Source organism: Oreochromis niloticus, linkage group LG15 (genome assembly GCF_001858045.2).
Source record: "Oreochromis niloticus isolate F11D_XX linkage group LG15, O_niloticus_UMD_NMBU, whole genome shotgun sequence".
Classification (NCBI taxonomy): Eukaryota; Metazoa; Chordata; class Actinopteri; order Cichliformes; family Cichlidae; genus Oreochromis; species Oreochromis niloticus.
The window spans coordinates 1689873-2843305 of record NC_031980.2 but is presented as its reverse complement, the minus strand read 5'-3'; the positions used below and the strand labels follow the sequence as shown (position 1 = coordinate 2843305).

Sequence of the window (1153433 nt, the reverse complement as noted above, 5' to 3'; positions counted from 1 at the left end):
GAGCATTATTTCAGGATCTGTGCTCAGTTGAAATATTAAATAGAATGGGAACAAGCTTAAGGGCTGACTGCAAATTTGTCATCTCCATTTAAATTCTGGTAGACAAGGCAGGTTTTAAAAGTTTAAGCAACTTTAGATTTTATAGAAATGGTGCAAAGTGTTCCTTTAGGGCTAGGATCGAAAAGCTTAGTTGCAATTTAGTGGGGTGGGGGCTGTGACTTGGAAATTCCTTGACACTCACTGTATTTGTTAATGTTAGGAAGACTTAGTCTGCTATGAAAACTAAAGAAATAGATTCAGTCATGTTTGGGTTTATTTATTGTGTGCTAAACAGTGTATGAAGTAAATGTACAGTAGCACGCCCTTTCCTTGTGACATCTGCACGTACAATAAAATGTTATCATTGACCTGCAGGCCACACTACACCGGTCTTTAAAATGAATTACACTGGGATATCCTAATTTGGTATTTAGAGATCTTCAGTTTTGGAATGACCTTTCCAATAACCTCTGCTTTGCATCAACATTTAAAAAAGAAAAGAAAAAAAAGCCAGGTGTCCAAACTGGCTGTACAATAGCTGATATAGACCTGTGAGTACGACCCCAAGAGTGCGTAAATACAGGACTAAGTATTATTGCAGATGACCTTCAGCTCAGCAGTGAGCTGCTCACACTAAGCCTCCTGTGTATCTCTGGCTTAAGGCTATAATTTCTCACCTGCTGGTAAAAAGATGTGCAACACAACAATCACATTCAGAACCGTGCAGGAGTCAGTACCTACAAACAGTGCCCACTGAAGAACACAGTCTTGTGCATGTAACCACTGTGTGTCCCGTTTCAAGCATCAGTGGACGATGGCATGGTGCAAAGATTTTGGAGTCCGCTGGGCTGTGTAATGCCACGCTGATTATTTTCCAGAGCCGGGGAAAATAAAACTGTCAGGCTGCATAAATCATAATTAATTGTAATTAATTGAACCAGTTTTAGCCTAATCATCACATAAATCGCACAGCCAATTTCCAGTGGGGGGGAAAAAGCCCTGAAAACTACTCACACACTGTAATTGATGGCTTTGCTGAATGCATTTCAGACATTTAATCATCTATGTAAATGGGCTGCATTACTCAGGAAGTGATTAAAATAATGGAAATCTACTATGTACAAACTATGGCAATTACACAACTAATGGACTTCCCACTATGTTGGAAAAGTTTAGATTAACTGAAGCTGAACTGGACTAAAAATAACTGACAAGGAAAGACAAGTCAAACTTGTTTACTAATTAAAAAAGCACAGCAGTTACACAAGATATGAAATTCAATCCATTGGTAGTAATGTACAAGAACTATAAATCTGGCTTGATTTATATCTTCTAGATACATTTAAGCTGCTGTACACATCTGCCATAAAATAGGGACTGTGCTCACAAATGTACGAGGGGTTTAAATAAAACACTGCCATAACAAACAAAAAGGAGGGAATGTGAGGAGAAAGTGAGAAAAAAAGGGGGTAAATACTGAGGAATTCCTGTTGAGTTTAATCTGTAACCTTCAGCATTACAGGTTTATAAAAACAAAAGCAGACAGTGACTAAATTCGACATTTTTTCAGGGTCAGTTATCACCATTCCCAGCCACATGTGAAATGAAAGAGGTTGCACTGTATAAAGAGTAATGTTTCAGGTGCGGAGCCCACTCATACTTTGCCTCACAATAAATGCTCAACATGGGTTAATAAAGTCTAATAGACAAAAAAACAAACAAAAAACAAGCGTTTTACACAGCGTTACACCCTCTTTCACACTGAAAGAAGACATCAATCTTAATGTCCAGTCCTGACAGATACTTGTATACCACAACACCCCTCAACCGCTGAGGGGATGCACCAACTCCCCCTTCATCCCCATCAGATCCTCTGTATGAGAAGTGCACCGAGCTGCTCTCACTCCTTCCTGCGCTTCTTGTCGTGGTAGTCATCCTTGGAGCGGTTGCTAGTGGATGGCCTCTTAGAGCCGCCGTGCTGCTTGGCTTGCTCCAAGAATTTATCCAGACCGAAGGGATCCTCCTCAAACTGAACAGGTCCTTCGCGCCTCTGCCCGTGGTCGGCGCCTGAGAACTCTTTGTCTGGGGCAAACCTGAAAGTGGACAGGAAAACAATTCATCACAAATTCATTGACAAGGGCCAGAACATTTTGAATGAGAAGAAAATAACCCTGAAAATATCATGGAGCAAATGTCTCTGGTAAATGTACGACAGTCCAAAACTGTTTTCAACATTCTGTTTTGCACAATGGTCTCGCACCCTGTGGCCAACCAAACATTCCTGAAGGACAATGACAACCTGGTGACTAAACATATGGGACAGGCTATGCTCGACTAGCCGAGTGTAGCACTGCTGCCTCAAGGACGAGACTTCCTGCTGGGATTCATGAGCATGCTTGTCTCGTGCCTCAAAATAAAACTAGAATAACCTTGAAATGTTTTAGGTCTTTGTCATTTAAAAAAAAACAGATACTCCCTTGGCAAAAAGGTGTAGCCTTACTAACTGTTAATTAGGCTGCTACCAAAATGGCTATGTTTACATTTCACACATTTTTAAAAGCAAAATTCAAACAAGACAGCAGCGACGACTTCAAATTGTTATAAGTGAGAAAACTGCCGGCGATGTGAACTGACCAGCTCCGGGAAAAATTAACTCCCAATGTGAGCGACTGAAGTAATTACCAATAAGAATGCAGGATACCACTAGCTGACATATGACCAGGTATATAAAAAAAAAAATATCACAAAGTTCTCTAGGTCACCGGAGCCTGGAATGTCTGCTAGCAACTAACCGTCAGCACCAAACGATGCACAAGGAGCAACCCACGTCCTGTGCAGACGGAGCTTATTGGAATACAAAATTGTATCCATGGCAGAAAGCTCTTAAATAAGGTTCACCGACAAAATGAGGAAGTATGATCACACATCTGTCACTGTGTTTCTGAGTTATGTTGTTAATTACTTGCCGGAACAATACGACATCCAAATGAAGCTGACCTTTTGGACACAGATATCACCACTTCAGCTTTTTACCCTATTAGACATATTAAGCATATCTCTGAAATGGCCTCATAATGACAATATGAATATAATAAAATAAGTCCAAGGTGTTCTTGATTTATTGTGTTCAGTTCTTCCTTGGGTCAGTCTAAATTTTGTGAAATTTCCTGGATGTGTTGTGAACATTATGTTTATCTTAAAGGAACATTTTTGTAACCATTTTCTTCCCAGAACAGTTAAAAAGGTGAACGGGTCAAATAATGCCGTCTGAAGAAAAAAAAGGAAAAAAAAAAGTCCCCATACCTGTTGTTGTGCATGAGTGAGTCCAAGTCATCTGCATAAGCATCTTTGTCTATATTCTTGCTGGGTCTGTAGATGTTGGAGGCCATATCTCTGCCACTGCGGAAAGGCTGGTCATACACGTTGTACGTCTCATCTTCACCACCAGCAAAACCACTGTCCATACCCTGAAAAGAAAGAGGGAAAAAAGATTAAGATCCAGTTTGATCTGGAACTGAAACTTTCAGCTACATTTATCTTCACAGCAAAAAGCCCAAGATGTGAACGCTGGAAGAGTGGAACTAAAAACATGTGAGAATCATTCCAACCTTGCTCTGATTGAAGAGTCTCTGGTCGTACTGCGCCTCGCCGGAGGAACGAGGGTTGGGCTTGCCCAGAGCGATGAGCTCACTGACGTCCCTGTCCTGATCTCTCTGCAGCTTCGACCTGGGACGCGGAAAGAGGAAATCAAAAGAACGTTGAGCAGAAATCAAAGACAAGATAGAAGAAATGACTCCTAGAAAACTTTAGAGAAAGTTTACTTAAACCCTCTTTAAAAGTGCTGTAATAATTTGAGTGCTACAGCTTCAACAATTTAAAAGTGTCATTTCAATGTCATGTTACATAATACATAAAAATATATTGGAAAAATACTGGGAGCAACTTGCACGCATGCTGGCCTTAAAGCTTAAATTTATATTGAAATGTGAAGTTTTTTTATTCAGTTCTTGGTGACTTTAACATCTTGATTGTCCTTCAGCAAACAGTCATCTCAAAGTGAAGTGAAAAGTAATTTTAAGATAACAAGGTCTGTGCTTTCTGACAGCTGGAATTGTGACTGTAATGAGCTCTCCTCTGAATTTCACTTTCTTCCCTTTTCCAGGGACCCATAATTCCATCAACTGACAACCTGACGTGCAGAACACATGACTTAACACACAAATGCACACTGGCGGCGCATCCCCCATGCACAAACAGTCTGTGGATCCTGAGCGCTCTGCTGGATCCTGCTGCGTTTGTTCAGTATTAGCTCTAGCTCCATGAATGATTCAGCAGTGCGCACTGCATTCGTGTGTGCGTGTTTAGAGGGAAAGGGTGGTTGAGTTCACATGCGGTGCGTTTAAAGTGCGTGTCCAGCACCTCTTATCGGGAGCAGCTCTGGAAATGTTCCTGTCGTGCTGCCTCTCTTTCCTTCTGTCATGGCGGATCTCGTCACGCTCCCTGGCCTCACTGTCCTCGCCACCTGCCGCGAGAGAGAGACGGATGGGAAGAGGGAGAGAACAGGGTGCAAAGAAAAAACGAATAATAAAGAAGAAGAGAGAAGCAAGGGGTACACATGAGGTGAAATGGTGCAACAGAAGTGTGGGGTGAAAAGAGCAGGGGAACAGGGCGGGGCAGAAAGAGGGAATAAGAGAAGGTTTTATAAGTAACCTTAGAATATTTGAATCAAAATCACAGCTGATGGATGAAGCATTTACCATAGCAAAAGTTCTATTTTATAATCACAGTCAATGTCCTGTAGCTAAACAGTCATTCAAGGAGTAAAAAAAGAAAAAAGAAGAAGAAAAAAAATAGACACGAAACATTGATTTTTCCTCTCAAAAATATACGTGAATTATCAGTGGGGAAGCAGGAACATCATTTCACAGCTTACTGGTCCTGTCAACACTGGCAGACTGAAAAATGCTGTCATGATTTATGCCGGTCATGTTCCCGATTTGGAAGTGGTGACAGCACCGATAACAGAGTCCGCTCTACTTGCTAAGAAAAGCCTCACACAGATACATCCATGAATATTAAATAAACTTTATATTCCTGGCTCTTATCTTCAGGGCTCACCTTTGTCACCGTGACTTTTGATCCCTGCCCTGCGATCTCGAGCCATTTGGGCCAGCTCCCTCAGCTTCTCCTCCTTCTTTTCCTTCTCCTTCTGAGCCATCTTCTTCTCTACCTGAGCTCGCATCTCCACGGCCTCTCTGGCCTGCGGACACAATCAGCATTCAAATATAACCAACGAACAATCACTTTAAAGTGATAAACCTTTCAGATTCCCTTTGACGATCACGCGTTACCTTTCTATCAGCAATATAGAGGGCCTCGGCCAGCTTGGCAAAGTTTTCATTGATGTGAACCGTTTGGAGACCCCTACCGTCAGCGGCCAGACGTTTGTCGAGTGGGATGGTGTAGCCCTGCGAGCAATCAAGCATAGTGAGGGAAAAAAAAGTGAGCGCACGTCATGTACAAAAAACAAAACCGACCCAATAACTATTTCAGATGTCACGTTACCTTAGCGTTCTTCCAGTTGGAGATGCACGGTGGAATCTTCCACTCTTGCTGCTCCTTGACTGTCATCTGTAAGAAAACGGAGAAACTATCAAACATAGTGCAAGCAACTCGACTTAGGATGCAGCGTTAAAACGACTGAAAAGCAGGACATCTGTTTGAGCCAACTCTACCTTTCTGCTTGGAGAATGCATCACAGGGGCAGGGGGAGAAGGTGGTCCACGAGGAATCTTCTTGTTGATTCTGAAACACAAGAAATGACAGGCAAAATATTTTAGATGTTTGAAAAAATTAATCCTTTAAGACTTTTTAAACACATTTTACTTGGAAGTCCTCATTTACTCCTTACATTAAATTTCAAGGGTGATCAAAACACCACACCCATTAAAAGGGACATATTCTACAAAATAAACATCTAGATATCATAACTATGTATTAAAGTGTCAAAACAGATATTAAAGGTTAAATGAACACATTTTAAATTACAGTTAAAATGATGGAGATAATGTTTACTTACTTAAAACGTGGAGGTTCCATGGGGTCTTTCTGCATTTCCACCATGCGGATCACCCTCTGTTTGGCCCCTGAATTAAATGCCACTCCCTGTTGGGACGGGGTGTACCTTGAAAAGAGGGAGAGGGTGGGGGAAGTGTCAGACAGACAAAACTTTCTCCTAACCCACACTGACATTCGTTAAAGCTAAAAATACAAGCATGTAGCTGCGTGGTAGCAATAAGAGCTTTCTGAATTCTCCAAATACTTCAATAGTTCATTGAATAGCATCTTAAACAGCATCCTGTATGAAAGGAGAAAACATAATGCTATCCCAAAAGTTAGTGATACACCATTTGACCATTTATATGAACAATTAACATAACTGACAAAGTGGTGCAGGTAATGTGAACGATAATTGTAAGTTAATCTTCCATTTCACATCACGAGTTAGTGATATATTTTATCAGCTAAACTCTGATCATCACACCTTTCTAATAAAATCCGCTTCTTGTCAAGTTGTTGCCTTGCATGAAACACGCAGAACTATGCATGTTCGCTAAATCAGGATCATGAGTCAGACTTATTGATCAGTGTGTTTAAGGTTCTGCATAATTCTGCTTGCATCAGTAATGTCTGCTCTTGTATTGCAGCCTTTAGGATTATCAGAAATTAATCAATAACTGTTCTATCTAAACTAATACAGTCTAAGTGCAGGGATTACGTAGTACTTCAGATAAATGAGAGAAAACTGAATTTTAATCATATGTTTTTGATAACGGATAACTCTGGTTTTATAGGTTGAAATTCAAAATCTGTCTCCAACAGATGACTGATGTGTACAAGAGCATAAAACATAATTACTGGCAAATTCTCTCTCAAGATGCTGTTCATGTGGCACAACTGCAGATACCGCTGTTTGACCGCTGTTTCAGCAGTCACACATTTTCAGACTCAAACATGAATCTAACATGCTAACACAACTCCATTAATAGCCGTACTCTGACAGACATTTCAGTTTGGGTCATAAATGATCAAAGGTTGCTCAGTCTGTGTGCACTGGGGTGCAAAAACAGAGCTCACTTCAGTTATGCTCCATTTGATCAACATCCCACCATCGTTGAGCAGCAGAATTATGTATGCTCAGCTCTAAAATTCGGGGTCCCTTTTCTAAAAAAAATTCCAAACTTTGTAATGAAGTGATATTTTTCATTTGTTGTTCTCATTTATATATGACCTTCATAAAACAACAGTGTAAGATGAACATTTCTAGATACTGCAGTTTCCACATGGCAGACATCCAGTATGAAAATACTAAGGAGTCTAATGTAAGTGTGGTTGGATCCCCCACGCACATGATTTCTATTTTAGTCAAGGAAAAGTGATGCGGACAAAGAGGTTATTTTTTTGGGGGGATGATCTGAGTTGATTCCTAGACTCCAGTACGTATGTTAGCTAGTGTAAATCATTAGCTTACTGTTAATAAGCTATACCAATATGCTGTTGTACCCACATAAAAAGAATTTAAGAGTAGCGTGAGTAGAACTGAAAGAAGTTTAAGAAGGCCTCAGGCCCACGTACTACAGAGCACTACAATAACTGGAAGTCAACTTTCCCACCCTCCTCCCTGACTGTGTGCAGTGTTGATAATCTTCTGACTAATACATACCTGATGTACTGTGCAGGAGCTTGTTTGTCTGCGGCTCTTACAGGCATGGCAGCAGCGATTTTTTGAGACACCTGCTTCTCCAGGGCTGCACGGGTCTTCTCTGTGAGCTACAAAGGACACAAAAGGATGATCATGTTTACATTCCAGATTAAAGAAATCCAATACAGGAATTGTTTGCAATTATTAGCAGTCACATGACACAAGAGAAACTGTACTCCTTAAACATTTAGTAATAAGAAAGCATCCTGACTGGAAACAACATAAACTGATGAAGGTTGAGCAATGTGCAAAATCGGGAGATTAACAATCACCAAGAACATCGCAGGCTTTGATGTACTCAAAGCCTGAACTGTCTTTATATTTTCTTTACTTGTTTATTCATTCATTTAGGCCTTTATGGTTTAGTTTGCAGGAAGGATTAAATGGACTTGAATCAGTAATTTTGTTAGACAACCTTGTATTTCATAATGACAACTAAAACAAATCTTAAAGATAAGCAGAGTCATCCTGGTGTCCAACACTTCTTACCAATTAAGTTTAAAAAGTCTAAATACAAAGTTGTCAAAACTAATTATGACAAATTGTTTCACTCGCTCAGCAACTTTACTGGGACAAAAATATACGTTGTGCATTTTTCCTTTGACATTAGCAGATTTTTAATTGATACCTCTAAAAAGCCCTTTGTGGCAGTTGTTGGTTTTGAGAACGCCTTTATATAAATATTTTACTTCTTTGGTAAATGGTTCTAAAAATGACTAGTGAGTACTCAAATCTAAACCTGCTCTTACCTCTTGTATAGCCTCCTCATCTGGCTTCTGTAGTCCTGGAGCATCTTCATTGAGAACTTCCTTTGGAAGCAGGTCTGTGTATTTACTGAAGATCACCTATAAGAATGAAAAATGAAACCAATAAAGGAATGCCACTTTTTAAAATCAAAACAGAGCCAGACATGCAAATAAACTAAAGCCTAAATGTCATTTTCTGGCAGTGTGAAAGTGATGCACATGAGAGAGGTTTTATTCAGGCTTTAAGAAGAGAATTGCTGATTTGTATATTATGATTTAAAGACAAATCCTTGGAGTGTGTTGAGAGGATCCCTGCTAACTGTCGAAGGGATAAAATGCCCATATACCTTATCCTTTCCCTGTCCTTGTCTGGCAATGGCATCATATTTGATCTTTCCTTCTGCATCCACTTGTACTGCCAGGGCATTTGATGTCTTCTTCTTTCTACCCATCTCCAGAGGAAACTGAGCCACATGGATCTCTGGGAAAGCACCTCCATCTCCGAAGTCCTGCAGAAACACATATTTTGCTGTGAAAACTCAGGGTTGATTTCATCTTCAAACCGTAGAGGTTAGACAAAAAGGGACCCAACCATAAGTGAGCAAAACAAGAAACTTATCCCATATGAGCAAGAGGTTTTACCTCGAGTGAGCGAGGTATCCAGCCCTTTCTGTGTCCATAAGGAGGGGGCTCTCTACGGGATGCAACCAGGGCGGTAGAGTAGGACTTCTGGGCCCGGAGCTTCTCCTCTGCCTCCAACTGATCTTGGGACAGCTGGGTCGGCGCCGGTAAAAAGCTGAACACACAGGAATCCACATGTAAGTCTCAAAGTGATGAACAGTAACACAAGCGCTGTATGCCCTGGCTAGCATTAGCCGCTAGTGACAACAAATAGCTTCGAGGTTAATTATGACACGCGTGTAAGTGTCAGTTAAAATAGCCAATGATCAAGGTAAGTTAAAAGAAAATGTTAGAGAAGCCAACTTTAACACGCGGCTGACTAAACTACGTCTACACAACGAACTACATCATATCGTGACCACGGCTGCGTGCTGATAAGCTAGCTATTGCTAAATGTTGAACTCGCGACATTTTTACTTGCTAGCCGTAGCCGTTTGGATCGACTAAATCAGATACAGAACCGACAGCGTACATACCACAAATACCAGTGTGATACATTAATCGTAGTCTATACACCTGAAACCAATCAGTTGAATCGATATCTTATTTAATACAGTTTCACAATTTATAAATACAAAAGGCTTTATCGTGAAGCTCACCTCGTCAGAGACATCTTCCCGTTTCTTCCTAAGCGATAGACTGCGCATGCGCGAAGACAGTACAGACATGCGCACGATAGAATAGACGACAACCACTAAACAAGAAACGTTCTGGACAAAGTATATAGGAGGAAAGCAGAAGGGACATTTGTGTGGTCTATGAAACAGTGGCTGGAGAAGGAAGAGCAGAATTCTTTATACTTTTTAAGTTAGAAAAGTATCTTGCAAAATTGAAAACAATTACTCATTTAAGAATAGAGGAAGTGGTAACTGATAACCCGAAAATGATAACTAATTTCTGTTCATCCTATTATAAAAAAAACTTTATAGGCAGTGATGGTCTGGCTTTTCTAAACTCTTTACAAAACACTCCCAAACTGGAAGGAAGGTGAGGATTTATGTGACACTCTGTTATCTGTCAAAAAGTCTGTGAATGGTACTCCTGGCCATTGATCAATGGTTTTTGATCAGTGGTTGTTGATCAATGGTCATGACAATTTGCATGTTAATGATTAAGGAACTGACCTCACAGCCCATTGTTTATTCAGTGGGCTGGTTTCAGTTATTGTTCAAATGTACTGTTTATAAGGTTGGGGAAACCTGCAGTCAGCTGAGACTGAAGAAGTCACTTGGATGAGTGATGAAACGTTTCTCCCACTGAAAACACTATGTCCAGATGAACAGATTCAACCTTTTGAAATCTACAGGAAGGCTGAAAAATAACAAATCACCAGGGACAGATGGCTTGTCATTTGAGTTCTATAAGTTATTTCATCCTCAGTATGAATGTATATCAGTTGATGCATTACCCTGGAGTATGACTCAAGGATTAATTACTCTAATTCCGAAACAATAACTGATGAAGAGCAACTTGGCTTTTTACCTAACAGACATATTTCCAGTAATATCAGACTTATCTTGGATATGTTGAATTACTCATACATAATTCCAGATAATGGCTATTTTCTGTTTTTAGATTGTTTTAACGCCTTTGACACGGTTGAACATCAGTTTTTACATCATTCACTTAAAAGCCTTGCCTTTTTTCGTAGTTATATAACAATGCCAACTGCTCTATTAAGCTTAAACATGGATCATCAGCCAGATTTAATGTTCAGCGAGGCATCAGACAAGGCTGTCCACTTTCACCATATCTTTTTCTTCTTGTTGCTCAGCTGCTCTGCTCACATATAAAATCAAGCAACTTACAGGGCTCTTCTATCACTAACAGGACATTTCTCATTAGTCAACTTGCTGATGACACAACATTGTTTTTAAAAGATAGCACGGGGATTTCTTCTGCAATTATTCTGTTAGAATTATTCTCTAAAGCTTCTGGTCTTTTGCCTTAATCTTAAAAAGTGTGAATTATTTTAGGAGTGCTTAAGAAGTGTTTTATTTGGAATAAGAGTTATATTCTCTGTAAAAACAAATCAATTTTTTCCAGAACTGGTTTGATAACAACATTCTCACGGCAAGCCAACTATTTAGTCAAGAAGTGCATCTGTTTACTTGTGCTGAATTTTTACACAACTATAAAATTCCTCTTTCTACAAAAGAATTCTCTGTTGTTTTTGACGCTTTCCCCTCAGGACTGTTTTCACTTCTTTGAGGTGTAACAGGAAATAGAGCCCAGCTTCTGCCTCCTCAGGTCTCTGGAACTGAAATTATTCAGACTATTTTTCTACCCTTTTAACCACCAAAAGAAGAACCAGACAACTCACAATCTGTTTCTTCAAGATGTGCTGTTCACGGTTTTATTTCGGGTGGTTATTTCTTGATTTTATGTTCTTAAAAATTGATAGCACATTTTCTAGATCATGCAGTAACAAACTGAATAGAAAAAAGTCCTATTACAGTCACAGAAAATGCATTTTAAATGCAAATTTTAACAAGTTGACGTAACAAGACAGTTTGCTTCTCTTTATTTCTTGTCTTTTGAAATGATCTTTTCCATACGAAAGCTTGTTTCTACTAGTGAAAAATTAAAATAAAATCAGCCCGTAAGTCAAAATTTTGACTTAATCAGTAATAACTCAAAATTTCAGATAGTAAGTTGAAAGTTGCACTAGGTAATGAATTTTGAGATAGTAACCCCAAATTTCGACTCAGCTCTGCGTGGCGTTTTGTTTCAGCTTTGATATTTATTTATCTCTGAGACTGAAATAATCAACAAGCTATTAACTGCACATTTTGTCTTATTCCAAATATTAAAAATAAGAGTTAATTTATAGAAACTAGGTTCACTTAAAGCAAAGCACTTTCATTCCTTAGAGATACGGTCCATACTCTCATCACGTAGTTGCTGCAGATTGCACAACTAAGATCTGGAGACTGTGAAGGATAAATTCTGACCCTGCCAATGCTGAAACAGAAATAATGGGGCTGTGCTTACACAGTGCTTTTCTACTCTGCATGAGTCCTATATTCTTACTACAAGCCTCATTTACCCATCCTTATCTTGATCAACAAAGCATTGAAACACAGAGTAGGAGACTGGGAATCAAACCAAACACCTTCCGATTAGTAGATGACTCGCTGTGCCTCCTGAACCACAGACCAGGTAACGTGTTGAGAATCTTTTATTGCCCGATTTTGGTTAGTGTGTGATGTGTATCCCCAGCTTTCTGTTCCCTAGATGACAGAAGTAGCAACCAGTAGTTCTTCTGCTTTAGCGCATCTACTTCAAAGTTTGATATGTTCTACATTCAAAGATGTTCCTCTGCATAGCCTCATTGTACTGAGTAGTTATATGTTACCTTCCTATCAGCAGCCTGGCCATTCTCCTCTGACCAAGGCATTTTCACCCAGAGAACTGCTGTTCACTGGATATTTTCTCTTTTTAAGCCATTCTCTGAGAGTTTTCAGTTTTCAGTTTTATTTGTCATATGCAAGTTAGCACAGGGTCAACATCGCAATGAAATGTGTTTGACGAGCAGCGGTCTCTCAGCAGCATGATACAGTAGGAAAAAATATAATAAAATATAATATAATAAAATAAAATAACAAATAGAAAAATAGTAAAGAACAAAATATTAGAGAGACATGGTAAAAGAGAAAAGATGACTAAATATATATGTATCTATAAATATAAATATATGTACACTAGTGATTAAATAAGAAAATCTTGAAAAGAAATATGACGGGAGGGCAGATGGGATATTGCACAGGAATGAGCAGCAGAAAATTACAGTATTGCACTTTTTAAATATAAATATCAATAACAATAAAGTGAAGTGACCAGTGCAGATTAAACAGAGTACTTGTGAAGCTGCAGGGTAGCTTCTGAGTCCTGTGTTGTGTGTGTTTAAGTGTTGTGGTTGAGGTGTCGTATGGCTTGGTGGTAAAAACTGTTTTTAAGTCTTGTAGTCCGAGCAGACAGACTCCTGTAACGTCTGCCAGATGGTAACAAGGAGAACAGCTGATGTGCTGGGTGGCTGTGGTCCTTGATGATGCTGTGTGCTTTACGGAGGCATCGCTGGTGATAAATGTCCTGAATGGCAGGAAGCCTCGTGCCAGTGATGTGCTCTGCTGCCTTCACCACCCTCTGTAGTGATTTACGGCTGCTGGCAGAGCAGCTTCCGTACCAAACTGTGATGCAGCTCGTCAGCAAGCTCTCGATTGCACACCTGTAGAAATTTGAGATGATGCTGGCGTTCATGCCAAACCTCCTCAGCCTCCTCAGGAAGTAAAGCCGCTGGCGAGCTTTCCTGATAGCAGTGTCTGTGTGAAGGGTCCAGGAGAAGTCCTCAGTGATGTTGACTCCAAGGAACTTGAAGCTGCTGACCCTTTCGACCTTGACACTGTTGATGTGGATGGGCTGGTGTTCCCTGATGATGGATGGATGTGTTGGAAAATTCCAGCAGATCAGCAGTTTCTGAAAGACTCAGACCAACCTGTTAGGTACCAACAACCATGCCATGTTCAAAGTCACTTAAATCACCTTTGTTCCCCATTCTGATGCTCAGTGTGAAATTGATCTTGGCCATGTCTATTTATGGCTAAAGAAACTGAGTTCCTGTGTTTGTAATATATTATCTATTCTGAGAAACGTGTTTTTTCACTAAAGTGAAACTAAAGATTTTCAAACAACAAAAATGAAGCTGACACTAGTAAACACATTTTGGAAACTGCATGAAATTACCTGACGTGAAAACAAAAACCTGACACAAAAAATAGGAACTATTTACAGAAAATATGGCTCAAAAATTTCTGCACACCTGAATGGGTGACAGAGTAAAAGTTCCACAACAATTTAACTGTAACTCCTCCACGCTAGATTTACAAAGTCCTAATGCAGTAAGTGAGACAGTGTGCAGGAGTTATATTTACATTGTTGTGAAATTACAAAACTATGCTCACTGCCTTTATAAGCCACCTCTGTGTTTTTTTTCAGTTGGTGTTGTTAGTAATACTCGCGGCTATCAGTGGAGTCTCAGGCAAGCCAGTAAGTGCAGACAGATCAGATTGTAACTTGCTGCAAAAGGGATTTGGAGATTCTGTATTGAGTGTAGGTGCCAAACAGCAAACTGAAGGGCTGAAAAATGAACCCTGCATAGACATGTCAAAAACGCAGTTCCTGGCTGCGAATCAAACTCCACAGATGCTCCTGTTAAAGTGCCTACATTTAAAGCAAGTATTTCTTGCATGTTTGATCCATTTTTGTGTAAGAATTGTGCAAATTTAATTCATTGCTAAAATTCACAACTTTATTAGCAGCTTGGCTGCTTTAAATGGCAGGTGCAGGCACATGTGGCTGTTGCTGGGAGCTTTCTGCTAGGCTTTCTGTGCTCCAGTTTTGGTGAATTGTACTTTTCTGGCTCCAAAAATCCAAGTTAGCAAGTATTTAAACATATAACAGAGATCACGGAGGCTATTTCAGTCTTTTATAGCCTACAGTCAATGATACTTGCTTCATGGCGGTTTTTTTGTGCTAAGTGTTGAAAATGGCAGCACACATGTCCTCGACATCTGTCACTGCATTACTAAACTTGAAAGTTTCACAGCCCTGATGTCCCCCCCTTTTAGAATATATTTTGTTTCTGAAGCAAAGTGGAACAAAGCAGCCTTTTGGGCTGAATTTACGCGGAGATGAAGGCTGAGGCAAAGTATAGCAGAGGCAAGAGGTGCTTATTTGTCCACATATGCTATAACTCCACAGACAATTGATGGCAGGTCAAGCCTTCCAACAGTAGCACAGCTCACACACTGTCTAATGACAAATGGCAGCCTTAAATACTCTCGTCTGTTAAAGGACTAAACCATTATTTACTCACAGGTGAGTTTACCAAATTCCAGTATTCCACCATTTATACACAACCCACACTTTAATAAATAAACATATACATTTTACCATTTTCTAATAACAATGAAAACTATGATATATTTTAACCTTACACCTCAGCACCATCATGAAAACACCAAAAGAACATGTACAGAAGTTCCCCACACTCTCTTAACCTATCGGCTCTCCTGGTGTCCGGACTTCTGGGAAAGCATTTGCCCAAACACCCTGGAGAGGTCACAGAGGAATTTTTTACATCAAAACTTTTACCTCTAGACTTCGCACATAAACCTTTGCCTAAGTTTTACTAAACAGTAGACTTTATTTGCTCCCCATAACAATTCTTTACCCCTCCAGGGCAACCAACACACTTCTCAATGAGGAGCAGCTATGCAGGAACAAAAGGCTACCTGCTAATTATTAAACTACTCAATAAATATTCAATAAATAAACTTCTTTTGTGCAAATAGTTATTGGTGTGCAACTCTATGCCTAAAGTGCGGTGTTAAATAAAGTGCTAGTTAAAGTGCTTTTAATAAAAATTGCTGAATGGACTGACCAGTCACTGATAAATTGCAGTCCTGTGCACCAACAGTCCAAGCTGCACTTACATGTTTCTGTTTTTGTAAGCACTGATTCTACAAAGTAGAGTAAAAGCACAAGCAGGAAAAACAGCTGACGTTATCTTGTGTAAAACAGCTGGAAGGAAACCCTCAAGCAATCACGTTCTAGTTCCCATTTAAGCATATATGTTTCACTTTTTTACAGTTGTTTCAAAAATGTGTTTTGCCCAAGAATTGTAGGATTATGTCAAAATAATAGAGTTTGCTGTTATATTGTATGTGATGAATATCTTGAATCAACCCTTCTGACATGATGATCAGCCATAAAGCAATACGGGACATCCCCACAGGTGCTTGTAAGCTTGCTTTCCTCCCCTTGCTCTGTGTCTCTCCTGTGAGGCAGTCTGTCAGTCCCTCAGCAGAGACATAGTTTATTAATGTGACACAGGGTAAAAGGACACGTCAAAGGAGATCAATCACCGGGCTGTGGCACGGGACAAGAAAGCTTTTAATAAACCCAATCATCTGGGTGCTTCTCCCTCTCGCTCTTTATTTAATGTGCCTGACATTTGGCATTGAGGAGCTCTACACCATTCTGTGTGCACACCCTGGATATGCTGTATCAGGATTACTGATGGAGAGGTCATTGTTTCACCACTCAACTGAAAAACCTCCGGGGAGCTTCTAAGAAGTGCTGTAGACGCATGACAAGCAGCATTTCTGAATTCAGTTTTTGGGTTACGCTGACAGAAGTGGTCACGATACATTTTTCACATAAGTAGTTTTAATGATTGATTGAGCCCACATTTCTGGCCTTTGAATGAAATACAAGTGGCTGCACAAATCTCTTCAGTGGGATTTAAAAATAAAAATGACAAATAATTCAATTTTATTGTCTATTTTGATTGAAGAGCAACATTTAATGGAATATGTTCCTCAGCTTAAGGTCACACAAGAAGCAAACCAGTCATGCATTTTCTACATCATGAGGCCAGACTAATAATAGTAGGGAGCTTCCACATGCTGCCGGCTGTGTTTAATTTGGGGTCATGACAAAAGGTGATGCAGGCCGACACGGAGGTGGCAGAGCTCCTGGCTATGTGGACGCTCAGAGCAGCAGTAGTGTCTGAGGCTGGGGAAGGCGACGCATGCCCTGATACATGACAACATGGCCCCTCAGTGTCACTGTAGGGAAAAGTGATGTTTAAACTCTAGGGCACAAGATGAATGGACATAGCCATCATACATCCATCATTCATCCACAGTGTATACATACTGAATGTATCACTCTGCTGGATCAAGGAGAATCAAAAACACAGCCCACCTGGCTCCTGAATGAAAGTTTTAGGTTCCTTTTAGTGCTGCTGGCTCCTGTTGCTTAAAAAAACATGACCTATCCGTTCAAAGACTCCTTATGGAAAACCAACTGTGTTGATATAACAATGACAAATGTTTAATTATTAATGTACATGAGGAAAGTAATATGTTAACTGTGTTTTTTTAGAACTCTCATGCAATCAGCTGAGCATCACTCTCATGCTCAGGCACGTTTTGATACAGTGTTAAAATAAAAATAAAAACTCTTAGAATTATTTGTTACATTGTTTCTTCATTGTTTCAACTTCATGCAAATTTCAGTGCACAACGTTACCATACAGCAAGACTGTCAAAGAATAATGGTTGTCATTTTTTAAAGTGATGTTAAGCAGTAGCTCTACAGGCTTTTCAAAGGTCTTTCAAAGTTTTTCTTTGGACATTGGCTTCTTTTTTTTTTTTACCTTTTTTCAGTCACATCCTTATACCTGACCATTTTCAGATGATTATTTTAATGTGTGCTAAAGGAGAAAGAAAGGAAAATTAGTGGTAATGGGTCTGATGGGGTGGTCATTCCAAATTTAGACAGAGGAGGTCAGGAGAAAAATACAGTGTCAAGTATCTACAGCCATGTGCAAAACAGGAGGATGTGTCATGGTTTAGCGCTGCATTCCAGCCAGTGGTGTTGGAGATCTTGTCAAAACTGATGGAACTATGAGGAAGGAAAAATGGCATCAGATTTTGAGCCAACATGCAATACCATCTGGAAAGCTTCTGATTGACAAGGATTTAATTTTTCAGGATGATCATGATTCTAAACACACTACAAGTGCAGTAAAAGCATACCTGGATAACTCAAAAGTGGACGTTGAGCACCGAGCTATGAGAAGTACTTGTAATTTGCTCGCTGGAGCTACGAGAATCAAAAGAATTTGTCTTCTCCTTGCTCTATTCTTTGGAGAGAAGTTGTTCTCACAGATGAGCTCCCCTCTGCTGGAAATGATTCATGTCACAATTATTGTGAGGTAAATACTGGGAGGAGAACAGGAAGAAGTTTCAAAAAAGAGAGAGACATTGAGAGAACGCACGAGAGCCTTGTAGCTCCTCGTGAGGAGGGAATGAATAAAATGAAAAGAACTTAAAGTGGGTCACCAGACTGCCAGTTCCAAGTCTGGTGTATGTACACGCACCCACACACGCACGCGCACAAGTACACATTTGCATGCATAATATGCGTGCACAAATACAAATTGACACACTCGTGAGGATGTTTACTGCATGCCGCGCAGCACATCTGACAAAGCGAGCAAAGCCATTGTGGCACTTTGTTTATCCATTGTTGCACTGCAGTCCTCCACCTGAGCTAACAATCTCATATAGCGTTACTATGTGTCACCTCAGATTTTAGATACAGAAAGATGGTCTTAAACGAGTCTGTGTCTATTTCCATTTACCTGCCACACAAGGTTACACAGAGAATGCTGTTTCTGTTCCCTCTTCCGGCTGCTTGATGAAGAGAATCGGTTTGAATTACATGGATGTAAGTTCTTCCGTATTGTCACAAATAGAATCTGTAAATCTGTTAGACAGGTATGGACAGCTTGCTCGCTATCCCTCACTGGTCATTAATGCTCACAAAACTTTGTTCTCTTTTCCTAGCTACAAACTTCTGGGATTTTAAAAATTGAAAAAAAAATTATCCTGATATAACTAAAGAGGGAGCAAAGAAAAATGAAGATGGATACAAATTTACAATGCAAAAAAGACTGAGTGAAATTAAGTTATTTTAAGAGTGGCAAAATCCTGGGTTACTGTGTTGTCAGAGCCAGGGGCAATGCTCACTGGCCTTCCTGCAGTGGAGTCCTGCTCAGTGCTCCTCTTTGCCAGGATTAGGATGGATTCCAGAAAAAGACTGGGCCAAATAAGGTCGGCAGAGGGCTTGCACAGCTTATGGGGGCTAAATAAACCAATGGAGCTTGTCATCTAAAAGAAAGGGAGCAGCACTGCAGACTAAGTGGAAGAAGAACAATATTTGATTGTTCGTATTTGTCTTTGTGAATCCGTTCTTTTTAAAATATGCATGTTCACCTTATGGACACAATAAGGTCAGGGGATGGATGATTAAGTTAGCAGAGGAGTGGGTGACTCAGTGCTGAAGACCTTGTAGTTTATGCGGTGGCGTAAACAACATTGACAAATGTATACATCCCTGCTCGAGGTTGTGAATGATTATTTTATTTACCATTCAATGATTAGATAGAAGAGCAAATAATACAAACATTTTCCAATATATATACTGCATCAATCATGTCCTCCTTTTTTGGACTGCTTATTCTGATTTTCATGAATTTCGAGGTCGAAGAAATAAATGTGTTTATCCACTCCTCAGTTCACAGATTTGCCACTAGATGTCAGCACCATCCCGAGAAGGGTAATCAGTTCTGCACACACACACACACACACACACACACACACACACACACACATCCAAATCCGAGCACATCCACTATCACAAGTGAGAACAAAGATGCCTCCAGGTGTTTCTACGACTCTGAGCCCTACTACACTGCATCTGTTTTGCATAAGAAAGAGACAGACACTGAAATGGCGAGATGATGCTGTATACTTGTGGGCGACTGCATGTTTTTTTTTCTAAAGCGGGCGTGCTTGTGCGCAGTTCTGTGCGAGTGCCAGGAAATGCATTAGTAGACAGCGAGAGAGGGAGAGGGAGCCAACAGCAGCCAGTCAGAGCCTCTTTGCATCAGCAGGCGGGCTGTCTGAGATACTAAGGCCCCCCCCCCGCTTTCTGCTCTTTTGGCATTTTCCCAACTTGGACAGTGCACACCCCATTTAGGGTGCTTGGTTTTGTGAAATGGGCTCCCATCAGCACCAGCACTCCCATCATTTGCCTCCCATGTTGGAGAGGAAGTCATTGATTTCCTAATCAACAAAAAATTGCTCTGTCATTCGGAGAGAGCTTGTTGTTGAGAGGGCGAACAAGAACAAATTAAAATGCTCTCCGCACACACTGGCAAGCCTTTTACGCAATTATTCAGCCTGCTGCGTGTGTTCAAATAAACAAGGAAGCCAAGTTGCTCTCTGTTAAACCCTAATTTCATGCCGCATTCATGCATTTGCGGGCACGCCGTGGCTGGTTTTCGGCACCTCGACGTTGATCTGACCTTGAGAATGGGGAAGGGGGAGATACAGGCAGAGCTAAGTATGAGAAGCGGCACATGGGGCTAATCTCCAGAGCATGTTGCTCGATGAAGGGTGCTGATAGTGAGCAGCGGCAGCGTCTCCAACAGTGGAGATATGCATCGCTCCAGATTTGAGACGGAGCCCTCGAAGTGAAGCAAAGGATTTGAGAAGCGACTTAAAGAATCTGCAGTTCAGCCTCATTTCATGCGCTCCCTGGTTTTCAGTGGAGGTAGCGTTACACACTGAGGGAAGACAATGTTCACCCAGGTGCAAAACAGTAGTTCTGTGTTACTTCCATTACCATGACTGGTCTGTGTTAGTTTTGTAATGGCCCTTTAGTAATTAGCCCTTAGTAAACAGGGTAACTGATAGACAATAAACCAGTAACCAGTTTTATCATATTTCTGATGGAACAACACAGTTACAAAGTCAGATGCAGGAACATCGTTAGCTAGCGCACCACATACCTCATCACAGCTAACCTGAATGTCTTCCTTACTCTGTAGAAGTATCAACTTTACATAAATGTAGGCTATATAGTGCCTGTATACTGCTCTCACCTGAAACAGCAAAATAGCAGTTCTGTGTTACGTGTGCAGTTCACAGGGATGTAAGGAAACTTGTGCAAGCTGCTGTAGTAAATGTCTGATTTGGAACTCAGCACTAATTGTCTAGGCCACATTAGGACATTATGGGCTGCAGGGACTTTTCTTTGTGTCTTTTTCAAGTCCCTTGATTTGTCCAGCACAAGTCAACTAAAGCTCTGCTACAGCTCCAACCTGCACAAACACAGCACAACACAACAACTCAGGACTGTGGCTACAAAAACAAGTCATAGATTGATTGTAAGCCCAGAATAAAGAAAACACACACACACACACACACACACACACACACACACACACACTAATATCCCTGTTTGTTTCTTCAGCTACAGCTGCTTCATTGTCACGAGGCTATGTGTTGTTTAGTTTAGCTAGCTATCTTAAATTTTTAATAAAAATGTTTAAATACGATGGAACATAATCTTGCTTTGATACTTTTATTGAAGATAGTTATTTTCTAATATTGGTGCACACATTTACTCAACAGTTCTGTCTCCCGTTTCCTCTTTCTGCTAATAAAACTTACCCGTTGTGTTTCCGAAGAACCAGTTAGCCGAGTGAGAGGACCATAAATTAAAAAGTGGACTGAAAGTAGAGGACATGACATTGGAAAATTAGTAAAATAATTAGTTGTTGTTCTTTTTGGGGAATTTGAATTGTATTTTTTATATAATCAGTGAATCTTAGTTTGTAAATTTATTTGTGGACTTATGTTAGGGTTTCTAGATTTATGTGATGTTTGGGTAAGCACCCCCAACCCCCTGCTTGTGTCTGGCAGGACAGCCTATGTCTGTGCAATCTGACCAATCCTCTGTCTGTGTGTTCGAAATAAGTAAGAGCAATAAAAAACTGAGGAATTCGTTGCTGTTGTGTTTAGAGGCATGAAACTCTCACTTTTCGAAACAACAATGATTAAAAAATGTAATCATTAGTTATTAAACTCCCTCTCTCTCTCTCTCTACCACAGTGTGTCCTCTCTCCCTCCCCTCACCTTCAGCTGGCTGCCGCAGATCACTAATACAGCAAGTATGTAATAAACTCTAAACTCTAATAAACTCTTGTATTTTTAAAACTATATATATATATATATATATATATATATATATATATTAGCAAAGTTGTTACGTTTAAACACAGTTTAAAATAAGGTGGTGCTTATGCTTAACTAAGTAGAAAAAGGAGAAGTAAATGTATCTGCTTTTGATGGTGTAACCGAGTTCTGATCATGTAAGGCCAACAGAACTGTACATATTCCATACTTTTTGCCCGGGATTTTTTTTTATGTGGACTCTGGTTTGTGCATGTTTGTGTCAGTGATGTGCTATGCGACTTGTCCATAATTATCAGTGGGCTTACTCACACACAGCTGTGTGTGGGACATATTCCCGTGACAGTTGGGGAACTGCCAGGCCAACCACGCCCTCTAACCACTGTCTGATTGATTCGTTGGAACAACGTTGGCCCTTGTGCTTTCATCTTTATGCATGGAGGCTCCCCAAGGCGATCAAACCCCAGATTTTATTCATTTCCCCTTCAGTCTCCATTCACCATCTTCTATTCATGGCTCTCTCAAACGTACCACAGGCAGCCAGTGTACTGAAATGGACCTCATTATCATAATAATTGCAGGCCAGGTTCACCTTAGGATGGCTATATTCTCCACTACAACCAGATGACGTGTTCTGGTAGTGAGTGATGCGATGGGGCCGCTCCACCCTAACAGCTTTCGACAGGTGAAGGAAACTGGAAGTAGAATTTGCTTCTTGGTTCTGCACGTACCTGGTAGCAGATCACTTGGAAGAAGGGACACAGCAGCTCAGGAAGCATCAGGATTTGATCCATGTTGTAGACATGTTGGTCATATCAGCAATCCAAAATGTTACAAATGATTGATTATTAAATATATATAGCAATAATGCTGTCTTCTTTTAAACATAGACGCAGTAGTGCTGGCGATCTTCCATTGGTCTCTTATGACTAGCCCCAGCTGGTGAAGGAGACCTGTTCCTCAGAATGGTTGCCCCAATTTCGCACTCAGTTTTCTAAAAATTTTCTGTGCTTTCTGATTTTCAGCAGCACTAACTCAATTCAGTTTGAGGGGGTAGAGGCCAAAAATGCATGTGAGGTTTGTGGAGAACTTAGCATTAATAACTTGCAAACATCCTGGGCTTCAGCAGCCAGTGAAATACCTCTACACTTACTGTTTTTTCACTTATCTGGTGCAGTGGGGAGGCGAGCCTTTGGTGATACCCTGAAAAGTTACCACAGGCATAACTGGCTTGTGGTGGATGCGCATTTGTAGTGATTTTGCTTTTTGATCCTTCCTCTCATTGTGAAGCAGAATTCACCAAGCATTGAATTGTTCTTTTATTCAATATTCACGTTTTTTGCCTTAAGTTAAAAGAAAAGATTGGCACGACACTATGGGGGCTTAATGTATCAGTGCAGGTTGAAAACTGGAAACCAGTTGAAACCATTATCTTGGCTCTGAAGTAAACAAAATCCAGCTCAGCACTGAAATACATTAAAGTGATGTGATTACTTTTTTCAGTGATGTGTTCAGTAATTAGCCTAGATTACAGCTGCTCTAACCAACTGTTTTGACATTTCAACCGCAGCTTCTTTGCTATTTAATTTTTTTGAGTTAAAAGGAATCTGATTATTTGCTATCATTTCAGTCTCACTGCTTTCAGTGGACACGCTGATCTGGTTGATTATGACAGGCCTGTGATTGGCTGAAGGAGAGATGATATATAAAGAATGAATGAGGCATCATTTCTTCTTTGGATTGCACACCGTTGAAGCCCAAATATCTGAGTAATGTCATACTGCACTGGTGACACTATTTGTAACTACCGTCTGCACATTAGTGACTGGGTGGCGGCAACGTGGTATCGATGTCCTGCTTCCAGGGAGCTGTAATGGCATCCAACTTTATATATAGTGAGCTGGAGATGTGACGTTAGTCTCAACAAAAAGAGGAGAAATGTGACTCTGGGTAACTCCACAGCTGTCTAATCCATATATTGTGTCTTTTTCATTCGCTTAGTCACACACCAGTGAGCCAATGTTCGAGAATCACCTGGCTTTTTGTTCAGGGCTGGAAAATGTGTGAAAATGTAGGCTGACGTCTTCTTAAACCAAAATATCTTTTCTTATTTGGAAATGGCTTGTCATGGGGTGAGTAACAAAAAAAATCTTATATTAAACAATATTTTATGCTTTAAAAAGCTGAATAAACAGACCACATATTACTCCTCATTATAGACATGAGAGTGGAATTTCTCTAAAGTGTAACATTTGTTCTTTAAAACTCTATAAAATCTTTAAAATAATGTATTTTTCTCATATATATATATATATATATATATATATATATATATACATATGTATTTTTTTCTTTTTTTCTGCCAACTACTGTGTTATGACAAAGGTATTAAAGACCAGAAAAGGCACAGCGGACGCTGGAGTGGATATTCATTTACATCTCAGAGCCAGTCAAGGGTAGCGAACCCAAATGGAACTGCCAGTACTGTCTCCCCCTTGGTTTTATCGGGCTTTCTCCGAATTAGCACTGTATGAAAGTAAACTGGAATATGGATTTTCAAGGCCCTCCACCCCACCAATGCCCCCACTGCATAAAGATAACTCAGACGCTACCATTTGCAGCCTTGGTGAGGGGTGTATGTTTGTGTGTGTGTGTGTGTGTGTGTGTGTGTGTGTGTGTGTGTGTGTGTGTGTGTGTGGAGGGGGTGGGGGCTGTGAAAGATCACAGAGCATGCATTTCATTGCGCTGGCCTGAACCATGAATTAGCCATGCATGACAGTAAAATACAAGGCATGAAATTAGCTACAGCTCCCCTCCTCTGTCATCTGTCTCCCTTGACATCAGTTGCTCTCTGCTGTGTGTTTGTGTAGTTTTTTTGGGGGGGGGGTATTTTTCCATTACAAATGAAGGAGCAGAAAAATGCAGATTGGATTTGTTATGGATCAGCACTGTGGAGTGCTGTACGGTTATGTCTAACGCAAAGCAGTAACATAATTTGCTGCTAAATAAGAAAAAATGAGCAATACATGATGCATTTCAAATGAGTCCATATATTGTGATTTGGCAGTAAATGTGTGCTTTGAATTTTTAAAGACAAGGCTGTTTTAAGTGTGAAATTGTTTATGAGAGGAGAAAAATTGTGCAACGATGCCTTGAAAATGTCTAGGTTTTATGTCCCAACTGATCTTCACTCTTTACAACTTCAAACGTAAAAATATCTCTCAGAAATAAATGATGAGACACTCCTCTTCTTTTCCACGCCTCTGAGATTGCAAACAAGCGTGGCCTTGATTTCTTTGGTTGTGTCTTTTAGCTAGCTGATGACACATTCTCACATCATACATGTCGCTATCATAAAGGACATCTTTAAGTCTTCAAGGACAGTGACTCTGCAGGATCTGTCTCGCTGTCTGTGCATGACTTTCGTTTCAGGTGTAATTCCCTCTGCAGGCTTTCGCGAGATCAGTGCATATAGTTACACCCGCTGCTTTTATGCTTTATGTTCTCATGTGATGCACCTACACCTGGGTTGAAGTAACATTTTCTATCCCCCCCATCACAAAAAAAGCCCATGGAAGAAAGGAGTCACTCGACATTGACTCAATTGACCTGGCTCTCCCACTGGAATGAGGTGTTTTTGGCTGAGTGAACAGTGTTTCAAGGTTATGGCGAGAGATGCAGTCAAACGTAATGGCAGCCTGTAATGAGTGTTTTCCTGTGGGATGGACGGTGACTTTGTGGATGGCAGGTGATTTAAGGCCTGAGGGAAAAAGGATTAGAGACTCTTCTGCCATCTCAGGGTTCAGACTAATTTAAACTGATAAAGCACAGTTTGTTAATACCCGTCTTTCTGTTTGTGCTTCTGCACCCCTTTTGCTCCGCGTCAGTCAAATCTACATCTCGTTTGTGTTTTTTCTGAATGAAATGTTTGCCCGTGCAGCTTTCTCTCAAGCCTGTTTTCCTCCTTTCGTGCTTGGCCTTTGTGATTAGAATATCCATTACATCTTTTTGTGGTGCCTTAAAACGACGTGGCATGTCAGGTGCAGATGAAACATTGTCACTACAGGGAACCGCTGGCATTATGTTCAGGATGAAAACAAGTCAGTGTACGATGGCTTGATGTATGAGCAAAACATTTGCCTAAAATTTTCACCTCAGCAATAAAGACCAACTCAGCTGTACTGAATACACAATATACTTATTGCCCAGAGGTACATTTAAAGCAGCAAATGTATGTGTGGGCTGGAAAATAAAGTCCCTGCATGAGTACTGAAAACTGCATCTCTTCTAATGGCCACTTGAGGCCAGCCTGAAAAAACTGCGTCAATCCCCATAAAGCACTATAGGTCATTCCATCTCAAATTATTGTGGGCCTTCTGCTCAGCCGTCTATGATTTGCCTGCAAATTAATGGTCCAAAGTTTGGATATGTGTAAAGATTTCTGTGAAATTTTAGCCAATGATTCAACATGAGTATATCAAGAACTGTGAAAGGTAAAAGCCAGACATTTTCGCTGGCTTTTATTAGCAAAACGATGAATCAGGATCTGTAATTTAGATACAGATACATCAGGAAATGTATTGGCTAGATCACTCCTGCGATTTGATAAAAGGCATATAGTTCTAGTTCACAATAATGCAAAGTGAAACATGTAAAACACCTTTTGAAATGAAATTCTTAGTCACAAAAATGAAAAAAAAAGGTATTTTTATTCAGCTTTGCATGTTGGATTGAACATTTATAACAACGTGTACCACAAAAACCAAAATATTAGTAGTAACCCAAATATATGCATCTTTTACATTTTGGGACCCACTTTGTAAGGTATGCAAGGTAAGTTTAAAATATACAAAGAAGCATTGAAAAAGCAACAATTTAACTGTTTTATTTTTATTACAGTTTGTGCAGCATTTATTCAGCAGTAAGCATGCTGACTGCCTCAAGTTTGCTTGCATATTCATGTCAAGCCAAGCCATCAGAGTCAAGCCATCAGGGTTATGGTTAAGGTTGGGCTAATGGGCTAGACTGCCAATGATACCAATGCATCATGTGGACATAGCAACATGGCTTTGCAAGACTCCCATGAAATGAGATGCCAATCCCTTTTTCACTACTTTTCATAAACACAAATAACATAGTAAAACAATTAAAATTTTTATATTAGTACTTCTTGTTTTATGTTTATGTTGCAACTTGTTATAGTTTCATAGTATGACTGTTGAATAATAATGGCAATAATGCCATTTTCCTCATTTTACTAAGAATTTCATGTTAAAAAGTATCCGAGATGTTTTATTTTGCATTATTGTATAATTCAGCTGTATACTTTACTTTTTTTTTTTATTAGTATATGCATATATACTAATATATGCATATACTAATGTATATGCATGTTATGTATATTATGTATGTTGTATGCATGTAGTGTGTATATTAGTATATGTGACTTTACAGGGCAGCATTATTTTTTTCATATTTAACTAGCCAATACTTTTTTGATGCATCTGCCCTAAATCAGAGATTCTGATTCATTCTTGATGACAAAAAACACAAAATATCTCGAAAAGTATTTGATATATAAAGCTAAAACATCACAATACCACAGTTTATGATTGAATTTTAAACCATAAAACTTTCAGGCATATCTGAGATGGTTGAGCAGAAAATATTCCCTAAAAGATTTCATGCCTGAAGATGGAACGACCCCCATGTTAAAAAAGCCCAATTTTACAGGACAAAAAAAACATGTCTAGTTTCTATTACTACCAAGGGTTTTAAAAAAAACTTCATAATTTAAAATTAATTAATTGGCTCTGAGTGACAGATGGATGTTACACAGTGTGCTTGACTTTATCTCAGTTAATTTTGTTTGCTGAGCTGAACTGAACCTCTTGCTTATGTTTGTGGTGTCGGTGTCATTTGCGGCATTTTTAATCCAGTCCTGAGAAATATGTTTGCTGAGTGGTCGATTGTAACAGAATGTCCCAAAACTCTGTGCTTTAGTTTTGGTGAGTAACAGCCAAGATTTTTATTACTCTATAATTAACAGGTGGCTGTGTGATGCATATATTCCACAGTCTGTGAGGCTTGCTAGGAAAAATTAACCAATAACTTTAGACTCTATTTAATGTGGCCACAAGCTTTGCAGAACTTTAATCTTCAGCATGGGACTCCTCCACTTATATACTGCATGTAAAAGATGGATATATTAATAATGATAGCTGAAGTGAAATAATATTTCAGGCTGTTAATTTAGGCTTAGGCATACAGTATGTATTATTTAGGGTTTTCACCATATCATATTTTCTCTATGTGATTAAAGTAATTAACTTAAAGGTGCTACTAGATGTCTAGTACAGACTTTAAAAGAAAAACAGTGAATCAGCAAGCTGAGCGTTTGTCTCTTTTTGGGATGTAGAGCACACACAAATGTAAAGATAAAGACGCTGACATACAAAAGTGATAGTGAGACACAGACTTAGATTAAATTTCCTAATGAATATCTTTTTATTTAAGCTTTAGTAAAATTTTTAGAAAATGTGCAGGTGTCTCAGCTAATGTTTATGACGCTTTTCATTTTTTCTCTTTCACTTCCATATTTCCTTTATCCATCCATCCATTACTCTGGCTACACACTCCATGCCTCACCAAGAGAGAGGAGGGCATGTGGTACTGCATCAGCGTGCCACTGCATGCTATGAACACTGAGGTGAGAGGAAGAGGGTGACAAAGTTGTGCCTTGTAGTGCTGTCAAAAGTCTTAAGCCACCCCTCATTTATTTATATTTCACTAGGAAACTGGGAAATGTGTGCAGTGAATTATTAAAGCTTGTACAAATATACATGGAAATACAGTATGTGAGGCAAAAACAGAGTCTGTACAACTGTAACAAGCTTGAAAGCAAATATCTGGTACGACCACCTTTAGTCTTCAACCTTTATTCTTCAGGACTGTCTTAAAGTAGGACTAGTCCTTCAGGCTTCTTGAAGGACGCTCAAAGCTCTTCTTTGGATGTTGGCTGCCTTTTGTTCTGTTAAGTTGATCCCACACCGCTTCAACTGAGTGGTGTGGGTTAGGGCCTCTCCAGAGCCTCTACGGGCATTTTGGTATTTCTGACGATCTCCAACACCACAGGCTGAAATCAGCTGCACAGCATGACAGTGCCTCCACCGTGTTTTACAGATGGATGCAGGCACTGTTGCACCTCCTCTGTATGTACTGATGATGATGCTCTGAAACAAAAATTTCAATTTGGATTCATCACCCTGTAGGACCTGTTTTAGTCCAGTTCTTGTTTAATTTGGCATAACTCAGCCTTTTTGCAAACCGGGAGATATGCTTCTTGACACCCACCCTTCCCCTGAGACCATTTCTGATGAGGCCTCAGTGAACAGTAGATACGTGGACATGAATTTCAGATACTGTTCACGTGCTTGGTTTTTTTAGGCCTGCCACTTCTCCTTTGGTCCTCTACTCTCCCAGTTTCCTTAATTTTTTTAAAGACACACTGAACAGCATGTCGGGATACGTTTATGTTTTCAGTTATTAGCTTTTTTTGGTTGATGCAAAAATACTTTTTTAGCCTGTCAGACTGTGCGGTCTTTGGAGTGTTTCTTAGATTCATTTCATGAAATGGAAACAATATGAAAACTGAAACTGAAGCACAAATAACTCGGATGGTCTGCAACGCACCGCAGGCACTTGTTATTTGTGAGATATATCCACTAAAACTGCTCCAACAGGTGACAGCACCGCAGGTGCTGTGGAGTGGTCCAGTTCCAGGACTTGAATTAGTGGAAGTGAAGTCTAGCACACAGTGATCAGCTACAGCTGTCTGTACTGGCAGGTGTCAGTTGTTATGGAGGGGAGGATTACAGGGCTTCAAATCAGCTGTAAGCATGTATTTTAATGTGAAATAGTCTGTGGTACACTCACATACAAACCTACCGGTATGTGCTTTTTGATCTTAAAGAAATATATTGTGTTTCCTCGAGCTCAGATTCTTACATTATTTTAACAACCTTCCATACACACAGGGAACCCGCATCACTAGAAATGACACATTGCCCTCTCTGCATGTGAGACATACGCCCTGGCAGTAAACAGTGCAGAATACGATTTATGTGCCTCAGCACTGTGGCAGGAACAAGTGATAAATCACGGAGTATTGTGAAGTGGACACTTCATCAGGCTATGCATTTTCTGAATATGTCTGCTGTAATTCTGAAGCAATGAGTGCCATTACTTTCTCCTCATTGTAATTAATGTCACCAGAGAGAGAGAGAGAGTGATAGAAGTATAGCGGGAGAAAGACAAAAATAATACAGAGACAGGAGAGGAAATGAGCAGCTAGCAAGCCTGAGAGGAAGACATAATTCAGGGCTGGACCGAGTGCCTCGGCTGTGAGATAACGGTGATAATACAAGAATTGGGGCTGTCGTTTCAGGGATAAGCTAACAGTGTTAATTCCTATAATTCTTAAAATTAAAGTTAAATTATTCATTGCATTACTGATTTAGCAACTATTTATTTGGAGCCTAACCGGGAGAAAATGTGAAAGTAATGTTTAGCACCTAGTGGATTTTTGACCATTCAGGGGGAGTAGTGTCACACAGACCACTTTTATAAACTACTGTTTTCACTATAAAGTTGGTAAGGCTGATGTTACCGACAAACAGTTGTGTATTAAAAATCCAGTAGATACAAAAAAAAGTTTAGTGAATTTTCGTTCTTCTTTGAGTTCCTCTCAACTTTAAAGGTACAGTTAGTGATTTTCGTAAGGTTTTTAGAAAATATACTGTACTCATAAATATACATTGAATACAGTGGCCCCTCGTATATCGCCGGTGTTATGTTTCAAAAATAACCCGCGATAGGTGAAATCCGTGAAGTAGCCAACTTTATCTTTTACAATTATTATAGATGTTTTAAGGTTGTAAAACCCCTCACTACACACTTTATACACTTTTCTCAGACAGGCATGACCATTCTCACACTTTTCTCTCTTGTTTAAACTCTCAAAGTTCAAACCTTCGTAGAAAAATAAGTCCAGTATTATAGAATGAAACCAAAGGCACCTGCGGGTGACGGCGTTTCGTCGACATTGTTGTGTTTGTTGGGGAGAAAACTTAAAAACATACAGTACAGCACTTCAGAGTCACACAGCTAACGATCGAAGATTTATGTAAATTTGACAAGCTGAACGCATTCTGCACTGTACAATGTACAGACATTTAGATTAATAACTGGATCTTTGGACTCTAAATATGAATATGTCATACCTATGTTTTATCGTCTGAGAAGGGATCCCCTTCACCAAAAAACGGGAAACGTGAAAAAAAGAGACAAAGCTACTGGTATCTTAATCAGATCTCATCCTCTTCCTTCTCACCCCAAGCCTCATTTCCTGAACTGAAATCAGGGATCTAACACATGAAAATGTGCATAAACATGCTTATTTTTCCCCCAAAATGTGACAGTTACTTATTGTCAGCAGGTTAGATATGTGACCCTCCCATCTCCTGCAGTTGACAAGAACTGGCTGAACAACAACAAGTGGCAATAGCTAATGTTGGGCTGACGTGTCCTAAAAATCACACTTTCTCTCTGATAAACATTTTGATTACATTCTCACATTGTATGAGAGTGTTCCAACCACTTCAAAAAAGCTTCACAGCAAACAGCAGCTAACAGCAGCTAACAGAGGCTAACGGTAGCTAAGAGTGGCAAAAACAGCAGTGCTCACTAACTGTTCAGCATATCCTCAACAACTCACCACAGTGTCTTCATCATTGATCAGAAGTGAGCTTCTCTGACTGAGGTGTATCAGACTCCTTTCCCAAAGTTTCACAGCCTCATTCAGAGTAAATAAAGGTGGACGCTGCTCACCTGGTATTGACAGCTGAGGTAAATATAATGCTTTTGATCTCTCTTGACTAAAACATGTTTGTCCTATAGCTAGGATTATGCACCTAACTGTGATGGGTAAGAAAACAGACCTCAGATGACTACAGTCTGCAAGCTACTGACAACTAGTGGTAAAGAATTCCACACACCATAACTCTAATTTGAAAGTCCAGGATGACTGTCAGGCTAAGATGTGAAATATGTTTTGGCATTAGTTAAAAATAGCAAGATTGTTAAATAATATTGAGTTAAATAAAACCTTTCTACTGAACAAATGAAAAACCCGATGACCACACTGGCATTGTGACCATAAACTTACAACTGTACGCCCACGCAGATGCACAAACCAAAGGAAGGTGACTGTGGAGTTACTACAGCCTTGAAGTTTAGAAAAGCCACATTCAGTCAAGAGATACTCTGTGAGAAAACCACCAATACCCAATTCAGAAAAAGACGTAAAAAAAATAAGAATAAAGAGATAACAATAGCAACATCAAAACATAGATTTCTTGGTTTAAAGTGCCCAGGTGTTAAAGTGAAAAATAAATCAGACAAGGCAAATCTTCCACATGAACTATTATGGAACAAATTACAGTAAAAAGAAAAGTAAGTCTCAACAGCAGTGGTATAAACATCACACATACACGCATACATACCTTTCAGTTTAGTCTTTCACCTCCTCAAATTCCTTTCTGCAATCGTTATTTGACAAGGTGCTATTATTCCAAAATTCAACACAATTCAGTGGATTACATACTGAACTTAGCAGATTGAAACAAAGTATCAAGCCCATCGCTCTAGTATCGATCCAGATTCCAGTGTTGGTATCGATACTATCGATATTTAGATCAATCTGCCCAGCTCCACTTCTTGTGGTGCCCAATTATTCCATTTTTATATATATGTGTATACTCATATTTGTATATGTGTGTAGCGCTGTGAGCTTTAATCTAGTTAAAATGACGTTAATGCCATAACTGATTTAATGCAGCAAATCTCCGTTAGCGAGTTACCGCAGATCGCCTGCCCCACGCACGGGGCGATGCGTGCAATGTGATGCAGTTATGGCGTTATTTTAATGAGATTAACGCTGACAGCACTAGTAAAAAGATGTGCTGTTTTAAAAAAAATCTACTTAATGTAAAGAAAATGCCTTCTAAAAGTCTTTTCTGCAAGCTGAAATGTTCACAGATGCATACTTGACACCTCTCCCTATTTTTGACTGCTCCATTTTGTTTTCGAGATGTATTTTGCCTCGGTCAGCCTTGGAAATGAAAAGCTGACTGAGTGGCTGTGTATATTACAGGCCTCCAGGTGAATTTGAGAGAGGAGGGAGCAGCAGAGACCAAAAGCAGATGCAGGAAGCAAGACCGTCTGTCTGAGAAAGCATAATCAGAAACAAGGTTTTTGTGCTATTATTTGAAGTTTTATTATCAATTAAAGATGTTCTTAGACAAAGGGGAACATTGCTGCTCTTTCAGTATGGCTCAATGGATTGGCCATGCAGCACGTGTGGACTGTTACGAGTATGCATGCTTCCACTTGGAAAGATCAAAGATTAAACGCTAAGAGTTTTTAATCAACTCGGGAAGAAGAGAGCAGTTTGAGAAGTCATAGCCTGTTCTATTGGAAGAAAAGATTGATTTGTCGCTTCACTTTACTCTCGGTAATGAAATACAATAAAGACTTTAAAGATCTCATTTTATTGTTGCCGAAGGGCAGAAACAGAGAGGCGAGTGCACTTCGACACTTCATAGTTGCTGTGATCTGCAGTACCTGCATGGCCAAATCCACGCTCCATACATCATCCTGGGCATACAAGGAAAAACAAGATGCATGTCAATGCTCAAAAAGGCTTACTGATGCAATATTGTTCTGTTGGAAAAACACCTGGCGCAATTTCTTCACTCGTCGCCCCAAAGCTCAGCAGTGTTTAAAATCCAGCACACCTTTGATCGGCACGCATGATGCATTTTCTCAGCCCCTCTAAACCGAAAGCGACAATGCATACTAAAAAACCTTGGGGAAATGCTACAAATTAAAAATCGAGTTGGAAAAACACACAGACGCACGCTTGCATCCAGCATTGCTCTCACGTCGTCTTCTCTCTCGCTGCTGTTGCAAGTTTCTGTTTGCTTTAAACACAGATATCCCTCCAATCCCTCACGCTGCTGCACACTGTAGCAACTCAAGGCCTGTTGATCAATGCAGCCTTAATTTGAGAGCATGGATTATAATAGAGGCATTAGCGTCTATTGATTGGAGCTCAGAGGGCCAGTTGCAGTATGAACGGAGAGTCGATAGAAACATCACTTACAATGACAAATACTTGCAAAACCCCCTCGAAGCCGGGGTGGGGTGGGGGGATTTAAATGTCAAGAATAAGTTTGGTGCGGGGGCGATTTGACTGGGCTCTACGTTTGGTTTGTTCAACTTTTTATGTAAGTACCTTTTAAACGATAACAATGGTTTTTTTTGGTTTTATTTTATTTTTTATTTTTTTTAATTAGAAGAAGAAGCATATCACGTCAAATGATTTAAAAGTATTAGAAAAGCTGGTAAGGGGAAAGAGTTAAATATGTTAGAAAAGACACTAACTGTTAGTGAACTGCAAGATTGGTGCTGGGCTAGCGTATGGTAATTTAAGGGTACATCTGCAAGGTTAGGAGGAAAATTACAAATTGATTTTTGGCGATTTCACAGGGTATTATAAGCTCAACTTGTTGCATGCATTTAAAGATCCACACCGAGCGATTAGGGAAATGAGAGCACAAGTTCAATGAAGGTAAAAACACTTCATCTTGGAAATGTCTGTGGAATCAGTGCAGGCTTCAAAATGTCTGTTTTAGAACACCATCTAGGTGCTCGGGGCTGTCCACTGCAGGTATTTGTAGGTGATGAAAAAGTGTTTCTTCATACTTGTTCTAATAAACATCATGGCTTCTTTATTTCACATGCAAATTTCAAACACTTTGCTTGTACTGTTACATTCAGTCTGTGAGATAACATGCATTTCTCCCGTGTAATGTCCCTTAATATCCAAACAGAGATAGCAGGCAGTCTGGTCAGTAATCGGATTAATGAAGCAATCTGGCAATCGGTATTAATTAACCAAATGAGCCTAAGAATGAGTTTTTGGGGGGAGAAAAAGGCAAAAACAACAATAAGTAGAGCCAATCGTCTTTATCTGTGAGAACCACATTGCTCATCCACACTCTCTGCAGCCAATCATTCGAACCCTAATTAACTCTCTGGAATTGGTTCTGTGTGTGTGTTTGTGTGTTTTGGCCTAAATGTTCCTTCCCACTATTTACAGTGCAGGAGATTATCTTTTTGGTTGTTGTTGTTGTTGATAATCTGAGTGTGCTGCAGGGCTAGCAAAAGCATGCCAGGGGCAGCAATATTTCCTCTCTGCTTGCACTTTTATTGACTGTGCCCGAGTTGACAGAACCTGTCTAACAGTCAGTCACAGAGAGGCGTCCTCTGCTGCTCTCAGCTTGTGTCAAACTACACCTAATCCTTTACATTTTGGTGGATAGAATACCTAAAGATGTCCAGATGCTTACAAGCCAAGAGATGGAAAGGTGTTTGACCGTGGAGAGGGGGCACTGTCTGTCTCTTTTGCTGCACAGATTCCCAGCTGATCTACTGCATTGTTGTGCTCTCCATTTCTTTGAAGGCACTATCCTCCTTCCTCCTCCCTCTTCATGCTCCTCTTGTGAAGCATGAAGTAATAGTGGCTCAGTGAAACTGCTGCGCTAGCTCTTTCATCTCCCTGTGGAGCATCTGGTTGGTTTGAGCCATGTAGTTGCGAGTACACAGTGTGAAACTTCACCCGCTAACACACTCTGATGGCGTCCTCCGACGGAGCGTTTTTCGATTTTCACGGCTTATGCTAAATATGGCTCTCTCGTGCAGAGAGCGAGTGAGAGTGATGGGAATGGTGGAGGGCAGGGTTGCAAATGGTGATGTGGGCACATGCAGGGGTTGCGAGAATGAGGGGTATGACAGAAGAGATGAGCTTGGGCAGGTGAAGGGGTGAATCATGTTGTTGTGTTTTGCAGCAGCTAGGGGTGGGGCAGAGGCTGATTTGGAAGCCCAAAGGGGAAGGGGGAAGGAGAGCGAATGCATTGAGGCTAATGTGGGGAGATACGAAGGGGGAATGAGCTGAACAGTAGGCTCAGTCAAGCAGGAAAGTTCACTCATTCAACATATTCCAACAGAAAGCTAATGTACAAGAGAGGCAGACAGAGTGGGTGGCATAGAGAGAGTTACAAAAACGAGGGAGGAAAGAAGTAGAGAAATATGAGCTTAGGGCATAAGTAGAAGTGTTACATCATGGAATAGTAAAAGATTGGGTCAGGTGGGAGTTTGTCTCCTCTAGGACTGAATTCGAAATCTCTCTGCTGCCTTTTCAGCGTGCAAAAACAGCCAGCCCGATAACTCAGAGAGCTTATTATCTCACCGTCCTCCACTGCCAGGTCAAACAACAGTCTGCACCTCTGAGCCCCCAGGATGGAGCACTGCACCACAGGGGACCCAGGCTGCTGCTCTCCCCCCTGCTGGTGGAACAAACTACACAGTCACCCAGGAGCACTTCCAACTGCGGGGACTTTTAAAATACAGACCTTGAGCCCTTTCGGTTTTAGCCATGTTTTTATTTTTTCAATGTTTCATTAGCAAGCAGCTTGCCTCTTTTTGGCTTTGCTTTTAATCTTTGGTCCTGTTGGGGGTTTCCTGCCCCTGCTCACGGTCTTGGAAGAATGATCCAGATGCTCCATTACAATTAAAAGTCACCTACACCAACAATTATTCTCAAATCAGAGCTTTTGGCCACTTGGGGGCAGCGTAAACAAGTTGTCAACCTGTCGTCTTTTTTATCACTAAACAAATCCACATTTGGACATACAGAGGAAAATCACTATTTCTTTGTAGTCATGCCGCCGCTGGTCATCTGCTGAAAGCCTTTAAGGCCTTTTTGGTTCGTTTTCAGTTACCTACATTCTGAACACAAAAACCAAAAACAACCGGCTTTTCAGATGCTAAATGCTCCTCTATGTTTGCTGCCTTTGTCATGGGCTGGGTCTGTGACCCAGCATTTTGAGTTCATGATATGTTGTTTATTCCTTTTATTAGTATGGGGAGACGTTAAGTTCTTGTTTTGTATTATTGGTTAGAACTTGAGGCTTCATGTTTTGTCATTTAATCGTTTGGGTTAAGCTAATCTAGCTCCCGTAAAACGCCCAAGTGGTTAAGCCTTAGTTCTGTTATTGATCCCCTCATTTCCCCTTTCCCTGGGCTTTGGTCTCACCTGCCCTTTGTGTGTCATGTCTCGTTTGTCAAGCCCATGTTGTTTGGTCTGCCTCATCATGTTTCCTGTGTTATGTTGTAAGTGTCCAGTATGTTCTTTGTTCACTGTATTTAGGTTCATGCGTGTCAGCGGTGTTCCCATGTGTTAATGTTCCCATTGTTGTTGTCATGTTTCTGGTTGATGCTGTCATGCCTGCGCCTTGTCATGGTTTCCTGTTTATTTTGAAAGTCCAGTTTTCTTGTCAGCTGTTTCCTCATGTGTCTCGACTTCCCCTGATCACCTCATGTGTGTATTTAAGTCCTCTGTTTTCTATGTTTCGTTGTCAGGTCGTCTGTTTGCATCCCCATAGTATTATGTCATAGTTTACTCAGTGTTCATAGTTTGTCATAGTATTTTCACTGAGTTTCTTAGTCCTTTAGTTTTCTGAGTGTTCACAGTTTTCTTAGTTTTCATAGCTTCATGCTTTTTCATGTGCCAAAGGATCGTCTTCTGTTCAGCCAGAAACTCCGCCTTTCAGTGTCTGCTTCTGGGTCCTGTAAACCAAACTTATTGGCGCACCCCGCCGTGACAGCCTTTTCTGTTTGGTGTTGCAGAACTAAACAATAGTTACACGCTGAGACCAAGAACAAAAGAACAGCCAGGCTGAACCAAAACAATAAAACGGTCATCCAGTAATGTGAGATGGCTAAAGCCAAAGTAAGATTTCTATCACAAGCAGCTCTTTATAAATTTTTGTCTTACACTGTGTGTTCAGGTAAAAACAAATTGATAGATTTTTTATATTCTCTTCTATCTGCTGTGGCGTTGTTATACACTGTCCCTGGCGGGGTTTGGTAATACTACAATATATAGAAATAATAATAAAAAATAATATTTATTTATTTCAGTGTAACACATGCTACCCATGCCTGAAACTGATAGTAGTTTATAATTTATTTGAAATGTTAACAACAACAACAACAACCATCGACTTTATAAACCTAAGGCAAATAATCACTGCTCTGAAGTGACATTAAGATTCTAATTGATTCAGGATCAATGCGTGGCATGATTGATCATATATGTAAATCTAAAAATTACTCTCTTTGTCTGAAGACAGATCTCAGAAAAAAAAAGACTCCTAAAGACACCTGGATACATCAAACTAAACTCAGCTCAAGTTAGCATTCGTCACACTCTTGATTATAATAATTGTCTAGTTTAGTTCTTTTCCCTTCAAGGTGAATTTTTTAGACATTTCAAACTGCATTAAATGTGAAAACTGAGAAAAAAAAAAGTTCTGCACCACTCTAAATGGTTATGCGGACATTTTTAGTCCTTATATTACTTTAAAGTATTCACTGGCAGTATTTTCTAAAGCCTGTAATAGAACTGAGAGTTGGTTGGTGGGTTTAGTCCCCCTGTGGGCCTCTTGAATTACATTGTTGGTAAAGATTATCGTGGATTTTTTTGGCCAAAAACAGCAAAAATATCGTATTTAGTCTAGTACACAGGTGTTTTTAAAAACATATAAAGGGCTGTGAAGTGCATACCATAGACAGTAACCTAACCGTGGAGGTATGTTGGCCAGTAAATGGCCAACAAACAACCTGGCTCCCAGTCTGATGTCTAAAAAAGAGATAAAGATGTACGTCTTTCAAAATTCTTCACCCTGTGGGAGTCTTCCAAAAACTACAGTAACCAAAATCCCTGTCTACATGTAACGTAGCCTAGGTTTAAGTATACACACTCAGGACATAATTGTTGCCTAAATCAGGAAGTTTAGAAAGGTAGCAACAGCTGGTAAACCATCTCCACACAGTAACTCTGGTCTGGATTCAGGACGAATGTGACTAGTTGACTAGACATTAATAAGTTGCTGCTTTTTTGTATTTCATTAAATACATTGTTCTTATTTTACAAATATATGGTGTCAGTTACTGTTTCAAACAAGCAATGTGAGCAATGATTTTACAATGAACCAAGGTAAAATCATATGCTGTTTTTGGATGTGGTTGCTAGCATAGCAGAAATGATGGTTGCCGCTAACGCTATTAAGGTTGGCCAAAAAATGCCACACATTTCAGTTACATTTAAAACATGATTCCATAAACGTTTTCATATAAAATTCCCACAAAATAGTTTGTTCAAGGTTTTGAAGGTTTTCTGGTTTTTAGTCAACTTTTTCATTTTTTTTCTCTGCTTTAAACGATTAGCAAATTAGTTGCTACGAACATCTCTCATCAAAGTTGTGCTTTCTTACATGCAGCACACAACGGGAGTTAGCCTGTGTCAGATACATACTCACTACTCAAGTATTCCCTTTGGGTTGGGTAATGGCACCGTGGTAGAGTGTGCCCATATCGCTCAGCTGTTTCCTTTGAATTCTCCAGCTAATGACCTACTTTTTTAAAACATGTGCTCAATCAAACTACTGAACAGCTGGGAGGGTTTAAAAAAATACTTCATGCCCTGCGTGGCTTCATGTTCTCTATATATTTTAAACAAAATCTTCAGAAAAAAAATTATACATTGAAATTTACTGGACTATAAAGGAGCATAAAATGTAATTACTCAAGTGCCACAACTCTGCTTAAAAGAATGTGACTAAGAAGGAAGACTACACACGCTGTAGTGACAGCCAGACAACCGGCCAGCGTGCCAAACAAAGACAGGATCCCTGGCGAGGTGCTGGCAGGGCTGCTGTATTGCATCCTCCAACCTGCTCAGGTGTGCTGCATCCTTAAATAGGCCAGCTTCACCCATCGGTTACCTTGGAAAAACTCCAATCAACAACCCTGTGGCCGTCACACAAGTAAGCCTAAAAGTTGGACGCAATGACACCATTGCCTACCTACTTGTCGAAATCAGAGTTAGTGCATTATGAAATGGCTCGTTACTAATTTAGCCTGCTTGTTGTTCAATAATTTGTGCTATTCATACATGTGCTTTCTCTCTGCACTCAAATTCTTCTGAGCTGCAGCCAAAGTCAAATACTTTATCCACACTGCTGCAGACAAAAGGTTACTCTGATTCTCCCTCCTCTGTCATATCTGCTCAGCTCTTTTCTTTCTCACTCCATCTGTCTCCATCTCTCTTCTTCATTCTGTCTTTTCTGTTTCTCCAGAGAGCTCATTCTTCCCGAGCTTATTTCCCATGAGCCGTCGCTGATTGTATGATTGCAATCACCCCACGCAGCTGCCATGGTGACAGGTAGAGTGTATTCTTGCTCTGAGCGCAAATTTAACACCACATTTGATGACATAAGCAGAATGAGGTGTACCAGGATGTGTCCCTGTGTGTGGGGGTGCCTGCTTGTGCAAGTGAGGCTAATTTATCTAACTGACTTATACCCATCACAAAAAGCCACCAGTGTCAGAAAATCTTGTGACAGTGTGTTGTGTATATGAGGATTATTACATCAGAAAATGAGAAATACCAGCAGACAGTTTGAAGTTATATGTCAATTTGTAAGCATCCTCTCCTAAGGGGCATGAGGTTTGTCAGTGAATGGAGGTTTTTATGAGTGTTGTCTGTCTCTACATCTTTGTAGCTTCTATCAAACCTCTCTGAGGGGTGGAGGATGCCCTTGCTTGTGTCAGAGAAATCTGTTTTGACAGGCTCGGGGAGATGTTTGATGGTAAGGTGCCTTTTCCTGTTGGAAAAAAGGAAAATTGGGCCTCATTGTTTGGTCTGTGTCATACATGCCTCCCTAACTGGCAGAGTCATCGCGAGCAGAAAAAAAAATGGTTTGCATTGTGTGACAGTCCTTGAGTAAATTATGGTGAATGTGGGGAGAAATAACACCTGGAAAACCCTATTTCACGGCACATAAAACTGCACATCAAGCAGCTAATTTCCATTCTGAATGTATTCTTTTGCATTTGTCGGCAGAGGCGGAGAAAGCCGGCGCAATATCACAAATGCCCTTACAAGTTTAAGGCCTGATGTCACCCAGTTATCCAGTTATGTCTGGCTTTTATATCTGTGCCTCCGCAGTATTGTACAGCAAGTTCCACTATAGCTCACTGGGTTGAGTGGGTGACCCCACAGACTGAAGGGTTAGTGTAGATGGCTGTGTTGTTTCTCTCTTCTTCCCTTGTCAGAAAATTAATTCATAGAAAAAATTGTTATTATTAATCTCTGGCTTGCTTCGCTGTGGAGTCACTGAGGCAGTTAAACAACTCCTTGGTGGCAGGGTTCCTGGGTGGTTGAGGTTCACCATGAGTTCCTAAAAGCTCTGTATGTCAGGTGATCAGGGGCGTTACCTCTGGATTCGCAGACCGGGGTGGTGGTTCCCATCTTTAAGAAGGGGGACCGGAGGGTGTGTTCCAACTACAGGGGGTTGGTCATAGAACACTGGACCAGCTCTTTATCCTCTCAATTTACTGGTCGATATACGTCCCTACCCTTACCTAGGGTGTGGGTAATGACTGAAAGAACAAGATCGTGGATACAAGTGGTGAAAATGAGTTTTCTCTGAAGCTGGTCTCTCCCTTAGAGATAGGGTGAGGAGTTTGGCCATCCGGGAGTGGCTTACAGTAGAGCCGCTGCTCCTCCACATCGAAAGGAGCCAGTTGAGGTGATTCGGGCATCTGACAGAATCAAATCAAATCAATTTTATTTATATAGCACTTTAAAAAAAACAACTGTTGACCAAAGTACTGTTCAATAGAATAATCAGATAAAATTTAAAAGGAAGTAAAATCAAGGATAATAAAATAATAAGAATAAAATAATGACAGGCACATACCGACTTAAAAGCCAAAGAGTAAAAATGGGTCTTTAGATGAGTTTTAAAAGTATCCAGTGTTGGAGAGGTCCTGATATGTAAAGGCAGTTTATTCCACAGTTTCGGAGCAGTCACAGCAAAAGCCTGATCTCTGTGTTTTAATCTAGACCTGGGGACAACTAGAAGCATTTGGTCCGCAGACCTCAAAGATCTCGCCAGAGTATACCAATGTAGAACATCAGAAAGATATATATGAGCTAGTCCATTCAATGTTTTAACAAACAAGTGTCAAAATCTTAAAATGGCCGAAGACAATTATCTCAGTCTTCTGTTCATTTAAATTGAGACAATTTAAAGCCGACCGCGGGCGGGCGACCATGGCTCAGGGGGATTGGGAAGCTCATCTGTAACTGGAAGGTTGCCGGTTCGATCCCCCTGCTCTCTCTGTCCTGGTCATTGTGTCCTTGGGCAAGACACTTTACCCTACCGCCTACTGGTGTTGGCCAGAGGGGCCGATGGCGCGATATGGCAGCCTCGCTTCTGTCAGCTGTGGCTACAACTGTAGCTTGCCTCCACCAGTGTGTGAATGAATAGTGGTAATTGTAAAGTGCTTTGGGTGCTTAGAAAAGCACTATATAAATACAATCCATTATTATTATTATTATTATCCATGCCTTAACATCTTCCAGACAATCGAACAGTCTCTTCAGAGGGTTCACAGATTTGCGTTTCAGTTGGAGGTAGATCTGGGAATCATCTGCATAACAGTGAAAGGGGATACCATATTTTTAAAAAATAGAGCCCATAGGAAGCATGTAAACTGAGAAGAGAACCGGGCCAAGAATAGATCCCTGAGGGACCCCACAAAAAGAGCGAGGTCCTGGGGGATGATGTGTCTCTGAATCTAACAGAGAGAAGGAAGGATCGATTAGATAGGTAAGATTTAAACCATTCCAATGCAGTCCCTTTAATACCAGCATATTGTTCCAGCCGAGAGATAAGAATCCTGTGATGCCACCCAGGGGTGCCTCCTGGGTGAGATGTTCCAGGCATGTCCCATTGAGAGGAGGTCCCGTGGCATGACAGTGTGTCCAGGACACGCTGGAGATGTGATATCTCTTGGCTGGCTTGGAAACACCTTGGTGTTACCCCAGACAAGCTGGAGGAGGTGTCCGGGGAGAGGGAGGTCTGGGCTTTTCTGCTTAGGCTGCTGCGCCCACGACCCGGCCCCAGATAAGATGAAGAAAAAGGATGGATTTTTTTTGCAGACCTGGAATGTAAATATGTCTGTCTCTAAAACATTTTTGGTCAATTTCAGTTGTTTAAATGTGATATAGGCTATAAAAAATAAACGTGACAGTCAACATAAAAAGATTCAGACATTTACTACACATTTAAAAAAAATTATGACATTGGTTTCAATACTATCGATATCAGTTTGCCCACCTGTAGTTTCTTCCTGTTAAAAGGCAGTTTTTTTTACCACTGCCACCAAGTGCTTCCTCATAGAGATTGTAGGGTCTTTGCTTTACAATATAAAGCACCGTGAGGCGACTGTTGCTGTGATTTGGCGCTAAATAAATAACACTAATATGAATTGAACAAAAATATTCCTGCTACTACTACTGCTTTCTTTATTTTCATGTTACTTTGCCACATTGCCTGGAATTCCTTGTAATTTTAAATCTTAGGTATCGTCTTAAATCACTGATTAAGTCATTAATTAGCGACAGGATGCCCTATTTTCAGTTCCCATCCCATCTTCCCTTTTTGGCTTTTCTTACATATACTCCTGATTTTTTTCTAACCTGCAGCTCTCGATCCTTTTCTCTTTTACATTCACACATCATCTCTCCTCTTACTTTGACTTTACTCTGTTCATTTCCTTCTTCCACCTTCGTCTTACTCCCCTTTTCCCCCTGCCTGATGATGCTTTCACTCCTCAGGTTCATACTTCATCTCCTCTTTTCTTTCACTCTACCCTGCAATTTGATTTAATTTCCTTCTCTTTGACTTTCATCTTTTTTCCCCCTAGTTTTTAATACCAATCTGGATATAGAAAGGACACCACGGAGCATAGCTTCAGCCAGGCTGTGCAGGGAGATGTGCAAATGTCTTTTATTATGAGTGATTTAATAAATCTATTTGGACACAAATAACAGATAACAGTTATACAGGAAATACAATTAAGGACTTAACTATTTTAATGTTAATAATTCAAGCTTCTTTTGAATTACATTTAGGGAAAAAATACACTTAATGGCTTTATTAGGTATACCTTTCTAGGTAAACCAGGTTGAGCTCACTTTTGGAGGCCGTTTGAGTGCAGTGAAGAATGAGTTCACTTTACTGTCATGTTCAAGGAACCAGTTTGAGCTGATCTGAGCTTTGTGATAAGGTGTGTTATCAGAAGATGGGTTATCCTGTAGTTATAAAGGGATGGGCATTTTCAGCCACAATACTCAGGTAGGCTGTTGTGTTTAAAAATGTGGTATTAATAGCTAAGAATATATCTCCCACACTCTTATACCACCAGCAGCAGCCCGATGCAAAGATTGAGTCATACTGTCATGTTGTTTATGCCAGATTCTGACCCCTAAATCCAAATGTTGTAGCAGAAGACTCATCATACCAGGCAGTGTTTTTCTTTTATTATATATTTTTTAACTTTATTATTACTTTTTTGAGCTTGAGCAAACTGTATCCTCAGTTTCCTGTTTTTAACTGACAGGAGTTTCTCATTCTTGATTGGAAGTGGCAGTTTCTGGAATCCATCCTTAATGTTCAAGTCAGACTATAAGAGAGGGCAGCACCAAAGCTAACAGCAGGATGTCTCTGTTTGGGAAAAACTATCCAAATTATTTGCTTAGGGTAGCACATCGTGGTGGATGTCAATCGGAGGTCACTAAAATCAATATTGAATCGGTGTGTAACTTTGCCAAAACAATGTCGGACTCTGTAGTTTTCTCTGGTCCCCTCCCCAATCAGACCAGGAGTGACATGTTTAGCCGCATGTTCTCCTTAAATTGCTGGCTGTCTGAGTGGTGTCCCAGAAACGATGTGGGCTTCATAGATAATTGGCAAACCTTCTGGAGGAAACCTGGTCTTGTTAGGAGAGACGGCATCCATCCCACTTTGGACGGAGCAGCTCTCATTTCTAGAAATATGGACAAATTTATTAAACCCCCCAAAATATGACTATCCAGAGTTGGGACCAGGAAGCAGAGTTGCAGTCTTACACGCCTCTCTGCAGCTTCTCTCCTCCTGCTACCCCCCCAAAAACCCATCTCCATTGAGACTGTGTCAGCTCCCAAAAAGACAAAAAACAAACCAAAAACCAGCAATAAACAACTTAAACATAAAAAATCACAAAGAAAGAACAATACAGTATCCACATCTGAACCAAAGAGTAAAACAGTGAAATGTGGATTATTAAATATTAGGTCTCTCTCCTCCAAGTCTCTGTTAGTACATGACTTAATAATTGATCAACAAATCGATTTACTCTGCCTTACAGAAACCTGGTTGCAGCCGGATGAGTATGTTAGTTTAAATGAATCAACACCCCCGAGTCATTCTAACTACCAGAAATCTCGAAGCACAGGCCGAGGGGGTGGTGTGGCAGCAATTTTTCACACCAGCCTATTAATTAACGAAAGACCAAGACAGACTTTTAATTCATTTGAAAGCCTGATGCTTAACCTTGTCCACCCCAGCTGTAAAACTCAGAAACCAGTCTTACTTGTTATCATCTATCGTCCACCTGGGCCTTACACAGAGTTTCTCTCTGATTTCTCAGACTTTTTATCTGATTTAGTGCTCAGCTCAGATAAAATAATTATTGTGGGTGATTTTAACATCCATGTAGATGCTAAAAATGACAGCCTCAACATGGCATTTAATCTGTTATTAGACTCAATTGGCTTCTCTCAAAATGTAAAAGAACCCACCCACCACTTTAATCACACTCTAGATCTTGTTTTAACATATGGCATAGAAACTGAACATTTAACAGTGTTTCCTGAAAACCCTCTGCTGCCTGATCATTTCCTGATAACATTTACATTTACAATAATTGATTACACAGCAGTGGAGAGTAGACTTTATCAAAGTAGATGTCTTTCTGAAAGTGCTGTAACTAAGTTTAAGTCTTCAATGCCCTGTACCAACATAGAGCAGAGCAGCTACCTGAACGCTACTCCAACAGAGGTCGATTATCTTGTTAATAATTTTACCTCCTCACTACGTACGACTCTGGATACTGTAGCTCCTGTGAAAACTAAGGCCTCAAATCCAAAGTCCCTGACTCCGTGGTATAATTCTCAAACACGTAGCCTAAAGCAGATAACTCGTAAGCTGGAGAGGAAATGGCGTGTCACAAATTTAGAGGATCATCATTTAGCCTGGAGAAATAGTTTGCTGCTTTATAAGAAAGCCCTCCGCAAAGCCAGAACATCTTACTATTCGTCACTGATTGAAGAAAATAAGAACAACCCCAGGTTTCTCTTCAGCACTGTAGCCAGGCTGACAAAAAGTCAGAGCTCTACTGAGCCAACCATCCCTTTAACGTTAACTAGTAATGACTTCATGAACTTCTTCACAAATAAAATTTTTATCATTAGAGAAAAAATTACCAATAATCATCCCACAGATGTAATATCATCTACAGCTACTCTTAGTACCATCAATGTTAAGTTAGATTCTTTTTCTCCAATTGATCTTTCTGAGTTAACTTCAATAATTAATTCCTCCAAACCATCAACGTGTCTTTTAGACCCCATTCCTACAAAACTGCTCAAAGAAGTCCTGCCATTAATTAATGCTTCAATCTTAAATATGATCAACCTATCTCTAATAATCGGCTATGTACCACAGGCCTTCAAGGTGGCTGTAGTTAAACCTTTACTCAAAAAGCCATCTCTAGACCCAGCTGTCTTAGCTAATTATAGGCCAATCTCCAACCTTCCTTTCATATCAAAAATCCTTGAAAGAGTAGTTGTCAAACAGCTAACTGATCATCTGCAGAGGAATGATTTATTTGAAGCGTTTCAGTCAGGTTTCAGAGCTCAGCACAGCACAGAAACAGCTTTAGTGAAGGTTACAAATGATCTTCTTATGGCCTCTGACAGTGGACTCATCTCTGTGCTTGTCCTGCTAGACCTCAGTGCTGCATTCGATACTGTTGACCATAATATCCTATTAGAGCGATTAGAACATGCTGTAGGTATTACAGGTACTGCACTGCAGTGGTTTGTATCATATCTATCTAATAGACTCCAGTTTGTACATGTAAATGGAGAGTCCTCTTCAGACACTAAGGTCAATTATGGTGTTCCACAGGGTTCAGTGCTAGGACCAATTCTATTTACATTATACATGCTTCCCCTAGGCAACATCATTAGAAGACATAGCATAAATTTTCACTGCTATGCAGATGACACGCAGCTCTATCTATCCATGAAGCCAGGTAACACACACCAATTAGTTAAACTGCAGGAATGTCTTAAAGACATAAAGACCTGGATGGCCGCTAACTTTCTGCTTCTTAATTCAGATAAAACTGAGGTTATTGTACTCGGCCCTGAAAATCTTAGAAATATGGTATCTAAGCAGATTCTTACTCTGGATGGCATTACCTTGGCCTCCAGTAACACTGTGAGAAACCTTGGAGTCATTTTTGACCAGGACATGTCCTTCAACGCACATATTAAACAAATATGTAAGACTGCTTTCTTCCATTTGCGCAACATCTCTAAAATTAGAAATATCCTGTCTCAGAGTGATGCTGAAAAACTAGTTCATGCATTTATTACTTCCAGGCTGGACTACTGTAATTCACTATTATCAGGATGTCCTAAAAACTCGCTGAAAAGCCTTCAGCTAATCCAAAATGCTGCAGCAAGAGTACTGACAGGGACTAGAAAGAGAGAGCATATTTCTCCTGTTTTGGCTTCCCTTCATTGGCTTCCTGTTAAATCCAGAATTGAATTCAAAATCCTGCTCCTCACATACAAGGTCTTAAATAATCAGGCCCCATCTTATCTTAATGACCTTGTAGTACCATATCACCCTATTAGAGCACTTCGCTCTTGCACTGCAGGCCTACTTGTTGTTCCTAGAGTATTTAAAAGTAGAATGGGAGGCAGAGCCTTCAGTTTTCAGGCCCCTCTTCTGTGGAACCAACTTCCAGTTTGGATTCGGGAGACAGACACTATCTCTACTTTCAAGATTAGGCTTAAAACTTTCCTTTTTGCTAAAGCATATAGTTAGGGCTGGACCAGGTGACCCTGAATCCTCCCTTAGTTATGCTGCAATAGACGTAGGCTGCCGGGGATTCCCATGATGCATTGAGTTTTTCCCTTCCAGTCACCTTTCTCACTCACTATGTGTTAATAGACCTCTCTGCATCGAGTCATATCTGTTATTAATCTCTGTCTCTCTTCCACAGCATGTCTTTCATCCTGTTTTCCTTCTTTCACCCCAACCGGTCGCAGCAGATGGCCGCCCCTCCCTGAGCCTGGTTCTGCCGGAGGTTTCTTCCTGTTAAAAGGGAGTTTTTCCTTCCCACTGTCGCCAAAGTGCTTGCTCATAGGGGGTCATATGATTGTTGGGTTTTTCTCTGTATTTATTATTGTGCTATCTACTGTACAATATAAAGCGCCTTGAGGCGACTTTTGTTGTGATTTGGCGCTATATAAATAAAATTGAATTGAATTGAATTGGATTTAGCATTACGGTCGCAGGTTGTTGTGGTCGCAAGTGACTCAATTTAATTATCAATACAAACATTTCAGTTGTACAATGTTTCTAATAGCTTATGGTTCTGCCTCCTTGACACTGGCCTTGTAACGTGTAGCAGCTTGTCTTTTAGCTTGGCTGTATAAAATTCAGTTTCATACTGGGCTTTGTTGATAAGAGTCCTCTGTGAAATGGACTGAATGAACAGACATGTTTGCTGTTGGCTATTGTTGAGCTGAAAAAAGACACCATATCCACTGTTGCTCTGTGCTTTTCTTCTGTACAGAACCCAAATGAATTTTACTTTTCTTCACAACAAGAAAAGCATTTTTGGGGGCTAAAATTCTGAGCCAATAGTGAAATAACAATTCTGAGAGTGAGCAGGTGGATGGCGCTGCCGATGTAGGAACAGGATGTGATAGAAGACCAGTTCAGATATAGGCGACCCTGCTATATGGTAACAGCTTTAGTGGTATTTTAACTAAATAGTTTTATTGATTGAGGATTTATGTATAAAATAAAATCCCCAGCTGCTGCTGTTAAACTTCAAATGGCATTTCTGATTATATGTGGGGATGAATCCAATCTCAAAATGTCAAGTGTTAAGTGTTGAGAAAACAGAAATGTCCAAGGTTTTGTAACACCTCAAATACGATGAGGTCTGAGTGACTGTCTGATACTGTTGTAATCTGCTCATATTTAATGGAAGTCTACTTTTTAAGGAGAGAGCCACTGGATTAAGGAAATATACAAACAAAGTCCACAGTTTGAAGAAAATGACTCAAACACCTCGCTTTCTATCAGTTACAGATATTTTTGCACATATAACTGCTGTTAAAATAATGAAAAGAGTCAGTTTTATAACTTCTAGTTCATGACACTCCCTGCAATGTCAGAATCCTGCTGCATAAATGTTTTGGAGGTGAGAATATTTCAACTCAAAGGTAAATTAATCAGAGTAGAGCACATGTAGCCACACTCTCATTATTGTAGAGCATTCATGGTGTCCACAAAGCGATGCACTACCCTTGCTTTATAGACTTTGATGTGTTGCACAGATCGGGGAGTTGGCCTAAACCCAAAGGCTCATTCTCCTGGTAAAGCAGTATCATGAGAAAAGCCTTTAAATGTAAACAGTCACTGTATCCAGACCTGATACACTGGGAGTGGACAACAAACAGATTTTACTATTAATAACTTTTCAGCTTTAGTTTTGGCAACAAACAACAGTCACATCCCCTCGGTTATTTTCTCCAGAAGATGCAGAAGTCATCAAAGAACCTCTTCATTGACTCTTCGCTAAAATAGTCCCAGTTTGTGCCTTTCCCCTTGCATAATCTCCATCTATTCTGAATTTGGCTACTCAAAGGAAATTTGATGATCGCTCTGGCAGCTGTGAATGAATTTTTCTCCAAATTACATAACTTTCAGCCAGATGTATTATGCTATAGTGTTCTAGTGTGTTTGTCTCATCATGCGTATGGATTAAAAGCCGATTCTCTCCTTGACTGCCACTAAGAGCCACGTTGTAAGCGCCTGACTGCATGTGCACACCTACGCTGAATGAATGAATGAATGAGATCCAGTTAGTGAATGAGAGATTTAAAATAGGCTACGACTTGGTTGTAACTGCCGAGCCAGGAGCACGACGGGCATCAGAGGCAGAGTGACTGAGCTGGTGAGTGAGTAGGTGGTTCACACAGGTTAACGCTCCATCTTGCTAAATGAAAGAAGCATATGCATAGAGAGGGGTGATTTACTTTACCCTATATTTAAAATATTTATTATTATGTGTTTATAATATAAATACTGTATGATAATATTAGCATAAATAATCATACCCTTTTTGTCTCTTTCCCTAAACCGTGCACTCATTAAAAAGAGACCAAAATAAATAAACAAAGCTACAGAATAATGTATGTGATGACAATACTTATTATTTTATTTATTATTTTACAAACTTCCATTGGTATCTAGACATCAATATTTCAGATTCTTTTGACAACAGCATTGTAGTGGTCTGATCCCATATTGCGACAGCCCTGGTCCAGACACCAGCTGATAGGAGAAGAGCACTTTAGTTTTGGCTTAACAAGAGTTCAAAGAAAACACAAAGTGCTGCTTGGCACAGCATTGCATGCATGCAGAAAGATGCTTGAAAACGAAATGTGTGCACTGGCACACACACAGCAACAAGCAAGGAACGGCACTAGCTGTGTCATGTGATTTGATTCTGAGCGAGGGATCCTCACAATAAAAACTTTTCACACAGCTTTGCAATACTGAAAGATATTGGAGGTTACCTTACCTGCCCCTAGAGTGAGACTACTACACAGGTGTAGCGAGTTGAAGAAGTTTTTTTTCTTCTTTTTCATGGAACACAATATATCTAAAGCTGGGAGGAAGTCTCAGCATGACCCCTGTGTCATGTCAGTCATTGCTAACACTGGCAGCTAGGACTGTGATATTAAGTGACAGAGACAACCTGCAGTCTCCAAAGGAGTGATCTGTTATATGAAGTTTCTTCTCTCAAGTTTGCCACAAAAGACGGGAGGAGTGAAGGCTGGCGTCGCCCCTGATGATTCTGAAACATGAGCACTCCTGCACCGCTGTGCACTTTGCAACGCTGTTGCTTTGTTAAATTGATTTTATGTATTTTTATTATACGTGTGTGTTTAACACCACATGGAAGGCCGAACAATGAGGGGTCGTTAGTGACCTTTTTGACTTTTTTATTAAAAGATGCAGCGAGACTGTGTTTGTGGTTCTATGAAGCATATTTTTTGATAGAGATGTTCTGCTGTGCCACATGAACTTCAAATGACTCATTAACGACCTTGTAAATGTCAAACGTCTTCCTCCCACTCTTGCTGTTTATCCCTCATTTTTTTACACCCTTTCTTCTTCATCCTTCGCTCATGTGTGTGTCTCGCCCATCCTGTCCTGTCTTCCTCTCTCTTCTCTAATTGTCCCCCATAGCCGAGGGGACGGAGTCAGACAGGGAGACAGTTATACAGAAGTTGTCGTTATGTAATTCATTATCCTGCTCCGTCTTGATTGGCTCATTGTGTTAAGTAAGGGTAGGAGGGAGGGAAAGAAGGCAGTTCATGCACGGCGCACAGAGTGAAAGGACGGCCGGGGAGTGATGTGGCTGGCACAGCATTCTTACATGCCTCACCGCTTTCCATATATACACATATATAAAGAGAGATAGAGATTGGTGGAGTTTGGCTTTATCAGGCTGCACTCAGGCCAACTGCCCCTCCTCCTCTTCCCTCTTATCACCATGCCTCTCTGAAGGTCAAATATTACTCTGATGTTTGTTCAAAATGCTCGAATGAACATGCAGGCACAAGTACAAATCTGTGCAATTTATTACAAGCCAGAAACACACTTGTTCATTATCCGTATGTCAGGAGTTGTAGATATGCAGAGTCCAGAAGAGCACTGAAGGCAGCTTTCTGGGGTTTACATGTAAATTAAATAACCGTTTCTTCACTCCGACATCATAATGCACGACTTCACAGAGCCTCTATCGCTATCCGGTGACACATTGCTCAATGAAGCTGTTCGTTGTGCTTGCAGCAAACATAAAGTTAATCAAATTACGGGTGTTCTTCATTTTTCTAGGACACTTCAAAAGCACCCGTGGTGCCACTTTGGCCACGTGGCGTTTATTTTCTTCATACAGAAGACAACAGATGGGACAAAGGAGTCATTTCATTTCAAGGCTGAGAACAGGGGCTTGATTGTCTTCTAGACGATTTTAGGCTTTTTTGTAATCAAAAAAAGAGAGAAAATGGGAATGACTTTCAAATGCAGCTCTGTAATGTTAGTCTAGTTTCCTTTCTGCTGCTGACTGGATGCCTAACATAATGGAAGGACACCTGTTTGAATCACCCAAAAAGGTGTAAGGTTGCTCTGACACTATAGACATTGCATGGCACATTTAAACAAAGGCTGTCTAAAAGAAGTGATGCAGAGATTGAGTGAGAAAAGAAGGGATAAAAGGATCCGAACAGGAGAAAGAGACGGAGGAGGGAGAACCAGAACAAGGAAGAGTCACACTGACGGGCATCTTATAGCAGGGCCGATGTCCTCAACATTGTGCGTCTGTCATAATCTCCCTAATTCACCACTGTATTACATAATGCCAGGCAGAAGGCCTTGTTTTTATATAATAACCGTTCACTGCAGGAAAAGCCCAAGTCAGTGTTTGCTATTTAGTTTTGTATTCGGACTCGAGGAGCAGAGAACGGAACCTGGAACGTATTAAATAACCGTTCCACAGGCAGCACCTACGGAGCGACACTCAGCCTCGATCTCTCACTTCAGGAAATAATCGCTGTGTTTTGTTGTACTAACATATTTACTTGAGCATTCCTGTGCACAGGCAGTGCCGGTGTGTTCAGATTTCCATTATTTTTGTTTCTCCTATGTAATCTGAAACAGATTTATCCGTGATGCCAAGAGTCATCGCGGCAGCGTAGCTACAGAGATCGGTGCAGACTCAGTAAGTTGTCAGAATTGCTATGACACTTTATACTGACATTCATTGTCCCGACATCATCTTAAAAGCTGTGATTGTACCAGGATCTTTCCCCCTCCTCCATCAGGAGCTTGACATATGCAGTTTTGAGTAAAATATGTTGACATGTATTGGATGGACTGTCTTGAAATTTTTCCAGAGACATTCATGATCCCTTTGGATGAATATATCAGCTTTGGAGATCTCAAGGCTTTGACTTTAGACACGTCTGGCATCAGGCAGTGAGGGGGCTCTGTGTTTTGGGAGAACATACACACGCGTATCATCAACAGTGACAGGCAAATTCTTCCCTCATATAAAGGCCTGCATTTAAATCCAAAACCTTTTAAAGATGTTGAAGAGCTGGCCTCTGTTAGACATCATTTGGCAGACTGTACAGAAACTGTAACAAGACCTGATGTGCGCTGACAACCCTCTGCTGTGGATGTGCGCTTTGTGCAAAACTAGCAGCTGTAAAACCGTTCTGCAAAAAGATGTACCGGGCTACCTTGAAAGAGTACATTAATTTGACTAGTAAGATGCAACTAATGCAGTCCTGCTGCATCCGTAAGCCTTATTTACTGAAAACAATTTATACGAGCGTCTTAATTGCTATTGTATTTTTAAAGGTAAAACACGTCTCTGGTGTTTTATCTCCAAGTTCCCTGCTAAATCTACAGGCCTGGCTTACATTTTGATACCTAGTGATTATAGCCGAGATAAGATGGCAACTTTTTTTCCTGTCTGGAGCATAGATTGCACATAAAATATGGACGTATAGATGCCTCTGGATCTTAAAAGCATAGCCAGTGCTCAGTGCTGTGTCTTAAAACTCTTTCCAGTGGTTGTTGGGAGAAGTTTATTTTTATTTTATTTTATTTTACCAAATACATTGTGTATCTATTCAAATTGTTATGTATTTATACAGTTATAACCTGTTACTCTAATGTGCATAACACAGTCATAATAAAATAACATGGCATATAAAGTCCCCTTATATCATTCACGATATGCCTGTATGTTGTAAAACAATGGTAGTAAGAAACATAGTTTTAATAGCTCTGAATAGTATTATTATCACCTTGACCCTCAGATTCATCTGTTGAAGATCAAGGAGAGGTCAAAGGTCAAATGCAACATGCTATTTTAAATCTTTATACAGTACTTTCTACATATTGACAACACACGCCGCACTTGTAGCAATCATGGCGTCTAAGTTATAAGGCTTTCTGACCATTTTTGACTAATAAATGATTAAACTGGTGGATGTAAGAAAAGGTTTAATGGATGGTTACCATGACCCCACTCTACAGCCGTACATGCAAAACTTTACAAATTATCGTGTTCTCAGAAGAAATGATGGCAAGCAATCAAAAATACAAGCTCCTTGACAGCTGTCATTATCTATGGGAAAGTGACCCTTAATTATGATCACAGAAGATACTTTTCTAATAAGTTTAAGGTCTTAATCGCTAGTTTTAAATCCTCAACAAAGACCAATGTCCTTTTTTATAAATCATGATGACATGATGGCTTGCATAGTCTGGTTTGAAAAGTTAAGCTAACGATGGACAAACTGATAAACTCATGGCTTCAATATGGGGTCTGCCACACACGAGGTGATGTCATCTTGCTCACGTCAACTTTAAAATACAGCCTATGATCAGGAGCTTGTCAACATCAAACAAAGTGCCCAGAGCTGATCTGTTTGTGCAGTCTACTACAGCAGCTTCACTGTGTACTGTGGGTAGGGGAAATGAATATGTACAAACCATCAGTGGGCTTTGCCAGAATTTGTCTCCTGACACCTTGTGTTTATCTCTTTGAATGCATTACATCTTGTTACTTCAGATAATCAAATTTGAATGTGAGGCGATTAAGCAAAGCTCACACAAATATACACATTGCACTCAAATATTCATGCACACACACACACACACACACACACACACACACACACATGTGCATTTATTCTTGACCGTTTGAATTGCACCATCATGGTGATTGCAGTTTACATCCATCTTCTCTTTCTCTAGACAGCCACAGTCAAACCTAATGAGCTTTGCTCAGACGGAGCTCCTGGCTCTATTCAGGTTGTGCAAAATGTGTGGAACCTAATCCTTTCTCACGCAGATCGCTAACTTACACTGATCAGCTAATAACTCTGCCAACTCTCTCATTAACCACTCTCAGTGACTCTGGTCCGGCGCCCATGAACTCACAGCTCAGACCTGGCACACACACTTTTTCCCTCTCTCTTCCATACATGCAACAATGCTGGGCGATAGCAAGCAAAGGGCTATATTTTAGGGTGCAGTTAATCCTTTACATAAATAATGCAAACCAAAGACATTTTTATTACTACACCTGTAAGGCCTGGAAGGCTTCTCGATTTTAAACCACTTCGATTTGGTCAGAAATGATCCAAATGTAAATCTGAGTGAGAGCTTACTGCAGTATCAATGTATCTTTAAACATTTTCAAATGTTAAACAAAGCTTTAGGCACGATGGTCACTGTCAAAGGCTTCATCTTAATGTATTTATGGTACTAAGTATGCAAAATGGATAACTGTTGGTATTATTATCCAAGGTTTGGATCAACATCAACATCGTTTAGCGCTGTTGCATTGGCGCAAGAAGGTCCTGGGTTCTGTGTGGAGTTTGCATGTTTTCCCCACATCTGCTTGGGTTCCCCCGAGTACCCCGGCTTCCTCCCAAAGACATGCAATTATTTGGTTTACGTCAACTGGTGATTCTAAATCGGACATAGGTGATAATATGAGTGTGAATGGTTGACTGAGAAACAGTCAACCATGGTAACCTTTCCAGGGTGTACCCCACCTCTTGCCCTATGGTAGCTGTGATCGCCTCTAGATCCTGTTAAAATCTCCCAATTCTTTTAATCTTTGGGCTGAAGGAAGGACAATACTCGGTGTATAAATGCTCAATCAACAATTATTTATTCCATACAATTCAACACTTTATGAGCATAAACCATCCAGATGGGGAGACATGCATGCAGAGGGTCACAGCAAATCTCAAACTGGTGGAGGGTTACTCACTCTTTCTCTCACACGGCGCCTAAGTTATGACCTCGGCTCCTTGTTTTATCTCCTCCTGATGAGATGGGGCAGAAAACCTCTGCGGTATGTTCTGTTCTCTTCTAATCAGACAAATAAGGCCATGACTCTCTGAAAACGGTATTTCTTATAACTCAGCAGTATAATGCATCATAAAACAATATCATTCATTCACAATAAATCAGCAGTCTAATCTAATACAAATCAGTTTAATAAATCTGTTATCACCTCTTCAGGAGAATAAAGCAAACTAAAACTACATAATAATTTCACAATCATTAATCAGGGGTATAACATGGCATAAGATAATATAATAATCTCACAATCCCTTTGTGATCCTGCATCGGACAAGTGAAAGAAAATGAATGGGTGGATGGGTCAGCATTAATGAATGACTGCTACTTTGGAACCTTACCGAAAATATATCTACATACAAACATATCTGCACATGGAGAGATGACACAGCTAACTTTTAACATGGCGTCCTACAGCTCTTTGTAGCCAGTTCTTTCCCAGTGCCAGTATAGTATCACTGATTTATTATATATTTGTGATAAAAAATGCAATGTTGGGGCCAGTATGTAATGCTGTGTTTAAGTTCCAAACCTAATGAATTATGCAGGCTGTGGTTGAAAAGTAGCCTGAACTCTAAAATATATATATATAAGTTACAGTAATGGCAAAAAGGAACACCCAAGCCGACCTAATGTTATTGATTTACCACAGTGTGTATGTGTGTGTGTAAACTTGAACAGAGTAGCAATGACTGCTGAGATGTCAGTAGTTTTTCCTCACAGTGACACCTGGAACTGAAATGTCAGTGAGGTTGGGGAGCTGTTTACTACTCACATCAAGACAAATGCAGTTCTTCACTTTAAGACTGTGGCCGTTTCCTTGTCATTCACCACAGTGGGTGGGACTTAATTTTCTAATGATATCATATATGACTGTAATGAACTAATCTGTCATACGTGTGTTGCTCCTATCTGCCAATCGTCTTTCATCAAATGAAGTGTTTGGTAGGTGGTTATGTTGGTAATCTTTATAGCTATTTTAATAGCTCCCATTATTCCTTCGTTCCACTGCTTTCACAGTGATTCAAAACCTGCTGACAGCAGCAGCTGCCTGGCAAGCAGCAACTGGCGTACTCATTATTTCACAATCAGGAGTCTTTTATTTACCTCCATCCCCTCTCATGGTCTCTATGGGAGCTAATGGAAATGTTTTTCTTATTAAAATGAGACCAAGACGGGATGAACTGACTGGCAGTCAAGTATCTGAGGAGTGGCTTTCGAGAGAAATCCAAAACTGGTCATTTTGTAAATAATAGCAAATGTTTTTCAAGGTATAATAGAAATTGTTTAAGCTGTTGCAAATTCAGACTGTTAACTTAAGCTTTTACATTTTGAAAAGCTGGAATAAAGCTATGAACCTGACTATGAAGCTGGAGAAATTAGTTATTTCAATTCCACCTTCAAAATAACTCAAGTCATCTGTCAAGAAGTCTAAGGAGCTTGGAAAGAAAAGCGTCTGGACTTTAAGTTGCTTGAAAATGTTTCACCTCTCATCTGAGAAGCTTCTTCAGTTCTAGGGTCAAATGGTGGGACTCTCCACCATTTGACCCTAGCTTCTTGGATGAGAGATGAAACGTCTTTAAGCAGCTTAAAGAAGTCCAGACGCTTTTCTTTCCAAGCTCGTTAGACTACGATGACCTGGATGACTGAGAACCTTCACAGACAACTGTCAGGAAGCCATTCTTAAGGAGGGGGAACAGGGAGAAAAGGCTGAAGTATGACAAATTAAACAAGAACTGGGCTGAAAATTCAGTGGCAACTGATCTTATGGGTCGTGCCCAAATTCATGGGCTGCATGCTCCTGAGGACGCATTTGTAGGCCGATTATGTCACAGCGACGCGACGAAGGCTGTCCAAATCCGTAGACTCCTCCGAATGCAGCCGACAAATGCGTCCTCCTTTTCCCTGAATTTGAAGGATGAAGGAAGGAAGGTAGAGCGTATCCTTCGTGGCCCACCATATCCCAGAATTCATAGCGCGGCCCAGCCAATTCCAGTTTTCAACACTGGCGGCCGCTACTAAGTTTTTAATATTACTCTTATTAATCTTTCTGAGTCACAAAATAAACTTTTAACATATTTTCAGGCGAGAATGTAGCTGTGTAAATTTCAAATATCTGCTCAGTTTATCAAGACATTGCATATTTGCAAAAGTGCTCCGACACTTTCGGAGACGTCTGTTATCCACCCGCTCGATAGCTGACCGGGAGCTCGAGGGTCACTGGAGCCGCAGAGAATGGCAAACTCCCGGCACATCATTTTCAGATCACCGCGGACTTTCGCTACTCAGGTTAAACGTAATATATAAGTCACTTAGACAACCTAAAAATTTTATTGTTTGGCTTTTTCCAGTGTTTTATTTGTTCGTGAGTAAATCGGTTTGGCTGAGATTAAAGTTATTAGATTAGGTAAAATAAAACTTTATTAATCCCCCGGGTGGTTTTCACACAGCTGAATAAACGTCAAACAGAAAACCGATGAAACTGAAGTGTGAGATGGTCGAGAATTTACGCCACTGTCCTGTTATATTTTAGACAGCAAGGAGCAGACAGCTGAGTTTATTAAACTCCACTGAGACAGTGGTGACGCAAACCAGAAGGCTAGACCGTCCCCTTTCACAGCCGTTTACTTCCGGCCTACCCGACCTTCTGAGGACCCGGCCCACGTAGACCGCGAAGGTTGGGTCCTCAGGAGGATGCAGCCCATGAATTTGGACACAACCATGGAGTGATGAAACTAAGTTTGAAATTTCTGGTTTAAGGTAGTGTCAATATTTATGGAGGGGGTCAAGAGAGGAGTGCAGTGGTGAGTGTCTACAGCCTCTAAAGCACGGTGGAGGCTCAGTCATGATTTGGGGCAACATCTCAGCCAGTGGAACTGTGAACACAGATAATTACAGTCAGATCACCATCTGACAGCTTCATTTTTCAACATGACATTGCTGTAGTTCCATTTATTTTTGCACACGTTTCAGTAAATCACTGCTTGTATTTTCCAGACGTTGCAAACTGTTGTATAACTCATGTTTTAGCTATAAAAACAGGAAAAATAAAGAAAATGTTGCAGAAAGCATGAATGACTCTGTCTCCCTGTGAACTCAGAAAGTGCCCCTACATCCCACTACTTTACTTACAAACAGAGATATTCTTTCTATTTGCATGTGTTTTAAGGTAGGTGAATAACCTCTAATTTTATGGGGTGTGCATGCTATAGTAACCAGAAAGAACCGGTAAACTGTCATTATGGATCTGAACGTCTTATTTCTTAAATCTATCTTTTAATCTTCTCCACGTAGAGATAGATGACTGCATTATTTTAGAAACAGAACCTGTTGCATACTGATGTCATTTGTTATCTGTGGTGCATGTCAGACTAATTATGAGAAGAAATTGTGCAGCCTGGTTTATTTTAAAAAACTGGCCTTCAAGAAGAAAACGTGTCTTCCTTGCTGAATAATGCACAGCCTTAAAAAAAGAAATCCATATGATCCTTGTAGGAAAAATGCGTTCTTGTAACATTTAATTATTAGAAATTGCTGAGTAGAAAAGTTTTGTAATAATAGCCCTTCAGAGAAATACATAAGCATTTATCCTGTAAGGGAGAAGGCCTTTGGTTGTTTGCTTTGTAATTAAGGATGGTACAGCTCCTGCAGCTAAACAGCTCTCTCCTCCTCTTCCTCTTCCTCCTCCTCCTCTCTTCCTCCCCTCTTGTCGGCAGCAGTGTTCAGTGTAATCTCTGGCCTTAATAAACACAGGAAGATACATGTGTGTGCACACACCAACACACACTGACACACACATATTCTCTATGAAATCCCTTTAGCTGGAAGAGCATGCTGTCTTAACAGTGGAGGCCTTCACCACGCGCTGCAGTGGCTATATATAGAAGTTATCATAGTCGGCTTTCAGGCCCCCTCATCTATTTCCCCTCTTCTTCTTTTCTGTATTAACCGCACCACTGGTTTTCTTTTCCTAAAGTGCTTTCTAGCTGGACAGCCCATCCTCACTGCTGTCCTTGAAAAGGTTGCGCACATGTTTCATTCTTCTCCATTTTGACTGTCTCCTGCAGAGAAATCGGCGAAGAGCGACGGCAGAAGAGACGGAGAGCGGGAGACAGTCCCTTCTGATTGAGAATGATTAAAAGCAGCGGGATGTCACACCCTGCTGGTGCTGATGACACGACAAAATTACAGTGTGTTAAAGACAGTAAGCTGAGCAGGACGCCCGGAGCAGGAGGGAGAAAACGCTGGGAACGAAATTGCGAACCAAAATCTGTTTTGACAAATTGATGTTGAGGTGAGCCTGAAATCCCACGCGTCTTGGCGTCTCAAACCCAGCCACCCCGCCCAGTTCAGTTGCCTCATTATACACAGAGTGACCTCATTATTTCCTACAGAAACAAGCATTCCCCTTCACGACCCTCAGCCTTCATATGAGGTGCCCCTAGGATCCCATTAAAGCGACGCTCTGTTTGAAGACCATTCGGAGACCGACATTGCTCCACTTGAATTGTTAATGTACCAACTGGTGGAGTGCAATGGCTCCGAGCTGCTTGTGGTGGTGTTGTTAAAGTTAATGTTTGATTATGGGGTCTCTGATTTGCCATCTGGACTGCATGGGAGGAGAAATTAGCACCGTTACAGAACTGTCACTTCCTATGCTCATCAACAGCTCTGGCTTTAGAAGATATTTGAGGGTTTTTTTTTAATAAGGTGCAAAGCAAAAAGTGGATTATCACTTCATTACAAATGTAGAGATCTGGTATTTCAGTGGAGACTGCAAAGTTTATGGTCTATAATACCATGTAAAAAACTTTTATCTGACCAACAAACAGACCTTTTTTATCAAAGAAAAGATACTGAACAGTAATTTTTTTTGCAGTAAATTCTGCAGTCAGTATGAGATCTAAGAGGACAGGACGAATGTTGGGCTGTAGAACGATGCTTGCTGTTTATTTTCAGTAAAATGCTCTAAATCATAAAAACAGCTCTCACATTAATAGTCTGAGACTGCATGCTTCCAGCGAGGATGAAGGTTCCCTCCACACCATAAGGGAACTGAGTCTGTCTTTCCAGAAAACTACCTAGATTTGGATTAATTTGTGATATTTTCTTGAAAATGTGAATATGAAGTATTTAGGGCTGTCAACATTAACGCATTACTGCGGAATGATCCGTCATCACGATTAATGCAATTAACCCATCTGGGGCGCAGAATGACTCAAAATCCCTGAAATGTCTCTGTCAACACATTTTGGGCAGTTTGTCCAAAGTTTGTCCATTCTGCGCTCCAGATGGGTTAAATGTGTTAAAAATTTTAATCACGTTAATCGTGATGATGCGTTAACGTTGACAGCACTAGAAGTATTGATCTAAATTACAGAAAGAATAATTTTAAAAATTCCTGGATCTGGACTAACCTAAGTTAAGCTGTGCCAGGCTTTATGCCTTAACTCATGCAAATTCACCCTTAAGATAAACTGAAAAATCACATTTTTGTTTTTGTTTCCACCTCTGTTGCGCATGCCTGTGAGGTAGCATAACATAAACAGCAAGGAAGGTGATAGGTAGACAGCATCAGCAAACTAGTCGAGTTTCTTTTAAGTATACTTTATCTCTGGCATCTCCATTCTACCATAAAACAATCAACCAGGTAGGCCAAATCCCACCTGCTTTCTACAGGACTTTACACACACCTGAACCTCATTAGTCTCTACCATTGGAAAATAGGTCAGACCAAACAAACAACAGCCACTGATGTTTCTTCATTAGTGACAGTTTTCTTGCATCCACATTTTGGCAAATCCAACACTGAACCAGTTTCACGAAACTTAGCAAGCAGTTTGCTAACTGTAGCATGGGAGATGGGTGGTCTCGTAGGGTGTCTTGCATTGAAATCTGCTGCAATGACCCGGTTACTGCGTTCACCAGATATCAACACAATTTCGATCTGGTCCTCACGTGTTAACCTCTTCGACATGTCAATGGCTGTGAACAAAGAGAAACTTGTAAATAACTCATGAAAGAATAAAGTTACGTTGAAACCAAGCACACCATTGTTTTTCTTGTGACATTACCAATAAGTTTGATGTGTCACATGGCCCTCTTCCGACTTCTAAATGGCCACCATGGTCACCACCCATCTTGAGGAGTTTGCCCCCTCACATATACTAATGTGCCAAAAACAGGACTTTAATATCACCAACCATTCCCATTTTATTACGGTGTATCCATATAAATGGCCCACCCTGTACTATAAAAATACTTGGTCGCACCCAGTGATGCAATCAATGACCTCATGACCCTATATAAACAGGAAGTACTGGGGCGGCCCCTCCCACACACCTGTTTTAGATATAGGACCTGAATAAATGGACAAACATGGTAAGTATAACCAAAGCAACATAATTTACTAGACATTTGCCTGTGAACAGAAGAAAATTGACATGACCTGATGGTTAGTGGTAATTGCTTTAAAAACATATGCATGGATGTAATGGATGTAACTACTGCTACCACAAACAAACCCGGGACAGTATGTTAAGCAAAGTTACACCAGCAATGTCTAAATTAAAGCATTATGGTCAACTGTAAAATAACAAGGAATAAATTATCAATATGGTTCAGGGACAAGTGGTAAATGAGTTCATGCCTAAGCACTTTGTCACAATGCCTGCTATTCATCTACTGCAAGGGTTTTGGCAGTTTGGTATTCATGTTTTTAGCATGATTTCTGCTATTTCAATAAAATCTGTCTCTCTTTCTCTCTCTGACCTTATCAAGCACTACCTCTCCTACCTGAGGTCAAAGTGCCAAAGCTACAGTTTGCCAAATAACATATGTAAAGACGCGTGTCACGGCGAGCTGTGTGGCTGTCAGTGGCTGGACCCACGTGCAGGACTCGGAGACAAAACATTAACTCAAACGGCAGCTTTATTGCTCGTGAGACACGCTTGGCAATACATAAACACCAACTTAAACTAACTAGACTACAAATGCATATGACTTTAACCTGAAGGTAGACGACCATGAATACACACACAACAAACGTGGAGGACGCAACAACTGGCAAGGAAAAAACACAGGGCTTAAATACATACTGAGGTAATTAGAGAATGTGAAACAGGAGGAGAGCACGGCTGGGACTCATCAGACATGACAAGACAAGGGGAGGCAAAACTCACACTGACAAAGTACACAGACTTTCAAAGTAAAACAGGAAACTGAACAGAAGTAACACAGAACCACAACCTAAGAACTAGAACACAAGAAATGCCAAGGAACTAGGAATACTAGCGACAGAAATCAAAACACCATGAAATCAAGGAAAACTAATACAAACAGAAAAACCCTGAGTCCACAGACTCAGGACCGTAACAGTGCGTACTGGTTCCAAAAACACAATGATTGCTGACACAGAATCTGCTAAATGGATCATGTTTGTGGTGTTTTTGGAGCAGTGTTGCTGGAATTATCTGGTGTGTGTGTGTGTGTGTGTGTGTGTGGTACAGAAATCATTTTTCTAGTTTTGGTGACTAAACTAACATGCATGTTAAATAAACTGGTGGTTTCTAATTGGTGATAGGTGTGAATGCTTGTCCATCCCCCTGTGTTACTCTGCAAAAGACTGGTGAGCTGTAAAGGGTGTACCCTACCTCTCAAGCAATGACAGCAGGGTCAAAGCTCATCTCATCTTGGCTGACATGGCGAATATTAATGCAGTGATCTTCCTTTGGTAAACAAATTGTGGAAGCCTTAGATTTAGCACCGTCATTCTTTCCTATCCATTCCTTTGCCGTAACATATAAGTTAACTTTATATTAACATTAGTTGTGTTACATTGGCAGTGACAGATTACCATGAAGTTACAGATTTCAGAAATCCTGTGTGCACGCTGCAGGCTCGTGGTTTGTTTTTCCTGTTTTGTTGCTGCTTTTTGCCAGATTGTAATTATAATTTGTATAACTTGAGTTTACTTCAGTTTCTTGTGGTAACATAAAACAGCATTACTGACATCTACATAAAGATACTGAATACAAAATACCTCTAATTAACAGTAGTACAACAGCAGACATGCGGCTAAATATACTTTGGGGAAGCTGAGGAAACTTGTACTAATTAGGAGCTGGAGTGTGGGACTCCCGCAAACAGTGATTAGTGATTTGTCCATTCGTCCGAACGTTATCATTTAGTTTTTACTCACTGATGAACAAAATGTAAATATTTCATTATAGTTCTTTTCTTGAAATCCTCCCTTCCCCCCTAGTTTTAGGTAAAAATAAACAACAAGTACTTTTCATCAGTTTTGTATAATCACATCTTGGGTAACGTTGCTCAATGTACAAATCACTTCTACGTGTTTGTGGCTGACGTCGCACATTTTGTGGAAAAGACAAATTTAGTTTTTAATGGTTTGTCAGACAACATAAAGGTTAAATTTAGAAAAGAAATGACTGAAAAATAAGTACAGAACTTCCGGCACTTTCAGTGGGTTCTTGAAAACAGAATGGATGCTTCTGGCTTAACTACACTTAATTCCAAGGTTAGTGTGAACGGCTGCATTAGGAATAAGTGAGTCTGAAAAATGTTTTTAATGCACAAAATATTTGTATTGTACAGTGTGCATGGAGGAGAACAAGGGTCTGAAGAGGTGAAAAGCTCCAGCAACACTTGTGGTATAAAGAGCAGGTTTATTACTTGACCAACACATTTTGGCCCGTGGCCTTCATGACCCTGCTACGGCCTCACAAACGTTTTCTTGCAGCTACCTCCATTTAAAATGTATAAAACCAAAAAGTTCCCTTACAATGGAGAATTCTTAAAAATGCAAAGTTTACAAACATTACAAATGTAGGATATTAGTGAAAAGTCCATTACAGACTTTACAAACTTCATCTATTTGTTAGATTCCCAAGTTGTGATGTAACAACATGACAACTGGGAGTTATGGTGTGCACACAGGGAGGGACTCGCTTGTCATTCATGTCTTTGAAGCTGACAGCTGATCACTTACAGACTAGGCTCCAGTTGCCTTTATAACCCTCTGCAATATTTACTACACTGTCATATTCAAACAATAGTATCCTGTAGTAGACTTTTACAGAAAGGAAGGGTAAAATCTGTGTAAATATTTTGTGCATTAAAAATATTTTATAATATCCAATCAGATCAGATCTTATTGGTCCAGGTCAATCAGCTCTCTGAAATTATTTGTCAGCCTCCTCAGATGTGTTCCCAGCTCTGCCAGCAAGAGCTCAAACTGCCACGCTGACATCCTGAAATATGTAAGAAAGTGGTCATGAAACAGCTTCAACTCCTGGATCAAACCATGAAATTCTCCCTGCTGCTGCTTTCTCCTAAGAATCTGCAGAATCTGTTTCTTCCTTTTCTTGTTTTTCAGTGGGTTAGCAGCTTTTAACACTTTTATGTTAGCTAATAAAAACAAGGAAACTAAAGCTAAAAAGAAGTATAAGGGGGTCACGTTTGTTTTGCAATAATACATCTTGTATGACAAAACCAAGGATATAATGTCTGCCTTTATTCATTGTCTTTTAAGCAGTAAGTGGATCACTGTTAGCTAGCTAAAACCCACCTGCTGAGCTAGGGTTTGTAGAGGACTGTATAAATGAGGACTGTGTGAAAGAGAGGCTGTTTGCAATTTATATATTAAAAAAAGGTATTTAGTGTCTGTATATCACTGTACACAGCAAAGCTAAAACATTCACTTAAAATAAAAATTCTGAGATCTGAATTGAAGGATTGAACAATAAAGATGATTTTAAATGTTCAAGAAAGCCAAACACAAAGCTTCCCTTTAATCTTCTGATCATATTAAAGTAATGTTTATGTAAAAAAGAGAGAAGAAAAAAAACTTTTGGGCTGTCAAAGTAATGTTAGCCTCTTGTTCACAAGTTTTATTTGAGCTTTTTTGGTTTTGTTTTTTTAATCAAGGAGCATTTGAAAAATTAAAAACCTTAAGACAATGACGGAGAAAGTCTCCTGATATAAAGATGACGACTGTTTTTTTTTTTTATGTCACGGGAGTTTTTTTTTTTCCAAGTGTCAGAACAAACCATTCAAAGAGCCTTTAAGTCTGCTTACAAAGAATAGTGTTTCCTTTTTCATGTGATGGAAGCTGATACTGTGTTACTGTCTATTTTTGACGTTTTCCTTCTTTTCGAGTGAGAGATTTCAGCAATAAACTTAATTAATGCAGCGAAAACACATTTTATTTTATTAAAATGAACACTGGATGCTAATTTGAAGTGACAACTTGCACATAGTACTGTTCCAGTACAACACAGTCTATTGTGGTGCAAACTGGTCTAACACTTGGATATTAAGTCTGCATGGTGGGATGCAGCAGCAAAAAACCCTGAGAAATTAATTATTCTGTTATTAATATGCTATTTTGGTTATATTCAGTACTTAAACCCTCTGTGTGAGTAAATTTTAAGGTGTCTGATTTTGAGAAAAGACAACATTATCTCTTAGTTTGTGCTTATTTTTATTTTTAATTGATTTACATATTTTGCCACCTTGTTTTTTTTTTTTTTTAAATTTATGAACATTAACATTATTAGGCAAAAAAGTGAGCACTGAGGTTTCACACATTTCATGAACAGCAATGCACAGTAAAAATCCTGCATGTGGTGGGGTCCTAATGTATGTGCATTTGTTTCATTTCACTGCAGTGTAAGCGTTTCCATCCTCTCCATGCTTTCTGCTTCTGCATATGTGTGTCTCTCACCCAGGCGGCATACTCCAGGACTGAAAAATGAATCCCACATGGTTGCTTATCATATACTCAAGGTTGCCTTGAAAAGTGAAGTAATCCTTATGGACTCGGTGGCGATTCTACAATCTGTTGGGGCCCTAGAGAAAAATTTACAGTAATGATAGTTACTATTATTACTGTAGAAATGACACACAATTTTCATTTAGGTAACAGTGCCAAAGACCAAACTGACCAGTTATGAACTATTAATAGTGCAACTACTAGCTTCTACATTCTTTTCAGTCTGCTAGCACCGCTAACAGTTTGAATGCCGCCCAGGTCTGCAGACCTGCACACACGAAGCTGCTCTGCAACGTTAACTAATGTCAAACATCAAAGTAAATAAATAATGAGGATGCTAGTGGAAGTTCAATTTTTCATGCATCTCTTCCTCTGTTAAGGATAGTCTAGCAGCGTGTTGTTATTTTGCATTACATTTAATCATTAATATCTTTTTCACTCACCACCATCTTCCTTTTTCATCCCTCTTTTTTCGTCTCTCTTTTTACTCACACTAGGAAAACGCTTTCACTGAGTGGCTTTTCTTGTTGTCAGTTCTGTTGAAAATAATTATGTTGACCACTTGCAACAGAGTGAGAGGAGTCAGCTGGGAGGCCACTTACAGAGGTACACTGTAAAATTTGCACATTGTCACTACTGTACCTAAAACGTTTTAAGACATTTTAAGAGCACACTGCGCCCCTGGACATGCAGCAATTGGCAGAAACTTTATGATTATGATTCCAAACATGTTACAGTAAAAGCATACCTTGATAGAAAAACACATAACAGAGCACCATCAGTCATGGATTGATCTCCCCAGAAATTGAACCACCACATTATTTGTCATTATTTATTTAACAAAGTGTGTTTAACTGTTGTTTAGCTGCTTTGGAGCGATATATGGTTGTATACAAAAATAAAGACTTTGGAGTCCTTTCAATGCAACTCTCTGATAAATGATTGCTTGCTGTGCAGGTGATTGTGCTAATAAACTGAGAAGTGTGCCCAGGATTTTTGGATTTCTGGTGAGTGAACCTAAAGTATTTTTTATTTACCACTTGTCAGGTATCGATGTCTGTGCTATCCTCCTACACAATTTAGGAATGCAGTTTGCCAACAATGCCCCCTGCCCCCCACGAAACCGTTCTAGCTAAGGCTAAGACTGCAGATAGTTATGATAACGGAAGCAATTTACCCAGACGGCTTTTCAAATTAGCAAATGGAGGCATAAACTCTTCGTTGACAGACAAGCGAAAGGTGGAAGGAAAGGAATGGGTTTTTCAGTCTAAGAGATGACATGTCTACTTTGCTGTCCTGCCAGCGCTACCTGTTCCCTGGTAACATTTAAATTGCTACCTCGCTGCAGGCCCAGCAATGAGCAAAAATGTCACTGTGTGATGACAAACAAACAGTGCCTCTACCATGTCTTGATTTCTTTATTAGACAGAAACGTGGTAAGGTTCATTTGCATCGAAAAGAAATGTGGGCTTGAAAACCTCAGGCGCACACAAAGAACTGCCGGTGTGACGCTGCGAAATATGACATCGTGCCACAAATAAAAGTCAATCCCTCAAAGGCTACATGCTTTTTTTCTTGCTCTTGCTTTCTGTGAGCAGTCTCTCTCTCTCACACACAGGCCCGGCGGCCATTCGTTGTTTGAGCAGCATGTACCCATCAAATCCTACCTCCCCTCCCATCCCCGCCACCTCTCTCTCCGAGTGTATATCACAGGGCTGACAGACAGCGCTGGGGCTGAATCGCTCCCTCAGCTGCGGAGGTCTGCTCTAGTGTGTAATACTGATCTGTGTGCCATCAGCCACCATTGGCTTCACTTACACACCGCCTCATAGAAGCAAATTTTGCTTCAAAGGGAGAAACTATTTATTTTCTAACATTTGTACCAGCGAAGCACATTACTAAGCTCTACTCATGACCCAACTGCTCGTATAACTCGCCAGCCTTATGCCGGGCTCACACTGTGCGATTATTTCAGTCGCGTGATTCAGCTCCTGCTCAAACTGTACGATTGACTCGCAGGGGTTAGAAGTTCATAGGTCACGATGCAGGGTCTCACACTATACGGCCCGATGCTCTGATGCGACCTGAGTGCTCAAACTGTGCGTTCATAAAATGAAGGTTATAACAGAAATTCTGCCGCTCGCTCTCCCTCTCTGTCTTTCACTCACACAGACACGCACACCACCACCATCAACTTTATGAAAAACATTGATCAGGCAGCTGTGATTGAGCAGCAGTGTAGATCCAACTATTTTCACGGTTGTTGTGGTCGTGATAATTTTGTGAGGCCACATCGAAAAGGCTCGGGTGAGCTTTCCAAAGTTCTACAAGTTGTGCCTCCATCGCTTGTGTCCAGATCACACGCTGCACTGCCGTGCTGCGCCGTCTTTTTCGCTGACATTTGTGTTTGCGCGTGCGCAGTGTGAGAAGCTGCAGTGACACCCTCACGACGGTCGCGAGGATTTCAAACAGGTTTGAAATCCTCCCGACCAAGCGATTGATGATCGGGAGCTGGTCGTGAGGTGTTAATCGCTTCTCGTTACCCCACGTACACTACACGATGCACGACGCACGATGAAGGACAAACTCGGGCCGATTGCCAAAACGGTCGCACGACTCAAAAATCGGCTCAAAATGGGTCAAAAATCGCACAGTGTGAGCCCGGCATTAGAGAGACAAGGATTGTTTTCTTTTTCCAGGTTTAAATCCAGGACGTTAAAGCTGCTCAAATTCCCTTCTCAAAGCTTTCTTGGTTATTTGTCGACAAAGCAATCCAACTCAGTAGCGCAGAATAAACAACATCTCATTTAACTTCGTTTTAGTCAACAGCTATGATTCCAGCAAACGTCTTGCTCTTCGATTCAATTTGCTTCACGCAGCTACAATGATCAGAAATATAACTGCCAGGCATATGGAGGAGAGCTAATCCAGAAATGTTTATTAGTGTAGCAATTGTACCTTTATGAGCTTTCAGCACCACACATCACTACACTAATGCAGATGGTGTAATCTGCGCAGGACTCACTGTAAATGAATGCTGCCTGAATAGCAGCCGTTCATTTATCATGCAGGGAAAGATAATGTTTAATCTGTAAAAGAAAAGATATTAATCTGTTATTTATGTTGCTGACTGGCAGTCCCAGCTGGATCTGCTTTGCTATTCATAGAGTTGAGCCTGAGCCTCGCCTCGCTGCATGGGCCGTTAAGGCCGTGATTTGCACGAGACATTGCCCTGCTCCGATATACTGTATATGTGAGTGTGTGTGTATGTGTTTATACAACCATGCATACATGCACATGTGCTCGAATGCATGTCCATGTGTGCTTGACCCAGCTCTATACATGCAAGGCTTGCTTTCAGCACACAGGCATGTTTTTTTTCTACACAGCATATTTTTCTCTCTTAACCTCTGCAATCCAGCTAAATTGATGACTCAACACTTTTGTTGTAAAAAGAAACTAACGCTTACAGTCTTCACCATAAAATGCAGTGCATCTGGAATTTAAAAACAACAATCAATCTGTGGACTATAAGCTAACTTGTAGGAATTGAATAAACATTGTGAATAAGTAAAAGCTACCAGTGCCAATAGGTTTGATGGTGAAGTGCATAAATGAGGTTTTTTCCAATAGTACAGTTGTATTCAATTGCCATCTAATATTCAATCACTCATATCTACTCTGCATAATATTCCTCTGAAAGATACATTTTTGGAAATTAAACTTTAAACTATGATCTCAACCTTTTTTAGAGATGGTGCCTTTAGCAGACCCAGGATTGGCTATGCTGAGTGTACACATACCCATGTAGTATAGTTAACTATTATATACACTGATCAGGCATAACATTATGAGCAATGACAGGTGAAATGAATAACAATGATTATCTCTTCATCGCGGCACCTGTTAGTGGGCGGGATATATTCAGAAGCAAGCGAGCCTTTTGTTCTTAAAGTTGATGTGTTAGAAGCAGGAAAAATGTACAAGGATTTAAATGAGTTTGACAAGGGTCAAATTATGATGGCTAGACAACTGGGTCAGAGCATCTAAACTGCAGCTCTTGTGGGCTGTTCCCGGTCTGCAGTGGTCAGGATCTATGAAAAGTGGTTCAAGGAAGGAACAGTGGTGAACCAGTGACAGGGGAGCCAAGGCTGAGGCTCACTGATGCACGTGGGAAGTGAAAGCTGGCCCGTGTGATCTGATACAACAGATGAACTACTGTAGCCAGTTAACGCTGGTTCTGATACAAAATGTATCAGAATCCACAGTGCATTGCAGTTGTTGTGTATTCAGCTATACAGCCATAGACCAGTCAGAGTGTGCATGCTGACCCCTGCCCACCACCAAAAGCACCAACAGTGGGTATGTGAGCATCAGAACGGGACTGCAGAGTAATAAAAGAAAGCGGTCTCGTTTAATGAATTATTTTTTGATTTTGTGTTTTGCACATCATGTGGATGGTGTGGTGCATGTGCATCGCCTACCTGGGGAAGACTTGGCACCAGGATGCACTATGGGAAGAAAACAAGCTGGGGGAAGCAGTGTCACACTTTTGGCAAGGTTCTTTTGGAAAACTTTGGGTCCTGGCATCTACGTGGATGTTGCTTTGACACGCACCACCTAAGCTTTGTTGCAGACCATGTACACCCTTTCACAGAAGCAGTATTTCCTGATGCCTGTGGCCTCTTTCAGCAGCAGGAACATGTGCCCTGCCACAAAGCAAATATAGTTCAGCAATGGTTTGAGAATAGAATAGAATTTTTTTTAGGATGTTTTAGTTTTAGAATAGAAGAGGAGCACACAAACCAGTTTGAGGTGTTGACTTGGCCTCTGAATTCCCGAGATCTCAGTCCAATCGCACATCTGTGGGATGCGCTGGTCCTGTTGCTTTCCTGGTCATAATGCTATGCCTGATTAGTGAATATGATTAATGCACTCTTTATCATGATTTACATTTTTCCCCCGCTGAGCCATGGTGGATGATTTTCACGTACAGGTATTTAACCCGGGCTACAGTCTGCACTGTTATATCTTGGATGGAAATTCAGGCAAATTACCTTAACATTTCCACTTCCCTGCTAACTGGATATGTATTCTAGCTGGTCTCATAAAGTGACGAGGAAAGTGCAAGGTGAAACTGATTTTTATTATTTACCCCTGCAGGCATCATTTCACACAAATCATGCACTCACTTTTCATTTCCTTCAAAAGAATCTTAAATCATTATTTTCCTTTTTTAACCCCCATGAAGATTGGTGTAGAGGGAAAAGCTAAACATATTCCCCTGACATTGATTCCAATTCCCTTAACTGTACTGTAATATCACTGCATATTTCATAACTAAATCTTTTTGTTTTCAAATAGATTTAGTTAGTGATCTGTGTAATGAAAAACAGACAGGCAGCTGGAGCTCAAAGCAAAGTGTCAACGCTCTGTGTGGTACTTTTACCTTTACTTCCTGTTTTGTTTTGTTTTGTTTTGTTTTGTTTTGTTTTGTTTTATTTTATTTTATTTTATTTTATTTTATTTTACCCAGAAGGCATGCCATTGCAAAAATTATAAAATCAATGAATATATAATAAAAAATGAATCTACATTATTTTAAAAAAACAAATCAGAGTCAACAAATAAAATATTACAAAAACATAAAGTCAGCCTTATGAATATTAATTGCACTGAAGTTTTTATAAAAAGTAAACTCTCCCAGGGAGGCAAAAGCATTCAGCTTCAGTGTAGTCTAAAGGTTATTCCACTACCAAAGTGCAAAATAAGAGAAAGCTGTTCTACCAAGTTCCCAAAAAGACACCCTCAGGAGGAGCCATCTAGACAAGTGCAAATCATAGCAGCTATTTGTAAGTTGTAAAGGATTGCACAGATAAGGAGTTTACCCAATATGGCACTGTACTGGGGAAAGTGCTGTTGTCTCCTTAGGACCAAAGAAAAACAGTGATGTTTTTATTCTTAAAGTGGCCCGGTACCGAACGACTCATGGACCAGCCGCGAGAGTTGAGGCTCGGGTTGTAATTTATGGTTTTCAGGGTTTTTATCGTTATTTTTTTGTTTTGTTTTCATCAAAAACTCGGTAACTCTGTTTCCCTGGGTCTTTCCCGTGTGTTAAGAATAATTTTAAAAAAAAATTTTGTTGTATTTATCTGCGACACCTTAAACGCCGGTCTGTGAAAACATTGTCAGACATAAACCAGTCTGTGGGGCAAAAAGGTTGGGGACCGCTGTGTTAGACAACTAATTTGATGAGAAGCTTAAAGAGCTGTGATACACAGTCCAGACAATGTAGCCTAGAAGAGGCAGCTTGCATGTAAATAAAGTCACCATGAATAATAACATTTAAGAATGTAGCCAGTACATGGATTTACTTAACTGGTAAATTAAGACAGTTTTTCATCAGTCTTTCAATAAAACCTCCTCCTAGATGACGAATGCCAGCATTAACTAAGTTATTTCTGGAAAACATGTTGGCATTGGGAACCTAATTGAAAAGATGCTGTGATAATAATAAATAATAATAATACATTTTATTTGAGGGCGCCTTTCAGAAACCCAGGGTCACCTTACAAAAAACACAATTAATAAAAGGAACAGTAGTCATAAAATACATAAAATAAGTTAAAATTACAAAACAGAGCGTGACAACAGATAAAATCAGCATTAAAGCAAATAAGCCAGTTTAAACAGATGTGTTTTGAGCTGTGTCTTAAATACGGAGAGGGAGTCAATATTTCTTAGTGCAGGGGGAAGAGAGTTCCAGAGCCGGGGAGCAGAGCGACTGAAAGCTCTGTTCCCCATAGTAATAAGGTGTGAGGATGGAACAGTAAGATGAATAGCAGATGATGATCTGAGAGGGCGGGAAACAGTGGTGATATGGAGCAGGTCACACAAATATGAAGGAGCAGATTTATGGATACACTTGTAAGTAAGAAGTAAGATTTTAAAATTTATCCTGGCTTCTATGGGCAACCAGTTAAGCTGCTGAAGAATTGGGGTAATATGAGCACTTAACGGAGTACGGGTTATGATCCGAGCTGCAGAATTTTGAAGAAGTTGGAGTTTATGAAGGGACCTTTTAGGGAGACCAAATAGGAGGGAATTGCAGAAATCAATACGGGATGTAATAAGACTATGGACAAGGATGGCAGCAGCATGAGGGGTAAGGAAGGGACGGAGTCGGTTAATATTACGTAAATGGAAGTAAGCAGACCAGGTTGTGTAATTAATGTGAGACTGGAATGAAAGAGTATTATCAAGTATGACGCCCAAACTCTTAACCTGAGGGGAGGGAAGGGTGGGAGAATTTTCAATGTTAATGGAAAAGCTGTGGGATTTGGTTAAGATAGATGGTGTACCAACAAGTAAAACTTCAGTTTTATTACTGTTAAGTTTGAGGAAATTGGAGGAGAACCAGGATCTAATCTCAATAAGACAGTCTGAGAGGGAGGTAGGGTTGGGTTTAGAAGAAAGGTAGAGCTGGGTGTCATCGGCATAACAGTGGAAATTTATATTATATTTTCGGAATATATAACCAAGAGGAAGCATATAAATAATGAATAAAAGAGGCCCCAATACTGAACCCTGGGGCACACCAGCAGAAACAGGAAAGAGAGTTGAAGAATGGGATTTAAGTTGGATAAACTGAGTGCGGTGATGCTTGTGCCTGAAAGGCAGTCTGGAGCTCGTCAGTTTCCTGACTCAGAGTAAAGTATTGTGTCATCTTCATAAAGGTGCACTTTAGCTCAAAAATATATTATCCCAAATTTCATTTATAGAAATATATATAAATAAAAAAGAGAGAGAGAGGGCCTAAAATGGAGCCATGAGGGACTCCTTTGAAGAGATCCAGGAATTTTAACTGGAAATCTTTTCACGGATACACACAAGGTTAAATCTGCAAGGTAGCTCCTGAAGCACCATATTACCCCCTCACTCAAACCAGTATCAATGAGTGTGCCTAAGAACAGGTCATAGTCCTCAAAAGTGAAAGCTGCTGCTATACCATGACCCAATCTAAAGCCAGGCTGAGTTTTGCTGAAGATAATATTTTCAGCCCAGTACTGTTTTAGATCATACAGAGAGGCTACAGAAGTATGCTGTAGCCTCAGTGTTACCCACGGTGTTAATTTATCACTTTGAATTACAATGCTACAACTGTACACTGAACCACACGACGTACACACTCACACATCCATTAAGTGGCGTGTCGGATATCCAGCCGTGAAATCAACCGCTGAATATGGAGTGCTTCCGTCCGGGGAAAGAGATCCATTGATCGCTGTCTCCAGACATAAAAGAGTGTCTTGATGCAATACCCCACAAGGATTTGTGCTAGACATGCAGACAGAGAGGAATCACATACTGTACTCTGGGATGGATCTGACCTGAGTGACTCCTCCCGCCCCTATCCTACCTAACAACTTTCTACTCAGACAGGATTTCTGTTGTGTGAAGTTCATTGCATACCTCAAGTGATAAAGCTCATACCAAGCAAGTGAAGCATCTGACACAAAACATGTGAAATTCCCTACAAGGAAAACTGATTTTTCCAGTCACTTCCACTTCCTCCACCCTTTGAACTATTGCAACATGATCTTTTTGGATACTTTTTCCCTCTCTGTCTGCTAAGGGACAAGACCAAGAAAACCTGATCTGAATGAACCAAGTAAGTGATAATGAGGCGTATGATAATAGCCACGCTACACTGTGACCCTTAGCTCCTTATTCAAATTCAGTGTGATGATGGGATTGAATTTCTTCCAGCCTGGCCTCTGAAATAGAGCGAATAACCATGGTCATTAAAACAGCCTTATCCAGTGGAGACCCATGAGAAAAATGACCTATTTGAGTGTAAAGTACAATAACTTAAATGAGCCAAAGTGTCCAACTGTTATGCTGTAAGATTCAAATAATTCATCTATAACACACTGCTGTATTCTTAAAAGAATACACATTTTACTGGTATGACTAGTCTAGTGAATCTAAATCTATATTTAATAGATCTGCAATGTGGGCTTCAGCTCCTATAAACTGAATTTATTAGTGAGGAAACAAAAAAGACAAAAAAAAAAAAGACTTGCTAAATATTGTGCCCACAAGCAAAGGATGTGAGTCAGTTTTCATGTTACACATCCCCAATGGAACATTGGCTTATAAAGTGCTCCTCCATAAAATGTCTGCTGTTACGCCGTTCTGGCAGCCTCCAGGCAAAAGCTGTAGAGGTAGTTTGATCTCCTTAGACATTTAATTTTCTTCCGTGTAGGACAGAAAAACTTGTTAATGTGCTCTTAAATGAGGTTTTTAAGCACAAATCATCTACATAATCTGTTGTTTTTGTCTGAGGTTTGCAGGTTTTTGCGCATCATAGTCTCCTTTTCTATTTCAGTGTTAAATTTACAAGTAAGATGTTCTCTCCAACCGTCTGTCCGTCACTCAATTATCACCCCAGCACATGTTGTATAAGTTTTAAGCAGGCAAGCTGCGATAGCAGGGGACGTAGAGTCGTTTTTAAGAAACACTTTATTCGTCGTGCATTTGCATGGTATGTTGTGACAATTCACAACACACAGGTGTCTGCACGGAGCAGAGTCAAAAGCAGCTGTGTTACTTCCTGTGGAGTGGGTGCTAGATAGCTGTCTGTCTACCGGTCTGTGTGAACACTCATCAAAGCCTCCTGTCAAAAACTTCTGATGGAGTTGGAACAGTGACATATTTCAGAGCTATAATCAGTCACAATATGACAGAGAAATTACCACCTTCCCTCAAGAGCAATCAGTCAGTTCCAGTGCCAATCAGCTCATCTGATGCTCACACAAATAGACATGTCAAAAAAAAAGAAAAAAGATACCACTCCCACCCTGCTGTAACGCTAGTTCTTTCCGTTTTTGGAGCTCCGAGGAGAACCGAAAGAAGCTTTGCACTCCAGAGATGTTTAAGTCCTTCAGCAAAACACCTGTACTTGTTTCATTAAAACCCATTTGATTGTCAAAAAAGGTGCACACACTTATTGGTGGTGCTATAAATTCTTCAGTTGGTGTCTGAGTAACTTGTACGCAAGTGCACGCAAATAATCACAGCCGCATCTTTGTCAGCTCGCCTCGCTGTGCGCAACAGGCCGGTGCATCTAGTCAGTGTTAAATGATCATGTTCCAGTCTGATGGTCTAACCAAGCTCTGCTGTGCAACCACGATGCCTGGAGAGACGAGGCTCCATTTGAGCAGAAAGATAAGACGGCCTCCTGCCGGTCTGCCAGCGCTTGGAGAGTGCAGCAGGGGGTGGGAGAGGTTGAGGGTGGAGGTGCGGGGATGGATAAAGTGGGAGTGAAGAGTTTGTAGGGAGAATGTTTTCTGTCTCTTTGTCTGTAATCTGACCAGAGTAAAGAGAGGGACTGCAGGGTGAGGTGAGGTGAGTAGTTGTAAAGCAAATGTGCCACATTGGCAGGCCCCTGGGAAGACCCTGTAAACACTGCTCAGTCACAGCTCTGATTACAAGGGCAGAGAGGGGAGGGTTGTAAAAGGAAGGATGGAAAACAAGGGGGAACTGGGAGGGTGCAACAGCAGGGATGAAACCAAAGGGACAGAAAAGGACGTGGAAAACAGAAGAGGAAGGGAGAGATGCTAAGTGGATGGAGCATAAACTAGAGGAGGCTGATGAAAGAGTGGAGAAAGAAACAGACTCCCAATAAGAAGTAGCGGGGGAAGGAAAAAAACGCCAGAGAGAATGAAATCGATATCAAAACCCTTGCTAAGCTTTATTTCTGTTTAGCCAGAAATATTTTTCTGTACAGGTTGAATTTTTTGCTTCTATAGGAAATCATCCAGCCTTGTTGTGCAGCGTATAACTCAATCACAAAGTCAAGACATGGATTTACCTTCTGGAGTCGATACTGCAGCTACACCTAACGCCGTTTCATTTGCATTTCTTTAACCATGACTTTTGTGCTCCCCTCTGTGCTATTGATCCGCGCAGCCCATGCAATATGAGGATTTGAAATGGCGGAGGAGAAACATTTGATATAATTTTCCTTTAAGCCGCAGCGCCTAATTATGTGGCATGAGCATGAACACTGACAAGAAAGCAGGAAATTGGCCTTGGCTTCTGAACTGGCAATCAGTGCTTTTTGATAGAAAGCCATGGAGTCATATCATTGCATCAATAATTACAGCTGTGGATAAGCCCCAAAAACAAGCACCAGCAGAATGGGAGCCAACCAATAAAGAGAGACGAAACAAAATGGGCCAATCAAGAGGCGAGAAACATTCAATATGTCAGCGTTAAGCCAAAGAGGCACAGCGAGAGAGATTTTGAGACTGAGTAATGAAAGTTGGTGTTTGTCTGTGAGGTTGTTTGTGGTCCTGATAGCTATCTGTGACGTGGGGCAGATGGATTAGTTTAATATTGAATTAGAGCCGTCTTTTTAGAATGCCTCTCCGTGTTCACAGTTAGCCTGTTTAATGTCTCGTGTCATTCATCCAGAGCAGACTTCCTGCTGGTTCAACATCAGATTGTGTTCTTTTCTTTTAATGTATCTTAATACAACTTTAATAAAGTGATATATGGAAGTCTGTTGCTTTCAGTATTAAATTTCAGTGCCTAATATGTGTTTAAAGCTACTCTAAAAAACAAAAGCAAAAAATAAACTCACTTAGTATGCTCATAAATCACAAGCACACAGCTGATAGAACACGCTGTTAGTTTATCAAATGTTCAACATTATTAATATACATACACCGGCCCCTTCAGTAGACCTTATGCAGTCAGAACTGGCTTAAATTCACCAAGGTGCTGGAAACATTCCTCTGAGATTTTAGCCCATGTGCTAGCGTGATAGCAGTTAGCGCACATTTGTCAGTGTCATGATCTGGAAAATTCCATCAGGCACCTGAGTTTCCTTGGTCTCCACCTCTGGGCGGAGCCATCAACTCTCCTGCAGTCCTGCACACCTGAAGCTGATTCTGGGTAATCAGGCTGAGGATTTAATCTCCACTCAGACTCTCCTTCACTACCAGTTTGTCAATGACGTCACTTTCCCTGGACCGTCTTCACCGCTTGCTTTCAAACTCAGCTATTCTTGGATTACCTCCGCATTCTGGAATATGCAGAGAGCTTCACCTGCCTGCCCTCCACCTATCACTCACCACCTTGGACGCAGTGGAACTCAGGTCAGCCCTCTTTAATACTCACCCGGATTTTCGCTGCCTCTCCCTCAAAGCCAAACTCACTCCGGCTATCAGTAAGCAATATCAGTCATACTCACCTTCCCTAAGTGTCCTGCACCCGCCACCTTTCTAACCTAACCCATTCCCGTCACACCTGTCAATTCCCAGTTCACCCTCACTGACCCACGGCCGCATCACTAGTAACACTTTGCTACAAATTAATCTGTTTTCTTAATAAAACACTGTGAAACGTACCGTACATACATCTCTGTTGTGGTTCTCTGCATTTGAGTTCAGTTTAGCCTTCGGCCTCTGGCCACTGTGACAGTCGGCTGTGCATTCATGATGCAACTCTGCTATTGTACCACATCCCAAAGCATGTGTGTATTCTGCTGAGAGCTGGTGACTGTGGAGGTACGGTGACCTTATTGCCATGATTAAGAACCAGTCAGATAATCCAAGATGATTTGAGGTTTGTGACAAAGCATATTATTCTGCCATAAGCAGCCATCAGATGTTGGGTACAGTTTGGTAACAAAGGGCTGGACATGGGCCATGACATTTAAATAATACTCAGTTGGTACTAAGGGTCCCAAAGTGTACAAACAAACTATCCCCCACATCGTCCCGAAACACTGATAAAGGTCAGGATCCGTGCTTTAATGTCCATGCTTTAAGAAATCAAGACACATGGGACCAGGTAACTTTTTTTTTTTTTCCCAAATCTTTTATTGTCTTACGTTGGTGAACCTGTGAATTGTAGCTTCAGTTTCCTTTTATCTGACAGGAGCAGCATCCAGTGTGGTCTTCGTCTGCTGTAGCCCATCTGCTTTGACATATTGTGCATTCAGAGATGCTCTTCTGCATACCTTGATTGTTACAAGTGGTTATTTGAGTTAGTTTCCTTCCTATCTGAGGTCTGGCATCAAAAGCATTTTTGCTGTTTTGCATTTTTCAGACCTTTCTCTGTGAACCTTACAGATGGCTGCGTGGAGAAATCCCAACACATTAGCACAACTACGTAACATTCAAAATCATTTTCTTCCCCATTCTGATCAGTTTGAACTTGGTCCTCTTGACCTGATGTGTACATGCCTGAATGCTGTCAGCTGCTGATGTGATTAGATGTAATGAAGTGGCCGGTGAGTGTAACTGGCCTTGTATACATTAGTATCCCTCTCCTGATTTAGTGTGGGAGTTTTCTTGTACTTTGTTTGTATGCATCTAAAGTAGATTATCATAGTTTCTTATCCAAAAAGAAAAACATCCTGATGCACTGTTTTCTAACTCGGCTGCACTGACTGTGGTCCAAAAATCCAGAATAATTTTGTTCTTTTTTTTCACTAGGAAAAACAAGCTGCAATGCATCTGTCAAACAAAAGAATGTGTGAAAAGCAGTAGAGCACATTAAAGTCAAACTTTTAGTTTGACCAGGTCCAAGACCTGAGCATCATAAATTTTCGTTTCTCTTCCACAAGCTCTCAATCTCCCATAGTCTAACTCAAACTTGTTAAGTGCAGTATTGCTAAAGAAAATGCAGGAAACTGGACTCTGTTTACGTGTGTGTGTGTGTGTGTGTGTGTGTGTGTGTGTGTGTGTGTGTGTGTGTGTGTGTGTGTGTGTGTGTGTGTGTGTGTGTGTGTGGTTTTTTTTTCTCTTTTTAAAAAAAAAAAAAAAAAAAAAAAAAAAGTTGTAACTTAAAAGGCATTTCAGTTGCAACCATCCTGTTTAAAATATATCCTTACAAGTAGCACTAATCAGGGCCAGTTGGATGTTTAGAAAATATCTGACATTATTTCCAGGAAAAAACAAACTGCTGTATCATGACCCAAATAAGTCACACATGAAAAATGGTTTGACATACATGACAGATGTTGGGAGAGGGGGGGGAAGGGCGAAGAAATTTATTAAATTAAAACAGACAGCATCTATCTCTGTGGACGCTCCACTTCTTACAGTCATCACACAAACACACACGCACCTTTTCCATTTCCTCCATTCCTCTTCCCTTAGCTGACTCGCCCCGAGTGACAGCCTGGATGATTTCTCTTGTCAGTCTGCCTTAAGTGTGCACTGTCACACCATAGCTGCTCCTGCCTCTCTCCACCGCAGCACTCCCTCTGCCCTCACCTTCTGTGCTGGCTGCTTTTCCCCAAAACTTTCTCCTCCTCCCTCTTCTTTTGCATCTTCACTTATCCATCCTGCAGCTTCATTTGGTCTCAATTCACTGCTTAACGTCTTCTTTCCTCGCAACACAAACCTCCTATCCATGTGGGCGTAGGGGATGGAAATGGGAGTGATATAATTGACTTTCCGGTGAAGCTCATGCTCCGATGGATGATGTGTTAATATAGCTGCAGTGACCTCAGATCAGTGTTTGGTGTTCTGATCTTATCTGCTAATAAGTGGCTTAATTAATCTTAATATTAACTTTGACCTATTGGGGGGAGGATGTGGTGTGTTCATAGGTCTCTGTAGGGACTGGTTCACAGCACAAGATATGGGTTTCCATGCAAATACTGAAGTTGAGCCTATTGATTAATGAAGCAGGGAAAATAAAACAACAACTGCTGCATCTAAATGTGAAACTGTGGGAAAACATACCAATGTTTGTTTTTAAGCTGAGGCGGAAGGCAGTAGGAGTCAGTGAAAGAACACTACATGAAAATTTTAAATGCTAACTTTGAGTTGAAGCCCTGCAGGTAAAATTTATGCAGAATATTTGAGAACTATAATAGACTGAAAGCAAAGGAACACTCATTCAAAGAGTATAACTGTCAACATCTCAGTATCCCCGTGTCTGTGATCGTTGGAGGTTAGTGACGTGCATTACTGTCAGCTGCAGTGTCCCTTAATTGATAATCACTGTCAAACATGTAGAAAATTAAAATTCAGTGATGGATTTTTTTTTTTTTTTTTTTCTAGGATGGAGTCAGTATAGCTACATTAAACATTTAAATGTGCTTTTCCTACTGCTGTGCAGCAACCACAAGAGTATTAGTCTCTATATTTAACATCTTATCTTCACCTTTTCTAAAGAGGGAAGTTTTTTTTTTTTTTCTTTTCTTTCTTTTCTTCTATACTGCTGTCAGTTTGATTTGCAGCTTTTTGTTTGTTTGTTTGTTTGTTTGTCTGGTCTGTTTGTGCTGGCTCTCCACATGTATGCCACCTTACTGTGTGTCTCAGTGATCCCAGGGGCTTTGTTGTTGGGGGCTTTTTGCCTCGGATTTCGTTGCCCTGTGCATGTGCAATGAGAATAAAGTTGAATTCTAATTCCCAGGAAAAATTGGGTAAGGGACCGCAAAGAGCAATTCACTCCTATGGACGGGAAAAAAAATCAAGGGGCAAAACTATCCAGTCTGGAATAAGCTTACCAGGGCCCCTTGAGGCAAATCGCCTACCTGATTTGAACCACAGTGCCGTTCTGTTATTGGACTTCTCCTCACCTGATAGTTTGTCTACAATGAGGACAATGTCTGAACATAAGGGTGTCTGAAAGTGCATGTGGTACCACGACACCCTAGGTCACAGGTCTAACTTACCTCCCAACTTATCATTATCTGGGTTCCACCTGATCTTCAGTTAGATGTTGTTAGGATGCCTGGGTCGTTGACCCAGGGTTTTTGGGTTTATTATATTATTAGCTTGTGGGGATAGGTTAATTGGATAATCCAAATTGCAACTAGGTGTAAATGTGCGAGTGAATGTGAGTGCAAATGGTTGTCCGTCCCTGTGTGTTAGCCCTGCGACAGACTGGTGACCTGTCCAAGGCGTACCCCGCCTCTCGCCCTATGACAGCTGGGATAGGCTCCAGCGCCCCCCGCGACCCTGAAAAGGATAAGCGGAAGTGGATGGATGGATGGATATATTTATAATTTCTAGTCTTTGGTTTCTTTGAGTTCTGTCTTATGGTTTATGTCTCTGTCTTCTCTAGTTGCTCTGTCTCCCCTGTCAGCTGTATCCCCTTGTCTAGTTCGCGTTTCTGTGTATCCTTAGTTGCTATATCCCGGTGTCCAGTCAGTGTCTGTGTCTGCCCTGGTCCCATGTCTCTGTTCCCTCTGTTGTAGTGCCTGCCTGTAAGTCTGTGTCTGTGTTATGTTTCCTGTTTTTATTTTGAAGGTCCATAGCTGTGTCCCAAAACGTCGGCTGCATCCTTCGGAGGACCCGGCCTTCGCGGTCTACGTGGGCCGGGTCCTTCGAAGACTGAGAAGGCCGGAAGTGCGAGGCTGTGAAATGGGACGGTCTAGCCTTCAGATTTGCGTCACCGCTGTCTCGGTGGAGTTTAATAAACTCGGCCGTCTTCTCCTTGCTATCTAAAATATAACGGGACACTGGCGTAAATTCTCGACCGTCTCACACTTCTGTTTAATCAGTTTTCTTTGACTTTAATTCAGCTGTGTGAAAATCCCGGAGGAACCCACCCGATGGATTAATAAAGTTTTATTTAATCTAATAATCTAATAACTTTGATCTCAGCCAAACCGATTTACTCACGAACAAATAAAACACCGAAATAAGGCAAACAATTACATTTTTAAGTTATCCGAGTGACTTGTATATCATGTTTAACCTGAGTAGCGAAAGAGCGGGGGTCTGAAAACGATGAAGCCGGGAGTCCGCTACTCTCGCCAGCTCGAGCGACCATTGAACCCCCCGGTTTGCTATCGAGCGGGTAGGTAACAGACGTCTCCGAAAACGTCGGCGCACTTTTGCAAATATGTGATGTCTTGATAAACCAAGCAGATATTTGAAATTTACACAGCCACTTTCTCGCCTGAAAATATGTTAAAAGTTTATTTTCTGACCCAGAAAGATTAATAAGACTAATTTTAAAACTTAGTAGCGGCCGCCATTGTTGGCAGCTGAAATTTGGCTGGACCGCTATGAATTCTGGGATATGGTGGGCCACGAAGGACACACCCAACCCATCCTTCAAATTCGGGGAAATGAAGGACTCATTTGTCGGCTGCATTTGAAGGAGTCGACGAATTGGGACAGCCTTCGTCGCCGGGCTGTGACGTAATCGGCCTTCAAATGCGGCCTCCGGAGGATGCAGCCGACGTTTTGGGACACAGCTCATGTCTTATGTTAATATATCTGGTTTTGCTTCCTTGTCTCGTTAGTCCTGATTTGCCCCAGCTGTGTTTCCCTCCTGTTGCCCATTCCCTGATTGCTCCCTCTATGTATTTAAGCCCTGTGTTTCAGTTTGTCATTGTCGCGATCTACCGTTTACTATGCTGTGTGTTCTGTCTGCTTGCCTGAGTTTATTTTGAGTCCCAGTTTTGTTACCTTTTTTGAGTTCAGCATTAAAGCTGTTTTGAGTTCACCTTTTTGCCTCCGAGCGTCTGCACTATGGGTCCACCATTCCTGCCTGCACACAGCCTTAACCTAACAGATGTCGTCTGTAGAGGAAGCAGATTCTGGGATGAGGGGGACAATACGCCCATCACTGGGGACGAGGTAAATGGATTGGTTGTTATACAGCACTTTATACAACATGGCTCATTTACCTACTCACACACATTAATACAAGCGCTTTATTCTAAAGCTGATTTACCAGTTGATTTATGTCCCTGTGGTCAAAGCTTTGGATAGTGACCGAAAGAATGAGATCATGGATCCAAGTGGCAAAAGTGAGCTTCCTTTGAAGGGTGTCTGGCATCGAGGGGTCCCTGGGATAGAACGGGCATGCTGGAGAGATTCAGCTGGTCTGGGAACGCCTCATTGTTTCCTGGATGTTGGAGGAGGTGGATGAGAGGGTATTCCTGGTTTCTCTCCTTAGGCTGCCCCTGCAACCTGGCCCCTGCAACCTGGCCCCAGCAGGGGACGAAAATGGATGGTTGAATTGTTCGTGCTGTTGGAAACTGATGTACTTAATCAAATTTAGAAATGTAAAAGAAAAATCAGTGGTAGAAGTTAATTTGTTTGATATAGGTAATTTTACACCATTGCAAGGTGGTTACTAGGAATCTGTAATTCAACTTTTGTGGATATAAATGAGATTAGCTGTTGTGAAATTAAAATGATAGGATGTGCATAAAGCAAAAAAGATTTAAAAAAGGGTCATTTTAGCCCATTGCTAAGTGGTTACCAGGCAACATGTTGGGGTCATTATATATCATGTGTGACTGTTACTGCAGTGAAATAAAAATTATGATGCTTTTATAAGGTGTTATAGATGCATCAATGCTAAAAAAAACAGGCCTTTTTAACCCATTGTGACATGGTTGCTAGGCATCCTAATGACCTCATTACTATACGATATAGCAAGCAAGCAATTTATTTATATAGCACTTTCAGATCAGCCCCCAGCTGAACACAAAGTGCTGTACACTTGACATGCCAAAGTGATACATTGAACATGTTAAATAATATAAAAATAAATAAAATATATATAAAAATAATTATTAAAATGACATTAAAATAAATAAAATTAGCATAAATAGCAAAAACAATAATAAAATAGTATAAAAATAATGATGAGAATTACATTTAAAACAATAAAATCAGCACATTAGATCAAAACAATAAAATCAATAATATAGATAGATATACCTGTGTATCAAGTTTGGTTGCTCAGATCCTGATTGTGTAGAAGCAGTTTGTAGACAGAAGACGGGGTGTGTGTGTGTGTGTGTGTACTCCACCTCCTCCTAGATTGGCATTATCATTATCACTTACCTGCAGAATTCAACCCCAGCTCAGGTTTCCACTCATCACCAGATCGCTGACCTACTCAATGTGGTGAGAATTTGAGTTAAAGGAGTTGCTCTGACTCTTGCAGGATCTAACTTTGATGCTCAACAACAACAACAACAACAACAACAACAACAACAACAACAACAACAACAACAACAACAAAAACAACAACAACAAAAAAAACAAAACAACAACAACAACAACAACAACAACAACAACAACAACAACAACAACAACAACAACAACAACAACAACAACAACAACAACAACAACAACAACAACAACAACAACAAAACAACAACAACAACAACAACAACAAACAACAACAACAACAACAACAACAACAACAACAACAACAACAACAACAACAACAACAACAACAACAACCCCCTCCCCCCCCCTCCTCCGAAGAAACGTCATATCAAGAGTTCTACAGTCACTTGTCATGCTCTTAGCAGTGCCAGAAGGCTAATAACAGGATCTAACAGGTCTTAGACCCTGTTAACCATCTGCCTGCTCCAGCCCCTGCTCTCTTCTCACACTGCCTCCTACTCTGAGTGGAACCAGCACTCAACACAAACACAGCTCAGTTCATCTCCCTGTTCTCTAGATTTTGCTCTGGCTTCCTTCAGGAAACCACTGACATTCACTCTAAGCTCAATCCAAACTCTCTAACTTGTATTCTGAAGTACTCTTGGGTCATTTTGCTATCGTCTTTTACAATAAAAATCATATTGATTACAGCCTCCCTTTATCCTTACTTGTAATATATATGTAGCATAATAGTATAGAGATTGAAAATGTGATGTCATTCAGGGGTAAAACCGCAAAGGATTCTAGGAACTCGTGGCAAGAGGTACTAGCGCACGCAGGCTTCCAATTGAAATCAGTTACACAGGGATAAAAAGAAACACAAAAAATGGCAAGAAGCTGTTGTATTATTAACTGCAATAGCCGGTCGCATGACAGCCACGGGAAGCCGACGGGTAAAGAGATTGGTTGTTATCGGATTACGTTGTTGAAGAGAAATTGTTCAAGCCATGTTTCCGAAGTAACAAAGAGCCGACAGGTGGCCTGGATTGCAGCCATTCGAAGACCAAATATAACGTCCCAGAACACTCCAGCTCACATGTTTGTGGGAATGCTTGGAGCAGACTAAGGTCAGTGTTTTGTAGTAGTCAATACGTCATTTTTCATAACATAATTGGTGATATAGGTTACAAGCAAGTCTGGCGCTGAACAGAAACTGTCACGCTATGTTTCTTTGTTCATTGTGCATAAATAGCGAATTGTCCTGACACAATATTGTGATTCGCTTCTGTTATTACCACGGTACATTGACAAAAACATACTTTTATTCACGGGATAAAACAGTTGTTTTGTATCACTAATTGCCCAGTACGATTACAACATACAATATTATTGTTACTGCTACATTTCTGTAATGCGTACCAGAAATTATTTCCACTACTAATTACCGTTGAGCTCAAAGGTTATATTAATAAACGGTTAACGAATGTGTATTTATGAAGACGATTTGTGAGACTGGTAAACTTACGATACGTACGATGGTCTTTCGTTCTACACGGTGCATTTCAAGGTCCTGTACCCATCTGTCAGTAAACTGTACCCGGGCTTGTTGCAGTGACCTGAAGTTATTAAAAACTTCATGAGTGTATGAACTCACTCCAAGAACCGTATAATTATAAATCTGAGCGTGGTGAAAGTTGGGCAGCACGCTAACATCTTTTGACCACTCTGTGTGCTCGTAAGGGTCTGACCCTTTCACTTTTTCAAAGAAAAAGCAAGAAGGTATTGGAACCGGAGAATGAACGTTTTTGCGGTGCTGCAAATGTTTGCGTTTGATGCATTACTTTGTTTTGCCACCAGTGCCCGACATGCAATGCACGAAAGTCACGTGGTCTGTCAATCTCTATTATAACCATTCCCAGAGTGATGGGCAATGATCTTAAAAAAGGAAAATTTGCTTTCCTAAGATCATTGCACCTGGATACTCCAGACCAGCAGACTTCTGCTCTTACAGAGATGCTCACATGCTAATACTCATTTAATCAATTTACCCTCAATTCCTATGGAAGCAGTAATAGTGTGCTTAGTTTTTCACACACAGATTCTGCATGTAGCTTAGTTTTTGTTAAGTAAATAATGTTACGGTGTAATCTAGTGTTGCTGTTCATCTGAGGCTGAACCTAGCAATGACCCAAATTTTTCTTTTCTTTTTTTAAAATAATCCTGATGCATAAAACCTTAGACTCGAAAGAACACCTACTTTTTTTTTTTTTCTTTTTTTTTTTGCATGACCGTATATAGAGAAAAATCTTAGGGTAAATATTTTTCAAAACAGGGCTGATGAAAAACTTATATCTATCACATCAGACAGAAGCCTCACCAGAATCCAGCCAAGGTTAACCCCAGAGCACCCCTGGGCTAAACACAAAACTGACTTTGTGATCTGCACTGCGTCCGACTTCAAAAGTTACCTTCAACACTCTTAAAGCAGCTCAGTCTCATGTGATTTGTTTCTGCAAAATTAGCAACCTTTTTCCCATACTGTCTTCCCACAGGAGAAGCAGCATTAACATAAAATGAAGCCAGTTTCAACACTTCCTTTATGTGGATGGCACACTTACACAAGCTGCTTCTTGCTGCCATCAAACACTGCTACTTAAGGACATTTTCTAAATGTTCTCCCTTGAGAGTGCTACAATATTTGGATTGCAGTTCAGCAAACATCAAATTTTCGAATGCTTTCATTGTAAGCAGGTGAAACGGGGAAAAACAAAACTGTGCTAAAAGAGACACGATGATGGAAAGGAATGAATAATGTTCAGCAACCGAGGGGACAAAAGAAGAGCAGAGGCTGGCACAAATTGGCTTGCAACAGCAGTGTACAGTCATAATGGGGAAGACAGACAGATATAGATGTGGGGTGGGGGGGGAAACCACAGCTAGCACTCTAACCGAATGCGGATTCATTACTGGAAATGTTTGCGAGAACCTGAGCACTTGTGGTACAACTGATACAGAAGCAGAAAACCCAAGGTGGTTGGAGTTTTTAGATCCAAGATGAAGAATCAACACAAATCGAAGGCCCAAACTTAACGACTCTGCAGGGTGTTGTTTTATTTTTTTATATTTTCAGTTCAGTGCAGAACTAGGGTTACTGAGTGTTCAGGTACTGTGTGTGTGTGTGTGTGTGTGTGTGTGTGTGTGTGTATGTGTGTATGGCTTTAATAACCTCTGTCTGATCACTTGTTAGGAGGACAGAAAAGATGATCCATGGCTATTCATCCTTATCACGGCCGCTTTTGTCAATCTGTCATATTATCGATTGGACCTGGAAGCCAAATCTCTGCAGCGTCCGAGCAAAGATGAAAGAGGAATAAAGATGGTACATCTGCAGTTTGACCGTCACACAAGACAGCTTAGGCCTGCACCTCTGTGCTTGTGTGCGTGATATGTGTGGAACACTTCTGTGGTTAGCCCCTTGATACATCCACAACATAGATGGATGAGGCACACCAAAACAATATACCCTCTGACCTAGATACTAATAGAACGGCCCCGGCCTTCAGTCACTTGGCGCGCGCGCGCTCTCTCTCTCTCTCTCTCTCTCTCTCTCTCTCTCTCTCTCTCTCTCTCTCTCTCTCTCTCTCTCTCTCTCTCTCTCTCTCTCTCTCTCTCTCTCTCTCTCTCTCTCTCTCTCTCTCTCTCTCTCTCTCTCTCTCTCTCTCTCGAGAATCTACACTGTAAGAGAAGGATTACTGTGTTTCTTATATGGTGTAAACATTAAGTAGTGTGTTGCTCCTGGTTTTGTGGACATAACTTCCTCTTAGGAAACAAAAAATCAAGTCCCTGAAGATGTTCAGCCTTTAGCCAGTCCCAGTTAGTTTCTTCTTATAAAAACATGACTGTGTGTGGCGATAGGCCCACACTCTTGGATGCCAAAAAGCCATTTTTGCCCATTTTATCCTTTTTCATTTGTAACACATGCCTTCATGCACGCTGTCCACATAACCTAGAGTAGTTGGCTCAGTACATGTTTTCTCACAGTGTTGTGTGTTTGCGTAAATACCGTCATTCACAGTGAGACTGTTTGCCGTTATTAAATATTAAATATGGGAGTGTTTGCTCTGTTTGATAGACCAGCTACTGCTAATGGCACTGTGTGCATGTGGTTTATTTGTGAGATGAGGTTCTGTGTTGCAGGAGCTGCTCCTCAACTTATTGACAGAGGGAAACGGAGCTCTTGGTGAGGGTGGCTTACCCCTGAATTATCTGTCTTGCCTTCACATGCAGGCTGTCTCACATCCTCAGCCATCTCTCCTGGTCAGGTCTTAAGAATTGCTGCCTGCGCTTGACCATCACTGGGGTGTGCTGGGGTAAAGAGGAGAATAAATTAAATCCCATTGCTGAATATGAAGTCCACTTTGGACTAGGTTCTTACGTAGACTTTATACAAAAGATGGATGTGGAAAACATTACAGTATCCATAGGCTTGTTGATTCCCAAGATTTTACTGATGTTATTGTCACTGCGGGGTGCACCGGTGTGTTTGAGGAACGGACCCGAATGCAGACACTGAAGGAGACGGAACTGGGTTTCAAACAAAAAGCGAGCTGTTTATTCAGGCTGATTAACATGAATCACAAAAATAAAGGAAAAGGCAAACAGCAGCAAAACTAAACTATGATTACGTGACTAAACTGTGATGAATCTGGTGACAGACATGAACATGAGTCAGCCCAGGAGCGTGTGAAAAACTATGAACAACAAGAACATGAAACATGAAAACGACCTGAGCAGAATCGTGACATACGTGGAACTTGACGTAACGTGGTGGGAGGAAACACAGAGACTAAATAAACACAGGGGTGATCAGGGGAAGTGGAAACAGCCGACATAAATAAATCATAGTGACATCACAGGGAAGTGTAAACTAAGCTCATGGAACATGGAAACAAAACTTTCAAAACAAACAGGAAACATAACAGGAAACAAGGGAGACTAAAGAGCGTGATGACACAAAGGATCTAATAAACAAAACTAAAGACTGAGCAACTTGGGAGCTTAAGTAACTAGATATACTTAATACTTGTACTTATGAATACCAAAATACAAGGAAACTCAAATCCTAACTATTAATAGCAACAACAAGAACTAAACACATCTTCAAGAGTAGTCTAAGAATTCAGCAATACAAAATGACCACACAATGCTGGATCACAGACCCAGCCCGTGACAGTTATAAAATTAAGTGCAATAAGTTAATTTCCTATTGTGTCAGTAACGGCTAATTTACAGTAGGAAAGCAAGTAAGTAGGTTTCGTAAAAGCCGCTTTGGCTTCGCTGTCTGCCAATCTGCCTTTTTTTTTTTTTTTTTTTTTTTTTTTAAAGCATACATTGCTAGATGCCAAGAAATGACACCAAAGCATTTTCAACAGACATATGTACTCCATGGTTTGATCTCCCATTTTGAAGCCTCAAGTCATCCAAATATATTTCAGCTTCTTCTTAACATCTTGATAACTCCCTGGGAACTCTGAACAAACTCACAGTGACTCAGAGGGACGTTTTGTCAAACAGCATAGAGGAGTTATCAGATGGAAGGACTGCTCATGCTCAACAAGGAAGAGACAAGAGAGAAAATCCAGTGGTGACATTTAGCTGCGAAGCACTGCCCTTTAACAAAAGTCAATTGAACAGGAACACACAAAGGTCAGTGTGTTTAGGCCGGCCCTCATGATGAGCTATAAACTGCAGCACAGCGATGACATGCTGACATGCAGGTGATTCACCTGTAAACAACACTGTAAAGATCCTCTGTTGCAACAAAATGAGGGAAAACAGTTCACGCAGTGTGGGCAGATATTCCATATACACTGAAATGAATGTCAAAATCTTCAGTCGCTTTTCTCATTTAGTTCACCGATCTGATGCTGTGAACTCTTGATCCAATCTAGTTTTGAAACCTTGCATTTCACAGAGCATTCCCCGATAGATTGATGTGATGTACACGACAGTCTTTGTTAGAGCTTCTTTTCAGTTTCTTTCCACTTTAAGCTCCAGCAAAGTTTTTTTTTTTTTTTTCTTTTCATAGAAAACACATTTTCAGAGGCTAGATGTCAGGATAAAACAGATGTTTTTACTGTAATTGTGTTTGGCATGTGTTCTTGAATAATAAACTTGTCTCACTTTGATATCAGATGTGTGATGGGAATTGTAACTGTTACTGGAAATCCACATTAAAGTGTTTGGTCCTGTTAACACTCAAACCTTCACTGATTTACTTTACAAAGGTTGTTTTCAAGAAGGCTACACATCTGCCTTGGCAGGCCGGAGAGACCTGGGAGGATTGCTGACACGGGTTTAGAAGCATTATGCATTTACTTAACGAAATCACTTTTCCCTCTTTTGTACGAATGAAGTAATCATGCTAGAAATTTCAAGAAAAGGTTTCCTTATAAATTCTTTCTGAAATTTTCAGAAATTCCAAGAACATCTTGGAAATTTCGAGAGAAAAAACATTCATTAAAAAAATCCATTAACATCGTAAAAGAGCTTCTACTGACTTGAAAGCTCGACTTCATGAACAGCAACGACCCTCCAGCTACTACAGTTTTCTTTTGGTTTGGATTTGATACTTTGAAAAATAAGGCGTCTTTTCTCTCTTTTTTTTTTTTTTTTTTTTTTTTTTTTTTTTGGATGAATTTTGCAGCCATAGTGTTTTACGTTGTATTAGATGTGGAGTGATTAGTGCTCATGAAATCAATTTGCAATTTCCAACACCTCCAACAATCGTCTTTGGCCTTGTTGTTTTTTTTTTTTGTTTTTTTTTCTGTCAAGTGAATGCATGACACTTTCATATACTTAGAAGCTTTACAGATACTCTCGGACTAATATACCAGTGGGATAAGTCCCGCTGTTAGAGATTTCGCCCCACTTATAATGTAAAAAAAGCGTTATGCGTTGAGTAATCCATTCTGTGACTCAGTGCACTACAATGCAGACTGCAGACGGAACGATTAACTGTAATTTCTGCGAGGCAGAGAAGGAACAGACAGCTTTTTGTGTGGATTGATCCTTTTATGTGGCCTGATGGCTCACATTTATGTTTGTGGATTTTACTGCTTGTTTTGTGCTTTTTCTCCCTATTAAAGCAATAAAGTTTTTCTGTTTACTAAAGGTAAAACTGAAAGTTTGGCTTCTTTAGGGTGTCAAACGTCTTCACAATTCTGAAGTTACCTGAGGCATCTGGCTGTAGGGTTTCTATAATTATGGATCATTGTCTTGCATAAGTTTTGACATGCATCATATTTTCCAATGATATCTGTTCTAAAGTTTTAAAGCTTGGACTTATTTTAAAATAAGTGCTGCATTTTTCAGGATCTGTGGGGAAAAGAAACTGTTCCTTCCACTGGCTTCTACCTGCGTAGACAGGCCGACACGGCGCAGTTAAACCGCTGCAAATCAGCAGTTTAACTTCAAAGATAATCTCATTTACACACAACTTTTCACCTGAGGTATGCCGATAGAGGCTAAGCATCATTTCATCTGCAGCCAACACCACCTCCTTCAGTTGATGGGCAATACGTCCTATTCGTAGATGCTTTTGCAAATAATGATAAACATGATTTACATTAGCATACATTGAGCAGCAGGAAAATATAAAACGCTTTCACCATAGAACAGCTGAAAAGCAATTTTAATTAACAATGTTTTACATTTCCATACTGAATACTTCCATTAATGTTCCAGCTATGGCGAACATTCGTCTGGGGCTTATTCAATCAAAAGTTAATTAAGTTTTGTTTGAATTAATACAAATGCATTACAAATAAAGGATTAGCATCTCAGATACCTGCCACTTTTATCAATTACAACACTTTTGAAGCACAGAAATTTAATTGGAAACTAACGGCTCTGCTGGTAAAAGCAGAAAACAAAGCCTTTATCGCACAGTGAAATGGGCCTTGGTTTCAGAGAGTATGAAAAATGTTTTACAGCTCAAATTATCACTGCATAACAGTGTTTAGGATCATTTTCCCCAGAGGGTTAAATAAAACAGGTTTGTGACAATTTATCATAACAAAAGAGTATTTTACCCACCTCGGATACACAGGTTTGAACATGGCTTAAACAGTACACGCTCGCCATTACACACATTTGCTTTACCCCATTTCACCTTTTTTGCCTCATGTGATCTGTCTCCTGTGGATCTCAGAAGTTTGACTCAGACTTACAGTTTCCTCAGCCTCCTCTCGCTTCTATCATCCGACTCTCATGCCGCCTCCTGTCTCTCTGCCCCACCTCTTCCCCATTTTCCTTTTCATTTCTCCTTGTCTGCCATTCTTGCTGGTGATGAGAAGCATTATTTCTCAGAGCCTTTACACCCAGGAGGCCGCTGCCTGGCTTTTGGCAGACGTTGATAAGGGATGATGCTGCGGTTGCCAAGCCATACAAATTATTTCAGGAATAAAGAGATCAATAGCATCTTTTAGCAAATCCTCCCCCTTCCCAGACCACCGTTCATCCCGAGTTTATTTTTCACTGGCAGAACAAAAGTTAGAGGAAACAAAGAAAAAATCTGAGGGAGGCAAGTTTTAAACTGCGTAGTGCACCAGAGGTCATTCATAAGAAAGAAAGGAAAGAAACAGAAAAACCAAATGTCAGCTTTCTGCTTGCTGAAGGTGCCAAGCTACAACTCACACATGCAGACACATAGCTGTGTGTTTCTGTCCAGTGTGACTGACAATGTAAGGACGCTGTATGTAATAATACACATTTGTTTTTAATATTATGTTTTTTAAGCTTTTTTGTGAATGAATTAGTGTAAATAATTTTCGAGATACTTGAACTCCTCCACTTGGGGCAGGAACTCCAAGTATCTCGGGGTCTTGTTCGCGAGTGATGGGAGAAGGGAGCCGGAGATCAACAGACTGATTGGTGCTGCGGCTGCAGTGATGCGGACGCTGCACCGGTCCGTCGTGGTGAAGAGGGAGCTGAGTGTAAAAGCGAAGCTCTCAATTTACCAGTCGATCTACGTCCCTACCCTCACCTATGGCCACGAGCTGTGGGTAGTGACCGAAAGAATGAGATCGCGGATACAAGCGGCAGAAATGAGCTTCCTCCGAAGGGTGGCTGGCCTCTCCCTTAGAGATAGGGTGAGAAGTTCGGCCATCCGGGAGGGGCTCAGAGTAGAGCCGCTGCTCCTCCACATCGAAAGGAGCCAGTTGAGGTGGTTCGGGCATCTGACAAGGATGTCTCCTGGGCGCCTCCTGGGTGAGGTGTTCCGGGCATGTCCCACCGGGAGGAGGCCCCGGGGCAGACCCAGGACACGCTGGAGAGATTATATCTCTCGGCTGGCCTGGGAACGCCTTGGTGTTCCCCCGGATAAGCTGGAGGAGGTGGCTGGGGAGAGGGAGGTCTGGGCTTCTCTGCTTAGGCTGCTGCCCCCGCGACCCGGCCTCGGATAAAGCGGATGAAGATGGATGGATGGATGGATGGATGGATGGATGGAATTTTGATATGATATATTCGTTTAAAGCAGGTTCTTGTAGCCAAGCTTAGTTTAAACAGTAGAAATTGTGGGATCAGGTAAATGTTAAGCACAATGGTGGCTCTACTGTGCAAAGGATCAGGAACACATGGGCATGTAGATTTTTTCAAACAAGCTTTCATGAGTGAATCATTGGATCCATGACTGTGTTCATATGTCACCTACAGTAGTCCTATCACTGTTGGATCCGTTACTCAAAAGTAATGTATTACACATTACTCTTTATTTTAATTAAACGTAATGCAGTACATTGCTTAATTACTTGCCACAGAAAGTAATTCATTACACTACTTTGACGTTTGCATTACTGACTGTAAAATGACCTGAAGGGCATTGTGATAAAATTATCAGTTAGCAATGTAAACCTGAAGCTACAGGTCCGCACAGCAACGTTCAATCCTGAATGCTCATCACTGCCTTTGTTAGCTTTTTGTAGCTGCTGTTGGCAAGTACTCAGCTTTAACATGATTTTGGGTTCTTGGCTAGCTTTGCGTTAGCATGCTGTCTGTGCAGATGCTTGTAATATTCATGTGACTGCAGTAACATGTTACTTTGAAGTGCACCCAACCCAACCCTGCTCACCACTACTTTGATACTGATTGCTTCTGCACGAACACTAACATTTCTTGCCTCTGGCCGAGAAAGAGTTTCTGTTCTCTACTTCTACATCATTTCCTCTGGGACTAATAAAGTATTCTGATTCTAGAGTTTCTGTTACTTTGTTTGGTTTCCTTCTGCTTGATATGCTGCAGCATGAAACAGCGCAGTATGCTCAGTCTGAGGAGACAGCTGCTACAGCATAAGGCGATCAAGGACCTAATGCAGTTAGCTAGCAAGCTAAATGAATCAGTGAAATCCAGAAACATTGTGAGAGCATTTTTATTGTTTGCTCCAAATGTGACCCAGATGTAACATTTATACCCAGTCATGGCACTAAAAAATATATGATGAAGAAAAAAAAAATAGGTTGCAGTTTTGGAATTGGAGTTCTAATTGATGCCACTGTTGTAACAGGATGTGAAGTAGGGTGATTCTGATAAAGTGCATCATTTGGTTATCAATGCAGACATCACGGGAAACTGAACTGTGAATCCATCTATGTATTTTATTTAAATGAACTATTTATTCTACCTGTAAGACAAAACTAGTCAAATATGTTTGTCAGGGGTTGCGGCATACAGGCTTAGAGGCATCAGAGGGACAGAGACAGAGGGCAACAGAGCATATATAGGTCAAGCAAAACAGAGGAGACAGGTAAGTATTTCAACTGTGAGCTTTGTTGTTGTACAAGAGTGTATATTCCTGCTTTAAATACATGTAAAACCTAAAAAAAAAAAAAAAAAAAAAAAAAATCATAAGTTCTTGTTAATGTCATGACTTGTTTAAATTTTAATAAAGCCTACTAATATGTCATATGTATAGTATTATTGTTATAGTATTGGCTTATCTAAAATAATATACCAATACTATTGTCTATGTTGTGCTATGTAGCAATATGACAAACTGTGCAGGACCCTGGACAGACAAGACTGTGGGCTGATGGTTTTTGATGACAGATTCGTAAGACATCACATTCAGTCAGAAAATACTATATGTTATACTATGTAGGCCTATAATTATTTTTGTTTAAACAAAAGCAATTAGTTTCCCAAAGGTTTATTCTATACATTTGTAATTGATTCTTTAAAAGTTAAAATCAGTTGAACTTGCAGAGTAAGGTAAGTCATCAGGTATGGTTACACTGTCATGTGTGCACATATGCAGTAGTTGTATGATTTAGTGAAGTCTAGAGAGTGCACCTGTAGCTGTTTACCTGTTTAATGATCTCATCAGCCAGCCTGAAGTGACATTTGCAATAATACTGTAGCTCAGTCAGATTTCTACAGCAGCAGATGCCTGTGACTACACAAAGTCAATTCTGTTTATCCTTCTAATGAGAAATGTTTGGTCTAGTTACAGATTTTTCTTATTCTGGCATTTAAACCTATTATGTTTTAACAACAAACTTGGCCACAATAAACAGGAGTAGTGACACATTTCCCCCAGGTGTGGAAACTTGAGAACATAACCACCTGGGAGTCCACATCTCCGAGGATCTCACCTGGACAACCAACTGCTCCAAGCTGGTCAAGAAGGCTCACCAGCGCCTCTTCTTCTTGAGGACTCTGAGGAAGAACCACCTGTCCTCAGACATCCTGGTGAACTTCTATTGCTGCACCATCGAGAGCATCCTGACCAACTGTATAACAGTCTGGTACGGGAACTGCTCTGCCTCGGACCGGAAGGCGTTGCAGAGGGTCATGAAAACTTCCCAGCGCATCGCCGGAGCACCACTTCCTGCCATAAAGGACATCTACAGGAAGCGGTGTCTGAAAAGGGCTGGGAAAATCATCAGAGACCCCAGTCACCCATCACATGGACTCTTCACCCTCCTGCCCTCTGGGAGGCGCTACAGGAGCCTCTGGACTAAGACCACCAGGTACCGGAACAGCTTCTTCCCCACAGCTGTCAGACTCCTGAACTCTGCCTCCTGACATCTGACCCACGTTAAACTCATGGACTGAACACACACACACACACACACACACACACACACACACACACACACACACACACACACACACACACACACACACACACACCCCCCACAACCACAACCCCCACAACCACAACCACTAGCACTTTATCACTATCACAATTATCCTAACTGCACTACTGTATAGTTCTGTGTAAATATCATTCTGTACATATGATAATTTTTAATCCTACAACTGTTTATAACTTGCATAGTTCACATTTCTGTATAACTGTATATCTCAGATTTCTGTATAGTTTTTATTTCATATTTATATCCTGTTCATAGCCTGTACATAGCTTGTACTCACTACAGCCTGTACATACTTATAGTTATAGAATATTCATAACATACTTCACACAGTGTACATTATAACATACCATAATAGACCCATTTCTGTAATATACTTACACATCTATATTATTGCTAATATATATATTGTAATATATCTATATCACGGCTAAAGCATTTTCTGCATGGATGCAAACTGCATTTCGTTGCCCTGTACCTGTGACATGTGCAATGACAATAAAGTTGAATTCTATTCTATTCTATCATGAAACAATCATAAAGATGTTTCATCTCTTTCTGATTAAATGCTTTGTTCTGGCTAAACCCTCTACTCCACATCACTCACCCAAACACTGGCTCTTTTTATCTCTCCCAGTTAAGTTATGAAGGCGGGATAAAGCATTTGCACAAGCTATTATTGTTATCTAAACCCACTGGCATTATTAGGTTGGTAGTACGAAGGTTGGGCTCCCGTTTGCTTTCAGATCTGCCTCAGTTCTACATGCCAAGGTGCTTGAAACATTCCTTGGAGATTGTAGTCCATGTTGGAATATTGTTGGCTATATATGCATGATACAAATCTCCGATTCCTCCAGGTGGTCTATTGGATTGAGCTCTGATTGAGAAGCAGCCATCAGATTGACATGGTCACCAGCAGTAGGGAGATACATTAAATTCTGACCCTACCATCTAAATGTGGCAGCAGGAAAAAGAAAATCATCGTCTCAAACAAGAATTTTTCTATCTTCTATTTTAATATTTTTCCTGTAGCCTCTGTTTCCTGTTCTTGGCTGACAGGATGAGCAGCCAGTGTGGTCTTCTGCTGCTGTAGCTGATCTCCCTGGAGTACCATGTGCTATACATTTGGAGATGCTCTTCTGCATGCTTTGATTGTAATGAACGGTTATTTACTGTTGCTTGCCTATTAGCTTGAAACAGCCTGGCAATTATCCCCTGAATTCTAGCATCAAAACATTTTAGCCTAGATATCTGCTAGTAACTGGATATTTTTTGTTTTTTTGGACGATCCAGTGTGAACTCTAGAGATGGTTGTGTGGGAAAATCCCAGCACATCCGTTTCTGAAATACTCAGACTAACCGTGTCATCTTTAAAGTCACTTAAATTACCCTTCCACCCCATTCTGATGCTAAGTTTGAACTCCAGCAGATCATCTAAACCATGTCTACATGCCTAAATGCAGGGAGTTGTTGCCATGTCGTGAATGTAGATTAAATATCTACATGAATGAGCACTGCACATCTATACCTAGTAAAGTAGGTGGTAAATCTATAGTTAAATTTTAAATTTGAATGACCTGTAGTAGCCCTGTGTAAAATAAAAATATGTGCTCGTGTCATTACCCTAGATGGGTGAAATGTAGAGAATTGCTCTTTCTAACGTTTTATAATGTATTTTGCCCCTAAATAGTGATCTTTTACAAACCAAGTTTTGTTCTTAAGTCTAAATAATCAGTGAGAAAGAGAGGTGGGAGGCTCATTAAAAAGTATCCTTTGTTAACTCTTTAATTAAACATGACTCAAAATAAACAACTTCACATTCTGAGATTTATAATGATTTTTTGGAATTCATATTACCTACTTTACAAACAAATCCTGCAGCAGTTAACAGTTTTTTTTCATAATGAGATATTTTTTCATTGTCAGTAGCACCAAATATTTGCTGAACTTTTCATCCAGCTCTCCTAAATGGTTTATTAGTTAAGGTCATTCTGGTGCCAGTAGCACTATACTTCTACATATATCCTGCTTATGCGCCACGGATAATGATCTACAGAATCTCTCATACATCTTTCTGTGTAAATGAAAGAAACGGCTGGACATGATGGGATTTCTACAGCCCTAAATGAGACATGGGAATGAATGATGGAGCATTAGGACGGTAGTCTTTGTCATCTTCGGCCATGTTGCAGCTTCATATCAATGTGCTAAATGGCCCATTACTCATCATTGGAAATCAGTGAATGCGTGCGCGTATTTGAAAGTGTGCGTTTGTGTGCGTGCGTGCATACAGAGAGACACAGAGACACAAACGAGAATAATGCCTAGCCTCTATGCATGGCTGAGGTTTCTCTGTGTAGGCAGGCTTTTGTAAAGAAATACTGTACAGGAACTTATCACATCACCCACTCTGGTTATTAGATTGCTACCTTTCCCTTTTCTTGTTACCTTCAAAAAAGTGAAATGAGAGACAGAATGGTATCCTTTGCAGTTTTAAAAATTAATGTTGACAAGTGAGGGCTTGGTATTTTTTTTTTTTTTTTTCATTTTTCTGAGAAAAATCTTATTTCCATCTCCGTATCTTGTCACAATGTATCTGTGTGTTCTTTTTTAAATATATCCATGTCTTCTTGTTATGTTTGCTACCATCCAAATGAATAGTTATTGTGTCAAAGGCACAGTCTGACACAGTTTCATTACAAAAGAACAGCTTCTGGCAAGATGCCCTTGAAAATGGCAATTAACCCCTAGCTGCTGCAGTGGTGCAGCACTGCAGCTTGCCTTGAACTCAACTCTAAGTGAAAAGTGTTAATGAAAAATATTAAGTCAGATCTAGAGGTTGGAGAATGACTGAAAGGTTGCCAGTTTGGGTTGAGAAAAGAAATAAAAAGAGCTCCCTGCTCCCTCAACAACTGTTGCCAATTTGTCCTTGAGCTGAGAAGGAAACCCCAAATGGCTCCAGTGGAACTGCTCAGCAGCTAATGGCAGAAGATTGGTGACTGTTGTGGGCAGCTCCCAGATGGGGATGTAAAATGTGTGCTTGCCGCTGTGCAACACTTTACTGAAAGATTTTGCAAGCTTAGTCAAATTTCTACAACACATTTAAACAGTTTATGTAGAACACAGTGGAGTGTTTACTTGCAGTTTACCAAAAACTGTATTATTATTTTGTCTGTAAGCAGCACAACATAGAATTACAGAAATAACGTTTTAACTACCCATCCATCAGTTTTCTTCCACTTATCAAATTTACTGGGGCCAATACACATTTTTCACTAACAAGTGGTAGTTACCAAGTGTTTGTTGATCAGTCTCTAAACCCTGCATGATTGGGGCTTTAGTAGCCAATTTCACAGCAACTGCGAGGAATCTCTGCTAACAACTCTCAACCAGTCACGGAATACACATTGTTTTTGTAGAAACTGGTGGTTTTCACTCCTCTCATGGCCCATGTGACTGGAGTTACTGGTCTTATTCCTGACCTGATGCGCCATCTTTTGGCTTGACCGCCACCAGAGATCCTCAACTATTAGGTTGTGCCAGTTTGACACAGAATTTTATGCTTTGTTACAGTTTTGATTGGGAACACTGGTCAACAGTGGCAACAGTAGCAGCTGAGTTAAACTAAGAAGAAACCCCATGTGTCTCCACTAGCAGTGCCCAGCAGCTAATTGTGAAGCTGGAAATGCACTCCTGCTAGTGGCAAGCACAACATTTCTGTGGAGCAGTCAAAACGTAGCCGTGGAGAAGGGTGCAGCAGTGCACAAGGAGATTTGTAGGGGGAAACAACAAAATTTAAAGACTGGTTTTACTTTTTTATGGGCACAGTCAAAGAACTACATCCTATATAATTTATTTCTATATTCCAGCATGGTGAAATCCGACTGGTGAAATCACACGATTTACAGATAACATATAAATGATTGTTATTTTTTCTTGTAAACACAGATGCTAACCCTTGCTTTAACCTCTTAGTCTGTCATTTTAATGCTGTGTAGTAACAAAAAACCTCAAAATGCAAAATGTGCCTAACGGGCATGTTTTTGATAAGTTATCCCATGTTGTACAGACAAGAGTCAATTAGTTTAGCTTCACATAAGATAGGAATTGGGTGTGTGTGTGTAATTAACACACTATATTTAATTTGTTTTGTTGAAAAACTAACCTGTATAAATGACAATTTTCCTAAGCTAAGGTGTCTGGCTTTTTGAAAATGTTTCTCACAGAGCAAAGAGGGTGTTTTTGCCGTTTTTCTGCCTAAACCCATAATTTGAGGTGCAAAGCCCACTTGTCAAAGCAGACATACCTATGACCTTTTGTATGATTGAAACCAGCCATGGTACGGCACATCATATTATTTGATGTCCTTGCCTTGATCGGTGCAATCATTCAAGCATTAAATGTCTACTTTATAGCTATTCTGAATGTCATTCTCCCTAGTTCATCTTTTTGAAAAGGAAGGTCTTCAGTTTTGAGTGAGCAACCCTGCGAAGCAGAGCACATCTCAATCCAACCTGTTCTACACAATTTCACAGCACAAAAAGAGGTGAAATGCTCTGATTTCTTTCTCTACATTTTTGATTTACTATTAAACCAAACAATTGCTGGCAGACTGTGTCACCCAGTGTCTTGGTAAAGATAGCAGAGCACTTTCACAGGAGGCATAAGAGGTGAATTCAGTTCAAAGTCTACCATTATTTGATGCATTTGTCTCTTACAGCTTCTGCTGTAAGCACCTGCTGTGCATTTTTACTTTATGTCAGTGCCATCTTAAATTTCTTTAAATTCATTTCTTGACCCACTGTGACGACAAATTAGAGACAAATGTTCACAATTCTGACACAATGACCATAAAAATAACAGTGAAATAACAAATGAAGATAAAATACTCTTTCTTCAAAATTCAAATAAGAGCCTTAAAATTCGAATAGCTAAATTTAGAAATAACTGAGTGAAGTCAGTTATTCATGATGTACAAAAAGTACAGTCAGATGATAGTAAGAAACACCGTGTATTAGGTCAACCGACTCATTTAATCAAGGACGTCACTGGAAAAAAAATCTACATGAAATTTGTGAAATTTCTAAGCCAGAAAGATCAAAAACAGCACCGTGCAAAACACATGCACTACTTTATATGTATAGATATGTAGAGAGAAGCACCTCCAAGTCACATTTGGCATTCATTGGAAGGCTGCGTAAAGCAGACAGGATAAGTGCCTTTTTCTTCTTCCAGAACCGTGACAGCAGCATTTTATGACCTTAGGATGTCTGCTGCAGGTACACTGGCAAATTAGTACAGGTAAAGAAAGAGTACATTGATGGTTGTGGTTTTACTAGTTAAAAAGTACATTAGAATATTGTTATGGCAAAATACCCATGTTTGTAGTCTGTGTTTTTACTATCAATTTTCCTGTTGACTCCTGGGGGAGCATAGGTCCGCAACAACACCACGCCAACGGACTCTGTTCTGGGCTGCTCTCTTCAGCTGGGTCCACGTCATTCCAGTGGCCTTCACTTCGCTCTCGACAGATCTTCTCCACATCTGTTTGGGTCTCCCCACTTTCCTTTTCCCTTGTGGGTTCCAGTCCAGTGCTTGCCTTGCGACGTTGTCGAGTGGATTTTGAAGTGTGTGGCCTATCCAGCCCCATTTTCTCTTCTTGATGTCTTGACCGACCGGGTTCTTCTCAGGCCATCTGATGTTGAGGATGTGTCGCGAGCACTTGTTGATGAAAATCTGTATCTTGCTGGTAGTGGTCTTGGTCACCCGCCACGTCTCGGACCCATACAGAAGGACTGCTTTCACATTGCTGTTGGAGATGCAGATCTTGCTGCGCCTGAGATAAGGCTTTGGAGTTCCAGATGGGTCGCAGGGTGTTGAATGCAAGCCTTGCTTTGTTGATCCGGCTCCTAACGTCTTCATCTGCGCCGCCATCACTGTTGACTATGCTTCCTAGGTAGACGAAGCGGTTGGTTTCCACCAAGTCTTCTCCCTGTAGCTGCAGTGGATGTTCTTGTCGGTTGTTCAACCGCATCACCTTCGTTTTTCTGATGTTGATCTTCAGGCTGATCTTTTCTGCCTCCTCAGCGAGCCGGGTAAGCTTGGACTGTGCATGTTGCTGCTTTTGGGACAGAAGGCTGATGTCGTCTGCAAAATCCAGGTCCTCCAGCTGTTTGGTGAGGGTCCACTGGATACCGGTGTTGCTGCCCTCTGTGGTTCTTCTCATGATCCAGTCCATGACGATCAGGAAGATTGTCAGTGACAGCATGCAGCCTTGCCTCACTCCCCTTTTCACTGCAAAGGGGTTGGTCAGTTTTCCATTGTGGATGATCTGGCAGGACGAGTCTTCATAAAGCTGTTGGATGATGTTGATGAGCTTCTGCGGAATTCCGTAGTGCTGCATCAGTTTCCACATGGTCTCCCTGTCGACGCTGTCGAAGGCTTTTTCAAAGTCAACAAAGGTTGTCTACAAGGGAGATTGCCATTCGATAGACTGCTCGATGATGATGCGCAGAGTGGCGATGTGGTCTGTACATGATCTGTCTCGTCTAAATCCTGCCTGCTCTGATCTCAGTCTCTTGTCCAATGCCTCCTTCAGTCTCTCTAAGATGATTCTGGTCAACACCTTGCTTGGTATGGACAGCAGCATAATTCCTCGCCAGTTGCCACACTGGGATAGGTCGCCTTTCTTGGGGAGCTTCACCAGGTACCCAAGCTTCCAGTCGGCAGGCACTTGCTCCTGTTCCCATATCTTCACTAGGAGCGGATGTAGCATCTCCGCTGCTGCTGCCACGTCTGCCTTGAGAGCTTCTGGAGGGATGCCGTCAGGCCCTAGTGCCTTTCCATTTTTCAAGGACTTGATGGCCTTGGTGATCTTTGCCTTGGTTGGTGGATTAGTGTTGATACAGAGGTGCTCTTCTGCTGGTGGTATGTCGGGAACTGTTTGCGGTGGTGGTCGATTCAGGATCTCTTCAAAATGTTCCACCCATCTTCTTCTTTGCTCTTCGTCACTTGTGCTGGTTTTCCCATTCTTGTCCTTGACTGGCTTACTTGGGTTGAAACTCTTACCTGACAAGGTCCGGGTGAGAGTTTGGGATTGCAAGGAACTGTAAAAATCTTCTTTTTCTTCTGCTTGTGCTGCATTAGTGGGTGCATAGCATTGGATGATGGTGATCTTCCTGCCCTTGGAGTTGAACCTGGCTATCATTAGTCTTGGTGAGACGGGTTCCCATGCCATCAGCGCCCTTGTAGCCTCTGGCGCCAACAGTAGCGCGACTCCTTGGGTGTGATCGTGGTCCGCGTCCTCGTGCCTGGAGTAGATTATGGTTTCACCTGAAGACAGTCTGGTCTGGTGTTTTTGCTATACTAACTGGTTATTTGACTGTGTGCAATATGAAAGGATTAAGGGTATCATTTGTAGCTGGAGTCCTTCTCAGCTATGTAGCATGTCTCAGCTAACTGTTGTCACCAACAACTGTTGAATTTTCCACAGTCATTGGTTGTGACTTTACAGCTCACATTTTTGCTTTTTCTTTTGAATCTTCCAGCTCTGTTTTTGGAAACAATACAAAACACACTGGATGGTATTTGCCCAGCAAGAGTTAAAAACCAGCCGATGAAGATGGAGAAACACCTAGGACCAACTAGCACCAGCTGGTTAGCTGCTAGGTGCTTCCCTGGAATTGGTGGAGACCAGGAATTGAAAGAATGGTGACACTGAGCCTATCTTCATGGTTTCTATAATTTCCTGGACCTTTCAACCATTCCCAGTGAATGAATTTTATTTTTTATTTTTCTTGACTCTGTCACAATGCAAGCTAAATAGCTGTTATCATTTTATCCTTAGGTTATCTAAGTGTTTGTGACCTGTTGTTGTGCATAACAGTTGATTATTCATGACCTTTGGTAAAATAGTTTGAGAAACAAATTCCAATTATTTTAACCCCCAAACTGAATCGCAGAACAGAATATAACAGAATAAGAAGTTTTAAGTTACTGTCAGAGTTACAATCTTACCCTGGTTATTATTTCTGACATTTTTCACAGTGGCTTTTTCAGATCTGTACCACCAGTTCATTTTTTTTATATCTTTATAAACACACCTATTGTATGTCCATCTGGCAAACAAGAATACTTATTATTCTTGCTTTTCCAGCTCAACACTGGCAACTGGAATTATCATGTTAAGGACACAGCTGCTGCTGGGCAAAATGAGCCAAATGCCTGAAATGGTGCAGCATCAAACCTTCTATTAAAACAAATGCAGAGAGTGGGTGGTTACACTTAGCGCTTATTCACCATCTGAAAACATAATTATAACAACAGCTGACACCATTGTTCTCCCTTTAAACTTTTCTTTGAGGCTGCCAACACCTGCTGGGGTGAATTACACTAATGATGAGCACTCAGTCACAGTGATTGACATTTATCTAAGTTCACTTCCACTACACATAATGCGTTTTATTTTATTTTTTCTTCTTCTTTTCCCCCACCCTTAAAACCTGGGCCTTTTAGTTTGCTTTCCTTACAAATTTATTTATGCATCTCCAGGTGACGGTGACTGGCAGAGAGCAGAGACTGTGAGACAAACAAAGAATTAGAAAAGCCACAGTGAGAAGAAGAAAAAGTTGAGAAAGGGAAAGCAGAGGGGTGTGAAGTCTCATTTAGCTTCAGCTGTAACAGACTCTTTCAGCTTCACTGGTTGGTTTTGATAGAACAGGAACAGCCGGGCTCCCCCACAGAGAAAGGGACCAGCACAGTGAGATGAAATAGCTTTTTCAAAACACCCTGATCACGCATTACAGCAAATTACTTCCCATCACACTGAAAAAAAGAAATAATAAATAAAAGAAATCAGTGTGCATATTCAGTGAACCACGGCACTACAGTCTGTGAGGGTGCAATGTGGAGGCTGATTTGTACTATACAAATGAGGATCCGGGAAATGTGTGTGATTGTAAAGCGAAACTGCATACGTATAAGTTTTAAGATGGGACTTCAAATAAAAGTTGCATTTAATAGACATGTCTATGGCTATTACGTCTTGCGATGCACTTCATGTATTCATTAAGCCTGATCCATATTGCTAATTAACTTCCCCTGTGTGAGGCTTATCTCAAATTGCCTGTGTGCTGCACAGCTGTTCAAGAAGCATCTTTAAAAACTCTACGCTCTGTAAGAAAGTCTCTTAAAAAATATCCTGCCTCGGGGAATTTTTTTTTCTACACCATGCAGTGACTTACAAGAAACTTGGATAAAAGCAGTGAATGTCAACTGTTCTAAAGTTATGAGTGGAAATTATGCATGCGTCAATGTGTCTGTAACTGGCAATTCAGGAGGCTCAAACTGGAAGGGATTCATACATTGACACGGCACTCCTGGTACTCACCCAAATAAGCATCCCCTGTTTTTGTGTGTTTTGCTTCATTTCAGAGTAATGTAATTTTTCAGAGCATCTAAGAGGAACGGTTCATCTTAGTGCCCCATGCTTCTTCACTCATTCAGTCTTTCTGTTTCAATTTAGTGCATGACGCTTACTTAAATAAAAAGAACAAAATTATAGAGCCCCAAGTGTTTTGTTCAGTTGGCATGTTGGTGCAATGGTTAGCACTGTTGTCCCACAACAAGATGGTGAGCTGGTGTTCTCCTGTCTGCATGGGGACTTTGTCTTCCTCTTCCTGTCTAACTGGTGATTGGTTGTTTTGGTCTCTCTCCATTGGTCTTGTGACAGACTGGTGACCAGCAGACAGTGTATCCCCCTTCTTAAGAGCTGGAATGAGCTCTGCATTACGGTGTGTTCACACCGAACGCGATAGGCGCGAGCGAAAACGCCCCAAACGCCCCTAATTTGACGCGTGCACATTCGCACCTCAACGTGTCCAAGACAAATCCATCGCGCGTCAAAATTGCATCTTTCACGCGGGTGGACCGGAAATGTGGGAGGAAGTTGTGCCATCTCGTTAGCGGAAAGGTATTTGTACATCAGTGGGAAAATAGCGGGACAGTAGGCGGGCTTGCTAGCTTTTGCACGGTTTCATCGGGTCAGTCTGAACATTAAAAAGCAGAATGAATGACCTTACCAGGTTGCCCAATCTCCTCACTAATGTGCCTCCAAGCTAGGTCCTTTTTATTCCTGTGTCGGTAGAAGTAGCAACCAGCATCATTTAGCTCTGGATGATTAGCCACGGCACTGATGAGCTTTTCCTCCATACTGAATGATGGATGAAGGGCTTTGGCCGGATCTGCCCCATTGACCTAGTTACAGCCACGTCACCAGGCTCCTGATTGGTTGTCGCGGCGCGATTTGACGGGAGTTCAGATTTTCCAACTCCAGCGGTTGGCGCGATACGCGCGTGTGCACAAAATGCAACACAGAATCTGACACACGTGGTTTTCTTCGCGAGTCAAATGCGCCCCACGCGCTACACTGACGCGCGTTTCAGGCGTTTTGGCGTTTTCGCGACGCAAATCTGCTTCCGAATTTTCGCCGGACGCAATCGCGTGTCATCGCGCTCTTTCCATTGACTTTACATGTAAACCTGACGCTCTGGCCGCCTCTATCGCGTTCGGTGTGAACGCACCATTAGTGTAAAAAATATGAATGGGTACTCTGCTTCTTAAATGCTCATATTAATTATGGCCAAATATTTGAATAATTAAAAAACTTAAACAGGAAAAAATGAATTGAACAGTGTATATCCAACAATTTGCTATCAGCCAGAAAGCTCTGCTTCTGGTTATTTATGGTGTCAAACTAAAAACAACCAATTTTTTTATTATTAGGAATATTTCTTTTTCAGAAATCTAAGATAAGAACTAATGCCAAAAACAAAAACCCAGAACAAAAAACTCTTTTTTTCCCATCTGAATTAATTTATTAGTAATGAATCTTTCAGCTTATAATAATGCCAGCGATTATTCGACGTTATGTGACAGTTTTGTTAAGTTTGAATATCTGCTACAAAAACATGTTAATTAAGAAATACATATACATTTCATGTATTTGAAATGAATGTTATCATGAAATACTGTTTTCTGTTACATTGTCACTTTGTAGTTAAACATTGTATTATATATGATGGGTAGGTGCATGTAAGCTGCTGATTGTGCACTCTGTCTAAAATATAGTCGGGCTTTCTCTCTCTCTCGCTCTCTGTTCTTTATCTTTGATTGACTGACTGACTGAATGAATGTCAATGAGAACAGATGAATTTTAATGTGATCATCACAGCAACACACCTGTCTATTAGCCCCACCAACACTTTTTTCAGATTGCAAGGACCAGTCAATCAGATGGCATAAAAGGGAACTAACAACAACTTTTTTCAGACAATAGAGCCTGCACCAAGGCTCAGTAGGGGATGAACAAGGATTGTCTTGAAGTGTTAACTGCACAAAGCTACTCAATATAAAAACAGCTGGGAGCTGAGAATTAGCATAATAATAATAATAATAATAATAATAATGATGATAATGATAATAATAATGATGATAATAATAATAATACACTTTTCTCTTTTTTTCCAGTAATTTTTCACAAAGTTTACCTTCTACAGTGTAACAAAGTGGATTCCTGTGCGATATACCCTAAATATCAATCTACAAAAAATGTTATCAAGGTACCAAACTCATATTTACATATTTGCATTTTCCCTTTCTGACACCACACTAAAAGCCTCCTAGAATAGAATAGAATAGAATCGCTATGTGGATTGCAATATATACATTTAAATCTAAATAAATGTAAATGTTTTGCCAGGCCTGCGACACTTGTTTGCTTTACTCATGTATAAACACAGATGTGTGGGGTTTTTTTTTGTTTGTTTGTTTTTTGTTGTTTTTTGTTTTTTAGTCTTCAATATATCAGTGTTTATATCAGGTTTAATAAATGACATCTTTCAGGCAGATGAGTTACTGAAATTGCTTTCAGTTTTGGACATAAACCAGCAGGTGGCTCCATAAAAGCTGAAGGATCTATTGTGTTGAATCTACACAATCCTCTGAGCACCCTCTGAGACAGCAGGTGAAAGCAAGCATCAGACTGCACTTGCACATTCAAATGCAAAAATATGATTAATATCCACCAATATTAGCTCAAATTGTTTTGTAACCAAGTATCATAAATATAAGCAGAAAAAAAGTTAAACCATCAATTTAAACCGCATTCAAGACAGAAACCTCTGGCTTACACCTCTGACTGAGCTGTGGCTTACACCTCGGTGTAAAGTAAAGGGAGCACTCAGACTGCCATTAATCTTTAGTGCTCTCTGAACATCTCCTCGAAAAGCCTTCATTATACCAATGAGGCTTGATTTTAGACCAAAGCACTCAAAAAACTTTTTAAGATAAAATGGTCAGCACTGTCAAATGGTTCTATTTGGTCTAATGAATCCAAACTCTGTGCCCTAAGTACTAGAGGAATCCAAACATTGCTGATTAAAGGCATAGCAGCCCTGTGTATACTTGGTTTTAAAATGTTTCTTGCACAGGCGGATTATAAGTGGACCATCATGCAGAGACATAATCGTTCACACCGTGTGTCACACTAGAGTTGTCCAGTTGAGATTTCATCACTCAAGATGTCTTTGAAAAGCAAATATAAATGTGGCCAGAGCCTTACCAACCAGTCTGAGCCCTGAAAAATGCTTTGTAATCTAAACAGAGATTGGCTAGACAGTTCCTATTGTCCTCAAAGTCGTATTTCTTCAGAGCACAGTTATCACAGCTCTTCTGCTTATCAGAGGTAGAATCAGCTTTTCAAAGCTTTCACTGTAAACATCAATAAGATCTGGACTGAATTCACTGAAGAAGGTCTTCTAAAACTCAACTTGGAAGATCAGGGCTCAGGCCTTTTCTCATGCCTACCCCCTGCAGGGCTGCAGTTCTTTAAAAACACAGGCTCCTCCAGCTCAAGAAGATTATCCCTTGAAGCAAAGAAAAACTTAAACTTTCATACTCTTTTGTACAGCTCAGAACAGAACTCAGAACACCCGTCCAGAAGTCTCACGAATTTCTGAGAATTCTTCTCCAATAGCAGACCAGAAAGAGGTGATGTGCTAACTCCATATATTCCCAATCTCTAGTCCTATGAAAAACTTGGCTGGAGCGTGTATCTGGTGGATGGTCTGGATTCATCAGCAAGGTCTAACAATGAACTGCTGACTGAGCTGAACTCTCTCTTGTCCCACAAGTGTCATAAAGAAACAAACTGTTCTTTTCCGGCTTTTCCTTTCAGAATATCTAAAATACTTTTTTTTTCTGCCAAACAATTAGTTACCTGGTAAGGGGAGTAAATTATTCGCTTAAATGAGACATTACTTTCTGTCTTCACTAAGTAAACTTTGCCAGCTGTCCACTAATTCCTGGATTCCTACTGTTAGTTGCTCTGTCAAAGCCAAAAAGAACAGAACTGCTAGCCAAAGTGTCACTTACTATCATAATTTTAGAGGTAACGGTTGTTTTGCAGTTTCTGTGACTGCAGATTTTTTTTTTTTTCACACTACATCGTGTCTGTATCTGTTCTTTCTGCCAGAATTAACTCTACAAGGCAATGGCAAGTAGTTGTAGTAGTTGTTCCAAACTGTGGGTAACTCCTGTGAGACACTGCATGTAAAGGAGCTTTACGCTCTGATAAGAGTTTCTCCCTCTCTCTCGCTCTCTCTCTCTCTTTTAAAAAAAAAAAAAGCTGGGTACTAATTTTTTTATGTCTGGTGAAAGCGAGTGTGTGAGAGGGAGCAAGACAGATGAGCCAAACCAGATATATCGGAGTTTACTTTTAATAACACAAGGCCATAATTTCTGGGAATGAGGAAACTGAGGAGCGCACAAACACACACACCTGCACAAACTCACACAACATGAAAAATACCTTAACGGCGTACGGCTGTGTTCATCTGCATTGACACTAATGGCAACTATCAGCGACTAAGGTGGCTGTGTTATAAGAGACAATGATCTTTGATGTGCTGTTAAAAACACCCGCTACAGATCCATATAGCTGGAAAAACAATTTTCAGGAGACTTCAAAGCAGGAGCGCTTTATGGAGATGACTTGACATTTTATGCTGTGTATTGCTATGAATAGCAAAAAGCTAGATAACTTTGCAAATAAGGACTAATTATGATAACAAAATGACTTGATTGACAGCACTACTAAATGGTAGTCAACAATCAATTACAATATTTTGCAATTTATTGTAAATGAACTCAGGATTGATCACAAATTAATTACATTTAAAAAAAAATCTGTTGTAAATGTAACTTAACAGCATATTTGTCATGTTTTAATGCTCTTATCATCATGGGAGCATGTTATATGCACATATATGTTTATTATTGCAACAATCCAAAATAATGACAAATACTCTCCAGAAAAAACCCTCAAAGGAACCGTGTGCTTTAAAACAATGCCAAAAGTTATATATACTACCACACAGTGTGACTGTGTTTAACCTGCCACGGGGGGAAATTAAGGCTCATAAAACATCCTCTTCTAAGTGGGATTAAAACAAAAACAGAAATTAAAAACCATAAATAAAAAAGAAATGTAAAAATGGAGAGTGCAATACAAAATTAGAACTCAGCCTTAAAGTGCAGTTTGGTTAAAGCTTATAGTTTAATAAAAAAAATAAATAAATAATTATTTGACCCCCTGCTGAAAGAATCTCTAATTTTTATCGTAGATTGATTTTAATGGAAATCAAGTATGGCTAGATGGCTCCATGACCTTAATGTGCTTCTTCTTTAGCCACACCTTTGCTGCCTTGGCAGTATGTTTTGGCTGATTGTTATGCTGGATGACCCATCGGCATTGCTCTAGCTGAGGAAACGAGGTTCCTGTCCAAGATGTTATGGCACATGCCCTGCATAGGACCATGTACTATACACTACCATCTGTTCTATGCAGTTAAGTCATGCTGCCTGTTCCCTTAGCAGACAAATGGCACCAAAGCATAATGTTTCCATCTCCGTGCTTGACTGTGGAGGTGGTGTTCTCGGGGTCATACTCTGCATTTCGTTTCCTCCAAATTCTTCTTTCTTGTGTCCTTGTTGTTTAAAATGTATACTGGACAATCATTCCACATCCTTTAATGCATTGAATTGCTGCCTTTTGAGTGGCTAATTAGATATCTGCATTTATGAGCAGTTGAACACGTGTAGTGGCCAATGAGCATTAAAAGATTTTTACCCAAAATTTTTCCAGTGACAGTGTTTGCAGACATCTTATCAATTAGGTTAATGGCATTTAAAAAGAAAGGCACTGTGTAAATAAGCCATTGATTTTTGAGCAATCATACGTGCCCTTTTCCCCAGTGCAAAGCAGTGTTTATTAAACCTACATTAGGCCTTACTGAATAATTGATCTGTCTGTGACTAACGTGTCACAACATTTTAACTGTGCTTAGCTCTGCAAGTCTGTTCAGAGTTCTACTGAAGGCTGTTTGCCCCGGTGAAGTGTGGGATCCCAGGAGATTCACCTCAAGGCTTGAAACATAAGCATTTCAAAATGCCCACGGCTTCTTTTAAGGTGTTTGTGGCTGTTGAAGTGAGAATGTTTTAAAGTACCGAGGAAAAACAGATGGCTGCAACAGATTTGAGCCAGCAGCTGGGCATCACATGCCATTAGCTTTAAGCTGCCCTCTCTTGCTGCAGCACTGATCGTATTGTCTCACCCCATCTTGTACATACAGATGTCTTCCTGCAGTACCAATAAATCCTAGACTCTAGCCTTAGCCTTTACCTGTGGTGTGGGGAGATGTGTTTCACTAACATTGTCTCAGTGTGTTGCAATATCTGCACAATTGTATTGGATGTACAAACATGGCTGATGATAAATGTGTGTAAGTTGAAGTGCAGGCTCAAAAACCATGTGTTAATCTGACAAAGCTTTTTCTTCCCACTCCTGTGGTGTTAGTTTGTCTGCTTTGAGAACATGTCTCCTGTTTTTCCATTGCGTCGATTTTCACAGGCAGAAAAGCTACCAAACAAAACACAACTCAGAAAAATGTTTCAGATTCTGACCCTGAAATATCAGCGACTACAAGCAGAACCTGTTAGAGTAAATAATGCTTTTTGTCTCCAGTAATAATTTGTAATGAGGAAATTATGCATGTTTGAACCTTTTCCTCCAACTTACATATGCACAGTCATCAGGCTTATGAGTGGGCTCTTGTCACTCGATGCATTTAAAGACACGCACCAGCAGGGAACTCTATCAGTATTTCCCGCTGCTGATGTTTTTGCCAGAAAAAAAATGATTTGGCAGTTGCTTTCCACTTTGGGCATACAAGTTTTTCAGACTATATTCTGATGAGGGAACATTGACCCAGGAAGAGGTGAAAACCATCTTGTGGTAAAGATAGAAATTCTGTACTTAAGTAGAAGTATAGATATAAATGTTAAAAAATACTCCAGTAAAATGTGAAGTACTGATTCAACACCTTTACTGAAGTAATAGTAAAAAAAGTACAGTAAGAAAGTAAAAGTAGTTTCTTGAAGAATATTTCTACCTGCTATTTTTATGCAAAGCCAACCAAACCTTGTTTGTAGTAATAAAATATTAATAGCGCTCAACTTTAGTTCAGTCTAAATTAAATTCTAATAAAGGTACTCAGCTAGAATCAGGTAAATGGAACATGAGCAGAGAAAAAAGTAGGAAAATTTAAAAAATAGCTCAGTTTTTTTTTTTTTTTGCCTACATTATAGAGCATGACTTTGCCAATAAACAGGAAAATGAGCAGGGATGAGGTTAAAGTGAGATTCAGCAGGTCTGGGATCAGTTGTAATGGCTCAGTGTGGGGAAAGAGTCTTAACTCACAATAATTTCTATTGAGAGCTCCGATAGATTTTCTTTGCTTTGTTCTGGATCTACACAACTGAATTCAACAAGACGTCAGCAGATGTTTCCTGAACTGATTTCACTGACAGAATACTGTTTATGCTGTCTTTATGCTAGACATTATAAAGTTGGTATGAAGGTGGAATTCAGTGAATGAATCTCAACATCATCAGCTTAATTTCAAATTCATCTCTGCTACACTTGATGCTACCTAGCTCTGACCATGAGCACCACAGCTGCTGTGCACCAGTCACACACTGTTCTTTACTTAAATCCATCACAGTACAGCACACTAACCTGTTTATCCTGCACTAAACTGCAGAGTTTTTTCATACAGCCTTTAAATAGCTGTGTTTGTTTTGCAGCATGTTTCACATGGGGTGCCCCACATTTATAGGGGTGCAGCACAGACAAAGAAAAGGGTGAGGAGGGGCTCTAACTAATGAGGAGGGAAACCGCAAACTTGGAGGTTCTGAGAGTCAGATATATCAGGAGCAGCTTGTGGTTTAGAACAGAGTTTGTGTAATTATAAAACTATGTAATTTATGACCTGGCTACATTAGCTCACTTTCTTCTCTCTCCATGTGAAATACAGCAGCTGTACCTCTAGTTTGCAACACACTGTGCTACAAACTGCACACAAACAGTTTGTGTGTTTGCTGATGTTTGTCGAGCTGATAGGAACACTGAATTTGAAATTACCTGATGCCTAAAAAAAGTCACTCCCTTTATGTTCGCTCCTCTTCTCTATGGCTAGCTAGATGCTGAAGTACTGACACCTGCAGTCGATCCAGTGTATGATTTTTTTTTTCTTTTTTGTTTAAACAAAAAACAAAAACACACACACGACCACTGCAACCTCTGACTATGGCACACTGTTTTGCCTCTCTCATCTCTTTTTATGCGACATCCTCTACGCGAACAGGATTTCCTTTCATGCCTTACTGTTTAGCCTCAAATCGGTTTGATTTGAGGCCCTGACTGACAAATAATAATTCTTCTCACATCTGTTAAACCAAAAGTAACAAGCCTATTTTGAAAATGTAAGAAGTAGAAAGAAAAGACATTTGTTTAAAAATGTAAAAGTAAAAAGTTGTCAAAAAATAATTACTCAAAGTATAGATACCTCAAAATTCTACTTAAGTACAGCAACAAAGTATTTGTACTTCATTACTTCCCACCCCTGCCCAGGAGGATATGATCCTAATTACTTGTAGATGTAGTACTTGTCTCTCTTTGTCTGGCACAATGTTTTTGAAGGAGCTAGACTGTGTGCACTTCAAAAAAGGGTTCTTGGGTTCATTAGGGGCTCTACAAAGATCAAAAGGGATCAAGTAAACAGCCTCTGTGTGCTGTATTCTCACACACTTTGCAGTGTAGTGAAATCTCATTTTTGCATATATATACATATATACATGACCAGGGTTAATTCTTGCCTGCTATGTTAGGATGTTCTGTGAGAAATAAAAGGTGGGCAACCTTGTCATAAGCAAAAAGTTGTTGGTTTGAAACCAAATTCAGATGCTGATATCTGCTCTCTGAGTTGGATTTATGCTCAGAGGCTGAAGAACAGCCTCTGAGCATAAATGCATATGCACCTGCACCTGCATATTTAGTCGGCATAGTTAGTACGTATAAACAATATCAGGCAGACTTTCTTTATACCTCCACAGAAAAGCCAGTCTAGCTTTTCTGTTTGTCAGAATGCATATAACAAAATACTGCCTTAATTCAAAACATAGGCACCCCAAAGATTCAATGGCCTTAGAGGAGAGGTAAAAGCCAAAAGAAAATAATAACGGTGTAAAAATAACATCCAGTGAAACAAAATTCAATGTCTTTAGTAAATGTATCACACATGAGTTTTTATGTGAATGTAATGATCTCTTCAGAAGAAAACATAAAGCTCATTAGATCAGAAAAAAAGATATAAATGGAGGTAGATTTAAAAGAAGTATCATGCCTTTTATCGGACAAAAGCCACCACAAAGCGCATGATTGTCTGCTGCTGTGCTAAATGTGCTGCCAGTGTCTCTGGTTGGATGCATGTTTAACAAGGCTCCACGGGGCTTGGGCTGGTCCAAAAGGACGTTAAGAGACTGTCTCAAAGTCATTCAAGTGTCTTTGCTCTCATCATTGTGCTGACAGATCAGCTCATGTCTCATAACTGTGTTGCAGCATTTTTCCATGTATGTCTACCCACTCCACAGAGAAGAGATGAGTTTCCCTCTCTAATGTCATTTGAAAGGAGCTCCCCCATTTAAGATTTGTCACCTTTGAAATAGATTTGTTTTGCTTTATGATATAATAGCCTGCAGCACCACATTTTTACTTTTGCATATTTAAAAATCCCATTAGTTCTCATTTAAAATTCCCTGAATACTTCATTACATTATGCTTTGTTCTTAGGATGAGATGAAATCAAGAACAAATGTTTTGCTTCCATTAATAGATGGTGGTATTAAAAATTCTGTTTTATATTTTCACTTTCTTGTTACCAGATGCCTTTCCAATTATTTGCACTCACTTTACATTTGGTTTCCGTAAATATCTGAACAAAGATATTTTTTAAAAATGATATAAAGTTGGGTTTTTTTTTTTTCTCAAAAGTGATACTCCACACTTAAAACCTTCCACACTGCATGATACACTTACACACATAATCAGCTGTGGTTGAGTTGAGCTACTTTGCAACCAAACTAGAGCTGCTGTTTGAGCTTTCAGTGACCCCCTGAAGGAAGGAAGCCAAAGAAACGAAGGCAGAGGACTATCAATTGATCCAGTTTTTGCTTTCAGAACTGCTGCAGGGACAAAAAGGTTCAGAGATAGTGTAGATCTAATGTCCCATTAGGACACAAAGTCTTTCCACATCACTCCCTTAGATCTGCTGTTTTAGACCTTCAGGATGGACTGATGCATCAGGCTCCCTGACTGGCTATCTCTCCATTTCTCACAGTTATCCATTACTGAATGCCTCTGGATTCAGCTGGCTCTCTGATGCCTCTGATCAAGTTAGCAGTCATGCTCACACTCTCAGGGTAAAAGCATTTTTATTTTTGGTTAGCCATATTGTGAAATTTAGCCCTACAGATTCACATGACATGTAGCTCATCACTCACACATAAATATAGAAAAAAGTGTCACTTCCTGCTCAGATATGTGACCTTAATTAATGTCAGATTGAGGGATTTATGGTGGTGAGTCAGTGCAGAAACACAGAAAACATTACTGGTGTTGCATATACAGCAAAAGCAACAACGTATTTATTTATTTCTATGGAAATGAGCCGACTTTAATATAAAAACTATGATGTGCTTCTGAGTTGACATATCTGTAGCGTATGATTATTCTCCTGATTTTTGGTTAATAGCAACTTAACATACACATAAACACATTGTAGACAAACAACATAGACATATCACAAGAGCTACAGAAAGGGGTAAAAGCACTTATGCCAATTACTGTGAGGTTAAAAAACAAAACAAAAAAAACCAACAACCTCAAAAACAAATGGTATGCAAATGTGCAACAGTGAATTACAAATCATTCAAAGCAGGATAAACTTCAGTGGATACATGGCATATAGGCTTGTAAATGACACAATCTACAAAGGCCAGACACAACCAGCTACTTTGTATTTGTGGTGAACACAATTAAATGACAGGTACAATCTCCAGGCATCCTGGAAGCAGTTAAATGTGGGTTTTTTTTCATTCTCTTTGGGGTAACATATGGATGTTATATCTGACATCAAAGTTTAGGCAAATCTGTTTTGCTTGGGTTTAATAAATGTACACACCAGCGATGCAACTTCATCTGGGATTGCATCACATTTGCCACACACATAGTTATGATTTTTTTTAGGTATGGCTGAATACCACACTTTCATTTCTTTTACCAATACCACAGCCTTGATCTGCCAATACAAACACCAATCTTTCTCCCCTCTTGTAAACAACTGGGATGTTAATAATTCATTTGTCTGGACATACGCCTGAACTTAAGGTATCTGCTCTGCCTTTGAATCCTCATCTGTGTTATATTGTGGCATAAAGGTTTAGATTTAACAAACAATAACAATTTTGTTTTTAATGGATTTTTCTCCAATATCGGATCCATTGTCTTTGCCAGATTTTAGCCAGTATCTGACTCTAGTGAACAGTGTACTGTTTGTCATTGCTCTAGTATAATAACGGGTACTCCGGCTTCCTCACACACTCCAAAGACAGTTAGAGGGGTTGGGTTAGGTTAATTGGAAACTCTAAATTGCCCATAGGTGCGAATAGCTGTCTGTGTCTATGTGTTAGCCTGCGACCTGTCCAAGGTGTACCCTGCTCCGTGACAGCTGGGATAGGCTCTAGCCCCCCGTGACCCTGAAAAGGATAAGTGGAAGACGATGTCTCAAAGATGAATGAGTAATACCTGGATCTGCAATTCAGAGTTTTGCAGAAACTGTTTGTTGGTTGTGATTCAAATTGAGACCTTTACCTTCAATAAAGCAGCCTCATGTGGCATTAATATCATTAGCATGCAAATAGCTCAGGGTCTGAGAGAAAGTAACATTTTGTGTACTTCTGTGACCCTACAGGTGAGCTGTAAAACTCAGTTTACATATAGTAATTAGGTTTTGTCAGTTTGTCTGATGTGTGTTCCACTTAAACAGTATTTATACAGTTTGAGATTTATAAATCATCAGGATCAAAGAATCATTGCAGTTTGGTGGTGTCATGTAGTGAATCTGTCCCTGTACCCAAAACTTTTACACAAAAGCTCCTCAGCCAAGTTTGATCTGACCTTTCGTCTTTTGCTCCAATATTGACTCTGTTGTGAACCATCTAATGTAATTAGCTTGTTTAGCAAAATAACAAGAACTTGTTGGCTACATTTCAGGCAACAAAACAGATGGTGGCAGGAGAGAAACACAAAGACTTCTTTTGGTTACCTCCATCTGAAACAGTTTGAAAGATTGCAGAGAAATCAGATAATAACTCTACCTTCATCATCAACCATCGCAACAGTAACTAAGAGATGTGAGGCATAGCTAAAAGTCCATTAAGAACTTACACTTCTAAGTCTTCCTCCAACCTCTTGGCATACATCACTCCTGCTGAACATTTCCAATTTAAATTTAGAGTAATGGTTTGCCCTTTTGTTTATAGAAGTTGCACCGGTGAGGTTCAGGAGACAATTAGAGTTCAAGAACTCAATGTTCCACTTGACTGAGGACAAACAGACACTGAAACCCAGCACCATGCAAATGAGTCCAATTAGCTGTAATATCACTGCATCGGGTCTGCCTCTTAAGCAAAGCAAAGCAGTCTTTAATGGATTTTGGCTCTTCTGCAGAACACTGTGTGCAAGTGTGCAAGCTCCTCTTAAAGCAGAGTGAAATACTTGCGCAGCATTTTATTTTTGTCATGATTTACAACTACCCAAAAAGTCTCATTGGTGTGCACATTATCATATTCTAGCATGCCATTGTGGCGATGGGAAATGTAGTTCTCTTCTTGCAATAGCTGTCAGTGTTGTTTTCCTGCAGCAGCTCTCAGACAGCTTTGTTTACCAGCGTTAGCCCTCTTGACATCACAAGCTATAAGCCCCATTCTTTTGTTCAGGGGGGAAAAAAAGAAGGAGATGTAGACAATAGGTCAGGCAGAGGAGAGAAATGAAGGCAGGAGTTTGACTATAGGGGTGGTGCGGGGAGGTGAAGACCGAGCTGAGTAAGGTTGTGCCACTGAAGAGAAAAGGTGAGAGAGGGAGCGAAGGGTGAGAAGTAAGAAGAAAGCTGGCAGGGTGGAAAGGATCTGAGAGGGGATATAGACTGAGGCATGTATCCCGGTGGCTTTTGAAGTGGGTTATGAAAGTAGGCCTAGAATCCTGTGGAGCGTGTTCTTATACTTCAGAGGAGAACAATAGGGGGGCTCAACACCTTTCTGACCGAAAAACACACAGTCGGAGGTTCCTCAGAACATTAAAATACAACATAAACACTCGTGTATTCCAGTGTACATTTCTCCGTGTATGTGTGCTTATGTCAATATTCATCTCTCTCCCAAGCCTTTCACTGAGTGTTTCCTTGTCTTTCAGTGGGTTTGCAGTACATACAGCAGTGTGTGTGTGTGTGTGTGTGTGTGTGTGTGTGTGTGTGTGTCAGAGAATTTGTTCCTAGCTGCAAACTCTGAAACTCATCAGAAAGCAAAGAAATGAGGTAAAGAGATGAATGTGTTCTAAAGCTGTTGTCTTGTGAACCCACTACAATCTGCCCACAGTAACTCCCAAGTCTGAGAAAAAAAAAAAAGCCCAGTTTGTTTTCATTACACATGAGAATACGTTTCCATATGTGTCAGCACAACTACATCTCCAGCCAGCCAATGGATATCTATATGTAGGCCTAATTATCCCAAAACTCTGATGGAAAGAGCTTCCCTGAGTTGCACTTTGTTTGCCAAGAGCTGATTGGATTGAATCGCCAAGCTGGCTGAACTTCACAATAGCACTAAATCAAACCATATTTTGCTGGGGACCTTTCCAAGTAACTCTCCCACCACCCCTCTGTTTCTCACACCTATTTCCCACTTTTCTTATGTTCATTTTCCTCCGATGTTTTTGTATCTGTTTCACTCACCACGCTTTTCCATCTCTCTCTGGTTCCATTTATATTCACTTACCTGATCTTTTGCCTCTAACTGTGCCTGCATTTACATGTCTTTTTGTTTGTGTTCATGTGTGTGTGTCTGCCTGTGTTTGTGCGCGCACTGTACGCAACTCATTGCTTTGCTTGCATAATTATATTATCTTATTTTCCATTATTCTTTACAGTTTCTTCCCACAGGCGATAAATATAGGGAACCTGCTATTCTTCGTTTTATTTTTGTTAGATTTAATTTCTTCGAGAAGGTGTAGGAGTCTTTCTCTATGGTTTAGAGATTCATTGTTCAGGTTATAACTGTCTCCTTAGGGTGTGAAGTTGGGAGCTTACTTCCACAGTTTCTTCTGATGGATACAGTGTTTGTATCCTGGTGCAAAAGCTACAATATTAATATTGATGATGATGATGATGATGATACCAGGAAATAAGATGATCAGATTATTTATCTTCACTATGCTTCATAATGATTTATTCAAACTTGTTACCACATCATGCTCAAATTTAAATATTTGATATTAACAACAACAACAATTTTATTTATATGGCACACTTCCTAAAACTTGCAGGTTATTATTAACAAACTACATATATGAACAAAAAAAGAAGAACAAGAATACAAGTTCTTAAAAACAAATAACAAAAACAAACAAAAAATAGACAGAAATTAAAGACATATCAAGACTTCTGGTAACAAAATGTTTTAAGAATTAATTTAAAGATGATAAAGATGTTGCTGGTTTGTTCTCAACAGGCAAAATGCTCCATAGTTTGGGGGCTTTAATGGAAAATGCCTGGTCATCTAGCTATGACCTAGAAATAACCAGCAGGGCCCAGTGAGTGTCACCTAAGGGGTTAACAAGTCCATGATGTGAAGCAAGGACATTTAATGCTTTAAAAGGCAAAAAGAGGTTCTGTTTTAGAGGTCTGAAGGACAGAACAGGTCACTAAAAACCAGCACATGGTGCTGGAAAATTGAGCTCAATTGTGGCCAACGTGATGGTTACAACCAAACAAAAACTAAGAAAGCACTACCTCTCCCAAAGAGTCAAATGTTGTATTACAATTCAGGTTCCTGAGATATTCCATGTCTCAAATATAAATTAAATACATTTAAAAATGTATTACAAAGCAACCTTAGATTCATCTATTACACTTCATTATGGATTTGGGGGAGTATTATGTGGAGAGCATACAAGCTTAGGTGTTAGCAGCTCCCCACAGAGAACACCGAGAATACCATATCCTGTTGTTGGAAACAGGATTCTAGAGGCAGGACACAGATACATGTGGGAACTATCTACAGGAACTATACTGTGACATGTGGAGTTCAAGTCCAAAATAATTATTGTCCAGTTATTGACAGAAGTTCTGACTTAATCTGGAATGCAGCGATACAGTCTGCATTCCCAGAAGACTTTCATATTGGCTACACAGTGACTGATGGGTGCTTGGGAATGAACAGAACCTTTCAAAGAGCAAAACAAATGTGCAAAGATTTTTGGAGGAGTTCAGAGTGTTCTTTACAGATCTCGCTTGTGCAAAATGAATGTCCAGTTCATTTTCAAGGATCTGCTCTGTTTTGCCAACAGTGATACCTGGGAAGCAATACACTAATGCTGAACTGCTTTTAACATTATTCAAGATGGTATCACTAATGGTGAGAGCTGTACCTTTGACATGGATGTTTATTTGTGGATTTGTGAATTTGTCTGCATTGGTCTGGTTGTACTGGTGGGAACCTGAACCTCAAGGTCTTGAGCCTTTTCATCTGGGTATAACAGCTAGCTCCTGTACACTGCAGGCAGCAGCACCGTGAGCTCAAGGTCACATCAGCCCTGTGAGCCTGCTGGATAGACCAGGATTCCAAACTGTGGGTAAGAAAATGATCTTAGCCTTGCTTTGGGCAGCGATTGTGCATGTGGATTTATATCCACTGTGGCTCTGTGATATGAAGAGCCAGGGAAGAGCAGTGAATGCAAGACCTATACATCTAGCATTTATGGGAATCCCTCATTTTCTAGAATCAGGTCAAACTTGGATATCTGCTGCTCAGCATTGCTTCTGTTCACCCAGCTAATGGCATCCCAAGCAGGCTCAAGCAGAGGTGAGTGGAGGCATTGATTTTAAAAGGAACTGCAGTGTAAGTTATAAACTACAGCTAGTAGTAAACCAGAGTGCCGACATGACCAGCATCTCATGCTCATCCCGCAAGAGCACTGAACAATTCACTGGGGCTGGCATGTGATTTTAACACATTATGTGCCAGTGCAGAATGCAGTGTTAAGAGGTCCTACTTATTTTACATATTTCTGTGAGACCAGGCTGAAATTGACTGTTGTTTTGATAATGGCATAGCTTGGAGAATGACAAGGTGAAATGTCACTCAGTGTGTATGTTTATCTCCAACCTCGGTTGGAGCTATGCTTCTGTCTATCTCTCCACACGAAGCTGTCTTTCTGAGAAGAGCTCTGAGGGACTTTATGCTTGGTAATCCATTAAAAAAAAGGCAGGCACATTACAAGTGCATATTAAATCTCACGCTTAAATTACCCCCTATCACAACCTCCTTTTGCTTCTTGAGAGCAAAATGTAATGCATTCTCAGGCTGTCTTCCTGTTTTGTTTTTTGTTTGTTTGTTTTTTTTTTTTTTTTTTTTACACATAATGAAACCAATTTACAGGTAATTGCCTCCTCTCTGTACTCCTTGTCCAGTGATGACAGTGCTGTGTGTGGAGTGATAAAAACGCAGGAAAACATGAGCCAGTGTGTTGTCATGGGGAAAGCAGGGATGTCACACTTTACCGCGTAATTCCATGAACTATACACACAGAGAGGAAACAAATAGATGCCTGTTTTGACATGTGTCTGGGTCTACTTTCAACTGATAAACAGGTCAATTTTTTTTCATCCAATAAACTCTGATCTGTCATTTTCTTTTGCCACTACAATAAAATTTCCATGAACACATTTGTTTGCCTTTAATTGCACATTGTATTAAAAAAAAACAATTGTGGAACCATGATGACTATGTAAATGTATTACAGAAGAAGGGTGACTTAACTGAATGTCGTATAGCTGTTGGAGCCAGACGGGCTGGTCTGAGTATTTCAGAAACTGTGGCTCTAGTGGCATTTTCCCACACAACCATCTTAGGGTTCACAAAGAATGGTCTAAAAAAAAAGAAAAAAAAGAAAGAAAAGAAAATATCCAGGGAGTGTCAGTTCTCTGGACAAAAATGCCTTGTTAATGCCAAAGGAGAATGACCAAACTGCTTTGAGCTGATAGAAAGGCAGCAGTGACATCAAATAACCACCTGTTAAATCCACAGCATGCAGAAGAGCATCTCTGAATTCACAACACACTGAACCTCGACGGACAGATTGGCTGTAGCATTGGAAAAACATTGCCTGTACTCAATTTCTGCTGCAGAATTCAGTTAGTAGGGTCAGAGTTTTGCATAAACAACATGAAAGCATGGATCCACCCTACTTTAGGAGGGCCTTCAAATACAGAGACAAAGAGGAGTTGAAAAGGGTGCAGAGAGAGTTGAGGGGACTTATAAGGAATGGGAAGGACAACTACAGGCAGAAGATGGAGAACCAGCTTCAGCAAAACAACGTTGGAGAAGTCTGGAGGGGCCTCAGAACCATCTCAGGCCACAAACATCAGAACTCTCTGCCTGGGAGGGATGTGAGGTGGGCAAATGAACTGAATCATTTCTTCAACAGATTTGATTCATCCATGAGGCAGTCTCCAACATCGGCTGCAGACTCACCCACCCCCACTGCTGCTGTTCCACCTCTGACACCTCAGACACTTCACACGTCCTCTATTCACCCTGCTCTCCCCTCCCCACCCCCAACAACATCATCCAATACACACTCAACACAAGGCTCCAGCCTGTCTCTCTCAACCACCCAGGTTAGGAGGGAACTGAGGAGGATTAAAGCCAAGAAGGCAGCGGGTCCAGATGGCATCAGCTCGAGGGTCGTCAGGTCCTGCGCGGACCAACTGTGTGGGGTGATGGAGCACCTCTTCAACCTGAGCCTGAGGCTGGGACGAGTCCCACAGCTCTGGAAATCCTCCTGTGTTGTACCAGTGCCAAAGACTTCACGCCCCAAGGACCTCAACAGCTACAGGCTGGTGGTTCTGACATCCCACCTGATGAAGACCCTGGAGCGGCTGGTCCTGGCTCAGCTTTGGCGCCTGGTGAGCTCATCACTGGACCCACTTCAGTTTGCCTACCAACCTGGCATTGGAGCGGATGATGCCGTCATTCACCTCCTACATCGTTCCCTCACTCACCTGGAGACCGCTGGGAGCACTGTGAGAATCATGTTCTTTGATTTCTCCAGTGCCTTCAACACTATTCTCCCCTCGGTTCTGAAGGACAAGCTGGAGAACTCTGGAGTGGACCATCACCTCACTACCTGGATTTTGGACTACCTCACCGACCGACCACAGTATGTGAGGACTCAGGGCTGTGTGTCGGACAGGGTCGTCTGCAGTACGGGGGCCCCACAGGGAACGGTTCTGGCTCCGTTCCTCTTCACCATCTACACTGCAGACTTCTCCCACAACTCCACCCAGTGCTTCCTGCAGAAGTTCTCTGATGACTCTGCAATCGTCGGCCTCATCACTGATGGGGACGACAAGGAGTACAGAGGACTGACTCAGGACTTTGTGGACTGGTGCCAGCTGAACTACCTCCAGATCAACGCCAGTAAAACCAAGGAGCTGGTGGTAGACTTCCGCAGGCACAAGCATCCTCCACAACCACTGAACATCCAAGGTATGGACATTGAGGCTGTGGACAGCTACAGGTACCTTGGTGTTCATCTGAACAACTGGACTGGACTCATAACTCAGACGCCCTCTACAGGAAAGGGCAGAGCAGGCTGTACCTGCTGCAGAGACTCAGGTCGTTTGGAGTGGAGGGCCCACTCCTGAAGACCTTCTATGACCCTGTGGTGGCCTCAGCCATCTTTTATGGAGTGGTCTGCTGGGGTGGCAGCATCTCTGCTGGGGACAGGAAGAGACTGAACAGGCTGATCCGAAGGGCCAGCTCTGTTCTAGGATGCCCTCTGGACCCAGTGGAGGTGGTGAGTGACAGGAGAATGGTGGCTAAGCTGTCATCCCTGATGGACAACATCTCCCACCCCATGCATGAGACTGTGACAGCACTGAGCAGCTCCTTCAGTGGCTGCGGCACCCACGGTGTGGGACGGAGAGATTTCGCAGGTCTTTCCTCCCCACTGCTGTCAGACTCCACAACAAAGACTTCAACTGATCAAACCCTCACACGTGCAATAAGACTGCTATATGTGCAATTCTTTCTCTGACAAAGTTGTACTTTTGTATTTTCTTACTCAGTTGTATATAGTATTTGTATTCTATTTTATTCTATTGTATATATTATTCTATTTTTATTCTATTGTATATAGTATTTTATTTTATTTTATTGCATTCCAGTGTTTTCTAATTTCTGCTACATAACTTTGCACTTTTGCTGTAACAAAACAAATTTCCCACCTGTGGGACTAATAAAGGTCATCTTTATCTTTATCTTTTCTAACAGGTGTTCAGGCTGCTGCTGTTAGAAATCTGCTGGGTCTAAACTCAGACCCTGCTGTATCCAGGACTTATTCCCATGAAAGAAAAACAAGGCAACAGCGTTCGATCATTTACTTGCGCAAGGGAGGCCTCGTTGGTATCTTAGCTCATCACGAATGACCCCGACGATGGCCTCCTCTCGCTGCCTTTTATTGAGAGACAGTTCACACAAAACACAGCAAAGCAACACCCACATGGTTCTAAGGCATTGTATGGATATGTGTGAACTTCTATATGTAAGTGTGTGTGTGTGTGTGTGTGTGTGTGTGTGTGTGTGTCCTCCTGCTGGGCAAGAAGCTTACATCAAAAAAGACCTTCACAAGGATGTCTGTAATAAAAGACTACAGCCCCTCACCCAGAACCTCGAGAATCTGGGGAGGGGACTGTGGAATTCCTTTCATCCTCCAGTTAAACAATGTAGAAATGGATGGTAAGCATAAAAATGACAAACATTTAACAATTCACTCTAAATCTTTGAGGAATTTTTCCAGCACCTTGTTGATTCTTTGCTCTGAAGGCAAAAGGGACTCTAACCCAGTGCTAGCAAGGTGTTCCTAATGAGGTGAACAGTGATTGGAGTTATATAAAATAAGTTCCCTAACATTTAAAGTCTGGATTTAATGCACTAGTAACAAGTATTTTTTTTAATACCACAGCTGAAGTCAGTTTTATTCGCTGCTCATTTTCGACTACTGTTCCTCACAACAAGCAAGTAGATGAAAATATTGCTTTGTTTGGGTTTTAAAGGGAAAAGGCTCAAGGGCTTCTGTCTGCTTAATGTTTTTTCCATCAGATAGATAGATAGACATATGCAATTTATTTTTAATAAAATAGACCCCCAGATGGGTTTTCCAGGTGGCAATAAGTGATCACGTCTCTTTGAAATTATATTTATATACCTCTAATTTTTAAAACGGTTTTCAAATGCAGGGATTATGATGCCAGAGAACTGCAGCTGCTTTCACACTCGCTACCCTCCTGCTAGATCAACCCAAAGAGCTATGAGCTATATAAGCTCCCTTAACTGATGAGCAGTGTAATTAACCAAACGTTGCCCGAGTTGCAGGGACAACCCAGACATTTAAAAGCAATTTATTTTTGACTATTTTGCTACCTTACAATTCTAATATGCACACACACTTAATCATATTAATACTGCACACATTACACTGATGAATGTTAATGGCTTTTTTGCTTCACGTCATCAGGGATTAATTAAAGTAGCAGAGGTCACTGACACAGCTGCCTGAGACAAAGATTTTGGGCGCGTTTATGTCTATGTGGGCGAGCATGAGCGCATGCGATTGCAACACTGCTTTGTTTTACTCGTCTTATCACTGTCAGAGCAGCTCTCTAACCCCCACCCTGCACCCCCTCAAAAAATCCACCAGCATAGCAACTGAGCTAAATACTAACCTCCTCCCATCCTGTCACCACACACTCCTCCTATCCCCGCCACTCACACATTCACCACCTTACTCTGTCACCAAAATGTCCTAAATTAGCTCTGACCTTCTCTAATGAAAAGTGAAAACAGCACCGTGGCTTATTACGGTAGCAGGGCTGTGAGCCTGTGAAATAGCATGCTGTTATTTACCAGCCCCCCAGTGGCAATTATGAGTCGCACCCAGGCTTTCCACGACACTTCCCAGCTAGCAGGTGGTCCTTTTAGATACAATAGACACAAATGACAATGAAGTAAACAACTCCTATTCAGCTTCTCTTGCTCTGAGGTAAATGGCACTGCCACTGCACCGAACGATAAAGCCCATAAGGGGGGGAACATTTATGAGAAAACACTACTTGATTTTATTTCCTTTAGCGATAAGATTACGAAGTATATGGAGGTTAAATATACTAGAAACTTCACTGTTTTCCAACAAAGAGCCAGGGTCTTCACTAGATAGATGCAGGCTTGACTGCATGAGAAAGGTGAGATTCAGTGATTTGTAAGAGATTCTATAATCACATTTATTTGCATTTATTTTATTTATCACTGTACTTTTTCAGTATATGTGATCACTTATTAGAAGTAAATGACAAAAAATATTCTGAAATGACAAAACACAATGAACAAAATGTGCATTCATCTTTTAACTTTGCAGTAATTTTCTGTGCAATCACTCCAAATCTTTTTCTAAGCCAATGGAAGGATTAGTGTATAAAGACAAAAAAATATCAAATCATTTATGAGGAAAAAATGCAAAACATTCTCTTCTCCTCTAGTTTTACTATAATCAAACATCTTTCTGTCTGTATATCAGACAAATAAAGCAAACTGAAGACACCCAGACTCTGTGAAGTAGTGATGACTCTGTGTTCACAGCATTTTATAGATTAAACTGTAAATAAAAATACATTTTAATTAATAGTGACAGTAATTAGTTTCCAACCCGGTTTTTGAAACTCGTTGACATAGTTCAGCCTGCCAACACATGGAGATGGATTATTAGATCAATGAAAAATGTGCTGAGGTCGTATCCTAACACGACTATCTTCAACAGGGCATCAGTCAGTTAGTGAATTACATTAATATGCCAGCATTTGAAATATGGCAAAGGCTCAGAACATAGCTTCTTTGCCAGAACATAGCTTGAATGCTAAACTGATTGACAAATTTATCTTGCTCACTAGTTTCTAAAGGTTCCACTTTGTATTAGTATTATTTCTTGTGGTAATGAACACTTCAAAACCCTCATAGCTTTATTCAGCGCATGTGCATAGTATGTGTCTCAAGAGATAAGAGCAAATGAGTGTTTTAAGCAATCTTTCAGAACCCCTGCCATTCCACCAAACAGCTGTCTAGCTTCGCTGAAGGAATAGCACTGTACCTGTTTCATCACATTTTTAAACATTATCCTTGTTTCAGGTCGTGCTGCAATTAATTAAAGACGAGAGCCTTCTGGAATAGATGTATTCGGTGTTAAGTCACTGAATAAATTTAAGACTGAAAGCTGATTTGTTCAGTGTGTCGCTGGTAAAGAGGGTTTGCATTAGTGCTGTTTGCTTTCAGATCAGCTCGTGTGAGCGTGGTCATGAAGTCACTGTTGTAAACTGACTCTGCTCTTTCCCAGCAACGATGCCCTCCTCTGCTCCTCGGCTCTTACATTAACCATCTGTTGTAACAAATTCTCATAGGCCTTTTTTGAGTAGCATTTCCACACAGCTCACACATTTCTGCTCAGTATTGAGGGCAAATATAATCACCTAAATAAATGTGAGTCCTCTTGATGGCACTCTTCTTCTGAAGAACGAAACCGCTGTCACTTGAAAACACTAGCTAGTCTTGGTAACTTGTTTCTTGCAAGATACATTCCCTTCTCCTAGATCTTGCTTTATTCAAGCATTCTAAAGGATTTGCGATATAAGTTATAATGAAAGTAATGATTACTGGGGATTTCCAGTTGAGCAGTTTGCTGGTCTGCTGTGTGTTAACACAATGCCACCCTTCCCAGGAGTGGTTTCCCCAGCAAATTCCCTGAAGGATGGTGTGAGAAATAGAAAACAAACAAACAAAACAATGTCTCAAAAGCCCCTTGTCCATTAGTACCTACTTGGATTGACCCAGTACAGTTCACCATGGCGTTCAGCGTTTTTTCATCAGGTCAGTATGTGCTCGGCTGGGGTTACAAGCGATCTGAGCATATTCTAAAATGTCTCTTCATCAGACTGCATGCCACCGATTGGCTGGTCAGTAGTGTCACTTGATGACTCATGAGAGCATCTCATTCACAAAAATTAAAACCACCATTTTTGAAACCCGGCAACGAGGGAAACTGCTACAAAAAAGACACAGACCAAGCAGCAGGTATATTCTTGCCTCGACATCCACCTTTGTTGTAGCGTTCTTGTCGCATATTAATTACAATGCGGTACACTCGGATTCATTGCTATGATGACAACCACGCACATAAAGTGGTACTGGATTGTAAAGGAAAACCATTCGATCCAAGTCGAGTCATGGCGAGCCGATCCGATTGGGTACTAATGGAAAAGGGGCTAAACTCTGCAGGCCTCAGCTAGCACGTTAAATGTAAAAATTCTTGATAGTACACAAGTATGGCTTGTTTGGAAGGGTTGCCAAGAGAATGCCTCTTCTCTCTGAAAAGAAAATGGAAGCACAAGCTTTAAAAAGTTGCATCTGAACAAACCACAAGACTTCTAGAACAATGTCCAACCAACCACAGCACATCAGCACAAACACCTATCACCAACTTTCCAGCACAGTGGCAGAGTGATGATGATTTCAGGTTATTTTGCAACCACAGGACTTGGGCACTTTGCAGTCATAGATTCCACCATGAACTCTTGCACATACCAAAATATTCTAGACTCTAATGTGAAGCCATCTGTCTGACAGCTAATGTCCCACATTGGGCCATGCAACAGGACAATGATCCCAAGCACAGCAGCAAATCTACAACAGAATTGCTGAAAAAGAAAAAAATCCATGTGTTTCAATGGCCCAATCAAAGTCCAGACCTCAACCTATCAATGCTGCGGTGGGACCTTAAGAGAGCTATGCTTAAATGAATGTCAGCAAACCTCAATAAACAGAAGCAATGTTAAGAAGTAGAGTAGAAGAAAAATAATAATGAAATAAGAGATTGACAAAGTCATTCAGAAAATAATTACTTCAAGTTGTTGCTGCTAAAGGATGATTCTACTGAATCATCGGATGTGCGGACTGGATTAATCCTGTGAACACTCTCTTCGTCACCTAACTGAACACGTTTCCTTATTTTTAATTTTCCCTCTAGCAAACACACAAGCGTATTTTATTTTTGCCTTGTACCCCGAGGTTAAAAACCTTTTGCCTTCATTGTGCTTGTCCCTTTTGATTTTGCCTTTTGGAAGTTTGCACCTGTGCCTGTCTTGATCAGGTAAACGGTTGTCAAACTCTCTGTGTGCCTCATCAAATTAGTGAACTTGGATTATAATTAATCTGCCTTGTCTATGATTCATGATTGTGCTGGTCTAAATCAGAAGGCTGAAAAAGGGAGACGACATTTGGAGTTTTGGGTTTTGTTTGTTTTTGGTTAAAAAAAAAAAAAAATTGTATGTTGTATTGTTGGAGAATAACAATTTATGCGAATATAATTTGTCACCGAGTGCTATATTTGCTCTGCTTTGATGTTTTACTTTGATGTTTTTGTTTTTTATTCATATTTTTATGCTGCATTTACTGGTTTAGTTTGTAGAGACTGACTTTTTTGGACCAATGTCATAACAATTAACACCAGAAACAAAAGCACATTGGGTTCTCTCTCAGTGTTGCAAAAACACTTGTGTCATAACGATTTGTTTGTTTCTTAGAACTTTTTCAGCAGTTGCTATTTGAAATTCTAGGCTCTAGTTTATCAGGTAACCCTCGTTTATATTTCCAGTCCTGTAACTGGTTTATTAGCCTCTTAGTCTTTCCTCATATTTGCAGCCATTTCGGTTCCTTTAAGTTTAACTCATCACCTGTCCATTATTTTGCAAGTCACTGTTTCAAATTGCAAACTTCATCAACATTTCCTGACTTCTTCCCTATACCGCTGTGATTCTCTTTCTGTATATCTATTTGGGAAGATCCGCTAGCCAGATTAAGAACTTTTAATTTAATTGTAATTTTAAAAGACAGTTCTACTGAGGTACCTGCACTGGATGGACTGAAAATAGGTCAAGATATTGTCATTACTGTAGCATCCGCAATGAGTACCCTCCCTCTGGCAATATCCATCTTTATCAAAGCCAGTACAGTCCGTCTGAATTGCTTCCAAATGGTTCCGGCCAATGACTGAGGAGAAATACTCAGTTTTATGGAGGTGATATAGACATTGTAGTGAATGTAATGCCACACTGACACCACAAGTGTGACCTCTCAACCCATTCGTTTTTTTTTTTTTTTATTGCTAATGTCTCAAGGATATGGGAGAAGCCTGAACTCGGATAAAAGTCGGCCCTGCAGTTATTGAGTGAGAGCGAGAACATGCCCGAGAGCAAACAAAGTGAGCGCGTTTCACTCAAACTCTCTCTCTCTTTTTAATCTCATACAATACAGAGGTGTTTCTGACCCCCGGCCCCCCTGAGCCACACCATTACACTGTCAGGAATGTCAAAGAACTGCTGACAGGCCAGACTGCAAGACCACAGAATTTACATCAATATAAAGTATGTATAAAATATTGAGACAATGAAGCAGAGCTGCTGGAAAAAGTGCTTCATACCTACCCAGCAAGACTGTATTGATTAAGTGTGGCTCTAAATGTATCATTGAACAAGTGTGAATCCCTTTTAACCCTGTAGCTGTATCATATTTGCTCCATGAGTTTTTGAGACCCAATTTTCTTTTCTGAAAACCCTGAATTCATTGCACAATACATTTTAAAGCAAGTGCACAAATATCACATGTGGCAAAAATGATACAAATTAAAACTCAAACAGGCAAAAAGCCTTCAACTTCAATAAACTCCCATTTAAAAATAAATGTGAATTTTCTGGCAATTATTTGACTGAACATGAGCAAATTGGACCATTTTCTTTTTTCTTATAGGAAACCACAGACTCATTTATGTAAACTGTTTCTGCATGTCAGTCAGCAAAACTCAATAAATGTGTGTGCTTCTACAAAGGAAAGAAGTCTTTTTGCTGTTCTTGTTCTGAGAAGCACCTGATTTAGGTACATACTGTCAGAAGCTGTGCAAAGTAAACCCTTTCATCAGATCACTTGCACTCTGAGTTGATTCCCTGGAGCTTTGTACTGTACATGTGTTCTCTCTGTCGCTGACATAGTTTTTTGCTTGTTGCAGCCTTGCCTTGAGTGCTTTTTCTTTCTTTCTTTCCCTTTTCTTTTAAACCAGCACATGCAAGTCGATGCAAAGAAGTTTTATATTTGAATGGATTACATAGTTCTGTTTCGGGACTTCCACATTCACGTACACCTGTGGTCAGCATAAAAGCAGGGACAGCAGCAACAGCCTTTTTCAGATCAGAGCAGGTATCAGTGGTAGTAGATGTGACATTGATTAAATCAGATAACATGAGAAGGAGGAGCTGGTGTAGAGGTGGGTTGCAAAGCGACCTGCAGATGAACAGCAGGTTAACAGGCTAAAGGAGCTTAAAGAGTGCACCCTATATGAGATCTGCCCTGGTGCATAAAAGGGAATCAGCTGAGGGATTATCTGCTACCCTTCTATGCTGAGCTCATCTGCCATGAGTGCAGCTGAGCTTGACCTCGTGGGCCGCCTGAACTAAGAAAAGCTGGATTTGTGTGATCCACAAATATATTAACTGATTAAACTGTTTTGATTATGTGGATTTTATGAGAGCTGTCAGTGCCAGCATAAAAACTAATCAGAAGTTTTGGCTCAGATTTGATGGGACAAGAACTGTGAAGTGTATCCAGGAGACCTATTTGAACTATCTGCAAACTGTGGAGCATGTAACACTCCAAGCAAGGAGGACTAAATATCAGTGAATTTTCAACAGAGCTAATAAGCAACTAAAGCTTCCTTCCATTATAGACTCTCCCACCCTTAAAGGTCAGCACTGTCAAGTTGATTTTCAATTGGCTGACAGCACACTATGTGGACACCAGAAATTACAGTTTTATTCAGAGACAGAATATCAACCAAAGAAAAACAAAACAAAAAAACCCAAACATGTTACACAAAAGTTATAAATTGATTAATATGTCATTGAGGAAAACCCAGCCAGAATTCTGGCCCTTCACAGATTAGCTATTATATTCAATCAATCAATGACAGATACTCCTGATATCAGGAGTTATGGTATGTGTTGTTATGTGTATAAAGCACACCTGTGAACAGACATGCATCCCCATTTCTCCACAGACACGCTCTAAGAACTGTCAAAGAACGTCAGGGCCAAGACTGTAGACCTGCACAAGGCTGGAATGGACTACAAGACCATCGGCAGCAAACTTGGTGAGAAGGTGACAACTGTTGGTGCGTTTGTTCAGAAATGGAAGAAATATAAAATGACCACCAATCACCCTTGGTCTGGAGTTCTATGCAGGATCTTGCTTCGTGAGGTAAGAATGATCATGAGAAAGGTGCTGGTTCAGCTCAAAACTATAGGAGGAGCTTGTTATTGATCTGAGGGCAGCTGGAACCGCAGTCACCAGAAATGTTATGTTTTCGGTCTGTTTTTCTGCTAAGGGTACAGGACAACTTCACCACATTAAGGGACCAGTGGAAGAGGCCATGTACTGTAATATCTTGGACCAAAACCTCCTTCTCTCAGCCAAAACACAGAAAATGAGTCATGATTGGGTCTTCCAACATGACATTGAGCCAAAACATACCAAAGCAACAAAGTGGCTAAAAAAGAAGCACATTGATGTCATGGAGTAGCCTAGTTAGTTTCCGATCCTCATACCTGGAAATCTGTGGAGGGAGCAGAAGCTGCAGCCAAGAAACCTGAAGGATTTAGGGAGTTTATATAAAGAGTAGTGGGCTTCCCAACAAGGATTTTTCCACCACGTACTAAGCCGTGCTTTGCTTGAGGATCAATTACTTTTTTCACTCAATGACCTGCAATTTGTAACTTTTATGTAATGTAGTCTTTCAGAATTTGTGATTGATATTGTGTCTCTCTCGCTAAAATGAAACTACCATAGACGCCGTTCATTTCTTTGGAAGTGAGCAATCTTAAAAATTCAGCTGGGATGAAGTAATTATTTCTCTCACTGTACATTAAAAATTAGCCACAACACAGAAAAATAAAGAAATATTAGATAAAATATTGACTAGCAGCTTAATCACATGCTCTGATATACTTTCAGTCATATGCCTGTCATCTGTTATAGACAGTAGGATCAGTTTTCCCTCTTTGATTTGAGTCTGATTTGAGATTAATTAGTATCCAACAGCGTATCATCATCACACAGTGATTTATTATTTCCAACAGGTCTACTGGAGCGCTCACTGGGCAGTGACATCCATCTGCATATCTGCTTGGGTTTGATTTCTTCAGGCAGTGAGAGACAGTCAGGGAAGTGGCAGCTCTCACAGCATGGTGGCTCAGACTCACCATGCTGTGAGAAGGAGGTGCAAGAAGAACCCGTCAATCCCAGAAATCACCCAGCATAACACTTGCATCCCGTGTCAGGTTTCCATTCACAAACTTGCAGAAGTGTATTTTTACCTCATCATACTTTGATGATTCAAACTAAGCTAATACAGAGTTGGTTCAGTTGTGGGGGTTTTCTTACTACTTTAAATGATCCAGACTCCTCCTTTTCTTTTCACTTCATTTTTCAGCCAATTAGCTCTCTCTCTCACCTATATTCCGCTGGGATGGTAAGTGACACAGTCCAGTGGAAGCTACGTGACGGAGGCTGTCTACACCATCCAGCAGTCCTGACACATCACTGCCAAACTGACAGGTGAGCTTCTCTCACAGAATGGGAGTAATGAAGACTCGGTTTTTATGCCTGGAATGGCTCCATGGTTTTACATGGTAAAACAGTGTTTTCACATGATAAGTACTAAACTTTTTATTCTCTTCACACTACTCTACGTCTTCTCATGGGTTTGTTTGACATTACTTTGAGTTACTCAGGAGTACCAGCAGTATTTAACTAGATTTTCACAGTCAAATAATAAAATAATCGAACAGACAACTTGAGAGCTCTGCTGTTTTGTTCATCGGAATATCCTGTAGGGGGAATATTTAAATTTAGATTATATCAATGTGCAGTTTACAGTGTACTTGCAGCAGACGAAGGAATACTTGCAAGACTACATTCACACATTATACACATCACAACCTCGAAATGGGGTTTAGTGCACCATTTTGTTTTAAAAAGCGGCACACTAACCATAAATCTGTGCAAAACAACCTTATTTGTTCATATTTTCTACCACACACACACACACACACACACACACACACACACACACACACACACACACACACACACACACACACACACCATTTTCAAAGACACAATCTACTTAATATGCAAAATATGCACTGCAGTAAAACACTAGGGTTGAGCTAATCAAACTGTAATGATTTTCCCCAGGAAAACTAATTATAAATTCTTCAACTCCACTCATTCAATAACATAGCCATTAAATCATAATAGCAGGGGAAGAGTCTTATTGATATTTTCCTCACATGAGGAGGCAACATGCTCTCTTGTAAGAGATGAAGCTTTGATGCTGGTCTTTGAGGTTTACTTCAAAGAAAGCATACAGGCTAAATGATAGTGGTGCTGAGTTGAAGAGAGCACTCCAACAGGGCAAAAACACTGAAATACTGATGAAAAAACATTCATGCACGTATGTAAACATATGAACGTCCATGTACCATCCATATAAAACCAGAATCCACACAACATATCACATGGTACCAGCAGAAGTAAAAGACATAGTGGCACAGACATATACGCTGGCTCTAAAAGTCAGATAAAAATAAACAAGTTGGGGAAAATATGCCGTGAAATCTTTTTCCTCATTAATAACATCAAAACCAGTGTATGAAAGTGGAATTCTATTATTGTCTTTGGAAAACATATAGAAGAAAGCATGACTTCTGTAGTTTATTCTGAATTTTTCTGAATTGTTGTAATAGAAGCCAAGAATAAGCAACTCCTTACTGGCATTGTTTTTCTATACTAACAATAGAATGAATTATGTTTTTCTTCCTGCCTGGGATCACTCCATCAAATGAGAACAAAACACAGAGTTTGGCAAGTCAGGCATGGTAGTTGCAAATGAGAATTTGCATAATTCAGGCAGACATCATGTTCATTTATGAGTTACTGCGCGAATAATGTAGTCACAGTACTTAGTAATATTAGTACTTATGTAATATTATATAGGTTCATTATAATGAAATTAAGAATTGTTAAAGAATACCTCCTTCACACAAGCCTAGAGACCGGTTGGTCACAAGGGAAAATATTTATTCCACAACCAGTTGCCAAGTGGTTGTTGGAGGTTGCTGGCTAGTCAGTCGCAAAGACGGTGCTGCACAAAAAACCTCGCTGCAATAGTTTTTTTGTTGTTAGCAGGTTCCTGGGATTGCCTGTAGTTTGCATGAAAGACACCAATTTGTCTCCAAATGCTCATCATTTACCCTCTGAGGTGTACTGAAACTTGACAACATTCACCTTCCAAGTAAAAGTTGTGCCCTATCACTACAAGCGATGCATTTCTATAGGCGCAATTTTAACTTTAAAGGAATAGGTTTGGCTTGTGCTTTTCATAGCTTCACTAGCATTTTGCAAATGTTTGCAAAAAAGTCAGCTGTGGTAGCAGGGTGTGGTTTTTAGCTGCAGCTCCTACTGACTGGTGGCTGCCAGATTGTTCCAGAGTGGTCTAGATGCTAACTTACAATTTAATGAGTCACCTGCCAGTGCTGCAGCTAGCTGCAAATTTAAATGTGGGCTAGATCAATGCTTTCAAGGCTGTCAAGGTCCAAAACAATTAGACCAAAACTACTATTTAGAGGGTGAGAGTTTACCGTTATGTCTAATAATATTATATGCACTGTACTGTATGGTGGCATGAGTACAAGTGGACTTTTTTATTGAATATTTTTATAGATTTCTCTGGGTTTAAACAAAGTTCAGTAAGTTGGAATGACAACAGAACAAGATTCTTGTCATTTCTAGATGTCCCTTATGTTTTCTTAATGTAGGCTGACTTGAATCCAAGTGTGAACAAAGATGAAATAATTAGCACAGCTGGCAACAAAGAAGCTGCTTCCTTAATGTGATATTTGTCTTTTCAGCATTCTTCTTCCATATATTCTCCTGTCTTCTTCTATATTAAGCTCATAGAGATGCTTGCTTTTAGCTTTATTCGATACATCCATCGTGTTCATATATGATAATTTTTATAACATGAAATGTTTTTTAATGTGACATGATGTCAGAAGACAGAGGGGATGTGCTTACAACCTGCTGGCGTCTCAGCGATGTGCACTGGGTGCCCTTCTGCATCAGTGCCTTGATGCAGTGGCTATAGCATTCTGCATTTTTAGATGCAGAGCGATAACAGCCTTCTTTTGAAGAGTGAAAAAGTCTGTATAATGAGGTTGGAGAAGGTCATGGGTTCACTGGAGACCGTGGTTCACGTCCTGTTTGTGATCAATGTTTTTTCCCACCTTTTTTCCTTGTTTTAACTCTTTCTTTCTTTTTTGTTATTTTTTTTGTAGGTTGTTGCACCAAAAATATTTTCATTAGGTTTGGGAAAAGCATTGGTTTGACCCTACATGTTGAAACAAGATGCTTATCCAGTGTGTTTATATGATACTAATTGGGAATGAGAAACCTTTCAACACCTAACCCCTAACCTGTCTCACTGTTACCTAGCCCTACTGTGTCAGCACAAATGATCAAGGGCACTGTGTGTGTAATTTTCAGATTTAATTCCACGCTACACATACGATGCAAACCCTACAAAAACTAAATGTGAAACTCCACCAGCTAAAATGGTTTTTGCAGACATGTCTGAACATCAGATAGGGTGTTTTAAGTGCAGAGGCATTTGTGCCGTCTGAGTAGGTAACCTGAACCAACAACTTACACTGACACCATTCCCAGTTGGTTTCACACCAAGTCAAACCTCGATCTGTGATTCACAGCACTTCACTACAACACTTTCCCACTTGCTGTGTGACCTAAGTAAGAACATTCTGAGAATGGTGTGATGACTGTGAACAATCAGAGATGTTTTCCCACAACTCCCCACCTGACAACACAAACCGCAATGACCTGTGTGGCAATCAGATTCAAGTCTTCAAATAGTAGTTTCAAGCAGGCCAAAAGAATGAATGTGGACGCTTAAAAGGTGGTTCCGTACACCTTACCCACAGACGTTAATGAGAAAATGAGACGTGCAGTGTAGCAGTTTAGACTAGTGACATTCGCAAAAGACTCCAAACATGATACTGCAGTTGGCACCAGAATATTACGGCAAGAGCTGAAGTCAATAATATTAAAAAAGGCATTAAGAGCATCTAGGGAACTCATTTTACTGCAGCCGCTAATGCCAAACATATTATTTGAGCACAATACACACACACACACACACACACACACACACACACACACACACACACACACACACATTAAACAAGCTTTGTCAAATGGCAGTTATTTATCTAAGGATCCAGCCACAGTACACATTTTTATGCCAAACACAAACTGCACAATCAGTGTAGTGATAACTTGAACCACTACACTGTCAGATGAGTGTCAGGTGCGACTCTTAGCAAAACAATGACACTTAACAGCAGCATATAAATGGCAGGTTCCTTGTGTAGTGACGCACAGGGAGATGACGCACAAATTATGGCAGTGACACTTTAATAATCCCCGCAGCAAACATCTATTATGTGAATTTGTGTTTTAAATATTCAAGGACAAGAGGGAAGAACCCGCTCTCTTTTTTCTGTTTTCTGATCATTTATCTTGCATGTGTCAACCAAACAGCCAATAGTTGTGCCAGTCTCAGACTGTCATCTCTAATCACTCATTGCTTACTTCCTTGTGAGTTTTGCGTTTCCAAGTTGTGTTTACCCCAAATGAGCAAATCAATGCACATAATATTAATCTTATCAAAAATATTTAAATTGGTCTGAGGAAGCTGACGATGGTAAAACGCATGTTTCGTAGAGGTTTGCATCTGTTTTCATTCCACTTTGGTCTGGTTTGTAGTTCCACTTCACTCAATCCTCTGTGTGTGTGTGTGTGTGTGTGTGTGTGTGTGTGTGTGTGTGTGTGTGTGTTTGTGTGAGAGAGAGAGAGAGTGAGAGCCAGTGTATGCATTTATTAATATTGCTGCAGCCTGTAAGTAACTTACTCACAGACTTAATTTTTGAGCGCTTGACTTCAGCTCTTCACATTTGGCTGTTTGTGCAGTTCGACAATCTGCGCTCCCTTCGGCCTAATTTGCACCTCACACTCTCAAGGCTTCTTGCCACTCACCTGCTTTTTCACACATTTTTGTTTGGCCCTGTGAACCTGTTAAGTCTGTTGCTGGAACTGGTGCGTGACCCTGCCACGATCCACCGCCAAAGGGACAGATATGAAAAAGTGGGGGAAAAGCAGGGCGAGGCTGAGGAATAAATACAGCGCAGCGTTTGAGTGTTGGAGGCAAGCTTACAGTGCATGGTTGTACTCATGGTGCCTGCACTGTGTCACTGCATAAGCTCTGACACATGGTAGCTGGACCGTGTTAAGCAAAGGCAAAAAAAAAAAAAAAGAAGAAAGAAAGAAAAAGAAAATCAATCTTGTAATCCACTACTTGATTGCATGAATACAGAATTGGAAGTTGAGGCTCCTGTGCCATCTGTATGGGGGTGCACTAAGAAAATAATCTATTTAATTTCCCTGGTGGCCGCAGGTGCTATCATTTATCTCATCCAGAGAGACTTCTAAAGTAGATAAATGCACTTCTTAGAACGAGATAAATCTACCTTACCATATGTGCCCCACTGTGCTGCCTTATGGGAAAGGCGGGGGGGATTCCGTGTTTGTGTTCCCTCAGCCATTTAATACTCAAGACGCCAAACCTTGGCCAGACGAAATTCATTTCGATCAGTTTCAGTGGGAAAACTGTTGCACGACGGTGTGTAGCTGCAATTTAATACCACTACAAGAAATAAATAAAAAAGCAAAGTGGAAAAGTCTGCGCTTAAATGGGGTATTTTTGAAAGAACATCACATCACTTTAAAAGATTTGCAGCCATATCAGTTCTTGAGGGCTAATGAGCATATATGTAGTCTATCTGCATGATCCGAATGAGGCGCTGGACAGCTAACACAGCCTGACAACCCTCTGCATGTGTGTTCGTGCATATACGCGGTACGTTTGATTCAGCCGCACAGAGATAGAGTCGTGATTCTGTCCTACGCTGTGCACACACCCCCTGGTGTTTTTGAGTTGACATTTTAATTCCTACTTGCGTGACTGTGCTAAAGACTCTGTGCCCCTCCTTTACCGTCACTAATGTTCTCTGTCTTTGTCTCCTCCTATTATTCCTCCCTGTGCAGAACTTTCCTTCTTTACTTGTCCTTTGTTTCCTTTTCTGCAGGGCTGTCAACACTCCTCACCCTAAAAATCTTCCTTCCTCCTCCTTCTCCTCCTCCTCCTCCTCCTCCTTCTCCTTGAGGACTTGCATCTTGCCTATCACTAACATTTACTGGCAATACTACGTACCTGCACTTGAATCTTTTGACCCCTCACCCTTGGGGACTTTGAAGTGCTCTATAACCACTCCAGATCTTCATTGGTCACAGATGCTCATGACAGTTTTAGCTTATATTCTGTAGCTGAATATGAGCCTATGCATAATTCATAGAGTCAAGTCCTATGGCCTTGAGTGATGCTGCTGAGAAAGTTAAGTGTAGCAAGCAGCCAACCATGGGGGGAGGTCTGTGTGCAGCTGCCAGCGCAACAGTTTGCGCGTCATAATATTTGATCTTGGAGCTAATTGAACTTGACATGCATCGGGGAAAAGTGCATCATGGTGTGCAGTAAAGAGAAGCAGGACTGCGCTTGGTTTGAGCTTGTTCCTGAAATAAAAAATGCATTTTTTTTTAAAAAAAGGGAAAAAATGGCTGCTCCAAGGGATTTCTAATGGGTCTGGTGTGTGAGTAAGTAAAGGTGGGCTTGCCTGTCACATACAAGCATGAACCTTCTCTCTGTTTTTTAATGTGGTTTTTTTTTTTTTTTTTATTCCTGCTGTTATACATTTCTATGTCCGGATACCTCACCCATACAACACACTGTTCAACGGAGCAACAAATTCACAGCAGAAGGCAAACAAAAGGAAGAGAAACAAATCACGTGGAGCTAAAGGCGTGCAGTGGTTAAATCAGGAGTCGGTACATGAGCTCCGGCAATGGATGTCGGGTTTTTTTGTACATCTCCCAAGCCAGTGGGCAGAAAGAGTGGGGTGAGAAGGGGAAGAAATTATTAAAATGTGCCACAGCCACAAAGTGCTCTTGGAGTAATTAAGTCGACAGCAGCTTGGCTTGCTGCTCCATTTTGAGTGTGTAATGTTTTTCAATAATGACAGAGCACGGCGGAAAACTGGCCTGTCGTCACGCTCCCTCTCCCAGCTAATCCTTTTACTGCTGACCACTCTGACGGGGTGTGAGTCCAGCCCTGCTGCCTGCCTGCCTGCCACTTTTCTGGGGAAAGAAAAAAAGGGTGGAAGGGGGAGGAGGGATGAGTTGGATGAAAAAAAGCAGCCTGTTTGTTTTCCTATGTAGTGTTTCACTTTGTTTGTTTGTGCATGTGTGTGTGTGTGTGTGTGTGTGTGTGTGTGTGTGTGTGTGTGTGTGCGCACACACGTCTGGGTTAATGTAATGTTTAATTTCATTTTGAGTGTGTGAGATTTCCATTGCTTGCCTGTGGGGTTACGTGCCAGCAAAGATGTTGGTGCATATCTTCAGTAAATGTTTATTCGGCCCATAGTGAATACACTCCAGCCCCTTGTTGCTTACAGAGAGGGTTTTTAGCATCATCTCAGGCTCCGAGCCCATCCACTCTGCTCTGGCCACAATGGCTAATCCTGACATAGGCAGCAGCGGTAAGCAATCAGCATTCGCGGCCCAAAACATAATGGAAGCCTGCCTGTCTGGCTAGATGTCTGTGTGGATGACTGGCAGGCCAACCCCCTCGTCTGGATGCTTGCCTTTCGTACCTCTGTGGCTGTGCTGATGGCTGAGTAGACAGTGTGTTAGACAATGTAAAGTTATTCTGTCAATAAAGAAGAAGTCAAGCGCATCCCAGAATTGAAGTAATAAGCTAATTACAGAAAAATGTAAGAAAAGCTTTGGCATCTCTCAGACGGTTTGAAACACTATCTAATGAATACAGAGGGAGATTTAGTATGCAGCATTTCCATATGTATGTCTTTCTTTCTGCCTTCCTGCATTTTTTTGAGTTTCTGCAGGGCTGATGTGCTGAGCTAAGACAACTGGTCAGTCCAGTATTCCTAGTTCAGCATCTCTCAGGGGTAATTCATGCTTATAATCTTTGAACGGTTAAATGAAAAAAGGGGGGAAAAAAAGTAGGGGCACATTTCAACAACATGGTCAGTTAATTCTTGTGTATCACAAAGCATTGATTTTCCAGCATGCTAGCATCGTTGAAAGGATATCAAAGTCAGTAAATCCATCAGACTGAAATATCTCAGCAGCTGCTTAATGAATCTGTCATGAAATCTGTTGACAAGCATAACATCGTTATAATGGTACATGTGATAATTGCTAAACTTGGTTTATGACCAACTTCCAGTGTAATGAAAATGGGTTTAATGCTGATTAACAAATATAAGCTAACACACAAAAATAAGATGGTGCTGTTAGTATCTTTTTGCCTGCTAACACTGGAAAGGTGTTCTTTTGAGAATATTAGCATTGTTATGCTGCTTTTTACTGTCACACCTTTCTACATGCTTACTGGATTGAAGTTGCCTATTCCAGCAAACGCACCTATAGTCACATGGAAAAAAAAAACAACCTGTGCGCTCTTTCAATATCAAGGCTTTTCGAATGAGACCTAATAAGAAAAAATGATCAGGTCTGTTATAGACAGTGTTGTTGTTAATGTATGTTTGGGTGCGTTGCACCCCGGAACCTTCAGAGGTTTTTCAGGGTTCTCCCTGCCGGAATGTTATGTGTGGAACAGTTCCTGTATGTGTTGCGACTAGCTGTGGTTGTTTCTGAATGTGGTCAGTAAACGTCCTAAAATTGGCACTCGAGTTTCCGAGCATTTTTATCCTGAGGTTATAACAAGGTCCTTATAAGGTTCAAAAATTAACCACTAAAATGGCAGATATGGTATATGGTACATACATACATTTTTAAATCCTGACTTCTTTCTTGAGTTTTCACATTCACAAGATTTTTTTTTTTTTTTTTTAGAAAACTAAGCAGTGTATGAAAACCTGAGTACATGCATTCTTCTTCCATGGGAATTAGGAGGGTAGCAGTAGTAGCAGAGTAAGAGCCAAGTACTGATAATCAAATATATTTGATTAAATGATCATCAGCAAGTGTGAGCACTGCTATAAAACCAAGGTTTGGCAGTTTGCTGGTCTTTAGGATTCAGATGTGTGTTAGCATGAAAGTAAAAAGCTCTTTAGCACTTGTTGCTGCCTATCTGTCTGGAAAGGCCTATAGCCATTTCCAAACAATCTGAAGTCCATCATTCTTTAGTGAGAAATATTAAAATATTATAATACACAGCACCACATTTGGCAACAACTAAACACGGCATATGAGCACAAACACTTCATACCAGCTGTGAAGCACGGTGGTGGAGGGCTGGGGATTTGGGCTCGTTTGAGCACTTTGCAGCAATTGAGTCGACCTTGAATATCAAAGTATTCTCGAGGTGGATGTACTGACAGCTAAAACTTGACCTGAAATTGGGATGTGGAGCAGGGCAATGATCCCAAGCACAGCAACAAATTTCTAACAGAATAGCTGAAAAAGAAAAGAATCAAGGTGCTGTAAGTCCAGACCTCAACCTGATTGAAATGCTCTGCTGGGACCTTATAAAAGCTGTGTAATGCCAATAAAGCTCCAATAACTGAAGTAACTTTGTAAAGAAGAGTGGTCCAGAATTCCTCCACAATGATGTGAGAGACTGATAAAATCATACACAATACAATTACTTGAAGTTATTGCTGCTACAGGTGGTACAAGCTACCAATTAATGAGGTGTAAACACTTTTTCATACACTGCTCCTGTATTTTTATTAAATAAATACGATTTAATCTATGCTGTGGTGATCTATGTTGTGAGGGAAGCAGTCAAAAAGCAGGGATACCCAGACTTACCCTTTCCCAGAGTCTCCTCCCTTCAGTGTTTAGGAGTAGGGGCTCTAGTCTGAGCCCTTCTCACATTATATGAAAAGCTAATTTCTGCCATTTGCTCACATGGTCTTATCTTTTGATCACCACCCAATTTGCAGCCATAGGAATGTAAAATGACCAGCAAATCACTTAGAGCTGCTAATTCCACTGCCCCAGTGCAAGTTGGAGAGCATCACTCAACTAAGGCATTAAAATGTCTCCTAAAATAAAGCGGTTTTGAGATTAGATTGCAACGCTCATTTCAGCACACATAAAATGAATAAGTGCTGAATTTCATTTAGGTGCTTCAGCTCCAAGGCCCTCACAGTTATGCAGAAGCATGTGAGAGCAAGGCCCATTGTTCACAGTCAGTGTGTAGAAAGGTAAATTTTATGTCTCCAAGCCAAATGCATTCTCCATGTGTAACAAACCCTCGTATGGCTCTTTTTACTTCAAACACAAGCTCCCGAGTAATATTGCCTCTAACTTGTTGTGTTTTGCTTCAAAACACTGTAAAAGACATTTTTACCAGAAAGCCGAGCTGAATTATAGTAGATGTGTTTTTCCTGCAGTACCTTTCAAATATTGGATCACAGCAAATAGTTGTTAATGGGAGGAAATAGGTCTCTCCCTAGGGCTTGTTGCACTGAAGCAGCCCCAGTGCCTCAGACCTCTTCTCTCTCTCTCGCTCTCTTATTCACCCACTCTCATTTTCCTCTCCTGTTTTGTCTCTCTCTATTACGATGCACTTTGATGGTTAGACTCCACTGCTGTTTGTGAGAATGCACCATTGTGCACGCTGAAGCTTTCCCATAATGAGGCCAGAGGTTGTCAAGGGGAGGGGCAGGGCGGGGAAGGGGATAAATGGAAAGATGTGAGAGATTCCGGAAGAGGTGGATAAAAGGGAAGAGAGGCAGATGAACCGGCAAACGCGCAAGAGCTGTGAGTGTTTATCGGGGAGCGGTTAAGAGCTCTGCTGCGTGCCCAAGCTCTGCTGTCACAGCTTGAGACAGCCCAGCCAATAGGCACCGTGGTTGCACAAACTTAGAGTTCAAGGGTCGCTAAATCCCATTTAACCTTTCCATCCAAAAAGTGACATATTATTTAAGGCTTGCATCGCATCACCTGAGACGTCCCTATTCTCAAGGATTTAAGACGACTGTGTAGCTTCAAAGGTGAGGCCACAAAACAACACAGCGGTACACTCGGCTTCTTTGCAGAGCCACAAACAAAGATAAAGTCCTTTCATGCCAAAGATCTCTATTCCTGTCTTTCTTCGCTCAGAGGTGTGTGAAAAAGATACTGTGCATAATCCAGTCACATCCGTATGCAGCCAGTTTCAGAGCGATAGAGCGGGAGTAAACAGGATTCCCTCTGGCTGTTGCTTTCACCTGCTGGACGTGGACTGTAAAAGAAAAACAAGGACACATTCACAGAGCCAAAGGCTTTTCATGCAAAGGACCGGCTTACAGCTGAAAAACTTACAGAGGGATGAATTAAATATGACTGGATGAATACCGCATGACTGTTTGTGCAAAGGATCCAAAATATTTATGAGGGAGAAAAACTGCAGTCGTCACACTTTTTGGTGATTTGTTTCTATTTTTTTTAAGAAATAGAGACGAGTTTGACCTGGCACACTTCTTATTGCCCAAACCGTGCATGTGACATCTTTTTTACAAAGGAAAGCTCATAGTTTGTTCATTTTATTTGTTTTAATTTGTGGATTTGTTTTTAAAAATGAATCTGCAATTATTAGATTTTTGTGCTGGCTTCACAAATATATTTCATTCTTGTCACATTTATTCTTCCTGTTATGCTGGCTTTAATTATGGATTTAGCTATAAATGTACACATATAACACACACACATGTTTACCCTTTTTTCCAACTTGTTTTTTCATTTATTTGCACTTTAGCAAGCTCCTTCCTTTCCTCCAGCTGACCATCTCTCCTGTATACCAATCTCTAACTACACGCCATCAACAGCACCCAGAGGGCTTCTACATGCAATATTGAAGATTTCCATTAGAGCTGAATTGTTTGGGGGGCGGTGGGCGGGGGGGACCTTCAAGAGTGTGCATCAGGAAACAGACATGAAGCTTTAGCATCCTCACAGAAAGGAGAGATGTGTAGTACGGGAAGAGGAGGAAATAGGGAAGACCTCAAGGGTTTGATAAAGGAAACAAAGAGAAAAAAGATCAAAATTAAATAAAACAGAATGCAGTGTAACAGTACATGAAAATATCAGCATGCGTTGCTCCCATTTCACTTTTACTCTCAGATTTAAAGTGAGTTGTCTACCCGTGAGAGGGACAGTGAGGGAAAATCCAGCACAGCGGGGAACTAAACTCATCCTTTGTTTATTTGAATGGCATAAAAAGATTCAAATACACAGAAATATACATGAACATACTGTATACTACTACTGTGATATATCTCTGGGGAAGAAAGGTGATTTAAGTTACTTTGAATGTTGCATGGTTGCAGCCAAGAAACCTAAAGTATTTAGAGAGTTTCTGTAAAGAGGAGTGGTCCAAAATTCCTCCTGAGAGAAACGTCCCACTGCTGTGCTTGCTAACAATGATTCCTCCCCCAAGTTATAAATTGATTTGCAGGTCATTAAGCAAAAGAAATATGTGATCCCCAAGCAAAGCACAACTCTAATGTAATGTGGTTTTTCTCGATTTTTGGTTGATATTTCGTCTCTCTCCATTAAAATGAAACTACAGTAAGAATTAGACTGTTCCTTTCTTTGGAAGAGAGCAAACAAATTCTGTGTGCGTGTGTGTGTGTGTGTGTGTGTGTGTGTGTGTGTGTGTGTGTGGGTGGGGGGGGGCAGGTGCTCAGTTTCTCTCAGTGTTGGCTGATTATCAGCATTTTCCTGCATAAAACTGCATGCTGCTGCAGCTGGACACCAAGCTGAATGTTGTGAAAGGAAAACCAATTTGCAGTAAATTTGAGCTGCATAAAAACCAAAATGATTGGCTAAATGATGCTAAAGCTAAGGAAAATGCACTTGGAATTGGATGGTACTTTTTCACATTACATTGCATAACTACATTGCATTTGCATTACAGCCATTTGATTAATGGCTGTAACAATTCTAACATTGTTAGAAATGCTATATATGTAATTAATCAGATGCAGACAGAACGTCCCCCAGGTCACAGTACATTAATCTCATTCACCAGCTGACTCATGTAGCTCTCTTTGATTATGTTTGTATTTGAAACTCCAATATTTACTAGCTTCTCATTTCTGTTTTTATCTACACTAACCTCTGAGGAAAATCTGACTCTTAAGAAGAAGTGCTCCACTAATGGTTCATCTGTCTGCTGGCTGGTGAGTAGAGATTGTGTATTCTGTTTATCAGTGATTATATGCTTAAATAGCAACCTGCAACCAACCAATGGAAACAAGGCTAACAAAAGATAACCAAAACAATGAGCTGAAAGACATTAAAGCTGCAACGACTGCAAAGCTGGGCGGTATTTTTTGCGCATTCGTCATCCAAAACATCTTTCTTTTTTATCTTTACACAGTCATTGTTAATTTAAGAGGTATAAGTGAAACAGGCCACTAAATTCAAAGGTAAGCGCAAACAATTATGGGTCAAGCAAGTACTGATCAAACCAGTTCGGAATAAAGCCACAGGGAACATATGGACCTACAGAAAACAGGGAATTAAATTCAGACACAATTGGTACCTCTGCAGAAAAGGAGGCATAATAGTGAAACTTGCCAGAGAAAAACAGTTTAACATTGTGTACTTTTCACGCTTAATTCCAATGTTTCAGGGTTGGAGTGTCTTGCAGAACTTATTCCATCAAAGGCTTTGGACACAGTTATCTAACAAAATCAGCAATTAACTGCAAAGAAGCAGAGACAATTCAGTGAATAAAGCAACCTAATTAACTTCCACCATGTGAATGTTTTTTCCAGCAAAACACTCTTGATAGTCGAGCAGATTCTCTAAAACTGTGTGTAGATGTAGCGCGAGGCAATGTGCGCCTCTCTTTGTGTGTCTGCAGATTTTGCTGTTTTCATTAGACACATAAGGACTCACCACGTCCTCTGTCCAGCTGTGAAAGTAGAAACTAAGAAGCCTCCAGGTACATTGATGTGCAGTTAATTCTGTAGCTAAATGCTCTTTCCTGCACATACGGACACACACAACCGCCTACACATGCACACACATAAGCATGAAGGCAGTCTTTCCATTTACTAGCAGTATCAGCTCCTGAGAGGCACTTTCCTTGAATGCCTGAAGTAAAGTGTGGGCTTCTTTTCCCTACCATGTTAGTAGCTGGAACAGCTGCCTGTTTTTGCCCATGCATAATCACATAATGCATGTTTATAGTGTTGTGCAGTGAATTTGAATGTCTCTCTCTCACCACTCGACTCATCTAGCTTTCTTTGAATAGATTCAAACACACCCTGGCCCAGACACACACACACACACACACACACACGGGTAGTCATGCATTTAGCTGTGGCCCTTTAGGTGGATACCTGCCTCAGCAGGTGACAGCTATCAATCGAGCCCCAGGGTCGATGGAGGGATAGAAGAAAACCCCTTTCATCTTCCTTTTGACTTCTACTCAGTCCTCTGCGCTTGCTCTCTCTCCTTGCTTTTAACTGCACCTTCTTGTGTGTGCAGAATTCTCAAAGCTCTAACATACTTGTCCAAGATGATTCTTCAAACCTTTTTACAATAGGCGTGGCGGCATGTCCTTGTTTTGCTCTCTCCCCTGCCCTCTTTCCACTATCACCGTTCATTCCCTCAGATTTGTTTGAATTTAAGCTTCTGGGTGAGGGAGCAAAATCCCCAGCAGATGATAGACTCGGGCCTTAGAGGGAGCAAGTCACTGGCGCCATGCCTCCTGGACCAAAACTCAGAAAGAATTCTCCAGTGATACTAATTCTGTGCCGTCGAGTACTTGTTGAATGTTTTGTCTCTGTGCATGGGCAATCATGCAAATCTGCTTTCTGCTGGGGCTCTGCGGGAGTCTATTTATGTTTGGCCTGATTGGAGAATAATTCTCACTCTTAAAGGGGTCATTTCAACTATTTGTGGTCTGTGACAGTTCAATCAATATGTGGAAATATGAGCGACTCATTCTCAGAGTGAGAAGGCTAAACAGAACGCCCTCCACAACGGCATATTTTTGCTCACATGTGAACAGCACTGAGGGTTTTCGGCTCTATTGAAAAACTTTTCTTTTAAACGTTGCACAAATGGCATCTCCATCAGTGCCTCTCTCCCGCCCTCATGAACAAGACAGTATCCGAGTGTTTTTGTTCTTCTCTTAGTCCCTGAGGGAAGGAAGCCCCCCCCCCCCCCCCCCCCCCAATCACCAGTTCATCATCCATCTGGGAGGTAGGATAAGCGCTGCATGAGACATTAGGCCCATTACCCAATCACAACATGTTATCAGCCCCGGCCCACCAACTCTCCTCTTGCTCTCACACCGTGCTCAGATATACTGGAAAGGACACTGTGCTTAACACAAGCTGCGAGGGAGCATTGGGGCTGTATCACACCACTAGATTGTCTTGGAAGTTTCTCCATGTCAGATGTGTGTAGCTGTATTTCTGCTTTCAATTTGAAAGTCAGATTATCTTCATGAATGTATAATGACATTTCTAACCCTCCAAAGGGTAAGCGGGTATAGCTAATGGGTGGATGGATGCATATAAATAATGAAAATAGGCACAAGCTTATATGTTTCCATTTGTAATGAGATCTTGAGAGGTTTAAAAGACTTTTTTTTTTTGGAGAGGGTGCGGGGGTCTAAATAAAATAAGGGCATTTATAATTGCAGGCCTCTACATGTATGAAAGATTAGAGTGAGCAACTCTATTACATAAGTGAGCTTAATATGCAGAAATATGCCATGTGCACAAATAGCAAGCATTCCAGTATAAAGTTGATGTATGTAAGATCATTAAAAATGCCAGTAGAAATTGCTTACCTGTTTACTTGTGGCCAGCTCTTAGCACCCAGCTGGTAGCCTGGCCTAAAAAGTAAATTGACCCGCCTATTGTGACTTTTACATAATTTCCACCATGGCTGGGAGAGTCCCGTAATTATTAGTATAAATGATACAGGGGGAGGATATAACAAGCTTAAGATTGGGGATTAAAGAAACACACACACACACTTTTCTCTTATCTCTTATTACTTACAGTTTGTAATATATAATTGCCCTCAGATCAGTCAACTGAATTTCTTTTTAAAGGCACAAAGTTTTAAAATCTGCAGAGAAAGTTTGGCACCATAAGTACAACAATTCCTTCTCCTCTTAAACATCCCTCATATACTTAGTTATAAATTAGAAATGTAAATAGAAATGACAAATATGCTTTCATGTGAATAGTAACAATGGCTAGATGTCTAGAGAAATGTTAAATTGTAGCTGCTGCAAGAGCTGAATCGCAGTTTGTTATTAATACTGTTAAAAGTGCAATCGCTATAACAACAGGGAGATTCAGCACATCAGCAGCTGTTTTCATTATCTGCAGCGCTGCAAGATGCTGATGTTGGTAAGGATTGTCTTCCTGGTGCTGAGGCTGCTATATAGCACTGCGTATGGTTGGAAATGGTGTTCCCAGTGTGGGAAATGGCTGCATGTTAACCAAGAGACAAGAAAAACCAAACCAAAAAAACTATTTGGTTTTTTTTGTGTAACAATTTTGACCCACGGAAAAAAACTGTTTCCATAGAAAAAAAAATGTAAACACATTTTTGACACATTACATGACTCTGGTGTAGCCAATTAATTAATAGTTAATTAAATTAACATTAACATTTGTGTTGATACACACATAGGCACAGCTACAGTTGCCTCATGATGCTTCATACTGTAATGTATAGACACTACAATAATCCAGAGAAAACAATCCGATGACCGGCTTTGAGCAAGCACTTTGGCGACAGTGGGAAGGGAAAACTCCCTTTTAACAGGAAGAAACCTCTGGGAGGTGAAGCAACCAGTCCTGTCACAAAATCCTCTGAAGAATGTTCAAGTGAAATTTCTGTCATGTACACTCAGCATACTGGCCACTTTTTTAGGTACACATCTTCAGCTATTTCTTAATACAAATGTATATACAGACCAAAATCTGTGAGCAGTGTTTCAAGCAGTCTATACCATGAAGAATTAAAGCACTTCTAAAAGCAAAACCAAGCCTAACCCACAACTAATAAGGGGTAAGTAACAAAACTGACTGATGACGTGTGTACAAGACTGCATCTGGGTCATAAGCTAGGATAAAACAGCATCCCAAAGTTGAGAAATTCTTTGTTTTAAATGCAGTTGAAATTAAGACTTATTAAGCATGCATATTTTAAAGCCTCCAGTATAAAAGGTAGAATGAAAAAGCTCTGAATGAAGTGGATACAATCTGATACAATTGTCTACGCAAAGTCTTCAAGAAACAGTTTCTTTGTCTGTCTGCTTCCTTTGATTAAGACAGGTCAAGTTCTTCTTTACTGTTCATACTGTATGCATATGTGTGGTTCTGTTCCAGTGTGGCAAGAAAACAGCTTTAACTTCTACACAGTGGAGGTTTTGTTTTACACAGCTGTTCGGGCTAACTCTGCCCATTACAGCTTTCACAATCCAAAATAATCCCAATTTTGACAGACCTCCCTCGTGGAATTGTTAAACTAGGACTGTGGAGTCACGGAGAAATGAGTGATCCAAAAAATAAATAAATAAATTAGTGCAATTTTAAAGAAACTTTATTTAACATTTTATAGTGTAATCCAATATTTAGTTCAGTACAAATTTAATAAATTAACAAATCTTTTGCTAGCTTTATCTCAGAACTCATTTCTGCACAATTCTTCCTGAAAGCATTTTTTTTTTCAATGGTCCATTCTATACCTTCGACAATGATTTCAATATTAACTGCTTGGAATTTTCTAAAAATTAAATAAATAATAATCAAATAAACCCACTTAAAAGACTTGAATTCTTCCCAAAAGCACATAGTGTGCAGTAGTCTGCCAGAGTGAAAAAGGATGGTCACAAAAGAAATGCATCAAGTGAAAAGATGAAAAGATACCTCCTACAATACATTAATTATTTAGACCTTGGCTAATGTCAGTGAAGAGAACACACAGATAAAGCTGAATAGACCCAGTTAATAAGAGTAAAAGACTAAAAGAGGACAATTTGCCACACAAGTCCTTTAAATTCCTGCTTTCTTTAAAGTTAGATTTTACTGTTGGACTGTGGGACTCTGCAGCGCTGCTCCCAAACCAAGAGACTCTGCATAGTCTGTTCACAAAGCTGAAAGAAGGAGTCGTGTGCATGAAATATTAGCTATCCTCAAAGCTTACAGTAGGAACAGTGTTTATCAGCGTATCTCAGTGTGTATTTGTGGCTCTGAATAGTGTGTCGGTGTGGTTCTCAGGGATGGGGATCCGACTGTCACTCTTTGACATTGTAGCCTGGATCTAGCGGGGATTTAGTGTTTTTGATTCCACAGTATGAGTGACCGTTGGGCACACAGGCAGGACAGAGGGTGTAACTGGCCTCAAACCTCCAACTAATCTACTCATGGAATTATCTCCTGCTAAAGGAGCTTATAGAGCCACTGTTTACCCCGGGGGGGACCCCAGATGCACAGTAGACTCCACAAACACACATTGATATGGGAACCCGATGCGACTTGCTCTCGGAATTATAGCCCGGGATATCATTTACCTATCCAAGACAAACCAACAAGCAGATTTGGCTAAAAACATACAAATAAATCAGATCTTTTTACATGTTTTTGCAGAAAAATAAGGAACCAAGGGAAATCTACACAAGTTCAGCTTAGGCATTCAATTGTTAGAATCCCTGTGCTTCTAACATACAGCCCCCTCCACTGCTGGATATTTAATACGTTAGGTCTTTAATGCATTATATAAAAAAAATTCTGTCCCACTTTGCATGCTGAGATGGTTGTATTGCAGTAAGCTTGTGTAAGCACAAGGCACACCAACTGAGTGCTGATTCCAGTTCTGCCTGTCCAGTATGTTAACCGGTGGCTAAAACACGGGCTAAATGAATAAACTCTCACAATGGATTTGAACAAATTGCATATTTAGAGATTTTGTAAAAAATAAAATAAAATTTAACAGCATTTCTTTGGGTATCAGGCGATACAGCAGCAGCATTCAGCACTGACCTGATAATCCTTAAAACCTTCACATTTCAGTTAAATGTTTAAAAGATAACGATGGCTCTGGGGATGGTAAAGTCTATTTCTCAGCCTACTGCTTTGCTCAGGATTGAAATATTTCAACAATACCTAAGCAACTGAAACTTTGTATAGATGTCCACGGCACACACAGAAATAATGAATTTGGCAGTCTCTTGACTTTCACTCTAGTGTTACCATGAGATCCCTTAAATAGCATCATGAAGGGAAATGTAATTTGAGCAGTAGATGTAGACGTTTCAAATTCCTGTGGTGTTTCAGTACGTTCATTTCTTACCTTACTTTCAGCAGTTTACATAATCATGTTGTACCTGCCACCCTGTTAACATTAATAATAACAACATCTGCTGCACTTTTTGTTGTAGTGCCAGTAAATAAACACTAATGCTTACATCAGCATCAGCAGTATGCTAAAGCTGATTCTATCCACCCATTCAGGGTCATGGGAGGCTGGTGCCTATCCCAACTGCCACCGGGTGAGAGGCAGAGTACAGCCTAGACTTACTGCCTGTGTTTTGAAGCTGATTTATGGTTTTCTTTTTTGACACCCATTTGTGTATTTTGGAAATTCAGACAACGGCCATTTCAAGCTAACACTAGCTAGCATGTTACGAGACAGCGATAACACTGCGTAGTTTTTATGCCAACTGGTGGTTGGCATAAAGTGGTTTGCAGCTATGAGATAGCTATGATGTAGCTTTCCTGCTGAAGTATAAATCCCCAATAAGAAGTGTGAACAAAATATGAAATCTCAGTGGACAGTTTGGGTTATTTTCGACACTCTCAAATTCATTCTTCATTTATTATGACTTCTGTTTGTTTTCTCTATGGCAGAAAATAAACTGAAGCAGAAAAACAGGTTTAGTTCACATATTTTTGACACTGCCCTCTAGTGACATTACACAGCTATAGCATGAAGAACCACAGGCATCTACAGGCTATTGCACTGTCATGGTGGCACCTTCATGCAGAGGCTATGAGTACACTTGTATGGAGTCCCTAAAGAAGCCAAATGCTGATTAGCTGGAATGTTGATATGGAAAGGAAAGGGCACAACCAAAGAGGAAGGAGAGAAGGAAGAAGCACAAACAATACCTTTATGACACTCAGTTTCTCTACTTTTTAAAGTATTTCTTTGTTTATTATCATTTCTGCATTTTTCATGAAAAAAAAATCTCAGCGAAAAGACCAACAGCAGCACAAACATAATCAAGGGAAGCTTATGTTTTTGGCTGACATTGTTTTGACACCGCCTTTGAGCGGGGGCAGACAGCTACAACATGTAGACATGTGTAGCACCAGTGCAGTACTATTTAAGATGCTGACTAGAGCATTTAAGCCTAAGCACTGCTGTTTGTGGCTCCAGAGAGTCACTAGCATGGCTCTTCTTGTAGCAGGGTTAGTGGTGTAACGATGAAAGCGTCTTATTAGTCTTTGTGCATTGCCTACCCACTCTCTGTTCTTTCTTTATGATTTATGTTGTTGTTGCTGATTGAGCTTTGGTATGTTGTGTGCATGTGCATTTTGGGGCAAATAAATAAAAGATCTTTTCAGTTTTAGTTAATTTTCTCCAAATGCCAAAAAAAAGAGTCTAAAATAAAAGTCACACTTATAAATACTTGCAATCTCACAGGTTCAACATTGCGGTTTTTACACAACATGTCTGTTGTGCCTTCTTCCTGGCATGCTCCTCTCCTTCCCTGTAGTTTTCACACTGTGATTCAGCCAATTGGCCAAGGTGTTGATATGAGCCACGACAGCATATGAAAGCATGAGGTGATGAGAGCACGTGGGAGGTTTTGAGATCCAACATGAGCTGTTCATGGGTGTTTTCTGGCTGTTTTTGCTGAGTCCTCACTCCCACCCTTTGGAGGTGAGAGCCAATGAGTAAGAGGGAGAGGAGGGGGAGAGAGAGAGGGAGGGAGAGCAAGAGAGAGAGAGAGAGAGAGTAAGCCAGGCAGGGATGACTCTCTTACATAACGTCTGCTGCTGCTGCATGACACGTTTGGTCACGCTCCGAATCACTACTCCCAAGTCCATCACCAAGAGGTGTGTGTGTGTGTGTGTGTGTGTGTATTTGTTCGACTGACAAAGAGAGATGATGCTGAGAGGGTGGTCCGCAGTCCTGCCCGTGGCTGAATGTAGGGATTTGTTATTGATTGCACAGCTGTCTCCTTTAATTATGTTTCCATCCAATCAATGCAAAAGGTGACGAGAGCCAAAGTGACATTTCTCCACTCTGATTACTCGTGTCTCCTTTGTGGCTATTCTGTCCTCTGCTTTGACTTAGTGCCACACTGCACCCATCTGCAGTCATTTCACTTTGGACATTTTAGCTAGTGCGAGCATACGCTTTCATTCGTTTCGGGATGCACAATGGCACAAGTGAGATAAACCAGGAGTGTGTGCAAATACTTAGGCTGATCTGTCTAGGATAAACAGTTAAGCCGAGAGGAGATGCTGTGCAGTTATCACCAACGGGGCTGTGAAAGGAGAACTCAGCTTTATTTTCCATTCACACCATGTTAAAGGACTGGTAGCTGTAACACAACTAAGGCTGGGACAGCATTCAGTGCTGCTGTTTGTATAATCAGTCAAAAACATGACAAACCATGTTAGAGAATGTGATTCTTTGACATACTTGCCTCTGGACATAAATGACAGAAGTCAGTTGTGACTCTTGTGTTTTAGAGGCTATTTTTAAACTCGGTGACAGAAGGCCAGAGCTAACGATTATTCTCAGCAAACCTGGAAAATGCTTTCAGCTGTTTGGACACTCTAATTCTTAAATAAAGGGTTGGAACGACACTTTAAGTATTATCACAGTATTTATAACCACTCTTTTATTTTTATACATCAAGAACCAGAACGGATGTATTTATTTACATTTACTTTTTTAATTTAATGCACAATTTATACTAATTATGAAATAAATAATGTCTTTAATATTGGCTTTATTTTAACACATGCAAATATTAAACCCATATTCCATTTATTATTTGAAACTTTATTCTCATATTGTTGGCTGTACGCTGCCCTGCATTTCACTAAAGACTTGCCGTATTACGCTAATAATTACATGGAATGAATTGACGGGGACTGTATCGAAAGAAAGTCTATTTTCTTTATAAATAATGCCAAATCACATTATTCTGCCAAGCAAACTTTTTTGGATCATTATTCAGAATTATGCAAATTGAGGTGGCAAAAAAAATGCATTGGAACAGGCAGCTTCTTCCACTCTGCAGCTTCAGTGCTGTGCAGTGCAGAGAGTGTATTTCGAACACAAAAGTGCTTGGGTGTTCAAACGCTCAAGTTGTTTCAAACTTCATCAGCCCGGCTCTTTGGGCAAATACTGCCGATAACATAAGAGATATTAATGGATCTGTTCCTGGATTGGACGCATATTTGACTATCCGCCTCCTAAAATCCTCTTCGTATCAACGCAGCAGTTGAATTAAATGTTATTTATATCCCACCAAATCACACCAACGGTCATCTTGAGGGGCTTTATATTGTAAGCTAAAGACCCTACAAATAGTAAAGAGAAAATGCTTTGTGACAGTGGAAAGGAACAGGAAGGACCCTCCGACAGGACCAGAGGAGGGGCATCCATCTGCTGTGATTTGTTGGGGGTGAGGGGAGGGAGACAGGGCAAAATGCACAATTTAATAACAATTAATAATTAAATGTCGAATGGTGTATAAACACATGGTGAGTGAAGAAGAAACACTCACTGCATCATAGGAACCTTAGACCTATTACAGCACATATAAGGGATGGATCAGGGTGATCTTGTGCAGCCATAAATATAAGCTTTATGAAAAAGGAAAGCTTTAACCCTTAGATGCACACGTGGGGTCAAAACTGACCCCACGGGTTGTTTTTCTTCAAAATCTTTAAAATGCAAAGTTGTAATATATTCATATTCCAGGTATTCCTCATAAAATATGTTTGTAATATGAGGCCATTGGCATTTTTATTTATTTTTGCATTAATTTAAAAAAAATGCAGTTTTTGTATCACTACCCCACTCTTCCACACGTGGGGTCAAAAATGACCCCAAGCAGTTCCTATGGAATCTTCTATGAAACTTTCATTCTTAGCAACTCTGACTGTCCCACGTACACTTCTGATGGATCAAGAATTAATTTTTACACAGTAACATACATGATTTATAGTCAGGGCTGCACATAAGTGGTCCGCAGATCTGCATTCGCTGTCAAAATAAAAGTATTCTCGGAAATTCAGAGAATACGCGCTTCTTTTGTGGTGGAGGAACACCAAAGTAAATGCTTACGGAGCTTGCTTCTTTGACATCTTTAAGAGTTCTGAACAAATGTCTGTCCTCCTCCAGAACATCTAATGTACGTAAACGCGCATTCCAACTTCTTATCTGGTATGCGTCTTTTATTTTGACAGCAAATGTGCACCTGTGGACCATTTATGTGTAGCCCTGTTTATAGTTTCCTGTGCATTTCAAACATTGTCGTTTCTGATGGGTTTTTTTTTAATATTTAAAGTAACATGGCTGCTATGAGGCCACCTAGGATCCCTGTGGACCTTGCCCTACAAATGATCCAGGACGGATGGGATGAAGAGTCCTTCGGAGGCATTGACTCAGAATCTGAAATCTCAGATATAGAGGACCCAGACTATTGTCCCCCCCACTGAACAAGGCCAGTCAGATACAGAGGAGTCCTCTGATGAGTCCTCTGAAGAGGAAATGGATATTGAGTCTAACAGAATGAGCCCCTCTTACTGCTCTAGCCACAATATTCTGAATTAGTCGGCCAGGCCTGGGTTGCACCTGGGTTTAGTACTTTCTCCCCAGTAAATGTATGGAAGATGTTCATGTCTGATAATTTAATAGAAGAGGTGCTGACATGCACAAACATGGAGACACAAAGAGTAGCCACGGACAGGGCAAAAGAGTGGAAAAATATAATCAAACTTAAGCTCCTGGCCTTCATTTGATTGACCATTCTTGCAGGAAGTGAGAAAAACTGGGATGTATCAGTCGATGTGTTTTTTGGGAGTCCTCTGCATAACCCATTGTACAAGGCCACCACTTCAAAGATTTAAAGATATTCAATTCAAGATTCAAAGTGCCGTTTCTTGTACTTTGATGACAAGAGGACAAGAGCCTACCGACTGAAAACAAACCACATGGCAGCTTTCCGCTACATATGAGGCCTGTTCCTGGTCAACTGCAGGCAGAAATTCATCCTCAGTGATTGTGTTACAGTGGATGAACAACTTGTGCCTTTCAGAGGGAAGGCCCAGCTTCTGCAGTATATGCAGAGCAAGCATACAAAAGTGATACAAGTGATACAAAAACTGCAATTTCTTAAAATTAATGAAAAAATTAATAAAAATGCAAAGGGCCTCATGTCACAAACATGTTTTATGAGGAATAACTCAAATATGAAAACATTACAACTCTTTGTTTTAAAGATTTTGAAGAATAACAACCAAGTTTATAGCAAAATGCATTGTTTCTATTTGGGGTCATTTTTGACCCCACTCGTGGAAGAGTGTAGGTATTGGTAGGTTGTGCATCCAAGGGTTAAGCCTCGTCTTAAAAGTAGAGACAGTGTCTGTCTCCCAAAGCCAAATTGGGAGCTTGTTCCACTGGACAAGGGCCTCCCAATCTACTAGGCCACCCCACCTAAACAGTCTGAGAGCAAGTTGCTCTATTTGGGCTGATATGGTACCATATCAAAGTGTATAGAGTGTGTGTTCATGGGAAAACACTATCAATGTAATTTCTATGGAGTATTATCAGGGTTTCAGGGCTTGTGCATGTAGATACCGTGTCCTTTGCGTGACAAAATGAAATTGACCTCTGCAAGCCAAAAACAAATTTAGCAAAAGAGGATTCACGACAGCAGTGTGTTTGTAATTGTGACTTTTAGTGTTTACCCTGTTAAAATTGAACGTGGCAATAAATCAAATGTTCCTCTGAATAACAAAAGCTCAGGACATATGAAATGGGCACGGCTGGATTGAGCAAGCAGTAATTGAGGTGGTTGCAGGCCTGAGCTAACAATGGAGACGGTGCAATGCGCTACAGTCCATCAAAATTAATGACAGCTCCTGCTGATTAATTCCAGGTCAAAGAATATTACAAACAAATTTCTGCAACCACCAAAACCTGTCTTTCATTCTCTGCCTCTCTTTATTCATGATTTATCACGTGCTCTCCTCGTAACTCTGTCTTCCTATTACTTTCCATCCCTTCTACTTGCTCTCCTTTTCTTTGTGCCCTCGGAATGAGTGAGGTGTAGAGGTAGCTGCATCTGAAAGGCATAATTGAGTCCTTGAATTCTTTATGGGAACAATATTCCCCTCTGACTCACCGCATTCCCACATTAGCACCACAGGATTCTAAGAGCTTTTATATCAGTTAGTCTTTAATTTCCACGATATTAAATTGCTTCACAGCTGTTGGCAATTCTTGTTCTGGCAGTATACATTCAGAGCTCAATTCATCACTCAAAGCAATTTGAAATTAGCTGAAGCATGTCTCCGTCTACAAGGGGAAACCACATAAACACCTGTCCAACACTTGAGACACAATTTTGACACTATTTATCCCACTGCGCTCGTTAATTTCATTTGTCTTGTCTCGTACAGTGGGGGGGGGGGGGGAAAGAGTATGTCTGGTCGAGCTGTAAATGTGAGAACAAAAACAACAACTGAGGGACACTTTAAAATTCTTCTTCCTCAGCTGGAAAAACAGCATGTTCTCCGAGGAGTGCTATGCTCCCTTCCTCTCAGCCATTTTTGTTGTTTGGGATCTCACCGGGACAGCGGCTAACTGACCCCCATCCGTCTCCATGGGGACAGAAAAGCCATTTCTGCTATTACTGAGATTAGAGTCTTATCTGCTTCTGTTCTATTTTGGAAAAGCTCATGCAGACTATCAGGGGACCTACTGCTGCTTCTCCAACAGCTATTATCATATCCACAATATCTACATCTCACATATCAAACATCAGTACCTATACCACTACTGCTAAGCCCCAGAGATGCACTTTCTGGCATCAGAGTTATCTGTTTTCCACCACTGCCGAGCCAGTACGTAGGCAGTGTTCCCACAGTGATAACCAACCCACCTTTCAATACACTCGGGAACCCCACTCCTTTGACCCCAGTAGTTTTGTGAGGGCTCACTGGAAAAGGATGGATTTAAATTTACATATAAAATGACGGAGCTGAGTAAATGTGTCTTAAGGAAAAATGTGAATAAACGACAAGAAATATAGTCCAGTTACCCAACCTTTAAAGATGTTACACCCGAAAATGACAAGCAAATGCAGCCCCCTCTTTAAATCCTGTTGTTTGGGCACAGAGTGCATTTCAATGTGTCACTTTTCATGGGCGGAGCAGTAACCAAAATTACATTTTGACCAATAGTGTGAAACGACACATTTAATCCCTTACCAACCCAATTTTCCACATCAGTATGTTGGTTGAATGCATTCCTCCGCAGCAGGCCAGTGCATATGTTCTTTTAATTTAAAGCCACAGCCAGTAGAATATAAAATGTCTTGAATTTACCTCTCCGTCTGCAAACCGAGTCCCACGGTACGCCTGTTCTATACAGCGATTTGAAAGATGACTCACCACCACTTGTTTCCCCTTTTGCAGACTGCAGAGAGGAAAGTCATTCTGTACAGTAAAGGCACAAAAGGGCTGATGCAAAGACGTTATTATAAATATGGAATACAGTGACTGAAATAAACTTGCAAAAATATGAATTCCTTTTTTTTCCCCCTCACACTTGCTGCAAAGCTTACTCACCAGCAGTGGTCAAGAGTCTTGACTTGGCCTTTTTGTGCGGAGGTTGCATGTTTTCACAAGTTTTCTCTTTGCTGGAAGTGTGATTGTGTTGCTTTATGTGCGGTGAAGATGAGAGGATATAGAAACTATGATTTCCAGTTCAATATTAGAATAATTATGGAAATAAATTATGACATGGTGTCATCATACTAGAACAATGCTAACACCACTACTTTGGGTCTCTTCTTAAATGACATAACTCTTTCTGCCTATGTGAAAAAATTGATGTTTGGACATATCACCTGTGCCAGACATGTGTTGAACTGTATTCTGCCATCAGAATTCTTCTTTTTCTTCTTCTTCTCTCACATCCTCCCTTTATGGATTGTCATCTCCATCAGCCTCCATCTCACCCTATCCTTAGCATCTCCCTCTGTCACACCAACCCTCATCGTGTCCTCCCTCATGACACCCATGAATCGTCTCTGAGGTCTTCCTCTTTTCTTCCTGCCTGGCAGCTCCATCTTCAACATCCTTTGTCCAGTTTCCACTCTCCCTTCTCTGCACATGCCCAAAGTGTCTCAGTCTGCCACCTCCAGCTCCGTCTCCTGTCCTTTTGTTAAGGGCCACCATCTCCAAACCATACATGGTTATATTTTTGTAGCAACAAAAGGTGCCACTTGCCCTGACCTGATAGAACGAGCTAATCACTGTGCCCTCTTATGTGACCATGGTAGCTTAAATACATATTTGGGCAAGAGGTATGTTGATTAAACACTGGATAATGACACCACCACACATCCTGGAACTGTGAAATGTGAAAAAAAATATGTATATACAATGTTATAATTAAGAACACCATGAATAGTCTTGTAGCTGGGGATTGTAGATGGTTATATGTGCTGTCCTCATTTTTACACCCTTCTCAATAAAGCAGCTACTAATGACCTCCTCTTCACTCTCACTCCTCTCTCCTTCCCTCGCTTTGTAGCCTGAGTTCTCACAATCCCCCGGGGGGCCTGAGAGAGAGTCTGCGTGCTCCGAGTGATGATCAGCAAGTCTTAGAGAGATCCCGACAGCCAATCATCTGTCTTCCAGTGGCGGGCGTCCTGCTTGGCTTCACATTTCAGGATGGTGCCATTTCTTATATTCCTGCCCGGAGAGCTGTTTCATATTTGGAATGGACTGGTGGTTTTTCTTTGCCCTGACATGCCGCTGAATGTGACTCTGATAGATCTGTACTGTGTTTATTAGGGGAAAATCTGCAGAGCTTTGTCTGCGGCCATCTATGCATGCACAAAGTGTAAAAGAAAATGTTCACCCGCGCTTCCAGAATCAGGATAGATTAGTTACACAAGAAGTATTTCTTGTACTGCCCCCCCACCCCCCACCCACCAGTGTGAAGAGGAAAGTTTCCCATTAAAAATCTTCCCAGACCCAGCTCAGTTAGTGTGGAAAAAATACATTAAGAGAGTTAATGTGATTTTGGCTGAGCAGATTAGAAATGTCTTTCATGGTCACATTCCAATATTAGTCCAGAGCTAAGCCTCAATATGTGTTTCTTTTGTGCTTAACCTCATAATGTCAAGAGACCCATAGTCAATTCTGGCATGGATATTCTCTACCGCTGGCAGCAAAGTTAGCTGCTCTCCTCGTCTAAATCCGTGTGGAAAAGGAGAAGTTTGGGGAATAGCATGTGGCAAGGAGGAACACGAAGTGTGAAAACAGACGTTTTGATAGACATTTTCAGCAACTCTCACACACTCCCGTCTGCAAAAGCCACAAGTGACGCAGCATTGTCCCGTACTATAGTGGACGTGTGCGCAAAACAAACAGGCATGAGAGTCGATGGCCGCGCTGATGATGTGTCCTAACAGGCCGAGAGTCCCTGCTGTCAGCGGGAGCCAAATCCACAGGGTAAACACGAGCGGTGACTGATCCACTTTCAATTTAAATGACCTCCATGCTGCCGACGCAACTCACTGAAGGAATCCAAATGCCTCAATCACGCCACACTCTCTCCCCAACTCAATCCAAGAGGGATTAAACAACCAAATCAATTAGAAGCTGCGGCTAAGAAGCAGAAGTCTGCAGCTATCTCTTCCTTACTTTCACTCATCCTTCCTCTCTCCGCGTGCAGCTCAAAACAAAAGATGCTTAAGTACATTATGTATATTTGGTGTGGTCACTGCCTCGGAGCTGAGTAATTGGAGCTACTTTTAAATATTGAACTTCATTTCCAAACGGTGCCACGGAGCACATGTGACGCACAACCAAATGTTGATTTAATTCTATTAAAAGAAACACTTTTAACTACTACTTAGACAGTGCGCCAAAGACTCGAGCGGTGCTGTTCAAAATCTCTTTTCGTGTTTAATCCCTGACTTTTCTACCCTCTCCCCGTTTTCCCTCTCCATGGCCCACTTTTTCTCAGCGAAATCTTTGCATGCAGAGCCTCTCGTTGCACCTTTCCCTCCCCACCTCCGTATTTCTCCGGCCCTGGGAAGAATACAAAAGTTCTGAGGGAAACAAGTGTGCTCCACCGGCAGGATGAGAGGACCGGGGCTGTTGCTGAGTGAATCCTCTGTTTCTCTCTCACACACAATCTGGCTACACCCTCCTCCTCCACCCCCTGTCTGTCTCATCCTAGTCCATGTGAATCAAAGGATATCAGCTATCTTATAGCCCTGTCTTAGAGGGGTTTCACTACAGAGGATAGAGAGCGAGGAAGTGGGTTGGTGGGGGTGGGGGCACTCTTCTGATAGAAGTAACTCAGAGGGCAACACGGAGAACATCAAATAAATGCATTGAAAATATATTCAGCCTTTTGTGTCATTTTTATTCTTTTTTTTTTATTGTTTGTACATCTGTAGAAACTTTAAAGTAGTTTGTATTGTGTGTCTGTGTTTTGTTATGCACCCCTGCCTGTCAGGATATCTTAATAATGACTTGAGATAAAGAGAAAATCTTGGCTGAATTGATTTTACCACGGTTTATGGTTTTCCTCTTTATTTCCGATCACGTATCTGGATGGGGTAATCATCTTACTCGAAATCGTCTGGCGTATATATTCTATTAAAGCTTGTCCCGGCTCTTTATTGGAGCTACAGTAAAGGATGTTTAGCCACAGTGAAGTATTAAAACCCACAGTTTTCATCAATACACGATTCAATCACATGGAAATAATCTTTCAAGGTTTTTCTCACATTCACTTTGACATATTTGATATCTTTGGAATTCGTTTGGGTTTAAAAAAAGTTTAGCTCCACATCTCAGTCTTGTATTAAGAAACATAAAGGGGGAAGCTGGTTTTGAAAACTTGCTTGGAGTCATCTTGAGAGGTACATTCCATACATACCAAATTTTTGTATTTGCTTATCAAGTTCAAAATCATGCTGCCCATCCTAGTTGATGTATCTTGCATATCTTTGAACTGCAGGAGGAAGCTCGAGTACCTGAGGAGTAGCCATGTACAGGGAACAAGAACGGGGAGAACCACATGGCATCAGATGACTGTTGGATTCAAATCCAGGACCTTCTTTCTGTGAGCGACAATGCAAACCACTCTGCTGCCACCCTATCCAGGTTTTAAAAGGTTAAATGTCTATTTAGTGATCGTATATACTAATACATATTAGTTAACAAATGTTCAGATTTATACTCACAGCGCTGTCAGGCTATAGTTAATAACGTTAGCTTAAAGCTAAATGCTCAAGTTCGTATGCTAATATGATGGTGATGGCACACGGTGTTCCCTATATATTACTTTTTACCAATAAAAAATACAGGTAATACCTGCCATGCTATGTTATGTTACTTAGTGTAGTTCAGAGAGTATGCATGTTAACAAGCAAAGCATATCAAGAGCTATGAAGGATTTTGTCATAAACATATTGGACAAATAAATGTAACACTTGAACAATACTAAGTTTTTTCTGACTGTAATGCATCACTAGAATTTCCCTTTGCAAAAGATGCATTTAGTCTCATGTGTAAAGTTATGCGCATGTCTAGTCGATTCCCTTCGAGGGCAATGTAGGTGAAGCAAAGCATTTTGCATAATGTTGGTGTCCAAACAACCAGATACTTTATAAGACAGAAAAGCAAAATATGTGACAAAGCTCATGTCCAATGAGGCCTTGGTTTGTCACAGGGCAAATGCTCAGGCCTTGATTCATGGTCTTACTGGGCTCAAGCCACAGTAAGCTTGTGCATTAAGGCACTAGTGCTCAAGTGCTGCTGAAGCCTCTGCAAGAACATTTCACTGGGATTCTTGGCTCTGATTCCACACCAGCAGGAGTCTGCCTAAAGGAGGTAAGTGCTCCACTGGTTCCTAAATCACTGGGGCAGCTTAGTCCTTTTTTCAGAACCCAGCTAGTACTCCTATCGATGAGGTTGTCATTGCAAGGGCCAGTCGAGCTCTAACAGGACCCTCTCCCTGTCATGAGTTGGCAGGACGTGCAAACTCAATTCTATGTGGAGGACCAAAATGCAGGAACACAGAGGCAGGTAGAGTTGAACTGCTGAGTGGTTTGTTTTAGAAAATCAGAGAAACACAAAAGTCCAAAAGGAGTAACCAAGAAACAATAAACAACTGAAACTAAGCAAGAGATACCTGCAAACTGAGACAAACCAGCCAGACTGGAGCTAAGAAACACTAGAGGCCTTTTCAACAAGGACAGAGACAGATGATCTAACAAAGAACATGGAGAAACAGCGAGAATATATACATGAAGGAAACCATGGAAGAGGAAACAAGTGGGAACACAGCTGTCAGTAATCACAGAGACATGGGAAGGATGAGACTGAAGACCACCAAAGTAAAACAAGAAGTAACAGATGACAGACTGACAACGTGTGAAATGACAGAGTCCAAAGGTAAACAAACACACAGGGGATGCTAAATGACTGGACACAGAGAGGAGACTGAGGGAACAGGAAGGGAACACTAAAGGGCACTAATATACCAAAAGTCATCTATAACTAAACTAGAGACACAAATAATATTAAAGAGAAAATCTTTATTAATACAAAGTAGGAACATAAACCACTTCTCAAAATCCAAAACAATAATGAATTTGCACGAGTCCAAACACAGAAACGCTGGGTCAAAGATGAAAAACCATAACACTCCCAGTGCCATTTAGAAAGGTCAACATAATATACACATTAAATCTAATAAGAGACACATTACATTTATGGAGATTATGAAATGGCATCTATCCAGAACTGACCCCGCTGGCACTTTTGCAATGTTGATCCTGGAACAACATTTAGTATGATGATCTGGGAACAACACCAACATGACGATATCAGATCGTGCGAAGTACAACCATCTCTCTCTTCCTCACTCATTCAAACCCACAGATGCTCGCTCTCTCTCTCTCTCTCTCTCACTCACTCACTCACTCACACACACACACACACACACACACACACACACACACACACACACACACACTCTCTCTCTCTCTTCAACAGCTCATTCATTCATAATGCAAGGACTTCCATTCATGTTGGACACACGGCTGTGTAAACTTAACAAAGAAAAAAAAGGCACATCACCTTCCAGCTGAGATGGAGGAACATATTACCAGCTGCCTGGTTCTCAGAGTGCTACCACATTAAGTGTCCAAAACATTCACTGTAATAATGATGTACAACATTTGGAAAATTGCTATTGTTAATCAACTGCAATCATTTACCAAAGAGCAGGAGCAGCTGCTTCGGGTAGGTTCGGTTGATCGTTAATTTAAAGCTGGATCATTGAAATAAGCAGCTCTCCAGAGATCTGGGGGTTCTGGGTTGGTGGTGGATTTAGATGAAGCCTAAATTAAATTAAAAATAGTAAAAACAGAACATATCAAATGCAGAAACTGAGATACGAATGGTTTCTTTGTTTGTTCTTTTTTTTAAAATGCTCATTTTGAATTTGACGCCAGTAACAAGTTTCAAAAAGTTGGGATAAAGGCATGTTTACCTCTGTGTTACATCAGCTGTTCTTTAAAAAAAAAAAAAAAAGAATAAAGAAAAGCTGTAGTTTAAATGTGAAATGTTTTCCCATTCTCGCCTGAAATAGAATTTTTAGGCCTCCTTTGTCATGTTTTTCATTTCACAACGCACCAAATATTTCTCACTTTCAGCACTGATTTGTTGGCTTTGCACTTTTTTCAATTTCATATCATGCCATACAGCATTTACTCACATTTTACAGAAGTGCCCTAACGTTTTTAGAAACGAGGTAGTACACAGTTTACATATTCCTACATGTCTACGCGCGCTCTTGTTGCTGTGCCGGGTTTCATTTTTCTTTTTCAGTGATTCAGTCGTGCTGTTCTAGGTTAGTGTATCTTTGGAAAATGTTACTTTAGTACTTTAAATGTTAAATTTTGTATTATTTTTTAATCTCGTTCCTGCAAAACCCAAAGCAAAACAAACAAAACACATTCAAAGAAAAAGATTAAAATAAATGCTGAAAGAAATAAAGCAAATAATAAAAAACAAACTTTTTTTAACAAAAAATATATAAAAGCTATCAATAAAACAAGACTTATGAAAAACAACCTTCACTCACCAGTTCATGGAGATAACAAACCAGTAGCTCTGATGCTTTAGGTCACTGTAGTGCTTCGCTGTCTGCTGTACTACTGCATATTTTGTTTTCACTCCTAAAAAGGTTCATGCAGAGATTGTCACCACACAGATGCAACTACTTTAGCAGCTTTGTATCCATTACTAAGTAACAAACATCATCTCCTGATGGACATAAAGCACTGCTTATGCCCGTCTGATATCTTACTGTAAGATAAATTTCTCAGAACCCTGAGAGAAAATCTGTGATGTACACAAGCGTAACTTCATAGTGAAAATCAACTCAAATTTCAAATCTATAAATATGCGATTGGAGGACTGTGAAGGGTAATTGTGATGTCGACAGCCACATCAGCCACTTCTTCTATCTGCAGGTGGTGCATGCCATGCAGGGGCCTGTTCTCCCATGCTGGTTCCCATCCCTGCTCATCTTTTGTGCCGGGTTTGTGCTCTACGTATTTTAGCTTTCCACTGTGGTGTCCATAAGTCAGGCCTTGTTCTGTGGTTTTGAACAAGAGAATAAAAAGTTGTGGCTTCTTTTTTCTCTTTATTTGCAAATTTAGCCATTATTAACAATAATCATTTTTATTAATTACCATGAAACATTGTTTTTGAAAAGGGATGAGATGTAAATACACAATATGAGACACAAATATGATTTTTTTTAATGGCCCTGTTTTTTTTCCCCCTGAAACTTGGCATGGTTCAGATACAGTATGTAAAAATTGATTTGCCTTTCATTTTTCCATCTTGATATGATCCCTCCAACATACACTTTGGCTCTCTGCCTGTCAGCCTGTCTGTTGGCGTCGGGTCATCTCTTTCCACGCTTTGCCTCTGAATTTGGTTGTATGTTTATTCCACTTTTTGTCACAATTTCTCTGTCCATCTGTCTGTCCATCTGTCTAGCTGAGTAATCAATAGTCTTTTCATTATACAAATGGAAGGAGATGGGAGGAAGCTACATCAGGAAGTCAATCAGATAGCGTAAGAGGCAGGGAAGGACATTTCAGATTCAAATCAGCTGAAATGAATCACAAGGGCACAGCTGATTCATAGGGCAAGGCTTGATTTAGGGCTTGATAGGCGTGATTCAACAACAAACTGGCTCTGTTTTCTACCAAACGTGCTTGTGCGTTTGACATTTACTAATAGTTACAAACTTTTGTGTTTACACATACACATTTGCTGCACATGGGCCCACGCTTGTGGACATGTGCTAAGCAACAACCACCCACATTTTACATTGCCTGCTGGAGGTGTGTGGATGGGCAATTGTAAAGGTATACATTGCATACTATGCAGAAATATGCATAGTACAGTATACTTAAATGCTGTACATGTATATTAAATTGTTGCCATGTCTAAAAATGCTATAAAAATGTTATATCTGGATTGTTCCCCGTCTCGAACGTGACAGCTTACTTAGTCCTCTGAATTTGTTCGTTTAGCCCTTCATTAGCTTTGCAGTGATAACTCTGTTCATTGATGAATGCATGTATATGAATAGTTTTCCAGGTGAGGCCACTGACACATTATCCCTCCTCATCTTTAGGGTGGGTATCACTACTGTTAGCTTGCGATGATACCTGCACCCTACAGAGGCTGCGCAGGTAGTCCAACTCCTCCAAGATGGCACATCAATACATGTAACATGAAGCTTATCTGTAAGATCTGTAATCATTCATCTGCTAGATTTCCTTAGTGCTCGCCTGCTAGTCCGTTCTTTACATCTCTACCACTTTCCCATGCTGTCAAAATCAATACAGCCATCATTACACTTCCACGCTGCGTGGTTTAAATTTCAGGGAGAGTGACAGTGCTCTGTCATTCTCCCTTTCATGCTCTCATTCCTACAACCCCCCTCCTCCCCATCTCCACCTCACTCTACTCACTCACAGCTCCATGCAAGCCTCCATCTTCATCTTCACCACCACCAATGCCTAGACTCCAGGGGCTCCTGTCCTAAATCATATCACTGCTTGGACACTGTTCTGCCATGATGGGTCATCAGTTTTATTGCCAAATAACTTAATTTCTCTACCATAATGAATCATGTCCAGTTCTTCCAAATTGTCGCTCCTTTTGAATGCTAGAAGGCTTGCTCTGTCTCCCGGCAGAGTCTCAAGAGTATGGAGGAGATTTCAGGAGACAGGCAGTTACTCTAGGAGAGCTGGACAGGCCCGTAGAAGGTCAAACCTTCACAGGCTTGGCAGCGACACCTTGACTGCATTAGGTATCAGCATGAAATCCTTGGACCCTCTTTTAGACCGTACACTGGTGGAAATATGAAGACAGCTCCTGAAGAAATTGACAGATTACCACACTGGCCTAACCTAAATCCAATAAAACTCCATTGGGACATTATTTTTCGATCCATCTGACGCTGCCAGGTCCAAATCTGGGAACCATCTTTCATCCTTAACATATTACCAGTCCATATCACTACAGATATCCCCCCAAAATAAGTTGTTTTTTCCCCATAGAGCTCTGATGTGTTTTCAAAATGTTCCTTTAGTTTTTTTGAGCAGTGTATACAGCATGTACATTATACTATTCTTCACCTCCTCCACTCTCTCTCTACCAGATTGTTCTGATTGCAGGAGGCAGATGTTCAAGCCTATCGCCTACATTTTTCTTCAGTGTACATTTCCTCTTTAGTTAAAGAAGTCCTCCGTTTTTGCCCCAGATTTCCTCTTTGTATCAACCAACTTTCTGTCAGCTCCTCTCCTCTAAAGCTACACTCCACTTCAGTCCACTCTCCATGGGGTCTGTCATGGAGAGTGGACTGACAGAGAGTTTGAAAAACAAAATCACGTGGGGACAGACAAATACTCATGCTCACATCCAAACTTGTTGCCAGTTGACCTAACAAGAATCTTTGGATTGTGGGAAAAAACCAGGACCCACACAAGCCCACTGTGAACATGCAAACCACACACAGATAATTTGAAGCCAAGAATCTTCTTTCTGTCAGGTCAGAATGCTAACTACTGAGACACCATGCCACCTCTGAAATGATTACTGGCATCTGTAATTATTTTTCTCTCATCTTGAAGTTACTCCTTTGTAAAGTGGAATTCACTGAATGGGTTTGATACACTTGCAAGTTCTAAGGTAGTTCCCAAGCACCAAATTGATGTAAGATTACTGATGTTTTGGGGTCTGTGACCCAGCGTTTGGATTATTGAAAATTGTTATTTCACTTTTGCTTTGATTTTGAGACATGGGCTTTGCTTCTAGATTCAATAAATGATGGTTTAGTTTCTGTGTTTATGAGTTTTCTAATCCCTGTTAGTTCCCTATTGTTTTCTTTGAGGTCTCCAGTTTAATCATAAATGACTTCAAGGTTATTAGTTTACTTCCTGTTCCCTTAGTCTTGCCTCTGTGTTTATTATCTGTCATGTGCCATGTTTATTTACCTGTTGACTGTATCAGCCTTGTGTGTCTTAGACTCTCAGCGTTTGCGCTTCCTGTTTTATTTTGATAGTCCTTCGTCTTGTATGCTTTATGTTCAGTTTGGATTCCCCTATCTTGTTGTGTCTAATTTGTCCTTGCAGTGTCTTTTGTATTTTCATGCTCAGCCTTTGGTTTTGGAACTTCAGCATAAAAAACAGCTCACTTTTGGTTATGATAATCCTGTCTGCAAGCGTCTGTGTTTGGGTCCTACACATCACGCACAGACCTGTGACTGAGGTGAGGTGAAACATCCAGATTCAGCCTGTCTTTTGGTGTCACATTTGGAAAGGCCGATATAAAGCTTCTATACTGTATACAGACCACAGAAGTAATTACATGAAAAAAGACTTACACACTGAAACATATGAAGACATTCTTCCTTTCTGGCTTCTCTCCTTTTCTGTGTCCGCTTCATTTAAATGCTGAGAAGTCAGCAAATCCACAGAGGAAGAAGGATCACAGCACATAAAATACCAAAGGAGGTGAACCCGAGCCCTCGTCGGGGAATTTATCCACGGGAGATGAAAAATGGCCGCTTCCCAGACTACATCGCTTGTTCCCACCTGGAGTCTCTGTGGCTTAGTGAAGCGCTTCATCCTGAACTGCTCCATTTTGAAAGTCACTGCCTGGTTCCATATTCATAACTATTCCTGTATGAATGTTCAATTCCATTACAGCCTATTGACAAATCACCTGCTCAGACCTACCATTCCAGCCCCGTTCTCTATGCAGCGATTGATCTCTCTCCTATCTCCCGGCAGCAGCTTTATTTCAAATCTGAAAGCAAACATTAGCGGGCCCAAACATTACCCTTCTTCCTTATATTCTGTCCCTTTCTCCCTCTCAACATTACATCTTTCTCTCCCCATTCTCTCGCTATCTCATCCAGAAATCATCAGTCAGTGCAATGAGGGAATAATAGGAGCTCTCCCTTGCTAGGTCGAAGTGACTGCTGCATCTTCCATTACAACTGAGATATGAATGATGGCCTTGAAGATAGAAGGTGGGGAATGTGAATTAACTGATCGACGTTAGGAAGAGAGAGGGTGTTGTCGGGATTGCTAGCGGCTACTTTGTTTAAGGCTAGGAGCTGTGGGATTTCTCACACTACAAATAACGCACAATGTCTCCAGCTAAGCCCAGCATATCCCAGAGCTTTGATATAAGATGGGCCTCTTCTTCATCTAATACATATTTGCTTTATCTTCCAAAGGGGGACAACTTCGATGAAATGTGACCGTTTCCTTTCTTCTTTCTTTGGCATCAAAGCTCTTTTCCAAGGAGCCCCTTAAAAAAATAATACAAATTGGCAGTAGTGTTGCTTGGTGGAAAGAAAGAAATGTCCACATGATTTATGTGCTATATGATTTCCAGTACAATTGCGGGGAGAACAAAAGAAAGAAATGACTTGTGCTTCGGCATTGTATTGTATGTTGCTTTGATAAGCAGGCATTCTTTCTGCAAATGAAAGAAATGTGTCATCTTTTTCAAAATTCTCTGAGCTTTCATCACTTTGTTTGTCCCTCCGTGCCTGCTTTTGTTTCACCCATTCTGCCTCTGAAGTAGTTTTCGAGGGGCAGAGGGCTTCTTTGTATCTTTTTGTGTCTGTCTTTTTCTCTCCTTTTCTCTTTTTGTCATTCTTCCTTATTCAGAACTAGAGCCTGGCCTTTGTCTCTGTTCCCACATGAAAATTTTCAGTCTGACTACAACAAGGCAGGGGAGCAAATCTTGATGGATCACATAAGCTACCACATTTTAAAGGCCTAAAGCACTATCCAAGTACCTGAATACATTACTTTAAAAAAGTTTGGGGTCACTCTAAAATGTCCTTATTTATTTATATGTTTCGCGTGTTTGTTTTCATCTAATTCAACAGAGTTTTTACACTGGATGCCCTTCCTGACACAAACCCCACAAGGGTTTGTGTCTCCTCCTGGGATCGGACTGGGGTTCTTTTCCTTGTTAGGTGAATGTGTAAACCACCACAATATGGAGTGATGACGCCTGGAATCAATCAAAAATGAATTATTTCTAATGGAGTATGTTGGAGTACACAGGCCTATTTCCAGTGGAACACTGTGTACCTAATGCAGGTTTATCATGTTAAAGGCCTTCCTGGTTCATCTGTTGACGAGAGAAGCAATAAAATTAAATAGCTGTGTGTCTGAAACATCAGTCTCAAAACAGCCCTAAAGTAACTTTCACATAAAAATATCTATCCATCCATCCATCCATCCATGTCTGCTGCTTATCAACAGTCTAAATGGCAACACTCAGACTTCCCTCTCTCCAGCTTCTTTGAGCTTTTCTGGTGGGACACCAGGCCAGTGTTACAAGCGCAGCCTCACCTCGACTAGCTTCCTTCAAATTGGAAGAGTGGTGGCTCTGCTATGAAGACCCAGCTCCTCACTGTATCTATAGGCAAGAGCCCAAACACCCTCTGGAGGAAGCTCATTTCTACTGCTTGCATACTTCTTATGGTCACTACCCACAGCTGGTAGCCATCATAGTTGCATTTGGAATGCACAGTTGATGGCTGCTGAAAGTAATCCTCTGTGGGCCGTAGCATATATTCCATTAAAAGTCATTAATTATTTATGATAGTTTATTTCATTAATCATGAATTGTCACTTACAGCATTTCCAGTTTCATGATTTATTAGACAGACTTTTCTTCTTTTGTTGTTGTTGTTGTTGTTTTCCCCAAAATAAGAACTTTGTCTTTGACCTTGCCCAGACTTTTGAGCAGTGCTGCATATATATCATGTGAAATGGAGTAATTTAGTAGGTTTGGTCTATTTTATTGGCTATGTCAGAAAACAAGCAAGCAAACAGGTACATGTTGGTTTGTTTTTTTGTTTTTTTTTATAGAAACAAAACGGTTACAGCTCAGGAAAGACACATTTTGTGTTCCACTCTTCATGATAGCTAATAAATTGTCAGCCTTCAAGATAACATAAAACCTGAGCTACAAACTAGCGTGTGGTATCGAATGCAAAACCCTTTCACCTTCCCATGAAGACACAAGCAAGCACAAGCGAGGAACATGAGCAGTATCTGTTTCTATGCATGTGTTTAAGACTGCAGATCTACAGTGCATCTGGCTCACATGAATAATTTGTGCGAGCAACTGTATGCCGATGTGTCTGCGGGTAAGCGTTTGTCTGCATGTGTGATCTCCCTTCACGCAACCATCTGGCCAGAGTCTGAAACACTTAGGTAACACACGGCCGATCGTGCCAGGTGTCAGGGTGTCCTGGTGCCCAGGTGGCAGGGGTGTCTTGCCAGGCCCTTTGCCTGTCTGGATCTGTGATGTCAGCAGCAACAATTAAAGCAATATTTCACTTTTGATGTCAAGCTTTTTATTTTATGTTAGACTCACCTTGACAGAACTTAATGAGTAGTTTACCTTTTACCAGCAAGCTCTGTACGCTCTTGACTTTCATTTCAAATCAGTGCCCAAACGTGTGACTGAATAAATGAATAAAGTTTTCAGTTTCGGTAACAATAACGGTTCAAGTTGCACGGCACAGAATCATTGCAGGATGTAGCTCTGCACTGTAGCATTTCAGCCGTCATGATACCCAATACATTTTTCATTTTATCAATGTTCCTGAAATCTGTGGTGGAGGTGATGAAATATCAGCAGTCCACACAGTAGGTCTGACTCCAGTTTGAATAGATGTATTTCCTGTTTGTGCGCGGGCAAAACTGAATCCTTAAGTTTGAAAGTTTAGTTGTGCTAATAAAGAAACAACAACCTGACATATTTATTCCACAGATGCTATGAGTTATAACCTTTGTCATTTGTAAAAAGTTACATTATTTCAATTTGCTTTACTGCAGTAACTTTTCAAACTCTTCTACTGTCTCATACACACAGCTATTTATTCAGTAAAACAGGGCACAGAAAGCTCCGGTGGGCTTCCACCTGAGGTTAATGGGGTTGTACATGCTTTCACACACAGGGCTCAAACAATTCAAAGCTTACAGTTTGCACAGGAATCATCCTAGCAGCAGAAAGGCTACTTGAAATACTGTAACAAGCCTCAACGAAGGACTTTTGAACAAAAGCATTTGCTCAAAAAGCTCGTGTTCTTCAAATGGCATATCTCAAACTCGTGGTCTTGTAACTCGGCTCTGATCTGAGAGCCGCAATTTCTCAAGGTGGGGGTAGTGATTGATGCAGCATTACAGCACCAACACCTCTCTGGTGATTGTCTATTCAAGCTCCGAGGAATGTGGTTAAAAAAAACATGCAGGTACCCTGCAGTGCGGTGAGTGTGCTCTCGGTCTCTTTGTCTCTCCCTCGCCCTCCCTTCAGATGTATGTAGGTGTTAGGACTACAGTCCATGTGTCAACATAACTGAGTCTGACAGGTGCTTCTCCTCATTATTCAAATAGATTTTCAACAGTGAGAGAGGGAGTGATAGATGATGTGCCCTCTTGTGTCGTGTTCTATAAGTTCCTGCATATACAGTATACTGATGGGTTTGTATATGTGTAGAGTCGGATGTGTATGCATTTCCCCCCCACCCTGCACATTGATGGTTACATTAGACTGACATTTACAATGAAATATCACCCTCTTATCATCTGTATATCATCACATTTTTCCCCATAAGCAGGACTTATCGATCTAAATATCACATCCATCCTGCTTAGCACCAAAGCTGTGGACTTTGCACGCAACAGTTCCCAAACAACAGGAGATAAATGAGTGTCCATTAAGGAGGTTAGCTAGGACTGTTTGAGGACCCAACCTGGCCAGATTACACTATCAAGGACATCTATTAGAATCTAATCACTTTGACCCGCTAACAGCCTCTTTACTGACCGGATGGTCAGCGTGCAGGTGTTTAGGTAGCGGGGATTTGAGGTAAAATAAGTACAATTAGGATCAATCAGCAGCATCACTGTGTGCGTGTCATTTTTGTGTGTGTATGTGTGTGCGGGAGAGAAACATGTGACCTTCAGCGTGGAGGTGGCAGCATTATTAGGACCCTCATGGATTATTGATAGCACTATGGCAGGTGGCTCCCGCTGGCAGGAGGCTTGTTGAAATGTTTTGTTTTGGAGTAGCAGCAGTGGAAACGGCACTGACTTCCACACAATTTAATCAGATACATCGTATTAGCTTAGCTTAGCTTCTGTCGTTGCATAAAGATAGAAATAGGTGAAAGTGCTAATTTGGCTCTAACATGCCTGAAAGCACATTTTGTGAGGTATTTGCACATTTGCCATGAAATATTATGACACATTAAATATAAAACATTTAATATTTTTATATATATTTATATAATTGCAAGCTTAAGAGGTGCTCTGTTACCTTTATCTACTGCTTCCGCACAAACGATCGACCTTATGGCTGTCAGCCTGGTTTGATTTGCTGGCTGTTTGTCTCGATATCATTCGCTCAGTAGACATAAAAAAGCATGGTTTATTATTTTGCATGCTGTTCATGTAAAATATTGCTTCACATCTTATCTAACTTCTTTGTGAGCATGGGTTCAAAGACTGCTTAAAAAAAAAACTATGGCTGCAAAGAGTAATTGCCCCCCATAGGTTGTAAGTTGTTGTCAGTGATCTTTCCTGTCTTCTTTGATATGCCTTATTCTTCAAGCTTTTGTAATGACCAGATTTGCCCTACAAAAGACATCCACGTGTCACTTCTCAGACAAATCTGATAATCTGAAACTACTGAGCAGCAGTTATTAAATGAATATAAGGCAATAAGAACAATAAATAAAGATAATGGATATCTGCAGCGGGCACAGTGCACACACACGCACACGAACAGCAGTGGCACAGTGTCATCTTTGTGTGGCTTAAGTATAAGCCTTGTGCAAACTGAAGGCTAATAAGTCCATAGCTCATCTGCTGTATCGGTGGTAAGTGGAGGCTTAGCACTTCGGACTGCAGTTAGTATCATGCAGGGAAAAGTCAGCTAAGGATCAAGCTCCGCTCCGAGTCTCCCACTTATAGGGGCAGCTAGCCGAGCCAGGAGGCCACTGATCTAGCAAGAAAGCTGGACAGTAAAAGCCCTGGAAGCAAAGATACTACATTTTCTTTAGAAGTGAGTGTGCTTGTGTGTGTGTCAGGAGAAACAACCGTTCTCTGGAAAGCGTGCAGAATAAACCAGGGTAAAAATGAAGACAGAGATGTGGGATTAGTCAGGGAAAGAAAAAAATCTGAGAAGATGCTCTCTTTTCTCTGTGTGATGACTAAGCATGCTTCCAAAACATCTCCATGCAGAAGGGGAATTCTTCATCCATGATTAATGCGTTTTTGCATCATGGCATATATAATACATTGTGAATATTACAACAGTTGTTGTGGCAGCTGGAAATTCATTTCAAGATTTCAGAACAAGTGGCTGGGGTGTTATTAAAGTATGCCAGAAGCTTTTGCGCTGAATTTGGTTTGAAGACAGTATCCAATGGTTAGAATTCATTTATTATGCTTTTTTAGTACAGGGGACAGCAAGATAGAGAACCCTGCCTGGGAAACCAGTGACGCTCGGGGCACTTCCATCTTTGATTCTAGCAAATATATTTGTAGAATGAACACTTCTGTTTGTCGTTCTGTTTGCATGTATGTTTGTCAGTTTACCAGCTCATGAATGTTTGTTTGCATGTTCCATAATCAATCTTCCTTTAATTCACAGGGATGTAGCTCTGTCCGCTGCCTGTTTGCTGTTTGATTCAGCTCTACTGTAGCCAAGAGAGAATCGGTAATCTCTCATCACCCCAAAGACCTAATTAATGTGTCAATACATTCTCTTTAATATGAAACCCCTGGACGAGCTCCTGCAGGTGACAGTTTGACAGTCTATAACAGAATAATATGTGACACATATCAAAAAAGACCACAGGAAAAGCAACATTTCATAGGTGAGTTTAACAAGGAGAAAATGTGTAGAGCTGTCTGCTGGATGGGCTATATTAAAATCGCTTTAATCATATTTTATAATATCTATCTTGGTGGTAATGGTTAGCTGAAGCTCGATGAGGTCTGGTCTTTATTTTATCGAGCAAATAGGTGAGATGCACTCATGCCGGAACCATTGGATTCAATCATTCCTTCATTCTTTTCTCACTTTATCCAGGTCAGGGTCTCAGTGGCAACTGGGCAGCAGGAGTGGCCCAGATGTTGTTTTAGCCTTGCAGCCCTATTCAAAGTAACAAATGGCCTCAATTTTACAGCAGCAGCAGCAGGAGATTGTTTCATTTACTATTAGACTTCAGTGCCTCATTTAACGCTGTTTGTCCTACAGTCGTAATTCACCTTCTCTACCAGTGGGTTAATATCTGTGGCTTTCCACTGCTTTGACTAACACCTCGCCTTTGTTACAGAATGTATCCCTTTGCTACAACTACTGCTGCGTGTTCAGACACCAGAGTCCCTTATGTTAATGCCATCATGCAAAATACAGCACTCTTTTAGGTTACTCAGACCATAAGATTTGACCTAATTATGCATATAAATGTGCCAAAGGTATTGTCAGCTTACTCAATATCAGGGAAATGGTTTTAATAATATGGCTGATCACTATAGATGTCCTTAATCCTGTAAAACAGCATTAGCTAAAATTGCTGAAAACATATTGGGGCATATAGGTCCTTTATGAGCTACTTTGCATAGAGCAAGTTTCATATATCTCAGATCGTGTCACAGTTCTCTCATACACAATTGTAAATACATGTTTTTTTCTGTACTACCTCTAGAAATCCAGAAATCTCACTTGTGTCTCTAAGTTCTTTTATTCTTCACAGAACAAGAGAAGGTCACCGATGCTTTTCTGCTCATCTCCCTCCAGTCCTGCCATGTGTCAAAAGCCACTCTCATGCCTTGAGCTATTCCTCAATGCAACAGCTAAGACTTGAGCTGGTGCCAAAGGCAGACAGTCCACATATCTCTGGATTTAGCTTCCTTCCACTGGCTGCAAGTTCTTATCATGTTTAAACTTGCTCTGATGCCCTGATATGTATAAAATGACCTGATAGTTCAGTGTAAGGGATTCGGTGAAGACTCTCAGGCAGCTGATCCTGAGTCCAGACCTGCACTTGAGATCCCTGAGCCCTTCAGCAACACGCACCTCGAGGAATTTTCAGTATGTTTGTTTTACTTTGATGCAACTGTTTTTCATCCCCTTTGGGGTTTTTTTCACCCAATCCAGTGTCTTGCTGTATTTAATGTTTCTTAATTATTATTGTTATTATTATTTGGTCCTTGTCATAGAATTCAGAGTGATTCATTTATCCTGTGATAAATATAACATTTCTGTTCCCTTACAGGATGGCAGAACCCTCGTTGCCATATCTGCCCTGTCAAACAAGCAAGGGAGATTTTTCAGCAAATGTGCTAAAAATATGGAATGGTGCTGAGTCAGTGCTTGGTCAGGAGGTAGAGCAGGTCATTTACTAATCTGAAAGAGGACGGTTCAATCCCTGGCTTCTCCAGTCTGCTTGCCAAAATGTTGTTCTTGGACAAGAGACTGAATTCCAAATTCACTGGATTGTAAATGTTAGATAAAAAGCATAGAAATAAGCACTGTATGAATGTGTGCATCAGTGGGTGAATGACGCTTGTAGCATAGAGCACTTTGAGTGCTCAAGCAAGGTAGAAAAGCACTACTTAAGAATCAATCCATGTACCACATCATAATAAAAAACTCCCAAAACTCCAGTGTTCATAACTCCATTTAAGTTGCGGAGATTTGGAGAATCAGCACCAAGCATGGGGCCAAACAGCCTACAGCAGCAGCTACTGTATACCTGTGGAAGAAATGCTACAGAATATGGTGGCTGGTGGTGTACAGGTTGAGTCAGGTTGCACTACTCTTGCAAAACCTTAATTATCAAATGAAGAATGCACAAAGTGAAACATTGTGGATCATTACCTGTATTGGCAACACCTGGGTCCCAGGGCCTCATGGGAGAGCCCCTTATCACATTTTCCAAAAACAGTGCCAAAATATGTCAAACCAATAAAGCTGCACAGAGCCTCTTTCAGCTGCTCCCTTGTTTAACAAGGGGTCACCACAGCCAGCAGCTACACATGTTTTATTTAGCAGATTTTTCCACAGGTTGCCCTTCCTGATGCAACCCCAAAGGGATTCGTGTCTCCTCCTGGAACCAACCAGGGATCTTTGGCTTGTTAGGTGAAAGTGTAAACCACTCCACTGTGGAGCCACAAACCAGTACAGCTGTTTGAGCATGTTAAATCCACAATACTACTAGCTGCATAATATCTTGCTATTATGACTACTAAGTAGCAGGTGTAATTAGTAGTATCAATAGTGTGTAAAAAAGAGACTAGAATACAATAAAAGGAGCCAGTGACAGGCCGAACTGTCATCTCTCTAGTTTTCCTCTCTTGTCTGAAAGGCTTTCTCTCTTTTCACTCTCATTTAAGCCTGACAAGCCTTCAGGACCTTGGACAGCACCCTGGCATCAGAGCTGCTGAGGCAACACGCAAAAAACCGAAAAATTTCCCCTCTGCCCAGGGTGCGGCTCGTTGGGATTTTGCACGTCGTCCGTAGCTGTTTCAAGACCAGGGGGTGCTGTCCAAGGTGCTGAATTTAAGCTCTAAACCACTATGGTGAAAATTAACAACAAAACGTTACATTTTCACTCTGTGATCTCTTTTGCCTGGGTTTGAAAAACTGCACAGAAAGAAACCAAACATTCTGCCCGGAACAGCCGCCAGGAACATTTAGAATTGTGTGTATTAAACATATATATATAAATATTTTACATATTAGGTGGGCACGCCATGCACTACTTTTGCAGTACGTCATTTGCTTCTCGTAATGTCTCTTAAGCGCGCAAGCAGCCTGTATTACATAAAAGCCTAGCTTAAAAATAAGGAATAAATAATTTTCCTTATTGGTAATTTGTCCCGGGGGGCTGTTGTCTCTGCAAATGGAGTAACCCCCCCACCCACTGTGCTGATTACTCTGAAGAAGGCGGGTCAGCTCGTCAGTGTGGGAGAAATCCAGGGGCCCATCAACAGTAGCGCTGAGTGAAGCAGAGCTGAGAGATGCGCGTTCACTGAGCCGGAGGAAGGAGCACGGCTGCCTTTTCCTCCACCGCGCCTCACTACACTATACTATAATAACCGCCTCATCACCACCATCAGCATCCCACCGCCCCCGGCACACTCTGGTCAAGAAAGGATCCGGTTTGTGGATGGAATTTTGCTCTGGATTACTATAATTTGCGGTATTTACGCACGGGGCTTTTGTCCGTCCGGAGTCTCTGCGTGAAAAAAAGGTAGGAGCAGATTAAAACTGCTTTAGTCCTGTTTGATTTTTATTTTAAATATATTATATTCTTTCCCTCCCCACGACCATCTTAATACGTCATTTGTTTCTGTGAGGATGTTTAAGTTGCGGGATTCTGAAGTTTTTCTGAAAATATTCTGCAAATTTGATGTGACTTTGAGCTGAGATGAGGATTTAGGCGCAGTGGGATGGCTTGGATCGTTAGAATTTTGAAAAGCCCTCACCCGCAGTTTAACACAAAAGCAGTGGGTAGGTTTGTGACGTGAGGGAGATAACGTGGACTTATTAGAGTTGATTTTTTTGTTCCTTTGTAGAGATGGAAAGTTTTAGCTCACCGAATCGCGTCTCTCGGTCGGAGAGAACAGCGAAGTAGGAAACTACCCCGAAGTATTCCCGTTTTCTCGTCAACTTCACCCACGAGTCCTGTTCAAATTTCGCTTCGTAATTTCCAAAAGCAAAGGTTCGTAAGCCCTTGAGCCACAGTCAGACTGCCACCGTGCGAGAAGCAGAGGGAAAGCTTGAGCGCTGCTGGGGGGGAGACATGTAGCCCGCTGTTTTATTCATCCGTGCGGGCATGCGGGTTGGATTTCTGGCAGGTTTTAAATGTTTTCCTATCATCTGAAGGTTTAAAATATTCCATTAAGGGATGAAATTACTCATGTGATCGATAGCATCATTTTCTGTTGCACTTACATTGTGAAAGCTCGGCCGTGCGGAATTGAAATGTCCACCGGGGCTTTCAGCAGAGACTACAGCATCCCTCTAATTTAATATTTCTGCGAGAACTTGTGTCTCTGAGCTGACTGCAGAGTTACGCTGATCCCGAGCCTGTTCCTTATTTGCTCCAAATATTGCTAGTCTTTTATAAAAGTCTGTTTACTGAAGCCCACGTTGGATTTCGTGATGCATTTAGGGGCCATTTGCTCATCTAAACTCTAAATACTGGGGTTTTTTTCTTTTTCTTAACTGCAACATCTGGAGCCCTGCACAGATGTTCAGCGGGAGCGGAAAGAATCATAATGTGTCCGTTCCTGCTGGTGCCAGATTGAAGTTTATGCTCTCAAGTTTTGCACTGAAGCTTTAAATGACTTCAGTTTATTCCCGATTCACCCTAAAATTCCCCTTCTGTTCCGTGCGCCCCACTACCTCTTACCAGCACTGGACTTGGCAGGTCCGGACACGCTTCTAATGCAGCATACCCTCGTCTGCTGTGACTGCTGTCGGATTAAATCGCTCCTCCGGGCTGCAGCTTATGATGGACAGGGAGCACAGCAGGGGGCTGAGGGGGTCTCCAGTGCGTGATAGGGGTTCGGCTACATTACAAAACATGTCTATAAATCTGCTGCACCGAAGCCGGACCTGTCAATGTATCATTTATGGGCAGTCAGTGACGGTATCCCATACAGGTCATCTCATATCCTGCACTATTTAATAATTCAATGTGTATATCCCGGAAAATATGTGCTTATTCTAGCAGGTGTTGCAGAGCAAGGTAGCTATTTTAGAAATTATGCGACTTCCTATTTGTTTAAAAGGAGGCAGAAAAAAAAACAGGTTTGGGTTTATGCTAGTTAAAGTGTACTTAATTAAGAAGCCCAAAACAGCTTGTTAATTTTTCCTTTTTCGCCCTGTGGAGTGAGGACTGCTGGGTGCTCTCAGGCATGCTGTTAGCTGAAGGGCATCTTTCATAACAAGCCTGTGAGGAAAAGTGTCAGTAACATATCTGGGTAAAACTCAACTTGGCACTATGTTAGCTTCATTTAGCTTAGCTTTGAGGTGGAAAGATTTGAATTTTAAGCAGGGCTTGTAGTCAGTCGAATTCCAAGTAGTTAATGTCATGGTGGGCAAATGTTGTTTTTAAAGTCAAAATCAATTAAAGGTGAAAAAAAAACCCCTATTGTAAACAGCTGTGTTTAACACAATGATATCTCCATAACTGCTTGAAAGAGAATATGTTAGCGTTGTTAGCATTCAGTGTCAAAACCATGGTTTGCAGGCTATAGGACACCCGATATCTCAGTTAGGCAACACACACACACACACACACACAGACACACACACACACACACACACACACACACACACACACATACAATAACTCATGTTAATTGAATAGAGTCCAGGGCCAATTTTTTTATACCAGGCAGGCATCTCAGATTTCATGGGCATATTGAGCCTTGCTTAGTCAAGGGACACAGCACATAACACTCTGTTATAGTTGGTGGCTTGGGTTGACGCAGTAGTGTTCAGGGTGATTTCACCACACAGAACCTTTTAACCTCTCCGCTGTCTCACAAAGGCACTTTTAAGACAAAGACAGTCGTCCAGCCAGGCAACCCAGCGTTGTCAGAGAGACACAGTCAGGTACACTTCTGCACAGGGACACACATGCGTGTGTACACGGTGCATTAGCATAGGTATCAGTTTCTAGAATTCAATAGCTTGCCTGCTGCAGCAAGATTAACTATTCAGGGCAGGTGGTTAAAGGGCCTATTGTGTTGCATGGGTCTGTGCTACTGTCATGATTGGACAATGCGTTTGTCTGGTGGGCAGCCCACTACCAAAACAATTGCAAGGGCAAAGGGCTGGAAGAGTACACACACGTATAAGGTTTCACCATGTGAATCATTCCTGGCTCTGCAGAGCAAAATCAAACAGAACTAGATGAGTACAGGTGCAGCATGCAAAGGCCAGTGAACTAGTTAATATTCAACACCGCTGTCATCTGGGTTTGGGTGATGTGAACAAGTTAAAAACGTATTCATTGAAGGAAATTTAGAAAAAGAATGCTAGTGGTGGGATTTGAAAATGAAGTAGCACCATCGTAACATCTTTCTGAATAGCTGTTTATGATTGCAATCCCCCAAAGATACGCAAATGAGGAAAGGAGAGTGGCGGTGGATAATTAGTCATATTTATCAGAATCCCAGCAGGCCCTTACAGACAGCAGGCTAACGTCTGAGGCTAAACACATGCTCCGGCTCACCTCGATGGATTTCCTCTCATCGTGGAATCAGCCAGGCAACCCAGCCCAGTAGATGGATTTTCTTTATTTGTGTATTTTTCACAAAGCCGCTTTGTTGTCCTCCGACTATTTGGGAATTCATCTCTCAAACGAAGGCTTTACAACTATGAATGATTATTTGAGTGGACCTTCAAATAAAATGAGTAATTGGCAGAAATAGAAAAGTGCATAAAATGGTTGTAAACCTTTAATGGGCGTTCAGTGGATATTTAGTGCTATTTAATGGCCACCTAGAGAGTCAAATCTGCATTGAATTGTGCTCTCAGTATCCCTTCTAATTCATCTGAACTCATAGGCACAATTTGCCTAATTGCTGCTTTCCCTATTCCACCTCCTCTGAGTGCTGTTTTACATCTGAACTAGCTTTATAACTCTAGTTTAAGTTAGCATATTGTAGCAACACTAGAGAAAATCCCTACAGTTAAGCCAAAAGCTCACAGACAGTGTTAGTTTGACAAATGATCGTTTTGTTGCCAAAGTACTACATTGTGTTGGCTAACTAGATATAGAATATTACAGGGTCTGTCAAATGTTTACAGGCTGGGGATCTCTTACAGAGGGGATCATTTTCCAAGGACACCCCACCCCTCGTTATCCTAGCATTGATTTAGCTGATCAGGGATTAGGGACGTGGATTGTTTGAAATATTTCCTACCTAGCTAACTGGCTAATAAACCAAAGTACACTACAACAGGAATGGTTGATTGTAGCCTGAGAGGAGTGAGTTGTTTCATGACAGATTGCCATGATGTGTCACAATCATATTAATTTCTATGGGCCCTAAGAGGAGGATGGAGTGGACACAACATGCTTGGCATGAATGGGTCTCATTTGTACAGACTTAATTGATACAACATTTTATAACCTTTCACATGAATCTCTGGACTCCTCTTTGAAAACAACAGGAAAACAATACCTTTTTCGTCTTATGAGTTTATTTGTTTCATTGGGTCACATATTTTACTTGTGTCACGCAACCCTTTGCAGGTGGTTGCTTTGTTTTGCTAGAATAGAGATTCGTCTTAAAGAAATGCATTCACTGCTGTCTGTTCTTTCCCTGCAGTTTAAACCATGGGGCGTGGAACCGGACCAACGATGACCGTTCTGTGCTTCAACCCAGGAAACCGCCTTAAAGAAAAATCACAAGACACAGCTCTGAATCACTGACAAAACACGCTACGGCTCACCTTTACCATAGCGATTTTACGCGTTTATGTGGAAATTGAATTTTTTTTCCTTTCCTTTTTCGCACAACTCTCCATAGATTTGGCAGTTGAGATAAGATCCTTTATCTGCGTTAGATCTGCCTCTCAGATAAAAAAGGATATTGCGCTGTCTGCCTGACTAAGATTATCTATGTGGAATATAACATTCAGCAGAAAAAGCCCGGAACTAAACCATAATCAGATGTTCATATCACTTTGAGGATCTGTCCCCAGTTCTCACCCTCTTCTGAGCTCCCTGTTATTCTCTACCATGAATCCAAACAGCCTACCTGGATGTTTCCTTATGCTGCTAAGTACCATGCTGGGCCTAAGCACAGGCCTGGAGTTTACAGGCTCTGAAGGTCAGTGGGCTCGCTACCTGCGCTGGGATGCCAGCACCAGAAGCGACCTGACGTTTCAGTTCAAGACTTCAGAACCAGAGGGCCTGATGCTCTACTTTGATGATGGTGGATATTGTGACTTTCTGCTTCTCGCTGTATCTGAGGGTAAGCTGCAGCTTCGCGTCAGTATTGACTGTGCCGAGACCACCATCACCTCAGATAAAATGGTTAACGACAGCCGCTGGCACTTTGCAGCAGTCAACAGGCACAATTTGCGGACTGGCTTGGCCTTGGATGGCCAAACCAAGACGGAAGAGGTGCGGCCTCAGCGGCAGTTCATGAATATTGTCAGTGACCTCTTTCTTGGAGGCCTCCCAGGGGACATCCGCACATCTGCCATCACCCTGCCCTCCGTCCGCGAGCTAGCTCCATTCAAAGGAATTATCACAGACTTCAGTTATGGGAGTAAGCTGCCCACGCTTATCAATAGTCAGAAAGTCCGCTTGGAGATGATGGGCCTGTGCACAGAGAACCCCTGTGAGAATGGTGGGATCTGCTCACTGGCAGATGGAGAACCCTACTGTGACTGCTCCAGAACTGGATATGTAGGTCGATACTGCACTGAAGGTAAGCGGGCTGGCTCCAGAGCTTTTCTGTGTCAAGCTCGGTTGCTGGTTAAATTTTTGAAATAAAAATTCAATGGGATTCCTTACAAATGCAGACCTCAACTAGCATCACATCTGCTGTCTGCTTCCAGGTATATCGAAAAAAAAAGATTATATGATTACCCTTCATATTTCCTTTTTTGTTTTTTTACATATGTTGCATCATTAGAATCATCTCATACCATGTGGCTTTAAGCAACGCAATAAATCTCAATACAAGCCCCTGAAAATTAGATTCAATTTCCATAACTGTGTTGCTATTCCCGCTGCACCTAATGCGATTTGTGCCACACCAAACTTCATTTATGAAATGCCTCGAAAAATGTGCATTGATTGCACAACAGTGTAATTTATATAAAGCAGGAGCATCTATACTCTGGCGTGTTTGAGAGGTTTAATGCAATTCATGCAGGACACCCAATGAAAATACTGTGGGTTTTGTTACTCTTACAGCTTCTTTTAGAACGTCTTCGTATTTCACGTGGGAGTTAAATTGGAGATGATGTTCTCAGCATTTCCTCTCCCTTCACAGTTATTACTTTTGATCAGGCAGTGGTGGATATGGTATTAGCTGATATGACTAAAATTACAATACTGAGTTTTCTTTTTTTTCCCCTATTAAATGTATTCAGATTTTGCAAGGTGCTGCGGGACCTGAAGGTACACACAAAGTTTGGTTGAGAAATAACTTCATGTGTTTTTCTTCTGCTTCTGTGCCAAGGCCATCGCTTCATTTGGAGAGTGTAATGAGATCCAGCTCTTTGAGGATATTCCACCCTATTCTATCATCTTCACACCCTAAAAGCTTTAGTTATTAAAAAAAAGTTGTTTTTTTCCGACTGATACCTACGTGGTCCGACAAAACTTGCCAGGAAATATATAAAAAAAATAATTTCACTATACACCAAGCTTGCTGCTGCTGCTATTTCATGTTAAAATCTCTCATTGTTCAGAACACACCGCTGCTTTACAGCCTTGAGATCAGTGCTAGCTGATGCCAAAAATAAGTTGCTCTTTCTTTTGCTATTCCATTCACCACAACACAAAATTTTCTTTTTTTTCATATTCAAGAAGGGTAACCTTTTAAATACACAGTTTCACTTACTCGCTTAACTATTTGTTTATGTGTATGGATTGCAGGAGATCCCTTTGTGTGAACAGACCCATGTCAAATTTCCTCCCCTGCTGACCCACTTCCTGCCTGTCTAAATCAAACTGACATGGCTGAGGGATGACTCCACTTTGCCCAAAATCAGAGGAATGCTCACTGAACGCTAGAGCGCTAATGACAGTCTATTTTAAACTGTATTTAATACAATTAAAATGTTTGTTTTTTTAAATGTCATCACTGTAGCGTGCCTTTAAAATGTGATTTTTTTTTTTTTTGCTGTCTTTTGTTTCCTAATACGCACCAAAATTTGCTGCTTAAATGAAGCTGTTCGGACGTCAGATCCCGAGTGCTAGCCTGTGGCATTGTTGAGGACAGCACGCGATGTGCTGGTTGCAGAGCAGTCGAGCGAACGGACTGGACTTGACCTCTTTTCGCTTCATCCCATTTGCTCGCTGCCTGTGTCGAGCAGTCGATAGAGGAGGAGCATGAGGTCTGTTGGTCTGAGGGCTGACGGTGGAACTGTGACATCTTTGTGTTAGAAAGGCCGAGGTTTTAAGACGACTCAGCCGGGCGGTGGTCATATCTTAGCTGCAGGGCAGAACGAGTCCCATGTGTGAGTTTACCACTGGCCTGTTGTACCCTAATTTGTCACAGGAAATCAGCTGTTGGACAACAAACCACCTCATGCTTACTTCCTTCTTCGTCTGTCTATCCTTCTATTCAGTCATCTGTTCTTCATCTTCCTCCGATTTCAGGCTATAAAAAAAAGGGAGCTAGGGGAGGGTAGTCAAGTTAATTCCCCAGCTGAACTGACTGCTGCTCTTTTCTGCTCTCCCATTAACTGATGTGGCTGATTGTTGATTATGCCACAGAGACTGGGAACCATAATTAGGAGGATAATGAGAACAGAGATGGCTAATTTGCCTGGAAAATGCCTGCGCAAACACCGCCGTCAATTCAAACTGTCTGTCGGCAAACTCATGAAGAGTTCTTTTACTGTTATGGCCACATGTCCACAAGTGGGCAAAGTACTTGTTGTTCATGCAGCGCTTGAGTACAGAATGTTTTCAGGGGATGTTCGCACACCTGTCCCGTCAGTATACTGTGATCACGCCGTACATTAATGAGCAATGAAATTAGCAATTTGTCAAATGTGTGAATATGTATATGTTACATTCTCGGATGCAGGAGTCCGGATGCATTTGCATTCACAGGCATGCATGTGAATGCACGCGGATGCAGGCGAGGCCCTGGAGCTGCTCGTTAAAACGGGCAGATGGCTGACTGGCTGAGTGGACTGGGCCTTGGAAGAGTTTTCCCAGCCGTGTTTTTAATGGTAGCCTGCTAGCCGACTGGCCTGGAAGGGAAAATACAAGGAGTGGGCAGAATTCACATGTGTGATGAGAAACGAGAAAATGGGAAAAGTGGGATAAAGCTGCTGTTTGCCACTTCACTGAAAAACATCCTTCTTGATCCCACACTTGTATACCCCCGCCCACCCCCCGCCGTTGTCTCTTCTGTCATGAATTAGTGGGGGTCAACCTTCTGCTAAGGCATCATCATTTCACAGCAGTGATAATTATGAGATGGTTCCGTTCTCTGAGCGCCTGCAAGCCCTTCCAAAAAAACCACCCAGCTCAGCTCGCAGCTTTGCGCCATAAACAGTTGGCCATAAAACACATGCTCGGTCTCGCCTCCCGTGTGGATCAGGATGTATCAGTGTGGCTAACTGCGTCATGGCGCATGGAGCGAAATTAGACGGCACTCGCTCTCTGCATGCGTCGACTTTGGTGTGCAGATCTGTAGCTGTAGCTTTGGTGCTTGACCTTGTCATTGATCATTCTTAAACTGCTTCTTTAAGCACAGTCATCTTTATTATTCTCCTGCTATTCCTTGTGCAAACATCACTGTCTTTAATAGAAATGATTTGGATGTGAAATCTCTTTCAGTTCAGCGATGGTGACATTATGAAATCTCTTGAATGTCTTGTGGTTTTTCTGGTTACATAAAGGTATGCAGAAGGTCAAGGTTGTTAAGAGCTGCACAGGATTGTTAAATGAATATGTAAAAATGATCATCCATTTCCTCTTTCAGGATTCCACATCCTGCATTTGTAATGAGCAGTTTAAGGACCTCCTTTTTGCTTAAACAAATATGCAGGGACTTGGTGGAAGGTTAGTAATTGAAGGCTAGGGCAAGCAAACTGTTAAGTAAGTGCTGAAATGGTGCCTTCGGGCTTAGCTTTGGGGATTAATAAACAGACATGGAAAAAATGACAGTTACAATAATCTTACTATAAAAAGTAGGTCAGCGAGAAAAAAATGGTGCAGGGACTTGCCTGATTCCAGTGCATGGGGCATTTGTGTCTAGTGCCCATGCTGAAAATTATGCTTGGATTTGAGTGGTGAAGCTGCTGGTAAAATAGAGCCGGGGATTACGCTCGGACCACATGTCCTCCACAGCACATTGGCTTGTTCTGAGCACCGTCGCGACAAGAGAAAAGGTTTTATCTACACGGAAACTGAGCATTTAACACACACGCACCCACGATATCCGGGCACAAGCATTTGCACAGTCAGGAGAAAAAATATGTGTACCTGCTGATTCAGGCACATAAATTCAAGCATTAAGCCCCCCCAGATCATCTCCTGAGAACTGGAACAGTGCTGCCGTCCATCAGCTGGCTTCTACCCTCCTTTCCCACACTTTTACCCGTCGCCCTTCCCTTTCCTCTTCCAATGTCATTTTTCTCGTGTGGGAGGAGAGGCAGCATCCATTTTAGACTCCCTAAAGGAGACAGGAGGAAATCTTCACCTCGTCTTCACCATCCCATGCTGCAGAATTTGTCTCCCTGCCCCTCCTCTCAAATGATATATCTGTCGTGGGTTGAGTTTGTTAAATTTAACATTAAACAAGGACTTAAAGCTGTCAGGGAGGCGGGTGGGAAAAAAATGAAACACGGAAATCCCTGGATGTATCTAGTAGTGGGAAACAGGCCACTCCTCTTTGTAGACTGGGCAGAGATCAAGGCGCATTGCTAAGTCACATTAATATCTGATATCACGCGTTAGAGCCGATATTTAAAATGTCTGATGTAGTCTGTCTTAATTAAGATGTGTTTAATTTTCCTCTCATCAGTTCTTGATGCTCCTCGGGGGGCACCGATTACAAGTGCGAGTATTCCTCTTAGGATGCGAGCTTCAGGTTTGTGACTACAGAAGAATAATAAATATATAACAGACTCGACTGATGTTGAATCCACTCAGTCATCTGTAATGTTGCCTAAATCACACTGGCATGTCTGATACCCACAAGGTGTCACTGACGGGTGAGCTCTCGGTGAGGATGTTTGCCGCGAGCGATGAAGCTTAACATGCGGCTTTTTTTCTTCTTTTTTTGTAATGTTGCCGTGCTCCACTATCAGCTACACCGGGACTCCCACTGTGAGCATTCTTCGGAGAAACCACAAGGGGCGTGTTGATTTTGGGTGAGCGATAAGTTGAAGAAGGAGGTGGAGGTGGAGGAGAAAGTCATGGGTCTGAGAACAAGCAATCCTGCAATCCATAAAACTCACACCATAAATCCTCTGCAGCGTGGATTTATGCATCATTTTACGTGTTCAAGGTACTCTGTGTGATGCAGAATATTATGCTACAATGACAATATTCGAAATGTGGAAGAGTTGTTTGCACAAATGTCGATCTGGATCCCGAGGGGGCGGGACAGATTCAGTTTTATGCCTTTTTCTATCCACAGGTGTTCACACTGAAATAGTTCACAATCAGACATGTCAAGAGGGCGCCTCTTTGCTCCTTACATGATCGCAAGTGTGTTAGGGGCTTGGTTTTTTTGCATGTTTAGATGCAACATGCAAAAGTGGCTGTAGAGTGTTGCTAATGCGATGCTTCTCTTTGCTCTCTCTCTCTCCCTCTTTTCCTGACGTTTCCACAGCAGTCCTGAGAAAACCAGGTGAGTCTTGAGGCAAATGAAGTTACGGCTTCAGTTTAACTGCAGCAGCCATTCACGTCCCATCCAGCTATAAGTTATTTATGCATTCACCTTTAAAACGCGTGCAAATTTTTTACCACAAGTTCTGTTTTAACTCTTAGATTTGACCTTTATTCAGTAAACACCCTCCACAGTTACTTTATATTCACGCAGACTGTTCCTCGTATAAGTCATTTGTCTGTTTCAGTGGAAAGCTTTCGAATGCACTTGGGGAAGCTTTGCCTTTAGTGTGATAGCCATTCTTTGCCATTATGCAAAGCATGCACAGTGACAATACAACTGTAGTATTGGCGTGTTGTGTTTTTTCTCAATTTTTCCTCTCTGTTCTCCTATCTGTTTGATTTTTCTCTTCAAGGCCTCGCACACCTGAAGGCAGAGCAAGGTACTCTTTCCTCTTTCTTTGTAGATATCTCTGTTATTTATTTGTTTTTTAGCTCACTAACCCCTGTGTTGGTTGTGAGCTGTAAATTTACAGTGTGCGCCTGCACTACCTGTCCGTTTGCATTTGCGTGTTGCTGTGCAGCTACTGCAGAGAGGTGGGGTGGGGGTGGGGGATGACTGTGTGTGTGTGTGTGTGTGTGTGTTTGGCGCAGAGGGGTGCACGACAGCATGGCATGTCCCACATCTCACCTTTGTCTCTCTCTCGCTGCGCTCGTGTGTGTCCTCAGCCTCGTTTCATCCAGGTCTCTGTGTATTACATAATTGTGTACTACTCTCACTTCCACAGCAAACAAGCAGTGACACGGTCCACTGTGTGGGAGCGGGGATGGGGTGAAAAAAAACAGGGAAGCTTGGGGGTGGGGTTGGGGGCGGAAAAGGAAATCACTGGAATTTGGGGAGACAGCTCAGAGGAGAAAAAAGCTTATCTGGGATAGAGAGGGGGAAAGGGAACAATAAGGATCAAAAAGTGTCAAGGTAAGGTGCATGTAGGAGAAATAGTAGCAGGGTTTGCATTCATATTTGATGAATCTGCAGCAACACAATTTACACTCTACATCCACTGCCAGTGTAAGATAATATTGAAGTCTGGGTGGTGGTTGGGTGAAGACAGCAGAGCCCATTTCTGAAGGCTGCTACAAGTGGCACATTCATGGAATGTGAATTACTATTACTATGATTAAAATGGACGGAGCCGCTTCCTTTCTGTCGGATCAAATTCAGTAAAGCTGCATTTGAGAATTTATTTTTTGGAATAAGCTTAAAAATATCAGCGTTCGCAGGCTCTTAGTTACTCTGCAATTTAGATTTTTTTTTCATAGCTTGCTGGCTTGTTGAAAGGGAGTCTGAGACTTATTGTATTTCAAAATCAAATTCAATTTAGCTCTCCAGGAGTCCAAGGTTATTAATTTTGGCATAAAGTAACTGTGACTTTTCTCTAATTGTGCCCAAGTGTTTTCAGCGTTCACTTACCTAAACTTACCAAACTATAACTGTGTGCCGATATTACAGAGAAAGGATGTTCGTTCTTGTTCTTGGAAACAACATTTGGCCATGGCTTTCAGTCATATCACGATTTCTATCTTCACCGGGTGGAGTTTGCTCAGCTATCATGAGCAAACTATGGTTTATTTACAGTACTGTGCAAAAGTCTTGAGCCACCCATCATTTTTTAAATATTTTGCTTCCAAGGAGCCAAACTTGTCATTTTTTAAAATCGTCTTGAGCAATAGTTCTCCGGGTCTTTCTTTGGACAATAGCTGCTGTTTCACTCAGTTTCAGTCCAGTCCTTGTACCTGAGCATTTTCACAGCAATGTGTTTTGTTTGTTAATCCACTTAACAAATCTATGGACCTGAATGAATCATTCAAACATAAAAGCACCTAACTCAGTGCACGGATCTGTGTTGTGTCTACACACAATGAATAACTTAGCAAACAACCCATTTTTAACTCTATTAGCAGCAGTTGAGGAAAAAGGTAGTTATCCCAAATAGTGACTTAGAACAATATCAAGAAATGACTTTTGCACAGTTCTGTATATATACTTCAGCCAAAACTATCCATGACAAATAGCCAGCAAAAACCTTAGCCTTAGACCTCAACTCTATTAAAACAACATGCAACAGCATAACCAAAATGAAAACTGGAAAAAGAATTGTTGAGATTTTGAAGTGTCAGTTGTGTGCTGCCTGTGTGCGCTTCTCCCATTACTGCACAATTTGCATGATTGTCGACATGTTGCATGCAAGTGTCACAGGCTTTATGTAGACTAACAATAGCTTAAACCTACTTTTTGTTGTCTTTTTCTGGTGCTTTGCCTTGGATGACACTCTTCCTTCTTTTATCTCTACGGATCCTTTCTCCTCTCCAAAAACTCTAGGTAGAAGCAAAGGTACAGCAAATCCTTTTTTCCCTACTTTTCTTTCATCTGAGCTGCGAGAGCTCTCTCTGTGTGTTTACATTTATGGGCTGAATTTTCACTGCCTCTTACTTTTAATTCACTTCGAGTGATTATTTAACATATTTCTTTGCTCATCCGTGTGATTATGGGAGAGTGCCAGGAAAGTCACAGGACCTGATGCTTTTCAGCTAACGAACGCCCACAGTTATCGTTGCATGAACGATGAACGAGTGAGTGGAGAGGTGAGAGAGGGTGGAAAGAAACACAGTGTCAGTACCACAGACTAAATGAGTCTCTCTTAATTATCACCGTTAAATATACATGATGAGAAAAATGGATTATTCATTGTCTTAGCAAGCAGTAAATATTAATAATAGCCTGTCTGTGTGAGGATGCATGTGTTATGACAGTTCTGTGTCTCGCAAAAAAAAGAGTAATTGGTGTATTTGACCTAACATTTAACTTCATTTAAATGAGGCCATAGAAGCAACCTCTGTGTAGTGCAGACAATATTCTCATTATACATTGATCAAAGCCATGTGGCCCATTTTTGTTAGTTGTGCGTTTTTACGGGATATCCTGCCACGTTTGTGTCTCAGCGTCATCTTGATTGATATCAGTTTGAAAGAAAATAGCATATTTTCTTATTTAAAGTAGCTAGCATGAGATGTAGTCATGTGCACAAGTGTCCCATGTTCACGACAGTGGATTGGTTTGATTGATTGTGAGCCCGCCCTCTTAGCTACTGTTGACACACCCTATCAGTCTTTCTGTTCTTGCATGTTGCATATTGCTGTTTGCTCTACTAACGGGGGGACTTTGACACTTGAAATTTCGAGGTATTTTGTAATCAGTCACTCCTTGCTTTCAGCAGAGGTAAGCAACAGCAGGTTTTCTCATTTTAGCCTGCAGTCATTTAATTTACTGACTGAAATGACTGCAGGCAATTTGATCAGCTTAGCAGATTTGATCAGCACTCCTTGGCTAATTAAGCTAACGGTAGCTCCTTGTAATTAACACGGCTTCCTGTTAAAATTTCATAAAGAGAGTCTTGTAAAAAGGATCTGAAAGAAGAGCTATTTTGCTCATTTGCACCTTCAAATTTTCATTTGTAGCTTTGCATGGTTAACAGTTCAAAAATAATCCTCAATTCTCTTTCACTGGGTTTTTGTGCAGTCCCTCAGTTCATCCTCTGTTTTAGTTCCTCTCCCTCAAACCCTCTGCTCACAGACAGCACTCACAAACAGAGCTGTGTGCCATGTTTAATATGAGCACCCACCCTTTTAACAGTATATGTACGATACTGGTACCCTTTATATATACCCTTGCCTTCATGTATCATATGGCCAGTCTGAGGCTACGCGTTCCTAAAGACAGTAGGCAAAAAGATAGCATGCTACATGAAAAAGGCTTTCTGGATGAAACTCTGAGAAACTTTACACAAACGTCCTCAAATCCATCAGTTCAATCCGTGTCCTAAACTCTGATAGCAGTCAGGATCGGTTTTCACATGGTGGAAAAATGTAGTAAGCAGTTAGACACTCCCCCCCCCCCCCCCCCCCCCCCCACACACACACACACACACACACACACACTCACACACACACACACACACTGTTTTGATACAGAGTTGATAGTTCTGCAACTTCCTGCACATCTTTAAAAAACCCAATTCCAATAAAGTTAGGACACTCTGTAAAATATAAATAAAAAAACAGAAATCCATAGTTTGTTCAACTGAGCTGACAGATGGTGAATTTTTGTTTGTTTGCCTGAGCCAATGCAGAGATTTCCAGGACAAAATCCTCCCTGTTATCTATGAAATGCAGTCTGACTGCCCAAAGATAATAGGCATCTAACATTGATTATCACTATCCACTGCGCACAGAGATTCCTCCAGAATTTCTGAACCTTTTGATTAAATTACAGTGTATGTTCTGTATACAATGATATAGTCAAAGTCATTGCAATTTCACATTGAGGAACATTTTTCTAAGGTTGCTTTATAGTTTTGGATGCAGTTTTTTTCCCCAGATTGTTGAACCTTTGCACATTTTTATGTCAAGGTGTGTGCTGTGGCAGGCAGGATGAAGGACCCAAACGCAGGAGTAAACTCAAAACGCCAGCTTTATTGCTGGAGAAACATTTAATACCAGAAAACTAAACTAGAAACTCAAAACATGAAGTCCAAACTAGAAAATAAAACCGGGAAAGAGAGAACCAGAACATTACCAGAAGCATGGAGGAAACACACAGCACTGCGAGGGGATGGCACAACAACAGAGAGACGAGGAGGAAGCAAAACTGAATGCGCTGACATAGGACAAGGACTATCAAAGTAAAACAGAAAACACAGGACAGACACAGAGACACAGACTTGACACTGAAACATCAGGAGCAGATCGAAAATGGAGCACAAGGACAGGAGAAGAAAACTGCGACATGAGACACGACTGACTGGGGAACATGAAAATAAACATGAAGACAGAACTAAACCTACACTAAACATGGTGGGGCACAGGAACAACACCCCAGAACTAGAAATCACAAAACACTGAACAATTAGAGAGCTAGAAATTACAAAAGACAAAACCATAAGAAAACTACTAAGTCATGGTATATAAAATAATTAAAACATAAACACTGGGTCACCAGACTCAGGACCATGACGTTTTACCTCTGAGAAGCTCTGCTTCTCTAAGATACTCTTTTTATACCACATCACATCATATTACTGATTGTTGCAAATTAACCTAATTAGTTGCTAAATGTTTCTCTGTTTTTTTTAATCTTTCCATCCTTTGTTGCCCCATCTCAACTTTTTTTGAGACATGTTGCTGTTATCAAATTCAAAATGAGCTAATATTTTTTTAAATCAGAATTGATGTTTTTTATGTTCTGTTGTAAGTAAAATATGGATTTATGAGATCTGCAAATCATTGTATTCTGTTTTGCTTACAGTTTACACAGGCTCCCAACTTTTTTATATCTGGGGGAAGACGTCTACTGCCTGCAGTATGTAAATGGTAGTTCTGATTGGGTAGTCATTGTTTTGATGTGACTCTATGTGAGCAGTTCAATATCACCAATTACCCGGGACAGTAATGTATCTGCTGACTTTTTACACAGATGGATTTACAATGAAGCTTCACTGTAATGTGTTTGATTTACCCATCGCCTATCAGACTGACTTTTCCCTGTGTGTGGGCTAAAAATGAATTCCCCTACATTTATATCACTTAAGCAAAATAGGTTGGAATGGCTATGTAGTGAGCAATCCTAAAGCAATTCAGCTGTTAGCTCTGTTGCACAAGAGAAGAAGAAGGAGCCAGATATGATACACGGGACTTTCTATGTAACTCTCTTGGGGATTTTATTTTCCTCCCGCAATCTGAGGACATGTCAGTAAGATGGACTGAGGATTTAAAGTTACTAATAGGTGTAAGTGGGAATATTGTCTCTAGACTTGTGTGACATATGAATCAATATGTAGCCTTTTAATCAAGGAATGCTTAAACATGATACAATATGACTCTAAAACAGAGACAGCAGCCAAGCCAGTGTTCACATTACACTGTGATGAGTAAAATGAGGACATGCCACGGTCCCCGTGTTATTAGATCCATGTCTCTGCAGTAGTGTGTGAGTGTGTGTGTGTGCTGTAAATGGCACAGCGGTCAAAGGGCACCGTAAACAGGAGGCTGGGGAAAACAGACTACACAAAAGACCCGAGTCGACCACAGAAAAAAAAAGGAGGAAAAAAGAAAAATGATAGCTGCAGCCGAAGGGGCCAGGCGAGAGTGTCAGTGTTGCAAGATTATATATTTGTAATGAAAAATGTGGAGCACCTTGTCATCCCTCTACTCAGATCTGGGGCTGATATTGCACGTAACCGTTAAGCCATAGGGAAAGTTTTAGTCTCTTGCAATCCAAGAGAACCCCATTGTTCTTGGCTCAGAGATGCAACTTTTTGATGCATAGCATAAGTTGACATGGCAAACTTTTTTATAAGCTATGGCAGTGGACCAGGACTGTGCTCCAGTTAGTAACATTGCTCTAGTTAGCAAAATGCTGAACTTCAGGCTACAGATATTTTCAGATTTGAGTGCCTCGTTTATCTAATTAATGTAAATGTCTGGTGAAGATTTAATGTCCTTTATTCTTATGAGCAACTTTATTACTGAATTTAACCTATTTTGTCTTTGGGAGATGGAAAATAGGGCAGCATTTATAACAATCCAATTTCAGTCATACTTTTATGTCATTCAGATAAAGAGCTTATGATGACTCAAAGGAGACGCCATAATGTTCATTGTTGGTTTCAATATTTTGAGTTTGGTTATCTGTAGATAGTAACTGTGCTTCAGCTGCCAGACACATCAGCTGTTACATGTATCACATCAACACTTGAGGTGTTAATGTCAATCACAGATTGAATGTGTGCTATGTTTATTAACACGTCGAAGTAACACATTGAAAGAAGGGTTATTTTCTTCTGTGTTACTTTAACACTTAGCTGTACAATGAACAAAATTTATACCCTTAATGGTACAGTAATTATTCCACAGGATCCTATTTTTAACAAAGAACAACCACTCAGTACCTTCAGTTCCCTTTTACATGATGATTTTTTCCCCTATGTCTCATGAGAGATGTGCCTCCATCCAGACATCTGGTGTTCATCTGGTGGTAACAGTATCAATATCAGAGATGAGACTGCAAGGCAGATTGCATGTTTCTCTACCTGGCTTTTCTCTAAGTTTTAAGAATATTAAAGCCTAAATGAATTGTATTCGAATGCAGGCACACAATGAAGAGAGACAGAATATTTTTACAGTTTATAATAAGTGCAATGTAAAGTTGATTCTGTTCACAATTTTCTTGAGCAAAATTTCTAGCCGCAGTCAAGAGGTGGAAGTTGTCTGGTACAGTGACCTCAAGAGCTCATCTCACCTTTATGGGGATGATGTGGTTTTGTTGGTTTCACTGGGCAGTGACTTCCAGCTCGTACTGGGGAAATTGAGTTTGCAGCAGCTGCAGTGAGAATTAGTACTTCAACACTGAGGAATTTTGAAGTGCTTACTTTGAGGCCAGGCACGAGTTCCTGTTCTGGTTGGAGGAGGATCTTGTTCATGATTGAGGGGAGAATGGAGAGATGGATTGGTGTGGGATCAGCAGTGATGTAGACTTTGTACTGGTCTGTTATGGTGAGTTGAGCTGATGGTGAAAACAAAGCTGTCAATTTACTGGTTGATCTACTTTCCTACACACACCACAAGACCGAAAGAAGAAGATCACCGATCCAAGTCACAGACCTGAGCTTCCTCTTAATGTTGGCTGGGCTTCATCCTATATGGACAGGGTAAAGAGCTCAGGCATCTAACCAGGTGCCTCTCAGGAGCTGGTGTTCTAGGCATCTCGCACCAGGAGGAGGCCCTGAGGCAGAGCCAGGACATGCTGCAGAGATTACATCTCTTGGCTGGCTTGGGAATGCCTTGGTGCCCCCCCTGGAAGAGCTGAAGGAGGCAGCTGGGGGTCTGGGCATTTCTGCTTACACTGCTGCCCCTGTGACCCTGGACCTTGGTAAGTGGGAGAAAATGGATGGATAGCAATCCAAAGGTGATAATAATACATCCGACATTACTACAGGCTATTGGATAGAACTGAAATGTGCCAGGTTTTTTTTCTATAATTGCACTCACTGCCAGTACTGTGAACGATCCTAAAAAGGCTACTGGCTTTTTCTGTAATGAAACAGTATGGACAGAGCGCAGGCACAGCTACAGTAGCTTGTCCCCATTGCCAAGTTGTCAGCGGTCCACTTTAGAGAGCAGTTAGAGTCCTTGGAGAGCAGGAGAGTGAGAGAAAGGAGCTCAGCCCAAGTCTAATCCCTCAGCATGAAGGCTTAGGACTGAGAACTTATTCTCCACTTCTGGAGTCACTCTCCCTAATTATCCCCTCAAAGTCCTGCCGCAGAGTTCCAACTGACAAGATTTTTGCTTTCTGCCTCTGCGGCACTCATTCTGTTTCTGCCTCCTCTGTATATACACTCTCTCCCTGCACGTCACTGCTTACTTGATTCCTTCTTTCTCAGTTGGCCTCTCTGCCTTTGTCCCACCCTATTCATCTCTGTCTGCCTCGGTATCCTAGCCTTTCTCACTTTTGCTCTCCTCATCTTCCTCTTAGCTCTCTCTTCTGTTTCTCTACTTCAAAGTCATGTGGGCGTCACGTGTCTCGAATCACAGTCAGGCTTAAGATGGGAGGGCTTACTGCTGCCCACAGATGCTGCCAGACTTCAGTGGCATTTATGAAGAGCTCTGTCCATACGCCTCTTAGCTTTTTGGTTTGGTCACCGGACTCGGACACCAGAGTACTGTAGATGTCGTTCTTTAGTGGTGTCGTCTCTTGTGTCTCAGTAGTTTCAGAAAATACTGTAACTATACCTTCAGCACTCATGTAAGATTTATTTTAAATGTTAAAGGGCAGAAAAAAGTTAGTTTTTTTGCTTCAGAACAAATTTGCAGTGTATGTGTTTTTTTTTTCTTTTGCTGTGTTGTGTTGCATTGCTTGATATGTCAATCCAAGGAATGATTACATTTCTCCTTTTCTGAGTGGTTGATGTGTGTTGATGCTTGAAAATTTGTGAGTGACATATAATGAAACATTGATTCGTGTCAGGATTCTGTGGGTAGGCGAGTTAACACAGTGGGTGCTGGTGTTTTGAGACAAGTCATGAGCTGCCACTGTGTGCTGGACTTATTGAATCATTTGAACATTTTCTTTTTCACTGGCTCCAGCATCAGCTCTCAATTGCTGTCACCTGAGTCAGTGCTGGTTAAGGATGAGGGGCAATAACTCTAGCAGGTTGTGGCTAAGTAAGCCGCTGTGAGCCACAATCTGTGACGCAGGAGTGTAGATCTGAGGGTAATGTCGGCACAACTTAAGTTGTACGTTTGCAAGAAATTTCATGTTGAAATAATAATAGCAGACATGGAACCAATGGGCTAACATGCCCCTGCTCTTATTCATGTGATTCCCAAATCGAGAACTATATGAATTAATTATCCCAGTATAAGTGCTATTAGGGAATGGCATTAAAAATACCCGCTGTTTTCATAAAAAAGACACTTTAACTCCAGCTGCTTTGAGTCATTTATGTTTTATATTAAAGCTGTTATTGATATAATCACACTCAAAGTTGTCAGCGTTAAACAGGAAAGATTATTCTGATGTAGTTAGGTTAGCTTAATACTTTTAAATAATGTGAAGTGATAAATACTGTTTTACATCTTTATAAATACAGTCATGTGAAAAAGAAAGTTTTTCACAGGACTATGCACTCTTGCTGCTTCCATAGGAATGAGGAGGGTAAGGAGCAGCCAGCTTCTGCTAATCAAACGTAATTAATCAAATGATCATTAGCAAAAATTCTAGCAGTTTGCTGGTCTGGAGCATGGAGCAAGTGTGTTACCTCAATGCCACAGTCTTCTCAGAAGTGGGCATGCCAGCAAATTTAACTGAAGATCGTACCGTGCAATGCCCAGAGAAACTGTAAAAAACCCCCAAAGAGCTACGTCTCAGTTACACACCTCAGTTAGCATCTTTACTGTTAAATGTTAAGACAATACAACAAAAAACAACTGAACAAGTAGGACTTGTTTGGAAAGGTTGCCCGGAGGAGACCAGCATTGCTGAAATGATAAATATCAAATATTGGCTGAAAAAGATTGAAATGACCAAGTCCAGACCTCAAACTGATTAAAAAGCTAAACTGGGACCTTAAGAGAGTTGTGCATAGAAGAATATCTACAACCTTCAAGTGAAGGAGGTGAAGGAACGTTATACAGAAGAGTGGACCAACATTCCTCCACTGATAGTCATACAGGAAACAGTTACTTCAAGTTATTGCTGCTTAAGGTGGTTCTACAAGACACTGACTCATGGATCTACTTAGTTTTTCATAGGACAGGAGTCACTGGACAACATACTGTTTAACAGGGCTGTAACTTACAATCCAAACTACTGCAGTTATGAAACCCCTGAGAATGTTATTCAATGGGAACATAAGAACCAGTCCACTTGGAGTCTGTAGATAAATCTGATTTTCTGTCATTGATCGATATCCTTTTTAGCAGCCTATCTGTGGACTGTTGAGATGAAAGTTTAGATTCAGGGTTTTCCATTAAAATGAAAACATATTTTGTGTTTGCCCTCTAAAAATGTGTTGGATTAATTTTCCCCCTTGTGAAATATCAAAGCTCAACTTTTGGACAAATAATTCAAAACGTGCATTGAAAATTCATTAGACAGATGAAGTTTAACTAAAAGATTTTGAAATTATTGTAATGTTGGCACATGTGTGAAAAATGTGTTAAGAGAACTCATGTACTAAGAGCTTGGAAGGGAATATTACTGTATTTTACAGTCCTTTTTAGGAAAATACTGTGGGGAGCAAGGAGAAAGCTCTGAGGATATCCCTGAATGCTATGTTTTACTGAAGCAAATTGACATTAAATTGATTTTCTGCTTCTAAAAAAAGTAAGGCAGAAAACTTTACCTAACTTTACCCCGTCCTTTACTGACTGACACATGATGGGTCGTTGGAAAATGAAACATTTGTCCTTTCTTGTCCTTTGTAGTGCATGACACCGACAGGCAATGCATGTCGTCGGAGGCTTGGTTCATTCCCATCCATGCCACATAGACAACCGATGGGAGTTTTCCTGTCATGCTTCAGACGCTGGATTCAGAGCACCAGCTGTCACTTATTGGCCTTGTCGTGCGTTGGCTGTTCTGTTGATAAATAGCTATTTACGGACAGACGCTCACCCTGAAATTGAGTTTAACTTTGCCCATCCTCATTACTCAATCCAAAACTACACCGCAACCCTCAAGGTGGGTTTCAAAGTTGCTACAAATTGAGGCCACTGGTCCAATTAAATTTCAGCACTGACCGGCTGCTCCTCAAAGCAGTCAGGAAATATGAGTAGTAAATGGAGACCTTCTCTTCTATACCTGTGGCTTTCCTCCCGCAGCTCATTGTTTCTAAAAGAGGCTGATTGGCTGGACTAAAACCAAAAAGAATATCTGGGAGTCGTAACATAAATGGCTCAAAACTCAAACTGAAAGTAGAAGCAACAAGCAAATTCTGTTCAAGGATCAAAGGCATTCAAAGATTTGTTTCTAGAATCTGAGAGCATTGATTGTGCCTTCAAATATCCGTTGCATGTTTTCTCCCATTTCTCTCCACATATCGTTTTCTATACTTTGCCATTTCCTTCATTTCTCTCATACTCTTGTTTCACTCTGTTACTCTGGCCTTTTGTTTTCCATTTAGTTTAAATCATCCTCTTGTCGTGTTATTTCTCCTCTCTCGCCCTATTTCTCCATTTCCTGCATCTCCGGTTCTCCCAGACGTTGGACAAAAATTTAAAAAAAGTCAGCTACAGTGCAAACTTCTAACTCACTGATGTCATTACGATATTTGGTAGCCTTTCTCTCCTTCTTTTTGCTTTCCTCTCTGTCTCTCCCTGCTGCTGACCTCTGGGATCAACCGAGCAAAACTGATTCCCACTTTTTCACGGATCACCAGTACGTCAGCGGTTACACAACAGAGAGCGAGAGAGAGTGAGAGAGAGTGAATGCAAATATGCAACTGACGTATTTGTCCATCTTTATTTGTGTCGCTGTTTATCACCGTGAGAAATTTGCTCTTGGTTAAGCATCGCTCTCATCCCATTAGTTAGTGAATTGTGATTATTAGCTGGCACGTGCAAAATGTGCACTGTTTCCTCTCCGTGACCAGTGAAAGTTCAGCTGACACGTTACATAAATTCATTACAACACATCTGCAAATATATACATGCAAATTGAAAACGTCCTTATCATTCTTCCAAAGTCTGATTCGTCGACCACGTGATTTAACTTGTCCGGCTGAGGTAATCTGTCAGAAGTAGGTCAAATCATATCTCGTATAAAATATATAAATAAATAAATACTGGAGTACGAGTTCACATTGGGCTGAAATCTAAGGAATGCTGTGCATTGTTTGCGAAGTGCATGAGATCTTACAAGTGGGATTTATGTGAAGAACTAGGTTAAGATGTGGCTTGAAGGGCTGTATTGTGAGAGTGTAAGTATGAGCGCAGGAAGGCTTAGGAATATGCAGGAGAGAGTGTGTCTGTGCAGACCGTTGTGTGATCGTGCAGACGGGTGACATGTGTAGATGTGATGGCTGCAGCCATGCATAGATGTTCACACCAGGGAGAAAGTAAACAAACATGGCAGCAGAACGGTTTACGAATGCAGCAACCACTGCTAGAGCACGTCGCCTCTTTCTTTTCCTTCTCCCTCCTCTTATTGCTTAATTCTTCCCCCCGTTTCCGGTTGTCCTTGGCTCAGGCAGTTATTTTTTCATATGTTGTTTGTTAGTTTGTAAAAAGGTTAAGAAACTGCTAAAAAAGATTTCAGTGAAATGCGGTAAAATATTTAATTGAAAACTGCAGTGTGTGAAAATTTTGAGTGGTGGTTACAAACAGCTCTTTTCTGCTTTGGTTCTTTGATTTATTGTTTATTTTGGGGGGGAGGGATGAAGAAAACAGGAAAAAGATTTCCCAAAATGCAGTCTGGAGACGACCGGCTATCAGTTGATGATAATTTGATTTTTTATTAGCTTTCTGCATTCATAAACATTAACTGCTATATGTCAGCAGACTAACTAGTTCTTGAGTTTCTATTTGAAAAGACAAAAACAAAATTCTCACTGTGGCCTATTTTAGGTTTGATTGCTTTAAAATTACAACCAAATTTAGAGCTCTTGTGCACAGACCATGACACAAACATAGCTCACTCTGCTTTTTGTGCTGCGTTGGATTAAAGAGGAACAGGTATATGCAGCTATATGAAAGAGAACATTTTCAAAGGACTCTGCAGTCTTCTGAGAAACAAAGTATTCCCCGTGATTTAATAGCTTCTAGAACCACCTTTAACAGCAATAACTTGAAGTAATATTTTCTGTATGACTTTATCAGTCTCTCACATCGTTGTGGAGGAGTTTTAGCTCACTCTTCTTGACAGTGTTGCTGTAGTTCATTCACATTTGGGAGAATTCATATATACACAGCTCTCTTACATTTTAGTCAGGCTGAGGTCTGGAGCATCGCGACACTGTGATTCTTTTCTTTTTCAGCCATCCAGTTGGTGATTTGGTGACCCAATATCAGCCGAGCTTTAGCTGTCAGACAGATGGCCTCACATTTGGCTCTAGAATACTTTGGTACACAAAGATGTTCATGGTGGACTCGATGACTGCAAGGTGGCCAGGAGCAGTGGTTGCAAAACAAGTCAAAATCAATACCCCTCCAATACTGCTGACAGTTGACATGAGGTGTTTGTGCGGATATGCTGTGTTTGGCTTTTGCCACATGTGGTGTTATGCATTATGGCCAAATGTCTCTACAGACTGTACATGGATGTTATCATTTAGCATGCTGACTGAGGCCTGTGCAGTCTTCTGGTCACACTTGCTGATGATCAGTTAATCAGTTGCATTTGATTAGCAGCGCCTGGCTGCTGCTTACCCTCTTCATTTCTGCATCATATGCGTCCTAGCTTTCATAAGTATGAGGTCCAGATTTTTATGTAATGTCAATACTGGACTTTTTTGCATGTTTTTAAATCAGTTTTTTCTGTTTCTTTCTTTTTTTTCTATGTATAACTCATGGCAGTCTTTACACCTATGAAATGAAGATTTTTCATGATTTTAGAATCATATTTGCATGTATGTGTATGAAAGCTTATATGTGTGTGTGATGATGAAGTGTAGTGCTCATGCAGTGTGTTTCCTGCAGTCTTCTAACACAGCGGAGTCTGTAAAGGCGCTGTCTCAATTTAAAAACATTTTCTATCCTGGCTGGTGAAATTTTGACCCATGAACCATGAAGGCAGAGAGCTAATGGAAATGTGACTTCTATTAACTGTGGAGTTACAAAGTAAGCGATATGAAATGTTAAAAAGGTGAAATGAAAGAACAATTTTTTATACTAACCAAGGGCATAGTTATTTTAGATTAAGAATAAAAACCTTTAAAGTGACACCATTTGGAGACAATGAATATTCTGAGAGTCTTGATAATATCTGATGTCTTTTTAGGCCAGCGTGACTGAAACGAAATACACGACACCGGTGACGCCCTGCTCACCCCTTTTCTGTGACAAAATAAGCAAATTCCAGTTGATTCGATTAACCATACCACCGGTTTCCAAGAGAGGGGTTCAGAGTGCTAAAACAGAAAAACTCAGGCAGTTAATATTGGCTGCGCAAACATCGGTGCCCACGTGTTTAATTTGCCTCTGAGACGATGATAATGGGCTATACAGTAACTCCAGAGATTGTGCACAATGCAGAGAAATTATCTTCAGTCACATTTTTCTTTCATAATCATGCCCTCAATTAACTGGGCTGTTGAGATGTCTAAAGGAGCCATGTGACTCAAAAAAGAAGTCCAGCATATGCTTAGTTAGAACAGAAATGAAAGAGGATCTCTAACCCTCCACCACCACTAACCCCCCTTCAGGATGAGACATGGTAGAAGCCATGTAGCAGGCAAATGCCCTTGCTCTGGTTGAGCCATTATGCAGATGATATGCTAATGAAGTCATCCGATTTGATTCTGCTTAGGGTGCGCTGCACTGGGGGGAAGATAATCAAGCGTTGATCAGCTCCCAGTACTGCACTCGCTGTGTGCTCATTTGTGTGTGTGTGTGTGTGTGTGTGTGTGTGTGTGTGTGTGTGTGTGTGTGTGTGTGTGTGCAGTCACGTCCTATGCTGGTTGGCTTCGGGAGAGAGAAAATATATTTGGTTACACATTAAGTTTCTTTATGTAATTATTTTCTTGTCCTTTTCTGTATGCTTACTACACACACTGACTGCTATACTGCTTTTAAACACATCAGTGTACTTTTTGGTTGGATGTTGCTGCTGCTGGAAACTGCACCATCAGCGGGGCTGTGGGTAGGACGCCAGAAAATCTCCAGACCTCACAACCTGTTTGTATGTGTTATTTGCGTTTTTCTTTTGGTATTTATTTAGTTAGCTAATCCCATGCTATTTACTAAAAGTCTAAAGGTTGTTTCATAGCCTTTTCTGAAGTATAGTCTAAAAAAATTATTTTAGTGGAATGGTAGCTATTTCTGGAGGACTGTCAAATCTCAAAATATTGCAAATGTCAGCCAAAATAGAGTACATAAAGCTTTATAGATTACATAAAGCTTTGTGAGACGTCTCCAGATTCAAATCTAGGAGCTAACAAAATGCTTTGACTTATAAATGTATAAACTTAAACATATACACATATATCAGCTGAAACATTACAAATTCTGATGGGTGATGTGAACAACATCGATCATCTTGTTGCGACGCAGTGTTGTGCTGTAGTCTGGCATTATGTTGCTGTTAGTTTGACACAGCTACGCTACAGAACAACTCGAGGAACATGACAGAGAGCCCAAGCTGTCTGCCTGCCCTCCCAGCTGCACAGTTTCCAATCCAGTTAAACAACCAGACCAAATTCTGGGGCCCAGAGGTCTGAGCTGTTTTTCTCACATGGGCACACCTAAGTAAGTATGTAAGTAAGTCAAATTTGTATTGCTGAAAAAATATAATGAATATTTTAAAACCACATCAGATCTCAATGGGAAAAAAATAATGCTGCATGTCGATACTGATATGGCCTGGGTCGTGTGTTAGGAACGGAAGGATTCTGGAAGGATGGAAATGATACAGAGGGCTGAATTCAGATACACTCTGAAAATCAAATTGGAAAAATAATGTGGTGAGCTAGCCAAGTTTACCTGCAGCAACTCAAAATTGTAATCAGTATTTTGTTGGGCACCCACGTGCTTGTTTTTATGCCCAACAACATTGTCCCAATGTTTCATTCATTGTTGGGGCAATGAAGCTGGACATTGTCATGCACTAGGAGGAACCCAGGACACACTGCACCAGCTTACGCTCTGACAATGGGTCCAAGGATTTGATCCTGATAACTAAGGTAGTGCGGGTGACTTTGTTGAGGCCTCAGAGGTCTTTGTGTCCCTCCATGGATAAGCCTCCCCAGACCATCACTGACCCACCACCAAACTGATCTGGGGTGGCTGTAGCTCAGGAGGTAGATCAGGTCATCTACTGATTGGAAGGTTTGGTGGTTCAATCCCTGGCTCCCACTAGTCTGCATGCCAAATATCCTTGGGTGAGATATTAACCCCAAGTTGCTCTCCATCAGAATATGAATGTTAGATATTAGAAAGCAATTGAAAGCATAGAAGACTGTGAATGGGTGAATGTGGCATGTTGCTTGGAGTACTCCAGTAGAAGTAGAGTAGAAAAGCGCTCTATAAGAATCAGTCCATTTACCATCAAGCTGAACGGTGTTACAGACAGCATAGCAGCTTCTCGAGATCTTTTCATGTCTGTCACATGGTCTCAGGGCTAACCCTACTCTCATCTGTGAAAAATGGCCTGCTGGAGGTTATTTTGTAGCTCTGGCTGTACTTAACCTGTTCCTCCTTGCACAATGGAGCAGATACCGGCCCTGCTGATGGGTTACGGACCTGTCCAGCTCTCTTAGAGTAACAGCATCGAGGAGATTCTCCTGGAATCTCCTCTATACTCTTGAGATTGTGCTGGGAGACACAGCAAACCTTCTGGTACTGTTGGGCCATCCTGGAGGAGTTTGAGTAACTGTTCAACCTCTTTAGGGTCCAGGTATCACTTCATGCTACTAGTACTGCCATTGACCCTACCAGATTCAAATCTAGTGAAAAAACAGTGAGAAGGGATGTGTAGGGAAAAACCTCAGTCGCCACCACCTGTAAAACCATTGTTTTGGGAGTTGTGTCATTGTTGGCTCTCTGCTGCACTTGATAATAATTTCGTTAACACCAAAGCAGCTGAAATTGATCAACAACCCTCTCTGCTACTTAACGGACCAGATCAATATCCCAGAAGTTGAACTGACTTGATCCATTACTCTGATTAAAAAGTGTTCCTTTATTTGTTTATTTATTTTGGGCACTATATCAGGAGGGTAGTTTCTTTTTTTTTTAAATCATCTGTGTACTTTAGTATGCATGTTGGGAAATACAAAAACTGTAGCCTTTCACAGGCTATAAACTTGATTTTACAAAATGCTGTTAGATTCATCACTTAAATACTATTTTCTATTTTGATAGAATGTCAAGTTGAACCTATCCTGAGATTAAACTCCAGCATGTGCACCAAATTTTAACCATAGGACATGAACTCCCTCACTATCATCGATGCATTCGAATTTCTAAAAAATACAGAGAGCATGACTTCAGTGTCCTCAGTGGTAGCTACAGCCCTAGTGCTGTCACAACAAATGTACTAAGAGGCCTCGACTGCGAGGCTCTGGTATTTCTTTCTTTCTTACAGTTCAGCTGCTTCAGCTTCTCCTGTCTCTGACTGATTTTTCTTGCTTTTGCTTCAGATTTCGCTGTCTTCTCTTCCTTCCCGGTGCTCCGTTCACCTCTGCAGTTCCTCCTTTTGTCTGTCCTCGCTTTCATCTCTGCGTCCCTTTTCTCCCGCTCATTCTCTTGTCACTCTTTCACCCTCACTCATTAGTCACACACCCACCTCCACAATTCCTCTTGTTCGGCTGTCAAACACTCATCAGTTCACTTTGTGTTTTTCACCCCCGCACGCGTCTCTCATTCCACCCCGTCTTTTTCTTCATCACCTTTTTTTTTTTATAAAATGTGAAAATAGCAATTAAATCATCCATCTCATTCTTTAAAAATCTTTTTTCGTGATCTCCCACTTTAACAACTATTACTTTTCCAGTTTAGCTAAAGTTCAGCACCAGTTTGCAACACTCCTCTATCCCCCCCGCCACACTTTCCTTGCTATTAGTTCCCGTTTCCACTGCACTACCTGTTCCCAATCCCGTCTCGTCCTAGCTCTGACCCTGCCCCGAGCCTTAAGTAAACAACATCATTTCACTCTTTCATCTTTTCTCATTTTTTTTTCCGTTTGAATGTCGCCGAGCAGATAATGGATTCAACTTGCATGTTCTCGTAGGCGAATCTCAAAGCGCTGCAGTGCACCCATTAACCCCGATTGCCTCAGCGTCTGACTCGGGGTCCTCAAAGAGACTCGCAGACGCATTTGATCCCATTTGAGCATCATCTTCCCTTTCAGAAAAGCGCGTGCTGCTCGGACGAACACATCTTATTGATCTGCACTGCCCTGCACTCGCACGGCGTGACAGAGGCAATAACTGCTCTGGTAATTGGCTGATCAGTTGCATGGAAATTTGCTGAGCTGACACAGTTACTGGAACATGTTTAAACAGGTGTGGGTCTGTGTGGGCTTCCTTTTATGTGAGAGATGACACGCGGGGGATTCCTTCTAATTTCAGATCATACACTGTAACATTCATTAAAAGCACAGTTTGGGGTGGGGGGTGATTAATAGAAATATTGCATTATATTTTGCTTCTTAATGAGATTTATTGTTTCACATATTTTCGTTTTCTTTCTTGGGAGCAGGTGCTGCTCTCTATTCGGGTATTTGATGAAATTCTTTTTTACTTGTTTTCAGCAGGAACCAAAGGGGGGCTCCAATGTGTTTTAAAGAATAAGCGTGATAATATTTTGTGCGTCTCTTACAGTGAACAGCTTTTAGAAAAAAAAACAAATCCCAAACCAGCAAGTTCATCAAGATTCAACTATGTAGCCAATGCTTAATTGGAGCTTAAATTGGATTTCTCTGTGCCACAGAGTTTCATTGTTATGCAGCAGCTATTAAAACTACACCACCTGAGCCACACAGTTGCACTGGGTGACAAGTCCTTTTCTTGTATCGTAAACACACTCTAGTGTTTCAGACACACGGCTGAAAGTAGTCTCTAACAAATACACTCTTTTGTTCTGCTTGAGTAACACTAGCTTAAAAACTCCAGTCCAGCTGCTTCAGGAACTTATTCAACCTTATTAAAAAATAAAAGCACATAATCGAGACCAAAGCTATTTGGCCATTTAAGCAATCTTTTCTCTCTAGGCTGAGCACATTCAATTTGAAGTAAAGTAATGGATACTAGAAAAGTGTAAGTGAATATTACGTTAAAGGGTTCAATTTAACTTTGATAGACTTTAAGGTATAATCTGTTATTTTACATTATTGGACCAAATGTGCATGGCCACACTTGTTAATCTTAGAGTTTTAGTCCTATCTACATAGGTGTATAAAATAAAGCTCCCAGTCATGCACTCTGCTTTTACAAACATTTGTGAAAAAAAGGGTTTCTTTACAGAGTTCAGTGAATTTGAGTGTGATGCTATCACAGGATATAAATAATAATAATAATAATGATAATAATGGATTGCATTTATATAGCGCTTTTCTAGGCACCCAAAGCGCTTTACAGTTCCACTATTCATTCACTCTCACATTCACACACTGGTGGAGGCAGCTACAGTTGTAGCCACAGCTGCCCTGGGGCAGACTGACAGAAGCGAGGCTGCCATATCGCACCATCGGCCCCTCTGGCCAACACCAGTAGGCGGTAGGGTAAAGTGTCTTGCCCAAGGACACAACGACCAGGACAGAGAGAGCAGGGGGATCGAACCGGCAACCTTCCGGTTACAGATGATTACAGATGATATCACCGTTTTAACAAGTTAAGTGGTGACATTTGTTTCTTCCTACATATTCTGTGTTCAGCTTTAAGTGGCATTAATGCAAAGTGGAAGTTTGCATTGTAAAAATAAAAGTCACCGTCGCTCTGCTGCTTTAATATCTGCAGAGTTACAAACATCAGCACAGAAACTGTGTGCCGGGAGCTTCGTGGCGTGAGTTTCTATGCCCAGACAGCTCAGTTAGCTGTAATGTGTTGGTGTGCCTGTACTTTTATGCGTGTAGTGTGCTTTACTGGATATTTGCAAACCATTTTTACTAAACGTTTGATTTTGATTTTCTGTGAAGTTTTTGTTACATAAGTACAATGTAAAATGTTAAATTTGATAAACTCTGTGAAATTTCCATGATTGGTATATATTCAGTTTATACCAAGCATATTTTCATTAATTAGTAATGACTTAAAAAGATAAATCCTTGATTTGATGTATTTTCACTGCATTTTACTCCAAATTATTTCTTCATTTTTATGAGGACAAAGAATCGTTTCTTGAATGTAAAGAAAAAATATTTCTATACTGTTATAACAGCCCCATCTCCTGAGTGCTGTTATTTATGTCCTGTTTTTGTAATGAAATGACATAAAAAGGGTTGGTTATAGCCTCACTGGTAAACCCACTGCTAAATACCACTGGTGCTTATCGTCTGTCAGAACAACCTCAACTAAAGGTTCACCCACAGGCTTACTCCAAATGTAACAAACATGCTTTCTCCTTACATGTAGTCAGTGCTGCTGTTGATCCATGATTCTTATTTCCTCACCTTTAACACTGCCGGATGGCTCTATAGATACATGTGAAGATGGCGGTGTAGCTCTGTGAGTTCATGAGTGTAAACAGCAGAGCTCGTTCTTGTGAGTGATCAATATCTCTTTAAAGCAAGGGAGTGTGGCAAGAGTGGGGTAGTCACGGGGGAAGATGGGGCCGTAGGTGTGTGTTTTGTTAAAGCTGTGTGTGTGTGTGTGTGTGTGTGTGTGTGTGTGTGTGTGTGTGTCCAGAGACATTAGAGGCTAAAAGTAGGTGATGGACTCATGAAGGGAATACTTGTCTCTAACAGTGGCTAACAGACCTGCTGGGTGAGGCACTGGAGAACAGATCTGACCTTCTTCTGACCTACGCTGTGGAATGTTCACACCACACAGTGATGAATGACGTGTGCACAGACGTGTTAACTTGTCAAAGTATGATCATCTACGTCCTTGAACATGCTAGGCAGAGAGACGTCTGCTTATGTGTATGTATGACTGAGCGAGCGCCTTGCTGAATTATAGAGTATGTTTGCTTTTTAACAGATCAGCAGAAGAGGTGATGCCACAGTCAATGTCACAGCCTTCATGCATAATTGCTCCACTTTGTCATTGCCAAGGGCTGGGCAGAGCCACATCTGATTGCTTCCCCCTTTTCTCCTTCCCTCTGTGTCTTTTCATCTCTCCCCTTCAGTCTGTATTCTCATTAGGCTTATTAACTTATCCTGCAGAGACAGACAGAGCGAGACAGACAAAGAGCGAGCATATTGAGTACACTGAAGTCAAAACGAGCAGTCTGCACAGGGTGTCTTTTAAAGGTGCTCTACAGAAAGAGTTGCGTCACAGCATAAACCGAGAATAGCATCTTAAAGCTAAATTAAGTCATGTATGACACCATGTCTGCTACAGCAGACCTGATGTGTGTGTCTGTGTGTGTGTGTAACTGTGTGTGTGTGTGTGTGTCTAACCCAGTGTTTATTTGCAAGAGCTTACCTGTTGGCACGTGAGTGATGATAGTAAGAAGACACTGAGCCGCAGAAAGCTTACCCCATCTGTGGTGCTGAGAGGTCAGTGTTAGCCGCTGACTCACTGTCTGCCACTGGTTAAAAATGAATAAGAAAAAAAAAGAGGGCGCACTGAAACTTTCTGGAATGACATGTTTTGGTAACATTTTATATTTATATATTTCTGCATGAAAGATAGATGCCTTGCTTTCCATTAAGGTACTGATGTACTTCATATGAATGTGTCATATGAAGCTCAGATAACAGGTACAAACAGATTTTTTCAGTGTGTATGTGTGACGGGACGACCCAGCTCTGAAAGGCCGGCAGTGAGTGAAGTTGGAGTGTCTCATAGTTAAATGATGGGCCCCTTTCGGGCACTCAGAGGGCTTTGAAACACTAAGTAATTGGTTTTCCTGGCAGAATGGGGCCACAGCTATGGCTTTGGGCCAGTGTGAGCTCCACTGTAGCTCAGTACTTGTCAGGGACTAAACACGGGGTAGAGATTCAGTAAGAATTGAAAAGGCATATAAATACCTAGATTAAAAAAAATGAATAAATAATTATGTATCTGTTCACTATTAAGAAAAAGACCTAATATTAATAGTCTGGGATTTTCTGTAAGTTATTACAAAGCATTTACACTTACTAAGCCTTACATATGATCTAAAAGTGGGGATGATGGACTGCCTCCGGTCTCCTGTGTGCCTCAGGACTGCATTACCATGACACCGTAACATGACGAGTGTGTGCAGACTAATGACTGAATGCCAAGAACATGGCTCGGAAATGCACACACACACAAACACATGCACACAGATTCAGCCACTGTGTTTGTCCCTGAAAAGTCCCAATTCAGCTTCTCTAACATTCACTCTGATAAACACACACACACATATGTGTACTGTACTTACATCCCCAGGTCTCTCAGCTGATAAATTGTCCCATACTTGTGTGTGTGTGTGTGTGTGTGTGTGTGTGTGTGTACACATGTTCATATTTGTATGTTTGTGGGCAGATGCAGTGGAGCTGGCAGGCTGCAGCTAAAGGCTGGCTGGCCTCAGGCACAGCAAAAGCTTAATATATAAATTGGCCTACATGCCACGAACTCTGCTGGGAGACTGTCAAGGGCTAATTTTTGAGACTGATAGAGTTGTGTGTAAAGATATGGGGAGGGGCACTAAAAAGCTTTTTATGAATTGCACTCATCTCTTTTGCTCTTCTGTTTCTGCATCAGTGCTTTTATCATTCAAGAAAGGATATATAACACAATGCATATATTCTTTCAGTTGCCACAGTGGATGGATCTGTATATTTGTGGGTTTTTTGTTGTTGTTGTTTTTTTCTTGATCCAACCCTCCGAGGAATTTGTATCTCCTCCTTGTCCATGAAAAGTAAATACAATGCCCTAACAAGTTTTTTATGCTATGGCTTTAAATGCTAAACAGAAGATGGATTTCAACGCAAGCCACCTGATCTTTGGCATGTACCATCATTCCATTGTGTACCTGCTCGCGGTGCGTTGAAGGGCAGAACATTTTTAAGCGACACCAAAACAACTGTCCCTCACCACCTGAGCTACCAGCCAAATAAGTCCCAGCAGAAGGGTCCAGCAGACATGCAAATATGGTCAGAATGGGACTTCCAGACAGCAATTCAAACATATCAGGCATGTTGGCAGTGGTGCAGCGCTCCACAAAGAGGTAGCCTTTATAGGCTCTTTATATTTCCTCTCTTAGCACACTGATTAAGAAAAAAATGTTTATACATTCAGCAAAGCATTGAACATGATCAGGCTGTGCACGTTTCTCGGTCGAATATTGCAAATAGGAAGCCAGCGTATTTCTACATGTGCCCTCCAAAACCTTGACTTCAAGGTGAAATCACTGTCCTCACTGACCTTTGGCACTGACAAAGCTTGGTGTGATTTAACCAAGTATTGTGTAGTGTCATCTTTGAAGGGCTTGTGAACCTCTGGTTTTCCTCCAGGACTTTCAGGCCTTGGTTACTAATGGGTTGTCTGTCAAGATCTCACTTTGAAACATTCTTTCAAAGCGTTTCCAAATTGATGGAGCCTTTTAGTGGAAGGCCTCCGTTTAATCCACAGGGTTGTAGATCATTTGTGCAAATAGTTGGGAAACTTAGTCATTTGATGTGCAGCAATTACACTTTCAACTTCGGATCCCTTCTCGCCTTCCCTTTATCCCTTTCAACATTAATGCTGTCCTGTAAAGTGGAAAAGGTGAATGTCCTCACATTGAATAGAGAAAGAACGCACGTATGTATGTCAGGGTAAATAAACAGAGAGCTTTAAAAGTTGTCTCAACTGGGCGGCTGATTTGCCTCCTTAATGCCTGTCGGAATGGTATTTGTCTCTCGCTAGGAATATTTGATGAAAGCTGCATTCCTAACTTACCTAAGCAGAAGAGTGAGTGAGAAGTATGCAGACGATCATCATGGGACTGTGTGGGAGTGCAGTTTGTAATATAAAGTGGTCCAAGGCCATTTAGAGCTCCATATAGTGTATGTAAGCAGAGGAACTTGAAAATCAATTCCGAAATATACTGGAAGTCAGAGCAGTCTGACTATAACTGGCCTCACGTGATCCCTGTTTTCTCTCGGCTGGTTGGCTTTCCAGAAGCAAAGTTGTGAATCAGTTGAAGGCATCAATAGAATGTTTTGGAAGGAGTGTGAATAATGTATTATTTAGTCTGTTTGACATAAAGATGTGCATTATTTTCTCTGCAACATCTCAGATAAAAAAGGTCAAACTTTCAAGGATTTTCTAGTAGGTTTCACAGTCTGAGCTGTATGCATCGGCTCAGGGCGTAACACACAATCACAACTACAACTCCTAGCCTGCAATGCAAAGCACTGATCTCATGAATCTGTTTCACCATAGATCAGCAGCCACACAAATACCGACTCCTCAGATTATTTTTTTACAGTTTGTAGAGGGATGATCTCTAGCTCAAGGCTTTTCTGGTGCAAACGTTTAAGCCGCGTCTCACCCCGTTCCAAATTTTCTGAAAATCCTTGTTTTCCACAGTGGATAGAAATAGGAGACCTCTGGCAATATAAGGGACGATGCTGTCAGTTCAGCTTGACGCCTGTCAGATGTTCCCCGTTTGGGGCTTGAGGAGGAACAGAAGCTGCTTGACAACAGATTCCCGCTCTTGACCGTAAACTGGTGTCTTTGACGTCTTTGACCGGAAAAGCAGTACGGTGGATGAATTTAAGGGGCTACACTAAAGTCAATTAAATATATATATATATGAAAAGCACAGTTTATTTCGTTCTTTTTCGTAGTCACAATGAAAAATATGGAGTTAAATTTGAATCACCACATTTCACTATGTCATTAAACTATTGTTATGACGCCCAACAAAGTAATCAAAGGCCATAAACATGGATAACAACTTAGGTTATATTTATACTACATTGGTGCATATGGCAGGCTCTAGAGCAGGGGTGGGCAATCTCAGTCCACGAGGGCCGGTGTCCCTGCAGGTTTTAGATGTGTCCTCGAACCAACACAGCTGATTTAATTGGCTAAATTAGCTCCTCATGTGATTCAGGTGTGTTGACCCAAGGTGAGATCTAAAACCTGCAGGGACACCGGCCCTCGTGGACTGAGATTGCCCACCCCTGCTCTAGAGCATTATATTGTTCTTTTCAAATCCATATATCTCTTAAGCTAATGAGATTTGGATACTTCGGCATTTCCCCAATTGGAACAATGTAAAAATAATGGAGCGATCTAGCCTTTTAAAAGCTGAGTACCTTTGCAAAACTGACAACACAGTTTCATTAAATGCAGAGCGGTGGTATGAATTCAGCTGAAAATTTCAATTAAGTTTAATTGAAATGTTCTTTTTTTGCTGCTTAAATTGCTTCTTCGAAAGTCTAAAACAAACACTTCAAAGATTTTTGACATTGCATAACCGTATTCATATAATCAAACGTGGGAGCTTTAAAAAAAATGCTGCCACTGAATCTTTTGGTTTTTTCGCCACACTTTCAGATTGCCTGTATCTGTCCATTCCTGCCCCCCTCTCCCCAGTTCTCCGCTCTGTGCCTGGTGGTAATTGAGTCATTTTCTCCTCATTCGAGTACTGTCTCCGGCAGGCAGCTGTATCAAGGTGACCTCCCGCTATTGTTTGGACCGCTGTGTTTTTGTCTCGCTAGCTCACCAACATAACCACTGCCTTTCAAGCAATGTTATGGGTCAGCTGTGGCAGTGAGACATCATTTCTGACCCTGGATACCTTGCTTCACAGTTGGAAATGTCAGTGAAGAGACAAGGAGGTACGACAATGAATGTAGTGATGTAATACTGCAGTCAAACCTTACCTTTCTTATGTATCCCTCTCCCTCAGAGCACACTGTGTCTGAGGTTTTTCATTCAGCATCTCCCTCGTCGAAACAGCCAAAGGGAACGTTAGGATCTGTGTGGAGTTGGCGCTCTCTCCTTTCCTCTCCTTGGAACACAGTTGCTCAGAGGAATAATCTCTGTCTGTTTAAAGCACTAATCCATCTGTCAATTCCTGTCTATTAATTGTACTGTTAGTGTTTTGTAGGGGAAGCCGGACAGGCGGGGTAATTACATTGATTTCACTGCTACTTAACCTTTCCGTGGCCACATCTTACTCAACAACAACATTTCAGTGACACAACGTCACATTTATCATCAGCTCGAGTCCACATGACTTGTGATGTTTTTGAAAGTGTAATCTCTTATCCTGTACTGGGTATCCTTCTACTTCACATCCATAAGTTCTTTTCTAACTGGGACATAGTTCAGACAGCAGTGACTGTGTTCCACTGCCTCAATGTCGTGCTGTCCTTTCTAAGGATTAACGATTTCTGAAGACTAAAGAGGAATCTATAGACTGTTGCAGGATTACTGATCATGAGGCGGACAGGTCTTTACCCTCAAATCCTTTGAGATGCTCTCGATAGGGGGCCGATCATTATGTGCAAGTTAAAAAACATATTTTGATACCACGAACACGATATACATAATAATGAAAAACGTTCATGTAAATGCTGTTTTTGTAATTCTGTTTTTGATAACACATTCATGAAGACTCATAAAAAAGAGCAGTAATTCATTTACATGTCTTTGCTTCTCTTGCACAGGATCAACAAAACAAAGTGAAAAAATGAAACTGGTGAAATCAACATTGCTTTTGTTTGGCAGCAATTAGATAATTTGGTATTTCAAACATCTCATAATTTTGCAGCATCACAGAAAATTGTTGAACTCCTACTAAATACTTTGATCAGATTGGGGTTCTGTTTGCCCACGACGTCCAACAGTTTTCTTAACTACTTATCCAGATCAGGGCCCCTGGGGGCCTATGCATGCTGCAGTAGAACAAATGGCACGGACATCATTTGTGATGACCCTAACCATAATAATATTCCATCCATCCATCCATCCATCCATCCATCTTCTTCCGATTATCCGGGGCAGCAGCCTAAGCAGAGAAGCCCAGACCTCCCTTTCACCAGCCACCTCCTCCAGCTTGTCCAGGGGAACACCAAGGCGTCCCCAGTCCAGCCGAGCAATATAATCTCTCCAGCATTGGAGATGCTGTCATGCCACGGGGCCTCCTCCCAGTGGGACATTTCTGGAACACATTCTTGTCAGATGCCCGAACCACCTCAACTGGCTCCTTTCGATGTGGAGGAGCAGTGGCTCTACTCTGAGCCAGCCTCCCTTCAGAGGAAACTCATTTCTGCTGCTTGTATACATGATCTCGTACTTTCCTTCGCTACCCACAGCTCGTGACCATAGGTGAGGGTAGGGACATAATATAAAAACATCACATATTCTTATTGCGTAGTGTTAGGTTATGGAGTAGGTGGTAGAGGTAGGACAAGAGAAACTGACAGATCAATTTTGCTTTGATAAATTGTTTGCGTTCATGTCAACATAGTTATGTTCTGATTTAAATGTTAATTTTTTTTCTTAAATGTCATTTTACCAAGAACGATTCAAGTTCCAGATTAACACGACAGAGTTCGAATTCAACAAAAATAATAAAAACATGGAATGAAATATACAGTGAAATTCAAAGAGTTTTCTCAGCAGCCTTTGGGAAACACCTCTGAAGCTTAGACCTCAGAGGCTTAAGAATCATTTTGTTCTTAAAATGTTATTAGCAAAATGAAGCCCCGATCTGCAGTTGGGGCTTATGATCTGATTCAATTAAAGAAATGAAACAATCACCCTTATACTTTAAGCTGTTGGCTATGTCAAATTAGCCTTGGTAAAGCAGTGTGGTTTGGATGATGGAGAGACCACACTGCCTCTGGCTAAGATTGCCTCTGACCTGGAAATTCACCCGTGCCTTCTCTATTTAAAAACAGCATTCAGGTTAGGAGTCACAACAGCTGCAGTTGAACCGTACAGTAAGGCTGTTTGATGGGAGGATATAGTGATGTAAAGCCCTACACAGTATGGTTGCTCATGTCCACTAACACATGTGTCACCGACTGTTGGCGAAATACATGATCCCTCACTGGTCAGTCATGTAACCTGCAGTGTTAAAGATGATGTGCTGTACACCCTAAACATCTGATAGTGCTTAGGATATAGGGAGGAAAAAATAAAGGCGGTGATTCATAACAAGTGCAGTTGGGTATACTGAACTTACCATTGGATAGTCCATTATCATCAGAGGAGTGAGGCCATGGAACAAGAAATGTGTTTATTAAGAACAAAAGAGCTCATCACCTGAGAATAAATGGACTGCTGTCACAGACTTTCTATAGCTGAGGAAGACTCACAGTTTGAAGGTGTAGCTCACGAGCCCCAAGAAAAATAGTCCAGCCTTTCAAATAACCTGTATTGCAGTATTGTAATTCGCATTCGACTTCAGTGAGTGATATGTGATCGCCAGGTGAGTACGAGTAAGCTGGCTCTGGCAGAGTGTGAGGGATGCTTTGTAAGTGAAGCTGAGCCACGGGTGGCTGTCAGAGCTGCGTTTACAGGCATTAAGGATGAGAGGCACTTGTCTCGTTCTGTCACTCCCTCATTTCTTTTCCTACCCCTTCTCTCTCTCGCTCTCTGTCTTTTTCATTTTTTTCAGTCTTGTGACTGATTTGGCTCATTAAGATCGGGAGAAGGAGAATTAATTATTGTCATTAAATGAAGCGTGCTTCTCCCCCTCTTTCAAGCACTCCGGCAGCAGGGTTAGTGAAGTGTGGACAGCAGTGAGGGAATGAGGAACGAATAGAAAGTAAAAGGATTGGGGGGTGGGGGGGGGGAGTAGGGAGCAATGGAGACTTACGCAGCAGATGTAAGGAAAAAGAAAAGGGGTTTGACAAAAGGAAGAAGAGTGAAAAGGAATGAGACGAGAGAGTTTAAGATGATGAGAAGAGTGGAAAGGGTGGATATGATTGGATGGAGGCCTCGTGGATAAAGAGAAAGGGACAAAATGGAGAGTGACCAGAAAGCACACGTGAGAGTCAGGCATCATAAGATGGAAGGCTAAGGCCGTAGGAAAGGAGAGGAGAGGAAAGGGGACAGCTACAGAGAGGCGGAGCCTGAGCAGGATTTCAGGGTTTTTTTTGTTTTTTTTTTGGCTGGGCTGCATGCTAATACGCCGGAGCGTATTGTTCAGCTCAGGGAGCTGAAAAAAATGTATAATCCAGGTCAGGCAGGGATGGGGAGGGATGGGGAGGGGGGAGGGAAGAGTGGGAGGAAGGGAAAAGTGCAACAGAAAGACAGAGCAGAAAAAAATACAAGAAGAGGTCAGAAAACCCAAACCCAAGAATGCAGAGAGACGACAGAAATATCATGCAGGAGACGGTAGTCACCTCCGTAATTAACGGTACGGCGGCTGCTGTTCCTGTAATCGCTGAAATAAGCAGGGAAGTGAGACAAAAGCATCAAAGAACAGCAGGGGAAGTTTAGTTTGTGCTCGCTCTCACTCGCCTGTCACCTGCAAAAATTACATTCAGATTTTTACACGAGAAACCTCCATTGGTTGCTGCACTGCCTGTGTTTGTGTGTGTGTTTGTGTTAAAGCTAATATTATTGACTGTTGAGGAGGAAGCTTGAATGCACAATGCCTGAGGGCAAAGCCTCTCAAGAACATCCCCTGCAATTCAAGTGACCTGCTTTCCTGATGCTGGCTCGTTCCCCATTACCCAGAGTGGCATTTCATTTAGCCTGTGTCATTCATCTTTGCTTTTCCAGATGGGATAGGGACTCTTGTGTTGCTGATACCTCTCCCCTCTGTTTTTTGTTTTTATTGGGGGGATATTTCTTTTTTGATTTCCCTATCGCTGTCTTCCTCTTTACATTTGTAATGTGGTCTTTCTCTCCCCATCTATTTTTAAAAATCACGAGCTTCACATATTTCAGCAGTTTTCCATGCATGGAAGCTATTTGCCACACAGAGTAGGAACACACAGCTTAGGGCGCACGTACGCAGCCAAATTCGTTACACCCCAGTCGTGCACCTGGGAGGGAATGGTATTTGAGGTGAGGTTCTATTGAGTGCTGCAGTTAGCATGACTCAGCCGACAAATATCCCTAAGCGATAATCTCTGCTGCCCTAAAAATGTTTGTGCTTCAAGACCAACTAATGCTGACAGCCATATACATTCAGATGGAGTTTATTAGGTTGTTCTAACAGAGTGTACAGGAGCAATGGGCAATGGTGAGAATGTGTTCTGTTGATACTGTGTTCATATTGAAATAGACGAGAAGATAATAAAATGATTTTATAGGAGAAAATTAGTCGGGCGTTGCCAGGATCAGAACAGCAGTGCCAGCAGTTGAAAGTTGGGGTGTGCTGTTATGTGTAAGGTACAGGAGTGTGCAGTGATCTCTTCTTATGTTATTTGGCTCTATTCAAGGAAGTGTTAACACTGACGATGTCTTTTGTCTCTTTTTTTAAGTAAAATAAAAAGAAACTTTCAAAAGCAAGATTTAGATTTTGCACAATAACAAACTGAATTGTAATATTAGCATTCAGGGATACACCAGAGCTGGATAAAATCAGACAAACAGTCGGTATTAATATAAGTGATGTTGTCTAGTCCTTCTATCTCCACCATTGAATATCTTAAAAACTGGAAAGATTGCCTTGAGATTTTGTGCAGACGTTTATGGCCGCTTTGATGATGAACTGTAATACTGTTGCTGATCATTTTCATGTAAAGCTATTATCAGTTCAGGATTTTAATTTATCTGCTGCTTTCCAGAAAGCTATTGTGGTTGCAGGTTGGGCTCAAGGCTAATTAGCCATTGTTGCCATGCTAACACTAAAGAGAGTCGAGAGACTGTCCTCCCCCAGAAAGCGGCTTAATACGTTGTTTTGTGCAAGCTGTAATTATGATGTGTCCGTTTTAATGTTAAACAACCCTTCAGGAACTGTCTAAGTGCTGCATGTAAAATACAGACTGTTGTGCTTTACATGTAAATGAACTACTTGAACCTTTAAAATTAAACTTCTTCTGTTCAACAGATGCAATTAAACTCAAACCACTCAAATCTTTTTCTGACCCTAATCAAGACGTTTTTGTGCCTGATGGAAAGAAAACAGCGAATGCGGTTCAGGTGTCCCGTATGAGGTCAGGTGTGTGTTTGCGTCACAGTAACATCATCTCCACCCTACCTTTTGTGTCAGGAACGATTACAGGGGGCGTTATCACGACTGACATTGGTTTAGTTCATGGAGGTCGTTGTAACATTGTTAAACTGGTCATGCTAATTATTATGTTTTACCTAAGAGAAGTACATACACTCACCAGATGTTTCATTAAGTGTAGCTAGCTGTTCAACTCGTTAAATCTCATATCTAATGAGCCAATCGCATTGCACCAACTCAGTGAATTTAGGCATGTAGATACACTCAGGTTGAATGGTAAATGGTAAATGGCCTGTACTTGTATAGCGCTTTACTAGTCCCCAAGGACCCCAAAGCGCTTTACACATTCAGTCATCCACCCATTCACGCACACATTCACACACTGGTGATGGCAAGCTACATTGTAGCCACAGCCGCCCTGGGACACACTGACAAGTTGACCTATTGAAGTTTAAACCAAGCATCCAGATGGGGAACAAAGGTGATTTAAGTTACTTTGAATATAGTACGGTTGCCAGACAGGTTGGTATTTCAGACACTGCAGGTCTGCTGGGATTTTCCCACACAGCCATCTCACCAGTGAATGGCCTGAAACAGAGAAAATGTTCTGTGCACGTCAGTTCTCTGGGTGAAAATACCTTGTTGATGCCAGAGGTCAGAGGAGAAGGGCCAGACTGCTTTGAGCTGCAGACAACAGTAACTCAGATAACCACACTTTACAACAAAGGCATGCAGAAGAACAGGTGGTGATGGCGTAATGGTGTGGGAGATATTTTCTTGGCACACTTTTGGCCCCTTTGTAGCAGTGGAGCATCATTTCATTCCCTTTATGATCACAGTGTACCCATCTTCTGATGGCTGCTTCCAGCAGGATAACACGTCGAGTCTCAAAGCTCAGATCATCTCAAACTGGTTTCTTTAACGTGGCAATCAGTTCACTGTACTCAGATGGCCTCCACAGTCACCAGATCTCAATATAACAGAGCAGCTTTGGGATGTAATGAAACAGGAGATTGACATCATGGATGCAATGCTGTCATGTCAATAAAATCTCTGAGGGATGTTTCCAGCACCTCGATGAATCTACGCTACAAATAATTAAGACAGTTCTGAAGGCACAACCCAGTGCTAGCAATGATGTAACCGCTGAGTGTATAAACACAAGCAGAAATCATTGCAGTGCCTCTAACTGACAGCAGGTCACTAGTCAAATCTAGTCCATCAGGGTTATTCACTCAATACCAGGATAGATAGATGGAAAGAGCAAAGAGAGGGTAAGACACTGATCTCTAGAACATTTCGTCATTTGCTGTGATGGCATTAATAGGTTTCTGTACTGTATTTTTATGCTCTGAAAATACAAGATGTAATCGTACTTTTAACCTCCAACCAATGGCACACAAGTTTTAGTAGAAGGCACAAACCCAAAAGCAGTTTCACCGACTAAAGAAACCTTTAACCATGGATCATCTCAGGCAGGTCTTGCCCGGGGTCTGTATGGGCGGCTGCTACAAAGTTTGAAAGAGAGCTTCCTCTTTTTAAGATCTGACATATAATTTGACCTGAGTGGGGTACATGAATACACCAGCAGCTAGAATAAAACTCCTCTATTCACTGTATGCCTTAGGCAGTCCACCATTGTCTACTGCAGAAGACATATCATTTTATACACCATTACACAGCAATAAATGGTAAACCATTATTTTCTGGCAACAGCAAGCCAGTTGAATTTTATATTTTGTGTACTCATCTGAGATATTATCCTGCAACACTGAAGCAGAGTGCACCATCTCACATTTGTAGTCGTCTCAGCCATTATTCTGCAGTCAATACCACTAAAGATCTAAGCTTTCAGGCAAAACTTACTTCACACTTCAAACCTTGAGTCAGCAATGAGCAGTGAAAGTCAATATTTTTTTCTCACCTTCAGACTCCCCTCTCCTTCTCCCATATCTGTCTCTTAGTTCATTCATCTCTTTAGTTATGTAAAAAAAAAAAAAGAAGAAGAAGAAGAAAACAAGACAGCGTTTTTACTGTGCGGCATCGCCTTTTTATAATATAACACTGGGGTTGTGCAGACAGTCACCACAGGTGTCTGTGGAACCAGTGCAATCTAGAGATAGAGATGTAACCAAACAAAGCGGAAAGGGAGAGACGGGAAGAGATGGGGAGACAAAATTGAGTAGAGCAACCAGAGGGAAAAAATAATGACACCAAGCCAAAGAGGGAGGGGGTGAAAACAACCAACGAAAGCAAAGATCAAGAGAGAAGAAAGATGGCAGCGAGCTAGAGAGAAGCGTTTGTGCTTTAGCGGCTCTGGGACTTTGTTTGCTACGTAGATGCACATATATGCCAAAGGTGCACTCAAAGTCATGCTAATAGGTGGAGTGTATGCGAAGATGAAACAGTGGGAGAACAAACACTCGTAGCTTTAGCATGCCTTGTGCCAACATCTGTGAGAGAGCTGGGACTTTGGTATGAATGTAAATTATCGCCGCTGTCCTCTTCTGTAGTCTCCCTGTGCAGAAATAGAGTGGGATTGTCTGAAGTGTCTCAATATTCTGTTTCTTTTGTGGGTAGAGCATCTGTGAAAATAGAATGCATTATACCTACCAGAGAAAGGACACACACTTGCACGCTTTACACCATCGGCACCCAGAAACAAGCTTCATGTGCTACACACGAGCTCACGAACCGTCCTCCACGTACACAAGAGCTCATAAAATTACCGTTTCCACACGCACACACACGCGCGCACACTCCAGGGTGGAACTTAATGGAGTGTGATTTGGTCTGAAGTCTCAGCGTTGGGTCCTTCATCTGCATGCGGGCGGTATTCGCCAACGTTCCACGACCCATGATAATAATAATAAATCCAGACTGAGGAATTGGCACACCTAATCTGACAGGCCTTTATGGATCGTCTCATTCATGTAGGACCGGCGTCACACTGTATTATGGTTCTGTAACTCTTTCATATACCCTGCACATCACCGATTGTTGAAAACTAAAGATTAATGATTTGAGGGAACATTATTTCGGAAAATTGTATAAATCATCTTTGACACATATAGATCACATAGTGAGATTGGGGGCAGTGGGGGAAAGAGTCGATAGCGAACAAAATGAAACACAGGCAACGGACAAAGCCAAAGATTTGATGGGAGCGCTCGCATTATTGGATCAAACCAAATCTTTAGAGAGGCTGGTGTTTTGTTTGACTTCACATAATAAGTGGAGTAATTTGCTCTTTGATGAAAGTCTGTCTGGACCGAACGCGCTGAATTAAAAAAAAAATCTCTTAATAGAAAAGGCACTCTTCAAAGTTAATGATTTCCCCGATACCACAGCTGCATGAAAACTACACAATAGTACAAATGATAGTATGTGTATTAGGCGTATGTATAAAAGTGAATAATATTATAACCTGGTCTGGACTTTGACTGTGGCACTGCAGCACCTTGATTCACTTCTTTTTCTGCCATCCTGTTGGAGATTTGCTGCTGTACTTGGGGTCATTGTCCTCAAGGTTTAGCTGTCAGATGTCATATTTGTCTCTGGAATACTTTGTTATGAAGAAAAATTCATGGCCAAATCAATGAGTACAAGGTGCCCAGGTGGCTGTAAAATGGGCCAAAATCATCACCGCTCCACCACTGAGCTTGAGGTGCTTCAGCCTTTAGCCTGCATTTGCACCTTGTTCATGACATCATGCCAACCTAAGGTGTGCTTCCCCATCCAAACAAGTCATACTTGTTCATTTTATAATTGTACTGTCTTGAACTTGAACATTCTGAGGTTGTTTTTTTATTTTGTTTTTTTTGTGCAGTTTCTCTGAGCATTAAGGTAGACCCTACAATAACACATACAGATTCTATTTACATAATTTTAAGAAATAAATGAAAAAAAGATGGAAAACGATGCGCATTCAAAGTGCATAACCTTACATTTTTAGGCCTGCTTCATAAGTTTTATTATTGTTATTATTTTGCAGATATAGTCAGCATTAGCATTTGGGGATCCATAAGCCATGAATTTTCATGATGTCATTTTAAAAAAAAAGAATCGAGTTCAAGTGGCATCCTGTTTTTCTCTAACCGCTGTTGCCGTTGCATATTAGTGATGCATAAACATAATTTCTTAGAGACAGAGTTGCTGCAAACACCCGCTCCCCAGCTTTCACTTATACAATGCATGAGCCAAAGGCTGTGAGATTTAATGTCACACCTGGGTGCTGTGTTAGATAATAGTGTGTGCGGGTAATGAGATATGAAACATCTTTCTATATGTACGCCTTGTCGCAGTTAACGCTCAGTGTACTTTTTTTTTTTCTGGCCATTGACTCGGTATATTCATGCCAGTTACAGTGGAAAATACATTGTAACGTAGAAAAGGAATTGAGTTTCTGTGCTTAATCTATCATCGTTTTCATCATCGGCTTCATCATTATCTGCAGTCCCTCCTCTTTAAAGTTGCCGACCCGCAGGACAAGCTTTGACCTTGGAGCGACAGCCGTGGCTGTCTCCGATGTCTCCGGGTCTGGTTGGTAACAAAGTCCCTCTCCAACAGATCCACAGCTTAATGAACTTCACCCAGATGCTAAGGGGAGGAAGAGCCTCCCAGTTGCCCACAGTCCCTCTCCAATCTCCGCCTCATCTCCCAGTCCTCCCTTTTCGAGCTGTCTTCTAGCATTTCTCTCCCTCTGTCTCTGTCTCTGTCTCGACTGGAGCTGGTTGTCATTTTGATTATAAATGACTTCCATTACCCGTTTCCCTCCTTTCCCTTTGCACAACTTTCCCCGAGAACCGTCTTCTTTCTTCTTGTCAGGAGTGTTACAGAAGACGGGACAGTTTTCTACACGTATCCATGTGTGCGCCGTCATAGCACGCATGCTGTAATAAAGACTTTCCCCGCCCAATCTTTGTATTCTGAAAAGAAAAGGTAAATATTAAAAGGCTTTTGTAGTGCCGCAAGTCTGTGAAGAACAAAGTCATTTATCTTCTAACATCATCCCTCTCTCCACCAGCAGCCAAAACATCGAGCGAGCGAGCGTTTCCATTCGCCTCGCCTCGTCTCCCCCCGCAGCAAAAATAGCTGAACTTCTCTTAGCTCCCGTGAAGAGGGAGGGTTATAAAAACGTTTGTTGTTGGAATTTTTCCCACACACTAAAGCACAAAATGGATTCATCTCCTTTTAGCACAGGGGAGCAGGGAAAAAACGAAAAAAAGCAAATAAACAAACAAACAGACACAGAAGAGTAGGCCAACCAAAAAGAAAGGAGGAGAAAAAAGAAAAGAAAAAACAGGAGCATGACAAATGGTTCTTCTGAAAGCTGCATAATTCTCCCGTTCCTCTTTGCCTGGGAGCGTTAGAGCTATTATGTCACTCAAATAAAACATCTTCCAGCGCCTTGACCCTTGTTCATAATGGACTCGATATGCCGACGGTGATATAAATAATGGGGAGACAGCCATGGGCTCAAGAAGTCTATAAGAAGAGGTGTAAGTACATTACCTCTGCGCATGCGTTTTTTCCGAGCTGCCATACATGATAATCATTCGCTCATTTTTCAAAGGGAAAACGTGCATCTTTAAAGTCAGCACATTTGCCTCCAGGTCTAATTTGTGACTCAGTTCAGCTGAATGACTCAGAAAACAAAACCCATCTTGGCATTTTCAAAGAAACCCTCATCGTGTTCTGACGTTTTCTGAGGCCATTTCGATTGTATTTACTGACCCTTGATGGCCACTCATCACACACCGGGCAAAACGTACCTCTGCAAAACCAATGTGACACAGCACGTCCCATGCTGTGCTAATTAATATCCTCCTGCTCTCATGCTGTTTTGGATATGGTGCAGAGTGCACTGGCTGACAAAGAGTTCCAGAGACATGAAGTGTTGGTTTATTGAAAAAGGGAGTCCAAGTCTCTTTGCTGTCAACAGGGGTTGGAGCCCATGTTTCTCCTCTTATCTCGCCTCCTCTGTCTCTAGTCTCTATTTGCATTCGCGTGTGCGACTTTTGTGCACAATGCATGTGAGTACACAGGCATGTCTCCCTGCGTGTGCCTTCCCTGTGTACATATCCCTATGTACAGGCACAGATGGACCTGGGATTCACCATCCATTCCTTTCCAGGGTGTTTGCATGGTGCCTGCCCACCACAGATGGTCTTAATCATTGGCCATTTTGAGTGTGACGTGGCACTGAGAGCGTGGGTACGTGGGAAATCAGAGAGCGAGCGGATGGACAGAAGTCGTGGCAAGAGTTATATAGATGACAAAATGGCACATGGCACAACTGAAGAAGAAAAAAAACAGGCTGAGATTCCCTGAATTGGAAGTGTCAGTTACTCTGTGACTTTTTTGATAGATTAGACAGTAGGATGTGATGGGATGAGACTGTTTACACAATTGACCATTGAGCCAGTGATGCTTAGTAGTTGGCTGGCCTTCAAAGAGATGATTGAAGATGAGGCCTCTTCTCTTGAGGTGCAAAGTCTGCCAGCTTTCACCTCTTAAGACCACACTAGCTGCCAGGAAAAGCCATTGTTTGTCCTGCACACTGTGCAAATCGCAGTGGTGACAAATTAAAGGAAAACATGAACCCTTGATATCCATGGTGAGATGATCGAGCAGCTCGGTTATTCTGTGAGCGCCGTTTGCGTTCACTTACTCCCTTAAAGTAAAGGGTTGCTGTGTATCCTCACCGTGCTGTACTGAGTGATCAACAGTCATAGGATCTCAGCACCACTAAGCATCTTTGGGAAATATTGGACCAACGCATTAGGCAGTGCTCTCCACAGTTATTCACAAAACCCTGTATAAGAAGAATCATATCCCTCGAATCAATGCCTAAAGTAAAGTCATGCATTGAAGTTATACGGTGATCTGGGATCCTTTTTTATGAAACAGTTGCAGTCTCATGCCAGTGTCAGTATAGTGAGAATGACTTGAAAAGGGGACAGACAGGGATTACTTTCAAAGGAATAAAATCACTTGGCTTCAGAGATGGTTGGTCGGCGTCTTTATTACAGAGTGAACTATTTAAAGAGCTTTTTTTTAAAAGACATTCATAGGTCCCATAGGATAAGCTATTAGATATAATGTACAGCTATAGTAGTGGATGTGGTCTAATGTTACTACTATTACTACTTTTGGATTTTATGATGTCATTGAGAGGGGATATCATATATATGCTCAATCAACAGGTAAATGGGTCCAATAAAAGGGAAGCTGGTATAAAGAGGCGTGGCCTTAAAGGGAAAGGCGTTAAAACGGTTTATTTCATACCGAGGGCCGTCCCCACGGAGCAGCATAAGATAAGTGAGGATAATTTTGAAGTGTAAAACATGCACAGCTGCTCTAGCAAAGTAGCTGCATATGAATAAGAGATGCACTTTAATGATACGGAAACTTTTCCACTTTAAAACTGGAATTTTGTGTTTTTGCCACCATCTAGTCCAATATTTGAGAACGCTTTTAAAAATAAATATCATTATTTATGACTCATGTTGGAAGAGTCGTGCACAACATTTGTACAGTTGCACAACAGCGTGATTTAGATCCAGGTTATGGTAAATGCTCAGTAGCGCACAGTGCGAAAACATTATCGTCAACACTGTGGAGCTGACCAAGGTGCTGAAATTTCACATGCAGTTCTCTGCAACATAGTTGGACTTGCTGGACATTAAAGACACCACAAAAGCAATGAGGGTGGTGGTTGTTTAAACTGTCGGTGAAAAACAAGGTCCAAGATTTTATGGATGCTTGAAAACTGTTGTTCAGTTACACGGAACAATTGGAATTGTGCATACGACACATTTTGGTAGCGACTTCAACACATCCAAGAAAAGTAACAAGTTTGCTCCATAATATGCGATTTCCCTCTAGAAAATGTAATGACTGCGTGTTAAATCCTTGTGCTCTATTTTAATCCATCTGTTATATTTTTCAAAGCCCCGTCAGAGTCGGTGTGAGTGAATCTAACGCTAGAAAAATTTGCTGTTAGGAAAAAAGTGCAGAAAAGGAAGCTGTCAGAGTCACCTGGCATCATTTTACAGAGCAAATGGTCACGCTGAAAATCGCAGTGAAAATGTCAAACAGGTGCCAAAAGCATTGCTTAGGTTATAACTCTGTTTGTAGATTCAATGCATCTCAATTTTTGCAGATTAATGAAACATGCACTGCTGTTGCCCTTTTGCCCTGAAATCCCCTCACAGCTTTCCTAAACAATAACCCTTACAGTTTTACTCGGCATTCTTCCAATCCACCTTTTTTTTTTCTTGCAAACCCTGCACTTAATTTTAACTGTCTTTTCTGTCCGCTCGCTTTCAGCAGTATTCTACTATGTGGAGCAAGAGAGGGACATAGACCGTGGGTCTTAAATTATCCCTGCTCTACATTGGCTCTGAAGCCTCTGAAGCAATGTGGGTGGACTGATTTTATGAGTGCAATGATGGTTTGACGTGGCGTAATCCTCTTTCGCTGATCTCCTCTCGTCCATCTGCTCCATCTTCATCCCTCTTTTCTCTCCTCCCTCAACATTTCATCTCTCCGTTCAGATGTACGCGCATGTAGATACTCTAACAGAAGCGTGTGTGTACCCACGCACACATACCCTGCATATGCACAGCATTCAGCAGATTACATTTAGATGTTTTCTGCCGTCCCGGGGCAGCTCTGCGAAGTAATCATAGGTCACCAGAGCAAGTTTCCATCCATCTCATACTCCATTGGCACCCTTGTGTTTTCTGATGTTTCTGCTCCATCACTGTCACTCCAGTGAAGTTGGTAAAATAAAACTAAGTGCTGCTATCTGATGAGTCTCTGCACTTGTGTGCCTCTATTTTTTTGGGGCCAGAGATTGTATCACTTTTTACCTTTTTTTTTGGATAATCCTATCCACTGCCAAACAACACAAACAGTCTCAGAAGAAGCCACATGCACTGGCAACATGTAATTTGTCTGACAAGTGGAACACTTGGTTTTCTGGTATATTTCTGGTGGCGTGGCAGGGACTTTCTTCCTAAAAGACAGCCAAGAATATCCTCTTTCACCCTGCTTAAAACAGTCTCAGAGCCCCTTGTTGTAATTTGATGTGTTTAAAAGAGATAAATATAAACCGAGGGCCGCATTTTATATAATGCAAGGCTTATCATTTTAACAGAAATTACATTTTAAGAATGACACGTTCTTTTAAGTTTTAATTTGCTATCACTCGAGAGATTGCTTTTTCGTGTACGCACAGATATGTACATTCATGAAAGTTAATATTTCATGCATCACTTCTGCTACTTGATTTCTTCTGACTTGGGTGGGAGTCTGCATTTGGTGGCAGGGAATACTCTGATTCCTTTTTTTTACAAGTTGCACAAGTTTGCATTGAAATTCTGAATTTCACACACTACCTCCACTTACTCACCTTTGATGATTCCTTTGGCAATTTTCCCCATTGTCTCTCACCTCCCCCCTTAATCTTTTTTCCTTTCTCATAGCTTTTATCTTCCCTCAGTTTCTCTTCATCTTTCTTTCTCTTAGCCTCCCTTCTCATCATTCTTACCCCCACCCACCCACCTCATCTTCTCCTCTCCTTTTCCCTCACTCTCTCCTTGCCATAGCAGTGGGTGTACTAAGCAGGGATTAGGCGTGATTGAAGTGCTGACGTGAGAGTTCTTCCGCCGGGGCCTCTTATCCTCTGCAGTTCCCCAGAGAGACCTCTCATTGCTAGGCTTCAGTAGCAGGTTGGGTCTGGCCTCTCCAAGGACTCCCCATGGAAATAACCTCTCTTCATGCCTCCGTGCTTTATCCCCAGAAGCCTTAGTGCCTTTTCCTGATAGATGTGTGGCGTGGCCCTGATAGACCTCTCTGCCTGCCCGACTCCAGCTTCTAATTTATTTATTTCTCTCTCTCTCTTTTTATTTATTTTTTTAAAGAGAGAGGCCATCCCTGCCACTGTATATCAAAGCCTGGACTCCTACTCGGAAGACTTGTCTTCCTGTCCTTCCCCGTCCTTTTTTCCCCTGTGCCTGCTTTGCTTCACGGTTTAGATGGAGCCACATGAGTGACAGTTGCTGAACTTACTCAAAAGACCCACTTGTTGAGTTTTCAGGGAGGTGCCCAGCTCACCCAGCTCATCGTAACATTTCAGGATCAAGCTCAAAAGGTCAGAGTGTTTTACTTTAATGTGGCATATGCCCGCAACACTGTGTGATAGTAGCAGAAGTGAATTCATAATGTGGAGCAAGCAGATGCCATAGAGTCGTGGTTGGGTGAGAGGATGTGTGGTTGTTGGGGTGGGTGTTACGCCAGTAACTTCCCACGACCTAAATCTTCATTACATTCTCATTCGTCTTCCATCTGCTGCTGTGCTGATGGTGATTAACACATAAAAGAGTGTGAGATGTGTGATATGGCATACACTCAGCATATTGTGTGTGCTCTACCCCCCACCCCCCCAACCTGACTTGGATTCTGCAAGAGCGCTAGCCTTTGAAGTCGCGCTGTAGAGAAGAAGAGAGGGGAGCGGGCGGAAAAAAGACTCCTATATTCAGAATGTAGTGTTGCCCTCAGGGGCGGACGGGAATATTCATGGCGCCACTTGTTTCAAGTTTGTTGATTTAGCCAGTATTTGATTTCCCCTCTTTGCTTTTTCTTTTCTTGGCAGTGTTTTTACAGTGCTTGTGTTTGCTCAAGAAAATGCTGTGATTACCTCTTTAGCCCAGAGTAAGACCCTCATCATCATTTTCGCATAGCAATCTGTGGCAACTGCAACGCTCTGCTTTTGACCTTTTACGCCATCGGCTATTGTCCTGTTGGACCACCGCGTTTAGAGGTGATGGTTACTGTGTTTTTTGAAATCACGGTGAGCAAGTCACAGTATTACTTTTGACTCTTTGCTGTGATTGATGAGAAGAAAAGGCAGAGCCTAATGTGAGCACAAGTATATGTAAACTGAAATGCTTTGCAGCCAGGCAACTCAAGTTTGAGATGATGGATTTACCCCAGCAGCAGAATGAGAATGAAGAGTGCTCAACACTCCCCACAAATATGCTACATATAAACCTGGGGAGTGATTAGTTAATTATTCCCCCTGAGCTTGCAGGTGAATCCAATATAAGAGCTAAATAATGGGCTAATTTCAGCCTGGTGTACATCTATTATATGTTCACTGTTTGGCTTTGGGGGCTTCGTGGTAAGGCTGAGAATTTTTTTTTTTCCTGGCACCCAGGTTTAAGTTGAAAGAGTTTGCTAATGACATCTCAGCACACTGACTTGGACACAGTGTGTCTTTTGTCCTATCTTCCTCCCCTCAGCACCAACTGGTCATGGCTGATGGCCCCGCCCCTCCCTGAGCCTGGTTCTGCTGGAGGTTTCTTCCTGTTAAAAGGGAGTTTTTCCTTCCCGCTGTCCCCAGGTGTTTACTCAAAGGAGGTCATTTGATTGTTGGGGTTTTTTCAGTATTATCGTAGGGTCTCACTGAATTGAACTGAACTGAATAACCTATGCCCATCTAACACCGTGCACTTCCTGTAGCAGAAAATTGAGGCTCCTCTCCTCACCACTGTGGACTGTCTTGGCACATTAACCCTTTGAATCAGAGTGTGCAAGAAATCCTGTTCTTTTTGCAGAAACACCTTGGAAAAGAAACACAGCAAAAGAACTGTCAAACAGCTCACTGTTCTCTCCCTATGTTCTTTCAGAAATAAAACTTTAAAGGAAAGAATCACTGTTTTTTTTTTAATCTTTTTTTTGAAAACCTCTTCCTCAATAGTGCTGAGAGGAAAAAGGCTGCTCACAGGCAGCGTTTCTCCAGCTTGCATTGTGGTTGGGGGACAATTGTATGTCCACCTTATAGGACAGTTTCTCAATTATCACTGTGGAGCAGGGAGTAGGTGAGCTGCAGTGACACTGCAGGAATGCTTCTCTCTCTGAGAACTTGAGTTATTTATTGGTTGCTTTGCTGCTCGCTGAGTCAACGAAGACTCAAAGGACAATTTGGACTTTTTTGTGAAGAATGAAAAAAAGGACTGGTTGAGCACTATGTTTGAAAATAGGTGCCCACATGCACACATGTAATAACTGCTTGTTTACTACGTGGAAACATCGATGTTACACAGATCCACAGGGATGGATTGACTATGCATCCAGCATGATGTGACTGCTGGATGAACCTCCACTCTATACTAAAGCGGGCGTCAGCTAAATGCCACATCATAGACCGGAACCACACTAATCGCTGCATTGTGTAGCTGTGTGGCCGACTTCTAAACGCCCTTTCCCTTCTCCTTCTCACTCTCCTTGCTGTTGATTCTCAGGGCAGCCGGGAACGTATGGCACTTATTACAAGTTAATGGATCATAAATTGAAACTGAAAGTTCTATAAAAGAGCTCCATTCCTATGTGCATGTACTCACAAACACTCACACACACACTGCTCACGCTGAGACTTCTTCCAAAGAATCCGACCTCAGTCTTACTCATTTGTTATGCCCAGCCGATGCCTGGTTTGAGGTCATCGTTTATGAATTACCAGCCTAAATTTACGGTCTAATAGGTTTTGGAGCATTTATGTGGTGCTCTGCCCTTCATGTCCTCTACAGGGAAGTGCTAAAATAGGCGTCAACCTCCGGAGATTTTACTTAATGGACTGTTTCAGTTACTCCTTGCTGGTGATGTCATCTGGTTGTGGTCTGTGAGCATGTTGTGGTCGATACGTGTTTATGGATGCACATGAGAGTGGCACAGTGTGGCAGTGGTCCCAATTTGCGGTCGGTGCTGTCGTGAGGATTTGATTTGAGTCCAGTGAAATAGGAAAAAGGGTTTAATGTTGAGGTTTGATGTGGATGACTATATCAGCTAATAGTGAATGACTGAGTTCATTGATTTTTACCTCTCAGCCATGAAAGATTGATGGGCGAGTATGTGGCGTGGACACCCAACTTTTTGAGTGTGATAATTCGAGAATGAGGCAATGTAGGATTTTCAAATTGACACCATACCTGCACCTACTAAACATCCACTGAAAATCTCTGACCTTGACCTCAGAAGCTAGATCAGGTCATTTACTAATTGGAAGGTTGGAGTTTGAGCCCTGTTCCAGCTACAGTCTTCGTGCCAAATATCCTTGGGCAAGACACCCCAAGTTACTCTCTGGTGCATTTGTCAGAGTGTGTGTGAATATATATAGTATATATTAAATCAAAAATAACTTATAGATGGTATGAATGGGTGTAAATGGGTGTAAATGGGCGAATGAGGCAAAGATGTATAAAGTCGTTTGAGTGCTCAGAGCTGAAAATATAGAAGAACTAGTCCATTTAGTGCTGTTGGACTGTCGTTGTCGGTGGAGAAGTCGCACACCTCCATAAACATATCCACAGCCAGACGTTGCTTTTGTTTGAAAATGTTAAAATATTTAAATATGCATTTAAAATATGCAAATTTATTTTCACATGGTTTATCTCCGAGCAGTTCAAGAGGAAGTTCAAGTGGAAGCAGCTAGCCCATTTGTAGCTCCGATTGAAAGGCCACAATTCCCTGGATCATCAGCTACATCACATTAAATGTGTCTCTGTGAATAATTGCAAATCACCAGTGGTCATCATGACGGTTCAGTGGTGTGTGGTGTTTACAACATGTCCGATTAGATGGGTTCTTTTGGTTCCTCCAGCTGTCTCATTAGATATGTGATTTGAAAGCTGCTTTCATCTTCAGTGACATCCAGTGAGGCATGCAAGGGTTCCCTATGATTCGCTCAAGTATATAACCCAAGTATAGCTGAAGGAGTGACAAACTGACGACCAAGCAAGTGGACAAATGAGTGAACACACTGAGACCAGTACTGTGGTTTTAACTGAGATACATCATGTGCTGGTGAAGCATAGCCACCGAACAAACTGCTGAAAGAATCTGAACAAATATTTTGCATCAACAGAAATGTTGAAATAAATCGACTGTGTCCAAAATATTTTGCTCATCACTACTCCTCTTCTCCCCAGTGCTCATTAATGTTTCACATGTGGCACACGGACGACAAAGTACATAAGAACGCGCAGATGTGCAAATGTCCAATAAACATGAACCACGAGGACTCGTGTTCATCTAATGGCGATTTCATGAGCTCATTGGAATACTTTAAATTCCCCCAATGAGATTAAGAAACCAAAAAAAGCATTGCACCCCTCCTTTGTGCTCCTTTTTTCATTTTATTTTACCCTCCTCCTTGGCCGGCATCCTCAGCGTAAATTAGCTTCTTGACACGAGCTCTCTCACATAATTCCACAGACATTTAAATAAATTGTCATAGCCATCACCATCATCATCATTTCCATCGCTATCCACTCACCCAAATAATGGAAGTGTGTAAAATGTGTGTGTGTCTGTTTGTGTGTGTCTGCACGTGGATGTCTTTATTTGTTCTATTTTCTCTCACCACATGGCCATTGTGGCACAATAGTCAATTAAAAATCTGTGAAGTGGAGGAAGCAGTAGCATAATAAAGCTAGAAACCACTTAGGTGGATACGACACTAAAGCTAGCTCATATTCTTTCTGGACTATCAATTCAGTGAGCGTGCATCACTCTTAGCTCCCTAAGTACCACCTCACATACGCGCACCATTGTACTAAACCCACCTGTACTCAAGCCTCTCATCCATCTGTGTTAGCCTGCGATCGAGGAAAAGAGTCATACTCTCCACCAGCTCTAACTGGTCAAACACAGATGCGCGCGCTCATGCAGATTCCAGAAATAGACATTTGGAGTGATAGCCTGCAGATTGGAGCTGACCAGTCTACCATACAGCCAGCTGTCCCACAGGAATTGGCATTTACTTAGACTGGTGCACACACAGTCGCGCACACACAAACATACACTTGTGTTTGCATGAGTCACATGAGTTTCAAGTCTTATGATGACTGCTTGTTGTGGATTGGTGTTAAAACAATTCTGAATACAGAAAAATATATATATAAATAAAGCTATTAGAGCTGTTCCTCATCATAGAACCCTTTTGAATTTTTTTTATTAAGAAGTAGAAGCTAAAGAGAAGTTTAATTTTAGCAAGTTTAGTCAAAGCAATGTGTCAAAAGTGAAACAGGATTTCTAGCCTCTGGTTTTCTATATGTGCTAATGGTAAGGCTTAAATTGATTGTAATGACTAATAGTTGAATTTATGTCTTTAATGATGAATAGAAACTACACTTGCACTTAGTCTTTTTTAATCATTTGCACTGGATACTACACAAAGTTATTTCAAATGTGATATTAAGAATAGTAAATGGACGTATGTAGTGCTTTTCTACTTTAACTAAGCACCTTAAAGCACTTTTTACTACAAGTCTCATTGGGCCGCAGGATAAAGAAGGTTTTGATGTTTTGCTGACTTAATGACAAAATGTTTTGCTGTCATTAGTTAAAAAACCTGAAATTGTTAAATGACACTAGTGCTTTTTCTAACAGAGCTAGCCAACTGTGCCGTTGGCTACTCATTCCCTAGGCTTTGTTTTTGCTGTTATTTTTTTTCTTGCGCCATGACACGATGTTGTAAAAATAAATAAATATGTCAAAACTGATAGTGCTGACATTCCGAGTCCCAAATGTTGTTCTTTATCTGTTTTCTTTCCTCATTTGGTAAGAAATTAACAACTGAGTTTGTGAAGTGGCTCCAAGGCTTGAGAGGATCCTTTTCTCTTCAATTTTAGAATAGACCGGCCCTTGCATACATAACATGGCTCTTTAGACCGAAAGCTGTTAGTCTTATCTGTACTGATGAGATGTAGATGTACATGTTGTTTTTGTGCGTACACCTAAGCCATGCTTGTCCCATCATTAAACTGAAATATGTTTGAAACAGGGATCTGCAACTGTGCTAGAAGCAGACAGACTCCTCCTTCTAACAGAGGGATCTGATCAAAACAACGGGGGGTCTAAACAAAGATGTAATTTGTTGGTTAACTTGAATGATTTCTTGAAAATTCGATCAAGTGAGTAGCCAAATGAAGGCAAACACCAGGCGTGCGCTGATGTCTTAGTAAAAATGCATTTACTTTCAGTTCAGCTCTAAAATACTTTATTCAGGCTTGTCAGTCAAAGTGCTGGGCTAAAACACAAGGACACTTAAAAAAAAATAAAACAATTCAGATGCGGAGATTCAATAAGCTTCGAGCTATAATTCATATCGTGGAAATATAAATGCTAATGCCCTCTCTTTTGTGCATGCAATGTGAAACACAAAGCACTGCAGTGAGTCATTCCTTTCTCAAATTTCTGGAACCAGCCTAAAGTTGTTGATGTAATGTCCTTAGCCCAATGAAAATAGGCCACTGAAGTCCATGAGGTGTTCACTAGTGTGTTATTCAACTAGCAGTAAGCCTTCTGGCATTTGTTCCTCTCCTTGTATTTTGAAGGGTCCCATGGGAGAGTGAGCTGGGTGAAAACCGAGAGAGGAGTTGGTGGCGGGAGGGAGACAGCGACAAAGAGGATGCTTTTAGTGTACCGGGCCAAATAAAGCACATTTTCTCTGATAAAGCAGTGATGAAGCTAAAGAGAAGGAGACTGTGAGTGTAATAGAAGAGAGAGAGAGGGATTCAGGGGTTTGCTGCGAAGAAACAGGAAAATTAGCTAAACCTAGTGTTTTGAAAAGACGTGTCTTCGGATCACTTCTAATGTAGTATCGGGAAAAAAAAGTCATACAACCTTGACTAAGTTGTCTCTCTGAGTATATTTTCTCTCATCCTGAGCAATTCTTACTCTCATTCATATTCTCTCTCACTTCTCTTTGCACACTCATCCTTTCAGTGTGGTGATTTATCCCTTCATCTCCAGAGTGTCACCGAAGAGAGCCGTTTGGCTCTCCAGACTAATAACCGTCGCTGAGATGGAGAGAGGATAATGTTATTGACTTCCAAGCTAGAAAGCAGCTGGCTGTGTGTGTGTGTGTGTGTGTGTGTGACAGAGTTTCCATGTAGCATGTACTGTCATCCTGGGTTGTATTTTTCTGTGTTGTTTAGATTTCTGGTGTGCATATTTAAAATTTGTGAACATCCGTGTTGTTTCATTCACCAGTACACCAAACGGTTAGCAATGCTGCTGCAAGCTTGGATTAGCATAGTTGTACTAAATGTAGGCAGACCTTGCTTCACAAATAGTAAATACCGCTTTCCTCAGTGACAATAACTCTGTATTTACCTCCGCATGTCAGGATCAGTTGATTTGATTGCAGCCAAACAGGATTTGCTAAAGCGGCTGACATTTGTTTTTCATAAAACACCCACTCATGTTGCCATTTTTTGTGTGAGCACGTGCAGGAACCTGAGACACAAAAGTTTACAGCATGTGTTTAAAAAAAACCAAAAGCTATGTATGAAACAGTGAAGGTCCAGATGATTTGGTGGTCCTTGCTCAGAGACTATGGTAGTAGCCTCTGAGCACACTTAAAGCACACTTTCCTGGAAAATCTATGTAGGCAAGGCCAGAAATAAGAAGAGAGATGGCAGAGGTAGTGTTCAGAGTGAAAACAGATACAGAGACATGATAGCTGGGCATCTAGTATCATGTTTGCTTCAACGTGATAAAGAAAGCACATGTGAGTGTGTGAATGTCGTCAAAAAATCCAAGCTCACCTTTTGCCTGTTGATGCTTTTGTGCATCTTTTTTATATATATGTCTGTGGTTGTAAACTGACACGTACTGCTTTGTAGCTTATTTACTTTCATGCTTAAAGTTTGCAATCAGCCCTGCAGTGAGGTTAAAAGGAGGAAGCTCAAGGAAGGTGAGGGTAATCCATCGCTACTCTTATCTCTTGAAGGAGCAAATCGTTGCAAATGCTTGCACACACACACACACATACACACACACGCACACGCTACCGAGTGAGAGTCACATATTGTTTTGGCTACGGGCTATAACTGGTTCTAGCTGGATTTAAAGCTACAGAAGGGTTTTTTTCTTCATTTTGTCAAGCTCAATGTTAAATGTGCTTCCCTGACTCGTCTCCAGCTTTATCCCCGACTCTCGTCTGCTCTCCAAGAAATAATTATTACACTCAGCCCTCACATATATTTGTAAATGAGAAGGGATATACTTCTTAGTTATCTTGCAGCCTGTGTTTCATGGTTCGGCTTGAACTAAATATCCGAATGTCTGCGTGTAACCAAATTGCTGTTTCACCACCTTCTTAAAGCGCCACTCAACACGATTGGCTGTTGAGATTAGGTCACAGATCGAGCCTGAGGTGGGCGCTTGTCATTAACCACCTTTGGCACCTTGCTCTTCCCCGCCATCCAGATTATATTGGCTTTGAGGGCTCTTTCACAGTGAGTCATGTTTATTTCATTGTCCCTTTTATGGCACCGCTGTTCCCCTTTTAACCCCTCGCCTCCCTGCGTGCAGCTAAATGTTCTGGCAGTACACAGGAGAGTAAGTTATAGAGGTAATAAATATTAGATGGCCTCAGCTTCGACTAGGAATGTGTGCTAATCTGTTTCAAGTGCTGTAGAGGGACTTTGCCTCTCTCCTGCTCTCATCAGTTTCATCCAGGAATTGCATTAATGCTATATTAAACAATTTAATATGTTATTTAAAAACGGTTTTCTTTTGTTTTTTAAAAAAAAGGAACAAACGCGATGACCGGGAGCTGTCTCTGCTGTTTCTGGATCCCAGTGCTGCTTCAGATCTGTGCGTCATGTCATGTTTAAAATAACAGCACAGAAAGAGATCTTAAAAGCACCACCCAGTTAGTATCTTTATAGCTGATTCTTTTTATAATGTAATTTTATGTATAAATACCAACTTTGACAGTTCGTCAAACGTCTGTTTGCTTTATTAGCATGTTATTCCAACAGCAGCGGTAAGATCTACACAAATCTACTTTTCTAATTGCGTATGCTGTGCAATCTTTAATCAGCGTGTCACGTTAACGCAACTGCACACGTTGACTCGCATGCATGGGATGTTCTGTAAGGATGAACTGCAGAAAAAAGCCTTCACATTAAGCGCACAGTGGTGCTGTAATTACAAGTGTGAATTTTGATGTGGGCCCACAGATTTCCCATGTGGCATTGCAAATTTAGAAACTGTGTCAATATAAGCAGTAAACATACTGAGGAATCCATGAATGTCCTCGTAAATCAAAATGAACTTGCGGTGTGATTTTTGTTGTTGTTGTTCTCTTTTAATTTGAATGAGTATCATTTTGCAAGTGTTGACTGTCGTGAATGAAAATAACTTCTTTGTCCTTAAAGGTCTAATGTGTAACTGCTAACTGCCATTCCTGCGATGTAAAAAGGATTCAGGTGCGGCTGGTGACATGTACTGTATGTGTAGCTGCGGTGTGGATTCACTTAATTAATCGAGGTTCTCCTGCATGTGGACAGGAGCAAAACGGCATGCCGCAGCTGTGTCATTTTAAATAGTAGCGCTCAGAATATCTACGTAGCTGTTCCACTCGTTAAACAAGTCAAATGATTTTATTGGCAAAAGCCTCAAAATAAGAGGTGACATTTGGGTTTGGAGCTGAAACTGTGAAGTGGCAGTAAAACTAATGATAAGAGTAGCATGCAGCTTCATGCTCCGTGGCTCTATCCACAGGCAGGTTGGAAACTGACAAAGACTGATGTGGTGAGGTGGAGACACAGCCAGGCTTCTGACAGGAAAGATAATAGCCAATAAGGCAACGCCACTCTGGATGACTGACAGGCTCCAGGGAAGGCCTTGCCTTCCCGCAGTCCTGCTCCATGGAGCAAGTCTCTGCTTAGATATAAACATGATGAGTAGACACACATGCACAAAGACACACGCTGAGGACTTCTCAATCCAAAGTGACATTTCACCGACTACACAAATTACTGAAGGACAGCTTATTATGAGTTTGTGTACTAGGGCTCAGTCTATAGTGTACATGCAGTGATTCCAGTATGCTTTTATTACTCACTTTAAATTTAATTCAATTTTAATCTGATGACAATACAAAAGAAAAAGCATCATATTAATGACATGAAAGAAAAAAACATGATCAAACAGCATTTCACATAAAAAATCTTTACATCAAATGAGATCACGGACGGCTTTTAGTTTTGGCTAAACTTTGTTTGATAAAGATAAAAATGTGATGGAAAAAAAATGATTATGGACATTTACTAACAAATTAAATATGTATAATGAATTCACATAATTGAACTATATCATCAGCTAAAACTAGGCTACAGAACTTGGGCGATATGAAATAGGCTACTGAATACTGAGCCTCAGATGGATATGGAAATGAGACCGAAGCCTAATCTGACTGGATGACGTGTAAAGCGTGGTAGAAATCTGTAAGAGTTAGCCATACTGCCATGTGTGCACAATTTAAAAGATTCTTACATTGTCACAAAAGTGGATGGATGTGCTGAAGTTCTTGGATTACGTTGAGGACCTCTGAATTCCAGCTTCAGACATTCTGCATGTTTGCGTGCTCACATTTGTCTGAGTGGTGATTCTCATGAGTGAAAAACAACCCCTACACAGAGGAGCAATGGCTTTGCCCTGTTGTGTAGCAAAGCCATTTGATTTTAAGATAAAAGGGGGCGACTGGACTTAGAATAAAGTATGTGTTGATTAGGGATTCACCTACATGTTGCCTATTTATTGGTACTGGGCTTTTTCACTAATATCAGCCTGCTGGCATAGATGATGGCTTATAGGCAAGAAGCTACTTTTAGCTGCTCCCTCATCACAGAGGATGGCCATAGTGATAGCTCCACATCTTTTGATTTGGCAGCGTTTTATGCCAGATACTCTTCCTGACACAACCCCTTGTGTCTCTGGTTGGAATTGAAATAGCAACCTATTGACCTGTCAAATGTGTTTTCAAGACGTTCTTACAGTCTACAAATCCTTAAAATATATTGAATGTCAAATCATCTAAATGAAGTATGGATTGCAGTCCCCCCCCAGACACGTACACACATTTTTTACGGTACATATAACCTATAAAACACATGTCAGAAGGGCAGTGAGAAGAAATAACTGATAAACCAACACACATGCAGCGTGCTGAAAGTCTATAAAGACGCTGCCATGCAGAGCAGTGGAGAATATGAAACCAATGCAATGCTCACTGCCGTCACTTTCCATTTTGGCTCAGGATGGCAGCTGTCAGGCTGATGCAAGAGTCGGCATTGGAGAGACACTCTGTCAAAGATCGTTTGATTGTTAAAGGAATAATAGCGACTGCAGATGACGCCATAATATCATAACACACACTTATAGACATTAAAAAAAATAAACACAAAAAAATCTGTGCACCGTACCTTATGATTCAGTCAGTATGTGACAGTATTAACTAGATGCCAAAAACACACAAGTAAAGAACCCATGACATCATCTAAATGTAAAACCTCCAACTGTGTCAGGATGTCAGGACTTTGAATGCATATTGCACATTTACAGTCACAAGCATGGCTCAGGTGTCTTTCTTTTTTGTTTTGGTTTGACTAAGGTTTCCACCGTTTGAAATTTCTGTTCAGGTTCTCAATAACTATCACAGTCTGTTATGCTCTGTATGCACAGTATAACTGCATAATGCTGTCACGCTCGGCACAACAAGGTACAAAAGTTGAAAATTAGCAAAAGATTAATTGTGCAGCACGTCTATTGAATGCTCTGCACAGGAACTAAGAATAATAGCTACATTAACTGTTAGTTAGTACTATCTTAGCAAAGCATTGACATTGATATATTGCTTACAGAGGCCTATACAGGCCACTATTTACCGCTTTGCACTTAATCCTTTAGTAGAACACAGTCATGTTTACTCATTTTTTAAATTTTAAATTGCAATTAATGAAGTCAAGCAACTCTTATCGGTACATAAGACTTCCTCGTGATTTTAGCCAGGTAACGCCGACATTTAACTTGGAAAACCAACATTAAAGGGGGCGCCATGTTCTGAGATTTCTACTCTTAATTCTATACTATCACAGACTCGTAGTGGTACTTAATAATGGGAATGCAGGATTTCTCCCTCTCTCCCTTTGCAAGCTCATCCTCAACCTCCACCTCCTCGCTCCAGCATTCGCTCCGCACAATTGCCTCAGTTGATGGGATTGGACCTCAGGCGCCTGCCCCCATTCTTCAGACACCCTCCATCCCTCCATCGTTCACTCCCACCATTCGCACCATCCCCCCGGCTGTCATTCCAAACCTCATCGCTCACTCCATGGAGACTTCACCATCAGGAGCCAATAAGGAGCTTCACACACACACACACACACACTCACACAGACGTAGAAAACCACATTGAAGGTGACAGTGACTGTTTCAATCGGTAGCTGGAAAGAAGCCTCTGGCCATGTCTAAACTAATGCAGATAAATTAGACAATGAAATTTATCTGTCCAAACATTTTCAGATCCTTTTCTCTTGGACACACAGTACAAAAGTAAAATCCTTCACATCCTTCTTTTGCCCATTTCACTGGAGACGGCAGTTCTGTGTTTTTTCTGCAGTTGCTTGAAGAGTAGCTGTATGTCATTCTCACATGGTATCATATCAAAGTCCATGGGAGAAGTAGCATTTTTAAATGTTACGCTTTAATAACTCACATGTATGTGCATGTGATTAATTTCAGTGCCATATTCCCTCTCCTCTTAGTGCTGCTTTTTTGATTTTACTGAATCCTGAGGGGAAAAAAACTTCTCTATATCTGGTAATGCTGCATTATGTTTATCATCTAATTTAGAACTTTTTTAGTTGCCCTTTGACCCTTTACGCATAATTTATAAAACTGGGTTGAATCCCTGCTGCAGTGGCATCGTTGTTGCGTGCATTTCTACATATGCCCTTTTGTGTCTGCGCTGCTCGGCCATCATAAGTGAAACTGAGCTGTTGATGTTGGAACTAATAAACTTTGAAGTTACTAGTTACTTTTACTGAAAAGCAGTATACTGTCCATAGTGTAATAATCAAACTAGATTCTGTACAATTACAACCTATTAGATTTTTTTCAATAAAGCCTTTATGCTTTTGCCAATCAATAATTTGGTCCATAAACACAACATTAATGCTAATGCTGTGTTTATGGACCATATTACCAAACAGTCTGATTATGGTTCAGTTCAGTGTCACTGCAACGTTACATTTCTGGTAAGGTGCTCGTCATAGCTTTAGCTCTATATCATAGATTTAATGCAGCACTATTAATCAAGCATTAGTGCTTCCGGAAGTGCTACAGAGAAAGTTTGCATGTATAGTATTAAAATAGGAAATGCTAAATCTAGCTCACATACAATAAGTGAAGTGGTATAGTAATTAAAGGCATGTGGACGTTTGAGCACATAAGACTACCAAGCCTCGCCCATGCATCCTGTGTATTTTATCATCATCATTTGTAAAGTATGATAGATAATCTGCTCAAGAACAACATGACCGACAAATGGAAGCTGCACTCTCATGCAGACACTATAGAACAGGGGTGAGTAACTCCAGGCCTCAAGGGGTGGTGTCCTGCAGGTTTTAGATCTCACCCTGGGTCAGCACACCTGAATCAGATGATTAGTTCATTACCGGGCCTCTGGAGAACTTAATTTAGCCATTTAAATCAGCTGTGTTGGATCAAGGACACATCTACAACCTGCAGGACACCGGCTCTTGAGGCCTGGAGTTCCCCCACCCCTGCTACAGGACCTTGAGGGTAAATAATTGAAATACCCCCTGGCACTGACCGCTAAATCATTGGCCTTTTAGACAGCCAAACCATCGATACACACATGACTTTATTCTTACATGAGTCTCTACAAGTAGTTTAAATGGTTTAGTATGCATATCACCAGCCAATAAAGAGAAACACCAATATCATCTCGAGCCTGCTCTCCTGGCAGTTTGTGATAATGAAATTGCCCGTCCACTGAGAACAATATGGTGTTCCTGGTTAAGTGTCATATAAAAAAGAAGCTGTTTGCTCTGCTGCCCTTCCATGTGCATTGCTTGCCTTCCTCCCAATAATGAGCCACATGCTCTCACAGTCAGGATGCTGCATTCTTTTAAGTCTGCCTCGTTTCTCCCTTCAGCAGTTTCTATTGCGTGAAGCATTTTGAAGTTGAGAGGGGTTTATTTTATTCATGTACGTGGTAAATATTGCAGTAAAATGAGCATGTACTACTGTATAAGTAATGATGGTTTTGAAACTCTAAATGAAACGTGTTTTTTGAGACCTTAGGCTGCATTCACACTGCAGGCGAAAGCGCATCAAATCCGATTTTTTTGACCCTATGCGACCCATATCCGATCATGGTGTGACAGTGTGAACAGCACAAATCTGATATTTTCAAATCCGATCTGGGTCACTTTCGTATGTGGTACTGAATCCGATACATATTCGATGTTTTAGAAAGCGACTGCTGTCTGAACGGTCATGTCGCATTAAATCCGTCTTTTACGTCACTGACACAAGACGGATGCCAATTATCAGCGCCGGAGAAGACATCGCGAACGCTTCCTGGCCATCCAGTGTAGATGTTAGTGAAACTGTTGGGAAGACAACGTGAACATTTTATTTGTACTGTATAATCTGCAGATTCTGACAGAAATCTGCAGCTATCCTTTGAAGCACCGCTCCTCTAAAACAGCAATAAGGATCATTATTAGGTTATTTACATTATTATGTAAATAACAAAATAACTTAAAGCAAAAATTGGGAAACGTAAAGTCCGAAGTCTTTATATTAAGGACCATCAGTCAAACAATACTGTTGGTCTGGGTCTAAACAGAGCGCGTTGTGTGTGACATCTTCTTTTGCGCATGTGGGCCGCTTTGAGCGTTCACACTAGAGCGCGTTTGCTGTCACATTTTATTTGTAGTGTGAACAAGCAGACAAAAAAATCGTATTTGATCAAAAAATCGGAATTGAGCATTAAGACCTGCAGTGTGAACGTAGCCTAGATACTAATTTAAACAAGCCATTCATTTGGGACTGTACTTTTGCAGGGATGATCTTCCGAGTGTAAAAGGTACCGTGGAAAGTGTTGGATTGGCAGAGTTATTTGTGTTTTCCGAGAGGTTAAAGGAGGAAAAGAGAGACGGGGATTTGGTGATGTGTTATCAGGTGCAGTAATGAAGAATTGCAAGCCGGAGGGACACCTCCTCACTGCTAGTCTTAACACACAGTGTCACTTTGTTTCTCTGGAGAGCCATTGGTAGCGTCTCTGTCTCTCCTTGCTTCCATCTGCCGGGCTCACTCTCCTGCTCTGGCTCTCTCCATCTTCCAATCTCTGCTTCCTTTTTTCTTTTTTTTCCATCTCAGTCTCTGCTTCCATCTCTCACATCCTTTTGTCCTAGACTCTTTTTGCTTCCGCTGTGTCACTTCTGTTTATGTTTATCTCTCTCTTTGTCTCGCTCTTTGTCAGTCTTCCTTTCTCAATCTGTGAGCGCAGACATCAAAGGCAGTCTCAGACAGGCCGTCTGCCACGGCTTCACAAGGTTACATGAAATACGAGATGAGAAAAGAAGTGTCAGGGTGACAGTTCAGTTTAACCTCTTAGATATGTCGTGTGGCATCGTTAAAGCTGTCATGAAAAGGACACACTAAATGATTTTTATGTATAGTTTTTGTCTTGCAGATAAATCCCTGAAATCTCACATGCATTGCTTTTTTTCACTGTATTTTTGTATCATGAATTAATGTAATTATTGCAAAGAGTACGTCGGTCATAATTGGCCGGTGAAATATTAGCATGGAACACATTTCCCACCAAATCTCCCTCCAACATAAGCCTTTCTGACAGTGCTGCGTGCTTTTGAAGAGAGACATCACCCATGGTGCTCCAAATTCATTTGACATGTGATGGCTCACCATTGAACCAGAGCCGCACAGTTGCATAGTTGGCATTAGCCTTGCACAGCCGTAGCAAACCATATTGTTCATATTGTTGTGTTTTGGCTAAATTGGACTAAATGTTGTCTTTTAGCTGTTTTTAAATGATCCTGTTTTCACATATTAGGGAAGGAGGTGCAAAGTGGTAATGATTTGTTTAGGCTCATTTTCTTTTGAGTGGATGCAACCTTGGATAATCCCTAAGAGTACCCCACAAATGCTAGTAGCTTATAGCAGAACTTAACTCTTCTATGTTTAAGTTTCAATCTTCAAGCTTGTTTATCTGAAAACACAGTGCAAACATGTATTTGATGTGTCACACATCCTGTTCACTTTGCCAGTAAAGTGTCCTTGGGACTGGTGGTCATGCTCGCTTCCTTGTGAGGTTTGGGGGTTTGGTGGCTCTGCAAATGTAAGTGAGGATTTTTGCCACAATCACAAAGTCTCAAATCTGATTAACATCATCTGGTTTCCCTTTTATATGTTCCAAGTCTTTTTGCCAACAAACAATAAAGGGCAGTTTGGTATCTCGCAGCGATCCTGAGTTGGCTGAAGGTTGTGGGCAGTTGTTTCATAAGACCCTTGAGGTCAGACTGGAGAGAATTCAGCGCGTGTGTGACAAGAGGAAGCGGAAGAAAATAGGAGATGGTAATGAAGGAGCTAATTGCTTCCAGTGGATTTTGAAATCGAACGCCAGCCCCCAGTGCATACACCAGGCATCACACAAATGGAATATTGATGACTAAGGCGAAAATAAGAGAAAATGACCCCGCTATGTGATCAATATGAAAGCCACAGATCTGTGCAGAACATGTCTCAACAGGCAATACATTTCCCCTGGTTTTTATGGATCCGTATACACTTACCGCAAGCTTTGTATTGCTGAAGTGCACAAATAATACATATCAATTTGCACTCTCTATTATTCAGAGCAACAATGCTATATTGATGCCTTTTTACAGCTCTACAGAAACTTTGTAATTACATCATTGTAGATAATGCTGTAACATATCATAGTACGGTAAGCTTCTATTTGGAATTTACTGTCAGTGTAATTTATGATAAACTAGCTTTGACATATGCATATATACATTTCCATTCATCTTTTTTGCTGTAGAGTCAAACTATATAGAAACTTGTTTAGCTTTAAAAAGAAGCACAACACCTAACCTGTAAACCTTGGGTTTGATATAAACCTAGAATACTGTTGGTATAATAATAATTTTGACCTCTAATTTTAAAAGGGACATTTAAGGGACACAATACAATCATTTTAGATTCTAATATACATTGTACCCTACTGGATTCACATGTCGGTCAGGCTTTTGCTTCCATAATTATTCATTTATAATGTAAATTAAAAAGAAATTAAAGTTGTACATAAGATGATGAGCACGATTACATTTTATCTGCCATCAGTCGTTAGCGATATTAACATGATAAACATTTTGGTTGACATTAAAATGTTGACCAAAAGTTTAAGAATTGGCAACATTATGTCAATATGATGGATCTACTGACGATACTAAGTCTTCAGCTCCCCTCATTTCTTTATATATTACTAGGAAAATAATACAAATGAGAAATGCGTGTGGAGATTTATTGAAACTGGGGATAAATGGAAAAACATAAATAGAAGCAAAGAAAAAGCTGAAATTGTGGAATTCTAATGAGCTTAAAGGCCAATATTTGTTATGATCACCCTTATTGTTCAACACAGCCTGACTTATTATAGGCAAGCTTTCTTGTAATTTCTTTAAATGGGCTTCAAGAATAGTTTTCCAGGATTCTTAAAAAGCATTTCAGAGCTCTTCTTTGCACGTTCGCTGCCTTTTGTTCTGTTCTTTGCCAAGATGATCCCACATTAGTAATCAGTAATGCTGAGGTCCGGATTCTGGGGAGGCCAATCCATCACTGATCACTGTGGATATTTTTTCATCCTGGTATATTTTTACTGTCGTGCTTATATAATAGTCCGAACAGGTACAAAGAAACAGTCTCTCTAGGCTTGTTGTGCAATTTGAGCAGCATTCCTGAGATAGTCAACCTAATTAAAGTGTGCTGTATAGTAGAGCGATGTTGCCATGACAATAACCTTTCTACCTTAGGTCAAGGGAGAGTAGACTAGATCAGGTGTCTGGAGATGATCTAAAGGATAACACTACTGCATGCCTACAAAGAAAGCTTGTACACAGAGGTACTTCCCGTGTACCTTTCGGTTTCAAATCACAAGTGTTCTTCGCTTAAATGCGTTCATTGCTGTGTATACAGTAGAAAGGTTGCTTAGTATTCGAGTGAGAACAACTTCAAGGATAATTGATTTGGAAAAGTGAAAGACGCAGCATTTTATGAGTCTCAATCAGTTGGGAAAATTCAGCCCTCTAACCATATTTGCTGTCAGTTTGCCATGCAAGAGGCCTTCGGGCAAGATGTGACAGAAGGCCCACTCTCAGTGTAGCTGTTTTTTTTAACAGAATATATAGTACTGGCTGTCTCTGATGCTAGTGTTAATGTTCAATAAAGCCAACCGGAGCGAGGGGCTAGGCTCCCATTTTATTGCTGTGGATGTAAAAATCAATATTTTATTAATAATCTGAAAGTGTTTTGAAAGAAATTACAGCTCTTTCTGGGGGGAGCTTTTGGAAGTGACATGCCGCTGTCTGTTTTTCTTCGGTTATTACAACACTATCGTTTTGTTTTTGATGCCCAGCACAGTATAAAGCTTTGCGAAGAACAATATTACATGAATATACAATCAGGCAAGCTTCTCCACGCTGTCAGTGCTTGTGTAATTTCTAAGATGAGATGCATAAAATCAGTAGAGATGGGAGGAGGGCTTTTTTTGATCCTCCAATGTATATTCTTTTAGCTCTCTGTGTTGTGCTGTCTCAGTGGTAATAATGGGTTTCTATTTATTCCCCCAGCACATGGATGAGGGCTTTCACAGTTCCTTTGTTTCCTCCCATACTATTTCCTCTTGTCTCGGCGCAGTGCAAAGACACGAGTTTGACGCCGAGGGGAGAATTTCCCCACGACCGGAATCAGCGCCCCTTCATCCCACAGCCTCACTCCCCTTTTTCATTTGTTTCTATCTCAGTATTGTCATTCTCATCCTTCCCTCCTTTCTGCCAGCTCCGCAGCACCGCTCCCTCATGTTTACATATTGCCTGATCCGAAGCAACAAAACTGAAGCTCGCAGCTCTCGTGTGTTCCCCCTCTCTCCCCTTTCCTTTCTCGGCTTTCTTCTTCCACATTTGTCCATCATGACTTCTCTGCGAGTAACACAAAGGAAAAACCGCAGGACAGTGAGGAAATGAAATGACACATTGAAATGCCTTTTGTTGGCAGGTAGCATTGTAGTTACCGTCACAGCAGTGCCAGAGCAGTTAGTAGGTTTGGTTCATGTTGTTCTTGAGGTTGAAATTTCTGAAAGGTGACACCTTGAACAGTGCGCCTTCGGAGGAGGAATTATGTAGTCGCTGCAGGTTGCTGTTGCCAGCTTAACACACAACTGATAGTGAGGGTGTCTCTATTAGATTCACCCAGACCTACATTGACCATGCAGCACAGAAAGCTACACTGAGAAATTGGGAAAACAGATTTCTAGAGTCTTCCCTTTCCCCTCACTCCTCCAGCCCTCCTCGTTTTCCGTCTCCCGCTGTCTCACCTTACTTTTAGCGTCGATTTAAAAAATGGGCTCAGGAAGTCACTTTGCAACAGCCGAGTGATATAAAACTGTAAAATCAGACTAAGTTTGATTTATGCGCACCATTAGCGGGGAATAGTGTTCCATCATAAGTAGCCTGTCTGTCTGGAGGCTGTACGCGAAACCCAAACCCACGGTCGTACAGATAGGATTTTATGATCTCAGCTGAATGATGGGATTATCATAGCTGTAATTATGGTGAGAAGTGCATTGTGTATGTGTGTGCTTGCCTGATGGAAGCTTTTGTGCAACATGCAGCGGTTCCCTATTTACTCAGGCTGACTCACGATGAATGAAGAAAACAACACACATGCTTGTTTCATGTTTAGAAGATTTTATAACAAACGGCATCATAAATGCGGTAACGACCGGCTGTAGTCTTGTGGAAGAGTGCGATGAATCATAGCACGGCACCGCAGCAGGGGGCTTAGCTGCTAGACGTTAACGCCGAGCCTCGGCGTCTGTCAGAAGATACATAACGCCCTGAAAGTAACACTTTGCTTCTTTTCTCTTTCCCATTCAGCGAGGGAGGAGAACGTGGCCACCTTCCGCGGCTCGGAGTACTTCTGCTATGACCTGTCACAGAACCCCATCCAGAGCAGCAGCGACGAGATCACGCTGTCCTTCAAGACCTGGCAACGCAACGGCCTCCTCCTGCACACGGGGAAATCCGCAGATTATGTCAACCTGGCACTGAAAGACGGGGCAGTCTCGCTCGTCATCAATCTGGGTTCTGGCGCTTTCGAGGCCATCGTCGAGCCGGTCAATGGAAAATTCAATGATAACAGCTGGCACGACATCAAAGTGACACGCAACCTGAGACAGGTAATCGGGGGTAACGGCGATGGACGGAGTTTGGAGACACAGTTTTGTTGTTTTTGCTTTAGATAAGCTGCTTCTGAGAGCTTTTGAGAGGGAGCTGGCATTAAGAATGTCACTTTGTTCTGATTGGTTGTCATTCCATTGCTACAATTCAGATACATTATTAAGACAGATGCCATTATACTTTTAGTTGTCTTTTACAGAGATATCTTTTATTTTAATTTAATGTCATTGTCTAATTTCTTTCTTTCTTAGCAACTAGTCAATAAGAACATGGAAAAGCAGTTCCACAGCATATCCTAGGTACCGTCTTTCTAGGTGTTTTCCTCTCTCCTGTTTAGCAGCGTTTTGAACTTGAGCTCCGTGTCGTCAAATTAAAGTTATCAGATATTTCTGTTTTGCTTCACATTCCTCTAAGATGACACTTCTATCAGGCACTGTCACTATCGCCTTCCTTTGGGAAACTGCTCGTGTGCAGGTGTAGACTACACACTTCCACTTTAAAGGCAGACGCAGTGTTTGCCTTTCAGCCGTCCATTAGCACTGTATTTATAGCACAGATGATCGTCAGGCTTTTTAAAGGCAGAGATGCATCTGTATGGCATAAACAAATTAGCAAAGCGACATGTATTGTTTCCTATCATATTATAGTAATTTATAATTAGCTTTTCTTTCTGTTAAGTGCATACATTAGATCTGTCTACAGGCAGCTATATAAAGAGTGGAGGTAGTCGTAGCGACACGTGTGCGTTTGCTCATTGTGTCGGCCGACCTTTAGTTTGTCGGCAAGGTGAGACAGCCTTTAGTGTTGCAGTGGAACAAGTAAGTGGTGATTTTCTGACCCTCCCTGACAGTAAGCTTTTGTCCCACAGGTTAGTAAATAGTTGTTGCTGAGAATCCCAACAGGATAGCCCGTAGTTTAGAGGTTAGAAGCTAAGAGTCAAGGGCTGCTGGCGTGCTTTCTCTCTTTCTTTCAACAGATCTGTCTTTCTCTCATTTTCTTTCTTCTTCTTTGAAAGGCACAACTTGTTAGACTACAGGTGAAAGAAACACTGCAAGATTTGTGGGATTTAAGCCGTCCTACACAAATTTGATGTGAAAGTCTTCTCTGTGGTCCTCGTTGATGTTTTCATGTAGGACTCTGGTGTCGAAAATTTGGCTAGGATGGCGCGATGCCTCGGATCTCTGGCAAATCGCGCAGTGTTTATTCACCGTAACACTAACTCATCCATGATATAAGTCATTTTTACTACTAACCAATATCTAACCAACTAATGTACTAACTAACATCCTAATTCTTCATCGTTGGTTTTGGTTTTTCTTTTCTGTCCATCCTTATTAACAACCTTTTTTGTTCACTATTCTTTTGATTTCCTTTCTTCCCCTTTTTCTGGAAAGCAATCAGGCATTGGACACGCTATGGTAAACAAACTACATTGTCTGGTAGATATCATTCTTATTGTCTTTTTTTTGGGTTTGCCGTGTGTCCCCTCCCCCTCTCTTCTTTTATTCGTTCTCTTTGAGTTCCATCCTAGACACTCTTATCAAAAAATGAGGAGATGGGTTTGTATTACCAGGCAATTCTTTCTTCGCTTCTTCTCAATTTCCTCCCTGACCTGCCAACAACCTCCTTCTTTACCCCACAATCCCCATCCTGTTTTTTTTCACTTTGGCTTTTACTTTTTTCTCTTTGTTTCTTCCACATTACTGCAGATTTACGACAAATAAAAATAATTGACTTCTTTGCCTTTGTCAGGGCAACTTACTTTTTATTTTTATTTTTTTCACACAAAAAGTCCCCATTTTTTGTGAGGACTGTCGTCCAGAACTGACAGAAGCTTACCACAATCCCAAAGATGGTGACCTCGACAACGAGCCCTAAAAGAGAAACTATCAAAAAATGGCAACCCCTAACCTTCATTGCGGGAGCTCTGACAGTTGTTTCCAACACACAGTGACGCATGGCATGCCCACACCTCATTGACCTGTCACCACCCAAAGTCATATAACCTCAAACGTGTCACCCAGAATAACCACTAACACTCTAATTCATCCACTCACCTTCCACCTATCACCTTCTCATTCACTTTGCCCTCCCTGTGTGTGTTTTTGTAGCATGCTGGTGAACGTGACGTTTTGTGTGTTTTGACTAACTCCGATCACCCTTGCCCCCGGGCCCATATGCGTAACATATCCAAGAATAAGCAAACTGATCTAGGATTATTGGTCTGGTGTAGTGACACGGACACTGCAAAGCATGACACCTGAGCTAAACCTGATCAAAGATCAGCATGAGCTATTCTGAGAGTGTATATGAATATGGGCTCTGGTCTTGATTGTGCATGAGCGCAGCAACCTGTGTGGCTTGCTCCAGCTTTGTATGGCACCATTGCTCCACTTACCCCCCTTACATGTCCAGTTAAGTGTGTTTAATTTGCCTTCTAACAGTGATGACCTTGGTTTGCACATTGACGTGGTGTGAAAAGCCTTCCCTTTGTTTTGCATGTGCGTGGGTATATACATGTAGTCGTCTGCAAGAGAGGGGAGAATGTGAAGATCGTTGGTGTGAGAGAGAACGTGTGAAACAAGTGAGGACGTGCGTGTGCACGTCTGTGTGTTTAAGTGCAGTCACATGGTGTACTGTAAATGTCTGTGTCTGCAGTTACAGATAAATCCCGAAACCTAAGACAAGTGGAATCAATTTGTCCTTGGTTTGAACATTGTACTAACCCTCCCCCAACCTGAAGTTTCAGAACCAAACCTAGAATCCATTCTCTTACTCCCATCAAAGATAAAGAAAATATGCCTCTGCCATATTTTCTTTACCTGTCTTTACCTATGGCAAAAATTCCATTAACAAAATCCAAATGCTGTCTTATCCAAAGGTTCAATGAAAAACCAACCTATCGTCAGGAGTCTTAGGAGACGTTCATATAGCTCGTTTTGAATGCAGACCAAGGAAGGAGGTGTGTTGTATCCGCAACACAGAATCCCAGAGTGTAATAGCTTGGCTTTGGCTATGTGTTGCCCCTCAACAGGTCACAATCTCCGTCGACGGGATCCTCACCACCACTGGCTACACCCAGGAAGACTACACCATGCTGGGATCTGATGATTTTTTCTACGTGGGTGGGAGCCCCAGCACTGCAGACCTGCCTGGATCTCCAGTTAGCAACAATTTCATGGGCTGTCTGAAAGAGGTAGGAGGGGCTCGAATGGGAAAATAGGTGCATTATCAATTAGTGTACCATGCTGGTACTTCATGGTCACGCTCTCAATCTGCGCCGCTGTTTTCAGTGTACAAAATAATAATCATTATACTTGCACTGAAAGGAAAGAGAAGAAGAAAAAAGAAAATTAGATTATCAATTAAAGCTGCTGAGTTGGCAGAGGGAGTATCAGACTTTCAATATTCGCCCCCTTAATCTAATTCATAACACTTACTGCAGTTTGTATGTGAGAAAATATCCCAAAATTGCTTCTGTCACATGTAATTTGCAGCATCAGCTTGAGTGCGCTGCTAAAACGCCTCCCAATAGGCGGCAATCCGAAAGAAATATTTGCTTATGATGAAATACAAAAACGCATTGTTGTTTTGGGACATTTAGAATGTATTTGCTGGCTCTTTGAGTTTGTTAGAACCAAAAGACATATAAAGTACCCCATTATTTTTATTCTGCTCACATTACTTATCCTGCAGCCAGTAATAATAATAATAAAGTGCGGGCTGGTGGCTCTTCATGGCTGTAAAAAAGTCTGCATTGATTTCTGCACTTCAGCAGCACCGTCAGGAATAACCTTCGCATTTTACTTCTGATTCAGTTTGTGTCTTTATATAATGATACTTCTTATTATAAATTATATTGTATTGCTTTTTATTTTTTTTAAAGGTATTTCTGGGCTCTTACTGGGTGGTTACACTATTCTGTTTGAAGGCTGTACTTTTCTACGCTTAAAATATCTTTTTCTGTTTTCATATGATAACATTAAAGCTGTTGCTTTAGACTGTTGAAATTACAGAAAACCAACCCCTCACGATGGGAATGCTACCTGAAAACTGTTGCCATAGTTATAGCACCAGTGCAAGCTGAAAATGTGAATAGCAACAGTGACACTGAAAAGATGCAGGCAGTCGTTCAGTGGGGGATATAATTATTTAATCCCCTGCTGAATTTACAAGTTTGCTCACTTACAAGTAAATGAACAGTCTCTCGTTTTTATGCTAGTTTCATTTTAATGGCGAGAGACAGAGGGCGCCAATGGGGAGCCCGAATTCTGGCTGTGATATCGGGGATCAAATACTCATTACTAATTACATACATAATACTTATGTTTCTCTCCATTAAAATAAAGCTGCCATAAAAATTAGTGACTGTTCACTTATTTGTGAATGTGTGAAAGTGAGAAAACTTACTAATTCTCACAGGGAGTCAAATAATTATTTCCCCCACTGTACATAAAAAGCTAATTGTGGCTCCGTGGTGTAGTGGTTAACACACTCTTCATCTTAGACATGAAAGAGACACATTCCCAGTGTCGGTCCCTAGCCTGGATGAACGCGAGGGTTGCATTAGGAAAAGCATCTGCCATAACGACTGTGCTGAATCAAACATCTCCAAAATGTCGACAGGGCTGATTTATAGGCCAATATTAGCCATTTCCTGGTGCGTTAGTATTTTGGATTGTTATCTGTGGTTTGCCATAACATGCAGTATTTTAATAAGAGGTAACTGTTAGCTGGTATTTTATTATTGTATCTACTGGTATTGCTGTTTCTAATGACAGATGCATGAAAATTAAAACAATAAAGAGAGGACAGGAGAAACACCCTTCAAACGTGTTAAGAATGTCGACATTTCCCAGTTTTTCCACCAGAGGGCACTCTGTAACATCCCTGTTGGCAACGTGTGTTTGGAACGCCACACACAGCGGACACAAACACAACAACCAGCTAACCTGCGCAGAGCTGGGCTGACTCTACTTGGATAAACAATGCCACATAAAACCGTTTTAGGAAATCTGGTTATTTTTCATGGTTCCGATATAGCCAAGTGTCAGATTTTTGTGTCAGATTGTTGTTTCTTGGTCCAAAAAGAGATGGCAGAGGAATAGTGACTTAAATTGGCGTTTATAAAGGCCAGCAGAGAGCGACTCCTTCGGTTGCCCAAAGAAATCCAGTTTTATAGAAGACTGTGAGTCATTTGGCCTACTGCACTCTTGACCTGTGAACCTAATGAATTTTCTCAGTGAGTTTATGACCTCAGTTACAAATTTTAAGCGTTATTGAACACATCATCATGTCCATTTTCTAAATTATGTTCTTATTAGTGATTATAAAGCAGAGTATGCTTAGGTCTAATTTGTGATTGACAAGTTATTATGTGAGAGTGCAGTGTCCCTCAGTTTCCCAATCAGATCCATCAGTCCCTTGTCACATCCTATTTCAAAGCACCAAGATGGCGAGAACCAGAATATACAGCTTTAGACTAGAAAGTGAGGTCTCACTAACCAAAGGGGACCTCACTGTGGCTATCTCCATCAGTTTTATCCAGTTTATGGAAATATTATACAACCTCATTTCTCACAGGACTCACTCTATCCTCTCATCCAGGCTGTTTTTCTCTTCCATTACAATCTTCTCAATTTTGACAAGGGCTAGTAAAGTGTATGATGTGCTCGCAAATTCACTGGGCCACTGTCCAACTTGACACACACACGCACACACACACACACACACACACACACACACACACACAGGCTTGGGTGACGGCTAAGGGGAAGGTCACCTTGTCTGGACTGTTGTATGTTTCGACTGAGTGGCTCAGATTGCTGTTCCTTTAGTCATTACCACCCTGGCTAATGCATCCCTCATCGGCCCTCAAAGTGCCATGACCCTTTGTGTGTGACTCTCATACACACAGATACATGTTTATGGAACATGTTCTGTGATTAAATAGTTTTCAAGCTTTTGATTGATTGCCAGTGTTTGTTTTAGCACCAGTGTGCCAAAACGATACACAGTAGAGAGAAGAGGACTCTTAAAAAAAGAATGACACCTGCCTCATTCCACTTTATTGTTTTTATAGATTAATGAATGCATTAATGGGCTACCTGACATGCAGCAAGAAGGAATGATCAAAACAACCAAAGCACACATCCTGTTATAAAAATTCTCTTCCTAGCTGCGTTGTGTTTCAGTGATAAATGAGCATCAGTATGTATGTTGTCTTTTTTGCAGCCTGTGAAAATCTGTTGATGTTTAGTTCTTGACAGTACTTTACAAAGCATGAAACATAAATGAGCAGTTTGGCCAGCGCTGCAAAGCAAGTCTCTCTACAGCATTACCGGTAGTCTAAATACAGTTCAAATTTTGAGTATCAAAGCAACACAAAGTGGGTAACAGTAATATTTGACCTGTGTGATGGATATCAGGGAATGTAACTGGACCCACTGTGTTTTTCCTAAGCTTGCAGTTCAGTGTTTGACTCAGTAATTGAATATTGATTTGTGAACACAAACGTGTCTCCTGTGCTCTGCAAGTTAGGCATAATTGTTTGGATTTCAGTCAGGACGACCATAATCGAAAGAAGAAGACCGATATTTGGCAAGAGGTATGACACTGATTAAGTCAGGAAGAGCATTAAAGAGGAGCTGGTGTGGATGTGAGCTGCAAAGTGGCTTGCAGTTGTGCAAGTTGCTAAAGCAGCTTAAATGTTGCTCTTTATGAGATTTGTGAGATTTGCAGAATGGATGTGGGAGCTGATGTGGGCTGTCACCGAGATCAGCTGAGCTTTTGCTTAATCTGATGTAGATGTTTTGGTATATTTCATTACCATTGGTGCTTTACCTTAAGAGTCAGTACACAAGGCACTCAGTAGGTACAAATGTGCATTCTGAGTGGCTGCTGGCAGTTTGTAGGTGAAATTAGGTGACAGCACTGTACAAAGCATGAACAGAGCTATTCAGTGTTCAGGGCCAAAAACCTCGTATTGCTTCAGAAACAGAGAACGTTCACCTTCAGAGTAAAAAGTTGTGCCTTACTGCTGCAAACTAATCTGCTAGTGACCAAAGCAATCACCAGGAGGTTTTTGGTGCAGCACCCTCTTTGTGACCTCCTGCAACCACTTGCCAAACAGTTGGGGAATGCATATTGTTACTAGCAGCAAGTAGCCGTCAGGAGCTCGCCGACTGGTCTCTACATCTTTGCCACTGAAGTCGTACCAAGTCAGCGAAGGTTTTCAAACAAGTAATACAGCAAGTGCTGGAGTCGTGCTGGCTAAGCGTACTTACCCTTCTTCAGATGTAGGCAAAAATGACAAGCCCACAATACTTTTATTAAGAATGTATACTTTATTAATCCTGTATGAAATTACTTAGTCCTCTGCATTTAACCCATTCGCTCAGTGGGCGGCTACCGGGGAGTAGTGTGGAAACGGTACCTTGCTCAAGGGTACTTCAGGGTAGCCATTCGGTCATGGGGCAGACACTCTACCTTCTGAGCTATCCCTGCCCCCTAAAACTGAAGGCACCGGGTAGGAGTTGAACCCGCGCCGCCCACTGTCAGGGCGCCTGCTCATCTTGCGTGACCTAAACCGGCGCTCATTAGTTGTGTGTTATGATAACCTTTCATATCTCAAACCTCAGTCAGTCATTTTATTTCTCAAAATTTTTCACCCTTTTTAACTGCTTAAAGTTATTTATACATTAAAAAAATTAGGAAAATATATGAATGAACTGTGTATTATAATAGTGCTTATAATAAAGCGTGAAAAAGTTCCCCCACCCATTTTAAATAAAGTGATTTATGACAACGAGCAATACTTGAAGCTGGATCACTCTGTTTTGGGGGTTTTAGCCACTACATCATAATAATATTAATAATAATAATAATGATAATACATTTTTTCATAGGCACTTTTGAGACCCTTCAGATCACCTTACAATAGTACAATAACAGTAAGAACAATACAATATAATAAAATATTGTACTCCATAACAAGATTGGATTTCGGAAATATTTTTGCCCTTTTTAGAAAATAAAATAAAAAAACTTACACATTTGCAAGGAGGTCCTTGTTGGTACATAAGGAGACAAGGATTCATTTAAAATCTTGTCTCTAGCTATAACACGGACAATGCAAATCTGTTATTCTCTGTCCTTCCACCACTCCAGGACTTGTCTGGCTTTTTAGCTGTTAAATCTTCATCAGCGGTCATCAGCTAGTTTCTAATTGGAAAAAACCCAAACACTGTCTCTGAAAAAAGCCACCGAGCTTTTAAAGAAGCAAATTCACGCCAATAAATAGCTTGCATATTTCCTGAGCCACGATGCGGAGACGGTTGTATAAAATGTTTGTTTCCATTATTATCTCAACAAGCGTGACTCAGCATTAGCTGGCACTTGAGTGTTAGGTGCACAGAATCACGAGGTGATTCACTGTGTGTTTGGTTAGTGGTAGTGTTGTTTGATCCTCAAGTGTTCATCATACATAGCTCCATTAAGTGGGCACGATGCCAGCTGCTACTCAGCACCGTGCAAATTGCTCACAAGTGGCACCCTGATCTCCCTTTCATACTCTTATTCATTAAAGGCATTTCTTTGATTGTTCCATTAGTCCCACATTGTACGCATGTGTGCATTTCCCCTGCGTGTGCTCCCTGTGTATCATCCCTTTGTCTCTCAGCCTCTCTCTTGTTGTCCGTATTTATTCCTTCCTACCCCCTCCGCCTCTTCCTGTGGATTCAATATCCCCACATAATGAGGGAATGATTCAGTTGAGTTTGGCCCGCTGCTCAGATCAAGATGCGTCAGTGTTTCTGTCTGTGTGTGTAATGTCTGGCTCGAGCACTTTGAAATGCTGGTGAAGCAGGAATGTTGGTCTCTCTTCATTGTGAGATGTTTTAGAAATTTTTAGAAAAGCTAAAGAACACCTTTTTAAGCTGATGAATACGCTGGTGGAGACATGTGTCGCCACAGCGAGCAAATGCTTCCTTTTCTTGTCTGATAACAAAAGAGATGCCTGCGTGCTGCCATCACAACCCCTGTCTTGTTCAGTCTTCGCTGCACTCATCTGCGCCCGTAGGCTACATAGGATCTCATCCATACACGATGCAAGCACACATGTCCCACCCACACTCGTGTTCCGCCATGTGGGCTGCGGTGTATCACGTGACCAACTGGCCAGTGGGCACACTCTGGTCAGCCTGATGTTTGGTAGTGCCGTGCAGTCTGTGCCTTCTGCAGCCCCTTTGAACTCTCACTCCAGGCCCCTTCAAGCACAGGGCGGCACTGCGTAGTGGCAGACTATGGGGGCGGCTGGGGAATACAGTGTCATCCCTGTCAAGAGAGGAGGAGCAGCATCCAGGAGGTGGAAGCAGAGAAAGAGGATGTTGAGTAACAATCAGGGAAGCAAGTATGTCAGGCTAGAAAGTGGGAGTGTTAAAAACAAGAGAGGAGATGGGTGACAGAGTGTAGGAGAACAGAAGTGAAGTGCAGGTGGAGAGGAGAGAAAATCAGGATAGATGGACATGGAGAGTATGATGAGTAAGTGAGAAAAAGAGGAGAAGGGGCAAGAGACCAATATTTGACATTTGAGAGGAACGATGTCGTCATCAGTTTTGTGTTATTCACTGCAGTATGTTCAGGCAGTGCTTCTTTTCCCTCTATTACAAATGCAAATGTCACCCTGTCCTTTTAATAATTTGACTTTTTTTTTTAATATCTCCTTCGAGGGGAACACAATGATGGATGGGTACAAACAGCAGACTTTAATGGAATACCTTCACCTTTCCCCATCACCCTCCCCCACAGGGCTAAGCTGTGCCACTGGTAAACAGTTTTTGTTTAGAGGATTTGGCTCCAAGTGACACCTTTTGTACAAAACACCTTATGCGGCCGAAACACAGGCTACCTGTAAATCTTATATAATGTGCTAAAAATAAAATTGCTGAAAGATATTTTTAAATTCTACAACCACTTGCTCGGGGACAGCACAGTTGTGGCTATGATAACGGCGAGCATTTGAGAGGAATGATGTTTTTAGAGTCGATAAAATTAGATCTGTTTTGTAACTCTTTTGAAAGAGTGCAGCTAAAAACGGATGGAGTTTTTTTTTTGAGTTATTTGGATCCATTGGGTAACACGGGTGAAATTCTGTACTTGTTATATATGAATACAATACAGAAATCGAGTTCACCACTCCTTGCTTCAGACTTTGCTGAAATATTTCACACATGATGATCCTATGCAGACTTTGTAAGGTGCAACCCCCCACCATTTGTAATGACCTATAAATGGTGGCGGTCTCTGTCACTTAGAGACTAACAACCATCTGCGCACATTTACACTTATGGGTAATTTGGAATCACCAATTAACCTAACTCTAATAATTGCATGACTTTTAACTGTGGGAGAAAACCAGAGTACCCAGAGAGAACCCACTGCAAACAGCCAGACAGTGGACCTTCTTGTTGTGAGGCAACAGTGCTACCACGCCACCGAGCTGTCCATCCAGGCTTAACAAAAGTAGCAAAGCTATGATTACAGGGCTCGATGCAAAATTTTCTGTATGTTTTTGTCCTTGACAGGTTAAACCACAATAAATAGCAGTAGCATACATGTGGTGTGGGTGTAGTTGTCTGCCTCTTATAACCCCGGTGATTTTCCTGTGGTTGGAAATCTTGTGTGATGTTGTGAATTTCAGGAGTCCAGGCAACTAACCAGTCTTACTAGATTGCATTATGTCAACTCAACAAGAACAAATTAAGTTGTTGAATTTCATGCAGATCCTACACGATTTAATTACGTTCACCATGGAAACGAAAATATTTTTTGATGAGTAATGATGCAGAAGTATTTCAAAATATTGACTTTAACACTTGTTAAAGATCACTGACTAACAGGGATAACAAAAATGTGCATGTTAACTGTGATGCAACTGATATAGAAAAGGGTTAAAAAATGTTAAAATATAACAAAAACATACCAGAATCTCAAGTACCCAGAGATTAGCCTGTGTGACACCAAAGTGTACAGTGCTGCAACGCTTTAATCAGTTGAAGAGCAAAAGTGTGATCATGGATCAAATGTTTCTGGTTCAGTATTTGATAGATGACACAGCTGAGTGGATTTAAGTCAGTAAGCTTTAAAAAACTAAAAACTAAAAAACACATTGATTAAAATCTGTGGTCAGAGTCAGTGAGAGTCCTGCATGCTGGACACGAGGTGTTGTAGTGAAATTTGCTTAAACTGTAATAGTGATAGCATGCTGCAGCACAGTAAGGATTACATGGCACAGGTGAGTGGTTTGGGTGTTGCACTGAAACAAGAGGGATACGACTGATTTCACAGTAAGCATCTCTCAGAGTAACATCTAAAGCACCTCTGGTGAGCACTGTGTCTACTCAGGATGTGTTTGAGCACAGCACTAAGTGTAAGTCGTCACCATTCAGTTCTTTATCAAATTCTTGTAGATGTCCTCATAACATTAAAGCAAATAGACTTCTGTTAAAAGTGATGTCCCATTATGTTTAAGGCTGAAAAACACTCCTGTGTGATGTACAGCATATGTAGTCAAACCACTCATCTTGTTCTGCTTTTCTATGGTGCCACTTTTGACTGTTTATCTGACTTGATGCTGCAACAGAAGGAAGTGAGAGACTAACAATCCCCACAGGTGTAACCGTCAATAGTGTTGAGGTGACGGGGGGGGGTGTAACCATAGAGACAGGGCTTTCACAATGTCATATCTTCACTTCACAGTTATCTTGGTCAAAAAACGATAATACAAATGAAATATCTACATTTTAAAATGAGGAAAAATTGCAGAAACTAGCAGTCAAATTCTATTCTGTGTTGGTGAATTAATTGAACTAAAATTACAATAAAATACGAGTGCTTGGTGCGGAACGGTATGCACTGCAAAAAATAAAGAACAACTGCACATTTATTTATCGTGATATGTGATATGTGTTACCATCATTTGTATAGTTGTCATGTCATCCCTGCACGCAGCCAAAGGACAGTATTTTAAACAGGAGGGTCAGTAATGACTCCATGACCAAGATCATGTGACAGCCCAAACAGGAACGCCTCCCTGTGGATGCTGCAATGAATAATGCACCATGTCAGCAAACTGAAGCGCTATGCCTCAGATTTGCCACATTAAGGCTTCGCCCAAATCATAAAATCTCTCTCCCATGGAGTTACTACTTCATTATTTCTTGAAAGACGTGTCTCAGAAATGTTGTGCTGTGTTAGTTTCAGAATCACAATGCTACATTTGCACGTTGTCTATGTTAAATGCACGTGTGACAAAACATCTGTTTGCTTTCCGCTTTGCACTTTGCCTATCTCAACAAACAGGTTGTGCGTATGTCTGTGTACATGGCGGCTTGTGCGTTTGGATCTGTGCACATCCAAAAGAATGTAGTGGTTTTGTGGGTCTGTGTGTGCACACTTGAACAAATTGCCATGTCCCCCTGCAAGGCTGCACGAGTGCCTTTGTAAGTGTGTGAGTGTTGTTGTGTGTCTTCACTGGACTTCACTGGAATTATCCTGCTCCTTCATTAACACTAGGGTTAAATCAGCAGCTGACAGCAGCTGTGTTTGGGGCCAAAAGGACATGAGCACTCATCTGAAGTAGATTAGGGAGGAGAGAGAGAGTGTGTGTGTGTGTGTGTGTGTGTGCAAAGCCTACACTTCCACCTACCTACCCTTGCTCTATACCCTTCTCCTTGTAGCTTTACTGTGTCCCAATCAATACTCAATCCGTGGAGGATCTGGACTTTATGGAGCTGTTACAGTCCCCCTGTGCGTGCATTATGAATGAGCCCCGTAAGGCTGTTGGCTAAAAGATAGCGTAACAAAGCACAGCAATAACAAAGGGAAAGATGAAGCGTGTATAGCCGCAGTAGTCCATTCCTCTGTTATAACAAAATTTCGATTACATTATCGATCAGCCTGCAGCGGGACGGACGAAATCATAATTCCAAAACAGATCAGGGATGGTTGATTGGAAGATTAGCACACCCTCCAACAACACTGCTGCACCTCGGAGAGTTCGTAAAGACTTCACACTGTCAAGAAAATGAAGGCGGAGGGCAAGTTAGTCATGAGTTAAGCAAACTGAGGTTTTCAGAGCACAAGACAAACTGTTATTCCTCAGATAGAAACCTTGTGTTGTCAAGGAAGCTCAGGGCTTAATTCTTCTTTCCATGTCTACTTGTTATTTCTCAAAGATATAGACATAGTGTCTTGGAACTTTGGCAAGTTTGAGCAATTTACATCTAAGAACTGCACAGTGACTATCCCTGTACTATTAAAGAAAAAAGTTCTTCATTGCAAATGAGTAGCATTAAAGCATCTCTTTCTTCTTCTTTCTCTTTTCATGTAATATTCAGTTTGTTCTCTTGCCCACGAGTGGTCTTAAGCGTGCCGGAATTGGAATCCAAGGTATCGGGCTTCAGAAGAAAACACGCTAAAAACATCAGTGTTTCAGAGAGATCAGTAATGATGGTTAAAGCTCAAATATTTTAGAGCTACAGGGCAGCTGCAGCGTTTCAGTATTTAAAAAAAAAAAAGAATTTCAAAATCATCCCCCATTTTTCATCTGGGGCTTATCATCATCTCAGAACGTGCGTTGCATTTGCTTGGGTAAGTACAGTGGAACAACAAATGTTGCTGCTGCTGATTGATAATTACCAGAGAGCAAAAAAACAAACAAAAAAAAATCTCTCAGATCTCGGAGATAGATCTGAGTGGGGGGCAGAAACGATCCCCCAAGCCATGGGTCATATTAGCATATTTAGCATATGCAAACACTTTATTGCTTTTCACTGTTTGATTTATTGCCTAAACCTTCTTCTGTGTAGTACGGAGGACCAAAGCTGCCAACATCAGGAATAAATAAAATACCATGCATTCTTCACTCTCACTTCTGTTCCACCAATACGTGAAGACTTGACCCTGTGGCGTACTTCGAATTACACTCTCCCTCGTTTGCGTAGTGAAGCAGAAAGGCACAAAGACATAAATAACTCTGAGGAAATAAATTGGCAAAGAAATAAAAGCATGGCTAAGTAAACAGGGGCATTAATGCAAACAGAAATAAATACAGAAGCAAATTAAAAGAGGAAATGTCAGTCTGTGTCACATATTATTAATTTTTAATGCCGTTTTGCTGCTTTTAAATGCATACTGATTTATTTATTGAGTATTTTTTCTTGTTTTTGGCAGGACGGGAGACAACAAACCTGTTTTTGACATGTTGCAGTAAAAGAAAAAGAGCACGGGATTAATTAACGATGGCCCAGTTCCATTAAATGTGCCAGTAAGCCATGACAGTGAACCAGTGTCCACAAAAGCATTTGTTTAAGTCATGTCTGAGGCACCAAACAGTTTATGGAAAATACTTCTTACTTATAAGCTTTTGCTTTTATTTTTTTTTTCATATTGGAAGTACTGGGGACTGTGTGTTTGACAGATAAGCATTTGGATTTTTTTCTTGCTATTTTTCATACATGTTACTTGTATCTTTGCTTGTAAGTTTTTTAGCATTCCGCCGCAAAGGTGGGCGCAGTAATAGAAAGTCAGTTTGAAACTACTCACAGGTATTACATATTCATTATTTATTTGCGAGTTACATATTTATATAAGTGTATTTATTGACATTAAAGCTAATCAAAACTGCTATTAGGAAGTTGTTAGTAGCTATTAGCTATTGACGTTTGTGTGGCAGGTGGGTTACACAGTGGCCTTAACACTTTGCATATGACTACATAGCATTAGCAATTTATAGCCACCAGCCTGTGCTGTTAATGTTTTTTTTAAATAATTTTTTAAAACAAATAACTTTTGTTTTTGATTAGAGTGAAAATTTAAGACTGGGTGGGCCTGGTTTTTAAGTGGGCTGCATCACTCTTGACTTGGGGAAAGGTTGTTGTAGGGAACAGTGCATGCTGAAATATTGTTTATTAGAAAGGTAGTAATCTAAGAAACCTTTTATTACCCCTCACCTGTAAAAGGCTGATGGGGTGTTGTCGTCACACTGCTAGACGGCCCAGCGGTGCAAGATTTTGAATGCAACTGAAAGTTAAAGCCACAGGCCTATATCCCATGAACTCTCAATTTTACAGTAAACATCTCAATTAAATCGCTGTGTTGTGTTCCGGTTGGCTTTTCTTCGTTAGTGTACTTTTGTCTTGTCATGCTGTTTTTTATAAATGTTCTTTTTTAATTCAGAGGGTTTCTTTTACTGTGTATTTTAAAGTGAAATCACCTGTATTAGTACATAACCAGTAGATTAACAAAGCTTGACAGTGAGCGTATTTTGTCGTGTTCATGTTCAGGAGATTAGATGTGGTCGTTAAGTGCATTGACATCTGCGTTACTTGTTTTGTACGTACACACACACACACACACACACACACACAGGACCCTATTTGACCTTGTTTCTTGAGTCTTGACATGTTTGTTACATGTTGAAAGGCTGTTATCTTCTTTCCTGCTGCCCTTATTCTCACTAGCTTGTTGTTGGAGCTTGTTGCCTCCCCCTTTACACACAAACACACACACACATTACACCCCTCTCAACCCAACCCGGTCCCCTCCTCAGTCCTCCTCAGCACTTGGGTCACCTGTGTTGATTTACTGTCAAATCTTCCAGGATTATCAGTAATCCCACAGAAGTACAATCTGTTGGCTGACAGCTGTGCTCGCTCTAACAGTGTTGCTGTTTCCTGCGCATACACTGCCCTATATACTCGAAAAAGCCTCTCTTCCTCCTCAGAAAAAAAAGAGGGAAAAAAAACATTAATTTTCTGCATCAATGGATTCCAATTGACAATATTCTGCAGCCCGTATCTGTGGTATTTTGTTGTATTTGACTATAATGTGGCGCTGCTTTCCACTTTGATGGATTAGAGGGTTGGTGTAAATTTATTGCTGGTAAATAAATATGATATTGGATATATTCTCCCACTGTCACAGATCCTCTGTGGGGTTTCACCCTCGGTTCATCAAGGCTGGTCTTTTTGAATATTACAAGGAATGACTCGCTAATAATTTAGCCATCACGTCTCACAGTTCACTCAGTGAGTAGGTGTTCAATCAAGCCCAAAAGAAATAGTCGAGCATCTCCTTTCTGTCATAGATGAATTGAAGCTGAAATAGAAAAATGACTGAGACAAACAAAGCTTTACATAAATATTAGTTTTATTGATCCAGCTGCCCTTTAATTTGCAGTATATAATAATGTCAATATGATGCTATTCTATTGCACTTTGAAATGAACTGCAATTCATTTCCATAGAAGTTATTTACCGTTGCTGCACCGGCAAATCATTTCTTATATTAAAACATTGGAAATAAGCTTTGAAAAATGAAGAAATAGTACAGTAATCGTACGGGATTGTTGGTGATCGCTTCCCCCATATATCTTCCACAGGTGGTGTACAAGAACAACGATATCCGCCTGGAGCTCTCCCGCCTTGCCCGCATTGTCGACCCCAAGATGAAGCTCCAGGGCGACGTGGTCTTCAAGTGCGAAAACGTTCCCACCCTCGACCCCATCAACTTCGAGACCCCCGAATCCTACCTGGCCTTGCCAAAATGGAACACCAAGCGCGTGGGCTCCATCTCCTTTGACTTCCGCACCTCTGAACCCAACGGGCTGATCCTCTTCACCCACGGTAAGCCTCAGGACAGGAGGGACGCGAAGGGCCAGAAGAACAACAAGGTGGACTTCTTTGCAGTGGAGTTGCTGGATGGAGGGCTCTACTTGCTGCTAGACATGGGCTCCGGAACTATCAAGGTCAAAGCAACGCAGGCTAAGGTCAATGACGGCTCCTGGCACCATGTGGATATCCAGAGAGATGGTCGCTCAGGTAAGAATGAAAGAAAAAAGGCGGAAAAAGGTTGAAATGTCTGTTTTTGTGTTTTTAAGTGATCCTAGCTGAACTTTCACAGATGTTTAACGTCCCTGTTAAATCAGCTCTGTGCTTTGAGAAGGCACAGTGGTCCTGCCATGTCACTGGTGTCCTGTTTTCTCTGATACACACATACATGCATAAGAAAAAATAGCTTCAGCCAAAAAAATTGAACTTCAGTTAAAAGCGTGTTGCCTTTGGCTGAACGGTACAAAGTATAAATTTATAGGCAGAGAGCTGACAGGGCAACTAAAACATGGTCAGAAACAGAGTAATAAATACAGAAGAAAAGAGAATTGCAACTGTGCAATATATACTTATGTAATACACAGTGAAGCATATCTTGTTTTGTTCTATTGCTATTGGGACTTTTCTATTTTAAGCAGTAGTCAGCTTTTTAAAATGCCAAAAGAATTAAAGACAAAATTGCGTCTTTGATGCAAAGACATCAAGTTTACATCCACTCACCATGGGCATGGATGCCATGGTAATTTGGATTTTTGGATTTTAATGATTTCTTTGAACTGTGCTTTTTCCAGGCTGAAATGACTGCACGCCATACATCTTTAATGAATTTGAAAAGCAACACTTGGGCGCACAAGTTTCAATTTATTTTGGATTTTCTCCACTCCGCACAGGGTCAAAAGTATACATACAGGCTCAGATATATACATACACCCACACTGGTATTTGTGTCACTTAGCACGTTGCACTTCTACCAGACACTTTTGCCATGAACAAGTTTCTGGCATAATTCTGGCTGGATATTCATTCGTTTTTCTGGCACATTTGGTAGAGTTCATTTAAATTCATTGGTTTCATGGCACAGACCCAGCTTCAAGCTTAGTCGAGCTTGAAAATTGTTGATTTTGGAGCACAGGCTTCTTTCTTGATTGGTACCCTCTCAGTCCACGAAGGCGTGGACAAAATCTTGTCACGTTAATTTGGGCAAAATCCAAATCTTTAGTGAACATGCTGAGACACAACATAACACAAGGAAAAATACTTGGAAACACAACTGGAAAGCTTGACTGCACAGTAGATGAAGACCAGCAGAGCATGGATATATTATATGTGTATATAAATGAACAGGAGAAAGTCAATCTGACAGCAGTGCAGAAACATAAATGCAACCAAAATCCAAAAGCATGGCCAAAACTGCAGAACTGCTCGCTTGACTGTACACTCACATTTTGCAAACACTGACAAACTCTTCAGTTAATTACAAACAAAAACTAAAAAACCTAAAATAGCAACAAATTTATTTGCAGAACCATTTATCTCTCAGTTGACTACAGTCTTCATAACACTAGTGAAACTGGTTTTGATGTAATGAAATTGCTTTGCTTCAAAAATACAACTTGTGCATACTTACAGTGAAATTATACCAGCTTTAATGTTGCAATGCTGCAGTGATTCTACGTATTCCAGCTTTTCCTGCATCCCCACAGCAAGATGATGTAAACTATCTCAATATATTAATACAAGCATTGATTTATTGCCAGGATAAAAGTCGTATCTCTCTCTAGATAGCTACTGAATCCATTTCCCCTTACCTACCTCTATCTGGATGTTCTCTGACCTCATAACATGGGCAAATACACAGAAAGTATTAGAAGAAGATTATATTAGAGAAAGGGGCTCGAAACTTCTTTCGCCTTGAGCTCCGAACCCAACACAATCTCTGCATTAGGTGAGATCCTCCAGAGGACTTGGTTGTGTTAGACGGCATTACAGCCCATGTTATATATCAGGTTAGAGCAGCCAATTTAGCCATGTGTCAGAGCTCGCTGCTTTGATTAATCACCGGCACAGCCCCCAGTGCGATAGCAGAGTAAAAAGTAGGATTTTCAGGGGGAAAAAAGAGGAATGAGACAGATATATGGATACCAGACTGAGGGATGGTTAAGAACAGCCATAATCACACTTGTGGCTTGAGTGAAATGTTAATAGGAGTTGCAAGTGAATTAAATTTTCTGTCCAAAAAGAACTGTATCCAGGATCTCTCTCTGAAGGACGGCAAGGTGAATATAACATAAAGTGAGAACTCACAGTGCACCATCTTCAGATGAGCCAAGTTTAGGCTTTGTAGTGAAAGTGATGTTTTCATCTGTTGTGTCTCTCGCATTAAAAAGAGCTGATAATGAGCTGCGGATAGAGGCAGTGTAGTAGGAAAAGAGAAAAAGAGCTAATGAACCTGTTTATTTCTTCCTGTAAGTTCATAATCATCAAATAAGGTCATAAAAGTGTTAAAAATCTTGACGTAAAATATGAATAATAATAATGGATTGGATTTCATATAGCGCTTTTCAAGGCACCCAAAGTGCTTTACAATGCCACTATTCATTCACACACTGGTGGAGGCAGCTACAGTTGTAGCCACAGCTGCCCTGGGGCAGACTGACAGAGGCGAGGCTGCCATATCGCGCCATCGGCCCCTCTGGCCAACACCAGTAGGCGGTAGGGTAAAGTGTCTTGCCCAAGGACAAAACGACCAGGACAGAGAGCCCGGGGATCGAACCGGCGACCTTCCGGTTGCAGATATGCTTCCCAGCTCCCTGAGCCACGGTGAATATATGGCCTTGGGTAATGACATTATGTATGCATGATGTTTTAGAGACATGCAGAGCAATCTGGGGGTTTTTTTATGCAGTTTAAAAAAAAAAAAGACAGAAAAGTCTATAATTTGGGAGACAAACCTGATTCTCTTTGCTTACCTTTGATTTTGTTATTTGTACGTCTAACTTGAAAAGATCTGAAGTGTGTGAAAAACAACATGAACAGTACAACACAGTCTACCACAGCACAAAAAGAATGTCTCGTGCCTGCGGGGGTTATTTCACCTGTTGCATTAAAGTGCAGCTGTACAATGTGATATATTTCCTCTGGACCCATTGCTAGGACAACGTAACAAAGAACCAATTTTAAATCTTTAGGCACTTTGTTACTAGCAGCCTGCCACAAAAACACACAATTTGTTCTCATTTCTTTAGTTGAAAGAAAGATTACACAGTTTGACAGGCATATAATGGTATTTTTGCACCGGCAAGGTTATTTCAAATAACTGTTATTACAAAATAACAAGTGGCGGGCCTAAATGGGTATCTACTGCTGATGAGTTGTATCTGAAAGTCATATCCTCAAGAAAAGGAAATCCAGCAAAGACCTCACACAGGACCTGATGCATCTGACCTCCAGCTGATTAGATAGATGTGGACCCAAAAGCAGACGATGGAAACAGAATCTGAATTTAAACTGAAAGTGTGCCGTTTATTTTGGTAGAAACAAAACATGGAAAAAAAAAAACACGGATTTCAAACCAAACAGAGGAACACCTAAACTGGGGAAACTAAGCAAGTAAACACTAAAACCAGGGAATGGGAACCAGGAGGGAAACACAGCTGGTGCTAATCACACACACAGGACCGAGAGGAAGCAAAACTGAACACACTATACACAAGACGAGGAACTATCAAAATAAAACTGGAAACGTGAAACAAAGACAGAAACACAGACTACACGCTGGAACTGTAGAAGAGCAGACATGAAAACTTAACCAGACGTGGAACACAGGAGGAGGCACAGTAACAAAACCTGGGAACAAGAAATCAATAAATACAAGAGAACTTAGGGAGCTAGAACTACAGGAGACTAAACCATGGAAAACACTAAATCGAAGAATATACAAAACCCGGAAAAACACAAACACTGGGTCCCAGACCCAGTACCATGACATCATCAGATTTTGATCCACCCTGAAGTACAATCTGGAATGCATCTGACTGGCAATAGCTTCAATAGGTAGAAAAGCACACAATGCAACACCATCAGTCATGGATTGGCCTCCCCAGTGCCCGGACCTGCATATTACTGAAGCAGTGTGGGATCATGCTGACAGAGAACAGAACAAAAGCGGAAACGTCCAAAGAAGAACTTTGAATGTCCTTCAAGAAGCCTGGAGAACTATTCCTGAAGACTACTTAAAGACGTGACATAAAAGCTTGGCTAAGAGCGTTCAGACTGTTTTGAAGAATAAAGTTTGTCATACCAAATATTGGCTTTCAAGCTTGTACAAACACAGTTTCTGCCTTAGACACCGTTTTTCCATGTATGTTTGTGCATGTTTCAATAAATCGTTACACTTTTTTTCCTTGCAAAATAAAAAGAAATGAGGAGCTTCTAAAGTTTTTTTTGACAGTACTATATGAGCGATCGTTGAGTGTCCACAGGTGCAGACGCTGACCTACTCTGTAACCTTTTTCCAGGAGACTAGTCATTTTGTCAGATTTGAGGGTTTTTTTCTTTGATTTTTTTTTTGTTCAGCCTTCTTTTCTGTTATTTGGCGACACAAATAGAGTTTCCCTGAAGAGCTTGTTAAAGTCTGTGATCAGTGCAATTTTGGCTGCCAAACATAGGATTGCACCTCCACTTACTCAGCCCACATCTTTAGCACGGGGTGGTGTGCTGCGCTATTTCTATCGACCTCTTTCACAATTTTGCTGAGTGCATCTCCACTTTGTTAAAGCTCTCAGGTACAAAATTACAAAAAAGAATCTGTCATTTTCACCTCTGTCCTCACCTTGATGAATGGAAAAAAGGGCTGTCAGTCTCTTTGAAAGGTTCTGGAAAGAACTATAAACTAAAGGTAATAAATGTTACTCGGGTTCAAGAAATTTAGCTGAAGCAAGCAGTGTTTTTATTTGTCAGCGAGCAGAACATGGCAGATCACTTAGACTGTAAAATACGAGGCCTGCTTTGAAAAACACCACCAAGAAACATGTCATCCCAGAGTGGATACCCCAGCATTTTTCTAACACAAGTCGATTAAATTATATTTTGTCAGTAATTGCCTTTTTCCCCCTTCAGGCATCATCTCAGTAAACAGCCGTCGGACCCCTTTCACAGCCAGCGGGGAAAATGAGATCCTGGACCTGGAGGGGGACCTTTATCTGGGCGGTCTGCCTGACAACCGAGTGGGCTTGGTGCTCCCGACTGAGCTCTGGACAGCTATGCTCAACTACGGCTACGTGGGCTGTGTTCGGGATCTGTTCATCGATGGCCGCAGCAAGGACATCCGGCAGATAGCTCAGTCACAGAACATGACGGGCATCAAGTCTTCGTGTAGTAAGGTGACGGGGAAACAGTGCGACAGCAACCCCTGCAAGAACAACGGGGTCTGTAAGGAGGGCTGGAACCGCTTCATTTGTGACTGTACCGGGACCGGCTTTTGGGACAGTACCTGCGAGAGAGGTGAGAGTCGTTTCCAGTGCCTTTCTGCGTACTGTTTGTCTTGTATCTTATGGTGATGATTTTAAAATCTTACTGCCTTTGCCAGAGGGTTTATCGATCTGAGAGTACAAGACCTTTAATGCGACTCACTCAGCTCTCCTTTTATATTCTAAAAACCATTTCTTCAGTGAGCTTATGGAGCGGTGTTTTGCTGCTTTTAGACAGTATATTGTGTATCTTACAAGGTGCAGCGGTTGACAGTGAAGTAGCTTTGCAGAGTTCAAGTATCTTTTCTGTCTGTTTTTCTAAATATGGTTGAAAAGTGGTGGCGATGTAGCTGCTGCTTACTAACTATAGAGTTTCTAAGGGCGTGGACAGCGCTCTGTTACAGAGAAGTGTGACTTGGCACACTTGGTTCACATTATTTATGGAAGGATTTGCTGAAAGATTTAATAGGAGGTTTTTCAAGCATTTTCTTTCCTGGGAAAGATTCTAGAGAGAAATTGAACTTTTCCCAGTTGGTGAAATGGGCTCTCCTTGTCTGAGTTTTAAGAGCTTGGCCACATAAAGGTTTTATGAGATGGAAAGAATAGGGACACTCCAAGCTGTGGGAGAGTATATTATTGGACCATTGTTCAGATTGCTCTTGACTCTTTCACTATTTTACAAAGATTTTCAGGATTCAGTGGAGAGATTTAAGTACTTTCCTAAGAACTCGAGGTCTGTAAAGAATCGTACGTGTATGACGGATAATGAGCATCTAGAGAGTAGGTGCTTAAAACCAGCATTAAGTGTGAGTGTAGCATGTGAGACGGCATTGACTGATTAACGCAGTCAAAGGGGAGAAATCAAAATGTACCCAACATAGATGCAGTCCTGTTTTGCAGCCCATGGTTTGGAAAATGCATTCAGGTGGAGGCAGAAACATGTTCCTTATTTTGTTGCTGATACTGCATGTTTAAAAAAAAAGAAATCATAAAGTAGCTCTTCTTATACGCAGATAAAACTTAGAGTTAGAAAAGACAGTGGAGATCAATATTCAATAATGTACTATCATAAATAATTTTTCTGCAAAAGTAAATTTTGCATTGCAGCAATGATGAAATGTGAAAGAGGTAAAATTCCAGTGGGAGCGGGCTCTTTTCATCGAGTTAACCTTGTGCTAGTCCTACTGCTGCGCCTGGTGTAGTGTAGCATGTTTTATTTGCACAAAAAAGGGGGAAAGAAAAAGCCAGATGTGTGAGCCAGCTGTGCCTCGCTAAAAACCACTCAGTCAGTGAACTTCAGTCACCTTAAACCTTCGGTAAGAAAACTCATCACTTGTCTTTTGTCCTGCTCTGCTCCTTCCTGCACATCAGCCTCTGAATTGTCATATCTCTGCATTCATCCAGACCACTTGCCATTGTTTGATAACTCGGCAGGTCTGCCTGAGAACAACGCTTTACTCTGTTCAGCAGTGGATTTTTTATTTGAAATAGTGAGACTTGAGGTGTGATGACATGGTGATGTTCCTGATGCTGTTATGACTGAGTGAATGCATCATCTGTTACAAATTCCTTCAAGTCGGCTTAGCAGTTATGCTGCTAGAATTTGAGATAATGTTGGACTGTGCAACACGCACAGCAGCTGAAACAGTTATTTTCAGTGGCCACTCCATAATGGTTCATTTCCTGATCCTGGTGAGTTGAAATCATACAGTCTTTTTGGCTGTGGAGCTTTTTACCTTAAAGGGTATCATTTGGATTTTCATGGCTTGGGTTTGGAGACTAAAGGTGTCTTTTTTTCTTTTTTTTTTTGAAAGATAAGCATTAACTGTTGATGACTGTTCGTCCTTTCAGTGCATTAGGCAGTGCTGTTTGTTGCAGGCAGCTACCACATAATAGGATGTCAGGATATCTTGGCCTTTAGTGCTCCAGTTTTTTAATTAGCAGACAACTAAGAGTACCACTCAAACTTCACACTTGCCAACAGCAAATATCATGAAAAAACAAACAAACAAACAAATAACTGTACAGCTGCATGAGCTCCGACGTACACACAGTGTTGTATAAGCAGCCCACTGACTGCATTAGCCTTAACAAGCTAAAGTTATTGTGATAAATAATGAAAACATCTCAGGTTATGAACATTTTACGCCATACTGTTAATTTAATGTTCGCATCTGAAACTCTCACTGCTCTCGTAAATGCAGAATTCATCACTGCCTTTGAGGTGCACTGATGGTGAGCATTCAGATTCCCGTCTCTTAATTCTGGTCCATACTGTTTGCATTCTGCCTTTTGGTTGTCTATCACCTGTCGATAGCCATCCTCAAACACAAAATATCTCAATACCCAACTCTTAGCCATACGCTGCATAAAAACATGGATGGATCTGTTTCTGAAAGGCAGTGCATGAAAAGCCTTAAAGCTGCGTCTTCAGTCTTCTTCAATACAGCATGATGATCATTTAGTAAATTATGGCGCCATTTGAGGGGAACAGATAATTAAGCAGTGTCGTTCTTGGTCTTCTTCACCCACTTGAGGAGTCCACAAACCAGCACGGTTAAAGAGTCATGTATATCTTTGTTTATGTCTTTCCCTTTCTTTCACAGACCTGTTGCTGGATATTGTACTACACAAAAACAGTTTACTTGCGATTCCTCCAGCCTTACCTTAAGGACTCAGTCTTTCTTGAGACGTAGAGAGAATTGCAACCCAAAACTTGTTATATCAAATCAGTGTCTTAATGGTAAAAACATGGACGGAGCTGCCTAGACATCCTTCCCACCCAGTGTGTTCTGTGCAGTTTTTTTCTTTTCCTTGTGGTCTGTCCTGAACCATGTCAGCCAGAGCTCCTGTTAGTGCAGAGGCACCACAGCTCGATACTGTAGCCCTCTCAGTTTGCTGCTCACTTTCTCATATTGAGTGAGGCTAGCCACCCTGCAGAGGAGTCTCATCTCGGGCTGCTGGTATCAGTGATGTAATTCATTCAGTCACTAACCAAAGCCCGCGACCACAGGTAAAGGGCCGTAAAGAAGTCTGAGCAATAAATTGAAAGCTTTGATTTGTAGCTGCCAAAGTGAAGACAGATCTCAGTGTTACTCCCTAAAGGTGAATTATTGCATTTAGGTCCTCTGCAGTGTTCGCTGTTTGTTTTGAATAGGAACTCATTTGATTTGAGCTCCTTGTTTTTTGTTTTTTTTAGGTTTTGTGGCTTCATACTCGCTGTTTGACCTTTAGCTGCAGTCTACACATGAGAGGTCACAGTCAGATTAGAGCCTCTTCATTACATCAGTGGTAAAAAAAATAATAATTTCTCAAGGCGTGGATGTTAGGAGACTGTCTACTACTGCATATTCTCACACTGAAGAAAAGAATCTGCCTGTTTAGAAAACAGTAGCCCTTTGATTTGAAATGTTGGACTTGAAATGGCATGAGGTATTTTCTTTTTCTCAAAATGAATGCGCAACACTTTAGACTGAATGGGATTATATTAGTCATGCTGGTAGAGGAATTTATTTTCCTTCTCCTCCATGCTTTTAAGCAGACCCTGGAGCTCCCCGGTGACAATATCAAACAACCACTGAGATGTATTTGCACATGGCGCTCGCTATTGATCTCAAGCACGCTATACAGTACAGCGGAGAAGTGCGCGTGTATGATGAGACAAAGGGTGAAATGATAAAGATCAGCACTCTCCCAGGGAGTGTAACCAGGCTTATGCATTTACATCACAATGTTTGGCCTTTGCTGGTGACTTTTCCATCTAATGTAAATAAGCTTATCTTTTGTTTGTTGGGATCAGCCTTAGACTTTTGTTTTGTGATATTTTATTCAAATAGATTTCAGCTCCTGAAGTCAGAGACTTCTCATGCCAGCAAAGTCAGAGTTGGGTAAATCAATAAAGTATGTACACAGGTGTCTCAGATAATGACTGTTGTTATGCACCGGTGGTGGGAAGCACAGCCGGTTTACTCTAGCCAGGCAGCTGAACAGATTCATGTGTATTTAGGTATGTGACGATAAGAAGGGCAACGTTTATTCATCGCCTCAGTGTGGTCTCAACTGAAGAAGCTACTTTCTTCCACTGGTGCTTTTCCTCATGGTTTTTTATTAACATCTGAAATGTATCAGGATTGATTTAGATAAGATCCCATTTTGAATGCGACTTGTTGACGTGCTAGCAACACTGAAACACTTAAACTTTGTTTACTTTGAAATCAGCTTCAGTCCCATTTGCCACAAGTGTTGAAACTTCTTAACTGCAGCTCTCTTGTTAAAAAAAAATAAGGTGCACTGACTCATAGTCAAAGAAAAGTTACTTTAATCACTACTGACAAAAAGTACTGCACAGTGATGGTCAGAAAAAACTAAGAATAAGTCAAATGGAGTAGTACAGGAGCAAGTTCAAGACACATGCAAAGCCAAAAACAGAACAGTCCAAAGGGTTAATCAAATCAGAAAGTAGTACACAAGGAGGGGAAACAGACCATTTATATATTGAAGCCAATGGGAAACAAGAAACATGTCAGGAACAGGTCACAGGTGATTGTAATCAAGATAATCAAACCAACAGGAAGTAAACTGTTGGGAAGACACTGGAACAAACTGCCTGTCAAAAATGGGAAACGACCTAACAGACACATCGCTAAACACAAAGACAACTCGCTCTAAACATGAAGAAGGGAGAGAGGAAGGCTGAAAAGTTAGGGTGCAAAAACAGAAGGAAGAAGCACAGAGGGAACTAAACATGCCAGAAATAACAAACTCGGCGCAGAAACTGAAGCTAAATTAAGACTAAGAATTGGAAAAAAAGAATTAGAGTAAACCATCCAGCACTCCATAAAAACTAGACACTACAGCTCAGCATATTACTTGAAAAAACACGAATTAAAAACAAATAATGGAAACTGGATCCAAATATAAGAATGAAGACTTTAAACAGAAAACCTAAACTGCAGTATATAGCTAACAATGCAAAACTCCACAGAACCCCAGGACCGTGACAGTTTTTCTTTTACTAATTAGCTAATGCTTTGTAGAAGTATTCTGCAGCACCATGGGTGGAAGTGGAAAAACTCCTCCTCATGTTCCACTGTTGATTTTTATAAGCAGAGGAAAACCCAGGTCCCATGAAAGTAGTTTCAGCACATTTTTCACTGATTATATTTTTGGATCTCAAATAATGGAATCATCAGAAATGAAAGTCTCACGATGATTTCATCATAGTTGTATTGAATGGAGCACATCGCTCCGTGTAATTCCTTCTCTTCCACTGGGAGCTAAAAAGCAGGCAATTTTCTTGCTCTGTTTACTAGAACGAAAATGCAACCTGACAGATATTTTAGACTCTTTGAGGAGATCAAAGATCGTACCAGGCGACATTAACAGACAACAGCACTGCTGTCTGCTTGCTGTTTTCTACCCAGTATCAGTGCCGGGTTTAGTATACAGATGATTTCTGCCTTTTATCTGGTTTTTTGTTTCCGTTTTCCTATCATATTTGTTCCTTTTCTCGTTTCTCTCTTGATGTTCTTCCTTCTCTTTTACCTTCCACATTTCCCATTTTATCACTTCCCTCTCTCTGCACCCCCACATATACTCCCACCTTTTGGCAAATCTGCTTTAACCCCGCCCATGAGACATGACAGCGCCTGTGATCACAGGCTTGCCGTGGTATCGCACAAACAGATGTAGTGTCAGCATGGTAGCTAGAGAGTGTGCGTGTGCGTGCACTATGGATATGCACCTGGTGAATATGATGAATAAAAAGCTTTAAGTCTCATCATGTGCACTTTCTTGTGACCATATGTTTCTGTGTCTTCACACTGTATACATTTCCATCCATTATTATGATTAACTGCAGTAGGCCTGTGTGAATGCATGTGTGTATATGTCAGCCAAGCAGCACCAAAGCCGTACAGTATGCAGGTGTAGTAACAGGGCCGTAGCCCTGAAAGACCCCGTCATATGGGTTGTGACCAGGAGCTTACCCCTGCCAGAAACTGTCTTTCTGTGATCTAAATTCAAATGGGGCCGCTTGGCTTGGTGCAGCCCCTATAGACACGCATGGCAAACAGAAAAAAGAAGAGTCTTGCTTCGGGTTAGGCAAACTGACGATCCTGGCCGATCTTAATTTGGCATCAAGGAGCACTGTCCAAGCTTTCCTACTGAACTGAGAGAAAGTGTGACTGGTTGTGACAAAATTAGGACAGCGCTCACCGGATGCTCTGGAGGTGTAGCTTCCTCTTATAGGTAGAAGACAGAAACCACTTTTAACCACAGGACACGTTGCACAGGTCATGAGTCAACCTGTGTCCAAACAATCACTGTCCAGCTGGGGCTGACTGCAGTCACTCTCAGACAGGCTGGTGAAGGTCTGCAAATACTGTTATCTAATTTATAAATGCAGACAGATTGCCAACACATTGCAATCAATCTGATTCACTCTGTGCCAAACGCATCGCATCTGCTAAGCATCTCTTTTCAGGCAACTTGAATCAAGTGGTTGTATTCTGGTTACATTCACATATAAAAATCGTTTTGAACTTTGAACTGCAGCAACTACATCACTGTTTGTTTAGGAAATTGGTGAGGTTCAGGCTGGACTTAATGTGAATGCTCTGTGTGTGTTGATGGCAACAGATTTGCAGACAGCTTGATAAACCAAGAGGGCTTTGAAGAGGCCAAAAGACTGCGTGTCCTCAAAGACTTGGTCCCCGTTTTCATAGTATTAGGTTCAAACGCAATGAGACCGCTAGTTCATTGCAGATAGTCACAATAATTTTGCTTGTGCCACGGTCTCCAATCACTCTTTTCCTTAGTGTGACTTGTAGCCTTGAGTTTATTTAAATCTTTAGGAAATCAGCCTCAAAAGACTCTCATGTAATCTTTTAACCAGATCCTACACCCCTGAGCTTGCTTTAAATACAGCCATAGTAAAATGGTTCACCCTTAGAATAAGAAGAAATTCTTCTTCTTCTTTTTTTAACTTTGTTAGGCTACTTTTATTCATCTGCTGTGCCAGCTTTAATCATTTGCCAAACCATGAAAAAGTTATTTTTGTAACTTAGCTCTTGCTGCGTGGGAAATGTCTAATTGGGTTGAATCAGGCGTGCAGGTTTAGTTTGGTGTAGTGCTTTAAAACTGATGCTGAGAAATGATTTTCTTCTCGCCTGCAGTCAGATCCACAGAAAGCAAAGAGGAAAAAGGAAATCATTACCCTCCTGTAATAATAATGTTTCAAGGTGGGCTTTGTCCTCTTTCCCGTCTTTGGGAGACAGCTCGAGGCTTTATTCCTTTTTGATTGTTACATTCCATTACATGAAAAGGTTACCCAAATGTTATTCCCCATAAGGAAAACTCTAGTACAACAGATTATTCAGGTCGTATTTGAGTCTAACTTGTAAGAGGTGACATTAATTCAAGACTACAGGGAGGTATATTTGATGTCATCCTCTGAGTCTGCCGAGTGAAGGAGAATGCCATCTTAGGCTTTGTTTCAGCAAGCTAGTCAGTCATTCAAGCAGTCAGTCGGTAAGTGGAGGTTTTGTGTTTGAGCGTGGGTCTGTTTGTGTGGGTGTGGGAGGGGAGCTTTTAGGGAGCCGGGGTGCTGCTGACAGTTGTGTGTTGCCGAATGCTGTGCAGCTGATAAAGTAGCCCAGTTAATCAGGTAAATAGGCCTGTAATGAAGTGTGTTTGTCTGATGGTGTGCCAGCCAAGCGCCAAGTGATCCCACCGAGACTCTCCGCTTTCTCTCTTTCTGCTGCATTCACACACACACACACACACACACACACACACACACACACACACGCCGCACACGAATACACAGCGAAAGCCAGTTGGAAGCGCACACATACACTCACACAAACACACATCAATCCACTGGAGACAGATTGGATTGTGTCTAATGCATATTGCATTTTCCCTGACAAGATGCCACCGCCCACGTACAGTAAGTGCTTGTGTTTTCCCTACTGTCAGTGCAGAAGAGTAGCGATGGCTCCAGGCCCGAGCTGATGGCTGGAAGTGTGTCCACCACAGATCAGTCAATGCATCACTCAGTACAGCGCGAGCTTCCTCTTTCCTAACGTTTTCACCGGAGGCAAAAAACATAATTAGCACATTGTTTAATTATTTGAATTTAATACACTTTAACTTGTAGGCACGCTGAAGGAGTTGTCCTCAGTTGGTCCTCATGCTGCCATCTAGACAAGTTTTTTTTTTTTTTTTGTCATTACATTACTGCCTAAACTTAATGACATCAATCACACCGGTTCTCAGAAAGACCGAAACACCAGAACACACAGGCTGTGCAATTACCTGCTCACTTTCCTCACCGTTCATTCATAGTGGCAGTGAAATAATGGGTTGCCACATGGCTTTTACAGTTTAATCACAGGTTATAATTGCAGAATGTCAACTGGGTGACATTGATGGTTGCCACCTTTCAGTATGAAATTTTGCAACCTGGCAGTGATGTTACATTCTTTTACCTTTTAGGTTATGCACAAAGGCTAAAAATGTTCTGTATTGTCCTCAAGATTTGCACAGATTTCAATAGATTTACTTTTCTAAACTATTGCAGCTGCTTCCATAACTTTGTGAGGTCACACGGTGAATAGCCAATCAAAAACATGTATAAAACAAACAATTATTTCCAGCTAAGGAAGGAAAAGGGTGGAGGGGAGGCAAGAGAAAAAAAGTTTTCATTCAGCCAATCAGCATACAGCCCTGTTTGGGGGTTACAAAGTATCAAAATGTTGCAGTAAAAGAAAATTAGCAGACAATTGCAGTTGTCACTGTTGCCCACTAATAATAATCAAACTGATGCGAAAATAACACCTTTTTTTTGTCTTGCAGCAATAGTGACATCATCAAAGTTTGTTTTTTTTTTTTTTTCCCGACGTCAACTTTTTGGAATGTCAGAATCAGGATGAGAGACGTTGCGTGTTCGGTAAAACAGGGCCAGTGAGGGTGATGGTGGCAGATCTTCACCCACATTCATAGTGAATAGTTCACTCTAAATCGACGATAATTATTTTCTATTGTGTCTTTCACAGTGTTGTCTGTTTCTAAGATGACACAGAGACGTCACAGGAATACGGGCGAATATACGGTTCCAAACAGGTCGCGATCTCCTGCTGCATCATCTCTGCACTCAGAAAGAAGAAGAAAAAAAAATCTTTCCCAAACCCATTTGTATTCAGATGAGCTCGGTTCTCAGCTATGCTAAATGCCGCTTCCACTGGTGATAGAGTGGCATAATTTAAATGCTTGTCTAAACGCCTTTTCCACCCACAGAGGGAGGGGGAAAAAATCTATCTGAAAGTCTCTTTAATCCTCGAGCCCTATAATAGACCTTGCATAATTGCCAGACTGCCTTTGTGTGAATAATTTCTTGAGGTCAGGTACCAATTACTGCCACATATGATTTTGATTCCATATGTCAAACCTAGCCTATGCACACTGTGTTTATACAGTACAACAAATCCAAGCAGACACAAAGAGAAATCACTGCACCATTATGGATATGCTATACAGATATGAGACCTTGTTCTGCCATATTAATCTGCGTCTTCTGCATATTTTTAAAGCTGCAATCTTTTTCTTTGACACCTACCTGCATATTTAAATATGTGTTCCCATCAAAACCTCAAGTCGAAATGTAAATTTAAAGCGTTCCCTTAATTTAACAGTGTTTTTACCCTACAACATGCAGGTACAGTAGTGCGATGTTTTCAAATTTTCCGTAATTAGAAATGATTGAGTGCTACTTTTTTATTTAAAGTGGCAGCAGAGGCGTGTTTAAACTCCAAAACATTTAAAACTAATGGATGGAGAAACAGCTCGCTGTTTAAAACAGAAGTTAACAGCACGTCTGTAACTTTTTGTCATAGAGGAAAAAAAGCCTTCTTATTTTGTATTAATTGAAGGGAAGTACTAGTAAATATTTGAAGTGCCTCTTGAGCGTTTTACAAAAGTGCTTTTACATGCCTGCCAATATAAATGCATTCACAGTGCTTTTCAAAGGTTGTCTATTATTTATTTTTTTTACCTTTTATCAGTAAAAGACATTGAGTTTTTCTATGGTTTCTCCTGTAAACCGTCCTCATATTTTTTCTTTTTTTACTCGACATCTCTTTCTTCTCCAATTTTTGAAGTTGCTGCCATTAACCTATAGTAAAATAGATATGACCTGTGTGGATTTTGACCTGGCGGAGTCTGTAAATCTTCAGTCGGATAAAGCACTGGTGAGAGCGGTGCTTGTACTGTTGCAGAACGGGAGGGAAAATTAGTGAATCTCCAAGGTCACGTTTCTGAATGGCAGCGTGAGTCGATGTTTGCAATAGAAAGCTTCGGTCTAACGCTGGGCAATTTGGCTTGAATAAAAGAACATCACTTCAAGGTTGATAACTGTGCAGCTGTCTGAGTACGCACTGAACAGTGACTCACCTTTACAGCAGTTTTTTTTTTTTTTCAGTTTAGCTGTCGGCATTTGGAGAAAACCATTATCGCATACTGAGATAGAATGAGATGTACAGCTAGGAGCCTTCTAGATACCTTTCCAGTGTAAGAAAGTAGATATCCACCCAAACACGGAAGGATAAGGAAGTCTTTAGAAGTAAGAGGAGGGATTCATGATTAAGCGTTCTGCAATGCCCTCAGTTTTGTCACTTGAAGTGAAAATAATTTAATCTTCCTCTTGCGTGTCTAAGGTAGAACTACAGTTTTAGAAAACAAGTGAGTTCTCGTCCCTATTATGAAAGAAGAGATGTTAAAAGGACCAGTCCCATTCTCTTCTGCTGCTACCTCCTGTCATCTTGTTCGTTCTCGTGCCTTTCCCTGCCGCCCCTACTTCTCATCGTAAATGGGTGATGAGCACCTTTGCTAAGACATTTATCTCAGCAGAGAGAAAATGACACTTGAAGGTCTGCCCTGACTAACTGGCCAGCTCATAGAAGAAAAAAGGGTGAAAAAAGGAGGATGGCAATAAATACATAAATAAATAAAAAAGAAAAGAGGATGAGGCTGAAATTACAAAACAGGCGGGATATGTTGGAAACATTGGCAAATTAAGTAGATTAGTGCTGTGCAAATCTGCAAATTGTGGTAGAAGTCCGATACCAAGTATATACAGCGCCAGTATTGCTGATGGATTTAACCTATACAGGCAGTTTTTTAGCAGAGAGCACTGTGTCGTCATTTTTCAGTTGAGTCATCATTAGTTTGCGAATTCTGAGCACATTTTAACGACCACTAAATCACTGTGATTGTTACTTTCCACAATAGTTGGTGAACACAACACCTTAAATACACTTTTAAGCATTTAATGTATTTTCAAAACTGGGTTTTTCAGAACGCTGTAAATGTGTAAATGTGCCCATCTGTGGATCAAGTTATTTAAATGTGCTGTAGGCCAGTGGTCCCCAACCCCCGGGCCACGGACTGGTACTGGTCCATGAGTCGTTTGGTACCGGGCCGCGAGAGTTGAGGCTCGAGTGTGAAATGTATGGTTTTTAGGGTTTTTATCGTTTTTATCGTTAACTCGGTTTCCCTGGGTCTTTTCCCGTGTGTTATGAATAAATCTTCTTTTTTCGGTACTGGTGCCGATTTTATTTTGTTGCATTTATCCGCAACACCTTAAAGGCCGGTGCGTGAAAATATTGTCAGACATAAACCGATCCGGGGAACGCTGCTGTCGGCTACCCAAATAGCTCCTCAAATAAATGTGATAGTCAACACAAAAGGCTCAAACACTTTTTATTGGTGCATGTTTGAGATCTTTTTTATCATTTTCAAATAAATTATTTAACACAACTCAGTGTGGTACACATAGATAGAAACACAGTATCGATCTTATCGCTCTAGTATCGATTCGATACCAGTACCAGAGTTGGTATCAATACCGTCGATATTGGGGTCCGCCCACCCCTGTCTCGTATGTATTAATGGACTTTATGTGGCAATTACTGTTTCCATGCAGATGATTAAATTTTTTAATGATAGGAGATCCTTTTTTCATTTCAAATAGATGAATAGACTTAAAAGACCCAGTTAGACTGTTTCCTGATTTATTTTTTTAATTTTTGTATTTTTTTGCCTGAAGGGGCATCATCTGATGTTTTGTTTCACGTAAAGGCCCGCAGTAAAGGCTCGCTGGTCGTGGATGTGGTAATTGATTCGCATCATTTAGCACACGATGTCTCTGTGGCGCACTGCAGGTGGTACATTTGGAGCAACATTAGCAGCTGCACCTGCAGTTCACTTTGGAGCAACAATAACGCTATATGTCTCTGTCTATTATTTCCCAGCCAGACAATGCTACCTCATATTTTATTTATTCATCATGTCTGTATGCTGTGAGATAAATCACCTGTCTCCTTCTCTCGACACAGGATATGTATATATATAATAATATATATATTTTTTTTTTCTTCTGGCATGTAACTAACAAGCAGACGGCAGGACTGACATCCTCGAATATATGTACGTGTATATACCAAGGTGTCAGCAGTCACCAAAACACCAGAAAGTGTTTGACTAAGTTTAGAATAGACGTGTCGAGGTGACACACAGCTTGAAATTTTTAGTGCATGCTGAGCTTTTGAAAACCGCAGAGGCACGTCAACACGTACAGATCTGATCCTTCCTGTGTATTGCGTCTTAAAAAAAAAAAAAACACTCGTTTTGACAGGATTTCACAAAAGCCAAAGTCAAAGTGAAGCACTTAAAGCCCCTTTGGTTGTTTAATAAAAAAGAGAGATGACCTGACGGGTATGTGAGTGAATGTGCTGTCCTGAATTACACGACTGCAATTTGCCTCTTTTCATTTAGCTTTCTCGTCTAGCTTATGGATACGCGTATACATATCTAAGCCTAACTGTTTGGCAGCCTAGGGAAGCATGCTAAATTAATCCTTTTTTCATTTGAAGCTGAAACATTTTGTGCTGGGTGCAGAAAAGCCCTGGTCCTGCATTTTTTCTTCTTTCTTTTTTCCCCACCAGCGACGACTCTCATTCACTCTAACCCATCTGAGCTTTGTTCCATTTGTCTTTTAACACTTATCTTTTTTGCTCTTGTTGAATAATTGTTGAATTGAGCAGAATAATGTGTTTGGTATCTTCTGCACTATCAAGCAAGTCTTGTTTTGGTTTTTGTTTTTTACCCAAATTTAGTGGTTCAAACTGCATCGGGTGAGGTATTTTTTTCCCCCTCAAAAGAAAAAGGCTCCACCCTAAATTCATGAGCCTTTTATTCTCTCCTTCTCCGTCTGCGGAAAAGTCGATAGAAGAGATTGATGCCCGTGTAGATTGAATTTTAATTCTCGTGGTTGCCAGCTGTTGTAGTTTCCCTGAACACATGCAGAAGAAATGGAATAAAACGTCTTCTCCTGCTGAGGAGATTTGAGTTGCCTGCCATTAAAGATTGTGCTTCCTGCCTCCGGTGCCAGAGGACAGGCTCGTGGCGAGCTGACAGTCGGCCTCCTGTGCTGGAACACTACGCCAGCGGTGCCAGACTCATCAGCTGATCTTCACAAAATCTTACAGTGCAAGAAAACGGAGAGGAACGAGAAAAAGGCTGACGTAGTTGTAGATAGAGGGAGGGGGAAGTACAAACTGTTGACTGAATCACTGAAAATGCCAGAGAGGCAGTGGTAGAGAGCCAGAGATTTGTTTGACAAGGTTTACCCGGGAGAAGAACAGATCCTCCTGCACTTTAAAACGATCTGTTCGTTTCAGTTTTTCACTGCTTGGAACGTTATGCCGTTGCTCCCTAATCCCCATTTGTAATTAAATGTGTGCTTAGGAAGTGTGTTGGGTTATGTAAACTCATTGTGGCACTACGCAGAGCGGGAACGATGGGAGCGCGTTGCATCCATCTTCACCGTACTTTCTGCATCGTGTGACTCGTTTCATTTGCCTTCGCCTCTATATATATATTAATTTTTTTTCTTTCACTTCAAGACACATTCACAGGCAACTTTCCCTCTTCCCGTCGTGTGGTTTTCCTGCTCACTCCCCCACATATACAGAGATAGAGCGAGAGAGAACACACAGAGGAAATCAAGCCTTCAGTGTTCGGCCATCTGAGAAATTGACAAGTCTCCAAACCTCTCTCGGCAGCAGGGAGGATGGTTTCCAGAGGGACTTTTTTCTGGATGAAGTAAAAATAAAAAAAGGGGGGAAAAATAAGATTGTACACTGTACTGCTTTGCTGGAGATAATACTTTATCCTCTTAAAGTCTTCATAGTATTTGAGAATATATAATTTAGCATTTTCTAACAGTACTTTCATGCAGCACGATATTCAAGGACCGATTCTCACATGTTTAATGATTCTGTTATTCGAACAGAGACTCGATTTGTTCCCTCATGCTGCTGTACTTTCATCTCAGTTGTTTCTTTTTGCTTTTTTCTCTGCTCTTTGTTTACATTCCCACCCTGCTCATCTCCACGTTGCTCATCCCGTAACAAATCAAATGAGAAGCTGGTGTCAGCAGCAGCTGGCTGCCTTTGACTTTGCTGCCCCCCAATGGCCTGATCCTGGTCTAGTTCACTGCTTTTGTGTACATGCAGGTGTGCTCACGACACATTTGCTGCTCAGACTCAAGGACTTTCTTTGTAGCGATGAGGGAAAGAATAGTGCAACGTTTTTTGAATGTTTGTGAAGCGACGTTTGTCACAACCAAGAGTGCAGTGGTGCACGCCAGAATCACAGAAGTGCATGGGTGGATTTCTTCCTCCAGAGTCCAATAAAGGTAGCTGCTGTACATTTAATTTGCAAACTCATTGGTTTGAACACAAAGCAGAAGGTACAGCTCCAGAGTACCAGATGTGAGATTTGTTAGATTTACAGCAGTACAAGGTTTTTTCATTCGTTGAACATGTTGCTGGAGTTGCTGGAAATAAATCAGATAAAAATTCTCTCGGCACTAGAATATAAGCCAGACTTTCAAGGAAGCACAGCGAAAAACCGCGTTGTGTTCCCCACCGCCATCTAATTTACATATATCTAAGAATTTTACAAGTTGGGCTCTGAATAATAATTCATTTTCTTGATTAATTAATCAGCCGTTTATATTGGCTTGTAAAATGCTAATTTTAATTTCCAAAGCGTGACAGCTGTGCAAGGCTCCAAGATGTTAACTTGACAATAATAAAAACTGTGAAAAGCAGGAAATAATCACAATAGCACGTTAGCAGAGAAGAATAAAGTGGTAAAGGGACTGCTTCTTAAAGAGTACTCTTTTCAGTGATTTCTAACATTCACACTCTGTATCGGAGAGTAACTTCAGCTTAGCATCTTGCCCAACGATATTTGGTATGCAGACTGGAGCGACCAGGGATCAAACCACCAACCTTCCAATTTGTCGATGACCCGCTCGACCTCCTGAACTACAGCCACTACAAAAACCCAGTGAGGCTCGATCTCCCGACCTCGGGTTTATAGGACCAGTTCTCTCACTTTATCAGCATTCAGAGAATATTGGTCAATTACGTATCAATTGGCCAAAATGACCAGTTTCCAATAATATGGCCAATATTAGGTATTTGCCACTGTCTGATATTGACTGGCCTATTATGATGATTTATAACCACTGATTAATGACAATTTAAAAATGTAAAAAGTAGAGAGAAAACATGAAAAACACCCTAAGATCATGTTATGAGGGTTGATGTCATGCAGTTTGTCCACCAGAGGGCACTGGTGGACACTGGCTATTCTCTGTCAGAATTTATAAACACCAAAAAATGAAAATTAAAGTAAAGAAGAAACGGGAGAAACACCGTTCCAATGTGTCGTTTGTTGGTGTTGCATAATTCGTCCACCAGGGGGAAGGCTGCGGGTTTTGTTTTGTAAACGCATGAACAGAACAACCAGCTGATCCAAGCAAAGTCAAACCAAGGCAAAGCAATAACAAGTAATCCACAACTTATAGTAAGGACTCATAAATAACTACACTTAATAAATGTTGGGGGAATCTGTTTGTTCCTGTTTGTGTTGTCCCCGAAAGAAAAAAAAAAATATAGTGGATCTATCCGATTTTTCAATCACCAAAAACTGGTATCAGTCTTCAAAATCCTTTATCAGTCAGGCTCGGGTTGCTTCAGAGTGGCCCTCCATGTATTAGCTTCACACACTCATTCACTCCACCACACTCCCTTTGGGTTAATCTTAGGAACTCGTAAAATTGATCTTTTTCTTTATCCCACACACCCAAACACACCAACGCTAAGCACATTTACTGATGTATCTTTGTCCTCCCTTGCCAGATGCAATAACAGAACGCACAGTCAAGTTGGGGAAACTCAACAAGGGCAAAACAATAAATCAGACTTACTTTATCAAGAAATTCTCCTTGCAGAGAATCACAGGGGCTACTGGGATCTGCAGAAAACACAATTCTGTGGCTTTTTTAAGTTTCTAGTGAGATTATAGTTGTGAAGAATGACCATTCAGCCTGTTCTGATAAATAAGTTTTGTTCTATTGCACATTTTCAATTCATTACCTGTGTCCTCGTCTGTCCCCAAATTATCATTATTTGTGTTGGTATGTGGCATGTTCCTTCAGATTGGCCTCCTTGGTGGTGTATGGGCTGCACTGACAGCAGTCTGTGGATGGGTTAATGTAAAGTTTAATGTAAGGTATTCAGACTTTGCAAACTTTGTTTGTGTGCGTATGCTGTATGAGACCCAGCGTGTGCCCATGTGTGCCGCTATACCAACTAAGCAGGAGTTTTACTCCCATAAATCACTGTGTACTGTCATTAATCATAACTTCAACATCCTTTAGGTCAAATGTAGCCGCTTGGCTTTGAATAATCCATCTTACAGTGGCATAAGCTACCACAGAGACTGTTGCAACTGAGTGCTGTTCCACGACTTATATCAGCGGTGGATTTAAGCCAACAACACCGCAGGAATGATTCAGACGCTATGATGTTTCTGTCCTAAAATACAGCACGGAATAAATAGTACAATATGATGTCCTTTATAAAATTATACTTGAAATTAAATGTGTAGCAGCTTGTTTCAGATACCAGTGTTATCTGTCACATGTTGATAAAGCTCCACGGATTTACCTCATCCCCGTGTAAAGCCTATTCAATATGTCTGATGCACAAAACCGCTTACTGTTTCATATTGGTGCTACATTAACCCCTGTGATTTTTTTGATATTCTGATACATTCATCTTGGCCTGCTTAGGTTGAGCATGACAGAATATTTAATAATCCCTGCACTGACCTCATCCTGGGTGTCATTCTTCATGTTTGCTGTGTTTGCTGTGGACTACTTCTTAAATCTGGGTTGAGATTCAGCATTGTTGTGTACATTTTAGGGTTTCTCTGCAAAAAAACAAATCAAAAATGGAAAAGAAATAATAAAAAAATCTCTGTTGTGAACCACAGACTGCAGTTATTTGTTAAGTCCTCCATTATTTGACTTGTTTTTTCATTGTTACACCATCAATATTTTATCAGTGGATCAAATGGGTGTTTGTAATTCGAGTCTCTTTCAGGGAAAGATAACAGAATTCTCTCTGGACTCGGGAGCATTTTGATTTCATTTAAAGCAAATTAGTCTTCAGCTGTAAAATACTAATAAAAAAAATGAACAGGTAATTAAAAACAGGAACAACCACAAAATGATCAAAGATGAAAATAAATTTGATCATAAAAAGGAAAACTTGTAACATGTGAGGCTTTTTTCCTTTTAATTTTAGAGCACTGAAATTACAACATTTATGAATAAACAATGCTGGCTTTTACATCAGTGTTGGGCTTTATGATTGGTGTTTACATTCATTTTTAAACCTGATTCTGGGAGCAGAATCACTTTCTAGTCCTACCAACTACTTAGTAACAAATGTCCAATTTCTAACCAAGAAATAGTCTCATTTTCTCAATTAGGAAGTGATGAAGATAAAAAAAAAAAATAACAGAGTAAAACTGAATGCTCAGTTCAAAAGAGCATTCAGTTAGCATTAGCCACGAATTTGGCCAATACTATTAAAAGCTTTGACTAGCAAACCAATAAAGTAAATCTGGCTAACAGCAAACCAAACTTGATAATGTAGTTATTATAGTATACAAATTATTAAAGCAAAAAGTCGCTTATATTTTTTTCCAGATGTTGATTTTATTTAAACAAAGGCATTTTTTCCTTTATCCCCTACATTGCAACGTTATGACATCACACCAACGATTGGTCAGCTGTAATATTGATCTGGGACCAATGTTATTATGATAATGGAGGAACAACGCCAACACGGGTATATCTGATACAGCGTCTACATGACAGGTACTGCCCCCTGGTGGCCATTAAAAAGAGTGTAGGTTTAAATCCCTCTGTTTTGGCTTGGAAAAGGTCTTGAAGCTTCTTGAAGCTGAACTAAAGTGTAACATGTACTTTATTTTTCTTTCATAATGTATTCCTTTATTTAGTAGAATTATGAAGGGGGAGTTTTCTTATAAAGTAACATAGTGACAGTGCATCTAAATTTTGACATTATAACAAACACTAATTGTAACTACTGTAAGTAATCAGTGACATTTAGATCAGCACACTTACAAAATCCCTCAGTGATATTTCCAAGGTCATTTGGGATTTGAGGGAAGCCAAGTATTGGCTATCATGTAGTAAAACTTTCAAACAGGAACGACGGGATTGAAGTCACTTTGTTGGATACACTTTGTGACTTAATGTAAGGACACACTAAGAGCTTCATGATCAGTCTCTAATGAATGCACAATATTTCAATTATTTAAAGTGCTTTATTCTTTTGTTTTGCAGATACTTTGGATTATTCAGCTAGAGCATCCTTTAAAAGTATAGTCCTGTCTGTTGGGATATTTTTGATGGTTCTGGTTATAGCGGCACTTTATGTGCGTGTGCAAATAGTGAATCACATGGCGAGGATTACTGTGGATAATGTCCACAGCCAAGAGCCTCTACTTTCGAGTGCAGGCATTTTATGCATACATAGAGTACACAAACACTCGGCTGTGGATGCGTGCGAAAAACACACTGAGACACACTTAGTGCCCGTAAGATTCTTTATCAGTGTCCTTATCCTTGCTGTCAGGATGACGATATGATTTTTGAACTTTAAAGACTCTTGACAGCACGCTCTACATTGTGTGCCCGTGCACGCACATGTGTGTAGGAGAAGAGTTGACAGGCATTCACATGAAACGCCACAATGACAGTCAAGGCCCTTGTTGGATTGTTTATCAAAACAAAGACTTGTCACTCCGTTAGGGGGAAAAAAAAGATTCGATAACGCAACAAAGTTACATCCGAGGCAAGTAAATAATGGAAATGGTGGGAGAGGAAAACGGAGAAGAAGAAAACAGATTGAGAAGGACTGATGTGTGTATGTGTTTGTGTGCGCGCGAGTGTGCCAAGCACACGCGTGCTTGCCGAAGAGATTTGCCTGGCTTACTCCCCGCTCCATACCCTGAATATTTGTGGAGTTTTTCACTTAATAGCTTTCCTCCTCCTCCATCTTCTGCTTCGGTTGGACTACTAATTATGTAAAGTGCGGGGCTCATTGGAAAGCACACACATACACGTTGCGCACACAAACACACACAGAGTGACAAGCAGCGGCTTAATTACCATCTGAAATGACATCCTCATTGCCGCTGATATCTCTCTTAAGAAATACAAAATTACAGAGAAGAGCGCGCTGTAGCTCCAACTGTGCCTCTCTATTGTGCGTGCCGTGGATGCTGTATAGTCACGCATGTTTGCCACACTCACCATGTGGCTGTATTGAGTGCAGTCACCTGCAGTATCTCGCTGATGCGCATTATTAGCTTTGCACTTGGCATGAATGACAGTGATTATAGAAGAAGTCAACTGAATATTTTCAGTTTTTACCATATCTAAAGTGGCGTTTGGTTCAGCTTCTTCTTCGCTTCTTCCTAACTCTGTTCTTGCAAAGGGAACTACTTGCTTTGCAGAATCCCACAGTGTTCTCATAGCTTACTGTTATACATTAGTTAGACAAATAAACAGCTGCAAAGACTGAGGATTGGATTTAAAAGGACGTTTTGATCTCGTACAGCCTGACACCAGGTTTTGTAGGTTTAGCGCTCGTTCCTGTTGGAATAATAAACCTGCACACATGGAAGAGGCGGAGCTGGGTGAGATCTAAAAAATCAGTGAGAGACTTGATGTGCCGAGAAGTGGAAGCAGTCTGGTGAACCTCCAAATTATCTTGCTGTGGGGAGAAAACAAAGGCTTAAAAGTAAAAATGTAAGCCATTATCTGCCTGTGAGCATCCACTGACATCCAGTGGTTTGTGCGTGCACACCATTAACACAGATTATTACTGATATTTTGACCGATTTCGCTTTTGCTCCTACCAACACATGAAACAGGTTGGCCCAGCAACCTACTGCTGTGTCTAACCTCATGTTGTTCTCTCCATTTCAAAGCCATTACTTTGGAAAGTAAAATAACCGATGAAACAAAGTAGTATTTAATCACATTATTCATCTAAACCTGGACTAATCACACATTAACCCCTTTGGTGCTGACGCAACACGCTGACATCCCATCACCTGAAAGAGAGAGAAAAAAATCTGTAACATTGCACCTTGTTAAAAAAATATCATCCCACGCCAAACATCAGGTAGAATAGGTTCAGTTTGACAAAGGTGGGGTGACTGCTCCACAGCACAGAAGTGTGCCACTTGGGGCTTTTGTTTTACGAACAGGACGATGTGCTCAGCACTGCAGAGCTGGAGGCAGGACACCAGTATGAACCTAGAAAGGAGGACGCTGAAAAGTGGAATAAAAATTCAGTGACCAAAACAGGTCCGACTGCACCTGGTTTTAAAAAATTTATTTTGCTACTTCCACTACTGCTGTAGTTTAAGTTATAGCCCATGCATGCACCAGTGTGTTCATGGATTGAGGCTGAAAGGCAGCAGCACAGAACGGAGTGCGCATGACACAGATGAAGTCCGATACAACATGAAAAGGAAGTACAGGGGTGGATCTGGGTTGCAGAGTGGTTTGCAGATATGCAGCAGCTTTGCAGAGCTAAAGGATAAGAGCTGAGCTATTAGCTGATAAGGATTACAATAAGTGAACGTTGTTATGTATTATGGTATAGGTCAGTTGGACTACTATTATTACTTGAAAGTGCTGAATGACTGAGAGCCAGGAATTTTCTCCTGTCAGTCACACACTGTCAGTTGTCTTGGGAGTTTGCACTTTATTCTATTGGTGTCTTTTCCTCACCCTTTTCCCCCTCTTGGACCTATCCTCAGTAGTTCCAATCTAAGCAGGTGGACGTCTTTAAAATGAGCCCAGCCTTTCTTTGGGTACGACTTTTCTGCCTCTCAGTGCAGCTAAAGACCTTGGGACAGTGGGAATAAAACACAGCAAACAGTCAACTAAAAGCCGGACTTTGAAACATCATTTCAAAGTCAGTGAAAACAATTTAACACAATCCCGAGCCACATAAGATTGATTCATGTCAGAGTGGATAACACAAAAATGGCTCTGTAGTATGGTCCAAAATATTCATAGGTTTAGGGTTTACAGAATTTTGTATTGCGTTTACATACATACATGTTTGACAGGTGGAGAAAGATGTGGACAGTGAATAATTAGAACTGCTGGAACAGATGAACAAAAAGCAAAGCAAATAAAATATGGTGATTTTTTTCAGTCATGCTAATATTGTGGCACAAGGAAGGGATAGTAATGGTGGGTCTGCCAGTTGCTCACTTAATACCTCAGATAACCATGAAATTTTGTAGTGACATTCATGATTCCCAGCATTAGTGGTTTTATACAAGCAAGCAAGCAATGGGGCCCACAATGTGCTTGACAGAAATGTGCAGCAGACAAAACCAGAATTCATTGCAAAAGAAAACAAAATAAAAGAAGACGTGAAATAAAAGAATGTGAAAAATTAAAGAAACGCTTTCATGTCACGCAGAGAAAAAATTAAAAATTCATAATGCATAAAGACAGAGCTGGTGCCAGCAGTATTAGCCAAACACTTACATAAACGGGTACGTCTGTAGTTGACTTTTGGAAGAATCCACACAGTGAACACAGTCACAGTATTTCTGTGGGGGACTGAGTATAGTTTTTCAATTTTTGACATAAGAGTGGGAGCTGAGGAGGGATGTTGAGGGAATGTGGCCTGACTGGAAAGACTTCTGTGTGAAGGTGACAGTTTTAAACGGACTCCTGAAAACAGCAGGGTGGCAAAGGAGCAACATTGTGAATTGCCTGCAAGCGATCCATGCAAGATGTACTAAACTAGTCATTATGCTAGTCAGTATAGATCAACATGAATGCATGTATCCACATATCTCTAATAAAAAATAAAATAGAGTGGAAAGATTGTGCAAGACCAAATTATAGCTATTGAGGTTTCTCAGGTGACATCATGGTCGCTTTGCTCGAGAGTTGTCCACCATATTGAAGGCAATAGAACAGCCAGTCAACTGGGAAAATGTGTATCCCCTGACTGGTTGGCTGTGGTTCCTGGAAGTGGCTGGCTGTCACTGGCTGAAGGAGGTGCTGCATCAAAAATGTATTGGCATTTGCCACAGTTGCTTCTACTTTTTTATGCTCGCTACTAGCTTAGAAGTAGTACAACTTGACAAAGTGTGACGTAATCTGGAAATGGAGACGGTTTACTTTCTAGTAAAAGCTCAGCCTCAATTGCTGCAGTCAGCATCTTAAAAACAGGCAAACAGTCTTCATTTCTTATTTGTTATTCATTTTTCACTCCTTCACTACAGCTGAGAGAGTAGCTGGCAAGCTAGCAGCAATAGCTAGCTAGCAAACAAAGCAATCAGGAGGTTTTTGCCAGCCTGTGAGGAAATACACATTTTTTCTGTAGCAAACATTGGTTGCCAAGAGTTCGCAGACTGATATCTGTGCCTGTGTGACTGAGGCCTTATTCATCTGATGCTGCACTATCACCATGATTGTGGCACATGGTCACATGTCTACGAAACGTCAATTATGGCGGTAATGTCAAAATGTTCTTTAAGCCTATTTCCATGTGGTTAGGAAGAACACACAGCAGCATAACTATGTAGTTTTCTTCACTGTTGTCTGTTGTGTATTTCTGCCACTTATTAGTTCCAGAGGGGCAGAATCCAACAGAACTCTATTTCAGACCTTGCAATTAAAGAGAAAGTGAACAACTTTCTTTTCTTTTTCTCTAAGTAATATGTTCGCTTTTAATAATGGCTCCATAACGTCTCACTGCCATATCTGCAAACATCTGGGAAAAACTTCAAAACTAAATCTGTTTCAACTCCAGAGTGGACATCATAGTTTGTTTCAGGGGTGCTTTTTATGTTTTCCCTAGTTGCAGATTTATTCTCACCTCATTTTATTTACTTTTTTTCCCTTCTACTGTGAGACCAGAACCAGACCTGGCTCACAAATCAATACATGCACTGCTAGTTAGGACATCCATTTGTGGTACGTATGCATGTGTGGATGTGTTTTTTATGTGTGCGCACAGGAGAGCAGAGGAGATACAAAGAGGTAGGGAGCCAGGGCAATTTAAAATTGGGAAGAACAATGGTGAGCCAAGGTTTCATTATCCTCCAGGCTACTGTACCCACACAGTCGACAGCTTGTTCATAGAATAGATTTTTACAACAGCCCTAAGAGCAACACAGACCAAAGTGGGATTTTTATAGCAGTGTGCTGTTTGGTGGGATGAATGGTTGAGTGATTTCACACTGCTTATATATGAATTTTGCAACACATCACACAAATTTTGACATTTAGGTGAGGAAAAATCCAATATTACTTATAATGCATTACCTTTTGCATGGGTAAACATGCGCCTCTAAATATCGACCTGGAAATGGCACCTTAGTCTGTAGCTGAACGCAGTACGTGACAAGGGAGATTTCATCGTTTACATGTACAAACCGTCTCTGGTGTGATGATCCAAAAAAACCCTCTCACCCCAGCCTCGGCATTTCCCCCCCCACACACACACACAGACACACACACACACAGCCAAATGGTGGTGCATTTCTTAGGCCACGGGGCTATTTTTTCTTTTAAAAGCTGAGGTGTCAAAACAGGTATTTCATGGTTGGATACCCTTTTTAATCTGTCTCTCTCTCCCCAAGAGGCTTCCACTCTGCTGACAGTCTTCCTCTTTCTCCACCACACTCACTCAGGCTTTCTCAAAAGAATAGAAACAGAACAGTGTGGCCCAGCAGCCATCAAACCCTGTTTGTATTGTCTCTATTGCAAAAATATTTCATATTATTCATCACGGAAAGGTAGTTTTTATATGATGTTAGCATATGACTGATTTTACATTTACAGAACGAGATCCTGTGATGAAAGTAAAGGCATCATCTAGCTAGCGCACATAATGGGGAGTTGCCAGGGAAAGGAGGAAGTAGCATGATGATTTAATTTTCTGCACTCTGAGCAGCATGTGTGTGACACTGACTTGTCAGCTGATGGATGATAACTACAGCAACTACAGCTGCAACTAGTTTGAGGGACGTGTGTGTGTGCGCGTGTGTGTGTGTGTGTGTGTTCCAAAAAATGAGCCCACGCAAGGATTCCTGTTCCAAATTTTAAAGTGGATGCTCTTTTCATAACAGAGCATGCATAGTGAGGTATATCAACCAAAAATCAAGAAAACTGGATGTCCACAGAATCGGTTTCTTCCATTCCAACCTCCTCTAAACAACGAGACAAGATTGTAAACCTGCACAAGGCTGGAATGGACTGCAAGATCATCAGCAAGAAGATCGCAATCCAGTATCTGCAAGGTCCTCCTGCTTAATGCATAGACCTGTCTTTACATTTTCCATTGAACTTGAACTTGAAATGATTCAGACAAGGCTTGTGAGAAAGTGCTGTGGTCAGATGAAACTCAACCCGCTGTGTCTGGAGGAAGAGAAATCCTGAGTATGACCCAAAGAACACCATTGTCACAGTCAGGCACGGAGGTGGAAACATTATGCTTTGGGGCTGTTTTTCTGCTAAAGGTACAGGATGACTTCACCGCACTGAGGAACCAGTGGACGGGACCATGTACTGTAAAATCTTGGATGAGAACCTTTTTCCGTCAGAGACAGCACTGAAGATGGATGTAAATGGGTCTTCCAACATGACAATGACCCAAAACATACCTCCTAATACATTTCTTGTAGTTGGTGACAAACTAAAAGAAATGTCCTTGCCAACACAGCTTTCTACTCCAGTTGTTAAGCAGTCAATGACCTGCAAATCAATTTATAACTTTTATGTAATTTGATTTTCTGGATTTTTGGTTGATATTCTGTTTCTCTCCATTAAAATGAAACTGCCCTAAAATTTAGAAATTGCTCAATTACAAAGAAATGAACAACCTTACAAATTCAGCCTGGGATTAAATAAATATTTCTCCCACTGTATTCGTTTACTTTCAGGGCACACGTTTTTGTTGTTGTAGATTTCATCTCCTGGTGCATAAGCAGCTGTCTGAAGGAGGTGAAACATATGGAATGATTTGATATTTTGTGCCATTTATCATGTTATCTCTTGTTTCCCCACCCACGGGCTCGCCTGCGTCACTTTTGCTAATTAAATTGAATTCGCTAATTAAAGGTCTATTTAATATTTATGCCGAGTCAAGATCAGAATTTGAGCTTTCGTGTGTCTTTTTGTTCCCACAGAGGCATCGATATTGTCTTATGACGGGAGCATGTATATGAAGGTGGTGATACCTAACATCATGCACACTGAGGCTGAAGACGTCTCCCTCCGCTTCATGTCCCAGCGAGCGTTCGGCCTGCTCATGGCCGCCACGTCTCGTGATTCTGCAGACACACTGCGGCTCGAGTTGGACAGCGGAAGGGTCAAGCTGACGGTCAACCTAGGTATCGTATTAGCCGTCACCTCTCTTCTAGTTCTTGGGGTGGCCTTCCTGATTCTGTGTTACTGTTCTTTCTGTAAAGATTTTCTTTATGGTCCAGACCTTCTTTCAGACCTAACACATACTAAACCCGTTTTGTAGTTTGTCTTTGTAGTTGCATGGATTGTTTTTGACTTGCCTGGACTCTAAGTTTTTATGCCTTGTTGCAAAGATGTCTTTGTAGATTTTTATATCCATCAGTCTAACACTTAACACACTTATCCATGCACCGCAGCACATCTTTTGAACTGGTCGCAGATCACTTTAGTCATGCCCATTATTGTGCACAAATGGATTTTTTTTTTTTTCCAAAGACACACATTTCACTTTTGAATGATTTCAATAGATGGCATCTCTGACACATGCATTAATTCAAATACACAAACACTTCACTTTATCTTCTGCCATCTATTCTCAACTGCAGGTAGGCGTTACTGCATTGTAGTGCTGCCCTGATAGTTTGCATTTTTATCATGTGGGTTTGTTTCTTTGTCCGTTTTATTTGATTTGATTTCCCTCATGATAGCAGGTTCATGTTTCTCTCTATCCATTAGTAACCCTTGGTCTAGCTGGCATCTCCCATGCCTTGTTCAAAGATGGCACTCACCCCTTCAAAGGCCCAGAGCCTGCGGCCCGTCTGGCAAACAGCCCGATGCCACGGCACCCAGCTCGCCTGCAGATGGTGGCACGAGTGGTACATTTAAGTAGAGTGCAGGCCTTTATACCAGTAAGGCTGGAAGAGACTTGACAGAAAGAATATGTCTTCTTGTAAAGTATTTGAATATAATAAAAGCTAAAAGCATCGAACATTTGTAGACAATTTTCTTGGTCATTTCTAGTTTACGTTTAAATCTGAATTCAGTGTTATTTATAATTCAGTTTAACTCATGTAGCTCACTTTCCACAACTTGCGTAGGATCCTCTGAAAGGGGGGGTCTTAGGGCCTCTGTATGGTGTTGGTGCTGAGTGGCACGAGGCTGTTTGCACCCACTTTTCTGTTGCGGTTGACGGCACATGACCAGCCTGGTCACATGGATTTCAACCCGCACCTGACAATCACAGGCTCAGTATTCCCCCTTAGATGTGGATTTGAATCTAAGACTCAGAGTCTTCTTCTCCTGGTGTGCCCTCTAAAACGGCTTTATTTCATACAACTAGTACAGTATTTTGGACTCTGGGTGCTGGGTTGCAAAATCGATGTGGCCATTAAGTTGCAAGTGACCATTTTGAAACATGATGGGGTTTTTGGGTGGGAAATGACACAGCTTTTAAAAAATAGAGAATAAAAAGCTTCAGATGGCTTATTCAGTGCAGTAATATTGACCAGTGTTGGTCCAATATTGCTGGATACAGTAATACTGATTAAAAGAATTGGCCTGGGGATTACTTTTCCAATGTTAATATAGAAACGCTTAATGTCAGTCGCCAGCTAGGCTAAAATGGTCGCCAGTGTCATGTGACCGTCCCCGGAAGGTGGCTTTTTTTGCTCTTGGATGTCTGCAGCTGTAACCTTGAAGGATGCGATTTCATCTGTCACTTATTCTCCCCTCCCCATCTAGACTGTGTCAGGATAAACTGTAACACCAGTAAGTCAACATTCTTCTTCTGCAGCCTTCTTCCTTCAGTCAATGTTTGATTGTAGCCTGTGTGCTAGATGTAGAGGCAGGGATGTGTGAATGCAGGGGACTGATAAGAGGATTTCTCAGATAAAAGGGGGGTATAGCCAAAGTTCAAAGCTATGCAAATCAGGCTTAATGTACTCCATATATTTTAAATGGCCCATTTTTCCAATTTAATTCAGACAACTAGTTGTAAATGGGGTTTTTTGTCGGTTTGTATCTACTCGTCTTTTGCACTTTCAGACTTTGTGGGCTGTATTGTTTCCCAATTACCCGTAATAGATTGCAGTGTCTCTTTTTCCTGTTCTTCTTCTTTAACACACACTGCAGAATATGGGTATATAATGTGAAGTACAGATGGTGTCAGAAGTCATGCTGTTATTCATTAAAAGGACCAAAACTTTCAAAGTGCTCACAGTCTTGTAGAAAGGACAAAAAGACAGAGCACAAAGAGTCCTTCAGCTTTGTGTGTGTGTGTGTGTGTGTGTGTCTGTACTGAAGTGCTACATTGTCGATGCCCTTTACGTTGATAGCTGCAGCTGTATATGTAGTTCTTATTATAGTAAATAGTGAATATAATGAAGCATTGTTAGGTTTGTGCATTTATGATCAGATATGTTCAGGACAATAAAATCACCAGTTGAAATTTGTGGATTTAACTAGCAGCCACAATGCAGCAGACTCAGTGTTCTGAACACGCCGCTCTGGCCTCTTCATCAACTCGATGGGGCTGCATTGCCCTCTCGTGGTTACTTGGATGAATTACTTCAAACTAAAGCGCTCAGTGTAAATTTAAATATCATTGAACACTAGAAAAACTAAAATTGGGCTTGAGTCTTTGTATGAGTAACAGCATTGCTGCCAGTTTGAATAACTTTTTTCCTCTGCTGTGACAAACAAAGCAGATTTTTTTGTAAGTATTTTCTTTTTTGTTTGAGCACCTCTAATCTCACTTAAAGCTCAGATGGAGGAGATATTATCTGTATGTCGCGAGGAAGACTACTTGATTTGAAATTAAATTACTTTATTTATGAAAACAAAGATTTGCTTTATGCTTGTGCCATCCCCGCTGTCCCTTCACTAACTAACCCTCATCTTCAGGCAAGGGCCCTGAGGTTCTTTATGCTGGACAAAAGCTCAACGACAATGAGTGGCACTCAGTGCGAGTGGTCCGCCGCGGTAAAAACTTCAAACTCACTGTGGATGACGACATGGCGGAAGGTAACGCTCTTGTTATGCATTTCTTTATTGTTTTGCACTTATATACCAGACGTACATGACGATCTTCTCTCTCTTTTTTCTTTGTTTGTTGGGCTGAATAATGTGCTTTTATTTCTACTGCCTTGCTGATTTCGTTTCATGACCAGTTTACATAGAAATTACACATATTGTGAAGAATTATGCCTTTCTTCACTGGAAAGGGCATGCCTGTTGCATTTATTCCTAGTATTACTCATCCAAAACATTGTAAATTATGAATATCCTGGAAGTAAGTTGTGCTGGGTATGAGAGTTTTTTTCATTTTGTTCCTCTGGCATTCATTATCCACACAACAAGGGCGTCTCGCTTCCTGCTGCTGGGTCATTCCCTTTGCCTCTTTTTCCTTTCTCTTCTCTCCCAGGTCAGATGGCGGGTGATCACACTCGTCTAGAGTTCAACAACGTGGAGACGGGAATCTTGACTGAGAGACGCTTTGTTTCATCTGCTCCTTCACCATTTATTGGTCATCTGCAGGTATTAAGAGCTTAACAGAAGCTCATGTCCTGTATTATTCATTAGATAATTCAAAGCTTAAGTCAGCAGCGGCATGTATCTGTGAGAGGAAATCAAGCATAGCTTGCAGGCTGATAGCAGCTGGTTTAGCTGACACAATAGGTGGCTGCAAGCCGCTTTGCAACCCACATCCACCCAGCTCCTCAACAACACATGACATATTAGATTATTTTGTCATAATTTATTTACCAAATAAATTTTATTTTATTACTCTGAACTTGGAACTCTGAACATATTAACTGAGACTTCAAGATTATGAGCTGTTGGGTTTTTTGTAGTTTCTCTGAGGATGGGAACGTCAGACTTTGGTCAAAATGCTAAAATTTTAGCTTTTATAGAAATGATCTGTCTGTCTGTCTAATATAGCATGTTATGAGTCACTGTTATGGGAAAGTGTAAGAGTTCATTCCTATGGAAGCAGCAAGTAGCAGTGAGGGTGTACGTGTATTTCGATTCGTTTTTTCAATTTAGTAGATTTTATTTACCTCATTTTAAGACCTGCTAAGGACAACTTTTTTTATATGTTCTAATATGTAAAACTTTAGAACTTAAAGAGGGTGTACTTTTCTTCGCACTATAATTAGTGTAAGGTCTGCTGTCAGCGCTGTGTGAGAACCACCAAATATTAATCACTGCAGATGGAAATGAGTCATACTGTTATTCCTTGTGTATGTTTTTAGGGTTTATTAACTTGCTATGATTCCTCCAGTCTTAGGTTGATGTCTCTTGTGGCAGTTTTGCTCACTACACAGTCGTTCTTCACGAGTAGTAATAACAGCACCATCTCTCCTCCAGAGCCTAAAGTTCAACGGTATGCAGTACATTGATATGTGCAAGAATGGCGACATCGACTTCTGTGAACTCAACGCTCGCTTCGGCATGCGTTTCATCATTGCCGACCCCGTGACTTTCAAGACTAAAGGCAGCTACCTGGGCTTGGCCACACTTCAGGCATATACCACAATGCACCTCTTCTTTCAGTTCAAAACCACCTCACCTGACGGTTTCATCATCTTCAACAGCGGAGATGGGAACGACTTTATTGCCGTTGAGCTGGTTAAAGGGTGAGTGGGATGAGGCGTGTTCATGTTTTATTCAGCAGTTGGAGTCCAGATATGGATTATACATTTTAAATAGCAGTGCTGATGTGGGTACAGTTGGTACCTTAAGGCATTATGAATTTAACAGAGAAGTCCAAACAAATTGATCCCAAATCTCCTTTTGCACATAAACACGATTGTGTTGGGAAGAAGATTGTTTTCTCTGTCAGTTTAACTCCGATTAGTGTCAGAGCAACGTGAGGTGATTGTCAGAGTTTTTCCATTAAAATTTAATCCCTATTGCAAGATAAAAAGAGACATACTGCACCCACACATGCACACACAAAATACCCCCCTCCCCAAAAACTGATGTGTTCATCCGCTGCTTCTTCTTCTTCTCTGCCAGATTTATTCACTATGTCTTCGACCTGGGAAATGGGCCCAGTCTGCTGAAAGGAAACAGTGACAACCCACTGAATGATAACCAGTGGCACAATGTGGTCATTACCCGAGACGCTTCCAACACACACACACTCAAGGTGGACGCAAAGTCAGTCACCCAGAATGTCAACGGAGCCAAGAATCTGGACCTGAAAGGTACCCGTGTGTAGTAAAAAAGAGGTGATCTCACCTTTTCATCAGCTTTTTCACCTGAAATAACATTAACTCTTCATCTAAGGTAAATAAAAGCACAAATGAACAGTTTATTGACATAAGTATATACACTGAGTCAGGGGCTACCTGAACCTAGAGTTACTTTTACATATAACCCAAAAAAGATTTGTAAATGAATTGTATCAAACATTTCAGTATCAGATTATTATTTTTACCTGCACCAGTAACTTCCTGGAATATCTTGTGGATATGCTATAAAAATTCTGTTTTTCAAGTATTTTAAGTGTATTTCATTACATTTAGACAAATTTAGCCCACGATTGCTGGCTGGAGCTAAATAGTGACACTATATGACATGTAGCACCACTCTTCCTTTCGGCAAGAAAGTAAACAACAGTGATGCAATCGCGTATCTTCCTCAATTTTCAGGCGACCTGTTCATTGGAGGTTTGGGACCTAACATGTATCAGAATCTCCCCAAGCTGGTGGTTTCTCGGGAGGGCTTCCAGGGATGCCTGGCCTCGGTTGACCTCAACGGCCGTCTGCCAGACCTCATCAGCGACGCCCTTTTCCGCAGCGGGCAGATCGAGCGCGGCTGTGAAGGTACAGATGGCCTACAGCGTAGGAGATTCCTGACCTGCTGCGTGAGATTTATTAGACTAATTAGAGAGCTCTTCTGTAGCCCCCCTAAAGCCATTTGCTGGCACTGTTAATCCTCATTCTGCTTTCCTTTGCCAGGTATTTGTCACATTTTAGGATAATACTTGGAGTAGAATTTGTCAGTCTGTTTATCTAATAGTAGCTTTCTGAATTTTTGTGTTGCATTCGTATATTTAATGATAACAATATGCTGTAACCTCCGGAACAAGTCAAGCAACATGTCTGTTTACACAAATCATTTCTTTAGAGTCTAGATTTTTTTTACACTGTAACTCATTTAAACAGAGTTCCTTTCCTCCTAAAATTCACATCCTAAGGCTAACTCACTTGTTGCTTTTACAAAATATAACTGAGCTGCTGCCAAGGTTGTATTTTTTACAATAAAACAACCCATAACTCTTTTTACCTACATCTATAAATGGAGATTCTTAGTGCTTAATAAATACATTTTCCCATGCTAATGCTTTAACTGTTCTGAAATGGAACCGATTGTTCATGCATATGGAAAAGGTTACAACACATTTCCTCTAGAGGGCAGCAGAAGATTAAGATAACAAACACTGCTATTCTGGTGAACTCCTATAATTTAACACCCCAAACCTAACACCTTTATTTTTAAGCAGCTCAGCCCTCGCTAAAAAACCCCAGTCAGCGACCCTCTCCTGCTGCCACAGTAACAAACTTGTACAAGTTTTAAGAACACTAACGATGCTGCTCCCGCACTAACCTCTACTCTTGTTTTCCGCTCTGCTCTGTTCTGTTCTGTTTGTTATTTTTCTTTCTGCGCTAACAAAGTTGGTTTCACCAAAGCCGACCTGCAAGGTAGAGGGTTAAACTCCGCCTCACGGAGGCCTGCTCGCCTGAAAGTCTGCTGTGTGCAATGCATCGTGGGTGTCACCATGGCAATAAGGACCCCTTTATGTGCTGCAGAGGTGGCTTGCTCTCTGGAAAAAAAAAAATAGACAGAGAATGCTGGCAGGGGAAAAAATGAGTAATCAAGCAACCGGAAAGTGTTAAATTATTGCTTTTTAAATTATTTGTACTTTTTTATACCACAGCACGGCAGCGGCGTGATTGTAACCACATCTGATCAGAAATGTGGCAGAAACTGGCAAACTCGGTTTCCTTCAGGAACACATCTGATAAAGTTGCGCAGGGACTTGGAGCGCACGTGTAATTACAGAGAGTAAACAGATCGGGTCAGATAAGTGATGGACTCGTGTCGACGGGCCAAAAGTCTGGCTAAAAGCAGAGGCAGACAGTTTGTGGGAGTGCTGTGTTCTTTAGTAAAAATGCCAGTGGTGACACATTGCAGGCTGGTGTAGACAGCAGAAAGAGGCTGTCGCCGCACATATAAACACTGTCAGTGTGCCGCTGATGGATCAGAACTCTCTCTTTCTGTCTCCATTTTTTTTTAACTAAAAATCCATCATATCTGCTGCTTTACCCAGATGACTGTTGCTATCATTTTTTTCCAGAGAGGAAGCAGCCTTCTGCCACAACACTGGAGTTCAGCAAAATCCTCCATCTCTAACAAAACAAGCACCGATGTGTTTGATTCGCGCTGATGAACCGCTCGTGCCCGTGCGGTCTCTGAGTTGCCTGGTTGACTACCGTTACTGTCCATTACACAGTAAATGCACTTTCAGCTGGCAAACTTGCTCTGTTTTTTCCACCTCAGATGTCTTCTTTTCCTTCTTTTCACATTGTCTTGCACAAGACAACTGCTCTTAAACAGTGTTTACTTGCATTTGTCTGCCATATATTTGGACTGTTTATTTAATTTTCGCTTTATTTACTTTTGTTTGTTTCCTCTACGGTTATCAGAAGGGTTACTGTCGAGGGGTTTTTTCCCCCTTTTGTCTGTCTAGACTGTCACGGGGGGGTGGGGGGTTGTTTATCTCGTTATCTATGCTGTGCGCTTGTCCTTATCTGCATTCCCTCTCAGTAAAAGTATTCAAAAGTAAGAGCTATGTGTGGCGTGTAGAGGAATAGCAAACACACATCCAGTTTGACTTTGAATACCCTCCTCAACTCCTGTCTGACTGAAGTGCATACACCAGGATATGCACTGCGTGTTCTCGAGTACTCTTTACGTTTTCTCTTCGTGAATTCCGTCTGTCCAGTGTATCCAGTGTTCGCCGTGTATTCTCTCGCAACTATTTGTCAAGGAAATGACCGGGCTCGCTTTTTTAATGCCATTTTTTTGTCTGTTTGTTTTTTAACTGTGGGTATTGTTAAATGCAGTTTTTAATCCATGAGTCGTCTGCTAGGAGGTTTATGTCTTGTCTTGCCTGTTTTATAGAGGGAATGCAGCAAGTTTTACTCTGATAAAACTATTTGGAAACATGTTGGAATGAAATGAAATGCATGCGCGTCCACCCGCACACACTACCTAAAAGAAGGAAACTTAACAGTGTCGTCACATTAGCCCAGACGGGGGTCCAAGTCATTTGCAGCAACGTGTCTTGAGTGCCGATTGGAGTGCATCGCACATGCTGAAAGCGGCGTCTTCTACAGCACTTTTTGCAGTAATTAACTGAGAGTATATGCTGATGTTCCCCCCAACCCTGCTCAAAGAGCGTGCAGTTGACGCTGCGAAAACCTGGCGCCTGTGCGTCGCCTTGCCAGTGCTACAGCAGCTTTACCCAGCATGAAGCAGGATTCATCAGGCAGTTTTTTTAAACTGCATTCGCACTGCAGGTCAGGCTTCGTGTGGCGACACTGTTTGCTCCTTGTTTTTTCTTCGAGGCCCACATAGTGTAAACCTGTCTTTCTAGAGTGCATTTCTTCTGCATGGGTCCTGCATTGTTTAGCCTCAGCGGTCGATCTTATCATTGCTTGACTGTGCACCTGTGGTATCTCTCTCTCTCTGTTTCTTCTCCCCTTTCACCCTTTTTCAGGCCCCAGCACCACCTGCCAGGAGGACTCATGCGCCAACATGGGCGTGTGCATCCAGCATTGGGAGAACTTCACCTGTGACTGCTCGTTGACGTCCTACTCGGGGACCTACTGCAACGACCGTGAGTGCTGCTGGCTTTAAGATTTTTCTGCATTTGCCTTACATGTGCATCAAAGGGGCACTCCAGAGACTTTTATTGCTTATGGCGTGAAGTAGAAAGCCTTTAAAGGACAATGCCTCATGGGCTTTGAAGGACAGTTAATTGAGGAAAATTAAAATACGGAAGGCTCAAAGTCAGCTCATCTCCACAACACTGTCATCATGTGGAGGTGCAGCACAAAGTTGATGGAATCCTCCTTGAGCACATGATGCACGAGGTGCACAGAACAGCACACAACTGCAAGGTTACAGTTCATAAGCTGTACCATTATACATTCTTATGCACATTATTACATTTCACACTCTGCTAATAACTCTCCATGCTAAAAACTGGCTCGACCCATGAACTCACGCCGTCCTGCGTGCAGCACTGAGGACCGCATCCTTGACTCAAGGACTTGTTCGTTCAGGCCTGTTAAGTTAAAGCTTTGTTAAAAATGCTGCATGAATTCGGAGCTGAGAGTGCGTTGTGATCTTTAAATGAAGCACCTGAGAGATGCCGGCAGTTGTTAAGGGCATCTATTTTTTTTTTTGCTGCGTTGCAGGTGCTTTGACGTAACAGGTTTGCTTGATGTCCTGAGCTTTCGCGGTTCAGGCTCGGGAGTTAGCCCGACCGCAACTGATGATGTGTAAAATATCCACTTCTGCCTCAATCGCCTTTTCATAAGCGTCCTTCAAATAGCTTTCACTAAAGACGAATTGCGAGTTTGTGTGTGCGTGCGTATGTGTGTCTGAAAGTGAGGGAGAAAAGGGATCTCTTATCCCCATGACAACAAGGGACTTCCCCTCAGTAATCACGGTTGGCGGTCTTTCATTTAGCGTTTAATAGTGGGGGCACAGCGCTGCTGGGCCAGACTAATGAGGTGGTGGAAGCTGTTAGGAGAGCTGCTATCTGTGAGTGCTGGCATCCCCTAATCATCCAGACCTTTCTGATGTTAGGCCCGGCTGCTGTGTATGACTTTATATCTCTCAAATCCACATTTCTTTCTCTCTCTTCTCTTCTCTTGCTTTTTTTCTTCTCTCCTTCTCACTTCCCTCTCTTTCACGATCCTCTGACGCAGTGTTTTCCACACGGGGGCCAAACAGCCGACCTCAGCTCTCACTCGGTGATGGGAACTGAGTGTTTATGTGTTAATTAGTGATGAGAAGCCCTCATTAATTCCCCCTCGGCGCTGCCTGGGATGACATAGAGGGAGGTCTCATTGATTTCATATCGACAAAGATGTAATTCTTCTTGAGACACGGGCGCTTTCGACGGTGACATATTTTACATCTTTGTGACTCTGCAGGTTTAGGTTCACCTGCTTCTGGTTTTTAGATGTGCACTAATATTGACTAGGCTGTCCAAGCGTGTAATAGTATTTTTAGCTGCGCGGTTTTAGTCTTAGTGAGAATTTCGTGGCTGATTTTCTTTCTTTGCGTAACTCTTTTGAGCAGTTTCTCTTTACTTGTTTATGGCACAAAGGAGATGAAGAGAGGTGAAAGCCAGCCAAACAGGCACGCTGCTGCGGGAATACTCCAGTGCATTGGAGTTGTGCTTGTATTGCGCAAGTGTGCATGACTCCGTCTGCCTGAGATAAAGGGTCTCGTTTACTTTTCTCGGATTGAGCCAATCTTCCGATGTCCACTCTGATGACTGCCTTTGTTTCCTGTGAGGTTTCAGGAGCCCCTACAGAGGCGTCGCGCACCACCAGGTGGCAGTAAATCCACAAGCTGGACCGCACACCGTCTCCCCGTGCTGGGAGAAAATGAGATGCAATCCCCCGAGCATGAAATCAGTTTTCCTGTTATTTTCCTCCGCTGCTTTGCCTCTTGTCGTTCTCCCCTTCTCTATACATCCCACTGTACCAACCCACAGCCCTCTCGCTGGCTGTAGTTATTGATCACTGAATGAATAATATCTTCCGGACATTGCAAGAATCCAGTGTATTACATGTACAATTTGTGATTACAATACAGGCATCTTGCCAACAATTTTATTGTTCAGCCAAACAGAGTCCTTGCCTTGGTGCGTGCATGTGTGTTCCAGGCATCTTTTATTCAGTAAGCACAGCGCAGAGCGAGAGAGGGAGAAAGATCTTCTAATTAACAATGTGGGAGTGGAGCTTCTCCCTCGGTCTCTCTGCCTCTCCGTCTCTCCGTCTCTCTTTCTCCATCAGATAGCTGCTAGCGAATATCATTAATTGTCTGTTTCTCTGGCTTCATCTCTACCCATTGTCCAAATGAAGAAACTTGAATAAAGTAAAGTGAACACTTCTGCCAATAAAGCCACTATTTACGATTGTTAGCACTGAGCCTCTGTGCCCTCTTCTCCATCGTAGCTAACAGGTCGCTAGGTGGTGGAAAATAAAAAAGGAAAAAAAAGAGGGGAAAAAAGCGCCTCAGCAGGCGAGAGCTATCCACACTGCTTCCATTTATTCCTGTGTACCCTTGCAGCCTGCACATTGTGACTGCACACCTTCACTTATGGGAATGTGACACTGTGGAAATTCAGAAGGCTCTTTGCACCTCACAGGCTGTTTTCAAAGCCTCTCGGACAATCTGTAGGTACACGTTGTGCCCAGCACTGCTTAAAAAAATGGTTGGGGGGTTGGAGGGAGTTTATCCTGCTTGGTTCTGGCTCACTGCTTTTGTTGTGCTCATTTCCCTCTCCTTGTCGTCTCACATCCTTTCCCCTTCTTCTGCTCCGCTCTGCTCTCCTCTCTCCTCTGCTTTCGGAGTGGACCCTCTCCCCGTCTGGTTCCGTGAATGCCGCAGAGTTTCATTTAAATCCAAGGACATGAGAGCTTTGGGCCAAGCAAGAGGAGCAATCGGACACTCCTCTTCCACATCCAGAGCAATTACTCAACTTACGTAATAGAATTATCTCTGCAAAGGTCGCTGCATTGTTCTACTGTCAGGGGCATGGTAAACAAACAGAAAGGAGAAGTGGAAGAGGGAGCGGGGAGGCGGAAGACAGGGAGCAGAGAACTGTTCGCCAGTTTGCCGCTCACATCAGTAGTTGCACAGATAGATTTAGTGATGAATTTCACTGTCAGTGCAGTGATTCCTTCAGAATCCCTCTGCTCCAGCTTTTAGCCAGTGTCCTTAATTTATTTTTCCAAGGCGTGCACAGAGGGTTGCGACCATATCTGCCTAACTGCTTACACAAATGACAACAAAGCAGCTTTATTACTTCGTTCACTATTTCAAGAAAATAATCATGGCATTTGCCACGTATTCATTTCTCCTCCGCTTGCTTAGCGGAGGGACAAAAGAGGTAGGGGCACAATGTATTTGCCTGCGTTCACAATGTTCTAGTGAGTGGAGAATACACAATAACGACGGCATTTTCCCACTATTTACTGATGTATCTGCTCAACAGTATTAAATCCAGAGGGGTAGGGGGGAAATGGGGGCGGCCGCACAATGCAACCTTTCACTTTGATATGATGTCGATGATGAAGTGATGAAGGGTTTTTAGAATGAAAAAGCAGGTGAACGTGCAACACACACCCACGTGTGAGAGCGTCGTGCAAATATTGAAAGGATTTTCATTGGAGCATTTAATATTTTATCGTGCTGTCTCTGTAAATAGGATTGAGTAGCTGGAGCTGGCCGGGGCCGGCCAACAGGTGTGGAGCAGGGTTTGTTATGCAGCACCCTCCGACAGCCGTTGGAGCTTGGCTTGGCTTCAGCTGGGCACAGATGTAACGCCTTTACATCATAATGCATGGACAGCGATTTCAGCCAGCAAATGCACTCGATATTAAGATGAATCGGAAAGGTGGAAACGAGCACGCCTTCTTTCATCTTCATCTCACAAAAGCCCGTGTTTTCATGCAGAGTTTGACAGCACCTTTCTGGTAAAAGAGGGCTTATAAGTGGAGCATAGCAATACGAGAACATTTGCCTATAAATACCGCAGGTATATCAAAAATGGGCCAAAAAGAGCTCTACGGAGAACGATTTGTCCTCAGGGCACAACCTATCCCAAAAGCACACTTTGAAAAAAAATCTCTTAGTATTTCAGGCAATCGTTTTAGCTAGAAATGCTCACATGATTCAGCAGCCACGTAATCAGGTGGCTTAAAGACTGCCTGCAGTATCATCGAGGTGGGGGGGGGAGGGGGGGGGGGGGCAGCATGTTTAGATGCAGCTTTGAAGGAAGTTGTTGTTGTGAAGCTGTGGCTCGAGGAAAAGTAATTGCCCGACATCAGCCCAGTGGAATTGCCTGAAACACAAAAATACAGAAGAGTGCACAAACATAAAGTTGCTCCTTCAAGGTTTATAATCTCCTTTCCGCTCTCCATCACTTTGTCACTCGGCTTCTTTGTCCTATAATATCTGTATTAGAACCAGAACTGCATGTCCAGCCCCGGAGGAGGTCTAACGAGCTGCCCCGCTATTGGCTGATCAGGCTAATGATGCTTGCTCCAGCACTGCATCGTGTCACTGTGATAAGACTGGATGTCACTCGTGTCAATCGATGTGTCACCGTCGTGCTCAGAGCTGCGGTATAATTGGATATATGCAACGCCGTGGAGCCTAAACGCCCCGGGGCCAGAAGAAAGAGAATGGATAAAAAGATGGAGGAGAACAGTGGGAGATGTTCATCCTCATGACTGTCAGTAAATGGATGCGTTGAAGAAATATGCACTTTTCCATATTCATACATTTACAACGTATTGCTGTGGTTCTGAGCCATTAGTTGTTTTGTTTTTTGTTTGCAGAATTATCATAAAATGCTTCCAAAAGTCATGTTAAAGGTGACGCTTGTGATGACAAGCCTACAAAGTTTCACCTGATTGTGCACTTTCCCTTAGCTCAGCTGTGCCATTTAGCTGTTTCAGCTCCTTGTTTGGCCAGCTACATAACTTGGGTCTCATTAAAGGTGCCCTGTGGAAGTTAGTGAGGGACTTGGACATCTTTTTTTTTTTTTTTTTAAATTGTACATTGTTTATACTGCTAGAAGTCAATGTCACTTTTTTTTTTTTTGCCACATCAGCAAAGTATGAAGTCAACCAGGCGTCTGCATGTCTATCACACACTACATCGAACCCAGACTGCAGCAAAACTGTGATTTACATCTGCGTTTATTCCACAAAAATATCATCTTTTTTTAATTGACATTCCAGCCACTTCCATATGATCTCAACACAGCTATGCTACTGTGTAACGTGAGCTCAGTCTCAACATTCAAGTCATAATGTGACTTTTCCATCACTTCCTCTCTTGTGTGGCGATTTCAGATGTAGTTAAAAGTAGCCCCCGACCTTCTGGAATAAATGTAATTAATTCATTTAATTAATGAATAATAATTTAATTCACACTACAGTGCTGCACTTGTAGCTTCGTAGCTTCCACTTATATATCCCTCTGTACAGAAGAAAGCCTTGAAAATGCTGAGAAAAATACTCCTCTGTCGTTTGCTTCTCCTGGATGGCAGCTGATTATTGATAAAAATCAGATCTGAGCAAAAAAATCTGAATTTCAAAATGAGTCTTTTAGCCAAAAAAAAAGTAGCTTTTATGTGCTTCAAAATGAATTACTAGCTAGTAAAGAGATGGCTCACTGGTGCTGTGGATGGAACGTTGATGCCAGCCCTGGCCAAGAACTAGAAAATGCTTAACTAGCCATATACATGATAGTATGTCAGTGTTGTGTGACTGAGGTTTGGGGTGAGGTTGAGTTGTTTTCGCCTGCTTTCATGCTTTTTCTAAACTACATAATGCACAGAGTTGTAGTCCGAAAGAAAAGAAAGCAAGTACACACTAAAAAGGTCAAGCATATAGCGTGGTAACGTTACATCTCGGTTACTGCACCCAGGATAAGATGTTGAATTTCTCCCAGCATGGCTAATAAAAATCACGATTTCGACCTCTGGCTGTGGACGCACAGTGCAGCTCAGGCTTTCTGCGAGCTGCCTCCATGAGTGAATGAGAGAGATGTTGCATGGAATGGGAGAGGGAGGGAGTGATTGAGTTGAGCACATTAGAGACAGTTACGATGAGGGGCATCCATCTGTTTTGGTGCCAGGCGGGTAACCTTGAGGCTGTCAGAGCGTTCCCAGCATCCACCCTGTAGCCCTCACAGGCTGAGCCCAGCCACAGACGCATCCATCAACACATGTTCTTAGACACATTTCAGCAGCACCAGCAACACATACAAATCACCCAATCAATACCTTGAACACATAGCCTGAACTGAAGGCTTTAGATCGGGAAGATTTTTTTCTTTTGCAGGTGTGTAAGGTGCATGTTTGCTTTGTTGTAGTTTATGAGTATTAATTTCAGATTTGCATCACAATGTCACATGCACACATACACCAACACACACATATAAAATATATAAAGAAAATATGCAACACTAAGATAAATGTGGATGTTTCGCTGTTCTCCTCTGTTCACTGTTTCACCAAGCAGCAAAACAGCAGTAAAGAGCTTCAGTTAAATGAGTGCGTATAAACGGCCAACTAGCTTAATGCACAGGACTGCACTCTGCCATCGTGCTTGTAGTCACAGGAATGGATTTATGCACACTAATACAGACTGCTCAAACCTTCGACTAAAGCATGGCGCAAACACACACAAAGTGAGGTTGGCTTTAAAATTTGTTTAAGTTTTGCATAATTTTAATGGTGTCTTATCACACATATACAAATATACATGTAAAAATGTATAAACGAAATGTGCAGCACTAAGAAAACTGCTGCTCACCAAGTATCAAAACAGCACTTCAGTGAAATTAGTGCATAAAAAGGTTATCAAAGAATTGGATTCACGTGCACTAATATGCATGAGTGCCTTGACTTGCTGCTACAACATGGAGCAAACACACATGGAGAGGCTGTCTTAATTCTCTGCTAAAGATGTTGTTACTGCACTCTAATTTTGCATAGCAAATATTTCTTAGCTGCTATAATAATGCTTAAAATTTCACTTAATGAACTCCTAATGAATACTAATCATTCAGATTGTTACTTTACCAAAATTTTACAGCCTCTATTCACTGCTTTTGCAGCTGTTATGGCTATTAAGGCATTAATTTGACTCCCATGACTATTTAAGCTCTTAAGTGTGTTTGGCTGGACTGCAGATGGTAGCGTGATTGCATTTTCTCTCATTGCTGCATTTGTCTGTTTTTGGGCAGGCTTCCTAAATTTTCTTTTTCCATGTGTCCTGTTTTTGTACAAATACCAAGTGAGCTTTAGTTTACGTACGTGGTCACAAGGGCTTGCGGATGATGTTGTTTGTTTACCTAACAGTGGGAAGGATCAATAGGAAGCTTCTCATCACTTTCTTTCCTCGCTACACTCGACAAATGCTTGTGCAGTGTGGCGGATGGTTTTGAAAGGCCACACAAATTCAAGTTATTTGTCACTGGCCGACAGCATCCCCACTCTGTACTCAATTGCAGCAGCGAGTGCCTGCAATAACCCTCCTTCCTCCCTGCTACTGAGGTTTCACAACACCAGTTTAGCGGATTGTGGATCAACAAGTAAGGTGAATTAGTCTGATTCTGCTCTATCACTCTGTTGTTCTCGTTCTCTCCCCTTTTCTCACTGTCAGCAGTGTTATCACAGTGTCACAGTCTCTCCACTCCAAGCACTTCAGGGACTTTACTTAATCAGAAACCACTAGAACTGGATATATGTTTTAACTTGTGTTCTTCTCAAATCAGAGGTGAAATCTGTGTGTCGCCCTGGATTTAAACCAGGCTTGGACAGACATGAAAATAAGTCGTACTGTATGTCTGATTCCTACTGACACCTTTGCACACAGGCTTTTACAAGGTCCTCTCCCTTTCAAATAATTCTTAGCACCTGGTTTTGCAATTAGAAAGGAGCGATTTTAACCAGAGGGCAGTCATGTCATTCAGTCAGTTCAGTTGCCATAGAGAGGTCACTTAGTTATTGCATCATTGAGGGAGGAAGCAGTTTGGCCCTTCAAGCTAAAACAAGAAAGAATTGGCAAAATTGCGCTGGCTGATAGCTTACAGCCATTAATTTTAACCATTTAACAGCTCTCAACAAAAGAACCCCGCGGTGCGTCTGAAAGGCACTCATATGGCGAATACAGTTCTTTGAGAAGAAGGCCAGGGTGTTTAGTTTCCATCTGACGAAACTGATGGTTTTCATCAGGTACAGTAGGAATTTTAAAAGCCAATTACCTCTGACATTTTTATTTTCAAAGAACTGACAGCAAACTCTCCAGAGTGTGCAAGAGTTCAACGCACAGGAAGAGCTGGATGTACAGGATGCACTTACCTCAGTCTAACAACCCTGAAACAACAAAGACTGCGATCTAAATGTATTAAATAAGAAAAGAAATGTATAAACTGTCAAAGCATTTCTTTTCATTTTAACAAATGGCCTGCTTTATGCTAATCACACTAGGGAAAACAGTGTTGCACACTGCAGCACACCCAAAAATGATTGAAACCTTGTAATAATGATTGGATGTGTAATGAACTGTAGCAACAGGTTTGCTTTAAAGACGCAGAGCATGTCTGTGACCCTTTGCAGTCAGTTGCAGTTGATGTTTCACAACAGCAATAAAGTAACAATTAGACAAAGTCTGTCTGCTATTAGTTTGTGAGCGTTTAGCGTCACGAGACACGTCACAGACAAGTTGCACAGACTGACTCTGATTGGTTGCAACATGTTTAGAGATTAGATGACAGCTGTTTACAGACCTGCCTGAGTCAGACCACAAGTGTTTGGTGACAGGTTGCCTCCCGCCAGGCAACCTGTGCAACTGCCTCGTGACTGAAATTTGTCACTCAGAGGTTCAGGGTGTTCAGAAGTTCACAAACCAGTTGCTCAACCTTTGCTTATTATTTTTCTGTCTTCTTCAATCACAAAGAGGCTGCTTGGTCCTATTTTCACTCTAGTGTGACTGAGACATAATGTTTGGTCATGAGGTCTCATCATATTGCCTTGAAAATGCACATTAAAGATCATTCATTTCTCAGCTGGACTAACTCAAAATAGAGCAAGTTAGCCATCTTATCTTGGTAATGTATTAAAATCAGGGTTTTGCAGCATACAAATGTGACTTTCTTGGTTTCCCTTTGCTTTCACTATTTTTATAAACATACTTAATGTAGTGGGCTTATACATAGGAAGCATTAGAAGGCTAAAGGATCTCAGGCTGACATCCTATGTTGTCCTCACCCACATGAACAGGATCAACATCTGTTAGTTTTGCTTGGAGTGTAACTTTTCGAGTTTGATGTGACCCTGGGGCTGCAGTGTGATGACTTCTACTCAGATCTATTTATTGTTTTGCAGCCAATCCTTAAAAGACCCAGGTTTGTTGTCGAACACCCACGCAATTCTCTTTTATTATGAATAAAGAGGATATGGGATTACTGTACTGTAGTCATTCGTATTTCAGCATGCTTTCTCTTTGCCCTTTCCAAAAATAAGATCAAGCAGATTGAGATGGTTCATTCACCTGACTGTTCGATGCTATGTTGTGTTCATCATATGAATTTCTAGTACTCCTTTCTGGTAACTCAGTTTATTGAGGATATTCCTTCTTGGTATCTGAATCACACGCACACACAAACTGGGGATGACTCATGTTTTATAACCGACATCTGACCAAACACTGCTTTAGTAGTGTTTAAAGTTGAGAAATACCACATGCTTAGTGCTTAATATTCGCCTCCTCATAATTATCAAGCTCTCAGAAGCTCAAGTTCTCATTCTATCTTTGCCCATGCTGTCGCTTACTACCACTTTACTTCACACCTCTTTTTTTAATTCCACTTTTCCTCAGCCTCATTGCTAAATGTCAGCAATTACTGTGTCAGCAGCTTCCCAGTTCCTCACTTAGCCCCCCACAAATGGCACTCACAGACTTTTCACTGTAGATTTTACACTGAGGTGCCACAATATTAAACTATGTAGGTTCCCTTTCTGCCAGCAGCCCCGTTGACACTTTGGAGGATAGACACAAGGCAGTGGTTCTTTTGGGTCCTCTGGATGCTGGGATGGTGCATCTGTGGATTGTGGATGCCGTGCACCGTATAGATGTATATTTAGATCGGGTGGATTTGGGAATTAGACGAGGGAATTTGGAGGCCAGCTGACTTTATCTAAGGAATGTTTTTGTGGTAGCATTTTAAAGACATTTACATCCCTGAGCATTTCCATTTTAATAGAATGGTCAGTGTTTTGGGGTCGGGTTGAGTGTGAGCTAGATGGTCAAAGGAAGATGTGTGAAGCCCCATCATCCTAGGTTCATTTTTGGTATGTAAAAAAATGAGCTAGAGCAGGAGGTGAAACTTTCTTTTTTCTGGTGTGGCCAATGTGAGGGGTGCTGGTGGGTGTGGGGATGCTCACGAGCCGGTGCTGGTGGGTGTGGGGATGCTCATGAGCCGGGTGCTGGTGGGTGTGGGGATGCTCATGAGCCCCTGGCTGAGCGCCGCCATTAATGGAGCTTTCCCAGAAAGTAAGAAGATTGTCTCTGTGCGACTTTTAGTCACAGGGGTGAGGCGCTGACTGTTGTCTGTGCATAACCACCGAACAGCAGCTCACAATCCATAGTTTTCACATGACTTCAGCGCTACTGGGACATGCTACTATTGGCCATCATGACAAATTAATATTTTAGGATAATGAGTTGGTTACATGACTGAAAACTATGGATACCTGACCATCTTGGAGTCTTTAGGTAGAGACTCCATAGTTCTCCTGGGAGACTTCAGCACTTTTGGGCAACAGCAAAGGCACCAGGTGAAGGATGGTTGTGTGGAACAGAGTGAATGATATAAACTAGTGTGCTGTTTTGTTTTTCAACTTGATGTCCTAGGCATGGGCTGACCAAAACAGAAATCGTGTTAGCATAAGGTGGCTCATAATTGTACTTGGTGACAGAGCACATAGAGCCAAAGGTCAGTGATCAGCTTTGTTGTTGTATCATGTGATCTGAGATCATCTGTGTTAGACATTTGAGTGAAGAAAAAAAATAGAACTATCATCTGATTAACACCTAGTGGTGAGTTGTAACAGATAGTGGGGAAAGCTGCCTAACAGACCTGCAAAACCGAAATGTGTAATGAGGGTGAACTAGCTCTCAGTCGAACCTTTTGATTCCCAAGTCTGGAAGGATTTCTCTTGCAACCCGAGTGAGGTTGGAGATATACAGTCTAAATGGCAAAATGTTCAAGCCCTCCATTGCTAAAGTAACTGGCAGGAGCTGTGGTCATAAGCTCATTGGCATTGTCAGCAACCCGAGGATCACCTGAGTGAGGCTTTCACACTGAAGAAGCAAGCTTTGCTGGGTGGCTGGTTGGATCGGGGGTTGGATGGACAGACGGACGGACACCTTTAACATCACCTTGACTTGGTTTTGTTGGTGTCACTTCTGTCTTTTAACTTCTCTCGGGCATGTAAAGCTTCTGTTATCTTTCCTGTAATGAAACATTACCTTTTTATATTTTCATATATTTCCACTAAAGTGGCTCATCTTCAGCCTACATTAGGAATCATGACATGAAAAAAGCTTCCTCTCTAAAGGTCAGCATTTATATTCATTATACACTGGCCTGGATGAATAAGTAATCCTGATTTGCTCAAGGGTTGTTGATTAATTTCACATAACAGCACTCTTACGTACTATACTAAGTCCTTGTCCTTTTATTCTTTATTATCTAAATTCATGTACCTTGTTCAGGTATGGCTGCTGCTCTAGAACAAAGGAAACGTGGGTTCAGATTAATGTAGGCGGTTCCAAACATGCATATGACCACATTCAGACCTGAGGTTTGTCTTTGGACTGGAAATACATTAAATACGAGTTACTAGAATTCACTGACAACAGTTATACAGACAACAAAGATCAGCTAGTTAAAAAATTAGCGCTCATATATATGTTTAGATTTAGTTTGGACTTTAGTTGAAAATGACTTTCGTTAAAATGGCTTTTAGTTTTTATCCGATTATGTCTGACTGTTGTGATGTTGCCCAGTTTCTGTTCTGGCTGTGTATTCTAAATTACGCAATAAATGATTGAGTTGAACCTTTTAGAAAGAAGATGAACAAAATAAGTAGCAGTAAAATGATCAGCCATAGCTTTGCCCGCATATTACCTTCTCTGTGTTTATGTTTTAGGGACTAATGGAAAATAAGTAAACCACAGTGTGCGTGCAGTTGTCATATTCATAGCAGAGCCCCGCTACAGTACAGCCCAGTGACAACCCTGCACATAATATGAAAGCACCCTCTCTCTTTGCTCCTCAAAGTTACTGCACCTTTCTGGCTTTCCATGGGTCTTCTTCTCGCGCGTGCGCACACGCACACACACACACACACACACACACACACACACACACACACACACACAAATAGGACACTGATGCCATTTAGATTAGTATCCCATGTGACCAATGCTGACATGAATTTGCTGGGTGACAAGGGAGCCAATTACAGCAGAGGGCTGATCGTCCACGGACCAACCGTTTCAAATTGTCTCCCAGGCGTCAAGCAGAGGGAACAGGAAAATGTGTATTATTGAATGTGTGTGTGTGTGTGTACTGTATTTGTATGTAACTGTGTCACTCTGGGTTCACATCTTTGAGAGAGCGGCTGGGATAAACACCAGGGTCAAATACATCACTGTGGCTAAGAGTAACCCAGAGTGACTGCTGTCAGTCTTGAGATGACAAATACAAGTTATGAGCTGAGACACACACAGACACACACATGTGCACACACACACCTTGCATTGCTATCCCTGTGGGCTTACTCATTGACATTATGCATTACTTGAACCCCTTACCTTACGTTAACCATAATAACTCAACACCTAACCCTAAACCTATCTCTGATCTTCACCTTGAAACCAAGCCACCTTAAAAAATCAGTCCGGGTCCCCACTGCGACACAAGTCGCCATGAGTTAGCGTGCAGGCAGGTTAAAGGCCCTGCAATACACAGACACACACACAAATGTACCCACTTTAGGTGGTAGTGCGGTGCCAGTGTGCTCCTTCAGCCATGATTAGTGTCTTGGTAACTTTTTAAGAAGTAAGAAAAAAGAGGGGCCTGGGGGGGTCATCAAAAGTTTATCACTGTTTTTACAAAGCAAAAAGAGGCACACTGCTCTGTTAGTTGGCATATTTATACCAGCTGGACCCCGCAGACGAAAAACGCACTCTCTCGGTTCAAATTTGAAATGTTAATCTTTTCTGCTAAAAAGCACTGCTTCAATATAACGAGCAATTTCCAAAGGTCACGACGATGCAGTGCAGAGTAATCATCGCGTCAGACACAACATTACACTGCTGAGGTCCTTTGTATATATCATTTTGTTTCACAGCTCTCTGGCTTTTCTCTGCTTGACAGCTATCTTAACCAAATCTAGCTCGGCGGATTGATCAGTTGGCCTTTAACGGCCAAACAAATACTTCCTGTGGTGACATAATTGATTGTAATCAATCTTCCTCGGCTGCAGCTGTCCGGCGTGCTGCTGGCTCGGACTCGAGGGTTGCATTGCGACGGTTAAGCCGAGCGCGTGCCAGTCGTGGCGCTCGCACGTGCGTCTTCGGGTTTAGGTGTTTTGCATTTACATGCTCTGTGCACGCTCGCTTTAGCAGCTGTGCCATCTTTGTTCCGTCTCGGGCTATTTTCAAACCTCGTTCACTTCAACACGCAGCCTTCTCCCCTGCCCCACTTCTTGAAATGTCTCTGCGGCAACGTGAACCCCGCGCTCTGCAAGCACCGTTTGTTTTCCCTCCTCTCCGCCTTTGCTTTGGTGAATCGAACCTCCTTCTCACTGAAACGTCTGCCAGGATAAAAGTGTCTCCCATCGCCCGGGTAATGCTTTTGAAAGGCCTTGCGTGCATATTAGAGGCAGGCTCGGGGAGCACACTGGGATGTCATATGTGCCGTCCTGGCATGAGACAGAACGGCTGAGGGAGCCAGAAAGTCCTCCCTCCTCCCCTCTCTTCCGTTTACTGTTGCTCCACACTGAGCTGACTCACCTTAGCCGGGCCGGGGTGTTTGTTTGTTCCAAATAATTATTTTACAAAAATGGTGCAGGTAATACACTTTTGGCTGGTTTTATTCTGCTCAGCGAGCAGCTGACAGTGATGGTGGTGGTTTCCCTCTTTATTATTCACCATGTAGTGTGTGGTGAATGCGTATGTGTCAGTGAGACTGGCCCCAGGCTTTTGCCAGCCCATTACTCCCTCGCTGTTCTACGTGTGTGTGCGCGAGTGGGCTGTGTACACGGCCCTTACTGATTGTCTGCCCGTCGTAGGGACCCTCATTACCGCCCCCACACTGTCACAAGCATCTGCTTCCCTCCCTCTTTCTTTTTCTCCGCCTGCCATGCACTGCAGTGGGCTCCTAGCATCCGCTGCTCTGTTCTGACACCCAGTGAAAAAGAGATTGGAAAACACATAAAGAGACTATATCAAACAAAGAGGGAGAACTCACATGGGGGGAACATGGAAAGTAGGAACGTATGAGTGTGTCCAAGCTGAAGGTGTCAGCAGGTTCTTGGCAGGGAAACAGACCTCTTATCAGACTCGGAGTGCTAGTCCCTAGACGGAGATCGGTCTGTGGCCCTGGTTCGACCCTTGCCAAGCAGGTCCTTCACCACAGGAGACCCCTCAGAGATAGGCGGCTTTTACAGTGATCTATCTCACAGCCTAGCGTGGAGGAAGGTCAGGGCCTGAAGAGGAAGAAGAAGGTCTGTGTGAGGCAGAAGAAAGGGAGACAGAGAGAGAAGGTATAATGAGTGTCAGAATTAGCCTGGCTCACACAGAGAAAAACAGCAGTATGTGTTACTAATGATTTGTTCGAGTAAAGCCCAGCGAGAGGGGAAAAAAAACCCCGGAAAGGGCACAGGAGACGGAAAATGAAGAAGAGGATGGAAGGGAAGATTTTTCTCAGAGCACAAATTGGAAACATGGCTCTTTCTTTGGTCTCTGTTATTAGGGATTACAGTGACAGGCAGACACAAGTCTTGACAGCTTACGGATTTGCAGACGAATACGAGTAATATCCCTTTTAGATGAAATATTGATTTAGACATTTTGAAAGTGATCAGCTGTGTATTGCCCTAATGACGCATCAAGTAGCATCCTTCTAATCCCTTACAGAGAAGCATGCTTACGCCACTTTCAAACTTGTTGACACACGCCATGAATAATAAATGTAGCATGTTCATTCACACGTTCTGTCCCACAATGTACATATTTAAAAAGAATGATACACACATACTTGTTTCATTTTTAACTGCTTAAGACTGGAGTGATGGAACGTCCTACTTTAAACATGCGCTCTTAAACCTACGACAAGATAATTATTTAACAACCTCAAGGGGAAAGCCATCCATTATCATATCTGCAGCTAGGCATTGCTTTCTGCTGCCTCCGTGCTGGTGTGGGTCTGTTTAACTTGGGCTAATTCTTCAGAGATGCAAAATGAAAGTGATTAGTCTTCCCCGGAGACTTTTTTTTTTTTTTGGCAGTTGCAAAGATGTAAACCCTCTAGCTTTTCTGCTTGCTTTTTGCCACTCCTATCTGTATCCTCTTGCATGCTCGAAATCTGAGAAGGAATAATTGATAAGGGGAGATGATATTGCTTTTTCCCAGCTGTCGAATCACAGTTTATTATAGCATTCACTATACAGTAGCCAATTATCACATGGCACAGTTTCACACCTGTTTAAGACATACACTTGTTGTATGTGGGGTTTTTTGTGTTTATTTTTTTTTTTTTTATCCTGACCGCGTCTAAACGTCTCAGCTTCATGAACAAACTGATGTTACTAGGTCTGATCCGCAACATTAACCACAGCTCTAGTCTGAATGCATTCAGTCACATTAATGGATAGGCCCGTATAAAATACGAGTGCATGTCTCTAGTGCATCTTTGTGAGTTGCACGTCACTGTTTTGACCCTGAAGCTCTATAACACAGCGCTCCTTTATTTAAAGAAAGCAGTCACATGTACTCTACATGCAGCATCAAGAATTTGCACATTTGCAAACTGCTCGACATGCATATGCAAAAGACACACTGGGTGACGTTACATGAAGGAGGAGCACAAAGAGCTCGACTGCCATTTTTCATCCATGTAGTTTTCAATCTTTGTTTTACAGATTGAAATCCTTCTAAAGTACAACTTTCAAAATATATTGTGTTGTTTGATGTTTTCTCAAATTTTATGCACAGAGCACATGAAACGTACTGCATCATGACCCACAGGTTTACATTCTGCTTATGGATGCAGTGCTAGAGGTACATATTCTTACATGTGCACAGCTGGATGTATGCATGTGATCAAAGAATATTATATATGCGTTTCCCCTCTGTAATTATTTTTAGATTACAAACGCATCCATCCATCATTTCCTCCCTCTTATCAAATTTAGGGTCACGGTTGGGCTTGAGCCTATCCCAGCCCCGGACAGGTCGCCAATCTGCAGCAGTGACTTCAAACCCCGTTCTGAAAGTGCAGGGATTGTTTACACTAAGAAAATGGACCATTTTAAGAAAAAAGAAGGGAATTTTGAATTAGATGAAGCTCAAACGCACCCAGTATTGATTTTGATTAATAAATTCCAGCTCCGCTGTCTTGGATCATAGCTGCCTGAGCTTAGCCTAGCACACATGAATCAGTTCACCTGCTGCAGGCTCTAGTTTGTATGGGTTTCTAGGCTGCAGTAGATCCCTCGAGCAGGTCTGTAGTTGCCAGCTGCAGTCCAGGAAAGTAGAAGTACAGTATGTCCACACACAGAATAAGACTCCTCTCTGTGGTAGAGCTGAAAGGTAATGAGTTCTGCTAAAACTGCAACCTAGCCAGGAAATTTCAAAATAAGAGCAGTCACGACACATAATTGGGAAAGGTTAATATCTGGGCAGCTTGCCCAAAATAGGCCTGTATGTGGAAAACGCTGCACTGTGTAGATATTGTATTTCTATCTGTTAGTGTTATTTGCACATGAAGCCATGAGCAGCAGTAATGTAAAAGTGACCCAAGTCTAAATGACAGAACGCTGTGACTTTTACACATTGATGGCGCCAGCAGTGTTATATGGTCCCTGTCTGAAAAGGGCTTGAGTCATAAGTTATGGACATATTTAATGAAACTAAATAGGGGTGTGTTCATGCCCACAGCAATGGACCGGTGTCAGTTTGTATGCACACTCACTTTTAATTCTATATTCCTGGCAGAAGATCAATGCTTTATCGCCTGTATATTATTAGCTGCCCGCTGTTAGTAATGTGATGCATGTTGGTGGTAATGCTGCTTGTCAGACTTGCATTGATTGGTGCATCTTAGGCTCTGAGAAGGATGCGAGACGATGACATCCATTACATATGACCGTGCTCATTAAACAATAAGAAAAGGAAGAAATCAAAAAGCGGAGCTGGTTCCGTTATGAGGATACTGTGTAACAGGTCAGAGGTCACGATGCAGTTCGACACCACAGCTCATAATTAGGAAGGTACGTAATCAAAGCTTATGAGTAACCTTGAGAGGCATCAAACACTGAGCATTAATGGTCTAATAAGTGCCCTTAATTCTCGTTTGGGTAAAGTTGGAGTTATATATCCCGAGCGAAGTGCAGGTGACTCTCCCTTCTAAATCATTTTTATAGTTAGTGCCTGATAGTTATCTGATCTTTATCCTTAAGTTTATGCCAGCCGGCGCACAATAAAACACTGCAGACAGATTTATGTGACGGAATAGATAATTACTGTTCTTGCAAAGTGGCCGTGGATACCTTAAAGCAATTTTTTATGCCAACAATGGGAGCTCAGGTTTCACATCTGCACTATTCTATCACATTTACACAAAATGCTTCATTTAAAGTTCCAAGAGTGAGAATTAAGTTCCTGCTAAATCCAGAAGATTGGCATTGCAATTACACACCCCTGCACTCATGTAAAAATAACCTCCTCAGCTGAGGTATTTTGGTGTTCTACCTCGCTAAACTAATGGACTCCTCATCTCATGTTTTTCCCCTTTTTATTTATTTATTTTACATTTTCAGTAATTTAGCATGTTTCAGCAATAAGCATCTGACTGAAAATCCATAGATATCAGATTTCTAGTGCCAGACGCAATTCCAAATAGGGCAGCCGGTGCTAAAATTGTATTCCCGGTTGCTTTAAATGAAGCACCCAGTGTGAATAACAAAAAAAGTGATGATTTTGTATTTCCACTAGCACTGCTGCTATCAAAGCTTCTGTAATCACACAGGACATCCCCGGATGTTGGAGGATTCCAGCGATTCCTTAATCTCTACCTTTGTGATCCGGTGGTTTGAGCAAAGCCACCTGGCTTCTGCCAGCACGTGCGTGGAGCCTCCTTGAGAAACAGCACAAAGATCTTCTTTTTCTGTTTTTGCAGCTGACTGCGGTCTTTTATTGTAGGAACTTTCTCCTCCTTTCTATTCTTTCTGTTTTCATATTTGAAACTCACAGGGGGGCAGACTGTGCCGTATATATATTTGTCCTCCCGCTATCACCTCAAGGTGTCACATGACGTGTTTCTAACCCCCAGCACCGATGCTTATTGCCATAAGCAGATGATTCTCACTTTGCGTTGCCTGAAAGTGCACCGTAGCACATGTGCACAGAGTTATGTGGAGCAGTGTTTGTTAGTGCGTCCACGTTTTGCAGGAGGTGTTTTTAGAAAGTTTAAGGTTTGAAATACGCAGTGTGAGCATCGGTGCTGGGGGTTAGGAACACAGGGATGTGTGCTTGAATTGCATTTTTACAGCTGCGCGCTGTAAAAACTAATTGAAAAGAAGGGAAGCGGGTGTTCTTTCACTTTGTTGGTGCTACAGTGTCACAAGCGCTGACCTCCAGAGCTTACATCATGATGCTGACCTTCTGCTAACTGCCTCTTTGTACGTTTGGAGATAATAATTCCTGGGACCCTCAACAGAGTCAATATGCTCTTTTTCTGCTCCATTTCTGCTCTCCTCCTCTGTGAATCATCGCCGTCGTTATATAAATGACTTTAAAACACGTTGAGACACCATCAAGAGAAATTACGCTCGATTCCTGAGTCACGCCTCATTTAATGGGCTGGCTGATTTTGTTTGGGCTCAGCAGTGTTGCTATCCTTCGCATGTTCTGTATCCCCAGGACACGTTAGCCCAGCACGTGGCGGTTGTGCGTGCGTGCGTGTGTGTGTGTGCCTTTGTTCACTTTTTACGCAGTTTTTTTCCAGAGAAACAGGACTGATGTGTGTCTGCTCGAATCCAAGTGGGGTATGTAAATCTCTGTGCATGAGGATTAAATGGTTGAGGGGGCTGCTGTGAATTAAAGCAAAATTTCAGTCTCCAAAGGTTAAGCCTATCTGAATAGTTCAATTTATATTAGCAAATACTCCTGACCTCTTTACCCAGAAATACATACTGATGTGCAGCTTTGTTAGGGAGGATTCTGAGCAAGGGCAACCTCATGCAGGGATTTCAAGGATACATAAATGACTGCAGCTGAAAAGCTTGAGGTTCAAAAGTTCAGTTATTGGCATGGATTTTCAGATTTTCATTTTTAAAATGTTGAGTAGTGTCATATTGTAATTGAAATTTCTATTTAAAATTTAACCTGTTTCTTTTCTCCAGTCTCTACAGTCCCAAAACAATAGTAGCGCTCTTATTTGTTCTGCTTGGAAACATACTAAAAGAGTAATGAGCTTTACTTTTAACTCACTGAAATGAAAATATGGTTTAAAAAGATGGAAAGTTGCTTTAGAGTGCAGACACTTATCCCAGGGTTTATTGACTGTGAAGAAGCCAGGGGATAGATAACGTAGCGGAGGAGATTGTTCTGTGATAGCAGCTGATACGTCAAATAAAGTAGGCTGTGTTGTGTGAACACCAGCATTTGATTTAATAATAATAGGAAACGCAGTAATATATTGTATCCCTCCTGTTTTTCCCCCAATATCATTTGTAGTAAATAAACCCACTGTGGAAATGCAATTTAGCTTGAAACTTCTGGGCCAGTTTTGGTTTGAAATATGTTTTAAAAAACTGCTGTGTAATAACTCCCCTTTAAAAAAAACCACAACAAAACAAGAAAACCATGTGAATGTAGTAATATTTAATATTTGTACAGGTGTGTACTGTTTTGAGGTTTGGGGCTTTTTTTACTTCATGTTTTCTTTCGACCAGAACAATGTCCTTAGTGCACGTTAGGCTCTAACGGAAAATATCATTTGTGTCACAATAAAAAATTTGGTTGGAGACTGCGACAAATGATTGTGTCTGTGAATTAATGTTATTTTGGAAATGGTTGCTTCAAAGACCGGGACCAGGTCTGCAATGACTCACAGCTAGTTATCAAATTGACATAAGTGCTCATCAACCTTGTTTCAATAGGAATATATTCCCAGAATACAAGAACCTGCAACCAGTTGAGTCAAGTCCCCTCTTGCAAAGAGACAAGCTGCTCTCATTGGTGCAGATTGACTCAGATTGATTGCAACAAGTTTGCAGTCTGTTTGCATTTCTAAATTAAATGGCAATTATTTGCAAACCTCAGCAGTCAGCCTAAGTGCGTGAAATTCAATGTAATCACCAATTATTCCTAGGTTGCCGTCCTTTTTTATTTTAGTATGACTGAGCCTTAAAAAAAACATAACAATTCATTAATCTGAATGTAACAAGGGTTTCGGTGATAAAGAGCAATAACTTAAATGCTCCCTTCCAAAAAAATGTATAGAATTTTATGACATGTCTTGAAAGGCCATTTTCTCAAAGTGAGATTATGCTCCGCTTTAGCAGCACTTACATAACTTAAAGTTTTTCATTTTTCATTATGGTCTGAAGGTTCTTAGTCTTATTTCTGGAACATTTTACTTTTGAAAAAAAGTAACAACAAAAACTCTGACCCTAACAATCCAACAAAGTGATGAAGATCTGTTGAAAACTCGTTTCAAAGAAGATGTACAGCAGCTCCTAATGTAAAGCAAGTGTTGAAGGTTCACGGTCAGTCGCCTATAGCGTCTCTCCTTGAAATTGCAGCATTTTTCTGCCGAATATTTATGTGATTTTTATGATTGTGAAAAGGGGTTTTGTGAAGCCACTGCCTCAGCATATCCGCGCTTTATTTTCCAAATCAATTTCACTGTAGCAAGTGTCCGTGATCACAGCTGAAAACTGAAGTCAGGGTGAGGTTCCAGGCTATGAAGCATTATTATCTGCTAGATGCTGCGTAAAACAGATCCAAATATACTCTGTTCAATAAAGTCTGGACTCCTCGTTTAAAATCTTTACTCGGTAGAAATATCGATCATTCTTGTCTTTTTAATGGAGTTAATATGTTTTTCTTTAAGCGACCATGATTGATCGGAGTGTCATTAACCACATTTGTTTTTATTTCATTCGGGCTCTTCTCTTTCTTAAAAAGAAAGAGGGTTGCGGGGTTTTTTTGTTTGTTTGTTTTTTGCAGAAGTAATAATAAAAGTACAATCGGGCTTTAAAATGTTATTACAGTATGAGCGGGGTCACAGGTGCTTAGTGGATATTCATGTGTTCATGTGTATCTGATCAGTCCACTAGTGTGGTCCAGCCAAGCAATACTAGCAGACAAAGTTTGGAAATGTTGTTACAATCATCCATTTTTCTCAGACGATGAGTCATCATAGTCTTTGTTTTTTGTTTTTTGCAGTCTGGTGTGAAATGAAAGACAGATGCCGTCATTTAATATCAAAAATAAAATCTGGAAAATACTTCTCACTTAAATGCAAAATAATATCAATATAATGTAGTCCCTTTGCATAAATAGATCCTCTTTGAGTCACTGACATTACAGTAAATGGTCAGAAGTTAGAGTTTAAGAAAGTGAATATTACTTACTTCCTTTCAAACAGAGATGATCACTCACAGACGTCAGAGTGGGTCCTGATTTTTTTTTTTCTCCCATTTACAGTTTGAACTTACTTTTGAGATGTCAGTGTGGATGCGGTCGAGAGCAACTCAATGAACAGCAGCTTTGCTATTAAGTTTAGCTACATCATGTTCCTCTCCTATCTTTTCAGCCTTCTACATCTACTGCACTGGGTTCAACTCACTGGGATCTGTTGTGATACCAGATGAAAGAAGAGATTTTTCCCCCCCGTCATGTCCGCTGCTGCTCTGGAAGCCTCTTATCATCGTGTAGTTTTCCGGTGTAACCGTATCTTCATTTGTGTGTATCGTACGTGTACACTTGGTGGAAGTGTGTGTTCAGCATTCCAGCAACGTTACGTGCTCATGTAACCCTCCAGCAGTGTAGATTGACAACCAAGATAGATACTTGCACTGGGATGCGAGACTAGGGGCCATAAGGAGGGAAACGATATGTTTAATACATGGAGATCTGACAGATTCAGCCGTGGAGGCACATTATTTGCCATCTCCATTCCCCCCCCACCCCGCATAATGATGCTAGCAGAATACGTTATGATCTCATACCATATAGTTTGCTTTACATAATTCAAATGGATTTTCCTGACATTAACACAGTGTACCATCCTGTTAGTCACAATACATTTGTTCCAGAATGGCTCGCTGTGACGGCGCAGCACAATGCTCTCTGTTGTGTTTGCTGTGATATTTTCAGAACAATATTTGACATGGTGAAAAAATATCAGTGCGTTGTAATTTGTGCATTTAGAGGCGCAACCTGCTCTTCTGCCGTTGTAAACAACTTCCTGTGGAAATTCAGAAACTTCCATTTTAACCTTTGCATGCCTAACTTCTTAAGAAAGTGCTGCTGTGTGCCTCTTAGCATTCTGCATAGCACAAAGAAGGGAGGAAGCGAGGAGAGTGCCTTATTTGAAGTAAATATTCTGCTCTGTAGTCACAGGTACACCTGCTATGATCTTTTTCCAAACACAGAGTTGCACTGATTGGGCTTGAACGGGCTGTAATGAGTCTGTGTGTGCCTACACGGTGCTAGCAGAGCCTGTACGCTCCGAGAGGTCTGCAATCAGGAGGGCAAACCTGTAATTCTAACTTCTGACTTCTTTGGACTTTGGCGCGTGCAGCCGATTCTGTGTACGTCTGTGTGACTGCACATAAGTGGTGGTTATTACAAGCTGTGTCCTCGCCATTTACTGTTAGGGTAGAGGGGGCGTCTACGTCTCATTTTGGTCAGCACCCCAATCAGACCTCTCAGGCCAGCTCCTGCAGGGTTACCTGCCCGGAAGGCACTGTGGATGCACGTTACTGCATGTGTGTCTGACCTCGAGCTCAACCTCCTTCTGCCCGCATCACATAAACACCTCCAGGAACCACAATGCCAATCTGGACGACTATTCATCAATTCCATATCGCGGCCTTGATGAGAAAGGCTTTAATAATACATGTTCGAGGAGATAAAATCAAGGGAACGAAAATTAATATTCTCTGGGCTTGTCAGGCTCATTTAAGCAAGCCCTGTGTTTTGTTGTGTGGCCTCTGACACAGATGATTGCGTGGGCAGCTATGCAGTTTTTCCTCATAATTACTTTTCACCATGCCGCTCTTGTCCATTGTCAGCCTCAATAAGGCAGAGGTCTATGAAAGCGAGAAAGAGAAAGCGAGACGGAGAGGCTGAGATATCGGCTTTGGAGCACGGCTCTTTATGTTTTCGACCAGACTTCCTCGGTGTTCAAGCGCAGTCCCCTGCCTTAAAAACAGTTCACTTTGCTTTTTTTGCTCTCTCTTATCTACAAAGCTGCATTGGGGTCCACTGATAATGGCTTTTACCGAGGCTTCATCTGCTGAAAATGAGCAAATTACATCGGGTCAAATTTATTGAACTAATTAAGCAGGCACAGTCAAAATATCAAGATTTGGAAAAGTCTTAAAAAGTAATTTTATTTTATTTTTTTACTTTTTTCCTCCTTTTCAGCAAATTTCAGGGAGGAACAAAAATGATGTCAAGCATCTCGTGCTGCTGGAATCATTTGCACTCCTCGTGCAAAGTTGCAGTATACTGACACTGTATACAGAATGCTTCCAACCTGATCACAAATGGGAGTGGGAGACACACCCAAAAACATACATCAGTGCATAAATATGTAACATCTTAAGGGATTGATACACACGGCTACATATGTATCCAGAATTCAGCAGTCAAGCAAATAAATAAATCATAGAATGATAATTTGCTTACTCCCGTGACAAATGACTGCTACTCCATACTTATCTATTTTACTTCATCTCAGTCCTGCTCAGCTGCAGACCCAACAGCAGATGAAAAGCAACAAGGAAAAAAAGAAAAAAAACCCAAGTCAGCTAAGAAGCATATCTGTGCACAAGGCAGAGTCATTTTAATTGAGTGTGCTGAGCGATGAGCTTGCTTGGAGGTGCTTTAATTTGCAAGGATGGCTAAACAGATGTAGCATCATAAAGTAACGTAATGGATTTCCCCTCTACCCCTTGGCGTGAAGGCATGCGAATAAGCCTGCCTAAGTGATGGCAAACTGGGAGAATGAATTGGAAAGAGGATTTTTACACTAAAAAATACTTAAGCAGGATGACTTCTCTCTCTTTTTTCTTTTTTTCTTTTTTTTTCGACAGGGCCTAGTCATTAAATACTACAAGGCGAAAATTGATGACTGGCAGCGTTTTTTGCTGTTTGAAGATATCAAATGTGTATGGAAGTCTTTTTTTTTTTCTTCTGTGCCTAAATGTGGTGCATGTATGCATGGTACATCTCTGCAGAATGCAGAGGACAGTGTCCTCCTTTGAAGTGTGTTTGCATGCATGTTTTTTCAATGAGTGTGAGAGGACTGTATACTATGTTCCTGTTTGCGTGTGTGTGTGTCTTTCTGTGCTTGTGAGCTAGGCAGCGGGCTAGATAAATCCAAGGTTAACTGTTGTCAAACCAGCCTTCGGGCCACGGCAGTGTAGTAGACGCAAGAGCCATGAAGTGCTCCCAGAAGAGAAGCCGCTCAGCCCAGGTCCAGCTGTCGAGCTGCAACTGCACACGCCCACCCCACAGTCCAGACTACACAGACATATGTCACACTCGTGGTTCGAGCCACATCGGGGAACTGTGGCACGGAGGCAGTGGCATGCTTTCTCTTGGCCAGAAAGTGCTCAGCCGGGCCGAGTGCAAGAGGCCATGTTTCACAGTAGTGCTGTTACAGGGTTTTCACAGCATGCGAAAAGAGACAGACACACACGCGCGCACTCGGGGTAAGGTCGAACGTGATCCGCCCTCTGTCAGCGAACGAGAGCTGGCAAGGTGAATGTCGCGTGTGTCTGCACTGGCTTGCAAATGACAGATGGAGCCCAGGTGCCATTAGGCAGACAAACGACGGCTTCATTAGGACGTGCCACTGGCAAGTGATGAATGCTGCCCTCACCGAGCCATATTTGGAACGAGATAAAAACTGGGAAAAGAGGTGCGAGATGCTATGTAGGTTGTTCAGAAGGCAGCTTTGTTTTTCATTTCAAGTCTCTGCTTTCAGGCCACATTAAACGGGAGGGGGGGGGCATCAAATGTGGGAAATAACATCAAATAGTTGAGATGAAATCAAAGACATTTGTTGTCTATTTTAAGGGTATTTTTAATGCAATTACCAAAATGGTTTACTAGCCAAAAGCAACGCATTGCTGGGGATGCTCGATGCTTTTCAGGGTTCTATTTATGCAAATTCCAATTCGTTGCATCAGTCCAAAATGTCACTCACCTACTTTAATGAATGTTCTGAGGAAATACAAGCATATGGCAGAGAGCTGTTGCTGTATGAGTGGAGCTACTCTTCACTCACAGTTTACTCTCCACATCATCAGCGCAGCTCACAGTGGCTCTTGCTTACTCACAGAGGTAAGACAGACAACAGAGGGGGGTGTTGGGGTTGAAGTGACAGCGGCGGAGAGGGCAGAGAGAAGTTAAAGGGGAAAGGAGGACAGGGAACGAGCTTGAGAGAGATGACGAGAGACAGAAGCGGAGGGAGAGAGAGACAGAGAGGGGGAGGGAGCTGTGCCACGGGCCGCAACCGCTCTCCCGCCCAACTCACATCCATGTGTCACCTCACCGTGTTGCAAATTAGGCTACACATGCTCCATGGAGATGTCAGAACATATATCTTGACTGTTGGCTTGAATTTGCATAGGTGCACGGTGGTCATTTTTTATTCAACAAGATTATTTGATGCTACAGCTACAAATCCGGACATTTCAATAAATAAAGAATTCCATTTTACATTACAAATACATATAATGACCGGAACCACATGTACAAGCATGAACTCATGTCCATGCTTCTATATTTGCCTTAAAGTAATAGCGTGACATTTTAGGAAACTTGATATTGATATTCATGCAGGTTTGAAAAAACATTTTGTGATAAGGTGAAGTGATAGCGAGAGCCCTCAGACGGTACAAATGATGGGACGTAGCTACTGTTATGTCAGCCACTGGTTTCTGAAGTCCTGTTTTGAAGCCTTGAGCATTTCCATTGTTGCCATCTAGGTTTTAAAAAATGAATCTGAAGAGGTCAGATCAGCATCACAGCATGCTAACGCTAAGCTAGCCTAGACTCCAGAGTGAAAGCTGAGTGAATGCCGACCCCAGCAGCCAGACCCTGAACTTCAACAGGTAACAAGCAGATGAGCAGTCAGGCTGCAGCCTCCCTTTCTACCTGTTCACGTTGCTAAAGCAGAATCACTGCAATGATCGCTTTTTTGTGCTGGTTTTCATCTTTGCTTTGTGCAGCCAGCTTTGTATTCTACTAAGAGAAAGATCTTAGAGACGTGTGTGTGTCCTCATTAGGGATTTGTGTTGGTGTGTGTGTCTGTAGCCTCAGGTTTGCACTGTTAAATGGTGATTATGAGACAGTATGTTTCAGCTATTTTACAGAGTAAAATGAAAGTAATGTAACAAGTAGTGTAATGAATTACTTTCCAGGAGCAATTAAGTAATGTACTGCATTACTTATGAAAGGTGTACTTTGTAATATGTGTATTAATGACTTTTTTGAGTAATGACTCTGACACTGATCACAAAAAGGGAGGAAATACCTCAGCAAACATTGGACCCATACTACGCAATTAATTTGCATGAATTTTTTTATTGCTGCTTAGCAACGGTGGTAACTCTCAAATCAGGGCCAATGAGAACCCAATGAAAATCGATAAGAGAATCGAAAAGGAATCAAATGGATAAGTGATAACAATAATGGAATCGGAATCGCTAAATTCTCATGATTTCCCATGCTTAGTAACCACCGTATCACTGCATTTTTTTTTTGAAACACAATATGACCAAAATTTCCCAAACTTTAATTTTTCTTAAATTTCACAGAAACAAGCGAATAATCCCCAAAACTCGGCAATATAAAGGTTTTCACAGAACCGCAGAGCTAAAATCTTTTTCTCACAGACTTTTATAGGACCAGAAGTCTTTTTGCAACCAAAGCTATCGCCACCTGGTGGAGATCAGGTGCAGTAGGAGGCAGCTTTTAGGGGACTTTTGCACTGGCTTAATTTTCGGCCCTATTTTTTGCACTGCCTTTGCTAGACCCAGCATCCAGTTAGCTTAGCAAGTCTGAAAAACCAAAGAGCAAAAATTCCTCCTCTTCCCTAAATTTTCTTATTGACATATCATAACTTGTATCACCTATACAACATGTTCTCTCTCCCAAAGCGTAACATTTTACGCTAGGTGACAATTTGTTGATATGTTACTTCCGGGCACCCAACACGTCCCTAGATTACGAGATTGGAAAAATGAGGAAACATGAGAACCGTTTGGAATGAATCTACACGTGTACGTTCGTCTTACTTAAATTGCTTTGGAAAACCATATCTAACATCAGTAAAGTGCTGGTAAGGTTAGGGATTAGGTTATGGTTAGGGCTGGAATACATGGCTGGAACGTGTATTACCGCAGGAGCATCATTCGACTGGAATTCATCCATAACCTGGCGTGTAGCATAAGAATGCGGACGGTCACCTTTCGTGTTCCTCAGGAACGTTGCGGGACTTGACAAATCGTCATTATATTACACCTCAGGAGTGAGAACGGGCTGACCTATAATATGGGCAAACTGTGCTCTCTCTGTTCCTTGGTTGAAACCAGTTACTTTATTGTTAGTCCCCACTGTTGACTAACAATAAATAGTTTGGCATGAAATGCATGTATGCTACAGCCATTAGCTCGAGGTTAGCTAGCAATGAATGTGCTGGTATGACTATATTTACAATGACTCGCCCTACGGGAGGGTTTTCCAGCATCTGTGAAAACACAGACATGTTGAGTTATCATGTTATTCTTTTCATTATTCAATTCAATTCAATTCAATTTTATTTATATAGCGCCAAATCACAACAGAAGTCGCCTCAAGGCGCTTTATATTGTATAGTAGATCGCACAATAATACATACAGAGAAAAACCCAACAATCATATGACCCCCTATGAGCAAGCACTTTGGCGACAGTGGGAAGGAAAAACTCCCTTTTAACAGGAAGAAACCTCCGGCAGAACCAGGCTCAGGGAGGGGCGGGGCCATCTGCTGTGATTGGCTGGGGTGAAAGAAGGAAAACAGGATAAAGACATGCTGTGGAAGAGAGACAGAGATTAATAACAGATATGATTCGATGCAGAGAGGTCTATTAACACATAGTGAGTGAGAAAGGTGACTGGAAAGGAAAAACTCAATGCATCATGGGAATCCCCGGCAGCCTACGTCTATTGCAGCATAACTAAGGGAGGATTCAGGGTCACCTGGTCCAGCCCTAACTATATGCTTTAGCAAAAAGGAAAGTTTTAAGCCTAATCTTGAAAGTAGAGATAGTGTCTGTCTCCTGAATCCAAACTGGAAGCTGGTTCCACAGAAGAGGGGCCTGAAAACTGAAGGCTCTGCCTCCCATTCTACTTTTAAATACTCTAGGAACAACAAGTAGGCCTGCAGAGTGAGAGCGAAGTGCTCTAATGGGGTGATATGGTACTACAAGGTCATTAAGATAAGATGGGGCCTGATTATTTAAGACCTTGTATGTGAGGAGCAGGATTTTGAATTCAATTCTGGATTTAACAGGGAGCCAATGAAGGGAAGCCAAAACGGGAGAAATCTGCTCTCTCTTTCTAGTCCCTGTCAGGACTCTTGCTGCAGCATTTTGGATCAGCTGAAGGCTTTTCAGCGAGTTTTTAGGACATTCTTATAATAATGAATTACAGTAGTCCAGCCTGGAAGTAATAAATACATGAACTAGTTTTTCAGCGTCACTCTGAGACAGGATATTTCTAACTTTAGAGATGTTGCGCAAATGGAAGAAAGCAGTCTTACATATTTGTTTAATATGTGCGTTGAAGGACATGTCCTGGTCAAAAATGACTCCAAGGTTCCTCACAGCATTACTGGAGGCCAAGGTAATGCCATCCAGAGTAAGAATCTGCTTAGATACCATATTTCTAAGATTTTCAGGGCCGAGTACAATAACCTCAGTTTTATCTGAATTAAGAAGCAGAAAGTTAGCGGCCATCCAGGTCTTTATGTCTTTAAGACATTCCTGCAGTTTAACTAATTGGTGTGTGTTACCTGGCTTCATGGACAGATAGAGCTGCGTGTCATCTGCATAGCAGTGAAAATTTATGCTATGTCTTCTAATGATGTTGCCTAGGGGAAGCATGTATAATGTAAATAGAATTGGTCCTAGCACTGAACCCTGTGGAACACCATAATTGACCTTAGTGTCTGAAGAGGACTCTCCATTTACATGTACAAACTGGAGTCTATTAGATAGATATGATACAAACCACTGCAGTGCAGTACCTGTAATACCTACAGCATGTTCTAATCGCTCTAATAGGATATTATGGTCAACAGTATCGAACGCAGCACTGAGGTCTAGCAGGACAAGCACAGAGATGAGTCCACTGTCAGAGGCCATAAGAAGATCATTTGTAACCTTCACTAAAGCTGTTTCTGTGCTGTGATGAGCTCTGAAACCTGACTGAAACTCTTCAAATAAGCCATTCCTCTGCAGATGATCTGTTAGCTGTTTGACAACTACTCTTTCAAGGATGTTTGATATGAAAGGAAGGTTGGAGATTGGCCTATAATTAGCTAAGACAGCTGGGTCTAGAGATGGCTTTTTGAGTAAAGGTTTAACTACAGCCAGCTTGAAGGCCTGTGGTACATAGCCGATTATTAGAGATAGGTTGATCATATTTAAGATCGAAGCATTAATTAATGGCATTATATCACTGTGCAAAGTGAGATGGCAACAAGATTTTTCATAGACACCAAACAAAGTAAAAAGTAAATGCATATATTTTTTGTTGTTCTCATATTTATAGAAAAAATAAAAACATTTATTTACAGATATGCATGACGACACATTCCAGTGACCCCAAAGTGCCACAGCACTAAAAATAACAAAATTAATTTACAATGCACATGTACACCTAAGGTACACGTTTGTGAACAACCTGCATACATGACTTGGCGTGATGTCATCATTCATTTTGAAAACTACAGTCATCCTGGTCCCCTCAGTAGTAAATACAGTAAATTTCATCCAGATTGATTAACATGGCGAAGAGGTTAGCTAACAGGCGTGCACTGTAGTAACAGACAAATGACATGATGACCTACAGACAAAGCGATAGCAGATTCAGTTAGTTTTAGCTAAGCTAAGACAAATTCTAAAGCTTTCACTACATGCAGTATTTACACAGATGGCTAATAATTTGAACTTCATATGCAAATATTTTTTTCTCTTCAAAAAGTTTACATTTCTGCACAGTCAGATGTACATTGAACTATCTGCTATAAGAAATAAGCTGTACATGGTACATCATAATAGGCCTGTAATGTTATATTTAGGGACTTCATTGTACAGGCAGCCTCGCCTCTGTCAGTGCGCCCCAGGGTGGCTGTGGCTACAATGTAGCTTGCCATCACCAGTGTGTGAATGTATGTGTGTGAATGGGTGGATGACTGGTTGTGTAAAGCGCTTTGGGGTCCTAAGGGACTAGTAAAGCGCTATACAAATACAGACCATTTACCATTGTGGAAAAACAAAAAACTGCCATTAGTGATAAACATATTACTCAATCACTGGCTCCTGTTATTTCACTAATAAATAGTGTTTCAGTCAAAATTCTCCCTCGGAAACCTTGCTGTAATTTGACTTCATTAAATTTGTAATGTTAGGGGAGAACTCATGAAAGGGAAGCACAGAGCTGTGTCTGCCTTGTGATTTCACCCCCCCGCTGCTCAGGAGAAATATGCTCTTTGATGTGCCTGAAAGAAGCAGGATTCCACATTTTCTTTATAAATTCTTTCATTTGCTATCTAGCTCGCTTTAACAATTTAAAACTAGAGTCACCTCGAGCTGCACTCAGGGATGACGAGCACACGATTCACTACTTATAATTGTTTGTTTCTTTCTCTCCCTCTACCCTGCTCGCTCTCTCTCACTCAGTTTCTTTCCCGGCCTCTCTCTCTACCACAGCTCCGTGTTTGGAGGCAGGTGTACGGGTTATGGTTAGCGTTCTGCATTGTGGGCTCTGATGGGACTGGCGATGCATTATATTGTGAGCCAGATATGGCTGCAGTCAGACGAGCAAATGGATACTGCCTGTGAACCCTGCCTGGGGATAAAGAAAAAGACAAACTAGCAAAGCGAGGAATCAGCCCAAAAGATATGATTGTGCCTGACACTTAACCCCTGAAACCATTTAACTTCCTGCGAATCTCAGTAAAAGCGTAACTGCAATAATCATCACATCATTATCCCACAAGGAATTGTGGTTGAATAAAAAAAAAGAATGAAACCACACACAAGAACTCACTCTGATGCTTTAAAGACATTTCTGCTCTGTGGTGTAGCCAGACATGACTAAAGCAGCCTCTTGGACTGGCTTTGAGTTAATGGCGGTGTTGATCAATGGCATTTATTTCCATTACAAAGAGCCATTAGGGCAGTCTGACATGTTGTTTGGACGGCAGGTCTGCCTCATTGGCACAAACAATTTGATTTGGATGGACAAAAGCCAGCCGGTGTGGCGACAGGGCAGCCCTTTTTTTTCTTTTTTTAAAATTTAACACCTCATGCATATTTAGGTCACACACACACACACACACACACACACACACACGCACAAAATAAATGTGCTGTCAGGTGAGCGCACACATTTTCTCAGTTTGAGGTTAGATAATAAGAAGTGCTGCGCAAGTGAGAGAAGATTTGCAGCGGTAGCCATACGATTGTTATATAATGCTGGTCGAAGAGGTGAGATGTACAATTTTTAAGCCAGGTATGCTTCTTTTGGCCAATTTATAAAGTATAAACGCATAAATGGATACATGAATGGCAGCAAGATGAGCAAACGAGAATTTGAAAATGATTAGCATCTGATGTAAAAAAAAAAAAAAAATGTCCACATCTAATCGATACAAATTTGTCACATCTGCACGTACATGCTGCACTTGCTTCCCTGCAATATAAAATAAGCTTCTCTCCAAGCAGCCATGACACACGAAAATGCAGCTCAAGCAAGCAGGAAAGAAAAGTGTTCACTATGGTGATCTGTGTGACTTACATCTGTCCTACTTTTTCAGTGCAATTCGACAGGACGCGACTTCACAGGCAGTCGCCAACGATTTTCAGCTCGTTTCTAAATTGTTTCCAGTTCTATAGAGATCACAGCCTTAGCAAAACCTGCTTTGGTCCACTTTGTGCTGTCTGTGACAATCACAAGTCTTTCAGCCACCACATCATTGCCACTGAGATTACAAAGCCAAAGGTTGGCTTGTATGTGTGTGGGTGCACACATGTGGCTCTCTAAAGGAAGCATCCATGCAATGTCTGGCCTGGCCAGGTGTTGTGGGGTGACGGTGGACCTATTTTCCAGCTGGCTGCTCTTGTTAGAAGTCTGCCGGGCACACAAATCGCACCGATTGATTTTGCTCACCCACAGTAAAAAAGAAGGGCTGTGATTACAATGCATGCCTCAGCCAAACTTGAACAACTTTCAAAGTCTCCTGTCCTCCCTTCTGCCATCTCTCCTTGCCTTTTATTTTTTTACATTTTTCGGAAGATAAACTATTCTTTTCTTGTTACAAGAGAAGCCTCTGAAAGGAAGAATTATGTTGTGGGTTTAAGCGCTACACCCAACTATTTACTTTCCTCGGAAGTTGTCGCAGTTAACATTATTTGACTGTATAATGCATTGGTAGGATTCAGTCACAGGAGCCTCTGTGGGTCGGGCATGTTGCACTCAGAGTTTGTGTCGTTGCAATAAAAGGGTGTGCATGTTCTGCAGCATTAAACCAGCATGTTTTTCAGTGGCAGGAGAAACCAGAGCCTCAAGAGAAATGCTGTGCAAATTCTAAACTTGTGTTTTTCATGGAAAAATGGAAAGTGCATGGGTGACATAAGGTATATGCTGTAGCTCACCTAGGTAGAGCAGGTGCTGCAGAGGTCTTGGTTTGAATCCACCCCAGACCATATCCTGTGTACCATTCCCCCCTCTCCTGTCTACTCTGAGCTGTCCTTTCAACCAAAGTCCAAAATGCCAGAAAAAATCAATCTCTGGAAGAAAATATGAACTGTATACTCACAAAACAGCCTTCTATTGTTACCCAGCATTCTCTATTCTGAACCTTCTTCAGGATGTCAGTATACTCCAAAGACAATTGAATTTGGCATGCTCTCAAAGGCTGTCGAACTGCTGTCTAATACGGCTCAGTGAGCAAATGCCAGTATACTCAATGTAACTGAAGGTCTGTTCATTTAATGGCATCCACACCAGATAGATCTAGCAAGTTGTGGTTGGAGGAGATGCAGTCAAAGACAGTTCCCTGGAGAGAGAACACAAGTCTCTTATCTTAGCTATTGGAAAAGAAAAGTCAAGCAATGTGTTTGCTTTTCTTTTTTCTTCCAGGGAAACGTCTTTGACAAGATGAGAAAACACGAGGCCTAGAGGGCTTTAAAAAAAAAAAAAGCCACACAAACAACATATTTGACCAATATTTATATATTTTTTGTGGTGAAAGTGTTTGAATTATGCCAGGCAAAATTTCTGATGAGATCAAAGCAAAATGTGGGTGTGCATTTCCCCCCATTGTTGTTTGTTTTTGGAAGTTCTCCATTTTGCCTTTGTTCTTGGGGGATATTATTTTCTGTTTCTGTTACAAAATCCCTCGTTGCTTTCAGGCCCGATGAAAAGGTTTCACCACTGACGGCGAGCCTTTTCAGCTGTGTGGCGCTGTGCACGAGGGCTCATTGGTCTTCATCCTCCTGGCAGTTTGGACAACTTGATTTCTTCCTAGTGGAGGCCTGGTGAACAGTGTCTAGGAAATGCATCTTAAGAAGCCGCTTGTTATGACTAGTTCTAGGCTATCACTAAATCTCTCGGAAGGTATATGTGTATGATTTCCATATTAATAGAAAAAAATTGAAAAATGGTCTCCTGATACAGATTTTTTTTCTTGCTTATTTATGGGCGCATTGCAACTTCCCGTGTGTGCTAATGGTGGCACTGTAAAAGGCAGCTCCTTCTCACCCTCAAACACCATGTATCTCTTCAGCCTTCTGCCAGAGCCCTGCTATTTAGTCTTCAAAGCAACTCAGCGTCGGTGTAGAAATAACTGTTATCAATATGCCAGGGACATCTGTTTCTGCATTTTTTTTTCTTGTTGTATGTGCTCATCATTTTTTTCTCTTCACTTGTGTTCCTGTTCTGCAGCAATGTAGCAACAGCGTGAGAACTCGTAATTAATCCAGCACATATAATTGCGTTTCGGTGCATCTGGGTGTTCGATGCCATTCCCCTGCATCCAGATGTGTCTGTTCCATCACGGGCTAATTAGCCTCTGCGAAACCCTTCTTAAATACAACCTGAAGATGTGAACAAATCAATTTGAACTGCTAAAAGCTTGTTTGGATAGCAAACAATAATCAGATGGGTTTCGCCGTCTTCTTCTTTCTGTCTTCGGGACAGCATCGTCTGCGATGTTAAAACGCAGTTTTGGTTTGCTCCCATTTTGGACCTCTTGTTCCGTGCACATCGATTTCCAGTTTTTGCTTTCTAAACCTCGACTCCATTAAAACTGTGAACCGTGACCAACATGGAGCCTTCCTCTTAACACTCCATATCACCGCAAGGTGAAGAGCGGGCCAAGAAGGCTAAACAGAGAACCGATGGCAGAAATAGAATGGAGGAGAGGAACAAGAGTGAGAAGATGTAGAGGTTTGAGGTTCACTCGGGGTAGCACTTTATCAGCCGAGCACAGCTTCCCTCCACCAGATTGGTCTTGTGTGTTTACGTGCAAAAAAAAGAAGAAAAAATTGTGCCTATCTCGGGGCTACAGCTCAAGCTCAGGAGGGCTACGCCTGCCCACCCTGCTTTGCGCGCTCACTCAGCACGGAGTTGAAGAGTTCACCCAGCGGGCTGAGAGTTGCTTCTGATCCAGTAATATGGAGAGTCAACCCCAGGCAGGCCTACAGAGAACTCAGCAGCAAACAGTGCTGAGCCTAGCTCCCCCGTGTAACATCCCCCTGTCGCCTCCTCTGCTCCCCGCCACACACAAACACACATCTATAGTGAAGATATTTTGCACTCTGTTTACTCCCTTTGCTCTGCGCTGGCAAGGTGAAAAAAGTTGGGCCATGAAATCGGCAGAGATGAGCAAGGATTGAAAGTTAGGATGGCTGTTAATTATTTATACTTCTGCAGTCTAGAGAAGTGAAAAGTGTTGCGTGCTAATGTGCTTTAGCCATCAGGTATGCTCCAGTCTCTGAGCGTTAGCTTTAGTGCATATATATTTAAATCAGTATAGAGGATTTAGATATTAATGTTATTTCTGTTGTTTATTGTCATTAGTATTATTCTAACCAGACAGAAGTCCTGCTGAAATGAAGGGAAAATGATTCTTGGTTTCCTCAAGCGGAGCTTGGCATCATTGTCCCAGAGTATCAGGAGCCTGAAGGAACAGGCAGGAGGGACACGGAGATCTGACTGCATGGAAAACTGCAGGATGGGGAAGCAGACAGTTAGGCTGAGAGGGACACTCTTCAGATTAGTAATAACTAGTATGGACTAGAATGATGCCACACATTGCTAACAGAGCTCCTTCCTGTTAAAAGGGAGTTTTTCCTTCCCACTGTTGCTCGCTCATAGGAAGTGATCTGATTACTGGGGTTTTTGGAGGGTCTTTGCCTTATCATATAAAGCACCTTGAGGCAATAGTTGTTGGGATTTGGTGCTATATAAATAAAACTGGGTTGAACTAAATATTTTAATTACAGAACAAACATTCTGTACTTTCAGATAGGTGCTATGAAAAAGTGTCAATTTCTTTTCCCAGTGTATGTTTCTTCCTGCATCATCTATCTGTAGTATGTGTTGATGGGAGAGCTTTTTAATATGTGCTTCTCAGTAATGCTACTTCTGTACTTTAATGGCGATTGCGCTTCTCTGCCCAGTCCTTTCATTTGTACCAGAGGAGCGGGCCTCATAAATGATTGAGCACGGGCTTGCACAGAAAGACGAGCAGTGAGCCGACAGGAAGGCTGGTTTTATTTTCAGCGGCTCTGCATCTGTGTGTTTGCACGCGTGTGTGTGTGTGTGTGTGTGTGTGTGTGTGTGTGTGTGTGTGTGTGTGTGTGTGTGTGTGTGTGTGTGTGTGTGTGTGTGTGTGGGTGGGTGGAACAGAGGCCATTTTCCGGCTGAAGAGACACTGGTTTACGTTTTGACCTGAGAGACTTGGCAGAGAAGCTGGCTGAAGAATGATGGTGGGGGTAAACAGAAATTGAGGTGTGTATGCGTTTTCAGCTGAGCCCTGCTGTTATCTGGCACAAAATACAACAGAATCTCAAAGGTGTGTGTTTGCTTCTATTAGCCTGGGTGTCAGTTCACATTCTCCTGCTATCTATATGACTGTGAGATAGACTGTGTTGGCCAGCTCGAGCAATGAAGCGTTGCGGGCTCTGCTGTCTATGATGGACCTGTACGGCCTTTCCGGGAGAAATGCATGTATCAATGGCCTTATAATGAGAGACGGGGGAGGGTGGATACACTCACTGGTCTTAACAGAGCCTCACCGTTATTTATGAGACAAGACACTGTGGTTTTCTCACAAAGAAGAGACAGATAATGACATCACTGTCAATGTTGCATCCTCCCCCTTCACAGAGTGCCATTACTTCTACTGTCAGCTGCACAAGGATATACCGTGAGCAGATGTAAGTGTGTGTGTGTGTGTGTGCTGGTGGAAGCCATTCAACAGGGGCCACTTCATTGGCCTTTTTTTCATTTCCTTGGATGGGAAATCCTTAATTTGAGCCGCACTTGCTGTCACCTAGTGTCCTGTTTACCATCACTCTCCTCTACACAGCTTCAGTGAAAATCAATAGCTGATCAGCTACACCAGGTGACAACCTCAGCAATGTTGGCACATTTCCTTCTAATCTTCACCAGTATGGCTCTGGTCCAGTATTATGACTCATGGTCCATAGAAGGGAAATAATGAGAGCGCTCTAAGATAGTAGAGTCAGCACCCAAAACTTAGAAATGAACTACTGTTTGGGCAAAACCACCAATTTAAAGAGGTCACCAGGTATACTGTAGTCTGTGATTCGGAAGTCTGAATGAGTATTTGCAACCCCAGATCACACCGGTCCACCGTGTCCATTTAACTGTGTCCATTGCCTCTCCTAAACGTGAAATGGACACACATGCAGAAGTTGCATGTAGTGCAGTGTAGCTTTAAATTTTCCCCCTCATAGTCAGCAGCATATTTGAACAAAGCTTTTCCAAGTTCACTGTGAAAAAGATGTACATCTAAAATTAGAATGAATATCCTGTGACCTGGTACTGTAAGTACTGTATTTAAATTTAAGCAAAGAAGAGGTACCTCTGCTTACCTAAAACCTGCTGTGTGGTTCTTTCCACTAACAATGGGGTAAAGAAATCGGCAATATGATATAAGGCATCAGCCAGACAGGTGGGAAAACTGCACTATCCTGACTGGTATGCAGCGTTTCTGCTGGTGGATTTCAAACCTGGATATCTGCCAAGCTCGTATTGTGGGATTTCTTTTTTTCGACAACCAGGCAGATGTTACAACTTAATTCTGTCGTATCTGTTTAGAACATATCCATTCAATTATACCTACTAATCAAGGTATGTTGGATCGTGGCTGTATACAAGTAAGGTTAAACCTAATTTGACGCTTTCACTTTGGTATGTCTATGCATTGCATTTTTTCATGCTGGCAGCGTGATACTCTCTAGCGTCTTTCACTGTCTCCTATCTGCTTCTGAGCTTCAGATGCAGCCCGGCTCTTCTGTCTGCGTTACCACACAGTTAGTGATTAGCACCATACCACATGTTACCCTAACTGAATGTAAAATTAAATTGGGTCTAATTTCAAATATCTAAAGTAAATGTCACTGTTTGGCTTCTATTTTTCTATAAAATAACCTGAAACATTTAGACAGAGTGCATGAGTAGTTATTATGTTTCAGAGTGCTTTAACCGGCTACAGCAACTTAGTAGCACTTGCTAGCATACAGCTAGTATTAGCTTTCTGTACATAGGATACAAAATAATCCTCTTACATAATGAAATCTTAAAATGTGCACTCACCCAAGCTGGCTGTTAGAGTTACAGCCCTTGGTTTCATATTTTTCCACTGGGTCGGTGGGGGGCTCTGTGGGTCTATTCCACAGCAGCCATTTTGACATGTAATTATAGGGAAACACAGGTGTTGCTAATGACATCAACGAAGGTTTTGTTCTATTTAGATTCAGAGCCTTAATTAACACCTGTGTTTATGTCAGAGCGGCTGCTGTGGAAAAGATCCCAAGCTTATGTAGCGTATATAATATAAAAGATACACAATATAAAACACATGTGTGAGTATGAGGTGTTTAATACATCACTGTACAGTAGTTAGTGTGTTTTCAGACTCTCACATGCATATTGAAACCCTTGCCTGTTTGGCTATCACCCCCTCACATTTCCATTTTCTGCAGAGTGAGATTCAAAGAACATGTTAGCAGGAGAGAGACAGAGCTGCACAGAGAGACACACGGCCGAGCGAGTGAAGCAGAGAGCGAGAGTTCAAGGAGGCTGACCTCACTCGATACGCTATTGATTTGCTCGTTTGGGTTCACAGCGAGAGTCTGACACTGGAACTTAACAGCTGAAGGCTCCATCTTCAGTAGCCAATATGAATAAGATCAGCTGCTATCACTTTATTTTCTCTGTCTTGTCCCACTTTAAAAGAAAAAGGGTGCTGTTAGCATGTAGCAGCAACGGTTGTGTTTGATCACACTGGATCCACGTTTTTTGGGGCCTTTTTTTGTTTTATGGTGCTCATAATTTATGTTCGCTATGAAGCTGTTCTGTCTGTGTGCAATGCATTCGAGTGTGAACTGTCCTTTTGTTTATGTTTGTCTTAAATCCATCTGCCCTGGCTTAAAGCTGTTTCACCCCGCTGATATTTCATTTTCAGTGATGGGTTGCTCAGCCACTAGTCCCAGTAATCTCACACTCTCAGCTTTTCTCCTCTTTTATTTTCCGTCTTTTCTCTCTGTCATTTCTTGTGTGCAAATGGGATATTCAACATTTATGGTTTACAGAGGCTGTCATGTATAATTCAGGCGTGATAACTTTGCTGATGAATTTGACCTTGAGGCGCAGCGAGGCTTTTGATTACAGTTCAGTAGCCCCATGCTTCAGCTGCTTGAAGGTATAGTACAGGCTATTTAGGAGAGGCTGGCCTCGCTTTCTTGCTAATATGCACTATCTTCTTGGTATTGTTCATGTGTAACGCACATCTGTAATTACTCTAACAAGAATCTGCATACACATACATGTCTTTTATCTGTCTGATTTCACAAGCTAAATTTCTCTGCAGCAGCCAGTCAGATAGAAGCAGTATAAACAGTCGTATCTACTCCAGAAAAGAAATCAAAGCCAAAGCACAAAATCCCTACCTCTCGGTAAGTGTACAAGAGAGAAGAGTGGAACAAGATTTAAATAGACGAACAAGGATTGGTGACGAGCCAGCTAACTGCTGTTGACAGTGCCGTGTTCCCCATAGTTTTGCAGCCCCACTTTGAAGACAGATTACTGTGGATTAATGTAGCTGGCAAATGTAACGACTCTGATGGTGTCCTCTGGCAAAACGGGGACAAAATGTACTTGAGGTGAAGAACGGTGTCTGGAAAGTCACTTTGATTACACTGAGAGCGTCTTGGGTTTCACATCACAACTATTCTGCACCTTTCACTAACTCAGCACTTATTGGTACCGGGCATTAACTGTTAAAAGCAGAACAGTTTAAAGGAAATCTTTAATTTGAGATTGTGAATCATGTATGCAAGGGAAGTCAAACTTTCAGCCTGGTACTTTCAAAATTAACTCTTGAGGTTTTTTCCCCTTCTATTGGCCTTTGGGTTTACACTTGGAATTTGGTGGTAATAGAATATCTCCTGATGAATCTAATTATTTCACACAGCTTGGCTAGAAAACCTCATGGACTGCAGATGAATAATAGCAAAGGCTACTCATCTCTAAGCTTTGGTTGTAGCACTGGCCTCTTCTGCTGATGCTACAGTCATACTGAAATAAACAATGGTTGGAGAGTGCAGTATGACCAAAATTATATTGGCCATATGCATCCATCCATCCATCCATCCATTCGCTTCCGCTTATCCTTTCCAGGGTCGCGGGGGGCGCTGGAGCCTATCCCAGCTGTCATAGGGCGAGAGGCGGGGTACACCCTGGACAGGTCGCCAGTCTGTCGCAGGGCCAACACACAGGGACAGACAACCATTCACGCTCACATTCACACCTAGTGACAATTTGGATTATCCAATTAACCTATCCCCTCAAACTGCATGTCTTTGGACATGCAGTTTGGCATCATTTATTGCATATTTTATATGCAATAAATGAAATCTCTTTGCTTTTAAAATGGCTCCTTCAATGGCAGGGACTGGGTATGCCACTAGTCATTTGGCATCTTCAAAGCACTTTGGTGAATCAAGATGGTGACAATGGGCTAATAAGATGGTACAGCCTGCTATCAGTTTATGACTGTTGCAGACTGATAGCAGTTACATTCAATCTGGTATTTCCATGCAGTCTGGGATAATATGGTGACTAACTGTGATAGATCAGCAAAAAATTACAAGTCTACATTCACAGAAAGTCGTATTAAACAGAAATTCACATTTCAAGCAGAAATGTAGAATTTCCTACACAAACACTGAAACAGTTCCTGCAAAATAGCTCCAAAATAACACAGGCGCGACCAGATGGAAACTATTTGAGTTGAGTCTCCTATTGCAAGGAGACACACTGCAGACAAGCCACGCTAGTCAATGCAAACTGACCCAGACTGACTGCAACATGCTGGGAATGTGTCTACAAACCTTCGCCAACCTGTATGAGAGTGATTGCATTCCATCCAAGTCAGACTGTAACTGGTTGTCTCGCACCAGGCGACCTGTGCAGTCACTTTGCAGTTAAAAGGGCAACCAGGTGGTTTATGCAAGCCTACTGCAATCACTGAAGATGCACCTATTTTTTTTTTCTACTCACAAGGAAGTTCTGTTTTTACTCCAGTGTGAGTGAGGCATTACTCAGAAAGATTTACTTGTCAACTTGGAGTCCTTTGCATTTATCTGTATGTAGTTTGTTGAGCTTCTGAATTAGTATACTTCAATTTGCACACCATCTGGGAACCACGTGTCTTGGTGCCTCGAGCACTTCCTATAGTGGCGTAAAGCTGTACAGTTATATCTTCTGTCTTATTATGTGAAAAGCTGTTGATGTTGATAACATAACATTGCACAGCCAGCCATGGCATTCCTCTGGCACCATCGCATGTGTTTTCTTGTGTGAGAGAAGTGATAACAAGAAATATCAAGTTCAAAAATAAGAAAATGTAATTGATAGCTGTTGTGAGTCATTTCTTTCACTCAGTGGGTAAAATTAAAGGAGAATTGGAGGGGTTTGCGTTAAAAATTCCCAATATGAAACTGGAGTCAGACATGTATATATATATTTTTTTAATCCATTATATGCGTTGCATTATTCATGACTTATGTAAAGCTAAATGCGTTTTTCCTTTGCTATGTTGCAAAACGTCCAAAAAGGCATTCAGAGGACTGGGTAGGAACTCTGTGGTGATCGGGTCTTGTCCTCTTCAATGGTGTATTTTTAACAGACTTTCAAAGAGATAATCACTAAGTAATGCACATGGGCGTTATCCTTTACGGTATGTGCTTGTGCTTTAAATGCCATGTGATTACTCCTTGCAGCTTTTATAGTACAGAGCAGATTTAGACGGGAGGCTGTAACGGCCTATCAAGTGCTGTGCGGTAGTTTGTTACGCCCGCTGCACATGTGCAAACATCTGCATATCATTGGTGTAGCTCCATTTATCCTCGCAACATTAAATCCATTTACCTCTTGCATGCCATGAGTCTAAATCTAGGGCAGAGTAATTAAATGCCATTCTCTTCCTCCATTAGAGAGATAATTAAGTAGGAAACCAGCACTCGTCTCATTGCTCTTTTATATGGAGGTAAATCGGGGCTGAGATCGGGTGAAATAGGTGCTACCTTGACTGAAAATTTCCTTATTAGTAGAGCCATCTGTAATATCGTCACCTTTGCCTTGCAGCGTGTTTTTTCAGTCTTTCCTCCTCCTGCTTTCTCTGTAATCATCTCAGTGTTTCTTTCCCTTTCTCTTTGTTTGTTCTAACATGATCGTCAGGTGTGAATACCGTAGCTGATTTGCATCAAATGTTAGAAAGTTCCAGGTTTTATTGCACCTTTGCTTAAACAAATAACGTCAGCTGTGCCATTAGGTGTCTGTCACTGAGGAAAAAACCAGACCATCTGTTCTGTGTTCTGGAGAAGAAATACTGACTTCATAATCTTAATTTGACAGTAACAATTCACAGTTGGTCACAGTCTGTGACGTTTTCACAGAAGGGTGCCGTGGTTTCCATTTTCAGAGTTGCTTGAAAATCAGCGACGGAAAGTGGAAAAAGAAACGCTAATAAATTTGAGGAGGCTCACAATAGGTGTGAAATCCAAATAAACCTTCTTATTTTAGCACAAGGGTGCTATTCCACTGGGGATTATTGGAGATTAGCAAAAACCAGTGAATATAGAGTTGGAACATGCACTGCAATCCTGTTATCTGTCTAAAGAAGCATGAAGGTAGTGCGAGATGAGATGAGATCGAGTGATATCCTTTTCCAAGATAAATGTTCTTTGAACATTCATCCAGGCCAACATGAAAAAAGTGGGATTTTTATTCTATAACAAAGCTAACTTTAGAATTTAGGTTAATGAAAGCGTTTTATTCACTTTCATGTACACATTTGTGTTCTCGTATAGGACACCAACTCTCTCATTTCTCTGATTTAGTCTGAAAGCTCCTTTCGTCTGCTCCTTTATTCAGAGGGGTCAGCATGGTGGATGAATCCGCATATTTGATTTGGCACAGATTGTTTTTTTGGTTTTGTTTTTACATCGGAAGCCTTTTCTGATGCAAGCCTCGCTGGGATTTGTGTACTGTAATGCCCCAAATACAAGAAACATGCCTTTTATTTGTTTTTTGGTTTGAAAAGTTTCAAAAGCCTGATATTCAAGAACTAGACAAATGTTCATATTATTAGATCAACCAGCTTTTTGACATGAGAGTCTTTCAGTTTGTCTTCTACAGAGACTGTTTAATTGATCATCTGTAGCCCCAGTTTTGCTGTCCTGTCTGTTTATAGGCTTTACTTATTACTGTAGTTTGATTTTTCACTATTAAAAATTAGATGCTTTAATGTTGAGGGAAGTCTTCTCCTTAGAGTATAAATGGGGGGGAAATTTCCCAACAAAAATTAGAATAAATCTTGGGTTTGTTTGTTTGTTGGTTGGTTGGCTGGTTGGTTTGACAATTACCAGATGAGCACAAACTTAAAGGAAAAGTGAAACAGCTGACCTCTTAAACCCTTCAGCAGTAGAGAAAGGCTTGGTCCTCTCACAGGCTACCTTAATGACTCCACTTTTACATGAAGGCAGGCAGCTCACATTCCCTCTAAAAGGCAAAGGAATGGCAGGAAAGAGCACAACATAGGCATGAGACAAGGTATGTTGCAAGTGTATGGGAGGCAGTGTCTTTTTAAAAGCCTAAAGCTGTCGTCAGCATGCACAAAGTTTAGAGACATTCAGGCGGACGTCCCTGCTCAGGCTTGATTGCCTTCACCACGACCCATCAGGGTTTGCACTTAGCCCAGCTGGAGTTGGCAAAAAAAGACACAGAATCCCGAGTTATTTTTGCTATGCATGGTTCCTCCATTAGGTACAACTGAAATATTGACGCTGCTTGCTCTTTACACTGCTTTCCTCCATGTATCTTGCATATCAAAGGTCAAGAATTAGCTGGACTAGACTTCTCTTTTAGCCAATAATGGATTTCCTACTTAAAGTTAAACATTTGGCAGCGCTTGATAGCTTTTATTTTATTTTGATTTTTACAGGTTTCTTTTACCGACTGTATGCTTTGTTTCCAGGCCCAGAAAGGCTCTTACAGAGAAAATTTCCACATTGCAAAGATTTTTTAAAAAGCACAACACACTTGTGTCCAACAATATTGCCAAACAACTTCAACAAGCACATTTCACATGTGATGTTAATAAGTAATGGAATCAACTAAAGGTATTTATATGGATCTTGTCTATTTTGTGTTTATGCTACAATATTTACTTTAAAAAAAAAGCATAAATTAATTGCATTTGTTTTTCACTCTCATCAAATTATTTGTTATTGTTGGTGTTTTAATTAGCTCTACATTAAATAGTTAAAAATCACTTACAATCAGCATAAGCAGCATTCAATTAACAATACTAACAAACCAATAATAGAGAAAACATATGTTTTATGAATAGCAGCATATGGAAAGTACCTGGCCTGATAATTAGAGCTTTACGCAAAACAAACCTGATGTCGAAACATCTAATCTTGTTGCAAACAATGCTCCCTGTGAGAGTGAAACAAGTGGTTTGAATACCTTAGATAACTCTCCCTGATGGGTGTGTATGTGTGCGTTTTTGTTTTTATGCTCTTACTGTGTATCTGCCCATCAATAAAGGTGTGTGAACACATTGTATCTACTCATGTCTTCTTACCTGCTTTTTTTAAAGCCAATTACTGCGTGTCAATAAGGTCAGAGCTGAACTACATGGACAAACGTATTGGCCAGTCTACATACTGCTCCTCAACAGCTTTTATGACATCCCATTCTAAATCTATAGGCAATAATATGGAGTTGCTTCTCCCCCTTTGCAGCTGTAAAAGCCTCCACTCTTTTGGGAAGCTTTTCTTACTACATTTTGGAGTGTGTCTGTGGGAATATTTGCCCATTCTTTCAGAAGAGCATTTGTGAGATCAGACACTGATGTTTGGCTTGCAGTCTCCCTGTTAGTGCCTCCCCAAGGTGTTCGATGGGGTTGAGGTCATGGCTCTCTGTGGGTCAGTGAAGTTCTTCCATGTCTAACTATCATCTATCAATGCCTTTAAGGACCTTATTACTTTGTGCACTGGGGCACACTCACACTAGAACAGGAAAGGGCCTTCCTCAAACTGGTTCCACAAGTTGGAATCATAGGATTGTCCAAAATGCCTTAGTAAGCAGAAGCATTGATTTCCCTTCCCTAGAAATAAAAGGCCAAGGCCTAGCCCAGAAAACAACCCAATTGCATTATGCCTCCTCTATCAAACTTTACAGGGTTAGTGCAGGTAACATTCTCCAGACATTTACCAAACGTCAGGCTGCCACATAGAGAATTATGATTTGTCTCAGTGTAGAATACATTTCTAGAGTCTACTTGCAGTGTGCTTTTACAATACTTGCATGACCAAACACATTTGGCATTGTGCTTGGTGACGTAAGGCTTGCATGAAGCTACTTGGCCATGGAAGCCCATGCAATGAAGCTCTTGGAGAACACTTTGTGTGCTGGAGGTATTCCCAGAGGAGGTTTAGAGCTCTGCAGTTGCTCGAGTAAAGAGAATATCGGCAAAGTTCCCGTACCGTGCACCTCAGCGTTCAGTTTCTTTGTAATAACACCACTGACTGACTTGTTGCAACAGTGGCGTCATATTACAGTGTCACAGTCGATTTCAGTGAGCTCTTTACAATTACTTGTTCTTTCACAAATGTTTGTAAAGACTGCCTGCATGGCTAGGCGCTTGATTTTATGTGGCAGTGGCACTGAAAACACTAGAATTCAAAGATTAACCTGCAGCCTAATCCATATAGAGTATATTTTGTGGATTTCTTGCTATTGGTTACCACAAAAGCAGAGAGAGCCAGGCCATTATGAAATAGGTTTATGTCAGATACAGAACTTTATTCAAAATTTCCTCTGTTGGGTTTGTTTATATGAACAAGTTTCAGTTCAAAATAACGTCTGTTTTTGATTATTTGTTATTTTTGCTTGGGTGGTTTTTGGTTTTTGTATTTCATTTTTACCTGATCATTTCAGGGCAATACACTTGTATACCGTAGCAGCAGTTACTCACCACTCGGTTACTTTGCAGTTCCCCCTTCCATTTCCATTTACAAAAATGCTACACAAATTATCGAAGCTCTTCAGTCTGAATGAAGAGAAATTGTTGTTGTGAAAATGAAAGGTTTTTACCGTGAAACTGTGAGAAATGTGTAAGAAATAGCAAAATATAACCACAACACTAATTGTGTGGAAAAATAGAGACTTGTTATGTTGTTGTTGTCATGGAATTAATCCTGCAATAATGCTGCATTCAACAATCATGCCTTTATAACACAGGCAATTGGACGGAAATAATTACAGACCAGTCTTTATTTGTTTGCACTGTCCGAGCAACAAGCTGTTATTTGCAGGTATTCATCGATTTGAAAATTGTTTCCAACTCAAATGACTGAAAATCTTGACAATCTTAATAGATTTTCTGAACAAATAAACATTCATTATTGAGGAACTCTTTCGTTTTTTTTCTCATTTAAAATGTTGCAAATATTTTTTCACTTGTCAGGCTTGCATTTCAAATCCAATCCACATCACAGTTGTTGACCTGTGGGTCATCAGGAGTCCCCTTCAGTGCCTACTGCCATATCTTTACCTCCCCTGAAAGTGACCTGATGTCTGTGCAACCACACGTGGCAAAAGGCGAGGCGGCTTTGCAGCCGTAATTACGCTCCTCCATATTCATGAGAAAGAGAGAGTGCCCGGTGCGAAATGTCAGTGTTTTTCCCACAATGCTTTGTCCTGTCCTCATCCAGCTCTAATTGGACCGGTGCAGGTAGCCTAAGCAAATAGGAAGATGGAAGCCAGCCTGGATTGTGGTCAAAGGGGCCTATGGTTGAATTTTATCGCCCCACCACAGTATCAGCACAGAGTCTCACCAGGACAGGATGGCCAATATTCAGCTACCCTGGGGTAATTAAAAATGTCCTCCGTTTAATTTACACCCGGCTGGCGAAGCATGATATCATTATTGGAATGCATTATAACTCAAGGTTATTATGGGTTTTATCTACTGTGTTTTAGAGCAGGCAATTGTAAGATAGCGGAAGCTACAGTGCTGTGATACTACAGAGAGAAAAGAAAGGTGCAGCAGTCCTCTGCTCCGTGCATTATGTCATCGTTCGTACCCCCCTTGGGATATGACCCAAAACATTTCTACACATCATAAGTTCCAGGCTGTTGGCAATTTTTGCAGTGACAGCAGTGTTGTCGAAGCACACCTGGCGGAGAGGTTTGCGTACCTGCTGTACACCAGCATATGTTATATAGTCTAGGGTTTTGTTTTTTTAAAACACCATGCCAGGATGCACTCACCCTCACCGAGAACACAAAGACAACTCAGCAAGTGAGCATCGTCCCTCCTGTCACTTTGTTAGTGAGACAAGGAGCAATATAAGTGTGTATACATTTGTATATGCGCGTGTGTGTGTACAGAATGCAGGAACAGAGGGTAGTAGGTGAACGTCTATTGTTTTACAAATTAGCTGCCAATCAACCTCCAGATGGCCGGTGGGTGACGCACGTGGGCTGAGTGGCAGGTGCGAGCGATTCGAGAGCTTTGTAGGTGCCCCGTGTTTGCTTTTGTCAAAAAAAAAAAAAAGGCAAAATTGAGGTTCTGAATGATAGCAGAGGCGTCAGGGTTGCTTTTGAATAGTCACTCTTCCAGCACTTGAACGCACAATGATGCTGTTTTCAAACTACGGTATCTGTATTGTTGTCCTCTCACAAGTGCAGTTGAGCCTGTGGAATCTTGGATAACACCATGATGGTTTTTAGAGGAGGCGTTGAATTGAGTTTTTGACTTTTCGTTGCTGAGAGTTATGTAGCTATTTAGCTTTCTTTATTCTGTCTCCCTGTGAAGGCCATTTTAGTTACACAGCTCCTTTGGATGCAGTACTCTGTCAGGTGCAAACACCTTAGTGCCCACGCATGAGAGAATGCACCTATTTGCATCGTAAACTGCAGCGACTGCATGCACCACGATTGGAGGAGGGAGTGGAGTTTTTAGCACATGCTAACAAGTTTTGTTAGCAAGGTGCAACTACAAACAAGATTTGTTGAACAGACACAGATTTCTACAAATAAGCACAGCTACACACATTTTAGATGACTATGTAACAATAATAACATGCTCCAAAATGCACCAGTCAGGAGATTGACTGAGAGGTGCAGACAGCTAGCAGCCTAGCCAACACCCATCTGTCTCACATGCTGCTTATAATTTAAGCATTAAATACATTTTTAAACAGGGTATGGCCACAGGTTATGGATATCAACACATGTTTATCTGAGTTTTAAAACTGAGAATTTTAACATGGGATTCCAGGATGATCGACTTGCTTTTGAACCAAGCCTCAAGTGGCTCTGTCGAGGAACTGCGGTTTTTAGCGCTCCTACACCAGCTGTATTTTTCAGCCTGCGAGTTCTCCGCTTGGTTTGCATCGGTGTGAACACACGGGTAAGTGGATGGCATCCATACTTAAGCATGTGTGTTCATATAAGCACGGGCAACATAAACACGCGACAGTGGTAATGGTTTCTCATTCCTTTGCCATCCCATAAGCAATCACCTCAGCCTCTCACTCACTGTGCCATCACGTTTATCACACACACAGCACAAAATCCTTGGCCCCTTTCTCCCTCAACGAGGTATGATCCATATTTCATACATTGCCTGTAAATCGCTTGGCCAGAGCTGTTGTGACAAAGCCCTGGAAGTAGCAGGGGGCAGATTGGCTCTGTGCCTGACGCTGACTGTACCTAGAATACAAACAGCCTCCACAGAAACTGTAAAATGCTGTATATGGGTGTTTATAGTGTCAATTTTCAAGGTTGAAATGCTCCCTATTACTATTTCATTGCAATCTGGTGTGTTGCAATAGTTTATCATCATACTGGCAAACCAGTGTGTATTCATTGGAACCAATTTGCCCGAGTGCATTAAGATAGGGATTAAAATGTTGAGAAATGGAAAAAGGCATCATCGGGCTTCGTGAAATAGAGCAATCAAACTCCCATTCTGCTGTAAAGCGGTGCTAATTCCACAAGCCCTCTCCACCCTCTGTCTTACATCAAATAACGCAGCCTGTGTGAGGTAAGCATTTATAAAGTGCGACTAACACAGAGTCTGGGTAGTACTTCCCTACAATATACAGGTATATGTTTTTAAGTGCATAACCATTAAGTCAAGTCATCCGAGTCTCTGAGCTCTCCGAGTGTTACACTTTGATCCTTTGGCGTCAAAGTTTATCACTTCTTCTCCTTTGATGGAGGAACTCGGCTGTGTGTTTGTGCATGCGCGAGTGCCTGTGTGTTAATACGTACCGGGTCTTTGATCCTGGATCACCTTGAGGACAGCGGCTGAGGCAGCATTATGTGGGTGACAAAAAAAAAGGATATATGCCGTAAACTGCTCTGTAATATAAAGTTAGAGCCAACAGCCACTTAGCTTATCTCAAAGATTGGAAATCTGGAGGAAACTGCTACCCTGGTTCTGTCAGTTTAAACAAACAAGATATATTGCACAACTACTGAACTTTTTAAGGTGCCAGTAGGCAATGCTACAGAAAGCCAACTGGTTGCTGGCTTCAGCTTCAAGTACATATTGAACCAATACAAGCGTGAGTGGAATTGAGTTTCTCATCTAAGTCTCGGCCAAGAAAGTAAATGCGTAAGTGTATTTTTTCAAAATGTTGAACTTGGATCAAATGAAAATGTATCGATTCCAGCAGGCAAAATGCACATGTTACAATGTTACAAAGAGATGAGTGTGAGGACAAAAGCAGCACTTTTTAAATTGTGCAGTCCAGCACAGTAAAAGCTCTCTCTCTCTCTCTCTCTCTCTCCTTATTTTTAGATATATAGGTTATAGTCAAGATGTTAAGGTAACTCAGTTCTTTGGGTTGCACTTTATCATTTTCATGCACTTGTTTCTTCCTCAGCTGGCTCTAGGTTAAAATCATATTGAACTTCAGAAAACCACAACACACACACACACACACACACACACACACTAGCCTTTTATTATGGAGTGAATATTTATTGCTGGGACCTTTGCTGGGATACTGTCACATTCCATCCCATTACACAAAATGCCACATGATAATATTGCCCTGTCACTTATTCCTGTTTTCCATGAGTATATGGCAGGATGTGGGTGTAGGGTGCGGTATCAATGGATCCATCTTTGCCAGTGAAATGACAGAAACAGCAGTTTTTGTGAGGTTTGCTAAAGACCAGATTTTGTCAAAGAGCATTTTAAGCCTGACACATGATTGTTTGAAAGCATTTTTGTGCGAAACGCTACAGTAAGAGAGTCGAAGCATACAGACCTGTCCCTCTGTCTTTTTCCATTTGAACGCAGAGAGCTCGATGAGAGATTTTATCCAATCAAGGAGGAGGGGAGGCTGAGCAGTGCAACCCCACAGAGAGCATTTTATCCACTCTTTTGGGGAATGTGCTTTATTTTCACAAGGGTGCAGTTAGTGCTCTGTTGTATAACTTTGATGCACAAAAATGGAGATAGTCTCCCTCTTGAACTAATTTATCCCCCCCTGCTTTTTTTCTTCTTCTTTCAACAAAGCCACCCAAATCAATTTAACTCTGCTACTGCTCAAAGTAATATCTGTAGGCGAGGCTATGCATTTATGCTGAGCTTGGCCTGTGTGTCCAATGTGCTGCCTGCTTACTTGTGCATATTGCATATGTGGAAAGTCAAGGCCATCAGACAGCCATTAAAATATGTCTAAAGAATTAGACCAGATTATTTCCTAATGTGATGATTTTACTGCCCTCTTCATACGTTGATGTGTGGCATGCACTACCCATTTGCTGTTACATGCTTCTATTTTTTTTTTTAGCTAAAACCTTTGTGTGTGTGTGTGTGTGTGTGTGTGAGAGAGAGAGAGAGAAAAATGATGCAATACCATCACAAAACACTACTCTCAGTAAGAATGGCATCACAGTTCTGGATGACTGGATCATTGCAAGAGAATCATCTACCATACATCACAATATGTGTAAAAGATAAATACTACTAAAAAAGAAACCGTGTGTGCGTGTTTGTATGACCATTATTCACTGTTATTAATGTCCATTGCTTCATATTACCTTCATTCATTTGATGAGCACCACCACAAGGAACAACTTGGCAACTAAAGGAAATGAATCTTATTAATCTCCAATGTTAAAATGTCCAACTTCATACAATTAAAAAGTATTTTTACCACCTACATAAAACAGTTTTGGTCTGTATGTCCTTCATAAGAACTCTGAGTGGGGTGAATTTTTTTTATAACTTATCCACATTGATAGCTGAGTTAGGGGCATGGCCACATTGATTAAATGGTGCCCTGATACAGGTAGCTGGCACGAATTGACGTCTACTTTGAGTCATTAAACTAGACTTGTTCACTGTGTCTTTGTGATATTGGTCCCTTTTGGAGCATTTGTAATAGATTATGTGACTAACACTGCATCACAGATTGCTGTCTGGTGAAGAAAATCCCAAAAGAGTAAAATGTATTACTTTGCACTAAATAGCCGATATTTTTCTGTGTGTTGTACCCGTGTGGATTATGAATGCAGCTTGTTAATTAAGCTAGCATTATCTTGAATTAGTTTTCCAGCCTTTTATATAAAGCTACAGTCACTCTAAGGACAGCAATGGTTGGAGACCTAAATTATTGCAACTATGTGCAATAAACTTGCAATCGCCCTGCCTTTGAAGACAGGGACCAGGTCTGAGTCCACTTGCAGTGTTCAGACTGACTTTGGTGCATGAAGACTGCTATAAAACAGGAATAAAACGAGAGTGAGTCTGCTATCAGTTTTCGACTGAACAGGGTCAAGTTGGCACTTACATGCAACCTGTTTGCTATAATACCCCAATTAACTGTGACGAATCTCAAATCTGTAGCTGTCTGTTACAACTCGCCTACATCAGACATTTATTATCGTCCTGGAGGCAGAGACGAACTCACCACCGGCGAACCGCACAGAATCCACAGAATCAGATGCAACTCTTTATGCAGCTCTTAAGTTATGAACATGTAGCCCCAAATAGTTCATTTCATCAGTTTTCAGAGATCATGTGACTGAGGCCTGAGGTTCCTTCTGTCTCCAAAACATCCATATGGCAGCAGCCAAAATGCTAGGGTTGAAGCCTCACGTTGTGGGGTCCATCACCAGTGAATGATGGCATATAACTTAATGAAATATTATATAATGAAATAATATTTAGTCAATTCAATTCAGTTTTATTTTTATAGCGACAAATGATTTTATACTCTATACTGTAAGGCAAGATGCTACAATAATAGAGAGAAAACCCCGACAATCAGAAAACCCCCTATGAGCAAACACTTGGCGACAGTGGGAAGGAAAACCTCTCTTTTGACAGGAAGAAACCTCTGGCAGAACCAAACTCAGGGAGGGACAGCCAACTGCTGCGAAGCTGTGGGTGGGGAGAGGATGACAAGACAAAGACACGCTGAGGAACCCACGGTATCCGCAACATGTTGCCGCTCTCTGGTTATTGTTCTGCTGGTCCATCCTTCCTGTTAAAATGGTGTTTTTCCTCCTCACAGTCGCCAAGTGCTTGCTCAAAGGGGACTTTTGGGGCTCTCTCTCTCTGTAATTTTTACATCTTTACCGTACAATACAAAGCACCATGAGATGACTGATGCTATAGAAATAAAAGTTAATTGAACTGAATTGAGTGGTTTATTTATTGAGTTTCAACCTTTATTTGAGTCATATATGTTTTGCACCCTGAATGGTGGAGAAATAAATTATAAATGCATCTAGTTTACACATCCTTCTGGTCTGTGTTACAGAAGGATTTTACCGACTGTTCTGTTGTCGGTGAAATCACGTATTTCAGGCGCCATTATCTGCTTCAGTCTCTTGTCATTGTTTTCATTTGAATTTAAAGACTGCAGGTGTTGCAGTTAACTGTATGAATATCTGCTCCAAAGATGTCATAAAAATTGTAGGTTGTAACTTTATACACGATTAATGTGCCGGTGCAGAAGTCTGTTGCGTTGACAGCTTAATTCCTTACAGCTTACTTTTATTTGTGAGATATAAAAGGAAGAAACAGACATCTGTATGTGCAGAATAATTTTCTGTGCTGTAGAAGCAAAGTCTGTGGGGATTGCATCGTTCCAAGTGCCTGCACTCGAGGGAACACATTGTGATGTGGGTTTATCTTGAATCACGTTTTGTATGAAACCCAGAAGAAATTTTAGCAGTTCAATCATTTATTTTTAGCAGATTTCCACTGGAAAAAAAAATCTTTACTGCCGCTTCACAACAGCTCGCACGACTTCATCGCACGACCTTGTTGTTTGACAATTTGATGCAGATCTCTTCTCATCATACGTCATGTATTCTCATTTGAGACAATTTGGAAGTCTTTGTCTGCATTGTGTGCGTTCGTGGCACTCGGCTTGGTTCAGCTCAGCACAGCTCAGCCTGAACTGTCGTCCAGTTGAGGTTTCAGGCTTCATTCATAAGTCATACGGGGGGGCTGCTGCATTTTTAATCTTTCAAACAAACAGCCACGTTTCAATTGCTGCTTGTCAGTTTTGATTTTGCGATTCATTCATTATTAAGTGTGTTAGGCTGCAGTGCAGTGCAACGGATGGATTACTGCACTTTAGCCATGGGCGCGGTATGGCTGTGTGTGTGTGGGAGGAGAAGACAGATGTGCGCTTGCACATGTGCATGTTTTCATCCCACCAAGGATGGCTTTCTTGTTCCTTGTATCGTTTGAGAGGTGTTGTAAGGCGACACAGAAAAACAACAGCCAAAGTTAGAATACGTCGAATGTTTATTTTGGGACGTGCTTTTTAATCGGTCTGCTTGATTTCTCCATCAAAATGTTCCAGCTGTATCAGTGCTCTGAAAGTTGGCTGATTTTTTTTTAAGCCATTTTTTTCCAAGGACAAAAATGAACCTTCAAGCTTGACCTATCTTTGATGTTACCAGCCATTCTTATTTGCAAGGAGATTGTTTTTCACCCCACTGAGAAGATGATTTCCCTGACTATGGTCTGCTGTTTGACAAAGATTATGTGTTCAGAATAAGTTATCCCAGCAGCCACTGACCAGATTGCCTTGACATTTCCTAATATTTATGGCAGCTTGTTGAACCTGTACAGTTTCCACCTTCAATAACACTTCTCCACAGCCATCCGTCTGATGTTTCTGCTGACCTTTAAGCTATTCTTTTAGTACCACCATTTCAACGTTGCACTGAATAGGTTATCATACAATTTGCTGTAATTTTTTTATGGCTTATTGGGAATAACAGAAAACATTTGTGAACACACCACATCATCAGTGTTTAGCAAAGGGTTGCTTATTTAGGTAACCGACAGTTGTAAAGTTATAATAAGAACATTTATTTTGAGTTCTGGCCTCTACTAAAAAGTAGCGAGGAAATAACTGGCTCTTTAGCTAAAACTCATAAGCTGCCTGTGGAGTAAGATTTGAAGTGGATTTTTAAAACCTGTTCTGTGGTTGTTTTTTGTTTCCAACATCTAAAAATGGTAATAGCAGTGAGAGTGAGCCACAACAATAAAACCAGGACCTACACAGCGAATCTGCTATCTCAAACTTTTGTGTGAAGCACCATGAAATCAACAGCAGCTGTAGATTGAGGCAATGATTATGATTTTATCCAATTATTTTCCTATGTCATTTGTTACATATAATATTTTAGATTACAGCTTGTTTAACTTTATTACACTCAGTGAGATGTTGTTTACCTTCAGGCCAAAAAGGCCACAGTTACACATTCATTATTTACTTTGCAAATTGCTATGAAAATGATAAGTGGACGATTACATCTCCGCTCATTCTAGAGCCATCTGCTGGACACATGTGGCATTTTTTCTGATGCTTAACAATAAAGCTTTATGCTTTTATTTTATTATTTTTTTTCCATTGTATCGTCTAGGGGGGCTATTCTTTAGATTTTTTTGCGGTTATTACTTCTGCATATAAGAGTAACAGTTGAATGTGTAATGAGTTGATGCCCTTGTTAGAAGGGTTTGGGTGAATGGGTGCTTTAAATACTGTTTGTTCCACTGCTGTCAATATTGTTGATTTCCTTTATCCGCTGGGGAGCTGGTCATGTGTCCCCCGTGCCAGGCTGCGATCCTCCAAAATGCCATGCAGTGCTCTTTTTTTCGCTGCCAATCCTCCTTTAAAGCCTGTCACTTCAGACCAGAGGAGGTTTGTGTGTGGGTGCGTGAATGTGGAAACATCCAACTCCACCACTTCTTTTTTTTTTTAATAATAAAGGAAACTAAAAGAGCAAATCTAAAGAAACTTGGATTAACCTTGAAAGTAAAAGTAAAATCATGAGTAGGTACAAAAACAAGCTTTTATGTTTCATAGACATTTACATAGAATTTTAGAGAAAGTCTCATTTTCGAGCTATTCACAGTGTAAAATGATTCATTTTGAACATGCAAAAGTAAATTTAGTCTTTTCTTCCCACCAAACATAAAATAACAACAGTTGTGATACCTAATTAATTAAAGAAATGCTGCTGTTTAAATGCATTTTTAATATATTTTCATTTAAAAAATTTTCTTGACATATTAATAGATTCGTAAAAAAAAAAATCAGCTGATTAACTAAAACCATTATTTGCAGTGCTCCTCTCATATTTCAGCATCAACACAGCAGTAATTGTGTCACTTCAGGCTGCTGTTGAATCATACAGAAGATGATGAATGTCTTGTTATGGGCTGCTACTCTTCAGTTATGAATCATGAACTGAGGTTAATAGAGTTAAGAGTTCCTATCCTCCTTTCTCCCGAGTCCCCACTCTTCTGTGACATTAAGATGTTTTTGCGCTCCATTTGCCCGTGTGCAGGGCAGGCAGAACAGACTTCATCTGTCACAGAGAGACACCGCAGAGAAATCAGAATGTAAAACACTAATTAGCCCTGATCCTGACGAGGGTTCATTACCGAGTCAGCGTGAGACTCCACGCTCCCAAGCTTCTTATTGGTTGGGAAGTTGGGAGCAAAAGACGCAGCATTTGGGATTGAGGCGCTGGGCGTGGCAGTGCAGTAGAGGATCAAGTTGTGCAACTGCTACTGTATAATGTGTGCGAGTGTTTATGTAGTGTACAGGTGGCTCGTTTGCTTATGCCTGAGTGCACGTATGCAAATGAAGGAGTGGCTGGTGAGCGACCGTTGTGGCGGCGGTGCAGATGAGCGAGAGCCTCCATCTGCAGTATGAATATATCTTATTCAGTGTTGAAAGGCAGAGCACCCCGATGGCTTGTTTCAACCAGGCTGTGGATCAAGTGCTCACTCTCCTCTACTGTGCTATTAAGAGAATAAATAGTCTGGATTATCCACTGTAACCGCAGGGGAGTGAGTGCAATGAACATACTGGACATATTGGTTGTTTCTGATGATAACAGCACATGTTGAAAGTTTGTATTTTTTTGTCAAATATATTTTTCCCTAAACTTTACGCGAGCGCAGACTGGGTGTTGGCATAGAAACAATACTGTCGTTATTTACAAAAAGCATGTTTCAATTCTTGTGCTTGATACTGAAATGATCTGTCTCCATCTTTTATTTAGAAAACATCACCCATAAAGGTGTGACAGAGCACTCACCACCGATGAGCCCTAACTCATGATTGCGCTTACACGCTATTCTGCCCTGTTTAGTAAATCTGGCCCTTAGTGAGCCTTGCTTGCTTATGTTTGGCTGATATCAGTCCCTTGCCGATATATATGAGTATCTGCATTTACAATCATGCATGTGCCTGAAAGGAAAAAAAAAATATCGGCCAACATAAAAAATTTTTAAATCACTACATCATAGCATTTCAAATTATCGGTTGAGTTTTATTAAAGATCAAGCACCTTGTTTCCCAGCATCTTAAAAGATTTTATTAGAGATGTACCAAACAAAGCAAAGCTATTTACACAGCATATGAAATGAAGCTACACATGTTGTGTTACCAGATAAAAACCAAAGATCATCATGTGATTTTAGATTTTCATTCTTGTGATTAGAGCCCAACTGATACATCGGCTGATATTCAGCTGTTTGCCGATATATCGGTATCTATATTTTTATCAGCTAATAAATACAATAAATAAAGTGAATTTAAAAAGCATAGCCGAGAGAGGAGAAGTCATTATCTAAGTAAGAAGTCATAAATAACTACACATGACAAAGCTTAGGGAAATCTGTTTCATGTGCCAGAAAGATATATCGGATTTTTAAATCACTAAATATCAGTATCTGCTCAGCCCCAAACAAACCTATGCCGGTCAGGTTTTGTTACAGCTGGTTTCCAAGAAATATACCAAACAAGGCAAAAAGTATTTACACAGCATGTGCAATGAAGCTACAGATGTTGTTACCAAATGGAAAACAAAAATCAATTTAGCTCTGTATTTTCTGTCAGCAAATTTGCTTGACTCTGGGAGCTGATACTAATTAGCACCGTGGCAGGATGATTGACATATGTTCTCACAAAGTCACAATCTCAGCTTCTATCAAGGTGTAAATGACACATAGAGAAGGTGAAAGCCCTTCCTGTGGTGCACAAAACAAAACAAAAACCATAACAATATCAAAATGCAAAAAATCGTGAAATATTGGGGTGTCTTTCATCAACTGAAAGATTGACACGAACAGATAATTTGGATGAAATGTCAGAGATGACGTAACTCTTTGTTGACTTGTCAGCTTTTGTTACGTTCTCTTCATAAATGATCAGACTCGCAGCATGAGAATGACAGTCAGTCTACCCTGAGAGCAGATGTGGAAGCTACAGCACGACGATAACTCAGTCTTCTCAGTAAAAATGAAACATCAAGTGAAGCTTAAAATCACTGCATGCAAATTCAGTTTTCACTATAAATTTAGGCCAGACTGTGCTCTCGTGATGATATACAGTACTTAACAAAGGCACAAGCTGCTCTTTACCACTGATTCACATTTTACTTACTTGACAAGTAACACAAAAAACACTTGGGAAAAATGATTCTTCTCTGATGACAATTAAAGCTACAGTTCATCCCTATGTCAGGCACTTTGAAACACAAAGTAACACAAAAAAGTAACCATTTTTTGTTATTTCATATTAGCAAAGTAGAAGTGGGTGGGGCATAGTGAGAAAAAGGGTGATATCAGGAACATCAGTGCAGTAGTAAAATAAAATCATGTGATAAGTTGTGCGGTTGGTGTATGTAGTGCTTTCAGCAAAGTCTGATCAGACATTAATGTTAAACTAATATTTTAAAATTCAATTCAGTTTTATTTATACAGCACCAAATCAAAACAACAGTCACCTCAAGGAGCTTTATATTGTACAGTAGACCCTACAATAATACACAGAGAAAAAAACCCAACAATCATATGACCCCTATGAGCAAGCACTTTGGCGACAGTGGGAAGGAAAAACTCCCTTTTAACAGGAAGAAACCTCCGGCAGAACCAGGCTCAGGGAGGGGCGGGGCCATCTGCTGTGATTGGTTGGGGTGAGAGAAGGAAGACAGGATAAAGACATGCTGTGGAAGAGAGACAGAGATTAATAACAAGTGTGACTGGAACTCACTAGTGTCAATAGTTAGATACAGTCCACACCACCACCTGCTAACTAATTATGCTACTTGGCTGCTACTCGGCTACATCTTATTATATAGCATGGTGGCACAGAGGTGCAATGCTAGCACTGTCACTGTCACAGCAAGAAGTTTCTGAGTTTGTCTCTCCTGCCTCAGTACAAAGGATAATGAGCCTAAGTGTGGAGATGAGCATGAAAGGCTATCTTTCTGTGTTGGTAAAATGGATTGATAGTTATACAGACAGTTATGTTTTATGTGAACTGCTGCTTTCTTTCAGCATACATCTGAAACTCTTGTGCATTTGGATCACATTCCCTCATTTTAGGAATGACATGTATTGTGTAGCCCGAGCAGACTCTGATCTCTGTTCCCTCCCTGCTCTTGTTCATTTGCCCATGAAACAAATCCAGCAATAACTGCGCCACCGTGTGTCTCAGATAAGGACTCCTCTTGAATGGGGGGAGAAAAAAATACAAAGGGACATCTTGACAAATGCAGCAAACCAAAGCAAACTGAAGCTGTGAAGTGGCTGTGCTCAGTGCCTTCTCAAAGCTAACAATGAGTCACACGCTGGAAAAGTTTTGCGTCACTTATAGCACATCGATGAGATGGCTCCCACTCAGCGAACATGCATCCCCCTTGCTGTTTTGGAATATCTCAGTGTTGATCCAGAAGGTCAGCAGCAAAAACGCTGAACGCTCGTGTCAAATCGCATTACTGCTTGGGAAGAAACGTGATTAAACTGCAGTTTGACTTTGAGTGTTTATTTCTCCTAAGGCCTAGAAGACAGTTCCCCCTTCAGAAAACAGAAAGAAAAGATTGACAGAACAGGGACTGGAAGCCTTTCTTCGCTGTCATTTATATTTGAGTGAGGAGAGATTTCACCCCTTTTTGAAATTCACTAAATCTGTTTCCATGTGCATTATGCATGGGATTTTTTTTTTTAGTTCAGTGGTTTGGCTTCAATAGGCTTTCAGAAGCATCAAAACATAGAGGGAGACGAGGTCACATGTAGTTGCTGGGAAAGTGACACCGCGTCACCCCGAGCTGGGCTCCAAAATGCAACTCTAGGAATAGCAGCTACACTGGTACCACTACTGTTACACATCCCTTTCGCTCCCTTCATTATTGTTTTTTTTTTGCTTCCCATACTTCCATACTTCTTTTCCTCTGCTGTTCATTCCCTCACTTTTCCCCTCTCTCACATCTCCTCTCTCTGTGACTAAAGGCAGCCCACTCCTCTGCAGTGGCTGCCTGCCTCCCTGATTTGTTCGCTGCTCAGGGAGGATTTGCATAGGCTGGCCCACTTGCCGCTTCTCCCCTCCTCCTTCCCCTCCCCTCCCTCCCTTCCTCCATCCCATCATCTTCGCTTAGTTTCACCTGAGCCCGCTCCCATCCTCTCTTTCTCTCTCTCTCTTTCTCTCTCCGTCGTTCTCTCGTTCTCCTGCACCCCCCCTCCCCTTCCTCCATCTCCCTCCCTCCCACCGGTTTCTCATTTTCTCATCCTCCTCTTTTCTCTCTCTCTCTTTATCTGTCTGCAAATCTGTCTCTTTCTCTCATGGAGTGATACAAAGAGCTATCAGTCTGGGTCTCCCTGGGTTAACAAGCCAGACCACTTCACCTCTCCAGGGAAATTTTTAAAAAAAAGAAAAGAAAAGAAGAGCTGGAGAAAGAGGAGAGGGAGGGAGGGGGAAAAAAGTCTGACAAATACTGGATCGAAACTTAAGGATGGAAATAAAGAACAAGTGGAGATCTTCACCTTGCGCTGATGCTCTGTAGCTGAAGAGTGAGGAAGGAAAGGAGTGCGCTGCAGCCGAGGCGATAGAGAGACAGAGAGCTGACAGTTTGTCCGTACGTGGAGCTCCTCATCTTTCTGTCGTTCCCTCCCATCATCTCTCCCTCCTCCCCGGTCTTGTAGCTCAGGCTGTGTGTTATCTGTGGCTTGACAGAGCGGGGCTGTGCACAGCAGAACGAAGCGGAGCGAGCGGGCTGAAGGCTGCAGCGTGGGCTGTTCCCCCTTCCTGTCACTCACTCTACACCCGCAGGTGAGGAAGGGCACACGGGGACAAATTCCAGGTGTCTCCTACCATTGAGTGCACGCTCTGTCTTGTCAGTTGCTCCCGCGCACACACACACACGCGCAAGCAGGCTACCTGGTCATCAAAGGAGCTGCCACGGGGTGATCCTGCCGAGAAAAGAAAGTAAATACATATTGGATTCTGGTTCAAAGAGCCAGCAGCAAACGAAGAACAGCGGGATATCTGCTGCCTTCCAACCAGTGGAGTCCAAGAGACGAGCCCGAGCTGCATTTTGTTTGGGGGGAACTGCTGGATCCTACCTTAACAGGGAGCTTGTGTTGATTTCTCTCTGCTATGGAGTTTGCTGCTGTATTCTGGCTACGGGAAGGTCACTTTTTCTGAGATCCGTGCACATCTCATTTACTCTCTTTCAAACATCCAGTAGGGGGGGGCGTGAGCCATGCTCCCCAAAGGAAAGCCCCAGGAGGGCCGGCTGATCTGGATGTTGCTTCTGGCTGCGGGATGGATGGTGCTGGGTTCTGCTCGGGGCTCCTCATCCTCATCGTCAGATCTCCATCTCCTATCCCCTACCTCCGGAGCCCCCCACCCCAGCCCTGCCTCGACCCAATCACCCGCAGGGCCCTCAGGGGCCCAGGCACCACCAGCCACCTGTGTCCATATACCGCTCCCCGGCCTCTCTACGAGCTGGCCACGGTGAGTCCCGTCACCTGTCACCTTGCTTCTGTCTCCCTCTCTTCACCGGCTCTCCTGCTCGCTGTCCATTTATCATTATGAATGATCAGAGTGAAAAGGAGCCATCTGTAACCAGCTCTCTGTCATTTTCTTTCTCTCTATAACTAGCTCACTTCCTCCCTCCCACTGTCCCTCCGTTATTGTCTTTCTTCTTCACTCTCCCTCTCACTCATCTTTCCACCACAGCTAACGATAGCTGACAGCAGCTCTGCATCATGGAGCTGTACATCGTCTATGAAATTATAGGTTTAATTGTCAGTGAAAGGCACTGACAAGCAAAACACCCACAGTGACTCTATCAGCTGAGGAGCAAGCGGTGACTCTGTCTTACCACGATCCCTGTTGGATTAACACTTTGGTAATTGATGATTGATAGAGAGTAAAAGGCTTTCAGATGGTTCTCCACATGTTGAAAATGAGCTGTAGCAATCCTCTGTTTACAGAGGGGCTTAACCTCAGAGCTGTTAGGATATCGTTACACAAAATGACACGCAGGGGTTTTTTTGTTTGTTTTTTAAGTCAGGTTAAATTTTGCAACCTTTAAAAATGGACTCATATAGGATTTCATGCATCTAGCAGCAACATGAGCGTCTCATCTCTGCAAGAGAATGCACACGCCCAGGAGGGGAAAAGCAGCGGTGGTCAAAATGCCTTTTTCAATATTGACTTTTGTTTTATAGGTATTTAATGCGATCTGTTTGCACCATTAGCTGCAGCCCAGACATCAGTTGGGGGATATTTAGTTTCTCTAATAGTACAAGGTGCCGCTTACTGTATGGCCATGTCGTCATTCATTTAAAGCATTTCTACATCTCTCTGGATTGGTTCTCTGTTGTAACAGCCTGGCTTTCAATGAAAGGCCGTAAATATAAGTGGACAGTTACCGTATGTATAAAAGCATGCCATAAATACGTTTTAACCTCGGTAAATGTTTTACATGTATTATTTTAAATATGTTTAGATGAATTCTTCTTCTTAAGGTCTTCTATGATGAAAAAAAAACTTTTTATGTGCCAAATGCTTTAAGACAAACTGAATTATCAACTAAATTCTGCCTGTGAATCATGGCTTTACGCTACTACCTCATAGTAGTGGCAAACAAAATCAGCAGGCCAAATACAAAAGGCCTGAGCTTTATTTTTCACCGGCAACGTTTGGGATATCCAGTCTGTGCCCTCGTGTCACACTAGATCAATCAATCCCTGCGCGGGGATCGAATCTGTTTAAAAAGTAAATTTGAGCCAGGTCTGTGCTTGACTCCTTTTAACACATCGAGGGCTCATTTTTAGCACATTGAGGGCTATTGGAGCAAATGAGCCTGACAGACCGAGAGGTGGTGGAGAGAGAGAGAGGATCTGCATTACTAATGTGGAATGTGCAAACCATACAAAGTGCAAGTCTGGCCAGGGACTGGGTGGCAGCCATTTAAAAAGCTGTAATAATGATGGTGCATTAGAGAACAAGTTGGCAGAAATATTCATTTTTATTTGTTTTGCTTTTTGCTTTTTGTCTCCACACACATGCTGCTTGAAGAAAGCCACATGTGCCAGTTTTTACTTTTTTTATTTACGAGCTAAACAGTTTTGTTTGTTTGTGTTATAACCTTTAAATCTAGTCGGGGGGATAAGGACCTTATCTAAATTGTATCTACATGTTATAGGCACTTTAAATTCGCTGCTCTCCACCATACTTCTCTATGCCTCAGTTGCAGAATTATATAACTGCGCGCGAGTTGGTTCAGATTGGTTTTGGTTGACTTTTGTGTACATTTGCATGCAGAATGCGGTGACTCAGTCTAGGGCAAGATAAGAGAGAGGATAAAAATCAAGAGATTATCAGACTTGTGTGCGTGTGCTTGTGTGTGTGTGTGTGTTTGCATGTGAAGGCTATTTACAATTCAGCAGCAACCGACTGACCCTGGTATTGGCGTGATTGTAATTACAGATTCTGAGGTACACTTTGGAAAACTACACAGACACAACAGATACATACTAATGCTCACTTGTATAACATATGTATAGTATGTGAAGGCACGCTGCATGATTCATGTGCATACATAATTTATCTGTACAGTATATTAATCCTTGCACTAGCTGCATACAGTGTGTAAACTCTTAATTAGAGACTGTGAATTGGAATGATTGTCTCTGTAACAGAGCAGCAATATTATTAAATAAGTAGTTTGGTCAGGCCATTATATCCATGAATATCTAGTAACAAATTATTTCTGCGTTTGATTTATTTATTTAGCAGTTGCTATTTCTCAAGAGCCTTTAATTGTTCACAGGATGTTGCATAAGCATAGAAATTCTATCATTCCTGAAAGCATAATAGCTTTTATTTCATTAGACAAGACTTTTATAATCTCCCAGGTGTTGACGAGATCTTCGAAGGTTTTTAAAAGAAAAAAAGTTTTATTTTTTATTTTATTTTTTAAATGAGTGAAAACACGACAGACCGAATGTACCATTGTATCCTCGGTGTCAGTATCAGTGCCTCTGCCTCGGGATGTGTATTTTTAGTCGTGTGTTTATAAGTTGAACTGAGCTGACATAAACAATATTCAGTGTATTTCATGTTCCCCGTAGCTGCTTTTTAGTCAGTGTTCTGATGCTGCCAGATGACCTGCTGTATAAATTAATCAACGTTTAAAAATTGCCCAAAAATATCTCTGCTATGTTGCTCACAATATAACATGCAATCAACCCAGCAGAGGCGAATGTGTCTCTGTGCTTTAGCAAACACATCTAAGTAAATAGGATAGAGGGGTTATTCGTCTAATTCAGATCGTGTGTGCTGTGCTTCGTATACAGAGTACGTGCACAGTGGGAGCGCTGAAAGTGATAGTACAGGCATTATTGTTTTACTAGAAATTGAACAGACTTTGTTTAAAAGTGAATGAGTCAACTGAATAACAAATGTGAGAGTGGTTTGACCTGCTTTGAAGCTTTGCCCTTAGCACTTAGGAGGAATAATAGAGAGAGGTTGAAAGAGCGCGTGTTGTTTGCCTATGTGTGTATGTGTGGCAGTCGTTTGATGCAGGATCACCTTGAGGAGAGTGGCTTTGGCACCACACCGCATAGAATGGCCCTATGCTGTACTCTAAGTCTCAGGAAGGTTAAAATGGAGAGAAGAAGGAAGGCAGATCTCTCATATATATTTTTTTTTTCACTTTCCTGAGGTAAGCTGTAGTGCTGTGGTTTGAATAAAAGCATCAAATCCTTCCTTTCTTTCACAAATTATCCAAGGATTGACATTTTCAGTTTGAGTCTGCGTTTTTGTTTTTTTCCTTCTTGAGCCCTTGACACAGCGTGAAGGAAAAGTGGCAGTATTCGCAGTTCAGCTTGACTGAAGAATGGTTTGTTCTTGCTGCTGGGAGTATAATTCAAAAGAAGCAAAAGAGTGTAATGCAGCCTTTGGATCAAGACTATGATGTGGTAAACATGACCATTAATATATTATAGGTGCGTTTCAGAGATCTCATGTAAAGTGGGAGGACCACTGTGACATCAATAATATGCACTGGAATCATGCTGAATTATTTATGTCGTCGGTGTATTCTCTGTTCTCGTTACTTCCTTTTAGTTTTGTGCCCTGCCAGCAGCACAGCCTGAGTGGATGCTCTGCCAGTCCAGCTGATCTAGGGTAACATATTTAAACTAAATGATTGGTCGTGCAGTTTACTGAGATTCATTTGCCTAGATCCCCACAGAAGTCAAGACGTAATAGACGATGTAATAGAGTTAACCAATACCCAGAAAATACCCCATTCCCAATGGTGTTTTTGTTGTCATGGGAGCACAAAATAGCAAACTTATACCAATATGGTTGGTTCCAGATGTATTAAGCTACAGCCCTGTTTATTCCTTGTGCTTCTGGTCATTTGGCACCATATATTTTTACTGATTAAATGTTAGCTTCTGCTCCAGTCAGCTTCAATCTGGGACCGTAAGAGAAACAAAACACTTTTTAGATGCTAATAATGTTGTTATCCTGCTAAATTAATGCTGTCTATTCATTTCACAGGCAGGCATTTGCTGCCTAGCTTCCACATTAACATTAGTGTTTTATCATTAGTCATAGCTGCTAGCTGCTAGCTAAATAACAGATGGCTAGTACAGGTAATTGCTATGAACTGCTAACATTAACATGTGGGCCGGCCAGATTAATATTTAGAACCGTTTAAAACTTCAATTTTGTTTAAACCAGAGCTTTAGTGACCTCACAAATTTCTATATAATGACTGGGGTGCAAGTCTTTAAGATGCTTCACCAAGTTTGTTGTGCTACTGTTCATGTGTTCAGCTGCTAGTGGGGGGCGGGGCATGTTGCTTGTAACCATGTGTTGACAGGAGGTGAAGACAGCACTCTTATTATCTGCTGTTAACAGCAGATAAATCATGTTTTCAGAGTTTAGGTGTCAAAATGTACCATTAGCGTCGGTTATCATGACATCCATAATAAAATGATATACTTGATACTTGCTAATTGTAAGTTCATAGCAATATGCTAGCGCTGTCATGATTCCCATGCTGTACACTGACAATTTAAAGGTCATCATATACACACTAATTATCTTTATATTGCCTAGTAAACATGTTAGCGAGAGTATAGCACACATAGATGTAAACAGGGTAAAGTAACAAATCATGAACCAAGAGTGACTGCCCCAAACCTCTTGGGCTAATCGAAAATGCTTTTATTGAAAAATGTTAACTGTGACATTGGCACTATTTCCCAAGAGTATATGAAGGGCAACAGCTGAAATGTATTTTTCATATTGTGGCAAGGGCATTAAAAAAAGTGAAAATTTAAAATGGGAAAGTATTTGCTTTCCTTCTCAGTAGGTTCAGTAACTTGTGGCGATAGCATAGCAACACACTGGAACACTTTCTGTTGTCACAGCTGAAGTTATGAAAAATGTATTTGACCCTTCAGTCTCCTGTAAAATGTATTTGTCCAGGTGTGGTGGCTGCATAATAACTTGTCCCACATGTAGCACATATATGAATTATTCCAATGAACCCGGAGCACTGTACACTTTGTGTTGCTGTCTACCTTGATGAGGCGTGTGTGTGCAGGTTATTATACAGCACATTGCTAGATTTAAATGATTTTGCCCTCTGGCTGTTCATGATGGGCGCAGAATAAAATTAAAAAGGAGCAAGATAATTGAACGACAGAGGAGAAGAAACTCTTGTGGATGTTCTGTTGTTGTGTACAACTCTAGAAAGACACAAAAAGCTGGATTTTCATTTGAAAAGATTTCCCTCCTCTTCTTCTTGCTTGACTTCTCGCCCTCTTTTCGACTTTTCTCCCTTCTTCCTGTTTTTGCTCTAGACAACAAATCGATAGGAAAAGCTGTTTTGGGGGCTTAATTATGTGGTTATTTTAGGTTTTTCCCTTCCTGGCCTCTGTTTTTTGCCCTCACAAGCTTAGGCATTTTATCTTGGAGAAAGACAAGGCCGTTTTTCAGGCTGCCACAGAGGAAGGAAAGGAGGCGAGGAAGGATGAGGAAAGGAGAGGGCAAGCAACGAAATGAAACAAGATGAAAAAGAAAAAGAAAAGTGAGAAGACACAGTTGAAATCATTAATGAGGTGACAGTGACATAGCAATGCCTCCTCTCCTGCATTTCCTGCAAACTCTGACCTTTATTTCTCTATTTTATGCCTGCTCAGCTCACAACCTCAATTTTTACCTTCCTCCGCCTGACTTTCTCCTTTCAACCTTGCCCATATTTCTTTTCTTTTACCACGAATAGATAAACAGCTTCTTTTTTTTCTTCTAGAATTATTCCTTTCACTGTATTTTTCTCCCTAAATCTGCTTGCTCTGCAAATGAACCAGAAAAAGTCTGTTCTCAGAAATTCATCCTCTGGAAACTCAGCGCTTTGCTTTCTCCACCATGCTCGGTCACTCCAGCCTTAGCTTATTAATTATATTTATGCTCTCTAGCTCTTCCAATTATGGTGGTGGCTCTAACAGGAAGTAGTTGAACACATCTCATAATTATCCATCAAATGATTATTCATTTGAGCAAACCCCCACTGATTGTAGCTCTATCTGAATAATATAACTGTAAATGAATAATCCATTCAGCAGGAATTGAGCCAAGGGAAGAGAAATTTTATATTTAATTCCTTTTTATGTTTTTTTATTATGTTCGTCTTCCTCTGAATTCACTGTTTTTCTATTAGGATTTTTTTACTATTATCACACATCACAAACGTAAATGTAGAAGAGTTTTTTTTCTCTCTCCCCCCTATTTTTTTTTTTACTCTTTCGTTTTGAGCTCAGAGCCAATTATGTTGAATAACTGTCTCTGTGTGTCACATCTGTCTCCGTGGAGATGGTGACAGAACCTCCAAAGGTTAGACAAAGTGAAGATTTCCTACGGAGGTCATGAATCATGTTGGACGTGACCTACAGTGACATCATGAGGTTAAGTAATGGGTTGTTCTCGGGACCTCACCAGCATTTAGTGACTTCACCCTGAGCTCATTATATTCTTGATCATAACTACGGCTGACACTTAAAAACATCTTCCAAGTGAAGTGCCTCATTTTCTCATTCAGATCTGGACATACGAGGTAACATGACCAGTTCTCGCCACTGAAACCATCAGGAATTATTAGAGGAATTTGCACCGCAGACTGTGACCTTGAGGGGACCGAATGAATTATTTATACATGTTATAGAAAGGACCGTCCTTCGTCATGCTTCCACCTATCCTCAGATGTGAACTAGTCAGCATTTAAGTGATTGAGTCTTGATTCTGTCGCAGAAGTTTATTGGTTCTGTTTTTTGGAGCACATTTAGAGAAGAGAGTTTGTCAATTGAATCCACTGCCTTAGTAGTTTATACAGCTTGCCACAGTAAGACTTAAAAAATAAGCACAATTATTTCTTCATTCTCAGTATGAATTTGAGTAAGTTGCTCCTATATAGGTGGAACAAATACAGGAAGAAATGTTCCTATTACAGTATCGGCAGCATGTAACTGTTTGATAGGGTGGCTACTGCAATCAACAATCAACAGTTTCTTACTGTGAAAACGTTACAGAACTGCGGTGTATAAAATATAAGCTCTACAACACGATTCTGTGTGCTGTTGTTTTAGTGCCGTCTCAATAATTATCACTGTAAAGTGTAACTCTGTGTCCTTCTCCTTTTAGCCTGAATTCACTTTCTTCTCTTCCATTATGATGATTTTTATTTATGTTCAATTACATTTTATTCATATAGCACCAAATCAAAACAACCATCACCTCAAAGCACTTTAAATTGTAAGGTGAAGACCCTGCAGTAACAAAGAGGAAACTCTAACAAGCAAAGCAAAGCACTTGGCAACAGTGGGAAGGAAAAGCTCCCCTTTAACAGGAAGAAACCTCAGAACACTTACAGCACATCATTCACAATTTGTAATGTTAAATTCAATTGTATTTAACATTTTAACAACTGCACTGAAGATAAAAACTGCCCGGATGTGATTGATCAGAGGTAATGCAGTTTTTCTAGGTAGAAAAAACTGAATTAAAAATAATGTTTTGCTGCTCGAGGACAGAAGCATTTATTGCAATCCACTGTGTTCACAGAAACAGCACTCTGTTGTACTTAATGTACTGTATTTTTTTCTTACGTGTGCGTGAAACATTTAATGACTGACTAAACAGTCTGCGTGTGAGCTGGGATGGTAGCCCCCTGTCAAAGGTGATTTTTGTTACTGCTCAGCACTTTAGAGCTGGGACATCCAGACAAACATGTTTTTGCAGACACATGCGCAACCAAGTGATAATTCATCCCCTGATAAATATGTTTACGGCCAAGCAAATATAATATTTGTAATCCTCTCCATCTTGCCCTGCAAGGTCTGGATAAATATCTCTTGCTCTGCCAGGTTTCCAGTGCCGTATTTCTCATTCATTGTGGTTTATCAGGGCAGAAGGAAAAAAAACTGCACAGAGAGAATGAAACATGGTGATGTAAACCGTGAATAAGTGAGGGAGATAGAGAACTATTTGGAGAGAGGTGGCAGATAAAGTGAGATGAAGATAGAGAGAGTGCACACGTGATAGAAAGAGAGGTGCAGCAGAGAGGCAGACAGAAAAAGAGAGATCGGGATAGCCTCTCCAACCCACTCTAGTCTAGGCTAAAGTAGCTAATGGGCTTGCCCAGACGCACTGAGTGGATATTGCGTTGGGACTTCCTGCAGTCCCACAGCAAACAGACTACCAGGGTTGGCTAAGAGGGCTGCTGGCCAGCCGGAAACATGATATCATCTTGCTAGCACAACTAATATGGACACATAGGCAGAAAGTGAGAAAGACAGGGAGGCAGGCAAAGCCAGTTCTGACAGATTCCAGGAAGGAACACCTGTAGGCACAATTGAATGAGCAAGTCGATGGGTCAGTGGAAGTGCTCTGACATGCATATATTGTGTCCTGACATGGACTGCCGACACTGTAGCTTGCTGAAGGACAGGCATGTGTGGCGAACAACTGGCAGAAAACTTGTGTGCCCGCATTTCTCTCACATACAAAGCTGAAGGACGTTTTCTTCCATTCTAAAATTCTTCTTCACTGGACAAGAATGACCGTTACGAAGCTGAGGTGTATTTGGAGGACACTGGACTCGCAGTCATGGACATAGCTTAGACACTAGAGGCCTCAGTGGACTGTTAAAGTTTGATCTTACTCTGCATACAGAGGCACGCGTGGCATCGAATTATTGCGACAGCGTCAGCCCTTTCTCACATACACATTCCACTTGTTTGCACATAAAAACAAAAACAGATCCATAATGCAGGAAGCACAGAAAGAAAACCTTGATGTAAGAACAGACACTTCTTGCTTCTTTTAGTGCTGAGAGGGAGGTTTAGAATAAAAAGAAAGAAAGGTATTTTAGGGCCTGTGTAAGCACAGTGTCCTTGGTACATGTCCTCTCTTTAATAACCACACTGCCTGATTAAAAACACCACTTACCAATGCTTACGTCATTATGCAATCTTGTCACATAAAATATACATATATTTTCACATAAAATAGTTAGTATAAGCACATTAATTAACATAATTATTGCTGAAATTGCAGAATTTATCCTAAAAGTCACACACATTTAAATAATGAATTGCATTGGTTTCAGTGTTACACCTCTGGGATGGTACATTCTGCAAATCATTGCTACCTAACCACACTTCCCTGTGGAATCGTTAGCACTCTCAGAGGAGCAGCGTTGGGCCATTGCATGTCACGAGTTTAAGTGCAGGTCAGAGATCATGAGGTTTTTCGGAGGTTATTTTGCCCGCTCCTCGTTTACTGTGCTGAAAACTGCTTTTGTGAAACAACTACAAGCGGCCTTCCTCTAACTACAATTAGGGCTTCGAATCACATTAAAGCTCAGGGAATCTGCATTAAGCAACAGATTTAGTTTTCTGCAATACCAAATTTTAATGAATTACCATTAAAAAGCATGACTGGGGAACGAGGGAAAGGAGGCTAACCTCTCCTTCATTCGAGTCTTATAGCCGACTTTATAGCTCGTTTTAACCCCTGATTCATCCTGTTTTACAGGGCACTTAGTGGATATGGATGTTTCTTATGGATTCCGAAAGCCCCCCAGGGTGCTGTAGATGTAAACAATATATGTCCCATATTTGTCAGGATGAAGAGTGCAAGGAGCAATTTAGCCTAGCTAGCAGGATGAAACTGCAACTACCCTGCCTGAGTAAGATTGATTAGATGCTCATTACTCCATGCACGCCTGCGTGCATGCATGTGTGTGTGCGTGTGTGTGTGAGGGAGGATGTTGGTGAGTGGGTGTTTCCTTGATTTGATTTATCAAGTGTTCAAAAGCAGGCCAAGGGATTAATCACAGCAATGATACCGTGCCAAGTTATTATCTACATTGCCTTATTTGAGGATGCTGACTTGCACTCGGGACTGACTGCGGGTATGCGTGCGCGTGCCATTGTTCCTCCACAAGAAGCAGCTTAAACTGAAGAAGAAACTGCTGTGCCCATATGCTGTTGTGTCTGTTTGGCTGTCAAGGCCTTTCGCCTGATATTCGTGCACTAACTTTCTTCCATTGATCGACTGACTTGTCAATGCAAGCCAGGACTTTTTTTTTTTTCAAATAGACCTTTGCTCAGTCTGCTTTAAAGATGCACTTTGAAGCGTGCACCCAAACGGAGAGGTCTTACATGATGCACGCACGCTGCTGCAGGTATTGCGCCATCTGCGTCTTCTCTCACGCTTAGTGCTGTGAACTTGATGAGACCGTCACACATATGCAAAACACCCTGCCCTCGCTCTCAATCCCGTTACTCCGTTTAATTGAATTCCTCCTCTTTATGGCCGTCCTCTAGCCACCACATTTGATCTTTACTCCCCTCTCACCCCTGCCTCCCCTTATCACCGCTGACTGCAGCAGATTTTGTTTGTTTTATGGAATTTATGCTAATCCATGCTAAATGCTCACAGATAAATGTTAATAATACAAGACAGGATTGAAAATTCAAGGCTTCACACTATCCAGGTAGCTATTTATCTATTTCCCCACCTTAAAATCTGCTATCAAGATGTCTTGTTATCTTGCTATCCTAGCGTGCAACAATACAGCACTGTGTTTCTGTAATTCGAGTAGAGGAAGCTCTATTCACATTCTTAGAATAAGCAGTATACAGTGCAAGATTACATCTGTGAATGCAGCAGATAGAAACAGGCTTATCCCGATACAGTATCACGCTCCTGCATCCATAGACAAGCGGCCATGTGCAGCTTCAATCTAACACGCATGATTAGCCACCAGCGGTAATTCCACAAACCAACGTGCCCACTCGTTCATTTTCATAAATAGCCCCTGTTCGCGTTTTATCTCTATCCCTTGTCCAGTCATCGTGTTGTTTTTCTCTGCTTATCTCTCAGCTAAGTCTCCCATTTTATCTCTGCTTTTCGTTCTGTCTGTCCTCTCAATCCAAGCGCTTTTCACTCTCCTTTTTCCCATCATGCCAAGTAGCGGGCTCAGGCTACTTTGATCCACATTTGAAACAGCGTCTGAATGAATTAACGCAGTGCTGCCACTTTGTGCAGACATGTAGGACATGCAACAAAAAATGCAAAAAAACACAGGTCCTGTCCTGTCTATCAGGCCAGGCTGGAGCAGAGCTTTTCAGGCTCTGCTAGAGGATATTCACCCTGCTGCAATGCAAGAGTGTACATATCAGTGCCAGTGCAGGCGACATAGTCCCAGTTTTCAAATGTCACATGCTTCTGTATGTGTGTTTGTGTGTAAGTTTAAAGCTCCAATAATACTGTAGAATTAATGCTTCAGCTGACCTTATTGTTGTCTGTGTGTGGAAGAGTGCTCAGCATCACTGCTTTCACAGAAAGCTGAATATGTCTTCTTTAATACCAGGACTGACTTTATTGACACCGGCGCTATTATCAGCTATGATACACGGCCCTGTGTGATGCTTAATTAATTTCTCTTTTGCATCAATTTCAGCCATTTGTGCTCACCAGTCAGGATTTACCCGAGAACTGCGTGCAAAGTATAAGACACTATATCATCTAACGTTATTATTTTGCTTATAAGAACCTCTTAATTATTGTGACTAATCCCAAGCAGTGCTTTCGAGTGGAGGGAAAAAATATTTTTTATTCCTTTTCCAGGTGGAAGTGATGAGCGAACAGTGGTGATTATTGGAGCTGGCATTGACCGCAGAATCAATTCCGAAGTGCTGTATTGATCCTTATAGCGGCTGTTGATGAAGTGAAGAGGCTCATTGTGCCAGTCGCTGGACAATCATTCAGTGAGCTGATGGGTTTTTACTGAGGGGTTAAGACTGTTGTCCAGTGGGCTTTGTTAAAGTTCAGAACCTCTGCTATTGATTTGGCTCAACATTATGGCCACGATCCCCTCCTTGGCTTTATGGTATTTACCTCGGTGTGAGCGGGTGTTTCTATCGGTTTTATTCGTTAGGATATCAAAACAATGCCTTTTCCTCCCAGGGCCTTAAATACAGCTGTTTAGTTACTATGGCCCATACTGTGGGCAATATTAGACACAGACATGACTGCCTTCTTTTGAAGGAGATAAAGTCCACATACACTGTTTGGAGGGAAAGTGGAAGTTGTTTTACACAGGTTAGTGTGAGCTGCATGATTTGCATGTTATTTATCATGGATCTAATTGGTGCATATGAGGTTAGGATCAGGCACTAAACCTCTTTTGCAACTTTTTTGTGTTTTCTTACGTTGCTGTGCATTTGAACTCTCAGGGCCACCGTACATTTAGCCAGCATGTTTAAACATCACAGCAGGGGCCTCTTTACAGCTGATTTTTGTTGCAAATTAATATTAATTAAGGGTTATTGAATATAATATTTTATGATAGTACGGTATAATTTAAACATAAGCAGATGTGGTTAACAAAAAACGTCTTGATGCATTCTCAATCATCCAGGAAAGTAAATCTCCAAAAGTTGAATCTGTTCATCTGGACGTAGCGTTTTGTGGGAGAAACGTTTCGTCACTCATCCAAGTGACTTAAGACTGAAGAAGTCACTTGGATGAGTGACGAAACGTTTCTCCCACAAAACGCTACGTCCAGATGAACAGATTCAACTTTTGGAGATTAACAAAAAACATCTATTTTGTTACAGCAGACAAACTTGGCGGCTCTGGTTAGTTCTAGTTTCCAGGAAGTTGCCATCTAGATAGGAACTGGCTGGCCTGCTGCCTACAGCCCACTCTCCTGTCTCGTGGAATACTGTCAGCCCTCTGTTTTCAACTGCCTCCAACTGTGTGTGTCCATGTGTATCCTGTATTTGTCTGCAGGTGTGTTTGCCCCGTGGATCCTTTCACTGTGCTGCATAGCTGTAGTTGGAGCTATCCTCCTGCCATGCAAAATGCACCTCAGTGTGGATCCACTTCAAAGCTTCTCCACATCCACCCCATAGCTGGGCAGTGCAAGAGTTTGTTCTTTTCTCTTACAGATGTATTTGCACTGCTGACCTATGTTAAATAACTTGTAAATCAAGACAAAAAAAGGACCCAAATATATTCAGTGATGTCCGCTTAAACCTCAGTCCCAAAGCAAAGGTTCGAGTATAGTGACACAGATTTTAAAAAGTAGAGTAAACAACAGAGTATTTTCCAGCTGAACAAGTCTGTAAACACTGATACCCAGATCACAGAAGATCCTGCCAAGGATCATCATAACAGTCATATACTGTCACAAAAATAAATAAAAAGACACAAGTGGCCACTGATTAGAGCTGCAAAAGATCAGCACATCTACATGTGCGTCTTATACACTGGATATTTCTCTCTTTAATAACGCCGAGCTTTACCAGTCATTTATGAGGCGTTGGAGCCGAGCAGCCTTCTGCTTTGATGCTACACACGGTTGAGGTGCGTAGGTGAATAAATGGATGTGTTTATGTGTGTGGGGAGGTATGGCATGCTTCTGTGTTTCCACCTGGAGTTGAAGGATACATCAAATCCACATGCTTTACCACACTGACTCACTTTGAGTTCCAATTTGTTGCAGAAAAAAGAACCTTTAGGATGTTTGGTTAAACAGGATTAGTCAATATTATTCACAGTATAGAAGGACTGCTGTCAGGCTCTTGAAGAGAAATCACCATGCTCTGTAGGAGATGGCAGCATCTTTCGATGATTTGTTGCTGTAACCGTATGATTTTTCTAACAGCACACAGTGAAGGGAAAGAACGACAGAAACAAGACACAACAACATTTCTGGCACCACTCAGAACCACTCTTTGAACCACTAGGACATCTGCACCCCCCGTTTTTTTTGTGTGTTTTGGTTTTTCTGTTGGCAGCTTTGCATCTTTTAAAATGCTTGGATGAGATATGAGAGAAATGAAGAAAAAAACAGAAGAGCAAGGACACCAGGCGGACAGTTTTCTATCCAAAACCATTAGACTCAAATCTCAAAGGAGACACTTCACTCTCCATACAGTCGTCGCACATTAACGTGCGCCTACTACCTATCATCTGTTTTATTGGCACTCCAATTCAACTGGTATTCATTTATCATGAATATGATGCAGAGCAGTGACCATTAAAGCGTCTCCAGTTGTCTAGTTAGAGGTCTATGAACAGGAAGCAAAGAGCCTATCACTTTGTCTTTTCATCTTCCTACTGCTCTCAAATGGAGTGGAGACATTCAATTTAAAGTCTAAGGTCTTGTAGGAGCCAGTGACTTTCATTAACTCCATCTCTCTGAAGTAGCTGAAGGAGAGGTACGGCATCAAAGAACTTTAATTATCCTCCCCTCAATGAGGGACAAAGTGATATAACCGATACAGAAGAGAGGGACTATATACGGGAAAAGAGGCTAAAGAGGCAAAAAAGTATGGATCACCTCTTATGATATTGACAGAACTTGCTTTATTCCTTGCATTTTTATGGTTTAAAGACGCCTGTAGGTTGTAAATTGCCTTCCTTGCGTTTATTACCTGGCATTTGATTGGTTTGTGGAGCCCCGCTGAGGTACGCCATCAGGAAATAATGGCCACATCCAGTTGCATTATCATTTTATTTTGAATTGATCTCCACCCCACGTTGAAATTCACCTGCAACTCTGGAACATATTCACAACTATTAATACCTTTGATCACAGAGTCGTAATGATAGGCTGCAGCATGCTTGAAGATACGAGAAATAAGTGGGAACGTCTGCGAGACCAGAACGGCTGAGGAAAAGGTGAGAATTTTACAGGGATGGATTGCTTTCCACAGAAGTGCAGAAAAGGAAAAACACGAGAGTACATTTCTGCTTGGGTTTTTTCTTTCGTTCTTTTTTTTTTTGAGTGGGCCAGCCAGGAGTGATAGTGGGACAGACATTCAGACAAAGTGGTGGAGTGGAGGGCGGTCTGTTGGGAGCTTGGCGGTAAAGGTCAGGGACGGGGAGATGGCTCCAGCGCAAGGACATAATTGGCTAGGCAGAGAGCCAGTTCAGCACACACATCCACACACAGGTTGGAGATAGTGGCCTGTTGAGGGAATTTGAGCCTACCGAGGAAATCAGAGCCACCTGAGAGAAATGTATAAAAGTCTTGACAAAGATTGTTTGGTTCTTCATCCGTCATTCCCTTTCTTTTTCTTTTCTAGCTTTTTTTCGACTCCTCTGCAACTCCTGGAGACCCCTGCTGCAAGCTTTGTGGCTTTGCTCTCCTCTCTCACTTTTTGTCTCTCCCTATCCGATCTCTCTCGACGCTTTCATATCCAAATCATTTTTTGCGGGTTCCTCTCTCAGCAGTATTTCACTGTTCGTCATCGAAACTTTAATGCGATCGACTCTCTCCTCTCTCTTTTCTCAATCGCCTCCTCTGTCCTGGAGTGGCTGCAGACTTCCAGCAAGCCGGTTCTAACGGAATACCAATGCTCTTAAACGGTGCAGTAAGCACCGAGTCAAATCCTAATCTGCAGTATGTGTGTGCTTTTTGATAGAATCAGAAAGTGCTCCATAAAGGGGGTAATTCATCATTTATGGGGTTATTCTTTTTCATATATGACATGATTGTTTTATCAAGGACTTCCAGGAAGGTGTCTGCTGTCCCTTCTGGCGCTGCTCAGGTGGCATTGATAGCTTTAGCCGGCCTCATTTGCAATACAATGAGCGCTAATAAAACCTTAGATAGGGAGCTGTGACTGAAGCCACGACTGCCACCAGCACCGGTGCGCTCCTCTCTCTGGGCTCTCTGCTTTTAGGTCACGTATGTGTATGCACATATATAGAAAGCCCCAAAGTTTGATTGCGTTTCGCATGTTAATGAACCCCTCAATGCCAGTGCAGAGAGAAATGGAGTAGGCAGGGAGAGATTAGGGTTAAGGGCACTGTGTTAGATGCCTATCATCAAAGAGAATTAAAATCTTGTAATAGATGTAAAAAGCACCCTTGGGCAGGAAGAGGAGAAGCGATTTGGCAGAGAGCAATGTAAAGTAAAGAGTGTACTCAGGATATATACTAGTAGACAGGCTTTGCTTTGGGGAGGGTGGGGAGGTTTCTCCAATCAAACTATCCACAGGCATTGATTCAATGTGACTGCTGTAAGTGGTTGTAAGTGAGAAAATAGTCAAACACTCATTGGCTTGTACTTAGAGATAGCTCTCTTAGACTTGCACAAGTTGATAGACTGTCAGCACTCGGGCTCAGCACATGGTCATTTCTGCACCCAAGGGTGCATTAACGGGCCGTCCCTCTTCATGGTGTGGTGTAAGCTACATAAAAGTGAATGTGAGGGTGCAGTGAGCCTTTTTCCTGGCCTGTTAGCGAGCAGTGCTCATTCAAGCACACAACTGAGCATTTTAATTGGTCTGCGCACGCTGATGCAGGTAAGAAAACTAAATAAAATTCTTGTTTTATTCGAGCTGAAATCATTAATCATAAAGACAGAACAAAGATGCGAAACTGAAAACGTCTCTCTTTCATGTTTTCATCCCATTCCCCTCCTGTTGAAAGTGGGCTAGATGAAGAAGACAAAGAGGCAAAAAAACCAAAAAAAGCAAGACAGCGGTGGCGGCTAGCCCCTCCCCACCTGTCACCTTTCTCGTGGGAACTCTTTTTGCATCAGCGTAATGTTTTATTGATTTATCGGCAGCGTGAGAATGATCCATTTATCCCTGTCTCGGAGAGAAATATGAGTGTTGTTGATGTGTTCTGGCTGAATAATCCTGGTATTAATCGAAGCCAAGGAGTGTCAAGATGAGGCGATTGGGCTGTTTGAGGTCTGCAGTTGGAGTGGCATTTGAATGAGGCGGCTTGGCATGGGGATGGCGAGTCGGGCTTAACGGGATGCCGCGATTCATCACTCTGGGACAGCCTAACAAAAAAAAAGCAGGAAGAGTCAAACACATCAGCTTGTCGCCTATTAACACGAGCTTTGAATACATTTCAGCGCTATAAAGGATGCTGCTTGTTTCATTTGTAAACACTGAGCAGCAGAAAGATATTGGGATTTTTGGGGGGATGAGGTGGGTTTGGTGTCACCTCCCGGTGGTGCTGTGGTCGAGGACGAGTTAAATGTGGCATTTCAGGGAGCCCTAAGTGAAATCTAATATGGCGTTTGTTTAATTAAAACCCAGGCAGTGTTTTGGGGGCAGCAGATTAGCGCTAAAAGATCCAATTAAAGTGTTTGGTGAGAGAGGAGCACTGGAGCCTGTTGGGTTTCCTCTCTGATAAGTGAAATACCTCGCAGCCAAACCTGATAGTGCTGATAGCACATAATGAGAAAAGAAGCCTCGGTGTTACGAAGGGCTACAGCAAGCCGCTAAGTGTAGCTCCTGCTGCTCATGCTCCCCGACTCCCCTGCCCCTACTTTCATCCAGATACGCATCCTTGCGGTGCCATCTCTCAGCCCAATCGTTATCCAAAAGCCAGAAATATCAGAAGCTCCTCGGCGTTCCTCTTTTTTTGATTTTATGGTTTTGGGTTGTTTTTTTCACCATGAAGCCTGATTTGCTCACGTTCTGCTAAAAGATGCTGGAAAACAAAGTGAGATAAAGGCAGACAAGAATCTTCTTTGGAGTTTGTTTGTTAGTCTAATCTCTCCCACTTGGTTTCGCGAGCTCAGATAAATGTCTAAATCTTTTATTAGATTTCCGAGGATGCTAGAACAACTGCAGTCTTAATGGGATAAAATGGGGATATTTAGCATACAACTAATGTTTCCTTTTTTTTTCTTTGTACGAGTAATGCTGCCGTAAATTATTCCCAATGAGTAACACTTCTTTTTTCAGCCATGTTTGCCTACAAACGCAGCTGGCCAGGATGAGCAGGACAGTTAGTCATGGGAGGCGTGTGCAGAGAACATTTGTGTGAGTGAAAATATTGCAGTGGGTAATGGGATGTGAGGCTTCATATATTCCCATTCCTCCATGCTTTTCTTTTGTTCTGTCAGCCTGGCACATTAACAGTCATTTCAACACTAGCCCTCTGACTCCTGCCACCCTTACTTACTACCCTGGAACCACATATCTCGCCTCGCCGGCCCCTTCATCTCCCCACAATAGAGCGCTCTGAAGCAGCCATTAGTGAAGCAATCAGCATACTGTAATGTAAATATTTGCCCGAGGCTATTTCATAAGGACCCACATCCAACCGAATAACTACGAGAGCCTCTGGATGAAATTTATACTCGAAGCCTGCATATGCAAACACGCACCTGCACGCGCGCACCTGTGTATCCACACGCAGCCACAGAGATAATGTTAAGTCACCGGCGCTCGCCCACGCAAAGCTTTTCTTTTCTCTGTCTCGGCAGCGGTTACATTCTCCGCAGCGTGAATGCCTCTGTGCCATCAGTCTGAAGAACTTCTATTGTACTCGCTGGCAGGGTGCTTGTGGTGCACTTGATGGAACAAAATAAAAGTTTAAATTGATCAAGGTAATGTGAAATTTGACAGAGCAAAACGTTCTCCCCGAGACAGCTTTGATGTTTTCACTTTGTTTCGATGTTTGATGTCAGGGTTGCTCGTTGAGTGGATGTATACATGCGCCGTTAAGGCAGAAAGATGCCTCCCAGTCCTATCTTTCATCCCGCCTCGCTCTCTCGACAACGTTTTCATTTAAAATTCCATTATTGTCGTATCCGGGGTTTGGTTTTTGTTTCGTTTTTTTGGAGAACTGAATATGTTTTGGCGGTAACAAGTAGAATTTGGGTCTTCCACATCAGTGCTTCTGTGCGAACGGTCAGTGCTGAAGCACTTTTCCTTTAAATATTTTCTGGCCATTTTCCACGATGTGCTGCTTAAATATTCAGTAAAAAGAGAACAAACAGTTCATTTCCAATGTCCAGTGTTGGTACTCCAGCACATATATGTGCAATCACAATCCATTACCTCACACTGCTTCTTTGAATCAGCCTCAGACCTCTCACCGAGGATCTACAACCTCCTCGATGGAGATTAGGTTCGGATGCGCCGATAGGATGGGGGGTGTAGCCAGGTTGTGCAGGTAAGATAAGAAAAGCCTTCCTAAACTGTGATTTTTCAAATGTGCACAGGAAGCACTGTGCAGTGAGATTCTAGAGAAGCCTGAGATTCATTCTGTGTTGGTGCACGGTGCTCTGGCTTCTGGTGAGGAGAAGTGATGGACTCGCAAGAGCTGCAGTGACGCATTATTTTTTTAATCGTCCAATAAAGGGTTAGGTTGCACATAAAGTGTATTATAATTGTACTTTGATACCTCAAGGTGAGCACCCAGCTTTATGCAATGTAGAACACATGCCTTTTGTCCATAGCGTCAGTCGGGAGACTGTTATGGGAACCTCGCGACCTACATACAAAGCAGTAGAAGTAATGCTTTATATACACAAATAAAGCCACGGTGAGAGTTCAAACACGTCGAATGGTCTCCTGGCATTGTCTGTTCTGCTATTTGTGCCTCCTTTGGCACAGTATAAAACGTCTCTATCAGTATTCATATCCAGTGTTGCGGTAAAATGAAGTCAGATCCTGATAGGCTCTGTGTGACTGTGGCACCTGTTGCCCTATTGGCTCAGCCCATGGATTGATGTCTTCCCTTTGATGAAACAAGCGCTCATGTCTAGACTCTACAATGGGCTCTGTCACCTTGCCTTTTTTTTTTACTGCAACATACTTAAAGTGTGTAGGTCACTGAGCGTTTACAGTTTTTCCTTTTTAACAAAATGAATTGTGTGCCTATAGGTAGGTCCTCCGTGTAATGGGGAGTAGCAATATGTTTTAATGAGCTCGACTCCCCAGGGCAGTGGAATAAATTTCTCAATTTGGCATGGAAGTGGGAAAAAAAACCCAATAGAAAACCCATGCTTTGTTCTGATCTATTGTCCCACGGCAAGGAGAGAAAAAACCTGTTCAATGAAGATATGCCAAAATATATTTGAATGATTCCTTTTTGGTTTCTGTTTTTGTCAAAGGTAGCTCAGGGGCCCTGCTGGCTGAGACTTTGTCTTTCCTGTTCACGTGTTCATTTTTATGTGTGCCACAGGAGCCGAGGTGTGTGTGCACCCAGGCTGAAGGATTGAAGTAAGCTTTGTACAGAGGTTTTGCCTATAGTCCCCCGTCCCCGTTACTATGCTGCTGCAACAATTCCCCCATCAATTTGACTCACACAGAGTGGCAGATTTCTTCTGCCTTTCTTGAGCTGTTGAAAGCCACCAATGCTTTTTTAAAATTTCTTGTCAGTTCAGCTAAGTACATCTTCAAAGGCAGAAACTGGGACTGGGTGGTGCGGGTGGGGTTGAGGTGTATGAGCGAAGGGCTAAAAGAAGAGGAACAGGGCAGAAGAAAAGGAAGAGAAAGATGGGATGGAAACACTTGGTGGCTCAGCTGCTCGACATACATCTGCTCTTGAAATCCCCACATCAGGAAAAAGGTAAGCACACTTTAGACGTGTTGTGGAAATTCTGATGAGGCTGGGTTTGAAGCGGAGATGCAGATAGTATAAATCAAAATACATATATATTTATTTTTATGGAACATCAACTTGAAATCAAGGAGATGGGCTTTGGTTTAATTTGATGTGAAGCACCGTGTTTGCAGATTGAAAGGCACCATATAAATAAATTCTAACATACATATTACAGCATACACGTAATTCATGTTTCAAGTTCTTCTATTGAAACTTTTCGTCTACCCCTTCGTACACTTACTCACCAGCTAAGGAAACAGGGTCTGCCTCTGCAAGCAGCAAGGCTGTCCTTGAGACCCATTGTAGAGCCAAAAACAGACACCAGCAAGAAAACATAACTGCAATTGTTCAGGACTCCAAAATACCGAAAGCTTGCCAAATATAGTGGTTACAAATAAAACATTACAAAACAGACTAATGGACTCAAAGACACAAAGACAGAAACTGTTGTTCAGGAATGTAATACAAAGCAGGTGACTGCTTGTTTCCTTGGAACATTTTTGACACGCTAACATGTTTGCAAGAATTTAATCAAACCTTTCTCAAAAAAATTGGCTATACCCACATTTTTAAATCCTTCTCTTCACATGCAAGGTCTTAAATAATCAGGGCCATCTTATCTTAAGGGCCTCATTGTACCGCATCACCCAAAAACAGCACTTAACTCTCAGACTCCTGGTTTACTGGTGGTTCCCAGCTTTCCACGAGGCGCCAAATGTTTCTTCCTCACAACTTTTCACTCTCTATGTGTTTATACACCACTCTGCATTTAGTCAGGCGTTATTAATAATATCTCGCTCACATAAACAGTGTCTCTTCCTCTCCTCACCCCAGCACAGCAGATGGTTTCCCCTCCCTGAGCCTGGTTCTGCTGAAGGTTTCTTCCCGTTAAAAGGACGTTTTTCCTTCCCTCTGTCGCCTAGTGCTTCCTCATAGGAGTCGTCTGATTGTTGGGGTGTTCTCTGTACTATTGTAGAATCTTTACTTTACAATATAAAGCACCTTAAGGCAACTGTTGTTGTTATTTGGGGCTATATAAATAGAACAGAATTGAACTGAATGGCTATTTAACAATTCTTTTACTCGGTATGACGTTTAAGACAGAGAGTTGAATCCGATGAGCTTGAAAAGTTTGGTGTGGAGTATCAAGAGTAGTAACAAGACACAAATTAAATTTTGAGGCTTTCCTTGCATTTGTGTGTTCATACTGTCAGCAGACACTTTCTTTTGTGTGTGCATGCACATGCTTACATACACAGAATAGCATCAACAAAACAGAGAGCTTTCTGGCTTAGCCTTAATTAGGCCGACTCGAAGAAACACTGAGAGGCCAGTATGTTCCATCCCACTGCCCTCCAAAGTCCCTTAGGCCCTCTCAAACTCACCCTAGGCAAATTCAGCTAAGCCTTGGCCTCCGACCAGCCAACGAATCCACGCACACATCCTCATGAGCTCACGTCATACTCTGAGGCTCGCGTGTGGATGTGCCCGGTCTCCTTAAATGTGCGCTCACTTGATGTCTTTGTCCTCATTCCAAATTGCTTACACCCTGCTGCCTATCACCAATCTTTAGCTCCTGCTTCAGGATTTTGTTAATTACAGCTTTAAAGAAGGAGCCTTTACCCCACATTTGTCCTTTTCTTCCTTCTTCTGATCGATTACAACTCCCCTTGTTTATTTGCAGATAGGCTGTGTGGCAGCGACTTTTAGGCATCTGTCTTCATTGCTCTCCCCTCCCCTCTTCCGAATAAACCCGCTCTCCCCCTTTTGATAAAGGATTGGAAACAGATAACGGAGGAGGTGGTGCAGGACCGACCTCTCTGTGGCTAAGTCGCTGCAAGGAGATGGATTTTGCCTTTGCGGCCAAATATTCCTCCCGTGGTTTCACTGCTGTATTTTGCGTCTGGCTCAATGTCCTTGGTGCATTGGGTGGAACTACGGGCAAGACTCCATTAAGGTGGCTGGTCAATGGTGGAGGAAGAGGAATTGGGAGGAGAAGAATGGAGAGGACAGAGTGGAGGTGAATTAAAGCGAGGGAGGGTATTAATTATAAGGTTGACACATTCAATAGAGGGCTGAAATCAAACCGCCTATTGGAGGGGATTAGAAAACAGCAGCTGCAGAGTACGATTCCAATATTGGAACCCAGTTGCAGTGATAAAGAATGTCTCAGTCAGACAATGTGCTATCTATCTCAGTGTGTGTGTTCGTATGCATATCTGTGTGGTTCTGATATGAAGACACAGACTAAGATAAAAATAAAAATGTGTATGAGCGCTTAAGTGAATTAAGACATGTACAGATGGCTGGTAAATTAAGTGAAATTTTGCTAATTTGTCTTGTTTGATGGAGGAATTTATGAAATGTTACTATTATGTGTTGATATCAAAACTTGAAAAAAGGCTTGGATTAACCAAAGAGGCATTTCCAGCGCGTTTGTTTGACAGTTTTAGCTGAAATAGTTTTGATTCTGGATCAGATATCCCTTTACTTCATTCTACACTAGCCATCTTCTTATTTGCTGAACTATATTTATATTTATAAGGCAGTTGTGTTAACTACAATTCTCTCATCTGCCCTGTCTTGTAAAACCAAACTCGATTCAATTTTATTTTGTACAGACAACAACAGTCGCCTCAAGGCGCTTTATATTATAAGGTAGACCCTCAATAATACATCAGAGAAAAACCCAACAATCATATGACCCCCTACGAGCAAGCACTTTGGCGACAGTGGGAAAGAAAAACTCCCTTTTAACAGGAAGAAACCTCCAGCAGAACCAGGCTCAGGAAGGGGCGGGGCCATCTGCTGCGACCGGCTTGGGGGAGAGAAGGAAGACAGGATAAAGACATGCTGTGGAAGAGAGACAGAGATTAATAACGAGTAATTAATCAGTACTGGATGTACTGTGGCCATCTTTCCACCAGCAGCACTGATAAACATTAATGACCCTTTCTTTAGTTCTACTTATCATGATTCATAATTGTCAGAAACTCTTCCTCAGCAACAGCCCTGGATACATCTTTACTACTTCTGTTTTATCTATTTTTGATTAAGAAAAATTAGCAATTTGGATGGATGGATGGATGGATGGATGGATGGATGGATGGCCTTACAAGTAGTCGTGTTCCAAATGTTAGCAGATGGAGAGAGACCTGTCTCCAAGTGTTTCACATTCACCTTCAACTGGAATAAATAATTTCTTCTGTCTTTGTCCAACAATGTGTGAAGTTGCATCAGCAAGGTGTTGAGCTACATCAGAAAGACTGTTACCATCCTTTGTGTAGAATCGATGGAGCGCTGGTCCAAAAGCTGTTCTTTGTTTGGCACTTTGATGATGGTAGTGCAGACCTATGTCGAAATCCAAGGACTCCCATAGTTGTTTGATTTTGAACCTGACATCAAAAGTTATGTCATAATTTGTATTCTCATCCAGCCATTCAGTGGTAGCCCTTGCCGTACATAGAAACTTAATTATATAGGGTTTTTTTCCTTGTAAATTTTCACTAGTCTGTCTGTTCTTCATGTAAACTGAAGTGATTACCCAACATTACCTACATCCCTGCAAGCTTTAACTTTCATAAGTTCTCACTGATTGCTACCTGAACTCTCACCTATTGTTACAAAGGGCCAATCTCAGCTCAAAATGTCACTCCAAGTCAACTTATCAGAGACTTTGCTGTGAAATCTCTCACCTCCCGCTGCATGAACCGGTACTGGAGGACCACCATCAGCCTTAGCGAGGGGTTCGCGAAGGTGAAACCCCGCAGAGAGACGAATTCTGAGTCCCTTTGATGAATGACCATTACCATGTACTGATTGCTTCCATAAAAGAATGGCAGGCTGTGGGCTCTGTGTACCTTAAATGTTGCAATGCATGTCACACTGAAATAAGAGCCACCTGTAAAAACCAATCACCTCATCAAGGCTGCCACTGATGGCAGGTCTCAGCTTAAATTGGAGAGTTGTTTAGTGTGAACAGCGGGACCATGGTGAGTGCAGCCTTAAATGTTACTGGGGAATTGAAGTCCTTGGCTCAGAGGGTGGTTGCTGAGTAAACTTCAGAAAAGTACAAACTTGATTGAATTTTTTTTTCTTCAGTCTCACACACCAGCCTTCATTTTCTATGTGTGTGGTTTTCTCTGTGTGTGATGGAGAGGACGCAAGAGATGTGGGAACCGCATTGCAATGCGCAATTGAAGTATTTCTGTCCGTCATTAGTGGGGAGGAGCTGCTTGCGAGTTAATCAATGAAATGTAAAGGTGTTTGAAGCAGGCAGGGTTGGAAACAATGTCAGGTTTGTCACAGACGTCGGTGGCTGAGAAGTGGGGTTGCTATGCCAACCGCTGGCACAGCTGGTCTATCTTTAGAGAACACAATGAGGCTGTGTTTCAGGCGGGCAATCATCAAATTCAGACACAAAAAAAAGAGGGCACAGAACGAGAGAAAAAAGGTCATTAGACAAGTTTATCCACAGTTTGAGTTTGATCTCAGAAGCAGACATCCATATTGTCAGCTTGCTTGCGTTGTTTGTTTCCCCCCCGTGAGGACGAGCCGTCACCGTGTATACCATTTTAGGTTCAAGTGTTTTTCTATTTGATGTTGTCGATATCAAAGGGAAGATTAGCCCCGCTTTGTACAAGACACTGATTCCTTTTAGCATCTGTCCGTCCATTTCTCTAATCCATATTCTTCAAAGACAGGTAGGCATGTGAGACAGTGATTCTCGGGTCGTTTTATAAATAGAACCTACCTGTAATAGAAATACGCAGCCGGCATGTCAGAACAACGGACGATTTAATGAGGCTGGCATGAAAAATTAAAGCTGCTCATTTCTTCACTTTGCAACATTTGTTTGTACCTGTAACCTTCCATTTAAAGCTGCAATTACTGTACATGAGGGAAGACTGTACACAGGGTGCCACCTTAATTATCACCTCTCACACTTTCAGACTTTCTGTTGCACCCAAAAGCGAGAAAGATGTGAAACACTTCCGTAGCTTACTTTTTCATGATTTGTGTGTGCGTGTGTGTGTGAGTGTGATTTTATGTCAATTTTTATACTATTTTTGAACTTTGGCTGTGATGTATGCATAGTCAAAGTTACAAAACCTAATGAAAAAAGCACAGCCATCAAGTGAGTCAAACCCCTTCTGCTTCCAAACTGAACTGACATTAGAACTACCTGACATCATGCAAATTGCTAACAAATAGCATGGTGCTTTTTGTGTATTGGCACAGTGGAGCAGTGGTTAGTACTGTTGCCTCCCAGCAAGAAGTGTCCTGGGTTCGACTCTGGGGCCTTCTTGTGTGGTTTGCATGTTCTCTCTATACTCCCACAGTAAAAAGACATGCAGTTAGTGATGTTAGGTTAACTGGTGATTCTAATTTGCCTATAGGTGGGATTATGGTTGTTTGTCTCTCTGTGTTAGCCTGTGACAAACTGGTGACCTGTCCAGGGTGTACCCTGCCACTTACCCCATGGTACCTTGGATAATCTTCAGTCCCCTACCATGACCCTACATTGAATAAGTGGAAGAAAATGGATGAATGGACTTGAAATGACACTTAAAAACTCTGAAAACTTCCAAATAGGCTTACTTATTTACTTAATGATGCCAAATTGGTTTGAATGTTTGTCCATGCCCACGAAGAGTCTGAGAGCCAACTTCATAATGGTATTTCTCCAGTTACTCCAGAGTAACTGTCAGAGTCAACCAACAAACATTGGACTTAGAGACAGAGTTAGAAGTTTTTTTTGTATCCTTGGGAGCAGCAGAGATGTCTGCAAAGGGCTTCGGTTGGCCGTTGATAACCAAGTGGTTGCACTCATCAGGGAGCCTTAAAGAGACAAGAACAGAAGTAGTCATAGACGGCCAATATAATGCATGATGCAAATACAGCTTATTCCCATGGAGCCCTAGTGGCAAGAAAAACAGGGCTAGAAATGAGCATGATATGTCACCATTAAGAGTAGCTACCCTACCATCAAACAAATGCTGAAACTGCTTGCTTGGTGTAGCAAATGTGGCAGCCAGTTGGACAGATAGTCAATCCATCCTGACTTATTACATTCTGTACACAACTAGTCTGAGGCAAGCAAACAGAACTAGCAAAATCCATTTGCTGCCGTGGTTTGTTGACATCATGTGAAAAATAACTCTGCAGAACTGTCTGAGTCACTGGAAGGGTCTGCTCTTTATTCAGCCAACATGTCTCAGCAGAGGCCCCTTTATCATCCTATCTGTTCACCAGAAGAAGATGGACCGCAAAGAAGCTTAATAACAGAACCATCTAATGCAATGTTCTTCAGTATAAATTAACATTATGGCTTGGATAAAATGGTAGCATTTAATGACACAGTTTGTCTTGTAAACAAGCTTCTAAGTGTTTAAGTGTCACTAACCAAAATGCGCTGTATCCTAGAGTTCTAATAAAACATTTGGGACACTTCCCTCCATTTCCATGGAGCTTGTGCAAATACATTTATTATTTTCTTAAATAATACTTTTAAAAGCATCAATAATTGTGTGGCCATTAGTTTGTGCACGAGGCGCAAAATAGGTTATACCACTCATCCTGATAATTAACTGCAAAGGTCTCCTTCGTTTTATTAAATAACTATAAAGGAAATCTGTAGTTAGGAGGCAAGCTTTTGAGACCATGAGTCCTTAAAGCGCGTCTCTCTACTTCAGCCCTCCTCTTCCCCAAATGAATCATATCAGTGCCATTTCAAAATAAGTTCATCATGAAATGTCAGATCACAGCATATTTTGACTGGGTACTTTATGAAACACTATCTTTTCTTTTGAGTTCCAGTTTGTCTTTTGTTATTCTGTCTTTTAATTAACTTTGTTTTAATTTTAGCCCTGATTAAATGACTGAAGCCAATGCACAGTGTGAATTCATTCTAATGGCCAGTGGGGGTTAGGGGGGCACCTTAGCTGGTTTCCAAAAGGACTCTAGGTGCAGAGAAGTATATGTGAAGAAAATGACTACACTTCTTGCCTAGTTTGATACCTCATGCCACTAGCTGGGACCACAGCCTCACTCACATTTGACAGCATTTTAATGGATAATGGCAGGTGGAGTAAGCATGAATTGGGACTGTGGTTCTGAGAAGGACTCTGAGGACTGGTGGCAGCTCCTGAGCCCATGCATACTCCCATGTACAAATGAGAGGTGGATGAATTAATGAACTGGGGAAAAAAAGAAGGAGGCCGAGGACATATATAGACAGAAACAGGAGGCGAGTGTATGAGGTATGGTCCCACTCCTGAAATTCAGATTAGTTCTCTCCGATTAGTGCTGCTCCAGTTTGTTTCTGGTCTCAGTTCCTGGTTTTCAACACATGACACAATTAGAAGTTGAGAATTAAATGTTTCTCAGTAAAATGACAATGATGATGTTTTTAGCGCCAAAGCGCCAAACTCGAGGCTTCAAAACAGGAATTTGCAGATTGGTGTATGACGCCACAGTAGCTACACGTGTCTGTCATATACAGTGTATGTACACATATACTTTTTACAAACATATATGGATGTCTTACAATGTTTCTATAATGTTTTCATTTTAATTATTTTAATTCTGTTTATTATATTATCCCTCCGTTCAGCACTTTGGCCGACACCTGATGTCTTTTAAATGTGCTATATAAATAAAGATGACTTGACTTGATTATCCAAATTAGTTTTTCTTTTTACACTAAAGGGCAACACACAAAAGCGTAAAGTCTCAACTTTAGCCACTCCTTGGACCAAAAGTTTTCAAAAAGTTCAGAAACGAGTAAATGTGTCCAACTGGGGTTTGAGTCACAAAGGCCTTAGGATAAGATCAGTGGATAAAGTTGCAGTGTTGTATTTGTGTATCAGGGCCTTTCAGTTATTGCAGAGAAAAGGGGAGAGAGAGACAGACACAGGCTTTTGCAGAGAGTGAGGGAGAGTGGAGCTACGGGCTCTCTCCGTGAAGCCTTGGCTAAGACAGACAGGCTGCACTGCCCTCTGGGGAAGATTCAATTATAAACGATGCTTCCACTCGGAGCCATCTTGGATTCCCTTATTCTTCAGGAGGTCTTCTTCACCTAATCCTCGCCAGGGTTCGGTGTGGCCTGTCTCTGAAGTGATATGCCTCACACACATTGCGTGTCATGCATTATGAATGATGGGAAGGAGACACTCATGTCCTAATTTTCTGAGAGCGGCGGGAGCGTCAACACTGGATCCGACAGAATGTTAATATTCACCATGCAAAAGCACCGCATTGGGTTTTACAAAGCTTTGGAGTGCAAGTGTCACGACTATTTATTAGTGATATTTTTGGGACTTTGAGCTCCTACAAGCTGACTTGGCTCCACCTTTGCCGTCCATCTGACGGTGTCAGTCTGTCTCCAGCATCCTTCCGCGTCTTTCCTACCTCGTACCTCCTCTCCTTTCATCTCTCCACAACGCCGCTCTCCCCTCTCTAAAAAAAAAAAAATCCACTGGTGGCAGTGAGCAGCATTAAAGTCAGCAGACAGGTCTTCTTTGTAGCCTAGAGAGCTGTGTAGATCTCAGCTGCAACCCCACCTCCTCCCTTTCTCCCTGCTCCCCCAGCCTCTGAAATCCTCTTCAGACCCCCTTCCCGCTTCCCCTTCCTTTTACAACCAGAGAGAATAGGAGCTGACATCTCCAGAGAAGCGAGAAAAAAAATCATTTAAAGCTCTTCCTCTCTGTCCGCTTGCTGCTACAACAGAGAGGAGTGTCAGTAATGCAGCAGGAGGAGAGGCAAGAGGGGGTGGAGGGGTAGGAGGGTGAGACTGGCTATCCAAGTTTCGCGGTAATGAGAGGGGAGTTGTTATGGCTCACCTTCTGCTGTTCAAGACTGTGTGTATGTGTGTGTATTTTCACTTCTGTGTACTCACATTTGCACCTTTGCAGTGTTGCATGAATCTAAAGTGAGGATACATGACTGCTTTGTTAATGGGTGTCAGCGAGTCGATCTTCCCGTTCTTCTATAGCGATCTGAGGATGCTTTGACATGCCTGTGAGTAAGGAGCCAGTGTTACAAAGCCTTTTCCTGTTGCTCAGAGAGAGTGGGGGTGGAGGGGCTCGGATCATCTCGGGCTCCCATCGACACCGCTTGACTCTCTCTCTCTCCATCTGTGTTTTTCCTCTCTTCTCCGTGTCTTGCCTCCCTCCCTCCCTCCTGCAGCAAAAAGTGACTCTTTCCCCACTCACTCCCCGTTCACCATCTCCACATCTCGTCGCTTCTGCCACAAACACACGATACAGATGGCAAATCAAGCTGTTCGTCATGGAAATATGTCAAGTATGTCCAATCAAGGGTGACAAGAACGGGAAACTTTTTGATTGAGTCCTTTTACTTCCTGTTGTGTTGTTGGAAGTACTCGTTCGGGGTTTGTTGTTATAGTTATGTTAGTAAAAGGAACAAAGTCAGGAAAGTAGAAAAGGGTTGGTGAATAGTGTTCATTAGGATCTGATCATGTTCAAGTTAAAGCTGAATTATATGTTATTACAGTAAGTACATTTACCTGTATTTACAGGTACGGGTTTCTGTTATTATACTGTGTCCCATGAGTGTGAGAAAGTGTTTCTCATAAATTAGCAACAGAGTAAACAGTTGGTTATACAAGGAACACTGAAACCGTTGGTCCTAAACTTCTAAATTGAAATTGAGCTTGAGTGATTTATCTGCAAAACCAATATATCTGAAATAATAAGTATCTGATAAAATGGTACCCATATCGTATCATTCATATCATATGTTCATTTATAAGCCTTTAAAGTGACGGATCAATAAACATTTGAAAGAGACGGAGAAACACCCTTCAGCTGTGTTATTAGTGTTGACTGTTGCATGGTGTGTCCACCAGAGGGCACTCTACAGCTTCCCCGTTGGCATCATGACTTTTGGACGTTACCATAACGACAACAAAATGAGCTTAAATGAGTTATCTGCCACTTGTTGTGACAGTAAAGCAAGATGCATTTCAAACTGCGTTTATATAATATCTTAGTGAGGTCACATAAATTGCAACACATAACAGAAGTTACAGAAATTTTATGTGTTTCGTTAGAAAGAAAAAAATATCAGATTTACTGCACCTGGTATCGGTCCTAAAAGTCCTGTATCAGTCGGGCTCTACTTGACAACAAATTAGATAACTGATAAATATTCTTCAAGCAAATTCTTCACTGGTCGCACCTCAGGTGTGAAGATGTGATGCCTGGAAAAAAAACGGTGAAAAAGAGGCCAGCTTTTTTTTTTTTTTTTAATTTAACACAGTAAATAACTTATTATAAGTTGACACACGAATCAGCAAAATAACAGAAATGAAAAACATTTTGGCCACACTTCCACAGACACTACACAGAGTACAATATGTTCCTGTTTACCCTCCTGATGTTGCAGCTTCCTCTCCCACAGCTGCACTCCATCAGAGCTGGCACCAACAGCCACCTCCAACATAACTGGCACTAGCGCCAAATCCCACCGCAGCACAAAGGCCTCAGTTTCCCTTGGCGTTTTTTGGGCAAGTGTAGTACAAATACTAGCACTGTAGTTTTTGACTGTGGAGCTGCTGCCCAGCGGCTCAGACTTTATCATCTTGGCTACTGGTGCAACTTCGCAGCCCAAGCAGAAGCTGGCTAAACCTTGGCCTCACTTCGCTGCATTTGTCAGTTTAGCCTGGCTCATAAAGTTAGAATATGACTCTGACAAAATGTTATACAATGCAGAGCAAGCTGTACAGTGCTCTGTACGTACTGTGTACGCTGGGAAATAACTCTGTAAGCCATTATCGCCGTTTGCATTGGTGCTTCATATTTTTTCAGCCAGCTTTTTGGACATTTATGTACGTTTCTTTAAGAATACACACAAAAGCCATCCTCCCTATCCATAGCAGACCCTAGAACACCCAGCACACATAAACTTTAATTAGTCTGAATTATTAGAGTTTTAAAGAGCGATATTGCTATAAGCAAAATATGGTGGAAACCTTACATCTTTTGTTTGTCATAATCCCAACTCTTTGTGGGTTTTTACAGCTTGCTGTTTGCACATGCATCATAATACAGCTCTGGCTGCGCGGGTAAAACCACTTTTCACTGTATATGCTCAGTCCATTCTGTGTCTAGTTTTAGCTTTTCCCCTGCTTCCATTACCCCTGGTTTTTGGCGCGTGAATCCATATAGTGCGGTAATGCTACAGCTTATTATAACGGGGAAACAGACAGTGTAAATCATTCCAGGCTGCCTGTTTCCTTTACGTAGCCATTCTTCACGACACACCGCCCTTCATCCATCATGTTCTGCATTTTTTTTGTTCGGCATTGCTCTTGAGAGATGGGACACATGGCCACCATGTGTGATGACAGCAGAGACACACGCAAACAAACACACATACACACCAGGCGCCACAGAAGTACTTTAGAGCACAACAACAACACACACACACACACACACACACACACACACACACACACACACACACACATAGGTATCGCTGTGTAGCATTTTAGCTATTTCCTCTAAGCTTACTTCTGGCAGCTGATTGAGGAGCGGCGGGGAGAGGGAGAGCGTTCAATCATTAGTCCTCCTCTCACTCTATCCCAGAGGGGAGAGGCAACAGTTGGAAATATGAATTATGAAATGATAAGAGGTTGTAAAATGGAGATAAATCCCAGTGATTACACAGCTCAGTATCTCACAATTTGATTCCTCTATCAATGAGTCTTTATTGTCACTGTGTGAAGGACAGCAAGCCTAATAATTCCCAATGTATGAAGCACAGCAGGGGAAAGTATTGTAATGATAGAGTTCTTTTGAACATGATTGAGGAGGCAATTACATTTTGCATCTCACTTCCAGGATGTTTTTTTTTTTTTTTTAGAGCTCCGCTTTCTTTTCTTCGTTCTCCGATGGCAGAAAATTCGACCACATCAAACCGTGTTTGTCTTCTTTCTCCATCCCCTGGGGTGCCAGTGCTGCAGAAAGCCCAAGAGATAACAAGGGGAAAAACATAAAAGCACATAAACAACACACACACACAGCAAGGAGAAAGGAGAGAAAACGTGTGCACTTGCAGATGTGCGCGTGTGTGTGCATGCTTTAAGACTCACACTGGTCTATGCAAATGACTCTGAGCGTGCGCGCTTACACAAAGAGTTGGAGTTTAGAGCATTTACCCGCTGCAGTTGTGTGTGCCTTGTGGGTAGCTGGTAGTGCCACCTTCTTCTTAGTGGTGTCTAACACACGTGCATGCAGCACACACACACACTCCCAGTACTCCATCCAACTTAATCTGAGAGAGAAAAAAGCTCGACTAGCACCTCACCTTGGCTTTTACTGTAGGTCTGCTGCCTCTAAACAGAGGGTTTTATCACAGCATGGTGTGAAGTCTGAATACAACCAATTACCCAGTTATAACCAACATGCACCACGGCAGCTGCTCCGCTCCTTTTGCTCCTTTCCACATTTCATTGCCGGCCGCTGCAGTTCATACGTGCATGTAGAAGATCGACTCTGAGGAGAGCCAGGGCAAAATTCCAGTAATGTAATTAGACTGTTTTTGGGTTTTTTTTGTTTTTTAATGACTATTAAGTTGAGGTTGAAACGGGATTGAGCATTCCAGCGTATTTCCGCCACCCTCATTTTTCCCCACACTGGTCAGGTGCATTGAAAGCAGTGACCTGCAGTGATTTCTGGCTCTGTGTGAAAATCCTGTGTCCTCCTCCCTTTTTTCCCTTCATTCCTTTAGTTTTGTAATGTCATGTGGGGGCTGAAGGACAGAACATAGCTCTGTCCTGCAGACAGGTGTCCTGACCTTCTGTCTGCTCTTCCACGCCTCAGGGGACCTCTGTGAAATAGAGGCCAAGGCTTTGACCTAGTCTCTCATCTACAGTTTGTCTCTAAACGGAGCCATGCTGCAGATGCAATGAATCACAACTCTAGGGAGCAGCGCATTAGTATGTGGCCGTTATTTTCACAGCTATACTACCTCCATAGGTTTTGGGGGTGTTTTTGCTTGTTTTCTTTAAAGAGAAATCGTTTGAAAAATTCAGCATTGGTCATTTTTCTTGTTTCAGAGATCTTCTTATCTCCAAGTCAATGTAGCACCAGTGTGTTACAATTAGATTTCAGATGGCCTCCCTCCAGTACCCAGTGGCCATAACAAGATTGCATTATTCAAAGCTGGAGATGAAAGTCCCCTCTGATAGACTAAAATAACGCTCTCTACAGTCGGTACTGTTTGTAGATTTGATTCCTTTGATGATGTTTCCCCTACAGTTAGCATTTCACCAGGCTTCGTGGCTGTGAAAGCCCATGTGTGTATTTTACACATCATTTCTGCTATTTATTGCTTATTAATCCTCCAACCTTGTAAGCACTGATGGAGGGGGGGGAAAAGTTGTGGCCAAAAGTGATGGCTCATCTCTTAGAGAATGCCAAGAATGAGCACAACATCAGAAGAAATAGTCTGTGGTAATTACAAGGGAGAAAGGAAAGGGACATTGGAATAGTTGGAGCGCGCTGAAGTGAGGAGGACTTTCAGACATTTCCAAGAAGCAGAGAACAAATTAGCCTGCTTATCGCCTCTTTTATGCAGCCGAGTGAATTAGAATCCTAGATGCTGTGTCAAAATCTTTGTTGCATTGTTACCAAGAAAATCAAGGCAAAAATCGGTGCACCTGACCCTCACTTTGGTGTTTTGATCGGTCTTAAAATGCTTGTGAATATAAGTGAATATAAGAAATGAACATTTTTATTGCACTCAGATATTTTTTTTTCGTGTGTGTGTGGGGGGGGGCAAACAAAACAGCTTTTTGTGCTGCCCAGACAACTTTCCCAAAAACAGCGACCCAAAAAAGAAAAAACCTTGAAGACTATTGTTCATTAACAGTTTCAGGTAAATGCCCGAGGTCGTTTTAGGTAAGATAACTGAGAGCATGAGTGTGAAAATATGCTAGAAATGTTATAACATGCCATCGCTTACCCCTCCGCCCTCTAATTAGTCTCTTTGCAAAGCTGCTGAAATTTATATTGGTGCTCAGTACGTCCACACTTAAATGGAAAGTCCCAGCAGCTCTAGCTTCAGTGAAATTATTCAAATCAATGTCTTGACCTTGGAAATGTAGCCTGACATGTGCATTCTCTCTTTTCAGCTGTGTAACATTTTTCCCCCTCCTTAATCTTTCAGATGAGCCTCAGAAATGATGCCATTCTCAATACTCTTGCATGCATAGGCTGTTGATATGCAGTGGACTTCCTCTGTGTGTGTGGAAATGCAGCTGGTGCAGTCTGGGCCCCGGCAGGTTGTTAGGGAAATGTGCTACATCTCGGCGATCTCGGGTTCTTTCTCTTCTCTGTACTTGTGCAGATAATCACCCACTTGTGTGACTGAAAATGTGAGAAGGCATCATGTTCCGAGTGTTTGTGCGAATGCGCACGTGTTTGCACACTTTTAGACTGCATCACGATGTGCATTTATGTCTCCATCAGCCCGCCTGCTCTGTGTGCGTGTGCGTCAGCCCGTTGTGCGTGTGGCAGCCTGTGTGTACTTCATGCTGAACATTGTCTTCTTGAAACACTAAGCAAATCTCCTCAATGTGATAATTGGCTCCCCGGGGTGCTTGTATCTTTGCTGCTCATCATCGTCATCCCCTCCAAAAAAAACCGAGTGTGTGCTAGATGAGATAGGCGAAGTTTGCTCGTTTGCCGGGGAAACTGATCCCTAGTCTGCCTGAACTCTTTTGGCAAGAAGAAACTTTGAGGCAATGAGACAGTGCAGCCAGATCGGGTGCAACCTGGCTGCAGGCTGCTGTCTGCCGCCTCTCGTAGCATCAGGGGCTGTTTTCTGATGCACTGCAATGGGTGAAATATGCTCAGTAGTTTCATCTGCAGTAATGTCTCTGACAGAAGCTGAATGATTTTATCACTTCTGTTCAGGAAAAATAAAAATATCTGCGTTAAAACCATCCATTTATGATTATTAGCTATAAGAAATGAGGCGGTTTGTTCAAAGCTCGGCGCACGGACGACCTTCGCTGGTGGTTTGCAGTGCTGGCACCTGAGCTGTGTAAAATACAGACCTGTTTATGTGCCTGAAGGCAAATAGAGATGCTCATCTGGTCACTAGAGTCTCTCCCTCTTTTTTAGTCCCTCTCATCCATATGTTCTTGGAGTCCCCAGGGTATTATAGACCACAGAGCAGATTGTTGGCCGCTTCATTGGGGAAACAGCGAGACAGCTGGGCACCCATCACACGGCCAAACAGATGTTCAGGTGACTTGCAGAGGAAGTGAATGGAAAAGAGAAATGGCGAGGGGCGGGAGGTGATGCGGAAGAAAGGGAAGCCGAGAGTTGATGGAGGCAGCAAAAAATGAATTAATACATTGATGCCCAAACTCCGAGACTTCATAAGCAATCCAGCGTCGCCCTCTGAGGTGGGCCACACGCTTTCCGCTCTCCTTAGGCCACAGGAACCGGTTTTCTCCCATATTGATTCACCTACTAGACTATCCGCTGCAGGTCTAATGCCTCAGATCTCTCGATTATCTTTGGCTAAATGCGGACGAGACGGCTAAGCGGCTCAGGGAATCAACGCTTTAATTCAGACTCACCTCAGGGAATATTCAAAAGTTGGAACTGAATCCCACCCTGAAAACAAATAGCATTGGTCTTTCTTGCCAGTTTCACATAATGATAAAAAAGAAAATCCGCAAACAGTTTTCACAGATTCTCTGGCTGAGGGCCAAGCTTGATCCAGGCAGAGGCTCTAATCTGACACAAATCTGCATATACATACATACATATATATATATATATACACTTCCCTACTGGTATTGACTCCTTTTTTTCAACACTGCATTTGTCAAATTAAACCAGACAAAAGTTCTTCAATCCCCCTCAGTCCCCCTTCTCTTCTTTCTTGGGCCAACCTTTGTTCTTTGGTTGCAGGTTTCATGTATAATACATGAGGATTGGGAGACTTATCCGATTCTGGCCATACCGGCTGTAATTCCCTGGGAAGGGGCTATATTTAAGAGCTGGATAGGTCAGAGATGGCGTCAGGGGAGCAGCTGACTTCTACCCAAAAGGTGGCGGTGGCTGAATAGCATTAAAATCCTAAAATAGAACTCGACACAGTTACATTGTCGCCCCGGCGAAGAAGCTGTAACGGAATTACAGTAGATTTAGCCCCTAATGGAAGAAGCGTTAATCCAGTTTTGTCAGAAACGTGTCTTGTTTGTGACAACACGATGCTCCCTGGCGTCTAGTTAGTCTCTGTTTGTACATCACAGATTTCAGTTTTCACCTCTTTCTATTTGCCTCTATTTCTCCTACAACAAATCTAATTCCTGTTGTTGTTTCTTTTATTTCCACAGCTGGCACGACCTACATCTTTGGCAAAGGAGGGGGTCTGATCACATACACGTGGCCCAATAACGAGAGGCCAAGCACCCGGACGGACCGGCTAGCCGTAGGCTTCAGCACTACCATAAAAGATGGCATCCTGGTCCGCATCGACAGCGCCCCACGTCTGGGTGACTACATCATGCTCCACATTGTACGTATTATTCTTGTCCATTCAAAATTCAGCACTCAAGTGTTTCAGGCATTACAACCAAGGTGATGACCACAAACAAACCTCTGATTCATTCCTTTCCTTGTGGCAATCTTCAGGCAAAATTCATCCCACGGTGCTCCGACTGATTTATACACACAATGTAGACCCACTGAAGAAAATAAAACCTTACTGCTCTACTCTAAGTCTTTGCTCATCCAGAATAACCCCACTTCTCCACCACAGCCAGGCTAACTCCCAACATCTCCATACCTATGTATATGTATGCACACACACACACACACACACACACACACACACACACACACACACGTTGGAGAACCATAGAAAACAGGGGTGCTGCGATTTGGAATTCTCAGCCAGTCGACTGTGCACCCGTGCAGCATCTTAATACTTTCACATCGCGACCTTGCGTTTGACTCGTTTACATAAGCATTACGCATTTACATAATCATCAACAGCGGCTTGATGAATGCAGTGTGGAGTCACTGCAGTGGATGCATGTAGAGGTAGTGTGGTCGGGGAAGGGATGAGTAGCTGCTGACGCCAGGCAAAAAAATAAATAAATAAATAGATTAAGAAAGAAAAAAAAAGATGCGATGATGAGGAGGAGCTACAGTTGCTAAAGCAGATTGAAAGTCTTTTTCTTCTTAAAGAGCTCCCCTCATCTCCTGAGTGCTGGCCATGTGGTGCAGAGAAGCAGCCATCTGCTCTGGAAAGATGAGGGCCAACAACAAGCAGTTTGGAGCTGCCTTTACAGTATAGAGAGATAGGAGTGTATGCACGTGTGTGTGTTTCCTTGTGCGCACAGGTGAGAGAGGAAGTGGAGTGGCACAGACAGAGGGAAAATAAAGACGTACAGTGGGTGATGTGGGAAATGCCTCCCCGCGTGTTTCTAACTGACTGAGTAATTGCAGGAAAGTCTAAAGGAAGGAAAAAGGATGCATTTTTAATTCTGCTTTTCAGATATCGCGGCACAGCTAGCCAAGCAGGGTATCTCGTATAATTTGGCTGCGAGTCATTGAGCGATGAATGTCTTCGTTCCTCCAGTCTCACGCGCTAATGAATTTATTAATAGAAAAAAAAGCAACTGGAGACTTCACCAGTTCATTCAGAGAGGCAGCGTGTTCTGAACACAGCGTAGGTTCTAGCTGCTTGCGTGGGCTACACTGCAAATATTTCAGATGATTTCTTGACAGCCAAGGGTGTACAAACAAAGTGGGTTTCGTTTAATATTTAAAATGATTGTTGCCTTAAACTATAAAATAGTTGAAAAAAAAAAGCTCCCCCATGATTGAACAGAGACCCGATGAAGAAAGCGAGGTTTTTTGCCCGCGCATCAGACTTTGAGGCAATGTTCGGCTGTGAGCTCGGTAAACGTCGTCAGGAATAATCTGCTGCCTGATCTCACCTCTAACGACTGCTGTTGTTACAGGGAAGCATAGATTATCATTTGCCTCACATTAGACCTCGAACTCCTCATATGTGCAGTTGTGGGAATATCAGAGACCAAAAACAACACTCCTGTCTCAGGAAGTTGTGTACGTGTAGTAGAAATGCTTAGAAATTGAGATTTGTTATTAAATAATATTTCCTAATGACATATATAACATCTTTGCTGTTAGTGTTTTTCATTTCGCAGTAACTCTGGAGGAAAAGGTTACGAGCTTTTTGCCTGTCGATTCTGGATTTATGTAGCTTCATCTTTACGGTTATTAGACCTCTTCCTCAAAAGGAGCGCGCTCTCTTGTCAGACTTTAACATCTTTCGATGACAGGATGTGGTCAACAAAAAGTAAAATAGCTTTTGTAGTTTTCCACTCCAATTTTCTAACTGTGCAAAAGTCTTGAGCCACATTTTTTGCTGTGGGAATGGTGAAACGTATACAAACATCCATGGAAATGCAGAATATAAGGCAGTGTGTACACTAATGAGCACGAGTCAGTATTTGGTATGCCCACCTTTATTCTTTACCACAGCTTGAACTCTCTCATGCAGTTTCTTGTCTTTTCTTTAAGTTGTCCTCAGGAATAGTTCTCCAGGCTTCTTGAAGGACATTCAAAGCTGTTCTTTGGACGTTTCAGCCTTTTGTTCTGTTCTGTCAGGATGATCCCACACTGCTTCAGTAATGTTGAGGCCAATCCAAGACTGACGGCCTTTTATTGAAGCTGTCAGATGCTTTCCAGGCGGCATGATGGAGTGAACTCTGATGATACTTTTTTCATAGTTCCATAACTATTTACAGATTGCTGTAGACACTCGCTGTTGTACCTCTCTCCTGACATCCCCACAGACATATTGATGATGATTTAAACCACAAATTTAGATTCATCATTCAATGAGAACGGCTGGTGCTGATTTTCAGTCCAGCTTCTGTTTCCACCATTCCACTGAGACCGTTTCTGATGAGTAGATGGATCAACTGGAGGACCGAAGGCATCTCTCAGGTCCTTCACCTTTCTGAAGAACATGACTTTCAGATACTGAAAGCAGCAGATGCAGTTTTTTCAGCCCTGCTACATCTTCCTTTGTCCTCCATTTGCCCATTTTCCTCAAACACTTTAAGTACAAACTGCACGCCATGCTGAGATATGCCAAGTTTTCAGCTAATACCTCTTTGGGAATCATGTTGTTGCTGCAAATTACAATTTTATCTTTAGGAATTTTGGTAGATTCAGCTGCAGAAATGGGAAAGACTGACCTGTTTTTATGACTGACTAATATTAAAGTCCCTAAAAATACAGTTTCACACTGGTTCTTTAATAAGTTATCTGTTACTGTATGTGACACAACACTGGCTCATCCCTCGAGTTCGGTGTGTTTTTATGGTTGAATAATTTGTAGGTCAGTGTTAAAGGGTCCGATAATCACGACTGAACTTAACTATCGCTCAAGACCACTTTCAAAATTACAAGTCTGGCTCCTTGGAAGCAAAATCTAAAGAAAACAGGGGTGTCTCAGGACTTTTACGGTTTACGGTAACTGGAGGATCATAAACACCGTGAGTCTTTCTCTGACCTTGATTTTAACGTATGTGTCTTCTGCTTTCAGCGTAGATAAAACAGTACACATTGCATTTTCTCTGCAGAGCCCAGAGCACTGAGATAAAACAGGCATCTTGAGGTGAGACCTAATCACAGACTCCCTCCTTAGTCTTCCTCTCCCTTCTCGCTTTCTTCATTATCGCCTTTCCATGATTAGCTTACGGCTTGTTTGGCAATCATGAATTAAAATGCTGATTGTAGTGTTTACATTTTAACCGCTAAGAACAACTGCGTGCTTGCTTTGAAATGCGAGGGGCAATTTGGCATAATTTTGGGAGGTGAGTGCGACATTTTACAATCGCCGGTAGCTCATTTAGGAGTTTGTCTGACGTGAATACAAAGAGAGTAAAACAGACGAGAATCCTTGTCAGCTTCATGTTGATAAGATAAAAACTGTCATATCATCGTGTTTGAATCGGAGATGACTTTTAGGTGGAAGACAAGTCAAATCTGGCTTGTGGTAAGACTGCAGTGAGTTAGTAGTAACACGCGTTTGTGGGTACATGAGGTGCACATTAAAGTCGCATGCGAGCTTGAATCCACGGCAGAAGAACTTTCAGCCGTGGGCTAGATATATGATGGTTGTGTCACACAGTTTCTCTCTAGAGCCTGCAGCTGAAGATTACCCACGATGTAACACACACACAGGCTCACCATCAAAGAGTGAAATGCTTCAGAATCTCACCAGTACTGCATTTATTTTTTTTTTACACTGAAAATCATCATTACAACAGCAGCCGCCACAAACAGACAATTAATGGCACAAAGTTAAAGAAGCTGCCTAATAGACGGTGACAAAACCTGTTTCTTTTTCTTTACAGCGATGACTCGGCAGGTGGTAACTGTTGTTAAAGGCTGGAATTTCAAAACTGTCAAAATATTGTCTGGATATTAAAGGAAAAACATTCCAGTCTGTTCCTTTGAAGATGCAATCTCATATCGTCTGTTTTAATCATTAGTGACTGTAAAAAATAAGGCAGACGTTATTAATTCAGCCAGTAGTAATTTACATACGCATCATGTTCTTCAAAGTGGTATTCTGCTATGTAAGAAGTTAAAGGGGACCTATTACGCTTATTTCCACTTGCATGTTTTTCATTCTTGAGCTCACAGCTCAGAATGAGGCTCATTTATATGATGCCGGACGCTGTTGGAGCCCCTCAGTTCATCCACTGTCGTTGCTTCCTCAGCCTGTGGGCCACCTTTCCTCTGATTGGCTGTCCTCAGTAGACAGAAGGTTTGATCAGCAGGTGGGTGGGGTTTCTGTGCCGCAGAGATGACCACATTAGGGCCGTCAGCTCTCACTGACATCATACACAGACAGGAGTACAAACATCTGTCTGAAACAAAGTGTTTAGAGCAGTCTGAAGCTTTTGGCTCACAGGAATTACTCGCACAGCCGCTGACCTCATTATCTGAAAAACAGAGAGAAGTCCAGGTCTGCTTTTTGATTACACGACACAACAAGCACACTGTGCTCAGGCACCAGAGGCATTCTTTGTTTTCTGTCCGACATTGTTCAAACACTACGGAGCGAGTGAGCCGAGCCTGGTTAATCACGACTCGGCCCAGCCCGGATAAACTCGCTTGGGTGGAGATGCTGTAGGTGACAAGTTGGAGTTGTGCGAAGCTGAAATTGAAAACGATCCATCAGGCATCATGTCTGGCAGCTCTTTTGGTTTCTAATCAGGGGAGGAAAGGTACAGTAAGGCACCTGACGAGATAAAGACTCCCCGTTAAATGCAAATATATGCTGCGCTCAATGCAAAATCATTACAGTGCAAAATCCAATTACAAGTTCAGACATTTAAGTATTGACTGATCACAGAGGCTTCTGTTTGAACCATAAAATTTGTCTTAGTAATGCTGACATTATTATTTGTTTGCTTTCTCAAACTTCCAGCTTGACAAGTCTATTTGATTTGAATTGAAGTGATCTAAGCGAGGTCTTAAAAAGCTTCACATCAGAAGTGATATTTTATGGTTTGCCCAAAAGAAAAAAAAAAGAAAAAATTTTGTGATAACAGTGACGGGCTCCATAAAATGCCTCAAACGAATAGACATATGCTCCAGATGCGTACCAGATGTCACCAAGCACATGCAAAACACCTATATCCCGCCACCATCCATCATCCTCACTCTCTCAGAAAGATTCACCAACCAGACAACCAGCCAGGCTCGTCTCATCTAATGAAGAAACGGCACATGGAATTCCATTACCCACTTGAGTTTTCCCCTCATGCTAATTCACTGGGAGAAAAGGTGCGACTGCTGGATAATTGAAAACCCCAGTGCAGGCACTCAGTCACAAGATGCCGACCGGGATGAGTGGCAATGGATGGTAAATGCACCAGAGCAGTGTGTGTCAGCTTTTGCAATATACACGTGCATGTGCAAATACATACAGAGTTTATTGATTTCATGCAGGAGAACAGTTCATTCAGTTTTACACACTTTGCACATCCATCAGGTTTGTGTTTCTGTGTCTAACAGAGTCTCTTTGCCTCCTTCCCTCTCCTTCTGGCAGAGCTAACGTAAGATGTTGGATGTGTACCTGTGTGCATCAGCGCGTATAGGGCCAGCAATGTATCGCTTCTATCAAGTTACTCTTGGCCCGGCAAGGAAAGATAGATATTATCTTGGTTACGGTTCACGGCCTCTGATAACATTACAGCTTCTTATTTTACTTTGTATTCCACCATTTGATTCCCTCCACGGAAATAAAGAACAGGGAAAATATACCTCGCAGCTGTTTTCACATCTATTTGCTTGGAGTACACGCAGTCAGCATTATGGTAACCTTGTTGGTAAATAAGTATTTTTATGAGGCTGAACAGCAGAGTCATTTTTATCTCCACTGCGTTATTGTTATTCATATTTTCTAGGAGATGCAGCACATTGCATTGTTTTAGCTCGTGGCTGTTGCCTAAACGCACAGCAAAAACATTATTACGAGAATATTACTGACTTTCACTTGTATCCTATGAAGTCACATTATTAACATTAAAGCTTCCCTTTGGTGACTTGGGTGAATATTTTGGTTCCTCCCACCTGAAGATAGCTTGCATGCTTGCTAGCAGATAGCGTTTGGACAAACTGTCGTGTATATATACAAAAAGAAGCTGGATTTTGAAGGAAATTAGGTATTTTGACACAATTATTTAAAATACAGGACTAGTGGCAGGCTGCTTTTGTGAACTAGTAGCAGTATTGTATGGATGATGCTGAGGCAACGCTGATGAAGCACACAAAACAGAAGCTAGCTTTGTGTGGTTGATTTAACTTGTATAGGCGGCCAAATAGATTAGATGTATTACCTGAGCACTGTAGCCTTTATATGCACTTTATCACATTTAATTTCCCATTATGTAGAGAGCACTAGCAGCTTCTTTTATACACTCACAGTCGGCTTTTGTTACCTCTGCTTTAGCTGTTTTCTAACACCAACACCAGTCTGAATTTCATTCAGCTGTTAGTCTCTTCCACATCTTACCAGAACACTTGAATAGAGCGAGGTCATCATTAATCCTTTTTGCAGCACCCGTTCTTTTATCACACTTCACTGTATACTGTAGTGACTTGAGATGTACTATAATATTCCATTTAAGTAATGTAGTCAGTCTTTTACTTAGCTGAATGCACAAAAACGTTAACATCAAAATATACTTGTACTATAAAATTGACGAGCAAAGCATTTACTTGTACTGTTTATTTAAGAGCTTCACACAAGGTGACAACAAACTGAATAAAACTTGTAGTTGTATAATTATAGTATTAATGTCATTTTAATACATTAATACTTACATCACTTTGTGTTGCGGATGTCAAAAAAGGAGCTATGTCTGATTACATTAAGGAATCCAGAATAGATCAAAATGAAATCTTGTCTTACTTATTTTAAAAACTGAAATACTGATATAATGTTACAAGCACATACACTATGGACACATTATGCACACCTAAAGGAGCTTCTCTGCCATAGTAACGCATGTCATGAAGCTCCTGGTGCTCAGTTTTTGTGCTGATGTTAATGCTACTTACTTTTTGTTGAATAAATGTAGCTGAAACAAATGTATCCTGGAACTTTAGCAGACTGGAAGATTATATAATGTACGTAAGGTAAAAAAAAAAATGCCCCAGGTCGTCCCTAAACTGACAAGGCTTGGATAAATGTAGTGTTCACTAATATGAAGGTAACATGGGACCGGGGACAAGGCTGCAGATTTTCAGCATGATATTAGCTTTTTGTGATTAGATTAAATGCAGTTTCATTAAGTATAATGCACAGAATAAACCAAAGTCTTAAAGGTCATACAATTACACTTTGACTCCGTGTCCCTCAGTGAGACAGACAATAATACAGAGCCATTTAATTAATTACTACCAACTGACAGCAGTGAACTCGGGGCACTGAGGGCTCCAGGGAGTCTGGGCCTCGAGGCGGTTGTCTGCTTCACCTGCTTGCTAATCCAACCTTGTGTGCAGCGCTTACTAATGAAAAAAAACACGTAGGTAAGATTTCGTTGTGCGTTAAGAGAAGCGGAAAGCTGCATATAATGCTGCAGTGTGAATATGAATGGGCTGAAAAAAAAATGGCATACAGTACAAAGTACAAGGAAGTTTTCATACAAGTTTTTTTTTTTTACATGGTTTTCTGTATATTTATCAAGGGACTGAATCTTACCATTTACGATTATTTGCTGTTAAAAAAACCCAAAAACCCAATAATGTGCTGGCAGAAAATTATCAGGACTTTGATTTACTCTTGAGAGCTCTTTGCTTTCCAGCTACAAGGTATCAAGTCATACGTTAAAGTACTTTTTCGTGTCCTGATTTATACTTGCTGATGATTTGCTCCACCAGAAAAATATTTTTCTGACATTCGTGAATTGACACAGAATAATCAAGGAACGAGGGTGAGAATGTGGTGCTTGCGGGTATTAATAATTAACAACATCAGCAGGCACCTTCACTGTGACTGAAAACGCAGGAGAAAAAAGATGCTCTGACACACTTAAATGCACATTGCAAGGAAAGCCTTTTTGTGTCTTGTAGTTTTTTTCCAAACAACACATGCATGAATACACCCAAACATATGTAACGCGAGTGCTTGTACTCCGTCTTTCTCTCTTTCTGGCTCAGCACCCACATATTCACCTCGTCTCTCGCTTTCCGCTTTGGCCACGTACATGCAGAAACACACGCACACACACGTTTCCACAGGCTCCTTCAACAAATTTTCACACCACGGTACACTGACACTCCAAACATGATACGAAGGCTCTTCAGAGACATCTGCCTGTCAGTCATCCATGTCATCCAAAGGCACTTTTGGGAGAGCAGTTTATGTAGCAGACCTTCTGGTACACACACACAGACACACACCACATCGCACTCCCGCTACCATTTGGGAGAGCTACAGCAAGTAATAACTGCTCGGGTTAGACAAACAGGGCACAGCATTATTACAATGTACCCATGTGGTCTGTGGCCTTAGCCCTGGCCTCAGCGATGTATATTTCATGGATTAAGATGAAAAATTCAATGAGCTACAACAAACTAGTGTGCCTGCCTCTGTCTTCTTTGCTCTGTGACAGCCAAAGCCCTGGGGTATGCTTGTATTTTCACAGCTTCATGGTAGGACATGAATTCCATTCGCACTGTGATGAAGAGACAGAAGAAGAAGGAGATGAAAGCGAGGTGGAGCAGAGTGTTTGAAAACGTGAAAAACTGATACAGGAATTTGAATGAAAATAAAAACTGAAGAAATAGAAAAAGTGGGAGTAAAGAGGAAGAGTTTGGGGGAGAGAGAGAGAGAGAGATGTTGGGTATTTTAGAATTCAGAGCAGGATCAGAGACGAAGTTGGCTCAGATAGGTCTCAGCACACGAGCACATTGGCTGTGAATTCGAAATTATGTGTTGCCTTTCTCTCTCGCTCTGACGCCGCACCACCACCACCACCCGTTTTCTCTCTCTTATCTCCCACTCCTCCTTATCTCTCTCGCCCTCCCTCTCTCTTTTTCTGCACTATTGTTTTCACACTGAAGGCTAGATCGAGTGCTAGTGCCGGTCATTCAGCTGGCTTCAATCCGACTGCAGTGTGAATAACAACGTTCCTAAAGCTCCCGGTACAGGTTCTACTGACTGAGGAGGTGGACAGAGTCATTTCAGAGGCAGCCATTTTCATTTCAAAACCCTGTTCTCCTCTCTAAACAACAATTTATTATAGCAACAATATTTGAGAGTGTTAGTCCTGACACATTTTTAGTAAGATACCTTCGGTTTCTCACTCCTTATCAGACTTCAGTAAGCACTCAGTGTTAGATCTATCACAGGGCGCCTGTGGCTCAGGCGGTAGAATGGATCGTGGACCAATCCGGCGGTCAGTTGTTTGATCTCTGGCTCCTCTGGTCCACATCCTTGGGCGGGATACTCAACCCCTCACAAAGCGATGCATCAATCACAGTGTTAATGCATATTTGTGTATATATGTGCTTAAGCCATAGAATAAAGTGCTGTATGAATGTGTCTGAATGGCTGAAGGAGTCTTGCAGTAAGCACTTGAGTGCTCAGTTAGAGTCGAAGAGTGCTATATATCTAAGTACCAGTCCATTTAGCATATTTAACTCTGCTTCTTTATGTTGTTCCACTCAGCTGTGTCAAAGGTATCTTCCTACAGTTTCGTCTGTATAACACTTAAACAAAATAGCACATTTAGAGACGTTTGCGGGCTATAAATAATTAGGTATGCCACTGTGAGTGTGCATGGTAGCTGTGCAAATCCTTCACATTCATTACATTAGCCAGTTCTTAGAAAGACTGTTCTTAAACATCGGTAAGCTAGAAGCAGGACATGTGAAAAAGTGATTGATGAGCTGATAACAAAGCTAATGATGAACATTTAGAAAGTAAAAAGACGGATATTTCCCTCAGATCAGCTGCTTGATGTGCAAAAACTGCAACTGTCTGCTAACTGTATATAAAAGATGGTCATAACCACCATGATGTCACCCTGTAATAGCGTTGTGCTTTCCCTATTATGGGAACAACATGTTTGCTTGTTTGTTTTGTTTTTGTTATGATGTTGTGTGTCTGTATGTAGATTGTTAGTGTAATATTTGTGACCACAGGAAGAATAGCTGCTGCAGCTGATGAGGATCTTCATAAACTAAAGTAAAACTAGTGTTTATTTCATCTTGGTGTTTTTAAACCGGACGTGAGGAGGGAGGTTTAAATCTGACCGAGACACTGAGGGATTGTAGCTGCACCCCAGAACCCAGGTGTTGCTGTCTGTTGACTATAATTTGAACATCGGATTGTATTTAATTAGACTTGAGGCATAAGAATATGAGTAAAAATGTTTATTATGGTCACAAATTCAGTGAGAAATATGAGAAGTTTCCTATTAGGCTTCTAAACAGAGTTCTTTTTGTATCCCACCTCTGGATGTTAGTAAGAATGCTTCCTAACAGCAGCTTCACTTCTCAGATCCGGAGGCTGGCTCTGTCTACCTTTTATACGCAGTCTACAGTCACGGCCCAACATTTATCCTAACAACAAATGAATTTAATTAGCTTCACTTTCTTATATGACACAGATGCTACAGTATCTGAGCTCAGAGCGCGTCACTTCAGTCGGCAGCATCCTAATTTCCTCTGTTTATCCAGCTGCAGATGCAGTGCTATGCGTACTTGAACGCTGAGCGGGGATATCTTCTGACGAACACCTAATGAAAGATCAGAGGGATTTGGAGTCGACCGGGGTGTCTCTCACACACAAGGCTAGGAGCCGTGTCAGCTCCAAAGACACTCCTAAATCCTCCCGCGAGGCTCGGCATTACCCCGTTACAGCCACTTTCTGCTCCCCCGCCATGTCTCACCTGAGCCGTCACAGGACAAAGAGTCAGACAGAGAGTCAGAGATGGAGGGAGCAGGAGTGAAACGGTGACGGAGAAGTAAAACGAAATAAAAGAATGAGATTCACATTTAGGCAAATTGACTCTCTTTCGGATTATTGACGAGCAGGAGGGATGATGAATTGCAGGCCAGCTCAAGTGATAAACGTCAACATTAGAAAATAAATCTAGCGGAAAGAAGGCGAGAAGAAAAAAATCTTCTGCCTTCCGTATCAGCAGCAGCGTGGCAGATTGGCTCCCTCACAAACACGCGCGCACGCTCACGTACATCCACATACGTGCACGCTGCAAATGTATTCATTGAGGATTAAGGACCTGCTGGTATCAAAAAAAGCTGCATGAAGTTGTTTTTTTTCTCACTGATAAAAAATAGAGGGATCAAATTTGAGTGTGAAACTCCTTCACAGATGGAGTGAGAGTGAGTACCTGTGCATTTTAGAGCGTGCCACTTTCTATTTATTTAATCCTGCCATTATTGACTGTCACCATGACAAAGCCCTATTGACAAGGCAACAAAAAAAGACTTTCAGTTTTTTTAAGAAGGAAGGATCATCACTATACCAATCTATATGGATAAAAGATATTTCCTACTGGATGGCTCGTATATAGGATTATTATAAGCACTGAATCACTGAAGGTTATAGAGTTTATGTCAGAGTCATATTGATCCTCAAATGTTCTGGGTAGGCAGCGAGGCACATGGCCAAGGACATGACAGGCAAGTCTTCCATCCTCACATCTCTTGTTCTGCTCTTGCATTGCCCTCAGCCATTTTCTCTGTCTCTTCATTGTGGTGAGAAAAAAAAGAATATTTTCTATTTTTAGCCTCAGCTCCACTTCTGCAAAGCCCTCTGTCTACGTCCCAGCACACACAAACACACACGGACAAAGAACATTTCCTGTCAGGTCAAAGTTTTCTTCGCAGAGGCCGTGGCCCCCAATAGAGTCCGGTCTGATTGGGTGTCCATTTCTGGTGATGACCTTTTTATCCTGATGCCTGGGGACTGTGGGATGTGCATGCGTGTCGACTGGTTAGGAGATTTTCTGGCTGGTTTGAAGTTTCTCAAGAAGTCCTTTTAAGGTTAGAGATCAGGGGTTAAATCAAAGAAAAAAGAGAGGCAAAAAAAATGCGCTGCAAAACTTTGAACTCATATTTAATCAGTACGTGATCCTCATTGCATTCTGGTAGTTATTTTCTGGTAGAGTGCTCGAGTTTAATTTTCTGCTCTTTAAATCCAATATAAGCAATACACACGTGGTGGAAATATCTCAAAGTAATGTCTTGTTGTCTGAATTTGGTTAATCTTCTGGAGAATACAGATACTTTATTTTACATGGTTTTCTAATAATTAAAAAAAACATGTATTGCTGTTTGTGATATTTATCTTCAGTGTTCTTGGGAATATTTTTGCTCGTTATTATGCATTTTCAAACAAGTTATACTTATTAGTTTGATCAATATCCAGGAAAAGCTCAGTTGCATGCCAGACTTGTCAGTCTGTAGCTCTACGGGTCGACTATAAAAGTCTAGAAAGTGTTTTAAATAAATAGTTTAATTTAAATTGATCCTTTTTTGTGCCATTTTCACGATTACGTGATTTCTTCCAACTGAATTACAGTCATGTGAAAAAGAAGTACTTACAGTACACTGTGTACTCCTGCGTGCACCCAGACCCACATTTAGCAGCAATAACTTGATGTCATTGTTTTCTGTATGACTGTATCAGCCTCACACATCATTGTGGAGGAATTTTAGGCCTGTGCTCTTTACAACATTGCAGTTTATCGAGTTTTCCAGGCATTCGTTGATGCACAGCTTTGACCGGCACGGCTGAGGTCTGGATTTTGACTGGGCCGTTGCATCACCTTGATTCTTTTCTTTTTCAGCCATCCTGTTGTGAATTCAGTGGCGTGCTTGGGATCATTGTCCTTCTGCATGACCCAGTTTCAGCCAAACTTTAGCTGACTGACAGATGTCCTCATATTTGATTCATGGCACACTCGATGACTGCAAAGTGTGCAGATCCTGTTGCAGCAAAATAAGCCCAACTCATTCCCCCTCCACCACCGTGCTTGACAGGTGGTATGAGAACACTGGTCCAAAAGGTTTGCGGCTTGTTCAGATGTAACTTTCAAACATAAGCTGTGTTGTCATGTTGGCGCAAACTGCCAAAGTCTCTGCTTTATCGAAATCGTTACATTTGCTGATGACGAATTAATCAAGTAGCTGCTGCTGCTTACCCTCTTAATTACTATGAAGGAAGGAAGAAGATAGTAAATTTTTCACAGGACTGCATAGAGTTCTGTGAAAACATTCTTTTCACGTAACTATAGTTACAGCGTGGTGCCAATCTGGTATCAGACGAACTCAGAAAAGTAAGCAGAGAAAAAATTTACTTTTTCTTCGCTGCATTTATTTATGTGCTGTTATGTCGCAGATTTATTGTTTAATTATAACTGCCAATTGTTTATGAGCATTATATCAAGATATTATCTGTTATAAGTTAGCAAATGTTCCATATTTATCAGGAACGCATTAACTGTGAAATTTTTTAAACCGGTGTTTACACTGGTGAAACAAAAGAACAGTAAGTCCTCCAGCTCTTTATCTGTGAACGCAAATTCAGTTATTCAAAGCTGATTCAAAACTGATGGGACACAATAGATAAATATGACCCACCGGCATCTCATTGGCGTGTCACCTTATTTACTCACAAATAATACAAAAAGTATATTTTGGCCATTACAATGCTTGGCAGATAAACTGGTCTTTATTAAAATAAATGAATCAGGTGGTTATCGCTTTAGAGCTGTTTACACAGAGCAAGACGAGTTTTCTCTATGTTTTCTATTAATTTTATTAAAAACAAAAAAAAGACTGAGTGCACTTGTGTGTGGCGTATACAGTATCAGAACACTGTCCCTCTGATATTACCAAAGTTTCTTCTCTAGAAACATCCTTAGAGATTTTTTAAGAGGAACTGAAAGTACAACTGGATATTTTGTGAGTGCATTTAATGAGCGCGTGATTCATCCTGAGGGGCTGTTGCAGTGAAGTGGCCATTTGCAAAGCAGCAGCGTACAATGAAAAGATGCTATTAGTTCCATTAGGATTCAGTGGTTTTTGTGCTTCACCTGCATCTATCGTGGCTTAAAAGTCAAGATGTCTCAGCCCATGCTAACCATGCACACTAGAAATACAAAAGAAGATTTTAAAGTTAGATTACGGTGATCACATGTAAAGTAAAAAATATGCACAAAACTCACCAAGCAGGATTTTTTTTAATTTATTTTGTGAAACTGGTGTCCTGCACCCTGCAGTCATGCCCTGTGCAAGATCTAAGGCTATGGTCGTGACAGTATGAGTCAGCACAAAGATGGCCGATGTTAAGCACAGCTTTCTTGACCCCCTCTACTCCTCCTGTTCTGAATTTCACAAGATCCCTTTGATTGAGTTGGTTTGAAGGCTGAAGAGCACATGCTTAATTCATTCTTCCCACATTATCTTTAATTCATTCACATCTTGCGAGAACATGGCAGGCAGGCCAAAGAAGAGAAAGGAAAGACATGCTTGCCCCGACTTCTTTGATGGTTTAACCAGCTCATTCGCTTCACACAGAACTGCTTTATTCATCATATTTTCCTCTCCCCGTGATAAGACACATTGTCTTTGATAAAAGGGATGTGCTTGTCACACACATGATGTAAATTGCACACAATTTAGGACAAAAAAAATCCGTATGTGGCTGTTGTTGAGTCGCCCTAACCTGCACATGTGTTGGCTGTTTCCCAGCAGGCTTCTGCCTGGACGGCAATTAATGTCATTTGGACTGAAGAGGGACCTCGTGACTCATTACATATGCCTTATGCTCGGAAAAGCCTCCGAGGGGCCTTCTCCTCTTGTGTAGCAATGCTGCCACTTGGGGGATGGCACAAGTTGGATAACACTCTAATTATAAAATTCACTATGAAAAATGTCTTGTGCAGTGCTGGCAGGGAGGAGATTAAACCCTGTTTTGGCTTCAGTTTACTTTAACTTCTAGTGCCTACAGACTGCTTAGCTGCTTGCGTGGATTCTGTTGGGTTTTGCCATTTGTGCAAATATTGTCTCAACGCCTGCAGTACAAGTTTTTGAAGTTTTATTTCCTGAATGGCTGCATGTTAGCCAAGTTATTATGGAGGACTACAATAGGCCCAAGTTAAAAACAACTTGCCTTGCATTTCATTGTCAGCTGCAGGAGAAAAAACAAAGGGTTTTAACAATGACAGGTGCGTTTTTATTTTTCATTTTTGGCATTACATCGAGCATTATCTGACATTATTTAGCTGTCAGGAAAAGCTAGAAGGAAGGCGTGAAACACATCATGTGCATTTTTATGCTATAACCTGTGTCAACAGTCTCACCGAACGGACAGGAAGGCCCATCTGTGCCTCGCATGGCTGATTCTGGTGGGCCTCCCCTCTTGACTACTGTAACCTGTTCACAGTCCTGGCTCAGTGGAGCGCACACTGACAAATAGCAGGAGGGAAAGGTTGGCAGAATGAGATAGAGGACAGAGACAGTGAAGGCGAGGGAGAGGAAATGTTGACGGGGAGAGAGAGGAAGAGGGAAGGGCTAGAGATATGGACAGAGAGAGAAAGAGAGGGAAAACACACAGATAGAGGAAGAGGGAGTCAGTGCAGTGTGTCTAATCTCCCTTCAGGAGCGACAGTGTAAGGACACCTTCTATGACAGATAAACTTACCCGACAGCGAGCCCAAAATGACAGACACCCACTGGGCCCGTCTAGGCTCCAGAATCTTCACAGCATCTAACAGAGGGAAGGAGGCAGCACCTAGTTTTCATTCAGCACTGGTGGGAGAGGCAGAAGAAGGTGGAGGCTGGGTGGTTTTGTTAGTAGGGCAATGTAGCAGGGAGGTGAAAGGGAAAGAGTGAGTAGAGCAATGTTTGCTCTGGTGTGCTGAACACAAATGGGGAAGGGAATAGCAGCAGGTAGTTTTGTTTTCTTTTGCTCAGTCTCCTCCTTTCACTCCCCTGCAGATTGTTAAGCTGTTAAAGTAAAAGCTCGACTAGACATATGAACTATTTGTCACCAGTTCTTTTTAGATTTGGATTGAAATTGCACTTATCCGATTCAGATTTCGTTGGCTTGCTGGATGGAAAAATTATCTCTGCAGTTGTACAAACTGTACCACACATCTCATTATTTGGAGCTTTTAAAGAACACAGACATTTGAAGATAAATTACACCCTATAATTAAGAAAAGGTTTCTGACCTTGAGTTTCCACATATGAATTTGGGGCCAGAATAAACCAGAGTGGTGTTCAAGTTGCGGTGGGTCTAATTTATCACCTAATGCTAGCAAGCTTGTTAGACCTGCTGGTGATCATCTACTGTATACCTGCTTGCTGTTGCTCTGGTTACTAGCTTTTCACACTGACCTATAGTGACTTTGAAAAGCTGATAGCAAACAGTAAACCTCAACTTGCAAGTTGCAGTCAAAGTGTAAAAGGTGTGACACAAACCAAAGATGGAGAACTTTCACTGTCAAAGTCAAAGTTGACGCTTTTGAAATACCCTGCTTGCAGCTACAGTAAGGGAGAGATTTTACTTTAAAAGTGAACATTCTCTGCTTCTGGTCCACAAGTTTCACTAAGGCTCAGCACAAGCTTTATCATAACTGCCTCAAAAATCACCAACACTATAAACATAGTGAAAAGGTCTGATCCCATGATTTGGATTATCGGAGGTAATGGCAGCATGCCTCTAGGATTAAAGGACTTTAAGTTTTCTTACCTGTTAACATTCGAGTCGATGCAAAATAGAGTCACTCCATTTTGAAGTGGCCATTTGCAGAACTGTAGCTGTCCCTTTCCACTTAGGACATCTTCAGTCAGTGTTTCTGGAAACTTCTGAACAGTCACGGTGGCAGATGCTCGTGGCTTTTAGTGAGCACGTGTGCGACTTTTTCTTTTTTTGTTCGTGTGACCGGGCAATGATTCTCCTGCAGTCGTCTTTGAGAGCACCAGCACAGGCCGACCTGGGACAGACCTTGAGAGTCGCTGTGACATTTGAAAACAACCTCCCACTGTCTTGCAAGATAGACAATATATATGTCACTGTTCCCCGGATCACTATTTTCTGCCCTCTGTGCGAACCTCTATGTAGTTATCTCCAAACAGAAAAAGATAAAGATGTATATATGTGCCAACATATCTAGCTATATGTGTTTGTCTGTCTCTGACCTTTTCACGTTGCTACTATGTGGATAAAGCATTTAGCCTGGCATCATTTCCATTTGTTGGAATGCCCTCTTCCAATCGCCTAAAATAAGAATCCAAAAAAAGGATAAAGAACAGCTTCTGCACTTTGACGTTCTTACAGCACGCATGCAAGGCTCCCAACATGGAAGAAGTCACCTGCATAATCAATCATTTGGATCCCCTGATTACCCCTAATGGCGTTTCTCTGAATTATATTGGCATCTCCTCGTATTCCAATCACCTAGATTTCATGCCTGCTCTCTGCAGGCAGCCTGTTAATTGTGAGAGAGGAGAGCCGCAATAAACGCTATCTGCTGAGCCTTTGATATGCACTTATCTTTTAGCAGTTTCATATTATGGGAAAGAAAATTGCCTTTAAAAAATGACTGGTGCCTTATTGCTTTTGGGCCAATTAATTTCATGAAAAATAATGCCTTTTTGAAATAGTGAGGAAAAAATAATTATGGAGAATAATTGACAAGGAAGGACAAATACAGAGGGAGGATGTAAGCAGACGTGAATGCAAATGCACCATTATTTGGCAGTTAATAAGTCATACTTGGTGATCTTTTTCAGAACGGGGGAGAGGGCTTTGACGACAGCTTGGCCTGAAAGTGTCCAAAGCATTCAAGAAGTAGGGCACTTGCCTCAACGTTCCTTGAAGTGGGAGAGACAGACCGACCTAGATTTCCTCCTGTTTATTCAGCCATTTTAGGTGCTGGCTATTCACGTCTCCATTTCAGTGCTCCCTTTTCTCTAGCGCCACGTTCCGTGCTCCTCAACGCGACTGCTTTTCTTTTCTTGATTGGTCACTTTTATGTCTTACCTGCCCTCTTTGTCCTCTGTTTATATCGCCTCACAGTCTCAAAAGTAACTCTAAATGGCACCGACACATTTAGACAGCTGCTGAGATACCGCATGCTGTTTTCCAGCAGGGGGTCTCATTGTTTGACTTATCTCTCCAAAGCTCTGGTGTGACCCAGCCCTAAATTTCACAGAAAACAATCCAATTTTTCCAATCTTGCATTCATCCGCAGCTGATAAGTTAAATGCAAGTCCTCCCCATAACGCAGAAAAAAAAAGTCGAACAATGGGTGAGACAATTGCTTCAGAAAGCACATCTTTAATCAATCATCAGTGCTCATCATCTCTTTATGCATTCCAGGGAGTTTGGTGCAGTTCTGCTTGATTTAACGCAGCTCTAATGCACCGGATGTGGTCATGAATTAGAGATGAATAAATGCTAAGTGAAATTTGGACTGTAGACCAATATCAAGCTGATATGACAGCCATGCACACAGAGATGGCATATGTTGCCCAGTGTGGCTTCTGAACCATCACCACAGGAGAGTTTAGACTCTGCTGCTGCGTGCCCATTCAACTATACAGCCATACATTAGATTAGATCTGTCAGAGGCTGCTGTGTGGAGTGTACAGCAAGAGGCCTTTGACTGGTTGTCGTCAGCGCTTTAGCGGAATCACCTTCGAGTTCGGACTATCTGCAACAACCTGTACCCTCTGTTTACCCATATTTTATGTCTGCAGTGAGCTAAGCGCAGGTTTCATTTCCTAGTTTATAAATTTGTTTGATAACTCGTTCATGCATCGCTGCTTTGCTGCTTCGCTGGAACATCACATCCTATTAATCTCTTAATTTATATATGCTACACAGTGTATACCTACCAAGAGCCAGGTTCATGCAAGACTTAGAGGAGAGGTCATATCATTAAGTGCACTTTTAATGCCAAGTAAAAAGATAGAAATACTGCATGCTATCATGCTTCACTGTAAACTTCTTCACTTAATTCTCAGAGAATGTAATCTTGGAACTGCCTTAAAGGCATTCATGAAGACATAATAACACACAGGGCTCAAAAACACTCAAAATGAAACCACAGACTGTATGTAAAAGATGGTTTGAAGTTGCATGAACCTGCATTCTTTACAGTCACCAGCAGGGGGATCCAGACTCCTGTGGACGTAAAAACAAACCACAAGTTTGTGAGAAAATGACACCAGTTTTCACTCGATTTATGACGTTATACATGTTTCCTGGCGCGCTTATGATCTTAGTCAATACTTTTAAGTTTTCTTCAAACAACATAATGTTCATTTTTTACTATTGTGGTCACATGAGAGAAAAAAGGCACTAAAGCAAAGTATTTGTTTTAGGGTGCAGCCTCCATTCTTTTCATGATGTCGTATCTATTCAACAACAAACCTCTCCATCTTATATTGAAGTTTATTGCTCAAGAGTTGTCCACCATACTGAACATGATACAACCACTGGTTGCTATGGGAAAATGTGCATTGCCTGAGTGGTTAGCAGTGATTTTGCTGGCTGTTGCTGGGTAAATGCAGTTGCAAAAAAGACGCTACACCAAAAACCTCCTAGTGATGGCTTTGGTTGCTGGACGATTGTCAATCCAACCTGTATTTTTTTTCTTCACTTTTCTCTGCAAATACTAGATAACTACTAGCCGAGTGGTAGTAAAAGGAACAGTGACAGTTCACCTTCAAAGTAGCCAACAAGTTCAAAGAGGTGCAGCTTTTACTTTGATGGTGAACCATCTCCATTACTGGTTTGTGTCTCACTTCTCATATTTTAACTACAGCTCCGAGAGTAGTTGGACAGTGTTTGTAGACGAGTCTGTCACTTCTATTCAAACTATGACTGCAACACTATATCGAATAACCTAAGCAATCACAAGGCTTCCAGTTGGGAAATAGACGTTTTTCCCTAGCGACAGGTGGTTTCCAAGTGGGTCAGTGACCAGTCTATAGACCTATTCAACTGGGGCTTTTTCAAAGCAGTTGCCATAAACCACCAGCAACAACTCACAACCAGTCAAGAAATGCTCAATTTTCCCTCATGACCAGTGGTTGCTAGTCTCTGGGGTTGTAGTCACTTGATCCTACATTGTCACCATAATTAACATATGTCCAAAATGGCACAAAATTAATATGATCTAGTTAATGGTCACTTATCTTAAAAACTACATATACAGTCTGTGGCACATTCTGTCATCAAGATAAAACAGTAAAGTTCCCTCAGGAATACATTTTAAATCACAATCCTTAAAGTATTGGATTATATCATAACAATAATTAAACTCAACTTCACTCGAAGGGCTGTAGGATAAGGTAGCACATTGGTATCATAAAATGTTGTACAAATTACACACCGATTGACTCTTTCTTGAATTATTTTTGTGAAAAGCACCCTGACTCTGACCTTAACCCTAAATCCTAACCCTTTGACTTTAAGGCTTGGAATGGCGTGCAAACATCTAAAGCAGCACCTTATTTATACACGATCCAGCAACACCCAATCAGCCAAAGAGTAACACTGTTAGATGGCAAACAGCATCTATTGGTTGCAGAAGTATTGTTTTTGCACAGATTTCACAAGCTCCACTAATTTATCTCCATTATAACAGTGTTTATACCAACTGGAGATACACTTTATCTTCTTACTAAATCATAATCTCTCCAAGTTGAAGCAATTACGCTGCAAATGGTGTGAATTTAAACAGCGGCAATCGGTGTCTTATGCGCTTAGTGGGAGGGAGCGACCCACGAATTGATATTATCACAGAAAGACTTGGTGGATTTGAAGCTAAATGAATCTCAAATCAAAACCAAATGAGTCTCCTCTTCAGCAGACTCTTAAAAACAGAGAAATTGAAAGAAGAAAAAAATGAGTGTGTTTGGACCGGGATGCCTAATGCGCTCTATTCTCAGTTAATCATTTTTCTGCAGCTCTCTTTCTCCACCTCACCTCGTAGCCTCTCTTCTTGTGTGCTTTTCTTTTTCTAGACATTCACTTTCATGCTGTGCGTCTTTTCTCCCCTCTTTCCGTTTTTTTTCGTTCCCCCCCCTCTGCCTTCATCCCTGACACCTCAGCAGGCAAGGTGGAAGATAGAGTCTTGATCCCAGGCAGGTTGCCCTTGGCAACAGACCACCCACCCCTCTGGTACTCGCACGTTCAGGGCAATCCAGCTAGCGCCAGTGTTGGTATCCCCTCCCCGCCTGCCCACCAACCCAACCTGCAGAGATCAGAGGAGGCAATTTCTTATTTTTTTCTGTCTCATCATCTCCTGTAATTTAGGAACAAGCACCCCTCCTTTGTTTTCCTTCACTTCAGCCTTCACAATCTAGCCCAGACGCCACGAGCGAGGGATCAGAACACTGTCTACTGTAGATGCCAGCCATTAGCATTAGCATTTTTAACACCTGTTCCAGCGCACGGGGGCGTTAGCACTTCTAATTTTAATGCATCTCGCAGAGACAACATTGGGCAAACAAGGGCTGTGACAAATTTTTTTTAAAAAACAACCATCTCTGTGTGTGTGTGTGTGTGTGTGTGTGTGTGTGCATGCATACAAGAGTGTGTGAGTTCACGTGCACGCTCTTGTGTTTACATTCATCAGTCTGTCTGTTTGTGCCTGGAAGTGCGTGCCCAGAATAGTATGTTTATATAAACAGATGGATGAGAAGCTGTGCCTCTCCCTATCCCCGTCTCTTTGTCGTCCCCCCAACACACACACACACACACACACACACACACATTCAATGAACTGCAGTCCAGGCTTTGCTCAGCAGTCAGAGACATGCTTATGACTACCACAACATGGGACAAGAGAGCAAGCGTCTCCGTCCTGTTATATACGATATATGAGCGTCTGTGTAATAATAAGCCTCCCCCTCAGTCTCGAATTTGTCTCTCTTGCTCCAATAATCACCGTCCTTTTTGTTAATTGGGACTGTGCAGCTATCTAAAATAGCTTCTGCCCCCCCCCCCCCCCACACACACACACACACACAGACACAGACACACAGACACACACACTTTTTCTTTGTCACAGTTGTGGTTTTGTTTTTGCATATTAGCCGAGACATGGGAAGGAGAGCGTGCAAAATACGGAGAGCAGCTCTTCAAACAAGCTAAAATCTTTTGTGTGTCTATTCAAATAATTTCAGCCCGTGACTCTTTACCAAGCAGCTGCAGCGATGCATGTGATTGTGACTCAAGGTATTCTCTATGGGGAAAAAACACTCAAAGGTCAAAGATAAACTTTGCCTGTGATTCCCCCCCGCCCCCCGTTTTAGTCTGGTATGTCTTTTTGCTCGTTTCGTTTTTGTTTCGACTTAAACGCTTAGCCTGTTTCTGTCTGAGAAAATGGAGCAGGTAGGCATTTTGTGAATACATTAGAAAGTCGTTCATTTTGGAAAAATGAGGGGAGGAAAGAATGTAGGGTAAATTGTGTGACCGCTTGATTTATTGTATGCTACTTTCACTCTGGGGCTACCAAATTGAAAGTGCTCAAATTCAGCAGCACATTAAATTAAATATCTGCCGAACAGATTCTAATTTGATCACCAAGCTGTTTCAATTTCATTAGCCTAGTCCCTAATGGACTTTCACAGCATATTATTCCATCTAGCACAAATCCCATTCATTGACTTTTTTTTCCTCCTTCTTTTAAATAAGCCCGTGGTGTACAGGGACCAAGTGGCCCAACATGTGCAGTGTGAGGTCATATGAAACCTGCTTTTTCTGTTACGGACACTTGATCGGGTAACTTTGAACCCAAACTGAGTAAATCCTCAAGTAAGCTCCCGATTTATGTCCAGCGACTTCTTAACAGCTGCTGTAAACACCAGTCCAGGAAATATATGAACACAACGGTGGTAATGTTGAGACTCTGTGTTTGTGTGTGTTTGTGTAGGGGACCAAGGCCCACTGCTTTTGCTTATGGCCTGATTACATGTTGTTGAAGTCCAGCACACGCTGCATTGTAATGGTCTGAATGAAGTAGTGCAGCAGCAGGTCAGGCAGATGAAAATTAATGGCAGAAGTTTTACCATGTTTCTGTGGTTTAGCACGCTTTTAATTATGCAGTCTGCATTATAATTACTTGTGTGTGTGTTGCTCTGACTATAAACAGAACAACACTCTTCCTCAGCTTTGCTCTCCATAGATGGAGGTTTGCAGCGTAAACTACAGGTAATGCTAGAAGTACAGTACTGTGCAAAAGTCTTGAAACACCTCTCATTTCTATATATTTAGGTCTTTCGGCTGCTTTTACATACAATCTCAGTCCATTCCTCGCACAGTTTCAGAGGTTTGTTTGTTTGTTTGTTTGTTTGGCACTCAACGCTGACCTGGTGTTAAAAAAGAAGCCTAACCTAGTGATGAACCACAGTTGTGTCTACACATAATAGAAAACTTAGCAACGAATCGATTTTCAATTTCCATCTTCTGCTTTATGAATCTATGATAAATGCCAAAAGATAAAGCAGCTAAGTTTGACGGGCATAAAATAATATTTTTGTACCAATGAGGTGATTCCCCAAAAAAATATTACCTGAAAACTTGGCATATCTCAGCATGATGTGCAATGTGTCCTTGAATATTTTGAGGAAACAAGTGGAGAACAAAATAAAGTGTTAAGCCTAAAAAGTATATGAAGCAGATAAAAAGCATCTGAAAGTCATTTCCTTAAGATATCAAATCCAGCAAAGACCTGATGCAGGAGCTGAGAAATGCACCTGACTCTTTAGTTAGTACTGTCTGCAGAACCATCATCAGAAATGGTCTCAGTGGAAGGGTGACTGTGAAAAAGAGGAGAAAATGTTGAGGTGTGCCAAATTAGACAAGGACTGAAAATCAGCGGCATCTTGTTGTGATGAATCTAAAGTCAACATTTTTGGCTCATGTCTGATTGGAAGCAACTTCATTTTATAGCATGACAATGATCCCAAACACACTGCCAGTGTAGTAAAAGCATAACATGGAGAGAAAACACACAGTGGAACAATATGAGTCATGGATTGGCCTCCCCAGAACCCGGACTGCAGCGTTATTGAAGCAGTGTGGGATCATGTTAACAGAGAAAGCAAGAAAAGGCAGCCAAGACTGAAAGAAGAGCTTTGAATGTCCTTCAAGGAGCCTGGAGAACTTTTCCTAAAGACTAACTGAGGAAATTACATAAAAGCTTGACTAAGAGAGTTCAGGTTGTATTGAAGAATAAAGTTGGCCATACCAAATACCGATTTTTCGTAGCAAAATATAAAGAAATGAGGGTTGGCTCAAGGCTTTTCCTCTAATATGCATGATTTAATCCTTTTAGGGTAAAAACCACAAGGAAGAAAAGTTTATTCTGGAGGAACCACAAGGTCCAGGACAAAGGTCAAAGAGCAGAACTGATCAGCCTGATTGAAGTTGCTAAATGTAAAAAAAGACCTGAAACTATATTAAACAAAAGCGTTTTATGCAGATAACAAGCAACATATTCACTGCTAGCACAAAGATGCAGAAGCCAAAGGTTCTTTGAGGGGCAGCCACTTTACTGAGACGATGCAGCACTGTCGCAGGCAGCAGAGTACGCTGGTGACGATTAGGATCAGTGCACTGTCAGTACTCTAAGTTCCAAAAGGCTGAAAGTGATAGTATAGAACTCGAGAGGACTCTGCGGTAACATTGATAAATGTTTTCACCAGGCCGTCCGCCATTAGTGTCAAGGCAAGTTACAGCCACAAGAGCGGACAAACAGGAAATAGAGAAAGAGTGGGTGTAAATAATTGATAAGGCTGACCCTGCGCGATTCATATTCTGCAGCAGAGGATCAAAGAGCAAGGAAGAGAGTTTGACATTGAGCCTGAGCGCTGAAGTCAAAGCCATTACCTTCCACAGTAACGCTGCTGCTTGTGTTTATATTAAAAATGCAATGTCTCTTCCTCTTCAGTCTGGGCTAACACTAGCTGGCACTTCTGGGCATTAACCAGCTGGCTAATGGACGCTATGGTATTATCCCGGCAATTACAGTAGCTCTAAGTAACGCAAGGTGGAAGCCATTTTGTTCCTGTCCATTCGATGAAGCTGTTTCTGGCTCTCTCAGGTGTGAGATACAGCCTGCGTTAGACCTCTGGGTTCTTTTAGGTCTGATCAATATTTCAGAGGCACCCAGGCCTCTGCACATGGTATCCTCCCCCACGGCCTCGCACAACAGCTCTGCAGCCAATTATGAACATCTGAATGAACATTTGAGCCAATTAATCATTTATGAAATTTCACAGTTTTCAGAGGAATGTTTATTTGAATAGTGCATTAAGACTGTCACTGTACAAAGCTAGGAAGCCCGGACGCTGCAGCTTTTAATACGAGAAAGTAAAACCGTGTCTGCGGTGTTTTATTCAGCTCCACGGTAGAATAGATCTATCCAAAATTAGATCCTATTTGTGGCGCTCGCCTGTCAGCGGCACTGCGTACACGGCGCTGCCATGTGGAGCCGCATGTCCTGTATAAGAAACAGAGCTTTGGTCATTAAAATATAGTATAAGTTAAGTTCTCCTCTTCTTATTCAAAGCTCTGTGCCCCTTACAGAGAATCAGGCAAACCAAATAGCTGCCCAGTACTTACATCTGTTTAAGTAAATCCTTTAAAAGTTAACATTTTGGTTAAATTGTGAACAAACAGGGCAAATTGTGTCAGTTTGTTTGCCCAGTTGCCTGATGGGTCTTTTAACCATCGGGCTTATTCGTCTGTCTAATTCACACAAGCTTCACTCAGTTTTCAAATAACTTTCTACAGTCGGGTGAAACTGCAGGTTTTCACAGCACCCTACGGCGTCCTATTAAAAACTTAAAAGTACACCCTTCCATAAGAATTACTTCATAAACAAATACCTGATGAACCAACATTATAAAAAAGAGTGGGCAAAAACTGATAAAGTCATACAGAAACAGTTCGAGTTAATGCTGCTAAAGCTGCCAGCTCCTGAATTATTAGGTGCACTTAGTGAACTTTACAGGACTGCACACAGTCGTGTGAAAACTTTCTTTTCTCATGACTGTAGTCAGAAATATTCCTTTTGTTAATGTTTCTAAGTTTATCATGGCTGTGCTCATTTCTGCAAGAAAACTATCAAATCAGCAGTGCTTTTCAAAGTGTCTGTCCCGTCTGTGAGAGGAGGCTGATGCATGAGGTTTAACTTTACTAATGCTGTCAACGTTAATGCTTTAATACAGCATTAACGCGGCTAAGCATGTTAACGCGGTCATCACGATTAACGTGGTTAAAATTTTTAACGCACTCAACCCGTCTGGAGCGCAGAATGGACGAACTTCAGACAAACTGCCTGAAATGCGTTGACGGACATTCCAGGGATTTTGAGTCAGTCTGCGCTCCAGATGAGTTCATTGTTGATTGCGTTAGTTGTGATGACGGCCTTAACGTGCTTAAGCTGCATTAACGCGTTAACGCCGAGTAACCCCTCACACGGACTAAACTGCGTTAACTCGTTAACGGGGATTTGCCAGTTTTGACGCGTTAACGCGGGTCAGTTCGCGTTAATTTAACACGTTAACGCTAACAGCACTAAATTTTACTTGATTAGTTTGGTTTGCATTTAATGCTCGATTCAGTATTGAAGCCCTGTTTAGTGAGGTTTAAGAGAGGATTCTGGTTCGGGTTTTGGTGTGTTCATGAAATTAACCCTTTCATCGCATTAAGAAGGCAAGGTGGTGGAGGCAGTGTGATGTATGGGGAAAACCTTTGGTCCTGCCATCCATGTGGATGTTACTCTGACATGTATCACCTACCTAAGCATTGTTGCAGACCCTGAAAATGGTTTCATGGAAACTGTATTCCCTGATGGCTGTGGCCTCGTTCAGCAGGAACAGTGCCCTGCCACAGCAAGCAAAAATGGTCCAGGAGTGGTTTGAGGGGCACAACGACGAGTTTGAGGCGTTGACTTGGCCTCCAAATTTCCCAGACCTCAATCCAATCAACAATCATTTGGATGTGATGGGCAAACAAGTCTGATCCACCGAGGCCCTACCTCACAACTTATAAGACTTAAAGGATCTGCTGCTAACATCTTGGTGCCAGATACTAGTGGTGTGCAGATCGATACTGAAACATCGATTCCTCCGATACCAGTTATTTATGTTCTAGAATCGATTCTCATATTAAAATATCGATATTTTAGTAATTTGGGGTAAATTTGTAGTTTATCATTAACAGGAACACAGTGGAAAAAAAAACTACATCATTCGGATCGTCTAACTTGGAAGGAACTACTTCCTCTTCCACCTTTCTTAGTCATATGCAAAATACAGCTGTATAAATGTGTCGCAGCCCCCTGGCGTGCGGCCTCACAACAATGGCTGAGCGTGAACGGAGTCATGTGTGGATGTGTTTTACCTCCACAAACAGCCAAGACGCGGTTTGCGATACATGTGGCAAGACAGTGAGGTGTTGTAGTAACACCACTAACCTTGTCAAACACCTCACTGTAAATCATATCACAGATATGACGAGCGTATGTTGAGGCGAACTGAAGAGGAGGAGAGGGACAGGTGCTGCTGGGCGAGGCAGACGTCTCTCACTGAGTCTTTTAGTGCTGCAGGCAGGCAGCGCACAACTTCAGTTTTTTTTTTATTTCTATATGATAATTCTGCATTATTAAGGAAAAGGAACAAGCAGTCTGATGTCCTGTAATCATTATGAAGCTATAATATAAAAAAGTTTTTGTACAAAGTATCGGTATCGGATCAGTATCGTCGATATCACCCTGAATTTTACTTGGTATCGGATCAGAAAGGAAATCAGTGGTATCGCACATCACTACCAGATACCACAGCACACCTTCAGGGGGTCTAGTGGAGACCATGCCTCAGTGGGTCACCGCTGCTTTGTAAGCAAAAGAGGAACCAACACAACCAACATTAGGCAGGTGGTTCTGATGCTATGCGTGATCAGTGTGTGTAACAAGCTGAGAGCATGTGCTTTTCAGTGCTGCATTTTTCTGCATTTATTGTTCTAGTGAGTGTTGATGCCAACAGTAAGCTGAGTGCGTTATTGAATTTGGAACAATGAAGTGAAGCTCTGTGGCACATAGGGATATGATACATTATGCTTTGGATACATGGGAAACCATTTCAGCAGCTCCATCATGCTGGTTTTGCTATTTTCTTGATAGACACTTATTCTGCATAGAAACATGCTTCAGATTAATATAATTTTCACAAATGTATGCTACTGAAGATAATGTTTCCTTGTATGTGTGTAATAGGTTGAGCCAACCATTTTCTGGCTTTTTTTGTAATAGAAAGTGTGGCTGTGCCAGGGTTTTTAAATTACTTTTCATAACTAGGTGTGATTTGCTTTGTAGACCTATTCAATTTAATCTATTGTAGAAATAGAGACATTCTTTATGTAATTAGGGCTTTCAATTTTGCCAACAGCGCTTGCAAGACCACAGAAAAATATGCCGAGCTCTGGCCGAGCCCAAGGCTTGTCGAGTTGTCAGCGCATTCTGTACATGAAGAAACGACTAGCTGTAAAGGCCAGCGCACACTCGCACACACAAACCTCTCTTTTACTGCCTCTAACATCCTACCCTTTAGCAAATTTCTGACTCTAGAGCTTGACGCGCACAAGAATAGACAGCTACAAATCACCGCGCCGTCTATGAGTTATCTCTGTCAATTACTGACGATAAATGGCTTTGGCAGTGGGAAGGCCAGGTGCATCAATCCAGCATGTGCTAGCTTCTCCACTCTATTGATTCTGCTTCCACTGCGTCCATGATCCAGTTTTTTTGGCCCCTGACCGCGAAAGCTAACTTGAGCGCTGATGTCAGATGAAAAGAGGGATATGTAACCCAAACTCCCACCCTGGGACATGTTCACATTCCTGGTATCAGATATTCCTCCCTCCCAAATGAGCCTTTATATAGATCTGCTGGAGTCATCCCGCTACAACTGCTCTGTACCCATACTAGATTACAATCAGGGTTTGATTGTAATGCGATACCTTTTATAACAATAAGTGCAACATTGTATTTTATTCTATTCTTATTCTTATCATCCAGTGTTTTTTCTTAATTTTTGCTACTGTAACTTTGCACTGTCCACTTTCTGCTGTAACAAAACAAATTTCCCACGTGTGGGACTAATAAAGGTTATCTTATCTTTTTGTAGCGAGAAAGGTCCCCACTTTTAATAACGATGTCTGACCTCAGAGTGCGTTCAGTGCACATCTTCTTATAGAAGATATCTGGGTCATAACTACTTATTTTTATCCATTTCTTTCTCCATCTTATTCTTTCGTTTCCTCCCCAGCACAGCTAAGCTTATTACTTATTCTACCCATATCACCTGCATAAAATGGCTGTCAGATGTATTCATCTGTCTCAGGCTTGTGGCTTAACAGAATGACCATTCAGCGAGCGGGCGATGGCGTCTATTGTGAGCGGCTCGTCCTCCTGTACAGCAGCTGTCTGATGAGGGCTGTCTGCAGGCTCGCCCACCGCTGCCTTGAGTGATTCTCTCTCTTTCACTCTGCCCCGGGCGCTCCATGTGTTGGAGGCATTGATCGGCCCTGAATTGGATCGCAGCGAGCCTGATTACTGATGTCAGTGTGTGCCGGGACACGTGGGAACGCCGGAGATCCTCGTGCCGAGCTCAGGCTAGCTCGCAGCAGAGGGATGAGTCGGAGGGAGGGGTGCATTCGCTCGCCTGGAATTACATTTATCACTCTTAGTTACACAGAGCGTGAACACAACATGCCCACACATACTGTACGCCTTAAATGACCCACACACATATACTGCAAACATAATCGTGTTTTTGATCCTATAGCGGCGAGGAGTCAGTGTTTGTGGCTGACATTAAATAAAGAGTGTGGGAGTCTGTTAGTCTATAAAAGGGCTTACGCGCATCATACCAGCAAGTTACCAGTTATTCTGCTGTAATTTCACATTTGGAGTTTTTGCTTGTTACAACTAAATGTTGTTACACTGTATTTTTTCTCTAACACAACACTAAAGACACTCAAGATTCTTTTCTTTGCAAGGTTACACTTCATCGTCCGTGAGTCTGTGTGCGCGTGCGGCGGCGTCCGCTTTCATTTGAGTGTGCGCGCGGGTTTGGAAGTGATTTTCTGCGCATCATTTGTTTACACCTAGAATAGCCGGCCATCATCTTTTCCACTAAGAGAACAATAGCCATTTTTTCCCTCTCCTTTTGCTCGGGAGACAATGAAGTGCCTTCCCGCCTCGCGAGCGACAGGCCAATAAAAAACGTAATTGGATCTGTCAATCAAACACTGCTGCAGCGCAGGGGTGGGCGGGCAGGTGGGTGGGTGGGCGGCGGTGGCAGAGGCGGGAGGGTAGGCCGGACACTGGGAATAGTGCAGATAGAGAAGAGAGAGAGAAACGGGGAGGTGTGCCATTGCAACGCGCTAATACACACAGTTCCTTCTTTGCACTGCCCGGAGGCGCTCAGCAACAGTTACAAAGGTGTACAATTGTTGTGTTTTGTTGTTTGTTTGTACAGGGGCCGGGGGGATGACGATCTGTCTGTGTTTGTAGGTATTAGTGGGTCGGTGATGTGGCTTTGATGCGACTACACAGGAGAGCCAGGGCTGCCAGAGCCGCTGAAGGTCACAGTGGATGTACTAGTGCTGATGTTTCTGTCTGTGCTTTGTATGCGCTCGGCCCGTCAGACATGTTGTTTTTTCATACCAGGGAAAGGTCTTGTCTTTAGTCAGGAAGGCCACGATGCTTTAGTAGTATTTTTCACGCTACAACAGACACGCTGAGCATCACCTTGTCACATTAAATCATCTGCATACTGGCGCACGTGCTTATCTCGTCTCGGTGCATGGATTATGTGTATTTGCTGTCAGATAAGCAGCGTGCGCACACGTGCACGCCCCCCCCACACACACTCTTGTTGGAAGTGTTGCACTAAGTTTTAATGACAACTACTTAAATTAAGAGCCCATTTACAAGCTCTCTGACAGAGAAGTTAAGTGCGCGTTCAGGTATTCTGCTCGCCTACTCTGCGCCCGGGCTCAGCTTTTAGGAGATGGCTTTCTTGTGTCTTTGGTGACATTCTTTTTCCATTATTAGCCGAGCTGCTCCATCGTTCCTGCCATTATGGTCTCAAGCACACTGAAATTCTGTATCTCTTTGTATGAATAGACAAAGGAAGTTTTAACTGTAAGCGTGAGCGTGGCAGTGAATACTGTTCAGTGTCTTTTGACCACTTTGGCAGTTAAGAGGAGCTGAAGAGGAAACTACAGTATGCAGAGTCACTGCAGGCGTTCATTCGCTGCCTATTTTCTGGGCTTTCTACCTTTTTCAAAACTTCGAAAGGCTACCTCTGGAGGATGCTCCGCACCTTGAATCATGACAACTCCTGCCCTGTGCACTTAAAAAAGGCTAAGAAATAAAATTGGAACCCTAATTAACAGAAATCAAAAGAAGCACCTGCTTTCTTCCAGGGTTTTTAAGGTGCTTGAGTTAAGAAGTAGAAAGATGAAAAACAAACTTAATTAAAAAGTATTTTTTTAATTTCCTGTTGATGTCATGTGTATTTTCAGCCTGTTCTCTTGCCCCGGGTGTCAGCTAATACCGTTTCATCCAACTACATCGCACTTACACACAAGGCATTGTCAGAGGGAAAGGTCATAACATGAATGTTTCAGCTGGGCATCTTTCATCAAGCAGGATGACTGTTGTGAAGGGCTGGAGTTTAACCATTATCTTCACCCCGACCTTATTAAGACCAAGAGAACAGTTAGTGAGTCATGGCAGCTTTCAGTCAGGTGGCTGTTGTCAGGTTGCTCGGACTGTGTTGCACTGAAAACCTCTGTGTGGTTGTAGGTTTTTGTGGTCATCTTTAGTTTGTGTTACACTCTTTACAATTTCATTACTGCTTGGTGATTAATTTGTGCATCTTTGCTACCAAGTTGGAGTCTTCCATGCAAACTGCACAGCAGTTCACTTACGACCAAAGTAATTACAAGAAGTTTTCTGGTGGAGAACTGTATACCTCTTTGTGACCAAAGCAACTGCCAACAACCTCCAACAACCACTGACAACGGGTTGTAGAATTCCCTAGCAACCCCCTAGCAACAGAGGTTCACTGATCGGTCTCTAGACTTTACTCATGAAATTCATTGCTAAAGTCCAGTCTTTAGCAATGAATTTCATGGCAACTTCCTGCAACCTACAACGGCCACTTGAAGGTGGTTGTCAGATGGTCCAAGGGCCTTTGTAGTTTTAGCGTCTAACCAGCAAGTAAAATATAAAGTAAAAAGCAAGTACTGGAAAATAAAAAAGATTTCAACAGTGCATGATCCACATTCTCCCAGCAGATGAATCAGCAGCTTATCCTACAACCAAACCTCCAACGTGGTAATGGGGACTTTGTAGTTCTCTGAAATGGGACCATTATGTCTTGATAAATATTTTTGCCACAGCCATTAAGGCACCTGCTCCAGTGGCATCTGACCAAACAACATGAGGAAGCACTGCTGTTTGATTTGTTGTTAAACTAACTTAATATAGCAAAATGTGTCAGGGAAAAACATGACACCCTTCCTGTTTTACTGTACAGTGAAGCTTCCTTTGGTAATCGGGTGGTATAGTCTCACCATATAGTCTCACGTACAGCAAGAGGAACTGCATCAAGCATAGCTTGGCCTTATTAAGTGCTCCTCTTAGGTATGAAGAGCCTGTAAAATTAAATAGAGGTCAGCAGGTTTAAGTGTTGTGTCATTTAACTTGTAGCAATCCTGCGATGCCTTTACACTGACGAGCACTGTTAAATTCAGCCTGACATTATCAGGGTCTGTATTGTCACAGTCAGCCATGCAGGGCCAGTGTCTCTGCTGATCAATTAACAATATGTGTCTGCTCTGTGTTCAGGCTTTCCTAATTTTGGTTTTGTTATGAGAAATAGTCCCACTGCTCTGGGCTTCTAAAGAAGGTAATTACACTGAGAGATTCCCTGTGGGGGATTAAAACAAATGACACAGAAAACACAGCCTTTCCCCATCGCCACTCACTCAAGCCCTGCCTCCGCTTTAAAACCTTTTGCTTGTAACGCCTGCATGACCATGAATACACAAGCAGTCACAATAAAACACACTCTGGCAGCTTGTGAAAATTAGTGGGGTCGAGGGGAGAGAAATCAGAAAATGACGAGGGGGCATCACGATTTACGGACATGGTATAACTGGGTTAGCATTAAGAGCTAAACAAAGCATATGGTATTCATGCATTCTGTAAGGACCGCAGCAGAAAAAGCATCTGTCCTGCCAGTTTTGTGGTGACAGGCTGCAGGGAGCATTACTCATCATTACAATCTCTGCTGGCAGCCTATTTTCATCACATTACAGTGGTATAATGAAGCGTAGCGCGCTAGCGTCCTCAGGTTCTCTGAGTAGTTCACCATTAGCACCAGCCGAGGGCATTCATCCAAGTAGCTTTATTGAACTTTTTACAGTTAGTTTATTGTATAATTAATTCATTACGGCACAACAATACATGTGGGTGGAATCTGCGGTTGCAGTTCAAATTCATCTAGCGCTGACAGCAGTGGCACACAATTTCGTATCGCTTGTATTTATTAAGCAGCGCTCACTTTGCTTGATGGCGTCAGACCACCAACTCTTTTGTGCTCTTTGTGTCTGTTTCAGGAACAAGGCAAAATAGGTGTGACATTCAACATCGGAACGGTGGACATCAGCGTTAAGGAGGTAAACACGCCGATAAACGATGGCAAATACCATTTGGTCCGATTCACCAGGAACGGGGGCAATGCAACCTTGCAGGTGGACAACTGGCCGGTCAATGAGCACTTTCCCACAGGTACCGACCTCATTTTTAACTCTATTTGATATTCTGTTGTTAACCCAATGAATCCTTTCTGGAGTAATTCAAGTTATATTAGTACTAATAGCTTTAAAACCACTGGACACCATCTATTTCATCATGCAAAGGGCACAAGCAGGAAGAAAAGATTCACCTTCACTTGCTCTCCGAGGTAAAATATGTGAGATGACTAACAAGCATGTGGCCATTACCTGGCCAACATCATACTCGTACTGTAACATGTGCTTCAAAACCCTTCAATAAACATGATAACGCTTGGCTCCACGGGAGGGGGGGGCACACCGAGTTTGAAATCTTTTGTCTTGCAAGACGCATTAACTGCGCAACATCTGGCTGGTTCATTTCAGAAACGGAATTGAAAGGCACCGAGAGGCATTCGGTCAGCGGGCAGGCAAGGAGAGCACTGAAGGCAGAAACCAAGGGTGGCCTGTTGGCCAGATAAAGCTGCTGCCTGCCTGTATCTCTCATTCCCAGGTCAGCAGAAGCGGCGCACTAGCAGAATACAAATAGGGTCATCAAACGGAGCCCGCTCCATTTGGAGGCTCAGGCACTCCCTCCATTTGGAACAGATATGTGCTGCTCAGCTAGCTAGGTGAGAGAGTGTGAGAGAGGGAAAGAAGGAGGGGAAAATCCTCTCCTGCTTCTACTTAACAGTCCATTAAATTGAGTTGGCTCTCCTCAACTTTGATATCTGTGTCTCCATGTCAACCGGCTTAGGAGAAGCTACCTTTGTTTGCTCGTTTCCTATTACCCTCCTCTTCAATTTCACTTAGTCAAACAGAACAGACACACGGGGAGACAACATGGGAACAAAGTGGCAGTCGAGCCAAGAATGACAAAAGATAATATGAAACGTCATTGATCTCTGTGGTACAATTGTGCCGCACTGGTAGGACGAGAATGTACAGGAATAGATGTCGACTAAAAACCCAACGTTAAATTTCCTTGAGATATGAGCTCAGCTATATCTAAGAAGCCATCACGCATCAATAATTGAGATATTCTGTTCCGAAAGCTTTTAAAAAAAAATATATGCAGAAATGTTGATACCACATAATCGTAGGAAGCAAGCAAATATGAGTCGATCCCTTTCACTATGTCTCAGCAGCCCTACAGCACGCTCCTTTTGCCTGCTTGCCTTCACCGATGACAGGCCAGCATCCTCTCCTGGCGTGACCTGGCACGCTGTTTTGGTTTGGTTCAGTGCCAGCGCAGGTGACGTTAATCTCTTCTGTCTCTGGCTTTCTTTTGCCGCCGGCTGTCTTTCGCTTTTCTTTGAGCAGATAAGGTTGGACGGGTTTCATAACCGCATTTCAGCTGCAGTAACGCTGCGAAATACTGAGAAACTCCACGCCGCGCACACAAGTGACATCTCAGTGGCGTACACACTGGCGCTCGCGTGTGCGCAGCGCTCAATGAAGAAATTGAATTAATCAGGCAAAAGCGATGGCTGCACAGAGGTAGTGTCATGTCCCGTATGTTCCCGTCACGCAATAGTTCGACCGTTCTTCATCTTTAATAGCCATCAATTTGGGATAGGAATTGAACGCCTACCACCTTCATAATTACCTCAAAGTGCCTGCTTGCATAAGCATGCAGTGCTTGTTTTCTTAGCTTCTGCCAATACATATGCCGATATCTGTGATCTAAAGCCAGCAAAGCTCAGGAGTCACTGCTAAATGCTCGTTAAGGTTTACATCTCAGCTTCAGGAATGCGCAGCAGAACTTTAGCTGTGGATTTCTTTCAAGCGATCCCGCTGAGGTTTGTTCCCTTTTCTGTCCGCCTGCCATTGTCTTGAGATGGAGTTGAGGTCGGCGGATCGAATGCGTGGTAATTTCTTTTTCTCTTCTGCAGAGGTAATTTGCAGGACATTCAGCGATAGTAATTCAACGATGATTGATTTTTTTCCCTCGCCCTCCCTCCTTTGTAAAGGGGTTGTCATCTCGTGAGTAATTACATGTTAGGGTCCAGACTCATCGACTGCCTTCTCACACTTCTAATGCTTAACTTGAAGGCAGTAGCTGCCACGAGGCTCTCAGGCCGCTCAATAAACAGTTACCGGATCTGGGCATGCCCTCTCCCTGGTGGGGGAATAGGTGAGGACAAAGGTGTTGGTGGTTTGCTTGTCAGTCTGAGCCGCTTACAAAATAGGCCTGAGGTGTGTAAATTGGACGTCTTAACAACAGTGTTTAGAGAGTTGGCCAACAAAAGTATTGAGTCATTAGGATTCACTTCAAATGGCAGCAGCCAGTTTTGACAGCATGATGTGCTTCTAAATATCGGACGATTTCATAACTCCACAACTTTGGTGTTTCTTTGCTTACTTTAGCCCTCATTTTTAACACTGACTATGAAATTGCACTCACTGTGCAAATACTGACAAATCTTCCTTAAGCACCAGCCACAAGTCGGATTGTTTTGATTGAAGCTGTTGTAAGATTCAGTCTTTGGAATAACGTTACGGAAAGCCGTTACTCTGATGAGCTTCGGAAGGAAGTTTGGGTGGGGGACACTCAGCGAGGCAATTTCATTCCTTCTTTAATGAGCTGAAGAGTTTTCATCTGCGCCAGCATAATTGGTTACGAATTTTTATAATGATCAATTTGAATTTTTAAAATGATGAGCTTACATCACATAAGGCAAAGTGCCATTTGAACACCGGAGGTGATGATCTCTGAACATGGGCGTCTGTACTCCTACGTAGATGTTCCATTAAAACGTGCACTTAATTTGTCATTAAGTGGCAATTTATATATTCATTTATTTTATTCGAAATCAAGGAAAATTCTAAGTGAACACAAACTTTTGAGTGGTAATGTGTTCCAATATAACATGGGTGTCAAACATAAGGCTCGGGGGCCAGGATCAGCCCAGAAAATATATTCCAATCTGGCCCACTGAATTGTGGGAAATGTGAAGAAGGGCCTACATTGTGATATTTTAATTGTGCTTTCATAGGTTTCATACTGATAAACACCTCCACACATGGAGAGGATAGGACTGCACTTAATACTGATGCTAAAGTCATATTACCCTCGTTAACTGTAAGCGAACCAGTCACAGTAAGCCAGTAAGGTACAGAAATGTAATGGATTACATTAGATTGTAATTTTTTTTATAAATATAAATAATAAAATAATAATTTTATCATATAGTGCCAAATCACAACAAAGGTAACCTCAAGGAGCTTTGTATTATAAGGTAGAGACCCTGCAACAATCAGATAACTCCTATGAGCAAGCGCGGCAACACAAGGAAGGAAAAACTCCCTTTTAACAAGAAGAAACCTCCATAAGAACCAGGCTCAGGGAGGGGCGGGGCCATCTGCTGTGACCTTTTTAGGTTGAGGGGAGGAAGACAGCATAAAGGATACGCTGTGGAAGAGAGCCAGAGATTTGTAATAACTAATGATTAAATGCAGAGACGTGTAAAAACACACAGAGAGTGAAAAGTGGTGAGTGAAGATGAAACACTCAGTGCATCATGGGAATCCCCCAGCAGCCTACACCTATTGCAACATAACTAAGGGAGTGTTCAGGGTCACCTGATCCAGCCCTAACTATATGCTTTATCAAAAAGGAAAGTTTTAAGTCTTAAAAGTAGAGATAGTGTCTGTGTCCTGAATCCAAACTGGGAGCTGGTTCCATGGAAGAGGTGCGTGAAAGCTGAAGGGTCTGCCTCGTGTTCTACTTTTAAATATCCTAAGAAGCACACGTAAGCCAGTAGCCTGAGAGCGACGTGCTCTATTGGGGTGATATGGTACTATCTCCTATCCATCCATCCATAATCATAACCGTTTATTCAATTCGGGGTCGCTGCGAGACTGCAGCCTATCCCAGCTGTCATAGTGTCCACCCTGAACAGGTCGCCTCTTTCTCCCAGTAAACCAAACAGGTTGAAGTGTTCCCTTTGCAGTAAGATTAAATACAGGCAGTGAAGCTAATTCTGACACACGGGTTAAGAACAGGAACATTTTATTAAATAACTGAATGAATTATGCAAACTGCATAATGTGTGGACTGCACACTGTCTGATTGTCTGTTTTGCTGCAGTGTTACTGTGCTCTCTTCTCAGCTTAGTTCTCCTTTGTTCCCGTCTCATTACTTAGCATTCAATGCTACCATAGCTGACACACACAACAGCCAAAAGTCAAATAAATAAATAGTTTCAATAATTTAAACTGTCATTTACTTTTCTTCCATTTCTGCTGAACTTTTATAGTCTGCTCAAAACATGGAAGGCAGTGCACGCTGTATAGAAAGATAGGATGGACAACCTTAGTGTCAAGCTGAGCGTGCCCAGTACACAAGTGCTCAGAACTTTATTATTGTCAGTATCAAAGGTGACTTAAACAAAACTGCTTTCCCTGATAAAAAAATTCCACACTTTAATGCTATCAGTATTAAGAAACAAGACAGAAAAGAACTTGTGCACTTCACAGCCCCATTCTTCTCTATAACAATATACCCGCTCTGATCCCACACTGGAGCGTTTCCACGAGGCTTCGGCAGCTTACGCGCGTGTTTGCGTGTGGGCGTCGAATGTATGCGTTGACTGCTTTTGTCTTCCTTTCTCTAATTATTCTCCCCCTCTAACAGTGCCCTCTCAGATCTCTGTTCTGTTTTTGTCCTCAAATTCCTTTTTATCCGTGTTTCTCAGCCTTTTTCGAGTCGGTGCTCATCGTGGCTACGCATCTTTCCCGCAGTCCTGTGTACTTGTGTGACAACCCACATTACTGCAGGGACTTGTCTTTGTCTAGTGAGAGGGTTCCAATTTCCTTATATAACACTCCGAATCCCTGCACTCTTTGATTTCGGATTACATGATCTCTTTTTTATTTGCGTGAGTTGGAATCTTTGAATCAAAGAATTATTAGACCGAGCCAGGCGGAAATTGTGCATCACACGTTGCCTTGAGCTGGCTGAGGTCCAGGCGTTGTCTCAGATGAATGACCATTGGCCTAACTACTCTGCTAGTGCCTTGGGGAAAGTATGTCCGTGTGTGTGGTCCATCATTTGTGATGGGTACAAGGGGGTTGGTCATAGCCAGAACAGCCTTGTGTTCATTTTCAGACACACAAACGCTCGAAAACACGATTACTTTCATCCACGCGCTGATGCGCACAATGTTGCGACTCCCACAACCTGAAACAGACACAATGAGTAGCACGGTTTCAAAATATCTGCCAATCTTTGTCTTGAAATACAGACAAAACAATTCCTCAGGAGCGAGATAAATCCCCACGCGTCCCTGGGGCCAAACATGATTAGCCCTATCTGAGACACAATCTTTGTCGCGCTCACAACTCAGACTAAGCCGAGTGTACAAGCCGCCAATCTAATTCATCTTTTCAGCACCATAAATTTCAGAGCGACCTGATAAATGATGAATTTACTCCCTGGCTTCATCTGACGCCCGAGAGAGAATGGAAGGAAGATCGAGGGAAGGCGTGCAGGAGAAAAAGAAGGGATGTGGGTGAATAGAAAAGAAGTGCAACCGGTGAAGGAATACAGACGCGTTTAATGGAGTAAGAGACTGGAATACGTCGACAAAAAGTGAGAAAGTGCTGACATGTAGACGGGCAGAGAAGAAGAGAAAGAGAGTGAAAAGTAGATAAATTGTGGCTGCAGCTGTAGAGGCCAGATTCAGCCAAGAAGAGCAAAGAGAGAGCTGATTGCTGAGACTGGGAGACGGAGAATAGCGGGAGCAGATGAAGGAGCTGGGATATCGCTGGATGGACAGTGTGCTGAAGAGAATGAGAGAATGGAAAAAAGCTTGAGTGCACGGATGAATAACCAGGGAGCGAGGAGGAGAAACAGAGATGAAAGTCAGGTGTAGATGGGAAAGAAGGGGGCTTGTGCAAGATATTCATTACCAGGGGGCTGCGGTGGCGAGCTGTGGAGTTGAGCTGTGGAATGATGATTTCTGGACAGGGCCACACTATATCAAATGTACTCATCATCCCCAAATAGAGAGAATGCCAGGAGCCTGTCACGGTGGCCATTTTCACAGTTTTGATGCGCTCTCAGCACTGGCCCTGTGATGGAACCCCGGTGAGATTAGTCTGGCAACCAACTGCAGAGAACGAAGCAACCGACCAGCAGATGACTGTCACCGTGCCAGCGTTTGTGTTGACTGAATGGCTGCCACCGAAGGGAAAAAATCGAGACACTGTTTTGGCTAGGAGGAAAAAAAACAGTGATGGCATGCAGTGGGGCCGAAGCAAAAGCCAGCAACGTGTGCATAAGCTCGCAGCAAAATAATATAATAATGATAAACATAGGTAAATATTTATATTCACCTAGTCTTCTCTATAAGGGCTGTGTGGTGTTATCAGATTTTACCTTTTAAGGCCCTGCAGAAACACAGAGAGAAGAGAAGGACGACAAACTTACCCATGAGGCAGGCCTCTAAGGCTGTTTTTATGCTCACCGCTTATCTCTTGTGGCACAGTGCCACGGCCTGAGAATGATGTCACGTCCACGCCATTTTTGGACAGCCGTGCACCTCTCGATTTTTTGTAAGTTGGTGCTGCTGGGTAAAGACACAAGTGTACTAACGGTTTTTACTGCTATTTTAATGATATATCAGTAAGCTCAAAGTCACAGATGTTGACAGATGTTGCAACAGCTGTTTGGAAAACACGAAACTTTGTGGAAAAAACTTCTCTTCCTGTTTCAGTGCCGATGTGTATTGTTTGATTGGCGACAGCTGCCTTTCCAGAGGATACTGTAGTGGTTACCTGCGGCGTTAACCGTGGGGATAAAAAGAAGGAACTGTGTAATGATGGGAGTAAGATTGCAACCCTGAATTGGATAAGCAGAAGAGAATGGATTCAGTTAAATTCAGTTCAGTACAATTCAGTTTTATGTATATAGCACCAAATCACAACAACAGACGCCTCAAGGTGCTTCAATCAGATGACCTCCTTTGAGTAAGCAGTTGGCGACAGTGGGAACGAAAAACTTCCTTTTGTCAGGAAGAAATATCCAGGCTCAGGGAGGTGGCAGGTTTGGGGTAAGGGCAGGAGAGTCCTGGTGCTCTTCCTGTACAAGCAAAATAAATGTGTCCAGGTTGGGTTAGCTTACGACTGACTAATACCGAAACCAAAGCTAACTAGCTAAGTTAGCTTGAGGTAAGGTGGACCACAACTTTAAGGTAAGATTCCTGGAAGATTAGCTGATCACAGAGCTGCTGCTGCCCCTGCAAGCCCTTTTGTAACCCATTTCCACTGTAGCTCCTCCTTTGCTGCCTTGCCTGTCCGTACTGATGGGCGTTTGGTTTCTTGCCATACAAATATAAAGACCTATACAGGTTTTCTTTTCCTTTTTTCATTATGGATAGCGATGTATGTACATTGACTGAAAATGAAACCGGTTCTCTGGTTTTAAAAGAACATCAAACACATAATAATGTCAGATTGCTCATTCGTCTCTCTCCTCAGTACACTGGGGGAAAACTGTTGAGGAAATACCTGTCCGCTCTGGTTAGGAAGAAAAAAACTGAAAACCTTAGTAGACTGACTTTTTAATAAACAGTAGTGCTTTTATTGGCAAGGTCATCCATTCTGAAGTCACCTCTAGAAATTGAATATCAAATTGACAAACTAGAGAGAATTTTCTCATTAGTTGCACAATTAGCTGGTGGTGTATTCATTACAGTGGGGACTGTCACCTCATTAATCACCTAGAACAATGTAAGAGCTATACCTGAGACCACGCCATTAGCAATGCACAGCAAACTTACAGCTTCTTCTCCTTCTTCCTCTCAATCTCGTGATTTCACTCAGTCTAAAGGACAACGTGAGGCTACGTTTGAGACTTTAAGGAAAAGACAAAGTGGAAAGAATGCGAAGAGATTATTTGTCGATGGCACTTATCCACCCTCCCCCCGTGTTTCCCGTCTCGTCTCTCGGCTCACTCGATCAAACTCCAAACCTTTTCCGACCGTCCTCTGATTTCAAACACGAACATCTTGCCTCCCTCTGTGGCCCTTGTCCAGAGGAGAGTGTGTTTGGCTGCCACCTGAAACCTGCTTGAGATCAAAGGAATGGGGAGGGAGTCCTGCTAGTAGCTGATTAACCTGCTGGCACGCTGCAGAAACAGTCCTTTAGCTCCCTGAGCTCCCTTGCAGCCATATCTACACTCCATCCCAGCTGGCTGTAAACTGAGCACTTGGATGTTTTTTGGGTTTGTTTTTTTTCTGTGGAAGGTAGAAAAGAACGCTAGGAAGACAGAAAAGAGAGAGGGAAGGGAAACTGGTACGAGCTCACTGTGTTATGCAGTTGTGACGCGTTCGCACCTCGCGTAATGTTATGGAAATTTAGTCAGCAGGTCAGAGCAGTGGTGACTTACACCAAATATAGCTTATTACCAAGAAAGAAAATGAAATACAACCCGGGCGGGTGTCAGAACGTGGGTGCGCGTAACGCTATTGAATGTAAGCACGTTCAATAGCTCAGTCACCTGAGAGTGGCAGCAGTCCAAACTAAACACACTGGCAGGTGAAGCTTTGCCCTTTCAGTTGTATTATACTGTAAATGAGTCAGTGCCAGTGCTTTTCTTCTTTCTTCCTCCAAATACCTTTCCTTCTGGGTATTGAGTGACATCACGCTGTCATTCGTAATTCTATACAGGCTTCACACTCTTTTGTCAGACCTCAAAATGTTTGAAGACGGACTTGTACGTCTCAATTCTCACTGTCGACAGATCCGCGGCACCTTTCAGAGGGAGAGGATCCCTGATTGTCAGACAAAATGTTGCATCCCGGCACATTCACAAAGGAAATTTGGAAATCATGCCAGAAATACTCAGTGCAGGCTCCAAATTCCCTGCATAAGTGAGGCTATTATTATTATACTACTATTATATACCCCCAACCCAACAGCCACATTCCCAGAAGAGGTGGTTGCGTTGTTTTGGGGGGGGGGGTTTGAACCCAAAAGCCTCCCACTATGTCAGTAATGATCTAATTTGTATGCATTGTCCTCTTCAAATCTGTGTCACTGTGGGACTACCACACCCCCCCAAACAGGTCTGCTGTGCTTCAAATTACCACATCCTCATCTAACATTGCCTCCTTTTCCCCTCAAAAGCTGCTGCACACTCCTTCCCTCCAAGTAGCTACTACACCAAATCATTCCTTGGCCCTTGAAATGTAAAAGCAGGTGGTGTCCAGTGGGAGAATTAGTGCACATAAATTACCTCCAATTTGCTTCAGACAAAGGCGCTTTATGCATGTCTGCCTTTTTAACCACTTGATCTCCTTCCTTTTGTCTCTATTATGTAATATGACGTAGATGTGATGCATTTCCTGTGTTTTGACTTATTCTTGCAGGGTTTTTCTTTCCCTACAGTTTGTTTTTCCTCATTGCTGCTGTGTGTGGAGTGTGCTGTATAAATTTGAGTTTTAAAAAATTTCCACTAAAGTAACGCTACTTTGGGGTAAAAGTACATATACATATATATATACATATATATCATAAAGCATTTATAAATATTTCTAAACAAAGATAAAACTCTTCATAAACCACTGTATAAATGTGTGATGTCTGTTGCTGTTGCCAACTGTTTGAAGCTGTTTGTTAAACTTTCAAACTTTAAAGGCAACAGCGACATTGAGCGCTATCAAATGGCAAATAAGAAAATCCCGTTCAAATATACCCGGCCAGTAGAAGATTGGCTTCAGGACAAAGGTAAATCTTTATCGAACTTCTAGAATGTTCTTTATTTTCTGTCATTTCATCGGCTTGTTCCCTTTCAACCTCTGAGAATGAATAACCATCCCTTAAACCCTTTAAAAAAAACAGTAAACCAAAGCAATTTGTTTTATTTTGTTTGTGTTTTTAGCCTTTTCGTCCTTTCCCTTTGGTTCAATTTTTATGATGCTTTTTTTTATTATTTCTTGTCCCTTTTTCTGTCATTGTCATCTTTAAAAAAAAATGTTGAACCATGGTGTCTAGTTAAAGGGACTGGGAAGTGATTTTGTAAACAGTGCAACAACAAGATGTGAAATATCAAGTGCTGCTAATCTTTTGTGCAAAATTGACTAGGCGGAGGCATTATCTATGCCGCAACAGTCGGCCGATTGTTTTGAGAGGAGAATTAACTCCCTTGGCTCAAATCCTCTGCAATGTTTGAGAACAAATTAATCAGTGGGCATATCCCCCTGAAAACTTTCCAAACAGCAGGTGCCTCTCCCTGCTGTAATTTATCTGATTGTAGTTATACACATCAAACACAATAAAATTCTCACTTGTTTGGCAATGGAGAGCTAATTGGAGCCTTTTTGACGGCAAAGCGTCACAGCGCGCCTGCCAAGGTGCACTGTGCCCTGATAGAGCTGTGCTTTTTTTTCTTTTCCAGTCGCTTAGATTATCAAAACCAGCACCTTGTGTGTATTTAACATTTTGTGGGGATTTTCCTCAAAAAAAAAAAAGAAGTCTGTTTCCCCCTTTGTTATTTCTGGTGCTTAATCCATCATAAAAATATCATAAACTGCTTTTAAAATTCATTGCACATAAACATCAGCATAACTTCATTATAAAGTCCCTTTAACAACTGTAAAACAAGGCAGGTTTGGAAAAAGAAATCCCATTACCGCTGCATGCATGACTCCACACGTGCTATTTCATTTTTCTGTGATATGAACGTTCTGCCCCTGCCATTTCATACCCAATGTATTATGTATTACATAACAAACAAATGTAGCGGGCTTGCGGTGTTATGTGTCTGTAAATTATACAATGGAGATTTTTAATTATGATTCCTGCATTGTGAAAGTTTGCTGTGCTTTTCTTTCATTGGGAATGCATGAGCAGTGTGTTTTGATAATGATATTTGGGCTTCTCCTAATGAAAATCACATGAATTGTAGCAACTGGGCATTGCTGATACTTTCAGCACATTATTCCCGCATATACATGCTGTACTTATTGCTCGAGTCCACCCTTTTGTCCACAGAATAACAACAGAAGCTGTGGAAAATGTTACAATACTGCTGCTGCTGTGACAAGTGTATTTGTTTCATCCCTAGCAGCAGTTTGAAATCTACTTATTGTACAAAATATTCTCAACAGTAGGTAAAAAGTAGGGCAGTTGTAGATACATTTTGCAGTACAAAGCCAGGTTGCGTCATCATTACAGTTTGAAAACCATCTGCAACTTCTTTTAATCAGGGAAACAAGACATTTCATCAAACGTTCTCTATCACCGCATCTGTCTTGCAATGAAAGTTTAATGTTATCGTTACATTAGATTATCATCCGTCCGTCTTCCATCTCTTAAGCTTATCAACGCTTTTCCCTCCCACACCAGGCCGGCAGTTGACGATCTTCAACACCCAGGCCACTATCTCGATCGGAGGAAACGACCGGAAGCGGCCCTACCAGGGCCAGCTCTCCGGCCTCTATTACAATGGCCTCAAAGTCCTCAACATGGCCGCCGAGGGCCACGCTAACATCAAGGTGAACGGCAGCGTGCGGCTGGTGGGCGACGTCCCCACTAGCCGGGGAGCGGCACGCACCACCACCTCGGTACCGCCAGAGATGTCCACCACCTTTATAGAGACTACCACCACCTTGTCTACCACAACCACCCGCAAACAGCGCTCACCACCCACTATCCAGGTAAGGGAGAGGGTGTATGTGTTGATGTTTCCAGCAGAACTGTTTGTTACCTGTAGACATTCTAGTGATTTATGGAAATAAAAAAAGATGCGTAGAGATCTTCAAGAACTCTGCACATGCCGAGAGTTTTCCCATTCCCACGGTGTCACTGGTGTTGCACAAGGTAATGCTCAAGGCTTCTCACAAAGAACCCATCAAGATATAGGTAGTTTTTGGTGCTTTCGACCAATAAATCTTGAAGCTGACCTTGAAGATCTTGGAAAGTCAAAATTTAATGTATTGTTAACATGACCCCGCTCTACCTCCCTGCAAAGTTCATTCAAAACCTTTTGAGGTATCGTCTTTACAGACAGAATGACACGCACGTTACCAAAGACCAAACTTCCCTGGCAGAGGTACTAAATAAAAGAAATGACAAATGAATAAGGGAATGAAAACAAAGAAGACCAAACCTGAACCACCTTATCTTGGCTTTCAAACTCGAGATTAACTCCAGTTCTGGCCAATATCCAAATGTGGATTTTGTCCCTGTTATAAAAAAGGACTCTTCTCTTCTAGCATACTTAACAGAAACCTTTGTGCGTTTCTCTGCAGTGCCAGAAGCATCTGACAGTGTTTGACACTCAAGGATGGAGACACACTGAATAAACTCACTTGGTTTCAAAATTCTCTCTCGAAAAATGATTTGAATCACTCTTAAAATAATATTTTTGTTCAAGTCTACTAATGCAGTACATGCAATAATCGTGATTAGAGATCACCGCTGTAATTAGAGAGCTTTAAAGGTTCTGGAGTTGATTACCTGGCCAAATAAGGTTCGAGTCTTATTGCTACATAAGCTGAGCAAACAGTCTTTAGAGTGGCCTCTACAGACATGAGAGTGGTGTTGATTTTCTCATTTAGCTGTCAGCAAGAAAGTGACAAAGCCTACTGTGTTTCAAACTAATGCTAGGAATATATGTTACACCGTTGGACACATATGGCACAGGTGTCTGTGGGTTCAATGTTTCCGATCTGACCAGAGCTAAAAATGTGACAAAGGGAAATGTAAAGAAAAAGAAAGAAGTGCTCTTGTCCCTTTTCTGCACTTAACAGCGTTTTTGTGTCTTCTTTGTGACTTTGCATGGGTGGATTGTAGGTTTGTTTCTCTGCTTGATCAGTCAAGGTCAGGATACTGTATTTCTCATCCTATGGAGGATTGAATGGCGCTGTTCACTGAGGCGTGCAAAGCCGGCCTCGCCGCCGCTCCCTTTCTCTACGTGTCTCTCCCTTTTCTCCTTTTTCCGTCTCTCTCTGTCACTCACTCCTATTCCAGCCTGACGGAGGCCTTTCTCCCAATACGTCCTGACCAAGCCAATGAATGTCACCACTGTGCCAAGAAAGTAATCACACCGAGCCAGTCCTTTGACACACATGGGACAAATTGAACCATTCATTGTCCATATTAAAGTAGTAAGTCTCCCTCGGGGGTGAGATGGTGTTGGGGTTGCTTGTTGTATGACAGACAGGGACCACTGTTATCAGCCTCTTCACCTCAACGACAGATAGCCTGCCTCGCAGCGATGATGGCCCTTCACGTCGGTGCTGTCACTTGTACGTCTGTATCAGAGCGGTGTGGAGGAGGCCACTGCGAGGGCTGCTTGACATCCCCTAAATACCCTGTGATTTGGACTGACATAGCCTTCATATGTGAGGTTTGAAGATCTGGACCAAAGGCAAAGCAGTTCATATTCATTCTGGCTGTGTGGCATCGGTAATCTGCAATGATGCCCGAGCTGAGATATATTACAGCACCGTGTCTGGCACCATCAACAAGGTCACATCAGATAAGAAGTAACGTGGCTTCACTGAGAAAATGGCATTTTGTGTCACAGGCTATTAATATCAAAGCAAGTCAATAAAGTGTGTGTTTTGAAAGAGCTTTTATACAAAGCACTCTCTTTTTCAAGGTGAAATGATGAACCGATACCTCTTTAGTCAATAACCAGGATGCAGCTGTCGGATACCAGATGATGCACTTTGCTTCCTTAACATTATAATATTTGTAGGGGTTTTTTGCCCTCACTAACTTTTCACTTTATTTTTGTATTCCTTCTGAGAGCACACCTTGTTCATTCGTCTTCCACAAGCTCCCAATGCAGGGCCTGCTTTGATTCATGCTGCCATGTCACTGAATTTCATTTGCCAAGGCCTTTAATTTTACAGTTCCCTAGTTGGTTGTCAAATACCATAGTGTGAGAGGTAAGGAGAGGACCTGTACCAGTTTGGCAGATTTCTCCACCCCTCTGGGTAGTATAGGGGAGTTGAGGGATTTGAGCTATCATTAGTGATGTACTGCAGTGCTGAAAGAAAGCTATAGGCAGCTGGACCAGAACATGTGCGCAGGAGCTTGAGAAGTGTGAAGGCTAAAATGTGTTTTCTTTTTATCTGGTGTGTTCTCACACATCTGTGTTTTGTCCATTTTACCAGCACTGCCTGTTTCTGTCTGAGGTGAGAAGGTGGCGAATCCCCTTGACATCTCAGGATCAGCAGAATGAGTGACGGGGGTGGGACGTGGAGGGAACCAATCTCACGGTTAATTAATGATAGCTCCGTGGGGACATACCGACACCACAGACATGTTTCATTTCCTTTGAGTCGTTTCGCTCGCTCTCTGTCACTGTGTTATTTGATTTCACTTAATCTCAGCTCCAATTACGTTTACACATAATGTTCTCCATTTTGGAAAATATAGTAGAAATTTTATATTTTAAATGAAAAGAAGGAAAGGTTTATCATTTAAAGCTTAAGTATTCATATAATTTACTGAGTAGCAGTACATCTACAGTACATAATAAAACAATATTCATACGTATGAGTTTAGAATGATCAAAATAAAAATTAATCTGCAAGCTGCTTTGCAACCCAATCACACCGCAGGTCTTCCTCTTCATCCTGTGTCTGATATAACCACTGTGGTATCTGTCATCAGTCATGTTGCTCTGCGCTATGCCGCGTCTTGCTTCCAGAACACAGCCATGCCGGCAGATAGAAATCACCACAGATGGAAATAATAACCTTCTTTTAACTGTGGTGCTGTTGGCTGAAGAATGTTTGTATTTTTAGAAACTAAGACTGAAGCTAAAAACTGTTATAACATGGGAAACAGTCTACATTCATTCAACAATTGGAATGTTTTTTGAATCTAAGGTGACTACGGTGACTAAGGTTCGCCATGATAGCGGTAGCTGCCTGCTCCTGTCTCTTTCCAGCACATTGTGTACAACATAAAAATAGGAAATGAACATTCAGGTAGTAATGTAAGAGGTTTATAAAAAAACTTTTTTCTCTATACCACTTTTATACATCACAATTTGTTCCTCGTTGCCTTGTTAAGAACTGTCTATGAATGCAAACATCAAATATTAACTACATAATGACTTGTTATACGATCCTGCTACACTGCTACACAGTGTGCCCCTCCTACTGTTATCTTGCAACTTGTCCTCTTAAAATAAAAAAGGAAAGCGCTGCAGTGGTTATAAGTGGGCTGTGTTGAAACTGAAATGGCTTGACAGTTATTGTGGAAGTTATGCAACACAGAATTAAAATTCTACTAGTAGCCTGCAGCGGGAAAGACCGATGAAAGGATGCTAGATGGTTTCTCGTTAACAAAGAACACCAGTTTTACACATGAGGTCATGTATGCTGGAAGTTGTTAGGTAGTGCTTCTACATCTGCAGCTCCAGATGGAGCGTCTCAAAATTGAAAACTTTGAGTGTCGCTATCATCTGGGAGTGCGACTTCAGAAAGAAGTGAGTTTAGCAGGCTTCCATGGCACGCTCCTGGTCTGTGCTGAGTGTAGTGGCCCAAAGTTACATTAGCCATGACTTCTCGAATTGTTGCTTTGTGGGAGTTTTGAAGACAGCAGGTTTTCACAAGGGGGGAGTATGGAATAATAAAAGCCGTATCTTGTCTGCAATAATTCTGAAAAAATGTCTGTAACCCCTTTGAGGAGTCCTACCCTTCGTGTTGGGAACCATTAATTTGAACAACAAAAAACAAGCTTTTACCCCTTAGCTATAAAAGGCTCAGACAAACGGGCAGGTGCTGTGGACACCCAAGTTTCAGAATGACACGACTTTCAAATTGTTAGCATAGGTTCATCTTCTAAAAATCTTGGCCGAGTTTCAGGCCAAGGTGTCCAAGGACAAATTGATACCGTTGGTGTATCTGTGAGGCTGAGGGGTAGCACTGTGTGTGTGCATCAGAATTTTTTGAGTTTGGCTTCATTCTAGGTTTGGCAGAGTTGTATAGTGTTATGAGATACTGTGGACAGAACATATGAAGTTTACTTACATCTCTTCCATGTTGCAAGTTCCTCATGGCCAGTTCTTTCTTATAAACTTCCTCCCATTGGGTTAGGGTTAGACATCTCTCACTTACATTTGCTGGTAATCTAGAATATTCCTGATGCACAATTGCAAAACAAAGACACAGAGGCACAGTTTAAGGTTTTACCAACAAGGTCCTTCAGCTCTGCCGAATTTGGTTGGACCAAAGAATACATTTTACGCTTGCCGATTTAATGCGGATAGTCGTTTTGGGAATACTCATTAATGCAAGGCTCTCTATCATGGGAGATCAACTTCTCTCGTTCCCAATTAACTCACGCTGCCGGCGTGAGATGTTTGGGAACAATTAGGATGGGAGGCTGCAATCTACAGTACCATGGGGGAAAACAGCTGAGCGAGAGAGACTGAGAGTGATTTGCATTGTTGCCGTGTTCTAGAAATTGCTCCCGTCCATCATCTTCAACAGGCCCGATGCTCAGGAGACGAGAAAATGAGAGGTAAATTGTTTGTCGTTTAATTGGGCTTTTTTCTGCTGAGATGCAGCAATTGTTGCTATATTGATACGTTTAGATACACACGCCACAATTATAGTGACGTTGTGTTGAATGACACAGATTCTGTGTGATTTCTGATGTTTTCTGATTCATTTTGGTGTTTTGGTGGAGCCTTAAACGGAAGACAGGAATCCATACAGCACAGGTCACGAGCCAGATCCCCCTCACACTGTTGCTGGGTACAGTTTTGCTCGCTAAGCTCACCTGATGCCGTTCTTCACCGCTACAGTTCCTCACCGCTCTCCTCAAATTGCTTCCATCTCTCTGTCGGTAAAGTACATCAGGGATGTTGCTTAACACCTGGGGTTTTATGATAATCACTGATTTATTCTCGCTTCAAGCGGTGGCAAGGAAGATGTTGCGTGGCGTGCTGCGTGTCTCCACGTGGTAGCCCGCTAGATGATGTTTGATGAGCGTGTTCATCTGCTCATGTGTGAGAGCAGCACAGGTGTGAGCACGAGCATGCAGACGCGCTCCACTTCTCCGGCCTGCTGTCAGTCGTCTCGTCTCTTCAGTTAGTCTCTGTGATCACCTTCCCACACAGCCAGTGCCCACACTTGCCAGTAATTGTGTAAAGGTCAAACTAGTAGGCAGGTGTTCCTAGGATTTCTTTCTTTATTCCTTCTCTTCCCTTCCAATTTTTTGTCTTTGTCGGTGTCTCTGGCTACTCTGCACAGCACCCCAGCTCACTGTGTATTCTTGGAGATGAATGCTGGAGGTCCGCTAGTTGCTCGGTGTAGGTCCAATTAGGAGACAGCAGACTGATGGGGATCATGCTGGTGTGTGTGGCTTCATTAAGGCAGGCACACACAGACACACACTCAGAGAGTTTGTACAAGGATCTCTTAATCTGTGTCTCTCACATTTCCAGCGTGCACAAGCAAATTAAGCTGCTGTAATTTGCATAAGTCTGTGCACACATATAAAAAACATCACTCAGGCCTGTTGTGGCCACATCCACTCACACTGTCAAAACACTGAAGCAAAGCTATCAAAGATTTTTCATCATGTGCCACCAAATATGCCCCCCTACCACCAACATGACAACCTCATTTCAGCACTGTCATGGACTGTCTGTCTTTTCTGTCACCGGAATTTGTTTCCAACATCCGGCTGTAATTCCCTCAGTGCTTGTCACCGATATAGGACTGTTTCTATTACATCTCTCTGTGTGAATATATTTGTAGAGTTTTATGTCCACAGATCTTGTGTTTCTTCTTCTTCTGTCTCTTTGTGAGCAAGTGTGTGTGTATGTGTGTGTATGTTTGCATTCAAGGTAGTTTGTCTCTCAGTGTGTGAGAACCAGCAGCTAGCTCCAGGGGTTTTGGACCATGGGAGGTTTAGTAATGGATGTCCCCCATGCCTCACAACACATTTTATCTGGATCCCCTGGGAGTGTGTGTGTGTGTGTGTGTGTGTGTGTGTGTGTGTGTGTGTGTGTGTGTGTGTGTGTGTGTGTGTGTGTAAACCTGTCTTGTCAGCTGCCACTGTCACGGCAGGGCACTCACACACCAAGAGGCAAACAAAAAAAAAAGAGACGCATATCAGCTACACACCCACACAAACACACACGTGTTGTTTCTGCAGGACATCTAGCACATGCGCTGGGTGGTGTACGGGCTCACCGCATGCTGTGCTCCTCCAGAGATGGCTGACTGGTTAAAACATGATACACATGTCCAACTAAAAACTTTAACTTACAACTGAAGCAAGAAGGTGACACTACCCAACTGAAACTGTTTCATGCTTATGAGGCCAAAGAATCTTTCTTTTTACTGAGTGTGTGAATGTTAATAATCAAATATGCAAACCACTAGTCAACCACAGCGCTAGTTTAAGCAGGACATGATGTCAAGCTCAGCCACAGCTTCATACGATCAGCTGATCTTAGCTCAGCTAATGGCTCAGCTGATAGCCGTCTACACATCTGCACAATAAAACACTTGTGGCGTGTCTTATTTAAGCTGCTTTAGCCTACCTATGTTGATATGATGTTATTGCTAACACATTGGGTTTGTACGGAAATAGATCCGCGGTTTGAGACCAGAGAGAGACACAGAACCCAGCTTTGGCTGGTTCATAAGCTAGCATACTCCTGGTGCCGGTCCCAAACCTGGATAAATGGGAGGCTTTCATCAGAAAGGGAATCCGGCATAAAATTGGTGCCACATCAAACATACAGATCTATCTGCTGTGGTGACAGCTTGGGAAATAAGGGAGAAGCTCAGAGGACCCAGCCTCCCAACCGCTGTAAGCTGCTTTCCAGCCCACCTCCACGCTGGCTCCATTCATTCTGTTTCTGACTTAATCAGAGTCATATCTGTCATAACTGATTTGGGGTCCAACCACTCTGCTGCTCTCCTGCTTTCCTCACAGGCATGTGGAAGAATGGGGACAATCTTCTTTAGTCTATATTTGTCCTGACAAATAACTTTAACCAATCGTTTTAGGCAAAGGATGATCAGTGACGGATGCCTAAGTCATCTTGAATAGTTATTCCAAGCATAACATCACAAATCCAGATTCTCCCTCTTATTATGGTCATCTCTCCCAGCGTGCTTGAATGGTCACAATGGAGCACTCGGTATTAAATCCTGCTTTTTAAACCCCTTTTTAAAATTGTGAGGTTGCTGTGAGATCCCATGCTGCACTCTTTGTGGCTTTTAATTAACTTTTTCCCAGCACAACAGTTCTGGGAACAAAACTATTCTAAAAGTTTAACTTTATGTTCATGAAGGTCCTGCTTTCCTGTTAAAACGCCGCCTTCTGTTTTTACACTAAGAAAGGTCAAAGAGATATTTTATTAAACACAAAATAGACACTGGTTATTGCATGTATCTCTGAAAGAAAGCCAATTTTTTTAAGTGTTACTATAGCAACACCATTTTTTTTCAGGTGCAGTTAAGGCTTAAGTTTACAGCCATATTCACAGGCCTGGTAACTTTATTCCCAGGAATAAAGAATCTACACACACTGCCGCAGTGTGACTACATCTGCAGCCAGCCTGTGATACGCACTGGAGTGTGTGAGTTTATGTCCTCGAACGAGGGAGAAAGAGACTAGATGTATATACGCAGCACTGCTGTATCTGTGCGTGCAGATACCACCGTGTGTCTGTGAGCAGCAGTAGGATTTAATTAAATATGTATCACACAGACAAAGCCTTTGATGTTGCAGAGCAATAATGTGTTCTGTTTCATTGCTCAGCTGAGCTGTTAGCAAAGCCCAGTGATATTTCTCCTCTGTGAACACCGAGAGTCTGTGCAAAGTCCAACCAAACCTGTTGCTTTTAATAGTGGCGAGCTGGGGATAATTATAAGGACGGGTAGTCATCCTTACGTGTGTGCAAGCATGTATACGACACTGTGAGAGGGCTCCGACGTACAGAATATTTGGAGTAATTTCTCTGTTGGTTAGTGATTATGTTTCAACTTTCATCTTCAAAAACGGGGCAAAATCAAACGCTTAATTTGGTTTGTGCTCATTAAGTACTGAAACCAAAAGGGATCGCGGGCTAATACGGGACGCGATAAACTGCCGGCAACAGCCATTACATGATGCCTCCATTGATTGAAGTCATAAAGGACTCTGACTTTGAAAAGTACTGTAATGAAATGAAAGAGGAGACCAAAAGGTAGTCCACAAGACGAAAGAGCAAAGTCCCCGTACCAGCTGCTTCACACCTTCTCAGCTGAAGGCATCGTCTTACTTATTGAGTGTATTCTTCCAGCTGGCGAGGTCAGTTGAGTTTTTCTTATAAAGCTGAAAATACAAGCCTACCTAGCTTTAGCCAGTCATGCTTTGGGATGATATATTAGACTCATGAGATACCATTACAGCAACAATGTTATAGAGGTCTTAAGCTGTTAAACTCACTGGTGTTTTGCACAGGATGAAACGGAAGTTGCAGATCACTGTGAAAAGCCTGGATTAAGAAGACTCATCCAGAATTAAATTTCCCAGTAATGTGATTAGATTTACTGCGAGCCTCGTTAAAATATGTATATTCATGATTTAATAAGACGGAGCCCAAGAGGACATCAAGCACAGACCGCATCAATACACAATGAAGGCAGAGATGTTAGAAGGATATTCTGCACAGCAGCAAGTGTTAAACTTAAAAATGCATGTGCGGAGAATAAAATTAGGCAAAAGAATGAAGCAACGCGCTACCATTAAAAATGGCGAACATTTGGCGGCACTTGAAATTCCGACAGTGAACACAGAACTCGAGACGAGAACAGATGTTTGCTCCTCTTTTAAATTATCTCGCTGCAGAGCTGTCGTAATCACATCACCCTGGATTCAAGCCCGGTGTGATTAATGTGGACTTAAAATGTACAAAATTAATTGATTGGCAACAAGTGCGATAACCAGTTTGGTAGTTGGAAAATGAAAAATGCACGGTTCCAGCTCCACTGGAGACTTTGTGTTGTGTTTGTGTTTCGGGGGTTTAACAGTAAATTTGCTGTTTTTGAGTTAATGATCAGAAAGAAATAAGAGGAGTGCTGCAACAGTCTTGATAAAACACAATCAGCTGTTCCTGGAGGACATGGCCCGAGTTGTCATCACGGAGCAGAGAACTCTGGTTGATCCATGTATTAATAAACAGGCTTTTATTTTAAAATGAACCTCAGTACTTTCATTATTAACAAGCAGAGAGTCTTCTTTTTTCATTCATAATCAGAAATAAATAAGTCAGCTTGGGTTCTGGGAAATGATGAACACTGATGATGATGATGTGATGAGCATCTTTAGCAATTTTCTGGTATTTTATCGGCCAGGCAGTCAACAAGTGGTCGTGGAACTACAGTCCAGATTCATAAAAACCTCAAATAAAAAGCTGGAGACAGATTTTAGCAGAACTCACTGCCTGGATCAGGTGAGCCTGAACCCTCCGTTAGCTACGCAGTAAAGGGCCAGGCTGCTGGGGTTTCCCATGATGCACTGAGTGTTTCTCCTTCACTCTCTATGTGCTTACACATGCATTTAATCATTAGTTATTATTCATCTCTGGTTCTCTCCCACAGTGTGTCTCTTGTCCTGTCTCCCTCGCTCCCTACGGGTCGCAGCAGATGGCTGCTCCTCCCGAGCCTGGTTCTGCTGCAAGTTTCTTCCTGTTAGAAGGGAGTTTTTCCTTCCCACTGTCACAGAGCACTTGCTCATACGGGGTGTTCCTCTGTATCATTGTAGGGTCTTTACCTTACAACATAAAGCAGGTTGAAGCAACTGCTGCTGTGATTTGGCGCTGTATAAATAAAATTGACTTGAATTTAATATTTCAGCAACAGTGAGTGTCAGGGAATAACTCTGAGGGCTTAAATTAATTAACTTACTTTGAAAAAAGACATAAGTGATCTTGTTTTAAGTGATAACTGTGCATTATGCAACACGGCCTCTGGTTTGAAGTTAGTTCTGTTGAGAGGTGCCAGTGTCTCGTGAACCTCGATAAAATGAAGCCTTTCCCATTTCCATCCTGTCCTGACTCCACTCACACACATGCACACACTCTCATCTTCTCCCAGCTTTTTTCTTCGGTCACAGCTTTCAGCGAAGCTCGACACCGCATCCACACGAATTCCTCACTTCCACTTTGAACTGAGGACCACAATTGGTAACACAAACCGTAACTCTGACCCGTAATCGCTGCTACAATTTCACCTGAGCACAGCGCGGTCTTGCATAGAGAGGAGAAATTTCTCCACACGTCCTGCCCGCTCACCTCAGATCTTCTGCCCCTTCCTCTCGCGTGCCCACCCTCTGCCTTCCGGCAGCTTTGTTTCCGCATTTGTCTGCATACATGCATGCGGGCGAGCGTGTTTGTCACAGGGCTTCCCTGATGACCTTGCGTGCTGCACCAGGGGGGTGATTAAGGATCGGGGCCAAAGACCATTTCCTTTTCATGGGAAGATGAATGACCCTGTTTGAAAGTGGCTGCCTATGGCCTCAGGGCAATTAGAGTTTGCTGTGAGCCAGCAACGCTCACTGCTCTGTGTACAAAGGCAGGTCCTTGAGAAAAAGAGAAATACTCGGCACATAACCCATTCTGCTGAAACCAGCCCGCCGCAGTAACGGGGAACAAATTAAATGAATTTTCTTTCCTTTTTTTCCTCTACCTTTCCAGCTGTTCCCCACCTCTGCTCTCCTCTTGCCTCCTATCCATTTCTCCATACGCCTGGGAAGAAGAAAAAATGTGCTGACTGTAGGGGGGCACTAAGAAAGGCCCACCAAGGGTGCTCATTCGAAATATCAATATTAGATCTAGCAAACCATTTAGCATGTGACTTTGTCCCCCTAAATCTGTTCTTGGAGCTCATTTCACTGACGTTTATACACTATATCTTAGTGCTATTTGTTTTTGCTTTCCTTCTCCAACAGTTTGATTACTAATGAAGACAAAGTGATGGAATATCAGACCAGGTTCACCGCTGTGTGATATTTTTAACATGCTTCTGTGCTGTGCTTTTTTTTCCTGGATAAAGCATCTTATCTGTCACAGAGCAGAAGCAAAAAGAGTTGTGGCAGACTATTGATAGGGATATGGCCTAGTGCCATTGATTCCCGCTTGTAATACAAGCCTCTCCCTTGTCAGCCTGTCAAAGCCTAGATTGGACATGATAACGCACGCATCGGGCAGCCGTCAATAGAAAGGCGAAGCTTCCACCGTCGAGATGACTATCTTGTTTTGGTACGAGGGCCGATGAAGAGGAGGGATGGGAACCAGCGAGAAAGAAGAGAGAGTGGTTTGTGCGACCTGTGATTTCTGCCACTTTCTGAGCCACTTCTCTTATACATATATATATATACATACATAAATATATATGTATGTATCCAAGCTGACCATGGGGGGAAAGAAACTGCTTTGAATCGTGTCTTTGATTTGCCCTTGCCTTTTTTGCGTCATCCCTTTGATCTCTGAACGTGCAGCCACATTGGATATCTGCTGCTACTGGCTGCCAGGATGAGGCGCTCAAGGAAAATTGATTTGTTTGGGGTTTATTCCCATTAGTACAAAGAAAATCAACTTTAGCCACCGGGCACGGCGGCATTGTAAATAAACCAAACTGGGTTTGATAGCAGCGTTGTAATGTGGCTCTATAATGTGGTGTCTCTTCTCTAATTCTCAAAAGGCTTCGTTTCTCAGTGTTTCCTTCAGCCTCTGGGCCCGAGCTGTGTGAAGGTCATTTGTTATGATAAGACGATGTTGTGTTCAGGAGCAAGCCCCTCCCCTCACGCTTTGTCTGGCGTACTGTACATAAGCATGTGTATCCAGCGCCTCTCCGAGACGCAGCGCTGCTCGTGCTCATATTTCATGTCGTGTTTGTAACGCGGGGGCCGTGGCTGAGCTTTAGCCTTTACTCTGCCATTACTGACCCAGGGGAAAACTATAGACAGCAGTCCCAGTACATTGTCTTCCTTTTCCCTCGCTGAGCGCGAACCATTGCTTTGATGTGACCGTTCAAATCACTGTCATGCTCAGCAGAATATTCAACCGTAGCCACGGCCGCAGATGCAGCAGCTGCTCTTGTTACCATCCATGTATTTGACGAGGTTTTTTTCCCAAGTTGAATCATTCACTGCTTAATTAGCGCGACCCCTCAGACGTTGGCTGTCAGTGCACAAAACTTTAGAAATAGTTGGTTATTATCTCAGTGTGTGGCATTTTCCCCAAAATGAAGTACAGCATTGTTGAGCCTGTTTAACATCAGTGCTGTGCTGACGTTTTATGTTCTGCTTCCATCTTTATCTGTGCTGCATAGACACAGATTCAGGCGCACGATGTTTCGTTCACCAGGAAGGTCCGTAGTCGGAGAAGGGACTCGCGGCAGGGCTGTAAATGGCGAGTAGCGTGGGTTTAAGCTCGCCAGTGAACTGAGATCGCTCATATTTATTATCTGGCACAGGTGTGAAGAGATGGTGAGAATGCACTTTAGTTCCTGCCGGCACTTTATTAGACAGAACGATTCAGCGGTTATGCACAGTGGTAAAAATAATTTGATCCCTGCATCTTTTTATTTATGCAGTTGCACACTTTATTTCTCAACAACAACGACTGGACTCTAGGAGAAAGAAAAGCTGAGCTTTTTTTCTGTATTGAAAAGTGGATTTGATTTGACTCTGGAAGAAATCTGTCACACACCGGCCGCATTTATCTACTTGATGTATCAGAGCCTGGCAGCCAGCAGCGCTACTGCTGCTATTAATATGGTGAGAACGGAGCAAGAGTAGAATTTGAATTCTATCTTAAAACAATAATCTCGTGTCCATATGTCCTGAGATGCCAATTCTTTTAATACGTTGCTCTTCTTTATCCTGGCCCTGTAGATACCCCTGCCTAATGTGGCTCCAGTCAGAACCGCTATGCTCTGCCACTCACACACATGTAAAGGATATGTTGGGAAAAGCACAGAATATAGCAGGCATCAATGATGTTGATTAAGGTGGGTTGCAAAGTGGCTTGCAGATATACAGCAACTATTTTTGTACCATGGGCCAGTTTAATCCCGGACAATTTTTCATTAGCTGGTCGGTCACTATATATTGGATGTGGATGTGAAACATGTGAATCACCTGTTGCGATGAACCCTTAACTTCAGTGGGATTCTTGATGTTTTCTTTCTTTTTGTTGGCACTCTGAGACTCTTCTGGTGTCTCATCTTCAGCCTGTGAGGGCTCCTGGGTTGAGCTCCTGTGCTCTGTATGTAAATAGAGGTCATCCATCAGCTGATGTGAGATGACAGTAAAATCAGCTGATCTACTGGGATTACAGGAGAACTTGAACTTAACGCCGTGTTCAGTTTCAGCGCTGCGATGAGAGTCAAACTCTAGGCCTCACTCAGCTTTACGCTGACTCGCCGTTTCAGCCGCCACAGTTTGTCAGATTTATGAGGTTGTCTTCCAGTGGACTCTTTAGAGTGAAATTCCCTCTTGTGTTTTGATGTTTTGTCACACTAAAGAGGTAATTCAAACCCAACAGTGCTTTAAGTCAGGAAAACATCCATTTGATTTGTGTTACACGATGTCTAAGCAGGCCCGTAGCAAAACAAAAAAGAAAAACCAGACGGATTACACAGAACGAATTTAGGCGCAACACCGAGAGTAGGTCACACATGTTTTGGCAGAGCTCGAAACCCAATACACAATCGCTCTAATTATGCGCATAAATAGAATGAAGGAAGATAGTGCAAGTCTAACACACCTCTGCAGGTTGTGTTAGACTTGCAAATAGCGCGTGTAAAACATAAGGCTTTATTCAGACTATGTGAACAGCTTGATTCATTAAAACAGAACCACATGTGTTTCAGTAGATGGCAGGGACCAGTAAGGAAAAAACGTCTTCATATGAAGTACATTTAAAGAGCTTCTGCTGATTGTGGGAGAAATGCCTCACACCTTGGCTTATTTAAGCTATAAAACTGCCCGTCGTGTCAGTCCTGCTGTGGCCCTGCCTGGTGTTTTGGCCCCTCCAACCACCGCGTCATCCCCCCTTTAAGATCCGGGGTGGATATTTACGCATCACTCCCCAGTTTCTATATGTTGGGTATTTGTGGGGAGTGATGAGCTCAGAGCCTAGACACAAAACTCTGACTGCATTCTGCTGCTGTAATACATCATTTGAAACCGGAGCTGTCTGACTGAAATAGGTTCTTGCAATGAGAAAGAATTTTAGATTTTGCTCCTTATCTCTCGCACTGAATCACTTTCAGAAAGGATTTCCTCACTGCCAGAAAAGCAACTGTGAATCAGTGCAAAGCAAAAGGGTTTTAAATGTCCACGGGGGAGTGTGGGGGGGTCTGTGTATCGTTTCATTCAGGCCTCATGTTCAGATAATCTTAATTCCCAAATTAAGAAAAAAAATGTAGTCTGAGCAGGTGTAGTCTTTTTTATTCTGCTGGTGAAGAAGTTTTTAATAAAAGTGTTGCTTTCCCAGCTTCGCGTTTATTGCTAATCAATCTTGCATCCTCTTTGTTCACTCCCGAGGTCAAGCCCGACTGGTGATGTAGCATGCTCTCCGTTCGCTTGCAGAAGTAATTGCAGCTTGGCCTGATAATGGCCTCTGCACCGCTGCTGGCTGATTCACATCACAGGATTCATGATTAAACTTTGTAGAGACAGAGACGCCCGGTTTCTTTGCAGACTCTACAGTCTGTTTGTGTTGGTGGCGCTACTTTTGAAACTGAAACTGTCACTTTTTGAGACTCGTCTCCCAAGGAGGCTGTCTATCTTTATCGATTGCCGGGGCGATCCTTTTAGTTGATGTGCTCTGTGGTGGTCGGCGGTAAAAGCTGTTTTAATGAAGTCTGGCTATTGATTAGGCCGTGGTGTTTGTTCGTGGAGTCGGGAATTTCAGCATCAGTCGAAGGCACGCTAATCGGGATAATCGAGCGTGATGAAAACGGCCGTTTTATGTACTGAAATCATTGTGCAGAATACGCTTTCTTCACACACAGGAAGTAACGGGCACGAGCATTTCCAAATTTCCCCACACGTGAAACAATGCAGGCCATAAATCCCATAACCAAGACTCTTAAAAATGATGAGGATGTTTGTTGAGAATAATTAGACCAAAAAAAGAAAATGCCTCACTGCCAAAATATATCCCACTCTATGTTATGGAGATTTAGTCAGAGAATTGGATTTTGCCAGCTGTGAAATCAGTTTTTGTAGTCCCGCTGGCCAACCAAATCATTATGCTATACCCCGCTGTAAGCTCCCATCAGTGCACACATGAAGTCTATGCCTTTTCCGCTCTGTGAGTGGAGGGTGGATACTGTTACAGTATCTATCCTCGCGCCATACGCCGTTCTCCCCTCCGGACGGCCGTGAGAAGACTGCGAGCTCCGTGTGACACTTCATTGCTTCTGCGTTAGTCCAGATGTGTAAAAAGCCCCACATGACAAGTGCTTCACTCTGAACCACTGTGACGACCAAGATATGTTGTATGTTTGTGGAAATTATTAAGCCACACAACTAGTGGATCTACAAATGTCACCTTTTTTTAAAAAAAACCCTCTTTCATTCATCTTGGAGTGGAATCAAAGTCGCTTCAGTGCAGGGTCTCTTACTGAGTTTGAGAATGTAGTCATATGCAAAGTGAATCCGGTGAATGGAGTGTGTCCTTCTGCCTTTTCATGGGGACTTTTACACTATGTGAGGCTCTTTAATGTGGAGAGGATAAAATATGAAGTACATGATTTTTTTTCTTTTTTTTACTGAGTTGCTGGCAGAGTTTTGGCCTCTGGATGCCGACACATCAAGAGATGTTACTTGGGCTTACCTCGGGGCTGAGAGGCTTGCTATTTGAAGACACTTTATTATACTGCAGTTAAGGTTGTCAAAGGTGTTTTTACACAGCTCTGTGCAAAATATTTGAGCCAATCCTCTTTTTTTTATATTTTGTTGGGAAAATGGGAAATGCAGTGATTTATTGTAACATGTAAATGGAAATACAGCATATAGGGCAAAAACAGTATGTACAACTCCACTGTGCTTGAAAGTCAATATTTGGTACGCCTGTATTTAATCTTCAACACAGCCTGAATGTTCTTAAACAAGCTGCTGTGTTATAGCCTTCAGGAACAGGAACTACTGCACTGACAGTGTGTTTGGGCTGCTGAAAAATGAAGCTTATGGTGTTGTTTCATCAAAATCTGATGATACTGAAATCAATTTTGACAAGACCTGACTGACTGAAGCACAACCACAACCCCCGGCAGAGCCTCCACCGCGTTTTACAGATGGCTGTCGACACTCACTGCTGTTCCTCTCATGACCTCTGCTTAAACACTGACAATGATTTGACCCCAAAATTCTGATTCATCAGTTTGGAATACCTCAGCCTTTTCTCCTACTTTCCATCCCTTAAGAACAGTGTTGGTCAAGTAACTTGAAAAAAGTAATTAGTAACTAATTGCTGATTACTTCTCAAAAAGTAATCCCATTACTTTACTAATTACTTAAGTAATTAGTTTCTTAGTTACTTTTTAAAAACATGATACACAACCTGAATACGTGATAAAGCAACAGGCCTTTCAGCCCAATTCTATTTTTTTCTGCATAATCCATCATTTAAAATTGAATCAAATGAAAAAGTCTCTTTTTCAAAAATTGTTTTACCAGTTTTAATCTTTTAATTTTTTGCACATTGCATCAAGAAAAATTCAATTATATGCAACAGTCTTTGACTTGAAGAAATTTAACATTTAAACTTATTTTCTGCATATTCCAGCATATAAAATAAGATAATGTTTTTGTGTTTACACTCCTTCAAATAGATGCGAGTAAAACACAGCAGAAAATAAATAAAATCAAAGATTCAGCAGCCCTGAGTCCTGTCGCTCTGAAATCTACTGTCACCTGTTTAGCAGGAGTGGGGCGGGTGGAGGTTTGCCCACAGCGGTCATGTCAGTGGGGGCATCCGGGGGTTTCTCTGTGAATGTCACATTCCCGTGGCAGCGTGCTCGCTGCTCGCTCAGATTTGAAGTTAAATTTTTCGCTGTAGACAGAAGTTTTCTTCCCACCCACAGTGAACAGCAGACGCTAATGTTTTTGTCACTTCTTACGGACTGAAACCTAAAGTAATGTGAGTACTTTAAATGCTTTAAACGCTGCATGGTCGTACTCTCTCCCGCACTCCATATTATCCTTTGTTGATCTGCACACGTCTGTTGCTGCCACGGACGTCGCATGCTCGGACGTCATTGTCATGAGACACTCTCACGACAGCGTGCTTATAGGAAAGTAAGAGTAATCTAATTACTTTTTTGCATTAGTAATCCCTTACATTACTTGTTACCTGGGAAAGGTAATCTGATTACAGGAACACATTACTTGTAACGCGTTACTGCCCATGTCTGCTTAAGAACGACTTCTTGAAATGGGGATAAATGCTGTGTTTTTCTAACAGGCTGCAGGTAACAAAGCGCCTAAAGATACAACTTAAAATCGGTTCTTTACTAAAGTTGCCTGCGATGTGGAGACACGAGGCTCTAGTAACTCATCCCTTGACTTAGGTACCGTTTTATGCTTGATTTTTTAAGTTAAGTAGCTTAACAAAGGTAGGAGAGCTGAAAATGAGTGAAAAGGTTTTGCAGCGTACTGTAGAACGTGTGACAGTGCTGCTTTTACACCAAAACTAGTACTGAAGTGTTACCCACTGCAAGTTTTCATTTCCCAAGCCCTTATTTTTACTGCATTCACACACATAACAGGAAGTTTAAAGTCATCTAAAAGCCAACCAGCAATTGGTAATAAGTCACCTCGATGTGATCTTTCATTTCCTTGTAATCCTGTTTCATAATCTCCTTTCTGTCATTTCCTCTCTGTATTTCTTCAGCATTAGCTGGATGCTTGGCAACAAATTGAGGTTACAAAAATTTTATATTTTGGTTTTTTGAGTACAAATCACGCTGATGTCTCTCGGTCACATGGAAATGGAAATTAGCTGGAATTTATATTGCACTTTAGAGAACAATCTGCATTTAGCCTTACACTCATACAGCACCTTATATCCACAAGTTAACCTAATGTGCATGCCTTTGGGCTGTGGAAAAAACTCACACAGGAGCAGAGGAGAACATGCAGGCATCCCACAGCAAGCTGCGCTAACTACTACTACACAGGCCAAACGAAGCCTAGATTTCACGTCATCTTTAAGTCTAATGTTAGGAGCCCCATCACGTGTTCGACCAAACAGCGTACGCTTGCTCGAGCAAGCCCAGGTCACTCAAAGATCCTTCTCCATAACAGCAGGTAAAAAAAACAATGACCCTCAGCAAGAATTTCTAAGAAACACCACAGTACCCGCTGTATCTAACAAACTGAATGCCAAGTAGCTGCCTGAGAGTCTTTGTGCGTGTGGGTAGACGTGCACAAATTGGTGTGATCTGTTTAACTAAAACGTAGCATTTTGGAGATGCGCATGGGCATGCAAGGCTCCGTGAAGCGAGCGCATCCAAAGCAGTGAAAATATTCACCGTGCGGAGACGCTGCCAGCATCGGCATGAATGGACGAGAGAAAGGCAGTGTTTTCAGTCGATGCCGGGTTATGGTGTGATGGTCTCGGGGCTGAAATTGCTGGAACAGACTTTGAAGTGGCTCGGATTTTTCATCTCTCTCTCTCTCCGTGTCCCTGCCTCCCACATCTGCTGCTATCATAATAACAAGCAATAACCCTCTTTCAGCAATAACCACGACTTTTACGCCCGTAATGTGGCTTCAATAAATAATGTCATGTTTACCAAGGGGCTATATTTTACAGCAATTTAGTTTAAAGCATCCCCCCCACCCCCACATTGCTTTTTTTTGCCTCCTCTTGGTGGAGTACAGTACATAATGTGGTGCATTAAGCACACCAGCAAAAATGCACATTAACACATTATCAAATGTGCTGATAGAGAAAACAGCACAGCCCATCATGCATAATCATAGCAGACATTAGGAAAAACAAACAAAAAAAACAGAGAAAAATCAGCCTTCTGTGTGAGGCTTTGCAGACATGCATGTGCTGCACATCAGCATACGGTGGGAAGTGGACGGCTTTTTCTGGGCGCCGTTGAAAGCGAGCGGCACAAGCACGGGGGCGCGTTTCATTAGTCTGTCAAACTCAATGATATTTAGAGCCCCACACCCTTGGCCAGGACTGGAAAACTCAATCAGCACTCTGATTTCATAACCCTGCTTGGTGACAGGGCTTATTTTATCGCCCCGCTGATTCATTCTAATAAACGCCGGCTGCCCAGCGCGCCGCCGCTGAAATACAACCCTGTCCCTCCCTCCCTCTTCTGTCCTCAACGGGTCGACCTGGAAAAAAAAAAAGGAAAGCGAAAAGGGGAAGGGAAGGGTTGGTCGGGTGGGAGGGATAAATCAGAATTGTGGGAACTGGAGGGTGCAGATAATCCATCGCCGGGCCGGGCGGTGTAACGTGTGCCACCCCATCCCCATCCCTCCCTCTGCACCCTTTAGCACAAATCAGGGGCCGGGACGCTGCTGATCTGTGTGGGCTTGGTGCGTCCATTGATTGCGGGCGATGGAGGAGAGGGGCGATAAATAATCGGAGGCAGAGTGCGGAGGGTGAAGGAAAACAATTATCTGCGGAGGTGGAAAGCACATAAAGCAAAGAATGATAAACGCTGTGAAATATGATTGACTCCAAGTGATATATGGAAGCCGAAGGACGGGCGAGAGAAGTCTGCGCGTGCAGAGATATCCTTGAGTGGAATGGCTGAGGACTCGCTCGCGCTGCCCCTGGCCTAACCACAATTTCTTCTGTGTTTGTGTTTGTGTGTGCGTGTTTGTGTGTGTCTTTCTCCGCAGACGACAGATGACATTGTTTCGTCAGCAGAGTGCTCCAGCGACGACGAGGACCTGGAAGAGTGCGACTCCGGACATGCAGGTGGGATGAGTGTGTCGAGTTGTGCTTGCTCTGAAACCTGGTCTATTTCTCCTTATCTTTCTTTGAGTTGCTACCGAGGAGCTTCTCCTCCCTTAGCATCATGTCCCATGGGAGCTTCAAGTGTAACTTAAAAAAAAACGCCCACTTTCCCCTCCCACCCTGAAAAAGTAGCCACAGTAAGCGCAACAGGGTCCTCAGTGTCTGCCAAAAGTTTAAAGAACACTTTTTGGAGACGGGCGAAAGCAGTAAGAATGCACTTTCTACACCCTTGGCATGCTCTGCTGTAGGAAGTCCCACTCGGAACTTTTACTGTGTATAAGTAAATGCACACAGCTTACTGTCGGGACGTGTTAAAGCTCACGCCCTTCATCTCTGAAACAAGTTACACTTAGCTATGGGGCCACTGGTTGCAGACATGACGACGCGTTGATACTAATTTTGTTCTCTCGGCGTTCAGCTGAGAGCAAAACTTTACTCAACAAAGTACAAAATTAGTATCAAGCCCCATGTCGCCCGCACTGATGCTTCAAAATGTATCTGTCCTGTACCTGGTTGATTTCCTCTTGCTGTGCGTGTGTGCGTCTCTCTTGACAGAGGATACATTTTGAGATTCTTTCGAGAACAAAGATGCTTTCAGCCTAGATACTGTGATATGTAGCAGACTAACTGCAACAGAGCCTCTTCCTCCCTACTCCTTCTTCTTCTCTTGTTTGTACCTCTGTTTCCTTCGTCGGAGGCTTGCCTTACCTGAAACATTCTAATAGAGAACAGATATCCTCGAATTTCTGTGCGCATCGTCTCTCTTCCCTCCCTCCCTTGACACACACACACACACACACACACACACACACAAACACGCACATATCACTTTGTGATTAGATCAAAGTGATAAGACACTCACTCAGTGGAAAATAACAACAGAGCTGGAAATAATGCTGCAGATTTAAAAGGAATGGTTATTTTTTGAGGCAACTTGGGTTTGGATGAGTTGAATAAGCAGCTGTCAATCACGCTCCTGCCCAGGAGCTGTTGGCACGGATTCCTAATAACGTGGAGCAAAGCAAAGACTGTGAGCTGTATTGAAACTGGCTCACTACTTGAAAAGCAGCTCCCCTTAGGCACTCTGGAAATCATTAACAGCTCCGGCTATTTGATTGCTTCACTGTCCTTCAAAATACCATCACAGCCGGCTAATTGACGCTGCGCTAATCTGGCGAAACACGGCTCAGCTTAACACCGAGCATATGTCCACTTTTCACAGCTAATAATACGCCACCGCCGTGTTACCCTTTCACGTCTGCGGTTGCGGACGATCGAGAGTTTATTTCGTTTTTAGGGAAAATCGGGCCTTTCTGCTGTAACTTTAGCAGATTTAACCATTTCTCCCCCAGTCTGCAAAAGGAAGTCGTTTATCGCTCTCTGATGGCATTTGTTTTCTTGAAATTATGACCACATTTAGGTCTTATGGCTTTTTGATGTGGCAAGGGAAAAAAAGCCATTTCCTTGCAGCATTTTAGGTGCCTTATCTAGCGTGAGTTGCTTTCTTAAAGGCAGAGATTATTGAAATCGAATGGGCACGCAGCTCACGTGTTTCAATTTATTTATTTTTGTATCTCTTCAGACCATTAAAACCTCAAACCCAAGTATTCTCAAAAAAAAGAAAAGTGAAAGTGCAGTCAAGAGAAGCGCAAGAAGCTTTTGCTGAGAGAACACGGTACCCTCCCCTCATATAGTGGCAACATACACACACTTACGCATACATACCGTACATCCCATCATGTGGACACAGAAATTCATATCCTCATTCCTCGCCCCCACCTCCCCCTCCGCTTCCAGTCGTATGAACAGTTGCATGACATGATGTTGGGTTTTTTTCCTTTTTTTCTCGTGTGATGCACATATGAACATCTCTCCTCTGTATCGATTTGGACCCAGCTGCTGGGTTTGTGATTTTGTTTTTCTTTTCTTTTGTTTTTGTCTTCTTTTTGCTTTCCTTTGGGGCCTGGGAGGGTTGGGTGCAGGCTGATTTTACTTTCCTTGTTTTGTTGTTGTGGTTGTTTTCTGTTTTTGTTTGCTTTTCTTTTATTATTATCACTCTTATCGTTTCTTTGGCGTCCTCCTCATCATCCGTCGTCCATCATCCAAGCAAGGATAGAGCCGCTCCTCCCGTTTTTTGCCTCATCTTGTGCCGCATGAACTTTTGGTGGTTGGAAAAGTCAAAGTTCTCCTCCTCATCAAGTTTTGTGTTTTATTCGTTTATTTTGTGCCATATGGCTTCTAAAGGAACATCCCTCCCCCCACCTCCCCATTTTCGATACAACATAGGGAAATGAACGGCAACAAAATCTTTTCTTGCCATCATCCTTTTTTGGCCTTGTGCAGGCAACCCCATTCTGTCTCAAGAAAGTTGTGTGTGAGAATGACTCCCCCCTGTCGCCCCTTCCGAGCGTTACCCCGACCCCACCCCCTCCATCCAGACTCACCCCACCTTCCTTCTTTTAGCCTTTCTGCATATACATGTCTGTTTGAATGCAGATGGCATAAAAAGACTTTTATTGCCACAAAGTATATCTGTTTTTCTATTCTATCTGTTGCTCCAAGTAGAAGGCATTTGTGGCATGCACTCTTGTACTGGACTGTACCGCAGCTCTGTAGACTAACCAGTAACCCTCTCCTCCAACCATCCCCTGCTTCTGCGTGGATATGATTGGCGTCCATTTTTACGCTCTGCTTCTTTTTTCCACCCATATGTCCCTCCACTCGGCTTCTACATGTCAGCGTGTGCGCGCTGAGGGGAGGGGGGTCTGCTCCCACTAGCGGCGGCTCCTCCCCCCGAGGCGTCCTGTGTTCGTGCTCGTGCCTGCTGTCTGTCAGTGCTCCGTCTGCGTCTGCCAAACCAGCCTGTGTTGTCCGCTGTGCGTGCGTGCTCGTCTTGTGCTTGTGTTGTCTCCGTGTTGAAACCAAAACTGTTAACACCTCACCTTGCCCCCTGCCCCCCGTTAATCCCACGTGGGTTCCACGAGAGGGCCAATAGAGAGACTCAGAGTCCTCTGCATCCATTTACAGAATTGTCCGTTCAAGCTAAAGAAAACGCCACGTGCAGAAATGCGTGACCGCAGAGAGATGCTCAGTTTTGGAGGAAGGCAAATAAGTCGATTTATGATTTCATTTCACGGTGATTAACAGTGCCGTGGCTTGTCATTACCGTGCAATCAGAGCAATTTTATGATTAATGTGTCATTATATTGGGGTAATTGATTCAAATGATTTCAATCAGTCCGCGAGTGCATTTCAAAATGTTTGATTTGTCCATACAGCACCTACAAGCTGCCACGAGTCAGGCCTGATGGAACTAGGTTTTAGTCTGACTCACAATAGGCGAAATTAAAAAGTCTACCTCCTAATGAGACGAAGCAGTGGATGTGGAAAAATGTCTTTGTCACAGCAGAACTCTTTTTTTTTTTTTTTTTTTGTGAGAGCTGGAAAAGCAAAGGTGTGACTAATAACATTAATGATGTCTTTGCTCCACTCTAGCAGTGCCCAAAAGCCATATCAGGCAGACAGCTTTCATAAATCTTGGAACAGAGCCATCATCATTGTTATTAGTTACACCTCTGTCTTATACTCCTATACTGTGTAAAAACGTCTTATCTTAAGAGAAACATGGAGCGTTACGGTGGCTCTATTACAAACCTACTAGTAAATGTTCATAAAACCGGTAATATGTGAACCTTCTGAGCCCATAAAAAACAGTTTTCCACCTATTTGTGAAAGGTTTGATCAACTAATGCCACAATATTTAAAGGGGAGCAGTTATTCTGTTCCTTAAGATGCTGGATCTTCATGTTAAATTCTAGCCAAAGTTTTATATACAAATGATCCTGTTTCAAACAGCCTGTTCTCCTATCTGTAATGTCAAAGCAAGTGGATACTACTAACATGGTCACCCCAGGCACAGAAGCCCCACCCACCTCTTCAAACCTTTTCGAGGAGCAGCCAATCAAAGGAAGGAAGGCGCTTAAACTGCTTGTTTTACCCAGTGTAAGGTAAATGATAGGATTCAATATTTCAAACTATGACTAAGCGGGACCCAAAACATCAGCTGCTTTAAGCTGCTCTCTTATATATATTATAACTTTCACAATACCTCTGGATCAGATGACTGCATTTAATGGGCAAGTCTGCTTATACTGAAACTCATAACTCAGAGAGGATTATCACTGCAGCGTGTGTTAGTTTCATGCACCTGCAACTTTACTGTTTTGGGTCAATTTCACACTCGTCATTAGCGTCGTTTCGAGCTGCAGCATTGAAAAAAAGGGTTGGGTTGGCACTTAAAGGGACACGCACTGAGCTCGCTGCGGCAATAAGCTACTGTTAGTGAACACAGTTGCTGTATTGACTTTATAATATGATGTTATCTTAATTTTGGTTTACAAGGGGCCAAAAGAGAGTTTAGTGTAGATTCAGGAGATCTTGTACACTTCTTGCACCCTGAAGCACCGCAGCTCCCTAACACACTTACTTTTTGCTGTGCTATAAGAATGACAGACTACCTCCTGAACATTATCGCACAGATAGGTTGTTTGAGCCTTGCTGAGCAACAGCCAGCCCAGGCGTTTTCTAAAAGAGACGGCTCTCCTGCAAAATTGTGCAGCAAAAGCAACTGTAACTGTTGCATGCTACGCTGCAGTCAGCTATGTCATGGGAAGAATGTTTTTCCATAAAAAGGGCATAAATGATCCTGCATGCACTGTTACCCTCAGCCTTTGATCAAGTGCAGCGCAGATCTAACAGATGTAGTGTATTTATAGATGTTTCCTCATCTCGTTTGCCCGGGGTAGATAAAGTCCAGGATCTGGCGTTCAGATTAATCTTAGACTGGAGGCTGGGATGTAATGTTGTGTGATTTCTTCACTGCTGTATATGAAGAGCAAAGTGTAGGGTACGGAATGAAGTATGATAGGGATGGATCACCGAGTTTCCTTGTGGCATCGGCTATGGATTCCGTCAAGCCCCGCTGGGCCGGCTGTCACTTCGACACAGGCCTCGGATCAGTTTAAAGGTTATCCAGCTGACACACGTCTGCCGAGTGTAGAGGTGCAGCCTAATGGCTGTACAGCAAATCGACCAGCTGACAGGGGCGAGTCGCCACGCCTCTTGGAGACGCCAATTTAATACACCGGAATGCGGCCCAGCCACATGATGACAGATTAAGAGCTATCCGCCATGCGCCGCGGCTACACGGGAGAGCACCTTCTTCCGGGGGTGCTTTGCGCATCCGGACAAGACAGACTTCTCCACCGGAGCTGTGAACGGAACATTGCTTAATGTTTAGAAGAGAAATGAATGTCCATCAGTGAGAAATTAGGTTTCTTCTGGCAGACGTGTGCGCAGGCACGATAAGTTTAATGTTGGGGTAAAGTGCTTTGAAACGACATGCTTCTAGAAAGCTCAGCTGCTGCACGGTACACCCTTATAATCCCTGCATGTCCCTATAAGTGTATCCACACTGAGAATCTGTGTGCTGCTGGCTTTCTGGTAATCAGTTCCCTACCTGTAGTAGGCAGGGGTGAATGAATCTGCTACAGCAGGTGTCTGGGCACAATGCTTGCACCACAATGGGATTTCAGGGCCCCAAACCACTGACTCACCCACAATTTGCGTCAAAAATCCCATTCACTCAGTTCATCCGTGGTGCACCGGCTTTTCTGCTTTTATGGCGGAGCGTTGTCAAATCCCTGACACACCGTCAGGATTCATCTCCATTCGGAAGCCTCAGCAAACTTTTTGGATGGACACGGGGATCAAACCAGGGAGCGAGGAGAAGGAAAAGAGTGGGGGGAGAGGAGGAAAGTGAAGAGTAAGTGCTTTCTTGGAGATTTCTGCATCTGTAGCTCTCAAGCTGCTGAGGTAGTCAATCAGCCATTTAGTAGTTACTGTATTTACTTTAATTCCTCTTCAAAAAGCCCGCACACAGGCATGCAGCCTTTATTACATGGTGGGATGAAAAGAGGAATGGCTTTAATATTGAGTTTGTTTCATATTTTCATTTTAGTAGATGGGTTTCTCTCATTGATGCAAAAGGAGGGAGAGTCAGTAGGCGTGCAGAAACACACTAATCACAAGTCCTGACTTCCTTTGAGAAACTGGCTGTGGCTCTATCAGAGCGGAGAGTTTATGGGGGGGGTGGTCTTGCTAGGATGGCAGGGTTTTAGAATAAAATCCCCATCCATCTTGACGAGTTTCGAAAAACAAACGCAATCTGGTTGAGCAAACCCATTAGAAAGCGGCGTGTTTGTCTGCTTCTGAAATGCAGCAAGACGTGCGGCGCTTGTGCAAGAGCTTACACAGGATTAAAGTGTTTACCAAAACATCAAGGTCCTCTGCGCTGACTTTACTGAAACGGGGGGGCTTCACTGCAGCGTCTCCCCTCCCATCCCAGTGTTTTGTTGATATAGCGCAAAGCTAACAGTAGCCGAAAGCTGTTAGCCAAGAACAGAGTGAGAGGATGCAAACAAGGCCAAGACAACGAGGGCAGAGTTGGATAAATAAAAGCCTCGGATGAAATTGCTTTACTCCGAGACGCTCCTGTTTATTTAACGGGGCAGAGCGGTTTTATGGCTCTGTTTGCTGGAACGTCACGGGTGGCGGCTGCGTGGCGTAGTGAGCGGCTTTTTTTTTTTTGTGAAAGACGAGAATGGCAGTGATGCAGTGCGAGGCCTCTGCGTGAATCATGTCCCACGACATCCTCTGAATCAGGGCCGGACAGGAGCAGTCACATTTAAGATGCCGGCGTCGATACGGAGCAGTCAGTACAGTGTGACAGATGCCATATTTACTCAATAATGCTTCGCTCGCAGAGACAGTGTGCTTAAAAAAACCAAATGAGGTTTCTGTAAAACAGCCTGCAGAGGATTAACCCAAACCTGATGTCCAGAGATAAATCCACCACGGGCCCTCTTGTGGAACTCCAGATGTTTATCTGTCAAACGAAGGCTGTCGGTTATGCACATAACACAAAGCATCTAAACGTCGGACGACCTCTACCCCGTTCTCTATATTAATTGGTGAAAGTGCTGGTTTAACTGCTAGTGAATGACTTCTTTACATCAGGAAAATATCCCACAGCCCTTTGCTGGCAGTCACCTTTACTTACCATTGGCCCTCCCCTTCTTAAGCCCCTCCCCCCACCATACCTGTCCCCCCTGGCTTGCTGTATTGTTATTGTATTATTACTCTCCCTAAATGCAACTTACTTAAGCATGCATTAACCCAACTTCTTAGAGTGGAACTAAAACAAACTCCAAAAGAAAGGAAAAAATGCATATGTCTGATTTACCTCTCTTTCTCTGACGTACATCCAGATTGCACGCCCTGTCCTGTGTTTTAAAAAGAAATACTAACAAGAGAAATGTATTGAGGTAACTAATAATAACCTGCTTATTATTAGTTAAACGAAGGTGGCGACACTTTGCCTATAAACTGTCCCCCCCCCTCCCTCTCTCTCTTTGTCTGCCTCAGTGTGTGCTTTCTGGTTGTTCATCTTTGATAGTGTGAGAAATTTAATGCCTTTCTTTCTTGCTTGCTAATCTCTCTTTATTTATTCTATTATTTTCCTCCTTTTTTGTACATATATGATAATCCACATATATGTGAACCTCTGTTTCTTTTCTGACAATGTTCAAATTTAAACTGCTAATTTGTTGCGAATCACAATTGCGATGTTATTTTTTTTAATGACCCCCCCTCCTCCTTTTTTAATTAGAACAAAACTTCCTCTTTTCTCTATGAACTAATTAGCGTTTCGTAAACAGCAGAAGGCTCTTAAGATTGGGTATCAAAACCATGCAGCTGCACTGAGATTTTCATAGAGAAAAAAGAGAAGCTGCCTCGAAAAACTGCAAATCCTGGCCCCGATCTGAAAAAACTGCTTCCCAAAACTGTTTCCGTGCTGATCTCGAACATCCACCTGTGAAGTTAAGCACTTGTCTCCGATTGAAAATTGGGATCGACTCGATTAACGAGTCTGAATACGTATACGTGTTTCTTTTTTTGTGCATGGCAAAAGAAGTTGCAGCTTAGGGTTTGTAAAACTGTCAGTGTTGAGAGTGCTGTTCTCTTTTGTAGATGGGCATGTATATGCTCATTGTTTGTATATCCCCATCCCTTCCTTACAGCCAAAAGCTCTAATGCCGCCCGACCGCTTCGTGCCGCCTTTACATGGACATGGCAACTGATGTACACGTTCACCCCCATCTATGTCATTTCCTTCCTAGTATGTTCATAGGTCCCACCCCGTCTCACACTCCCTCCTCCCGAAACCCCCTTTACGTAGAGATTCTAAGATATGTACAGTCATCCAATTTGTTCGTAGCTGACGAGCAAGCTAAAGCCGAGCGAACGAGCAAAAAAAAGAAAAGAAAAGAATGAGAAAAAAAAGTCATCTAATCAGGCTGTAGATATTTATGGAGAGACTTATCAATCAAAGCAAGAATTATAGATATACTGTTTTCTTTTTTCTAATAAAATGATTCTGAAAAATCCAAAAATAACAAAAAAGATATCCTGAACAGAATGGTGAAGATTATTTTCATGTCATGATGTGTGGATGTATGTGTTGTTGCCTCCCTGTACCATCCTGTCTAAGAAAAAAAGAGAGAGAAATATATACTTACTTAATCAGAAAATGTTAAAAAAGAAACTAACCTAACTTGTCCAAAGGCATTCTTACACAACTTTCTTTTGTAAATTTTTTTTTCTTCCTGCCAAAATCATGCGGGCAATTTGTTGATGTAAGTTGACAAAACTGATGGTATGCTTTCTTCCTTTGAAAACTGTTTCATCTTTTTTTCGTAGGCTTTTTTGATTTTTTCCGAGCTGACTTTGTTTGGTTTTCTTTCTTTCTTTCTTTTTAATTTACCTCTTACTAATCCTTTCTCTAAATAGCTCTATCTGTGGCTTTACTTTGTGAATGTTTCTTACAATGTTTGCTCTAACTCTAAACTCTTTTCGGTTGGTTTTTTTTTTGTAATGCCTTAATTATTATTTCTATTTTTTTCCTTTTTTCATTTTCTGTTGTGTTCTCTTTTTTTACTTTATTGTTCCAAAAGGTTTGCATCTCTTTATAGTGCCCTGTTTGTGAGCCTTTGCAATGTACAAACAATCCACCTTGGCAAGAGGATAAGCAGCTTCAATAGACATCTGAATGTTTCAAAGACTTTGTAGTCGTCCAACAACAGGTTTAACCAATAAAAGGCAAATGACTTTATTATAAAAGAGATAGACACATGTGGAAGCATGTCTCTGTCTTTTGATCTTACATGTGAATAATTAATAATGTCCAACTGCTCTTACAAGCTGTTACAAGCCAGCAAACATTCAGGTGTCGCTGAACTGCCCGGTGACTTTGTGCCACTGTGGTAACTGTAGGGGTCAAAAGGCAAGAGGCTAGGGCAAGTAGGGGAGCCCGCTAATGTCGAGGGAAGGACAGGTTCGCTCATCTCCAGCAGCATTTCAGCTGTGACTGCAGCGACTAGATCAGTCAGCCAGACCTAAACTTGCCTATCAGCTTCCTAAGAGGTGCGAGATATCGTTTTGGGACTTTGGAGCTCCTCTAGTCCAAAAACACAACCTCTCATTTTTCATCATTGTGATGCATTGTGAAGCTTGTTAGTATTTGTCAGCCCGTGTAGGTCAGCAGGGTTAAAAAGCGTCGCTCTGAGCAGCTACGGTATAAGAAACACCTTACAAATAGTTTCTCATTTCAGACTTAGTTAACTTGCTTTCAGGCCCACTGGCTTGCACTTGAATTGCAAAACAAATGCTAATACCCTCTGCTTCTTTTTTATCCACAGAGCCCATCTCTTGGTGCTCATAGTTTTAGGCTAAAAAGGATTTACACTTGAAGATAAATGAAACATGCCTCTTAAAAGCCGGGCTAGTCATTTATGTGCAGATATATGCAGAATTACAAGGTAGAACTAATACGAGGGCCACAAACTCCACGGCATCACAAGTAATTCCCACTTTCCTATGCAGCAGCAGTAGTAGCATATATAGGATTTAATTTGAGGTGTCAGTTTAACGTGGCTCACCCTTGTGCATCCCTCAAAGCCTTTTGATGCAATGTATACTTATTTATGGCTGTTGTTTTCTTTCAGTTTGGGTCTCGTTTGGTTCTGAGTTTCATTGTTTTTGCACTGGTACAGTGTTTTCTGTTTGATTCTTTCTTTCTTTATCTTCAGTACTTTTGATTCCCTACGTTGAGCTTTGCTTTTTCTACTTTTCGTTTACCGGTTCTTTTTGGTGCTTGACTGCTTCTTGCTTTGCCGATAGAACGCTTTCTGCCGTCTGACTGCCGCTTGTTTCTGTTTCACTTTCCAGGAGGGGAGCTAGTTATCCCCGTGCTAGTCGAGGACCCCATAGACATCCCTTCTGTATCCACCCGTTCTCCCTTCATCCCCCTCCCCCCAACCCTCCGCCCTGTCCTCACCATTATTGAGACCACCAAAGAATCCTTGGCCATGGCCACTGAGGCGGGGGTACCTTGCTTGTCGGACCGAGGCAGCGATGATTGTGATGATGGTGATGGTGGTGATGATGATGATGATGATGATGATGGCATGGTGATTTCGGGGTTTGGCTCTGGCGAAGCTTTCGACTCTAGCCTGCCCCCGACTGACGATGAAGATTTTTACACCACCTTCTCCCTGGTAACAGATAAGATCTTGACCACATCGGCCTATGAAGGCGGCTACAAAGCCCTCGCGCCCAAGTGGGAGGCCAAGGACTTGAGGCCTAGCAAAGCCTCTGAGGCAGGTAGGACTACACCCACCTCGCCTCTGCCCGACCTCCGGGGCACGCCGCCGGCGGCGGTCCCTCGGACACGCCACCCAAGCTGCCTGCCGGGAAAATGAACAACCGCGAGGTAAAACCCCCGCAGCCGGACATGGTCCTGGTGTCACTGCCCACGTCCTTCGATCTGGACGGCACCAAGCCACGAGGCCCCTTCATCACCTCGCCCATGCTGCGCACGGTGCCTGCCGCCCTGCCCACGGTGCCCGGCGTGCAGCGGGTGCCCCCGGGGGCCTCGGAGGTGGTCCGGGAATCCAGCAGTACCACGGGCATGGTGGTGGGCATTGTCTCAGCCGCCGCCCTCTGCATCCTCATTCTCCTCTACGCCATGTACAAGTACAGGAACAGGGAGGAGGGTTCCTACCAGGTGGACGAAACACGCAACTACATCAGCAACTCGGCGCAAACCAACGGCGCTGTGGTGAAGGATAAAGCACCCAGTGGCAGCGCCAAAGGCAGCGCCAGTAGCAAGAGACCGAAAGACAAGGACAAGGAATATTATGTATAGAAATCCAGTCATTTCCCCACCCATAAAGCTACAAACTGTTTGGAACAAAGTTAAGAACATTTTGACAGTACCATATTGGCAACTGTGATTTAAAAAGAATCAAATCTCTTTAGAACTCGAGACTTACTGAGTCGCAGAAACATTTACAAAAAAGAACTTTGGCTTATGGAAGCACACTTACTATTGTAAGCATTACAGAGAGACAATGCAGTAACAGCTGCACCGGGACTCAGCGTGGACACTTTTAAGGAGTCCCTACTGGAGACATCCGGCAGTGTGAATAACATCACTTTAACACCCACACGACCCCAAGTGACTGTCTAAGAGGTGTGTGATCCTTGGAGTTCTGACGACCTTGTCCATTGTAACCCTGTAAAATACGATCACTGTCATTTCGGCCATTCTGAGCATGCATGTGAGGTGTATGTGACGTGGTGCTGGCATCTTGTGTAAGTGAGGGACCTCAAGAAACAATGATTGTTGGGGAAAGTTGGAAGTCAAACCCTGATTTCGCGTTACAAAGCGGTTTCATTAAATGTAGCTTTCATGGATGCGATATGAGGTAACGTATACGTGTTTCTTGTTTTTCTTTTATTATTTTTTATTTATTCAATCAATCAGTAGTTTATTTATTTATATATTGAATTTCACTTTTTTTGTTTTCTTTAGTTTGTTTTTCTAAGGATGATGGCCGGTCAGGGTTGACTAGGCAGAGCTCAGCAGGATGTAATACAGTAATGTATTTCAATATTTTTCTCCCCCGCCCTCACGTCTCAGTTAAGGATTGGACTGCTCTGCAGGGCATCCAAATTCTAGACGGCGTTCAAGCGTGCAAGAGTGGATCCACCAGGCAAACTGTACAATGTTATTTCTCAGAGTTTCAAATGTCTGATAGCATTTGTCTTCTTTTCCCTTTTCATTTGATTTCTTTTTATTTTTTGGTCGTTCCTCTGTTTCCTTTTACCGATATGACGCCGTGGCAAAAATGCATTACCATAAAATGTGTCTGATGAAGATGTAATTGTCACAATCTTAACGAAGAAAAAGCAAACAAACACAGGCTGAAGATTTACTCCGGTGTGATTCTATCTGTTGTCACAGACGACTGTGTCAAAAACATGTTTACATATTTTATTACATCTAGCCGTCGTGCTTTGCAGGTCAAATGTTGTACAGAAGATTCCAGTTCCTGTTGAGTTATTTTTTATCCTCTTCTTGTATAGATGGACCGTTTGATTTGATTTTTCTGCTGTAGCAACATGACTGGAAAAAGGAAAACAAAAAAAAGAAAAGAAACATTTTTATTCTTTTGCCTGGAGATGAGAAAGTGATGTGCACAGGAACATTTGTTTAGGCAGGGAACAAATGCAGTTAGACGACAAGTCTGGTCTCCCTGGATGGTGTTTGTCTTCAGTCGCATGAATATTTGACCACCGGAAGCCGTCAGTCGGATAAAAGACGCCTCCCTCAGATCTTGTCTTAGGGACTCCTCCTTATTCTGAAGTTGCTTTCATCATGTTATTTATTTATTTTTTTATTGGAAATTCAAAAAAAATGAAACGAGAATAAAGACAGATTATGATGGATTTGGAGATCTATTGCTAGAACCTTACTGGCTTACGGATGTTTTTTATTTAGTTCCTTTTTTCTGTCTTTTTTTTTTTTACTGTATCGTCTTGTCTGATCAGCTCATCACTTTTTTTGCATTCGATTTTTTTTCTGTCCTTGTATAGCTAATTTCATGTCTCATTTATACGACATTATCTTCCGACAATATGTCGGGTTTTTCTTTTTTAATGTCATTTATTTATTGCTGAAATTATTTGTCCTCTTCTGTTTTCATGCAAATCAGTCGGTGTGTATGTTCACTTTGATTTTTTGTGTTGGTACTTGGCTTTTTCAGCCAGTTTAATTATCGTCTTCTGCTTCTCCTTTTTGACTCCAAACAATTCCCAGAAATAAAAAAGGAAAAAAGTTGTTCCCAAACTTATTTTGGGTGGTTAGACTGCGGGATGCTGTCACTCGCTTTGTCCTTGTTGTGCTAAGAAAGACGGGAGACGACGCTGAAAGAGGATGGAGATAGAATCTATCTGAGGCCATTCGCCGAAGCGCAGTTTCTCATCCATTTGTTATCACTTCGCTGATTTCCCTTTATACCAAAAAGTGGCACCATTTCTATTCAAATGATGTCCGGAGCGGAGCAGCTCAACGTTATCATTTACCTATAGATGATTATGCAAATTCATACACTGTTCATCGATGCAACAAGAGAAAAAGGGATGAGGGGAGAGAATGATTATTAGAGGGTCCAGAGTCTTCACAACACTGGAGGAATGGCTTTGGGTTTTAGAGTTGAGTCTTTGTGAGAGCGCGCAGCCAAATGAGATTCTTCACGACCATATGGCCGGGTTATGAGCTACTCAATGGCGGCAGCACCTGCTTTCCCAGCTCGTTTTTACACTGTCCATATTTCGTGCAAATGGGCCTTCACAGAGCTGGTCATTAACTTGCAATAGCCCATTGATGTAGGATATCAGAGTGCCGTGTGTGAGTATATCCAGCTCACACAATGACTACATATTAACTCATTCATCCTGCCACAGGCTATGGGAACAAGGAGGCCAGCAGGGGTTTCGTTCAGTTGAAGGAGGAGTGCCTTTTTTTATTATTATTATTATTATTTATATATTCAGAGGCAGAGGGATTCTTCTTTTCAGTCCTCCGCCAAAAATGTGAGGAAATTTGCTCTGCATAAGTCAACACAATAAAAAGTTAATGCGTAAGCAAACGGTATTCATTTTAACAAGCAGCGACATTCACTCCTCACTTCATCCTGCTGCCGCGGTGCCTCACAAAAGGCAGCAAGCGGCAAAATCAACATGAGAAGGGTGCCACTCGTATAACAAACCCCATTCGGCTCAGTTCGCCTCAGCTTTACGGTGCACGCTGGTGTTTTGCACTCTGACTGCTCTCGTATTGTTGCTTTAAAACATTGCAAGCAGCTGATCTTTGCAAAAGACTGTCAAACGACAAAGACACCATCTTTTCTGCACCAAATAGCAGAGGGAGTTAGCAACTTAGTGGTTACGAGGCCATGTGGCTTCAGTTTTATTTTATAGCGCCAAATCATAGCAACAGTTACCTCAATGTGACGCGACAAATACAGAAAACCCCAATGATAAGGATGACCCACTCTGAGCACTTGGCGACAGTGGGAAGGAAAAACTCCCTTTTTACAGGAAGAAACCTCTGGTAGAACCAGGCTCAGGGATCCTGGTGGTTGCCTGTCTAACTTTCTCCAAAGTGTCCCTCAAAGCACTCCTTTCTAATCCTGTCCACCAGGAAGAGATTTTACGAACATCTTTGCATCTTTAACTCTGCTGCCACCAGCTGACCCCTCCTGTAACATATTTAAGAAAAGGACATAGCCAGTTTATAAGGGCATGCCCTCCAAACAAATCGATGGCCACCCCAATATATTTTGTTTTCATTATTATAGGCCTAGTTGTAAAGACAAGGTCGCTGGTTGGTTGCCTTAAAATATAAGTCAGCTGTTTCACCAGTGTCTTCTCCCATGATTGATGTCAGCTCCTCTGTCTTACACTTTAGCTGGAGGGCCACAGAACCTGCAGCAGATGGAAATGCTACAATGTTTCAAGGCTTTGAGCTGATTATCCGCCTGTTACATCACAAGTAACATTTTAACCAGGACACCAAGAACACTGCACACTTTTTGTGACTTGTAAAACACACCCCACTGTCCTGTCTGACTCTAAAGGTACCATAATTTACTAAATGGACTTTGTACTATGATAAATGGGATTTAAAAAGTAGATACTGAGACCATAAGCTCATCAGAGTATTTACTGAGGTCATATTAATAAGACATAGGTTCATTCTCTCATAGACTTCTGTGCAATGAGATTTCTATTTGCAAGAAGTTGAGTCGCCACCTGCTGGCCACTGCAAAGAACGTAAGTTATATGCAGTTCCACACTTAGCTGGTTCTTGTTGGTTTGTGCAGTTCAGGCTCACTCCAGGCAGCTATGTGATTTAGCTCTGTTTTAAGTTAATTCAACAGGATATTAGCAGCAATTAAATGTCTTTATCTGTGATAACTGTTTAGGTTTTTCTAAGAGAGAAATCTGATCTTCTTTATAATCTTTATATCGCCGTTCACCATTCGCTCCTTTATAAGCTCCTTTTTTTCAAATCACTAAATATTTATCTGGTCTTCTTTTTTATTGAGCCGGAGGTTGCAGAGCACCGTGCACCAGTCGCAGAACTTTTCTACCTTTATCTCTCAGCTGTCAGAGCTGATTTATGTTCAGGAGCGTCTGTCACAGCCTCTTAGCCTCATTTACAGCATTACACTGGAATGTGAATCTCAGTCTAATTGCAAGCTTGTTTGTAAAGAAAGGAGGCTGGTTTCATGGCAGTCAACAAGCAGAAAATCCCCTTAATCCAAAATGTAACTGTCTTCTGCATATTTTTATGACGTGCTGGTAAAAAGTCATTTTTTTCTCTCCACACTGCAGAGGCCAGAGATTAAAATAAAAGGGCAGCACTGTGAGCCACTTAACATGACACTTAGCAATAACATCGAGAGAAATGAGAAGCAAAACAAACACCGGGGAAGGTAATTACAGCATAAATCACAGCAGAAAATACAGAGGCTAAAGAAAAAGCGCTCTTATTTTAGTCAAATATTTTCCCAAATAAAGAATAAGTAAATATTTGCAGTTATCGTGATCCAAATGAATACCCTCCTCCCCCCAATAAGCAGCGTGTAGAAAAAAGAAACAGGGTTTTAGGTGGTGTAATGCCCACTGGCACACTTACTGAAAACAGTGAGGTATTGTTATTTTCACAACCATTAGTCACTTTCAGGTTTACACCAGCAGGGTGCCAGTGGAGGAAACATATCCATTTGATATTCACAAGCCATTTGCTTACACAGTTGTTGGCTGACAAAGTTTATTGATTGGATTTTATGTGTAGCAACTACTTTTCCTTTTAGTCAAATTAGTAGAAGTAGATTACATCAATCCCTCTGATGTCGGCTGGATAATTCATATCTTAATTGACAGAAAAACAATTTACATTTGCTAATGGCTTTTCCAAATGGGTTTCTGCGTGCATTTGACTGCATTAGGTTTGCTTTCGCCCCGTATAGGGCCCGTGGAACGACAGCGAGGGAGCAGCACAGCTCCCGTTAGTGCATTTAAAGGCCGACAGTTGACCTGTCATGAAATTTTACTTCAACTAATGAAGTGGTTAATTCCACTTAAAAGCTTTATGGCATGTTTTTTTCCCTTTCACATAAACAGCAGCTTTATAAGGGCAGCACATCAGCCCTTTTGCTGATTACAGGTGGAATGTGTTTTGCTGCTTCCCACACTGGAGCAGGATGCTGTAAAACACCTTTGCGCACTGGGAACGTCTGCAGCTGTGGCATTTTATAGATCCCCTGTATAGATTGTAGAGATGCAGGATCTCGGTAAACATTCAGAAGAGATGCTGTATCCTCCCCGGGAACGAAGCAAAGCAGCTGTGAAGGCGACGGTGATCAGTCCTGACAGGTAAAATATGAGCCTGCTGACCTTAACTTATGAAGGGCGCGCACGCACATTGACACACACTCACCCACACACACACACAACAAAAAGACGAGCGTGTCTCTGTGGGTGTAGGTGTGCATATCCATTAGGTATGCTTACGCCATATCAAAGTTTGCAAAAAAATGGCTTAGCGGTTTTGCTTGTGTGGGTTAAGCATTCATATTCATATGTCTCAGTGGGTGCACACTGTGATACATTAGCAGAATAGTCCGGTGTACATATATGTATATACACTTAATTCACTTTTGTGTCTCGTTGTGAGGGGCACACCACCTCCTATTCTTCTGCTCCATCACTGTGCAGCCAAAGCTTTCAGTTAGCTCCTCAGCCCTAATTAACTGCCAAGATATGAATGTGCTAATCTGGGCTCTAAATCTTCACTTCCACCGACAAAAGCTTTTACAGGCTGTCACCGCTGCATGATAAACAGGGGGGCTGCTTTCTCGACCAGTGGACACAGTGCCATCTAGGGACCGGCTCCAGGACCTCAGGAGTTTTAACACATGAAGGTATTTGTTGCCATACATACATAATCATAATGGATCCAGCATGAGTATGTATACTTTTGTAGACACTTTAAGCGGTAGTACAATATATTAATGTCCCCAAGTGCTTAATCAATCACTTGGGGTCATTTGACAAAAAACTCAGTTTGACGAGATGAAGCCTTTGGTGGAACTGGGCTCAGGTGAGCTCCCTCATGGAGGAAATTACTAGGACATCCTGATAATGGATGGCATTAGGACAGTCCAGCCTAACTTTCAATTCAATTTTATTCCTAAAGTGCCTCAAGGCACCTTTGACGGTAAGGTAAAGACCCTACAATAATACAAAGAAAACAATTATATGACGCCCTCTGAGCAAGCACTGTGACAGTGGGAAGGAAAAACTCCCTTTTAACAGGAAGAAACCTCCAGCAGATCCAGGCTCAGGGAGGGGCGGAGCCATCTGCTGCGACCGGTTAAGATGAGGAGAGGAAGAGCGGACAAAGAGATACTGTGGGAGAGGCAGATAGTAACTAATAATTAAACGCAGAGAGGTGTATAAACACATAGTGAGTGAAAAAAGTGACTGAATAAGAAAGACTCAATGCATCATGGGATCCCACAGCAGCCTAGACCTGCTGCAGCGTAACCTCGGGGGGATTCAGGGTCACCTGATCTATGCTATATCAAAAAAATACTCTAGGAACCACAAGTAAGCCCACAGTCTGACAACCAGACTGCCGCCTCTAATCGGGTGATATGGTACTACAAGGTCATTAAGATGAGACAAGATGGGCCTGATTATTCAAGAACTTTTATGTGAGCAGCAGGATTTTAAATTCAATTCTGGATTTAACAGGGAACCAGTGAAGAGAAGCTAATATAGAAGAAATATGTTATCTCTTTCTGGTCCCTGTTAGTATTTTTGCTGCAGCATTTTGAATCAACTGACGTCTTTTCAGTTAGTTTTTATGACTTTAAGACATAAAGACCTGCAGTTACCTGCAGTTTAACTAATTGGTGTGTGTTATCTGGCTTCATGCATAGATAAAACTGGGTGTCATCTGCATAGCAGTGAAAATGTATGCTATGCTTTCTAATGATACTTTCTAAGTAAAGCATGTATAATGGAAACAGAATTGGTCCTAGCACTGAACCCTGTGGAACTCCATAATTAACCTCAGCGTGTGAAGGATAGTGTCCATATATGTAAACATGGAGTCTATTAGATAGATATGATTCAAACAAATGCATAGACTAGTTTTTCAGCATCACATTTGCAATATTGTGCAGCTGACAGAGTGAAGTCCTAAAAGGTTTATATTAATATATTTTGGTCAGGAATTCTTTACAGTTCCACTGACGGGAGTTTAGAGCCAAATACAACAATTCCGTTTTATCAGAATTTAGATATAAAAATTTTTCGGTCTCCCAGGTCTAAATGTCTTTAAGACACCATGTGATTTGTGTCACCTACCTCCACAGAGAAATATATGTTTGTCACCTGCAAGGCAATGAAAATGTACTGAGGTCTAAGAGCAGGATTAGAATAGAAACAGTGGTATTGGTGGTACTTTAGTTCACTGGTTGAGCATGTGGCTGGAATGCCACGGCCTAGGTTCAAGTCTGACCTGTCTGTCTTTCCAGTCTATTCTTCACTGTAAATTGTTAAATGAAGGCAAAACAACCCTCCAAAATAAAAAAAAAAAAATGTAAAAAATCAGACCTAGCATAAAGCCCTGTGGAACTCCATGAGTACAGGAGTGATCCAGTGTGCGTACAGGAGTCACTGTTTGCACAAACGAATTAGATCAGACAAATAAAGTTTTAATCTTAATGCTAGGTATACTCTGTAATAACATTTAAGCCCCTTGTCTGGTGATTTTCACTCGAGCCGTTTCTCTGCGTTTGTGTACTCTCAATCCTGATTTAAAGTCTTCAAACATCACAAAAAATAACCAAAAAAGTGACAAAATTAAAATGAAGGATTTCTATCTCTTTGAGCATTTTAGCAAAGTACATCTGCTCTGTTTTAATTTACTGACGCTGGAGTAATATTACCATAACTTTGAATTGATTACTATTGAGGTGGAACAAAATTCAAGCAGGCTAGTTTTCTCTGATGAATCTTGGCTGCAAAAAATTCAGGAGAGAGGAGCCGTGCACCAGCAGCGCTCCACTGTTGCTCTGCAGTCAGGAACATCAGCAGGCTTGTGATGATAGAGGTGTGTGATGCCAGAGTAGGGTGTGTGAGTACGTGGGTGCACATTTATACTGTATGTCTGCATCTCCATCTGTAAGTGTCAGCGACTGATGTTCAAAACTCTGTGAGTTCGTGTGTGTGTGCTGTATCCGCTGCCTAGGGAGACAGGCCTCGTATCCAAGCTTGACAGTGTGATTGGATCCAGTGAGAATCCCAATGAAGCAATAAGTATCTCAGCGTCAGCTCTGCTCCCTGGGGTTTCTGTGCGCAGCCCATCGGCCCGAGCCCAGCCCTTCCTGTTCAGTCCAGATGGAAAGCGAGGCGGGGTGGGATCTGGGGATGAAGAAAGGCAAGTGAACCTCAAACCTTTTCAGCTACTGTGAAGGTGACTGCAGCAAAACAAGCAGCACAACGTGATACGCAGTGGATGGATGAGGCGATGGGGGTGTTTGAACTAGTTTGGAAACACCAAATTTAAAAAAAAAAGAAAAGTAATTTTTATCACCACCATAAAAGAAATTGGGACATGAATTTGACTCCTAAATTCAGATACTGAAGACCTTTTGTATCACGCCAACCTGTTTTTAATTGACAGACAGCTGAAGAATTCTCTCTCTCTCTGAGTTGAGATGTGGTCCTGATTGGTTGGATCCCTGTGAAGCTGTGGTCCCAAAAGATAATATCATGTCATTTAATTTTTACTACAATACCTTTCTGTAATAATTAGGGACATTGGCAACTGTCACACATTTTACAGCAGCCACAATTTGTTAAGCTAGCAGCAGCGACCTGAAAGCAAACAGCGTCAACCAGTGCAGCCAGTTGTTTCTTTTGCTTAGTTATTGTTGTGGTTTCACATCTAGCTATGATTTAGAGCAGTGTGTCATTATGGGTGTACATTTTATTCATAAAGTCATAAAGAGGCTCATCAGCAAACATAAGCAGCATGCTAGCTAGCATTTTGTAGGCAAAACTGACTTATGTTTAAGAAAAACCAAAGGACATTAGTGTTGTTAACACAACTTAGACATGCTGTATGTAAAAACAAACAAAACCAAAAAACCTACATCCAGACTTTTTGGTCTGGAAACAACCATAAAAAGTTGTTTAATTTGTTTAGCATTTACCTACAGCTAGCAAAGACAAACCTCCAGGCTGAATCGCAGCCAGTTGTGGAAGTAATGGCTCCCCTACTGCACATCGCTCCTCCCCCAGAAACCTACTGCATAGGTTATTTATGAAAGCTGCTATTATAATCTTTACATTGTAAGTTAAGTAAATTCAAGTGCTGTGACCTCCAGTTACAAAAAAAGGAAAAATAAAGAAGCGTAGCCTGTTAACATCAGATTAATGTTATAAAAAACTGTATTTTAACCCAAAGACCATTTCCTAACTTTAACAATGAAGTAGACATGCTCCTATTCATGATTACGGGGAGTTAACAACCCATTTAAATACAAGGACCAAATGGCAGACATCATAGGAAGTGTAGCTTTCCTCACACATCCCCATTATTTGACATAGATGTCCACCCATCCACAAATTTAAGTGTTAATTAAGCATTAATCTCCCCACTCTCCACCATGCCAGGTTTTCTTTAAACATCATTTCCCCACAGCTGTTCCAATCTGTCTAAGGTAGCCAAATTCTATTCCTGCCTGTTCCAGTTGGTCACTCATATTGCGGCAGCTGCACAGAGCAGGTTTCATCATTTGTTTTGTGTATTTCACCGAAACACAGTTTCAAAATCAGTGCTGTATGAAATTAAAGTATAATACACTAATTAGAAATGTGCACAGGTGAAATCTAAAGAGAAGTTCATACTCTGCAGAGCGGCCTGGGAGCAAGTACCCTTATCTCCCCTCTGCAGGCTACACACACACACACACACACACACACACACTCGTGTGATGCAGGGAGTGATAATGACACTGAAGCTATGGCTATTACAGCTACATCACTCAAGTTAATTCACAGCTAGGTCGCAGCATTTCCCCCACCAGTTGCTGTGAGCCTATGCAGGGCTGCTCCATATGATTTAGCACAGGTCCTCACAAATGATGACACTTGATCGTTGCATAAAGGATGCCAGGAGGCTCCTGCTCACCGTGCCAGGAGAGGTCATTGTGACATCACCGCTGGCAGCCTGAATAGCTGCTCCTCCACCTGTCTGCCATTAAACATGGAAATCACTGCACTCATCTGTGACTGTTGAATATTCAGTGAGCAAACACAGTGTACAGCACTTCATCTTATTTTAAAATGGGTTATAAATACAAATTGTTGCACAACAATTGCACAAAAACATGATTTTTTTCTCCCCTAAGCCCAGGAGAAAATGAGGTTGATACGGAGACTCAGCTGCAATAACCCATTCACTTATTGAACGACAGCGGCTGGATACACTCTCAGCCTCCGGGCTTAAACGAAAAAGCAGAGCATGGCTGCCTGATTGAATGGGTTTGTAATGCAAGCCAAATAGGTTTGTTCTAATGGGAATCAGCCTTGGTGACGGCTGCAGAGGCTTACGCTAGCACTATAACAGCAGTAAGCAGCAGGGGCAAACACCCCATTGCTCCTTGATTGGCTCTGAGAGGCAGAAGCAATACTAAGGGGTTGCTGTGTTTACTAATGGTCGTTTTATTGGGGTAATATTCAATGAGCCTTAACTTTAGGAATCTGTAGTTCAGAGAAAAGGTGCAAGTTTGTGTTGCGTGCTTGTGTCACTTCCCGCTCATGATCGCATGTCTGTGCAACTTCATTAGGTCCAAAGTCTGCTCTGGCTTTAACATTGGACATCCTGTTGTTCTGCCTTGAGCAATACAAACTTTTGCTGAGCTGGAGGGATGCAGAGGTCGCCCAGTGATCTGAATGTCCAGTAGAGGTAGGGGGAAAAGGTAAGAAGGTCATACTATAAGGTAAAGACCCTATGATGTGGGTGAAGTTCAGTGATCCACCAAAAACCTCTAGAAGTAGGCACTTGGCGACAGTGGGGAGGAAGATCTCTTTTTGAACAGGAAGTGACATCCAGCAGAAGCAGATTCAGGGAGGGAAAACTTGGAGACAAAAGATTAGCAACTGTGACACAACAAACATCTCACAATGGAGACAGAATGGAGGGCGGAGCCTTCAGCTTTCAGACAGCTCTACTCCCAGTTTGGCTTTGGGCGACAGATACCCTCTCCACTTTTAAGATGAGCTTAAAACCTTTCTTTCTGATAAAGCTTATAGTTAGGACTGGATCAGGTGACCCTGAATCCGCCCTTAGATCTGCTGCAATAGGCCTAAGCTGCTGCAGACTTCCCATGATGCACTGAGTTTTTCTTCACTCAGTTCTTTTTATTCCCAGTTTGACTCCACTCTGCATTTAATCATTAGTTATTCTTCTTCTCTGCTCTTTCTCCGACGGTGTGTCTTTTGTCCCGCCTTGGTTCTCTTCTCCCTTAACCGCTCTTGGTTGATGGTTGCCCCTCCCCCTCCCTGAGCTTTGTTCTTCCTGTTAAAAGGGAGTTCTTTCTTACCACCGCTGCTCATTGGAGTGAACATGTTTTGCTGTTGTTGTTGGATTGCAGACATCCTGTTTAAGTGATAAGCTTGCTCTTTCTTTGCTGTCAGACTCTGTGAGACCTTATCCGGCCTGTGTCTCAGCTCTTTGCGCAGGTTAAATAAATTAGATAAAAGAGTTTTGTTTCAGATTTCCACAACACCGTAAAACAGAGAGAGAACCCAACCATCAGATGATGTCTTATGATAAAGCACTTGGTGAAAGTGGGGAGGTAGAACCTTATTTTCACAGGAAGAGACCTCCAGGAGGAGCAGACTCGGGGAGGGGCAGTTGTCTGCCACAATCAGGCATGAGGAAAGTTTTTCTTGGAGATAAAACAAACAACCCAGGAGCGACTCTTGGGAGTCACCAGTGAACCACTGCATGTCAGATACTAGAAAATGTTTCCTTTCATGCATTTATTTTCTCTTTACATTTTTTACATTTAAAAGATTTTTATTTGCCAAATACAAACAAGTTCATGTATCGGCCCTGTTGTCATACTACCACGAACATTTTGCTTTTACAGACCAAACTCTGAGAAATTCATCTTGCAGAATCATCTTCTGCAACCATGATGCAACTGAGGTAAAACATATAAAGAGAGAAATTAATAAAATAAAACAAAACCTGTCTCTTTTTTTTTTTTAGCAGGATTGTCATGGGTTTGATTCACCCTTTCACTCAGCTCTGTTACATTGGCGATCATTTGTATATGCATGCTTTCCTATGGCATGTGTAGGAACAGATTGGAGGGTCAGAGCTGATGTCAGCACATGGGGGTGGAGGAGTGGGGGGTGTCTGCCTCCTAATTAGCCACAGACCGGAGGGAGCACAGAGGGGGAAAAGGTGAAGAGTTGAGCTGCAGGACACTGAGGCTGCAACAAAGAGGAGGGTTAGCAACATTCTCCAGCCTCATGCAGTTGCATCACATTCATTTGGCTCAGGCACATGTGAGCAGGGATGTCATTAGTGTCTGTGCGCCATTGTCAGCTCTGAACATGCATCACGTATGTATGAGAATCAAAGAGCAGGTCCTCGTGACCTGATCTGAATACTGCTGGCAGATGTTAAATAACTCTCACTGTCGCACTGCTGCAATCTCTTTGACAAGTGCAGACAGATGTGCGTTCAGTTTCTCATACATGTGCAAATGCAGATTATAGACTCTTTTTGGGGGGTTTTTACATTTAGAGAGTGCATTTGCTGGAAACACAAACCAGAAGAGCGCTCTGAATTTATTCATTACCACCCCAACATGACAAACTGGAGCAAAGCTGGACTAATGATGGGACAGAATGCAAATGTGGGGGAACTTAGTCTGCTGGGAGCAGCAGGCCTGATCTATGAGTTTGCATGTGTTCTGCAGCCTAATACAGCTCAGATAAGTAGACACTTTCCTCGGGACGTAGCTGCAGCGAAAGCACATCAGGGAGGCAGCTCGTCCGCGGGTTTGTGCATGTACACATAAGTGAGTGAGCGAGTCGAGCCTGCCAAATGTGATTTATTTAGACAAATGTGAAAATATCAATCCAGTGATGAATGAGCGGCTGGATAAGCAAAACTCTTGAGATTGCTCATCATCTTCAAATTTAAGGCCGAGCACAGGTTCCAGCCCTTACGGAGAACAAATAATACAGCTGATTCTCATTGTGCTCTCATCTGACAGGTGAAATTGGACTTACACAAACTATTCAGGGTTTTCAATTCGACGGTCTCCAGGTATTTGTTAGACTTTCAGGACCACTTGAGAGATCAGCGTGCGCGTTTAGCACTAAATCCTATAATTGAACCGACAACAGCATATCAATACAGAGCAGTAAAAAAAAGAAGAAGAAATGTTTGAGACTCACGTGCACACATATGCATTCCATCTGCAGCCGAGTACGTGCTCACAGAGTCACTCAATAGTTTCTCTGGACCTTCACTTTTCAAATGTGTTCAGAACTTAAGAGGGGAAGCAGGGATTGAGCGGAGGCTTAGTAAAGCTCCACAGCCTGTTTTTGCTGCAGGCTCGCTCGAGCCCCGCTTCTCCTCCAGATGCTGCTTCATAAAACATTTTGGCAGACTGGACACATAATTGCCCGGACTGTTTGAAACACTTTGTTTCCTCCACTTCTGCGTTATTAAGTCTAACTAAATCTTTCCTTTCCCCTCCACTTTCACTGTGACGTTTGGGTAAGGTGGTATTAGAAGTGGAGTGTGTACAAAAAGCCAAAACACACTTTTTTATGTAGAGGAAAAAGAAAGAAGCACTTAGCTGTCAATTATTTTTCTTCTCTTAAATATTACAGGCTGCTGCACAAAAGACACCAGCAGGAGCTTTTAAAACAGGGGTTTGAGTTAGACAGCTGCTGAACACAGAGCTGGAGTATATGTCTGTTTTCACAGTTTTAAAGTACCACCAGAAATTCTGAATTCACTACCAAGCGGTGTCATACATAGTAGAGAGATGCTTGTTTTACATTGTGGGCCACAAACAGCCAACTTTGATGTGAAGTGGCCTGAACCCGATTAGACTGTCCTTAATTATAGATTTAGAATATAAAGTTTTCATTAATTCACAGAATATATTCTTTTACCTTTTTGTAGTATGAATGGCAATGGGGTGATAAGAGGTAAAACTTATGAAAATACAGTTCAAAGTTCTAAATCTGTGCACTACTTTACATTGGATTGGAGTCTTTGCCGGGCCAGGCAGCACCAGACAAGCCCTAAAACTGAACATGTGAAGACAGGCAGGGCAACTTTCATCCTTCCATCTGTAATATAACACTAGGTAACAATGAAATGTTTCAAATAGACTTTGTAAAGAAACGCTTAGTGAGACCCCTTTAATTCAATTCAATTTTATTTATATAGCGCCAAATCACAACAAAAGTCGCCTCAAGGTGCTTCATAGGTACAGAGAAAAACCCAACAATCATATGACCCCCTGTGAGCAAGCGCTTTGGCGACAGTGGGAAGGAAAAACTCCCTTTTAACAGGAAGAAACCTCCGGCAGAACCAGGCTCAGGGAAGGGCGGGGCCATCTGCTGCGACCGGTTTAAACTTAGCTGGTTAAAACAGTCGACTCTATTCATCTTCCTCACTCTTTAATCCTCACCTCCTTCATTTGTCTATTATTTGCTGCTGGCACACACACATTTGATAATTTGTCTAATCCTCATTTCTCCCATGCAAACATTTCCAATTTTGCTAATGATGAAATGATAATGAGATAGGCGTACCCATGCATAAAGAGAGCAGCGGTGCAGTCATCAGCTGCTGCTAACTAACATTAATTCCCTGACTTGCGTAGCTTGACAGGCCAGAGTGAAACACTGAAATCTGCACAAGCTGGTGGGGAAGCAGGCTTCAAAACAACACCTGCTGTCTGGACTTCATTAGGAGGTGAAAGAGGCATCGGCCCCGTGACACTGCTGTACAATCAGCGTGGGCTGAGGGTTTCATCAATCAGCAGAGCTTTATTTGTGTAGCATCAGTCATGCTCAAGTTAATGCGGCTCAAAGCGCCCGGCTGCTGATATTACGACCAAAAAGATGAAACAGGGTGAAAAAGAAAAACAATCAAATAGTATAAATGAGTGAATGAAATAATACAACGACTATAAACTGAATGCAATCAGAGGTCGAGTCATAGAGGCTGGTTTTCAGTCACGTTCAGCATCTCGACGCGCTCAGGTAAAGTTTGGGGTCAGATCAGATGATAAACTCAGGAGTTTCAGTGTTTTGGGAAAGTGCAGTTACCAAACAAAAATAAATGAATAAATAAAATTTAGCATGTGATATCAATGAACAAGAAATCAACTTGATGCCATTTTACCAGCCACAGACTGTATATAAAAGATGGAAACAGCTTCCAGGACTGAAAGTTAAGCCTGTATTCTTGACTGCTGCAAAAAGAAGTCATACTGTAGCAGTGAATGGGGAAACATTCCTGCAGGTCTCAAGTCTGCAAACACTTTACTGATGAGTTCACTGTTCTCAGCTTGACATTCACAAACCAACGCTGACGTTGCACCACTCTGTTATACTGTGGTTGTAGCTAAAGGCTGGTTTTGTATTTTCTAATTAATTGTTTTTATTTCATTTTGACTTTTTGTTTTTTAATTCGGTTTAATTTCAGTTAGTACAAGTATTAAAATATAAACACAGTAAACTATAACAACCTTGTTTAGAACTCATTTTTTCTTCTCAACCTGTGGTTTACTTTAAAGTTTCAGTATTTTGTAATCGGGTCAGAGGTCGGGTACAGCCTGTTGCAGGGCTAACACAGAGAGGTGAACAACCACTTGTATTCTCATTTACACTTAGGGCCAGTTTGGAATCACCAGCTAACCTGACCCCACTAACTGCACGCCTGTGGACTGGAGGAAGAAGCCAGAGTTCCCGGAGAGAGCTCAGACAGCCACACGAGGAACAAGCAAACTCCACAGAGAAAAGCCGTGGCGAGCCGGTAGATTCAAACTCATGACCTTCTTCCTGTGAGGCGTAACCACCACATCACCATGCTGCCTTATCCTAAATATACTGGCAGGGTAAAGGCTGTTTGTAACAGACTACAGTGCTTTCCTTCTTACCCGTCTGTCTTATTCATACTACACTGTATGATTAATGTTAAATGTTTACTCTGATCATCATCATAAAGTTACAGCCGTCACTGCAACAGAAAACACACACACGTTAATAACCAGTGTTTTATTAAGGCTGAGAGGAATATATGACATAACACAGGCAGATAATGACAGAAGTGTGACAAAAAATGTCTCTTGTATTTGCAATGTTTTATCAAATCAGTAGTGATGAAAAATTTTGAACAGTATTTAATGTATTCACTTATATACGGAGGAATCTTTGACCTTTGCATCACTTTGAGCTTCCCTGATCTGCCAGAATCCAGTAACATCTGGTTTTATGCTGTACACAACCCAACCCGTGCAAAACACAGAATGTCCAAACAAAGATTATGTAAACATTTTTTAATATTCATGCACCGGGGACTGTATTTCTGCCTTAACAGCCGAGCAGTAAATTAAAAGGACGTTCCTCTCGTGTGTGGCTTTAGGTTGTCCCTCTGAAGGATTTCAGCTGAAAGCAAAAGATACCGCTGGGAGTAGCTGGAGTCTCTCAGCAGCTGCAAAGCAAACACTTCACTCTGAAATGAAGGGGACATCAAGTGTGCATAGAGAACTAGACATTTAGCTCCATGCAGATTTATTCATAGTGCATACACTTCCTTCATATTTCATGAAAAAATAACCATCTAACTGTGCTCGTTTCTTTCTTTCTTACAAATATAAATACTGCAGTATACAAAACATAGAAAGAGTTTCTCATTCATCAAGAGTTGGATGGAAACAAAAACGTTTGTCACATTGCGCTAGTTTTAAAAAACTGCATATTGTTCAGAAGGCACTGCAGGTTCGTTTATGGAGTTTGTTGATGATAAGAGCAGAACGCAGACATTTAACCATATCTAGAACAAGACAAGAACATGGAACAGTGAAACCATTGAGATACATTCATGATTATAAATAACATTTAAACTCTTTACAGCGTGCAGATATTTAGCTCGTGTTTTAAAGTGTTTCTTAAAGCTTCGCTCTAATAAAATGTCACAGTCTCGGTCACGAGCACATTCGCCGACCGCCTGGCTGAGGTAGTCGTGGAGGATTAGCGTCGAGTGCAAGGCCTCTCACTACGTTTCGCTCTGGAAGAGCACCAGGCAGGTAGAGAGTGTGTGTGTGTGTGTGTGTGTGTGTGTGTGTGTGTGTTTGTAGAGACAGATAAAGGTTTGCTAAAGGTTGAACTAATCTGCGAGAGGTTTGGCCCCGTCGACTCTGGAGTCGTCCAGGTCTGAAGTGGTCAGGTGTTTGAGAGGAGCTGTGGCAGAGGAGAGAAGAAAGGATACACTGTTACAGTCCCGCTTCATTTACTAACCAATCACAGCGCGACATTTGTGAACAAGACATTTCTCACTAACAAGGCATATAAAATATGATTTGCACTACCTGCTACAGCTGAGGAAGTCGCGACTATGTGCGGCAATTACTCTGTATATTAACACCAGTGTTAAACAGCCATGGACATGTTTTGGCCTCCATAAATCTCGGAGGTAAAATGGACACAAAGCCACAGAAAGTACGCTCCTCTCGCGCCGAGCCAAATATTTGTAAGCGGCTTAGGAAAGTGCTACAAGTGATTTTGGCTGGGAGCCACTGGCAGTGATACAGGCAGACTCATTTCCAGAGCACTGATGGAAAGTTTCAGCGCCGGCTGCCATGTTTACATACTAAATGAAAGCGAGACTGTGCCCTGAATGTAACATGGTGAAATTTGGGTTATTGGTGAGCGTTATACTGAAATGAATGCAGATCAGAAACACTGAAACATCCACTTCACTACAGTCTGGATGCAGTTATTTAGAAAAATAAGAATACTTTCACAATAATTATACCAGTGAAATTATTTTCTTCCAAAAAACCGCCATACTGTACATTTTCAAATGATCAGCAATACAGAGATGCAGGAAATACACGACTCCCATCAAACCCTAGAACAGAAAAGCTGTCAGAGCTGCTGCGTACTCACACAGTGTGTCAGATCTCAGCGAGCTGCTAAGGAACGTGCTGGAGCCTTTGATAGTGGAAGAAAGAGCAGCCAGTTTGAGGCTCCTGGAAGTGGCATCCAACTTCTCGTGCTGGAAGAGGAGGACATCGTAACGGGAATGTAGGCTACACACCAGATTTACAAAAAACAAAACCAAACACACACAACAGCTCTTTGGGTGGAAAGGGAAAGAAATCTTCAAGAGATTTATAGTCGTAGTGAGCCTGAGGATGGCATCGGTGCATACACTCTGCTGTCAGGTTATGATACATCTGGATAAAGATAATCTAATGCAGCCGTCCTGCTATAAATCCAGCCTCCGTGAAGGTGATAAACCCCAGTTTTTATTGAAACTGTCTTAGAAAGATGTCGAATCAGCTGTATGGTTGTTTTGGAGGCTGCGGTCTGTGCTGCCGATGCATTTCTATTACTTTATTCAGTCCTTTACATCACTGAGCCTCAGACAGCAGTTTGCTGATCTGCAGTGTTCAGCTCGTGATGTGAAGATGCAAAAAGCCGGTGAACTGAGCGAACGGACAATCCATCGAGAAGCTGGTGAGACATTATGAGTCTGCTTAATTTAATGTAAAATTTCCTTTACGCCATGCATTGATCAACATGGACAGTGAAGTGTGCTGTGCAGGATTCTTAGATTATAGCTAAAATAAACCATCTGAGTGAGTTTGGGCTCAGGGAAGGGAACAAGGCAGCGAAATGCACCACGCTAAAGGAAAGGGGCTGCTTTCTGGGTCCCCAAAATACCTGTATGCATATCAAAAATGCTCGACAAAATGATTTACATAAGCAATCTCAGTCTTTCCAGTAAGTATACGCCAAAAAATCATAACATTAAAACCTGGCCACTTAATCACTCCTGCAGACAACTGAGACCACCCCACCTGCACCGCCTCAAGGCAGTGACGCACAGAGGGCTTCCCTCCATCATAATGCAAAAAGAAAAACTGCTCAGAAACAGCTCGAGTAATACAAATCAGAGTCTTAGGCCTACCAGCATCTACTGGAACAAACCTGATCCACAAAACATCCCAGCCCGAAAGATCCACTGCCAACGTCCCAGTGCCAGACACCACAACATGTCAGAGGCTGTTTAGGAGGCAGGAGGAAAAGTCCCACAGTATAAAGCAGGTGTTTTTAATGTTGTGCCTGAATGCTGTGTACCTGTGCTGCCACACTTCACCCTGCAAGTTTACAGGTCTCCAATAACGCTGGGTAAAGTGTGCAGGTTTGAAAAAATCTCTTAATATTCTGTGGTTCTTTTGCAAGGTCCACAAAGGTGCAGCGGCTGCTTAAACTATGACACAGAGGGCTTGTTGTCTTTTATCCTCAGGATAGGGATCACTAACTTTCCAGATGTCCTACGAGGACAGAGCAGCGACGGACCAAAGAGATAATCTGAGCAGAAAAGTCTGAGAGCCTCAGCTAAACGTGGTGTGGAAGCTGTTTGTAAGCACTGCTGCCTCTGTTTAAGATGGAAGTCTTATAAAAACACTTCATCCATCCTTTTTCCTTAGACAAACCCCGAGTGGGCAGCAGCTATTAAGCTAATGCAATCGCCACTTATCACTCAACGCGGGAGTCATTTGGCAAACCAATGGGGTAATCTGGCAGATTAAAGCCATTTAAAAAGTGACTGTATGGCTGTTTAGGGGAGGCTGTAAACTGCTGATGGCAATCAGCTGTCAACAACCATGTCTTGACAACTCCCTCAGCTGCTTTATAACAGAGAGGATGACAGTAGCAATTAACAGTGAGTGGCAAATTCAAGTTGGGGTTTTGTTTTTTTGGGGTGGGTGGGGGTGTACATTAGTGGCACCCCCAGAGCCTGTCCCGCTCTGTCCATCCATGCTACGTTACCACTGTGCGAATTTATTCATTTATTCATACGAGCTGCAAATGAGGTGCAGTGCACACACCGGCATCTGTGTGGGTGAGCCAGACTCATAACCGACTCTCAAAGTCAGGCTATCCTTATCCAAACAGCTGCTGTTTGAACAAAGCGCCGCAATTAGTGACTGAAATAGAAAAAGTGTAGGTTGTTGTTTTAAAGTATCGTCTCTTGCTAGGCATCAAGGTACTGCAACCGTGTGTGTCTATCATACTCTGTACTCTTGGATCCTGCGTTTGGACTCATCCAGCTGGTGCTGCAGGTCCCAGACGATCTCTTTGTATTTGGCGTAACGCTCCTCTACCATCTCCCTCTGCTGCTGTGAGTCCTGAACACACAAGACGGAGGCTGTGTCATCAGACTGCGCGACTATTTCTAAACAGGCAGAAAAGGATAAAAGCGCAAGAATCTAAACAATCTTTAACAGTTTTTCTGTCTCTCTTTTTGGGTTAATTAGTCAGAGAACAACTGAATAAATAGTAGTGGTGTCAAAGTGCACAAGCTAAACTTTTGAATTCAGCAGTGCTTCCTATAACAGTAAATTAGAGCCTGGCAGTCCATTACACTCACACACAAGTGTTGCAGGACTCTGCAAACTACACAATACCTGGATGTGACAGCACTACACATAGGTGGGCGTGATTGTGAAACAAGACAAATATTTAGTTACTTAAGGTTTAGTTGGAGCTCTGGACTTATCGAATAGATTTACATTGACTACTGATCAGCAATGACAATAACAAACAGAATTTAAAATGTTGATTACCTCCCTATAAATAATAAAAGCCCAAATAAGCACGAGCATACTTGCCCTTAAAAACAAAAAGAAAAATCAATAAAATAACCATTAATTATTTAGCTAAATGTAGTATAACGCACATTGGTATTGATGTGCATGGAGTCAACATGGGATAACAGGCTCTGTGTCTCTGCCAGGTTAGACTGAGTCACTCACACAGGTGCAGTTAAGCTGATGTTATGCTGGTGAGTGAAGCACTGAGGAGAAGCAACCTGCTGAGGCTCAATTCTTCATTTACTTACTGGGCAGTCTGACCCGAAACCAACGGCCCCGTCCCCGTCATACTGAGCCCTGTTTGTGGTTGGCTTGGCTGACTCACAGTTTGGTGCTCGTTTTTAGCTTCATATGGATGTAATCCTGCACTTTGTACCGGTTTTAATTTATTTTTACACTATTAAAGGAGACATTGTTCTGGACATCACATCACCACTGCCCCAGTTGGTTCCTTTGGCAGTCCTGGCATTTGCTTGTTTTGTGTATTAGCAAACAGATAGCTTAGCAACAGCTAAGCTTAGCTTAGACAGCTGAGCAAAGGAATAAAATACTTTTAGGTCTCTGACAATAAACTCAGCAGTGATGATTCTGCTGAGTCATGCTGCTTCATGATGCGGAGCTTTAACCATGGAAGATGCAATTAGTCACATCTGCCCAGTGCTGAGCCTCCTTCAGCTGTTTTAATGCTTCACTGTATGTGTCAGGAACTTGAGACTGACAAAGGACTAAGAGGACCGTCGCTGATAAACATCTGTCATTATATTGAAAATGATGATCAGGCCATTTAGGTTAGTGCTAGAGTTTGACAATAGGGAGATGCAGACAGAACTTTTTCATGTGATTTTGTGGCATTTAGACTGTCTTGCTGCAGCATCTTAATCAGGGAATCCTCCTTATGTTACGATGATTGAAAGTTTAATTGGCTCTTGTGTTTTGTCCATTATGTTTGCCTGCTAATCAGTTGTGCAGTGGTAAAGTTAGTAAAGCATTAATTCCATGGTTTTGCAATTAATAATCCATAATTATAGGATTTAATCCTCTTATATGTGACTACTCAGAGCTAATTGTGCAGTTACTCGGTTAATTTTTGTGCGTACATTAACAGTCAAATAAAAGCAGTAATCTAGATTTTATGTGATCCCCACCTCCAAATCTCTGAAGTTCTCCATAAGAAGCTGTTTTTCTGGAATAGACTCCAAGTGGTCCAGGGCTACTCTTGTATTCTTAAAAAAAAGAAGAAAACATACACACACACACAAAAACAAGAATATTTAACAAATGTAAATGGAAGATACTGAAAACAGCAGCTGTGTTTTTAACATCATAATTACAAGTTATCCAAGTGATCCCGACACAGATGTCAGTACATCCAATAACACAACGAGGAACCCCAAAAATCATAAACACGTAGACTGCACAATGCTACAAGACCAAAACAACACGTGGAGATTTGATGATTAATAATATTGGGGCCACTTCCCAATTCCATTAATTGCCTCTCCTTTTCCCTCGCCACTTTTTCCTCGTTCGTCAGCACTTCCCACTTACAGCCAACAAAATACATCAAAGAACAACAGCGAGGAAGGAACAGTCGATGAAATAAGAGTGAAATGAGACGTCGCTCCGAGTCGAGGTTCATCTTAAACGATAATCACTGATGAAGGTTGCACAGCTGGATGAGACGTTCGTGGGTTTAACTGCTCTGCAGAGTCGACTGACGCCTTTGTATTTGCACACATAATGGATGTACTGCCTAAACAACAAGGGTCCGTGGCTGATACTGTTAGCAGCACAGTTATGTATTATTTATACCCTCCCACATGACAGTACTGAATGTGGAGTACCAGACACTGCATACAAAATTAACCTGAATTCTGACTGTGCACACATCAGTCCAAAGTTATTTTGTAAATGCATTTATGATCCAGATACCAGATCCATAATGGACTTCAAAATAAAAGTTTCAACACATTTCAAGGTGAAAGCATGAGCAAAAATATGATGTTTTTCTGTACTTGACCACATACGCCCCAAAAAGAGCCGACACGTGGCAGACAGCATGAAAAAACCCATACAGCTTTGGAATAATTCAGCAAGAATGTATCTACATCCTGAACAACGTGTGACGCCTAACAGCAAATCTCTGCACAACGTGTGGAGCTGAGCTGTGTGCCAAAATGAAATGATGCTTTCTACCAAATTTATTGGCAACAAAAACAAAAGCACAGTGGCATTAAAAAATATGAGAGTTCAGAGTATGAAGGTGAAGGTATGAAATCAAATGTGCCTCCATGGCACACAGCGTCTCCTCTGCCTTTGGTGCGTATGTAGCCAGCTACAAACTTAAGACACCAGTAGCTGAAAGGGAGACGTCCTTCCTGGGCACTGTACTCAAATACGGTGGAGGAACATGATGGCGTCCACAAACTGCAAACCCTCTACTATGTGTTTTTAATAGATTCATTATAAGTTTCTGAGATGAAATCAGTTTGTTAGAAGATGTAATTACACACAATTTTATGTATATATATGAGTACAGTAACCTTCTTTTTCCTGTAAAATAACCTCAAAAAGTTACTGACTGTACCTTTAAGCTCCTCTCACAACATCTCTCTTCTGTTTCTAACCAGCACGTCCAATTTGAAATTTAAAAAAAATGGTGTGCCTACATGGTAAACAGACATGATGTCATACTGCTTGGTCAATTCAAAAGCTAATTGAGGACTTGTTACAACACACTCAGCACAATCTTTAATTAAGTACTACTCTAGCTGCACTCCCTTCTATTCATCTCTTCACTGTACCTTCAATAGCCTTTTTGTTCACATGCAGATGGAGCATTTAAGCATCAAAAGAGTTGCTGTTACAAGGCGTCACACTGATTGCTACGCTGAATGGCACGCTGACGTACAAGTAAGATTTACTTGATGATCCCCATTTCCCAGGCTGGTGACAGATGGGTCGATGTGTCCTGCCACTTTGTGATTGCAGTAAGCAAAAATGATGTTGGTGGTCCGGGCTATTTCTTCCTTCTTTCTTGTAACAGCTAAATGAAGCCTGGAGTAGACAAGCATGCTGCATAATAGTGATGGATGGACAGCGTGGCTTGGGTGGCTTTGTTTATTTATTTTTTTAAAGAGAGTAATAAGTGATTGGGTCAATACACTCTTTCAGCGGTGCTAATTAATTTCTGGCTGACACGTAATAGCTTATTAGAGATGTTAGTGGTAGACGTTAACCGTTCGGATGGTGAGGTCGATGCTGCATTGTCAGTGCAGCCTGGTTCTTAACCTCATCAGAAAGACTGATGATGATTAACAGAACTCTGAGCCTTGACTAAAGAAATCATTTTCTGTGTTAGCCTCTATGGGCTGCTGGACAAACACAGCCTTAGGTGAACCTGCCTACATGGCTAAATCCAAATACAGCTGAAAACCTGAAACAAAAAAAAAACTAATAATAAAAACAGAAAAATGATGTAAAACATCACATCTTACCATCTCCAGATCCAAAACACGGTCCTAAAAAAAAACCACAAACACAGTAACATTACTTAACTGCATATTTCAGACAGTGAGTCCAGGCAACGGCTCAAAATGGTGGCTGAGCAGAGAGAAACCACGTGTTTGTGTTCGCGTGTGTAGGAGGAAAATTGACAGAAGAGAGGAATAGAGTGTTCCAACAAACGGGTAACAAGGGAATGAAATGCAGGGGCTAGGGAGAGTCTGTAGCACACAACAGACTTCTTATCACACACACCGACACACTCGCACAAAGACAAACCGCTCTCGCCGCTCATCCAGCTCCTGACTGATGTTCCCTCTCTAACGATGCATAAGTGATGCTATGCCTCTTATCTGCCACTCAAACACACACCTGCTCTTCCCTCCAACCGACTGCTTCTCCCCCTGTGCCTGTAATGTGTTGATGGTTTCTAACAGGGGGACTTTTTTGCCGCCTCTGCCCACCCCCGACTTTCTTTTTTTTTTCTTTTTCTTTTTTTTTTAACTACGTCCTTCACACCGTCTTTTCTTTTTACATCTCTGTCTCCTCATCCTTCATAATTAAAAGCTCGGTGGTGTCTAAAAGGGTGCACAAGCTCTGGCAGGTGCCATTATGCAGCCACAGATGAGCCCGCAGAATCCGTAACACACATGCACATTCACACAGAGCTAGACAGTTTCTTCTCAGACGGTTCGCTGCCTGTGTGTGTGTGCGTGTTTCTTGCTGTTTAATAGTGAATAAAGGACCAGTCCACTTGAGACTAGGTGGGTTGGTGTCCTGCCAAGTGTAGCTGCTGCAGTATTGAAAGACAGAAACAAGGCCTCGAGTGGCTTTTAAACTCCAAGCCATCTTGTCCGCAGTAATTAGCTACTTGTCCAAGCTAGGCAGCAAGGAGTCTGTCAGGCCTACAGCTGTGAAGTAATGTTTGTAACACACCCTCAGAGAGCTCAGATGACCAAAACCCAGAAATACTCACTGTGCAAAAATCTTGAGTCTCCTGTTCATTTCTTTATATTTAGCTTCCAAGGAGCCATATTTAAAAAAAAAAATGTTTTTATCTATTTTTAATTAAGGCTTCTTTAGCAATAGTTTGTAATGGCTTCATTTGCCAGCATGACAATGATCCCCAGACACACTGCCTATTCAGTAAAAGCATATCGTAATAGCAAAACACACTGTGTTCCTGAAGACTACTTAAATAAATGATAAGAGAGTTCAGGCTGTGCTGAAGAATAAAGATGGTCACACCAAAATACTGACTGACTTTCAAGCATGTTAGAATCGTACAAACTCGGCTTTGTCTTATTGGTGTATTTCCATGTATGTTTGCACCTATTCCACATTTTCCCTGTAAAGTTAAGAGAAATGATGGGTGGCTCAAGACTTCTGCACAGCACTTTGCCAACTTAAACACAAACTCAAACTAACTATATACATGTATATATGTATATATGTGTACATATATATATACGTATACACATACACATATATATACATATATACATATACACACATATACACATACATATACATATATACATGTATATGTATATGTATATATGTGTACATATATACACATACGTATATATACACATACATATACATACATACATACATATATATACATTTTACACTAACCTGAAGGCTTCTCATTTCCTCCTCTTTCTTGCGACTTCTCTCCAGCAGCTCTGGAATGACATCAGTGTGTAAGAAGAGAAGAAGAGATGGTGCTGTTGATGGAGTGAGTTGTCAGAGCACAGTCAGATGTCAGAGTAATATCTGTGGTCCATATGAGCTGTGTAAGGCCAGGCCAAATAATACTAGCTTTTATTGTGATGCCTGGTCCACCTGTGCAGGTGCTGAATGTTTTAATATCTGAAACCAATACAGAGCAAAGACAGTTTCTCGATGAAGACAACTATTACTAATTGGATCATTTTGCAGTTTTAGTGTGACAGGATGCTGTTTTCATTCACGAGCTGCTCACTTACTATATTTTGCCTTTTGACTGTTGTTTCACAACACAAGCCTGCTTGGGTTTTAGTTAATAATGATACAGATTCTGAGACCAAACCATTTAAATGTACGTAGTAATAATAAAAAATACTATTTCTTTTTTAAATGGAGAAGTGGTTTTCTAACATCTAACCTCCAAGAACACAAGAAAAGATGATTTATTTTATACTGATTACATTCTGGTCATGTGATGAACACTAATCCAAACACAGCTTGGTGCTGTGCAGTGCTGATGGATTATTTTTACCCCGACAGGTAAATGAGCGACAAACTGCTTATGTTTGTTGATTGTAGCGCCAAACAGCTTTAATTATGATCACTGGCTGCTTAATGAGACATTGTTTTAGAGGAATAACTCTTAATTTACTGAGTGATTCTGTTTTATTAGGCAAAGACAACAATACCCATGGTGTTTGGCATTATTCAAGCAAATGATTGTGAAAGCATTTCCATTACTGAAACAGTAAAAGATGGATAATGTAAAATAATAATGTTACTGTTGCTTCCCCATGGTCAAAGTTTGTGATTCAACCATAAACAGAGACAGACTGGGCGAAAGTGACATCCATGGGAAAGTTCACTCGTTTCACATTTGCCAAAAACATCTCGATTCTGAAGACTGACAAAATAAAAGCTGTATTTTCTGAAAGCTGTGCATCCAGTTATATGTAGCATAAAACATCATACCAACAGTCAAACATGGTGGTGGTAGTGTGATGCTCTGGGGCTGCTTTGCAGCTTCAGGACCTGGATGATTTGCTGTAATTGATGGAAACATGAATTCTGCTCTCCACCAGAAAATCCAGGTCGTTTTAATGCCCTAAAGATTGATTGGATTATTCAGTGGGACAATAATCCACAAATGGAGCACACTAGTCAAAGTCTGGACTTCATTCTGATGGAGATGCCGTTCATCCTGGGAAACCCTCCAATGTGGAGAGTGGACTAAATTCCTCCACAGTGATTTTTAAGACTCATTGCCAGTTATTGCCAGTTAACCAGTTATTAGGTTTATGGCGCAATTACATTTTCACACAGATCCAGCTTGGTCTGACACTAGAACTGCCATTATTCCAAACTCCCCAGAACCACCAGGAGGGCTAATTTTGACTTCATCATACCACAGCACTAGAAATGGCAAATAAATTATTTCTTGAAGAAGTTCAGTACTAAAGTACTAATTTCCTTCTAATTATTAAAATTTAAGATTTGAATCTTAAATTTAATTTCACAAAACAAGTATTAAAATATCATTTTGAGGGTTTTCATTGGTTTTATAAATGATTTTGACCATTTCATTACAGATTATAAAGTTAAATAGGGAAAAAAAATTAACTAATAAGTGATATAATAAATACAGAATAAATAGCAAATAATTGAAGTATTACAAAGAAAAAACATTATGAAGAGTTAAGTTTATTCTGGATAACGTGGAGCTGCGCTACAATAAACACTGTGACAAGGACTGAACAGTTAGCCACAAAAATGTAAGAAACATACTTTTTTATTAATTACTGTAAAAGTAGAACAGTCGAAGTTCATCATCTAGTTCACGTCTGCCTCGGATCACCAAACCTGCAACTTCTGATCCGGCGACCACACCACGCGACCTCGTCACCTCAATCAGCTGCTCTGATCTATTTATTTATTTTATTTATATTTAGCCACTGTAGTTACATATTTATAAATCACATCCAGCTAATTTTGGCAGCCTTAAAGTTTAAAAAATGTGTGTAAACCATTGTGATGTTAGGTAATCTGTAATTTCACAGCAGCGATTTCACATCAATTTCTATGTGGTCAAAATGACGCCTTTGGCTGTTCTAAGTATAAGTGTTCATATTTTTATTTACCCCCCACACCCCAAATTTCAGTAATTTATCAATAAGCCCGTTTTAGAAAAAGCTATGAAATATGAGATTCTGTAGTTTTAATTTAACAGAATTACACAGTTTTTAAAATGCCATGCGGTCAAAATCATCGCATTTACTCGAGTTCTCTTTACTAATATAAAAACTGGTTTGATGATCTGAAACATGTAAATGTGACAGGACACTACTTTTTCACAGCTCAGTGTCTCTGCTGACCGAGACGTCCATTCCCGTCTCAGCTGCAGGAGGCTCTGTAATACTAGAACAGCTGTTTCCACACATACACTGCAGACCTGTTTTTAAGGGAAAGGGCCAACAGGGAGCACTGCACAAGTGATGAAAGGTCTTAGGAAAAATACACAAACCGCAACCGCAATCTGACACAAATCCTGTACACCACACAATGTCTCCACAGAGTGCTGGCAATAATGGCTAATGTGCTGAGATAAAAACAAGCAGCTCTCAGAGCTCACGAGAATACAGCTCCCCCTTTGAGAATATTCATTAATTAGTATTTACCATAATGCATGGTTGAGGATATAGTTGCAAAATGCACCATGTAATTACAGCATGGTGGGAATTTGTAATTCTTGAATTACAGGGAAAAAAAGCCGTTACTGAGAGGAAGAGTTTATAGCAGAGGTGATAAAATCCACACCTTCAATACTCAGATACTGCTGTTGTGACAAAAGATTACTCTTAGCTCTAACTACTAAAGAGACCACATCACTGCTCCTGCCTGCAGTGCAGACTCAAACTGCTGATCCAGAGACAGGAGGAGCTGATTCCAAAGGTGATCTTACATGTTTCATTCACTGATTTGTCCAATCACCTTACTCGAAAGAAAAGAAAAATGTAAACAGATAGCTAACTCTGTTTCCATCTCCTTGACCATACCCAGCTATCCATCTGTCTTCAGTCCCTCTGTGTCTTTTAGCTCTCCTTCACTCTGGTAATGGAACACAAATTAGGTTCATTTCCCCGTATTGTTCAGACGAAGCGCTGAAAACAAGCTTCTCTTCCTCTGCCAGTTACAGCTCATTAGGAGAAATTCAGTCAAAAATGGGGCTCACATTGGGAAAAACAAGTCATCTTTCCACGCAAGGCTCAAAGTTCACAAACCATTAAGATGCTTTCTCAAACAGCTGCAACTACAAACAGTCAGACCCATCCTAACAAACAAAAAACAATGATTCAGACACACAGACAGTCATTTTCACCAGCATCCATTACAGCAAAGCACAACAAACAGTGAGTAACAAAAACACTTCTGTCACATGCCTGCACTGAATTACTTTTTGCTCTTAATGATGGTGCGATTACATGTAAATGTGAGAGGATGAAAACGGGAGATTGGAGTCTGACAGCCGTATTAATCAAAAGGAACCATTAGAGAGAGAGAGGAGACTTTCATTGAGAGCTGGCTATGATAAGTACAACTTCTCACCCTCATGAATGCTGTGAGCATGGAGAACTAAAGGACTTCTCATCCCGTGCACTCTAACAGCTGCTAGCTACTTTTACAGGCAGAGTGACTATGATTTGTGTCGCCTGATGCTGTGCAGGGGCATCCCGAGTGTGAGTGAAATCAACATGAAGGTGTTTCTCCAATTAGAGTCTACCTTTCTTTTCAGTGCTGAGAGAGTGCATCAGCTTCTCCTGTCGGTCCAGGCGCTGCAGGAGAGCTCTCTGCTCTGAGTCGCGGCTTTGCCTGAGGGCCTTCAACTGATCCCTGGTCTGCTGATGTTGCCTCCTCAGGCGCTGTTCTCTAGTGTCGCGCTCACGCACCTCCTCACACAGCCAGCGCAGCTTGGTCTGGTTGGTTTAATAAATACAAACATTGTTGTAGTTAGACTGAAAACTGTGGAGGGGATCAGGCCAGCAGGCCTCGGGCCCCACCATGACACACTACATTTAATACACAGGTTGGAACATAAAAAGTGATTTTCTGGGTTTTCTAATATACAATCCTGCAGGCCAATCAATGCAAAGGACACTGAGCAGGAATTTAATTAAGAGGCCAAAACTTCCTGATGGAATAAAATCCTTATTTTCCCTGTGCAGCCAAATCATCTCATAAAAATTTTCAACTTAATTTTTCATTACTTTCAAAGGCGTTTTCCTCTATCCGGTCTAAGCTGCCAGTTTACAGCTCTGCTGATAATTCAGCTCAAATCTCAACATTGTTATTTTTTCATTTTGTCTTTTAGCTGAATCCAGACCCAGCTTGTAAAGTCACATCAGAAAAACCCCAAAACCACACAAAATGAGCACAGCAGCAGTGTAAATTTACTGTTTCCTACAACAGGCTTCCACAGCAGAGCCAAATGACTGGTTCAATTGTTATTCCAACTGTGCACTGTAAGCCTGTAAATCATACCTACATTATACTACCATAAAAACTCTTAACAAGGGAGCTAATTACCTCCCTTGTTCTCCAGCGTTTTACTCTTGTAAATGCACATTACTCTGAGAGAATTCCTGACAGGAGATACATTATAGTGATAAACACTACAAATTGTGCAAACACATTTTAACACGGTATCATGCATCACAGCCACAGCCTTAATTACACATTTCTTTTGAAAGTTTACAACAATAAACGGGGATTGATTTGTCTCGGAGAAAGGCAGGTGGCAACTAAAAGGGCAGAGGACGACAGCGAGCAGCTCCTCTGTCGCATGAGCCCCGCGAGAACATGGAAACGGTTATATAACTGATATAAAAAGCACCGATAATAACAAGATATGGCTGCACGTCTGTGAGAAGTTTAATTTACAGCTATCGTTGGGAAACCTGTTAAATCTCAACTCTTATTTGACTTTCATTGACATTTGAATGACACTGACATTTTATTGCAAACTCTAAGCACACATTGGTGCACAGCAAAATTGTTCAACAATGAAGCATCGTAGTTGTCTGAGAACTTTTTACCACAGTAAATGTTTGCACAAGTATATCTCCACATCTATCATCCGGTCGCTGTGGTGGAGGGCTTTCCTGGCATGAAGACATTTTTGGCATCGCTTAAAGCTGTTTTATCCAGACATGAAAGACTTCATGCAGTTTCGGTAATTGAGGTTTTAACTACTCAACCATTGTTTATTAACTGTTCAGAACTCTTAGCAACTTATTAAGAAAATGCACACGTTTCTGTCAAATGAGGTAAAGACAGCTAACTAGAGGCTGCCTCTGACTGGATGCTGCTCAGACCTTCATCCACGCCATCTTGTCCATATTTCACATTGTTTAGCATGTTGGGGACAAACTGAGGAAACAGTCACTAAAGCACAGGAGTCTCTTTATAAACAACCCTTAAAAAAACTGGACAAAAAAATCTGGTGAGTCGTCATTTAATGAGTCTGAAAAATATGAAATCATTTCCGATATGTGTTTGGTATCAAAGATCTTAAACGGTCTGGCAGCTCCTCCACCGCTTCATTTTTTTAACTTTTGCCCAGCAGAATCTGTCAAATCTACAAGGTTATCTTCAACTTAAGACTGTGCTGTACGTTTTCATCACTCTGCTTTCTTTTGCATTAAGAACTGCAGCTCTATCACCAGCTTTAAAAACTCACAGAATATGAACACTGATGTCTATTTTCTCTCGTTTGGTGCTCATAGCTGTGCGGATGCTTTGTTTGTTTTGTGATTTACGTTTGTGATCTTCTCCATGTAACCTGGCAAAAAACTGCAAATTAGTTTTAAGCTAACTCTGGCAAACCCTTATGTTAATATTATATATAATCCCTTGTTAAAACAAAATTCTTCACTATTTCTTTACTGTATTATTTGTGTGTGTAAGAATGGTTCTCTCCAAACAAATCAAACACAGATACCTTAGTCTCAGCCAGCCAGCGGTGGGAGTCCTTCACCAGTTCAGGTCTCTGAGAAATTGCCTATTAGAAAATTACAAAAACAGGCAAATAAATACAAAAGCAAGCTTTCCTGTTGCTGTTACGTGTATATGTTGTAGGACAAGGCGAAGTGAAGTTCTGTAACTAGACAGCAAGTGAATCAAAATGCAGATGGACAAACAAGAGGACAGGAACCAGATCGAACAGCCTCCTGTCAAAACTCTTAACTTTAGTGAAGAGGGGCCTCTGCCAACTTAAATTGGCGTGCGCATGTTAAACAGCCTATGACACACACACACACACACACACACACACACACACACACAGAGTTAGTGCGTGTCATAAAAACGAGCTCAGAGAGTATGTTCATGTTCCAATCTTTCCCAGACAAGCTTGTCAGCATCAGCAATACAAAGTGACTGCCTGCCAAGTCCTAATGACTGCTGACACACACACACACACACACACACACACACACACACACACACACACACACACACACTCTTAAGGCAAAAAGATAGACACACAGATAAACACAGTCACATAACTAGATAACACTCAGTTGAGAGCACACCTCTGCCAAGTGCTATGCAGCTGCTGAAATGTGCCAGCTGCACATGTGGAGTTGTCAGCAAAGATTAATAATCCCTCCCATGCTTCTTTATCTCTTTGTTACACATGAGGTGGTGAATACATGTGCATGCTAATTAGATTTGGCCGTGCTGAGCCACATCTAAGTTTATGCATATCTATATATAGAATATGATCCATCTGTCTTTAACAGCCATTGGGGTTGCATTTCAAACACAGCGATATGTTTCACAATGCATAAAAAAAAAAATTCTCTTTTGTTTTTTTGTTAGCTACCTGTGTTGTTGGCATGGAGAGTAAGCTCGCATAAAGGAAGAATAACACACTCATGACAGAGAACCAAAAGATGATGTGGTCATATGACACTTCTCAACCTCATGGCCAGTTTAGGTTCACGCCAAATACAACTTTGCTTTTTCTTCTTTGGCTGTTAATGGGGGATTTGTTTCCTGTCTCTGCTGATGGTTAATCAGGAGCAAAAACAAGGTTAGTACTTAAGCACAGTGGTGCTTGAAGATAAAAGATAACATCAGTATTCTAGTATGGTTATAAACATTGCAGCATGTTTACACTGTTCGACATCATTGGTTAGCCTTTCATCCTTTGCTATTTAGCATTAAATACAACATAAAACTGAGTCTGATGCTGCAGGTTATAAAAGCCATAAAAGTAAAGCTTAAAAAAAGCCAAATAGATGAAGAGCTCTCTGAGGTTAACACAGTCCATTAAGGTATTACCAGCTCAACATCAGTATCGGCCAACATTTATCACTTGTGTTTCATCAATATTGCGCTGCTGCTACTTTCTTCAATGTTGTTGTTGTTGTTGTTGGTGTTGTTGATGGTGTTGTTGTTGTTGTTTTTAAGGAATTACAATTCCTTTGTTTCCTCAGAAACAAATAGCAACAAAAAACAAAAACTAAAAAAACAAAACAACTGTTATTTTTAATTTCTACATTTCAGTGTCTGTAGATTCCACAATTCATCTTAAGACAATCATTCACACATGTACTAAATTGTATTAAAATCCCTGCAACAGCTGCAGCCTTTAGTCTACACTAAGAGTAACTTTCCATGCATTTTTACCTCTGCTAAGGATGTTTTTGGTAGCATTTCTGTGTGCCCGTCATCTGTTTATAAACACAATCGCTGAAAACGTTTTGAATGAATCCTAATAAAACTTTGTAGCCAAATATACAATAGTATGATATTATAACAAGTTCAAGTTAATCATGTCGAATTATTTTCAAATGAATACCTATTACTGCTACATAATGTTTGTGTCATCATTTCTCAACAGCTGCCATTGCTACCTTTATTACTGCTGACTCACAGACTTCTTAGTAGTAAAAGTATTTTAAAAACAGAAGAAAGCAAAATGAATATACACATAATACAATAATATTCCCGTAAAAATAAGCACTGTCCATAGAGTGAGCTGCCTCCCAGAGTGCTTGTTGTTTGTTTCCCTAGCAAAAATGGCTGTCCTCTCTTTCCTCTGATTGGCTGGCCCATACAAACAGAGGGTCTTCACAGCAAGGGGGTGGGGCTTCTGTGCTTATAGCCCGAGGTCGGTGCTTGAGATGACCGTATTAATTACTAACAGCCCCACACACATACAGACAATGAAAATAGGAAAATGCATTCTTTCAACTCTCAATAAGTGCCCATTCATTTAAAACAGGAACTATAGTTTTAGATTATGATTACAAGCTTTTTTAGGCTCCAATGGCCATGAAAGCATCAGTACCACGTTTTGGAAAACTGGGGTTTTCCCTTCATCCAAAACAGAAAAGCCCTCCTCAGCCTTCTGTGTTGTGCCTACTGATGGCACAAAAACATTTCTTTAGAAGTTTCATGACTGGTAGAGTGATAACACACTCCAATGGATTTTGAAAAGGTAAAAACAAAAACAAAAAAAGCCAAAAACAAAACAAAACAAAAACTCCACCCCACTCCACTCTCTGTGACAAACCTTTTCAAATAGCTTTTTGAGCATGTTTATAGAGACTTACCCACCCACCCTGCTAACAACGTGAAAGCATACCCCCTCCTGCCGCATAACGAGGGAAAAAAAGAAAGCCAGCAGATATAATAAACATGAATTCACATGGACGAACTCACACACAGCAATGAACAAAGTAGACAAAAGTATAACCCCTTTTTCAAGTACACCCTTGTGGCAAGGTGTTTACACATGATCCAACAGACATGGAAAACACACAGCAGGAGTTTTTGGACCCTTTCTGTCCTGCGCCATGGCAAGCAACGTCGTCACCACGCAGGTGTCAGGCAGCGTTTTCAAGCTGTCACTCAAAACCAGATACAAACAAAAACGCATCTCCCAAGTTGTTGCCACGGCAGCTCAAAGAACGGCAACAGAGCACCGCTGTGCAGAGGTCCCCGTCTCAGGGAGCGTACAGCCATATACCAGAGCATGTGACTGTGTGGGAGGATAAAACATGGCTCTGCGCTTCTCGCTCACGCTCTCTTTACTTTTTTCAAAAACATCAAAGGCCACACGGCAGAGTAGCAGACAAAAAGGAGGTGAAACTGTTGAAAAACTGAACAAGTAGGCTGGGAGTTGAAAGTGCTGTCTGTGGGCCTGAAGTGAAAGAAACACCACTATTCCTCACAGCAGCACTGCAGCGGATTCCAAGCATCTGCCACTGCTAATTTAAATGTGCGACTACCCGGTTTACATCTCTTTCACAACGCGAATAAATGTGTGGCTGTGCGTCTTTGGTTACAGTGTGTTTGCTTCGCCTCCCACTGTGAAGAAGGAAAAGCTGGGAAGAATTTAGAGAGAAGCAAAAAGGCAGAGATGTTAAGACCAACAGCAAGTGGAGAGGACAGAGAGATATGTTTTCATAGAGATTATCAGCATTACTCTTCATTAAACAGTTTATGAAAAGAAGAGGAGAGAAGACGGAAGGGAGAGAAAAAAATAACGACAGATGTCTCGAGTTGGATTTAAACAAAGATCTTTGATGCAGCTCAGCCCAAAACAGAAGAGTGGGAACATAAAATAAGCCACAATTGAAAGACAAGACACACAGGGATTTATTATAAAAGGAGATGACTCACAAGGTTAGCGTTTAAGGAAAAGAACCAAAATGACTGTGTTGCCATGCTGTGGTAAATTATGAGACTAAAGAGAAGAAGAAAAATTGACGCCAATGTGGAAGTGCCAAAAAAGACGCAGTTCTGGTGGCCACAGAGACAATCCCACAGACGTCCAACTAGCAATTAGAGACATGTTTACAGGCTGGGCCTTTACGCACACAGGTCAGAATTGTTTCCCTCCTTTTGTATAGCTTATTCATTTGAATACCAGCTCAGGTCTTAGTTCTTGGGTTGACTTTGACAGGCGTGCCACATGAATAGTGATTCATGTGGCACGCCTGTCTGCAGTCATCTGTCACCTCAACCAGTTCAAGTCACTGAACTGGAGCTCTCAGGCATGTTTGTGGTGCAGGTGCCTTTTTTATTGGTTTTAATGGAATTATCTAACAACAAATGTGACGTGTCATCCAAGGAAAACTTTCCTGCAGTCCTGGTGAGTGAAACTGAAGTATTTTATTTGTCTGTTACTTCAGCGGTCCCCAACAGTTTTTGCACTACGGACCTGTTTATGTCGGACAATATTTTCATGGACCGGCCTTTAAGGTGTCGCGGATAAATACAACAGAATAAAACCAGTACCGGTTCCAAAAAACACACGGGAGAAGACCCAGGGAAACCGAGTTAACGATAAAAACGGTTAAAAAAATAATGATAAAAACCGATAAAACCCTTGAAAACCATGAATTTCACACCCAAGCCTCAACTCTCACGACCCGGTACCAAACAACTCTCCGTGGCCCGGGGTTGGTGACCGCTGTATTACTTGACCAAAGTAGCAGGTGTCTTTTCCTGGGTGTTGCACTCATATAACAGCTGTTAACTGCTAACAGCTGTTAATTAAGCTTGCTAAATTTAGCTCCCCATTAATACCAAGTTTTGAATCAACACGGCAGCGGCCAAAACGCTGCAGAGTTTCATCACAGCGTGACGTCACTGTGGATATATCCATCTTTCATCAACAGTCTACGATGACAACCAATCAAGTTCCAGTTTACGTGTAAATCTGTCCCGCCTTGAGCTTAAACCTTTTGGCTACAACCTGTTACCACGTTTACAGTTTAAACCTTTTGTGAGGTCTCACTGACCTTAACCTGTCCACTAAAGTCTTGTTAGTTCATTAATGTGGCCAAAGCACCATGAAGAGGTGAATGAGACATCTTGCATAAAGGGGCTTTCAGTGCTCAAATAAAGTAGAAAAGCCATATATGAGTCATTTTGGCATAAAAATATCACCTGACTCGTCTTAAAATTAAAGTTGTATTTAGTAAAGTTTGTTTTTTCTTGAACTTTAAATATCTTTACACCACATTCAAACTTCTTGCTTCTTAGTGCTTTTAAAATGAAGGAAGGAAGGAGGGTATCATAAGGTAGCTGAAACTTAATGCACCCTTTAACCGTTAATGATCCCCCCCATTACCCAATCGCTATAAGTTTGACTTCTGTCGGCATCATGGATTACAGAGGAGGAAAGGTGTTGGCTTGCATGTTTGACTGCAGCACTGCAGGACCAGCTTGAGAAATCTATAAGAGCAGATAAGAGCAGCCAGGGTTCATTAGCCTGGAGCAGCAGAGGAAAACTAGCTTTAAGCGAAGTGGGTGGTGGGGGTGGGGGGTTAAAGAATACACTCAGTTAGTAGGCAGTGAGGAGGCTTTACAGTCTAATAAGCAGATTTATAGGTGCATGGTTCTGTACAGGTGGGTGATAAATAAATAGATCAAATAAGATATGGGGTATGTAACATGGATGGCTTCATCAGTCTGTTAAAAGGCAATGACACAGGTCACTTTTATATTCATTTTCCTCAAGACTTCATTCAAAGATGCTCACATTTACACAATGAGCCACAACACTCACTATTACTATAGAACCTTTACTTTGTCAAACTCAGACTACAGTCGTAGTTGTTATTAATGAGCCTTGTCAACCTGACCTGTCACACACTGTGTTCACTGCGGTAAAGAAGTTACGCTAAATATTTGCTTTATAAACATTTCCATCTGAAATAGATGCAACATTGTAGAAAGACATGCAAACTTGATCTTTTGCACTTTCTGTGATGTTAAAGAAACTCCGAGCTTGATTTTCATGTTTTTTTCATGTGTGTAGAAACTGTTCATCATGGATTTTTGGACATAAGGACAGAGGCCATAAAACAGATGGCGAGTCATAACGAGTATTTCCTTAGGACTTTCTGTCTCAGGTAACACACACATGCAACATTTATATAAGCACAACAACAACACACAAAAGATTATCAGGTAAAACTTGTAACTAGGGCTGCACGATTAATCGTTAGAAAATCGCGATCTCGTTTCCAAATCACAACGATTTAAAAAAAGAAAAGAAAAAAAAGACGACGATTGTACCGCATTTTGATCCGGGACGTAATCTGCATGAAAACAAGCGCTCACTCTTCCTGCTCAACAAATGACAAGGGCGGAGCCTTATACCACGTGATACAGAAGCTGTGCCGTGATGCTCAAATTGGCAGGGAAAAAACAACGGAGAACACGTCAGGGATGACGAGAAAGTGACAGGAGAAAATCCGTCCCGGTCAACCACACAAACATCAATAACGGGAACCTTCGTGCCTTGGAGAAGAAATAAAGTTCGGTGAAGCAGTTTTCCTACGCCTCCTTCGATCTTTTTACTAGCGGAGTTGACCTGTACAGTAAGCTAGTTGCCGGCTACGAGCCAGTCACGAAACCTTCAAGTAACTGCCAGAGGTTTCCTTACTACGGTTCGGAGCCGCGGATCTGGCGCGGTAACACTATACATGTCGAACTTATCACCTGACCAAAGATATGGCTCCCATCAACACTGTGCAAAACGAGGGATTTAGAAAAATGATCAACACCCTAGACAAACGCTACACAGTCCCGCAACTATTTTTCTATTGTTGCACTACCTGCTCTATACACGCAGTGTCCAGCAACGGTGGAGACGGAATTTCAAGCAGTACAACATTTTGCGGCAACCACAAAATGTGAGGCATTTATTGTTTTTATGTTTATTTATTGTTTTTATGTTCAGTTTCAACTGTTAGGAAGTTGATGTGCAGTTAATAAGTGCAATAAATATTTATATTGGAAAAGAAAATCATGAGAGAATCGTGATCTCAATTCTAAGCAAAAAAATCGTGATTCTCATTTTATGGAAAATCGTGCAGCCCTACTTGTAACCAACTGTAAAATACTTTCCAAGGTTCTCAAAATAGTTGTTATTCTTGCCACTGGCAAATAAACAGAAGACACAGCCTTATGCAAAATCACAATACAAGAACAGGTCTCTTCAGTACAAGTCAATGTTATTATTCTGACCGTTAACAACTGAGCAAACAGTGGGACAAAACAAGACTGCTACTCTCACTAACACTCCAGCCTGTAGAGACCTATTCTTGCCACACACTGTCCAGCATGAACCGACAAGAGAGGCAAGCCTAACAAGAGACTGTTTCAATCAAAGTTTGCATCTAGTGCAGCAACGACCTAAAGAACTATATATGTTTCTCCAGACTATGTGGACTGGCAGGACTAAATTGTGACTTAGAAATTGATCCGTGCTTGCCAAATGTGCTGTGAATGTATAAAAGCAAGCTGACAGTATTCAACACCATTCAAAACAAACAGCAAACAAAATGTAATAGGCAGGAAATACCTGGAGCTTGTCTTCGCCGTTCCTAGCCAGGCTGCGACAGGCTGCGTCTAGTTCCTCGCCCAAAGATGTAAGGACTGCCTCTTGCTCCGATTCCATTTCCAACACCTTCTGCTCCAACTTAACAAGTTCCGACTCCGAAACACGTCTCCGCTCGGCTGACCTGACCTGTGGAGAACGGCAGACAGCCGAGTGGAGTAGTGTTGCAAATTAGCTGGTGTTTCAATTCATGCCATTCTAGTTTAAAAGACACTGATAAGAACTTTTTTTTTTTCTTCATTCGTAGCATAAATGACATTTATGTCACCTGTTACATTATTATCAGATGTTGTTCTGGTTTTCCTCAATAAACACATTCAGACAGACATAAAACTGTGGCCATCAGAGACTTGTTCAGTTTCCTCTCAAAAAGCAGATACTATGTTTCTTTAGTTACAGTAGTTTCAGGGTCTCTACCAGGACACAGTCAATCAATACAATCAAGGATGGAAACCAAGTGATCAGTTCTGCCCTGGGAACATGGATCATTATCCTGTCCCTGAGATAATAAACTGCCCGTGTTACATTAATAAGAGCCCTTTTTCTGCATTCAGCCGATTTCAAATCAATAAATGGTTCCTTTGAAAAAGACCCGTGCAACTTATCAGGGTCCTGTCAAAGAGGTGAATTGGGATTCAATACTTCATCAGCTGTTGCGAAGCCACTAAGGACATATTGATAAAGACTCTTTAAAATAGTGCTGATTTGGCACCACTTAACCCCTGGAACTGTTCTCATGTTTGGATTATCTGTCCTAAATACCTTCTTTTGAACAGTGGAAAGTCGAAGCCTGATGGGCTCAGATTTTACCATCTGACTAAATGATACACACACGTTAAACAGCTGGATTGAAATCACTCAGCGGGAAAGTTAGAAACAGCACAATGTCTCTCTCACAAACTGAACCCAGCCTCAGTGGGTTGCTAACGTTGCTAAACGTTACTAAAGTTTGCAGCACTGAGTTGTACTGTTAAGTGTTATTATCACTGCTGTGAGAGTGCTGGAGAGCAATGGGTGTAAGAGCTCTGTCTATAGATAACAGTACTGTCTATAGATATTCCCTGCAGCCACTTTTTGGGGAAGAATCTTGCTAAAAGGTTATAAAAAGTCACTAATTCTTGGGGGAAAAATGGCTGATGAGCAACAATGTCGTGAACTGAAGTGTGATGATCTCTGCTGAGATTGAGAGAGCCGACATGTCGAAAAAAAAATCCTATCTTTAAACAGTTAATGCAATAATTTTGTTAGACCCTTTGAACCAAAGCTAAAAGTCTGCACTTCAGTCATATTTGATTTAAAATCCACTGTGGCGGTGTACAGAGGCTAAATCGCTGAGAAAATTGTGTCAGTGTCCAAAAACGTTTGGACCTAACTGTAACAGCACCCGAGTTTCTGTCACTGAGTCGCTGACTGCTTGCACATAGCCAAATGTCTTGTGTTTCTATCATGCAACAAATGTCATATATTCTTAAAACGTAACATCTGCACAGACACACATATATTAACAACTTTGGAAATTTGGAAAAAAACACGCCCAAAGAGGGCAGGCTTACTTTGTCTTCCACTTCCTGTTTGAGTAGCTGGTATTTTCTGTGGAGAAGTGCATGCGCCTCCTCTTTTGTGCTCAGCTGTGCTGCCAGCTTATCACATTCATCCTTCATCCTGTCCAACTTGATGCGCAGCGCCCCACGCAGCTCTTTGTCTGACGCTGCATCTGCCTAGAAGAGAGTGGATCTTTTAATGCGATGATACACAGGTAATATTTCGAGATCATAAACACGGGCGGTTTATCTGGGGCCAAAATTATCAACGTTAAACAGGTGGCAGTTTTGGGAATACTATGAGTAAACAGAACAGATACAACTTCTCATGTCACTGATTTGAATCCAGATTTAGGGATCATATATAACGTGCCAAATTTATCAGTGGATCCAAGCATCTTAAGTCAGTTCTTGCAAGTAAAAGCTGATTTCACAATACAATGTGACATTATGTGCTGCAAACCCAGAGAACATCAAGTAACAGGTCAAGAGAACGAATAAATGACATTTCCAAGAATCTGAAATGATGGTCTCAGCCCTTAATTACGGAGTCCTGCTCAAGCTCGCAAAGGCAAGCCTCAGATTTTAGCTTTCTATATATAATAATAACATAATAAATACACAGGATACAGTAAAGTGGAATGAATGACAATTACTCAGGACCGGGAGTGACACAAACACAGGAAAAAAATGGAGAAGCAAAAACATTAAAAGCAAAAAAATTCTAAGTGGAGGGAAGCAAAAAGAGAGCGATTAAGACAGAGCGAGGCAGGGGAGATGGAGCGGAGGAGAAATCATGAGTAAGAGGACAAGGACATGGAAATGTGAATATTTTAAGCCATTTCTGACAGTTGACTGTATCACAACTGTAATACAGGCTTCTGGCTATGATACGTGAATATTGGGTGGGCTTCTGAGGGACATCTGCCGCCCCCGTAGGCTAATATTTAAAAACATTCCAGCAAACGCCCTTGTCCTTACCGCACTTGGAAATGACACCATTACAATGAGCTATGTCAGATATTAATGCCATTCAGCGCAGCTAATGGGCTAAACTCAGCCATATCAGGGAGGACCATGCCCCTTAAGAAACAATGTACCCGGGAGGGCTCATCTTTGGAGATACTGAAGGTGGGAGGGGGGTGTGGGTGCAGTGGGACCGAGTCAAGTGAAGTTCCTATCTCCAGCAGTGCCTTTATGAGACTTTAGGGGGTCTGATATCTGTTTTTTTTTTAAATATTCACGCTTGGAGCTGTAGAATGGCCCTACAGATCCACAGGGCACCACACACCATTAAAAGTTCAGCTATCCTTGATTCACCAGTACTCAGAGGACGGGGTCACGACCAATGAAGAAAATTACGCTAAATGAGAATTTAGTCTGTGTCTTACTGGGTCGGAAATATACCAGATGTTTAGCTGCTGGGGTACGTTACCCTGCACTGAATTTGTAGAAATGCCAATTAGAGTTTGGCACCCTGTGATCCATGCCTGGGTAGGGACACCTTGAACATCTGAAAAGGTTTGACAAAATAAAAGCATTTGATGCAGTTTTTAGAGATTAGCTTTGATGAAGAATATTTAAAAAGAGAGAATTCTTGGATTTGTAGTAGCTACAGCGAGCAACCACTTAGCCCAGAATAAAGACTAGAAACAGAAAGAATAGTTTTGTCCAAAGTTAATAATGTATTTCTTGTATTTTGCTTAATCCTCAAAAAAAGCCTGAAGATTTTGTGTCAGACTATTTCTGGGCTGTTAATAGTTACCACACAGCTAACTGACACTCATGTAAACAATGCCTCTGGATTTTTTCACTCTTGCTGATACCAGTGATTATACTAAGCTACCGTTTCCACATTAACTGCACAACATCTGATCACAGCTACCTTCAGCTCTCTCATTTGTGCCTGTATTTCGTCTCGCTCCTGACGGCAGACCTGTAGCATGTCCTGCACTTCACGAGCCTTCTTTGCATTGCTGTCCTCCATTGTGGCCTTCAAGCCGTCTAGCTCCTTCTGATGCACCTCTCTCTCGAGCTGCAGCTGCTTGCTGAGCACAGTCCGTTCTTCCTGTAGCGCTGTCAGCTTGGCCTGAAGTTCTGATGTGCTCTTTTGGAGCTCCTTCCTGGAGTTCTCCTCTTCAGACAACCGCTGGGTGAGCTGGGCGTGGGCTGCAGTCATCTGTTTCAGGGCAGCCTGGAGCTCAGCCTGTGCGTCCTGGTCCCTCTGAAAACGGCGAGCTTGGGTGTCAGCTTGTTCTTGCAGCCTCTGGTTCTCTTCTTTCAGTCTTGCTCGGATGGCGGCCTGACGCCGAGTCTCATCCTCAAGGGTGGCTGAGGCCTCCCTCACCTAGGGTTGGTAGTCCTGTTAGGATCTTATCACAGCTCTTTAATGACTCTAATGCACCATCTTATATGGATTTTTGGATTTTACATGAAAAATAAAAAACAAATAAGTAATTAAAAGGAATTAATTTGAAGGAACCACTAAGATTACTCGATTGAGATTTTTCAATAAAATCCCTACAGTGCTAGACATTTGAAAACACTGCTGCATATTTTAAGATCCTAGTAATTAAAAAAAAGAAGAAGAAGAAATCTATCTGGGTGTTGGACCCCACACCTCCTGGATTTCCTGCTGCAGTGACAACTGGCGCTGGTGTGTCTCCGACAGCTCCACGTCCTTGCGGTGGAGCTCCTCTTCACGTTGGGCCAAGCGGCCTAGGATTTCAGCAAGCTCCCTGCGGGCTGCTTCAGTCTGCTGGCTCAGCGCCTTCAGCTGGGCTTGAGAGTTTTCCTTTTCCCTGGCTGCCTGGAGGGAGAGAGAGAGCGGGAGCAATAGAGAGAAAGAGACGGGTAGAGGAAGAGAAAAAAAAGGTGAATGAAGAATCACAAATGAAGAAGAGGAGGAAGATGGTGTACAAAGAAGAGCTCTGACAATGACGATGAGTGCATGAGAAAGAGTGACAGAGAGACGGAGCGGGGGGAAACATATGCAGTACCAGCTCCTGCACCGATAGGAAAATGCTTGCACTCAGCTTCTCGATAAGGGACAATGGTCAGGTCTGCTCAAGGCAGATTGCTTCTAATACTCCGGCTTTGACTGGAATTTGCAGAGACTTTGCAGCAGCTCAGAGCCTAATCATTTAATTGAGCACTTGATTCTCTCCCCTAATTCATTAGGAGGGCAAAAATGATTTTGTAATTAATTCGCATCACGTCGAGTGTGCCAGGTGGGAGTCGGTCTGACTGTCTATCTGTGAGGCACAAGGTGCTGGCTGCGAGTTTGGAGGTGACTCCCTCAGTCCGAACGGGATGGGAATCGATGGGGGGTGACGTCTAAGCTAATAACAATAGACGGGCGTTAATTATTTAACGAAACACGACCACTTTAACATACCAAGCAACGGTAATCTATTTGTGGTCATGGCAGGTGAATTCAAAATGCATTATTCAAAAGTTTAAATTGGACAATGACACAAAGTCGTCCTCTATGACATGAAGACAAAATGAAGGATGAGTGAACACGAACAAAGAGAGAAGTCAGGGATGCAGTGATTCTGAAGGACTGATGCTAATACAAGTATTTATGCTTTTCCTGATTTTTTCTCATATAAATATTGTTACAATGGTGGATGCTCTTATTAATATCAACAGACTTTCAAATGATGTACTTGTAATCCCTATGAGGCAAAACTTCTGGTGTCAGACTGCGACTAACATCCTTTCACATTCAGTTTTTTCTACTCCTCATTCTCCTTGATGTCACTAAGCACTGTATCAAGGCCCAGTAAAAGGCAAATAAGGATTATTTTGAAGTTAAAATCATGCAAAGCTACTTTAGTGAGCCCAAAAATAAAAAGTCTACATACATTCACATTCAGTACATTTAATGAAATGGCTCAGCCAATCACATGGCAGAAACTCGGGCCATTTTGGCACGTAAACATGGTCATCACAGCCAAGTCAGGGAATAGGGGAGAAAGGTGATTTAAGGGACTTTGAAACATGGCAAAGCTGTTGGTGCCAGAAGGCCAATCTGAGTGTTTGAGAAACTGCTGATCTGCTGGGATTTTTCTTGCACAACCATCTCAAGGGTTTATAGAGAGTGGGCCAAAAAAGAGAAAATATCCAGCGGGTGGCGGTTCTCTGGGCAAAAATGCCTTGTCGATGCCAGAAGTCAGAGGAGAATGACCAGCATCAACTCCACTTTAAACTCCACAGCCTGCCTGAGTGTTGTTGCTGAATGTGTCCATGTCTTTGGGACCACAGTGTACCGATCTTCTCACAAAGATGCCGCAAAGTTCAAATAATCTCTGGGTTCTTGAACATGACAGAGAGTTCACTGTACTCAAATGACCTCCACAGCTGTCACATGTGAATCCAGTTGAGCACCTTTGAGATGTGGGCGAACGGAAAATTTCATGTAATAAATGTAGCTGAAAAGAAAATCTGCAGGAACTGTTTGATGCATTAAAATCTGTGAGGAATGTTTCCAGCACCCTGCTATAAGGTGTAGCCGTGAAGCATTAAGGTGAGTCTGAAGACAAAAAAGGATCCAGGTGAGGTATACCTAATGAACCGTGTGGTCTCTAAGATTGGGGAAACCTGCAGTCAGCTGAGACGGACAAAGTCACCTGGATGAGTGACGAAATGTTTCTCCCATAAAACGCTACGTCCAGATGAACAGAATCAACTTTTGGAGATTTACTTACCTGGATGATTGAGCATGCATCAAGACGAACTGTCTTGGGTGTACATTTTCTTGTCTACATGGAGCATCTATCACAATAAAGCCTCTTATGAGGATTTACAATTGAAATTTGGGACAGGGAGCCCATAACATCACAACATTAGCATGTCCTTAGCTAACTTTTGATTACATTTGCTCACCTTACACTGATTTACAAACACTTACATATTCAGGCTCCTCAGGTGCTGCATGACCTCTGGGGTCTGGGCTTTGTAACACATGGACCAGTGGGAACTGTGTCATTATGCAAATCGTTAACTGGAAAAATATTTCCTGTTTGTGCTGGATTTTGGCTCACAGGGCTTCATACTACTGTTGTAATGTTCTGTCTATATTCAGATCGTGCTTTTTATTGACTCTTGTATATTTGGTTTAAAAGTCCATCTAGATGCAAGAATTATCTCAGATTAATCGCAATACAAACTTCCCAAATATGTTAGCACAAACGTTTAAACAAAATAAACACATTTTACAACACAGCTAGAAACACAAAGTTGCTAACGAACATGAAACATGGCATCAGGAAAACAGGACAGGCTGTAACTACCAGCTTTGTGGTGTCCATAACGTCCACATTAGTTGCCAGTATTATGTATGTAACTGTAGCCTTCCACCATCCAACCATGTATTCTGACCTCACTGAGCAGCACAACTACAGAGAGTTTTGCTTCTCCCTGCTGCCTGAGGCGTCACTACTGGAGCTGAGAATTGCATTTTTGTACAGACATTATTGATCACTTCACTTTTCACAACACACCATCAACGTCACAGAAGTTGTGCGTGAGCCAGACTCTGCTGCTAAGACAAAGCAACAAAGAGGCTTGGTTCTAGCTAACAGTGCTGCCAGCTGGCTGGTAGCTAATGCAGCCTGTACCACCAGCAGCAGCAGCAGCAGCAGCAGAGGGCAGAGGTGGAGCATTTCAGACACAACTGCCACTAATGCTGAATTTACGCTGCAGTTTCCCATCAGATCCAGCTAGATTTCCCACAGTAAACCTTTGCTGGTGCACCTGAGAGCTCTCACTTTGATCGATTATAAACTGAAAGAACTACCAGAGCCAACAGAGCAAAGTGGTTTCAGCAGTCCTGGTTTAACTTGCACTAGTACACATTAAAAGCTAACTGGTGGCACGATCTTGTACACAGTACAATGTATTCTGTAGGTACAATTTCATTGTAAAGATGAAAGGCTCTCACGTGGTTTTAGTTAAAAGAATACATTAATATGACCTAGACATTCACATACGATTCATGCAAAATGTTGTTTTGCAGAAGCAATCAAGTGATTCAGCACTCTGCAGCCGTAAGGTTACTCGACCCACAGTGGGTGGATTAAAGAAAACAGCCAAAATCAATGCAGTGGACGCTGATATATTTAGATTTTCTGGCCCTTACTACGGGTCAAGCTCTTAACGCTGACATTTCCCATAATGTCACTCATTAGCACCTTTCATTAGACCCCGACTGAGTCCAAATCAGGAGAGCGAAGTGCTGCTTGAGATAAGGAAACCAATTTTGATGTGTAAAATCGGCAGAGTGCCCATTTTGAAAAGAGCAAAGATGTAGTTTTACAGAACGGGGCAGATCAGTTCACTGGAATCAATGACTTTTTAAGATTCTTGCTTTTTATTTCAGCAATGAAAGTCAACATTAACAGGATCAGCTGCTTCTGTGAGCTGTGTCCAAAAAAACTGTTATGAAAGCATCTGCTTCAACCAACCTGTGAGGCCTTGTCAGTATGAAATTGAGCCTGAGCCCTCGCCTCCTCCAGCTCCTTCTGCAGTCTCCTGCACTTTGCCCTCCACTGGCGCACAGCCTCTTGGGCTCTGGTCTTCAATTCATCTCTGCTCCTTGTGCTCTCGAGGAGTAATGCCTCCGTCTCTCTCCTCTCTGCTTGCCCTCGGCTCTGAAAGAAAGACTGAATTTATGAATAAAGTGTATATTCATCCTTTAGAATATAAAATCGTGTGCAACCATTCCCATACAAGAAGAATCTCAAGCATCTTATTACCACAGGATTAGTTTATTCACATCTTAAAATTAAAATCTGATAAAGTTGTGGCTTAGAATAAAGAGGTAAACATCATGTGAGTGTACTTCAGTATAAAAGGTTGATTATTTAAGCTACCTGTATGTCCCTCAGCTGTTCCAGCATTCGCTGCTGCTGTTGCTCTCGCACCGCCAGGTCTGACGATAATTCCTTGTATATATAGAAAAGAAAGGTCAAGGTGTGTGTCTCTCTGGAGCTGAGAATTGCATTTTAGATTATTTCAGTCAGTGACTATTGCTAGTGTGAGGGGAGGGGGTTGGGGAAGCAGGAAAAAGGGAGAGTGGAATAATGTGTTTATGGTGGGTAGGAAAAAAGAAAAAGCAGAAGAGAAGCAAAGAAGAAAAGGTGTGATATATTTAAAGTAAAGATAAAGAATAAAGGGTTGGCATGATAGAGCTAAGAAAGAGACAAAAGACAAAGACAGAGAAAGGTCAGAGGGTGTTTACACGCTACGTACAATTGGATTATCTACATCGCGGGTCTGAAAAGTAATCTAAAAGAAGAGTTGCTCTGGATTAACGTAATATCCACAAGAAAATCACAATCACTTTGAAGTTGCAAGTTTGAAGTGGAAAGCAAAGGTAAATAAGGTAACCCTGTTGCTGTTTAGGCGTTTATACTGAATAAGGCTGTCAGATAGGAGTATTTAGTCATACACTGATTAGTCATAGTCCTATTTGACTGTATATAAATTCAGCCACTGAAAAATTGAATCTTCCATCCCATTCTCCTCATTATACTTCATTTTTCTCATTTACCACTAAAAATGAAACATTTCCAACATCTATTTCGATTTAGACATAAAAACCGCACGAGACGCCCCAGGTGATACATGCAAACACCCGCATATTCTCTCAACACCTACTCTGCAATAGGGGAAGTGTGGGTGTTTAAACACATTTTCAGTAAAAGAAACATCAGAGATTAGAGAAATGTGCCAATGCTTGAAGTGCAGCTATTTCTACTAACAATTTATTGATACCAACTGCAGCCTTGAACTTTGCAAGGAATTGCAATACTCTTTTTTCCCCTCCTTCTTCTTCTTACATCTTGTTTCAGTGATGGGAGTGACACATTGCACCAGTTTGAGAAGGATAAATGACTGCCTGTTGACTCCTGATCTATTCCAAATGTCGCTTCATCTGACGATTTAAAAGGGATCAAGGGGTATGGAGCAGGCAGGGGATGTGACCGTGGAGGAGAAGCACCAGACCCACATACATAACCTCAGCACGGGGTGGAGACAACAGCACGGGCAGAATCAAAAGCATGCTTGTGCTGTGTTCATTTGAACTCCAGCTGAGACGTCTTTAGTCTTTGAAGTAAGGCGGCCCAAGAAATGCACCATCTTTCTTTTTTGAACCACCTGTGACTCACACACACCTTCAACTGTAAGCTGAGTTGGACCCTCTCCCTCTCTTTACAGTCCAGAGCCCTCTTCAGTTCTTCGACTTCACCACGGACCGAGGCTTTGCACAGCTGAACACGCAGTTCTGCCACTTCCTTTTCCAGGTCTGAGCGATCTATTGACACATGCACACCGCTATCAGCAGACGTACATCCACAGAGTGCTGTTACTGCACGGTGGAAATAAAATAGAAAATAAGTGGAATAAAAATGACAATCAACAGGTAAGCCACAGCATCGGATTTTGGGGTTTGTTTGTTTTTTTTAAGGGAAATGTAATAAGATTCACTCTGTTTATTTTCAGAATTCTTTTGCAAACTGTCCTTCAGCAACAGCTGGTCCCCCCAGGTGCCACACGGCGTCTTCCCACCGCTCCTAAAGCTCAGAATGGGTATAATGCCGTGGATGAAATTCTCTACACGGGTCACTAAAGTTAAAGACTTGGTCACTTTGGTCACCGACCAAACATATGCTGAACAGAATACAAAAGTAGTGAAAAAGTCTGCGACTCATGAAGGATTCTCCACAATTTAAATACTGATTTGTAGAAGCACGCTATGATGATTTAATGAAGTCATTATAAACTACGAAATAATCTTTCACTCGACTTAATACTAAACCAGCACAAAACCCTTACATAACCTAACCTTCTACAAAATGTGAGACACTTAAAGAATCTCTCATTTTGGAGCTTTTACTGCCTTTAAAGACACTTTGATGTCCTAAAATCAATGTTGCAAAAGAACAGAGACGCACAGAGTTGATTTTCAATATTTTTCTCGAATATACACTCAATTTTCTCTCCTTTTATGGTAATAAATCTTTGACATTCTGTGTAGTTCAAATCAATTCTCAGTCCTCTCACCAACGTTTAAGTTGTCCTTTCACCATCTTATTTCTTGCTGGCACTGAAGCCTCTGTTTTTACTTTGCTCTGCATTAACCCACTAACCAATCAAACCTTTAAGACAGAATGAATACAAAAACAGGACATGAGGATAACGGGGGGTATAAGATAAGCTTCTAACTGTAACTGTTACCGTTCATTTACTAAGTAGTGTTTCAGTAAATAATTACAATTATATTTAAAGCAGCAGAGCCATCATGGGGAAAAAGTCTAGTAGAGTATAGATCAAGCGGAAGCCCAAGATTTTGGCTGGTAGGGATGACCTACACACAATGATGTCATTATTTGAAAATTTGGCCATGTTTAAAACGAGCATCCACCATTGAAGCGATATACAAATGACAGATAAATCATCCCATGGTTTAAAGATTTTGGTATATCTTGTGAACACATTGTGAATAAATGCAAGTCCACACTCAAGTTTTCACAGTGAGCAGGCTGCATTTTTTGTTTTGCTCTGTTGTCTTGCGTCACCTTCTCCACGTTTCATTTCTGCTGCTTGCTTGTAACTGTGCTGTTTTGTTGTGTTTTACTGAACACCCCGAATATTGAACAAAAGAAGGAAACAGAGCTGTCGGTGTTTCATTTCACAACTCTGTACATTTAAAACCCGAAAGTTGTCATCCTAAAAAACAAAACCTTAGCATCCATTTCCACTGGCACAGCAATCTTTAAAACCATCCATTTAACTTGCATCCATACCCCCTCTTCTCCCCTGACAACTGAATACCTGGCCCTTGCAGCCCACCTCTTCCACCATCCTTGTCAGCATAGCTGCCATGTGGCTGAGCACTGGGCCGAGACGTCTCCAGCCGTGCCCTCTCATGCCCCGTCTTCTCCTCCCTTGTCCTTTGCAGCTCGCAGCGCATGTCCTCCACCTGGGGATCATCAGCCGTGTAAGCAAACGCAGAAAAAAGACATCCGACTGTCTGACAGCAGGCAGAACAACACTGACGTCTCTTCTCATCTTACTGTTTTGTCTCATGAGGTTTACTGCACACGTGCACATACAATCAGGCAGAGGACAAACAAACCTGTTGAACGAGGGACTCTCTGCTATCTTCTGACTGTTCCAGCAATCTTCTAGCTCTTTCTAGTTCCTGCTCCATCTGAGGACAGCGGAGCAAAAACAATTTACATGAACAGGTGTTTCAGAATTTGAACAGTATCAGGGTTTAATCCAGAAACTTAAGGCAAAACGAAACGAAAATCATCAAAAAAAATCAAATTTTATAAACTTAACTTTCCTTGCCTGAAAAATAATAGACATATCTGTTTAACAAAAATTCCAAAATAGGAGGAAAATGAACAGCAATCTGTCAAATAAGTTGGCATCGAATGATAGCCTTCACATGTAAAGTCTCATTTTGAGCCACAATGAGGTTTTCTATATTAGTAAATAAAAAGTAAACATTATAATTTGTATTACTGCAATTATGAAAACTGCAACATTAAATAGAAAGTTTGAATGTCATTTTCAGCTACAATGCAATAACAAAGTCTCTGCATGCCATATTTAAATGATCGTTGAAGCAGTACGGGAAAAACTGAAACCAAAATTCTCAAAAGCGTTTAGATCATCTCAAATTTTCTCTAATGCAAAAACGCTCCTTTAACACTGAGTTTCTTCACCTTGGATTTCTCCCTGTCTGCTTTGAGCAGCCTGGCTGCCATCTTCTCTCTTTCACTGGCTCCAATTTGGCATCTCCCTAAAGTCTAAAACACACAAACAAAATTCCATGCAGGAAACACCGTGTATTATTGTGAGACACTATAAAGATGACACATGAGAAGTGCTATTGCATCACAGTATCCCCTGCCCTCCCCCCATCATCATCGCCTTTTTCTTGGAACGAGATACTGGCATCATGGTGGATTTGTACAAGAGCTTAGATCCCACTCCATCCCACTCACTCTAAGCGGGCTGTGGTGATGAATTACCGGCTGCTAGCAATAACATCTACCCAAGTGACTCATCATCTATTTGATTCACATCACAGCGGGCCCATCGGTGGGGAATAAATGTGCCCTCTGCTCTCCCTCCTCTCCTGCTCTTTAGTAGTGAAAGAGATTATTTTCCTCTTCATTTCCTCATGCTTGTTTATTTACCCTTAATTTTTGGGCAAATGCATTATTTCCCATCGCCCTGGGCCCCGCTGGTGTCCCATTAGGGCACGACAGAGGAGAGGGATGCAAATGAATTGGTAGCTACCATCACTACACAGCGTGTTGAAAAACTCTTGCTCACACAGTCTGGATACACAGCGCCCCTCTGTGGTTCACCGGTAAAATACAACAGACATGACAGATTGGGAGAAGATACAGATGAACCAAGAAATATCATTAAGCGGCATTATGCTGATGATCTATAATGTGGAGGATTTGTGTGGTTAAATGTAAAGTAGCAATAGAAATGAGTAATAACACAAGATAATGCACATCAAGCTACATCACTAAAGCGCACATAATGACAGCGCTTTCACAGCCACTTGTGCTTTCAGACAAATCATGTCTTGACAACGATCGTGATTGGCATTAAATATAAGAAAGCAGCAATTGCTTGCTTAGCAACCATCTGCACTATAACAAAGCAATTACCTTAGTGTGTTTTATAGTCTCATAAAGCAGAACGAGCTTTAAGAACCTTATAGAATCTGTTATTTAAGGTACAGTAACCATGAAAGCCACTAGAAACCTCGATGTTTTCCCGTTCTGTAACTGTATTTGTGAGGGAGAATAACCATCCTTGTATCTAAACCTGTAGAAAGTTACCAATCCCACCAAGTTTGCTTACTTTGACTTCCCACAAATTCTGAACAGAAAACCTAAATTGTTTTTGTTGTTTTCTACGGTCCACTATCCTTTCACTGTAATATCTCCGTACCACAGATGGAAGCATTATTATGTTGGGAAAATCCCAGTGTAACAAAAGACTGCCTGAAAGGCTGCCGAAAGCCCCACACTGTTTTGTGGAAGATGCTACTGACATGCTTTCATCAGCCAAATTTCTCCATGTGTGAAAAAGAAGGACTAAAGAGAGATTTGAACGTGTAACCTTTCCAACTGATCTCAAAGACTATTTTGGTTGAAAGTGAAACTGCTGATGAGCACGTCTGTAGTGAATTTTGAAATCTACATACTAAATCTGATTGTCTAGTAAACGGACCGCAAAACATCTATTATATTTTCATTGAGAGTTCACTCTTCTGATGGATTTGAGCTTGCTTTCTTTATCCTGCGTAGCAAAACAAGCTCTTCTTTATTTGCGCCTAAAGTGCCGTCCAAACTTTTCTATAGCAGTTTCCCACGGACAGACTTTACCTGGGTAAGCTGCTAAGGTGTATTATTGGCAATCCAAACACATTTGGCAACTCATTTCAGCACTTTTGTATCAGTCGTAGACAAGAACACCAGCGATTTCGCACTGGACAATCCCCTCGCTCTTATTTGGTAAGGAAAGTACAGTCCTTTGCTCCAACCCTTTCCATCTCTTGTTTGCCTGCTGGCTGGCTCGGGGCCAGGTTGTTCTTCTTGCTGTCCTCCATATTAATGCAAATGCTTCCCCAAAACATGGAGCAGAATGATCGCGGTTGTTATCCCTTCTAAACTGCAATGATTGATGAAAAGCTGGACTGAGAAGCAGCTCATTGTATTTATTATTCATTAATTTTCCAAAAGTGCTTGGCTAATTAGATATCTGCCAGAGAAACTTATTATTTTGGTAATAATTCCATTCTGAAAGTGTGTGCGCCTCATTTCATGACACACATTTAATCTACATCCGTGGGAAACACGGAGTGACCAACACATTCTTATGCAACGCCAGAAGGAACACGAATAAACTTGCAAAAAAATATATAATCACATTTGCACGAGGCTTGTATTATTACAGGAACTCTGTGTTGCTGTGTAATTTATAGTAGAATTTACATTTTTAAAATCTTGGATGTATTATAGATACATTTGTGATTAAGATCAAGGATGACTTTGCTGGGATCACCAGGTAACACGGATCACTTGGTGCTTTTAAGTGTTGTCTCCAATAAATGAATGAGGAAAGTTAAGTACGGTCATTAGTTATAGTTAAGTCTTAAGTCCACTGAATTCATGTGCCTCCATGTTGCCTCTAGCGATAAGAGCGAGGTGTGGGAGGTGAGTGGCGAGGAGGAGTGTCACCTCCTGCGGCTCGTCAGACACGGCCGCCCGCTGCTCCGGCCTCCTCTCTCTGCCCGCGCTCCTCTGCTCGCCGTGCATCTCTCTCTCCAGCTCCTGCAGACGCCGCTCCACACGAGACGACACCTACAGACGGCGAGAGAGAGAATGAGCGCTCCTCGGGTCACGCAAGCATTCGCGCCGGCGTAGGAATGGCGTCAGTGTACGATAGATGAGAAAACAGGAAATTAAAAGTGCGGATGATAAAAATATCTTTCATAACTGACTGAGTGTATTACATTCGTGTTGCAGCACCTCCCTGCCTAATCAGGAAGCATCATATCCACCTGTAAAAAGACAGCTTTATCTTGTCACGCCCACAGACAGGATGAGATAAAAAATATTAAACATGTTGGGCGTCATGTGGGGCTGTGTATTTGTCACAGTACTGATGGCGCAGTAACAAGCTGTGTGCCTGAAAATTAAAGGGAAATATTTGCTAAAGTTGGAGCACTATGAGCCTACTTTAAAAAAAAAAGAAAAAAGAAAAAAAGAGGAAGCCATTTGTCTTTTGCCATTTTCTATTCCAAAAACTCAAGCTATTTGCATATTTCATGCTTTATACAGCAGCTTTCATCCATCAAAATTTGTGATGCGATGGCCTTAAATTCTGGATGCCTCCGCTTTTCTTTACACATTCACAGAGCCAGAAAGCACACTTGAAGTACTGGCAATGAAATACACAGCCACAACTCACTGAGTCCTGTCTCAGGGAAGCTGTCATATGCTCTGTGAGGCTTTCCATCGCCCGCCTAGTGTCAATATCAGCCCTACAAAAGAAGGGAAAAAAACAAAAACAGACAAATCAAGCTGGCTGAAAATATTTACACTGCAAAACACTGGAAATACTATTCCAGGACCTCATAAATGCATTATTTGACAGCACTAAAAAATTATCATGCAGCTTCGGATGCTGAAATACGATGCTGGATCAATTTGCTCTGGTCAGCGGCGCTGGGTAGGAGTGATTTTTAATAACTTCAAAATGTCAAATTCTAATCCGTTTTGACTGCGCGCCGCCGTCTCTTTAAGTTTCCTGTGACACTTTTATCACCTTTTCATTAAGGAGACTTCACAGAGATGAAAACCGTGCTTCTGTTTGCAAACCCCAAGCAAAAAACTTTTTTTATGTTCGGTGCATATGAAAAGTAAAAGATCAATATCCCAACACTGTCTTCCCAGAGCCGAGAACTTAAACTGATGACTCTGTGGGCAGACGTGAAGTAGAAGAGACTATAAAAGCCTGCTTGCATTCATTGTGGCTTACTAAAACAATGTGAGATATATAGTAACGCTCTTGGAAACGTATCGCTCTTCAATTTAATAAACTGTAAGAGAGCTGTCTGCTGTTACTAAGCCACATTTGTTTTTCAAAAAACAGCCTCTTGTAATGAGCGTTCTTTTCAGAGGTCAATGCAGTTAGACTGAATACAAATGAGAATAAACATATTTAGTGTGCCTGTCCATTTTCACCATGTCACTAGTGAACGACTCTGCAGCTTTTCTAATTTGGCAAAGAGAAACTAGCACCAGTGCTGCTCTGGCTAACGGTTTAATTACGCTACTTGACAACAACAAACCATTATTGGAGATTTGGCCATAAAATGACTTTTGCAGTAGGCCTGCACAATAAATCGAAAATTTATTGTCATCGCGATATCAGCCTGTGCAATGGGCCCATCGCAAAAGACTGCGTAAACTGTGATAATTGGGTACCTTAAAATGTTTACACACGTGCTTTAAAGAATTTACCAATCAAAGAAACCCCTTTACACATTTGACCAGTCGAATAGAGCCCTTCACGGCATTAACCAATCAAATGGATTAGAGGCGCGAACAACGCTGCAGCAACAAGTCACAGTTGTAATGGCTGAGAGTGAGACGCATGACGAGAACGCTACTGACTATGAACTCGTGGCTAAAAAACAGCAGTCCAACAGCCGTCTCTGTATGCGAGTTTTTCAAGTGGAACTCCTTATGAGAAAACGTCGAAGCGGTACAAAGAAATAACAGAGGCCATTACACATTTTTGGGCTAAAGACATGATGCCTATCAATACAGTTAGCAGAGAGGGCTTCACCAGTCTGATAAAGTGGACCGGAGATACCGCATCCCCTCACGAAACTACTTTTCCCATGTCGCCATTCGACAAATGTACGAAACATGCCGCAAGACCGTCATGTTTGAACTGAGCCAAGCTGAAAACTACACAAGCACTACAGTAAAGTTTCCTCTCCAGTTTTGACTTGCATCATAACTCCTTGGTGAGTGGTAAAATGATGAACAACTGCATTGAGATAATTTGCAGTATAATTTAAGTTATGTTTATTTAAAACTAATTATAGAGACCGGGAAGGATGTCTTTCAGAATTCAAGCCTCAGAAATTTTTTTTATGGGGGCAATGTTTCAATGTTAAAATGCACTTTGTTGTTACACTGCTAATACAGCAGCTTTCTTTAAATAAAACTGCTGCAGTAAAACGGAAATTATGTATTCGTTTTGGGGGTTTTTTGCTATTTATTTTATGGCAAGTCATATCGTTATCGCAATATTGATCACAGTTATCCCACATCGCAGATTTTCCTAATATCGTGCAGCCCTATTTTGCAGTAGCATAAAAACAATAGCTGTTAAATTCAGTTGTGAATGTGTTGTGTGGGAACGTATGAGCTTTTATGTTCAGACTTCAGATACCAGTTCCTCCGGAGGATTTCTCTATCCAGGTCATCAGACAGTCTCTGCTGGTCACAGCGCAGATCCCTCAAGGACTGGTGCAGGGTATGAATCTGTGTGAGACAGCCACAAACCCACGCTGAATACAAAACGCGAGACACGAGCAGGGCACGGCTGAGCGGCGCTCCACATCACTGCATCGTAGAAAACACACTACAGATTTCTGAAAGGGAAAAACTAACACAAATGAAAACCCATGTGAATAAAATGATGTTGATGGAAAATGCTGCAGTGAGAGCTGTTAGAGTGAATTGTTAAATGTTTGTCATTTTTATTCTTACCATTTGGACTTTAACTGTGTGTTGAAAGGAATTCTTTTGTTCTCCCCTCCTCAGATTCTCGAGGTTCTGGGTGAGGGGCTATAGTGTTTTATTGCAGATACATCCTATCTGGAAGATCTGCTTCTTTTGATGTGGTAAAACTTCCTGCCCTTTGTATGGCTTCACTGTGTTATCTAGGGTGAACCATAGATTGGGTGTGGGGAGGTTACCCTCTTTATGACCTAGGATGTTGTTCCTGCTTTATGACCCTTTTGGTCAGCAGCTCACACACACACACACACACACACACACACACGCACTTACAAAACCACAGGCAGGGTATTCCTTGTTCACATGTGTACCTATGTAAGCCGCTATATGTTAATGACCCTATGCATATTCAAGTAACCACAATAAAAGGAGTGCTATGGGGAACCTGGCTGAGAGCAACTGGGGTCAAGCGAAGGAACGGCGCCTGTCCAGTTCTCTCCCGTGCACGTGAAACATAAAGAATGTTGCCTACTCGTGTCTTGCTTGCTGTGTGATTACATTGCCTTCAACGTTCCAGCGAATAGGTTCAAGCTACAAACCTATCATGAGCCCTCTCACTGACAGGGGCTAGAAAAAGAGAGCATATTTCTCCCATATTGGCTACTCTTCATTGGCTGCCTGTAAAATTCAGAATTGAATTTAAAATCCTTCTCTACACATACAAGATCTTAAATAATCAGCCCCCATCTTACATTAAATACCTCATAGCAGAGGTGTGGACTCGAGTCACATGACTTGGACTCGAGTCAGACTCGAGTCATTAATTTTATGACTTTAGACTTGACTTGAAAAAATGTTCTAAGACTTGTGACTTGACTTAGACTTTTACACCAATGACCTGGGACTTGAATTGGACTTGAACCGGTTTACTTGAAAAGACTTGATATTTCACCCCAAATCTAAAATTTAACACGCATATTATATAGAAAGTGTGCACCATTAATTCAATTCATTCATTCATTTATTCAAACCACACTCTGTACGTATGTGTGCGTGAGCTGTAGCACAGCCAATCAAATTAACCAGATTTTTGCTGCGAATGCTGCGAGTAGTTATTTTTTCAGGTGCATAAACTATGACGTAGTCAACAAAAAACTGAAATGCAATATGCAAAACATGCAAGAAGAGAATCACAGACAGAGATGGAACAACTTCCAACTTTGTCCGACAGTTGAAGTTGCATAAAGAATGGCGGTGCTTCTCTTTTGCTACGATGAGATAGCTGACTTCATCTAACTAGCAAATGTTGTCCAGGCTACGTTGGTGATAGTGGTTTTTTTTTAATGTGTATGATATTTTTGTCATGCGATCTTAAAGCCGGTCCTACAAGCGCATCCAAGAATAACATGCAGCTTATCTCAGAACTGTCGGTGAAAATTATTCTTGGAGCTAAGTTTAATTGAGCTGCATTTTATAGAGGTGCAATTTCACAATTTGTGTATATTTTCTAAGTTCAGTATTTCATCATGTGTTGAGAAAAACAGATTTAACAATTACAAGGTCTAATATTTACATTTAGCATATAACTGCAACATTCTTTTTTTCTCTTTTTTTTAAGACTCGAAAGGACTTGAAATTCAAAGTTTCAGACTTGTGACTTTACTCGGACTTTTACACCAGTGACTTAAGACTCGACTCTGACTTGCCTGACATTACTTGAGACTTGACTTGTGACTTGAGGATAAAGACTTGAGACTTACTTGAGACTTGCAAAACAATGACTTGGTCCCACCTCTGCCTCATAGTACCATATCACCATGTTTGCACTTTACACCCAGACTGCTGGTTTACTTGTAGTTCCTACACTATTTAAAGTAGTATGGAAGGGAGAGCATTCAGCTTCCAGGCCCCTCTTCTGTGGAACCAGTTTAGATTCGGGACACAGACACCCTCTCTACTTTAAAGATTAGGCTTAAAACTTTCCTTTCTGATAAACCATGTACAGTAGTTAGGACTGGATCAGGTGACCCTGAGCCCTCCCTGAGTTACACCACAGCAGTAGTTCTAGACTGCTGGGTGCTTCCCATGATGTACTGAGTGTTTCTTCGTCACTCGTGTCTTTTTGTTCTCCATGCGTTTATACACCTCTCTGCATTTCATCATTAGTCATTAGTCATTATTAATCTCTGGCTCTGCCCACTACTGTGCCCTTTATCCCGTCTCTTCCCCTCAACCCCAGAAGGTTGCGGCAGATGGCCGCCCCTCCCTGCTCCTCCAGGTCCGCCAGAGATTTCTTCCTGTTAACAGAGTTTTTCCTTCCCACTGCCAAGTGCTTGCTCATAGGGGATTGTGCTATTGTTTGGGTTTTCTCTCTATTATTCTAGGATCCTTACCTTACAATATAAAGTGTTTTGAGGTAACTGTTGTCGTTATTTGGTGCTATAAAAAAGACTTTAATTGAACTGAACAGAAATCACATTAGGCCAAATCACATTGGTAATATTTTTCTTATTTACAGATGATTGCTGCTGTCCAGTGAAAACATGCAACCACACAGATGCCATATTGGTTTAGAGAGCTGTGCCTCCTGACAATGAAAGTTTCAGGAGGCATTTTGGTTTGTAACAAATACTAGAACTATATTTATTATACAGGATCCATAGGTAAGTTTAAACTCTGAGTTTTTACACCAGAATCCTTATCTTATATTAACAGTAGCTCAGGTGGTAGAGCAGTAAGGTGAGTGGTTCAATCTGCTCTAGTCTGCATGCCTTGGGCAAGATATTAACCCCAAACTGCTCCCCGATGCATCCATCAGAGTGTAAATGTGTGTGAATGTTAGATAGAAGCACTAGAAAAAAGTGCTGGTGTGAATGAGGCAAATCATGTAAAGCACTTTAAGTCCTTTACACTTTAAGTGCTTTAGAGTAGAAAAGCGCTAAATAAGAACCAGTCCATTTATAATTAGTAATCATAAACAGTTCTATATAATGTTTAAAAAGAGTAATTCTCCGGCTCCTTTCTGTGTTGTTGGGCCATCAAAACTAATGGGATTACTCCCATCACTTAAACAAATTTACAGTCTGATTCTGTGAAACTCTGACTTGGAATACGAGCTGTAGATGAGTTATTTAGTCTCTTATCTTCAGTTCTGCTGTTGATAATCCTCTCTCAACTTTCTCAGTTGGGACTCAACAAACAGGACAGTCTGTCTGAACTCTGCCTGAACTTCTTGCTACAAACCAAAAACATGCACAAGTTAACCATGACTCCACGTCCCATCAGTGTCATTAAAGAGATTTAACACACATACAGATTAATTAAGGACTACTTAAGACGATAACACATAAAAATGACATAGCCGACTGACAAATAATAACCACCTTTCTCCTACACTATGAAAAATATTCATGAGATTCAAATGTTCATCTATTTTTCTAATTTTTGTTAGAATCATTTAGTGTCAGACTAGTCCCCTGAAATACTGGATTTTGGTTACTGAATTATCATAACTGTCCATCCATCTATCCTCTCAACGGCTTATCAAATTCAGCAGATAACCTATAGTTATGTATCTAATGAAACAAGTTTATTCAAATAGGAGATGATAAATCAGCACATCACCTGATGCTTTCTTTCATTGAAAAAATTAAAAAGCAGCAAAAAAGTCGGTCAGGAATACGTCAGCAGCCACAGTCAGAATTCCTGACCAAGACGGCAGCAGCAGAGACACAGCCAGCGAACCCGATACTGCATTTATGGGTTGTGATCGAACAGCCAATTTTGCTTAGGAGGTTTCTAATTAAGTTAAATGACCCAGAAGTATTGTTTTGGCAGTCACAGTAAGAGCTGCACAAATTCTACAAAAACTGAATAAAAGTGCTTCAAAGCTTCCTTTATTACCTCCATCAGCAGAGGATACATTACACCATTCTTTAGGAAAGTAGAGGAGATCATTCCCATAATCTATAGTGACTGAAAATGATCAACACATCTGACCAAATATCACAGCTCATGTAAATATTAAACATGATATCCATGTCCACAACCTGTTTTTAATTTTTATCACACAGCAACACCCACAGTTTAACTATTACACGGCTACAGTAAAATTGGCTTCTTGTTGAGCTTTTGCATTGCAAGAAAAACACAGATTTATAAAAACTCTAATTTCAGATTATGAGCTGTATTAACTGATCAAAGTGCTTTAAATTCCACTGTTGTTCAGCTGGTAAGAACATCTTGGGGTGGAGTAAGATGTGCATTTTCTAATCTATCTTGTGGATGTTGTACTTTTCCATACAGCAGACATCCGCTGTGACATTGTAAAGGAGTCTAGTGTACACTTCCCTCCTCTTTACTTATAAAGTCTCCTTTACACCTTTCCTTGACCCCATGAGATTTTCCACTGTGACCAGTGAAAACGAATAGTTATGTCTATAACTTCTGTTCCCTGAAGGAGAGGAACGAGGTACAACACATAAGTATGGGATATCACGCCCTCGCGTGTCCTGGCTGAAGAAACCTTTATTCACGCCTTTAAGGCAGATGACGTGTGATGACACGTGCACGGCCCCACCTGCACATATAGCCGCTGTCATCACGGTCATCCCTCAGTTCGATAGCCGCTCTTCACCGAGCCAAACTGCTCAGTGGGGCCACCTTGTGTTGTACCTCGTTCCTCTCCTTCAGGGAACAGAAGTTATAGACATAACTATTCGTTCCCTTTCAGTCGATTCACTCGGTACAACACATAAGTATGGGACATATATACACGCCCCGCAGAGCAGCCACCGAACCGGAATCGGGCCACCACTTCCTAGTGAGTGGTAGACCCAGCAGAAAGGACAGTATGAGCCACCGAAGGGGCTGTAACGTCCAACCGATAAAACTGCACAAAAGTGTGCGGTGATGCCCAACTAGCTGCCGCACAAATATCAGCTACAGGCACCCCTTTAAAAAGAGCCCATGAGGTTGCCATCCCCCTGGTGGAATGAGCTCTCACCCCGTGGGGCAAAGCAAGACCTCTGGTGCCGTATGCCAGTGAGATAGCTTCTATAATCCAGTGGGACAGCCTCTGTTTGGACAGAGATCTACCTCTATTTGGATTGGCGAAGCAGACAAACAGCTGATCACATAAACGCACATTCTGAGTGCGCTCAATGTAGGTGCGTAGTACACGCACTGGACAAAGAGAATGCATCCTCCTCTGCTCCTCAGATGCAAAAGGAGGGGAGCAAAAGCTCAGCAACTCAAACTCCATTGAGCTATAAGATGCAGGCATGATCTTGGGAAAATAGGCAGCATTTGGACGCAATATGACCTTGTGGCCATCAGGAGAAAACTGTGTGCAGGCGGGATGCACGGACAGCGCATGAAGGTCACCCACTCGCTTTGCCGAAGCCAAAGCGAGAAGTAATGCAGTCTTATATGAAAGAAATTTCATATCCACAGACTCGATGGGTTCAAACGGGGGGCTACAAAGGGCCTCCAGCACCAAAGACAAGTCCCAAGCAGGGACACTGGACTTAAGCACGGGTCTCAGCCGGCGAACCCCTTTCAGAAAACGTATGGCGAGGGGATGTGCACCTGGTGTCACCCCGTCAAAGCCAATATGACAAGCAGATATAGCTGCTAAATAAACCTTAATTGTCGAAAATGAAAGGCCCTTATCCAGCAGCTCCTGCAGGAATGACAAAACATCCACAATAGAGCACTGAAATGGGAGAGTGTGGCGGTCCTGGCACCATTGCTCGAAGGCTCGCCATTTGTAAGCGTACAAGCCTCTAGTAGATGAGGCCCTAGCGCTCTGGATTGTCGCTATCACACTGGGTGGCAAACCCTTAGCAATCAAGTTTAGCCTCTCAGCAGGTCAGCATGAAGGCGCCACAGATCTGGGCGCGGATGAAACACTTCTCCTCCCGCCTGAGAGAGGAGATCCCTGTGGAGAGAAAGCTGCCAAGGACTCGCTGCTAGCAGGCTGATTATCTCTGCATACCACGACCTTGTGGGCCACCAAGGGGCCACTAGAATCAGAGAGAGGGAATGCCAACGCACTCTCTCTAGAACTGGAGATATCATTTCCACTGGGGGAAATGCATACAGGAGCACGTCTGGCCATTGGTGCGCTAGCGCGTCCAAGCCCAAGGGTGCATCGTGGTCGATTATGGAGAAGAACAGGGGGCAGTGAGTATTTACCCTGGAAGCAAAAAGATCTATTTGCGCCTTGCCAAATAGATCCCAAATCTGAGCCACTATTAAAGGGTGTAACCTCCATTCTCTCACCAGAGGACCCCCCTGGAGAGAAGGTCCGGCCCCAGGTTCAGGTGGCCCGGGACATGGGTGGCTCTCAGAGACAGAAAATGAACACTGCACCATAACAGCAGAGAGCGAGACAGCTTCAACAGGGGAAGAGAGCGCAGCAGCCTGGGCTCCCTCCAAGGACGGACAGCTAGCATGCAAGACGCGATTACCGGCAGCCTCCTCCGGAGGTGACGCGATGCACACAGGCGGTGAGAGAGAGTCCAGTATTGAAACGCTCTCATTTTTAACAGTCCAAGTGGCACTACAGCGATCATAGATGCCATCATGCCCAACAAGCGTAATATCGTCTGGAAACGCAGTCTGCGTCCCAGCTGAAACTGAGCGAGGCAGCGATGAAACGCGGCCACTCTGTGCTCCGACAAACGTGCGCGGCTGGAAAGCGAGCATATTTCCAAACCGAGGAAAGAAATCTGCTGACTCGGGATGAGCGAGCTCTTTTGAAAGTTCACAGAGAACCCCAGTGTCTGAATGTGTGACAGAACCAGTGACAGCTGTGTCTCCGCCCGCTCTCTGGAGCAAGCTACGAGAGCCCAGTCGTCTAGGTAGGCTAAGATGCGGATGCCTCTCTCTCTGAGGGGCGCTAGCGCTGCTTCGGCACATTTCGTAAAGGTGCGAGGAGCGAGCGACAGCCCGAACAGCAGCACTAGGTATTCGTAGGCTACGCCCTCGAATGCAAACCTCAGAAACTGCCTGTGTTTCGGGTGTATAGCCACATGAAAATAAGCATCTGTTAGATCGATTGTCGCAAACCAATCTCCCGGGCCGACTGCATTCAAGAGCTGTCTGAGTGTTAGCATCTTGAACCTGTACGTACGTAGATACGTGTTCAAGACTCGCAGGTCGAGGATGGGACGAAGCCCTCCCCCTCTTTTCGGAACAACAAAATAGCGGCTGTACCAACCTTTGTCTGTCTCCGAAGCGGGGACCACTCGTATTGCTCTTTTCTGCAATAGCGCCTTTATTTCCTCTCTGAGTATCATGGCCGCCTCGGTGTTGACAGTCGTGTTTACGACTCCTTGGAAACGAGGCAGCTTGACCCGGAACTGCAACCGGTAACCCATGGCAACGGTTTGCAGCACCCACGGAGAGGGGGCGCAAGCGCGCCACTGAGGGAAGTGAGCAGCCAGCCGGCTGACCTGCAGCACCGTCGGCGGGGCGTTGTCGCCCCCCAGTGTGTCTGCAGGGGACTGCATCACCTGCCTGACCTGGCTCATTCTGCCCGCAGGCTGAGCATTTGTGATTGTTTGAGAATAAACAACACTCTTTATTGATTATAACATGGGAACATGTACATTCATACATTTTGTTGGAGGCACCTTTTCTGGGGCACAACAAAGAAAAACAGCGGGAACACTTGATGTGGTCACCTGAACATTTAACACACCTGAACAGGGAGTTACCTGAGGCATTTTGTGTGCAGGGGTTTTGTGCTTGGGAGACAGTGTTAGGAAAGTGCAGCGCCTTCTGGGGCTGACAACCTGAACAGAACTTAAGCGGCACCTCTTGGGCGGCAACAGAGGGGTAAAAGCAGCGTCTCCCTGCTGCTGGACCCCTTCTCCACTCGAAACCACAGCTAGGAGGGCTGAGGCTTCTTCCTCCTGGGCGTCGGGTCCCGCTGGGGGCCCGAGGGTGGGCCTCTGCTCCAGGCCGACTGGCGTGGAGCTCGGGCCGGAGGATGTGCTCTCGCTGGCGGCGCACCCACTTCAGCAGTGGGCGCCGGTCTCTTGCCAGTCGGCAGAGGAGCGGCGGGCCTGTGAGAGCTAGCTGCGGGCTTGGGCTTGGGCTGACGTCTGGGGATGATGTCGCGCAGAGCTTCCGTCTGCTTCTTCCTCAGATCGAATCTAGCCTGAATGGCTTCAAGTGAATGTCCGAATAACCCAGCCGCAGACACTGGTGCGTCCAGATATACAGCTCTGTCCCTATCCGGGACGTCAGAGAGGGTCAGGCACAGGTGCCTCTGCACCACTACTGTCGAAGCCATCCCTCTGCCCAGGGAGAGCGCTGCACAGCGAGACGCACGGAGGATGTAATCTGTGGCGACTCTGACCTCGTTAAGAAGAGGTGCCAAAGGGCTGTCATCAGGAACCAGCGATCCGAGCTCCGCCAGGCACATTGCCTGGTACGTCTGGAGCATGGTGACGGAGCTCATGGCGCGAGCAGTGCCGGCCTGAGCCCGATAAATCTTCTCCAGCTGCGACGCAGAAAATCTGCAGTGCTTGGACGGCAGAGTTGCGGGGCCGCCGACACCATGGTTATGGGACGGGGCCAGATAAGCAGCCAGAGACGGCTCCATAGGGGGTGGGTTAGCTAAGCCAGCCCCCTCGGCGCCGTCCAATGCTATCCATGTACTGTCCATAGCCGGGCACAGTGACGCGGGTAGACAGAGGTTTGTCCCATGATGCTGTTAGCTCGCAGAGAAAGTCTGGGAACATGGGAAGGCAGTTTTTGGCCGTTGCGGGCTCCGGTGGGAGGAAAAAACCCGCGAACCGCGACGGCTTCTGAGCTGGCGGAGGAGAGGGCCAATCCACCTGCAGCTTCTCAGCAGCGCAGTGAAACAGGGAAAAAAGAGAGGTGTCATCGTGGCCGGCCAGCGCAGCAGCGGCGGCACATTGGGCCGACAATGAGCTCTCCTGCTCATCCTCCGACAAACCATGGATGTCCAGGCCGATGTCCAGCACGTCATCGTCTTCCTGGGGAGCGCTGGCGGGCTTCAACCCAGGCTGAAGCCCGTCAGCGCTCCTGCATGGTTCCGGCTCGTCATCGGCTAACCCGTCAACATATTCCATGTGGTCAGCCCAGCTAATTGCGGGGACATCGACCGGAAAATCCTCGTCTTCGGACTCGGACGAAGCCGGGGCTCCAGACTCGGAAAGGAGAGGGTCATGCCGTGCGACAGCCGAGCGTCCCAGCACTTTTTCCACAAACGTCACCCGTCTTTCCAGGGTCGAGCGCCGGAGCTGGCGACAAAACCCACAGGCTTCGGGCTCCGTCAACGCTCTCCTAGCGTGGACGATCCCCAGGCAGACAGGGCAGGCATCGTGCTGGTCGCTGTCGTGCAAACAGAAACCACATCCCTGAGGACAGGGGCGAACCGAAGATTTCTGCTTTGCTCGCTTCGGTTTGGAGTCCATTCCAAAACGCAAAGCGAAACGCTGCACAGGAAAAACTTGAAATTAGCGCTCCGCGGGCAGCCTACACACCAACTGGGCGGTGGAGGCTAACACCAACAGGGGCAGTTAAGCTAAGTTCAAGTCGGCAGACAACGGAGCTAACTAGCAGCAGCTAGCTAGCCCAACTCAGCAGAGGTGTTCTCAGCGAGGTGAAGAGTGTAAGAACTGAGGGATGACCGTGATGACAGCGGCTATATGTGCAGGTGGGGCCGTGCACGTGTCATCACACGTCATCTGCCTTAAAGGCGTGAATAAAGGTTTCTTCAGCCAGGACACGCGAGGGCGTGATATCCCATACTTATGTGTTGTACCGAGTGAATCGACTGAAAGGGAAGTAACTTTTTGGACTATGTATCTACCTATAGCAGAGGTTCCCAAAGTGTGGGGCCCGCCCCCTAGGGGGGGCGCAGAGCCACTGCAGGGGGGGCGCGGTATGAAAAGAAAAAAGAAAAAAAAAAGAGCACTTGGACACTGTGGACAGGTTTTTGACGGGGCTCCCACATAAACGAAAAGCAGGAGATGAAGCATCGCCAAATATGTTTCCAAGCCAAAGACAGGAAAATATGGTGAAGCATATCTTCCCTTTGGCTTCACCTGCACAAGTGCCAAGGTAGGTCTCCCCTGCAAAATTAGTTTCCCTGCGTCGGGAGCAGCGCTGGGCTCTCCAAATCACGGACAAACAGGATCCCACATTCTTGATTTTTAGTTCACAAACACTTCTTGTAATAACTAACTACTCCTGACATTTTGGACATGTTAGCTCTTTATGCAGTAAAGTTACAGTGGGATACAAATAATATCAGGCTGATCCTGCCGTAATTTGTTCCCCGGTTCAAATCACGGACAAACAGTATCCCACAGCTGTTTATGTGTTTAAACCCATTTTGCACAGAGAGGCATTTTTTGAAAAATGTATTGACAGCAATGTTGAAAATTATTACACAGGAAAAAAAACAACTACACGTAAAATAATTACACCGTGATGCCTCTGCCTTTCTAAATGCAGGGACAGTAACTGCGTGTGTATATGTAAGCGTGTAAAACCTGCAGATAGTCAGATTAACAGTATTTTGTCTCTATCTGCCATTCTGCAATTCATCTCATGTAAACAATAACGTGGCGCACAGCGTGACGTGAAAAGAGGCACATACCTTTGACGTTGCGTGACGAACTCTGTAATCCTCGTCCACACGTAAACGCAAAAAAGGAGTTTTAAAAAATCTGTTTTCGGTGAATCGCAACGCCGTTTACGTGTTGACGAAAAGCCCAAACGCATAGAAACAGCTGCGTTTTCAAAAATACCCGTGTAGGTGTGGACGTAGCGTAAACGAGTTAGTAGTATATTTTATTACTACCTGTAATTTATTGCCGTTTACTTGTATTTGCTTAATTGTTTACTAAATGTTTGAGGTGTGAAATAAACCGCAATGGAGTTTGTAAACAAAATATGGGTGTGTGTGTTTGGAGGATTTTTTTTTCCCGGGGGGGGGGGGGGCGCGAACATTTTTCTTGTAAAAAAGGGGGGCCTGGCAAAAAAAGTTTGGGAACCACTGACCTATAGCGAGGCTGACTCAATATGCCCTCTAGTAGCAATATGCTGAACGTGAATGAAGCGGAGTACTAGCTGGACTGTTGTTCCTTACACCGTCTCCTTCCAGGCTGGTATCCTTGAAGCGAACATTGGCAGATTGAGACCTCTTCCTCCTTCCTGGAGGGCTCGTGTAATCCTTAAGTGGAGAAGTGGGGTAGAAACGCTGGCCTTCTGAAATCACAAGCATACATTTTATCAGAGGTTTGCTTTGCAAACTAACAAACAATATTAACATATAGCAGGAAGTCGGACACTTTCATACTCTGAAAAAGATTTACTAAACAAAACTCGATCATTGGTTCTACTGGTCATTTTTTTCATACCTGATCCTGAGAAAGCTTCCAGGTCGCTGGTATGCAGGGTGGAGGCTGAGGAGCTCTGAACCTCGTTGGATCGCCTCTGTGTCTGCAGCTGGCTGATTGACTCCTCTAGGTTCTCCCTAAGCTGATGCATGAAAAAGTATAAATGACTTACAAGGAGAGAGAGAGAAGTTTGTGTTGTTGTTTTTAAGCAAAAATGGGAGTGTCGTATTTGAGGCCCGTTCTTAAGATACCTAGAGAGAATGGATTTGACCTCACTGTCAGCATCATCTGATGATCCATCTCTAACCAGCCATCTCTGACTGCTTAGTGTTGCTACAAAAGGCCCAATGCAGCTGTGTATGATAATTGGGTTCAACTGGCAAACTGACCCCTAAGAAGTCACTCCCCATTTTTGTATTTTTCTGTGTTTTTTTTCCTTCTTTTCCATAGTTTGTCCTTGTTGATTGCCTTATGTATACTGATGTATAATGCTGTCAGCAGAAACTGATCTAATAAACATATAGTTGGCAAAAAAATTGGGAGTGTCATTCACTTGAAAACATCTGAACAAAAAGGCATAAATTAGTTGGTGAAACTGTTAGAATTAAGATGTGCTTTATTTATCACAAACTTTGGGCAATTCTTGTATTTTAATAGCCTTAAAACATACAGCAAAACAGCTTAAATAAAGGACAACAAAACAAACTATCTAAATAAGGAAAAAAGAGGCATCGATCATCAAATTCTAAATAAATAATTTTTAAAATTAAACTAAGTACAAATTTAAGCTCAAGAAAATGGTTCTATAACGTAAAATAGCTAAATAAAGCAGAGTAAAACAGCCTTAACATATATAGTACAGCAATAAAATAAAATAGAAGACATCTAAGAGAACAGGCATCTCACCAGTGCCATGGCTTCAGCCTGGTCGTCTGTGTGCTCCCTGTACTGACCCAGCATCTTGTCTACTTTGGTCAAGTTCCTGCTGGTGTCCTGCCATTAAGACACTTCCAGTTAAAGACTGCTGAAATGTGTTAAGGATTCAAAATAGGCTATACATACAGAGCTATCCATCCATCCACTTTATTACATATACAGGTGCTTTCATTAGCCGGAAACCACAAGTAAAAAAAACCACATGAAAGACACAGAGGAATTATAATGTCTCTGACACGAGTGGTTGTTTTTTCATTTCCAAACTATGAACGTTAATTATGAATTTATACCAACACTAAATCTTTTGTGGCAAGCTTTACTGGTATCCATTTATTACTCATGTAAATAGGGAACACATGCCCATTAAGCGGGTTAATTCTCCAAAGAAGAGACACAAAAACAGGAGCACTCTGAATCACGACAAACACAAGGAACAGCTTCACTGCATTGTTTTTTTTTCTTTTACATAATAACAACTGAACCATAAACTGATGGAAAAACCTAGATTTAAAAAGTGTATAAACATCCTTTGAATGCAGTAACTAAAGAGTATGATACTGAAAATTTGCTGAAAAAAGACAGACCTTTGTTTAGTGTGTTCCCAGCCTGTGATGAGATAAAAACCTATGCCTAAGTGATTTGTAATCTCCCAACACCTGACTTGGTCGTATGGTTGGGGACACAACACAGGTGAATGTTTGCAGGTGAACCCTGAACAGATCCACATAGCGTGTCTTTTCTATGACGCAAACCTGCGTAAAGTACCTGTAAGGTGTTTGCAAGAGTGCTGATTTTCTCGGAGATGTCTACGGTTCGCCCGACGACTTCTCTCCCGTTGCCTCTGGACCTCTCCCGACCAGGTCTGCGGTGGGCTTCACGCCGCCGAGACCGGTGGTCCGGGGTCCTGTCGTATGAGTCAGAGTCGCTGGATATATCCATACTTTGAGACGAGGAGCGGACACCGTAAACGGCTGACTTCGCAAAGTATGGAGCAGCACTACTTTCATCAGCGGAAAACGCTGTTAAGTGTACCGTTAATCAGATTAACAACGAAAATGGGATGCCTGTAAACTTTTTTTTTTTTTTTTTTACAATTGATAACTCTGTCACAACAATCGCACATGGGAGCCGTGTCACCATTATTTTGACCACACATAAGGAAACTGAGATATCTGTCAAGGAAAACACGAGAACCAAGGGTATCCTGGCATTGTTGTGGGCGATGCTCCTCCTGGCTAGCAACAAGTGGAAACTCCTGTAAACGTTAGCCAGCTAGCTAACTAAACGTTAGCCAATGAATTTAACCTTGCGATAAGACTACAAAACAAAAACTACAAAGCAGAATCAGATGGAATACAAGCTACCGTCAGATGCTAATTAAAGAGAAGAAGTTGAATTCACGCTATGCGGAAGAACAACCCTCAGCTTCACCGTGCTGTGGCAAGTTGAACTAGCCGCGTCTGAGCAGCAAAACAAACGGACCAGAGCAACTCTGAGGAACGCCGGGAAGTGTAGGCTGCCCATCATGGAGCAGTGTGGGAATTTATTATTTGAGAACTACATTGTCCAAAGGTGTGTTTTTTGCGCCAGTGCTGCCGCCCTCAAGGATAGAAAAGGGGGAAAAAAGAAAATTTTGTCCATATTCATACGGAAAACCACAAGGTGCTATTAAAAAAAAAGTTGTATTAAAAACGTATAAATTATACTTTAAGTTGTATATTATTATTATTATTATTATTATTAATAATAATAATTATTATTATTATTATAATTATTAATAATTATTATTATTATTAATAATAATAATAATAATAATAATATGTGCTTATAACAGAATTACAACGAACAAAAAAGTTGAGTAAAAATGTAGTTTATCTATGAGCAAAACTTAAAATTCCTGCAAATCCAGTCAAGAAGGGGGGTGGACTACATTCTGCACAACACCAGACTGTCTCAATAATTTCACCCTCCCCTCCAGCAGCTGAAGACCACCTCCAAACCCACCAGAGCCGCAGCTGCCCTTCCTACAGCATCCCCAGCTTCACAGAAAACTCCTGTGGCCCAGTAAAGCAAACTGTGCACAACAGTGCAGTGCAGCTCCACTTGGTCACCCTAAGGATTATTCATGAAAAACAGCAAACAGCGCAGGCTATTAGGGACAGCTTGACTCAAACTGGTAGAAGTCTTTGTGGCTGTGGACTTCAGGGGGACTACCATCGAAACCCAACACTTGCCAGCGTGCAGCAGCACTCCAGCATGCAGGTGATAACGTGCGCATTGTTTACGCTCGTCACCCTCCCTATCAGCACTGCATCTGAGGCTGACTCCTGCCCTGCCGTCTGCGAGTGCTCCGAGTGGAAGACTCTCACTATCTCCTGCTTTGACATTGATATTCTCCCTAGGTTCCCAGCGAGCACGGAGACGCTGTAAGTAGGCGTTCAAGACGCGTCTGTGAAAGTAATCCTGCTGTTTTTTTTTTTTTCTTCTTCCAAGCACTGTGAATGTAAAGTGTTCCTAACCCCGAGGAAAAATCATTATAATAGCATGAATATTCCAAAGTGCACCCAGGGGATCCTGAGACTGCCTGTGTTGTTAAGTAGTTATTCTTTCATTTTCAAGGTATCATTTTTGTCTGTTATAGCATTACTGTGATCTGCAGTTGTCTGTGTCACTTGTATTTGGCTTTTTGTTTAGTGTAAAGCCTTAAAACATATGAAAAAGAACACTGACATTTTCATTTTTCATGGAGATGCATTTAACAATTACAGAATTAATTGTGAACTAATATGACTCCAATTTTTTAAAAAATTATTCAAGTAGGTTTTATTTAAAACGACTCAGTTTTAACCTGAAACTATACAAATAATATAAACAGAACGTCTCAAAACAGACGTGAAAACCTCTCTTGGTTTAATATTAAAATTTCATGCTAATCAGTTTTAATGTAATATTTGTTTTTTACACTCTGTCTTAAAATAATCATATCTGCACTGGAATATTTGGAAATCACCTTTATGGCTGGATCTTTATTTGCTGACTAGGCTATATGTATACCACATCGAGTGTGCCTTTGTCCATAGTTTCTTTTATTTTGGTCTGATAAATTAGCTGTATGACTTTTTGAGATAGGAGGAAGAAAGAAATAATCTTGGCACTGACGTCTGAGGAGGGTTTGGGCTACCAAGGTACTGACAGCTTTCAGGTTAGGGTCCTGTATGTGACACCATTGCACGGCACAAATGTCCTGCAGACAACAGGGATGCTCTCTGGTGATAAGAACTGTTTTAGCAATCAATAACAGGCCCATACTTCCTCACATAAATTTGCTCACTTTCTGCTTTGACCTTTAAAATGTTCTTTTGTGTGTATCTTGTATTAATATACAGTGCTAAACCGCCAGTGGTGATGGTATCATCAATAACAGGAATACTGTTAAAAGCCAAAATTCACTCACTTGTTTTCATTTCGCAAAGACAGTGTTTCCTCTAGCATTACTGCCAGCTAAGGCTGCAACTAATCATCATTTTCATTATCAATTTTCTGCGCACTGCTTTTTCTAAAGCTTGTCTTGTCTGTGAAATGGGAAATAAAAGTGGAGTTTTCTCCTAATATTTTCTCAGAGCCCAATGTGACATCTTTAAATATCTTGCTTTGTCTGGCAAAATCCCAGTTTAGTGGGGAAATGAAGCAAAGCAAAATTATACTAGTTTGTTGCAATCATGTGCTGACTGTAAAAAGTTAAAAAAAAAAATAAAATAAAATAAAATAAAAGTACGATAGTCATCTTGTTATCTGAGACCCCAACAAAATCTGTCCTGGGAGCCGATGATGTAATTCATCAGGATCACTTCTGAAAAATGTAGCAGGGCTTTTACACGTCCCAAACTGCTCAAGTAGAGGGTGAAAATTATGCAATAGAGAGCGACCCGTTTGCTGTGGCCTTGACTGATGGAAACACATGCCCCTCATCAGAGAGGGTATTTCCACTGAAATCAGCACACAGTAACGTTTCATTGTACAAGATGTACAGCATTTTAGTAATGTTGACCTGGAATATAACCAAGTTGGAACTTTTTTTAAATTAAATAATATGCCGGAGACATCAACGGAGAAACATGGTGCTCAAAGTATCTTTGAGATAATTCTGTAACAGCAAAGTGGCAAAAGCTTTTTATGACCTTATTTTTGGGTAAAGTCAGCATACTTTTTAGCAGTTTTAATAAGATTTGACAAGTGATTCTATCCAGGTAGTTACTCTGACCTGGTAAATACTGAAAGAAAACATTAGTTTCAGTAATAATTTTTAAAAACCAACCTTGTTTGTAAATGGACTTTGTAGGATTTGCACTGTACTTCAACAGTTACTATACCTAATACTTAATAATGACTTAATAGACTTTACTGGGCTATAGGTTATTACTTTGAATGCTTACTATGAATGTCATTTTTGAAGTTTTTCCGCACTTTGCTCTCACAGGTCAGTTGGCTACAATTCAACAACACTGATGTACTCTCTTTGTCTACCACACGTGTTGGGGAAGCGAACGATTATAATGTGTCCACTATCATCATATACATATCTTTTTCTTCTTTTTTTCCCCCAGTACTCACTATATAAATATAATTCTTATCTCTTTCAGTTTCATGCTAATTCTACCATCTATTGCCATTGTTAGTATGGAAATGTTAGCATTTGGGCATGTTAGCAGCCTGGTGTAAACACACCTTCTCAGAGTTCTTATCATTTCATGATGGACTTGAAAAATCCACATTTTCTAGTAAGCTATGATATAAAAGGTGATGTTTACACATTATGATTTGGTTATTAATTTGATATTTCAAACTGTTCCTCTTCCAACTATCCCTGATGTGGTGTTCACTAAAGCTCAGGAGAAGTCTCTGTGCTATGCCGTGATAATCCCCATTCCTCACTTACAGTTACTAGAGCGTCCCTGCATCTCGAAATTCCAAATACTTTGCATTGCCTTCATCAGCACCCATCACATAAAATTACCTCCCCATCACTGCTTCAATTCATATGTCCACGTGAATCGATGTCCTCAATGTTCTTCACATTCCTGTTCAGAGTTTGCCCAGCCTAGCACTGCCAGCGCTCCTGATAAAAATATCTGCCAAATAAGCCCAAAATAGACCGGGTATTGAGCGGGATGTTCCAGCAGATGAGGTGTGATAAAGTTTGATTTTCCTATAGCCTAGACAAACACAGAGGAACAAATCCCCCCACTGCCCTCGTCAGGCCAGTACTGTCCACTTTTTGCGACTCCAACTAGGTCCAGCTCTGCGTTTATTTTGGCCTTTCGCCTCGTGGCTTCTGCCAGAGACATCTTTCACCATTTGGTTTTCTATTCCTTAGAAACTGTCGTGATAGAAATTCAGGAGTTAGACCAATACAATTTAGTACATATGTTGCCATTATAGCAATGTTATAATAGGGGATGGTACTTATTAAAAAATTGTATTAATTTTAGGGTCAAAACTCAGTTCAAAGCACACATTACATGATTTTGAACTGGGAAATTGAAAGTTCAGAATTAAATATTCATATATGCTTTTTGAAGCGTAAAAGAGCTTAATGCCAGGAAATTTAGCTTAAGCAGAGACCAAAGTAGAGCTTTTGTATGGTTTATACAAATAAACCATATCATTATTTATATTATTAATATTTTACAGTCTTAAGTTGTAATTGATGAACCTTTGAACTGCTGGTTTGCAGACCTTCATTTCACTGGGCAGAGTTAAGCTGAAGTCGCTGGGGTATTAATTTAGCCATACAATCTGTTCATCTCTGCCAGAAAGCAATCGAGTGTGTTACTTACTCTTCTCAAGCTTTCCTTTGAGACATCTGTGAAGCTGCGAGCTATGACCTTTTATAAAATGTCCCATTGTGGGCAAAAGCCTTGAAGCTCTCTGTACTAATTTATCCATTAGCATAAGAGTTTGTTTAAAAATAGTTTTGTGCGGGACAACGTGTAAAAGTTCCCACAAAACGAAATGGGACTGCAAAGCAGCCGTCTGAGCGTGTGTGTATGCGAGAGTGCACATGTGGATACTTGGAGTTTAGAGTCCTTTGTGTGTGGAGGTTACTCCATGTGTCACCGGGACTCTGAGAGGTGGAAAGGAAAAGCACAGGCGTGCTGAAAAGCCTGCCTAGCGTGACACCCGCCTGTGTCTGGACGTTGCATTCAAATACAATATTTACCTTTTACAGCACATTTTTCAAACACCCCGAGAGTTCCATTTGCGAATAATTAAGAGGGAAAAACACTTCAATGGAAACGCAGCAGTTCCAGTTCTTCAGAAACCTCAGAATTTTCTTTTCTTTTTTTTATCAGAGTTTAAACATGTGATAAGTCGACGTCTAATAAAACAGCGCCTCACAGTGAAACCCTAATGCCGTTTGCTGAATGGTAACAGATGAGCACCCTGATTAATGTGAGAGGAGAAAAAGCAGGATGTTGAACGTGATGAGATGCGATTAATGGAAACGCTGACAATTTACCAGCCATTCATTTCTACCAATGGGTCATGCAATGGAAATTGTTACTGGTGCATTTTCTGCACGTGTTTATGAGAAAACAAATCACTTTTTCAACAGCGCTTCTATCCTTGTCTATTGCAAGACAAAACTGAGCAAGTAAATGTCAGAAAGCAAGTCTGCAGTGGACACTCTTGCGTTTTTATAGATCTTTTATTTTTTAAAATGATTCCATGTGGAGAAAGGTTTGTAGCACAGTATGTAACAGAGCCTCTACCAGCCACCGCACAAAATTAAACATCAAAATGAGACAGAGCTCATAGTAAACACAGCTATGTTGTCAATCGAGCGCTGACACCACTGTGAATTATGTGGCCTCTCCCCACTTCAAAGTCAATTCCCAACCTGTTTGTTTTTTAGGTTTTCTATCCAAAATGACAAATTGGGGTCGTAATTTTCTCCTTAAGCCCTGCAAGATGGCCTCATCGGTCTTCTCCCTGTACTCCTGAGGGAAAATGCATTCTGGTTGGAGTGTGGCGGTGAAACTGCGTGGTCCTGAGTGGGGTGTTTGGTGTCAGGGTCTGCTCTGTGTCGCTGTGTTTGTTTGAGTTTGTCAGAGCGTGTGCAGAGTGCCGTGCGCCCGTGTTTGCAGACTGACAACCCCGCTCCACGTGTGAGCGTGATGCGGACTCATCGGCCAAATCTCAGCCCCTGAATTAGTCTTTTGTTCCCCTGATGAACCAAAGGTGCGTGAAGATGGTGGCGTTGGCTGAGTCATGTTCTTTTCCCCAAATGCTTGCGTACGCTGTTGCTAGTTGAGGCAGGATGTGGTGGAACAAACTCTAAATGTGCATCCCATGAGCCTGGAATATAACATGACAGCAACACATGTGGATACCATCTTAATCCCTTTCCTCTATTATTATGTTATGATTCCGAAGTCCACCGCAATAAAGTCTCCAGCAAGGAAAGAAATAACACTTTTTATTTGCAAGGTCAAGTGTCCTTAAAGAAAAGGTTGAACATTTTAGGTGATGCCCTGGTGCAAAGATTTAATGATTATTATCACTCATTTATTTACTATGAAGTAGCAAAGTAGTTTATTTATGTCAAAAAGGCTAAACTGCACTTTTTAATAACACATTTCATGTACTAGCACATGTCAACACATATCTTGTTTAGCAAATAATTACAACACCCTTTCTATTAATGTGCGTGTTTCTGGACACAAATGGATTTATTTTTTTATATTGTTTTTCGATGTGCCTGGATGTAGCCGCCGCCCATTTCGTAGTTTTGTTTAAGCCCCAGTCACATAAGGCTAGCGAGGAGTGGGCGACCCCCTGACAATCACTTTGCCGTTTAAATGTTTTGGCGTTTACTGATTGCTGAAGTTTGCAAAGAGTTTGTCTTGCCAGGTGGTCTCAACTGGTCTCTAGGTAGTCACCGACTGGTCCCTAAAAATATTTTTTGTATACTTTCTCAATAAATCTAGCCTGCTTGATGAGGTACAACATCGTGACAGGATGACACGTCCCCTCTGAAGAGTCTCAAAAAGATATGTGCCGCCCGCAGATGGGAAAAAGTCTTCCTGTTGAACTACGTTAGCGTCAAAGTCGTTCTGACTCTACCAAAAACGCAGAACATGGTGGTTCCATGGTGTAATGGTTAGCACTCTGGACTTTGAATCCAGCAATCTGACTTCAAATCTCAGTGGGACCTGCTCCCCCGCCCCCACCCCCCCAACACAAGCATTTCACTGCATGTGGTACTTTGTGTGACTGTGTATGTGATGGATTTGAGTTCAGGTTTTTGTTTCGGGACCAGCCTGGGTAAATTGTTGTAGATAGGCATCCATGCATTGATGTTTAAGTAGAACCATGCAAGATGTTTCGCCACGAATGTTTAAAGATGTTTCCTCACAGCTTTCAACCTTTTTTGTTAAGCTAGTCATCTTCTGGCTAAAGTTTATAAAGCAAAAACAAGAAAAATTCCCATAATCCCATTCTGGAATTATTTCTGATTTTGAAATATTTTCTTTTAGTGTTTTAAATTTCTTTTAAAAGATTCTGTCTTTTACAATATGTATATATACATATGTATTTAAAATGGTTCAGATTCGATAATTTTCCCCATAACATAAAAATTATTTAACTGTTAGCTATTCTTCCACGTGAATCACATACCTTACCAACATCTCAGTCTTGGCCTTTTATTTCCTAAGAACTTTCCACCTGTTTTCTTCTCCTTCATGACAACATACCCATTAAATCTCCTGAACTCTAATGTCTCGCACACTACACTTTCTGAAACATCATAAACACACCCAGACATTGTTTGATTTGGTTGCCAGCTTACATGCATGTCCTTGTTTTCCGTTCTGTTCCTTCGGGGGGGATCTGTTTCCCCATTATCTTCAGAGAAAGCTTTCATCTTTTTTTTCTGGAGACTCGTTGGTATTTGGACTTTATTTGTGAAATTGCTTTCTTTCCCTCATTGCCTGTACTGTTTGTTTTCTTCTTTTTTTCAACTGAAAAAAATGGTTTTTGTTCATATCCTCATATGCAAATAAACTGCTATTTTGGGAAATGCATTCCTGACTTTGCTGCTGACAGAAGATGGGATGGAGGGAATAGAAAGAAATAGAAGATGACCATCTGGTTTGTGTATATTACGATGTTAGCTAAGTGTTTATACTGGAAAAAAATAGGGAAAGACTACTCTGACTTTTACCACAGGTAACAAAACCACCTTTAAATCACTTCTCCATTATATCTTCTATCATTTGTTTAGTCTGGAAACAAGCTGAAGTGTAAAAATAACAACTAAGCCAGGCTTTTTCTTTACATCTCTAATCTTTATGCTAAGCTTTGCTACGCTCGTCACTTTGCTGAGCTAACTTAGCTTAGCAAAGTGACGTGCTGGCTCTGGCTACTTACTGCAATGTCATTAAATGTTATCTAATAATACAATTACAAAAGAAATTTCAAGTAAAATTGGAATTAAACTTTTTTGTGACAAATTAAATATTCATCATTATGGGTTTTTGTTTGTTTGTTGTTAACCAGGTGGCTTTTTGAGACCCGTCTATCATCTGTGCCAGCGGATGCCTTTGCCAGCGTGGTCAACATCTCAAGAATGTGAGTACCAGGTTATTCCCCTCACACCCAGCCACCCCTTTCCCTTTTGTCTGTCACCCAAGCAGACGATATTCTCTCTGTTTAGTATCACCGCTGGCTTCTAATCAGAGCTGGAAGAGCTAATGCGTTCCTGCAATAGGAATGTTGGTCCTTCAACCACAGCCGGGCTTGGACATGGCCTAGGTATTCCAGCAGAGACTTTTGGGTGTAGAGGTGGAGTCTTTGTGCTGAGGTAAAATATACACTTGAGCCTTGATCCTCAGCTGCTGAGTTCCACATCTGCGTCCAAGTCATGCATAAAGGGAGACGGATGTGCAGAGGAGAGGTTTTCTATAAGCCTGAACCACACAAAAGTGCACACGGCCAGCATTTCGACTGACTCTGAATGGGCAGACTTCAGGACAGAAAATCAATAAAATGTCAATTATATTTTCAGATACACAGAGGTGTGTTTTATCAAGTAATTCATAACAACTGTAAAAAAGTAGGTGATTATTTTCAGAGCATGCAGCTGAGTGACTGATGACTAAGTAATGTATATGCGAGGTGCATGCCTGTAAAATCACCCACGACTTTGGAGGCTTTACACAAGGTGGACTTCTAAATTCAGGAAAGACTTTCCGGCTTTAGGATGATTTTTTTAACCACAAACTCATTTGTGAAAACATGTCTTATGTTTCCCCCCTCCTAACACCACCACAGTACCTTCATTCTTTAAAGTCACGTGCTACAAAGAAGTCGTTATGTTTATATTACACAGACAATTTGTCCGATAGATTTGGTTTAAGCTTTGTTTATTTCTCGTAGATATATATCTGTGGACACGACGCTGCAGAGGCTGGAGAAGCACTCGTTTTACAGCCTGAGGAAAATTACCCACATGTGAGTAACTAAAGGAAAAGGGCACACTCTTTATTGATCTTTATTGATCAAGCTGTTCCATTTGCTCTCTCTCGGGAGAAAAAACTGCTTAATTTTGAACCTTGCCAGCAGCAAATGAAAGCAGGGAAACACATTAGGAGCTTATTTCTCCCTTTCACACTGCTCGCCACTTGTAATCAGAGCGCTTTTGCCAGTTCATGAGGCTAAAGAAATAACCCTGTTGCGGGAATACTAAATGCAGATTAGATAAACAATTCGATTCAATGAAATAACTCATTATCTTGGATGTATTTGGTGAGGTACCACTGAGTTCGCTCTAATAAGATGTTAGAGCAGAGAGGCTAAACAGCAGCCAGTGTTTGGCTTCTCTGCTCTTTTTCTTCATGCTCCAGCTCTCGTTGAAGCAGCTCAGGGGAAAAAGTCTAGCAAGGTGCACTCTATTCTCAATTATGGGATAGAGATTTATGGCTGAGTCTCTTGGTTGGACCACACACTTTCCAGCAGAACACCTCCCAGCACTTCATATATTACTGCAAGACTTCCTGCTCATGTGAATGATTTGTTCCAAGGTATAGCATCCTGTAACACAGGAGCTTGTGCACGTGCCAATTTGTTTCCACTCTTAAAAAACGCAGGCGTGTGCAGTCGTTTGAGACGGAAATGATGATTAACAGCTAGAAAAGTTAATTCGACATGATTTGATCCATCATTTGGATGTCTTTTCTATCCGAGTTCTCTCATTCTTTCCTTATTAGCTGTTGAAATCCAGATATCAAAGCACAGAAGTAATAATTCAAGCTGCTAGCTGAGGGTTGTATGTGTGTTCTGGGGGTGTATTTTGGATCTCTGGGGCCTATTTGCCGCTGATTGGTGTGGTGTAGTGCCATCCATAAGATAATAGCATCTCTCTCAGGTTTCCTTCAGGGTCAGACACAAATTAATGCTCTGCTTCCTGTTGGCTGCTTGAGGCCGACAGCAGCTGTGGATCAAGGACTCGCCATTGGAGCTAAGAATTCAGAGGGGGTTGGATAAAGTTTCACTTGTGCCACCATAAAATGAAACTACCAGTGTGATGAATACTTGGTTTTTTAGGGAGGTAAAAATGTTGAAATCTCTCAACGCTACACTTGAACTATACTGCTCATATGTAAACTTTCACGCCGCTTCAGTCTGGATATGACTTATGAAAACTCTTGTATGGCAAAAAGAAAACGTAGGTCTTTACTCACTGAACTAGAATACTTTAGCTCACTGCTCTGGCTCATCGTCTGCCTCATGTACAGCTACAGAACTGTGCAAAAGTCCCGAGCCATCCTTCATTCCTTTATATTTTGGTTCCAAAGAGCAGGACTTTGTTGTAATTTTTAATAGTGTCTTGATCAATAGTTCTTCAGGCTTTCTGAAGGTCTTTCAGTGCCTTTCTTTGGTCATTGGCTGCTTTTTAATTCATTTTCAGTCCAGGCACCTAACTTAAGGGATAAACCAATGTTGTGTCTACACATAACGGACAACTTAGCAAGAAACTGATTTTAAATTGTATCTTTGTTACTAGCAGCCTTTCAAAAGAATGTTTCATTTGTTCTCGTTTCTTTAGCTGAATCTATGAAAAATGCCAAAGATAACATGATATGACGTGATAGGGTGGAGCTAGGTTTCACCCAAAACCTTGGATGATTGTGACCCACACCCGTTTCCACACCTTGGCTCGTGTGATTAGATAGATGACCATCAGGGGGTCCATGACCCTCTTGAGGACACTCCCATAGGGCTTAAAATCTGGGACTCTCCACCAATTGCTCTTAGAACTGGAGAAGCTTCTCGGATGACAGGTGAATTGTCTTCAAGGAAACTTAAAGAAGTCCAGACGCTTTTCTTTCCAAGCTCCTTAGACCAAAGATAACACAGTCTGATAGGCATAAAATAGTATGTTTCCACCAACAAAGGGATTTCCAAAGAAAACACGGCACATCCTGACATAGTGTATCTTCAAAAATGTAAGGAACCGGGGCAAATGGAGTACAAAGAAAGTGTCAGGCCTAAAACGCTTTTTCAGCTGATGACCAGTATCTGAAAGTCATTTCCTTAAGAAAACAGCAAAGACCTGACCCAGGACCTGAGAGATACAGCTGTCAGCGAATCTACCGTTCACCAAAGCCTCATTAGAAATAGTCTCAGTGGAAGGGTGGCTGTCAAGAAGCCATTCTTAAGGAGGGGAAGCATGGAGAAAATGAGGCGCTTTGCCAAATTATACAAGAACTAGACTGAAAATCAAAGAATCCAGATATGAAATTGTCAACGATACGTAAATGGACTGGTTCTTATATAGCGCTTTTCTACTCATCTGAGCACTCAAAGCACTTTACACAACTTGTGCATTCACCTATTCACACCACATTTGCACAAGCATATTGTTCTAAGTGCTTTCTAAGTAACATTCACACACATTCATACTCCGATGGATGCATTGGAGAGCAATTTGGGGTTAGTATCTTGCCCAAGGATATTTGGCATGCAGACTAGGGGAAGCCAGGAATCGAACCACCAACCTTCCGATCAGTAGATGACCTGCTCTACCACCTGAGCTACAGCCACCATACGTATGGAGGAAGTCAGGAGAGGAACAGCACTGACTGTCTGCAACCATCTGTGAAACATGGTGGAGGCTCTGTCATGGTTCAGGGCTGCATTTCAGCCTGTGTGGATCCTCACAGGTGTCATCAGATTTTGATATGACAATTATCCCAAACACACTGCCAAAGCAGCAAAAGCATACCTGGATATGAAAACAAGCAATGGAAGACTATCAGTCGTGGACTGGCCTCCTCAAAGTTTGAGCCTCAATATTATTTAATCAGTGATGGATCATTTTGATCATTTTGATTTTGCCTTATATACTATTTTTATATTTACATTTGCACATGTCAATAAATCATTACACCAATTTCCCATTTTCCTAGCAAAATGCAAGGAGGTGTGGCAGTACAGTACAAGACATAGAGAAACACAGATGGTATAATCAGAATTAAGGATTTGTACCATGATCGAGTATTTTTGATCCCAGAAGTCTGGCTTGTTTGACTAGTGTATGAACTGCATGCCATGATTGAGCACAGTTTAAAGGGTGGGCTAGGGTACAGCATGTATCCCTCAGCCGGGGGTTAAGACAGGGGGAAGAGCAGTGGGTTAAATTCTGGGAACCAAAAAACAGAATACAAGTGAATAAAAATTTAAAAAAATAAAATTTTGTCAGTGTATTGCAGGTTAACTGAGAAATTATGGTGATAATTTGTAAATGTAGTATTTATAGTTTGTGCTGCTGCCCCCAAGTGGCCAAAAAAAAAAAAGAAAAATCAATGCGTTTGTCTTTAAAGTGACCAGAATAACACCTCTTTCTCTTCTCTTGGTTTGAAATATCATTTTCTCCGTGTGTCCTATATTTCTATGTACAGGGCAGACCTGTTTCCTCTCTGTCATGGTTGTGCCGTTTACCTTGGCTATGTAAACCCAGTTCTAGTTTTTACTTAGGCTCGATGCAACAGCGCAAATTGCACGGTTGACATCACCCATCAAAGACGCTATGGCTGAACAAAGAAAAGAGGACCACCCACAGAAACACAAACTTCATCGACCAATAATCCAAGTAAAAAGAAATCAAATCCCCGACCGTGCTGTTTGGCACATATTTTGGTGTTCAAAGGATAATAAGAAAGACTCTGACTCTTCAGCTTACCTGGTTTCCTCGCCCCACTAAAGTGCTGCCACTCATCAGTTTAGTAGCCAACTTAACAGACTATGGAAAAGTTGTATTTGCTTATTTAACTGCCTCCGATATTTTGCTGTAAGCCCTGAGTTTCTACACAACAGCACTGGGAAGATGAACCTCATCTACCCGGGGACTTTCAATGAGGTTTGCCAGGTGTGTGAAGAAAGGCCAGGATACACGTTCCAGAGCACCTCATGGCCTCAGACAGCAGTGAGAAGAGTTCAGTGCAGCACAGGGCGCACCAGAGTAAACACACTAATGAAACACTAATTGGACTTTACTTCCGATCCTGGCTGTCTGCACCAAGTTTCCCTTCTCTTGCGCACTGGCATCCACCTTGCTCTGTTCCCTCAGCAGGTCTGAAGATTGTAAAGCGCGTGTGTTTCTGAATCACTATGGCATCGACACCTTCGTTTTCTACTTATGCTCTGCATTCGTTTGGATTTAAAGGTGAGCACATGTGCAGCAGCTGACACCTCTCCGTGTTTGCTCTTTCAGTGAGATTCGGAACGCAAAAAGTCTGACCTACATTGACCCAGAAGCCTTTAAACATCTCCCAGAGCTCAAGTACCTGTAAGTACTCTTAGAACAGGTCTTTAAAAAAGTCAACATTAGAATGAAGTCAAAGCATGAGGGGGGGGGATCATTGAAGACATTTTTCCTTTCAGGAGGCCAACGTTTAGCAGTTTGAGATGATGTCTTTATTCATGGTTAGCTTCTGTTAAAAAGCCCATTGCCTCTACTTGGCTATTAAAAGCTTATATTTTAAGGACTGTTTATATTAAATGATACAGTCTGTCTTTTCTTTCCTGTCACTTTATGATGCATTTATAATGAATTCAGCAGAGAGTCAATAATGAGAGTAGCATGCATTGCACTTATAAAGTGGACATATAATGGTTTTCTTTATTTTCTGTCATACATAGTAGACTAGTGAAAGCTCATATGGCCCAAATGTTCAAATAATGAGGTTAGCACCTGTCACAGTAATCCCTGCGAGGTCAGGGTGCTCTAAACACTGTTTCACAGGGTTGTTTTCTGCTCTTGACTCTGACATCACTGAGAGTGGATATCTAAAATATGATCATCTCAGGCACACAGCCCTGTTTGTATTGAAATCACAGATAGTATAAAACATGGACATAGCTACTGTGACTCCACCAATTGGTTTCTGAAGTCATGTGTTTCCACCATCACCGTTTTCATTGCAGAAAGCAGGGCGTGATGAAGAAGCGCACGTCTGACTGTGAAACTGCACGCTCATTGGCTCATTACTTGTGATTGACAACTCGTGCGCCAGTGAGTGTGCAGTCCCATACCTCAGATAGTCTTATATTTTGAATGACTGAAATATACAAAACAGACTTTTTATCAATGTTAAAAAAATGTATCCAGTAAGTGTCAGAATAACAACGTTAGATCCACTTCAAAGATAAGGTGACTAATGCCGGCCAACAGCAGCTAACAGTGGAAAGGTTCCCAATATCCTCAACAACTCACGTCATCGAAGTGAGTCAGTTATCGTTTCATATCGGAGTCCTTTCACAAAGTTTTACAGCCTCCTCCTGAGCAAATAGACATATTGACAGTCGAGGTAAACAGTGGACATCTAGTGGTGAGATTTTACACACTGTAACTTTAAGGCATTTCCACATTTCTACATCAATGTTTTATACTGTCTGTAGTTTCAGTCTGTGGGTAGCGAGGGGCAGTTAGCTTAAAGACAGGGAGCTAACATGAGCTGTTTCAGACGGAGAGTAAAATAAATGGTTGCACCAAAGCACAAAAATCTAGGATCAATGATGCAAAAACACTATTAGAGTCCAGAAAGTGGGTAACAAGCATAATAGGTCCCCTTTAAAGGTGGTTTTTGTGATCAATTACTGATGAATGTAACCTTTTCTGTGCCATTCAGGGGGATTTTCAATACTGGCCTCACTTTCTTCCCTGATTTGAGCAACATCCACTCTAACGACATGAACTTCATCCTGTAAGTTGCTTCTTAAAACTCCTACTTTGAACATCAACACAACTGATTACTATAATATGGTAAATCAATAAGACTTAGAGGGATACTTGGCCATTATCATCTCCTCTCTTTGCTACATTGTTGACAGAATAATGTAGTGTTTTTATTCTGAAAAGTTAGCATCTCATGGTTCGTGATTATCGTTTCTGTGTCAAAGCACAAAGAATGAAAAGACTGATAATGCTCCTTTGTATTTCACAAAACAAGGCTGGGCAAGTCATTTGGAACACAACCTAGCAGGAATAATGGGAAGCGTGGCCACGATTTTGTGAAATTCTATCACTTTTCTTTGGATTTCTTTTGTAAGTTATTGACATACAAAATTTGCCAAGTCCTCTGTGTGTGTGTGTGCTCGTATCTTATCTGCCTCCCTGGTATTGTTTAAAATGAGCCACATCCACAGTCTCATCTCTCTTTGTCCTCACCCACTCAGTCAGCTCCTTTATTTCCTAAATCTAATTTTCCTACCCAGCTGTAACACTTGCGAAACAATCATCAACACCACATTTCTCCCCATGCCACTTTCCAGTGAAAGGCATTTATTTACAACACCACTTCATTTCCTGCCCGTTCTCCGTCTTCCTTTGCAGGGAAATTGTTGATCACCCCTACATCACCGAGATCCCAGCCAACTCGTTCCGTGGCATCACCAGCGAAGCGCTGACAGTGTGAGCTATATGAACCGCACTCACAGGGGGCCGGGGGGGACCACACGCAGATGCACGTATATGCTTTGTATTAAAAAAGCTCAATCGCACACCTAATGCAAATCCATATTTATATGTTACGCTTGCATGTAGCCTATAGCAGAAAAACACTGTAACATTGGTTTCATCCAAGCAAAAACCTTAAAATAGCCACCAGAGGAAATGGGGACCGTCCAAAATGACCTCACTTTAAAAACATGTCCTCACCCCGACCTCACTCGAGCTGACAAAGATAGCAAAAACAAGTACAACGGGACAATCACTCTCAACCGCCCACTGACGGGCAATCACATGCATGCGGTTGGATTTGGGAATGAGGGAAGTGAGGTAAATGTTGGGTTTAAGAACTGCAAAATTGCACGGACAGACAAGTCTCACCATAAAAAGTGAAACAAGTAGGCCCCACTCATCTGTCACTGGTGCAGAGGAGCGGATGAAGGATCAACATGTGGAAAGTATTTTCATTCACCAGCTTGGTTATTAAACCGAAGGAGACAAGTCCTGATGAGTGCCTTCTCCTTTATTCCTTTGTTCCAGCATGCTGTATGGAAACGGCTTCAGATCCGTACGACATCATGCCTTCAACGGGACAAAGTTAGATCAAGTGTAAGTATTTCTGGCGACTAAACACCATGTTGAAGTAAAACTGGTATGATTGGTTATAGAGCTGGGAATTTTGGGAAATGTGCTTTTTTCCCATGCCTTCCAGACTTTAATGGTGAATGGTAAGGTAAATATGGAGCTACAGCCAACGTGGTAAAGAACGGAAAGAGTAAGAAAGAAACGGCTTGTCTGCCAGGTTTTAAATTTAAACTGTCCCATTTAAACTTTATAAAAACTGAAGAGAAACAACAACAGGGGCTGTTTTACCAGTGGTACTGTTTCCTTTGTTTCCTTCTGTTTCCAGCCTTTAGTCCAAATTCAAGCTAAGATAACCGGCTGCTGGCTTGAGCTTCACTGGCACCTGTTTGGGGAGAGTGTAGTTTTTGTTCCTACGTATTCTAGTTTTTACTAGTTTTGAGGAGGCTACACTCACACTGTGTGTGATAGTAACTGCTCAAATGGTATCTTGAGATGAATCCAGACGAGTCAGGGTTGGTACTGTGAGATAGATGCTCCTCAGGGCGGCGTCTCTCATAGTGCAGTAGTTTTTTTTTTACCTTTCCATGTGAAATGCACATTTCAAAATAAAAGAAAATACAGCCTCTGTCTCATCTCGATATTGCCATCTCTTCTGCTTGTACTGAAGGCACTTTTGTGCACAATACCTTCAATTTCATTGCTTAGCAACAAGCTCCACCAGCAGATGTATCCATCTCCTTATCAGACACAACTCATCTGAACCTGTGAGGTTCATTTCCAGGTGCCTCCACACTGGGGTTTTTTTAACTCCTACCAAGAACCGATGAGTTTAGCTGAAGCAGCTCTCACATCAGTTTCTCCTGCTAGTTTTTTTTGTGGCTTTAAGTGGTTTTCGCCACACAAAAGTGATCAATTTTAGCTCTTTAAAAAAGGCTGCCCTGGGTACTGGTTTAGCTCACTGGGATGAGCAGGCGACCATATGCTGCATGTCTTCCTCTCTCTCCCTCTGCTTTCCTGCCACTCTTCACTGTATCTATCAAAAAGGCCAAATTTTTTTTATCCTTCTCACTCTTAGTCAGGGCCTTTTATGTGCACTGATATAGTGAACTAGAGTTGTATTTATTAATATCTGTGCCGCTACAGTAATAATGTTCACACCACAGGTCCATGTGTCATGGTGGGACGTTGAAACGACAGCTGGAAATCACTCAATCACGCACGCACAACATGACTGAATGGTTAGCATCATTTCTCACAGGAAACAGAGACAATGAATAAAACAGTTACATGAATGTCCATCTGAGATCTGTGGAGGTTCTCAGTCATCCAGCTCATCATAGTCTAAGGAGATGGAAAGAAAAGCGTCTGGACTTCTTTAAGTTGCTTGAAGACGTTTCACCTCTCATCCGAGAAGCTTCTTCAGTTCTAGGGTCAAATGGTGGAGAGTCACAGATTTAAGCCCTATGAGAGTGTCCCCCTGTCCTTTGGGGTCTCTGGGCTCCCAATTTAGTTGGCCTTATTCGTAGTGGGGATGTCCTCACAGCATGGACCACCACAGTGCCTGCTGTTGTTCTCTCTTATTTCTCTGTTCTTGCTCGAGGGTTTGGTTTCTGGATTTCATTGTGCTGCATTTTGTTCCCTTTGAAGATAGATGGTTTTTGGGGTGGGATGTTGGTGAGGACTTTGCGCGTGTTCACGTGTTCACAAGGTGGGAAAAGGCCTTAAGATGTATCAGAAGAATACAAGGTGACGGATGTCTCAACCTGTAGCTGGTGGCACATATGACATCATCCTGCTATCTGTTTCACCTGTCGAATTGGAAGACCTGTCAGCACTTTACTGAAGCCCAAAGAAAGAAAAACAAAGAAACAAAGGGATATGGGTTTGGACCTTAGATGTGATGGTTAAAGGGATAAAAGGTGTAGGAATTCATTAATGTTGACAGATAACCAAACATCCCTAACTTTGTGTTAGACCTCTGTGTATACACAGAGTTAACAGGCACCGGAAACACTGGAACGCCACCAGCCATCCAACCCACTACAAAAGGTTGTAGTGGGTTGGATGAACAGCAGTTAGTCTGTTAGGCAAAGAAACAACAGACAGTGATTACTTAAATTATTACTAAAATATTGAGAAGCTAAAGACACCTTCTTAACTCTGACCAACAAGGCAAAAGAACATTTCCCAAAAACCTTTCCCATCACTTTCAGACACTATCACACTGAATAATCAAAACAATGTTTTAAGAGCTTTTTTAAAATTCTTTTTTATCGTATCTGGTTAACTATCTGTCACTGGGGCCCTGAAACCAGGCAGTTTATTGGCCCTCTATTTTCCCACAAATTAGATTATGCAGCATTTTGCCTGGGTTAAACACTTTCTGACATCTGGGATGTCTATTTCCTTACCCAAAATTACACTACAGAAGGATCATAGTTGGACCTTCTCATATGCACTCAAAAAGTCCAGCTCTTGATTAGCAAGGAGGAGCTCTCACGGGGAAATATGTTTCCAAATGTGTCTATCAGGAAGTCTGCATTAAGAGTGGCCTTCTCCCAAATACTCAGTGACACGAGTCCTCAGGCTTGTAGAAATCTATCTCATGCTCCTGCATTCAATAACCTCATAAATCACCGAGCAGAGAAAAGGTAACGATATCGCCTTTTCCCTCCTTGTCGCAACATGTTTTCTGCTTTTCACCTCTGGTCCAGAATCCTGCATAGTCAGGATATGAGATATTAATGATATTAATTTAAGACCCCTCTCCTCTTTTACAACACCTACACTCAAGTCCAGGTCCTTATAACAGCCCAATTAAGCCATTGGTCGGTAACTAGTGAGTCTTACCACACGGGTGTTTGTGTTGGCGCCTGATCTGCGCTGAGGGGAGAACTGATCCCAGCACAGCCTGACCAAGACAAACACATCCCTCACATGTCTATTATTCTTATTAGATTTAAGGGATTCAGGGAGATGTGCACAAGGGTGAGAAGTAGGTACCATCAAATCTTATACTGTCGAATTTGAATCAACAATGCAAGTGAGACGTTTTCTGTGATGTTTCCTAAAAACAAGAGAAAATGTGCAGCGATGAGGCCTGAGAAAATATGATCTCGCACCTCACCTTTGTCAGTCCGACTTAAATGTGCAGGTTTTCTTTGTCTCGAAAAAACTTAATTTTGTGCTTTCCTGTCCAGCGACCTTCACAGGAATAAGTATTTAACCGAGATGGATGACGGATGTTTTGTGGGAACCATCAGCGGCCCCATTCTTCTGTGAGTACCTGAAAATTTGAGCCACTCTTATCAACTCCTTGTACTTCTACACACTTATACTATATTATTTTATTGCATATTGATAACATAGACTGTATATAAAAGATGGACGTGACGTCAGCCATTTATTTCTGGTCTCCAGATTCTTCTAAATGATCAATATTTATATTTTTGCAATTGTCATGTTGGTTTGTCGAAGCCAAAAGTGACAATATTTATAAAGGGAGTGTAAATACCACAAACACAGTCGAGAAATTTACTCCAATTATTCAAATGAGCAAAGGTTTTAAAAAAAAGCACAATCAGCTACTGAAGCCCTATTATTAAAGCAGCCTCACCTCTACTTTTAAGCCTTACATCACTCCCACCCCTGCAATTGTTGCTAAAGGGGAAATGAGAAAGTTTTGACTTCTTTTCTGTTCCTGTATTAGCGCTGATGTAGAGGTTTTTTTTCTGTTAGCTGCACCATAACGATGAGCATAAATGAAATGGAAATGACCACGCTGCAGGCATACTGGGGACTTCAGAAAGCTTTGCATAAACAAATACCATATTTTCCGCAGTATAAGGCGCACTTAAAATCCTTTAATTTTCTCAAAATTCGACAGTGCGCCTTATAATCCGTTCCACCTTATGTATGAATTGTGGTTGTACTTACTGACCTCGAACCGATTTTATGTGGTACACGGCGCTCAAACATCTGTCCAAAAGTCCGACTTTGGTAAGCTACAAAGCCGCACCGCTTGATGGATTGTTGGAGCATTACGGCTACCGTAGTCAGGAACCTCGCAGAGTAATCTGGGTCCTAAACTCTGTCCACTTCAGGTCCCAAAGTCAAACGAACACTGTGGCATCACTGAGAGTTAAAAACTGTTTAAATTCTTTAATCTGTAATAAAATGATCAGCGTTGCTGCATTACCAGGTGTAACAATGAAGTTTAACATCCAGGCATCCATGAAAACAGAATTCATTACATTTAGGGTGGCTGTAGCTCAGGTGGCAGAGCAGGTCAGCCACTACATCAGAAAATCAGTGGTTCGATCCCAGGCTGCCTCCTGGCTGCGGCAAGATAATAACCCTGAAGTTAGCTCGCTAGCTTCCACCTAAACATGATATAGCATGTTCTGACTGAGAGATTTCTGAAACATTCAAACGTACAGCTCTGCTATCACTTCCAACATAAATGAAGACAGAAAACTAAACAGCAGTGACGTTTGTAGGGTTACTGAAATTGGGCTAGCTGGTATATAATGATGTGCTACATGATCGCTAGCTACACAGCTATGTTAGCATAGCATAAACACAGTGAAGCTGGAGGATGAATGCTAACTTTTTTCCACTCGATAAAAGTTAACATGAGGGTTCCCGATGGTTAGGGACAAATGCAATCGCATGGCAGGATGCTGTAAACGGACCAAACTTCAGTCAGGAGAACAACTGAGATAATCCATCCACAATACGAGGTTAGTCATTAATATACTGCAACAACATGGGAATAGAGCAGCTGCGAGAGATTTCAACATTAATGAATCAATGGTACGGAAGTGGAGGAAGCAAGAAGAATAAGTTGAGTAAAGTTTGACTTATCTGACTGTTTTGTTTCGCTTGCACCTTATAATCCGGTGCGCCTTATGGTCCGAAAAATTCAGTACCTGCAAATCGCAATGAACTAAATCAATGTTGTCTAGTAGATGGGGCTAAAATTCCTCTACAGCAATGTGAAAGACTGATAAAGTCATACAGAAAATGGCTACCTTTCATTTTTAAAGGTGATTCTACCAGCTCCTGGTAGAATCACCGGGTGTATGTAGTTTTTCACACATTTCTTCTCTCCATCCATCCATTTTCTTCCGCTTATCCGGGGCCGGGTTGCAGGGGCAGCAGCCCATGCAGAGAAGCCCAGACCTCCCTCTCCCCAGCCACCTCCTCCAGCTTGTCTGGGGGAACACCAAGGCGTTCCCAGGCCAGCCGAGAGATATAATCTCTCCAGCGTGTCCTTGTTCTGCCCCAGGGCCTCCTCCCGGTGGGACATTCCTGGAAAACCTCACCCAGGAGGCGCCCAGGAGGCATCCTTGTCAGATGCCCGAACCACCTCAACTGTGTCACAATTGCCAGTCTTGGTAGCCGGGGATTGGTCTGGCTCCGCTCCTGGCTGCCGCCCGGCTCACATTGCAATCGACCCCTACGGTGCCTCCTGCGGGTGGTGGGCCTGCAGGAAGATGGGCCCATGTCCCTTTTTCGGCCTGTGCCCGGCCGGGCCCCATGGACTAAGGCCCAGCCACCAGACGCTCGCCCTCTGGCACCCTCCCCGGGCCTGGCTCCAGGGCGGGGCCCCGGTAACTCTGTCCCCGGCAGGGTGAACTGTTCCCTCGATGGTCTTTTCATAGGGGTCTTCTGAATCGCTCTTTGTCTGGTCCCTCACCCAGGACCAATTTGCCATGGGAGACCCTACCAGGAGGCAAAAGCCCCATTCAACATAGCCCCTGGGATCCCTGGGACACACAAACCCCTCCAACACGATAAGGTAGCGATTCGCGGAGGGGACATTTCTTCTGTTTCTGGATAAATAATGACATATCCTGATACTGAAACTTTTAGAACTGGAGATAATGTTAACAGACCTCTCTGCACTGAATCATACCTGTTATTAATCTCTGTCTCTCTTCCACAGCATGTCTTTATCCTGTCTTCCTTCTCTCACCCCAACCGGTCACAGCAGATGGCCCCGCCCCTCCCTGAGCCTGGTTCTGCCGGAGGTTTCTTCCTGTTAAAAGGGAGTTTTTCCTTCCCACTGTCGCCAAAGTGCTTGCTCATAGGGGTCATATGGTTGTTGGGTTTTCTCTGTATGTATTATTGTAGGGTCTACCTTACAATATAAAGCACCTTGAGGCGACTGTTGTTGTGATTTGGCGCTGTATAAGTAAAACTGAATTGAATAGAGAGGCTGCACTTTCTGTTTTATATGGCTGTAGGTTTTAAAACATGAAAAGCCAGATTCTGAACAGAGCAAAGATTAGAAAATACACCTAGAGCAAACTGTTTTGAGGGATATTTAGCACTAGCCCTGTTTAGGAAGTTACTGACAGTAAGTCCAGTTAGAGTTCAGCAATGTGGTCATTCATAATGTGTAGACTTGATGAGACATGTCTGTGAAACAGGACAGAGGAAAAATCATTCCGCCACAGCTGTGCCTTTCACCAGGAAACCTGACACGCATTGTGTGCGAGCATGTGATGGAGAGACTTCCGACATTTCTCCGATACTGTTTTCTTTTTCGCTGTGACCTCATATATAAGGATATTTGATGCAAACACCTTTAACCACAGCTATCCGGTTGCTGTTGTGGCTCGGCTCTAGCTGGTAAGTGTCTGGTAAGGTAAACTGGTTTTGTGTGCAGGTATTCTTCCTCTATTCCACTGAGGAACATGTCCTGAGTTAGGTCACCTCCATGAGGTCATGAGCTAAACATCTGGAAATGACAAAATCAGACCAACACTCTCAGGGTCTGCGCTGCTCTTTTGTTATTGTTTCTTTTTCTTAAAACGGCGTTTCACAACGAGCCCCATGAGAGGGCAGAGACCAGAGGACAGAGAGGAGTGGAGAGCAAATGGGACTAAAAAAAGAACAAATGAACTCTTAGAAAACATCTGATTTAATTAAATTAATCGATGACTTGGAGCAATATAGGGTTAGGAAACTAAAGCGAAACGGAGCTTGGACTCTACTTGGCCCATGGAGGAGGGGGTGGCGCTGTAGGTTGGAATGTCCTGATAACACGATCACGCAGGATGTTGGTGAAATTGTCAATTCCCTGGATGTCTTCGTCCCGAGGTTGAGCTGGCTTTGGCATGACAGCTGAGTGCGAGAAATACCGCCTGTAATTACTTAAAGATGATGGGCTAAGAAGTTCACTCAAGGAAACAGATGGAGGGTGTTGTTTAATCCATCCGTGAGCTCGCTGGTCTCATCATGTCTAGCTTTTTTTTTTTTGGGTTGCTCAAAGTACGTCTGTTCCAAAGTCTGGACTTGAAAGTCACCAAGTGCTGTTCTTTCACTTTGTGAGATTAAAGTATTGTGCTTGGTATTATGTTAGCATGCTTATGTTATGGGATACAGATTTTTTTTAAACTGCATGTTATCAGCTGTATCGCGGACGTAGCCTGATTTGCAGCCTCAGAGCTCATAATGTGTTATTTGGTAATTCCATTTTCAAAGTGTTATCCAAGACGCGGCTGCATCACCTCTCGAGTAATCCCATAGCCCCACAGATGTGTGGGATTTTTGTGGGGGAAAACAATGTTTAAATCCCATATTTTCCACAGACTGTGGACCTAATGTAAATTCCAGCAAAGAAAAGCCGCAGCAGAGCGGAAATATAGCAAATATTTGAGATATCGAAGGTACCTTTGAAAACAGAACCCACCACTGGGCAACAGCAATTGTTTGGCCTTCTCCCCAATTGTTTCTGAATCATCTGTGCTGTGTGACTGACTTGCATCCCTCACACTCTCCCATCATGACCAGTCTGCCACTAATAAGGTCAAAAATCAAAATCTATGGCGATCCCTTCGATACACCCAAGTGTTAAATCTCCTCTGTAAGGCTCTTTGCAACCCACCTACACCCTAGTTCCTCCTTTTCATGCTGTGTCTGTTGTAATCAGTGTCAAATCTTCTGTCTTGCTGCTTATTTCTCCATCTTGTGCATGTGGAAGGCTGAGGAGGTCCGAGAACATAACGTGCCAACAAATATAAATTACTGCAGATGGAAATAACCATTTTGTTTTGGCTAATGATTCTGGCCGAAATTGAGGTCTTTTATTCCCCACCTGTCTTTCAGAGACGTGTCCCAAACAGGGATCACCTCCCTGCCAAGCACAGGGATGGACTCTGTCCGGGAGCTGAAGGCACGTGATGCCTGGGCCCTCAAGAAACTGCCGCCCATCAAGACCTTTAAGCACCTCACCGTCGCCAACCTGACGTACCCGAGCCACTGCTGCGGCTTCAAAAACCTTAAAAAGAAGCGAGGGTGCGTTTCATCAGTTCTTGTTTTTTGTAGCTGGTGAAGTGTAGTGTAGAAGGCAGCATGAAAAATGTAGTCCTTGAATTTCGTGCATTTGGATGATCCACCACAGCGAGCGGCAGCAGCTGCACTTGCATGATGTAGATGTTGGCAGGGATTGAATCAACTGTCCTGACGTGTTTACCTATAATTCATTACAGTGCTTCCATAATTAGTGTCACTCACTGCTGTTATTGTAGGAATGAGGTCGAGCCAGACTAGTAATGGCTCTCAAAACAGGATTCCCTTTTCCTTCAAGTGGATATAAAAATGACTGCATCATTATTTTATGGGCTCAATGTTCTGTGCATTCGTCTGCATGTGTTTTTCAGCTTTTTGGAGTACATCATCTGCAACCTTACTGCTTTGTACGACCAGCATCAAAAGCGCTCCGTGGGGCCCCTGCGCATGCCTTCCCTCCAGGGGGACGGTGTTGTGGAAACACTCCCGGACCGGGAGCTAAAAGACGGGGGTCACAGAGAGTCCCAGCAAGATTGGAAGAGCGGTGACTTCCACGGCAGCCTGCACTACCACGCCTACTTTGGAGGCCACCCAGATGAGGATGTGGGTTTCGGAGAGACCCTAAAGAACCCCCAGGAGGACAACAGTCAGGAGTTTGACAGTCGTTATGACTATGTGGTGTGCGAGGAGGGAGAGGAGGTGGCGTGCGCACCAGCGCCCGATGAGTTCAATCCTTGTGAGGACATAATGGGTTTTGGCTTCCTGCGGGTGTCTGTGTGGTTTGTGAGCTTGCTGGCTGTTCTGGGAAACGTGGTGGTGCTCCTGGTGCTCCTCACCAGCCACTACAAGCTCTCAGTCTCCCGGTTCCTCATGTGCCACCTGGCCTTTGCAGATCTGTGCATGGGGATTTACCTGCTGCTCATCGCCTCTGTAGACCTCCATACGCGAGCCGAATACTTCAACCACGCCATAGACTGGCAGACGGGCCCCGGCTGTGGACTTGCTGGGTTTTTCACAGTCTTCGCCAGCGAGCTGTCTGTCTACACCTTGACGGCGATCACTCTGGAGAGGTGGTACGCCATCACCTTTGCCATGCGGCTGGATCGCAAGCTGCACCTGCATCACGCAGCGGCTGTCATGTTAGGCGGCTGGGTCTTCTGCATCCTCCTGGCCTTGCTCCCACTGGTCGGTGTGAGCAGTTACCAGAAGGTCAGCATCTGCCTCCCCATGGACACCGAGTCCACAGCGGCTCAGATCTACATCATGTCGGTGCTCGTCCTCAACATCTTAGCATTTTTCATCATCTGTGCTTGCTACTTCAAGATCTACTGCACGGTGCATAACCCTCACTACCACTCTGGATCCAAGGATACCAACATTGCCAAGCGCATGGCTGTCCTCATCTTCACTGACTTCTTGTGCATGGCGCCAATTTCCTTCTACGCCATATCAGCCGTGCTGGACCGGCCGCTCATCACCGTGTCCAACTCCAAGATTTTATTGGTGCTCTTCTACCCGCTCAATTCCTGTGCCAACCCGTTCCTCTATGCCATCTTCACTAAAGCCTTCAGGGGAGACATATTCATCCTTCTCAGTAAGGTGGGTCTGTGTCAGCAGCGAGCACAGCTGTTCAGAGGCCAGACAGTCTCGTCAAAGGGCAGCAGCGGGACATCTCAGATAAGGAGAGACAAGGATAAAAGTCGCAAAGGAGGGAGCATAGGCCAGGAAGAAGTGCCTATCCACCTGAAAAGGTCTGCAGGACATACCTACCACCCAGCAATCGGCCAACAGAAGAATCCCGAAGAGAGCCAGAGGTTGGACACATGAGGCCGGCTCAAGGCAGTAACATAAGACAGGCTCAGGTGAGAGAGGAGAGACCTTGAAGTGTTGGGATATTTAACAGACAGCTCCAGTATCCTGTATCTGCTTCAGCTTTCAGACTGAGTTCAGCTGTTTTCACAATTTCGCCTGTGATGATTTTATGGTTCCAGTTGTTGGAGAATATCAAGTGTCACTGAAATATGAGCCTGACTTCATCTCACTTATAGTCCTTTGCAGAATAGAGATCATTTTAAGGGGAAAAAAACGGCAGGAGTAACACTCACTTATATGTTTTCAGTATCTTAATTATACTTGGTATACTGAGGCTGATACCAAATGTGTGGCACAGTCCAGCACTGAGAAACAGGGAAATATTACACATTATCTGACGTACTTCAGCTTCCAGTGACACGAAGCTCTTTCTGAGGAACTCTGTTTATATGTGAATATCGTGTTCAAGGACAGCCTGCTGGCTCAGTGCCGTTCAACAGTGGAAACTAAACCCAGTTTGTAAAAAGAACGATTTTTTAAATCCATTTTATTAATACCTCTGTATGTACTATAAATATATGAGGGCATTTAGAACAGAACACATACCCTATTGCTATTCTTTTGCATTTCTCGTCTAACTACATTTGGTGATTACAGTAATTTACTCTGATGTTGGAAAGTGTTTTTACCTTGGAAACAAAAAGTGCATTTATTTGCATATACGACCAACAAATTGATGTATCACTTAATTAGATTCATAAAATATCTGTTTACTTTTGCTCCATGCGTGAGTCACTTTACCAAATGTTTCGGTCGCTAACTCAATCAGAAACCCCCTTCAAAGAACTAACATCTCACGTCTTGGAACCATGTGATCCAAAAACAAGACCTATTTGGATTTTTGGCAGTTTCTCCAAATCACACACTGGTATGTTAATCACTAATGCATACTGTTAAAGCTGTGTGTCTCCTTTGGAATGTCGTGGTTGTTTTTCCAGCGTTATCGTGGTATTTTTCCATCCCTGTGTGGAAACCAGTGACTTCTACAATCAGTGGAGAGCTTAAAGCTAGCATACCTGAGACGCATGTGAACTTCTGCGATGCTGAGCTGTTAGACATTAAAGGAAACCTTCTGCTAACAGTGGCTAAACATCAGGTTAGCATTTCACCTTCTGGGTGACTTTAGAGATGAACAGGGCGAGTGGGGATTAGTTCAAATCTTTTTCTTTTTAAAAAAATACATTTGCATCCATATTTGTCTTGAAGATATTCGATCAGATTGCTGCAATTTGTGTCCGCATGGAAAATAGTGCAACATTCCCAACTCTGTATCACTCTAAACCTCACAAACTGGAAGGGTCTCTACTTTAAAAGTCGGAAAAATTAAGAGTGGCATCTGCTGACTCCGTTCCAGACCTCGCTTGGCGGTGAATTTCCGAACGGACGGGACATCATTTTCAGTTGAACGTTTTCCACGGCTTCAGGTCCATCTCTTCCAATCACACATTAACAGCGAGCCAGTCCGGACCCTTCAGATGCGAAGCACTCTGGAGCTGGAGCACGATGGGCCTGGCTGCCTTTATGAGAGGCCGTCTCCGCTGCCAGCTAGTGTTAACTCACTGTTCACGAGTGTGTGCACGACAAGACTGATAAAAATCAAAGTCTATGCACATTTGCATAGGTGTCTGGGTGCACACAAAGCGACTGGTGGTAGTGGCATATACCTGCAGAATCCAGCGTTTTCCCGAATTATTATATGTAATTTTACAGACTTGCAGGTACGGTCATGGCCCAATTAATAGACCGAGCCAAGCAAACTGAATGAGACTCTGAACTGGATTTATTTTGACATTCTTCTTCTAGCTGGGTCTCAGGCCTGCCTCATCATTCCTCTCCCAGTATTGCAAATAAACTCATCTCCAAGCTGTTCCTCAAATAAGCAGGCCCGTCCCCGACGATGCACCTCGATAACACCGGATTAGGTTGCCAAACTCAAATAGAGTGGGAAAAGGAGTCGTGAACAGAGGGACTGAGGAGGTCAAAGCCTACGAGTATGCATCCAGTGTTTGGTTCTGGAAACAAAAAAAATCCCTTGCATGGCGTCATTCCTTACGTTATCCCATGGCCCGGTCGACGTGGATGGCCCTCTTGAAGAGTCAAGTTCCTCTGTCTCCCGGAGAGCTCTTGAATGATAACCAGAGCGAACTGCAGTGAAAACATTCATCCTTCTGTTGTTCTGCAGGTGGTTTCACTCATCAGGAAATGAGTTTCATATTTAGGATCTACAACCTTTGCAGACACTTGAGTTAAACCAGGAAAAAAAAATGGCTCCAAGCCTTCAACAAAAAACATTCTAACACTTTACACACAGGATGATGTGACAAGCGCTACTCTATACTACTGTTCCTGATAAGAAACCTTAGTTATTGTGCAGGTGTGTAAGGATGGCAATTTGGAACATGTGTCTACTTTTGGATCAACAATTTCTAATGAACTGGAAATTGTTTTTATTGAGAAAGTTCCTGCTGACCAGCAACGTTTCAAATTATTCACAGCTGTTGCCGTGTGAAGGTGATCCTAAACCAGAAATACATGAAACAGTGATGCAACTCCACCTGCACAACCCCAATAATAAAACAAAAAGCAGAGAAGTGCTGGGGCGTTCATGCGTACTGAGGTGAACTAAGACTGCAGATCTGCAGACTTTGCAGCACGGTACTTGCAGATTTAGCCGAAGATGATTCATTGCAGGTGGCTTTCTGCCCCACGTGGACTTAAATCACATGACTTTTACTTGAGTATGACACAGGTATTAAAACTGATAATCGAAATTGTCACTAGGTGTGAATGTGAGTGTGAATGGTTGTCTGTCCCTGTGTGTTGGCCCTACGACAGACTGGCGACCTGTCCAGGGTGTACCCCGCCCCTCGCCCTATGACAGCTGGGGATAGGCTCCAGCGCCCCCCGCGACCCTGAAAAGGATAAGCGGAAGCGAATGGATGGATGGACTTTAGGATAAGGTTGGAAATATGCTTAAAACTAACTGCTTCATATAATGTCGAGGGTTTCTTTGGTTTTATAGTGCAAGAAATAAATACAGCTCAGATATGGGGACAAAAGCACAGACAGAGCTAATCTTATTACAGGGAGTGCAGAATTATTAGGCAAGTTGTATTTTTGAGGAATAATTTTATTATTGAACAACAACCATGTTCTCAATGAACCCAAAAAACTCATTAATATCAAAGCTGAATGTTTTTGGAAGTAGTTTTTAGTTTGTTTTTAGTTTTAGCTATTTTAGGGGGATATCTGTGTGTGCAGGTGACTATTACTGTGCATAATTATTAGGCAACTTAACAAAAAACAAATATATACCCATTTCAATTATTTATTTTTACCAGTGAAACCAATATAACATCTCCACATTCACAAATATACATTTCTGACATTCAAAAACAAAACAAAAACAAATCAGCGACCAATATAGCCACCTTTCTTTGCAAGGACACTCAAAAGCCTGCCATCCATGGATTCTGTCAGTGTTTTGATCTGTTCACCATCAACATTGCGGGCAGCAGCAACCACAGCCTCCCAGACACTGTTCAGAGAGGTGTACTGTTTTCCCTCCTTGTAAATCTCACATTTGATGATGGACCACAGGTTCTCAATGGGGTTCAGATCAGGTGAACAAGGAGGCCATGTCATTAGTTTTTCTTCTTTTATACCCTTTCTTGTCAGCCACGCTGTGGAGTACTTGGACGCGTGTGATGGAGCATTGTCCTGCATGAAAATCATGTTTTTCTTGAAGGATGCAGACTTCTTCCTGTACCACTGCTTGAAGAAGGTGTCTTCCAGAAACTGGCAGTAGGACTGGGAGTTGAGCTTGACTCCATCCTCAACCCGAAAAGGCCCCACAAGCTCATCTTTGATGATACCAGCCCAAACCAGTACTCCACCTCCACCTTGCTGGCGTCTGAGTGGGACTGGAGCTCTCTGCCCTTTACCAATCCAGCCACGGGCCCATCCATCTGGCCCATCAAGACTCACTCTCATTTCATCAGTCCATAAAACCTTAGAAAAATCAGTCTTGAGATATTTCTTGGCCCAGTCTTGACGTTTCAGCTTGTGTGTCTTGTTCAGTGGTGGTCGTCTTTCAGCCTTTCTTACCTTGGCCATGTCTCTGAGTATTGCGCACCTTGTGCTTTTGGGCACTCCAGTGATGTTGCAGCTCTGAAATATGGCCAAACTGGTGGCAAGTGGCATCTTGGCAGCTGCACGCTTGACTTTTCTCAGTTCATGGGCAGTTATTTTGCGCCTTGGTTTTTCCACACGCTTCTTGCGACCCTGTTGACTATTTTGAATGAAACGCTTGATTGTTCGATGATCACGCTTCAGAAGCTTTGCAGTTTTAAGACTGCTGCATCCCTCTGCAAGATATCTCACTATTTTTGACTTTTCTGAGCCTGTCAAGTCCTTCTTTTGACCCATTTTGCCAAAGGAAAGGAAGTTGCCTAATAATTATGCACACCTGATATAGGGTGTTGATGTCATTAGACCACACCCCTTCTCATTACAGAGATGCACATCACCTAATATGCTTAATTGGTAGTAGGCTTTCGAGCCTATACAGCTTGGAGTAAGACAACATGCATGAAGAGGATGATGTGGACAAAATACTCATTTGCCTAATAATTCTGCACTCCCTGTATAGTGCCTCCCCACCTAAAGTAAAAATGACCCACTCTTAAAGGTGTTGAAAGAGGTATCAGACACAATAAGGCTTCACTTTCATACACCTTTGTTCCCTACAGTTTTAAATAACCTACCCATTCGTGTAAGAATGACTGAATCAACTCGGTAAGTTCTCCACAGAAGAAATCATGACATAACAGCACAGGTGGCAATTATATGGCAGTGGCTTTTTGAAGTAGGCCTATAACAAAAAAGAAAAGTGACAACCTGTTTAGAACAACATTCAGGGCTTGACGTGAGTCAAAGTCCGGATAGACAGAATCTCTGCTGAAAACAGATGAAGGTTTTTCGCCCCGTCTTCCTGTTTTGTCACAGCTTGCTGTTTTCTAAGACTTTGGTAAGCTCTACATGCCACAGCCAGCAGGCCCGGCTACTCCACTTGCTACGTACAGTTAAGCCCATAATTATTCATACCCCTGCCGAATTTTGACTTAAAGTTACTTTTGTTCAACAAGCAAGTTCTTTTTTGAGCAGAAATGACACAGGTGTCTCCCCAAAGATAATAAGACGATGTACAAGAGGCATCATTGTGGAAAAAAATATTTCTCAGGTTTTATTTATATTTTAGCAAAAAGTATCATGTCCAGAATTATTCATACCCTTCTCAATAATCAATAGAAAAAAGCCTTTATTGGCTATTACAGCAATCAAACGCTTCCTATAATTGCAGACCAGCTTTTTGCATGTCTCCACAGGCATTTTTGCCCATTCATCTTTAGCAATGAGCTCCAAATCTTTCAGGTTGGAGGGTCTTCTTACCATCACCCTGATCTTTAGCTCCCTCCACAGATTCTCAATTGGATTCAAGTCAGGACTCTGGCTAGGCCACTGCAAAACGTTAATGTTGTTGTCTGCTAACCATTTCTTCACCACGTTTGCTGTATGTTTTGGGTCATTGTCGTGCTAAAATGTCCACTGGTTCCCAAGGCCAAGTTTTTCTGCAGACTACCTGATGTTGAGAATCTTCATGTATTGCTCTTTTTTCATGGTGCTGTTTACTGTGATTAGGTTCCATGGTCCATTGGCTAAAAAAACACCCCCAAAGCATTAGGTTCCCACCACCATGTTTGACAGTGGGGATGGTGTTCTTTGGGTTGAAGGCTTCTCCATTTTTATGCCAAATGAAGGCAACATCATTGTGACCAAATAATTAAATTTTTGTTTCATCTGACCATAACACTGAAGACCAGAAACCTTCTTCTTTGTCCAGATGAGCATTTGCAAAGGCCAAATGAGCTTTGGCATGCCTTAGAAGTGCCTGGAGAAGTGGCGTTTTCCTTGGTCTGCATCCGTGGAACCCAACAGTGTCCGTTGGACTGTCTGCCTTGAGACATTGCCACCAGCAGAGCCCAGATTCACCAGAATGGCCTTGGTGGTGATCCTTGGATTCTTTTTCACCTCTCTCACTATTCTCCTGGCCAACACAGGTTTCACTTTTGGCCTCCGACAACGTCCTCTGAGATTTTCCACAGTGCGGAACATCTTGTATTTTTTAATAATACTTTGCACTGTAGCCACTGGAACTTGAAAACATTTGGATATGGCCTTGTAGCCCATTCCTCACTTGTGAGCAGCCACAATGCACAGCTGCAGGTCCTCACTGAGTTCCTTTGTCTTAGCCATGAATGTCCACAGACCACCTGCAGAGAGCTGCTGTTTTTCACCTGTTGAGTTGATCAAAACAGCTATTCCCAATTAATCAGGGTAATTAGGATGCTTTAGAACAGCTTTGACTATTTGGAATGGTATGGAACTTTGGATTTTCCCAGAGACTGTGACAGTTTGTAAAGGGTATGAATAATTCTGGACATGATACTTTTTGCTAAAATGTAAATAAAAGCTGAGAAATATTTTTTTCCACAATGATGCATCTTGTACATCATCTTATTATCTTTTGTGAGACGCCTGTGTCATTTCCAGTCAAAAAATAACTTGCTAGTTGAGTAAAAGTAACTTTAAGTCAAAATTTGCCAGGGGTATGAATAATTATGGGCTTAACTGTAGCTGATTGGCAGTCACCACAGGTTAGCTGGTAAGCAGAGAAAGCTGTAGAGTCTGAGCAAGACATCTCCAGGGTCTCATTATAAGCCTCATTCGCCAGCAGCTCAGATTCTTATGTCTGAGTGCCCAGGAGTAGCAAAAGGGCCCACTTCATCAGAAGCAGCCAGGGATACACTGCTCCTCCACTACGTCTATTCAGGGCTGAAGTGTGATATATTGTAGAAGTGACAGTCTGCCCTCAAATCCATTTACAATCAAGTGCAAAAATCTCCATGTAGTTTCTGATTCAGTTTTGATCCCCGACTGCACCACACCTTTATCTCATAATTACCTGAAAGGAAATACGCTGGGATTGTGTCAGTTTGGGTAGGAATTAGAGGAAAAGCCGGGAAAACGCCCATGCTGTGCAAACCCTGACAGTCATCCAGATGGTGGGATATAGAGAAATGGAAAAGAAGATTGGGCGATGCAGATTCGAGGTCTCGTGCAGGTTGCAGCAAATGCATGAAAGTGATCCCACAGAGTTCTTAATGCAGCGACAAAGAGAGAATGTGCAAGGATTATATTTCAATCAAGAAATCTGAATCGCACTGAGTTAAAGCCGTATTACAGCACGTCCCCGGAGCATGTGGGCCACAGTGATGAAAAGTTGGATGGTTGGTCCTTGCAGACAACCATGTCTGCCCATTTGTTTGTGACTCATCCACAAAGACGCCTAACATAAACACAACAACTACATACTTCAGAGAAGTGTCACAGAAAGACTTATGATGTCTACAGATACCCATGTCTGCAAGGAGGATAACCCCCGCTGTCTGTCAGACAGTAAAGCCTTTGACACTGAGCAGCACTGGTTAGCAATTAGCAAAAAAGATAACGGTTTGCTAAAGACAAAAATAACCTTAGTTAGCTACAGCTTAAGACAAGATAGATTTAAGACATGTTATGTTCCTTTGAGTTAAGTTGAGGGCCAACTTAACTAAAACCACAGAAAGAAAAGAAGAAACAAATTGCTTGGCTTCTTGTGTTTGTCCGAGGCTCCCCTTAAAAGAAATTTGTCCTTGTTGTCATCTTTGTCACTCAAAGTTTCAATGGATTCAACTGCCTTGATTCCCAATGTGTAAAATGTGACTCACTCTCTACACAGAACAGTGTACCTCATATATATTTACAGTACCAGCTTCAGCCATGCTACAAAACTCGCCGTCGTCATTGCTAGCTAGCAGACAGGACCCCTGGTTTGAGTGTCTTGGAAACTGAGATTTAAAATTGAAATGTCAGAGAAAAAAACAACCAAAAACATTAAAAAACTATGAATGCCTTTAGAATTTTCATTAAAGAATAATGAAACACATATAAGTAATAAACTCATGAAACAGTTGGCTCACTAAATGGGAAGGGGACTGGTATTTGTTAAGGTCTTGCAGTCATGTGACTGCTAACTTTTCCACCATTTCAAATGTGTAACACTGTAGCGGTTGTAGTTCTACTAAAGACCAGTCCATGACCACCTGGCAACCACTGTTTGCGAGGATAAGATGTATCCTAGTAGTTGCTAGAGGTTGAAGGCGGTTACGATGAAACCGACTGCCATCTTGCAAGAGATTCACGACCCCCTGGCAACCACCGGGAAAAATGTGTGTTGACGCTCACAGAAAACTGAAGTTCACTCACGTAAAGTGAAACTTTTTACAAAAGAGTAAACAGTACCGACTCAAAAACCTTTGATTGCCCCGGTCCCTCCTTTGCATGGAAGACACCTGGTCTGCACTCACCAACTACTCCCCTAGAAGTGTGACACAAATTGGAAATGGAGACGGTGAATCGGTGAAGCGCAACTTTTATACACACATATTTAAACACTTTCTAATGATCTTGGCCAGGAAGCCCTCCAGCTGGTAAACCGAAGGAGCCACTGACCTTCTGATTATTAGACCACCTGCTCTACCGCCCGAGCCACATCTAGTAGTAGCGGTAGTTAAAAACTATAGAAAGTCTCAACAGGATTAAAAATGTGAGAAAAATAGTTTAAAAGTAACTGAAATAAATAGTTTAGTGTTCAAGATGCTCCCACAAGTAATGGATAAATTTTAAAATTTGCTTTTAGTGGCGCAGAACCAAAAAGCTGACCAGGTATCATAGAAGAAGGAAGGTAGGAAGAAACAGAGGGGGTGAGAGTGACACTGATTTAGGCCACAAAAATAATGCAAAAATTAAATTTTAATTTTCTTTTTTTTGTTGCAAAACACAACTTTATGTATTCAAAGCACAATCTTGAGTTTGATTCCAAACTTGATTTAGGAAAATTACACGAATACCAACAGTACAGTTCATTAATCATAAGAGCAGAACACACACACACACACACGACAAATGGTTATAGAGCACATTTTAATAAGACATCCTTCTCAGTCTAGCATCTGTGACCCCCCCCCCCCCAAAAAAACAAAAACTGAACTAAAGTTCAAAAAGGCACGCACGACATCTAGATATTGAAATGAAGAACAGAGAAAAGGAAATAAATCTACTGGGGGCCATTTTTTGTTGTTGTTTTTTAATGTGTGGAAAGTCTTCCTTTGGCCTTTTGTGTAAAAATTTCATATAATTCAACTAAATCGTGTGAAAAATGTTCTTTTTTCTCCTTCAGGTCCCGTAACAGGGTTTTCTTTGTGCAGCTAAAAAACAACAACTATGGAGCCAACCAACCACCACGTCGACACAACAGTCAAAACACATATATACTTTATTTCAAACTGCTGCAACAGGGGCACTAAAAACAAACTGCAGAGACACACACAACTCCCCCCACCCCACCCCCTCGAGTTAAACTCACTTGGATAGAAAATATCCTCATTTTAAAAGTCATGAATAAAACGAAAGCAGAGGAGAACATATGGTGGACGAAATGGTTTGGAAAACAGCGCCGTGTAGCTTTTATCAGGCTGACATAAGAAGAAAGGAGAAAAGAAAAGAAAAAAGGAACACTTGTTAGATTATAAGAGCACAGTTTGGTGCGGCTTTCCAACCTAAAAAAAAGAAGAAAAAAAGAACAATTTATGAACTTTCAGAAATAAATAGGAAAAAAAGGACAGACACCAACCTCACTGCTCTGTGACATTTCCAGACTGTGAGGTGAGAGAAACAAACTGAAACCTTTTCAGAGAAAACCAGCGACGACAACACACACACACACACACACACACACACACACACACACACACACACAGCAGCATTCACCACGCGTCTGTACAGTCCCTCTCGCTCTCTCACACACACGTCTCTGCGGCTATTGATTAAGTGGACTGACTGACTTCACAACACACTGATAAACCGACAGTGCAAAATTTCCGACGACTGCAGAGAACTAAAAATAAAAGCAAAGGAAATCCACCAACAGGACAAACTGAGACACCTTTGTACAATCCTTAAATGAATTCAGTGTCTCGCGCTTTTTTCTTTATTTTTTCTTAACGGTAAAGATGGAATGAAGCTCCAGAGAAGCCAGTGGGGAGGTGCTGTGGGGGGTTTCAGAGTTAAGTGCTGCGCAGAAGATAAAAAAAAAAAATCATAAAAAAAAATGAGTTATTGTAAGGTTACGTTATTTTACCTTCTTTTTTAACTCCTTCATTAAACGCATTTAAAACAAAGTTTAAAGAACAGGTCACCTACATAAAAACACTCTGGAGCACCTTTTTCATAAACGTGAATTCAGACAGAATTAGGATTTAAAAAAAAGAGGAAGCCAAAAACAGGTGATTCTGGTCGTTCTAAAGGCAGCGATCTCGACTGGTGGCACTAAGTTTGGACACAAATGTAGACACGAGTCAATCCAGTCAACCGACTACAGTGCATTGCAAAGGTGTTTCTCATCTATGGGGTTATAACGAATGACCTCTGACCTTGTGTGGCAGGGAAGCCGAGGTCACCCTGGTCCTCTACACCTGTATGATGGTGAAATGCTTTCTTTCCAAAGTTAGGTGAATTCTCTCGGGAAAAAAAGGCAGCGAAGCCTGGAAGAAGAAATAAAGAGAAACGGCGCTCGGCTCACGGGGCTTTTCCCTTCCTCTGTTGGTTTCTCATCCCGCAAGGCTAGTCGAGTGTTTTCTGACTACACCCGGGTTTTACAGTACCTCACAGTCCTTTGGGTTTGTCTCAAGAGTTCTCGGAGTCTCAGAAACAGTTTCCTGAATGAATCCAGTCACAGGATGTGGAAGGATGCTAAACTGTCTGTTAACTGGATAGAAGGAGTTACAGAGATCCCGCTCCCGTTCCTTTCTCCCGTTCCTTTTTCTGCTTCACCACTCGGCATCCCCGATGGCTTTGGAGAAGACGTAGTCTCTCCCGTTCAGATTCATGATCCCGTCCTTCAGGTGGAATTTCCATTTGTTCTTACTTCTGTGAATCTGCAGAGTAAAGAGAAGGAAATGAGTGTTGTAGGCGTCAAGGACAGATGGACACTGTTTCAGCTTACAGTGGACGCAGTCTGATGTCTTTAGCCTCTGCACGCCGAGGCCGGACAAACTTACTGTGGCATTAACCGCTGCTGGAGCCTTTCTCCACTGAGTTAGCATCAAATAACGTAACAACTTGATGCTTTGTGATGAGAATCAAAGGCAAACAGTGAAGACTCACAACAAAGGAATGTGAAATACTTCTTTAACCATTTCTGACATTTTTCCCCAAAAACGAGGAGGCCGCCGTGAAAAACTGTTTAAGCCTCGTCCTTCAATCTCCAGCAGCCTTTTCAGCGCCCTGAATGATACTCACAAACAAAGGCTGACAGCGATGCCGAGTACCAATCACATTAACACAGTAAAACTGCTCTGCGCTGTTATTTTATAATCTCTTTGTTTTCACTGCTTCTGCAAATCTCAGTGTTAACGTCTTTGTCTGGATGCTGATGTGAAACTAAACGAGTCGGATATGCAAAAAAGCCAACGGGCCCCAGCGCAGGAGGATCTATATCAAGAGATGTCATCGAAGTACAAAAGAGGCGCTCGCATATTTATACACAGGCAGGTTTGAACACACTGCAGCCTTTCAGAATACATCAGTTCCCACCTTGTCGTACTGGCACACCACTACGTTGTCCGTTTCAAACAGCTCCTGGTCCTCTTCGTCGCTGACGTCGTCTCCACTGTTCAGCGGCTCCTGAGTAGGAAACCAAACCAATCAGATTCATCACAAATTTTCGCTGCTCAGGAATGTGGTTTAGGATTCAGGATTTTCTTTATTTAAACAGTAAAAGCACAAATCTAGATTGCAACGAGTAACAGTTTGATTTTAAACCCGTTCTCCTTATTGCCCGATACCAAACAATGCCTGACCATATAACCTGCTGTGTTATAAAATCTTCTGCAGAAAAGCCACACAAACTACAGAGCAACCTTTGTAGTCAATAAGCAGCTTTTTCATTCCCCACACCTCTGTTCAGCCGGGGCGCTGATCAGATCCCTTAAAAAGCAACTTGGATGTATCAGGGTAACAAAGTGCTGCAGAAATGATGCTTTTGTAGTCTAACCCTGAAGCAGCATCACCGTGACTCTTTCAGGGTGAGAAACAAAAGACAATTGCCACAAACTGATGGTGTTTCTGTTTCGTTGCCCCAAATATGACAACAGTTTTTCTTCTGGCCACTCTGATCCAACAGCTACCTGTGGAAAGCTGCTGCTAGCTACTCTGGAAAACAAAAGCACTGTGCCGCTCCTGTTTCAGTTCACGTTCAGCTGCAGATTCAATTATAGCATGAAAGTTTGGCACACAGGTGACATACAGGTAACCAATTTAAACGCAGATGATGTCAAAAACAACAGAGCTCCTCTGAAGACGGGCAGAAAATTGGACCTCAGTGCTACAAGTCTACAGCTCTATTACTTCATAATACATGACCATAAAAATCTTGCCCACTGCTACTTTAATGTGTCCGTTTTTGAACACTCTTACATCCTGCTCACCTCTTCAACCTGCCCATCCTCTGCTCCATCCTTGTCTTTCTCCTCATCGTCATCTTCGTCGTACTCCTCCTCATCCTCGTCCTCTTCTGAAGACGTGTCTCCGGTTCCGTCCACCTGCAGCATCATGGGAGGCTGCTGTGCCTGAGGCTGGGCCTGGGCCTGGGGCTGAGCCTGTTGCTGCTGTTGGGCCTGAGGCTGTGCTGAGGCTTGTGGTGCAGTTGCTCCTTGGGCCTGCTGAACCTGCTGGACCTGAGCTGCTGTTGCTGCCTGACTGGGCTGTGGTGCCATGGCTGCTGCTTGCATCACCTGACGGTAGAAAGAAACTCACAGTTTAAAAACACATACGCCCATATGATGTTAGTCTTGCTTTCATGTGGGACAAAATAACCAGCTCTTTACACAACAGACTCCAGCTCAAAGCCAAAATAAGGACAGGACAGCAAAAATGATGCGACTTCACAGAGCATTTTTGTAGCACAGATAAGGTTAGCCAGCTAGTCGCCATGTTGGGTATGAAGATATTTGTCTGTGTTAGCATGTAAGCTAATGGTGGCCAACAGCTGAAAGAAAAAAGTCATTAAAGAACCGAATTCATGGAGGGAAGACCTCTGCTCTGAGCTAATGTTAGCCTGTTAACAAGGAGGACGAGCGAGCCATCTCATGTAGCAAAACATTACCTCGAGTGGATAATTGTATCCAAACTAAGGGCTCATATGGTAACTTAGCTTTTAAATCAACTTGAACTTAACGTTGCAGATTTTTGCAGTGTAGCACAATTACAGTGGCCAGCTAACCAAATCTTTCTTTCTATAGTTACTCACACCAAAACCACATCTGAGTGGAAATGCTGGTTTGTCAGTGTAATCGGCTAATGTGATCTGTGACACTGACTGATGCGCGATGCTTTCACAGGGCAGGTGTTATTATTAATAACAAAGGTTTCCCAGACGCTCCTCTAAAACATTAAACAGACTCTAATTTCTCTAAATAACAAAGAGAACAGAAATGGAGGAAACACTACTATAGAGCATAAACTACTTCCATATAAACGGAATGAAATGAGTCGAGGAGGAATTGACGTTCTGACCTGTGTATTGCCTTGGACTTTGTTTCCTGGGGTTAAGACAATCTGCTGCGGCTGTATGATGACTCCTGCTTGCTGGGAAAGGCCTCCCGGCAGAGGAGCCAGAACCTAAACAGGTATTAGAGAAGGAAAAAACCCAAACATGACATGTAAACTCTATTTTAAAACAAAATCTCCACCTGAATATGCACAACACTCAATTTAAACTGAATGAATGAAATCTGGCTAATTTTGATCTGATGTGGGGAATCTGTGTTTTTATTTAGGAAAAGTCACAAGTAGTGGAGTCATGGATCTATTTCTTTTGGGGAAAGTGGTAAGCTCTGAGCAATCAGCATCCTCCTGATTTCCCAGAATCATTTCATGTTTTTCATGGCACTTCTTACATATTTCGAGGTTATTTTTCCAAGAATTGATTCTTCCACTGTGTCAGAGCCACAGGGCCCACAGATATGTAGCCTTATTTAACCTACTCGTCACAAACAGACAGTGAACTGATTACGCAAATAAACCAGACACACCACGACTCTTTTTCCCCACCTCTCCCATTTGGCTTTAATTTTCACACACATTTCCTCCTGTCATATGCAGCCCTGCCCCTCTGCGTGACGGTTCTTACCTGCTGTATTACCGGTGCCTGCACGCCACCAGGCTGCATCTGCTGCTGCAGGAGGATCTGCTGCTGGGGCTGGATGATATACTGAGCCCCGTTGGGAGCACGGACTACCTGCAGGATCTGGCCTGAGACGTCAAAACAAAGCGTGTGGGTGCACATTGTGTAAATACACATGAAGATAGTTCGGAGAGACAGGAGCATTTCTTTGCAAGTTAATGCAAATAAACATGTTTTACCTTGGCTGGTGATGAGCTGTTGGTATTGGGTGACGGCTGTGGGCAAAGCCAGGGTTGCTGCGGTAGCTGCTGCACTCTAGAGGAGGAAAGAAGAACACATGTAAAGCAGTGACAAGCATGCAAAATAATACAGAAGCAGAGGATTTCAGGGTTCAAGAATGAAAGACTTTAATGTTAAGTACTTAATGTTTTTGAACTTCTTTACAATTTAAAGAACTTCAGATTGCATTGACTGACATGATAACAGCAGCATGTTTGTACTCTCTCGCTGCATCTACAAAGCCACTGGAAAACGATTAAAAATTGGCAAGTGAAGCTTTAAAGAGCCGTTTGAGGATTATACAAAAATCACTTCCAGAAAAAAGAAAGCAGCAGCAGCAGAGATGAAAGCTTCGTATGGACAGATGCCACATTAAACATGTGCTGTTGAAGAAAGTGGAAAAGATTTCCTGCATATTTCACTCGATGAAGGAAAGGTGTGTTTGTCAGTGCGTATTAGACACAGCAGTAGCATGTAGGAGAATGCATTACTGCTGGCTTATATCCACTGCAGTCCTGGCTATTAAAATAGTCCGTTAATCTCTTCCAAGTCCTGTTGCCCCATCCGTGTGCCACTTGATCAATCATTCTGGACTTAGGAAAAAGCCTGCAGAGACCCACAAAGATGCTACCCTCTCTTCTTTCTCACATCTACTCAAAGAAAATATGTCTGAATTTGTTAAAAATGTAAAATTTGTTCTGTTCATCACACATATGGCTTTCTCATCGCCTATGTATGTTAATAGATACATTTGCTACTTTTTATTTGCCTCCCCGAACAACAGTTTCATTTTTTTTTGGTGCACATGATCCACTCACCATCCCCGTTCCACCCATGTGTTGTATAAGCTTAGATTCCTGAACAATGACTTGCTGCTGGGGAGCTGCGGAGACAAACATTTCAGGTCATACCAAGAAACACTAAAATTCCTCATATTATTCAAAAAGTGTACAAACAATGCACACGATCAGTAAGCATTCATTGTTTCCTGTGCCAGTTTGGCAAATAACTCAAAGCTGCAGGCGACATTTTTAGTGCCCAAAAAGGCATTCACGGGTTTTTGCACTTGTTTTTACCACTGTGTGCCACTGCTGGCTAACCTTGCTGTTGCTGGGGCGGCAGGATGACTTGCTGGGTCTGAGCTGGCTGGGCCACCTGCTGGACTTGTTGGACCTGCTGAACTTGTTGTTGCTGCTGCTGTGCGGCCTGCAGGGCTGTCTGCTCCTCAGTATGGAAGCCCTCCACTGCCTTGGACTGCAACAGCTTGTTCTCCCATAGCTGTAGAAACAAACAGAGGCAGCACAAAGACATGTGTTAGAAAGCTGCCAAAGACTCCATTTAAATCCATGCTAACATGTTTTCAAATGAAAATCTCCATCCAGGTAAATGTTTAACGCAAATTCTGTCATTATCGACACACCTGTAAACGCATCACACTGTCCAGACATGCCGATAGTTCAAATTAATTCTGCTTTATTTATATAGTCACAACAACAGTCACCTTCAAGGTGCTTCATATTGTAAGGTACAATAATACAGAGAAAACCTAACAATTAAACGAGTCACTGTGAGCAAGTGTTTGGCAACAGTGGGAAGGAAAATCTCCCTTTTAACAGGAAGAAAGCTTCAACAGAACCAGGCTCAGGGAGGGAACCAGGTAAAAGAGAGCCAGAGACCAATATTAACTAATGGGTCACAAACTCAAAGTGAAAAGAGGTCAAAGAAACCATGAAGCGAAGATTGAATTTTTGCTTATTTGTGTCAATCTCATTGCCTAGGTAGGCTTATGTGCCATAGCCTCCTCTTGAATTGAGCATATCATGCAGTGTACACACTGGTTGTGTTGTCATTTCAGTGGTATTCAGACACCACCTTCTCTGCAAATCACAGGCATACGTCTGTGTTATAACAGCCCTACTGAAAGTAACACTCGAATATAAGGTGGTGATTGCACCAGAAAACTCATACTGAAGTCGCTGCAAAGCAAATTCTGCAACACATCAGTGGCACTGAGAGCACCATCCATCAAAGGAAACCATGGTAACCGGGGGACAAAACATGGATGCCATTTTTGTGACTTAATCAGAAAGTTTCCAGAAGTTTGTTTTCTGTCCATCCAGACAACAACTACAGCAGCTTCCAAACTAGGAAGTGGTCAGCAGTCATTCAAAAGCGCTCCGGTTTGGGGGAGCGTGCTACAGTACACTTTACTACAAAGAGCGCACACCTCTGCAGTAGGCAGCATTTCCCCTGCAGTTGCTATATACAGGTGCAACATTGGTAAGGACGGTTACCGTTTTCAGCTCCAGAAGAACTTGCTCATCTACTCCCTCATCCAGGAACAGCTCTCGCACCTCACTGATCACATCGTCAATCACATTCTTGTATAATTTAGGCTGGGAGGAAGAAAAAAAAGAAGAGGAAATAAACTTTTACAGTATGCTGTTTATATTATAGACACTTTTGCCTTTTCCAGTAAAACATGAACAACATGTCTGGTACAGTCAGTATTGATCATTATGAGCTTGGGTTTTATGTCAAAATTAGCCCTCAACAGTGTATTTAGCAAGCACACCTCCTCTTTGGGCTTCCAGCTGCCAAAACGACAGCAAAACATTAGGTATACAGCTGATGGTGTTATAATTATCATATTTATTTACGCCTTGCCACACTGGCTTTAATTGGTATAACACGGTAATAGCTGTTGCACGCGGTCAGCTAAACTCTAAAACTGCCCCCACTTGAGAATCATGTGTGGGGGTTCGGGCTGCAGCGTGTGCACGGCACTACGTGGCTTGTTATGCTAACCCATATAAACTAGCTCTTTATGTTACTACTACTAAGGTAAACATCATGTCCCCGGGGTCTGAACTGCGCGCGCGGCGGAAAAAGCAAACGCATAACGTTCAGAGCTCCGCCAGGGCCCTACGGTCCCGTCTCAGCGGAGTGATATGAGGCTGAAACAAAGCGACACACACGCGGGCCACCGCACTGCGCTGCCCCGATGTCCGCAGCGCAGACCTCGGTCTCTCCTTCCCTCCCCCTCGGCCTGTCTGCTCCTCACTATTTAAAGCTCAGTCTGCTGTTTATATGTAGAGCCGGTGACGTAGCGTCGAGTAGCACCTTCCCATCCCGGGCAGTCTATATTAGAGAGCCAATATGGCTGTATAAAAACCAGGCAGCGGAAAGGAGGAGGGCCAGAACCGAGAGAGAGAAGGGAGACGAGGAAGCCATTTTACGGAGCCGCAGAGTGCGCGCTCGACAGCCTTTTTCTTTTAAACAGTGTGTGGCGGAATGTGAAGGACATTTTCGGTGTCTTATCTTATCAGTGCTCAGCTTTGGCTAAATATTTTTTGGCTCTGCTGGCAGGTAGCAAGGACAAATTTGATATGGTATGGGTTAAAGAAGTGGTTTGGGACGGCTACCCTGCCTTCTGGTCGTGGAATGGTGGACAATGATGAGGCAGTTGACGACTTTCTACTGAGGTTTTAATATATATAAACTATATATATTAAACGCTCAATTCTCTCGCCGTGGATGATGACAATGTGCTTTGCGTACATCTGTATTTCATAAGCTATCCAATAATAAAAACTTAAATTGACAATTTCTTCCTTCTACGAACAAACAAGCATTTTAAACTAAACTGGCAGCTCAAGCGTCCACCAAAAATGAATTTAGCCATACACGCTATTAGACATTACTGTGATCACGTAAACCTTCCAACTAATGAAAGCTTCAACCTGCCGAAAAACCACCAAACTAGAATTACATGTTCATCGCTAAACCTCAGTTTCTACACGTGTTCTTATTTTTACTCAAACACTGCCTCTCTAAAGTAAGCCATTCCTCCTCCGAGATGGTTTCAAATGAAAGAACTACCTAGTTTCGAAAACTGATTATAATGGCCGATTGACTGAAACTTAAGTATTCCCTTTAATAGATATAACAGTGAAGTGTTTGTTAAAGCAGACTCATTTTACTGTAATACATAACACCAGCTCGTCGACAGCTTTCCAATAACTTTACCCCCATTTTCCCCCGCTGACAATCCTTAGAGATTGATCCTTACCACTGGGTTCGAGTTAGCCGAGCTCGCCATTATACGCGTAGTGTAAAAACCACACGGAAATAGGCGAGGAATAGAGCCAAAAATTACGAAAAACGATTTAAAACAACTGGGAAAGATATTTTAAAACAGCCGGCATCACTTTTGTAAATAAAACACAGTTTAGGCGGTCTTATTTACAATCCCGGGCTGCGACTCCCCAGCCGTCCTCCTTCCGTCGTTGTCCTGCTTTATATACTGAGCGAAGAAGCTGCGAGTGCGCGAGACATAGGGCAGGGTCAGGTCGCACATAGCGCGAGATTTCGTGCGGAGTATGACGACCAATCAATAGAGCCGCTCATGGGAAATGTAGTTTAATAATGCTTTTTTTCTTTCTTTTTTTTTTTAGAAAACGGAACTGAATCCTCTGATCGCATTAGCTTAATTCTCTGTGATCTTGTTTATTGAGTCAGGGAAACTGTAAATATTAGAAACCATATGATGAATTAAAAATAGAGAAATTAATGAGATAAAAGTTGCTGATTACTTAAAATGCTAATAAAAGCTTATTAGCATATAGGTGAATCATTTTAAATGAACTTATTTCATTTTTTCTTTCTTTTTTTGCCTATACATACAATAGGCATTCTATTGTTTTTCCTGTTTTCCATCATATACTAGAACTGTATGCTGCAGTGGTGGATGCTCATATTAAATATGGGCAAACTTTCAAATAATGCCTTCAGCATATGTACAAATCATGAGCTAAAAGCTCAGGCCTTGAGGTGGCTTTAGACAGGTTTTCTCAGGGGTTTCTGAGGGGCTGTCAATCAGAACCTAAAGCAGCTCATCTTAGAAAGTGAATAAACCAAAGACCACTATAGGATAAATACAGATTATTTTTAATCTACGACTCATGTAAAGCTGCACTAAATGGTAAATGGCCTGTATTACTAGTCCCTAAGGACCCCAAAGCGCTTTACACATCCAGTCATCCACCCATTCACACAGTGGTGATGGCAAGCTACATTGTAACCACAGCCACCCTGGGGCGCACTGACAGAGGCGAGGCTGCTGGACCACCACCAGTAGGCAATGGGTGAAGTGTCTTGCCCAAGGACACAACGACCGAGACTGTCCAAGCCGGGGCAACCTTCCGATTACAAAGCGAGCTCCCAACTCTTGAGCCACTGGTAAAGGTCAACAATAATAATAAATATCAGGAAATAGTATGTCTCTTTTAACGTTAACTGTTTTATTCAACATGTCTGGAGAAATACTTTTGTCTAATGGCCAAGGTTGGTTGTTGCAGATTAAATGTAATATTTTAAAAAATATACATATAGAATAGAATAGAATGCCTTTATTGTCACTATACGGTTGTCAGTGCCAACATGTTTATAGATTTAACCATTATTAATAAGGAAAACATGATATTCTTATCACATATAATACATAAAGGCTATTTAAGAAATAGTGCTAATAATTTTTTAATGTATTCACTTGTAACAACACCAACAGTTTAATTGACTTTTGCACTTAATAGTTGGACCTTGTGTTAGCTCAACACTACTTTTACCTAAGCAGAGGGTCCGAATGCTTCTTTCACTGCTGGTGCACACTTTAATACTTTAATACAACACAGGTGCCACTTAAACAAGTCTGACCTTTACCAGCTCCGTAACTGCATCTGTAATGCTTCTCTGTGGGGCCAGTGTGCTTTATGTAGTAACATTGTGCCACCACAAGAGGGCGATCACACCACGCACCAGGAAAACAGGCTCTCTATTTCACATTTCAACACTCACACACAAACACACTCACACACACTCACACAATCCACTTTGTAAAGCACGCAACTGTTTTCCACGTTATTCAATAAAAGCAGATTTAAGTGAATTTTTGGATGAGCAACATCCACTGGTCTTGTTTGCTTGCTCTGAAACAGACTTGCCCTGACTACCAAGGGGGAAATTTACCCCCCACAAAAAAACAATAAAGCTTTGCAACAAATGAGAGCTGACAAGAGAACGTTACCTCCACTTCTGTCTCCATGGAAACTTGCCTCGCTGGTCATTCTGAGGATATGGATGATATAGACCGGGGAGCACACAGCTCTCCGCGTGCATCAATCCACTCAGCGGTTCAGTGTGGCTCTTCTGAAATGGCATATTACACCACCTGAATTCATTTCATTTAGTTCACTGAGATGAAATTAAAGGCCTGTCCGCCCCTGACAAGGATGTGCTGTTGGATTCACTTTAAACCTTTTCCAGTGGAGAACAGTTGGGGAGGGAAAAAGAGGAAAGAAGTGACATGATAGGAAAAAGACTTTGTTTAATCTGTGCTTCTAAATGTGAGATTTGATCAGACGTGAAGCCAGGTTATCCGTGAAATGTCGTCGCTACCTTTGAGTCTCACTCTCTGTAACTGAGTAGTAAGATGCCCTCTAAAGATCCAGAGAATGCACACTTTTCTTTTCTCACCCCCCTCTTCTTCTTTGCTGTAGTTGCATAGCAACAGAGGAGCTGCTAGCTCCAGTTGTGTTGTGGTGGGAGCGTGCTGCACAGGGAGGCACTGGCTCAAGATTAAGCCGGTCTCTGCTTCAATTATGAATGGGCTTCCACTGCCACACGGCTCCAAAATGGCACCACTCAGATTGATAAGACACGGAGGCACTCTTTGGTACACTTAACTCTTTTACTTCTTTCCCTTAGGGAGGGGGAGCAGGACTTTAATCAGAAGTATTGAACTTAAATGATTAGAGGAAGCAAATGAATAATTAACTGGCGGGAAAGGCTTGGTTATGATAAGACCCTTGTTGATGGGAATATGTGAGGTTAATGATTGGGGTCAGTCTTGAGAGCAAATTAGAGTCTCTAGTATCACAAAGCTAGCACTTTACTAGTAAGTGGGGGTTTGTGTGTGGTGCTGAGGAGGTGGATGACAAAGGCTGACATCCTTTACTACATTTCACTTGAAGCGCTGAGATGAAAACAGCTAATTGTTTAGTACTCTGATCAGCTTCCAGTAAATATGTTCTTAACAAAACTCAGTCAGAATGGTTGATTTACAGCAGTTTATGTGTGGTGGAGGTGGGTTGCAAATTGGCTTGCAGTGTGCAAAAGTCTTGAGACACTTAATTTCTATATTATTTTATTTTGCTTCCAAGGAGGCAGATTTTTTTTTGAATTTTTAAGAGAAATTCAAGGTGGGCTCAAAGTGGGATTTCAAAGTTTTCCTTTGCTTTTTCAGTCATTTCCAGTCCAGTCCTTGTACCTGACCATTTTCAGAGGAGCTGTTTAACACTGACCTATGCATTACTCAAGCATAACAAAAGGCACCCAACTGAAGAAATTAACCAGTGTTGTGCCTAAAACAGACACCTTAGCAAGGAACCTATTTTTAGTAGTATGTTTAGGTACTTTGCTATTAGCAGCTTGTTGCAAAAACGTTTAATTAGTCAAAGTCTTACAAAAAATGCCCAAGATAGCACAGCTTGTGGTTCCCGAAGAGCTATTAGCTGGAATTCGCTGGAATTTTGGCCTCTTTGTACAGTGTATCCGTAGAAATGTGAGGAAACTGGACAAGTGGAGGACAAAAGGAGTGACAGGCCTAAGATGAACATTATCTGAAAGTCATGTCCTTAAGAAATCCAGCAAAGATCTGACACAGGACCTGAGAGACGCCTCTGTCCATGTTTAATAAAGTCTCATCAGAAATGATCTCAGTGGAGGGTTGGCTGTCAAGAAGGTCCGACGGTGAGTGTCTGCAGCCATTTGTAAAACACGGTGGAGGCTCAGTCCTGGTTTGGGCTGCATTTCAGGCAGAAGAGTTGGGAACCTTGTCAGAGCTGATGGGATTATGAACACAGTACTATCAGATGTTGATCCACCATGTGATGCCATGTGGAAGGCGGACACACTGCCAGTGCAGTAAACTGAATGTTTGTTTCACCCCCCTATCATATGTCACTACTCTCTTTATTCATTGCACTAACATTATGTCACTTGTCATAATTACTTTTACTGATAGTTATTTTATTTTATCTGCACTCTTTTTCCCGCTTGTTGCGTTGAGCATGTTTATGACAAAAGAATTTCCCTCAGGGTACATAAAGTTCTTCTTATCTTATCTTAAAAGGTCAAACCCAATTAAAAAAATTGAGATACTGTATAAAATGTAAATACATTTTATGTAAATGCAAATCTAATAAACCCATATTTTATTACAATAGAACACATAATATCACGTATCAAAAACTGAGAAAATTTGTCGTTTTAAGAAAAAAAGGTCATTTTGAATTAATGACATAATATGTCTAAAAAGTTGGGACAGAGCCATGTTTATCCCCTCTTCTTTAACAACAGTCTGTAAACATCTGGGAACTGAGACCAGCTGCTGGACTTGGAGAGGAATGTTGTCCCATTCCTTTCTGATACAGGATTCTAGCTTCTCAACAGTCCTGGGTCTTCTTTGTTGCATTTTTCGTTTCTTGATAGGGCAGAAGTTTTCACCTCTGTTGACAGGCCAGCTCAGCACCTGGACTCTTCTACTACAAAGAAATAGTGCTCTCCAGAGAACACGAGTCCAGTGGCAGCCTGCTTTCCATCACTGCATCTGACGCTTTGCATTTGCTTGGTGATGTAATCTTTGGCTGGAGCTGCTCAGCCATGGAAACCCGTCCATGAAGCTCTCTGCACACTGTTCTTGAGCTATTCTGAAGGACACGTGAAGTTTGGAGGTCTGTAGTGACCGACTCTGTAGAAAGTTGGTGCACCATACACCTCAGCATCTCCTGACTCCGCTCTGCGAGTTTACGTGGCCTACCGCTTTGTAACTCAGTTACAAAGTGGTAGGCCAGTGGTAGGCAAAGTGATTGGGAATGTAACTGAGCATTCCCAATCACTTCCATTTTGTTATAATACCATTAATAGATGAATAGCTGACTGTGGTGTATTTAGTAGAGAGAACACTTTATTCATGACTGAACTTGTTGCACAGGTGGCATCCTCCACTGCAACCACTGAACATCCAAGGTATGGACATTGAGGCTGTGGACAGCTACAGGTACCTTGGTGTTCATCTGAACAACAAACTGGACTGGACTCATAACTCAGACGCCCTCTACAGGAAAGGGCAGAGCAGGCTGTACCTGCTGCGGAGACTCAGGTCGTTTGGAGTGGAGGGCCCACTCCTGAAGACCTTCTATGACTCTGTGGTGGCCTCAGCCATCTTCTATGGTGTGGTCTGCTGGGGCGGCAGCATCTCTGCTGGGGACAGGAAGAGACTGAACAGGCTGATCCGCAGGGCCAGCTCTGTTCTAGGATGCCCTCTGGACCCAGTGGAGGTGGTGAGTGACAGGAGAATGGTGGCTAAGCTGTCATCCCTGTTGGACAACATCTCCCACCCCATGCAGGAGACTGTGACAGCACTGAGCAGCTCCTTCAGTGGCTGCGGCACCCACGGTGTGGGACGGAGAGATTTCACAGGTCTTTCCTCCCCACTGCTGTCAGACTCCACAACAAAGACTTTAACTGATCAAACACACACATGTGCAATAACACTAAGTGCAATAATCTTCCTGGCATCGTTGTATTTTTTACTCAGTTGTATATAGCATTTGTATTCTATTTTTATCTTATTGTATATTTTATTCTATTTTATTCTACTGTATATAGTATTTTATTTTATTCTATTCTGTACAGTTGTGTACTGTATTTATTCTTATTTTATTTTATTCTAATTTTTGCTTCATAACTTTTGCACTGTCCACTTCCTGCTGTGACAAAACAAATTTCCCACATGTGGGACTAATAAAGGTTATCTTATCTTATCTTATCTTATCTTATCTTATCACAGTACCATGCTGGAGCTCAGTGAGCGACTCATTTCTTCACAAATGTTTGCAGAAGCAGTCTGCATGCCTGGATGCTTAATTTTATACACATGTGACCACTGAAGTGATTGGAACACCTGAGTTCAATGATTTGGATGGATTCTTACATATATAGTATACTTTTCCGAAGTTTGGTGGCCCATAAATAAAGGTGGTCATACCAAATATTGACTTTTGAGCTCCTTAGAATTATGCAAACTCTGTTTTTTCCAGGTATGTTTGCACATAAATCGCTGCACCTATTTCACATTGCCTTATCGAAATATGAAGAAATTAGGGTTGCCTGATACTTTATGTCCCACAGTACTGTGTGAGATTTGCCCACCGGATGAGTAACAGTGGTGCCATTTGAGTTGACGTGGGCTCGTGCTGACCTATGCTCCACATCTCCTAACGACTGTAACTATCCTTTTGTCTTTTGTCTTGAATGATATCCACTGAAGAACAACAGCCAAGCGTATCTTCTGCAACTCGTATTTTTTTTATTATTGCAACCAACTGGAAGACAATACATCACATAAACATCATTGTAGTTTCTCAGAAAATGGAAAACAAAATAAAACAACATTTATATATTTTTTGCCACGGTATTGGACAACGTTGATATTTACATGTAGTGATGAAATAGGTCTTGAAATCATTCTTTGGCAATATGATTTGCACAATAAGGAGAAAATTGAACATTTACTGAAAAAGAAAAAAAAACAAAAAAGAAGAAGAAAAAAACAAAACAAAACAAGAAAACAACACCTGGGTGTACTCTGCATCACATCGCACAGATCAATAACAGTTTTGCATTTTGACATCTCTAACCTATGGCTTTCCAATATTCAGCTCAGACAGTCACAGAAAAAATAAAATAATGGCAGTATTATAGATAAGTCTGTCAGAGAGAGAGAAACAAAAAGAAATTTAAAAGGCGCGTAAAAACGTCAACAAATAATAAAAAAATAATAATAATGGCAACTATTCTTCTAGGAGCTTTTTGTGGTACGTTTGGCAGGTTTGAAAGAAAACACTTTGCTGTTCGGGGGCTTTTCAGGCAGTGAAGTGGATGCACTTTGCTTTAATACGTCCAGGTACAGTTCATGTGTTTTACCAGGACTCACAGGTGAACAGATCTTCTTTCCTGCATGTCACAGAGTGAGCCAGAGGCAGAAAAACCCCAAAAAACAAACGTGCGCTGCTAAAGCGACACGTTCTACCCCCTCGACATGCCTCTTGCCAACTCAACGCGGTTACTAGTCACCACAGCGGTGGATTGGTACATCGAATACAGCAGAGTGCTTGACCCGGGAGCACTCAGACACACATCAGACGACAGACAGATGGCACACAACGACAACACTAACAGTGTCTCCTTTACCCACCCACCCCTTTTTTTCTTTTTTCTCTTTATGGGTACCACACAAAATGCAAAGCCAGTGATGCATGCTACAGGTGGCGAAAGACTGTACCGGTGGATGGGGGCATGCATTTGTTTTCCTCCCGCTTGGCTCGCTGACGATCGTTCAACGTCTCTTCAGCTCAAACAAACCCCCACCCCACCTCTCCCCCGTCTGGCTCTGCTGCTACAGCCAAAGCCCAGCCTACGTTTTCACCTACAAAGCGGCTTTATTTTATACGCAGACGAGGGTCGGATAATACTTGTGCGCGCATTCCCGTTTTAGCCATGATGCACCTCGGGTTAAAAATACTGTCTGTAAATCAGAGAATAAAAGAAACTTCCCCTTCCCATGTCGTCTTTTTTTTCTTTTCTTTTGGAGATATGAGGGCATCTACAAAGTCTCCCGCGCCCCTTTCCGATTTCAAACATTTACACCGAACAATGCCGATGGAGAGGAAGGACACGCGTACATTTACACACTGAAGTAAAAGTAAAAACAATACTGTTATAAATAAAGACAGGTTCTGTCGTGACAACAGAGGTACTGAGGGCAGGCAGGCAGGCACGATGTTAAAGGGTGTGTGTTCCTGGGCACACAAACGCACACACTCCACTGACATGTTCTGGAATAACACCGGGGTTTAACATTGAACACCTAAAAAAATTAAATTAAATTTTTTTAAAAACTAAAAGAAATCACTGTACAGGCAGAAGAAGAAGAAGAAGTCGTAAGCCCAGCCCCCCAAGAGGTGTTTCAGCTGGCCTACGTTATAAGCCTGAACCCGAGGCCCAGAGGTGGCGTCCTTTGGGCCTCTAATTGCAGAGTGATCTCCCACGTTTCCTCCCTGAAGACGTGTCTTTGAAAGCCCGCTCAGAAAAAGAAGGAGAAGAAATTAAAAAAAGGAAAAATCTCCAATATAATCACGGGTATAAGAATTGGCGGCAAAACTTTTTTTTTCTTTCCTCTAGGATCAAGGTTTATATGAAAATAAGTCATGCTTCATGCTAAATACATCGTTTATCTTACATGATCTTTGAATAAAAAAGATTTGCTTTTTATCTTATTTACAAGCACCCATGCAATATAACTGAGAAAGTCCTGCAGGTCAAATTGCTTCAATTAAGAAAAAGGAAAAAAATAAAATATTTTCTAACCTTTTTACAGAGTTGCCCGCGCAGGGGCAAATTGCTTATATCTTTATGAGGGTAGAGTGAGGGTAAACAGACACAAACAGAAACCTAAACCCACAGTTCATGTATATAGTTCTTTGTCAAATGAAGAGGAAGAGTGGTGGTAGCTACTGGCAGCTATGATATCTATACCAGGTGTCTACGTCGTCTAATGGAGAGAAGTACAAGGGGGTGGAGGGAGGAGGTTTTACATTATGCAACAACAACAACAAAATGAAGGAGATATTGCCTCAGACCCGGCACACTATCCGTCTCTATGGTGATAAAACATGACCTTTTTTTTAAAATTTTAATATATTTATTCTTAAATACTATGAGTGCTCTTGAAATAAACCATGTCTTTACCCATGATGCTTTTTATTATAAGTGGCGTAAAATAAGTGCATGAATATATATCACATTGGGTTTTACATTTATTTCCACACTTAAGGTCACTCGCTCTCTCTCTCTCGTTAGCTCTACTATGCCATCTTTGAACTTTTTTTTTGTGTTTGTTTTTTTTCTTGTCAGCTGTCGTATCGGCTACATGAAGCAACCTGGTCGCTTATCTTTGGCACAGTCTCACATTTGTGCTCGTGGATGTAGGAGAGTGATGCCGGCGGGCGGCCGACCCGAGTCTGGTCGAGCGGCGCCGCCGCCTTCGCCGGCTATCACTGCAAGATTGCTACAGATTCACATAGAAACAAACAGGTAAGACAAACAGCCATCATCAGCTCCCGCCCTCCCCCTCCCGGCAACGTGACTCGGTTTTGTCGCGCTCGTCCAAATTAGTGACAAAACGTGCTTTTGTTTTTTCCTTTTTTTATGGCTTTCATCCCCTTTTTAAACAACAAAAAAAACCAACAAAGACATATGAGAAATACCCATCGATGTTTAGTGTTGCTGAACATGTAGGAAAACATAGATTTTTGATATTGCCACAAATAAGTAGGATTCACCTAATGCCCTGCAGATAGATAGAGGGAGATGACAAGTGTCCGTTGAGACTAATGCTGTAGTAATGTTACCTGTTGACCTAGTCGTGTGTGTATGTGTAAATCTGTGTGTGTGTGTGTGTGTGCTTGGAGCTATAAGCCGTCTGTGTGCGTGTCTATGCTTTGTTCTATGTGTGTGTGTGTGTGTGTGTGTGTCTTAGTTTCTCAGGGCCTCTTTCTGCTCCTTCTGGCCCTTGGCGGTGCGGTTTGTGATGTTGTTGAGACAGGCTCTAACCCCCGCCAGGTGGAGCAGCGATCCCGCCGCCTCTTTCATCTCCTCGTCGTCGCTCTCTGGCGGCTTCTCCACCGTCGCCGCACGCCGCTTCTTCAGCGGCAGCGTGTCACTAATGCCTCTCGCTCGGCTTTTGGTCCAGGGCAAACTGCTCCCAGCCAGAGTCCCGGCTCCCCCCAAACTACGTCTCTGTCCGCGCAGGGGCTGCTGGGAAATGTAGGTAGTGGTGGTGGCGGCAGTGGTGACGTGAGAGTCCAGCGGGATCTCCCGGGGCTCGGGTTTGACGTCTGATTGGATTTCCACGGCGATAATGTCGTCGTCGTCCACGGGGGAGGAAGGGGCGGTGACCTGGGAGGAGCACAGCCTGCTGGGGGATTTGGCGGTGCTGTAAGTGTGGTCGTCCTGGAGGTCCTCGCCGCAGGGCGGAGGAGAGTAGCGGGATGGGCTGTCCTGTCCTCGGCTTAGATAATCGCCCAGGGATGATCTGTATGGATCGAGGACACAGACGGGAGAGAACAACGTTACTCCTGCTGTCACACTGCCAGCCAGGTGGGCTGCCTGCCTGTACCTGCTTCACTCCACTGACACTCAAGCTTCTCCGCTTTACTAGAAGAAAAAAAGAAGTTCAGGTTATAATCTATCACCCTCAAATGGCTCCCTCGGGCCTCATATTTCTGAGGTCAGATAAAACCCGTATTTCAAAAAGACTCCTTTTCAGAAACGAGCTGCCTCATTTTCAGATTGCCACCTTTGCGCCCCCCACCCCCACCCCAACGACACAGTGCATTTTTAGCAGCACCCATTGTCTCGAAGGTTGCTCAGCACATAAAGAACCTTGCAAACTCTAAAGTCAGAGCGCCTCGACGGTGACGATTCTGCGGCGAGGCCGTTTGACTGTTCGCCCTCGTTACACTGCGACGCGCATTTTGCTCTATTAGTCGGGAGACACTTTTCGCTGTAAAGCGTCAAAGGACGGGGTGGGGTGGGGGGTGATCCTGACAACCCATAAATCAAAAAGTAGCTTCAGCAGCGTGCCCTGTCCCCCCGGACATACCACCCCCCCGCCAGAATGAGAGCGTGAGCATATTAATATCTCATAAGAAAAACACGCACTCCCTTACAGTGATCAAATATTCACTGCAAACCTTTAGTGAGCCTTTCGGGTATGTTTAATTCATTATGCGGTGCAGGCCATCATACTCTCGTGCTCCTGTGATGGATGTGCATGTCCATGCATGCTCCCAATGTTCTTTGAATCATGAGGCCTCTCCCTCTAATAAACCTGTTTGTGTTTGTGTGTCTGCAAGAGACCATTACATAAACACACCTGGATGAAACGTCGTGCACACGGGAAGCGTGTGAACGCCTCTGACTTTCGAGCACAAAGATGTAATTATGTAAACTATCAGTGGAAAATTTGGGAGCTCCCCGAGCTTTGTGCCACTGCATGTAGGTGTAGGCGTGTCTGTGGGTGAGGGAATGCGTCTGTGCAGCCCCCGCTGGCGCTAATTATACGTTTGAAGGCAGCAGGAGCAAAGTTTACCCACCTTATGGCCGAGGTTCTGCTCCCCACAGGGCTTACAGGTAAGGGTCTGATAACAGGGAAGAGGGCCTGGCTCCTGACACGGGCGCCATTTTGGATCACACCTCGAGGAACTGAAAGAGAGAGCAGGTGGATCATCAGTTACACGCAAGACACGAATCAGTTTCAGTGTCGAGCGGAGGGATTTAAAAAAAAAACACTAACAGAAGAAGCTCCTGAAAAAACAAAAACTCTCAGATCCGACCTCGATAAGACCCGGGAGCAGCTCGATGAGCATCCACTGTCCATTCGAGGAGGCCAACGGAGCAATATTGATGAGCGAGGCAAGGTTAAATTGAGCAGGAAAGCGTCATAAATGAGTTAAGGCCGCTGCAAATCATTCAATTACCAACGACCGCTGGGCACGGCCAAATCCAGCCTGCCTGATACAGCAGCCGCTGGAACTCAAAGGGGGAAACCGCAGATGTGAAAATCTGAAAGGCACATCTGTTTCAAACCCAAGTGTTAAAATAACCAAGTAAATCTATTTTTTGAGGGTGAAAAATGGGACAAATTCACATCTTTTTACGTTACTAATTTATCTGCAGATCTTTTTTATTGGTTCGTCTCAAATGTCAGAAAACAACATTTACCAAAGCGGATTAGTATTTTGAAATTAAAGCTGCAGATAAAAATGATTCAGTGTTTTATGAAACAGTCATTAAATTTCACTGTCTTTGTTTCCTGTTTCATCTGAACCTCCAGTGCAAAAGCCTGAACAGGTCTCTCTTGTAAATGAGACTTTGTGTATAAATAAAGGTTAAATAAAGATATTCACTGACTTTATATTTTATTAGCTTCAAACTTTATTCAGTGAAGAAAGTCTTTTACTGATTAACGGCTGTGTGGCAAATACATTCAGTGGTTATGTAGGCAACAAGACTTCCACTCCCATTTCTTTGTGTCAGACATGAATAGAATAGTTATCATGACTTTTTCAAGTAATTTTTAACTACTTGATCACATGAAAAATGGCCTAAAAGACTTCCATCATTAGCATTAAACTTGAAGGTGAACTAGTAGCTCAACAGATCAGTGTTAACGTGAGAGTAAGAAGCTCAAAGAACCCTCAGCAGACCTGCGACATCCGACTGCGTTGGGCAGTGAGCTCTATTGTTGTGGAAGAAGTTTGTCTTCCAACAGTCGTCCATCTGGTCCAGGCAAGAAAAGCCTTGGTCAGGGAGGAGGAAGTGTAGCCAGTGGTCACGCAAACCAATTTTCAAAGAAACTAAAGAACCCACCAGAAGGACAACTCTGCGGCACTCTGCCTAAGTGCCATTTTACTCCGCTGAAAAAACAGGCATATGGCAAGCCCACCTGGAGTTTACCAAACGATACTTTCTGCAGACTAATGAGACAAAGATTGAATTCTCATGTCTGGAAAGCCAAGCTTTTCTACTGGCAAAAGACAGGTGCTGCTAATCACCTGCTAATGTGGTCACCACATTGAAGCATGATGTGACTGGTGCAGAATACAGAGAGGTCAGTGGAGAAAGAAACCCACACGACTGGGCTCAGACACAGACAACAACCTGAAACACACAGTCGTGGAAATGGACTGGCTCCGGAACCACTTGGGCCTGAAAATCTGTAGTGACAGCCGAAGGTTACGGCTTACAAACCTGAGCCAATCTAACAGCAGGCAGAAAAAAGTCCAACCTTTTACCTTCTTATTTTAATATAGTGTGTGTGCAGCTAATGTATGGAAATTAGCTTAGCTGCTCCTTTTTGCTGAGAGTTACGTGAGAAGATTGATGTTATTCTCGTGATTGTATGGTAAATGTAGAGCTGCAGTGCAGCTAGTTAGCTTAAATTAGCTTAGATTAGCATAAGATAGAAACACTTAAACAACAAAAAATATGATATATATTTGTTTTTGATTTGCTGTCTGGCGGCAGACAGTTTGTATTAACTTTAAAGAGAACCACCCTGACTGTTAGCTTTTCTTTCCTCTCTTTACGCTACACCAAGCTAACTGGCTGCTAGCTGTAGCTTCATATTTAAAGTACAGACAGTTGATAACATTTAAGAAGCTTCAGTCTTTCAAATAAAGTCACTTTTATGTGTGTAGAACAGGCGTTTATGCAAAGTGTTTTCTCACTGCTCCAAAAATTATTATTATTATATACAAAACTATGAAGAAAGACAACACCGAGCTAACCACAAATCATGGAAAATAGATAAAAGAGATATAACCAAATATAACCAAAGTAATCATTGAAAGAATAAATGTAAATACAGCACTGGGTCAAAAATACTCAGGAGGTAGAGCAGCTACTAATCAGAAGGTTGGTGGTTCAGTGCATGGCTGCTCCAATCTGCATGCCAAATATCCTCGGGCAAGTTGCTAACCCCAAGTTTCTCTCCGATGCATCCATCAGTGTGTGAGTGTGTGCTAAGGTTAAATCACTTAAGGATAAAAAATAGTGCTTGGGTGATTGAAGCATGTTGTATAAAGCGCTCTGAGTGATCAGCTAGTGTAGAAAAATGCTATATAAGAACCAGCTGATAAAAACAATAAAGAAATAGGAAAAGTGATTAAAAGTGCTGTTTAAAAACAGTCATCTAACTTTCAGTAATACAGCAATAAAAAGATCTTCCCCAACAAATCACACAGTAACTCAGGTCTGTGAAATTTCAACATATGGCTTTAATTTGTAATTATGAAAGAGATTGTAAACTAAGGTAGAAAAAGTAAACTTTTACAGCTAACCTGCAATCAAGATGCTGGAGAAATAATGTAAAAAACAAAAGAGAAGCTTTTTAGTATTCAGGGTGTTTAAGTATATACTGGAACTTTTTCTAGTTTACAACAATGCCTCAGCTAGAAAAACATTTCAGATTTAAGACAAACATTAAAAAGTTCCACACGATAATTTGTTTCTTAAGCCATTTCAGATTTTCCACCGAGGCCAAAGTCTTGTCTCTGGTTTCCTACTCAGGCTGGACTGTGGCAGAGCAGAAGGAAGATCTAAACAGGTTTTAAGCTTTAATTGTAATTTATGTGAATCTATATATAGTTTCTACACAGATTATACACTTTGAAGAGAAGAGCGTACATCTGATCCAAAAGCTCTCATTATTCAAGGCTGGCTGCTCACCACAGCCATCCCAGTTCACTGGAACAGCTGTCATTTTCATCTCTGGGGTCAGTTTGTGTTTCGCAAACGATGACCTGCTGTTTGCTTTTGTCTGCCGCAGAAACATTTGTTAAGGTGTGACTGTGAACATCAAGCCATCAATATACTGCAGCTGAAGCATTTTTGGGAGGAGGGGGGTTAAATCTCAGCCCATACAGTAAATTTATGATCGATGTTATGAGCAGAAATTTAATTTGCCTCGAGAACCACAAGCTCATTAAAACATACAAGTTGCCCCCCCCATGTGGAAAGCAATCTTGTATATTTGGTTCATGTTGCCTCACACACACACACACACACTCGTGCATTATGAGTGATTTGTTTGGGATTTTGTCATTGTAAGTGTGCTTCTGCTGCCTCTCTCTGGCCGCCTGTGTCCACAGTAATCTTATTGACTCCTGTTAGCGTGGCTCTGCCCCTGATATCTCCAGCTCTGCTCTCCATAACCTTATAAGTAAGTCCCTGCACAGAGTCTCTTTTGTAATCTTGATCACTCGCTGCATGGATGTGTGCGTGTGGGCAGTGGTCTCCCCGGGTTGACACGCACCCACCCTTTCTCCTCCCCACCTCTCGTTCCAGTCAGGCTTTGGGTTACCATAGCAACGGTTCCCTTTCCACATGCCACAGAGTGGTAGATCATGCATCAGAAGGGATCTACCACTCTGCGAAAGCAGGGCAGAGAAGCTGTTTCTTCATACGCACCCTAAACTTTTCACGACGTTATCGGGCAGACGCGTACGTAAAAACTCATTCGGCGGACGGTAAACGGTCTTTAACGCGTCAGTTCTTGAATACCTCGTCCGTGTAATGTCCGTGTGTGCTGATGTGAGAGCAGAGCAGGCAGCTGTTTGAGACCTCATCACAAACGGCTGGTTGCTGTGTGTCAGCCTGCTTTAAACTTGCCTCGATAACAGACTGTACATAAAAGATGAACAAAGCCACTGGCCTTGTGTCACGGAAAATACAACAAAATAAAATGATACAAACGAGACAAAAACTGTGCTATTTTGTAACTATAATAATAAACGTGAATTCACTGTGTAACTGTGTAACTTTATTAGCAGCATCCTCCTGAAATGCGCCAACAACACTGAGAGTAACATCCTCCTCTCTGCCCCTTAATGCTCTCTGGTCGCTATGGTAACATGTAAATATTTCTTTCAAAATAAGACACAGAACTACAACACGGGAAAAGACCCAGGGAAACCAAGTTAACGATAAAAACCCTGAAAACCATACATTTCACACCCGAGGCTCAACTCTCGCGGCCCGGTACCAAACCACTCACAGACCGGTACCGGTCGGTGGCCTGGGGGTTGGGGACCGCTGACCCCGATGGCAGGGTTGGCTAGCAAGCTGCTTCCATAAACAACAAACAAACACTGACATCTGCGAATTAGTTTTAAGTAACACACGAACAAACTAGAACCCAAACTTCTTAGTCTGGTGGTTACGCTGTAAGACTCGTTATTACTAATTACATCCAAAAAGGCACAAACAGAGCTAATTCAGTGGCCTGGATTAGCTTAGGTGACACCTGGTGCAAACTTTAAGCTTAAATAAGAATTAAATTGTAAGTTATAGAAAACAACATAAGCATAAATGTGATATACAAACCAAAACAGCTGTTTGTATCAGACTGTAAATCGGGACATTTTAACATGGACATCCAAGGGGACTGACATGTTATTGGGAGTGAGTCTCAAGTGGCCATGTGTGGAACTGCAATCTGCTTTATCTTTCATCACAGGCTAATGCAGCTGAGTGCAAACCAGTAGGCGATGTCCAGATTCAGTCTTGTCTAGATTTCATGAGTGAAAACAGAGAGAAAGAAGGGAATGCTTGACATGGGCTCTCACACCTCAGCAACAGCAGTTTATCCTAGATGCACACATATATATAACCTCTACTATAGGTGCAAGCTTCTCTTACGTGTGTGACCTCTACATTCACCTCCTCGCTCTGCTGACTGTTTGAATTTCTTTCTTCCATCCTCACTTGTTGATTTTTTTCCCTCTGTGCATCGATCTGTCATTCTATGTATAGTGGTGACTCATATCTCCAACCGAGCACGCACGCCGACGCCGCAGGTAAAAAGCCTGGGACATATGCTGTGGAGATGAGGTGACAAACTAAGCTGAGAAAGACCAGGCAGCACTCCCAAAGCCCGTCCCCGCTCGCTGAGATCGAGCATTACATTTTACAAGCTTGGAGAAAGGCAGAGGAAAAAAAGCTCTCTGTGTGGTTGGAAGCAGAAAACAGGAGAAAAAAAATGTATGAACAGACAAGAAGAGGTGTCTGTCTGCATTTCTATCTTTTTTTTTTCCTAGAGAGAAAATATCCTCTAGTCTGTCTTTTTCCGATGTCTGGTCAGCTGCTCTGCCTTTTCTGTCTGCTTCCTACGTCTTCGCCCGCCGCCTGTCTCCCTGCCTGCCTGTTTTCCAGGGCGAGCGAGAGCCCTCGGCCTCCCTCCCCTCTCATGTGCCGTAAACGCATTCAACCTCCTCTGCTCTCCTGTTAAATGAGTTCCACATGGCCCTGCAGGCTGCAGTCTCCACGCGGCCAGCAGAGGCACCAAAAACACACAAACACTCGCTGAATTCACACACACACGTGTGGAGTGCAAAGGGTCAAAGGTTACTCCCAGCAGACCTTGAGAATGCAACCGTTTGAACGTGGCCTCTCGCTCAGACAAAACGTCTCCCACCCCGCCCCCCGTCTCTCCCCCTGCCTGGCTGCTGTGTGTTAAAGTCTGAGGGCAGGATGCATACTAATGGTGTCTGACTGACTGGCTGACTGACGGACTGGATTGCTGGTGGGCTGAAGTTGCTGGCAGTTTAACTGGATGTCTAACTGGCTTGTCTATCTGACGCTACAGCCGAGTGTTTAAGTGGTTGGCTGACTGACATCTGCTATAACTTGCAGGGGTGGGAGATTAAAATAAATAAAAGCAGCACTCGATTACTCGGACTTGAAACAAAAAAGCCCTTTAAACACAACTACAAACAGGCGTTATCAGGCTGAAAGCTAATCAGCACCTGTGATTTTCAAATGTTTCCTCTACGCCTATTTTGATCTTCAATATGGGCAAAGATAGGCTTCTTAGAACTCTGTTAGTCTCGTTTTAGCTTTGAGGGATATTACATCAATTTTATACTTGAAGCAGAGTTTACTTGACATGAGGAGCTCTTCTCATCCTGAGAACGCTGTTGTGAAATATCTTCTGTGGCTCTGGAGAGAGAGAGCACTTCAAAGCATGAGAAAGTAACCCTGATTATGTCATCGGCGTTCTCTCGGTTTGGGGCAAAAGACCACACGTTTTAGAACGGACATGTACTAGAAAACACGGGAAAAGGCCTGTCAGAGAAGTGCATTTACCAGGCAGGGAGGATCTAACGTTATTCATTTATTATTGTTGTTTATTATTGATCTCTGGCTCTTCCCCGTCTCCCTCCCCTCACCCCCGAGCCTGGTTCTGTTAAAAGTTTTTTCTCCCCCTTGTTGCCAAGTTCTTGCTCACAGCTCATCTGATTGTTGGGGTTTTCTCTGTAGCATTGGAGGCTCTTTAACATATAATATAAATCGATTTAATGTAACAGGTGCTAATAAATAAATAACACTGAACTGAATAAAGTTGAACTATTGTAAGCTGCATACATTATTGAGGATTTTGAATCCTGTGCTTTAATTCCTGTTTCATGAAGTCTTTTATTATTTTGTCTACACCTCATATGAGACGTAATGAAAAAGTTCAGTAATCCTGTCACAAATAAAAGCTTTTTTTGGCCAGTTCAACAAAACTGTTGCTCAACATCAGTGATTTTGCCAACTTTCTCAGCAGGAAGTTTAAATTTGAGTTTGACACAGAGGAGCAGCTCCAGTAGTGCGGAGAGCAGGACTGGAGATGACCTTGAAGGGCAGGATGGCCACTTCTGAACCAGAGTTGCTGAACGTTTTTTTGTTTTTTAAATCACACCAACGCAGCGCTGGAAGACGTATTTAGACTTTTGAGTAAAAGCGTCAACGCTGCAGAAAAGTCACAAAAAGACCCGACAAGACAGGTGGAACCTTTCTCTTACTGAAGTATTTGGTTTGAATAAGTACAAATGCATAATTGAATCATCACGGTCTAGCTTTTACTCGGCTCCATATATTTTATATTACGTGCATTTCCAGATTTTTCTTCCACATCAAACATAAATACAGATAATAATGCAGTTTTGCAAACTGATCGCAGAGCAGAGAGATGATTGATTTTATATGTATTATAATATCCTGACAGTTCAGCTGAGCTCTACCCGCTTCAGCCTGCATTATATTAATGTGTGATTCCTTGGCCATTACCTGATAAATCTATATATTTCTACTGTGTTTAGTGCAGGTTTGCTACTTTTATTTACATCTACAGCTAATTTTAATATTGCAGCTGGCTGTTTTGAAGATAATTATAACAATTTTACACAACATCAGGTCGTTAATTAACTTTGGGCAGCATTTCACTTGTTAGTTATGATTTAAGCCTAAAAGGCAAATTAACTCAGCTGATAAAAAACTGTCGTAAATAGTAACCGTGCGCTTCCTGTAACGGCTTATCATTTACTAGAACAGCTAACCTATGGAGAAATGTACAATCCTATGAGTTCCCACCATTTGGCGGGATTTGCAGTCCTGCTGGAATTGCTGGTAATCATTTGTCAATAGATATCTGTCAACAGACATAAAGCCGATGCTTGTTTGAATCTTTAAAGCGATTGTGATGCACCGGTTTGCCTGTGATGAATCATTTACAAGCTGGTCAATTTTTCTATTGACTTGGATACACCCTTCATTTGCAGCTGACAGGTTAATAACGGCCCAGAGCTGGTTCCAAATGAGTTAGCTCCAGAAATGATAGAACTTAGAGTTTAAAAAGAGCACTTAGACCGAGCAGAAGCTTTATAATTTAGAGCTACTGAATAATGAACCTTGTGCAGGTGGGGTGATAGGTTGCGTCGAGCACTCGGCTCCCAGCCATTGTCCTTGCATTCTTCCACGTCGAGCGGGGAGAGGCACATTTCAGGACACATCACCTCAGAGCGGAGCAGCTCTGAAAGCTCTGGGAATGGGAGATGGAAGCAATAACTGAGGGCACTAACAGCCCCAAACTCGCTCGCTCTGGCACCCGACCACCCCCACCCTGACTCTTCCCTTGTCTTTGCCTCTGGCTGTCACAACTTTCCCGTCCCTGCTGCCTCTGACGCTCCCACCTGTCCATTCCTGCACTCGCTCCTTTCAGAAAAACATTAAAAAAGGAAAATTAAAAAAACAAACGACTTTTCTGTTTTCCCTGTGTCTCCTCCTCACTTCCGCACTCCCAAATCAGCTTTCCACCTCTTTCTCTCCATCTGTCCAGCTGTTCAGACGCATCACTCAGGCTGTGTGTGTCTGTGTGTGTGTCCAGAGGGAGTCCAGGTTTTCAGACACTCTCTCCAAGCCCGGCTCCTTGACCATTACTACTCCATTATCAGCGGCGATGGAGGGCGCGCCGCAGACGCCTAATGTATCCATTTCCTCCTCCATTTAGGGCTCGGCAGCCCAGCGAGCTCCTGGAGTGCTCCCTGATTGGGATTGAATGTCCATTTAAACGGCCGTCCAACCACCAGGGAAGGGTGGGGGGTGTTCGGCAGGGAGGGGAGGCGAGGAATAATGGGAAATGGGGGTGGGGGGTGCACAAGAGTAAAAATAAAGTGAGACTGTACATATGTTGCACTGGATGAGCAAAGGAGGCAAGGGGATTGCTCCCCAGCCTCTGATTTGAAGCTCAGATTTTCTTCCTTTCTCTCTCTCCCTGCCTTGCTCGCCGCGTCTCGATCACTCCTCTTTCTCCCCCTTTTTATAATTTTTTTTTTTCTCCACAAACTTAGAAAACACTTGGTGCCGAGCCAAGTGTCAGAACTCAGCACTCAGTATTCTCAAGGTGCGCTTCTAAAAAGAGGGATTTGGAATTGAGATGATTGGAGTTGGCACATCCGTAGAGGGTGGAGGGAGAGAGGAGGAGGAGAGAGGAAGCGGGTGAGACAGAGAGAGAGAAAGAAAGAAACAGGCGGGAGATCACACACACACACACACACACACACACACACACACACATAAACACAGAGAACAAGACCTGCGGAGGTGAAACAGTACCTTGTAGGAGTACTCCTCCATTCTTTCTGAAGAGGGGACTCCCCGACCACAACGGAGGACTAGAAAGGAGAGAGGAGAGAAAACTGGTCAATTATTTGATCACGTCGCAGCAGCCAACCAGCCCAGCCGGCTTCATCACGAGGCGGATAGCAAGGCAGGAATTTGAGCCCATAAGCCAGTGCTTCTGATTATAGTGATTAGATTCCCGGGTGTCCCACTGTTGCCATTATTCCCTGTGATTACCTCGGAGAATTACAGCCTCGACGCTGTAGTCCATGGGGGTAATTTCTCATGACAGCCCCCACCGCCCGCCACTCGTCCATTCACACACATTAAAAAAAAAAAAAAGAAAAACGAAAGAAAGAAATCACAAACACTTAACACGCACTCATGCCAGACAGCCATGTTTAAGACCGATCTGTATACGGCGTGCGCGACACATTAAAACACGCACACAGGAACACACAAAGCCGGGAACTCGGTTTAGGTGATCATTGCACCACTAATGAGGGAAGTAATGACGGCATTTCTCACATAGACGGAGATATCTCCACTCACACATACACACAAAGGGATGCTGCTGGATCTATAATTTAAAGACAGAGTGTGGGGGGGGGGCTTTTCCAGGTTGAGTGGTCTTTAGCTCCCCATCAGACGGCTCGTCTGACTGCTCGCTTTTCTCCCAGTCAGACGAGCCGCTCAAACACAGTCTGACAACACTGGTATCACACGCACACACAAACAGGGGACCGAAAAAGCCTGGGGAACGCCGTGAACTTGTTTCCACTCATTTGGAGAGTTTCCTTTGTAACACGAGTTGTGTTTTTATGTTGCTGAATGAGAGACGTCTGCAGTCGTGAAGCGGTTCTCACCTCGCCAGATGCCGGGGAAAGATGGGCGCGCACGCACACGCGCAGATATTTACTGTACACGCACGCATACAAACGCAGCGAAAGCAGCAAATTTCAGCCCCTGAGCCACCTGCTGTTGCCATGGAGAGTTGCCACATTGCGTTGCCACGGCGATAACATATTTTTCCTGTGCTAACAGCCTGTCTGTTTTCCCTAGCCCCCCCCCACTCCTGCCCGTCTCACCCCCATCTCTCTCTCCACAAATGGGTTTGCAGCGCGACAGCACCTGACTTATACTACATGTGTTGCCATGGCGGCGTTCCCGTTGCCAAGACAACCCCTGTGCATTTAATGTGGTGGGCGAGGGGCTAAACTCGCCGCTCCCCTCCTCACAAGGGAGAAAAGGGAGGAGAGAGAACTGGAGGGAGAGACACCCTCCTCCTCCTCCTCCTTCCATCCAGATGCTGATGGGGTGTGAAGGAATGCACCATGGAGCTGACCTCCTACCCAGCGTGCTCTGTCTCTCTCGCCTTCACACACACACACACACACACACACACACACACACACACACACACACGCCCATTTAAAGAAAGCATGAATAGCACAGAGCTGGACTGAGACACTTAAGTGAGCAGAATCTCTCTCACACACACGCAGACACACACACACACACACACACACACACACACACACACACACTGGTGCACACAGCACGTGGGGCTGGCTGCTGTGGTGTGAGTTATTATAGCCATGAAAAGGCGAGAGGTGCGAGTGACAAACAGCAGAGGACAAAGGAGCGTCACCGCACTCCAGCTACACCCCCCCTCCACCCCACCCCACAACCCTTCTCAGCCACTTCCTCCTATCTATCTCTATCATTCCCCGTGTTCATCTCCCACTTCTGTGCTGTATAGAGCGGCTTGAGACGGTCCTTGACCTTAACATAATAGACATGCTGTGCAACCATTCACAGTCATTACACTTCATAACATAATATTCTTGAGCGTGAGAGCTCTTGAGAGAGATATTGTGTTGTATTGATTGGACTCGAGTTCCAGGATACATATAAAGGACACAGCTAATGCCAGACAATGAAAGACGTAACATAATGTAGCACCTTTTTCAGAGTGAAATGCTAGTGCTACACTTCTGACAAAACACACACAAAAAAATCAAAAGTAATGTATAATAATTCGTCTTTGTGATAGAGGATGAAGGTGAAACTGCAAGGCACATGATCTGCATCTGCAAGTAAAGCTTGCTTTGTTTTAATGCAAAACGAGTGAGAACCACTAACAGATCCATCTCCATAACAACTACAGACTCTGTACATATAGTGAAGAATGGCTTATTTAGTTTAAAGCCCTTGTTGATTCATAACTTTACCCTGAGTTGCTTGTTTTTTCATGAAATTGGTATCCAAGATCAAAAACACTAAAAAGATAAGGTGTTATCTTCCTCTCTGCAAAGTAAAGTCAATATGCCTTAAACCTGTATTGCTGCCATTGGCCAGCAGGGGGCAACAGCTCTAGTTGCAAAAGAATAAACCTGTTTACTCTTTCAAAATAACATCTATAAATAATTTCCTTATAAGTTTATTGGTCCAATCATTAGTTTTGTGTTTTATTTAATGAACCGTGACGTTTGTTTTGTTTATTAAGACTGCACTTAGTGTAAAAATATAGAGTTATTTATGGCAGGGATGTCAAACTCACTTCATATTGCGTGCCACATACAGCCCACCAGATCAGAGAAACTCCACTTTCTGTCAATGTAAAGAAGTTTAACAAGACATGTAAGTTCTGAGATATCCTAATATAAAAAAAGAAGAACAATGTGTCTCAGTTTTTCTACATGACAAAGAAATGCTGCTGTAGTAAAGACGACTCTGGGTCAAACTGTAAAAAAATAAATGCCAAATTACTTCTGGTAGCTCACTGGCCAGAAAGTTTTTATTCATTCACTTTGCTATTACTTAATTACTCTGGTGTAGTTTTAATAAAAAGTTGTAAAACTTGTTGTTCAGTGGACCAGCTTGGTGTCGCTGTTGGGCTTAATTTGGCCCCTGAGCCTTATTTTTGACACCCCTGATTTACGGTGTGGCAAACTTGTAATTTAAACGTTGCTTACGGGAGTGTTACTTGTTGTTCCACAGAACAAGATGGTGATGTCAAGGTGATTATGTCATCTTTTATATACAGTCTTTTTACAAGAAAAAAGTGCCATTTGTGACCATTTTTTTCTTCTTCTGCTGTTATGAAGGGCAATATTAATAATTCTTGACCTCTGAACTCTTTAATTTCACATCAGTCTGTTTAAAAACTAATAATAAATTCCTTCCGAAGTGCTTATGTTGAGTAAAGCTTTAGTTTTTGGTGTTTATGAACTTTTTGATCCAGCAGGTCCAGAGGGGCGAGCATGCTATGATTGTGCATTTACATTCCAACTGCTACACGTCTAAAGCACACCAATACACCACATCAGCACACGAATAACTTCTCTATTATTAAAAAAAAATATTCATGTTATTCAATCAGAGGTCAGAACTGGAGGGAAACATAAATCTCATCATTTCCTCTCACCAGTAATAAGTGAATTTTTATTAACTTCATACTGAAAACTACTAAATGAACCGACAGAGAATCACAACCTGTAGAATTGTTTCATTTATTCTTCACAACATCGCGTCCACTGTTTTCTGGTTTCTTCTTTTGCTGCGGTACACTGATTTATATCGCTCAAATATCTTTGAGTTTTTCCAGTAACTGTCAGAGAAAACAAAGCGCTCACAGGCATCGGCTTACATCGAAACTGTGAGGGATTAAGCAATGAAATAACTGGACATGCACAGATGCAGGGGGATGCTGTTCAGGTGCAGCATCCCAGTGGACCTGCAGCTCGGCTCAAACCGAGAAACAGACTCTCATCTCCTGCTGTGTGCCACAACACAAATGAACAACTACCCCTCCATACTCCGACCTCTCCCTGCACCCCTCCGCCCTCCCATCCATGTTCCAAATCCAGCCTCCAATTTGTTCCACTTCCCCATACCTCATTGTTCAAAATGACACTTTTACATTTTACGGTGAACCAATTATTCTGTCTTACACAGTCCACTGGCTCTGCAAGCCAACCTACCCGGATCAACCGGGGAGCGGGGTGTAGGGCTGGCGGCTGCTGTGTAGTCGTAGAGAGAGACAAAAAAAAAAGAAGGAGCAGATAAATGAAACAATAATAATGAAAAATATTTAAAAAATAAAACGACTCATAGCAGCTCTCTCTGACATATCAGTCAGGATGGGCAAAAGCTCTGGAAACTGAGAGGATGGAGGGAGGAGGCGAGGTCAGGAGAGAAATGTGGAGGAAACAACACAGGTGGAAGCCGCCGCACTGTGGAGGGATGAGTGTGTGTGTGTTTGTGTGTGTGTGAGCAGTCGGAGAATAAAGTGAATGTAGACAAAGGGGAATTTAATTGAATGATAAAGTGATGGAGAGAGAGTGAAAAGAGTGGAGAGGGAGAGAGAGGGAATAAATCACAGCAGGGATAAATAAAGAAGATGGAGTACTGGGTGCCCCACTAGTTGTAATGTATGCCTGAGGATGAGCAGGAGGGTGTGTGGGATATTAAAAGAGGAGACAAGAGAGCGAGATGAGTGGAACAGAGGCACAGTAGGAGCAGAGGAAAGGCAAAACAAGGGGGGAGGAAAGAGTGAGGTGGAGGGGGGAGCCAACACGTGGAGGGAGGGAGAAAAAAGGCTTTTTACCTGCGATGTGCCTGAGGGGGGAGGGAGATAGGAGGAGGGACAGAAGTGTTGTTGCATCAAAAGAGCATGCAAAAAGATTTAAGGAAAGGATGGTGCAGGTCAGGTATGTAACGCCTGGAGAGAGTGGGCGTGAAGAGTAACAGATGGAGGGAGAGGATGGAGAGAGTAAGCAAGCAGACGAGAGTACAGGCTTTATGTTATATGTGGATGCTGGCACCGAAGTCCCCATTTCATTTGCTCTTTATTTGCTTCTTGGAGATCCACTTACATCAGATAAATACTACGAGAATGAACTTATCTCTCTCCGGATAATTTACCCAGAGAACTTTTTTCATTCCACGAGTAAACAGCCACGGCTGTGAAACAAAAGAGCGAACCCACCGAGTGGCACGCACATTCATAAAAAGCTCCCGTTTCCAGCCTTCCGTTGCAGAGTATCCACGACTTTTTTAGAAAGAGTCAAACAAAGAGAGAGGTCGAGGTGTTGAATTGGGAAACAAAAACTAATAAACAGCCGACACCAAAGACTTTAGAGATTGTTCATGTTTAATTTCAAATAGTTTATTTGCTCATCTTTTGATTGTGGCCACTGTGTGAGGTGGTTTCCATTGTTTGTGCGGCTGAAAGCTGTGCTGACTTTTCCCCAGCAATTAGCCACGGGGACAAAGACTCAGACACACGGCACTAAACTAATCCTCTGACACAGCAAAATCGAATATCGCTAGTTGACTAAATGCATTTTATCCCTCAGTTTCATATTTTAGAGATGACTGATTTCTCCTCTGTGGTTAGGAGGGCAGGAAGTACAGTAAGGCTGTTTGACTTTAGGAAAAACAATAACAACGATTAGCGTGATTGCTACTCTAATTTCAATTATAACATAATTATTCAGAAACTTGACAAACTTAAACTCTAGACTGTGTTGACTGAAACCTCTCTTTTAGATGTCTTTAGTTGCAATAAGGGGTCAATGAATTTGAGCTGATAAGTGCAACACTTGATTACCATATTTTTCAGATTATAAGGCGCATTATGCGAAACAAAAAACAGTCGGATAAGTCAAACTTTACTCAACTCATTCTTCTTGCTTCCTCCACTTCCTCCACTTCCATACCATTGATTCATTAAGGCACACTAAACCGAAAATAAGAAGTAAGTCACCTACTTTATCCTGCTATATTAAGATCATTTGACTTTTCATTTAAGCTGTTTTGTTTGGTATATTAAATATATTGTGTTTCACTACTTTAACTAAAGGAACTTAAATTTTACGGCGCAGACAACGTAAATAATATCAGAGCAGCAAAGACTGGAATAGAAATAAAGACAGATTGAAGAGAGATGCTGAAAAAAGCAGAGTTAAACACTTTAAGCATGTACGGGACTCAGGATGACATTTCTGGAACACCGCTGAATTTCATTCATACCTAAGAGACAATTCAACACGACAAGTACATGATACCTTTGAACAGGTGGATGCCACAAATTCTCTTGAATCACTCTGTGAATCACTCACAGTTACTCTGTTCATTTCTCTAAAGTCTCTTCAGAGAGGCAAGCATGACGAGAGTCTAGCAGCATCCCCTCCCTGAGAACGGGTTTATCAATTAACCGACCAAGATTCACTCAGTCAGTGGATAAGAAGGTCCGTCTTACCTGTGGTGAAATGTCTGCGGTAGGGTGGGTGGGGAGGTGGAGGGGGTGGTCAGGCTGGGCGAGTAGGGATGGTACGGCGTCTTCTTGAGAGCCTGGATCAGGTTGTGCCTGTACTCTGGATCTATGGACCACAAAGAGCCTTTGCCTATGCTCTGAAAGACAGAAAGAAAAAACAAAGAGGAGAAAGTTGTTATTGAAGAACAATGACCGGAGCCCAAACACAAGCTCAACTTCAGCCCTCTCACAGGATTCCTATTTACCAAACCACGTGCACACACAGCCGTCCTGCATTCCCACGGAGAAAAACAACATTCTGTGCATCTCCGGCGAAAACACGTGGCCTCACTGCCAACCAAAAAACATCAACCATGCAAACATTCCCATATTCCCATGGAAGATAACGCTCCAAGGAATGAGAACTAATCCATCCTCAAAACCACCTTGCTCCCCGTTTTCCTATAATCATGGAGCTTCTTTCTGATTAGGATGTAGGCAAACTCTTTAACTTTCTCCATTGCAGATGGTGCCCCCCCCTCACCTAATGAAGCTGTCGGCCCCCCAACCTGAGTTGAGTGAAGCCAGCCTATAGATTATAGAGAAGGGTGCCATGAAAATAGACGGTCTCTGTCTCTCAGAGCCTTCAGCATGCTTTCATCTGCCTTGTCATCTGAATGTGGAAAAATTGGGTGGGTGGGGGGTAGAGACAGACCAGAGATTGGGGAGGAACACACAAAACAAAAATTTAAGGTGTCGTCCTCAACTCAGTTTAGATTGTTCTGTGATATAAAAAAAAGGTACAGGCTATGGGTGGGAAGGCGACGTGACTCCGGGCTTCTGATTCTCAGTCGATATGAAAGGAAATCGAGGATGTAGCCTTTATTTTAGAAGTGGGGGGAACCAATCAGTAAATACCTGGAGAAACAAGCACCAGAAATAAAACTGGTCTAAGTTTAAGCCACTACTGCCAAATAGTTTTCCCTGTTAGTGATGGCATTTTGAGGGAATGTCTTTAAGAGGATAATGTATCAGAATCAAGACTTGGAGCCGCTCTGCTAGACAAAGTATGAGATGATGCCGTTTCTACAACACCCCAGCATCTTTTCCCCGCCCCCTTTTAATAGCCACACCTTGATGGTACTGGGTTGGACCCCTTTTTGTCTTCAGAACTGCCTGATTTGAGCTTATTGACATGGAGCATCATCCTCCTGGAAGCAGGCATCAGAGAATGGGGACACTCATGGGTATCTTCCACACTATTCTAAAGTAATTCATTCGTGATATTATAGGATCTTTACCTTATATTATAAAGCGCCTTGAGGCGACTGCTGCTGTGATTTGGCACTATATAAATTGAATTAAAATTAACCATTTCACCAATAGCCTGGATCATTGATACAAGGCAGGATGGAGCGATGTTTTTGGAATGTGTCTGCCAAATTATGACCCCACCATCCACAGGCTGCATCAGAAATCGAGTTAACAAACCAGGCAACATTTTTCTGGTCCTCTATTGTCCAGTTTTGTAGAGCCTGGTGTGGTCTTCTGCTGCTGTAGCCATAAGCTTCTAGGTTCTTATGCTGAGCATTCAGAGATGCTCTTCTGCACACCTTGGAGGTAACAAGTGCTTATTTGAGTTGCTTTTGCCATCCTATCAGCTCAAAGCAGTCTGACCATTCATCTCTGACCTCTGGCAAGAACAAGGCATTTTCCCACAGAGAACTGTCACTCATTGGATATTCTCTCTTTTTCAGAACATTCTCTGAAAAACTAGAGATGGAAGATCAGCAAATCAGCAGCTTCTGAAATATTCAGATCAGCCTAAATTACATTTCTTCAGTATTCTCATGCATGGCTTGAATTTCAGCAGGTTTCCTTGACCATGTATGCATACCTAAATGCACCGAGTAGCTGCCAAATGATGGACTGATTGGATAATCGCGTTGACTCTCAGTGCAGCAGGTACAACTAAATTGGCTGGTGAGTGTATGTTCTGGTAAGAAAAAGTTGGACAACATATAGGCTGATACACATTTATCTGCAAGCAACCAACATAAAAAAGTTTTGCCCTGCTTTTATTTAGAAGTCTGTTTTGGTGTTTTTAATGATAGACAAACACATTTGGCAGCAGGAAATGGGGTAGAGGGATGTGTGAGTAAAATATAAGGGTCAGCTGTCCATTGGATCTCCTAATTCTAGCCCAGTAATCTATAAAGAGGGAAATATCACAGTTATGCATGTGAATATTAATTAAGGATTGAATAATCACCATATTGATACATTAGAGGGTCGACCTCTAATCTGTAGTGGTACACAAACCGCTATGCAAATCACCCCAGTTTAGGGTATTGATAAAACTTCAAATTAATATAGTCAACAAAGATTGTTCAATCAAAGAAGATTTTACTAATATGTGAATATTTAAATCACGATGAAATGACAGGATGTCGGCTGGAATTGAATATTTGGTTGTAGCACCCGATTAAATCTGAAGATAACACATGAAAGAAGCAGCTGCAAACAGTGGCTAATGCGTCTGCACTTAACTGGAAAAGTGTACAGAGCTCTCTTAAGTTTCAGTTGGTTTTTTTCCCTCCTTTGTCAGAAGAAATTAGACGAAAAAGCTTTTCCTCTCAGGTTTGCGAGTAGGCCTACATGTGAAACGTATGTATTTTTTACACTTCACATAATGAAAACATTTATTTGAAAAACAGGACTCAAAGGCGAGGGAGCGATGAACTAAATTTGTTAAACTAAACATGTTGCAATTTCCTGCGATGCTGTATGACCTGCTTTCCTACAGCTCTGCTCTGGTTAAACATTAGAGCGGCAGGTCACATATACATTAACCAAAAAACACGAATATCTGATGTCTTGCAGCACAGGTTCATAACTTTGTCCGCCTTCACAATCACGTCTGATAAACAACTTTATCCTTCAGGCTCCATCATCTCCACCGAGCGGTGACCGTGCAGAACCTCTTGAGTTTCTCTGTGCGCCTCTTCATCCTTAGATGTCCACTGAATCTGAGTCAAAAACTGTGCTACGGCCCGCTGCAGCTGCCGACCTTGCAAGAATGCAAGAAGCTAATAGGATGTGTGTGCACTGTTGATTTGTGTCCCCCCGTCTGGATCTTTGCATTAGTATGTCAGTCGTGTTGAACACAGGCCATATGTGCCTTGTTCTGCTCTGTGTGTGTGTGTGTGTGTGTGTGTGTGTGTGTGTGTGTGTGAGAATGTGTGTATGACGAGTTCCCTGGGGAGTGTGATATTACCCAGCGTGGTGTGCTCCTGGGAGTGCTTCTATTACTGCCAGCAACGCCTCTCCTGGAGAGCATGATATTACACACACATACACTCGCTCCCACAGAGGTGACCCCCACTGGGCCAAATTTCCCCTCGCACCTCCAGCTCGCCAGCGTTTGTATATATATATCTCTATATATGTGTGTGTGTCTATGTGTGTGTGTGTCTACTGTCTGCCAGCCGATTGAATCAATGCTCTCTCCAGAATCTCTGTCTGCTGGGGCTCCTGCCGCTGCCAACCAGCCAGCGAGCCAATCAAAATGCTTAATCTGTAGCCTATCTGTCGATAGGCCAATCACAGGGCGCATCTCACAGGAAGGGCCCGTCACCTGGGTTAGAATAGTCGCCTTGGCAACAAGCATCATAATCTTGGAAGCTGGAGAAGGTGAAAAGGTCTTTTTTTGTTGTTTTTTAACAAATTTGCAAAGAAAGTGGGATACATTTTGTGAATTTTCAGATCTGACATCATAAAGATTTAAAAAAAAAAAAATCCAATCTAGAAATTTCATTCATTTCCTCTCTCCTGCTTTTTTAACCATTTGAGTGCACAGCTAAGGGGGAACAAGGGTGCGTCACCCGCTGTTTCCAAATTGTGCTGTCCTATCAGTTCATCCATAGGTGGAGGGTACAGGAGGGTCTGGATCCCCTTTCCGGTACTTTACTCATGACCTCCTGAATGCATCATTGTGAACACATTAAATAATACTATAAAATTCACTGAAAGCTAAATTTGGATGTCAAATTTGAATGTTGTTTTTTTTTTAAATTCCCACTCATAGACCACAGTGGTTTGGTCCACTGCCTGCATTCCCTAACTCATTTAATGCTGCAAAAGTAACCTTAAAACAGGATGTGTGAGACGCTGTTCTTTGAGTCTACCTCTCATTAGAATAAACCAAATTTACAGTTGTCACCCTCCTGTATTTCTTTCAGCTCCATTAACTTGTACTGAAAATTTGTGCTTCAACGAGGCTGCCAAATTATTAGAGGGCGGCCACGTTTGCTAATCCAGATGTAGGAGACAGGAGGTGTGTGCACAGGCCGAACCATTAGAACTGGCTGAATTTACAATCAGCGTTCAAGTAGTTTGGTATTTATTTTCAACAGAATTTTATGCAGCTTTACACAAACTGCAACCTGCTTGGGACGCATTGGGATGTGAGTAAAAGACAAAAAGGGGAAGAAGGGGGAGACAAAGTGCGAGAGGGATGACTGTGTGTTGCTAACATCTGTTTCCTGTGTTATATAAGCTGTGGGGGCTGGTCTCACTTAGAAATGGGAGATATTTAAAAAAAAGTAGCATACACTCCTCACTACATGATGAACCATCACACATCAGGCATATCCTGACATAACCTACACTATATTTTAGTGTTCACCTCATTTTAGATTAAATCTATAAAATGTAGATGGAAGGAAATACAAACAGCTTTGTTCACATGAACACGCTACTCTCATCACTTTCAACAGGTTGTATTGTGACTGTTTACGTTGATTCTTCCACATCTACAGCGACACGTTCATTATACATTCACTTTGGCACCGTTTCACCGCTGTCCGTGCTGCTGTGCTTGAGAATGCTTAGAAAACAAAGTCAGCAATGCCGGTAATTTGTTGTGTGCAGTAAATTTGTTTTCATCTGGAAAATGGTCAAGTAATGGCAGCAGGGGCGTGTGCCACATTCCCCCTGATAGTGTCCATTTCTGATCCCTTCAGATGAAAATTCATTCCCAGAGTGTTCAAACTAAAATGGGGTCAGCAGTGTTTTTCCAAAGACAGGCTTCTGAAGATGCTGTACTGCACTTTATAATAAACAAACAATATCTGTGAGCTCATGATGTAATTCAGGATTTTATGCTTCTCTGAAGGCGATGCTAACAAGACACAGCTTTGCATGATCCACAGTTCAAAACATCTTTTTTGGACTTATGAATAAAGATCTGTTGTCTCAAACAAGCTGTTTTAGCTGCCTTTGAGTCCTTTCTTGTGATTGGTTGCCCCTTACAAACCAAAGGTTTGAACAGGAGGTGAGTTATCTGCTCTCAGTGACATCATCCAGAGTCATGAGCACAAAAACACTCTGTGGAAACTGTGTGATGTACGCTGAGCTCATTTTTGGAATCTTCTCATCAAGTACAGCAGCGCTTCCATTTTCCTAAAATGTCAATAAAGCTTATCTTATCTAAACGGCAGAAGGCAAAGAAAGGTATATAATAGGCCACCTTCTGATAGAAACAACAGAAACAATACATTCATCCAACTAATACGTAGCGTGTGAGTATATTTAAAGCGATCTCATATTCCTGAGTGCCACAGAGTGTGGCACTCTCACATTAACGTACAGCATCAGCTCATTTTCCAGTCAGTCCCATAGACATCATCATCCTGTAGCTGTAAGAACCCACTGGCACTAAACTTCCGTCTTCATGCTCAGCTGAAAATAGTACCCAGCGACGTCCTCCCGTCTGACTAATGCTTGCTAAAACTAAAGTCTCCAGCTGTTTACAGAAATTACCTAATAGTTTTAAAGGTTAAGCTCGTCATTAGAATTAAATGGGCTCTGGCGCTCAGTGCCACGGGTCTGAGGAGTCAGAAAGCAGCGAGGAGTTTTAGATTTTTGTCCAAACTGCAAACAAAACGTGTCCTGTGACTATTCCTCAGTACAGCTTTAAACAGTTTTATCATCATTAATAATGACATCCATACACCACGAAGACCCATTTCAGCAGTTTCCAGTGGCTATTATTAGAAGAGAGAGTAAATTTTGTTTCCAACTCAAACAGCGAAATGAGATTAAAAAAAGATGCATGACGCAGGGCGCACAGAGCTGCCACTCTGCGTGGAAGCATCAATGTAAGAGGCTTTCTCGTCCACCGTGCTTTCGTGCGCAACATGACTTAACCTATACCACCAATCCAAAGTATCAGGCCTGCGCACAATTTCATGATGGACATCCTCAGATGCGGTAAATGCTTTAACCCCGGCTTTTTTAAACCCTGATTAACCCGCTGCGACACAAGGATCCATCTTTACTTACACAGAGATAATCAGGAGGATTAATAATATACCAGAGGACTAGTGCAGCATGGACCAGATACATGTCTGAACACTAATTCAGACACTGAGTAAAGCTGGAGATATGATGTCTGCAGCTCACGAGCACAAAGTTTAATGCAGAGTAAAGAGAGCTGAGGGGAAAAAGGAATGCAAAGATTTTATAAAGAGGCGAAAAGGAGTGGAAAAACACAAGAAGGCGAATATTCTTTTGAAAAAGGGTCCTCGAGACGGACAATTTCAGCACTCGTCAAAAGCCATTTGGCAACAAAAGGACAAAGAGGCACAGATGGGAATGAACATTACACGTTGGCTGGACAACAGGTTATTTTTTTTGTCAGGACGTAGAAAAACCGAAATGTCTTCTACAGGTGTTACGAATTCCCTTTTCCTCCACGGCCGACGAAGCTGTTTCCCATGTGGTTTCGATTGAGCCCGGAGTTCTGCACTTCCCATGCAGTCGTCATTCTTTCATTTCAGTTTTGGTTTTTCGTTGTTTGAATCGGTGATTACGTTTGTGTTTCGTCAATAATACGACAAAGCAGACTCTAGAAGACCTGAAACTGTAGTTTCCAGGCTCTAAAAAGCTGCTACGGCCGATTTCACGATTTCCCCCTCCAACTCAAAAACACCACACATATAAACACTGACAGGACAAGAGACACAAACTGGACTGAGCCCAAGCTAAGCGATTCCCAAAGTGCTTATGATATGCTGTCATTTAGCAATTAATTAGAGCGAGATCACTGGGCTTTTGGTTCCTCCATGGCTTGTTACGGTACCTGCGAAAAACCTCTCCCAACTTTCCCAAGCAGCAGTCTTCCAGATATTTACAGCGCGTCCCAACGGCTGCGCTGGAGAAAAGCAATGAGGTCACAAGGCTCATGACTTGTGACTCACAATGACAGAAACAAACTTGTTACAGAACAATAACACATAGACAAAGGCAGAGATGCATTTAATGATGGCTGTCTTTTTTGGCTAAAGGCAGCAATTACATCGTGCCTTTTATGGTGGTTTTATGTTTTCCTTGTTTTTAGCTCCTTTTTTGGCCTCCACTGACTCCAGAGCAAATATATCTGGTATATTAGCTGCTAAATTTGACACTGGCTGCAATTTGTTCCACTGGCTGTTATTGAGAAGGTAAAGAAAGGAAGGGCAGAGGTCGCAGAAGCCCTACCAAGCCCAACCTCACAATCCAAGATGGCAGCAGTAAAGTAAACAGAAGTAAAATTGTAGATCTTCCAATCCGTACCACCACTGCTGTGTATTTGTCACCCACACACAGAGCAGACCAACTCTATCTGTCAATATTCTACAGAAGGTATTTTTAAGAGAAAAGACAAACATTGCATCGTATTGCTAGTGATGGTAGGATGGCTCTATCTGCATTAGAGAGAGAAACAAAGCCTGTTTTTCGCTGCTCTTCTGCCCACTATGACTGGAAGCTCCGACTTCTGATGCACAAAACCAAAACATTCACCTGAAAGATGCTTAAAAACTTCAGTCAAGCAGCCGATCCTTGTGAATTTATCCCTTTCAGTTACAAGTTGAATTTACTTGGTTTTTTTTGGTCTATCTGTTCCCTGAAAATACGATCTTATATGCATACCTAAAAGATCCAGGAAAATCTACCTGTATAGCAAAGTCTGGAAAAATCAGTACAATATGTTTGGAAATTTGGGGGTTTTCAGCGTTAAGATCGGCCGATGGTATCCACATATACTGCACCCTTCATTTCTTTATATCAGGGTCATTTTACACCGCGGGCCACGTACAGCCCACTTTGAGCTGCGGTGGAGCAGTGAGACTCCCTTTTTTGTCAGTTTATAGACGTTACATATGTAACTGTTTTTCTACATGTTCTCCCTCTCACCGCGGGCATTGGGGTTCAACAGGTTAACTGTTTATGGCTTAATTATTTTGTGTAGTGTGAATGGCCATAAGGGAGGTTTTTATCAGTAGGAAAAGCTGTAAAACTTATGAAAATTCAGATAAAAGTCCAAAATGAATGTTTGTGCTTGTTTGTGGTGAGCAGCAGATCAAACACGTTAAGAATTATAAATGGCTTTGAGCGCACATTCAGGCCTGTGAGACTCATTTAGACACTGAGCCATGGCTCTGTGCTACACGCACACATTTCTGCATCTCTAGCATTCAAAGACACTTTCTATAAAGTTTATTTTTATGTAATATTTCATCTGAGCTGTAAATGTAGTCTTTTTCTTTTTCAGTGTTTTCATTAAAGTCTTATTTTCATGCATTTGATAGTATCAGGGAGGACACATGAGGTTTAAGGCCTGGACACTTAGAAAGCTTTTGTCCTCCACATTGGAAAATGACCCAAAATAAAACTTGTATCAGCGTAGCCAGCTCCCAGCTGCAGTCTTCAGTGTTACTGACAGCTGGCTATAGTTGTATCCGGGCCGCGAGCCGTATGTTTGACACCCCTGCTGTGTGTTTTGCTAGGAAAACAGGAAATAGGTGCAGCAGTTTATCCAAATGCGATGTATGCAAACATATGTGGAAATGCAGTATATAAGGCAGAGACAGAGTTTGTACAATTCTAAGAAGCATTAAAGGCGATACTTGGTATGACTACCTTTACTTTTTAACAAAGCCTGAGCTCTTATGCTTCCTTGGACCCTCTAAGTAGTTCTCCAGCTTTCTTCTTTGGATGCTGGCTGTCTTCTGTTCTGTTCTCCATCCAGATGATCCCAGACGCTTCAATAATTTTAAAGTCTGGGTCCTGGGGAGGTCTATCCATGACTCCAGATATGGTTTTTGTGCATCAACAGGGATCACTGTCGTTCTGAAAAATGAAGCCAATCTGAGGTTTTCCAGATGGTCTTTCACAGAGGATCAAAATGTAACTGTAATCGTGTGTATTGATAATTCCAACACCACCGTCTGAAATGCAAACTCAGATGATGTCAAAGCCTCCACCGTGTCTTACAGAGGGATGTAAACTCTTACTGTTGGACCGCCCCCCTCTGAACATACTGACAATCTGAACCAATATGTAGGCAGTATTTTAGGCCTGTCGCTTATCATTTATGTCATGACCATTTTTTTTTGTAACTGTGTCATCAGATCCATTAGTCGAGCAGAGCGACTCCATTCTTTACAATACTCATGTAGATGCATCACAGCTGATGTAGTGAGGAGTCAAGCAGCAGCTGGAAAGTTCATGAACATAAACTTTCAATACAACTAACATACAGTATGTATGCACACAGATATCTTATCTTTGGATAAAACAAGACATATTTTTACTCCAGTACAAGTGTTGATCCCACTGTGACAGGATTTTATGGGCTCAAACTGTCGTCATGAATATTTTCTACTTGTAAATCAAATGCATAGTTGTGAACTGAGTTTTGTGACTTTGTAAACCAAAATATCTGAAAATTTTACGTTTGTGCATCTATAGATGAGAATTGGTGTGTTTGTAAGAAATATTTACACAAATTACAATTTTTCTTGTTAAGGTCTGGTTACAGATACACAGCAAAAACCTCTGTGTAAAACTCTGTGCTCAACTTTCCTGGCTTTGTGTGAGTTTCAACTTATGAGTACGAATTTTGACCCAATTTTTCTTCCTTTCAGCTGATTGGTCGATGTCATGTCAATCACAAATTTAACAATCCAGTCAGAGAACAGATGGGTTTGGCTGTCGGTGGGGTGCTTTACTGAGCTTCAGGTCCTGGAAGGGTAATACAGTTATGACCAAAATTTGAGCCCATAGGATGCTTTAAATTGGCAAAACTGAGAAGGAAAAATATTTAGGTCACAGTGGCTTACACGGCCAAAGTCTGGGAAAGTCAGTGTTTTTTATCAGTTTTGACTGAGACCTAATTAAATGTTTTCATGTCCTGGTGACCAATGAAATTAGAGCTGCACGAGAGAGATAAGGCATCAAAACAACCGCCCAAGTAAGCGGGCAGAGTTGTTTGATGATAGCTGCTGAGTTGTGAGATCAACTTTAAGAAGGTCTCTGACAGCACCCTTAGTATCAGCCCTGGCTTACTAACACTGCACTCTACAAAATGCAATACAATCATTTCTGTGCTTTTTTCCCCCCAAAATCCAGCAGTGGTAGTTTTGTGACTGAAACAAAGTCCCGATAAATGAGCATCAAAAACCACCTTAAACTAACAGATTTTTCTGTGCTCACTTCAAACACCCTTCATAATGCTTCGAGTGCTAAAACATAATGGCATCAAGGACGCCTCTCATCTGAACGGGGCAAGGTTAAGTTAGAAGGTGACACACTTAAGTGCAACACCGAGAGACATCGCAGTGAGTTTCAGATTACAAAACTGCCCATTCTCTCCGCTGTGATTTCATAAGAGGCTTTCAGAGATATATCGCTGACTGTGTGTGTGTGTGTGTGTGTGTGTGTGTGTGTGTGTGTGTGTGTGTACACATCTGTGTACAACGCTGATCCACAAGTCTGAGGGAAACAACACTTGTCATTAAGGCATGTCATTCAGCACAGTGAAGAATCCTGTTTGTAAACAAAGCCATGGCAACCGTGGTACTCTCTCACGCTCTCTCTCACAAGTTTGCACTCCCACACGCAAAACTCACACACACACACACACACACACAGGGAGCAGTAAGCTTATTCTAAACTAGTCCCCATCTTGTCATCTGCCTGGATATGACCCAGAAATACAGCCACTGGAACAAATAGGCCACTGTCATATTAATCTGCACCTCTGTAAATTGATGGAAATATAATTTGGTGTGTTCACAGCAAGCCGTGTCTGCACGCTTTCCCCATCTCTCTCTCCCTGCCTGGATAACGATAACTTGACCTCCCCTACACCAAATCCCCCTCACCCCCACTCCAACAGTACCAAACACATAATGACGCCCCGCAAATAGAAAAAAAGAAGAGCAAAAAATATCTTACACCCTGTAATTGCACACTCAATTGAAAAAGACTTAAACAGGTAAAGGAAAAAGCAAAGCCGGGAGGGAACAAAAAGGTGTATTCACATGCAGATATTCTCACTGAAAAGCTTTGAATGGCAGAGTCTGACTAAAAATGACAGAGATTCTGTAATTGCAGCTTCAGATAAAGCACAGCACTTGGCAGGTAGAGTAAGAGTCTGCAGAGATGTGCCCTCATTTCTACACCGGCACAGCGCATATGTGTGTATGAGGCTTTTTAAGCATTCATGCATGCTTGTGAGTGTGTGCGCACTTGTTTGTGTGTCAGACATGCCCTGTGTGTGTGTGTGTGTGTGTTAGAGTGAGCGAGAGAACGAAATAGGTTTGAAGGGTTAATTAGTGTGCTGTCTTAAACTGTGTGCAGTGACAGGAAGACAAGACAAGCTGTCCTTGCCAAATTCACCTCTGCACACGCTGCTCTACACACACACACACGCACACGCACACACACACACACACGCACACACACACACACACACACAGACACACAAATGTGAATATAACACAAGATGAGGACATATACTCTTTCTCCCCCACTCAACACCTCAGTGCCCATTTCAGGCTAATGCGCACACACACACACACACACACACACACACACACACACACACACACACACACACAGAGTTGCCTAAGTCAGTAAAGCCAAATCAGTTTTCCCGTTGCTACAGCAACAGCATACTTTTATATCAACTGCAACCTTGTTACTATGGCGATATGTATACAAGAGAAACTCTGTGCCGTTGTAGTCAAGGGCCAGATGACAGCATAGCGTGAGGGCGTGTGCACAAACACACACACCATCCTTCATCCATTTTGTTCTCTCTCTCTTTTACCCACACACACACACACACACGCACAGACACAGACACACACACACAGACACACACACACACACACACACACACAGACACACACACACACACACACACACACGCACAGACACAGACACACACACACACACACACACACACACACACACACACAGACACACAACATGCAGCTCAGTCAGAAGAAAGAGTTCAGATTCACACGCTGGTCAAGGAGAGCACAGACAGCTCTCATATCCCCCCAGTATGATCGCAATCAGCTAAACATGCAAAGCTAACATTGATCCTCACTGTTTGTGCCCAACCTTCACCACCCACCCCCGACACCGGCGGGCGAGATGGAATCTAAAGTCTGTTGGCATCTGTGTTATTAAATCCTCCAGTATTAATTTAGCGCTAATTGAGTGAGGGATTCATTCCCCGTTTACCCCGAGTCTTTAATGGAGTAAAGTCGGGATGAGAACGCCGGTATAAAAGACTGTATCAAGTCTTAAATCAAAAGCGAAATGCTGTTCCCACTGGGGAAGCACATATCATCGGAGTGAAAGAGAACTATGAAAGCAGAGATCATCAACTATTGATAAGGCCGAATCTGGTACAGCTGTAGACAAAATACAGAATATGTTTGACTTCAAGTTGGATATGCCTGCAAAGCGCTGATAACTGTCTGGCTGTGAAATAAGCTATAACCACACATGAGAGAGCGAATAATGGGCCTGTATTTACCATCTGGCTACAGTGATGCTGTACATCACAGGTACATACGATATAGATTAGGAAAAGAATCAGGAGTAAGGATGAAACGGTTCTCCAAATCCATAATCCGTTACGAGTTTGAGGGCACAGTTTCAATTCATAACTCATTTTTTTCATTTTTAAACATAAAATGGAAAGGCATGATAGCTGGATCACGAATAATGCATTTTCAGCTCTTTACTACAACAACTTTCACTAGACTAACATGTCATTCCACATGGCGATCACTATCAGTGTATGTATACAGACCATCGTGGCTCTGCCTTATCAAGTCTAACCTGCCAACTACCATCTCGAATGTTTTACAGGACTTCGGAGCGCTGCAATTCCACATCCAAAACACTAGTTGGCAGTGTTGAGCCTTTTCATGTGCATAAATCAATGCTTTCTATGGTGCTTGCTGAGCTGAGCAAATCATGTTCGAGTTTGTTAATATTGAGCAAAGATTAATTGCACAAAATGAGCATCAAAAAAGTACTGCGTGCATTTCCAAAGACAGCACAGGGAGGTCTTTGCATATGTATTTCTGGGAGTTTCTTTCTCAAAGTGCAAAATTTAGAAAGGAGAATATTTAAACCAAGCTGATGCACAATTTACTGCTAACTGTGCTGACAGTCCATTTGTTCTCCCAAAGTACAGCACCGGCAGTCAAACTGGGAAACATGATAATAAACTCGTGATAATCTTGTGCATGCATGTGGAAAAAAAGAGATGATTCAATGAAAATTGAAAATATCAGATTTGATTGGCTTTGTTTTGTCTGATGATGATGTCGATGACTAAGCTGAAAATCAACAATAAACCTTGTTTTCCAAACGACCGTGGAAGGAGCGATTATGCAACATTCCTCAAAGTAACATTGACGTTCTTTACCTGGCTGCGATCTTTATCCACCTTCTTGAAGCACTTGTTGAGCGACAGATTGTGGCGCACTGAGTTCTTCCAGCCTGTGGGGGCGCTTGCAAAGTAAGGGAAGTGCTCCAGAATCCAGCCGTAGATATCCTTCACCGGCAGCCGCTTGTTTGGCGCATCCTCGATGGCCATGAAAATCAGGCAGCTGAAGGAGTACGGAGGTTTTCGGTTGGCCCCCGCCGCCAAGTCGTATGCTGAGTGCGCGTCACCGAGCAGGGGGTCGTCTGGGGAGGGAGACGAGGAAGAGGGCGAGCGAGGGTGCTGGCCGTCGGGGTCCTGCAGAGGGGAAACGCTACGAAGCCCAGAATGGCTGAAGCTGTTGAGGAGGTCCGTGCTCTCGTGGAGCCAGGAGAGGCTGGTGAGCTCTTCGTCTTCGGCCTTGGAGAAGGAGGCGGACAGGGAAAGGGAGAGGTCAGCCGCCTCGGCTTCAGATGCCGCCGTGGCGGCGTCACCTTGCCGGTACGGCGGGCTCATGCCCTGCGAGGCACTGGCTCCACTACTGGGGCTCTGAGCCTTCTTACTGGGGGGCATGGTGGGTCCCATCCAGCCCAGGGCTCACTCCTGTAGGCAGCAGAGGGGGGGGGAGCAGGAGAGAAAAGAAACAACGTTAGCTGATGAAACTGTTGGTTCATTCATTTTTGTTAAAGGCCAAAGGGTGGAGGCACGTAACAAGATTTTGACCACATTCCCAATTAGGCTGTGTTAGATCTGAAGGAGAAAGTATACATCATCATTTCTCTCCTGGGCTTTCTATCCACTTCTGACTGAAACAGCAAATTTAGTGCTTCATCGGTTGAGGAAATCCTGCCCTGTACAACTACCCTCTAATTACTAGCGTACCAGCAAAGTATTGACATTACATGGGGTTGCTGTCATAACATATGAGTACTGTTAAAGGTCTTACAGTTGCGGGGTCACAGAAATTACGCTGGTGATTTAACATCTCTCCAGCAGGAGAAAATGTAATTGTCAAACGTGCTGCGACAAATGAGTGCAGAAGAAGAAAAAAACCCCTTTATCTGGTGGATTTGAAACATTAGAAACGGAGTCCGACGGTCAGACTTAGTTCCACAGCAGGATGTGATAGGGATGCGATGGGAAAATTTGCAAAGAAAAGAGCAAAACAAATTACAGCGTGAGTTCAAATCTATCCCTATTCTAATCAGACCATTATTCTGCTAACATAAGAGCGATGCTGTGCTCGTTACACGCAGGCAGAGCGCCGTAATTGAAGGGGAACGGGTCTGAGTATCACACCACAATCAGAAGGCTCGCAACCGGGCCTTTGATTGTCCTCTAGCACAGACAGCTGTGGGAAGGACCCAGGCAGCGGCTACAGCAAAATGTAATCTGCTCCGCTCGCTCTGAACACGTTTCAGAGACGAGACGCACATGCCTACTCTTGCTTGGATGCACACGTGCACACACGTGAAAATGCAAATCTAAATCTAATCTGCACAGGTCCGGATGAACATGCAAACACGAGCAGGGATTCTAAAAGGTTGTGAATGTAAAAGCAGATGAAAACACACACACACACACACAGACACACACACACACACACACACACACACACACCATTAGGACACGGGGATTAAGAGGAGCTATGTTCTGGCCGGCCCCTGTGTGGTGCGATCGCTCTCTAATCCAAGGTGATCATCAGCCGATCTGTCCCCTCACTCTGGATGATTGACTGACAGCTGTCACCCGTGGCGAGCCGTAGCGCAGTGACAACTGTCAGCTCACTACAGCTTTGGCCCGCCGCGTCACCATGGCAACAGAGCAAAACAACTCATCTCCTTTTCTCCTCTGCCTCGTCTCCCTCCCATCTCGCCCTTTTCTCACTTTTCTCCCAGCACAGATAACTCTCTTTAACGGTGCCGACGGGCTGCAGCGGAAGGACGGAGCTAAATATAGAACGGTGATGTATAGCGCTTGCTCCACGTATAGCCGGCCAGCCTACAGTCACCTCGCCGCTCCATCTCACGGTCTCCACGGGCACAGGAACACGCTCGGCGAAGCTTTGATCTCGTTTCTCTCTTCTTTCTCTCGTCCCTCTTTTCCAGTCCTCGCACTGTTTGACAGCACGCGCGCTCATTCAACAAGCTGTACCTGTCTGAAGGTACAGTGGTGCTGCACCAATATTGACATTGAGCATAATGAATTCAAATTGCCCCGGTGACGATAGCTGAAAATAGTGAGAGCATAATCAAAGGGATGGGCGAGGTGGGAAGAGTGCTTGACAGGCTTTTCAAAGTGTGCGTGTGTGTGTGCGTATTTATGCATGTGTTTGGCAGGCTTGTCACGGTGCATGTGTGTGTTTGTCTTGAGAAGGAAGAAAGGGCATCGGAGTGACATTGTTCCTAGTAGGAGTCCACCGGAATGCAGAGATGGCTCAGATGCTCTCTTTCTCTCTGTCTCCTCTTCCTCCTCCTTGTTATGTTGCCATAGCGGCAAGGGGGCCATGAAACATTACGGCTGACAGTAAAGTCATCTCATTTTACTGTTGCTATGACAACAAACTCCTCACTGTTGGTTGGGGCCATCGCGAGCTGCCGCCCAAGCCTCGTGCCTGAGTGTGCATGTGTGTGTATGAGGGGATGTGTGTGTGTGCGTGTGTGTGTGTGTGTGCTACCATGTCTCCCATGGGCTCTCATAAAGCTTAACACACTTGCTTGGCTCTAAACAAACTTTCATGCAACTTCTACTGCGAAGCCCTCAGGACCAACTGCTAAAGGACAAAGGCAGCTATCGCTCAAGTTCAGGCTAAATAACGCTCGCTGCGAGTGTGTGCGCGCGCGCGCGTGTTAGAAGCATCCTCACATTTGTTTGACAGATGGGACTGTGCTATTCTCTCTGTCTTCTTCATTCGCTGGATCTCCTTTGTGTTTGCATGCTTTGTTTTGATTTGTGTTCGGCTCTGTTTGGCATGTCCACATTTGGCTTAGCGTGCGCATGTGTTTTTTTACTGCGTTTGTCTATGTGTGTGCATGCGTGTGTGTGTGCGTGCACGTGCGCATTGGACTGTAAGTACACTTTCTGACTAGCTGTCTAGTGCATTCTTCATGCAAGTGTCTGTGCATACCAATACAATTACAAGCAGCTGAGCTCTGTACAGTGTGCCTGTTCTCTGTGACCCTGGCACCACACCAGCACTGTTCCTCTGCACCCTGATAATATGGACTCGAAAAGACACCATTCAATAAGAAAGAAAACTCCATCCAAAAGAAAAGTGATGGGCTGTGCACTTGCAAATGTTATGCTGCCATGAATTCAAAATCCATGGGACTCAGTTAGGAACTATGGATGCACCAATCAGATGTTTGGACAGGGTATCCTGACCCAGAAAGCTTGACAGGGTATACATGGAAAATTGGCCAATCTATGATGTTTAGGTCATCAACTCATCTCATTTATGTGGAAGCTCTTTCAGCTACTGAAATGTGAAATTTCAAATTAGATATTTCAAAAATTTGAGTTCATAAGTCAAAATTCTGACTTTTTTTCTTTTGAACTTTTGCGTCAGCTCTGCCAGTCTGGAAGCTCCATGAAGGATGCCCTTTTCCCAGAAGCAGATGACGCATATGCACGAGCACTCGGATAGTGACAGGATCAGTGAGCTGTCAATGTGAACAAACTGGCGCCACGTTCTTCTGCTTTGAATGCCTTCTAGTGAATGATAGCATAGCAGGAAGGTTTGCAATCTGCTGTTGGACAGCGGATGCCTTTAGCTTTCTGCTTCCAGGTAACAAGGAAATGATGCAACTTCACAAAGCTTCCTAATTGGCAGAGCTAACTCGAAATGAGTTATTTTCTCAAAATGGCATTTTTTCATATACATTTTAAATATTACAGTATCCCATACTCTTGTAAATTGTGCTTCAGCCTTAGATCAGAAAACACAAGTGGGACTCAGACTGTTAATTTCGTTAAGTAGTAAACACACCTGAAGCTTCATTCCTTGGAAAAAAAAAAGAACCAAGCAAAATGCTAAATGTGAGCTATGTTTAGGAGCATTTATGTTTCCTTTTGAAAGGGCCTTGCTTTCCTAAGTCAGTGTGTCTGACACAGTACTGACAAAGCTAAAGTTCCCCGTCCTGCTGCATGTTTTCAGCTCAACGGATCCTCGGCTTTCAAGGTGTGCAAGATTTAAAATAAAACACTTTAAATCAATCCAGCGTTTTTTCTTGTCACAGGTGTAAAAAAACAGGAAGGAGCTGGTCAGAGTGCTATTTTAGGTTCAAGAGCTAATAGTGGATCAATTAACTTGATTTAACAGATTTAAAAAAGGACGGCAAATTGAAGGTTTCAATGAGCTGTACTGAGAGCTAACACCATTAAGACCTTAGACGGAAACAGAGAACATCATCGCTCTGAAAACTGTCAGTGACCTTGATGTACCCCTGCTGACCTCTGACCTGGCAGTCTCTGTAGCTGAAGGCAGAGGGGACCGGTGTTTGCATGGAGGGGAGAAGGTTAACAAACCCCTGAGTGGACTGGCTGTACGCTAATTCATGCGCTCTAATTGACAGTGTAATCATCTCGCGCTGCATTCATGCTCTTGCAGACACTTGTCTAAATCACATGCCACTTTTACGTAATCCTCAGAAGATCTCCGTTCCCCATTGGCAGCTTTTTCTGTCTTACTTGCAGTCGTTCACAGCGCCGAAAGCCAGAGGAAACATTTCAATAATATCCTTCATTTCTCCGCCTTGTTGTGGAGTCTGCTGTGATATTAGCCAAACTGACTTTCAGCAAAATCCCCAAGTCATCAAATTACAAAAAACCCCGAAACCACATCAATGCACAAATAATAAAATAAAAGCCAGATAGGCTTGAGACATGCTGTCAGCAGCTCATTTAGCTCTGCTCTGGGCCTCAGTGCATCAAGCGACTCTTACAACTTTGTCAGTTTGATGGTGGCTTGTGACACAAACTGTATGTCGTATGTCATATCTTCCCGTTCCCCCTTCTCATTGTCTGTCTTTACTATACGGCCCAATAAAGCCAGTGCCATGAAAATAATCCCCCCCTACCCCAGAATGGAGCAGTAATAGTAGTGTAGCAGATAGCAGCAAAGAATAGAATAGTGGCTGGTAGGAGTTATTACTTTGCAGAGGGGTGAGCTGAACCTTGTGGCTCCTCTGGCCACAGTGATAAAGCGGAGAGTCAGATGCACCGAGGCAAAACTAATCTGGAGTTTTGATGACAAAAGGACGACCTTTATCCCTCCTACACATATACCGGATGGATGGAAGGGGAGAGGAAGACCAACAGAGAGAAGGAGAAATTGAGAACTCTCTCAGAGACTGGGAAATAATAACTTCTGCTACATATATGTCAACAGAGGTTGTAGGAACCCTTGTGATGTTCTCAATTTTCAACCCATGAAATCATTCCCCCGTCCACCCTCTGCATTTCCTGCTTTTCCCTGGTGACAAATATCAGGCCTTCTGACTGCTTTAAGGAAGCGGAGCAGAGCCAATCACATCCTATAAGGTCTCACTGTGTTCTTCTTTTATGTCATCCACAACAGCAAAGAGCTACGGGATGAAGGTCAGGGGTGAGGGCGTCCCTCAGGACGCCTCCTGACCCCTCTGTCCTGGCGGCTGCTCTCAGCTGCCTGGCAGCTAAAGCTGCTGCAAACACATGTGCATATGAACGTGTTACAGTGTTACAACTTGATGGCCTGTTTTCATTTTTACATCTGTTGGCTATTTTCTTTGTTTGTTTGTTAGATTTCATTGCATTTTACCTCAATCAAAATATAGTAAATGTACATTAACTGACCCGCTCTTTGAATATTTAAGGTTCTTCTGTTACAGGTAATATAGTCAATCATAGACCGTTTGTTTGTTTTTGCATTTATTGTATATGTTTATAGTTTAAATGGAGAACATACACTCATATTATTGCACTGAAAATGTAAAAACTATTCCACATGCTGTTTTTCATGACTATTGTTATGTGTACGTGAATGCAGGCAGCCTGTATAAAGTTTGGTTTGATTTATATAAGGGGGTGGGTCTTGACAAGTGTTAACATTTACACCATCATGAGTTATGTCTGTATTTAGTTTTGCACTTTGTTTCTATTTATTGACCGTACTTATAGACTATGGTCAGCAGCAGGCTGTCACAGTCACCTGTGGTTTGCACGGACGATGCTGACTTGCCTGCAAACACTGTCGGCTAACCACTGAGTGCGACACAAGCCAGAAACAGTGAAGGAAACGCCTTCAAAATAAAGGTTGTGCCTTAACAACTGAAACAAACAGACTTCAAAGGGACAACTTTTAGTTTTTAGGTGAAAGTTTCTGATTTTCACTTCACTTTTAACTGTTTCTGAACCGTTCGGCGAGGAAAAAGTCCACAGACAAGTCAGACCGCCTTCTATGCAAACTATAGTCAACTGCAGTAATCTGTCACTGACTAAAGAAATCCATGGGGTTTTGTGACCATATTTTACCAAGTGAGTGCCAGCTACCTCAAGCAGCCACTTGAAAAAGTCAGGAAATACAACCTAATGACTGGTATGTCTTGATGCATGCTCAATCATCCAGTTTCTAATGACTGGTAGCTACCAGAGAGCCTCTGACCAGTCTCTAGGGCTGTGTGACTACGACCTTACGCCTCTTTTCCACTAGTACCAACTCGACTCCACTACACTTGGTTTTGGTCCATTAAAACTGATTATGTGTGTGGGATTGTCATAGCAACGCAGCCGAAAGTCCCATGACACCATTTGTATATAACACAAGTACAACACAACAATGGAGGACGTCTATCTGCTGCTCAGTCTGTGTTTATTTTTGTGTAGCCATTTCCCTCGCTGCCACATTTCAAAAGTGGCAGTTTTGATTTTCCTGAAGGAGTTTTTGTGCTCTCATGACTCATCGAGTGACGCCATCAACTGACCAATCAGCTCCCTTGGAACCGTGAACGAGCAGGCACTAAAAAAAGTACCTGGTACCAAGTACTACCACCTAATCGAAAACCCTGAAAACCAAGTGGCTTCAGGAAGATATTTCACTGAAACACTGTGACCTGCTGTTGGAGCTACAGAGACAGAACAAAGGAATTCAGATGGATGTCGTGGAATTTAGTACAGAATCTTTATTACTCTGGTCCGTTAGTTAAGCAGTGAAACAACTTACCGACGGACACCGTCGACTCTAAAATGTCAGCCACTTAACTACGAGGAATAAATACATGATTTGGGTGAAAAGTGAAAATTAAACCATCTCTGAGGTTCAGACAGTTGTTCAGAAAACTCAAGTGAGTGCAAAATATTACCTTGAGCTGTTTGTTCCAACTACTTACTGCCAAAAGCACAAAATCAAAGCTATAATTAATAAGGCATAAGAAACTTAACAAAGAAAGGTCAGGACCCTTGTGTTGCAATGCACGCTTAATATTGCAAGTTTGAGTCCACAGCCTGCTCTGCCAGAGGATTAAACATTATCCCCACTGTCTATTGGCAAAGCAACTAAGCAGATAATAAGCACATAATATACAGTATATTTAGGGGAACTGAGCCCCAGAACTTTCAAGTTGAAAAATGAAAACATAAAATGCATCAATTCACAGGGTCACTGGTTGTGCTTTAAGAGTAGCACCAGGCTGCTTTACTCAAGGAAGCTGAGAACGGACATGTGTAATGTACGGTGTAAAAAAAAGAAGAAGAAGAAAAAAGCCAAATCAAATATTGCTAGTGAATAATTCAAGACGACGAACACACACACAGCCTCCATCCTCCAAAGTAGGCTAACCAACAAAGCAAACAGACATTTGCATCAGGCAAACACAGAGTAAGTTTGGGATGATTCATCAGCAGCCAGCGATGATGAAGTCACGCTTATCACCCCCCCCCACCTCTCTCTCCGCGGATGGCGAACAATCAAGAGTCAGAAATACACACACACACAAACTGAGGCCGCGAATGTGGATGCTTGAAGGTGACTTGTGTGTGTGTGTGTGTGTGTGTGTGTGTGTGTGTGTGCAGCCTGGAGGTCCCTTGGTGGAGTGCAGGGCTAGACTGTGTGTGCAGAACTGCCTGTGACAGTCAGGTCAAGCTTAAAAAAAGCCCAGGCCCAAGGCTTTAGACTTCCACGGTTATGGCCATGACACACCATAGGCCGACATGCAATCGCACATTTGGGCACTCTCACTTGGTTACTCACTTACTCTGGCCAGCGTTTTCTCGCACACTTTGTCCAAGTCAGTGTATTGTCCAGCATGGCATTAGTCCCTGTATGTACTGTATGTAAGCAACCTGAAGTCCTTAAAGTGTACAGACCAAAGTGCTGTATGAATGTATGGCTGTTTGTGACTTTGAGCGGTTAGTAAGACTAGAAATGCATTATATAAATATAAATATAGCATTAACCCACACTCCTGTTTCAGTTTAACCAAAGCAGAACACACAGACTGTATTAGAAAGATGGCTATAACCTCAGAGTCTTAAAGTCGAGTCCACTCAAGCCTGCATCGTTTCTCACGGCCAGCGAGGGAGGGGGAATCCTCGTGTTGCAATAATAAGTCTTAGAGACGTTGCAGCTCACTTAGTAAACATACTCGTGCTGAGTTTATGATTCCAACTGCTAGTTTTAGGACTAAATGGGTAAAACATTATGTGTAGAGTCACAATGTATGAAAAACCCAAGAGGCGATCCACCCAGGTCCACACCATGCTTGTTCAAGAGCCGCCTGTTCAGCTTTCCAGTAAGTACACGTGACTAGCATCCCTACTGATACCAGAGTGAAGAACAGATACACCAACAGATGCAAGCTAGTTAGCTCTAGCGCCAGCTGACCAGTTCTAATCTCTCACATAACTGTGTCCAGTTTCCAAAGGCCGATACCAAACTAGAGACTCTAAAAACGCTGGTTCACACACCATTTATACAATCTGTATATCTAAATTCATCTTTCTTTAAAAAACACGATTACATGTAACTTTTACTGCTAAATAACATCATTTACACATTTTAGTATCTGAGTAAGACAAGCAAAGAAATTTCTTCACATTAACAGGCTTTAAAAGCTGAATATTTATGTTTGTAACATTAGCTTTCCGTCCATCGTGATGCTAAGCTACGCTAATTACCTCAGAGCTCCAGAGCCACACTTAAACCTCACAGTGTTATTATTCTTTGGATTTAAGATAAAATAAGAGCTCATTTATTTAAATGTAAAACTAGTACGGTTCAATGGAGTGTACACCGAGTCGCTCTTGACCAGACCCACCAGTGCAGCAGAACCTAAAGTAAGTAGTTTAAAAGGATCCTTATACAATAACCAGATCTAATACCAAGGTCAGATCTGATAAAGATGCTATCAAACCTGAGATGACATCGGCAACAATCATAATTATAACAGTAATAAAGATAACACTATCTGACTGCCTCCACCTCTCCTTCCATCACCCAATCCCCCCCACCCGCTCTCCCTCTAAGGCCTCCCTGCCTTTTCTTTCTGACAGTGAGCAGGTCCCTGTTGGCGCTCAGTGCTCTTTTATAATACTGTAGGAAAGGAGAGACAACGCGAGGGAGAGACAGAGCGAGAGCAGGGGAGAGGGAGAAAGAAAGAGAAAGGGAGACTGCCAGAAACACTATACCATATCAAAGCGGCCAGAGCACAGCCAACACAGCTTTGATAGTGGGCAGAGAGGAGTGTGGGTCACAAAAGCGCAAGGAGAAAGGCTCAGCGAACGGTTTAAAGAGGGGAGCGTGATCTATCGGGATCCCCGCATTCAGGGGAGAGTGGGGTGGATGAAGCTTTGAGGTGGTGAGTGTTTTTCAGTCGGGTGTCCTGCAGTCAAAAAAAAAAAGGAAGAAGAAGCAGGGCTCCCTCTCTGTGTCTGTCTGTCTCTCTCCCCTCTGGCTTTTCCACTTATCTTTAACAAACAGCAGCTCAGGCGCTCAGCCACTGGTCGACAGTTTGTCCCGACAACAAAAAACCATGGCAACAAGCGCTGGAAGAGCCTGTCCGGTTCCAAAGGTTTGCCCTCTTTGGCTTCCCCAGCTCTCCGGCTTTGGCCACAGACTGGAATCAATAACCAAAACAGCTCAAAGTGGCTGACAGAAGTTTGCGATCGAGAAACCGCACTGCCTTGTGTTTAGACGAGAACGTAAAGCAGGACTAAAGAGTTTAGTAGATCACTCTTGTCCCAGAGGTGGAAAGAAATTGCGTTCCAGTTGCGTGAAAAGAAAGTGGAATTTGAAAAATAGTGAAACGGGAAGGACGAGGGGGTGAGGCAGCAGTTTGTCAGTAACCTATGCGGTCCTCTCCGGCCTGCCTTTGCTGACGATACTTGCACGGCTTCTGCTGATGATACAACTCTGCTTACATCCTTCACTCCTCCCTCCCACTCCTACAAGCTGTTTTTAACGCCGCACAAGATACCTTATGTCAACTGAAACGTGTTCCGAATGCTGACAAAACAAAATTCAGGCTGTTTACAAACTCGCAAACAGGCCAAAAGAGAAAAAGTGATATGAGCTATCGCTTGAACGGAGTCGCAAAAAGGCTCTTTTTCTCCGCAGGGCATCCTCCGGCACTTAGAGGACTGATTTATCCCGTAGATACATTGAACACGGGCTTTATTTGCTGACAGCTTTCCAAGTATATTAATCCCAGTTATCCGAATACTTTCTTAAAGTGACAGAGCGTGGACGGCCTAAAAGCTTTTTCCATGTTTGTGTACTCATGGCTTCGTCTATCGATAAAATTCAGGTACAGTGAACTGACGTTAAGTTTTTAATGCACTTCTCTTTTTAAACCGATGAGTGAGGCAAACACCGATGATCCTACTGATACTGACTCTACAGATTTCTAATGCTTAGAAATAGTAAAAGGTTGCAACTAAGCAAGGTTATTAACGTCAACTAAATGCAAACTACAAACTAAAAGTAGACGTGAAACAATATTTAGATACCTAAATTAAAATAAAAAAAGTAGACACACCTGTGGTATCAATTTTAAAATCCAACGTCACCTTGTTCTCCATTTATCGCATTCACAAAGTTTTCCAAAAACTTGACCTCTGAGATTCCAGCTCATCCGAGATTTTTAGGGGTAAAAAGTATCCTTTTGAAAAAAATGAAAACTAACTGAAACAATTTTGCAAATGTGGAAAACAAACTAAAATTCAGTAGAAACACGGAGGAAATATTCTTAGTTTTAGTATCTGTTTGATAAAAACGTTACCACTTCGTGCCTGATAACAGATGTTTTTATTCTGGATATCTGGAAGACTGTGTCACTGCTTTCTGTACCTAAATCTTGCATCTGACTTACAGCCTGCATACAATAATAATTAAAAAGATTACAACTAACAATGAAACTAATAAAAACTAAAGTAAAACATTTTAAAACATTAAAAACTGAACTGAAACAAACCCTGGAAAGAGACTGAAGTAAAAGCAAAACAGTCAAAAGAAAACACAAAACTACAACAACTCTGCAACTAAGTGACCAATAAGAAATGCTTCATGCTGCAAAGCCTCACCTCCAGATCCTGAACCTGGTGTGTTGGTGAAGCTGGTGAAATTCAGATAACTAGGAAAACGCAGCAATTTTAGCACAAACTCCAGAAAATGCTGGAAGAATCGTACTGGAAGATCCAGGAATCCTATTAAGGCGTGCTTAATAGGGTCGCGCGTGCAGGACACAGCAGGCAGGTTAAAGAGCATCTACTGCTGCAGATTGGCATTCAGAGCTGCAGAGCATGTGTGTAAACGTCTGAAGCTGGTGATGTTTTGCCCATCTTAGCACAGTCACAACCTTTGCAGCTTGTTTTGTAGTCGCTTAGGCTGAATGGAAAAAAAACGAAGCTATTTTGGGAAGTAGGAAAAACTTGTGCAACGGAGTGAGTGGTTTTAAAAGGACAAAAGCTGAATTTGGGTCATGAGGGTTTTTAAAAAAATCTTTTTGCTGACAGAGAAAAAGTTTTTCACTTTCATGCAAACACTAGATTATATTGTTTTATATCCACATACCGTCACCCACTCCGTTACAGACCGCGCTCTGCTGCTCATCGGTGCCACCACCCCTTCTTCAGCCTATCCACCTGCCGTTTTTTATATAAACATATGGGAATCCTCTCGATGTAGCAGTTAACTAAGTCTTTTTACAGTCCCGTGATTTGTTTTTGTCGTCTCTCTCAAAACCAAATTAGGCACGAGTGCCTGTATGTGCTCGTCTCCCTCTTCATGGAACAGGCTGTGAAATTATCTGAAGCTCACTTGCTGAGTTTACATGGTTAATGAAGGTTCTTGTGGCAGACACAATAAGGAGCTGCCTTTGCTTTGTTCAGTCAAGATTTAAATAGGTTTGGCAACGAGCCTGCTGGTTTGACGATGAAGTGTTGTCTACTGGAGTGCTTATAAAGTAGTCAGTACTCGACTATGATTGCTTTTTGCTTTTTTTTGGGTGTGTTTTTCTGTCTGAGGCTTTGAGAGTGTGTGTGTGTGTGCGGATGCTGAGTCTTGCTTGGCCTCTCGTGATGGAGGAGGTTTTTAATCTGCGGGGCTGCCCGCTTTAAACAAAGGTGGAATAACATTTGAACAGAAGTTCGTCTTCGCGTTGACCCTTAAAGACTTGGCTCCGCAGTGTTTCCACTTACTAAATAAAAAAAAAAGAGGCATGACTCCCTGTTTCCACTCACCCTGCTCTGGGTTGTGTTTTCTAATCTGCAGATCCAGAGAAAGGCAGTGAAAAAGAATGAGCATGACCGCGAGTAATAAAGACAGGAGTGGACAAGGAAGAAAGAGAGAGTGGGAGTAAAAGACAGAGGGGAGTTATATCCTAGGGTCATTAGCAGCATCTCAAAGTCACCTCGTCTTTCAGCGTATGCTGTTTGACAGGCCCTGCCAACAGAATTAGGGATGAGGGATGATGCTGCCGTGATTAGATGTGTAACTCAGGGGAAAGGCAGGTCCTGATCCACGGTTACGGTGCACTCCTACTCTCGCACACGAGCGCACGCGCGCGAGAGAGGGAGGGAACTGTGGGGATAAGCGATGCGATAACCTCAGTTTTGAGATGCGGTCAGTTATTGACTGGATAGCCCCCAGATCCTCTATTTCAATGTACGGCGCTGATGCGAGTCAGCCCGATAAACACCGCAGGCTCCCCCCGATGAGTGAATTGAATTCCCAAATTACCAGGCTTAAGATAACATACCTGGCTAAATTGCTGCTCTTTATAAGTCTCAAATCTCTTTGTAGATATTCATCAAAGGCTGTTTCACTCCTGATGCGGAGAACACAGGAGATGGGAAATAGGAGAACAACACACAATGTGGTTCATATTAAGGCCTCTGATCTTCTATCTCGAGTCCCTCGTTTTCCACTACATTCCTTTAGCCAGGGGTGATGTGTGGGAGGGGGAGGGTGGGGGTGTGTGCTGACAGTCTCTCTGCCAGTGCAAAATATGTGATGAAGGCTCAGTGTTGGTCGGAGATTTTTACAGGAAAGTAAGGGAAACCTTGTGCTTTACCGAGCCTCTTCTTCCTTGGCACAAACTGAATTAGCCCCAGTGCAACAACTGTAAGTCTTTACTTTCTCTGTATCGCTTCAGGAGGTATCTGAAACCCTCTCTTTTATACTTTCAGTTCGTGAACCCAAGTCGGAAGTTTCCATCTGTCAAGTGCCAAATGAATGCCAGTGATAGTGGAGTTTGTTGAATAAACTGAGAAGGGTCCATCTGTTTGCTGCCCGACATTAACCCTGAAGACGACCGAGGTACCCACTCAGAGGCAGGCTAACACTTAAGCCGGCTCGAGGGGCTGTGTGGTTGTGCACAGGAACTGCGGAGATGTGGTAACACGATCCAGGAGGAGTGTAGCCATGACTTTGATGGCTCATCAAATCCCAAACCTCTACACCGGTTTGCTCTCTATGACGGGGCTTTACAGAATCTTATGTGACTTTATCCCTCACCCTAAAAAATGGCTACTCGTGCTGCAATCTAATACTTGCATTCATTTCAGTAAGGACCACTGTGGTCAAAAAGAAGATTATTTTCATCTGCGGTTATATATATTTGGCTGCACGTCTCTGGTATCCAACCCTCCCCGGCCTTTCGAGTGCAAACAAGCCTGAGAGGGGCAGAGCGCAGAACAGAGCATCTATGACAGGCATTAAAGGAGGAGCTGGGGTGGGTTGCAAAGCGGGTTGAAGAGGGTAGGAACTCTAGGCAGGCAACTTAAACAGAGATTTGTCAACTGGATGTGTAGAGCGATATAAGGAAAGTCATCAGCTGATCTGCCTGGATTGTGCCTGAGCTGGACTGAAATATGGCCAAAGACCACCATCGAAACAGCTTTGAGCCAACTTGAGTCACTCAGCATATCAGCAGCACTTTAATAATCACTGCACACCACTCACATTTTGCACCTCGTCATCAAATTGTTAGACTTTTACTCTGTCAGTGACCCGACATACAGACTGATTACACCCGACCGACAGAATGGGCTCAGTATTAAGACCTCTGACTGTGTGCTGATGACCTTATGTTCACCATAGCCTCATCTAAAGGGGTCATGTGTCTATGCAGCTGTGTTCCATAGCACATCTACAAGAAGCAAATGCATGCGTTATGCATCTCTACCTGAAAGCATTCAAATACTCCACAACTATTCTCTGTTTCAGCCTCGAAAAGTGAGAAAGTTACTTCATCAGTTACAAAATGCAGATGGAAACGTAATAAAGAAAAAAAGCATACTACTTATGTAACAGTAGCAGTGATAGTTGCTGTTCGGCTCGTAAGACTGCAACTTTTAATGTGTTGGCAGAAAGGTGAGTCGAAAGGGTAAATTCAGTAGTCAGTGCACCTGAGAAAAGGTACTCGGGTGTGTGGCACTACGGCTCTCCAGTGGAGGCCATGCTAATAGAATACTTTAGAAGTGTTGAAAACTGTCCAGATAAAAAACACACCCTTAAACATGCAAAGTCATGTATTAGTCAGTATTTAGTCAGCTTGCAAAGTTTAAAATTGGCCTATTATGCTCTCCTGTTTCTTCTGTAATACATACACACTCAAATGATGAGGTTACTGTACACAAATAAACTCTGTGCCAAACGCTCAGGCTTCAGTCTGCTCTGAATGCTGTTTCAGGCAGCATTTTTCTACCCTTGGCTTGGATGATGTATCAGGTGCCGCCAACACGTCCATCTCAGACACAAAGCTCTGGTGTCTACTCAAGCAGAACTAAAATATAATAAGTCCAATTTAACATAACTTCACATTAATATAGTTCTACTGAGGCTACAAAGCCATAGAGAAATAACAATATAACAAGATACAGGATGTTGGTCTCACTTTTTTCAGTAAACAGTGTCTTTACAAAGTATTTCAGTTTGTAGCGGTCTTCAGTAAAGTGGCAGAACTCCAGATTTCTCAACTAAGAAATCCTGATGGAACTCTGCACGGACATTAGATGCCAGCAGATAAAAATCAACAAGTTTCAACCACATTCTTGTGTGTCAGAAAGAGAGAGGAAGTTGGAGAGTCAAGAGGCTTTCTGGGAAATGTAGTAAAAGACTGAGTGAAAACCACAGGAGAGGCTGAGGGGGGCACAACAAAGAAAAGCGAATGACAACTGCACGTTAGGAAAATGACAAAATACGTTGGACATCCCAGCCTGATGATTTACAACAGCGTGGGATGGAATTTTCCTCCGAGGCAGGGCGTTCCACGCTTTCACCAAACAGCCAGGGAATCTCCAGCGTTCGCACTCGCACACATGCATGCTCGCATTCCTGCAAGGATCCACGGATGAATACAAATTACAAAAAGGCAAAACCGTGCACATTTGGATGCATTTGCACATACGTGCACTTGTTCTCTCTTCCTCTCCTTCTTCCCCTTTTGCTCTTTTACAGCGGTTTCCTGTGCGCACTGTCCACCTCTCATGGTACATTCAGAGCATGAACACCCGGAGTCAGCAAGTCTGGACACAGCTGTTAAATATTCAGCCCAACATTCCCTCTCGCTCCCTCTCACAGTATCTCTCCGTCTTCCACCTTAAAACTCTCCTCTTTTTTGTCCCCACCTCTCTCCCTCCAACGTTACTCTATTTCAAGCTCAATTCTTTCTAATTCTGTAGCTCTCAGCGCTACCAACACCGGCACCGCTGCTGCCTCTGCTCTCTGCGCTCCACTTTCATTAAGGGGCTCTCCTCTGATAGCCCTTCATATAACACTTAATCATCATAACAATAAGAGCACTCGCTCCCGGACGAATCACCTCGAGGGGCCAGTCCTAAAGATCCTCCGCTAACTGATGTCATTAACTGCCAGGGTACCCGATTGGCTGGAGCAGCACGGGAGAGCCCGCCTTAGGTGTTTGACGGAGGGCTCAGCGGGAGCAGCGAGGGTCGGACAGGCCAAGGACATTCCTCTTATTGGAGAAGAGCTGAGAACAACGCACAGGCGCCCGCTCGTGCGTGCACAGGCGCAAAGGCTGACGCTGGGAAGCAGAAGACAAGGCCTGTTTGGTGTTACAGTCAGGAGAGAGATGAATAAGACTATTGAATAAGGGGGAGGGAGGTTTGAATAACAGTATTTTACATGAATGGATCTTCAGGGAAATGACTGCTCCATCGCTCCCTCCGCTCTCTATTTTCGGCTGCGATTTGACAACAGGGTTGAGTGAGTGTGTGTGTGTGTGTGTGTGTGTGTGTGTTGGGGGGCATTTTGGCTGATTGAGTCTCTGCCGTTATCACGCTGTGGAAGTGACAGCGTGCCATATTATGCTGTAGTGGGTGTGCGCATAGATGAACAGTGACAGCAGCTTCTTGCAAATGCACAACAAAACTGCACGCACACACACGTGCACACGCATACGCAGGCATACGCTTGTCCGAACCACAGTGAAATCACAGCTGTTCTCGGTTGCTATGCGGCAGTCTCACCATCGTCTCGATAACACACACACGCGCATGCACATGCAAGTGTGAGACGGGGACAGTAACACCAGGCTTGGCAGGGTCGGAAGGTCACGGGGGTATTGTGACAAAGTCGCTTAGCAACAAACCCACGGCACATATAATTTGCAGTGCGATGGCCTCCCACCAACCCCCCTCCCAGCGTGCCCCTGACCACATCTGAATGTGGTTATAATGAATATGATGACAGATGATGATTGTTTTGCACCTGGCTCTCTCTCTCCCACTCACTCAGTGTTTGAGGAGAAATGTGTTGAATGTGCCTCACGACAGACCATAATAAATCTTGTGCCACTGTAAGCGCTCCACGGTGAAAACAAAGTGTAAAGTTAGCAGAACACCAGCTTGTTAGTTTGCCACTAAAGAGGAACACAAACATCAGTGGTTTAAGAGTTTTTCTGCTCCTGCTGTTCGAGAATGACACCTGTCCCCTCTGTCTGAAAACGAGCTTTAAGGTACGATTCCCTTTGTTTCGTGACTGAGCGACATCCCTCGACGACTTGCGTCCCTTGCGGCTTTCTATACGGCAAATCCCTGCGAGCAGCTACCAAACACTAACACGAGTACAGCAAAGGGAAAGTGACTTTGACTCCAACTTTAAAAAAAGAAGAAGTGTGTTTCATCAGGACTGCAGGTAGCTCAGCCCATCTGTGTGCTGAATTCTTTATAGGTTATCACAGGAACGAGGCTCCTGTCCTCTCTGCCTTGTTCCCTTTGTGCACGGTGACGCTTCAAAACAGAAACGGTGAGCTGCAAAATCTGGGCTGCTTCTGCAGAGGCTCGACTTTTAGCTGGGAGTACGCCTAAATAGTACATTCGACAGATTTGTCTCGTTCGTCGAAATGTAAATGACAAACTGCCCCCAGGGTAGCAGCTAGCAAACATGGTGCACTCGTGCAGAGACAGCAGTTTTATAATGTCATCTGTGGCTGAAAAAAGTAACTACTAATGATGTCATCACGATTGCTGTAGGCTTGACAACTAGAAGTTTTGTGCTTCTTTTAAACAAAACGTCATCATTGCAAGCTCAGGGTTAAAAGCGCAGACACCAGTGTTTTCCATGCTGCAAGTGTAAATGTAGCGTTTTCGAAGCTTGACCAGTATTTACTACTAAGAGTTACCACGATGTGACTTCTGACGCTCTTCTACTACTTTTTTCTAAAAATCTCTTAATTCTCAGTTGTAACTGATGCACTGTGTTGGGGGTAAATCATTAGTATTTGAATTATTTTATTAACTAAACTCGGCAGCTCCACAGCACCAGGGGTAAGGAGAACCACTCCAGTGTGGCGTCTTCTGAACAGCTAGCTAGCTTTCAGCTCAGCTAATGCTAAGACATTGCGAGGGAAATTCACAAGCTTGTTGTTGGTTAGGTGCTGGAAGAGAAGCTACCAACGTAATAATGTCTGGTAACACATGAACTCTTGGTTACTTTTCTCAGTATGAAGCATTACAAAGTAACAGAATACTGTTTCAGCATTCTTCAGATGTTACTTTTAAATGTAACATCACCTGACCCTGAGGCCTACCCTTTAGGTGGAGGTGTGTAGCTTTTTCTAATGTGATGTTGTGTTACGTTCAGCCTTCACTGACTGAAAAAAAAGGGACAATGCAGCAGAGCCCAAAACTGCAGTTTTAGGGGCGATTTGAGTCTGGTTCCAAAAACAAGTCATTTCCAATAAGCTTGGGTTAATAATAGTACAAGTGATAGTTTTGGCTAATTTCTTTACAGTGTTATTTTTTCATAAGAGATTTTGATTGACAGATATGCCGACACAGGGCTCTGTAGCTGATTAGTGTCTGCTTGGCTTCACTACCAATTGTAGTCAATGAATCAGACTTTTGGAATATTTTAATAGAATTATCTGACAGCTAACATGGGCTACAGTGTGGTATGGACCATGAGTATATTTCTGCTTTGTTTTCTGTTGAGCAGACTTCTGTTATTATTATTATGAGTCAGTCTACTCATCGTTAATTAGCAGATATACATGTTTGTGTGTTGTACTGTCAGGAACAGTTCTCCAGGCTTCTTGAAGGACATTCAAAGCTCTTCTTTGGATTTTGGCTGACTTTTGTTCTGTTCTCTGTCAAGATGATCCCACACGCTTCAATAATGGGGAGGCCAATCCATGCTTTTCTATCCAGCAGTGATTTTACTGCACTGACAGAGTGTTTGGGATCATTGTTATGCTGGAAAATGAAGCCAATGCCAATCAGACAGTTTCCAGACGGTACTGCATGGTGGATCAAATCTGTAGGTATTGTTCTGCATTCATAAGTCCATCAGTTCTGACAAGATCTCCAACACCACCGGCTGAAATTCTGCCCCAAAGCATACACAGCCTCCAGCATATTTTACAAATGCTTGTAGACTCTCTCCTGACCTCCCCCAGAAATACTGACAATGATTTGAACCAAAAATGTCAAATTTGGAGTCATCACTACATCAGACCTGCCACTGATTTTCAGTCCATGTCTTGTGTAATTTGGTATACCTTAGCCTTCTCTCCCTTCAGTTAGAACGGCTTCATGACAGCCGTCCTTCCACTGAGACCATTTCTGATGAGGCTTCAGTGAACAGTAGATGGATCTACTGAAGGAGCAGATGCGTCTCCCAGGTCCGGTGTCAGGTCTTTGCTGGGTTTCTTTTTTCCTATTTCTTAAGGACATGACTTTCAGATGCTGTTTATCTGCTGTAGGCAGTTTTCTTTTTTAGGTCTGCCACTTCTTCTTTTGTCTTTCACTTGTCCAGTTTCCTCACATTTCTAAGGATAAACTGAACACTATGCTGAGATATGCTAGATTTTCAACTAAAAGCTCTTTGGGAATCACCTTGTTGGTGCAAAAATACTATGATGTGCCTGACAAACTGTGTCCCCATTGCTAAAGAAATGAGAACAAATGATATGTTTTTGTGACAGGTTGCTAGTAACAAAGTGCCTAAAGACACAATTTCAAATTGGTTCCTGCTAAGCTGTCTGTTATGTGTAGATATAACACTGGTTCATCTCTTGAGTAAGGTGCTTTTTTTTTAGCTGGAATGATTGAAAAGCAGACAGCGTCCAAGGAGAAACTTTGAAAGACCTCCAGAAAGCCTGGAGAACTATTGCTCGAGACCACTTTAAAAAAAACTACCAGAAAGTCTGGCTCCTTGAAAGCAAAATATAAAGAAATGAAAGGTGGCTTGAGACTTTTGTAGTCCTCAGAGGATTAAGAGCATCTGCCATCATTTACAGCTGACCAGCTGATACGTGTATGCTCACTAATAACAGGAGGCTCAGTTACTCACTACACTCCAATCTGAAGCACCAGGAGCTGCACCTATACATCTCTGTGTGTTACCTGCATCTTTTATTCAACTGCTTTTCTGGTGAACGCCCACCTTTGCCTTCTACCTGCCTTCACTTCAGCTTCTTTCCACAATCGAACAGTCAAATATCAGGATTTATTATCATATGCAGAATATTCGTTGACAGCTCTGAAATGAAACCTCCACAAAGGATATGCTGCGTTTTAACTAACAGCTCTTCGCTGAGTTAACTGTAGCAATAATTGCCAGTGACATTTTCTTCACTACACACACATTTAACGTGTGAGTCATGCGCATTATTAAACCCCCCCCCCAAAAAAAACCCCACAAAAACCAAGGGACCTGCTGAAGACTCAATAATTATATTTCCTATAAAACAGTAGAAATAATGAAGTCCTCTTGTTTGGCATTAGTCAAAACAAAGTGCTGCCTGCACTAAAACCATCACAAAATCAATAATAGAGATTTTTATGAATCGAGTTAAAAGCAGTGGCCCCTACTTTTTTTTTTACCTCACTGCCTTCATTTGGTTAGTGATGTCACATGTCAGCCCCTCTTTCTACTCCGTCTTTGCCTTCTCCTTTCCGCTGTGTGCAGTGGAACAAAGCAGAGATGGCAGAGAAACTTATCTTTAAAAAGAAACTGCACTGTGTTGTGGAATAATTTGGGAAACTGTCACAGTGAGCGAATCCTATCTCAGAGAGTGCCAGTCACACACACACACACATACACATAGTGTTAAAAGCATGCGCGCGCACACACACACACACACACACACACACACAAACAGGGACTTTGGTGTTTACATCATATGGGAAGGTATTTTTTCCCCTCACCCTGCCAGGGAACAGGCCCACGCACGGACACACAGACGCTGACTAAGGCCCTAAGACTCCTGGGGGGGGGGGGGGGGGGGGGTGCGCGCGCATGTGTATATAATCAGTTTGGTTGTGTATCTATGTCAAACTGTTACTAGCTGAAGCGGACTTCGCTTGGACAGCGTTCATGATCTGCTTGTGCTGCTATGGTCTTGTGTGTTTGTGTGCATTTTTCTTGCTTGTGTGTGTATATTTGCGCAGTGGTATCAAACAGTCCTGTTCAGTGTTAAGCTCTTGCGCGGTTATGTACAGTACTCTGTTTGTGGTTTGGCCTTAGCAGGGCTGAGCTAATGCTAATCAGTTTATTGGGGAAAATCTGCATATTTTGTGTTTCTCTGTGTCTGCACGAGTGTGTCTACTTAAAGCATTCTTGTGTGTGTGTGTGTGTGTGTGTGTGTGTGTGTTTTGCTTCCCGGTTCATAAACTTTTAAGCCACCGTGCGGTGTGATTTCCCCACGGTTTGGGGTTTGAGGTTGGAGCGAGAAAAAACTATCAGAGGACAGCAGAAAGACAAAGTGTGTTTGAGCGCACGTCTGCATGTGTGTATTCAGGTCCGTTAAAAGCTCCCAGTTGTCCCATCCAGATTTAGATGGCTGATGTTCAGAGCGTCAACCACAACACTTGGAGAACACAACAGGCGGCCTATTCAACCCGAGACACAAATAGAGCAGTCTTCCTCTGTGCTTAAAAACCCCGTAGCTCAAATGGAGAGCTAAAAACAGATATTTCTGTGGAGCACTGGAGAAGGCCAACCGCTAAAAAAGAAAAAAAAAATCACTCTTTCTCCGTGACGCTGTGTTTTCTTTTGCTAAAATAAGAACTGGCGAGTACAGTATCCGTGGAGACGACCCAGCACCATCTCTTTTCCCTTTTCATTCACTGCCTGCCTGCAGTCGTCGGCGAATCTTGGGATGAGAATCGACAAAGGTCAGACAGTCGCAGATGGAGGGCAGCAAGGCGATGGAGTTACCCATCGCGAGACACTGGGGTATCCATTTCAAATAGAAGCCTCTCTCAGGGGGCTGTAACGAGCTCGAACACTGTGTGTGTGTGTGTGTGTGTGTGTGTGTGTAAATGAACGATGCATACAATACCAAAAAGTATCCATTAGCTGTGAAGTATCTTCACTTTAAGGGAAAAGAAAAGGGGGAGGAGTAATGTCATTATATAAATCAGATGGCTCCTGAGGTCATTTTTGTCTTCACACAAGCTTCTGCATGCCAGCACACACACACACACACACACACACACACACATGTGCAGGCAGTGTATGGCTGTATCCATTTATGACATCACTGTAACTAGCCAGAGAGAGGAGAGTCAGAGAGAGCCAAGCTGACGTCATCCCATTCACTCAATGTCAATTACGTAATCACGGGGTCCGACGCCTGCAGGACAGGCACGCCGTGCACGGGTTTTTTGGGTTTTGTTTTGTTTTTTTGTGATTGCGTGAAGGGCACATAATTGCAATCTCATGTGCGAGAGGAGACATAAAGTGAGGCATGCTGATGACATCATCAGCGGAAGGCAGCTTGGCGTGAGCGTGGCGGCTGTGACATATCGAGAGTGTTGGGGTAGAAGAGAAGGAGACAGAGTGCCGCAAACAGACCCGGCTGGAGGAGTTATGCAACGCAAAACCAACTCAGACTAAAAAGGGCCTTTTTTGCCTTTTCCCTGCGTGTGTGTGTGTGTGTGTGTCCTAGATGACTTTTATGTAGCACTTTTACTTGAGGCAAAGAGTGCATTAAAAACGCACAGGCACTCAAGCGTACCACTGAAATCTGCACACACACGCGCGCACTCGCTCGCCCCCCCACTTATAAACAAAGCTTCCTAAGGACAGGAAATCCTTCCACCCACGTTCCTGTGTTGCTTGGCAACCAGAGCAGCGTCACCGTGTGCATGCCTCTGCCGCTGAAAACGCACAAACAAGCAGACAGACACACACACATTAAACTGCAACTCCTTAAACTCCGCTCCTTTAAAAGCACCGAAAAAGAAAATCGCCAGATCGCAGAGCCAAAGCCGAGCAGACTGATACTCGCCACAGCTGCCCTCCGATTCGTCAGCTATGGATCTACACCAAACATGACATCACCCCTTGTAAACATAAAACACTTTTTCCCCCTATTTATAAGCTCTATTTTTACATCCGCTGACGTCTTTCTATGCACGATGCTGCGCGTGCGCGATTGTGTGTGTGTCAGTGAGCATCTATGTGCGTGCACTATCTAAGGATGCGACTGCCAATAGCTCAGCAGGACTTAAGGAGAGAGGGGCTAATTGAGCAGAGGTGCCCAGCACTGTGGACAATGAGTCCATTTCAAATCAGCAGGAGGCCTATTGAAGACAATTATAACCTGGGGGATACAGAGGAGCATTATTCTTCTAAGCCATCTCGGCTACTTCGGCCGGCTGCGTTTCCACTGCAATTTACAGCCCGTCTTTTAACTCTCCGGCTGTATTAACACATGAACCTGTGCATGAAAGCCAAAGTTCATCAGCCCTAATCAATCACAGCGGGTTCAGTCATTAACTAATAAATAATTCCTGTGTCTGAAATACAATGATTACCGCAAACACACAGAAGGAGTGGCTTTCTTCTTCACTGCAATCAATAAAGCTCCGCCACAAGTTCAAGTTTACAAGTTGTTTCTTGTAAATAAATAAAAACTCACGGTATATCTAAAAGTCATATATTTAATTTCCTGTCATGCATATTTGCCAACTGACGATGCTTTATTCAGGAGAGAATCAAAAGACACTTCCCATCACAGTTGGTGCATTTACCAGTGAGGCGACAGCATTAAAGATGCTTTTGCTTAATGGCTCGTGCTAAAAAATTTTCCCGGCTTCCTATCAGTGTTTTCAGAGTCAGGAGTTCCTGACTGAGTTTTAAAAGATCTGAAGTCAGCTGGGACAACACTGAAAATCGGGGCACTGTCGGGTGCTTAAAAATCGCTATTAAGAAGTTCAATTATTTTTGGAGCCGCTTTGTAGCTGTTAAGTAAAAAAATACGGCGAGTTTAGCGCCTCGTGGTGGACTACTGATTACAACCATAGACTGTAAAACTGACCCACTGGTTAGCAGACCTGAGCATTTTTGAAACCATATACCACATATAACAACAGGTAGATCTGACTGTGACACTCACTGGATAATCAAGTGTCAGTCACACAGAACTGCTCATCCTGCTTTGTCCAGCTTTTGACTCTAACGGGAACAATAATTCACAAAATCTGCACGTTTTATTCAGTAAGATTTAAATAAACCATAAGCCATAAACATGTCGAGAAAAAAACATTGACAAGGTGAAAGAGAACGGGAGCTGAAGGCTGTTTTCTCACAGACTGTTTTGTAGTTTGATAACTATGTCCATCTTTTATATACAGTCTGTGATTCCAACATTAATGAAACAAAAGCTCTGTTTCATCTCTGAGTGGAAATAAGTAGGAGAAAAATAATTTCAGTTCTTAAACTAGCATGTTAGTCAACAGTCCTGACATTATGGCAAGATATGCAGAGATATCAAATAAAGCTAGCATGCTATTTAGCTAGCCCTGGCCCATACTGTTTTGTAATGCCACTATTTACCTCAGTGCCTAGCTGTAGCATACAGTCAAGAGGGGCTTATGTTGCCTCAGAGAATTTAGCAGTGTTAAGGTGGAAATATAAAACTTGCATAACTCTATACAAAGGGTGGCTGTAGCTTCTCCTGTAGCTGTTGCCAATCTCAGGGTCGGCTTTGCTATTTTTGCTGCCGACATCTAGCGTCATTAAAGTCAGAGGTCAGCGATGCTGGCAAGCTAGGTTAGCAAGGTGCATCCATAAAATGCTAATTTTCTCAAAACTGGAGCACTTGGAATTTCTGGTTAAAATGACTCTAACCCATACCGTCAGATAATTGTCTGAATTATTATTGTCTGAATTCACTTCAGCGTTCCAGTTTGGTGACTCATATTAGCTTAAGTGGTGCTTACCCAACAGCCACCGGCAACGCTTGCTTGTCGTGGCAACCATCCACTGCAAATTGCTGCCATGCTTATAATACTTAATCACTTTAAGCTTTAATAACACTTAAAAAGGTTCTGCCTCTGTACAGTAGTTATGAAGAGGAAATTAACCATAAATACCAAAAACATATTCTAACCAGGCTCTGAACGTGCTTTTTAATGTTGTTAAGTTGGGCATTTTAACACTGGCGTCTATGCCCCAAGTGGACATTTAGAGGAACTGCAGTGTTTGCCACTGTTGTGTTGAGTTCATTTCTAAATGTTGCCACCAGCGATTAGCCAAATGCTGTACAGAGGACAGAGTGGACTAAACAGTAAAACACAATTCTCTCATGCATACAAATATAATAAGTTTTCACCTGTGTCTATGCATCAATGTATTTTGGAAGAAAGTTTTGCTACATGGTAAAATTCAAGGGTTTACAATGAGGACTGAGAAGCTGGCTAACAATAAATGTAATTAGTGTAACCATATTTAGTTTGATCAGGCGGGAATCAAACCCTTGACAATGGAAGCAGCAGTGCAATCATCGTCTGTGCACTGCCTTGCTCTGAGCGCAGATATGGGCCGTATCTTCACACAGCACAACAGCTGATTTAACTATAATCTGGTACTTTTCTTTCAGTGTTTTTTCCGCCAGTTTACCTTCGTACTGTGTCCTCTTTTCAGCTATAAAACTTAAGAAGTCAGGACATTTTTTTCTCACTTTTGCTGATAAGGTGCACTTCTGTAGTGTTTACCTTTCAGAACTAAATGTGCTGTAGCCTCTGCTGTATACTTTGTTCTGACGGTGCATTTCAAGCACACACGTGGCTCAAAGCCACAGCTGACCAGAGCGCTTATTGCGTAGCTCCAAGCCTGACCGGTACAACGAGAAATATTAAAACTGCCATTTTTTTGAGTGTTTATGTTGAATAAATCACGAGATGACATCCAATAAAAACTGTATTCAAACTGCATACTACTCAATTCATTCACACATGAATTATAGATCCATTATGGGCTGTTTTAGCTGTGCTGAGGGAATCAGACAAACAACAGTTGTGCTGAGAGCACTAACCCACTGATCCATCCATACCAATTATCTGTGTCTAGGGTGGAGTCTGAATTCAATATTCAATTTACACAGTTCAATCTCCCATCAGAGCTTCCAGCAGGAAAAACTAAGGGCGTCAAAACGGCCATAACGGACAAAAGCGGCATAAGCCTCGTCTGAGAGCTTCAACTGTCTCCAAAGTGAAAAAGAAGCGGGCTAACTGAACGTCGCACCACAGGGGTGTCCATTGAGAGACAGCGAGAGGTGGAGGGGCGAGAACTCCATTGAGCTCAGCCATGGGGGGTCAATATGTGAATGAACGTTTGCCATGGAGGTGAATTATGAATGAGCAGCACTCGCAGCACTCCTGGAGAGAGCATGTCAGCCCCCCTGTCTCCTTCACTCCATCCTCTCTTGCTTTCTTTCCATTTCTCCTCCTCCTCCTGCTGCTGTCCTAAAATCTCCATCATCCTCTCCTTTCCCCTCCGTCTCTGTCTCATCTCTCGCTACTGGATTAATCTTCTCATCTGCCTCATTCTTGGTCATCTGATCTCCTCTCCTCCCCAAACCTCCTCCACCTCCTGTCTCCAGACCGGGTTGAGAATGGGGTGGGGGTGGGGGTGGGGGTGACGGAGGTAGACACACACGCCGTCTGTCTGAGAGAGACGACAAAACCCTCGTTCCCTTCACATACATATTTACACAAATTCAGTAGGACGTACACACACGCGCACCCGCGCACACGCACAGTGGCACATAAGATAATGCAAAGGCAAACAGTGCTGCATATGAAAAGGCAGATGCATGCATTAAGTGAAAGGCTCTCAGACACACACACACTTCTCCCAGCTGTTCTCCTGGCCACAGAGCTTGTGCGTGTGTGTGTGTGTGTGTGTGTTCGCGTGTGTGTAATCCAATGTGCTGCTGCTCAGCCTGTGCCATGCTCTCTCCTCTGTTGCTGTGCGTCTGATCAGATCTGCCTCCGTCAACCTGTTTGCCGTCTATGGCTCACAGACGCACACACACTTTTTCTCTCCCTCTTTATTTCACACACACACACGTTTCAGAAGCTGTTACTACTTATCAAGCCTCCTTCAAGCTTGGGAAAAACAGAACATTCATTCAGCCCTGTTTTCGCCACCGCCAAGTGATGTGTTACCTGCTGCACTCCAAACACCTGAGTGCACACACACACACACACACACACACACAGTGAAAGAAAGGGGAAAATGGACTGAAAGAGACTGTTTTGCCCCTCTTTTTCTCTCCTTTAGCTTAAAGTAGCGTACCAGGAAAAAGAAAAAGTGCGTTTGTGTTGGAATGAGATCACACTGTTCCTCTAAAAAGTATCCACTCCTTTTGATCCCTTCACTCCAGTTTAAAGCGGTCACTTCAGCTCACTTTGGCCCCCTTTTTTAGCTTGTGGAAAACAACCTTTATAACTCTCTCTCTCTCTCTCTCACACACACACACACACACTCACACCCCTGTATATATAGGCATACTTACAGTGACACACACACACACACATGCACACGCACCTCCACAGCACTTCCCTTTAAGTGCAGAGCCGTGCAGCACATGTCATCATCACACACACACTCACACCTCTGCCAGACCTGCATTACAGCCACAAAAAGCCCAGTAAAGTCACCTTAGGATCCTTCTGTGTTCCAGACGAGCCCCTTCTTCACACTCTTCCTCTCCTCTTTTAGACTTCTCTCTCCTCCTCTCCTCCTTTCCTTCCTTGCCTTCCGTCCTTCCTACCGTGCTATCCGTCAGTCCTTCTTCTCCCTCTCTCTCTTTCACTCTTCGTTTCGGTACTCGGTCAGTTCCCAGCGTTTTTCCCGAGCCCCTCCATATCCGCCCAGCCAGTCGTTTCTAACCGCCGAGCAAGCGTACCTACACACACACACACGCACACACACACAAGCCGCTTCTGCGTTCCTATAGTCTCTCTCGCTCTCCCTCTGTTTATCCCTCTCTGAGCTCGCGCTCTCCCTCTCTCTCTCTCTACTGTCGGAGAAGAGCTCGGTGCGTATGCGCAAGTCTGTGTATGTGTGCGCGCGCGTGGATGTGTGTGTTCCTGTGCTGTGCCTGGTTTGCCCCGCCAGCAGCAGCAAGCAGCAGAGGACTTCCCCCGGTGCCCGCCCTGGGTCCTAGAGAGAGCTCGGTTCACTGAAAGAATGCCATTGTGTACGGAAGACATGCCCAAAGATCGTCTATAACCTTAACAAGACGATTCATTCATCAGGTTTAACTATATATATATATATATATATATATATATATATATATATATACATATATGAATATTTAATAAAATAAAATGTAATATGATAATAACAAGATCTAAGTCTTCAGTAAGGTGCATTTTGAACACACAAACATAGGAACTAATATCTATCTATCTATATATCTATATATCTATATATGTATGTATATATATATATATATATATATATCTATATATCTATATCTAGATAGATAGATAGATAGATAGAGATATAGATATATTTTTTTCTTATAGTCTGTGTCATAGATTAATAGAATTAAGTATTAGAACATAAAAAGGTTACTCAACAAAAGGTTCGGTTAGCCATTATGACATTCAAAGGTAAAATGTTGGATTTTATTCATTTATTTATTTATTTTTAAGCCAGTAAGTTGTTTTGATTCTGTACCCAAGTGGTCGCTATGGCAACAGCAGGGCAGAGAGGCAGATGCGGGGAGTCATGCAAGGGAGCAGAAGCTGTTATAGATGGCGGATGGAGGGGCATTCTGTCCTTTTGCACATCAACTAGACTGAGCTCCGTTGGATGAATTTGCCCGGGTCATAAATCACATTTTAATTTGCTCATGTCAAGTAGCCTTTAACACCGCTTCCTTTACCTTCTCCGTCTCTCCCACGCACACAGGCACGCGCACATACAGGGTTCACTCGGGTCTACTTAGAAAAACTTGACTGCGTTGCCGTGTGAGGCAGAAGCACAGCACCTTTAAAATATGGCGTACGCCTTTCTTTCTTAACCGAGTGAGTCATCTTCTCGAACTCATTTAATCTCCCGTGCAGTTACCTTCTTCCTCATCTCCCTGCCCCTCCCTCCTCTCCTTTCCCCATCCTGCCTCAGAGCGTCATCAGGTTACCATAGCAACGGCCCGCCTATGGCAGACAGAGATCAGATCATTATGGACCATGGGATCCAGAAACTGAAGGACATGATTTTTTTTTTCTCTTTTTTTCTGTGAACACAGGAAGCGGGAACCCTGAACAGGAAGGCTTGAACGCCTTCTAAGTTAAACAGCCAGAGTAGTGAGAACTTCTACTGAGCAGGTCTTTTGGCGGGTAAAAAGCAGCTTTGATAATCCATTTAAACCCTTCAAAAACATAAGTAATGCATGTCTACCACTCCTGCACGTTGCTAAAAATAGAGTAAACTTCATTAGATATGCAAAATAGGGTGCTTTGAGATGTAAACATGTAGCCTCCAGAAACAGTTCACCAGAACTTGCTTGCCACACTTCTGAATTAATGGATCTGACAGACGTGGCAGTGATCGGCCCACTGAGAGCCCACAGCAAGGAAATCCAAATGTGCTCTCTTTTTATATATATGGGCGGGGGAAATGGAAACGGGCAAAGTGCGGTGCAGTGTGCGTTCAAGTTGAGCTCAAAACGCACCAAGGAAACTGTTTTGTTTGATAAAGATCAAAGAGAAGTGTTGGGAGAATGAAGTGTGTTTACAGGCACTCATATCCAGGCTGCTTCGCCGTGCCCCTATTATTAGTGGGAGGCCGTGTGTGTGTACGTGTTTGTATGTGTGCTTGTATTGCAAGCCTAGGGGGCTGCATTAAGCTGAAGCGACAGAGGGGGATCTTTAAGATGTCTTTCAAAGTTTGCTATTGAGGGAGATCTTATCTCTGAGCCCCACAAACAGCCTGGGAGAGGAGAAGAGAGGCGAGCCGAGGCTTAAGACAGTGAAGGAAAAACAGAGTCGAGGATTGCAGCACAGCTAAACAAGATATGTGTGATGGTTTTACTAGTCAGCTAGTGGTAATCTTGTAAGATTTAAGACTGAAACTGGGATCAAGTCATTCACTGCCGTGGAAATAAACACCAATAGAGCATTTATTACAGGTTTACTATAGTCACTAATGATGCAGTCAGCTATGTCAGTTATTGATCACACAGATAGCTTGTAACCCAGGTGATTAAATCAGTCAGGTTACTACTTTGATCCAGCACCAGAGGACCAAGTGTGTTTGGCATGTAGAGTGATGGGTAATTTCAGCAAAGAGTCCGTTCAGTTTAGAAGAATTCGGATTAAAATCAGCAGGAATTTATTTAATAATTGAAATGCTAAATTGTTCTTGTCCCGCCCCTGTCATCAAACAGCCAATCAGCAATAGGATAGAAAAAAGAAGCATTGTTGCGCCAATGCATTTGGACAGTTAAAGTTCCCCAGTGTTTATTGGCACACAAATTTTACCCGTTAATCTCCAAGTCTGTGGTTATCATAATAAGTAAATAGACAAGTGTAGTCACTGTATTTCTTGGCTAGTCTTAGCCACAATGCGAATTAGCGTGGCACTGGCTCCAGGCGCTGGTGAGATAAGCCAGACAGGAAGATCATGTCAACACATTAAGAAAGCCTTAGTGTTATGAAAATGTGCCCACATGAAAAACTAACTTGCGGTGAAGAAAAAGATTCTTACAGCTTATTTTGGGACAAATTTACCACACCAAGCATATTTGATCAAATACAGCAGGGTTTAAAAAACTAGGCAGCAACCTCAGGGGCTAAAGAACGGACTGTACTGGACTCATCTATTGGTATAAGCATTTAAAACTGCCAATAAAAATAAAGAAAAAAAGAAACATAAAAGAGACAGGAGAAACACCCTTCAATCATGTCGTGACTGTTGATGTTGCACAGTTTGTCCACCAGAGGGCAAATTCTGTGTTGGCAGCACACGTTTGGGATGCCACAAACAACAACCAGCTGATCTGGTTTTTATGTCCATGTGACCATTAAAATTAAAGTTATGGCTCTCTATATGCCCTGTTGTCAGTTCCATGAATAGCCACTCGAGGCTAGCTCCAAACTTGGACAGTTTAAAAGATCGATGGTTCCCACATCGATGTCACCCACTGGTTAGTAAAGTCCTATTATGAAGCTCCAGTTGAATGTTTTCGCTGTTGTCATTTTGTTGTGATGGCCTAGACCAGATCTGTCTGTGAAACCACGTTCTCATTGGCGAATGACTTCTTAGAATGACTATAATTTACAAAACTGACTTAATGTTTTAATCAATATAAGCAGAAATGAACGACTGAGGCCATAATCTCATCGGGGAAACTGTTTACAGAGTTCAGAGCCAATGAAGGCCTTTCTGCAGACTTCTGCAGGACTGGAAGTCTTTTTGGTCTCCATTAGATGAATGCTGATTTAAGATACTTCCACGTTACCTTCAAACCTGGAAGCTTGGTCTTTGATAGTGTTTGTATCTTCAAAAGAGGGCTACTATTTAACTCAATACTGGATGCAATTTTAGTATTTTATTTGTATATTATTATTAGAAATGGTAGCAGAGGTTCTTTATTTTAGCAGTCCTGGCCACAGTGGGACTGGAACATTTAATTACCTGGTTATAAATGTCTGTCATTATTGACAGTTCATTTAAATTACATTTCAGTGATGCATTTCATTTGCCGCTTAACACATATACAGCCGAACTGCAACAGAACAGCCCGATAGGGAAGGAGAAATGGAGAGAGTCTGTTAAAGAAACCCAAGCTGCTGCTACAGACAAACATATTATTTTATGATCACAACATTGTCAGATAAAATTAACCAAACTGCAGGTGTTGCCAATCCACAGACTGCATTTACGCTAGGCTGACACCTAATCATGCAAGCCAGACTTCCTCCAGATGTGCCACAGTACAAATTATAGTATTTTGGTTTACTGTGTATGCACTGATGCCCTCTATTAATATGTGTGTTCCTGACCCACAAAAATACATGTTTATTTATTTATTTATTTATTATGTTTCAAAGCAGCTCTAGCTTGGGTCAGCATGTTGACAACCAGTTAATTATATATTGTGAGTGTGGCATCACTCATGATGATTTAAATTATGCTGGACTAAACACTTCTAATTACCAACTACATTGCTGCATCCACCTGAAACCCAAATAAATCTCCAATATCTTTGTGGATAGCCAGAACATGACAAACTGCTTGCATTATTCTATTTTGTTTAACAATGCCAACGCCCCCAAAACTCCAAGAGCTAATTAGTTTTTAGTTGTACCAGCAATTCCCAGCTGGTCTTTACTAGCTAAAACAAGTAGAGCCTGACTGATTTATCTGTGAGCTGATATTATCAGCAGGTATTATCAGCCCGTCTATTGATATCAGCATGTATAACTGCCAATGAATAATAATAATTATAAGAGGAATTGACAAGGGAAACACCCTTCAACCACGTTACAAGTTTTGATGTTGCATAGTTCATCCACCAGAGGGCAACACACTTGTTTGGGCAGCCTGTTCTCACTCCCGATGCATAACATACCAACGATTTGTCACATCCCGAGGCGTTTCATGGGAACGTGAAGGGTGACCGTCGGCGCTCGAATAGAATGACGCTCCCGCGGTAACACATGTTCCAGCTGTGTATTCCAACCCTGACCCTGATCTTATCCCTAACCTTAACCGCCACCTTAAATGTCTTAGATAGTGTTTTCCAAAGCAATTTAAGTAAATTAAACATACGTGTAGATTCATTCCAAACGGTTCTCATGTTTCTTCATTTTTCCAAACTCATAATGTAGGGACGTGTTGGGTGGCTTTCACCCTATATTCTCACTTAGCGAAAAAAGTTACGCTTTGGAAGTGAAAACGTGTTGGTTTGGGACGCCACGAACAACAGCCATCTGTTACCATAAGTGAGTAAAGTAAATAAATAAACAACTAAACTGAATAAATGTTTCGTGTGCCTGAAAAAAATCTGTATCGGTCTTAAAGTCCTATATCGGTCAGGCGCCGTCCATACAATAAACTGCAGGGAAAATTCTTGTGGGGTCAAGAGTTTGAAATCAGTGCTAATTTTAACAGGAAAAATTGGGTAAAATGCAACTACACCCTAAAACACAACACACAAAAATGACTGGATTCAAGTCGTCTATAATTATTAACATAATATCTATGTTTGTTTGTTTTTGCTTATTTTATGGTAACGTTTATCTAGTAGTTTGCTGTCTGAAATAAACTAGGAGTGCAACATAGTATATTTTTAAATTCCTCTGATTTCATGTAGACGTATTTTCTTGTGATGTCAGGGTTGGTTGGTGCTTATTTCCACGATTTCAGGCTTCTCTTGGTAACCCTGCATTTAATGTCACAATGCTGTGAACTGCAGCTAATTCCCCTATAGGCAAAGGCTGCAGAAATTTGGACTTACAGAAAAGTGTGCATGAAAGGCTCAAAACGTCTGCGAGAGAGCCCCTCGTGCACTTGACAATTTCACAGTGGGACAGCCTTAAGTCCTCATGGTCTTAGCAGGAGTGCTCCTCAAAGTCTGCGAGTCCATGAGTGTGGAGATTGGGCCTAAGAGTTAAAGAAGATTTGTGGTTTTTAAGCGAAATCCTAGCTACTTTTGAAGTGTTGCCACAGGTTACTTTTTTTTGTCTGCTCAATGGGTAGAGTTATTTTGCATGCATATACATAAGCTGTAACTCATCACATTAGACTATTTTAGGACCAAGGTGAAAGTCTACACACGCGTTGTCTGCTCTGGGACTGCAGACTGGAACGTAGCTATGAACGGTGCCTGACATAAAGATAAAGATTCAAACTGAGCTAAAGAGCTGTTTAGGGAATCTTGCATTTTTAGTGTTGCTTTGTTGATATTACAAGACATCTGGGATCCTGTTGGGCTTTAAAATCTGCATATATGGCTGGACAGAGACCGGTTTTGATAGCTCACTGCGGTGGTTTGGTCACAAAGACCTGGCAACCCTGCATTCCACAGATGCCTTTTTTTTGTTGTTGTTGTAGTTTGACAAGAATTTCCTGTGTTCTTCAATTATATTTGCTTTCCTTATCTGCTTGTTCACATTATATACTTCCAAAATTATAAGATGACTTTAATATAATAACTCAGTTCTAGTAACTCACTGCGCTATTGTTAACACATGCATTCAGACACACATGCAAGCTCGCAGACACTGAGCGACCTAGGAGCTATCCATCCATTCATGATACTTCATTCTTTAAATGGGGCTGCCATCTTTGCCTGTCTACCCAGAGGCTTTGGCCGGGCAGAGGGGTGGGTCAGCAATCATGTGCGTGACAGGAAACAGGCAGGCGTATTGGCTGTCAAATAGCCTCTTTATTTCCTCTCTCTGTGCTGTCTCTCCATGTATGTTTCTCTGCTTTTCATCGTCTCTCTTTCTCCCCCCTCCTCCTCATCCCGTCTCTCCCTCAAGTCTGACAAGGAAAAGATTTTCTCTAACTTCACAGAGGAAAAAAGAAGTGAGAGGGAGGTGTAAGAGTCTCCCCGTCTCCTTTTAACATTCCCTGTCTCTGTAGCCCTCTCGCACACATTCACGCGCACACACTCCCAGCCTCACACGCCTGAAAGACAGCTAGCAGTGATTTGTCATTGTAACACTTTAGTGGACTGTGTTTCCAAATCATCCCGTACACTTTTTTTCTTTCTTTTTTTTTTGCAGACATGCAGACACATAACATTCCTCAGAAGACAGGTCGGGTTGAGACAAGGGGAGAGAGAGAGAGCGAGAGAGACACGAAGTTGCATACTCTCTCTTTCCCTGTCTTTCCAAATGCAGCCGAGCGCTCCGCACGGATCGATAGTAATCCTCGGTGGGAGCCGTTTATTTTGGAATGTGTGTGAGGCCCAGTGGGTGACAGAATCCACATTCGCACTCACACATGCGTGCCACGTTATAAATCTCGCTGCAGCTGGAGTGGGCGCTCGCACACGTAAGCACAACACGGCGCGCACTGGTGCAGACAAACTGGCACGCCGACTTACGCACAGTGACAAGTACACACTCAGCACGCTCAGGGCCTGACAAGCAAAGCCTCCTGTTGGGCTGGGCTCTCTCCTCTCCTCCAATATGTAGAGCTCGCAGAGCTCCAGGCTGAAGGAGGGGATCCAGTGTGTCTCAACGCCGTCCCCTGCCAAAGACTCTGTTTTTTGGGAATGGCAGCTCTCAGCAGCTGGCTCGGCCGGACCTCTGTACGCTGGTTGTCCAGTCCTGCCAGGAATTTGTAATTCTACCATCACAGTGGAACTTCCCCCCTTACCAATATTTAGACATGTGACAAATTAAAGGAAAATGCACTAGAAAGCTGTGCTACCGTGCTCCTCCAGAACAGCTTTATTGCAGCCTGGCATTTGAATCTCAAAGTGTCTGGAACTCTGGCGGATCACCATTCTACCAAAACATGTTGGTGTGTTCAAAACAGTGATGGAAAGTACTACATTAAGCTTTATTTATTGTCCTGTGCTGAATCTAACATAGCACTTGCTCCACTCTGATGCCCATGTGTTGAGTTTATTTGAAACCATGGAGACTGGAAGTAAACGAATCACAAAAAGAGTTGATGCTAAAACCTGTTGCTTCTATAGAGACTTACAGAAATTACATAATCCTGGCTTTTGTCTTATAAATACAATTAAGGCAATGGAAGACCATTCAGCACAAGCATGATCTTTGGACAAATCATTACTCAAACCAACCAATCACAGTAGCTTTGACAAAGTGCACAGATAAAGCTTTAGACACAGGAACATGACCGTGTTACATTCAACCACAGCACTTCTCAGCATGTTTTGCCACTCGCCAGCCATCTTATTAACACCCTGGAGCAGTTTCTGAAGTTAATAAGCTCAGTCCCGATTGATGATCACTGTCTGTGGCTTCTCCTACCAGAACTCTCGAGCCATCGCCATGCTAATTCATGTTATGGATGCCGGCTACTGTGGTAATAGGCCTATCTGTCTACCGCCACACAGATGAGCTAAGTGGAGCTTCAAGTTCCTGTAAGTGACTTTTAACGCCTCTGGTTTAACATATATATAATTATCAGGCTTAACAAATGCGTTTATAGTCTTCTGTAGGTTTTTAATTTCATTGAGATCTTTTTCCTATGAGTGCTGTAACACGTGATTTACATTGTTTTGACACTACTCAAACTATTTGGTGACCCTTTAAGTGGGGGCATTTTCACCCTGGAATTGAAGCTGAGGGTTGATCTCTTTATAAAGTTTTTTTTTTTTTTTTTGACATTTAGAATCAAAAATTGAGACGGGACAAGAAGGAGACAGTGCAGGGATAACAACACAAAGAAAATGGCCTGGGATGGGCCTCAACCCAGGCCCTTGGAGCAGCCATAGGTGCCTAAGCTGTACAAATAGGTGTACATCTTAGGAATAAATTGAATTATTAGTCCATTAGCACACAGGGAAACATATTGGCTAATGACTCAGACCCATTAGAGTAAAATTATGAATTTGAATTACTTTTGGAGACCGATTGCAGCAGCAGCTACTGGTTCCCCAGAAGTTGATGGTGCAACACCCTCAACCTCCGCGTACCTGCTTGTTGCAAGTTGCAAGGTGTTTGCACAGGTCACCACATACAAGGTTTGCAATCAGTCTGAGTCAGTCTGTGCTGATGAGCCAAACTCATCTGCGACTTGTCTCTTTGTGGTATGGGACTCAACCCAACTGGTTATATTCTGTTTCTGTTCCTATGTAAAAGGTTGCTGAGTGCCTATTTTATTTTGCATTAAATCCAGGATCAGGTCCAAGGACCACTCACAACATTTGCAAGCAATATTTCAAAGGCCACAAGTTTGCAAATTTGTGGTTGCAACATTATTGGTTTAGCTGCGGTTTCCTACCACTGTTTTCCCTAGTGTTACTCTTGCATAACATGGAGGTAAAACCATAGGCGTACATAAAAGATAGACCTAGCCATTATGATGTCACCCCTTAGTTTGTAAAGGTTAAGTTTGATGGTTGGGGTTGTTTTACCCAGAAGTGACCACAGACTTCATAGACTGAGAGCTTCTTTTTTAATCAGAAATGGACTTAAAATGTTCCAAAAAGCACCAAAAGCCCAAATACAGTCAAGGTTTCCAGTTCAGTGACTTGAGTCAGTGGAAGTGAGGCCTAGCGGTTAGCTAGCATCTATAACCTGTATTGCCATCCACCTGGCATTCAAAGTGGACAGGTGGTGCCCCAGGTATATTGACCTCAGTCACTATATACACGTCCCTGCTTGACTGGATATTACTGTTTTGGATATTTCTCCGAAGCTTTGTGGCATCACATTCAACCACAATTTTTAAAAAATGTTTTAATAATGACTGGAGGGTGTGCTCCAACTAAAGGCGGATCACACTCCTCAGCCTCCCCATGAAAGTGTATGCCAAGTTGCTGGAAAGGAGAGTCCGTCCGTTAGTTAAACTTCGGATACAGGAAAAACAATACGGTTTTCATCCTGGTTGCGGAACATTTGACCAGTTCTTTACCCTCTCGGGGATACTTGAGGATGCATGGCCGTTTGCCCAACCAGTTTACATGTGCTTTGTGGACTTGGAGAAGGCTTTTGACCGTGTCCCTCGGGGTGTCCTGCGGGACGTGCCTTGGGAATGTGCCACTGCAATGATGTGGGTGCTGCACTGGTCCATCGCGGTGAAGAGAGAGCTGAACTGAAAAGTAGAGCTCTCATTTAGCAGTCGAACTACGTCCCTACCCTCATCTATGTTCACAAGATTTGGGTAGTGACAGAAAGAGCTGGCCTCTCCCTTAGAGACAGGGTGATGAGCTCTAGAGCTGCTGCTCCTCCACATCGAAAAGAGCCAGCTGAGGTGGTTCGGGCATCTGACAAGGATGCCTCCTGGGTGCCTCATAGGGGTGGGGGGTTTGGGGGTTTACCAGGTATGCCCCACTGGGAGGAAACCCACTGGGAGGAAACCCAAGGGCAGACCCACTGGAAAAACTATATCTCTTGGCTGGCCTGGGAATGCCTTGGTGTTACCCCGGACAAGCTGGAGGAGGTGGTTGGTGAGAGGGAGGTCTGGGCTTAGGGTTAGGTTAACCCTTCCCTGCTTAGGCTGCTGCCCCTGCGACCCGGCCCCAGATAAGTGGAAGAAAATACAATGATTGGTAAAATATTTCCTTTGATATTATCATAATTTATGATACTTATTTACTGGGAAAATTCATCAACAGAAATACTATTTGGTTAATTAATAGCTAACATTTTGTTAAGCGTACTGGACCAGTTAACTGATGGTTCTAACGTCTAATTTATAGTCATGAAAATGTGTTCGACATTTCCATTCAGACGAGGTGGGAGAGGGGTCGTCCAACACTGTGCAGTCCTGACTGTGTCGCTGGAAATGGATGACGTAAGCGTCTGCTGAACGCTGAATGGTTGACTAGTGAGAATACAGGAGGTAGTGACAAACTTGAATAAAATAAAGCATAACAAGCACAGACAGTGCCTGCAATGGACACTTCATTGTTTTTAACAGTCTTTGTTTTACTTCAGTTCTTTGTATGTTATAACTTTGCTCTTCTCTGTGGCTGGCTGACGGACCAACAGCACAAACAAGAGTGGCCCACATTCTTTGTACGGTGCCTCCATCAGACCACAGAGCTCTCTACAGGCAGGCAGGCCATCCCCAGCAAATGTGCGCTTTCTCTAGTTGACCACAAATTTTGTTACACAGCCATCCACCAATAGGGGCAGACAGAAGCACCCCTGTTTCTCTCTATGAAAGCTACTTTAATTTCAGTCACAGGGACACCTCTCCCTTAACAGGGACACTGTAAACTCAGAGGGTAGCAACTTGTTAAGTAGACAGTTCAATTCAGTTTTTGAAGCTGGCAAAAATGGGAAGGAAAACTTCCCATTTAACATGAAGAAAGCTTCAATAAAGCATACCTTGATGAATGGCCCATTTGGACATTAATGGGGACCTTAATTTAATAAATGAACTTCAGTTCAGAAACTAGCAACTAACACTTTAAACCTATCAGGAAAGTGTTTACTGAGCTCAGTAAGCAAAGGACCTGAGGGCTGTTTTCTCAAGAGGACCTCGACAGAACTATAAATCCTTCTGCAGCCAGACTGTTGCCCCCTGCTGACCATTGGGAAAAAATAAAAAAAAATGCAAGTTTAAGGCACTGACTTCACTTTTCAGATGATGTCATACAGCCTGAGGTTCTAGTATCTCCCTGGGCTATCGGGAAACATGCTAGCACTAGCTCTGAGAAGACTTTTGAGAAGTGATCCTCTGCAAGTGAGCCTAATTAGTTTTTTTAATCATTAGCTAATTAACACCCAGCTTCTGCACATTACTTCACTGCAAATCGGTTTTTAAATTTTCAGATATGATGCGCCAAATCACTTGTGTGATTTGTGTCTAATAATGACACCAAAAGCTCTAGGGGGTATGTCTGCCGTCACTCTGTAAGGACTTGTGTGGGCTTGCTTTTACACCTTTTTGGGGGATCAGTTTGGATCTCTGGGTAGAAGCAGCAAGGCAGGCCCACACACACACACACAAACCTGGGCTCCGCCTGAGAGCATTGCATTATCTGAAGCAATCTAGCAGCACCTCAAACCCTGCTGCCCTTTCTGCGAGGCGGGGTGATAGTCGTAAAAATGACCATCAGTGGAAAAGCTGTATAAAGTATATAACCCCCCCCCAGCTTCATTTTCAACATGAAATCAGAATGACACACTGCAGTTAAACATCGATGAGGAGAACCAGCTTTGCTACCATTATTTACTTTAGTTAAAGCTTCCACACTGAACGCACAGGGTTTAAAATAAAGCCCATTTTGGAAAATGACTGAAGCTAATTTAAAACCATCCTGTCAGAGAACTGCATCATTACATGACGGACACATCACCGTCAAGCCAGGTTTTAAGCACAGGTCAATTTTAGACTGACACACTCTCAATGTAATCAGTGAAGGGAGCTTTTTTTTTTTTATTATCAGATGATATATTTAACTATGGGGCAAACCTAGTGCCCTTAAAATGTTCAGAAAGGATAGAACAGCAATGCAGTCGAGCCATATGCTGTGTGTAGCTCTACGGGCACATGGGACCTGACCACTCAACTATCTCTGGGCTTTGCAGCAGTCAGCAATACAGACATATCCTCAGCAATACTCCCTTATCCTCAGCAATACAGCCAGCTCAATAGCGTGCCTCCTTCAATGCAGTATAATCGCCTCTTGTGACAACATTCCTAGCTCCCTGAGACTCTATCTACCTTCTCAAATATCCCCACACCATAAGATAAAGACATTAGAGACCATGGGATTTAAAGAGAGTTTCGTCTGTGATGCGCAGTGATACAGACCTGGAATGCCTAGGAAGTTTGGGATCTCTCTAACAGATACCATCAAATGAGTAGAGCGGACCAGCGGGGGCAAAGCTCAGCATGTTGCTGAGCTAGTTCGGAAGGAAAAGGCATTTTAAAGGAGAAAACGAGAATGGTTAGGGAAATCATTTGTGAGACTTCACGTGGGACTGGTGAGCCTCATCATGCATGTTTGGAGCCAATAAATGGCTGTGAATTACTTTTAGAGCGAAGAACACAATGGGATTTGCACAGCAGTGAAATTAAAGGTCAGTCAGGAGATGCTTTGCGCCATATGTCTTCTCTGTGAATCTATTAACTTGCTTTTTCCTCTCTGCCGTTGTGTCGCCGCTCACACTCTCCAATTCTTCTCCTCTCCCTTTCTCCTCCCTCACTCTCCCTCTGCCTCGCTCGCTCGCTGTCCCTGGGTGGGATGAGTCATCGAAGAGAGAGGAGAAAAGAAAGGAGAGGAGGTGTGTTCGCGTGTGCTGGATATGCATGTGTGTGTTTGTGTCATTCCTCCTGAGGTGCTGTGCCCTTCACACTCCTTCTCAGCTTCATGTCAACCTTGTTGTTAGGGTGTAGACATAAGCTCCATAGGTACGAACAACGTATACACACACACACACACACACACACACACACACACACACAGCTTGACTCTGATGTCTCTATATGTTATGATAAGCATTAAAGTTCTACCTGAAACAGGTAGTGGGCGGGTCAAATAGGTAGTGGGTGTGTTATATACAAGTGATTTCAATTTTACTACTGTGTAAACATCTCTCATATGAGGCGATGGAAACACCTACACTGTGACCACCTACATTTGTTCCTAGTAGACAAAAAAGTCACGCACAAGACTTTTATACTCACCTTCCTAACAAACAAACAAGCATAGGTGAAAACGGTAAAGTGAGAGCATTCATGTCCTCCAGATTTTGAAGTTCATAGCTGATAAAGTTTTGCTTAATTACCGAGGAGCTTCGGCTTTTCAGTATTTAAGCCAAGTTTACACTAAAATATATTTATTTTAGAATAGAATAGAATTAGAATTCAACTTTATTGTCATTGCACATGCACAGGTACAGGGCAACGAAATGCAGTTTGCATCCATCCAGAAGTGCTTTAGTGATATATCATTTAGGTTCCACATCATACGAATAAAATTCCTTCCTTATTAAACTTATTAAACCAAGATCGCTAAACTGTGTACGCTGGTGTTTACCATAGCCATAAACTGTAGTGAAGGTGGTGCCACCCATTTGTTTTTACTGTAGTCTGCTGCTATTGTGGGTTATCGACATCAGAAGTGACCAGATGATGGAATGTTAGGCTAATGCTAAGGCTGGCTAGCTAGTTTTGTCAGCCAGTCGCATGCATAGATGAGCGTGGACAAATATAACATAACACTCGGTCACTTGGTGAATAAGCTCTCACATAATGTGAGAATGCTAAACAACAACTGTTGTTGTGGTTTAGCTGGTTCATTGTGTGCACATTTTTGCTGCTTTGGTTTTGCTTGCTTTTATAAAAACTGTGTACTTTTATGCAGTTGTTATAAAAGAAGAAAGACTGACAGACAATTTTCTTTGTATGAGGGTGTACTCTTGTTTCTTCATGCTACAAAGGTTTGCATTTTAACTTGAAAGTCTTATGGACTTCAACTTAAAAAGTGGCCACTTGTGGAACTGCAGTTTCTGTCACTTCCTTTCAGACTTCATTTTTCAGTCTCTGCTGCTTTCTCAAATTAGATGAGATGACAGATGATAAATCTAAAATTTTGATGATATTAGTAAAAACTGGAGCTCACAAAGTATTTTACTCAATTTACCTTAAAACTCTAATGAGTCTATATTATGCACATATACAAGAATTACACAACATTTCTCTGACAAAGGTCCGTGCATGGTGATAAAATAACAACATGTCTTGGTTAGATGTAACCACTTGTGTATGTATTACAAACATAATATAAGACAGCAAAGTTTTTTTTGTTAATAGTAAACACTGCATATAATTGCTAATTAATTGCTCTTGGGCTATTATGTTGCTATCCACATTCTATGAGCTAACATTATACTTAATAGTGTAATATTATTTTTTATTTGCTTCTTCTATTTTTAATAAACTATAATGCTTTAGTGCATGTTTTTCATGACTTAACACCTTCACACACAGTACCAGCACCTTTGGTGTTATTGTGGGCGTCCTTTGGCATTAGACTGTACACCCGGAGCACTGCAGGTGCACAACCACTACTCAAACAGGAGAAATAACATGCTTCATTAACCAAAGACCTTGAATACCATCTGATGACATATGCACCCTCATTTTTAATGTGCCGCCTGTTTATTTCACTGTGTAACGGCGTTTCCTGTGCAGCTGTGGCTGCTGGAGTCGATTCAGTCCAAATACTCCAAAGCGATAGGAAGTCTGATCAGACTGGGCTGCCACAGAGCTGTCCAAAGAGACAGAAAGAATGGGTAGAGAAAGAGATGGCCACTCACTCTGGCTCTCTCTCCCTTTCTTTTTCTCCTTTCCTCTCAGTGTTGCTCTCTCAGACAGTCAAAGTGGATTGGTTGGAGGATAGTTGGCTTTCATTTGCAGTGACAGGTCAGGGTCTGCGCTCTCTTGCCAAATGTGCAGAGGAGTTACAGTACAGTCCAATGCAAGCGATATAGACACACAGAGAAATAAACAGTAATGACCACTGACGCAGGCTCGCACTCACACACGCAAGCTGCCAAGGTCTTTTTTCCTGCGTAGATGTGTACACATGCAACACACACACCTTAAGCAACAAGCGAGCAGCGTGTAGCCGTCCAGAGTGCCGTCCTGTCATTTCCATAAATACTCCTAAAAGGTGCAGCCAAAACCATGGAAGGGTGCGATTGCCTCTCGGCTAGAAATGCACAAAAAAGCGCTTTTCTCTTTCAAGAGACTGTAGGAGAGGATGACCCACTTAATCGAACAATTTGGAGCGCCTGCACGTGTGTGTGTGTGTGTGTGTGTGTGCCTCTCTGTCTGTGTGAGCGAGTAAAAAAGGCCTCCCAGTGCCTGGAGACAAACAATAAACAAAACCAACAAGCTTATGGTATTGCCGAGACACGGCATGACGACTTTCTTGCAAGAGTTACATGCTTGTGTGTGTGTGTGTGTGCGTGTGTGTGTGTGCGTGTGTGTGTGTGTGTGTGTGTGTGTGTGTGTGTGTGTGCAGAAGAGAACTGTTATGTACTCTGCATTTATGAGTCAAAGCTTTTATGTTTCCATCTACTGTAGAGGTATGTGTAATGACTGAAGGTGGGGAAAAGATGCAGGGCGTGAGCCAAACATTTTATTTTCAGTAAAATCTGTGTGTGTGTGTGTGTGTGTGTGTGTGTGTGTGTGTGTGTGTGTGGCTGTCATTCTCAGAACGACAGCAGTAATGAAGTCTTCCATCTGCTGTTTGGAGCCCGGTGAAGTGGAGTGGGGCTGGCGTGGGGGCTGTGCCTGTGTGCCCTATGAGTGTGCATGCAAAGGTCAATCCTGGTTTAGCCTCCAATATTTCCCAACGTTTGCCAATTTGAAAAAATGTAGTTGCTCATGTTTTCTTCTGCAAAACAGTTACTTAGCTGCAGAAGGTAATGGTCCATTTTCATTATCTGCTAATGAATATCGACAGCATCACGCTCAGGACGCCCCGCCGCCCTTAATCCCCTCATATTTTTTTGTTCTTTCCCATATCCCTCACACTCCCCCTCTCCCTTACCGGCCATTGAGATCCACTTTCATCTCATTTTATAAAGCCATGAAACATCAGGCAGCAGCATAAATCTAACATGTGATTGCCGTAATGACCAGGAGCTGCACCATCCCATGACAAACGCATAGCAAGAGGATGGAGGGCTCGCACCGCGCAGCGCACGCAGGGTCAAGGCTGTCCCATAGCGACAAACAATGTGCAGTAATGCAACACAGCCAGCTAGTTTGAAATGTTACTCATGCACAGGCTTGTACATGCCATAGAGGGGCAAACCTTGCCGCTCAGATTGCACTGCATCCGGAGATATATGCTGAATAAAACACTAATGGGATTTAATTTTCTTGGTCCTCTGGAACCCTGACACGAGCCACAGCGCCAAACACAAATATCATTCACAGAGCGTACAACACAGAGAGCCATTGACAAGAGAGAGGACAATGAATGCAGGCACTTTAAACACCACATCTTCCTACACGCTGCGCAGTTTCATGGAAACACAAGTACAAGCACAAGTGGGGCAACAACAGTGCAGCTCTAAGTCAGAGTTTCCACAGTAATATTTAGATCCCAACCCGACGCTATTGCTGCCGTTTTCTTTGGGTGGAAAAATTCAGTTTTAACACTGAAACCTAATGTCCCTCAACTAGATCATTGCTTGCATCTTCCAGAAACATCTCATGATGATGTCATAGGGTTGTAACAAGCAGCACTTGAAAAACTCTTTGTAGGCCATTTGATCCATATTCATGAACAGTGGTTACACATAACTAATGTTCATATCACTGACTTCTCACAAGGCGTCTCTTGTTGCATTGGCAAAATTGAACAAACAAAGTCTATATATTGGGGGGTGGGGGTGGGGGGTGGCAGTGATGGAGTAAGTCAGGACACTACAATCTGCACAATCTGCATTCCTTTGGGGATTTTATTTGCATTAAAATGTGTTTCTTAACCACACAAACCCTTCACATTAAAAAAGACCTGTAAGACTGTCTGTCCTTATGCTATGCAGAGTCTAGCACTTGAAGTGGCAGGAGATCCATCCGTCCATCCATCCGTCCGTCCGTCCATCCATCCATCCATCCATCCATCCATCCATCCATCCATCCATCCATCCATCCATCCATCCATCCATCCATCCATCCATCCATCCATTTTCTTCCACATGACCATAGTGACCATAGGTGAGGGTACGGACATAGAAGCATCAGTAAATTGAAGGCTTCCCTTTTATGCTCAGCTCTCTCATGCACCACATACCGGTACAATATCCGCATCACTGCAGCCATGGCCCATATCTGTCTGTAAATCTCCCACTCTGCTCACTTGTGAACAAGGCTTAAATTACTCCACAACAGCAACAACTCATCTCTGAACTGGAGCTGGCACGCCGCCCTTTCCTGACTGAGAACCACGGCTTCAGACTTGGAGGTGCTGATTATCTTTTTTCCTCTGCCTCACACTTGGCTGCGAACTATTCCAGTGTGAGCTGGAGGCCACCACCTGATGAAGGCAACAGACCCACATCATCTACAAAACGCAAATATGAAATTCTGAGACCAGCAATGCCTAGACTTTTGTCCATAAAAATTATGAACAGAATTAGTGACAAAGGGCAACACTGAAGGAGTCCAACACCCACCGGAAATGAGCTGAACTCCAGCGGTGTGGACCAAGCTCTTGCAGTGGTTTTCAGGGACCAAAAGGACAGGACACCCCATAATACCCGGAGATCCCCCACAGAATATCTCAAGGGACACGACTGAATGCCTTCTCGAAGTCCAGAAAACACATGTAGACCTCCCACGCACTCTAGTTATCCTTGAGCAGATAAAGAGAATGTCAGAAAACTAGAGAGGAAACCTGGGGTGTGATTGACTGGCAGGAACTTTAAAAAAAGATTCAGTGTACATTGGCAACCATACCCCTTATCTACTTACCTTTAGTTAGGCAGAACTGGAATGGGCAACCATCCTCAAAGCCCCATGTCTGTAGAGGACCCGAGGGTCCACTGATCCATTGTGTTTATTAGTTTAATTATTTTATTTGTAAGCACCGATTTAATTAATTAACCAAATTGTGTAGATTCCTGATTCCTGTCTTATAGAGGGTGCACTGCCCTTTACCTCATAATAAATAGCTGTTGTTTAAAAAGCTCTGTCTAATGGAACCAATGCTAAAATTTACCCTAACTGTTGTTGATTCTTTACTTTCCCCAAACCAAAGGAAACCTTCCCGTTTTGCACTGAATGCTACTTCAAGAAACGCTAAAAAAAAGTGTTTCCTGCAAAATGCCATACCGCTGTTGGCTGTGTGAGTGTTAAGTGTGTCCACATGGAGACAGGCCTGACCCTGGCAGCAGCGCTGAGGGCCGTACATCGCTGTGACCTTTCTGATCACCGCTCCAGCCTGCTGCCTTTGTTCGCCTAATGTGTTCCACACAAAGCGACTTTTGACCAAGAACAGAGGAAGAAGCGGGGCAGAGATGGAAAGATAACGACAGACGGGACGGAATTAATGGATAAAGGGACAGGCGTCGGCTGGAGGTCCGCGCTAATGGTCCCTACGCGTTTTGTAATTAGGAGCGGTGTCAAGAGACACAGGGGAGGAAGTGGGGGTGGTCAAACAACGGCCAAAGAGAAAACAGGCCAACGGGGAAAGGAAGATGGAGAGAAGACAGATATCCAAGCAGACAGATGGAATAAAGCCAGAGCAGAGAGGGGAAGAAAGAGAATACAGAAAGGAGAGATTAGAGGCCAATTATGTGGAAACCAAAGAGCTTGACTTCTAAAGAAAGCCAAGAGAAGGAGCCCCCATCATCTGATCAGTAATTGATCTTGTGCCATTGTGCCTTCAATGTGAGAGTGTGTGTGTGTGTTTGCATTGGGGTGGGGGTTTAAGAATGGACCTCTCATGCCAATAAACCTTTGAATAGCACTTTCTGAAGGGGAACTTAACAACTTCATGGACAACAATGATAAGCAGAGCACATGTTTTGATGGGCTTATCAAGTGAAATTATTTTTGCAGTGCTGAAGCTCTACAGGAAATTATTTCATGGTACCGGTACTTAAGACGTTAGTTTGAAATTCAAGAGCAGATTTTGTGCTCTTTCTTAATCCGCCTTGTTTATTACAGTAATAGTTGATGTTCCCTAATGATTTCTAATTCAGTTTTTCTTTCAAACCCTAATCATTATGTTTCTTAGCATACAGGGTTGATATCAAGGCTGCCGGTTTAATCATTTCAGCTTCTAAGAAATCATTTCAGTATGTCAGTGCAGACGGGTCTAAATACCTCCTGGGGCACCAGGAGCTCCTCCCACTTCAGAACAAGCTCATGTTTGTAATTCAACACCATTTTCAATGTGTACATGTGGCAGAAATAGCAGCTGTCAGACCAGGCAACAGAAAGATTTGCCACTGTAAATAAACCTCACGTAAGGCTAATACATCTGACCACGACTGGCTAAAGTTAGATTGAAGAGTAACAGCTATATAAAAAAAGCTTGGTATCCTACAGTGTCATGTCTTATTGTGTGTAGCATTGGCTCCAACTAAACAACCAACTCTCCAAATAAAGAACATTTTCTTTCATTACTCCAAATCTTAGCCAGCAAAGATTTGGTTTATGTCTGTACTATAGGAATGGGATCATGTTGTCATATATTGTTACTGTGAAAAACTCGAATTTAAGCTAATTCTCTATGCAACTAGTTAGAAAATATATCCTTGTTTACTGTTTAGGAAAACTGAGCATTTTGCATACCCCAAAAAGATTCTGTTCATCTGACTTCTTCAGTCTCAGCTGACTGCAGGTTTCCCCAACCTTACAAACAGTACATTTGCACATTGACAGTTTTTCTTGAGTGTGCATCAAGACATTTTGCGTACAGTGCAGAAGTGCGCTTATATTTTGCAAGTAAAATGGGAAGTAGGTGCTGTGATTTACTGAAACTTGTGCAAACATAAATGAAAATACAGTATGTAGGGAAAAAACAGAGTTTATACAATCCAAACGAGATTAAAAGTCAGCATTGATCACTTTTATTCTTCAACACAACCTGAACTCTCTTAGTCAAGCTTTCTTGTCATTTCTTTAAGCAGTCTTCAGGAACAATTCTCTAGACTTCTCGAAGGACATTCAAAGCTTTTCTTTAGATGTTTCTGCCTTTTGTTCTGCTCTTTGTAAAGATGATCCCACACTGCTTCGGTAATGTTGAGGTCTGTGAGGTCTGTTACTCCATGTCAGTCCTTGATTGCTGTACCTCTCTCCTGGTATCTTTTGTACATATTGATGACAATTTGAACCAAAAATGTCAAATTTGGATTCATCCCTCAATAAGACCTGTTGCACTGGTTTTCAGTTCTTGTGTAATTTGGCATCTCTCAACTTTTTCTCCCAGTTTCCTTTCTGTAAGAATAACTTAACAGCCATCCTTCCACCGAGACCATTTCTGTTGCGGTTTTGGCAAACAGGCCTGCCACTTCTTCTTTTGTCCTCTACTTGTCCAGTTTCCAAAAATGTTATAAAGACACATTGCACACCATGATGAGATATGCCAAGTTATCTTTGGGAATCACCTTGGTGGTGCAAATTTATGACTGTTCAACTAAAGAAATGATAACAAATTATGTGTCTTCAAAACAGGTTGCTGGTAGGAAAGTGCCTAAAGATAAAATTTTAAATTATTCTTTGCGATGTTCATCCCTTGAGTTAGATTGCTTTTAAATGTCTGAATGATTCATAGGTCAGTGTTAAGTGTCTTAACAAACAAAAAATATTCCTCTGAAAAAGATCAGGCACAGCTGTAGCTCCCTGTGTCAGTTAAAGCAGCTATGCCCCTAAATTTAGTCTTTGCCTGCATCCATATTGATGAGTTCACCAAGCCTACAGTTGATAACAACTTTCAGACGTATTTTATCTGTTTCTTTATATCATTCTTTTTAATACTAATTATCCTGCCATTTTTAACATGGGATCCAATGGAGACTCAAATCGACCATGGCGAGCTATCTGCCTAGTGCTTAGCAGTTTTTGTGCCAGGTACCTTGCTGAATATCTGATAACACAAGACTACAAAATTAAATACTTTTATATTGAAGATGATAATTAACACCAAAACTGCAAATATATGGTTGAAAAATCTCCCACAGCAAGCTAGTTAGCGTGCATTGGCATTGCTACAGGTTCGCTCTGCTCTTCCTTTGTTTAGGGCAGGGGTCCCCAATCCCAGTCCACGAGGGCCGGTGTCCCTGCAGGTTTTAGATCTCACCCTGGGTCAACACACCTGAATCACATGATTAGTTCATTACCAGGCCTCTGGAGAACTGCAAGACATGTTGAGAAGGTAATTTATCCATGTAAATCAGCTGTGATGGACCAAGGACACATCTAAAACCTGCAGGGACACCGGCCCTCGTGGACTGGGATTGGGGACCCCTGGTTTAGGGTATCCCTGCCTAAACCATTATAAATCCTATTATTTCCTTTCCACTATACAGTGGTCCCTCGTTTATCTTGGGTGTTACATTCTAAAAATAACCTGCTATAGGTGAAATCCACGAAGTAGCCAACTTTATTTATTCCAGTTATCATAGATACACACTTTATACACTTTTCTCAGACAGTCATGAACATTTTCACATGTTTCTCTCTTGTTTAAACTCTCAAAGTTCAAACTTTCGTAGAAAAATAAGCCCAGTATTATAGAAACCAAAGATCAAACTCTGTTTTCAGGTCCAGAACATGGGAATAGAGCAGCTGCCAGAGAATTCAACATTAATGAATCGATGGTACAGAAGTAGAGGAAGCAAGAAGAATGAGTTGAGTAAAGTCTTGCTTATCTGACTGTTTTGTTTTCTTCCTTCATGCTGGTCGGAGTTTACATCCCTCCTCAGGCCAACGCGAACAACGCACTGTGCGAGCTGGCTGACCAGATCACCACCCTGGAGAGGAAATTCCCGGACTCCTTTACAATTATCCTTGGGGATTTTAACAGAGCAAACCTCAACCACGAACTCCCTAAATACAGACAGCATATAGACTGCCCCACCAGGAACAACATCATACTGGATCACTGTTACACCACTCTAAAAGATGCCTATCGCTCTGTGCCCCGGGCAGCTTTGGGACATTCTGATCACTGCATGGTCCATCTTATTCCAGTTTATAGGCAAAAACTCAAACGTGCCAAGCCTGTAGTCAAAACTGTGAAGAAGTGGACTAACGCAGCAAAGCAGGAACTGCAGGACTGTTTTGACTGCACTGATTGGACTGTTTTTGAAGCTGCATCTGATAACCTGGATGAGCTCACGGACACTGTGACATCATACATCAGTTTTTGTGAAGACGTGTGTGTGCCAACAAAGACCTTCTGCACATACAACAACAATAAACCATGGTTCACCCCTAAACTCCAACATCTTCGTAAGGCTAAGGAGGACGCCTACAGAAGTGGTGACAGGGCCCTGTACAAGCAGGCCAGGAACACACTGACCAAGGAGATCAAAGCAGCTAAAAGGATCTACTCCCAGAAGCTGGAAGAACGGCTCTCAGCCAACGACCCTGCGTCAGTGTGGAGGGGCCTGCAGGAAATCACCAGCTACAGACGCCCCCCACCCACTGTTGAAGCAAACAAAGACCTGGCCAACGAGCTAAATACATTCTACTGCAGGTTTGAGACGGACAGACTCCCACGCCTCACCCTCCCCTCCCCAGAGACACCGCTTCAGACACTGACCCCCAACACACCTTCCACCTCTCCCCCTTCACCCTCACCCTCTCCAATCCAGTCTCAACGACCACCCCCACCCTCCCCAATCCAGACTCAACGACCACCACCACCCTTCCCATTTCAGACTCAACGACCACCACCACCCTCTCCAATCCAGACTCAACGACCTCCATCACACCTCCCACCCCCCTTTCCTCCTCCCTGAAACTCAGAATACACACTGAGGATGTGAGCCGACTATTCCAGAAACAGAAGCCCAGGAAAGCCCCCGGACCAGACGGTGTCTCACCCTCCTGCCTCAAGACCTGTGCTGAACAGCTGGCTCCCATCTTCACTCGCATCTTCAACAGATCCCTGGAGCTGTGTGAAGTTCCATCCTGCTTCAAACGCTCCACCATCATCCCTGTTCCCAAGAAACCCACCATCACAGGACTGAACGACTACAGACCTATCGCCTTGACGTCTGTGGTCATGAAATCCTTCGAACGACTGGTGTTAGCCCATCTGAAGGACATTACAGGCCACCAGCTGGACCCTCTGCAGTTTGCCTACCGAGCAAACAGGTCGGTGGATGATGCAGTGAATATGGGGCTGCATTACATCCTGCAACACCTCGACCGCCCGGGAACTTATGCCAGGATCCTGTTTGTGGACTTTAGTTCGGCTTTTAACACCATCGTGCCTGAACTTCTCTCTTCCAAACTCTCCCAGCTCAGCATGTCTCCAGCTACCTGTCAGTGGATCACCAGCTTCCTGACAGACAGAAAGCAACAAGTGAGGCTGGGGGAGATCACCTCTGAAACTCGGACCCTCAGTATTGGTGCCCCTCAAGGATGTGTCCTCTCACCACTACTGTTCTCCCTCTACACTAATGACTGCACCTCCAAGAACTCAGCTGTAAAACTCCTAAAGTTTGCAGATGACACCACCATCATTGGCCTCATTCAGGATGGTGATGAGTCTGCATACCGGCAGGAAGTTGAGCGGCTGGTACTCTGGTGCAGTCAGCACAATCTGGAGCTGAACACTCTTAAAACTGTAGAGATGACAGTGGACTTCAGGAGACATCCCCCAACTCTGCCCCCCCTCATCATGTCAGACAGCCCTGTGTCGACTGTGAAGATCTTCAAGTTCCTGGGTACCACCATCTCCCAGGACCTGAAGTGGGAGACCAACATCAACTCCATCCTCAAAAAGACCCAGCAGAGGATGTACTTCCTGAGACAACTGGGGAAGTACAGTCTTCCACAGGAGCTGCTGATCCAGTTCTACACTGCAGTCATTGAGTCTGTCCTGTGCTCCTCCATCACAGTCTGGTATGGTGCAGCCACTAAACAGGACAGGAGCAGACTGCAGCGGACTGTACGGGCAGCAGAAAGGATCATCGGCGCCCCCCTGCCCTCCATCCAGGATCTGTACCTCTCAAGAACCAGGAAACGGGCAGGGAAAATCATCACAGACCCCTCACACCCTGGACACAGACTTTTTGACCTGCTGCCCTCTGGCAGACGGTACAGAAGCCTGCAGACCAGGACCACCCGACACAGGAACAGTTTCTTTCCCCTCGCCATCTCCCTTCTAAACAGTTGACCTGTCACACTGCTCCCACTGCCAGACTGCAACTGCACCTTATGTACATTTTGTAGTATTCATTCCACCTCATTTCATTTCTGTATTTTATGTATATAAGTTTAGTTATTTATAGTTGGTTTACACAGCTTTGTGTATGTATGTGTATGCATGTGTAATGTATATATAGACGTGTGTGTGTGTGTGTGTGTTTTTACATTGCTGTGCTTGATAGCCACCATCTACCGGAACCAAATTCCTTGTATTTGTCTGCACATATACTTGGCCAATAAACACGATTCTGATTCTGATTCTGATTCTGATTAATGTAATCCAGTGAGAAGTTCTGAAAAACATGGTAACTTTTACCTTCCTTTAGCATGTCCAGAAGTCCAACGCGATGGTTAGCATCTTCCTCTGCCTTTTGGGTGCAACCGCAGGAGCCTTTGACGTCGACACTGTTGTGTTTGTTGCCTTCTGCTAGCAAAGATTTATGTAAATTTGACAAGCTGAACGCATTCTGTACTGTACAGGAGACACTGCACAAGATTGATTGACAGTGGTCTACAGCCAATCAGGACGCAGAAAACAATACACTGTTTAAAAAAAAGCATGCAAAATTGCACCCAAAAAAATCCGCGAAACAGCGAGGCCGCGAAAAGTGAACCACGATATAGCGAGGGACCACTGTACTTTAGAACTGATAGATTCTATGTAAGGCTTTCTACACATGCTCTAAATATGCCTATGCAGCTCCTTGTGTGTGTGTGTGTGTGTGTGTGTGTGTGTGTGTATTAGCATGTATGAACACGTGTGTTTCCAACACATGCGATAAGGGATGGACATCACCAGGGCAGCACTACGAGTGAACGAGGCAGATCAGTCAAAGACTTAAAGCCCTGCTCCCCAGTGGAGGAAACAGACAGGCTTTGATGTTGATGTGAACAAATAAAAGGAAGCCAAAATGAGTGGAATGGACTATTATCTGCTGTGGAGAGGCCTCCCGTGGAAGGGAGACTGCCTGCCTGCTTTGCTTGGAATCAAGAGGGTGAAGAGAGGAACCGAGGAAGATGAAGAGAAAGAGATTTTGTGTGAGAGAGAAAGACACACACACACACAGAAAACTGCAAGAATCCAAATGATTTCTCTTGAACTAAATACCAGTACTGCAATTTTTTTATATTTCCTGTGTGTAAGGCGTCAGACAAAATATGTTTGCGTACTCAATATCTACTTAAACGCTATAAGAGGCCAAGTAAGGCTCCTTGCCAGAGAATGCAGAAAATGGTCAAATGGAAATGATCCTTGCTATATACGCTGTAGTCTGCTCTGATAAACAACAAATAAAAATAAGATTTCTTAAGCAAGAGGGAACAGTGAATTGCTGTACTGGAATTAATTTTAGAGGCACTAATAATAAGACTTGGCATGTCCAGTTTAGCACTGCTAATGTTAACTCACAGAGAAAGGCACAAGGCCATTTGCCAAAGCCACAAATAGACTAAACCCAACAATAAAATCTGCATTAGCTTCTTGCTGAAGCTGAAAGTGGAGAAATTGAATAACCATACCTACATTAACTGGTAACTAAGCAGAAGTAGGCCATCTAATTCAATTACTATTGTATGTTTGTCATAGGCCAATTCAGAACCAGACTTTCCCCAAAGCAAAAAGAAGCATGCAAAAAAGGTCATGTATTCTAGAAATGAACAGAGGAGCATTTAAAGGCACAGGGAACTTGTTTGCACAAGCTGACACATGTTAACTATCTTTTGTACTGGCTGGAAAAAGTAGGTCAGATGTAGCGCCAGCAAGTGTACAGGGCTAACAACAGAAAGCAAACGAGACACAGAGAGGATTCGTGCAGTGCTGACCCACTGAAGATAGCTCTGTTTATTTTTAACAGATTACATACACAGTGCAGGTTATAGTATTAGTACCAGAATGTAGGCTGCCATTAAAAAGTTTGGAGTCATTGAGAAATGTTACTGTTTCTGACAGAAAAGCTTTCTGTTTATCGAGTATAACTGATCAAACTAAAGTGAATGGAAACTAATAATTAAAGAAGTGATAACAGGTTATATAATAAATGTACATAGTTATACTACAGTTTAAAGCAGGGGGCCGGTGTCCTGCAGGTTTTAGACATGTACTTGATCCAACACATCTGATTTAAATGGCTAAATAACCTCCTCAACATGTCTTGAAGTTCTCCAGAGGCCTGGTGATGACCTAATCATTTGATTCAGGTGTGTTGACCCAGGTTGATAAACCTGCAGGACACTGACCCTTGAGGCCTGGAGTTCCCCACCTCTGGCTCCCTCAGCGAATAACCTTTGCACAATCTGACTCTTAAAGCTACCATGTGAACAAGCAGCTAGTTACAGGCGTGTGAGGCGTCTGTTCCTCAAACTAGAGACTTTGACGTACTTTGCACACTTGACCTCTGCCATGAAGGCAGTAGGTTTAACTAAGAACATATTCAGGCAGTTTAATGTTATAATAGTTATAAAAAAACACAATTTTCTTTATTAAAAACAAGAACATTTCTTTTTTACATTAGTCTATTTATTGCAGTGTACACATGCATTGACCCTGAACTAGATTATGAATATTATATTCCAGTTAGCAAGATGCCAGTACAGCAATGACACTGCAGATGAAATATCTGAGAGGAACGTTAAAAGGCATCAGGTAGGGAAGCTGTGTTGTATCAGATACACACATACTGCTTTTACCTTTTAAAAGCCTCACACACAACAGAAAATAACAAAACATCCAAAGGTTTACAAAAATAATAACGCAGGTGGTTAAATGACCACCCACAAGAGCAACTGATATAATGCAGGAAATCTGATAATAGATTGTTGGCCCCTGCAAACCTACACCTTTGATGCAATTGATAATAAATAATTAAAAGGTGGGGCTTTTACTTGGAGGATGATACACAGTCTGGTGTGTTTCCTGCACTCGGCACGTGCTGAAGTGAAGAATGACTGACTTTTACTTTCTACCGAGTTCTGGCATCTTCTAAACTTTGAAACGATGCGTCTACTCAACTTCAGTTTTTTCTGTCGCAGAACCATGACAGTGAATGAAGGTTTGGGGGCGTCGGCTGCTAAAAGTTGTAATTAGTTTGCGGTGCCACATCTGCTGAAGGGCAGTCATCTTTAATGAACATCAGCAGCCCTAATGGAGCGTAAAATGACACTAGGAAATACAAGATGTCATGGTCAACGAGGGAACGGCTACATCAGTCAGACTCTTCATTTCCTTACACATACACTTTAGAGAAGCAGCTCACTCATTTTGTAAAATGTATCTCTCAGGGTTATTCAGCAGAATTTAAACATCCAAACATGATTCATTTGAACTATTCTGCACGCTTAGTAAGAAATGCTGAGATGTTACACATCTTCTTTGCTTTGCCCCTTTTCCATCCTTTGTCTCCTTCTGTTTTATCGCAGTATCTCTAAACATTTTCCCAGGTTTTTCTGTTGTGAAGTTGTGCTGTGGAACACTGAGCTTGGCCAAGGTTTTGATTTATTCATGAGGTTCAATGAGGAAGGTCTTTGATGTCCATGAATTATTTAAAGACAACACTTTTTAAAATAATTCCTTACTTTGGGAATTACTTCCCAGCGCTACCCCACCAAATCTTTATCACTGGAGTGAGGAGAGATACCACGAAAGAAAAAGGCTTCCATGACTGGCAACGCCTGAGACTGTGCTAGAATTCATTTTTCCAAAGAGTCTGCACATTTTATCCATTAATACAAGTGTTTTATAAACTTTTGTTCTGTCCTTTAAGAGTGGGTGTCTCTTTTTATTTCCAAATGGTGGGCACAGTGTCTTGGAACAAAACACTTTTTACACAGTTGGTTGGTGCTGCTATCCAAGTACCTAAAGTAAGTTGTCTTCAAACACAAGTAATTCTTTGGTAGATTTTACAGCAGTTGCATTTGAAGTCCCAACCTGCTCTCTGTCAGTCACGTACTGTAGGGCTATTTTTGCATCTCGGAGACGATGTTAGGAAAGAAAAAAGTTTAGCCAATCGTATAAATCCCAAAAGTCTTGAGCCACACCTCATTTCTTTATCTTTTGCTTCAAAGGCGGCAGACTTTTTGTCACTTTGTAAATGTTGAGCGATGGTTCTTCAGACTTTCTGAATGCCATTCAAAGTTTTTCTTTGACATTCACCTGACATTCATTTTCAGTCCAGAGGAATGTTTCTCTTTGTTTCTTAAGCATAAAACACAAAGAATGAACAAATGCTTTGCCTAAAGAAGAGGCGCAGCAGCGCCTCTTCTTTCTCAGGAGACTGAAAAGGTTTGGCATGAGCCCCCGCATCCTCAGGACCTTCTATCGCTGTGCCATTGAGAGCATCCTCACTGGATGCATCACCACCTGGTATGGCAACAGCACCGCTTACAACCGCAAAGCTCTCCAGAGAGTAGTGCGGTGTGCTGAACGGATAATTGGAGGTGAGCTTCCCTCCCTCCAAGACATCTACAGGAAGCGGTGCCTGAGGAAAGCAGGGAGGATCATCAAGGACTCCAGTCACCCCAGCCATAAACTCTTCAGACTACTTCCATCAGGAAGGAGGTTCTGCAGCATCCGGTCCCGTACCAGCAGACTGAGAGACAGCTTTTTCCACCAGGCCATCAGACTGCTGAACACGTCATAGACACCTCACCCTCACTACTGGAACTTCAACATTATGCACTCCATACTGTACATTAATGCCACTGTTTTGCACATACCAACCTCTGTATATTTTATATATCTTATTTTATTGTTTACTCTATTTCATTTGTAAAATATGTATATACACACTCACACTCACACACACACACACACACGTAGAAAAACATATTTAGTATACACATCCAATAATGCATATACTCGTATATATTGTACATATATTTATTACTTTCAGATTTAGCCATTCTTATATTTTTGCTTGTTTTACGTTATTGTATTTTGCACAACTCTGTTGCTTGAGAAGCTCGCACACAAGAATTTCACTCGCATGTACTGTACCAGTGTACCTGCACATGTGACGTGACAATAAAAGTGATTTGATTTGATTTGATTTAAATATAAAAAAACCTAGCAAACACCCGTTTTTAAATGGTATCTTTAGGCACTTTGTTTTTAGCAGCATGTCACAACAATACATCATTTGTTCATTTCTTTAGTTGAATGTACAAAAAAGCTGATGGCAAAGATACAATATGGGTATAAAGGATAATATAGTATCTTTGAACCAACGAGGTGATTTCCAAAGAACTATCAGCTGAAACTTTGGCATATCTAGGCGTGGTGTGCAGTGTGTCCTTAAAACATTTGAGGAAACTGTACAAAAGCAAAAGTGGAGGGCTTAAAAACTATCTGCAGCAGATAAACAGTATCTGAAAGACCTGACACAGGACCTGAGAAATCCATCTGACCCTTCTGTTGATCCATCTACAGCAGCAGGGATCAAGAAGCCATTCTTAAGGACCGGGAAAAAGGAGAAGGCGGAGGTATCCCATATCACACATGAACTGGAATGAACATCACTGGCATCAGGTGTTATTGAGTGATAAATCCGAATTAGAACATTTTCGGTTCAAAACATCATCATCAGGTCTGTAGAGAGGTACAGCTATCTGTGAAACACGGTGAAGCTCAACTTTACTGAAGCAGTGTGGGATCATCTTTACAAGGAACAGAACAAAAGGCTTTAAATGTCCTCCAGGGAGCCTGGAGAACTCTTCCTGGAAACTACTTAAAGAAATTACATGAAAGCTTGACTGAGGGAGTTCAGGCCGTGTTGAAGAATAAAGGTAGTCACACCAAATATTGAGTTTCAAGCAAAATATAAAGAAACAAAGGGTGAGTCAAGACTTTTGCACAATACTGTAGTTTGATATTATACTGTAATTCAGTGTCACCATAGGTTTATATTTAATGTTATAATTAATAAGCATGATTTTTTTTAAATTATGGCCATATAGAGAATTTTGCTTCATAATACTCTAGATTCTGCAGAGCCATTTTCGTGTCCCCCACACTTATCCATTTTCTGTGTTGGTAAAAAAAAATAAAAAATCTAATTATAGCTGAAATTATTGCCAGTAATTCTGACCCAGTTTTCCTGAAACTGAACTGAACAATTTAAAATACCCTCTTTTTAGAGACATAAAAAAGTGTTATGGTTTTGTTTTTTAAACCACAGCAGGTCCACTAGTTCGGACCCACGACATCCACGAGACAGACGTGGGTTTTAATTCCTATTCAAGTAAGAAATAAGAGATATGACTGATGTGTAAATGTTGCTTTACAGTTTGGTTTTTCTTTTTAATAGTGCTGTCTCTTTATATATTTGACTTCTTTAAAAACTAACCTTTAGGTGTTACAATGTTATCTCCTCATCCCCGAAAGGCCGATTCTGTTCATCTGGACGTTTTCAGTGGGAGAAACATTTCGTCACCAGGTGACGTCTTCAGTCTCAGACTGCAGGTTTCCCCAATCTTTTAAACAGAATCAACTTTTGGGGAATTACTTACCTGGACGATCGAGCATGCATCAAGGCGTTATTCCTCATTTAGGTCATCACATACCGTTTAGATTTACAAGCCCACTTTCTCTTTTTCCCTCCCCTTGTTTTGTTTAGTTGACAGCAGGACCGTGCTTCAGTCACCTAAACATAGCGCTCAATAATCTGTCTTAATACATCCCAAATGTGTCCACGTATGGCTTTCTGTTTTTTAAAGATACGTGTTCCCATTGATTGAAATTGACAGTTTAGTAGGACACTGACATGAATGAAATATGATATAATATATGTGTAATTTATCCTGGCTGGTGGACTACGCAGCCTCATAGGAAGCTGTAACATTACTGCATGCATGCATTCAAACTCCTGGTGATTAGTGATAGCCGAGACCCCCTGCTGGTACTAATGTTAAGTCCGGTGAGCGCCCAACTAATCTCAGCTCGTCTCTCATTTGATTTGTCCACTGAGTAGTAACAGAGTGTGGTCTTTTATCACATTGTAAAACCTCCCTTCTGTCATGTACAGTACTGCAGCAGCATTACTCTTTCTGCTCTGGCAGTTCTCCCTTTGTCTCAGTTTCTCGTTCACGTACCAGTGCAACGAGCGTGCAGGCACAAATTCCCCCTCCCTCCCCACGTCCCCATCTTTCCTCTTTCTTTGAATGCTGATATTATGCGATAGCATGGCATAATGTGGTGTAAGGGCAGCGGAGAGAGCAGAGTCTTGGATCTTCACCCAGCCGTGCTCGGCTGTTTTACCCCATGCGGTGGCACACAGCGCAAGCAGGAGTGATATAATTAGAATGGAAATTACAGAAAGTTACAGGCGAGCTAAATCCCCCCCGCGCATCGCGTGGCTAAAAATGTCCCGGGCAACGCCAGTGGATGTATCACCATAGCAACAGCCTTCTTCTGCACTCTATTTTCAGACTGAAAAGGGAGAACCATCCAGAGAGAGAGAGAGAGAGAAAGAGAGAGGAAGAGAGAGGAAGAGAGAAATGCAAACATTGCCGTTTCTGTAGAAATTGATACATTATTCACGTAAGGAAAACATCTCAGAGTGAGTGCTGGCAGCTGGGGGTGGGTGCGGGGGGTAGTCATGTGTGCCTGCTTGTCAGGGCTAAACTGAACTGTCTTTGGGGGCATCGGTGTGACGGTCATACAAGGAGAATGGGGGGGCTGCAGGGTTGACTTACAAGACTGAACAGAGGTCAGTGCTGAAATCCACACCAGCAGCCAGAGATGTTAACATCAATGCAGCAGCGTGATGAGGCTGCACCCGCTTCTATTTTAATCAATCACACATCAAATGGTTAGAGGATGAAGTGCCGAGGAAAGTGACTCATCTCGTGGAGGAACCGGAGTCGTTTGGGCTTCAATGAACCTGAGTGGAAGCGAGCGTTTAAGTTCAAGGGCGAATCAAACATCTGATTTGTCGTGTGGCTCTGAAAAATTAGATTCATGATCAATTCGTGAAAAGAAATTATGAAAAAAAAAGAAGCTCAATCCCGAAGCACTTAGTCTCTATGTCTCCCCTTTTCAGTTTGGTTCAATTTATTATAATTCACTTCAGTACAATGTGGTTCATTAGCATAGCGGTTGAAATGCCAAAGCAGTGAGACAAAAGATCCACATTTTCTCTCTTTCTCTGCTGGTCTAATCAGGCCTTAAATAAAAGCATGCTCTCTCTCTCTCTCTCTCTCAGCACACTCACTCACACACACACACACACACACACACACACACACACACACACACCACTCTCTGTCCATCTTTCTGTCTCCTAATGTTTGGCTCACCCCCTGGGGGTCTGATTGAGCCGGCTGTGAGGCATGGATCTTTCTCTATTGATCCGCCTGCTGAATCACTTATCCCTTTTCCAATGGCCTTCATCACCACACTCAGGTTTTAGCACTCTCTGCATGCACAGATTTCCTTACTTGTACAGCCAAGATCCGGGGCTGGAAAGAAAATGGTTTACCCCGTGAAAGAAAAAAAAGAAAAGAACAGAGTGACTGGATTGCAAAGAGCTCGCTAACCGCAGCGAATAACAGTTTCTTAGGAAAGCAGCACGCTTAATTACACTGATCGGATAATAAATACCTCGAGGAATAAAAAGCGATGTCTGTGATGAGCACTTTCCAGCAGCAATCATTATGATTGGTTGAGGCAGTTGGGTCATTGTCATCTGTAGAAGCACAGGAGATCCCCAAAGCTTCAGATTCTGCCTTTTCTGGAAGGTCTCAAACTTAATTTTGAGGTCAAAGCAGCAAATGGATTCTCATGACTAGATTTAAAGAGTCTACATAAGTATGTCCAGGGAGAAATAGGCAGAAAAAACGAGTAAAGTCAATTTCCATAAAGTTCTGCACCTGGTTAATGCAGCAAAAAGAATGAGTAATGACTGTGTCATCACATGGAGCCACTCTGCAGAGTCTGTTTTTTTCTCTTTTTTTAATCGAGGTGAAATGCTAAGTGAGATCCTGTTCTCATTTCCCACAGCGTTACTCGGTGACACAGTCCGCATTTAGCGCAATCTGCTCAAAGACAATGGGCTTTAATCTCCAAACAAAACATCTGAAAGCTTTTCAGCCGGACGTAGAAGTGGATCAAAGAAAGCCTGGTCACGCGTAAAATTCCATTATGTAAGTCAAAAGCATGAAAAAGCCGAATATCTTAATGAAAGCCAGAATAAATGCCAAGAAAACACAGTTGTGATGCGAAAACAAATGGTAACATGTAATAAAAATTAAAGCCCATTACTGCTGAAGTAAACATTTGCAGGCGGCGTGTGCTCCCATATGGCTGTGAAACTATGCAGACCAGCAAGCATGCATTTAAACGGCTCGCTACAGCGTGTAGACTGCTGGAGATCATTTGAATGCCACAGTGGCCTTATACAAACCCTACGATTATCACCATCCATCAAGTTGTCACGCGCCGTTTTTTTGGTTGTTTTTTTGCTTCTGGTGAACCGACAGGCTGAAGAGAAGAGAAGAAACTCTCCCGAATGTTTGCAGATTTGACTGTATAAATCAAAACAGCCACGTGATCACCCACTCATTCATCCGAGCGCGACGAGGAAAAGAAACTCCATCCAAATGCCCAGACTCTCCTGGATGTAGCGTATTGTGGGTATTTTTGGCTCCTTCTATTCGGTGGATATCTGTGGCGGTGTAGCCCGCTGTAAACATGTTTTCAAATCGGTGAGGTTTTTGGGGGGAAAGCTTGAAATGTTTCAGCACCTGGAAAAACGAACACTAAAAATATGTTTTCTCTCCAATACCGCTGGGAGTGCACAAAAAACAACAAAAGACACAAAAAACATGTTGTTACTACTGAAGGCAACAAGGAAAAGGAGGCCAACACTGTAAAGACAGGTCCCTAGTGGTCACACGGCTTTTTGCAGTGTCAACCAGATGCCTGTGGGCTCGTACAGCTGCTTTCATTCGCTGAGCAGGACGCCACCGTCTCTGCCAGCCTCTGTCCAGGAATAAAAAGAGTCCCTGCATCCCGATAATACTTATCTGCTCTCTCTGCTCTCTCTGCTCTCTCTCGCTCTGCTTCTTTTAATTCTTTAATTCTGGTCATCCCCTTGTGCTGTTTTTTTTTTTTTGACTTGATCTTCATCATCAACCACGCCGACCTGTCACTGTAGACATAATATGCTCTGGCCTCCAGTGTGCTCCATCACTTTGAACCTTTGCCGTCATTCTGCTGGGAAGACCAGTGTTGTGCCAAAAAGTGATCACCTGCCAAAAGCGATTTTAAACTGTTATAAATGACTCGTTGGTCCATAATCTGTCCAAAAATCCCTCAAACATATCTCTCATGAATGATATCAAATCATTCTGCGCTACAAAGAACATTTGTATCACAAGGTACAAGCTGCAATCAGTTTTTATGTGACTTTCAAATAAAACCTTTATTTATCAGGGTTAAAGGTGTCATTGACATTAAAAAATGTCCTTTTCAGGAGAGATTTGGCCAAAAACTGTAACAAATATAACATCACAGTTCTATAAAGATAGTTAAGTAGCCAAAAAGGACTGGGTTGATTGTAATCTAGGTCCAATAACGAAAACAGGTTGTTCTTTATTTTATATATAACCCTTTGATTAAAGTGGACTCTTCACTAAAGTCTATTTACTAATATAAGAAAAGATATTAGACATAAATATACTGATGGCTGCCACTGCCAGTTATGGCATTTACAAGACTTTCAGAAAACTTGACCTTTGACCTTGACCTTGAGGTTGAGGTCATTGAAATTCAAAATTGCCTGAGATTTTTAGTAGCTGTACAGTGGTGCCAATTTAAAAATCCTGCGGAGCTTCATTCTCAAGTTATCGTATTCACAATCTCGGGCGTCCACGGTGCCTGCCCACCCAGCAGGGTGTTCAAACCCCCCCACACAGAAACATCAGACATCACTGTTTGGCACCAGACCCAGGACGCAGACAGACTGACAGACAGAATAACGATGAGCGTTTAGCACAAGATTGAAAGTCGTCTCAGAAATAAGGGCAGCAGATCAAAATGAGACGAAAAACAAAGGCGAGAAAGGAAGTGGAATAAAATTGGCCGATTCCGCCCCAAAATAGCAACCATCTGTAACACCGCTCCAGCTACGGCTGTCGTGTAGCGCAGACAAAACTGATGTAGGATCCTGCTAACTTGTGATGGCAGCTCCCACACATGAGCACAGCGGGGTCATCGGAGCTATTCCTGGCCGGTAAAGATAAATGTATGACAACACACGACTAACATATACACAAATAGCGAATATGTGACTTCTCTTTAAATCCAACTTCTGTCTGTCAATTACAGATGCAAGTTAAATGCTTGACTCAGATGTGTAATAGCAGGCTGTGGTATCTGGGACTGTGAGAGTGAAGGAAGACACGGAGAAGGGGGAATGAGGAAAGCAAATGAAAGAAGGAAGGAAGGAAGGAGGGGGAACAGAAATAACAGAGAAAGAGGCCTGAATGACAAAGTGAGTGTTAAAGTGTGAGGCAGGAGGCAGAATGAGGTTCCTAGGAGAAGCAGGTTTCTTGCTGACAAACTTTGGAAGTGCTGCTGTAGGCCTGCTCCAGTACCCAGAGTGGCTGTGTCAAGAAGATTATGACCCCCTTGTTGAGCGGGGTTAAGTACCCTCCTTGTGCGTGCCTCACGTAAAGAGGCATTTGGTTTTCTTTCAGAAGGAAGAAAAAGTTTTTTTCTTTTTTTGAACGTTCACTGTTTTTGGAACTGGATGGAAACCAACACTGAGAGGGAGGAACGGATAAACACACAACCTGCTTTTGCCAAGCTGTCTGTACCCTCAAACCAATATTTCTTTGAGCCAACAACACTCTCGAACAATCAGAATGTTTTAGTGGCTCTTTTTGGGGGGTTTTCTTAGACTAATTGTGTCTTCATGTGCTCCTCGTCAATTTGTTTTCGCAGATTAGGAAACTGTACAATATGCGTTCCAATGCCTAAACAAAAAATAAGCCAGATGGATGCAGTTGTTTCATTACTGCAGGCGAGCAGCGGAATATTTAGCAGCAGATTGAGGAAGAGAGATGGCAATATGTAGATGTTAGATATGCAGAAATCCATATTAATCCAGACATCTTTACTGAGAAATCCATAGTCAGGCAAAAAAATCTTGAGCAAACAGTCAGCGGCTCCTAAGTTTGTTTGAGGCAATCACTTTATATCCTGGTTCAGTTTCCCTTCAGCCTGACAGCCTAATTGTTTCAGACTACAATTTGGGATAATTTGGCCAGAGGATTTAAAGGGTTTTGGCAAAGCTATAGCAACCAGTTTTATCTTTAGAGACTGCACCAATCCGCATTTATGAACCCATCAAATGTTGACATGGGATTTCTGGAAAGCAGCATCCCAGTTTATAAGAATCACAGGAGAAATGAAGCTGTTTTATAAGTTAATATACCAAAGCAAAGGCAGAATTAGGACCAAATCTACAACCTGCACTGATCTGAAGACAATAAATGAGTCATGTGAAAAAGAAAGCACACACTCCTTCAATTCTGAGGTTCTTATGTATCGATGATCTGATTCTCAGCAGGGTCTAACACTTTTTAAATACAATGTCAGATGAACAATAACACATGATGTACATCATGCCATTATTTTTTAACAAAAACTTAAAAAAGCAACTACATGCAGCCCATGATTTAGTAGCTTAGCAGCAACAACTTCAAGTAATTGTTTTCTATATGGCTTTTATCACTGTTGAGGAATTCTGGACCACTCCTCTTTACCATGCTGCTACAGTTCACTGAGATGGTCATTCATTTATGCACAGCTCTCTGTAGTCCCACCACAGCATTTCAGTCAGTTCTGTTGCTCTTTTTCAACCATTCTGTTTCCTGCTGTGCTTGGGATCATTGTCCTGTTGCATGACCCAAACTTTAGCTGTCCGAGAGATGGCCGCACATCTTTGGAGGAAAACAGAAAAGTGATGGAGTCGGTGACAGGTGCCTGAGTCCTGTGGCTGCAAAACAAGCCTAAATCATCACCCCTCTGCCGCCGTGCTTGGCAGTAGGTATGATATGTTTGTGCTCATGTACTTTGTTTGGTTTTGCTAACGTGGTGCTGCACATTAGAGCCAAACAGCTCCACTTTGCTTTCATCTGAAAATCTCGTTCTTTGTTTAGATTAAACCTCAGATGTGCTCTCATGTTCTTTTTTTTAGAGACAGGAGGCTTTCTCCTGGCAATCTGTCCAAATGAGTCATACTCGTCCATCTTTTTCTGATTGTACGCTCAGGAACTTTAAGGCAAGGCAAGTTTATTTATATAGCACAATTCAACAACAAGGTGATTCAAAGTGCTTTACAGAGACATTAAAAACAAAAACAAATAAAAAGCATGATTTAAAATTGAATAAAACAAGCAAACAAACAAACAAACAAACAAACAAACAAAACAGAATATAAAATCAAATATCAAAACAGTAGATAAAATCAGAACAGTAGATAAAATCAGTAGTTAAAAAGTAGGTTTTGAAATTTAAACTTAAGTGTGGATTTGGTGCTTTACTCAAATGCAGCTGAGAACAGGTGAGTCTTCAACCTGGATTTAAATTAACTGAGTGTTTCAGCTGATCTGAGGCTTTCTGGGAGTTTGTTCCAGATATAAAGCTGAATGCAGCTTCTCCGTGTCTGGTTCTGACTCTGGGGACTGATAACAGACCGGATCCAGATGACCTGAGGGATCTGGAAGGTTCATACTGGGTCAGGAGGTCACTGATGTATTTCGGTCCTAAACCATTCAGAGCTTTATAGACCAGCATCAGAACTTTAAGTTCTGATGCTGGTCTATAAAGCTCTGAATGGTTTAACATTTAACATGCTAACCGAGGCCTGAGTCTGACATGGCACTCTTTTGGTTTTGCTGTTTCTCTGAGTTTCCTGCTGTGACCTTGGGGTGAATTTGCTGGGACCACTATAGGGAAGACTGACATCTGTTTTGAATGTTTTCCACTCATGAATAATATTTCTCACTCTAGATGATGGACTTCAAATTGTTTGAAAGTGGCCTTATAATCCTCCCCATATTGATGGGCAGCAACAGTTGCTTCTCAAAGATCATTGCTAATGTCATTTCTCCCCAGAATTGTATTTGATTACCTATAAAGACATAACCTTGGACATACCTTTTTTCATAAGTCCTATCATCAGACAGTAACAAATATTTGGTTTAATCATGGGCTAAAACTTCCTTGTTGTGAGTACCTATCATTGTTTATGAATGTCAGAAAGCTACAGCTGCAGATGTAAAGGCCGATGGTTTAGATTGCCGTGATTTGTCAGTTGAAAAAAAAAATCAGCAACTTGTGGGCCAGTTCTCAAAAAGCCACTGGAGGATCACTTCTTAAAGACTAGACTCCTGTGCCATAAAGGGGGAATTTTACTTGTTTACAGCCTGATTAAAAATACTATTTGATCTATATAATTATAGATTTTAAAATATATATATATATATATATATATATATATATATATATATGACTAAGACATTTTGATTTTTGCTAAATGTTTGGGATGCTGGTGCCTTTTGGATGATTTTAATGGCATGAATCCAAAATTTTGTGGTAAATTTTTACTGAGAGAAAATCTATTTTTTTAGTAGAAATCTATGTCTGTGGGTTATACTGATAAACCTTATGGACATTGCTTGCAAGCTAGACTTACTAGCATTATCTAATATTGTAGCACCCCAGTCCTTCGCGTACATAATCTCACTCCCAGCTGTAAAAAATCAAGACAGCAATGTCCATAGAGCTAAATGCAAGACTGGGTTATGTCATGGTGGCTACAGCCATCTTTGATATACAGTCTTTGAAATATTCATATGTAGACATCTTTTTATTGAAATTATATCGAGTCCTTGTTGATTTTATGTTTTCAAAATCAACTTGTAAATGCTTTTGAATATCTTTTACTGTAACTCTGCCCAAGGAGCAAAAACTCAAGCTTTTATTGTGCATTTATTGTGAAAGAGCATTATTCTAATGTGAAGGAGCTTTTTTTTCCATCAGTACTTCCTGTGTTTATGTGGAAACCTTTCCTGTCTGTCTAAATAAGTGCATGTTAAATCTCCCCACACTTTAAGCCTTGTTGAGAGTGATTCATCACCAAGAAACTGAGAAAGTGGAGCAGAAGCTTGTTCTTCGAAACAGGAGAAATCTACCTGCACTGGGCCTGAACTGGACTACTCTGTTGTTGAGGAATGACTACATTGGTGCCACTATCTTATTTTTTAGACAAGTACATGGCAAAATAAAACACTACAGAAAATAATCGGGGACTGATCTTACAGTTTGCATGTTGCTTTGGACAAAAGTGCCAAATGTAAGCAAATGGAATCAAAGAAGATTATTTTATGCTTTTTCTTTTTGCGAGCGGTATCACAGTGATTTGCAGTCGAGAACATTTTACACCAGACCTTTTTCCATGCAGACATTTCAACTCGTCACAGGTGGCAGGATCTCCGCTTAATGGAATTGAGCCATCATTAATACGCCTGTGCTTTCTCTGCTGTGACAAGTCAAAATGTCAGCTGTGAAATCTATCACAGTTTCCCTGAGAAGCAGAGAAGTTCTTGCAATGAGCATGACGGAATTACTGGAGGCTGACTGGCGAAAAAGAAGATGAATAAAAATCACTCCACAGTAACCAGTCAAACCAGAGATTCGGGGTTGTATTTGTTCCAAACAAATGTAAATGACAGTCTATCGTTTTACCTCCACCGACTCTTATCATTTGTAAACCTGAAATGTCAACAACAATAGAAGCAGGTTGTAAACTGCATCGGATTGACGGCACAATTGATCTGCCCGCATGAGGCCGATCGTGAGTTTCAGTGGGAATCAACAAGCACGGCTCTTTTCCTTTTCACCAATCTCTCATTAACATATGTGTGCCGCGCATACACGTGCTCATAACGGCAAATTCACACGTGTACGCGGCGCAGCGAAGCGGATGCCTGACATGTAACTCTGCGATTAGCAGGAAGTGAGTGACACCTTTAGTCACACAGAAAGACAACAAAGGAAGGGTGGATGTTGCAGAGGAGGGAGGGAGAGACAAATAAACGGCACGTCAGTCAGGCTGACGCTGTATTGACAGCAGAGGTCACGGTGGGAGATTGAGTCTCTGTACTTTCGAGCATAGAGGGCGAAGAGAGGGTGTGCTGGGAGTTCACGTTACATGTTAACACGCAGATCAACACGCGTTTCTATTAACCAGTCTGCTGTTCCTAATTAGTCACGAGCCTGGAGGTCCTCCCTTTGCACACGGGCTAGTTAGCCTCCCCACCACACCTCCTACACCCACACACATCACAACATATGATGTTGCCCCTGCCAACCTGCTGCTCTGTGTAACCTCTTGATTGGGCTCCCCCGAGGACGGAACACGCCCACTCTAACAGACGCACTTTGGCAGCAGCAGATGACTTTAGATATGTAGGGATTTAATCCACGCCTGGGGTGCTGCAGAGGTATTATAGACAACAAAGGCCTGATAAAGATGCCATTCTAGTCAATTTAGCTCCGGGACACGATTAGTAACGACTCAGACCAGGTGAGACGCCCGAGGCTACCGCGTCGCTATGACAATAATGAGAGACAGAACAAGAGAAGAAGAAACAGAGTTTGAAGGAGAGTGAGAGTCTATGGAAAAAAGGGAGTGGTCACCTTGTTGGGAAATTAAACCCTCTTTTTATTTCTTTTGGGAGATGAGAAAGACCAGGTTTCTGGTGATTATGGTAAAGCACAGTAATAAAAGAGATTACATAAAGGAAGAAACCACTGATAACAACAGATCATTATTCAATTAAAGCAGGTGGGAAACAGTAAACCAAAATTTCAAGCTGAGGCCTACGGAAGGGAAGGAAACAAGGGAGGAGGGAGGAAGGAGAATGACTGGGGCAAAGGGAGGAGACGGCGACAGCTCTCTGTCGGGCACAGCAGGTTAATTTGCTCTTGTCACAACCAGGGTTTTCCCTCTAGCCCTCCTTATCTTTGTTGTCCTCCTGGATGTTGGTGTCAAACCGAGAGGCTGTGCGGATCCCGCCTCGGCACTGTCACCTCGCCGGTTGCGGCGCTGAAGTGACAGAGTAGCAGCTTTACACTGTAATCCTGTAATTATGTCAATTAAAGGGCTGACGAATGGAGAGGGCCAGGAATCCAAATTCTTCTTGTAATGCAGAGAAAGTACAGGTACACACAATTACACGACAAAAAGAACCGGTGAAGGCAAAACGGAGCAGTGCTGACAAAGTGGATGCAGGCTTAGTTAATTATGCTTTAATGAGTTCAGATGATTTAATTGGTTAAAGGAAACCAATCAGAGCTGACGGCAACGCTGAGAGCAGCCAAAGAAAACACACAGAGAGAAAGAGAATAATGAAGAGGAGCTAAATGCAAATTCAGGATGAGTGTCATGCAAGAGGACTTAGGGAGCCTTAAAGTGTTGTACATTACCTCAAATAGGATTTACAGCAGCCATAGTGAGAGATTACACAATAACACAGAGTACACAGCCATGTACTAATCATGCATGTGTCAGAATCCCAAGGAGGACCACTGTTTGTGACTTGTTTTATAGTTTTAACAGAGTCACAAGAGAAGGTGAAATACTTTGGAGTGCTGACCAACAACTACAGCAGTGACTGAAGCTAATTCACTCTTTTCTTCTAGTATTTTCTCCAAGGATTGATAACCATTTGAAGTTAACGGGTAAGCTTTGAAAAGTAAGCAAAACTCAAAAGGTTTCTATGGCCGTCCAACGACGAATACGCACTCAAAAGACTGAAAATACACACACCGAAATAAATTCACCACAAGCAGCGCTGCACCAAAACACAAGTGAAAGCACAAATATTGAACAGCTAACTCTGAATATATGCACTTATGCCAGAAGTTTTTATAGCACATGCTCACATGACCTAGAGCAGCGGTCCCCAACCTTTTTTGAGCCAAGGACCGGTTTATGTGTCGCAGATAAAATACAACAAAATAAAACCAGTACTGCTACCAAAACAACGAAGATTTATTCATAACACATGGGAAAAGACCCAGGGAAACTGAGTTAACGATAAAAACGATAAAAAAAATAATGCTAAAAATCGATAAAAACCCTGAAAACCATAAATTTCACACCCGAGCCTCAACTCTCGCGGCCCGGTACCAAACGACTTACGGACCGGCCCGGGGGTTGTGGACTGCTGACCTAGAATAAAGCAGGGCCCTGTAATTGTGCATGCTGGATTAGTAATATAATTTAATTATATATGCACTATATAGTATTTTACATGTGTTCAGTGTGGGGTTTTTATGTATATGTGAAAAGACTTGGTCACAAACACAGGCATTTAAAAAAGTGGATGTAGCTTCCCAGTCAGAAATTTGAAGCCATTGTGGAAGTGCCTTAAAAATGAATTTTATCTGTAGGGCACCAGATGATGATCGCTGTGGTTCCAAAAATACTTCCAGTCCCATAGAAATCTATGGGAAAAGGCTCTTTCTCTGCTAACCACTGTAAACACATCGTTCATGATCTTGGTAACTCATTTACTTTTCCCTTCTGCTCATAGAGTTGTTGGTTTTGTTTGGAGAAAATGCAGCGAATCGCAGCAACCTGCAGTGACCAAAGCAATCACACCGTGTACCTCTTTGTGACCTGTTTCACCTTGAGACTACCATCAACCGCTGCCAACCATATGCCAATCGGTCAGGGAATATATGTATGAATGTATATCGTGGTCGCTGGATATACTGAACACAAGCTATATACCTACTAGAAGTCACTCAAGGACTCGTTATTCTTGTAATCCATCCATGCTGAGACCTTTTATTGCTACAAACTTGTCCTTTCCCTGCTCGGACAAGTCAAAACATTTAAACACATCAAGAAACATAAGAATCTTATCAGCTGTGGGCTCAAAAGACAATAGTATAGATATTAACCATTGCAAAACTGATTTATTGGATAAATAAAGTTGCCAGTGCCAGCTTTAGCGAGCCATTCAACCATGCTGATATTTTTTTAATTTGGTAAATGTGGACTATTTCCACATTTCCATCATTTATTGTAACCAGCTTAGTGACTTGTTCATTTGATTTAGCAAAAAAAAAAAAAAAAGCTTTGGAGCAAACAGCTCTGCAAAAAACTTGCACATCAAGTCTGTTCAGTGAGCACCAAATTCAGTGTTTACAGTTATCAGATTGCGATAAATCTTCTGAGTGAGTTAGCTTGTCTTTTCAGGAGCTAAATGAAGGTTGATGATTTCAGTGTGACGTACAAGACGTGTTATCTCTGTGAATGGGATGTATAATGTCACAGCTTACTTAAAAAGAAAGAATATGGCCTGCAGGGGCAACAAAAACGGTTTTATTTTCATGCTCTTATAATATCTTTCTTGCAGACTAGCTAGTCCCTGGTGAGCAGATATTCAGAGATCCACTGGTTTTATTCAGAGCTGCAGGGCATATGAACCCTGCAGCTTCCCTGTCAGGACTTCTGGAGCAATGCATATATTCAGCAGAGCTAAGCAAGCTGCTCATCACGAGTAAGTAAATACTGCTTATTAAAGGCAGTGTATACATTCACATGTGTTTTCACTTATTCTGGCTGATTAGACCTCTGCTCAGGTTGAAGGTGGGAAGCCTTGTAAGGTGGGTGTAATTTGTCCCCCCAAGGCTGGTGCGACAAAGCAAACAAGAGAGTGAACAAGATGTCAATCAAATACAGTCTTCACACTCCCACAAACCCCCAAGATGAGCTCCAATTATCCAAAAATAATGAAATCATATGTGTGGGTGTGCAGTGGTTTTGCAGGGAATTGCAATGAGACAAGAGTGTGGCAGCTTTGAGACGGCAAGTATTCAACTTTTGACACTACTGTGCTGAGTGAAAGAAAGCAATGTGACTGCTTCATTAATTGCTGCTTACATTAGTAACTGATTACATTTGCACATTATGTAATGTCCAAAACACTTTTACTAGGCTGCGTATTATTGTGCTAACCACAGACAATATAATATGGACATAGCTTTCAAGTCTTTAATGTCCACGAGGGGGTTACCTGTGGCTGCAAAAACAAGTCTATGGAAAAGTGACTCAGTAAACACTTTCTTGATGAGTTCGGGGGTCTTTCTCTCATTTTCAGTCGTATTAAAAAAGCAAAAATGAAAAGCATTGAGTCTATTTTGTGGCTGTTCTAAACCCCAGAAAGGAGGATTATTCAGAATATGCTGAGTGAGTGCAGTTTCACAGTTAGAGCCACACCAAAGGACTTCACTGACATCATGCTGGCTCCTTCTTTTACGTCTATGCAACTAACAAAGATACCAGAAACCAAGCTCCTCATACAGATTCACCTTTATATTAAATACATTCTTTGGTTAATTTGTATTTATTAATATAACAATTAATGAGAATTGGAAAAAGACAAAAAAGTGAAAAATATATTTCTATAAAGTTCATGTTTTTTTTTTACCTTTATATGTGTGCTACATTCATTTTGAGCTCAGTGTGAGAGTCTGCTGTGTTTTGTTGTCCTTAGTTTCCCTTCGTTACGCTGCAGTAGGCCCGGGCTGCTTCCCATGATGCACTGAGTGTTTCATTTCACCTCACAATTGTGTGTTTATACACCACTCTGAATTTAGTTAGTAAGTTAGTTAGTTTAGTTTAGTTTAGTTAGTTATTATTAATCTCTGTCTCTCTTCCACAGCATGTATTATGTCCTGTTTCCCTCCCCTCACCCCAGCCGGTCACAGCGATGGCCCCGCCCCTCCCTGAGCCTGGTTCTGCCGGAGGTTTCTTCCTATTAAAAAGGAGTTTTTCCTTCCCACTGTTGCCAAATGCTTGCTCATATTTTATTTTCCACATAAAATTGAATTGACCTGAACTGATTGGGCTGTCGGTCCATATGGAGTGGACGAAACCTCCAACTGCAGCTATAATTCAAATAAACATATTTACCTTTAGTATTTCCATGCACATTCTTCTTTTTTGTCTGTTTGATTCATTTTTGACTTGCATCAAATTTCCAAAACCTTTGGGAGTTTGTTTGTTACTGTTTTGTGTTTTGAGATGTTTCTGGATTTGGAGTGTTTTTTGTTGCGTCTGTGCGTTGACTGGTGTGCATTTAGATGTGTAGTTATGGGTTTTGAGTCGTTTCTTCTAATATTCATTTTTCCCATTGCTATGTCTTTTTTAATCTTATTGAAGTAAGCAGGCAAATGTTTACGTGAACATTTGCCTGCTGTTTACATAAACACGAGATTTGAAAAAAGTTCCACACTTAAATCCATAAAGGGAAATAAGCAAGGGCATTTTCAAACCTAGCAGCAGCTGATGCACCATCATGCCATCAGCAATGGTCCCCCAGGAGACGTCCCTCGCTGATGACATCATCTCTCAGCGTGGGAAGTTGATGGATCCCTCGCCATTTTGGTGCCTGTGGTTTTGATGAAGTGGTGAGCAGGTAGCTGAGGGGAGGATGACTGCCAAAAACACCCATAGTGCTTTGTCAACGTCAGAGAGGTGCACACAGGGTCCCGGTGCAGCCCAGACAGAGATAAAGAGCAGGGAGAATAGTGGAAGCAGTGTGTGTGTGTTTATGTGTGTGCATGTTTGCACCATCATCAGACATATCAGGTTATCTCACTACAGCGCCATCTATTATATACTGAAATATTTCGCCATGACTCACTAGACCAGTGGCTGGGATTTGAAGTCACACCGATTCCATCCAACCTTAAGTGAACTTTTAGCCTGAGAACCAGCGTAAGACAAAGAGTCATGGGGGTGGGGGGGAGTCAACAGAGGGGAGAAAAAAAGAGGGAGGATAGATGGAGTATGTTGGGCTCCACGTGAATTTGTACAGTCTCTGTTCCTCAAACGGCTTCGTTTCACTTAAGTCTCGAGCTACAAAGAGGCCAGCAGGGGGCCTCGCAGCCGGGAAGCTCGCCACGAGCTCATACAGTTAAAATGTAATTTAACTGCATGTGTACAGCATATGGATACGTGTGTGTGTGTGTGTGTGTGTGTGAAAATGACAGGTTTATATACTGTAGATGAGACAAGGACACGAGGAGATGCGAGGCCTGTAGCCGTATTTCTGTCAAGGGCAAATCAGACCTGTCAGAAAGCATCAAGCGGCGCTGCCATGGCAACGACGTTAACGCCCGCGAAGGTCACAAGATGGAGTGTGTGTTTCCCCCCTGCTGGGCGGCTGTCATGAGTGGAACACAGCTAAAGCCACGTACACACACACACACATGTTCAGTCTGTATTAACAACAAACTACCGGCTACAATACTGTTTTATCACCGACTGTTTTTTATGGCTTGAAGGAAAGCAGGCAGGATGTTGTTTTACAAAGGAAGACAGATGATAGCAGTGATTCAGATAAAGTTGACTTCATTTTGTATTTGGGGAATATGAAGAGCTAGTTTTTGCAAACCATAAGAGATGTATCACTCAGATGGGTTCTATTTTTATTCAGTCTTGGGATAAGAATTACAGATTTGAAAACACAGGACTGTCTACACACCGCAGTAAACACACACACACAGGCGCTCACCACATCCTCGCACGTCCACACACATACAGACACACACACTTCTCAGCAGGTTCACAGGCTCATTAGAGTTTTCCCAGCTGTCTGGAGAGGATCTGTGGGATGTCGCCATCACTTACCTCAACTACGCAGGGATCTAACACCATCAGCAACACACACACCTGCAGCACCGTGAGCAAATGCGAGCTCAAAGCAATGTGTATTGTCTTATCCGCAGGGCCGGCTGCTGGTTAGATGATGAATGCGCCGCTGTGCCATGTGTCCTCCCTTTGTTAATAAAGTGATAGAGGCACAGTGGCACCCTGCGCGCGCCACCTTCCTCCCCTTAGCTGCACCCAGGAAGCGGTCATAAATAAGTGCATAAGGCCCTCGGTGTCTTAAATGGGTCAGAGAGCTTTGTAATCTTTCCGTCATTACAAAGCAGGGGCTGATTCTGGGCCACCAGCTCCTCGAGACAGTCTTTCTGTAAAGCTGGTTCACTTAGAAGAAAACAACCTAATGAGTAATGGTGACCTGACAAGCCTTACACGGTGTGTGAAAAGATGATTGGTGCTGTACAAACTTCGCCCTCTGGGCCCTCGCAGTAAAAAGCTCTTAAATGATCACGGTAACACCCGGCTACCAGATGTAACTTTATGCCTTGAGGTAGGAAGTGTATTGTCAGCTCCGCCCTCCTCCTCATACTCAGTTGGCCAAGTTCGTACCCCAGCACCTGTCACTCATCTTGACGAGCTGTCGTCTTTAAAGCAGGATTTAGCCCGAGGCTGGAGGCTCAAGCTTCCGTGAAGCTGGCAACAGATGCTGAAGAAACAGGCTGTGTTTGAATGGCTGTCTACCAAAAACATTTCCATTCACAGTTCTGCTGTAACTTTTCTACCTCAGCTCGATGTTAACTGTCAGCCCACACTGATATGAAAAAAAGAAGAAGAAAAAACAGAAAAGACAAGCAGAGTCGAGTATGTAACTCAGCCATCCTCCCATGTGCACTGATGCATGCATGCAGAGGCAGACGTGCTAATGAAGCAAACTTTTTGCTAGCTGCTACATATCATTGAGTTTTAAACTGCAGCCTCTGTAATTGTAACGCATTTAACTCGGCCTGTTTGCTGGCATTTCATTGCTTTGCTGACTAAATTTTTCCAGATCAAGTTAGATTTTTTTACCATTTGGCTACATTATGGCTACAAGTGCACTCATAGCCTAAAATAGACCCACCAGTACTCAATATACAAATAGTAAAATGATACTATTTTACCTCACACACAGAGCTAAATGCTGGTCAATCGGGTTTCTGAATTGATTTCCCAGCCTCCTCAGATGTGGTCCCAACTCTGTCAGCAGGAGCTCAAACTGCCCCACTCACACTCGAAACATGCACTAAAGAAGTTGTGAGCTTCACTACTGCTCCGGGATCAAACCATGAAATTCTCCTGCTGCTGGCTTCTCTTGGGAATTGGATGAACCCAGAATCTCAGTTTGTTCCTTTGCATCTGTAAATGACCACGGCAGACCCGATGACATGAAGATGCTTTGCAGCAGCGTTTACTCACACACGTTTACACACGGTTGCTGTTACAAAGACGCAGCTGCAGCTCTGCTGCTGCCAGCTCAACATACCAACAACAACACACAAGACAGAACCCAGTACAGATTATAAGTTGAACGGGCGTGATTGCTAATGCTAATGCAGGTGCGTCCGCCTTCCCAGCACGGCACCGCAGACCACGCCCCGCCACAGCATCAGTGCTTGATGTCATTTTTTTCCACAGTGCGTCTTTTGGGGACAAGTTTTTTGCTAAATCTCAACACTTCCAGTGTGTCTATCAAACAATGAATTCGTAATCAAAGAGTTCTGAATTTTATGTCATTTTTTCACAGCGTGCTCGCCGTCTAAAGTCCTTGAGTCACTAGTTTCAAGTGAAGGAGGGTATGTGGTTCACAGGGCGCTACACCACGAGTGGACTTTGTCTTCTCGTTTCTCCATCAATAGTCATCATATCAGATTTCAAAGAGTCAAACAGGACCTCACAAACAAATAACATAATTATTTCAGAAAAAAACAAAACTTGCCTGGTTCAATGTTGATGATCCTCTGAAAACAGGCCTTTTTTTAATCAAACCACTGCTGTGCTATGATATGCTTTGACTTCGTAATGCTCAAAGCTTGTAAATTTGAGTGTTAGCTTCATATTTATACATAGTATAAAAACTTTGTTTTAATTTAAATATTAAAACAACATGTTTAAATTTATATTAGTTTGTCCCATTATTGTAGAAAATGAGAGGACTTTGTACAAAAAAGGTTTATAATTCTTAAACAGTTTGTGCAGTGGTTTTTTGTTTTCTTTAAAAAAAAAAATCTGTCATATCTTAATTGCTTGATTTAAAATCCACTGGTATGTTGCTCAGAGGCAAAGTAAATTGTTGTGTAAGGTTCTATGACGTGTCAAACCACCCACGCATACTGTATTTTCTGTAACACACCAGGCGGTGTTTTTTCTGTTTGTTTCGTGTGTCCCATCCTGTTCTCTCAAATTTATTGTCAGTAAGCCGCAGAGCTTTTTGAACAAACCCTTTGATGAGGATCACTGGTACCTCAAAAATGAAAATACAAAAGTAGTGGCGGTTGATGGTCGGTTCAGCTAAACACCCTACTTCACAGTAAGTAGAGGTTAGAGCTTATTTAGGACAAGCTGAAGCAGTAAACAAGGGTGATGTAAAACAGAGCAGAAACACGAGGCTTTGCACAATGAGTAGCTTCACATGAACGATTTTGCTTTTCTTTCTGTCTGTTTATACGAGGTGTCCAAAAAGCACCACAAGAGTATTTTTCGAGCACGGTAAACTTACGGTGGTTACACAGGAATGAGCGTTATCAAAGACTTGTTTGCCAAGGACTTGCTTCATACATCGGCTGCAGCGCATACAGGTATTAATAAGAAATGTCAACATATTTCTGTTTTCTACAAGTACTATACCACCAGTGTTGTCAGCACGCTGCTTTTCTTCTCAAGCTGAATCGTCAGTTATGATCTTTTATCACCGTGGGTGCCACGCTCTGTGTGTGTGTGTGTGTGTGACACACTCTCATCATGGTGTAGTTTAACTGTATTCCCTGTTGAACAAAACAAACCTCTGCCTCAGGGGTTTCTCGTGTCTAAATATAGACCTCAGAGGATCATTCTGAAAGACTGCAGAGTTCCCAAGGTGGTGCTTCAGTTCATTCGTGTTTCACTGTAAATCTATTGTCTGCGAGCCAGCCTGGCCATGCATAAAAGGAAGAATTCAAGTAAACTACGTGGCATTTGAATATAAATTAAAGTCATTTTCACTTTTTCTTTTTATTTGCTGTCGCTGTAAACACTGATAAGGGGATTGGAGTTTTCTCAGTATTTAACAGGGAAAAGCCCTCGGGCACGAGGCGGTAATGAATCTGCTGTTTCTCTGGAAGCAGCAATAGTGGTTTGTTTGGAATAAATTGCAAAACTGGGCACATAGCACCCGCCCCGGCTGGGCTCACAGAGAATCAGTACCTGCTCCACAAGTGCACCAGCTGAAAATCAAGCATTGTTTGAACGCTGGAGACTCTGGTCTTCACGCCAAAGTGTTGAAAATCGGCGCCTCTATTCAAGGACTTAAAAAAAGAAAGAAAAGCCCGAGTTTGAGAAAGGACTGAGTGAAAGTGGAGAACGGTTGATAGTTCAAAGTATATCACACATATTATTTGATAAGAGACAGGGTGAAACTCATAACAGTTCGAAAGGCTAAATAAGTAAATGCATTACGCTTAGCGCAGAAAATTTGGCATCACAGATATTGCATTAAAAAAACATGCCAGTGCTTAAAGCACTTAACTGCTGGATCAATAAAGTTTAGTTTAGATTTAAAGTGTAGATTTGGTAGAAGCTCTACAAGCTTGTTAGCTTAGCCTGCAAACTACCAATGGGGTTTCCTCTTTATCTGTTACCTGTGTGTCTTAGCATTACTAGCCAAAGCTTTTCAAATCGGTCATTCTGGAGTAATTTATGAAACGTGAAACAAACACAAATGGAAAAAGTGACATTGCATTCGCAGGGGGATGATGAATATGAAAATCAAAAGAATTTTCATTGAGTTTCATTGAGATGGGCTGATAGGGCAATAGTAGATGGGTTACATAGAGACATATACGTGTTAGGGATGTGCCCAATTAGTTGACTAATCATTTCCATTGTCACTGGTTGGTACCAGATATACTAGTCATTTAATCTAATTGTTTTACATTTTAATTGATGCCCAATGTTGGTAAATTATTGTATGCTAATGTTATGCAGCCATCTGTCACCAGGTGGAGCATTGTTGGTGTGAAACGCCGTAAATCTGTTAATCTTTTTGTTAACACTGTTATTGCTCGTTCTTCAAGATGGATGGGCTGTCCCTAAGTGATGGGGTGAGAATTTCAGTCATTCGGGAGGGTCTCAGAGTGGAGCGGCAACTCCTCCACATCTAAAGAAGCCCAGTTGTAGCGGACGCCTTCTGGGTAACATGTTCTGACCGGGCATGTCCTACCAGGAGGAGACCCAGGGTAGACCTGGTCCCACTGGAGAACATGCATCTATCTGCTGGCCTGGCCTCTACATAAGATAAGCTGCAGGAGGCTGGTGAGAGGGAGGTCTGAGCTTCCCTGCTTAGTTTGCTGCTCCTCGTGACCCGACTTAAGATAAGCATAAAAAAATGGATGGATGATTTATTCTTCTGTTATTTTAGATTTGAACTTTTATTGAAGTCGTTGTCATGAATTTTTGAACAGCGTGCAACATTCATAATGGACAACTTTTCTTCTTCGTTGTCTGGAGTATTACATGCAATGCTGACAATGCATGATGTGATGAGCTGCGCAGCTCAGTGACGTGATTCATCATTGAACAAAGTGATTATTACTGCCTTTAAGTTTTTTGACGTTAAATGGTCTGAAACTTAACATGAGTGTTTCTTAGTTTTAGACCAGTAAGTCGAATTGTTTTCCACGTTTAGTTGACTAAGAAATTAGTCGTCAGGAACATCCCTGATACATATGCTGTGATCATTAAAGTAAGATGTGCATTTCTTTGGACTGTGGGAGGAACATGCAGACTCCACTCTGGAGTTTTAACTAAGAATCTTCTTGCTGCTCTAAAACTACCACCCATCAGTTACACACAGAATACTGTCTGATTCAGATATACTCATCCACTAATGTAGGGGAGCAAAAGGCAATGTGGAAAAGAAGGACTGTGCAAAAAAGTTTAGGCAGGTTAGATTTCCTGTATTCTTCCCAGATTGGAAACTCATGTGTTTCTCGGATTATGTGAGAAGATCAAAGAGGCTGAGACAAAGTAAATCCACAGAAAAACTCCAGCTTACCTTTGAGTTTCACAAGGACATGAGTGGAAGTACTCAACGCCCTGTCCTTATTTTTGACACCTTAAACTTTAACACAGTACCATACACTGATTTTTTTCTTTAATTTTAAACATTTCTGATGAAAATAGAAACATATTTTAAAGCAGTGCCTGTATGTAGCCAAATGAACTGTTACTACACTGACATGTTGTACACACAGTTCAAGAAATCTCTGCAGGTCCATTGATCAGTTACTGAACTGACAGGCGTGATGCTGAGCGGACCGAGGAAGTGCAGTATCAAGTTTGAGGTCGTTGGGATGAGTGATTGTCAGATTTTAAGCCGAGTGTACCCCCTGTGGTCTAAGTCATCAACTAGATCCCAACACTAAAATTGATTTTGTGTTTTTTCCCCCCAAAGTAAATTTTGCTGGACAGAAAACATGGTTAGGTCAGGATTCGTCACTGATGATTTCTTGGACGACTGAAGATTAACTATCCTGTATAAAGCTAAGCTCAAACCTAACTAACCCTCACAATAAAGGAAACGTACTTTTGGAGAAACAAAGAAACGGACCTTTTGGAAAAAATATATATGTGTCAATTAGAATGATTATTTTATTTGTTCCCTGTTATTCACCCAAATTTTGGGAGAACAATTTAATAAAATCAGAAATGACTGTTTGCCTGGGATTTCAGTTATGGTTGTTGTTACGATGATGTCGACATTTTAGACCTCACAGTGTTAAAACTGAGTCTTAAAAGTCTTGAAAAATATATAAAAAGCGTTCTATGGTCTTTAATGCTCACAAAGACAGCTGGACATGGACACATTTTTTGTTTATTATTATCTGATTTTAATTATTTTTAGTGCTCATGTCTTTACCAAGTACCTGCCCCGTGGGTCGTGTTTTTGCAGACGTGTAAGCTAATTTATCACGTTGATCTTTACTTGGCGTTATAAGTCCTGTGCCTGTGCTGACTGCTGATTTTGAAATTGTCGCTATAAGAAAAAACTCGAGTTAGTTTGATTCATTCGCATAACTTAGAAATGTCTCAGTAGAAAACTGTCAGGCTGCTATTTATAGTGTCCTTACATATTTAAGTGGAGGATCATCAGCTGCTGTCAGTCCAGTGATGTCAGAGTAACAGTGACACTGGACTGAAGTGATTGGTGGGCAGACCAGTGCAAAACACACAGAGGTGATCGTTTAGCACCGACATGTTGCCAGAACAAGAAGAAAAAAAATCACAGATTATCACTTCAGCACATGGTGCTGGAGGCCTGTGACACCCTTCAAGCCAGCTGATGGCTAAGCTTTTCTGGATCAAGGTTTCTTGTATCTGGTCCCTCGCTTAGCATTCAAGGCTTTGGCCTGATCTCTCCACCGGGAGCAGGGGAAGATTTAGAGTAAGACACATCGCTCAAAGAGCATGAAAACAAATACAAATGAAAGATGTAATGCCTCTCAGCAAGTATCAAGTATCAAGAGTTACCAACCTGTGCAAGCTTGGTTTTTTTCTTGTTTGGCTCCACTTTGTAACCTTTAGGTTGCCCCCCCCCCCACCTACCTCTTTTTAAAAAAAAAACTCCTGTCACTTTCAACAGAAGTGCAATTTAGAAAAGCAGAAGCACCAGAAAAATAACAACCCCATAACAGCAAGGGAAGGAGAGCTTTTCAAAGCTGTGATGTTTGACCTAGAAAAAATGCCTACGAATCCTCTTTGAATTAGCGTTTGGAATTAGTGGCAGCAGCGCACGCTCTCACTTCAAAAACAAACGGATAACAGTCAGGTCTCGATTTCCAGGGTCAGGCCGCAGCTTTATTTGCTCGAGCTGCTACATCATTGTCTTTGGTATTCGGTACATTCTCATTAATGGCACTGGTGGATGTTTGAATAGCTATTTGATGTTTATCAGCTTTGATGATAGGAAACCGCTACCATCGTGGACCCTCAGGAGTGAGCCTGCACATTCACGCGCTGGTTATGGCTTCATTCATCTACCATTGAATCCATGCTCAAAAGCACAAACACATAACCCCGAGCAGTTTGTTATTAGTGCAGTTTTAGGCAGGTATAGAGCTGCCTGTATAGGAGCCTGTGCTGCAAAGTGCTTTGAGAGACGCGCATAAACATACACACACACATTCACAGTCACACTACGTTGTGACTGATAAAATGATCAAACAGCAGCAGAGTGCTGATTACAAGCAGTGATTCACCGTCAACAGATGTTGTGTGATCATAAACAAGAGGATTTTTGTCAGAGCCATGAATCAAACTGCCTGCCCTAATGCTGCAGTGTGCCGCACAGAGCCTCATCAAGGTGCTATTATTATTCCAGGCAAACTTGGATTTCAACTCTGAGGAGAGAACAAGTGGCTAAACTAAAGCTCGGGTTGAGTCACTCTGCCTCTTTGATCACAAGCAAGAGATTCAAAGTTTCTCCAGGAGCTCACAAGTCCAACACTCTTCTTCTGTCTTCATCACGCTGCTTTTGTCAACTTGTTCTGCTAAGACTAAAACACTGGATACTGCGACTGCACTGCTATCACCAAGGCTCACTCACAAGACTTACATTATCTGCATTCTGTTGTATTTGCTGATGTGATGTGAGCAGGTGTTTATCAACAGCTTTTCTTGGCCCTACACTAAAAAAGTAATTCAGTAGTGTCTCATGTTTATATGAAATTATATATATTCTGTATTAACTAGAATACAAACATTAAACTGGTGTTTAAAACAACCTCTCTGTGAGATAAATAGTCATAACTCTTCAAGTTACTCTCTTGTGGGCTTGGTCAAAACCACTGATATTTTCTTCTGCAGTAATTTCTATTTGACAGTAAGGCATGGACATGGAAAGCTGGAGAAAGCAGCAATACTTGGCACAAAACAGATCGCACATCCATGACAGAAAATATGACATTCACTGAATCAGAAACGGCTGGAGTGGAAGAGGGTTGCAAAGTGGTTTGCAGCAGGCTAAAGTAGCTTAAATAGCTAACCCTACTTGCAATTGGACGTCTAGCTTAGCAACTGAATTAAAAGCCGTGTCTCATTATTTTTGCTTATTTGCTTGACAGGTTGTTCAGATCTTTTAAAAAACCTTGCCGTGGTTCTCCTGTGGTTTTAGGCTTTCTGCGTATCCTCCATGTTGTCCCAGACTGATGGGATTTCAGGACTCCTTGTTCTTCCACTTATGATGGTGTAGGCCAGCGGTTCCCAACCCCCGGGCCACAGACTGGTACCGGTCCGTGAGTCGTTTGGTACCGGGCTGCGAGAGTTGAGGCTTGGGTGTGAAATTTATGGTTTTCAGGGTTTTTATCGATTTTTATTGTTTTTATTGTTAAGTCGGTTTCCCTGGGTCTTTTCCCGTGTGTTATGAATATATCTTATTTTTTTGGGTAGCGGTACTGCTTTTATTTTCTTGTATCTATCCGCGACACCTTAAAGGGTGGTCCATGAAAATATTGTCGGACATAAACTGGTCCGTGGTACAAAAAAGGTTGGGGACCGCTGGTATATGTAAATAAAAACTGCTGATAAAAAACTCTACATTTTTGCACAGCAGCTCCATGCTCACTGGCCTATTAAGTGCACTGGGAAAGCAAAGTTTATCCAAAGAGAACTCGGGTTTGTCTGGAAATTCACCACTAGTGCTTTATGCAGTTATACATTAATCCAGTTGTGCTTTTAAGGCTGGCTCCCCTTAAGGAAATTTTGAACCTAGAGAATCCAGCTGTAGTTGACCTGTAAGATCCTTGGATGCTATATCCCAGAAAATAAGAGCTGTGCATTCGGCTGTGCGTGCAGAGCACATCCGACAGCTACTGGGGACCACCTCATTAAGGTGTTAATTGGGTTGGCTACCTGCACTGTCCCTCACTGCCCTGGGCAGTGTGTGTGTGTGTCTGTGTGTGTATCTGTATGTGAAGATGTGTGCTCATATTCATCTGTTAAGTTTTTGCACTGTTAAGATAAGATATGGGCTCTAGTCAGAAGCCCAAAGAAGGGTGATGGAGATGAAATCTGGGGAGTCCCGTGGATCTCTTGGGGGCAAGGGGGAATCAAAAACAGACAGGGGTTTTGATGAGATGTTATTTGATTTGTGATTGATACAAGACCCTCTCTAATTGGTCTGTGCTGTGAGAAAGATGGCTCGCAGGCACAGCTGTCACTCGATCAGATGTGTGCTGATGTGTCCCCGCACCATCAATGACCTTTTTGAAAATGAAGGCCCGTGGAACCGAAATCTGTCATGTTGAACAGAGCAAGAGACGACGTTGGGGTTGCAGAAATCAAGTTACCAACCTGATTCCACTTGTCACAATTTATTTTCCTTGACAAATTGGTTCTTTATTAAAATGTGGCACAGAGGAATGCAGCCATTTGAGCCAGCACAATAATTATAAATATCCACTTTACATTTGCTTGCCTGTCTATGCTTGTACACATCATTACTGGCTCAGTAAGGGTGGGATCAATGCATCTGTATGTTGTGCTGTGCCAGAGACTTTTTATGAGGGAACAAAAAGCTACACTTTGTTTCTTTGGAAAACCCTAAAAGAATGGGATGTCTTATATAAGCTTCAGCATTACAACCTTTTCCTTTTTCTGATATGTGTAAGCTGAACTCAATATTTAGGAGTCAAAGCATCATTATTTTAATCAAGGTGTGCAAATTCATTATTTCTTCATTATACGCAGAAGTACTGCTGACTTGGTATGAGAGATATTAATTTTAAAAAAAGATTAAGTTTGGGATTTAGCCACAAAACATTTGCCCCAGACGCTGATCAGAACAATCTCGTGATATATTTCTGAAATAACACAAGAGTTTGCTGTCAAGTTAGCAGCCATGCTTACAGCCACAAAGGCACTTTAAGCTACATGCTAAAGGACACGTCACAGGTGACGTTAATAACACTGATTATCTCTCTATCTACACATGACAGTGAGTGAGGGGGCGAAAATGAACATTTTGTCCTCAAAGTTGATATGTTAGAAGCAGGAAAAATGGGCAAAGTTAAGGATTTGAGTGAGTTTGATGAGGGCCAAATTGCAGTGGCTAAAGGTGTTGTGGGGTGTTCTCGGTTTGCAGCGGTCAGTATCTATCAAAAGTGGTCCAAGGAAGGAACAGCAGTGATCCAGCGACAGGGTAGCTCAAATTACGGCCACTGAAATGTTCTATATTACCTTAAATCTCACAGAGTGTGGTGTCATGAAAAGGTCATGATCCTAGCCTACATATTTTTTGCGTTCTAACATTGCTTTCTCGTCTGGTCGCCACTTGCCCACCCAATGCCAGAATGGATACCCTGTTTTCCTGAATTCCTCTTTCCATAAGGAATTTAACAGACACTTCCCGTTACATTTACCTGAGCATTCCAGCTGCTCAGTACGCTTGTAAAGGATAACACTTGCCTGTTACTCACCTGCCTGCCCACTCTTCACCAAATCTCTTTCTGCCATTTTGGAATTCCACCCGCCTGCCAGCTGCCACTCAAGATACAAACAGGTAAGGTCTCTGAATAAAACTGCGACTATTACAGGAGTCTGTGAAACCCACCTTGGCAATCGTTTTATCTCCTCTCTGGCAGAAACTCCTGTCCCACTCCTGTATAGAAAACACCCACCAGCACGACTCACCTGTTCTTTGAACGCTTATTACATTTTTACATTAAAACTGCCGTTAGCTTCTTGATTACAGCCTTTGGCAAATAATGACACAAAATCACTTCACACATCAGCAGTATCCTGTTGATCGTGCTACAGGTCTGAAATTGGGAAAACATGCAATCATAATCATTTGAAGGAGATATTTTTTAACTATCCAATAATGTCAAACTAATACAGTGAACATTTGATAGTATTTCAATATTTTAATTTAGAAAATCTCTCCTAAGTTTACAACTTAAAAGCCACACATTATTTCTTTACATTTTCTATGAATATGGAAAATAGGCGGAGTCGATTGAAACGTGCAAACATTTCTACAAACAGCTTGATTTTCTTATAATTTTTTTTAAAAGTAGTCTTCAGAATAGTTCTCCAGGCTTCTTGAAGGACATTCAAAGCTCTTCTTTGGATGTTTCTGCCTTTTATTCTGTTGCACTGCTTCAATAATGTTGAGGTCCGGGCTCTGGGGAGGCCAGTCCATGACTGAACCTTTATCAGATGGTTGGTGACACTCGATTGTACATCTCCTGACCCCTTTTGTATATATTTGCAATCATTTGAACCAAAAATGTCCCCGTTCTCAGGAATGGCTTCTTGACAGCCACCCGTCCACTGACAGTATGTAAAAGGAGATTTCAACAGTTGCTGATCAACTGAAGGACCAGATTCTTCTCTCAGGTCCTGTCAGGCCTTTGCTGGATTCTTTTCTATTTCTTAAGGACATGACTTTCAAATACTGTTTAACTGCTCTAGATAGTCTTTTAGGTCTGCCGCTTCTTCCTTGTTCCTCTTGTTCAGTTTCGTGAAGTTAGAATACAACTTGGTGAAACTGCACAAGTGGAGGAGCATTACTTTATTATCCCTCATTGGGGAAATCTAGCTGTTCAAGCAGCAAAGTGACAGATTCAAAAACAAATTAACAACATAAGGGGAAAAAAATACTATACAGTTATTAAGTATTTAAGATTAAAAACAGAAAATGGAAAAACTGCAGTAATAGAAACAACTATAATATAATTATAATATTAACAACTTATTGCATTTGTGGGGAGCAATGATGGTTATAAAGTCTAACATCTGCAGAGAGTAATAAAACAGCAATAACACTCCTTTGTGCACCGAGGATGCAGCAGTCTGTCACTGAAGAAGCTCTCCAGTTCTGCAATAGCTTCATGCATGGAGTGGGAGACATTGTCCAAGAGTGATGTTATTTTTGCCAAAGTTATTCTGTCCCCTACCACCTGCACTGACGTCCGAGGACAAGGCTGGCCTTCCTAATGAGCTCTTCCTCTCAGCTGTAGATAAACTGCTGTTCCAACAGACTCAAAGAAGTTGGCTGACGTCACCACAGAAAGGTCTTCAGGAGCGCCCCCTGCACTCCAAAAGATCTCAGTCTCCTCAGAGGGTAGACTCTGCTCTGACCCTACCTGTAAAGAGCATTAGTGTTGTGACTCTAGTTCAGTTTATTGTTAAGGTGAAAACTCAGGTAGTTACAGTATAAGAGTCCACCTTCTTAGTGTCACCTCCCAGGGTGTTCACGTGTGCTGGTGTGGTGGGTCTGAGTCATCCTCACATGTAATGAGGCCAACTATGGCAGAGTCATCAGAGAATGTTGTAGCCTGGGAGAAGTCTGCAGTGTAGAGGCTGAACGGTGCCAGGACAGCTCCCTGCAGGGCCTCCGTACTGCAGACCAGCCTGTGGGCGGCCAGTGAGGTAGTCCAGTATCCACTGGGACAGGTGGTGGTCCACTCCTGACAGCTCCACCTGACCAGACCTGAAATTGTCTTCAGCCTCTTCCAAACCCCACTGATGTTGCTCTGCTGTAGTTGGTCCTTCATCTTCTTCCTATAGATGTTTTATCCATCCCTGAGCTTCCTTCTCAGTCCCTTCTGCACTGCTCTAATCTCCTCCTTATTCCTGATCTAGAGGCTCTCTTCTTCTCCTTGAGGAGAGCCTTGAGGAGATGAGCTTTATGCATCCTTGGTGTTGGCCTACAATAAGGCCAGCGTTTTATTGTGTCTGGTGTGGCAGGTAACATATTGGGTGAAGGTGGGCAGAGTGAAGAACATGGAGATTATTAAATTTCATGGGGATGCTGTGTTTGGAGTCTGCTGGTGACAGTATGGATAACATTACAGGCTGTTGCTGCATTAGCAGAGGGGGGGACATACATGTGTAAACTCCTGCGGTAGATAATAATACGGCGTCGTGCTAACAGCTAGCAGCTCAATGTCCTTACTGCAAAGTGTCTCTGTGATAGTCAAGTGCCCATCTGTCATTCACAAACACAGCCTAGCCCCTAAAAACCATCCATGTTTATGTGTGTGTCTGAAGTTAGCTCAGTTAGTAACGTCTCAGAAAGAATCATTAGGCCGCTCTCTCTTTATTTTGTGTATTTAAGGATACACGTACTATAACACCTTTATTTTAACCTTCACTAGCCCAAATATGCAGTCATGTATTTGTGCTGAAGCATTTTTTAAATATTAGATGTGGCTGTATTGCATATTCAAGGGGGTTATTTTAGTATCCTATGTATGAATGCTAATGTTAGCTAAGGTGTTAGCATTAGCAAGCTACTGTAGCTAGCTTCAGGGTTTAAATGCATCATTAATTGCAGCTTTCTAAATGAAACACATTCCACTGAATTACAAGCTGTAATACAAGCTACACACTGTCTGTCACTTAATCTTCAGCTTAAATATAAAAAAGTATGAGACCTAAAACTGACATTAAGATATCTGGGTTACTGACTGCTATCAGTTTCTCAATCTTTCTGCTGATATCTAGTTTTTTGCCCTGATGAAAGACTCAATTCAACAATTCAGCAGCTTAAAAATAAAAAAATCAAACAAGAACAAAACTTGGATCTTGGATCATATACCCGTTAGGCATTTCTCACTCTTTTACTGTTTTTCTCTACCACAGGGAATTGTCAAGAAGGCACCTTCACACCATACAAAGTTAATGAAGTGCCAGGAATTATTTTCCCCTCTATATAGAGCCAAACAGATTGCTGTAATCAGCTTATAAAATACTGACCATGCAGTACATTTTCATGTAAACACTAAACAACACAATAAAAACAAGCAAAGAAATAACAACAAAAAACCCCAACAGAAAATATGATTGCAGGGTTTACAGGGGCACCTAAACTTCTCAGCAATATTTTTGCTAGCTGCAGTCAAGTCAGACCTTATGCCTATTCAAACACAAATGTCAGATTCAGCCTCAGGTGAAAATGTCAGTGTGGACTCTGTACTGTCCAGCTGCTTGGAACTGGCTCATTCACCAAATCCATTGATTTTCCTGAGACCAATTACCCAGGCGTCAGAGATCTCACTCACAAGTTCCGGGCGGCAGTGGGATTCTCTGACTTTAATCACACATCAATGCTAGCCCCTCAGAGCAATCTTCACTGTTTATCCCAGGCTCCAGCCCTTTGCCAGCTATTTATCGATTACTACCCAGCTTTAGCCCTGTACTGCGATTCGTCGCTATCTGTGCCCGTCCTCCGGCTGTCCCCCTGACTCTAGTCATTGCAGAATAAAAACAGCCAGAGGGGACTCAGGCAGTGGAGAACAGAAAGCAAGAGAGATGATTTCCGCATGAAACAGTCATTGATTTTGAGACATGCTGATGCCATTTCTTTCTCTGTTAGGAGAGAGAGTGAGCCAATGGTCTGGTCTCAACAGAACAGTACTGGTAGTTATGTAAAACTGTGAAAGCTTTTGATGAGTGGGGCGCAGCATCAGCGGGTGATTCACAGTGAGGCAGGTAGATTGTAGTCCTGTTTGGTGATTTACTCACACTGTAAATGAGTTTTCAGTCAGAGGTGTGGAATGGCATTTCACTGTCTGAACAAAAGTAGAGGGTAAGCACTCGTGTAAACTAATAACATCCATTACAATCCAAACCCCATGAGCTCAAAGGCAGAAGCCTAATGGAGCAGAGCCATTGTTAATGTTTGTACAGTGTAGAGTTTTTGTGCAGTACAATTACCTGAAAACTGTACTTTACTTGAGTTTCACCGTCTAGTATAGTGGTGCTCAATTTCAGAATCAAGAATAAGCTGTTTATGTGACAGCTGGACTTACTAATTGTTCTGTAAACTGTCTTCTTACTCGTTCTGATGTTCTTTTTAGGGGTTGCCTCCTCCTTACCCTTTCCCCTCATGCTCTTCTGTCACACCAACCTTCTGCATGTCTTTTCTAACTAAATCTATTAACCTCCTTAGAGGTTCCTCTTTTCCTCCTGCCTGGCAGCTCCATCTTTAAAATCCTTTGACCAGTATATTCACCCTCCCTCCTCTGCACATATCCAAACCATCTCTGCCTTACCTCTAACTTTGCAAACCGCTCAGCCTGAGCTGTCCCCCTGATATACTCATTTCTAATCTTGTCCATTTTGGTCACTTCCACTGAATATCTTAGCATCTTTATTTGCCACCTCCAGCTCAGCCTCCTGTGTTTTTTGATATGTCACCATCTCTATACCAAACATCAGAGCGGGTCTCACTACCATTTTGCAAACATTCCCTTTTACTCTTCCTGCCGTCCTTCTGTCACAAATTGCCCCTGACACTTGTCTCCCACCCGGCCTGCACTCTCTTCTTCGCCTCCCGTGTCCACTGTCTGTTATTTTGGGTGGTTTGTACTAATGTACCTTCACTAGTTCTACATCTTGCATGTTCACCTTTTTACCTGTCTTGTGTCTACTGTCTTTCATTCGAATGTGATTGTTTTAAAAGAAATAAACATATAAACCAATTACTTGACAGTTTAAAGTGGAAATAAAGGAACGCCACCTTTCTTTTCCCCCTCTTTCTTTAACGTGATATAAAGAACTTCTTAGCAAACAGCTGCTTGTTTAAACATTATTCTTTGTACTTTGAAAATGTTTAGAAAGAAGGCGGAGACTTCTAACAAATACCTTGTGTTAAAAAAGTGTGTATTTTATCCTAAACTGTGGTCTTTTCTCAGTGACGTTCTGTCAGAGCAAGCAAGGCTGGCGGTGCTTTCCCAGTGAAATCTAAAAATAAATAAATTAAAGCCAACGTGGACGTGCTCTCTCAGTTCCATTTGAAACATTATCCTTTTAGTCACACACTGGAACTTACTCCACTGTTTGAAAATTAATTAGTAGATGCTATCCGGTCTTTAAGTCTGACGTCATCAGCTGTGTTAGCATAGCATAAACACAGTGAAGCTGGAGGATGAACGCTAACTTTTTTCCACTGGATAAAAGTTAACGTGAGGGTTCCCGATGGTTAGGGACAAATGCAATCGCATGGCAGGATGCTGTAAACGGACTAAACTTCAGTCAGGAGAACAACTGAGATACTCCATCCACAATACCAGGTTAGTCATTAATATACTGCTGCATGGGCTGGGCTGTAGTTACATGGTAGGGTTTAAAACTGAGCTTTAAAATAAACAGTGGTAATAAAAACCGAGAGAGGCCGACAGTGATCACTGACTGTTTTTAGGGGCTTGTTTAGATTAAATAGAACAGGATACAAAGCATTAAAACATGTTAAAAACACAACGGCCTTATTAAACGTCGAGTAGTTTGGGCCCAGAAGCAGGGTTCATCACGTCATCACTTAAAGACCGAGTTGTTATCTAACGTTAGCATTAGCCAGAAAGATATTCCTATGTACCTTACTTAATGTAAACAGTTTATTGATATAACAAACCCATGCAGGCATTAATTTGTAATCTATTTTTGGATATCTTGTCTGTCTGATTTCAAATGAGGCAGCTGTAGGTGGCCATGTATTGAAGGGAAATAATGGAGGATACTCCCAAGATCATGAGAGAAGCAGTGCATAAAGGATGGAAGGTGTAACCTTTTTGATAGCGTGGCTAACTAGGTTAACATTTGGTCCACTGCTTTTGAAGTTAGAGCCAACTGATAAGTTTGTTTGCAGAAGATACCCTTTAAATCAGCGCTCCCCAACCTTTTTTGTGCCACGGACCAGTTTATGTGCAACAATATTTTCACAGACTGGCCTTTATGGTGTCGCAGATAAATACAACAAAATAAAACCAGTACCGCTACCAAAAAAAGATTTATTCATAACACACAGAGAAAGATGCAGGAAAACCGAGTTAACGATAAAAACGATAGAAACCCTGAAAACCATGACTTTCACACCCGAGCCTCAACTCTCGTGGCCTGGGACCAAATGACTCACGGACTGATACTGTGCTTTAAATCACAGTTTTTGATTTATTAAATTTATAATATAGAAGCCCATCAAAGATTGCTTTGTTTTAGCATATTACAAAAAAAGGTAAATAAATAGCAGGTTACCTCAGCAGAGGACATATTGTCTATTTTCTGCTTGTGGTGCCAATCCCCATCGATTTATGATGATGCCTTTGAAGCAACTGACTCAAGAGGACCTTATTTAAGTAAGGGAAATGTGCCATTATCCTGTTATTGCAACTTGTGCCCACAATTTAGCGCAAAACAGTAGGCTACAAATGACATTACAGGTGCAGTGATCTGGCACCATTTCCTGTCATTGAGCTGCAACAAATACTCACCCTGGCTGCAGATTTGGATCACAAGCTGCATTTTAGCGGCAAACTCTCTCTAACCTAAGATGTGAGATTGTTTGCTGCAAACGTCACTCTGATTACTGCATCGTAATTTATTTCGATGGCATCGGTCGACCATCAGGGAGACAATGTGGCTGGTGTGTGTATGTTTGTATGTGAATGTGTATTTAAGCATGCTAGTCTGAATATGAGTGTGTCACATTATTTTTGGAGTGTATGGGTTCCAACAGAGGTGTGTGCGTGCCTGTGTGTGTTTTGGCTGAGTCACTGTGGTTCTGGCAGGGTCGAGGCAGGCTGGGCTGCAATGGGTTGAATTTGGACGAGGTGGAGGAGCGGACGTGGGAACCCTCTCTCCTGTTCTCCCATCTGTTCTGCTCGATGGAGGTGCAAGAGGTGATAGAGGTGCTGAGCATGTGTGTGTGTGTGAATGTTACAGGGATGCAAAAATGACAAATCACACAAGAATGTACAAACACACACAGGTGTGTAAAGAGATTCAAATATCCAGAAAAAAACTATTAATGAGGTAACATTTAAAACAAGCACCGATAACATATATGTTTATGGATGCAGCATAAATTACTTGATATTACCTCGCTGCAAAAGTTGCTTAAACTAATTCTGTTCTATCCACCAATAACACATTCCTGCACTCACTTATGCCACACACACCCCTGAGCCACAGATGGCAGAGTGAAGGGGTTAGGGCTTCCTGAGGTCTGCGGCTGAGCATCCTGTGGGCAACATCTCTAGAGCCAAATTTTATCTTCCTCGTCCTCCTCTTCTCCTCCTCTAGTTCCCCTTCCCTGATGACATGACACTCATTCATCACCCGCAGACAGGGATTCTGCTTTACAGCCATTAGGATGCAGGCGGTGCATCATTCTAACCTTGGCCGAAGGTCCGACTCCCTCAGTGGTGCTTCATCACCATTGAGGATTTGATCAGGCAGTGGGCACATCTCACTCTGGCATTTTCAACTGTTTTCACTTTTTTAAAGCTTAGAGTTCTGGTTTTTCACATCTTAGGGTTTATCCTATTTTGGGGGGAATGGTTTATATTGGTCACGATCATTTAAAAGCTGCCAAATTAGCTGCATAAAAGCAGACAGTGGAGTCCCACAGGGCAACAGTTTAGCCAAATAATGTCAACTGATGAATTGTCTAAAACTCTTACTCCACAACCTTAAAACTACAACTGCTTATTCATCTTCCTGGAAAGTCAAGAAACAGCACCAGTGGAGAAGCATTAATACTCAGTGGTTGTGGATGCCTGCAATAAGCATTTATATCAAATGTGTGTTAAGTGATTTACATGTGTTTGACAGAAGAATAGGAAACCGTAATCTATGTCACAGGTTTTCTTATATGCAATTATTTATTATAATATTATTTGAGCTTCTGTACTAAGTCAAAAAGTGAATTCATTTGCGCACTATAATATATTCAAGCAATCTGAGATGACATTTATTCACTTTTGGTATAATCATGTTACTCTATGGCAGCTGGGATACCCAGAGCAGTGTTTCCCAACCTTTTTGGAGCCACAGCACATATTTCATATTACAAAAATCACTCGGCACACCACCAAACAAAAATGTCACAAAAAGCATATTGATCATTTTTCGCTGAGCACCAGGTATAGCGGATTTGGCTCGGTTTGTCTCCAGTGTACCTTTGTTGCTTTCTTCTGACCACTAATCATGCTCGGGCTTCATCTCCAGGACTCAGGTCAGACTGACTACTTTGTCTTTTCAAATATTTATCTATTGCTATTACGCGCTGCGTCGTCTCACAGCATGACTATTACGTAATTTCTTTTTCGTCATCTTTTGTTTCACTGGCAGTTGGAAACCCGTTTAATGAGAGCAGGAAGTTGTACTGCCCTCTAGTGGAAGAGAATGTAATTGTTCTGCCCGTTACTCACGCCGGTCGCTTAGAGTACTAATCAGGTGGAACCAAATAATCTTCCACGGGACACGTGATCGTTTCTCACGGCGCACTTGTGTGCCGCGGCACAGTGGTTGGGAAACGCTGACCTAGAGCCTATCACAGCTGCCATAGGGCAAGAGTCTGTTGCAAGGCTAACACAGATACACACAGCACTTCAGTCAGTTCTGGTCTGGACTTTGACTGGACCTTTGCAACATCTTGATTCTTTTCTTTTTTTTCCAGATGTGCTGATGTCCCCGGGGTCATTGTCCTGTTGACCCAATTTCAACCAAGTTTCAGCTGTCACTCCACGGTGCTCAGGTACTGTGGCTGTGAAACAAGCCTAAACCATCACTCCTCCATCAAAGCAGTGGGCAGCTGGTATGAGGTGTTTGTCCTGATATGCAGCGTTTTCGTCAAACATGCTGGTGTGCATTATGGCCAAACACTTGTCTCTTGTCTGTCCAGACGACATTGCTCAAAAGTCTTGTCTTTTATTCAGATTCAGCTTTGCAAATCTAAGCTGTACTGAAGTGTACTCTACAGAGAAAAGAAGTTTTCTTCTGGCAAGCCTTTCAAAGTAGTCATACTTGTTCAAGCTTTTTCTAGTTGCACTGTCATGAACATGCTAACCAAGGCTCTGAGGTTTTCTGTTTCTCTGAGCATTGCCCGGTCGGGCCTTGGGATTCATTCTTGGGATGAAGCTGCTGGGATGTCCACTCCTAGGAAGATTGCTGCATGGTGTTAACACAGCAGGATGCTGCAGCAAACTGCCAGAGCTTCTGTTTTAATGAAAGTGCTCACACTTGATGATGATGAGTTAATCATGTACAGTTGATTAGCAGCACTTGGCTGCTGCCTATTCTCTTAATTTATGTGGAAGCAGTAAGTGTGCACAGTCCTGTAAAAGTCCTTCTTTTTCCACATCTTTAAAAAATACAAACCACATTATAATCTAAGTTTACAGTGGGCCTGTTAAGTTTTTAAAAAAATATATATTTATTGTTGCAATGGTAGATGCTCATAAAGTTTCAAAGCACAAACACAAACAAATACTTGATTAGACATAAACATAGTTGGCAAATAGGCGGTGGACACAGTTGAACATTTAGCAGATTAGCAGGAGGCAAATATTCCCCTTTGCAGTGAATAAGATCAAAATGGAAACCAAAAACAGAGCTTAAGGAGAGAGACCCAAAACACCTTATGCTGCTCCATAGCTCCTGGATAAGTAATATATAATATACTGTGTAAAATACCATCTGTGTCCTCTGCATTCATGGTTATACCAGACGTAGAAACGTTCTTAAAACGCCTCGTTTTCATTCATCATTTATACTGCTCATGCATATATGCACAAGTATAGCTGTTCATAAAATATGCAAAATAACATTTATGACTTAATATTTTAATCATGTACCTAAATCAAATAATAAAGGCTGATTTGTATTAAATTCATGATTAAGGCAAGAACAAAGTGTGAGTCTAAACTGAGTACAAAATTGGAAACAGGGGGTGAAAATGCATCAAAGTAGCATTTAGCCAGACACCAATATTAAAAAGAAAAAACAAGAACTGTTTATGTAGAGAAGAAGTGAGTTTAGACGAAAATGAAATTGGTCTGGGCATAAAAGGAGGTTATTGGCAAAACACTCGTGGCTTTTCGCACTCGCACTTTTAAGGCAGCTTTAACAGCTCAGCAGATTCCCATTTATCTCTTCAAGTATTTTTTTCTTTTTAAATCCATGCATCAGCCTGCCCTAATCTTCGGCACGAACAACATAGAATCTAATGCACATTTAACTGAAAACAACATCATGTAAAATGGGGGGACTCTAATCAGATATGATTAAGCGCTCCCAGAAGCTGGTAGTGCTATCTTGTAGTCATCTGTCCATTTCCTGCAGACATTCGATTAGATGAAACTTTCTGAGTTGTAGCAGCAGCAAAGATTTGGTTACTGTTTAAAAATAGAACAAATTCAGATAATTGAAGTCAGTGTATGAAAGAACTGCAAAAAAATACAATAAATTAAAGGATGCTGCATCTTCTTTTCTCCTCAGGGAGTCTATTTATGATGAATGTATACATTGCTAAGTTGGCAGCTATACTAACTCACATTAAACACACATACATGTGTTCTGTGACTAGACTGGATGAGAGAACACATTGTCTTTAGAAATTCACCTTCATACCTCCTCTCCCAAACACACACACATACATGCTTCCCCATAATCCCACCTCCCCTGAGTCTCTACAAACAGGTGACATCCTGTGCTGTTCCTGGTTTGAAATAATCTCATACAACAGATGGGTCTTTTTCCCCTAGCCTGCCAGCCAGCCCCGCACGGCACCGCAGGCACTCATGGCAGTGAAAATACAAATGCTACCCACGCCAGCAGAGCAGTCCAATTCTCTGCCCACCATCACGGCAAACCACCGCATGCACTGCTCCGCCGGTACAGGTTTCTTTTCATGAAAGGCCGGTGGGCGTTTATTTCACTTCCTGTAATGCCCGCAACTGTGATATTTAAATGTGGATTGGCCAGTGAAACGCAGAAGTGGTAAGTGTGAAGCTGCAGCGACAGGTAGGTGGCTGCAATAGCACAATGTGGGCAAAAGGCCAGCTGCAGGAAGGGGACTGCACACAGGAATGTATGAGAAACACAGGTGTGCGTCTTTGAGGTGCTTGTTTCACCTTCTCTCTCAAGTTTCCCCAGTCAGCAAAGCCCCAGTCTGCTTACACCAAAAGATGCTAACATGTAAATGGAGAGATGAAAGCTTTTAAAGACAGATTTAAAAGAGTGGTTTGATAAATTATAAAATATATCACATTCATTTTCTGTCTGTATTCATGACAGGGTAAGCATGTCCAAATTTCTAACTGTTACTGTATATATTTCTTCTTGCTAAGAGTTAGATACCATTTAGCACCATCAAACATAAAGCTATGGTCAGGGTGCTAGTTTAGCTTAGTATGAAAACTGCTGCTAGCTTGGCTCTGTGGAAAAGTTAAGGTTAAGAAAGCATATATTGACAGCTAATGGAGGTAGCATGGAGTTTGGTTTGGTAATCCCCAGCAGGATGTGAAATGACATGTACCTGCTAAATGTGTTGTTAGCTATGGCGGTGCATTGGTCAGTGAAAATGACACAAAGCTCTATTAGAGTTGTGAATATTTCGATTAGCTCTTAAAGATGTGACCGTTAGCATGCTGATGGTAAAGTTAGCTGTGTGTAATAGAGATGTGCACAACTTGTTGGTTTTAGAAACACTAGTTTGGTTAAATATATTATTCTTATTTTATTAATTCACAGTTAATTAATGTGCTGCTAATTAGCTGCTTTGGCGTAGACTTTTATAGGTGGGAGTCTGCCGGTGGACATTGGAAACAATGGAGGCTTAAGGCCTTTCCACGTTGGCTTTGCTTTTTTAGACATGGAAGTTTTGGCCATCTTTTATACTCTACGCTCGTATTCTGGTCTGCTTCTGAACAGGCTAGCTGATCTTTTTACCTAAGCTAAGCTAACCATCCACACTCTGTACCTTCATGTGTAACGGACAGATACTGTGACAGAGTGGTATAAATCATCTCATCTTGATTTTGATATAAACACCATGTTGACTGTAGGTACAGCTGTGACCTTTTGATAAGCCTGTCCTGAAGTTTTCATTGTATCAGGCTGATACCAACTCTGAGAGCAGATTGATATTTGCCTTAAAAGGCCATCTTTCTACAAGTACTACATCCATTCAGATCCTGATGTGGGAGATTGTGCGTGTAAGCATGCTGACCAAAAAGAGCTCGCTGCATCCTAAATGAATCACGCTGCTTTAACATCTATGTGTTCTCTGCTGAGCCAGCTCTAAAGTTAGGAGTGAGTGTGAGAGAAAGAAGAGGAATGCTAAGCAGCTTCCCAAACTCTTAGTATCACAGGAGAAACTTTAAGCGTTCACTTCTTTTATATCCGTCTTTGCTCCATGAACCATCGCCTCTCTCCACCTGCCCCACCTGACCAACTTTTATATTTCTCTATCAGTCCCCTGTCCTCCTCCTCTTCATATCCCATCTCTGCTACCACATTAATATTATCACAAGTCGTCCCTCCTTCCCAATATTTTCCCCTCCGTCCTCTTCCTCCAGTTCTTTTCTTACTCCCCCTTCCTCCGCCTGCGTCCTCCCACATCAATGCCCTCTCAGCTCTGTTCTGTAACGGCTCAGCTGGTGACGGCGTGCCAGGAGACTGCTCCTTTTGTGCCCTGCTGAAAGGGACTCGTAGCCTGTGAGAGCGAGTGGGAGAGAGAAAGTGTGTGTGTGTGTGTGTGTGTGTGTGTGTGTGTGTGTGTGTGTGTGTGTGTGCGTGCGAGCGTGAAGTGGGTGAGTGGGTCAGAACGATTGACATGGACATCCATCAACGGCAAGCGTGCAGCCCTGCCTTTCGCTATCACCGAGATTTCAGTCGAGCTTGTCCGCATCAATTATCTGTGGTAGATAACCACACACACACACACACACACACACACCTACCGTTACCCTCTCCAACACCAAATACCACCAACCAAACACCCCTAAAATTGTATTGATGCCAGCCCTCCTTTAACCACACACACACACATAAAAGCTAAACAACCTCAAACTCATCTCTCTTTCAGCGAGACACAAAAGAGGGGTGCATGTTTTGAAGCTCAGTAGAGCATGACGCTGGATAGAAGAAGTAGCCTTGTTAAAAGCTCGAGCAACTCTGTCTTCTTCTGTGTCTCCCACTAATGGATGGGTAAATTTAGAAATATAGTCAAAAGGGAAGACAAGAGAAGGGAGGAAATGGTTTCAGCCCAAGGAATCTTCTTTTTTTTCAGTGGAGGATTGTAAAGAGCTTTCTTTAATACGTTGAAAAGGGGTTTAAAGACAACAACAATGCAACCAACCTGTGCAAGGTTTTTTATTTCAAAGCCAAAAAAGAAGAAAAAGATCCTCAATAGGGCATCTTCTCTTGTCAGGTCAAGAACAATACCTGCAGTAAGTTAAAAAGCATATGGCAAAATGGTGTTGTGGTGGTTAGCCATAAAATATGATAGGTTGAAAATGGCAGAAGAAAGAGAGGACCTGTGGGGGATGATATCATCATAATGACATTCATCCTAATGCACCATCTGGAGTAATGGCTTTTGGATGCTTCTTTGACCAAGTCTCAGGCTACAGTGATTTAATGAGTTATTGACAGTAGTATGCCTTAAGGGTATGCAGCTGAATAAAAGCGTGTAATCACGTCATTTTAAAATCATTTCATGCGCCTATAATGTTTGTGGTTGGACTAGAATAGGTGGCACAAAAACTCCAAATGCCGATTTAGGGCTGTCAGACTGTTTTATAATCCTTGTTGGCCGTCCTTTATAACTTGGGCAGCGTATTGGTGTATTTTTATTTAGTATTTTATATTAATTCATTTATTCTGGTCAATAAGTTAAGTTACACCAGGGTGGTTAACTCTGCACACAACTTAAATGTCACATTTTTACCAATTCAAATTTTTCAAACTTTCTTTTTAATATTCACAGTATAAAAAAGAGTGAATTCAAAATTAAATGCAGTGAAAATGTAACTATTTCAGGAGGATTAGGCCTCAGTCACACGGGTCTAGAGACCGCTCACTGACCCCGTGGCATCCACAGGTCAGGAAGGAAAAATCTGTATTCCCTGAGTGGTTGCTGGAGTTTGCTGGCTGTCAGTGGGAGGTATCAGACGGTGCTGCACCAAAAGCATTCTTGCGTTTGCTTTGGTCACTAGCAGATTTATGTGGGCACCCATTATTTGCGTGCAACTTGACAGTGCATACAGAAATTGTGACCGCTTACGTTCAAAGTAAAAGGCGTCCCTGTTGAAATGTGTTGGTTTCAGACATAAGGCACAACTTTTACTCTGAAGGTGAGAATTCTCCATTTCCAGTTTGCTTTGCACTCCTCACAGTTTCACAACCACTTAGCTAGTGGGAGAGTGTTTGCAGTGGTTTTCAACACAGCACTGTCACTTAATGGTTTAGCGATCAGTTCCACAATAACTGCCAGGTGGTTGCCAACCAGTCTTGTGCCCTGTGTGACTGTGGCTAATCTGATTGATGATAAATATGGGGACAAATTTTTGAGTTTGTTTTGGTGTTTTAGTTTGCTAATTTGGTGGTCTGGATCACTGAGGTTTCCACTTCCTGAATAATAAACTTGTGTAAACCAGTTGCTTAATGGTGCCAAGAGTGTCCTTCGTTTTTGTTGCTCTGAGCTAAAGTTGAGAGTTATACAGTGACAGTGAGGAGATTCTTATTCATATGACTGGTGACTGGTTCATGGAGTGGAGACCTGAAACTGCATGGTCCACATGTTGCTCCCAGTCTCATAGAGAAGGCGCTAGGGCCTTTAATGTCGTCAGTTAACTGCAGGGAATCTGGGACTTTCAGCTTGTAAAAGTCACCCTCTTTGGTTTTTCAGCCTTACATAAATGGACCAGTGTGGGTGGGTCTGTAGTTAAGTGCTTCTTGTTGGACGGATGGTTGCCGGTTGGAAAATTTTAATGTGACCCCCATCTCGATGCTTAAGCAAACCATATTCTATGATAATAAAGACAATTTTGGTAAAGGATGCTTACGAGTAAATACATTTGCTGTCAGAACAGCACAAGCTCAGCAACTTCTAGGGTTATAATGTAAGATACTCTCCACTCAAATCAAAGCAAATCATTGAAAATTAGAGTTAGTTGAGCCTCTTTGCTCATTGATTGAGGGCTGCGTAGCTGCATGGGTTCCATTCAAGGTGTGAACAGACCTCTCTGTCTGAGAAAATTCTGTTTTTGTCAATTTACACCTGCCTGACATCAGTTTCTGCACCAAAAATGAGTAGTTTAAGATTTTGTGAAATTAACTCATAAAGACTCAGATGAAGGGATCATTTTCTTGTCGGTGCGTGCAGCATAAAAAGGCTCTGAATAAAAACTCAACAGTGAACATTTTATATGTTATTTGTCAAGTTATCAAGAATTACAAAGCATATGTTGTGATTCTGTAGAGATTATCATCTGACTTTCTTAGCTAAGACAAATACCTCCTCTGGAAGTAACTGTTGTTATCCAAAGGATAGCGCTTTTACACCACACACTACCGCTGAGGTCTTCAGAAAAGCTGTGTTCTTGACATTTTTTCTTCATTAGGCTTTGATATTTGGTATGTACTTCAAATAAACAGAGTATTGGTTTAGAAGTTTCTAGAAAGACTGCTAGTGTGGGATTTTAAACTGAAAATACCAGACGTAGAAGTGGAATAAAGCTCCTCAAGCTACAATACAGCAGTCCAAACTTTTGAGAAGCGATCTTATGAAGAAAAAGTGCACGGTTTGTCTGGCTGGGAGAAAAAAAATCATTGAACATATTCTGTCCACACGGAAACTCTTAAATGAAGTGTATGAGCTGAGAACTGCGACAGTGGAGTTGCTGAATGTCCGTGGGGGCTGCAGTAGTTCCCAGGTGTGCTTAGTTCTGCCACTGAATATGCAGGACATGCTGAAAAAGAGCAGATGTGTTGTGCAAATGCACTGCAGGTTAACAGAGGCTTAAACAAGGTGCCGTTTGGGCATTTAGAGCACGTTTTCCACACTGTTTAGAAATCTGAAAAACAAGGCTGCTCTTTGTGTACTCAATGCAAAAACTAAAAGATGTCACATCTCTGGAAAAGGTAAACGTGGCATGTTTCAAATCATGCCCAATGAAATGTTCCAGTGCAATTGCTATGGTTTCAGCAACAGCCTGCACGCACATCTCCTGCCTGCCATAAGACACTCAGGCACAAAGACACACGCCACAGCCATGCAAACAGGATTTTTACACTCTCAGACAAAATGAGATTATTTTTTGCCATTGAGATTATTCCAGGCAGGCACGCGTGTTGTGTCTCAGCCCCGCTCAAGCGTACAGCACACTTCTGCACATCTAAGAAAAAAGAAGGGGATAATATAATAAGAACAGGAGTCAATTGCCTGGTTTCACCTACGGGGCTGAACGGGCTGGGCCAGGACTTGCTCATTATTCACATCATTCATCCTCGGCAGCAGAAATGAATTGTCTGATGGGCTTTAGTTTAAAATAAGCGAGCGGCTCTTTCAATTCTAAGTCGGAGATGGTAAGCCCGGGCAATGGCCACTTAAGCCTGTGGTTGATAAGTGTTTATTGTGGGCTGAGATTGCGAATCAGAGGAGAAAACATCCCATCCTACCCAACCCCATCATAAACGCTACACTTCATCATCTTAACATCCCTCCTGTTGGCTACGACTAAATTAACCACAGAGTGCTGTATGCTTTAACTTTGTTAACCTTTTTTCCCTCTTCATTATGTTTCCTGCACAGATTAAATCTCACACACTTTGCATTTTAACTCTTGAGATGCATCAATTGGCGCCGCGGGCGCTGTTGCAGACAGAAACACATTCTCAGCATGGTTGTCAGAAAATTGAAGTGTCAAAGTCTGGAAGCAAAATATAGTTCTGTGATTCTAAACTCTTTGATCTACGCTTTCTTTGGGCTGCTCTAATTAAAAGATCAACATCTAACAGGTATGCCTGGTGCAGACAGCAGCACAGACACTGTAGTAGTTAATTTCCCATACCACTCCTGTGTGGCTTCAAATTGCAGCAATTGGATTTTAATCTGTGTACCACTGATTAGTCATTTGGCTCCCCAGCCGCTGTGTAATTTGTTCCACAACAGAGAGCGGAACAGGGACGTGCACACACACGCACGCACGCACGCACACTGTACACGCAATCACCGGAGACCCAGACGCACTCAGGCAGGCAAGCATGCAAAGTAACACACGTGCAAAGAGAATGGCGGACACATGACAGAAGCAAAAAAGAAGTGAGAGAAAAACAAAGAGAAAAAAAGAAGGCTGGGGGGGGCAAGAAAGAGCAAGAGCGCCACGGTAGTTTGTTCTGAGGGATTCGAGAGGATCTCAGCTCCCTCTCATGGCCGTGCAGCGCACCACACGAGGTTCAAAAATCTGACCGATTCGTCTACAGTGAGCGAGTGTACAGACGTCCAGAGGGGATAGACAAGGTCGCTCACTTGAGTCAATCCGTTTGGACTGTCACAGTGAAGTGGCTGGGCCTCCACCAGCCGTGGGTCAGGAGCATAGCAGGGCGCCACAGAGGAGGGAAGCGAGTCATTTTCACCTGACAGGCAGTGAGCGTGGACCGTGTGTGTGACTGAGAGCACAGCTGTTGTCCTTTTCTTTAAGGTTATCAAACCATACGGTGACTTTTCATTCCTGCTTTGGCAGAGGAGCTCAAAGTTACAGCATGCTATATATGATATCATTTTTTTCAGCTTTTAGTTTTACAAACAGAACTTTATCACAACCTGAAAGGTTTCAATTTTCTTCATCCAAAATAGCAGTTTAAAAAAAACAAACAAAAACTTGTTTTCTGGAAAGTGAAACTTTCTTTTAATGCTTTTTTTGCACTAAATTGTTTTGACGTTCTTGTAGAAGCTCTGAGAATAACTCATAACATGATCCCACAACTTGTTGAAGTGTGGTGCCATTATTGCACAGAGACTCGACTTTCAGCAACGCAGGAGATGCATCATATAGTTAAAATTAATTTTTCTTGTCAGTGACGGACGAGTCTTGGATTTCACTTCATTTCTTCTTCTGTTTTTTTTTCTTTTGGCTTCTCTCTTTAGTGGTCACCACAGCAGATCATTTGCCTCCATGCCACCTTTATGCCTAGCATGCTCCTCTGTCACGCCTTTGTGAGCTCAGTGACCTCTCTAGCTTTGTCTCCAAACTGCTTAGCCTGAGCCGACCCTCTGCTGTCCTCATGTCTAATCAGCTCAGCCTCCTGCCTTTTTGTCAGAGTGACCATCTTGTAAACCTTTCACTCTCGCCGCTTCGGCCACAAATAATTTCCGCCCACTCCACCCTGCCTGCCTATGCTTTTTCACCTCTCCTTTCCTTTGGATGGTTGACCCCGGGTATGTAACCTCATCTCTGTCTTGTTTCTAGAGGATTTTGTTCCTCTTCTCTCCTGGGCACATCTCCACCTCTCCAGGCTCTCTTCCACCTGCTCCCTACTCTCACTAAAGATCACAAAAAGCAAACATCATCGTCCAAAGAACCTGCTGCACATCCTTTCCAGCTCTCTGTCTAGCCAATCAAGACAAGTTTTTTTTCCTTCCTTAACATCCAGCCTCATACATATCTCACCTTTGCCTGGCCTCCTGTTCTCTTGTCTACTTTCTTCGTCTCCCTGCCTTTCACCTTTTTCTCTTTGCCGATCCTCTACTAATAAATCCTGTATTTTCCTGCTTCCTCGTTCTGCCACCAAGTCTCCTCTGTCCATAGGATACACCAAATTTAATGGATGTATTGTTAGTATTATTAGGCAAAATTATAGCTACAAGCAGAGGATTTCTATTCAATATATCATAACTTAAGGGGAATTTAGGCAGTTATTATGAGTGTACTATACACCATCGGCCACTAGATGGCAAGAGTAAACTGATAACTCTTGTCCTGCGCTGATTCACAGAAGTGTTTGAGCTTTTCTGCTCACAACTGCTGACAAGCCTCATAATACAGACTGTGATTCTGTTCCAAGGCTGAAACAAACCTAACCTCTGTTAGGTTTATACAATGAACATGATAGTTAATAGGAAAAGGAACACAGACTACACTGGCAGGTATTTAGAGATTTCCTACATGGGTAAATTGCTCACTATTTTCACCTGCTGCCTGCCAATTCTGACTGTCTGTTATTTGGTGTTGGGCTACAAAATCATTGATTTTCTATAGTTTTTCCCCTAAAAATGTGTCTGCTATAAACAATAAGAGAAAGCTGTAACAAAACAAAACCAACACCTAATCAGTGAAGCTGTAAAAGCAGACTCATGAAACAGAAAGGAGCCGACACATGGCGTGACTGCAGGATCCTACCCAGCTGGATGATCTGTGCCTGTGGGTTTATTACAACAGCTAAGCATTTTCCAGCGTTTGTTAACATAAGAATATGGAGCAGCTTTGAAAAAAGAAGAGAAAATATGTATTTTGTACATGATTCTTTTGTCAATATAAGTACTGCGCATTTGGTGGATGTTAACTGTTCGTTGTTTTACAGTTAGGTCTGTTTTGTAGTTTTGTCTCTCTACCAGTGGACTTTAAATCAAATAATCAGGCTAATATGACAGGAGAGTGATGGAACACATCTTAACGCTTTTAAACACACCTTTATTTACGCTCGGTTGCCGTACACTCACAGGTGCCTGCAGCTCTGCAGCTGCCAGCCACACACCAACAACATCATCCTTCAGGACCTAGTTTGCTCTTATAGGCAGGGCAGGTGTGTCAGCCTCCCCGCAGCCGTGCAACCAACCACGCCCGCCACAGCTAATAATAAGGATCATTTTAAATTTTGGTTAGATGAGAATCCTTTTCCATCGATGACTACCTGACATCATATCGTCTGTGTAGCTTCTCAGTCATCCAGGTCGTGGTAATCTGAGAAGCTTGGAAAGAAAAGCGACTGCACTTCTTTAAGTTTCTTGAAGACGTTTCGCCTCTCCTCCCAAAAACTTCTTTAGTTCTAAAACCAAATGGTGGTCTCAGGTATTTTAAGCCCCAGTGGGAGTTTTCCCTTAAGGTGGTCGTTGACCTCCTATTGATCATGTGCCTCATCACATGAGCCAAGGGTCATATTCAGCAGAGGTTTAGGGTGAAACCATTGCGAGACCTTGCCTCACCGTATCTTCTTGAGATCAACTGATGCAATATGTGAGTGGGCCTTAAGGCGCCTGGGAAGGGATCTTAAACTGGATAATAGGTGGCAGACTGTGTCGTGAGCCACAGCCACAGTGGACATAGATGGCTTCTTTCATTCGCATTTCATGCACTTCAAACACAGCCACACACTCACTCAAACGCTGGTTCATCTCAAGGACAAAAGTCCCAAACACAAACTAAACAGCATAGTGAATGCCATAACATGGTCTTCACCATGTTTGACAAATAAAGTGCTATGAGCTGTTTCTCGCCTTCTCCATACTTCTTCTTACCATCATTTTGGTACAAGCTCATCTTACTTTCATCTTTCCAAAGCTTTTTTTGGCAAGAGCTGTGCAGGCTCTTTGAGATGTTTTCTGGCAAAGTCTAATCGGCCCTTCCTCATCTTGAGTGTAGCCAGTGGTTTGCATCTCATTGTAAACTCTGTATTTCCATTCCTGAAGGTGTTTCTCGATTGTAGACTTTGGTGATGATGCACATGGTTGGATGTTGAGGGAAAGAATTATGGCCACTGCATTCCTTTCTTTTTTAGTGTACCAGACTGGAGCTCATAAAGCTTTTCCTTTCTGTCTGAAAGATTGATTTGGGGCTTTTCAGCCTAATAATCCAAGTTCAAAACTTGTCATTGGTCACGAAATCTTACTACTTAAAAATGGGGTACTTAGTGTAAAAACAGCTGTAGTTCCAAAACAGTTAATGTAATCCTTCTGTTAAACATCCTCAGTTAACGTTATAAGTCTCTACTTCGGTCAGATCTTGATTGTTGGATTTAAAATCCAATGTGGTGGTATGGAAAAGCAAAAGTACAAAAACAGTGCCGTAGTCCAAAAACCTATGGGCCTGCTTATGTGCAGCAAATTAAACTCCAAAGACTTCAGTTTAAGAACAGCTTGTCTGTTAGTATCTGAATAGCCTGGGTTTCAGAGCGGCAGGCAGCTCTTTGCTCTGATGTGTGTGTGTGAATTAGAAACACATTGTAAAGCACTTTGTACAGCCTAGATAAAGGTTAAAAGTCACAATGTAAGTGCAGCCCATTTACCATTTCACCAGTCATCTGTTTCTAAGGAACATTAGAACAAAATCAGCAGCTGTATTGTGTTAAATTATTGTCAGAAATAGATAAGGCACCATTAGCGTGAATGAAGCTCTATTCAGCAGCCCTGCCACATGAGAACAAAGTCACTGATGACCGTTTAGTGTGTGTATCACTTAGCTGCGCTACACTATTATTAATCGTCTCTGTCACAGAAACTGCCTAATTTTCTGACTCATGTGGGAGTTACTAGTCGCATATAACAAGAGAGGTCCTCATCATTGTTTACCTCAAGGACGTCAAATAAGCATTGGAGACCAGGGATATCCTCACTGAACTGATGAGGCCATCAGCAGACATATCCAACTGTGAATATTAATTTCCACTATATTAAAGAGAATTTCTGGTGGCTGTTGCAGACATGGAAGTTGAACTTCACCAGGAATGACATCAGGGACTAAAGCAAAATTCATCCATCCAGCTTTCATCCCAGCTGAACTTATTATTAAGAGTTTATTGTCATTTAAAGATTTGCCAAAAAAGGATAACTTCCATCAAGTTTCACTGGAATTGGGAACAGTGGTACCTTGAAGCCCATTTGACTTTACAATTTTGACCTTTAACTGCACAGCCATCATTAGGTATGTGTGAGGGAGCAAGTTTTTTTTGCCAGTCAGCGTTTGATGGGAAATTGGGCATTTTCAAAGATAGAAAATTTGACCTTTAATTATGGTGCACTGGCATTTTTAAAAGGCTGGAACACTTCACACTATTGGGTACAGGCTATCATTTTGGCCAAATACAGGGTGACCACAGATGTGAAGGACAGACAGACCGAGCCTGATAAACAGGTATCGCATGTGTGTATCGCACAAATAACATATTACATATTGATTCTTTTCAGAATGTCCATCCCTCTAACGTGGCCTAAAATCATAGCAGTGGGAATGCTGAAGAATCTCCTCAAAAGTCTGTAATTGTTCTTTTCTCCAGTTCTTCATATGTCTGTATGAATATATTTTGTATGTAATTTCCCCAGAGCCTCTGAAGATGGCTCACCTCTTGCTCTCTGTGATTGTTGAACGCTTGGCATTGATCCCCAGGTCTTATAACCGATAGCCTGTGGTACCTACTTAACATGTTCCCCATGATCCACCAGTGATCACACATCATATCTCTGCTGAACTGATAACATCAGAGTCTTTGTTGAAGCTAATGAATACACAGAAGCTGACACAGTCTCTTTTTCCTGCCGTTTCACTGAGGGTAATGTTTTTTGGCAAGATATAGATTTTTTTTTAAAAAAAACATAGCTTCTTAAAGTGGATGAAGGCTCTGCACCTTCTCATGTCATCAGCTGGATGGCGTTTAACAAATACATGTGGTCAGTTTTCCTTAATGCATGTTGATTTTGTTAACAGAGCTAGGAGACACTGTAGCATAAAGATCGAAGAGCGAAACCGTTTGACTTATAACTAATCATTGTGAAAAGTAAAAGTGATTTAGCGGTCATTAAAATGTGTTCAAAATTTATGATGATTCATCTCATAAGTCACGAGACTTATGAGCTCTACAAAAGCTGCCTTTATGGGTTATCAGTATCAGTATGGGCATTGGTGTCGGCCATACTGGCCCTCTATTTACTTGATTATTTATTTGTTTAACTTGTGTTTTTTAGTGAGAATTACAAACAGCTGTCAAATTTAAATGCTTCACAGATTCTTGTCTTCTCAGTGAGGCTGCTAGGTTGGTTTAGCACATTATACATGTACAGAGTTGGGACAGAAGGATACATTTTTACTTGTCTAGCTGTTTGTACAGTGGCCCTGAGAGGTCAAATTGACACCGGCAATAAGAAAACACTGCAAAAGCACACAAAACACAACGGAAATAGGAAAAAACTGATTTCCAAAAGCACAAAGGAAGTGTTTCTGGGGAGACAATAACCTGACAGACCAGTTGCAGGAACCAAAATATGCTAGGTAAGTGTGTTTTAATCTTCATTAATACTGAGGATGGATTTTTAGGCTAATAGTTAGGCTAACACACTTACCTCTCATCTTTCCTTTCCTCACAAAACCGATAGATCCTTCAGTTCTTTTTAAGTGTCTCCCAGCACAATTCTTAGCATATTTTAGCTGTGTCCCAAAACCTAGGCCACATCTTTCAGAGGACCCGGCCTTTGTGGTCTACGTGGGCCGGGTCCTTCAAAGACCGAGAGGGCCGGAAGTGCGAGGCTGTGAAATGGGACAGACTAGCCTTCAGATTAGCGTCACCAGCTCTCTCAGTGGACTTAAATAAACTCGGCCGTCTGCTCCTTGCTATATAAAATATAACAGGACACTGGTGTAAATTCTCGACCGTCTCACACTTCTGTTTAATTCGTTTTCTGTTTGACGTTTATTCAGCTGTGTGAAAACCCCGGGAACCCACCTGAAGGATCAATAAAGTTTTATTTAATCTAATCTAATCTAATAATTTTGATCTCAGCCAAACCGATTTACTCCGGAACAAATAAAACACTGAAAAAAGCCCAAAAATAAAATGTTTAACTTATCTGAATAACTTGTATATCATGTTTAACCAGAGTAGCGAAAGACAGCGGGGGTCTGAAAACGATGAAGCCGAGAGTCCGCTGCTCTCGCCGGCTCGAATGACCATTGATCCCCCCAATCAGCTATCGAGCTGGTGGTTAACAGACGTCTCCGAAAATGTCAGAGCACCTTTGCAAATATGTGATGTCTTGATAAACCAAGCAGATATTTGAAGTTTACACAGCTACACTCTGGGCTGAAAATATGTTAAAAGTTTATTTTGTGACCCAGAAAAATTAATAAGAGTAATATTAAAACTTCATAGTGGCTGCTATTGTTGGAAACTGGAATTCTGAGATGAATCTCAAAATTCTGCAAAAGAAGAAAAAAAAAAGAAGAGACGTGCCCACTTTTTTTGTTTCCAGTGGCCCTAATCCTCTTCCGTAAAAAACGGAGGCTTTCCAAAACGATGACACATTTTAGTCATATGATGCAGTCATGTGACCAATTCAACTAAGATGTTTGTTTTCAATTTTGACAGCCCTATTAAAGATTAATATCAGTTTGTACTCTTGCAGCAACAACTCCACCTCATTGTCAGTCCATTTAAAAAACTCGGTGCTTTTCCTCGACATTTTGCCGCGACGTTTCAAAGAGCCGGAAAGTAAATAAACGACAGACGGAAATGACGCAGGTCAAATCGTCTTACGCTTCACGCATGCGCAGAACTAGAACTTAAGCGTTTTCAGTGTGGATGAAAACGATAGTGTGGACGTGGAGTGTTTTTAGACGAAAACATCATTTTCAAATTTATCCGGATTAGTGTAGGTGTGGTCTTTTTAAAAAAAATTAACTTCTAGATCGAGATTTGTTGCAATTTTTACGAAGATTTCAATTTGCAACCTTTTAGACACACCTAATCCACACAGTCGCACTCACGCTCGCTCGCCGAACAAAGGCGTTAAAGACAGAATACAACCAGTCACCACTGCCCGTTATTTGAGTAGCTTCAAAGATCTGTGGAGACACTTCAGACTCTGCGAGCCAATCATAAGCCTTGTTTTTCTCCCACAATGTGACATGAAGATGTTAATGAGGCAGGCGGTTGAGATGGATGCCTAAAAATAGCACTAGCACGGTGACACCGTTGTCAAAATGTGCTGAACTCCTTCAGGAATAGAAATACAGGCTTCTGGGGGGGTAAGAAGATCTAAATTGCACTTGTGGCTGGAATGTGAGCTGTTTTAAACAGTGCACTCTCTCTCTCTCTCTCTCTCTCTCTCTCACACACACACACACACACACACACACACACACACACACATATATTTCCATCAGCAATTTTTGGTCCTTGAGGGGCAGACTCATTTCTCCTGTATGGGAGTCATTTGTGCCAGCCTCTCAGCTCTCACTCTCTCATAACGATCACTTGTCATCTTTTGAATTTGGTTTCTCTTCATCTTGTTATCAGTTCTGTTTCTTCTCAGCTCGTTGCTAAATTTCCACTTTGAGTCCCGTAGTGCTCTGCAACTTACTGAACTGTTGAAGGTAACAAGCCAGCTGATGGATATTGCCAAAGAGCCAATTTATGTCTCAGTCAGGCAAATTGACGGCAGCGGGAGTGGCAGGCATAAGCTTCTTTTTTTCTGCACTAAAGGTATTACTTAACTGTGGAGCTGAGATCAATTTAATATTCTTTCACATTCTTGGCACTTTCCTGCTCACCTGGCTTTACCCTAAAAGCCGCTGGCCATGATATCACTCCTACTTACACACAGATGCGTCTTCACCTCGGCTCGACCCCATCTTCGGCCCCTCCGTGCCTGCCGAACCTTCTACCCCAAGGTTGCCAGGGAACGGTGGTCCCCTTGAATTTGCATAGTGGGTGGATGCATGGATGAGTGCAGTGGTGGTGGAGGAAGATGAGTGGGGTAGGGGAAGATTAAGGGCCTCCAGAATGCTACTCTTTACACTACTTTCCTTTTTCATCTTCTAACTGTCCCTCTTGGCAGGCCGACGCTGTTTGAGCCCAATTAGACTGTTACACTGGCTCTCACATTTCTTTCTTCCCGTTTTTTTTTTTGTACTATGCACCACTACAGACACTAATGTTTCTCTTTGTACATATTCATGCTCTACTGAAGAGTCGAGAATGGACTTAATGGGTCACTTGGTGTATTGGCTCCATCAGATTTAAAAAAAGAGAAAAAAAACTATGAAAAAATATAAAAAGTCCTGTTTATGTGAAATCAGAAGTGACCTGTCTGAAAACAGTCCTTGCTGAGCACTATTCAAATATATAGGCAATTTTTTACAAACCCTTCCCTCATGACCTTGGATAATATGGTTCACTTCATGCATCATTGCTATCCACCCCAGTTCATTTAAGGGTCCAACAGCCTGCAGGGCTGAAGCTGATCCCCCGTTGTGCATTTGTATCAAGTATTAATCTCTTGCGTTTTTTTATTATTTGGAGTATATTTGCCTTTATTTAACAGTTCAGCAGTGAACGTAGACAAGAAAGAAGGAGCAGGGGAACGCACACAGCAAAGGGCTACAGGTCAGCCTCAAACCCGCCACTGTATTTTGGCTGTAAGGCATATGTGCACCTGCTCATCCAGGCACCCCAGTATTATGTCTTTTAAGCCTATGAATCCTATAAAAAAAATTCTCCTCGTGCCCCTGCGGTCTTTATCCTTCAAGCTCGGGTCTTTAAAGCCTGGAAGCTTCAAGGTCCTGCACAGTATCTTAGCTGTTCCTCGGACTGCGCTCTTCTGGACAGAGATCTCTGATGTTGTTCCCGGGATCTGCTGGAGCCACTTGCCTAGCTTGGGAGTCACTGGACCTAGTGCTCAGATTACTACTGGGACCACTGTTACCGTCACCCTTCAAATCTTCTTGAGCTCTTCTCTGAGCCCTTGGTACTTCTCAAGCTTCTCGTGTTCCTTCTTCCTGATGTTGCTGTCATTTGGTATCGCTACAATCAATCACTCTGGCAATCTTCCTTTGCTTGTCCACCACCACTACGTCCCGTTGGTTAGCCATCACCAGTTTGTCCGTCTGTATCTGGACTTCCAGGCCATACTCGGCACAGATGTTCCTGCATACTATGCCACTTGGTTATATATATACATATATTACTTCATGCCCGTGTCTTCTGTCTCCCTTGTCTTCCTTCCTGTGTGCAGAGATATACTTCAGCTCTGCTATTCTGTCTGATCCACCACACAGTTAGTCGTTAGCATTATAACCGGTAGACAGCACATTAAACCTGTGCAACATTAACTTGTGCCATATTCCCCTCGACCCTCAACTCTCTCAATTTTACAACTAACAATCTTTCTGGTGGTTGTAACCCTGTATTTAGTAGCTACAGTAGGCTCCAAAAATCCACTAAACAGCAAGATCCAGATGTTTTCCTCAACACCAGATGGAGAGCAAAACAAAGCAAAGAGTGAGGAAATATTTCCAAGTCCAACTCTAGATGCAGGTGAACGCATGCTTGGTGTTTGCTGGATAAGTGCCAGCTTATCTGTTGGTTAGCACGTGCTTGAATGTGTTAGAAACAGAATGCTTGGTGAACATGCTCATGCTCTGTGATTGGTTAACTAAACTAACAGAGCTCACAGCTGGCAAATGAATGGTGACCCTGTGCAATTCATTATGAAGCACAACTTGTCAGAATAAATGGTGTCAATGGCAGTTCCGACAGCAACCGCATGACTACCAGTCTTAGGCTACATTCACACTGCAGGTCTTAATGCTCAATTCCGATTTTTTGATCAAATCCGATTTTTTTGTCTGCTTGTTCACACTACAAATAAAATGCGACAGCAAACGCGCTCTAGTGTGAACGCTCAAAGCGGCCCGCATGCGCAAAAGAAGACGTCACACACAACGCGCTCTGTTTAGACCCAGAGCAAACAATATTGTTTGACTGATGGCCCTTAATATAAAGACTTCGGACTTGACGTTTCCCAATTTTTGCTTTAAATTATTTTGTTATTTACATAATAATGTAAATAACCTAATAATGATCCTTATTGCTGTTTTAGAGGAGCGGTGCTTCAAAGGATAGCTGCAGATTTCTGTCAGAATCTGCAGATTATGCAGTACAAATAAAATGTTCACGTTTCTCCAACGTTGTCTTCCAACAGTTTCACTGACATCTACACTGGATGGCCAGGAAGCGTTCGCGATATCTTCTCCGGCGCTGATAACTGGCGTCTGTCTCGTGTCAGTGACGTAAAAGACGGATTTAATGCGACATGACCGTTCAGACAGCAGTCGCTTTCTAAAACATCAGATATGTATCGGATTCAGTACCACATACGAAAGTGACCCAGATCGGATTTGAAAATATCGGATTTGTGCCGTTCACACTGTCATACCATGATCGGATATGGGTCGCATAGGGTCAAAAAAATCGGATTTGATGCACTTTCGCCTGCAGTGTGAACGTAGCCTTAGTGCTGAAGTTCATATGAACATTTGAAGAAAGAAATCCTGGCAAAAATCCCTCCTTTTAATGCAAATTCTGCCTAGAAGCAAAGTCAGAATATCAGCCAGACTGACAACCGAGTTGGAACAATCACACTGAGATGAAGCATCCAACCGGCCTTTGGAAATTTTTGCCAGTGAACAGCGGTGGCAAGAAATCATCACCAAAGAGTAAGACGTTGACTAAAGTGCCCCAAAATTTCCTACAGAGCTGAATTACATTTATAAACTCGCATGTTTTAAGGCGTCCTGCTGGTTTAAGTGCTAACGGTATTATATCGTAATTCTTTTGGTGAGGTAAGTCGAAAATGGTAGAATGGCAGGAGGAGGTTCCACTGGAAAAGAAGAGCTCACAGCATCTCCAAAATGTTAGGAACGTGACTAAAAACTGAAACAGCAGCACTCGCCTCTCTGTTTGCATAAGGCTTATCCACGAAACATTCGATGTGCCTTACTGTTCAAGTTCCTAAAAGCAAAAAGGATGAGCACACTGAATAGACAACCAGGAGACACACAGACTTAAAACAAGGGGAAGCAGGTAGTTTGGCTCTGCCCAAAGTTCGACACAACCCCCCAAGGCTCCCTAACTGACATGTTATATCTTGTTTGTTGCATCAGTACACAAAGTCTCTGCTGGTTGCCAGGCTACCAGACTATCAGACTCCTGGAAGTTCCCAACATGTAACTCGACCCTGAAAAGCACAATTTATTTTCACGTGTTAAATAAATGAGATAAAGTGTAATAGAGTGAGGGATTGTGGACAGCTTAATCGCTTACTCTATTACACTTTATTGAGATGACAGTGCATTCACCCTCCTATCAAACTGTCTGCAACAATAGGGAGTATTATATTTCCCAAGTGTCACAGAAATCACTTATAGCAGCTGAACGATTACATCCATGACATACTGTTCAAGTAACCTCTGATATCACATTGTGGAAGTTACGTTTTTCAGATGTAAAGACACTAACCCCCCCTCAAAAAAGTAGATCCCTTGTTTCAGTCGTTTCCACTGTGCAAACATGTCCAAATGTAGCCGTAAAAGAGGAGACACGCAGTGGCAATAAAAGCAAAAGACGCAAATTGTCATGACTACACAGTCCCCCTGCCCCCCCATTTCCAATATCAGTCCAATAGCTTTAGATCCCCAGGTCCCTGACCAGGTTTATTAGAGTGCGGTGCTGCTGGCTCACTGCTGAGAGGCTGAATGAGGAAGGGAAAAGTGTTAATTTACAGCTGTTGCAGTGACAGCATAATCACTGAGGCTGGGGGGGCAGGGATTGCTTCTTTTCCAGCTGGATGGGGTGGTGATGGTTGGTTGGTTAGTTAGCGTGTGTAAAGTTAATAATACAGCTTGGCAGTGTAATTGATTTGTTGTTCGTTAATTAGTTGTTTATCATTCAGAAAGATGCCATCTGAAGCAGAGCCAATCCGCTGTGAGCGGCTAATAGGTCATTAACAATACGGTGTTTTCAGGCAATCTCATTTAAAATGCATGGATGTTCTATTTCAAACAATGCTTGTTTTTCTGCTTTCTGCTGAGTTATGACTTGCTTTGCTATATGAAAGCAGGGTACATACCATTCAAACCATTAGCTTATTTGTGTTTGACATCAACTGCACATCTTTGTGGACTCTGAGCACTTTCACCTCATCCAGTCTGTAGGAGATGACCGCAAAGCTATTATGTTGACCTGCTGATTCCTCCACACGGCAGTCTGGGAAAGTATATCAAGTCTTTTTTATCACTGTGCTTTGAAAAGATAGAGCAGAAAGGAGTGGGCTGGGTGCTTTAAAAAAAAAGGCCCCTGTGGAGCATTAGTGGATTTTATCTAGAAATCCTATGTGAGCAAGTAGTTGGTGACAATAGAGAGAAAGAGCTCCCCGTTAACTGGGGGGAAAAAAACTTGAGCAGAAGCAGACCCAGGACAGGCCAAGGGGTGGGGGCAAGGGTGGAGAAAGACCAGGGTGAGTATAAAAAGATGAGAAACAACACACAGCGTGACGACAAACACCACAGGCCAGTAACGTGCAGAGTCTGGACCCCAAGAAGAAAAAAACCCAGCATGTAGTGTTCACACAGAAATGCAAAGAGACTGAAAAAGAGTGGAGGACAGGTTCCCTTTGGATTACAGGAGGTCCCCCCAGCACAACCTGATATCATGGCAAAACATGTAATAGACACACTGGTCCACTGTGTCCATGTATTTATTATCATTGTACAATAATAAATACATGCATATAAATACATTATTGTAAATGTTTTAATAATGTCTGTTTAAACGCTTTGTTGGCTGGAAACAAAATATCTCCCTCCGCTGTTACTGCAAATTCTGCATGTGTGTCTATTTCACGGTTTGAAGAGGCAAAGCATGAGATGGACACGTTGGACCGACGTGTCTATTAGACAATATTCTAACCATTTGCTCTTTAGCGAGACATCACTATATGTCAGTTAGCCCAACTTTAATAACCCTCCGATCATCGCTGCTGTTTAGTTTTTTATTTGATTCATGTCTGTGTTTTGGTTTTTTATAAACCCTTCAATCAGAACATGCTATAACATCATTAGGTGGAATCTAGCACAAGCTAATTCCTGCTACCTTCAAACTCTGTTAAACTTCGTAAATCCTCTTTTTCATGGATGCCTGGGTATTAAACTTTATTGTAACACCTGGGAGAGCAGCAGCACTGATCATTTTACTAAAGATGAAAGAATTTGGGCCATTTTTCAACTTTCAGTAAGAAAGCATAAGTAAGAGATGGTTCAATATCACCTGACGCTGTTGCCGTGGCTACATCTTATACTGTCTGTGGCCTCCTCAGATCTTACTTTGGGAAATACACTTGACGTCTCTTTGGCGCTATAAAGAGCGTGCATCAGCTTGTGCAGCCTGAAAGCATGACCCTACCAGTAAGGTTATGAATGCACATGCAAAAAGTGGTTCACGTAGTTTGGCCCCAGTCACACATGCTTAGAAGCCAGTCAGTGGAAACCAGTCATCAGGGATGTCAATCTGACAGCAACCAAAGTTATCCCAAAGAGGTTTTTTGGTGAGGCACACTCTTTGCGAATGAATTCAGCAATCAGTTGTCAGCTGATCAAGTTGACAAGTGGTGGTTGGCAGGGGGTTGCTGATCAGTCTCTAAGACCAGAAAAGCACTATTATATACCAGTCGATTTCGATGTAGTCTGCAATGCAATGATTTAGCTACCATGTAGTTGTTGCTTAAACTGGTGGCTCAATCAAATATGAAGTATAAGCAAACAAATTATATTAATTTGTGTAATAATAAAAATTGCACTAATAAATGTCATGCATATGTCACTAACATATGCATGACATATGCATATCAGATCCATAGACGGACACACATACAAGAATGCAATGTGCACGCCCACACTGGTGGGCTGCTCTAATAAAGTGTCTGATTTCCACGCTGCTTAGTGGAAAAAGAACCATCTGCTACCTCTAAATCATCAGAAAACGAAGAGCATCTGTTTTTTAACACTTCCTCTGAAAAACAGCAACTTTTCAACACCTCCTACTGTGCATGAGCTTCAGCTTGAAACCATGGTGATGGTATTTATTATTAGGATGCTGGGTGAAGTGTTAGCCTACCAGTGGCATAAATGCTGCTAATCCAGTACTTTGTATTTCTTTTGATACCCAGTTTACCTCTCTGTAGTTCTGCACACAACTATTCATTCATCTTCACTTAAACACAGTTCTACCTACAACACGGAAGTGAAAGGTTGAACAGAGGCTAAACAAGGCCTGCCTTCCTACTTCCTACTGTTCCATATGAGAGGCAACTTGCATTCCCATCTAGTCTTCTAGTTTACTTAACTAAACACACATGTGCATGAAAGTGGTTTAAAAGGTGCATCGGTGCCATATCGATAAGAACCTGTGTTGGCGTCACAGGGCAGGGTGGTACAACACGGGAAGGAAAAGCTGCAATGATACATCAAACGGCCCATTACTGGAAATAGCCATGGCAACCAGTGTGCCTCACCATGACATCCCCACAGAGGGCAAAAACACCGTGCGTGGCCTTTTGGATTTTTCCCCCTGCTATGTCTGATTCACTGGAACAGAGGAAAGATAAGAAAAAAGAAGAAAGTATTTGATATGTGTCCCTTTGAATTTGCAAGATCATTTGATCAAATGGATGACGAGTAATAAATACGCAGCCCTGCTGACACACGATCCGGGTTAACTGTGCAGAAATGCACATCAGTAAAGATACTTCAGTCTAGCAGTTTCTGTCACAGTCTTCAGGTGACAATCACAGTCCTCACAGCCAGTACTGATATTTCAAATCACACTGATAGAGCTGAATGCACAAAACAGCAGAATAAAGAGAATCTTTTGAAAAGTGAAACGGCACAAAAAGTATTGTCGCAGACGAACTTAACAACTTCTATGCTCATTTTGACGCAGACAACAGAGAGCAGATCCTCTACCCTCAGGAGGACAGTGAGGCTGCAACTTTAACTCTGAAAACAGAAGCTGTGAGATGGACCTTTAAAAAGGTCAATCCTCACAAAGCTCCAGGACCGGACGGCATCCCAGGCCAGCTACTCAGAGTGTGTGCAGACGAGCTGGCAGAGGTGTTCACCAACATCTTCAACCTCTCCCTGAGGCAGTCAGTGGTCCCCACGTCCCTCAAAGCATCCACCATCATTCCCATTCCCAAAAAGTCTGAATGACTACCGTCCTGTTGCACTGACATCCGTCATCATGAAGTGCCTCGAGCGGCTGGTCAAAAGTCACATCTGCTCCTCCCTCCCTGACACACTGGACCCTCTTCAGTTCACCTATCGGACAAACAGAGCCACAGAGGATGCCATCGCCCTGGCAACGCACACCACCCTCACTCACCTGGAAAAAGGGAATATATATGCAAGGATGCTCTTCATCGACTACAGCTCGGCATTTAACACCATCATCCCCTCAAAACTTGCCACGAAGCTCGTCGACCTTGGGCTGGGAACACCGATCTGCAGATGGATTCTAAACTTCCTCACAAACAGGCCCCAGGTGGTGACAGTTGGTAAGCACACCTCCTCACCACTCATCCTAAACACAGGTACGCCACAGGGTTGTGTGCTTAGCCCCCTCCTATATTCCCTGTTCACATACGACTGTGTTGCTAAACATGAGTCCAACATCATCATCAAGTTTGCGGATGACACAACCATCATAGGCCTCATCACAGAAAACGACGAGACGGCCTATAGAGAGGAGGTGATGGCGCTGTACAAGTGGTGTCTGGAAAATAACCTGACTCTCAACATCAGCAAAACCAGAGAAATGATAGTGGACTACCGGAAACGACCAGTCAGAGAACACCAGCCCATCCACATCAATGGTGTCAAGGTTGAAAGGGTCACCAGCTTCAAATTCCTTGGAGTCAACATCACCGAGGACTTCTCCTGGACCCTTCACACAGACACTGCCATCAGGAAAGCTCGCCAGCGGCTTTACTTCCTGAGGAGGCTGAGGAAGTTTGGCAGGAACGCCAACATCACCTCAAATTTCTACAGGTGTGCAATCGAGAGCTTGCTGACGAGCTGCATTACAGTTTGGTACGGAAGCTGCTCTGCCAGCAGCCGTAAATCACTACAGAGGGTGGTGAAGGCAGCAGAGCACATCACTGGCACGAGGCTTCCTGCCATTCAGGACATTTATCTCCAGCGATGCCTCCATAAAGCACACAGCATCATCAAGGACCACAGCCACCCAGCACATCAGCTCTTCTCCTTGTTACCATCTGGCAGACGTTACAGGAGTCTGTCTGCTCGCACTACAAGACTTAAAAACAGTTTTTACCACCAAGCCATACGACACCTCAACCACAACACTTAAACACACACAACACAGCACTCAGAAGCTACCCTGCAGCTTCACAAGTACTCTGTTTAATCTGCACTGGTCACTCCACTTTATTGTTATTGATATTTATATTTAAAAAGTGCAATACTGTAATTTTCTGCTGCTCATTCCTGTGCAATATCCCATCTGCCCTCCCGTCATATTTCTTTTCAAGATTTTCTTATTTAATCACTAGTGTACATATATTTATATTTATAGATACATATATATTTAGTCATCTTTTCTCTTTTACCACGTCTCTCTAATATTTTGCTCTTTACTATTTTTCTATTTATTTTTTTATTATTTTATTTTATTTTATTATATTTTCTTCTACTGTATCATGCTGCTGAGTGACTGAAAACTGAGTGACTGAAAACTGAAAACTGAAACTGAAAAAGGACTGCTGCACAAATGCAAATCAGAAATGCTGTGACTGCATTAATCACTGAGAGAACAGCAGTTTAATGTTCAAGGTCAAGGCAGATGTTAGAAATCGATTGGCTTCACTCATTTTATGAAGTTGAGGAGGAAGCGATAACTAACTGATTTTTTTAAAGAAACTGTAAAACTTCAAGCTAACAAGGACACCTCACACTTGAGGGTTTGGCTATCTGTAAAATTCAGATTCAGACTACAAAGTCAGTCCGAAGCAGTGAAGTAATTATGACACGGATCAAAGAATGCCAGATTTTTATTGTATTTTTTCAGTTGCTCTGAATACGATTGCCTGTCAGAGTTCGCGCAGGCCTCCGAACATCGCTGAGCCAATAATTTGTACAGTGTAATTGCCTCATTATGTGCTTATCGCCACATAATGACTTGTGCACGTTGCCCCGAATGTTAAAAAATGAGCCCGTCACATGTTGAGCAAACATCTCCGATGTGTTTGGATCTTTGCTGACTAGCAGCTACAGTAAAATCCCAGAGGGGCAAAAATGAACCAACCTAGCAGCAGACGCAATTTTAAAGCCATTTTCATGATGATGTTTAGAAAGATAAAAAAGGTGCAGCCGGATTTCTTTAAAAGATGCTCCTAATAACTGATAAAGTATTTTACTGAGAATTTGGGAGGAAAACACCGCAGACTTGATATTAGTCTGTAACTGAATACAGGAAAACACAAAACATCAGCACATGCTTCGTTGTTCCAACACGAGCCTGTCAGCGTGTTGGCAGTGAGACCCATGAATGTGCTTTACTGCATCATTACCAACAGCAACAGTGCAATACTGATCTATTGCTGCTGTTTTTGTGTTTGCCATCTTGGCAAATTGGGATCCTGCTGTAGAAAAACCACAGAGGCATGTTTTGAGCGTCTTGACAGGTGGTTAAATAACTGTTTCCTCACATGAACTCTTAATCTGTCGTAGTGAATAACAGGAGATACTCTGCTTTACAGGCGCTCTCGCTACAGGAAATGCTGTGTTTGGTGTAGGCGAGGCTGCTGCCAGCGTAGAGCTCACAGGAGGCAGGGTTACCCTTAAAGATAGGTGCTTACATGCCTTACTGACCCATGATGCAGGGCAGGTTCAAGGTTTATTTTAAAATGTGGTGGCACGTTCCCATCTGCCTTAACTGTAACTATCCAATAAAGGCAAAAAGGTCAGTAAATGTTCCCGTTCATAGTTGATACCTGGTGTGGTCTTCTGCTGCAGCAGTCCATCTGTTTCAGGGTTACACAATTTTAAAAAACATCAAAAATTTGATGACATGCAAAGAAAAGTGGAGCAATCTCTAAAATCACTGCTGACATGTTGTCATGCACAGACCCACGCTGGTAGTTTGTCAAATAAAAAAAGTCAGTGAACAATCATATTCAATTATAAACAGCCGTATTCAATTCCCACATGAGTAGCCTAAAGCTGATGAATAGCTCCAGCAGTATTGCAGTTGCTGCTATATACTGTCCCTGTTTGTGATAATTACCAGCTCATAATGCACACGTGTTAAAAGAAGAAAAGGCGAGCCTTCGACAATACAGGTGGGAGACGTTTCATCGCTCAGGCTCACAGACCACTAATAAGCTGTCATCACCTTTCTCGGTCACGAGTGAAGAATCATTTCATTGACACAGTTCATATCAAAGAACCAGTTTGAAGGGCAGCTCTCTGCCAGTCAAGTTTTCCTTTTTCTGTGGCCAGCGATACCTCCGCAAATTGAGCAAGCTCATTATCCGTGCCCGAGCAGTTACGGCGGGCTCTACTGGCTGCTGATCGTCACGTGCCGCTGTGTGAACCCCCCCACCCCAACCCCCAACCCCCTTTCAAAAGGAGCAAAAAGCTGTGAGCATCAAAGGCATTGGAGATGAAGGCCTTTTACACTAATACCCAGAGTTGCACACAGTCACACAGACTCCCTCAAAGAAAACATCTCATGGATACACAAACTAATTGGCTCGACAACTAATCCCAGCTCTGCGTGGCTGCTGATACAACTCCTGTGCAGTAAGAAAATGAAGTGAGCAGGTCAGCACAGGGATGCAACCCTGAAGAACAACACATTCAGTCATTTACACGAGCAAGGGTGAAAATTTAGGGAAAGTTTGCTAGGGAAAGAAGGCCGCAGGGGCAAAAGTTCTCATTCACCTTTAAGGGTCGGACTGCTTCGCAGCAAGGACCAGTGCATTTATTTAATAAACCTAGTCATTTCCTTTTATATGAACTTTGTGCGAGTGTGAATGCAGCTCGTTTTTAGATGGGATTGCAGATTTATTTCATTATTTTAAAAAAACAAAGCTTTAGCACTTATTAGAGGATCTGAGGCGTAACAAATGAGTCTGGCAACATTTTGTTTCTTACAGTCAAAAAGATGAAAAGACCAAAACCAGCTGGGTTTGATGGCCTTTCATACATTGATTCCTTCAACAGAGTAAATCTTTAATCATTCATTTTTTATTGTTTTGTTTTGTTTATTCTTTTTTAAAGATACTGTGAGCAAACACCACTCAGACAAGAAAGACAGAGAGAGACATGGTTACACTATAGAAAACGACACTGATCGACAATATTATGCTGAATGAAGAAACATGTTGACATGTTTTGAATTAAGCAGGCCCCATCTTGTTTAAAGACATCATAGTATTGCATCCCTCCAATAAAGCGCTTTGCCCTCAGACTGCTGCTTTTCTTGTGTTTCCTGGAGTATTTAAAAGTAGAATGGGAGGCAGAGCCTTCAGCTTTCATGCTCCTCTCCTGTGCGACCAGCTCCCAGTTTGGCCTTCCCAGTTTAACAGACAGCCTCTCTACTTTTAAGATTAGATCATCCCCAACTGTTTGCAGCAATATAAAGTGCCTTGAGGGCTGTTTTTGTGATTTGGTGCTTAATAAAGTTGAAGAAGAACTGAAAATGATGAAGTGCCCAGTTCCCACAGGCCTGTCGCTAAGGAAAAAAACGAATTTTCCCCAATCAGCTTTAAGTAATTGCTGGTAGTTGCTAGCATGAAATTGGTCACAAACAGGTATACAGTGCTGCAGCAAAAACAATTGTTTTGTTCAACAACAGGTTGTTGTAATCACCTGCAGTTTGCATGGACAACGCCAACTTGTGTGCAGTGACTCACAAACTGCAAACATGAAAGCAGAGAAGATTCGTCTTCAAAGTAAAAGTTGTGCTGTTTAAAATGTGATGGTAAGGCAAAGCTTTTACTTTTGTAGGCAATCTATCAAAAAATGTGATCAAACTACAAAGATTTAAGATTAAATCACACAATGCATCATTTTCCTAAAAATGATGAAATATGGATTTAAATGAAAAATGTAACTTTTTATGTTGGACATTTTTAAATCATATTCCTGATGATGTATCAACTTGTTTATTGGTTAACCAGCACTCCTCCACTGAGCATCAGGAAGTCGCTGAATATTGTTTTCTGGGCTTAATCTGGTTAGCCAGTCACATCCATTTTACATCTAAATTTGAAAGGTGAAAAGTGGTGTTTTGGGGTCGTTATAACGACTACAATGTAACCAATTTCTCACTGAGTAATTTTCCCTTGATTAAAAGTCTAAAAGGCATCTAGGTGGTACATAGCAGTCAAAGTCAAAATCAGATTATCTTTGCTTCAAAACAGAAAATGTATGTATATATGTATATGTATATAAATGTATATCTATATAAAATGTAAATGTGTTTTGTGTGCGTCTGGTTTTTAAATACAACATTTGATTTAAAAATTTGATTTGGTTGTAAAAGATGTTCAGATTAGCCGTCTCACAAAAGCTGCCTTCAGTGTCCGAGTTTTTGCAGATTAGATTTAATCTACAAAGCGCTCACCCTGTTGATTTCCATACAGTATTTACTGTAGCTTCTGTACAGGCAGACTGCCTCATGTTTCTTTAAAAAGCTTAGCAGCCAGGGATGCTGTAATATGTGAAAGTGAGTCAGACGGTGAATAAAGACTGAGAGAGACAAAGCCAGACACACATCCTGACAAAGATTTCTATTGACTGATGTGAGACAGTGCACGCTACGCTCCTGTGCACTTTACTGTTGTTTATATACTGTACTTTATAACCTAGTTTCTAGTTACTATGGTTACCTCATGCTCAGTGCATAGATGTCTCACTCCAAGAGCGATCGAGTGAAAGAGAGGGAGAGAGAGAGAGGGAGTTGGTCTGTGTCTGTGCTCAGCAAATTTCACTTTAATTCAGTAATTTAGCCAAAATTGAATAAAAAATGTTCATTTGCTGTGTTGTCACAAGCTTAAAATAAAATTTTCTGTAAAGCTCTGCAAGTATCAATATCCAGCTAAAAGTGATTTTATTATCATTTCTATGATTAAATGATAAACAGATTTTATGTGCTGAGGACTCAAAGGAAGAAAATGATTGTTATAATTGAGCTTCGTTTGAATGAATGACACATAAGAAGACAACAGGTCAAACTTGTACTGTTGCTCCAGATTAGAACGTCCCGTCCAACCTCTGGACAACAACGTGAAGTATTTGATAGTTCTGAAGTCATCATGTTATAAACAATGTCAACATCCTTCTCATTTCTTTCATTTACAGATTACAGCATCAGTTGTTCCTGTTGACAACATCGATGCGCACAGATGGCATGGCACAGTGCGCTGCCCTAAACTGACACGAGTGTCTGATCTTCATCAACATCTCCATGACCAAAAACCTGCGGGCAGGAAGCAAGAGATCCGAGTGAACGCAGCTCTGCATTAGAACAATGTAACGGGCTGCTGCGGCTGGTTGAGTTATTTCACGTGACAAATATGATCAAGTTTGGGTCATAGATGCTTGAGGGTGAGGGTTTACTAGACTCTGTGCTGAATCCTCCAGCTTGTTGCCAACTTGCTAATATTTATTTTCGAAGATATGAGAGGAATATGTGTTTCACCTGGAACTGATTGGCAGAAATATATCTGTGTGATGTTCCAAGCATCTTATGGATGGAGCTTCCTACCTGGTTTACTAGCGTTAGCTGATAACGCTGATAATGGGACACAGACATAGAGACTGGTTGGCAAGCATCGGTGGATAGACAAAAATTAGTATTACCCAGCTGGTTGTGGTTCCTGGCAGTTGCTGTGGCTTTGATTGCTAAAGCCCCAGTTACATCGACCTAGAGACTCTTCAGCGACCAGTCTTCTATCCACTGAGGAAAAATGTATTTTCTGCAAGTAGCTGCTGAGTGGGCGCAAATGGTTTCTTACTGTCGCTAAGAAAAATTGGTCCAAAAGAAGTACATGATGCTACACTGAGAATGTCCTTCTAATTATTTTGGTTGCTAACAATTTGCTGCAGTCGCTAGCAGCGTTGATTGAAGACAGTGACTTGTTAGTGGAGTCAGTGGCAAAGTGACACAAACCGGATACTATTTGCCTTCAAAATAATAGGTTTGTCTTTTTAGCTGTAACTTTTACTTTTTCTCTGTTTTCTGTTTGCATCGTACTAATTCTACTATCACTTAAGGGTTTATTAACAAATCTCGACAACTATTCACCAGCCAGAAAGATAACACATATTTTTTCTGGTAATGTAAGGTTGCCGGGGGGTTGTTAACTGGTCTCTATGCCTGTGTGACTAAATCCTCAGTAGTTCAGCTTCTTGAGATTTGATTCAAGAAGCCAAAAGTAGCAAAAACATTATTATGTTTTTTCTTGCTAACCTGATTTCAGCAAACATTTTTCACTCTTATTTTGCTACACAATGAGGTCAAAGGTCAGGATCAGCTAAATAAGAACAGCTACCCTGCAGCAGCTCGAAATGTTTAGATTCTCGCTCAGAGATATTTCAGCGATGCAAATGAGTGTGGACCCACAGGAGCTTAAATTAGAGCTGTGTGTGTTTGTGTGGCAGTTATTAGCACACTACCCTAATGATGCTGCTTTTAAACTGGGGCAAAATAAGGCGAAGTGGCCACTTAGAGCTCGAGAGATGATGACAAATGGCTCTGACCTTGCCAAATTACAGCGTTGCTAATGTTGGAGTCAAAGTAAAGCTTCAAGGGTGTCATCGTGTCAACTTGTAAAAAAACCAAAAACAACAAAACAATGAAAACCTGGACTCGTGCACGTTTACACTTTAAACAAATGTTTTGTGATTAAAAAAAAGACAAAGAAGGTTGTTATTAGGATGGAGCAGGTCTGTTGCTGTGGTTACAAAATGTCTTAACGCTCATGAATAACCAGTTTGAATATTCCCAATTTCCATGGAAACAGATCTCATTCCTACCACAAAATAACAACAACAGTAAATTACATGAAGTAATTACATGCTTGTGGATATGTTAATTATATAAATTAATAAAGCCCACAAAACACATCTCGCAGGTTAATTCTTCTGCTTCTTCTTCTGAATATATACATACATACACACGGCCACAACAACTACATCAGAAATTTTAAAAAAAATGTATATTCAAAATATATTTCATATGAATGGAACCATTAAATCTAAATTATTCTGCTGTGTGTCTAAAACTATAATTGCAGTTGTTCGTCTGTCTTCTTGCTGAATTTAAAACAGATTTTGATGCTTCAGTAGCCAAGTTTATACTCAAATGATTCCTGAAAATTGGCCAAGGAAAATACAAATTAATTTCTCTTCATGTTCACTGTGATGGCCAAACCCGTGGCCACACTCTAAAGTCAGTAACTCTTGTATTTTCATTTCTTCATTTGAACATAGTAACACTCTTTAGTTTCCAATAACTTTATTGATTGGTTTGGATACATTTGTTCTATTTGTAAGCGCGCACATTTAGTTTACTTATGTATTCATACCACTTCATTACTTTGATTTTTGACTAACCTTTGTCTTTTATTTCTTACCTGCCATCATCCTGGGAGTTGCTGGACAAAAGATGGTAACCAGGGTTTGAAACCACTAAATGCAAAGAGGGATAATTGGACCACACCACCACTTCCTGCTGAAGGGGAGAATGTGTGTTTTCTTTAATTTAAAAACAAAGTATTTGTATTTAATTAAATATTTGAGTTTAGGGTTTAATGGTTTTGATTTTCTTCTTTAGTGTTTAGTTTATTAACAAACTAGATTGTACTGCATTGTGTTGTGATTTATGATTGTGTTTGTTTGTTACCCCTCATGTGTCACAATGGTCTGATCAGCCATTATATATACCCCTGTGTGTCATTTCATGTTTAGGTCAGTTATGTTTGTTTGGGCAGTGATTTGGTTTGTTTGCAGTCTTTGCCTGAGTTTAGTTTTGTTTCTTTGACCTCTTTTATGAGCTCAACATTTATTACTTTTGTAAATATCATTTTTGGGGGTTAAACAAATGAAAACCATATTTTTCTAACAATTCCTGGGACGACTCCTGTTTTTCAACCCGGTCCATCACATTCACTTACTGTGAAGGAATATCAGGATTTGAGTGCATCGAGATAAACAGCAGGTGGACCATTCACTGCAAGCCAAATCTCAGCAGGTAGAGGACACGATGAAACACGATGGAAATAAAGCAGATTTTTGTTTTAAATTTTCAATAATTTTTTTTTTCGTAAACTCAAACTGTGCAAAAGAAATCTAATAAACTAAGTTACACTAACTAAAAACTAAAATACTTTAAAAATTGTCTCTGTAAATATAAAGTAGTACTAAAGTATTTTCTCACAGTTTAGAACAGGCTACATTAAAGATTTGCGATCTTGGAAACATCGTTGTCACCTAATTTTGTGCAGTTACATTTTTGCAGTGACTTTGTTTTTCCCATGACTACATAAAGCTTAATTTTTCAGACTTTCCAGAAAATATCAGCCCACTGAGTAGCCATTAAAACTTGATATTTTTTTTATTTTTACTACTAACTGGCTCATAAACCTGCTAATATCCATTGTGGTCTATGAATCCAGATCGAATAGGAGACTTCTCGTAGCCATGTGGAGAGGTCCATATAAAATGGTATCCTAGTATCCTAGTAAAGTGGCATCCGAGCTTACTACCACACGTGCAGCTTTGTAACATGTGCTGTAAAAGGATCAATTTTGCCGCATATGCTTGCTTTAAGCTAACCTAGTAGATTTGTTGCCTAAAACTAACCAAACACATGTTAAAACAAAAGGCTTTACTGTACTTGGACCAGGAGCCTCTGTCCATCAATCTCATCTTCCAGTTGTCCAGTTCAGAGTCACATATAGTTACATAAATGTGATGTATGTGATATCTGATGTACTGATGTAAATCTACATGATATGTGATATATCATGTAGATCATACAGAGTTACATATGTACTGTATCAGTCAGTCTCTCTTTCTTATTTCCTAAACTGAGCATACTTGCTCGCCTCAGCTCCCCTCACGGCATCTTGGTTCTTCCCACCGGGGACACGAGCGGAGGAGGTCCGGGAAGAAAGACGAGGAAAGCTGAATCGAGGCAACACATATTTAACAAAATGAGACTTCCTCACCTTGGAGCCTCATTGTAAAGCGATGACAGTTAATTATATGTCATTTTACATGATAACTAGATTCCTTATAGCCCAGCTGTGTTTCATCATCTCAGACGTGCCATGTTTTAGAGCCATTTTTAATTAAATTCACAACATTTGGAGCTTTGTGACGAGATATTATGCCATCTTTCAGTCACAAATACACAACAGTGTTTAAGTTTTGTCCTGAAATTCCCATCATGCCCACTGATGTAGAATATGCGACTTTAATTACACTCACATGATAAATATATAAATTCATAACAAATTGACTTTTTAATGAAAGAGTATGACAGACACCAAAAAAAGAGCATCACGGAAAAACCCATAAAAAAATAAATTGTTTAAACCAAAACAAGATGCTTGAAAGACATTTAGGGAGCATTATAAAAAAAAACAACAACTTTATTGAGAAGTCGTCATTCAGTCCAACTGGAAATTAATGCTTTTCTCTTTTCCCTGAGAAAATTGTTCTTCCCATCGCTTTGGCTGGCCTTAATTGCTTCTCTTCCTATAAAAACAGAGATGAAATGTGATGTTGGTTTTAATTTAAATGTCTTGCAACAGGACTGGTTACATCATTCCCCTTAATGGAGCTCCTGTACTCGCTCCAGAGATCAGAAACATGTATACCACAACCTATAGAGCTCACATAGTTTGGTATTTTGCACACTGTACACAGACGCAGGGTCGGTCTTTCTATCTGCTAGCCTGAATAAAAGACTCTTGGCTCCTGCTCAGCATTAAAAGCAGTTGGCAAATTTTCTAAAATGCTGAAAAGCTGCTATAAGAGTGCCAGCTGCTTGTGTCAGTGCTGCTTTACCTGTTAAAGGTAAGACAGTATTCATGCAAGTAGCAGAATTGCGACCCTTAAAGCTTGAGTCTTAATGACATGGTTCTAAATGTCAAAAGAGTGGTCCAAGCAATCCATCCAATCATCTAACGACAAACCATCTCAACTGGCTCCTCTCAGTGTTGAGGAGCAGTGGCTCTGTACTCTGGCATCCATGGTTAAGGTTGGGGACATAGATTGACTGATAAATAATCAGCTTCCAAAACCAAAACACACAAAAAATGATGGCCTTTTCTATACATGGGGCTATTTTTTCTATTGTAAGTAAATATTGTGGACTGTGGCGGTGACACAGTCAGAGCCTTACAAGGCGGTCAGGCAGTGTCTGTCTTTGTATTTAAAAAAATCAAATGCACATCCATAACATGCTAGACCAGGCTAGGTCACAAATGACCGCCTCTTATCAAGGCCATAAATGCACAAACACGAGAATATAGATGCAAAGTCCTGTTAGTAAAGCTGCTGTTTGGAAAATCTACATTATAACATTTACATTTAATTTACATAGTGGGGAGAAGGGTGGGTGATCATGCCTCTTCCAGTAATGGACTGATAATGAAACATTTACTGCTTGAACTAATATGCAGCGACTCCCATCTGAACCCAGAACTAAAGGGAAGATTTTCAAATGTGATGTTTGTTCACTGGACTCATACATCTACTGTGATTTATATTATTCATTAATCCTCCATCGCCCTGCTATTCTTTCATGCTTCATGAAATAAGACCAGAATGGTTAAATGAATCTAATTTTATTTATGCAGCAGCTGCCTGTTAGTGCTGCAAAATCAGAGTATTTAAAAAGGAATGAAAGTGTTCTGGAAGAACAAGATTTGAGTTGCACAAGCATAAATGTGGGCGAGGAGCAAAGGAAATTGCAGCTGAGAGCATTTTTCTGATTTTCATCTAAATTGTACAACTTTGAATTGTTACGAGATAGCCTTCATTTTCTGCTTTTTTAGCACTTGGGAAATTACTGGAGCGAGACAGTCAGTTTGCCGTCTCTGCAAGGAACTACGGCTACTTTTGCAAAAGCAGACTTTGCTTTGATTCAGAGGAAGACGTGGAGAAGCACAGCTCCTGACGGTTCCTGCAGTGAGCTATGTGAAACATAAATGTTTAGGGGTAACACATCATAGTTATTATCCCGGTCCCTGGGATGCAAAGTCACTGAATAATTAACAACACACACTTTAGTGCAAAGGGAGACGGACAGCTTCAGCCGTTATATTTCACTGTGAGAAACAAGATATGACAGATTTCAATAAATCAGAACCAAACATATGCAAACAGAGTTAATCAGTATTAAAGTTTAATTTTAGGTTGTCAGTTCAGTGCAGTATGGTTTAGCATAGTGTATACTGGACTGCATTATAATTTATATATTTTTTATTTATACATAGTGGATGTAGTCTAATCATTAATAATTTGAGGAATGTTTGTATGTGCGCTCATCTTTCTCACCTGTCTCAACATCTGTTTATCCTGCTTACTTCAGACTTGGCAGGTGTCGAGCTGGATACATGAATATGAACAGCACAAAACTGAAGTTTTTCAGATGAGGGGTGTTTTCATTTGCTGTCTTTTCCCTGTTGCAATAACTGGGCGGAGTCAAACTAATTTTGTCATGTGATAATGTCATCAGGTGTGTGGTAGCATTTATTGGTTGGAAGCTTCCAGGTGATATCCAACTCCTCATGATGTCACAGAAACACTTGCCAGGGAATTAGAAGATCTGACTGACACGAATGCACACCTTGAAACTCCCACAGGTGCTTATGTTGTTGTTGCTGTTATCTTCGAAATCTGTTTTTAAAACTTAAAGGTTTTGCTGATGTTGCCTCCCTGAAATTTGTACTTAGACCACGATCTTTGCTGCTGTAGCATTCTCCCACAGATTTTAGCTCAGCTTTCAGTCTCATCCTTGTATAAGTTTTACTTGCTTTAGTAGTTTGATGTAACTACAGAAAGGAATCTCTGTATGTGTGCTTGTTGCTACTGATGTAAAACCACTGACCTTAACATTTACCTTTACTGATGCAGGCAGTGTTAGTCTATGCCAGACTTAGTGTAGTACAGTATAATATAGTCTTTCTGTGTGGAGTTTGCATGTTACCCCCTGTGCCTGTGTGGGTTCTCTCCCACAGTCATGCATGCTAGGTTAATTTGTGAGTGTAAATGGTTGTCAGTCTCCCCGTGTTATCCCTGTGATGGACCAGCAATCAGTCTGAGGTATAAACCTCATCCACTAATAGCTGTGATGGGTTCCAGGCCCCTCATGATGCTAAACTGTGGTTAAAAACAAAAAAGAAAACAGATGGATGGTAAAGTATTTGTCAATAGAAAACACGGCCCAACAATCTGTGTTATAGTTTCAACCCTGAGTGTGAAGAATTGCAATTCGTATTTGTCTCAGTGACCTAAGTGCTTATTTATCACTTGTCGATTTCAGATCCATATCAGCTTCTATGAGTGAAGAACCCCTTGTCAACACTAATCTCCAAATAATTGCCTGTGAAACATCAATAATTTGCTGTGTGTTATGGATCCAAAACTAACAGCGCGTAATGATGCTGTGAGTCGTGCATGTCCATGGTAAAGATTCAAGTACATAAAATTCAGTCCTGTTTGTATTATTTCAGATGTCTCCAGAATGTTTTCTGATATTTTAAAAAAAATCACTGAAAGCAACAGAATCATGATAAGGTTGTGGTATATCACAAATGCACAAAAGTATTCAGAATGCATCATTTTCACCTTTTTCTTTAATTATCGACAAGTTTACAGTAACACACTTCTAAAGCAAAATGTTGGTTTCCTTACTGTAGATTTAGCCTAATTATCTAAGTCACCAAACCCTCCAAACAACATTAATTCTAAGCACCGCTTAGTTACCGCGCATGTTAAAAGTTAACATCGAGGCATTTAGGGAGCGATGCTGCTCTGTCCGTGGTTCTGAAACGGCCTCGTCTCGTCATCATTTTGTTGAATTCCCAATTTTACAGAAATAGCTCCTTTGTTGTCCCTGTGATCCTGAATTATTTATTTCGGACCGTCGTTCCGCTGTGACATTTGCTCACATCGTCCCCGGGTAAGCATGTGCGGGAGCATGAATCCCTCGTCAGAATTCGGAAAGGTCAAGTGATTGATTTCACTATGCAAACACGCTCTATAGTGTCAGAATCAAACCTCCAAAGTTACGGATCGGGTGGAACATGACAGGTGACATCGGGGCTCATTGTGAGTGTTTGCTCTCGCCATGCAAACTGAACGGACAGCTGTTTTAAGTTTACGCACATGTAAGTGGCCGATCTGTGATGCGTAAAAGGCGCGCTCCGGGGTGGGGACTTTCTCTGGAGAGGCAGCGGTAGAGAGCGCAACAGCACGACTCTCTGCATCCACAGGTTGCCTCGCGCATCTCTCCTCTTCTCTGAACATCTTAGCAACCCGCTGCAGAGTGCAGCCACAGGACATGAAGTCACGCGCCGGGCTGAGCACTCCGGACCCGGGCTGCAAACAGAAGCTCGCGAGCACGATGCCAAACCCAGGCAGAACTGCAAGACCTGATTCAACAATTTAAAAACGCATCTTTCTGCTTTAACCGGCTGTCATGTGAGCGTCCCCTCTGAGGACTGCGCGTCGTGTTCGAGAGCACCATGCTACGGGTCCCTCACTGCAGCGGCACCACGGAGACGGCATAATGGCATGCAGGAGCGGCTGCTGCTGCGGCTCCGGTCCGATAAACGAGGATAACGCGCGGTTCCTGCTGCTGGCGCTGTTCATCGTTGTCTATCTCCTGTGCGGGGCCGCCGTCTTCTCTGCGCTGGAGCACCCAAAGGAGAGAGAAGCGAAGGAGCGCTGGGCGCAGAGGTTCGAACATTTCAGCCAGAAGTACAACCTGAGTAAGAAAGAGCTGAATAACTTCCTGAGGAACTACGAGGAGGCGAACGTGGCAGGGATCCGCGTGGACGCAATCAGACCTCGATGGGACTTCACGGGCGCTTTTTACTTCGTAGGAACTGTGGTGTCAACCATCGGTGAGATGAAGATGCGAGCCTCTGCGAACTCAGTCAGATACATCACTTTTGTCGTTCTTTTACATAATCAGTTTCTGGGTTTTTGTTTCGTGACTCACTGTGCTTTTGATGGATTTTTTCCCTTTGCAAATAGCAAACTCCCACATCAATGCGTCTCCTCAGCACTTTACATTCCTTTCTCCCGGGAATGTAAAGACTGCCAGGGGCCAGGTTCCGTTTAATCAAACTTTTATACAGGCCAAATGAAGCGCAGTAGCAATCTTTACTGAAAAGTAGGCAGATCCACTTCAGCATCAGTTTAGAGAGTTGGCTCAGTGCTTACAGTGTGGTTCAGTGGGTTCAACAGAACTACACACACTCTCTCTCTCACACACACAAGCCTTTTAATGCCTACTTCAGAGATTTGTCCTTGACTGTTATTTCTCCATTTCAGGACTGGCTGTGTCCATGACAGTTTGAGAGCATTCAAGTCTTTAGTGTCTTTGAGGCAGACAAAAACACAGCCATCACTGTAATACCGTTCCACACAGCAGGCGTGCTACTAATCCTTCTTTTTGGCAGAACTGCTCCTCTGTTTTGTACTTTTTAAGTCCTTTTAGATTTTTTAATGTTATGGACAGGTCATGGTTGGAGCCATTATAACAACCTGATTGGAGTTCATTTATTTGTAATGATTGTAATTGGCTTGCCCATGGCAGTTTAAAGGAGTGGACTAGCTGAATATATTTTATAAAGAAGTACTCTCCTTATACATCTTAATTCTTTGGGTTTTCAGAGTGAAAGTGTCTCAAAAACAGATCTTAAACCATACTTTCTTCTACTCGAGTGTCAGCCGTTATGCACTTTTCCCTCTGACACTGCACAACAGCTTTATTTAAACAGACATTTAATCCCACCTTAGTTTAGCTTCTGAGGATTAACAAAACAAAACAGGATTGTCTTTTTGAGGTATGACTTCACAGTTATGATATAAGCACAGGGGGAAAATAGCACTTTTAATCATATTATAAGTAATTGGAGACGATCTCTGATCTTACAAATGACCTTAAAGTAATTTGATGGGATATTAATCGCTTCAAGATAATCATATGTAAATTTTTATAATATTTAATTCTTCCCCAGTTTCATCAGTCCCTCTTCATCTTTATTTTCATCTAACAATCACCTCTCAGCGTTTGCCAGAGAAAGCCCCATCAGGAACACATCATCATTTTGCATCTTCTCTGAGAGCACTGTGTGTATCACAGCTTGGATGAATGTGTCTCGATTATCAAAGAACAGCAGCCTGAGTGTATGCGTAGGCACAAGAAGTCTATTTCAAAGGCATCTCGTGTGTGCAGAGGAAACCAAGTATAATTCATTATGTTTAGAGGTCGACTTCACTGAGTAGAATCCCTTATCTTCACTTTCATCTGAATATTTGAGTAAATACAGATATGTAATAATGTCGTCTGTTGACTGGTTAACTGTCAAATTTAAAGCATCACTGCGACATTTAAGACAGTGGATCTATTATTTGATGGAAAACTAGATGACAGTTTCAAATCTATATTAAACAAGCTTATGAGGCGCTTTAGTCTGTCTATTTCAGGGGCAACTGTAAAAAAAAAAAAAGGGAAAAAAGAGCATAAACATTATGAACAATTTATGAGTGCAACACATTAAGAACTGGGTAAGAAAAAACAACTGTATCAAGAGAGGAGGCCGTTACAGAGTAACTCCAGGCTTAATAATGTAGCAAACATCCAGTCGCAGTTTAAATTTGAATCGCGAGTCAAATTTACAACCGTGTCAGTGATATTTCTGCTCAACTTTAGAAGTGTTGTGATGTCGGACTCCACTGTGGCAGGACTCCCACAAATTAGTGGCTTCACTGTAGGACTGTACCATATTTTATCATCTGCAGTAAGACTGGTATACATCACTAAAACACATAATCAACGATCCTACGGTCTGATAAAAACACATTTTTACACTTCTGTGTTTCTATTCATGAAAAAAAAAAACCTTCCAACTAAGCTAAAAGGTTGTTTCATGCAGCGTGCGTCCTGTAAAGACACAATCGAGTTATTAGTTAATGATTATTATTGATCAAGAAGCAAATAATCACACATCCCCAAAAAGACAGACTTTAGCTGTATATGTTTGCAGAACCCCAAATAACCCCGACTGTGTCCTGAGAGCGCTGTAATGGTGCTGCAATTTTACCTCTTTTCTTTGAGGCGCCGCATATCTTGTTCATGGAACTCATCAACATCAAATTTACAAAACAAGTGGAAAGAAAAACACATCTATAAAATCCAGGCCATTTGGCTTTATTGTTGCATTTGGATGAAATCTCTGTTTCAATTAGCACCTTGAGATCCTTTCTGAATGTGAAGGCAATCAAACCCTCCACAAGACGCCTGCCTCTGGCATGGAGGCGGTTAGTCATGCTGCACCGTGTGTTTTTCATGAGAGTGGATACAGTCATGTTTAACTTTGTTTTTCTAGTAAAAAGGACTATCATATTGTTAAACAATAAATTTGTCACATGAGCGAGTGTAACTACGATGGTTCCACTCGAAAATAAAAACCAGAGTTCAATTTTTCAACAATTGGTCAGGAAGAAGAAGAAGAGGAGCAGAGAGACAGACAGCACTTCATGAGCTTTTAGTGTTAAATGAGGGATGAAAAGACATCAGTGAGAGTGGTGCAGCTGAAAGACCTCATGTTCTGACTCCCATTTTCTTCATCTGCCAGTTCAGAAGAGACAAAGTCAGTCACAGAAAAACATTTTCAGATCCTGTTGGAATAAAAATCTGCAAAATCTGTTTGACCTTAAAAATTCTGGAGAAAAAAAAGCTACACCTGAGGCGTGGGGCGTCTCCACTGCGTCTTACATTTGCCAAAATAGTGTTGAAAAAAATACAGTGAAATGTGAGACTGGAACACCTCAGCTCTCAAACTGAGTGTTGCTGCACAGAGAGACAAAGCAAGAGAGGGTGAGGATGTCACCAATGGCAACCCTGTGGAGGAAAGCAGTTGCATGAGCACATTTTTCACTTAGTAGGAGAAGAGAGTTGTAATTGGCCGTCTTTGTTGATGGCAGATAGGAAAAGAGCTTGATTTAAAAGATAAAGCAGCTGCAGGTTGGTAGCCACTTTTCTCTAGTTTGCTTGTGTGTAAAAAAAACCCCAGAAGTGACGGGCAGGACTAGCATTTTCAAGCGAAGGTGACGTTTTAATGTACGAGAACTCTTTTAATCTATCCTTTCATTCAAAGATGATCCGTACAAGCTGAGGATTTAAAGTTTAACAACTTACATGAATCATTTTTTCCTTTGACAATGTCTGTTGTCCTTTTTTACATGTAGCACAGTGTAGTGACAGTGTACATGAGAGCCTCATACATACAAAATAGCCTCATACAGTTTCATGAAGTAGACGTGTGGTATGAAGCCTTGATGACAGCAAAGCAGTCATTCCTGTTTAGTCTCAGTTACACTTTTCGTGTCCCTGAGTTAGCTTGGGTCCAAATTTTGTTATCAGATGGAGAGTGCCAGGGTCTGTGTGGATGACCTCACAGGTCTGACCATACAGAATTTAGATTACAATACCCCAACTACACATGCTCCTCAGTCAGGTGGCAGACTTCAAAGTGGGCACCAGCAGAGTTGGCGAGCAAAGCTCCTAGCATAGTTGCAGACATGGAAAGTATAATCGAGAGTCCACAGATGCGACAAGCACAGCTTAGTAGTTTGTCATCAAAGCTTTTGATAAAAAGAAAAACAAAGAAGCTTGATGTTTGTGAAAATGTGCATTCAAACCAAACTCATTTAAGGTTTCTGTCTTGATTTTGGTTGCTGATGATGAGGAGGAGGATGATTTTCCTCTAAGAGTGACCATAAAGTAATCTTATCACATCAAACCATTATCTTTTCCTAAACTTCTTCAAACAGATTTGGTGTCTAAATGTAACAGTAGTGTAACATCCATCAACATTCACCTTAAGGAGGTGGGGGAGACTATCCCGGAGGACATTAGGTGAAAAGCTTGCAAGTTAGGTCAGGCTCTATTGGTCTTTTTATGACCTCTGGCTTCTGTTAGTCTATTTTAAAATGCTTTTGTCAGGTCTTTCTGCTAAAAAGCACTGAAGGCAGACTTCTACCACTACAATCTTTGTCAGTGTAGCCACAAAGCTCACATCACAACACTGAGGGTGTTCAGTTGTTGTGATGGTCCCAGCTGGTTCTCACAGAGACCACAGCTGGACATAACATGGGCTTAGTAGTAGAGAGGGTAAAGACCATTTAATGAGAGCTTCCACTGCACTGACATTTGTGTTTTATCTTATAATGACAGCAGTATCACCGTGTAAATTAACTCTCACTACGTAATGTATTTCTTTGTGTGTGAACGTCAGGGTTTGGGATGACAACCCCGGCCACCATTGGAGGAAAGGTCTTCCTGATGTTTTATGGCCTGCTCGGCTGTGCGGCTACCATCCTGTTCTTCAACCTCTTCCTGGAGCGTGTCATCACCGTCATTGCCTTTGTCCTTAAGTCGTGCTACGAAAGACGTCGTAACAAGGCTGTGCTGCCGCAAAACGGACGTCAAGTCTCTGAGGGAAACAGAGCAAGTGGACCCGGGGAGGAACTTGCAGGCTGGAAGCCCTCAGTCTACTGCGTTATGCTCATTTTAGGAGCGGCAGCCGTTTTGGTGTCCTGCTGCGCCTCGCTGATGTACTCCGCAGCGGAGGGTTGGGGCTACCTGGACTCGCTTTACTTCTGCTTTGTAGCCTTCAGCACCATTGGGTTTGGAGATATGGTTAGCAGTCAGCGAGTCGCCTACGAAGGCCACGCTACGGCTGCGTACAGGCTGGGCAACTTCTTCTTTATCCTGACCGGCGTCTGCTGCATCTACTCCCTCTTCAACGTCATCTCCATCGTCATCAAGCAGGTACTCAACTGGCTGCTGAGGAGGCTGGAGGCCCCTTGTCGCTGTTGTTTCCCCAGGAGGGGTCACCACCCGCACCGGCATCCCCGTCGGAATGTGGTGGCCCCAGGTCACCTCCGTGCCCGCAGAGACCCATCCATCGAGACAGATGCCATTAACGAGAGCGAGACTGACACTGGACGCAGGTTGTCTGGGGAAATGATTTCCATGAGGGACTTCTTAGCAGCCAACAAGGTGAGAGTAAACTGACCACTCGTGTGACTCTGCACCTGATGAATGAAATCACACCTGTCTTTACAAGCAAGCAGTTCATTCTGAGAGTAATCTGATTTGATGACTGACGCGAGTAGTGGAGGGAAAACTCCTTTGTCCTGCTGCTGTCAGATATCTCTTTATGATCCATAACCTCCACGTGATTACCTGCATATATGTTATTATTAAAACTGATCAAAATATTTGTATTCACTGTCCATATGTGTGAAAAAATAAGGTGGAGAATTCCTATTTTGATACAAGTCTTATGCTTCATATTCAGTGGCTTATGTTTTGCTGCTGAACTGCTGGGCTGCATGCATATGCAGTGTCAAAGTTCTTTGAATATCAACAGCTGCACAACCACCGGCATTGCTCATTCAGCAGCTCTTGTGGCCCCTCAGGAGGGTCAGTTGTCCATACATTTCCATATCTACTACTCCACTATTTAGACAAGACTAATGAGCAGTGTGAGCTGCAATTAAATGTCAAAAGTGTGCGCTCGTCTGCACTGGATCAGAAATCATTCTTAGATCTTTCATTACAGGTCCTGGAAGTCCTGACTGAGAAAATTAGAAGGCCAAATGGTTTAATTCTGCTGAACTGACACAACATTTGCGTGAAACCAAGAATAAATGAACTGTCTTCTATGTTCTTTGTTTCACTTTTCATGTTGTGTTAGCATTGTTAGTGAAATATAAAATGAATGAAATTTTGTGCCATTCAGGAAACTGAATTTAATCGTCTGATTCAGCCTCAGAACAAGCTGATGACAGAAAGCTGTGTGCATGCTTTTTATCAAGGCGCCTGGAACAGCAACTCATGTCTTTGTGTTGGTTGATGGTAAAATTTACTGCAAATTATGATATTTCCCTGTTAGTGTGAAGCATGGTTTCTAACCTCTGAAGCACCTCTGTGCTTCTTTTTTATGTAATACATAATAATTTATGGATAATTGATGCGAAACAAAATGTTATTTCAGTCTTTACAAGTACAAACACTTTATAGTAATTTCCACAGCACAGTTTAAATAACTTAGCACTACAAAAGGCTTTAACTTTTTATTAAGGTGGGAATGCTGTTTGCACGATAAACCTGCAGCAGCATAATGGGCAGAGTCTGCTTTTAGGCCGGTTCCCTGTAAGCTCTGCTTTCATTATGACAGTCCGTCTGCCACTGTGTGCCAGTCTCAGGGGAAAGCAAAAGCTTAATTGTTCAACCAAAACAGGAAGAGGACAGTGCGTTTGTGTTCCCTGGTGCTTTCCCCCAGCTAGCTAAAACAGTGGATGCTTTAGCAGTTGGAGTAGCTGTGAAAAGTCTACGAGATAAAAGAGAAAGAGTCGAGGTAAACAAGGTGAAGCGAGCGAGGGAGAGAGTGATGGTATAATAAGACTGTACCCCAGATGGGTATTCATTCATGGAGAAAGATCTGACGCTTTAGAGGGTTCCAAAGCTCCGGTGGCGTGACTTCCACGAGCTCATTAAGTTACAAAAGCTCTGTACTTATTAACCTGATACAACCGAGTGTTTAAAAACTGTGAGGTCTCTGAGACAGCAGCGAGGGGTGGGAAGGGGGCTGTGTGTGTGTGTGTGTGTGTGTGTGTCTGTGTGTGTGTGTCTGTGTGTGTGTGTGTGTGTGTGTGTGTGTCTAAGGCACGTTAATGGAAGTCTGCCCATTCTACATCAAAGCGTTGCTTTCACTAACAGCAAAGAAACAAGAAGGGAGGTTGAGCCTTGGCAGTTCAGATAGAAATATATACATTTGCAACATTTTTCCAAATTTCAAAGGATGACTTTGTATCCACATTAGGAGGTGGCTGATGTAACTTGTAGTTGGAAACACAAACAAGCTTTTGCTTTGGGGTGAATATTTCAAGGAGCCGAACACCGTCCACCGTCTGTGAACCATACATGACAGCAGGCCTCACTACACTCCTCTCCACCCACTCCACCCTACCTGCGCTCTCTTGCTTTGCATGGTTGATCTCAGGCATTTAAACTCATCTACCTTCACTATCTCTACTCTTTGCATGTTCAACTTTCCACCTGTCTCCTTCTAATCCACACTCTTGTACTCTATCTTGCTTCTACTGCCCTTCATTCCTCTTTTCTCCGGAGCATACCTCCACCTCGCCATACTCTCTTCCACCTGCTCCCTACTCTACAGATCACAGTGTTATCTGCAAACATCATAGTCCACGTCTGCCTGGCCTCATCTGTCAGTCTGTCCATCACCACTGCAAACAACAAGGGGCTGATGGAATCCATTTGTTACTCCCACCTCACCACTTTCTTGTCCTGCACCACCCTCACATACTTCTCTGCACCTCCTGACTTCCTCATACAATGCCACAGTTCCTCTTTTGGCACCTGTCATATAGTTTCTCTAGTTCCATAGAGACCGAGTGAAGTTTTTACTGACCTCCGTACTTCTCCATCAACACTCTCAAAGCAAACATTGCATCTGCTCTTTCTCAGATAAAAGCAATACTGCAGCTCACTGATTGTCACCTCTCTTCTCAGCTTAGCTTCAACAACTATTTCACACATCTTCATGCTGTGCCTGATCGGCTTTATCCCTCTGTAGTTACTACAGCTCTTCCCATCATCCTTGTTCTTGCAAACTGGTACCAGTACATATCTTCTCCATTGCTCAGGCATCCTCTCATTCTCCTCATGATGAACCATGACGTGCCATAACAAACAAAACAGCCTACTATGCCTCAATTTGGATAATCTGCAGGAGTGGTCACATTTTTGTAAATAAAAATAACTGAAAAACCTGCAGCTTTCCAACCTCTGAGCTAGCACACGCACTCACAATATATCCTCCTTCTACTGGCTGAAAAATGTATCCTTTGTTTCGTCTCTTGATTTCTCCTACAAGGCCAAGATGGCAACCAATGGGGGTCAGAGGTGTGTGGTGTTTCAAGTGTTTGTGGTGCACTTATTCACCCAAAGCAGTATGGAGGTGAACCGTGTGCCAGGTTTGACAGCAGATACACTGTATTGCCAAGAGTATTCACTCACGCATCCAATTCATTGAATTCAGGTGTTCCAATCACTTCCATGGCCACAGGTGTATAAAATAAAGCAGCTGGAAATGGAGAAAGCAAAGTCCTTAAAACCATAAAGGACTGCACAGAGTCCTGACCTGACAGTGGATACATTTACACCTGATTATATGCAAAACAACCCTGTTGCATTTATGAAAGGAATCAAACAGCAATTGTTGATTTCCAGCATTTTCTGCACTTTTTTTTGCAGAAAAAAATCAAAGTTAAAGGTTGCTGAGTGGCAAAAGTTAAATCACTGACACTCGAGTCAATACTTTTCAGCTTTGTTTGTTTAAAGCAGCACACTGAAGAAGAAAACCATCTGTCAGCTTTTTAATGCACCTGTGAGAACAGATGCTGCCGTTCGACCAGGGTTTGTTTGCCAAGACTTTATAGCTTGAATGTACCACTTCACTTTCCCCAGTTTTCTTCAGTTTCCATTTCCTCTTGTGCTGATTTTTTTTTTTTAATCTCTTCCTCTAGGTGAACTTGGCCATTATGCAAAAGCAGCTTTCGGAGATGGCAGTCGGGAACCAGCGCCAGTCCAGCTCCAGTTCACGTCAGAACGGCTTCTCGGGAGGGGTGGGTGCACTGGGCATCATGAACAACCGCCTGGCAGAGACTAGCGTGGACAGATAGGGGGATCCTTTTAAAGGAAACAAAAGACACACGATAAAGAGTATGACACTGACACTGAGCGCCGCCTCCCTGAGGAAGAAGAAGCTTTGATGTTGGAGGATGAAGGCTGACCCGCAGCAGCTACCACTTAGACAGAAACCACCTCAGCCCAGCTTCTTGTCAAGAACTTGGCTAGATGAAAGATGTACGATAGCGTGCTGGATTTCCACATCTGGACTCCGCGTGCTGGAATGTTCCCCTGTGAGGAATCCAGTTTCCATGGTGATAAATAAAAACCTGCCTAAAGCCTTGTATCTAAGCTTTAAAGCCTGATGCACTATGTGCTGCTTCACATAGACCTGCAACTTTCACTCATCTGCAGTACTTCACAATATTTACTACGACTCTGCCCGGGTCCATGCTGTATCCGTCTCTGTGAAAGGTATTATTGTCAGAGAAATAGCTTTAATAAAGGTGGTGTTTCTTGTTTTTGAGCCTCACAGTAGTCATTGCATAAAGTCCTGTGTCATCTTTAGAAAGTAAAAAAAAAAGGGAAAACATGACTAACTCAAAAGATTTTAGTTCTACGCTCACAGCATTTGTGGTAAATGTTTCACAGCCGTGTTGTTCCGCTATTCAGTGGCTCGCATCCATTCATTATAACAACAAATAGCAACAACAAAGACAGAATCTCCCCAAAGAACCTCATTACAACCCTGAGCAGACCTGCCCTCTGCAGAATCAGAGTAGGAGCCCGCACTGAAACCCATTATGTAGGATTTCTGTTTATTCCGAATTTGTTTCACATTAGTCAAGCACAAATGCAAAAATTAGGACATTTTCATATTTTGTTGTGGCACAGGCCTGCAGGTGTTTGGTACTGATACAAATGAGGTAAAAACATGTAGTTCCAGGGCTCATTATTTAATTTTGGCTCAGCGGTGCTTGCTGTTTCTTTTCTCTGTTAGTCTGGATCTACACGACAAGTGCAGTGAACAATTAGAAGGCCATTCTTCTGCCAAGGCTAATTCCCTGTGTTGCAAATTTAAAACCAAAAGAGATCTGCAGCAACTCCAAAGTTTATCAGGCTCCTCCTGCACCCATGTTTTACCTCCTCGCCAGGTTTCATGACATTCGGCCTGATAGTTTTTGTGTAACCCGGCTGACAGACGACAGGCTCTGTATCCTCGGCAGAGGAAAATAACTGAGGTACCGTGTAAATACTTCAGACTCGGCCTCAGGCACCGAGTCAGCATTGTGAAGGATCAGAAAGAGGCCTGGTTGTCAGTGGTTGGGGTTCTAAGGAGAATATTAGGGATCCAAAATTTAGCCAAGCATACAGCATAGAATTATATCCGGGATGATTTTTCCCCATTGAGATCTGATGAGCTTTCAAAGTGCTCCTTTAATTTTTTTGGAGCAGTGCATATTTTGATCATATAAAGATATTTTCCCCTTCAACATGTATTACATCAATGGTCACTGAAATTACAGGGTGGTTATCCTCCGGGCTCCACCTCTGATAGTACCTGCTGTACATGTGACTTAAAGCGTGTGGAAGAGGCTCAGCAGAAATGTTGATGACATGAATTCATTTAAATGTCAGTATTTTAAAATAGGCATGGCTTTTCCTGCAGCTCTCCCCTCCCCACAACTTCACATGGGGTTCAAATCTCAGCCTCTCCAGGGAGACGTCCTGTGCATGTAGGGCTGCCACGATTAGTCGACTAGTCATGATTACGTCGACTATCAAAATAATCGTTTGTGGCAGCCCTATGTGCATGTTGCATCTAGGGAGATATTTTTTTCTCTTCGACCTTCTTTATACAGCTCATCTGATTTGGTCTGAAAAGACCTGTATTTTTTTCACAGACTTTCTGCAGCTTGACGACAGAGCCAAGAGGAGGTGCAGGAGTGTAGTTCACTCTCAGACCACTTGAATTACAATATGCTGAAAGGTTATTATGGATGTTTTTGTCTGCCCCAGCTTTAAGTGCGTCTCATGACCGAAGATGAAGAGCAGAGAGAGAATACTCTTGAGTTTTGTCTTGATGAGATGACAGCCATGCAAACCTGCCAGGGAAGTAAGATCCCTGCACGTAGTTTTAATACAACACAAACTGCCAATTGTTTTTTTTTTTTCTGTCTACTTCTCTTTGAAATAAAGAAAATACACCAAATTTAATATAGTAACTCTACCATTGTACATGTTGGTTTTTGGGTGTCACTGGTTGCTTCAAAGAATAGCTGTGGTCCTGACAGCAGACCACTGTGCTGAATTTCCCCACTGAATGCCACCTGATTTTAGCCTCACCACAGACTGAGTGAAAGCACAGAGAAGGGGGGGGGGGCAAAAATTGAAATGGTCAAACTGGGAGCATACTGGCCCAAAAAGCCTTTTTTTTTTCTTTTACAAACACAATCAAGGTTTGCAAAAAATGACAGGTTGATCTATTTAGTCCTTTAGAAAGTTAACATTGACCACTTAGCAAAGGCTTGTTAATGCTCAGGTTAATAACTCATGTTAAATATGAGTTGGAAGGTTGGTTGTTTGCATGCCACTGTCCGGTCTTTAAGTGATGACATATGAAACCTGCTTCCAGGCCCAAACTACTCTGTGTTTAATAAGGCTGCTGTGTTTTTAACATGTTTTAATGCTTTGTATCCTGAACAAGCCCCTAGAAACAGTCAGTGATCACTGTCGGCCTCTCTCGGTTTTTATTACCGCTGTTTATTTTAAAGCTCAGTGTTTAAACCCTTAGATGTAACTCCAGCCCAGCCCATGCAGCAGTATATTAATGACTAACCTCGTATTGTGGATGGATTATCTCAGTTGTTCTCCTGACTGAAGTTTGGTCCGTTTACAGCATCCTGCCATGCGATTGCATTTGTCCCTAACCATCGGGAACCCTCACGTTAACTTTTATCGAGTTGCATAAAGAGCTTTGAGTGTGCTTTAGGTAGACTAGAATTGTACTATATGAGAAGCAGTCTATTTGCTAAATAATAATACTAACTAGCCCATCAGCACTTATAAACATGCAGACAGAGTCAAGCATCAGAATGGGGAAGAAAAGTGATTTACGTTATTTTTAACACAGCATCACTGTTGGTATCAGACAGTCTGGGCTGAGCATTTCAGAAACTGCTGGTATTTCCGCACACAGTCATCTCTCGGGTTTACAGAGAATAGTCCGAAAAGAGGAAATATCCAGTGAGCGGCAGTTCTCTGGGTGTAAATGCCTTAATGATGTCAGAGATCAGATAATTGCAGCCTGTTTGAAATTATAATAATAACCATTCATTACAACCAGTATGCAGAAGAGCATCTCTGACAGGACAGCGCATGAAATCTTGAAACAGCAGAAGACCAAACCGGGTGTCACTTCTGTCAACTAAGAGGAAAACAACACTACAATTCACAGAGACTCCCTAGAGTTGGACAACAGAAGAATAAAAAAAACCAGAAGTCTGATGAGTCTCGATTTCTGCTTTGGTGTAAACAGCATCGAGTATGGATCCATTCTACTTTATAACAGTTCAGACCGCTGATGGCGGCGGTGGTACAATGGTTTGGGGGGTATTTTTTGGCATACTTCAGGGCCCTCAGTACCAGCTAAGTATTGTTTAAATGCCACAGACATGTCCATCCCTTTATGACCACAGTGTACCCATCTTCTGATGGCTGGTTCCATCACCATGTCACAAAGCTCAGATCATCTTAAACTGGTTTTGTGGACATGGCAATGATTTCACTGTACTCAAATGGCCTCCACAGTTATCTTTGGGATAGAGCACCTTTGGGATATGGTGGAACGAGAGATGATGGCACCCACTATTAGTAAAGTGTACCTAATGCGTGCACAACAAGCCAAGAGAAAGTCAGCTGGCTCTGCTAATGCACGTTCATTACGGGCTCAGCAGACAGAATGCCCGGGTGCTTCATGGACGAAGCCTGGAAAACTTTTCGCTGTAGAACAAACAAGGACATTTCTATATTTTCATCAAGTAAGTAAACTAATCTGAAAATACAAATCTAGACTCATTCTTTGCTACAGACACACAAACACAATCACACACTAAAACACACAGAAACTATTCAAACGGAGAGGAATTACGAATATGTCAATATGCCTACATGGATAATAACAGCTTTGAAGAAATGTGTGTTCCTGTTTGTCTGTGTGTCTGAGAGTGCACAGATACATTTGTGAGTGAGACAGCAGAGCCACAGGCAGATGTAGACACACAAAGACTCTTTGTCAAAGCTCTTTTTTTTAAACAAGTCACGACACCACCCAGAGAGTGACTGATACCACTGTCATATCCACTCTGTTTGATACGCACTCTAATGGAAGAGCCATGTGGGATGTGACAATATGGTTGATTCGACACTGCTGCGGGTGGCCTCGGTGTTGCTCCACCTTTCATGCTTCACTGAGAATAAACCTGATAGGTGGCTATTTTATTGTTATGCTTCCAACAGGTGATAAAACTTTGTGTACCTGGGTAAAAATAAAAATCATGTGTGAATACAGCAATTTTGGGAATAACTGAAAGTGGCTGTAGTTATCAGACTATAGAAAATGCAAATTATACTAAAGAAATTCAATAAAGCCTCACACGCATCACTATCATACAGGTCCTTTAAAGGTCAGCAGCTGCCACGCGGTGACTTTGCACATGTTTGACTACAGGGATTAGCAACACAGTACAGCTAATTCCCCTAAACTTTTTAATTAGCATAGGAGGAGTTCATCGTCAGTGGGCACATAACTCTTAATACGTCATGTGTCTGAGTGTGTCAGGGGAGAGTAAACAGCAAATCAGCCAATTAAATAGTGTCTGTGAAAACCGAGGCTGTAAAATTCAGCTGGCAACTGGTGCTACCTAAACATATGCAGAGTGAACGCTGCATGTTCACAAGCAGCATCTTAGAAAGCCGGCGAAATCTCTGCAGCTCCTTCCAGTTTACTGCAAGGACGTTAATGCTTTTCTTAATGCCGTGCATCAAAGTCAACTTTCTGTTTGTGTTCTCACTGTATCAACCAATAAATTGACTTTTTGTCTTTCTGCAAACACGGGACTCTGCTCACTCTCTTGCCTATTTACGTGGCTCACAAGATTAATAATCAGCCACTCTACGCAGTAATGTGTGGTTAAACCTTGGAAACACACGACATGTGATGTTCATTAAAGTTAATTTAATAAACAAAAGAGACACTTCATTAAATGAATATATTACAGCAGAGTGCAGTCAGTAACCAGCACAAAGTCAAAGCAATGCTAATAATTACAGATTTGACGGTAAGATGTTTAATAATTAGAGGTTTGTGCTGCTGTTTAAACTCAATTAATGGTCAAAGAGTCATATGGAGTTACAAAGTACATATACACAGATCAGGCATAATATTATGACCACCTGCCTAATATTGAGTTTGCCCCCCATGGACTCCATTAGACCCCTGATTATGCTCTGGTATCTGGTTGTTAGCAACAAATTTCTTAAGTCAGGCACATCCCACAGATGCTTGATTGCATTGAGGTCTGGGGAATTTGGAGGCCAAATCAACACCTCAAACTCATTGTTGTGCTCCTCAAACCATTCCTGAACCACATTTGCTTTGTAGAAGCTGCTGAAAGAGACCACAGCCATGAGGGAATACTGTTTCCATGAAAGGCTGTACATGGTCAGCAACAATGTTTTGGCAGCTTGTACACATCAAAGTAAGATCCACATGGATGGCAGGACCCAAGGTTTCACAGCAGAACACTGCCAAAAGCATCACACCTGCTGGTTTTCTTCCCATAGTTCATCCTTGTGCCAGGTGTTCCCCAGGTACGCACATGCACCCGGCCATCCACATGATGTAAAACAAAACGTGATTCATCAGAGCAGACTAATTACTTGCATTGCTCCATGGTCCAGCCTGATGATCAGGTAGCCATTGTTGGTGCTTTCAGCAGTGGACTGGAGTCAGGATGGGCACTCGGACTGGTCTCAGGCTCTGCAGCCACACACACAAACTGCGATGCTTTGTGTATTCTAGCACAGTTTTGGTATCAGAACTAGTGTTAACTTTGTGAACAATTTAAACTACAGTAGCTCAAATGTTGGATCGGACCACACAAGCCAGCTTTCATTCTCCATGTGCATCAGTGAGCCTTGATCCCCATACTTTAGACACTTATTTGCCTTACTGATGATTGTTTTTAGAAATTAATTTGAACAAAATACCATGCATAACAACAAGAACAATAAAACTGAACATTTGTATGCAAGAAAAATCACCATAAAGAAAGTATGTTTGTCAAAACCATAATTTGTTTCCCTATAATTATAATACACTTGGAGGTATTCATAGCACTTTCTGGTGGTAAGTGTTGTCAGGAGGTCCAGCAGGTCAGCTACTAAATCAGAAGGTTGGTGGTTCAATCCCTGGCTACTTCAGTCTGCATGCCAAATATCCTTGGGCGAGGTACTAACCCCACTTCTGATGAGGTGTGAGTGTGTTTGAATGTTAGATAGAAAGCACAAGCAGAAAAAAACTGCTTGTATGAATGGGTGTGAACTGGTGAGTCAAGTGGTGCAAAGCATTTTGAGTAATCAGGTAGAGTAGAAAAGCACTATATTTACAATTCCACATACTTCACTTCTTCCACATTTGTAATGTTACAGCATTATTTCAAAATTAATTAAATTAATTTTTCACCTCAATATTCTACACAAAATAAACAAAATGACAAAATGAAAAAAACGTTTCAAAATTCTTGCAAATTTATTAAAAATAAAATACAAAAATATAACATGTACAGTATTCACAGCCTTTGCCATGATAGTCAAAATTGCATGGAGTTTGCCAAAAGTCACCTGAAGGACTCTCAGACCATTAGATATAGATATAGATATAAAGGTATATCAAAATAGAAACAAATTCTCTGCTCTGATGAAACAAAGATTGACATTGTTGGCCTGAATGCCAGGCCTCATGTCTGGAAGAAACCAGGCACCACTCATCACCTGGCCAGTACCACAGGGGCGGATCTAGAGAAATTTTCTTAAGGTGGCATGAGGGTGGCAAAGAAATCAAATGGGGTGGCAAAATCAAAGCCTTTTTCTTTTTCAAACACATATGCAGGTGGTTACATATGGTTAAAATAATTCAAATGCAGTAAGTATACATGTTTTTCATATAAATATAGTCTATAACTTAATTATCGTCTGTAGCCCACATAATTAAACACTTTAGTTACATAAAACATGTGAGTTTTGATTTTATGTACTGTATAGCCTGTATAATAAATAAACATGTAGCCAAATAAGTATAAAATCCAGAAAGCTACACAACATGGGGCGGTTCATTTACAAACACACGTCTAACTTAAGTTTCACTGTTCTTTGTTAGAAAACAATCACATTGTTACAGCTTAAATTACACAAAATGTCAGAAATCTGCACTGTCATGAACAAAAATTTAAAGCTAATTTTTCATGATTTGTTGGATTAACCCACTGAGGTCTGAAATACAACCGGACATTTTTGATTCCTTTTGAGTTTACGTTTGTATTTCACCCTCAAATTGTTTCATCTTATTTTTTCCTCCTTTGCCTTGTTTGGTATCATTCTTTTCAGCTCAACTGAATTTAGGTTTTTTTTTCACTGACATACTGCATTAGTATTACTGATCTGAAATCACACAAAGAACTTCAAATCCTAGAAGTATTTTTTTACTGTAAAAAAAAAAAACAGACATGTTGAGTAAATTTTTATAACTTGAAATGCAAATATAAATTGTACATTTTGTAAACATATACAACTATTTATCTAAAAATGCAGCCAATACACCTGCTGTTTTTTTCATTTTGTACAACCATTTAAAAGTATTACTAAAACTAAAATCAGAGAACAATCAGGTGTTGCAATAAGATGCCCCACAAATGATGTGTGCCAGTAAAAAAAAACAACGTTTGTCCACCAAAAGACAGAGGAGAACAGCACAGGGACAAACCTGCAGGCCTGACAGCAGGAGGTGTATCACTCTGCTGGTTTTCTACTTAGTGACAGTGTTTACGTTTCAAATGTGCCTTTGTGACATTCATTAGTGCCCTCACTGACACACACAACAAAACGACTACACAACAGAACAACTACATAAGACAACAAAACACACTAAGTATACACTCCACACTTAACGTCACAAATCTCCCACATCTAAAAACTCTCTCTCTCTCACTCGCTCTGTCTCGCTGCTGTTACCGTCACTCCCAAAACTCTCCCCTCTTCCTAAACAACCAAATCCCACGTGCTGACTTTTTTTTTTTTTAAAATTGGTCGACATGGTGCATTTTTTCACTGATAGGAAAGAGGTGGCTTTCTTTCCTTTCTTTACTGTTTTCGCGCTGTCCTTAGAAAACGCTTAGAACACACACACACAAACTGACGACAGTATTTAGAAAAAAAGCATGGCTTATATATATATTATCATAAATCTGGATTTACTAGCCTGTAATTAAAATTTAAAAACTTTGAAGTCTGAACTTCCAATGTGGGCTGAAATAGAGACTCAGCGTGGCTGCAGCTTGTTGTTTTGTCAGCTTAAATCAGTCATGTGATTTGGAGGTGCAGCGTGTGGACCACAGAGGGTTAATAACACTCACCTTCCTTTTATTTCCAGAGTGTAACAACCAACCACCTGTGTAAAATCCGAAATTCCCGTGGTGTTGTTCAAAATGTGCTCTGGCACAATCGCTTGCTACGGAAAACAAGAAAAAAGCACCGGTCCCTGCTGTGGGCTGAACCATTTGTTAATGGTGGAGGGGGGGGGCACTATGCAATATATTCAGTTTTAGCATTTATATTCACTGTTGACTGTAACTACGATCAAACTGCGTATGCTATCTTATTTTAATAAACAACACTGTCATATGCAAAACTGGGGTGGCACTTGGGGTGGCAAGGGATCATTTTAGGGTGGCACCCTTCTAGATCCGCCCCTGCAGTACCATCCCTACAGTAAAGCATGGTGGTGGCATGTATCATGCTGTGGGGGATGTTTTTCTCCAGCAGGAACTGGGAGACGAGTCAGGGTTGAGAAAAAGATGAATGCATCAATGTACAGAGAAGTCCTTGATCATAACTTACTCCAGAGCACTCTGGAACTCAGAGGGAGCAAAGGTTCATCTTCTAAAGGGCAATGACCCAAAGCACACAGCCAAAATAACAAAGCAGTGGCTTTGCGACCGCTCTGTGAATATCCTGGAGTGGTCCAGCAAAATCCCAGACTTAAAACTGATTCAAGATCTCTGGAGAGATCTGAAAAGGGCTGCACAGCTCCCATCCAGCCTGATGGAGCTTGACTTGTTCTGCAAATAAAAATGGGAGAAACTGCCCAAAAGCTTTTAGCATCATACTCAAAAATCGACAGTAATTGCTGCCAAACATCCTTTGACAAAGTATTAAGCAAATGACATGTGGGACTTGTTTTTTAAAGTGGTTTTGAACAAAATGTGGAAGAAGAAGAATGTGGAAAATGTGGCACTGTGAATACTTTCCAGATCCACTGTATGTAGTGCCACTTAAATTAGATGATGTTTTTGGCAAAGATGTTCAAAATTTGGACTGGAGTCTGCAAACATCTCTATCCCTAAAATGAATTGTGAACAAAAAAATATCTGTGTCCTTATTAAAATGTCCTTCTGCTAAAGCTAATTTGGTGACTTATTTTTTCTACTTATCAACTGCTAAGTATTCACTTTAAGTATTTCCATACTAATCAATAAAAGAAGGACCAGTTGTTTTTTGTTTTATTCTACAGTAGCTACATAATAATGTTTAATATCACGTCAAATTCGTTCACGGCTTTACAGAACGTTAAATAAAACATACAGAGGTTTTTGCCATCTCACTTCTCCATGCAGTAAAACTTCCGGCTGACACATTTTTGTCCTGGAGTGTCGCCGTACTGTGACGTCACTCGACAGCGACGAGCAACAATGGTAAGTGAGCAAGCAATTTTCTCTACGGCTCTTAAAATTAAAATTTTGAAACCTATTATTTGCTACTTAAACTTTATTCTTCTCATTTTAAACTCCAATATACTCGCTGCCACGTTCTTTCAGACTATTTTATGTATAACCTGTGGAGTAAAAGTGGAATTAAACATAAACATCAGTCTGCTAGCGAAAGGCTAGCGACATTTGCTTTTTTCCTCGGCTGCCGTTGTCGAAGCTCTCACCCATCTAAGCCATTCATATTTTCGATCGAGGATTTCATCTGTTCTTCTAATGTTAGTGATGTTTTAAAAAGGACAACGGGTTCTCTGTTAAAGTTTGTTTTTCCCGTGGTGTAAAATAAAGTGCTAGCACTTTCCAGTTGCCTGTGAGGCGCTAAATATATCGCTGAGCTAAATGGCGATTTTGGCTTACAGATATAATCGTCTGTAAGAAACAAAATGAACTCGTTCTTTCATTTCTACTGTGTTAACACATGTATGTTATTCTTCTAGGGACAAAGCCAGAGTGGAGGCCACGGTCCAGGAGGAGGCAAGAAGGATGACAAGGTTAGAATGACAGCTGATTGTTTTGGTAGCAAAAATTTATCTTTACAGTGACGTCTGAACAAATACCTCGTGCTTTCTTGTCACTATTTTCCCCCCCAATACTGTGCAAAGGTTTTCATGCCACATTTTGCTTCCAATGAGCCAGACTTGTTTTTTAATGTGGCATGGTAATGAACCCAACACAACCAACACAGTAAAAGCATTTGTGGATAGAAAATTACACAATGGAACACTATCAGTCGTGGATTGGCCTCCACAGAGCCTGGACTTAATTATTATTTAAACTGTGTGGGATCATCTTGACAGAACAGAAAAAATTATGTGCATTTTGCTTCATGACTGTACAACAGATGAGTGCCAAATTAAAGACATAAAACTGAATTCTTACCTCTTACATAGTGGGTTGCATTTTGCTAGCATCATGGTTTGAGGAAATGTATTGTATGTATTCGTATGTATTCAAAGGTCCTACTTAATAGGCTGATAGGATGTGTTTATGTTGTTATATAAGTATTTTGAGCTTGAAAACTGTACATAATGTTCCCCACTGTTGATTTGTTCTTTTCCGATCGTGGCTCAAGAGTTGGGAGTTTGCCTTGTAATCGGAAGGTTGCCGGTTCGAGCCCCAGCTTGGACAGTCTTGGTCGTTGTGTCCTTGGGCAAGACACTTCACCCGTTGCCTACTGGTGGTGGTCAGAGGGCCCGGTGGCGCCAGTGTTCGGCAGCCTCGCCTCTGTCAGTGCGCCCCAGGGCAGCTGTGGCTACAATGTAGCTTGCCATCACCAGTGTGTGAATGTGTGTGTGAATGGGTGCATGACTGGATGTGTAAAGCGCTATACAAATATAGGCCATTTACCATTTTTCTGCTAATTGAAGGATAAGAAAAAGAAGTATGAGCCTCCAATACCCACCAGAGTTGGCAAGAAAAAGAAGAAGACCAAGGGACCAGATGCCGCAAGCAAACTACCATTGGGTAAAGGAGTGAAAAGCTTTGCACTGTGAACAAAAGTCTCTGCTGCCAACTTGTTTTCCTGTAGATCAGAAAATTTACATTCATTATTACATTTTATTCCATGCTTTTATTTGATATTCTGTGTGAATTCATTGGATACATCCCTGGTCAATTTGGTTTTACTCAAGATATCAGGGATAATTGGCAGTTTATAAAGTTGAAATGTTTTCCTTTGTGTGACTTAATATTTGTGGTTGTATCAACTGGGTTATATGCTGTGCTTATTTTTGACATTCTGCTTGTTTGCTATTAGTTACACCTCACACTCAGTGCCGCCTGAAGCTGCTGAAGCAGGAACGGATCAAAGACTACCTGCTTATGGAGGAAGAGTTTATCAGGAACCAGGAGCAGATGAAGCCCCTGGAAGAGAAACAGGAGGTCAGCATTTGCACCTCAAATACCACACTTCTTTCTGTTTTGCAGGTCTGGGTGAAATGAAGTTACCAACAAAAAAAAAAAAAAAACAGTTGTGTTGGGGATCTTGTCAAAATTAATTATTAATTTAATTAATTGTGACCTCAGAATTCAAATTCATCATGCAGTACCACCTGAATAGCATCTGACTTCCAATGACTTCCTTTTTCAGAATGACAATGATCCCAGTGCAGAAAAAGCATATCTGGGTTAAAAAACACACAGTGAAGCTTTAATTATGCTGAGGTCTGGCTTGTTTTTGTAACCCAGATACCTCAGCATAATTAAAGCAGCGTGGGATCATCTTGACAGTATTTGTACCTGACTTCATTTTGTGCTCCATGTCTGGGGCAAATGAAGTTACTCCAGTACTGTTTGTGTTTACAGGAGGAAAGGTCAAAGGTAGATGACCTGCGGGGGACCCCCATGTCTGTAGGCACGCTGGAAGAAATCATAGATGACAACCATGCCATTGTGTCCACCTCAGTGGGATCAGAGCACTACGTTAGTATCCTGTCCTTTGTGGATAAGGATCTGCTGGAGCCAGGCTGCTCTGTCCTGCTCAACCACAAGGTAATATTAATATTTTCTTATTTACAGTGAAGACCAAAAAAAAAATGTGTTAGCTAACTTCCCAGCAGTGTTTTTGACCCAACTCCACCACCTAACTTAATACTCATTGACCTTGGGTCAGTGAGTATTAATCAATTCCCCAAAACTGAATTTAGCTGACCTCAAAAATTCACACTAGTTGTCTTGTATTTGTATATTATTGTAGGTTCATGCTGTGATTGGGGTACTGATGGATGACACTGACCCCTTGGTGACGGTGATGAAGGTGGAAAAAGCCCCACAAGAAACCTATGCTGACATCGGAGGACTGGACAATCAGATCCAGGAGATTAAGGTATACTATGACAAGAAGCCAGAAGCCAAACTGACATCTTATAGTGAAGTGCTTCTTTTTAGAAATTAACTGCATTTTTAAACAAATCTCTAACAGGAGTCAGTGGAGCTGCCTCTTACACATCCAGAGTATTATGAAGAGATGGGCATTAAGCCTCCCAAAGGAGTCATCTTATATGGACCACCTGGCACAGGTAAGTCCCTGAAGTTTGGGTTTAGGCTCTTAAAAAAAACTTTCCTCCTGCCAGCAAACATTAGTGTCCACACTGATATTAGTCGTGCTGTAGGGAAACAATAACCTATGAAATCATTTTAGTGGTTTCGTGTCATCTCTCCATTCATCCTGCTTTTTAGAAGTTTTAAGATTCTTTTCAGATCTAACCTTTAAACCTTTTCTGATATTTTCAAACTCCATTATAATATGATATTCAGTATGAAATCAGCTGTTAAATCTGGTGTAATTTGAAAGAAAAACTCTGCCATCAGTTCTTTTTAATAAAGTGACCAAAGATCAGTTTCTGCCTTTAAAAAGAAGTGATGGTCCTGTTTACTCGCCTCTGTCAGTGCGCCCCAGGGTGGCTGTGGCTACAATGTAGCTGCCATCACCAGTGTGTGAATGGGTGGATGATTGGTTGTGTAAAGCGCTTTGGGGTCCTTAGGGACTAGTAAAGCGCTACAAATACAGGCCATTTACCATTTACTGTTCTTGTTGTGGTGATTGGTTGTACAGCGAACTCCACCACATTTAAAAGTGTTCCTAATATTTTAATCCCCTTATGTCTGCTCAGAAATCACATGACAGAATATCTCATTTTGTGAGTTTCCATAAAATCCGTTTTTCACTGAAGACGATGTCAACAGGTGAAGCAGATGGACTGGGACATGCATTGTGCTTTGACGTAGCTGTAAATTTCACTGTAGTGTCTACAGCTCGCTGGTGTGTTCATGAGGCGCCTCATGTCATTGCCGTTTCACATAGAAAGATGCTTTGGGCTGCTTTCTTGCCACGAGGGGTCGCCACAGCTGGCAGCTCTGCATGTTTGATCTGGGAGAGTTACACGCCAGATGCTCCTCCTGACACCTCCCCAGTGGGGATTTCTCTCTCTCTAGAATTGAACCAGAGATGTTGGAAAACACAAAGCTATGTATTTTGGTACACTTCATATGTTTGGATATTTATTCTGTAATTTTCAAGGGTGTCCAAACAAACATAGCAAGATAGTTTTACAATGTCACTCTAAGAATGGTTGTCTTGAGGGGATTTTGAGAAATATCTTAAACAGAAAAATAATAGTACAGCGACTGCAGAAAGTTGACTCTCGTTCAGTGAAGATATTCTTTTGTGAAGGCCATCGTGTCTGTGAACTGTGCAGATGATTGAGTTCCTAATTTAAGTTCTCAGTGTTTAATATTTCATCTTCAGAGTTCATAAAATCCTTTTAACTTCTAATAAAACATTTCCAGTAATGTTAAATACATAATGCATGGAAAGTGATAAAGCTAAGTGAGTAATACAAGCGAGTTAGCTGTGATTATGTTATGGAAAGCTGTGTAACTCTTTCCCATATAAAGATTGCATCTGATGATCTCCCCTCTACCCTTAATGACGGGTTCTGACGCCTCAGTATAAATCAATAAAAACGAGGTTTGAGGACAATTAGAATAGAACATTTACAGGTTTGTTTGTTTTTTTCCAAGGGTAGCTGCGTCGGCAGAGATCACCCTCACTAACTTCTGATGCAAAGCCAGTCATTGTGTTCTGTAAGCAGGCATGAAATATGACACAAACTGCACAGAGTTTTAAGCATTACTTTTCGTAGGCTATCACAGGGGTAAAGAGTTAAGCCTTCTTAGAAAGTGTAGCTGGTGATCTTTCTGTCAGCAGCCACAGGAAATGACATTTGTGTGATGAGCTCTTTGCCACGCCATCTTACTGAAAATGTGCCCAATTGAATGCAGGCTCATGGTCACAGACGAACTGTTCTACATGTTGCATTGAAATGAAAGATTAAGGTTCAAGTGAAACAGAGTCCAGTGCTATGCTGGACTCTGTTTCACTTGGGTTAAACTATACTCTTTTTAGGGAGTTACATAGATGTGTGGCAGGTATGTTTTACTCTTTGTTATGCATTTACCAGGTAAGACGCTACTCGCCAAGGCTGTAGCCAATCAGACATCAGCCACCTTCCTGCGCGTGGTGGGCTCAGAGCTGATCCAGAAGTATCTGGGAGATGGACCCAAGCTGGTGCGAGAACTCTTCAGGGTAGCAGAGGAGCACGCCCCTTCAATCGTCTTCATCGATGAGATTGACGCCATCGGCACAAAGAGGTAAAAAGAAGCTCTGAAAGCATCAGCGCAGTGATGTTACCTGTGCTGCCGAGGAGCTGGAAGGGGACGCCGAGGTGTTGATTAGTATGTGTGATAAATGGCGCCGTTTTCATTTATAACAGTTGTATTTTTATAATACTTTCACAGCACATTAACAGTGCAAGGTGATGTGCTGCTGCAGGGTTTTCGTCATCTTCTCAAGTACAGGACGCGGAGTTTATCAATGACACTGCACAGTCCTTTCTTACACATTTTACACTTCATTTTGCCTCTCACCCTGCTGCAGGTTGTAATATTTCAGGGTGTAGTCTTTGCAGTAGGATGACAGAAATGTGTTTCTATGACCACAGGCAGCTTGCACAAAGTGGTGGCTGCACAGTATAGTGCTGCTAGGAAAATACGGCACTACTTGTCATTAAAAGCAGCACAGTTCCCTGATTTATTTGTACAAATACTTTAAGAAGAGTTTTTAAAGGATAAAAAAAATTCTGAGCAGTGTGCCACAGCAGTGTGCGTCACTCTGTTTCCATTCTCTGCACATGTGTTTATTGTGACTGTTTTTCTCCTCTATGATTGGTGCATGTGCTGCTCTTGTTGAGCATCATGAGATCATTGCATATCTTGTGAAAGCTTGAATAAAACAGACTTTGTTGTAATCATTCATCTTATTACACATTTCTTGTATAAACTTCAGACTGCAGGTTACTAGGCTGCACTATGATTTCGACAGTCAGTGCACCTCCTCCTCCTTTTCTCCTCGATGAAGGTCAACATTTTGTTCAGCACGTTCTCCAGTTTTTATCTTGATTAATTCTCAGCCTTCACTTTAACCTGTATAAAAGGTGCCACACAAATGAAGCCTGTTTGATGGAAGACCATAAGCAAGCCCAAGGACGTGAGACAATGTAGGGGATGCCTTTGATTTTCACGTGGTGTGTTCACTGCCTGTGTTGTGTAGGTACGACTCTAACTCCGGTGGTGAGAGGGAGATCCAGAGGACCATGCTGGAGCTGCTCAACCAGCTGGACGGCTTCGACTCGCGGGGAGACGTTAAAGTTATCATGGCCACCAATCGGATAGAAACACTCGATCCAGCTCTCATCAGACCCGGTCAGTACCAGTGTGACTGTTTGTCACTGGCCTTCCATCTTTATTCACATCCACAGTACTGTAAACTAGACTGACATTCAGGACATGGCTGCATTCTGCTGAGTCACTGCAGCGAGTGGAAATGGAAATGTCAGGTTTTTTTCTGCTTTTGGAAGTGACTATTCATATTTTGTTCTTTCTAATCAGCCACAAGCAGTAAAATGTTCTTCCTCAGTGTTTTTCAGAAAAGACTCACTGCTGTCTAAGCTTTACAAACACTGCTCCAAGTCCTGCTTACGAACAGTGTCGGGAGTGTTATGAGCAAAGTAGCTCCACAAATAGCTTCCCTACATTATTAATATATGATTGATCACATGAATTTGGTTAACAAGACTGTTTTTGAGTGAGACTCATTGATCTGCTGAAGACTAACAGACTCGCAGAACAGAGTCACAGTCAGTTTGTGATGTTTTTGTTTTCTGTCGTACTCCTCAGGGAGAATCGACCGTAAGATTGAGTTTCCCCTTCCCGATGAGAAGACCAAAAGAAGGATCTTCCAGATCCACACCAGCCGTATGACAGTAGCAGATGATGTCACCCTCGATGACCTCATCCTGGCAAAGGATGACCTGTCGGGAGCAGACATCAAGGTAAGAGAAGACTACAGGCTTTTTTCTCTCTCTCTTTGGCACTCGCACTTTTTTCTTCAGAGTACAAAGAAGCACAAAAACCAATAACTGAAGACAGAGACTGACATATTCTAGCTCAGCACAGGTTTTTCCCCCTCCCAGTCCTATAGCTGTGATGGTTTGACCAAGCGAATGCTGTAAGGCTGTACTCGAACTGTATTGAATTTTCTGCTCAATACAAACTTCAGTTTGCTCATTTTTTCCCTTCCATGCAGACTCTCTGCCGAACGGGAAATCCATTTTTAATTCACAGGGAAAATAATTTTTCACACTAAAACTATTTTTGTAAACTTTAAAAATTAGTAAACAAATAAAACTACCATGAAATTACTTGTTCAGTGTTAAGAAATTACCCCACAAAGTTTGCTGTTCACTTCCAGAAGGTGAAACTGTGGCTGTACTTGTAGACCTGACAGTTTTAGCTACCATAGTCTACCAACCACTTTACTGCTTTGGCAGACAATTTGAGCTTGGTGTTAGCTAATGCTAAAGCATTTACATGTTTTTTAAATGTTTCACCTCATTACATTTTTTTGAGAAAAAAAATTTAATGAGTTTTTTTTTTTTTTTTATTGGGAAAAATATAAATCAATCAAGATGCACAACTTGAAATCTGAATTGGCAGAGGGATCCCTGCTGGACTGTTTAAAACATGAGAGTGAAATATGAAGCATGTCCAGCCTCTTTGCATCCTAGCTGGGGAGCTGTGTCCTGCTTTCTTCATTTGCTCCGGCCTCGCTCTGCTGCTGCAGCCATTTATTGATTGTGTGAGGGCTTGGCGGCGAGCCAGTTCACACTGGCTCAGCAAAACGGGGAATAAAATGAGCAGAAAAGGCTGCTTGAAGGAAAACAAGCAGGGGTGGATTTTCTAAATGATTTTCACATCAACACTTAATTAACTTTATTAAGTTCCCCGTTTAAAAAAAAAAAAAGACCTGACCCAAAGTGTTCAGATCACTCACACAGCTTTGCTGCCCTCGTGTGGCGTGTGGCAGAATGACACATGGAGATTTCTTGGATGACATTTAAATGGTAATGTTTGGGAAGCAAACAATGAGTTTGAATATTAGGGATGTCCTTTCTTTCCTCAGACAAACATTAAACATTAAGGCTCTGACTGACATGACTGTTCATGGTCAGTTTGACATCAAGTCAAGCCACAAACAACCGGCTTTTTATTTATTATAGCTCGTACAGCTTTGTCACATATTTGTATCGAATTCCTTCAAGTAAGCAGTTTTCACGTTCTGATTAGATGTTTGTAGATTTTGCCTGAGATTATTCAATGAAGCATTAATCCAGGAAGATAAACTTAAGAATCTAAATAACAGCACAAATCAGAGCTGTTATCACAACCAGTCTACGTTATTTTTAGACTGTAACGTGCTTGTTTGACTCTCGTTGCTCTCCCTGTGTTTCCTCCTTTCATCCTCCAGGCCATCTGCACAGAAGCAGGCCTCATGGCTTTGCGAGAGCGCCGTATGAAAGTCACCAACGAAGACTTCAAAAAGTCCAAGGAGAACGTTCTGTACAAGAAGCAGGAGGGCACGCCAGAGGGGCTTTACCTCTAACCTTTAAACATTTTTGTTTTCTCTCATCCTCCCCACCCCATCACTATCTATCGCTGTGTGAAAGAGAGGAGGCAGCAGCTGAGACGCCTCCTCAGAGAGTTTGATATATTTTGTGCATGTCATGTCTGGCTTATCCCGCTCTCCTGTAACCGTTACGTGTTAAAACAATAAATGACAAAATATAATATCTAATCACTGCGTGTTCTCATCACTTTTTCTTTCACTTTGCTGCAGCAGCAGCTTCTGCTTCCTTTTCACTTCCTGTAGGCTTCATTGGTTGGCTACAACATTTTGAGATATTCACATGAATCACGCGACTTCTCCACTTCTCCCGAGTGTCATAAACAGTCCGGTTAATATACAAAGTCTTGTTTTGTGCTTTCCCCATACGCAGCACAGTACACTGGCTATTTACAGACTCTCAGAATGTTTGGGATGAAACGCCCTGATTGTGATGTTTCACTCAGCCGTCGCCTCCAGGAGCTGCATAATGTCACTGCACTAATGCCCAAGTTTTTAAGTGTTTAGAGAAGGCAGAGTGGGTTTTGGTGCATGTTTATGTTTGTGCGCACAACCCCCTCCCCTATTTAAATCAGCCTCCAAGTTAAGTAAATCCAGCTAAACTGCCCTTGCTGCAGTGTGACACGCGGAGAGCGGCAGCGTTGATTTAATTCCTCTTGATGTGGAGCCATGTGTAACTCGCTGCTCAGCAGAAAGTGGCCCCATGCAGCACGGGCATCAAACCACTCACTGGGCTCCAGTGAGGACCGAGCTGCTGCCGCTGTTCTGCAGCCCCCTCCTCGCAAGCTCTTATTAAATCAGTCACGCATTTCAACTGCAGCTCATTCAGCAAATGGAAGAATTGAAGGGGTAAAAAAAGAAAAACATTTAAATCAAGCGCAACGCGTTTGGGTGCCGTGTTTTATAATGAGACATTTGCCCTGTCAGCTCAAGGCAAACTCTGGGGTTGGGTATTTCTTAACAGCCCCTGTGAGCACGCACACACACACACATGCACCAATATGAGCTGATGCAGCTGGGTGTCGACACACTTTGATAGTTTCCATTTAATGCGACCAACAAAAACCCTGAAGTTCCCACATATTATAGAAAAAAAGGAACAAAATGCTGCATCAGAAATGCCTTTAATTGTCTTTGTGTTGGTTGGAATATTTAAATGCTCACTCATTTGCCTCGCAAATCTTGTATCAATGTATTTGTATATTTTAAAGAGCTCCAAGTCTTTCCTAATGGCTGACTAATCGTTCTGAGACTGTCTCAGGTAAGCCCCAGATACACCCCCGCCCCCCCCTTTTATTTTTTTTTAAGAACAGAAAGGTGAGAAAACTGGACTGTAAGGCATACATACAAAACAGCTGGAAAACGCGGTCCCAGTAAATAACCAGCAGAGCTCATGCTTTCATCTCTGTGATACTGCAAGGAGCAAACAATTTAAAGAAAAGAGATGCATGTGTGAGAGAGAGAGAGTCGGAGAGATGCAAAGCAGTAGCAGGAAAAATGTATATCTGCTTATGTAATGGTCATTTCTCCTGCTAAACACGGCGAAACATTGAACAAATTCAGTAAGAAGTCACGATTAGTTCCAGCAGATTTACAAATGAAACGGCTCAACTTGAGTTAGAGTTACTCGACCTGATGAGAGGGCTGCAAGGAGCCCGGCTGGAATACATAGACGCACTATGCCAGATATTTAAGAAGATATTTAAAGGATGATCTGTCTTGGTGACCAGTTCCACTGCTACTCTGTAACTGTAGATATATTAATCATATCTAATTATAAATACAGTCATAATGGCTGTTGCATCATGTGTTTTTTTTTTGGGGGGGGGCGTTGTATGGAGAAGAGTCTTATTGTTCAAAGTTCGGCTGTTAAAAAAGCTTTGACTGTGATTTAAAACATTTTGGGGCCTTGTATCAGTTTAGTCTCAGGATACCAAAGGTCTTCTGTCTTTAAGATCAAGGTTGAGAAACAAAGCTGCGACTGATGAAACATTACAGCAACCCACACCGCTGTCATCTCATTGTTAGAAATGGTTTATGAAGGATTCATACCCTTCATACGAGGCATTTTTTGTCCTTATGAAGTGTCTGGTGTCCTTCTGTTACCCGCCTGGCTGCTGTAAACAAGCGTCCGTAATTTCTCCACTTTGTCCGCTGGGTGGTGCTTTGTTGTCGGGCACGCTTCACACTCTGTGGCGGGGGTCTTGGTGGTGTGTGTGCGGACTCTTGTGACAACACTGCGATGCCGTCTGCTCTGCCAAATTCTGCACCGTCATTCCCACCTGCCCAAGTCACAGTGTTATGGGAGTCAGCGACTGTTATTACTAAGAGTAATAACACAGGAAGGCTCATTTTTAAAGCAACTGAACCCATTCCCCTTTTTCTCGTCTGCGACCGTAAACAAGCAGCTAGCAACCCCGCCGTGCTTTACTGTTAATTTCGCGCAGGCCTTGCAAACCTTTGTGGCAGCCAATAGCAAATGTGCGCACTTCCCATATCGAGCCTATTAAACGTTTACCCCTCGCCAATGAAAAGCCGTCGCTTCTCCTCTCGCCTCAGCCAAATTAATTATTATACAAAATAAATAATTGCAGAAACTCGTCGAGCAGCGGAAACGAGGCTCTGAAAGGCGCGTTGTTTTTAAGTTTTATGTATTTGTACTTATTCTGTTTCCATCAAGTGCCACTGCCTGGTGCAATGCAGGTCCCGTGTAGCCAATCGATGGTGCCGACACATGGAGTATAATATTGCAGGTCTGCAGCGGCCAATCAGAAGCGACCTCACACACCGGCACAGCAAATCTCCGGCGTCAACCGGGCTTCCTACACTGGCGGTATCCTTCCGCGACTGCAAACTAGTACCCACATTAGTAAAACATACCTGCCCCTAGAATAATAATAACAATGTAAAACCTGAGCAATAGCTGATAGCGTCAAAATTTCTTGTAATTTTTACTTTACAACTCATAATTATATAAAACCAGTGAAGTTGCCAGACTTCAACTGTTCCAATCTTTTTCTAATTTAAAGACACAGTTTGTTTTTTACCCCCACATCGTGAGTTTTGAACATTGAATGCTAAATTTGTAACCAATAATAAAATAAACTTTTGGCTAACACTAATTATCAGACTGTAGGAAAGGTTTTTACAGTGTTTCCAGATAAGTATCACTGGAGTTCGGTCAAACAATTTACTAGTGCATCCTATCTACTGAAATGTGGCCTCGTCTTATTCTTGATAAAGATGAAGGTGGTAATGGTTCGCTTCACACTCCTTCCTTTCTACTTAAAGTTAATTATGGTCTTTATATGCATCTTAATGGCTCCATAAATAGTTGGGCTTAACTTTAATGTGCTGCTTTATTGCTGCTTCATTCAGTTTTTGCCTAAAAGCTCCCAAGGGGAACTAACCATCTAAATCTATAAGCAATATTAGTCTGCATTAGTCAGCAAACATCCAAGTGAATAAAAAGTAACATCTAGAAATATTTATTCAGATGATGTTTAGTAGCAGGCTCAGAATTTCAACAACATGGGCAGCAGTGTTTATCTGCGTCAAAAAGAAAAACAACAACAACACAACAAGTAGAATAATGTGTAAAATAACTGCATGTCTGCCACATTACAGGTTGTGTAGTTTGACACGAGTGCAGGGATGCTCTCTCCATGTACTGCAGGCGTTTTGGCCCCAGTGATTGACGTGTCCACTGCTGGAGGCCCGCGTCGCTGTTGCTGCTGCAACAGCCCTGAATTTTTTTTTTTTTTTTTCAACAGCCCTGAATTGAAAATAAGGAAGTGAGTGATCAGTGCTAGTGTGGCGGAGGGATACACGAGGCAATCCCCATTCTAACCACGGCCAATACACTCACTCCTAACCCGCCAGTGGAACTCCATCTAAGGAACGACTACACTCCTAGTCTGCCTCCACAGACCAACAAGCACACAACCCATCCAACATGGTATGTATTGTCATTCATTCCGTTTAGTAGGGAAACGTGTTTTAAACGTAGGGAAAGCCTGCTTATTAGAAGCGCAAACCTACCATATGTGTATGTTTTCTCTATTTACTGTTTAGTCATTGATTCCTCTTATCAGCTATCCGGTATGCGCGGAGGAGGCGGAAAACGCCCGCCAGGCGCATTTTTTTTAAGCTAGTGCATGGGGCAATATGAAGTACACTATTATGTGTTTTGTCTGTCCGTTTAAGTGACTTTCTAAATGGAAATACTGTCCACTTCCAAATGGGTTTGCTTTATGCTTCATAACTGCGCAATTCACACAGCATTATTGGCTATTCGGCTATATGGGGTCAAGTAGCCGCTTCACGGCTGCACGGTGCATATCGAATTAATTCTTGGACTAGTTTAACCGGTATCGGTGTAACTAGCAAGCTATTCTGGGTTATTACGGCATAATTCTGAAGCCACGGGTGAGTTAGGGTGTGTTTTTACAATCCGCCTGAGGAGCACACCTTACCGAGAAGCACACCTATCGTTCTGAGAAACGTAGCCGAGCCATAAAGCGCTGTTTCCCCAGCCGGGAGAAGCGTGTTTGAACAGAGAAGCGCGGTAAATTTCGCAACGTGAACGCAGCGCTGGTAATTAGAAAGAAAACGAACCGGCTGCGTTTGCTTCCCCCTCCCTCCATTTTTCTTTCTTTCTTTCGTTTTTTTTCTAGGTTGCACCACCTTGTTGGTCGAGCCGTGTCATGATGGGGAACGGTTGTTGTATCTCGTCAGTGTTCCGCAACGGAAACTGACCATATTTATGTAATTGCAAGGTTATGGCTACATTATACGTGTCATCCCGGCCTGTAAACAACCACTAATAGACGCAATTCCACCTTTAATGCATGCAGCCTTTACTGGTGGTTTATCGTAGGCTGGGTTATCTATTTGTGCTATGATGGCTGATTTGCTTGGCTCTTTGCAAATTTTTTTCGATGTCATGCAAATGTGGTGCCTGTGTGAGTTGTCCAAGAAGCTCTTTGTGGCGCTTGGTCACCGCAAAAAAAAAAAAAAAAGCATCAGCAGCTGGAGAGTTCAGTCGACTTTTTCCAAAACCAGATGTTGTGAATTATGGGAAGTGGCAGGCTTGCACTACAGAATGCAGTAACCTGAATTCTGTGAGGAGGGGGGGCAACTAACAATTTTCACCAGATCCCTGAAGCCACACACACTCTTGACATCTGCAACCAGCTAACGAAGCAGAGCCTCTCTGCTGGCTGTGAGGAGAAGTTAACAAGTGGAAATGATCTGGATATGGAAAAGAGGCCTTCGAGCTTAATCCATTGATTATCGGGCTTGATAGCTCATTAATGGCTCAAGGAGGTCAAGAAGCTGTAGACCTCCTCCAGCCCCTTTGCTGCAATCAAATACCCCATATATGGTAACAAGCTGCGATGCAGTTTCATGTTGCAGCGCAGTGCAGTAATTGGAGTGTAAAGGGGAATAGTTGTTCCCGTGTATCAGCCGCTCTGAAAAGTTTAATCCACGGCCGTAAGCCCCCTTGTCTGCATCAATACATGCGCTGAAGTGGAAACAGACTCCCCCATTGAGGTAGACGTATCGAATATGTAGCGGGACCAGGCTAAGGCCCTATCCTGTTCCTGTTACGCGCTTGCTTGCTGATGCATGTTTAGTAACTCAGATGACATCCTATCCAGTGCAGTGAATAATTTATACGCTTGACGACAACACCTAACCAGGTCCCGTGTTCCCAGTGTGTGGCGGCGATGAAGTACAATGGAGTTCCCGGTCACCTGCCACCACCAGCCATATGGTGAACGGGCCCATTGCAGGGTGTTGGGAGCCTGGTGTTGTTTACACCATCCTCCCTCCCATTAGACACAGCTCGGCCCTGAGGCCTCGCTGTTCTTTTTCTTTTCTTTTTTTTGTCCAGCCTCAAAGAGATGAGGTGTTAAATGTGCTGTGGAGCTCAGTGCTACTATAGAACAGGACTGTGTGTGTGTGTGTGTGTGTGTGTGTGTGTGTGTCATACCCATCTGTCAGACTGACAGCTGGTTCTGCACCTTTCACTTGGTGAATGCAGAGATGCTAGCTCAGGAATTGTTTGGGCACCTCGGTGACAGATGAGCAGCAGCAGGGAAAAAAACTGCACATTAAACATTGATAACAGGCTGTTAAAGAAGAAGATGATAATTGTTGGTGTTCTCTTGCGCTATTTTGCATTCCCTATCTAATTAAATCAAGTATGAACATAGACGGATGCAGTGTTTGTACAAGCCTGATATGGAAGGAAGTGAGAGCTAAAAGATATTTTACGCTGGCCCAGGGAACTGTCTCCTGCCTCCCGCAGTCCTGTTTGGAGTGCATAGCTAGGGCTGACTGCCCGGGCAACAGTGGGAGTGGTTGACCCACTCGTGCCAGTGAATTATTGCCAGCAGAGCACACCCCATCCCCAAACAAGCCGTTTTTAAGACCGGAAGCCTGGCAGCAAACATGGCTGTCCATAAGACAGTGAGGATGGTGAATCATTGGGAGTTTCCTCTCAACAGTATGCCACATATGGAGAGAGAAGAAGGGACACATGGAGGAGAAAAGGTCTGAAGGAGGAAATATTGGCAGAGGTACAAGTGCCAAGGAAAGGAGGAGGAAGGAAAGGAAGAGATGGGTCAGTAGTGAGCCCGGTGGTGCTGCGGCACCATAAGGCCCCAGCAGCTTGGGCCTAAGCCAGGAGAGGTTCCATAGTACTGAGTCACCGATGCCCACACCCTGTCCGCTTAGAGAGACAGAAAGAGACAGCACAAGCAACACAGCTTGACAAAGAGGGTGACTAAGGGAGGACTGGAAGGTGGAGTCATGAACAGAGTGAGAAATTCACACAGGGGTTAATAAGGGACAAAAAATGTAAAGAGGAAGAGAGCAGCAGCAGAAATCAAATACAAAGATGATACTGAGAATATCGGTCAGCCCAAGTGGCACGTCAGCGTCGGGGAGGTTGCTTTTGTCTCTTGACATTTCCTATTCCGTCAGATGGAAATGGAGACAGGAGGAGGGCAGAGGCAGGGAGGAAAAAAGCAAAAATAAGGAAAGAAACGTTGTTGTGTTCAGAGCAGGTTATTGAATCAGGTCAGCTAGTTGTACGAGTGCTCCCGAGGTTCTCCATGAACCCCTTGCTGACTGAATCCATCCATCCCCAGCCTGCTGCTACTGCTCAAGCCGTGAGGAGAGGCTTCTTCCTTTGGTGAAAAGTTAAAGGTCATCTGGCAGCACATTGCGTGGTGATCTGCTAAATCTTATCCAGCCAGAGCAAATGTATGAAGCAAATTTGATTTACTGGTTTAATTTAGAAAAACAAGATACTCTCACTCCCAAATGTGAACTTCACAAGGGTCAAATTGCCACAGCTACGGCGTATAGGTACGACTTGGAGGGCGTGTTTGTCTGTACCCAAAGCAAAATTACATGTGCAAACACATAAACACACTGATGGGCTGCAGGAATTCGCTTTGAGGCATAACTGGCTACTCTGACTAATTCACAGGAAACATGGGGGTGGAAAGTATTGGTGTTGAGGAAGAATGCTATTAAAAGGGACTCTGTGTATGTGTGCGCCCTAGCTTACTCTTCCATGTTTGTCTGTGTGTGTTCCTTCCTTGCTGCCAAGCACAATGATGTCAGAACGTTCTGTTAACAATACTAATAAAAAACCCAAAATCATGTTTTATAAGGCAGAGATTGGAGTGTACCGGTGGGAGTTATTTGCACCAGTAGCTTTGTATTCACACTTTTACAGCTGAAGGTGTTTGTTTGAAATCACTGGCTCTTTTTACAAGCAAGCTTAATAAATCTATGTAAAAGGCCTGGTGGTGGATGCTCGGTTTCAAGCCATTTAAAGTATGTGTGAGTCACTGTGAGCTATTAAGACAGCTCCAGCTAGCACAGCGAGCAGGGCTGGGAGGGCAACCAAGCCGGGCCAACCCGCCAGGCCATTATTCTTGTTACTACGGTTATGGAAAACACGCCGGCACTGATATGTCCTGAAACAACCCCGCCTAAACTTTGACTCCTGGTCTGGAGGCAGCACTTAATCAAATTTATTGCAGTATCTTGTTACCCAGCAGTCCTTCTTGTGAGGACTGCTGTGGTGTAGCCTACGTTTATACACGAGGACGTCAGTCTTATGGAGAAATTACTTCGGCTGGAAATTACATTTCATACATCACCTTCATGTAGTGCTTTTATGTGTTAGCTCTGTGCCAGTCTTACAAATACAACCTTTCAAAAGCATGACGGTAAGCCTCCGCTCTCACTGTGAGCAAAACCTGATTACTAGCTTTTAGCCTCAATTTTATAGCATTAAATTTGAGACTTACTGCCATGTAATTGGCAGTTAACTATTATATGAGAGAACAAAACACTATTTTGATAAGAAATATAAGGAAACCCATTTGGAGTATTGTTGTGGGTAGGTTTTGGCAGCCCCAACAGGAGCTCCTAGCTGAAGCCACCCAACCCCAGAACACCGTGGCCAGTGTTTAGCTGTGTGGTGGTTGCACGGTGGGGATGATGAGGAATGTAATGACAAAACTACGTGGGATTTGCAATTTTTGCCCTGTGACTAAGACTTGTTTGTTTGTGACGATTTCCGTTCTTTCCGTTCTCCCCCCGAACCACACAGGCTGACCAGCTAACAGAGGAGCAGATTGCAGGTAAGAACAAGCCGTTTTTCCCTACTTCCCCTTTTTCTCTTGGTACGACGTTCCCTGTGTACTAGTGGATCAGTTTCATGCTGTAAAGTTCCAGAATTGAGTAAGGAAATGTCTCCCATTAGCTGTTCTGGCTGTTTCCATGTTGCTTATAGGGAACATGAAGTGAAAGAACATTGAAAGATTCGGCACCCGCCCTCCCTCAGCAGATCATTATCATTACAAAATGAACGAGACATAAGGGGAAGAACTATTTGCAGCAATCATAAGTCAAGGCTGAAACCCATGCAGCACACAGACGGTTTTAAAGCCAAGCTTAGGAACAGTTTCTATCACTGAGGCACCTTGATATTCTTAATAATAAATGATGGGAAGAAAGTGAAAGCTGCACAGTTTCTTCTCACTCAAAGCCCCTCTGTGGCTAATTAGCTTGTGTTAAGCCCTCAAGGCTAATGCTCACTATTGCCTATTTTCAATCTCTGGATGGGTTTTTATGGCCTGTAGTTAAGAAGCCTGCTCGTTCAAAAGATAAAAACACTCTGGCTTTTTCCCACTTCCAGTCTTCTGAGTCTTATAAGACTTCTTTGTGCAGTCAGAGCTCGGCACACATGTGCATTAGCTTTGCAGGTTAGTTAACAGAGCCCCTGTAGTTGAGAATCAGTTGACCTTTCTAGATCCGACCGCAACGTCCATCACAACCTATTTCTCTAACTGCACAGCAACAGCAGTCTAACTGGCGCTCTCACCTCCAACCCCCACAGAGTTCAAGGAGGCTTTCTCCTTATTTGACAAGGATGGTGACGGCACCATCACCACCAAAGAGCTCGGCACCGTCATGAGGTCGCTGGGCCAGAACCCCACAGAGGCTGAGCTGCAGGACATGATCAATGAGGTGGATGCTGACGGTCAGTATACTCACGCTTCATTTCTTGGCATTAGACTAACAAAACTGTGTAAAGTTACTCATTACAATTATGATTTGTCAGTTCAGTACATGTCTAGGTGCCATATAAGGAAATGGAACTAGTGAAGTTTTCTTGATTGGTTGAAAAAGTACTACCCTAACTTTACGTTGACGATTATCACTTTTTATAGAGAATATTTTTTTTAATCCCCGTCTTTGTGCCATAAGGTGAAGAGTCTGTGTTTGATGTGGTAATTGAACAATAATGTCTTCCAAATCCAAAAACAATATAGCAGACTAGACTGAGGGATGCATGTGGATGTTATTTGTGGTACGGTGCGTTCAGGCTACAAAAATAACACCTATGTTCTAAACCAGGAAGATGGGTTTGAACATTTGGGTTAATATGATCCTTTCCTGTAACGACCCCACTTTTAATCAACAAAATGACCGGCAACTGTCATTCCCAACAGAGAAGCAGTAAAAATTACACAACTGCGACTCATTTGCCTAAATACACTTGGACATAATTTAACTGATTTTCAAGAGTGGGACTTCACGTCCAAGCAGACCCCTTCTGGTTCTGTGTATATGTGGACCCCACCCCACGCTGCACGCTGTTCGTTGTTGTTTTGGTGGCCCTCCCTCCCTCCCTCCCTTTTTCAATTCATTCACTTCTCGTCAGTACATGGGGATCTGCATCCAGTCCCCTCTGAGGCCCTCCCCAGACCGCAGCCTCAATTCATGTTCACGCCATCTGCCATTCTGTACTAGAAACACTATCAAACCTAAATGAGGATGTGGTCCCAGCTTGGGAAAAGAGTACTAACTGTTTGGAGATTTGTGTGTTAATGTGATTCGATGGTCTAATGGGGTGGGTGGGACTTTAATTTCTAGTTAACATTTCGTTGCGTGACTTTAGCGATAAAACCTCTGTTACAAATGGATGAGGGATTAGGGCCGTAATGGATGGTCGAACTATCTCGAAACACATCAACGGTGCTGTTGCCCACCTCCCTCCCTTTTCTGCCAACTGTCAACCAACTGTCCAAGCCAACTGTCCGGCCAGCTTTATCTTTAGATGACGTATCCTCTCTGTGTCAGCAGTTTAGTCACCGTGCGTTCAGCTCCATCACAGTTGTCAGTGTCACGCATATGGATGTGCTCGAGGAGTATTCAGTGCTGGTGAGTCGAACACGGCTGTGTGTCGAAGGCTCAGTGTTACCGAGCCCACGTTGATCCACCGTCGGCTGACATAATTCTTTTCTCCTGTGCATCCGTCCCCGCACTGCGGTGTGAAACAGACATAGGAGACAGCAAACTGAGTTAGAGGACAGGAATCCAAGTTGTTGGCTAGTAGCTCAAAAGTTGGCTGTCCTTGAGCAGCACAGGATGTTAGCTTTCAGTGGGGCCTTTACCTCAGTGCTGCTCTGTCAGCTTATAGGATTTCGTAAATGGGAGCACATTGATCAGGAGAAATCAATTGCGTCGCAGCTTGGCTGCCCCTTTATTGAAATGTCCTCCCACCATCCTCGATGCCCTCCCCTTCTGTTACACCCAAGAGCGAGCATACACACACACACACACACACACACACACACACCATCACTAACATCCCCTTGTTCTGCCTCTGCCTCCCTTGGCTGATGCAATCTAGGTCAGACAGCAATAAAGCTAGTAATGGAAAATAAAAGTGGTTACATAAGGCCTCTCTGCGCTTTGCACATCCAGTACCCACATCAGCAGCCATGGGATGTCAGCTGGCCCATTGAAAATCAGCTTTATTTACCAAACAAGGAGGCTGGGGTAAAGAATTACAGCAAATGGAGACAGGATGGAAGGCTGTAGCTAGAGACAGCACTGTGTCGAGTGTGGTATCAGAGAGAAATGCCGGTTTTTAATTCGCCACCGCACAGAGTTGAGCACAAAAGCATAACCACACATGCTTTAAAACACCCGGGGGCTATTATATTCCTCAGCCTAAAAGAAGATCACTTCATGTTTAAGACAGGATAATAAACAAGTGTAATTATGAATTAAAATACAAGCTTTAGCTGCAGTGCATCACTCGTCATCATTACACAACCCGACCCTTCCTTCCCGGCTCTGGGATGGAAGCTGGCTTTATGATGCAGGAAAATACAATGACCACACACACAAGAGTGTCGAGATGCCTCAGCCTTCTATAGTTTGCGTCAGCACCTCTTATGTGTAATCGCACCATCTCCCACTCGGTTCACTCCTTACATTCTCTCCTCTTCACATCTCCCTCATCTCCAGCTCCCTCTCTACCACCCACTCACTCCCTCTCTTTTCTCTCTCTCTTTATCTTACCACCCTTTTCTCTTCCTCTTCCCATCTGCCTTCCTCCCTATCTTCATCCCTCTGCTTCTACCCTTCTTCCTCATCTGCTGTTGCAGCTGGCCTGAGGTGCAGCTGTACAGATATCGCTCAAGGGCTACCTTGCCTCTCTTGTTATTTTCCCCCTTGGATTGTGGTTTTCCTGCCCTTAATTACCCCCCCCCCCCATCCATCTCTCCCAACCCCCCAGTGGCAGCATGTGTTCTCCCTTCGGTGCTGCTCGATGTCTCTGTGTTAGATAACTGGTCCTTAGATTGCTACCGCAGGCCACGAGATCGCCATCTGCCCCATCACATTACGACGTTCCTTTTTTGATACACACGTCCATCCTCTTGTTCACTCTTTAGCTCTCCCTCTAAGGCATGCTCTGCCATTGGTTAATCTGCCCACAATCCCACCCCAGGGCTAATCCTCATGGTTACTTTGCCCTTGGTGTCCCTGACCTTCATTTCAATTCCCTCATAAATTTCTGGGTATTTTTTGTCACTTGTTAATGAAAATACATTTCCCATAGTTCTTACTGATTCTTCAGATCTTGTAATAGATCTGGAGATCTGTTACATTCCCCACCAGCTTTCCCAGCCTCCTTCTTGTGGTGTTGTTGGTGAGCCACTAAGCTCCCCATAGAGCCTTGCACTGTCAGGAATGTCTGATCCTTTGGTAATCCTGTCTTGACAACACCTACATGGATATTGATCCATTTGCACACACATGCATGTGCCCCTGGCATAGCAGCTACCATTAGTACCATGTGGAAAGCCATCGCTGGGTCATGTGTGTCAGATCTTGCACTTTCTCTGCAAACACAATAGCAGATATTTTACAGGGAACGGGAGCAACAAGGATGGATAGGAGGGACGGAGCGTCCAGACTTATGTCCTTTTCTCGTTCTCCCTCCAGCCTCAGTTTGTGACTGTGGCGCCACAAGAGATGATCTTTCGATACATGCAGGCTTCTTGAAGGCAAAGCTGCACAGTACACTAAATGCCTGCATTATGGATGACTGGCCATGGGTCCCCCCACTGCAATCCTGCTGCGTTGCTTATAACATACGCAACATTTTCCAAGGGCTTCCCCTAAGGAAGAAAAGGAAACACATACATACACAGAGTCACTCTCACACATCCCCCTCCCCTCCCCCTCCTCCTCCTCCTCCTACTAGCCTTCAGTAGATTTGTTTAGCACAGCAGTAAAGGTGTATGATAAATTATTTTTGAGCTGTTCAGCCTCAAGCTTCACTGTCAAAAACATCTTTGAAGAGCAGATGTGGCCTAAATGCTAATATAAATGTTACTGTAATACACAGCAGCAGAACAAGAGGACATAAATGAGTATTTTTGCTGCTTTTCATCAGCTAAATGCTGCATTGTATTATGTCTACTTATCAGTGTTTGCTTTTACGTAATTGCAGTTTTTTGCTGATTAAATGCGCCACATTGATCACCCATTGCAGGTAATGGAACCATTGACTTCCCAGAGTTCCTGACCATGATGGCCAGAAAAATGAAGGACACAGACAGCGAGGAGGAGATCCGCGAGGCTTTCCGGGTATTCGACAAGGTAAATAAGCTTTTAAGAGCATCATTAAGGAATTACAGCACAGCATCCGTGCTTTCCAAGCTGAGGTTTTGGTTTTGGAGGAACAAGATGTCGACGGGATGTTAAATAAGGCCGATAATTCAGAGCTTTTTGTTTTCTTTGTCTTTTTTAAGATTATAGTTTTGCAGGGGGAAGAAATGCAGCAAATGCTTTGGTCACGCAGGGACTGAATGGCATTTGGGTGCGTGTGGTATGCGCCTTAACCTCTTGGTTATCAAGTTGCATGATAATGTAAATTTAGTACAGCAGGCCAGGCTAGTGTTAAATTAAAGGAGAGCTATTCTATTCATTTCCAGCTCAGTGGTTTTTATTTTGGACTCTACTACAGTAGCTTTACACAATCCACACTTCTAAATAATCCTTAGTTGTCTTGTTCTTGGCCATTGTGAAGCCCCTTAGTTCCTCCTCTGTGTGGAACAAGCTGCCTTTCTTCCTCCTTTAACTCAGCCTTCTTCTGATTGGCTGCCCTTCCTAAACAGAGAGTTTAAACAGCAGGCGGGTGAAACTTTTTTGAGATGACCATTTTGGGATATCCTATTTCTTTGACATGAAGATCCAAGAATAGAATACGAGCATCTCCCATTGTAACAGTAGCCCATATGTGACAGAAAATAGACCTGATGGAAAGAAAAGTCGTCTGTTCTTTTACTTCCTGCTTGCCTAACACCTTCTCATTACTCCACTTTTACCTGAGCAGTTGTCAGCCTGCAGGGTATTTGTTTTACTGTTTGATGCGATTGTTTCCGTGCTCCGTTTCTAGGACGGAAATGGCTACATTAGCGCCGCAGAGCTTCGTCACGTCATGACGAACCTGGGAGAGAAGCTAACAGACGAGGAGGTGGACGAGATGATCAGAGAAGCAGACATCGACGGAGACGGACAGGTCAACTACGAAGGTAAAAGACTGTGACGAGCGCGAAGGAAAGTGCATGCTAAAATGTCACGCTACACAAATAGCTTTAGTTTCTAGGCCAGGGTGCGAGCTTTTATTAAACAGGGAGAACGGAGCGCTTCATTTGCCAAACTGTATTTCTCTGAGGGCGACCGCAAGACAAGCCAGCCGCACATTATATTAGTTATTAGATGGGGGGTATAGATGGAGCCTGCTGAAACAGAGATAGGAGAAAGCCATCCTTCTGAATTATCATCAGTGCGCCAGGAGCCTTTTCACTCTTTCTCCCTCGTCCTCCCTTCCTCCCACTGTTGGTCCCCTGGCACATTACACGAGAGACTGCGCTCATTTTCTAGAAGGCTGTTGATATATTATGAACAGTCCATAAGTCCTGGCTGCAAAGTGCCCTACTTCTACACCGAATACATGAAAACCTCCTTTTATTTGTTCACTCTTGTCAGTTTGGCCGTCACATTTCTCCCCAGCTGTCAGCACAACGCGAGAGCTTTTTAATCAAATGGGTTTAATGAGATGAACATGGAAGCTGTTTGGAAAGGGGACACTAATTAGTATGTGTGTTCTGAACCTGCTCAAGTTGATTAAAAAATTAATAAAGCATTGAACAATTTAGCAGGTGACTGCTCTTACTGGCTGTGCCAAAGCCTCACACCCAGTGTCCTCATTGTCTCTTGTCCTCTCTCTCTTGTTTGCAGAGTTTGTACAGATGATGACTGCAAAGTGAAGCTTGCCTGCCCCGTCCTGCCCCCTCTTAGAAGAAAAACAAACAAAAAAAGGATAAAAAAAAATCAAAATGTTTTACTTACCTCTTGGAAAAAATGTTCATTTATTCATACTGTTTCTGTATAGAAAATAATTGAATGTTGAAATAAAATATCCTTCTGTCCACACAGGAAAAATATAAAAACATACAAAAAATAAATGCATGAAATGGTTAGTGATCCTGTCCCCTCCCCCCCGGAGATCAGTTTAGCATCAGTACTTAACAAGTAAAAATAATAACAACAAACCCTGTAACTACTACCTTCAGACTAAAGCAGCAGCATTTGGTGAACTCCTTCCAGTTCCATTTGCTAGTGGTAAATGTCTGGGCTGGCCATCTCTTCTTTCTCTCTGTTTTCTGTTCTTCATGCATGCAGCTTGAGACCGGAGCACTAACCTAACCCTCCCGACCCCTCCCTCACCTCCGCCCCTCCTCCGGGCTACCAGAGCGTGCTGATTCCACGATGAGCTGTCCTCTTGTTGGTTTGGTACAGTTTTTTGTATTTGGAGAGGAACTCTGTACTGTTAAGATGAGCGAATATAACAGGTTCTAACTCAAGCGTTAAAGTGGAACGGGACTTACTGTATGCTAGATAAAGTGGAAAAAACAAAACCCCACAATGTACAAAAAACATTTTCAAATGTTTGGCATGTTCTTTTGTTTTTGTTATGTTATTTGGACGGCCATCTTAGTAGTTGTGCGTCCTGCCCTTTGAAAGGAGGGGGGACTTAAAGAGTCTTACGGTGAGCTTTCTCATTTCTTTTTTCTTATCTTTCTTTTTTCTCGCTGAGATGGAGTGTCTGTCCTCTTTTCTTGCAAGAGAGAATCACTGGCCTTCACTTTTCTTCTTCTGTTTCTCGACTCAGACGTGAGCATAGTGAGGGGTGTACTGTGTTCGCAGCGCATGCTGTTAGGAGTGTCGGCACACCGGTCTTTGCAGATGTTCTTCTGAGTTCAGTTTACATTCATTCCAAGTTGTACATGCTAGTCTTTATTTTTTTTTTCAAATAAAAGACCATGAACTTTATCGTGTCTTATGTCATTTTTCTTATGCTTGATTGTGAAAATGATCTATAAAGACAGCATAATGAGTCTGTATGTTGTTTACCGACTAGACAAATGTGTCAACAATAAATAATTCTAATCATCCTCTCCATGTGCCGTGTCTTTGGGTGGTGCTGAGGAGGACCGGGTGGTGTGTGATACATGGCGGTGAGGTTTACGGAGAGCGAGCGCTCGCAGGGGAGGGAGAGGCAGCAGGATGTGTTTGCTCTCCCGCTCAGCCGTGGATATACATACACATCCGTGACGCCTCTTCCCTCTCGAGACCCAGCTGGTTGCTAGGCAACAGGAGCATGCTGTAACTGGGATGTTGGGGGTTTTTGAAAAGGCAAGTGGGAGTTTGAATAAACCCTCCTGCTTTCTGCCAGCGACTCCATGTTGGCTTGTCCTAGTAAGGCAAACCGGGCCACAGCTTTTTACACAACATGCACAGAGGCAACGTAACAGGCAGGGAGCAAGCTCTCTGCCATGCCTCAATGCTACCTAAAGGTCTGAAAAGTAAAGCCAGACCTAAATTGTTTTACTATATTTGGACTGTAACTTGACCGTGTGTGGAAAGGGGAAAAGATGTGGCCGCTCTCCTCCCACCAGCATGCATGTCTGGCAAGCTCGAGCTTGATGTGAAGACTTGCCTTAGACATATACATTGAAAAAAACAAAAAACACAGAGGGGTTGGAATCTGCTTTCAAAAGACACAACACAGAACATTCTCTGCATACCTCATGTCATCATTATCTCTGCTGATCTGGTCTAAATTAGGTGGTATTTAGCTTCTGTGGACTCAGCCTTGCCCACGTTAATCAGATAAAAAAGGAAAGGGTGGGTAACAAGAAACAGCGCCACCCGACCACTGCCAGGAACTGGGAAGTCTATCTAATTACAGTCATGATGTTTTATTTGGAAGAAAACATAAACTCAGCTTTCCTGCTTTGCCCCTCCCTGCAGTATCAGATGAGCCAATAGCAACTGCTGTTCAGTTGATTGACAGCTGGGACCGTACCTCGGTTAGTCAGATGCTCCATCTGTGATTTTACTTTGAAAGGAAGATAAAAGAGGTCTTTGTGAAGCCCATAGACCAAAATCATGAATGGTGGGATGAAATCATGAAATCAATGTGCTTTTGTGAAAACCATCCCGCTGCCATAACATTAAAACTTTAGCATTAGTCTCATTTCAGTTACAAAAAATGTATTTTTTAAATGTTTTTTTTCTTTAACTGAGCCGTAATCTTTTTATTTCAACATGACATCATTGGATGTGGAGCTCCTGTTTGCTACTATGATCAATATGATAAGAGGGGCACCTCAATTTCAACTATATATATATAGATATTCAATTTTGTGTAATACTCATGATTAGAGCTATTTTGTTACATTTAGTAAATTTGAAATATATTGTATTATTTAACTTTGTCTAGTTAGTTACTGTTCTTGAAGTAACTAATAATTTTCACCTGGGATTAATAAATAAATCAATCTAATTTTGAAACTCTGTTACTGTGTCTGCTTTAAGGAGAATCTTTGTGCTAAAAACATACAGCCAGATAACTGCTGCTTCTAACATGAGCTCTACAGTTTGATGCCCAGAAAAAAGAATCCAGGCTCCTGTGTTAACCGAATTTAGTCAGCCTGATGTCAGAGGATAATGGCCAGACTGCTTCAAGCTGATGGGAAGGCAACAGTAACACAAATAACCACTCTTTAGATGAGCAGAAGGGCACATCTGAACGCACAACATAGCAAATCTCGAAGCAGACGGGCTACGGCAGCAGAAGACCGTACCAGGAGCCTCCACGGAAAACCCTGTCTGGTCTCAATTTTTGCTGCGACATTTAGATGCAGCAATCAGAGTTTAGTGTCAACAACATGAGAGAGCAGACCCACCCTGCTTTCGTGTTGTTTAATAACATGGAAAGGTTCGGGCTACTGCTGGTGGTGTAATGGTGGGGGGATCTATTCTTGGCACACTTTTGGGCCCCTCATCACCGACTGGGCCTGATGCTGACCACGTCCATCCCTTTATGATCACAGTGTATCCATCCTCTAATGGCTGTTTCCAGCAGGATAACACACCACATCACAGAACCCAGATCATCTCAAACGGGTTTCTTGAACATGAGTTCACAGCAGTCAAATGGCCTACACAGTCACCAGCTCTCAATCCAATACAGCAGCTTTGGGATGCGGTGGAAAGGGTAAGTCGCATCCTGGATGTGCAGCTGACAAATCTGCAGCAACTGTGATACTATCATGTAAGTATGGTCCAAAATCTCTGTTGGGTGATACTAGCAAGGTGTACCCCCCAAAAATAGTGAATACTAGGAAATAACACAGTCTTGGAGCCAGTAGCTTTAGTGACTGTAAGCTGTAAAGGTGTGCCTGCAGGCGCCTGTTATTTCCCCCCAGCATCAATCAACACTTAAACGCTAGCACACTGACAACAAACAGCCAGACTGGCTTGTTTGCCTGTAAGCGCTAACCAACCAATGAAGAAAAACCAAGCACATACTCTCAACCAATCCCAGGAGAACAGGGGTGTGGTTTCAGTGTGGAGGCTGTGGATTCTCTGGAAAAGGCCTCTCCCCCGGCTCTTTGGGAGAGGAAGGGACACCTGAGCACCCCGGGGGTTAAATTAAGAACATCAATATTTCACGTGTAAATGAAGCAGCTCACTGCAGAGGCGGTAATGGGAGAGGGACTGACCGGGCACGGATATCAAGTATCAACGCTGCTGGAAAGAACGGGCACGCTTTTAAGACAGACCTATGACAACAGGATGAGTGTGTGTCCTGTATATAGTGTGTGTGTGTGTGTGTGTGTGTGTGTGTGTGTGTGCTGGAGGGCAGGGCATGGAGCTCTGTTGGTTGGTGTAATATCCAGCTGTAGTAGCAAGTTAAGGAAGTGGATGAGCGGAGCTGACCTAGGTGTGCAATCAATATGAGAAAGCTTCTAGTACTTTCTATAAGTACCCCCTACACACACACACACACACACACACACACACACACACACACTCGTTTTCATATCTTACCCAGAACATCAAAATGACATCATGCTTTCCCTAAAACCACATTTTGAGTCTCAAAATTCCACGAGTACAGTCCTCACAAAGACATTTAAACAAGTACACACGCGCACACACAGTAACACAGGTCCATTAACACCAGCTTAACGTGCTTCGGACGTTGCTATATCGACCTAAACAAGCATATTTGCCTTTGTGGTGGCTGCAAAGGTGGCAACATTTTAAAGGCCCACCTGTCTCCAGAGTGAACGGCACAAAGCCACGAGGACTGTAATAAAGAAAGGCAGGCACGACCTTTTAGAACGGTTTGATCTTTACCCCTCGCGCTCCCGCTGTGTACGTACACACACGCGAACACGGTAATCACTTGGAAACTTTGTGTTTTGTGTAAGTGGAGATGTTACCTGCAGCAACACTGGGACCTCCCCCAGCTGTGTTTTATGTTTTGCCTTTAGATCCGTCTTTTCTTATTTCACTTCCTTTTGCTGTATTCATGGTAAAAAGAAAAGAATAAAAAGGAAAGAGAGTCATGATGTTTTTGCAGCCTCACTGCTTATTATGGGTCATTTTCAGCGTGCTGCACTAATGACGACTATAGAGGTGCCGGAGCAAAGAGTGAAGGGGGGGTTCGCCTGTTCTTGCGTCCTGGACTCTGCAATGCAGCGAGCTCTCCACCAGCACCATCCCACCAAACCCAGCTAAGCTCCCTCTGTAAATCAGTCCCGCTGCCTTTTCAATTACTGGGCCAGCGTCGGTCTCCGTCTCTCCAACTCTAACTCTTTCTCTCAACGTCTAATAGCTCCATCTCTCCCATTTTTTTAATCCTCCGCCTTCTCTCGTTCCCTTCCTCTTGTCTTTTCTCACCGTCTCCCTCTCTTGTCCTCTCCATCCCTCTTCCCCCCTCATTTACCTTGCTCTCTCATCTCTGCCTGCTCCATTTGTCTTACAGTTTATTTTTATGGACTCCAATCACTCTTCTAGCTTTTTTTTATGGTCTCTTCTCCTTCTTCCAAGCCCCCACCCCACTTTATAGCACGTCAGTGTCACCGTCACCATCTCTGGGTTCCTCCTCATTGGTGCCAGGCCTCCCTCTATTTACCTAGAAGAATAGGCTCATCCATCTTTGATTGTTGTGAAATATTACGGCGGTGTCACGACAACCAAGCCTCCCCGAACCTCATGCAATATTCAGAGGCGATGATATAAGATTCCTGCTAATGAAAAAAACAGCAGGCAATACAAACAGCCCTTTAATAACGGCCCGGCAGAACAGCAGGCTCCCTGTTGAGCTCAGGAGTGCAGTTGTCTGAGATACAGAGACAGAGAGAGAGACTCTGTATATCAGTGCTAGGCCCCTAGGGTGGAGGCACCAGCACCCATAGACCTGTTTGCTCTAAAAAACCCGCTTCATTAGTACCATGGACTTATCTAGAACAAATGCATGCAAAATACTGTTTAACATGTATATTAAAAAAGAAACATATGTAGCTACTTGTCATATTAAAATATTCCTCCATGTTTCACAGATCGTTAGAGGAGAGCTTGTAATGATCTGGAGTTTGTTTGGGACGCTCCACTACAGCAAAGCCTAAAGTAAAGCCTGCATGTCGATCCGCTTTTCTAACCCTGTCACGCTAAATTGCACCAGCCCACCTGCTCCTAAATCTCCATAGCAACTCAGGTTGTCGATGGAGGGTGATTTCAAACTGACACCGGCACCGTTGATTAGATTAACTCCATTACATACTGTGTTAACCTGGCCGACACAACACTACTGCGCCAGAACTCTAGCCACCCTGAAACTAACCAGCTGATTAACTCTCCTCTTTGCTTCACCGACAAAGAATATCTCATCCTTCGCCTCCAGAACGGCAGCACTGCAGAACATCCACGCTGAAATAAAACTCTTGACTTTTTTAAACTTTAATCCGTGCAGCAGTGTAAAGGAGACAGATTAACCTTGCCAAAGTGGCGCTGCAGAAAGGACTTTTTCTGTCGTACTGCAGCTATACACAGCATACAAGTGTCCAAGAGCTTCAGTCTACTAAGATATCTCTATCTTTCCTATACAAGTATTTGCAGCTTGAAATGAGATAATAAGATCGCAGTCAGTGTGTTGGAATGGAGTTTCAAGATCCTACAGGTGTATCACGCCGGTCACATGACTGAAAAATATGTAGGAGTGACAGGCCTGGAGCGTGTATCCATGCGTTTGGAGTTTGTGTAGAATTGTGTAGTACGGGGTTCAGCATTACTTAAAACATGCCAGACCGCATTTTGCTTATTTATTACAGAAATATACTTAATAAGTAAGAGTTATTTATTACTTAGAAATAATCCGTTTATTTATTGGATGGTGCCACAAAACGAGATCTGGTAGCATCAAGATGTCTGTTTCATCTGCCATCCGGTAACAAACAATGGAAGCATATTGTTCAGTATCAGTGGTGTCGGTGAGTGAATGAATTTCAAATTGTGACCATGAGATAGTTTTCCACTCCGCCTCAGTACGTCCTAAACGAGTCCTGGAACAGAGATGGTGGCCGTTTTTCTGGATCATGTCAAAGAAATTTGGCATGTCAACTCGTTTTTTGCAGCTTTACACTGAGAAACCTTCTCAAACAGTGGAATCACTGGTACACGCAGACGTCCACTGAGCGGTGATCCACTTCCCTGAAAGCCTCGCAGAGTTGCTCCCTTTAGTCCCACTTGCATTAGGATTCAACTTCAGTTGTGATGTTCTACCAGTGTCTATTTTTTTTTTTAGCACCGGGAAACTTTTCCTGTCCTTTTTCTGCACTACCCCAATTTTGTTTAAACAGGCATCAAATTCAACATGCAGTAGAATGTCTGTGTCAACATTTTACTGTCTTCACTTAAATACGGGGTCTATAGCTTCCCTGGATGGCGGCAGCAGTTCTAACAGTCTTACACACACACCCGTTATATGTAGGATCAAAAGGGAGGGGTTGGCTTAGTGGCAGTGCATTGCGTCAACAGCAGGGATAACCCTCGTTCCTCGTTCCTTGTCCCAAATGCACAGATCAATGCAGAAGCACCTATCCAAGCACGCAGCAAAGAGACGCACCAGCAGGAATAAGGAAAAGAGGGGAGGGAAGGGAAAATGACACAGAAAAATGGAGAGAGGAGGAGAGAGGTGTCAGGGAGAAAGCGCTGAGCTGGAATCCTCCTGCCAGGGATTTCCTTCCTCTGATGAACCCCCACCCCACCCCGACCTTGTTCTTTTTGTTTTTTCCCCTTTTTTCCAGGCATAATCTTTCCTGAGTTTGCTGCTTATTCCCAGCAATACTCAAGCACTGCACACCCCTACCTTCACAGACCTGAGCCATGTCCTGGCCTGTCCTGCTCCTGTATGCAGAGCAACTCACTGCCAAGTCTGCAGACAGGCGTACCCCGACGCTGGAGACAGTGATGCTGATGTTAATGATGGTGAGGGGTTGGAGGGAAAGAGAAGGAGACATAAAAAGGGCAAGGGGAGAATGCAAGAGTGAAAAGAGGCCAGTCTTGCAGAGGCAATGCAGAGGCAATACGATGCAAATGCAACATAATGCAGTGGTGCTGGGGGGAGGCACTGCAGATGAGACGGGGCAAGGGCGTCCAAGAGACGTCTGCTGCTGCTGAAGGCCCCGCGACTGCTAGCAATGATCTTTGTAATGCACCCTTGACCTTGATAGATATACTTTGTGAATTACATACTAGTACACAATGGAAACGCGCGACAGCAGACGCAGATGGAAGCGGGAGCAGCCAGACATTGTCCTCTCCATCCCAGACGCCAGATTTGTTTGACACTGCATCAAATCCAAATTCTAGCCCTCCCCCCTCCCAGCGCACACTTAAACATTCATCAACTTGTACGTGCGCTCTAATAACGATCCATGTACTCATGCCCGACTCTTTAATTATTCATTACCAATATACGCTCAGTCTGAGCAAAACACAAACAGCTCAAATGTACCTCGACACAAAAGAAGTCATTACTGCAACCAGGCTGGGGTTTAGGTAACGCAGACATGGCGATCTATGCTGACGCAGTACAAACTAATACAATTTTCACAAGTAATCTTGTTTCAAGTCTTGTTAGACTGCATACAGTCAGAGAATCACGATGCTGCTCCCTCTTCACTCGGGGTACAAGCCTGGAGAATGTTCCCTTAAATGTTAACATCCTCTTTTTTCCCCCCTGATTTAATAATTCAATAAAGCTAAACTTAAAATGGTCTGCGCTCTCTCAGCACTGCCAGGAACAATTCAATTAGCCAGACAACGTGTTGTGACAGCCCGGTTTATGCTTGGATCCCATATTTGTTTGTCCCGTTTGTATAACCTCTCAGCCCCAACCACCTTTCTCTCCCTCCTCCTCTATCTCGCTCTTTCTGTCAGTTATTTCTGCATTGACAAGAAAGCTGAGGCAACTAGCCGACTCAGACTTTTTCTGTCCTACTCTGACGAGCTGCGGGCCACATTTGCTGTGGGGATAGGGGATAAAAAAAACCCCTGCTGTCAAGGGGTAGCTGGAACAGTGGGGAGAAGTGTGATGGGGATGGCGACATTCTGCATTTGTACAATGCTGTATGTGAAAGGTGCTGACGGGCGACAGTGTGGGAAGGGCACAGCATTCGTTCCCAGGATGGGACGGCCAGCTGACCGTCAGTGCCGGCTAATCCGGAGCTGTGTTGATTGACAGAGAGTCAGCTGTTTAGCAAGAGAAAAGAGCTTTGTTTTCCCAACACACAAAAGTGTTTCTGTTCGACGGCAGCGCCCTGCATGAACACGATCACCTCGGGCCAACAGCAGAAATAGGAGATGACTATTTAAAGGAAATGCTTTAAATGGTTAGGCTTAGATATTCTGCAGATTACAGCGCAAGACAAGCTTGAAAGGCCTCAATCGAGCACATGTCATTTTGCAGTTCGACAATGAGCGGCGACTACATCATGACTCTTAAATCTATTTATATAGTGCCAAATCACACTGTAAACTCTTCAGATCTCACAGGACCAAAAGTTTCCCAAATCAGGAGCCAAAGATTTGGAGGTCTCCAAACTGGGAGAAGTTTTCACAAAAGAAGGGCCTGAAGGCTCTGCGTCCCATTCTACTTTTAAATATCTTAGGAGCCACAAGTAAGTCTGCAGTCTGAGAGCGAAGTGCTGTGTTGGAATGATACAGTATTATGAGATCTTTAAGACAAGATGGGCCAGATTATTCAAGTCCTTGTATGTGAGGACAAGGATTATAAATTCATTTTTGGATTTAACAGGGAGCCAGTGAAGAAAAGCTAATACGGGAGAAATCTGCTCTCTCTTTCTAGTCCCTGTCAGGACTCTCGCTGCAGCATTTTGGATCAACTGAAGCCTTTTCAGGGGCTCCTTAGGACATCCTGATAATAATGAATTACAGTAGTCCAGCCTAGAAGTAACGACTGCATGAAGAAGTTTTTAAGCATCACTCTGAAACAGGATATTTCTAATCTCAGAGATGTTGGGCAACTGCTACCGCTGAATTCTGAATGCAAGTAGCTGATGCAAATTTCTGTTTACTGTGAATAAACAGAAATTTTATTCACAATAAACAAAGATTTGTGAGTTAGGCAAATTTATTAAGTGATTAGGTTAATAGCTGTATTATCACAGACCACATGTAACTGCTACCTTGACCCATTCAACTGCAAACCGATAGTCGGCTCATAGCATGTTGACTCCATCTTATTTTATCATCATCTCGACGCACCAAACTTGCTTTAACAATGGAACGTGACTGCGAGGTATTGTATGGTTGAAGCAAACAATTCAAAGTTCATTGCTCGTGGTTGCAATTCATTGGTCATATCACAGTCTCCAACTGCTGTTTTCCCTAGTGTAACAGTAGCATCAGGTACTGCAGTCAGCAACAATATTATAGACACTCACAGGTGAAGAAAATAAGATTAATCAACTCTCTTTGACAACTACCTCCCACTGAGACCCAAGGCCCAACCCACCCAAGCCGATGCAGTGTCACATGCATATGGAAAATCTACTCAGTGTTTCCTTGAGATGTTCAAACTCTCCAGATGTCACATGACTCATAGACTATGTGACACTCCCAGAGGTGCCTGCCTTGATCAGTTTGTTTTGGCAGTTTTCACCGCATCGGCTTTATCTGGCTTTATGTGATGATTCATCTGTGCGCACAATCACAAAGCTGCTATTTAGAGTGTATGTCTGTGAAGGTTCTCAGTCATCCAGGTCATCGTAGTCAAAGGAGTTTGCAAAGAAAAAGCGTCTGGACTTCTTTGAGTTGCTTGAAGACGTTTCACCTCTCATCTGAGAAGCTTCTTCAGTTCTAAGGTCAAATGGCCGAGAGTCCCAGATTTAAACCCAGTGGGAGTATCCCCCCAAGGAGGGACAAAGGACCCCCTGGTGATCCTCTAATCACATGCGCCAAGGTGTGAAAGCGGGTGTGGGACCTAATCAGCCAGGGTTTCGGGTGAGCTCATTGTGAAACCTGGCCCCACCCTATCATGTGATTTCCTGAGGTCAGATGGCCCAGGATGTGAGTGGGCGTTAAGGCGTCTGGGGAGGGAACTCAAAACTGGATTATAGATGGCAGACAGTTGGTGTCGTAAACCAGCGCCTCTGTTCAAAGATGGTCGCTCACAGTGGACATAGATGGCCTCTTTCACTCCTCTTTCAAACCATCTGTCCTCTCTGTCCAATATGTGAACATTGGCATCCTCGAAAGAGTGACCTTTATCCTTAAGATGCAGGTGGACTGCTGAGTCTATTTAGAGTGTAGTGTTTCCCATTAAACATCACCAAATGTTTTCCATGTTTGAAGTGAGAAATGCAGTTAAGCATAATGTAATGTCATTGCTCGTGTTTGGCCTAATGAGTGAATGTCAAAGTCAGCTAGCAGTTCAGCTAATAGTTGAGTTCATGTGGTCTGGACCAAAGTCGTGCAGCAGACTGGCCGACAATAAGCCATACTGACAGCACAGCTAAAAAGCTGAGATATTGATTTAACTCGTTGGGCATTTTACCATGCGAGTCTTTAGGGAGGAATGCACTTTTGGAACTAGACGGTTTGTAGCAAAAGTGCATTGGCTTCATTTTTCTGCTCAGATGCACCAGACTGTGTTTACCTTTGTTTATATGAGCTCTTATTTGCACTTATACAAAGAAAAGACACACAACTCTGAATAAAAAGAAAAACAGAATCTAAACAAAACATGGGCTGCTTGGTCAAAGTCAATCTGGAACCTTTGTTTGCTCAGATGTATTTGACAAACTGAGGAAGAAAAACTCGTTGTTTGCTTTAAATAGCAAAGAGCTGTATTAAGCTTTCTGCATATATAAAAATGTGTCTGTAGGTAGAACCAGAGACAAGCCTGGAAAGCAGCAGTGTCTTCTCCGCCGTGTCCACCCACACAGGGGCCTAGTCACCAGGTGGGCGGCTGGCAAGTCCACTTCTATTGGCCAGCCGAGAATGCCTATCCAGTGGAAACTGCGAGAGCGCAATTTTTTCAGCCAAAAGACGACGATTTCCATCTCCTCATCTCCCCACACTAACGTACCCCTGCCGCAGTGATGAGCACAGCTGATTCAGAACAGAGAATTGCTTCGACAAAAATAGTTATGCCATCATCATCCTTCCTTGATAAGCACTTGCTGTGAATTTAAAGCAATGCTTAAGAATTTTGAGAAGAGTGTGTGTCATCATGAACTTGGGTGACCTGTCAGACCTTTGCTCACTCTTACATCGTTCGAACTAACGGAAACAGATGCAGATGATGTAAATGGAAGTCAGTGAGGGGAAAAACAATCACCCAAGGCACCATTAAAACATTTTGCTGATGGGTTCACTTATGTTAAAAAAGTGCCTTTGGCTGGAAAGTGATTAATCAGACTTTAAACACCTACAACACTAATTTGAAAACCAAAAAGCCTTACTGGTAAGTTGAAAAAGCTTTCATAACTACTCATTATATGACTCTATATAGTTAATGTATGACGTTGTTTTGCAGTACAGGGGAGTTTTGGAAATTGCAGGATTGTGGAAAAGTCTCAAGCCTCCCCTCATCTCTTTGTATTTTGCTTCCAAGTAGTCGGACTGTTGTGTCTTAACATTGGTCCCTGGATCATTCAAAAGTAATATGGCTCCTAACTGAAGCAAAGAACCACACAGCATCTCTCTACAAAGAGCTTATTTTAAATTTTATACTTAGGCACTTTGTTACTAGCAGCCTGTCACCAAAGCACATAATTAGTTCCCATTTTTTAGTTGAATCTAGAAAAATGCTTGTGAGACATGAAATAGTATTTTTGCAACAATGTGATTCACAAAGTATGACATGTCTCGGCATAGTGAGCAGTGTGTCCTTAAAAAACAATCTTAAAGTGGAGAAGGAAAGGTAGGCCTAAAAAAACAACTTTGCAGATGAACAGTATCTAAAAGTCATGTATGTGAGGAGCAGGATTTTGAATTCAATTCTGGATTTAACAGGAAGCCAATGAAGGGAAGCCAATACAGGAGAAATCTGCTCTCTCTTTCTAGTCCCTGTCAGGACTCTTGCTGCAGCATTTTGGATTAAATGAAAGGTTTTCAGGGAGTTTTTAGGACTTCGTGATAATAAAGAATTACAGTAGTCCAGCCTGGAAGTAATAAATGCATGAACTAGTTTTTCAGCGTCACTCTGAGACAGGATATTTCTAATTTTAGAGATGTTGCGCAAATTGAAGAAAGCAGTCTTACATATTTGTTTAATATGTGCGTTGAAGGACATGTCCTGGTCAAAAATGACTCCAGACTAAAGCAAACCAACCATTCAGTGATTTGACGAAGACACAACAAAAGAGAGAAGAATTAGCCGATTTTTGCAATGTTGAAATATGATACAAAAAAATGTAGCAATCAGTTTTATACCACCATTGCAACAACCATCTTGTCACACTTGGGTATTTCCTATTACACTATGCACAACAGCCAATATAGCTTCACTGATGTACAGTATAGTTTCCTGTGTTGAGCAAAGTCAGTTTCCTTTCACTTTTTCCCCTCTCTCCATTTTCTCTCTAATTGCTGCTTTGCAGACTAATGAGGAGGATTCTTTCATTAAATACAAACAGCACCCTGACCCTTAATGAGCAGCGTCTCTGGTTTTTGAAAACATTGTGGCACAGATTTGAATACAACATCTAATAAAAGATGGATATAGAAACCCAATATTTTCTGGACTGCCTTCATGAAACTCCCGGATGAGCATTTTGGCTGTTGCCATTTTGGTTTTTTTGGTTTTTTTGTTGTTGTTGCTGATCACGTATGAAACAAAGAACCAACAATTACGACCATGAACTCATTAAGAAAAATGTCCCGGTATCACATGTAGGCTTATTTTCTCTGAGAGTTTCACCGAATCTGAGAACGAGAGAAGTCGCCCCCTGGTGGATATTAGAAAGAATGAATGTGTAAGTCACTGGTTACATCCATCTCTTACATACAGTCTGTGGACACAGATATGTAACTGGAAAAAATGTTGCAACCTTATTGCAGCCTCAATCACATGACCCTTTTAAGAAATAAATCAACCGCAGAAACTCTGACCTTGTCTGTGCTAGCTGCCGTTGTGCTGTTTTTGTGGGCAGATAACATTTTTAATTAAAAGCTCTTTTCATCTTTCCAACAGATTGCTGGATCTTTGCAGATAAAAATGTAGCTATTACTAAAGAGTGTAATGGTAAACCAGTACAGCATTCGACTATTGTGCTTAGCATTTTCTGGATGAAAAAAAATGGTTGTCTAGTAATCTAACTACTATTTATACATTATGCTCATTTGCATATGTCAAGACCCCAATCTGAGTGAACAAATACTGACCCAGTGAAGCCAGTATAGTGCTAATGGAGGGTCAGAGGTTAAACACAGAAGCACAGCCTACTGAACTATGAATATTTCCTCATTCTACATTTATTTTGGTGATTAAGACTTTAAATTCCAAGTACAATTCTCACTCTTTCCTCATAAACACAGGCCTCTCTCTGCACAGCAGGCACGGCGGATGCACCTTCATCCACAGTTACCAAGAAGACCAGTGGTGGATTTCGAAGATGAAAACCTGAGATGATGTCAGCAGTCTGCTGAAACTCACCACCACAGGCTAAGGTGTCTTCAGTTTCCACAACAGCACCTCATCTTCAACAAGAGCCAGTGCCAACGATTCTGTGCCGCCGGACTGGGAAACGACAGACAGCCAAGGATCAAACGGTCGAGCGAGGGCAGGAATATTTGAGGAAGATGAACAGACTGCTAATGAGACACTTGATCCTAAATGATAACAGAGTGTTTATGAGAGGTCACCTGAGATGGCTGATGAATAATAAAGGGACTGTAGCCGGGTGAGAGCAGGTGAACTCAATGGGCTGTGGTTAGAATCGGTGCAGCCACAGAACAACATTTAGGGACTCGTGCATGGCCTCCGCAGCGGGGCAACAAGCGAGCAGGGCAAGTAAAGGCCAACAGAGGTTAAGCAAAGGCAGCAGCGGGGTCACAGAGTTAGCAGCAGGTGACAGCAGGAGAACTGGAACCTCAGCACACTCTCAGTGACTGAAATACTTTAAGAGCAGGACATATCAAGTAACCCTCCTAATTTATTCTTACTATATATATAAGATTACTTCTTCAAAAGTGTTTTTTTTTGGCTCAGAGACATGTTCAAGCGCGAGGCATTGTATAGAAAAAAGTTACTTCAGTTCTCTTCTGCTCTGGTTTGGAGATGAAGTAATCGTATATTAATTTATTAGTTTAAACTTTCTAAACTTTTTAAATTATTGTCTTGTCTTCTTACCCAAGTACAGAGAGAACATTTTTATTTGTTCTTTTTTAAATATATATTTTTGTATTAAAGTGTATTTTAAATGTATTTTTCAGATAGATTGATGATTGATTCTATTCTCTATTTCTTTTTACAGGCAAAGAGAGATCTTTAAACTTTTCGTCATGGCCAAACAAAAGGCTAAAAGTGCCAGGGCAGGTAAGTTACAAACTACTGCAGGTAGTCGAACGGTTCCCACTGGGACACTCTCAGCATCCGAATGTGAGGTCAGGGATTTATGAGTGAAGCCAGCCTGAATCCAGTGCTGTTTGCAAAGTTCAAAAAACTGTAAAAGAAAAATGCACTCGAAAAAAAAGTGGAGACAGTTGCAGATTCCACTGCAGGAACAAAGCAGCAGTAAATATAGAGTCACTGGACATTTTATTAGCCACACCTGTTCAACTGCTCGTTAATGTAAAGATCTAATCAGCTAATCAGATGTCAGCAACAAACTGCTGACTGCTCCTTGCTGATGGGAAGTCAGCAGTAACTTAATCACTTGCTTCACCAAGGTATGCACAAGAGCATCTCTGAACACACACCATGTTGAACCTTGATGCAGATACAGCAGCAGAAGAACACACTGGATGTCACTCCTGTCATCTAACAACAGGAAACTGAGGCTCAGCAAAACTGGACGACAGAACGTGTGATGTTCCTAGAGTCAGAGCATCAACACAAGAAATGGTGATGCTCTCCTGCTTGTTTGCGTGCAAAACTGAGTTTTCCCATTACAGTGATATTAAACAAGTTTGTCAGTCTACAACCAGTAAGCAATTTAATACAGTTCATTTCTGACAGCAATTTATGTTTTCTCTGCATCACATTTCGTTCGCTTTCATTCACCTGAAATTAAGTTGTGTGTTAGTGTGCTGGACTGGAGTCTTTGGCAGTCTGTTTCAGGTCCACGTCCCATCCTCAGAGGATCACTTCAATACAGTGCAGCTATCCACAGAGCGTGGGGGCTGTGTCTGTGTCTCCATCACTGTCGTCAAAACATGGTTGTCCATCCCTCCAGTAGAATTCCAGAGATCTAGAGAATCAGTGCAAAGCTGTACTGAAGCTGCACCCCAACAGCTCAGTATGTAGATTTTTACTCTAATCTGTCATCAGTAATCATCAACAAACCGGCTCGTCTGTATAATGTAGAAGGAAACCTGACACCCAGAGGAAGACAGGGAAAACATGCAAACTCGATCCAAGCAGGCTTCACACACAAAGGTTGCTGTAAGTTTGCTTTGAACCCAGGGGGCTGCTTGATGTGAGACATGCTCGCAGCACATCTCGACTTTTTCATCATTTCTCCTGATGACAGTTATTTGCATGGATGGCTTTTTTTGGCATTGCTGCTCCTAACCTTGGCCCAACGAGACATTAATGAGAACAGGTGTACTCTTAATGACCTCACTGGAAAATCTCACAGAGAAGCGCTCACAATAAAGCACAGTTACATCATCTGTGTACAGTACTAATCGCCCCAAAATTCGCTGCTATTAAAAGCCTGTTGGAATTATTTGGACTTGAAAATGATTGGATGATGGTGAATTCCATTAGTGCAATCTCTCTTTTCTCTGCATCTGTGCAGCCTCCCTCTCTCTAGCCCATTAAAAGATGCATCCATTTCACAATAAAAGCCTTTTTTTCTCCTCTGCAGCTCACTGCATTAGGCTGCTGACAGATAAAGAGAACAGAGTGTTTTCCTATGAAGAAAATGCAGACACATCATCCTATTCCTTTGACTTTAAACATGCATGCGGATGGATAGATGCATGGACAGACCAGGTAGTCGGAACTGCTTTTGCTCTGAGGGCCTTCTGTCTTTATGCATGTTCCAGTGCACAGTCTGCGGGGCTTAACATGCACCCATGAGCATCACTGAGGCTCAGCAAAGCCAGCACATAAAGACGGAGCTCGCCTGCTCGCTTCAGCTCGCCTTCCTTCTGAGGGTTACATAAGAATGGGAGATGCAGGCATACCGGCGCTGTTGCAGCTGGAGGTGAAAGTAGGCCTGTTAAGCCAAAGGGGTGATAAAAGTGTGTGAGTGTGTGCATGTTAGAGAGGACCATGTGAGGATGAGGGAAAAAAAAGACTGCTCGAAGCGGTGGGCTGGGCCGAGGCAAATGGAGCCACTGCTGGACAGGAAATTCTATTTACTTATTCATAAATCTAGACCTCGAGGACTTGTTTTCTACACATTCACTGAGCAAGTGTGAGCCTTTTAGTTTTTTAAATGTAAAGTAAGGAAACATATCAGCCAGTAGGTTGACGAACCTGCGACTGACAAATAACCCAAGCACTGCTTTACCCATACCCTCATGAGCCCCCCACCTAGCTCCACCCCCTTACCCAGAACCCTCTGTGGAACAACATGAAGCTTTTACCAAAGACAAGATGACCTCATGAATATTCATGTCGCAGACACTGCCGGAGACGCAACAGAATTCGCTGAGCTCAGCGCTGAGAAATCCCCGTTGTGTGGAAACACACAAATATGCGTGGCATACATGCACGGTGGGGCTCCCTCTCTTTGTCTTTCACTAACATCCTGCTGACCCACCCGCCTGCACCCATCCTGGTGCTGAAAACATGTGCATTCATGTTTACATGGTCTGACTGGTGGATACTGGGGTCGACATGCTCTACATTTTTCCATCGAGGAGGCCTGTAGTTCAAAAACTTGGACAAAATACATGTCAACCGAAGAGAATGCATAACCTCGTCTAAGGCTGACAATAGAGTCATGAGGAAAGTTACTCAGAGTAGGCCAGGAAACGTCAAATTGCACTGCAAGTTAAGAAAACATCAGTAAACAGAAAAAGCCTGAAATAAAACTCACAGGAAGAAGAAAAAAAACACATGGCAAACATGTATCTACAGTATTATATGAATCATGTGATTAAAACACACATTACCTGCATCTTTTTCCAAGCACAACACTGCAGTGACCTTTACATGATTTGGTTTCTGTTGTCAGCGGTCCCCAAAAAGGCTTTTGTCTTGTCTTGAGTTTTGCTTGAAGTCATATTCAGCTTTCAACAGTCTTTTGAAAACGAGTCACAATACCTGGAGCCATACAAGTGAGTGATATCTGAGTTCTTCTTATATCTGCATATGCATTTGTGAAGATATGCTGTAAAATCCCTTATTTGGCAAAGGAAAATAATCCTTCTAAAAGTTCCCAAATCCACATCCAGGTCAATCACTTCTGAGACGGAGCCCCTCCCACTAGTTGGCTACAACTTTTCAGGTAAAACTTGCTAACAAACAGAAAAAAGTAACCAAACCAAATCAGTTGCATAACACAAGCATCTGTGGAAATGAGTTTGGATTATCTGCAATCCACACATGGACAGCTGCTTCTCTTTCACATGCTAGATTTATGCTGAGAATCGCAGCATTGGGACAGTTTCTCATTGTGGTCCCTCTGTCATGTTCTCGAGTCAGTGCTGCTCATCACGTCCTCCGATGGCTCTGCACCGCGTGCTCAACACCTGTCTTTCAACGTCGCAGTTGAGAGGAGCTTACAGTACCTTAGACAGAACACAGGCAGACTCTTGATCATAAATGGAGATGACAGACAATCGGATGTCATCTTTGGAGATTTATGACAGGGCTAAGCCGAAGGCCCAAAACATTGACAAGTAACCTCATAATAGCGCTGTACTCTGTGATCCCCTGACAGTGCTGCTCAGCTCACAGCTGCACATTTCATATGAGTGACAGAGGAAAGTGATTTTGATTTAGTGATTTTGTAAACCCATGCACTGTGTGCATATTTCTTTTGTACTGAAAGACATTTCTGAGAATGTGGCTCAGGGGATACGTTCAACTGGATGACTGGATATGACAGTAAATAAAAGTGTGCTTCCTACCTCTGATGCAATCTTTTACACCTGCTATTCTAAACAGTTAGCTTACTAGATCCTGGTACGGGAAATCTGTCAGATTTGATATATTTTCAACAGCTGTTAATATCATTCTACATAAACAAAGAAAGGTTAAAGGACTGTCTGATTAATCAGTAGCTGATATTGTCATCGTGATGACAGTGATGATAACGATGCATGCTGTTTAGAAGATGTAATGTCCGGCACGATCATTCGACCTTAATATGTTAATATGCTAAGGGCTACAAGTACAGCTGAGGCTGATCATGACTTTACTAACATCTCAGGTCAACTGAACAAATGATGACAAAGCTGAAGATCACAAAGTCCCACAAAACTGTTTGCTTGGTCTTCAAATAACACCTCAACACCCTGCCGTCCAACTCAGTAGGATTCTTGTCTGTGAGGATCGTGAACATACGCTACTCATTTCTCTTATATTTTGCTTCCATGAAGACAGACTTTCATGTCATTTCAAACTGGCAACAGTTCTCCAGGCTTTTTGGAAGAGTTCATTGGCTGCTTCTTCACTCATTTTCAGCGTAATTATACCTGACCATTTTGAGAAGAATATTTTTGGTTTGCTAAGCCATCTAGTATTGACCTATGGATCATTAGAGCATACAGTACAGACAGCTTTGACAAGTGCACATATTTGTTCCCAAATGTTCCTTTAAATTTATGGAAAATGCCATAAATAACACAGTTTGACAGGCATAAAATTGTATTTTTCCCAAAGAACCTTTAGTGGAACAGCTAGCATATGTTGGCATGGCGTGCAGTGTATCCTTAAAAATAGTTGAGGAAACTGGACAAAGAAGGAAAAGCTATCAACAGCTGACAAACAGTAAAAAGTTATGTTTTTAAGAAACAGGAAAAATCCAGCAAAGAGGACCTGAGAGAAGCATCTGGTCCTTCATTTGATCCATATCATTAAAAATGGTCTCAGTGGAAGGATGGCTGTGAAGAAACCATGGTTAAGGAAAGAAACCGGGGAGAAGGCTGTGGTGGAGGTAAAAGTGGAGGCTATGTCATTGTTTGGGGCTGCATTTCAGTCGGTCGTGTTGGGCATTTAGCTAAAATTGATGGAAATATAAACACGGAAAATTATAGTCAGATTTGATCCACCATGCAATACCATCTGGAAAACGTCTGATTGGTAACAGCTTCATTGTGCGGCTTGACAATCATCCCAAACACACTGCTAATGTCATGCAAATCTACCTGGATAATAAAGGCGGTCATACCATACATCCACTTTCAAACTTATCACAAATATGCAAAATATTTTTGCATTATATTCTGTATTTCCACATAAGTGCAAGTTTCAACAAATCACTGCACCTATTTCCAATTTCCTAGCAGAACACAAATTTATGCACAGCACTGTTCATATAGGTTTGGGAAAATACAAGAGTATTGAAAGTAGTGAATTCTGGACACAACGTATTAACAAAATATTAACAAAGTAATACGCTGCAAACTAAAGGACTAAAATTGTGGATCTCACTGACTTCATCACTCCATCACCCACTGTTTGATATCTGAGCCACCGTGTAAAATATTACAGTTCCTCCTCTTGTTTTTGGGACTCAAATTTGAATATGTGGGGTTTCTCAGCGGAAGATCTATCTGTTAATGTCAGATAATAAAATCATAAGTACGGTCTTGTATAAAAGTCCAGCCACAAACAGTGACCAGACAAAGGGCAACTGAGGCCACAGCCTCTAGGAAATATGCAAAAAGGGCAGATTCTAACATGAGCAGTGTGATTACAAGCCATTGCTCTCCTCCACTGCATATCTGTAGTCACATGTAGGCCACATGTTTTGGTACAATGATAATAATTTCCCTTAGGGGAGAAATACACAGTAATACCCTCTTTGGCACCAACCTTTGTTAATGCACTTGTGGTAAACCCCAAATGTCTTCCTGGAATTCCAGTGTAAGGAAAACATTATAAACCCACACATCTAACGTCATTAGCTTAATACAATATATATTGTAGTAATATGGGAAGATGACACACTGAGGACGGGTACAAATGTATTTGAAAATCACAAAAACGCTGCTCTCAAATAGGGAAAAACACAAGGGATCACAGATGTCACATGTTATTAGCTCACTTGGTTTGAACAGTTCCGGTGACAGAGCTTTATTAAAATTGGAACATCCTCTGAATATTTTAAAAAGCTATATATAGTAACAGGAGGTGTGCTCTCAGCACTCTGAGTATACTGAACTTTGGACCATCCTGTGTCCTCTAAGTCATTTTGTCTCCAAGTCATCCTGTCAGTCAGTCAGTGACTCATCTGAAGCAGAAAAAATAAAGACTTAAGAATTAAACCTCTCAATCTGTGAGCTACTCTGTTATCACTGCTGTTTGCTGAGTCAGTAAATGGTTAGGAACAGAAAGGTGACACAACATAAAAAACAACAACCAAAAAATAAACATAAAGCACGAAGAAGCTGATGTAACATAACAGAGGGCGTAACACATAGAAGAGACTGTACTTTAAAATGCAGGGTCATCCCCTGATGGCTCTGAAATTTGTCTGCCTTCCTTCCTGCACTCAGCCAAACAGCAGTTTCACCTTTTAAACTCTCCTTCCAGTTTAAGGGAATTAAGAACGCTTCAGCTCCTCTCAAAGCAGACGCTCCCACGGGCCTTACACATTAGTCTCCTGCTTTTTCTAGAGCATTCCCTGAAAGAAGTACGCAATTAACAATAATTCTGAGGCCACAAGCCGCATTGTCGATTATGACCATGACAAAACGTTATTTAAAAGCAGTGAAAGTCCTTTTTTCATTATACGCCAATCGTCTTCTTTAGCTAATCTCTTGACTGAGCATAGATTTATTACAGCTGCAGTATTTCCTCGTCTTTGGCATCAAACTTGCTACAAACCACGTGAAACATCTGTAAAATATGCAGTAAAAAAACAATATGGCAATAAAACTAAAACAACTGGCACATTGCTGCATGTGGCACAGTAAAAACCATTTTATAAAAGTTTGATCTTATTTGACCTTCAATAAGAGGTCAGAGGTCACATGTGACATGATATTTTAAATCTATATACGGTGCTAAGTTAGTGAGTTTCTAAGTTATTAGGATTTTTGTCAATTTTCAACCAATATATTTGAAAGTTGACCTTGAAGGCCTTGGTGGATGTAAGCCAAAGTTTAACGGATTGTTAAAATGACCCCACTCGACACCCCTACTGAGTTTAATCAGAATTCAGTCAAAACTTTACGAGCTATCGTGTTTACAGACAGAACAACAACACGCATACACGCAAACGCTACCAAAAGCATAACCTCTGCAGCGGAGGTAATAATGATGTTTTGTGCTTCTCTGTGGAGGAAATCCACATAGACAAAGGGAGACCATGCAAACTCCACGGCGCTATGAGCTACCTGACCACATATATTTATCTACACAAAGTTCCCGACACTTCACCTTTCAGCTGATTCTCACTGAGCCGAACTCCAACACTGTTTCCAGAAAACCTGCACTTTGCTCTTGGCAGATGGCTGCACCTCTGTATACTGGAAGTGTTTAAGCTGCTACTTCAAGGAAAGACTTCTGGAAACAGCTGGAAGCAACAAGCAAACTTTAGCCCTTGTTAAGCACAGATTACCTTCGTCAGTGGTCATTGAGTTGAAATGTCACAGACTGCCTTCATTGCATATTACAGAGATTTTAAAAAGGATGTGCAGGTGTGCAGCGAAGCAAACATGGGAAAAAATGTGATTTTAGAAAGGTCTGAGAGTGAGAGTGCAAATTCTTGTGCAGGCCTATCTGCTGACTTTTTTTTATTTTTTACTTTCAGGTTAGTGGAAGGAGGTCTGAAAGGACTTGAGCCTGTTTTACCACAAAAATGGTGAAGTATCGCTTTGTGCACAAAACACCCCCAAAACAACAAAAAATCCCAACACTGCGAAAAATGTAAGAGCAGGAAATAGCTGGGAAAAATAATACAGGGTGATCCTGACGTAGCTGATGTTTCACAACTACGACGCCCTGATGGCAAAAAGCACATCTCCTTTATTCTTGAGTCTTGACTGACAGATATGATGATGCAGAGTTATTCTTTCTGAACATATCTGACTGAATGCAGCACTGTTACACCTCTGAAGTGAATACAGTGTGTGACATAACCTTACATAAAATGTACACAGCGTGCACAGAAACCTTAAGGGTCTCAGACTCAGTAAAGGTATTCATGAATGACAGGCAGAGTGAGAAAGAAGTGCCTTATGTGCGAGCATTGTGACCCATCAAAGTAAAGTGTTGGGTAAAAGCATCCCGAGGCGGCGAGCTGTCCCGTCTTTTGACATGCTTCATTTAAGATGTTGCTTATATCCCCTCCCCTTCTTCCGTTCTCACTGTGGTCTTTGCCGTCTATCAAAAGTTCTCTTGTGGGCATGTGTGTTCTTAAGAGTCAAGTATGCCATTATGATGAGTGGTACTCATATGTGAGCTCAGGATGTTGGGATGGGAAAATGTTTTCCTATATTTTAATGTGCAAAGTCAATTAGCGTGTATACCCTTGCCTGCTCATGCTAAACATAAAAAGGAATCCCTGTATATACACATACATATATGCAGACACTCAAAGGCCAACCAGGTCACCAAACAGTAAACCACGAGGCCCGACAAGCAGCACAGAATAGTCTCATTAAGGCTGGACTAACTCCAGCTTCCACATTCCCATTTTCTCTATCAGAACAATAGAAACAAAGGAAAAATGAGCTTTGTGACTTATCAAAGGGCACCACTTCAGTTTTTTAAGCTTAAAATGAGTAAAGCAGGAAATTCCTCTGAGGAGATCTTTACAAAAACACGAAAGATGAAAAAGAGAGGAAAAAGAGTACCTGTCTAAGCGATGTGCTCCGTCAGCATCCTGTCAACAGCACGCAGCCAATTAGGACTGCAGCCAAATGGCTGGGTGAGCTTTCTGTTTCCCACTCCACTGATTCTGTGTCCAGCATAAACATGCACACTGAGATATGCACAAACACGCAGGCAGTAAAGAAGTTCATGTGCACCTTTAGGCCAAATGTACATATATATATATATATATATATATATATATATATATATATATATATATATATACACACACACACACACACACACACACACACACACACGCAAACTGCAATCAAGCGTATGCGATAACTGGCAGTGAGTCAGCGCTACCCTGAATGAATTTTTCCGCACTCATCTTTGCAGAATTGTTGTAATTCAGCCACATTGGAGGGTTTTTAAGCATGAACCGCCTTTGTGAGGTCATGCCACAGCATCTCAATGGGATTCAGATCAGGACTTTGGCTAGGCCACGCCAAGGTCCTTATGTGTGTTGTGGATTATTATCCTGCTGCAGAACCCAAGTGCGCTTCAGCTTGAGATGGTCGGACACTCTCCTTCAGGATGTTTTGGTAGACGGCAGAATTCATGGTTCCATTTACCACAGCACGTCTTCCAGGTCCTGAGGCAACAAGGAGCCCCAGCCCAACACACTAACACCACCATTACTGCCGGTATGATGTTCCTTTTCTGAAATGCCGTGTTAGTTTTTTTCCAGACGTAACAGGACTCAAACTGTCCAAAAAGTTCAGCTTTTGTTTCGTCAGTCCACAGAACATTTTCCCAAAAGTCTTAGGGATTATAGAGATGTTGTTTGGCAAATGTGAGACGAGCCTCGGTGTTCTTTTTGGTCAGCAGTGGCTTTCTCCTCAAACTCTCCCATGGAGGCGATTTTTGCCCAGTCTCTTTCTTATTTTTGAATCATGAACTCTGACCTTAACTGAGACATGTGAAGCCTGTGGTTCTTTATTCTTGTTCTGGGTTCTTCTGTGTCGTCCTGGATGAGTTGTCGATGTGCTCTTGGAGTCATTTCGGTAGGCCGGTCTCTCCTGGGAAGCTTCAACACAGTTATACACAAAAGTTTTCTCCATTTGTGTATGATGGCTCTGTTTGGTGATATAAAACATGTAAGCGTGACAAATCAGGAAGGGGGCAAACACTTTTTCACACCACTGCGCATTTGCAGTGTGCATTACAGGAAACGTATGTGAAAGAAAGGAAGGCTGTATGCAGCAAAGCTGCCTATTCCAAGTCTATGTAGTCTCCAGCTGCTGATGCCAGTTGGCCATTTGACTACATTTTCATATTAAGGCCGAGTCTCCGAGAGGAGGATAAGACGTGTGTGTTTTATCTGTCTGAGCCAATGACGACAACCCGATAGCCTCTCTATGTAAAATCTTTGCTACAGTCCTGCCACCAGCTGGGAAACCTTCAAAACACAAAAATACAAACAGAGAAGGACAAACACACACATCCTCTCTAATGCGCACACACACAGACAAACACCCTGGCCCTGTCTGCCACTGCCATGCTACAGTAGTTCCCGAGGCCACTTTGCATATCAGACCTGACATAATGAGGAGATACTGTATGGTGTCTGAGGACAGCGGGTGTGGATTTGAAAGGTGATACCGCCACCTCGTCTGGTCAGCTAAATAAACCTGACACTTACGAGCCCGGGAGCTTGTTGGAGCTCCTCAGTTTTGAGCTATCGAGTCGGCAGGAGGCATAACTTTGGAAATGAATTATCTCTGCGCTCTCACAGAACAAGAGCAGAGTCTCAAAGGAGGCTGAGGTACTTATTTTTAGGTAGAAAAAGGTCAATGAGGAATGCCACCAAAATCCACAAACAGGTTGCGTACACTCATCGAGCACTGGAAATATGCCAGTGTCAGCTGGCTAAACTGATCATTTACAGCTGTGAACTCTGTGAACTCCAACACCTCTGTCACTTGTTCTCATGCATCTGTACGTTTAAGATTTGCATAGAGGAAATTTTTCCAAGTACATTCACCTTTGGGGATAATCCAACAGGATGCAGTATATTTATCTTACTGAAAATGGTGCACCAGTGCATGATACACAGTTTTTTTTGTAATTGCTGTAGGTGGCCTGGTTAGAGTAAAATTTGCACTAAGACTCTTTAATCACAAACTTACAGATGTCCTGAACAGATGTTTCACTGAGTGAGCCTGTTGCTGCTGCACTCCTTTGTTAAACCTACACAGCAAACACTGCAGCCCTAGGTTCCCATTGGACAGCCAATGGTAGCACCCGAGGTTTCTACTAGTAACTCTGTCTGCAACATAGAGAAAGTTCTGCTGTTGTTTTTCCATTTCTCTGTCCCCTGTAGAGCTGCAGAGGAAAAGCACTGAAACTGAGCCGCTGTGCACCTAAACAACCTTTTACTATTCCTTGGCCAAGAGAGCAGATTCTGGCAGCACCTCCCTAAGACATCTCAACAAGGATGCAGTTTGGGCAGCACAAAACGACGCATGAATTATTCACCCTATTACCTATTGTCAAATTTGATGGATAGTGGCTTCAGAGGTACCCTCCCAATGGGTAAAAAACTGGCAATTTCTACTGAGGGGCAGAGGAGTGAACCACAGGATGTAGTATGCTTTAGTCAAATTCAGTAGAGGGTGGCTAAAAATAAACTCTCGCCAAACCCCACATAACAAGAACAGATCAGTGATGCATACACCTTAATAGTAGATTAAGTTCTCCCTTTCCTGTGACAGACAGGAAAGGGAGAACAGAGCAGATTGGGCCAGCTCCCTCTGTTCACACTGCTTCTGAAAGCCTGGCTGTTTTGCCTGTTAAAGAGACAAACACTATTTTTTTCCCCCTCCACTGCCAGGGTCACGATGCATCCTGTTTATGTCGGAGTCTCAGATGAAGGGCACTCTTGCCCTTCATCTGTGAGGCCCCCATCTGTGTGCCTCAACCTAGTATGGGGTGTCCACAGCTCAGCAAACATGTCTATAAGGTTAGATGACCCCGAGGTGACAGTGAACCTGTCAGAGCAGGAAACCGATGAAGACCTGGCTGTATCACTGCTGTCGTGGATCATGTCTAGCTGATCTGAGAGCAGCAACAGAAGCTTGGGACTCAGTGACAGCTCCAACCTTCACCACAGCTTGTCATCTAGGAAGAAGTTCTGGAAACTTTTCATGCTACAACTCATTTGATCTCAAATATTGCTGAAATGGTAACCCATCCAGTAGGTTGGGGACAGGCTGAAGATGCCAGGATACTGGATAAGACCCAGTTAGGCTTGTTTGTTCACGTTAAGTCTTGGAGCGTGGAGCTCTGTGTTCCTCATTACAAACACTGGTTCATTAAATGAGCACGTAAATAGTGTAAAAACCACTGTTTGTGCTTTGTAGGGCTTGGCAGCTGATATCAGTGCTGGTTGAGACAAGCTTCAGAGCCATCACAGATTGTTCCCATGGGTAGGAAGTAAGCCTACAAGCAAAGGTAGCAAACATCACGCGAAGTGCAACTAGCAATGCCTCATAAAATAGACCTTCAGGTAATCTCGGGGGGGACTTGACATTATTTTCCTCTTCCAGCCAACTCTGGGCCAATTAAAGTTGATTAATGCTCTTTTCGTCCTTCACAATGTACTGCTGTGTTTTAGACAGCATGAGTCTGACATTTTTCATGCACCAGCCTCATCCTCGTTTTTTTTATAGTTCACTTTTCAAAAAGCAAAAATGTGGAAAATAGAGAGACTTGTAATGGATTCCTTCTTACATAATGCTTTTCTACTCGCACATTCACCCCTATTCATACAGGAACTGTTTTCCCCTACACCTGAGTACATCATACCTAATTCATACTCTGATGAATGGGGTTCAATATCTCGCCGATGTAGACTGCAGCAGTCAGAGGCCGAACCACCAACCTTCCAATTAGTAAATGACCTCCTCTACTTCCTGAGCTCCCTATAGTAGTAGTTGTTGTACTGAGGGTAAAGACGCTTGATTACTTCCTGTTGTCATCCCACTGCTTTGAGCATGTGGCGGTAACCATCAAACATTTGCAGAGATTTATCTTTTAGTTAGTACGGCATCAAGGGAAAAAAATCTGTAACAGCACATTAGGTTATTCAGATTTGCTTCCATAACTGAACGACAAGATAGAGAAACAGAGATAAACTGGGCGCTGATGGTGAATCCTTGCCCACTGCCACTGCCAGCATTAGCCAGGCTCATGTGGAGCACAGGATGCATGCTGCGGCCCTGTCCGTTTGAATCCACCTCACTCTCTGTCTCCCTCCACATCTATGCAGGTGATGCTTCATGCCTTTAATGGTAACTTATGGACGCGTGCATTTAACATTCTCTTACACAATTGCTATCAAAGCCGCACGCCCACACAGGCTCGGCACACAGCCCATGCATGCATGCACAGAGATGCACAATGCACAGTGCCGCTCTCCTGAAAACACATGGAGCACATACATCACACAAAGGGGCAGGGATATAAGTAATTTAGTACACTGTGACACTTTCACGGTCTAATTAGCCCCAGTGTTGCAGTAAACACGTCCCAATGACCCCGCAGTTCTGGTTACTCATTAAGTATAGATGGAGCTGAAGACGGCCCAACCTCTCTCGTCTGTCAGGACCTGACTCGTCACGGCGGCGGCTCCCCAGAACCATCCAGAACCTCAGGACTGACCGCAGGATTCAACATGCACTTATACAGACACAATCAAAACACTAGAAACCCCTCGTTTTTCTTTTTCCTGTCGTGTGTGAAGCTAACAGCATCCATCCTTCCCTGACCACATTCACGCATGCTTTCATGTGCACATTGACAGGAAGATGTAAAGCAGATTCAAAGAAAGCTCTAGAGAGAGTGCTGTACGGCTTGTGCAGAGACAGACAGCACCGTCGCTTACTGCCGTTTCTGCCTTTGACGCGGTGATGGGGATTTTCCTCTCCCTCTCTCTCTGTTGCGGTAGCAGCCGTGGCCAGCGAGCTGTGATCAAACTGTGTCTTCATCCCTCCTCTCTCTCTCCCTCTCATCAGCTGGAAGGCTTCAGCAGCAGGGTGCCCCAGATTAACAGGCCACCTCTCTCCTCCCATCTAGTGCAGATGATACTTCCTCTCTATTGTGGAACACTACTGACACCTTCTGGTCAGACAAAGGACACAATGTGTGCTAGTTTGAACTGTGGGATTTTCTAAACTTCATGACGTTGACCTGGTATGACCATAGTAGTCATTTTCTTACAACCTCTTATTCGCCACTTCCACATTTTTGCCGTCGGACTCAAGAACAGCTGTGTATAAGTCAGAGTTCAACATCGCGCCTGATTCATCTTGGACTGGACCTTCGTGCAGCTCCAGTGCAGCTGTGGACCGGACTTCTTGGTCCAGAATATCCCACAAATGATTGATTGGATTGGATTTAGATCTGGGCAATTTGGAAGCAAGCTCAACGCCTCAAACTTGTTGTGCTGGCAGGGTTTCCATGAAAGAGTACAGATGGTCTACAACAATGCTTAGGTAGGTCAAAGTAACATCCACATGGATGGCAGGACCCAAGGTTTCCAGCAGAACATTGCCCAAACATCACACTACCTCTGCTGGCTTGTTTTCTTCCAATAGTGCATCCTGCTGCCAGGTGTTCCTCAGGTAAGTGGCGCACATGCACCCGGCCATCCATATGATATAAAAGAAAACGTGATTCATCAGACCAGACCAGCTTCTTCCAGCATGGGCACCCTGACTGGTCTGCAGCATACAAACTGTGATGATTCTGACACCCTTCGATCATAGCCAGCATTTATTTTTCCAGCAGTTTTGGAGATGCTCTGACCAAGTCAACTATCTAAACTCGCTCAAATCCTTATGCTTGTCCATTTTTCCTTTGAAATAAAATGTTCACTTGCTTCCAAATATATCCCAGTCTTATTCAGATCTGCCAGTGGTCATAATGTTATACCTGATTGGTGCATATATGCCATAGAACATATGAAAATATTGATTTAGAATGGTACCTTTGAATTCCAGCCTGCACTGCTGCATCTGATCAATACTCCCGATAGATCAATCAGAGGCTACAGTGGTTTCTTGTATGTGGTAAGTGGTACATCAGCGCCAATTCTCAATCAATACCAGAATGTGTGGTTAATCTAGTGATTGGCCCTCTGGCAGAAACACATGACTGAGAGGTTGAACAGCACAGCAGAGCAAAGAGCCATTATCCAACAAGACTAGATCAGCAAATACCTTCAAAATACGTCACTTTTTTTCCTCCATCACAGAGGAGCGTAGCCTGGCTCGCCGCACCTCAGAGGTCACTTTGGGTTGAGCAGCGTCAGGGACTTTCTCTCTTTGTTCAGTGGAGTATTATGTAAGATTGTATCTGGGCTCTTTGTGCATGCTAGACCAAATCTAATAGGATATAAAGTTCTATGCAAAGCTCAATTTTTTCTTTTTTCATCTAAAGCTGTAAAATCAAAAGAAGTCCGCTTGAGTCAAGCTGAGCAGTGCACAATGATACTGTAACCACTTCAAAGCACAGACGCTTTCCTTTTCCTTCTTCTTTAAAAGTATAGAAAGAACAGTAAAGCTAACACTAGCATCTGAAGGTCAGGCCCGGTGATGAGAATGTGCAGATTAGACTCATCAAATCAAATGACACAAAGTCTTTAATCAGTTGTACATGCATTGGCACAATGTCACATTTTATTTCTTTATTTTTTTACCTGTAATGTGAAAAAAAAAAAGAACCGTGATGCATAAAAAGGTTAAAAAAAAACAAACAAATGAAAAACATGTCCACTGATGCGCCAAGACTACGCATACTTTTTTCCCCTCCTTTATAAATGTTGCAAGCACCTTTCTTTACAATACTGTTGGCAAGTCATCATTTAAAAACATGTTTGCAAAGATAAAAAACAAAGAGCACGGTAAACGCAATGCAAAGCAGGATCTCCTTCAGTTAATCGAACCTAACTTACACGTACGAAGGGACGTCTGATTGGATGGATCGTACACATGCATAAAAAAGAAAATCACATCAAATACATCAATGCTGAGAAACTGTTTTTTGTTTTTTACTTACACCAAAGAAGAAGACACAGTGGAATAAGGACAGAGGGGTGACATAAAGGACAAGAAGGGAGGACGGGGAACACGACAGAAAAACTGCATGAAATGGCACTACGATTTACAGACTCGAGTCTTTTCTGACTCCACCAGCACATAAAAAGCAGCTCGAACCTGGGAGGTGGAGGTTTCTTTCTTTTTTAAAACTAAAGTCTGGAAGTTTGAGGCACAGTCAGACAAATGGCAACATGACAGGAGGCAGACAGAAGAATCACAACCACACAGACGTCTGTATGTACAGGGCAGCTCCCTTTATCGTAAACTTAAACTGTCGTGTTTGCCTTGCTGATCGGTTTGGACTTAAAAATAAAATGTAGCGCTGGAAAAAAGAGATTACACTAAAAGATCAAGAGATGGTTCAGTACAGTGTCTCCCCTTCAATAAATCCTCTGGGGTGCTTTATTCTCATCGTGTTCATAATATAACTACTCACTTAATATTGATTCTGTTACACTTTTTAAACTAAATTAAAGTTGGTCTGGGGTCCCTGGGGATCCAATACAGATCTATCAGGCTCTGTACGAGCATGAAATTCAAGTCTAACTGGTGCGTCTGGAGAGGCAAATCAAACACACTGCTGATGGCGTTAGTGTTTCTCACTCACACGTTCGCTGACCCGCTTCACTTCTCCTGCTCCTGGTGCTAACCCAGTACAGAGTATGGCTTCACTGCGTTGATATTGTTCAGGACTTTCTGTCTCCGCCCCCCCCAAACCCCTCCATCAGCCGAGGCATTGTCTAGTCTCAGAAAGGCACGCGACTGAGCTCTGTGGTTCACAGTTTGCTAATGCTCTGGTTCTTCACCTTTCTGTTTAGCAGCACTTTGCATTGATCTCCGTTCCAGAGAAAATGACACTTTGTGACCTTGTCGATAAGACACATATACATATTTACAGAGAAGATCGTCTCCTTATAGCAGAAGGGTCAGTTTATGTGTTTGTAACTTGTGCACAGAGGGAGTGAAATGATGTGTGTGTGTCGTAGTAGTAAAATGTACAAAAATACCACATGGAAAAGGACACTGAGAAAGACAAACGCAGCAGAGATGATGGTTTTTGTATGTGGCCGTGTGTTTTTCATTTACGAGTGTTTGATTGTGTATTTGCCTTTCTGCAGCTGGGAGATGTACAGCTTTGACTTGGTGCCATCCAGTCGTTTGAACCACACCTCATCATTGTTGATGGTGGTGATGATGGCACTGCATGACACACAAAAAACAACAACAACAACAACAACGTCAGTGAACAATCGACCCCCAGTCCTCTCAAATGCCAAAGACGTGTGTGTGTGATGACTGTGTGCAAAGACACAGGAGGACGTAGCTTCTAAGCAGGAAGCCAAAGTCAAACGTGCTCTGTAATGCTCAGCAGGGTTCTGGTTAGAAAACAAAGATTTAATAGATGGTGTCCTAAACATGTTCTTGATTAGTTTATCAGTGTTTCACATTGTTGTTCAGGATTTTTGGCCCTCTTCTTTACAACACTGAGGCTTGTGGCCATTCGTTTATGCACAGCTGTCCTAAATATCCCGCCACAGCATATCAATCACTTTGATATAATCTCTGGACTGTGTAACTGATTCTTTCCATCACACCTCCACCACTGTGCTTTTGGTATGAGGCACCTGTGCATTATGATCAAACATCTCCACTTTGGTCTCATCTGTCCAAAGGACATTGCTCCAGACGTCTTTGCACACCTAAACCCTGCTGCACAGTGAAAGTATCTAAACTGTCGGAGGCATCGTGGAAGTGCTCCATCTTTTATATACAGTCTACAGTGCAGAAGTGACCTCTCTTACTCTCCCTGAGCCGTTAGCTTCCAGACTTCTATAAGCAGAGAAAAAAAACACTAACACTAAAAAAACACTGCTCTAATACAGACATTGTACAATCAAGTGGACAGACAGGTTGAGACTAGGATGACCAGGAGCAGGCAGATGAGCTTAAGGCATTGAAAAACAAACCATTCCATATAATCCCAAAGACAGTTATAAAAACGCACTTACTTCTTAATGGAATAATATGCAGATGTGATTTAAACCTCCTTTTTAAATTATAATTATTTCATGAACAGTTTCTTAATAATAAGATTTTTTATGTTGTTATCATTGGGCTACTTCTGTGTTCCAATCATTAGCCAATAATAGTGAAGAATGAAACATAAAACTGGCAGAACAATGTAATAAGTAGTGGCCTAATTTGTGGTTTAATAAGTTTAATAATGAGTCCTAAATCTAAAATAACAAAGAGTATACACAGATTTATAAATCTGAGACCGTGTGTCCTCAGTTTGGATTTCACAGATCTGAGCTGCAAACATACGAGTGTTTCATACACCCAGCCTCGGGTGTCTACATGTCCTCAGGCTTTGCTTTGTCTGCCATGTCTTCCCTGACGCAGGAGAACACAAATAACTGGATCATTGCGAGTCCAGAGCTGCACAGAGGACTGAAACCTAAATAAAGACGTGAACATTTTATCCTTCTGATGTTTTGATAACTCTGGCAACTCTCAAATAATTGCAGTATTTCCCACATAGAACAGTTAATTAATAGCTGCCCGTATATCAGGTGTCTGTTTTTAGCAGTGTTGGTCATGTGAGCTCTTCTCCTGGCTTTTATTTCAGCAGCTCATTTGCTGCTCTGACTGGCTCCTTGTTGCAGCATTACTGGAAACCCGATTCATTCTACACATGGATGAAATTGCTGGTACTTCTGTCACTGCTGCAGGATCCTTTTACTGTACTATTGTTACATGAGATCTGGAAATGGAATATACTGAAGAATAGCCATTTCTTACCTAGTAAAGGGTTAAAAAAAAGGACAAGATGTTTAACTGATTGTAAATTGCTTCATCATCCTTCTGTAAAACGTTTCATTCAGTCCTTTATTAGAAGAGCTTCCTCTACTACTGCAGCACAGTATCACATCATCACATGGTCAGAGCTACGCCAACTACACGATCTCGGCCTGTCGTCCTCGGCCTGCTGTGGAGTTGGAGACTCTAACAAGAACTTGGTAGTTCAAGAGCACAGTGCTGGAACACATCTGCAGAAAACAGCTGCATTTGTCGTTGCAGTTCTTAATACTTAACTTGGCTCCTGTGTATTTGTATAAGTTTAAGTACATTGCCTATATATTGTCTGGTGTGTACGGCTGCCATATCACAGCTCTAACTGCTCATAACAGCCGCCTGCCTGTTTCATCACTCAGTGGTGGCGGTAAAAGCGAGGGGGAGGTGATGTGGCATCATTGCGTGCCTTCTACTGACAGCGCATCCTTTCCAGACGGCACACAGGGCGCGATGCAGAATGTGCAGCCACAAACATTCAGCCTCGTAGGCACATTGTCTCCCCAGCATGTGACCAGAGAGCCATTCGGTCACGTAGCCTTGCACATTGTGTCACGAGCAGACGCACACACACAAACACACACATTCAGAATTCATACTAGAAGCCGTTTCCAATATACCCCCCTCCCACACACCTAGTTGGGTACTCGTCCTTCCTGTTGATACAGATGGCCTGTCCCCTGGAGTACCACTGGTTGTCATAGAAAAGTCGACCGTCCTCAGAGCGTGCCACGTGGTGATGTCTGTCAGGCTTTACTGCAGGCACTGGAGAAAGAGCAGGAAAAAGAGGAAGAGATGGAGAAGTTTCAAGACAAGCAACGGGGACAGAGTAAGGTTAAAAGAAATAAAAAGCATTTAAAAAAAGGAGGCAGTCTCCTCTGAGCACAAAGTACTGAGTCAAAACCCCTCGTGTGTGCGGGTCGATCGCCACACTCAGCCAGGTATCGACTGTAACCAAGGACGAGGAGGAACTTACCATCCACCTTCACCCTGTGGGGCCCCAGTGATGCCATTGCCTGTGAGGGAGGACACAGACACAACTTGAAAGGTTAAATCACAGCTTGGACACATTCACCAGGTGACAAACTCTGCTTTCAGAAGAATACCTTTCTTATTGCAGTCCAGTCTTCAAGGATATCCAGGTCTTGCAGCATGTAAACAATATAAGGCCGTGATAGAAGTTGAGGAAAAAAACAGGAAAAACAAACAAAACATCGGTTTTAACAGCACGTCTGTGTGTGGAGATGAATGAGACAAGGACAGAACAGCAGCGAAGGATATCAGAAACAACAACAGGCTTCTTCTTCTTGACCGGGCAGAACGGGTCCTTTTTCTTGTTCTTCCGTGAGTGCAATCCATCATTCCACAACTCTGCAGAACAGAGAGAGAGCGGAAAACAGCTGTGCGATTTAACCACTTCCTTCTACACTGCTCAAAAAAACTTGAAGGAAAACAAATCAGATTTCAACAAGGATCAAAATCATGCTGGATATCTGTACTCATAAGAACTGGGTAATCTGTTAGGAAGGCTCCACCAGACAACGTCCATCCCTCAGGCCACCTCTGTAGGATCACCTACCAGCAGTGACACTGACCCTGGTCGAATGCAAAACTAGTGAAACAACAATCCTGTTTTGGGGTTTGTCTCATTCACCATTTGTTATTCTAATTAACACCAAAGCAGCTGAAACATTAACAAGCCCCTCTGCTCCTTAACTGATCCCACTGATATCCCAGAAGTTTCATTCACATGACGATGCACTCCAGGGGTGTCAAACTCCAGGCCTCGAGGGCCGGTGTCCTGCAGGCTTTAGATCTCACCCCGGGTCACCACACCTTAACCAAATGATTAGCTCATTACCAGGCCTCTGGAGAACTTCAAGACATGTTGAGGAGGTCATTTAGCCATTTAAATCAGCTGTGTTGGATTAAGAACACATCTAAAACCTGCAGGACGCCGGCCCTCGAGGCCCCACCCCTGGTGCACTCCAATTAAAAAGTCTCCCTTTCTGTTTTCTGAAACAGTGTAGATTTAACTGACAATAAACTCATCAGACGTCATTACTGGGATTATAAATCAGATGAGCAGTGCAGCCGTGGGTCCCCGCAGGTCATCACAAGCATTGCAGAATTAAAGCTGTACCTGTCCATCTTTTATTTACAGTATAGTACAGCTAGGCAACCTAAATGTGAGTCACCATAGACCAGGGGTCCCCATTCCCAGTCCACGAGGGCCGGTGTCCCTGCAGGTTTTAGATGTGTCCTTGACCCATCACAGCTGATGTAAATGGCTAAATTAGCTCCTCAACATGTCTTGAAGTTTTCCAGAGGCCTGGTAATGAACTAATCATGTGATTCAGGTGTGTGGACCCAGGGTGAGATCTAAAACCTGCAGAGACACCGGCCCTCGTGGACTGGGATTGGGGACCCCTGCCATAGACCCACCTTCTGACAGATGTTTGGCAATTCCTGACTAAACTCTGGATAAACACTTGATAACAATAAAAGAATAATAAAACAAGACGTTCTTGTTGCTACCTGAGGTAATGTCGATACTGTGCCTGTCTTCCTCCAGTCTTCTTATCTTTTCCTCCAACTCACTCTGCACAGTATCAAACAGCAGCAACTTTTCACTCTAGAAGGCAGAAAACACACACATGCACACACACACATGCACGCACACGCACACACACGCACACGCACACACACCAATACTGAGCAAAAACAGTCAAATGGCCTCCACTAGTAGGATTCGGTTGAATTTACCACAGTTAAGCAAAACATCTGAAAAATCTATTTGCTACTTCAAAGAACAGAAAAAAGATAAAGAATTCTCTGTTTTTGAACAAGATGTATTTTAACTTGGCCTCTCACCTCCCAGTGCTGGCACGCTGCTTGGATCTCACACTCGTATTTGTTCTTTACGGACTCCAAGCACAGCTCCCTGTAGATCCCTGGAAAAAAATAATACAAATCTAATCTTTATGTACGACAGGTGAGAGTCATACATAAAGGAGGTGAAATATATGCAGTTTCAATAGCCTCCTCATTTGGGACAGTTACAGAGATGTGAGAAAGTATTTAAAGGTTTATATTCCCATTTAAAATGCCAAGAAAATATAGTGAACCCTTTAAATGATCAGGATCTCTACACATCAGTCAAGCTCGACACACACGTGCTTGAAGCACTGATGAAATCTGTGGAAATCTGAAAAGAAGCTACAGAAACGCTCTGATGGAGATTACTGCTCTTAAACAAGTTCACTTCAGGGGTGCACCTAATTTTTCCAGCCTGCATGATTCAGTATTGTTTAGTCAGACCAGCTTTGCTTGGACTTGTGACTTAGATGGAGTTCAGACCATATTTTGTAAATAATATTTGCAGAAATACTGTTAATTTAATTGGGTTCACAAAATACAATGTAAACTTTGTATGTCAAAGTCCCAGTCAGACCTATACGTCTCCATGACAACTATAGACTCACCAGCCACTTTGGTCCTGATCTGCATGTTCTCCTGCAGGTTGGCTAAAGGTTCCAGATACTCTTGGGCACAACCGGCCATGACCTCCTGGAGCTTGATGTCCACCTGGCTCAAACGCTCCTTATACAACCTGAACGGCAGATAGCGGCATTTTAAAACCGTGTTGTAACGTCTGTTGTCAGACCCATTTTAGAACTGATGCATACATGTGACTGACATGGCCCAGCCCGGTGAACGACAGCTCTGAGTCCAACCTGAATTCCACTCTCTCTCTTTTCCCACTTTCTTATCCATTCTTCACAACTGTGCTAGCTAATTAAAGAAAGATTTCTCAGACAGATTTTATTTCTTCATATTTTTGGTAGAGAAAACATGACATAAGTAAATACCTGGACAGTAATAACCCAGGAATGACACAGAATCCAAAGGCACACTGGAGGTCTGTACTGTGAAGCAAGAGTTGGGTCTTATCCAGGCAAATCCAGGTTCACCCTTTGGGTTTTCAGTGTTACGAGGGTGTGTTATGATTCACTTCTTACTGGGGATTTATGCTTCAGCAGGAAATCTATGGCATAACCTGGTCTGCACCTCTCTAGAAATGGAACTACATGACCAGTTGAGGCAGCCCACAACTACTGCGACTGGCTTTCAGCACTGATTGCTGATACTATCAAAAGGGCTGTGGGAAAACTAGAGGAACAAATATGTTAACCCTGGAAAAACCAACCACAACAAAGAGCGGGGGACCCAGGAGGGGAAAAAGGGCACAACAACATGGTAAATAGCATGTAATGCTCTAGCACAAGCATAAATGTTTCAATGACATCGGCCACTTATGTAGGTTACGTCGTAGGTTCAACAAAGATCATGCACAGAGAGTAAGCAAGTCTGCAGTGTTTACAGCTGTCTCTGAGCATCACTACGCTCATGTCGCTCCTTCCCTGTAACAGCTGGGATAGGTTCCAGATCTCGCTCCACACACCTCTATGTTGGGGCAAACTGGTAGATGGCTGCGTGGGTATGTTGAACTTATTTTGTAGTATAGGCCTCGAGACTTGCCTCACAGCATACTGGAACACCATTTCAGAACCAGTCTTTATATAAACTGCCTAAAGCCAACAAGACAAATCCATGATATTGACCAGTAATACTAGCTAAAATGGACCAAGATCCACGGTCCATGTCACTGGGAATATCCCAGTGAATCAGAAAAACACCTCAGAGTGTGAGTCTCAGATTTCAGAGCTGCTTTCTGTGTGAAACATGTCAGAGAGCTTACTGTTCCTTCAGGTCAGTGAACTGCTTCTCCAGTGTGGTCATCTCATCCAGGCACTCCATCCTCCTCCTCTCACAGTCTTCATCGTCCATCTCTGTTCACATACAGACATGACAGCTTTGACAACCCCTCCACACAACTGCTTTTTATCCTCATCCACATGACAACCCCACCCTGCACTTCACACCCAAGCTCAAACTGTCAGCCCATTTTTAAGAGAAATCACGCGCACTGTTAAACATATAAATGACACTCGAGTAGGTAACACGATTTTAACTGTCGGTTGATGTTTAAGGCCTATTTTTCCCACCCGAGCTGTCTCCATCTTCAGACACGGACGAGCTCACGGTGTCCTCCTCGTCTGTGGTGCTGCCGTCTTGCTCGGGAAAGTCCACCTCCATTTCTTCGTGGTTGCTTTCTTTCTTCTCCCGCGAGTGGACCGGCATCGCGACTGTCAGATAAGCCGATGTTAACGGGGTGGCACGGCCCTTCTTTAATGTTTCACCCCGAAGAAAGAGCCAAATGCAGCGGAGGTAGCTAACCGGCTAGCTAGCCCGCATCTACCAGCTGGAAATACAAACATGGCCACCGTCAACCAATCATAAGGCGCTTTACTGAGTTTGTCCAATCAAATGCTTCTGTGAACGAGCTTGCGACCGGAAGCTTGCAGGGATTTGTAGTCTTTAAAAAAAACTTCTTTTTTTTTCAAAACGTCTCTTGCGGGGACTAAATCTTTATTTTGTCCATAGATTCGTTCTTGTGCACTTAACTTAAACGTTAACTACTGACAGCAATTTAGAGACTCTTACACAAATGCATCTATATTTATATTTCATGACACCTTTTGTTAATATTACAAATCTATAATTGATACAGGCTCGGCACTGCAGACTCTGGTGCTGATCAAAATCCATACCTTTAAAAAAATATCCTTTTAATTTTCTATCTTTGGAGGTCTGTCATTTTTTAACCCATAAATCTACTATAAGTAGATGCTACTTGTAGTATCTAAGCTATACTATTACTGTATTATCAGTAGGCCTTACATGTTATGTTTTTCTTTCCTATATTCTGTCTGATAATGACACAGCCACATTTTCAGATAATGAGTTTAGTGTGTCTGAACGTATTTATGTAATCCCAGACTTCATGCTTCTATAATGCACTAATACAGGCAGTTTGTGAGGGGCAGCCAATCAGAAGAAAGTTGGCTTAAAGAGAAGAGTAACAGAACGGTCATGGTCATGTTACTTGGTTAAAACAGTGGATAATATGAGGAACTTTAAAAAGACAGGGAAAATGGGCAAGCATAAGGATTTGAGACTAAAAGACAAATTGTGATGCCTAGACGAATAGTTCAGAGCGTCTCCAAAACTGCAGGTCTTGTGGGATGTTCCCAGTCTGCAGGGGTCACCATCTGTCAAAAGTGGCCCAAGGAAGGGACAGTGGTTAACCAGCAATAGGCACATGGGCGGCCAAGGCTCACTCATGTCTGTAAGGTTGTGGCGACTGACCCATGTGGTCCGATGGAACAGATGAGCTGCCTCAAATTGCCAAAACAGTTAATGCAAGTTTCAGAATACACAGTGCATCAGTTTGTTGGGTCCTGCCATCCTTGTTGATGTTACTTTGACACGTACCACCTACCTAAGCATTGTTGCAGACCATGAACATGCTTTCATGGAAACTGTATTCCCTGATGGCTGTGGCTTCTTTCAGCATGAACATGTGCACTGCTACAAAGCAAAAATGGTCCAGGAGTGGTTTGAGGAGCACAACAATGACTTTGAGGTGTTGACTTGGCCTCCAAATTACCTAGACCTCAATGCATTGGAGCATCTGTGGGATTTGCTGGACAAACAAGTCTGCTCTATGGAGGCCCCACCTCACAGCTTAAAGGACTTAAAGGATTTGTTGGTAAAATCTTGGTGCCAGATACAACAGCACACCTGCAGGGTGTAGTGGGTTGTGGCATCTAAAGAGGGACCAATGCAATATTAGTCAGGTGGTCATGATGTTATACCTGATCAGTGTGTAAGTCAACTGTAAGGGTTTACAAGCTCCTCCAAATGGTTATTGTGTTGCCCTTTTTTCTTTATTTCATAATGGAAATACCCTAAAAAAAACTTCACAAACGTCCCACGAGCTGCTGGAAAAGTATATAATAATATAAAAAGCATGTAATATAATATATTCAATAACTTGAACTAACTCAAAAGGCAAGATGACATTTTGGTTAGATCATGATTAACCTTTAAGGTTGTTATTTCCACCTTAAAGCTGTCAAAAACATCTCAACTGAAATGCATACTATTTATGTTTCTTTGTGTTGTTATTTGCACATAAATAGTAAATACCACCTGAGTTATGGCTCTGTGAAAAGTGTTTTCACAGGAGTTAAAAGTAAGCAGTGAACACATCTGCAGGGGACTATGTGGGCTGCAGGTGTGGAGCTCTAATGAACATGGAGACTGGAAGCACGGCACAGAGAAAGTCTCATCGGAGCTGACTCATGAATGATGGCGTGTTAGTCCTGCAGGTCTGGACCCTTTATTTGGCTCTGGAATCACACAGGTTCCAAGCACCCGGTGCAGCTGCAGGAACACATTGCAGAGGTGTTAGAGAGCCTCTGCAAGCTGAGTGGCAGATGATTCAAGCACCTCGGGGTTCAAGCTGTCACGGCTCGACGCTTGACTCTATTCTCACTCACCTGGGTGGCAGTGATGGATGACTTGAGGAGCGAGAGGAGGCTGCAGTCGTGATGTGGTGTTGTGCCGTGATGGACAGTCGAAGAATGAAAGTAGTGGATTTTCTTTTACTGGTGAAGATTGCAGCACTTCGGTAAAATAAAATCAGTAAATGTCGAATGGTGTTAAAATCCACTATTTAATATTTGCATATGAAGGGATAAGAGACAAACCCCATACAGGCTTTCTTACAGATATGAAACTTAGGTATTTACAGAATAAACACCATGAAACTGCAACCTTTAGAAGACAGAAACTAACCCAGAAAATGTGATTACCTGACAAGAAGTTGCTTTTTAACGCAGCCTTGAAGATTTAACAAACCAAAACACTTTGAATACAGCAGAATATCTCGATAACAGAAAGTGCAATATGATTGAAGCAGAAAGTTTATTGAAATAAAAGGGGGTTGATAAGTAAAAACATCAGTAAAACACAATAGCATACAATGTAAAACTTGAATATAATGTAAGAAAGAGGCTCTATAGAACAAAACTGACCTATACATTCAATCAGGCTTGGTAATAATGTAGACATATGGTTTACTAAATGTGGAAAAAACAGAACGTAAGATGATTAAATAATTACTTAATTAATTATTTGAAATGATAGAAAGCATTTCCATAGTAAAAGAAAAACAGTGCTTGTGAATAGGTGAATGAGACAAGTTGATAAAAGTGCTGTGGGTGCTCAGTTAGAAGATAAATAAGAACCAGTCCATTTACCATTTTTCATATTCTTTAATTTAATGATCGCTCACTTTCATGTGATAGTCTTGTCTTCATTTTGACCTCCTTCAGTTATTAATTTACTTGTTGCCAAGAGAGATCTGTGCACAGCTCTCTTTTACTATACAGTGATCCATTTGTTGGAAATGTAAACGCAGCTTTTTGATGTCTGATAAAATGGATTTTGGTGTCGCGTAATGAGGTAGTTTTTTTTTTTTTTAAACATTTGCTTTCATGAAATGTACAATATTCTACTTAGTATGACATACTGTACACAATACCCACTCAGAGCCCACAATCTTCACATTTCAACCACATGAGGGCGATAGAGGCCTTTGATGGTGGTTCTCCAAAGCTCCTCTGTTCTTGAAATCACTCGAGTGAACGAAACAGAAACAATTAAGAATAATGATAAAATAAATAAATAAAATCGTACACAATTTAACTATGAATAGCTGAATGCATTACATAAAAGACAAACAAATAAACTTTAGGCATCTTAATGTGCTTGCTGTTGGCTGCATAAATGGTACAAAAATATGAAACAGCAAAGCTCTACCCAAGACAGGGTTTGTGAAGTTCTTAACCCTTTAATAAAAGTCTCATTAGTAGGCAGGATTTTAGCTGAGAGTAAAGTCAAAAGCAGAGGTGTAACAACTCCACAGAAAGAAGGTGATACTTGTTTGGCTGTCGCACAAACCAATGAGAATTAGGATACAAAGAAGTCAAGTAAGCTCATATCCAGCACAGTTCAACCTCATTCACCACCAAATTCATCAAAGTTCAAGAGGATCAGTAGTAACCATAAAATACATGGAAATATGTGAACGGCATTTTATCCAGCTGCCATATGTTGGGAGGCAGGGTACACCCTGGACAGGTCGCCACTCTGTCGCAGGGCTAACACAGAGAAACAACCGTTCACACTTGCAGTCAACCTATGGGGGCGATTTAGAATCACCAGTTAAATCAACCCCACTAACTGCACGTCTTTGGCCTGTGTGAAGGCGGAGAACCCACGCAGACACAGGAAGAACAAACTCCAGACAGGAAGGCCCCGGCCATATGGGGGATTTGAACCCAGGACCTTCTTTCTGTGAGGCAACCGTGCTAACTATTGCATCTTGTTCTGTACATTAGGAGTAAAAAAAAAAAACCCATTAGGTGATCAGTGTGTTTGTAGGAGTAGCAATTTTTGTGAACTACAGATGAACCGGTGGGATGACGGATGTCTCACCGTAGCGTGGGCTCGTCTGTCTTTAGGCTGGTTGAGCTAAAAATGACATTCTGTGTCTTTCCTCAGATTTTTTTTGTCCACAGTGGCGAAGGACGAGATCTCAGAGAGGACTCAGTAACACACGATCACGGTACTCCGAGGATCTGGCTGCACTTACACCACATTTTTATGTTTCAGCCATCATGAATAAAGAGTGTCGCCTGAATAAAAATGTCTCACATCCATTTTTGCATTGTAAACAAGTGGATAGTGTGTCCCATTGTGGGATGGCATTATTGGCTTTCCTTTCATAAAGGTTGACCCAGTGTATCATATGCTAAGAGGGGATAAGAAGGAAGGCAGTGAAGTGAGTTTTCAGGGAATTAAACCGGTTGTTTTCACAATCGGTGACTGCACATGGCTATTTTTAGGGGGCTAAACAGGTGTGTTAAGTTCCCTGTGTAGACATTTGTAACATATCAGGAAACACACAAGAAAAAAAAGTTTAGTTTTTAATGGTTTTTTCTTAAGTTACATTAAAGTCATTTAATGAGCTCTTATTCTCTGTGTGGTGGCTGCACATGCAGATCCACTAATAATGTCAAATAATACAAACTACTGCGTTCTTTTTTTCAAAAGGTAATTTTTGTACTGTCACATTCAGGCCCAGAAACTCAAGCCTGGCCTCCATGAGGTATAAATGTCAAGAGTGCAATAAGAAGCCTCTGATATGAGTAGACGACCTGCAGAGGGTAAAGCCTCAGAGACAAGCTGCTGTCCATGTAACAGTACAATAAGCACAATAAGAGAGTGTTGATTCCTTTGGCTCATTTCACTCACTCAGGTCCCTTTATCTGTGGAAAAAAGAAAAAAAAAGATTTTTCTAATTTAATCTCGGCCTCGTCTTGAATCGGTGCATTTGTGTTTATAAGCTATAAACAGCTGTGATTTCAGTTGTTCCTGGCCTGACCTCTGTGCCGATCAAGTCCTCCTTTGGAACTTCCAGTCTAATCCACATCCACAGCATCCCCTACTGGCCACATTGCCACATTGGTCTTGGTGCTATAGTTGCTTTGATATTGATAATAAATGATTAATCAAATCATTTAAATAACTGTAGATAAACAAGATTTTTTTTCCCTTCCTTTTCCCAGTTATCTCTTGAGTTTATCCTTTCTAAAATCATCTTAGCTTCTCCTTTATTTTTTAAGCCGTGTTGTTCATGATTTCCACATCTCGGGTGCAATCGGGTCCATTCCATGCTTTCTAATTGCACTGGACGTCTCTCTGTGTCCTGTTCCTGCATTACTGCAGCTAGACTGAAGGGGGAGGCTGTAGCAGATCACAAAGGTACTTTTTAGGTGGAGGCCAAAAATACACTGTGGCTTTTCGGGTGGTCTGACACGCAGTAATGAATCCATTATGTGTCTGCTGGCTGCATTTGTTTTTCCTCTCTCCAAAAACACACAATGTTCCAGTCTTCTTACGAGCGACTGCTGATTCTCTGAACTCCTTTAACAGTACGGGTCATTCAAGCAGCATGAGCTAATGCACGACACCAAAGCTGACAGGAGGCCTGCTCGATGTTCGGCAGATGCAAAAACATATGTGAGAGTATTAGACAGTAAAAGATTTTGCTCAGTTGATTCGTGGCTTATCTTGTAGCCTCAGTATTTCCGTGGTGCGTAGCGCTTCACACGGCTCTAAGTGTGTCAGGAAACTTTGCTTGTTTCATTTGTATTTAGGGCAATACAGTACTCAGGCAGAAAGTCTGAGCTGTCTTTGTGGTTTATTTCATAATACTTGTAATGTTTTTTTTGTTTCTCATAGTCTTATACAATGCAGGGTTGACACAATGGACAATCGATGAGAAACTCAAGAGAAGAGAAAGAAAACCAAACAGAGAATCACAGTTTGTGGTCGGGCTGCATGTTTCCTAATTTCCTTCCAACTGTGTTACTTAAAGCTTTGCTGGAAGAATCGTAGCTCACTGTCACCTGCTTTAACTGCTTTGCATGTCCAGTCACATGGCTGTCAGCACTGTGATAATAATGTGTAAATGTGTGAGCTCAGATCATACTTGCTTGCACAGGTCACTGCCCTGCCTTTTTTCTGACATCATTAAAATGTGGCTGAAATCACCTGTTGTAATTATGATCTATTCTTCACTTGAGATAAAGCGTTTTCTCTTCTGTCTCCTTTGAATCACTGGAGCTGTCGCTAATCTTCTCACTCTAAAGACAGTTTGAGTTCTTGGGCTCATTGTGCTGTGGGAAGCTTTGAAATGGGGTAAATCCCCTCCATTAGCATTCCTCCTCTGCTTAACACTTTGAAATTTTTATTAAAATGTTAACTGCCGTTAGCTTGTTTCACTCACTACACGTGCAAGGCAGAGCTCCAACAGCCCCATGGCTATCTTAAGCTAAATTGCATGTTGGCATAAACCACCAGACTAGGATTCCACATACAGTCGTGTGAAATAGAAAGTACAGTAAGTTTTTATGTATTAGTACACAGAATAATTCATCTAAGGCCCAGCAGAGGCTGCACTTCCTCTGTGTCCTGAGGTAGAAGAACCTGGACCAGGAGCTGCTGCTGACCTTCTACCGCTCCTCGGTGGAGAGTGTGCTCTCCTCCTGCCTGGTGTTTGGTACGCAGGGGCCACGACTGAGAACAGGAAGGCTGCACAGGGGGTAATTACACTGCCCAAATCCCTGGCTGTCCTCTGCCACGCCTGGAGACAATCGCCAGATCCTCCTGTTTCAGGAAAACCAGGCCATCACAGGTGACCCTTGCACCCCGCCCACCACCTGATTGACCTGCTGTCCTCTGGTCAGTGCCTCAGGTCAATCAGGTCCCACCCCTCCAGGCTCTCAAACAGCTTCTTCCCCCGGGCCACTCGGGCTGTTAACAAACACTCACACAAATATGCATGGTATATAACCATCACCTTTGTATATATTTCTCCTGTTTGCTATTTATTCCTCCTGTCTACTATTTATATTTTATTCCAGCACAGTTGGTGTGGAGCACCCATGTAAAATGACAATAAAGGGCTATTCTATTCTATTCTATTCTATTCTATTCTATTCTATTCTATTCTAGCCTTAGCAGGTTCTAAAATTATTTAAGTGACCTATTCAACTATTGAATGTAGAGTAGTGTGTGAAAAGTGCACCCTTACATCTTCTGTGACAATTAAGAGGGTAAGTTAGAGCCAGGTTCTGTGATCATCTGTAAATGTGAGCACCTTTATAAAGGCAGAGGTTTTGGCACTTTGCCGGTGTGGAGCATTCAGATGTGCATTAACATAGTACAGAAGACAACAAACATCTGCAGTGACGTTAGAGAAGCAGTTTGTAAATGGCCTTATAGAGTTATAAGGCCATTTACAAACTATTTTACAAACCATTTACAAACTATTTTAAGTCCATTATTCGGCAGTGGGATTATCACGAGTGGAAAATATTCAAGAGACTTGCCAATTTTCAAAGGAGTGGATGTCGCAGCAAATCCACCCCAAGGTAAAAAACAAACAAACAAGAAGCACGTCTCAGACTCTTTGAGCTTCAGTTAGCATGTTAAATGTCAAAGTTCATGACAGTACAATAAGATAAAGGCTGAACAAATACAGCTTGTTTGGAAGGGTTGCTGGGAGCGTGCCTCTGGCCTCAAAAAAAGGAACATGGCAGTGTAGATATGCAAAGTTGCATCTGGACAAACCAAGACTTCTGGATACTTTCGGTTTGTAGCCTCAAAAAGTATCCAGAATGTTTGGACCTAATGCAGCAACACACTCGGTCAAAACACAGCACATCAGCACAAGAAGCTCACACCAACTGTCAAGCACAGTGGTGGAGGGGAAGGATTTGGGCTTGTTTTGCAGACCCAACCTTGCAGTCATGAAGTCAACCATGACCTTCTCTGTGAAGGCATTTGTCTGACAGCTAAAGCTTGGCTCAAACTGGATCATGCAACAGGACAATGAACCCAAGCATAGTAACAAATCTACAACACAATGGCTGAAAAAAGAAAAGAATCAAGGTGTTACAATACGCCCAGATAACAATTCCTCTATAATGATGTGAGAGACTGATAAAGTCATAATGAGAAAGCAAATTGCTTTAAGTTATTGCTGTAAAATGTGGACCTTTTATTTGTTTTGTTTTTTTAATGTCCCAGGATGTAAAAGATTGAATTTCAATTCATGTTTTCATTCCAATTGAAGTCATTCCGGTTCATTCCAGTGAATGAATTGCCAAGAATGAAGAAGAAGGACTAATGTTTCACAAGTAAGAAGCTGTTTTGCAACATGTTGAGGTGGTGAAGGTGAATCTAAACCTTTGTTCAAATGTGCTGGTTTCAAATGACGGGTAGCAGCTCTCATTTCAAGTCAAACTTTGAAGAATAGGCACATTTATTTTTAACGTTACTTTTAACTCAAAATGAGCATATTTGTAGAAACGTTTAGTATGTATCCCACATCGTCAATACAGTTCCAGCATCTGTAACAAACCCGACTGCAGGTAGTGATTTTAATTATGCATTAAGAGCACAGACAGTTAGACGTAAACATAGCTTACAGGTCTGAAAAATGACGCTAACGTGGAAGCGACTTATGCTAAACTTACACTTTTTTTAATAGCCAGGAGGGATTAAAATGACAACTCGTTGAATAGAAGACTGTTGTCCCACTTCATCTGTGACCTCAAACAACACTGATTCCTTTCCAGCAGTAATAAACTTAGCTTAGCATAGCTTTGATTGTAAATGTGAGGAAACAGCTAGCTTAGCTGAATCCAAAGGTTAAAACAGATTAAAAGCACATTTAAATTCATTTCTGCTGTGGCTTGATTAATGCAGAGAAGTTCTTTTTTTTTCCCTTTTTCCCCTTTTTTACTTACTGGGAGTCACATGCTGGAACTTTTCCTCAGCTGACGACAAAGACTTCCTGGAAACCCCACTAATTTGCCTGGCAACCTTGTGACTATGACAACAGCAAAAGTACTAGTTGCTGTTTGTACACTTTGTGTACAATTTGGCCAGGCTAGCTGTTTTCCCCCTGCTCCTATTTCTTAGGCTAAAAGAGCTACTGGCTGTAGCTCTTTAGCTCCAAAGCCTACATACAGTTCAAGAATGAGATTTTCCCAACATGCTGACAATTCCAATAAATCTCTGAAACTCAAACATCTAAAACATCCAAAAAAAACAAAACAAAAAAAGCCCTGAAATGGCCAGAAAATTGTCACCGGCTGTCATATTGTCATAGACCTGATGTTAGACCCTCTCATGTGTTTGCATGCTGCTCTAAGTGTTTTTTAACCTGGTAGTCTGACCGTGAGAGATGCCTGTGGCAGTAGGGCAGTGGAGCAGGAGGAAAGGATATCAAATGAATCCTTATTCTGGCTCTGTATATGTGTATATGCATAGCCTACAGCTACAATATGCATGTACATATAACACCGTGGGAATGCCTGGGAAGGGTAACAAAGGTATTACCCCTTCTCCGAATAACGCCTACACTTCCCCGAAGTAAATATGCATTTGCGCATTCAGCACGAAACTAAGTCAAGAAAGGGGAGGATCTCATAGATTTTCACCTCACTTTGAAAGTTTCAGTCAATACACTGAGTCTCAGATGTCTTCTGTCAACTTTTTCAGAAGTTATAGCAGAAGAAAGAGAAGGAAACGCAAAATCTTATGACCGCACACACCACTGAAACAGGTATGGAAACCTGTTTGAACCATTTCTCAATTTGTTATGGGAAACACACAGGGTCAGCGCATTTCCTCGGCCATGCAGACGGAGTGAGATCACTGGAAAAGAACAAACGTCACGCACATTAACTAATCTAATCCTAATGATTTTATTAAAGCGCATTATATATAATATCTGATACGTTATCTATGCTGTTATGCACTAACAACTAATTATGTTGCATCAGTGTGGTGAAGTCCCTTTGACAGAGAAACATCCTGACTCATATCATTGAACCCTACCTACCCATTATCAAATATAACCCATGGAAAACAGCAATGTGTGAACTTGTCATAGTAAAATACTCCTTTTTTACATCAAGCCACACATTATGAAAACATGAGGTGGGTGTAGTTTGTGTAAACTTTGGGTGTAGAACTGCTGTGTCAGTACGCCCACACAAAAAAATGATCTTGTTTAGGTTGTCCACTGAGTGATTACTGTAAAAATGGAGTGATAGCTCCCTCCTGAAACAGGAGGGAAGTCGTCATGAATGACAGGTACACATCTGGGAAGCGGAGGCTATTTTTAGACAGCTAAACTGAATACAACCAACTAATGCAGGCGACACTGTACAAAAAAAGAAAGAAAAACCTTTCTGCTTATCTTATACTCAGTTTACCTTTATCTTGCACTTCAGAGACTTGCACTCTGACACATTTGGGGAGAGAGAAAAAAACATCTCATTTCCTGCCACAAGTAAGATTAGAAGCCTTAAGGTAGCAGGCAGGAGGAAACATGTAGCCTTCAGGTTACAAACTATAAATAATCTGGAAACATCCATCTTTGAACAGTTACACTCTTAGTTGTGATGTTGAACGCTGACTCGCTGAACTGGTGCTCAGTCAGAAATAGCTGAGAACCTCAGGTAAAAAAATCAGCTGGAAACATGCAAAATTAAAATACTAAATAAATAAATGAATAAGGCTTGATGCATGTATGGATCCTTGTAATTAATGCAGTTTTTGTTTTTTATTAATTTCATTTTGGGGCTTGCCATTGGCACATCCTTGTATGCAGGCTAAAGAGAGCATTTATCTTATTTTTGTACCACTGCACAGTGGTCAGCAATGCTAGCTCACAGCAAGAAAGTTCCTGGTTCAAACCCCAACCAGGGCCTTTCTGTGCCTGTGTGACTTTCTTCTGGGTACTCTGGCTTCTTCCCACATCCCAAACACATGCATGTTAGGTTAGCTGCTTATTTGAAATCGGTCATGCTTGAAAGCAGTCAAGAATAAAGCACTGTACAAATCTACTCAGCCACTTTAAACATAGGCTGATGTATGTTTGAAGTGTAGACAAGTGCAGACTTGCAGTCTGAAGTTCCTTCAGTACTCATTAAGTAGTCAGTAAGACCAGAAAAATAAAATGCAAGTACGTTATAAATCGTCTGCTAGCTTACAGGCTAATGGCTCGTAATAACTGAAGGTTAGCGTGAAGTTGCCTAAAAGCTTTTAATTCATTAAAAAAAATTTATTCATTTAAATAAAATAGCACAATCCTATTAAAACATGCTTACACAGCCTGCATTCTTCACCAACTAGAAGGCATCCATAACTGAATACAACAAATGTGTCCTCTGTCAGATAAATTACACGTCCTTTAATGGCCATTTGAGCCTGGCTCCTAAAGCAAGGCAACCTCCATAGACTCTAATAATAATATTGCTAATAAAAAATGGAAGGTGACATCATTCCTTAGTTTCTGAAGTCCCATGAAATGAAAAAATGCATGTTGTAAAGAGCGGTGGGTCTTACTATGAAGCTACATGCTCATTGGCTAATGGGCATACCCCCGAATAATCCTCCATTTTTTGATGCATAGTAGTGTTAGTTAGTGTGAATGCTTGAAAAGCATTCACAGTATTGTTCTTCTAATCTTTATTATTCCGTTTTATCTATTCCGTACGTTTTTTGGCATCTATCTCCTTCAAGACCATTCAACTTAGAAAAACCATTCAAACACCATTAGATTCCTCTTCTTTTGGACATGACTGCTTGTATTTTTCTCATTTTTAACATTTATATTTTTAAACAAATTCAACTTTTTTCAACAAAAATTTCCCATGTATTTCAATGGGGAGACCCTTCAAATTCTCCTTCAACTCACTCCTCTTTCAATTCTAACTACTTCCACATACATTGACGTAGAGCCACCATTCAAACTTTAAAACGAAGACAAGACATTGAACTATTCAACTTGTATTTATCTTTTCAATATCTATTATACTTTTTCTTCAGTTCCAGTTTAAGTTTCATGATGTTTTTTCACCCGTTTCAGAGTTTATAATGGGTGTGTATGGGACGGAATGTTGGGGCTAGAGTGAGACAGCTCAACTGCTAGAGTGAGAGGAGCAAAAAAATTAATCTTAAAATCTTTTTTAAAACTGCTGCTGTGTCCGCGGCGTTTGCTCTACAGGTATGATTTTACCCTCAAAACGTAGCCATCGCTGTCCTCTTTCATCCAATGTGTTTACTATTGTACTAGGTGTTATGGTTCTTTCATAAATGTCACCAATGCACAGCCTCCTCCCTCCAACTCTTCCATAGACTAATGTTAAAAGGGCTCAGAAAGTTTGTCTGACAATCTGAAGTACAGGCTGTCTTTACACTGTCACCACGTCCATATAATAAACTCCACAGGGATGAAAACTGAGAATTTGGTAGACTAGACATTACTGGTGCTCACGGTGAAAGAATTTTGTCAATACGACTTCTAGTTTTCATTTGGGAAGAATTTGGTTGGGGCTGACTTTTCTGTTCATTTTAAGCAGCAAAAGTGAGGTGCATGTCTGTGTGCGTGTGTATGGAGCCATTGGGTGCAGTCACTATAGCAACCGGGCTCACACCTGCCTGCCTAACAAGCTCTGTCTCTCATGCTGCCAAGATTCATCTTAAACACTTCTCTTTCAACTGCTGCTGTGTCCACAGTGTTTGCTCTACAGCCATTATTTTCCCCTCAAAACGTCGCCATCGTTGTTCTCTTTCCAACAACGTGTCTTTCAAAGCTCAGAGATTTAAAGTTTTTTAAACTGTGTGGATCCAAGTGGAGGGATCACATTTTAGTCATTCAGTGATTCAAAGAATATGAACTTTTAATATTCATTCAGATGTTTTCTGACTCTAAATTTCCTTTTCTCATTACTTAGGTTTTTCTAATTTACAATTAAAACATTTTCAGCTATTTTCCAACTTCTTCTTCTGTGTAAACGTCAGCTTTTAGCAGTTCAGCACTTTTGTTTTCAGATTAAATTCTGTTTTTTTTCTCATTCAAATTTTTTTAACTTAAATTCAGCAATCAATTCATTTCAGTGCATACATTCAGATTCAAGCATTCACACTGCAGTTTCTTCAGAAAATGCACTTTCTAGTTAGTGTTAGTGTAGTGCATAGTTTACAAAACACACTTAATTTTTTGTTCAATATGACCCAAAATGAGGAACTGAGACCTTAAATGCATCTTTAAAGTGTTTACAGACGTCAGGATGGAGAGCTGTTTTCCCATAGATTTCTATAGGACCAGAAGTGTTTTTGCAGCCACAGCTATCACCATCTGGTGGGTGAAGCTACATGTTTTATCTCGTCTATAATATATGGTCTAAGTGAAAGAATATACTGTATGCAGGCTAATTATGGAATGAGAAACTGATAAGAGGTAGGACTGGTAAATTGACTGGTATTTTCAACTTTAAAAAAAATTAATTTCCCAACATAATTAAAAACAAGAACAGACTGAAATGGTAACGAAACACTGTCGGGAGTCGGAGGCTAATCCACTGACCTCCAGACTCCATTTGCCTAAAAAGAAAGTCTTCAAGTTAGTAAAAATCACATTTTTTAATGAAAGTAGTCACACGGTCCAGGTAATGTGAATAATGCTTTGCAACCAGAAATACAAGCAAAACAACAGCAAGCAACGAAAAACAGAAAGGAAAACTGAGGCTGCAAGCACACCCTGACAACAGGCTGAAATGTCCTGATACCATTCTAACAACTATAAGGGTGTGTCTGTATGCTAATTAAGGAATCAGGGCAGATCTTGAACAGGTTTACACACAGATTATGCATAATAGCTCTCATGTCTGAAAGGTGCAGAGAGGAGTGTCTTTGAATGCAGGCCAACTGTAACCCTGCTCCAGACGAGTTAGGCCGTCGACTGGCTTTAGAGTCGCACTTTGTGTACAGAGATGATCACGGCGGTGCTTTTCATTAATCAGTGGGAAAGAAAACGTGTTCATTTCCCAAAATCGAAAGCTAAAATGACTTCTTTGGTTTCTAAATATAGCTGCAACTCCAGGATTTTTACATAAAACATGCACTGTACACCAAAACTTCCTCATTGTCATCTTTTTACTGGAAAAAAAGTAGCCATGCACGTCATCTGTATACCAAACTTTTGGTATTACTGTAAAACAAGTCCAGAAAAATTTTTTTTTGTTCCCTTTGTGGCCATTTTCATAGTTAGCCTGGATGTTATTTTGTTGCATTTAGCAATTTTTGATGGAAGCAAAAGCTGAACTTTATCACCTCCATGGCTGCAGTATTTATTGCAGAGCCGTTATGTAAGCCCACATCAGTTTCAGCTTGGGCTTAATAAACCGGCACAGGGTGAGGTTGGAGTTGGTCAGTTACGAAAGTGGGAAAGTTTCATGACTTTCGAGGTGTGAAGCCCCTTGAGGCATTTTACTGACTCAGATAAGTGGTAATTTACCCGCACGCAGACAGAGGGCAATGCACAGCGTCAGTGGTTGGTGTCCATGGAAACCAGCGGTAAACACAGGGCTGGTGGAGACGAGAGCGCTTGCATAGCTTCACCAAAAAAAAAAGAGGCAGCTTTCATAAACGTAAAGTGGAAGTCCCGGCATTTCTCACACACGGTGAATGTGTGACCATATATACACAAAAGCACACAATCACGGCAACAGGAAGAAAACATAGAGGTCTGCAAGAATAGTTTGTCCACAGATTCCTCATTCTGATACTTGGCAGAGGTTAAAGTATGCCTGGAATTTCTAAAGGACACAGAAAAAGCCGTGCATGCTTGCAGCGCTGACGTTTTTCTGATGTGACGCACTCTCACACACTCTCAGACAGGGATAAAGCAGGCTTCTAGATGGTGACATCACAGACCCTCCTCCGGGTGTGTACATGTGTGTGTGTTTTCTTTGTACAGTGCAATCTCTACTGACATTCGCCCCACAGAGGTGTGAATGCTTTGCTGCTCTTGGATATTGTTGCTATGTTTTCACCGAGCCTACCTTTCACAATGCAAACAGAAGTGATCCTGGGATTTTTTTCATGTGAAATGTCAGGGGAGCACATACAGGTAGCTCTGTCACGCACCTTGTTACCTTGTTGTGTAACAGAAAGGAATTTCCTTTAAAAAAAGATCCCAAGCAAGATCAAACCAAGAAAACCCTCCCAAAAATCTCAGGAGAGTTTTCTGCATGAGTTAACACAGTGTTTTCCAGGAGCACATGCCTGACTGGTGTTCGGTATGTGCAATGCTAAATGGGCAAGTCCAGAACATCCTATTGTGGAACATGCAGTGTTGCCTTCATAAGGGAGTCTCCATGAGGAAACTTCAGAATCTTCCCCCCCAGAATCTCTGTCTGCATAACTTCACTTTGTAGCATAAACCGAAATCTGTCCCAATGAAACAACATGAGGTTTTTCACGTCTCTAAATGTAATGTGTGATCATAACTGTGTTATTTTGATTATGGAAAAGAAACATTAAGGTGCTTATCATTTTGCTTGATTATATCCATCAGGCTAGCTCCAAGTCTCCATAGACTCTAATGTTTAATTGCTTAACTTTACGTGTTTACAGGACACATAAACAAGTAACCATTTATATTTTTGTGTTTTAGTTTTGGACAGTGAAACGTTGGTATTTTATGAGTGTGCAACTCAGGACTAAATGTCAGGTGTCTAGTGTGTGGATTCAATGTATGAAAGACCATATATAAAATGGTCCATCTTTTAATACAGTCTATGTATTTCGTGCCAAAGTCCCAAATCGTTAATAATATAATAGTAATAATAATAAATATATGAGCTGTAGATTTGAACGTATAGCAGGCTGCACATGATATTGATTTGGCTCTTTGTGCTTTGCAACCAAAATTCGGTTTGTCTGTTACGTGAGAATTACAACCACTGAATATTTATAGGTTTCACGCTGAGGTTAACTGTGAAGAGCCCGTGATATGTGTAATTTTTGAAACACAGGAAATTTGGATGTCTCTCTATTTAAAAAAGTATTTAAATTTGGTTGAAAGCATAGGAAGGAAAGTATGCAGTGCTACTTTGGTTAGCCACTTGAAACAGATAATTTCCCCAGTGCAGTAGGGAATTCTTCAAGAGCCAGTCAGGGGCTGTCTCCCTCTCATTCATGCCAATCATGTCTCATTCACTGAAATTAAATCTATGTCCCCTAACCTACATCACAGGTGAAAATAGGTGTCTAATAGGAAACTACAAGTTTTCAGTCTGAGTCTTTTGGGGGGGATTTTTCTCACAAAAGCACAGGCTCGATGTGATTTCCCTTGCTTATTCTAAGATAAGTCAATTGGAAATCCCCACTTAGGCGCCGCCCCAGCAGACTCGCACACAAAACCCAGCGCGCCCTCCCTCAGTAGCACAACTTTGCTCTCGCCCTCTGAAACAGACGAAGCTTTAGCTTGTAAGAGAGAGGAAAGCCAGCATGTACAGAGTTTCTAACCACAACCAAATGGATTATAACTTGGACAACATGGAGCCCAAACACGGGAAAATGCTGCCTTGCCAAGAGGACCGTTTTGACAGTGGTGTGGATTCGCTTAAGGAAGACGAACTGGTAAACGACTTCGAGGAGCTAAGAGTGGCGAGCGTGGATCACTCGCAGGATTACGAGCCTTGGAGAACTGCGGTGACCGAAGACGGTGACACGTAAGTGGATTATTATTTTAAAAAAATCTATTTATGCATTTAGTATTTATTTAGCATGAATATATGTGTGTGTGTGTCGATTAGTCGAACTTTATTTGCGCATTTGCAAATTTCCTCTTTGTGCGTAAACTGAAATCGGCTTTTGCACCAGAGCGCAGGATCGGTGCAAATGAAAGATCTGAAAAGCTGCACAGAAATGTCGGAAAAGTTGCATGGAAACAACATCTTTTAAAGGTCTTAAAAAATACTTTGTGCGCATGTGTAGGCAGCGCAGTGCATAGTCGTGTGTGTGTGTGTGTGTGTGTGTGTGTGTTTGTGTTGGCTGAGCGTGCAGTCTGGGCGGTGCTAAAGTGCGCTCTGCGCGTTCAGGAAAGTCCCTGGCCTGCTGCCAGTAACTGATAAAGCATCAGATGTGTCAAGCCACAACTGGTGGAAATAACCCGACAAAACTCCATTCTTGCGAAACGCTCCACTGCTCAGGCTTTGTTCTCTCATATTTGACTGGAACCACTTCCTCTGTGCGTAATTTTTCTTTGAAGGGCTCTATTTTAACTCACCTCTCTTTTTCTGTCCTCCCCCCACAGGCTGCTCCATTTGGCCGTCATTCACGAAGCCACTGAACATGCCCTCCAGATGATCAAACTGTCTCACAATCACCCGTTCCTCAATGTGCAGAACCACCAGAGACAGGTAATAAGCGGCGCTGTGCCAAATCCACCAATGCCTTCCTAAACCTGCACACTTTGCAGTCAGGTTAATATATCTTTCTGTTGTGTCCCACACAGACTGCCCTCCACCTGGCAGTGATCACAGAGCAGCCCCGCTTGTTGGAAGGACTCCTGAAGGCCGGCGCTGACCCGCTGCTGGCCGACGACAGCGGAAACACAGCCCTCCACATCGCCTGTAAAAAGGGCTCCCTGGCCTGCTTTGGCGTCATCACCCAGAACTGCCAACGTCACCTCACCTCCATTGTGTCTTTCCCCAACTACAGTGGTAAGCATAGACTTCAAATAGCGCCCTAAGAAACAAACACACTCTTATGTTTCACTTACACAGCTGTTGACGTGTGTGTAACTGAGTTTGCTCTACTTCCTTCCCTCTCCCTAGGACATAACTGTCTCCACTTGGCATCCATCAACGGCTACATTTCTCTGGTGGAAAGCCTCATTCGGCTTGGTGCAGACATCAATGCACAGGTAGGTGTTTTTAACATGGAAGCCATTTGGATTACGTTATGATTATTATGATTATTATTCTTACTCACACACATGCAGAAACTTGACCTTGTGTTTTTGTTGCTTCCTGCAGGAACAGTGCAGTGGACGGACGGCGCTCCACCTGGCCGTTGACCTCCAGAACCCCACGCTAGTCTGTCGCCTCCTCGACCTCGGCGCAGACGTCAACTGCCTGAACTATGGCGGCTTCACCCCGTACCACCTCACCTACGGGCGGCAGAACGAGGAGATCCGCTGCCAGCTGTACGAGAGAACGGCACAGGAGCTCAGGGAGCTGCCTGAAAGCGAATCGGACGACAGCGACATGGAGGATCTGGACCTGTTGGAAGATGAGGTCAGTATCTGCTCAGCTTTGAATATCACACTGAGATTTGATGGAGTCAAAACACTTGGCGTGAATCTATAACATTTTTTTTCTTCTCTACAGCTCTATGATGACATAAAGTTTGGAAAGTAACAAGAACAGCCTGTCCACTGGTGATGTAAAGCTGCTACTGGGTTAGTCGAAACCACGGCTCCCAAACGGGGGGACAGCTCAACCCACGTCCCCCCCTCTCCACCCTCCGTACCCTCTACCGTCCAAGTCTAGAGGTGCTGGTCCTGGGATCACGAATGAGTATGAAGGTGGCGCCCAGTCTGGTCGAGATCGCTGAACGATCCGTACCAAAAAAATCCCACACCAAAGCAAGACCATGACTTCTGTATGGTCCTGATGTTACTGTAATAACTGTACAAAATAATGTGTATATACCAGAACAGACGTGTGTAATATATTGTAAATACAGAGACTATTTTTGTACTTGTACATGTGTGTGAATTTCAAACACTATATAAAGAAAAATAAAAGAGGAGTTTATGAACATGATCTGCTTTGAGCGACTGCTGTGTTTCCTTCCTCATGATGATGATGACTCTGTCTTGGCCTTTCCACGCTGTAATACGAGCATCATTTCTCACTTATAGTGATGAAGCACAGTCATCAACCAGACTTGTGAAAGAGAGAGACACACACATAAAAAAACCCAAAACGATCACACTCAGCCGCTTGGAACAGTCTGGGATTTCCTTTTGTTGGGCGAGGTCACAGGGTCTCTGAGTCACCGCGCTGAAAGTCCCTGGGCGGCCTAAGAGGAACATGATGTGCTTGAATATTCCACCCTCCCCTGGAATGGCTGCTGAGCGGCAGCTAGGAACCGACGCTACTGGGTAGAAACACCAAGGAGGAAATGTTTTACAAATATGGGAGAGCGTTCCAGAGAGCTCAGTGGCCCTTTCTTTTTCTTTTTTGCCGTGTCACTAGGACCAAGAAACTTTCTTTGCTTTACAAGGAAGCCCAGGCTGTCCCTGTCAGCTGACACATGCAGGTACTTAGGAATTTTTCAGAAAGGAATTACCTGAAGCAACCGGAATGAATTTCCCAGTAAAGTTATCCTTGAAGCAACGCTCGAATGCCCCAGAGTGACTCGGTTACACAATTGTGTTTGCTGTGTCCTCTCTGGCTTGTAAACATTAACTATTACAGTAGGATGGGGATTTTTTGTTTCCAGTGATTACAGAACTTCTCAAGGACAGCGGAAGCTTCAGAATATCAGCCTGGAAATTTGGTCGAGTAACTGATTTAAGATTCCTCTTCGATTAAAAGAAGAAGATGTGAAGACTTCTACTCTGGTTAAAAGAAACTGTGGCGCATTGCAAAGAATTCCAATGGGGAAGGGGGATTTTTCTAGAAGCCACTCACAATGACACACTGAGGTCACATCACCATCATTTCTGCTCATGTAGATGACAAATAGAGCTGAGAAAGACAAGTCCCCACGTGTCAATTCTGTGGCAACAACCCCCCCTTTTCTGAATTATAAAGTTTCCCCTCGCAAAGAGAAACTATTTGTGTTGTGTGACATTTCCGGAAAGTTAAAGTATTCTATTTCTGACATGTGTGTAGAAAAAAAAAAAAGCCAAAAAAGTAGAGAAAACAAGGTCAAATCAAGTCTGCATCACCGAGTTTGTAGTAGAATAACCTCTCCGCAGCACCTTTGTAAGTCATGTGATTTTTGTGCACCGAGAGCCACAACAGGAAGCTCAAAAGTAGAAGCTCTGCATGTTCCCATAAACAGTTTCCCCTGCTGTTAAACACAGATGGTAAAAGGTTTCAGTTGACAAGCAGAGGACCTAAAAAGCAGTTATAAAAAATGCAAACAGCCCATTTATAATAGTTTTACTCAAAAAACCTCTTTTTATTGTTGAATGAAACAGTGGGGTAAATGTACAGCAAACAAAGATAACACCAGCCTCCAATCTGGGAACTGCATTTCCCATCATGCTCTAACTAAATCCAACAGGCGACGCCGCTCTGCTCGCTCAGTCCCGCTCGGCGAGGGACATTAGGTGGGTGTCCACTTCAGTCTCTGCGAGAATCCTGCAGGATGAAAATAGGATGAAGATAAAGACTCCAAAATCTAACTCATGATTTTAAAAAGTGAACATTTTATGCTCTCTTTCAGCTTCATATCTTTGTTCTTGGACTCTGCCAGGGTAGCTTTGCATGATTCATAGTCGAATATAAGCCCCACTTATTATATAGTTAGCTCTTGAGGAGCAGCTTTGTTTATCTTGCCTCGACCTTTAAAACAACTTTCTTCTGACTGGCTAACTCTAGTAAATGGAAGGTTTGAACAGTAGGTGGGTGGGGCCTCTGCGCTCTTAAAGACCATACATGGGCTAAGTTTAAGAAAAAAAAAAAAGGTCTATAACACAGCATTGTGAGCACACAGGGATGTTCCCATTAGGGTCAACTGCTCGTGTGGCGTCCCATATTTAACATTGGCATCCACCATAGCAACAGTAAATGAGATGAAAAGCACAATACGTCCATATTAAGTTATATTTCACTTAATGCCAAACACCTGTAGCATATAATGTCTTAAATTCAAATACTTTTAAGTACTTCAGCATTTCAAATACTGTACAAAAGTCTCTTTGCTGTGAATTTTACTAGGGAAATGTAAAATTGGTGCAGCAATTTGTTTAACCATGTGCAAACATTTATGGAAATACAATGCATAAGGCAAATACAGGGTTTGCACCATTTAAATAAAAGTCAATATTTGGAAGAGCCACTTTCAACACAATCCTCAACACAGCCTGAACTCTCTTAGGCAGCTTTCATGCAATTTCTTTAAGTTGACTTCAGGAATATTCTCCAGGCTTCATGGAGGACATTCAAAGCTCTTTGGATGTTTCTGCCTTTAGTTCTGTTCTCTGTCAGGATGATCCCACACTGCTTTAATAATGCTGAGGTCCGCCTCTGGCGAGGCCAATGCATGACCGATGGTGCTCCACTGCGTCTATTTATGTCCAGGTATCCTTTAATTGCACTGGCAGTACTTTTGAAACAAGCCATTGTCAGTCACGTTTTCCAGATAGTATTGCATGATGGACAATCTGATGATGCTGTTCTGTGTTCATAATTCCATCAATTCCAAACAATACTGTCTGAAATGCGGCCCCAAACCATGACACAGCCTCCACTGTGTGTTACAGGTGGCTGTAGACACTCACTCTCTCCTGACCTTATTACATAGTGACGACAATTTGGACAAAAGTTGTCACAGATTGACTGCTGAATTTTTTCTCAGTTTTTAATGACATGACTTTAAGATGCTGTTCATGTGCTGCAGATAGGCCTCTTTGGGAATCACCTTGTTGGTGCAAAAATACTATTTCAAATAAACCTAACTGTGTGCGCTAATGACTCACAGTGCTCAAAGGAATACAACAAAGTTGTGCTGCTGAACTTTTACCTGAACTTGGGATCCTGTGTTGTTACGACGCCCACCTCTAGCTCAGAGGGCTTGAAGTCAATGGAGAGAACAGTTGACAGGCAAGAGATTGCCGTCTGAAGGGAAAAAAGGGGGGTTGGGGAGAAAAGGTAAGTTGATGATATTTTCATTCTAAGAATGTTGGATGCCTGGAAACCACCACCGCAAAGGCACACACTTTACTTTCACATTGGTGTTTGTTCCGTATGAACCTTTGCTACACCAGCATAAGAAAATCTTTTATCATACCTCGATTGTTTGTTCAAAGGTCCAATCCAGTTTCTTTTTCACTTTCTTCTCCAGGAAGCTGGTGGCTTCTGTCTGCTTCACTCCGGCGGCCGTGGCCTTGAAACCACAATAGTAGCCTGCTGGGTCGCATTTGTACACCTGAGGGCCGTACTCTTCATCTATGCCGATCACGATCATACCTGCGGGTTAGCATGCATTTAGAAAGGGCGCTCAAACGACATGAAGTGCTACGTAGAGAGTCAGCACCGTGAACGCATATACTCACAACAGCCCAGTGGTCGCATCTCAGCGTTCTGCGTGTAGACTTGTGAGATATCAGCAATCCTCTTACACAGCATGTCCACTGGAATCTCATAACCGTACTTGTACTGCCAGTTGGCTGCTTCATAGCGAGCTCGCTGGACTTGGGACCTGCTGTCGGCTGTAACACATTAAATGATGCGTAAGAAGGACAGGAAAAAAAATAAAGGCCAATTTTTTCCCCAAAGAAGCCAATAAATGTGACACTTCCAATCTCTAACATCATACTTATGTAAGAAAGTTGTTCTTGCTGCAAAAGAAATGATTACTTGGAAAGAGGAACTATCAGCTGCCGTAAGAGCTCGGACTGAGAAGAAAGGAGATTTGAAAGGCTCGCCAAGTTTAACTCAAAAAAGTACCCTGATGCTTTTCCCCTGTTTTATATAGTAAAAACCAGCCTTTGCTTAAACAGCTGTTTCTGTATATTTGAAAGGCAAAATGGATTTGGGTCTTTTAATGTTCAATTTTAATGTAACAGTAGTAGATTTGATACAATTTTACACATTACAGCCTTTTTCTTACCTGTCATCCCAGACATTACACATCCAATATTATCTGTTATTCTGAAAAGGTGGGTCACTGTGGAGGCATCCAGAAGCTTGTCCTGTACAGGCGGAAAGCATGAACATGTAAAAGGGCTTTTATCACACATGTGCAACAAGAACAGAACTGTGCAACTGACAAATTACTCAATATATTATATAATTTATCAAAGATTTAGTGTAAATATAATCAGTAAAAATCAGGTTTGAACTTTTTATAATTATGTGAGAAAATAAACACAAAAAGGTGCAAGCTGCTAGAGAGACAAACTAAGCAAATCAGCAGTTAGATTTGGGGAAAAAATGCATTCTGTCAAAAAAAATGGGACATTTTTCAATGTAATTAAAACCTGTAAAAATCTCCTTAAATCTACACTGTGTTGTGCTGTGTAAAACACTGCCTCAGAGTTTACGACTCTCTCTCACAGGTAGGACACTACCCCGTTTGTTTGTTTGTCCCCAACTACACCAGTTGTGCCTGAAACATTTTGCCAGTGCACAAACTGTTCACATCGGATGAAACAGGACATCGGGCCGAGCCTTGAAAGCTGGGCAGACGTCGTGCTGGTAAACTACAGGTCGGCTTGCAGAAGGCCTCTAATGGCTTCAAAATGATTGCATCATGAACAAAATTAACTCTGTTATTTCCAGGTCACTTATTGCCATTAAGCACTGCAGCTTTCACCACACTAACATGCTGTAAGCAATCATTCACAGCTCAACATATGGGAAACTGGAAGTGTGAAGTTTCTATTGTGGTTCTGGTGTTGGACTTGAATCAGGTATTTTAAACCTCTGTGATGAGCTAACCCGAATTACTTGTTGAGCTTAATTGGACTGCTGCTGACTCTCTCTCTCCACAGGAGTGAGTCAGTGTCAATAAATACCAGGGCCCTGGGTGCTTTGGTCCAGTGCCAATGCTGAAAAAGTTGTTTTTGTTTGTTTGTTTTACGGTGGATCTGTGTTCTCAGTTGTTACCCGGGCCTAATGCAAATTGTAAAGTACAAATTCCACTGCTAGTTTTAATGGTCTTAGATTAGAATTAAGATTAAAAATGAGTACATAAGTTCAGGTTTAGCATGTTGGAGACAAACATATTGAGATGAGGCTGAAAAGGTTTGGACATGTGCTGATGAGGGAGAGAGAACATACTGGACAAAGGATGCTGAAGCTGGAGCTGCCAGGCAGGAGGAAAAGAGGAAGACCACAGAGAAGGAGGACATGCAGAGAGTTGGTGTGACAGAGGATGCTGTGCATATGGTGAAATGGAGGCAGATGATCTGCTGTGGCGACTCCTGATTGGTGCAGGTTTTAATGGTTAATTCTTAGGATGCATAGATGTACGAGCCAAACATCTGTGGCATTTACACATGGTAGATGCTGATGTTTACCTGCTGTGTGACATCAACTTTGTGCTGGGTAAATGTTTAAAGATTGGACGATGAAGAGCCTTGGGAACAGTTCAGCTACTTAGACCATATTTTCGTGCTTCACCCATTCGCTTCCGCTTATCCTTTTCAGGGTCGCGGGGGGCGCTGGATCCTATCCCAGCTATCATAGGGCAAGAGGCGGGGTACACCCTGGACAGGTCGCCAGTCTGTCGCAGGGCTAACACACAGAGACAGACAACCATTCGCACTCACATTCACTCGCGCATTCACACCAATGGTCAATTTGGATTAATCAATTAACCTATCCCCACAAACTCCAAGTCTTTGGACGGTGCCACCATGCTGCCCTATTTTGTGCTTCTCTCACAAAAGAGGGTCACTTTCCACATTATCTCAGAATTATGAATATGAGACTGTTTTGGGAGCCTGGCTATCCCGTTGACAGGTCGTTAGTCTGTCATGGGGTCACCACAGAGACACAAACAAGCATTCACACTCACTCTCACAACCAAGGCCAAATTAGAATCACCAACTAACCTAACACATGATGGTCTTTAAACTGTGGGAGGAAGCTGGAGTAACAGGAGAAAAGCCACGCAACCTCAGCACAGAAAGGAGTAGAAGAAGCATGGATGGATGGAGGGACGGCTGCATCATTTATTAATTTGTTCCTAACTACTACTCCAAATTTCAAAACATTTATAGCCCTTCTCATAACACTACTACTGTTATGGCTGTAAGAAAATAACAACACGCAATCTGACATCAACTCACCGGTACTTTTTTCTGTGTTACAACAACTGCACAATCCTTTCCCCTGACTGCTACTGACGTGAGCCCACCTTGGTTTATGGCCTTGAAAGCATATTCTGCAAAAGAAAAACAAAGAGGGTGTCTTTAAGCACATGTTTGCTTGACGATGGCTACAAGCATTAGGATTTTTGGTTAACAGTCACAGAGAGCTGTCTTGTTCAGCTGGAAAATTGGGCCCAGAAGTGAAGAACTGTTATCAGATGTCATCTGGTTGAGCAGCTGACAGCAAATTATGCACCAATTCTGTGTAGCCTGGCTTCAAACATTACATCCAAAGCAGTAGTAGTAAAATTGTGTCATTTAAAACCCTTCACTTTGCAAAATTTGCAAACCTTTGACTTGATTTTAACTGTTGCTGCAGGTGCTTTGGCATCTGTAGAATAGCTGCTGATTAGAAGACAGCAACAAAAGTCATGGACATATTCAGATCAGCTTTATTAGAGGAAAAACCGCCAATTTACAATATTAAATGTTATCTTGTCTCTTTCAATCCATCCAACTAGCAGCTCTTGAACAAAATAATATTCCTGTGACTAAGAAAAACTGCAAAAAAAGCTAAATGTAGTGCAGTCACAAAAAAGACCTTATTTAGCCAATATATTTAACTTAATAACACGTTGATTCATTCAGCAATGAATCAGCTTGCTTGGCTGCAATGCTAACTATGCTAACTAGCCTAACAGCCAGCTAGCTATTTTGATACCTGTGTTTAGTTTGATAGTAGCGTCGTAAAAGGAGCCTCATAATAACAACTCGCACAGGATTAGTAAGATTGTGGTGGTCACATATCATACTACTTTCGATTTGGCGGGTCGCTTTTATCAACTATAAGCTCGGCTAAGCGAACCATGACAGAGCATTTAGCTAGCTAGCAAACAAGTAAGCCAGCGAACCGGCTTTTTATGTAAACAGATCCCCATACTGACCGACTTGATAGAGTCTGCCCTCAGGAGAGAAGATGGTAATGTGTCGATCAAACCCTGCACTCGAGCCTCGGGACATTTTACAAGGATAAGTTGGCCGAGAAGTTCGTCCAAATGAATTTGCAAGCAGACTTCACTTGATGCACACTATTTCTACCCGGAACTGAACTGAAGGGACGTGAACTTCATCCGGTGACAAAGGCCTGCTTCGTTTCTATGGTGATAAAACCGAGGGTTCCACTGATGTTTGTGGTTTCTGGTAAAGGAAACATGTACAATAACACAATAACACGTGGTTAAACCTGTCCTTACATTTTATGACAAACGAACTTTTAAGCCTTCACAAGGAATTTGAGCTCGTTTTCCAAACTGTTGCATTTACTCATCATGTCCACATATTAGCTATTTTGCAGTGAAAGGAGAATTTCAAGTTTTGTTCCCCACAAGTTCCCATAAGTTTTTGTTTTATTATTTCAGATTACAAGCCTATTATGTCTTTATAGACTGCTCTATGAGCACAAGTTTTAACTTGCCAACAGGAATTGAAGTGGTTATAAGTAGCTACACCTCAGCTTCACCATAAAAATGCTATTTACATTTGACCTTGCATTACATTACATTAGTAAATATATTTACCGTCATGATGTTGAATAATGCAAACTCACAACTGAGGCTGCACAACTGGTGTAGCTATAAACATTTTTATTGTTACAAGACTTTAGACACTGACATTTGTAAAAATAATTTCAGTGTAGCATGTTGCATGTTTTTGTCTCAAAGATATTTTTATTGAATTGAAGCAACAAAGGAAAACAGATACACGCAGAATTGTTAAACAACAAAAAAGTAAGTTTCACAGTGACTGTTTGAACTGAAATACTAGAATACAGATTAATGACACACATATCTTATAATTGCTTTTATCAGTTTACCCCCTACCCATACCACTTAGTACCCTTATCCCTCAGGCCAGGTAGGGAAAAAAGCAAACAAACAAACAAAGCAAGAAAAAAAACCCCCAAAAACCCAACAGAAACAAAAAACACACACACACTCACAAAAAAACAAAACAAAACAAAACAAAAAGAACATCGCAGATACAGCATGTCGAATGTTTTGAGCTATTCCTAAACAGTGTATGAGTACTTCTTCTAGCATACTTGCTTGTGTTATACTCATATTTAACACAACAGTCTGACATCATTATTATTATTACTAATTGTAATGAAAATTGTTACCAAAAACAAAATGATGTATGAAATTTGTATGGTATCTAAAAAAAGCCCAAAACAAAACATTAAAACATCGCCACATGACATCACCACCAACTGACTTACTGTCAGCAGTGATGGCAGAATTATCTATGCAGAACTACATCTCACTAATCCTGTATGCTTCTATTATGTTTATATCTAAAACATAGGAGTCTTGTAAGGCTTGTAAGGATCTATCTCACCCCAAAACTTTAACTTTATTAAAATTCTTTCATTAAGTTCAGTTAATGGCTAAAGAAAGGGAAATGTAGTGGTAACAGTAACTGACTTTGTATCTGTTCCATATGTAGCAGTATAGTCTGTATTACTCGAAACAATGAGGAAGTGATGTACTTTTACAATTTCCCGTTAACATGGAGCACTTACAGCATGTTGACTGCTTACATGCAACCAAGTACGCATCAGTAATGGGAAAATAAAATTAGAAAAACTATGTGCAGCCTTACCGTTTCCATGGATATTAAGAAGATAAATAGCTGCCAGGTGCTGTTATTCAAATGGACTTGATTAATTGACCATCAGTAAATGTGAACACCTCTCTAAAAAGCAGAAATGTCATCATCTAAACGAAAAAAAGGAATAAAATCTCACAATCTTCACATAGCAGGTTCAAGTTTATGACAATAGTGTATTATTAGGAAGGGTTACCAGGAGAAAGCCTTCTTTCTAAAAAGAACATGGAGGCAACACTTTGGTTTACAAAGTTCCATCTTAACATGGCACAAGACTTCAAGAACAATGTCCTTTGGACAGAGGAGACCAAAGTGGACGTGTGCTCATAAAGTGCCACGCTTGGTGAAGCCCAAACACAGCATATTAGTACAAACACCTCATACTAGCTGTCAGGGACAGTGGTGGAGGGGTGTGATGATTTGGTTAAAGTAAGGAATCACGGTGTTACAGTTAAGGTCCAGAACTCAACCTGACTGAATTCCTGTGACCTTAAGAGAGCTGTGCATAAATGAACGCCCGCAGGCCCCAAAACTGAAGCAACGCTGTAAAGAACAGAGGGCCAAAACTCCTCCAGCGTTGTGAAAGACTGAGAAACTCGTGCAGAAAACGAGTGTTGTGCCAAATTGGAACTCAGCAAAATTATTAGAGTTATACATGTCGTTGTGTAACTGTAGAAGAAAAAGCATTATGTGTCACAGTGTGAGCTGCCAGTGAGGTAGCACGTACAATACAAAGAGCCAGTGATTCATTTCATTGTTCACACCTGGGCTTTACTTGGAAAAGTTTTAAATGCCTGCTGATTGACTGAAACATCGTGCATGCATGGAGAGATGCCAGGATTTATGAGCATTTGTAAAAATGTTTTCTTTCCGTACTAATCACTAATGTTTCCTGTGAACTGTGACGAGTACTCCCAGATACGTCTTTCTTGCAAAACTGTTTTTGCCCAACAGATCCTTACAGGGTAAACAGTAAGTTCTGTGTGCAGAATCTAATCGGGATGTGTCTGGCGCAGTCCCGATGTGCACTGTAACATTGGTGTTTTGAATATATACCACATGAATTCATGTGCTACACTGTGTACGACTGATTTTCTGCATGAGATTAAAGGCTAAAGCTGTAGCTGTATATTGCCTTGTCACAAATGAATCCAGTTCCCCTTTTCTATATCTGGACACTAATAAAATATTGGTGGCGCAGACTATTTTTAAAAGAAACAAAATGATATCCTGCTGCGCCAAAGTGAAAATAGATTTCAACTTAATGCGACAGATTTCCTTCTCCCTATCACATAACAAGCCAACGTGAAAGTGATGCCACTGTGTAACAATAAAATTAAAAAAAAGAAAAGAAAAGCGAACAGGGGCAACATGATCATTTCAAGGAACAAAAATCACTGTCGGGTGTCTTGGTCAATGGCCAAATCCCATTTCCTTATTCATGAAGAAGCATCTAATGTCCATGTGTCAGCCGGGTTTTTCCCCTCTGTCTAATGCAGCTGAACAGAAGATGATCACTTCCTCTTTATGAGTTACTACCACATCCAGGTGATGACTCACAAAACCTGTTCGGTGTGATTTCATGTCGATTTGATTAGCAGAAGTCAAATCTTGGGCTTCCTTGTAAAATTTTATGATTATGTCTTTGTGGGAAAAACAACCAAAAACCAAAAAAACTCTGTTTGAAAAGTAATTAGTGATAAATGTCACACATAGAAGGGCATTTGAATTTAACGCCCGTGACTCAGCCCTGCACACGGTAGATGTCATACGATGGTAATAATCTAAAAAAGACCACGCGATTAATCATCTGAGCTCAAAACCTTGTATTACAAAAAAGACAAAAATGCATCCACTCATGCACAACCACAAACACTCCTTTTTGAGTGTGCAGCAGAAAAAACTCCAAAATGTCCAGTTTGGAGAAAAATGACTATTAATAAGACTTTTTACATGACTCTATCAAAGAAGGCCAAATATAGAAATGATGATGGTATGAAATCACTGAGCTTGTGCACCTCTCATTTTTTTTGCTTTGATATTTCACAACCTCGACGGTCCCCTGCAGATGCCCCCTCCATCACAATGCCTGTCCCCTTCCTTCCCCATCTTTCTCTCTTTGTCTCCTCCAGCTTCTGTTCTGAGTGCGTGAAAGCATGGCTCGCTCGAGCTGCATCAGTGCAACGCTCGCAGCATTTGCATCTGAAACCAGAAAGACCCCCACCCCCTCGCCAGCACGAAGAGGCGTGGGGTGGATTTCTGGAGTGCAGGGGGATCTCCACTGTCGATGAAAATACTTTTTCAGAAAGCCACAGTCTGGTTAATGTTTTCCAAGCTCAAAAGTTTAGATATTAAGCAATGAGGGGAACGGCGTGATTAAGCCCTTCTCTGAAAACCTTGACGATGTAAGATGAAATGTTAGCACTTTTTGACTCACTTTGTATGAAACATTTTCTTTCCATGACAATGGGCATTCTTAAATGTGTATTTGAAAAAAATTTCCCTGAAGTCACTTTTTTTATTTCTCAATTTTCATATTGCGAGAAACCCTAAAGACATAAAGCAAAAAAAATCATTTTACAAACCAAAACACTGCACTGAGGTTCTAAGAACCCCAATGCCGTGAGCAGCTTCTGGGAACGGCTTATCTAAAGTGCACTAAAGTGCTGAGTGATGCAAAGATGATATAAGTCTGCTGAGCTGGTGTGTGTGTGTGTGTGAAAGAGAGAGATAATGCTTTGTGTTACTTCCTTCTTCTATACGCATATTCTTTAGAATTTGCATGTTGTTCTTTGTAAATTATTGAGCGATTTGTCATGTTGCAAATGCTTAAATGGTTGCAACAGCAGCCTCAAGGTGTGTTGCAATTAGGGGTGCCACAGTTACTTGGAAATGCTTTCACGTGTTGTGCTGAGATGCATTAAGCAGAACAGAGAATGCCGTCGTTCCCGTCTGTTTGCATGCATTTTGTTTTGGTTTGTTTTTGGCTGTGCTTTGGACATGGATCAGCATGTACAGTATGCACTAAGTGTGGTTTTGAGATGTATATAAGATAAGTGTGAGATAAAGATCACAGCTGGTTTATATCATAGCTAAAATAAACCTTGGTTTCCTGTCTGGTGTGATGATCTGGTGGTTGACACAAGAGCAAACTTTCCCCTCCATCAAATGTCTGCGCTCCGGCTTTGGTGAGCTGGCCAGCTGCCAGTTAGTGAATAGGCTCTTATTTACTTAACTACTTGCAAGAAAATTGCACTTTTTTGACTATCCACTTGGTGTGACCCTATTCACTGCGGTGCTGCTCTGATGATCAAACTGGAACACTTGCTACTCATCTCTTCTGGAAACGGGGGCACTAAACTGACTGTACAATGGAAAGCGAAACACAGCACAGCCATTGCGTAGCATACCAGTAAGGCCAGTTCTTTCCATGTAATTACTTTGTAAACGATAATGAAAGGCAATGCAATGGCAGTAGCTGTAGCAGGCGGAGTCTTTGCAGCTTTGCTTGCCCCGACAGGTTTGTTGATATGTCCAGCTGATTTGCATAGTAAGAAGATGCAGGCTCTGAATCCGTTTCTTACTCCAAACAGGAACCTCTGAGGTGAAAGAATGAAGCGAATGTAAACATGCCAAAACCTGAAGCTGCCACGTGACACTGGCTCTGCAGTTAAGTTAGTTCCTGTACGGGATCAATGTTAAAAAAAGGTGTTCTTTCCGGGTACTCCTGCTTTCTCCCACACCCAAAGACATGCAGTTAGTGGGGTTAGGCCAGGGGTGGGCAATCTCAGTCCACGAGGGCCGGTGTCCCTGCAGGTTTTAGATCTCACCTTGGTCAACACACCTGAATCACATGATTAGTTCGTTACCAGGCATCTGGAGAACTTCAGGGCATGTTGAGGAGCTAATTTAGCCATTTAAATCAGCTGTGTTGGTTCGAGGACACATCTAAAACCTGCAGGGACACCGGCCCTCGTGGACTGAGATTGCCCACCCCTGGGTTAGGCTAACTGATGATTCTAAATGGCTCATAGGTGTGAATGTGAGTGTGAATGTTGACTGTCTCTTTGTGTTAGCCCTGACTGGTGACCTGTCCAGGGTCTAGGGTGCACCCTGCCTCTTGCCCTATGGTAGCTAGGATAGGCTCCAGCCCTCTCCAACGACCCCGATAGAAACAAGTGCAACAAAACGCATGGATGCATGGTCGCTATACCTAACATTACATACCTAACATTTCTCTTCATACCAAGTTTCTCTCTTTTATCTCATCCTTTCTTTATTTTATTAAGACTTTGGATCACACTGTGTTTGTGGTGCTGGTGCGTTTTTACCTTTTGCTGTACAGAAAATCTGCAGTAACAGACGATCCAGCAGTCTGTGCTCCAGTCATGGTGAGCGAATTTCTAGAATTTTATTCTGACTTGGTTTCCGATCCGTCTCCAAAAATAGGATGCCGCTCAGCATGCAACAGTGAACAGGTTCGGACCACCAGGTGAGAAGGTTAGTGCTAATAAAACCCACAGTTTTTTAGTTTTGCTGTTTGCACTGTGAGAGAAGCCATTTACAGTTTACCTTGCATTTGGTTTTAAGACATTAAATCAAGCTAAAATTTAGTACATTTCGTCATGAGATGGTTTGCCCGCCTTTTCAAAAAGAACCTGGCATGGTGGTCATAAAGACATCAAGCCAGTGTCTTCATGAGGTAATCTGTACTCACTGTCACTGATAAAGTATGACTGATGTGTAAAATATTATATATCTAACTTATGGCACTCTGTCATTTATCCAGGTTTTCTGCTCCCAGAAAACTTAAAACACACACCACCCAATAACAACCTGGTGTTGTGGGTCCACGTGACGGGGCCAGCATCATAATTCTTATGCAGCATGAAACAACTTTCCAAGTGTTTATGTCAGGCGGTTGGACATGTTTATACAGTTGCCCCCAAAATATCCACGTTTCATTTTGTTGAGTTGTAGCTGGAAAATTGAGAATTTAACTTTGATAATGATGCGGTGCAGTGACAGTGCAGTTTAAGCCAAAGTCAAAGGCAGGTTAACTGCTAAGAGCAGAAATTACGATGATTACACAATCATGCCGCACACTACAAGTTGTGCAGTTTATCACATGCAAGTCCTTCGTGTTCCCCCTCGAGTCCTCTCGTGATTTAAAATAAATGTGAGTAAAGGGGTATTTCAAGGCTGTGACCTCCCAGGTTTCTTTGACGTGTTTCCAGCCTTAACGACTTTGTGATGGTAAGTGTGCAGTAACAATCGGTAAAGTTCAGCTTTTTGACATGACCTCCGCTCTTTGTTCTTTTTCCAGTAAAAACAGGGTCTGTGAATCGTACAATATGGTATAATATGACGAGTGAGCAAGAGCTGACGGGTTTCTCTGAGTGATCTGTTTAAGAGCAGGTGTCTGTGGTAACAATAGAGCGAGCACTGAGGGGAGGGGAGGTATCCGTGGTTTTAACCCACATATCCTATTATAAAAGTCTCAGGAAAAAAAAAACCCCTTAAATAACACATAAATAGCACATGAAATCCCCTGGATAGACACAAAACAAATGACATTCACAGGCGCTGAGTCTATTTAATTTGAAGTCAATGCGTTCTCTGTCTAATCTAAAAATACGCAAATATGCAAAGAAAGCGACATGCCTGGATGTGAGAGTGGTGGGTGAGATCAATAGCGGTTTTAAACAGCCATCTCACTCCCACAGACTTCCTCTTTATCCTGCATGTATCACCAAGCTATCCTGTAGGATGGATAGATTCAAACAGGCCCTGTTTCTGGGCTTACTATAGACTATGGGCGTTGCTACGCTAGAGCTAGGCCTGAATGTGTAGAATTAAAATGAAGAAGGCAAACTTAAAAGCCAACAAGAACAACCTGAGCTTCTTTTCTCCTAAGCTGAGGAAGTGAACATGTCTCAGTCTGTGTCACGGGACTGCATGAAACCCAAACCCTGTTTTTCTTTTTCGAAGCCCCCTCTGCCTTTAGCGCCTGCTTTTGCAGAGCCTCTCTCAGTACATGCCAGCAGGCGTATTCAGACAGGTTTTCCAAGGAGGCTTTGTCAACCGTGCCTTGTGTCCTCTCCTTGTATCATCCTCTGCAGTCTCGTGTACAGTGATCTCATCATGTGTACTTCCAGTGCCAAATGTACAGTGATGCAGCTGAGACGCCTTACTCATAAGCTGAGAGTGAGTGCTACTTTAGTCATTGCACCTCAGGCTTTGAGACTGGAGGACAAGCTCCTGTTTATGCTACTTTTTTTTTTTTTTTTTTTTTTTTTTACAAAGTTGACTAATAATTCAATTGTTTTCATTACCAGAAGTCAATGTATTAAAGTGTAAGCTTAATTTGTGGTAACTTTGAGGCACTGAAAGCTGCAAATACAACAAAACCCTATAAAAGCTTTTAGCTCTCTAGCTAGGCCTCAGCTATGCGCCGCTACATTCACCAACTCGCCAGTAATAAAGAAACAAATGTTACTTTGCTGTTCTAACTGCTTTAAGAAAAATGGCATGAAAAGAACAATGAAAATAAGAATAAGAAAAGCTAGTCAGTGAGCTAATTGCTAAGCTAACTCGAAGAGGCCCCCAAAGCCAGCTTGGTTTAGCACAAGCTCAGGTCAGCTAACAGCATTAGCCAGCTTTATAGACATGGATTAAGCTTAGTCCTAGACTTGAATAAAACGTTTAGTTTAAGACCATGTTTAAGCCATGTCTGGAAAACTGAGCTAAAGAATAATTACTGTCCCAGCAGACGAGTGTTTGCCTTGATGACAACTACAAAGCTAAATGATAATTATCTACATAAACTTAACATTACGTTGCTAGCATTGCATAACTTTTTGCACTTCTTAAAATGATTTGATCAAAGTATACAAAGCAGTAATGTTGTGTGTGTGCATGGTTTTATTTTACTTTATTAAAGTTTTCTGAAAATTTCCCTTATGTATTTTTTATTTTAAAAAACCTAACAGACAAAACATACGCCTTTCTCCTATATTCGTGTCAAAAGTAAGAGACTATTGCCTGCTACAGTCTGTACTTCTAATTTCAGCTGTCGTAGTCAGCGGATCATTTCTGAAATGCAATAAAGTGGAAAAACTGCACAATACCAGGATAAAGAGGGATGGCAGATAGAAAAAAACTGGAAAGCCCATGTCAAGTAATTTTGGAGGCTATTATTTGGTGGTGGCCTCAGTAATAACAGACTGAAGTCAGTGATCTCCTGATGGCTTAGGAAGAGAGGAAACACCCTGCTGCAATCGCAGCAATGCCAACTGTACCGTGCAGCAGCGGCCAAACCAACTGGGCTTTGGACCAGTATATACACGAGGAAGAAAGAGAAATATCAAACCGGTGTCAGCAGCATACAAGAAAATTATACTGTTGTGCTACCAAATATTAAGCACCCTTGAAGCACGACCACTGCTTGATAGATTGTGGTGCGCTAATAAGGAGAATGTGAAAGATCCCAGTTACCAAAGGAATGACTCATTTTCTGTGCACTACTGTACGCCTATAAAAATCCCCCCTTTTTGCACACTTATGCATTCATTAATTGTGTATCCACGTTGTCCGCAAATGGAAATCATGCTCTCATCGACCTTATTTGGTTATGTTAGATAGGCAAACGGGATTGGGAATAAATAGCTGTGAAGTCAGTGAAGGGAATTCAAGGGGAATTTAGAATGAGAAAGCTGTTCCTGAAAATTATACAAACGATACGCAGCGCTGGTGTGGCAGAAGCACGGACCCTGGTTCGTTAATTAACCTTAATACACATTCAGATTTTAAAAAATACTTTCAAGCACTTAGAGAATTCCTTTCGTCTCATCCTCTGCCTGTTCCTTCAAGCTCTCTGACCTTCCCAGAGTGAACTGCATCCAGAAATCTAGCAGGGATATGAACTTACATGCAGTATCGTCAGTCTGGGAAGATTTATTGCTAGCTCGAGGGTAAGCTGCATCTTCAAAACTGCCCCAGAACTGCAAGTTTGGCTTTCATTTCAGCTGTGAGATGTTATGAAGAACTCAGGAATGTGTTCACAGAGGACTGCTGGAGTGGAATTTTTGCTGGGAATTTCCCAGCAGTGTGAGCGTGCGGCGGTGCGCATGCGCTCCGTGTGACTTTTAGCTCGTGTGAAACGGCTGTTGTCTCTGACTGAACATAAACACGCCAGCCTGACTCAGGTGCACGGCTCCGTTTCAGGAGATAAAACAGGTGTGTGTCAAGTAAAAGGTGCCAGGCGATGACTCCGTGTTATTACAGGTCGGCTGCGATCGATGAGTAAAAGTTAATTCTCTGTTCAAGAGGACATCCTGTCCTCCAAATCTAGCCACAACTGCCCAGGCGAGCATGCTTACTCATTAATGCCTCTGTTTTTAATACCAAGAGTAGACCGTGCCTTTCAAAATGCCCACATGTGTTGGAGTTCATAAAACTACATGCTAAAATTGAAATTCTGCAGAGGCTGTAGACTACTGCGACCTCCAGCAGCACCAAAGCTTACAGCCTGCATCTCTCCTTTCTGAAATCCCCCAAACTTTCCGCACGCCAAAATCTATCCTCCCCGCCGCCAAGATAATGGCCTTTTCAGGACTCCCGTGATACACGCTCTGCTACAGATCCACCGCAGCCGGTACTCTGGCTGCCTGGCAAGCAGCAGTTTACCGCGGCCATGTGTTCCACCTAATTGCTTTTCCAGGGTAGAGCTCAGGGCAGCGTTATACAGACGAGACGTGGAGGGCTCGGCGGATGGAAGAGGAGGCGCGGGGCAGCTTTCTGGGCCCAGATGTGCGCAGTAGCAGTCCGCCAGGCGCACATCTGCAATCATTTGAACCTACTGAGGGGAATTCCTCTCTCACTGCACTCCTCCATGTGTTTTCGTCCCGCTGAATCCTCAAGTTGGGACAATGAATTGGTCGACTGCTTCCCTCTGTTCTTCCTCTCATGTTTCCCCTGTGTGTGTCATGATCGGCTTCCCCACAGACAGACAAACAGGCTGGTGTGGGATCCTTTGTGTTAAGGAAATTTAAAGGGAGGATAAAAGAGCCAGATCTTTTTCTGTAAATATACGGTACTGCGACTGAAGCACAGACATAACAAGCACTTAACTGTGAAGCTTTGTTTGGTACCGTGGGCTCTGAGTGCACCTCACCGCACATGTCCTTACTATGACAGAGGAGGGAAAAAAGCAAAACAAAAACGCTCCGCAATTTCAGCCACAAGTGTTTCATCAAAGCAGTGAGCAGGAGACAGGACTCTGCTTGCCTGAAAACCCTCCAGAAATGAAAATAGCAATTTTAGTTTAACGGCACTGCTAAGTGGGTTAAATTTGACAAAGGGGGCTAAAAATATCTATTGTTTTGCTGCTGCGTGGGTTGGCCGCAGCACAACAAAAGCAGGGAGTTTCCTCTCCTCCAGGATGATGGGAGATTTCCTTGTATTAGCATTTTGAGACTCGGAACGGGATGTTCTCGTTAACGTTGATGTTCGCCGAGATGCAGGTCAACCAAGTCTGCAGATCTTCGCATAACTCCTTTGGAACAGGGAGCACAAAAGGTGTCGAGTAATACGAACCTGACTTTGAATAAGAAATCGGGGTCTGTTGTGTCTCTCTGGGCTTGGTTTGCTCCCATTCTCCTTTTCACGTGGCCTTTAATAAAACCTTACCACTTCCTTGAGAGTCACGCTCTCTATTTATTTGGCCTTCTCTTCTGTTATTCCTTCAGAACATGTAGGTGACTGGGCACACCCTGGTTTGAGTAAAGTGGATGCGGTAAAGGTCATTTAGACATATTTTTATCCTGTCTTGGAAGGGCGTTCAAAACAGTGGCGCTTTGTCCACGATGTCTTGTCACATCTGTTTCTGTTACCAGACAGGAAGCTACGCTATAAATACCAGAGCTGACGTTCTTCTTTCAAGATCAGTACATCTCACTATGAAATGAAAAGAGTTTCAGATGCTATTTTTGTGCCTGAATTCCACATTGCTGAAAGCACGGGAGTGCTGGTGCATCCAGGAAATGAATGACATTTAAAACCAGGTCTCAGTTTGTGCTGTGAGGTGTGCTGCTTCATGAGAATTATGAGAATTCCCTCTATGGAATCAGTTTAGCATCCCTTAGCTTTTTTTCTTATATTATTTGCTTTAAACTTCCAGTTTTTGTTTCATTCTTGTTGTTTTAATTAGTCAATTTTCAGCAAGAATCCAGTGAAGGACGGCTGCAAATCATAATGTTTGCTCATATAATTGTTCTTTACAGCTTGGTGTGTTGCACCCAAAGAAAAAATACATTCCTATTAACTATTGTCAGCACCGGCCCTGTATTTACTTGGTATCAGAATCTGGAGTATTGCACACCACTACTTTTTATACTCTTTAAAGTAACGTCCTATTTGAATATGCTTTTTAGGTATCTAACATAGGAGGAAAAGATTTACCTGTTAATTTCTTATTATTGTCACGGCCGGCGTGAAGTGAATGAAGTGTGGACCCAAACACAGGCAAGATGATGGGTGACGATGAAAAGAAAGCGAGTTTTTATTGAACTGAACAGAACTACAAATTTAAGTAAAGAACGACTACAGGGGGCTAAAAGGAGCGTTCATAGGAAAACGAAACATTACATGAAACCTGAAAACTTGAAAGAAGAAACTAGAAAACCTGGAAACGTGAGGGGAAGGAGAGCAGAGGAGACACACAGGATGACAAGCCAAGGCAACATGGGGATAACGAGCAAACGGGCCGACGAGCGAAGAGAGAAGCACAATTACACACAAGGTAACGAGCGAAATGCACAACAGGAGGGAGACACAGCTGAGACATATCAGACATAACGAGACAAAGGAAGCAAAACAGAATACACTGACACAGACTGTCAAAGTAAAACAGGAAGCATAACACAGAGACGCAGACTTGACACTGAGACAGAGAAACATGGCAGACTCTGGGACAGTTGGAACATGAAGCGTGGAGAGAAGAAGTAACAGGACGTGGAGCACAGGGAGGACATAAAGACAGAAAACTAAGACTAAGCACAGAACACACGGAGAACAGAAACAGAACAGAAACCTAGAAACCGGGAACTCTAACTATCATACAAACAGAAAACCATAATTCAGAGTATAACTTAAACCAAAAACACAAACACTGGGTCACCAGACTCAGGACCGTGACAGTTATCATGTTATCTATAGCATATATCATTACATTTGCTTACAACTGAGCTATAGTACGAAAATAACCACAGACTGTATATAAAAGATGGTTGCATCCACAGAGATATCACCCTGCAGCTTATGGGCAGTCTCGAGTTTTGCATCGTAGCAGTTTACATTTTGTTTGTTTGCATAGCTGGATATGACCATATGAATGCAGCTGGGTGGCCATGATATAAAATGATAGGCTATGCTAACTTTGGCTTAACTTATGCTGCTGTTGTTGTCATAACAGATGAAATAAGCTACATAGATTTGCAGCAGTCTATACTTACTTTTGCTATCATTATTATTATTATTATTACTTAATTAATAAATTAATTGGGTAGAATGCGTAGACTTTTCAGCTCTAGAGTATGTGATATGGAATAAAATAAGAGGCACTATGTGTTATGTGCAATATGTAACTCAAGCCCTAATGTTTCATCAATACCCACTTTTATTGTAGCTGACTATCAATCAGAATTCAAATCAGAAAGCCAGGGGAGAAGTTGCTTTGTTAAAGATGCTCAATCAACCTACAAATGTTAAAACATGTAAATCCTGTAAATAAAAAGTATTCCATTCAAGGTGCAGTTTGTTAAAAATAAATATTCCAAAGTAAAATGACAAAAATTGTAGAATATAAACAAGATGGGAACGGGTAGGACTTCCTGCAGCAGATCATTGTGGAAACAGCCTTGTGTTGATCGTCCTCCTGTGACTGTCCAGCACGTCGAGGTGGGAAGGACTGTCTAAACACCACCATCAGATTGTGAGCTCCACACCCAGAGTGTTACTGGCTTTGCAGCTCAGTCTGTTGGTGTGTTTTACCCTCAGTCTGCTGCTCCAGCACACCACAGTGCAGAACATGGCACCAGCTTACCACAGAATACACAAAACACATCATCCGACACATATTAAAGGATTTCGGTCATTTCAGAAAATAAAGCCCTCTTGCAGTGGGCTGCTATGGTGTGCAGGGATATTCACAATACAGAAAATGCAACCATGAAACAAACAGCTACACAGTTGCTTTTCCCACTGGGCTTAACCTCGTTGACTATGGTTATCAAATGAATGATAAGAAGCAGAGAACTTGAATCTCCCTTTTGCTTTGTAGACATTTATCAATACAACTTCTGTCTTTGTTTTATGAATGGTGAAAACAAGAGTGTTTCAAAGAGTGCACACAAATAGAGTCCCCATTATTTTTGTCACCGGCAACCCACGAAACACCACGAGCTGACCCATAGGCCACCTGACATATTCACTGCCTTCTTGTTTCAGATCCGTGTTCACGCTGTTCAGATCTGACAGCAGTGACAGACACCATTGGAGGTGTGGGAGGGGAGGGGAGGGAGGGGGGAGGGGGGGGTTGTTGCTCTTTACTGAGGAAAGTACCTAAAGTTTACATTTGGACCTTAATGTCCTTTTGCAGTGCCACACTCCGCCCATGCAGGCACATTATTCTGCAGAGGATGTTTCACTACTCTTTGCCGTGACCAGCAGTTACATAAATCTTTCTGAAAAAAAGCATCAGGCCTCCACCCTGCAGAACACAGCACTCGCTGACCATTCAGCTTTTTCAGAGTCAAAACGCCCAAACTGTGCGACCCACTGCTGCTCCTTCAAGCTTCCAACAGCGCTTGAACTGTCGGGCAGATGTCAAAGGTGAACAGTTTGCACACCTTTTCTAAACCTGTTTGCACTTTACATGCCGACTACAGCAGCACATGAATAGTGAAAGTAAAATGTAGGTTCATTAACAGACACGTAAATGGTTCCCCTTCCCCTCCTACACAGAGGCAAAACACCCCAACTGAAAAACCCGGGGCCTAAAAAACCCTGAACTACTGTCTGTGGTGTTTTTTTGGTTTCTTTTTCAGTCAATTTGTGTCTCTCTTTTAGTCTTTTAGCGCTTTGTGATTACATTGTCTCTCACTTTGCAGCCACACTGCATTAATTTTTGTAGCTTTTTTTCTATTGTGGTAGTTTTTACATCACTTTGTAGTTTATTTGTGTCTCTTTGCGGTGCTTCATTTGCACTGCCTTCCATAATAGTTAAAAATCAATTAGGTCTGTGCTCCTGGAAGGTTAGCCAATCAGATTTAAAATGACCATCTTCTTTTCTCTCTTCTATTTCATTGCATGCAACACTTGTAAACTGTTAGCAACAGGTGGCTGCCCTTTCTAGTCCTGGCAGAGGTTTCTTTCTCCCCACAGTCACCAGTTCCTTGCTGATGCACAATTATTCGATTGTTGCATTTCCTGCTATAATTTTGATAATCCAATCTAAAGTGATTTGGGGTGAGAAATGAATGCATTAAAACAACAGTTTATGCTACTTTTTTTGTTAATTTGTTTGTTGCAGTGGGTATTTAAGCATATGGGAAACAACACAGAACACGGAACCGCAATATGTTCCATCAGGAAATGTGTATGAGCCAAAAAAACAAACTGTGAGTTTTTTGTGCTGCTCTTATCCTCTTTCTAATCTCTGAGAGCTACTTTGTGATATAGCATGTATCAATTGCTTTTGGAAAACACCTAAAAGTTAAATTGGGTTCATAAAACGGATTTTACCACCATTATAACCTTAAAATGGTTTTGGGAAATGAGACTGATGTCAGCCTGATGCCGGGACTTTTCACAAAGCGTCAGCACTTACCATGACTTGTGTCCAGATGAGGACAAAGTTACAGATTGTAATCAAGGACACAGTGGTTTGATTAGTGTCATGAGCCTGAGTCATAATGGCTTGATAAGAATGATATCCTGTCCGGTGCTTTTACTGACTCATATATGCGTTTATATATAATATATATATATATGTATATATATATATATATATTTAAACATATATATATTGTATATAAATATATACATATTTATTTATTTTTTATTTTTTGCAAAACGTTTCCATGTTACTGTTTTGCAGACACGCACTTTTACTTATAATAATGCATAAATGGAGTGTGTACAAAAACACCCATGAAACCACGAAAAACTGTTTTCTAGCCGTTTTATTGCTAGAAAAATAAATAACAATAAAGTAGCACGAAGACATCAACATCAAAGACCTACAGAAAAAATTACAAAGTTTGCACACATTTCCTTCTGTATCATATGCATATTTGAATTGTAATAGTGAGTTTTGCACTTTTTAACTATAGCGATGGTGTTGCTTGTCAAAACTATAGTGCAAAGCAAAGACTAGCAAACATTTCTGTGCATTTATCCCACTGCAATTTGTATTTTTTTTTGCAATATGAATTAATAGACTTGGTAATGAAAATATTGCACATGTGATGTTTATTACTTAATTTTAGCCCCTCTAAGGTTTATTTTACCTGCAGTAAAGTACCCTGTGGGTTCACAGGTCATACTGTGTTAGCCTTGTTGTCACCGTGGCAGCCACCTGTACTAGCAAACTTGTAGCTGAGATAGTAGGCAGCTAGTGCCAGGGACTTTCCACCACATAGTGTGTATGTGTGTGTGTGCGTACAGTACTTGACAGTGAAGTGCGTGTTTCTGCATTTGGGTGTGTGCATGTGTGTTTGGGTGTGCAAAGGGCACTGTGTGCAGGCAGCCAGAGAGTGTAGTGTGGTGTGAACTGCAACATGTGTGAGAAAAAGAGCTTTGGCAGTAGTGAAGCGGAGATCCTAATCGTGCATCGTGTATTTTCGATGCATGTAAAAAAAAATCAAAAAAATCAACACATGCATATGTGTGGGTCTGTGTGCGTGTGTTTGAGGTAAAACGAAAATTGCTGAAAAAAACCAACAAAGTGCAACAAAGCATGCAAATGTTGCACTGGGACGCATACACAGAACAATAATGATTCCTTAGTGTCATTGTGTAGCATGCAAACATAACCAAACTTTATCATGTGTACCACCGTCCCCTTTGGGAACTTTGGGACTGTAGCCATGTGTTATCACTGGGATGACAATGGCTGTCATTCTCAAGTGATGGTTCTGGCTGCAGGGGCTTCATCTTTGAAGACAAGCTCTCTGTTTTTAAACCGTAGCCCACGGAGGAAGCAAAGACTAAGGGGGTGAGACAGAAGCCCGAGCAGTGCTGGAAATCCCCTTCCCTCAGCCTCGTCTTAGACATACAGGGCCCCGCTGAGGCCCACATCAAAGGGGCTGCTGCTGTTCTCATCATCCTCCCTCTCTCTGTCTTTCTATATGTCTCACAGTCTTGATGTCCTTACCTCCTCTCCCCTGTTTCCATTTATATACATGCCTCTTTTTCACACTTGGGAGTTCTTGGTAGCATCTCAAGGACAAGGCAGCCAGGTGCCAGACTGATTAGCAGGTTGTCTTACATCTGGAGTGCAAACTGCACCTAAGCCTTGTGTAAGAACAGTAATTTGCGAGTGACTAAACAGCATGTGCACCCTGATTAATCGCAGACTGGAGGTATCAGCACATATGGCAGTCTAACATGGTGTATTACTTTTCTGTTTTTGGATCTGTGATTAGCATCGCGCACCACATCTGAGTGATTCAGAAGCCAAAGTGCTCGCTTGAATGGCTCCCTCCAGATCACTAAACACCTTCTCTCCCAGCCCCCACCGCTCAGAACCCACAAAAAATGCCAGGTATGCTCGGAGCAGCAGACAAACAGAGTCTGCCGTGTGGAAAGGGAGAGGAGGAGGAGGAGATTGGCACATGAACGTTTAAGCAGCAGTTTGGGACCGACCCTTTTAAATATGCACACACATTTGCTTGCGGATGTTTGTGCACGTGCACTCATTCATGCCAGCGCCAGTAAACACACAAGTCACAAGGAAAAGCATTGTGAATTTTCAAGTCTGGATTTTCCCTCTTAATCACTGAGTGCCCGATGACTGCAACGTGTCTCACATCTCCATGGAGGAAGCAGCTCAGATAGACGGTTTCCTCTCTGTTGATCCAGCTGCTAGTCAGTGCTGCTGATCGTGATTGATCAGAAAACTTCAGTTTGCAGTTTTAATGAGATTTCGCTTTTGTTACACTTGAGGCTAAATAAATAAATAAAACAAACCCTAATATCATCCACAAACTTACTTCATGATCACTGTGCTTACCTATACTGTTTTAGCTCAGCTGCTCCTCCGCTCTATTCTAACCTCAGTCTCTCCTGTTAAAGAGAGTGCTGCCCTCTGCTGGACTCATAAGGAATTATTCAATTTGTAAAAGAAACAAAAATAGACCAGGCATTCTCAAAGAAAAACATCTAAGAGGTAGTTAGTGGTTTGGTTTGGATGCTGCTCTACTTTTGGTGTACAAGAGGAAGGAAATGCAATGTAGTAGTGAGTGGGTGCACTGTAAATGTAAATAATGTCCACATATCATTTAAAATATTGCCATTACTTCTACTATGTTTTGATTCAGTTCAATTCAATTCAAAATTTATTTCTTCAGCACATTTAAAAGCAACAGAGTTGACCAAAGTGCTTCACAATCAGTTAGAAACAAAAATAGAAAAACAAACACACAATGTATTAAGATTAAAAAACAGGCCTGATGCTACTTGAATGAAGCCAACGTAAAAAAGTGAGTCACGATTTAAAAGACTGAACAGACTCTGACGATTATTCCAGAGTCTAGCCGCTGCAACTGCAAACTGCACTGATGTGAATTTAACTTAAAACCAGAGATTTTTCCTGGTATGCTTATGTAACAGCCCCTTTTTAAGTATTACATACAGTATGTACATATAATACACACAGACACACATGTGTGTGTTATGTATGCCACAGATGGAATAAAAGATTTAGCCATGATGTCACCCACTCATTAGGGAGGTCCCGTTATGTAGCCTTGAGCTGAGTGTTTTTGAAACCGAATGCAAGTATATTTGCAAACTTATCAGATTTTGAGGTTTTTAAAGATGAAAAGTGTTTTGTTTCCTTTCATTAGGGGCTAATGACAAAAAAGGGCAAGCAAATGCCAACGTGCCCTGCTTGGTTGGATTAGACACACTTTCCAAAGACAAAGAGAACAGAGAGGTTTATGACTGATGCAACATAACACCCTTTTTTATCATGTTCCCCGGTGGTTCTTATTTCTTATGCAATGATCCCAAGCATAGCAGCAAGGCTACAACAGAATGGCTGAAAAAGAAAAGAGTCAAGGTGTTACAAAACTCAGACCTCAGCCTGATGCTGTGGTGGGACCTTGAGAAAGCTGTGCTTAAACAAATGTCCACAAACCTCAGAGAACTGAAGCAGTTTTTATAAGGAAGAGTGGACCGAAACTCCTCAGCAACAAATTCTGAGGAATAGATGCGACTATGGTATCAGTTTGAAAACCCGACCTCTTTCTCAAGTTATCGGATGTCCACGCAACCATCCCCCCGTGCCCACAATGCCCCATCAGCCTTTTACGGCTAAACTGAAAATCCCCAGGCTGAACTGAGATTTGAAATGTATGCGTACAGATACAGAGATACAGAAGCACACGAATAAATAATAGATCAAATGAGCTAGGAGCTGTTTTCGGTTTGTTTACAGCAGGTTGGACAAGTGCTGATATGGATTAACCTTCAGGCTCGCAACAACATCAATATTCTTAACAAAAATATTCATCTTGCAGCCTAACTCACATCGGAAACAAACAATTTAAAAATCTGCCCTGTCTGTGTTGAATTATGAGCATAATGAATGATCAGTATCAGTGCGCTATGACTGAGTACGGGGCTGAACAGCCTGTCGGTGGGTGGTACTGTCTCTCAGCGTGGGTGCTGTGTGAGGATGCCTTGTGTGGCCCAGGCTGTGGAGTTAATTCACTTCACTTTCTGAGAATTAGAGATGAGCCGTCTCATCATGGCACCACTGTAATGATGCGCTGTGATATGTAAGCCACCACCAAATGGAGCCTCATGCACCAACAGGCTTTTCTTTCCTAGCTTGTTTGCTAGTTTGCAGTTTTAGGTGTCCAAATATATCATTTCCCAGCTTGTCTAAATGACCAGAGGGACAGAGAAAGCGGCAATTATACTGAAGGGGAAATTCTGTGCTCACCACCTAACATTTCCATCGTAAGTCATCAGGTTCTCATCAAGCCCTAAAATACTGGCATACTACTGTTTTTCAAGCCCTGTTTCATTTTTAGAAAATAAGTGAAACTCCTCTGAAAGCGGAATTTCCTCACACTTCAAAATCTCAAGTTTGTCACTTTAGTGTTTCTTGAGCTTTAAAATTTGTTCTCAGCATTAGCAACACCACTTTGACTAATTAACCTTAACACACTGGCCTTGTCTTTTCAGGCACTGTCAAGCAGAAACTCGATTTGCATAAAAAATCAAAATGAAACTTCATATTTTATCAAAAAGATCTTTTTGATTGCAGAGGTGGAAAATTCAGCATTTTGGAAACAAGAATGCTGATGACGTATCTCATTTGACTAATGATCCCTCACAGTTCTCCGGTTACTGCTTGGAAAAACACACGTGACCTTGACTTTGAGCACTGAGCCCCCATTACGTGATCCTCATGTGGAAGGTAAATTCTGACATCACTTGTAAGAAGATTAAAGATTCTTTTGAATTGTGCATAGACAGCTGAACGCCTCATCGTGGTTTAAGCTAAAGTACTGATTTGCATATCGGTCAAAAATGATATACCAAACATGGAGCTAAAACCAGCAGCTGTCCAGTTTAGCCTTACTAACTTACTCCAAACCCCCCAGAATAACACAGTATTGGATAATTAATACTTTCAATCTGCATAAAAACTGCAGCACAGCTTACTGGAGGCTACAAGGAGCTTTGTGTGAAACAGAGTTAGCTACGCTAAGCTGAGCGGTTAGCTCATTAGCTTCTTGTGTACATAGGGATGAGTTTCGCTAAGAAAGGAATTGGTGTATTTATTTTAAATAGGAAGTATTACATTAATTTAGTCATTTTTTTGGTAACATTAATTTCTGGTAATTGAAAACGAGTGTCAGGGCTGATTTGTGGCAGATGAATAGCGGCAAGAGTGAAAGAGAAGTTTTACAAGACAGTAGTGAGAGCGGCTGTGGTTTATGGTTTGGAAACGATGGCACTAACCACAAGACAGGAGGCCACGCAGGAGGTGTAAAAGATTTTGAAAGAAAGAAAATAAGTGCATCAGAAGGGAAAGCCCACTGTGGAGTGGTTTGGAGACAAAGTGGATGTTAAAATGTGCAGAGGAGGGAGAGTGGATATGCTGAAGAAAGGATGCTGAAGGTGGAGCTGCCAGTCAGGAGGAAAACAGGAAAACCACAAAGACGATTCATGGATACGGAGCAGGAGGACCTGCAGAGGTTTGCGGTGACAGATGGAGGCACGTAGTGGCGACCCCTACAGGAAGCAGCTGGAAGAAGAATTGAATTCTTTTTGAGCCTAGAGCAGTAATCTACCTGATAACTTCCCTAGTTTTTCATTTTTTATTTCATGATTGCTAGCAGCAATAACAGGGAGACTTTTCTGTTTTCACTTAAACAAACGGTTTTTCTTCCTATTAATTATTTAACTTCATAAGCTTAAAATTATTCAGGGTTTCTTCCATAAATTTTTTGTACTTCTCAGAGAATATTAGAGAATTTTTTCTGTAAATCTACAACTTTAGTTCAAGAAATGTTCATTTTTTTCTCAGTGTCCTCCTTTTCACACCTGCTACCTTACTGAAACTCATGGCGCTCACCTTGAATGACTGTAATGTGCTAAAGCTGTGGTTTGGTATTGAATTGGTTTGAAATATTATCAGACGGATATTCGTGCCACCCTCTTAGTAGTTCTGCAGTGTAACCTGCTGCCAACCCTACCAGTTTCGTATACATTTCCCACCTCTGAGCTGACCTAAGCCTGCGTTACTGTTGTTTATGTCATCAGAATGACTGCAGAGGAGGCCGTTCATGACCACAGAAACCTCCTCTGGCCTGAGAATGGGCACATTGTGCTGCGAGCGGACAGGGTCTGTGACCTCAGAGCGGTCTGCATACACAATGACACAGGCTCTTTGTCAGAACTGACAAAGCCAATCGCTCATGTCGCTCGCGCTGTAGCCGCGCTCTGAGCCTTTAAAGGACACGAATCAGCAGCGCTGCCAACATCGACTTTTAAAATGAAAGCTGTCTCTATTAATCTTGTTTGTGTTTGCTGTCCTGAAGTAAAAAAAAACTTCCACACAGACGAGTCTAAAAGTCAGACAATAAATTTATTAAGTTTATCATGTAAAACAATAGAAAAATCCCAAAATTAAGTGCTCAGTCAGTTCAGTAAAATAAATACATAAATATAAAAATGGTAATAAAAACAGTTAGAAATAAGTCATTTTGCAGACTTAGTGTCACAATGCTCCCTGCCATTACCAAAGGCTTACGCGCCACATCTACTGTGTTCACATTTACAGCAGATGAGGCAGAAGAGCAACACGGATCAGCTAAACCTGTTTACACTGGTTTTTTAAATTAGATGTCAGTCCTGTGGTCCGTAGTTGTTCTGATAACCAGGACTAAATCTGCTCAGTGCTTCCACAGACATTAAACGTAATGCAAGCTTAACACACATCAACACAAAAACAGAGAACCAATCAGCGTGTGAGGGGGGTTAGGTCAGCTGTTTGGTGCAGTCTGGTGCTCCAAGAACGACCCGGACAAAACTATAAAGCCTACGTGGAACACGTTATCCAGTGTAGAGTGCGCTCACTAAATTCAAAGCTGTTTTATGTCTGCGATGACAAGACGTGGCGCTGACTTGGCTGTATCGGTGATTTAGGCACAGTACCGGTGGAGGCACAAGGGAGCAACATTTAAGCTTCACTGTACACTGGATTAACTTATCAAAGTGGAAACCTGCTCTAAAAAGGGCAAACGATGGAAAGAAAACTGTGTTAGCAGTTGGCACGTAACATTTTCCCCAATCTATATTTCTCTCTCTCGCTCTTTTTAACAATACACCTCTTGTTAATTTGAATTTATTCAAAGATCAAAATATGCTACCATGTTATCCAGGAGTTAATTCCTGCACTGTTGCACCTCTGCTGTCACCGCCATTCGACCACAAAGCAGCAGTGCCGCCCATCTAAAGCTGTGCTGTACACAAACCAAGACAGTGTTCCTTCTTTAAAAAACAGACACCGGGAGGAAATTCTCCTTCTTCCAGGGATGGTTAGGTTGCTGTCACGATGGCAGGGACTCGGATGGTGCTCGGAGCTGCCTGATTTTCATTCTCCATCTGATAGGTGACATCAGGGCGAGCGGTCGCCGCCTCCTCCTCCTCCACGCGGTCTGTCACAGTGATCGGCTCGTCCACCTCTTCCCGGGATCGTAGCTGTTCAAAGGATCTCTCAGCTTCTTCTGACAGACGGTTTTCCTCTTTCTCTTCCTCCCTCTGACCAAATGACACAAACATATTTTTAACTTGCACTGAATGATCATGAACATTGTCTCTGAATTAGACAGCTTCCTACCTCTTTCTTTATCCTGTAGTATTCATCAATGGCGTACTGATATTTGGCTGATGTTATCCCAAACAGGGAGGCCATCCTCTCCCCGAGGTAGTCGCAAGCTGTGGAAACAAAACGAATACGTGATTACAAAATACAAGCTGATTAAATCTTGAAAAGTCACGCAGCAGTGAGTCAGGTTTTAAGTGTTAGCCAGCTTTGGTCGGCCATTCACAGCTGGCTGTCAGCTTCATCATGCGGTGACCTCCAGCTGGCACGTCGCACAGTTTGCAGCTGAGTGCAAATTGGCTAAGATGAGAATTAGCACCTCCGAGTCAGAGGTCACGGTCCTGTCAAACTGCCCGACGACAGCCGCCTCAAGTGAAAGAGTTCAAGAACCTCACAAGCAGGGGGTGGAGGGATGAAAAGGAGGGTTGGCAGGTTGATGGTGATGCTGACGCTGTACCTGCCATTGTGATAAAACTGGACTGTGTAAGACCCGCCCCTCCTACATCACTGGACAGTGTTGTGACAAGAGCGTTCGCTCTTCAGTCGTGAATGTGGTTTTTCCTACACCAGAACGCAAAGCAAGCTTCTTTTATTTCCATCCAGGTTTTTGGTCCAACTGTCGCAGCATCTCTCTCTGATCTGAAAAAACATCAACACTGCGTAGTACTGCGATATTTTGCATGCGTATATTGTATTGACAGAGGAGCACCAAATACAGATATCTTATTAAATAAATGTAAATACTACGAAGAACAGTGCTTTTCTCATGCACCACCATCCTGACATAATGTTAGCCGAGCCACTGAAACACCATCCTACACTGGACACACTTAGCTTGACAAAGCTACCTCCTAATTCAGAGCTCTGTCTCTCGCTATCTATTAATTTTTGACATTCTGCAGCCGAGTGCACGTTGTGGCGATTAAATGATTGCGCAGAGTTTGAAGGTGTTGCTTTGATGACAAGGTGAGGTAACTGCTGTATTATGATAAACAGATTGCATTTCACTGCCAACTTGACACCATAAATCACAGAGTGATAGCAGACTGACTCCATCGTATGGCAACATTTATGGCAGGTGTAGCGACAGTGTTGGCGTACTTGACAATCTCATTTTGTATCAAAAGAAAAAAACAAACTGGAGCAAAGGATACAGGCGACTGACGAATGACGTGATGGCTAATATAACAGAAGGTTACCCAATATCCACTAACAGTCAGATGCTAGCTACAGCGTCATTTGAAATAAGCGAGTAGCATCATGTGTGCAGACACTGAGGCGGAGCCAGGGCATGTTGTAGAGACTATGGCTCTCAGACAGGTTAGGAAGGCCTCAGTGTCCTGCCTGAAATACTGGATGTGGGGAAGACTGCTAAATAAAATGGATGGGCAGCCAGGTTTAAAGCAGGTTTAAATCAATTTATACAATCTGGGTTTAAAAACTGATGCTTGATGCTTGTTCTGTAACACTGTGGCGGTGAAACACATCTATAATGACACGCTACTGGGTGAAAATGATGACATCCAAATACTGCAGTAAATTGTGTAAAAACTCTATGTTTTATTTTTTATCAAGACTTCTTCTTTCATGACAACTTTAAATTGTGGCAGAACATCCATAATTGAGTATTAGGACTAAAATTTTACATTTATGAATAACCAAGTTAAGTAACCGCATCCTGGAGGTGATCTGAACCTGAGCAGACCAAAACCAATAATCTCCTAAAATTAAAATATACATGCAAATCACTGTTTTTTTTTTTATTTCTGTCAGAAATAAAAGGTAAATATTATCAGCAATATTATCACTTTTCCAGTTTCTATTAAACCTCTGCAACATTTCCTAAAATAAGAATAATAAGAAAAATAAAATGACATATGCAAATATATAAAGTCAGATGTGTACTAAAGAGTTTAATAAAGCATATGTAAAATAAATGTTACTACACAAACCTGAGATGGTGGACGTAGCCGCTCTCCACATATGGAACCAGAAGTAAGGCCCCCAGGTCATCTTTGACTGCAGCACGAATCAAATGTAACAGTTACTTAAGAACAAAAAGAGATGACACAGTTTCTGTCATCAAATCTACTGTCCGCTCGCTGGTCCTCACCCTCACCGCATCGACCGGGGAGGACAGCAGGTCCTTCCTCTCCTGCTCCTTCTCCTCTCCATCCTCCTCCTCGTCGGTGCTGTACTCCTCCATCGTCTCACCACTGGAAAAATGGATGATCCGCCGGGGTGTCTTCTCCTTCTGCTGCACTCCTTTATCCAGCTCCTCCAGCTCCACACTCTCAAAGTCGTTGGGAGGGTTTGGACTCTGATTCTGGGGAGAGATAATAAGGAAGCAGAGATATTCAGACTATTCAGTCAGTGCAATAAGAGAAACCAGGAGCTGGGAGGTGCCTTTGTGAACACACACACATCACAAACAAACAAAAACGACAAATATCTGTGCATTTGCAGAGTAACATCTTCACCAAGGACCATGACACAGCTGACAAGTGACAACAAGCTACACTTTCATCATTAGCAAGGCTCTGCTATCACTTCGCTAACGGCGGTAATTATAGAGGCGAGACTAGCGACTACCGACCGGCCGCACGTCCATGTTCCGTCCTATCGACACATTAACGTTGGTGAGATAGAGGGATATATCGGCCATTGTTGCGTCTTCTTTGTATCTCGGGATGCTGCGCCCACAGCAACGTCGCCCCTCCGTACGGCCCGGCCCGGAAGTGCCGTCACCCGCCTCGTGCGCGTAACGGTCACGACGCTTTTCACGATAAATATCAAAATAAAATATAAATTCATAAAAATAAAATAAAAGGAGTCTTAACTGTTTGACAATCAGATATGTAAATATCCTGAAATCTTTTTGTAAATTATTATCAGACTTCTTATGTGTTTGTTATGATTTATTTTATTTATATTGAATGTGTGTGTGTGTGTTTTTTTTTAACATTTCATTTATAGTTTCGGTGTAACATTATAAAATATATACATTACAACTACATGTTATTTTCACAAAACCAATAAGTATGAAAAATAGGCCGAGGCTTTTCCCGCTGCTACATGCAGCAGCAGAGAAATCACAGGATTGAAATAAAGGCGACTGTGATGAAGTTTCAGGTCCTGGTTTTGTTTTCAGTGTCACGGAAACCTGAAAAGTGCAGAGCTGTCATTAAATTGGGATATCCGTGGACTATGCCAAACATAAATTGATAAATATCAACCTAAATATCCAGGGGACCGATCAAACACATGTCAACGAGGAAGGCTTTTTAAAGTTTTTATTTTATTTTAGACAAATATTGTACGGTGTGTGTTAATATCCAAATCACATTTGCACTGTACTATAGTAAGTTTGCATTATTTACAGTTATACATAAATACATACATTTGATCTCCTATTTAAATTTCTGCTGACTGGCTGTCCCTCACAGTGTTTATCAGCCACGCTGGTGGGACATCTGTGCTCACAGGCAGAGACGCGTGCCCAAGATGGCCATATTAGGGATATTCACTCCCACTGACATTATCGAGCCAAGAGTAGAAGAAACAGTCTGAGAATTTAGATCACGCTGGGTTTTAGGCTCACAGGCATACACTGACCTCTTACACTGTTTATGACATAAAAGAGACAAACGAAAAGCACAATTGGTCCCGTTTGAACTCACATCCCATTTAAAGCCTTGACACGACCACAGACCATAGTGTTCTTTTTTCCAATCCTGGAATCAAAAGAATTAGTTCAGGTAATCACAGGCAGTGGTAGAAGAGAAAATGTCCATAATATAGGACTAAATCTCAGCTATAGTTAAGAGAAAAAGAACATTAAAAAAGCTTTAAACTAATGTTAACCCACGGTTTAACCATGAATGAATTATTGAACAGCCTGCTGGAATATTCCAAGAGGCAAAAAATCCGTTAAAGTGGCTGTAACATTTCATTTTGAAACTTATTTCATGTATAAGTACATTATTATGGCCTATTATTGTAAATTATCTATATTATTACCCTGCTGTGCAAAAGTCCCAGCCCAACTGTATTTAAAACAAATGTTTTGCTGGGAACATAAGAACCAGCTACAGTGATTTATTGAAATTTGTTTGTACAATTCTAAAAAGCTTGAAAGTCAATAGTTGGTAAGACCACCTTTATTCTTCATCCTGAACTCTCTTAGTCAAGGTTTCGTGTAATTTAGGTAGTCTTCAGGACTAGTTCTCCAGGCTTCTTGAAGGACATTCAAAGATCTTCTTTGGATGTTGGCTGCTCTTTGAGGACCCCACGCTGCTTCAGTAATGATAAGATCTGAGTTCTGAGGAGGCCGATCCATGACTGATAGTTTTCCATTGTGTGGATTTTCTATCCAGGTATGATTTTACTGCATTGACAGTGTGTTTGAGATCATTGTCATGATACAAAATGAAGCCATCTGCAATCAGATGCTCTCCTGATGGTGCTGCATGATGGATCAAAATGTGACTGTACCTTTCTGGGATCATACGTCCATCAAATTTGACAAAATTCCCAACACTACTGGCTGAGGCGCAGTCTCAGACCACGACAGAGCCTATACCGTGGTTTACAGATGGCTGTAGGCACTCAGTGTTGTACCTCTCGGCTGACCTCCTCTGGACATACTGATGACAATTTGAACCAAAAATGTCAAATTTGGATTCATCACTGCATTGCCACTCATTTTCAGTCTAGTTTTTGTGTATCTTGACATACACTCACCCCTTTGTCCCAGTTAACAATGGCCTCTTGACAGCCACCTTTCCACTGAGCCCATAAGGCTTCAGTGAACAGTAGATGGATAAAGTCTGCTGTAGATAGTTTTCTTTAAGCCTGACACTTCTTCTTTTGTCCCCCACCTGTCCTCCACACCATGCAGAAATGTTTCAAGTTTTCAGTTAATAGCTCTTTGACTGTGGGAAAAATACTATTTTATGTCTGTCAAACAGTTTTATCTTTGGCATTTTTCAATGACTTTGGAAAAAATGAAAACAAATGACTTGTTTTTGTTACAGTAACATAGCTACAATTTAAAATTCTTCACTAAGTTCTCTTTTATGTGTAGAAACAATGCTGGTTCATTCCTTGAGTTAGGCGGCTTTTTAATGCTTGAATGATTCACAGGTCAGTGGCAGTGGCTTACAAACAAAAAGACATTCCTCTGAAAATGATCGCGTACCAGGAGTGGACTAAAAATGTGTTAAAAAACAGCCAATATCCAAAGAAAAACTTTGAAAGACCTTCAGAAAGCCTCAAGAATTATTTACCACGAGCACTTTAACAATAACCCAAAAGTCTGTGTCTTTGCAAGAAAAAATATAAAGACATGACTGGTGGCATCTGCACAGTACTTTACATTGGTGGCACTTTGAATACGATTAATATCTGATAGAACTCTGATTGCAGGACTGCATCATCTCTGCTTGTGATTGGTCCCACTCATGAAATTACATTTTTATCCAGTAGATGTCAGTAGACATTCATCCAACTCTCTGAGGCAGCTGTGCAATTGAATGGGTAGTGAATTATTTGGGTCTGGGTGCCAATTTATACAAATCATGAGCAGGAACCTGAATATCTGCACATCGAATAATCACTCATGCTGTTTAGTCACGAATTCTCTCCCTGGGTAGCTGAAAAAAGAAATCACTTCAACAGGAAGGATTTGCTCAGGGGGGCCAGCAGCCACTAACTCTCACAGCTATGATGTCATGAGATCTAAAAGCTAAAGTCACCCCATAAAAAATCCATGTCTGCCTCATTTTGTGACTTCACAAAAATGTTTGCTTGAGGTCGGCATGAGGAAATCAGCTTCATTTAAAAACTGTTTTATTAGTTCTGAGCCAAAATAGACTACCTCATATCTAGAAAGTCCCTCGATCCTCTCACGCTAAGGTTCTTTTAACATCATCCTCCTTTTCTGTGGATATTGCTTTTGCACTCTCCCGGGATTCACAGCTTTACCTCTTCCCACCTAGTTTGCTTGAAATAGAGCAAATCATAAATTGTCTTGCTGTTTTTCATTTGTTCAGTCTTGTTTCCCATTAACAGCGGACAATAGCACTTAAACAGGCCATTTGTAATCTGTCACACGATTACTCAGGTCGGCTGCTGGAAATCGGATAAAACATTGTGGAAAATTATGGATCTTTGGAAAAGGTCACTGCTATTAGAAGTTGTTACATATTGTTTCACTGCAGATCCAAGAATCTGCTACCACAATAAGGATTTTTGTATTATACCTGCTCCAATAAAGCACTAATTAACAGAGGTGGGGGGATCAGTCCAAATATCGATAGTATTGATACCTACGCTGGCATTGGTATCTGACTGATACTAGCAGAATAGGATACTTTGTTTCTGTCCTTCAAGCTCAGTAAACAGCACACTGAATTGTGCTAAATTATTCTTATTGTTGGAAATGAAAATTTACGACTTTCACATGCAGCATGGAGTATGTCGAACCTTTTTGTGTTGACCGTCACGTTTTGTTTTATTTATAGCTTATAGCACATTTGGACAACATAAGCTGGACACATTTACATTTCAGGGCTCCAAAAAACCCAGTTTCAAAATTAACAAACTCTAAAAGGTGTGTTTCATTGTGTAAACTAATTATTATGAAAAGTAAAGATCTCACTAAAATGTGTCCAGAATTTGCAAATTAATAATGATTCATCTCATGACACTCATCTCCCCACATAAGCTGTATAAGCTCTTTAAAGTATCAGCAAGACGGGATCTGTGTTTAGAGCAAAATTTGCATTACTGAACAGCACTACTTATTAAATAAGTAGGTACAGTTTAAAAGTTATTTTCTTTTTTTTTACTTTGTCTTTAAAACTTGACAGAGATCGAGGCTTTGGATTTTGTACAGAGAGAGCACTTTTTTGACTGGATCCTCACCTTAAATTGTCCTCTCCAGGATTCAGTTGGAAGTGGCATGAAATCACCTGTGTCAGGCTGGCTGGGGAGCTGTTGTTTCATGCAGATCTGATTTGATTGGCTCGTGCTCCACTCCTGCCGGGAGCCAACACCGAGAGGGTAAACAGTCCCGGATTTGATTCAGCTGCACCAAATAAGGTGTTAAAAAAACAGCAGCCAAATAACAACCTGGGTTTGTGGATGTGTTCACCTTTTCTGGCTTTGAGAGAAGCTGTTCGCGCTTTAAATAAGGACTCACTGATTTGACTTCCTGGACTGTCTAAGAGCATATTTATGAAATCAGTTCCAGTATAATGGCAGATATTAGGACTGCACCGAGCTATTATTCCTAAACCCTGAGCAAAGTTTATTCAGGTGTTCCGAGCAAACTCTGTGGAAATGATGTGTGTGTGCAGGACAATCCTGTGCTCTGCGCTGCACAGTATGTGTGCTCCTTGCTAAGGAGTGCATTGTCTCAGCTTTTCATGATGGCATCCATATTATGGCATGCTCTCTCTCAGCGATGTCCCTTTTACACCCGGAGTGATATGAGCTCTGCTGTCGAGATGAATCATCCCTCTCGCTGGCCCATTGCTTCCAGATAGTTATAGCTTTATACGGCCTCGCGCATACCTTTCATTGAGGTTGTAGGAGTGCCGTTAACAGCTCTGCAAAACACGGGAACAGACAAGGGAGGGTCCTGAGAGGTGATAATTCAACCAAGACAGCTGAAATAAAAATACGCTGTCTGACACATGGTTACGTGGCAGAAATGGCTTAAATCCACATGTAGAGTCTGGCTCACTGTTGGGACACTCCAAACTCTGACGTTAACAGCACATTCAGACTCTTACTTTTAGATTACTTAGGCTTCTTTTATTCACTAAAGACAGCATAAACACTCCACAGTCCGTGTACCAAGTAGTGAGTGGCCAGACTCACACTTACATGCCAGGCCCAAAATCTCTATTAAAGCTGCCCTACCATCTAACAATGGAAGTAAATGAAACGGCACCTGTAAGCCTCAGAAATATATTTGGAAACCATTCTTTATTTAACACAGTTACACTTTTTAAAACTGGTATCTGAATTATTCCATAATTTAACCTCAGCAACACAAATGGATCTCCTTTTAACCCCCTTCTGTTTTCTAGCTTTTTGCACAGTGACACTATAAATACCCCGCTGCAATCATCTGTGCTCCCCTGGTTTGAAAATCATAAAAGGAAAACAGAAAAAACTACTTTTGTACATTTTTGTAGGAGTGACTTTGATTTTGTTTGGAAAATTATTTGCACTATATTAAATAAACCAGTCAATAATAATTATAATACATAGTGTAGGAGCTCAATACAACAACGGCCTCATTAATATGGCTCCTTTTTGGGTTTTTGCAGTAAGTTGCAGCAGTTTTAAAGGTTGATCTCCAAACTTCTACACGGTGACAAATGTAAGGATGAGTTTAAAGATTCACTCGACTGAGACCGAACTGTTGTTTCATGTGAATTTATGATTGGTCAACGCTTAAAAATGTTACTGCATGACCTGGATTTTAAGCTAAAAGACCCTTTATATATAGTTTTGTTTTTGGGCTCCTGAACCTTCGAGTATCTGTATGTGAGAGAAGACTATAATAATATCACTTTGTCATTGTTGATGTTTAGTATGTGAGGCAGGTGGCGGAAGGGTAGGTAAGCCGTTTCCATGTTCTCAAGCCTCAGATTTAAAGATATAAAAATGACATTATTAGGGAATTCTGAATTATTCTTGCTTAGCATATATGTCATGTTTCATAATAATAAAACCAACCTTTATATGCCTTGTTGTTAAGAGAAATGTCTGCTCAATAAGTTGCTTATGTATACAGGACCACTTTGTGTCTCCCTTTTATATTTTATATTCTCCTTCCTATAAGAGCTGTGTAACACCCAGATTTCTCATCTGTGGGATAATAAAGATTTATTCTATTCTATTCTATTCTAATCATGTGACTGCACTACTTTAAAAAAAACTGGGCTGTGATAAATAGACTGTTCATTTTGGATGTTTCATATCATTTTTCTGATTTTTTTGACATTATTTAAAGACCACCAGAGGAGTAAGCTTGGAAAGGGATGTGATAGTCTTCACAGCTTTGAATGTTACGCTGTGATTTCAATAAGAATACCAGGCTGTGGTTTCTGACAGTGAAAAGTATGAGTAGCAGGCCTGATGCTCTTTTATTTTATTTCTGCCATTGTCTAATGTTAACTTGTTATTTGTCAGCTTAGCATGAGGATTCATATTTTGAAATGTGATGCGCGCCACAGTCATCACCCATGTGGTGTGTAGCCGCCAGTGCTAGGCTAACCTTTCAGCATCTTTTACCACTAAAGTAGAAGGTACATGAATAGCTCATATTTAGATGCATTTGTCCATTTACATTTACTGTGAAGCAATATGATGATTTTCTCTCTCTTTTTTTTAGTCTAGAAGTCTTAGTACATCACAAAAAGCTCTTTTTGATATTTATCTGCCATTATGGAAAGTTTTCTGGGGCTCAGTGAGTCAGAAACTGACCAGTGTTCCTTTATCCATCAGTTCTGGTTATATACTTATAAAGGCACTGCAGCAGAAACGTAGCCACCTTCTGAAAGGAAAAATATTTCATGAGTCTTTTCAGTCTGCTTTGACGCTCCATTCCCTTCACTAATGACAGTCACAGCAGTCAGCCAGCGAATGAATCACTCACTTTTCTTCAGCTCGCATTAACTCCTCGCTCATTGTCACACTTTAACAAATGTCTTAGCACCTCCCCGGCAGTTATTGTGCTCTGCCCGTATTTCAGCTCAAGGTTAGCCGCAATGAAAGGCTGAAGTAGTGAACGGTGACATTCCCTGTCATACAGCCGAACTCCTCCTTCCCACTGGATATAATACTAATCAACCACCAGAGTTATGTCCAAGAAATAATCCCTTCTTGTCTGTGAAAAAGGGAATTAAAAGATGTACTCAAAACTTCTGTAGCCATACGAGACACACAGTCCAACTCAAGCATGCAGTAAGCTTAATTCTGTGTGACCGCAATGCAGTGTTAAGATTTATGAATACTGCTGTCGCCTCTGTCGAGCTTCTTATTCCTGCTCACAGCCGTTTATTGTGACACATTTATTTTAAGGTTTCTTATCATTTCTGAAACACAATCAATCACATAAATATTTGCACAGCACGATCGTTAGCACAGCTTCCTCCCAGCAAGAAGGTCCTGGGTTCAAATCCACCATCTGGCTTTTCTGTGGGAAATTTGTGTGTTCTCCAGGTACTATGGCTTCCTCCCACAGTCCAAAGGCATGCAGTTACTGGGGTTAGGTTAATTGGTGAATCCAAGAATGTGAATATGAATGGTTGTCTGCCTCTATGTGTTAGTCCTGCAATGGCCTGGTGACCTGTGCAGGGTGTACCCTCCCTCTCACCCTTTGGTAGTTGGGATAGCCTCTAGCCCGACCCATGACCCTGCAATGGATAAGCACAAGAAGAAGGAAATGGGATGAAATTTTAAAAAAAGGTTATCTTATAGAGGCAGAGTTTTTAAGAAGTAAAGATGGGCGGTTCACCAATCTGCAATTAACTCCACCTGGAAATTGTTGAACAATTTCAGAGTAACATTCCTCAATTTTAAATTATGAAAACTTTAATCTATAAAACACAACATCACTCAGAGTTTGAGAATGTGGAGGAATCTCTGTGGGAAAAACACACGGCTTCTCTGGACCAAATCTAATTTAAAATGGACCAAAGAGAAGTGGAAAACTGTTCTGTGGGCAGATAAATCCACATTTTAAGTTCTTTTTGGAAAGAGTGGACACCACATTCAGTGCCTGTGGAACTGGTAGCTTGCAAAAGGCACCAGTAATGCTGACAGTTATATACAGGTGTTAGAGGAACATATGTTCCCATTCAGATGATGTCTTTGTCATGGATGGGCCTTGGCTTTGCAGCAGAAAAGTCCAGGTGCTGAACTGACCTGCCTGCAGTGCAGCGCATTCACCAATTCAAAGCATTTGGATCATCATGAAACAAAATATGCAACAAAGACGACCCGGGACTGTAGAGCAGCTTAGAATAGAGATACGAATGGGACAATATTCCTCTCCCAGAAATTCACCAAATCCCGTTTACAGACTGTTAAATAAGGGGGGATGCTACACTGTGGTGTTAGTAATATTTTTCATACAATGGTCCATTATATGAAGTTTAAACATGTGACGTTTAAACATGTTTTCTATGCTCTATTCTGAATAAAATACGGATTTACAAGATTTATTGCTTTCCATTTTTATTCACATTTTTCACAGCATCTCAACTATTTTGGAATTGGGACGTATGTTAGGTATGATATTTAAGCAAAGCACCATGCTGGTACTAAAATACTGTTAGGGGGTATCAGCAACCAGCTTACCACATGACGAAACAGCATATGACTAAGGCACCAAATGCTCCCAAGGCATCTGGAATGCTATTCGGAGCATTTTATGCTTTCTGGTGTGTTGTTTCACATCATGCATTTGGGGCAAATGACATTCCTAGCCCTATTCTGAACCCTTGCATGTCATGTAACACTGTGAAAAGTGATAAATGTGCAGATATAAGACAAAAAACACCGGAAGAGGTGCAAAATTTGCTTTTTCCATAAGCGTATATTATCCACCGAATAACGGACTACAAAACTGTGTGATGACACGTCAAAAAGTAATCCACCCAGACCATCTTCCATTGTGTCCTGGTTGTTTGTGGTCTAAAGAAAAATAAGAGGCCCAAGTGAGCTGAGAGTGCTCGGTGAACAGAAATGCTTTCCTTCTTCTCGGCCTGAGTAACATTATTAAAAATAAAAGCAAACAATTATTTAAACATCAGCTGGAATCGCATACGACAGCCGCTTATTAAACATTTGCAGCTTTGATCACACTGGGGCTCCTGCTAAAAACTGCTACTTTTTTTAAATGTATTTTTTTGCTTTAATGGGATCATTTACAGCAAATATGTTACAGATTTGTACTTCACAGCACAGTCACATCTGCAGTTTGCGTCATGCTTTTGTAGGTGGATACAGTTCCAAAGTTATAAATGAACTCAGGTACATGCAGATCTGTGTTTAAAACATGTGTTAAACTGTAGAGATAGATTAAGGATATCGTGACCATCCATAAATAGCATTGTTGAGGAGTCTATGGCATAAAATACAATGAGATAATTAGAAAGAAAATATTAAATAATTCTGATAATTCTGGGCGTGAAATGTATCCACAGCTGCCTGCACTTCTTTCCTATTTACTAGATTATGTATCATAGTAAATATGAGTGATATAGCATATAAAGCACATGAGTGACTGAAGTGGGAGGACAGTGTGAGCGCAGCCACAGGAAGTTTGTGTGAAAAAAACTACAGATGACAGTCTACAACGTGCACATTAGTCACTAGTCAGTCAGTCATTAACATAATCATTATTCAAAGAAAAACAAACAAACATGTTAACCTCTTGATCATTTAATCAGTGCAGTGCCCCGTACTGTTTCAGTACTGCTTTCAAGCTGTATGTGTTGCTCGTCTGCTTCTAAATGTTAAAAAACAGAAGGCTCCGAGGACGATGGCTAACTGATATGTAACACTAGCACGCGGCTTGTGGTGAGGGGTAGCTGGCAGCAGCTTTCAGACAGCTTACCATCTCTGCTGCGATGCCACTTGGCAACTTGCAACTTCTGTATTTTGAATGCGTGGCTCCGGGCTTCCTCCAATCCTACCAGCATGTGCGCACCACAGGTATCCACGCCAGCTCATCAGAGCTAAACACACCGGTGGGGCGCTCAAGGACGGCGTTTAGCTACATTAACATGATCACTACCTTAGATGAGCACCTAAATGTCCTTAAAGCTACTTAGGAACAAGGACACTTGTTCACTCAAGATCTTGCTTGAGAATGAGCAATTTAGCAATTAGCAATTTTTCCAAATGTAAATGTGGTTGATAGCACTTGGCTAGCAGTCCAAATATAAATGCTGCCTGAAAAAGGTCCCGCAGCTTTATCACGATACACAGGGCAATATTTAACTCTCTGCTTTATGTTAAAGGCAAACAAGCATAGCTATTAGAATCAGCATAATTAAAGCTCGACAGTGCACATTATCATAACAGTACGCTAATAGGACCTCTAAAAGAGCTTACATCAGAGTAGCATATGACAAGCAGCAGGTAGGCGCCGCGCAGGCAGGTCTGACTTTCTGTAATACAAAAGCACAAAGGAAATGAGGCAGCATCTCTTCAGTGAGAGAGAGGGAGAGAATATTAAATACTATTTCACGGGATATTTGGGCACCAGCTGTGCTGATAAAAAAGGCTTTCATTGCTTACTCTGCTTTTGGGTGGATTTTGCAAGCAGTGAAACCACAGCAGAATGAAAAGCTAGAAAGAGTATCACAGGGTTTATGTGCCTTTTACATTTTGGTGGCATTCGTGCTGCAGTAGATGCATTTGAATTGTTAATAGAGCGCAACCCATGATGCAAACCCTCCCAAAACATCCAACCAAGACACACAGGCGTGTTTTTTTTCATCTCTAAGTGTCTGTAATGAAGAAGTTTGGCTTAATCAACACCACCTAGTCTAAAGGAGGAAAAAAATAAGGCAGCATTTGTGTGTCCTAATCACTGCCTCTGACTCTCTGAGGTGTTTATCAGCTCTGATCCATCTTCCTCTGAGGGAAACTGCCTATCACAGAAATTCATTTCCCCATGTTTGCATTCTAAGTCCACACATCAAAACATCCAGTTAACTCAGGGCCTCGCTGTTTGTATGGGCATATTAATGCAGCTCATTACATCTGAATCAACAGAGCAAAAAGGCAAGGATATAAGATTATTCACTAAAAGCAGAACAGAAAAAAAAAGTACTCAGACCGAGAGAAACTTATTTGTGAGCTAAGGCACTCTGAATCATCTTTATGTGTTTGAAATATTTCCTAGTTCAAACACCTTAACTCAAAATACCTTTTAGGGCAAGCTTGAATACGTTTCATCTGTGCCCCAGGTGCTGAAGGAGTTGCTGGCATTACAGACATCAAGTGATAAATGTGAAACGTGCAATACGTTAAAAAGACATCACTGTCTGGTTGGAATGATTTGCAGCTTTAGAAAAGATCCAGACGCCATAAATATGAAAACAGAAAGCATGACAATAGGAATCTGTTCTAGCATGTTTTTCTTGTAGATGGTAGTGCTCAGTCAGCCAAACACATTTAGGAAGAGTCGATTTAGCCATGTAGACATGGTCAAGATGACCTGCTGAAGTTCAGAGCATCAGAACGAGGAAGAAAGGTGACTTTGGTTTAGGGACTTTGAATGTGGAGCGATCTGCTGGGATTTTCTCTCACAAACACCTCGAGGGTTTGCAGAGGAAATATCCAGTGAGCATTTTTCTGGTGCCAGGTCAAGAGAGAGTGGCTTGAATGCCGATAAGAAGGCAACAGTAAATCAAATAACCACTTGCTACATCCAAGGTATGCAGAACAGCAACTCTGAATGCACAGCACATGTCAAATCTTGAAACAGATGTGCTACAGCAGCAGAAGACACTGGGCTGTCACTCCTGTCAGCTAGGAACAAGAAACCGAGGCTACAATTCACACTGATTCACCAAAACTGCTGAAAAGAAGATTGGAAAAATGTTGCCTAGTCTGACGAGTCTCGATTTCTGCTGCTGCTGCTGGTGTGATAGCGAGGGGGATAGTTTCTTGGCACACTTTGGGGGCCTTAGTATCAACTGAACATTGTTTAAATGTTGCACCCGACTCGATAATTGTTGCTGACCATGTTCATCCCTTTAGACTGCTGTACCCATCTGCTGATGCCTGCTTCTAGCAGGATAACGCACAACGCCGCAAAGATCAAATCACCTCAAACTTCTTCCACAGTCACAGATCTCAAAGCAACAGAGCACCTGTTGGGAGATGTGGGAGAATAGCAGATTTGTATTATGGAAGTACAGCCAACAAATCTGCAGCAACCCTGACGAATATTTCCAGCACCTTTCTGAACCTTATTGAACGTTATTGAAGAATTAACAGTTGTGAAGGTGTACAGAGGTCTATCCCGATATTATCAATCTAGCACAAGTGTCCAGTGAGTGTTTGTATTATGTAAAAATGTACCTGATTATGTTAAAGCAGTGTACAAAATACATGGAAAGCAAACTGCATCATAGTTTGTCTATTTTAATCAAAGCGATGACGCGGCGTTAAAATTCCAGGCTTAAACACAGCTGTCACACGGGGACCAGTTGGGCTGTTTGTGTCCAGATGTACTCTCAGATCAGTTCACATGGTTGAGCTTCTGATATATTTATCTTGTGAGTTGTTGTCAGGGGAAGCAGAAAGCGCATCGTGTTGGAATTCATGAAATAAAGAAGATGAAGCAGTGACAGCGTGGCAGCTGAAAGCGATCGTGACGTCCATCGTGAAGTGAATTACACCGGCCTCATGCTGCTCTCGGCACTCGCTGTCTGCAGGTAAATCTATACTTTGCTTTAGGATATTTCAGTAGCACCGGCTTACACTCGCATATCTCTGTTTTTGTTCATGTGATGGTCGACAGCTGTTACAGTCTCCAGTACCCGTGTTCTTATAGATACTCATAGAGACATTAATGTTTATACAGTAGAGGTATTGTCACATGTATACAGGAAGACTTGAGAGCTCCCTCTAGTGGTCCCTAAAAAAAGATTTAAGGCAATTCTGCATTCTCTTCCCTTTTCAGACATAGAGCTTACGTCCATGTATTTTCTACACTCTGCTGTGTCCCTCGCTGCATCGCCAAAAAAAGAGAAAAACTAGGTAGACTCAAGAATAATTGATCCAAAATGCAGTGACAGCGCACTAACCTAAGCCTCAAGATTAATTTGGTCAATTAACAAGCAGCCTCTGTGGAAAAGAGCAGCAATGTAGTACAGATAATCTCGTAAAGTCATGCACCAACACCCTAAAACTGTTATTAATGAGAGAGGGTGATTCCCCAGCGCTCAGGTTTATTCAGATTCGCGTTTTTACGGACTTACTGATACGCTCAGGCGCTGAAACAGCAAAAAGACACCCCACTGGCTCTAAACGTCCCCAGAAACAGTTTAAACTGCGAGGACCTTTTTCTGACACCATTCTGCATTAATACATACGGCCAGACGCTTTTTCCTTGTAGGGCCCAACCATGACTGTTGCTGTGTCTTGACAACCCACATAGTTTAATCAGTTTCAAGCAGTTTTGGCCCTGCAGCCACTATGATACGATATCAGATGTTAGTCACCTGTGTTTGACAGCGCCTAGGGAGCAGTAAAAGCAGTAAAACTGTGTTGCAAGGCAGCCGTGTCTGTTTAGACAGATGTTTTGGCTGAAATATATACATGATGTGCCTGATGCCGTAAATGAAACCAATAGTGAAGTGACAAAATTTGCACTTCTTATAATGTTCAGTTGTTCAGACCTGCAGCAAAGCAATGCCGATTAACCATATTAAAATGACCAACTTTACAGTGTTATAGCAAGTTTATGGCTGGTACAACAACTGGTCTTTTATCAGCTTCCATGAATAGTTTAGCCCTTCATAATAACTACGGGGGTGTGGCTGCTTTGATTGACAGGTGTCCTAAGACAGTCGGCTGCTATTCCTGGCGTCACACTTTGTAAACAGCGGATATGTTTAGGAACTTTTAGGAACTGATAGTTTAGAAAGCTAACTTAAATAACCTGTTCAAATATGCAAGTTTCAAGCTCTACAAATCTATAATAGAACGTCTGCACACCCTCCCACGTACATAATTTTTTATTCAGTTACAGCATTTCAGTCTGTGTGAGCAAAAACTGTTTCCTCTGTGCACCTGTCATTGATTCAGATGTGCCGTTTCTTAAAAAATAAAAAATATATAGATTAAATATGCTGTTCTGACCATCTTTTATATACAGATGTCTACAGATAGGACTGTATGTGTGCTTTCAACACAGCTTTTATTTAGATTTTTTACTTTCTTATTGTTTCGTTACCACAAACACTGATTGGTGGCACGTTGCCATGCTTTATCACATTTCAGCTACAGCTAGCACAGGTAATCTTTCCTTTAGAAACTTTGGGGTTTTAAAACCATTGACTTATTCACTCGTCATTCTTTCATTTGCAAATCTGCTTCCCACTGTGTCAATATTTGCGCTTGGCATTAATGCGCTGCAGCTGCATGCTCGAGTATTAAACAGAGGATGGAAGTAGAGACAGAGAGGAAGAAATTCACAAACCACTCGCTGTTCTGCTTTCTGACATCTGCGCCTTCTGAGCTCTTCACAAATCAGAACAGGCTGCCTCCTCTTCCTCAGACAAGTCTGAAGATGATGCGCTGTCAGAACATCTATCAATAAAACACATTTCGCACACACGCACACATGCACACAACCTGACATAAAGATGAACGGCACACATCACTGTTTCCATCTTCTGCTCCGTATGGGACCCTACGGAGGGGCCTCCGCTGCAAAGAGGAGCCAAGTTCAGCTCACGCTGCTCTGTCATGACCATAAAAATTATTGATAATAACTTATATGACATGTCTGCGCTCAGAGGAGGAGTTCTGAGAGATGCTGGAAATTTGGTGAGAAAAATGCAAAAGAAAACTCAAAGCAGGTGAAAGCAGCGGTTTTATGGCTCGCGCCCTGAAGTAGGCATCCAAGGTTAAGACCGCCGTCTCCCAACATCCTTGAGATGCTGGGAGTGTGTCTGAACAGAAAGCAGAACACAACACACACACACACATGTGCAGAAGTGTACATACTCAAAATCGGAGGAATATTTTCATTTCAACTCCACACAGACCTTATTACTCGTGAGCCCATGATGTGTGACTGGCAAATAAAACAGGAAGCTGCAAAGAATGATGGGATCATGGGGCTGAAGGCTGACACACCTGAGCTGAACCCATCTGCAAAGGTGAATCTGGACCTGAAATCAGATCCAAATTCACTGCAGCTAAGCCCAGGATTAGGTTGTTGCAGCACAGCCTTGGTATTTGTGTGGCAGACTGAAAAAACCCAACTTTTTAGCTGTGATTTGTATTTCATTTAATTTTCTTTAAAAAAAAAAGTAATTTGAGATAAAAAGCGAACAAAAATAGGCAAAAATAACTCAGTTATTAATTATTCATGAATGATGAATAGAAATGTCTAATTTTGTTTATTTGTCTTCAGGAAAAGTTCCAATTTGTATAAAAAGCTTTTATCTTTCATAATAAATAATACAAAATCCCATTATCGTCCTGGGGACTGTCAAAGCTAAAGGCACAATTCTCCTCACAGAGCTCAGTTCTGAAAAGCAAAGCAAAGTGAGCTCGGCTCCAGGTGAACTCTGGCAACCTTGGCATGCAAGAGCAGGCTGCACTTAAGTCCAGTGAGATGTTTACCTCTCCAAACTGGGCTCAACCTCAACAAATCTCCAAACCAGGGGTTACAGGAGGATACAAACAAAGACTGCAGAGTTCAAGGGCCTCAGATTGAGGCCAGAGAAATGTTTCTGTCACTGACCAACCACAGCAGTGCAGTTAGCCGTGTCATTTTGCTGTCCTGTCCTCTTGATAGATGGGTAGTGGTGAACCTCAGAGGACTCACACACACGCACACACACACACTCTCACAAATCACACGAAGGCCTGAGTCAGCCTGTGGATGCCTCTCAGCACATGTGCGTTTAAATGAATGTGTGGGCATGCCGCGTTGCTCCAGAGGCAGGATGCCGTTTCCACATCCTTCTCTGCCTATAATTAGCTGTCCCGATAAAACACCGGTTTGCTGGCGCTTGCAGGATCAAACAGTGATGAGCAGGCAGCTCTCTTCACAGCACACTGCAGACGCCAGGTGGCTGTCCTTGAGTTGAGTGCTGGGCTATATGCAGTACGCATCTGGAGGGCAATTAATCAGAAAAGGCAATTGTGATATTATATGATGCCACTCTTGCAATCACATTACTGGAAAGACAGGCCTAGTGATTGGATGTAAGCTTTGATTTGTGGTATTAAGGAGATGTGTAATTGTTTAGGGGGTTGATTCCAGTTTTATATTTTCACCGTCTCATCTCATTAAAATGCCCTCAACAGGCAAAGACCGACTCTATTACAGCAGCAGCTTCGCTTTCCTGCATCTGTCATCGTGCAAATGCTGAAAGTGTCGCACGTGCCTGCACACACAAACTGTAAATTACAAGCAGGCGAGGGACTGTATGACAATGCTCTCTTATTGTTTTAAAGGAAGGCGAAGAGAGGGCCATTAAACCTCTTCAATCCTCTCTAGGTGCTGCACTGTCAGATACTCCACTTCTTAAATCGAGACTGAACTATAGCTAGCTGGTTGGAGGGGTTTGTGTGTCCCAGTGATCACGGGGGCCATGTCGGCTTTTGCCCCTTGTAGAGTCTCCTAAGGTGAATTGGTAGTGTGTGATGGGCCAGACGAAGAGCCATTCAGACAGCCTGCCTCAATGAAAATGAAGGGACCAGTTTATCCAGCCCAGGATTGGGTCCGGTGCTGAGCTTCAGCTCATGGCACAGCCTGAAGAGAAGACATGGTCCCATCCTCCTGTAGGCCCACCACCCGCAGGACGCTCAATGTGTGTCAACGGCAGTCTAGGACAGAGGCACTGGCATCTGATCTGTCGCTATCGAGGCTGGCTCAAAATATGTACCCGATTTAAATTGGTCTGTTAAGTTCATCTGTTGCAGGCATCCATCTCTCACAGGGCTTCTGCTACATTTGGATCATACCTTAGAATTTCAGTTCTGACCACTTGCAAGTGAGCATCGTGCACTGAATCTCCTCCACTGTGTCAGAATAAGAGCGTCCAGCTTTGGTTTTACTTTGGGTAAATGGGTGCAACTGCAAAGGAGTCAAATCTGGTGCAGATTGTATTGTTAGTGTTTGGCAGACATCCTCCCTCCCTGCTGACATTTTTTTGGGGGGGGGCGGTGAGGGAAGCAAAGATGGAAATTACTGGGAAAAAAAAGAAGTTCCACTCTCTAATATTTAGTTGGACCACCTTTAGCTTGGCTGACAGCACACATTCACAATGGCAGTGTGACAACAATAGTTTTTGCATTCATTTTTCACAAAGATGTACTGATGGAAGGAGACTTGAACTACTGTTTAAAATCTCTCTGACATACTAAATACTCTCAGTTCAGTTAAGGTCTGAACTCTGTGGTGGGGAATCCATGAGTGAAAATGATATCTCATGCTCCACGAGTCACTCTGTCACAGTTTGATCCCGATGCAGTCTCATCTTGGAATATCCCTGAAGAACAACAGCCACTGATGGAAAAACCTAATCGTTATATTTAGGTGACCTCATGTTTGTGTGGATATAACATAGCAGAACCTCGACCAAACGACTCTGTGAGCAGTCTGATGGCTGTCATGTTCTTAAGACTACACAGCTTTTTTCATTTGTCTTTGCATCGTGCGTATGAAATTCTCTTATTCACTTATTTTTTTTAACTTTTTTATGATTTCACCAAATGTCTTCATTGAAGATGATGGTTCATCTCCACCTCCCACGTTTTACTAATGCACTGGATATTTCTTAACCCAGTTTAAGAAGTTTCAGCAATCTTTAGCCAAATGAAAGAAGTTGTTTTCTTTTTAATTTGGCTGAATCCGAGCAGGGAGTATCGCCCTGTGCGCTTCGTTTCACCCAGCCACTATCAGCAGTCACATCAACAGTAAATGCAAGAGGAGCAGATCCACTGCTGGTCAAATACAGTTAGGTCCATAAATATTTGGACAGAGACAACTTCCCCCCCCCCAGTTTTGGTTCTCTACACTAACACAATGAACTTTAAATGGAACAACTCAGATGAAGCTGAAGTTCAGACTTTCAGCTTAAATTCAGCCAGTTGAACAAAAACATTGCATAAACATGAGGAACTAAAGCATTTTGAACACAATCCCTTCATTTCAGGGGCTCAGAAGTAATTGGACAAATTCAATAACTGAAAATAAAATGTTCATTTCTAACACTTGGTTGAAAACCCTTAGCTGCCAATGACGGTCTGAAATGTTGAACTCGTGGACATCACCAGATGCTGGTTTCCTCCTTTTTAATGCTCTGCCAGCAACACGTTTACTTTACGCCTCCCTGAGAATGGTTTTGACTTGACTAGAAATTGTGAAGGAGTTTTTTCACCATAACTTCTTCATGCATGCTAGTTGTCTCCAATCGTCTTTTGGGTCTTTTGGTTTTGCTGAACTGTCCTTTGGATTCATTCTATTTAAGAATGCTAACATTTTTCTTTTTCAGTCTAATGATGTCGGGCCTCACTTGCATCTGCCTCTTTGGATCTCATGTTCAGCTCCAGATACTTAATTCATTATGGGATAAATATTCAGTTTAGTTCAGTTCAACTTTATTTATATAGCACCAAATCACAACAGCAGTCACCTCAAGGTGCTTTTTATTGTAAGCGAAAAACCCCATCTGCATAATTTTACAGAGAAAAACCCAACAATCAAACGACCCCTATGAACAAGCACCTGGCGACAGTGGAAAGGAAAAACTCCCTCTGAACAGGAAGAAGCCTATGGCAGAACCAGGTTCGGGGAAGGGCAGCCAACTGAAACATGGGACAGAAAATGGGGGATTGTGTATAAAAAGTACCGTAATTCCTAAACAGTTAATGCAATACTTCTGTTAAAAACTAAGCTTCATTCACATCTTGATTACTTGATTTAAAATTTGCTGCAGATGCAAAGTAACAAAAATGTGTGGACTTATGTGTGTGTGCACTTTATTTGGTTTATGACTTTGTGTTTACCGTTAATTGCTCACAACAGTGTGATTGACTGTGAGCATGCTGGCATGATGACATTAACATTAGCATTCATATGTTGGGCACAGTCTTACAGCACATGTGGGAGTCCTCTTTTTATTTCCCACCGTGAGATGCTGGGGGACGCTGTTGCAGTTTGAATATCAGACATGATTAGCACAGAGGAGCGTATTTTTATGAATTAACTTCAAGCATCTCTCCCCACCCCAATCATTTTTAAACAGTCCCTTAGTGGCAGAGTGTGAATCTGCCGTGTCAGTGCCTGTTAAACTGCCGCTCCAACAACCTGAGAAGAGACGAGCACATTTTTCATGCTAAAAAGGTAAAAGTGGGTTACCAGTAGGAGGCTGCATGGATTTTGAGCCTTGATTACACGCTGTACTTAAATGTCAAGATATCCCTTTGGAAAGATTCAAGGTCACAGTGTTCCAGAATATTTTAACCTGATGGTGAAAGTTCAGATAATGTAACAGGAGCAAGACTTTTACATTTACTTTTTCTTCAGAATCACTTTGAAAATGTCAGGAATCTTAAAATGAACTGTCAAAAGCAATATCTGAAAAAATGTTGCTCAGATTAGGTTTTATTATAACTTCTGAACCATATTGTTACTTTACTCCACTTTTGCTTTTTCTTGCTTAAGCCTTTACTTTAAACTGTCGTCACTGCAGCTCTGCAATGACAGTGAAACTCATTTACAGCCTGCAGTGGCCAAGTGCCCGAGGCTTAAAGCTGCTGTGTTAAATTGACACTTTTGGCTTTGTCTGGCGGAAGCTTTTGTGATAAAGAGAAACTCTCATTGTAAACTGTCATTAAAGAGGCAACACTTTACTTACACTTTGAAATCCTGTCTACTGCACCAACACAAATAGTGAAAAAGAGGTTATAATTGGCCATCATGCAACGATAATGGCTGTCGTGTCAGCCCCTCACAATGGGCTGTTTCGCCTCTCCCTTTATCCGCTTGATTCTGTCTCCCTCACACTGTCTGCTATCTTTTGAGAAATAGAAAAAGACGTCAGCGAGACACAAAGATACTGACAAGTGGGGAGAGAGAGCGACTGAGTCAAATAAAAAGGAGAGGCACTAATCTGACATGATCAGACTGGCAGTGTGTCCGTTGACTTCAGGGTCAAGGAAAAGCCTCATGTGAACTGTGTGAGCGTGGGGTGGAGGTTGGGGCCCTCACTGCAGGATGTATGTGGTCAGGGGAGGTGAGAGGCGAGGAGGAGGAGGATGGGGATCAGAGGCAGGAAAGGGTAGAGGTGGCAGGAGACCCAAGGTAGAGAGTACAGAGAGCAGTGAGCTTTGAGTGGGTGGCTGCTGAATTGATTATGAGCGCACAGTATTTGCCTCTTTTACCACACGCAACCAGCACACGGTTGGATGGTCAGAGTTTTCCTATTAAATCCATAAGTTTTTGCAATATCATTAATAATTATATTGAACTGAACATTCGTGTAATTCATACACATGGATCAGGATGTATTGACAAAAGATTGCGCCGCAGGTTTGTGACAGACATTAATTAATGGTAGCAGGTACAGATTGTTGCTTCCTGGATGGATCTTTGAATGTTCTCATACCAACAGGCTTGATTTCATCTTTCTGTGGAAACAAAACAAAATTGAATGTAAACCAGTGAAACATGTAACGTCTGTCTGAAAGGCCAGATCGATCCATACATCGACAGCATCGATAAAAACGCCGGTATCGGTGTCAGATCGATACTAACGTGATAGGTCGATGTGTTGGCTGTTGCGTCTATTTTTCGCAAATTTCAAAGGTTTCACATGAAAAGTGTGTTTTACTGTGTTAACCTTTTGTTGTGGAAAGAACAGATCAGTCATTTAATGGTCAGAATTTGCTAATTATTATTCGTCTCCACAGAAGCTCCAGAGCAGTGTTTCCCAACCTTTTGGAGCCACGGCACATATTTCACATTAGAAAAATCACTCTGCACACCACCAAACAAAAATGTCATTTTTTCCTGAGCACCAGCTATAGCGGATTTGGCTCGGTTTGTGCCCAGTATACCTTTGTTGCTTTCCTCTGACCACTGCTCATGCTCGGGCTTCATCTGGGTCCGAAGTTTCTCCAGGACTCAGGTCAGACTGACTACTTTTTCTTTTCAAATATTTATCTATTGCTATTACGCCCTGCGTCGTCTCACAGCATGACTATATTCTTTTACTGGCAGTTGGCAACCCGTTTTATTACAGGTACTGCCCTCTAGTGGAAGAGAATGTAACTGTTCTGCCCGTCATTCACACTGGTCACTTAGAGCAGCGGTCCCCAACCCCCGGGCCTCAGACCGGTACCGGTCCGTGAGTCGTTTGGTACCGGGCTGCGAGAGTTGAGGCTCAGGTGTGAAATGTATGGTTTTCAGGGTTTTTATCGGTTTTCAGCATTATTTTGTTATCGTTTTTATCGTTAACTCGGTTTTCCTGGGTCTTTTCACGTGTGTTATGAATAAATCTTCTTTTTTTCGGTACCGGTATTAGTTTTATTTTGTTGTGTTTATCCGCGACACCTTGTCGGGCATAAACCGGTCCGTGGCGCAAAAAAGGTTGGGGACCGCTGACTTAGAGTACTAATCAGGTGGCACTGGATAATCTTCCACGGCACACCTGATCATTTCTCACGGCACACCTATGTGCTGTGGCACAGTGGTTGGGAAACACTGGTCCAGGGAACTGGAGGACATCATGCATCCTACCTCCTATAAAATGTACCAAGGCAGCATCCTCCTCCACCTAAAGCAGGCGTGACAACACATCTGATGGAGAGCACTTCCTGCTCTATGCTACATGTGAGCAAGGACAACTTTGCGCCCAGTTTATTCTCATGTTCATGTATGAAAAAGGCTCATGGCATTGAGACAACATCGGCAGAGATACAAATCTGTCCTTCACATAGCAAGATACTAACTGAGAATATAGACCTCGGTATTAACGCAGAATCCAAAGATTTCCATTGATAATGAGCCTTAATTGCATATATTAAACACAAAGCATCAATGAATGAACCACAAACAGAAGCTGTAGCTTTAGAGGCTTTGGTTGTTCTGAGCCTCAGGGCATGCGCCTCCTAATCTCATGAACTTTTATCAGTGAGTGTTAAGTAGAGCTTTAGTGTGAGATCAGCTATGCAAGCATTTTATAGTTCCTCTCGTGTACTTGCATCATTTTCCAGCCTTTTCACTGTGTTCTGTGAGTGACCAGAGACATGCAGCAATTTCAGTAAAGCCAAATACAGTATCCTCCTCACATGCATCCAGTAATCAGAGTTTGCGTGCCCAGAGAGAGCGAAAACAAAGACTCAAGTTTTCCCATTTGCTCTCAGTGGGAAATCTGTAATGTGAGGGCAAAGGGCTCAGTGGGCTCTTGTCTGATAAGTCAGGGCATTCGGTGTTAGTTGCATTGATGAAAGAAAATCCTTTAAAGGGTTTAACTTTTCACGCTGCTGAAGCCAATACGGATTTTCTATTGGGTGCTGGGACAGTTTCAGCCTTCTCACCCTTTTCATTTTCCTCTGTCTTTGTTTCTCTCCTGGTAATTCATCCTCCCTGTGAAATCCTCTCTCTTTCTATCTCTCAGAGTATCCTTTGGGTTATTTCTTGGGTTACTCTCCCTTGTTTTCACATATTGTACCTTTGCTGTGGGGCATCAATACCAGTCCAGAGTGGACAATTTATTGCGACAGGAGGGGGATGAAAATACCTGCCTGACAATCAATTCTCCTCTAGACTATGTCTCGAATCAAAATGTATCTCCATTGTTGATTTCATCTCACATCTTACAGACGTGTCTGTGCTTCTCTCAATCAATGATGAACATTTCTTTTTATTTTATCTCCTTGTCCGCCCTGAACCCCGGTCTCATGTTTCAGATGTAACGTCAGCACAAGAGGGGAACAGTGCATAAGATAAGATAAGATAACCTTTATTAGTCCCACACGTGGGAAATTTGTTTTGTCAAATTAGCATATTTGCAAATGCAAGTGGTAGTCAAATAAAAGTGGAGACATTGTTACTGTGAGAGGTGGTTTTGTTCATAGGTTTCGCTTCGTCGTAACAGGAAAAAACTCCACTAAAGGACAAGATAATGATTACATTGAGCTCAGCTCAAAGTAGGTAAAGAGGCAGACAAGAGCTGCAGGCATATTGTGCCCATTTTCACAGCAATTTCTGAAATGATTTCTATAACTTGTGGCGTTACGTGAAATGAAGTGGGATGTATACCACGTGTACTAAATTCATGCTTTGTGCTCAAAACATCAGGGACTCAATGAAAAGCCTTTTTTACCTCTAATGTGTTGTTTGCATCTTTCACTGTAGTCTCAAGCAATTTGTGTTTCAAGGTTGTGCCAGTTTTGATGGACGTGTGGAACCAAAGTGCTCACTTTATCTTCCTCCGTTTTGACAATAAGAGAAAGTCAAACAAGCTATTTGCAGGGAAGCACTGGAACAAAGACTTCTACCTGCTGCCTAATCCTTTAGCATTTTAGCATGAGAGACGAGAAACATTACATGTAGGTTTTCAGCCATTAGCACAAGATGAATCTAATTTGGTTGCGTTAACTAGCTAAAGGCTAAAATGCTATTCTGTAGACTGGCCTCCGAGTTGTCCTGCTAACCTCCACACCACATGCCCGCTGGACCTGGTAGCCACTCCTTCCTCGCCAAACCGCCGTTACAAGCTAAGCTAGGGCTGTTGTAGCTTATAGTGTTTAAATGCTAATGGGTAAACAATTCAGATGCCAACACTAAAAGCAAATCTGCATCTAATAGCAACTCTGAGTTTTAATTCTGGTATGCTAACTATAGATTTATTAAAACTCTTTGTGTAAAAGTTTAAATATCAGCTTTATTTTATCTACTATGTTTACATCTTTTGCTGGAGTGTCATGTGTGCTGTTAATTATAATAGAATAAAATGCACTGCGGATGTTCAATAATGTGTTTTAAAATAATTTAAACCTATTTGTAGCATACACAAACTGAATGGTGATTATTATTTCTACACCCATGTATAAAACAGGCTAACTGTAATGTTGGTATGCAAGTGTCCAAGGTACTGCAGGCAGAAACGGTACATCCAGTGCGCCACATAATTAGAATCCTTTGTTCTCCTGGAAACCTTGTGCTCAACTGGCATCGCCTAAGTGCTGTTTGATGGACAACCAAGAGCTATTGTCTTTACATGTCAGCAAATTCACACTTTCTTACCTCGAATAGAATTTTATGACCAAATTGAATAAAACAAAGTTTGAAATTTTTGAAGGTGACTTTGACTGATGAATGTAAAAAGTTAACATTATATAAGATGCAAAGCTACAAAGCATGCACAACCCAGAGTCACATACAGAATGTGTGAGCTAATCTGAACAGCAGAAGCTACCAAATATGAGAAGAAAAAAAACAGATATCTCCGTTTGGTGTACCGAGAAGTAAACAACATCGCCCCACTCTCCATTGCTTTTGTCTGATATGTATTCCTGACCATATGTTATCTTTAACAGGGAGCATGTGAGTGTGGAGTGAGAAGTCCCCCCTGAGGGTATCAACAAACAGGCAGCCCTCTGACCCCCACTTAGAATAAGGGCTTTCCATCTTGCCCTTGGAAGATCTCTGCTGTCACTTAAACGGCTAATGCCTCCCATTCCCCCTGATGCAAGAAAATTAGGGGGTCTAATATAACAAAGTGGCCTGGCTTTTGGTGTTTTGGGGATAACAGATTGTTTCCAAAGTAGTGGAAGGGGGCACGCTCATTGTGAGGATGCCTCATCAATCATCATTTAACAGCTTTTAAATGGGTGTGTGCCTCCCTAAGGGATTTTACGATTGAACTGCCAAAGATATAAAGGGCAAGCCTACTGTGTGTTTTCCAGCCTAAGCAGTTTTTAAAGTAACTCTGTGCTCAACTCATCCTCAGACTAAAGGGGTGGGGGGCGAAAATTCCCCTGCAAACTCCACATACTTGCTAAATAGTTTGAGCAATCAGGCCAACTTGCAGTATAAATGATAGCAAGTGTTCCATTAAACCACAGAGTTCCTGCTGACACGTGATGGACACTCCTCAGCGAGAGCCAGCATTAGGCTACTTTATAAATGGTTTCAATGCCCATGTAAATGGGGAAGGGAGAATGCTGATGAGGAGGGGATGTGAAGAGGGGTTTTTTATGCCCTCTTCATCAAAAAACAATTACATGCAATTTCTGCAATCCACATCTCCTGCAGTAAACATTTCAGGGAAATCAGAAATGCTGCACATCAATCAGTTAATTGCTAGACTTGAAATATGCAGACAGACATACACATGCCTGAAATCTGTGTTTGGAATCAGATTCATTACATTTTCTTTTTTTTGCTTAACTGAACAGATGTTTTGCTCACAGTCACGCAGAGATACTTTTTACCTCGTCCCTCCCAGAAAGGTTTGTACCACTGCTATATGTTTGTGTGCAGCTGCATACTGTAGCTTTGTATAAGGTGCAGAACAATGTTACCTCCATGGCCGTCTTTGCAGGCTTTTTTATGTTAAGCTAACCAAGTGCTCCAGCTTCTATCTGACAAAACCACAAGAAGGATGTTTAAGATGTTTAACATTTCAACCGAGTGCCAATGAGAAAGACAGCGGGAGTGTCAAGCAGTGCCTCTGAACAGCAAACCAAATATCTGTCTCACATATTTCCTCCTATTTAAATGCTTGACTTTGGATACAGAATGTAAAGCCTCTCATTTCCACTTAAGTGAAATGAAAGCACGCTGAATCGTTTGAACCTCACCCTTGAAACTGAAAAGCTACTCAACTTAGATAATTGTGGTGCTATTTCCCTTTCTTACCTCGATTTTCCAGGTTTGTTTTTGCATTTAGTGCTCACTGTTAAACATGCCAACAAACCAGCCAGGCTTCTTTCCCCCCTATATATCATAATAATAGATTTAAATGACTAAAGAGCCTTCTGAGATACCTAAAGCAGCTAACACTATGAAGATTATGTCAAGTGGGACAACAGGCAGGGTTGGTGGGGAAGACCAGATGCCAGTTGTAAAATGGGTTTTGAGGAATTCCTTAAATTGTCTTTGGGTTTCAACATTTCAGTGGTGATGGGAGAGCGTTTCATGGAGCTGGAGCCCGGACATGGAAGGCTTTTGGTCCTTAGAAAGGTCTGAAGAACAAAGATTACAGGAGGGTGTGTAGAGACGAAGAACGCAAGAGGGGCACTGAGGAGGAAGACTTGGAGATGAGGAGAATCTTGTAAATAATGCAGGACTATACTGGGAACCAGTGTGCCTTACCAGGATTTAGCCGTAGTTATGAACCGCTTGTAACTTGGGACTCTGAGTTGGACTCATAACCTGTCTCCAGGTGAGTGTAGGCCAAAGATAAGGTGGCGTCTAGGATGATGTCCAGGCTGTGGAGCGTTGTGGCTGGGCAGCTATGAAAGTCTTTGATGGCATCACCTCAGAATCCACATCCACCCAAAACAATCTTCCCTGTCGACAGGACAATGCCAGAGGTGGGAGTTTGGGTCTATTCTGAGGCAAAACCAGACCAGCAGTGATGTAGGATGAGAAGTCTTGCTCAGTGACAGCTTGATGTGAGCCTCTGAATACAGAAGAGGCGAAAATTATTAAAACAGCTTCCAGCACATTTTACTCACACCGCAGTCAGTCATGTGCTGCATTTCATTGCTGTCCTAAAGACGTTTCTTTTAAACTTGTCAGCTGAAGTTAGTTTTTTAAAAGGAAATAAAGCATTTTTCCTTTTTTTTTCTTTTGTAGTGCTACCAGCAATTTTATGGCAGAATGGGCTTTTTCATGAACTGAATACGCCGTCATAATTTCACATATTTGAGACTCTTGGTTGTTTCCACATCCTTCAATTATGGATTTAAGACATGGGACGGTAATCAGGCGTTGTCAGGGATGTGTTGGCAGTTTTTATGGGAATGTTTCTTTCATCAACAAGATTAAAATGATCCATTATCAAGCATACATCGGGAGGATGAAATCTCCAATGTTTATTCACCGCACACGATGATGAATGGCTGCTCTGATGGTCTCCAGTGTCAATCAGTCAGGTTGACTCATTAGGTCAGCAGAGTCTGAGCCACAGGGGGATAGTTATTCAAATTTCTAAAAATATGCAGAGACAGTGAAAAACACCTTGCCCATGAATAACAATAGCCCCATACCACAAGAGCTTCCTGTGTAGAATACAGTGGCCGTAATACGCAGAGTATCAGTGAGCCTCAGAGGCAGCTGAGAGGAGACTTTGACCCTTGCGGTAAATAAAAACACATTATACACTGCATATTAAAATCGGGAGCACGAGAACAAAAACATGAAATGCCAGTCATGAGCAAACGCAGTGCCCAGCGACGTGCACCTGCACGGAGCCACACGCCATCAGACGCAACACTGCAAACCTCCAAAATGCTGCGCGGTTAATGCGAATTACGACTCAGTTACACCAAAGTACAAATAGGGCAGCAACGCTGCTCCGAGGAGAAATCGATGGTTGCCGAATGATTGGATTGAATTGTTTTCACGTTCGATGACTCAGAGATTGAGTGGGCAACCTCGGGGCAACCACTTTCAATCGCAAGCTGATTGCACAGGTTCTCGAATCCTCTCAGTCTCTGACATGAGTGGTAAAGGTTAGCAAGTAATTACTCTCTAATCTTTACAGACGCAGACAGATTGTCACATTTTATGAAAAAGTAGGTCTAGTGTTAATAATAACACTAGATAAGTGTTCTCCTGTTCAGGTACAGTATGTACATAGTATGGAGTGTAAGGGTCAGCTTACACATATACTTGACATACTTTACACAGAATAAACTACGACTTAACATGTTGCAATAACTCATCTCTTTGCTATAGGAGGCTCGACTCATCTGCCTGTATTCTCCTTACAGTCTTACTGAAAAGTGCAGCCTGTGGCTTCTGCAGTTAAATTGGCGCCCTGCAGAATCTGCATCACTGTTAGTGGAGGAATTTCTGTCCTTTCTGATCTGTGAGGTTCTGGTCAGTATAAGCAGTTAATCCGAATTTCTTTTTGAATATGAATTTCTATGTGTGCAGATTTGGAATAGACAACAACATATTTTTGATTTTTGTTGATTTATCCCAGTTAATTACCCTATTATTACACAGTTTGCATGCAATTCCCAACTTGATCCTGTTTAAAAAAGCTGATTGCAGACTGATACCAAAGTTACTCTGTAGACAGCAACCTTCTGCGAATGGTTGCACACCTGCTTCCCTTCTTGATGCAACCATTTCACTGAAAATTAGATCAAGTACGCTGCACAATAATAACAATATGCTGTGATCTCCAGCCACTGTTTTAGCAGAATAAAATAGAATAGCGCTTTATTGTCATTGTACATGTACAACAGAATTATTCCCCAGTGAGACTGTAGCATTAGTCCTGACCAGGGTTTTAATAGTTTTGCAATTTTCATTAGTTTTTATTTTTATTTCGTTTTGACTTCAGATTTTCAATTTTATATTAGTTTTAATTAGTTTTTACCAATTGTTTGCTAGTTTAGTTTAGTTTTTATTTTTTTGAAAATCCTTAGTTTCAGTTTAGTTTTGATTAGTTTCAGTTATAGTTTTAGTTGTGTTTGCAATAAAGTGTAACAAAATCCCAGTTTCATCATATCAGTCATGCTCTTCTGCTTATCCTTGGGTATGTTGCTATTCCAGCTACCATACCCTGCACCCTGCACAGGTCGCCTGTCTGTCGCAGGGCTAACACGCAGAGACAGACAGCTCACATTCCCACCTATGGGTTCTTTAAATAAATAAATAAAGGCAGATGAACAACCATTGATACCAGGCAACTATAAAATGTATATCTTGGCCCCAATGAGACTATTAACTCTTGCAGCACCGGGTGTTAAGGCAATTGACTCACACAGTTATGTAGATATCCCAGTCCTGTTGTCTCGGGATGCATCACGCTGCCTTGCCTGGGGTTAGCTTCTGTTTCTGGGGATGAGGGTTGAGTGTGCTCCCTTACCTTCTCAAGGTAAGCTAGGTTAGCCTTCTTGTGTGAGCTTTTCAAGTGCACTTTAAGGTTTGTGGGATTTTTTTCCTTTAAGAAATGTCCCTCATAATTTGTCTCGTTCCACTACAACACATTTGCTTTATCCAAAACACAGTCATATTCAAAGTAATCCCAAATTGGACTCTGGCGCTTTCTCCCGACTTTTCCTGACGTGATTCTGCGCGTGGACGGAGCAGCGACACAGACGACTCGACTAACGTACTGCCACCTGCTGGCATAATGAGACACAGCAAGAAAAAAACCTGGAAACTAAACTTCTTTTTCACCCTTGACTATTGTGTGACACACACACATCAACGAAAACTAAACATATTTTTGCTATAAATTCAGTTAATTTTAGTTAGTTTTGTGAACACTCATTACAGTTTTAGTTAGTTTTCCTTTTTTTGTTTTATTTTATTTCCGTTAACGAAAATGTTTTTTCACTTCTAGTTTTCGTTATTTCGTTAGTTTTAGTTAACGATAATAACCTTGGTCCTGACTTAATCATATTAGTAATAAGCATTATTCTCAAAGAAACTATTTTGTATCCCAACAATATGCAGAATGAAATCAGATACAAAGTGCTTCTGTGTCATTTTAAGAATAGTTCAGGTAGACTCAAAGTGAATTTGCATGCACACTATTAGCTTATGATCACAGCATAATGTTTTTGTGTAAAAAGTATGTTATTCTACAAACGTCTGCTTTTAGTTTTAGGAATTTGGCACATAAATGTCTCTTAAAGTGAGCAGATAGCACAAACTTCTGGACATAATCTGGGCTTTTATTTTGGCACTGGTAAATGTGGTGCGAACCAGTCATGGCACAAAAGTGGACCTAACTTGGGCTATGGCGAGTGCAGCCGGGGCCAGCTGTGGTGCAAGCGTCACATCACATCTGGCCCATACAAGGTGGACCTGCAGCTTAGTCGAGGCGCCAAAATTCATGACCCTCACCATATGAGATATCTTTATCAGATAAGGTTTAGCAGCTTTAACAGAGAAATGTGCAGATGTGTGTCATCCACTGATCATTTCACTTCCAGTCTTTGTACGTCTGCCTCTGCCTGCATTGTTTGGGCCTTCCCTCCTCAGCAGATATCTGCGTTCAAGAGTCAGCCAGACAGTGAAAACCAGGAGGGGAGGGGAACAGAGGGGAGAGCCCATAAACTCTGAGTATGCGCCAGCACTGTTATTTTCTTCATCACAGAACCCGCCCTGACACAAATAATGGAATGCACTGGCAGTCTTTCAGAAAGCCAGTGAGGGGAAAGTGGGCCACTGCCAACCTTAGGCTATGCAAATCCATCCGCAGCCGTTTGAGTTTAGAAATCTAATGATAAGACTGAACACAAATGCATTCCATCCTCTCTTTTCAATCTCTGACTTTTCTCTCATTTCCTCTCTCGGTTTCTCATTCCTACTTGCCATTTTTTTCCCTCTCCAACAGCTCTGTTACTGGCTCTGCCATCTGGTGTTGGTGCCCATGAGATGGACTCGGCTCTGGTTTGCAACCAGGGGAGCTTAAAGTGGGAGCCTGGCACGGCTACTGCTGATTCCAGAATAATCTATGCTGTGCTGCTGTGACTCATTTTGCCTCTGATGGGCACCGTGACCACTCGAGCATGTGCCTGCAATTAAGCGTTCTGTTAAGTAAAAACTGCAATTTGCAAAGGCAAGCATGAAGGTGCACTTCACTAGAACAAAGTAAATTGAAGGAGTGGAGGAGGGATAGTGGGGGCTCATACGGATAAACCGATCTCTCCACCCCGAGGTTTTGATTTAGGCTTTTGCTGTTGTTTTGTGGACCAAGGTGCACACTGAAAATACTCTGATGACAGTAGAGATATAGACTTTTGTAACACCAATATGGGGAACTCATAAAAATAACTTATTTTCTGGGAATACAGAACAGAAGACGAGCTGCATTTGAATTTGAAAAACAACAATAGGAAATTTGCAGTTTCTGTAAATTCATTCAAAAACGAAGCGCCGATCTGAATCTGTCTTTGCAGCAGGGGTTTGTCCATTGTTTGCTGCTGCTGCTCAAAATGTTTTAATTTCTTTCACCGCACAAAAGCTCTTCACGAGCAACGACAAGAGCCGCTGTCACGAGCTGATGTGACACATTACTGTATTTAGCGCATATTTAGACGTCTGCTTGGAGTTTTAACGACGGGCCTGTTCGTTATGATTTCACTTGGAAGTCTTCTTTTATTTTATTTTTTTTAATCCTGTCAACAGCGTCCACTTAGTGTCACGTCCAGCTGGGTGTAGGATGAGCAGACGATTTCTGCATTTGTGCAGCGTGTCCTCACTCACATGAGTGGGAGGAACTGTGTTTTTGGACGTGTTGAGAGAAGACGTCTTTTTTCTATGATTTAGATGAGACGACTGATACTATCACGTGTACTTTTTTAAAAACACAGCTGTAGGTCAGGAGACTTTAAAGTTCACAAACTGTAGCTTAAAGGCTGAAATCAATGTTGCTTTTTTCTGCTGGGGGAGGTGGACCTGAGCAAAACTTTTAAAGGTCACAAATTAACTTGTTGTTAGTTGATTTTGTCATTACTAGAAGCCCCAACGTGACAGAAAAAACCCAGTGGCCCCTCATGTATAAGAGTCAGTGGTAAAATCCACTGGATACAGCAGAGCCGCATTCACTTAACATGATAAATGAGTAGATACAACCTCAGTAAAAGTACATCAGAGACAACAAAGAAGAAGAAGTAGAAAAGCCAGTCAAATGTATTTGTGCAGCACTATTCAGACACGAGCAATTCAAACTGCTTTACTTTACATGTGTGTCAGGATAACCAATTTAATTTTGTTAGAAAATGTATTTATGTTTAGAAAAATTATTTTTTCAGGTATTTTAATGATTACAACCTGTTACTTTAATTTCAATTTAAATGCTCCAAATATTCAATCTAATACACAAATGTTAGAAGTAGAAGCTAAAAGCTGCTTAACAGGGCACAGTCATGTTATGTTAACTCCATCTGAACATGTTATAAGCACCGACCCATATTGCAGCGACCCCAGTAGTCAAAAGTCCTCCATCTTACCCTGTTTGATGTGTTAAATTGCTTGATGTGCAAGTGTTTCAAGCCTCTCAATGACATACACTATACAGCATACACTGGAATGGCCAAAAGGTAAAGAAAAGCTAAAAACACTGTGAGAGCGACTTAAATATGCTGTTGTATTTACAATCAACTGTTTTCATCCACATTTAGATAACTGCGCTGAGGAACCTGAAAAAATATCAGGGATGCCAATTATGGCAGTAAATGAGAGAAAATGACAATATGAGCAGAAACTTATGTAATGATTATGAGCTGTGTCGGAAAAGCTAAAATGGGTTTATGTGAAGGAAAGAAAGAGCTCATCCAGCAGGAGGATCACACGAGGGAAAGAAAAGGAAAGGAGAGATTAAAACTGGTTCAGTGCATTTTTCACCTTACAGAGTAAACTCAAGGGCACAGAAGAAGACAACAAAACAAATGCTGGTTTCAAACTCACGAGCACACCGTGGCCTTAGCGGGCACGTGTCTGGCTTTGTTCTAGACGGGGTCACATACGTTACAGCTTCTGTGAAATCCACTGCTCATCTGACTCAAGGGAACGCATCAGAGCAACTTGAGGTCTTGCTTATTGCAGCCTTGAAAAATGGCAGAAGCCTCGATTCTACAACATGTTGGTAATTTATTTTAAATATTGCTTTTTGTGATTTCCGTTTTGTATTTCTCCTCACATGGTCAACTGGAGGCATAGCATGTAAATTCATATCTATTGTGTAAAAGTGGCTATGAAGGATTTATGAATAAATCATTTGAAAAACTGATGATTTATGGAGACCTTCTGCGTACATGAAGCTTGTGCTAACACAGGACAGCTGTAATGCAAATGCCCAACTGCACAGGATGAAAGAAATCTTCAGTCACTCCACAGATGTGTCTGCTTCATTTATGTTTTCATCCAACCAAAAATGTCTGAGACACACACACACACACACACACACACGCACGCACACACACACACACACACACACACACACACACACACACACACACCACAGCAGGCTTACCAAGCTGCACAAACACACTGTCTTTATTCCCTCCTTCATAAATTGCTAATGAGTGACAAACATTTAAAGTCGTCCTATTACGGCAATTTTCAGCTCCACATTTCTCTTCTTCTGCTTGACTAAATACGCTTGGCATGGGTCACAGTTCAAAATCATCTTTATTTATCGTATATGTCACAGGTATAACCGCTCATCTCACCCACTGTCTTCCCTCAGTGTTTTAGCTTCCTCTTTCCTCTGACTCTAAGTGACTTTGGCCATGTTCATCAGGAGAATCTACCACTGTAGTACAGTACAGATATATATACAGTATATATATCACATTCACTCCTACAACCAATGAACCTAATGTTACAAACTGCATCTTTAAACTGCGGAGTCTCTGACGGGGGAAACATGGAAGCTCCCGACAGAAATGTCCCAGGATCTCAATAGCATTTATGAACCTGTTCATTAATTTTTAAGCAACTGGTTGTTTTTAAATTCAATAATTAATAATGCCAATTAAACAAATCAAATAAACCTAATTTATTCAAAACTCTAACATAGATCTTCTATGCCTCAAGGTTATCAGACCGTGTGCGCTCTGAGGAAAAATGAGGAAACCTTTATCTGTATCATCTTCCACTTTTATGCAGATGACACAGTCTTTATTTCTCTTAGCTGGTGACTTTTATGTGCAGGCAAACCTAACGTGACACGCGAAACAAACGCAAACAGAGAGTATAACTATGCATTTACAGGGAGGATGATGAGATAAATATAATATATAATATGTAAGTAAGTAGTTTACTTATTAAATGCTTTTTGTAGACAGGCAGTCACAAAGTGCTGTACACGAAGGTTCAAATAAACTGAACGTTAAGTAAAAAAGACAATATAAACAATACAAAGGTTTAAATGTAAAAAAAAAATTAATTAAAATTTAATGAGGAAATGAAAAGCTATTAGAAGCTATTAAAGCCATTAAGGAAGAGCTAGAGTACATCCACACACATATATGATCATTATAGTAAGATTATTATCATTAGTAGCAGCAGTAATATATGTACCATCAAACCAACACTACAGCAGGTGTTTGAACTGTTTGGAGTTGATGCTACAAACTAAGCTGCTCGGGGAAGCAACTCATGCAGAACTGTGCCAACAGTTTCAAGGCTGTCAGTCTGGATGTGACTGTGTTTACCTGAGCGTATGAAACTGGACTTTATGAGAGGTGCAGAGCTCTGTGGTGTGCTGACAGCAAGAATTATCTCCCAACATAAATCTCAGGCTTTTTAAGAGAGCTGCTGCATGTTTTCCTTAGATTTGTGTCCAATGCAGAGGGACAGATTTCATTTAAACATTGATATGTAGACATATTTCATAGGACCAGGAATTTGTTCTCATTTTCCTTGTCATGTGTAGGTCACATGCTGTTCGGACTTTATGTAATTAATTATAACTCAAAAATAACCTGTTTTAATTTCACTTTTCACACAGTTACATTTTGACTGTGTTGTCTTCACAACTCCCGAGTTAATGTTAAAACTCTGAAGTAGTGATTGACACTATGATTTTGTAAAATTACCACTATTCTACAACACATTGTGTCTGCTCCAACATCGATATCCAAATTCAGTCAGTGATTGGATGAAATGTCTTAAAGCTACAAATACAAATGCAAAAAGCCCCACATTGAGCTTCAAACCATTTGAAGACAATAGTGAGTTATGGGTTAAATAGGTTCAACATAATTAGATTTTCTGCCGTAAACCTCATCTGGGGAACATCAGCCAAACTGGGGCTGACATTTAAAAGTGAGCGACAAAACCCAGCGCTAAAAAAGGCGGCAGACAATGAAACTAATTTGTCTTTAATTGCCAATTAGATTGAGATTTTGGCTCAGAGTATTATATTTACATCTAGTGTTACTGCGTGTGTTGCATACAGGGGCTGATATTTTGTTTCCTTGCCACCCAAAGAGAAGAGAATTGTCCCCTCTGTAGACTTTGATGTAACTGTATGGTGATGGAAGCCAAATAACCACTCACTGTGCTTTTAGCTCCATTACAGGATGTATTTTAAAATGCACCTTTCTCAAATTTTTGCCATGACAAAGAAAAGGTACAGGCAAAAAGGGCACCGAGTCTGCATTAGGTTGCGCATGAAATATTAATGAAACAAAATAATTTAATGTGTTTTAAATATTTAATATTTGAAAAAAAATATTTGCCATACAGCATCATCGGAAATTGGGAAAAATAATTAAATGTGTATTTAGTATTAGTTTGAATTGTTAGTGAAAATATTTTGTAGCAATAACACATTAATATGATAGTTATGCATTTGTAATACAGCACAGGAACATCATTACACAAAAATATATATATTTATGACCTGTTTAAATTGACTGCTGGTTGTACATTTATGCATAAAGGTGCATTATTTTGCATAGAAACACAACGCCTGACCACTCAGCGGCTCTGAGAACATCCTTTCCAAAATGCAGTCAACACACACGTCTGAGAAGAGAGCGCTTATTTTGCTGCTGTGTGGTTTGAATTATTCGTTGTCAAAAATCACGATCCTTGACTTCATTTCTGTACCAACATTTTTAGCAGGCCTGACACTCCTTCATTTCTGAAGCATTAAAATACTGAAGTCCAGGACATTGTGAGCCCGGAGGCTTTAAAGTGCACTGTGAGGTTTTAAAAGCTTGGCTTTTGGATGAGCAGTGCTAATGAAAAGGTGTACTGGGGCAGAATGGCAACTGAATATTATTTTTGTGCCTGAAAACCAAGATACAGCGTGGCGTACACGCGACACAATCATCATGCAGACTAAACACTGTCACTGCTGGAAAAGGAGAAAAGTCCCATTGAGAAAAGATTACCCTGAGCTTACACTCTGCATGCACAACATAAACACTATTTCTAAGTCATAAAAAAACCCCCCAAAAACCAAACTATTTCTAAGTCATGTGAAGTATATTTGTCCCGTCAAAGTAAAAGCCTCTTTATAACTACACTGTAAAGTGCAGATGCTGTATTACAGCCCTTTGGCTGCACCGACATAAAGTAATTGTTATTATGCAATGCAGGGTCATAGAAAGTCTGAAATGTAAACAAGAAATAATTTGATAAGAAATGTAATTATATATAATAGAACTAAAGTATATGAAGAAATTAAATATTAAAACTGTAATTTTCCACTATGGTGATTGGATGGTATTTTGGATGTTTCCTTACTGAGCAAGTCTGTGCGACGCCCAGCAGAGTGTTTTCGTAAGATGCCAATATCTGATCGCGCCCCACTTGCCAAATCCATATTGTTTGATATGTGACATGTAACCCCAATATGTGAGTAATTATTGTTTCATCTTTGGGCTGCCTCAGATGGCAGGGCGGGATGGTTCAGGAGCCCCGAGGGAGGGAGAGAGACTGAGAGAGCGAATCTGTGTTCTGGGAACCAAGACAGCTTTTGTACGGTGGCGTTGATCAGCCCTCGGGCTGGATAGAGCCCGAGATGTTACTCTGTGTGTGTGTGTGTGTGTGTGTGTGCGGAGGGAGGAAGTGTATTTGAGGAAATGAGCAGGTGGTGGGCAGGTGTGTGCCCCCCCCCACCACATTTACATCTGGGCATATTTAAGCCATATGTGTGTGTGGACTTTCATACTTCATCTGTGGAGCGGGCAGGTTGTGTAAGGTGCTGTTTGCATGTTGTGAGAGGCTCCTGAAAAGGAAATGGGCTTGTTTGAACGCTCACTTGAAGGTGACAGCCTGTGAGAGAGGGAGCGTGTCACCGCCACATTTGCACAACCAGGGTCAGACTGCGGTTATAGACACAGGAGAATTAACGCATCGAGTTCAAAGGTTCAGACATGCCCAGTGGTGCTCAGAGCCAAGAAGCCAACACAGACACGGGAAATTGAATTTTACGACGTAAAATGTAGTGTGATGTATTCATTTTCCCCCAGTGCCTTATAAACATAGTTATGTGCAAAATCTTATAACAGAAAGAGGCAGCTCGGGGCCCACAGGTTAGGTTATCAGTTCTTTTCTCATCTGCATCACAGTTAGTTATTTCGTGAATGAGCTCCTAAAGCAGCAAAGGGACAAAAGAAAAGAGATATTTAGTAACAAAAGATCCTTTAATTTAGGTCATAAAAAGAGACAATTTAACCATCTTAAGAATATATTTTAGCATTATAAATAACCCTTAATTTGTCCCTGAACACATCTCATTTTTCAGATTAAAAGGAGTCTGGGGTTAAACAGTGGATTGATCTTGTATTAAATAGCATCTTATTGGTTAATTTTTCCCCCCACTAAAGTCATTTCTAATATTTCTTGGAGGTAAATGTTTATAAAGCCAATTTCTTTCTTAAAGGGAGAAATTAAGATGAAAAAATGGTGTGGATAATTTAAAGAGGTTATAAAAATATGCAAAAAGAAAAATGCCTGAAAATACATCTGTCTGATGTATTAATTACATTTGATGGCATCTAGGAGCTATTTTAAAAAATCCCAAATAAGTAATTCTAATGTGCAGGTAATCCACGGTAGACGCCATGATGCTTTCCAGCCATTCATTTATTCACATCTAATTGCCTTTAAAATCCAATTTAAATGTCTCAGTTCCCTAATGAGTGAATGAGCGGATAAATTAACTGAATATTTGGGTGAAGCATTCAGTTTTGCGGCCGTTTAACGAGATCCAACAAACTATGTCGCCCTTATTTCTCACCCAGTCCATCCAGCCATATGATGTCTACATTAAATATAGACCTACTGTTAGTGCCCTTTTACTCGGCCCACACACGAGTCTTTTAAAGCCTTCACTGCATTTGCCATTACAGACAGAAAGATCCGTTGGTTGACCAAACACAAACAGCGATCAGTCACTTGTGAAGCGGCTATAAAGGTGACAGCGTCATAGCTTGTACGAAGGCTAAAGTAACTGGCGTCATGCTGGGCTGGTCATTCTCTGGATGTGGACCAGCGCCCATTAGCGCAGCAGGAGACAAACAAAGAGCCAGGGCACCGTCTGATAATCTTCTGGCAGCTCCTTTATATGAGAACACTCTCTGCTCATCAGATTTGTGAATATTACTTAAGAATAAATTCTGTTTTAACCATTAAGGATTTTTACATGCAACGATGTTGGCTATTGATCTGAAAGCTCATTATTTTGTAGAGCCTTTATTTTAATGGCTCCTTGCTTGCCATTTTAATTTAGGCTCAAAGACGGCAGAGTTTTGCTAAGTGGCGCGTTGAGACTCAGAGAGTGTTTGAAGATGTTGCAGTGGAAAATTCATTTAACACCTTTTTATACTTTGTTGAACTTTGGGCTTCAAATACTTTGAGTCTGAGCAAATCTGCCGGTGGCGCAGAGACACGCACGGGGTGCTCTTTGGCATCGGGGCCTTGATGCGCCGGCTGTGGCAGTACTGGATAGCAACAGATCGTAGTCCTAATTTGAAAAGCAACAAAGTTACCATTGGAACTTTCTGACACCTTTGACAGGGGAGTTTTATTTTAGCATGATCAGTCTCATCAGTGATGTTTCAGGCAGCAGGCCACTGTTTTCATAGTAAAAACATGAATATAGGATAAGAGCTGCCGATGCTCCGATATGCTGTTTATGTACAAATGCATCAGCCATAACTGCTTCTATGCCAATGAGCTGTTGAGAGCATTTTTGTGCTGGAACAAAGGAGAGAGAAAGAAATGGTTTAAACATCAATACTGAGACAAATCAAATATCTCGCAAACATTGGGCAAACATACTACAAGTAAACATGTCACAGTTTTGGACAGTTTTAAAAGAAGCATGAAATAAGCATTTCCCTGTACAAAAATCTGCTGCTTTTCTTATTTGTATCAAATGTCACTACAGACTGCTGCCATAATAGACGAGCAGGTACACGTGATTCAGGGACACTTAGCAGACTTAATAATTTTGCAAGTTTTAAGTCTTCAAGGCGGCCTAAGGTGGTTGCATTCAGGTTTACTGAAATGCGTAAGTTTCAAATGAAATCTGCTAGAAGACATTTTAGCTGCGAGTTTCTGTCTCGGACGTGTAGCACGTATCCACGATGATGAATCAGTTTTATATTCCCACCGTCAAAGCAATCTCTTCACAGGCTCAGATCCCACTGACGTCTACTGTTGGCTATATTTATTATTAATGTAATGGGGAATCAGACGCTTATGGGATCCATTCAGTTCGCATGGGCTTTAAATCTGCTTCTCCATCTCACTCTGGTCTCTACTTGATGCGTTGCCTTTTTGAATCTCAGTGCTTTCAAGTGTAAATAGTATATATGCGATCTGAGATTTGTATCCAGCTGATCAATACATCACAGTAACAGAAAGGATACATTTAAAGTAAATGACTGAAAATCTTGATAATGCACGGACGATTGATTTAAGGACACGGGCTGACTGCCTTTTTTATCTGCTGCAGGTATATTATGAGAGTACTCTGAGTGCTTCAAAAAGGACGTCCAGAAATGCTGTAAACAATTACAGAAGCTGCAACATATTTCCCAACAATCAGACCTCAAATTCTGGCAATTTGACACGTCTCGACTGCCATGTCGCGCTGATGAATGGAAAGGATCTCGCCGAATAGCCGAGAACAGGAAAGCTTCACCTACTGTTCTGATTATTAGAGGGCTCCTGATCAAATTTATGACTGTAATTTTGTCTGGACATGCTTGTGTTTTCCATTTACATATGGTTTATAGAGCTGTGATTTCATTTGCATAATAGCAGCTCAAAGTGATATGCTGATGAAAGCAGAAGGGAGGGCTCTCAGTAAAGTTTTTATGGGCTGCAGTTAAAAGGGGAGAAAGCAAATACCACGCTTCACATTGAAAGTGTGCATGTGTATCTTTCTATTTCCTTCCTCTTCTTCTAAACACAGTACGCGTGCACACAGACACACGTATGATGGGGAATAAATATCAGGATTCGAGGTTCTGTAGTCACTTTCAGTCTCTGTGAACAGTGAGAATCATTTTCCTTCAAACAGCAAAGAAAACAGCCATGAGCCAAATGTTCTCTATGCACAGCTGATGCTAAAAAACAGGCTAAAGAAAAAAATGACCGCCTCATATCTGAGACATTTTTAAAAATGCTATATTAATGAACTTAGTTAACTTAAAGTGGGCCCATCACTGCCTTTTTTCCTTATTTACTCCCATATATATCTATATCGATCAAACAGCAAGCTTCAGGTAATGATGTCGGCACATGTTCAAGCAATCCTTCTGAGCCAAAAGCTCAAAGCCCCCAAAAAACAAAACACTGAAAACAGTCTAAAACTCGTGTAACGTCATAGAGAGCGACTGTGAGCAAAGAAGCCCCGCCCATCTGCAGTTCAAACCTTCTGTTTGTGACTGGCAGCCAATCAGAAGAAAACCAGATTAAAGGATATGCAGTAGGATGACCTCACGGGCTTCGCCAAAGCCCAGTAATAAAGTATAAACTGTATCTTGGGCAAAGCTACAACTCCAAGAATAGAAATATGGAGCTGGAATAGAGAATGAATAATAGGTGCCCTTTAAAGTAGGTGCTGAGAACATTTTGCTGATGCATCTGTAAAACCTGAACATAAAGTATGCAGTTCCAGAGTGAGGCTACAAGGGTATATACTCCCAGCAACAAATACAATAAAACCACCAATAACCACAGCATATGAGACCCTGCACAATTTGCTTAATGTGGCTGCTGCTCCGCTTGATCAATTCTGAGAGTAACCTTAGTACGGAAATTAACTGGATCATCAGCTGGGAAGCCTCAGTGTAACAGCTTTCATTGCTCTTCTTGCTGTATACAATGCACAATTAATAGCTCTTTCTCAAAGCAATCTTTCAATTAAAATCTGTCATTTTCTTTTCTAGACGGTGTCCAAAGTCACAGGTCTTGCAGGTGAATCATGCAAAATTTGACGTTATAGGTGGCAGGAGAACTGGGAACATTGCACCTGGGTAAAAGAGTGAAAAGTGCATTTGTAACCTGCAGCTTTAGATCAAACAGGCAAAAATTGAACATCGAGGTCACTGCATGTGTTTGATATAACGACTTGGTATGAAGTACTTCTGAACCCCCACTAAGTGATTAACAATGCAGTTTTTTTTCTTCTTTCACAGATATTTATTTAAAGATGAAGTTTGCTGTTTTCAGAGTTTTGAAAGTTGAGACTGCAAAACAAATCATCTCATCACATGATAGTTGATGCTTTCATGTGTGGCTTGGTTTTGATCTGCTGCTGCCTCGGGGCTCCGACAGGGGGAAACGCTCCCCACCCATGTGTGGTTTCTTCAACCATTTCCCTTTTCTATTCCGCATGAATTTCATAATTCATTACATGTGGTTTAACTTTTAAAACGCAATTTTAATAATGTAAAAAAAAAAAACGATAAGAGGATAATTTAGTGAGGATAACCCGCACGGAGACAGAAGTTGTGCACTCATGGACATGTGACTTTCTGAAGAAGCTCAGTACAGACGTGTGAAGGGGAAAGCACTGCACTGGTCTTCTTCCACCTTCACCTCTCCCCTTACTCTTTTTAAAGGCACCCTCAAAGCACAGATTGCTACAGTGGAGTTGCATTGTGGGTAACGTGGTTAATCTATTTTTGGACTTAAAAAAAAACAAAAACAACTGTGTTGTGAGTGGAAAGTAGTGCAAAGCTAACAGGATACTCTTACAAAGCCACAGTGGCAATGTATCTATAGAGCAGATATTACTGCTTAAACTACATGCACTTGTTATTGTTTTTGACTTATGTGTCTGAGCTAATTGGTGAAAAGTTTTGCATTTCAGCAGACCACCATCTCCTCCCCGGAGCTACTCCATAATTAGCTGGAAAACAACTTATTTAAAGGGCTCTGGTAGGGAGAAGCCTCTCTCTTCCAAACAGGACATGAAGAAGAAGGAGCTGCTTTCGAGCTAGCCCAGTGATAGAACAGAAATGATAAATGATGCTCTGCATTGTGCGTGCATAATTAGGAACAGTAGCAGCTGAAAGAGTGTGTTCAAATGACATTGATGGGTTGTAGATTAGACAAACCTTGTCTGTCACTGCAACATTACATGCTGCAGCTCTGCCCCTCAGAGGAGCTTGTAAAGAGTGATGCTGCCCCTCTTCCCCTCCACCAGTCTCTCTCTCCGTCTCTGGTATCTTGCCGGTTGTCCATGGCCATCCATCTGCACCAGTGATCAGGTGGTTTCAAACCATGGCTTTGACAAGCAGGTGTGGCTCTTTCAAGGTGCTTTTTGGTGTAATGTTGGAGATGGGGGCAGGAGGTTGAGAGAAGAGCACTTGTATATGTGTATATACGTGTATCCCTGTGTGCAGCAGGGAATATTGTTGCCAAGTTTGCCCTTCCCTGGAGTGCTTTGGGTCCAGACTGTCTGCTGTGTCTCAAGCACGCTTGTAGTCTGCCAAGTGCGGCTGGTGAGGTTACGTGTTTTGACCCTCCTGCGAAGTGTGATTAGAAGTGACAGCCCTCCAAATACTGACCCTTTATGTCTCATGAAAAGTTATTTTTTTTAATAATGCCTCTGTCGTGGATCAGTGGTGACAAAATCCAGTGTTATGTGATCTACATGCAGCTGAACATTAACATTCATATGATTACTCACAGTTTCAGTTCATTTGGAGCTTTTATGCCACAATAAACTGTATTACAACATTAGGACAAAAGATTTATATACTGTTCATTAGATCATTTCTGTCATAATTGCAGGTAATTTACTGGTAAGTCTTTTAACTTTAAGATATTTATCTGCAGTTTTGGCAGAGCAAACTATTCCACAGATCACTGAGAAAACGATCTCACTGACAGCTGCCTCAGGGTCTCTTTTCCACTTTCACCCAACAGCATAAAATTACCTGCTTTAGGATAATATTTCCTAATGTGCGCCATCATATTTTTCTTGAGCACCTTTCCTATTAGTGAGTGACAGGTTTTCAAACCTTCTGTGTAGACTACTCGTCACTGGTATTTACCCACAGACAAAGCAGAACCAGTAGCCTTGCTTTGGGCTTTTTTAATGATCACTGATGATTGAACGGGAGTTGTACAACAGTGAGCTGCAATAAATGAAGAAAAACAGATTTTCAATTAAAATATTAAAATGTTTCTGCAAGAGGAACAATAAATGGATTTAATTACCAAGGATATCTTTTGGATCGACACATGAAACATTCTGTGAAACTGTTAAAATACCAGAAGCTCCTTTTCTCGTCGAGTCCACTTTGTGTAACACATACACAAACTCTTAAACATCGACATGTAACCGAGTCAAAGAACTAAAGCAGTGACAGAAAGAAAACATTAATAATGACGCTAACACGTACTTCCTACCAGACCTCACACCACATTGTGCAGCTCTTGTACAGTTAAGTTCACAATTTGCTGGACAATAACACAATTTCCTATAATGTGACTGAAGTACAGACTCTCAGCTTTATTTCAAGTTGTCTTACAACATTTCTTGCATTTTTTATTCACAGTCCTCAGTTTTAGAGGCTAAAGATTAACCGGACAAACAAACATAAGTATTCAAGCACTTTTAGTACTTGAACGAAATTTTGCAATTTGTATTGCAACTTGCAGCTTACCTGCGTGTGTGGAATCGCTTGTATTTGTACTTTCCCGTCTGTCTCCTGTTTTCCTCTTAGTAAACCTGTTGGAGGGGCTGCTGGACAAAGTTCACTGCTAACCTGCCTGACCCAACCTCACCCCTCCTGCATTCACTGCTGGTCTGCTCAGAACTGGACCTCAGCCCAGGAGACAGAGAGAAGTTTCAGTTACTGTTTGCTAACTGAGCTAAAGACAATTACTTGCCTGTCAACCATCGTATTAAAAATTACAGTGAAAACGTAGAAAATAAAAATTGACACTTTGAATCAACTTCAGACTTTTTTCATTTGTTGTGAAATAAAATCACGGCCCTAACTGAATACTGCTTACATTCCAGTTACTGTTTCTTAACAATTTTACAATTTTTTTTCTTTATAAGAAAAAAAGGCTGGTTGAGGAGCGCGCCGACAGGAAAGTAAACTCCTGATCCGTCTTTGTTACTGCCTGAGAAATGGTGAATTTCCATAAAATTTCACACACATTAAAACTAAAATAAACCAGCAAGAACAGTTTAAGAAGATTTCTATTGGTGTCTTCAGTTGTTACCGTTTCTCTGTGCTAGAACGATTTCTTTTTCATATGGGGGAAAGCGGGGGAGTGGTTCAAAGCCCAAGTTTCTGACAGATGGTACGGGCCTGTGCCAACGTAGGCCTGGGCGATAGGCCGCGTACAAGGTGGGCCCGAGTGAGAGACAAACCACACACAGCTAATCTGGCACACCATCAAACCACTTGGCAGCTCTCCGAGGGTAACAATTACCGAAGCAAGGTGCTGTACAGCCACCGCTTTGAAAACGAAATGAAATGAGTTTTTCCCTCCGCAGCTACAACCAGTAAAGAAATGCTGATTACCTTTCAAACGCTTTCCTTTGTTCCCACTCCACTGAGAAATTTAAAGCAGATTCAGCAGACAGACATACAGAGAAAGGAGGGCTTTGTGATGCAGCTCAGCACACTGAACATTTACTTACACCAAATCTCTGCCTCAAAGAGTCAACGGTATATTTGGTTCAAGAGCTCGAAGAAAGACAGAAGTGTCCAGTGAAAAACATGGGGAGGGGACAGGCATGGCTGACTGTAATGAGGCATCAAGGTGCCCTGTCAGACTGGAGATAAAAGCCCCCCCCCCATCAACGTCTTCACACTCACAGGGGAGAAGTACAATTCCTCTGTCCTCTCCCTTTGGGCTTGACACTCTGAGTGGCTCCGTTCTACTCTTAGCTACTGATCAATACATCCTGTTCTCCTCTCCTCTGGTCAGCTAGTCACTGAGCCCTTGGGGAAATGTGAAGAAATGGCAGAGATCCATAAAGCAGCTGCGGTCCAACATCAGCTGCCAGGGACTGCTTCCGAACGTCTGTTTTTGTGGGAGCTGATATTGCCTACGAGGAGGGGTGACTGAGAACTCGTACGCCAGCGAGGGATGTGACAGGAAACCAAGTGCGACTGCAGTGTGAACAGCAGGTATATCTTCATAAGCATGGAGCTCTGTTCAAATTTGGCCTTAAAATCTGTCTCAGCTAATTCATCAAAACGTTCATCGAAACAAATGCACAGTTTTCACTCGGAATACTGAAAAACAGGAGAAACTGGATTAATATACACAAGATGTTAAAATCTAATGACTAAAGCTGCACTTGCAGCTTAATTGATTTTTGGCCATGTTAGTGGTGTTGATGTCAGTCTGCTGGTCCTTGGCTTTGGTCCAGGCTGTAATATGTCAATAATTAGATGCATTAGATGGATTTTACTCCCTTGAGAAGAAATCTTTGTGACTTTCACGATCCATATTATTTGTCAAGCTATTTCATTGAAAATACACAAAAAGGCACAAAAAGGGCCAGGAGTTAGCAGCGGTGCAGCAATCGGCAAACAGTTCATTCGCACTAGCAAAACAGTGGTTGTAAAGTTCGTCAAACGAACTTGTGACTTTGAAACGGCTCGTTCGCAGGTCTGCGGACACATCCGTCTGTGAGAAACCGACTCAAATCTGTTTCTGTCTGTTGTTAGTTTGTTGCTTTCTACATAAACAATATTCACTGATATAAACTGAAACTGATTATTTTTATTCAGAGACCAGCCAGCACCTCAGCTTTGAAGCAGAATTTCCTTGATAAACTGACGTAGTTGCTGCAGAATGACGATTTAAATGAAAAAAGGACAAGTGCTCAGCAACTTTGCTTTTATACCGGAATATAATCAGAGTGCAACCATCTGGCAATCAGGTGAGTCACGTCTCCAACTGCAAAGTGAAGCGTCAGAAGAATTCTGCGTTTATGAATGACACAATGAATTTTTGCCAACTTTCACCAGTCAGTCTGAGAGTGACTGCAGTCGAGTTGGAGCTTGACTTTTTGAAGAAACGTCGTCTCCCACTAATCGCCTTGTGATCAAAAGTCGTCACGTAACTACTTCCAAGTGGTTTCTAAATCACAGGTTTTTACTAGTTGCAAGGAGGTTGCTGGTGTGACAAACCCAAAAATGGATGAGTTGTTATGAAGGGGAGAGCTAACTGTCAGGCTGTTTTAATATGTGTTTTTACATTTTAGCACTTCTGCTTGCACCAAACAGCAAATTTGCCAATCACACAAACGTTCGAGCTGCTGGCTGGTTACCAACAAATTAACACTTTTCAGATTTCTCCCCTATGAATTGCACATGTTCTGTGTCTGAAATATTTTTAGACATAGTGCATACTGTGCTGCCATGCCTCTTTTTAACTAACTTTGAATGCTTTAACATTGATCTTGTCTTACCTGCTAAACCATGTTTCTGTAATCTTAAGCGCATCTTTCCACCATATACAGAAATAAAATACATAAAAAACACATGGTTTGAAACATGAATGTAACGTGACAGAACCTGAGCTTTTAAAGCAGGAAACACACATAGGGACATAATCTAAATAAAAAGTGTCCCATAGCACACTAAAGGACTGCCTGCTCAACTCTTTCAGTTTTGCTTGTAGTCCCAGACACACTGGGATTCAGTTCATTTGTCTGTGCCAAACAACTGGGACAAGGTTGTGAAGTCTGTACCTGAGGCAAGGTACCAAACAGCCTCTGCCAGCTGCACAGCCAAGTTTATATTTTTTTTTCTTTTCTCTTTTGCTCTTTTTGCATTGTTCAAAAAATAATAGGAAATATTCTTATATACACTTTGGAAATATTGGAGAGTCTGATCAGAATCGAACCTGGATGTAAAACACGTGGGAACAGAACCGCAGTCACATAACTAATGCATTACTTCTTGACCGTGAAAGCAGAGGAGGACAGTGTTGTTCATCATCATCTCACCGAACACAATATCCAGCTGCATCATTCGATCTAATTATCTCACAGCAAGTGAAAAACAAAATGTGCCAGAGGTGTGAGATTTCATTTGTTTCTCCACATAACACAGGACGACATTGCCATTATATAATGTCATTGTGAAACACAGATGTCAGCACTATATGAAGCTGCATCATTTCCCTGAACACGATAGGATCCCAAGTGAGTCAGTGTGTCATCATTATTATTATATTATTAATATTGTCATCGTTTTTTTCCTGCATGCTGGTTTTCCCTGATTCAGGTCCACAGTTTAATTCAGTGTAATAATGTTTGTGGTGCTGTCGTTTTGTGCAATCCTTTTTCCTGATAAAAGTTTCCTGACAAAGAGTCTCTGTTTGTGAAATGTGACGTTTAATTAAAAATGTATTTTAATGGACTTTAGTGGAGAACAACACGGTGGCCCTGCAAGGTCAAATGGATTGCAAGAAGAAAAAATGCTGCAAAAGACACAAAACATGATGGAAAAAATGAACCGAATGCAAGGGATCAAGAAAAACTCGACAACTGAAATAAAAAAAATTCTTTTTCTTCCTCAGAACATGATGAACTTCTTTTAAGTGTGTCTTAATTTGCATGTTTTAGCTCCTGTGGTGTTTTTTCCCATTTCCCTTGTGTTTTGTGCTTTTGCAGCAATTTTCTATTTGCTCGTCTTTTCTTAAGTTGCAGTCCATTTTACCAATTGAAAAAATAGGGAATTATTGTGAAATTTCTTAAGCCACCTGTGATCTCTTTATATTTTGTAATTCACTTTGTAAAAGTGGTCTTGAGTGAAAGTTCTTCAGGATTTCTGAAGGTTTTACAGGTTCCTCTTCGGACATTTGCTGCTTTTCTCTCATTTTCAGTTGCACGTGACCATTTTCAGAGGAATGACCTTTTTGTTAAGCCACTTCTTACTAAACACTGGGCGTCGGTTAGTACAGGTCATGTGTATATTGGGTTTACACGATGTCCAAACTTGGTCCACAGTTGGATGTCAATATGAAGTTATATGGGTAGTTTTTTGGACGTCATGTGGACGTCTATGACAGATGCAGAAAATTTACATATTTATATGTATATTATTATTTATTATTATTATATTTTTTTATATTTTATATTTTTTCTATTCTCATATATTATTTACAATTATTAAATGTAATATTTTTCATTTACAAACATCAGTGTTGTTGTTATCAGTGCGATACATATACACACAGTTTATTTATGAAGTAACATGATTTATTATGTTTTAGCCTACTGATTTATTCAGTATATGTTGTTTTTTAAAATTATTTTACATTTTCATTACATTTTAAAATTATTTTTGGAATTCCTTTTAAAAGGAATATAATGTATTTAATCCATTTAAAAGAACATTTGGGTTATATATGGTTTCTTTTTTACAAGCATCCTGTTTTATTGTGAAGAGGTTTGTAAGAGCAAGTGAACGTGGTCGTGATCGTTAGCAGGACTGTGCATGTATGAACTGCAGTATCTGCTCGACAGTCTTTGTCAATGTGCACATTTTCCTGTCTGTGAAAGGCTGGAGAGATTTCTCTGTGCAAAATCCACCGAGCAGCTGCTCACTTTTGTTTTAGCTCAGGAGCCCACACCATCCTGGAGATGTCAGCTGATCACTCTGCATTTCTTCACACATAACTGATTCTGTACAGAAAACACTTCCTCCACCCTCTGGACACATGGGACTACAGGGCCTATAGAAGCAGTATAAAAACAACGTCTGTAATGAGTGGAAGTTTGACATCGAAAAGACGTCCACAACAACCACACTGTGGCCTGTACTCGGAGGTCGTATGGAGGACAACGGTAGACGTTCAGTAGTCACCTGGTGTTACAAAACATCCCCTTCAGTGGAGCGAAATGCGACGTCCAAAAAATGACAAATAAAAGAAGTCACCCCGACGGCACTTTTCAATGGGTTAACCCTGACTTATGAACCATTCAAGCATAAAATGCACCTAACTCAACTCAGTGTTGTCTACGTAGAACAAAGAACTTAGCAATGAACCAGTGTTAAATTGTGTCTTTAGGCACTTTGTCGCTACCATCTGTTGCAAAAACACATCATTTGCTCCCATGAAAATGCCAAATATAACAGAATTTTTTGTTGACCTGATAGTTCAGGTCATGCAAAATCTTGCAGCAGCGAAGCTCGCCTGAATCGGCATCTGTGTCAACGCCGGTCAAATGTTCCATTTTTGCAGTTCAATGTTAAAGCCTAGCAGGGTCTTTTTCCCCCGTCTCACTTTACAGAAAGTGGTAAACCATGAGCCGAGGTAGATCTGGAAAATAAATAAATAAATAAACGGTCCTGTTGAGAAAGAGCGTTAAAAATACTCCTCTGTCCTCCCTCAGCTGCAGTCAGATGGATATGTGGAGAGAGGAGACACAGGAAGAAGACAGAAGACCTGAAATAGCTGCCTGAAATAGCCTAAAGCAACCAGGGAAAGAGACCTGCCTCCGCCTTCTGCTAATTCCCCTCTGTCCTTGAATGTGTGTGTGTGTGTGTGTGTGTGTGTGTGTGTGTGTGTGTGTGTGTGTGTGTGTGTGTGTGTGTGTGTGTGTGGTCATGTGAGATTGTATAGAAATAGATGCATGCGTGTTTACTCTCTCCCATAATTTCTTATCCTTCCATTTCCTCCCTCCCTGCCTCCCAATTTGATTTAAATAAAAGCCACCCAGTTAAATTGAAGTGTCAGAATGAAAATCCAAAATGTGTTTAAGTGAAACAGGATTTTTATGAGTAAACATTTTGTCCCCGCACGCTCTCACTCATGTTTATTCATTTATGGCGCAGCTATGGAGTAATGTTTCGTTTTGGTTGCTTGCACTATTCATTAGCCAGCGTATTGCCCGAGGTGTAGCCACTTATAATAGTGGCGGAGCTGTGTTGGCAGCTATGATATTGACAGAAGCATATGGATTTCATTTCGTATTCATCTCGCCAACCCCGGAGAAAAAAGATCCGCGAGAGAGCATGTCTTCATGGGGCGCGCTGAGACAAAATCATGTTTCCGTGAGAGAAAGTAAGTAAGAAGGAGGGGGAACAATGAGGCGGTGAGTGTGGAGGTGTGTGCGTCTGCGTCTTAGATCTCTATTCCATCCTATCTGTTTTGTGGGAAATTGTTTTAGCACCATTTCTGGACGCTATCATCACTCAAGCTGCCCAAGGTCTCGGATGTGAGATGTTGCCATACATCAAGGTATTGTTGATCAATATTGATTGATCTGTGTAACTCCAGGGAATATCGGTGCCCATCTCTGCCTCTCACCCGACTCCGTTTATGTAATTAATATGGAAGATGAGTAGCAAGTCAGCTATAACTTTTTAACCTTGCAGAAAGCCCCAATAAATCACAAGCGGGCGACACGAGACGGAGCGAGCAGGCGGGTTGTTGTAGTCTTGCTCCGAGCTGCGTGAGAACAAGCTAACATTTTCCCAGATCATGTTTGGGTCACATCAGTCTGTTCACCACACATTTTTCAAAGCACAGAGGCCGGCTATGTTTCCATGTGAAGGAATGTGGTCAAGGTTCTGTTTGGTTTGAGGTTCTGGCGAGGATCTCGTCCGCTCGCCATCTTGCCATCAGACAAATCAATTATAATCACAATTCTCTCGGTTACACAACTGTGTTTGACTTTGCTCAATATAACCCAACAACAACCAAACCTCGACCTTCCCCACACAATAGCGCTGAGGCTGCCAGTATGCTTTCATCAAAACTGCTTGTCAGATGGTGTTGTGTGATGGTGGCAAAGTCAGCAGGGTTTGAACGTACACAACTGTTACACAGCTATTTTGTTTGTACACTTCCTACACACTATCTTACTCAAACTTAGAGTGTTCTGGGGCCTGATCCACAGAAGCAATTTACAAACCCTCACAAATTGTGCCAACTTCCAATTCACGAGCGATGTCTCTTGCAGATTGTGGATTAATTCACGAGTTCCTCACTCAGCTCCTTTTGATCATTTAAAAGTGCCAAAGTTAACACGAGAGAAGGCGATCTCTGTAGCCAGACACTGGAGCCAAAACCATTTTCCAATCATCTTCGCCCTTAAAGGATGTTGTGCTGCTTATTGTATTATCATTAAGCACAGCTATGAGGCTTCATCTGTAACTCTTCTTGTCACGGCTGAGCAGCCGGTGGGTTTGTGGAGCGGACCAAAAGCGGACACAGGAGAGATGAACGGAGGTTTAAACAAAATCGAGCCTTTATAACGGCTGATACAAAAAAACCCCAGAAAGACAAGGCGAGGTGAAATAAGGGTGAAACTAAAGTAAAACCTAAACTGAGACTGAACTAACCTAAATATGAAAACCATGAGGTGAGACACAACATGAAAACTGAACAGGAGCATGTAAAACCTTGAAAGTGAAGTAACTTTAACCTGACATGAGCATGAACCTGAACAGTTGAAAGCCAAAACTCTGAGAAGTAAACAGACAGTGAGAAGAAGACAGAGGACTTAAATACACAGCAGGGTGATGAGAGAAGTGGAAACACCTGGAAACACAGCTGACACAAATGAACCCGACGCCACAGGGGAAGTAAAACTAAACACACTGAACATGGAGACACCAGACCTTTCACAATAAAACAGGAAACCTGGAGAGATGTAGACATGACAACACCAGCTGGACAACAGGATGTGGAACACACAGACATGAAACACATGACAGCCTGGGAACACAAGCAGACACACATGAGAACAGATAAGCCATATGGAAAAGATATAAATCTTATAAAGTTTGTATCTGTCTGGTGTGAAACTTGTATGAAAAGCATACAAGAGTGAAAACAAATATAAGATCCCTTGAAAAATTATATAAATGAAACTCGTATGTTTTGGATACTTACTAAAACAATTTATGAAAGTAATGAGAAAGTGGCCACTTTCATGAGTGAATCATATAAGCCTTATATGATTCACTATATGAAGTAGGCCACATCTGATGCAAGTCTTTTATAAGTTATTACTCTTTCTTTTCCATATGGGAAGGGAGTAAAACAAAGACAAGACAGACTTACACAGAAGACAGGAAAGACTCATAAATCAGACTAAAACAACTTCAGACAAACTAATAATAACACTACAACTTAACATTATCTCACAGGGAATCAAAAAATAGAAAATAACTCAACTACCCCCTTAACTAAGAATAACACACGAACCTAACATTATTTTAACATAAGAAATCAAAAATGCAAAATAAACTGAAAACGCTGGCCGTGACATCTCACACATTCATGGACAAACACGGTTTTTGTTTCCTGCAAATAAAATCAAAATTCTTTTGATTTCTTCATAATATGCAAGAAGATGATATTATCCTCAAGTGGACACTATATAAAACACTACATGTATCAAGTATGTACGTGTAGTGTGCATAATTGATAAATGCACATGTATATGTGTCATTGTAAAGTCATATTATGTATTGAAAAAATAAAAAGTGTGTTGTGTAGCTTTCTCCATGCCCTTTCCTGAGGTGCAACAAAACATGCTTCCTCCGAGGCCTATGTTATTGCGAAGTTTGTGGGTAATATAATATTTAAAAAAATGTCACATTTGGTATGTCCTTGACATGATTTTGACCACAATTAAATCTGCTGTTAGTGGTATCGACCTTCACACAGTTGGAACATGATACCTTGACAACGTTGTGGATGCTACACTGCGAACAAACAGGCAGATGCTACATATAAACATACTGCACTGGTGGGAGAGAAAAACTCAATGGAAACACAAGAAAGCTAAAACTAAAGAGCAGTTTAAGCAGAGTTTGCTTTTTGTCTTGCAAGTGGTGCAATCAGCTGGCAGAGTGTTTGTCCACGAGATGCGATCAGCATTATTTTACGTAAAAGCTGACTGAGCGGCTCACTCTAGACCCCCGACCTGACGAGGAAAAATTAAACACAGTTCAGCTTGTCGGGGCACCTGGCTCAAATGCACTCTCGTCTCCACGGTCCTCATTTATAAAGTGTCCTACAAACCCGAGCATCGTGACGACCCAGAGGATCCATTTCAGTGCAGCTAGCCAACAACGAACAGAAAGAGAGTGGACAGTCTTTCCTTGTTTTTTAACATAACGCTCGCTGCTGCCCTTTAAACAGCTTTGTTGTTTTAGTCATCTTGTATTCTACTGAGTTATTTTCTGTCTGCAGTTTGTTAACAAAACCTAATGCAGCAGCATTTCGGCAACTAATCGAGTGAGGTCATATTCAATACTTGGACAAGATGGTGCTGCACATGTTCTAAAAGCTGTAACTTTAAATGCACATTTTAAAAAAATCATTTTAAAGTGTTAAAGGAGGGGCAAGAGGTGTAGGTGGGGTGGCACACAGACCTCTTTAGTCACGCTGATAAAAATCCTAATATGTAAATGAAGTCAAAATACCCACAAAATACCCTCATTATCATCATTGCCTCTAAAACAATTTTTTAGGTATCATGAGACAAAAACAAACAAATACAGAAAAAATAACTGAAATTACTGAACAGGACTGATCTCACTTATCACTTTTTAGGAGACCTGAAATTCAAATCTCATAAAAGTGACGGCCATAACAGTTTGGGGGGGGGGTGTCAATTAGTTTGTGTCGTGAAATCCTAAATGGCCACTCACACAACTTTAATTTGTCTGTTGCTGTACTTGTTTTGCTTTTTATTTCTCAAAAAGTCAACAAAGGACATCTCGCCATCCAACATAGCCTCAAGACCACATGATCATAGAAGCTGTTGCCTTCATCTTACCCATCCAGCCAAACCCTACAACATCAGCTGGTTATTGACTAAAACTCATCAGAGCTTAAAACGTCTTATTTTATAGCAGTTTGAAGCTTAAGTGAAGTTCTGCTGCTGTATTTCATGTAGAAGAGGTCAGTGACTTGGACCTAAATAGTTTTGGTGTAGAAGACACGTGACCGGTCACAGAAGTGTTATTTCAGGCTATATTTTACCAACATCACGTTACGTCTTGGACTTTACTTATTGTTGAAGACTTTAGCAGAAAGCTAGCATTTTTTAAAACATCATATATGTACATATGTCATGGACAAATAAGGCTTAAAAGTTGCATTGTGGGAAATGTAAGATGCAGGTTTTTAAAAGCTATAGTCTATGAAGGGAAACCTAATATATCTCAGGCTCTCTTGTATTGACCGACTTTTTGCCCATTGCTCTCTGTGAAGGAGTGATGGCAGTCCTCTTTTTGTGTTTTAACTCCTGCTGAACAAAATGTTCTCATTTCACAGTCAAGCTTCAAAAGCAGAAACTCTGCTTTCATAAAGTAGCCAAAAAAAATGAAATGTATGCGTTTGGTTTGTGAAGGTGATCTTTTATCAAGTACACCCTGATGTCAGGAAAGTATTTAATAATTCAATTATTCTCCTGCAGATTTTATGCAACCTAATGCAAAGTGTGAATATGCTAAGTATGAATGGATCCTGTCTGATAAACAGCACCTGTTTAGCTGCTGAATCAGCCCACTACCAGCAGCCATTACTTCTCTAAACTAATTCCACAGCTGCAATCTGTTCTGACTGAATCACAAACTAACAGGTTGATGTTAAGTCTGCATGCATTCATCTCTCTACTCAGTCTTAAGAACTTATTATGAAAATTTCAATTTGTGGAGACAGTAATCGTGTGTATATAATACTTATGCTTCTGAAACCTGATATATTTCCTCATTATGGCTACTGATAAATTGATTATACTGTGTTAATAAAGTCTACTTGTATATGTCAAAGACTGGGCTGAATGCACAATCTCATTTTTTAAAGGGTGTCGGTAAACGTCAGGTTAGATTCTGGATGATGCCTGCGTGACATGTCTTTGACCGCCATGATGCAAATGTGACACGTAGTCCAAAGCATTAACATGCCTCACATCTGCATCGCTGACATGCAAGCTTGTGGAAAAGATGTTGACTGCAATAATAAATAATCCATGATTGCAGTTTACATCCACCCAGTAAAAAATAAATGTGCTCGGGCACGTACTCCAAAGCTGCCGTTTCAAACATGCAGAATGTCTTCAAACACATCGTGTTACATATTTAAATCTGTGGATTTTGTATTTTTGTTGTTTTAGCTCAGGACTACTTCATCAAGGATCTGAAATTTTTTGCACTCAGTTGAAGCTCTGACCTCTTTTCTGTGTGGAAGTGGAGGAACTGGCCCATGGATTCCTCCTTTGGGCTCTAAATTCACGATAGTATTATTTCTTATGTGATTTGCTTAAAAATCTTATGTAGATAGCACATAAATCAGATTGCAACCTTCTGCTGGTAAACCTTGAGGCCTGACTTGTATGTGGATGTTATTTTGACCACCCACCTAAGCAGTGCTGTAGACCAAGAGCAGCACTGGTATGTATCTGCTAGCAGAACAGGACTTGAATCACACGGCCTGTTTTCTCTAACCTATTTGAAAAGATACCGTTTCTTTCACTGGTGTAAATCAGAAACTCCACAGGGCTCTGCTAAGCTATTTGATAGTGTTTCCATCTGATAATACATGAGTCAGTGTGTGATAAAGACTAAGTACATCTCCCTCGTGACTTTCACTCTTATGTTGTTTCAATAGTAGCTCCAATGTCAGGTTCAGGTCTGTTTACTACTACAGTGGCAGAGCTAACCCAGGGGGTCAAATATGAACTTTAAAAATAGTCGCAGCTCCCACCTACTGGGACACCTCAGCGGACCGATACTTACATATAGCACCTTTCATTTCTAACTGAGCACTTTTTCACTACAAGCCACATTCACCCTTTCATACAGCTGTTTCATGATGTGCCTTTAAATGCTTTCTTAAGCCTTTTCTATCACCCACATAATCCTATGGATGCATGAGGAGAAATTTGCAGTTTAGTATCTCGGCCAAGGTTACGTAACCCGTTAAACCCTGAAACCCTGAAATAATAAATAATAATAACCTTCTCATGAAAAAAGCAGAATTACATATATGAGTTTTAATTTCTATCATACTTGGTGAATTTATTGCCTAAACACCTAAATTGTGCAGTTTATTTAGGTTTTTTCTGCAGAAAAAAATCACACAGATGATGTAAAAATCTCAAAAACTCATGTGTCGAGGTTAAACAGGAGGACTGGAGGAGCCGGGAATCAAACCACCAACCTTGTGATCATAGCAGACCTACCTCCTGAGCCACAGCTGCTACAGGTGCAGATGTTGCCTATCAGCTTTGCTTCGTGTGAAAATTTCATGTACAAATAAAGTGCTTGTAAAATTAAAATCACACAGTAAAGTTACCACAGAAGATAAACGACTTTGCTCTGACGTGTGCACGTGCACTTTTATTCAGACTCCTGTCTCTCTTCGTTGGCACCTTCTGTTTTGCACGTCATGCTGAAAGTCACTTTCAACAAATCTGTCAGCATGAATTTAATATTTTGTTACTTTTTTTGGACTTTAAGTTGAAACAAGTTTGCAATTGTTCCTTTAAAACTAGCTATTACAGACACATTTTCATTGGTGGGGTAGAAGGTCCAAGTTCTCCACTTTTGCTCTTCAGGGTCTCTCTGAACAAAATCCACGGGAGGTAAGAAAGGAGGAGCCAGACATATTTATAACCTTATTTGACACCTTCTGGTAGCATCCAGTGAGCTTTTTTGCCCCGGGCTTTGCCTCATGGGCTATATGCACATTACCCTCTACTGCCAGAGGTTGTTGGGGCCCTACTGGGACTGAGGATCTCCAGGCAGTGTTACAGTTAATATTCCGAGTAAGAAAGCACATCATGACATGTTGTTGTTTTCTGGCAGTTTTGAAAAACAAATATTTTATGTCCAGTCTTTGTGTTCAGTTAAATAACTTTTTATGTATTCATTTACTGTCGTTCGGGGTTGTTTTGTGACTGTTTTCCTGACTGCCGGTGTCAGACAGGTACGAGGTAGCTCATGTATCTCGACAGATGGTGTGGGTGCAGAAATATTAGCAAGCTTTCTTTGAGTAGGAAACAAGATACCCTGGAAGCAAGAACATCCACAATGATCATTTTTTCCAGAAATCAATCTGAAAACCACTGAACTGCATCAACCGGTTAGCTAATCGTGCTTTTATATGGAGATCCTCTTGCTCGGTAGCTACCACAATAAACACACCATGATTTGCATGTATAGATTTTCTCCCAGCACTGTGACGGTTATGTCTCATGTTCTTGTTGGGGGGAAAAAAGAAAAAGAAGACTATTCATAGCAGCCTCATGGTATTTGTCTATCACAAAGCTCTAGGGAGGCTGTTCACGGGCATTTAGGCTTTGGGGAGTTGGAAAAAGGGTCTCAAGTGAGGATGATGCATTGGATGAAAAACAAAAAAAGTGGCCATGTGCTTCAAAAGACAAAGAGGTCATTTACAGTGTATAATTAACAGCTACTTGACATTTGAAGATTCGAATCCAGCACTGCCACTTCATCCCTTACACCCACAGTCAGACACATCGAGGATTTATCTAATAACGCTCCCAGTTTGTGATGAATTATTTGCTGTCACACGAGAGACAGTTGTGGGTGAGTCATCTAATTTTGAGTTGTAATATTTTCCTCCCACCGGTTCTGATAAAACATTGAAACACCTATGTATGATAATAATATTAAAGCCCCACTTGTTGTCTCCAGTATGTGGCTACCTCGTAACTCAGTGTTCAGAACAATACCCCCCCAAAAAAGACATGACAGGCAGCAAGTAAATAAATAAATATCATCCAAGAATAAGTAAATCAACATTAAGGCGTTTGCCAGAAATCAATGCAGCACCCACTCGTCCCCTCATGAACCAATGAGCTTGTTGATGTGGAGTTCCTCGTGTCCTGCAGCCACCACAGTGCATCTGAAACACCCATTTGCATTTATGGATTTTCTGTGAGTGCCCTGTATCTGTGTGTGTCATGCTCTAACTTGGGGAAAATGGAATCTCTATTCATAGTCTTTATCCATTTCATCTCCACCTCGGTCTTTTCTGAGGGCCTTGGGAGTCGGTCTCCCTCACGCCGAAATGATTTCTATGTGCAGGCATCGCTCAGGGTGCTTTAAACGTGACTGTAAACCCTGTGATTTAATTTAATTTAGCGCTTTACGTTCGTACTTAAAGGGTTAAATTGAGTAGATTTGGAGTAAATTGACAGTGGGCCTAGATGTTTATAATATGCAAATAATATTATGCAAAATTATTATCAAGCAGTAGATGAAATGATTACAATACTTTGAATGAATTCTGCTGTTTACCTCAACACTTCCATTAACTCTGGTAGAATAAAACAGTGAGTTATATCTGATGATATAGAGGTGATGTTAGTTAAACAGATAAATCACTGACGTCTTTACACAAATCAAAGTATGAATAGTTAAAAATACTTTTTGGACTCACCTACTTTATTGTTAACGCAGCCATTCACACCGAAGGCGTCATTATGCAGGATGAATTTGTGGCTTTCATTTTAAAAAGTTAAAGTTCTGAGCACTTTATTGCTTATATAAATATTGAATAAATGTAAGATAGTGGAAAGCTGTAGGTAAGGACAACAACAGTATGGTTTCACTCAAGAGCTTGGGACTGAAGTTACGACGTTTGACCAAAAACAGAACTAACAGACGTTTACCTCACAAAATACAAGACAAGACAGCTCTGATCATACAGAGAATATTCCTTACTTCTCCTGTGGGTGAACACTTCTGAATTAAAAACAATAAATATTTACTCTAATTCCACAGGGAAGAAATTCTAGCTAGCAGAACCATCGGCTTTTTGTCTTGTAAAAGCAAAATATGAAAACACTCAACACTCAAAAAAGCCTCAGGCTATTAGAAGTAATCTTTAGCAATTATCATTTATCAGATTGTGTCACATCTAAACTTTGCATGGAATGAAGACAGCCAGTCAGAGGCAGAGCCCGGAAATGTGCACAATTACAGCAAAGGTTGGTCCTCGGCATCTTTATCCTGATGATGGTCGGCAGGTATAAAAAAAGAATATCAAACAACAATATTCCAGTGTGTAATGTGCCATATCGCAGCGCGTGTTTATGATCACCTAATCTGACCTAGTAGCTGCCACATCAGACTAAAACACCGCCTGGTCTCAACCTGACATTATCTGACTTACAGCTTCTGAAGTCGAGGATCTCAGTAAAGGCTCCCGCCCCTGACTGCCAACCAACCCACAACAACAAACCCGTACAGCCCCCCAGCATGGGATGGGTCCAACAGGGAACTCAGTCATTAGCCCATGGGACTGGGCTGGGGCTCCAGGCCTGGCTCCAGAGTGGGACCTTGATAACCCTGTCCTAGGCAGGGTGAACTTGTCCTTTGTCTACATAAGTGTACACAATGCTGCCCTGTGACCCGAACAGTGAAAAAAATGGACAGACTGATGGAAGGATGGTAAATGGCCTGTATTTGTATAGTGCTTTACTAGTCCCTAAGGACCCCAAAGCGCTTTACACGTTCAGTCACACACAGGTGATGGCAGCTACATTGTAGCCACATACATAATACAACAATAATACAACATAATACAATAATACAATACATAATACAACATTTATATACATTTTTACACCGACACCACATGCCTACATGTGCAGTTTTCAAACCAGCACTTAGTTTGTGTCATAGTTTGAGTCTTGAGCTTCTCCTACTGTTCCAGCAGCTTTCAAGAGTGAAAAACAAAAATTGCCTGATTATTGAGTAAACAGCGAGTTTATTTGAAACAGTTTTTAGGTCAGAAACATAGTGTTTAGAGCGCTCATGAAGGCAGGGAAACACGGCCCACGTTCATCCCGAATTTCTAGCTTTAAGACTGTGTTCAGAAATGGGGAAAAAAACGAGTTGAATTTTTCTCTTTCATGTCTCGTACACTGCTCCACCGCTCAGAGACACAACTCGGAGGTACATAGGAAGACTTTCCAAAGTGTCGTGTGAAAATATAGGACAGGTGTGTCTGTGCATGTCCGACTGAAAGAATCAGCAGTTTGACGGACGCGAGCTACGCGAACAGATGTGCTTTTTAACATGGAAGAAAAAAAAGCCATTTGCTGCTTGATGTAGGCCTATTGATGCATCACATGAGGTTTGATTTTGGCATGTGTGCACATTTGAAAAGTGTGGAAGAAGCTGTAATTTCATGCAATTATTCAGCACATGTGAGAGTCACTTGGCAGCATTAGGAAATGTGGAAGAAAGTGTCCTCAACCAAATTGGTGTCAAGGTATTAATTTGACTCTGCAGCACACTTTTACTCTGAAGTGCATTTGTGACGAATTGCAAAGTGCAGCATTTGGAATCCATCAATAATTTGCTACTATGGGTGCTTTTCTCTTTTGGGTTTAAAACCCTGCTCACATAAGGAAACTTGTCTATAAAGAGTGTGTGCAAGTGTTATAAAGTGGGGATGGGGTAGTTCTCGTCAATGCAAATCACTCCCCGCCTGCCATCTAACTCCAGCTGGCGTGATGCTCTGGCATATTGGCAAGTGAGGCGGGCGGGTCGATAAGGATTTTAACCGCATCTTAAAATGGGTAATGGTGGCCTTTATGTGTGTCATTGTCACTTACCCAAAAGTCACGGCTCCTAAGCGCCACCATCCATCACCTGCCTGCCTGCCACATGCCTCTTTCTGCCTAACTGATTCACTTAAGCTCTGTTTGTTTGTTTGCTCTCAAAGTCACTTTCATTTATGATCGAGCTGGGCATGGGTTACGATTGCTCGCAGTGCTTTACGGCACTGAAATAGACAGACAGGGGCGGGTAACTTGCTCCGAAATTGCTCACCCGCGCTAAAGGCTGTCATATTGGATATTACGCTTGTATGAAACTATTTTTGTACCCTTTCTTCCCAACAAAAAGGTGAAAAAAATGATGTTGTCTCTGAAGATAGCTTCTTCACTCTGACTCTTAAGCCTGCAGTGAATTTAAGCTAACAAGAAAGGCTTCAGCTGGAATGCTTTTATAAATAAAACAACTTTAACATGAACAACTCAGCTAAGGGAAATAAGATCTAAGAGTCATTCACAGTCACTCACTTTACTTCTCAGGGCAGTTTTTTTCCCTCTTACTTTCTTTCTTTTTTTTTTAAACCACAGACATTTAAGCATATTTTAATGATCTGTGCTGTGGAAGAACAAGGAGTTGAGTCTAAGCTAACACTGTAAGGATTGGGCTTTTGAAATGAATTCATGCTGTTGGTCCTTGATTAAAAAAATATGTTGCTGTTCAGGTACTTTGCCTTCTAGGTGAGACACAGCATGCATTGTCAGTGCCAAGTGGCTGCCCTTGAAATACTGCAGAGTGTGCTTCACCTTTTCAACAAAAGTTGCAAATATATGTGTTTTCACTGCATAATAGCTACAGGCTTTGGGAATGGGGATGATAACAACAAAAAATCAGATTTTAATTGACTCTTGCTACATCGTAACACATTTCCACACAGAATTTATGGCTACATCCATAACTAGTGTAAGGACTCTTTTACTTGTGTGTCGGCTTCGAGACTATTGGACAATCAGTTGTCATAAACTTGGCAGCGGTGCCAAGATGGGGTCACAAAACGTTAAAGTCCTCCTGGGTTTGATCCATCCATTCGTTTTCTTCCACTTACCCAATTCCCAGCTGCCTTCAGGCAAGAGTGTAGTCGCAGGGCCAAAACACAGAGGCAGACGACCATTCACACTCACCAATTAACAGCCCCCCCCCAACTCACAAGTTCTAATGCTACATACAGGCAGACAGATCTACCTATTTCTGTCAGCTGTTTAATCCAAAATAAAAGAAACATGACTGTCAGCACAAGTAAATTATAGTAAAGTAAGTAGTGAGTAAGTAAAGTAAATTATTTATACAAGTTAATAGTTGTTGGGAAGCCTTTATTGTACGTACGTCAACTTGATGATGTTTTTCCTCCCATCCCCGTCGATGACCGTTGACTAACTGCTAACACTGGGAAAAAAACTGATTTGTAAACGACAGCGTCTGAAATCGATATCAGAAAACCCCCATTAGATATATCGTGCAGTACTTTTATACAAGGGGTCAGTAGTGAAAATAAACATGTCTATATTTCTGAATATTTATAAAATTCGCAAAATGTTTACATGTATGTAAAAGAAGTTGGCACCGTGTATTCTAAGGGATGCACGCTGGGTCCAAAATGTTCCATTTGGTGCATTTTCTCATTATTTAAGTTTTTCCCCATAACGACGAGACTTGATGTCACCTGTACGATTAAGGTTCAAGGTTCTTTATTTGTCACGTGCATAGTTATACAAGTATAACACACAGTATAACACACACTGGTTTAGGGCCCGGATGGGTTGGGGATAGAAGCTCCTCTTGAGTCTCTCTGTCCTTGCCCGGATGATGCGGAACCTTCTACTGGATTGCAGAGGTTGGAACAGTTTGTTGCCAGGATGGGACGGGTCCTTCAGTATCTGCGCTGCTCTAGTCCGGCATCTCCTGGTGTAGGTGTCCTGAAGCGGGGGGAGAGCAATCCTGCAGCAGCGTTCTGCTGTACGAATCACTCTCTGAAGAGCTTTTTGGTCCTTAACACAGCTGTTCCCAAACCAGGATGTGATGTTCTGTGTGAGGATGCTCTCCACAGCGCCTGTATAGAAAATCCTGAGGATCTCTGGAGAGACCCTGAACTTCCTCAGTTGTCGTAGGTGATACAGGCGCTGCCTAGCCTTTTTGGTCTGGACCTGAATGTGGGCAGCCCATGTCAGGTCTGAGGAGATGTGGACACCGAGATACTTGAAGGACTGCACCCTCTCCACTGGAGCCCCATTGATGATAATGGGCTTGTAGTCTCTGTGCTGACTCCTTCTGAAGTCCACCACCAGCTCCTTTGTCTTGCCAATGTTCAGCTGGAGTTGGTTGTCCTGGCACCATGATGCCAGATTCTTCACTTCGTCCATGTAGGCCGCCTCATCGTTGTTGGAGATGGCGCCCAACACCACTGTGTCGTCAGCAAACTTCACAATGGTGTTGGAGCCGTGGGTGGCCACACAGTCTCTGAAGTGTAGAGGGAGTAGAGCAGTGGCGAGAGGACACACCCCTGTGGTGCTCCTGTGTTGATGGTGATGCTGTCGGAGACACACCTACCCACCCTCACCACCTGAGTTGTGCCAGTTAGGAAGTCCAACACCCATGCACACAGACAGCTGTTGAGTCCCAGATCCCTCAGCTTTGTGAACAGTCTGCTGGGCACTACTGTGTTAAACGCTGAACTGTAATCAACAAACAGCATTCTCGCATAGTTACCCTGTTTCTTGTCCACGTGGCTGAGGGTGGTGTGCAGGATGTGGGCGATGGCGTCCTCAGTGGATCTGTTGGGTCGGTAGGTGAACTGGAGCGGATCTGTGGTGTCTGGGATGGAAGAGGAGATGATGTTCTTCAGCAGCCTCTTGAACACCTTCATTACTACCGAGGTCAGCGCAACTGGCCTGTAATCGTTCAGGGATGAGGGTTTGCTGTTCTTGGGCACCGGGATGATGGTGGATCTTTTGAAGCATGTGGGGACCACAGACTTCGCCAGGGACTCGTTGAAGATGGAAGTGAACACACCTGCTAGCTGGTCAGCACAGCAGCGCAGCAGACGGCCGGTGATGCCGTCTGCTTCCTTGTGTTCACTCTCCTCAGTGCCGCTCGGACGTCATGCTCCGCGATACTGGTCACCGGTCTCTCGCTGATGACGCCACTGTCCTCGGTAGTCAGGCGGTAGATGGCATTAGCTGCCTGGCTAACCTTGAAACGGGCGTAGAACTGGTTCAACTCGTTGGTGAATGCAGAGTCGGTGTTGATCGGCGCAGTGTCCCTGCCTTTGTAGTCCGATTAATGAGAGATTTCGAGACCTCAGCATAGATCAATAAAGAAGTGGTTTGACATCAATCAGAAAAGCCTCTGGGTTTCTCCAGGAACATGGTGAGTAGACACTTCATTTTTTAGCACATCAGAATAAAATCATGCTAACGTGCTAACACATACAAGGCCCCAGTGAGGATCGAACTCACGACCCCTGGTTTACAAGACCAGTGCTCTAACCACTGAGCTACGGAGCCCACACCCTGAGGATGAGGTGAATCAAACACCTCTGTGAGAATAGGACCAATATGCACAGGTAAAACCTGCATAAGCAGAGACCACTGACGTCTGATGCACATCCAGTCACTGTGTTGGATAGTCAGGGCTGAAATATGACAGCAACCGCTCAGTTTCATAAAAGAGCTTCAAAGGTTGCTCATAGGAGGCCGCGTTCGAGGATATCCAACAGTGAACAGCAACTTGACATTTTGAACACTTATTCTGTCAATTTGTCATTTTTAACCTCAGATTTGACATTTGTCAAAACAGAAAATATGTGATTTGCACCATTAACTAAAATGTTCTTACAATGAACCTTTAAATATTTTTCAGTTACATTTATATAATTTCTGCCTTTTTTTTGTGTGTTTTGTAAAGTATTTAATATTTTGTAATGTTGTTGAGTTCTAAGGCTTCATCATTGTTTTTATAATTACTATCAATATAAAATGTAGAACAGTCACAAATAGTCAGCAAAACGCAATAAATAAAACAGTTTGTTTGTTTTAACCTTATAGCTCATTATTAGCCTAGCATCGTCCTGTCAAATAGACATGTAGCATTAGCAGGCTAGCAAAAAGAACTGGTTGGATCCTTAGACTTCTTGTTTCACTAAGTGAGCAGAAATGAGCAACCATGTGAAGTTGATGAGGCAGCTGGGAAATCCAAAAAAACCCAAATAAATGAAAATGCAGGGCTACAAAGCGATATATAAAATATTGCTGTAGAGACAAAACAGAGGTCCCTGCTTTCCCTTTCAGCTTTGTTCAGAGAAAATACAAAAGACAAATTGTTAAATTGTTCCAGTAAAAACTTTGCATGTTAGCTGTGTGCAGGATTCAGTGTCCTACATATGCACACAGCTACTGTGACTATGGCTCACTGAAGTACTTGATTGTGTACTTCTGTACCGTCACGTATACAGTGATCCGTGCATTATATAAAGTACAGTGAAAGAATCCACAGGTTGCTTTGCAAATCTTCATGGTTTGGTTAACGAGGTGTCACTCTGTGATTCCTGACGGAGAGAGAAGAGAGCAGCCTGTTGGAGGGTGATGGATGCTTACCACGGCAACCCCACTGAGGAGCTGTAACCAAACCACGGTGGAAAAAAAATTTTAATAGTAGCATTTTAATGCTACTATTAATGCTACCATCACGAGAAAATAAAAGAGAGTGTAGCTCACGCAGGAGTCAAACTGATGTATATGATTTTGGGCCTCATAAACAGGCTTTAGCCAGGCCTTCCTATTAAATGTGTTACACCAGTCTGGCTCATGACTCACTGTCATTATTCTTACTGGATATCATAAAAAGTCTTGAAGTAAAGCATTATTCAGAGGTCATTATTAGCAAACACATGTTGGGCAGCTGTGCAAATGCGTGTCATTCAGGACAGAAAGGGCTCCATTACAAAAAGTTAGCATGAAATATACTTCATTAAAGCTTCATTCCCAGTGTACCAGAAGGAAGTTGGCAGAGCTGTTTCATCTTCATGTATATTTACAAAGCTTTGGCAAGCTTCCCACTCATTTTAGTGGCTAGCTGGCAAATATGTTGAGTTGCCCTGAGCAACTGTGAGAAGCTCAAGAGAATGGATGGCAGACTTTAGTCGGGAAGAAATGCTCGTTAAGCCAAACTATGTTGTCATGGTTAATTAAATACCCACTCATTTTTGAAGTTTGTTTTTCCTTGCGGCTCGACCCTTCCTGTCATGAAGACGCCACGGCGGTGAGTGCCGGACCGGGGTCATCGCTGCCGTTCTCTTCACTTTGACTGATGTATTTGATTAACTGGCATTACCTTCAGACTTTCTCAGGTCAGTGGTAAACCTCGGAGGGGTGGGGTCGAACAAACAAAAGTTCTGGCTTTCATCTCTTGTCCCAATATTGTGATGGAAAGCTTAAAGGCTCGCTTTGAACAAGCGCGTGTGAAGCGGAGCAAAAACAGATCCAAACCACCTGGTGATTTTCAGGATATTAACAGCTTGGCAAACACAATGTCTAATTCAATTGTTTCTGAGTCAGTGTGAAGTGCAAGAAGGAAAAGGAAAACAAGAGAAAAGCACTTGAATGGTGGAGGAGGACGCAGTCACCTCGCGTCCAGCCTGCTGGAGGAAAGAACTTCACGAGTATTTTGTTTTCATCTAAAGCAGAACACTGTCATAGTCACTTGGTAGACGTGTGTGCATGTGCGTGCATTCTTCAGCTAGGATTTCAATGTGTGTGTGCGTGACGACGTGCTTGTTACAAGGCACTCTCATTTACATATAGAGCACCGGGCCCTCAGGAGCTAAGTGGACTTTAACAGTGAGATAGCTTTGCTATTTATTGCTTTTCATGCTGCAGTGAATACCTGAGAGCCGCAACTTCTCAAACGTGGCAGTGAAATCCATACACAAATGACCAACAGCCATCACTGTTCTCCAGTAAGTGCCTCTGCACTCTGAAAAAGAAAGCAAGGAAGCTGTTAGACATACAGTTCACCAATATCTATAAGCTGCTTCCCCGCTACTGCCCGAGCCACGGGATGAGTCACTCTATGCGAAGACATGTGGAAACAGCAAACAGCAAAGTTTGCCCTCCAAACTTTTTCACTCAGACTTAATATAAATTTGAAAATCTGACAATCTGAGTTGATTTTTATTCCCACAAACCATTGATAAAGCAGCCCACCCACACAATAAACTAACGTCAAATTGTCAGCCTGTCAACAAAAAAAAAGTCAGTTTGCATTTTGAGAGAATGATGATGCAATCCATCAACGTCAGGCTAATCTGAATTGGAAATTATATTACAAACCCCCAGAATAAACTTGTGTTTTTGTCCAGTCCAGTCAGCACCATGGAAGATTTATAGCTATGTCATTATTCTCAACATAATCTTAGTTCTGCTGTGTGATTTACCGGTGATTTATAGTCATTCCATTTACTTGTAAACCATGGCAGGGACTGGCAGAAAAGGACAGCCTAATATGCTAACAGCCGCTGTTCTGCTGATATGAAAATACAGCTGGGCGAGGAAGCTTTGAGCTACGCAAGGATGTCATCTTTCTCTGCAGCTGCAGCCCTGTCATCAGCCCCCAGCCTGGCAACCCTGATTGCATCAAAACATTGAAATCGTTGCTTAGAAAATGAAGTGTTCTCAAGTGGGAGCGGGCATTTTATAACTAAGACCACCTAGATGACATGAGGTTGTCTGATTTGTTAAGTCACAGGATGCCAAGAGAGGGTCAGAGCTAAGAACAGTGATCCTAATGTCCATGATGTCTGGGATGGACAGGGGAGCAGCTGAATGGGCCAAGGAGTGACCCAACACACAGTATGGTGACCTCTTGTGGTCAAGAGGTCAAGAGAGGGAGTGTCAGGAATAGAAATATTGTCCTGCTATTAGTTGCTGCTATTTTTATAATCATCATTAACATTTCAGTATTAATAGTGAGGTTGCATTTAGATGCATTCAGATGTTCAAATATATGGTTATAGCCTTTATTACAGGTCCAAAGAAGAACCATTTTAAATGGTTCTGTTGAATCTATAATTTAAATGTTATTAATGCTTTTATGATCTCTGTGTAGAGGGCAGAGACAGGAAAATACTCTCTGTGCTAAAATGAGACAGGAAACGAAACGCGTCTGCAGAGCATGTTTTGCAGAAGTGAAACCGAAAGCAGAAAGAGCCAAAGAGTTAGTATGCATTTATCTTTGATTTAAGCTTTTAGTAGAGGCTTTTGATCAAAACATTAATTCAGTAGAGTACACATATATAGTCTTGGTTCGGACAGACACGTAACCACACGCACACTTAGTTAGAGGAATCACTGATAGGGGAAAGTTCAGTTTAAGGTCAACTAAGGTTCAGAAAAGCAGATGCAAACTCTGCACGCACAGACAGACAAATAGTGAGAGGTCATGACACGTACGCAGTACATAGCATGCACGCGCCCTCGCACGTGTACGCGCAGAGACATACACACACACACTGTTAGGGTGTAGGTGAGAGTTGACTGATGAAGCAGTAGATGCACGATGCGAGAGCTGAGCTGGCTTACGGGAAACCACCGGGGAGAAGATGGAAGCCAGTGTACTTTTAATTGTGCCTTAAGTTGTCAAATAGAACATTTGTGGTTTTGAAGCTGATGTATGTGATGACGCAATGAGGGGGCGTCACTAAATATACTCTGATGCATATAAAACTGTATTTTGATGTTAGGAGGATGAGATTGTGGGGCTGTCTGCTTACAGAGTCCGCTCATTCTCCCACGCGTGTCATTTCATTAAAATCATCGTCTTTACCTTTTGGACCAGTGTGGTTACTTGCATTCCTCCTGTGTTTCCTTCCCTATATTTTTGAACCTTAACAAAAACCATGATGATGCTACTGTCCTAATCACCTCTCTAATGTCATCATTATTCATATAATCAACATCATAATTAGTCAGCCTTCCTTGACACATTTTTAAGACTCTTGAGCTGAGGGCGATAGCATTGTTAGAAGTGCCACAACTAGCATAGCTGGATGTTAGCATTCTACTGGTAGTCGAAACTTTAGAATATTAGCCAAAATAATGAACTAAGGCCATAAACTAAACAGAGCTCACAACAGAAAGCCATCTTCTAGATCTAGATGCTAACCTAGAAGCATCGCTTCTGGTGGCTTTTAGATAAAATGCCACCTGGAAAGTCGGCCCATTATTTTACGCCAGCTTGATCCACAAGCTCCTGGATTTCTCCACTTTTAGTCAAAGCAAGTTTAACTTATTTATCCTCACTCTGTTTTTTCCTCTTTTTCACGTACACATTATACTGTAATTTTCATGGCCTCCATATATTTCTCAGTTGTATTTATACCTATAGTGTCTATGACCTCTTTAGTAGTCCAGAGCTTTGCGCAAAAGGCAAAGAAGTGAAGAGATCATTACTTTCATCACAGCAGATTGATGGAAATGACCCTGGAACCCAGAGTTGTATTGTAAAAAGTCTTGAAGGTCCCTCTTCTTATTAAGGCTGAGCTCTGGAGAAGCATGGTGGCCATTGACTGAGATGGAGTCACTCAACCAAATTAGCCTTTAGCCTTGGAAGAATTCACCCTGTACCTTTGACTAGTTATTGCTTCCTTCTTTACAGATCATACATCTATGCTATTGATTGGCCTTGTTACCCGGGCCTTGCATTTCACAGACAGTAATAGGTTACACAGAAGAATAAAGATGCAGTCGCTGGATATTGATCACGAGGAATCCACACCTCTGGCAAAATTAATGAGACAATGCATATGGATCGATGCTGCCCCCCCTCACCACCACCACCATCCCTTGGCAAAAGCTTCTTTTTTTCCACTTCTTCTTCCTCTGAGCCGGCGCCCGCAATCCAAGGAAAAGTGCTGATTTGAGCTCATCTTTTCCAAAGCATCTCATTAAAGTTCATCATGGAGTTTCAATGGCAAAACAACAAGGAATCTCATTATGGATTGTGCGGGGGTGGCGCAGCTGGGGTGGGGGGCCAGGGGGCGTGGGCACGACTCAATTGTTTAAGTGTAACTGAGACGGCTGGTTTGGTTGTTGTGCTGTAAATGATTGGGCTGCGTTTGTGCGTCAGCAAATATGATTTTCCAACACGGGAGGACGGACTCGGACCGCATCCTGTCCTCGTTCAGAAGAAGTGCATGACGTGTACGAGTTTGTTGTTGTTGAGGACTGCAGAAGATTAATGGACCAATATGTTCACTGTGTATACTGTGGCTATCGCAGCCTTTTAACCCACAGAAACTCATCCCATTTGTTAAAACACGAGCGCAACCCACAAGGATGTTACAGCACACGAAAATCAATTCTCGATTCCCATAATTAGCACGCCTGAGAGACATATTGGAACAATATGAGAGTGTGGTTTTGCCGTGTGTGCCTGAGAGAGTGTGCAGCTCTGTGTGGGGAGATAATTATGACGGGGATTCTTAGAAGCTACAGGGCAGCAAAGTACTCACACATGCAATTACTCACACTCGATGCAGTGCCCTCCTGTGGTGAGACCCGGCGCATGGGTTTCGGGTGTCAAGGATCCCGCTGCCTGTTTTCTCTCTGCGTGCTTACCAACAGAAAGGAATCGTTTCATCACTGTCTACTTTAATCTGACACGGACACACACGCCTACACCGATGCACACACAGAAGCTGAACGTTTTGGTTGTCAAGCCTGCTTTTCCAACCCTTGAGAGCACAGGGTCTCTTAATAGAGAGGTGCGAGAGGGCGAACTTTCCACAGCAGCTAATTAGGCCGTTATAGGAGTAGAAAATAGCATAAAAAAACTGCTTAAAGTTTGTGTCCACGAGCTCAGGCTGAAAGAGATGTTTAGGTTTGGGTTACAGCATAAAAATATAAATATGCTAATTCAGTATTACTTATACTGCTGGAGGTGCTTTCGAAATGTTTTCAGAACCTCCACAGTTTTGCACACAGGCATGCCCACACACACACACACACACACACACACACACACACACACACACACACACACTTAGAACACTCTTCTCGAGTCTAGTCTTAGTGTCCTATCATCCAACAGTGTGAGAAAAAAGAGGCCTAAAATTGGGTTGTATTCTCTTCGCTAGAGCACTCTAGTGATTCAGGTGTGGTCTCCTTTTTCCAATTAGATTCTACAACACACTTCATGCTCGTCTGAGCAGGAGCAACTGCATAGCTAGACCCCAGGTACATGCCCAGGTACGTATGGATCCATTGTGCCCCACTTAAATCTCAAGTTGAGGTTTTAACAAGCTGCTGCATTCGGCAGCGGAGTCGTTCAGATTGATAGAAGGAGGGAAAAGCTTTTCTAATGCACAATGTCAAATCAATGCAGTTTGATCCAACATACAAGCTGATCTTACAGCGCAGCACTCAGTGGATCGACACTCTGCGTATATCAATGTATTATAACACAACCTGACTGTAAGCTGAGCTACTGTCAGCTTAATGTTCAAAGTGAAACTCAAACTTTACGGCAGTGAGTTTTTGGCTCTTACATCATATATTTATGACACTTTATTTTAAGAAGCTGACCCAAGTCAAGAGTTTTAAAATTCATTTGTTATGACATGGAGATGAATGCAAATGTGCATGTGCAAGGTATAAAACTCAAGCCTAAAACACAAGTTCAAAATATATGTTGAAATAGATCCATGCATCCATCCAGGATATCCAGCTGGGTACATCCTGGAGAGGACAGACAACTATTCACATTCACTCCGACCTGGGTGGGAGATTCAAACCTAGGATCAGTGCTAACCACTGTGCCAACATGCTATCATTATGTTGAAACCTACATTTTAATAAAATAGATTTAAGTAGGCCAGGGATGTCTCCTTTTACATCGTGAGCCACATAAACACTGATATCTGTCAGTAGCAGTTTAACGACACATTGATTTACTGCTAGATCTTAACATAAGATAAAGAAACAGTTTCAACAGTTTGTCTCAGTTTTTTTACATGATACATGCTGCTGCAGTAAATAAGAAGAAATCTGTCAGCACGACTTAAACTGTAAGGAATAAAAATAACACAGAAAACATTCTTACAGGAACGTTGTCTAATTATAAAACAGAAACTCTCCTTAATTCATAGAAAAGATCCATTTTTTTCCCTTTTTTTAAAACTGTGGAACCGTTCGATATAAAAAGCAAAAAAACCTAGAAGAAATTGAAAAAATAAGAACTTTTTGTCACAACAGGCCGAAGGCCAGTACTGAAACTGAACCCAAGTGCAGCAACCCAGAGCAGAGGCAGCAAAATGCAAAACACAGAGGAGGCATCAAATGTAACACAACAAATTGGCGAGGGGCGACCTGAGGGTGGAAACGTAGACTAGGGAGGTGAACTGGAGTGTAGCAGGTAATATTTGGCGGTAGCAAGAGAGAGGACAAAGAGGGGTTAGCATGGTTTTGGCCCCAGGTGAAGGTGTGTATAACTGAACTGATGGCTTGCTTGCAGGAGGAATTAGGAGAGCTTTGAGGGGAGCAGAAAGAAGGAGATGACAGACTTTCCAGAGGATCCAACGAGCAATGGTGGCAAGAGGGCAGAGTGGTGTGGCGCTGAGAGCTTTCCAGGCAGTGAAACAAGAGAGACGATGAGTTTAACCAGGAGACTGAGCCATGAGACCAGGAACTGTAGCACAAGACAGCAAGGTAAGTACAACGGTAGAGACAAAAACATGAATCACGAAAGGCCGACTACCAACGTCAGGTAGCTGACGAACTGGTGGTGAGGGAACGTCAACGTGGAGCTTAAATCTCTAAGGCCCGATTGCCTCAAACCAGCTCCGGGTGAGTAGAGCAGGAGAAGTGATGGTGGCCCTGCCCAGGGGTGGATACCAGGAGACTCAGGAACTGGAATTTTCCAGACCCTCACCCGGACTGTGACACTTTAATTTCATTTAAATGTTTATATAATTTCGTATGAATGGCGGAGGTCTTTATCAGTAGAAAAGTTGTCAAACTTGTGAAAATACAGTTGAAAGTGCAAAATTCAGGTTCTTTTTCACAGTTTCCAAAGCCGCCCACTGGGCTGGATGGGAGCTGGCTCCTTATGCTTAACACCCTGATCTAGGCCTATATTATTACCTGTTTAAGTAATTTAATAATATAAGTGATAAGCATGAAAAGTTTATGTTGCACATTTTGATTCACTGAGAAAAAAAGGATTTGATTGGTCAGTTGTGCCCAAGGAAAGATTTGTGCTTTCCATCAGCCTTGAGTAGAAGACTATCATTACAAATGCAAAGCACTGCTGCAAGGCTCTTAAGATGTGAAAGAAATCCCTGCTGCCTACTGCTGGTTGGTTTGTAGGTTTAACAATTGATTCTCAGCTTTTGTCTGCTTGTTTGAAAGCCTTGCATGGTCCGGCTCCAGCCTACACCTGTGAACTCCTAACTGTGCAAGAGCCCGATCACAGCGCAAGATGCTCTAGCAAGACGCGATTAGTCTTTTCAAAATCCTGTCTTGTAAAACGTTTCCAAAGGTGCTGTAAAAATAAAGGCGTTCACTTTATTACACACATCAAACTCCTTGCGCTGAGAAGGTCCCTGCACCAGGAGCAGGCTCTATCTGCTATTAAATCACCACTATTTTTGGAAGACAGCTGAGAGTGAAGAGGCCTCGTAGTATTTCTTTGACTGAAATGGATGTAGGAGTTCATGTGCTCGGTTTCTGTTGCACGAGGTTTGGTGTCTAATCCATTGAGTCCAATGTTAATAATGTCAGGCTCAAGACATTAAGGCATGCTCAGGCCTGAACGATGCAAGGCCACTTTAGTTTTAACCTCGGGTTTTCAATCTTCCAAAGGTACTTCTTTTGAGGGTTGATCTCCATGGTAACTTATGGTGATCACCTAACCTAGTCTGGAGTGGGAAGAGAATAAGCAGAATAAGGAAGAGTGTCGTACTTCCTGGAAGATCTCTCGTTCCATCCCTCTGTTAGAGGATCAAAATGATTTTAAGATCTAAAATATTTCCCCGCAAGGAGACCTGACGTCACAGCTACACTGCACGAAAGTCCATCAGCACAGACAAAATTTGCAGATCTGAGTTTCTGAACATTTCTTTCCACTTTTAGTTCATTTTGCTGTTCTTGAGGAATATCATGGTCTAAGAACAGCAAATAGCAATCGCCACATCATAAAAACCTGTGATAGGTGAGCTGCACCACTCATCTCTTTATTTTGCAAAGCACTGCTGGGAAACCAGTGCTGATATTTATGTGGTTATGACTTTACCATGTGCCAACCATATTGCAAAACTGCTTGAGAAATACAAAGACTGAAAGAGAAATATGCGCACACCAGGGAGGGGATTAACAAAGCATGTGTGAACTCAATCAAAACAATAACAAGGGCAGGAAAGGAACAAAGGGAGGATTAAAATCACACACAGCTACATTAGGAAGCAACTTTCAAAATAAACATGGAAGTAAACTGAAGGAGAGACCAAAAAGTGCGCTCACATGCACAAAAGTAAGACACAGACTGGGGAATCGGGGAGCACAGGAGAAGGGAAGATACTCGGGAAATGGAAAAACACTTAAGCAAGATAAAGATTCCAACAATAAATCATGAGTCAACACAAATCATTAAGTCTGGTCCATGAAAGCAGCAACCAACAGGCCAACTGCACACAAAGCATGCTAAATGGACTGATTCTTATATAGCACTTTTCTGTTCAAGCACTCAGAGCACTCTGCTCAACATGTCTCATTCAGTCTGAGTTTAATATCTTGCCCAAGGATATTCAGCCATACAGACCAGAGCAGAAAGAGCTCAAATCACCAACATTCCCATTAGTTGTAGACCTGCTCTACCTCCTGAGCTACAGCCACCCCACAGGAAGACTAAAGGGGTCCCATGTCCATGTCCAGGACAAGTTCAGAGACGTCCTGGCTCCCCAGGCGTGACCTTCTCAACATTAGGGCTGCTGTGGGTCAGAAGGTACGGCAGGTCGTCAAGATACCAAACCCAGAGTTGCCCCCAGTACATTAATTGGTAGTGTGAGTATTTCAGTGCTTTTATGAATAGGTGAACAGCTGCAGCTTTGAGTGAACAGAGTAGATAAGCACTATATAAGTAGCATTTAGACAGTTGATTTTAATGTGTCCACAGCAACCAACTTCCCATAAAGGAAGAAAACTGACTAGATTTTTGACTCGTTCAGTTCTTTTCAGAAAGGATTCTCTTGAAATTCAAGGTAGGCTTTCATGCATCTTGACACCAAATTTGCCAGGTACCTGGAATGTTCAATAGCGCTGTTTTGTAGAGCAAAATGAAGCACATGCCTCTCCTTGCTCTACAGACACCTTCATTTTCTTCCGTAGCCCCTCTGAAGCCTGTGAAAACCAATCTGTTGCTGCTGGAATGCAATTTAATCCAATGATTTTCATCTGTATAAAGAGAACTGAGAAATAAACCTATTTTTGGTCACCACATAGCATAATTGTGTTATAAGTACTTTGATTGGGGCTATTTTCACTGCAGTTGTTGGGCTAACCCCCTGCCAGCAATGACTGAACTTTCCCTGGTTGTTGTGAGTGTACAATTGCAAATCTCTGAGGGGACTAAGTAGTACCATGTGAATGATGGTGATTGGCTGTTTATTAGATTCAAAGGTGGTATTACTGCCAGTGATATTCAGCCTGGCAAAGAGGCTTTCTGTGGTACGCTCCTCAGGAGAGAAGAAAATAACAATAAAAATACAAGGAATCTCTGTGTGCAGCAGGAAACTCCAAGTAATTAATGAGGAGGTTTATTTTGTTCTGACTAGAGCATCTTTTTCAGAGTAAGCTTTAATTTTTATTTATTTTTTTACCCTCAGGTGTGGGTAATGACTAAGTAGCCTTAATTTGAGCAGTGACAGGAGCAGTTAAGATTGGAGCGGAGACATTAGTATGGAGATAGGACGCCTTAACTCAGAGCAAAAGTGCTAAAGGGAGGAACATAATTTCCTCCACTCGCTAACACATTCATACACACATTTTCCATTTGCTCCTTTGTTTATGTATTGGCTTCCTGATGAAATGTGTTATGTAACACCTTTTTTTAATAGTCTCACCTGAACACAAGTCATTTGCATTTCTCTGTGTTTTGCAGTTTTTTCTCCTCCCCTCAGGTGTTTTATCTCTATGCAAATATACAGATTCAAACTTAGAAGAATAACAAACTAAGACTGCAAAGAAGAAGAAAATCACCATATTAAGCATTGTTTTTCTTTTCACTGTACATTATCTGCTTTTTTAAGCTCATCTCTGGATTCTTAAGAACCAGCTCGCTCACGGCTGTGACAGCAAACGTGAGGTGAAGCTTTCTGAGTGGTGAACCAGTGCACCACATCCTCAGTAATGAGGAATTAAACTGGGTTCCAGCAGCAGTTCCTATCTGCGGTAAAAAATTGGCTGCGTGTTTTATCTTTCTCCCACTTTGACTGTTTTAACGGCTCTCCTTCACGCCGCTGCTTAATGCGAGGAAGAAAAATGGTCACCAACAAGGTCGCGTTATTGATGGTGCTGACATTTGTGGTTACACCTTTCAAGTATGTGGGAATATCAGTTTTCTGTCCACTGAGGCTGCACTCTTTTTCCCCTGGCATACAGTGGAAGCACGCAGCCACCGCGTCGATTCACGCTATCTGTCCAGCTGAGAGCAGAAATCTTAAACCATCATTTACATCCCTCGCCGCGTGCATTTTGAGGCATAAGTGTGAAGAGACGGGGCCGGCTCCATTAATTAGGAGCACGGCACCGTTAAAATGGATCTGCGGGGAAGGATGGTGATACTTGCTCCTTGCAACCTGCCCACTGTCCTCCCACGGTGCCGGTGATTAATGATGTCAGACGTATCAGGGGGGCCCTTATCAGACATGGACGCTCCCACCAAACAAAGCCAGGGTTAGGAGCTCGATGTTTAACTGATGAAGTGGGACTGATGGCAAGGGGGAAGCAGAGAGCTGCTGTGAATGCTAATGACCTACGGCATCGACTGTTAGACGAGCACCGAAGAACATTAACCGTTTGGCTCCCCGGCTTAACGCTCCAACTGTGATGTGTATGATTTTGCTGTGCAGCAGGGATTCTGGGATTTTCCTGGAATGCACAGTGACAGATTGATATTCAGATCATTTACATAAGCAGCACTACAGCAACAATGGAAGAAATAAGCTTCAGTTTTAATTAAAGGCCCGACTGAAGTCCTTTCAGTCCTCAGTCAGCCGGGTTCCTGCTGAAGTGAAGATATGCCGACCATTTGCAGGTGAATCAGATTTCATTTTGTTTAGAAACACATGACTACAGGAGCAGGGCGGTGCTGGTGCCGTCTATGTAGAGTTTACGTGTTCTCCTCGTGTCTGCACCGGTTCTTCTGGGAACTCTAAATTCTGTGATGCCCTTAGATGTCTGCACACTGAGTGGATGTTTGTCCTTCATCCAGGATGTGTTTATCCTGTGATGAGAGGTGTGGGTAACCTGTTGAGCCCCACTCTTGATAAAGATGGGGGATTGTAAGAGTTCCCACTAAGCTCGGGTCATAAGCTTCCGTTTGGTGTCGTCCCCGCCCTTTGTACGCTGGTGACAAGTCCAACTTCTTAGAGGAAGAACTGGCCACATGAAATTGAGCAGTAACTTTATGACTGTGATTAAGACACATTTATTGTTGTTTCCTGAAATCTTTACATTGTGATGGAAGCCTCGAGCAGGGCGGCTGTATCTCGGAAAGGTTGGTGGTTTGATCCCTGACTGCTCCAGTCTGTTTGGGTAAGATCTAAACACAGAGTTCCTGAGCTGTTTATTGGAGTGAGAATGCTAAAGGAAAGCACTTAGCAAAGAAAAAGGTGCCTGGGTGAATGAAGTATTCAGGCAGAGTGGAAAAATGCTATATATGAGTGTGCGGCAGCGAGTTACAGGAAGATGTGACTGAGTCAGAACTGTGACTGCAGCCAGGCACCCGGAGCATCACGGACTGGTTTATGTCCGACAATATTTTCACGGACCGGCCTTTAAGGTGTTGCGGATAAATACAACAAAATAAAACCAGTGCCGGTACCAAAAAAAGAAGATTTATTCATAACACATGGAAACCGAGTTAACGATAAAAACGATTTAAAAATAACGATAAAAACTGATAAAACCCCTGAAAACCATAAATTTCACACCCGAGCCTCAACTCTCGCGGCCCGGCACCAAACGACTCACAGCCGGTACCGGTCCGTGGCCCGGGGGTTGGGCTCCGCTGCTTTACCCTAAAGATGACCGTTTAGCACTTTGTAGAAATGGTACAAAATGTGAAAATGTCTGTAATTCCTAAAGAGTTGAGCTATTCTTCTGTTAAACTGCTTCAATTGAAGGTGAAAGTCTGCACTTCTAACGATCAGATTTTAATTGTTTGACTTTTAATTGTCATTGCTGCAAAAACAGCTGGATCTAACTGAAATGTGGCCTCTTGCTGTGCCATTTTAATTACAGTGTTGCAATAAAAATTAAGGAAATTATCGATTTCTTTTAGTGCCTGTTAATGTTTTTTTAGTATTCTAAAAGCAGAGACATGAATCAGGTATCGGGGCATCAAAGCTGTACTTGTGTATGTGATTGTGGAGGAAATGCATTTAGTTATTCTGCATCACTGGAAAAATGAGTGAGGAGCTGAATGTTGTTTAATGGGACACATTTAAGTAACGATCATATCACGTTTGACCGAGCCACAGCGATCAATAAGACAATCTCCATGTCCAATCAAAGTCTAATCTTTGTCAAGTTATTTAAGTTATCTGCTGATCTGATATCTGCACTGATGTACTTGCTTTCGATTTGATCACCTACGCGGATCGCTCATTTCACGAAGGAACTGTGTGAAGCCTGGCATGGAAATATAATCAGCTCCAGCTAAAAGAGAAGGAGAACAGGGAAGATCGGATCCTCTTGTCTTCCTGACGATCTGCCACTACAAAAGGTGGCTTCTCTCCTCCGTACTCACATTGCTATTCTGATGCAACAAAAATAGAATACTGTACAGGATATAAGACACTTATGTTTTATTAATCTGTGGTGGGCGTCTAATGAAGCGGGAAGCCGCAGCGGTTATGCCAGCGGACGCTCTTGGAACACATCAGACAGAAATTTGCAATTAAAGGTAAAGAAATAAGTACTTTACACGTGGAAGGCTACTTCAGCGGCTACCATCATCATATTTGCCGTTTGAGTTAGAGTAGTGTAATATGCTACAATAAAATCCACTTTACTTCCAGAGATCAAAGAAACCAACACACGAAGATCATTTGAATAAAGTCCTTTGAGAACATCGAGTAAACACCACCTACAGGAACACATTCTTTTCATGTTGGAGAAGAAAGCACAGGATGCGCGCTTGAAAGCTTTACGTGCCACGTAAGAAACATATATAAACAGGGATGCTTAATTTGTTTCTGCACTGCACCTTATTTGCCTGAGGCAAATGTCAAGAATTCATACAAGCCTGCAAATTAATACTTAATGACTGTCATTTATTTGCTATTCTTCTACTATCCTGGGAAATGTGTGGGGATGTTTGACAGAAAGCACAAATCACAGTGTGTAATTTGACCGAGCTCTTATGAGAAACAGGCGCACAAAGTTGATTGCTAGTTGATTGTTTCTGTATAATTGTGACTTGGACAGGGCTGAAATATCTCGACTGCTGTTTGATGAATTCAAATTTTGTAAAGACATTCCGTAGGGAGGCGGGGGTTCAGGTGGTGGAGCGGTTCGATACCCGGCCCCTCCGTTTACCCAAGTGTCCTCAGTCGAGACGCTGCATGCTCTGCCTTCATTGTTGCTCGGGGTGAGTACGTGAATGAGAAACATATTGTAAAGCCGTTTGTAGAGCCTAGTGAAAGCTGGAAGGCTCCACACAAGCGCAGACTGTTTACATTAATCACCTATGGCTGAATATCTACTCTTTGCTTCAGTGATCTCGTGACTCTTTCTCTAGGCTCTGAGAAAGACCAAAGTAGAGGAAAAGCCTATTCTTTATTAATGCAACGATCTATGTTTGCATTTCTATCCTTGCACTACAATCCACAGACGTGTATCCATCTGGCCTAATTAGTAGACCTCAGGTTAACTGTGTGTACCTGTGGTCATGGGTCACTTCCAATAAAATAGCACAAGACTGGAGTAAAATGTATCCATCAAATGAAAGACTTTATTAAAGAGACCACATGTTGACACATGAAAGAATCCCCACCATTCTAAAAGGGAATGGCGTCCTTTTATACTCTACCTGATTCAGGTGAGCATCTGGAATAGACCAAGTCTGGGATCAATAAACCAAATGAAAACATAAACCTCCCCATAAGAAAACATCAACAACAATATAACACATCATAGACATAATTAGATTTCTAACAAGTCCTATAAATAACTCAATAACATATTGACGTCAACCACTTCTATATACATTAAAACACCTTAACCACACTCCCCCTAGCCTGGCACATTGGTTCGCTCCAGGAGCTGATAAGCAGGTGATTGAGCTGCTTTTACTCTTCTGCTCCACATCCTGCAAAAGAAGCAACCAGGAAAGGTGAGTGATGTCACCACTTCTCTTTTTACATATCCAAATAATTTAGGTTACAGACAAATGATTAAATGTGAACAGCTCTGACTCAGGTTCTCTTCCTGACACGGGTCGGATGGCCAGTGTTGCCAACTCCTCAGTAAGGAAAATCACTATTGGCTGTCCTAGAAGTCGCCAAATGACGTCATTTGCATGATTGGTCATGCTTATGTAATTGTAACCTAAGTTGAAGGAGAGAGAAAAAACATCGTGGAAGAGACATAAAGTGAGTAAAAAAAAAAAACCGTCCTAAATGCAGTTAAAATATATTTAGAACTACAAATTATATTCTTTTAAAAACTGATTTTTTAATGTCACAATTCCAACCCACCTCCTTTATCTGGGCTTGGTACTGGCAAAAGTACCAAAAAGTAGCGGCAAAATAGGCACTCTGGTGGAGTTACTTTGTGTTTGTGTGTTTTTAAGTAGTTTTAAACTTTCTGATTCACAAAATGTGGGAGCAGCAGCTCATGCACGATTCATTTGCAGTTTGGACGCTTAGGGGTCAACATCTCCTGCTCTGACAGCAGGAGACTTCTACGTGAGGACGATCCGCCACCTGTGAGTGCTTTGGCACAGGTGAGGTGCCCACGGAAGCATCCGCTGCTTGTTGAGAGTAAGAGTGATACGTGCTTTCACGTAAAAAGTCATCATAAGTCTCCAATAACACCAGCAAAAGTCGCCAGATTTGTTGCTAGTTGCTTTTTAGAAAAAAAGTTGCTAAGAGGGGTCTGAAAACTCGCTAAATATAGCGACACTGGGGTCAAAAATTGTCACCAGAGGTTTACGACTTGTTTTCTCATGTCACGGGTTCAATAGCAGTACCTTGAGTGCACGGCCCCATTGAGAAAGTGTGGTACCTGTGAAGAGACAATAATGTTCTTTCTGATGGTGCTACGAGGAGGTTAAAGTGAAGATTTGTAGTAAAAGTGTAAAGAAGGCTGAGATTTATATACAGACACTACTGGCCTTAGTGGATGGTTCTTCACGAGACTCTCATGTTTTTTTTTTCAATCAAGGACCAAAAACAGGGGAAATCCATCATGACCAGAACGTCAGCAACAGAGGATACCAACAGGAAGAAGAGGAATGAAATGAAACGAGGAAAAAAGCAGTGGATCCAGACCACAGTATCTAAAGGCTGATGATATCCTCCTGCCATCACACACGAGGTGAGACTGCTGGACAGCAAGCTAAAGGCCCCACGGTGCAATCGAGTGCACACCGACGATTATACATGTTTTGTTACATACATGCACTGATACAGAGAAATGCTCCAAAGTCACATCAGTTCCATCAGCTTAAAGATGGTTTTGACAAACAGAATAAACATGACAGAGGTAAGGAAAGCAGCCACGCAGCAGTCTGTCGCTCTGTGTGTGAGAATCCAGACTCAATGCTTCTTCCACTTAAAATATTTGAGCAGCTGTCACAAAAGAAGCACCATCAGGGATTAAAGTCATTCTGAACCTGAAATACCTCCACATCTGTTGGATGAATGGTAATTAAATTCGATATGGAAACGGTCACAACGGTGTGACTTTTAATGCAGCTCTATAATTACAGTCTGAAAATCAGCTTAACCAAATGGCTACACACATAAGATAAGTTGTTAATATTACCTGCTGAACTTCTTCTTAACCTTTTCATCTTGAGGATTTTAACTTTTGCTTAAAATTACCTAAAACTGTTGGTTGGCACAAGTTTCTAATGTAGTTGAGTCATTTCTTAACCGGAAATGAGTCAGTTAGATTTTGGCACCTGTATTTTGGAAAAAGTGGGTCCTAATATTCAGACGGCTCTTTTTCCTAATTACTCATCCAGTTTTGAAAACACTGGACTTGTTGTATGTTTTCTTATCATGGAACTGATTTTTTTTTTTTAGTTTTTTATTTTCTTTCACAATATCCTCTTTATAAGCACTGTGTCTCGTAGAACATGCACCAAATGCAAAGGCAAGATAATTACTTTCTAATATGTTTCATATTCATGTCTTCTCTCTATATACACTTCTGTGATTATTGATGTGTTACATAATGAAGAATGGACCTCATTTATAAACAACTGTGCACAAATGTGTGTGTAAACCGTGCTTACGAACACTTCACACACACGAGTACCTGAACCGTTCCCACCTTACAAACAACTTTTTAAAGTGCCTCAGACGATGCACACAAGCAAATAATGAAGCTCTGGCTTTCTTACAAATTTAAAAGCATATTTTTGAATTGAATACTAATACTACTACCATCACTATTATTGTTTCCCTGAAGAGAGGAAGTGTGTAGCTGGTTCAGTTTGGTTTTCTGTTTATCTGTCTGTTAGAAGTGTAGCAACCACAGTTTCAAGATATTGTGCTCAAATTTTGTGTGTTGGTAGAAACTGACCAACCAACATGAATATCGGGTCACACCAGGCTCTGATGGTATGACCATGTTGACCCTAGCGATGAGAAAAAAAAGCACTGGATGGACCGAATCGAAGAGGATATGAAGGCTGCGAACATCACACTGGAAGACGCTCTGGACAGGAAGAAGTGGAGGAACAGTGGACCTTAGGAAAGAGAGAGAGAGAGATCGGGTCAAACGTGAAAATCAGTAAATACTTTATATAAGCCACAATTTCTTATGGATTGTTTTCAAACTTCACAACAATATAATATGCCTCAGAGGACACAAGTATTTAGGTTGGCTAGGCACTTTGTCTCGACCTTCACTGTTAGCATCCACGGTGAAAATGTGAAGAAACCAGTAATATATTGCATGAAGAGACATGTACACATGCAACAGGCTGATGTCATCACATTGTAATAAAAGAATCCACTTTTTTGTATTGATCTTGCCCTTTGGGGGAGCTGTGCTGTTATTATTTCTCAGACAGGATCATTTAACTGCTCACTTTGTCTCAGGAACATAATTAAAATCCTTCCAGATTCACCAAACTCTGATGTTCTGATTAAACATTTATCTTCAAGGAGGTGTGTTTGATTTTTACAATGTTACAACACAGTCTCATAATTTACATATTTACAACTGCAGTTTACTGTTGGTATTTACTCAACACCGGCAAATTGGAACAAATGTAATATGGAAACAGTTGATTTTGTTGTTTAGAGACACATTTGTGTGAATTTGAATTTAATTGACTGACTGTCTTCTTCTGCACTGAGAGAATTGCGCCTGTGCTTTGTTGTGCTTCATTGCTGCAGTGAGACTAAAGTCGGACCTTCTCCTGCTTTTTCGCCTTAGCAGTGCAGCGTTCTCTCTGCTTCACCTCGAGGTAAACGTCATTGCTTATACGGTGAGGGGAAAAAATTATTTGATCCTCTGCTGAATTTGTAAGTTTGCTGACTCACAAAGAAATGAACAGTCTCTAAATTCTTTTGGTGAATTCATTTTAATGGAGAGAGACAGAATATCAATCAAAAATCCAGAAAGAAAACATTACATAAAAGTTATAAAGTGATTTGCATGTCATTGAGTTTGGCTGCACGCTCATGTGGCTCACAGCCAAACTCAATGACAATCTGCAGGAGTCCAGTTGTAGAGGATCAAAAACTTCTTTCACTCACTGACATCCAAATCAATTTATGACTTTCACGTAATGCGTTTCTTCTTGATTTTCAGTTGATATCCTGTCTCTCACCATTAAAATTAAACTACCAGAGAAATTAGAGACTCTTCATTTGCTTGTAAGTGAGCAAACTTACAAATTCGGCAGGGGCTCAAATAGCCACCCCCCCCCCACTGTATGGTGTAAAAGGGCTGTGGAGGTATGCAGGTAGTGTGCAGACTGCAGGCAGAATGTGGACTGAGACTGATTCACTGATTCAACACATGCACTGTGGAAAAAATTGGGCGCTGCACACATGTCATTAATCTGATGGGGATTTTGTGTGCAGAGGGTAAGAACGTTTCCACAAATATATTAGTGAACGAGGGCCAATATTGTCATATGATGTCACCATAAACAGATAAGAACACATAAGCTAACAGTTTATGATTATAAATATGTATAAATAGCCAATCAGCTATTATGACCCAGTAAAATCCATGAGAAACAGCGTTATTGATAGTTTTTAGCCCAAACTAAACAAAAGCGCAGCTATCATGATTATAGACTGTTGTTTCTTGTTAGGGTATATACTCTGACCACGCACCTGCAGGAACCGGGGCATAGATGTGGATAAACAAGTAATTTGATTGTTTCTGTATCACTGTGGTCTTTATTTCCCCCCACGTTGCTTCCTCTGTCTTTCTCATGCTGTGTGAAACCAAATAGTGTAAATATGTTGCTCGTGGTGCGCTCTCTGTTGATCTCCTTGCAGTGCATCTCGATATTGGCTGCCAGCAGAGAGTCTGTGGGGTGCATGTCAATCCAGTTTTACCCACCGAAGGATCCCTCTTCCCTCGTTTGCCACGAAATTTCCAAAGAATATGAATCATCTTCCACCAAGAGCGGCTCCTTCTTTCCTTTCAGTGTGTTCTCTCCATCGTTCCCATTCATCCTGTGTGCCGGAGAGGTCCGCAAGACTCATTAGCACCCGCCTCTGTGTTTCATGCCGTGTTTCCCCAAAGGCATAACTAGCACCATTAGCCCAGGCAGCAGTGAGATTTCAAACTGCCTGGGCAGACGGATGCCTTCCAAACCAAAGTGAGCGCCTTTCTTTAATTAGCATTTTTCTAACATCAATATATTTTCCTCTGGCCTCCTAGGACCAAAACTCTGCCGAATTAATTATTAACAGCCTTGCTGTCTTCCACTTTCATTTTCTCCCACTTCCTCCTCTTCCTTTTAAGGCAGTCATGGTTTCCAAGATTCTGCCTCCAGTTGGATGTGAATGCGGGGCGGACATTCGGCGACAGCTCCCTCCCTTAGGTATGCTTTAATAGCACACATTTTGTGCATAAAATGATCAATTTGAGTCCAAATCAAGAAGGCAGGCTGCATTAATGTCCATGAACGCTGGAGTGCACCAGGCTTTGGGGCCCACAGGACGCATTTAATTATGTTTACATTTGCCTCTACTCTAATTTATTGTCTACTGTCAGATTTTGGTATTCATTGTGCCATTTTCTAAGCCATGCAGAAAGAGAATCACCTGCTGAAAATGGAGTGACTGCTTTTCAGAATTCCCCCAGGTGAAGAACAAAGAGTAATTCATTTTTTCAATCTGTCACGAAAAGGAAGAAAAAGTGAGACCAGAGACTTTAAAAGGCACGAATTGGACTGGAGGCACAATATGGCTGAGGAGATAAAGCTGAAAAAGAGCGAGATAACCCTTTTGCTTGGCTAGTCTTTGTGACAGAGTGGGAATAACCACAGCACAGGATTGGTAACCAGCATAATTTCAGGTTAAACACAAATACCCTCTCACTCAGTCCAGCGAATATATATATATATATATCTATATATATCTATACACATTCAATAATGACAGAGTGAGCAGTCATCTACCATGTGCTGCAAATGCTATGCTGTAAATAAGATCTAAGAACAGTTCAGCTGTTCAGGGAAAAATATGCAATAATGGTTTTTCATGACTGATTTATAGAATAATGGCTGTGTAAGTAAACAGCCGTTTGCATCTGGCTGCTGCTTCTGGTTGAAAACAAATCTAGTAAATCGATATAAAAAATCTGTTAGTCTGCCTCTGAATATTTTCTCATTTCCAGACTACTTCATGAGTGTATGTGAGTGTACTCTGCACATTAGTGTTTGAAAATTGTTTCCTTAAAAATGTAGGTTCTGTGTTTTGGATAACGTCGCAAACAGGAAGAAATTAGACTTTTTGTTAGTCGACTATTTTCAGATGGATGGGGTCACTGAGATGTCGTCCTTTGCCATGATGGAGTACTATCAGCGAACACCAGCGAGCTTCAACAGACACACGCTCATGTTGTATAATTAGCGCTAAATAGTTAAACTATTAAACTTTGTACCATAGCAAGGATTTTGTTTGTGTGTTTGTTTTTGTCAGATCATCAATGAAAATGCTCCAAGTAAAAACATGGTGGATGGGTCCAGTTTAGTGATTTATGTCAGCACAGCTGGGGCCTAATGCCGAATTCCAGGAATCTCAGACTTGGAAGTCACAGGCTTCAGGCCGACCTCTGTCCACACACTCATGTATCTGGGTAGATGAGCACATAACTTTTCATAGAGGACAAAAGCATATTGCACACATGCTTCTAAATGCGCCACAGTTGGCTAGCCTCAAGTGGCCACTAGAGGAACTGCAGGTTTGGAATGCAAAAATTGCCTTTTTTGCATTTCTCGAGGTCTCCGTTAGGGACAAAGTAATAATCGCTGAAGTAATGATTGGTAAACATAACATAAGAGGGAATTTGGTCTGAAGGACCCATCAAATCACAGGTCCTAGACATATGCTGCTGACAATACAGATAGAAAAGATTACAAAGCACCAAACATCCAGTGTAAATAAAACATACAACAGACTTCATGTCTTAACTAAACTGCATATTACCTGCAAAAAAAGCAGTTTCATTGAAGTGTGTGTTAGTGTCTGAGCCACTGAGAGGCACAAAAACACCACATGCAGAAATAAAGTACTATCAAAGATCTGTGTACAGAATAAGAGTTGGGATTCTTTTTTCTTCTTCTGATATTTGTTATTTCCATTTATAGTAATTTATTTTGGCAGCTCTGTTTGGGGACCTCCCTGCCCTTTGTGTGTACACATGAATAGCCAGAGGTTGGGAGAGCAGCAGCAACACCACAGCACAAAACAGAGCAGGCATTTATGACAACAGCTGTCTGTTGTAGATACAGACGACTGCAGACAGCACGGACAGGTAGTCATCCTTTTTTGGAAGTTCTGTAAGTCCATGCTCACTTTTTGTCCACAAACTGTAGGTCCCCCAGACCTAACCTAGCAGACGCAGAAGCACAACAAGCCTGTCGGACAGACACAATAGTTGGAGGTGAGTTGCAAAGTGATTTGCAGATGTGTAGCAGTGATGCATATCTGCAGGAGGTGGGCTGATGTGGATGGATGTGTGTCTATGTGAATCTGACTTTGTTTGCCTTGTTATATGTGTTTGTGTATGTGCCAGTATGTGTGTGTGTGTGTGTGGCTGAGCCTGGGTGGGTTTGGGGCTTGCCAAACCAGGCCTCTGTGGGACATGGTCATGGAGGGTGGCGCGGGATTTCCCTGTCAATTTCGGCATTGTATAACCACACAGATGAATGTAATAATGAAATATAATCAAGAAAGAAAAGAAAAAGACTAACAAGATGAGCCTATAAAGAGTCAGCAGTGCTCGTCTTTGTTAAGTTAATGTGTTTGGCACAACAACAAAAAAGAAAGAAAAAACAGGATCTGCTCTGAGTCCTGTTTTGTTTGCACTGGTGATGGACAGGCTGACAGATGAGGTCAGGCAGGAGTCTCCGTGGACTCTGATGTTTGCAGATCTGTAGTGAGAGTAGGGAGCAGGTGGTACAGAGTCTGGAGAGGTGGAGGTATGCTCTGGAGAGAAGAGGAATGAAATTCAATGGGAACAGTAAGACAGAATACATGTGTGTGAATGACAGGGAGACAAGTGGAAAGGTGAACATGCAAGGGGAAGAGGTAACGAATTAAATAGGTGGATTCAACCATTCAAAGCAACAGACAGTAAACAAGAGATTCGAAGTGAGGATTAGAAATGAGCTGAGGTTTGGACGTGCAGATGAGGGAGGCTGGATTTACTCGGCAAAAGATGTTGAAGATGGAGCTGCCAGGTAGAAGGAAAAGAGGAAAGGAAGATTCATGAATATAATTAAGGAGGACATGCAGAGCGTTGATGTGACAGAGGAAGATGCCAGGGATCAGGGGAAAAACAGGGGTGGCATGGGGGGGGGCATGTGCCACCCTAGTTTTGCATATGACAGTGTTGTTTGTTAAAAAAAAAGCCAGCATTAACATTTTGAGCATGCTACAATGAACACTGAATATAACTGAATATAAATTCTAACACTGAATATATTGCATAGTGCCAGCCCCCCTCCACCATTAAAAAATGGTTCAGCCCGTAGTGTGGACTGGCTTTATTTCTTGTTGTCAGTAGCAACGGATGCCTATGATGCCAGAGCACATCTGTGTTTTAGATTTTAACACAGGTGGTTAGGGATGGGTATCGAAACCCGGTTCTTGTTGAGAACCGGTTCTCACTGTTTCAATTCCTTGGAATTGTTTGCCATTTTTGCAAACGATTCCCTTATCGATTCCAGTCGCCCCGAATGACGTCACCACGTTGCGGAGCGTCATTTACCTGGCAGGGCGCCTAAGCGGCTCAAACGCTCAAAAGTTTGGTTATACTTTACGAGAACGGATGACAACGGGGCAACTTGCAATACTTGCAAAGTAGATATTTCATTAAAGGGAGGAAACACTACGAATATGCAAAAGCATTTGCTCACAAAACACGCGATGACCTTAAATGAATGTCGTGTTTTTAATTCCACTCCAGACTCGTGAATCTTAACCCAGCAGCAGCGGTAACGTTTGCACGTCCTCTCCCGTTAATGCGGCAGGTAAATAATCAACTAACAGTGCATGTTATGTTAGCGCGATCTGCCTTATTACAAAACCTGCCATTACTGTGCATTTAGGTGACCATGATAAGAGAGACAGAGTGTGGCTGGCAGTTCTCGCTGCAGTCTACCGTTAGCGTCTCCTTTCAGGCCAGGATAGACGAATGTCACCGAGCAGTGACTAAGTTTGTGGTCAAAGGCTTGCACCCATTTGCCACAGCAGATGCCCCCGATTTTTGGTAAGTGAATGTGTTTAATTGTAGGCAGGGACATTACTGGATATTCTTGTGTAATTGCTACAGAATCATTTATGTTATACTTTGTTATTGCTACAGAAGAATATTTATTTTATTATTTTACATTCACAATTTTTCCCCGGGGACCCTGTGACACCCCATTGAAGAGCTGTAGGCTGTGGATCTCTTAAGATCTCACTGTTGGGTTTGTAAGGCCATGTTACTCCTAAATTTCTGTCTTGTTCAAAGAGAAGATATAAAACGAAGTTCTAAGCTAATCGACCTTAGTGTTCTCCTTTTTAAAAAGAATAAGAATCGATAAAGAATCGAATCGTTAAACAGAATCGAAAATGGAATCGGAATCGTGAAAATCTTATCAATACCCATCCCTACAGGTGGTTGATCGTTACACTCTGGAAGTGGAATGAAGGTGAGTGTTATTAACCCTCTGGGTCAACGGACACGTCGGTGCCTCCAAATCACATGACCGATTTAAGATGTCGTCTCCATTTCAACTTGTTGAAAGTTGAAATTCAAACTGTATGCCAGATTTTATTAATAGGCCAATAAAACCAGATTTATGCAAAAAAAAAATAGAAGCGATGCTTTTTTCTGAATGCTGCCGTCATGTTTAGAGCAGGAAGAAACAGTAAAACTGCATTTTCTAAGGACAGCACAAAAAACAGAATGAACCAATAAAAAAATTATATGGCAACATGTGACATTTGGTTGTTTAGGATGGGGGGGGGAAATAAGCGCGTGCGTGTGAGAGAGAGAGAGAGAGCTACAGCGTTTTGAGATGTGAAAATTAAAAAAACTGTGTGGCATCTTATTGTGACAAAAAAATTAAAGGTGAAATCAAAAGCAGTCAGAAATGGCCAGTTCCACCCTGGACCGTGAGGTTTAACCCAATAAATGGTTAAAAATCAGTTTTAAATCTTTAGTGAAAAATGTGTTGACAGCAGATTTCTGGGATTTTGTGTAAATGTAAAAATGCAACAATTTGATACTTTCTAATAAAAATAGTGTGAAACTGAAGTTACTTGTATTCGTAAATGAACAGCCTCATGTTCTGTAGCTTTTTGGATTTTATATTTATTGGGCTACATATTTATTTTAGCACATAGAATCAAAATTCACTTGTTTTATGTGACTGAAATCTTTATTTATGTGGGCTAAAGAAAATAAAGTTATAGAATATGTTTGAAAGTGTATTTGAAGTATTTGAACCATATATGACCATTATAACTCCTGTATATGCGTTATTTAAAAAAGCTCCGCCCCTGCCAGGGATAGGGTGAGACTGAAGCAGGTGAGCCCTAAAGGGAGCAGCCAAAAAGCAGAAGGAACAGAAGAAGGAGGAACCGAAGCACGCATCTGAAAACACCTGAACACGGATTAAATGCTGCCCCTGGTCTGTGTGAAGTGTTAGTAAAATTCAGCAGACTGTGATTAACTTTAACACACATCCAGCGAACCCTCCCACACGAGGCACAAATTAGCTGATCGATGTTTCATAAAATTCATGTCCTTTTCTATTTCATCCAAGCCTATAGCATCTTCACAAGTTTACCCTGGTGGTTTCTCTGCTCTGTGCATAACTGCTTCTGCAAATTTCACAACATTTAATGCAAAGCCTGCGCACCGAGAGAAAACAATCAATATCACTGACAAGCCCAAAAGCCTTTGAAAGGGAGAGGGAGTTCTCACCTGAAATGGCTTAAGGCTGAAATACTGGTGAAACTGGCTTTGTTAAGATCGTGTGTATTCTCGAGAAGCTGCGTGTGAACTAACCTTGAAAATCCTTGGAGAGGGGATGAGAGCCAAACGCAGTAGATCAAAGATAAAAATGACAGCGCTTGTATCAGAACACCAGGTAAAAGTAGTTCAAAAGAGCGGCGTCAATTAGCATTTGAATGCTTCCACATGCACAGTTATTTCTTACAGGTAGCAGGAAGTTTTAATGTCACATTAAGGAGACATTCCTCCGATAAACATCAAAATCCCTTTACCACGTTTTCATTTGAACTCAGCCTGGGAAAACAGTTACATAATGTCCTCTACGGCTCTGAAGGAGCTTTGTCAAGTCTGACAAAATCACTGTGATGATGTCATAGTGATGTAATCAGGCTCGGAGACAAAATGATAAAACTGGTGCAGAGTTTGAAAAAGATGGGTGTAGAATAGGCTGGAGGGGTTGAGTGACAAACACCATCAGGCTGCATGATGGACGAGGAGGATTTAGAGTTTCTGGTGACACATACCTGTGTGTAAGGATACCTAAGCCCTGATTTGGCGCTATATAAATAAAATTGAATTGAATTGAATTGAATTGTTAAATCATTCTTTTCATCCCCCAATATTGTAAGAGTGTAATACTAATAATTATAGTGCTTATCATAGATAATAGTAGCTACTGAATGGCCTTTGTGGTCTAAGAATTTTCTCTACTACTCTTTCCAAAAGTAAAGAAACATTATTTCTGTTATAACAACTGTCACTTGTATAGTTAACATATCTTTATTGCTACAACCCGTCAGCCATTTGCATTTCCTTTCAATCCTTAAATAGTGCTCATTCACTGCAGTAGTTTTCGTTTGTTAGGGACAGACCCAGAAACTTTATACTGAGAAAACAATGGATCCAATAATTCCCTGTGAGCAAGATCTGGTGAGGAAAAACGTTCTTGTAGCAGGAAGAGGCCTCCACGACAACTCGGCTCCAGCAGGGGAATCCGTGTGTTTGTGAGCAGCTGGGGTGAGGGCAGAGAGAAGAGAGAAAAGAGGAGCACAGGGAGATGATGAACAGCAGCACAGTCTATAGCTGTGAACTCATCAGCTGTTGTCTGAGGAAAACAACAGGTAACTAACCTAAGTGCTGCTAGTATCCCCGAAGTTACTGAAAAGGAAAAGTGTCATCTATGTTTGCTGGTGGTAATTCAGCCAGTAGTTCCTTTACTGGCGTCCACACGGACTGTTTAACTGCACATAGCCAAAGCCCCGCCCCCCTCAGGCAATCCTGAATTGGATAAGTGGAAGAAAATTGGATTGATGGATGTTCATTCTATATCAATCACATCATACATTTATCTTTCTGTGTGTGTTTGCTATCATGTGTTAAGTGAGCTTCATAATGTAGCTAGAACCCCCGCTGTGGTTTCAAGACCTCTGGCAGATGTGACTGTTGCTCCGTCTGTCTGTTTGAGGATAAACAGCTTTGCAAATATTCCAGATACAATCAGGAAACTTGACAGGTTCAGTTCTACAACGGTCCTGTAACCCTGTGAGCTCTGAGTACAGGACGCTGGAAGCAGGTCAGACAGTCAGTGGGCACATTACCCACCCCCCAACACACACACACACACACACACACACATTAAGTGTGTGTGTAATATTTTCACATGGTATGGGTGTGGTCTAACACTCCCTGGCATCACAGCCAGTGTGAGCCCATGAATAGGTGGTCTCTATCTAATATTTGTCTCAGTTTGCAGTTATATTATATTTTAATGCCTTTGCACATAAATAAATAAATAAACAAACACATAAATAAAAATGGCCCTTTGCTCTGTCTGCTGATTTTTAATTGCGCCGACTGGGCTGTTTTTCTTTGCAGAGAGCAGTCCAGTCTCTATGAGATGCTTGTATAATTAGGCCTCCAGTCTGTCAGCCTGCACCGGGTCCATATGTTTGAACTGATGCAGCCTCATCTCGCACGGCTGGTCCGGTCTCCTCAATTTGATCCAGATTATTGTAACACCCTCAGGGCAGGCTGCTGCTGCTGCTGCTGCTGCTGCTGTGGTGGATCAGAGATTTCCTTTCCGGGTTGCGCTTTTCTGTTCCTTATATTTCGTGGCATGACTTCATTGTTGTTTTGAGTGTGTTGCTGTAGGGAGTGTGCAGTATGAATGTAAAGGGAAATAGTAAGACTTGTACCTATGTTGATTGTGCGTTGATCCGTTGGTCTCAGGGCTCCAGTCGGGGGATTCGCGCCTCTCTTCCCTCACGCAATACAGACGAGGATTCATCACTATTTCCACTGTTTATGAGCACAACACTGCTTTGAACCAGCACACCACAACCAACGTCATAATTGGATTACTCTTTAAAAAACCCAAATGTAGCAAACCTCTTTTAAAGTAAATATGATAATCAGCAAGCCGGGTAGAAAGCTCCACAGCAGTGCACCATCGCCTTTTCTTTAGCAACCGTGGAAACAGATGCTGAATGAAAACAAAAGCAAATAAACAAGGTTGGAACATAAAGCTTTATTTATTTATTTGCATCATCATCATCAAAGCCTTTTTAAGTGCACATTATCCAATTCTTTGAACATCGCATTCACAGCTCAGCCTGGATAGAATCGTGTCTGCCTGTTAACCTATAATACCATATATCAACATCATTATGCCAGAGGTGTTTGCTGAATCGCTTTGAGCGATCGAGTTTAAACACTTTGATATGTTAATGTTTTCAATTAGAAATCACTTCTCGCATCCTCTGGGCATCTTTATTTTTTATTGTTAGTCTATGTTCAAAGTACATGTACACATTAATAACTTATTTATTATTTTAAGTGGTTTTATCTGGCTGAAACAGGGAGAGGTGCTTGATGACGCACAAAGACAAAAGTGTGAGGCTCATGCACTGATGAAGCATTAGAAGAACAAGCTTTTATCTGTGCGTGTAACGTGTTTGAAATGAAAAAGGACAGTTATGTTGCTGTTTATCTCTAACAAAGGAGTGAATAGTTTTCTTGTTTCAAAAATTTTCCGTTACATTGACATTTAGGTTAAATACGTTTCTGAGAGCAGCGCACACGTGTCGCAACAAAAGCAGGAAAGAGCAAAGAATACAGTTACAGTTACTATGCAAACGTTTCAGACCATGACTCATTTCTTTATAGTTTGCTTAGAAAATGGAAATAAATGCAGCAATTTATTGAAACATACATGAAAATACAGTAAATAAATGGTAAATGGCCTGTATTTATATAGTGCTTTACTAGTCCCTAAGGACCCCAAAGTGCTTTACACATCCAGTCATCCACCCATTCACACACTGGTGATGGCAAGCTACGTTGTAGCCACAGCCACCCTGGGGCGCACTGACAGAGGCGAGGCTGCCGGACACTGGCGCCACCGGGCCCTCTGACCACCACCAGTAGGCAACAGGTGAAGTGTCTTGCCCAAGGACACAACGACCGAGACTGTCCGAGCCGGGGCTCGAACCGGTAACCTTCCGATTACAAGGCGAACTCCCAACTCTTGAGCCACGATCCTCATAAACAGAGGATACAATATTTGGTATGACTACCTGCAACAGTCTGAGTTCTCTTAGTCAAGCTTTCTGGTCATTTCTTTAAGTATTCCTCAGGAACAGTTCTCCAGACTTCTTGAAGGACATTAAAAGCTCGTCTTTGGATGTTGGTTGCATTTTGCTCTGTTCCCTGTCAGGATGATCCCACACTGCTTCAGTAACGTTGAGGTCGGGCTCTGGGGAGACCGATCCACGACTGATAGTGTTCCACTGTATTCAAAGAGCTTGGAAAGAAAAGCGTCTGGACTTCTTTAAGTTGCTTGAAGACGTTTCACCTCTCATCCCAGAAGCTTCTTCAGTTCTAGGGTCAAATGGTGGAGAGTCCCAGATTTACCATTTACTACGATGACCTGGATGACTGAGAACCACAGACATGTTCCACTGTGTGTTTTTCTATCCTGGTACATTGGCAGTGTGTTTGCTTAACAATGATGCTGTTGTCAATCAGAAGCTTTCCACGTGGTTTTTCATGGCAGCTCAAAATCTGACTGCACTTAAATAATTCCATCAGTTTTGACGACCAACACCACTTGGCATACGGGAGCCTTCTCTCCCTGTTTCCCTTCCTTAACAAAGCTATTGAGACCATTTCTTTGGTGAACAGTAGATGGATCAGCTAACCAGTCAGATGTCTCAGGCCCTGTGTCAGAATTAATGATATGTTTAACAACTTAACTGCTAATAGAAAATTGCCTAAAGATACAACTGATAATTAATTATTTAAGAAACTGCCTGTTTTATGTAAATATAACACTGGCTGAGTGAAGTGTGTTTTTAAGCCTGAATGATTCATAGGTGAATACAGACGTACGGAAACAGGTTTCTGACCTGAAGAAAAAATTTGCCATCCATAAGTCAAAATTTGAACTTAATTACTCAAAATTGTTTAAAATAATCACTCAAAATGATGCCAAAATAAGTTGACACTGACAAAAGAACTGCTGGTGTTGCAGAAACGAGCTCCAACAGTCAAGTAACTGAAAATGGTCCGGTACAAGGACCGGACTGAAAACGAGTGAAGACAGCAGCGAGTGTCAAAAGATAAAATGGAAAAGCCGTCACAAAGTCTCAAGAAGTGTTGCTCAAGGCCACTTTTTTACAAAAAAAGCAAAGTCTGCCTTTTTGGAAGGAAAGTCATGAATAAATAAGACATGGCTCAAGACTTTTACCCAATACATCTTCATTTGATCACTTCTTTCTCTCCTGTGGATTTTTAATGTGTTAAACTAAAGTTATTGTTCTTGTTGAATTTATAAAACATGTTTGCTGTTTCACATCACGTCGTTATCAAATCTTCCTTTTCTACTTTAAGACTGTTTATACTGTGTCAGCAAGAACGTCTGACATTTATTAATGGTTACTCTGATGGGCTTTTGTTACTTATTTGGTGTCATTATATGGGGAGGTTAGCCTCTGTGGAGCTGTTAGAAGTACAATGACCTCTGTCTGCTGACAGTCTGCTGCCTGAGGTCAACTTACTGGGTGTTTTGGCTCTATACTGGGCCACAAGGACAGCCCAGCTGCTTGTAGATAGTGCACAGACATAATGTTTTCCTTATCTGGAGAGCAGACATAGGAGGGGCTTTATGAAATGCCAGCATGAGAATGACACCTTGGTACAAAATACCATCAGCCTCATTCCCCTATAGCTCACACTGCCTAACAACAGTCGGAAAGTATAAAGTAGATTTTCATAGTTTTTCTTGAACTTCTCTGTATATTGTGAATGTGTGCTGTTTTATTATTTTATTCTTTGTATTCTGTTTTTTCACATTTTAAGTCTTCTACAGAAGACAGTCTTAAAGTCTTCCTGCAAAACACTACATTATGTTATCTAAGTCAGTCTAAGGTAGTTGATTTTATTTATTTCTTTTTTTAAAGCCCATTTTTGATCCCCGCCTGCTTCCCCGGAGGGGCTCAAGCTTCAAAAGCAGGACGACTTTCTAGGATACTTGTTCTGTTTCGCCCATCGGTGCTGTCCGGATACATTTTTGAACTGCCAGTTGGAATAAATTTAACAGTAAAATGTTTTATACTGTAAGTTATTCGACCAACTGTGACTTGAAGTATTAGCATATGTATTGGATGGGAATGGGATGGGGGAGAATGCAGCTTTGTGAGAACTCGTTTGCCTTTAGCCTCAAAGCTCTGCAGAGCTTTGTCATTCAAATCATCCCAAGGGAGAAAACTGTGAAATAATCAGAGGGAAAAAGGAAATCGTTGCTAATTTATATTTAGTTAGAAGTGACCTTTAGTAGAAATCTTGGGAATATGAATGTTGCTGCTTGCATTTCCATAAACCATCCCCTTTTTCCCTTTTTTATTTTGTAGTTTGTGCATCTGAGTGCACTGCACTGTAAGCTAATTTTTATACATCCAAATCTCATTATTCCTCTGCCTATGTGGAGTATTTTCTGGCACAGTTTGAGTTCTGAATTAATCTCAAAGAGGCAAATGCTTGTTTTGGATCTGTCTATACTTTATTACAACAAACATAAACATCCTGACCAAACGGGAGCGCATCATCTGCGGCTGCTTCAAATGGTGTGATTTAATGTCCCTCAAAATAAGATGATACAGAGACATTTGTGACGGGCTTTCCATCATCTCCCCGCACATACAACCATCTGTAAACCCATCGTGCTCGCTGCGCTGTGTTCTTTTCCACAGGTGCTCGAGCTGTCATGTGAGTCCTTTTGACATTTGCCTTGGATTGGGCAGCCATCTGTGAATGTGATGAGGTTTTTTCTTTTTTCGTGCTTTGCTTCTCATGTGAACCACCACATGCAGTGCCAAGGGTAGGAGTTGTTTACAATACGCCCCCACATCCTTTTTTCCCTCCCTCTGCCTGAAATTTTGCGTCTCTCAGCTTGTCTTCGATTTTTCATGCGATAGGAAGACACCCTCGCCTTCAACCGGCACTGTGGAAAAAAAAAAAAAAACCCACTCTGAGTCAAAACTAAAAGCCATCATTACTTTTCTCCTCATCGAGTCATGTTTCATTTTTTGACACATACATGCATAATTAGCCTGGGTCTTACATCCAGCCTGAATGACCATTTCATTACCACTCAACAAAATCATTCTGCAAAGTTTGAGATGCGGGCAGTGATTTGCAGATCTGAGACCAAGCTCTGATTAGTATGCCACTGATGTATGAAAGGAAAGGCAAGTGGAGATGTTGATGTTCACTTTGCCGTCCAGCCTATATTCTAAAAACGCTCAAAACACTAAACAATCTGTCTGGCATCATCACATAAGATGAAGCTGCGTGTAGCAGCCCTGTTTCCTGAAAGATGCTTGTAAACATGGAGAACCATACTCACTGTATGTTCACTGGCAGTTCCAGGTGTGAAGTCTCCATCCTGAATCATATGTGTGATTAATGACACTGAAACTTAAACTTGACCAGACAAAAAAGTAAGAGCCCACAAACCCTTTAAAAAAGTCTTTCTTCAACAATGTAATCATCTGTCATTTCAGTAACTGCTCAAAGACTTTTATTTATGTTTAGATTGCAAACATCTGTGGAAATAACAGTTGCTGTCTGTATAATTCTTAGCTCAACTATTATCCTTCTAAACATCCAGTTCCAAAGGGTACGCGCTTTAAAATACTTTTGCCTTCAGACATTTGATTGCGTCTGCAAGCCACTTTGCAACCCAGTTTCTTCCTTTGCACTCAGTCTGACCTAACATCGTACCTGCTTTGTTCTGTGCTGGGGTCTTACTGCTATTCACTGTGCAGCATGTGTTTGCATGCTAGACTGTGCTGCACCAAAAACCTCCTTGTGATCGCTGCTGTCTCTCATAATTTGCACAAAAAGCTTTACTGGAAGAGTGAAAAGTGTGATACAAACTGGAAACAGAGACTGTTTGTCTTCACAATAAGCGATGTGCCTTTTGAAACATGTTGGCTGCAGCGCTAATGCTAACTTTTACTTTGCAGGTGAACGTACTTTTGCGTACTTTTCACAGTTTTTACTGTGGCTTAATGTTTAGCAGGTGAGTTTTGGGAGAAAAGTCGGTGTTTTATCTGCAAACTACAGGTGACCACAGCATTCCTTGGTTATTGGTCTCTAGGTCCGTGTGACTGGGGCCTAATTGATCCCATACTCTAACCAAGCTTTAGCATGAAAACTTACCAAATTTTACAAAAGGCACAAAAAGTTTTATTTTTGTGCCTTGTTATTCCACTGATAGGTCAAATGAGAACATGTTTACACGGGTCTTTCTGGGCAACAGTTACATACAACAAAGTTTTATGCCCCCATACTTGGAAACAGCAGCATAAATAGTGCGGTTAAAGTAAAGGAAGGATCATGGTTATATAAACATTTTAAATTAAGTCAGTTAAGGGTTTCTGTATATGCCCACACACCACCCTGGATTTTCACAACCTCGTGATCTGCTTTACTTCAGCACACTTCAGATTCCATGACTTCAGACTGACACGTTTTAAGTCAATCAAACTCTTTGAGTTGTCTTTAAAACTGGTAAACGTCGTATTTCTTCACTCATAATGAGAAAGTTGTTGCGACTGCTTTAAGCAGTTGCTGCACAGCTTGCATGTCAATTGAAAATTACATCGGCAAGATGAACACATCATTAAGTACAGGGCGGTTAGGGCAAAACAATGATAATTCAGTCTGATTATCAGAGTGGATTTAATGCACGTCTGACTAATTTAGCAGAACCGAAGACACTCTGACTTTTTCGGTGTTATTCGTTTCTCAAAAAGCTGGTTGCAGCTTTGACTCTCTCTAAACACTGGGAACATAACACGTTGGCATCTTTAGAACACAACACTCCAGGCAAAGATGTGATGTTATTCTTGTAGATCGGGAGAGTTACTGTAGTTTTGCAGTGTGCAAAAATCAATACAGCAGTTTGTGACAAGTAGTGGGAGGCAGCAGAGCACTCGCCATATTCTTAGAGAAATTACAGTTTCCTTCAGACTATGGAAAACAGTGTCTAGCAGTATCACAGCAGAGAGGGTATGGTTTTACCACCAGTGTGTGAGGAATAGTATGTTTTTTGAAAAGCTCATTGGAAAATAATGTTCTGCAGATCAGACTCTGTTTCACAGGTAGACCATGAAAGAGAGAGATTGGTTGTGACAGTGGATGATAAATTACGATGGGCAGAAGTTCATCAGGTGATCTTCCTTCCACTGTTTCTAAATAATATACTGAGTAACTGAGATTTGGGCCAGGATGCAAGGTGGGGAGTTTAAAGCTGTCAGAGTCTGACGGTATGAAATTTCAGTTGACAGTTTAGGGAGTGTTTGATAGAATGAGCACACAACATGGCTGAAGGGAGAGGGAAGCTCGTGACGACGTAAACAAAGTTGCTCTTTAAGAAGCTGCTATGCCTCCCGAACTCCGTGTGCTCCGAAAACGGCTGCATCACAACCGGCAAAAATCATGCGAAAATCAAAGCTGTTATTCAAATTGATCTTCCTCAGCCCAACCCGCCTTTGATGCCGACTTGAATTGGGCAAACGCGGCAGTGAAATGTAATTGATTATTTCCTGGGTTTTTACCAACGCCTTGCTTCTAACTGAGAGAGAAAATGTGACTTTGTCTCTTTATCTCTCCTTATTTCACTGTTCTGTTGATTTGCTTTGAGAGATGCAGGCTGTGAAGGTAATCTGTACGTGCACGCTGCAGCTTGCAGTAAGACAAGGTGTTTCCTTTGATAACTGTGAATGAGGAACTCTTGGCTCACAGGCATTTTCCTCAGCACAGAACATGACATAATCAGCGTGGAGCGTACATCCACTGTTCTTAAATTGGATGCTCGTATCAGATCATCAACAACAAATGCCCAAGTTACCCTACACGAGTGCTGCGGTTCTTATTGTGATTTGCAAGTTGCCGACCTAAGCAAACGAGGGCACGAACCATTTTGGAAGATTATGTCACCGAGCAGGAGAAAGTGTGTAAATGTTGCGCTGCTGTCACCAAGACTGTTTCTTCCTTCTGCAGTAATTAATTCTTGCCTGCATTGCCCTGTTCTGGCACCTCCCCACACTTCCACAAGGAAAAGCAGCAAAACCTCAGACATTAATACCAACAGATATGACAATGATCGAGTCAGAGGCTGGAGGTGGGTTGCAAAGTGACTTGCAGTAACTGTGGGTGAGCTGAAGCAGCTTATATAGTGCACATATTATGCAGCCCAGTCTCCCAGACTCTCATAAGCATAAGCAGTCCGTGTTTCAAACGTGTTTCAGCTGCAAGAAGCTTTGAATCTGTTTTATATTCAGTTTCTCCTCGCTTCAGTGCTGACAGTGGAAATTATTTCTGGCTCTGCCAGTCACACCTTCCTTATGACTAATGATCACCTCCTGGTTGGGTCATTCATGGATGCTGCCCATCATGCAATTAAGTGTTCTCTTTGCAGACTGCTCTTTAAACATCTCCTGGTTTCATACATTGTCACATCTGCAGCTGTTATCAGTGGGTGCCAGCAAGACTGTCGACCTCATACAGAGTTTATTATTTGAAGTTTCGTTGGCTGCTACTTTATAATTGTTGATACGATGAATCACTTTAGTATATCAGGAAAACCATATGAAGACAATGTGGAAAAGATGAAAAACATGCACATATGTGTGTCTCATTTACCAGTTTTAAGAGTTTGATTTTACTTTTATCAGCACACCAACTTTTCCATCTCTGCCAGCTGTACTGGACAAAGAAATCACTACAACCTTCAACCTTCTTTGAATTTCACTTCTTTCATTTCACTTCTTTAAAACAGGTGTCAAAAAAATTACAGCCTCTTTTCTTGTCGTCTCTTGCATTGTATGCAATGAAGGCACAAAAAGTCTAATATAAACCTTTTAAAATAGCTGGTACGTGTGACAAAAGAGGATTTTTTCAATGCAAAATTTCACAGGAGACTCCTCTGAAGCAGCGTAATTCAATCATTCTCTCCCCCTTTATTTATTTTTTAGGTTGTATCATGTTTTACTCACCATCCCAGACTGGGGATGATTTGGGAATTGCAGATTCCTCCAAGAAACTGGATCGCTTGAGGCAGGGAGCACGAGCCTTTAATCAAAATATCTTCAGCTGAACAGAAGCCATTTCACTGTCTTTGATTAAACCCAACAGTACGCACAGGAAGTCATCCTCTTGAAATCCCTGTAGCTGCTTTAATGAACTCTCAAGAGTTACAAAGAGGATGTGTACCAGCATTCCTACTACGAGGATTCATTGAGTCTGTTATGCAGTAATATAAAACTTTAATATCTTCCAATCACACGAGGACGTAAATTGAACAACACACACAAACACGCACGCACAAACTTATCGCAGCTTCATCAACCCAAAGTTTGCTTATAAAATCCAAACTAACAGAACAACTCGTAAGTCACACGAGCGTCTGCAGCGCTAACAAAAGTCTCCGACTCTCTATTAGCACCATGACATCATCTTCCAACTGCACTGTTTCCTCTTTGGTGGAATACGCACTCCACTTAATTGAATCGCGAGGCCGTCCGCTTGGATGCTTGCTTTTCAGCCTTTTTTTATTGCGGGCTTCAGTAAATTAATTGGGTGAATCCCTCATTCCCTTTAGTTGGCATCAGTGACAGTCAAAGGGAGATAAAAAACCCTTGGATCTTACAAACCTAAAAGACGTCTGATGCTACAACAGAAGGAGTGATTAAAAAGGTGCAGGACTGGTTCTAATTCTTCTTTTCATTTTATCACTACTCATACATCTCCCTCATTTGGATTCATTTGATGAGAGGGGCTTTTAGCGGGCTTTTGATCGTTACACGGGTAAAACATTTTGTGATGATTTAACAAGGATTTCTTAAACATTAGCTCAGGTCACGGCTGCTTTGTAGCTCACTCAATTGTGACAGAAGCGGGTAAAGAAAGAAAGATGCTCACAACGCATCTACGGCTCCTGAAGAGCTGGACTGAACTCAGAGTGAGGGAGTTAGAGAAGGGCACCTTGACAGCAGGTGCTGTGGATGGGGAAAATCTGAAAAGAGTCAATTTCTCACTTGGGTTTCCTGTTTGAGTAATGGCAGGTTTTCTTTTAAAAACAAACCCCAGAATTAGAAGCAGTGACCGGCCACCACTCTGCAAAATGTACTGTGCCATCACTGTGGCTTAATGTTCTCCAAAGGACAGGGAGCAACCGGCAATATTTCAGGCTAGCTTATACAGCCGGGGACACCGTATCAAGCCTCAGATCAGAGGGCTCAATAATGGCTTCATCGCTCTCTCTCGGATTGAAACGTTGGCGATAAAGAGGGAATCGGGTGCTTTACGCTTTGAGGGCACACGTGTCCTGGAAGATTCTCGTTCGCAAAGGCCAAGAGAATCACGCTTTGAGCTAATGCACGGCCTTGACTGCAATTTAGCCTCACCTAATTTCAGAACTGCAGCTCAAATCTCTGTCTCTCGATTAATTCTGACTTTTTACATTTAGATGCCGCACACGAGAGCTCGTTCAGAGGGCGAGAGAGAGGCACACGGAGAAGGTACAGGTTTTGAAGAAGCAACCTGCTGGTGGTTCAAGTGGCACTTTGGGCTTTATTTTATTATTTCTTTTATTCCATTTTCCCTCTTTATTAAACCCTCAAACCTTAATCACTCACCAAAAAAGAGGAAAAAAATTGTAAGACATTCTTATAAGTGTTTGTCCAATGAAGTAACTCAACTGCTATTTTTTTTCAAAGGAACTCTGTTGTACATCGTCAGTGATTGATTTCTATTCAGCACGAGCTTTTCTTTTGTGTGACAACACAGCCTGTGTTCAGAATTAAACCGTATAAGTGGAGATCTTTACAGGCTATTTCAACACATTCTCATCCCAGAGAGTCAGATGCCACGGTTCTGTCAGATGCTGCCAGGATCCCCAGATTACACACAAGGTGTCCTTTGGCGGCTGTGCCTTGATGCGCCGGCCGTGGCAATATTGTATGCCTAGAGATAATGGTCCTCTTTGAAAGCGATACAAAATATGCATTAGGAGCCCAGAGTGGTGATGATGGAGTAACTCAGACGTGTGTAAGCCAGCAGACTGTTGTTCACTTTGTTTTGCTCGTCTTCTTTTGCTTTTTACTTTCACTTTTGCTCGATGGTTCAGTGTGGGCCTGAAAAGTACCGGGTGCATCGGGCACTGCAGCCAAATGACGTCTTGTGCTTAACGTATGACACCGGCAGTATTTAATGGCCTACAGAACATCTGTATTCCCGAGTGCTTACAATGCTGCAGCCATGAAGAGAGACGTATTCACAGGTGGAAGGTGTGAAGGTGGCTTAAATCACACGTATGATGCTTGAAGGTGTTTTCATGCATGCCCTTCAGTTTTCTAGCACTTACCTGACAGATGTGGATGTGAGAACCACGTTGTCCAACATAGCTGGATCAAACATTAGCTGTTGATAAGTATGCCAGCTCTCTTCTAGTCATGTGATGCTGGACTGTGGCGAGCTGTGAGTGGACGTCATGAGTACTTTTAAGCAGCTGCCTCCATTAAACGATTAATGGAGGCAGCTGCTGTATCAGAATCTGAATGTTTTATTAATCCCTAAGGAAATAATGTAAAAGGTATTTTGTGGCCCATGCAGGGATCAACCCCACAGCCTTGGCGTCATCAGCACCGTGTGCTAACCAGCTGAGCTGAACCACCGACACATAGACTGGTTGACATTTTGGTTTATCTGTGGGATCACTATTGTTAGTTGTTAGGCAGTTTTTATTCTTGTTGTCAGTTATGGGTTGGTCTGGTTTTGGTAACAAAAATAGATATTTGGAGAAAAATTGCAGTTAAGGTTGTGCCAATGACTGAGGTAAAAAAAATCTCCATTATTTTCAGGTGATGGTTAAATTACCGACACCTGTAAAGAACACCTTGTTTTGGTAAAGCCTCAGTAATACAGGCCTAGAGACCATTTGGCAACCGGAAGTCTTTAGTAATGTGCAAAAATGAGTTTATTACTTTGGGGTCTTTACCTTACACTTTAAAGCAAAATGAGGCTGTTGGTGTGATTTGGTGCTATATAAATAAAACCGAATTGAATGGTTTGTGGAGGTTTCAAAGTGTTGCTGGGTAAAACAGGTAGTAAAACCTTGTGACAGCGTTGTTTGCAAACACTTCCTAAGTGCCAGGCTGCAGTAAAACCTGAAAACGTGTGATACAAACCAGAAACAGAGACAGTTCAACTTCCAAGTAAAAGTTTTGTCTGTTTGCTGAAACCGTTACGTGAAAGCAAATGTTTCCCGGTTTGATTTGCACTCTACACAGTTTCTCTGTGAGTATTTGGAGACATGTCTTCCATGCAGACTTGGGGTGAATGTAGCAATCTGCAAGAAGGTTTTTGGTGCATCTGTATATTTGTTCATGACTAATATCACCTTAGCTAGAGGAAGCAACCACACATCAACCGGTCAGAAAATACTGTTTCTTTCCGTTGGTTACGTAGGAGTCCTTGGCTAGTCTCCAGGTTACGGGGGATTAACCAAGACAATGGAGGAGAAGCTTGCCACCCCGACAGAATGGAGTGGCACACATTCAACATGTTTGCACTGAAATAGTCAGCGTATAGTTTGGAGGCATTTATCAGCAGCTAGATTATCATTAGTCTCCTTAGCTTGATGCCATATGATTAATGGCATTTGTGTCTATTTTTGAGAAGTGTCTAAATAATAGACACTTTGCATTACTGGGGAGTGCACTGTAATTACCTACTGAGTTTACTGGGTTTGACTGGAACACTGGTGCTGCTGAAGCAGTACAACCCACTCTAATTCACCCCTCACAGGTGGCTTGGGCTCAGGAAGTAGAGCAGGCCATCCACTGATTTGAAGGTTGGTGGTTCAATGCCTAGATGCTTTACTCTGCATGCTGAAGTGTTCTTGGGCAAGACACTGAATCCTGAGTTGCTCCTGATGATTCATTGGTGTTTGTGTGAATGAGCTGTGTTGTATAAAGTTACTTGAGTAGAAAAGCACAATATAGTAATCAGTTCAAGTAACTTTCGTTTATATAGCACCAGATCACAACTGCAGCTGCCTCAAAGCCAGTCTGTTCAGCATTCTTTACAAAGTACAACCAGTACATGTATTCATTTAGCAGTACCCTGAAGTGAAAAGCTTTTCAGCTGTATGGGGACAGATTTGTGACAGCAGACTGTCACTTTACACCCAGTCCTTGGCTTTTTTGGTACGTATCCTTATAGGCTTGGAAATCTGCAGTCAAGCTGAGTATTTTGGTGGGTCCTCAGCATCAGTATGAATGCAAATAATTTTGTGCCAGAATCTCTGAATTTTGCAACAGATCAGATAAAACACAGGAGAAATCTCAAATGCAAAAGCCACTTTTCATTATTCTTTAACCTTGAGGGAAAGCCGTGTCATTTTTAAGCAGACTGTTGTGCAAAGGCTGAAGGAAGTATCGGTGTTACCCTATATTTTCATCTGTGATCCTGCAAATGCATGTAGGAGGCAGAGCTCTGTGAGAGAAAGAATCCGCTCTTCAGTGTAAACAGTTGAAATTCAGAGAACAAAGTTGTGTGTGCGTTATCTGTCTAGACTTATCCGGGCTGGTGGAACAGAGCCAGGTGACTGGATGTGAGAGATCAAAGTTCTTGTCAGGCGTGCTCAGAATGGAAGCCGAAGCTGGTAGTTACCAAGACTCAGGATTTGCGTCCATCATTGTAAGCCCCGGCTGCCTTTGTTCTTCATAGACCTCTGTAAACACAGCCATTTCGCTATTTCAGCGTGTAACATTCCCATTTGATTCATATCCGCAGCATATTGTTTCATCTGTGATGTCTTTCCCGCCTGTGGAACTAAGAGGACAAAGCTTAAGAAGAGCTTGTCCTGGATAATCAAATCCTTATCTTTGAAGAGGAAATATGCTGCTGTCTTAAAGGACATGGTGCAAAGGACAAGCAAGGAAGCTTATCTTTTATTTCCCCTGCCTCTACAGTATCTCACTGGCTTTTTTTTTTGGTTGTTGTTGTTTCAGCTCCTTCCAGTTTTGGTTATTATAGATAACTTCTGTCCATTTTTTCATCTCTTGCTTAAGATGGGAGCGAGTTAGAAGCACCTGACTGAGCGCCAGCATCACAGCAAGGCTTTACTTTGCCCATCGCTCCCTTTCTCGCTCTTTTTGTCCATCACCGGGCCTCATTCTTTCTCTCTCTCGCACTCTTTTCTCTCGGTATTAAAGCGAAGCAGCCATTCTGTTCCAACCTGCTGTCCGCATGACAGAGCATGGGAGAGATGATGGAAAAGCACTTTGCCCAGGCTCCCGTATTTGAAAGCCTCTTTGAGGAGAGGGAACGGTCTCCAAAAAACTGTGATCCTTCTATAAGGTGTAGGAGAGAAACTGCCAGCAGAATCAGAAGAAATCAGAACAGAAGAAAGCATTGAGCGCCTAAAAAACCGGCGTGTGAATTTAAAGCACCTTTTCTTGAGGCGATTCTACTTTACTCTCTCTCAAGGTGCATGAAAAAGGGAGGCCAACAAACTATACGCATTAATTCTACTCTGCTAGGCTCGGGGAATCCAAGCCGACTGTGCGGGATGAAGAAAATAGAAGGAGGAGGAGGGGGGGTGAAAACACTCCGCACCCTGCCTGACTAAATGATGGTGTTAGGATTATTGGGGACCACCAGTTCAGTGAAGCAGAAAATGGGAATACGCTTGCGAGGGCACACCAGTTTACTTGAGCAGGAACCGCAGGCTCCCCGAGAGACAGACGGGGCAACCTCAGCAAAACATTCAGCTGAATAAACTGTGCCATACACTGAAGGGTCTAATTGTAACTAATTGGAATTCATCGCAAGCATAAACGCATTTCAGCACCTTATTGAATACCGCATTCACGACACTCTGAAACAGGCGCGCGCGCGGGGGGGGGGTGATCACACACATTAATGTGGCAGTAATGGATTTTTTTCACCACTTTTGTATACATGCAGTGTTGCAATGCAGGTTCGCTTTTCTTATATTTCCTAAAGAGCACGAGGGATCTAATTAGTCTGGCGTATACACCAAGGATGCCACACTCATTCAGTTATTCGCCCTCTCCGTCATAGTTTGAAAAGGCTAGAAAAGAATGACCATCAGGAACTTTTAGGGACTGTCTGAGAATTATTCATGGCTCAACCTTATCTCAAATTATTTGCAAAAATCCTGAATCTCTTTTCTTTGGAATTTCAATACTAGTCAGTTCATAACAATAATATAAAAAAATCTTTATGTCCATTAGCTTGCACTAATTAACGGCTAATCTTCGAGGCTAAAATAGTAACAACAAGTCCAATATAAATATAAATGAACCTAAATGATAATGACTAATGCATCGACACATGTAAAGCTATAAATTATTTCCTCTTGCAGTTGGTAAACTAAACAATTGCAACGTTATTGTCTTCTTCTTACTATAATGATCGCAGTGTGTAGAAAGTTTCCAGAAGCAGAAACCTGACAGAAAATTGCACAGTAAGAAATTAGAATAAAAATATAGCATACATAAATAAGCAGTGAAATATACTCATTACATACTTGCACAGTGATTAGTTCTTATTTAGTGTTTGGTTTGTGCAAACACAACTGCTTAGTATGTTTGTATATGTGTCTGTATCATAACTCCTCCTTAACGTGTGGACCAATAGAATCAAACAGATTGCACCAACATTGTCAAACATGTAGGAATTAACATTTGTATGTTTTTTAAAAAGATTTTTCCTTTAGTTTTTCCTTTATATTGGATGTTGGGTAAGTACCTTACGATAACTTAATGATCACCAAAATTAAAACATATTTTACATATTTGACCTTTTTTTTTAAACAAACGTTCTTTCTTAGCTTTGCTCTTCCTAACATTAGTACAGTCCCTCACTTGGTGTCATAGGAATAGTTAAGTGGTGCAGTTTCAGATAAAGCTCAAAATGAAAATGAAAAAGTTTAATATATCAAATGCAAATTAAAACTTGGGATTCAGTTTGTGCTCATGTATGAGTTTTGCTCTCAGTGCTGCTCACGAGAATCAAAACGTGTTGCTTATGATGGCTGCTAGCACAAAAGTCAACCGAGAGGATTTTATATTGCAGTTTGGAGGTGCGTTTGAGGCTGAAGCTGTGCCTTGGCTGTGCCTGTCTACCACAGATTTGATAAAAGATATCGTCTCCTTCCCCAATCATCTCATTGGATGAGTGCACTTTGAAGCAGCTGACCACGTTGGGACAAAAAAGTGAGCTACTAATTTCTCTGCTAATATCAGGAAGCCTAGTTAGCATGCTGCATCAGCATGCTGGACACAGTGCACATGTCTATATCTGTTCACTTACCTTCTTAGACAAGCTGTTAGCACAAACACAGTAACCCACATTATTTGAGCGATAACTGCATTAAAAAGGATTCGAGAGCACCAACATGATCAAGCTTTCCAGGTCAGGTTAAGCCCGGCAGAGTGCTGCACCTGTCCACTGATTCAGGGTTTTTCAGGTGAGTTAGAGAACGATTTAGTCTTATACAGTCGTATTGAGGGGCTTGAAGCCAAACCTGTATTTTTGCACAATGCTGTGCTTCAAAAACACAGCAAACACTTTTGTTTCTTCTGCTTTAGGTTGAGCATTTGAACATGAGTCTTGACATTTTTTGCCAAGTGAATGTAAGAGGAACTGTTTTGGCACTTTGCGTTAGCTTAGTTTTTCAGCCCCAGAAGTTGTCGCTTGAAATGAAGTGTTTGTTTTTAACAGGCATGTCATGAGTGGACTGTTTTAACCCAAACTCTAACACTGCCGAGCAAACAGCTCGGAAATGCAGCAAAGCAAAATTATGTGTGAAAATGAAGCTTCTATGGGACATCAGCTGTCAAGCCTCCTTACGTGAACTTAGCGGCTCTCTTTGAAACACGAGCGTTGCTTTTGGCGATCAATATTGCCGCAGCCAGCGCGTCACAGCACTAACGCCAAAGGACACGTTGTGCGTATCTCAGAGACGCCAGAGGCTTTGACAAAATGGCAGCATTTGACACGATGGGAATGAGAGCGGGTTGCATGTGTTTAGTCCTCAGCCTCCTGTCTGCCTGTGCCTGCAGGCTATCGTGGCTCATCCAAACAACAACGAGGTAGAGGAGCCAACTTTTTTTCTTCCTTTGCATCACCTTCAAAATCCTGCCTGACAACCCCCTCAGCACCGCTCCTCCTGCCTCAAAAAGCCTTGTGCAATTACTAATTCTCACATGACTCCATTCAGCAGTGTTCATACATGTTGTTTAGGTAAAAAAAAAAAATCTTATAGCAGGACAAGATCTTGGCTCTTGCACAGCATCCACTTTGAGAAAACTTACAGGACCGATTTCAGCAGCTTGTGGCTAGAGGGCATTTTAAATAATGCAGGCCTGTTGATGGAAAGTTTGTTTAGGGCATTTTTACATTTAACAAATATTGCAAAGCATCCACATCTCCAGGAAAAGCACATCATTCCCAGTTTTCAATAGCAGATTAGGCCCAACTTCAAAACTGGCAGTTAATCACTTCTCTAAGTCATCAAACATGGCGCTTGCTTAATTGTTTTATTTGTTTTAATTGTTTCATTGTCTTTTAATTGCTTTAAACCATTTTTAATTGGTTCATTCACAAATTGTTCTAATCGATAGTTTATCCCAATGTCTGCTGTGCTTAAATGTGCAATATAAATAAAGGACTCGAGTTAATATGCAGCAAAAGGCCACCAAAAGATCACGAAAAAGCAGAAAATCCATTTGAGCTACTTGACACTTTGGCACTTCCGTAATTATTAAAACATTATCTGAACTGTATGATTATTTTACAAGCTGAATGCTAAAAGTTGAGCAATGTGCCACAGGCAAAGACCAGTCCTTTAAAAATAAACATTATAAAGTAGTTTTTAGTGTAATCTTTTTGCATTTAATTCATGAGAACCACAGATTCCATTCGTTTTATCTCCCCAGTAAGTCAAACTGCCAGCTGATCGCCAACACGGCAGCATCTGTAGATCCAGGTCTGATAAAGAAGTCACAGCAGCCTGCTTAGCATATGTTAGCTCATGGTTACATGATCCGAGATGATCCAGGCGCGGAGGTGAGCCAACAACATCGTCAAACCAGGAAGAGTCGCACCTTCGGGCGCAGAGGCTCGCATTCAATTGCCACTTCCTCTGTAGTTCCATCCCCGATCAGCTTTAATAACTGGCAAAGTGTGAGTTTTGAAGTGCCAAGGCTCAGGTGAGCTGATCCTGGACCAGTGCTTGCGGCGGTGGCTCTATAATGAGGCGCGGTGGGAAGTGAGTGATGAGGAGTTTCCATGGTGAAGGGCCCCGCTGAGGTTACAGAAGCAACAAACGGTTGGTAATCAAGAAGTACAGCCAGAGGCGGTGTCATGCTCACTGGATTGCTCAATCTCCTCACATTATCTTCTCATAACGCAGCTCCACCTCTCTGCTCAGACGCTGCTTTGCAACACACAAGGGAGCCGTGGCAAACAGGCTTCGGGAGTCGCTGCCTCGTCAACTCTTTTCTTTAAAAATCACCGTGTTTGCAGCGTTCACAAGGAACAAATAGTCTGTTAAGTTTTGATAGTGTTAGTGTTAAATGTTATTAGATTTTCTTTTTATTACTCATAATTACAAACCCACATGTTTCAATAAAGGCTGCAGTTCTTCTAATGGCATGAACTGTGCTTTTTTCACCAACCTGCAGTTTAAATATCAGTGATAGAGAACATGTTTTTTAAAAAAGACTTTTTTATGTTTCTGTTTTCAAAACTTCTAGAATAACATGCAAAAACATTTCATCCATCTTGGTTTATTTTCTGTGAATATTTCACTTGAACATGTGGAAGCGTGTCCATTCGTTGAGTTGTGGTTTAATATTGCAAATAGATTAATGCTCACTCATATTACATCCCTAAATTATTAAACTTCTGATAATATTCATAAAAATCTGCTGATCGATTGTGGTCCACATGGCATTATCGCCTCACGCCAAAGAAAGAAAAGTCACCGAACAATGATTTGTGCATCATAAACTGTTCAATAAACCACATTTTTCCGACACAATTTTGAGAGATATTTACAGACAGTGAAGTTAAGATAACAAACCTTGGAAATATGAGAAAGTCCTCTTGTTCTCGATTTCATCATTGCTTTGGTGTTTTTGGCTTGAGTCGTTGGTCTCTCCACTTTCATATATTTTCTGGTGGCATGCCAAATGATTGTGATAAAAACACACTGAAGCCTACCAGCTAAGAAAGGCAGATAAAAGATAAAGCTGAAAATGGGCTTGTGAATAAAGCCAACACTGAGCTGCTGGGAGCCAAATATTTCCTTCAGGAGTTGGTGGAGACCAAAACTGAGCAAAAGGAACAATTATACCCTGTAGAACGATAGTTTCATGAAAAAATAATATATAAAGCTTGTGTTTATGATTTGCTGCTCTATAAACAGAGTATGAGGCCTAGCAAGGCTGCTAACTACTTAACTACTTTTTATAAGTTGGCATGATGTATCCACTGTTTTGAACACAGAGTTATATTTGTTACAAGAGAAGTAAAAAGTCCCTTTCATGCCGTGTACGCCCACGGCAAAAACGAGTGCAGTATGCATATGTGGCTGACAGTTTCAACATATTCAATACGGGAACAGTGCCACACAAAAAAACCCGAGATAGAAGAACCCATCTTTCCAACATGCCTTTGAACTGTAGTCTCACCAAGAACTCAAATGGTCTGTCCATTCTTTTAAACCACAATCAATTGGTGCTGAAAAGCCTGGAAAGTGTTCAATGCGAAATGTATTTTTGTGTTATTTTTATTCAGCCGAGTCCTCTTGATCTCGGCTTCAAACCGCCACATTTCTCCTCGGGGAGCTTACAATGACTCACACTCAGGCCAGGAAACCAGGAGCGATTGAGCAGTTTCAATCACACGCATGAAGACTTTTTTAAAAGAAAAAAAAACAAGATCAATCAATAGCTACCTCTTAAAGTTAACTCACAAAATTTACTTTAATCGAAGCCGTCAGTCAGCCCGAGACGCTAAGTAACCATCTCTGTTGCTCATCGGTGCTTGAATGCCAATGACCTGAAATCACCGACTTCAAACGAGCTGGAAGATAAACCTATAAAGCTAAAGACTGTCTTTGTGTGTCCTGAGAATGGCTCGTGCTCCACATTTCTCTGACCTAATTTTCCTTTTTCACAGTCAATAACTAAACTGTGCTACTGCATCAAAATGAACAGATTTTAATTTAATGACTATGGGAGAAAAAAATCCTCTACTAGCTTAGTGCATCTGCTGCAGGAAAAAGACCAGGGTCTACAGCTTTAGTCAGAGATCCAATAGCACCTGAGCTTTAGGGGTCACAAAATGTAGGTAATATGTCCACAGAGGTAATCTGATTCCCCCCAACGCTAAACAAAACGACACCACATGAAGGTAGCTAACATTTTTGTAATTGGGTCACTAGGATATACCGGAGAAACCAAAGGTTTCCCATTGGCTAATTAAAGCCACCACTAAAATCTCAGGACTTTAGTGAAATAAGTGAGTAACCAGGCAAAATGCAAACTGGTAGAACTCGATTTGGAAAGCTTGTAGGTGGTAAAGGTCAGGGAAGGTTTGGGTAAAGAATCTTTGTTACTGCATTACCCTGGAGCGCTTTTAATGCAGGCCATGTTGTACCAGACACAAAAAATTGGATGTTAAATTTACAATTTTATATACTTTTTATATAAAAAAGAATCACGAAATACTGAAGATGACATGATGAAACAAAGATTCCAAGAGATGTGAGAAATTCCGTCCGTCATCAGAGATGTAACATTGCTACTATCTGACAAAGATTTGGGTAAATTAACACTTGAGATGGCAAACAGGTTTTCTGTTTGATTGTTGTCTTATTAGGAAGTAAGCTCAGAAAGCAGTTAAAACTCAGCTCCAGAGCTTTCTGCTAGCACATGAATGCAGCGATCTGCAGACACGCAGGCAGAAACCAGCTGTCATTTTTCTTCTTTCATTCATTTTCCTAACGGACTTCGTCCAGGGCTTAATGCATTGTTTCTCTAATCCTCATAAGTGTGTTATGAAATCCAGCTTGAGCTCTTTTATTCTAGGTGTTGGAGTGTCCTGCACAAAAAATGGAGCCAAAAGCATACATCAAGTCCACCGTTTTTGAATTTCTCCCAGTGACGGATACGTCTTGGAAAACAGATGTGAGCTGGTAGCCAAAAACAGAATGGCTTCCCAGCACCGGGACCTATACATCATTGTAAATAATTCACAGAAGTAAAGCTAGCTTCCCGGGGCCAGCGTACACCCAAGCCAACATGTGCTCCATCTTGCTCACTGGGAAATTCCCCAGCGGCACAACATTGACCCAGGGCAGCCATCTTGGGGACACGTTCCAACAGGAGAACATTACTCCTCGCCCTACAAATGTAGTTTCTATTAGGTGCCAAAAGTGACAGGCAAATCGGATTTGCTACTTTACTTGTTCCTTATCTTGTGTAAATTTCAAAGTGTCACTTCACTGAAAAGTTTAGATTACTTTGGTGTCCACGTCACGGTAAATCCACTGTTTGGACAACATCTACAGTAGCTTGGAATGAGTTGTAGCCTGAAAACACACTGAGATGGAACAAGTGGAACAAATGCTCCTTTCCCCATGTGTGAAAAATCACATATTCAGCTAAGAAGCTGACGAGGACAAATGATGCGCGCAGTGTAAAGTAATTGCTTCACAATTAAAATGAACCATAACTGAGCTTTGGATTAAGAACTCTGATACATGCATTTTCTTTAATTATAACAATTCTGGGTTCATTTTACAGTATTTTATCCCTACAGGGTCCAACTGTTATTACAGACACGGCCGCAGCCAATCCGCTCATTCACGGATGCGCCTCCGCGGCCGAGCGGTGACATCTATCTCGCAAACCTCCAACCTGCAGGGAAAGGGTGTAGGGAAAGGCTTAAAAACACATTAATGTTGAATAAACAACAATATTAGATCGTTTGTCTTTAGGCTACAGACAGCGAATACAGGCTCTGTTTCAAACGTCCACAGGAGAAGAACCAGGAAGTTGTAGTTGCACTTTGGCTCCTCATTACTTTTGCATTACAGCTGTTGTTTCAAACTTTGAAAGATAATCATAAAAAATACCTGAACCCCAGTCTTATACCATGAAAATAATATATTTAATATTGTATTTTACACACATTATTATTTAGATGATGACATATTTAATCGTTTCTTGTGTTTTCCAGCGTTCTGTCATCTCATTTTACTGTGTGCTATGGCATAAAATAGAGTATAAAATAGATCTATGCAATGGCAATGCAGAGAGAGAGAGAGTAAGACCACAGAGGAGTGAGTGTGTGTGAGCTGGCCCTTATTGGTAAGGCAAGACCTTGTTTTCCATTCGCATTACCGTGAGGAGAGAGGCGCCGCGGGGGACTGTTTTGGGGACAGATCCTCAGCCGAGGAATCATTTTTAATTCAGGTGCCCTAACTTATTTTATCAGCTCTCAGGACTGCTGCTGAGTAAACACTTTTAAAATTGAAGGTGAGAAAGCCCCTCTGGTTTTGAACATAAAAAATGCATCAGCTGTGTGAATGTAGAACAGTATATCATTCCTGAAAACACTGCAGCTTCCATTTCAGCGCGCTACACCTCTCACCATTACTTGGATGCCGTAAACCTGCTTCAGTGCGATTTGATAGTGCATCACGTTTAAGATTGGGAGCTTTTGCATGCATAAAAGAACGATACCAGTGCATTTTCTGCAGGCTTACTACCTGTTACCTGAAATAACATGTGAATCCCTTTGCAGCTGATTTGAGCCTTTTCACAGATATAACTGCTGGGCTCCTATTGATTTTTCAAATAGCTACCTGCGCTGTGGCCTTGCACCGAAGCCCGCACGCTGTTTGAATGATGACACTCTTAATACATCAACATGCCCATCTCAGACGAGCTGATGCCAGCCTGCTCAGCCGTGTAATGGCACCTTTTGTGTTTTAGTCGAAACAGGCAGACTGATCTGTGACACGTGTAGGGGAAAGATGTCAAACAGTTCTGTGCTGAATCACAAAGACACACGTCTCTGTTTAATAAATGTGTTTGTGGGTTTGGCTGACGTCAGGGCGAGTCGGTGCGTGTGGGCGGATCAACCCGGCGCTGCCGCCTGATCGAAACCTGCAGCTCCTTCAGTCTGTCACCACAACTCGTGCGATTCAAGCCGTCTGACACTGATCTAGTTATGATGTAGCCAGAAGCATCCAGTTTCTCAGCTTTGAGAATGTATGATGCTTTGATACAGGAGGTTGATTATCACGAGTGCTGCCAAAGAAGCTGCGATTTATGGATATCATTTTAGACTTAATCAACTTGAGAGAAGAGGAGATGAAGGTTTTTAACTGTACTCAAACTTCCCAGCTCTGACAATTAACCTTATGTCAGGCTGCTTTCCTGAAATATCCGCGGCCCATAGTTAAATCGACCAGACCTGAGGCTTCCTGCCTTCTCTAGCTGGGCTCTAAGCTGACTTTCAGCTGACACATCAACGCACTGCTGATCCATGGCAGTGATAACTTTTGGCTGTTGTGACACGGGGGACCGAGATTGTTTTGTGTGCGTAGGTGTGAGGGCCAGTCGGTCATTGGAGCTGGGAGGATTTATCACCGCATGCCTGCTATTGATTTATACTGAAGCACTTGTCAAACCATCCCCCAGCCCTGCACCACCAAGCCTACAGCCTCAGTGTGCTTGATTTCTCTCTGAGTGGTATCAGCTCCAGAGGAGCAGCTAATCCCTCGTGCTAATAAACTGTAACCTTCCCTTGATGTAAAACATTGATTGCTCTGCAAAAGCATGTACAGATTGTGTACAGTTGCAGTAGTTTTTGTACTTATCCCTCTTCTTTTTCAATACTAAAACAGGATTGTCTCCAAGCTTCACAGCTACAGTAAATAAATAAAAAAAGTGTTTTTATTTTTCACAGCAAGTCAAGTTGAACCTATTTGTAAAGCTCACTGTCACATATAGTGTCTCCCTGTTTCAGCCGAAAAACATTTGTAATAAAACAGAAAATAACCTTAAAAAACCAAACACGTAAATTTAAAACTGAACAGCTCAAGAGGAGCTCTGACAGTCAAGCAGACGCTGCAAAAAAATGACAAAACACCTACAAACATGCAGATCTCGTGTGTCAAAGCTGCACAATTTCTCGCTTTTTTAATACTAGCAATATTTTAATATGAGAAAATGTGCAAAAAGGCTGGTGCCAAACAGAATTTTCATATATATAATTATTTCACCAACATTCATTTCAACTAAATGAGTTTGAATTTTCATTTGTGGTGCTTTATGAATAGAATTGCTTTTTAAAGGAACTAATGAATTGTATAAAAGACATAAAACAGGTTTGGGATTGTAATAATCTAATGTTAATATGACTTAACATAGTATAAATGAAAACTCACTGCATGAGTCACACCAGAGCTCGCATTTTGGGTTAACCTGCATTGCTTTGATATAGTGCATTACAAAAAAAATCCTATTATTTTACTATGAAATCTACAGAAGCTTGAAAAAAATGGACCCTGACAATATATATGCACTTGTGCACATACCCGAGCAATAAATCATATAAAAACCAACTGACATTCATTGTCCTGCAATTCAGTTCAATTCATATTTATGGTTTGTTGATAATCTTTAAAGTAAATTCTTTTTGACAATCACTGAAAAAGAGAGAAAAGGCCCAGTGCAAAGATACTGTAGCTCATAAAATGCTGAATATTAACAACGTGCAGATCCCATCAGTGGTCAACATGTATACCAATGTCCTTGGTTCAAATCCTGTTTGTTGGCATGGCATCTGTCTTGGCAACAGTTTCTAGAGTCATCTGTAAAACGAAAACAAAAATAAGGGTCCAGAAAAGATATTGGTTAAATTACAAAACAAAAATCCACAACGTTTCTCGTCTCTGGCTGAAGGACATTAAAAAGGCTAAAATGCTGCAACGGCGTGCAGGTTAGACAGACTGAAGCATTTTGTCCTTGAGGATGTGGATTTGTCAGCTGATGCCATACTGAGGAAAAAGCACTTGTGGGAAAACTTTATTTAATTTCATCCATTTCCTACCAATATGCTGCATCACCAGAAACAATGCTCACTGGTACTGTTGCCGTCAAATAATTAGCTACACCTGCCATTTGATTGCTTACACCTGTTGCTCGCCTAATGAGACAGTTGTACAGTGACAGTGCTGATTATGATTGTGTGGGCTCTCCGTCCACAGTGAGGCATTCTTCTCAATTCCATTGTGTCCAAGTCATTTAGTTAACCTGTCTCTTCTGCTAACTCTGACCCTGAAGTTAAATCCATCGATATTTTCATTTGTCATGCCCAATAAATGTGTCACATATTCAGAGGCTGAGTGGCTAGCTGTCTGTGACCCTTTCTGCTGTCACGCAGAGGCCAGTGCATCTCATTTGTCCCGTCTGATAAAACCCCGTAAATGTTCTTATATTTCAACGAGGCCACAGTGAGGACACGGCGGCTGCGGTCGAATAGATATTTTTACTTTGAAATCTTTGTTACTGAGTGAAGAGAAGAGTATAAAGCAGAAGACGATGGTCACAATTTTAACAATTTTAGGTGGAAGAACAATAATCTGAATTTAACCCCGACTACATGATCTTTACCTCTGAGAAACTCTTAGTCGCATCTCTTTAAGATGCTCTTTTTATACCCACACATTTAGCCGTCAATTCAGCTTTCTTTTTAATGCCACTCATTTTTCCACAGTCCCTGTCCTGCTTTTTTTTTTTTGTTTGATGTGCTTTGCTGTCAAAAATGTCTTTATGGATTTATGATGTAATGTAAAATGTAATTCATTACATTTTGGTTTCATTTACATTTTACACAGGAACACGACTTTTTTGGAGTTGGAGAGCTTTGAACATACTGACACTTGCACAGTCTTACTGACCACTCAGAGCTTTTTGAACTGACTCACTGTTTCCAATTTCATTGTACTATTGCCCTCGGTATGACTGTGCAATAACAGCAGTGAGTTCTCTCTATCTCTTATCTCTCGCATGTCTTTGGAGTGTGCGAGAGAGCAGGGCACCAACAAACCCACCAGACACAAGGACACAGTTACCTGATATCAATATCGGACCTCTGAGGTGAAGTTTGTAGATGGTCAGCAACATCTCCTTCTCTTTACTCTTATAACACAGACCATCAGGATCTGGCCGACTTCATACTGACACACTGACACACACCTCCCAGCTGAAAACATGGCCGACAGGTCCAACAGGCCCGACATCTATCCTCCAGCCTTTAGTCTGCTGCCTGCCATGGACCAAAGCTTTGTTAAGTCACCTGTCAGATGAAATTACTCTGATGCTAGTTGCCCGGTGAGGTGACGGCAGGGATCCTGGGCCGTGCAGGCGCCTAGGCTCCACATGTACCCACGGCGTGTTGCGGAAACGTCAGGGGAGGGGGGGTGGTTAGCGGAGCACATGGACGCATGCTGTTGGGTCTCGCGGAGACACTTACACAGATCCACTCTCACCCTCACATTATGGCCATAATCCAGAATGACACTTTAAAAAGAACACACTGGCTTCATTAGTGTGCTGACAATGCAGCCCTATGGCCTGTTAATGGTGAGCTCTCATAGGCTTGGCAGTGAGGAAAAGAACTTTAATCAGTGTCTCACAGGTACTGCAGTTGCCAGGGATACTACACTAAAGAAAGCATACAAAAGGACTAATGGTGTCCTGTTGCGCTCGTTGGCTTCTGGAGTCCATTTTAGTTCCAACATTCAGATTTATGGATTCATGAGCTGCAAAAGAAATGAGAAACACTCCAACTCGCACTGGAAATGATACACGCAGATAGAAATGACCTCACGGCAGTTTAAATACAATTATGTCACATATAATATAATAATTACCTGGTTGGTGAGTAAACTTTCTTGCCAACAGTTCTGTCTTGTATTTACTGCAATGTGCATTTCTTCACTTCAGTCCAAACCTCATTAACTGTATTTATATTTAATAAAACATGGACATAATTAATAAATAATGTTTGTTCTCATTTATTTTAATTTCTCGCCGTCATCGACGAATGGTAGCGCGGTGACTAATAATGGGATGTGGGAGTGGACTGCACATTAATGTTTACCTGAACAGAATGTGAGAAGCAGGAGTAATTAGTTGTGTAACTAACGATGTCAGTTTTTTGCGCCGTTAATTAAGAGCGGTGGATGACGCATTCAAATCCCTCATCTAGCTAAAAGTGTCATTACGGCCATGTGAAAATATGCTTAAATAAAAATGTCAAGTAAAGCCACTTAAGCATTCAGCTGTTCAAAACTAAGAGTACTCGGAGTACTTGGGTAGTTTCCAAGTCAAGATCCAGCATTCTTCTCCTGCTGTACTTCAAAAGAAGACATTAGGTGGACAAAAGTGCACTCTGACATGTTTTCTGCTGCAGAACATAAAAATAAAATAATAATAAACATAAATGAATTAATTCAAGGCCTAAACTGAATAAATTCCATGTAAAACAGGAGGCAAACCAACTAAATGAACCTTCCAGAGAGGACAAACCAAATCCCAGAAAACAAAATACACAAGTTCACATAAAGAAAAACCCAAAACCTTAATTCAGTAAGTAGAAAAATATCAAAATCTATCTCAAAAAGGGCTGCGAGCCTTTCCAGTATTATGTTTGTCCTTTGGTTCGTCTGTACTTTCTAGAGGCAAACTTGACATTAATTGTCTAATCCAGTGATTAATATTTAGTTTTCTTTCTTCTTCTTTTTTTGGCATTTAAAAGACAGATGTTCATTAAAGTGTGTTTATTCTTTCTTATAATTGTGTTCTTTGGGATCAAAGCCAAATGGAAATTGCTTTGAGTCTAATGAAACTTTTTTTTGACAATAATCTTCTCCAAAAGGTTTTTTATGTCTCTGCCAGATACAGTGAAACAGCGGTCCTTCAGCCTCTGTGCATTAAGTACATATGTTTGTTATTGATAGTATAAGAACACAGCGTGGCAGGTTATAGATTGTCAGATTAACTATTTATGGGGCAAGCTGATTTCCAGTCCTGTGAGTCTTTGCTCGATGCACATAATGTGATGTTACTACTAAACAGGACGGGAAACATCCTTGGAAACGATATGCAGATCCATCCAGGGCAGATAAACCTGGAATGCAAAACATGCAAAATGAGAGATACTCAAAGTTTTGGTCGAGTTAATGATCAATAATCAAAAAAGCTGAGCACTGATTTTGTGATTTATTTACATGCACATGATTCAGACATGTGGCACATTTCTGAAAGATCACTGAACTTCTTTAGGTGATGTAACAACATCATCGCTCATCAGTCAGGTGTTCATCACTGTCTGGAGTTTCATTCCTGCGCTGGTTTGTTCCCTCCAGCTGTGCACCTCTGGGCTTACCATTAAATAAAGGTGCTTCATTCTTGTATTCATTATAAAATCCAATCCATACTGGCTATAAAATCCAAACTCGCTATGCTGAGCAGCTTGTTTTTGTCATGACATCCTCATCGTCGTGACTGCCTGGTTCGAGATAATGAAATTGCTTCTTTGAGAGAACACATAGTCTTCAAGGGGTAGCTTGACATTTCTCCCTTCTTTTTATCCAGCATCTAGCATTCGATTGTGTAAAGAACGCAAAATCATTTTGCATGTGTGCGTTACCACATTTTTTTTTTCATGTTGGATCCAGAATTTAAATAGGGTTCAAGTTTTAAATGCACGAGTTCTTTTCATTTAAGGAAAACACTGGAATAAAATCGAGTTTGTAGCTGCTAGAAATTCCATTTAATCAGCTTCTAAAACGAAGGTGCTGAACCTTGGGTTCTCATCTCGACCTTTTCTGAGATAGAAATGATCTTTTATTGGATGTTGATGATGTTAGCTGTCTGGGGGCCAGAGAGAAAGAGCGGGGGAGGCTGTGAGGTGAAAGTAAAGCACAGAGAAAATGAGAAAAATTAAAATGAGGAAGGACAAAATGAAGAGTATTAAAAGAGAGAGAGAGAGGGTATGAGTAGATGAATAACCATCTGTAATCACTGCAGATATGTGCTGTAGCTGTAAGGCCAACAGAGCTTCTTTGTCCTTGCCTGGACTTGTGTCTTTCAAAATGAGAAATGTAACCTCATCCACGGATGTCTGGAATTAGTCAGCACTTATTTTCCATTCAAACTGCTGCCCATATTGCTGGTGGCTGCTTCAGATTCCTGCAGAAAGCAAGCCTGAGCAAGCACAGAGTAATTGGGGACTTCATTCGCTCATAAGCAGCGGGGTTTGGCGGGGGGTGCTGGTAGGAGGTGGGGGTAATTTCCTTACTGCCGTTGCCTCTTCGTGAACTCCGTTACTGATAAGCGTTTGGGTGGAGAGAGTTTTATGAAGGAAAATAACACTTCTGCACATATACATGTCATAAATCTTCACCTAATTAAAGATCAGTTACGTTTGCAGTTCCGACGCATGAGAAACAAGCTTTTTGTTGTAAAAATGACATAAGTTTAGACCTCCTGTGTGTGTTTTTTCCATTAAATTAAAACATGTAACAGATGGTTTCTGAGCCATCTGTTACATTCTTGATTTAGAAAGTCATATTAAAGATGTTGGAGTAACAGATTTCATTTAGTGGCTGTGCTGAGTGTTGTTGTTTAAGTGGTTTTGCAACTTGGTGTGTGATGAAAATTATTTGTCATTTTGCACTCTATTCTTCAGGCAATATGCTAAAACCATCTGTTCACAGTATAGGACAATAGGAAGTCTATTTTTAACAGCTGAATGTGCTGTTTTCACGGCAGCGTGGTGGTGTAGCGGTTTGCTGAAGCAGGAAGGTTGTGGGTTTGAATCCACCCGAGTGGAGCATGTTCTCCCTGTGCCTGTGTTGCTTCTCTCGGGTTGCTGTGCTCCTACTGGAGATTGGCCATAGGTGTGACTTGGAGCCTGAATGGTTGTCTGACTTTCTGTATTAGTCCTGCAGTAGACTGGTGGCCTCTCGCCCTGTGACAGCTGGAATAAGCTGGAATAAGCTGTTGGGTAGAAAACTGCATGAACACCATGCAGGGGTCCCCAACTCCAGTCCTCGAAGGCCGCTGTCCTGAAACTTTTCCATGTGTCCCTGGTGCAACAAACCTGAATACAATTAGCAGGTATAGAGTACAGAACTTGACTGCATGCTGAAGTGGCAACCCCTAACCCTACTCAAGTAAATGTAAGTGATAGGTAAAATGCACTTCTAAAAGTCTAATGACCTACTAATTGTATTCAGGTGTGTTGCAACAGGGACACATGGAAAAGTTTCAGGACACCAGCCTGCTAGGACTCAAGTTTGAGACTCCTGCTATAGTACAAGAAGTGGTTAAGATAATAGATGGATATTTTATTTCACTTGCAGACTTTGCAATCTTTTATCAGGATTGACCTGATTGCACACTTTGCATCTTGGAGTAGTCTCTGAATGGGATATTTCCTTCAATGTGCATGTTAAGCAAATGTAGGACTGCTTTCTTGCATTTCTGTAATATCTCAATATCTCTAAAACTAGAAAGATCCTCAGAGTAACATGCATTCAATACTTCTACGATGGACTACTGTAATTTATTATTATCAGGATGTCCATAAAACTCCCTACAAAGCATATTTCTCCCATATTGGCTTTTCTTCATTGGCTCCCTTTTCAGACCAGAATCCTTCTCCTCATATACAATGTCTTGAATAATCATCTTAGTACCATATCACCCTATTAGAGCACTTCGCTCTCACACTGCAGGCTTACTTGCTGTTCCTAGAGTATTTAAAAGTAGAATGGGAGGCAGAGCCTTCAGTTTTCAGGCCCCTCTTCTGGTGAATCAGCTTCCAGTTTGGATTCAGGAGACAGACACTGGCCGTTTATCAATGCCCAAGTACGCGAGTACGTACTCGCGTTCTCGGTGAGTACGTACTCGCCGAGAACGCACGGGAGTACGTACCCACCGAGAACGCGAGCACGGACTCGCGATTTGTACAATTGGAACACCAGCGTACGTGATGATGTCACAGGTCCGGAGTTTTTACTGCCGTCCCCTCCTAATTTAACTGTGAGTAACATGTTATGAAGCTTAACTTTAATCACAGCCAAACCGGTTTACTCAGGAACAAATAAAACACTGAAATAAATAAAGTTTTGGACGAAATGCATTCTGGGATATATAGCTGTCCCAAGTCCACACCGATGCATGCTCGATAAAACGGGCGGATCGAGAACACATCCGGGACTTTTTCGCGTTCTCGGCTTGATGCGTACTTCGAATTGGAACAGTACTTGGTCTCTGACTGATGACGTATCACGAGTATACGAGAACGCAAGTACGCACAAGTACGCATATTGATAAACGCCCACTATCTCTAATCTCAAGATTAGCAGTAGGCCTCAGCCAGCGGTCCCCAACCTTTTTGTGCCACGGACGGTTTAATGTTAGACAATATTTTCACTGACCGGCTGTTAAGGTGTCGCAGATAAATACAACCAAATAAAATGATGTGACCAAGACAAAAACTGTGGTATTTTCTAAATATAATAATAAAATGAATTCATTGTGTAATTGTGTAACTTTATTAGCAGCGTCCTCCTGAAATGCGCCAACAACATTGAGAGTAACATCCTCCTCACTGCCCCTTAATGCTCTCTGGTCGCTATGGTAACGTGCGAACATTTCTTTCAAAATAAAACACACAACTACAACACAGGAAAAGACCCAGGGAAACCAAGTTAACGCTAAAAACCTTAAAAACCATAAATTTCACACCCAAACCTCAACTCTCACGGCCCGGTACCAAACGACTCATGGACCAGTACCGGTCCGTGGCCCAGGGGTTGGGGACCGCTGATCTAGGCTGTTTCTTCTTCACTCATCTTTTTCACTCTCCATGTTTTATGAGTAACTAATTTCTAATTCTCTTCCACAGTCTCACTCCCTTCACCCCCAACCGGTCGCTGCAGATGTCCGCCCCTCCCTAAGCCTGGTCTTGCTTCCTGTTAAAAGGGAGGTTTTCCTTCCCACTGTCACCAAGTGGTTACTCATAGAGGATTGTCTGGTTGTTGCAGTGTTCTCTGTTTTACTAAAAGTTTTTACCTTAACATAAATCTCCTTGAGGCAACTATCGCTGTGATTTGGTGCTACATAAATAAAACAGAGTTGAAGTGAATGCACAGAAAGCCAGAAGGCAGCATGAAATGTGAGGAGTGAGACTGTCGGTATGCTCCTTTTGTGTTTGTTTTTCCAGCAGTCATGATATCGTGGACTGTGAATGTGTCACCCAGAGTGAGACTGCAGACACTGAGTTTTACTGTAATGTCCTGAGGCAGCTGAGGTAACACATTCAGTGGAAACAACCAGAACTGCTTGCCAGAAAGCCATCGTGTGCCAAACCAGCATGCAGTTTTTTTTGGTTCAGACCGACTTGACCTTTGCTCCCCACCTGCCCCACTTGCCAGATTTGCTTCTGTGTAACTTACTCCACATGCCAAAATCGAGTTGAAAGGTCAGCATTTTGACACACTGGAGGAGACCCAGCTCGCCACAGAAGCACAAGTACAAAGAGAGATAACAGGTCTGCCATGAAACAACCTGGAAGTGCTCTGAAACTGTCCAGAGACGATCTTTAATGGGAAATAACCCTCATTTAAATCAAGTAATGTCTTTAATGTCTGTTTTTTAATCACATCTTTTGTATAAAAGGGCACATCTTTTACTACTGAATCTTTTGGGGAAAAACCTGCTGATTGAGTTACAACACCTGTGATCACGTAAACTGAATGATGTCAGCAGGAAGTGATAATGATGTTTTCAAATGTAAACAGTAAGAGAAAGCTGTTTTGTAGTACGCCGCTTTACCGAAGACAGTAAGACTGTCATTAAGGTGTATTAATATTTAAGAAAATATTATTTGAGCCTTTCGTCAGACGTTCACACTACACCTCAGGTAGGTGGATGTATCAAATATTTCAAAAAGGCCAGAGGGAAGCTGTTCATTTTTTACAAGAGGAGACGAGTACTTTCTCTCCTGCACACATGGAAATGATCCATCAGAGGCTTCACTTCTAAAGCGATATGTAGGATGGAAAACATGAACATGAAAAAGGTCAGCTGTTGTCATTTATAGTAACACACTGTACTGTGCAGTCTTCAGAAAAACTAATGAATATAAACACCCAAAACTCCCTCTCTCCTGTGTGGGATAGCAAAAGACTAAAAATAAAGATTTCATTTTCTTTCCAGTTTTATTTCACCTCCTCGCGTTTCCTGTCATTTATCCGAGTTTACGGCGCACGCTTTCTTTCCAAGCTGCTTTCCTCAACATTTAAAGAGAAGGGCGTGTCGAAGCTGTCGGAGTGCCGCTACTTGTTGCATAATGTAGGAGTTGTTGTCATTTGAAGTTACAGTTACGTTCTTGCTCTACTAGTCGTCTGACAGATAGCTGCATCGCTGCTTTATCCACTCGGCTTGACTTCGCTCCCACTATAGATCGTGATTTGGAACAAATGCATGTGCAGAATGATAATAATAATAGAAAAAAAAATCAGAGACAAGTCGGTGCTTTATCCGGTCTTTAAGTGATGACGTGATGAAACCTGCTTCCAGGCCCAAACTACTCTGTGTTTAATAAGGCTGCTGTGTTTTTAACATGTTTAATGCTTTGTATCCTGAACAAGCCCCTAAAAACAGTCAGTGATCACTGTCGGCCTCTCTCGGTTTTTATTACTGCTGTTTATTTTAAAGCTCAGTGTTTAAACCCTTACGATGTAACTACAGCCCAGCCCATGCAGCAGTATATTAATGACTAACCTCGTATTGTGGATGGATTATCTCAGTTGTTCTCCTGACTGAAGTTTGGTCAGTTTACAGCATCCTGCCATGCGATTGCATTTGTCCCTAACCATCGGGAACCCTCACGTTAACTTTTATCAAGTGGGAAAAAGTTAGCATTCATCCTCCAGCTTCACTGTTTATGCTATGCTAACATAGCTGTGTCGCTAGCGATCACGTAGCACATCATTATATAGCAGCTAGCCCAACTTCAGTAACCCTACAAACGTCACTGCTGTTTAGTTTTCTGTCTTCATTTATGTTGGAAGTGATAGCAGAGCTGTACGTTTTAATGTGTCAGAAATCTCTCAGTCAGAACATGCTATATCATGTTTAGGTGGAAGCTAGCGAGCTAACTTCCTGCTAACTTCTAACTTTGTTAAACTTCATAAATCCTGTTTTCATGGATGCCTGGATGTTAAACTTAAATGTTACGCCTGGTAAAGAAGCAACGCTGATCATTTTATTAAAGATGAAAGAATTTAGATACCTTGTAACTCTCAGTGATGTCGCAGTGTTCGTTTGACTTTGGACCTGGAAACGGCTAATGACGTCAGACTTAGGCTACGTTCACACTGCAGGCGAAACCGCATCAAATCCGATTATTTTGACCCTATGCGACCCATATCCGATCATGGTATGACAGTGTGAACGGCACAAATCCGATATTTTCAAGTCCGATCTGGGTCACTTTCATACTGAATCCGATACATATCTGATGTTTTAGAAAGCGACTGCTGTCTGAACGGTCATGTCGCATTAAATCCATCTTTTACGTCACTGACACAAGACAGACGCCAATTATCAGCGCCGGAGAAGCGCCCGAGAAGACATCGTGAACGCTTCCTGGCCATCCAGTGTAGATGTTAGTGAAACTGTTGGAAGACAACGTTGGAGAAACGTGAACATTTTATTTGTACTGTATAATCTGCAGATTCTGACAGAAATCTGCAACTATCCTTTGAAGCACCGCTCCTCTAAAACAGCAATAAGGATCATTATTAGGCCATAAGTAAATAACAAATTAACTTTATAACTTAAAGCAAAATTGGGAAACGTAAAGTCTGAAGTCTTTATATTAAGGGGCATCAGTCAAACAATACTGTTTGGTCTGGGTCTAAACAGAGCGCGTTGTGTGTGACGTCTTCTTTTGTGCATGCGGGCCGCTTTGAGCGTTCACAGAGCGCGTTTGCTGTCGCATTTTATTTGTAGTGTGAACAAACAGACAAAAAAAAAAATCGGATTTGATCAAAAAATCGGAATTGAGCATTAAGACCTGCAGTGTGAACGTAGCCTAAAAGACCAGATTGGCTGATGGTGATGTAACTCATTTCCTGCAGGTGCTTCACAGTAAAAGCCTGTATGGTGTTCAAGGTGTTACTCATTTTTCGCAGCTGCTAGCAAAACACAGAATATAGCACAACATGCTTTTTAAAAATTCAGAATATAAAGTTTTGACTGGAGCTGTCTTACTGTTGCTGACATTATGTGTTATTATTGTTCCTACTTATCAAGAACACTGACTACAGCGACCATGAAGCTAGTTAATGTTAGCTAATTAATTTGCTTACACAAATGAACTGTCTGTACTTCAGTTTTAATTGCTCATCTCACCTCATGAAAATAATAATTTAAAAATGAAATATGTTTAGTGTCTTTGATTTTCAAGCATGTGGCACATATTGTATAAAAAAAATGAAAATGATGAGCAGGGCGGGGCGGGGGCGACGACTCCATTGTTTGCAAAAAGTTAGCCGTGCATAAGTCTGTGGGAAGACTTACGGCCCTTTCCCTGTGACATCAGTACACACTTTGCTAATGACTTTATGGCTCAGCCACTAGTTTTAGGTCATATTTAATGAAACATGAAATTCATTTAGCAAATTATGGATATTATTGAAGTCAGGAGGTTTATCTAGGGCATCTTCATTGGTTAACTACTTGTTCCAAGCATCATTACGTCTAGTTTCAAAACACGCAACCAAAGACCAAAACCATCTCAGCTTATGGCTTCATAACACAATTTCTCAAACCAGTGGTTGACATTACAGTGATTCTGTCTATTGAATCATTGAAGTATTTATGCTATTATTGTTACATAGATTATATTCACCCTATGGATCTACTTAAGGCAGATTGTTAGGGATAACTAAATGATAACAATAGCGTTTCATAGCCAGAAGCAGAAAATTAAAAATGCATTTTGCGTGGCTCAGGTGCCACTGTGGTGCAGCGGACAGCGCTGGTGCCTCACAGCAAGGAGTTCATGGGTTTAAATCCCCAGGCTGACTGGGCTGACTGGACTTCCTCCAAGTTCTCCACCTTCCCTCACAGACATACATGATTAACCAGATTCAGGCAATCCTGAACCTGATACGCTGAAGAAATTGGACTGACGGATAGTGAAGTGGTGTTAAATACATTTTAACCATGTAATCTTTTCCCCATATTATCCTGCTGTCCCTAATGAAATGTCAATGTCATTCTCCCACACTTTATTTTCCTGGGATATTTATTAAATGAGTGTGTATTGTGTATCCTAGTGTGGTGACAGTCTGGACTGGATTTAGTGTGGCTGTGTGAGCTCTGACATATGGATGTGAATATTAATGTAAATGTGGGCTGAATATAATTCAGATCTTTGCAGATAGCTCTGCTCGCCCTGGTTGGTATCATTAAATAAGCAGCTCTGCATTTTTGGTCTAAATTCAGTCCTTCTAGTCAGCAGGTTGGGTGAGCTAACAGAGGGGATGTAATTACATAGCACTATGCTCAGTCCTTGTTTGCCTTTAACAAAACCACAATGCAGCAAATATATGTTGTGTCTGTCTTCAATCAGTGTGTTTTTTATCAACTAAATGAATTTCCCAGCAGCTGTGATGGAGCTCAGGACTCAGCCTGAGGACTCTCGGTTTGGAACAAGTGATTAGGCAGCTATAAAGTGTGACTTTAAAAGTGCAGTATATCATTTTGTGTTACAACCTGATTGATTATGTCTCTGTGTTGGGAATGGTTCATAGTTATGAATAATTAATGAAGTTATTGTATATGCCACAAGCATAAATGTGCACAGCCATCTCTTATGGAGGCACTCATGGATGGATCCTGCTGCTGTTTAATGCTGCAGGCATAACCAACTCAGAGCCAAGACTCTTACAAACTGCTGCATGCAGCGATCAGCTTTCGATTTCTGCTGGTAAATCTCACTAATCATAGCAGTCAAGTTGTTTTTAAGAGCATTTTTAGCTAACATTGTTATCCTGTGGGCTTGAGCTCTGTGTAAGCCTGTGCATAGTTTTATGCAGCACATTGGTCTGCCGTGCTGAGTTGCAGAAGGGGCAGAGACAGACTTTTGGAAATGATAACAGAGAAATCATCATTTCCAAAAGTCTGTGCTTCACTGAATTGTTGCAACAAACCAACTGTGCCTCATGTTTTCAACGACACCTGCAGCCTCTCTGTGCATGGACGGCACGCAGCACGTGCTTCGAGCCGTATCGATGGAGATTATTTCTGAAACAGCAGCAATCAGAACAGATGGGCCCCTAACCATATTTTAAATTTTAAAAATCATTTTCTCAAGAATCCAGTTATTTTTTGTGTTCACATATATTTTATTTTATTGACTTTATAGCAGCTCCATATTGTAGTGATTTACACTTTTGGTTTCAAATGAAGGTTTCATTCCTGTAGCTTTGATGTAATTTTCCTGCATCGTATTTATTTTGTTTTGTCTCTTTGGTTTCATATCGTTCTGCTTGTTTAAGCTTTTTCATGGGGGAAATGGTGATTGGTGTATTTAAGTTTTTTTTTTTAACTTTTGTAACAAAATCATTTCCATAGTCTTAGCTAAATGTATAATATACCCTCTGTTACCATCAGTATCCAGCGGTGCTTTATTGGCATTACAGTTTTTGAAAACAGTATTTCCAAAGCACTGAAATACAATTTGTAGTAGAATAACACAATAACAATGACAATAAAGCAGAATTTCAACATGTGTGTGTGTGTGTGTGTGTGTGTGTGTGTGTGTGTGTGCGTTTGCAGGTCACTCAGTGTCCCTGAGGTTGTGACGTGTTCGTATAGTACACTGGTCTGTCAGACATGCCTTCCTCCTTCATCTAGTATTTTTACCTTCGCCAACATGGTGATGATTTGTGTCGAGGTGTAGAGCGGGCTGATGTGAACATCCATTAGAATCTGTCTTACATTGACGAAGGACTATAAGGTCAACTTTAGGATATATTGGTTGACACCTCATAACTTAGAAACTATGATTCCAGACATCAGGTTACTTTGACGTCTTCTTCAGGGTCAAATAAGGTCAGACTTTGATGAATTGTCTTTTATTTTTAAAGCTATGCTTAAAATTGTGCTGCAACTTTTAGGAAATGGAACCGTGTATGTGGTGAGTCTTAGTTTCACATTATACTTTTCACACTTAAATTCCACATCTGCCTTTCTTTCAAGTTCAAGTTATTTTTGGGCTCAATTTGTTTTTACTGAAAACTCCTTAAAGTACATTTAAAAGGAACAAAGAAAACAAAATATGCTGAATAGAAAGTGAATGTATACAAACTATACTGAGGAGGAGGGAGCTGCTCCCTGACTGCTCCTTGTTCATTTCTAGATGACGTTAAATCGCTGAAATCTGGATAAAGTGGATTTGGATACTGGTTAAAGTGCTCCTGACTTCATTGAAGGATGTACACTTTCCCCGTTTCCTCCTCACCTGTCACGCAGTGATCACATTTTCCTTTTCCTCGTGGCTTCCTTGACTTTTTCTGCCTTCCTGCTCAGCTGACAGTTTGCGGTCACTGAGCTTATACTTGGTTAGGATCTGTCTCTGACAGTTAAGAGATATTCTGCCAGTTCATAATCTCTACTGAATGCCAGATTCTACAGCTTATCAGATATCTTATTTAAAGCAATAATGACAGTAAAAACACACTGAAACATGAAATCCATATTCTCAACTCTTGAAAAAAAGCTAAACGTGGCATTTTTTTTTCCAATTGCACCCAAACGAACAGCTGCACCAAAAAACCCCTTTTCTGTTAGATCTGCATCCTCCATTAAAGTCCTCAACCCTCCTCAAAACTTCCTTTGTTTCTCCATCAGTATGCAGATAATGTTTTTCTTTCTAGTGGAAGGTTTGCCATCATTTCATTCCAAATGTGTGAAACATTTAGTTCAAGAGCGCTTTTTTCTCCCTGCCCCCAAATCACGCTATTAGCATTTAAAAGACTTCAAAAGGCCGTCTCCAAATCTTTATTCTGTGCATTCAGCTCAGAATGTCATCTCTCTTCTGAACAGGATGTAAATAAATCTGATGTGATTCTCTTTCTTAAACAATCCTCTCTCGTCACTGTTTTTCAGCACGTCTTTGAAGGTCTAGTAAGTGAATTACGCTGATGTGCTTTTAGATAATTTCCCAGCTGTACATATTCGGACTGCTTTTTATTCTCCTTGCCTTTTCCCATTTATACGTAGAGACGTTATCTCGCAGACAGAAAGGAGAAGTTAAACGGAAGTAAGAGCTGCAGGAGCGAGAACCAGGCAGCAAATGTGACGTTTCGGGTTCAGCAACGGCAAATGTGATTATATCAGCTCAGCATTACTGTCTGCATCACTGAGCACTGAAGCGTTACACTTTCAGCCAGTTTTATAACAATGTTACTCGAGGGGAAGTTGATCATATTTTTTTAGACTTTAAAACTCCCACCCCACTTTCATCCCATTCGCTGTAAATCACACGCCCTCCTCTGACGGCTAATTAAAGAACAACACAACTTTTTTCTTTTTTAACCATCTCAAGAGTTCCTCCTTCGCACATTTGGTAATCAGACGGAATATGTCATCAAAACAGCCTAGCCAATTAGTTTTTAATTACACCAGAGAGTATCAATGGAGGCCTTTGCACTTCCTCCTTTTTCGTGCATTAATAAGACTCCTGTTCTTGATATATGTGTCAGGGAGAGCTGCCAGCCTTCTGCAAAGCCACTTTAATGATTCTCTCAGGTGGCAGACACTGCGGAAAACCGAACCGCAGCAAAATCAGTTTATACCCACGAGGTCACGCAGCGAGGAACCTCGCTGGGTTTATTGGTAACGCTGTCTTCAATCCTTCTTTTCTTTCCCACTCACTCACTTGTGGCTCTAGTTTCTTCCCCTCGCCTATTTTTTTTTCCTTCCTTTTTCTTTCAGACGCTGTGAAAAGCTGTAGCTTTGGAGGTGCGCGGGGGCAGTTGGTGTCTGACCAAAGGCTGCTTTTCTTTTCTTTTCAGCACAGAACGAGACAAAGACGCAGGCCCACACAGCTACATTGTGAACCGGAGAGCTGTGTAATTTTCACTCACTGCCCACCCTCCCCTCCGTCCTCAGTCCATCCCTTGCTGTGCCCCTCCCACACACTGGTGGGAAATGTAGCCTCAAAGCGTCGCCACCCACAACAAAAATCTCAGAGATTGCAGTCTAACCACAAAACATTGCTCCCTCAGCGGTGGATGTACACGCAGCCCGGTGAGCCTGTGCACCGTGCACGCACAGCAGGACGTTTCCATGTCACTGCAAATCCCAGTCCCTCTAATGCCTGGCAGTATGGAAACAGTTCATTAACACACCATCACATCCTACAAATCTACACACGCGTGTTTACAAATGTCACTAGAAACATACGCACGACAGTTTGCTGGTTTGAGAGCTAATGTCACCGTCGTCCCTGACGTGCCCGCGGCGCTTACTTTTAAGTCGTCTTGTGGGACGCCATTGAAGTGCCACAGTAGGTTTGAAACAAAGAGTCATAAACAAAGATGCTTTAAAAGCCCGCCCCCAAAAATGTTTGGTGTAGCTTGGGAGAATCTGGGATTACAGTGACATGTGATCTATGATTCATGAATAGTGCTGATAAATTTATGGATTTCTGTCGGAGTGGTTTTTTTGTTTTTTTTGTTTTCCATTACCAGCAGATGTGAATAACATGAAGCAGTTGGCCTGTAGAGATCTCTCATATCGTGTTTCTTCAGTCTTTTATGCAGCAACATCGCTCTCAGCAGGAGCTTCTTTAGATACCATCAATCCCAATAAAACAACCCCCCCAAAATGCTGTGTTCTACATCAGCTTCGTTGGTTTTCTGAGCACAGCAAGGTCAACGTAACAGCAGGTGATTCCAAATAGGTACCTGCTAGGAGGGCTATGGATTGGAAGCTAATAACAGCAATAGGAGATGTTAGTGAAAGCTTCTTTGTCAGAGACGTTGATAAAGTTTCAAGAAAGGATCGATTTGTCTCGATCACAGCGTTGTCAGATCACGGCTGTTGCACGGACAACACGATTCTCCAGATGGAAACGTGGATCAGCGCTGGTGTCACTACCATTATGGGGAGGATGTATGTGTGTGTTAGTTTACCTTACACTTGAGAGTAGGTGTCCCTTTAAAGAGTTCACGGCCAAAGCTGAAGACCGAGGGTTACGGTTAGGATCCTGTGATGCAGACCGAGAGTAGAAACAAAAGCAGCATCAAGAACAACCAGACCTCCCGATAGTTCCTGTGTCTGTTATCGTATCTTCACTGTCTGCAAATGTCTTCAAAACTGTGTCTGAAATAAACAGATACTGTAGCTGCATGTAAACAGCGCACTGTTTGCCCCACAACCTTGCCCAGCAAATCTCTCTGGTACGACGGGAAAGCCGCGCTCTGAGGATAAAACTGTGTAGATCAATCTACGGTTTCTTGTAAACCTAGACAAGATTTTATTAGGCATTTAATTATTTATGAAGTGAGTATTTATCTTTTTGCATCATGACTCAATATCAATGATACAAAGAACGAGCACAGTTAAGAAACCAAGGAAGTAAAGAACGATTCTGCATGTTTATGTGACATTTTAGCAAAGATCACATGTTGCTCTTTTTACTGTATGCACTTATCTTAGATTATATATAGCTGAGAATTGTCACTGAGGTGCTATTATTTCCAGTTTATGAGGATTCTTCTTGTTAGGGTGCACGAGGCACGAGGTGTTTGCAGCGGCGTGTGATGTAAGGCTGATCTGTCACGCTCATTGTTTTGCCGTGCGTGGATTTCATGTTGGTGCAGCGGTTATCTTTGTGGCCTGAGTTTGAATCCTGTGCTCCTCCTAAAGTCTAAAGACATGCATTTAGTGTGGTTAGGTTGAGTGAGTGTCTGTCTCTCTATGACAGCCTGGCTTCTGTTCTTCTAAAACTGCTGTGCAAATAAAATCAATCCAGATTTCATGAACTCATATTTTATTCACAATAAAACACAGAAAATGTATCAAATGTTTAAATTGAGAAAATGTAGCATTTAAAGCAAAAAAAGTGTAGCACTGTGTAGCATCCCCTCTTCTCTGTCTGGGATCTGAGGAGACCAGCTGTTGGACTTTTGGGAGGGGAATGCTGTCCCGCTCGTGGACTCTCGCTGCTCAACAGTTACAATTTTTCATTTCATGATGCTCCAGATGTTTTCATTGGATAAAAGGCCTGGACCACTTCAGCACCTGGACTCCGCTACAACAAAGCCATGCTGCTGGAATCGATGCGGTATGCGGATTAGCATCGTCTCGCTGAAGTCTTCCTTGAGAAGGATGAATGGGAACATATGTTGTTCTAAAAGCTGCAACTACATTTCAGCATTGATGAATTTCCAGATGTGCGAGCTTGCCATGCCATTGGCACTGACGCACCCCCGTACCATCAGCGAGCCGGGCTTTTGAACCGAGCACTGATAACAAGGCAGATGGTTTCTCCTCTCTTTAGTCTGGAGGATTTGGCATCCATCCAAAAAGGATTTCAAATTCCCGTTTGTCCAACCACAGAACAGTTTTCCACTTTCCCTCGGTCCGTTTCAAATGGACTGAAGATGCTGTTGTTGGTAGAGCTTTAGCCTGCACTTGCAGATGGCACAGTGAACTGTGTTTACAGACGGTGGTTTCTGGAAGTGTTCCTGATGCAGTGATTTCCATGACAGAATCATGTTTTCAATGCAGTGCTGCCAGAGGCCCGACCATCACAGGCATCGACTTTTAGTCTTTTCCCTTGTGTACAAAGAGTCTCCCAATCTTTTGATGATGCTATATTCTGCAGATGATGACATATTCAATGTCTTCACAATCTGACAGCATGAACATCATTTTGAAATTGTCCACATTGGAATTTGTTTTTAATTTACATTTTACACAGGCCTGTTACTGAAGTAACAGATATGAAGCTAAAACACTCCTGCAAAGGTTTTAGCATCAAAACGTACCTAAAGCACCTGAATTAGTATGAAGAATAGTGACATCAGTCACAGTACTTTTAGTCTTTTGTGAAAAGATGGATCACATAATGAAACTGGCATCAAAATAAAAGCTGAAAACCTGTTTTCATCAAATTGGCTGGCATTTTGACAGCAGGGTGCTTTCATGTCCCCACAGAGTTACAGTACATGCATCGTGCCTCAGACGTGAAAAATAACCGACCCCATCCATCTTCTCAATGCTTTTCTTTTAAACTGCAGTACATATAACATGCCCAAACAATCAATATGAATTGCACACAAAATTTATTGATCCCTCCCACTGAATGCAATATCAAAAGGAAACTGGTTTTTGTTTTTTCTATAGCCAGTGGCCTCTGCTGCCAGACGCTTCAAATGACTTACGCTGCATCAGGGTGCATACTCAGACATCAGCATTACCGCAGCAGATGGTAACGCTTTTCACAGTGACTTTTGCACCAGCGTGACATCAGCGCTGGAAGTGGTGCAAAGTTAAAAGCGGATCATCTCCTATTAAGTATAAAGGGTTAGTATAAAAGATAACGTATATTTCCACTGTAATGTGCCTCTTCACTGATTAGAGGGAACGCACTGGGCACTGGAAAAATCATAGAGCCGTTCACTTCTTTCCAGATAGAAAATCCACCCTTTTTCCCCTCACATCATGCAAAGTCCCTGCAGTGTTATCTGATAAGCTCCTCATTTGAATATGCAAAAAAGGGATATTTGTTAGAAGAGCCTCGCTAAAGTGCTGACACGCCCGTGTGCATGCATGTGTGTGTGCACCCAGGAGAGAACAAGAGTGCTGCTGCAGACAGCAGCCAGTGTCCATGGGAATAAGGATGAAGTAGGTGGATTAACATGTTTGGACAGGGAGGCTGATTGTTTGGATAGTGTCTCTGACTGAATGACTGACTGACTGAGGAACAACACAGACTCTTATGCAGAGTGAGAGCGATAGCCCTCAGTAGTGTGTGTGTGTGTGTGTGTGTGTGCACGGAAACTTTTATGTGTTGGCGCATAAATAGTAGAGTGGCCAGCACAGCGCATGTCCTATTGCATCATGTAGCGTAACAGCTTGAAACACGACCACACAGGGAATCATTTACAGAGAGGAAATATTGCAGAGCTTCGTTCAGCAAGCTGGAGTTGTTTTGTGTTTTGATGTCAGCAGCATGCATTATACAGATGGATTTTTCTTATGGAATCAATACACTACGGCATTACATGTAAACACAATCAAAGTGTCATAGCATGTAACGTGCATGGATGGGAATGGCTGGAGGCTCGGGGTGGATATGATGAGGCAAGCTGTTCTGCTTGTTGCTTTCACCCAAAGATCAATTCCTCTTTATCCATGTCAATCAAAGATGAACTGAAGGAACGTCGACAGCCAGAACTGCAAACCGAGTAGATTATTTAAAGTTTAATGAAATAAATGTTTGCATGGTGTAATCAGGTCATTAATGTCTAGAAGTGTAAACTTTAGGAAGCAGTGCCCAAAATTCCCAAAAGTAAAAATGTTGGATTACTTCTGCTGACACGTTTAGTAAAAAGTTCACATATCATGTATGGAAGTTCAAACATGCCTAAAGAAAATCAAACAAAAACAATTGTTCTCTACTTTGCTGTATCAGTTTCCCCACCTGCAATTTTCATGAATAATAAAGACACATTTATGAAACGCAGCACACCTCTTAACTTTGTGTTCTGCACAGTCATGTGGTTGGAATGTAACATTCATGTCACGTAGCAAAACTTATAATTCAGTCATTAAAGACAAAAAGCAAAAATAATTGCCCTTTTAACATTCATGTTTTTCATGTTTTTCAGTAATACATTTATAAAAAGCAAATAAATACAACGATGTGTTGGATGCCATTTGCATCTTTGTTTTTTCAGCCTTTTAAATCTTCCGTGGTTAGAGTGCTAACGAGAGCGCTCATCTTTATGTTTTTGGGTGACTGCAGAAAATCATAGTTTGGTTTTTAAGTGTAGTGAAGTTTGACATGATGCTTTTTAATATTCTCTACACTGTAAAAAATAAATCTCAGCCACAACGTAGATCATAAAACAATCAGGTCTGTCTCTGTGCGTTAATATAATCGTGTTTATACAGCACAGGAAACTGCATTTTTTTAAATCAGTGTATAAATATGTATTTATATGTATGTAATTTGAGCGTATCTTTTTGCACACACAACATTTTTACTTCTGACAAGAACCACAGTGTTAGTGAGCGCAGCGCGCCCATACACCTGTCTGTCTGCTACAGCATGCAGCGACAACAAAGGGTCCAAAGGTGAAACACAAAGAGTGTCTCGGTCTCTGAGCTGTGTTTATGGGCATTAGCTGCAATATCATGTATGACACGTTGTTCTGTGTTGGTTCTTTGTTTGATTAAAAATTGGTGACATCAGGAGGCCGCTGGATTGATGACAGACGAGCAAATAGAGACGATTTCTTTCCTTAAATTCACTTTACAATCCATACTTGACATGGTTAAAGCTAATTTAGCATTCATACAATGATCGTATGGAATTTTCCAGAAAATGTAATTTTACATACTGAAAGTTTGTGATGCAAATATCATCTTTTTGGCTCTACGTAACAATCTTCCACATGTATGAACACCAGCCTCATTCGATTGGTGTGTTTCTATCAGTTATGTTAGAGAGTCGCTACCTTACAATACCTTGAGATTAATATTTCATGCGAGTTAGCACCATATCAATAAAAGCTGAACTTTTCATACAGGAAAATAAAAAAGTGATTTTTTATAATATAACACAAAAAAGATTTTGTGTTATATTGTTAACAAAAGACAGGCAGAAGAAATCCAATGAAAATGCTGATGGTCAGCTAACACTGGCACACTGTGACTTACAGACACGACTTTATCGAGTCTGTTATTCAACAACTGTATTTGTTTGTCTAATGAAAATGTTTAATAGTTTATTGGTATATTTCTATGTGTATTTCTGGCATTCTCTTAACCTTAATGGGCTTTTCGAGGTGCCTTCAGATAAATACTAAATGTCCCAGCTCCACTCTACCGATATTCCCACCTCAGTATCGGCTTTTAAATGTGAAATAAAGTTGTTTAGAACCCTTTGGGGCTCCAGAGGGAGCAGCACGAAATCTGATATGTCAGCACTGGTCAAGGCTATATTAGCTGCTGCTCACAAACACATCCAATTCTTTAACTGAACTCTTAGTGTTTGAAGTGCTTTGTGGACACCAAGAGGAAGGGGAAAAGTATCTCTCTGGTTTTGCTGTATTGATTTTTTACTTCTTCTGAACAACAGGATATTCTTTCAACCCTTTTCTGCGGGAGCTGTTCCAGACACATTTTACATTCCCATTTTTAACTCTAAATAACTTCTTATGTAAACATTACACAATAAATACGCGCACATAAACGGCCTACGTGCAGAGAGAAAATTGTTTCTTCTTGTTGTCATGTTGAAATAATTTTGGTGCAGAAAAAATCCGTAATAGTTTGATATCTACATTAAATTGTAATTACAATAGTATTTTTTAATTTAAAGTTTCATTATTGTGTGCATATGTTTGTTTGTTTTGTAAATGAAATGCCTCCAAAGTTGCGTGTATGTGTGTAGATTTGAGCTTTCATTATTAAATATCACAGTTATTGTCGCACACCTAGATACTCCTGGTTAAGGAACTTTTTTTTATCTAAATACACAGTTGTGGTCAGATGCTTATATTCATTCATCAGTTTGAGGCTTTTCATGACTGTACAACACACATCAACATCTTTAATGACTTTAAAAAACAAGAACTGAGTCCACAGACAAACAGGGTTATGAGTTTGCATAATAGCTCAAATATACACCCAATTTAATCTTTTAATAAACGGTGCTGAAGATGCAACGTCTTTTAACTTGTCATGGTCAAGGTCTATTAAGTTCTTATTGCTGATCATGGTTGACTAAAGCTGGTTTCTCCTTGCTGTTACTATAAAAGGCATTTCTTTCATTGCAGTCACTGGACTGACTCAGAACAATGTGGAAATCCAAGGAACTCAGTAAAGATCTAAGAAGGAGAACTGTAGGTTTATTCAGATGTGTCTCCGCTTTCCAAGCTCTGGAAGAAGACCCAAATTGTCATTCTCAGAGGAGAGGAAATTGGTTTGGCTGTTTGGCAACAACTCACAAACCAACAAAGGCTCAAGCCTGCAATCAACTGGAAACCAAACCACGATGGGCTGAGAGGGCGCTGAACGAAGGAAGAGTCTGCTCCAAAATCAACACTTTCAAGCTCGACTGGATTTGCAGCCTCCTGGAAAAATGTTTTATGATCAGATGAGAGCAGATGTTTGGAGCAGTAAAGGTGAGGCTTTCAAACCTAAGAATAGTGTCCTGGTTGTCGAGCATGGTGGTGGTAGCAAGATGCTCTGTCAATGGTAAGCTGCACAAAGGGGATGGAATAATGAAGAAGGCCTGCCTCCAAATTCTTCTGCCACCTCAAATCAACAGTTGAAACTTGGGTATTCCAACAGAATAATGGTCAAACACACATCAGAACTGGATCTGGACTGGATAAAGGAGCTTGTGGAATGGCCTTCCCAACACTCCAACCTCAGTCCTATTTAAAATGTGTGGACCATGCTTAATGTCAGGTGTATTTCCAGGAAACCAACCAATTTGAATGAACTTTGCACAGGGTCCAAAGCTTATATAAATGCTGGATATTGGCAGATTAACACAAATCTAAAATCAATTCAAACTTATGCACACAGTTCCTGTACAGTCAAAAAATCAATAAATAAAAGCCCCAAATTACCATGACATGCACACAAAGAGTTCATGTAAACGTCTGACTACAGGTGTAGTTGTCGGCATCCACACACGTCACAGCTGTATATCCATCATCAGACGACATAACTGCCTACAAAGTTGTCACATTTCTTCTAAAGTGCTGAGCTTTACTTTCAGATCGCATCAATTCACAAAACTAAAATATTACAAAACAGTTAAAACTATAATAACAATAATAATAATAAATAATTCCAGCAAGAGCTACGTGACCACAGTTATTTGGCCAACATGGATACCACTGAAAACTACAAGGTCCAAGCTGTATCTTAAGCTTTGCCAAGCCCGCTCCTTTGACCTCATTTGAAAAGCTTAGCTGTGTTTGGCTGTGCTGAGACAGGAGACAGCAGGAGGTTCACTCCTGGCACCCGAGGCCACATGACCAGATGGAGAAGTAGATAATTATAGTTCTGTTCAATGGAACCGCTAACCACCTCAAGTCAGTCCTGGCGTCATTGTATTTGTTCTCAATTGATTCCCACACTAACAAACATTTTATTTGCAAAATAAGGAAGAAAAAAACAGTAAAAGAAACAACTGGAGTCTGTGTGACTTCGCGTGGCTGCCAGTGTGAAGTAAAAGTATTTTTCTTCCTTCTTTTTAAAAAAATAAAATCCGTAACAGTTGATACTCCAGTCAAAGTTTTTAGCCAGCAGTGATGCAGAGCGGGCGCATACACAGCCTCAGTGTGTCACGCTTTGGCTCGAGGCAACAATCGCATATGTCTGGAACATCAGCGCATGAGGAAGTGCAGCCAGTATTTTCAGATGATGGAAACAATCTCTGCCCTAATTTGGGGGGGGGGGGGGGGGGGTCTCCATCATCTTGTAATCATAACTTATTGCTATTTCTTGTGAATTACATATCTGGCCAATTTCAGTCAAACCATGGATGGGAAAGTTTATCATATTCCAACAGCAGAGTCTCAGTGTGTGTGTGTGTGTGTGTGTGTGTGTGTGTGTGTGTGTGTGTGTGTGTGTGTGTGTGTGTGTGTGTGTGTGTGTGTGTGTCCAGCTTTAGTCATGACTTAATTAGCGTCCATTATGACCACTTTTCCTAAGCCGTGACCAAAATGGCAAAGGGACAAATTTCTTCGAAGCCCATTAAGCACAATGTAATAAGTGTTGATGCATTTTTAAGAGACACACTTGGCCGGAAACACAGCGCTGCCTTCCTCATAAGTCCAATTTAATCTTTTTCTCATTATGAATTATAGTCCGGTGCTTGAGGTGCGGGTGTGTGTGTGAATGAGACGAAGGCCAGAAGCAGATGCCGTTATACTCACATCTTTCCAGCCAGCTGTGTTTTGGATTTATAATAGAAGTATGGCTGTCACACACACACACACACACACACACACACACACACACACACTCCTTAAGCCTGTTTTTGTTTACATTTTTAGCAAACTGGCAACGTGCCATCTTTGCTATTAGCGGTTCCTGTCTGCAGTGGATTCATGGACGTGCAGGCAGCTATCGTGGGATTAGCTTACTGAAGAAAACCTAAAAACAACAACAGTTAGCAGCCAAGTTCTGATGCGATAGTTCCTGAACCTTTTCTGGACGTTTATTTGCGATGGCCATCTCACAGCATGAAGCATGACTCACTGCGAATGAGAAAAAAGAAAGTGCATCATGCTTCTGTGCTCAGGTCTGACAGAGTCATGACTCAAAGAAAAAGTGCTATTTTTGTCCTGATTTGGAGCTCCTGGCCTCTCGGGCATTTGACACACTTTATTTTTTCCATTTATTTTTACGGCTGTCACAGAAACTAAGACGTCAGCAACCTCTGTGTTTATGAGGAGGTCAAATCTACAGGCCAGACTACAATAATTAACCTCCTGCTGCTTTTAGAACAGACACACACACACACACACACACACCTGCCCCTCTCACATCTTTGCCCCACGTCCCTCCCTCTGCAGCCCCCTGGCTTAGGCAAACCTCCCAGTTTGATAACCTCTGACTTCGACTGCTTTCGAGTTAGTTTTCTTCTGCAAGCAGAACAAAGGAAACAGAAACTAACAGCGTCTGAACAATATCTGTGTAACAGTTAAAGGTTTACAAAAGTGGGAATAAAGAGAAAATACTAAGAAACTAAAAATGATATTCAGCCATTGTGTATGTTTTTTTTGTATATTGTGGGTGGAGGTCAAGATCAATGAAAAGTGGTTTTGAATTGCCCGCGGTCACACAGTACATGTAAAAGCTCTTCACAAAAGAAGGACATATTGGCCGTAAAGCTTGATGGAAAATAATTTCACTTTGATCCAGCATCAAAGATACCTGATGATATGCTGCCTCAGCTCACCCTTGTTACCCTGAAAGGTCTGAATTTAGCAATTACAATGTTAGATCCTTTCATTTGAGCAAAACATTAGTGAGAAGCCTCATTCTTCACTGTAAAAAATATCCGTATATTTAACAGTGACAAAAAAAAACTGTCAGCTATAAAACAGTTTAAATCTGCTGATTTGATGTGAACTTTCTGTAAATAAATTAATCTGTGAAAACAGTAATTTGTACATTTTTTCTCAGAAAAAAAAAACATAACCCTACTCAAAACACTTGCGTTGTTTTATTAACGGAGGATTTCCATAAAGTTTATAACAGTCAAACACTATTATTTTTTTACATTTATGTAAAAAGCCTATAAAAAAAAATATAGGTTTTAATTGCTGAATGTAAGCATGGCTGTGCTGGTAATGGATATATGCTTTATTTCACATAATAATAATGGATTAGATAGAAGTTTTCAGTGGGAGCCAAATCATGTGACTGTGGAGACTCAGCCTGACAAAAGAAGAAATGAAGAAGCGGTTTAAAAAGAAGAACTAAGGTATAGATGTTGTGAAACTGTGCCAGGAATGGCCCCTTTTCTTCAATGAAGTTGGTATAACGGCACATTTCCCACAACTGACTGGTGTGAATCTGATGAAGACCTTCCGCCAAAGTTCCTCAAATATGTTGATGTACAAAAGCGCAAACAAGTCCTGAATGCTCTTCTCAAACTTCAGCCTGAGAGAGGTCAGTCCAGTGGTTGCTAGCAAGAAGCGACTGACATGATGCTTCTTTTACTGGCTCAATTTGATGAGAAGGAAGAGCTTCTGCTGCACTGCGTTGAGACGACAAGCCTTGCAGAAGATGCTGAGATGGAGAACGTGCCACCAACACCCTTCATCGTTGCTTGTTGTAAGTAGACAGTAGTTTCTGCTGTACCGGCCACGTTCATGTCCTGTTGCTTCCACACTGATATGCTGGCTAACACAACCATAGAAGTTCAGCCAGTAAGAAAACTCATGTAACAAGTATTTGTATATATGAGTGACATTAAAGTTTTTGTTATTAAAGTTTTTAATTATTTGTTTTTGTTTTTAATTCTCATGTTCCTCCTGCTTCACTGCTGAGACATTCATGTTGAGCATTGACGAGAAGATTGTCAACGACCGCATCACAACCTTGACCTCTGCCATCTGCCCAATGTTTGCCAGTTACTACTGCTTTAACATACCCTACCCTGTGGAACTAAGATCAACACTGGAGTTCCTTCAACAGTGAAATTTCTTTTATTATGGATTTGTGTGTTTATCAGGTCATTTAATATCTCACCTCAGAGAGTTAATTTCCTCAATCTCTCTTGCCCTTTCATTAATAAAGGTGTTTCTTTTCCATAAATCCTGAGAGAGGCACCAAGGTTGAGTCCAGGAAGAAAAAAGTCGGTCAATCCCAGAGTCCTCACTCTCATCTCAGACACTGCTGATCCTGAGTGGATCCAGTCCTCCCCCTCTTGTTTCAGACAAAGTCATAAAAGTATAATGTGTTACATATTCTACAGATGTTCGTAGTTGAAACAATTGTTTCTGATTGTGAGAGGGAAGATTTTAACAATGTGAAGTTTTACTAGACACAATTTGTAAAAGTACATGTTCTACTTTTATTTCACTGTTTTATATCTGAAAAATGTGCTAAAGCTGCTGTTTACTTACAACTTTGGTTTTGCACAGTTTGACTTGTAAGAATTCAGTGATTCCTTACTGTTGCTGTCATGGAGGTAGGTATCTGTGATTTGTTGAGTATAAATGTAAACATCTGATGTTCACAAGATCAAAGATGTTAAATAAAATACTTTGTTGGAAATTTAAGGTGGACATTTTTCTGTTACATTCAGGAATCTGATTAAAATCATGCTTTGTGTATTAAGCTTACAGAGCAGAACGATTAAAGCACTCTAGTCTAAAAACGGTTCGGTATCATCCGATAACAGCAAATGAACTACTGAGCTAGCTGAATATTCCACTAGAAAATATTTGTATGAACGAAATAAAGTAGTTGATAATTCATACTATGAATTGAACAGTGAAAGGTGATCATATTTCATGAGGTAAACACTTTGATAAAAGCTCACGATAGTTTGTTGTGTCACATTAAATGATGAAGTACAATGGTGTTTATAAATAGCAAAATAATTTATTCAAACTAAATTAATTCATAAAACATTAACTGTAAAAGCAACAGAACTAACAGCCTTTTAGTCACACTGGTTAAAAATGTTTCACTATAATATTTACAGAGAAGGGTTAACCTTTAAAAGGGAAACTGCAACAATTTTTTTTGTTATTTTATTATTTAATAATAATAATAAATTATTAAATAATAAATAAATTAAATAAATTATTATTTAATTTTACAGTGGAAAACATTTGTGTTTTGTGGCACAAACTTTATTTTATGGGTTATTTTCATGTTCATTTGAGGGAAAAACATTATTTTCTTCAAGTTAAAACATTTTCTTCCACAGTAAAATATCGACCGTAGCTCCATTTTTAACTGTAAAAACAATAACAATATTAAAATTAAAATATTATTCAGATTATAATTTTGCTTAAATTATAAACTTAATTCAGTGCTGACAGCCAAAAAAATAATAATTCAATTTTAATTTCTAAAAACACAAGGTTTGGGAAATTAACATGCAACATGTGTCAGTGTCCAGCTCCTGTTAGAGAGCTGCTGTCCTGCAGCTTTTAGACGCATCCCTACTCCAACACAGCTGAATCAGATGGTTGGATTACCTCGTCAGCATGCCATCAAGTTTGGCAAACGCCTGTAACTCTCATTTGATTCAGGTGTGTCGGAACAAGGATGTGTCTAAAAGCTGCAGGATGGTAGCTCTTTGACTGGAGTCGGACACGCCTGATGTAAATGATCTTGTGATGATCATTTTAAAGTAAAATACTGGCGTAACAGTTAAATAATATACAGCCTCGTTTCAAAACTGTGAGAATTCAATAAAAATTAAAGCTACTCGGTGGCACCGTGTCTGTGACTAAACACTGGCATGCAGACGTCTCCAGACTTGGACTCGATTCAGCAGTTTGGAACGGACTGGGCCGTGTCCCTGTGAGTTATAACAGCTTCTCGTGCTGAGACGAATGACTGAATGAATCCACCGTGCTGCCACAGCAAATTACACTTACAACTAAGACCTCAAGTTTAGATAGACCAGTTATGAAGTTGATTGAGGAGTTTGTTAAAGTACAATCCCAAAAAATAGAAAAACGGTGCCAAAATCTCTTGTATCCAACAAGATTCCCTTGGACGTCTTATGGTGCTCCTCACACTGAGCACAAAATAGATACGTCTTCACCAATCGTGATGCAGAATTTCAGTTTTTGGACACGTTCAGGAATGGAAAAAAGTGTAAATACAGATTGAACTTTTGTGCTTTCAGTGCTCAGGCTGTGAAAAATGCATGAAAATTATCCAGCTCCTGTTTCCATTACGCAGTCAACAATCAGTGAAAGCAGTTTCTGTTTTTTTATTGTGTGTGTTTTTTTTTAAAGCGCAGTATTTCTGTTATCTCTGTCAGATTTATGGATATTTAGGATTCCTGATACCGCTGCAAAGAGGAGCCCACCTGACTGTATCTGATCAATGAATCCAAAAGTAAAAAACCAACATGGCATTTATGAACAAAATTGTTTAGTCCCCCCGGCCCCCCTGTTTCATCCTTGCTGCTTTGTTAAAGCAAATATTAAAAATGTGATGGGGAAATGTCTGTCTGGTTCCATGCCATTTTTATCTGATGAGAAATAACAACAAAATATCAAAATCTGAGGTTTAGAGTCTGAGGTGGTCATGCTGTTATTTCATCTGGCCTGAACTTTTGTAACTCAGTGTTCACCTGCCTCAGTAAAGCCTCCCTGGACCATCTGCAGCTTGTACAAAATGCTGCTGCAAAGCTCCTTAGATCTTCCAGGTGCTCCCACATCTCACCTCTGCTGATCTCACACCTCTGGCTCTCCAATAAATTCAGAAATCAATCCAGAGTTCAGGTTTTAACCTTCAGAGCTCTACATGGAGAAGCACCCGCCAACACTGGCAAACTTTTGCAGCCATATGTCACCAGCTGGGCTCTCAGGGCTCACTGTCCATCCCTACATCTGGGCTAAAAACCAAAGGTGAGAGTGTTTGCAGTCGTGGACCCCACACTGTGGAAATCTGCACCCCCGTGTACATCTGTGAGCTCAAAAAGCTGAACTTTTGTGTTTTATAACGTGGAAGTATTTCCCTTTTGTTTCCATTTTAAACTTTCTGACATCCTGGTGTCATTTTATGTTTTTTAACAACTTATTTTTTAAGTTGCTGGTTTTATTTGATGTGGAACATTTTGTGATTTGTATCTTTAAAAAGTGCTACATAAATATTATTAAAGCTAACTGTGTTCATCAGATGAAAACCGGATTAATTTTATCAACATATCTGAAATTTTCATCATGAGGCTGGACGATTATGGCCAAAAATGATCATCACAAAAATGTTTAGATCAATATTGAGATCACAAATATTTGTCACAATTGACTGATTTTAGTTTAAAATGTTTTTTATTGCACTTGCATGCAAACATAACACTGCTTTCATGTTTTCATGTGTATATCTGTAATTTCATCCCTTTGAAAAAAAATAAAAACTAAATAAAAAATGTTCCCCAAACACAAAATCATCAGGGCGCTGCTTTCACCTGTGTATTGTCCTAAAATCCTGTAAATTCAAACTTCTTTTCAGACAAATCAGGTTTTGATTCACGTGGCCTAAGCGCATTAAAGTCTTTCCATTCATTGTCCCTGCATGATGCATGAAACTGTACAGCTGTGAGAGCCCTCTCTAGTCCCCCTGTGATGTTTTGCAGTGTGTGGTTATTGATACTTTGGAAAAAATAATTACATGAGGACAAAAAGATCTTTCGCTCAATATATTGACCTTTTCACTGACGCCGTCATTACACACCGTGTTTATTGGATACATATCTCCGGCCAAATGGAATTCGACTGGTTTGGTGATTTCATTGTGTCTTTGTGAGATGCACAGTTAATGTGGACGTCTGAGTTAATGTTGGAGAATTAATGTAAGCGAAACCATATTTCTTGGCTTTAATGTATTAATTTTACTGCAGTTTATGTATTTTCTTGCAGTTGAACATGCTGTGCTGCTTGCTCGTGCAGACACAACGCCACAGCCGTCTTGGCTTGATTTCTTCTTTCACTTCCTGTCAAGGATCAGCTGTGTGGAGCAGGCAGGAGCGGGTAACTTTTATTGCTCAGGTTACATACACACTGGCGTAATCAGGGAATGGGAGACAGGAGAGAAACACAGCCGGGAGAAATCAGACTTAACGAGACAAGGGATGCAAAACCAGAAACACTGACATGAGACACGGATTTTCAAAGTAAAATAGGAAGCACACGACAGGCACAGAGACAAACTGGACACAGAACAGAGAGAGCTGAAAATCCAAAACAGAAACCAAAACACTGGTAATGAACCAAGAAGAAACCAAAGATTAGTAATAATAATAATGATGAAACAAACACTGGGTCACCCACCCAGGGCTGTGACACTTCCCAACAACAGATCATGATTCACTTTGAGGTCTAAGTTGACATATTGTGTCTTTTAGCATTAGTTACTCATCCAAACTAGACCAGAAAACTTCAAATTGAACTTTAAATTGCGCGATGAAGGAAACAGCTGTTATCAGCACATTTAGGCATGTGGTCAGGTACAGATGTAGGGAGGACTATTGGCAGAGCACACATATACAGTATCAATCACACAAGCTTATTTAACAGTGAGAACCCAAAATCATAATACTTGACATAGATTTTGACTTTAGCATGGTTTGAATGTCCTCTGTGACACTGTATAAATATTATTTCCTGGAAACTCACCATAAGCACATCTTGTGGAATCATTATGCGATTCCTAACCTTGTTCTTCATCAACAATAAACCAATTTGCCCCACAGCATAAGCACAAGTGCACTCTAACACACGCACGTTGTATGGGTCAGCTGTTTTCGCACAGCAATGGTATTAATTAAAAGAATCTGAATGGAAATGACACGTGGGCCTTGTTTAATTGACTGGCTAATTGACCAATGTGCCTTAAATGTGCTAGTGTGGGCAGACCTGCATTTACCATTTTCAGCGCCAATAAATCATTACTGCATTAATTTTGAGACATTAGTATAATTGCTGTAATCAGATGAGACCATGGACGAGCGGATTCACAGGATGCTTCATGGTATTGCACTTCCAACCTTGCACTTAAGCAAAGTGCAAAACAAACAATGGAGTGCTGCCAGGTAGAGTATGAGTGCGAGGTGGGGCTGGGGGGCAATTAGCCTCAGAAAGCAACTGAGTTTATGGTAAATGTACTTTTAATTGAATAAGCATCGGTGCAAGATGGATGTCTTGAACTGAGCTTGAGGTTACCTGTTGTTTTGTTAGCGTCCACTGAATTGCTGGATTCACAGCAATTAGCAATGAGCGCAGTGCGTTCTGCACTTGTCACAGCAAACTTCAAACTGAAGCTGGATCACGCAAATGAACCTTAAATTCATAACAAGATAAATGATAGCTGTATGAGCGCCATGCCTCTTAACACTTGAGTCATTGTTTCAGTAAGAAGAACAAGGGTTACACAAAAAAATCTACCAACACACACAGATTTACCTCAGAGCCCACTCCCACAGCGCCCGGCTGATATTCATTTCCAACTCTGTGAAATCAATACTTCATTAGGGAACATAATAAAGGAGAAAAACAATACAAAAATACAAGAAATATGCTTTCATTTTTTTCTTTCGAAGCAGCATAGCATAACACAGACTGTGCTGCAGCAATGTGGCGATTACACGGACCTCAGGCAGCCAAGTAAGAACGTATTATATACTGTATGCAACGCTTATACAAGAGAGAAGGTCAAAGGGACCTTTACTTTAAAATGTGTTGGTAAAATTTAATAGAAAAGAATGATACATCATCATAACCACAAAGTGTAGGTGGATGCTTCACATTTTTTATACATTACCAGCTTGTTTGATGTGTTTCTCAGTTTCACATTTCTGTCAATCAGCCATAACTGGGTGAAGAAACACTGAGGTTCTGTCTTGTGAGTCTTGTGTCTCCACAGAGGACATCACACAGATTCTAAACCTGCCTCGTCTCGTTCTGTCTCTCTGTCTACATTTCCTGTCAAGCTCTGTCTAAATTCTCACTGGCTGCATGACATTTTTGTGAGCCTCTCTCTCCAGGAGCCTCACTCATGCCTTTAAGGAAATAAGCAGTGAAAACCAAATTTAGACTGACATCGGTCATGATGACATCTTACAAGAACGCTCCATTTATGAGTCATTTTTAAAATACTGCAGGTCTCTTATTCACAGGAGTCCTCTGGCTTTGAAGCTGCAGAACATGTCTTTGGAAATAGACCCATAGGATAATGTTTTTATGGAGCATCAGCATGGAAACATTGGCCAGTGGCTCCTCGGGTGTCTTTGTTCTTGATACTTAAATTCAATCTAATGAGACAAAAAAAAGAGAGAATACGTTTCACACTTTGTGGCAGATGGATCAGCAACCTTTATTATCAACTAGCAATTTTTTACCCCAACATTTGAATCTTGTAAGACATGCGACTGAGCTACTTCTGATGATTTTATTCTTTTAACTTTTGATTACAGTAACTATGAATTTAATGAGATTTTATACAGACAAATAAAATGAGGTGGAGGAAAACAAACATGCCTTCTTTTACACAGAGTAGCTTTGGGCTATTTTAACAGTTCAATTATTTATCAGTTTATGCAAATTAATAAAACAAAGCCTATTCTCATAATAATTAAATTGACTTTTAAATTGTAAAAGCACACATTTAACTTTAAAACAGTGAAAGTAAAAAAATAAATAAATAAAAAATCAGTATCAGTTTTATTTTGGTTAAAGACCTTCCTCAGATATATATATATATATATATATATATATATATATATATATATATATATGTGTGTGTGTGTGTGTGTGTGTGTGTGTGTGTGTGTGTGTACAGTATATATAATGACAGACATACACAGATTATAGTAAAATAACACAAGGTTTATTAATCATTATATGTTAAAACAAAAGAAAAAACAAACCAACCAAACATGTGAATTCATATTAAATGACATTATGTTAAATGGAAACGAGCCTGCATTCCCATCCTTTAATATGGAAGCCCTGTGTGACAAACACTGAATTTCAAGTGTTAATTTGCTCCTGTTGTTATTATCCTGTTGAACTCTGTTCACACATAGAGGCAGTTAATGTGAGAAAATCTCTAGTTGCAACAAATACATCTGTTGTGGACACATGCAGTAGGATGCCTTGTGTATATCGTTTATATAACTGATATATTTAAAAAGAGAAAAAAAGAACAATTCTGCATTCAAAGAATATGACAATATTTGCAGCGATTTCAAGGATGGAGGCTTTCCATATTTCTCCAGAAACCTGGAGATGAAAGAGCAGACGTTTCATCTCAGGTTGTACTGAAGCATCAAAGAGATTTTTCATAGCAGGACGCCTCTTTCTTTCTTTCTTTCTTTCTTTCTTTCTTTCTCTGTCAGGTGCGCATGTGTGAGCGTCTGGTGCAGGTGGGGGACGGAGAATGTTGCAAAAACTGTTGCAAAATTCTTTTTCACTCGTTTTTTGTTTGGTGTTCTTTTCGGCAGCGCTGGGCTCTTAGCTCGGAGCCATGGCCGGAAGAAATCATGCGACGGAGGGCTTTCAGAGCCTCTCCCGGCGGCATGGTATTAAAATACCGGTTGGTACCAATTTTTCTGTAGAGGAGTGTGGTCTGGCTGTAGGGGTGGTTGTTGGGTATGAAAGTATAAAGGCAGCTTCCAGGATGAATAATGCGGTTGTTATGTTTCTGGATTCTGTTGACAAAGTGAATAGCGTAGTTGAGAAGGGAGTTGTTTTGAGAAGTACGTATACCACGGTCTTTCCTCTAATGAACCCGGCGAAGAAAATCATTCTGTCTAATTTGCCGCCTTTCATCAGTGATGATATTTTGCTGAAAGAGTTGTCACGTCATGGTCAGATTGTGTCAACTATGGTTATGCTCCCTTCTGGGTGTAAATCTGCGAAGTTACGGCATGTTGTTTCATTTCGCCGACGGGTGTATATGATTCCAAACAATGAGAATGAGGAGCTGAACATCGTGATGAAATTTAAGGTTGACGGGTTTGACTACACAATTTTTGCAACGACGGAAAACATGAGATGTTTTGGGTGCCATCAGGAAGGGCATTCGGTCCGTAACTGCCCTGAGAAGGTGCATAATGAGACTGAAACTGTGCAGGTCTCTGACGACACAGGGGAGGGGACTTCGGCAGGTACTTTGGCAGGTACTTTGGCAAGGGTCTCAGCAGGTGAGGGGTACAAAGGTGTTGCTGCGAGTGACGCACAGGACGGAGCCCCAGCTTTCGATGTCGGAGATGGAGAGACGGGCGGAGTTTCAGGATGTGAGACTGTTGGCAGTCATGATACCAGTGAGGTTGCCGCTACTTCTGCTGAAGTGTGTGAGGAGTTTGGCCAGACACCTACCTACGTCAGTAGGAGTGCAACAGGAAATGGATGTGGATGGAATGGTCCGCAGTGACGGGAATTTGTGTAGGGATAATGAAAATGTTTTTAAGATTCCACATACAAAAAGGAAACCTAAGGACGTTAAAGGTGCAAAGCCAAAAAAGATGCAGGCGAAAGAAAAGGGTGGAAGAGAGAGTGAGTCCGATGTTTTATCCGATTCTGATAGTGATAGAGAGTCATCTGACTCTTCTATTCCTGATGGTCAGAGAAGTAATCAAGAATGCATATAGAGCCATACCCCTCCCCCACCTCGGTCAGTCCGACCATCTTTCCCTCCTGCTCTCCCCAGCCTACACCCACCTCAGGCGCAGTGCCAGGCCCACCACAAGGACTGTTACAACCTGGCCGGAAAATGCTCTCCACAAACTACAAGACTGCTTCACAGACACAGACTGGGACAAATTTGAACACCAGGACCTAGAAACTTTCACAGGATCAGTACTGGACTACATCAAGTTCTGTACTGCAAATGTGACAGTGGAACAAAGCATTCGGGTTTTCCCAAATCAAAAACCCTGGATGACCAGCGAGGTCCGCTCACTCCTCAAAGCCAGTGATGCTGCCTTCAGGTCAGGTGACAGAGCTCTGTACAGGGCTGCTCGAGCTGACCTGAAAAGGGGGATTAAAAAAGCCAAGTCAGACCACAAAAGGAACATCGAGTCCCACCTGTCCAGCAACAACACACGAGAGGTGTGGCAGGGAATGCAAGACATCATCAACCACAGAGGCAGCACTGCGAAAACAGAGAATTCCAGTGTGCAGCTGGCAGAGGAAATAAACAGCTTCTTTGCCCGCTTTGAAACACCACAACAGCAACACTCATCTGCTTCAGCCCTGCTCCCATCCTCATCCTCACCTGGTTCCTGTACCGCTCCACTCACTGTAACGGAGCATGATGTCAGACATGTGCTCCTAGCAGTGAACCCCAGAAAGGCGGCCGTTCCAGACGGAGTACCTGGCAAGGTACTAAGAGCATGCGCACACCAGCTCACCCTCATCTTCACCAGACTCTTCAACCTATCACTGGATCAGGCAGCCATCCCATCCTGTCTAAAATCAGCCACAATCATCCCAGTGCCGAAGAAGTCTGCCATCACCAGCTTGAATGATTACCGCCCTGTGGCCCTCACACCGGTAATCATGAAATGCTTTGAGAGACTAGTCCTTCAGCACATCAAGGATTACCTCCCCCCAGAATTCGACCCCCACCAGTTTGCATACCATGCAAACAGATCCACAGAAGACGCCATCGCCACAGCCCTCCATGCTGTGCTGAGTCACCTAGAGCAGCGGCAGAGCTACGTCCGAATGCTCTTCGTGGACTACAGCTCAGCCTTTAATACAATCATCCTGGACATCCTCATCACCAAACTGGTCACTCTTGGCCTCCCTCCTCTCACATGTGCCTGGATAAAGGATTTCCTCACAAACCGGCCCCAGACTGTGAGACTCGGCCCTCATCTCTCCTCCACTCGCACACTGAGCACCGGCTCCCCACAGGGCTGTGTGCTGAGCCCGCTCCTGTATTCTCTCTACACCCACGACTGCAGTCCGACCCACAACAACACTCTCATCATCAAGTTTGCTGATGACACCACGGCAGTCGGACTCATCTCAAAGGGAGACGAAGCAGACTACAGAGAGGAAGTCCTGAAGCTGGCAGCCTGGTGTTCAGAAAACAACCTGACACTGAACACTAAGAAAACCAAAGAGCTCATTGTTGACTTCAGGAGACACAGCACTGACTTGGCCCCCCTCTACATCAACGGGGAGTGTGTGGAGAGGGTCCACACCTTCCGGTTCCTTGGTGTCCTCATCTCTGCTGACATCTCCTGGACGGAAAACATCTCAGCGGTCATCAAGAAGGCCCAACAGCGGCTGCACTTCCTGAGAGTCCTCAGGAAGTACAAGCTGAACTCCAACCTGCTGCTGACCTTCTACCGCTCGTCCATTGAGAGCCTGCTAACCTACTGCATCACGGTATGGTACGGCAGCTGCACCAAGGCGGATAGAGTGAGGCTTCAGAGTGTGGTCAAGACAGCACAAAAGATCATCGGCTGCCCTCTCCCCTCCCTGATGGACATTTATTCCTCCCGCTGCCTCAGCAGAGCAGCAAACATTATCAAGGACAGCTCCCACCCTGGTTTCAACATGTTCAGCCTGCTTCCCTCAGGGAAGCGCTACAGGTGCATCAGCACAAAGACCCACAGACTCAAAAACGGTTTCTTCCCCAAAGCGATAACCACCCTGAACTCACACATGCACCCATAACACAGCCCCCCACTTCCCACTTCCTCTATGGACCACCACTATTTATACCAATTCCATGTGCAATAACTCAACTGTACATACATAACACTATTTATTACATATTGTTTACGGTTTGTAAATTGTACATTTTATATATATATATACATCTTCTTCCCTATGTTAATACTGTCCATATGTATATAGCGCTGCAGAACTGTACCCCCCCCCAACATGTTTACACTGAGTAGGAGATGCTCTGTATGTCATTGTACAGCTGTATAATGACAATAAAGCCATTCTATTCTATTCTATTCTAATGGGTACAGTTTAGAACAAATTAGGAGTTTTTTGGAAGTAACCCAAGGGAAGCGAGATGTGGTTGTACAGGATTTTTTCCCTGATAGAGAGTTGTTTCTTGATTCAGCTAGATGGTTGATACGACAAAGGACCCCTGATGATTTGAGGGACACTGAAGTGTATAGACTGCGAAAACTGATGCAGAAAATTAGAGCCAGAGTTTGATGTTATATCTGACAGGGGAAAAACAGCAGATAAGATGCTGTATTCTTGTTTTTTCATGGATCTTTTTCTGAGTGGCTATAAATAGCTTTAAAATCTCATCCTTGAACCTTAATGGTGCAAGAGACATGAAAAAAGGGCGATGTATTTTGACCTTTTAAAATCTAAATGCTTTGACATAGCGTTTGCTCAAGAAACTCATAGTAGTTTTGATATCGAAGTTGACCGGAAGAAAGAATGGGATGGTAATATTGTTTTGAGTCATCACACCTCACTGAGTTCTGGAGTTGCTATTCTCTTTTCAAAGACCTTTCTTCCAGTTTCTATTGATGTAGATGATATTGTACCTGGGAGGTTGTTAAAGGTCATTGTCACATATGAAAATTCAAAGCTAACATTATTAAATGTGTATGCTCCAGTGTCTCCACATGATCGCTGTGTGTTTTTCGACAAGTTAACGAGTACGCTGTTAAGTTGCACATCGACTGATTATTTGATTTTAGGAGGTGATTTTAATTGTACTATTGATGATCTGGATAGGAATCACTTGGAGCCACATATGCATTCAAGGAGGATATTGAAACGCATTGTCGAGACCTATAACTTAGTTGATGTGTGGCGTTCTAAGCATGTTTTATTGTTTTGGTCATCATTTGCAAATTTTCAATTCTTGCAACATGTGTCCGGTGGGTTTTTCTGATCATAGCATGGTTGAAGCTAGTGTGTTTATAAATAGACTAAGACCTAAGAGTGCGTACTGGCATTTCAATACGGTTTTGCTGAATGATGGGTGTTTTATAAAAGGTTTTTTCTTTTTTTGGAATCAATGGAGAACTATGAAATGTCAGTTTGCTTCCTTACACCAATGGTGGGACATTGGTAAAATAAAAATTCAGCAGTTCTGTATTCTGGTGCATGAACTCCACTACTACTGAGAGTCACTGCTCACCTAATGCGGAGTTTTTAATGGTCAAATGCAGACCTTATTATCTCCCCAGAGAACTCACTTCGATCATACTCACTGCCGTGTAGCCTGATGCTAATGCTAGGTTGGCCATGAAAGAACTTTCTGCAGCCATTAACAAACACCAGAATAAACACCCCGAGGCTGCTTTTATTGTTGCTGGCGACTTCAACCACACCAACTTAAAGACAGTCCTCCCCAGATTCCACCAACATGTCTCCTGCCACACCAGAGGAGACAAGACTTTAGACCATGTTTATTCCAACCTGGCTGGAGCCTACAAAGCAACACCCCTCCCCCACATTGGACAATCGGACCATCTCTCCCTGTTCCTCACACCTCGGTATTCACCACTCATCCAACGTGTGAAACCTGCTGTGAGGACAATTAAAGTGTGGCCAGAGGGGACAGACGCAGTGCTCCAGGACAGATTTAAAAACACAGACTGGAATATGTTCACCAACACAGACCTGGACCAGTACGCCTCATCTGTACTGGATTACATCTCAGAAACCACAGACAGTGTCACCACCCAGAAACGGATCACCATGCCCTCCTGGGTTTTAAATGCACCTTAGAACACACATGCATCAACACTACATATGAGCGGGTGGAGGGAGGTTTGGAGTCTTCACACACCCCCGTTCTCTGCGGCCTGCTGGAGCGGGGGGGCTAGGAGGAGGAGTTGGCCGTCCGACTGGGGTCTGGGGGGCCTCCCTGCTGCTACGGAGTCGGGGCGGTCTGCTTCTCCCCACCGCAGGGAAAAGGGTAACACCACCTGGGTCTGGGTGCAGTTTCCCCCTCCAGGGGCAAGGGTACCCAGACCCGGTTCTTAGAGTACGCTTGGGGAGAGTGATTGTGTGTACAGCGTCTCTTTATGTCCGTCTCCACGTTGGTTGAGTGTGGAATAATTGCTTATGAGAACATGAGGGTGGGAATGGATGTTTGTATCTGTGTGTGCCTGTATGTCTGTGTCTATATGTCAGGTTGGGTATCAGACCCCACCTCTGTGGGGACATCTCAGGCCCTCCAAGGTTTGGAGGCCTGTCTCCCCCACCACTTCCCCTGCCGGTGGCGGATGCCCTCAGACATCGGTGCGTTGGTGGTTCTCTGTGCCCGGGGGTGGGCGCCCAGGTACACACCGGCTCACTCCTTGGCGGCTGCTTATCGGGGCCTGGAGCCTGGGGCTCGCTCGGGCCACTTCGGAGGCGGGGTGCCCTCGGCCTCTCGGCCCGGAGCTCGGTCACTCAGGCACAGCTGGCTGCCGGCGGAGCTCACGGGCACGTCACTGCAACCCCCCTGGCTTCTGCTCCACGGCTGCTGAGTGACCCCCTCATCTGGGACTCTCCTCAGCTCTTTCTGGGATAGTGGCGCAGCTGCCCCTCTGTTGGTCTTCCTTGGTCTCTTGTGTTCTGGGGGCCTCTGGATGTCTGGAGTTTTGATCTCCTCCATACCTGCTTCATGCCCTGGAGGACGGGGCTGTGGCCCCCCCACACCCTCTAGCCGATCATTACATGAAGGAACCTTTTAAATACAAGCGCGTTCATGCTCACAGGTGTACACACGGGTGATCACACACACAAACTACACCCTTTTTGGCTCCTACCTCAAAGCACACTGTGCGCTGTCGATCTTACGTGCTGCACAATAATGTTTAATATTTAGTATTTACTTTCATATTCCCATAGATCATTGTGATGATGTTTATTACTCTCGTTTTCTTCTGCTTGCTTTCTTCTTTCTTTTTCAACAGGTGATCCAGGTGATCGATATATGTATTTTTTGTCTGCTTATTCTGTTGGTTTTTGGTTTTTTGCCCTTTTTCCCCGTCCCTCTTCCCCGCTGTTTTTCTTTCCCTCTTTCTTTCTCCCCTTTCTTTCCCCCAGTTAAGTCTGTCCCGTATACAGCAAGTGAAAATAAAATAAACAATAAAAGGTGAATCAAATGGACCATTACGGCAAGGCTGGGATGGTCCATTTGGTAAAGTAAATCCGTTGGGCATCTTTCTTCGCCTTTAGACAATAATTCTGATGGCAAAAGAACCAAACGGGACAGGTTTAAAAAAAAAAAAAAAAAAAAAAGAAACGGATCACCATGTACCCCAACCAGAAGCCTTGGATGAACCGGGATGTTCGTCTCCTCCTGAAGGCCCACAACACCGCCTTTAGGTCAGGAGATGCACACGCCTACAGTACAGCCAGGGCTAATCTAAAGAAGGGCATCAAAAAAGCCAAACACCATTACAAAAAGAAGGTAGAAGAACACTTCTCTAACTCGGACTCCAGACCATTACAGGCTACAGGACCACCAAACCCTCCCCCGCATCCTCTGATGTCTCCTTCCTCAACGAGCTCAACAACTTTTACGCTCGTTTTGAGCGAGGGAACCCCACAACCACAACCAAAGCAGATGTGACGCCAGACCACCAACCTCTGACTCTCTCCCCCACCGATGTAGGAGCAGTGCTGAGCAGGATCAATGTCCACAAGGCTGCAGGTCCTGATGGCATCCCCGGGCGTGTTCTCAGAGCGTGTTCTGGGGAGCTTGCAGGAGTGCTGACAGACATATTCAACCTGTCCTTGGCTCACGCTGTGGTACCGGCCTGCTTCAAATCCACCTCCATCGTCCCGATACCCAAAAACTCCAACCCATCTTGCCTCAATGACTACCGCCCAGTAGCACTCACCCCCATCATCACTAAGTGCTTAGAGCAGCTGGTCCTAGCACACTTCAAATCCTGTCTCCCCCCCACCCTGGACCCCCACCAATTTGCATACCGCCAGAACAGGAGCACAGAGGATGCAGTCTCCATCGCACTGCACTCTGTCCTCTCACACCTGGACAACAACAACACCTACGCCAGAATGCTGTTTATAGACTTCAGTTCAGCGTTCAATACAATCCACCCCTCACAGCTCATCAGGAAACTGACAGACCTGGGCATCAGTTCCCTCATCTGCAAATGGTTACTGGACTTCCTGACCAACCGCCCCCAACATGTCCGGCTGGATAACCGCTGCTCATCTACCATCACAATGAACACCGGTGTACCACAAGGCTGTGTGATGAGCCCTTTCCTCTACTCCCTCTTCACCCACAACTGCAGACCTGCTGATGGTTCCAACACCATCATTAAGTTTGCAGATGACACCACGGTGATTGGCCTCATCAGTGACAACGATGAGGCCGCCTACAGGGAGGAGGTGGATCGTCTGGCTGAGTGGTGCGACACAAACAACCTGCTGCTTAACACCGAGAAGACCAAGGAGCTCATCATGGACTACAGGAGGAATGCTGACCCACATCCACCCATCCACATTAAGGGGACGGCTGTGGAGCGTGTGAGCAGCTTCAAGTTCCTGGGAGTCCACATCTCCGAGGATCTCACCTGGACGACCAACTGCTCCAAGCTGGTGAAGAAGGCTCACCAGCGCCTCTTCTTCTTGAGGACTCTGAGGAAGAACCACCTGTCCTCAGACATCCTGGTGAACTTCTATCGCTGCACCATCGAGAGCATCCTGACCAACTGTATAACAGTCTGGTACGGGAACTGCTCTGCCTCGGACCAGAAGGCGTTGCAGAGGGTCGTGAAAACTGCCCAGCGCATCGCCGGAGCACCACTTCCTGCCATAAAAGACATCTACAGGAAGCGGTGTCTGAAAAGGGCTGGGAAAATCATCAGAGACCCCAGTCACCCATCACATGGACTCTTCACCCTCCTGCCCTCTGGGAGGCGCTACAGGAGTCTCCGGACTAAGACCACCAGGTACCGGAACAGCTTCTTCCCCACAGCTGTCAGACTCCTGAACTCTGCCTCCTGACATCTGACCCACGTTAACACATGGACTGAACATACACACACCCACAATGGACAACCGTACCCTCAAACACACAATAATAACATGGACTGAACCACCACTCACAACCACTAGCACTTTATACAGCCTCTGTAGAAAATATCCACACCCTCACTTATCTTAACTGCACTACTGTATAGCTCTGTGTAAATAATCATTTTGTACATACAATAATTTTTAACCTTACAACTGTTTACAACTTGCATAGTTCCCATTTCTGTATAGCTGTATATCTCATATTTCTGTAAAGTTATTTATTTCATATTCTGTATAGTTTTTCATATTTCTATCCTGTTCATATCCTGTACATAGCTTGTACTCACTACAGCCTGTACATACTTATAGTTATAGAATATTCACAACATACTTCATACCGTGTACATTATAACATACCACAATAGACCCATTTCTGTAATATACTTGAATATCTATATTATTGCTAATATATATTGTAATATATCTATATCACTAAAGCACTTCTGGATGGATGCAAACTGCATTTCGTTGCCCTGTACCTGTGCATGTGCAATGACAATAAAGTTGAATTCTATTCTATTCTATTCTATTCTATTCTATTCTATTCTATTCAATACACACGTAATGTCACAAGAGAGGTGGTGAAATCTATTGAAGAATTAGAGACTGATATAGTGGATCTTCAACGGTTGAGTGAGTCCACAGGAGATCGAGGCCATTTGCAGGCCCTCAAAACTAAAAACACTGTTTTGGCTGATCTGCTAGGGCTTAGAGCACACGGAGCCCTGGTCCGTTCACGTTTTCAGAATTTTGCTGAAATGGATGCTCCCTCGAAATTCTTCTTTAGCTTGGAGAAAAAGAATGGACAGAATCGTCTTATTCGTTGTATTCAATCTGAGGATGGGAAGGAGCTGACTGAACCCACTGCATTGCGTCAAAGGGCTGTTGATTACTTTTCAAAGCTGTATGTCAGCGAGTTTAGAGAAGACTTCGTGGTGGGTGCTGAGTTTCTCAGTAACTTGCCAGAGGTCTCAGAGCAAGACAATATCATCTTGGAGAGTCCCTTGACTCTGCAGGAACTGCAGGACGCATTGTCAGGTGTGGAAAATGGTAAAGCGCCAGGAATAGATGGCTTGCCTGTGGAATTTGATAAATCATACTGGTCTGTGTTGGCTGGTGATTTGTTGGAGGTTCTTAATGACAGTGTGGTTAGGGGAAAGCTCCCCCTGAGCTGTCGCAGAGCTGTGCTCACTCTTCTTCCCAAGAAGGGGGATCTTTATGAAATGAAGAATTGGAGGCCAGTCAGCCTCTTGTGTGCTGACTATAAGATCTTCTCAAAAGCACTGGCATGCAGGCTACGAAAAGTGATTGATCAAGTTGTGCATGAGGATCAATCCTATTGTATTCCTGGCATATCAATAAGAAACAATGTGGCACTAATTCGGGATTATTTGGATGTCTCTAATTTATTGGGCTTAAACTTTGGTCTGATTTCCCTCGACCAAGAAAAGGCTTTTGATCGGGTGGAGCACCAATATCTTTGGAATGTTTTGAAGGCTTTTGGTTTCTCCTCTGGTTTCATTGCCATGATTAAGACCCTCTATTGTGACATTGAAAGTGTTTTGAAGGTCAATGGTGGTTTAAGTGCTCCCTTTAATGTAAAGAGAGGTGTTCGACAAGGTTGTGCAATGTCTGGTATGTTGTATTCTTTGAGTATTGAACCTTTATTATGTCAAATTAGGGAGAACTTGCATGGGATACAGCTGAGTGGCATTTCTTTACCTTTTCAACTTTCTGCATATGCGGATGATATTATTGTGGCTATAACGGGAGAGCCAGATGTACTTGCTTTAACGCGACTTCTTGACTGTTTTGGTAAAATTTCATCCTCTAAAGTCAGTTGGAGTAAGAGTAAAGCTTTGTTAGTAGGTAAATGGACAAGAGCAGCACCCAGTTTACCTGATGGCCTACAATGGACAAAAACTGGTTTAAAATATTTGGGTGTTTATTTAGGGGATAACATGGAGGTCATGAAAAATTGGGAAGGGTTTGTTGAACTGGTAGAGGGTAGGTTACAGAAATGGCATTGGCTTTTACCACGAATGTCTTACAGGGGTCGTGTACTTATTATTAATAATCTTGTTGCATCATCGTTGTGGCACCGTTTATCGGTTTTGGAACCTCCACCTAATTTGTTGGCCAAATTACAAACTATTATTTTGAACTTTTTTTGGGACAGGCTTCATTGGATACCTCAAAGCGTTTTGTTTCTGTCAAAGGAGGAGGGAGGGCAGGGTTTGATTCATCTCGAAAGTCGGAAAGCAGCTTTTAGGTTACAGTTTGTACAGAGTTTTTTGTATGGGGATCAAAATGTTTTGTGGAGGCAGGTCACAGAATACTTATTTTCTAAAGTTGGTAATTTGGGGTTTGGTAAGACCTTGTTTATTTTTGATCATTCAAGGTATGGGGTAAAGTATTTGTCACCTTTCTATGTTAGTGTGCTAAAGGCTTGGGGGCTGATGGAAACAGAACGACGTGGGAAGTCTACATCTTTGCATTGGCTTTTAATGGAACCTATTCTCAAAGGGTCTCGTTTGGGTTCAGGCTGGGATGATGCGGCAATGATGTCGGAGCTACTGAAGAGAGGGGGAGTTACAACAGTACGGCTTTTGCTTGAACTTGCTGGAGCCAAAATGGAGGATGCTGTGTCCTTGGCAAGAAAACTTGAGGTTCGCTCTCTCCGAATTGTGAGCTTGATGTTGACAAGATTCAAGGAGGCACTCTCAGACGATGATAAGAGACTTTTAAATGGCTGGTCTAATGGACTATTGATTCCTGATAAAACGGACAGCTTCTTTGGCCTGTGCTTTAGACCACAGCTCACGGACTTTGAAAGCCCTGGTCCTTTTTTGGAGAAGAAGTACCGCTGGACACCACTGGATTCGGTGACTGGGAAGGTGTTGTATAAGGCAATAAACAAAGCAAAGTTAAATGGTAAAACTGATACGCCTTGGAGGGAACATTTTAAGGTTGGTTTTGATGTGGGCCCTGCATGGGGGTCACTGTACAAGCCACCATTCACCAAGAACGCTGGTGATTTACAGTGGCGGATTTTACATGGTATCATTGCGGTAAATGCTTTTGTGTCCACCATTAAGCCTGGGTCTTCAGATGCATGTCCTTTTTGTTCGATGAGAGAAACTGTTTTTCATTGTTTTGTACAATGTTTCCGGTTGATTGATTGATTTTCGGTACTTACTGGTATTTGGGAATCCTTTGGAGAATGTTTTACACAACAGTGTTTTATTTTGGGGTTTTCATATGATAAAGGGAAGAAGAAAAAGGGGCGATTGCTGAATTTTTTCTTGGGCCAAGCGAAGTTGGCAATTTATTTGAGTAGAAAGTATAAGATTGATAAGGGACGAAATACTGACTGTGTTGAGCTCTTCAAAGGTTTGTCGAGAGCCAGAGTGATGTTAGAGTATAAATATTATTTCAATATGGATGGATTGGATGCTTTTCGAAATCTTTGGGATTATAAAGGCAGTCTGTTTTCTTTAAACAACTCTGAACTTGTGTTTAGCAATGTGTTGGTTTGAGCTGACCGTTTGTTGGCTCACTATTGAGTGAATAAATGTGTTTTTAAAAATCAAAAATCTTTCTTTCTTTCTTTCTTTCTTTCTTTCTTTCTTTCTTTCTTTCTTTCTCCCCCCTCTTTCCTTCCATCACTCTGTCAGCAGTTTTGCTAACTAGCTGTTGTAACTCTGTGTTATCTCATGGCTTTTAGAATAAATGAAAGCAAAAAGGCTACTGATGGAATATGCTACAAGCAGCGTATAGATCTGACACGCTGACCTGAAGGGAATCAGCACATTTGTTATTGACATGCTGGTTTGTTAAATCATTTATAATTGCGCATGTAGTAACAGCTGAAGGTTAACTAGGGCAGGTTTAAAATGAAGGCTCACTGTATTATTTAAAGCCTCATTATCAGCCCAAGGCCATAGTAACAGATCTTGTCCTCCAATAAAAAACAGCTCCATCCTTGTGACACCCAATCTCCAATGCCATATCCATCTTCATATGTTTATACTTACAAGAGCAAAAAAAAGACAAAAACATGTTAATTCACTGAATATCTGGATTTTTCTGCTGAATAATATCAACATGGTCCCTGATCGTCACCTAAGTCACATTTAGACAAAGAAAATGTGACTAACAAACAGACCTGTGTGTGAGTAAGTAAACTGCTGTGCTAACAACTTCCTCAAAAACTGCTTGGACAAGAGACAGATAAAGACATAAACAGCTTTCAAACTGGTTGTTATGAACAGGCCACAAAGTCCTGGCTGTACGTTAGTCCACAATAGGCACAAAGACACAACAAATGGAGACAAAGCCAGAACTACTCGTACTCTCCATCGGAGCTTCCTGCAAAAATCTAAAGATCTCAGTGTGCAACCTTAAAAAAGGTGAAAAAGAACCAAAGGGTAACATTTTTGTTTGCTAAAACCTCTTTTCATCTGCCGACTGTGGGGGATATACCAAAGAAGAAAGGTGTTAATGCAGTAACACCATGATGGAAACCAGTGTTTCTAGATTACAGCAAGGAAGAGGAAAAGGGCTGTGAACACCAAGCCTAGCTTTGAAGCATGGTGGAGGGACCATCATGGGTTCCTACCTCTTTCCTACTTTCACAAAAAAGGCTTCAACTCTGCATTAATAGATTTTACAGAAGAATGTAGTGTATTTAGCTTTACCTTACAATATAAAGCAACTTGAGGCAACTGCTGTTGTGATTTGGCACAAAATAAATCAAATTGAACAGAAACTTAACTGAATTGTTTGTTTCCTGAATTCGGACATTTAAATCAGTTGCATTGAGCAGTTCGCCTCAGTTTTTGATGTGTTCTGGATGCTTGGTTGATATATTTGAGTCTTGGATTCTGTTTGTTTTTTATTGTTATCCTCACGTTAATTTATGTTTGTTTAATTTATTTTTATTCCTGGTCTGATTTCTGTTATTATTGTGAGCTTTAGCGTTAGTAATACTGAGTCTTGAGGCATGTAGTATGAAGCAAACTGGAGGGATTAGTGAGCTATACGAGTGTACTGCCAGAGTTTTCAGTGTCACCAGGGTCACAAAAGTGACGTTCTTTTTACCTCACTAGTCCGACATGGTAACTTATGCTGAACACATAATCAAAGGTCCAGATTTTCTCTGATTCTTTTATTTACACGAAGCTGTACTATACAGATTTGCTGCTAATGGAACACATCCACCCTGCTGAACCATAGCTTTACTACTGCAACCAAATGAAGGCCAGCTGTAAAGTTATAGCAGTATGTTATATGGTGCGTCACGCTGTCACTGAAGTGTTCAGCTGATTATGTAGAAAACGTATAAATGTTTATATGCTTGGTCCTGATCAGCTGCCGTTTGACACTGTTGGAGCTGCAGCTGTCAGAATACAGACCAGAACATCAATCTGTTTGATTGCCAATAATTTTTAATCAGTGAAATCTTTCTTTTGATCTGGCAGCAAACTGTCAAGTGATCAGTGAGTTTCCTTTATTAGGTTATGGGAGACAGTCAGACCTGTACTGTAGCCTAAATGTTTAAATGGGTACAGTTTAGTGTTTCATAGCTCGAATTTGCAGTAGTCAAGTTATAAATCAAGGCCATCACTGACAGAGAGGAAAAAGTATAAAATATTGTATCTTTAAATGCAATGCAAATGTTCAGTGTGCTTGTGACAAACATGAAATTGCAACTATAACACTTTTCTGCAGTATTTCCCAGTCCTTAATGATCTCTAGCATCCATCCTTCTGACAGTTTCACAGATTGGACCAAGCGGCCCTCAATTGATCCAATTTGTGTGGACTTAGAAGTCAAATGACGAATCAAACGCCGCTTTCATATATATGAGCAGAGCGGCAGACTCTGAAGCAGACAGCCTGAGTTAGCGGACCAAGTTGATAACCACCGTTATGATGACTGCGATTTCAGGCTTCGCAGAGCTGCCTGGAACAAAGAGGTTTAGGTAGTTGTGGTTATTCCAGGGATGGGTTTTGATTTATGTCATATGTCCTTCATGTTTCTCTGCCTCGTTCTCATTCTGGGCTCACTTGGTTCCTTCTGTTCTCTCATTTGACATCTAGTTAAAAGTGTTAGTGTCTGTATTTGTTCAGAGCCTGGCATAAGACTGGGAAAGGTACATTCACGGTTAAGTTACAGGCACTGGCAGAGTAGACTAGACTAATGATTAGCCAATCAAAATCTGAAAATACTGACAAATCGATTCAGTTCATCAGTATGGTCGAAAATTCCTCCTCATCATTACACGGGTCACATAAAGAGCTACAGAAATGTTCTGCTGGAGTTCGCGCCTGATAAAGAAGGTTCAGCGAGTTACTTACTTACTTTTTCAGGATGGACTGTGAGTCATTACTCCGTGTGTTCAATAAAGGCATGTAAAGTGTGTGTGATGTTGGTTTAGTCAGATTGTGCTTGTCTATAACTGAGTTAGATAATGATCTGATCATACTTTGATGGGTAATTAGTGCATAAATCCCAATGACTGAAAAAGATCATCAACTTTCCTCAGCTGTTATATAAATTATGTTTATATTAGGACAAATACATTGATTAAAATACTGTTTTTCACGCACTGATATAAACTCAGCATCATCTTTTCAGCTGCTTACTAGCAGCCGAGGGCCACTGTGGCAAGCCATGACGCCGACCAGCAAAACTAACAGAATAAGAGTGAATCTGAAACAATCAGTTTCCAATATTTAAGGCTTTGTTACAACAAAGAAATAGTTAGTTTATACATTAAAACAAATACATATGCATGCTATGGTTGAGTTTACCAATTCACAGATAGTTTCCTGTGGAGTTTTCTCGTGTAGTACAACATTGCTCCCAGATTGCTGAGTTGTCTGCAGCATTGGACGTGACACAACCAGTTTCTTGTGAAAAACGTGTCTTCCTTGACAAGTTGACAGCGTTTCTTTGAGCTTGCTGGCTTTTAGCGGGCAAAATGAGTTGCAAAGAAGGTGCTGCAACAAAAACCTGTGATTGCTTTGATGCTACAGTTGTCTTTGTTTGTTGTTCCCGGTTTGCCTCACAGTTTTCAGTTTCACTGCAGTTCAGAGTAGCTGGACTGCGTTCATCACTGAGTCTGTCGCTTCTATTCAAATGATGATTTCAACTGTATACTAGCAACCAAAGCAACAACGAGGGGCTTTTCCAAGCCAGTTGGGGAATACACAATCTTCTCTCATGAGTGGTGGTTGTGAGACGATTGTAAACTGGTCTGAAAGCTTCTTTGACTGCGGCTTTATTCAGCTGATCATGCGTCGTTACCACAGTTTTCATGTCCAAAATGTCAGATAAGTTAACATCACATGGTTAATGGACACGCAAAACCTCAGTGAGCTAAGAAGAAAGCGACCTTCACGGTAGGGTAAAGGAAGGTCAAATGGCTCGCAGTCAGTGGGGGAATTATGGGGCTACACTAAGACCCAGGAAGAAATAAATGATGATTATTTTGAATTCTGAATTATGCAAAGCTACCCTAGTTCAATCCATAATAAAAATATGGAGTTGGAAATGAGAACACTAGGTTTCCTTTAATCTAACAGTTCTGACTGGTTCTTTTATTATTCTAAAAAGAAAAATACTGGCACTCAAATTCAAAGGAATTGCTGTAACACACAGATTCATTTCATCACTCTGTGCCATGGCAACCTTTTCCCTAAATTGGAAGATCAATATGTAAGTGCTTGACTTCAACGTTTCAGTAGTTATGACTTGGATTCATTCCATCGCTAGTGTAATATGCAGTTAAGATAATCGCTGGCAAATGTATTTTTGCATGAGTGTAGGGCACAGTAAGTCACTGAGAAGATTTACAGGCTGAAATAGTCTGTAACATGAGTTTAAGACATTTTCTCAGTCAAAGGCTCATGGAGTAAAACAGCAATGGTACAGAAATGACTTTTTAGAAAGGGCTGCTGAAATATTCTAAGAATTCCACTTTTGGCTCATCTGGCTGAAGGACCAATAAGCTCACGCCACGGCGAGGCATCCATCCATCTGTCCACCCATAGGTCTGTCGACAGTTTTGCAGGAATCACACCTCCTACACTGTTGCTCAGCTGTACAGGGAGTGCAGAATTATTAGGCAAGTTGTATTTTTGAGGAATAATTTTATTATTGAACAACAACCATGTTCTCAATGAACCCAAAAAACTCATTAATATCAAAGCTGAATGTTTTTGGAAGTAGTTTTTAGTTTGTTTTTAGTTTTAGCTATTTTAGGGGGATATCTGTGTGTGCAGGTGACTATTACTGTGCATAATTATTAGGCAACTTAACAAAAAACAAATATATACCCATTTCAATTATTTATTTTTACCAGTGAAACCAATATAACATCTCCACATTCACAAATATACATTTCTGACATTCAAAAACAAAACCAAAACAAATCAGCGACCAATATAGCCACCTTTCTTTGCAAGGACACTCAAAAGCCTGCCATCCATGGATTCTGTCAGTGTTTTGATCTGTTCACCATCAACATTGCGTGCAGCAGCAACCACAGCCTCCCAGACACTGTTCAGAGAGGTGTACTGTTTTCCCTCCTTGTAAATCTCACATTTGATGATGGACCACAGGTTCTCAATGGGGTTCAGATCAGGTGAACAAGGAGGCCATGTCATTAGTTTTTCTTCTTTTATACCCTTTCTTGCCAGCCACGCTGTGGAGTACTTGGACGCGTGTGATGGAGCATTGTCCTGCATGAAAATCATGTTTTTCTTGAAGGATGCAGACTTCTTCCTGTACCACTGCTTGAAGAAGGTGTCTTCCAGAAACTGGCAGTAGGACTGGGAGTTGAGCTTGACTCCATCCTCAACCCGAAAAGGCCCCACAAGCTCATCTTTGATGATACCAGCCCAAACCAGTACTCCACCTCCACCTTGCTGGCGTCTGAGTGGGACTGGAGCTCTCTGCCCTTTACCAATCCAGCCACGGGCCCATCCATCTGGCCCATCAAGACTCACTCTCATTTCATCAGTCCATAAAACCTTAGAAAAATCAGTCTTGAGATATTTCTTGGCCCAGTCTTGACGTTTCAGCTTGTGTGTCTTGTTCAGTGGTGGTCGTCTTTCAGCCTTTCTTACCTTGGCCATGTCTCTGAGTATTGCACACCTTGTGCTTTTGGGCACTCCAGTGATGTTGCAGCTCTGAAATATGGCCAAACTGGTGGCAAGTGGCATCTTGGCAGCTGCACGCTTGACTTTTCTCAGTTCATGGGCAGTTATTTTGCGCCTTGGTTTTTCCACACGCTTCTTGCGACCCTGTTGACTATTTTGAATGAAACGCTTGATTGTTCGATGATCACGCTTCAGAAGCTTTGCAATTTTAAGACTGCTGCATCCCTCTGCAAGATATCTCACTATTTTTGACTTTTCTGAGCCTGTCAAGTCCTTCTTTTGACCCATTTTGCCAAAGGAAAGGAAGTTGCCTAATAATTATGCACACCTGATATAGGGTGTTGATGTCATTAGACCACACCCCTTCTCATTACAGAGATGCACATCACCTAATATGCTTAATTGGTAGTAGGCTTTCGAGCCTATACAGCTTGGAGTAAGACAACATGCATGAAGAGGATGATGTGGACAAAATACTCATTTGCCTAATAATTCTGCACTCCCTGTAATCAAACTCACGTAAAGAATCTTCACCCAAAGTCACATTTGTCATTTTATGTACACTTTTCATTATCACAGCATAAACTTGATGCACTCACTAACATTTATGCCAAACTCTAACATTATTAAAGTGAGCTTGGGCCAACCATTATGTTAACATCAGTAATACTGTCAATGCGATGACATGCTAATACATTAACATATCTATGGTCATTACTATTAAACACTGCTACACTGACCATGTAGTCACAATACTCCTGAGCAACTATAATAACTACTCCTGAGTTAGTTATTATAGTTGTGGTCTGTATCCTGGCAGTGTTCACGAACCTCCTTGACTTCTTGATATAAATCCCCTTTTTTGTGTCATTACATATTATATATAAGCACACATAATCACATTTACAGTAATTTACACTGAACGGTCCAGCGGATGGTTCTGTCCAGACAAAAAACAAACCTCACTCCCATAAATTCCAACCTTATCAAAACTGTAACATTGCCAAGCACCCTTTACTCCATATTATATAGCCTCCACTCGTGTCAGCTTTTACAACCCAATATGAGGTACCCGCTCACTGACCAAGCCCAATTCCTGACACAATTACCCCCTTCAACCCTGCACACCACTGGTCCCATCTTCAGAATTATGGTGAGCGCTTCAGGGCAGACAGCATCAATAAGTGAGCCCTTGGAGGAGCCCCATTCTCAGACAGTAGTGGCAAGATAAAAGACAAATGAAGAATAATTGACTCACAGCTCTCAGCCAAAGGGATTAGTATGACTGAACTCTTGGGATTTCTTCCACTTTCTCTCTCTCTCAATCTCTGTCGTCTCTCTCTCTCCACATCTGCCTCCCTGTCTGGTCTGTTCAGCTTCTCGTGGCACCACCGGCACCACCCGGAATCAAGCCGTCCATTAATACCCAACAGAAAGGGGAAAACTTATTAAAGACATCAATAACTGCCATTAGAATCCGAAGGGGAGCAAGTGACCTCATTTTATATGGCAACCCGTGAGTTTGCCCAGAAACTGAACTGTGTCTACTAATCCTGACAACATTTTCTTTTTTTTTTTCCATCTACAAGAGGCGATGCAAGATTAACAAAAAAGTCACAGCTGGCACAAACAAATACATTTCAATGCAGTCAAGTTTTTCTTACATACACATTGCTATGCAGAACACGGTGCTTCTTTTGTCTGTGTTTGAAGCAGCTCATTATTTTCAAGTGTTTGTGGAATCCAACAATCTCGCAAGTCAGTCAGATCAGTGATTTGTCTGTTATTTGCTGTATCTGCAGTGTCAAATTAAGATGTTTTTGTTCCTGTCGTGCAGCGACAGCAAGCGTAATCTGAAGTATTTCTAGAAGTATGTGAACTTTTGCAAACCCCAGTGAGTTGTCAGTGTTTTCTCCCCGCAGCACGGCGGGGCGCGTTAATATAGAGGTCAACGGGGGGAAAAAACTAAAGAAAAGAGTTTCAATGAACGTGGATCACAGATGTCATAGACTTCATTAGTGTAATGGGGACTTGTGCACCCGACAAATGATCTTATTTCTTGTCAGTTTTGTGATAAGAATGTGCTTGCCTAGCTTTCAAGGCCTCATTAACGTTAGCGGGCCTCAGGGTAAAAGGTCACTGTTGGCTCCCATTCAGTCATCTCTCCCCCTGTGTAACTGTGTGTGAACCATAACTGTACATAAAAGACAAAGAAGCTACTGGATCTGAAAGTGAAGCCAATAGGAGAGCCTTAAACTAAATGGTAATTCAGTGGCAACTCATCTGTAGAGGTTTAGTTCATCTCCACTCATCTGTGACCCTAACAAACCCTTTTCTGATGATGTGGTTTCAGCTCTTAGTGAATACAAAATGATGTAAATTCCTGGGACAATTAGAAAAAAAAGAATGGGTATACTTTTGGTCAGAGCCCCACTCATCATGTCCACTTTAAAAACAGCACAAGATGGAGAGGCCGAAAACACTTAGCTCAAGGTTTTACAACGACACCTCTGTGGGAGCGATTTTCAAACATTCTATGCCCAAGGATCACCAAAGGACAGGGCAAAGTTTCAAGGCACACCTGTTTTCATATCGGTGAAAAATAGTCTTTATATCATCTAAAATATTATCACTTCCTGCTTTGATTGAAAGTACTAACACATCTGCACCATCTAATCTGCATTGGTAGAGATGGCTGCTTGTGTCCCTGATCCAGCTGAAGCAATAACACAGGCAGCTTCTACATACAGTAGTTTCTCTTTGTTCGGTAGAGGGTTGCGATGTACTTCACACAAGAAGTGGTTTGTTTTTCACCGATGTGCAAATTTTGTTGTCTTCTTGGCTTTCAACAAAGGCCTTCGATGTGTGCTAATATGGTCAATTTATATTTCGAGTGATGCACACGGTCCATGTCTTACTTGGTGTTAAATCGGTTTCCTCCGCAGTTCAATTCAATTTTATTTATACAGCGCCAAATCACAACAACAGTTACCTCAAGGTGCTTTATATCGTAGGGTAGACCGGCTGGGGTGAGAGAACTGAAATTGAAAACATAGTTCAGCAAAAGGGAAATGTATAGTTTTGCTGACTTTATTGCGTATAATTAAAAATTGATACAAATGACTTGATGAAAAATGAAAACATGATTTTTAATAAGAAAATGAAAATCTCAAGACAAAGGTTTAATGGGAATTTTATACAATCCCACCTGACAGATCATCTAAAGAAAGATCATATTCTTCCAGAGTAACAGCAGGAGTCCTGTCATTTTGCAGATTAGATATTTTAATGATTAATTTTGAGTTAAAAATGTAAATAATTCTGAAAACACATTTAACTTCATCTTTGAAAGTTATTTAGGTTATTTAGGATTTTCCTAAATAACCTTCAGTGGATAAAAAGGGAAGGAATCCCAATATGTTCCAACTATAAGCTTGTTCGCTTTGTTGAAGAGAAATAAGATGACTGATACAGTTACCATCTCTGTCCTTTTTATAAGAAGGACATTTTCACTAGTATACACTCGAACTAACACATCATATCAATTTTGTGTAACCTATGAAGAATTCAGAAAACATCCTGCTGTTTTACAAGAAACCGAAATGCCCCACTCTTTCTTTAATTATGAGCGTGCTGCACGGTTGCACTTAACTACCCGTAATGTGTTTAATGGGAATAGTAATTAAATACTGGAAACACTGCCACATTTCATACATTATTAGGAACTAAACACAGGCAGAAAAACACAAAATCAGAATATTGCATGTTATTTTACTAAGGCTGTGTTCTGCTGCTAAAATTCACTGCCAGGATTGCATCGTCAGTGCAGGTAGTGTGGAAACAAAAGCAACACCCATGACAGGCAGCCACACATTAAGATACGGGCTGTTAAGCTCCTCCAAAGGACAAGGCCTTTTATGTAACACTGATGGACCTGCCTTGGTTGATAATGTTGTTCTCAGTGCAGAAAATTTCCAGTTAATCAAATTACCAAATAGCAATTAAAACCCAGTGAACTTTAGGTCTGATTGCTAAGCCACCCTATAGACCCTCATCATGCTATCTTACTAATGAAAGAAGGACTCTTGTGTAATATGATGTGTGTGTGTTTTTCAGTTTTCTCAACAACTGTTCATCCAATCTACTTCACACTTGACAGGTTTATTGCTGTGCTGATAAATTTCACTCTATAGCAATGCCTGAAAATGTGGTAACAGTAGTGACCACAATCCCATCCTCCTTAAACAACAAATAGATGATTGGCAATGACATCTAGAAAGCCTAATCTTCAGTCAGCCCCATGCTGAGCCTGTCTGAATGTGATTGTGGTTAGCAGCTCATTCCAAACTCAAACACAATTTGATGTGAAGCTATTTTAATTGGTAACCAACAACTCGGCTACACGTCTGCATCCAAGGTTCAATCTCAGCATCATTCTCTGATCTTTGAGTTCATCCCTATAGCAGCCCCTTTTCCAAAAACACAACGTCGTGGTGTGTGTGTGTGTGTGTGTGTGTGTGTGTGTGTTCGGTCTGCTCCTGCTAGTGAATATCAATCTATATAATGTCATGCACCTGGATTGGAGTTTAAGACCAATTTTGTTGAATTATTATAGCTAAATGTTGGCAACTGTGAATCAGCTGTGTAATTCCTCTCGCCGTAAATGACTTTAACAGCTCGTGCTGTAATTGACCCTGATTGATGCCTGGTCATTCCTTCACTTTTACATTGTTAGTTGGATCCTTGCTAGAGGCTCACTGTGCTGTCCAATTCTTCAGCAAGGCAGCTGGTAGCATTCATCTCTGGAGCCGAACCCACCTCATCATTATGACACCCTGTCTTCATCTACCCAGTGTGCCGCAGTGTATGGTGGATCAGTTCTTTCCCATTTGCCAATCCAACCACGTATCTGTCCAACCGCAGACCATTATACAGCATCATTATTTGGTCCATCTTGCTTGACACTGCCAGTGGCCTCGCACTGCCCAGTAGTTTCCCACCCCAATCATCCCCTGCTCCCACTACTAAAGATCTGGAACACCAAGTCCTCACTTTTGGGTCCATGTAGGCCATCTGCGCACCAGACTGGATGTAAAAGCGGTACTCAGTTGATGCCTGCATGCAGGATGTCCGGGGCGACACAGATCAATGCGAGGGGTGTGGATGAGCGAGTAAAATGAGCTCTGACTGCCAGGAGGCGGCATGCTGCCAAAAGGAGGGGCCAAGGCTGCATGACACCATCCAAGGTCCTGGGGGGGGGGGATTTGGGGCTTTTATGTGTGGCAGTGAATACTTCTGCATACTTAAATTCATCAACGTACAAGTGTAATAAAATAAAATTCCCTGAATGGAATAGTCCTATTAGTCTGCACAAATTCACATATTCCCAACAACTGATGATTATTATGGAGGCCAATAAATGAGCAGCACTTACTGCAAAAGGTTTATGAAGGGTTTCTTTTTCAATAGAATATAAATTATTTTTAAAAATGCTGCCATAACAACCTAATGAGAAAGCCTACAGCCCTGTGTGTTAAAAGAAACTCAGGTTGGACAAATAACCTCCAAATTATACCAAAGTTCTGACCCTCAGTGGCTGTTTGAATAGACACTTGATCAACTATTAATGCTATTCACTGTAACCGGCACATTTTTGCTCCTTTCATCGAGGTACATATTACTTTGTCAATTTTCCCTCGATTTAGTCATAGAAGAAATGTCAAGATTAGTATCCACTCGTGTTCTTGTGCTCGCTAAGGTGTAATTTTGTGTAAAAAAGAAAGAAAAAGAAAAGAAGGAATAGGCAGTCATTTTTAAGGTACTGTTTGATGGATAAACTGCAGTTCTTCAGTGCTCCCCACTTATACCGAGGAACGGCCAATTAAACATCTGATGTAGCGACGTGTGCCAAAGTGTACCGCTGATGGAATGAAGGTTGCATTGACAACTAGGCTTCAGCAGTTATAAAGGCACTGCAGGCATATAATTTCCCCGTGTCTGAGTCTACTATCAAAAATAAAAAGTTTCTTTGTTTCACTGCACGGTGTGCACGAAACAACTTCTGCCTTCTGCTTGGTGAGATATAATTTAGGCTGAATAACAGACGTTAATGTTATTCTAACCTTTTAATTGTTACTTTGACATTTTCAGTGAACAAATGCAGCTTTAGAAAAAACACCCCAAAGTATGCCATGTTAAATATCACCAGCCATCAAGTGTTCATTGGGAATAAAGAATGTCTAATGTGTATAATTTTAATTAAGATAATGAAAAATCCAACAAATTGAGTCACATTAAATGCCAAAGTTAAATTACCAAGTTTTCCTACATCATCTAAATGATTTAGTGATGCATTTAAATTGCCTTTAATAGTCCGGATTACTTAATGATGATATACTGTAAGCCTACATTGGTTTTCTCGGATTGTTCCAGCTTCCTCCCACAGTACAAAAACATGCAAATGAGGTGTCATCGAAAAGTTCCAGGAATCAGCAAGCGTCTGGACAGGTTATACTGCACCTGCTATATTTACATCACCCCCTGGAAGTCCTGTTAACTGGTGATTCTAAATTGGTCCTGGATGTGAACACCTGTCACCCAGAGTCACCTGGGATTGGCTTCAGCCTCTCTGCTATCCAGGTTGTATATAAAATGGATTGGTGAGAATACTGTTTACAGTAACACAGTCGGTTTTTTGGAATGACTCTAAAGTCTAGACTTTCTGTATTTGAATGGTAATAATAGTGCAGAGACTTCAGAGACTAAAGGTCAGCTAGGTGGATGCTGCATCACACGTACATCTTTGACCCAGTCTGCTTCCACCGGTGAGCTGCTGAAGCACCAGAACACTTGGTTTCAAATCGGCAAATTGCCTCGGTGACCTTCAAGGCTAGGCGTGCACACCTGATGACAATTTACTATGTCTGAATAAACACCCTTGTCACTTTAACGTAAAAGTCGCCACTGCAATCTTGCTAGCTCTGACCTGTAACATTTCCATTCCACGTTCAGGGTGGCGCAAGTCTGAACTGAATGCAGTCAGCTTAATGAAAAGGCTGGAGCGGCACAGAGGAAAACCTGCCGCCTTTCAGATTTCAATCATCTCTAACGCTGCATACACACTGTGAAAGAACCAGCTTCTCCTCGTGCAATAACCGAGCCAGGAAAGGTTAAAATAGGAAAAAAAGAAAGAAATCAGAGCAGAATGGCGTCTCTGTGTGCTTAAATTTCATCACACCAAATGCTGAGTACAGGAATATTCAGGAAAGCACTTTATTCACCATGTCAGCATATTAAAAATTAAACAAGACTCCCAACTTAACATCATGTTATTTCATGTCTGAAAAAGCCTAGATTATATATTTATAATTAAAAAAGCAAGTTTGGTTGGCAAAAGGTACTTTAGGTACCGCACGAGAAAGTCAGCAGTGATGTAAGGGTGGTGCAGCACATATGAGGACAACGAGACAGCAGTAAGGTGTGAGGTAGCAGCCACAGATGGGTTCGGGGGGGATTACATCAGAGGTCAGCTCTGAGCCATGTCTTGTTTGCGATGGTGATGGACAGGGTGACAGGTGAGGTCGGGCAGGAGTCTCTATGATACTGGAAGATGACATTGTGATCATTGTGTAAGAGAGCCTGGAGAGGTGAAGGTATGCACTGGAGAGAAGAGGAATGAAAGCCAGTAGAAGCGAGACACGATACATGTGTGTTAATGAGAGGGAGAAGGTGGAAAGATGAAGATGCGAGAAGAACAAGAGGAAACGTGGCAGCTATGGCAATTTAAAATCAGGGGCATTATTTGGACTATGTGGGTGTGGTTTTATCAGACCACTGATAAAAAAACAATAGCTAATGTGGGTGATGTTACTTTTTTTTAGTTTTAGAAATGAAAAGATAGCACTGAGAAATTTCAAGAATCACATGGCTAAAACCTCCATGTCTCGCATAATCAGCTCTGATGTGAGCATGAGCATAGTTATGGTTAAAGCCATAGCCTGTAATTATCAGATGAAGCTGCATCGGTTTGGGAAGTTCCATTTTATATCAGTTTAGCATCAAGTTGTATTCTTTGGAACTCAATAAAAGCGTGGATATTTGGATAAGAGTGGAGAAACTAGCTGTCAGCAAAGAAGCTTGACTGGAAAGCTACTGGATGCACATTAAACAATAATCCAAAGCTGCGTGTCGCTCAGATCAGCCGCACTAAAGCTGCATGCATTTATGCAGTTCTAAGCAGTGGATCCCAAGACTCACCGCAAACGGGTAAAATAGACACCACTTAGATTAGAAACACCAACTGAAGAAATTAGAGAAACAGGAAATAGAGACTGTTTGCATTCAAAGTAAGAGTTTGGTGTTGGCTACAGCACTGCGATGCATCTTTTACTTTGAAGGTTCTTTGTTTCTGCTGCTTGGCTAGTAACAATAATCCATTTTATTTCAAAGTGACTTTCAAGACACCCAAGGACACTTAACAATAGAATAAAACACATAGTAGAATAATGACAAAATGAAGAATAATGAAAAAAGACAAGATAAAATAAATAAACAATAAGTTCACAGTGAGTATGCAGACAGATGGGTTTTGAGTTGAGATTTAAAGTGGGGGAGAGAAGCAGAGTGTCTTCTATCCGGGCGTAGAGAGCTCCACCGCCTGGGAGCTGAAAGCTCTAACTGGGATAAGCATCCTGTAAGAGAAGAAGATGGGAGGGAGGAATCAGACCTGCAGGAGAGACATAACTGGGCGTCATCAACAAAACAGTGAAACTAAAGATCAGATTTATGGAAAAGAGGATGTATGTTATGAAGAGAATAGGACCGAAGACCAAACCTTGGGGGACACCAGAAGTGACTGGGAATAGACGAGAGTGGAATGGTTTAAGCTGGATAAACTGGGAGCAGTCAAAGAGATATGATTGGAACCAGGACAGGGGTGTGTCAGAGATGCCAAGTAGGTCATTAGAGAAACAACAGTTTTGATATTTAAGTGATGGCTTAATATTTAAACCCTGAAGATTGTCTTATGATTCGAAAAGTTAAATTTCTCCACTTAATGCAACTTTAATGTTAACATTGTGGAATAATTTAAATGTTTCTGTTTTTCCACAGAAAATTAACCTTTGTTGACGACATCTTCTATAAAATATCCATAACAGAAAATATCACTGTTGGAGTATTTGTGCACTTAACCATGATGTGAAAAAAACAAAAAGAAAATTAAGATATTAGCTCATATCTGCCATTCTCCACTCCAACTACAACATACTTCACCTCAAGAAATGATGCATATATAATGCAAATAATGCATACAACACACGGTGTTCTTAGATTAGACAGTAAGTGGAACAAACTGATCGGTGAATAATTTTGCTTTTCAAATGCTAATTTGGGATTTGTTACACAGCAATGTGATGGCAGACTTCTTTTAAACAAAAAGCAAATACTCCTTATCTTTGAGGAACGCTCGGTCCGTTTGACCTCAGGTATTATTAGCTGGATGGTGCGAGGAAGGCAAAAGGCCTTTTTCCCTCTGGCTTTTCCTTTTCCCTGTCTTTGAGGACTCGGCTGAATTGGCACCGCTCACCTCCTCAGCTGCTCAGATGCATAAAGGCAGGGTGAAAGTACAAAATTGGATTCATGTTTAAACACAGAGTACTAACTCAAATGTGTAAAACTACTAGTATTGTGGCTGCACTGACTCCCACGAATTATCCTCCATTTGCCCTTTTGGGGGGTTTATTGCTCTGATCATTCATGCTGTGTGTCAATGTGCCGCTGTCGTGAAACATTCTGAGCACATCAACCACGGAGCATGAATACTTTATAATGGCAATAAAGTAAGCATTTATAGTAGCTGCAATTATGCTGAGCCATTCCACCGTGCAGACGCTCAGTTAAATTTCTTATAATTATCACCATGTCGACAAATTTGTGCTTTATTATAGATGAAGAGAGATCATCAGCTGTGCTGTTTTTATTGAATTTTTAAATTTTGCCAAGCGTGCTGTGACGAGGAGGGAAAAGGAGATGCAAAACTGCTCCGATGTTTACGAGGGAGCTGCTGTGGCTGTCGGCATTCTCACACTTTAAACATATAACTTAGTATTTCATATATGGACACATTTTACAAGCTACCACAAGTTTACACGATATAAATTCAAGCTTGATATTTGATGTTTACAATAATCTATATTATTAAAACCCTGTTGAGGTTTTCACTAAAGCCTTAGCTTAGTTAGATATGACTCATAAAGACCAATGGATGCCATTAGCACTAACACTGGATGAGTTCTGAATGAAATCTGAAATAAACTCATATTTGGCTTCAATTTTATTTTTAAAAAATTGGACATTAGATTAGATTAAATTAGATGAAACTTTATTAATCCCTCAGGTGGGAAATTCATTTTCCAGTAGCACAGACAGTAGTCGCATGTCACAGATACAATAAAGGGGAATGAGAGTAAGGATATAAGCAGAAATATACCATATACATATATAAATACAGAATATATAATATGGATAAATAGGAATACCAGTGGATCTACATCCACATGAAACTTTTAGACACAAAAAAGTGATATGCACTGTAATAATTATTCTGAAAGATCTTTGTACGCTATACAGCGACTCTGGGAACTGCCTGTAGTAAATGTAAATGTTCGTTGTCAGACGTAAAAGTCATAGAACATGTATCACATGTTGCATGTCAGTAGGAAACTAAGAGAAAGACACAAAGCTATAAAAATATATTCGGTTTTGGGAATTATGTAAGGAAATAGTCATTTTTTAAATGTGTTACAGTAACGGCTTCACCTGTGAGGTGTATTTCAGGCCTACGCGCCTTCTTGGTTTCCGATATCTGAAAACTTGGAACTGGAAAAATAGAAAAAAGGATTTCCGAGTGACGGTGTCACACAGCATTCCTATAACTCACTCACGCTGCTGCCCATGGCAAGATAACTGTGAGCAGCATGTGTGGTAATAAATTCTGGAATAATATATTTGTGAATATTTCTTCCAGTCTCCTCGGGATTAGTCTCAATAACAGCCAGATGCTGCACGGCTCCGGCTTCTTCCTCGTTGCTGACTTCCTTTTATTTTTTAATCAGTTATGAATTTGAATTTCAGGATTAATGTGCAGGATTTAGCAGCCCTGTTATTATTAGGATTCAGTTCCCTCAGAATGAGCACCAAATCCTGTCTAGTCGGCAAAGTAAAAAAGGTGGGCAGGCTCAAAGAGTAAGCTAACATATTTCTGTGACTGTACTGTGGTAGTTTTTTTTTAGCCTATCATGTTCTGCTTCACTAATCAATGTTCAATAATCACAGTCAGGCTACACGGAGAGCGGATTTGTTTTCTGCATCAGAGATCAAATGTTTCTTATGGATTTTGATGATTTATTTAAGTTGACAATTAAAACAGCTGATCGGCTGCTGTTTATGGGATACATTGTATACATATGTGCATTGTTTAGATTATTTAGTGTTAATCATAAATTGTTAGCTTATGTTTTCTCATCTGTTTATGATTGCGTCTTGTAATAATATTGTGCCTTTCTTCATTAGCAGCCATTTAAAAAGGTCCAAACTGATGTAACGAGAAGAACTTTAGCCCCTCGACAGACTGATGACCTGTCCAGAAAGTACCTGTCCAGCACAGGCTCCACCCCCCTCACAAATTGACAAAGTGGCAGCAGATAGAATGATAAGAAGTAATATGAAACATTACATTAGATCAGATAGTAGAGTTATTTCAATTTAAAAAGAAAATAGCAGCAAGGCTGCTGAGGTCAAGATGTTGTGTCTAGATGGGACAAATATTGTGTGATATAATAATAATTACTATTTGTAGGTTTGTTTTATAGTTTTTTTTTAATGAAAAATATTTTCAAAAAATGAATTATTTTATTTTGAATAAATTTTTGTTTTTGAAATTTTTTTTTGTTTTTTTAGCTACAAACTTTTGACCCTGATTTATGTGTTGTGGGCGTATCAAAGGGGAGCAATGGGGTGGAGACTAATGACTGACAGCTTGTTTGTTACAAGCTAAAAATTAGTATTTTGGTTAAAGATGGCCGCCGCTCCTTCATTGGATTCGACTGGCACCAGCCAACAGGTAAGAAACACTGATTATCCTTTGATGGACTGACGGGCCAAATCTTTTGATATACATTAAGGTGGGAAAAAAAATTTACCCCAGCAACAGAGAATACTGTTATCTGACACCTGCTTCAGGACTTGGACGACTTGTTATAATTAATGGAATTAATTACAACAAGCATGCATTTTTCTCTCTTCCAGAAAATACAATTAATAACTATACTTTAGCACTCTCACTGCCTCATGCAGAGCGCAAGAAGGTTGTGTGAGTTTGACCAACATGCTCCTCCTCAGTGAAGTCCAGGGAGCAGCCCACAACAGGTCCAGCACTCCTTACCAGCTTATTCAGTCCCTTCCTGTCCCTCTATGAGCTCCCACATCCCAGCAGAACACTGCAAAGTAGAACGTCCTTACCTCTGTACCATGCCCCCTCTGTATTTATGTATGCATGCATGCATGTAACCTCCCTGCATTCCAGTGACGTAAATGTTATTTAATATATATGTTTTAGAAGCATTTGGGATGTTGAACAGTGCTTATGGACTTTTAGCATTTCTGCAAGTAAATGTTATAAACTTTTATATACAAATGGAAGACTTCCAGTTAGATGCATGTAGAAACAAAATATATTTTAAAAGGAAAATAAACTTTGAGAGTAGATGTGCTTAACCGAAAGAAAAACACATAAAGCAGTTGGCTTCTTCAAACTGCCATTATTGCCATTGCTAATCTTTAAAAACCTAGCCTTGGACAGAAAACAGAGTATTGATGGATAAATGGGTTACAGCTATACACACAGATATAATTTAATCAGAATTCAAACTATTCAAGCCTTGTAATTGTAAGGCATTGCTCGAAGTGAGTCATCAAATGAGTTATTTAAGAATAACTTCAATTGATGCTGGCTAAAAAGAACATATTGGATAATGCTAACAATAAGGCTTGTTGACAGGATACTTGAGATGAGCACAGGCAGGACTCATCCACAACAGCAGCACTATCACTACTGAGATACTCGGATCCTGTTTCCTTTAAGATGGAGAAAACGGCGCACTGCAGAAAATGAAGCTCTCCTAGCTGTAAAACTGACGTGCCCTCAGGTTAAGAACGGGTCAATTCAAGGGTCAGTGAAAGTGAATTGATAACCTTTGTGCTGCATATACATCATGATGAGATATTGTGGGCAAATACTAATAGAATTGTAAATGAAAGAGCCTTGGTAGTAATAGAGATGCATGAATGAGTATAGGAAGCAGCGTTGTGAGAGTTGTGTCCCCTGAAATGACCTTGTTCTCAGGAACCCGTTTAAAGCTTTACCATGGAGACAACAGCAGTTAATGTCATTGGTGGAAAACAGCACCATTATAAGTTTTCTGATGAAAGACTTCGGTCAGACCAGCTCACTACAAAACACATACTCGGTCTTCAGGAGTTTTGAAATCCTGTCCGATTTTGAAAGCGGTTTGCAGCATCCACATAAGGATAAACTTAAACATGCTTTGTCCCATATCTCAAAGCACACAGTGCAGGATTTGAAAGCCACTACACGGCGCACACCACGGGGATACTGTTAAGATACTCGGCCAGACGGAGCAACACACCACCTCGTGGAGTCCTGGCGAGGCAGATACTAATATATATCTACCATATAAAGTCCAGCAACACCCTTGAAGCGGAAAATAGTCATTATGTTGCAAATGCAAAATGTTTAGGACTAACGGGCAAGCCTGTCTGAGGACTTGGATTTCAAGGTATGCTAAAGCTGTAAGTGCGCCCTCAAACACTCAGTGGGAAAACGGCAGCAATAGCACGAGCAGAACACAAGGCCAGGCGCTGACATACTGTACAAAACGACTCACATACACCATTTAAACAGTGAATGAAATATAGATGACCTCAGACTTTCAAATGACTGTTTTATGTTGAATCAACTATAATGAAAAAACTTCACACATACATTCACTGTGTGCGTGTTAGCAAGTATTTTTTTTACCTGACCTGCTGCCTGGTGTGTTTTTACAACATATAGCTGAATCTCTTCTCTCACCTTCACTTTTTCTCTGACTTTGTTGCTTTGGGTGAATTTGACCAGCTCTACCTTTAGATTCAGCCGGGATAGGCTGACTTGGCAAAAGAGAGAGAGAGCAGGTCACATCATGAATGCTCTGAAAACAGCATATGGTCTATAGCAGCAATACAATGCTGACACTTGTATGCTAGCTGACATTAGATACAAGCACCACAGGGTAACGTTAGCTAGCTATTTCTTATTCAGGGCTAATTCTGTACAGGCCAACCTTTTCCTTCCAAGCTGTTTAACAAACTGCTACATTATAATAATAATAATAATAATAATAATAATAATAATAATAACAACTTTATTTATAAAGCACTTTCAGAAAAAGTGCTAAACAGCTATTTGAAGATTAAAAAAGATAAATAAATAACAACAATGCAGAAAAAACAATAATGTATAAAAACTGTTAAAAAACAAAAGGGAACAGCAATAATAATATTCTGAGATTTGTTCGTCATCATGGGTCAAGTGGATGTTAACGTGTTGACGTCTTTTGCTTCTTTCTCCATGAAGGAAATGTTAGTGGGTGCAAGTGTGTGAATCCAGTGGAAAGCTTTATTTTTGTTGCCATTTTTCATATTTTCTCTATTCGTGGTTTCTTACTGAAACCAGCGATTTTTTCAGCTTTGCTCCTGCAATAGAAAAGATTTCTATTGCAATAGGAAGGGGAATACAAGAGTCTAAAAAGACTATTGAACAAGTGTCAGACTTCTTTTATGGCTACTAATTATGGACACAGATACCAATATCAAAGCTGTGGCCTCGACTGTTCGTGTGGTTTTTTTAGGTCACACATGTAAAAATGTCCAACCACCTCTCAACAACAAGCCCCAGACTTTTCCACACAAACGTGCTCTTCACCACATATTTACTTTGCTGGAAACTGGTCTCCCAGGTACAGCAGCTTGTTGTTACACGGTCACCAAACGTCTTTTTAGAGAGTCTCTAGTCTGGATGCCAGGGAGGGGTATATCCAGCCTAAACTGGCCCAAAACGCCTGTAGTCCAATGTAAGCAGACATGGCATTAAGCATTATAAAATATGAATTCTACATGTTTTATAACACTTAAAACATAAAAGAGCAACCATGATCCTGCACATGATTCAGGTACATAATGATATTAAGACAGAGGAGCCCTCGTAGCACTCTTACAAACTGCATCTTTGATGAAATTAAAGTGATTTTGCAGTTGAAGAATTAATTAATGACCGGTGCAAGTGCGAGGCATCGTCATGCTCAAAACAGCAATTAACATTTATTAGAAGATGGCTATAATGTATCCCATGATATATTTTCTCATCAATGTCACCATTTATTAAAATGAAAAGCTAATTTATAGATTGAGCAGTGACCATGCGTAGTTAGGTTGTGGCTTTCATTTCGATTTGCTTACATGATGTATGTGAAAGGCGCTGCAGGAAAAACACATTTTTACACTCTGATCTGACACGAGAAAAATATCCTGTCAATGTAAATGTGGTTAATTCAAAGCATTTTATGGTTTATCAAGCTAATTTTCTGTCTGACCTAAATTCATTCTGACAAGCGCCCCAAATGCACGGTCATAAAGAGTCATAAATCTCTCACAGACGATATGGCCCCCCCGCAGTGCCTTGATTACAACATCATGGAGTCATTCTGTTATTATATTAAGTCGCCAAAGACACTGAGACAGCCTGAATGGACTGATGAAGGCAGAGGGGCTTCATACCAATTATTACTTGGATTTTTTTTACCATACTCCTACAGTGTTGACTGAAACTGATTTTAAATGCATCTTCACCATATAACTGCATATTTAAATTAAATTACTTACCCACACAAGCTTTTACAAGTTTAAAATGACAAGTTAAAGGAAGATTCTGGGACTCACCTGCTTCTTGTCTTTGCTTGTGGCTAGCAGGGCTACAGTAACTGCTACTAGCTTACAGGCGCTCGTGTAGCACTGCTCGATCACTCACCCAACACGCCCACCTGCTTATCTTCTTCTTTGTCCCGGGCCGCTTTCGTTACAAAAATTCCCTTGTGCCCAGAAAGCGTTTTCCTTATAGACCACCATAATGAAACTGATGTCTGTATGCTGGCAGATAATATTCAAATGAAAAGAAAGAGAACGAGGGTCCCTGTTCTTTCCATTTTAATTATTTATTTCATATTTTTAAAACCTCTACACAACATAGAAACATGTTCTGCATTTCCATGATTACAGAGCAATGTGAAGTCTATGTCCTGGGATTTTAGGGGACCTGTTGAGGAAGGGGTCCACCTAAAAACTGAGCACAATGTCAAGGCTCTGTGTGCGGGCAGGCGGAGATGAGGATCCTGATGCAGGACTCTGAGACGGAATGTAACTGAAAACTTCAGCTTTTATTGCTGGCACCAATACAAAAACAGAAACCAAACCAAGAAACCAAACAGGAGCATTCAGGCAGGATCTGAGGGTACGACGCGACACCGAGCACGGGAAAACACAGGGCTAATATACACAGGGACGTAATCAGGAGGGAGACACAGCTGGGAGAAACTGGACTAACGAGACAGGGGAGCAGTAAAACAGAACACACTCACATGACACACAGACCTTCACAATAAAACAGGAAACAAGAAACCACTAAACTGAGAGGCAGACCGAATATAACACATGGAACTTGAACTATGCAAAACATGAGACACAACCAAGGAGCAAATCCTAAAACATGAATAAACAGAAACCTATAATTCTCACAATGGTCAACAATGTAAAAGAATCAAAATACAATACAAAATACAAAATTAAACCAAGACACGAGAAACTCAAAATACTGGGTCAAAACTGACCCAGAACCGTGACACACAATAGGAAGCAAACACACAGCTTAGGACACTTTTCTTTTCCAATACATAGTAATCGATTTTCATTTAAATGACCAGGATGCCATTGTTGAGTCCAGTATGTATCATCCACTTTCTTCTACCTGTCCGACGTATGATCCCAGGAGAGCCTATCCAAGCTGTCACTGGATGAAAAGTCAGGTTCACCCGGACAGACTTTAGTCCTCCTTAATACATCAATGGGCTGCATTAGTTCCTGCAAGTCTGAAAGCTGTGCAGGGAAACTAACAACAAAGACGATCACTGAATATAAGAAAAACACAAAGCTCTAATTTTCCTGCAACAATTGTGTTTCTATTTTTTTAATTATTAAACAAATTATATTTTAAAAATAATTATTGGTAATCCTTTATAGCACAACTTGTGAATAAGGTACAAGTAGCCTGTACTTAGTTGCATTTTGCAGGCAGCAAGTCAGGTTTTTGCAGGAAACAATAAAATAATTACATAAAATAAATTTAATTCATTCATTAAAAGTAACTTTAAGTACTGGGTTTCATTTCATGGTAAATTTCTGGAAAAACAAACAATATTTCTCCATCTTACATCTTATGCACCCTGTACTTTCCTGCAAACTGCACATGAGGACAGGGTACTTGTACCTCATTGGCAGGTGGTGTTATAAATGTTACCTAGTTATTTATGAAAAATAGTAAAACAACTCCTTGGTAGCCGAAAAAATCAGTTTTAGTTGCTGAACATTGTGCTTGTTTAATTTCTGACTCACACATCAGAGATGTCCTTTTTGTTGTCATGAAATAACAATAATTTTGTTTTGAACAGCAGAGTTCTAAAATATTTGCACATATTTGTTTTAAAAAGTTGTTAAGAACTGTAGTTAGATTTCTAGGAAGGTATGTGTCACGTTAGAGCTAAATGCATATATCTATATATGTTTATTAATGCAGAAGCACAACTCCCACACATGCTACAGTCACACTGTGTGGAGACGGTGGCACAACCAGAGTTATTGCGACCGTGTGCAGTGAACTTGCAGTCGAGTTGCCTTTGAAATGGTTTCTTCACATGACTTTGGTATTTCAGGATGGAGAGCCGCCAGAACCTCACAGATCTGAAGCAGCTACAGAATACCTCTACAAAAAGCAACACATTTGCTGCAGCACGATGATTTCACTGCAGAATGACACAGACGCTTGGCAGCCTTGAATGATATACAGGAATATACTCAGAACAGAAAAACCAACCAGACAAGAGTCAAGAGTCCGCTGTTGCAACGAGATGCACTGCTGACGAGGTGCGCTCGTTGACTCAGATTGATTGCAATATTTTTATTATTACATAATTAGATGGCAGTTATTTGCAAACCTTTGGCAGTCTGTTAGACTCAGACTGTGGCTTATTGGACAAAGGATGCATTTCATGCTGCGACCTGTGCAATCGCCTTGCGATCAACCAATCAGATGTGACCATTTCTTGTAACCTGTCACCAAATGCAGCCACTGACTTTTCTTAGGAGGTTGCTGCCACTCTATGGTGACTGATCTATTAAATGTGAATGTAAGTGTGTAGTTGTCTGTGTTTGCCCTGTGATGGAGCGAGGACCTGTGCAGGAAGGACCCCACCTCTTGTCCTGTGACAACATTTCCCAGTTAGGTAAGTGTTGAAAGGCCTTTTAAACCTGATTTATACATAAATTGAACATATTTTTAACGGCAGTGACTTGTTGATCAGATTGAACCAATTTAACAGACAAAAAAGCATCCTTGGGTGTCTGGTACATGCGGGGGAGGCAACTGTCTTCAGCCTGCTGCAGGATTTTGGGGCTGCTTGGACGTGGTGCACTCAGGGTTTGCTGAGGTGAAGCTGAGTGTCAGGAAAAGAAAAAAAAACAACATTTAGCTGGGTGTAGGAGTAACGACTGTTTTTCATAGTCCAGGGAATGCAATGTCACTGATAGCATCGGGTTAGACACACACACACACACACACACACACACACACACGTTCCCATGTGGGAGGATTATGAGTGGAAGGTACAGCCCATTGCTTTCTAATAACATCCTCTAATCTCATGCCAGCTGCCCTTGAGGCTGTCCACTCAGAAAACATTGCAACTTTTCACCTTCAATAAAGCGCCTCCTTCTCGCTCCTACTTCACCATCTACCAGGGAGGGGAGGGGCACGTACTCCTCTTCATCACGGAGATTGGACAGGGTTGGCCCTCTAGTTGGCTGCAGAGGAGAAACCAATTTTTATCCCCTACCCTGTCAGCTTGAATTAACTGTACAACCCCAACCTTTCAGCTGAACCTCTGCCTGTTATTAGGCGCGACACTGTCTGTATGGTTTTCTATTTTCTCCGAAGCTTCTCTCAGCTCCTGCTCCCTGCAGTACATTATGTCCGTTCCTTTTCACACCGAAGAAAGGCTTTGAGGGTACGATCATGAAATGTTGAAATCTGCTGTCCTTTTGTGCCAGGTGTTGTAATGGCAGAGCAGGCAGGGTGCATCCGTCTACTTTCAGGGCAACCTTTCATCCCACCTAATGGCTTAACTTAAACTATCCCACCTGGTGCCGTAATATCCCAGAGTCCTCTGCTTTCAAATCAGGCTTCTCTGGGGTTACTTTGTGATTTTCACTTTGAATACTTTCATCCCTTATTACGCCGAGCCGTCCATCACAAGTTCTGCAGGCCCGCTTTTAAACTCTGCCGTCATTTGTATTCGTCGCATTTTCAATTTCTCCCTCTCTCTTCATGACGCCCCATAATGGGTTTTGTGCTTATAAAGGTGTCATAGGGTTTCTTTTTTCCAATTAGCATGGAATCATTTCTCCAGCACTAATCTCAGGCCCAGAGTATAGCCAGCTCCCCCATCTTTGATTTAACGCTTGGTGTGAATCCAGGGGAGTTGGAGGTGCAGCCATGTTGGAGAGTCCCCGCGGCCCACAATGTGTTCACCTCCTGATTGCTCGCCCTCACCGGTTTAGTGCTGGTTTATGGAGCATGATATGAAATAAACCCTTTTCTGTCCCCCAACAAAGATTTGTGGCGTAACTCGCACTCAACTCAGGGAGCTCCACAGTCAAGCATGAGGGCTTCTGGAGATGCATTTAAGGCAAGGTGGGAAAAGGGGAAAGGACGGGAATGTTAATTTAGGAGCGCATCTGTTAAGAGAATTCAGGGGACAGACAAACAAAAAGCTGGCTGCTACTCTGTGAAGCAAAGACATGTAGTCTCAATCATCCCAAACGCTGCACGTGCACACACACACACACACACACACACGCGCACGCACGCACGCACGCACGCACGCACACTTTTTTGACTTTTTTGGTGCCTGGAAAGGAAGCAGAAAGCAATCGGGCATTTTTTAAAACCGATATTCCATCTGAACAAATTTAAGCTTGAAATACAATTGAATTAAAGCCACACTGAGTTTTTCATCATCGAGGATATATCTGTGTTGTGTCTGGTCATCACAAATACCGGCCCTCCTTCAATCCTTGGCTTTAACCACACGCTCTTCATTTATGGTTCATAATAAAACTTGTTGGGGCAAAAACACTTAAAATGCAAATTCTTAACCTAACAGCCCCCTCCAGTACACACACACACACACACACACACACACACACACACACACACACACACACACACACACACACATTAGGAACACAAATCTAACATGACTAGAATGGAAACCAGTCTTGAAAAATCAATCTCAGTTGATTCAAGGCATTAGAGCATAAAGGTAAATTGAGTTCTATGAATAACAAAGAAAAATGCTATTATACATTATTTAGCTGAAGGTACCTGTTCTGACAGGTAGTTAATAAATAATGGACTGATGAGGAAGCTGACTCTATGCTTTAGTGTACAGATAGACAGTGTAGTAAATGTATGACTATGAGTTTCATCTGCAGATCAATTTTCTAAAAGGACCTTTGTAAACCTCATATTTTATGACTGCATTTCAGTCAATTATCATCACAAACTATTCATGATGGAATACTTTGTTTGCACAGTACAAGGAGAAACTGTAATAATAAGCAAAGTGGTGAGTAAGGTATTCAAGGAGCAGATGGTTCTGAGTTATTTCAAATCAATCAGCAGCAGCATGAAACCTGGAGGTGTGGTGACTAATACAATTTGTCCTGTTACATATGACAAATTACTGAAATGGGTGGGAAATAAAACCAGCTTTAAACCCACGAGCAATGTAATTTTCAAAAATGCACATTTTTAAATTGTCATCCTAATAATACTAAAAGTTTTCTTTGCCTGTAATTCATAACACTTTACGACAGATCACATTTTCTTCAGTCCTCCGTTGCCTTATCTTCACACGGCGTTCAACAGGAGTTGTTTTAGATTGCTCTGTATAAATAATGATTTCTTTCTCTTTTTCATCCCCAGCAGTTTAGGAGTCTTGAGTTGTACCTTCTGCGTGTTCTTCTCCAGCTGACTCGTTTCCACCAATCAGAAAACAGAGCAGTAGTAGAGTCTTGGAGTTGAGAGCTGGGGCAGAAACATCTGTAAATCACTTTCTGCTCCTTGTAAAGCAAGTTAACACTTGAAAGTGACACTTTAGCTCATGTCTCCTCACTGCATTTGGGAACCGTGCTCAAAACTTGGCCTCGATTATTCCATTTCTCATGATGCTGTTTTTACAGAAGCACAAGACAGTCCAGCTTTTCTGATTAACCCTGTGAAGTCTAATCGTCTATGACTGGACCGTCAGGGCCTCTGCCTGTGGGTGCCACAACATCTAGAAAAGCACCGAACCCCTAGAGCTGAGCATAAAAGTGAAGCTACTGATTTACTGGTTAATCTACTCCCCTACCCTCACCTATAGCCACAAGCTCCTGGTACTAAGCAAAGAATGAGATCATGGATATGAGCAGTGCAAATGGGTTTCCTCCAAAGGGTGGCAGGGCTCTCCCTTAGGCATAGGGTGAGGAGCTGATGAGGGGCTAAGAGCAGAGCTGCTATTCCTCCACAATGAAAGAATCCAGGTTGCTTGGGCATTTGGATAGGATGAGTGCTGCATGCATCCTAGTTGAGGTATTTCAAGCATGTTCTACTGGGAGGAGGCCCAGAGGCAGAACCAGGACATACTGGAGAGATTACATCTCTCAGCTGGCTTAGGGAGTCCTTGATGTCTCCCAGAAGAACTAGAGGAGTTGGCTAGGCCTTTCTGCTACACTGCTGTGCCCATGACACGGATAATCAGCAGAAAAGGTATGTATGTCTGTATGTATGTATGTATGTATGCAACAGCAGGTTAGGATTTAAGGTTAGCATTAGCACTGCCCCTGATTTTGACGTTGACCTCAGTGTGTTAAATCTGACCAGTCTTGCGTTCAGCATCATATTCTCATGTATGTCCAAAGACCTTTCAGCATAGCTGCAATTTTGATTTCACTACCTGGAAGTCCCATCCTGACCACTGACACAGTGCGCTCTGAGATTTTACCGAAATGTGATCAAAATTGCACAGAGAGCAAATCTCAACTTCTGTTTCAGACTTTCATGTGGAGGGTCATTGCTGGTGATGACAGCTGATAGCTGGGTCTCTGATCAGTTTTCTTTTGAAGAGTGCACTCTTTCCAAGCATGAAGGCAGCTTTACTGGTGGGGAACAAGACCAGGAGCATGCTTTCCATTTTCTATCTCACCATTTGTGGACCAAGAATTTGTCCACCACCCAAGTTCTGCTGTATCAACTGGAGGTGGAGAACATTCAGTGGATGTTACTGAACGGTGGTGTGTGCTGCTGCTATCTCCTTACTCAGACGGTTACATAACCAACACTAACTGAAGTCATCGACAGTTTTCAACTGACAGAGACAAAAAGAGTCTAAATCAAATACTTTGGTAACACAAAGGTTGCTTACCTTTAATATCAACTTAGTATGAAATAGAAGACATTTAAGCATTTCTGGGCATTTTATAGAGCACTCACAACTGTTTTGAAGTTGCACGACTAAAACATCACAGGCTGATTGGATCATGCAAGGTAGCATTAAATCAATGCACACTTTAATTTCTAATGGCTGGATTGGGAGCAGTCACTTAGCAACTTCTCCTGACCTTGGTGCCGCGTTAGCGTGCATGAGCAAACTGCATCCGTGACGCTTTGATGTGCCGCCATCTCTTCTTCTCCAGCCATGCATGAGCAACTTAAAGATTTCCCGCCCGAGTCAATCATAATGAACTGCAAACTGATTGACTGTGACAAGCAGCTTTCTCACCAACCAAGTTCACCAGATGCTAAGAAAATGTTTTACCTAACCCAGTTGCAGTCACCTTGGCCACGAGCAACAAGCTCAGAGGTTGGCTGAGTAATTTCTTCTGTTGCTTTTAAGACAGCAAATCAAAGAGATCTAAATTTAGATTGAAGTCGGGGGGTTAAGGAGAGTTTACCCTTAGCCGGTTAGCACAAACACATACAACAGCCGTCAGAGTGAATCTCAAGGAAGAGAGAAAGGTAATGCAGCGAGAGCTCTTCCTTTCTTCAGTGAAGTAAATAGAGTAAGCGAGCCATGAGCGAGTCATTAAAAGACCACCTGTTCTGCATCTTTATCTCAGCCTTGAAGTATCTTATCCACAGCAAAACATCTAAGAGCCATGTACATGCTCAAGCAAATACATCTGTGCACTTGGACACATGGAGACTCATCCACACACGCCATGAGACACATGCCTCTAGTTAAGGTGATGATGCACAACATATGGTGCTCGAGAGCCTCCTAAACCCCTTGCAGAGAAAACAGAGGATTCCACAGGATTACCGTGTGAACGGTTCATACAATAAGAATTTTCAGATGCAGCCTTTTGTCAAAGGCTAAGAGGCTAATGGCCTGCTTCAGAAGTTAAATTAGTTTTTATGAGGCCAACTTTTTCCAGCTGAGAACAATGACTTACTAACACAGTCATGTATCAGGTCACAGTTGAATTGTTAATAAAGTTGCAGCGATTATCTCGTCATGGAACTGATATCTTTCAAATGATGAGAGCAGCTAAAGGAGTGTATACCAGGCAGAGAGATGGACCATCAAAGGTACCACAGTCAGACTCCGAAATGGAAACGAATGTAATGAGCCAAGGTCAGTACATATTCTGTGTTAAAGCTGCTCACAAGCTGTTTTCAGAACAGAGGGAGAAAACATTGACTGCTTTAATCTGTTGTTGCCATGTAAGCCATTCAATTGCCCTCATAGTGCTGCATGATGACGCTGTAGTGAAAGCCCGGTCACAAAAGCATCTTAAAGATCCAATTCTTAATACCTATAATCCAACATGGCCACCAGTTCTGCCCATTATTTGTGTCCTTCTTTTTCTATGTTCACCAAAAATCCAGCCAAGAGTAGGAAGACATTTCTATACATCTGGAAAAGAGACTCATTTGAGTTGCTCTTGTTTATTCTGTCAGGAGATATAAAGATTTTATTTTGTCACAGCTGCTGGGCTGTTGCAACTATTTCAGGTGTTACTGGGATACACGAGCACTCCTGGGTGACTAAACAACCCTCTCTACCTGTGCACTATGTTGAGTTATATAAGATGAATATAAAATGGAGATGGCATTACTTCTGAACCAATGTTGGTCTGGGACCCAGTTTAGTGACCTATCCTGGCTCATGGATTTGCTGTTGCTGGCCCTTCTTGAAACTGCTGGCAACACACATCTGGTTAGTTTGTTAATTAACATGTGCCTTTTGGGGCCATCTGCACTCTGTTGGGTGAGTGGATATTTACCATCTCCCTCATCAAGTTTCAGAACTTCTAATTCACACCATGTGACAGTAAAAGCATTGTACTTTCAAGTCACAAGTGAGGATGCTGTTGTATATACAGTGAATGGCAGCTTCCTCACATTCTACTTCCAGAGGTGCACAGTACAAAACTAATTTACAGTCTAAGAACTTAAAATGTTTTATTTTGCTGCTGCTATCCGCTCTTTAAGTCTGACGTCATTAGCCGTGTTTGGGCCCAAACTCCGCTTCAGGTCCCAAAGTCAAATGAACACTGCAGCATCACTGAGAGCTAAAAACTGTCTAAATTCTTTCATCTTTAATAAAATGATCAGTGTTGCTGCTTTACCAGGTGTAACAATTAAGTTTAACATCCAGGCATCCATGAAAACAGAATTTATGAAATTTAACAGAGTTAGATGTTAGCAGGAAGTTAGCTCGCTAGCTTCCACCTAAACAAATAAATAAATAGCATGTTCTGACTGAGAGATTTCTGAAACAATCAAACGTACAGCTCTGCTATCACTTCCAACATAAATGAAGACAGAAAACTAAACACCAGTGACGTTTGTAGGGTTACTGAAGTTGGGCTAGCTGCTATATAATGATGTGCTACGTGATCGCTAGCGACACAGCTATGTTAGCATAGCATAAACACAGTGAAGCTGGAGGATGAACGCTAACTTTTTCCCACTTGATAAAAGTTAACGTGAGGGTTCCCGATGGTTAGGGACAAATGCAGTCGCATGGCAGGATGCTGTAAACGGACCAAACTTCAGTCAGGAGAACAACTGAGATAATCCATCCACAATACCAGGTTAGTCATTAATATACTGCTGCATGGGCTGGGCTGGAGTTACATCGTAAGGGTTTAAAAACTGAGCTTTAAAATGAGCAGTGCTAATAAAAACCGAGAGAGGCCGACAGTGATCACTGACTCTTTTTAGGGGCTTGTTTAGATTAAATCAAGCAAGATACAAAGCATTAAGACATGTTAAAAACACAACAGCCTTAGTATTAAACACAGAGTAGTTTGGGCCCAGAAGCAGGGTTCATACGTCATCACTGAAAGACCGGATTGTTATCTGAGAATGTGCAACCAAACTGTTGCCATCAAAATCACACCAGCAGATTAAAAAAATACGTTTTGCGCTTTGTAATGTTAAAAGTTTTCTCTGTGTTGCTTTGTTGTATAAAGCACTTTGAGTGAACTGGAAGAGCAGAAAGTGCTACATAAGTATCAGTCCATTTAGCCTTTGCAAGTGATATTGATACAGTATATTGATACAGTATGGTTTTATCAGAAACTGGGTTTGAAAAATCGGCACCAGACCACCCGTTTGCTTTTGTTGGCTACAGTGTTCATAAATCTGATCGTCCCGGTTAAATTACGGTTTTGTAGCTCCTTGTCAAAATGTATACTAAAGCCAGGCATTGCTTTATTTTACTGTTATAAGGTGTTACAGGATGCCAAACCATGAGCTAAATATTTAGATATTCCAATTGTTCCTACATGGCTCAACCCAAAAGATCAAAGTAAATCTTTGTTGTAGATAACATTCTCACAAATGCACCTTTTCACCAATTTTCATCCACCACAGTATTTTGTAATCATATCAGCCATAATTGTTCGATTGCCTGTGAAGAAATTCAAAATTACCCAACTTCAAGCCTCATTATGGTTTCAAAAGTACTTTAAACAATCTGGAGAAGAAGCATTTTTAAATGACCTGTATCAGCAGAATGTAATACATGATGTTGTGTGTGTGGGAACACTTTTTGTAATTCTTTCATGATGATGTGCAATGAGCCCACTCATAGTAAGAGATTTAGGATATCTGTCCACGGTTCATGGTACAACAGTTTAACCTCAATGGAAAGTGTCCTGGGCCAAGACTATGACCACAGATTTCCCTGCTGACAGGACTTTCTAGTTCTCATAAATAAATGCACAGTTTTAACTTGAAAATCCAAATTAACAACTAATATATATTTCAGAAAACCTCAATAATCCTTCTAAACTTTGGAAACAGATAATATCTCCGTCATGTTCCAGTTCTTCCTGACAGAACATATATTAATTTACTCGTTTGATATTAAGAGTGAAGCTGATACTGTTGGACATTTTATAACATCTGCTTCTGATTTGAAATGTAACAGAGTCTCAGCACTGTCCTTTCAGACTGATTTATCAAAAGATTGTTTTTAGGCCTATTCCTGCTGTGGCGAGCCTTAAAGCTTTGAAATCTATTAATCCAAAAAAGTTATCCGGAGCTGATCTTCCATAGCTCACAGCTGATTTTTATTGCAGAGCATATCGCTCAGTTTTAATCTGAGTCTCCAGCCTAATATTGTCTCTAAAATGTGGAAACCAGCCTTTGTTCTGCTTTTATTAAAGGGTGAAGACTCTTCAGATTGAAACATTTATTGCTGTGTATCCAAACCTTCTACTATCAACTGAAACAGAACTGAGCTGATAATAATATTTGTGTGAAACTTATTCCCGGACAGAAAGCAGCACTTTGATGGCTTGTTTGTTGACTGTGTTGAGTTATCAGGCAGACTCAGCGATGTTGGTTGCAGTGATGGGACCCTTTCTGTTCAGATGTCAGTGTGTTTATCCAGTTAGGTTTCTTGAGTATTTTAAACTGAGTGTCCAAGGTTCAAGTTTAGGTCATGTTTTGAAAAAATGCATCTACAGCTAAAGTGCACCTTTATGACGATAACACCGTACGTTACTTTGTGTCAGGCCACTGACGAGCTGCAGGCCTCACTGCATGTATTATAGTTATAATGCTAATAAAACCACAATTGTATTGTTTTCAAATACTTAAGTCTCTGCTCAGACAATAAGCTTTTCTTTATTGAGCACTTGATGAAAAAGGTCAGAACGGGTTTTTAATATGAAAGCTGGCCCTGTATTAATGTTTTAATTAGAATAATACAGTCTCTACAGGGTGCATTGTCATTTACATGTGTGCTGCCATCTCTGCACTTCGTTGTAGACTCAGTGCAACGTTCTTTACATTTCATAATAAATTTGTCGTCCAGAGCATCACTGTGCGCTCTCGTTTGTTGGTCTTCATTAAGCCACAACAGCTCTCCTAAACTAACACCTTCAAACAGCTTTAGCTGGACTTTGTTTTCGCCGTCATACTATGACGATCATAGGATCCGTATGTTTGTTCCCGAATTTCTCCTAAACTTCTAAACTTAGTCTATAAACTGGCATACCACGATTCATAACATCTGTATGCTGATGAATTCAAATAAAAATACTTTCTCTTTTTCTGGGTTTTTCTATATAGAATTGTTTAAAGCTGATCCATCAATGTGCACAATTTTTACAGCATGTTACAGTGGATGCAAAATATGCATCAGAGGATATAAGATTTAACAAATGCCAATTTTTATTTCCTATCAGTGAGACATTTGCCGCTCACTGTTGACTGAGGGTGAAAGACGGTGACAACAGATGGCAGAACGGGGAATCTTTCCGGACATTTGCATATTAATTCCAAAGAAACACGAACGATATGAAAGTAGTCGCTGCAAACAGTGGGTATAGTCCTCCATCCCTTTGATGTAAAGTACTGCTTTGCTTATTCAGTCATTTCCAATTTTATTTCTATGTTAACAATTACAAATCCATAATATTGATATTAAAATGAGTTTTAAAGTTTTCAGTAGGCTCGATTATTGCTTACTCTCATTGGGACACAGTTAAATTCATTCAGTAGTTGAATTTCTACAGAGCCTCTGTCCAGGAAACACTTTTTACAGGACAGGAAATGTTCATGTTTTGCTCAAACTATCTTTTTATTTACCTTTAAATAGTTAAAATGTGTTGAAAGGTTGTCTTTTTTTTAAAGCCTACAAACAAACAGCAAGCTGTCTTCACAGAGGGAGAAGACAGGAAATCCCAAATTGACAAAGTTATTACAGTGTATTAGCAGTAAGGCACCACTCACTTTAACTTCATTTGTTCTATGAAAATGGAAACTGTCCTCTGAGTACATCTTTAAAATGAGCTCAGTAGAGTTGTTTTCCTGTTTTTAATCAAGCGATGCTAGCAAGCTGGCACATTTTCTTACTGACTAGTAGTAAGATCATTATAATAAAAAGCTTTATTCCCCTCCTCGGTCTTAGACTCATTATTTATTGAACAAAATGGGCTAAAAAATATGAGAGAATGGCTAATTACACATTACAAAAGAAAGTTTCAGAAAGAGATTTTACTCATCTCTAAAAGTTTTTCTTGAGGCAGGATTTGGCCTCAAGAAGAATGTATGTATATATGTACATATATGTATATATATATATATATATATATATATATATATATATGTACATATATGTATAAATTTTGATAGAACAGTAGCAGTATAATGTCCTCATAAGGGGATATCAGGCCCTTATAGAGCAAAATTGAGTATTTTGGTCTAAATAACCCAAAATGTGATGTCCACATATGTGGACGCCAGGTCCTAGGACACAGGTGTCGAACTCCAGGCCTCGAGGGCCGGTCTCCTGCAGGTTTTAGATGTATCCTTGATCCAACACAGCTGATTTAAATGGCTAAACGACCTCCTCAACATGTCCTCCTCAACAGAAGCCTGGTAATGAACTAATCATTTGATTCAGGTGTGTTGACCCAGGGTGTTAACTAAAACCTGCAGGACACCGGCCCTCGAGGCCTGGAGTTCGACACCCCTGTCCTAGGAGGTTAAAGAGAAGACAGTTCAAACCAGCTTCACTTTTCAACAGGTGGCATCTTTTATTTATTATTCATTTGGTACCGTATCCCTTCCGGTGTCTCTACTGGACGATGTCAAAATGATTAGCCAGCTGGTGGTTAGCTTAAGCTACAAATCTAGCAATAAAAAAGGAAACAATGACAGAATTGTAAGTAATAATATAAAAAAATATGGAGAAAAGTTACATGAACCACTGTGACTTACTAGCCGTGATAAGTAGCCCAAAGAACTAGCAAAGTAATGGGTACCCGTAAATGCTTAATTGTACTGCGTGCTGCTGTGGCCTTAACTGCTGTTATTGGTGTAAGTGAATAGAAGTGGCAATATGTCAGGGAAGCAAAGCATGCAGTACTTGCCTTGTCAAATTTAAAAATTGATGTTGATTTTCAAGTACCAAAATAAGATAATTTCTCTCTTTTCTGAGACTCTCGCAGACTCTGAGGTCATAAAGTGATTTAGCTGTTTGCATCTATTCTTAACATTACTTTCCTCTTGTGACTGTAGCTGACTATTGTTGCTTAGAGCTGCGTTTTCTACTCGTAGGAAACTGTATGCAGCACTCTCCATTTTACAGGCGGTAAAATTGTTGACCCGTTACCAACAATTACATGAGTTGGGCAGCTAAGGGCAGCAGAATTACTTCTGGTGATTTATGAATGCACATAATAGACAATCCGCTAGTCTGATAGGCAGCCTGCCCTGCAATCTGCTGCTGGCTCTGCTTACACTGACCAGTTATGATCTGAGGTTTTGTAGAGAAAAACAGGTAGCATTAGCAAAGTAAACAAGCTTCACTGCATTATCATCGTAACAGATGAGTTTTCGCTTGCTAGCTACCTTGACCCGCACATGTAGAGAAGATGGAGCATCAAAAAGTTGTTAGCAAGGAAAGATGACATTTATGAAGGGGGGACAGCAGTTCTGACCATGTGCGGCATAATAAGAACAGGAAAGATGATGAGGTGCACGAGCAGTTTCAGATTAGCATCTATGAAACAGGTAATACGTTTAACCAGATCCTTCCAACTCCCCCCCTTCAATTTTCAGTCATATTTAGAGCCCCCCTGGAGAAATTGTCTGTTAACCATGTCATACACTGCTCAGTCCTTTGAATTAAGCTGATATGTTTTTGTTAGTAACATATTTTAATATACCTTTTTTCCAAATAAGATGTAGGCCTGTATTTCTGAACAGCCACAACAAACATACAATTTATAGAATGTGAAACTAGACATTAAACAGAATATGACGTATAAAAAGTGAGCTCAACCATAAACGTATGTAGCACTAACATCAATCTGTTTAACACTGATGGAGAACATTTCCTGCAGAATAATTGATTTTTCTTTTTATATTTTATGCATAATTCTCCAATAAAGAGTTTTGTGTACAGAGGTGTTTTTGTAATGTTTTTTGCTTCTTTTCCTCCACCACTTGTCACTGTTGGCTAATATTAAATACATTTGGTAACGCGAGATATTTAACTATAGAAGCAAATATATTTTACCATTCTTCAGCCAAGAGCAGAAAGGTGAAGACATCCTTGTTAATCTGATCTATGTTTTTAAATTGCTAAATATGGAGGAGGATGTTTTTGTTTGGTTGTGATGGGCTTTGCTTGCATTAATCTAAAACCACACCACTAATGCACAGATGTTTATGATAACTGCAGGTTCACCCAGCAGGATATAATGTTATTCTCTTTGTGCTGCCCACAGTGATCAGGCATTAATAAAGAATAACGAGAAAGAAGTTTATAATTACTTTGAACTGTATCAAAACCCCAGTGCAACAATAATATTTAGGTGGAATAACAGACCCCAGTCACCCACCACATGGACTCTTCACCCTCCTGCCCTCTGGGAGGCGCTACAGGAGCCTCCGGACTAAGACCACCAGGTACCGGAACAGCTTCTTCCCCACAGCTGTCAGACTCCTGAACTCTGCCTCCTGACATCTGACCCACGTTAAACTCATGGACTGAACATACACACACCCACAACCACCTACACACACACACAATGGACAACTGTACCCTCAAACACACAATAATAACATGGACTGAACCACCACTCACAACCACTAGCACTTTATATAGCCTCTGTAGAAATTATCCACATATCTCACTTATCTTAACTGCACTACTGTATAGTTCTGTGTAAATAATCATTCTGTACATACAATAATTTTTAATCCTACAACTGTTTATAACTTGCATAGTTCACATTTCTGTATAACTGTATATCTCATATTTCTGTATAGTTTTTTTCATATTTATATCCTGTTCATAGCCTGTACATACTTAAAGTTATAGCATATTCATAACATACTTCATACCGTGTGCATTATAACATACCATAATAGACCCATTTCTGTAATATACTTACATATCTCTATTATTGCTAATATATATTGTAATATATCTATATCACGGCTAAAGCACTTCTGGATGGATGCAAACTGCATTTCATTGCCCTGTACCTGTGACATGTGCAATGACAATAAAGTTGAATTCTATTCTAACAGTAAGGATAATGGGGTCTGTGCATTTCCATTTACAGAAGACTTTTTGAAAATGACACATTTAATAGTCCTTAGAGTTTGTGAAGGCTGTTGACAAAATTAAATCTTTATTTGTCATAAATGTATTTATGTGCAGGAAGTATAACAAAGTTTCATTTGTGAGTAAAGTCATGCTGCACGTTCCAAGATCCTGCTGAATGGCCGTCAGTGAAACACAACGGCACGGTCACCTTCATATTAAAATATGCAAATGATATCCATATTCAATACTGACAGATGTTCAGATGCAAATTTGTGAGTCTATGAACTCTTAAATGAGCAACATTAACACTACTGTCATGGGAAAAACCAGCAGGGTTACTGTAAGACTTCGCTCTCTTTTTTCATAAGCCGATTGCATCTGTGTGTAACGATTAATGCAGGTGGTTTTTCACATTAAGGGGAAAAAACCTAAAGCGCTGATGAAACTTCGGAACAGCATTCGAACATTAGACAGATGTTTCTCAAGGGAGTGCTTAATAAAGGTCAGAATTTCAAAACTTGAAAGGCCACAAGTCTGGTTTCGATGCATCTGAGACCGATGAATCATCTTGTTATAGATAATCCCAGGAGGGCCTTCCATTATTTTTGAGACCTGTTGTGACTCGACTATGAAATTTTATCAGTGCTCAAAATGCATCGACACATAAACACGCTATAAATTCCATTTGGTGTTTCATAAACACTTGAAAAAAATAAATAAAGCAGTTGAAAAGTGAACGCCACTGAAAGTATCAAGTGTGGCCCTCGTTTCTCGAGACGTGTAGGCGAGGCCTCCTTGGCACCGTCTTCGGTGATGACACAAGAACATGCAGGGGTCGGGGTCACATCTGGCTGTGCCTGGATCTGATCTGAGCAATCAGATGGAGCTGGCGAAGCATCACACGCCAGCCACTGAGTTAGGGGGGGAGCAGAGAAAAAGGCAGGCCGAGGAAGCGCAGTGGGTGAGAGGTGTGCAGATGGTTGATAACAACTCATATATGCTCGCCACATTTCCTCCTGCACTGCTGATTGGCAAAATTTCATCTTTTTACTCAGTCCATTCTGTCAGGTTTTCTCTTTTAATTTGAGCTGAACTCCAACTTAGCACTGATGCATTAGTTAAATTACTGCATGATGTTTTTAGCATTTACTAAATTCTGGTAAAATCTTCATTCATTTTTGCTTCACTAACAGGGAAGAAAGGCGAATATCCATGTTTCAAATAACAAGATTTTGCAGCAACAAATCAGATCATGTTGTTATGAAATACACTGAAATATTGTATCGTATCGTAATATTTTAGTATTGTAATATTTGGTCGTCTGCCTTCACACCCATAACACTTTAGTGACGTCCCCTTCTCACTCCATTGGGTTTAATATGATGTCAGCCGATCCTTTGCAGCTATAACAGCGTTAGCTTTTCCCACAAGGCTTTCCATGATGTTTAGGAGTGAGTTTACGGGAATTTTTGACCATTCTTCCAAAAGTGCATTTGTGCGGTCAGACACTGATGTTGGACAAGAAGGCCTGGCTCGCAGTCTCCACTAGTCCCAAAGATTTCTGTCGGGTTGAGACTTTGCCAGCCAGTCAAGTTCTTCCACACCAACCTCAATCATCCATGTCTTGCTTTGCGCGCTGGCGCACAGTCATTTTGTAACAGACAGTGGACATCCCCAAACTGATCACACAAAACCATAAAATTGCCCCAAATGTCTTTCCCATCCAACTTTATACTTGGCACAATGCAGTCAGTTTTGCAGGCAACCGGCAAACCTAGATCCATCCATCGGATTGGAAGATGGAGAGTCGTGATTCGTTACCCCGGTGAACAAGTCTTCTCTAAAGTCCAGTGGCAGCGTTGTTTCTATTGGGCCTGGTGGTGTCAGGCTGGGATGCAGCTGCTCGGCCATGGAGACCCATTCCATAAAGCTCTCGATTGTTCATGAGTTAACCTGAAGGCCACATACACTTTCATTCTTCAGAAAGTCTCTACAAACTATGCTTCTCAGCATCTGCTGACCCTGCTATGTGACTTTACGTGGTCTACCACTTAGTGGCTGAATTGCTGTCATTCCCAATCCCACTAACTGTGATTGTGGAATATAGTAGTGAGAAAATTTCACGAGTGGATTTGTTGCACAGGCGGCATCCTATCACAGCACCACGCTGGAATTCACTGAGCTCCTGAGAGCGATCCATCCTTTCACAGATGTTTACAGGAGCAGTCTGCATGCCCAGGTGCTTGATTTTATACACATGTGGTCATGGAAGTGATTGGAACGCCTGAGTTCAGTGATTTGAGTGGGTGACTGAATACGTTTGGCAGTATAGTGTGTTGGCAACAGCTCCATAGTTGTTGAATCATTTAGAAATCTTGATGTTTTTGTTCACTGCTAAGATGATACAGGGCAGTGAAATGGAACGCTCCACCTATTTTTTCATGTTAAAAATCCAAGTTGGATTTTTCAAAAACAGTTGAAGAAAATAAAACAATGAAAGGTGCACGCCGCTGAAAGTGCCAATCCAGCCCTCTGTCATTCAACACATATAAGCGAGGCCTCCCTGACACGATCTTCAGTGATGACACAATTACGCACATATTTTTGTTCAAGTGAAGTCATGTAATAATAACTGGCTGCATGATATAAATATTACTCTTTCATTTTCACACCTTGTGGTTCATTTTTGAAAGCCTTTCTTTTCACACATGTCTTGCGAGCATCTTAAGGAGCATGTTGCATTGAATTTCTCCTTTATACATGTGAGGACTAAACTAAAACAGGTGGATATAAATGCACCTGCAGTCGGTGATCCATAGCCAGAAGCATCTTCTTTTTTCTTTCAAAGTGATTGCTTAGCAACGTGGTGCATGCACTGTGGATGGTGTCTGCATCCCCTCAACATCCAGATGCTGTATGACAGACGTATAATGTGATGTTGACCCAAATGTCTGGGAAAACAGTGGTTGCATGAAAAACACATTAAAGATATAGCGAGCCACAGCATGTGTGCAGTCTGTGGACCAGAGCTGCTAATGGTCTGTGCCAGTTTAAAACCTTCCTTTGGCTTTAAAAAGCAACTGTCAGTCAGTGTTTACTGAACAGAAACATTGTCCGTTTGTTTTGTGGCCGATCTTATTGCATGTATAATTGCAGTCTCTCTTTTCAGAGTCTATTTCGCAGCCGACGTGGTCATTTGGAATGGGGTGAAGAGTTTATCAGAGTTGAGATATTTTGTGTGGGTGATGGCTTAAAGCTGTGAGTCTAGTACCTTGTGAAAGATTGCTACGCTTACCTACAGCTCGAAGGCAATAACAAAAAAACACGGCTTCTTTTTTTAACTTGCTGTTGGGTTAGATGCTGGTAGTTGGCCGCAAATTGCATGAAACACATAACCTCCAGCATATCACCAGGTAGACGTGATATATATAGACGCCATTACAGGGCTGTGTTGGACGGGGTGGAGTGTTGGTCTACTATCATTGTCAGTTTAGCTATTTGCAATGAATGAGAATACCTTAAAAGGCCATCTGAAGTAAAACCATCTTACAACTATTTTTTAAATATTGACAAAATCATAGAATCATAGAAAATCATGGAATAACTTTGTTCAAGATTGGCACACAGTGCAATGAAAATGATATTTGCTGTGAGTTTATATCGATTGGACGCGTATCCTGTTGCTGAGCATTTCATGAGCGCTGCGTGATGCAACAAGATTTAAAGTTATAAAATAAGGATTTAATATACATCTTCCACCTCGAGGAAACACAGCAGGGACAGCCAAAGTTTTTCTGGCAGCCGTTGCTTGTTTGACTTTGTAAGCAGTTCGCTGTATTCAGCAGTGAGTTCATCACATTCAACTAAGAATTAACTTAATGTGCTCTCCGTTCTTTTACGCTTCAGAAACGATCCATGTGGGCACTGACCGTGCGCACCGAATAACTCGGCCCCAATAACACCTAACATTTAATACTCAGCCCAAAGTCATTATCAGTTCCTTTCTCTGCCAGATTTATTTACAGCACGCCGTGCCAGTTTAAATTGGAAGATTACTCTTTAGTCTATACGATTTAGAGAATGCAGAGTGTTTCCCTCACCGCGAGGCTTTGGAATCAATACGTCAATAAACCTACATCTTTCTATCCGCCCCCCTCACTGCTGAGCATGTACAACTTTACAGAGGCATGCACATGCCGCTCAAGCTTATTCATATATGTAGATATTTGCATTCCTGTGTTCATATTTCTGCTGGTAAAACTATAAATCTTTTTACTTTTTATGCCGCAGCTCATATGAATAATAAGTCAGCAAACTGACTTGACTGTTTTCTGTTAACTGTCGCATCGTTTATCAGACTGTTCACCTGAAAGCCCGTGCCTATGATTTCGATATGTTATCTCCTTGGTCAGATAACACTAGGCATGTTTTATTCATGATGCGGCCTGAACTCCAGCCTGGCTAAAGCTGGCTCAGAATGAAGATGGAGCGCGTTAACTATTTATCGCACATTACAACATTTAGACACGAGCCCATCCCGGCTTGCAGTCCATCACGGCACGCTGCCTCGCTCGCCGTCTGCTGCAAAGAAACCTGCTGACAGGGGTGAAACTCTACACTTCTCTCTTTAACAGATAAGGATCCAGACCTCCTTTAGTCATCGCTAAGCTCCCCCCGTGTGCCGCAGACTTGAATTGAATTGAACTGGCAAGGGAAATGAGGACAGACGATCTCTTATCGTCGGTTGTATTGCCTTTTGTCTGCTGTCTTTCTGACAATGAAGCGCAGCGGTTCCTCTCTTTTCACTTCCCAAAATGTGTGACTGTACCCAGAACATGGAGATGATCAATTACCCTCGATGTCTCAGTCAGATCGAGCATATTCACGGTGCTTTAATAAAATGAGAGCGAGTGCTGTAGTAAGGACTCGGGGAGACAGAAAAGAAGAAAGAAAAGTTTAAATTTTTCTCCAATTTTGACAGAAATGTAGAGTTAAAGAAGCTTTATAAGAAAGTTAAGTATCTCTAAAGACTAAAACTGCCTCACAAAAAGATGCAGATTTTATATCACAGGCATCAGATTGTTCAGTTGGACCTTCTTTTGGTAATTTTTTAGCATATGGTGCTTAGTATTTATTAATATTAATAGGAGAGCCAAAAGCATTCAAACTAGTGAATAAAAAATTGTAAATATTTAAATTAAAATCATAATTTTGCCTCCTGCTAACATTATGGTTGCTGAAAAAACAAGTGTACTAACTGAGCTAGCCTTGTAGCCAAGCTAGCATGTAACACATTGATTCATGGTATGAAAACGAAGGGCAGGGTTTAAGAGATGCAGCTAGCTGATTTATGAATGTTCACTACATAAAAGAACAACAAGATTCTCTATTATAGCGGTCCCCAACCCCCGGGCCACGGACCGGTACCGGGCCGCGAGAGTTGAGGCTCAGGTATGAAATTGATGGTTTTCAGGGTTTTTATTGTTAACTCGGTTTCCCTGGCTCTTTTCCTGTGTGTTATTAATAAATCTTCTTTTTTTGGTTCCGGTACTGGTTTTATTTTGTTGTATTTATCCGCGACACCTTAAAGGCTGGTCTGTGGAAATATTGCTGAACATAAACCGGTCCGTGGCGCAAAACAGGTTTGGGAGCGCTGCACTATTACTTGAATCTAAAGCTAATATGTGCTTGCTAATAAGCAGTCAGCAAGCTTGCTAAACAGACTATATTCCTCCATATATTCTTGTTTGTTTTAATTACACTGCAAAAACCTGATAACCTAAGATAAGATAACCTTTATTAGTCCCACACGTGGGAAATTTGACCTGATGTTTTTACCAGATATATTCTACTGTAACTATAATATAAAAATGCAGAATTCTAGTTACTAAATCTGTGTGCTTAAACAGGCCAACATGGGAAATAAACTGTAAGACAAATGATTAAATTACATTCCATAGTAATGAGTGTTTTACATAAACACAATTCATTGGTTTATTTGTACAATTTCTTTCAGTAGTTTAAATTTAGTGGTGTAGTAATGGGACTATAAAAAATTATGGACTGCGTATATAACAAATAAATTCTGCAGAATGCAATTTGACCTCCAGCCACAGACTGTAAAAATGATGGTGTTTGAGCCTGCAGTGCTGAGCACTTACTGTACTGGCGTTTCAGTCAACTCAAAACTGAGGATTTGCTGACAGTTTGCTTAGATCAAGCACTCTTCCATTAGTTTCTATATCCTGGAAAAACGCATTTGGAGGTTTAAAGGACTACTTTTAACTTGAATACATTGGAAAGTGTAGATTCCTGCCGCTGTGATAGAATTCTGGATTTATAAAATCCCTTTATAGCAGACATAGTGCTGCTGTAGCACTGCCGTATTATTACAGCTTACTCCTATAAGCCCCATTTTCCACAGAGGTTAACAACATGTTTTGAGCCTGGATGAATAGCTCTACATTCTGTCCTCAATTCATGCCCATATTTGGCTTGTGAAATATGAAAACCAAAAACCCACAGGTGCATTGATCCAAACTGAGCTTGTAATATTTTCAAAGCTTTCCACCTTGTTTTCCTCTCATCGCTTACTCATATTTTATAGATAATATAATAGCTTTTTGTTTCCAGAGGTCAAAATATTGTTCATCCATTAGTCATAAGTCATGGAACACCAACCATATTAGATCAGGTCGTCCAAAGATGATGCCAGAATCAAAAGGAATGGCTAATACAGCATCGCATCATCGCCACAGCCTCAAATGCCTCGTGAAGCTAATTATTTGTAATTAGCAGGATTTTGTTGAAGGCGTAAACAAAGAAAATGTGTGAATTCAGCAAACTCCTTCTCTGCTCCAGCTCTTTAAATCATGCAAACATTTTCCTCTTTGCAGGCCGGACCGGGCCTTATCGATTCAGCCGAGGCGTCAATCATTTTAACTTTAGTTAAAATTTTAACTTTAGTTTCAGTTAATTTACAGCCGGCGTGCAAACCGAAGGCCCTAACAGATTAGCACTTACAAAATGATATTTTGAGAATTATTCCTGTCTTTTTTATTATTATTATTTCAAATAACAGAATAAATATTAAAGAAACAAATTATAAATCAGAATTATCAAGCATGTTTAATTTAACCTCATAATAAAGGGCAGCATAATACATCCAAACTAATTTTAAGGTTGTGCCTGACAGTTTTATTAGCGTCGCAGGAGCTGAAATTAAATTATCAGTGAAAAAGCAATGAACTTGTTGGGTTTTTGTATTTGAGTTTGTCAGATGAGGTCAGAATCCTTTCAGATTTGACTTTTTTTTTAAATTGTAGAATAACAGCACAGCCTGACATTTAAAAGGTGTGAAGTGCTTTTGAGATAATAAGGCTGAAACAGAAGGCATCACAAAACTACGGGTCTTACTGAATCGCCTGGTTTTGCCTTTATGCTGGATTTTTTATTGCTGCATGAGATCTAAGCAGACATTTGTTTTCAAAGAACACTCATTAAATCAAAGTTGGGTGACTGTGAATCGCTCTAAATACAGAATCTGACAGAGTGCCAGCGAACTTGGTGGCTTTCTTGCAAGATCTGGTGACTTCTACATTTTTCTTTTTGGGGTGGATGCAGCTCTCATGCCCTCTCCTTTAAAGACACTCGGTGCTTTTTCTCTAGTGTCTCTGTGAAGTGTGACTGAGTCTGTGAGGGCTGCTCACTGGTTTCCTGTCAGACTACTGGAAATCTTTTCCTTTTGTTTTTTTAACATTTAATGTAAAATTTAAGACATTTGTGTTTCTAAGTCTTCTCTAATTAAACCAATTGTACACAGATGTAACCTTTATAAAATGATTTTAAACTTAAACGTATTCCTGTCATGTTTATTCGCATTGTGCTAAAAAATCAAGTTTAGCAGGACTTTAAATTAAAAATTATGTCATGTTTAATGTCTTGGTCGTCCACATGTGCTCAGTGAGACAGTCACACACAAAAAGTGTTCTTTGTTTTTGTTTGTTTTTTGGGAAATATTATACATTACTCACATGGCCTCTTTATTAGGTACACCTTTACTTAGTACCAGGCTGGACCTGGTTTTCCTTCCAGGACTGCTCTAAATCTTCGTGGCGTAGAAAACATCGTGAAAGAATGTGGTCCATGTTGAGTTGACAGCATCACACAGTTGTAGATTTGTCAGCTGCACATCCATCATACAGATCTCCCATTTCACTACACGCTGAAGCTACGCTATTGATTTGAGATCCGGTGCTGAACAGTGAACTCGCCGTCATGTTTGGTTTGGGATGACTGGAGACTCAGCAACGGTCAAGACTCATCGAACCAGGCACTGCTTTTGCAGCCTTCTCCTGTCTAATTTATGTGACCCGTCGGCTGATCTCAGGTTCCCATTGGTGGTACCTGATGTGGTCGTCTGCTGCTGTAGTCCTTCTGCTTCAGGGCTCAACGTGCTGTATGCTCAGTTTTGGTTGCAATGAGTGGTTGTCTAGTCTGTGACATCAACGAGGCCACTGTCCATCCAGATAACTCACTGTACACTTTCTCTTTTTCAGACCATTCTCAGTAAACCTTACAGACGGTTTTGTGTCCATAACAACGATAACAGACAGCAGTAACATCCAGATGAGCAGAGTAAGAACTCAACCGAACATTAAAGCCAAGAGACGTCTTTATCGAGTCAAATCATCCTCATATCAGCAGTGTTTGGTTTTCTACAGAGACAAACAGGTTTTCCTCCGTGCAGTTATGCTGCCGCCTTCTCCTGAGAGTTTGGTGAACCCAGAATCTCCATTTCTTCCTTTTCTTGTTTAGAAACATCAGCTCGATGTCGTCTTTTTTTTAATAGTGGGGACAAGTTTTAAGCAAAAACACAAGATTTCCGGTGTGTATAGGTACTATGTAATATGAGAATTGCAGTTATTGTAAAAATTATGAATTTCGTGTCGTTCTTTTGCAGCATGCTTGGTGTGTATTATCCTCAACTTGTGGTGAAAACTTTTTATTGGATTTGACCGCTGATTATTCTTCTGTGCCAGAGATCGCTGAGCCATAACATTACGGATCTCTCGTTTTCTTCTTCCTCTGGAAGTTGTACTGCAGCTGAATTCTTCTGGAGATTTCAGTCCAGGATCCCCTGCATGCCTGTTTTCCAATCTCTCTGCTTTATCACAGACATTTCTACAGGACCATCCTCCACCAGCTTCTAACTGCTCTTAGTTTTTGACAAAGAAAACAATTTTAATCATTGCAGTTTCTTTACTTTGGAAATGGAGCCCGATTTGTTTTTGGCAGCCGAAAGAAAGAAAGAAATTATTTTGCCTGATGGATCACAGATTTAGTTACAAGTAGATTTTCATGTCAGTCTGTCTCTATTTTACAGGGAAGGATTTAAGGTATGCTATCAGCACAGCCACGGTACTCAGCAGGTAAATCCTAATAACTTTAGTGACCCCCGCCCCGACCTTTCCTCTAGTGCAGGTCAAGGTTTTGATTTATCCTTTGAAATATGTCAAAATCTATTATTGGGTGGATTGCAGATGGCATTTGGTGTAGCTCGATAAGGAGACTTAAAGAATGGCATTGTACCTTTTAATAGTTTGAAGACCATGGAGTCAAATCCCCGTGGGGTTTATTTTATATCTGGTTTTTGGTTCCGTTATGTGCTTGTAAAAAAATCTTCATTTCTCATTTTAAGCTTGACTGGCTGTGATGCACTTTCAGAATTCTAATATAGACTCATTAACCTTGACGTATTGTGTTAGCTTTGTTAATTATCCATTCTGCTCTAACAGCCAAAGCCGCGCACGTGTGGCAGGACTGCATCTCTCTACAAGCTGTCATTTCTGTTCTGCATTTTCGCCTCTTTTTAGCTTCTATATTACGAAAGGAAATCTCGTCTGGGCTGCAGTTCCCTTTCGTGACATTGCTCTGTCAAAGAGGTCGCTGACAAATGTTTCACAACTGTCTCTGCCACCGAGGAACATGGGGAGAGCAATTTACTACGCTCACCAGTCACTCTAATCTTCAAAGGATGCTGTTAGTGCAGCGCTTGCATCGCTCTTCCCGCACGCAGTTTATCCGGCCCATCCTGCCAGAGAGTGTCAGGTGAAGTAGTAGATTACAGTGTGTGTCAAGCAAATGCCCCCCTCCAAAAAAAAGACAGCACTTAAAATATTGATGCTGTGATTTATTTTGTTCCTTAACACTCTTTACCAGTTTTTTTTAAAGAGCAAGTGGGGGAGCAAACACGGCGATTTCCTCTCCGTATCTGCGTTACGCCAGGCCTCGGGGCTGCGGGCTGTCGGGCCAGTTCGGATGGAGATCAGCTGCGTGGCGGGACCCGATGAAGCGGCGGCGTGCAGCGCTGTAGCCACCCAGCGTTTTCTCTCCAGCCTTAAGGGATCAAAGTCAGAACTCCAGCAGAGCAGAGTAGCTGTAACTACAATGCATCAATAGCAGCGCTCATCTTCGCCCAATTGTAAGGTGGTTCAAAGGGGAGCCGAGCTGCTCAGATTAGATTGTGCAGCCGTAGGTGGGGGTGGGGTGCAAAACGGAGGTGTAGCATCGAGACGGAAGAAGAGACAAAAGAGTGAGAGATGCAAGTGGGATGACAGAGGGTGGGGGTGGGGTGGCTGGCACTGAGAGCAGAACAGAGTGGAGGAAAGGCAGAGCCAAACTTGTGCCCTTCTCGTGCCAGCACATTTCATCCCATTGTCCCCCCCCGCCCCCCCATCCTATTTTCAAAGCACTTTGCCAGTCACAGTCCACAGCCCAGATGAGGCTTTGGGCCACTAGTTTGGAAGAGATATAAGGCTACTGAAAATCCTCCTGCCAAGTCTGCGATACTGGATTTGCCAAAATTGCCGCTGTATTATTTTTCCAGTTTTATTTTGGTTAAGCAAACGAGGGCGCTTTGAATGTTCCCTCGCGTTGATATTTGAGTATAGAGTAACAGGTTAGTGCTCCGTTAGAACTTCATTGATTAGGTCACTCGGGTCCCTGAGATATCTAAATATAAGAAAAAAAGGGCAACTTCAACAATATTTTTTCTTAGTTTTTTCTTAGTTTTTCTACATGATTAAAAAAAATTAAAATTTCTGTAATTTTCCCAATTTATTTCTTACACAGAAAAAGAGAATGTTTCTGTCAATTAACAGGAAATATTCAGTTCAGTTTTATTTATACAGCAGCAAATCACAACAGCAGTCGCCTCAAGGAGCTTCATATTGTAAGGTAGACCCTACAATAATACATACAGAGAAAAACTCAACAATCATATGACCCCCTATGAGCAAGCACTTTGGTGACAGTGGGAAGGAAAAACTCCCTTTTAACAGGAAGAAACCTCCGGCAGAACCAGGCTCAGGGAGGGGCGGGGCCATCTGCTGTGATTGGTTGGAGAGAGGGAAGGAAGACAGGATAAAGACATGCTGTGGAAATATCCTTTTGTTGTTGTTTTTTTACTGTAGACTTTTTTACTGTTGTAAAAGACAAACATAAATAAAAACCCAGAAATGTATTTAGTTGTAGAAGCTGCAAAACTTATTGAATCGTATTAAAGTACAATTAAAAGTCCAAAATTAATGACATCCTGTCGTGGTCCTGTGTCGTTAGACCCAGCATTTTGTGGTTAATATTGCCTTGATCTTTATTTTCGGGTTAATTCTTGTTTTCTTGGTTCCCAGGGTTTTGGTTATTGTGTTTAGTGTTCTGTTGTCCCTACCTGTGTCCTCCCCCTTTGCTCTGTTCGTGTCTCTGGGTTTGTGTTTGTAAAACGGTCTGTGAATTTCCTGTTTTACTTTGAAGGACTCTGTCTTGTTATGCCCATTGGTTTCAGCTGTGTCCACCCCTCATTACCCGGTGTGTATTTATAGTGTGTGTCTGCCTCTGCTCGTCGTCGCTCCGTCTCTGTAATTTGGTAAACCTCCACGTCTCTCTGCTCTTCATCCCTGTTTCACCTCCATATGTTTTTCCCTGCGTGTTGTTCTGTGAGTTATGGTTTCGGGTTTTGTTTGTTACTCGTTTTCGCAGTATAGGTTTATGTTTAGTTCTGTCCTCAGTTTTGTTATTTTCACCTTCTACAATAAAGCTCCCTCGCATCACAGCAACTGCCTGCATTTTGGGTCCTTTCACACAAACACCACATGACTGCAGCCTTGACACATCCTTACTTCCCAAAACTGTTTAGAGGGCCAGCTTGGATACTTCGCCGGGCCGATTCTGGCCCCTGGGCCTTATGTTTCACACCCCTGATGTAGATGAAAAACTGTATTGTGCTAACAAACACTTCAACATTTAAAAATAACAAGAAAAACAGCAGCATTTTAATTCAAGCACCGCATGCAGGAGCCAACACACCTCACCCCTCGTCTTTGTTCACTTGGCAGGTATTTGTAAATGATTCTGTATGTTAAATTGAAATGGCATGGCAGCTCTGCAGGCTCTTGTGAGGTGGTGATGAATGCAATTAGTTTCACATCACTAATGCATAAATAATGACTCCCCCTGGAACGCAGTGAGCGTCCTCTGACAAAATGCTGTCATACGCAGCTCTGGATCTCTCTTTCTCCTCTGAGCTCGTTCTTATTCTATCGGCTAATAGAAATTGTCATTATAAATGAGTAACACTGTTACGTGTGCTACTAGCTCTCTTCTCTGGCTTTGCTTCATTGTAAGTTTATGTAAAGTTGGTTAATGTCGTTACAGCCTGTAGACAGAGGTCCACTGAATGTTACGGGTAGGTTGGAGTCGGTTTGATAAGCCTGCGATGACATTCAGTTTGGATCAGGAAACAAAGTATGAACAGATGTCGAGTCTGTTTATTCACCATATTTCACAAAATCGATCAGACCAATTTATTTATTTTTTGGTGCGATTCCACATTTGTCAATCAAACCAGCAGCTTGTAATCTGAGGTTTCTTCGTACAGAACGAGCGAGACCTCGCTGCTTTGGTTTGATCCCCAATCAAAGTACGCTTCACTTTGTCTGAGCTTTCCCACTCACTCTCTTTCTTCCACTTTTGAAACACACTTGGAGAGCACAACGAGGTTTACGGGCTCACATGTCGTAAAGTCTTATTACTTAATCAGCACAGTGACAGCAGCTGTTCTTGAGGAAGAGTTGGAGTTCTGTGTTTGGGTGTGGTTAGCAATCGCATGCGTTATGTGCCTGAGCGCAGCTGAACTGTCCGAGCCAGGATTTATTATGCGCTAATCACACTGGGCTTGGACATGGGGGGGATGTTAACGTCATAACTGCCAGCCTATTGGCTCGAAGAGGGCCAAATCTGTCGTGCATCGTCGAGACATGAGGTGTGATCAAAAAAGCAGAAGTATCTGGTTTAGTCGTGATGTTCCCTCAGCAGTGATAGTCAGTGTTGGGAAGGTTACTTTTAAAATCTATTCCACTACGTTACTCAATGAGAGTAACTATTCTGAATACTTTGGATTACTTAATATATTATCATGCTTTTTACAACTACATGAATGTACTATTGCTGTGTGATTTATTACTATTGGTGTGTGAACCAGTGTGTGAATGTGTGTGTGAATGGGTGGATGACTGGTTGTGTAAAGCGCTTTGGGGTCCTTAGGGACTAGTAAAGCACTATACAAATACAGGCCATTTACCATTTACCATTACTATTACTGAAGGTTACTCGCCATACCAATACCAACCAGATGTTTAAATCTTAATATAAATGAGTAACAGTAGGTGGACATTAGGTAAGGCTGCACTTTTTGCAGCGATCTCGTATAGAAAACTATTCCGCGAGTATATAAAACAGGTCCGCGGCTCCGAACCGTAGTAAAGGGACCTCTGGCTAATACGTCGGGTTCATGTCGAGCTCGTAGCTGAAAACTAGCTTTACTTTGTTGTCTGGGTCAACTTTGCTAGCGAGAGACAGAGAGAGGCGTTTAAAGGCTCCAACAGAACTTATTGTTTCAGAGGAAAACTCGAACACAGTGTACAGTTGAGTCTTAATAGCTTACTTACAGCTGGGCTCGTCAGGCACTCTGTTTGGCTGCAGTGGTTATTATTATATTTACATGCTTCCAGCTCCCGTTTCTGCTCCGTGACAACTCGGACTTTTCCTTTTTCTCCCTCCCTCGCTCACAGACACATAACGGGTATGGTAGTCCATTCTCCCTGCAGCATGGACTACACTGCCCATGAGGCTACACTCTTTAGGGCCATGCCTGTAGCATTCTGCCTATTGCCTTCATATTAAATCATATTTTGAATAATAATTTTTAAAAATATTTCTTCACATCATTATGCGGCCGCAAGTAGATGGTAAATGAACTGATTCTTATACAGCGCTTTTCTACTCTCCAGGAGTACTCAAAGCGCTCTATACGACATGCCACATTCACCCAGTCACACCCATTCCCACAAGCACTTTCTCTATACTGAGTGCTTTTCTAACTACATTCACACACATTCACACTCCGATGGACGCATCGGAGAGCAACTTAGTATCTTGCCCAAGGATACCTGGCATGCAGACTGGAGGAGCCAGGGATCGAAACACCAACCTTCCAATCAGTAGGTGACCTGCTCTACCTCCGGAGCTACAGCCACCCCTAAGTAGAGGTGACATGGACAACGACATCCAGGCATTACAGCCTCTTAATGTGTGTTTTGTTTGGGTTTCCACCGGTGTGGAATTACCAAAAATAGAGGGCATAGCCTAACATATGAAACAGGAAAATACCGCCGTGTAATCCTTTTATTTCAACAAAGTAACTGTATTCTGAATACCACCTTTTAAAAAAGCAACTGTAACAGAATGCAGTTACTCATATTTTGTATTTTAAATACGTAACATGTACGCCCCAACACTGGTGATAGACCATCTGTTTAGAACTTCAGTTCTGATCAGTTGCAGTATTTGTGATCATGAGAGAGCAAACGTTTCATGTGAGGTCTTCAAACTGCTTAAAATAATATGTGGATGTGTTGAAAATGTGAACTGTGATGTCGTCTGCATTGTTTGACGCTAATGCTTAATGACTGAAAAGCTTTTCAGAATAAAAACTTTGAGTTTGTGTGCTTTTTACTCGCTTCTATGTTGCTGAGAGATATTTTATTGAATTATCCATAATATGCATAACTGGCAGCGGGAGACTCGCCCAATCTAATGACAGCTGACAAAAGACGATGATGAACAAATTGTAAAGTGAAGGCTGACAGTTTTCATAAGCTCTTGTTGTTTCCTAGCAACATCCTGTAAACCAAATGTATTACCTGAGTGTATTACATATTTCCATTATGTTATTGTGAAACAAGAAAACGCTTGTGCTGAAATCTTTGACAGCTTGAATTTATTCAGCGTTCAGTGACAACCGGAGGAGTTTAAAAAGTAGAAAACAACAGTAAAAGACAGAACTGGACTTGTTTAATTCAGTCATCATCAGGCTTTTGATTGGGACGGTGTTGATCTACAATCATCTGATTCCCCAAACATCATAACACACAGCTGCTGAACAACATCATTAGCTTACGGCGCTGTCAATTTCAATCACATTTTCCATGTTGTCTTCTGGATTTGATTTTCCAACAGCACAGCTCATAGCTGGTGCTCACAGCCAACTTTCAAATCTCAGTTAATGTAGCCTTTCATCAGCAGCTGCATCAAATAAGTCTGCTTTTAAGAAAAAAAACATTCAGACAACTGACAAAAAACTGCTTAAAAATATTTTAATATTTTACATGACCTACTTTCAAGCTGGCAACTTGAAAGTGCATGTCTGCAATCTTCAGGACAAGGAGCTCATAAAATCAGTAACAGATTCAATGTAAATAGAGGCTTGTAATCAAGGTTTGAATAATTACCGTAGACTGTACAGCCGGCTCCAAGCCCAGAGCTGTTACATTTCCCCTGAGGCAGGTCCTTCAGTGTTGAAGTTTCTCATGTCATGCAAACTGTGCTTAAGAGTTGTCCACAATATTGGACATGATACAAGCACCTTTGCGAGGAAAAGCCAGCAACCTCCAGGCACCACTGCCTGGGTAAAATCTGTTGCAAAGAAGGTGCCGCAGCAAAAACCCCTTCATGGATGCTTTGATTGTTAACAGAACGGATGGTCTCTACATGTATGGTTCCCACCGTGAAGCATGGAGGTGTGGGGGGGCTTTGCTATGACACTGTTGAGGACTTATTCAAAATTGAAGGCACAGAGAACCGGCATCCTGCAGAGACATCCCATCAACTATCACTGAAGTTCTATTAAATATTGTAGTAAATATTTTCATCTTTATCTAATAATTCATTCCTAGTTTTATATCTCTTGGAGGTATATCTGTTATATACTTATACATGCACCAAGCTCTTGAAATATTGAAATATTGAAATAATATAAAGAGCTTGAACTGGCACTATCGTAAAAATGTAGGTAAAACAGTAATTGTAATACTGTTGCAAATAGTGTTTGCTTTAGGATGGTGTAAAAAACAAAACAAACAAACCTCCTTATATGGAAGATCCTGATACAAAGTTTAAATATGTGATTCAGTGGACATCAGCACCCACCGTTTGTCTTGAGGCTATTCTGTATGCGGTTTACCTTAAAGTCCTATTGTGTCGGCTTCAACCTCAGGAGATATTAGTCAGAGTGATGTTGGTCTGACTCAAGCAAAAGCCTCTGTCCTCTTATCTGTCAGTTCAGGTGTCCCATGAAACAGATCTTTGAACAGATCCTATCTGCACACTGCCGTGAGTCGTAAGGAAATAAAGGTGTAATGTTCTTATATCTCAGTCCCTGATCACAATGACCTGCCTCGGGGGAAATATGCAGTGTAAGCAGTTGCAGATACACTGTGCAGTTCTTAATTAATTTCCTTACTCCTAAAATACAAATGAGAAAAATGAGTATCCAGTTCAGGTTTCTAATTCTCCCCCTCTGTATTAAACAGGATAGAAATGAATCTGTTTTATTACTGCAGTCATTTTTTCTACCTTTTTATATATATAAAAATAAAAACATTAACCTCAAACCTCACGATTTTTCTTTGGTCATGGCCCACATTTAAACAGGTCTGGATCAGATCTTGAAATCGCTATTGGACTCAACAATGGTGGGCTTGCCTCCAGCCAAAAAGCAAGAAGTCTCATTAAATTTCACAAAATAAGCCCCGAACACTCAACCACGAACACTACATTCCTCCCGCACAACAGGATGTTCTGCCAACAGCTAAAATTGGAAATGCACATTGGACATGGTTGAGTAAGATAAAGCTTGTGTCTGTAGAATTAAAACTTCTCCAGTCTCACCTCTTGACACGAACTGGCCCTGATCTACCCGATGGCCTTAAATATCCACACCACGGGGGCGTGTGCACGGTGACACTCGTAAAGTTAAGCACAGAGATCAGAAACTGCAGCCAGCTGTTCTCAAATGTCACCTGTCTCCTGCTGAGGACTTAGCTCCTGCGATCGGCTGAAACACAGAATTAGACGTATTACGGTTTGACATCCCAGCCTTCATGTTCTCCAAGATATAATTAGTGCAAAATCTCTCAAAGCCACACATGCATATACCCTGCCCCTTCCTTTCGTCTACCCCACCACCAACTCTGACTAATTTATTAATGATAAATGTACTTCATCTAAACTCTGACAGGATGATTAATGTGAGTCAGAATATGAGTATGTTTCACGCATGGAAGATTTTAGCTGTGTTTTTTTTTCTGTCGATATGACTAAATGACAGTTCCCCCTTGTATCAACAAACATAGCGGTTTACCTCCACTAGCCTTTGTTAGCAAGATATAAGGCCGTCCGGGGGATTTGCGGTGCTCATTACTATTCAAACCCAGCAGCTCCTGTTCCTTTCCTTCATGTCTGTGCACGTTAGGCAGAGTCAGATGTGCAATTTGCTTGGCTGGAAGCCATATTTCGTTTGCCCTTGAATGTGCATTTTCTAATGTCAATTATTTTTAACTTCAAAAGAAGCCACAATCCAAGTTCATTTTCTGCTACGCCAGCGGTAGCAGGGCGCGCTCTTTTTAGTGCACAAGCAGCTGCCTCGTCAGTGGTCCATGCCATTTAGGGGCGCGGACGAAAATGTCAGGACAGTTATTGTTTTTCAAGCAATACGGAACAACCATCGCTTATTCTGAATTTTACAAACCATACAACTCGGCTCACTTGGGACCTAACCAGAGGACAGGGAGGCATTGTGCTGAGTGTGCAGCGCTGATGTAAATCCAGCGCTGAACCTGACGGTGAAAAGTCGGTCTAGTCAAATGCATCATTACTGAATAATGAGGATGCATGCGCTCTGCTCGCTCCACAGACACCTTCAGCAACATGACAAGTAGCCACAGTTGCTACACTAATGTTGTGCTTTAAATTGAAGGTGGAGGACAGCTGAGCTGTTACTTACAGTCTTAAGCTCTTACTAAAGGCCTGACTTATATCTAGCAGTTAATTGATTGCCAGTATTTTTCTGCACTCCAAAAAATGAATTAGTGTATAAAAAATTTAAAATAAATAATTTGGATGTAATGAATGTAATGAAATACATAAAATCAAAGGTTTATTTATTCAAGTTTTGATGTTATTGGTATAAACTAAACGTATGCTTGAAAATGTGTGATGATAGTATATAAGGTCATTTTACCATTTCTAATTTACAGTTACATACTGTAGCAGGCTGGCTTGAAACCTCAGTCAGAGATAATGGATATCATGCATGATGCTGGTCATCCATCCATCCATCCATCCAGTTCATGGTTGCAGACAGGCTGCTGGAGCCTATCACAGCTATAATAAGGTGAAAGGCAGGTTACACAGGTCACGGGCCAATCACAGTCAGTGGTTATCATCTTTCTCTATTATCCCAGGCTCTCTGTTTCAGGCTTCTGCTTATTCCACATAAATATGAACCCATCGAGTGTCACCTACTTCAGTCACAGGAACAGGTTATAAGGGGGGTTGTGAAAAATATTAAAAATTATTCAGGCAAAACGCAGGCAAATAAGGCAAGAGAGCAAGGCTGCAGAAAACTGTTAATCTTGTGAGTTGATGGGTGAATATATTTATTTTACCCCTCAGTGCGCTCTCGGTGCTGCAGTTTATTTCCAATGTGACAGCTGCACATTAAAGCACTTAAAGCTGGTACATTTAAACATAATACTTAAGAAGTGCATTGAGCTCTGACACGGCATGATGATGGCAATGTTGAAATCACTTCAGTTTTTAGCCTCATAAAAGTTAAATAATTTTCTCAGTTGAATATCCTCTGTGGACTTTAGGCCTAACATGCAAAGCTAACCTGTTAATCTCACTTTGCAGTTTGGCTTTTTTGTGGGAGTGCCTATAAGATATTTGCGATATTGTCAGTACGCAAAGACGCAGTCATGATATGTTACAGCTGTGTAGTTGCCCTGCTTGTGGATGTTATGGTTACTTAGTATAGTATAGTTACACTGGCTTAACACTGAGGTTTGCTATCAAAAGTGGGACTTCCTGCTGTTTAGCTCATCAGTAGCCCGTGTGTTTCACATCGAAATACTATACAGGGTTTGAGCATCAAGGTCGATGCTTTATTGGGGATCTAAAACACTGTTTGCTATCAAATTATTCTCTCCTATAGTTTGTGCTTCGTCCTGACTCTCTGTGCTCTTCTTTTTCTCTCTCCCCTAAACGCCGCCCCTCCCTGGGTCTGGTTCTGCCAGAAGATTCTTCCCAGTAAAAGAGAGTTTTTCCTTCCCACCATCACCTCTGATCATAGGGGATCATTCGCCCGCTGGGATTTTCGCTCTAATACTATAAGGGATTTATGGTACCTTATAGTAAGTACCTTGAGACAATTGCTGTTGCAATTTGGCACTTGTGGCGTGGGTGTGGTCTCTGGCCAGCTGCAGAGGAGGGGTGACGCAGTGAGCTCCCGGGGCGGCGCAGGGGCGGGGTGAACAGGTGTGCTGGGATCTGACAGTGATTGTGTCTCTTTATATGTTGGCAGTGACAGTCGGAGAGGAGGAAGAGCGGACGTGACAGCAGAGAGAGCGGGAGTGTCTGTGTCCCAGTGAAAAACGAAAACCACAGTTTCAAATAAAAGTTCTGCTGTCAGCACATTCGCGTCCAGCGTATGCTTAACGGGTCACACGTTACAGCACTATAGAGACTAACTTTCATTAAGCTGAATTAGACAAGCTCTCCCATGTTTTCATAAAGAGTACGTCTTTAAACGTCCCCCGTTTACACTGCTGGTCAGTACAATGTTACGCGGAATATGTGAATTCATTTAAATTCAGTTTTATTTATACAGCGCCAAATCACAACAAAAGTCGCCTCAAGGTGCTTTATATTGTACAGTAGACCCTACAATAATACATACAGAGAAAAACCCAACAAAAACCCAACAATCATATGACCCCCTATGAGCAAGCATTTTGGCAACAGTGGGAAGGAAAAACAGGAAGAAACTTCCGACAGAACCAGGCTCAGGGAGGGGCGGGGCCATCTGCTGTGATTGGTTGGGGTGAGAGAAGGAAGACAGGATAAAGACATGCTGTGGAAGAGAGACAGAGATTAATAACAGATATGATTCAGCAGAGAGGTCTATTAACACATAGTGAGTGAAGAAGGTGACTGGAAAGGAAAAACTCAATGCATCATGGGAATCCCCGCTGGGTGAATGGGCCTCATTTCAGTTTATTTCATTTCAATCCCACTTCATTTTTAAAGGGAAATTTACAATAACTAACAAATAAATGCAGAGTGGTGTACAAACACACGGAGAGTGAAACAAGAAACACCCAGTGCATCATGGGAATCCCCCAGCAGCCTACACCTATTGCAGCATAACTAAGGGAGGATTCAGGGTCACCTGGTCCAGCCCTAACTATATGCTTTGTAAAAAGGAAAGTTTTGAGCATAATCTTAAAAGTAGAGATAGTGTCTGTCTGGCCAGGCAACGTACTCAAGAAAGCTGAGTGCAGAAGGAAATACTAGTGAGACAGTATATAAAGAAAGAAAATCAGCTCTTCAGTATCTCAGTCTTTTTTTACAGCTTTTTCAGCATTATAATATATTCATGAATGAGCCAGTTTCACTGAATTCTTTAAGAAATTTTCAAAGAAAAAAATGCAGTGAGAAAATAAAACATGACTGAAAAAGTTTGGAGCTCTTTGGAGAACGTGTGCTGTGTTGACATGCAGAGCTCACTCTGGAAACACCCACTAATAACGGAAACATCACAAAACCTGATCAGTGACACAATGTTTTGATTAGCTTTTCACATTCTGTGTGCTGATTGCACTTACATCATCAGTAAAAAAAAAAGTATAAGAAATCTGAGTAAAAAGCTGGGCAGTGCAGCTCGGCGTGTCTAAGATGATGTTGTTTCCAGAAAGTTACCTCAATAAAGCAGCAGGGAAAATGTTGCCTGTCATCTCCATACTTGGCATAAATGAAAATGCTGGCACACGAGGTGATAACTTGTTAATAATGCTCGCTGGGCATTGTTAGGCAGTGGGTTTTTCCACTGTTCAAAACCAATTAGACGTGATTCAGGAATGGCTGTTTTCTTTAAACTGTGGGAAACTATCAGGATAACAACAACTCGACATTTTACACGTTTACATGAAACAGAAAGGAAACTTTTGATTACAGGACTGATATTTAGAACAGTTTGCAACAATTAAATGTTCCCTGTAACAACCTCCAGAAATGCCTGGATTTTTCTTCATGTCTGGAGGATTCAAATATAAACAGGGGTCACAGACTGCAGCCTGAGTGCACTAAAAGGGTCTGGCGTTCATAACAGGACGTATTATTTTCGAATGTTTTTCCCAGTGAAAGCCAGACGCACTGTGAATATAAGTTGGTATTTGATATACTCAGAGGGGCGCACTTCCTGGGGGGAGAAACATATGACAGTGTTTCATTTTGAAATGAAAAAGTTCCAGTGAACGGGGGGAAAAATAGCCCGACATACACGGAGGACGGCGAATATATCACATTTTTGACGAAATGACCTTTCCTTTGATGGTTGCCTCGGCTGTGAGACGCTGCTCTCATACACGTGTCCTTCAAGGTAGAGCTGGAAGTCTTTGGATGACTTGCAGTTCTCAAGAAAATGAATCAGGCGACTTAATGTTCAACTTGCCTTTTATACACATCCTGTAAGATGTGCTTAAACCTTTGCCCTGATTATACAGGTTAAAAAATGCTCCGGCACTTACGTGGCGCTTTTCTAATCGTGTTGATCAAAGCTCTTCATACGGTTCAGGATTCCAAGCAGAAGAAGCTGTTACGTGTTCACTGGATCTTCTGCTGTGACTGAAAACAATCACATTGCTTTAGCAGTTTTGCATTTAGGGGAGACCTACAAATAAATTAGAGGTAAACATAATTATCTGCCCCATAGTCAGTCATTAAAGAGGAGAGCTGATGGACTCTTACAATAACTAATAACCAAATTACTTTATCATCAGCTTTAATAAAGCCCATGTTTAAGCCTCCACTGAGCATTGATCACAAACAATATATTAGTGCTTTGCAGTAATAAGAATGACAGTGAAGGTGACATTACTGATGGTAGAGAGCCTCAATGTGTGAGGTACAGTCATCATATGATGCAACCTGACCAGAAACAACGACTTTTTCAAAATGATTCAGTCCTTCAGAAGAAAATCTACTTAATTTATTTCCTTCATTATCCATAATGACTTATTTATTTTACTGTATCCAAAACTGTGGAGGGCCAAGTCAGGTAGCTCAGCTGGTTCATCATACAGACCTTTCCTGAGCTCAGGTGGAATTCCCATGAGCACGCTGACACTACAGAAACACGGAGAGGTTTTTCCACATGCAGTGGATTAAAGTCTTAGAGTTCCAGCAGGAATCAGGTGACTTTGTAGAACTGTGAAGAACATTTTGGTAACAAACTGCTCGAAACCTGTTACATTGTACCTACTGTGAAGCAAGCAAACTGTTTAAGGTTTGAGAGAGTTATTGTATCAGCACTGAGCTTTAATTTGCAGATCTGAAAATACCAAAACATTTTCCCAGAAATGTTTTACGAGCAACAGAAAAACAACGTTTTTAGATTAAATAGCTGCAATTAAAGCCAGCGTGACCCGGAGAGACTTTTGATCAGACGAATGGAAAGTGAAATAAAGTGCAAGCAAACAACTGAAAAACATGTACAAGAATAGTTGTAATAATAATTGGATTAATGTGCATTAGTGTAATGAGACTGGAATATTGAAATTAGCATATCTAATAACTGCGTGAGAAATTTACTACTGGTGTCAACAACATACCACGCTGACTATCAGGAGATCTCAATTATAGATTTTTGTTTCTCAAGTTAAAAGCTTTCCTCTGAAAAGTTGATGGTGTATGTATTTGGGATGTTTGTGATATAAAACATTACTTAATAAACCAGCTTTGAGCTCCTTAGGCAACATAACAAGGGCTGGAGTGGAGCCCATTTGGAGTTTTATGCTTAAGACCAGCCCACAAATTGAAAAAGGAATGAAGAAGCAGCTTAGCTCTCCCATTCCTGCAGTTTTTATTATTGGCATCAGTCTGCTTGTCTCACAAAGGTTTCAGTCTCACAGGCCTCAGACCAGTCAGCAACCACGAGAGAAATACATGTAATCTCTGACCAGCTGGCTCCAGGTGAAATCAGCTGGATACAGCATGCTGCACCAAGAACTTCCTGCTCAGACTGCAGCAGTCACTTGTAGTTTTCATGGAAGATGCCAAAGTAAAAGTTGCGCTTTACCAAAAAAACCCAAAAAACCCAAAACATGCAACGTTTATTTGAAGACATCAGGTCTCTCAACCTCCTGTGACCAAAACAATCACAGAGATGTTTTATTTGTGACCAGTTTCACCCAGCAACTCCAACCACCTGCCAACTAGTTGCATGACACTCATTTTTCAGTGACGTGTCTCTAGACTGGTCAGACTGGGCCCTTACATCTGTCTGTGGCCTCGACTCGTCGCCTTCTCTCAGCGTCAGACTGCATTAACTGTTACTAAACAATCTGAAGGACATAGAGGCACACAGAGAACTATTGATTCAATAACTCCATTATTTAACTACTAATTCTCTTACATGTAAACATATTTGACTAGATATCAGCCAATGGGCTTCTTTATTCCTTCCGAAGCTGCTGAACATCTGGATATCGTGCAGAGTCCATTCATCACTGCATTAGCTTTAATTTATACGTTTTGTTTATGCTGGCGTCCTGCCTGCCCTCTCAGCAGTCCTACCCTCCTTCTGGCTAATTTCTTTGCCATCATCACTCTCTGCAGAATATCGTGAAGTTTGTTCCTCAAAGGCAATAAAACTATTTGCAGTAATGAAGTAAGTATTTCACTTCTTCAAATGACTTTTGAGGCAAATATTGTTTAGCAGCGAGCTACACGATAACAAGCTATTTGACTTTTATGGGCATTTTTCTTGATAACAGGTTGACATTGTTATATTCAATAAGAATTACTGGACTTATCTTCTCCGCGTGCCCTCTGGAGCAACTCTGTACAAAACAAACACGCAGCCTCTTCTTACAGCAGATTAACTGAAGTCAATGTTAAATCAAATTTGCCTGTTTTGCTTATGATCAGAACTCTGGGTGAACAATTAGGACAAAACACCGGTCGCTGTGTTACATCTGACTCCGACACTAAGTGCCGCTTCTGAAACGTGAATCAGGCCACAGGAAAGCACAAATAAGGAGAGGAGCTAATCAAACAAGAGCAGAACCAAAGGGATTATCACAACCTGACGCTGCAGTCCAACAAAATGGAAATATCACTGCAAATATTTCCTTCCAGTTTCATCCTGTGCCAGTTCATAAATACCAGAAAAAGAACCTTATAATAATCTTTGCTATAAACCTGTGTAATCCATCACTAAAGGTCTTTCACGTTTAAATGGATAATAGGGGTATGTCGGCTAATATCCCTCCTTAATTAGTCGACCACGCAAAACATATATTTCACGCTGATGAGTCGTCTTCAGCCAAAACACGTGTTTGTATCCAGAGATGGTTTTGAACGTGCGTCTCGGCGCGACGCTTTAATGAAAGCGTTCTAATTACTGACAAAGAGTAAAGGTTTTAAACAACAACAACAAATCTTTTCTTTGGCAGCGTCTTTTTGAAGCACTTTTTTATTTTTAACTTGGCTTTTTCACACAGAAACACATTTTTGGTGTGGAAAGAAAAACAACCTGCGATAAGCGCTGAATAATGTGAAATTCAAAGTAGTGAATTGGACGGCGTGTTCTAAGATCTCGGGGATTAAAGCCGATCGTCCTGTCAGGCTCGAATCATCGAGAGAGCAACAAAGAAAAGCAGCCTCCCACTAAACGCCGAGTTCGCCGGTGTAGCAGCTACAATAACCGCAGACAAGACAACGTTTCTTCTATTCTTTGTCTGTCTTTCACCTTCAGGCTGTCAGTGTAACCATTTCTCTGACCTCCACATTATTATTCTTGAGTCCGGGGCTGGCTGGGAAACTCTAGGAGGGGAGAACTCCCCAAGCAGACAGCCTTGATGTGCCAGAATTACTCCACTTGAGCTGCTCAGAAAACTTTGGGTAATACTTGGCAGCTCTTAGTCGAATCAAATTGTAGCAGGTACAGATTTTATTCACCCACACGAGTGGAAGCGCACACAAAACCACATGCTCGGGCTCACACATGCACACACGCACTGACTGACTTAAATGGGATCTTTAATGGACTTTAAGGGTCATCAGCGGCTGGCTGCGCGAGATAGCATCTGTGCTGCAGCTATGACACCACTGGGGCGACTGGGGCGGCAGTGGAATCAGACTGGCCTAATCTTCCCGCAGGACTGACGCTATCGGCAGGCTCATCTCTGCTGAGAATGAGATCCCTCCCTCGACCTTCACCAGATCTTTATCGCGCCTGCACACAAAAAAACCGAGTGTGTGTCAGAGCTTGTGGATTGGCAGCTCTCAGCGAGTCGGTGAATGCAGAACTGCAGCGCCTGTTTGAGCTCTGGAGACTTTTAGAAAACCTGTCAAAGGCTTTTTGAGTTTGAAAGAATTTGTGTGGGGGCGCCTGTACAGTCCAATTGGAATGCTGCTGTTGCCCTCTGCACTTTAATTGCCTGATTTTTTCCAATCACCACATAAAGCTTTGAAGCCCAGAGGAGCACAGAAAGAAGTGGAGAAAAGCTTGCAGCTTAATGTGGATGGATTTTAAGGGGAAATGTTTTTTTTCTTCTTTTTGGAAACAAGCACATTTACATTCTTATCAAGAGCTCGATGAGAAGATTGATTACACTCTGCTGATGAAAGTTTGTACTGTAGCTCCAGCCAGATGATGGTTAGTTTAGCTTAGCATATAAAGTGGAAGCAAGAGGAACTTTAGCATTTTATCTTTCAGATCAGTTACTTTTAGCTGGTCGGATGTGAACATAAAGGAGGGTTTTTCCTACAGGGAGAAATTCTTGGCCTGAAGGAAACTCACAAGTCCTGAGATTTTTTTTATAAGTAGCACTCAAATCCTTCAGAATACTTTTTAATAAACCAGTTTTTTTAATTCTGTTTGCAAAAGAACACGGGTCCAACAGGTAGCTAGACAGTTTTCTTTAAATTGGAAGTTATCAGATAAATATGCTTCAAAACTAACAGTGTGGGATCTTTGAATGAAAAGTACAGTGAGGTGAAGTCCAGTGTTCTCACTCGAAGAAGTGAACAGTCTCTACTTTTACTAATAGTTTCATTTTAGTGGCGAGAAGCAGAATATCAACCAAAAATCAGACATAAATATATTACATAAAAGGTTTAAATGGATTTGCATGTCACTGAGTGAAGTAAGTATTTGATCTCCATGAAAAACACGACTTAGGGTTACGAAGCACAGCAGTAAAACATTTCTTGTAGGTCGTCACCAGGTTCACACACGTTTTAGAAAGAACTTTGGCTCCAGTCTTTACAGAAACTCTAAATCCTTCGGGTTTCTTGGCTGCTGCTTGTCAACTCTGAGTTTCAGCTGCCTCCAAAACCTAAAGCATGATGTCTCCGCCTCTGTGTGGATGGTGTTGCTTGGGTCATACTTGGCACTTTTTCACTGGGCATGTACACGTGCCTTGTTGAGCAGGAAGATGTTGTAGATGCAAGATTTCAATCCACTACAGCGTAGTGCGCACATGCAACCTCTAAGTATCTTCCTATATTAAACTGCACAAACGTCTCATTTGCAAATATCAATAATCAATGAGAAATAGTCTTTCTGCGTTTCACACATAGTTCATTTTTCTGAGGATAAGTCACCGTTTGGCAGCTTTGATCCAAGAATCGAAACACTGTTACAACAACGTGTTAATAAAGATAATTTAGCAGTATTTAAAATGCAATTATAAATGGTTTCTTGCTTTCTGTGTTAATTTAAACTAAACTGGTGCCACTACCAGCTTCAAATGCAGCATAGAGACTCCATTCAAAGCTTCATTCACATCCATTGTGTTAAGGTTGCAGGGACTGAATCAAAGTCCGTGGCTGCTGTGGTCAGCGAGTGGAACAGTGTGTCTTTTGTAAAGCGGTCAAACCAACACTTGATTGTGGCTGAAATGTGTTTCTCATTTGATCCGTCATAAAATATTACCACAGATTTCCAGAACAACTTCAAAAATCTTGGAAGGCTCTAAGATCTCAGATATGTGCAGCTTTTACAACATGCTCAATAACGTGAAAACTAAAGAATTATGCAACACAAAAAAGAGGAGTTCTTAACATCAACCACTCCCCAGAAATGAAGTGTGAATCACAGAAGCACTGCGTGAATGCAAAGGTGTCTGACCACAGCTCTTCATTTTTGAATTCAGGTGTTTTAGGTTCCCTTTGCCACAGGTGTATAAACCAGACTCCTGTTCATGCCTCATTAGAAACATTAGCTGGAAGTGAAGTGGAGCTGTGATTTACAATACCAAATAACAGTTTATACATGAACACTGTGGCGTGGGGCTGAGGTGATGGTGTGACGGGGCAGTGAAGCCGGGACACTCAGAGTCGCTGCAACGAGAGGAAACAGATATCAGGTGGAGCTGCAGAGTGAGAAGCCTGGATAACAATGGTTAGCAGAAGATCTGGTGAAGGGTGGTTGCGAGCGCTGGTCTCAAACGCCGGCAGCTTAATTACCCACAGGTGCAGCCAATACGCTGACACGCAGCGACTCCGCCCAGAGGTGGAGTCACCGGCACTGTGGAAAAACCCCAGAACCCACCCGGACCATGACCGAGAGCTTCGTGGCGTGGGTGTCTATGGCCAAGCAGCTCCTGTAGGTATAACCTGCTGGTCGCACATATCAACACGGTGCTATGTCCGTGTCATTATCATAGATGGACATAACACCATGATGTCACCAGCTGGTTTGTGAAGCCTCAGGCTGAGTGTTTTCTCCACTGTCATTTTGGGGTTTTGAAACTGGAGGGTGGACTCAGAAATTTAAGGACAGCCTGCTAAACAACCTTGAATGATAAGCCAAAACCCAGTGAGCACTCCCTGGTTTACTTTCAGGCTCTAAAAGTACTGGTATGTTCTCGGGGAAGTTGTATCCGGGCGAGAAAAGAGACAAAAAGTTTTTAATAATAATTAAATTTGATGGCCGAGCTGCCGTCACAACCAAAAACAAGCATGAAAAGAAGCGTTGCTGCATCTATGAAAATAATCTATTTCTAGTTGTAGTTGAGTATGGGCGATGTAAGCAAGCTGGGCTCAGTGTGCATAAGTAAACCCAATGCTGTGTATTACTCTGACCAACATTACTACCTGTCTGATTAATGAAAACACTGCATGCAGATGAGAATAGAAATTTGCCATCACTGAAAGGAATCAACCTTTGGAGTCACTCCTCAGATGGATCAGGAACAGGAATTTTTTGGAAGCATTTAATAGAAATATAGCTTTTGGCATTCATCACAAATATGAAGCTGGGATAATAACTGGTCTGTGTGAAACTGTGTGAAAGTACTTTCCTGACTTGTTGGAGATATATACTCTGTGACTGCTGGTGTTAATATTCTGATCAGAATGGCACACGTTGCCTTAGTAAGTGCTGGCCATTAGCCTGTTTCACCTGTCTTTGCTTATCGAGATACAAGAAGATGAAAACGCAGAGATCATTTTCTTAAATAAAATATTAACGAACTTTCTGAATAACAAGTATCACACTTTGAGCAGCATGAAGGTTAAAATGAGAAAGCAGAAACTGGTAGGAAGCAAATATAATCAGATATACGCGCCTTTCTTTTCACAATATCAACTCAATCGATGCAGCACTGATATAACACCACCTATTTGTTGTTTGCCTTTTTAAAAATTAATATTACCTTAAAATACCTAAATAGACTTTTGTTTCTCACATCTATCACAAGCAATAATGCACCAAAACTGTCAGATGTCACGTAAATCACTCGTGCAGGACCAGCGATCGTATTGTAATGACTGGAATTTGCAGTGAGTGGAACCACAATGCAGATTATCAAAACTGAATGAGGCCTTTTGCACAACTGACAACAGGTGGCTGCAGATTTTTTTCTGTTTTGATGTGTAAAATGAACAATTAGACTTACAGATAGATAGACAGATAGATCGAGAGCAGCTGCAGCTGGTGAAGAGGGAAATTGAAAAGTGCTAATCAGCAGCTCAACTGTTTAATTGTAGAAGTGAATGGAAAATCCAATTTGTGTTTTTGCTATTGTCTCACAAACCACAGTCGACTCTGCTTTATGCACCTGCAATGGTTGATTAAATTGTGCTTAGAACCTGAAACAAGCCCAAACAACATAAAAACAAACCAACCCTTTTAGAGGAGACACGATTTATGTGCCTGACATGAAATTAAAATGCGTTTGCTATATTGCTACAGTTTAATTTTACGAACGATTTGCTATAATTCCACTTTGCCTGAGCCAGACCCGGTAATGTTTTCCTTTTTAAAAAGGCATTCGGTAGTTTAACTCTTCCGTAACACTCACATTGAAAAAAAAAAAAGACACGGGAGGAACGGAAAATGGCATGAAAGCTCTGACATGATTCATTTGCAGCAGATTTTGGGAGGAAAAATTTTTTTTTTTTGTCTCAAAATCATGCGCAGTATCCTGTTCTTAGTATTTTTGGAACTACAGATCAGAATTCATTTTCAGGGGGAAGAAACAATGGGCTCTCCTGTTGCTGTGGGATGATCTGTCCTCTACACTCAACACAAAGAGCTTACAAGATCACATGACTCAGCTCTGTTGCCTTTTATCACAGTGAGCCGCAGCAGAATCCATTATCTACCTTCTTCAACACCATCTATGACAGAATGGGAAGCAGAAGTAAGGAGAGGTGAGAGGACTTACAGGAAGATTGGTTTTGATGGAAAGTCTCCCGTACTGTGGCTGCATGTCACAGGTCTGTTTCCCTGATACCAAGAAAGTCTCCACAGAGATACTGTTAAGCTACCTGACGTGCATTTATTAAAGCTGCGCTCTAAATCATTCACAAACATATGAGCAATATTCGCCCAAATGCAGCAAGTCTGTTGCAATCCGCATATCAAAGTGGCGTAGCGTCTTCGCTATCTCCAAAATGTAGTCATTCCCACCGGGAGCGAGTTGTGCTTCGGTTTGGAAGAACCAGAGGCAACATATAAAATTGACAGAGGGAAGAAAAAGAAAGAAGATAGCGTACATGTTTTTAGCTAGTAGCTAGCTACATGTCTCCAAGGGGTGTTGCTCTTTCAGTAGCGCTGTCTGACCTAATGTTGGTCATTCACTTTAGCCTTGACTGAAATATCCAAAATATCGGGTGGATTGAGAAACAGTTTTGTGCTCTTATGATGCAAGAGGATAAAGACAGCCCATGCACTGGATCTCACCTGGTTAACTTGTTGAATTATTGATGAAACCTTAATTTACTTCACTTAGCATCAGCGGCCTTTTATTCATCGCTCTGACTCTAAGCAATGTTGCTCTTTCCGTTGGTCCACAATATTACGCTGAAATGGAATTTTCTACCAACATTTATAGTTCGACAGGACAAAACATTCGGCACGTGAAAAGGCCTGATATGAAAAACTTTAGCACCATGAGGAGAACAGTTAACTTGGTTCTTGTTTTTCACATCATTCAGGTCCATATTTAACCAAATACCTTAAATGAATGACTGTTAGAACTGGCCTCATGTTTTATTGTGGGTTTGTGTTTTATAAAGGACTGACACCAAGTTTATACAGATAGCTCAACTGACATTAACATAGCTCACTCTTGCCAGTTAAGGTATTAAGAGAATATTATCCTCCCCGGGCCACGGACCAGTACTGGGCCGCGAGAGTTGAGGCTCGGGTCTGTGGCACAAAAAAGGTTGGGGACCGCTGCACTACAGTAAAATTTATAGTTTGCCACTGAAACCAACACAGTTCAAAACATGTATTTCTAATGAGGTGTGTTTTGAAGGCAAACTCCTCACAGTTTTACAACCGTATAGCACCATATAACTGCCAGCAACCACTCACCAACCGGTTGGGGGATACAAGTTGTTCTGGTCCCTGACTGTCTCTTGGCCTGTGTGAACGGGGATTTAGCAATCTACATCTTGCTTGCTACTGTTAGCAATTTCCAGCAACCACTTGTAATCAGTTACACTCATTTTTTCCTACCAAGCATGTTTAGGTGAGCAGTCCTAAGCTGCAAATTTTCCCCCATGCAAGTTGGACAAATCTATGTTGCCCTGCATTGGTGGTTGCTTTTTGAACCCCTCCACCACCCCAGCATCCACCTATAGGCTCTGGGGGAATTATGGCTCGTAATCCCCAAATTTTGTAGCACTTTTAGTCAAAGTCGTAATCCCACTGCATCCCACTGTAATGACATAAAGCGACAGAATTAACTGATTGTGGTAGAATTAAATACATCAAACCCAACAAAAAAATCAAACTCTGCTTTCTCAGATATCTAAATCAGATTTACTTTTCAAATGAAAGTTTAAAAAAAATGTAATTTTATCTCTAAACTTCTAGTTAAAATGTCCTAAGAGATTGTGTTGAGGTCGCTCATATCCAGAGAGACAGACAAATGATTCAAGACACGCGTATCCACACCTCCACAAACCCCACCGAGCCAGACCCCTGCAGACCAGCAGACTGAAACATAGACTCTTCTTGCTGTGAGGAGGCCAGGCTGCTAGCATGAGACACATATGGGTTTTATGTCCAACTGCTCCCACTGCAATCTGCATTTCTGTTTAACAGCATCTGAACTGAACTAAACTTTCACTTTTGAGCCCAATTTAACTCAATTTTATAATTTGGACACCTTCAGACCTCTAATCTACAGTGTGTCCACATGTAAATGGACCTTGTTCAAGTTTTACTTGTCAGTTAAAGCTCAACCTTGTTCAGACATCTGGCAAAGTCGTCTCTTCAGGGTCTTTTTCACTGTTTTTGTTGGGCGGCATACGAGCGTATCATCTCAGTCATTTCATTCATATACATCTATATGCGGTCCAAAACACACAGCCATGAAATGGACTAAACATAGCTTGGACTACTTTTGTAGTTAAATAAATGACATGACCGGGAGACGAGCACAGGTCAGTGGATGTCTGGTGCTTGGATTGGGGCGTGTCAAGATTAGGAAAGTTTTAGGACATTGGTTGCACTGGCTTTGCTTTCACTGAACCCACCTGTTGCCTAAAATGTAAATATGTGTTAGAATATTATACACACAGCTTTGTTGAGTCCTGGTTTAATCTGGACCTCTGATAACTCCCTTTACCTGCTTTATTTTGCGTACAGTCCTGGGGAGGAAGAAAACATGAAGAATGGAGGGATATTGCAGAAGCAGTCTGGAGAATAATGCACTGAGTACACATATCTATAAGATATACAGTACTGAGGACCTGATATTTTTCTGAACAGCCTGTAGCTGTTTTCCTTGCACTCCATCTTGGTCTTGCAGTAATTCCACCGCCGCTTGTTCTTTCCACAAAACGGCATCACTGGCGGCAAAGGAATAAAGTAAATTATGATCTATTTTTACATTCATATTTTATTATTGCTGCTGTTTTGTTCTTTAACTGGCATTAATGCATGATGAGTTTTGCCTAGAAGTTTAACTCCAATGACGCACGGCTTCCACAAACATGCGACCCTAAGAAGTGGGATCTTTTTCTGGCAGTTATGCTTGCATGGAGAGGTTGCATCAAACTGTGCGATGCTGTTGTGCCTTTACTAGGCAGGCAGCTGCATGTTGTAACTGTAGCTTGGAAATGTTTCATAAATTTCAGGGGGAAAAAAGTCTGCCTTGATTTCTGAACACTCACTATCTCAGGGACCCAATTCACACCAATTATGATAATCAGGCTGCACTTAGACATAATGGATACAGGAAGTAAATAGCAAAAAAAGAAATCTGGCATTCTTATCTAGCTGGTATTTTACTGAACACTGAAAAAAAACTGTGAAGACACGTCTGCATAACCTTGCAGTCAAATATACACAGAGACACAAGCACAGCTTTCACCCCCAAAGCAAGAGGTGTGTGCTGTTATCGCTTTCAGGAGGATAAACAATGTTAGTGAGAATACTAATCTTGGTGTACCAGCTCAAAGCGTCTCCTCCATTGCCGGGGTATAAATAGCATAATTAGCCACGGGAGGAAACACAAATGCCACTTATCTCACTAACCGCTGCACCGCGCTCCAGATTCCTCATGCGCATTTCTTCCTGCGATCCGTCCTCCTGCGCCTTCCGTCACACTCAGCATCTGAGACTGAACGGAAATGCAGCGATGTCAGGTCGGGAACACGGGGAGAAGACAGAGGAAGGAAGGAGGGGGAAAGAAATGACAATTTATACTCAGTTAATATTCTGTTTCATCTTCAGGTTTTTGGAGGCCGGGACGCTCGGGCCTGAAGGGAGATGGAAAAGTGAAGAGGAGTGAAGGTGAGGTGTGCTTTACCGGTCCAGGGAAAGCAGCGCTGATATATCACTTCCTCTCTTGGTCGCATGCAAAACAGCAGAAGGTGGCACTGGAAGTCCAGCGAGTCCTCTCTCAGAGGTCATCGAGCCAGATGTTGTCCGCTGGGGCAGAGAGGAACACCGGGACATCCAGTACACTAAGCCATTACTTAGAAAGCAGTGGACTGAGCAGTTACATACTGCTCAAATAAGAAGGAAGAGACAAGTAGGACACCTGAGCATAGCTTGATGCAATTTGCATAAAATTAAAAGAATAAAACAAGTTTTAAAAAAAGACTTTTTCATTTGATTCAGTTTTATATGATGGATTACGCAGAAAAAATAGAATTGGGCTGAAAGGTCTGTTGCTTTATTACGTATTCAGGTTGTGTATTAAGTTTTTAGTAACTAATTACTTTTTTTTTTTTTTTTCTTTTTTTTTTTTTTTTTTGTCTGTCCCATTTGGTTCTTAAGCCGTCAGAATTGTTGTCTGAAGACCAACAAGGATACCAAATGGATTTATTTTGCCAAATGGATCATCATGGCATTGCCGTATTGGTCCATTTGATCAAACTTTGTTATTTTTATTTATTTTATTTTCAGTTGTTACAGATGGGACAGACATGACTGGGGGATAGGAAAGGGAAAAAGAGAGAGAGGAAGGAAAAGAAAAACAGAAGGGAAAAGAGACAGTGAGAAAGGACACTTACAAAGACAAAGAGAAAGAAAAAAAAAAAATCTCCTGGATCACCTGTTGAGAGAAAAAGGAGAAGACAAGCAAAAAAAAAAAAAAAAAGCAACATACTAAACACAACACCATCACGTTAATCTAGCTGAGTGTGAACAGCAGTAAATACTAAATATTGAAAGTTGTTGTGCAGCACGCAGGACAGACAGCGCACAATGTGCTTTGAAGTAGCAGCTAAGAAAGGTGTAGTTTGTCTACGAACAGTGAACACCCGTGTGCACACCTGTGTGGATCAACGCGCTTGTATACAAAAGGTTTCCCCATGTAACGGTCTGCTAGAGGGTGTGGAGGCCCATAGCCCCGTCCCCCAGGGCATGAAGCAGGCATGGAGGAGAATTACTAATTACTTTTTTCAAGTAACTTGACCAACACTGCTTGTGTCCTCTCATTTTGACGAGCGCACTCCCCAAACGGAGCTCAGAGGTGAGGTTCTTTTTTTTTTTTTCGTTTTTTAAAAACAGATCAATTCATGTCAATATGAAGCACAAAAACACACCTACCTTATTTCAACAGACACGGTACAGCCTGCAGAAAAAAATGCATGTTGGTCATTGCAGACATAAATACCATCACAGAAATAAGACACTAAAAACACTTGAGCATGTCTGAGATTACTCCACCCAGCAGGTCAGTCATTAATGTTGCTGTGTCTTCTCTGAAGACAGATGTGATCTAAGCTTAACAGCCACAGTGAAATCTTACTTTCAGTGTGGCTATTGATTCTCTTCAGAAGCAATAAAGTATTTGTGTCAGGGAATATCGCTCAGGGGCGTACTGCACCTTAGTTTAAGGACATGCTACACATGAATAATGCTAATAAAAAGCTGGAGAGGCCAAAAATGATAACTGAATAGTTCTCGAGGATTATCTCTATTCAAAGACCAAAGAACAAAAACACTGCAACACATTAATAAGACCTGTCTGACACACAGGATTGTTATAATCAGCATCTTTCTAGCAAAGTTATGTTTGATAAAACATATTTAACCAATGTGCAGTTTAAACAATATGCATACACAGAGGCTACTCGTACTCAGTTCTCCCTTGAGAGCATATTTCTGTTTTGGCATGCAGGCCAACACTGGAAGCTCACTAGACCTGCAGCAGAGACCTGTCAGTTTTTCAGCTCTTTAAAGGGATAGAAAGGTGTGTAGGGGGAAGAAAAAACTGCAGCTTTGGACACACTGAAGGAACCACTGCAGACAAAGTCTCAGCAAGAAGATGAAGCTTTAAATATTTGTTATACACGTTTCATATACAACTGCAAACGAACGTTTAGCTAATGTTAGTTAAGTTTCTAACGTGAATCCATTGGTCATCTCAGGGCCACTGCAGACAACACTGTAGCTAATAATGACAAGGCAGTAATGACCACTGATAGCCCGGGGTTGCTGTGGAGAAGTTAAGGTAAATGCAGTTTCGGTGCCTTTGCTTCTATGACTGGGTTTGTCTGAACACACCACAGTTTCCAAATGTGAGAACGGTGCGATCTGAAAATTTAAACCTCTTCTGTGACGCGACCTTCAATAAAAACCCTGAAAACTTGTCAGTCACAAGTACTTAACATTTTGTCCTGTCTCGTCTTCACTGTCACAGCTAATTTCTAAAAACTGAGATGGTGACTTCGAATACATTCAGTTCTAGGCTTCAGTACGGCGGTCCCCAACCCCCGGTCACAGACCGGTACCGGGCCGCGACTCGTTTGGTTCCGGGCTGCGAGACTTGAGGTTTGGGTGTGAAATTTATGATTTTCGGGGTTTTTATCGTTAACTTGGTTTCCCTGGGTCTTTCCCCGTGTGTTGTGGATAAATCTAAATTTTTTTGGTACTGGTTTTATTTTGTTGTATTTATCCGCGACACCTTGAAAATATTGTGAAAATCTTGTCGGACATAAACCGGTCCATGGCACAAAAAAGGTTGGGGAGCGCTGCACTAACAGGTGATACCACAGTGAAACAGGTGATACCACAGTGGCTGTGTGTGTGTTTTATATAGAATTGCCAGCAGTTTTGCTAGCAGCTAGCAGCATTTTAACTTTCCAAAGACGGTACAAACAACTGTGTCAGCCATCAGACACATGATCTGATAGCGTATTACTGGTGTTGTTAGTCCAAGATCAACATTACAACTAACCAATCATGTTGTCTGACCACTCAGTTAGCATTAGCCAAGAACTTAGAAAGCAAACTTGATATTTGTTGTATTGTATTAAATAATAAGGAAAACAACTGAAATGCTGACTATTTATTCCCGAAGATAAGTTTATATAAACAAAAGCGTAAACAGTCCAAGGCTATGATGTCACAATGACGTAATAGTTCAGATGTAATTTTACCACCATTATTATGATGATGCAGGAACAACACCAACGATATCAGACAGAGGTGAACGACAGCCCTCCCTTCCCTCTGGGTGGGCGTGCCTCGAATGATGTGATGTCATGTGAAAACTTTAGTGAATAAGCTGCCCTGTTGTATTTGCTGCTGGCTTAGTGTAAAAAATGTTTCACTCAACGGTTGTACCAAAACAACTGATTTAAATATGCTACTGCAATGCAAATAATTTCTCGCACACGCTCAGACGTACAGACACAGCACGGTGACGTCTGGCCATCAGTGTCCTTCATGGATCGTTCCTGACAATCTATATTTCATTTGCAGGGGGGTTATGGGAAGCATCTCCCCAGAGGTTTCTCTTGTCAAACTGTCACATCTCAAAGGCCTCACAAGGAGAATGAATTTGTTGATGTTTGCCCAAACCCACACATCCTCCTCGTCTTCAGTTTCTATCTTAGTGATTTCTTTTGTGCCATGACCTCTATCTCAGGATATAAGCCGTGACATAACAAAAAAGAAAGGCACAGTAGTGCTATTACTTGATATGTTTCAGCATAAGGAGCAAAATCTGACACTTTGCACCCGTTTTGCATCAGCCCAGTCTTTTCATGCAGTCTCTGTGAGTCATGGGCGCCGTCGTGTATCTTGTGAATTAAATGCTGTGCGTCTCTAAACCCCAAACCCAAGTTTATGAGTTCATTTCAGGCTGCAAATAGTTCTGCTTCTTTTGTTAATCTGTTCCTTTTCTTCTCCTTCTTCTTTTACTTTTAATCTTTTTAGTATTATTAACTGGCAAAACCTTAAATGGTAACTTAAGTTTTCAGTTCTCTTTTTTTCCACCACATCAAAGACATACTTAAGCTGCACAAATGTATGTTTTATATTTGTTTAAAGATTAACAAGTTTGTACACTCCTGAATTAAATTAGCGCATTCAAACTTCCTTTACAACCCTCGACTAAACTGCTCATATCTCTTACTGCCAAATTGCTGCTGCCTTTTGTTAATACTCTCTTATTACTTAACAGGCAGTCGTTTTACTGGGCTCACTGAGACCGTCACTGAAATGACTGCTTGTCCTCTCGGCATCCACAACCTCAGGATACCACAAGTAAATGACCTATTATTAAAGAGAGCCTACACACACACACAAAAAGGCAATGATGAAACGATGTAATGGGAAAAGCCTTAAGGAATAATTTTTAACAGAGCTGATGATGAACAAAATTACCCC

At 41.8% G+C, this 1153433-nt stretch overlaps 13 protein-coding genes, 3 long non-coding RNA genes and 2 other non-coding genes across 33 annotated transcripts; 9 read left to right on the top strand and 9 right to left on the bottom strand.

The window, feature by feature from the left end:
- Positions 1-1258: 1258 nt before the first annotated feature.
- Positions 1259-9932, bottom strand: snw1 (SNW domain containing 1). Its single transcript, XM_003440680.3, has 14 exons — positions 9828-9932; positions 9190-9343; positions 8895-9056; positions 8551-8646; positions 7763-7869; positions 6119-6223; positions 5775-5844; positions 5605-5670; positions 5391-5507; positions 5158-5299; positions 4459-4561; positions 3648-3765; positions 3343-3506; positions 1259-2132 (listed from the first exon to the last, which is right to left on the bottom strand). Exons 1-14 carry the CDS (start codon positions 9839-9841, stop codon positions 1940-1942), a joined length of 1611 nt encoding a protein of 536 aa, XP_003440728.1. The 5' UTR covers positions 9842-9932; the 3' UTR covers positions 1259-1939.
- Positions 9933-183009: 173077 nt separating this feature from the next.
- nrxn3b (neurexin 3b) lies at positions 183010-490351 on the top strand. Its single transcript, XM_025898582.1, is given in 24 exon segments — positions 183010-183306; positions 187406-188515; positions 193616-193633; positions 194028-194054; positions 195992-196003; positions 255165-255466; positions 256862-256906; positions 258502-258663; positions 271909-272347; positions 277256-277639; positions 303298-303501; positions 305096-305122; positions 306257-306376; positions 306777-306889; positions 307724-307992; positions 308375-308565; positions 309013-309186; positions 312147-312266; positions 410980-411161; positions 444906-445077; positions 456417-456727; positions 476931-477009; positions 487396-487886; positions 487889-490351. Coding segments are annotated over 23 exon segments (5025 nt in total). The 5' UTR covers positions 183010-183306; positions 187406-187818; the 3' UTR covers positions 488375-490351.
- Positions 196012-199619, top strand: LOC109197782 (uncharacterized). The gene is made up of 2 exons (XR_002058855.2): positions 196012-196888; positions 198079-199619. It is a non-coding gene; the product is annotated as an uncharacterized LOC109197782 (long non-coding RNA).
- A 14561-nt stretch (positions 490352-504912) lies between the features above and the next one.
- cep128 (centrosomal protein 128) lies at positions 504913-559866 on the bottom strand. 10 transcript variants are annotated; one of them, XM_025898966.1, is made up of 26 exons: positions 559734-559866; positions 559135-559273; positions 558340-558426; positions 557455-557575; positions 557184-557302; positions 545748-545848; positions 543759-543831; positions 543026-543148; positions 540482-540565; positions 539884-539958; positions 539580-539727; positions 537920-538059; positions 536615-536686; positions 536207-536392; positions 532357-532545; positions 531622-532083; positions 529749-529913; positions 528160-528324; positions 520768-520827; positions 518551-518743; positions 514680-514729; positions 513035-513058; positions 510683-510760; positions 508959-509072; positions 506821-506929; positions 504913-506112 (listed from the first exon to the last, which is right to left on the bottom strand). In XM_025898966.1, the coding sequence occupies exons 3-26, from the start codon at positions 558391-558393 to the stop codon at positions 506039-506041; spliced, it is 2979 nt and encodes a 992-aa protein (XP_025754751.1). In that variant the 5' UTR covers positions 558394-558426; positions 559135-559273; positions 559734-559866; the 3' UTR covers positions 504913-506038. The 10 variants fall into 10 exon arrangements, with proteins under 10 accessions (XP_025754751.1, XP_013124291.1, XP_013124293.1 ...); XM_013268837.3 differs by having other exon boundaries at positions 559135-559845; XM_013268839.3 differs by having other exon boundaries at positions 539598-539727; positions 559135-559845.
- On the top strand, positions 559845-587410 carry tshr (thyroid stimulating hormone receptor). Of its 4 annotated transcripts, none has more exons than XM_005449553.3 (11): positions 559845-559941; positions 560348-560795; positions 567934-568005; positions 568813-568887; positions 573149-573223; positions 574566-574640; positions 575270-575347; positions 575924-575992; positions 579169-579246; positions 584087-584275; positions 584641-587409. In XM_005449553.3, exons 2-11 carry the CDS (start codon positions 560626-560628, stop codon positions 586094-586096), a joined length of 2337 nt encoding a protein of 778 aa, XP_005449610.1. In that variant the 5' UTR covers positions 559845-559941; positions 560348-560625; the 3' UTR covers positions 586097-587409.
- trnaq-uug (transfer RNA glutamine (anticodon UUG)) lies at positions 566516-566587 on the top strand. Its single transcript has one exon. It is a non-coding gene; the product is annotated as a tRNA-Gln (tRNA).
- A 7626-nt stretch (positions 587411-595036) lies between the features above and the next one.
- On the bottom strand, positions 595037-605080 carry gtf2a1 (general transcription factor IIA, 1). Its single transcript, XM_005449815.4, has 10 exons — positions 604837-605080; positions 603059-603160; positions 601865-602042; positions 601583-601647; positions 600725-600800; positions 600492-600613; positions 599876-599980; positions 598789-599094; positions 597896-597985; positions 595037-597237 (listed from the first exon to the last, which is right to left on the bottom strand). The coding sequence occupies exons 1-10, from the start codon at positions 604864-604866 to the stop codon at positions 597130-597132; spliced, it is 1182 nt and encodes a 393-aa protein (XP_005449872.1). The 5' UTR covers positions 604867-605080; the 3' UTR covers positions 595037-597129.
- A 6093-nt stretch (positions 605081-611173) lies between these two features.
- On the bottom strand, positions 611174-673774 carry ches1 (checkpoint suppressor 1). Of its 2 annotated transcripts, none has more exons than XM_005449816.4 (6): positions 673325-673774; positions 645437-646036; positions 631660-631811; positions 625386-625444; positions 616043-616151; positions 611174-614979 (listed from the first exon to the last, which is right to left on the bottom strand). In XM_005449816.4, exons 2-6 carry the CDS (start codon positions 646016-646018, stop codon positions 614421-614423), a joined length of 1461 nt encoding a protein of 486 aa, XP_005449873.1. In that variant the 5' UTR covers positions 646019-646036; positions 673325-673774; the 3' UTR covers positions 611174-614420. The 2 variants fall into 2 exon arrangements, with proteins under 2 accessions (XP_005449873.1, XP_025754713.1); XM_025898928.1 differs by lacking the exon at positions 673325-673774 and adding an exon at positions 647054-647076.
- A 104882-nt stretch (positions 673775-778656) lies between these two features.
- kcnk13b (potassium channel, subfamily K, member 13b) lies at positions 778657-788947 on the top strand. Its single transcript, XM_003440686.5, has 3 exons — positions 778657-779900; positions 784305-785071; positions 788629-788947. The coding sequence occupies exons 1-3, from the start codon at positions 779564-779566 to the stop codon at positions 788782-788784; spliced, it is 1260 nt and encodes a 419-aa protein (XP_003440734.1). The 5' UTR covers positions 778657-779563; the 3' UTR covers positions 788785-788947.
- A 9717-nt stretch (positions 788948-798664) lies between these two features.
- psmc1b (proteasome 26S subunit, ATPase 1b) lies at positions 798665-807523 on the top strand. Its single transcript, XM_003440687.4, has 11 exons — positions 798665-798759; positions 799269-799322; positions 800199-800295; positions 800588-800712; positions 801136-801321; positions 801527-801655; positions 801752-801848; positions 803793-803982; positions 804941-805092; positions 805567-805721; positions 807197-807523. Exons 1-11 carry the CDS (start codon positions 798757-798759, stop codon positions 807329-807331), a joined length of 1323 nt encoding a protein of 440 aa, XP_003440735.1. The 5' UTR covers positions 798665-798756; the 3' UTR covers positions 807332-807523.
- LOC112842376 (uncharacterized) lies at positions 807219-811145 on the bottom strand. The gene is made up of 2 exons (XR_003214116.1): positions 810014-811145; positions 807219-809634 (listed from the first exon to the last, which is right to left on the bottom strand). It is a non-coding gene; the product is annotated as an uncharacterized LOC112842376 (long non-coding RNA).
- A 13-nt stretch (positions 811146-811158) lies between these two features.
- calm1b (calmodulin 1b) lies at positions 811159-823585 on the top strand. Its single transcript, XM_003440688.5, has 6 exons — positions 811159-811310; positions 815994-816024; positions 816783-816926; positions 820740-820846; positions 821646-821781; positions 822491-823585. The coding sequence occupies exons 1-6, from the start codon at positions 811308-811310 to the stop codon at positions 822517-822519; spliced, it is 450 nt and encodes a 149-aa protein (XP_003440736.1). The 5' UTR covers positions 811159-811307; the 3' UTR covers positions 822520-823585.
- A 29370-nt stretch (positions 823586-852955) lies between these two features.
- brms1lb (BRMS1 like transcriptional repressor b) lies at positions 852956-861617 on the bottom strand. Its single transcript, XM_003440690.5, has 10 exons — positions 861331-861617; positions 861024-861114; positions 859747-859874; positions 859136-859215; positions 858800-858896; positions 857543-857632; positions 857368-857432; positions 857238-857277; positions 856897-857026; positions 852956-854608 (listed from the first exon to the last, which is right to left on the bottom strand). The coding sequence occupies exons 1-10, from the start codon at positions 861464-861466 to the stop codon at positions 854491-854493; spliced, it is 975 nt and encodes a 324-aa protein (XP_003440738.1). The 5' UTR covers positions 861467-861617; the 3' UTR covers positions 852956-854490.
- A 16478-nt stretch (positions 861618-878095) lies between these two features.
- Positions 878096-880500, top strand: LOC100691708 (NF-kappa-B inhibitor alpha). Its single transcript, XM_003440691.4, has 6 exons — positions 878096-878400; positions 878985-879090; positions 879186-879393; positions 879508-879596; positions 879709-879969; positions 880063-880500. Exons 1-6 carry the CDS (start codon positions 878177-878179, stop codon positions 880090-880092), a joined length of 918 nt encoding a protein of 305 aa, XP_003440739.1. The 5' UTR covers positions 878096-878176; the 3' UTR covers positions 880093-880500.
- Positions 880501-881844: 1344 nt separating this feature from the next.
- Positions 881845-887861, bottom strand: LOC100691978 (proteasome subunit alpha type-6). The gene is made up of 7 exons (XM_003440692.5): positions 887675-887861; positions 886710-886804; positions 884525-884606; positions 883968-884123; positions 883703-883881; positions 883436-883530; positions 881845-882051 (listed from the first exon to the last, which is right to left on the bottom strand). The coding sequence occupies exons 1-7, from the start codon at positions 887748-887750 to the stop codon at positions 881994-881996; spliced, it is 741 nt and encodes a 246-aa protein (XP_003440740.1). The 5' UTR covers positions 887751-887861; the 3' UTR covers positions 881845-881993.
- Positions 887862-909767: 21906 nt separating this feature from the next.
- LOC100705662 (protein FAM177A1) lies at positions 909768-913782 on the bottom strand. 2 transcript variants are annotated; one of them, XM_005449817.4, is made up of 5 exons: positions 913622-913782; positions 913139-913351; positions 912978-913044; positions 911041-911138; positions 909768-910961 (listed from the first exon to the last, which is right to left on the bottom strand). In XM_005449817.4, the coding sequence occupies exons 1-5, from the start codon at positions 913688-913690 to the stop codon at positions 910740-910742; spliced, it is 669 nt and encodes a 222-aa protein (XP_005449874.1). In that variant the 5' UTR covers positions 913691-913782; the 3' UTR covers positions 909768-910739. The 2 variants fall into 2 exon arrangements, with proteins under 2 accessions (XP_005449874.1, XP_005449875.1); XM_005449818.4 differs by having other exon boundaries at positions 913145-913351.
- A 64192-nt stretch (positions 913783-977974) lies between these two features.
- Positions 977975-978047, bottom strand: trnat-ugu (transfer RNA threonine (anticodon UGU)). The gene has a single exon. It is a non-coding gene; the product is annotated as a tRNA-Thr (tRNA).
- Positions 978048-979813: 1766 nt separating this feature from the next.
- On the top strand, positions 979814-1000115 carry LOC102082109 (uncharacterized). Of its 2 annotated transcripts, XR_003214081.1 has the most exons (6): positions 979814-979888; positions 986050-986243; positions 995202-995354; positions 998510-998835; positions 998982-999060; positions 999264-1000115. It is a non-coding gene; the product is annotated as an uncharacterized LOC102082109 (long non-coding RNA). The 2 variants fall into 2 exon arrangements; XR_003214080.1 differs by lacking the exons at positions 979814-979888; positions 986050-986243 and adding an exon at positions 994122-994149.
- Positions 1000116-1153433: the final 153318 nt, after the last annotated feature.

Excerpts from the sequence above, each read along its gene's own strand:
- brms1lb (XM_003440690.5), bottom strand. The coding sequence starts at position 861,466 with ATGCCGGTCCACTCGCGGGAGAAGAAAGAAAGCAACCACGAAGAAATG. Across the intron at positions 857,278-857,367 it reads ACTGGACTGCAATAAGAAAG|GCAATGGCATCACTGGGGCC; the intron begins GTATTCTTCTGA and ends CCTCCCTCACAG. Across the intron at positions 857,027-857,237 it reads CCACAGGGTGAAGGTGGATG|TGCCTGCAGTAAAGCCTGAC; the intron begins GTAAGTTCCTCC and ends CTCTTTCTCCAG.
- tshr (XM_005449553.3), top strand. The coding sequence starts at position 560,626 with ATGCAGGTGATAACGTGCGCATTGTTTACGCTCGTCACCCTCCCTATC. Across the intron at positions 568,006-568,812 it reads GTGGTCAACATCTCAAGAAT|ATATATATCTGTGGACACGA; the intron begins GTGAGTACCAGG and ends TATTTCTCGTAG. Across the intron at positions 575,993-579,168 it reads GGGACAAAGTTAGATCAAGT|CGACCTTCACAGGAATAAGT; the intron begins GTAAGTATTTCT and ends TTTCCTGTCCAG.
- snw1 (XM_003440680.3), bottom strand. Across the intron at positions 6,224-7,762 it reads GCTCCTGCACAGTACATCAG|GTACACCCCGTCCCAACAGG; the intron begins GTATGTATTAGT and ends CCTCTTTTCAAG. Across the intron at positions 4,562-5,157 it reads CAAAAGTCACGGTGACAAAG|GTGGCGAGGACAGTGAGGCC; the intron begins GTGAGCCCTGAA and ends CTCTCGCGGCAG.
- LOC100691708 (XM_003440691.4), top strand. The coding sequence starts at position 878,177 with ATGTACAGAGTTTCTAACCACAACCAAATGGATTATAACTTGGACAAC. Across the intron at positions 879,394-879,507 it reads GTCTTTCCCCAACTACAGTG|GACATAACTGTCTCCACTTG; the intron begins GTAAGCATAGAC and ends CCCTCTCCCTAG. Across the intron at positions 879,970-880,062 it reads TGGACCTGTTGGAAGATGAG|CTCTATGATGACATAAAGTT; the intron begins GTCAGTATCTGC and ends TCTTCTCTACAG.
- LOC100705662 (XM_005449817.4), bottom strand. The coding sequence starts at position 913,690 with ATGGCCGATATATCCCTCTATCTCACCAACGTTAATGTGTCGATAGGA. Across the intron at positions 911,139-912,977 it reads GGCTACGTCCACCATCTCAG|CTTGCGACTACCTCGGGGAG; the intron begins GTTTGTGTAGTA and ends TTGTTTCCACAG. Across the intron at positions 910,962-911,040 it reads ACTACAGGATAAAGAAAGAG|AGGGAGGAAGAGAAAGAGGA; the intron begins GTAGGAAGCTGT and ends TCATTTGGTCAG.
- gtf2a1 (XM_005449815.4), bottom strand. The coding sequence starts at position 604,866 with ATGGCGAGCTCGGCTAACTCGAACCCAGTG. Across the intron at positions 601,648-601,864 it reads GCCGCCCCAGCAACAGCAAG|CTCCCCAGCAGCAAGTCATT; the intron begins GTTAGCCAGCAG and ends TTGTCTCCGCAG. Across the intron at positions 597,238-597,895 it reads TGGTGTGCCAGTACGACAAG|ATTCACAGAAGTAAGAACAA; the intron begins GTGGGAACTGAT and ends TTTACTCTGCAG.
- LOC100691978 (XM_003440692.5), bottom strand. The coding sequence starts at position 887,750 with ATGTCCCGAGGCTCGAGTGCAGGGTTTGATCGACACATTACCATCTTC. Across the intron at positions 883,882-883,967 it reads GATGCGACCACTGGGCTGTT|GTATGATCGTGATCGGCATA; the intron begins GTGAGTATATGC and ends GCTAACCCGCAG. Across the intron at positions 882,052-883,435 it reads ACACAGGATCCCAAGTTCAG|GATTCTCGCAGAGACTGAAG; the intron begins GTAAAAGTTCAG and ends TTCATCCTGCAG.
- calm1b (XM_003440688.5), top strand. Across the intron at positions 816,927-820,739 it reads CAATGAGGTGGATGCTGACG|GTAATGGAACCATTGACTTC; the intron begins GTCAGTATACTC and ends CACCCATTGCAG. Across the intron at positions 821,782-822,490 it reads CGGACAGGTCAACTACGAAG|AGTTTGTACAGATGATGACT; the intron begins GTAAAAGACTGT and ends TCTTGTTTGCAG.
- cep128 (XM_013268837.3), bottom strand. The coding sequence starts at position 559,308 with ATGGATATATCCAGCGACTCTGACTCATACGACAGGACCCCGGACCAC. Across the intron at positions 529,914-531,621 it reads CACAAATGAGAGAGCTGAAG|GCAGATGCAGCGTCAGACAA; the intron begins GTAGCTGTGATC and ends ACTCTCTTCTAG. Across the intron at positions 518,744-520,767 it reads GCTGGCTGGCTGAGACTAAG|ACCAAGCTGCGCTGGCTGTG; the intron begins GTATCTGTGTTT and ends TAAACCAACCAG.
- ches1 (XM_005449816.4), bottom strand. The coding sequence starts at position 646,018 with ATGGGACCCACCATGCCCCCCAGTAAGAAGGCTCAGAGCCCCAGTAGT. Across the intron at positions 616,152-625,385 it reads TGGAGGAGTACTCCTACAAG|TTCCTCGAGGTGTGATCCAA; the intron begins GTACTGTTTCAC and ends TCTCTCTTTCAG. Across the intron at positions 614,980-616,042 it reads AGCAGAACCTCGGCCATAAG|ATCATCCCTGGGCGATTATC; the intron begins GTGGGTAAACTT and ends CGATCCATACAG.
- psmc1b (XM_003440687.4), top strand. Across the intron at positions 801,656-801,751 it reads ATCAGATCCAGGAGATTAAG|GAGTCAGTGGAGCTGCCTCT; the intron begins GTATACTATGAC and ends AATCTCTAACAG. Across the intron at positions 805,722-807,196 it reads TGTCGGGAGCAGACATCAAG|GCCATCTGCACAGAAGCAGG; the intron begins GTAAGAGAAGAC and ends TTCATCCTCCAG.
- kcnk13b (XM_003440686.5), top strand. The coding sequence starts at position 779,564 with ATGGCATGCAGGAGCGGCTGCTGCTGCGGCTCCGGTCCGATAAACGAG. Across the intron at positions 779,901-784,304 it reads AACTGTGGTGTCAACCATCG|GGTTTGGGATGACAACCCCG; the intron begins GTGAGATGAAGA and ends TGTGAACGTCAG. Across the intron at positions 785,072-788,628 it reads ACTTCTTAGCAGCCAACAAG|GTGAACTTGGCCATTATGCA; the intron begins GTGAGAGTAAAC and ends CTCTTCCTCTAG.